The sequence below is a fragment of the Stegodyphus dumicola genome, chromosome X2, assembly GCF_044657685.1.
Source record: "Stegodyphus dumicola isolate Sdum_Otavi_A_Nest chromosome X2, ASM4465768v1".
Lineage (NCBI taxonomy): Eukaryota > Metazoa > Arthropoda > Arachnida > Araneae > Eresidae > Stegodyphus > Stegodyphus dumicola.
Window position 1 is genome coordinate 6,601,354 of NC_140781.1, and position 1,086,112 is coordinate 7,687,465.

General features: G+C 33.4%; 3 protein-coding genes across 5 annotated transcripts; 1 reads left to right on the plus strand and 2 right to left on the minus strand.

Annotated features, from left to right (window-relative positions):
• Positions 1-48,017: 48,017 nt before the first annotated feature.
• On the minus strand, positions 48,018-890,103 carry LOC118195362 (solute carrier family 4 member 11-like). 2 transcript variants are annotated; one of them, XM_085809451.1, is made up of 19 exons: positions 889,870-890,103; positions 484,055-484,095; positions 408,588-408,722; positions 312,228-312,297; positions 195,150-195,234; positions 187,387-187,510; positions 144,609-144,809; positions 138,224-138,305; positions 138,018-138,140; positions 129,506-129,619; positions 111,541-111,673; positions 83,166-83,239; positions 77,977-78,187; positions 77,721-77,827; positions 73,154-73,319; positions 71,519-71,692; positions 63,254-63,449; positions 60,724-60,893; positions 48,018-59,205 (listed from the first exon to the last, which is right to left on the minus strand). In XM_085809451.1, the coding sequence occupies exons 1-19, from the start codon at positions 889,997-889,999 to the stop codon at positions 59,139-59,141; spliced, it is 2,403 nt and encodes an 800-aa protein (XP_085665577.1). In that variant the 5' UTR covers positions 890,000-890,103; the 3' UTR covers positions 48,018-59,138. The 2 variants fall into 2 exon arrangements, with proteins under 2 accessions (XP_085665577.1, XP_085665576.1); XM_085809450.1 differs by having other exon boundaries at positions 888,743-890,011.
• Positions 890,104-1,034,486: 144,383 nt separating this feature from the next.
• On the plus strand, positions 1,034,487-1,035,773 carry LOC146992676 (uncharacterized protein F54H12.2-like). The gene has a single exon (XM_085809643.1). It carries the CDS (start codon positions 1,034,487-1,034,489, stop codon positions 1,035,771-1,035,773), a length of 1,287 nt encoding a protein of 428 aa, XP_085665769.1.
• A 1,457-nt stretch (positions 1,035,774-1,037,230) lies between these two features.
• On the minus strand, positions 1,037,231-1,043,018 carry LOC118182660 (uncharacterized). 2 transcript variants are annotated; one of them, XM_085808977.1, is made up of 2 exons: positions 1,042,871-1,043,018; positions 1,037,231-1,042,776 (listed from the first exon to the last, which is right to left on the minus strand). In XM_085808977.1, exon 2 carries the CDS (start codon positions 1,042,350-1,042,352, stop codon positions 1,039,875-1,039,877), a length of 2,478 nt encoding a protein of 825 aa, XP_085665103.1. In that variant the 5' UTR covers positions 1,042,353-1,042,776; positions 1,042,871-1,043,018; the 3' UTR covers positions 1,037,231-1,039,874. The 2 variants fall into 2 exon arrangements, with proteins under 2 accessions (XP_085665103.1, XP_085665102.1); XM_085808976.1 differs by having other exon boundaries at positions 1,042,882-1,043,014.
• Positions 1,043,019-1,086,112: the final 43,094 nt, after the last annotated feature.

A 1,086,112-nucleotide genomic window follows, 5' to 3' on the forward strand; every position in this document is an offset into this window, starting at 1 on the left:
CACCTATTTAAATTTTAAAATATCAAAGAATATTAACACCATTACAATAAGATCTTAGAAAACAGAAAAAGTGTTAAAAATTATTCAGTAAAATTTTATAAATATTTAAAAGTAAATTTTCAAAAAAAAAAAAAAAGTAGGTGCATTTTTTCAGCAATATCGTCATCTACTTACCCTGAAATTTTTAAATCAATAGCTATGATAGATTTTTTTAAAGAATACGTATGAAAGTATGAAAATCACCATTTTGAGAAAAATGGTTTTAAAGTTTCAAAATTTTCAATATATAGTTTCTCTCAAATAACACCAAAACAGTTTAAAACTGCCCAGCTGCATACAACATATCCTCCTATTCTTCAACAGCTGTTACTGCAGCAAGTTTGGCTCCTTTTCTTGCTATGCAAGCATTTATTGTAGACATGTAACCTGACTGCATTATCACCAATTCGATATCCAAGTTCATTCCTAGTATGTAATCGCCCAGCTTGACCTTCAATGTATATAATAACTGCCTCATTTACCCTCATTTACTGCTGTCTTAACATTATAACCACACACGGAATTTTTAGGACACAATTTTCAAATCAAAGCATTCAATGATTGATTTGGATTCTGTGTTTGTCCTCTTAAACACTCTTTTAGTAATAATGACACACTAATACCTTTAATATATCTTTGACAGCATCCATTACAGGTACTGGAATTGAATTTTTATATTTGCACGATCTCAGATTTACACTCGCTCTTTGATATGTACACCACGAGTCCTTCCCTGTTGGCAAAAATTGTGAGTAGGTTCCACGTCGTTTGAACGTTTGTGGTAAAATATCGCCCACACTGCCTTTTGCATATCTTTTACAGAATTGCAATGTTTTCTAAAAGCATTCCCATAATAAATTGTCAACTGTTTTATAATATCATCCGTAAGGCGACCTTTTCCACTGTCATTAAGTTGCTTCCCCTTCATTTCTTGCTTTCGTAATCTAGTGCCCATTGTTTTCTGAATGTGTCCAACACATTCAATTTTACCAATATACATGATGTTAACAATAAAAATTAAAGCAATCTACGAGTGAACATCCGTAAGCAGCTGCGCGTACAAATATAAACAAACGTCAAGTGATGATTTAAATGCCCGATATGACAATATTTACCTCAGAATCGGTTTCTTTATTTCATTTCCTGTATGTTTGCCAAGGGAATATTATACGATTCTTCCTGCAAAACGGTGGTTCAGATAACGATGTTGGCGGTGGATAACGAGAACGCACTTTCCGTTCCAATGTAGACCACAAAGGTTCGATAATATTCAGGTCTGGTGACTGTGGTGGCCAGGGGAGATGGGACAACTCATCCTCGTGCTCAGAAAACCAGTCCTGGACAATGTGAGCTGTGTGAACAGGGCCTTTGTCGTCTTGGAAGACACCATCACCATCGGGGAACAAAGTTTGTACCATGGGATGAACTTGATCGGCCAAAATGTTCACATAAGTCTTGGCAGTCATGTGCCCTGACACAGTTATCATGGGGCTAGCAGAGAACCACGATATGGCTGCCCAAACCATAACAGAACCCCCGCCATGTTTCACTCTTGGCAACAAGCAGTCTGTATTATAGGCTTGAGATGGCGTTCTCCAGACGTAAACTCGGCCAGAAGTGGGAAACAATGTGAAAGAAGACTCGTCAGACCGTATTACTCGCTTCCACTGCTCTATAGTCCAGGCTTTATGACTTAAACACCACCTTTTCCTGTTACGGGGATTAGCATCACTGATGAGTGGCTTCTCAATTGCAGCACGGCCAGCAATTCCCTGTTTATGAAGCTCCCTTCTAATTGTCTTGGTACTCACAGGGTTTGGTAACACAACATTCATTTCAGCAGTAACTTTTGCAGCTGTGGTCTTCTTATTTTTCGTTAAATTGCCCTTAATGATCGTCTGTCACGATCACTCAGGACACACTTTCGTCCGCGCTGTGATTTAGCAGATGATGTTTTTCCGCTTTTCAAATATGCGGAATAATTCTTCGATACAGTACCTCTTGAAACACTAAACACCTCAGCTACCTTGCTTACGGAAGCACCTACCATACGTGCTCCAACAATTTGTCCACGTTCGAAGTCTGTTAACTCTGACACAATGCAATGACAACCTCACATAACAGTATTCCGACAACAACTGAACTGTTTAGCACATTTACGAAGTTGTATAGGTGGCGTCAGTAGTCAAAAACGGCAGCGCCACCTACATATTTCATTAAAATCAATCTTTCTTTTCAAACATGCATTTCACAAGGTGTTTCCATATTTTTGTCCATCCACTGTATGTTTCTTTCAAAGGAAGCTAGAATGTCTTTAGCTTCCGAGATTGCTGCTGGTATTCTTTTTGAAAGGATTTTAGGCGAAATTCGTGATTTTATTTCAGGTGATCAGACACATATGCATCTAATCACTCGCCATGATTTACATAATATTGAATTGAAATTCAATCTGTCATCTGTAAGACACACAGATGACGCAGTAACTGTGGACTTATGGGTTCGTGAAATGGAGGGCACAGAAAATTCTTGTGTGCTCTTTTATAAACCAGCTAAGTGACATATACCCTGAGCTTAACCTTAAAGATTTTATTCTTATAATTATGAATGAAGCTCAGTATTACATGTTAGAAAAATTTGGTTAAGATCTGTGTTTGCGTTGATGGGACCCATGGTTTATATAACTATGGGTTTGAACTTATCACACTGTTGGTCCTCGATAACCTTCGTCAGGGGTTTCTATGTGCTTTCTCCATATGTAGCAAAAACGATCAAACAGTAATGGCCCTGTTTTTTTTTTCGCATATTCAGAAAGCAAGTGGAAACATTCAGCTTGACATATTTATGTCAGACATGGCCAATAATTTTCTTAACGGGTGATGCCAAACCATGCCAGCTCCAAAAAAATGGCTTTTCTGTAGCTGGCATGTGGATAGAGCATGACGAACACAATTAAAAAAAGTAACTAGTAAAGAAAAACAACTGGAGGTTTATAAAATACTGCTAACTTTATTCGAAGCGTGGGATATTTCAGCATTTGAAAATATGTTACAAGCAGCAGCCAAAACATTTGGAAGTATTTCATGAGTCATTATGCTTTGGGCAGTATTTCATGAGTCATTAGGCAAAAAATGCCACAGCATTGACATATTACAGTGTGGCATCAATACAAACATGCATAAGACTATAAAGTATCTCTACCTTAATGGAAAACTAGCTAAACGACTCAACAAGTCTATAAGAATACTAATGAATTTTATCACAGATAAATTGATCAACAGACTAATTATTCTGAACAAGGGTAAACTGTGCAGCAACTTACAAAATCTGCGCAGACGACACAAGGTAATCCTAACTGAATCGTATTCAATTATTCAGAATGTGTGTGTGATTATGGCAAAGCCTCGAGGCCTATCTGCCTAAGGGAAGGGATGCCTTCGTGGAGGACTTTAACCTAAGGAGGACTATACCTAAGGGAAGGGAAACTGGCTCGTATACACGTTACACATGGGGAAAACTACGAAAACGCCCATGCAGCCAGCCCGTTCGCGGGATTCGAACCTCGGACCGAACTGCCAGTGTTCAGCGACTTTACCGCTCGTCCGCTGGTGGAGCCCAGTTATTCAGAATGAAAGAGGTTGGGACGTTTTATCAAGTGATTGTTCTGAAATCTGTCTGGTCGAGCAAAAAGTTAATGATTGTACTTGCCAACTTACTTGTACTGAATCCAATGCATGTATTCACAAATATACTTGTACATACGTGGATGCAAGTATAAACTGGAATATGTGCAAGTATAACCATTCTGTATGTCAGTACAGAAAAAATAAAAAAATTGATGACTATAATTATTCAGTTGTAGAGATATTAGGATTTTTTTGGAAGCAGGCAAGAGGAAAAATGAGCAATCGCCTTCGCCGGGAATCGATCCACGGACCTCTGGAATACCGACCCAGCGTGCAGAACCACTACACCACGAAGGCACGATAGGTAAGTGGGAGAAATACCTTATATACTCCCATTTTTAAAGGGCGACTGGGGTTTTTAGGGAACCCAGTCGCCAAATCCTGGGTGTGGAGAGTCATCATCCACAACCCTTTTAGTTCGGGCGCCACTGTAGAGACATTAGGATTTCTTTGAAAAGCCGGAGAGATGAAAAATTAGCAATCGCCTTAGCCGGGAATTGAACCATGGGCCTCTGGAATACCGGCCCAGCGTGCAGAACCACTACACCACGAAGGCACACTAGGAAAGTGGGAGAAATACCTTATACAGTAAGTGATTTTTGTATTGATCATGATGATGACAAACTTACCGAGCAGGATATAATTCCATCATAATTTGGAAAACTGATGCTGAGTATCGAACAATAAAAAGATTGGTTGACTCAATGCAACTGACACTGGATGCAGTCTGTGTCCAGAACGACAGCTTTTCTGAACTTGAAACTGCTGGTTCTCCTAACAAAAACATCATACCGCAAGGTGTGACAAAGAAGAAAAAAAAATTATGTGCCCCAGAGGCATTTATTTTCTATAAAAAAGGAAAAAGAAAACACACACACACACAAAAACTTGTGTAAACCTACAAAAGAAGAACTCCAAATCACTGCCTTACAGTTACTAAATGTTGGAGAGTCGAATCATAACACTGATACAAGGCCAGTATCAGAGCAACACAATCTAGAACACTAAACTTCTTGATACTAGAGTAGTAATATATTATTTATGCGTACAGCTAATCTTTCAATACCCAGTAGCTTACATTATATAGATTTATGGGGGAACGTGCAGAATCGCCCACTGCTTGGCGCGACTTTAAGAATTGCAGATACTCGGTATCCATCTACACGTCGACCTATTTTCACTTAAAAAAAATCCCAGAATTTCACAAAAATGGCATTGCGCACATTCTGGACTTTATTCATGTAAACATCGACCTATTTTCACTTAAAAAGTCAAAGAAAATTGACAAAAATCAAATTCTTCTTATTCTTGTGAAAAGCGCCAAACAAAGTGGGCGATTCTGCACTTTAGCCGATTTATGGCCAAAAATTCCTTGCAATAATATATAATTCCAATTTTTGTAATAATTCATAATAAATGTTACAAAAGAAATAAAAGTCTATATCAAGACATCTCATCACTGTGTATTATTTTAAATTACTAATTCTTAATACTTTGACTACTGTGTGCATTTTATGCGGTTTGGCCATGGCACCAAGATGATTTTTTTTTATTATGCAATGCATATTGTGTTGAAATATTACCTACAGAAGATAAGGTGAATTGTATATTCATGTTTAATGAATTTTTTATGGTGGGTATCACAGGTGATCCCCAAAGTGCTGTAGACCATTATTGCAATTTATTATTTAAATCTTTGCAATTTATTATCCTTGAAATTATGGTGATTTCCTGTTATGTTTTTACCACCAATCCTCGAATTCCATATCACAGATTATGTTCTTACTGCATTAATATAAATATTAACAAGACATAGTGCACAATAAAAATTAAACTTTATTTAGGAACATCGCGCATACTGCCCGACAGCCTGCCTGTTTCGCTCTGCTCGCTACTCGTAAGAAATTTCTCCTCTAGGGTTGCCACACTTATCGGAGGGCGCAAGGCGCGCTCCTTATCGCCATCACCACAGAGTTTCCCCCCAGTTCCTTTAATGACTATTCAAAGGAACGACATAGGTTATGAAATTATCTTAGAGGATCCGTACTGTCGGGTATTTTTTACATGATTACAAAATTAGAATATAAAATTAGAAAAGATCAAAATGCAATTCAATATATAACAAGGTATTGACACATATAATAAACATGAAATAACAAGAAATATGTTAAGATATGAATTTTAAAAAAGTGTTTTAAATTGTTATGTAAGAAGCAAGTTTCTTAGGGAAGTGAACATGTCTTCCCGATCTGGTGACAGTTTGTGTCTTAGAGAGTTCGTTTGCAGATTTATTCTGCTGAACTGTCTTTAAGTCTTTATTTGTTTTCAGTTCAGGCAAATTAGAGTCCGAAAGCAAATAGGCTGGTTTCACACGGTCTATAGACACAGTAGATTTCAGACCGTTAACATCAATTGTGAAAGTTTTGTTCGTTCTAGAAAGGACTTTATGCGGACCTGTGTATGGTTGGCACAGAGGTGGCTTTACTCGATCGACACGTAAGTATACATGCGTACACGACTTTAAGGTAGCACTTACGTAACATTTTTCTTGGCAATGTGCAGATGTTGCTATTGGATTCAATTGTTGCATTCTATGCCTAAGATTCGTGATAAATTGTGTGTCATACGGAGATATCTTAGATGACGTTATCATATCACTAGGCAGCTTGAGAGTTGTGCCGTACACCAGTTCAGCACAAGATGACTGTAGATCCTCCTTTACGGCTGTCCGAATACCAAGCATAACAACTGGTAGTGTTTCAGTCCAGTTATTGGTCTCGTGAGCCTTGAGAGAAGATTTTAAATGTCGATGAAATCGTTCAACAATGCCGTTTGACATTGGATGATAGGCTGTTGTTGTGATTCTGTTCGTACCCAAAATGCGCGTGAATTCTGCAAAAAGTGCGGATCTCATTTGAGAACCTTGGTCTGTTGTTATGATCGATGGGCAGCCAAAACGAGATATCCAACAGTTGAAGATGGCTCTGCAAATGGTTTCCGTTTTCATATCCGGGATGGGAATGGCTTCAGGCCATCTGGAGAATCTATCTATTAGAGTCAAAAGGTACACGTTGCCTTCTGATGGAGGTAACGGTCCGACGATATCCATATGAATTTCTGAAAAACGTGCATCAGGAAGAGAGAATGTGCCCAGTGGTGCTTTAGTATGCCTAGTAATTTTCGATTTTTGGCAAGATTCACAGGATTTCACCCAATTTTTGATATGACGTTTCATATCGGGCCATACATAACGAGAACAAATAAGCTTCGTAGTAGCTGCAATTCCTGGATGTGACAGATTATGCAGATGATTAAAGATGAGTCTGCGAAAGGAATTCGGAACAAATGGACGAGGAATGTCTGTTGATATGTCACAAAGAATATTACCATCAGAATATTGGCACGGTTTAAATTCCAGTTTCAAAGATGATGTGTTGTTTTTGAGAAGGTCTTGTACCTCCGGATCATGCCGTTGAGCTTCCGAAAATTTTTTAAAATCCAAAAATGGAGATTTTGTTATGGAATCAATTTCGATTCTTGAAAGAGCGTCAGCAACGACGTTTTTTGAACCTTGCACATGCCTAATATCAGTAGAGTACTGAGAAATAAAATCTAAATGGCGCAATTGTCGAGGTGAACATTTATGAGGGTTCTGTTTAAAAGCGTATATTAACGGTTTTTGATCCGTATAAATTATAAAATTTCTGCCCTCTAACATGTGTCGGAATTTCTTAATTGCAGAATAAATAGAAAATAATTCCCTATCGTACGCGGACCATTTCTGTTGACTTTTACTGAGTTTCATAGAGAAAAATGCTATAGGTTCCCATGTTTGTTGAGACAACTGCATAAGTGTGCCGCCTATTGCGACGTCTGAGGCATCTACCCAGATGCTTAGCTGGGCTCCGGGAATAGGGTGTCTCAAAAGGGTAGCCTGAGCAATGGCATTTTTGGCAGCAATAAAGGCTTGTTCAGCATTCTCGTTCCAATTTAATTGTGGGGATGAATCCTGAACACGAGAACGAGATTTCTTTTTATTAATATAGCCTTCTAATAATTTTATTAAAGGAGAAAGAATATGTGCTGCTTTAGGTATGAAACATCTATAAAAGTTAAACATGCCTAAAAATCGGCGAAGCTGAGTGAGAGTGGTAGGTTGAGGAAAATCTAAAATACATTTGACTTTGTCAGGAAGAGGTTCAATTCCGTTTTCACTAAGGTGAAAACCTAAGAAATCAATAGATGTTTGACCAAAGGTGCATTTTAAAACATTTATGCAAAGTCCATATTCCTGAAGTTTGGAAAATAAAGCTTTCAAATGCCTGCAATGTTCCTCAGAATCTTTAGAGGCTATGAGCAAGTCATCGACGAAAGCGTAAACGCCTTCTAAATCCCGCGTGACTTCATCTATAAAACGTTGAAAAGTCGCAGATGCATTGCATAAGCCGAATTGCATACGGATACTTTCGAATAAACCGAATGGTGTGCATATGGCGGTTTTGTGGATGTCGGCTGGGTTAATTGGTATTTGATGGTATGCCTTAATCAGGTCGACATGACTAAAAATTTTAGTACCGTGCAATGCAGCAGTAAAATCGGCTAAACATGGAATAGGGTATTTGTCTTTTATTGTTTGAGCGTTCAATGCTCGATAATCTCCTACAGGTCTCCATTCCAGACTTCCCTTTTTTGGAACCATGTGAAGTGGGGATGCATAATTGCTGCTCGAAGGTCTCAAATGCCCCAATTGCATCATAGTTTGAAATTCTTGTTTTGCTATTTTTAAGCGATCTGGAGCTAACCGACGAGGTTTTGCAACCACAGGTGGACCTTTAGTTATGATATAATGAACGGTGTTATGTTTAACAGGTTGGTTAGGATCTGGTAATCTAGTAACTGAAGGAAATTCTTTTAAAATTTTGTGATATGGTGTATCACTAAATACAGATTTTACTGAATAAATGCTTGCATTTTTCACGCAACCGACGGTTTTAAAATGCGTTTTTAAATCTTTGAGACATTTGTTTCTGAGATCAGGCACCAATTCAAAGAAATGGAGAAAATCTGCTCCAAGAATGGGTGTACTAACATTTGCTATAAGAAAAGTCCATGTAAACTGTCGTCTTAATTTGAAATCCAAAGAAAGTGTTTTTTGACCATAAACATGAATAGTAGAAGAATTAGCAGCGAAAAGTGTTTGTTGGGACGAATTCCGCTTTTGAGAATTATTTGCTGGAAGTAAGGACACGTCAGAGCCGGTATCGACCAAGAATGAAAGGTTTGTTCTACGGTCACGAACGAACAGGCGACGTGAAACTTGAGGCAAAGAATAAGTCGCCTCTATTCTTTGCTGGTTTCGTTTCCCTGCCATGAACAAGGTTTAGTACATTTGTCATCTCTACACTTTTTCCCAAAACGTCTATGATACCAGCAAACAGAATAATCTCTCCTTTTGGAATTGCTTCTTTCCTTATTGCGATCTCCGCGATTTGGCGAGCGACCACGAGAAAGAGAAATGCGATCAATACGTTTGTTTAATTTTTCTATTTGTTTAAATAATTTATCCTCAAGAGACTGATCGACTGTGCGAGAAACAGCACAAGTCCCTGGGGTTGGATTTACTTCTAAAATTCTGTCGGCAATTTCTGCAGCTTTATCTACAGTTAAATTGGAAACCGCTGCCAAAATAGACTGAACAGTCGAAGGCAAACGTTGAAGGAATAATTCTAACATTAAGTTATCAGGAACATTTAAAGATTCTGCTCGACGTTTCATATTTCTAAGCAAATCGGAAGGTTTTCGAGAACCTAATTCTTCTCCAGATAATAATTGGCGAATTTCTTGCTGAGAAGATTCTCCTGAACGATTTATTAACTCAGTTTTGAGCTTTGTATATGGATCAATAGGGTCTGGTTTCATAAGTAAATCCCGTACTAGTGATGCGATATCTGGAGGAAGATGAGAAACTACATAATTATATTTAGTAATGGATTCTGTGATAGGTTTGGGGGTGGCAAGAGCAAAAGTACTTTCACACATAATAAACCATAAAGATGGGTCTGATCGGTTATAAACCGGAATTTGGACGGCATGAACATCAGACATTGTGCAAGGTTTTTAAGCCAAAATAAAAGCAAAAATTTAACTAAAAAAAATGAAATTAAATGATAAGTAGAAAACGTAATTATAAAATGATCTATAATTACTACTCATCTGTGATCCGGAGGACGAAAACCGATGTAATCCATTACTTCTGGTTTGGAGATCTTGAGTGATGGCTTGTAGTCAAAACCGAAAGTGCTTCAGAACTGTTCATACGATTTAACACAGTCCAGGTTACCATTATGGTGATTTCCTGTTATGTTTTTACCACCAATCCTCGAATTCCATATCACAGATTATGTTCTTACTGCATTAATATAAATATTAACAAGACATAGTGCACAATAAAAATTAAACTTTATTTAGGAACATCGCGCATACTGCCCGACAACCTGCCTGTTTCGCTCTGCTCGCTACTCGTAAGAAATTTCTCCTCTAGGGTTGCCACACTTATCGGAGGGCGCAAGGCGCGCTCCTTATCGCCATCACCACAAAATCATTATGGTAACTATGGTATTATTTAAAAATTTATCAGTATCAATATTTACTCTAATTATGTATTTTTACTATTGGTTGCATCACTGGTGGTCCCTAAGGCGCTGTAGCCCAGTTGAGGGCCGGCCACTGGTGACCCTTCACAACAATCAACGTTAATCAGTTCTTTAAATGCAATGTAATAATTTTCTAATTTTATTATAATAATTATTTTTTTTTGATAAAGGTCATAAATGTTAAAAAGAAATTTAAAAAATAAAAACAAACATTGGATTTGCCAAGAAACTTACTGCAGTGAAATTTTAGATGAATTCTGAAGATAATATATTGCAAAGAATAAAATCATATTTATATTCCTGAACTAAGTTGAATTTTCTAACTATGTTCAATTTCTTTACATTTAATATTTGTAAACAACTATATACATTACAAGCAACCTTTATTAAGTATACAAAAGGTAAACAGAATTAATAAATTTAATATGAGTATAATATGGCAAGATATAATACAGTCATGTAAAGAAAAATATGTCCTGACAGCGAAACGTCCACAGTGAAATGGTGACGGCTAAAAATCCTAGACCCAGAGGAACATATTAGAAAGTTTAAAGAAAGACGTTTTGTAGCGAATTTACTCCAGTTCAGGAAATTTTTAAAGTTTTTTATCACTAGTATGAGATTTGAATTTTGTTGTACAATAGAAATCCAGAAGTTCGCAATGTTTGAGATTAGAGGTTCTGCGGTTTTAAGGTTTTGAGAATTTCAGGATAGAAATAGATAAATCATAATATTAGACTATAAGTGTGAAATAAATAAGACATATTAGATACATTTAATTAAATTATTATATACATTATTATAATAATATACATACACATTTTTACATTAGTTTATTATATGCGTTAAATTATTATTATATACATATACTATATTATTAATTTATATTATTGATTACAGGAATATTTAAAAGCATTAAAGACATATACAATAAAGTCATATAAAAATGAGGGATATTAATAAATCATAATTTTTTTAACGTGTTTAAAACATTTTTCTGGTAGAGGTTTTGTTTTAAATTTAAGGTGCTCCAGAATAAGTTTTTTTTAATAAATTATTTAGAGTCGGAATCTTTTTCTCTGTGACACAGCTCTGTTCTAAAATTTTTAGATATTTATCACCATGTTCCAAACCCTCATTAAAAAATATTTTCTAATCCCTATCAAATTCAGTATTTGTGTTGAAATTGTTTTCTTGCTGTGGCGAGTTCAAAACAGAGCAAATGATTTTATCATCGGTCATCTGATATGTCAGTGTTGGCTCATCTGAACACATGCATTCAACGATATCTACTTCTTGCAAAGCCTCCTCATTTACTCTTTCTTTCGAATATAAAAGCAATTCTCTTGCTTTAACCCTTGCTGCACTGACCCTAAAACCAGAAAATTCACTGTCATCACTCTCAGTTTCAATAAGCAGAGAAGATGGCCATACATTGCACCAGGGATTTAAGAATGTTGTTTGGGAAACATAATTCCATGATTCAGCTAACAAATAAATATGATGGTGATTATATATATATATGTATATATATATAAAATCACAAAGTGAAATAGAATGGTCATTTGAAAGAATTTTTTTCAGAAACTCTGACTTAGTTGTTAATAAATATGATGGTGATTATATATATATATATATATATATATATATATATATATATAATCACAAAGTGAAATAGAACGGTCATTTGAAAGAATTTTTTTCAGAAACTCTGACTTAGTTTTAACTTGATAAAGAATAAAGATTGGAGGGGGAAAAACTTGCCTTGATGTCAATAATTTGGTATTTCCGTAATATTTGTCATTATTATTCAGTAAGTATTTTTTCTTCAATATTTCATTCTCGATGTTGTGTTTTCCAGGACCTATAAATTGAATGTTTATATTTTGAGAGGCAACACGGATTTCAGGTCAGAGGATTTTCGGTATTTGACTGTATCATAAATATATCAGATATGTCTGACTGAAAATATAGAAAAAATATTGAAACTTATATAGCTGACTGTAGAAGAAGGACGTCAGTTATATTGTTCTTACGGGTAAAGTGCAGAATCGCCCAATTATTTGTTTGGCGCTTTTTACAAGAGTAAAAAAATTGGGTTTTTGTCAATTTTCTTTGACTTTTTAAGTGAAAATAGGTCGATGTGCAATGACTTCTCAGAATGAAAGTTAATATTTTTGAGAACATAAGCACTAGTACTAAAAAAAAAAAAAAAAAAAAAAAAAAAAAAAAAAAAAAAGGCACAATAAAAACATAAAAAAAGGGGCATAATTGTAACGAAATCGAAACTAGATTCAGATATACATAATTGGAACGTAAAATTCATTATTCTGCTGAGAGTAAATTGTCCGAAAGAAATACTGGTAATTTTCTGGACCGGATTCAGAAATATATATGTATGTATGTACATGTGTCTGTGTATATGCACATACATACACACATTTCTAGATCTGGTACTTACAACAGAGCAGTATCAAAATACTTAATGAATAACATTGCAAATCAAAGCTAAACTGTGCTAAAGTAGTAAGGGAAACCTCTTCTGAACTGTTTTAATTGACAAAAGCTGATGTTTATGTTATCAGAAAGTAGTTTTCCAAGAAGGAAATCGGTGAAGGCAACGGATGAATAGACATTGAGCTGAAGATGAATAAGAAAAGGATAAAAATGGCACTGTTTTGAGCTGAAGATAAATTATAAATCAAAAAAAGGATAAAAACGGCACTAAGCTAGTTTCTCTAATCCACTGGTTCCCAGCGGGGTTGGTATTGACTCCCCAGAGGTTGATGAAATTATGAAGAGTGTCATTGATGATTAAGGGGTTGATAACTGATATGAGTAGCGTCTCGTCTTAGCATTGCATTTGCTTCACGCATGCGCACTTGCAACTGATCAGCATAATCAAAATCCCATCGACTACAAAAAATATATATATATATATATTAATAAAACTGATAATCATTTATTGATAAAAAAGCTATAGTTCGTAATGAGGAAGAAATCTTGTAAAACAAATATATACAGAAAATACCAAAAATCATTTTGACATGTTTTAAATGTAATTTTTTTATTTTAATGTAATTTTTTATGCATTAAATGCTATATAATACATAAAACATACAATGAATGAATAAAACTAATGCACCACAACAAAATACTTTACACGTGTTCTTTCACTCATGTTGGCCGTTTAAATTTGCCAAGATGAAATAATAGAGGAGGTTTTTTTTTGTGTAATAACAAAAACATGCACGAGAAAAACAACATGCACAAGAGAAGAATGGTTCATTGTTTTGGAAGCATTTTCTACGATTAGTGTATACACTGAAGTGACAAAAGTCATGGGATACCTCCTAATATTTTGTCGGTCCTCCTTTTGCCCGGCGAAGTGCAGCAACTTGACGTGGCATGGACTCAACAAGTCGTTGGAAGTCCCCTGCAGGAATAGTGAGCCATGCTGCCTCTATAGACGTCCATAATTGTGAAAGTGTTGACGGTGCAGAGTTTTGGGCACGAACTGACCTCACGATGATGTCCCATAAATGCTCGATGGGATTCATGTCGGACGATCTAGGTGGCCAGATCATTCGCTGGAATTGTCCAGAATGTTCTAACCAATCGCGAACAATTGTGGCCCGGTGACATGGCGCATTGTCATCCATAAAAATCCCATCGTTGTTTGAGTACGTGAAGTCCATGAATGGCTGTAAGTGATCTCCAAGTAGCTGAAGGTATCCATTTCCAGTCAATGATCGGTTCAGTTGCACCAGAGGACCTAGTCCATGCCATGTAGAAACAGCCCAGACCATTATGGAACCACCACCTGCTTGAACAGTGACTTGTTGACAATTTGGGTCCATGGCTTCGTGGGGTCAGCGCCACACTCGAACCCTACCATCAGCTCTTACCAACTGAAATCGTGACTCATCTGACCAAGCTACGGTTTTCCATTCATTTAGGGACCAATCGATATGCTCATGAGCTCACGAGAGTCGTTGCAGGCGATGTCGTGCTGTCAGTAAAGGCACTCGAGTCGGTCTTCTGCTGCCATAGCCCAAGGAAGACAAATTTCGCCGCACTGTCCTATCGGACACGTCCCTCGTACGTCCCACATTGACGCAGTGTTGCTTGTCTGTGACAACTCTACGCTGGTCTCGGTGGTCTCGGTCGTTAAGTGCAGGTGGTCGGCCACTGCGCTGTCCATGGTGGGATGTTATGCCTGAAATTAGATACTCTCGGCACACTCTTGACACTGTGGATCTCGGAATGTTGAATTCCCTAACGATATCCTAAATGGAATGACCCATGCGTCTAGCTCCAACTACCATTCCGCGTTCAAAGTCTGTTAATTCTCGTCGTGCGACCATAATCACGTCAAAGCCTCTTCACATGAATATCTTGAACACAAATGAAAGCCCTGTCAAAGCACTTCGCATTTATACATTTTCTACGCGATACTACTGCCATCTGTATATTTGCATATTGCTATCCCATGACTTTTGTCACTTCAGTGTATTTTAGGGTAGATGTTGAATTATTAACTTGTTGTTTCATTTATGGTAACCTGAGTAGTTGGTAGTTGAATGTTATGAAATCCCTGTTATGACGTGATTGTGTTGAATTTGACTGATCGGAAAATATTTGTAAGGGCTTATTTATGTGTTGGATGCTGGTTAAGAAGCACATTGCTTATTTTATGCCTTACACCATAAAATGCATGCTGCTGGTACGATTAACCTGAAGTTTCTGTACACTTTAGAATGATTGGGAAAGAAAACACTGATTGACTGGTGCGTAAATGAAGATTTAAATGGCTTCGTTCACCTCTCGGTAAACTATACAGTGAGATTTAAGGATCTGGAAACCGTAGCTTATATCAAGAGGATTCTTGAGCTAGACTTTGAGCGTGAAGGTGCTCTGTCCCCTCGCTCTTGCATTTTGATTACTTAGCGTTTTACTATCTGATTATACTTGTACTAAAAAAGGTTGGCATTCATTGAACTATGTTCATCAGTTTGCCGTAAAAAGGTCTTGCGACGTACTGTTTTATTTTCACAACTTTGGATCGATTTTTCGGCTTCATAGGTTCGGAAATCACGAACCTACAAATGATTCAGGAATATAGAGGCTATCTGCCTGAAAGAGAAGCTCGTGACCTGGCCCTGTTCTGCAAATTTAGGACGCTTGCCAATGATGAATGCAGACCACTAAAATATGACAAACCAGAGGATGGTTCTAATGATTCTCCTGCTACTGCTGCGGTTCCCGCATCAGCAAACAGCATGAAAAATGATTTTCCTCCCCGTCCTAATATTAAAGCTAATGTCAGAAGATCGAAGAGCCCAGCAAAGTCTGAAGAAGACTTTACGAAATATAAAGTTCTAGATGCCAGTTCGGACTCTGACGATTATGCTCCCAGAGGAGGCACCATCCGGAGACACCGAAAGCAACCAATCAGAAAGTCGGTACCACTCCAAGCAGCCGCAGCGAACCTTATTTCGCCCATAGATGATCCCAGCACTGCTAAACCAGAATCCATGGAAACAGCACCCATTGATAATGGAAAAATTGATGAAATTCCACCGGAATCAGTAAATCCTAACAAGAATGGCGGACGGCTTCCGCCCTTCATTGTAAGAGATACCAACTTCAACTGGAATAAAGCTAGAGCGCTCTTAAAGAAGCATGGACTGCACTCTGAAAGTGACTACTTCGGTCAGCAAATCCTGACCGGATTTAAGATATTGGTAAAAATACCGACTATTTTTAAACAAGTCCAGAAAATTCTGAAAGATGAAAAGGTGAGTTTCCACTGTTTTGAGCTACCTGCACCCAAAAATTTAAAAGTAGTAATCCGGCATTTACCGGCTTACATGTCCATGAATGAAATTTCTGAAGAATTAGTCGCCAAAAATTATGACGTCATCCGTGTCAACCAATTGAAAAGACGAAGAAATGGTGATGTAATCAACCTCCCCCTCTTTCTCATTACTCTTGTGAGAAATGACAAAAATAAGAGAATCCATCATGAATCTTTTCTTATGGGAATGAAAATCAAAGTTGAGGATTACAACGGCAGAGCGGGCAGTGTTATCGCTGCCAAGAGTTCCACCACTCGCAAACGAACTGCAATCACGAGCCGCGTTGTGTTCGTTGCGCTGAGGCGCACGAAACTTTCAATTGCTCAAAGGATAAATCTGAACCTCCGAAATGTGCCAACTGTTTGCAAGTTGGACACACAGCCAACTATAGAGGATGTGAGAAATTTCCACAGAAGAAAGTGACTCCCAAAACTAAAAAGTTCAATTACAGGACTCGCTCCGGAAGCTATGAAAATGATGACAGAGGCCCAAACAAATCTTCCAACAACTAAATATGTTGGTCACCTTCATTAAGGAATCTGGAATTCCTTTTCTGTGCAAGAAATTAATCGATGAAAACTCAACTACACATCAGGAAAGAAACCCGGACTCCCAAATTCATGGATAATTACACCAGACGGCTGACAACTATCCGTTTCGTTTTCTGGAACGCCAATGGCGTCCATAATCGAATTGGTGAATTCAAACAATTTTGTATTGATCACGATATTGACATTGGCCTGATAACTGAGACTCATGAGAAACCATGCCATCGTCTCAAAGCTCCGAACTATGTTTCATACAAATGTGACAATACCACCCATAGAGGAGGGGGTGTTATGATTTATGTGAAAAGACAATACCCGTCGTGTCTCAAACATATGGCAGCAATGTCAGGCGGGTGGACTTCTCTCCTCTTTCTTACCCGTTGTGTCTCATAAATTCATTCATGGATTTTAATTGTGAAACTGTAACTGTTCAAATTACTTTACCGGTGTGTGGTGACATAAATTTCTGTGCGGTATATAGCCCACCACGAAATCGACTCTCTGCAACTTTCCTAGAAACTTTTAATTTAAGAAACTTTTAATTCCTTTTAATTGTGAAACTGTAACTGTTCAAATTACTTTACCGGTGTGTGGTGACATAAATTTCTGTGCGGTAAATAGCCCACCACGAAATCGACTCTCTGCAACTTTCCTAGACTCTATATTGCCTGAAGACTTCCCTACGATTGCTGCTGCGGAGACTTTAATTTTAAGTATACAGCATGGAATTGTAGAAGAGGCAATGCCAACGGAAAAAATTTACATGAGTATGTCACAAATCACTGTGTAGTAATTGCTACCTTAGGAATTCCTAAACCCTCGACTAATACGACCAGAACTTACACAGATTGGAGGCTTTTTGAAAATTTGTTGAAAGACTGGACTTTCCCTCAAAAAAGCCTAATTGAAGCCTATTGATATTGAAAATGAAATTTCTTCATTAACCAGTAAAATTAAAACCGCCACTGTAGAGGCAAGTGATATAATTAATGATAGAAAGAAACTTTATAAATTACCCTCAAATATTCGTTCGCTAATGCAGCAGCGAAATAGGTTAAGAAAACGTTATCACGTGACCTGGTCTCCACCAATCAAGAGGGAAATTAATAAGATCAGTAAAGAAATACAGAAACTTATTAAACAACATAAGGAGAATTATGCCAAGAACAAATGCTGAATTTGGATGCCAAAAATGGTACATTTTGGAATTTCATCAAAAATTTAAAAACTACGTACACCAGTAACCGACCACTGCACTTCAATAATAAGGTTGAGACTTCAGACCAAGAAAAGGCAGCCATGTTTGTTTTTCACCTAGAAGATCAATTTTCGCCAAATTGCTGGCCCGTCGATGCTGATTTTGAACTGCACACGCTCTCCAAAGTGAAGGACTGGCTTATTCAGTATGTGAATTTAAATTGATCGATCTTGATTTTGAAAGAGAACTTATTCTTGTGCTACTTTCTTTCATATCAAATAGGAATTTCAAAGTCTCCGTTGGAAACTCCCTCTCTACTAAAAGAATCATGCTAAGTGGTATTCCTCAGGAATTGGTTTTAGGTCCAATACTCTACTTGTTCTACGTCGCAGATTTCCCGAAAATCCACCGCAATAATAATGCAATACTTGCATGCTATGCTGACGACACTGCTGTCGCGGTGAAGTCAGCGAATCTTAATCATGCAATTAAAAACTACAGGAAAATTTCCCTTACATTGAAAACTGGAGCAAACGCTGGAAAGTCCGGATTAATGCACAAAAATCCCAGCTCCTCATTGTCAGAAAAAGAAAGAGGAATACCCCCCTTAAAAAGGCACTGTTACTGTTCAGCGAACCAGTGCCAATTGTCAATAAACGAAATATCTTGGCATAACTATCAATAATCGACTTACCTGGACTGCACATATTGAGAATGTTCGTAACCATGCACTAAGAGTCATGAAATTTCTCTATCCAATTATAGGAAAATATTCAAAACTGGATCTGTATAAGAAAAAACTAATTTATCTTAGTACCATCAGACCATTTATAACATATGCTGCGCCAGCCTGGGCTACCGCCACTGAAAAAGATATAGAGAAACTCCAGAAAGTGCAGAACAAGTTCCTTAGGATTAGCACAAATGCCCACTATTATGTCAGAAACGAAGTGTTGCATATAGACATGAAAATTGAACCACTAAATCAATTTATTCACAAGATTAATGCAAGTTTCTTCAATGGTGCGGTAAATTGTGAACATCTTATGAACTTTAACTTGTTTCACTACGAGATACTTGCTGAAGATAGGTTTCTCAGGCCTTATGCTGCTTACCTGATTAAGGAAAATTAAGACTTTCCCACTTAATTAGTGTCTATTAAATAATGATCACGATAGTATCTACTTTCAGTGACACCAAACACAAGCAGCAAGCGTCTGAGCCTCAGCTTGGGGGGTGACCACCCATGTGACTTACGGGCTCTTCTTCCCGTGCCTTGTGTTTATCTCTTGACGAACTTGGACTAATACGCATATGTAAATAATTTAGAAGACTGATTTATGAAATTAAGTTTACTATTTCTACTTTCATATATGTTTTGTACTGTATTTAATTGCAATTTTAGCGAGATATTTCTCAGAAGACTCGCAACCAATGATAAGTCAGCTTGCAGCCCACGTGACAACTGATCAAGCCCCTTCGCCATTAGCTCCTGCCCTTCTGGACTCACACTTCGAACTTATTCTCTTTTCAGCTCCCAAATAGCAAACGAGCCCACCAGCGGCCGAGCGGTAAAGTCGCTGAACACTGGTAGTTCGGTCCGAGGTTCGAATCCCGCGAACGGGCTGGCTGCATGGGCGTTTTCGTGGTTTTCCCCATGTGTAACGTGTATACGAGCCAGTTTCCCTTAGAACGTCCTCCACGGAAGGCATCCCTCCCCTTAGGCAGATAGCCCTCGTGTGCTTTGCCATAATTAAATACACCAACACCAACACCCAAATAGCAAACATCAGATGACAGCCGGAACACATCAAGGAGAATGCTTGATAATCTCGGTATAAGTGTAACTTTGAACTTGGAGCTTGTGTCAACACAATGGAAGGTGTGTGGGGTGTAATAAAAATAGATTTTTGAAAGAAATGCCATCGACAGTTCGCCAGTACGGAGAATATTTTTCATTTTTACTTTTGTGAATTTATGTGGCGACAGCAATATATAAATGCTAATTCAGATAATTTTAAGCAGTTTTTCGATGCTATTAAGGAGAATTCTGTATGCCATGCACCGAAGACAGAAATTTCTAAATAAGATAAGCTGATATTTCCTTTTTGTACTGCGCAGGTTAGATAACATATATTTCCTTTTGTATATCATTTCCATGTTTTATTTTGATTTAAAATGCAGTTTGTTTAAATTATAATTTTTTTGTTTGTTTTTATTATGTTTTGGACGCCATTTTACTTAAGAAAGTGTTAGATAACATATATTTCCTTTTGTGTATCATTTCCATGTTTTATTTTCATTTAAAATGCAGTTTGTTTAAATTATAATTTTTTTTGTTTGTTTTTATTATGTTTTGGACGCCATTTTACTTAAGAAAGTGTTGCATGTAAACAGGAATGGCACCAATTTTTCACCAAAGGGGGACCCTGAAATACATTTTTCTCAACTTTTGATATTCAAGTTGATAATAAATAAGATGATTGCTCTACTTTAGAACAGAAATTTTTCCCATTCATTTGTCTATTCTGACATGAGTTTCATTTTTTATATGCTCAACTATCTTAAATTTTCACACATCTAGAATTCAGCATTTCTGGAGCTTTTACTGTATTCTTAAAACTGACAAGAAATTTTATGTTAAGCTGCTATTTTTGGCTTACTTTAATTTTACATGTTTTTGTCAGTTAAGTATGATATATTTTTATCTGCTCTTGAATGTCAGAAACATTATTTTTTCTAAACCATGGGTTGTATCAAAATAAAGTACTTTGGAAGTAGATTTAAGGAAAACAAGTATGTTTCACAAAAGACTATAAGTATTACAGAAATATAAATTCTAATTGTATTGGAAGCCTATAACTTTAAAATACATAATTACAAATGTTTGATATGTACATACTTGGTTATATGGTACCTGTTCCCATACTGCTTGATAGAATACTCTAGCTAATGTGTTTGTGTAATATCTACACGACACATAAAAATTTCACTGGCATGTCGGTTTCCACCGCCATGGTAATCTTGTTTGCAGATCAGACATAATATTGGGTACAAATACTTTGTTTTTCATTTACCATTTTATAGAGATCATCAGACCAGATAAACTAAGCAAAATGTGTCCAAATATATAGTTAGGATATAAACCTAACTAACCTAGCTACTGACAATTTTTCTAAAAATCTATTTGTTACATGCATTAATCCTTCACACATCCTTCTTTCCTAACATATTTATGTACGTTTCTTATATGTTGAAATTGGGAAAGAATTCTAGATTTTATTAGATAAACAAAACAATTTAATAAAATTTCATATTAACCTTTTCAAAAATACAGTATATTTGAGACTTTTACTATCAATTTATTCAACGTGTTACATTTCTTAAAAAACAAATATCATACAAAAATGCAATGCATTTTAGAAAAAGTTTAATTAAATTATAATTTGTTAGTATCAATCAAATTATAATTCGTTAGTATATAGGAATATTCTAATATATATATAAGCATGTGGCTTTTTTGGCTAAATTTGGGTACCTAATAAATATATATATATATAATAATTTATTTACTAAATAAAATTGATTATATTATCTCCTAAGATTAATTATAGTAGAATGATCTGAAAAGGGTGAATCCATACTTAGTAAATTCTATTTCGAAAGATGTTTTTAAGTAACTTGAATGTAAATTGTTAAAATGTTTAACGGGGACTGGAATTAAATCATGAATAACAATTTTAAAAGGAATACATTAAAAGCAAGAATTAAATGCAAGTATATCATTGGTTCGACAACGATTTAAATATTAGTCAAAATGTTTAATTCCCATTTCATTCAAATATTGTTATTCCAATAGAGATCTTTCACCTTAATCATCAGATCTTCGTATCAATAACGTTGCATCAAGCAATGATGGATCAACAAAACACAAATGTCTCTCTTCTCCAAAGTTTCTGTGAAAATCGGCATATTGCTATCAGTAAAGTCTTTTTAGCTTGTGATATTTTATTTTCTTTTAAAGTTTAAAGAAATTTAAAACGATATTCGTTTTATGAACTCTTGATAAACCTGACCTTCGAACATCGATGGCAGCTTCTGGAGCTCCGAGCTTTGGTGACAGATATTTCGCGCATGCGCAGCTGTTTACCTCTACGTTGGAACGGAGCCACTCCTGTTGCGGAGAAGTTTTCCTTCTTAACAATACATATTCTTTGGTAAAGTGACAGAGAGACAAAGTAGATTTTTGCGCGTCCCGAAAATCTCCGTTACAGTTACAGCTAGAGATTCGGGCATAAGTAATCAAAACAATTTCCTTTAGTATCACCACAATCATGGTTGTCTGCGCATATAGTAACATCGCCATGACATAGTTGAAAAATGCTCCATATTATATTCTGTAAACTTTGGAATACCAATTCTTGCTTGCTACTTAGGGATAAGTAAATCCTCTTTTTCATTCTGTTATTCAGCAATCTTTGCTAGTGTACCGAAAACGACTTCCGCCGTTTGATTATGCAACAATGCATCAGAGTTGCATTTGGAAGCAAGAAAACAGCCCTTATTCATTCGAATTTAAAATCTGTGTATGAAATGCAGTTTTCAATCAAAAGCAAAATCTTGTTTTGGCCGACAGTTCTTCATTCCACTTTTGTAACTCTTCTTCAAATAATATTGACGTCACAATGCCTTACAATTAACTTTAAAGGAAATAGGAAGAGTTTTTATACTTTTTAAGCATCTTGACTTTCGAGATTTTCTAGTGCTCAATACTACCAGCCTAACTACGTCAATCTGTCAGCATGCCAACACTAGTTCCCAGATAGTGACACATATACTGGAAACGATTTTCCAGCATGATGATCCCCATAAAGATACTAAAGCGGAGAAGGAAATACGAACTAGTATTGAACAATATTATACTTCGTCAATTGCTGATTCTGAGCCTCTTCCAACAAGCAAGGAACTGAATAACGTAAACAAGAAGCTCAATCCAAGTAAAGCTCCAGGTCCGGATGGGCTTGACAACGGCATTCTCAGATCTATGCACAACACGCATCCGGCAATACTTTTCTCCTATTTACAGGCATGCTGGAGATTCGCCACTTTCCAGGAGGCACAAAAATAGCAGAAGTTGCCCTCTTCCTAAAGGGAAATAAAGATCTAAACGAGGCTGCTTCTTATAGGCCTATCTGCCTGCTCCCAGCCATGGGAAAAATCCTCGAAAGAATAATACTTCAAAGACTGAATTTTTACATTCATGCTAATAAACTCATAAATACTAGGCAATATGGCTTTATAGCAGGAAAGTCAGTGGATCACGCACTGAATCACCTACGGAACACGGTACTTAGAAACAAGCAGAATAAACTGCATACTGTTGTCATCAGTATAGGCATTCAAGGTGCCTTCAATTCGTTGTGGTGGCATGATGTTTTGAAATGTCTCAAAGATATCAATTGTTCAAAAACTTTATTTGATTTGACCTACAGCTACCTGAGTGACAGACGAATTCAAGCTACAACGGATGGAGGCGTCAACATGAAAAAGGTGACAAAAGGCTGCCCGCAGGGCTCCTGCCTAGGTCCACTTCTGTGGAACCTGGTAGCAGACACCGCGCTCAACCTGTTTGATGATGATGAAACATCAGAAATAATAGCGTATGCTGACGACTTCTTGCTAATTTCAAACGGTCACAGCCGTAACAGTTACGAGGTAAATTCCCAAAAAGCGTTAGACAAAATAGTCAGCTGGCCAGTGAACATAAGCTCACAATTTCAAGAGCAAAAACCAAAGGAATGCTAATTACCGAGCCGTCAGCAGTCTGCTCTGCACATATATTAATTTACTTAATGTCTTGTGTTTTTTTGTTTGTTTTTGATGTTTTTTATTATATTTAATATTATGATTAATCCAGAATTCATTTAATGTATTCCGCAATTTGTAATGTATTTGATCATCTTTACATCTGTACCTGATTTTTATAGCACATCCTTAATATAACTGTATGCCTAACATGTACGATAATAGTGAAAAGTGTTCCGCTTAGTCTCAGCAGTCCCCACCATGCACTTTCTTTCCATGTTCTGGTTCTTACTTCAATGTTCCTTGTCTCGTGGCCCATCCCCGGAGGACACAGTACTAGGCTCTTTATTTATATTTATTCATGTATTTTTTTAATTCCATCGATCCAACAGGCTGAAAAGCACCTAACCCAGTGGGCCAGCTGTTCCGTCGATGGTGAAAAGAAAGAAAGTGCTCAATACTGTTCATACTGGCACACCCAAGAACTTTATTCATTAAATTTGCCTTATATAAAAGTTTTCTTTTTTATTGCACTCAGATTTAACCCTTTTGTTTGTAGTTATCTGCTTTATGGTTTCAAATTTAAGGTCAGGATGGTCGAGTCATGTCATTAATACTGCATTCGGGTAGGTTTACAGTGACAGAATACCTCTCCCATGATCACTGGCCTTTCGATACCTGGCATATTAAGGATAGCTTTCGGTGTTAGATCGCAGCATACCCACGTGTGAGGGAGGTTCTAGGTATTACGAATTTTAGCCTTAATCGTTACAAGCTCTAATTATAACTGTGGTACTATAACTTCCACTTCTTATGTTGTCCTGCTTGCATGTTGCAGTTGCTGTTTTAGACTTAGTAAGATTATACTGAATAAATAACTTTTAATAACAGCATATAATGTTTTATTTGCTTCAACTATGCAATTTTAACAGCATAAGTGACATGATGTCAGAGTGAAGTGGCATGCCTATTATTTTTTTATTCCCTAATCATCGATCATCGAATTGTGACTTCAGCAATTTTGTGAATATGAGCAATGGCGTGTAATATACTACGGAATGAACTATTTTCTGCAATCGATAGCCCACCAAAGACATGGTCGGAATCAGTGACGTAACTAGAACTCTTCAACCCGCTATGCAAAAATGTCCTTCCCTCCCCGCCAAAAAAAAAAAAGTTCTGAAAGGATTTACATTTTAACGGCCAACCAAAAGGGTTTGTTATGCTCTCGCTGAGCACTCACTCCAGCTAAGCTTTTTTTAAAATCTTTATTATTAAACATCGTTTTCTTTCTAGTTACGCCACATAGCAGTTGAACACCAAAATCACAATTTTTTTTTTAAAAAGCTGAATAGCAGCATATGTTTAGAACTCCTGATGCAGTGTTAGGTGTTGGCATACATTTACGCTTTTTTTTTTTTTCCAGTCCTCTCTCAGTTCATCATATCAGTATTAAGTTTTTCTGGTGACAAACTAACAAAAAAAAAATTGTCTTTTCGTTATTAGCTTTTTATGCGTTAAGTTTATTTATTAAATATCAGGTTTGTCTCACTTACGCCACGTAAAATTCAGTTCAACGGCAAAATTACAATATATTTAAAAGGAACATATCTTTATAATCCCCGATAGAGTGTTAAGGGTTTGCATACCTATTTTTATATTCGCTATATTATTTCTTTAAAAACAAGCCGCTCGTGCAGCAAGCAGTCTAATATAGTTATCATACAGAAGAAAAAGTATATAATGATTTTAATGAATCCAGCTAATGTAATTTCATAAAAATATTGAATATTTCTTATTAAACATATCATAATATTAATCATGTTTATTTAAATCGATCACATTAAAAAGCAGAAAAAATTATTCTTAAGAACTGCGTTTATTGCTCTTAAATCGTTTAGTTTATTATAGAGTAATATTCCAGATTAAATTGGAAGTATCTTAGGTTTTATTGAACAGCAACACGCTGGCTCGTGGAAGATAAAAGAATTTTACTTCCGTCAGTGGCAACATATTGCTTTCATAGTGTCGAGTTTGTTAATTAAAATTGAATGATAAATATCTTACATATTTTCTAATGGCACCGGTCTCACACGCTGGAGATAAAACTGTTTTATTTTGAACAGTATTGCCACTGTTTGCTTTCATATCGTTTAGTTTGTTTTATCAAAAATTCATTTAAATTTTAAAAAATATGAAACAAACAATAAAATAAATGGGAAATTCAAATTCGAGTTTCTAGGGAAACATGTTCGGATGGAGGACTACGTTATTCAAAATTTAATGGCTCTAGGTACCATCTTTTTTTTTTTTCCCTAAATGCGAGAAACATACATTCATATCTGCAGAATCTTTACTATTTAATTTCTTTAAAAATAATACAGGGCGATAATATTTGGTAACAACAATTTGAAAAGTAATAAAGTAATACCCCTTTTATAGTGAACCAAGGCAATACACATTACATTAAACTGTAAGAATCGTTCATATTTAATTTTAAGTCTCTTTTAATTTGCAAATTGATTCTAAATTAAGCATCAGAATTGTGCCTAGTTACTTTGATTTATGCTTAAAAATATGTCTATTGATTATTTGATCATAATAAAGAATTATATAGAAATAAATTAATATACAAAATAATTACATAAAAATTCAATAATTCCGGTGTAATAAAAATTATTGCACCTGTTTTTAGAAATCTTGTAATTTAATTCTTGCAATTGTAATTTGTTTAGTCCTTCTTTTAGAGAAGCAAAATCATTAATGTATTTACTTTTTATAAAATCTACTGCTAATGACGTCATTTTCTTGTAGTTGTCGTTTTATTTGAATAAAAGTCATACAGGTTTACGAATAATTTCATGTGTATTGAACACGTATTACTGCAGATTAAAGTTAAATTCTTTATTCATATCTTGCTCAATCAAATTTCTTTATATACACCTAAAAGCACAATAACTGATTGCTAAGAAAGTAAGCAATAACTATTTGCTGAAAATTCCTACTTGTATCCTAATTTCGATTCTGGAGTGAATATTTATTTTCATCGTATGCAACAAATAAAACCAGTTGTTTGAAAAATTTGCCCAGGTTTCTCTTGTAAAAATTGTCAGCACTAAAATCAGACTGAATATTTATTTCGAATTCATTGTCATGTTTGTCACAAAATTTGGGAAAGCGGAAAGTTTTAATTTGTTTACTTTATTACAGAGAATGTTCGAAAAGTTCTCTGCAGGCTTATTTAATTATATATTGATTTTGTGCGTATACATCCAAACACGAAATTCTTTAAAATAAATTACATGATATTATGAAAATCGCTTCTGCCTAGTGGAGAGGGTTGTGTAAATTATTTTTCCAACAATCCCTACCCTCCCTGTGCAAAACTGATAAATTTTTATACGGATCCCATAGAGGCAAATTTCTAACTATTAAATTTCATTATATTTTAATTAGTTAAATAAAAATTTCCATACCTTTACATGCAAACTTTCCGAAGATTCAGTAGCTAGCGAACACTTTTTAGAATCTAAATGATCTTGTATTTAGAATTCTCTTAGTTATAAATGTTCCTTAGCTTCTTTAATCTTCAAAAGACTCTAAAGTTTGGAAAGATTTCACTTAAAAAAACGGGAAATAAGAATGCTGTTCCACCTCCCTTTGAGTTGGAGTAGCAAACGGACCCACGGAAGACTTCTGGGACCTTTCCTTTAGAGCAGTGGTCGTGAGATAAATGTAGCTCTTCCACAAAATAGCACAAGCGAGATCATAAATTCCAATGAATGTTATATTTGTGGAAGAACTTGTCACATTGCCCAAGACTGCAAAAAGTATTACATTGCCCGAGATATCAAGAAGTACATGAAAACGTGTTACATATGTGGAAAACGTGGGCATATATCCAAAGATTGTGAACAGGATGATCGTAAATGTTATGGCTGTGATAAAATAGGCCATACTTGCTGTTCCTGCTCCAACTCTAACTTTGTTCGTCTATGTTGTCCTCACCGTTCAGTCAGCGTAAAGAACAGAACGCAAGGTTTGTATTAAACTCTGCTACTGGGGATCCTTTTTCTTCCATAGGGCCCTGTAGCCATATGAAGGACAAGACTTTACTACTTTACTCTCGATTCGAGGGAGAGGTCGAAACAGAAAAGCCCCTGAACCGAATGGATGTGCTGCCTTTATCAGAAAGCAGCCGCCAAGAGCAAGCCGTAACAAAGAAATATTCTTTGGCCGTGAAATTGAGGACTACTTATACGGCTTGAAAGAAAGGATGTAACAGAGGGCGTGAGTAATTCTTCAAACGAAGCATCTGCTCGATGTGAGACTCACCAAAAGAACATTCTTTTCCCTTTACATATCATGTGTCACATCGAACTTTAATTAGGACTTGGAACTCTTCGCGCCGGCAATTGTTGCTTAAAAACTCTCTCACTTTTATTTCTTTTGCGTGTGTTACTTCATTAATAAATAGGTGTTCGTTAAACTTAATTGTCTCAATTATTATATTTTTAGTTAATATTGAGAAGAAATAGGAGTTTTATTTCTTTCAAGTTTCCTTTAGTACTTTTCTTTAAGCATTTCCATGGTTTTTCGCTGAAGAGGCAGAAACGTAGTGAGTCATTTTAAAATTTTACTTTAGTAAAACAAAATACTGCCTGTTGTCTAAGGGTACAGCTTGGCGCCTTTGTCTAGGAGTACAACTTAGCCTCTCTTACCCACGCCTTAGTTCTTCTAAAAATATAATAATAATAATAAAATAACATTGTGCCTGCGAGCGTGTATCCAAAAAAGTCATTTGCCGCAAATAATGAAAGTCAAAAAAAGACTTTCCCGTCTAATCAAGCTGCGTCCTTAGCGAACGCCGCTATCTCCACGCTATAGTTACGAGAGAGTTTAATATGTCATAATGAGTTTTATTAACACTACTTTGAAGAATGAGCCTCTGTCTCTATAAAAAGAAAGAAAAAAAAAGATTTAGTATTGTTAATGGATATAATAACAGAGTGCCATTCAAAGCATATTTAGACATGAAAGAACAAAGCAACAGCTTCCCGTTTGTACCTGTTTTCATTACTTCTAAATTCTGTTACGATTTACAGCAGCATTTAGAATCTGAGTCCTTTTTCCCTTAAAAAAAAAAAAAACCAGGGGGGGGGAAAAAAAGCAAAATTATAGTTAGCAGAAGATTGCTTCAGTTCAACTGTTTGTTAGATTATTTCATAGATTCAAAGATGCGTAGACACTAGTTCAGTCTGGTAGTGTGAGTGAATTTTATTTATTTTAAATAGAAGATTTATCTGAGCTGAACGATCAACAAAATATCTTACGTTCTTAAAATCTGTGTAATTATTATTATGTAATTTTGAGGATGTTGCGTAATACTTTATCTGGCAAATTTTGAATAAGCATTTTGCAGAGCTGTGTATAATGTCGCCATCTACTGACAAATATGGAAAATGACTGGTAAAATTTTCAAATTGGGTACGAAGTGAGACAAATACATTTGTTATGTATACATTTATTATGTATGGTTATACACAAAAAAGTAAGAAATTTTGAACTAAAACCACAAAGACATGAAAGAAATGAAATAAATTTTTGTTGTAAAAAAACTTTCAGTAATTATGTTGATGATTATATATACTTTTTTACTTTTATACGTATTTGTTTAGAATTTAAATTTGTTTAAATTTATATATATTCCTTTTATATCTTCAAGCAGGGCCAGCGCTAGAACTTTTGTCTCCCGGAGCAAACTCTGTAAGTTCTAAATTCTACAGCCAACTTTCTTCCCCAAATTAAAAAAAATTCTCGCCTTTTAATTCTGGCGCCCGGTGTGACTACACCCGGTTGCACCGACGGCTCTATCTCCAAGTGCAGTTCAAGTAGAAGCTAATGCTAGAGAAAATTCTGTGTTCAAGATTATTTTCAATCAAAATTGTCTTTAAAATAACTTATTGTAACTTTGTTCTGAGATTTAAAATGGTGAAAGACAAGCGTGGGTAAAAGAATTCGAAGATCTGAAAATTCCAATCTTATGTATATAATGCTTATTTATATCATTATAGCATAAGGTAAAATTCTGGGAAGAAAAAAAAAATAAATGCATTCTAACGAAAAATGTGTAAGAAATACCAAGCAAAAACTCTGGCTTTTACGAAATGATGAGTAAAGAGGAAAAAAAAAATATTAATTACGGAATATTCGCACTGACATGAAAATATATGTGTCGCAAAAATGCACAAAAGCTAGTAAATTAGTTAAACTATATTTCAACAAATATTTCTATTAATGATTTGGTAAAAATAAGGTATTAGTATTTGTGTTTACATTTGAGAAAAAGTATAAAAATTGTTATGTATTAATCGTTTTATTTTTTTAAGCTTAATTGTTTTGCTTATTTCAGTTTTGATTTGTAATTGAAGTTCTATTTTTTTTTTTTTTTTTTGGTGTTTAAAGTTGGTCGTAAGTTTAAATTGTAACTTTGGTAAACTTTAATTTTGGTTAGGTTGCTTTAAAAGTTTTCTTGAGCTGAAGTTGTTTAATTTTAATTTGAGTTTAGGGACTTAAGTTTTTTGGTTTTTGTAACTTGTTGTTTTAACTCTTAAGGTTGTTTAACTTTTAACTTTAATTTTATTTTAAAGCCTTGTTGCTGCACTTTGGTGTGTTAATTTTTTTTCTTAACCTTAAGTAACTTAATTTGTATCCCTCCTTCTTTTAAAGTTAAACGAATACATACTTTCTGACTGGCGGTAGAAGAAAAAAAATGATTGTATTTGTATTTCATTTTGGATAATATGTGTGTAGACTTAAATTGTGGCTGAAGAAACAATTATTACAGTGCTGAAATTTTTATTATGAATTATAATGTTATGTAATTAGTAGTTTCATTTTTGATTTCCCAAAGTCATTTTTGTATTAACTTGGTTCAGAGATTTTTCACCCCTTGCCCTCGGCTTGGATTTCCTTCAGCGGAAACTCTTATCAGCGGTTGTACTGCACCCCAAAATTCCTTCTCCCAAGCGTTCCACCATATGTGGGGGGCGAAGTGCTGGATGGATATACCATATGTTTTTTCACGAAAAGAGGACCCTGTTTTGCTGGACCAAGCAAGCATGGAGATGTTCTACATATTTACGGTGGGGGAAAATATCCGTTGAGCTAGAAGATCTGCATTATCGACTGGGACCCTGGAGCGAGGCTAGTTTCTTCCCGCAACTTGTTTCCGTCTGCAGATCTGATGACACATTGGTGTGGCCTTGGAAGTTGAATGATGGAATAGCGAGAAACGGCTCGTCTGGTAGTCGGGAAACTCCTTCCCGTGAAGATTCCTAGCGTTGGGTTGCTGGTTTTGGCTTCCTGCTGATCAACATCTACGCTGATCAACATCTAAGTTTTCAAAAAACGGGCCAACTATTAAAGTGGCTGCGCAGTGTTTTTCGGGAAGAGAAGAGGAATGGATTGACGTTGACACCTTTTTTTTTCTGAGGCTTGACGCAGCTGCAGCGACTAGATGAGACCTTCTTCTATCTTCTGCCTGGCAGACCCCGAGAGTTTACATATATACATCATACTCCATATGCTAAGCCGTAAAGGGAAGATGAAGTGATCCGTGATCCTCTCAGAAATGGTCTATAGAGGTTAACCTCAGCGAACCTTCTTGACGGAATTTGCTGTTTGAGCGGCAGAACGGAGCCAGACCTCGACGATGTTGATATCATGGCTTGATTTCTTTTTAGTTACGCTAACTTCTGTCTTTTCCTTCCCACAGTTATGCCGAAATGCCTGTAAAGATGCCTAAGTCGTACTACTTGTTAAGTCTCAAGATTTTTGTGTGAATTCCTTTATGGTGTTGAGGCCCCCACCAACCCTGTTTGTTTAAAGGTATGTTTTATTTAGTGTTCTTAAGTTAAGCTCAATGTCCAGCCACCACGTATTAATTGTAACGTAAATAGTTAGTGTTATGACTCTCTTCTGAATTGTAACATAATATTTTCCTACCATAAATAAACGTTAGTTTGATTCTATTATCCGGTTGTAATTATTGTATTTATTTCTTTACACTGGACCTTAACCATAGAATGGGTTTGTCATAACACAACGCAATTTTGAAATATAGAATTGTTTGCATATTTTGTTTTTATGTTACACTATGATAACTACTCTTATACAGTTTTGTGATTGATACATATTGGTTGAAAAGTTCTGTTATGTTATATATACACCTACAGTTACGTACCTCATAATCTAGTATGAACATTGATATTAGTTATTCCACAGTAATGATGTTCAGTAGTAAATATTAAGTATGAATTTCTATAATGTTTTTATATAACAAAATCATTCGTCCAACCAACTGGTTTTACTGATATCAACATTTAACGCGGCTTCTGTTCTGTTATTAAAAGAGACCGTGCATACTTTACTACAACTAGTTTACAGAGGCCTTAATTAAATCTAAATAACTTACGGACATTTCTTTGTGTGAAATATGCCCACCACCAGCCTAGCGGTAAAGTCGCTGAACACCAGGTTTCGATCCGAGTTTTGAGTAAACGACATATTCACAAAGCCTACAGACCTTTTCCTCTATGGGCCCACCAGCGGCCGAGCGGTAAAGTCGCTGAACACTGGTAGTTCGGTCCGAGGTTCGAATCCCGCGAACGGGCTGGCTGCATGGGCGTTTTCGTGGTTTTCCCCCTGTGTAACGTGTATACGAGCCAGTTTCCCTTAGAAAGTCCTCCACGAAGGCATCCCTCCTCTTAGGCAGATAGCCATCGAGGCTTTGCCATAATCACACATCTCATTGGATGAAACATCTGCTTGGTGATCATAGGTGGAATGGCGAGTTATCGCCTTGTAGGCTTGGTAATTAACGCCAAACAAACCTTGCGAGCTTCAGTAAAGCGAGGAGAAACAGCCTTTATTTCATTCGACAATTTTTTATTTTATGAATGAAAGCTAAGGGAATTGTGTGGAATATATTTTAAATAACCTACTGATCTTATTAATAGTTTATTTCTATTTGGTTAAATAATGTATTTAAACTGTTAAAAGTACGATAATTGTTTTGCAAGAAAAGTGTATACATGGAAATGGTATATGTACTTTTTCGTGTTTTCTGTTAGAAAGAGTCTGTTGTGTAAATTTCCATAGCGCATTAATTAATAAAAATAAAAGAATATTAAAAAAATAAACCAAATGAAAATATTCAATAAACATTTAAGGGTATCGGATACCTGTTCTTTTTACTTAAATTATGAGTAAGTATAACTAAAATTATATTTTATTCCATTATGCGCTATTTCTATTGTAACGCTTTTCGGGATCTTGGATCGTAATCTTGCTACTGGTACCTACTACAAAGAGTACAAACCAGTAAATAAAAATAAGGAAAATTAACATTAGCAAAAATAAAGAAAATAAAAATGTTAAATTTTTAACACCGCACCGGAAAGCGAAAAGACCAATAATGACAAAGGTCATTCAATAAGTGAGGATAAAAATAAAAATTACTCCGTGCAAGACAGAGTTTGTAGAACACACGAGCGGGGATAGAACCCGAGATCTAGAAGTCCGAGAACTTCTTCCGTGCTCCGTACTGCCGAGCTGCAGTTGATCTGGTCTAGCTTTTGCACACTTTCGGTAGACCACGCTCATATACAAATAGCAAAGGCGATGAAGCAAAAGTCGCCAAGCACAAGATTCTGTAACCCTACATTCCTGTTTTAACCAATGACAGCAAACAGTAGAAGAAACGGTCTGTAGGCTTTGTGAATATGCGAGTGAACGGGCCGGCTGCATGGGCGGTTTCTTAGTTTCCGCCATGTGTAACGAGTACACAAGACAGTTTCCCTTGAAAAAACATCCACGAAGGCATCCGTCCTCTTAGATAGCCAGCCCTCGAGTGCTTTGACATAATCAATTAAACTAAACAAATTATATCAAATATTAAATGCTAATTGCTGTTTCTCTAATTTGTAGTTTAGCAAAATTTTCTATATTAGTGAAATTCGCATTATGTAAACATTATCCTCTCATGTGCAATGAGAAAACTGATAAATGAGGTTTAGTACATCGCCGGTGAGGTTGCTGATTGCCTGTTAGATTAAATTAAATTGTGAAGTCTAGAACCACGTCTTGCCTTTCGAATTTATTGTTAAATTTACGTTTAATTTTTCACCACATGTATTCGGTGTTTTTGTGTGTACGAAGCACATGCTTTTCTGTTAAATAGTTGTGATAAATAGAAAGGGCTTTTTACCCTACTCTTCACGCCTGTGCGAGAAGTCGCCAGGTGAAACTTTGAGATCTAGACAAGTTGCATGATAGCCAAAATGACTAGGTCTTATAACTGAAGCCCGAGAAATCCGGACCAATGGCTGAAAATCAACGAAAATTTGAGCTGGCCCCATCAACTTTGAAGATCCTACCGGGTCCTGTAAACCCAATGGAAGAATATGGCTTCTTGGTAGACACAATGCGGGCTCCATGAAACCCGCTGTGACATTCGACGGAAAGACGTTGGTCACTAGCTTCTTGTAACAACTTGATAACCAATTTTTGTTGCACCCGGTCCCTGAAGTGCAAAAGATAACAATAGCGACCACCGCCCTATGAGGACAAGCACTAAACTGGTTCAAAGAGATCGAAAAATGTTTATTAGGAGAAATAGACAACCACACATATCTGTTCGAAAGATTCAAAACTGCCATTGTGAAAGCATTGCCAGTGGTCAAAGGCAGAGCAAAATCCGAATCCTACAGCTGGTACCATTTTAAAGTTGAGGAATTAAGTTAATTCATTTTACGTAAAGTTCAAATCACTAATTTACTGTACTGGAAAAGGCCCAATACCGAAATCATTCAGATTCTTTTGGCCCGACCATTGCCTTAGATTCACGAAAACACAAGGAAATTTGACGGCGGAAAAAATTGCAAGATAAGAAGAAAATTTTCGGCGATTGCCAAAATAAGCTGCATCGATCTAAACAAGAGACAGAAAATCTCTTTAAATTACATTTAAACACAGTGAAGAATTTGGCCTTACCAGTCATTCAATTTTGCTAAATAATTGCCTTCTAGACCAAGGGTCGTAAGCAAATTTTAATTTTTAAAACTTTTCTCCAATAAATTGAAAGAGATATCGACTACTTAGCGTAGAAAATACCGAAGCCATTGTAGCTCAAAGCAAACAGTACTCATGCATAGGTAAAACCGCGTTTATCGTCCAACATAAAACTATATTTTTTGTTGTTAAAAATTTGCAGGCCTCCGTGATTCTAGTAACAGATTTCCTGAAAACAGCTAGAGTTGTTTAAACTTCCAGGAGGAAACAATAAAATTGCAGTTGGAACCCAGACACGAGGAATCTGTGGAACTACCTGTGCTAGACTTGAAACACATGCTACCTGAAGAGAGAAAAATATTGGAGGAATTGGTGAGAACGTTTTCTGAATTCTTTTCCGAAAAACCAGGCTTAACACAAATAGGACAGCACGAAATTAATTTGAAGAATAAAGTGTCGGTTAAAACCAAACCGTACAGATACGACCGGGTAAAAAAAAAAAAAAAAAAAAAAAAAAAAAACATAATTGAAAAACATATTCAGGACATGGTTAACAACAAAATAATTACCCCTGTCTCTATGCTAATCTTTGGTGTTACATCAAAAAAAAGGAGGATTTGCCTCCTATGAATTTCAAATCATGGTGATTTGCTATTGACTACAAAATGCTAAATATTTTAATTAAATACTCCGTTTATCCACCGCCTATAATCGAAGAATTAATAAGAAAAATGAACTAAATTTATGAGCACGCTGGATCTCACCTCAGCGTACTTTCAGATAGCTATGAAACCCGAAGTTGTGTCCAAAACTACCTTTATCCCTCTGACTGCTCAATTTCTGGACAGAAATCGCTTCCAAAATTGCGTATTTTTTTCATATTTTAAATCTATATATATTGGAGAATTGAAAAATGTACTTTTTCTTTCTAGAAAATATGTTTTATATAAATTTTTATCATGAGAAACTAAGTTGCCAGAAAAAACAAAATCAGATGTTATCACACACAAAAAGAATCCAGTTTTAAAATTTCCGGAGGAGGACGAAAACCTTGAAATTTCCGCTGATGCTTCAGATTACACTGCAGGCGCCTATTTTCAACCCGTTGCCTATTTTTCCAAAACTCTCAATTAAGCACAGCATAATTACAGGGCTACAAAGAGATAAATATTGGCTGTACTTTTAGCGGTGGAGAAGGTGTACATTCCTATCACTTAGAGTGGGTGCAGCTGATGGGGCTGTGATGCGCTACCTTATAGCCTCTCCTGTCCCAGCTCAGCATCGGCCTCCTCTTGGCCCCCGGTAACCAGGTTCGCCTGGGCTGATGATGTTGGAAACCCATCCCTAGGGTTCGACTGAATTGAAATTTCCATAACCGACTGTTTATGGGAGGAGACCCGGCGTTCTATCCAGCCAACTGGCTAGATCCATGTCTAGACAGCTTCGATCTCTGGGTAAATACTCAGTATTCACAGGATTAGTGCCATGGTTTATTCGGTGGTTGTTCAGGCTTGGCAAGGACCGTACTGATACTGTTTTGGCTTGCCCTCGGATATAGAGACGTTACATAGTCTGATATCTATGGTTGTCCGGGGTAGAGGCGCCCCTCAGTCAACACTTGCGGACGGATGATGTCTGACATGTAAAGTCCCCCTGGGTTGGCCGAGGGAAGTGGCGCTTTCTCGGATAGCCTCTGGAGTTTTGGGCACTTAATCTGTGCAAGGTTGTTACTAAGATGTCAGGGAATGGAGCCCTAATCCTCTGCCTTACCTGTGGATCGATTATAATCCGTAAAAAATTTGTCTCCGCGGTAAATAAGATAGACCTTAAAATTACAAGAATACAATTCAATAATTAAACATATGCCTGAAAAAGACAATGTTATGGCCAATGCTTTATCACGAATAAAATTAGACGAAGAGGGAAAAGAAATAAAATGTTCCATGTTAACTTGGAAAATCTTGGACTCCCATGAAACTATTATTGCCGAATTACAAGCTAATCCAGAATTTAAACATACTTTTGCGTACTTGCAAGATCCGGAAATGCATTTTGTGGCATAGCATTTTGCAAAAATTACGTAATGCGCCTACTACAGGCTATCTTGGCATTAGAAAAACAGGTGCAGAGAGTACGCGAAGCTGTCTTTTTCCGCAGCTTCAAAAAATTGTTACGGAATATGTCAGGTCCTGTCATACGTGCTAATTAGTTAATGATGTAAATTATAGCCCAGCGAGGTATCTGAATAGCATAAGAGCTACTTTTCCAAGTGCAATAATAGGAATAGATCTTTTCGGTCTATATCTTAAAAATGAAAGTAATAAAAATAGATATTTTTTCGTTATTGACGATCATTTATCGAAGTGGTAGAAATAGTCCCCCTTAAAAGAGCCTCAACTAAAACCATATCCGATGCTTTTTCAAAATAAATATATCTTAAATTCTAGTGCACCTTTTAGGGTAATATCAGACAATGGTACCCGGTTTATTAGTCAAATTTTCGAAGATCTATATGCAGGGCTTGACATATGCCACTTAGAGATGATCACTAATCGACCACAATCTTAACATTGCCGAAAGCGTTATGTAGGAATATTAGGATTAGGAAAGGGGAAGACGGGCACCACACCTTTACCATTTGGTTAATTGGTTTAGCGCCGTCTCCCTACTACGTGATCCCAGCCGTTTATTGACATTAACAAAACAGATATATAATTTGGAATGAATGCATAATTTGGAATGATACATAGTTTGGAATACAATACAAAAATTTGGAGCATAATATATAAAATAACATAATATTAAATGTACAGAATTTTGAATATAATACAAAAATTTTAAACATTTTCAAATATACAAATTTTGCAAATATACAGTTCAAATAGTTCATGTGTAAATATAGTTCATATTTCAAAATGTACATGCATATAGTTCGAATAGTTCAGGTAGTTCTAATAAAGAGTTCAGATACTTCAGATATATAAAAAATGAAGTTTTTAAAATATAAATAGCTCTAAAGTTTAAATAAATTGTAGTTTATCATACTGTTCAGAGTTTATCTGTAAAATAAAGTTCGGAAAGTTGTTCAAAGATCTCTTAGTCAGTAGATCAAAGTATGTGGCATGTTAATAGTTCATAACTTTAAACTCATAAAAAGTTCTTAACAAAATACAAGAGTTCGCAATTGGTGGTAAATATCGAAAGTAAAATAGTATCTCATGAAAGGTTCAAATTATGGTAGATTCCATGAAATCGCTTAGAGTATTTGTAAAATTTTAAAATCAAGGTGATGTAGTAGTGCTGTGTTATGCTTGAAAATCCACCACTTGATTTAAGAACACACCACTCCTGTATTCAATATTACGATGATAAAGTTTTCATAAGATATTATGTTTGACAAAGGTCTAAACCAAGCTTGAATAACTTTTGCATAATTTTGGAAACTGAGTTTGCAAGGGGTTTTTGGCAGATCATGAATTTGCAGAAAACTTGGGTATTGGAAGATGGAATTGGGATGCGGGAATTTTCAGTTGGTGGACAAGCAGCAATGTAGTGTTCTGGAGTACCTATTTCGCCACAGCAGCAATGGTCAGTATGAGAAAGACCATGCTTTGCGAAGTAAACAGGGAATGGACCATGTCCAGAAATGTAAGGAACCAATTGTGGAGTGACTATTAGGCGACTGCTATTGACATAAGAGAGGTAATAGTATGTTCTTTGGCCAGTGCTATTATCATCCCATTCTTCTTGCCATATGCTGTGAGATTTTAATTGGAGTTGTCGTTTTAGATATGATACTGGCCAGAGTATTTGGAGAATATCAGCATTAATATTTCGGGCAGCGTCCTTAGCAAGAGAATCAGCCGACTCATTGCTCATTGCCAGTGTTTCCAGAGTGTGCTTTTATGCATGAGAGTCGGGTATATATTTGTTTATTATATCGGAGGATTGTTTGTATGGATTTAATGATAGGAGATTTATGGAAAGGATCCAGTATGGCAGGGAGTGTCGGTAAGCTATCGGTTTTTATAATGGTGAGTTTCAGGCTATTGTGTTCGATATGAAGAAGTGCATGTTTTATTGCGGAAGCTTCGTCTTGAAAAACACTATTGTTGGGGTGTAGAGGTCCTTTCCATTCATGGAGGCGATGATTATTGTGGAAAACAAAGAATGCAAAACCAACATTTTCATCGAGTTTCGAGCCATTTGTGCAAATAGTAATGTTATATGTGCTTTCGGGTACTTCTGTAAGACTTAAGGAGATGCTAACAGTCTGGAGTGCGGGATGCGTATCATACGGATTGATTTTTCTTCAAGTTAGTTGGAGAGAAGCTATTATCATGAAATGTTGCTGGCATACGTAGGAGTGAAACAATTCGTGCTATTGCTTCTTGTTCCATTTTTATGTAGGGTTGTAGTAAGCCTGCAAGGACTTGGAGAGAGCTATTGGAGTTAGTGCGACAAGCTTTGGTTATATTTAAAATGAATGGTCTTTGAATACTTTGGTGATGTTAGATTTTACGTCCTTGCATAGGCTAAGCCCAAATAGCTACAGCATATGTGACTATTTTTTCCGTGACTGTGGTGTAAAGGATTTTTGAAGATATGGATAGATGCCCCAATTTCGTTCTTGCATAGATTTTAGATTTTTAGTTATTATATATGTGCGTTTTTTAAGATCCAGAATATGGTTAATCCAGTTTAATTGATTGTCAAAAATGATTGCAAGGTATTTTAAATTTTTTAGTATTTTAGTACGGTTTTCATTAACGGTAATACGAGGTTGTCGTGTAAGGGATCCGCCTTTCTTAGGAATCAATAGGATTTGAGATTTGTGATGGGCTATTTCAACTTTGAGCTTAGAGCATCGTTGGTATAAAAGATGACAAACCTCATATTTCAATTTCGTTGTAATTCTTCATGCGTATTGCCTGAAACGAGGAGAGCTACATCATATGCATATGTTAGAATTTTTGCATGACTGGGCCAGGGAGCTTTAAGTATATTGTTGAAAGTGATGTTCCATAATAAGGGTCCCTCACAGGAACCTGTGGGCAGCTTTTTCCTTGTTGTTTGTAAATAGTTCCATTATTATATAGAAGAAGAAGGTGACAATCTGAGAGTTAATTTTTGAATATAACTGTATAAGTTTATAGGACACTTTGCTTCCTTAAAAGCTTAGATAATAGCCGGCCACCATAAGCTATCAAATGCATTCTTGAGGTCTACACTGATAAAGGCTGTAAGTTGGCCGTTCATTCTATTGGTTAATAAAGTTTCCTTAATATTAGATAATTCAGGCAGTGTAGATCTTCCAGTTTATAGGAGCCATATCTTTCAGCCATATTGCTGGGAGATGATAAAATTAGTTCTATGGAGATGGTGCTTGAGGCGCTTGATTAATATTTCTTTTAAATTTTGCTGAGAGAAGACAGATAGGACGGTATGAATTTAATAATGTCGAGTCCCGATCCTTTTTAGTAGGAATATTGTAAAAATAATTCATAGTTATGTAAAAACTTACAACCGAAGCTGGGATGACTGTGGCAACGAGTTGGTCTTTTCCCCTATGAACGGCTAAACACGACACTACCGAAAAAACTCCATCCGAATAATTTTTGGGGATTAAAATAATTACCGTCCTTGGACAATTTTTTTCTCCAGAAAATGGAGGCAGAATTTAATTTATCTGACATTCAAAAAGTGATTAATAAAGCAGTAAGTAATTCGGATGTTGCAAGAGCAAAACAAAATATTTTCCACGATAAGAAGAGAAGAGATTTTGACTTTAGAGCCGGGGATAAAGTGGTAAAATTAAAGCATTCACTGTCCTGCGCTTCACAGAAAAAGGTGGCCAAATTTTATCCTCGCTTTCTAGGGCATTTTAAGATTGAAATAATTTGTGGAACTGTATGTTACTTAAAAGGAGATAACGGGTTAAATGTTACTGCCAATATGGATCAAGCTAAAAAAATATTGCGACAGAGCTGATATGCCAAATTTTGCAGATATTTTCCAAGAATCACCTTCTAGAAGAAGGGACACACCAACACCAAGTACGAGAGATCTGCCTTCGACCTCAAGAACTGTAGTTCCAAAAAGTAAAGGAAAGCATCTAGAGTGGTAGAGCTGGAAAGTAAAAGACGTCGACATGAGGAGTCAAAAGAACATGCCTCATGTCGAGCCAAAAGAACTCGACGTGAGGAACATCCAAGGAAAACTAGAGCCAGCACAAAAATATAGCAAGTCTGCGAGAAAGGGAGGCAGACGGAGACCCCGTACGAGCTTCAGCGAGCTGCGGACGGACAAACAACGCCAGCTAAGAAATCAGCGATCTGGATTTCAAGTGCAGAGGAAAGATGTCAGTGACCGCATGGCAGAGCCTTTTTCACACCGAAGATGGGTATGCGAAGAGGAACTTCTTCAGTGTAAGTAGCTGTTGAGGAACCGGCGGAATCCTTTGACTGACCAGGCCAGTATTCCTCGAGCTGAGCAAAGAACATCAACGGCCAAATACCGCAAGCGCCCAGCAGCTCCAGATGTTCAACGCCAAAAGAAGGTAGCCTGGGAGAGAAGAGCAGGCCAGAAAAGGAAACAGTCCATAAACGAAGGAGGAAACTACGGCTCACGGCGGCAGATAAGATTACGACAGATCTTTACTATGTTACTTCCTGGGAAAGATTTGTAAATAAAAGTATGACGGACATCGCCAAGCAAAAGATAATTCCTGATTATTCTATTTAAGTTTATTCTAAATTTAAGTACGAAGTTGGTTGAAAATATTTCTTTTAGTTGTTGTCTCGATAGGAAATTTTATTTTGAGTAAGCAAGAAGCTTTTTATTTCATATTTGTATTAAGCAAGAAGCTTTCTGCATTTCTAATAAGTTATTTTGATTTTAATAAAACGAGATATTCACTTTTACTCACAGCCTGAGTTAGAAAATATTTGCATATTTTCAGTTTAGCAAAGCAACTTCGTTACTCGTTAATCTAGAAATTTGGTTACATGTAATTAATTTGAAATTTTTTTCAGCTAAGGTAAGTACAGAAATTGTATATGTAAAAGTTTTTGTGAATTGTGTTAGTCAAAAAAATATCTGTGCATGCTTGTAAACGGAAATAAATGTGTACGAATGAAAGAGTTATTTCAAGCTAATAGTAGAATGTACGTTAAAAAGTAAAAACTAGCTTGTGAATGAATGAAAATTAAATTTAGGCTAAGTTAATTTTCACTAGAATTAGCACCTCAGGTTGGTGTTGGCGTATTTAATTACGGCAAAGCACACTAGGGCTATCTCCCTAAGGGAAGGGATACCTTCGTGGAGGACTTTCTAAGGAAAACTGGCTCGTATATACGTTACACATGGGGAAAACCACGAAAACGCCCATGCAGCCAGCCCGTTCGCGGGATTCGAACCTCGGACCGAACTACCAATGTTCAGCGCCTTTACCGCTCGGCCGCTGGTGGGTCCAAGAACCTCAAGACTGAGAATCTAATGTAGGGTGTATTACCGAGGTTTCCGAATCTCTAGTTTTTAACAAGTAGGGTGTGGGTTAGTTGGCAGTTTTGTACACTTATTTTATGAACACACGCTGTGATATCAATACACCTTGCTAGAAAGCAACGAGGAGTTTTAAAATTTTGGAAAGAATGTAATGAGTAAATGCATCTCACTATGATTCTAAATGAAATATATTTAATTGTCTAAAACTTTGCAAGCTAAATGAATATGTTAAATTTAAGCAACTCGTTATAAAATAAAAGTGGTAGCTGTTGTTTTAACATATATTTTCTTAAACTTTGTTACTGTCATGCATATAAACTGTGAATTTAAACGTTACTGACATTTTTGTAATGGTGAGCTTTGAAAAGCATGCTGTTCCTTAACTTTCGGAGGGCAGTGTATATTCAGCTGATAATTTTTATAGATATAAAGTTAAATAAGAATGTATGGGAGATAAATGCTGTTTTATATTTTTAATGTTTTGAAATTTTTAATGAAAAATTCTTCTATGAGGTGTAAGACATTAATCGAAATTTTGCAGCTCGCATTTGTTTTTTAATTTCTTTATGGTGTCAGACTTTAATCAGAAGTGTACAGATGGCATTTATTTTTTAACAATTCAGCAGACATCAGGCTCGTGTTAGAACACTTCTTTAGCTGTTTGCCAATGGGACAATTGATTGAATGTTGTCAGTTATTTTTTTAAAAAACGGTATACTCTTCAGGCCATATAGCTCTAAAAAAAACGCTATTGTCATCCAGTATACTTAGTATTTAATGCCTCGAATAAATTCTAAGACACATTAAATAAGCTGTAAGATGTTGAACAGGGTAAGGGTAAGGGAAGAATAATGATGCTCATTATATTAATTTAACACTGATTTACAATTATAATTCTATGCAAAATTCCATGTAGAATTTCTTTAGAAAGGGAATTTTGCTAACTTAATGATAACACACTGTTCTGCATTTTGAAATTTTTTTGTAACTCTCTGATATTTTTTAGCATTCTTTGTGTGTACTGTAATATGCTGAATTTAAATATGAGCTCGGTTTTTGACTATCATCGATAAGTTTTTAGGGAAGGGAAGAAGAATGTTGTTACGAAATGTCTAGCTGCGTAAGATAGCTTCCAAGCAAAGCGGGTTTAGGGTTGGCAGAAAATGGCAAGAGAAGGCAGAGATGCCAGATTTGGCGAGAAATCTCCCATTTGGCGAAAAAATTGGAGACGTGCTATAGACGGATGGAAAACATTCTAGAAAGAATTCTTACCGGTTTGGCCCAGAATATTCTCGAAGGCAGGTCAAAAGTTATATAACTTTTGGCCGCCCGTACGCGGAGTAGCAGTTTATCGTCAGTTTTTCTTGAGTATATCGTATTGTATCGTTGAGTTTATCGTCAGTGTATCGTAGAGCTTTATCTTGAGTGTGTTGAGCGCCGACAGCGATCGACCGAGTCGGGAGCTGTACTTTAATGTTTTGCAGTGAAGCTGTCTTCACCTGTTATAGCCTAATATTCTGAAGACTGTCTTGCTGATTGTTTCAGCGTGTTTTTAGTAGATTTTCTACGACTGTAAACGTGATTTTGGAACTGTCCTGAGTAATGCTGGCTAAATAAACTGTGTTTTGATTCTTCATCAAGTGTTGTCGTCAATCACTCCTAATCCCGCAGAAGGCAACAATATAGAATATGAGAAACCAAACCACAAGCAATCTAGTGAATTTGCAAAGGTAAAAAAACCGCTTTTTTACAAAATATACTTTATTTAAATTGAAAAAAGTATAACGCAGTCAAACTTTGTTGTCTTTTCGCGCTTGTATTCGCTGGGATCGGTTTCATGTTTGAGGGTTCAATAATAATCCTCTAACATGTTTGGTGTCCATTTTGCACTCTATCACTTCTCCACCTGAGGATTTTGCTAGAGAAATGTTTCGCCGTGTTCGTCTGAAACTGCACTGGGATATCTGGGATGCGCCTAAATTGTCAGGGAACAATTCCAAATGGGATTACAGCTTAAGAGACATATTGCAACCTAACGTCTTATAAGACTGTATAAGTTCTTCAACTAGACTTTTATAGTTCTCTGATTTCTTGTTACCTAGGAAATTGCTACATACATGTTTGAAGGCAGTCCCCGCCCTGTTTTCTTTTCTGGAAAGTGTAATTTCGAAATTTTCGTCTTTAAAATGTTCTGTATTTGCCGCCCGTCGAACAGTCCATCGTTAAACTTTGCCACAGTTTTTTGCGCGAATTCCCATCTCATATAAAAAAAGAGTATTTCATTCTCTATCTCAGGCTTAAAAATTTATAAGTCCTATTTCTATGTGCAGGAGGAGATAAATAAATTTTCTGCCGCTCTATTAAGAGTTCGTTCAAGACGGATTTCAGACCGGGCACCATATCTTCACGTAAAGGCCATTCTTTAACAACATAATGTTGGTTTCTGGCTCTGCTGTCTCTTTACCCTAAAAAACAACAATATTTAGTAAAACCATTCTGCAGTCCTTTAAGTCATATTTACAGCATGATGCACGGGAGCAGATGGTTGTTCGTTTCCATTAAACAATAAAACTACCTTTAGGCTTGTCTTCGATGAGTCAACAAACGGTCGACACTCTGTAGCTTTAGAGGAAAAGGCTAAGTTCATTCATTAAACCCGGAATATCAGGATAGTGAACTAAGTCATTTGACATTGAGAAAAATACTGCCAAAATAGATTGCCTTTTCCGAAACATGGAAATTTTCACTCCTTTTGGTAAAAGATTCCATTGATATAAACGAGATCCAAAGCAGCTGCGTCTTTGTTTTTGGAAGCTCCAGATCACGAGTAAGACTGTTGACCTCCTCCTGAGATATAAAGCGGGGCTGTTTACTTCTAGTACGAGTAACGTCTTTGTCTTGAAAACTTGGACCGGCTTTTTTTGGTACAAAGCTTTGGGTTCATCCAATTCCGAGTCGATTTCGTATTTTTCTTTATGCTTAGAGACAAGTATGCTACAAGCGTCATGAGATACAGGTCTCATGGTTAGAGAGGATAATAGGATATTCAGTTTTATATTTGCTTTTAGTAGAAAACGCCAGAACTTTTGTTACGCAGAAGTAGCAATCATCAACATGATTCTGACGTTCCCGCTAAATAATTGGCACTCCAAACTTCATAGACTTATGGGTACCGCGTAGTCGTCCAATTAAGGTTCTTGTGTGGCAGCAAATTTTGGGACCCCAAGTTTTGTCTTGACAGCCTAACTTTGTACCCAAATTATAACTCGTAGGCTTTTCTTACAAGTGGGCTCAAAGTCTTTCGTGGAGCTTTCTATGTCACTTCACCACGTATATAACAGAAACTGTTCGATTTTTTCACAGAGGATCGCGACGGTATCGTATACACACGGTGAAAATAATAGCACTACAACAACACTACCCCTATACGATAGTTTTTTTGCACTTTACTCGTGTATCCAATACTGATCCTCCTACTACCAACCTGCTGCTTTTATACCCGTTAGAGAGTACCAGAAGTGACAACGTAATTCTTGTATTGCCAGACTGTGCACAATTTCCCTAAACTTAGAGAAAACGTAGACCTAGCAAAGTCGCACTTCGGTATGCTATAACAACTTATATACCGCATATATCGCATAGGTACATCCTTATACAGTCTTTGCAATCTATCAAAACATGTTGATTGATTAACAGTATAACTTATCGTTGTGATTTAACAGTGTAACTTATCGTTGTGATAATATTGCATTGTTGTCAAAACTATTATACCACATTCGTTTCCAAGTTCAGAAGGAGATTCAACTGGGTAAAATTATTTATAGGCTAAATTAATTTATATATAGAACTATATTTTCGTAACTATTAAATTTTTATTTCGTACATGCTTGCGAAAATTTTGCGTCGATTTCGTTTAGTTACTCATTTAATCTTATTTCATCTAAATGGTATCTTATATGTTGTTATATTTTATTTCTGATGGGAGGAGATGCTAAGGTAATTTTGATTATTTTCAGTATTATGACTACCTTACATATATATGTTCTTGCATGAGAGCCTAGTGTTTTATTTGTTGCTGTTATACAACTTTTCTGAACGAGTAAAGATTTCTTTACTGACATTTCTTCTGGACATATCAGTAAATGAGATTAAGATGAATTAAATATTTGGATTTGGTTTTCTCGGATTAATTTCTTTCTGGATGATTTTTAAGTTTGTGACATTTTATAATTACTTAAAATTTTTTTTATTTCACATTGTTGATTTAAAATCAAATTATTCATTACTGTTAGAAGAAGGCTTTACAAAAAGTATTGAATAATATCAAATTAAAATTTAACTGTAATTTATTAGTTTAGAAATTTGTACAAATTTTTCCATAGGTTACGTTTTTTCAAAATAAAGGAATTTAAGCTTTCTCATCTAAAAGTAATTTTGATAAGGGTATTAATACTACCGATATTTAATACCACAGTTATAGAAAAATAAAAGTAGTTACCTAAAAATTTTAGGAAATCGTTATGTAAAATTTGCGAAGATCATATAAAGATTTAAATATTACGTGAGAGAGTGAAAGATCATCTATAAGATATTTTCTACCTCCTTACAGCATGCCATCCTGGTGTAATGGTAGCACACTAGGAGCGTATTCGAGAGGTCCAGGTTCGAGTCCCGGCGAGGTCATTGCTCATTTTTCCATGTCTCCTGCTTCAAAATAACCCAATGAATCTACACATCTTTAAAGTTAAGCATGTGGCACTGTATTTGAGTTTCATTAATCAAATTTGATTTTAGTTTACATCTTTCTTATTGCCTCGTTTTGTTACATTGTGGCTCATTCCAGAAATTAATGCAGATTTGAGTGGCCAAGCAGTTTAGTATACAGTGGAATAGTTCGTAACTGTGAAAATTTTAGCTTAACGCCAGATGGCTTTCTTGCAGCTTGTCACTTGACGAATAGCCGCTACCTCGTGTAACAGTAAAATCTCAAGTTAGATTTGGTTGGTAAGTTCAAATTTTGAGTTGCGATTAGTAGTTGTCCATGAGCTTGTTGAATTTATTAGAATTTAGTTTGATACTGTACTTGCAAGACTTGTAACGGCAAACTATGTGTTCACAGCTAGGTCCAGGAGGGTGGTAATTATGTGTTGCAATAATTTTAGTTTAATTCTCACATATGGTGAGGTAGAATAAATTTAAAATAATCTGTGTATCTGTTTACTTGTAAAGTAGGGTTAAATTCTTGACGAAAAGTAATATCTTGGTAAGTTATACTTCAGTTAGTTAAAATTAGTTAAAGATAGGCATTACAAATATTAAAAATGTGATCTTTTGTTATTATTTCTTTTGTATCAAAGTGTTGCTTAAAAAAATTTCTGTTTCTGTATTGTGTCAATATGTATGCTTTAGTAACAACTCCAATGTAATTATTCCAAAAGTGGAAAATTATATTAAACATGTAAATATACGAAAATTATTTTTGGACTTTAATTAAATGCTAAATGTAATGTATTGAACTGTAACTACGTAGTGTAACTGCTCAGTGATAGTGAAAAAACTCAGATTTTTGAGTCAGGGATTGTATTTCATAGTAACATTTTCTGTTTCGTTGCTTTATTGAATCAATATACTGCTCAAAGAATAATACAGACTTCTCATTTCATCATCCCACTTTATTTCCCCATACAATATATAGTATTACATATATACAGGGCAAAGTCAATATTTAATCAGACATTTTTAGATTTTTCTGATGCAATATATATAATCTTGATATCTATTATCTTGAATAATGCCAACAATCACTCTTGAACATTAATCATTTGCTATGAAACATTCTTGGTTAAAAAAGTTTCTACCAACAAAGATACTACCTGAAACTGTTACCTTTGCAATGTGATACCAAGGACAGCCACGTACATTTATTTTTCTTCATTAAGACTAAAAAAAGCTACACTAAATCAAAAAATAAAAAGTTATTATTTTTTTCAAAGGGTGAAATCAAAGTACAGTTATAATAAATTATAAAAACTGTCTGTAGGCATTTATAACTTCCTTGAGGCGAAAGTAATGAAGCATTATATAATATGAGACTAATTTATTTCTTTAAATATTCCTAGATCTTAAATTTTGATTGGCCTTTTTTTGTAATGCGAAGATCATAGAAAAACATTTTAGGGATAGTTCGAAAATGTTATTAAATAAACTTGGCCAGTTGCAAAGGTCTTGAATGTAGCATTCAATATTTGCTGCAATTCTTTATTTATGATATAATGCCCAAAATGTTATTTTTCTTTGTTTTTACTAAAGATTTCTGTAATTACACAGATTAGAGTTATGCAACCGTGCTTGGATCTTTTCGACTACAGAAAGAAATAGAGTTGCCGTATATATCTAACTACATTTTACTTGCAACGATAAACTTTTCATTGCTTCTTAGCTAGGTATCTATCGCAATGTTATATAATTTTCTAAATCTCACAGACTAATTTTGGAATAGAAATAGATGCAAAAGTAATAACGTGAATATTCTCAGAAATAAAGAGGACTTATTAATTTTCTAACAGAACTTGGAATATTTTTACACGGAGAATTCCTAAATAATTAATAACAATCCAGCAGCTACAGCGAAATTGTTTAAATCAGCGAATTCTTCTTATATGAAACAAAATTACATTTCTCTGCTCAAGCTAACTTATTATATTTTCTTAAGTGTAGTGAACAAACACTTTTTATTTACATACAAAGAATAAAATGTCAAATAAGAAACACTCAGAGATCGAGAACTAGTATCTCCATATTAAGGCAACCTTGTTGCGTATGTACAGAAAAAGATAAGCATATCATATTTTATATATTCATAGATTGTATTCGCTTTTGAATCACTTTATAAATTGCTCAAAATACTTATGAAAAGTAAATATTTAACATTTTCCGCTCTTTAATAAAAATATCATAACTTATCAAGCAGACAATAGTTTCAGAAGCACCAATCAATTACATATCAATGAAGCTTCATTTTTTTCTTTCTGTGCACTTTCTTTTCTGTTTCGATAAATAAACATTATATAAATTTCAGACTTTTATGAATGATCTGGAGTTAAAAAGCAATCATGTAGTAGCAGAGTAATACAAAATGTCAGACTTACTACCTTTTTAAATAATATATTAGGCATAAGGTTATTAAGTTAAGGGAATGTAGCAAAAGGGGGATAATTTGATCATCTTGTTGAAATTAAAATTGGTTACATATTCTCAAGATAATAAATAACAAGGTTTTGTGTTGAAAATTGTGAAGACGATTTCAATTAGTTAACTTATTTAAAACATTTTCACACTTTTTAAAATGCCTAAAATTATAAAACTTTAGTTATTGCTGTAGTTTTAATTAGATAGATTTAATAAAACACATTTTTTACTAGTCTGGTGACTTAAAAAATACCACTTTAAAAATTTGTTCACTTAATTTCCCGCTGTTTTATTATAAAGGAAATGCTTAACAGGTACTTTAGCTTCCTCTCTTTCCTTTCGCAATCTTTCGTTTGCGCTTGCTTTTCCTTTGATCTTTTACAGAAGAAAATAAGCTTTTTAAGTAAACTTCGATTTCATTACACCTGAGCACCTCAAATTTGTATGTATTTGTATTGTTATTAAGAAGACATAATTATGGGAAATGTGCACTTCGAATTACTACGAATGAAAACATGACTGTTAGTTTTTGAATATTTGATTGGAAGTAAAATCAATGAGCTAGCTGCCTCGTGAGTATGTCATGGATCTGTGAAAGAAAAGAGAAATAGAAATGAATTATGGACAAAAGCGCTATGAGATGCAGGCTATCCAATTTAGTTTAAAAATAGAACTTAAAAATCTTCATGAGATTATATCAGTAGTTCTCAAACTATGCTAATACAGAACTTGAGAGTTGGGCCAAGTTTTCTAATATCCAAAATTAGATAACCATTGTAATTTCTAAGCTGTCTAAGTAACTAAGTGAAAAGAAGAGACATTTCACGGTTTTACTTTTTTGCAGTATCAATCTGGAGATCTTGTTAGATCTAGATCCTAATGATTATTGGTAAGCCAAATAACACTTATAAGTATTACTAGAACGAAGATTTAGTCATCGTAAGTTAATTTTTTCTGTTCTACGTATGTTATTCATTTAGTAAAGAATAATAAAAAAACGTTTAATTCTCTATGTACTCTATATCTATTGACTATTTTTAAATGCTTTTTCAAATATTATATTTTCTGAAAGTAGAAAATTTAAGACAATATTCATGTGCATTTAAAATAACTGCGAATGCTTGTAACGTAGACATCTAAACTGTATTTAGTCAGAAAGACTAAGCACTTAGCTTCAGAAGGGAAACAGAACTATTTTCCTAAAAGCATAAAACCAAAAATGCTTACAAATGCTAGTCTTTAGGTATAGTTATTCATGTGATAGCCTGCGTGCTTTCGAAAGTGATAGCCAAATCGTCCATTCATAGTAAAAAGCAATTGCACAGTACAGTTAGGTTTTTATTTATGTTCTAGTTTTGAAAGATATAATTGAATTTCTTAACTGCACCAGACGATAAAGTTTATTTTACGACCTTGTAATATTTGCCCTTGATATACGGGCATAAATTCAAAGGACGTTTTGAAGGTTTTGATTAGCATAATGATATTTAAGTGCTTGAAGTTGAGTACTAGTTTATTCAAAGTTGCCAAGTTCGTCTTATTCACATAAATTTGAGAACTACTGCAGTTCATATTCAAGAACTATTTTAATTTTATTCAGAGAGATTATGCTATACTTTACATTTAGTTTAATAATATTTAAAGATTTTAATGATTGCAAATGGGTAATTATGACAACAGTTTGAAGAGATAGATCTCCTTAATTATTTTTCCCAATGCTTCATCTATTACTATACTCATTTTAATGATTAAGATTCAAGGAAAATGAATTTACAGTTTTTTGGAACTTTGTAGTAGTCTTTCTGTTGTGAAATTTCTGTTGTGAAATTTCCGTCTTATTCACATAAATTTGAGAACTGCTGCAGTTCATATTCAAGAACTATTTTAATTTTATTCAGAGAGATTATGCTATACTTTACATTTAGTTTAATAATATTTAAAGATTTTAATGATTGCAAATGGGTAATTATGACAACAGTTTGAAGAGATAGATCTCCTTAATTATTTTTCCCAATGCTTCATCTATTACTATACTCATTTTAATGATTAAGATTCAAGGAAAATGAATTTACAGTTTTTTGGAACTTTGTAGTAGTCTTTCTGTTGTGAAATTTTCGTGATTAAAATGTGCTTTATTATTACAACTATGACGGCAATTCTTTTTATCTTTGAGTAAGTGACACGACATTTTTTTATATCACTGCTCACTGGACAAGGGAACGCGTCTTAGTCGAAGATTTTTCCACTTTTTACGGTTTCATTTTGCATTCGAAGAATAGATGATGTTCTGACTATGCTAAGTTTCCTATTTCTAGTTGATGGAAACATTTGCTAGTCCGACAAGAATGTTGATTCAATTGAGAACAGCGAATACTAAAGTATTTAAATTTTCGATTAGAAAATATGGCATCTAAACCTAAAATCTATTCTATTTTTATACTTATTTTTCTTGGATATCGCTGATGCGATAACATAACTTGCAGTAAAGGAACTATTAGTTTAGTCTTGGCTTCGGATAGTCGTACATTCAGGTACGACATGCATAGCAATATTTGCACCACATTACCTAAGTGTTAGCTTTTTTGCTTCTTATTCTTATAGCCTTTTTGAAGGAACATCAAATATGTATTATTAGACAAATATTTTGTAGGATTTAAGTCAAATATATGTTTCAATAATAAAAGGAAAATTCAAAGCAATCAAGTTTCATGTATAAGCATTAAATTGTGCTTGAATAATAAGGATTTTAAAGTTATGAGTCTTTTAAATTTTGAATGAACTGCATGACAGTGGTTTTGAGTCTTACATACATATATATATATATATATGTATTTTTTGTATAAAATTGCTTTAATAAAAAGGATGAATATTCTCTAAACAAAAGTTTACAAATATATAAGTTAGAAATACTTAAATGGCAACTGGGTTTAATACCAAGACGGAAGCACTAAGCTTAGATTTTCTAGCTATATATCTTTCAAATTATGGATATATAGCCAAGCTACTAATAAAGAAATAGCTCGAAGAGATATTGATTCAAAAACTGAGAATGATGTTGTTGAACACATTAAATTATTTGAAAAGGATATCAAACTAAATTCTACCAAATAAAGTGCGAAATGAAGGTTACTATATTGAAAAATTCTAGGTTAAATTTTAAGCAATCTCAAGATAAAATTTTAATTTTCTCTTTTAAATATATCTTATGATTTTTTTATCTAATAACCTTTCCAATTACTTATAATTTGGTAGTGTGTGCAATCACGTTATTCATACGTATGCATTTAAGCAGAAGTTAATTTATGAGGAAGTTTGAGAACTGGAGAATTACATTTCTTTCAAATGCAATTCAAAACTATCGCGTAAGCACCTTATTATTAACGTGAATTCAGTTTTTTTCAATCAATTCAAAAGCATTTATGATAAATTTTTCCTACGTGCTATTCAGAATTAGAGGAAAAGAAATTTTCTATATGAACCGGATTAGATTAGTGGGTACTTTTCCGTTTTGCCAGCGCAGGCGATAAAGTCGCCAATGGTGATACAACTGATTCCAAACGGAATAGCCTCGCTTGTAGCCTTTTACGCATCATTTTCAAAACAAGTCGCAGCCATTTCTTATCAGATTGATTGTTTCTTTGAATACTGGCATACAATTAGATATAATTCTTACCAGATAGTTCAACTTTATGCCCTAGGGCCATTTGCGATAATTAAGTCAATTAGGATGCAATCACACCGCTCACCCGAAGGCGAAAATATAGAAAAGGCAAAGTCAAGCTATTCTTACGAATTGAAGTAATTTTATCATTTAAACTTGCATTCCAAATCAAGATTTAACTTGAAATTATGTAGATAATTACTGAGAGAATTGGATTTTTGTAGCGTAGTATACGTGAGATGGGATTACATGATATGAACCGGTAAATCAGGATGTTGAACCGTGAAAGCAAAGTAAATTCTTAAATTAATATCTTTTTACAAATTTATTGTCTTTATTTATTGGCTTTTTACAAAATTTTAAGCGATATTAAAATGTTTATGCCTTCAAAATAAAAAAAAAAAAAAAATTCGTAGAACCAATATTTGTTAACATTTTTTATGTGTATACTGTATATTGTCTCCAATAAAATTTGCTTGGCGAGATTTGCGCCGGCAAAACGGAAAAATACTGATTAGTGTTTTACTGCATGATATCAGATTTCAAGAACTAACTAAATAAATTTTATTCTGAATAGTCATGCAATATTGAGAATAATCTTTTGGAAATATGGTTGATGCTGTGATGATGTAGGAAACGGATTAATCGGAAAATGTCTTAAAGAACATTTGAAAATCATAGGAAATACATCATAATTTTCATTCAAGTTGGGAAAAGCATGCATCCATTTCAAGTCGAAAAGAGCACAGAAATAAGTTGCTGGTGAAATTCATTATTTTATATTTTTCAAAAATATAGAACTATATAGAAATAAAAAAGAAAGAATTTTTTTCTAATCAAAAGCAACTATTTCTCTGGTCGCGTTATGTTAGAAAATCCTAAATGTTATTTTTTTCTTAAAAACTACATTGAGGAATCTGTTTAAAATCTTAATCTGGGAAGGAAAAATGAATAACTATTTTAGTTGAGAAAAGCAATCATTGTCTTAATTTATGATCGCCTCAAAATCAAACTGAATACGGTTTAATACTTATACATATGAAAATGAAATAAAAGCTTGATTGCTTATTATTTCTTTCTTGTTAAACTCTATTAAACGTATTATGTGCTTTTACTGCACAACTACCCGAAGCCTGGTTATAATATCTAATTATGAAGAAATATGGAGGTAAGTCTTTTTAATTGTAAACGTAAGTTATACATTTAACCAACTGCCCATTCTTTACTTTAAGTATCATTTACATCCTAAGATGATTCATGATTTGTGATAGCAATACGAGGATAAGATGTGCTTTTTTGTGTTAAGAAATACTTCATATTATCTATTACTTTTGCTTCTGAATTATAAAATGAGAGAAAGGGACCAAAGAGTGAAACTGGCTTTAATTGAAGCTTTAATATGATGCGTTATTATAGAAATTATACGAAATAAAGAATACCTTACGACCAACAAACGCGAGTATATACTAAATTCTCTTTTCATATAAACATTTTTCACATATTACAACAATTACAAACATATTACTTTTAAACACAACACATTTCCTAAACTTTTTAGCAGTTATTTAACAACGCATCTAAATCAAGAAACTTATAAAAAATAAATTTCTATCCCATGTGCTTAATGTTAATTTGAAAAAGTTCGATTCAGTATCTTTGAGCTGTTACTTCTAACTACAACCATATTCAGTGGATTTAAGAAGAATTAGGTACACATCTAAGTGCTACCAGTTTTCAGTTTAATTTTTATCTAGACACAGAACATCAGGATCAGTAAGAAAACAAAATTACAAACTTTGAAACATAAAAGGCTACAGGAAGAATAAAAGAGCCTTTCATTCTAAGACCAGTAATGTAATGAAATAATATAACAAAAATATATTGCTCTAAATATCACACATTATTAAATGTCAGTGTTGTCCAACTAGCTGTTAGCGAGCCACGCATGCTTCGTCATAAATTTATTAGTAATTGAAATTAATTTTAAAGAAAATTTAAGGAGCGATTAAATTTAAAATTAACTTGTCTAGTTTCAGTTAAGCAAATTTCACATTTTCAAGACTAGAACACAGTAACACTTTTGGCTAAAGTTTTTGCAGGTTTCATTGTTAGGGAAAGCTGGTTTATTTTGTTGAATGATCTGAATATCAAACGGGGCCTGCCAACAGGTTTATTTGCAGAACACTGTTACACACAAACATCATTACAAAATGATTATAATTATGAATACAGTTCACAGCACAGATCCTATAGAGTTCAACTCGGAACTGGTTGTGTAAACTTTAGCAGAGACATAAACTTGTACAACAACTTACCGAAAGAAGTTGTCATCCCAATTATTGTTCATTAGCTGTGTATTTGCAGCAAATGTTTTTTTTTCTTTTTCCCTATGGTTGGAGAGATTTCAAATATAGTCAACAGGGATTATAAGTTGCTTGATTTTAGTAACCTTGCGTCTGAGTTGTTTGGCAGGTATATGTCGTTTTGAATCAACGAGATTTGGCATAAGTCTGAAATACAACCTTTGACATGGCTATCGGTGCTTATACTTTGAGAGTGCTCAGCAGTCGACACTCAGGTCTCCTCTTCTACGTGAAGAACTGCGTACAAATTAATTGGCTGTTTGCTTTCCGTGATAATTCGAATTTGTACTCTGTTAAAACAACGCAGACAAGTGGCTCGTTGAAAAGTATCTCATCACCACTTCTAAATAAAGTACTATTTTTATATTGTTCAAAGAGTATGTTATAAAAATAAGTATTAATTTTTCCCTTTTCAACATTCGGCAAGAGTTTTGGTCTCCTGCACTCCACCTTTGCTGTTACGAACATATCATTTTGAGCACTTTACTTATAACACCAAGCGTGGCAGAGCACATGGATGTCGAGTAAAACGGCGTTTTTTACGAATTTTACATTCAACATTTCTTCAAACATTATCAGCTAAATAAATCCACATATACTGAATGTGCATGCACAGGTGCACACATGTATACATACACCTAAGAACAGAGAAATATGCATATATATATACACATACATACATACATATATGCACATATATACACATATGAATGTCTGCATGCGTGTATGCATAAATGCGTGTGAATACGTAAGTGTTAAACACTCATGAGTTTATTAATACTCCACGTATGCACAGAAGAGAAGCAAAATAAACAACAAGTCACCTTCTGCGACAACATAGTTTAATCTTGCATCTACTGTTCAACTTACTTCCAAAATACATATTATATTCACAGCATATGCACTGCAGAAGAATTTCTGAATATTACTAGTGTTACTGACGACATTTCTCTATTCTACTAAGTAATAAGCTTAATTTACTTAATTTTGTTTGGATGCAAATATATATACATACATATGCTTACGTATGCATGTATGTGCATATATATATATATCTTTGTAGACGCTTAGTGTCAGCTAAAAGTGAAACAAAATGCTAGCTGATTTTAAACACTGATATAGAAATTCCAGAATTCGAATTTAGTACCTATCCCTAGAAAACTATTTTTCCAACCAGGAGTTCTGAATATTGTTCTATTTTTAATATATATTCAGTAATAGTTCTAGATTGGCACTGAAGATATTACAAAAATATCTGTTGATTTGCAAGTTACTTATGAGTTGGAATATTAATTAATGAAAATTTATCTAGTTTTCAAAAACAACAACAACAACAACAACAACGGGCAATTTGATCGACATTTAACAACACAGACCTTTCGTAATTGGCTGATAGAGTACTCATGTTGAAATGGGAAACAGAAACGGTTCAAGAAAAACATCTCAAACTAGTAATCTGTCGAGATCAAGTGCTTCCTAGATACGGCAAAACGTATCAATTTTGAGACGGCTACTCATCTTGCTTTCCTGATATGAGTGACTTGTAGAAAAGAAAAAAAAAATCAGACTAAATTGCTACTACAATAGATAACATATGCCAATACGTGGCTGATTCATATAAAAAGTGCTTGCGGTTACTTGTTTTTTTTTTCTTTTTTTTTCTTTTATTATACGTGAGGGTTTGACCGATTACACCTCACCCGTAGCAGTTATCGTCTCGAATATATGAGAATTATCATCGTTAAAATACTAGGACAAATATCTACACTTAAAAAAAAGGATTTGTCAATGGAGGTCTTTTCTACAGTAAAGACAATCTTCCTTTTGCAGTATTCTTTCACAGAAAGAGCTTAAAATCGAACACTGCTTCCATTTTTACAAAAATACATCTATAGAAACGGATCATTCAATGAAAGAAAAGAATTTGCATTTAACGAGTATGTTCTTTGTTACACTGTCCTTTACAGTTCAAGCACTTGAATTCATTCTATGGCCGGTTCATTTCAGCTTTTTATTTTCATCTTGCATGAATGAAAAGCGTATTGCAGAAAATAATAAATTTTAAACATTATTTTTATAATAAATACATGAATGGTAGTTTCATTTATGTCGGGGATTTTCTTATGAATGCAAAGGATCTTAAGAGTGTATATTTTTAGTAAGTAGGAGTCAGAACTGTAATATTTATTTTTAACATTGCAATGTAGGGACTCTTAGATTTTTAATTATTTAAACATTAAAAAAAGTGAAATAGGAAATTTACGGCATGTTTCTAGTTGCATGTAAATTATATCAATGAATTCGCAAAAGTTGAAATTCAGTATTTCTTTCTGCCTAGTGAGTTTACTAATAATTATTCTACTTTCAATTAATTTTTCAGTCTTATGAGTTTTGTTTCACATTTTTTTCTTTGACTCCTTAACAACATACGAAAGAAAAATTTAATTTTTACACAAATTGAAAATAATTCTTAAACAGAGGTTTTTCTAATCTAATATTCACTAAAGAAACAACTTGCAGTCACATGATTTTTATCCAGCAATGAATACTGATAAGAATTTGACTATTTAACCAATAAGTTTATCTTTTAGGAGCAGAAATATATGATTTTTTAATTGTAGCAACATTTGCTTTAGAAGATATTTGCCAAATATTCTCCTTTTTGAGCTGTAAAATATAACAAAACACAATATAAACTATGATTTTATCATTGAGTGGAACCAAACGCTGATTTTGATTTGATAGAGCATAATGAGGATTTAAAAGAATGTATATATGAAGCCTTTTCTCAGCTTCTTACCGGATTGGAACCTAATTAGTGTGGTTTTCATTATGTATTGTTTTCGCATTACCAGACCAGATATAGTGCTTGATTTACGGTTAACTAACAGTGGATTACTTCTTTACCACTTCCTTATTTCAACTAAGACAACCAGGAGGAATCTGTCAGTAGGCTGAGGTCTTGACCACTGTTCGATGATGTGTGAAGAAAGAAGGAAAGAAAAGAAAATCTAGTTGCCTTTTTGAGGTCGTAGCAACCTGGTCCTCAACAGAATGTTTCATTAACTGCATTAGCTTTGAATATTCCTTTTTTGGGTAATTCATGGAAGCCACAACCTTGATATTCACAGCTGAATTTCTTGACGAAGAGACAAATCTTTACAGATGCTTCAAGATAGAACTTCACAAAATGTGAATTTTACAAAAGCGAAAACCGACATATCCGCGGAAGTTTAAAAATTTAGCTAATGTACTTAGAAATTAAAGCATTTTCTCCCCTTTTGTTTTTGAATGCGTTTGCAAAAACAAGCTGCTTTCTCCAAAAGTTCACGCATAGAGAAAAAAAATTAAAAATCCGTTTTCGCATTCTTTTTCTTTTCCATGTGTCGCGCTGGTGTAATTGTTCTTGTTAGAGCAACTTTTACGAAAATGGTTTAGGCACTCGTGCATGAGGACCAGGGATCCGACGTGACAGCTAAGTTCTTCATAAAACGATCAGCCTGTATGAAGCGAATAAAGTAAAGGGACTTGTCTTTCACTGAGCTATGATGCTATTCTCTTCATTGATGCTCGCCATCCAAAGCCTCCAGATACTTTCCATCGACAAGGCACGGAACTACCTTGTGCCTAAAATAAAAAAATGGGTTAATTTATGCTGAGAAACTTTCAGTAAGGAAAAGCATAACTATACGTATAACATTGCAAACTAAGAAAATTGAGAAAACTGTCGAAATATTTTTCAAGGAAGAACTTGACAATTTTAAAATTTTATTTTGATATAATTATCGCGCATTCGCGACTGTCAAAGACACATTAGAGAAACAAATTTATTTATCTTTAATAATTTTAAGAGAGGCCAGGAAATAATCTCTCAGGGGCGTGTCACGACACACATTTCGCAGTAATTTCTCCTATTTCATTTTTCAGAAGCTTTATTCAAAGAACCAAACTTCTAATATAGAAGTAAAAGTGTTATGTTTGTGAGGAAAAGCTGACAAGGAATTTTTATAAACTGGTTTAAAAGCAATTCTAAAATTTAGAAGGAAAATTCATATCAATTCACAGGAAGAAATTCTCTAGAAAAAGAATTGAGATAACACACAGCATAATTATACTTCCATCAGTTTTAATTTCCTTTCTTGTTTTCTTTATAAATTTCAACAATCTTGAATTTGTGTGGTCTGAAAAAATATTGCACAGTAAGACACAGTTGCCCCAAAATGCATAATTTTTATACAATAGCATTCGTTAGTGTTAATTTTCCTAGGATGCCCAGTTTTTCTCCAAGCTCGTTTTTCTAGTTATAATTCTAAAATTGATTATTCTGAATCTGCGGATTCGATATAATGTTCCTTTTTGTAAGTTTTCTTCTTATTTTTAATATTAATAGCTTCAGCCAGTTTTACAGTAATTTTTCTAAAAGTGTACTTAATTCTATTCCTCTTATTTAATTTTAAAATGTTTCGTCCACATTTACATTGCGAGACTAAAATGGAATGCCGATTCATTGAGAAGATAATGAAATACTACCAAACGATTTTATTGTAAATAAAAGTGGAACATGCTTATGGTACTTTTTGAAATTTTGTGTGTGTTAAAGCTTTCCATCTTGGCTTGAAATATCCATGTGAAGCCTCATTGTCAGTTTTTTTTGGTGTAACGAATTTAAGAAAGTAGTTTTCGTCTTCAAATTTTTGTTTTCATTTCGTAAATTTAAAATTTACGAATATTTTGTGCTTATTATAGTTTTTCAATATGTATGGTTAAAACGGCTGATTAAAGCATTCATTAAATATATTGAAATTCTGTTTTTTAATATGATACCAGCTTCCATGCTTTGTGATTTCCTTGCTTTCAAACAAAAACGTTTTTAAATAAAATTTTTAAACTTAATAATAAACTGTATAAAAAATATCATTAGAAAAGTAAGGGAAAACGAGTCTTTTAAAATAGGATTGAATTTTTTAGACTAAACATGAACATTGTGTTCAAACAAAGTTGATGATAAAATGTTTGGAACGAAGCTGCCTGAAACGTTTTTAAAACATAAGATATCGTCTCGTACCAAACACATAAAGCTTCTTTCTAATTTTTGACTGATGAAGTTCCGTTACTTTTAAATTTCCTTTTATCTTTATACAGTACCTGAAAGGAAGCAGTAGAAAAATGATGACGGGGAAGACCATCTTGACGTAAGACCATGGGGAGAAGCCAAAGAAGCACATAATAGCCAACTGAAATACTTGGCACATGGTGAAGATGTGAATCTTTCGTTGCGGGCATCGTCGTATGTAGTGATTCGGAGGGTAGGCAGTCTAGAAAGCGTAAAGAAATCAAGTTTTAAACAATATTCTACGCTATATAAATTACGAGCTAACACAATTTATTCAGTAAAAAAATTAAGTAACTCTCTAGCAAAGTTTCATACCCAAAGAAAAATGCCAAATTTTTAAATACGAATACATTTATTACAGAATAGTGACTTCAGTTGCAGTACAAGCTATGTTCAAAGAATCTCAGTCAATTATACGTAATTGAGATTTTATTCCCCAGAGAATTTATATGAAATACACTTTAATTTATGTTTGTAGTTCAGACTACCTAATATACACACAATGCTCATACTTCCTCTTCGGCACTGAGAGCTTTGTATACACTGTGTAATGCTCGTTCATCAGTGCCCTGTAAATAGTATTTCCACCCTTTTAGAACTACTATCAATTAATTGCAATAATTGCCATCATATCAATTGCAATCATTTGCAGCGCAGTCAAAGAACCTTCGCAAAATTAACGCATCAGTAAAAAACCAGCTCATTGACTGTGTTCGGAAAAAAATACATATTGGTATAACTGCTGAGAGTTTCTTTCGCTGCAATAACAACGTAGAGAAAACTATAGCTCAAAATAGTGTAAAAGTTTTGTTATTCGAAGTCTAGTCTCACCTTGACCACTTTAATGTCTCAACAACGTCAGCGAAACATGTTTCATCATCTGACACCATGTGAAAGAGGATTCATTAGGGCGCTTTCCAGAGTAATTAGTCGCAATATTCAATAGGCACTGAAGTGACTCATGACATTAGTTTAGTTTCTCAGTATGTGCGTCTGTGTCGTGATGAACATGAAGAATATCCTAGTGCACATCTAAATTGTTCACGACTAATTAATGTCAGGAAAAATAGCCAGAATACATATAGAAAAGTTGCCAGCTTTTATGCTACCTTTTCGGAGGTTTTTGAAAGACATGTTAAATTCTTCACACAAATCTATGTCTAATGGCATTCTGCTTCGTCGTATTTATGTTGGTGGACTTCATACTAGAAGGTCAAGCATTGCGTATGGCTCAGTCCACATGTATACCTGAACCAGTTCCGACAGTGCCATGCCAAATACGTTTGGGAAATCGAACACATATGTGTAGTCTTTAGTAATGAGTCCTGTTTCCACCTTGGTACAGATGATGTAAGCGATGGCAAAGTATGCATGTAGTTAGTTACTTAAGGATGAAGAGCTCCAAGATGCACTTCTGGCTCAAAGCAACTTACGGTTTTCATCTGGAATTATATGAAGGTAGCGTACTTGGTGATTCTTGGACTCCTCCAGTGTTTGTAGCATGCAATTTAACTAGCCAACGGTATTCAGATGATTTTTTATCCCATTTTAATCCTCTCCATGGGTTCAAGGTGGAGTGTTCCTTGAGGACAACGTGTAAGTACACAACAGTCATGTGGTTGTGCCTGCTATGCAGATTGCGGATGTCTTAATTGGCCGTTCAAATTACCCAGTTTATCTCAAGTTCAGCATGTGTGAACCCACACGAAAGACAGAAAAGCCGCCTTCTACAGTCGTCAAGAGTTGCTGTCACCTTTCACCAACGGACTGAAGAAACGCGGTGAGCTCGCACTAGAGTATGCCATCCTCACAACGTATGACAGTATGCAGCGTTGAGGTGACTAGCTATTATAACATACTTGGGAATAACCCAGAGTATTAACATTTGCACCCTAGGGGGCATATAAACTATAACTTGTATTGCACGGGCATACAAATACAACTAATTCTACTGGTGATATGCTTATTACTTTTCTATGCGTATCAAGTAATTTGTGTGATTCTTTCTGGTGGTTGCATTAATTTTGAAAGTGTGTTTATTTATCAGATGTTAATATATTTATGAATAGCAACAACATATAAAAGAGAAAAGAGTTATCAAATTTTTTTATGAAATATATCGAATACGGTTTGTTTCCGCAAGAAGAAACTTGTGCAAATTTCGACTAACAAAATGTCTTTAGTTTTCCAGTTAGTTCAATAATGGCTGAGTTTCATAACGACATATAATATACTAACAAAATGCTTGTAAGATAAATAAACATGCATCAGTCGTTTTACTTGTATTAACATACACACGAGTTTTGTTTTCTAAATGGTCCTTATTTAATTAAAAAATTTCTATTTATGAAATTATATATGCGCTATTTCTCAGAATATCAAAAATTACAGAGTAAACATTATGTTTAAAAAAGTAATTTATTATACTTTAAACATATGGAAATTTAATGAAGATGAAAAATATATCAGGAATAATATATCTCTTTTAACCTATGTATAAATGAACTTCACTAAAATTGTATTAAGTAAACGTATTTTGAGAGTAGCAGTAGTAAACAATACTTGTTCCATGAAGAGCAGTGTGATCCTTTCAAACATTTGATTCCCATTGAGCGATGTGATGGCCATATACAAGAAAAGTCCATCAAGCACGGCAGTTGGAATGTAAGCCATGGGGTAGGGGAGCAAGAAGATCGATAAACCGATGAGGATGTGGGAGATGATACCCGTTACACGCGTTTCTCTCACCTTTACTATTCTAAAACATTTAAAAAGAAGAATGCAAGAATTAATTTGTGTAACAAGTTATGTAAGTATTAAAGACACATTAACAAAGGTCTACGTTTTAAAAAGAAAATACATAGGATTATTACTGAAAAGTCTCCGAGAAAAGTTTTTCAGAAATTGTAATAGAGCAGAGCCGTATGAGATTTTTTAATTCTACGGCTGTTACCTGTCTACCTGTCCAGAAAATAATTCAAATTTACTCATCATATAAATAATAAAACACTCTTACGTTGCATATTATTTTTCAAGCAACTTCTGCAGCAAACGGTTAGAAAGAAAATAAGTGGATTTATAGTTATAAGTGAGTACTACGAAATTACTTTAAAATAATTTGAAAATGTTAAGAAGTAGAAATACAATAGCAATTATTTGCAACAAAGTTATGAAGAATAGATTTATCAAATTGATTTAACTTTTGATATAGAAGTATTATTATTTTCACTTACATCTTCATAAAGAAATTTGACTCATAAAAGAATTTGATTTAGAAAGTTATTGTTACTGAAGAAAATCGTTCGTTTGTTACTTTGATGGCTTATGATTTCTTTCTACCTTTTAATATTACATAACTGTAATATACTGATATCTGTAACAGCCTCACAAGTTCATAAAATTTTGTTAAATAATTAAAGACTGCCGACAGCTGACCTGAAAAATATGAAGATTTCTACTTATTCGAGATCAATTTGAAGCATTCATTTTCCGGTTTATGTTGAAAATTCTTTTAATATATAAAAAATTATATTTAGAAGACAGCAGTTTTTATTTTCGTGCTAGTAACATAATGCTGCAAAAAGGCTTGCAGAGAAAATTAAAATTTTTATAAAAGTTTATTTTTATTAATATCGAATTTCTTCCCAATGAGATTTTGTAAAGAGTTAATGCGAAATTCAAGCGCCGTATTAAGGATCTTTTATATAAGAATCTGACTAATAATAAGTTTGTAGGGTTTATATTTATTTTAACTAACATTTATTTTAAGCTATCTTTCCTGTCAAGCCTTTACTTTTCCCTAGAATTGCCAATGCCAGAGTATGTAAATTGTAGTAGAACGCGCAATATATTCAAATTTTAGCAGAAGTAAGTTGAGTTTAAATAGAAGGGAAACGAGATTGTATGTGTGCTTCTCGAATCGCTAACGTGAAGGTTGCTAGGTAGAAATTTAAGAACCGCGCGTTTCGGCCTGTGTGCGTATCTCGGCAGTTCGTTGAATCTTTCAACTTCTTAATCAGTAAGCTTGCTGAATCTCAGCTGTATTTTAGAACGCGGTTAAGTTAGTTACGATTCCAGAGCCTCGTAGGTAGTGATCTAGTTATTTATTCATCCTGTCATTTATTTTTAGTTTCACATTTCTGTTTTGTTAAACCGCCGGGTCGGCGTAGTTTGTGAACGTGAAGTGAATGCAGCTGTTATTTCTAAAGTGGAATAAAAAGGGCTTAAAAACCCTTCTTACGAGTTTGTGTAATTTACAGTTCATAGCAGTCACTACCACAGTTGCTGACAAGTTGGGGCCACGCAACACGACATTGGCGCCCGAACATCTTACGAACGTAGATGGCCGATAACTGGATGGAAGCTCCTGTACAACTCCAACAGCAAGAAATGGCGAACCAGTTAGAAGGATTTGGATATCTGGTCCAAACGATGAGAGCATCTATCAAGCCAAACGTCAATTTCGACGGAAAAAATTCGGTGGCGATATTCTTAGAAGGCCTCGAAAATCACTTCCAGTTATACCCTGTGCCTGAAAGACAAAAAGTTGCCATTGCCACGTCTGCACTAAGAGGACAGGCCTCACTATGGTGGAAGAGTATAGGGAAATTTTTATTAGGAGAATTTGGAGGAAAAACATATACCTTTGAAAATTTTAAAATATCATTATGAAAGGCCTTTCCCATAGTGAAAGACCGAGCAAAGCTAGAAGCCAAATTGTATAGTTTTTATCAACGTATGGAAGATTTGACGGACATTATTCTGTATGGAACACATGCTGTATGGAAAGAAACCCGACACAGAGATAATTGAAATAATTTTACCAAGATTGCTACCTGCTGTCCAAGATTACTTGGAAATCCGAAATCCAAGCACCTTGCAGGAACTCTTCGAGTTGGCGGTCAAGTTCCAAAACCGAAGAATAGCGGGAAAATCTAGAGGGGCATCGTATTCTCAAAGTTCACGAAGGCAATTCTCAAATCAACAGACCGGAAACACAAATTGCTCTTATGGGGGAAAGAGATATCAAGCCAACTCATCGAAGCTAGAAGGTCAAGGCGCAAAAAGGAAATTTGAAAAAAACCGTCCGCGTACTTAAAAGACTGAAGTTGAAAGGAAAGCTTTAAACGATTAGAGGGGGCCAGTAAAAGCGAGGGTCCAGACCCCGGAAGTTTCGAAAAAACCCTCAAGAAGATACTTAAACACGGTCGTGGTAAAGTATTCCCAATTACCAATTATACAAGGCTTGGTTGGCGATGTACCAGTGGAAGCCCTCATTGATACAGGGGCAGAAGGTAATTTTATGAGTGAGAAATTTTTCGATAAGAATTTTAATAGATTACGGTTATTTAAAAATAAAAACACAGAAATTATCGCGGCCCAAGGAAAAATCTGTCAATGTATCAGGAAATTATCATTAAAAATAGAGATAAAAGAGGAGAGCCTTAAAGTATTAATTTTTGTGGTGAAAAATTTGCAGAGTCCAGTCATTTTAGGCATGGAGTTTTTAAAGGCCGCGAAGGCCAAATTGAATTTTCAGGAAAATTCGATTATGCTGGAGATGGATCGGAGGGTGGGGGAGCCAGTGGAAGAACCTCAGCTAGACTTGAGCCATTTGAGCGTCCATGAAAGCCAAGTCATCCAGAAAGTGGTGAGTACTTTTTCAAACTTGTTTTCAGAACGGCCTGGTAACTGTCAAATTGTAACACATGATATACAACTAACTGCCGATAAACCCTGTAGGACTAAACCCTACCGGTATGATAAACAGAAAGAGCAAATTATTGAGGAACATATTCAGGAAATGCTTCAGAACCAGATAATAACGCCCATAAATAGTGAGTACGCGAGTCCAGTCGTACTACGTAGGAAAAAGAACGATTTCTCTCCTTCGGATAAAAGGGCTTGGAGGTTTGCTATCGATTACAGAAAGCTTAATAGTATTACAAAGTTCCCGGTTTACCCTTTGCCGGTAATAGAGGAAATTATTAGAAAGATTAAGTCTACGAGATACATGACTACGTTGGACTTGACGTCTGGCTACTATCAAATAGCTATGAGACCTGAAGATAGACATAAAACCGCATTTATCACAAAATCGGGCACTTATGCATTTTGACGCATGCCCTTCGGGTTGTGTGGGGCCCCGTCAAAATTCCAGAGAGCTATGGACATTGTTCTAAAGCCTGTCCTAGGAAAATCGACTTTAATCTAGATGATCTAGATGATCTAGATGATTATCTAGATGATATAATTATAACGAGTAGTACGTTGGAACAACACATTAAAGACTTGGAAGACGTTTTTAAATTATTAAAAGAGGCCGGTCTTACAATTAATGCCTTAAAATGCAAGTTCGCGACTGAAGAACTTAAATACCTGGGTTATAAATTTCGCAAAAGGGTATAGAAACTCAGGATTCAAAAATAAAAGCCATCAAGGATTTCCCACCTCCCAATACCGCTAAGAAATTTTCTTCTTTCCTTGGGTTATGTTCTTATTAACGGTCGTTCATAAAAGATTTTGCGAATATTGTTGAACCGTTGTTAGTAATTAAAAGAAAAAAAAGTAAAAGTAAGTTTACGTGGACAGCAGAAGCAAATACAGCATTTGAAAGGTTAAAAGAAGCACTCATCAATGCCCCTGTTTTGAAATTTCCGGAAGGAGACGAAAACCTGGAAATTGCAGCAGATGCGTCGGACTATGCCGTAGGTGCGGTTCTCATGCAGAATGGCCATCCTTTGGCATTTTTTAGTAAAACATTAAGTTCTACGCAAAGGAATTCTACAGCTACACAGAGAGAGAAACATTAGCCGTTGTAATGGCTGTACAGAAATTTCGAGTTTATTTCGGCAAAGCGCCAGTAACAGTCATTTCGGATCATGCGGCTGTTGGTAGACTTTACTCGGGGAAAAACCTAATGCCCAGGTTAATAAGATGGGCTTTAAAACTTCAAGAATATAATCTAATAATTAAATATAAACCAGGGAAAGAAAATAATGTAGCTGACGCACTATCCCGAATAAAACTGGACGATGAAGGGAATGAACTCAAATGCGCTGTGTTGACTTCTAAAATTTTAGATTCTACAGAAACAATTATTGCTGAATTGAAAGCTGATCCTGAATTTGGAAGTATTTATGCTTATTTAAAAGACCCTGAAATCTTTGAACATACAGATGTCGCCGCAATAAGAAGTACTGCAGAAAACTATGAAATAATAGATAATTTATATTTTTATACGAAATTAACAAACGAAAATTTTGAGTACAGACCAGTCATCCCAGCCTCTCTTCGATTGAGCATTTTGCGGAATTACACGACGCGCCAACATCGGGTCATTTAGGAGTCAGAAAGACTATAAAAAGGGTACGCGAGGCGGTATATTTCCCGCAATTATACAAAATAGTAACTGCGTATGTCAGGTCCTGCAATCAATGTCAGTTAATAAATGATATTAATTACAGCCCGGCCGGGTACTTAAATAGCATTCGCGCTACATTTCCGAATGAAATTTTAGGCATAGATCTTCTTGGTCCTTTCTCAGATTGAGTTAAATAAAAATCGTTTTCTTTTAGTAATTGTAGATCATTTTTCAAAGTGGACAGAAATTGTTGCACTTAAACGCGCGTCAGCCAAAACAGTTGCAGATGCATTCTTACACAGGTACATTTTAAAATACGGTGCACCGATAAAAGTCATTAGCGCGATAACGGTAAACAATTCGTTAGCCAAATTTTTGAAAACATTCGCTCTGGACTTGGCATACGCCATATCAAAATGGTTCCGTATAGACCACAGGCAAACATCGCAGAAAGAGTTAATAAAAATATTGTAAAAATAATTCGAAGCTATGTTAGCACACATCACAAGAGCTGGGATGGCTACATAAATGAGTTAGCTTATGCTTTAAGAACAGCAAATCATGATACTACTGGAAAAACTCCAGCAGAATTATTTTTAGGACGTAAGCTAATTACGCCACTAGATAAATTATTCTTTGTGCAACAAAGGGAAGAAGAATTTAAACAAAAAGATATACAGAAACTTATTGATCAGGCGGTTAAAAGTTCGGATAGGGCAAGAAATAGACAGAAACTTTACTATGATCGAAAACGCCGTGAAGCAGATTTTAGAGTAGGTGATAAAGTGTTAAGGCGGAAATTTTCTTTATCAAGTGCCCCACATAATTTCACTGCAAAATTGGCTCCAAAATTTGAAGGCCCCTATGTAATACAGGAAATCAAGGGAGTCGTATTGTACCTTAAGAACGAGAGAGGGGAAGCCTGTAAAGCAAGTCCCGACCAGGAGAAAAAATATTATAATCAAAATGATTTTGAAATCCTTAAAAGTTTCTTGCAGAACTCAAGCGCAAAAGAAGTGGAAATTCCAGAATTTACGCCACCCGCTCCACCACCCAAGACGCAGAGAACAGAAGAGGAACCTAGCCCTTCTACAAGTCATTCTAGGGTCTCGAAAAGGAGGAAGGAAAATGGTCACACTCCAGCATTCAAGAAGTACAGGAAATCAACGCCGCCTCATAAAGAATCTTTGGTAAACAGGAAAAGACCAGTTACAACTTCCCACAGTAGAAAATCTGCGTCGACGAAACCACTTCCAGGGCCAGATAGTCAGTACAAACAAGGCCGCCGTTTACGAGAAGAAAAAGACAGCAAGAAGAAAGAAAAGATTGGCACCAGCAGAAAAAATTCAAGCAAGAATCCAGACCGGAGGCCGACAAGACCAGCCGTCCAGGGGCCAAACGGAAAAGACAGGAACCCGAAGACTACCATCCCAAGAGGCCGGTGTACAGAGGGCGAAAAAGGAACGTCACCATGGAGGAAACTCGAAGAAACCAAAAGCGGAGATTAACTTCCATGAACTCTGTAACTTGGGATCAATTTTGCCAGAAGAGGATGTCGGAGTTCCAAGCATCGAAAACTCAAAGATAAGTTAAAATCTTTTATAAATTTTTCTTTTGTTTTGAAATGTTATGCGTAAATACGAAGTTCTATGTGTTGACGGAAGTCAATTTGTCTCGGTTGAGACTTAGTTTTGTTTTACTTTATTTAGCTAAGGCAAAAGCATTATTTTCTTTAAGTGTAAAATCTAAGAGCAAGCAGTTCGAGTTGGTCTAAAGACTGGTTCTGTTATGTTAAAGCCAAAATTTGGCCGAAAGTAAAATAACTTCGTATTCTTGTATTAATGTAAAATTTAGTTTCAGTGTCGCCAACTTGTCGAAAAAGGCGTGAAGTAAATTTTTATTTTCTCTTATTCATCTTATGGTAAGTTGTAAAAATCATATATATTAGAATTTTGTAAATATAGGTAAATACTTGAAAGTTATGTAAAAGTAGAATTTAGTCTAGAAGCATAAAATTTTAGATGTTAAAAGTAAATGCTCAAAAGAAACGAGTTCAAATCTAAGTATTAAACAGCAGATAAAATCATGCTTTAGAGCGAAAGTCTGCATGTCTAAAAATGAATGAGGGGGAATTTAGAATGAATATGTTTTTTAGGGTTCTCCACATACACTTGAATTTAAGAATGTTAAACATAGCTCATCGAGTTTCAGTATGTTGGATTAAGGTGTGTCATATTTGGTCGTTTGAATTCTAACAAATCATTGTGGTTAGGGGAAGTGTTGTAATACAAAAACACGAAGATTCCCTTTTGACACCACACATAGTGGAGAACCAGGGTAAAGTTAAATTCATGTTTGAATATTTGAATGAATGTGAATGTAAGCAGTTAATTAAGAAAAAGAAAAGGATCGAAAACGAAAACTTTATCCAGTGTTAAGAAAGTGTAAATCATAATGTATTTAGAATGTACTGATACTTATTCCTTCCAGATACTGGAAGGAAGAGAAAAAGATTGATTGATGAAGACCAAATACCAGAAAGGATCCTTTAAGAAGATATGGTATTTTAATCATCTACAGAAACCATTGTAATTGTTTTAGACAAAAGTTTGTTTTATGTAAACGGAGCTCTTGAGTTTTAGGTCAGAATATGGAAACTTTACCACAGGTCGTTTCTAGGACCTGCTTCCAAGTTTACCAAATTCTGGCAGCGGCAAATGTAGGGTTTATATTTATTTTAACTAACATTTATTTTATGTTTAAGCTATCTTTCCTGTCAAGTCTTTACTTTCCCCTAGAATTGCCAGTGCCAGAGTATGTAAATTGTAGTAGAACGAGCAGTATATTCAAATTTTAGCAGAAGTAAGTTGAGTTTAATTAGAAGGGAAACGAGATTGTATGTGTGCTTCTCGAATCGCTAACGTGAAGGTTGCTAGGTAGAAATTTAAGAACCGCGCGTTTCGGCCTGTGTGCCTATCTCGGCAGTTCGTTGAATCTTTCAACTTCTTAATCAGTAAGCTTGCTGAATCTCAGCTGTATTTTAGAACGCGGTTAAGTTAGTTACGATTCCAGAGCCTCGTAGGTAGTGATCTAGTTATTTATTCATCCTGTCATTTATTTTTAGTTTCACATTTCTGTTTTGTTAAACCGCCGGGTCGGCGTAGTTTGTGAGCGTCAAGTGAACGCAGCTGTTATTTCTAAAGTGGAATAAAAAGGGCTTTAAAACCCTACTTACGAGTTTGTGTAATTTACAGTTCATAGCAGTCACTACCATAGTTGCTGACAAGTTGGGGGCCACGCAACACTACAAGTTTTCCAACAGTGATTTAAAATAAAACAAAAGTGTTAAATATATGACGGAAAAAGTGACAGCATCTTATAAAGAAGCGACAGTTTTTCAGGAAGTATATTGTATTTAGTATACAAGATAACAGCTAATGAAATAAGTAATGGAATTTTCTTACATTTCGTACACATGCCCCTGTTCGACTCGCTCTTCAACGTCTGCTAAGCTGCGAACATGGAGGGGTGAATGTGGCAGGACTCCATGCATCCACGGCAGCCCGTACAGGGACAAGAAACCATTCACGACTCCTACTACGAACAGGTCTAAATGGTAGGCTGGACCTTTTTTCAGCCTATTTAAGAAAAAGACACGATTTTTACTTGCAGTTAATTAAAAACATGCATAAGAAGTTCCTATTAGAAATTAGTTAAATAAATGCTTTTACTTTTCAAATACTTTATTACAAAATGAGCAGTTTAATAAATGAAGAACGAAAGTTTTCCTTAGGTTCGGCCTACAAAAAAATCCCCACCATGCACATTATTTTATTACTTTATTTAATTCTCTGTAAAATAGTAAATCTCTCTCTCACACACATATACCGAAAATAAGGAGCTTAATTTTTGAATTTTTTAAAAAGTGGCCAGCTAATTTCTCGTTTAAGCTGATAGTAAATAGTATATTCCTATACGTTACTAGAGTAAAAGATAATCACATTTTGGATTACAGAGCTTTGACATCTGCGGACAAGCTCTCAGCCTTGAATGAGCCCTTGTAAATCTTATTGTTTCAAACATCATGATTATGTAATCTTCTCCATGACAATTTTGCAGAAATGTGAAGCTTGAGAATATATAAATTCGATGGAAGAGGTACTGAAAATTTATTCTCATTATCAGGTTCAGAAAGGTAAGCTTCTTTCACTTTTCAGTTAGAGAAGAGAAACAGATAGGATTTAAATTGAGAAAATAATGTTTTATATTTATTTGTTTTTATATTTATTTATATTCATTTTTTTGCATTATACAAATATTTATTTGTTTTTTGAATTTCATCTTCCAGAATTTCTCGATCAAAATGGGATAGAGATGAGTAAAGATTGATATTGTACCCGAAGGATACGGAAAAATAAAACTTTTTTTCTTCGAAGCTTAGTTTTTGTTACATCTTTCCATAGATTTTACACACACTTTAAACATATATGATATTCTGGATTAGAAGAAACTTACGCGAAAAAAGGTTAAAAAATGAAAAATCAGGACTTTGCCACATAATGAACCGGAAGCTAAAGCAGTGAAACTGTAATTTTTAATTAATAAGTCTGTGAAATAACACGAGCAGAGTTTTAAAATCTAACGTTCTAGTCTTGAAGGAATACTCTCACAAACTGCTGATTCCTTATTACAGAATAAAACGCTTTATTTTAATTATTTTCAGGAGTCTGTAGAGACATTAGGTTATTTCGAAGCAGGAAAGAGGACAAATGAGCAATGCCCTCGCCGAGACTCTAACCACGGACCTCTCGAATACGCGTCAAGCGTGCTGACCACTACACCACGAAGGCATGCTAAGAAGGCGGGAGTACTCCAACTTGTTTGGTTATGTCGGTCGGGCTGTGCCCACTTCTGATACCGATACCTTATAAGTACTTATGTTAATTATGATTGCGAGGTAATATTAATTGTAGGGTTGAAATGCTTTGCTTGAGATTTATTGAAAGCTTAATGAAATTTTACTGAAGTAGCATTTTAGAGTACAAAAGATAAAACCAATATAACGCATTCGATACATTTCAGTGTAATGAGAAACTTACTTATTGCAAGGATTATTGACCATTGCAGCTGAAATATTCTGGTCCATGAAGAATAGCAACGAAAGGGCAAAACCCATGCCTAACGCTGCTATTGACGCTGTCCATGGAAGCTCCTCGACCGGGGCTCGAGTTAATGGATCGCTAACGTTATAACGAAACTGATCCGCTGGAAGGAAAGATGTATTTAAGAATGCAGTTCATTTGTTTAATTATCATTTTACATTTTTATACGTTTATAAAGTAGAATGTATCATATGTGATTCAACTGCTAACAGACTTTTGGGTGCGTTCAAACTGTAAAAAAATCTGCGTAGCTTATGATAGGGATATTAAGAATACAACAGAAAAATGTTTATAGGACTGTCACATTTTTTTTTTCAGATCTAGGGAATATATTCTTTGATATGTTTCAAAATTTCCCTGCAACATTTATTGCTTAGTTTTTCTTAATATTATATAGTAAGAAGAATTTGAAACATTATTGTACTTTTATTACGAAGGCTGAGTGAAAAGTTTGAGGCTGAGTTTTTTTTTTTTTTTTTTTTTTTTTAAATCAGATGCTTCTGCAGGCCTGCACAAACTGGATTTAGTAGCATTCAATTAAATATTTCACAGCGTTTTATAGAAAATTAAAAAACATAAAATAGACCGTTTTGTGACCTCTTCTGTAGTACTGAGAAATGGCATTTATCACTTAGTCATCCGAAAAGAACCCACTCCAGTGTAATTGCCCTTTTAATGTTAAGAAAGTCAGGAAATCGCATGCCATTAAGTACAGGTTATATATAAAGTATTCTGCCTTGGAGCAAAATCACTCACTGTTTCTTTAGCAAATCCGATCTTTTCTTCTCCATAGCTGCACGCAAATGGTTTTAAAAACATCTGAAAGTTCTAAACACAGTTGTTCACAGTCTATTCACTGGCGTGCAGTGTTACACTCATAACCACATTGGATAATCTGCCAAACCGTGCATTTTCGTCCATCCGTGCATTATCGCTTTGAAATACCTCTATCATAGAACTACTGAAAGCGTAGCTAAATGTTGCATCGTCATATGTTTTTATAATATTTCAGGTATTTCAAAACGCAAAATTTTACAACTTCTCTGGCCTATAGCAATAAAGCTAACTTCTTCACTCGCCAGGACAAAATGTAAATGCACTAGATACTTGCCCTCGCTGTGGCCAACCACCAAAGGCTTGCGGTTGTCCAGTTGCAGGTACAAACACATCGCTGTTTTACCGTCACAAAACTCAGTACAAGATTGCCCTGCCACATGTGGTAAAGAGAAATAGAGACATTCTCAGATGTCATCAGTCAGCCTTGACACTTTAATACACAAAGAAATATTATTCTGATCCCAAATATGTCAGATGCTTGATGATGGATAGAGCTGGTTTCTTGCGTTGCTGTAGTTGCAGTCAAAATGTTGCGATAAATAAATCTGTTTCTGTAGTAACTGTGCAAACGGTTAAGCAGTATTCTTGTTACATTCAAGAGAGACATAATAGTTAAGGAATACAATTTGTGACTGGCATTCAAACACTTGGTAATTTCAGAAAAGTACAAAAAAAGCTATAACCAACTGAATTTAGCTGTAAAATCGATATGGGTAAATGACGAAGACTCATTTATTCGTCAATAAGTAAATACTTAATATTTTACTCTGAATTTCAGCTATTTTAGTTTCAGATATAAACCTTTATTTTTCATCATAACAAAAAGACCAATACTGTTTATTTAGATCTAAAAACTGTGTGCATTTTATCTTCCGTAATTTCAATATTGCACGAGATTAGTAGCAAATACTATACCTAAGCAAAGACCGAATGCTTTTTAAGCACGCTATTGTTAAGATTACAGCTTTACAGCTTCGTTAAGATATATTCCAAGCATGGCCAAACTGCGGCTTTCTGGCGCCTTAACTGTGGCTAGCATGTCAGATACGGCCTTTTGGTCTCTAAATGTGTCTCACTGAAAACAAACAGTACTCTTATTTTAGATGCATAATTACATTTTGCAACAAATGTCTTGCAAAGACATTCATTTTTATCAATTGACAATGTAGTTTCTTAATTTACAATTTGTGTGTAATTATTTAGCCGATTTCTAATCGCTTCAATACTCCAACCGACAGAATACAGAATAAATGACAAATGATTCCATTTCTGCAAATTACTAGAACGTTCATTTTACTTTTAAAGCAGATACTCATAATTAGGATTAAATATTAAACAGGGGAAGAGTTTCAAGTTTTGCAAACGCATGTTGATATTTTATGATGAATTTATGGGGAATGAATTAAAACTTTTATTTGCGCTTCGCCAGCAGATCTGTTAAACAACATTCCCACGTACAGGCGTGCATTACAATTCAGAATATGTTTATCCTTAAGCAAGTCAGGCCTTTTTTGTGTATTGTTCTGCATAATTTTCGCAACCACTTACAGTAATATGCTGCAAACATTTTTTTTTACTGTGAGTATACGCCCATTTCTATGTCTCTTCTATTCGTGATTGTTCATATGTTATTCTAGGGACAATTTATCATTTACTTCACATAAGATTGTGTATGTCAAAATTTTGGGATGCGGAGAGGATGGTCGTCTTCACTAGATGGACAAAGATTTCAACTCTGGATTTAAAGCTTCTGATCCATGTTTCTATAAGAGCGATTATTCAAGACCATCTTTCAATCTTTCACCTTCATTATAAAATCTACGTTTCAATGATGTTGCATCAAACAGGGAAATACCAATCGCACACAAATGTTTCTATAAACTTTTGTCAGAATACGGTATACTGATGTTGATGAAATTGCTATAGCTTGGCTTGTGATATTTCCTCATATGCTGCTCGACAATCGTTTTCCTTTCCAATCCGCCCCACTGCCTAAACACAGCACACTTTATGCAATGCACTGTGAAATTATTTTAGAGTTTTGTCGTCTAAACTTTCAATTCTAAAATATGGTCTTCGATTTCCTACAGTTAAATTATCTCAGACGTTCACCATTTCAAAATGCTGCACTATACTGAACTCAAATGGGATTTTTGGTTCAAATTTCAACTGCAAATAATACAAAAGTATAAAACCTGTCTCGTCAGGTTGTATACTTTTGTATTATTTGTAAAGGTTACCAGGAATGTATACAGAACGTCTAATAAAGAATGAGAATCACATTTATCAAAACTGATTTAACGATTTGTGACGGAGTCATCAAATCTGGAATCCAACTTGCCCAATCTTAAGCATAGATCATACTTAATAGTTTCTTTGGTTGATTAACTGAAGGATTCCAGATTAATATTAACGGAATCGGCAGCCGATCCAGAACAATGATATATATAAATTTTTATATTAAATCTTGCATGATGTACCGAAAATGAGAAATTTGTACAGAAAATTATGGAACTCTTTGTATTTAGCTTGTCAAAGTATAACGAAAATTTTAAATTCGTGCTACGGCGATCGTATTATATTTGCTCTGACTTCCCATCAAATTGCATTAAATTGTTTTCATAAAATTTTGTATCTTAGTCCGAAAAACTTTGCATTTGACAGTACGAAGTTTCAATTTGTAACTGAAAATACAAATTTAAAGACAATATCTTAAGAGATAAGGGATAAAGCTACCATTTGGAAATAATATGCGAACATAATCTAATAGTAAATGAAAGCAATTATTGATGTTTTTGTTTACTTGAGTGAAAAAGCTAAAAGGAATTCAGGAGAATATTCATTTGAATCATATATTTTATTGAATGTTTGCTCTAGAGAAGGCAGAATATTTGCTAGCTGATGTTGATCCCTTGTGTGTAACCCTGGCAGTTGTGGTATGTCCTAGATGGCAGGTATATCATTGGTTCGTCATCACTATTCTAATGACAGTATTAATCCCATTGAAAATATGTCTAAACAACAATAATAAATAATACGAAAATTTTAAGAAGTTATAAAAGTGTTATTTTTAATAATACCACGTGAACTGTTGCGGTTTGTACTTTATAGTGTTACATTACAAAATTTAACCTTTGAAGAATGGTGGTTCATATAAGCATATTTAATCCTTCGGAAACAGTATATAATTTCAGATTTTATAACTTTCGAGTATATTGGTGGATACATTATTTTTAAGCTTCTGCTATGCAGCATTAAACCAGAAAATAAAGTATTAAACATAGATAAAGCATAATAAACAATTTGTTTAGTATTTTCTTTAAGTAACTTGTAAGGCGCAGAAATGAGGAAAGACTAAATATTCAGTGAGGTATACTTATTAATTGACGAACTCTAGGCACAAGTAAAGCTTTTTCTGGAAGCTTTTTATCCTGCTGTTAGTATGGAGCTCAAACAAATATTTTAATACCCTTAAAAATTTATTTAACATGTAGCAGTGGAAGAATATAGGGGTAAACTAATCGAAGTCTGCAAACGCTACGCACAAAATTATCCATTGCTATCATATTCAAAAGCGTAAGTAAATTGCATTTGATATTAGGTTTCTTTACTTTTTCGGGTTGTTAGATCCACTTAATACTGGAAATAAAAGTATACGTTTACATACTCGCCACATCCCTGAACACAAATGATCCTAGGAAGCTCATCGAGATAACTGCTACAGGCAAGGCGTAGTCGGCCAGAATCTCACGTTTGCTGGCCTGAAGGTATGGCCTGTAATGAAACGAAATAAGGTGTTATTTCTGAAATGACACTGCGGTTTACTACGATAATATTTCAAGAATTATTAAAACGTCATTTTTAAAATGATGTCATGCTAAAATGAGAAAAATGAGGTCATGATCTGTAGGTGAAAAACTTACGTTTTATTGAAATTATACAGGGATACGGCGAGCCAAACGGTGCCACACATGAGAAGCAGGAAAAGCAGGCTGTTCTCCCGCTTACAAGGGGCAGGCATGGAAACATCCCCTTGGGTTTCGTTGATGCTAGAATTGCTGAGCCAGAAAGGAAATTCCACTGTAGGACTACTATCTTCCGTGCAAGCGGCAGAGAAGTAATTATGATTAAAATCTGAAAAGAAATGTGCAGTATATATGAGTGTAAAAAAATTCAAAGCACTCATTAGACAGAAGACTTATAATACTTCTATAGTCTCTAAAATTGATTTAAGAAATACTGATGTTATATTTGAATATAATCAATGTTCTAATTGTCTTCACAACCTTATCTACCATTTTTTGCTTTTTTATTTCTACGCAATTTTGATAGGTTGCATCGCATTTTATTGGAAATTTATATTCCTTCTGATTTTTTCAGAATGACTTTCACTATTTAAAGAGATTTCTGACTTTCTATCATTTTCAATTTTAGGGGGAACTGACGTATCACTTAAATGCGAACTGATGCAGTAAAAGAGGACCCAGTGTACATAAAGTGTTCAAATATTTTCTATTCCATAAGTTGGATGACACATGTTTAACGTGCAACGTATTCGGGTTGAGACCATAACGAAACCATAACCTATGTCGGTTAACAAGGTGTTCAGTGGGCTCAGAGTTTTATGTGAAATAGGATATTGATGACACATTTGCAGCAATATTGATTGCACCATTGTTGTGAAATATGACCAAAAGGGAACAATGAGAGACTGTACAGAGGGTGTTTACACATTTTTAGAAGGATTTTGATATAGAGTTAAAAGAAAAAAGCAATTGTTTTGGAATAAATATTTTTTGAACAGCCTATTATTTCAAATGAGAAAAATCGTCTGCTACTTTTAGATTTATTCTTCATTTAAAATGTCGCGTACAAACAAGCTGTAGATTGAAGGATATGTGTTGCGCTTTCCAAAGATAAATGTTCTTATTCCATAACTCAAAAACGTTGCAAAATGCATGATATTAAAATTTCTAAGTGCAAACTAAACAGCATTAGAAAAATGAAAAACCTTCAATTATTACTTTTGCATGGAAAGATGAATCCAAACGAATGCACGAAAAAATACGTACTGTTTCTAATACATCTGTAACAACAATAAATAAAACAATAAACCAAGATTTATAACTGAAAAAAAGGAAAATGCATAACTTTCACAAGCTTTTGCGAGGCATGTGGCTCAATGCAGAACAAACTGTAGAACCCTGTATGAAAACTATTTAGTAGGAGATCAATGGAAATACGTTGTGACCCTTGATGAAGCATGGGTTTAAGTAAATGACTTCAGCAAACAAACAAACAAACAAAAAGCAAAAACAAACAACAACAAAAAGAGATCTATTTATTATCGAAAGCTAGTGTACAAACAAGAGAAAAACAAACTTCACACAAACTTCGTTCGTGTACAAACTTCGTTCCATCGACGCCAAGAAAAGTTTCAGTAAGGGGTTTATGATTGTCCCAGGACTCTCTTAAATGCAAAATTAAAAATAAGAAGAGTGTAAAGAAATGTTAAAATCAACTCAGCGTGCTATTAAGAGAAAGTTTTAGGACCGATATTTTCAGAGGAAATTCCATTTCTTTATCCAAATGGTTTCAAACATTGAAACTTCATCAAGATAAAGCAAAAAGTTAGGGTTCGAAAAGTATCACTACATTTCTTGAAAAACTGATATATGTGTATATGTGTGTATATGTGTATGCAATACTTGTATGAAGACTGATACAAGTATTGTATACACATACTTTCAGTATTCCTGCTAGCCTCAATAAGTATTCCTGCGAAGTCCCCTGATATTTCATCTACGGACTATTGTACATTACGTATCTTGATACTGCAGGACATTTTACAATAACCCTTCTGTCATAGAAATCACAATGCAAGGGGGTCTTTACTTTATTTTCCTAACAGTTATTTTTTGGGGGAACAAGCCTTTCCTTTACATTATAATTTTCTACCTATGTTTCCCTGCCAGGATGAGTTTTCAGTATTACGATTTATGCAAATAATGTACAATAGTATTTAATCTGAAGTCTGGGTTACTTCAGTCCGAGAGTGTGTTTTACCTTTCGGCCACATTGTTGCTATTAGTTAAGGCTTGCTATTATACGGCCGTACTTAATACGTGCGTGCTAGTATATGCCGGGTATCCCTTATTAAAAGCGAGTTTGAGTCTGTGCACTTTCGTCTGATTAAATTTATCTAGCATTAGTTTAGCCTCATATTTTCTATCTTGAGTTAAAGACCCATGTGGTGGCTTGTACGCCCACGAGGGGCCATTTGTACATCTCTTTTGAGTTGGAATAAAAGGGTATTTTAAATTTTCTCCGGAGTTGTTACTTACAATAACTCAGCGAATAGTCTGCCGTTCTTGAGTATTTTAGCTTTCACAGAACTCTATTTTAGCTAGAATATTACAGGACTAACAAAAGATTATGTTTTTTGTCACAAAGGAACAGAAAATGGTGTTGCGATTTGCTACAGTGGTTGAGGCTAGCCATCACGAAAGAACTTTTCATAATGGCTAAGTTATCCTACTAAAAAACTAACTCTGATTTTGCTACTGTTGTGAAGCTGAATTTGAATATTTTAAAGGGCAAGTTTCTCGCCTATGTCGTTCAACAGACGAACTGTTTTGCCTTTCAACTAGGATAGGCGACGCTGACTGCCGTACTGAAGGGCCCGGGTTCGAATTCCGGAGAAGGCATGGATATTTGTAAACGTATAGTGTCTGTGCGGCAAGGGATCACTCCAAACATGCGCCGAGATGAAAGTCCTTTCGAGAGGTTGATGGTAGAGGAAGAAGGTGGAAAACCCTAGTATAACAGTAACCCTACTATAACCCTAGTCCTCCCTGAGTGTACTCCATCAAAATTGGGGGTGGGGCGGAACTGAGCAAAGTCGTACTTTCACCTGTATGGTGTACAAGGCTCTTGCCAACTACAGGCTCAATCTTGCACTTCTTGCCACAATGACTATCGTAGGCTTATTCTGATGTTACTATCATAAAAGTGAGATAAGTCACAACAACGCGATTTTTTTGCAGCTTTAGTCAACTAAAAATGCTCCTTAAAGTGCAATAGTCGGGTGATGACGTAAAAGGGCTGTTTCTGCATTTCTGCATTCTTATGCAGTAGATTTCAACTGCTTTTTCATGCGCATAAAAATGGAATTATAATGTTTGACGTTGAGTCTGTACCTATTAAATATTTTTAACTCTTTGTAACAGTATACTTTTACATAACTTTCAGAAGTTTATGTTTGATGACTATACATTAAGTAATTCATTAATTAGTGTATCTTTACCAGTAAACTAAGCATTTATATCACTAAACTACGGCATGTTTTATTTTTTGTATTTTGAAATTGGCAGTACTCCCTTTATCTCTCCTGAGCTATTAACATATGCGCAACTGATCTTCGACATGAAAAATGATGCTATCTCGTGGAAACCACATAAAATTTGCAAATGTATAACAATAAAATACCTGCAGCGAAGTACTAAGGACTACAGAAAACAGATATTTTCAGTTTTTGGATCACTATAATTTTTGGTACTTTTCCGTTTCGCCGGCGCAAATCTCGCCAAGCAGACTTTATTGTCGACAACATACAGTAGCATACACATGAAAAATATTTAAAAAAAATGTTAGTTCTAAGAATTCTTTTAAAAAAAGAAGGCATAAACATTTTAATATCGCTTAAAATTTTATAAAAAGCCAATAAATAAAGACAATAAGTTTGCAAAAAGACATTAATTTAAGAATTTATTATGCTTTCATGGTTCAACATCCTGATTCGCCGGTTCATATCACGTGACCTAATGCTCTCAGTAATTATCTACATTAATTTCAAGTTAAATCTTAGTTTGGAACACAAGTTTAAATACAAGAAATATTTCAATTCGTACGAATAGCTTACTCAGAAATTATGTAAAACTGCAGTGCTTTACTTCGCTAATGCATTCTCATTAGAATGGATGAATATTTCTATATTTTCGGCTTAGGGTAAGCGCTGTGATTGCATCCTAATTGACTTAATTACCGAAAATGGCCTTAGACATAAAACTGAACTATCTGATAAAAATTCTATGTAATTATATGCCAGTATTGAAAGAAACAATCAATCTGATAAGAAAAAGCTGCGACTTGTTTTGAAAATGAGGCGTAAAAGGTTACCAGCGAGAATATTCCGTTTGGCATCGGTTTTACCATTATTGGCGACTTTATCGCTTGCGCCGGCAAAACGGAAAAGTACCTAATTTTTTTTTTTTTTTTCTTTGTATGTTTTATGTTATTCAAAACAACAAGAAAATTCATCTAGTCTAAATATTTTCTAATTTACGGAATGAGAGTTTCCTTATATAATGCCAACATAAGAAGGCTAGATAGATTAAAAAAGAGAAAGAAATTAAAAAAGACATAGTGATATAAATTAAAAAACTGCTTCGGAATGATGAGACGACACAGGAACAATTTGAAGTATGTGCATACATACAAAAAAGCTGAAGCTAATAGGCGCCTGTTAGCTTCAGCTTTTTTCTATATATTTCTCAATTAATGACCTTAAATTGTGTAACAATTATAGAGTCGCGTAACATTTGATAACTTAATATTGTTACGAATATTGTATATAGATAGATGATTTGAGTGCAATTATATGCGAAATTGTTGTATTTTTTATTACGAGATATCGCCATCGCGACTAATTTGCGCCAAATATTGACTGCAGCCGTCTTATTTTGACCATCCACGTATTTAAAAGCTTTTGTGTGTTATGAATTAAAAGTCTATCACAATTCAGTTTGAAGAAAGGTTTCAAAAAGTGGATGTCCTCATGCGAATAAAATATGTACTAATTTGAGTAAATTATCTTCGTTTATGTTAATAAAATAATGAAGATAAAGATATAAAATATGTCGTAAGGATTTGGACTGTAGCTGCGCTCTAAGCATTTATAATTAGTGCGTTATCCAGATCCGGATGTTTCTTAGGAGTACTGAACGATGCCGATAAGTTACTTCGACTTTATCCTAATCACGACGTAACTCGTGGCTCTTTAGGATACATAAAATGTTTCAGCTTCACTAAAAAATATTACAAGTTAACTTACTTTTATACATATCTCTTCCTGCATCCACAATAAACGCTATGCTAATGAACAAAGAGAATATTTCCTCTGTTGACCTATTAAAAAAAAGAACAAAGTTGAATATTTGTATAATGGTATTCAAATGGTAGCAAGAAAAATTTGACAAAAAGTACACAATTGTATAAAATTTTAATTTTTAAAGTATTTCATGAATGAGATTTAAAAGTCATACCGAAAACTATAAATATTTAATATGAAAGCGTTTTGTTAAATATTCTTCAATTTTTAATTTTTAAAGATTCAAAACTTTATTAGTTTCATTCAGTTAAATTTAATTGCTACTAGTATCCCTTCCTTTTCATATGATATTCCTAACAAGAATTGTAAACGAAAATTTCATTACAAAAAAATCACAGCTAAGAATATTCTTAAAATATTCAATAGAGAATAATTTTACAATATCAAATTAAATGCCCCAAACAGACCTTTATTTAGAGCACTTACGTTTTGATAATATCCTTCATTTTTCTTACTGTCATAATTAGAAAGGTAATGAAGGTTTTAATGAAATATATTTTATACATTGATCATGAAAAGTCAAATAAAATGTCAGTAACTTACTGAAAAATTCATACTAAAATCTACTTCTACTGTGTTATGATTCGATGAAAAATTTAGTATTTCGTGCAAATTAACGATAGATTCTTGTCTCGGTGTCGTTTTTTTTAAAGTTTAGACAAAATTGCAAAGCATATTAACACGAGTAACTTTACCGGAACTCAACAGCATTACAATTTACTATAATATCACGCTAATTCTGTAAAAATAGTTTTCAATTTTCGAGAATGCTAAGTTTGTTAATGAGTCTTCATCTCCTTGTTTTAGTGTTCAATGTTGTAACTTTCTCTTTACACTGAAGTTAAGTATTATAAGTTTTGAAATATGACATTTCTTCCAAATTCCAACTTTCGTTGACAATATCCAGGAGAAGTCGTTTGCCTTATTCGTTGAGGTGGTGGACGATCGGATGGATGGAAATGGAGATGTCACAATCTGTTGATGCTTGACATCTCAAAGTCTCTCGTAGTGTGGCTCAGCGACTGTAGAATCAGGTTGAGTCCGAGGATTCTGTGTCTAGAAGACATGCTCCAAGCAAACCAAGAATTATAACACTTGTGGGAAACTGTTATTTAGCTCTTTCGGCCCAAAGCAGGAGCAACATTACTGTGCTTCATCTCATGGCAGATCATTTGTTGGTAACAGGGACAAAAATCTCAGCTACTACAGTGCGTAGACGCCTGAAAAATACAAGTCAGTATGCAAGACGACCAGTTGTTTGTGTCCTCGAGGACATAGAATTGCCCGTTTATGTTTGGCAAGAGAACACGTCTCCTGGACCAGTCAAGAATGGGCGTTTGATTTCTTCACAGACGAGTACAGGTTCACATTGGAGAGTGATTCAGGTCGTCAGCTGATCTGGAGGAAACAACGTACCCGATACAACCAATCCCACATTGTGGAAAGACACAGTTACAGAGATGGTGGAATAATAGTTTGGGCTGGGATCTCTCTCGATGGTCACACTGATCCGCATGTGTTCCAGGGAGGAACTTTGACTGGCGTGAGATATCGAGACAAGATCCTTGATCAACATGCCCGCCCATATGCCACTGCTATTGGTCTTGGAGGATTTCTTCTGATGAACGACAATGCGCAACCGCACCGAGTCGAGTTGCTGAAGAATATCTTGAAGATCACAGTATAAAGCGGAATGAATGGCCAGCTCAATCCCAAAACCTGAATCCAAAAGAGCATCTGTGGGACTACCTTGGGAGAAAGGTTGGTGCTTTAAGTCCTCTTCCAAGGTTATTAGATGAGCTTGAACAAGGATTACTCCATGTCTGGTTTTTGCTTCCCATTTCATTGATCGACAACTTAATTGTCAGCATGGAACGTCGCTGCCGCCAATATAGTTCAGCTAGGAATGGGCACATTCCTTATTAGAACCCATTTTTGTAATGTTACCACTCCATTTTTCCTCAAAAAAAGCAGTGATATACTGTTTCTCCAATACTGCTTTCTCTGTCAAGAGTGCAATTGTTGTTGTAAATCATGTTTGTGTTGAATTTTAGAAACATTCTATATTGCAGTCAAAATCGTAAAAGCCCTCGTTTAGCTGCCCTCGAAATCGATTGATTGTTTCATTATACTTACGCTAAATACAAGGTGGTTTTTACGATTTTGATTGTCACATTAGCGTGTTTCTCTTCTAGTCTATTCTATATTGCATTTATTAAAGAACTGTTTAATGAACATGGCCTCATAATTTTTTGTTTCTATGTTGCTTCATTCTCAGATTAGACACAAAAGCATGCTGTTCCTTAACTTTTGAAGGGCAATGTATATGAGCATTGTGTTGCAAAGAATTAAAAAAAAAAAAAAAAAAAAAAAATCCTACCGATGTTATTTGAACAAAGTTTGAATTCAACGACATTTTTAATGTTCTTTTGTACATATTGTTCTTTGATGACTTTGTTTATTCGTTTCTATTTTTGATATTTATTCTGCGGTTATTTGCAACATGTTCTTATTTTGAGTACTAATTTAATTTACGTCCGCAAATAAATTTATTCTACACATAAAACAATTTTAAAATGAAGAAATGCGCTAACAGTAATTTTGTTTTAATTATAATATAGGTTATTCTTTTCCCTGAGTTTTTTGAACTGTACTTGGATTAAATGTGATTTTTTTTTTTTTTTTTTTTTTTTTTTGTTAACCGTGGACAGCGTTCTCGGTATTATTCTAGTTAATCGGGATTCGGCCGCATTTGGTAAAAAATATGGACACTTAGTTTCAAAATCGAAACTTAGTTTTTTTCAAAAGCCAAAAGAAATATTCCATCTTCTTTGAAAATTTTATAATTGCATTAAAATTTTTAGAGTCTATACATTTTATCAAACTATAGAATATTTCATATTAATATAGAGATTTGAAACCTCACACTCCAGTAATTTGTGCAAGGCATTTTAGTTAAAAAATGTACAAAAATGAAGGTACTTGCATTTTAATTGGCGTAAAATGTTATAAATTATAATTAAAAAGTACTGTCTATTATCCATAAGACACAAAATGTAAAATGATCAAATTAGTGAATCAATTGGAGAAGACCATTTGCTAAGCATTTATTGCATTGAATCTTGATAATCTGAACCGCTGATTAAATTAATCACATCTCAGCGGCGGGCAGCAAGAATGAGTTCACTGGATTTAATTATACCGTGATCTGTATTTGACGAAAAATTTCGTCAGTTAATGGTATTGAATTTCATGACGGAAGAATCGTCATATTTCTTCACCTCTCAGGACAGCAGATGAGTGGCTAATCTGTAATTTGCCTGTGGTTCTGCTGACCAGTTTAAGCGGATTGGCTGTGAGAGGTTTTAGTAGTTTTCCTCTTATGTAAGGCATGTACGGTATATTCCTTTAGAGTTCATTATGAAGGTACTTCTTTCCAGGTGTATATGATCCTAGTGTGTTTTGCCTTAAGAAAGCAATACAGTCCAATCGATAGATGTCAAAAGGTTACATATTTCTTTGAAATGATAACAGTCAAACTTAGTAGAAACTATCAACAGTTAGTTTTAAAGATAATTCGTACTTTTAAATAGTAGTGAGGACAATTTATAAGTTTCAGACCAATTATTCTACATTGAGTAGCCTGTCCTTATATATGGAAGACTACATCCACTAAATTTTAAAAGCAACCAATGAATTATAAAGAAGCTTTTGTAAACATATATTCATTAAATAACTACAAGCTATATTTCGTGATGACCAAAACTGCTAATTTATTCCGGCGGGAAAAAATTACTGAGCAGGAGAAACATAAGAAATAGTTTTAATTGTTCTTGCAATAATATTTTTATCGTCATCTGTTAGATTCACTTTAAATATGTTTTGGAAAAGTATTAATATGTTTAATATGCTCAGTTTGAGGTTCAATTCCATAAGAAGTGTTCATATATTTATCACGACATTACTGTGTTCCTTACGATGTTAAAATCGATGAAAATAATGTTAAACTCTTCTCTGATTTCCAACGAAAAGGTTCATGTAGTTGCTAAGAAATGTGTTTAGAATTACTAACTGGAATAAAGCAAGATTAATAAAATAATTAAAGCAATTTTCTAACCTTTATTTCCTCACGGTTTGACACTTCACGTTTTCTACGAATTGCTAATCGAATGGAAATTCTGTCAGTAAACTTTGGCTTATTATATATTGACGAAATTTTAAGGCTATGCCCGATTTTTAAAATTAAGATGAAAAAAAGTAAAAAATAATCTTCTTAATGTATTGATTCTGTTTTATTTCAATTAGTAATATGAGTCTAATTTGAGTGGAAAGCATATTAAAAAAGTCGGTAACACAAAAACAAGTACTGATTTAGCCCAAAACGAATAACTTTACAACAATTATAATACAGCCGTGGAGAATCTAATACCCTCTTAACTTGTAAAATATTTATTTTGAATAATCTGCTAATTTTATTGCCGTATTAAAATTTTATTCACAATAAGTTTAACGCAAAATTAAAGAAATAGATATATAAAGCTCAGTAGATGAAGACGAGGAAATTATAAAAATCAAATACTTTTATAATAAAGCAAGCCATCGATTTCAAATTTTCCTTTGAGGTTTCCGTTGAAAGAAATAATGTTGAATGATTTATAATTTTAAGAGTTACGAAAACTAAAATGTAGACTCGTTTTATTTGAATTGTCGGTGTTTATTTATCTAAACTCTCATGTTATAGCTTGCATCTTTATTCGATAGATGGCGCCAGAATGTCTTTCGTGGTTCTACGTTGAGTGAACATACGAGAGTCTTCGCCTTAGCTAGCTAGCCCTTGCGCTTCGCCTTAATCATTTAACCAATCAGATTTTCCTTTCCTCTGCCTCAGTATTGTACTGCTGTAAAAATGCAGCTAATAGTTTTCTCCAGATCAAGCATTTGTATTGGTTTAGCTTACACTAAGATACTTCTAATTTCAATCGATCATTGTTAATGCACATTTCAATAAAACGACCATAAACCTTTCTTTACCGAACGCGTAGCTGAACACAGAGAGAAAGTTATGCTTACTTAAATATGATGCAAAAGAAAATTTCATCGAGACAAATATTTCTTCGCTTTCTAGATTTTAGCTCTCACTTTAAAAAACGAAAAAGGTTGAATTTCAATATTATACGAATAATTTTTTGCTATGTATTTTTTTGCATTACATTCGAAGAAATTTAAGAACTTTGCAGTTGTTCCACAAGATAATAGAAAACAAAATTTCCGTTCACCTTTGCTAAAATATCTAAAATTTCTTGTCAATTTATAAATAAAAAGAAATTGTAAACGATCTTGCTATCGCATTGATTTCCAGAAATGCATAGATTTTGTTTTTTACAGAAATGTCAAAGGTCAGATCTATATAAATTATTCATTTTCAGAGTGGTCTTTAAGTATAAAAAAGTGATTTATAATTTTAAGAGTTACGAAAACTAAAATGTAGACTCGTTTTATTTGAATTGTCGGTGTTTATTTATCTAAACTCTCATGTTATAGCTTGCATCTTTATTCGATAGATGGCGCCAGAGTGTCTTTCGTGGTTCTACGACAAGAGCTCGCCTTCCAAGTTACGAAACTAGATTCCAAAAGAAAGATTAAATTATATGACAGAAGAAGGGACAGATTTAATTCGTGCAAATCTTTAAGAAGAATATTTAGTACTCAACAAACGATAATCATATAATTAAATTCATTTAGCACAACAAAAAACAAACTAGAAAAAAAAGTGCAGAACAAATTTCTTACTTGTTAGATAAACTGGACAGCAAATGTTGCAAAACTTAAAACGTGCTGTAAAATGCGATGCCGAGTATTGTATAAATTGTCAATTGTAAAGAAGGTACATCAGATGCAATTAAAGAATATATATGTATCAGTGGTGCTTCGATTTTGCATTAAGAATTGCTTCACTGTTGATGCATGTGTGTGAGCCGAATTTATACTCTTTTGTCTATATGTGGGCATGTAAATATAATTTGTATACTTTAAGGGTTTAAATTCTATGATATAGACTTTGATTTTTAATTGAGAATTTTTTTTTTTCATTTTATTCCTTTATTGCTTTTGAGCATTTCCAAACTTTTATTTTTTCTTACACTTTTACATTTTCACGTACTTATTATAGTTGCAGAAATATTTTTTAATAATTTAATGTTTTACTAGATTACAGAAATCATTTTGGTCTATTATGGATAGAATATTAGTTTCTACCAATATTTAAGTACCGACCAATATTTACTACCAGTATACTACCTACGACCAATTTACTACCAATATTTAACTCATTTTGGTAGGGAATCGTAGGTGGGAAACAAGAAAATATAAAAAAAGGGCTTATTTAAAAAAAAAAAAAAAAAAAAAAAAAAAAAAAAAAAAAAAACACCTAGAAAATTAAAATAAACTCCTGTACTGGCAAGTAAAAATTTTTAAAATGAGAACTTAAATTTCTCACTTATTTGCTCTTACTCTTATTAATCTAGAAGCCAATTTAGTTTCAAGTGACCTATTGACTCACTGAAGATTTCACTTGTTTATTATTTTTCTTTTCTAAGTTTTATTTAAGCTAGTATTAATGTTGGAAGATTGGTAAATGATAAAATCTTGATATTTATCAATATAAAAATGTGAGGGTCTGAAAAGTATTTAGCAATATATTTTCATTTTGACCTGTTATCAAGCGGAATAGAACTGTAGATTAGGTGCAAAACGTAACAGTAGATATATTATTCTGATAAAATGTTATTAACTTAAGTTAGGAAAATAAATGTGTAAATTGTCGATATTTAAAAATGATTTAATTTGATAAAATAAATTGAACTTATTCCAAATTAATATTTTTAACGAGATTTTTATCAGTTCGTCTTAGTAAGTTTCTTAATTTTATGGATATCTATAGATAAAATTTCCAAATTTTATTATTTTATTAGATATTTCGGTCTTTAATTACGCGATATTGGTAAATGCTGGATTTTTTTACAAATTTTACGATAACAATATATACATATTAAATAATAACAGTGTTAATACACTGCTCGACATTGAAAATGCAACACCAAGAGGAGTGGTCAGAAAGTGATAAAATTTGGAATAAAGACAGAGACAGCAAGCATCAATAAGTGATTTTTATTTCAAAATGATTAGTCGGAATACAGAGCGAGAACGGCGTTCGCTCAGTAGGATGTAGGACCACCGCAGACAGCGATGCACGAAGAAACTCGTCTAGGCATAGAGTCAATAAGAGTGCGGAGGGTGTCCTGAGGGATGGCTCTCCATTCCCTTTCAACCATTTGCTACAGTTCGTCTTCTGAACGAGGCAGGGGCAGAGTCTGCAAACGGCGTCCAATCACATCCCCCACATGCTCGATTTGTGACAAGGTCAGGAGAGTACGGTGGCCAGGGAAGCATCTGTATACCTTGCAGAGCATGTTGGCAGATGTGTGTGGTCGGGCGTTATCCTGCTGAAAAATTGCATTACGCAGCCCCTGAAGGTAGGGGATTGCCACATTGTCCAAGAATCATTGGGCCGTCATAGTGCCCTGAATACGAACTAGAGGTGACCTGAAATCGTAGGCAATAGCGCCCCAAACCATTATGCCACGTTGTCGCGCGTAGGGGCGTTCCACAGTTACTGCCGGATTAGATCTGTCTCCACGTGGAGGCCGCACACTGCGGCGACTGTCACTGGATAAACAGAAGCGTGACTCATCTGAGAACACGACGTTTCGCCATTCTGTCATCCACATCGCTCCAGTCCGGCATCATTCTAAACGTTGGCGTCTATGCTGTGGGGTCAATGGCAGTCTTCTTAACGGACGCCGTGAGTGCAGGCCACGTTCAACCAGTCGACGGTAAATGGTTCTGGTCGACACGAGAACATCCAGCGTATCTTGCACATGCTGCAGAATTGCGGTATAAGTGACTTGCGGGACCGCCACAGCTTGTCGGTGGATGCGTCTCGTCGATCCACGCGTGCTGAGGTCACTCTGGCTGCACCTGCACCCCTCCTTCTTCCCACATTTCCTTGTTCCAACCATGTTCGCCATAGCCGATGCATCGTGCTCGCATCCATGTGGGTATCAGCTGTGATTTGAGGTAAGGACCAACTCGCCCCTCTCAGTCCGATCACCATACCCTTCGTAAAATCGTCTCTCTGCTGGAAGTGCCTTCGTTGACGGTGGCCTGGCATTCTCTCCTATTACACGTATCCTCCGGGGCAAAAACCAACTTTCTTCGATAATTCGCCTGGCAGAAATAACGACACAAGGATTGCCCATTCTGCACGTTCCTTCCCTTATATCTTACTTCACGTGCGACAGAGAGCTTCGCATTTCATATCATTCGCCTAACTCAGTGATGTGCGTCTACTCTAAAATTTGCATAAATTTCTGACCACTCCTTCTTGGTTTTGCATTTTCAATGTCGAGCAGTGTACTGTAGGAATTCTAGTGCATTCATTGGGTCTACCAGCGGCCGAGCGGTAATGTCTCTTATTAGTGTAGCTGGACCCAGGTTCTACTCCAATCAAACCCAATGGCTAGATGGGCGTTTTCATGCTTTTTCCCATGTGTAACGTATATACGAGCCACAAAGAAGTTTTTTGAGAAATGTCATCATAATGTAATAAATCTAACCTATTTAGCTTCTCTCAAAAATGGTAAATACATATTTAATGATGACAAAGCACATGGCGTCTCTATCTTGGGAATTTTCTAAGATGTAAGGCACCTACGCTGTTGTTGGGGAACAGAAACTAAGAGGAAGCATTAGCACAGAGGCTTAAGACTGGGCTTAGACGGGCTTCTGTCAACAAGAATGAGCTTAATTAGCTAAAATTCAAACCTGTTATTTATTTATTTATTTATTTTTTCTGAAAAAATCTCTTGAATGATTGAACTTTTTCAAATCCCGCACTGGATGTTATAAAATTAATGATTAGGAAATGAAATAGAAAAATATCAGAAGAAAAATGATATTAGGCTATGCAGAGATTTTTCAAAAACTTTGTCGGAGGTGTTTTCCATTTCACGTTCATCATTCTTAGAAATACGCATCTTCAGTGTTTTTTCACGTATTACATCTTATCACTGATAGTAAAGGATTCTACGGGAAATTTGATTAATTAATTCTCTTGGTTAATTTAATTGTGCATAATTTTCGAAATTTTGTACTGATTTCCACCTAAAAACTCATTTGAATTTGATCAGTACAAATACTAGCTTTGCTTCGTTCCTTTGAAATTGACTATCATAACTTCTTTTTCATCTCTGGGCACAACAAGATACCGAGCTGTGACCGTTTATTAAAAAATAAAAGTTGCAGAAAAATTCATTCATAAAATAAATAACGGGAACAGATAAAAAGATTTGTATAAAATGTATCCAACCAATCAACTGAAGATATCTGTATTATTCTAAACAATAATAACTTAAGGTTTCAGTGAAATCTTAAGTTGTTATATAAATTACGTTGTTTCTAAACATGGCCTTAAACGCAACGTGTATATAAGAATAAATGCTAGGATTCAGATCTAAAATCGTTAGCTCATTTTCCTAAAGCTTACATGTAATCCGAGATTATCCTTTTTCTATTGTAAGCAAATGTGGTAACTTAATTTATATTTAAGTATTGAAATGGAAGGATCTATTTTTGTTGCCGGATATTTATACTTTGAAAGCCACTCCCCAAATATGACATCCATCTGAAATCAGACTATACAAATTTATCGAATAATGAAGAGGTAATAACTTACCAAGCAGATAATGACGTGCCAAAAAACTCTGCAAGGAATGTTTGGACCTTATAAATGAGAACTGCTTCGGCGTAAAAACATGATAATTCAAACATTTTCAAAGAGGATAGTTAGTATAGTAAGTGTGTAATGCATGAGACTAGAATTAATGGAGATACAGCTTTAAACATAACTAGATTTTTAAAAAATCTAGGTAATCACTTACCGTTTTATTAGAGGGCTTACATGATAGCAAATGTCTATTACCTTAAATTTTGAATGGAAGAAAACAACATCAGAATCATTTAGAAAAGAGAATTTCTGGAAATGGTATTATACTAATGAGAGACAAAGTTTCACATCAGTCGTTTTAAATTCTTTAATAAATAAACGAGTGGGATTATTATTTAAACTAACCAGTTATTTTGAGTTTTGAAGTTATATACGTTAACTTCGTATTTCCATTTTCCAAGCCAGAATGAAAATGAAAATGTTAGTTTTTTAAATGAGATTTCTGGATTTTAAAACAGAGCGTGCTTCTCGTTGTCCGTGTACGCACGCTACGTTTAGTTCCTGCCAGCTCAGTTCGGATAGTTGTAATTATTCGGTTTTGCGTTATTTCGCACCCGGCAAATTCATTTTGACTCTAAGGTTAGAATTACTGAGTCAGCTTAGAGTAAGTTTTAAATTGCGTAGTCTTTGAATACTGTTCTACTTTTAACCTCAATTTGATTGTTCTTGCTTAGCTGCATCAGCATGAGCTGTGGATAATACTGTTAGCACGAGAAAGTGAGTTTATGTTCTAGATTCTGTTTAAATAAAAAGATTGCTGAACCTTCTCATGTCCTGCAGTTACTTCAGACCTAGCAATAACTCGCTTCACGTCTGATTGGGTTATTATTTCCAGATTAAGTAAAGCCCCCTTAAATACGTTAAACAGTTTTTAAAAGTTCTATTTTTTAGAACTTAATACTTTGGAAATAAAACTCTGATTTTTGTTATGTAAATAGCAGTGCATTTCTAAGTTTCTTTTATTCATTTTATAATTTAAAAGTACATTTTAGCAACAGTGGTCCTTTTGGTCAACAATATTTAACATATAATTAGAATTTAGAAATTCAAATTCTATTTTGATGTAGGAATTGTGTAAAGGGGAATCCATCAAAACTTTTGAGCTGATATGTCAAGTTATGTTACGCTGCGCTACCAAGCATTTATCATTCAAGTGAATGGCAAGTGTAGCTGTTGTGCATGGAACATAAAAATCCTTAAGTAATTTTTTCAAATGGCCTAGCAAAATTTCAGTTCTTCTCAAACTATTGCTATTCAGCGTACCATCATTCAAAACACAACTATAGCTGCTTAATAAGATGAGAGAATAAATATAGATATTAATAATTTACAACTTTATTTTTTTAATAATGTATCTTTTTTGTATGATTAACTTTACACTTAAACATTTTATACCCTGTAGACATATTTTTAGAATTTTTGGAGAGCAAAGTGAGAAATCAACAGATCGATCGCAGGTATTCGACCAATGGATCTTTCAGTCTGGTAGCTGGATATGCTAATCAACTATATAGCAGATGACGTATGCGGAAAGGCGATATTTGTTTACAACGCAACTGGTAATTTTTATGAATATTTGCAATATCAATGTAATAAATAAAAGAGGCTTCTGACACTGCACATTGCATGCCTCCATACAGAATAAATATTACTTAATTTTTTTTTTTTTAAATTCAAATTACCATTTTGCTCTACTCAAATAATGGAAAAATAAAGTAGCATTTGCAGGCTCACTTGAAACAAATTGATGTAAGAAATTTAATATCATAGCTTGCGAATGCTTTAAATTTTGGGACTTGATAATTAGCCTGCAAAGTGATTATTAAATTATTAAAATCTGTAAGTATTTACAGTATTTCTTCGATTTTTTAAGAAACGTAAACAGCGGTTGAATATAACTGAAATTGGTAAATGTTCTAAAAACCTTCATTTTTACTTCATTTTACTTAAAAGCATTCTATTTGATAATATAACATTAGCAGCGTACTTAAAAATACGATCTTCATTTTTTATAATACATAAAGCTAGTCTTATTTTTTCACGCGTTTTGCATATTAGCTAGTTATTCTGGTTATCTTTCTTCGAAGTAGTTTTACAATTCACTGAAGGGAGAAATTAGCACAGAAATACGAAATTTCTAATCGTGGATGTTTCCATTTGTGTAGCATAAATATAAATCAGTTCTCCTTGGAAAATCTTGCATCTTTGCACTTTGAAAATCTTGAATCCTTTAGACGGATAGTTGTTGTACCTCGTCATAATCAAACAATCCAATCCAATATTAAATGTTACCCTGGTTTAAAAAAAATAGAAGTCAATTGATCTTAAGATCTCAGCTGTTTGAGGGCAAAATCGAATCATCAATCACTGAATCTACAGTTGAGCGTTTAGTTATAATAATGAAGTAAAGGAGAAGAGTATTTAACCATACATTTTTATAATTTTTTTTTTTTTTTTTTTTGTGATAGTCACATTTACGTACAAGATCTTCTTCCTCAATTTCCTCGTATTTATGCTCCAAACTGTCTTACACAGGGTGTACAATTTTAAACTTTTCTATATTCACATGTACACGGCTTTTAACAACAAAAGTTTTTACGGCTTTCTTCGAAGAGGTGCCGAGAAGTAGAAAGAAGAAAGGCGTCGAAAGGCATTTTTTTAATTTAAACTGATATCATTTGAATTATTTTACGTACAAATGGCTTAAATGTCATTAGTTTATGAATAATTACAAATACATAAAATGGAAAATTTAGTCCGACGAACATGACTGCATATAAAATTTACAAGAATTATATAAGAAAGAAAAATATTAATAGTTACCGTATTCAGTAAATCTTTAAATCTTATAACAATTTTTAAGAAAACATCACGTAAATAATCAGAGAGAAAAATGCTTGGAAAACTTATAGTATATTATGGTGTTAGGAGTTTAGCTTTTGAAATTTGAGTTAGGTTTTTTTTTTTTTTTTTTTTTTTTTTTTTTTTTTTTTTTTTTAAATTTGGGTTAGCTTAGGTTTTGTACAGCTTATATTCCTAAATTTCAGAGATGGATCGAAAAAAAAAAAAAAAAAAAAAAAAAAAAAAAAAAAAAAAATTTCAAACTAGTATAAAAGATTAGATTTTTAAAGTGTCTATTTATATGCGGTGCTGTAAAACGCGAGTTAAAATAATTTCAAAACTGTTTATTGCCTTCTGAAAAATATTGTTTAAAAGATCAAAATCTAAAAAGAAAAGTAAAAAATCAATAAAGGTTATTTTAATGTTTTAAACAACAGATTCATTGAAGTCATGTTTCTTGCTATGGTTACAGCCGAAAACATCGCGGACTAAAACGTCGCGGAGAAAACAACGCAAGGCAAAAACGTCGTGCTACAAAATATCGTGGGAGAAAACATCGCAAAGAGAAAACATCGCATTCCTAAAACATCGTGGTACAAAACATCGCTGTCGAAAATAAAGCGGTTCAAAAACTTCGCAGTTTAAAAACATCGTGGTACAAAACATCGCTGTCGAAAATAAAGCGGTTCAAAAACTTCGCAGTTTAAAAACATCGTCGTCGAAAATATCGTGGTAAAAAATAAAGTATCTACAAATCATCGCATGACGATAACATCGCAGACATGCTTTTCGCAGACATGTTTTAATAATAACTGTAAATGGATATTCCCATAATGTTTGTGAGCGCAAGATGGAAAGAAGGATAATTTTTACTTTCATATTTTTTATTAACTAATAAATTTTTGCTGAGAAAATAAGAAGGAAACTTAAGCATAGAAAATTAATGCAGCTTAATAGAATTTTAAACCGACATAATTAATCAACAAAGGCCATTAATAAATGATTTTTTATAAAGTTTTACTGGTAATTTTTATTGAAAAGTGTAATCTATAAGTTGCATTTAATTTTCTATGCTTAAGTTTCCTTCTTACTTTTTCAGAAAAAATTTATTAGTTAATAAAAAAACGTGAAAGTAAAAATTATCCTTCTTTCCATCTTGCGCTCACAAATCATTATGGGAATATCCATTTACTATTATTAAAACCTGAAAAACGTATGTCTGCGATGTTATCGTCATGCGATGATTTGTAGATACTTTATATTTTACCACGATATTTTCGACGACGATGTTTTTAAACTGCGAAGTTTTTGAACCGCTTTATTTTCGACGACGATGTTTTTTTACCACGATGTTTTAGAACTGCAATGTTTTCTCTTTGCGATGTTTTCACCCACGATGTTTTGTAGAACGACGTTTTCGCCTTGCGTTGGTTTCTCCGCGACGTTTTCGTCCGCGATGTTTTTGCCGCGATGTTATCGGCGGACACCTCTTGCTATTGGCTATATAATTTTAATTATGCGGATTCTAGCTTAAAGTTAGATATTTACAGAGCTTCCTGCATAAAAATATTTTTAGTAGGTTAGAAAAAAGTTCTTCAGATAAGAAAATATCTTAAGCGTTAGGAGAGTAAGGTAACATACCGAGAATGTGATCTTGAAAAACAGTTTTTAATCGAAAAATTTCTAACTGATAATTTTTAAGGGAGGGAACTGTAAATTATTGAAAACCTATTATCCATTAAATTTCTCAGTGAGTTAAAACTGGAAGCAGTTCATTAAAAAAAAAAAAAAAAAAAAAAAAAGATGAAACGTATTTACGAATGAAGGTTTTTACTGATAATTCATTACCATGAAACAATATGTTCTTTATCAATATAACACATGTAAAAGAATACGAAAGGCTTGATAACATTTGCAGGTAACGCAATGTGAAAGTTTATAAAGTCATTTAGAATACTGTAAAATCAGCTATCTGGAAGCAATGTATTTCCAAATCAGAAAAATCAGAAGATACTGAAATTTTGCTTACTCCCCCCCAAAAAAAAACTGATTTTATTTTAAAACTTTAACACAAAAATGATGGGATTTGGAGTAGATTTTTTTCTTTAAATGTATGAAAATTTTATAAGCTTCTATATTTTTATTCAATGACCGCCCATTAATAATGCATGTTTGGAACAAAATTTCTTTAATCAAATTCCAAAATAATTCGAAAAGCTTTCCAGATTCTTCTTTTGCTTTAAAAATGCTTTTCCTACGTCCATTTTAATTTTAATATCTGCTTTTAGATATTATTGTTACGTATCATTCTATCATAATATTAAGCTATAGTACATTAAATGTTAGTTTAAAAGATATTTAAATTCAGAAATAAATATTCATGAATTAATTCAAATATTCAATTCAGAAGAAAATTGAGCAGAAAATTCAAAAAATTATAATTTTTTTTAAATTGCTTTATATTTTAAATTAATGTTCATAATTAATTTATATCACTAATATTACTTTATCAAACATAACCGAGGTAGTGTTTGCTTTACTGAATATGTTGTATCAACAAAAAGTCTTTTAAAAAATAGCTGTAGAAAACTAATAATTGTAAAGGTATAACATGAAAGTAAAACAAAACAGTAAAAGATATTACGACTAATATACAAATAAAAATACCAATAACTGTAATATAAAAAAAAATTAGCTACTAGAATTCCCCAGCTACTAGAATATTTAGCTACTAGAATTCCCCAGTCATTTTTCAAGAGTATGCAGATTGTAAAAATTACATTTGAATTTAGTAATTATACTGAAGGATATTTCTTCACAGAATTTATATATAGTTTCTTTCGATGTCATATCACTTTTTATTAATGTTTTAATTGAGAAGAGCTCAAATGTCTTGGAACCATACTTCCAGAATCTCCAGAACTTGCTGATGTAAGGATTACATGCAAGGCTAAACTATTTAACAAAAACTGTTTTTTTCCCCCTTTAGTTCGCTACGCTTATGAAAGTCTCACACGTTTTCTGTGGAAACAAAGAGAATTTAGCACATATCTGTTAACTGTTAAAATTTCTGAACTCCTTTCCTTTTCTTGATTTATGCGTGAAAAATCTTAATTTTAGCACTGCAGTTTGTTGAGAACTTTTAGTCTTCTTCTACCCCGTGCCATATATAAACACCCAGCTGAATAAAACAAACGGGGTTTTCTAATTACATTTACTGTAACTTCTAATTAGATTTTCAAAATCTTTTCTTGCTTAAGAACTTAATTATTTAAAGGATATGGCTCTTGATTAAAACTATTCGCATGATATAGTTTTTAAAATCGTTTTTTCGACTTCGTATTATAAAAATATTCCGTTATAAAAAATGCGTAAAATAACTGAATTGACATTCTATGATTTTCTTTTAATTAATCATAAAATTTTATGGATTCTGCACAAGTTTAGCTTAAAAGTGTTTTCCTTCTATTAATAAAATTCGCTGTTTAGTTCTTAAAGACCCTCTTTCACATATTAGTTCTTGGGCAATTTACAAAAATTTTTATAGTTTAGCATATATCTGTCAAACAAAAATAGTATTCAAATTTCCAATTAAAGAAAGACAATGCTATGTTATATATAAAAGAGAAATATGCTTTAATAATTCTTTAATTTTATCTCGGCTAAAATTATTCAAAAAGCTGCATCACTAAATAAATTAGATTTCAGTGACTCACCAATATCTAACCAGATTTCATATTCACCAATATCTACCAGCTTTAGTTCATGATATTCTCAATATCTATCAGCTTTAGTTCATGATAATTATTCCGATACAAATTTTGCAAGATTTTAAAAACCTTATCCTCTAGGTTTTGAATTCTTTGATTGTTGACTTAGCCTGTAGATGGAGATACATTTATTTGTATTTTTTATTTCATTTCGTTTATTGTAATTTCGCCCACAAAGCAACAAATGTCATATCCTTGAAGGAGATGGATTCTCCTTGAAGCAAAAAACATTTGCCTGTGTTTGAAAAATTTTCTTTGACAACCTTAAATCATTAGCATCACGCACACTACATATAGTAATATTGCCTTATCCCTTAAGGATAAGCAGATTCATGGCCCTACGTTTTGGAAGTTTACTTCTTAAATAAAAGACAAAGTGAAAACTTATTTTATGAAGTTTTTTGTGTTCAGGCTCATTCTGCAAACATGAAGCTTTCTAGGGAAAGATTATTAATATGCCAATGATTCATTCCAGTTAAGGAAACTCATAATAAACGATAAAGTTGACATTTGAATATCTGTCAATGAATTTGAATATCTGTGAATATTAGTTGACATTTGAATATCTACGAATGAGGTTACAACTTGACCCAAGAAAAATTGCTGAGAGCTCCAAGACATGAAATTCAATTACAAATGGCCCATTTATGTAAGGGATATGCTGAAAAACCATACATTTCTTATATGTAAATAACTGATTTAGCTCAGTGTCATCGGCATTGTTATCAAATGATTGAAATACTTATTTAGGAATTGTAAATAATAAGCTTGGATACCGCAGACAGCAGAATTCTAGACTTCCGCAATTTAGTCTGCAACACAAATTTGTCACTAAAAATAATTTTTATTGCAATAACTTCGTAAAAACACTTTATTGACCTAATCTCGACGAGTACATGACAATTCACTTTATTATTTACAATAAATATTAAACCAAAGTTGAGATTTATCTAAGCATGAAGAGTCCTTACTGAAATTGGAACGAGTTGATCGGCTCGGTTTTTTAACTCAGCCATCAGTTTCGGAGCACAAAGGCTAATTCGACACGAGAAGATAAAGGTTTTGAATCAGGATAAAGAATTGGATTCTTTGATTTAAAAAAAATAGGTATTTTAAAAATAAGAATGAATTCGAGATTCTGCTGTAGGCACGACAATATTAATCTTATTGAATAAAAGACAATTTCTGTTCTTTCTTCTTTTAACATTCTGAACACTATGCAACAGTATGAAGAAGTAATATAGATTTTATTTACAGTCATATGTAATTAGTTTTTGATTTATTATTGTTTGATTAATTTACCATTGCTTCAAATGGTTTTCGAACTCCATATTCCTTTCATACAACGACTGTTTCCATACTGATAGAGTTACGATGATTATCTTCTCTCACTTTTCACTAATCGTTACAACAGATCAATAGATTAGATTAGCTCACAAGTTATGATTATAATTGGGCTATATATTTTTATTGCTATTAAATTATAATAGTATATATTAAAATAAAACATAAAACTGATAAGCTATATGGAGATTTAGTAAAGCCTATTAAAATATACTAAATATCTTCCGAAAAACTACAAAATGTATGAAGATTTGCTAGTATTTAAGTTACAGAACCCTGAAAGTTTTATCTTACGTTTGATTCTGATGAAACAATGGACTGAATGCACGGGATTTTCATTCTTTTTAAACGCGGAATTTAATTTTTCTTATTACATTGCCTACAAAGGCATATTTAATATTAGGCAGATAGTTCTTGATTACTTTATCATGATTAGCAAAGTAATCAGCAAAAGTGTTTGAAATGTTATGTTAGAAAGTAGAACGTTGTGAGGAAGAAATTTAGAAGAATGAAAGCTTTAAAGGTAAAACAATGCTACTCATAAGAATATACGATTTTCGATTATTTATTTCTCAAGTCTTTTAAAGAAAACTGAAACATTTTCTTTTCTAAATAGAACGTGTGAATTTTTACTTTCCACTGTCTAGCCTCAAATCTCCTTTTAAAAAGAATTAATCCGTTAACATTTTCAATTGTTATATTTTAAGTATACGATTTGTTCCGGTTAAACTTTCCATGACCATTCAGGAAATAAGGGTAGTTTGGCATCTCATATATTTGCTGTTTCTAAGCAACGATTCATAAAGTCGTTATAAATATTTTAACTTACAAACTCTTAAAAATGTAAAGCCTGTGAAAGCAATAAAATAAGATACTGTTTTATTTTAAATTAAAATAGAATATAATTATCAAAAAGTTGTTACTTTTTCATAAGCAAAAATACTCTTTCTGTCATCCAATGTTTGCATTTCTCCGCAGTTGCATACTCTGAATTTGCAGATTTCATCCCCCTTCTCGTTTTTTGCTAGTTTATTAATTATGAAACTACAAGTACTCTTAGATATAACAGAAATACACTGAGCGTAAAATTAAATTTTTCTTTTCAAGAAGTAAAATTAATCTGCTAGTTTCAAGCAATAACTGTTTTCCTTGAAAAAGACGGACTTGCTTAAGATTTTCTCAAGATGCTTATATCTTTAAACTTGAAACTAATATAAGGTTAAATTTTGGTCTGTTTTGAGAATGTGACACTGTTCGAAACATAATGCCTTATATGGGAATTCATAACAATTATTAATATTTAAAAATTAACTTAAATTTGTAGATTGTTTCCCCACATATTATTTAATGTAATTTGGTGGCCGAGATTTTGTGCATTTATAGGTGATGGAAAATGTACATTTTTATTTCAAGAAAAGAATTCGAAATTAACTTTAGTTTCAGGGAGGGATAAAATAAATCATACAAATGAGCTGAAGCGTACTATAAAGAAAGGAAATTCATTAAAATAAAGTGTAGTATTATATCCTTATGAAAAAAAAAAAAATTCAAAATCTTTAGTTAACATCAAATAGCTAGCATCTTTAGATCTTTAATAGCGTCATAGCGTTTTCATATCTTTGTTTTAGTATCTTTAGAGTTCAAATTAAAAAATATAATGTAAGATAAACCTATCGAACTTCGAAATATACCTTATTTCCTGATACGAGACATGTTATTCATAGCAGAGTAAAGCTAAGTAATTTATTGAACAGTGAGTTACATCAGTTTTCAAGAACCAGCAAAGATAACTCTAGAAGACGAAAAACATTTGAACGACACCGATTACGCTGTTGATGTCACTCAGTGTTACCTAGGCGAAGTCGAAAATCCTTTGTAGTCAAGCGATCTTCAACGAAGTATTGTGCTTAGTTATTCAATCTTGTAAGTGTTCTTTCGAAAGTTTATCCTGAAAACAGTGTCATTATTTAGACTATAAATGTTAAAAAGCAATTTACGCCTAGCACAATAGACGCTTACGAACATCATTTAATTCTTATGAATTTTTTGTTTCAAGATTGCTCCACCGCAAACTAAAATTACGACAAATGATAGCAAGGAACAACAACAAACGGGGAGCTTAAATAAAATAATGTAGATTTATTCGATGGATAATCTGCAGAAAGTAGACTATACCTAAATCGGGTATACTATGCTAATAAGAAAAGTACTATATTATAAGAAAATATAAATACTATACCATAAGAAAGTATAAATATACTATAAGAAAGTATAAAGTAAAGCACTATACTATAAGAAAGTTTACTATACTGTAAGAAAAGTAGACTGTACCTAAATCGGCTAAACACTTCTTTAATTCGTGGCGCAGGCTGAAAGACTACGTGAGTTGTCAAGAGCAGTGAGAGAAAAATGGTATGGCCAAATTCCACTTTCATCGGAACACGAAATAAAAAGTTCGTTATCCAAACATTTTTTCTGTCTAAAGGCGGGCATTTGCCTATTCAGCAGTGGCAACTCCTAAAGCCAGAAGTTTTAACTATTTTATTGTGGAGGCACCTAAAGTGACCTCCTACGAAGGGACGGACAGTTACAACTATGCCTTCTCAAGGATTCGAACCCAGGCACTTTGGTACCGCAGTAGGCTTCCCTAGCCGTTATAGTGTTGGGGCGGCCGTTATCCACATATAAGAAATCGGATTTGGTTTGGTTGTGAACCAAATTCGACATCTGAAGTAATGAAAAGCAAAAACATGACAGACACACAAAAATGTTAAAACGCTGCCATGTGCTTCCACAACTGAAAGGAATACAGTAAGGTTAAATTTTCTGGATGATATATGCACTTGGACAGAACAGTAGCTTCTAGATACAGTGCGTACCTCCAAGTTGCAAAACGGCAAAGTCACTGAAGACTGGTAGTTTCGTCCCGAGTTAAAATCCTGGGGATCAGGCTGGTTGCATGGGGGTTCTCCTGGTCTCTTAATGTGTAAAGGGAACACGAGCTAGTTTTTCTTTAATGACCTTCACAAAGCCATTCTTTTCGTTAGTTAAATAGCAATTGTGTGCTTTGTCGTATTCAAATAACCTAACTTAAGCTTATTTATGTTGCTGCTTCTGCTTTCTATGATTCCACGAGAAATTCCAGCAACTTGATTCATCTGAAGTAACTGTTCTTAAGTGCAGCATATGTGCAATCACCAGTGATTGTGGTACAGGCGCTGGTACTGAATGGGATGTGAGTGGACTCTAATATCACGAAAATATTGATACACGATCCCGAAATGAAGTTATAAGGAATCAATTCCTCCTCGTACACGTGCTCTAGTGGTGTAACAAGTAGCACGGCTGGCTGGGAGTCAGAAGATCTGTGGTTCGAATCCCAGAGAGAGCGTAGCTGATTTCCCCACCCCCAATAGCTTATAATTCTACAAAGTATGTTACACGATACATTTCATGATATTCTCAACTTTACATTATTTGCTTTTCTCTCACTATAAAAGTTGACAGCAAATTTTCCTGCATGCGTTTAAATTTGCTTTTTTTAAGTCTAAACCACAGTATCATGACGTTAAGCAAGTTTACCCTGTATTAAAGTTATGCTCAGGTTTTCTTGCTCCAAGATCTATATACTAACCATTAGAAAAGGCAATTAATGTTATAAAGAATTACACCTATGCGTTCTTGTGGTGCAACAACGATTAACATATAGAACTACATCTTGCAGATATCCTGTTCGTCAGCAAACGAGCTCAGTTTATTTTCAAGTATTTCTAGTTCGTGAATTTCTCTTTTTAATATGTGCATATACACATAAAGTATTTGTAATAAATATTTCGAGAAAATATTTTTAAAATCTTTGTTATTTTGTATTACATGTGTGACATCTGAACTGTATAAAAGGAATACGAGTAAAATTTAAGAAGGAGCTTATATTATTTAATTGAAACAATTTAATGAGTTTCTTCTGCGTATTAATTTTACGTTTTAGTGTTTACGTTAATAAAACGTTTTAGTGAATTTACAACGTATGTAACGTATGCTTAAACGTATGCTTACAACGTATGCTTAAGCTGTATGTAATTAACTTATGGAAAAAAGTAAAGTTTTTCAAAACAAGTTTTCTATTAATATAATGAGTAAGGGAACCACCTTGAAAAGATCTTAACATTTTTTATTCATAGAATTTATCTTTTGTTTTAAGACTGGTCTAAATTTGCCTATTAATTAGCATCATTCAGATAAATTTAGGCATTTAAATGAATGTTTTAATCAAACCAATTTCTTTAAGCATTTTCGTCGTTTTTAAACAGGATAGTATGTTAAATTTTAAGATATATATATATAGCACCGCATCTTTGTTAATACACTTAAATTAACTGCATTAGTTAATTAGTTCACTAAAATTACTTAACTCTGTTTTTATTAAATGCTATAAAGTTTTTAGCACTCGTAATTTTAAACATCAATATAAAAATATTTTAATTCTTTTTATTAAATAATTTTAATGCTTTTATAGATTTAATTCACTTTTTTTCATTATGGTTTCTATGATGTATGCAATACATTTTAACGCTCTCAAAATACCTTACATAAGTATTATTATTACAGTTTTGTCAATGTAAGTGCTTATTTAAGGTCATACGTCATTACCTTTGTGTTATACGAAAGATGCAGTTTATTTTCTTAATAATCTGTGTAGAGCGGTCAAGAGAAACTAGCTGAGAGTTCGCACTGTAGACTGTCTATTGCTTATGTGTGTCTTCCTCCCTTCAAACGCGTGTATTAATTGTCTACCGTCTGTGGTGAACCCTGCCCAACGATCTCGGTAATGGGATGATTTAGTCATCCCATTGACGACCATTCCCGAAAAATGTCCAGATATTTGAGAGAAAAAAAATCCTGCATATATTGTTGTTATCACAGGAACGATCTAAACGAATATTCTTTTTTTTTTTCAAACGAAAAAAAGAAATTAAAAAAAAAAAAAAAAAAAAAAAAAAAAAAAAAGAAAGAAAAAGGATATCCTAACAATCTTTTAGGACCTTTTAACATTTTGTTTCTTGTTACCCATCTTATGATTAGATTATGTAAACAAAACTATTAAGCAAAGTCACTATTGTTTATCAGATGATTTACAGCATACAAACAATTTATTTATCATTATTATGTAATTAATTATTTATGTTATAAGAATTACGAACTTTTCTTATCAATTTCTTTAATGTTGTCAAGTTATATTTCTCAAATGAAAATACTATCATTTGAACGCATTTTATTTGAATTTATGTATATAAAAAAGAAGTCATGGTGGAGGAAATATTTTGCCATATTTAAGAAAAACATATCCTTCAAACAAAACACAGTATCAACGTAATAAAACAGCACATTTTACTCAGTTTTGGTTTGGACTATTTCAATTATGGCAAAGCATGCGAGGGCTATCTGGCTAAGCGGAGGGATGATTTCGTGAAGGATTTTCTTAAAAAACTGGCTCGTATATACGTCACACATGGGTAAGACTATGGAAAGTGTTCATGGGGTCCAACCGTTTACCAGGATTCGAACTCCGGAACGAGCTACCAGAGTTGAGCGATTTTATCGCTCGGCTGCTGGTGGACGCCTGCTGTCAGAGGCAGTGACCTTATTCAACTGTCTAATTAATTTATGCCTTTTGTATTGCAAATTAGTTAGTGTTCTAAAAGGTGAAAACATGTTATTACTGTATAATAATACTATCGAGCACTTAACATTTTCACAAGTAGATCCAATAGCATGCTATGATATTGCATTAATATTTAATATTTATTTGAAAATTGAAATGAATAAATAGAACAGGCACCCTGCGTATTTTCTCTTTCGAGCAGTAACATATATACACAAATATAATCTTCGAACCCTGAATAGTAGTTAAATTCCTTCAAAGCTTGTTTAATACCTAGTTGTAATTAAACACATTTTGATCAATAGCTCAGATTTTAATAACTTCTCAGATTAAAATATGATTACACTTACAAAGTATTTAGAGAATTACTCTTATCGTAATGGAGAAACGTTTATAAATTAAATGAACTTTATAATTGTGTTTTCATCACTTCGAGTAATATAAAATATTATTTTACGTCTCTTATTTTTAGCATAAAAATATCTCACTTTCATTTTTTTTTTAAATCAAAACTGGAGTGGTAACGTGAAAGAAGTTTCGTGATTCAGTTCTGACGTTACGACTTCATTGTGATTTATTCATATTTTAGTACAAAGCACGAGAACTATTGTGATACATTCATAATTTTTCAAGTGTTTCTATTGTATGTAATCTGTACCGTATGTAATCTGAGCCCCAAAAGCATTTTCTATTGTCGAGTACATTGTTTGTCATAGCACGGAAACTGGACCTGAGACCACTTATACTCATGTCCATAAATTAAGGATAATGCAAAATCAGGCAAAGGAAGAGTTAGAAGCAAAACAAATTTGACTTATTTGTAAAGCTTATTTATTAAACAAAAGGTCAAGAGCAAAGAAAAGATGCTGTATGTTTGATATTATTAAAAAAATTAGCGATTTTTTCTCCCTGGACCAAATTAAAAAAAAACCTATTTACAAAAAAGCAATATTACATGGTTGGTAGGATTGTTAATACATTGTATGTCTCCCAGACGATGCAATACGGTCCGTACAACGCCTAGGCATGCTGAGTATCAAATCTGATCTTGGGGGATATTACACCACTCAAAAAGCAATGCTCTCAGAAGTTCCGGTAGACATGTAGGAGGAGGTTAACGGGCTGCAACTCGACGGCCAAGCATGTCCCACACGTGCTCTACTGGATTCAAGTCCGGTGAGAATGCTGGCTAGTTTATACGGGTGATATCCTCCGATTGAAGGCATTCGCTTACGATGTTTGCACTGTGAGGACGGGCGTTGTCATCCATAAACACAAATTGTGAGCCCATGGCGCCCTGAAACAAACGTACATGTTGTTCCAGAATGATGTTCTGATAGATTTGGCTTGTCATGGTTCCAATTTGAACATGCGGATCAGTTCTGGAACCCAGAATAATTCCACCCCAAACGAGCACTCCTGCACCACCGTAACGGTGTCGTTCAATGATATTTTCTTGGTGGTAACGGGTACCTGGAGCTCTCCGTATGAAAGTCCGGCGAGAATCAGACTGCGAGCTAAACCTGGACTCGTCGGAAAACATCACACAAGCCCACTGTTGCGGTGTCCATAATGCATGCTCTCTACTCCAGACTAACCGCAGGCGACAGTGAGTTGCAGTAAGTGGAACGCATCTGACAGGTCTACGAGCATATAGACCAATCTGCCCTAAGCGTCTGTACACGGTCTGCCTTGAAATTGTCGTACCAGTGGCTGAAGAGAGCTGACGAGACAGGTCTGAGGCTGTGCTCCGCCTGTTTCTTTTGGCAGTAACTGCCAAATACCGGTTCTCATTCGGCGTTGTAACTCTGGGGCGACCTGTGCTGTAACGTCTACTCACATTACCATCATCTTGTAATCGTTGCCAAAGCCTGGATATGACACTCTGGGCAATTCCAAGTTCGTCTGATACTTCCGGTTGGGTACGCTCACATTCCAGACGGCCGATAATTCTAGCACGTAAAAAATCATCCACATGCGTCCTTTGTGTCATAACTATTCGGTTATTGCACTCAAATGCTTATAAAGCGCCTGCGAACAATTTTACTTCTTTGCCTATATTCCTTATATATCACTCTCTTACACTCTCGTCATTGTGACGTACCATGGGTGTCATCTGGTTACTTCCTGAAATTTGCATATGATTCTTGAAGATGTGTGTAGTGATTTTACAGGTGATATATTTATTTTAGAGTTCGTTTTCCGCGGGACTCCGAGTTATCCTTAATTTATGGACATGAGTGTAGTTTGTTGATAATTGCTATAATACTGAATTATTAAGGTGATCTCCATCTTTCCTTAACATAACATCACACTAGTGGCCGAGTGATTATGACCGCTGAGTTCTGGAAGTTTGACCTGGTTTGGATTAGAGCTAAGGCGAACGAACTGGCAGCATGGCTGAATTTCGTAGTCTTTCCCATGTGCAACATGAATATGAGTCTTATAAACGTCTTCCATGTAGGCATCATTCTTCATGGGCAGAAAGCCTTAGTGGCTTTGCCATGCTGGAAAAATCTAACTTTAATTTTGTTTAAATAACATATGGCTATTAAAAGATCCTAATATCTGTTGTTCCCTAAGGCCAGTAGGCAAAGCAAATAATTATTACATTCTATAAGCTTAAAAATTTATCAAAAAAAACTATTATTTGTAAAATCCGAATATATGTAAGATAAAGAAGCTGTAAAATAAAATTCTTATCTTAATTTGTTAGATCCTCTTAAATATTCTATATAATCTAGTTTTCAAAATTAATGCCTGTTATATAAGTCTTATATAACGGCAAATGTAAAACTGAAGTTTTTATCTAAACCTAATGATAAATTTACAAACTAAAACTTTTAACTGGCTAATTAAAGTAAAATTAAAATGAAACTACAGCTTTACTATTTTTAAAATCTAGTACCACTGTCGTAATATGTGCAATTTGCCCTCGTTTGTCTTTGTGCTGCTAGTGACCTGTCCGCCTTTTCTTCTTTCGCCAATGCTGTCAATATGTGAAACCTGCGCATATAGTGTTTTAATGTTTTTAGTCTATGAATGATGCCTAAAATAGAGATAATAGAAGTCAAGTGGCCGTGATTGCATCTAATTAATAAAGCATCGCCATCTACAAAAGATACAAAAGTTTGATTATGTATTCAAGAATTATTATTATTTTATTTTGTAATTTCATTTCATGCGTATATACACCGTGATAGCTAGGGATTATCCAGTCTCATTTTCGCAACCATTGGTCGTAGACATATATTTCCGATTGCAAAAATGTTTTAAATGACGTAAAGACTCTTTTCTTACTTAAAATTTAAAAACATTATTTTTTTATAAAATGTGAAATATAACGCTGTACACATTTCTCTGGTCCTTACACTTACATTAAAAAACTTTATACTCCTTATAAAAATAACACACAAAACATTTGGCTTCCGCACGACAAAAATTAACTGAGATATCTTATATTAAAATCGAGAATCATATTCAGGGGCCGTACACGAAAAGAGGAGAGAAACATTTGCGTTTGTAGACTAAAACCAAGATATTTTTTAGAAAAAAAAAGTTAAGAGGTTACGTTGCAAGCATTTCAATACAGATTATTGTGAAAAGTATTGATCAATGCACTTTTTTTTTTTTTTCAAAACGGAAATAATTTTTCGCAGAATCTTATAGAATGCGTGTTCTAGAAGACACTGGCGGTATGGGCACGTAGCAAACTCGTAATATTAGTTGCATTAATTAAAAAAGAGAACTATGCTTTAATGCATTTTTTGCACGGTTATTACATTGGAATTCTAAAGCAATAAAATTAAATAAGAATATTAGTAACGCATTTTTAGACTAAATTATTTCTATGAAAACTCTTTCGGTATACCAAATGCAATAAAATTATAAATTAAAGACACTTGTGAGTCACAAAACAGTGTCACTGAATGGTATTTAAGGTTGAAGTGCAAACTGAGTATGAAGTAAAAAACTTCTGATTTTGGAATTAAATAGTCACTCAATTTTTGTCGCACACGAGTCAAACCTTTTGTGTTTAATTTTTTATAGCGCATATAAAGTAATCCTATATATAAAAGGAACCAAAAGAATGTATAAAATGTTACATTTCGTAATAGTTACGAGTCAAAACATGAATCTAGGAACCGTTCAAAACATTTTTGGACATATAAAATACATGAATACGACCAACGGTTGCGAAATAAGGGCCGAGTAAGGACTTTTATAGACACGGTGTATATATAAATTCTGCATGCATGAACAAATATGCAATAATTATGTATAAGCAATTATGCTCTTTAAGTATTCGTCACCATTTCGTTCCCACGAAATAAATTAAAAATATAAACTGTGAATGAATTTTACGCTTTAAAGAAATTCTCATGCCTTTGAATGCCAATATTCAAGAGATTTCTTTTCCGTAAAGCAAGAATTTAGGGTACTCATGTGCGAACTGAGTTCGTCAGGCTTGTGCCCTATTTTATAAGCTTATGAACCCTTCAGCAATATAAAGTATAAAGAGAGTCTCCAGAATATTAACTGTAAATGGAAAATATATTTTCACATATATATAAAATATTACATGAAGCAATGAAAGTAAGATGCACCAGTTCTCGAAGCTGCTGTAGTACGTTTAAGAATTTAAGACACCATTAAAATGTAATTTCCAGTTTATAAAGAATTTACTTCTATCGAACTGCTGCAGTTTTTTAATGGTGACATTTCCATTTATGGACAACTGATTGATTATTATTTATAGAGAAAATTAATTAGAGAGTACTTACCTTACCCAATAGCGCATTTGAAAGTACTAACGAGTATATGAATGACTGATAGTACAAGGCAAAAGCAGCTTACCTGGTTGACCATTTCATAATGCGACTGACGTCAAAGATGGAAAAAATGATAAGGAAGAAAGTGTTCCATAACCCCACACATGCGTACATGGCGTGAAAGTTTAACTGGAAGTCCTGACATATATTGAAGATCACTGTAGAGAAAAGAGAGTGAATAATGTTATAGATATTTCCCATTACTTACCTTAGTTATTTAGAAATTATGAACTACACAACAATAATTTTAGGTAGCACCAATTTATAGTATCAGAACAGCTAATGCAATTTATGAGACAGAAAAAAAAATGTATAAAATAGCTAAGAAACGAATTCTGGCATCCTTTACTAATATTAGTGATTATAATCAGTTGAATTTATTGACGAATTTATCCCAAATATTAATTTTAGAAAGATTCACACTAATTTATTTTAATTGAATCTCCGAATTTTATTGTTAAAATTATGGCATTTATTGAGTCAGCACAGATGAGTTACTGAAATACAATTGTAAGTTAAATTTGCTAACTTGGACTGTTTGTAATCCTGAACATCTTTAGGTAAAGAGCCATTAAATGCGAATAACACGAAATAATCAATAAACGTTTCGCACGCAAATAAAGAGCAACTGAATGAATTTATGCAAATTTTAGTGAGCAATACATAGTATTAAACTATCTGGATTTTAATGCGCTAAACGCATGCTTTTAAAAATACGTATTCTTATATTCATATGTAAAAATTAAAATTCTCTTAAGTAAATTTACAAGATTAAGAGAAAGGCTTCTAAATGATCCATGTCAAATAACTTCACGTGATAACGGCAAATCTGGTAATATGAAGAATGAGAACTTCATATTAGTATATTACTCCTTGTTCGTAAAGCATATTGCGACTGGTGACATCGAAGGGAAGGAGGGGACAATACAGTTGCAAACATAGGTAGTCTTGAAAATTCGAGACAGCTACAATCATTAGATTTGAAAGAAACAGTTGGTACGTTTTAGGATTATATAAAATTCGCATAATGCGATGATAAATCAAAGAATTTTCTAAGGAAATTTTATTTGCAAGGGAAGCTTCTATGAAAGTTAAATTACATTTTGATTTACGTTATTATTTACGCATGATAATTATAAAAAAAACGTATTCATCTAAAATATGGAGTAAATGATGGAGATAACTGCTTGTAAGTTGCGAAGAATAACTCAAATATTTAAAAAAAGTTCAAAAGTGCATAAGCAAGTATAGATATCCTAGATAAGTTTTGACATGTATCAAATTATGTGAAAGTATTTTATCATGTAAAAGTATAATTAGTATTTATATGTTATAATCAGCAATCAATTATCTAGTTACTATTAAATCTATGCGGTATGTTTTTTTCTTATGATGCATAAACTCAATGATAGAATTCTAGAGCGCTTCGTTTGCTTGACTTTCAGAAAATATTAATTATCACAATTTAGTTCGTAATGAAGATTTAGTCAATAGAGAGAAAAGATGTATGGTGAGACGATGCGTAGTCCTTTTTACTTTTATTCTACTTTAAATTTCTAGAATAATGATAATTCTCTAGACTATTGCTAAAATGACAGACACATTCTGAAAAACCTTTTTTAACACTCTAAACTGAATTTTTTAACATATCTATGAGGAGTGAATAGTATTTTAGATAGCAAACTATGAGTTATAGGTATCTTAATAAGTATAACTATTTTAATGTTATGATATTTATTAAGGATATTTCATCGATAGTATAAAATGAGCAATACATTTAACTGACATTTATTGAAAAAAAAGGAGAAGCTCCTAATAATCTGATATGAGGGGACAGATCTACAGTATCTTGAAATTTCTGTTTGGATTGTAGGATTGGAGATTCTTATTTTTAATGACTTAAAAGAGTCATTAAAAATAAGAAATAAGTGCAACAGTCATAAAAGAAAATAAAAATTCCTTTAACTGAAACTTGCAAAACAACCGGTTCTCTTATTAATAACTTTCTTTAATATAGAGCACATTATCCCACTCATGACCAGCTTGCTACTGAGGCAGTGCGAGACTGTTGAAAGATACTTTGATACCATCGCAGCCAAGTTCATCCATTCATACCTGTTCCGTAAATCTGCGACTGTTGTCATTATACTGCTCTTGGACTGTAAGTAAAATGAATTACCTGGGATGAAGTCCTGGTAAGAAAATATGCCTGAGCAAACGGCAGACATCCCAGTGGAGGAACTTAATCTCTCTTGTAGGTGCTTGAATTATGAACCAACGACGGACAAGGTATTTAGAGGGCAATCCTTGAGGACTTGAGCTGCCATTACGTATCTTACTCTACTATATATGCAAAAGATTTATTTCTACTGTCCAAAAATTTCATTTTCACCTTTCCTCGATGGTTTCCAAGCCGCTCTGTATTCTATGCTTTTAAGTAGATTAAAAGAAACACTGTTGTACATATATCCTCACAAAACGTTATAAGTTTCCATACGTAATTCAGACTAATGAAGGTTATAAATATTTGACTTCAACAAACATAAACAAGCTTGTAAAGTTAAAATGATACTAGTTGTCACTAAATATTTATTTTTTGTTTGAACGAATATATCTAATTTCAAATATTGAGGGGTCATAAAACCTTTTTTTTAAATCATTATCAGAAAGTAATTTTCGTTAGATCTCATTTAATCCTAAAGCAGTAAAATTTTTTCTAATAGATTAGGTAATTTTAAAGTCCATTTTATTCTTAAGCAAAAATAAGAGGAAATGATACGTTCTTATGCAAACAGAATAGTACTAATTTTTCTATAAGGAAAATGTGTAATTCCTATTAAATAAAACCATTTTCATAACATTGATAGCAGTATATTCAGGAATGGAACCTCGGTAAGGGGGGCAAGGTGATCAAAACTCCCACTAGAATTTACTGGACAGTTCTGCTGGAGGATCTTGTTTTTCTAAGATTAACTGAATACCTATTCCATCAGTATTTTCAGTTAACTTTCATCAACTTGTGAGGAAAACGAAAATATTTGATCATTATTTTTATTCTTCATTTTTTTAAATGAAAAAAGCATTACGCATGTAACCGCTATATTAACTAAAATCGCAGTTTATTTTAAAATGAATACTCGCAATGAATAAATTTTACATAACAAACAAATTAATGTTTAATAACGAATATTGAACACATTTTTTCACAGCAGAGTTCTTGATAGTAATTTTTAAAGTGCTTTCATTTTCTTAAGAAACGATGTAAAGGAATTATTAATAAATTTATAAAATGATTTATCAGCTCTCAAACATTGGGTGATTAATTACTATATATGAAATATTGATAATCACATATATTTTATTTAACGTTATATTCGAAACATACATAACAGAGAATACAATAAAGACCTCAAACACCGTGCGCAGATAGCTAGTTGTGACAAACGTGTCTGCGTACTGTAAATGGATTATGTTGTGTCATATGAGAGTGGATGCATACAAAATAGAGGACAATTTTGGAATCCTATCACAAAACGTATGGGAGATTGCGGAAAAAAAAAGTTAAAGCAAACGTATAAAACATTATCGATTTTGTAAGAAAGGACACTCTACATGGAACAGTATCTTGAATAAAAGACCTGAATTAATAAAGAGGACGTTTCTGTGCAGATCTGGCGCGCCGGTTTTATGTAGGACACTAAGTTTATACACCATGTATACACAAATGTCCAACCGACATTTAATTTTGCAATCGTTGGTTATCAGATATATAATTCCATTTACAAAAGTGTTTAAAATTATGGAAATACTCATGTTTTGGCACTTTTAAATTAAAAGATCGGCTTTATAAAAAGTACGATGGCATTTTAAACGGTTTCTAGTATATTTAAATGTAGGAAAATTTTCTACTGGTTATAAAAAATAAAATGCAAAATCGGTGACTTTAGTTCAGCGCCGTTTGATCGAGACATGAAATTTTAAAGTTTGAGATCGTATTCAGGAGCCGTATATAAATTGTTGAGGGAAATGTTTGTATTTGTACGTAACTAAATTAAAATATCAGCTTAGAAAATTGTTTCTAATGCTTGTAGTAGATTAGTTGACAAGCTTTTCTGTGCAATTTGCGTGAAAAGATTGATCAATATAATTTTTTTAAGATGGTATTCTCAGAATCTTACAGAATTCGTGATCTAGAAAACACTGTCTGGTACATAGTCAACATTATTTGCATAAAGTAAAAATTAAAGATATTATTAGTTTAAGGATTTTTTGTATGATTATGCGATTAAGATTTTAAAGTGATAAATCTTTACGAAACTATTAATAACATTTTTTAGCTTTCCCAAACTCATGAACTATTTGAATGCAGATTCTCTCGGCATACTAGTTTTAACAAAATTATAAATAAAGGAACATTACACACCAGCAAAACACAAAAGAATGCCAATGAATGATTTAAAGGAAAAAAATCAACCATAAATTATTCTAATTCTTTTTATTAACCTGTCTCTTAAGACAAGCTTCAAGAGACACCAAAAATTCCAAAATATAGAAATTAAATATCTGGATCTTGTTGTGAAATTAAATATCTTCATCGGTTTTTGTCACATAGTAATCAAACTTTTTGTGTTTTTATTTGTTATAATTATTATGTATTTTTCCTGTATGTAAATATGAAGACCGTATAAAACGTTAGATTTCATAATTTTGTGTTTTTTAATATAAACCGAGTTTTTTAAGTTTAAAAAGGCCAAAATAGAAACATTTGTAACATTAAAACATTTTTGATGTTAGAAGTATACGCCTTTGAGCAACGATTGCGAGACCATATAGGGAATGCATGGAAGAGATGTGTGTGAGTGTATATACCGACGGGAAAATAATCCCAACATCAAGGAAAAATTAACGTAGAGTAATAAAATTTCAGCAATACATTTGCAGAAAAGAAAATTGTGAAAACCCAAATATCCGAATTGTTAAAGTCAGGAATTAGAGTTCTTCGGAATATTCCAGCCCATTGTTCATCGTTAGAAAAAAAAAGACGGAACACCAAGAGTCTGCGTTGATTATCGTCGTTTAAACAAAGTTGTCGTGAAGGACAGATTTCCCTTTCCACGTGGACGTCGAAAGTACACATAATTTCTTACGCATGAAGGTCAGTACCAGTTTTTGAAAGTGTCATTTGGACTCTATAATTCCCCAGCTGTATTCCAGAGATTCATAAATACCATTTTCCGACCCTTGGTTACCATCTAATTTAAAGCAGATCCAAAGTTTTCTCGGGTTGACTGAGTATTTCAGAAAACTCATTCCTAAGGAATGCTTTATAACTGCCAAGCCACTTAGCGACCTGCTAAAAAGGGTAATAAGTTCGAAGTCAGTGAAGAACAAAGGATCCCATTCAATTGTTTGAAATCAGCGTTAGCTGAGAATTCGTTACTTGAAATTTGTAACCCTCATTACGAAACCAACATTAACCGCCAGCCTAGAAGGATACGGGGTGATTCTCATGCAGAAACCCCCAGGTGACATCAGTTTTCATCCCACTTATTTTATGAGCAGGAAACCTCTGGTGCACAGAAAAAGTATTCAAGTTACGAGTTAGAGGTTCTCGCGATCGTAGAAGCGCTGAAAAAGTTTCGTGTTTACCTTTTGAGAATTTCATTTAAGATAGTGGCAGACTGTTCAGCATTTCAACGGACGATGGAAAAACGAGATTTAGCAACGCGTGTTGCTCGTTGGGCTCTATTGTTACAGGAATTCGACTATATTATAGAACATCGTAAGTGTGTTAGAATGCCACATGTAGATGCCTTGAGTAGAGCGGCTTGTAAACGTGTTATGTGTTTCTGTTGAGAACATACTATCTAAATTAAAACTTGCCCAAGAAAATGACACTGAAACAAAAACCATTAAGGAATTATTGCAAACCTCAAGTTATGAAAATTTCTGTAATAGAATTGGCGTATTATACAAGTTTATTGATGGTAAAGAATTGATGGTCGTAACGGAAAGTATGCAGATTGAAGTCGTAAAAGATGCTCCCGAGGAAGGACATACCGGTATCAAGCATACAGAGAAACCCCTGGAGGAGTACTATTTAATTCCGAAACTTCGGCAGAAAATAGAAAACGTTATCGCCAATTGTGTTTATTGCGTCTTAATAAATCGCAAAGCAGGAGTGTGTGTATTTAATTTAAATATGGCAAAGCATACTAGGGCTATCTGCCTATGGGGAGGGATGCCTTCGTGGAGGACTTTTTAAGGGAAACTGGCTCGTATACACGTTACACATGGGGAAAACTACGAAAACGCCCATGCAGCCAGCCCGTTCGCGGGATTCGAACCTCGGACCGAACTACCAGTGTTCAACGACTTTACCGCTCGGCCGCTGGTAGGCCCGCAAAGCAGGAAAACCGAAAGATTTTACATCCGCTATTCAAGGAGGACATCCCGTTGCATACATATCGCATAGATCACTTGGTCCACTATTCAAGGTGGTCACTTGGGTCCGCTGGAAAGTACCCATAAAAACTGCAAGCAGATATTAGCAGTGGTCGACGCGTTTACTAAATTTACTTGGATTTATCCAACAAAATTCATGACCTCAGCCGAGGCGATAGCGAAGTTAGAGGAGAATCAGAAAGCCATTTTTAGAAGCCTTTGTCAGATCATTTCTGATAGAGGCTTTCACTTTCAGTGAGCTTTCGCACTACTGTGCTAAAGAAGATATCAAACATCATCTAACCACCACAGGCCTGCCGAAGGCAAATGGACAAGTCGAGCGAATCAACCAAGTCATTATATCAGTCTTAGCAAAATGGTCCTTCAAAAAACCAGCCGAATGGTATAAACATACATATGAGGTTCAGAGAATGCTTAACTCAACATATCAGAGAAGCATTAACATAACTCCGTTCAAATTACTCTTCGGTACCAAAATGAATAGCAAGGGCACCGATCAGCTCAAAAAACTGATAGAAAGTGAGTTTTAATCTCAGTTCGAGCCTCAAAGAGAAGAATTACGCAAGCAAGCCAAGACACAATTTTTTCAAGTCCAGCAGGAACATAAAAAGACGTACAATGCCAAGAGAAGAGAAAGATCGCGAAAGTTAAGGGTGGCAACACCTATGACGCAGTAAAAGAAGGGTGCCATGAGGGACCCGTGTGCATCACCACATGTGCCGAATTCCTCAAGAAATGGAAGACACTAAATTTTTCACGAACACATATTCTATTAATATATATCCTTGCTTGTTACTTTGTTTTTGTTTTGTTGTATTTTGCAGTGTCCTGGAGGACCAGTCCACTCTAGGATGGCCGAGAATGTAGGGCCGATCGCTCACAGCCATGACAAAATCCAGCGGCTGTGACGTAATTCTTTCTATTACGAGCTCTGAAAGCGAAAAAGCATCGCCCAGACGGTATAGTGGTTAGGGGAGCCTACTACGGTACCAAAGGGACCGGGTTCGAATCTCGAAGAAGACATGGATGTTTGTAAACGTATACTGTCGGTGCGGCATGCAGATATATATGCGGCAAGCCGAATGTTCTCTGGTGTGAATTGGTGGGAGATGAGAGGGGTTTGAGACCTACAAGACCTACCCCCCGATGAGCTCCTCCTCAAAATTGGGGGTGGAAATTAGAAGTCCAAAATTTCTTCGAAGGAGGTTCTCGCAACCATTGTTCTATGTAATGTGGACAAGACAACAAAGGGAAAAGAAATAAATTAGGAGAATCACTTTTTAGATGATTGACGTTGGAGCAGAGAACGCTGCTTCTGTTATAAAGAACCTATGACGAATAATTTATCTTTTCTTCTAAATGTTTAAATGTTAATCGCTTGCTTCATTAAAATATCTTTCGTTAATTAACTTCTTCATTGTTATTCCCCCCACCCCAAATATATATATAAAGCTTAATTTTAAAAAATTAGAAGGAAAGAGTTATACTATTCTGGAAATTTTTTATCTGAAATTTAAAATGAGGGAAACTAGAGAAATTATTATAATTTAGAACAAAATAATTATGCATATTAGTAAAGAATAAACAAAATTTTTTTCAGAAATTGTTAAATTTTTATTAAAATTATGATAACGCACATTAATTATTCATATTTGAAACTTTCAAATATGAATAATCAATATTAATTTTCATAATTTAAAGAAAATTTTTAAAATTTCTTAAAAAATTTCTTTTTTTAAAAATTTTAAATAAAAATATAATCCAGGATAGTATAGTCTTTTTTCTTCTAATTTCTAAAAAATTAAGCTTTTGTTTAATTGAATCTTAGGATGCTTTAGGGCTTCATTTTAAAACTGTATTTTTGTTGCCTTTTAAAACTTTATTCTTTACTATATATATATATACGCTTAAAATTATTCATATTTGAAACATTCAAATATGAATAATTAATATGCGTTATCACAATTTTAATAAAAATTTAACAATTTCTGAAAAAAAACATATAATATAATATATATATATATATATACGCTTCTTTACTATATGTTATGTACATAATAGCTGTTGCCTAAATGATTTAATAATACGGCATTAATCTTTCACAAATAAAATGTCATTTGGCAGTTGCAGAATTCTGATGGGACATATCAATTCACTGAAAAAACAATGTATTACAAAATAGATTTGTAACATTTCAATCCGAAATAAGCACTTAAATGAAAATGTTATTTAAACTGAATGCATTCCTAACAAATCAGATAACCTTCCAATCTGATATTTATAGAATACTCGAAACATACTATGGAACGCATTATATGCTTTGGAAGACTTAATTCGTTAATCAGTATAAAAAGGTTGTTTCGTTAAGTAATTTCCGATTTTACAACTTTCGCCTAATGTTGTTGTGGCCCATTTAAATTCAAATGACAGTTAAAGAGCTAATAATTTTGCAGATTATTCCCAATAGGACTCAGATGCTCTTTTTTTCTTAAACGGATTTGTACGAAATTACATAGTGGATAGATCCATGGGTATGATGTTCATACGAATTAAGAATACAGCGTCAGCATAATCTCAAAACTGGCTTATTGTATCGGTGCGAGGTTATTTTTAACTGCTAAGAGAGAATTAAATTGTATCTTTCTGCTTCGAACTAATCGAGGATATTTCTAGCAACACACATACTTTACAGAAAGCCAAGTTGAACGCCACAGTTGAATGTTAACCATTTTCCTATCAGCATTAAAAAAAGGAATGCTTTAAGAAGGACATTTCTTTCTTATAACTTCAACAATGTAAAATAATAAGAACACTAATGAGAATTTCTGGAAATGATTCAAACACTTAAAATCAAAATATGCGTTATTTTACTTTGAATGAGAGGGATTAAGTAAAATATTTTAATTTTGCTGATATAAATGCAAAAAAAGTGATTTTCAACCTTTGGCAAGTTGAAATACGTATGTTATAAGGTATTCCCTCCCTTTTTTCTGCATGTCTTTGTTGTGTAACGGTTAGCACACTCAGCGCGTATTCGAGAGGTTCAGGTTCAAGTCCCATAGAGGGCAGTGCTTATTTTTCATGTACGCCTGCTTCAAAATAATCTAATGAATTTACATTGGTGCCTAAACTAAAAGGTGGTGGATGGTGATTCTTCACCGCCAGGATTTGTCGAATGGGTCCCCTAATCCTCAATCGCCCTTTAAAAGGGAGGGTATATAAGGTATTTTCTACCTCCTTTCTGTATGCTTTCGAGGTGTAATGGTTAGCACAGTCGGCTCTTATTCGAGAGGTCCAGGTTAGATTCCCAGCGAGGAGGGCATTGCTCATTTTTCAAGTCTTTTGCTACAAAAATAGTTAATAACTCTATACGGTATTTCTCCCGCTTTCCTAGCGTGCCTTCGTGGTGTAGAGGTTCTGCACGTTGGGCCGGTATTTCAGAGGTCCGTGGTTCGATTCCCAGCGAAGGCGTCGCTAATCTTTCATCTCTCCGGTTTTTCCAAATAATCATAATGTCTTTAGAGTGGCGCCCGAACTAAAAGGGTGTTGGATGAGGTTTCTCCATACCCAGGATTTGGCGACTAGGTCCCCTAAAACCCTAGTAGCACTTTAAAATGAGGAGTATATAAGGTACTTATCCCGCTTTCCTAGCGTGCTTTCGTGGTGTAGTGGTTCTGCACGCTAGGCCGGTATTTCAGAGGTCCGCGGTTCGATTCCCGGCGAAGGCGTTTGCTAATTTTTCATCTTGCTTGCTTCCAAAATACCTAATATATCTATAACTCTACAATGTTAATTACATAAAATTACTAAATGGAGCTATTTAAGAACAAAAAGAACAGAACTCTTCAATAAAAACTTAACTGTAAAAGACAAATGCATGGCTCTCAAAGCAGTAAAGCGATATTTCAGAACGTTTTTAGTTAAAAAGTATTTTATGTATTAATTTTTACCGTTCGCACTTTTTCTGATCATATTTTTATTTTTTGAAATGGAAGGACCATTGTTAGAAAATAATTGGCATTATTTTTAATATTGTGGACTCATTAGCAGTCACGTAGCGCGGTAATATTAAGGCATTTAAGAATTAATTTCTTGAAAACTTTAATACTGAAATTTGAAAACTGTCAGTGCTGTTGCAGGAAACTCATTAAAGTGGCGGATTAAAAAAAATTACAGGAAGAAAAGGTATGTAAGAAATGAAGGTATAAATATTAACTGAATATCGGAAAGCAAGAATTTATTTTAAACAAGTTTAAAAATGCTTGATTTCGCATTTAATGGCTCAGACATAACACACTCATGAATACAAGATTTGAGAAGTAAGAATACCTTGATAGATACCAGCAAGTAATCTGCAGTCATTTTAATAAATTTTTAGACTATCATAAAACTATTATAAAAATTGTGGTAACTATTATTGTATAATTATAAATTTACAATGCCAAAGATGAAATTTTGGCAGTTATTTATTAAAATCTAATGTATTAATGTGTTTAAAGAAGCGGTATCTTAGGTTAATTATATAAATCGTAAAGTTTATAAAAATCTCTGCCCTTGAGTCTCATATGAAATATAATTTTGACTTAATAAATCTGCAAAGCTAAATAGATAAGAAAATGCATTTTAAAATAACGGTATAGAAAAAATATTTCTTTCCATCTTCAGAACAGAAATTTTATCTCCCTGTTTTCTATTCCTATAGCTTTACAGATATAATAGTATGATGTGAACAAAACAACGCATAATAAGGGAAGATAAACAAAATAATTACAGACACTTTGGAGATCAGAATACGATTTATAATATTCAACATTTGAGCAATGATATAGTTAACTGGGAGTGACAGTCAAAACCAACGAAAATGGGAAGAAAGAAAATCATAATAAAAGGAAATTTTGTAACGTATTACTTTATTAGTTATTGTTTTCTTTCTATGTATAATTTCTTATGCAATTTTGCAGCTGTTTATTACAGGAACAGGATCTTTCGGATTAATTTTGAATGCTCATAATTTTCAAGGTTTCCAGCATTTCTCGTGTTTAAGTATATAATTCTTGAGTATGACAGTTGCCTGAAAGAGATGTGAAATCTAACGAACGCGCGTAAAGAAACTTAAATGAGCGAGCAATATATGTACCCACATCATGAAGATAAATACAAATTTTCTATATGTAAAAGAAATTTTTTATGTTTTATTAATTCATTTTTGGTTATTCTTTAATCAATTTATTTTTAGTTATTCTTTAATTCTTTCTTTAAAAACTTTTCTTGTTCCGTTTTCTCTTTATAACTGGCTTAGATCTCGGCATTTAGGTAAGTTTAATAAAGGATGAAAGAGTTCTGGTTGAAGGAGTGTGTCTTCGTGGAAGGCTTACCGAAGTTGAAGTGGCTCGTAGTTACGTTACACGTAGGGAAGAAGAATAAAGCCCCGTACACTGCCACCGTCCAATTGAGCGGAGAATTAAGCCTGGCAGGAATAACCGGTGTTATTGGTTTTATCCTCTTTTGCGGAAAGTGGCAGTTTGTTTCGCTTTCAGAAATCAAAACAGCTAATTGCATGAGATTGTCATTATATGTGATGTGAATACGGGTTGTTTCCTCTTAAAAACTATACCCCGAAAGACACTTTCTTAAACCGGATGCCCTCGAGTGCTGAGTAGTGCTAAATAATCTAACCTAATCCTATACACTCAGCCCTTTTGTAAGCATTTAGGACATGCACTAATTTTTTTTTATTTCTGTAGTGTAGCAATGATTATATACTATAGGTAGATATCATATACTTAAATTAATGCATACATATCATATACATATTCATATACTTAAATTATGTGCATACATACGTATGCATATTTTTTACAATTACAAAGCAAAATTTTTTACTTCTTTATTTTGAAAACAATTTATTAAAAAATGTTGTTGTTGTTACATATGCCTTTATTGGAAAGATCAATCCAAACATATAAAACAGCTCAAGTGCCTAATTAAAAATGTTATTTAATTTTTTTTGTGATAACTTATGAATTTACTTATTGCTAAATTTGCACAAGATTAATCGTTATTCTTGGAATTTCAATAATTTTGTAAATTAGAGATTAAATTAAATTAAAGATAATTTGCCTTATACTCACTCACTCTCTCTTACACACACATGCATACATATATACATACACATATATATGATGTTTACGTATAATATATAATCGCAGCTATATTAAGCAAATATTAAAAGTTACTTCACGACTAAATGACTAAATGCTTTCCCACACGGTTAGTATGTGTGCTTATATAGATTTGTACAAAATGTAAATCATTCAAAATAACTACATATTTGCATAAAACTGAAAAGAAAAAATTAGTTTATGTTTATGCAACACAGAGAGTACCACAAATTTAAAATTCAGTTCCATAATAAATTTTTTTAAACATGCGTAAAAATTAATAGAAGTAATTTTCTCTCTTAAAAACAGTTTATTTCTTTTCATTATGTAACTTTAAAGGTACCAACATGAAAAGATTAATTTGCCACTGAATAATGCATGAAGTTTTAGGGGCATGTAAAATCAAATAATTTTCATAAATTGCTCAAGAGATTAATATAACAGTTGGAAATCTTATACGTTAGTTTTTTTATCTGTTAACTAAGAATTATGTTTTAATGAACCAGAATGTGCATTTTATACAATTAATTTTCATTCTCTTTATTTTGTTCACGATTTTCGAAACATAATGACGGTCATATAAAATTATGCATAACTCAATCTTATGCTATAGCTAGCTGGTTTCATAGACAAACTCTATCATTTCGAGGTAGACAGACCTAACGTCACTCTTCAAGGAGACTTTGTGGTTAAATTTTAACTAAATGTTTACTTGATATCGATGTGCTTTTCTCCCATACAAATAATTTCTGTTCGGGAAAGTAAATTTTGATAAACTGATCTTTTTCTCCTTGATTTAGAGTTTAAAATTCAACTCAGATCGTCTGATGTATGTCAAATAGTAAACAACAGGAAACTGTAGAATGCATGGCACTAACACTAAAGGCCACAGCACATTATTGCAGTTATAAATGAACTCCTTTTTTATTGTGGTTAATTCATTATCACATTGGTTTGTCATATAATTAAAAAAGCCATAAAATGATTGATTAACAAGAGTTTTCAAAAATATTTTTTAATTTTAATCATGTTTGGAAATAACTTCAAGAAATGGTTATTATACCAGACTAATAATTAACAAAAGGCTTCTCCGGGAAATATGGATTGTAAATGTAATTTTAATTTCAGATACTTTCGGGAAAAGTAATTGAAAATGTTTTATAGATTTTTTGTAAGTTACGTTATTAAATCGACGAAACAAATACGTAAAATTAACTGCCTTTTACAAAGGTATATTTAAAAAATACATAGAAACATTATAAAACATTTATTAAAATACACTAAAAATATCTTTAAGCAAGCCCAGACAAAGTTATTCTTATTGCTAAACGTATCTCAGTTTGGCGTTACTGTGTAACAAAAATTAAATAACAATTTAATGATTTTAATGTAAGGTGTATTTTATAAAAAAGTATTGATAATTCTTTATGACATGAACAATATGATTAAACGCGAAGCATTCGAAGCGACTGCTGATTACTTAAAATAGTCAAAGCAAAGTAAACTGCGTATCTAACTGAAGATTTGGCTTGTTCTAATCGAATAAGACAAAGAACGTAAAGGCTATTTTGCCTAAGAGAAGATATTTCTTTGTTGATGTCTTTCTAAAGGAAGCCAGTTTGTATTCATATTATACATATGGTAAACTATGACAGTACCCAGATAGCCACTTCATTTGTTGGGACTCGAACCCAGCACATATTTTCCAGAAACACTTTTAGAACTGAATCGTCCAACTTTACATTTGGTTAAATGTCAGAAGTTCCTGTATGTCAGAATGCTCAGGCTTTCGGAAATGAACCCGAAATGAAGTGGTCCCTGACTTTGATATCCGGTTACATGCAGTACCTGTCTGGGACTTAACTTAACTTGGAAATCTACCCTAGGATTTACCTGTATTCCGTCGGGTAAGTTTTCACCGCTAGAATAATCGAGCTTTAAATAAGCAATCAATTGTATTTTAAATTTATTTTAGCTCACCACTTATGAGAGTGAAATTAAAATAGTACAATGCAAAAGTATCAGTTACCTGGAATTGTCTGTAAATACAGACTTCCCTTAAACTATTTCTTATTACAATATCTAACTTATTCTAACCAGAGGCTACATAGTCACCTATTACAGTGCTATGTACAGCTAATAGGGTATCAAACTTGAAAACTTACTAAATCAAATCTATCTTGCGATTTTCAGTCTGACGTGCGGCAGCGGTTAAGCGCTAAGAGATAAATTCCACGACAGACAGTGAGCGCTAACGCCAAAGCTCACACACACACGCTTGCAATGCGCTGTTTCTTTAACTAAGTAGCAGAACTGCTTGCTACTCAAATTACATAAATTCTGGAATGAGGGAATCTCTCGAATAAGACAAAACGAAAGATGTAAATTAAATAATTCTTCGTTAGTAAAAATCAAACGTGCCATAACTTACAAATCTGTAAAGTCAGATAAAATAAGAAATTTCTAAACAAATTTGAACTAAAGCAGGAGTGGAAGAAAGATACCATTAAAAGAAAATCCCAACATCCTTTTCGGCAAATGAGGGTTTTTGAGAAACATACTATCTCACTACGACAGTTTATGATTTACCATCAATCAGTGTGAGTTTATTTATGAGCATATTTCCCCATACACATTTGTGATGTTTGCCTCGGATTATTTTGCTGCTTTGCTATGTTTTCATACATTTCGTAGCTTTATTAAATTAACTAAATCAACAAATGATTTTAAAACTGATACTTTAATATACTGTACTAGTAACTTTTTGCATTAGTAACTGTTTATTTTATCGTCTCTATAATAAAAATGAAAAAAGACAGATGTAGGAAAGGCAGTAATTTGGGAGCCAGAAGTTATTTAAAATCGCAGTCCAATTTGAATAATAAGGTGCACGTGTTGAAGGTCGCACTACAACAATTGGTGGGAGAAGTTTTTCAGCTCCTTTCAAAAATGTTTTGTGTAATATTTATTTTAATGCCTCTCAAATTTACAGCTTATGAGCAGTAGCTGGTGCACTGAAGATAAGAGCTTATTTTTAAGCACCAAAACATTTTAATGTGATCTCTTTATATAAAGAAAAACAAATGATGACTATTTCTGTAAAAAAATGATCTTCATTTTAGGTGAATCACGGTCGAAGTTTCCATAATTCCCTTCGGAGCTGATAACTTTTCACTGACATCAAAGGTGTTGATTTTTCTGAAGGCTGTGTTTTAGACTGTAGTAGAACCGACGTGTTGAATTCTTTTGATAATTTCCTTTCTTCTCTCATTATTTAATACTTTAATTATATTTCACTCTGTAGGCTACTTTCTCTCTCCTTTCCAAGTACCGTCGTGGTGTAACTGGAAAACACGTTCGGCTAGTAATCTGACGGACCAGAATTCGAATCCCGTTGCCGCGTAACTTTACTTCACGTCCCACTTCACGTTTTTCATGTTTCCTACTCTAAAATAAAATGCTTGATGATAAGTGGCGCTCGAACTAAACGGTGATGAACGATAATTCATCACCACGCGATTTGGCGACTGGTTCCCGTCTTCTCAGTAGCCTTCTAAAAGGGGGGGGGGTATATAAAGTATTTTCTCCCTCCCTACCGACTGAATTTGTGTCTAATTGAAATGTAGGTCCGAGAGGTTAGAAGTTTGAATTGCGGCATCACATGTTTTTTAAGGTGTCCTGATCCAAAATAATAATAATAATAATAAAAAAAAAAAAAAAAAAAAAAAAAAAAAACTTGATGACTCTATAATTGATTTAGCTTAATAATTTAAGAATACTGCCAGTTAGATAGTCGTATTTATGTTTGTGAAAAAAACACGTATAAGGAAGGAAAAAACAAGAACCTAGAATGATGAGACAATTTGCATCATACAAATTTTGGTACGGAAAAAGGAAATCGGAATATGGAGTTTACCAACTGAATTTAAACACAGCTTTTCTTTGCTTAGAATTGGAAAGGATTCCTCCGCTACCTTTTATGCTTTTTACAAGTACACGTGCTGATTTGAATTGCATACTTTCCTGTAAGAAAAGGTAAGGGAGATATGTAGACTGATACGAGAACTTCTCTCCCGTCTGCGATACTTGCTCTCCCTTTCTTCGACTCTCTTACTGTTGGCTAAGACAACAGTTACGAACAGAAGTAGTCTAAAACTTATTCGCTATTCATTAATTTACGCGTTTATGTTCCAGAAAACATACCCCTCGCGTATAAAGAATACACATAATGTAGGTTCAGGAGAAGGAACACTTTTGTTTAAACTTCCTTGCTTCATAACTTTAAAAATCACATGTCTTCATATTACTGAAACTTAGATTAGATAATGGGAACTAATTCCTGAAACTATTCAGTTGAAACTAAAATATCTGAATAATGAATTATAACACAGGAAATGTTATTCTACATGAGAGAAACCGGAATTGTAAGAATAGCTGATAAGCTACACAGAAATTTTCATCCAACTGAAAATTAGTACAGGGACATTGAGGTTAGCGAGAAATCTGTGTTATCGTTCAACACGAGTGGAAAATAATTAATCTTTTAAATTGGAATATCACAATAGTTATTTTTCTCAGAATTAAATAGTATTAATGCTCATAGCTCTAATTTCGACGCAAGTTCTTCGGAGTTAACAAACAGTTAGAAGAAGAACTACTTTTAGAATTCGCAAAACGTCTTTTTAGAGGTACCCTATCTTTCGGAAATTGGCCTCTCAGGTTTCATTAACTGTTCCAAAATATATTTCAACAATAAATCTCAACTATTCATAAATGAATGCATACAAATACAAAAGGATAGATTTTTCATTAAATCTGCTGTTTTAAATTCCAAGAAACCTGTTCTATAGCACCCTCTAATAAACCGAAATACTTGTATTTCAGATTTACTTAGTAAAAAGAACAGTTTGATTTCATGCCATGATTATTTTTAAAAGCTATGTTTTAATCATAAATAATTTTACTGTGTTATTGGAGTATTTACAAGTCGAAGGATATAAAACAAAAGCAGCTAATTCAGATTTCTCTGCAGGAAAATTTCCACGAAATGTGTAGATTTTTTTCTTTTTAGCTAAATTGTACTTTTAATACGCTAACTGGTTCTGCTTTCAAACCTACAGATATTAATAACAGTTGTTGATTCAAAATGTTTTGTAGGAACATATTTCCACGAAATATTTTCTGAGACACAATTTCACGAAATAGTTAATCTTCTTTTTACTTAGTTAAATTGTTCTCTTGAACTGGTAATTATTAATAATAACGTTCCTGTTTATTTTCCTAAATTTTCTGCAATATGAAATACAACTTTAAAAATGAGAATGGACTTGCTTTAAGAATCATTAAATAGCAAAGTATACTTGCCTTTCGTATAGAGGCTTAACGGTGCTGTCGTCATAACAATAACAAGTGGCTGACCTCCAAGCAGTGCGAACACAAGGCCACCAAGTGTCTGACCAATGATGGACTTTCGAACATCTAAATCAAAGAAAATTACATGTGAATCGAAAACACTTTTCAGGCGAAAAAGTTCTAAATAAATATGTACTGCATTATTTACAACTATGAGATTCAAACAGTTTAACGACAGGCTTTGCCGCTAAATAAAAGATAATTTACTTCCCAGTAGAGATAAATGTGATGATTGCGTTTTAATAACAGTTTCTCCTAACCGAAAATATTTTAGGAAGCGGTTCTGTGAACTGGGGCAAACCGGCCTCAATAGCGCTACTAATTATGCAAAAGCATTATACAGGGTGGCCAGAAAGTCCCTTTATACGTGAAATTATTTCATTGTAATTTTAATAACACTTGCAATTATTTGTCCAAAAGGTCCGAATGCGAACCGCATATTCCTTTACAGGTTGGATATGCCTGAATATCCTCCTACTCACCCGCTTTAGCAGATTCAGTGTCACATGTTGAAAGGCTTCAAACACATTTGCCCACAGAGCATCATTGTCCACGTACCGCTTCTTCCCAAAGTATTATTTGATCAGCCACCACAGGGCAATGTCTGGTGTGGTAAGGTCCGGATTTCGAGGCAGCCAGGTTAAGGGGCTGGTGAATCGAAAACACTTTCCAGACGACCGAATCATTCGCGAAATCCATCCATCACCTGTGCTATGTTTTCGTTGTTGTGCTTCCGTTTATGGATCCACGCGCACTTGTCAAAGCACTCCTTGAAAGAGAGGCCCACCAGCGGCCGAGCGGTTAAGTCGCTGAACACTGGTAGTTCGGTCTGAGGTTCGAATCCCGCGAACGGGCTGGCTGCATGGGTGTTTTCGTAGTTTTCCCCATGTGTAACGTATATACGAGCCAGTTTCCCTTAGAAAGTCCTCCACGAAGGCATCCCTCCCCTTAGGCAAATAGCCCTAGTGTGCTTTGCCATAATTAAATACACCACCACCACCACACCACCTTGAAAGAGAAATCGCTCGTATGTGCCATTGTTCTTCACCAAGCACAGAAAAGCGAGACAATTAACTATTCACCACACAGGTTTTATTCTCCTCTCCAGGCAGTTACGCGGCAATCCCGTTGAAATTTGCGTGAGGAGCATTGTTGCCATATTAACGGCGAGGATGGAAAGTTCAAATCTCAAATATGTTACCAACTTACACTGTTGTCTCCATTTCGGTCAGTTGTACAGGAACTTCCTGGCCGCACTGTATAAAGTTTAAAAATAAGTTAACTCAAAAACTTAGTCAGTATTCTCATATGTTGAGCGGAATGAATATGTTTTCGGTTCCTCGCCGGTAAGGCAATGCGCACTCTGTAGAAAGAAACTTCAAAGACATTTCTGGTAATGCCATAGAGTAAATATTGCACATTGTTTCAGAAAGAAAAGCTGTTACTTGGTTACCATAAGATAACAGGCTCCATGAAGATCAGTACCGATTGAAATTATACACTTTTAGATGTGCAGAAGTGTAAATAAATATTATTTCAGCATGTACATTCAGAATTTGTTGAAACTAAAAAGAGTGGATACTTTCTATTCGGAATAATGCATTTTTTTACGATTAAATTTGATTCACAATACACTTAAAATGTGACGTTATTCTAATTGATGAACTCATCCTTAAAAATTGTAATTGCAATCAGTATACAATACCACCGACCCTAATTGCGACAATACAAAAAAATAAAATGGTTTCTTCCCAAAATAACTTTTCGAAAAAAGTTCCTTTTAGATTTTAAGGAAGTGTATCAACCTGACAACTCGATGATATTAAGAAAAAAAATAATGTTTAATACTCGTAGAAGATTACTGTAAAACACCTTTTATAAAAAAATTCCGATAACTGAGAAAGCTACTTGCTTGGAAATGTCATCGGTTTCGGATTTGATACAGAGACCTGATATGTTAATATCCCTATCGTCTATGATTTTTTCCTCGAAACTATTTTTTTTTATTCAGCTCTCTAAAACATTCTTGAAGGTACAATCTAGATTGATTTAGAATTTGGGAAATCATGTAAGATAAATTATCTACAACTTGAGGCAAAAATGGATTTCTGCCTTTTGATATTTTAAATGCAGTAAACCCTATATAAGAAGAGCACGTACGGTTCCGGACGATTTTGGTTGGAACCTTAGAGAATTAGAGAAGGGTTTTAGTGGTGCTCACCTTAGAGAAGGGAACTTAAGTCATGGCAGTCGGCCACTACAAAAGAGAACAGTCGACCACTCGGTCACTGGTGGGGCGGTACTATCACTACTTATTGAATATTCATCCAATGAAACCCGTCAACTCCCTTTGCGACAGCTCACCGGCAGCAAATTCAATAATCAGTTTTCAAATGCAATGTTGTTTTTTATTTTATTTTGCAAAATTTTAATACAAAGTTAATAGCTTAAAATTTCCAAAAATAAAAAAAAATGAATAAATATAATAAAATAATAAACCTATTCGATTAGGTACTCTGTCATCTTTGAAATAAATGCAACTGATAGCAATAAAAACAAAAACAGAAAAGAACGATTTCCTTCATACTACTTCAGCATTGTTTAGTTGTACAAGACCAACCGCGCAGACAGGAAACGAAAAATTTGTAATAATAGGTTTGTAAACCAGTAGTCTCAAACTCAAATTACATGCCGGCGGAATACTCAAACTGAAAAGAGCTGATGGGCTAGAATTAAACAAAATTGTTGTTTTTTTAAACAAAATGAATTCTTTTAATAAAATAAAATGTTTTAAGTAAGTTTTAAATTTTACTTAATAAATATTTATTAAAACATACATAAACAATGAATCTGAAGTTTGGTACCTATAAGACATTTTTGTTGGTTGCAATTTGTAATTCAGATATATTCATAACTAAATATTAAATTCTTAGACTGACATTTCTTTCAAAGAAATCTAACGTGTTTAAGTCATAATTAAATGATTTACTTTAATTTAAACTAAAAATAAACAAATTATGAAAACTTTCTAAGTTTTCAGATGATGGGCTAGATGGGCTAGAATTAAACAAAATTGTTGTTTTTTTTAAACAAAATGAATTCTTTTAATAAAATAAAATGTTTTAAGTAAGTTTTAAATTTTACTTAATAAATATTTATTAAAACATACATAAACAATGAATCTGAAGTTTGGTACCTATAAGACATTTTTGTTGGTTGCAATTTGTAATTCACATATATTCATAACTAAATATTAAATTCTTAGACTGACATTTCTTTCAAAGAAATCTAACATGTTTAATTCATAATTAAATTATTTACTTTAATTTAAACTAAAAATAAACAAATTATGAAAACTTTCTAAGTTTTCAGATGATGGGCTAGATGGGCTAGAATTAAACAAAATTGTTGTTTTTTTAAACAAAATGAATTCTTTTAATAAAATAAAATGTTTTAAGTAAGTTTTAAATTTTACTTAATAAATATTTATTAAAACATACATAAACAATGAATCTGAAGTTTGGTACCTATAAGACATTTTTGTTGGTTGCAATTTGTAATTCAGATATATTCATAACTAAATATTAAATTCTTAGACTGACATTTCTTTCAAAGAAATCTAACATGTTTAATTCATAATTAAATGATTTACTTTAATATAAACTAAAAATAAACAAATTATGAAAACTTTCTAAGTTTTCAGAGAAAATTTACCAAGTGAGACAAAACTTGAGAATAAATAATAACAACCTAATCTTCTTCTTATTAAAATTCTGTTCAACGCATAACTAAAATGCACACGTTTATACACTTAGTACAACTTAATACCTGATGGCTTTGCGATACTGATTAAAATTGTTGACTTGGTGAAAGTTTTCTAGAAATTATCTTCATTATGGATTGCAAATGCTCATCGGTCAATCGAGTTTCCTTCATCTTAATTTTCAACTGTGAAAAAATCTTTTCACTTATAAATGTATTCCCAAGCAAGCGTTTATTCTTAGAGCAAAAATTCGTAACTGAGCTTATTTTTTAATGAATACGAACAAAAGTTAATAAAATCTGTATCCTCAAATCTTTGAATAAAATTTGTTTCACGTAATAAATTAATTAGTTCTATTTACAGATTTTCTAGAGCGTTATTAAGTTTGTTTTTAATGAAAATGGAAATAATGTAGACTCGAACTTCAAATAATTAAAATCTTGAAAAACCATATTTTGCAAAAAATGAATAATTGAAATGTCTTCGCGGACCGTATAAAATTGCTTCTCTAGCAACCAATTTGTGACCACTAGTATAAACAACTTAGGGGTATCATGAATCATTTAAAGAGAGCTGTTTAGAAACCTGTACCAAGTCTATGATAAATTACAGCATGATGTTGAATTGTTCGTTGTTCACCTTTAAAGTAGGTTTGCTATTTCAGTAAGAAACGAAAACATAATTTTTTTAATTTATATTGTGTATAAAATTCTTTAATTTGATAGTCAGACTAAATATTTTGGGTAGTAACCTTCATCTATATTTGATAGCTTTTGTCGGGTTCGAAAATGACCGTCTTAGACAAAACTATTATAATTATCAATATCGACATTTATTATATTCTCAAAAATACTGATTGCCTTCAGAAGTTGTTTACAGAGGAGGTTCACCGTATCTGAATTTTTTTTATAAATGTCTAAGTATGGTTATGTGTTTTAAATAAAAGACAACGTTTATTTCCAAAAAACAATCATTTCCCTTGTTTCCAAAATTATTCAAATACTATTTGCAGCTACAGAGAGCAATATTCCTGAAGATGTAGCAAAGAATGTCATTTTTGGTGTTTCAATCTTGTCCGAAATAGTTATCAGCTAATCGGTTTTCCACGGCAAATGTAGCGCTGCTGTCGGCACTATCTATTGAGGAGCATATTCTCTGTTGAAGAGATGAACTCCTCAGCTACTGTTGAATTCGGAAACTATCATTTGCTGACTCGAGACTTAAGCCGTCCGAATTAAAAGGCGCGAGAAATCGGGATTTCGTTTCCTCGTTTTGGTGTTCCATTTACAATTTTTAGTATTCTTTTTGCAATGTATGAAAAATGTCCATTTCTGTATTGTTTTGTGACTTATCCCACTTGTCTGAGAGTAACATCAGAACAAGCCCACGAAATACATCGTGGCAAGGAGTGCAAGATTGCACCTGTCGTTGGCAAGAGCCTTGAGCACCGTGCCGGGGACAGTACGACTTCGCTCAATTCCGCCCCCAGTTCTGAAGCAAAGTACCCCGAAGGGCATTTCTGTATTAGAGAAATGCCCTTCGGGGCATTTATTATTGGAGAATGAAGTTATAAAACTGATTAACAATCTATAAAAAATTGCTTATATAATTTTATTTAATAATTACGAGAAAAATATTAAAATTGACCTAATTTTTAGCACTTTTGAGTGATGTGCCTTCATAAGTAAGGTAATAACTGAAAACCTTTCTAAAAAATTATACAAACTCAGGCTTGGAAAATGTATAGAATAATAAGAAGAAAGTGGTCGAACTTTGAACTTAGAAATATGAATGATTGAGACCTGAGAGATTTAATAGCTGATTAAAAATGTGTATGAAAAATGACAATTTTGACTGAACTAAAAATTGTTTTAGAAGTATGTAAATGATGTAGATATTGATTTATCTAGCAAAAAGAATAATGAAGATCTAAAATATTCGCGCGATAAAATGAAACTTGACGGAATAAGTCCCAGTATAAGTATTACCTGATATTCGAATTCCTCTTTGAGAGAATAAAGCAAATTTTTATAGAACTTTCTGAAGCAAGTGAAAGAAAGTGCATTTCCCCTATTAAGAAATTGGATTTTGTGTTTTTAGAGCGTGTTATTTTAAGTAAATATTTAATGATGTAAAAACTTCAAGCAGTTCAAAAGTTTTTAAACATTTCATTAAAAAAATTTTTGTTACAAATCTAAGAAACATTTGAGGAAATACTTTTATGGAAAGAGACAAAGTTTAAATAAATATGTTGAATGAGTGTAACTATTTTCTGAACTGAAGATTCAAATTTAAATTAAGCTAGATTAGATGAACTTATAATAATTAATTTCAATACTGAATCTTCGGCAGGATAAAATTTGTTGTACTTCAGAATTATCCAAATAAATAAATAAATCAAGCAACAGTTGCAATTAGTTCTCAGGCTTTTACTAAAAGGAGATCACTCTATGTTAGATCCATTGATTTCTAATAAATTCTACATAATTATATAAGACTTACTATGACTACATTAGTGAAGTATTCGACAGTTCCGCTAAGAACTTCTCAGTTCAAATTAATTTACTGTTGGCGCCCTTTTTTTTGCTTCCGACGTTTATTAATTCTTACGTAACTTTCAAGCGTGATGGAGCATGTGAGAAAAAGAACTGGTGCAAAGTTTGAAGTTCCGCAAACGGTTACAACCCTTACATTATAAATTACATTATACCCTTACATTCGCTTACATTATAAAGCAGAATGGGTCCGCAGTATCTGCAGCCATAGATTGACTAATGTAATGTATCTTGCGAGTTACAACATTGTTATGTAACAAGGCACTTTCCTGGCAGGTGACATACTTATCTGGCACTACTTCGCTGATCACATGTTATACTCAGTAATGCTTCGCACCTGCGAAGAATAGTGAGATGCTGTTTCCCAGCTCTGCCAACGTTACAGAACTTCGACAATAAACAGCATTGTTTCAAGTGGCCCCACGTTCATAAATCATTGGGATTGAATTCCGGTAAATGTGATGGCCAATAAAACAAGCGAATAATGATGCACTCATTAGGAAGATGTACAAATTAAAACTGCTTTACTTAATGTTTAACATGATATTGCATAAAAATGGCAGAGGTGAAACAGTGTCATTGCTACAGGGGCAGCAAAATAAAATTCTGCAACATGTTATGGTCTGTACCGTTTGTCACGCAACATATCGCAGTGCCATTAGCAGTAACTTCTTCGAAAAAGAATCGCCAAGAATAAACGTGGAAATGAATCTACACAAGTATGTGATTTTAAGAAAATGCATTATTGTTTCCTGGAAAATATGTGGAGTTTCTTAAGGCCAAAGGAGACAGTTTTGATTGTTCTACGGAGCATTAAAGAAAAATTTACCTCAGCTCTTTAAAGAATACTTTTTCCACATATTTCTTTCACAATTCTCTCTATGGTTTTTTTTTTTTTTTATATTTAAAAGGTTCATATTTTTTATATTTTATAGTAAAGCAGCCCTTAGAGGATATTTTTTGAACTTTTAAATTTTTATTTTTGCGAAATCCATTTCGCATCTGTTGATCAGCGTATTTTGGTGTTAAAGTAGTTTCTAGTTACAAAGTCTCTGAACACACACACAAACAAAAACAAAAAAAACAAAAAAAAAAAAAAAAAAAAAAAAAAAATTGAGTGACATAGCATTAAGATTGATTAAACTTTCATTTTGGAGGATGAAATAAATTTCTGTCGTCCACATCAGTGTTCAAATGTTATGATAACTCAAGCACTGTAAGGAAAACTTCCAAAACATGAGCTACTCCTAGCGATTACTTAGTGATTTGATGAAACAGAAAACTTCTTCCTAGGTATGCATTTACCTAATTAAAAATAAAATACACTTTCTTTCAATTTAGATATTTTATACATGAAAAATACGTTAATTCAATGAATTTTATTCGAAAATTTGCTTATTTTACTTATTAATATAAACCATATTGTATGATTTATCACAGCAAAAAAAGTAGATTTAATTACCACCTGCATATTATTAATATCATACTATATTATTTTTAAGATCTAAATTTGACGAAGTTGAGCTTTTTTTTTATCTTTTGCTAGCGTAATAAGTACTTGAAATCGGACGTGATGTCTTTCTGTAGTAGAATAATATAATTCTGAAGAAAAAATAAGCTGACGTTGATTCTCAATTTATATTATTTTTTAAGTTGTGAATCAAACTCCTTTGATGTAAAAGGGAAAAAAAGAAGAGGCTGGAGCTTTGAGTACTAAAAGGACTTAGTTCTAGAAAGCTTAAGAGAAACCGAAGCAGAAATACGTGTTTATTGAATAAAATATTTTTTATTCTTTAAGTCCCCGTTTTAACGTGAGAGTTAACTTGAAAAGAACTGTGTTTGCGTTTTGATCAAGCACAAAATTTTATCATAGTTCAGAAGAAGCAACAGTAAGTACTCGGCTAATACAAATTTATGAGTAATTCTTCCATTACAAAGAAAATCTGTCAACCTCTTTTTTAACGTCTACTACTGCATATTCAAGAGAGGATATTTTGAAATTATTTTTAATATTACTTTGGCTAAGAAAATACCAGCTAAAAGAAACTAGCTGTAAGTTTTCAGAGTATATTTTTTTTTATAAAAATTACATTCGACAAGAATAGCGCATAACTTTATCTGAGCGAGCAATGAAACAGAAACTTACCGATCTGCCCATGCGTGTTGTTATCATTTAGGGCGCCAAAAGCAATGGTCGGAAGGATGCAGGCGAAATAGAGGAAAAATATGGTCGATATTGTTTTATGGATTGTCTTATGTCCCACAAAACCTAAAAAAGACAAACAAATATATTTCAAGCTGTGCCCTCTCCGGATAAATAAATAAATAAGGGAAAAGAAAGTGATTACTTACCATCTACGAAGTCACTGATGTAAAGTGATGACCTTCTTCTTATATCATCCCACAAACCTTGTGCAAGCCTGCACCTCGTCTCCTAAAAAGATAAAAGCGAAAGGTTAAAAAGTAACTTCCTATTAATTTCACATTTTTAGCAAAAACATTACAAATGTGTACAACAGTATGTAGGACAGAGCGTCTGTGAAGACCCTGTACATTATGCCAGCAAAAATCATACGTTATTGGCTACTGGTGAAATTAAATACGCCAGCTGTAGTTCGATTTGATAATAACCAGCATTATGACCACAATCAATAGCTCAAAATAATGGTTGTTATCATATTATCACAATAAAAGAACAAAGGGAACACAGAAAAGGCTTTGGACTATCACATCCAAAATGCTGCAGCAAATAATCGCAAAAAACTTGTGCATCCAACACAACAGAGCGCTTACAGATTAATGTGAATATATTATCCAAGTGAGTATATTGCATGATATTAAATTATAAAATTTTATGAAAAGGGTATATACATGGATTTGCCCGATTCGTTGTACAGCCAGCAGTTTTCTTTATAAACTCTATCTTAGCATAAATTCCTATTGGTTACTAACTTTTGGTGGTATCTTCTTAACTCTTCGTTCCTCTGAATTAACATAAATTTGCATTTAGTTTCTCATACGATGAAAAGTAGGTTCATGTATAATTGGGTTGAATTAATATAAATGCTAAATGCGATAAGAATTAATTTAATTTACGTTAAACAAATGCTTACCGCATTTAATTTGAGGAAGATTTAGTTTAATTTGTATATATTGTATCCATTCTACCCACTATTGTCTGTTTCGTTTACCTCTAAGGAAGAAAATAATTTCTCGTAACAATTTCATTAACGTCAGTTGCAAATCAAAAGTTATTCCTAAACTGTATTTTAATTTACGTTTAGTTATTTCATATTTATATACTGATAACTCGTGTACTAGATAACTCGTGCTCGACTCTAATCCACCACAATACGGCGAATATCACAATAAAATGAGTCACATATGCTTTTTTTATTTTTCCAGTGCAAATTAAATTAACGCTTCCACAGCTAAAAAATATATAAAACTATAAGGCTTCCTTTTTCTTATAACTTATGTGTTTCTTATTATTTGCTTGCTTTAATTTTTTTAGAAAATTTTTATTTAAGTTCATAAGTTAACTGATTGACATAAGAGGTCTATCTTGACCTCCTGCGCATGTTCACCTACAACATAATTTATTTATAACTTTTATTACAAAATCACAATTGTGTAATTACTTTCACTTAAGATAACTGTACAATTTTACATAAGTTTAATTTCTATATTATGTTAGCAAATACTGAAGTGTAGCTGTAATTATCAGTTTTACGTAATAAATGCAGATTACAAATTTATATTCAGAAAAATTATATTATTAGTGATTTACAGAATAATATTCAGAAAAATGAGAATAGCCGAAATTATCTATCAGTTTTGTAGATATAAATAAAAAATACAGTATTAGTTACTGAACATTTAGCGGCTGTCAAAAAATATCAGTTGTCCTAATTTAAATATAATGGCAATAAAATATTAAAAATGTATTAAAAATATACGGAATATATCCCAGAAACAGGAAAGGAACAAATAGGATTATTGGAAGTAAATGTGAACTATTGGTTAGATGCAGGACCGCCAAACTTCGATTTGTAAAAATTCATAATGCAACAGAGTCTCCACGCTTTCGATAAATAGATTCCTAAACTTACTGCTGGTAATACTGAGCATTATTTGAAACAGGATATTTACTAAACGTATAAAACTACTGTCAGATTTAATTGATAAATTACGCAATCAAAATAATTTTAAAATTAAATAAATAATAATGAAATAAATCCTACTCCGCACCACATAACATACCGCATTTCTAAAGGGAAAAAAAAAAAAAAAAAAAAAGTACACCCTGTTCACTAAAAGTATAAAATATGCGCTCTCTTCCTCGTAATGATTGAAAGTAAGATATTCTGATATTTTAGCTAAATCCGAGGAAGATGAGTGAGAAATGACAAAATGCAGTTTCTATACTGCCACACTATAATGCTTTGTTTCAACGAATGGTGGAAATAAAACTCATTCTTTTCCAACAATGCAATAAAAATGGTATTGCTAATGCCACATTAATACCAGATGAAGCTAGGAGGCAGGCTTAACAGAGAGCAATGGATACAAATAGAGAGAAAGAGGAGTCAAATCCTCTGATATGGACTAATGTAGCTACGTTTCCCTGCCATTATATTTATATTTTCTAGTAGTACTGTGTGAACTAAGAGATACGAGAACCTGAAAGTTGAGCTGTATATTGAGAACACACTTATGGTTAGTTCCACAGTTACCATTTTTATCCCTCTCTGTTGATTTTCATTAGTCCAATGTGAGCATGCAGAAACGCCTACAGTGATTATTTTGAAAACACAGTATTGCTTTACCTACTACTTTTCTTCGTGTTAAGACCCACTATTATAAAACCTAAACTGTATTTTCCTATGTAAGCCACGTTTACCAAAATCATCGGATAAGGAGGCATAACTGAATCCACCGAAATGCACAAAAATAAAGCGCACTAAAACAAACTATGGCTGTGCGTTTTTAGATGCTTTTCTTATTTTGAAAAGTGTTAAAATTATTTTTTTCTTTTCGTTTTGTTTTATACACTAGTCTGAATGTATAAAAATTTCGCTTAGCACTTAGCACGAGCACAGTCAAGAGAAATTATTTTATAATAAAGTACCTAGAGCCATCAAATTTTGAATACACGTAATCCTGTGCCCGAACATGTGCACCTCGAAGCCCGAACTTTTAACAGCACATTTTTTTTTCTTTTACATTTTGCTAAGAAGTTAACGAATTTTATATTAAGAAAAGATCCGGAAAATCAATGCATTTTTCAGCCAATGTATTTTATTTCCATATTCTGTATTTTATTTCCACATTCACAAATAGGTGAATGGTGTTACAATGGTGATGCGCTTTTTTTAGCCTGTAGAAGGAGAGCTTACAATTTGAAAATTGCACTAAATAAAAATCTGACATGCCCAAAAAAATTTTAAGAGAAGTTTGTTACGTAGTTTTTTTTTGTGAGTAAAAGGGAATCCATTCTTATAAATATTTTTAAAAATTTATTTGCGATAATTTAATCAACATTATTTTGAAAAAAAAAATATTTTTCAGTGCATAAAAGCCCTTTATTGCTTAACCTTTAAATTAGCGTATTTATTTAATTATCAGCTTATTTGTTTCTTTCAGATTTTCTCAGCCATATATATACTATTTTTGCTATATCATTGTATGTTTTCTGTTACCTCAAATATAAGTTCTTTCATTTTTTAAAATTGTGTTTTAATTCAGTGATAGAGGATACAATAGTCGTTTGATATCAATCATCATATAAATCATGTCCGCCATAAAGTTCCTTTTTGATCTCTAATCTATGTGATGAAATCATAACGAATCTTAGTCAGAGATCTTTGAAAAAGAAGACGAATAGAGTATAATGATAACAAGATAGACGAAGCGGACTAAATTCATACTGAAGAACTTCCTTAAAGTTTATAAGCACGGGGCCATTTAGCTTTATAATGTAATTAGCAAATTATTTATAGCATTTATTCTATTTGGGAATATTTAGTCACTATCGTGAAACAACATCAGTTTTCGTGCATATATTTTCACTTTACGTGATATACGTTTTGTTTCTTTTTAGTAAATTAAAGCTTAAGAAAAACTGTATAAATTGAAATGTCCTTAATGCTTCTTTAAAAAGTTACTACCGCTTTTACATTTTTATAAAAATTACTTTGAAACTTTCCTCATTATTTTTTAGTTGAGGTTCCATAAAAATATCTCAAAATTTTTTTCAAAACTTCCTTTCATACATAAGAAAAGAATAAAACGTTGGCAGTAGTGACATTTTATCATTCATTTCAAATCATTATAAACACAAATTAGCAGTATTTTTAATTATGTGAAACTCGCAGAATCTATTATCTGGTAAGACCTACCAATAACTATATTTATGCTAATTATTTTCATTTCTTATAGACGTTAGACAGTTTCAAAATACGACTAAATAGTGTTTATAGGAAGGCAGCGAGGGCATAGACAAATCTCAAATAAAACCTTTTACTCAGATAGATTTCTGTTTCGATGAAAGTCAAATGTCGCAGTTCTGAATTTCAATCTGTCGGCACAACACCGACAACGAGCTGCAGTCAGTAGTAATTTATGAAGTGGACTTTACTTTTGCAAGGAGAATGGAAATCGCTTGTTAAGAAATGAACTAAAATATGAAAAGTATCACCACTCGTCTGACAACCGAAAGAATGGTTGTAGAAGTAGGTAAGACTTATTGTTGAGCTACACGATCATCACATTAAATTGTCACCCACAGCGTTCCAGATTCTAACTGACAGGTATGACTACTTCCTCTTAAACACAACTGAAAGTAGAGTTGAAATATGACAGTCCGCTAATGTCTCTTTCCAAATGCATGTTTCAGTGTTTAAATTGATCGATCAATCGCTTTCAGGCGCCCATTAGCGGCCGAACCGTAAAATCCGCTGAACAGTGGTAGCTCAGTCAGAGGTTTGAGTCCCATCGAACGGGCTGGTTGTATGGGCATTTTCATGGTTTTCCCACTGTATAATGTGGATGGTAGTCAGTTTCCTTTAAATGATACTCTATGGGGCATTCCTTCCTTTCCGTGCGGTGTCTAATGGCGAAGCAAGTAATAAATAAAATAAAGACTCTTTCACATCGAGTATGTGTATTTTTTGTCTGTCTGTTGGAAGTCTGTTGTCTGCGTATGCAAAAACAGGCTCTATATCATTTTTCATAACGTAACAAATATACACAAACACAAGCTCAAACATCTCATAGTTAATTCAATAGCTCAGTTCAATAAATGTGCTCAGTCAAGTAATAGCTCATTTCAATAAATGTGCATGAAATGTATAATTACCCACTCAATAGATTTCGCCTTTTATCGATATTGAAAATTCTGGACCATCCCACAACTATCTGTATAGGTAACCAAAATCTTTGATTACGCATATTTTCCAATATTTTCGACAAGCGTTTTAATTTCGGTTTTGCTCAGAGCATGCAACCATGAAATTCTTAACACTGATTTTAGGGTAACGCGATGCACTTTCAGTCTTATTGTTTACACTTCTGTTGTATGTAATTGAGAAACAATTACGAATAAGCATTTATTGTAGTAAACAAATTTGATTAAATTATGTGTCATTTTTATTTTTATTACAGCATACTGAAGGGTAACACGATTATGAAAAGCAAGATTTTACGCTTACAGGAATTTTGAAATGAGTCTATTTTATAAAGAAATCATAAATCATACAATGTTGTAAAATATAAGTTTAATAATGATGTGGTGTGGTGTATTTAATTATGGCAAAGCACACTAGGGCTATCTGCCTAAGGGGAGGGATGCCTTCGTGGAGGACTTTCTAAGGAAAACTGGCTCGCATACACGTTACATATGGGGAAAACCACGAAAACACCCAAGCAGTCAGCCCGTTCGCGGGATTCGAACCTCGGACCGAACTACCAGTGTTCAGCTACTTTACCGCTCGGCCGCTGGTGGGCCCCAAGTTTAATAAAGAAAGCTACAGTGATTCGAGAAAGGATCTGTATATTGCGCCGTGTTTGATCATATTAAACATTTCCTGGTCCCTTTTGCATAATTTGACAAAACATTAAGCCAACAGGGATAACTTATCTGATAATTAAAAGTTACAACCTTCTGATCTGCCAATGTAACACTCACTGCGGTCTGACGTTTATAAACAGCAAACAAACGACAACTGCTCTTCGACTTGCTTTACTTGCATTAATAAAGTACGACACAAATTATCTCACGGGAACAACAAACAATTTGAAACAAAGAACAAATAAACAAACAAAAACATTTGAGGGAAAGGTAGAAATCTTTGTTCAAAGTTGGTTTCCGTCATTTAAATGAGCGATATAAGTGGTTTCAGCCCCCCTCCCCCACTGAGGAACGAATACAAGATTTGATTAATTTTTGATTACTGATCCTACATTTTAATTTACGCTCCACTGTTTTTTTAAAGATATATAACGGAAATTTACTTTCAGAATATTTTACCTATTTTAAAGTAAATTACAGAGGCATAATATCAGTTCTAAAACTGTGCTAAAATACAAAAGAGAAAATCAAGATGTAAAAGAATTCTTAAAGAAAATAAATACTCTGAAATAACTTTTTAAAAAGAATTTAACTGTTTTAGAGAATACTTAAAAACTGCGAATTCTCTAGCAATGATGGATATCAAAATGGATAACGTGAACTCACGTCGAAATCTAAGTCCCCATCATGGGTTCCGAGACGTTTGGATGGGTTGCTCTGTTCTGCCGCCAAGTCTTGGGCGTGCTTGAGGAGGACGTTCTTGAACTCTGCTTCGCTATGGACTTCTAGCAATCTTTGTCGAAAGTCCATGTCAGCGAAGATGGTCGCAAACGTTCGACCAGTCTCCAGGGCATTCTTGGTCCCTTTCTGAAGAAAACAGAAATAAAAAAAGAATTAATGTTTTCTAAAAACACTTTTGTCATAGAATATTTACGTAAACAGCTATTCTGCCATGAAATAACGATATGTATTCATTCAAATCCCGTGACATCCCGTACCATTTAAAGGACATTGAATCAAATACTGAGATGTTGTTTTTGCTTTCTGAAAGCTTCTTAAACGTTTTCTTTCCCTGCCTGTTTAGTATTTGAGTCGGAAAGCAAATATGCATTTTAAAACGTAACCGCACTCTCTGGAAGTTTAAAATTCTATTATTTTACGAAGTTTTTTTTTCAGATGCTGCTTTATATCCGATGAAGGATCATGTATCAAAAAATGTCTAGATTTAAATATATGTTTAGGTGCTAGGTGATATCCTTGCTATACGTAATACCTACCATGACGCATTCTTTCGCTTTGACGAAACAAAAATATGACTGAAAATAATGGACGAAAATATAAATGCTATGGAAACAAATTTCTGGAAAGGAAAAGATGAAATTCAAAGTTATGCTATTGTGTCTAGCATATTACTTAAAGAAAGGAATTACAGCTGATGTCAAAATCTACTTAAATTATACAGAATATTGCATTAAAATAACTACGGATGTATAAGCTCATATCTGCGCTTATGTATGACATCTAATTTGAGTGCTATATGTATATATATGTAAGCTATAAGAAAATACTATAGATGCTTTACAAAAATAATTGGCGACCTCGAAATTAACATTCTAGATTTGATGCTCTTTCCCTAAATTCACATGTTCTCCCAAATTCGAGATCTTTCTACGTTATACAATGCTACTGGAAAAGGGCAACTAAAACTAATATTAACCAATCATAGCTTGTCTCTACAGTTACATCAGACGTAGTTATAAATACCGCTGGCTACTTAATTACGTCATTATTCTGCTGCATTCATTTCCTAGCTTCCGCCGTAGCTAACGTGTCTTCTATGCTCTGCTTGTCCGTCTAAAATGAGGCCGCCACCATTAACCTGTTTAAATTGTATATAAAGAATTATCTTAATTGTTATGATTATAGAGTATATAGTCTACGAGGAATTATTATAGTGTGCCTGGAAATCTGGAAATAAAGATGATAATTGGCTGAACGTAGTTTAATATAATCTTCTTCCTCTCGACCTACCACTCAGCCATCGCGACTGTTCTTCGAAATTATGCCACACATATATATATAATGCCTGCTTTGGCTTACATGTAACTCTAGCGTCTACTTTGAATACCTTAGATACTGGAAAGTATTTACCTTCATAGTTAGCTGCTGATGAAGCCATTTGTTATTTTGAATAGAATGTAAATTAATTGTAAATATTATATATGTATACTAAATTATAATTTCAACTGTCACAAATGTTAAATTTCTAGGGTAAGAAATATTACTTTCATTTTGGGCATAGAAAGCAATGCCTCCTGCTTTTCAGGTAGAAATATTAATCCTGCTGCTGGGTCAAAATGACCACGACTAAGAATAAATGATGTTAGAAGAACGCAAAGGGATTTTCCCCAAATGTCAGTTCTAATTGCTACGCAACAGATCTTCCTTCCAAAAGTGACTCTCTACTCTCATTGCTAAAACTGCTATTACGTGGATCGATTGAGCATCGATCGGAGACTTGTAACTTCCATTCCCAGCCAAGTATGGCATGCAAATGAAGTATATGCGTCAATAGTATTTTCTGGTTCCTACTGCAGAGGTGATTAATGACTATAAATAATTTTATATTAGCTTCTTTTTTGCATAACTTCAGAAAGAACTTGTCTGAAAAGTAAAATATCTTGACATTCTGAAAAACAGATTCTAATTTCTGGAATGGTCAGGGTTTTGGTGTTACATTTTATTTAGCAGGCTTAATTAACTGAAAGGTCTCACAGACAGCTTTTTTAAAACTTTCATGATGCTATTTTGTGAATTTTATTCTATTAAAAATTAGACCACATTCTAAAATTTATTATTTTTTAATATTGATTCATTTATATTTTTCTTGAAGAAAATGATATTATGGAGTTAAGATAAGATTTTAACATACTTATTTCTTTATCTATTGCTTGTTAATTAAGAGATTTCAGCTTGTCCTCAGGAAGGAAACTACTGATGACTTATTTTCAACTAAAATTAAATAAAAGTAGTTTTGTCCTTAATCTGACTGAGTGGCATTTCACAGACATTTAGTGGTATATTATAATACAATGCAGATCTAGGAAGAATATCTGGAATATAAAAGGGAGATTCAACGGATTTTCTTCCCTTGGTACTAAATTTAATTCATGGAGACTGCAAAGAATACCATCTTTTGATAACAAAATGAAACAGTATCTTGCTGACTTAATGCTATACCTTCTATGGTGACAAATTACTGCATATTCATCCTAACGACTAACCCATAAATTTGTTTTAAGTTCTTAGCGACTTAAAGCCTTAACAAGTGTTTAACTCTCCAGACAAATAACAAGCTAAATGAAAATCAAATTCAAATTTCGTAAAAATGCCACTCCGATGGGTATAGTGGTATCAAAACTTGGATGGAATTGTGCTGTAAGTGAGACAGTACTATAGGAGTACCACCTATGGTGAAAGTTTGGTGTATCGTCTTTGTAAATGTATTTGGTAGTAAATTTTAAAGAAATTGTCATAGTGCTTCTCAGTTAAAGTTGCGTGAAATGAAGAAGGAAATTAACAGCGCAGAGATTTAAATTTTTAATAAAATTAATTTCCGGGTTCGTATAGTTACAAAAGCATATATGTAAAAGATTAACAGAAATAGTCTGAGAGATTAAAGTAAGGCGAATGGAAAGATTAACTAAATTAATTATAACGATAAAGGGCCTTATATTGACAGTTGGATAATAAGTTAGCAGTATGTAAAATTATTGAAGTTTAGAATACACACAGAAATATGTAAACTAATTTTTAGATTACTAAGAATACACAGTGTCGTTCCACAACATAATGAAAAGTATACAGTTAACCTCAATTGTATTTATATTTTAATTACCTGATTGCTGTTTTGTGTATTGAAATTACGACAGGGACTTGCCTTTTAGTTTAAGAAATGTTTAATACGGAAGCCATAACTTTGAAAGACTGCTTGTATACTGAGAGAGCAGGTAAAATATTCTAAGCAATTCCGTAGTTCGAAGTGAAGTCAGTAAAAAATTTGGATAAAGAGAATTTCTTCCAAACTGTTAACTGTGTTATAGATATTAAGGTGCCAAGATAAGAGTGCTCAACTTTAAGGCAGCCTTATTTTGATCTCGAGTTTTTAATTTTTTAGTCTGATGGCAAGCAGTGAGACACAAAGAAGGCTTTTTAATGCAGGTGGAGGATATGGCTGTAAACTGGCTACTATGATAAAGGTAATGTGGAGAGAAAGGATAAAAATCTATCCATTTCAACAAGAAAGCGATCAACCCAGTTAGAAATTTAGAGTTCATTGTACAGAATAATGAAAGTTGTGGGGCTTGTTTACGTACGCGACATAGATTTGGCAGCCAGTCAGTGATAAGGACACATATAGGTGATGCCTTTTTTCAAACTGAGTAGTCAAGCTATTGGAAAATGCACTTATCAGTGAAAAAATATTCCCAGCTGAGCTTTTTGGTGATTTAGTGACGAGACGTATTTTCAAGTAGATGATAGAAAATGTGTTTCCTACAGTATAACACGATGCAGCAATCAGACGCTTATGTAAAATGTAAATAAATACAATCATTTAGATAATATGATAATACTTATCTAACAGAAGTAAGTATGATGCACGATTTGGATAAAGTGTAAATAAATACAATCATTTTGCACTTGAAATTTGTTATTATGAAATAACATTTTTCTTGAAAAGCAAGAAAGCAGATACAAAACTTGGAGAAATAACATGTCATTGCCATCTTGAGAAATATCACTTAGCAACTTGCTATGCTTTATTTCACACAGAATGCTCTACTGTTTATTTAAAGTGAAATTAAGTTCTCAAATTTGCATATCCTATATGAATCAAAACATGGAAATCCGTGGAAATATTGCATTTATCCGTATTCCGAAATTATACGAGTATAATCAACCAGAATAACATTTTCTAAACGTTCATGCAGACTGCAAACACTTTCAAGTCCGTTGTTTCATTATACAATATCACGAATGCTATACTTGATAATAAATCGAATTTTTATTCTACACGGACAAATAATGTGTATTGTGGAATTTAATGCATTTTTATGCATTAAACATCATCACTATTGGCGTGCACACACGCAAAATGCTTATATTATCGGGGATTTAGATTATTTTGTGAAATTTAAACAAGATTTCTCTTAGAAATGTTCCCCAATATCAAAAAGATTTCTTTCGCATTTCCTAAATGAAAAATGTGATATATTTAAGAGTAAACAACAAGTGTTTAAAATCGTGAGATTTTGCTATATTTAAACCTGTACTTATAGTGCATTAACAATAAATTTTCTTGCTAAACATTAATTTTAGAGACAATTTTAAAAGTTCATGATCTGACTTTTTGTTTTACTTAAAAACATCACTTTATTAGCCATATCTCATTAAACGCAATATTTTAAGGAGAACTGGATTAATATTCTCAGTTTAATAAAAATGCGTTTTAAATTATATTCTTTTTTGCAGAAAAGGAAGGAAATAATTCAGTAAAAACTAAACTGATAAACTATAACAGGCAACAAAGTAAAGGTTTGGTTCTTAAACTTGTATCCTTCACAATTATCAATTTATTCTCTTAAAAAGGGATTTTACTTCATTAATACAATATGTTATGAATTAATACATTATGCTCTCAGATAGACTCTGTAGTAAATGTAATCTAATTTCACCTGTTCCCTGTTACTTAATATTGTTACGAAATGTCCAGGCGCGGTAAGATGGCTTCCCCGCAAAGCAGGTTTACGGTTGCCATAAAATAGCAAGGGAAGGCAGGCTTGCCACATTTGGCGAGAAATCGCCAATTTGGCTACATTTGGCGACAAAATTGGCGATATAGCATGGATGGTTGGAGAATCTTCTGGAACGATCCAAAGAGTCGGGAGCCGTGCTCTGTGTTTCGTCGAAATCATCGCGATTTGAAGCGTGGAGAGTCTCGAGAGTACGTGGAGTACTCTCTAATCTCATAAGCTCTGGTGTACTCGAGAGTACGTGGAATGTATTGTGTGTTTTAAGTTCTTATATTCTTAAGTTCTTATTTACAAGTGATCCAAAGAGTCGGGTTACGACTGATCCAAAGAGTCGGGAGCCGTGCTCTGTGTTTCGTCGAGTGCATCGCGATTTGAAGCGTGGAGAGTCTCGAGAGTACGTGGAGTTCCGAGAACGACCGAGCAGAGTCGCGAGCTGTACTCTGGTGCTTTGCAGTGAAGCTGTCTTCACCGTGATAGCCTGATAACCTGAAGGCTGTGTCGCTGATCGTGTCAGCGTGTTTATTGTAGATCTTCGACGACTGTAAAAATATTTTGGAGCTGTCCTGATTAATATTGGTAAATAAAGTGTGTTTCGATACTTCATCAAGTAGTATTGTCATTATTCATTTCAAATGCACACAAACCCCGAACGAACGTGAAGGAAGAAAATAACGTAACAACTGATGACAGAAGTAAGAAAGAACGCAACAACTGGTGTCAGAAGTGGGATTTGCGAGTGAATGCCAGTGACCCGCTTCCAGAGGAAAGCCATGGCGATGGAAACGAAGACTTTGATGGATTTCTTAGTAGAGATAAAAGCCGGATAGAAGGCTGAAATGAAAACCGGACTAGCTGAGATGAAAGCCGGATATGATAGGCTGAAAGCTGGACGAGAAGAGATAAAAGCTGGATATAAAAAGATGACAGCTGAGATCATAGCAGACTGAAAGAGATGACAGCCGGACTGGAAGAGAAGAAAGCCCGACGAGAAGAAATTAATGTCGGCCAAGAAAAGGTGCGAGAGTAACTCCAACAGGTGAAAGTGAAGCTTACAGAAGAAACTGGAGCCATAAAAGATGATGTGGAAATGAGAGAAGTGGCTTCTGAAGAATCAAAGGATGAAGAAATGAAGGAAGTAACTAAGAAACTGCCTGAGAAAGATCAAGAAATGATGGATAAAGCACCTAACGGGATTAACGAAAAAGAACGAAAACATGAAGAAATAAAAGACGGGAAAGAAGCTTTTGATTCTCAAGTGCCTGAAGTGGAAGTGGATGAAAGTGAAAATGCGACCGTCAAGCTCTTCGAAACGGATAGTGAAGTTATGAAAACGCAGTCAGCAAGTGTTGAACCATCTGAAAGTTCATGTGATGCTGAGATTGAAGAAGCTGATGTACAGCTGAAGCAGTGTGCTTAAGTATTGCAAGAAAATTCACACACGTCACAACCTATGTGTGCATCTCATAGTGCAGATTTTGCAGATAAGGACTTGATTCTAAACCTGAATACTTCTGTTTGTAAAGGATCGGATTCTATTCATGACCCTGGTGCAAACATCGGAGCTAGCTTTCAGGAAATTGTTGCGTTTTTCTTCTGACCCCAGTTGTTACGTTATTTTCTTCCTTCACGTTCCTTCGGCGTTCGTGTGGATTTGGAGTAAATAATGACAATACTACTTGATGAAGTATCGAATCACACTTTATTTACCAATATTAATCAGGACAGTTCCAAAACACTTTTACAGTCGTCGAAGATCTACAATAAACATGCTGACACGATCAGCGACACAGCCTTCCGGTTATCAGGGTATCACGGTAATGACAGCTTCACTGCAAAGCACCAGAGTACAGCTCCCGACTCTGCTCAGTCGTTCTCAGAACTCCACGTACTCTCGAGACTCTTCATGCTACAACTCGCGATGCACTCAACGACACACAGAGCACGGCTCCCGACTCTTTGGATCAGTCGTTCCCGGAACTCAACGCTCTCTCGACGATGGACTAACCGCGATACACTAAGAGATTCCTTCGGAGAACTCGACGACCCACTCGGCACTCGCTGCCCGGCTGTCAACTCGATCGACTCCGCAGGGATTGCCCCTCGCTAGACGAGACTCCAACTCGATACTAACTATCTCGCACTTTAGACGAAGCACTCTGACTCGCCCTCTCGACGAGGCACACCCTCTGAGACACTAACTGACTGCGGACCAGCAGGGTTTATATAGCTTTCGGCTTGTGTTCGAGAACACTCCGGGCTAAGCCGGTAAGAATTCGTTCCAGAAGCTTCTCCAACCGTCCATGGTATATCGCCAATTTTGTCGCCAAACGTCGCCAAATTGTCGATTTCTCACCAAATGTGGCAAGCCTGCCTTCCTTTGTTATTTTATGGCAACCTTAAACCTGCTTTGCGGGGCAGCCGTCTTACCGTCCCTGGACTTTTCGTAACACTGCCCCCTCGCAAGGACTGCACTTCCTGAGCAGTACAACCCTTGGTCAGAAGCCAAATTCGATACAAACAAAACATAATAAAACAAATCAATAACATAACTAAACAAATACTTACACTATGCACAAGTTATATATGTTATCGTGAAAGACCGAAATTGGAGAATGTCGACTTTTACCGGAGAATGTCAACATTCACCAAATACGTCGGTGAAAGATCGAATATTGCATTACATTCTTATACATTCGGACCCTCACCGGTGTATGTCGACAATCACAGATATGCTCTGTTGTAGGTCGAAAAGAGAGGTCATAAAGTGTCATAATAGTTTTAGTTGTTGCAATAAATAAGATATGATTCACATAATTTATTAAGCTTTTTATTACTGTTATTTTATTTTGTCATTTAGAACGTACTGTATAATTAAGTAAGTTTTTAACTTCTATTATTTTCCTTTCTCATTTTGAATGTATTGTGTGTTTTAAGTTCTTATATTCTTAAGTTCTTATTTCAAGTCTCAAGTGCGTTTTTTTGTGACTGAATTACGGAGAAGAAAATATAATATTGTTAAATGTTTAACATTCACCATTAGTACATGGTGAATGTCGACATTGACCGGTGTAAGTCAGAAATAAGAGTGTTTGGAAAGTATTTCGGACATACACCAAGCGACTATATGAATGTTGACATTCACCGGTGAAAGTCGACATTCTCCAGATTTCGGTGTTTCACCGTAACATATACACAACTTAAACACATAACAATTTTAAATTATACAAATTAAATTTCTGAATGAATTTCAGTCTCAGTCTTTTTTATTAGAATATACCCGAGTCAAATACTTTTCCACTGCAGTTCTCAGTTCCATTTCGGTTTTGCATATCACAATCTGAAGATATAGTTCTTTTAGACTTTGCATTCACAGGAAGATATGAAACAGTTTGTTCACCACTCTGTAGTTCATTCGCAGCATACATACAGTTCACCTCGGTATTTTTAGCAGATGGTACAATATATCAAGTCACAAAAGACGACCCACTGATGATGTACATCATTTCTCTGGAATTTTCTGCTTCCTGTTTTACCCAACTGCGAAGATGCTAAAGAAGTATTTATCTCATTTGAGATATATTAAATGTTTGATTTGGTTAATTTAATTATGCAAAAACACTCTAGGGCTACCTGCCTAAGGGTGTGCATACCTTTGTGGAGGATTTTCTAAGGGGAAACTAGCTCGTACACACACTGTACAAGGGGAAAATTACGAAAATGCCCATACAGCTAGCCCTTTCGCCAGGATTTGAAACTCGGAAAGACCTATCACTGTCCAATGACTTTTCCTTTAGGCCACTGGTGGGCCAAACATAGGCTTAGAGAGTTAAATTATTTTAAAAAAATAGAAAAAATTATATACTACAAAAAACTGTAGACCTTTAGTATTGAAAACTAGGAGACTTCTGCTATGTTTCCCAACGACGCTTTGATAATGCTAGACAAAGTTCCAAGGGGCTTGCAGTCAACAATAAAAATTTTCTCATTTGGGGTAAATATTACATTGAATGTCTTAATTTGCTTTTTACTATCAACTGCATAAAGTTATTATCCATAAATACATTATCCTTCAGCGTATAATAAAAAAATATTAAAGACATGAATGATGATTTAGTTTGTGGTTATGATTCAGTTTCTGAACAAAATCCAGTTCATTCACGATATTTTTCGCATTTAAAACTTATGCACAGTAAAACAGTTTTATGCTGAAGTATGAAAGAGAAGGAAAAGGAGTGGTAAGAATATATCAAACATGTTTCGAACATCTCTCGAATACTGTAGTAAACTAATTATGCTTCTATTTTCAATTTACATTTCTTGGATGGAATAAATATAACTTTATTACAGTAAATGCACTGATGACAGAATACATTGGCATTTGTATTTCAAGCTATGGGTACGAAAATAATGTCCTATAGAACAAAGTCATAAATAGTATAGAAATTTGTTATGAAAATGTTTTTCAAGATAGTCATTGGCAAGGATAATGAAAACGATCTTTAGCAGCCTGAGCAAAAATAAAATAATAACGTTCTATCGAAATATCTGGTTGTAACGAAAGTTTTCCTCCAAAAAATGTTCTTAATAAAGTTAGAAAAAAAAATTAAAGCAGCATTTTTTAGTGCAGGTAGTAATCACCACCCAAATCTATGATTTTCTGCCAAAGGTTTGGTAGATTTTCAAAGCCTTCGGCCCGGAAACCAGGTGGCCGCGAATCTAAAAACATATCAGCCTCATTTCGGACGTCATGTGCAGAATGGAAGATAGCACCAGTGAGTTGTAGATGCAGGTGTAAAAAAAAAAAGGTAGAAGTCCGAAGGAGCGATGACGGGGTATATTGTGGGTGTGACTAAAGATCCCATTTGAGTCGTCACAGAGTCCAGCCAATGAATGCAGTCACACGTGGTCTTGCATTAACTTGATGTAACACTACATTTTTTCGCCTGAACTCAGTTCGGCTTTTTCCTTGATACACGGACTAGCGTCTCGCTGTACACCTTACTGTCAAGGTTTTAACCTTTTTTCATACACTGTTTGTGGATAATACGACGGCGATCCTACCAGATACAAAGAATGATCTTTTTGTTGCGCTTTGCGACGCTACCGACAGGCTTCCCGGGCGCAGATCAACCCCACTTTCGGCATGTGTTGTTGAAGTAAATCCACGTTTCATCATAAGTGACGATCTGGTCCAGAATATTGTCCTTGCAATGATATTCGAGAAGAATAGTGTAGAATGTTTTACATGAAATTTCATACTCAAATTCCATTTAATGTCAAATTCCATTTAATTAATAATATATAATTTGTAAGAAAAATTTATGACTGAACAAAAGATAATTTGAAAAAGACAGTTATAAGCAGAATTCTGGAAGATAAAATGTATTTTTAGAAAGAAAATAAAAAAAATAGTTCTTTTTCGGAGGGGTGACAACACTTTGCTTTTATGAACTGAAACAGAAAATAAATTCACCTGGTTTTATTTGTTCTGCCAAATTTTGCGAAACATTTTGTATTTCCATTTACATAAACAGAAATGATTTGCCATTTTCTCTTTATTACAAAGAAGTTTTTAATTATTTTGTGAGAAATGGATTTATAGTTTTCAGTAAATTACTGAAGAATTCAGTAAATTACATCTTACATCAGAGCAGAGTTACCAAACAGAACACTTTGTAGAATTTAATGATTTTTGGAGAGAATGAAGCGTTAATTAAATAGGCTAGACATGCAAGGCAAAGCGTGTTTTTAAAAAACAAAGTATAAAGCTGAATGATATATCAAATGTAAAATTGTTTTCCTGAAATACGGAAATTTTTGACAGGTGTTTTAAAGTGAACAGAATAATGAGAAATTAAAGCACCTTATAATGCTTCTTTTGACGCATGAAAAAATTTCATTATTAAGAATCAGGAATCTGTTAAATATTCATATAATATTTTCCTCTATTTATTATTCCAAATTTTCATTTTCCTTGAAGATTGTGGGTTGAAAAAGGAACTTTACTAAACTTTCTGCTTAAAGAAATAAATTCGTCAAAAACCGAACCTTCTATAATCATGTTCCTGAACGACTTCTCAGTAAAATATATCACAAAGGTTAAAAAGAATGATAGAAAATATTAATTTATTTTTAAGGAAAAACTATATATTTAGTTACATTCATACAACAATTTTAATTAGAAAAGAACTCTTTCCTGTTTAGGCCTTGACTGGAAGTCATTAAATTTTATATGAAATCTCTTAATTCTTTTTCAAAAGAAATTAGAGATTATTTGAAATACGAATATCTTTATTCCTTTTATTTCTCTTTTGTATTTCATTGCTTGAAGACAGATTTCACTTTAGTGATCGAAAAGCCTACAGTAATAGGAAAAGATCTTAATTTGGAGTAGTAATGATTAACTATATTAAACAAAATTTCTGCTATTGTTGGAATTGTTTGCTTGCACGACTAAAATAGAAAATAATATTAAATTTTAATTAATTAAAACTGTGGAAATATTCGAAATTAACAAAAGCGTTCAGTTATTGGCGCAACAGGCATGAAAATATCACAGGAGAAATTAATTAAACGATTTGTGTAAGAAAGTTGGATGTTTATTCGTAAATTGATGGAATGAACATGCATCTAAATGTGACTTTAAGAATTTAAGCAAACTGTATGAGAAAAAGAGGGCAGTTAATATAGAGCGGTAGTGGAGTGTTATCCTTGGCATACTTTAAAATCTGCACATTTCCAGAAAGTGTGTGTTTAAAACTAGAAACAAAGGCAAATTTATTGATATAATTTTAAACTATTATTTTTAGCGGGATTCAGTTTGCTTAAGATACAATTGGAATTCGATGATGTTTGGCGGCACTGATATGATTAAGTATAGTTCGCGACAAAAAAGTTTCAGTGATGTTTATGCTTATTGTGGTCCTAATTTTATTGTCAATATCAGAATTTAACCGCTGAACTCTCCACTTAGCTGTAGAATTTCTCCCTGGCCTTATTGCTCTAAGTCAAACGTTTGGTGGTTGCCTTTTCTCAGCCTCAATATACCCATCGACACCTTATTCACTTTAAAGTTGAAGAGAATTGAATTAAATTTATTTGAGATATTTATTTACCAGATCATCAGGCTGAGTTACCAATGCCAAGATTACAAAATGGAATTTCCAGAAAAAGTGAATAAACGCATTATATGCATGGTATACAGCTAAAATAGCCGACAATTTGATCACAAAGAGAACTTTGGTCCATCATAGAGACAGGAGCTGATTTCAACACGTAAACGCAAGTTAGTCATGAATCATAGAAAACATGATTTGTGGCTCCTCTAGTATCATAGCAGTAATATTGTATTAGCTTTTCTAGAAAGTGTCAGGTTTTATTTACACTACTGCTTTGCAAAAATATACATATTTTCCTTTTAAAGTTTTAATTAAAATTGTCTACTGTATATTTCCTTTGCCTTTTAGTACCCATTAAAATAAATAATAGACAAATTCTAAGATTCAGCATTTTTACGAAGAGTAGGAACTTGATTACATTTTTACACTGATGAATAATAAAAGTTGTTGCTTCAATGCAATGCTCCAGTCACAGTTACAAAAAAGAGATATGTTTCTGGAGAGATATGTTTGTATTGTTTTACTTTATTTTTCTAACAGTTATATTTATTGTCTTCCTAATTTTATCATTAAGATCGGAAGCTAACCGCTGAAGTTGTAGAGACATTAGGTTATTTCGAGACAGGAGACATGAAAAAAGAGCAGTGCCTTGGCAGGGACTTGAACCTCGGACCTCTCGAATACGCGCCGAGTGTGCTGGCCATTACACCACGAAGGCATGCTAAGAAGGCGGGAGAAATACTTTATAAACTCTCCACTTAGCAGAAGAATTTCTCCCTGGCCTCATTGCTCTAAGTCAAAAGTTTGATGGCTGCCTTTTTCAGTCCCAATATACATATCAATACTTTCTGAGATTCACCTTAAAGTCCAAGAGAATTGGAAAAAAAATACTTAATTGTTTCTTTGTATAAGCCTGTTATATAACTGTCTGTGTACAAGTCGCCATCTACACCACTTAGCAAGCAAGATTTTGTTTTCTACGTCAGTCTTGGCTATCCTACAATAATTGCCCACGATTTCAAAAGTAAAACTTAAATGGAAATCCAAGAAGACAAATCCGGATGGTTTAATTATAAATACTACTTATTACATCATGGCATAAATATTTTGCCCCGAATGAGCCCACACACATCACTACTGCCTTCACGGATCTTCTGATGTGTTAAATATTGTCATAACGATCAACGTTCAACAGGCACCTTACATTTATGCGATCAACGATCTCGCTTCTGACTATCTGCCTGTGCAATTTACTCTGTATGGACTACGCCACGTCTTCCACCTTTACAATCTCACATCGATTGGAATAAATATAGTCAAATTCTCAATTATTCCATTTCTGCTTCCGTCAATCTCAACAATAGTCAAGATTTAAACAACGCCATTGATTATCTTGATAGCCATTATCGGTACCGTCATTAGTAGTTCGAAGTTCACCAAAGCTAGCAAAGACTTCATTCCCCCCTTGTACATCCGGCAAAAATTAAAAATAAGAACTACCTCAAGAAAATAAAAAAAAAACAGTCAAGACCTTCGTGACAAGAGTTGTTTTAACCGAGTTAATACAGAACTCAGGATATTAATGAAAGATTATAGAGAAGACAGTTAGAACAGATTTGTAGAAAGTCTTTCTTACACAGATCATTCTATGTGGCGGAACGCTCGTGCATTAAGAAGAAATGAAAAATTGCATTGGTCCGATTAAATATGACAACTAAATTCTACATAACCCTGAAGAAATATTCGAAATTGTTGCTAATACTTATGGTCAATAATTTAACATTAATTACGTCCCAAACCCAAATGATGAACATGTTTACAATCATGTGACACACTACATCATGTTTACAATCATGTGACACACTACACTACATCCAATCAAATAACGACATCAGCAATAGCCCGACTTCCCCTAGAGAAGTACAGAATCTTATCCTTAAAATTCACCCTAGTGAAGCTTCTGGTTACGAGAAAATTTCCAACAAATCTATTAAAAACGTACCCAAGAAAAGCATTTTTTTAATTACGAATATCTTTAACGTCAGTCTCAGTCTCAGTACTTTCCTATGAGCTTGGAAGCGCGCAGTTATCAAAGCTCTCACAAAATTAGGCAAAGAATGTTCTTATATCGAAAACTACCGGCCCACCATCTTACTTCCTTCAAATACAAAATTATTTGAAAAAAATCATCACAAAAATAATCCAAATTTTTATCCAGAGCAACATCATACTCAAAGATCACCAATCGGCTTTCGACAAGCCTTCTCAACTACTCAACAAAAATCAAGGATTGCAGAACACATCGGTAAGAGCTTCAACAAAAAATAAACTGTAGCAGGCATATTTCTGGATGTAGAGAAAGCGTTTGAAAAAATGTGGCATCATGGTCTCTTTTATCAAGTTCATCTTCCTAAATTCTCCCCTCGGGGCTCATTATACTTATTACAAGTTATACTTATTACAAGTTACCTCATTATACTTATTACAAGTTACCTAAATTCAAGAACTTTATAAGTGCGTATCTTTTCACTACTAGAAAAGTCACGGCTGGAGTAAGTACCTCAAGGTTCTATCATTTTGCCTACGTTTTCTAATTTCTTCATTAATGATATTCCGACTGTCACGTATGCTGTAATTGCTTGCTACGCTGACGAAACCGCCATTTAATGCAAATCTTCGAATCCTCACTTTTCTTTCTAAAAATGACAGAACGAAATAAATCAAATTTTTAGTTTTTAGCTTGGGAACTGCAAATAAATTCTCAGAAGTCATCAGTCGTAGTCTTCAATGAAAACATATTCCGTGAAGATCTAGAATAAATTACCATGAATGGCACTATTTTCAAAAAAGAACCACATATCAGACACCTAGGCGTCTATTTAGACAAAAGATTAAATTGGAAGTATCACGTGACCTCAATTAGCATCAAAGCGCAGAAAGCGTTTATGTCGATTTATACTTTAACTGAAAAAAGCCTAAACGTAAATTAAGCACTAAACGTTTATTATATCTGCAAGGCCGCCTATCTTATTTATATGCTGCGCCTGCTTGGGCTCCCACTGCTCGCAGTAATAGACTCAAATTACAGCTACTTAAATGAACTCCTTCGGATCATTACTGATTCACCTAAGTTCGTTAGAAACACTTTCACACATTAAGGCGTCAATATTAAAGCCGTCGATAGTGAAAATTTCAAGTTATCTAACAAATTCTACTCCAATTGGGACTATCATCTAAACGATATACTATTTTGAAACATCAGTGTGTACGACCCCGCTATTGAACAAGCGTACAAGTGATCAAGAACAATTCAGTATAATACAAACTGGTAACTATTGATATCTCTGCATATTTTTTTTTCTTTACGTATTTACTTATTTATTTTTAATTATTATCTATCTGGTAAAGCAGGTATTTTTTTACTTTATTTTCACCTGATTAAGCAGGTATATAGACTTTGTTATTTTCAATCTGAGTTATACAGAAACTATTACAGGTTGGCTTAGCCAACACAAATAAGAATTAGTAGTACGGTCCGCACAGAAGCGAACCTTAAAATTACTCTCGACTTGTAATATTATATTTTCTCCTTTCATCATTCTGTGTTATATCATATGTGTAATTGCAACAACTTCAAATAAAAATACTGTCGAATATTGCTATATAATTGCTTTAAGAAATGCAACAGTTCAACTTCAATTGCATGTAAAATTTTTTCTAACACGCAGTGCGCAGGTCTTTCATTATTTGGATTACTTACGTTTACCCTAGGGGTTACGATGAAAATATGGTAGTAAAAGCCGTAAGATCGTAAGCTACGTACAAAAGGAGAGCGTGTTCACCCTTTCGTCCCGTTATTGCTATTAGTCTAAGTTGCTATATTACGGCCATACCTAATACGTGCCTGCTAGTATATCGCCGGTTCTCCTTAATTAAGGGCCAAGTCCGCAAGTTTGATTCTGTGTAGCTTGTGATGATTATATTTTTCAAGTATTAGCGTAGTCTTATATTTTTCTATTTTGAGTTAAAGCCCCAGTAGAGGCTTCTTGTACCTGTAATTCAGTATTTGTTGTATAAAGATGTATTTTGCACTTCGTAAAAGGAACGTATTCGTTAAGTCGATTAAATTTACTGCTTCAAAATATAGATAACCACTGATTATTTTATAACAGGTAATAAATTCTCTTTTATACACCGCTCGACATTGAAAATGCAACACCAAGAAGGAGTCGTCAGAAATTAATGCAAATTTTAGAATAGACACACGTCACTGAGTTATGCGAATGATGTGAAATGCGAAGCTCTTCGACGCACGTGAAATAAGATATAAGGAAAGTAACGTGCCAGAATTGGCAATATTCGTGTCGTTATTTCTGCCAGACGAATTATCGAAGAAAGTTGGTTTTTGCCCCGGAGGATACGTGTAATAGGAGAGAATGCCAGGCCGCCGTCAACGAAGGCACTTCCAGCAGATAGACGATTTTACGAGGGGTATGGGGATCAGACTGAGAAGGGCGGGTTGGTCCTTACGTCAAATCGCAGCTGATACCCACATGGATGCGGGCACGGTGCATTGGCTATGGCGAACATGGTTGGAACAAGAAAATCTGAGCAGAAGGAGGGGTGCAGGTGAAGCTAGAGTGACGTCAGCACGCGTAGATCGACGCATTCGCCAACAAGCTGTGGCGGTCCCGCAAGTCACTTGTACCGCGATTCTGTATCATGTGCAAGATACCCTGGATATTCCCGTGTCGACCAGAACCATTTACCGTCGATTGGTTGAACGTGGCGTGCAGTCACGGCGTCCGTTAAGAAGACTGCCATTGACCCCACAGCATAGACGCCAACGTTTACAATGGTGCCGGACTGGAGCGATGTGGATGACGGAATGGCGAAACGTCGTGTTCTCAGATGAGTCACGCTTCTGTTTATCCAGTGACAGTCGCCGCATACGTGTGTGGAGTCTACGTGGTGACAGATCTAATCCGGCAGTAACTGTGGAATGCCCCACCGCGCGAAAACGTGGCATAATGGTTTGGGGCGGTATTGCCTACGATTCCAGGACACCTCTAGTTCGTATTCACGGCACTATGACGGCCCAACGATACTTGGATACTCTACTGCGTCCGGTGGCAATCCCCTACCTTCAGGGGTTGCCTAATGCAATTTTTCAGCAGGATAACGCCCGACCACACAGTGCTCGCATCTGCTAACATGCTCTGCAAGGTATACAGGTGCTTCCCTGGCAACTGTACTCTCCTGACCTGTCACCAATCGAACATGTGTGGGATGCGATTGGACGCCGTTTGTAGCGTCTGCCCCTGCCTCGTTCAGAAGACGAACTGTGGCAAATGGTTGAAAGGGAATGGAGAGCCATCCCTCAGGACAGCATCCGCACTCTTATTGACTCTATGCCTAGACGAGTTTCTTCGTGCATCGCTGTCCGCGGTGGTCCTACATCACACGTCCTTCTTAGTGCCCACGTCCACCGTCACTTATCACTTATCACTTATTACACGTCCCCCGTCAACTATGAACTATCAACTATCCTACTGAGCCGACGCCGTTCTCGCTCTGTATTCTGATTATCATTTTAAAATAAAGATCACTTATTGCTGCTCGCTGTCTCTGCCATTTCTCCGAATTTCATCACTTTTTGACCACTCCTTCTTGGTGTTGCATTTTCAATGTCGAGCAGTGTATATGCTTGTAGAACTACATCTCGATTGCCAAATTTTAAACAGAATGAATCTGTTCCATATAGCTGAAGTAAGTTTTAATGGGCATTGTTAATTTATGACGATTAATTTTACGACACAATATCAGATAGAATATGCTTTCTCGAAGAAGTGATTTCTCAAGATAAAAAGATTCTAATTTAGAACGCATTTTTACAATCAGCAGAATCGAGTCCTATCGCAGTATCAGTAGATTTGAATGACTAAAATCATGCACACATTGATAATACATTAGGAAAAGGAGTGTTTTCAGGGGCACAAAATTTAGTGGTCAAAGGCGAATGGGGAAAACTGACACAGAAATTGAGCTATGGTACTACAAAAAAAAAAAAAAAAAAAAAAAAAAAAAAAAAAAATCTGCCACTGGTCAATTTACGAAATAATTATCATATTAATAACTGTAACTAGAATTATTATAATTTCATTATTTGTTTCTTTTATACCATTATAGACCTTTATGGAGATACTGCCAAAACATTTAATTATTTCTTGAATATCTAATTCGTTGTGGGCAACTTCGTTTACAATAAAACATAAAATATTAAAATTTATGGCGGAATGTCATTGTGATTGTACTGTAAATTACAAATCAACTATGCTAAAGGATAGAAACAGCAAATCTTGAGAATGCAGCATAGCCTAGCAGAATTTTCTAAAATTTCTTCGGGTAAGTGATTCTTTTTATTTTGAGATTGATTCCTCATGTCTAGCATTCAAAAAAGTATCTTCTTTATTGCCATATCAATGCGCTTTATGTGCCTTTTCTTCTTTGAGAACCAGCGAAGTAACAATAGAATACGAAAAGAAAATATGGAATAAAGAAATAAGTTTGATTGTTAAAAAAGTTAAGAATACGCAAATACACTTTGTTTTTTACAGTATATGTTTGTTTTACAGAAGTAATTCTAGGTTGTCAGAATTTTTTTCGCCGCTCATCATTTTTAGAGAAATACAATCTGAAATGTTTAATGACTTTACGCTAATTAAAAAAGAAATTTTTTCTGGAACACATCCAGTTTATTTTAAAAGGCGTTTCTTGTTTACGAAGTTTTACACGCTTTTAAACGAAACATAATAATAAATTCGCTTTAGCTTTCAAAACCTACATTTTTAGCGGAATGAGAGAGACACAAAATGGACCTCAAGGGCAAGGAAAAAATTCCGAGAAAATCAGCTCTAGCTCTCAGTGCTAACCAAAAGGACATGCGACACACACAGCATTTACCCTAAATTGGATATGTCCTAAGCTTCATGATCTACAGTACCTGAAGATTATAAAGAAAATAAGTATACTAATTGAAGACCAAACTAAAATAACTACATTTTGACGTACAAAAATTTGCACAGATATGCACGCAGTACTACAGAACAATCACTACAGGAACATAACATCGTTAAAAAATAAAAATAAAAGGTTTTCAGAATTGAAGAAGATTTGAGGAACGCGATGCAATAGCTAATCTAAACGATTAAAAGAGAAACGTAAATCTTGAAGTCTACCAAGAAATAAGTTGAGATAATTTACATCTTTCTAAAATGAAGAATCTTATTTCACTTCATAATATAGCTTATTAAAATCTACATATTGTTATATGAATAATTTTTGAGGCAAAGAATTTTAACCTACTTAATTATACATATTCCTACACTGTTTCAAATGATCAACCCAAACGGGGAATTATTCACCAACAGAAACACAGTATACGTAAGAACTCCTCGTAGGCAGCAGGTTGAGGTAATTGCTATGAATAGGTCCAGATGGCGCTTCGAGCGCAGAAATCAAATGTAACTCGAATAAAAGATAATTAACTTCGTAGGGGATGTAGCCAATGACCGTGGCTAACGGAGTAATCTACTGAAAGTGTTCATTTGTTTATTTGTAAGTATGGCAAAAAAAAAAAAAAAAAAATATTTAGCTGCTAAAGTTTATTCTGTATCTGTTTTGAGAAACTGATTTTGAAGTACGAACTGTATTTCGACGTGATTCGGATTTTGGAACTAACACATCCCTGCACCTCGGTTTTAAACTCCGAACCATGAAATGGTAAATGAAAACTGAACGTAATATTTCCATAAAATTTAAGAAATTTTTAACATCTGAGTTGATGCAGATACCCAAAAGGCTAGGTTTACGGGTAACTAAATAAAATTAAAATTTCAAAATTGCGAAATTCCAAATAATATTTTAAAGAAAACCACTTAATAAAACTTAATTAATTATTAATGCATTTAAGACTTTGTGACAATGTGAAAGTCAGAATCGAAAGTTAGACTCTCTCGATATAATAAATGTATTTATTATGTATGATTATAAGTATCGATTTAGTTAGAGATATAAATCTAATCCAGAAGTTTTGGTATTCGAAATTATTAATTTTATACTAAATGGAAATGAGCGCAGAGAATCCTTGGTTATTTCGAAAGACTTAGAAAGTCAAAATATTTGCATTCATCAATGTATTCTAACAAAGAAACTTATATAAAATATTTAGATTTGAAAAAAAAATATTCCACCAGCTGCAGATTTAAAGATTATGGTGAAATCTTATCATACCATTTATAGTAATGGCACACATAAAATTGTTAATAATTAGAAATTACACGGAACAAAAAGGATTAAAATGACACAAAATGTCAAGTGCTATAAATGTTTTCTTACTTATTTACCACTTAAACGTCAAAATTGAGTATAAGCCATAAACTATGCCAGAGCACTAAATATGTTAAAAGAAATTTTTTAATTAAAAAATACAGGTTTATTAATTCCTGAAAACTAGCAGTATCTCACAAGCAACAACCTAGATTAGAAATTTGTTTTTATGGCTAATCAAGCATTGCTACCGCATACTCGAGTTCTGGCAAGTTTAAAGATTTTACTTGTGTAAAAGAAAAAAAAATTCCCGCCGGAAGAAATATCAGTCGAAAAAGTATTATTTGTCTTTTGTGAAGCAGAAAATATGTCGCACTGGCATATTAAGTGATATCGTCAAAGGAAGATAGAAAATATTCCAAATTCTCATTCTTTAAACATAATTAAAATTTGGTAGGAAGTTGGTTATTAATTAAAAATTATTATTTAATCATTATTTTTAAGTATGAGCTACAAAATTTACTGAATTACTGATTTCACATATGAGCAACAAAGACTATAATACATTTCGCTTGTCATGAATAATATTGTAAAATATTTATTACAGCTGTGTTTACACTGTTTTTGTTGCGACAATTTGACAGCTACAAAAATGAGTCTGCAATTAATTTAATTGTTCAGTGATAAAATAAGCACTACTTCAGCATTTCTAATTTTCTTAACATTTGTAATTTCTTGGTCAGAATGTGCACTGAATGACTTTTGTACCTTGCAAGAAAGAAAATGCAAGAAAAATGCTAAGGTGCAAAAAAAATAAGCCTCAGAAACTCTTTGAAATGCAATTCAGTATTAAATCAGCAGAATTTAAGTAAGTTTAATATGTAGGCACTTAAAACACTGTGATTTATGTGCCGATGACAAGTACAGTAAATGATATCAGTATGTACCAGTTTTAATTGATAAGAGTAAGCTTAAAGTTTCTGGGATGACTTGAGCCTATCCGGATAATTAAAATATCCCATCCGGATAAATGAATTATCTGATGTAATAGAAACTTTAAAAAGTTTATTAATATAAAAAATAATGATTAAATAATAACACCTTTAAATACCGTTGTTCTTTCGCTCAAAGAACAACGGTATTTAAAGGTGTAGCTTATTAAACTTAAAGTTTGTTTATTATAAGGCAAGAACGTCTTATAAGGAGAGAGAACTGATATGGCATCGCGACACATGTTAAGACTATTTTCAGAACTAGCACTTACGGCTTAGTAATAGCTCACGTAATATAAAAATAACTATTTGTAACGTCGGCAGGGACTGTTTCCCCTAAAAAAACTCCTCCAGGAAGGCATCTCTCACCAAGGCAGCTAACTCTAGATTTGCTTTGCCTTAATCAATTAACATCCCTCTTAATACTGATAACCACAAAAATGCTCCAAAGCAGATCCATAATGTTTAACTGTTTTTAACAGCTCTAAAGGAATTGTTTGTTTGGTATGTTTGAGAAATACTTGACATCACGATTTTAGATTTAACATGGGCCTGCGAACAAAAAAGAAAATCTCATCTCAGAAGTAATTGAAGCTTTCTTCAAAACTATTTTAGTCTTTTATACCTAGCTATAACACTTATTGGAGTTTTTGTTACTAACTTTTAAAGGCTATAAAAGTTTCAAAAGACACCAGGAAAATAAATAGACCTGCAATTATGACCAGATAGATCCGAGAACAAAACCAAGGGCGACCAAAATCATCCTCTGTTGTTTTTTAGTATAAAATGCAGTTTAGCTAAGTATTTTACGGCAACATTCACACAATCACGTTCAACAAGATCCCTCGTGTACTTCAACGATGGAGTGGACCTTTTCGTAAATGATCAAAGGTTTTTCAAGGAATTTCTGAAATTTGACTTCTAAAAACAATTTTTGAAATACACTTGCGGACATTTTTCTCACTGGATATGTTATTGTAAGTGAAATCTCAAATTTAATTAATCTGTTTCAATAGAATGATTTCTAACTTGCATGATTCTTTTTTGTAGCAGGTAGTTAAATAGAAATTAATGATAAACTTCTAAATAATTCCTTTTATTTCACATTTCAGTACCCAATATAATAACACTTTGATTAGATGAAATACGGCCTTCTAAATCAAAACTTAACCCTTCTTTTGCACGAGACCACAAGAATGTTATTAAATTTTGATAAATCTTATGCCGTTAAACTTGGCCGCGAAATCAAGAAGAAGTATGCATGCCAGTACTACTGTTGTAAGGATCTTAAGTTTTACTAACGTTTATTTTATTTTAAATCTTTACTATCACTTCTTATTTTCTACTTCCGGCCAGAATTATAAGCGTGAAGGAGTTTATGCAAAGTTGTCTGGCGAACGCCAAGTATTTAAGTGTGGCCTTTTTGCCAAGCAGAAGAGAGGAAGCCGTGAGTTCGAAGCAGGCCGCTTACCTTAGAAGTTACGCAGTTGCTACTTTGCCTTCCAGGCCAGAGGTTTTAATCCTCTTGATAAATTAAACGTATTGTAGTGTTCACAGTCTCTGTGCTACATACGCTTTCTGTTATTATAAGGCCAATCTTATTCTAAAGTTAAATTAGAGTTTAGTTTTATTTTGATATCTTTTAAGTTAGACCCCGAGTGGAGGGTCATTGTATTCCGAAGTACGGAAGTCATTGTATATAAAGAAAAAATAAAGGGTTTTGTATACCCTTCGTCTGTATCCTGTCTACTTACTACAATTAGTGAACATAGCTTTAGTAAGCTCTCTGTTCTAGTCAGGTCATTGTATGTTTCCGAAGAAGGTTAGAAGAAACATTGAGCCTGATAGTGGCGCCCGACGAAGAATAACCATGGCCGAGTTTCAAGAAGAACCTGTGCTGCCTGCAGAAACAGCTCAGAATCCAGAAATGCCAGCTGCCGCCCTGGAAGGATTTGGGTATATTGTCCAGACCATGCGCGCTTCGATGAAACCAGAAGCAACGTTTAATGGAAACTCACAGGTAACCAGTTTTTTGGAAAAATTGGATGACCACTTCATGCTCTACCCCGTGCACGAGTTTCAAAAAGTTACCTTAGCTACCAGCGCTTCGAGGGGCCAAGCGCTTAACTGGTTCAAATGTATCGGCAGAAGTCTCTTGGGTCAAGCAGGAAGTCCCACCTATACCTACGAAAATTTCAAGACTGCCCTACTAAAAGCCTTCCCTGTTGTAAGGGATCGTGCGAAATTAGAAACATAACTTTTCAGTATATATCAACAAAGAATGGAAAACCTCTCGAGTTTTATTTTAAGAAAAATTCACGTTTTCAAGCTCTTGTATGGAAACCGTCCGGATCCTGAAATAATTCAAGTGATTTTGCCGAGGTTACTACCCCAAGTGCAAGACTTTATTGAATTGAGAAATCCGACTACACTGGAAAAATTATTTGAGCTAGCAATCCAGTTTGAAAGTAGAAGAACGGCGGACGTCGAAAGAAGACGCCAATATCAACAGCGAAACCAATTTGGTACGCCAAGACTACAGCAAACTCAAGCACATGGCTACGGAGAAAAAGCGAATCAGTGGGCAAGGAAACCCGAGCATTCAAAAACAGCCGGCGAACGTCGACAGTTCAATAGCAACCCAGGAAAAAAGTCTCAAGGCCAGTGGAGAAAGAAGGAAAGCACCGAAAGGAAAAATAATTTAAACTAAAACGGATTTCTGCTGACGAGAGGGTGCGGAAATCCGAAGGCCACGAAAACCCCTCTTCCTACAAGTTAAATACAGTAATGGTGAAAAATTTAACTCTTCCGAAGATTGAAGTCTTGGTAAATAATATCCCGGCCACCGCACTCCTGGATACCGGCGCGCAGTGTTCCTGTGTGGCAGAAGTCTTTTTTAGAAAGTATTTTCGCAAATACCGCATATATAATGCGGATAATACAACAGTATTAGCGGCGCAAGGAGAACAATGTAAGTGCGTAGGTAAAGTACCTTTGTACATCCGTATCAAGGACGAACAAGTAAAGGTGATGTTTTTTATAGTAAAGAATTTGCAAGCACACTTAATACTAGGAATAGACTTTCTTTCAGACGCACAAGCTACACTGGATTTTAATGAAGCGTCTCTTAAGCTGACGATGAAACCAGTGCGTGTAGAAAAGGTTGAACCGCCAAGGTTAAATCTCGACTACCTGCCTAATGACGAGCAAGATAGAATCCGACAAGTGGTAAGTGAATTTGCTTCCTTATTTAGTGATATTCCAGGATTTACCCAGGTTACTAACCATAGTATTGACACCGGAGATGCATTGCCGGTTCGTCAAAAACCATACCGGTATGATAAGAATAAGGAAAAAATTATAGAATGGCATATTACCGATATGCTACGTAAAAAGATCGTAACGCCTATCTCAAGTAGTTATGCTAGTCCGGTGGTTTTATGTAAGAAAAATAATGATTATCCTTTGGAGCATCCAAAAAGGTGGAGATTCGCTATTGATTACCGTAAATTAAATTCCATAACGAAATATCCGGTATATCCGTTACCGATTATAGAAGAAATTTTAAGGAACATAAAATCAACCAAATTTATGACAACTTTAGACTTAACGAATGGTTATTTTCAAATAGGGATCAGGCCTGAGGACGTGCCTAAGACTGCTTTTATAACCAAGTCTGGCACTTATGCATTTTTGCGAATGCCGTTTGGCCTTTCAGGCCCCCAGCAACATTTCAGCGATGCATGGACATTGTGTTAAGACCTGTTCTCGGAAAGTCCACATTTATCTATTTAGACGATATCATTATTACTAGTGATAATCTAGACCAACATGTACAGGATTTAAGACAGGTGTTTTCTTTATTAAATGAGGCCGGTCTAAAAGTTAATGTCGAAAAATGCAAATTTGCAGCCCCTGAATTAAAATATTTAGGTTACAAAATATCGCAAAAAGGGATCGAGACAGATGAATCAAAAATAATCGCTGTACAAAAGTATCCGACTCCAAACACGGCAAAGAAGCTCTCTTCTTTTCTAGGACTTTGTTCATATTATAGGTCCTTTATAAAAGATTTTGCGGCTATCGCTGAGCCATTGTTAAAATTAAAAAGGAAAAAGGCAAGATTCTCGTGGACGGCCGAAGCCAATAGTGCTTTCGAAAAATTAAAACAAGCATTAACGCAAGCCCCTGTGTTGAAATTTCCTGAAAAGGATGAAAATTTAGAAATTTCAGCGGATGCTTCGGATTATGCGGTAGGAGCGGTACTTTCGCAAAATAAGCAGCCAGTAGCATTTTTTAGCCGAACTTTAAATCAAACACAAAGAAACTATTCCGCGACCGAGAGAGAGGCACTTGCAGTTCTGTTAGCAGTGCAAAAGTTCAGAGTCTATTTTGGAAAGGCGCCGATAACAGTATATTCTGATCATGCGGCGGTAACTAGATTGTACTCTGGAAAAAATTTATCCCCAAGGTTAATAAGATGGGCACTCAAGCTGCAAGAATATAATCTGGTAATCAAGCATACCCCCGGAAAGGAAAATATCGTAGCAGATGCCCTGTCACGAATTAAATTAGACGAACAGGGTAATACCGTAAAAGTTGCAATGCTGACAGCGTGTACAATAAATTCCCGAGAAACTGTAATAACCGAACTGGGTAAGGATCCTGAGTTTGGAAGTATTTATGAGTATTTGAAGGATCCTGAAAATTTTAGCCACCAAGATATTGTGGCGATAAGAAATAGGGCGGCCCATTACGAACTAATAGATGGTCTATTATTTTATACAAAAACTACGAATTCCAACAACGAATTTCGACCTGTTATCCCAGCTAGTCTTAGATTAAATATCCTGCAAGAGCTCCATGACAGCCCTTTAGCTTCTCATGCTGGTATTCGAAAAACTATCCAACGCGTACGCGAGGCAGTCTACTTTCCTGAACTGCAAAAGTTAACAAGGGCGTATGTCCAGTCCTGCCCAACATGTCAAGCCGTTAATTATATTAATTTCCGCCCGGCCGGGTTTCTAAATAGTATTAAATCCGAATTTCCAAATGAAATAATCGGCATCGATTTATTGGGCCCTTTCCCAAAAAGTCAGTTAAACAAAAGTCGCTATCTCCTTGTTATAGTTGATCATTTTAGTAAATGGACCGAAATTGTTCCCTTAAAACGAGCCTCCGCGAAATTAGTTACCGATTCTATTTTAAATAAATATATTTTAAAATACGGGGCGCCCCTAAAAGTTATATCGGATAATGGTCCTCAATTTGTAAGTAATATATTTGAAGACATGTGTCAAAAACTGGGCATACGTCATTTAAAAATGGTCCCGTATCGGCCGCAATCAAATATAGCGGAACGGGTCAACAGAAATATAGTGAAAATTATCCGTAGTTATGTTAAAAATTTTCATAAAAGCTGGGATAACTATGTCAATGAATTTGCTTTCGCCCTTAGGACCGCAAAACATGATACAACGGGCAAAACTCCTGCTGAGTTATTTCTAGGCAGAAAGGTTATAACACCGTTAGATAAACTATTTTATGTGCAACAAAGAGCCCCAGAATTTAAAATGGGTGATATAGAAAAACTAATAAAAGAAGCAAAAAAGAATACGGAAGTAGCACAAAGAAAACAAAAATTGTATTATGACTTGAAACGACGGGGAGTAACTTATAAAGTAGGGGATGAAGTACTAAAAATTAAGCATTCACTTTCTTCAGCACCAGAAGATAAAACTGCCAAATTTTTTCCACGCTTTGAAGGACCATATGTTATAGAAAAAATAACTCACGCTGTTGTAGTGTTAAAGGCAAGAAATGGTGAAACCTGTTCCGCAAACATTGACCAGATAAAACCATTCTATGACCGTAATAAAATGCAAATCTTTTCAGATCTTTTGCAGGATCCGGTACGGCAGACACCGCAGGTACAAGTTCCAGAGGTGGGAAAACGGCAAGTACAAGGGCAAGCCAATGAGAGACAGAAGCAAGTGAAAAGAAAATTGCCCCGCGGAAAAATTGAAGGTACAAAGAAAAAGAAGCCGTTCCACCGTCCAAAAAACAGAGTTCACGAACACCCCCAGAATGAAGAAGGGAGAAGGACGACGTATGTGGAAAAGACCGGGAGAAAGGACGGCAACTATAACCCGGCTGTTAAACGGAAGATTGACTCATCCGACAGAACTCTCCGCAGCAAAAGTCGCCGAACTGCGGAAGGGCCATCAGCGGCGGAGGAAAAAGTACAAGAAAAATTTGAACGGCCAACAACGAGGTCCAAGCAGGATCACGACAGAAGTTTCCCGGCTCCACCAAGACCAGCTGCCTTCAAACGGCCAAGACCACAAGCAGAGGACAGAAGGAAGATGTTCAAGGGTGGCCGTAGTGGTGAAAAACGGAAGCTTCCAGAGGAAAGTACTGAAGGGCGAGCCCGTACAAGAAGGAGGATCAACCAAGCTACGGTCTGCAGCACCTTTAAAGACTGGGCCCAGAAAAGGATGTCTGAATATTACAAAGATAAGTAAAATTTTATGTTACTTTACAAACTTAAGTTAATCTTTCATTCTTACTGCAAGTGGCAGATTTCAAGAAGTTTTACCTCATGCGAGGTCTACCTTTATCGCCAAAAGGGCGAGAAATGAGTTGTGACCGATTTTCTTATTATGTTTTTCAATTACTCGCGCGTAAAACTAAAGTTGATGTATAATAGCGTTGTATAAAGACTTAAATATTGTAAAAAGTTATTGTATAAATTTTATTTAAAACATTCTAACAAGAAAGAAGTTTTAGTCTGAAAGACTTTTTGAAATGTAGTATTATTTCAATGTAGAAAGAATTGGCACTTGCTTTGAAAAGAATAGAAGTTAACAATGTACTACTAATGTATGTTTTCAAATGTGTAAAATTAACGGCATCTTGATATGTTCTTGTATACATGTGAACTGTTATTTTGAATGTTTAGAAATACCGTGATATGGTAAAAGTGAAAGTAATGTTAAAAAATTTGTTATTCGTGTGACTGTAAAGATTAAATCATGGTGAATATGTGTTAAAGCTTGAATGATGTAGTTAGGCTCTCTGACGCTACACTTTAGAGTTAGCCACTTTCAGAATAGTACCTCAGGGTCTAGAGTTGAAATTAGGGTGTGTTAAGAGGTCTCGTATGTTGAATTTTAACACGTTAGTGTTTTGATTGTAGGAGGAAGTGTTGAACACATAGACAGAAACACATTCGTGTTTGGTGTTTTTACAACACATGTCAGAGAGCACGGGGAGAGATAATTAAAATAGTCATGAATGAAATAAGAATGTTAAGAAAAGTATATTCTATATGTTATTTGCAATGTCATTCTGTAACATTTCATTAAACTAGTTTTCCTTCCAGATCTCTGGAAGGAACCAGAATTGAATAAAGCTCCTGTTTTGATGCAGTACAGATGTAAAAGAAAAAAGATTGTTGTATATTCCGGGAGCTGCTATTGTAACAAATTTCTTTCTTTTAAAATTTTCTAGTTTCTAGCTAAGTTATGATTGTAAAAGGTTGGTCTCGCGTTAGTTTCTAGAGCTAAAAGTTTTCAACAAGGTCGTTTTAGACCTCAGTTTCAAACTAATTAACTCTGGCGGGAAGTATGTAAGGATCTTAAGTTTTACTAACGTTTATTTTATTTTAAATCTTTACTATCACTTCTTATTTTCTACTTCCGGCCAGAATTATAAGCGTGAAGGAGTTTATGCAAAGTTGTCTGGCGAACGCCAAGTATTTAAGTGTGGCCTTTTTGCCAAGCAGAAGAGAGGAAGCAGGCCGCTTATCTTAGAAGTTACGCAGTTGCTACTTTGCCTTCCAGGCCAGAGGTTTTAATCCTCTTGATAAATTAAACGTATTGTAGTGTTCACAGTCTCTGTGCTACATACGCTTTCTGTTATTATAAGGCCAATCTTATTCTAAAGTTAAATTAGAGTTTAGTTTTATTTTGATATCTTTTAAGTTAGACCCCGAGTGGAGGGTCATTGTATTCCGAAGTACGGAAGTCATTGTATATAAAGAAAAAATAAAGGGTTTTGTATACCCTTCGTCTGTATCCTGTCTACTTACTACAATTAGTGAACATAGCTTTAGTAAGCTCTCTGTTCTAGTCAGGTCATTGTATGTTTCCGAAGAAGGTTAGAAGAAACATTGAGCCTGATACTGTGTCCTCAGTTATTGCTCCCCAAAGTTAGTTTATTTTTTAAGAAAGCACCCCTATATATGCTACATTGTGAAATAATAATGAAATGTGACTTTGGTTTTTGATTTGATTGGAAACAGCTATAATTAGACACTAATATGTCTGTTGGTATCCAGTTTTTAATTTTCGTGCTTCTTCGTCAATTGTTAAATGTAAATACAGGATAATTGTTAAATTGTCCTTTATTTACATTTAACAATTGTTAAATTGTAAATAAAGGACATTAAAAGTGATAAGTTTTAAACTAACAACTGAATACTTTTAAAATGCTCATTTAATTATAAAATTCATATTGAAAAAAATTATAGAAAATTCGGTCAATTTTTACTGAACATCGGTTAAAGTGTCATAAATTAAAAACAAATGAAGTATTACATGTATATTTTAGAATTGCAAATATAACCATTTCCTCATTTGCAAAGGTTTCATTTTAAGCAAATTTAGCTGTGTTTAAAAATACTCTTCTAGTCTAGACTTTCCAATTATATCAAATATGAATTGGAAGCCTCTTTTGGAAATGAAACTTACTGCATCCAACACGTGGAGCAATGTTGCGAAATTCCCTCTATTTGAAAGCCATTTTACCAAAACATAATTTAATAATATAACAGTTTAGCTTAATTTTAAGCTAATGTTTAAATCCTTCTTATTTCTTATTATATTGTTTAAATCCTTCTTATTTATAAAATAACTGAATTTCTTCCAATAATTAATGTTACACTTCTATAGCTATGATAATTAATTTAATTATTTAAATGCCATTTCGTACTGCCTAATTAAAGAACTGAATATTTCACAATTCTCATAAAATAATATAAGACTTCGCTAAGTGTTGCGCAAATGTTTCTTGTAAAAGACATGCATTCTACATGGTACTGTTGAGCAGATTTAGCCCAATGTTTCAATAAAAGTTTCCAATGTTGCATTCACACACAGTACCAAAACTGCATTTAAAGGAAACTTCAGCAATAGTGCCCCACTAGATGCTTAACTGCTCATTAAATAAGAATTTGCATTATTCTTTTCTTATTAAACTTGCGGAAAGAACGTGATTGCTCATGATCTTATCTACTCATTACTCAAGACTCATGATTACTCTAATACTCACGTTGCCGCGTTAACTAGAACTACTCAACAAACTGGTGCTTGTTCCTGCCTAAGTATTCGTCAATTGTAATGTGTTGACCCTCAGATATCAAGTCCGATTCAGTACTCAACTAGGAAAAGAAAATCATGCAAAAATTACGAAGTTTTATTTTTAATTCCGAGGGATCAATTAATGCATAACTTTTAAAAGGGTGAGGTTTCGTTTTTCAAGAAAAGGAAAAAAAAGTATTGCTTTTCAATTCTCAAGAAAAGTTCTTTTTGTAAATAATTAAACAAAAGTAAATTAATTAGTTTTAAATTATACCTTGAAAACTTTTCTATAATTTGAAAATAAAATAGTGATTTTTTAGTCTGACTCATTATATGATGCCACATAGTGATGAGCGTGAATTATGAACTTCAAAATAAAATTCTAACTTCTGGAAAAATCTTATGACGATTAGATTTTCGGTAATTTGACGCTATTTATTTTCTATTCAATGAGAAAGTTTGGCTTGGTTTAGTTTATTGAGAATACGGCAGAGCACACTGGAGCTATTTGCCTAAAGAGTATACTTTCGAGAAGGACTTTGCAACAGACTGGGATACACGTTACACATGGAAAAATTTACAAAACCTTTCATGCAACCAGCCCGCTTGCCTGGAAAGGAGTCCAGGTCCGAAATACCAGTGTTCAGCGACTTTACCGCTTGGCCGCTCAATGAGAAAAAGTATAGGATAGCTTATTATGTTATAAACGGCTTTTCAAAAATAGAACTTTTAGAAATCTAGAATTACTTTTCTTTCCAGCAAAATATGAACGGTTCACTGCAGAAATCGATTATTCCACTTTTAAAATATGTGAAATTTAAGTGTCAAAGCACTTGGTTTAATCATAAATTTTTATATTGATAACAATTTTACCAAATAGTAAAGAATAACACCATTAAAAGACAAAATTGTTTGGGCCATTGAATTAAAATAATTTACTTCGGAAGCCATTTTGATTACCTGCGTACTTAAACGTAAATCTTTACAATAATTGAACTCAAATTCAGCAATACGTGCTGAATGATAACGGTAAATGTTTAGTGCTATTTTATCAGAATTAAAATAAAATAAATTGGTTAGTCACAGTCTAGTTGCCGAAAAATCAAGTATTGTGTTTGGATTATTACAAAGAATCATTTCAATCTTATAATTATTTTTAAGAAAAAAAGATGTATACCGTTAAGATCAAGAGGAAAAATAGTGAAAAAATAGTGGATGCGAAAAATATTGAATCATATGATGGTCCTTCAATACGAATTATTAACAGAAAGTCTGACTCAAGAAAACAGTTATGTTTTTCTTCACTTTCTTCTGATTGCAACAGTAAAATTATTGCAACAAACAGATTATTTGGGAGGAAAACAAGTTGTATTCCTGATAATTGGGTCCGAAGCTTAGAAAAGCATAAGAGAAGAAAATGGTTGGCATACAGGAATAGAGGAGGAAATTTAATACTGCAAAAACATTTGTTGACGAAATGTCGTCAAAAGTGTAATCAAAAACGTATTTCGGATGAGAGAAAGGGACTGCCACAAAGACATTTTATAGTTTACATAATAGTGAACTTGAGCAAAATATTTTCTTTAGAGGTTGTATTGAAGTTCAAGAAATAAAAAAAAGATACCCCACGAGAAAAACACTAAAGAACCAAGATCACATTCCTTTACATATTACTTTTGAAGAAACCGAAATGAAATTCCCATTTGCAGAAAAATATTTTAAGGACTTATCAGATGAGCAACAGACGGGTCCATAAATGTTGTTCTAAAGAAAAAGTTACGTATTTGGTTGATCAGCGCAAAACCCGTACTGCAAGCAATAAAGCCTGCACCAGTCATTACACCTGAACTCATAATCCAAGATGACAATATTTAAATCCTGACTTAAATATTAAGAAAATGTATGAATTATACGTCACACAATATGAAAAGGAAGATAGTACCAGTAAAAGAGAATTATTAATATAAACTATTCTCTACAAAATTTAACTTGCATATAAACAAATGACTAAAGATAAATGCGAAACTTGAGATTCTTTGCAAATAAAAATTCTGGCATTAAGATGCTTCAGATGACAAAAACTGAAAAGGAAACTCACTTAGAAGAGGCTGAACAGGTTTGTAGGCATATGGCTGCAGATCGAATGGCAGCATCCAGAACACTTTCGTATTTTCTTCAGCCTTTCCTAAACTGACCACATCCGTAGCTTATTATAACCAAAATTTATAAGTTAGCGATTTCGATTGCCATGATTTCAAAAAAAAATATAAACTACGTGTTTATTTGGCGAGAAACTGAAAGATGTCGTGGAAAGAAATTCTTGTTGTCAAGGAACTTCATCATGCTTAATAAAGTACATAAAATCTTAAGCTAAAATTTTCGAAAAATTAAAACGTATTCAGATCTGTGTACCGGACAAAACAGAAATATCCAAACTGTCGTAAGGTTTTTGAAACTTGTTCAAAGTCGGAAATAAGGGATGAGGCAACTGAAATGAAATTTTTGATAAAAGACATAGCTATTTGCCTAATGATTCAGATTTCTCCATTATCGAGTCACATGCGAAAAAAATTAAACAACATTTTTTTTCACCAGTTGATTGGTACAATATAAGCATGCAAAAAGAAAGAGCCGTTTAATGTAATCTAAATGGCTCAGTATTTTTTCTTAAAAATATCTTTTCTTAAAAATTCAGTCATTGACAGAAAAGTTGTAGGGTTTCCTAAGTTGTAAGGTGAACTAACCTTATAAGGTATTTCTCCCACCTTCTTGGCGTGCCTTCGTCGTGTGGTGGTCTGCATGCTGGGCTCGTATTTCAGAGGTTCGCGGTTCGGTTCCCGGAGAAGGCGTTTGTTCATTTTTCATCTCTCCGGCTTTTTCAAATTACCTAATGTCTCTACAGGGGCGCCCTAACTAAAAGGGTGTTGGATGATGATTCTCCACACCCAGGATTTGGCGATTGGGTCCTCTAAAAACCTCAGTCGCCCTTTTAAAAGGGGGAGTATATAAGGTATATCTCGGACCTTCTTGGCATGCCTTCGTGGTGTGGTGGTCTGCGTATTCCAGAGGTCCGCGGTTCGATTCCCGGCGAAGGCGTTACTCATTTTTCATCTCTTCCGCTTTTCCAAATCACCTAATGTCTCTACAACCTATTATTCAAAATTTTGTTATCTTTCCTTAACTCTTCAACTTCCTCTCGCATTTCCTTGCCAGGACGTAAATTTGAAGTTGAGCGAAGTGAATATTGAAGTTTATTCAGAACGTGTTTTTGCCAGCCAGCGCATGTTTCATTGTCGCGTCTGTTAGGTTTGTTGAGTTATCCTAAGTTTAGCAGTAACTTGACGTGCTAATCCAGCACTATTCTATGTAGACTTGAATTGATTTATGTTATAACATTTAAGTTCCACCGCAAGTTGTCGGTGTTATTGTAAAGCAGAAAGTACGTGCCTTTTCTGTTATTAGTTTGTAGGGTTTATATTTATTTTAACTAACATTTATTTTAAGTTTAAACTATCTTTCCTGTCAAGCCTTACTTTCCCCTGGAACTGCCAATGCCAGAATATGTAAATTTGAGTAGAACGCGCAAGCATTCAAATTATCAGCGGAAGTAGTATGATTTAAATAGAAGGAAACAAGTTCGGTGAGAGAGAGTTATTCTTACTTAGCGAGCGCGGAGGTAGAAATCGAGAATTAAAGAACCCCGCGTTGCGGCCTATGTGCTTGGCGGGAAGTAGTTGCAATTGTTCCAGTGAGCTTCAAGTCTGCTGAATTAGCTGCGGTATTTGTAAAACGCGGTGAGTTAGTTATTTTAGAGAGCCTCGTAGTTAGAATCTTGTCTTTATTTTCTTTTCAGGTTATTATTTTATTTTGACTGCCTAGTTGGCAAAGTTTGTAAGCGTCAAGAGGACGCAATTGTAAATTAGTACGTTGAATAAAAAGGGACTTAAACCCTTTATAAGACTCTGTGGTTTATACAAGCTTTCACAGTCACCTCTTGGTTGCGTGCTAGTTAGAGGCGCGCAACGTTATATTGGCGCCCGAACACTTATCGAACTGAAATGGCCGAAAACTGGATGGAAGCCGCTGAACAACAACAAGAGATGACAACGCAGTTAGAAGGATTTGGATACCTGGTCCAGACTTTGAGAGCATCAATCAAGCCAAACGTCTATTTCGACGGAAAAAATTCGGTGTCCGTATTTTTAGAAGGTATAGAAAACCACTTTCAGCTCTATCCTGTGCCTGAAAGACAAAAAGTTGCTATTGCCACATCAGCACTAAGAGGACAGGCCGCGCTATGGTGGAAAAATATAGGAAAATTTCTACTAGGTGAATTTGGAAGCTCGACGTATACATTTGAAAATTTCAAAAAATCGTTAGTAAAGGCCTTCCCCATAGTGAAAGATCGCGCACGGCTGGAAGCCGAGCTATATAGTTTCTATCAACGGGATACAGCACAATTGACGGACTTTATTTTACGAAAAATCAAGCTAACGGATATGCTGTATGGCAACAAACCCGATGCGGAGATTATTGAAATAATATTACCAAGATTGTTACCCGCTGTCCAAGACTACTTTGAAATTAGAAACCCAACCACATTGCAGGAACTTTTCGAATTGGCGGTGAAGTTTCAAAATCGCAGAATCGCGGAAAGAGCGAGAGGGGAAACATATTCTCAAAGTACCAGAAGGAAGGAGGAAACAAGAAATGGAAATCGCTCATATGGGGGAAAGAACTATCAAGCTAACGCATCGAAACTTGAAGGGCAAGGCCCAAAAAGAAAATTTGAAAATAAGCATCCGCGTACCCAGAAGACACAGATTGAAAGGAAAGCTTTAAACGACTAGAGGGGCCTGTGAAAGGAAGGGTCCAGACCCCGGAAGTTTTAGAAAAACCCTCAAATAGACATCTAAATACAGTCATCGTAAAAAACTCACAGCTACCAATTATACAAGGCCTGGTTGGCGATGTACCAGTAGAAGCCCTCATCGATACAGGAGCAGAAGGAAATTTCATGAGTGAAAAGTTCTTCAAAAAGAATTTTTATAGGATACGACTCTTTAAAACCAGAAATACGGAAATTATAGCGGCGCAAGGAAAAACATGTCACTGCATCGGGAAAGTATCATTAAACATACAGGTAAAAGAGGAAAATCTCAAAGTATTAATTTTTGTGGTGAAACACCTCCAACACTCTCTTATTTTAGGTATGGACTTTTTAAGGGCCGCGAGGGCCAAATTAAATTTTCAAGATAGTTCCGTGGTGCTGGAGATGGACCAGAGGGTGGTGGAACCTGCAGAGACACCTGAATTGGACCTTAGCCATCTGAATGACCAGGAAAGTAAAGCAATACAGCAAGTGGTGAGTAATTTTTCTCATTTGTTTTCAGAAAAACCGGGAAACTGTCAGATCGTGACTCACAAGATTCAATTAAATGCCGAAAAACCTTGTAGGACTAAACCTTACCGCTATGACAAACAAAAAGACGTAATCATCGAAGAACATATTCAGGAGATGTTAAAGAATAAAATAATAACGCCCGTAAATAGTGAATACGCGAGTCCAGTCGTACTATGTAGGAAAAAGAACGAGTTTCCTCCTTCGGATAAAAGGGCTTGGAGGTTTGCTATCGATTATAGAAAACTAAATAGCATAACTAAATTCCCAGTTTACCCTTTGCCGGTTATAGACGAGATCATTAGACAGATCAAATCGACAAGATATATGTCTACTTTGGACTTAACGTCTGGCTACTATCAAATAGCTATGAGACCCGAAGATATACATAAAACCGCGTTTATAACAAAATCGGGCACTTATGCATTTTTACGCATGCCTTTTGGGTTGTGTGGGGCCCCATCAACATTCCAGAGAGCTATGGACATTGTTCTAAAGCCTGTCCTAGGAAAATCAACTTTAATTTATCTAGATGATATAATTATAACGAGTAGTACGTTGGAACAACACGTTAATGACCTCGAACAAGTTTTTAAATTATTAAAAGAGGCCGGTCTTACAATTAACGCCTCAAAATGCAAGTTCGCAACTAAAGAACTTAAATATCTCGGTTATAAAATTTCGCAAAAGGGTATAGAAACGCAAGATTCAAAAATAAAAGCTATTAAGAATTTCCCACCGCCCAACACCGCCAAGAAACTTTCGTCTTTCCTTGGACTATGTTCTTACTATCGATCTTTCATAAAAGATTTCGCTAATATTGTTGAACCACTCTTAGTAATCAAAAGAAAAAAGAGTAAATTTACGTGGACAGCGGAAGCGAACACAGCTTTTGAAAGATTAAAAGAAGCGCTTATTAATGCCCCTGTTTTAAAATTCCCTGAGGGGGACGAAAACCTGGAAATTGCGGCAGATGCATCAGACTATGCGGTGGGTGCGGTTCTTATGCAAAATAACCATCCGCTGGCATTTTTTAGTAAAACATTGAATCAAACACAAAGGAATTATACAGCTACAGAAAGAGAAACATTAGCCGTATTAATGGCTGTACACAAATTTCGAGTTTATTTCGGCAAATCGCCAGTAACAGTCTTTTCGGATCATGCGGCTGTTGGTAGACTTTACTCGGGAAAAAACCTAACGCCCAGGTTAATAAGATGGGCTTTAAAACTCCAAGAATATAATATCACAATAAAATATAAACCGGGTAAGGAAAACAATGTAGCTGACGCACTTTCTCGTATAAAACTGGACGATGAAGGTAATGAACTTAAATGCGCTGTGTTGACTTCAAAAATTTTAGATTCTAGAGATACGGTTATTACTGAACTGAAAGCTGATCCTGAATTTGGAAATATCTATGCTTATTTGAAAGACCCCGAAAGCTTTGAGCACACAGATATCGATGCGATAAGAAATAGAGCAAAAAACTATGAAATAATAGATAATTTATTATTCTATACGAAAACAACGAACGAAAATCTTGAGTATAAGCCAGTCATCCCAGCCTCGCTTCGATTAAGCATTTTGAAGGAGTTGCACGAAAAAAAAACAGCGGGCCACCTCGGGGTCAGAAAGACTTTAAAAAGGGTACGCGAGGCGGTATATTTCCCACAATTATACAAAATAGTAACGGCGTATGTCAGGTCCTGCAATCAATGTCAGTTAATAAATGATATTAATTACAGCCCGGCCGGGTACTTAAATAGCATTCGCGCTACATTTCCGAATGAAATTTTAGGCATAGATCTCCTTGGTCCCTTCCCCCAGAGCGAGTTAAATAAAAATCGTTTTCTTTTAGTAATAGTAGATCATTTTTCAAAATGGATAGAAATTGTTCCACTTAAACGCGCGTCAGCCAAAACAGTCGCAGATGCATTCTTACACAGATACATTTTAAAATACGGTGCACCGATAAAAGGCTAACATAGCAGAAAGAGTTAATAAAAACATTGTAAAAATAATTCGCAGTTACGTTAGCACACATCACAAGCGCTGGGATGGCTACATAAATGAATTAGCTTATGCTTTAAGAACGGCACATCATGATACTACGGGAAAAACTCCAGCAGAATTATTTTTAGGCAGAAAGTTAATTACGCCTTTAGATAAATTATTCTTTGTGCAACAAAGAGAGCAGGAATTTAGACAAAAGGACGTGCAAAAACTAATTGATCAGGCGCTTAAATCTTCGGATACGGCAAGAAATAGGCAGAAAATTTATTATGATAAAAAACGCCGTGAAGCAGATTTTAAAGTTGGGGATAAAGTATTGAAACGGAAATTTTCTTTATCAAGTGCCCCAGACAATTTTATGGCAAAGCTAGCTCCAAAGTTTGAAGGCCCCTATGTAATTCAGGAAATCAAAGGAGTAGTCTTATATCTTAAAAACGAGAGAGGGGAAATCTGTAAAGCAAGTCCCGACCAGGTGAAAAAATACTATAATCCAAATGATTTTGAAATCCTTAAAAGTTTCTTGCAGGACTCAAGTCTAAACGAAATAGAAGGGCCAGAGACTGCAGCAACTATTCCACCACCCAAGAAACGGAGAACTGAAGAGAGACCTAGCACTTCTACAACCCGGACGTTGGTATCAAAAAGAAAAAATGAGTTTTAAACTCCGGCGTTTAAGAAAAACAAAAATACAGATGAACCGGGTAAAGAAACCGTGGTAAAGACGAAAACACCACCTACAAAAGATGGCAGGAGAAATTACACATCAAGGAGAACGCGCACACGGCCACAGAGTCAGGTGCCAGCAAGGCCGCCGTTCCGGAAACTGAAACGCCAACAGGAGGCACAGAAGTACGAGGAAAAGAAGAAATTCAAGGACTCCAGACCGGAGGACGTCAAGACCAGCCGTCCCAGGCAGAAACGCAAAGGCCAACAACCAGACGATTACTCCGTCAAGAGGCCAGCATGTAGAGGACGCAAAAGAAAGATCAACGGGGACGACACGTGGAGATCAACAAGGAGAAGATTGACATCCATGACACCTCTAACTTGGGATCAATTTTGTCAAAAACGGATGACGGAGTTTCAAGCATCAAAAACTCAAAGATAAGTTAAAACCTTCTATAATTTTTTTTTCTCTTTTGTTCCGAAATGTTATGCATAAGTACGAAGTTCTATGTTTTGACGAAAGTCAATATGTCTCGGTTGAGACTTAGTTTTGTTTTACTTTATTTAGCTAAGGCAAAAGTATTATTTTCTTTAAGTGTAAAAGCTAAAAACAAGCATTTTCTGTTGGTCGAAAGATTAATTCTGTTATGTTAAAGCCAAAATTTGGCCGGAGATAAAAATAACTTCGTATTCTTGTATTAATAAGAATTTTAGTTTCAGTGCCGCCAGCTTGGCGAAGAATGAGTAAAGTAAAAATTTATTTTCTCTTATTCATTTTATGGTAAATTGTAAAAAGCATATGTATTAAACTTTTGTAAATGTATGTAAATACTTGCATGTTATGTAAAAGTAGAATTTAGTCTAGAAGCATAAAATTGTAGATGCTAAAAGTGAATGCTTAAAAGCAATGAAGTCAAAAATTAAGTATTAAACTGTAAAGTCATGCTTAAGAGCGAAAGCCTGCATGTTTAAAGATGAATGAGGGGGAAGCTAGAATGAATGTGTTTTGTAGGGTTCTCCACCTACATTTGAATTTTTAAGAATATTAAAGTAGCTCATTGAGTTGTAGAATGTCGAGTAAGGTGTGTCTATTTGGTCGTTGAATTCTAACAAATCATGGTGGTTAGGGGAAGTGTTGTAAGACTAAAACACGAATATTCCCGTTTGACACCACACACGGTGGAGAGCCAGGGTAAAGTTAAATTAATGCTTGAAAAATTGAATGAATGTGAAGTAAGCAATAACTAAGAAAAACGAAACGTTAAAAACAAAAATTTATTGTGTCAAGAAAGTGTAAATTATAATGTATGTAGAAAGATACTGATACTTATTCCTTCCAGATGCTGGAAGGAAAGACCAAGATTGATTGATGAAGTCCAGGAAAAGTTGCTGTAAGAAGAAAGCTTTGTAACGACTAACAGAATTTTAATTGTTACATAAGATTTTTTTGTGTAAACGAGGCTTTCGCCAGTTAGTTCAGAATTAGATAAACTTACAACAGGTCGTTTGTAGGACCTGCTTCCAAGTTTTCCAAATTCTGGCAGCGGCAAATGTAGGGTTTATATTTATTTTAACTAACATTTATTTTAAGTTTAAACTATCTTTCCTGCCAAGCCTTACTTTTCCCTGGAACTGCCAATGCCAGAATATGTAAATTTGAGTAGAACGCGCAAGCATTCAAATTATCAGCGGAAGTAGTATGATTTAAATAGAAGGAAACAAGTTCGGTGAGAGAGAGTTATTCTTACTTAGCGAGCGTGGAGGTAGAAATCGAGAATTAAAGAACCCCGCGTTGCGGCCTATGTGCTTGGCGGGAAGTAGTTGCAATTGTTTCAGTGAGCTTCAAGTCTGCTGAATTAGCTGCGGTATTTGTAAAACGCGGTGAGTTAGTTATTTTAGAGAGCCTCGTAGTTAGAATCTTGTCTTTATTTTCTTTTCAGGTTATTATTTTATTTTGACTGCCTAGTTGGCAAAGTTTGTAAGCGTCAAGAGGACGCAATTGTAAATTAGTACGTTGAATAAAAAGGGACTTAAACCCTTTATAAGACTCTGTGGTTTATACAAGCTTTCACAGTCACCTCTTGGTTGCGTGCTAGTTAGAGGCGCGCAACGTTATAAGTTGAAAAATAATAAAGGGTTATTTTTCGCTATTCTTCTGTGCTGTTATTACTGCTTGCCCGGGCGAGAATTCGTCCAGTTGATTGTAAGCTCTAGATTAGTTTATGTGGCCTAAAAAGTCTAGATCTTATAAAGTTCCCATTATAAGGTTTCCAATAAATTGGCTCTTAATGCACTGCATGAAGTTAGAAAGATCTATAACAGATACACCACAAAATTTGAAAAATGTAGATCAGCTTTCATTATATCTAAAGCTAACACTGAAGAGGAAAAAAAGGAGAGACATGATGGACCTGCTAAATTCCTTCCTCCTGTTATACATGATTACTATATAAAATTTAGAATAAATCGAAATGACAAAAACCTTACATATAGCTGATGAAGAAGAAGATATCATTTATATTCCTAATGAATTAATCACAAATAATATGTTATAACGGAACTCATAATATTCATTTTTACGAAAAATCTGTAATAAAAGTACATAATAGTTAACTTTGTCTGTAATAAAAAGCTTAAAAATTTGAACACTGAATTTAACTTTATTAGTTTTCTCGCTTGCCAAATCGATTAACTCCTGCAGTTACATAAAAAATGTAACATTACTGACAATTACTTTTTGGACTCATCACTTGTACTTGAAGGCTACAGACCGAAGTATCCAAAATCTGTATGTCTGGCAGAATTTAAAACTCTAAAGAAGAAAGCAAAAAATGACTAAAATGGCATTCTGCTTTTTTGAGTCTTGGATGGTGAATAAGTGATTTGATCAGACATCTGAACTGATGCAGTCTATACCTAATATGATTTCAATGATCAGTGAAGATAACGATATACGTTTATGTAAACATAAATTCAAACAAATCATTTTGGCATCGACACCAAGCACCATTTACTTGAAGCTTTTTAAATTCATTAGGATGAAGCTGAAATGCTTTTGTTACGTGATAACTGGTTTCAAACACATAAACTTTAGAAAGATTAAAACAAAGTAGTGGTGTAATACCTAAATCGACCATAAACGTCTAACTTATAATTTCTCTTGATTCATTGAATTTCTTTAATTTTTCTTTGTAGGTTTATCATATTAATTAGATTCTCATGATAAAATATCATCTGAATCTTTTCAAGTCTAATTCTATCAAAGTAATAGAACATTAGTAGATTACACAAATTAAGTTTTAGCTATTTTAAGGTTTTAGAGTATTAGACTCTTTACCATTATCTAGAGAAAGAGAATTGCTTAAAATAATTAAAGACGTCTTTGTCAACCAACAAATACCAGCTCAAATTTAATTAAACTTTTATTAAGAAGCATACGAAATAATAAATATATATAGTTTATAAAGTCTTATAGCGTACAGTATAGAAACTTACAGACTTAACATGGTATAAAAAACGTCATTTTAAGATTTAATATAATGAATCACATATCATTCAAAAAACAATATTTGAGCAATCAAAAGGAACATAAATTGACTGAACATTTTCCCATCAGTTGATAAATGATTTGGAAACGAAGTACAAATTTATGAAATGAAAACGCTCACGTATGTTTAAGCTGATATTTTAATTAAATGTGAAGTAGTTTGATTCAAAACTTCAAAAACAGGGATCTAGAGCTGATTACCTCTTTGCTGGGAGTGAGAACAAGGATGAAAAAGCGCACTTCGTGCAGTGTTCGACCCATGTTCGCCGGATGTTTCAGCCTGGCTATTGCTACATGCCGCTTCTGCAGAGAGGCTAAGTTGCACCTAAAACAAATAATTACAAAATTATAAAGAAATTTATAAAAGTTCTTGGATTCTAGTAAGTTACATACACTTCATAAACATAAATAATATATTGATCTGCTACTTTAAAACGGGTTATTTCAAGGTCGGAATGAACCTTCCTACTTTACGATCGTAATGTATGTTGTTATCACCGTGCAGAGGGAATTAGAGGTTACTCAAAAATGTATTATGGAAAAACAAATATATTGAGAAACTGCATTATAAAGAGACAGCATATAATAAAATCTCGACTGCTGTGAATATTTTTGCACAAATATAGCTCGCTGATGTTAGACTTAATAAGGCTTGTTAGGAGAAATTTTATCTGCGTTTTAGTATATACCATATTAAAAATGATGATATTATGATAGTTTCATTTCTATAAATATTGATCCTAGACTTTCCGATTACGTAGCTTCTTAAAATAGGGTATTAAATTTTACAAAGGAAGTTTCTACACTGTGGTAAGGAGAGTTTTTTGGTTAAAAATAATTTCGCACCCGGCAAAAGCGTAAAAATTCCAGTAAGTAAAAATAATTCTGTAAGGATTATGTTAAATTTATTAACAGTTAAATTTTAAGTTAAAGTTCCTTTCCTGTCAACTTTAACTTCAGCTTACTACTTCCGGCCAGAACGTAGTTTTGGAATCATTCTGAATACTTAATGAGGAGGAGCGGTATTTAAACCGCGAAGTCTACTTGCAGAATTAGAGAGAATCAGAGTTTCTGATTTGCGCGCGTCTACCGTTTGGCTACTCTCTCTCTCAAAGCTGTTATTACGCTCGGCCGTACTCAGGCCCTTGATAAGCTTCGTAGTTAAATGGAGTTAAGGGGCCAACTCGTTTAGAATCTTGATAGCTTCGGCTATGTTTCTTTAGTTAATCTTAGTTTTAGTTAATTTCTTAGTCTTTTAAGTTCAAACCCAAATGTCGGCTTTTATTGTGCACTCCAAGATGGAGTTTTGTTAAATCTTATTGGAATAATAAAGGGTTAGGTACCCTTCCTTCTTGTTGTTTCTTGTTACACGAACTTAAGCGATTATTCGCTAACTAGTTCTTAAGATTCGTCACTTTTTACAGTACTGAGAATTACACTAGTGAGAATCTTACAATTCATATGTCTTAATTATTTAAAAGCAAAATGTTCCGCAACTTTGAGCTCAAAATTCGTTAAGGTGCTTTTAATGTCAGCCTAAATAAACGAATTAGGTATAAATTATACTATGAAAGCTGTTTTAGTCAAGGCGAAACTGTTAATAGCCAAATAAATGGCTTCCGTTACGCAGCTGCTTTTGAACTTGATCTACATATCTTGATTTTAAATCAATAATAAGCATGAGAATTTATTTAAGTCAACAAATTTCAAATATTGGGTGTGCAAAAATTATTGTGTTTTTCAATAAAAGAATTCGGTTATATTGTAAAATGCATTTATTGAGTTTCAGTCAATAACACCAACATACTCTCCATTACAATCTGAAAAGTTTCGCATTTTATAGAGTAACTTTCCCCGTTTCTTTCCTGTAAAATTCCTCGCTTTTTTAATTTTGAAGACCGCTGGGAAAATTTTATACTCCACTGAAGTTTTGTAGGCAACTGAGAGAAAGTTTACATTTGGTGCACAGCTGTTCCTGAGGAAAATTGTTTTATGACCCAAAGAGGTTGCATTCTCTTGAAACATAAAGACAATATGACGATGTAGTATGAGCTGTCGCCCAAACTCTTATAACTCCTGAGTCTTACTCTTATAACTCCGGGCAAATGAATAAAAGCGCTGAACATTAGTAGTCCGACTTGGCTTCAAATACTAACTAGCTGGGTGCATGGGCGTTTACATGTTTTTCTCCATGTGTAACATGACTAGTTTCTTTCTCCATGTGTAACCAGTTTCTGTTGGAAAGCATTCAAGAAAGGTATCCATCCCTTTAGGCAGATGGCACTAGCGTACTTTATCATGATCACTTCTTAGTGTCCGAAGAGATGTGTGAGACCTTATGTTGTTCTGACAGAATACTATTCCTTAATAATTCATCAAAGATGGGCGCGCATTTTTAGAGCATAAAGAAAATTTTTAAGATACAATCTTCACTTAAAATATGATTTGGCGGTAGAAAATCCCAACTGGTATCTCCTCTGAAATCTCTTCAAACACTTAATAGAATCTCTTTTGGCGTAATCCTTGTTTCGTGGCAAATACTGGAGAATCGGGCCTGCAAAGAGTCTGATGTCGTTTGCCACTACTGTAGAGGGTGTCCGCCGAAAACATCGCGGCGAAAGCATCGCGCACGAAAACGTCGCGGTCGAAACAACGCAAGGCGAAAACGTCGTAACACAAAACATCGTGGGAGAAAATAAAGCAAAGAGAAAACATCGCAGTTCTAAAGTATCGTGGTAGAAGATATCGTCGTCAAAAATAAAGCAGTTCAAAAACTTTGCAGTTTAAAAACATCGTCGTCGAAAATATCGTGGTAAAAAATAAATTACCTACAAATCATCGCATGACGATAACATCGCAGAAATGCGTTTTTCATGTTTTAATAATTGTAAATGGATATTCACATAATGATTTGGGAGCGCAAAAAGAAGGATATTGGTGAAAATATAAAATGAAAACATTAGCATAGAAAATTAATGCAACTTATAGCACTTAATAAAATTTTAAATTGACATAGTTAACTAAGAAAGGTCATTTACAATTTTTTTTTTCGTAAAGTTTAAAAAAGATTAGAAAAAGGAAGGTAAGTAACTGCATGCCCTTATCTATAAAAATTGCTAAGTTTATTATGATATTATTTTCTTCACTTTTGTTAATCTGATACTATTATATGAAAATTATTTATTTTTTGTTTAAATTTCTTGCTTTATTTTTTATAAATTTATTAGTTAATAAAAATATGAAAATAAAATTTATCCTTCTTTCCATCCTGCGTCCACAAATCATTATGCGAATATCCATTTACAATTATAAAGCCTGAGAAACACAATGCAATGTGTGTAATGTTATCGCCATACAATGTTTTTTAGGTGCTTTATTTTTTACCACTGAGAAGTTTTTGAACTGCTTTATTTTCGACGATGATATTTTGACGAAATTCGACTACGATGCTGAGAGCGTGAAAAAAGAGCAATGCCTTCGCCGGGACACAAACCTCTCGAATATGTGCCGAGTGTGCTGACCATTACTTTACGAAGGCATGCTAAAAAGGCGGGAGAAATACCTTATATACTCCCCCTTTTAAAGGGCGACTGGGTATTAGGGGACCCAATCGCCCAAATCCTGGTAGTGGAGAATCAAAATCCACCACCTTTTTTAGTTCGGGCGCCACTGTAGAGACATTAGTTTTTCTTTGAAGTAGGAAACATGAAAAATGAGCAATATCCTCCCCGGGACTCGAACCTCGGACCCCTCGAATACACGCCGAGTGTGCTGACCATTACGCCACAAAGGCATGCTAAGGAGGCGGGAGAAATACCTTATACCCAAAAAGTTTAATTAAGTGTATCTAGAGTAGATGTGATTGCATGAGGAATATTTTCATTTCCTTTGGCTACTTCAGCTCTGAAAAATATTTCTGTCATTGACATTCTTTTACAAAGCGCACATAAAAATTTATGTTTCTGTCATTTTTAATCAAATACATCATGCGCTGAAACTTGCCGTCATTTAAAAATTCACTTTATTTGATTTATTTCTTAACCTTGGATCTACGAAGAGCTGAAAAAAAGGTATTTAATAGCATAATCGCTTTTGAACACCCTGTGCTTGCTGAAAATGATTAACGACACATTTTTCCTGAAGTGTTAGGAAGCAGAGAAATTTATAACTTCGCAGGTAAACAAAAAGTACAAAAAGTTAAAAATGAAGGGAATTCGACCAGAGATCAAAACTTGTTAAAAGAGTTGGTACCTATTAAAATATTAACTAATATCATTAGAATGAGTAAGATGAAAATATAAACCAAAAGAAGCTCTCTTACATCTTCTAAAGAGTTCTTTCGACTGTGAATCAGACTGCTGACTCCCAAGTTTGATGGAAAAATTACTCTTGGAAGTCATATAACAGAGTTTAGTGGTCACGTTAACCCTATATGTTGTTTTTTGCTCTATTTAAATTGGATTATACTTGAAAGTTTTAACAAGAGCAGGAATGCAAATCAGGACTTGCCGGTTTGCAGACGAGGAGCGATAACAACTAACACATAGAAGTCGTTGACCATTCCTTAGTGTCTGCTTTTTATCTCTAAAGGGTTCATTTGAAAATTTAAGTTTGATGCATTTTAAGCAAAGACTATCACAGGACTAAACTTATCAAACGTTTATATACACATTTTATTTTTCATTATTGTACATGAAACTGCCCTAAACATAAACATTTCACTCTTACAATTTTGTGCTGATAGATTCAAATTTAAATCATCTACGTGTTGGAAAATCATGACTGACGCTATGAGCAACACTGTCAAGCGAGAATACGGAACATCCACCTCACCCTGGTCAACTTAACAGGTTTGATTAACTGCACCGGTTGAGTAACTTCTTTGCGATCAACACGCAAAAACCATAATCTGCATTTTCTGTCGCGGCTTTCGATTATTCTTTCAAAAGGAGAGGCCATACATCCTCTACAGAAATACCAGATTTCCTTTCCTAATGGAAACTAATTTGTGGATATTGTATAGTATTTGATGATAACTCGTAGTTCCTGAAGATATTCTTTAAATAATCTCTTCCTAAATATATTCAACAAATCTTACTGCATCCTATGATTTTGCGTAAGTTTCGTGTTTTCGGATTGGACTTTCGATGGAAGTTTTGTCAGTTTCTGACCAGTTAGAAAATGGCTTGAAGTCAAGGCTTCTTCGGAATCGTCATTTCCTCCCTCATACACTAATGACTGCTGTTCAGGGAGACTTCTAGCTCTATTAACGCAACAGAGAGTGCTTCTTCATTTAACAACGAGCGACCAAGCGATTTTCTAAGATATCCTTTAGTTAATCCTATTGAAAGTTCCCACCAAAATCCTCGTGGCACCATAAATTTTCATTCAATGATATTTGTAGAATAAAAATTTTGGTCTGTATTATCAGTTACGGCGTTTCAGAGAGAGGCTAGGTTTTTGTCTGCCGCGCGGAAGGTGGTGGCGTTGTCAGTATACATAGATGGTGTGAGGAAGGTCCTCGTCGACCAATAAATCTCTGAAGTGTCACTTCGATCTTATCAGTTTTCACGCCCTAAATGAGTTCTAGATGCAAAGCTCGAGTAGTTGAGCACGTGAATAGCACAACAGATGCAGTATTCAAGGGTTGCGTACTGCTTGCTAGAACATGACCAGCATAATGAGGAAGACAGTAATATTTAGAATCTCAAACATTATCATTACAGGCTAATTTGACCTGGTTCATATTAATATAATCTTGTATGCATTCCATATAAACATGCTGTAAATTTGGATTAATAGACAGTTTTCTGCGCAAGAGTTGAAAACGTTTCAGGGCCACACTGTAACTGTCGGAAGATGGAATGACATCTTGTTTCCATGGCAGCTTCACAACTGGATGTCCCTCTGTGATTTTGTAGGAATTGTGGAAACTTTTTCAAATTTCTTCATCATTAGTGGACGTTTCTCTGCCTTGAGAAGGTTTAATTTTTATTTCTAAACCGCCAAAACTTCTAACACCTTTATATATTTTGTGCGTGGCAGTTGGTGTATTAACATTATTAATTACGGCTAAAGAAGAAACAGCAGTTTTAGAACGAGATCCGCTAATAATACAACCAAAAATAGAAGGCACCATGTCAAGAGTTTCCGTTAATTTTAGAGGTGGATAGGCTTTGACAACACTCCAATAGAAATCTACACCAGTCAACACTTATATATAGATATGTTATTTGACGTATGACAAGTATGAGCAAGTTTCAATTTCTGTTTAAGAACAAGACGTATAATATCTTCTGGTGCAGTGGGATGATATGCATGAGTTTTATTGCTTTCAGATACCGTTAGGGTGACTGTAGCTTTATTCCAGATGTCGGGCACTTCAAGATGTACTTCACGCCTAGGTTGTGCAATATATGAAGAAAACTCAAATGCTGGAACTTGAGGTGTATCCGAACTGTTAACGTGTAAGTTTAGTGTGTTTACGAGATGTGGATGAAAAAAAACTGGACCACCTTCCACTATCTAAAATGCATCGAATTAATTTAGTAACGTCTGTTGACCAGTGACATAGAGTCAAGCAGTTTGCAAATGAGTAATGTTAGGAGCAAATATACCTCTTTGATTAGTAGAAATTCCGAGAGGAACTGGAACGATATTTGGACTTTTGCAGATTGAAACGTGGTTCTTCTTTCTGCATTTAATGCAAAAGGCCTTTTCTTTGCATGCGCAATTTTTAAAATTATGTCTTCGATTCGTACACAAGAAAAATCTACCAGCACTCTTAGCTTTTGAATACGCGTTTCAATATCAGTTATAGTTTCACAGTTTTGAGGCCAGTGCCCATTAATATTACAGAATGGGCAAAATTATGATGGTTTCTTTGAACCATTTTCATTTTGGGTTTTATAGTTAGTATTTAGAGCTGCTGCAGAAGAAGAAAATATATAATCAAATGATTTCTCACTTATCTTTTGAACAGTAAGTGCTCCTTCCATTTCTTCTGCGAAAAACTGTCAAAATGCTGTATTATTCTCTTCCGAAACTTTCGCTCTTTTGACATGAATAAACCATCTTCTACAAATGCTATTAAATAACAAACATAACGGCCGTATCCTTCGAAATTTTCTCTTAAAGCAATTAAATCCTGCAGCCTTTGTTACACTCGATGAAAACTTCATTCAAGGCTGTAGGTGATAGATGTCTTATTGACTTAATAATTTCCAAATATTCAAGGTGAGCTTGAATTATTCTATTTTTATCACCATATTTGCAACAAGACGTTTTTGTTTGTAGTTTCATAAGTATCTGCGATAATATTTATTCCATCAACTAATCTCTTTGTTTCTTCTACTAAGTAACCGCTAAAAAATACATACTTATCAATGGCTGAAAATTTTGGGTTACCTTCGACATAAGATACAACTGTTCTTCCTCTCCACGGAATGGTTCATGTTTAACTACAGGTAACTTCACAGGAATGCGAAAATGGCTTCATAGGAATGCGAAAATGGCGTAGGAGTCCTGGGAAAGCACATTAGTAACGAGAGCGTTATTAACAGCTGCAGGTAAGACATTCTGAACAGCTGTGAGAACAGCAAAAATAGCGAGTTTGACACTGGCTATATGTTCTTCACATTGTAAAACATCAGATTTATATTAATCTTCGGAGAATAAATAGGGACTACTATTATCAAGTAATTTCCTTTTACTCAACAAATCCTAAAGTCGAGCACAAAAATATACTAAATCATCATTGTTAGCGTCTGTAAACTTTATAATAAAGCAAGTAAAATCTGATTTAACAGTCTTTCATTTTCGTTTAAGAAGCGTAGTAGCATCCGTTACATTCAAATGGCGTTTAAAAATGCACAAGGAAAGAAAGAAACTTAAATTAACACAAGGAAAGAAAGAAACAGAAATTAATAAAAATAACAAAAACGAATAAATTTTATAAGACTTACATGGCACACAGCCAAGACTGATCGTAATCGAATCCCCCTCCTTCGCTTACATATGTTCCTTGTATGGTACGGGAGAGTAAATGCACTGAAAAAAAAATATTTATCATTCACTTCAGAAAAAACTGCATAAACATCATTCACTTACGCTTGAAATAATATATCTTAAATATAAGCTAATTCTATTTAACTCAATTACTAGTGGTCAAGCATTTGGAGTATTGCAAAATATAAAAAAAAAATTATACTGATACTTAAGTCAATTTCAGATAAAATTAAATAATATTTTACTTAGAAAAATTATTTTCATATGAATTTGGGTATACTAATTTCAACAAAATATTGGTTGTAATAACAGAAAACCAAAATTAGTTTCATTTACTCACGGTTCCCGAGAGATGCAAATCAACCCCGATATAACGAGTAAACATCAGTATCAGAAATTCTTCTGATTCTTTGATACTTTGATACGAACGTGATTATGCAGGGTTTCTACTGCGGCAGCAGTACTTCCCTGCAACCTGAGACATTTCCACAATGGACATGGTGATGAGGTTTACGTGAGTAGATACCAAGATGGGATATCAGCATTCAAATGAAAGAAAATTACCCCAAAACATGGCTTGGGGAAGTGAAGAATCTGCTGGAGATCTTGGAGAAGACCAGTACTTCCAAAAGTCGTTACCCACTGAAGGGGAGTTGGAACCCCAAAATCTTCAAAAAATTGTGATTTCGGATTTTTGCATTTTCAAATTCTCTACACTTTTATCTTTCTAACAATACCATTAATTTCTATGAAAATTAGAACTGTAAAAAAATCTAGTTTCAATTTGTGATCTACTGCTTTAATCAATGAGGATTTTTACATAAAAACGGGTTTTTCTCCAAACGTGATTTTTTTATACTCGATTTACCTTTTCTCAGGAACTACTGCTCACAGGTATCTAAACGTTTTACAGCTTATTTATTAGGTTCCTTAATATTTACTGAAATGAGCTTTTTGTAATAAACTTAGAAAAAAAATTAAATTTTTTTTTTGTGTGAGAAAAGTGCTAAATTTTACTATGCCTAACAAAATATCCTGTAATTTACTCTAAAATTCAAAATGTTTCAAAAGCTCATTTCAGTATAATCAGATAGGTATACTTTAATTACAGAAAAAATTTCAAGCTTGTATCTACAGCAGATTTTGAGAAAAGGTACATCAAAAATGGCCAATTTAACATTGTCGGTATAGGGGTTTCTGATACCCCTTAATATCGAAGTGACGATCTGTGGATCTGTAGGTCTATGCTCTATCCTTTCGGTACTCTATTGATACTCGACGCTTGTGAAAATATGAAGTGACTAAGAAGCATATCAGGAACTTGTGTGGAGAAAGCATTCAAAATTTCATAGTACTTTCCAATAAGTTAATAATGAAAGTGCAGAACACGGGTTAATTCTGCCATTCACTCGTGTTGAGATATTTGTAATCGCATTCTTACTCGTTAAAAGAAGTATAGTTTTCTGTCAAGTCCGATGCATTAGCTTTCAGTCAGGTTCGAATTATTCTGAAACTTAATGCCATTCTTTATGTTATTTTTGATTGGTTGTTTATTGTGTCTTGTTTATGATTTGTTAAACCATGATCTGTTGTAAAGTTATATGTATATGCTCTGTAAAAGTGTGATGTCATCTTTTACAGAGATCTTCAAATTGATACTATACAAAATTATATCAAAAAACGTGCAAGAAATATTTTCCTTTCTGTACTATTACATCCAAACAGCTGTAGCAGTTCTTTGCGATGCTCACCTTTTCCTAGAGAAAAACACAAATATCCTTCGGATATTCTTATCTAACATTTTGTTAATTAGCATTTGAAGTACTTACTACTTTACTGATCCAACTTATTTTCACATTGTTTGTCTATTTTCATTCATTACATCTTCCTTCGCCGACTGATGACGGCTAAGTGAAATATCCCATTTTACAATCTCGATTCTTCTTATCATCCTTTTGTTGTTCCAGACATTCATTTATCTGATGCAGAGTGAATGCGCGCTGTCGCGCGCTGTCACTCTCTTTCCATTCGACACAAGTCAAGCTGTCACCTTCACTGTTCATTTCTTTAATATATTAAGTCAAAACAGCTAAAACTATCTCATCCCACGTTAGACTTTGGACGCTTTCTCCACTGATAGAACTGATAGAGCATAGACCTACAGATACGCAGATCGTCAGTTCGATATTCAGTGGGTAACGACTTTTAGAAGTACTGGTCTTCTCCAAGATCTCCAGCAGATTCTTCACTTTCCCAAGCCATGTTTTTGGGTCATTTTCTTTCTTTTGAATGCTGATATCCCATCTTGGGATCTACTCATGTAAACCTCATCACCATGCCCATTGTGGAAACATCTCAGGTTGCAGAGAAGTATTGCTGCCGCAGTAGAAACCCTGCACGTTCGTATCAAAGTATTAAAGTGCTGTCATTCGAGAAGGTTGCTTTTCGTCTCGCTTGCTGCTCCCGCTCGGATTTTCGTTTGCGACTCAGCGCACACCTGCGTTTATACGACTGGGTGATCAAACCAGCCGTTCTACGTTTGGATTACAGCTGCTGCGCCTGTTTACCGGGTTTTTCTTCAATCTTCTTTTTCTCTCTGATTTCAATTATATGTGCGATCGAATTGATGTTGCATTTCATTTAATCTCAAATTTATCTGCTGGAAGAAAAGCGTCGTAAGGAAAATTCACTTGACGAGATGTCAGATAACTACTTCGCTACTTTCATCTATATGCGCAATGCCTAAAACAACAAGTTCCCGTTCCTGCATCAAATCCCAAGGATAGCAGCAGCAACACCCAAGACTCGTCACTGACCGCACCTGGGAAACGTGTCAGAAGCCCATCCCTGGAATTTTACAATAAATTTGAGATTTTGGAGGACATTACCGAGCAGAAAATACAAAGACCTTCCTCTCAAAAATTGAGTAAGAGACGCACCAAAGCTTCAAAGTTTAAGCGCAGGATTTCCAAGCTTAAACCAGCTATTTCCGCAAAGTCCGTTTCGCAGGAAAGCCGTAAAGCTAAGTGTGCCTTATCCTCGGAGGAAGAGAGCTAACTGTCCAGGCTCCTGCGCCTCCACGTTCTAACGAGCAGACTGCTGAAATGGAACCACCACCCACCCAGGATGACCAGGAAAGCGGATTTCAATATCCCAGACGTATCTCTAAGCTACCTCCAATAATTATTCAAGATCCCAGCCTAACCTGGAAGAAACTGAATGACATGTTAAAAAAGGCAAAACTCGACTTCAAAGCGAAGATGAGAAGTGATTTTGACTTCGAAATTAAAGTTTTCTTCAGTGACATGCACCGTCAGATTACGGCGTTGCTCTATTCTAAGGAAGTGAAATATTTCACCCATATGCTTCTTGATGATAAAATACTGAAAGTGGTTATCAGAAGCATTCCTTCCTATACGGAACTTACTGAAGTTGGTGTAGCTCTTACGGAGCTTGGATACTCAGTCAATCGAGTAAAACAACTAACCAGACACCGAAGAACCTGACATTCAAAAGATTCCGCTCTATCTGGTTACGCGTCCCAGATCAGACAAATCATGGACTATCCAGAATTTAGAATACTTAATGCGACTACGCATCAACGTAGAGGATTACAGGGGCCGACGCCGTCCCATTCAATGCCACAGATGCCAGAATTTTCGTCATGTGCGTGCCAAATGCGACCTATCACCACGCTGTGTTAAGTGCGGTGGGGGTCATGAATCTCGATCCTGCACTAAACCGCCTTCTGAGCCGCCCACCTGTGTCAACTGCGGTCAGGGACATACTGCTTCCTTTCGTGGATGTGTATACCTTCCCGAAACCGGGCGGTCTTCCCCTGGAAATAATCTTTACTCAGAGCGTGTTATCATGAACAGTGTTCAGCCTTCCCTAGAGCAGTAGTCATCCGAATTAGCTGAGCTCTCTGCAAAGCTTGAAGAAGCCAAGTCTGTGATCGCAACTCTCACTACTGCAATTGCAATGCTAAAGGATACTACATCTCAGTCAACTTCAGTCTCATCAAAACAATCATGCCTTCCCAGCTCCAATATGAATAGTTCAACCTCATTTGCTCCTATCTCCATTGGACCTGGACAGTCATGCTGGTTAAGGAAGTGATGAAATTCGTGCATTTTTGTTGCAAGATTTTGGGACTCCATTGGCATGCCCAAAATCCTGCAACAAAAATGCACGAATTTCATCACTTCCTTAACCAGCATGACTTAGATATTTGTCTAGTCACTGAAACGCATGCTGTGCCTAGACACAACCTGAAAATAGCAAATTATCACACTTACAAATGTGATCGGCTCCGACACCGTGGTGGAGGTGTTCTTAGATATGACAAGCGGTCTTTGTGCTCTGGACTTATATCCACAGACAATTCAAAAGGCTTTGAAATCGTATGTACAAATGTAAATATTCCTAAACTAGGCAACGTTAGATTCTGCGAAATTTATAATCCTTCTGACAATCGCAGAAGACCTGCAATACTATCTCAGTAATCAAACCCCCACAATTATTGGAAGCGACTTCAACTCGAACCACATCGACTTGGGATGCAACCACAATAACGCAAATGGAAATGTAATTCACCATTACGTGGAAAACGAACCTATTTATATGTTTGTACCAGATCAGCCAACCTATCGTTCAAACACCCTCAACAGACGCCCTGATATATTGTACTTCTTCATTGCAAACTTCAATCTTCCCTTCTCTATGGAAGTGATTACGGATCTATCTTCGGATCACCTACCTGTACTAGCAAGGCTCGGTGTTAACAAGCCTAATTTTACTCGCCCAAGGAAATTAACAGATTGAAAGCTTTTCTATAAAACTGCATTGACATCACCAATTAATATTGGGAACCTAAGGACTCCAGAGGATATTGACACGGCTGCGAAAAAATTCTCAGAAAAATTGAATGATTTCCTTCTTCAGGCCACCACAGAGAAGATCGACTCCTACACTCACGGTACCCTCCCCTCACACATCAGATAAATCATCACCCTGAGAAATAGGACCAGGAAACAATTTAACCGCACCTGGAACTCTGCATTAAAAACTGAAATTAATAGACTGACCAGGCTTATCAAAAGAAAAAATTCAAGATCATCGCACTGAATCTTGGAATGAAAAAAAAAAAAAAAAAAAAAATTGAAAATAAATCTAGAAGACGGTCCATTCTGGAACTATCTAAGAATAATCAAGAAACCCTCATACAACATCCCGCCAATCAAAAAACAAGACGGCTTTGCCTTCCCAAATCAAGAAAAAGCTGATGTTTTCGCAAGTCACTTATCCGAGCAGTTCGTCCTGAACGATGCTCCTTCCGATCAAAGCTCGATCGCCGCCATTACTGGTCACTTTAACGACTGGATTGCAACTCCTACTCTGCACAACATCATTAAACTTGCTACTCCCAGAGAAGTCTGTGAAATTATAAAACACTCTAAAAGCAGGAAAGCCCCCGGAAACTACAGAATTACAAATAAACTGCTGAAAGACATCCCACACAGTGCTATCTGCAAGCTTGTGAGCATCTGCAAAGACTGTCTTACTAACTCGCATTTCCCATCAGTCTGGAAGAACGCTGATATCATTCTCATTCCCAAGCCCAAAGAAAAACCACCCGACAAAGCTTCAAGTTATCCCCCTATAAGCCTCCTTTCCTCACTGGGGAAGGTTCTCGAACGTCTCATCTATAACAGACTACTACCATATCTAGGATTTCTCCCAAATGAGCAATACGGCTTCAGGAAGGGTGTTTCTACGACGCATCAGTTAATCAGGATTTCTGAGTTTATTGGCTGTGCCTTGCGAAACAAACTCAGTGTTGCACTCCTCATGTTGGACGTAGCAAAAGCTTTTGATCTCGTCTGGCATGAGGGTTTGCTTTACAAGCTCATCAAACTTCGAATTCCTCGTGAACTGATACTCATTACTAAGTCTTTCCTGGAATATCGAACGTTTTCAGTGTGGCAAGGTGTTGTCAGCTCTGATCCTCATCCCATATGTGCTGAAATTCCTCAAGGAAGCATTTTAGGTCCGATATACCACTTAAGTTATGTGCACGACTTTCGTAAGTTCTCCAGTGAACACAATTCCCTGCTCTCATGCTACGCAAATGCGCTCATCCAAAAATTAAGAAAACCGGACAACGCAATCCTTCAGTTACAACGAAAAATGAAAGAAGTAGAAAATTGGTGTCGGACGTGGAGAACACACATAAATCCTGATAAGTCCCAGATCCTCCTCATCAGAAGATACAAGCTCAGGGATACTATTAATAACTGTGTTTATCTCTTCGGAAAACAAGTTCCTTTCGTAAACACTGCCAAATATCTGAGAGTCATCTTTAAAAGATGCTTCACTTGGTCAGCGCACATCATTACTACCAGGGGAAAAATCTACGCTATCAGGCGGAAACTTTATTTTCTACTCCCAGAAAACTCAGGACTCAGCATGACCAGGAAAAAGCGTATTTATACCACCATCATCCGTCCCATCCTTTCATATGCCTCGCCTTTCTGTGAAAATGCCAAACGCAACGAAATTAAAAAACTGCAAACCATCCAAAATAAATTTTTACGACTAATTCCTGGAGCACCTTACTTCATCGGGAACAAAACTCTTCATAGAGATCTGAACATCGACTACGTTAAGACCCACCTTAACAAATTGAACGAAAGTTTCTATGAAAAAGCCATCCATAACCACTTTGCTATTTTTTCTGACGTGCTAAACTATGCAATAATCTATGACGACTACTTTGCAAAGCCCTTCACAGATCATGTCTTTAATATGTTAAGTCAAAACAGCTGAAACTATCTTATCACTTCATATTTTCACAAGCATCGAGCATCAATAGAGTACCGAACGGATATAGTATAGACCTACAGATCCGAAGATCGTCAGTTCGATATTCAGTGGGTAACGACTTTTAGAAGTACTGGTCTTCTCCAAGATTACCAGCAGATTCTTCACTTCCCCAAGCCATGTTTTTGGGTCATTTTCTTTCTTTTGAATGCTGATATCCCATCTTGGGATCTACTCATGTAAACCTCATCACCATGCCCATTGTAGAAACATCTCTGGTTGCAGGGAAGTACTGCTGCCGCAGTACAAACCCTGCATAATCACGTTAGTATCAAAGCATCAAAGTTTTCATTCTCTGCTTGTAAATCTGCATGCAACTTTGCTTGTATTTCTCTGCATGCAACTCTGCGTGTATCTGCGTATTGCTCTGTAATAAATATTTGTTTTTCGGGACACGGCATTTTCTATGTTTAACAGCAGAGCGTGGTTCGTCAAAATTAAAATACGCTGATGCTTTTTCTAATTGAACCTTCTATGTCATAATTTATCGTTCACGTGATTTTGTTTTGGTTTTTCTTGAATGATGGCTTTTTCAACCGGAAGTGAAAGGGAAGCTTTTGGTGTTGTCTAGTAGTTACAGTAACCTAGTAGTTATATTAACTTGAATATATAGGAATAGATAGAAGTAGTACACGTCAGCTAAATAGGAATTTCTTTGAAGATACTTTAAAAACGGCTTTGATTACTAAAATGTTTAAAGAATTGTAAGAGAGGGTAGAAGTTAATACATTGATCATGAAAGCTTATATTTGCTCCGTTTAACAAAATTTATTTCTTAGCTCGCAGTTTTTAACTGACGAATCTGCAGCAAGGTGTTAAGTTATGAAAGTGAAGCTCATGAACATAAAAGAAACCGATTGAAGCCATCTAACAAACAGTCAAAGCTATTGAAGTAGCCAGGAAATTCGAATACAAAAATAGTGAAATCTCCCATTATTCATGTGATTATTCACATTCTTACGAAAAACGGAACAGAGTTTGAAATCCTTCTCATTTAGTCCTTAGCGTTTTTTCTATTTCTGTTTATTATTTGTTAAAAAGAATACATTTAATGCCTTTTTTGTGCACTACTTTCATTTTTAATAATGTATCTTTAGCATTAAGAGAGTTATTCCTTTATCTGGTTATAGCCGAAAACATCGCGGCAAAAACATCGCAGACGAAAACGTCGCAGAGGAAACAACGCAAGGCGAAAACGTCGTGCTACAAAACATCGTGGGAGAAAACATCGCAAAGAGAAAACATCGCAGTTCTAAAACATCGTGGTACAAAACATCGTCGTCGAAAATAAAGCGGTTCAAAAACTTTGCAGTTTGAAAACATCGTCGTCGAAAATATCGTGGTAAAAAAAAAGTATCTACAAATCATCGCATGACGATAACATCGCAGACATGCTTTTGTCAGGCTTTACTAACTGTAAATAGATATTCCCATAATAATTTGTGAGCGCAAGATGTAAAGAAGGATAATTTTACCTTTCACATTTTTTTTTATTAACTAATAAATTTTTGCTGAAAAAGTAAGAAGGAAGCATAAGCATAAAAAATTAAATGCAACTTATAGATTATAATTTTTATGAAAATTTACCAGTAAAAACTTTATAAAAATTATTTATTAATGGTTTTTGTTGGTTAACTATGTCGGTTTAAAATTCTATTAAATGCTATAAGTTGCATTAATTTTCTATGCTTAAGTTTCCTTCTTATTTTCTCAGCAAAAATTTATTAGTTAATATAAAATATGAAAAACAAATTATCCTTATTTCTATCTTGCGCTCACAAATTATTATGGGAATATCTATTTACAGTTATTAAAGTCTGAAAAAAGCATGTCTGCGATATTATCGTCACGCGATGATTTGTAGATACTTTATTTTTTACCACGATATTTTCGAGGACGATGTTTTTAAACTGCGAAGTTTTGTACGACGATGTTTTGTACCACGACGTTTTAGAACTGCGATGTTTTCTCTTTGCGATGTTTTCTCCCACGATGTTTTGTAGCGCGACGTTTTCGCCTTGCGTTGTTTTCTCTGCGACGTTTTCGTCCGCGATGTTATCGGCGGACACCCCTTTATCTTGGGGTGATCCTCGGGAAAACTCTCTCATGGTACCCACACATAACATCTATCCTTAAAAAGTTCCGAGTGAGTAAAGCTACACTTCACCCCTTAAGGGGACTCGGTACCCCAAAATCAATGAAATTACCGATTTTTAAATTTTTTGCTGAAAAGGTACCTTAATACCCTTACTACACTGAAGAGAAATTTTGAAATGATTTGACGATAATAAATGCTATAAAAAGGTTTTTAAAATTTTTGACACCCCATTAAATGCCACACCCCCTCAGTGTTTATTTTTTTTTTTTTAACTTCTTAATTTTATCAGTAACTTACTAAAAATCAGTGTAATAGAAAAGGAGTGTAATTAAATATGACTCCAATTATCAAAAACTATGTTTATGTGTATATACTGATTTATTTAAATACAAATTGAAGTTGGGAAAAAAAATGTTTTTTCACCTTTAACCTGGCAAAGTTAAATATTTATACTGAGCTTAGCAAATAATGTTATGTTTATTATTAGTCAACTTTGCTATGCTTATTCAAAAATTGAAATTATCCGTGATTGACGAACAGAAAGATTTGGTGTAATGAAAGTGATCAAGTTTCTAACTGTAGCATTATTGAAATAGTTCTGGAACAAACATTAAACTCTTCAATTAATTCAAATGCACATAAATTCATTTAAAATGCAATTTATATATGAGAATAAATTGCTAAAATAAGAGAAGAAATCACATAAGCTGCTGAGTGGTTTTAAATAAAATGTTTTATGTCTGTTAATATTCAAATTTTGCTTTTTAAAAAAATGAATAAAACAACAAATTAATATTATTAATAATGATTATAAGCGTTTTATAAATTATATTATAATTAATTCATGCATTAAAACTGTTTTGAGCGTGTTTTAAAAAACAAAAACAGAAAAAAAAAAATTCCTGTATTTTATGATTATTTTGCAATATTTCTAGCCAGATAAGGTTTTAAACAAAAGATTATAATTTATGCTCATTTTAATCAATTGAGCAGTACTAAGATTTATTTTTTTTATATATGTATGTATTGAAATTCAGTAATAAAATTTTTAAGAAATTTGAAAGGATTTAATGACCGTTCACACAGTTTACATTCTTTAAACTGCGATTTCTCAGTTTGCAATTTTTCAAAAAATCCTTTTACTTAAAGTCCTAAAACTTGTTCAGATATGGACCAAATGATTTAATAATTTTACTGCTTATTTAAAATTATATACTAAGTAGAATCAAGGATGGGATTTGAAAAATAGTGAAAAGAAAAGTTATTGGAAGTAAAAATTTCATTGAAATCATATTTTTGTTAAGTTTTTATATAAAAATGTTCTTTTTATTTGTTTTCTCAGAAACTAAGTCATTAATTTCAAAATCGATGCGTAAAGTTATTAAGAACATTATTATAAATACAATAAAAAACTTTGAAGCAAAAATATTGAAAATTGTGGAAGAAGAAAGAATTTTTAATTGTTAAATTTTTAAAAAAAATTCAAATTAAACAAAAATTAATAGCAAAATATTTTTTCAGCTTAAAACCATTTTGTCTCATAAAACCACTTAATATTATTCATAAAAAGTATATGAAAGTTCTTAAATAAAAAAAAATCATTCAAAAGGTACCAAGTCCCCTTAATTTTTCTAAACGGTGTACTTTCAATAGATAATAAGTTGCAAATTTATAAAACTGTATTGCATTCCATACTATGCTATGCCTGCCCTGTTTGGGCATATTCATGTAAATCATATAGGAAAAGGTTATAGCAGGCACAAAATTGTGCCCTAAGACAGATCACCAACTCGCTCTGGTACGTTTGAAATCAAAACCTTCACGATGAATTAAGCATTGAACAACTGAAATATTTTTATGCTACCCTCTTAAGTATCAACAGTCCTGTTATGAGGGTTTACGATTATGATGTGAATGACCCAAATAATTGTAAACGGCCTATGGCCATACTTAGTACACATATTATTTAAATTGACATACTTTACCTGTATTGTACATTTGTGACTTATGTTATAATTTAATTGCACCAGTTGACTCGCACTATCTGTATTGTATGTATGTATTATATGCATCTCTAGACTCAAGTTAAAGCCAGCTCGTTTCCCCTTTCTCAGCTTTCCCAGTTGGCATTTTTAGGTCTTTATTGGAACTCGGCGCACACTTTATTTCTACTAGAATTACCAGTTATCTCCCTCTCCTTTTACTCAAAAATTATAACATATTAATTTTAAAAAATATATTTTATATTAGTTACTTATGACAACATTCGAAACAACCTATATGTTCGACAAGGGGTAAGGTCCTTGACCTAGGCACTCTGGTGCTACACCGTTTCTATGTGCGAAGAGAGATATTACGTTATAAATATGTTGGTTTCCTGATGCAGACAGAATATGACTGCTTATGTAAGACTGCTGTTGAAGGAAAGGAAAAGGGAAAAGAGATGAAATGAATAGGTTGGTCATTGGATATTTGTCTGACCAGACCATGTGGCTGAGATAAGGTTGATCCTCACGTTGGTATAATCATTGAATTTAGTTCGGCAGCTGACAGCTGGTTGCGTTTTAGGGAAGCCATGCCTTTAACAAAGTATTACAAAATTGACGAAAAAAGACGTGCTTTTCAGGATAAATGGGAAATTATGTAGTTTTGTTGTATTTCGCGCAATAAAACTGCGTATTTTATTTGTAATAACTTAAAAAATTAGTGTTTTTTCTTCAAAACTACAAACTTTATCAGAACAGCAACGCCATGAAGATTCAAGCTGTAGTAATAAATATGGAAGTTTGTTATTATTTGCACGCAAGCATATGTTTTTTTAATGTAGGTGTCAAAACAAAAATTTAATAAATTAAAGACGAAAGAAAGAGAACTGATTGCAACCATTTATTCTGGCTTTTTGTCATCCTTGGAAAGTTTTATTATTATTATCAGTGTTCATGTATGTTTTGATAAATATTTAGCAAATGAAATTCAACATTTAGTTAAGCTTTCTTAGTTAAGTTTCTTAGTTCAACATTAGTTAACTGCTCTCTATCAAAATTGGGGGCGGAAGAGCTAAATCGCACTGTCACCTGTATGGTGCTCAAGGCTGTTGCGAACGACGGGTGTAATCTTGCTCTTCTTGCCACGAGGAATTTCGTGGGCTTGAATGCTTGAATGCTTTCGTGAGCTTGAATCCTCCCTCGCCTGACTTATAGGCGAGGGAGCATTCGTAACAACATCAAGTACTATTCATACCGGAAAGTAAAATATATTACTTGTATTTCTTAAATTGATTCCTGTATTTTCGTGCAAAGAAGTACAATTAAACGTTTGAGAATGTAAAGAGAAAGTTGGGAACTTACTATAATTACAGTTAATTTTAATGACACAGGTAGAATAAATATTCAGAAAACATAACAGAAGGGAATATTTTCATATTACTGATGAAATCAGCATGAGTTAATCATGTTTCGCAATTTGTGATCTAGGCACATTAAAAGCAATTCGCATTAAAAACTCACTAAACGTTAAGACAAATTCATGGACACTTTCTAAAGGAAACAGAAGTCACTGATGATAAATTGTACGTTGATTTTAAAGTGCAGGTAAAAGCACTATGGGAAAACTACTATCTTGAAATTGCGTCTAGTTCAAGAGAATAAAGCAGACAAAAAATTAATTGACTAGCGTTATTTAAACAATTACAAAAGCATTAGTAAACATATATTTATTTATTTATTTATTTCTGATTCACCTCAGGTGTACAACTACTTTGAGTTTTGATCTGTTCAATCTGTGCAGCCTATGAAGGCCATTCACGGTTTTTAGTACATTAAGGTGCTACTGCACCTCGCCCGGGGGCGTGACATTAGAACAAGGTACAATCATTCCGTGGCGAAGTCAAACTGAATATACGAAAATTGGGAAATTAGTACTTGGAAAACAAAATCATCCAGCATTCAAGTCCATGCATGATGCATTCGGTCAGGATAGTAGCGTAAGGTTACTGAGATAGGGTGCGCAGTCCAGCAGGTAATCAGGAGTAGAACCACAGCAGTGGGCGTGGTGAGATCACACAATATACAGTCCTTAACACATATTAATTAATTCAGAGTCTCTAGCCTGCTTCCAGGCAAATAGACAATTTTGGCAGTAACACTAACCTTATTTAACCAAGTTAAACTTGGTTAAATAAGGTTATTTAACTTGGTTAAATAAGGTTAGATAGAGCACAAAACACAACTTCATATGTACACTATTTACATATTTACATCACCATCGCGCATTATGGTGAATTGACCGAGGTCTCTTCACCACGCTGTCCACCGTATGGTCATAATTACCGAGTTCTCTTAGCTTGTGCACTGGAGAATTATCCATTTTTTCGAAGAAGTTGTGCGCCTCCATGAGGATTTGTTCAGGATTTGTTCAGAAATGTACTTCATATAAATTTTGGGACCCCCTTATCATACACATATATATATATATATATACAGGGGTGGTCAAAATTATGGACATTTTTGAAAATTTTTATGTTTTTGAACTTTGTATGCCTTTAGAAAACGTTACGTTTCACAAAATGCAAACTTGTATATATCATTTTAAAGAGAATTTATTACTGAATTCAATACAAAACACAAAATTCACTTATTTGCAATACAAAAAAGTTAAACGATAATAGTTATCGATATATATTAGATAGTGATGATTGCAGTGAGTTATCAGTACTTAGTAGGGTACCCTTTATTTTTGATTACAGCTTCACATCGACGTTTCATTGAGCTGACAAGAGTTTTAAGCTCTTCTTTCGTTATTACATGATGCCAGGAAACAATTATAGCCTCAATTAGTTCCCTTTTATTTGATGGGCGCCTCATTCGGACAAGAGTTTTCAAACGGTGCCACAAATTTTCGATAAGATTGAGGTGAGGACTGTTTCCTGGCCATGACAACAATTTAATGCTCTTTGTACGAAACCACTCTTTCGATATTTTGGCCGTGTGGCAAGGAGCAGAATCCTGCTGAAAAAGAAACGAAGTATTATTGGGAAAGAGATTTCTGATGGAAGGTAGAATTTTTGTCCTAGAATAGTGTCAATGTATTTTCTGGCATTCAGTGTCCCATCGATGACATGAAGGCGACCAATACCATCCTGCTGACATGCATGACCAAAACATAACACTAACTGGGTTCTTCACAGTTGCTTGAATGCAGTTAGGATGTAGCTCTTCTCCTATTCTACGTCTTACATATTTTCGCCCATCACTACCGAATAACGATATCTTAGTTTCATCACTCCATATAACTTGTGACCACTGATCATCTCTCCAATTAATGTGTTCCTTTGCCCACTGTAGTCTTTTTTTTTTCGTTGCTGAAACTTAAGGCTTTTTTCGTGGAATTCTACATCTCAGTTCAATCTAAGAATCTAACTAAGTATCTAACTAAGTTAATCTTCTCCTGATTGTTCTTGAACTGACATAAACACCAGCATCATTCAGATCACTTCTGATGGCCGCTGATGACATTTTTCTATCTTGGAGACATAGTCTTTTTATTCTTCTGTCATCAATAGATGTGGTGCACCTTTTTCGGCCTTGCTTTGTTTTTTATTGAATTTTTCTCCTGCTATCGTAAACAAAACTTTCGGATTCCAGATGTAGTCACTGAACCACCCTTGCAATTTCAGCATAGGAAAGACCACTTTCTCGTAACACAATAATATTACGTCTCTTTCTAGGTATCCAATCTACTCTTTTATTTGATGTCATTGCTTCTTGACTAAATATTAAAAATTTTTTAAAAAAATTCCTACTTGTAATTGCAGTGTATAAGAAACAGGTCCTCCTTCTACAGAACAAAGAAAAATAATGAATTGTTTCAAGTGTAAACATGATGTCAGCTTCTACTGGCAGTTACTACTAACATTTGATTGGTTCTCAGAACAAGAACAGTGATTGGCCAGGAAAGCTAGACATTACAAACCACTTCATAACTGTGTTTTTTATTTATATTAAAGTACATATAACTTTTTTTGTATTGCAAATAATTGAATTTTGTGTTTTGTATTGAATTCACTAATAAATTCTCTTTAAAATGATATATACAAGTTTGCATTTTGCGAAACGTAACATTTTCTATAAGCATACAATGTTCAAAAACATAAAAAATTCCAAAAGTGTCCACAATTTTGGCCACCACTGTATATATATATGACAATTACACTGATGCAGTGTGAAAACAAATTAAACCAAGACTATATTTATAAGCATTTTTGAAGATATTTGAAAGAAATTTCAGTTTGACATTAAATAAATGGAGCATTTCTGTACTCTTAAATGTACCTTTAAATGCCATATGTGCGTAGAAAACGGAATGCTGGATTATTCTAAAAGAAGATTAATTTATGGAATCAGAGATGTAAACAATTACATATTAAGCACTAAGAATTATAGACAGTGAGAGTGATTTGAAAACAGGGCAAATTATGTAATGGCAGATACAATTACATATCTTAAAAGAAAATATAAACAAATTTTTATGTGTTTACTAGGGATTGGTGAGATTTTACTGATACATTTTTACTTACTGTGTACTTATGTTGATACATTTGCAGATATACAGAAACAAGGCAATAGAAACAGATAATGCTTCGAGCCAAGGAATGTGATTAAAGATTCTGGACAGGTGTTCTTCATTCTACATGGTAATTAAGACTTCATAGGATTTATGGAAGTAAAATAGTAGAATATATATTTGGTAAACAGCGTTAATGAAATTAAGGACCTTGTCTGCGAATTTTGTTCGCGAAAATCTCGAATTAACTCTCATTTCTTCTGAACAGGATTTTGATGTTATAAAATGGACTGTAGAAATGTTTTAGTATAAACAGTCATAATAAATATGGATCTTAAGTATTTAGTGTAGTTTTTTAGAATATGGAACCTAATATTATCTGAAATATTACATATATAACATTCATCCAGTATATTGAACACATACTATATGCTATTTATATATGAGTATATTGTATATGTTCAATCTAAATATGGATTTCAAGAAAATGTTGTGTATCACTTAACTTTTATACATCTTAATCACATAACTATACATGCATAGTTTAAATATCATATTTAACGTACTGAATCTCATATTATGCAGCTCTTAACTTTTAAATACAATAAATCTTTTAAGTTAGATACTTTTTACAATGAAAAATTTCTTTTTCATTGTAGAAAGTATCTCATTTATCTTCTGAAAATAGTTTATTTTTGGTTTCACCTTAACTTAACTGCTTCTGCTCCTTGCTTTGATTAGCCGTTTGATAACCACTATGTATTTTCCATGCGAATTCAATTAAAAACTCCTATTATTTACATAATAATAAAAAAGAAAATACAGATACATTAAAATGCTGCCCAGTAGCGAAGGTGTTTTAGTAATAAATAATATTAATTATGTGACGGATCTTTTCCTGAGAGAAATTTTGATTTAATCAGAATATGAAACATATGTTAGGAAAAGAAGAAACACATAAATCTCCTGTTGCCCATTACTGTTGGTTAGTAAATCACATTATTCACATTATTTATTTTTCTCAGCCAGAATTACCCCCCCCCCAAAAAAAAATCTTCCGTTGGTGAATTAGAATTTCTAGCGAAGTTTCACATTCATAAAATTCTTTCAGTTCTAGTTAACAATCCCAATTTTAATCCGTCCTTACCCTTAAGCATTTAAAGGAATTATTTTACAGTTGTTTTAATTTTTGATTAATAGATCGCTCCAGTAACTTGACTTCCTATTTTTTTCATTGTTATCGCCTGGAAAAAGAAGAAGGTTCTGTATATAAACCTAACCCCGAAATAACCCCGAAAATTTATGAACATTTCCCTGATTCTTGTTGTCTTAGCACTTCCCTTAATGCTAGTATTACTTCATCAATTTATATACTTGTATTCTTATTTCTGATCATTTACTGAAGTTAATTTCTTTTTCTTAAAGTATTTTAGCATAACTCTTATTTCCTTTAGTTTTATTCTTAATAGTAAAACCTATGCTTTATTTTTTATTCTTTATTTGTTTTACCTTACTGAATTACAATAATAAATATTCATGTGATATTCTGCACTGCAGTGCAAATTTATTTAAACAATTTAACTGCAATTTTACGTTATTCTTTCCTCTCTTATTGCCGATAGGAAATATAAGAAGACGAAAATTCGTACAAACAAAAGAAAAAAAAATCATACTGTCATTTGTTCATAATGTGTTTGCTTATGAACGAATGACAGTATGATTTGAAGCTAAGCTAATTTGAAATTACATATGATTGTTCAGAGGATAAAAAAGAGAGTATTCTTAAGGCACTTTATTTTTCATTTTGGGGGAATATACCCTTTTCCAGAACCTGGAACAAAGAAAATACTATGAAAAGAAATTGTTCAGACGAAATAACACAAATACCTGAAAAGAGACTGAAACTATTTTGTTAACTATTAATTGGGTAATTTTTTATGAAAAATAAGCATTAATGGTTCTTGAGAGAAATAAACACATAAAATGAAAAGGAAGACCATTATGAGAGTCTATTTCCTAAATTTTCTCAAGAAAATTTAAGACCACGATGGTGGATGCAGAGTGAAAGTTCGATCAAACTAAGAACAGAGAAATAATCGTAACATTCCTTTCGGTTCTGTTAATAACACTTCTTTTGACGGATGATCTTTTTGTATCCTAAATAATGGAAGCTGCAAAGATTTATTAGATGGAATTTAAATTGAAATCCTTAATAATCCATATATTTTAATCTGATAACATATGCCTTACGTATACTCTAAGTTTTCTCGGTTACACCACAGTAACCTTGTGCAAAGAAGTGGAATAAACTTGACTTTTCTGAAACTTGACGCTCTGTTGGATTAAGAAACTTCAGAATTCACCAGAAGTTTCGTCACATAGTTAAGAAAATGAAAGAATCTATTGTAGTACATTATCTAGTAATCTGAAAAGTTTCATGTCCTCATGTTATGGATAAATACAGCAGAATCTTGTGAGGTCATTAGGTTATTTTGAAGCAGGAGATGTAGAAAACGGGCAGTACCCTCGCCGGGACTTGAAACCTGTACCTCTCGAATACACGTCGAGTGTGCTTTTACACCACGAAGACATGCGGAAGGGAAGGAGAAAATGTCTTATATTATGATTAGTTTGTTTGAAACATTCAATAGACGCAAACACTTATTTGCTAATTTTGCTTTCTTTCTTTATTTTAATTATAAATATGGGTTAACAAAAAAAAAAAAAAAAAAAAAAAAAAAAAAAAAAAAAAAAAAAAACGGACTCGAAACTGTACGAAAATCATGATACACACTAATCATTATTTGGCGTACTTTATTTATTGATTGATTTTGTGCAAGAAAACCAATTTATTTACTGAAAAATTTTATGTTTACTAGAGGAGAAGTCGGTTGGATTATAATGAATTGCTGTTTAATGTTTGTGTCTCTGTTTGCGCAGAAATTGACGCTAAGACGAATGTATACTGCCAATCAAATCACATTACTCCCCATCAAAATAAAAATCTGTTACAAGGGTTTATCTTTCTTCCCTGGGCTCACACAATGCATTTATTTTCACTGAGATACTAATCCACTTTCATAGAGAGCTTCGCTCAAAGAATTGATCAATTGATGGAAAGGGATGACACGCTTTGTTGAATACCAATGGTTGAAGAGCAGTATTTGTAAGTGCTTCTGCTCAAAGCTAATATATATCAAGCAATTTTTCTTTAAAGGAAAAGGATTACTTTCATGTATTCCTATTTATCGTCCTCATTTGATTTACAGAACTGTAACTATGTTATAATGCAAATAAATTAAATTAGTTCGAAACGATTGAGTTCTATTTTATTTAAATAAAGTTCTACTGTTATTTAAATAACGTTCTACTGTTATTTTTAAAAGTTCTACCGTTATGTTTAAAAGTTCTACTGTTATTTAAATAAAGTTCTGCTGTTATTTAAATAAAGACCTGCTGTTATTTTTAAAAACACGTTTTTATGTTTAGTCTTGTTATTCTATTTCTTCGTTTTCAATAATTTTCTCATATGTGCCGTTCATGAAAGCAAAACCCTAGCTGAAAATATTTAACAAATTCCTTATATGTTAAAAAATTCTGAATAACTGAAGACTAGAGAGAAGGAAGAGGAAGAATTAGAGGAAGGAGTACAGGGAGAACTGTCTGCATAAGCGAATTTGAAGATACACTCTTAGACAAAAAAAAAAAAAAAAAAAAAAAAAAAAAAAGACGCACCAAGAAAGGAGTTTCCCGAATGGGAAGAAAATCGATAGAAGTAATGTACATGTACAGAAAAACAAATGATTACAGTGTGAGAAAAATTGGATGATTTATTGAAGTGATAGAGCTTCACAAAGTAAAAAAGTCAGTACCGCGTTTGTCCACCACTGGCCCTTATGCAAGGAGTTATTCGGCTTGGCGTCGACGACTGATAGAGGTTGAGAATGTCCTCCTGAGGGATATCGTGCCAAATTCTGTCCAACTGGCGTGTTAGATCGTCAACATCCCGAAAGATCCGGCGACCTTGCTGGCCAAGCTAACGTTCGGCAAGCACTAAGACAAGCAGTAGGAATATGTGCGGTGTGGGGGCGGGCATTATCTTGCTGAAATGTAAGCCCAGGGTGGTGTGACATGAAGGGCAACGCAACGGGCTTTAGAACTTCGTCGACGTACCGCTGTGCTGTAAGGTTGCGACGGATGACAACCAAAGGGGTCCTACTATGAAATGAAATGGCACCCCAGACCATAACGACTGGTTATAGGCCTGTCTGCAGTCAAGTTGGTATCACACTGCTGTCCGGGGCGTCTCCAGACTCGCCTTCGGTGGTCATTGGGGCTCAGTTGAAAGCGGGACTTATCACTGAAAACTATTCTACTCCAGTCAGTGACATTCCAGTGCTAATGAGCCCGACACCACTGCAGACGAGCTTGAAGTTGTACAGAGGTCAATGGTAGTCGGCGCAAGACGGGCAGTGGCCTCAGCCCCCTTTCTGTGAGCCGACTATGAATAGTCCTTGCGGTCACTGAAGCATTAGTTGCACGTACAATCGATGATAATGATGCATCTGGAGCTGTGAGTGCCACTATGACGATTGCTCGATCTTCACGTTCTGTCTGTTCTCTAGCTTACGTGTTCTCTAGCTCCCTACCGCTTCCTTCTTGACGCTGTGTGCGGCTATGGTTCACCTATTCCTGCCAACATCGTCTAATAGTGGCATCGCTCCTGCTCAAATGTCGAGCTATTCGCCGATAAGACCAACCGCCTTCTTTGAACCTACTACACGACCTCTCTCTATTCTGACATCTGCGCATATCGTTCGCGCACCTGTATGCAAGGCATAGTTACTGTCTACCAGAGTACAGGGAATGAAATTCGCGATGAATTTATGACCCGGATTCGTAATTTCTCCTCTCAAATATCCTGCTAGTTGCGCAGATCAGATACGCTGTAGCGACAACCGTTCATTCATTGGCAGGCAAAATGTAAAATTTTGCATTTTCTGTCGAAACCTGTATGCATATCAATTTGTGTCCAATTTGCTATACATCTTCTCGGTGCGTCGAAGTGCGTCGTTTTTTTTTTTTTTTTAGGTTGTATGTTGAAACGTCTATTCTTTATATTCTTTAAAGAGATATGTAATATTATGTCACTTGGCAGACCGCTGCCCCATACATATCTTTCAGCTTTAGAAGTCTTTTTTTTGGTTATACATAATTGGTACCGGTTAGAATTTTTGTCTGAAGTATTTAATAGAAACCTTTATCATAAAGTTGATTATAACAGCTTTTGATAGATACGCAAGACGTGTCACGAGCAAAAACGGTGCAGCGAAAAGTTATGAAATAAAAAGGCGAAGGCAGTAACTGTGTATTTCTTTATAGGGTTTCACTCCTTAATTAAATTAATTTCTTGAACCTTACTAAAACTGGGCAAGGGATTTATAACCCCGCCCGTGAAAATAACTACAGATTCAGGAGAAGGTTTAAACAATGTTTTAATTTAAACCTTAGCAAAATGCACGGCTTGTGCATATAATTTCGGAAAATCGCGGGATTTCTGTTAACATAGGATGTGAACTTAAGATTCAAACTAAAATTAATGCTGGAGATTCACAGAGTAGAAACCTAACAAGCGTTGGCTAAATGCATGAGGAATTTGACTAGCAAAAAGGCTAACTTCGGATATTGCGAGTCTTAGACATGGACGAGAAAATATCCCAACGGTTCGCTTCGCTGCCAAAGCTCTCTGTCTAATCCTATCCTTGGGAGAGTTAACAAAAATTAATAAAACTGTTAGAATAAGAAGCTAATGAGTTAATTAACACAAATACTCTCCCTCCTTTCTTCTCTTCATTTCTTTTAATTATTCTAATCAGTTACAGAAAGCATGTCATCAAACATAGGCGAGAATATGTAATTAAAATAACTTTGTAAGGATCTTAAGTTTTACTAACGTTTATTTTTATTTTAAATCTTTACTATCACTTCTTATTTTCTACTTCCGGCCAGAATTAAAAGCTTTAACTTATTTATGCAAATTTGTCTGGCGAACGCCAAGTACTTAAGTTGTGGCTTTTTGCCAAGTAAGAAGAGAGGAAGGAGTTAGTCGAAGCAGGCCGCTTACCTTAGCAGTTTTACTCAGTTGCTGGTTGCCTTCCAGGCCAGAGGTTTAATCCTCGTGATAATTTTAAACGTATTGTAGTGTTAACAGTTGTCTGTACTACATACGGCTTCCTGTTAATATACGGCCAATCTTCCACGTAGACCCTTGTTTATTATTCCAAAGTTAAGTTAGAGTTTAGTTAAATATTTTTATATTCTTACGTTCAGACCACAAGTAGTTGGTCTCTGTATTCCGAAGTACGGAAGTTATTGTAAAGAGTGAAAAATAAAGGGTTTCGTATACCCTTCCTGTGTATCTTGTCTACTTCCCACATTTATTGAACATAGCTTTAGTAAGCTCCCTGTTCCGAGTCAGGTCTGTGCATGTTCCCAAAGAAAGTAAGGCGGAACACTGAACCTGATAACTTTATAAAAGTGTGCGTGTTAATGAAGAATTTAAGTTACAATTTCTGATATTTTTTTTCAAATTCTTAGTTATCATTTGAGATTTTCTGTAGAATTAATATAGGAATAATATAGACGACAATTACATGCTTGAGTCAGTTTTTCTTTTTTGACATCGAGAATTTATAATTCTTTGGAAGTAATTTTTTTAGGCTACAAAAGAAGTTTTTTTCAATAAAACATTAATTTTCCCTCGTAACAATAAAGTATCTCTAGTGAGCTTTTGTAAAGAAAAATATTCGATAGAAAATGCAGGAAGCTGGAAAATTTTATCGCGTCCGATAAATCACGAGATAAGAAACTGTAACTGATAGGTTATACTAATATTGAATACTGCTTACCTCACCAAGGAGGTTATAATTAGCTGAGTCAGTCTTTTATTTTTTGTTGTTTTCTTTACTCTTCTGTTATTTTACTGAATTAACCGAGTATTCTAGTACAAAATTGACAGCGTATGCTAAATAGGTGAACAATTTTCTAACCAATGATTCAGAAATGTGGAAAAGCGCCTAGCCGAGCTTGGTCGATTTTAATTTTCCTTCAACCTATATCTCATATAAGCTCCATTACAATTACATTTGTCAGTATTAAAATTAAATAATGAAATTCATGAAGTAAAAACACCTGACGGAAATTTCATTTTATCTCTCTCTAAGCGACTAGCATATTTTTATTCTACCTCATTTACATTTTGAATTCATTTCAAGATTTACAGGTAACTGATACTGTTGTATTTCCAAAGTGGAGTTTAGGATATAAGATGTTTTATTTATTTATAATGAATTAAACTGATATTATTGAGCCTTCTAAGAGAATGATTCTCAACAGTTTTTAGCTTTCGGCATAATTCCTATTTTGTGGAACACTGTTTTTTACTTATTCTTACTTCTCCAATATACTTTTATTTTTCTCATAACACAGCTGCGAAATTTCTCTGCACTCTCGTGACAAATATTCCTAACGGATAGGTTTAAATTGAACTTTGTCCTATTCTTCTTGGCTCTTGTCACAAATACTCGCTCATACCGGAAAGTTTATGCAAATTAAACGGCAAGCAGCATAGTTTAAAAATGAGATGTTAAAACTTTACAAACTCAGAACATCTTTGTTTACAACCAAAGAAACAACCCATTAGAAAGACTGATTTTAAAACTAAATTTCGATAATTTGTCTAATTAGGACGTATGGGTTTATTACTTTATATGTCCAGTAGGTTCCAAATGTCTTAGTTTAAGCTAATATCTTCATTTCAGAATCCACCTAATATGTGGTCACCGCAAAACTTGATTCGAAAACTTGAACAAAACTAACTGAGACGGGAAGGTAAAAAGTTGAGCAAAGGGAAAATAAAGCATCAGTTATATGCGGAAGTGTGGCCTGAAATCGAAGGCATCATTCATTTATTCAACGGTAACAACGTTGTAGTTTATTTTGTAAAAGGAAAAAAGACTGAATAATCTGATAGGCATTTCGTGATTATAAAGTTTGCCTGCAATGTTCTTTTTTTTTTTTTTTTTTTTTTTTTACACAGGAAATGAGAATGCTAAATGGCACGAATTATTTCAAAGTATTCTAAGTATTTCTAAGTATCAAAATCAAAAAATAAAAGGATCCATGTTAACATTGATTTGGAAAAGTTAAAAGCTATAACAGAAAATCGAGAGACAATAAAAACTAAAATATTTGTAGTGCAGTTATAATATTGCTTGCGTATCTATAGAAGCTAAAATTAAAAAAGAACAGAAAATGCATATCGTTTAATATTTTCTAATATCTAAATGAGATAATTCAGGCAACAACCCCTGCATAGAGCTAAAACATACCATTAATAACCTGATTCCAGAAAACTGTCCTTGTTTTAACCTACAAAATTTTCAACGTTATTTCTGAAATTATGCATTTCCCTGTCTGTAACGCAGAAATAATATTCCTAAATAAGCTGAAAAGAGAGTTTTGCTCAAAACATTAGTAAACTTATAAGGTATTTCTCCGGCCTTCTTAGCACGCCTTCGTGGTGTAGTGGGCAGCACACTCGGCACGTATTCGAGAGGTCCGTGGTTCGAGTCCCGGCTAGGACATTGCTAATTTTTCATCTTTCCTGCTTTCAAAAAATACCTAATGTCTCTACAGTAGCTCCCGAACTAAAAAAAAGGTGGTGGATAATGATTCTCCACTACCAGGATTGGGCGATTTGATCCCCTAGTCCATATTCGACCTATAAAATAGGAAGTATATATGGTATTTCTCCCGCCTTTTTAACATGCCTTCGTGGTGTAGTGGTCAGCACACTTGACGCGTATACGAGAGGTCCGTGGTTTGAGCCCCGATGAGGGCATTGCTCATTTTTTATCTCTCTTGCTTCAAAAAATTACCTAATGACACTAGAAGCTCTTATTTATTAATTTAATGTGAAAGACGATTGCATGGTTATGCATTTTTAACATTTTAAAAACATTTGCTGATGCACTATAACATTTTTAACCGAATATAAACAAAAAAGGGATACGTTTTGATAAATAAACTAACATTTTCACATTATAAAGACTGATGAGATTCTATCATAGAAGTAGCAAGATTGAGAATCAGAGGATTTCCTTTTCATCAGAATTTCAGTTACATTTGTTTAATTCAGCAAGTCGATTTCAACTCTTGTTGTATTCTGTTATCAGTGTTCATATGTTTTTTTTATTGCACGCGTAATTAACGTAATTATTTATTTTATGGATAAAATCTCTCAGAAATACGTGTTAGCTATTCTCTTGATAAATATGTATAGTTAGGTTAACTCACGCTTTATTCATTACTGAACACTCGTTTCAGATGAATTATACTTTTTTCGATTTATCCACATTGTTACTTAATGCCACTTAGTCTCAAAACTTTGGGATTAAGCAACCCTATTTAAAATATTATTGTTTCACGTAATCCTGAAACCTGAAAAACCAGGGGTTGTTTTGCGGGAAACCGGGAGGTTTTCACTCTGTGAGCGATGAAATTTCGAAGGAACTCCAAACTAACTGAAAGCCTCTTGATAATGCATGATTCAGGTTACTGAACTATTTATGATATGATTCTAATTATAAACTATATTAATGTTTAATACGATATTCTAAATGCTATGTTTTTGATTAATGTCATTTGTAATTATTCTTAATCTTTTATGCTGAAGAAATTCCGAGTAGGGAAGGTGTGTGTGTGTGTATAATTATGGCAAAGCCTCGAGGGCTATCTGCCTAAGAGGAGGGATGCCTTCGTGGAGGACTTTCTAAGGGAAACTGGCTCGTATACACGTTACACAAGGGAAAACCACGAAAACGCCCATGCAGCCAGCCCGTTCGCGGGATTCGAACCTCGGACCGAACTACCAGTGTTCAGCGACTTTACCGCTCGGCCGCTGGTGGGCCCGAGTAGGGAAGGAAAGCTTTAATTTATCAAAGTACTTTTAAAAAGATGAAAATAAATTTAATAATTAATGTACATAATATTTGTGCTTAAAAATTGTATAATGTACCACATGTTGAAGTAAAACAAAGTTAAATAGAAATATTAACTAATTAATTATTTCTTGAATCTTCACATAAAACTCTACAGATGTCTACAGTGGACTGAGATAATTCAGATCAAATGGAATTTTAATCCGAAACATTTAATATAAAAAAATAATAACAAAAGGATCATAAATTGGGATAAGAAAAAATAATGTAATTAAGATAAAATTTATTAGGAAAAATTATTCTGAAATTTACCAGAAGTGGGAGAATGCAATTTTCAGAATTTAAATTTCATTTATTGCAGGAAAACATTTTATTAGTAAAAGCTAAAAAATTAAAAACCGGCTGTTTCAATGAGCTACTGAGAGATGTATTAAAAAATCGGGAGAGTTGGCAGCTATGTAATACGTACCATTTGAATTACATTTAAAAGCGCTTTCACTCATGAGACATACACATATACATATTCATAAAGAAATACGTATAAAGAAATTGGTTCTGGGTTTAAGTGCGTGAAAAATATTAAATAAAATAAAAAATAAGATTATAAACTCAAAATTTTAGTAAAATTAATATAATTTTAAAATATTGGACAGAAGAACAATAAATCCCCTCGAAATCCAATCAAATTTATTCCCGTTGACACATTCATTCCCTAATTTGATCTTTTCCGAACACAATTTGCTCTTCGTTCAATCCCTTGCAATTTAAAGCACACCAATTTATCCTTTGGAGCAAGCATATTTTTAACTGCAACATTTAAGCCAATTTAAACATCAGTTGGGATTAAATCATCCTTGACGAGCTAAACACAAGTCTGTCTTTCTGTTGCTTGCGTATTTCGTTAAGCGGATGATGAGGTACCCTATTCGATATGAGATGGGGGCGATCTTTTAATTGCCATGGAAAATTTATAGTTCTTATATCAAGCCGCATTCTCAGTAAAGGTTCAACATTTCTTGTCTTTTACTATCTCAAATCACACAATTGCAATAATTCTAAAACAAATAACCATGACGCTTAATGATGAAGCTAAATTTTTGGAAATGCGTCTGAACTAACATTCATGTAACAGAATGTGAATGCAGAAACGGATTTCATGCTTAGAGAAATCAGGAGAATTGTTTTATTTTGCTCAAAGAGTATACAAAACTCAGTAATTTACAAGACTTGGTTTGGAAAATTAATTACCCCTTTATAAGCGTTTGGACTTTGTAGGAAGATTTATTTTCAGTTGGCAGATTGATAATCTGAAAAGCATTTATGTTTTATGCATTGAAATAAAAAACGACGACCACACCGTTATCTAGGATTAAAACGTTTTTATCCCTCGCAGAAATAACTGTGTGATATTAATAACGAATGAATTATAAATAAAGTAAAATTTTAATAAAAACACATTTAGTGAAACATAAAATTTTCTTAAGCAGGTAGAATTGCAAAAATTAAACTCCGAAGATATGTCAGTAAGATGGCTACCACAGCATCCCTGGCCACTTGTTTAGGGTCGAAAATTTTGCAGAATAGATGATGAACTTTGCAGCAAGATATTGTATAAAATCAGACAGTGTCCTGGCACAGACACTTACTCTCTGTGAATTATTGTTTTGATACTTGCATGTATTCTGTGAAAAGTTCTCTTAAAATATCTGGATGAAACTGATGTAAATAATCCAGTATTTAATGTAGTGCAATTTTAAGCTTATGATATACTGTTCACTTGTAGCAACACAGGACTCCAATTTTTCCTTACAAGGGCCTTGTATGCCCCTATAACTCTGTAGAGATATTAGTATTCTTTGGAAGCAGGAGAAATGAAAAATTTGCAACGCCTTTGCCGGCAATCGAACCGCGGACCACTCAATTACACGATGAGCGTGCAGACCACCACACCACGAAGGCATGCGATGAAGGCGGGAGAAATACCTTATATACTCCCTCTTTTAAAGGGTTACTGGTGTTTTTAGGGGACCCAATCCCTAAATCCTGGGTGTGGAGAATCCTCGTCCAACACCCTTTTGCTTAGAATGTAAAATGTAGTAAGAAAGGGCTTATTTCATCGTTATAACACAGAAAGTGAAAATTTACGATGCAGTACTTTTTGTTACATCCAAGAAAAACGGCCCTGCAGACAGCATTATTATTTCATTACCATGCGTTTACAAATAATGCGATTGTTTAGTTATTTCTTTAATTGAAGAAAATCTTGCAGCGCAAGAACAACTGCATTCCTCGGAGAATCCTGATCTCTCCCTCTGGACCCAACATGGCCTTCGAACTCGACTTTTGCAGATACTTTTTAAATCCTTTCAGTTACATTTTTGCTGCTTATTTTCTTTATCCAATAAAAATTATCTTCGTTAAATATTGAGAAATATGAAAAGACGTTATGCATTTATATATGAAATTATATACAAATAATACTTGCAATTAGAATTTTAAACTTGTGCGATTAAAAAATATAAAAAGCAAATTGAAACGAAATTTATCTTCTCAACGGTTTAATCTGTGAGGCTGAATATTTGATATCCTTTTAATATGTATTCCATATAGTTTGCATCTTTTATAAAAGGCATTAGCTTTCATACTATTTGAAATAAACAAATCAAAATCTCCAACTGAAATTTCAAACACAGGATTGATCCATTTTAATTTATTATACTCTTATTTATTAATTATCGTACTGCATCGCGTTTACGAAAGACGTCGCTTAAGAACAAAAAATTTTGTTTAATATCCATCTATAATTGAGAATTTTTCTAGAATGCATGCTTTTCATTTTAATGAATTTTAAAAACGTGGAATGCTCAGATTCGTATTTGTCGACTCTATTGTAATCTGATGAATTATCAACGCTAATACTGTTTAAGTAATGATTTGTCCATACTTTGCTGGCCATTTAGAAGTGTAAACTGAATTAATTAGTAAAATAATAAATCGTATCTTAAATTTCTAAAACCATCAGATTAAAAACTAAACTGGTAACATATTGCAGATTAATAAGAAATTCTTATCACTGAACTAAACTGAATCTGTAAAACAACAAAATTTTAAAGATACGTTAATTAATGGTGTAAAAGCGACCTTATGCACCATCAAATTTTTTTCTTGGCCATCCAATTAATCTGGTTAAATTATATTTCTTCACCTAAGGAAACTTTCAGAAAAGAAAAAAATAGTAGTGCAGTAAATGCAAAAAACTCGCTGCTTTGTGAAAATCAAATAATTGTGAACGTCCCAATCATTATCATTAAATACATTATAAGATATTTCTCCTGCCGTCTTAGCATGCCTTCGTGGTGTAGTGGTCACCACACTCGTCGCGTATTCGAGAAGTCCGTGCCTCGAGTCCCGGCGAAGGCATTGCTCATTTTTCACGTCTTCTGCTTCTAAAAAAATATCTAATGTCTCTACAACATTATAAATTGTAAAAAACAAACGTATTATTCCAACTAAAAGATATAACTTTCTTAATTCATATGACTTTCGTTTCAGAAATTTCATCTGTTATCAACGTTAAAAGTTTACATTCTTCTTTCTTACACTGTACAAGGAAATTTTAATACAAAAACGTACATTAATTAACGTATTAGTGTAATTTTACCTTTTCAAATTAAAAAAATACACTTTTCAGAGATTAATTCTACAAACTCCACTTTAATATCATAATTTCACAATTTATTCTTCTTTCACTTCGGTTTGCTTAAAGAATATATTTTCATTAACAGGCCTTTCGTGTAGGGTTAAAAATTAGACAGTCCAGGTCTTTTATCGATTCTTTAGTAGAATATCATTTTAAAAAAGCAGTCTGTCTGATTAAAAGCTTCTGCGCAATGTTTCCAGTTTTGGGTTTCGATAAGCTATGGATTGCACTTGCCCTATTGCTTGAATGGCTTCGGATTATGTCTTATCCTTCATAAAGCCACGGAGGAGAACTGCACATATATTTATGTATAAAGAGCCATATACTATTTATTTAAGTAAGAGGGACCAAAAATATAAATAATTAAAATGATTGTAAGGATCTTAAGTTTTACTAACGTTTATTTTATTTTAAATCTTTACTATCACTTCTTATTTTCTACTTCCGGCCAGAATTATAAGCGTGAAGGAGTTTATGCAAAGTTGTCTGGCGAACGCCAAGTATTTAAGTGTGGCCTTTTTGCCAAGCAGAAGAGAGGAAGCAGGCCGCTTATCTTAGAAGTTACGCAGTTGCTACTTTGCCTTCCAGGCCAGAGGTTTTAATCCTCTTGATAAATTAAACGTATTGTAGTGTTCACAGTCTCTGTGCTACATACGCTTTCTGTTATTATAAGGCCAATCTTATTCTAAAGTTAAATTAGAGTTTAGTTTTATTTTGATATCTTTTAAGTTAGACCCCGAGTGGAGGGTCATTGTATTCCGAAGTACGGAAGTCATTGTATATAAAGAAAAAATAAAGGGTTTTGTATACCCTTCGTCTGTATCCTGTCTACTTACTACAATTAGTGAACATAGCTTTAGTAAGCTCTCTGTTCTAGTCAGGTCATTGTATGTTTCCGAAGAAGGTTAGAAGAAACATGAACCTGATAGTGGCGCCCGACGAAGAATAACCATGGCCGAGTTTCAAGAAGAACCTTTGCTGCCTGCAGAAACAGCTCAGAATCCAGAAAGGCCAGCTGCCGCCCTGGAAGGATTTGGGTATATTGTCCAGACCATGCGCGCTTCGATGAAACCAGAAGCAACGTTTAATGGAAACTCACAGGTAACCAGTTTTTTGGAAAAATTGGATGACCACTTCATGCTCTACCCCGTGCACGAGTTTCAAAAAGTTACCTTAGCTACCAGCGCTTTGAGGGGCCAAGCGCTTAACTGGTTCAAATGTATCGGCAGAAGTCTCTTGGGTCAAGCAGGAAGTCCCACCTATACCTACGAAAATTTCAAGACTGCCCTACTAAAAGCCTTCCCTGTTGTAAGGGATCGTGCGAAATTAGAAACAGAACTTTTCAGTATATATCAACAAAGAATGGAAAACCTCTCCAGGTTTATTTTAAGAAAAATTCACGTTTTCAAGCTCTTGTATGGAAACCGTCCGGATCCTGAAATAATTCAAGTGATTTTGCCGAGGTTACTACCCCAAGTGCAAGACTTTATTGAATTGAGAAATCCGACTACACTGGAAAAATTATTTGAGCTAGCAATCCAGTTTGAAAGTAGAAGAACGGCGGACGTCGAAAGAAGACGCCAATATCAACAGCGAAACCAATTTGGTACGCCAAGACTACAGCAAACTCAAGCACATGGCTACGGAGAAAAAGCGAATCAGTGGGCAAGGAAACCCGAGCATTCAAAAACAGCCGGCGAACGTCGACAGTTCAATAGCAACCCAGGAAAAAAGTCTCAAGGCCAGTGGAGAAAGAAGGAAAGCACCGAAAGGAAAAATAATTTAAACTAAAACGGATTTCTGCTGACGAGAGGGTGCGGAAATCCGAAGGCCACGAAAACCCCTCTTCCTACAAGTTAAATACAGTAATGGTGAAAAATTTAACTCTTCCGAAGATTGAAGTCTTGGTAAATAATATCCCGGCCACCGCACTCCTGGATACCGGCGCGCAGTGTTCCTGTGTGGCAGAAGTCTTTTTTAGAAAGTATTTTCGCAAATACCGCATATATAATGCGGATAATACAACAGTATTAGCGGCGCAAGGAGAACAATGTAAGTGCGTAGGTAAAGTACCTTTGTACATCCGTATCAAGGACGAACAAGTAAAGGTGATGTTTTTTATAGTAAAGAATTTGCAAGCACACTTAATACTAGGAATAGACTTTCTTTCAGACGCACAAGCTACACTGGAATTTAATGAAGCGTCTCTTAAGCTGACGATGAAACCAGTGCGTGTAGAAAAGGTTGAACCGCCAAGGTTAAATCTCGACTACCTGCCTAATGACGAGCAAGATAGAATCCGACAAGTGGTAAGTGAATTTGCTTCCTTATTTAGTGATATTCCAGGATTTACCCAGGTTACTAACCATAGTATTGACACCGGAGATGCATTGCCGGTTCGTCAAAAACCATACCGGTATGATAAGAATAAGGAAAAAATTATAGAATGGCATATTACCGATATGCTACGTAAAAAGATCGTAACGCCTATCTCAAGTAGTTATGCTAGTCCGGTGGTTTTATGTAAGAAAAATAATGATTATCCTTTGGAGCATCCAAAAAGGTGGAGATTCGCTATTGATTACCGTAAATTAAATTCCATAACGAAATATCCGGTATATCCGTTACCGATTATAGAAGAAATTTTAAGGAACATAAAATCAACCAAATTTATGACAACTTTAGACTTAACGAATGGTTATTTTCAAATAGGGATCAGGCCTGAGGACGTGCCTAAGACTGCTTTTATAACCAAGTCTGGCACTTATGCATTTTTGCGAATGCCGTTTGGCCTTTCAGGCGCCCCAGCAACATTTCAGCGATGCATGGACATTGTGTTAAGACCTGTTCTCGGAAAGTCCACATTTATCTATTTAGACGATATCATTATTACTAGTGATAATCTAGACCAACATGTACAGGATTTAAGACAGGTGTTTTCTTTATTAAATGAGGCCGGTCTAAAAGTTAATGTCGAAAAATGCAAATTTGCAGCCCCTGAATTAAAATATTTAGGTTACAAAATATCGCAAAAAGGGATCGAGACAGATGAATCAAAAATAATCGCTGTACAAAAGTATCCGACTCCAAACACGGCAAAGAAGCTCTCTTCTTTTCTAGGACTTTGTTCATATTATAGGTCCTTTATAAAAGATTTTGCGGCTATCGCTGAGCCATTGTTAAAATTAAAAAGGAAAAAGGCAAGATTCTCGTGGACGGCCGAAGCCAATAGTGCTTTCGAAAAATTAAAACAAGCATTAACGCAAGCCCCTGTGTTGAAATTTCCTGAAAAGGATGAAAATTTAGAAATTTCAGCGGATGCTTCGGATTATGCGGTAGGAGCGGTACTTTCGCAAAATCAGCAGCCAGTAGCATTTTTAGCCGAACTTTAAATCAAACACAAAGAAACTATTCCGCGACCGAGAGAGAGGCACTTGCAGTTCTGTTAGCAGTGCAAAAGTTCAGAGTCTATTTTGGAAAGGCGCCGATAACAGTATATTCTGATCATGCGGCGGTAACTAGATTGTACTCTGGAAAAAATTTATCCCCAAGGTTAATAAGATGGGCACTCAAGCTGCAAGAATATAATCTGGTAATCAAGCATACCCCCGGAAAGGAAAATATCGTAGCAGATGCCCTGTCACGAATTAAATTAGACGAACAGGGTAATACCGTAAAAGTTGCAATGCTGACAGCGTGTACAATAAATTCCCGAGAAACTGTAATAACCGAACTGGGTAAGGATCCTGAGTTTGGAAGTATTTATGAGTATTTGAAGGATCCTGAAAATTTTAGCCACCAAGATATTGTGGCGATAAGAAATAGGGCGGCCCATTACGAACTAATAGATGGTCTATTATTTTATACAAAAACTACGAATTCCAACAACGAATTTCGACCTGTTATCCCAGCTAGTCTTAGATTAAATATCCTGCAAGAGCTCCATGACAGCCCTTTAGCTTCTCATGCTGGTATTCGAAAAACTATCCAACGCGTACGCGAGGCAGTCTACTTTCCTGAACTGCAAAAGTTAACAAGGGCGTATGTCCAGTCCTGCCCAACATGTCAAGCCGTTAATTATATTAATTTCCGCCCGGCCGGGTTTCTAAATAGTATTAAATCCGAATTTCCAAATGAAATAATCGGCATCGATTTATTGGGCCCTTTCCCAAAAAGTCAGTTAAACAAAAGTCGCTATCTCCTTGTTATAGTTGATCATTTTAGTAAATGGACCGAAATTGTTCCCTTAAAACGAGCCTCCGCGAAATTAGTTACCGATTCTATTTTAAATAAATATATTTTAAAATACGGGGCGCCCCTAAAAGTTATATCGGATAATGGTCCTCAATTTGTAAGTAATATATTTGAAGACATGTGTCAAAAACTGGGCATACGTCATTTAAAAATGGTCCCGTATCGGCCGCAATCAAATATAGCGGAACGGGTCAACAGAAATATAGTGAAAATTATCCGTAGTTATGTTAAAAATTTTCATAAAAGCTGGGATAACTATGTCAATGAATTTGCTTTCGCCCTTAGGACCGCAAAACATGATACAACGGGCAAAACTCCTGCTGAGTTATTTCTAGGCAGAAAGGTTATAACACCGTTAGATAAACTATTTTATGTGCAACAAAGAGCCCCAGAATTTAAAATGGGTGATATAGAAAAACTAATAAAAGAAGCAAAAAAGAATACGGAAGTAGCACAAAGAAAACAAAAATTGTATTATGACTTGAAACGACGGGGAGTAACTTATAAAGTAGGGGATGAAGTACTAAAAATTAAGCATTCACTTTCTTCAGCACCAGAAGATAAAACTGCCAAATTTTTTCCACGCTTTGAAGGACCATATGTTATAGAAAAAATAACTCACGCTGTTGTAGTGTTAAAGGCAAGAAATGGTGAAACCTGTTCCGCAAACATTGACCAGATAAAACCATTCTATGACCGTAATAAAATGCAAATCTTTTCAGATCTTTTGCAGGATCCGGTACGGCAGACACCGCAGGTACAAGTTCCAGAGGTGGGAAAACGGCAAGTACAAGGGCAAGCCAATGAGAGACAGAAGCAAGTGAAAAGAAAATTGCCCCGCCGAAAAATTGAAGGTACAAAGAAAAAGAAGCCGTTCCACCGTCCAAAAAACAGAGTTCACGAACACCCCCAGAATGAAGAAGGGAGAAGGACGACGTATGTGGAAAAGACCGGGAGAAAGGACGGCAACTATAACCCGGCTGTGAAACGGAAGATTGACTCATCCGACAGAACTCTCCGCAGCAAAAGTCGCCGAACTGCGGAAGGGCCATCAGCGGCGGAGGAAAAAGTACAAGAAAAATTTGAACGGCCAACAACGAGGTCCAAGCAGGATCACGACAGAAGTTTCCCGGTTCCACCAAGACCAGCTGCCTTCAAACGGCCAAGACCACAAGCAGAGGACAGAAGGAAGATGTTCAAGGGTGGCCGTAGTGGTGAAAAACGGAAGCTTCCAGAGGAAAGCACTGAAGGGCGAGCCCGTACAAGAAGGAGGATCAACCAAGCTACGGTCTGCAGCACCTTTAAAGACTGGGCCCAAAAAAGGATGTTTGAATATTACAAAGATAAGTAAAATTTTATGTTACTTTACAAACTTAAGTTAATCTTTCATTCTTACTGCAAGTGGCAGATTTCAAGAAGTTTTACCTCATGCGAGGTCTACCTTTATCGCCAAAAGGGCGAGAAATGAGTTGTGACCGATTTTCTTATTATGTTTTTCAATTACTCGCGCGTAAAACTAAAGTTGATGTATAATAGCGTTGTATAAAGACTTAAATATTGTAAAAAGTTATTGTATAAATTTTATTTAAAACATTCTAACAAGAAAGAAGTTTTAGTCTGAAAGACTTTTTGAAATGTAGTATTATTTCAATGTAGAAAGAATTGGCACTTGCTTTGAAAAGAATAGAAGTTAACAATGTACTACTAATGTATGTTTTCAAATGTGTAAAATTAACGGCATCTTGATATGTTCTTGTATACATGTGAACTGTTATTTTGAATGTTTAGAAATAACGTGATATGGTAAAAGTGAAAGTAATGTTAAAAAATTTGTTATTCGTGTGACTGTAAAGATTAAATCATGGTGAATATGTGTTAAAGGTTGAATGATGTAGTTAGGCTCTCTGACGCTACACTTTAGAGTTAGCCACTTTCAGAATAGTACCTCAGGGTCTAGAGTTGAAATTAGGGTGTGTTAAGAGGTCTCGTATGTTGAATTTTAACACATTAGTGTTTTGATTGTAGGAGGAAGTGTTGAACACATAGACAGAAACACATTCGTGTTTGGTGTTTTTACAACACATGTCAGAGAGCACGGGGAGAGATAATTAAAATAGTCATGAATGAAATAAGAATGTTAAGAAAAGTATATTCTATATGTTATTTGCAATGTCATTCTGTAACATTTCATTAAACTAGTTTTCCTTCCAGATCTCTGGAAGGAACCAGAATTGAATAAAGCTCCTGTTTTGATGCAGTACAGATGAAAAAGAAAAAAGATTGTTGTATATTCCGGGAGCTGCTATTGTAACAAATTTCTTTCTTTTAAATTTCTAGTTTCTAGCTAAGTTATGTTTGTAAAAGTTTGGCCTCGCGTTAGTTTCTAGAGCTAAAAGTTTTCAACAAAGTCGTTTTAGACCTCAGTTTCAAACTAATTAACTCTGGCGGGAAGTATGTAAGGATCTTAAGTTTTACTAACGTTTATTTTATTTTAAATCTTTACTATCACTTCTTATTTTCTACTTCCGGCCAGAATTATAAGCGTGAAGGAGTTTATGCAAAGTTGTCTGGCGAACGCCAAGTATTTAAGTGTGGCCTTTTTGCCAAGCAGAAGAGAGGAAGCAGGCCGCTTATCTTAGAAGTTACGCAGTTGCTACTTTGCCTTCCAGGCCAGAGGTTTTAATCCTCTTGATAAATTAAACGTATTGTAGTGTTCACAGTCTCTGTGCTACATACGCTTTCTGTTATTATAAGGCCAATCTTATTCTAAAGTTAAATTAGAGTTTAGTTTTATTTTGATATCTTTTAAGTTAGACCCCGAGTGGAGGGTCATTGTATTCCGAAGTACGGAAGTCATTGTATATAAAGAAAAAATAAAGGGTTTTGTATACCCTTCGTCTGTATCCTGTCTACTTACTACAATTAGTGAACATAGCTTTAGTAAGCTCTCTGTTCTAGTCAGGTCATTGTATGTTTCCGAAGAAGGTTAGAAGAAACATGAACCTGATATGATTACAGATTTTATTAATTTTTAACTGATTATTAGAGCATAATATATTAATAATGGTCACTATGTTAAAGAAGTACAATTAAAAAAAAACCATGCGCTACTTTTTCTCAAAACATTGGTTTGGAAATTAATTGATTGCTATAAGAAAACATTAGGAATTTGAATATTCGCTGAATATATATCGCTGGGTTGGAATATTGAATTCCAAATTGCTTATATCAGGTTTTATATTCGTTGAGTTCAACCGTGAAATTACGTGACTTTTCATCTGACAGATGCTTTCTGCAAACAGATCCGTTTAATTTTATTCAATGGGAAGAGCTTATTTACAACTGTCAGTGCTTCCAATTAAACATGAAGAGTTAGCTGAAATTTACATCAACTTAGGAATGCGTTTAATCGAGTTCAATTGCATCTCATTTCGTACGTCAATTGTGTCATGGGTATATAATTTACAGAAGTCTTGAAAAAAAATCATAATGGGCGGAAAAATTTTAAAACTCCTTATGAGCTGTGCATTGGTCTTACGGAAGAATAATAGATTCAAAGACAGACGCTATCTTTAGTGAATTTAATTATCTTGTTCTAATTAATTATTTTATTAACATTAAACTTGGTCATCTAAATATTTTCATACTTGAAAATCCAGACTATCTTTATACTCCTATTTTACATAATCCGAAAATTGTTTGGTTTGAAATGTAAAATATCTCAATTTCAAAACAGGGAATCCATTTAAAAATGCTTCTTTTCGGAAGAATATTATTAGAACTATATTATGCCACCAATTATTTATTAAGGTTATTAATGAGAAATTAGAAGACTTTACTAATAAGAATGTATTTAAAAAGAAAAGATTACATTGCTTTAATATTTTGATTAAATGAATAATTTTTTACTGCACTGTAATTAATATAATCATATTTGTCCTCACATAACTTGATCAGACTCAGAATTAGTCGCTTATTTTGTCACCTAAATAAAGGTAACAAAATTGCGTAGCGGAAGTTTACTTACCTAATTTTATTATTAAATTAATTCCTTTACAACGCAATTCAGTAGACCTTTTTTGAAATCATTTAACATTTACTATACGAGATGAGTTGTCCATTACTCTTTATTATTGGGACATGCAATTTTCGAAAAACAAGTATTCCAGAAACATTTTTTATAGTGATCCTTTCATAATTGTTAGATATTCCTACAAAGAATTTCGATTTCTTTTTTATTCATCTTCCCTCTATTTCCCTTGAAGATGCACTCTGTGTTATTATAATACACTTATTGGTTCGTTCCACATGAATTTCCAAAACTGTATTTGAAGCTGAAGAATGGGGAACATATTGTTCAGTTTTAGGTATATCTCGTAAACTGGATAAATTAAGCTCTTGTAGATCTGACGGTATCCTTAGACGATTTCTGAAGGTTAGTCGTAGTGCAATGAAATAACTTTACCCTTCGTTCAGTTACTCCTGTGTTCTACTTCCCTATATTCATTTAGTTCTTTCGAATGACCTCCATGAACAATATATGGTCTTCTTAATAAATTGTGATACGCACTACAACGTTTTCATTGAAAAAAATTTCAGAACTTGAAAAGCAGCACCAACTGAAACATCTCATCCAATACTGTGGAGCAGTTGCCTAATAAAGTAACTGCTGACTGATTGAATGATGAATAATTGGCTGATGCTTAAATGTGAGAGTAGAAAGACAATGCGGGTAGGTTCGTAGAAGCGAAAGTGAATATTACGAAACAACTACACGTACTGTCTTTGATAATTTTATGGGATCACGGACGTTTATTTTTCAAATAGCATGCACAAATTTTGACTTGAAACTCTACTTAAAATAAACTCAACTGGATCCACTAAGGATTTACAGTGGGATCAACGAGCGCGTAGGTACACTGGAGATCACGTTAATTCAATAGCTTGACTTACAAATTTATGACAAATGCATGATTTCTGAGCAGAGCCGAGCAAACGAAATTTAATATTTGAGGAAAATTTTAAAACTGCCTCTTTGAGTATTATTTGCATCGGTATTACATAATTATTCAAATTATTGTATTATAGACTCTTTTATTTTACCTTTCTCAAGTGTCTGAGGGCGTCCCCCCATTGCTCTTGAGAAACAAAAGCATTTAAAAGTGCTTGTAGAGAATTATATTAATTTATAGAGTCTTTAGGTTATTTTGATGCTGTAGACGTAAAAGGTACTCGTGTAAGCTCGAGTACTACGTAAAAGCTCGGCGTACTACGGCGTACTCGCCGTACTACGTAAAAGCTCGAGTACCGGAGAGGGTACTCGAGCTCCAGGCTCGAGGCTTTAACCATTCTGCTAGCCGACATCAAAATACGCCATTAAAATATTGAATCGTTACCTTTAATTTGAGATTTGGTATTTTAAAATACCCGGAATTTGTAATCACGAGTTGAGTTTTCTATTCATTTATATAATTAATAAAAGGTTATTTATAACTTCTTAAGACTTTGTCATAATATTTGAGATGAAGCGATAACTCGTTCAATAGGATCCGAAGGATTTTAAGTTAGTTCCTAGACATCTATGACGCTATAAAGCGGTAGTTAATTTGTTGTCGTATACCTAGCTAGAGCTATGTGTCTAAAGGGAAAATGTATTGTCATTGTACATGGAGAGAAACAAGAAAACTCCTTGCAATCAATTTGTTCGTGATAAACTGGACCTTGGAGCACTATCAGCGTTCAGCGTCTTACCTTTTCGATCACTGATGGTGTCTTGAGTGCACGAATGTGAGAAGAAATGATTGCTTTTATATATTTGGCTGTCTACGGTTTTTTCAAAGGTATTTTATGTTAGGTTTCTTTATGTAGCACTAATTAATAATATGTTGATGGGATGGCGCTTTCCTGCTATTCCTATAATGAGAAGCGTTAACACTCAGGTTAATGAAATGCTGATAAATGAGTTTGGACGACTAATCCCAAACAGGACAATGCACACTCTTTATTTAAATATACCTCGGTGACGCTTGATTTTTTGCTTGTATACGTTATCATGAATCGTTCTGGAAGACACTGTGGAGTTTTTAAATAATTCTACGTTTTACCCAGAAAGTGATGCTTGCTTTCTTTAATGTATAAAATTTTTTAATTTAAAATAATATTTCTCGATTGATTTTTAAAAAATTGTTTTTTTTTCCTAGATTTTGGTTTGCATTATGTTCTCATGTGAGAGGAGCGAAAATATTTAAATTAACTAATTTTCCCTTATTTACTTCACTTTCGTAAGCAGACTTTACAATACAGTTACAACTACAAATAAAGCCAGAAAAAATATGAAGGGTTTTAATATGAAATAACGCATAAAATACAAAAGATTACTTTTTTTATTCATGTTTTAACTTTACAGTTTATTGCAAGCCATTATTGGAAAACAAAAAATAAAATAAAAATTACACGAATAAAAATATAATGAAAATAAAAGTGATAACAATATCAAGTACAGAATATGACATGTTTCAAATGCCACCCTCCTCGGTCTACTGGAATTCATCAGCAAAACTTTGCAGCATTTCTCTCGGTATGGCCGGCACCTCGCATTGAATAACAGTTTACAGTTCAAGTAAGAAATGTGGTTGGTCGAAAACTTGTAGAACTATTGTGTTTATTTCGGAGAATGAAACATGAAAAAAGAGCAGTGCCCTCGACGGGATTCGAACTCTACACCTTCTAATGTTAGCCGAACGGGCTTCCAATTACGTCACGAAGTTATGCAATAAGGAGGAAGAAAATACCTTACAATCCCGCCCATTTAGAGGGCGACCGGGAGGAGTAGACTTAATCGCCAAATCCTGGTGGCGACGAATTATCGTCCACGACATTTTATACGAAAAATTAGCAAAACTTCACAGGAATTGGAACTCTGGACCTTTGCATTGCTATCTAAACGTGCTTGCAATTACACCACGAAGGTTTAGCTTAGTTTGTAAGGATCTTAAGTTTTACTAACGTTTATTTTATTTTAAATCTTTACTATCACTTCTTATTTTCTACTTCCGGCCAGAATTATAAGCGTGAAGGTTTTTATGCAAAGTTTGTCTGGCGAACGCCAAGTATTTAAGTGTGGCCTTTTTGCCAAGAGAAAGAGAGGAAGCAGTGAGTTCGAAGCAGGCCGCTTACCTTAGAAGTTACGCAGTTGCTGTTTGCCTTCCAGGCTAGAGGTTTTAACCCTCTTGATAAATTAAACGTATTGTAGTGTTCACAGTCTCTGTGCTACATACGCTTCCTGTTATTATAAGGCCAATCTTCCACGTGTATTATTCTAAAGTTAAATTAGAGTTTAGTTTTATTTTTATACTTTTACGTTAGACCCCGAGTGGCGGGTCATTGTATTCCGAAGTACGGAAGTTATTGTATATATAGAAAAATAAAGGGTTTTGTATACCCTTCGTCTGTATCCTGTCTACTTACTACAATTAGTGAACATAGCTTTAGTAAGCTCTCTGTTCCTAGTCAGGTACTTGTATGTTCCCGAAGAAGGTTAGAAGGAACATTGAACCTGATAAGTTTAGTTTACGAATATGCTGCAACCCTCCTGGCCGACAATAATCGGCCTCATGGTTAACGCAGCACACCCGACGCAGACAAACAACAACAACAACAATAAAAAATAATAATAATGAAATAAATAAAAGATTATAATATTAAAAGTCCTATTCCTATGATAGTCTTGTTTTCATTCACAATCCTCATAATTTCTGTTGCATAGCTATTCAAGAATTTTCTTTTTTCAATTACATTTTGTTCATTATATTTTTCCAAATCTCGTCGTCACACTCTCGGTCAGTTTACATTCTTCCATAAAATGAGCTGCATTTCCGTACTTCTCACAAGCCAAGCATTGATCATTGCCCTGGAGATTAAAACGTTTTAAATAGGCCGGGAATCTACCATGATCCGTGATAACTTGAATAGTATCTATATTATTAAATAGATCCACTTTTCTTTTTATGGTCAAAACCCTCAAGTAACCCTTATTTTTATTTGAACCATTCCATTCCCGAGCCCATTTCTCAATTATACTTGCTTTCATTTTTCTCAAAGTAATTCTTCTGGAATCATTAATAGCCTCATAACTATCACCCTCTCCCAGGGCAGCCTCTTTAGCTAGCATATCCGCCCTTTCATTCCCGATAACACCAATATGTGCTTTGACCCAATGAAAATATATATTATTTTTCTCTCTTATTTTGTTGTAAATGTTTTTTATATCCAAAAGAAGTCTATTGCTTGGTTCCGGATTTGCCAAGCCTTGTAGGGCCGAGAGAGCATCAGAATAAATATGTATTGTAAAGTACTGTTTTAAGTTTTTATAACTCCACCGCAGTGCCTCTCTAATTGCAACCGCTTCAGCTTGATACACTGATTTATTTCCGTCTAATCGTATTTTTCTAGTATAGATTTCGACTCCGTAATAAAAAATAACAAAAGCGCAACCAGTTCCACCTTCATATCCGGAGCCATCAGTATATATATATCAATCATGCCAGTATTCATATAATCTTTATCGTACGGTATACCCTTGAAATCTTTTGGATGTATATTAATAAAATCTTTTCCTGTCAAGGCGTTACCATTCAAAACATCACCATTTTCACATGTTAAAATCTTTTTAAAACCATAGCTGAGTAAAAAATTTCATAATAAAAGTTATAAAAAATTGAGAGTGGCGGAATGCCAGCAAGTAAGCAAATAACTTCTGTAGAAACAGTACGGAAAGCTCTTGTGATTGCAAGCAGCCAGCTCCTTTGCAATGAATCCAGTTTAGTTCTCAGTCTAATCAATTCCCCTGCCCGGCAGCCCCACATGCCAATACCATATAAAATTTTTGGCCTAATAACATTTAAATAAATATCTCTAAGGGTAGTGCTTTTTAACTTTAAAGTTTGTGAATCAAAGGTACTTCTATAATATTTTAAAATTGTCTCTATATCTCTGTGAATCGCCTTAAAATGTTCAATAAAAGTTAGCTTTTCATCAATAATCACTCCAAGATATTTAAAGTGACTTTTAAAATTAATCTTAATACCATTAAATTTCAACTTTGGTTTTCTAGTAGCCTTACCACCCCTAGGAAAGAAAATGGCATTTATTTTTTCATTGTTGAACTCTATATTTTCTTCTCTACTCCAGTTCATAAAATTTTCCTCTAAACCCTTAAAAGTTTTTTCAAGTTTCTCTAAAGAGTCATCATAGACAATAGCCAAAATATCATCTGCAAAACAGAATAATTCAACACCAGTCATGTTAATAAAAATTGTATTGACAGTGAGGCTCCAGAACAGGGGTGCGCTGCAGGAGGCTTGAGGACATCCTCTTTCAATATCGTAAACAAGATGGACAGAATCATTTTTATTTTTGAAAACAATCTTCCTATTTTTTAGATAATCTTTAATAATTTCAAATAGTTGTTTTGTGATCCCTATTTTCTTCAGTTCAGATAGCAGGGACGGCCAAATAATTGAGTCAAACGCTCCACGGATATCGAAAGAGATCAGGGCAACATGATATCTTTGCTTCTTATCTTTCAAATGAAATAAAACGTTATATAAGGCCAAATCCGTAGACTTGCCTCGTTGAAACACCACGAAGGTATGCAACAATGAATAAGAAAATTCCTTACACAGTTCGATTTTAAGTAACCCCATAGTATGAAGTCACAAGTCGAAAGATCAAGTGACCAGAATCACAAGACTTCACCATGTCGGGAAATTTAACGTTCCGGAAACCTCCTCCTTAACACTTCTATCGATTCCTTAGTTGTATGGACAGTTGCCGGATTCTGTTGAAACCATGTTACGGTTAAATATATACGTCGTCTAACCATGGGACGGTTAGGTGTATGCGTCGCCTTGTAAAGTTCTAGAGCACTGCACTGCATCGTTTGCATTTGCTGTTACTGTCTAATCATCGTACTCAAAGAAATACCAGCAGTTCATTCCAACTTTGATGCTCCAGACTACACTGTAAATCGTTGTGAATGCGCCGAAATTTTGACTTCAGTAGTGCATGGACCAAAAACAGCGATGTGAGCAAAATGAAATTTTCAGAACTTCAAACTGGCATAAATTTTATTTTGATTTCTTTTTTTTTTTTTTTTTTTTTTTTTTTTTTGGTATTAATGAACATTAAACCGCAAAGGTACAATCTCAGTAAAAATAAGCTCTTTGTATTTACTGTGTTCTTTCATTTTAGAACCGTCAGCAATCTCTGCCTCACTCTATGTTTACAGACGTTTATGAACTGGCGACATAAAAAGTTTCTGATCGTAATTACTTTTATGAATATTACTGATATATAATTTTTTCAATAGTTTTAAAGTTAATGATGTGTTATTTTTGTGATCACAAAGGTAATATTTTTTGTGATCATTGGGGATCTTTTGTGACAACAGATTTAATGCTTCTCTGTCTTCTAGTTCGTATTTCAAAACGTTCAAGATAATTAAATTCTACTTCAGATTTTTTGCTGATTTTGTCCGAATTTACGTAATCTGGCACCAATTAAAAAAACTGCTCGTGTTAATTTCCCGTAAGTTCTCGTTCTTGTATTTAAACTTTCTAAAGACCGAATAGGCAACCTTAACGTCTGTGAAAGTTTTTAGCCGATAAAGCTATAATATCTTTGTGCATATTATACTGTAGTAAATAATAAATATCAGAATCAAATAATTGAATGACATGTTCAACAAGAGTGAAATTCTAGATACTGAGAACGAATGGCACGTAATTAACTAATCACTAGATGGCATGCATGTTTTCAAATTAAGAAACATTTTGTAAGTTCTTTTGACCCCTGAGCATAATTTTAGTCATTACTATTTGCCTCTCTGCAAAGAACATTCTGCTTCTGAATTTCAGTTTAGATAACTCTATATAGCTTATGGACAAAGAGGTGGATTTTGTTCCAAGCTATTGAATTGCAGCAGTTGACTTTTGCTGTTCAGCGGTGCTAAAATTCCCAGAGAATTTGTGTTTTAATATTAGAATTAACAATTCGCCATAAAAATAGATTTTTCCCCTTGGAAGAAATAGATATGCGTTAATTGCCGGCAATTCATATGCTGTGTAGACAACGAAGATGACTCCACTTATACGATGTTGCTAAAGGAAAGTTTCAGTGTTTCATACGATTTAACTGACGAATATCAAATTAGTATCTGTGATTTAAATTCATACGCTGATGTTAATAGTCACTAGATATGGGTAGTTAATGGCTTTATTCTTTGTCTAATCTGTTAGAAGACGACGTATCTAACAGTTATAATGTCATATCAAACTACAAATGCGGCCAAAGACTAGAGCGGCAAAGAAGGGGAGTCAATCGTTGCTTTGAGGGGGATCTATTTTTAGCTTCAGGGTCCGTCCGCAGCCGTGTCAAGGTCGCGGCAGGAACCTCGCTCAGTTGCCATGGAAACCGCAGAGAGAAATGGATAAGGAAGATTTTTACTTTTATTAAAAGGATAATGGTTTAAAATTTTTTCTCCTCCGGACATTTCTGATTCCTCTATCCCGAATCGGTCATAGAAATCGCAAATTAGGACTGAAACTGAGTTCTCTTTGCAGGCTTTGAATCATTTTTACTGCTGCGAATCATGCTTCTTCTTCTCTCATATTATTAATGGCGACAGAGAAGCATTATTCTGAGTGAGGATTAAACTGCCCAATCTCTGTGTATTGAAAAAACTATTAAAGTACTTTCAAATTTGAAGTAAATCGCATTTGAACATATGTTTCATTTAAATAATCTTTTATTTAAAATTGTATCTCGTCTGTGTTTACAAACATAGATTTTTAACATTTCTTTTGCACAAGAATTAAATCTTAAATGGCATTTTTTTTTGTTAAAATTCTACTTTTAATATAATAACAAAGGCAATAAGAAAGTAATAGTAGTTATTTGTCTTTTAGTCTAATTTTCTAAACTCGAGATTATTTTTAAAAGTGATAGTACTATATTTTAAGTGATCTAAAACTTTTGATTTAAGTATTTAACTGAAAGAAATAACTCAAGTGAATTGAGCAGAAAACAAAATTATAGATTATATAGCTACCCGTTTAATATTTTTGGTTCCTAGAAAGACTGCCTGTGATATAGAAAACTCAGTGGAAATTATTTAAACTATATTGACATTTTATCTAAAATAATAATAAAAAAATAAAGAGTGTAGGCAGAAAACTGGTTTTTCGAAGTAAAGTTCCTAATTGTGTATTTTATAATCAGACTTTATAAAATATGAAAGGATATCATAACCGACACTTTTTGGTAACAATGTAAGGTGTGAAGTTAACTAAACTCTTTAATGGTCTCTATTACTCCTGACTTCTTTCCGCTCAAGTCTATTCCAGAAAAATTTTAATTCAATGAGAAGTAAGTAGTCACAATGGATATCAAGTTATAGATAGATGTATCACAGTTATTAACCAAGTGTGCTATACTGTGTAAATTCTGCACCACTTAACTACCTGTGTTGACCTTGTCAGTTGAATTAATTCAATGACGAGGTAGGAGTTATTATTCCTCCCCCTTCCTCCTCTCCAAAAAAGAAAGAAGAAAGTTGCTTTCATGTTTTAGGTGTAACACAAAGTTTTAATACTGCAAAGCTAGAAAAAGCTTGAATTGGGGAGCTTTTATTTAAATAGTCCTCCCTTTGAAGGAGATCTGAACTCTTTACAGCTGTGCACTGATCATCTGAGAAGAAATGTGCTTGTCCATTCAAGTTGCAAGGGAACTTTTACTACGAGCTATGGATCAAAATAAATATTTTAAATGATTTTACTCGAAGTTATATTATTTATGTCGGCTAAAATCTGTGTCGATGATAAATCGCTAGCCCCAACAAAAGGATATTAGTCTAACGTAGTTATCTGATGATCTAAGTAGGATTAGCAATGTTTAGGGCCTTGTAATATCTGATATACAATATTCGTTGTAAATGATTCTTGGAAATCTTAAGGTGGACCTACGTGTGGGTTTCTATGCAGGAAAGAAGATGTGCATACTTTTCACTAGTTAAGTTGTAGAGTCATTAGGTTTTTTTTTTTTTTTTTTTTTTTTTTTTTTTGGTGGCCTGAGAGATGAAAAATTAACAACGCCTTCGCCGGGAATCGAACTACGGACCTCTGGAATACCGGGCCAGCGTGCAGAACCACTACACCACGAAGGACGCTTGGAAAGCGAGAGAAATACCTTATATACTCCCCTTTTTAAAGGACGACTAGGGTTTTAGGGGACCTAGTCGCCAAATCCTGGGTGCGGAGAATCATCATCCACAACCCTTTTAGTTCGGGCGCCACTTGTAGAGTCATTAGGTTTTTTTTTTTTTTTTGGAGGCCTGAGAGATGAAAAATTAACAACGCCTTCGCCGGGAATCGAACCACGGACCTCTGGAATACCGGGCCAGCGTGCAGAACCACTACACCACGAAGGACGCTTGGAAAGCGGGAGAAATACCTTATAAAGTCACCACTATAATGACAGGAAATATTTTAATTAATACAGCAAAATTCTACATGATTTGTAGCCCAATAATTTCAAGTACAATTACAGTTTAATTTGTGTCTTGATAACTTGATATTTACTGATCTCCTTTTGCTAAAGCAACACACATCTGTATGTTTTCTAAAGCAAAATATATTGTAGCTTATTCGAGAAGTCGCATTATATACTGCATTCGAAGCAATAAAAATCAAATATGGCATCAAAAGTAAAAATAACAGCCTCTTCAAAAATTTCCTTTAAAGCTACTATTGATAAAAGGTAGTGAATGCATGCATAGTGAAAAAGGCTTAAAAAGTTAATAGGAGAGTCTTCTTGAGTGGTGATGGTAGGTGAAGAGGGGTAGGAAATCCTTCTATCCGTCTCTCGGGTGTTCTTTTAAACTGGGATGCATATAAGCAAAATGTACACTGCTAGGACAACGGCTTGCGTTTGGCCAATGACAATTTAGATACGGGTCACAATTAACTCCGCCCACATTAGTGATGTCACATTTCTGACGTTTGTTTACATTCTGCTGTTCGGCGTTACGAAGTTCGGCGTTTTCTTTCAATGAAAAACATTTTTAATCTGCAATGTAAATTTGCTCTAGTGATGCTATTTTTTTAAAATTTTTCTTTAAAGTATTATTTCTTACTGTTCCAGAAGGAATATAAATTTATGTCACAAACTTTACAAAATTTCTTTCTATATGCGTGTGTGTGTATATATATATGCGTGCATGTGTAATATACACACATACATATATTTTCAATATATAATCATATATTCATTATATGTATCATTACATGTGTGAATGTATATAAATATGTGCGAGTGTGTGTATGCATGTATTCATTTTTCACAATGTCAGATTTCTAGCAAATAATCTTTTTCACATCTAGCTAGGGGGCGAAAAATCTTTTTTCTCTTAATAAAAAGCTTTTTTTTATTAAGAGAAAGCTTTTTTTCTCTTAATTTTTCACATCTTCACATTCACTTTTTTTAAATAATTAAGATGAATGTATTCATATTTAATATTTCTTCAGAACTTGATTTATCACTTAAAATACATTTATTTAATTTTGGATAAGGTGGGATGTGAATTCCAGCAGCATTTTTAATAGTAGAATAATTTCTCTAAAGAAGCTTTTGTTTGTTTTTATTTTTTACTTCCTTTAAAAGAAAATTACTAAATAATATTAGAAATAATTAATCTATTACTTCTTACACACGTCTTAAATATGTTAATGGAAATTTTCATTCAATAGCTTTATGAATTTATTTTATGCAGTATTTTAATTTAATAAGAACTAGTATTGATAAATGAATTTCCATTGATTTCCTTATACATTTACTAGTTTAAAATTCAGTTTTCAGTGCATGTAATTATTCTCCTTCATGGCCCTCTACGCACAGCCCAAAAGCGGCTGACTGGAACGCTAATAGTTCGATTCCAGGTGGATAGGCTGGCTGCATGAACACTTACCTGGTTTTCCACATGTGTAAACATGGATATGAGTTTTTTTTTTTTTTTTTTGCTTAGAAAATCCTCCGCAATGACATCCCTCCCACATAGACCCTGCATGCTTTCCATAATCAAATAAACCAAACCAAACCAGCCCTTCAAGCAAAACAGCTCCTCGATAGAAATTCTCCATATCTGTCAAGCAAATGACATTCACTAATGTAATAAATTGTCATTATACACACTAAATCAAACTCGAAAGTTTTATTAATTATGCTTACAGAAACAAAGTACTTAATATCAGATTTTGTTGATTAATTTGCCCTTTTAGAAATAGTTGAATAAATTTCTTACCTTTAATAAATAGAGCGAACCCTTTCTAAAATGACCACTAGCAGTTCTACATGGTTTTAATTTTGTGCAGAGCTTGTCATCTCAAAGAGAAGATGTTCAGTACCAGAATTTTTTGTATATTGAGGAGAAGTGTCAGTTTCAGAGGTAATCACAAAGAAGAGTTTTGCCATGTTAAAATGTTAATCTGTTCCTAACTTTTTCGCAGGGTTTGGTTTATAAGATTATGGTGATGCCTCGAAGGCTATCTGCCTAAGGAGAGGGATGCCTTTGTGGAGGACTTTCTAAGGGAAACTTGTTTGTATACACATTACACATGGGAAAAACCATGAAAACGTCCATGCAGCCAGCCTCTTCGCTGGATTCGAACCTCAGACCGAACAACCAGTGTTCAGCGACTTTACTGCTCGCCGCTGGTGGACACTTTTTTTGCAGGGAAGGAAGTGTTTTCTAAGTGTAGGACATAACATATCAGTCTAAATGGTCCACATTAAGATTTGATCTAGGAAATGAATAATGTTGACGCTGAAATTAAAATTATATAAATTTGAATGCCATGCATGTAATGTGAATCTCAAATTTAGTTTCCTGCGATGGGAATTTTTTAATGTAAAGATCAGGCTCTGGTATATTAATATATATATAAATTTTAAATATAGCATGAAGTTTCATATTTGAGTATAATACTGAAAAATTTTAGATATATGAGAAAATAAATGTATGTTTACTTCATATATTATGAATATTCATTCCTGATTTAAGGGAACATGAAGTTATACAATTTCAAATCCAAACTCTTTTCACATATCTTTAGAAGCCCAATTTTAACTGGTACTCTTCTGTTTTCGAGACAGGATTCAGAGATGTAATGTATGTAGCCACGAGTGGTTTTGGTTTCATTTTAGTTTAGTATGGCAAAGCACACTAGAGCTATCTGCCTGTGGGAAGGGATGCCTTCGTGGAGGACTCTCTAATGGAAACTGGCTGGTATACAAATGGGGAAAACACGAAAACGTCCACAAAGCCAGATAATTCTCCTGAATTCGAACTCAGTGTTTAAAGATTTTAACACTCTCTGCCATTGATGGGCCTATGCACATGTGTATATACACACATGTACATGAATACATACATACATTTCTTTAAAATTGGTCCCAAAAATAGAATAGCACCTTTTAACCTTACAGTTTAATCTTATAGTGTTTTGATTAATTTTATGTACTGTCACCAATAATACATCTTATGAGATACATCAGCAATGCATCTTATTATCATTAATTTCTTACTAACAATTCAATTTCAATTGCCACAAGTTGATTCCTGACTCATACATATCTTATATATATATATATATATATATATATATAAGTTGTTTCAATACAAAGATCAAAGTTACATAGCATATTTACAATAATTATTTATTACTTATACATATAATGCATAAAATCAGGCAGTAAATTGTAAAAAATACTTTTAATGAATTTGGAAATAAATGAAAATATAATATTTAAATGCACAAACTTCACAGTCAAAAATGCATACTAATGTAAGAAAATCAATATTGAATACTTTTTCTCAAAAACAAAAAAAAATTGTCGGTACAAGACATATTTTATCGAGTCCAATCATCAGTGGAACTCCAGGTAATCGGTCTTTAATATGTCAAAATGTAAAACTTGAAATGTTCTTTAAGCTAATTTTTTTTAATCCATTCAGTTTTGGCTTATTTAAGTTTTACAGTATTTAACTAGATGTAAAGAACTATAAACACACATTCAAGCAACTCACTTGAAGGTATGTTTCTTGGAAATAAAAGTATACTTATTGGATTGAATTCAGCGTTACACCTTGTACCTCATTTTCAGGCATTTTCGATAACCTCATTAATGATGATACCTCATTGATAATGATACCTCATTTTTAGGCATTTTCGATAGTCTTGAAATATCATAACTGGAAACATATCTTACTAAATTCAGTTCTTGCTAAATTATGTTCAGCATCATTTAGCATTTGCAGTTTTGTAGCTAAATTAGATTTCAGTAGGTCTATTACACTAAGCACTTAGTTATTCAGTATTATTTTCTTTACATTTCAGCAAAACAACGAACTTCCTTTTTAAGAATGCATACTGAACAATGAAAATTCCAAATATGATATGTGCTTTACCAGAACTATAATGTCTGTTAATAGTCATTTTATTGAATTCAATTTGATTAATTTGAATTGCTTGAATTGTGTGTTTATAGTAAAGAACTATAAGCACACATTCAAGCAATTCACTTTAAGGTATGTTTCCTGGAAATAAAAGTATACTTATTGGATTCAATTCAGGGTTACACCTTAGAACAGGTAATGATATCTAATTGTTGGGCATTTTCGATAGTCTTGAAATATCATAACTGGTAACCTATCTTACTAAATTCAGTTCTTGCTAAATTATGTTCAGCATCATTTAGCATTTGCAGTTTTATAGCTAAATCAGATTTCAGTACATCTATTACACTAAGCACTTACAGTTATTCAGTATTATTTTCTTTACATTTCAGCAAAACAATGAATTTCTTTTCTAAGAATGCATACTGAACAATGAAAATCCCAAATATGAGACTATATGGTCTACCAGAACTATAATATGTCAGTTAATAGTGATTTTATTGAATTTGATTTGATTAATTTGACTTGCTTGAATATGTTTTTCCTGGAAATAAAAGTATACTTATTGGATTCTATTCAGCATTACACCTCATTGTTAAGCATTTTCGATAGTCTTGAAACATCATAACTGGTAACATATCTTACTAAATTCAATTCTTGCTATGTTCAGCATTATTTAGCATTTGCAGTTTAGATTTCAGTAGGTCTATTACACTAAGCACTTACAGTTATTCTGTATTATTTTCTTTGCATTTCAGCATAACAATGAACTTCCTTTTCCCTGTCAGTTAATAGTGCATTAATCTTCATAGATAAGCATATACAATAGTCTTGAAATATCAGAGCTGGTAGCATATCTTAAATATATTCATTTCCTATTAAATAACGTGTTCTTCATTTAACTTCAGTAGTTTCACAACTAAATTATACTTTAATATCTTCATTAGAGTGAACCCACTTTTTCATCTTTACCTTCTAATAATAAAATGAAGTTTATTTCTAAGCATATTGAATCCAGTAAAGAAATCGAATCACAGTTAATAATGCTGTAAATATTCAGATAGATATATATATGAAATGTATTTTAAGGATGTCTTGACACACACTGTTAATTCATTACAATGGTAACTGGTGGCATTTTGATTCAAAATATTTACTGCATTAATTACTGACAGAAATTAGCACTTGCTTTCACTAACTTAACCCACCGGGCGGCTCGCATTCAAATCTATTTACGTCTCGAAAACTGCAGTAAAAATTAACCATGTTTACAATTTTTTTTTCATTTAGAGTGAACCAAAATTGTCCTGAAAACGGCCTTTGTTAGATTTTCTCCCCCCCCCCCTCCTTGTAGGGCGATCAACAAGTCGTTTCACTTAAGTGATGGTTTCCTACTGTCCTTTGATTACCGCCTAGAGGCGATTAAGCAGATGGGCTGCTTTTGCCCTTACGGAGGAAGGAACACGTTTTGTGTCCATGCTTTGGTTAGACGAAAAAAGATATTTTTTTCTGGAAATCCAAAACAGAAAAGGAAGTTTTGTATTGCCTTGTTACTAATTTTGGGCATATTTCTAATCTTAATTGCTTATCAGAGCCGTGCCAAGATATTTTTTCACCTGAGGCAGAAAGGTCAATGCGCGTCCATATAAATATAAAAATAGCTACACTTGTATTAAGCAAAAGTAATTGTATTAAATCAAAATGTCATAACTCTTATAGCATAATTATACCATAACTCAAAGTATTTTTTAATCGTAGTTTTATAAATTCAGAGAAATAATGTAGCCAATTATTTATAATTTTCAAATGAAAACGTTAAAAAATTCGTTTTTGATAAATAAGAAATAACACTGAAATGCATATTGCATTAATTTCCAGGTTTTCTTGCAATTTTTTTGGTTTGTTTTATTGATTTAAGTTTGACGAAGCCTATTTCCCCTAATAATTAAAGTAATTTTCGAATTCGTATAGCCAATTTGGCGCCTCTTCTAGTGATTCACATGAGCCCGGCTTTGTTGCTTTTTTAAGTATAAATGTTACTGATTTTTATTGCGTTTCGATATTTTAATGTACGTTTATAGAATGTTAATTTGTTTTTATATGCATATTTCAGTAATATAATCTTACGACTAGTGAGACAGTGTAGTTTAACTAATTTTCTGCTTTTGATTCATGTTATCGAGCTTTAACGCTAAGGAAAAATTTATAAGAGACTTAAAATACCTAATTCCTATTGAAAGCTGCATGTAATTGATAATTAAATTACTATTAAAATAACAAACACATGCTCAGTATCAATCATTTCGACATAATTCATTTTACCACAAATTTATTTCGTTTATCTTGTTTCATATTTATAAAAGGGGAGTTTACCTTTATCGCATTTATTGCTTGATAGAAGTTATGAAATATTGAATATTTTGAAACAAATTTCAGTCATAATAACCTTATTAAAAATTTTCTACATATAGACAAGATGTCACAGATACCTCTCAGTTTCCGAACTAAATTACATGGTACTGAAATTCGGTGCATTTTCATATGATTATTTTTGACAGAACGAGTTGCCTTACGTAAATCACAAAAGAACATTGTTTCAATTCTTAATTAAATATAGCACTTGTATTAAATTGCTAAAATTCATTGTTAGGAAAATCTCGCTCTAACAAATTAGACACTTTTACCTTTCAAAGTGGAATTTTTGTGGTTTTCTCTGTGCATAATGTGGGCGCGAGTAAGTTTTTCTTAGAATGTCCTCCACGGAGGCATTCCTCCCTTTAGGCAGATAGCTCTCGCGTGCTTTGAAGGAAAAATAAAGCAAACCAAAACAAAAGCTTCAAAATTGAAAGCAAGCTGAGGATTTCCATTTAAATTGTTTGTTTTAAAATAAAAAATAAGAACAGTAAGTTTTGAATAAATCTTGTCAACATCAAGCAGGGACAGGAACATGCCAATGTAAAATTTAATATTAGGCCAAAAAGAAACGCTTTGACGTAGATTTTGGATAAAACGTAATCAAATTCGCAGGTAGTCAGAGACAGGCCTTTCTTCAGTAGAGAGAAAAAAATGTTTCTGAAGTATTTGTGTATTTATTACATAAATGTTTTAATGCTTCCATAGCACTGCTAATCGATAAAATTTATTTGATGAAAAGTAGGAAGTTTGCTTTTAAAATTTCGATTTTTCAACCTTTTTCAGTGACATATGTGGCATCGAAAAACACGTCTGGCCAGGAGGCAGATTAATGGCTGAAAATTTCTTAGAATTTAAAGAGGCATCGAACAAGAAAATTTAGGGATAGCGAAATTCTAAGAATTTGGCACTTGACAACGGCAAAAATTTTAGAATGTAGTGAGCTACAGAATTTAGGCAGGGCAAAATATTTTAAATTTATAGAACATCGGTCAGTAGAATTAAGATCCCACAGCGATTGCACTGAGAAACAAATCGACCTGCTTCTCGATTATGCGGATGGACGCAGATTAACTTCCGAAAGCTCAGTGAAGCAAGAGCTATACATAATGCAGCTATTTACGATTTCTGTTATAATAAACTGAAATTTAATATAATAGTTTAACACTATATATCAGTTTACGAAAACATGATGATACTTTTGAGAAATTTTCTTTAATTCCCCAGTACACTAAAAAAAAAAAAAAAGTACAATAGATTATATAATGATATTACTAACAAAATGATGTCGATGACGCGTTTAATTTTTATCCTTTTATTAATCTAAATAAATATGTCATTGAGTTTTCCATAACTTATAGTTTTGCAAATTAAAAATGTTCAATAATATGTGATTATGGTATTATTGGTATGGTACTATTCAAGGCAAAGCACACGAGGGTTATCTGCCTAAATGGAGGGATGCCTTCGTGGAGGACTTTCTAAGGGAAACTGGCTCGTATACACGTTACACATGGGGAAAACCACGAAAACGACCATGCAGCCAGCCCGTTCGCGGGATTCGAACCTCGGACCGAACTACCAGTGTTCAGCGTCTTTACCGCTCGGCCGCTGGTGGGCAATATGTGATTATGAAAGCTGTGTAAAAGAAGAAAAATTCTTGCACATTCGTCAGATAGCATACGATGGGCACCTGCTTGAGGAAAAGGATGCGTTTGTAGATGACTTTTTCAGGAAAACTGGTTTGGTATATTCAACATAAAATTCACCAAAATACCAAGCAACGAACGCATTCGCCGGAATTCAAACTTAGGCAAAACTACCAGTGTTCAGTTGCAAAAGAGATTTAACAACATAAACAGGCAACATGTCTGAAATTAGTATTTATTGCATCCAACAGTGATATGATTTTCTGATATAATTTAATGGAATATCACTGTAAAAGAATGGGAATATTTTTTTTTTTTTTTCCTTTTGTAAGGAGATTTTTTTCCGCTTTGTTTTCAACATTTGGTTGAAATGCAAATTAAATAAATATTTACAAATGCAGAATATTGGATAGTTATTGATTATTTCGAGATTCAGTTTCTGAAATCCATTTCATGTGTCATTTCCTTAACATTAACTTCCCTTGGTTTAATTCACGCATTTTATATATTAGATGATTTAACTCATTATCACTTAAAAGTTTCTGATTATGAATATGCAGAATAATTTGTAAATCACACTTTACATGCATCTTCCAGCCATCAATAACTTCCATCCGACTAGATCTAATTTTCTATTGGAACAGTAGAGTAATCCTTAATATTCCGAAACAAACATTAAATCGTTATATACATATATAAACGCATATGCTATATGATTTAAGTCATTATCACTTAAAAGTTTCTGATTATCAATATGCAGAATAATTTGTAAATCACACTTTACATGCATCTTCCAGCCATCAATAACTTCCATCTGACTAGATCTAATTTTCTATTGGAACAGTAGAGTAATCCTTAATATTCCGAAACAAACATTAAATCGTTATATACATATATAAACGCATATGTATAAACACTTTCATTACGAAAAACTAAATTTACATTCAAAGAACGCACTGCGTAACTCCGAAGAGCGGATTGTAAACAAACGTCAGAAATGTGACATCACTCATGTGGGCGGAGTTAATGGTGACCCTCATCTGAGCTGTCATTGGCCAAATTCAAGCCGTTGTCCTAGCAGTGTGTGTTTTGCTTATATGCAACCGGGATGGAGTTTTCCCTCTTTCTTACTGGTGTAACTCGGTCGCCTTTAATGGTGCACCCTGGCAAATATTCTCGATGATGTTACGGCTAAACGGCTAAATCATACGACTATGGATTTCTGCCATTCCTGATGAATGCTTAAAAAGCAAAGCGTCCGGCTGCTGAGGGAGAGGGGATTCTAAATTATGTTTAAGGAGAAAGGCAGGAAATCCTTTTATGATTAAATGGAGTAATAGCTAGTTTATTTCTAAGGCTACATTTACAGAAATAATTTGGAAACGTTTGAACAACATTTAGTTAAAATGCTTAAAAACTGGTTCTATATCTATTAGATTCACTGTATTCTTATATATTATATTTCGGTTTGAATTTTCAGTGAGTTTAAGCACTTGTTTTGAGTTCTGAAGGCTAGTGTTAGTCTCTCCTCTGCTTAATTCTCTTTTGTTACGCATTCAGTCGCTTTAAACAGATCTTAAAATGCATTTTATATTCACAGCAGCACAAATATACAATTCAAATTTAACCAAAATTCAGCCATGTATTTAATAACTAATTCCGTATTTAAGATCTGCATTTACGCAAACTAAAATGTTTACGTTTCAAGAATGCAGACTTCACAGAGTATTTTTCAGTAGAAAGGAATTAAAAGAATTATTTGAAAATTTAACTAATCTCCATCTGTCTATAAAAGACATCTAATTAACTTACAACTTCTGGAGAAAGCAGGGTAAGAAAGATTCTTTTGTATTTAAACCAATAGCTTTAAAGTACATATTAACTGAGTCTCTAGATTCTTAGAGAGCTGACAAAAGTAGCGCATTGAAACAGCTCTTAATAGGTAAATCGTGTTTAATAATAGCAATAAGCAATCATACCTTTTACTATTTTTGTTGTTTATTATGCATAAAATGATTTGTTTCTTTTCATTTTCGTTTCTTTTTTTTTTTTTTTTTTTTTCTTTGAGAAGAGAAAATGAGTCTATCTAAAGTTGTGCTGCCGCGAGTAAATAGGAGGATTGAACTAAAATTTTAAATTTCAATAAAATCAAAGTAATCCCCGAAAATGTGTCCCTCCATGTGACCATTCGCAAATGTAAAACATGCATTTTTCTAACGAGTATTCTTCTTCTTTCTTAAATTTAGCTAATACCGCAACTATTTAGGAGGTAAAATATTTGCCTTAGAATAAAATTTAGACTTCAGCAGCATCTGTAGCAATTTTTAAACAATTCAACATCTATTTTGCATTTTTTATTCGTTTCTCCTGAAATTCAAAGAAGCGTGGTGCATACAAATGCAGAAAGTGCTCCTACTTCCAACGTTATTAGATTATTAAAAGGCCAAACGTATCCTTTCATGAATATAATTCGATAAAGCAACAACCACGCTTCAGCAGACTTTAATACAGGTTATTATGACGCATAGAGAGAGAGAAACTAGATAAATTATTAAAACTATGCAAATTAAATGATACTTGCAAGGGAGAAAATGGTTCGCATTTGAAATGATGGCCAGAAATATGAATAACGTAATTCCTTTCCTCAAAAGCTGTCCTCAGCAGCTCCAACACTTTTCGTCATTTCTACCAGAATCATGCAAAAATAAAATAATCAATATTTTCTTTGCGCTTAGTTTTCGCCAATTGGTTCGCATTACATTTATCTGAAAAAATACTTATGAAACGGAAATAATATTTTGAAGACTCATAATAATAACAGCATAAGAATTTTAATGTTGTAAATTTTAATGTTAAAAATTTCGATTTTGTAAATTTAGCAAGATTTGAGCTATTTTGGTTATCGCTCTGTGATCATATTTTGCATTACCTGGGTACATTGCATTGGGAGCACCAAGGGTACCTCTCATTGAACGAGATTCCTAGTTACATTCGTTGAAACTATAAACCTTCATTGAAACTATAAACAAGAACATTTTGAGAGAACCAGAAATTAGTGGACTTAACGCTTTTTTAGTTAACTGCATTTTATATCGAGTGATAATTAATGTTATAAAAGCACAGATGTCAGTTATGTACCAGAATGAAAGAAAACATTTTAATAGCTTTGGTAGTAGACGGAAGACATTTAATATCAGTTGCATCCCATTTAGAAGTAACAGTTGACTCATTCATTCGTAGCTGAAGCTTGGAATAAGTTACGAGTTTAATTTTACGATTGAAGAAAAACATTTCAGATATCGCAATCAATTAATATTCTACCAATAAACCAGGAACAGTATCGAAGCGTGTTGAAATCACTTCTAAGTTTTCAAATATTTGAAAATGTAAGTGACAGAAATACAGAAGTATAGGTGGAGAAAAACAAGGAAAATGGGGATTTAAAATTTTAACACACCTGGGGGGGGCTCAGTTTGCCACGAAAGAGGGTGGCCATCAGAAAATTTTGCTGTTTTACCTTTTCTGTGCGACACAATATACGTTTTCCCTTAGTACAGTTTCCCTTATGGTCAAGTCTTGCTTATTATGGTTAGTCACAATTCAACTGCCTACCTATCCACATGCCTACAAATTCATGTTTACGTAAGAATTAAAGCGTAAGTCAAATCGCATCTTTTACGCCTTATGCATCATCGAACAACATAAATGTGGAAGCTGTTTAAAAAGAATTTCCTTTCAATGTTTGCTTGGAGGTCGCAAGTATACTTTGCAGTTCACAACGCGCTTTTCGCTAGATTTTGTTTGACGTATAAGTGAATAATTAAATTCAGATATGGCTGAAATTGACTATTGATATAGCTCCGTGCGACATATTTTTGTTTCCCAGAAACCAAAAGCCGCCTGTAGGTCATACGCTTTCCCTCAGTAAGGAATAGGAAAAGCTGTGAAGATCGCGCAGCTGTTGTTTGGTTTTGGTTTATTTAATTATGGCAAAACACTCAAGGGCTATTTGCCTAAGGGAAAGGAAGCCTTCTCGGAGAATTTTCTAAGGGTAACTGGCTCATATACAAGTTACACAGAGAAAACCAGAAAACTTCCATTCGAACCCCAGACTGATAGCATAAAATACTTAATTACATAACATGAACTAGAAAGGCAATATGCCAACAAAACCCAGTGTAAAATTTTAATATGACAATATAACATTTATTAAAATAATTACACGAAAAATATAACACTAAATAACATATTAATGTCACATGTAGCATTAATAGAAATATAATTAATTCTCTATGTAAGAGAGAGTTCAATGGGAACTTAAATGTCCCTTATTGTTGAATTTCGTATGAACAAAATTGGTTCAAAATGAATAAAATTCTGGGATTCCTTTAATGATTGAATGAGAGAACTCTCTTGGACTGGAAACATTTTATTTAAAAAAAATAAGCGTTTCCTTTTTATGTCATTACCCAAAAGCATTTCAAATTTCCTGTTATGTCGCTAATTTTAATTATTAATACGTGTTTTAAGTTATTGTTATTCTAATATTTTTATTTTTGTTCATGTGTATTTTAATCTGGAAAAATGTACTCTTAAGCTCTTAAGGTTTTATTTAACTCGTTATTCTTGAGTAGGAATTGTAACAAAGGCGAGAGACGGTTGCAAGGAAACACATCTGGTTTATTGGGTTATAGCCTTTTTACTAACAATGGAGGCAGTAGGGTGTTGTGTTGTCGCCTTTTAACTAATGGCGTTTGAAACGGAAATCGTCTTGCTTTCGCTTTGTTAAAGTTGCAGTTTTGCTTACTTCAAGACAGTGGGGGGTGTACTAAGTTTAGGTAATTGGATTCTCGTAAAGCTTCGTTTCGCTTGTTAGTTGGGGAGTCCAATTTTTTTCTCACATTGTGTGTACAGATGTTTTTCGGACTGCATTGTCAGATTTTCTGGTGTTTGATTCGTCATGAGTGGGTCATTTTCTCAGTTTAGATAACGTAAAATTCCAGCATTGGTGTGATTTTAATTTTATGATTTTTGAAAGCCTATGAACTCACAGAGGCGGAGAAACCGAGATTTCCTGGGAGCTTGCACCAGGCTAGAGTTCATTATTCCTGATTCTTTCAAGCTAATAGTAAGAAGAGAAAGAGTGGCTGGGCTTGACCCTCGCCGGTCTTGCTCTCGCATGCGGCGTATACAGTCAAAAGTCGTTAATCCAGACTCGTCTGGACTTCGGCGATTCCGGATTATCGTTTTTCCTGGATTATAGATCATCAGTTTAAATCTGGTAAAATGGCATAGGAAAATTATAAAATTAAAAATATGAAACCGTAATTTACGAAATAAAGAACAATTATGATCTAAAGTGTATCAAAATTTACAAAAAAAAAAGCTTAATATTTATTTGTTTACTTTATTAAACATTTCTTTCAATGTAAGTTCTTTAAGTTGCTTCGTTTTTTTATGATAAAACATTCCCTTTAATTCTATAAACAGACATAATTTCTTGTTCAGTTACAAAGTTCCGCTGTTCAAGTCCTATAATTGCTGTGTCGAGAATACCGACTAATTTGTCAATCGAAATTTTTTCGTTTTCAGTAACCTCTGTCACTTTCTTCGCTATCGGAAGCGAATTATAATGAGGAGGCATTTGATTTAAATCATATCAAAGACGGAGTACATCGAAATAAAATACTACATTTAGTAAGCAATTATAAGCCAAATAAAATAAAAACATCTGCCCTGAAGATAAGGATAGTGCTGACAGATCAACTTCCAATTCATTGCGCGCCTCGGCGTTAAAGATAAACAAAGTTTAGATATACAAACGTTAAAGTTTAGATAAACAAAGGATATGCCTTTATCCATTTTTTGGCAGCAATTCCACTTTTTGTTTAATGAACTCAGAAAGTTTGTAGCTTTGAGGTCCGGATTATAGATCATTCCGGATTATGGGTGTCCGAATTAACGACTTTTGACTGTACTAGCGAGCAGCGGGTATGATTTTCTCTAGGCGTTTATCTCGCGAGAATTTGCGTTGGCATAAGGCGTAGAGCTCAGCAGAGAATTTCGATTCTCTTGTTCCAAGAATTGTACTGCAGATTCTCTTGGTGATCCTGATATCCTAATGCGGTATTCCTGTTTTTACCGACTTTGACTTCCTAATTAGATTTTGTTCCAAAGGTGCTCTACGTTTTTGGTGGGTTTCGAGGCTTCCAGAATGAAAGAGACACGTGTAGGATCCGTTTAAGGTGTGCGATGCTGTTTATTCTGCCTGTGTCAGCTGCATCGATTTTTTTCCATTCTTCCATGCTCTGGAATTTATTAATTGTAAGGACAGCTTCAGTGGTGTTTCAACCAAGCCATCTTTAAAATTCTCACGATCTGTCTGTCTCCATTAACGATGATTTTGTGAATAAAGGACAGCAGGAATAATGCGGTGCTCGAGTAAACTTTGGACGCTGGACGATCTGTGGACCTTATTAATCAGTTTACAAAGGTATTCCCGAGTAAAGGGAGTGTGCTGTATGGACTTCAACCGTGAGTTATTTGTTTTTTTATTTGTTTTACTTTAATAATTAATCTTAATACTCAAGCAAGAGTCGTCATTTTAATGTTTGTTGAAATTTGAGCAATTACTTAAATTAATTACTCGATGTGGAAATTATCAGTCTTCTTAAAGGGAATAAATACTTAAAGTTAGAAGATGAAATGGGAGAAATACTGGTGTTACTCTTATGATACAGTAGGATTTGATAATGTTAATCTTAATTTTTGTAAGCTGTAATTGCGTATGACATTATGTGTTACTTTTCATAGTAAAAGTATGTGGTAGGATTACTGATCAGTTATCCATTATTTAGTAATATAATAATATTCTAGAATTTAATAAATCTGTGTTTAAAATTTAATTGCATTTGTGTATTTATCTTGTGTATAATTTACTGTGATCTGTCATGTCCCTCCATTTGTTTGAGCCGGGAGGCTTTTAAGAAACATGGAGTTTAATTGAATTTGGGGTTATTGATTTTTCCTTTGCATAGGTTACTCACAACGTGAACCTAAAAGTTAAATTGTACTACCACTGTACGAATGTTTATAAGAATGTCGATTGTTACGTATCTTAAAATTATTAGTATTTGAATACCTTTTTAGACTTAACTGAAACTGATGGTGCCGGACAAAATACTCAAAAATATATATTCATATGAACATTTATATGTCATATCGACATTCTTATAAACAATCGTATAGTGGTAGTACAATTTAACTTTTAGGTTCGCGTTGTAAGTAACCTATGCAAAAGGAAATATCAATAACCTCAAATTCAATTAATCTCCATGTTTCTTAAAAGCCTCCCTGCTCAAACAAATGGAGGGACATGGCAGACCACAGTAAATTATACACTAAATTAAACAAATGAAACATAAAATATATATGAAACACATTTATTAATTTCTAGAATATTCAAACATATGATAACTAGGTAAACTGATCAGTCTCCTACAAATTAACCTTAAGATGTAAATTAACATATATATCATTTTAAGTTAAGTGTAGGTGTACTAATTTTTTTAACATTACATAACTCACAATTTAGGTGGTTGTACCAATTTTCTAATTATTCGTTTACAGGTATATTAAAATACCTTGTCATTACTTAAATTTTCAAATCATTTCGTTTACAAGTACATTAATATAACTACTCATTATTTAATTCTTCTATTGACTTCGTTTACACGTATATTATTAATATAAGTATCATTACTCGGTTACAGTTTAAATAGAAAAGACACAAAAATTCACTCACAGGGTGCAGTTCATCATCAAACTCCTATTTTCTCGCGTGTGTCATCATCGACGGATAAATACGGAGTTTTAAATAGTTCAACAGCTCGTCCAACTCATTTCGTTGACCATTCGAGGAAATCCACAAATCCCAAATCGTGCTGCTTGCCGGATGCAGGTCAATGATACACACAGCATTCAGAAACACTTCAATCAAGTCAAAACACCAGGAAAATACTGGTATCAGGCAGCCTTTCTTTTAATCAGGAACACTCTTAATCAGGAACGCTAACGCTTCAACAAAATCTAGACCCAAGGAAGACACAGGTATAGGGATGCTTCTTTTAAATCCGGAACAGTCTCTATCAGGAACGCTTCAATAAACCAGGAAAAAACGCCTTGAAAGGACCCAAGCTGGAAAGACATCAGGCAGGATAAACAAGAAACCCACTGGTATCTGCATCACCCTGAGAATACCTATTTACAATTCTCGAAAAATTATAATGGAGAAACGATGCTGCTGTAAATTTTTGCGATGAGCTCTAGCGCTTTTTTTTAAATATAATTTCTCATCTGATCACAGCCAGGAATCCGTAGCCGCAGCCCGCTGGTACACGCCGTTCGCGAGAGCAAGACCCGCAGGGGGGTCAAGCCTCGCCACTCTTTCTCCTCTTAATCTTCGCTTCAAAATCAGAATCAGGAATAATGAACTCTAGCCTGGTGCAAACACGCAGGAAATCTCGGTTTCTCCGGCTCTGTGAGTTCATAGGCTTTCAAAAATCATAAAATTAAAATTACACCAATGCAATTTATTTTACGTTATCTAAACTGAGAAAATGACACACCCATGACGAATCAAACACCAGAAATCTGACAATGCAGTCCAAGAAACATCTGTACACACAACGTGAGAAACAAAATGGAGCCCCCAACTAACAAGCGGAACTAAGCTTTACAAGAATCCAATTACCTAGGCTTAAGTTCAACCCCACTGTCTTGAAGTAAGCAAAACTGCAACTTTAACAAAGCGACAGGAAGACGATTTTCGTTTCAAACACCATTAGAAAAAGGCGAAAACACAACACCCTACTGCCTCCATTCTTAGTAAAAAGGCCATAAACCAGATGGCTCTTGCAACCGTTTCCTGTCGTTGTTACACTACGCTTTCAAGAACTACCAGTTAAATAAGGCTTTAACAACTTAAGAATACTTTTTTCCAGATTAAAATACACATGAATACAAATAAAAATATTAGAATAATAATAACTTAAAACACATATTAATAATTAAAATTCGCGAATAACATTCCTCAAAATAATTAGGCACTGTTTAAAGTATTTTCTCCACCCTTCCCTGCATGCTTTCGTGGTGCACAGGTAGCACACTCGGCACGTATTCAAGAGGTCCATGTTCGAGTTCCGCGAGGGCTTTGTACATTTTTCACATCTCCTGCTTCAAAATAACCTAATGTCTCTGCAGTTCTTTCTCTGCTTCCTCTCTTGACGTAAATTTTCAAATTTATGTCATATATAGAAGCTTCACTCGAGCCCGTATTTGGGATGGCAAAGGCATTCTTCACGTCTACTTCTACTATTTTCGGAAAAATACACTCAGGACGAAATTTCTGCATTAGAAATTACAATAAACTCTGTTTCATGTTGTCTTATTAGTCTTTCATTCCATTAGGCATTGGAGAAGCCTAGAAATGCTTCTTGCTTCGTGAAAAATAAAATGATGAGAAACTTTGCCTCCGCATTCTTCAGAAGCAGAAGAAAAAACCAGTTCATTCACCCTATTTAATACATATCGTCGTTTTTTAATTTGAAATTTTGCGGAAGGAAAACAGTGAATGCCTATGCATACAGCTCTGAGGTTCAAGTTTATCTTATCCCAAATTGACATTTTTAAACTGTTATAAACGTAAAATATTTTGACAATTTTTTTCAAGATTTATATCTGAGTTTCTTTTAAATGGAATCGACTGCTTTTCTAATATAATGAAAAGTAGAACATTGATATTACTTCAGAATATCAATGAACATTTCTAATATAATGATAAGTAAAACACTGATAAAAACACTGATATTACTTCAGAATGTCAATGAACAATAAACAATTACGTCATATCCATGAATGTAATAACAATGAACTATTACATCAATGAACGTTTCATAAATTGCTATATTAATGAGTTAAAATAAGCTTACAAAACCGGTTTAAACAATGTATACAGGAATTCTTTTTTAAGCATTTGTAATAAGTTACTTTGCATGTTTGATTTATCTCAGAAAAGTTACATAATTTACTATTCAGTAGAAAGAAAGCGTTATTCCATGTTCAACTAAGAGCTGATGCTCTCTCTTTGGCCTTCAATAGTTTTCATCCGGTCATGAAATATTTCTAGTATTTTCTACTTCTCGAAATTACAGGAAAGCAGTACGAGCGTTGAATTATGGTTACAGCTAACATAGTGGTCAATTACATTTATTCAGTTTCAGAACAAATTACCGAGATAAGCATTTATTCAAAGTTAAATGCACGTGGCCCTGCAGTCTTACTTTTACGGCACAGCATTTGTCTCACGCTACATTTCGCAGAAAATACAATTTTAATTATAACTATACTAAAATTACCTATTTAAATGCAAAATTCGTAGCAATATGTTGATTTAAATCATCTAGAGATAAAGTATTAAGTACTACAAAAAGCCTGTAAACGTGTAGATAAAAAGACGTAAAAAAAAAAAAAAAAAAAAAAAAAAAAAAAAAAAAAGATATTTGGAAATGAAACTGAAACTCTACATTATGATTTTTCAAAATTTTGAGATACTATTTTCCCAGCCCCCAGATGATCAGTTCTAGAAACAGCATAAAATAACACACAAATCGATAGCTGCAGACTCTCAACATCTACATAAGTACGAATTTCATTCATTTACTTTGTAAACATATTTGATGACTTTCAACATAATTGTTTTAGTAAGTGCTTGTTTCCAGTTTTACAGCAATTCATGAAAGAAAATACATATTTTTGTGTGCCGATACCAGCTTATCGAACAGAGTTAAACTGAAAGTAAAAAATTTAATGCTTAAAAAATGCTCTCAGAATTGTAGGGATTGTAAGGATCTTATTGCAAACGAATGCTTCGCAGTGCAGTTTTGAGCTGTGTAAACGATTCGTGTTTTATGTGATAGTTTGTTGAAATAACATTAGGAATTAAGTGCATAGAACTGTTAGGTTTATTAAAGAAATGATAAAAAGTACATTATAACAACAGCTACATTTACTTAATAAAAGTACGAGACTGAGAACTGTAAACAAACTGTGTTGTTAATTCAGAAGTCAAACAACAAAAATCAGTGTTATATTTTCAAAATTTTCACAGGACTAGTTTCAATGGTTTTACCGAACCCTCATCCTCAGCTGCGAAACCGCAAATGAACTGTGTTGTTATTGTTGTGACTAACTTGATAGTGGCAACGAATACAAGATTACGTCTGTCTTTGACAAGAATCTTAGGCACCACATAGGTGATCGTACGACTTTGCCCAGTTCCTCCCAGGTCCGAGGATTTCTCATCCCTCTTCCCCTACCACCAATTTCTTGAGAAGAGTTTAGGTTCGAGGTATATTTTGAATGCCATCATGCCGCCCAGACACTATACGTTTATGTCAGTCAACGTCACTAACCACTACGCCATCTACCGTTGGTACGTCAGTCAGTGTCACTAACCACTTCGCCATCTGGACGGTATAAGTAACTATAGGTTGAATAACAAACACAAATAAAACTGTTTCTTTTTATGCAATCATATCTATATGCATATACTTCCTCACGTGTTTTTGTGTTTTCTCCATTTTTACCAATTTGATCGCCCGTAAAAAGGAAGGAAAATTATGCAAATAATTTAATTCTTAAAGAACTCAGTTACTGTAAGAACAAAACAAACGAAAAGTAGTCATGGCTAAACTATAAATAAGTGTAAGAATATTATTTCTTTCAATCTTGCTCTTTATTTTAATGTTGCTTTGGCTACTCCTTAGGCCTTAAATAATCCGTAAATAATTAGCGAAGATGAATATGCAGCTGGATTAGAGAAATCGTAGCCTGAATCTCAGTTTGCGTTTTCTATGGTTATTCTTGTATTAGACTGGCATAATGTTCAAGAGTTAGAAAGGAAAGGTTGGCGTATGACCTTTGGCAGGTGGTTTTGGGGGATTTGTCTTGATTAATAAAGTGAAAACAGTCACTGCATGGGCAATTCCATTTCAAAATTTAGGGGAGCTCGTTCTTTGAATGCAACTTGGATATTTTTTTTAATTTACAGAACCTAGCATTAAAATGTACAGGTAAAATACGCAAACAAATGCAGTATACTATGATTGCATAAAAACAAACGTCATATATATATATATATATATGTGTGTGTGTGTGTGTGTGTGTGTGTGTGTGTGTGATGTACCAGCTTTAGTCGTAGCTTAAATTATCAGACGATACGTTTAAAAAAAACAGGACCCATTTATTATTATTCAGGAGAAATAGCTGTTACAAAATCAGATATCCGGAGTAAATAAAAAGAATTACTAATAACTTTTTGTATGAAGTTTACTGCATCGTGACATTTAAGAAAAAGCCCCCGATATTCTTTTGCGAGTCCTTTCATAGCCTCTGAAAAGGCGGAGCTTCCAAGAAATAACGTCAGCCTCGTCAGCCAATCCAGTTCGCTTTAAATATTTCCAGAACATTTTATAACTGTACGTGTAGAAAAGGCGGGAAAAACAATTTGATTACGGGACTGTGGATTTAATTCCACGTACTTTCAAATAAGAGAACGTCGCCATTAAAAATGAAAAAAACATACAGTTAGAATTTTAATTGTATTCTTGACTATGGAATTTTATTTTATTACATATATATATATATATACATGTATATATATATATATATATATATATATATATACATGTATATATATAGCTTATAATATTATATATATATAGCTTATAATATTATATATATATATATATATATATATATAAAATCGAAATAGAAATTGAAAAACTAACAAGTAGTGTGACGTAAGACCTATTTGGTCTTAAAACTTTTTTGCGCAAAATGCTGTAAAAATATGAAATAATAGTAAGAAATATTGTAGTGAGTTTGCTAAAAAGTTACCAGGAGCTGTGGCTCCAAGAAATAGTTCAACGCAGTATTTTTAAAATATTAACAAAGAAGTAAGTTTTAGAAATTATTAACATGGAAAAGTGAAAAAACAGCCTACACGCGAAATAAAACTCTTAAAATCAATGTTGGAAAACATGTGAATGCACGAAGAAACTAATCTGATCGTTGTGATATGTGAAAAGTTAATGCATATAAAAACAGATCGACGGAACAAGTTAAAACAAAATTAAAATATAATAATAAAACATAAATTGCAAAAATTATAATTAAAACATAAATTGCAAAAATTATAAAAATTATAAAGCGGAAAATGGTAAATTAGCCCAATTGGACTTCCAACCAGGCTTTTCAAGGAAAAAATAGTTGAATGTCGCACTAAGCCATTACGCGTTTCGCCGAAACAGACAATTGAATATATATATAAGCAAGTTGTCACTGAAGCATACTGTACCTACTAGCGGCCGAAGGAAAAATTGCTGGACACTGGTAAAACGACTCGTATTTTAATCTCGGCTAATGGGCTGTCTGGTTAGAAGTTTTTGATTTTTCCCCATGTGTGACGTGGATACTAGCCAGTCTTTTTTAAAACGTCCTCTTCGTCTTCTCTTAGGTAAATAACTTTCAGATCTCGAAATCTGTAATCTTAATAATACCAGTCCAGTCGTCAGCTTAGCAAAGTTTACAAAATTTGATTACTTTATTTTGGAATCCAGACTGCTAATTAAATGAAGCATAAAAGAAGTGACTTCGATAAAGCAGTGAATTATTTGTATTAAGAAGAACATTATATAATGTACCAATATGTAAGCAATCTATGGAAACTGTGAAGCAGTAGCAAAATAATCGCAAAATAATTTCGCCCATTCGTACGCGCACAATGTGAAGTAAAATAACTGTTAAATCAGTGTAAACAAGCAGTTAAATACTAATTCCGAAGTCAAACAACAAAAATTAGCGTTATATTTTCAAAATTTGTTGTTTGACTTCGGAATTAGTATTTATTCGGCGTGTTATTGTGTCTTAAAAGCAGTTAAATATTTATAATTATAACATTATATAGCGATGTAGCGCTATTCTATGTTTCTATAAAATTTCAAAATGATAATAAAAGTCTGGAAAAAATTTGCTTCAAGGATAAAAAATTTCGTGCTGAATAATTTATTTTGTATTATCTGTAAGGATTAAACAGCTACTTAAAACTGCATCTCTTTTATCATGTATGCAATCAACTTCTCCTTCCAAGCCGATATTAAGTTTTGGAAGACCGTCCTTATTAAAATCAAATGTTACAGACTTAAAAAATGAGAAAAATCTAATCAAATTCAATGAAAGAAATTTAAGGAAGGAAACTCTGATTTCTACACAAAATGGTGTTGGATTTTATAGAATAAGTAATCCACATGCAAAGGAATTAAATAAACTGTTGGGAATATATGGCAGAAAAAAATTAAAAGAACAACTATAAAATCTCATGTAACTTAAATGAAATTGACGAAGAACTTAAAACTTGCGCAAGACTTTTATTTTGCCATATATATTCAAAATACAGAATTGTCTATTTTTGCAAAATATAATTTTAAAAAGGGTATAAGAAATGCGATAGAAAGTGGGGTGGAGAAAAGTTGGTGTTAAACATTTTAGAGATGTATGTACGGTATTAATCAGGTTAATTAGGTATGTAAGCCCTGATCGAAATTCAAACTTTATACCACTTTTGCATTTTGTGTATTAGACTAACCAGAAGCTCCTGAAGTAACAAAGTGTATTCGTGATCAATAGTGCATTTAAGCTTTTTGAGAAGACTAGGAGTTTGCAGTGATGAAAGCCAGCGTCCTAGAACGTTTCACACACGTTCTATCGGATTTAAACCAAACGAATATGGTGGTCTGTCCATCTGCTGAATTCTTTCGTCCTCAAGATAATCGGCCATTAGTGCAGTGCGATGGGGAAAACATTATTCTCCATTTGTAGGAAATTATTACCTGGCACCTGTTGCACCCTTGAACAAATTGACTTAACCCATATTTCCTCGTAGTCCTAAAAATAGGACAGCACACATAAATAGGCTATGTATAAAATCTTTGAAATACTTTAATTCAAATTAAAGACGATTTATTATTTAAGAGTCGTTTAACTAAATATTTTATGAATTAAGTTAGATATTTTTTATTAATTTTTTAAAATGGGGATTTTTGCAGATTCTTTTCCAACGTTTTTAACGTACAGTTTTATTAAAATTTTGAGCTCCAAGAAAAATATACACATAAATTTACTGTAATAATATTCCATACTTTTATACCAGTAAAAAATATTATAAAATATTTACTTAAAAGATAAATTTTCCTTGAATTTTTAAACTGTCCTAAAAATAGGAAAAAAAAAATCACTACTACCAAATCCCTATCAGTTTGTAATGGAGTTAATCCTTTCTTTCTTTGTTACATTCGAAAGATTGCTATTCTACAACTAACCCAAGCACTTTAGTCTAGCTCTCACGTGCACATCACGTAACAGACAGGCGTGGGAAATGTTGGGGAGGGGGTTGAGTAAATGTTTCAAATATTGACTTATGAAGTCAGTTTGTATTCCGAAATTCATCGAAGTAGACTAAATTTCTCTCTTTTTTGCATGCTTGAATTTTGGAGAATAAAATTCCAGAGAGACAAAATAAGAAACCAATTAAGAAAATTGCGAATGAGCCATTATCGCATACAGTTGTCTAGAATTTGCTGTCAATAATTACAAACCCTGAGATACATAAGATTCATATAGATAAGTGCTTTGTTTCCAATGAATTATTATCCGTTCTTGCAAATAAAAACTTCTTCTCTACAGCTACTGTTAGGCAACACAGCTACTGTTAGACAACAATGTTTAAATGCCCACTTATATCCTCTAAAACAATGTCAAAAATGGAACGCGGCTCTTCAACTAGCAGTTTTGATTCAAAAAACAAAGTTGCAGCAGTTCGATGGAATGACAGTCGTGCTGTTTCAGTAATGTCCAATTTCGAAGAAACAAAAGGTATATCAACCATTGAAAGAAGAGTAAAAGGTGGCAGAAAACACGTAAGGATACCAATGTGCATTGCATCCTACAATAAATATAAAAATGGAGTTGACCTATTTGATAATCACGCAGCAGCTTATGTTACTTCAATTTAAGGAAAGAAAGGGCACTGGCCATTATTTGCTAATGCGTTTGAAACAGCATTTGTTGCCTCATGCTCAATCAGTTATTTACTGATGATAGTCTGAGCTTGCTTGATTTTTGAAGACACACAACAGTTCCCTGTTTTGGACTTTCTATTCCAAGAAACCCATCTTGCGGAAAATTCAATCACGGTGTTTTCTGCATCATTGCAACGGAACGCATTTCTCAGCCCGAGGCAATGGGACTCAAAGTATGAGTTTGGTGGTATACAACCATCTTAAATGCAGTCCGTCATTCATGGTATATTTACATAGTCGAACTTCTTTAACTACAAAGAGGCAGTCTATGCTGACGTCAGTTGTTGAATTTTTTTTTTCTCAGCAGTTGCCAAATAACGGTCTTGAGAGTCTGTTGCAGCATGCTTCAAACCTTAAATTGTCTTCATCAGTTACAATTATCTTTAATTCTTGACATCAGGCTTTTGGCTACATTTTGGTCTTTACAAATATAAACCAGTGTCTGTGTTTCTGCTTCCATTTTCCTAACACCATACCATTTCTCATACAGTCCGTCAAATGCATTCTCAGTGACATATCCCACCTTCCACGCAAGCAGATTATGAGTATTTTCAACTACTCGTAGAGTTATAGAAATTAGAATTTGAAGCACCGTTTTGCATTCCTTTCTACACGTGCCGAACAAACGGCCGCAAAAATGTGCATATTTCTGTGTAGCGTCACGTGTAGCGAAGACGAATCCAATTAGATTTCGAGATAATGCTGACCTTGAGCTACCAAACAACTGCCCCTTCTTTGGACTTAATTTAATAGAATTAACATAAAGCTTATTTTTATAGTTGTTCTTTTAAATTTTCCGCCAGTAGTAATTAACTCTGAAGTTTGTTGTGCGTTACACAAATCAGTATTCTCTGCAGTTCTCAACGAAACTTGACCGTAGGCTGCCTACATTTGTTTTTTCTTTACTTGCGTTTATTAGCGGTGTACTGTTTAGATAATTCTTATGCTGTATTTAATCTTGTTCTGCCCTGTCTCGCTTCTCGAGGAGCAGACGCGAAAAAAAGTAACTATTCGTTTAACATTTTACTTATAAAAGAAAAAGAAAATATTTTATTGTTATAAGACATCAAGCGTTATTTTGTATTCTGAAATATTCTATTTTTCAGTGTAATTAAATTAGCACTATTCGTAATAGCTCCGTTTATTCAACATATTGTGCGATAAAAACAAAATTCAAATATTTTTCCAAATTTAAAAGCCGACTGCCGTTTTTACTAGCACAAAATTTCATATTCAAAATCGGCTTATTTAAACAGTTTTCCAGGCTCTCTGATATATCGCTAAATACGATATTCGAAGGCGCAATATGGTATTATGAGATCTTTATTAAAATTTATGGCCTACAGACCTAAATACTTATGTGGAGCGTTGCCTTGACAACTTCTTTCTGGACAGAAAACATGATAGCACCACTAAACAGTTGATTGATTATTAAACATTACATAAATTATAGTATTATTTTTACACATATCAGATTCTGATTGTCTGAACTGCAATTGTCATAAGAAACGTATTCTGATTAGCATTTTACTACGCAATCCTGGGATTTATAAGCTTTTCCTCTTTCACATAGCACGAAATGATGCATTCTCGCCATATCTTTCGGTATTAAGTGTTGTTATTCCTCAAGTGCTTCATGTGCTATATTTCCGAATCTGGGATTGAATGAATAAGAGCTAAAAATCAAAGGACTATTGCTTGTGTTTTCTACACGTGTTTTTACCCAGACTCCCGATTGCATAATTTTTGGATCTGCATAATCTTGATTAATGCGCTTATATTTATAGGAAACGATATTTCTTCTGGTATTATCTATTAAAACTGCACACAAAATTAAAATTTATTATAGCCAAACCATGAGTTCTAATAACATATAAAATAGTCTATATAAAATATAGTCTATGTGAAATATAATGTCAGCCGTAATTTTTTTTTTCTTGATAAAAGTAATGACGATTAGATTTAAATTAATAATATTTGTAATTTATAATAAGAAAGGGCGACACATTTTAATGGCGCATTTAAGGCATTATGTGTTAGGTTTTTAAAGGTAACTTATTAATTAAGAGGTTTTATTAAAAAAAATGAAGTCACACACTTGTCAAAATTGAAACTCCAACACCATGAAGGAATGGATGTAGCTATGTGAAAATAAAAGGATCGGTAGAGGAAGACATATACGCAGATGATTAAAGAAACAAAAAAAGGTATGAAAAATTAAACTGTTTATTCAATATTTAATGTGGCCACCACGGCCAACTATACAGGCCTCTAAACAGTGAGGCATACTGTCTATGAACTGAGAGCTGCAGTGAACTCGGCCTCGCCAAGCTGATCCACTACAGCTCTCAGTTGTTCTACGGTATGCACCTGCTGTGTTCTGCGCACCACAGGCGTCCGGTTTCAGCCCACACATGCTCGATGGAAGAGAAAGAGATCAGGTGATGCTGCCGGCCAGGGAAGGATGTCTGTTCCATTGAGGCTGTTCAGAGTGTGACGTGCAACATGAGGCCGAACATTGTTTTGCATGAATAACGTGCCGGGGGCAGCCTGCATAAGTGGCCGAACAAGAAGCATACGAACTTGTTTTACGTACCGGCTCGATGTGGCTGGCAGATAATGTTCTTCGGAAACCCGCCACACGCCCATATTTTTTATGCTAATTTCACCGTAACCGTTACTTTTTCAAATAAAAAACCCGAATTATAATTTATTATTGAATAATTTTACGTACATAATTTATGTGAAATAACATAATTTTTAAATTGAATGGAAACATTTTAATTGTATTAATTAAAATTTAAAAGGAACACGAGAATGATATAGCATATTTAAATATTTTTGTAGCTTACTGATAAAAAGATCTTTCCCAAGGTGTTGACGATCTTGAGTTTCATTAGTAGATAGGTACAATGTACAGTTAGTTACAAGTGAAACTGTTACTTTCTGCCGTAGCGTATTTTGCGTAAGAAAAAAGTTTCGTATTGTTATACTTTTGTAGCAAGTTTTTATTTTTATTTTATTTACCTTTTAAAAATGAGAACAGGAAGTAATACTTCTTAATTACAAAAGTATAAAAGATTATTACATCAATGCATATTGGAGAATTAAATTCACATAATCTTGTATCTTTAATTCGGTAACCATTTCGGTAATTTTCTTCGTCTTCAAACACATGTTAAATGGATTGACAACAGAGAAAACTAAAACGTTCAGGAAGCAGGTAAAAGAAGTTACGAAGGTAAAAATGTTATCCTAATAAACGATAAGCTTGCGAAATATAGTCATTCATATGCTTTCTTTCCAAATAAAAACTTCCTAGTATTACGGGAGAAATTTATTTGAAGGCGCTAAATTATTCAATTTGAGGAACAAAATGTGAAATATTTTCTTTAATTCAGAGAATTAAATGCATAATTAAAATAGAAATTCTTCACACCTAAGATTATACGTTTAACAACGATGAATTCAAAACTACGGAGGAAAAATATTAAATGGGAATTACTCTTGAGACTCACAGCTCAAATACTCACATTTATTATATTCCACTTTCCTTAATTTTAATGACCCGAAAAATTTGTCTCAATGCATTATTTAACTTTAATCGACATCCAAACGAGGAAATAAATATTCGCTCATGCGGTATCTGATTTATATTTAATTTCATTTGCCTCAGAAACGTGTTGAAATGACTTTGACAGCAACATTAAAAACACGAAGACCGCTGTCGTTACATTTTTATTTTGATATCGCAAGGAAAGAATTATTTTTTTTTTTGTCGCAAGAGGAATTGGAAATTGAATCAGGTATTAAACAGACGTTACGAAAGAAAAACATGTTATAATGAACGATAAAATGGATTTTATTCTTGTTTCGTTTTCTTTTCCAACTGTGTAAAACGATAGAAAGAATTCAATTTTTAATTTAAATATCTTTTTTCTTTGCACGTTTTAAAAATTTCTTATTTCTGTCTCTTTTCAAAACAAAATTTTATCATTGTGGTGATACGCATCTGAGTTTTTCAAAGAAAGAGAAGCGTTTGTTAAATAGTCAAGAATACTTAATATTGAATAAGAAATGTGTAGAAGTGCAGGCAGTTCTTTCTAATTGGTGCGGATCAGAGCCGTAAAGATTTAGCACAATTTAGCGTTTGTGTCGGATATCCAAAGCTCGATTTTAAAATTAAAACAAAAGTAAAGAGGTGACGTCGCAAAATTTTAGTTAAGTTTGTTGCTCGTAGTATATTTTAATTTCTTCCTTGATAAAATAAAATTTATGTTTTCGAAATGATTGGTATTTAACTTGTAAGTATAAAAATATGGGCACTTATTTGACGAAACGTATGTAAAACGCTGGGCCTTTCCAGCGCATTCTGTCGTGTAGCGGTGATTGATTATGACAGACAAAGCTAGTACAGACATTTAAATTAAACGAAGAAATATTTTTATTGCATCCAGGAAGAAATATAGTAGTAACTAATCAAAATATTCTTTTGACATTCTTTAAAGATATTTGCTCTTATTAAAAAGTTTAATCATCACTTCCGTCACCCAGTTCATCAGATTTTGATAGCATGTTAGAGTTACGATTTTCGTTCAATATGTGAGTAATTATCTCGTGTTATTTATTAAATATTTTATTTAAAGCAAATAAAAGTGCAGTTTCACAGTTGTTTGTCTCTATAGGTGCATAGTTGAAAGAATCAGAGCCTGAAGCATATTTCAAATTATCAAACTTAAAATAATTCTTAATGGCAAAGATACCTCAGTATACTATAAAATCATTATTGTCACGTTTACTGATGAGGTTCAAAATACACACAAACACACATGTCCATAATCATTTGTGTGGATCAACAAATCCAGCAAATAAAGTTTCAGAAAAAACGTGATTTATTCATAAAGCCCATTTATTAAATAAAAGACAAAGACGATGTACGTATAATACCATTAATAAAAAACTATGATTTTTGCTCCCGGAAGCAATACAAAAAATATTTCCCTTGCAAAAAGTTAACATTACATGGTCGGTAAGATGGTTAATGTATTGTATGTCTTCCGGACGATAAAATACAGTCCGTATAATGCCTAGGCATGCTGAGTATCAAATTATCGAGCTCATCTTAAGGAAGATTACTCGACTCAGCAAGCAATGCTCCTTGAAGTTCCGGTACACATGCAGGAGGTGCTTGACGGATTGCATTTCGTCGGCCAAGCATGTCCCATAAATGTTGTATCGGATTCAAGTCAGCTGAGAATGCTGGCCATTCCATACGGGTGATATCCTCAGATTGAAGGCATTACTTTACAATGTTTGTACTGTGAGGATGGCCGTTGTCATCCATAAACACAAATTCTGCGCCCATGGCAACCCTAAACAAGCGTACATTTGTTCCAGAATGATGTCCCGATAAATTTAGCTTGTCATGGTTCCGATCTGAACATGCAAATCTGTTCCAGAGCCCAGTATAATTCCACCCCAAACGAGCAATCTTGTACCACCGTAACCGCGTTGTTCAATGATGTTGTCTTGGTGATAGCGGTACCTGGAGTTCTCCATATGAAAGTCTGACATGAATCAGACTGCAAGCTAAACCTGGACTCGTCGGAAAACATCACACAAGCCCATTGTGACGATGTACACATTGCATGTTCTACCACATTGCATGCTATTTCAGGCTAACAGCTAGAGACAGCGAGTTGTTGTGAGCGGAACACATCTGAAAGGCTTGCGAGACTATAGACTAATCTGTCCCAAACGTCTGTACACGGTTTGCCTTGAAATTGTCGTATCCGTCTGAAGACAGCTGACGAGACAGGACTGATGCTGTACTCCGACTGCTTCCTTTGGCAGTTACTGCCAAATACCGGTCGTCATTCGGCGTTGTAACTTGGGGAAGAGGCGACTTGTACTGTAACGTCTACTGACATTTCCATCATTTTGGAATCATTGCCTAAGTCTAGATATGATACTTTGGGATATTCCAAGTTTCTCGGATACTTCCATCTGAGTACGCCCACATACCAAGCCTACATACAGTTTTGCCACACAAAAGTACATTCACATGCGTCGTCTGTGACATAACTATTCGGTTGTGGCTCTGAGCGGCTTACTGAAGGCTTGTGAACAATTTTACTTCTTTGCTACCATTCGTAATATACACTTCTGTTACACTCTCGTTATTCTGACGTACTATCGACGTCATCTGATCGCTTCCTGTCATTTTCCTATTATTCTTGAAGATGTGTGCGATAACTCTACAGGTGAAATTTTCGATTTCCGTGTGATTCTGAATTGTCCTTAATTTATGGAATGAGTGTAGTTGGCAGAGGGCAGTGGGGCATCGACGCTTGTTGAATTAGCAGGCATAGTACTTTTCAGGAAGGTATTAAGTTTTGAATTCATAATTTGTTTTTTTCTCTTTTCACTGTGCTTTGCTCTGTAGTGAATAGATGCTCACCAGCATCCGAGTGGTAAAATCACTGACCACTAGCAGTTCGGTCCGGCGTTCGAATCCCGACGAACGGGCTGACTGCACGGGCGTTTTCATGGTTTTTCCCGTGTGTAACATGTATCCCATCGAGATCGCTTTGAAAGTCCTCCACGAAAGCATCAATTCTCTTAGGTAAGTAGCCCTTCAGTGCTTTGCCATAAACAAAATGGACCAAACCAAACCTGCAGTGATTGAAAGCGTCAGCAATCTGCGCATTTCATTCATTTCGTACCTAGTTCGCACTACTAAAGTGGAAAAAGATACAAAATTCAAAAGCCCGTGTACGATTTCTACTGAAAAAAGTGTCATTTAATAAAATCAAAAACTCTCCAGTCGAATGATCAAAATCGCATCTGTCTTACTGCATATATCATTTTAATTGGCTGCAAAAAATATTACAAAATGACATATTTCCCCTTTTTATTGCATGATTAGTTGGGCATGCACGAAAACGGTTTCATTTCACTTCTCAAATTACTTCCTGGTCAGAAGGAAATGCTACGAGTATGTTTACTTCAAACTCGTCTAAACTTTCTTAAAACTGTAGGTAAACTAAGATTATCTTATGTAAATGCTCAGTGTCTGAACTATTATCTGAAATACTGGCAACGCTTTCCATTTACTTAAGACACATAGACGCTCAATCAACAACTTTCTGGCTTGCAATTTTCAAACAGTTTATGGCTACCAGATTCGGCCATTAGAAAAAAATGAACAGTGGGAGACCTTTTAGCCTCAATGTTTTGAGATATGAAAAGCGGATTCCCACTGCTTTAAGTGGTAGCTGCGAAAAAATCAGAATTAAAAGTGAAGAGATTATTGTAAAAAATATTGTGAAATCCCTTAGCGCGCAAGATACAGTTTTTTTTTTTTAGTGTTAGTGTCATGAGAAGAATTAACTGCTATTCCTGTTAGGGATGACACAATAGATATTTTCGATTTACTCTATCTGAATATGATGTTGATATTTTTATCTGTCTTTAATTTATCAAATTATTCCAAGTTCCTAAACTCTTCAAATATTCTGTGAAAGCATTATACTGGTAAAACGAGCATCTTAGTTATATGGAAAGTTATTCTAAATAAGGGAAGAAAAGTAACTATTCTTAGATTAATATTTGTTCTTTAAAACTGTCGTCCAATAATATAATATGTCACCATAATCCGATCGCCTTATTTACTGATATCGGCTGAATAATAATTCATTAACTTTAGAATCAAATGCAGATATTTTAGATTACTGAGATAGCTACAAACCTGAAACAATGTTCATAATCTAATGTCAGTGTCAAACTAAAGGGATGGCTTTATATGATTAATTTTACTACCTTTTTTCCATGAATTTTTTACTGTTTTCTTTTTTATTATTTTCGTTTCTATTTTGTTACTTTCTTTACTTTTTTTACTACACTTTTACTTTTTCTTATTTTCTTTCGACTATTTTCTTTTTAATTCATTCATAAGATGAATGTTTTTAGTTTTTCTTTTCATTCATCGTTTTTTCATTTTTTCCTATTTTCTTTTCATTTTTTACAACTTTCTTTCTTTTACATTTTTACTACTTTCTTTTTTTCTTTACTTGTTCGGCATGCTTTTTATGAATGCTGACACTTCAGAGCCAGTATTAAAACAAACGAGTTTAATAGGAAAATTTAATAAAACAACACTTGAAGTAATAATTTTAATGGCTAAGTTGCGGGTTGAGAAATGAAATGGTGTGAGCCAAATAGCTAAAGGGCTAACTCATTATTAGTTTTTAAGACTGATAATAAGGTATATTGTAAACTATTTTGAAATCTTAACAAAAACGCAGAATATGTTACACAGAAGACAGAGTAATATAATTAAATACTGCATTTGTTAACCAGAACTGACAAAAATGATTGTTGGGAGATTTACAAATTTATATGCTTTGATAAGGGTACTAGATTAAAGAGATGTAATTCAAAGAAACAATTCATAATAAAACATAATAAATGCTTAAGCAAACTTTAATATTACTTGTGAGAAAGCAATATTGTGTCGGTAAATTCTTAAAGAAAATTCTTAGTTATGTTGATTTTCTTGAAGAGGATTTAAAGAGTATAAAATCTTCCTTAAAATGCATCCAATGCTTTTAAAAATAATCAAATTGTTCGATTCAGAGCATAAGTGCTCATACAGTGTCATTTTTTAAAATCCTGAAAACTGAAACATAAGCGAAATAGTAATCCTATTTATTTTAATTCTAATATTTTTAAAAATAAAACAAGATTTACAGAAAGTAATATAAAAAAAATTGTTGTGAACTGCACGCTTATTGAACAGTTACCGAAAACCAAAGTATTTAAGTCCCCTGATTTGACGTATCAAAAACAGATTACAGAACAAATGCATGGAATCGGCACCGAATGAAGATAACCAGCAACGTTTTTACAGACCGCTACTGTGGCTGTGAAACATGCATGCAACCAATTTGTTTTCACCTCAATTTGGGTGAGCTGTATGTCGTTGGCTTTATGTATACATAAGCGCTAAGCGCCGCTTGCATTCCGCAAGAGAAGAGGAAGAATGAAAGCTAGTAGCAAAGTGATCATCACTTTGCTACTAGCTTCAACTACTGTGAGTTTCTAGTAGTCAATTTAGTTTATTGCCTTAAGACCAATCACGGTAAGTTTTTGAATTACCGTGCAATCGCACCTTACACCCGGAGGCGATGCTGTTGTTTTGGCAAAGAGTTCAAAGCTAATTCCGTAAATTCAGAATGCTCTAATCAGCGAGAGAATTAAGCACTGTGCTCTTGAAATTCAGTCTCTAATTAATATATACACTATTTACGCAGTCTTTTAGATATTACATTAGCTAAACATAAGTCACATGCTCACTGAGGTAACCTATACTGTTTGCTAGTATTAGCTATACATTTGACACGTGGTCTTTGAGGTCATCGGAATGTAATGTAATGTAATATACGAGTGTGCTGCAACCTTCCTGGCCATATCTAATTCGCTGCATATTTAAAAACATCTGTCTATAAGCTGCCCGCCACTTGCCTAGATCACATGATTGGAAAGAAAGGATGGACGAAAGTCAAACAAATCAGGAAAATGGCCAAATCAGTTATCAAAGCGCTTGAGTACTGTTACAGAAAAAAAATATGTCACCCGCATGTTTTCAGGGTATCTAAAATACGCTAACAGCATTTAATTAGCGTCGGATAAGAATTTGCTTTAAAGTAAATTATTCTTATATATTTTTAAAATTATCTACAATTTAATTTGCTTAATGTTTTCGTTTGCTCTTAATATTTCATCAGTATACTTGAGTTTAATGTGTTATGCTGCTTGCAGAAAGCTCAAAGCTTGTGTGCCATTTAAAGCAATCAGTGCAACTTTTAAAAATATTAGACATAATGCAAGATATTTATTCCAAATGCATATCGGAACAGTAGTGCAGAAATAATAGATAATGAGACAAGAAGAGAAACACGCTAATGTGACAATCAAAATCGTAAAAGCAACCTTGTATTTAACGTAAGAATATTGAAACACTCAATCGATTTCGAGGGTAGCTAAAGGTCCCTCCTCAGAAGAAAGAAATACCTAGAAAGAAAGAAAAATAAAGGGGAAGGAGTCTCAGAAACACGTGGTCCTTATCAGCACGTGGTTATAAACGGATTTTTAATCAGAGTTATACTGGTCGCCTACTTTTACTGAGCCATTTGGCCCTCGCTCCCTATTTTTAACTTCGCTAATTTTTCTTGTCCTTTGTGTTTTATGTTTGATCAGATAGCCTGGCTCAGTAAAAGTAGGCGGCCAGTGTAACTCTGATTAAAAATCCGTTTATAACCACGTGCTGATAAGGACCACGTGCTTCTGAGACTCCTTCCCCTTTATTTTTCTTTCTTTCTAGGTATTTCTTTCTCCTGATGAGGAAGGACCTTTAGCTGCCCTCGAAATCGATTGAGTGTTTCAATATTCTTACGCTAAATACAAGGTTGTTTTTACGATTTTGATTAATAGATAATGGTTAAACTGCGTTTCAAAGTATTTATGTTATTAAGTAAACCAAATTGAAGCAGCGATTATTACGCTATTCAATTCAAATACTGTCATTATTCCTGTAATCTAATAATTTCTTGTGAGAGTAATCTTATTTTCTTACAGTAAGTAGAATACAATAAGTAGTGAAATAAGAAAATGTACTGTTAGTAGTTATAAAAAATAAATCAGATAGAAAATGATTTACATCCGATTTAAAATATATCGCATTATAATTTTCATATTTATTTGTATTGGTAGATCTGACGTTACTATTCCACATATGTTATTAAGAATCTCAGAGGGGAAAATGGAAAGCGTGGGAAAAAGTAATAAATGTTTTTCTAAACAACTAGTTAAAATAGCGTAAGATTAGTAGACTGGAATATGAAATACGTTTTCATGAATATTTATGACGAAATTTAACGTAAGACCCAATCAATTACAGGAGGAAAAAGTCTCATATCGGTTTCGCTTGTACTTAAATTCCGAAAATAAAATATAAATTGCATGACGATTCTTCTTTAATGATTTTGTTTTATGTAGAAAATGAAATTCATCGGGAAAAAGGAAAAACAATATCAAATATTTGCATATTTAGAATCTCTTTTGGACGGTACTGCTTTGAATATTATTAATGTATTCTTATTTACTAATGGAAACTGCGATGGATTTACTAAGCAATTGAAAAACATTTTGAAAGAAATTAAATGCTTAATACGTATATGAAAAAAATTTTAAGCATAAAATTAGTTTAAATCTCTCTGAATATTATATTGTTTAAAACATTTTAAGGTGAATTCACCTCATAATTACAAAATTTATTACAGGTTCTTGGCTTAATATACGTACCTTGTAATCCTTTATTATATTATTCTGTATTACTGAAAAATATAAGTTTAGAATTTTACCGAAAACGCAAGTTCAAATTATACGAATTTCTTAAATTTATGCGCACTGAATCAGATAGTAGATTCTTATTTTTTTAAATGGCCTAAGAAATAATAATGTTAGGGTTTATCAAATGATTTTAACAAGGGAAACTTCGAAAAAAAGGTCTATGTACGTAGGGAATATGCTATCAACTACAAATTTAACAGCTGTAATAAAATATTACCCATTCTGAAGTATTTGAAAACACGCATCTATTAATCGCAAAAAAGAAACAATAAAAGGAAAGAAATCATGCAAAAGATACATTTCGTTGGTCGTATTAAACGGAAGAAATTTCTTTTTATATTTGCAAGAGTACTGACGATTAGGCATACTATAAAGTTTAGTAATTCTAAATATGCTAGGGTTCCAAAATGATTCAGGCTACAGTGACTACCATATTTTAATACTAAGAATCTTGATGAAGAAACTATAATGTATTTACTTACTTCATCTTCGGTTGTTAAATCGAAAGTTAAAAGATACTACATGATAAACGATTAGAAGAAAATTTTTTTTTTTTTTTTTTTTTTTTTTTTTTTTTTTTTTTACGCTAGAATAATTAGTCAAACAACTTAAACTGAAACCAATTCAAAGTGACTTCCGGTTTACTTGTTTTGCTTACAAGGTAGGAAGTAGGTAAAATTTACGATGTAATCAAGTAACTGAATTCTAAGCACTCCAGTAAACAACAGCCTGTAGAACCACTACTAATATAGATTATTTATGGTGCCTGTATAAAATTCCACATCATATCGCTTTAAGTAGCAATTAGAAGACCTGAGACAAAAGCAAAGTTCTTGAGAGTTTAATTTAACAGTTTGTAGAGACATTAGGTATTTTGGGAGCAGGAAAAATGAAAAATATGCAACGCCTTCGCCGGGAATCGAACTGCGGGCCTCTCAATTACGCGCTGAGCTTACAGACCACTACACCAGGAAGGCTCGCTAAGAAGGCGGGAGAAATACCTTATAAGTTTATTTCTGATCGGTGAGAAGAAAGACAGAAGAAATAATTAACATCTCATGTGAAATTGTTTCCCGTTTTACAAATTCAAGGAAAAGAACATATAAATACCACTTACGCTTTCCAAATATTAATGGAATCAGTGTGATTCTCGAAAGTTAAATCATGATTTGAAGAAGGTTTTAGTCTCAATAGACTCTGCCTAAACTGGCGAGAGATAGGGAAGCTTTCATCTTCGGAAAAGTAAGAAAGGTATTTAATGCTTGCTCCAAACATGATAACTGGAAGTAGTAACTGATTGCTTATTATCACTTTTCAAAGATGAAGAGAAATCATTTAACGATTGTATTTATCGATAATAACAAACAGTAGCTTACAATGATTATTTCATTGCCTTATACAGGGCAGCGCCAAGCCTGATCGGCGCCGTCGTGCAAATGTCTAGCGCGCGCCTTTATGTAGTGACGATATTAAAGGGACATTGCTTATGGTTAATATTTAAAATGAAGCATTATTAACATAATAATATGAAAAACCAAAAGAACTACATTTTATCTTTTGTCTAAATATGCAAACATTTTGTGCTTTGTTAAAACGCACACTCAAACAAATTTATTGAAGAATCATATATACATATATGTTATAAAAAGGCCCCTTAACCGGTATAGTGGTTAGCGTTACAGATTGCCGTGCCCAAGAACACGGGTTCGAATCTCTCAAAAGACATGGATGTTTGTAAATGTATAATGTCCGTGCGGCATAGTGGGAACTCTAAATATGCGAGGCGAAACTCCTCTCGAAAGATTGGTGGTAGGGAAAGAGGGATGGGAGACCGCTCGGACCCGTCCCTCCACGGTGCTTTCCATTATAACTGGGGGCGAAACTGAGCTAAATCGCACTGTCACCTGTAAAGTGCTCAAGGCCGTTGCTAACGACAGGCGTACTTTGCGCTCCTTGCCACAAGGAATTTCGTGGGCTTGGGCTGAGTATAGGTCAGACAAGTGAGCCTTAGTCAACAACAACAGCATGTTACAAAAACGTAACTCTGCAAGCGAAGCGAAATAATATACTAAACGCATTGGCTATCAAATGTGTTGCTGAACACTATTTATTATCTTAAAATTAAAAACAAATTAATATACATATCTAATAAGTTTGCACTGAATAAATTGTTGTTCGCAGCGTAGTGTACGACAAGATTCAAACTGTGATTACAATAGTGCATGATTACAATACGGCACAGAAAATGCTCTAGGGCTGATGTCTCCAAAATTATTTTCTGCACACCGCTATGTTGTTGAAAACGATATAGTGTAGCTTCAACCGGCGATACTACATTTCCCCTAAAAGTTTGCAAAAGTTGCAATTCATGCATTTTATTTATACTATTTATATCGCTTTGATTTTTATCAGTTAAGGCTTTTTGCAATTTTTGACAGAAGTTGAACTGATCTTGTAAATATATGTAAACTAAAATACTTAATGCCGATGCTTATGTAAGAGTACAGGGGGCGCCGTAGACCCATTCCACATATTGCTTAGTCCTTATTTTGTGTCTATTGTTTCAATCGTAGTAATTTGTGCAACATTTATCTTTTTTGCGATTTTTTGTTTTGGTGATTGCTTGTTGTTATTGTTATTCTACGTAGAAAAGGGTAAGCGCAGTTACATATTATGCTAAACTTAGGTTAACTTTTTATTTCAGAAACGCGACGATTTGAGCATAATTACTCGAAAAATACTTTTCTACAGCTTTAAAGGTTCTTAGATGCATCAACTGGCGTAGAATAAATATATTAAAGAAAATGAGGATGGAAGTGATCATAAATATTTAGCTTATATGATAATGATTTTCAGAAAGTGATATTCATTATGAAAACGAAAGTAAGAATGACTTAAATTGCTTTAATGGAAAAAAATTACCGGGAACGATATAAAAAAATGAAGATTTTGCCCAGCGAAAACGCCCACGAAAACGAAAACGTGCTGCGCAGAATGTGAAAAATATTTGTATGTGGAACACACAATACTTTGTACAAAGTACTGCTAACATTTGTTGTTGCATTTTTTCTCGGTGTCTATAGTGCTAATAAAGAAAATAAAGAATCGATGCTGCGTAAACAATAGAGCTAATAAAGGAAATAAAAGAATCGACACAGAGGTAAAGTATTTTTAATATATAATATAAATTTCTATTCCTTTAAGAAATTTTATTTCATAAAAGCATTTGCAGAAATGAAAACTTTTAATAAGCATATTTTTTCATGTTTGATCCTAAAATTTACTATTGGCACAGATATAACACGTTTTCTGAAGATTTAAAATTTTTTCTTCAAAAACCCCGAATCGGGTCTTTTGGATCCAGTGCGCGCGCTCGTGTAACTCATATAAGCGCGCACGCTCGCGGTTTAATATGTAACTGCACTTACCCTTATTTTATGTAGAAAAAAAATAACAACAAGCAATCACAAAAAAGATAAATGTTGCACAAATTGCTACGATTGCAATAGTAGACACAGAATAAGGATTAAGCAATTTGTCGAATGCGTCTACCCTTACATACGCATCGGCATTAAGTATTTTCACGTTGAAATAAGACAGAAGAGAACACCAGAGACGAACTCTTGCCCTAGTCATAACTTTCGGTCAGGTCAGACAGTGTGCTAGGAGGAAGGGCGCTCAGACCTGATAAGCTCGAGGCTGCCTTAACACAGTTAAACGCCCCAAACCCTTAGAGGCGAACCAAGACGCCGCTAACCTATCGGCCGAGCCGACGAGCTAAGCTGAGTCAACAGGAATACTCAACAACTCACATTCCACGTTCCCGTTCCGGAGGGATGGTAAAAACATCTTCCATCAACAGGGGCGCCAACCCCGGACAGCAGAACAAAGTCAGTTAAACACTGTCAGACCGGGCCACCAATCAGACCTGCTAACACTACACCATGGTATACAGATGTCGGCTTTAGGCGCCCCCAGGGGGAAACCAAGGAAGGATATGAATATGCAGGTTTGAGGCTCCAGGCGCCAACTGGAAACCTCAAGCAGTTTAAAGTCTATTGACGATATATTTCGTCCCGGACTACCATGACTATGTGACTATATAGCTCCACCAAAGCCAACGGAACGGACAAAACAGTACCATACGCTCTCTGTCGAGCCTGAAACAGCCATCGCCAGCGATGACTTTATAGTCCTGTGGAGACTGATTTTAAACACCCGTGGCCGAGACTGCCTAGTTACAGATCCTAATCAGTAGCTTCCCAGGTTTTACTTGAGTAGACCACCGGAGTAGCGATTAAACAAGACAAGAATTTTTCTGTTCTTACAGGCAGCGAGACTAACTGCTTGTTTTAATGATTGCCCGGTGCCTTTTTGACTCGGCGCCGTCGTGCGTCGTACGACCTTGCACCTATTGTCGGCGCGGGCCTGGCCTTTTAGCATTTCTAACACAGTGCTCTCATAGCATTCTTAAGACTTAAGAGAGACTTGTAGTGACAAAGAAACTTAAGGCTCTTGTGAAGAGTCAGTTACCTTAAGTAGAGTAGCATTTTGAATTTTAAAAAGGGTTTCGTTGGAGTAAGAAATTACAGAATGAATTTATACAGGATTAGAAAAGTCGGTGTTCGAAGGTTAAAGGACTGAGACTCTTTTTCTGTAATTCGAAGGTGAGAGATATTTTTTTAATTACGTTCTGAAGAGCTTGGAAATGGAAGAGGGAATGAGTGAAAACATTTTAAATTATGTACATAGATAATATGTATATCATGTTATACTTTATTCCTTAATAGTTCAGCCCACTCATTCATGAGTGAGTAGAATAGAGGTAAAAATCGATACCAAGTCTGAGACTTATTTTCATCATATTTCTTCAATAAGGCCAAAATATAGCTGATATTCATCGAGATTTTGTAATGGGCCTTGAAAGGAGATGCATGAGTTACAGTGTTATACCTACGTAGTCCCAGAAATTAAAAAGCAAATCAAAAGATATTAGTGATGAGTGTAGAGTAAAATGTGCGGGGAGAGATAAGTTCCCTCAAATTATGTGACGAAATATCTCAATGATTAGGCTGCAAACTTCTGCCTTGAAGTGTAATGACATATGTTATGATTACGTATGCAACTGCGTGAAGAAATAATATTAGTACATGTTAACATTTGTAAGAATTAAAACGCTTTCTTTCTTTCCAGTTGTTTTTATTTCCAGGCAATTTAGAGTCAACTTAAAAGAGATCTTCGTATTCGTACACGAATATTGCCTAAAGCATGTTTTGAAAGGTTTAATTTCTTTTTTCCATCATTATAAATAGAATAATATTCAATGCTGCACATTTGAAAGATGATGCTTATGCAATGTTGTTTATGTTATCTTTTTATGGCAGAGTATTAAACTTTTACTGTTTTTGTGTTAAACTTTCGAGATCTGCTGTTATTTACCAGCTCTAGCTCGAGCTTTAAGCTCGGAGAATCTTCGCTCTGGTACTCTTCATGCATGTGTGTGAATGTAAGTGATTGATCTACCCTATTTGACAAGCTTGAAACCAACCTCACTGAGTAAATATTTGAGATTTCATCGTTAATCCTAGTGAAATGGACAACCTCCCTGGGGAAGAGAATATAGCCTAGGCTTACATGCTTAATAAATTTTATTCATTTGGTTTCCAGCAAATCGTAATGTTTAACAGCTCTTCATTTATATGAATGAAATGAAATCTCTTCCGCATACGACACACACAGATTTCTAACCTCCTAACTGAAAATCCTTGCCCGATGACATCCAGCTCCGGAAATCCTCTGGACAATACCGCTCCGTTCCCAACAGTTTCCTGAGCAACAGGCCCGAGGATACGCGTCAATGAAAACAGTCCGACGAGATGCCTGGGACACAATTCCTGTTATTGACCGCAAAAATCGACCAATGTGATCGATTGAGGAAGGGAGGGGCGAGTGATTTTGAGCTTCGGGGCGGTTTTGTCGCCGAATCGGCAGAGCGACGCCAAGCCCTGGGCGATTTTCACATTTGCGATGTTTCGATTTCATATCGACATTTAGCTCTGGTCCGATTTTCTTGAAGTGGTTTTTCCCATTGAGAGTTTCGTTCCATTCCTCTTTCTCTTTTTTTTCCTCCTCCTCTCTTTTTTTTTTTTAGAAGTACTACTCGGAAACAACTGGTAGGGCCGAAGTTACGATCATAGATTTCTTTTCACTGCTCCAGTGACTTGATAATGAAGTTAACACTTAAGGCTATATATTAAGGTGAAGCCATATCTAAAGAAAGTGATCTCTCCACCCCGATCAGTTGTTTGTTAAAAATAATCATCCATTGTGAGTTTATCAACAGATTACAAAAGCTCAAAATAAAATAAACAAGCAAATAAACTATATTTAAAAATACGTCCTATACACTGTATATTTCCAGATATTTATTTTGTACCAAAATTATATTTTGTAGGACTAATATAAAACATGAAGTTTATCAAATTCTTCGCTAATTCAGTCATACACGAATTCTTAAAAACTAACTCTAGTAATTAAGTCTTTACATTTATTCTTGAAATGACAACAGCAGAATTGAAAATCTGTTTCCAGGCTATGAATCAGAGTAATAACAAAATGTGTCACTTTCGCTTCTCGATCAATATTTTATAATACACTTTAAATTTCTCCCTAATGGCTAGAAAATAGATATACGAGTAAATGCAGGACTAATTTTATGTCTATCATCTAGTTAAAAAATGAATACTGAAGTTAACAGAATCGTGGTTTAAATTCAAATAGGTTGTAATAGGTTGGAAAGGTTTGATTCAAGCATATTGATTCTGCGAGAGATTCAAGTATATTGATTCTACCAGCTGATTCTGCGAGTGTTGTCCAACATTTTCAGACTCAGCATTTTTCCAGTCTCTGTATCTTCTTCATTAAGCAAATAAAAACATTCTATTTCGAACAGCTACTTTTGCTAAAAGTTGCAAGAGATTTTCTTCTTCCTCACCGCGTGCTGTAACTATAAACCCGTCCGGCTAGCAGTCAGGAGGTTCAGTGTTCGAATGCCATAGAAGGCATAGCTCAGCGTTTCCCAAACTTTTTTGACCGCGGCCCGATACGAGATTTAAATTTTTTCGCGACCCACCTAATAAAAAAATATTTATTTACAAAACAAATTTTATTTTTTAATAAAAATCAAAATTCAAGTTATTTGTTTGTTTATTTTATACACAAAAATTGCAAAATAATTATATAAAAAATATAAGAATTAAAGACAATCCATTATCTTCATTTAAAACTTGAAGTAAATAAAGTAAATTTTGTTTTACATATTTTGATCTTAGTGCGAAGGATGATGTTGTTTTTCATCACATAGTAATTTCAAATTAGGATTTAATGATGTTAATTTTATTCTCAAATTTGGTTCGACATCCAATCTGTTTCGATACTTATTTTTAAGTACACCAAGGCTGAGAAAGCAGTTTCACGCGTATAAGTGGTGACAAAAGGCATAAAAATTGCATCGCTTTTTCGCTTACGCTTGAATATTCCTTTTGACAGCCCAACCAAAAATTAATTAGTGGTACAGCTTCAAACACTTTTTTAAGATCGGTGTCGCATGAAATTTGAATTAAATTATCAGCTTCTTGTTCACCAAGATTAAGCATTTCTTCCTTTTCAATATCGATAAAAAAAAGGATCTTTAATCTACATATTATTTGAAGGAATATCCGGAAAGTAGCCTTTAAAACTATTCAGTAGCTCCGAAAGATGTTCTTGAATTGAAACTGATAGTGTTTCAAGATGTAAATCTTCTTCATGGTAGTTTGAATGGTTTTCAATAAATTTATGTAATGTTTCAAAAGATTTAAAATTTCCTTTTGAAAGTCATTTTTTAATTATTGCAGCGACTTTTTCTGATACTTTGAAAATATTTAAACCAAAGCCTTGCAAATTTAAATTCAATTTATTGAATGTAGCAAATATGTCGCACAAATAAGCTGCTTTTATTAACCACTTGAAATCGTGGAATCTATCCTTAATTGGGGGGAAAAAAAAATCTTTTTTTAGATGGTGGGTGTTCATTCAGAAATACCAAGGCTTCGTCTTTTAGCTCAAACAGACGTTTTAAAACGTTTCCATTTGAAAGCCATCGTGGATTACAATACAAATGGAGGTGTTTATGATCACTCTCCATGTCTTTGCATAATTCGATAAAAAGTCTGCTGTTTAATGGACGAGGCTTTATTTAGTTTACAAACTTGACACATTCTTCCAAAGTCATGTTTAAATTTAAAGGCATTTGTTTTACCGCCAACGCTTGTTTATGGATACTACAGTGCACCCATACACAATTAATTGCTAATTCTTGAATTTGTTTAAAGAAACCTTTATGACAGCCTGCCATTGCACATGCTCCGTCGCTACTTAGCCGAACACACTTCATCTAGTCAATACCGTGACTAGTGACAAAATCATTGGTAGCCTTAAAAATTTCATCTGAGGTCGTACTTGTCGGTAGCCTTTTACAAAACAAAAAATTTTCTTGTATGGTGTCTTCGTCAATATATCTGATAAAACACATTAACTAACACGTGAGGTATAAGTTTGCCATGCTGATAGTTTCTTTACAGTATATGGCTTTGAATAGGAGATGTTTAAAAGACATTTTGACGTATTTTAATTACATACTATATATATATATTGGCTCATGACTTACTATATATATAAATATTGGCCCATGGCTTATGCTTTCATTTACAAATAATTTTTAAATAAGGAAAATAATAACGATTTATTCCTTTTCAAGTACTTGTAAACACCAGAGGGGCATTTCTATTATAAAAAAATCAATTTTATAAGAATTTTGAATTCTAACTATATATACGTTCCCTAGGCCACTGCAGTTATATTTTATACACAAAAAATATGCTCATTCAAAAATAAAAGAGTTTGACTTCCTTACGACAAAAGTTGACTCAGATATTTTATTTGAAAATTTAAGATTACATTTTTGAAATATCATATTTCCTACAGAAGTTGAAGGAGCGTTGATATATAGATTATAGTGAAAAGTTCTGATCAATGGAAAATTTTTCAAAAATAAAAAATAGGGAGATCTTATTCAGAGAATTTTATAAAAATTTGTTTCAAAAAACTAAGACAATCTTCGTTTATTGGCAAGTAGCCAAGTCGTAACATTATTTGCATAAATTGAAAACGAAAAAATATTTCTAGTCCAGTGAGCTTTTTTTGTGTGACAGTTATATTGTTACGTTATTTTCTTCCTTCACGTTCGTACAGGGTTCGTAGATTTGGAGTGAATAACGACGGCACTTGATGAAGTATCGAAACACTCTTTATTGGCCAGTAATTGTCAGGACAGCTCCAAAAACACGTTTTTACAGTCGTCGATGAACTACTATAAACACGCTGACACGATCAGCGACACAGCCTCCAGGTTATCAGGCTATCACGTTGGAGACAGCTTCACTTCAAAGTACTAGAGTACAGCTCCCGACTCTGCTTGGTCGTTCTCGGAACTCCACGTACTCTCGAGACTCTCCACGCTACACCTCGCGATTCACTCGACGACACACAGAGCACGGCTTCCGACTCTTCGGTTCAGTCGTTCCCAGAGCTCAACACGCTCTCTCGACGATGCACAACCGCGATACACTAAGAGACTCCTTTCGTGAACTCGACGATCCACTCGGCACTCGCTGCCCGGTTGTCAACTCGATCGACTCCGCAGGGATTGACTCGCTAGACAAGACACCAACTCGATACTAACGCACACACTAGCTCGCCCTCTCGACGAAGCACTCTCCCCCTGACTGCGAACCAGCTGGGTTTATATAGCTTCCGGCTTGTGTTCGAGAACATTCTGGGCTAAACCAGTACGAATTCGTTCCAGAAGGTTCTACATCCGTCCATCGTGTATTGGCAATTTTATCGCCAAATAACGCCAAATGGGCGAATTCTCACCAAATGTGACAACCCTGCCTTCCCTTGCCATTTTATGGCAATCCTAAAACTGCTTTGCGGGGAAGCTATCCCACCGTACCTGTACATTTCGTAACAATATTATGATTCTAAAATAAAAATTTCGCATGTTAGTATAATTAACATAGATTTAAGCTTATGAAAATTTAGGTATTACATGAATGAAAATGCTTGAGGCATACGAAATGTAACAAAATTACGTATTAAAAAATGTTACACTCTAGTAAATCCCAAAGAATTAATGACATTAAATAAAAAAAATCTGATGTGTACACCACATGACTACCTTGTACGGAATATTAAATTATACGCATTTTTCTTGCATTTCATTTAAACTTATTGGATTGATTTGTTTACCATAGCGACACTCTGGCGCTAGATTCACTTAAAAATTATTACTGTAACTAAATTTGTATTACTGTCAGTTTGCGCACAGTGCTTCAGTACAAATTTTAAATTTTCGGAAAATACAGTTAGTTTTTTCCTTATAAAACAAATTATTATACACTATTAAGTAAAATAAATCAAGAAAGATAATCATCTACGTATAAAGATGACACAGTGAAAATTTCATATATGTATGACAAAAACAATTTGACTTATTAAAACTCGAATATCAGCTAAAATTCTCACTTTTTGTGTTGCGCAAAGTGATGACTCCCCTTCAGTATTATATTTCGTTCAAATTAAAACTCATAATGCACAAAATTTATATCATTTAAAGAATAGAATTATCTAATCTTTGCCACATGTTCTATTCAAATACTATAATAAATCTAGAATGACGTATAAAAGAAATTAAGCAAACAAAACAAAAAAGAAACAGTTGTTCACAGACGATTGAGTATTTCTCATTTAATTAATTCAGTTCTCACTTCACGAGAAGGCAAAAATACATAAAAACTCAAAATGTCTATATTAAAAATTACGAAGTAAATCTTAAACACTTATTTCCTCGAAAAAATTCCAGAAAGAATTAAGCAGGATTTAATTGGCAATAATAAATGAAGGCGTTATCTTTGTTGTTGCGAAGCTAAGTTTCTCTAGATTGGCAACAAATCCACCGGTCTCCTGTTTCAAATGTAAACATCAATGGCCGCTATAAAAAAAAAGGCTTAGCGGCATTTAGACAACTTTAAAATTGTTGATAAGTCTAAAAATATTGCATACAGATTTACTAAAGGCATAAAAACCTTAACCAGAAGATAAAAATAACATAATACAATCATTTTTAAAGCAAAAAATGTACAATTTACAAACATAAAAGAGTAAAGAAACTGAGATCACTGAGCCGAGTAACAGAGTGGATAAATATATATAAATATATTTATTGCGGCCGATTGCAACCAAAATACGAGGTGCACATCTACATGTTATAGCAGTCCTATATACAAAATTTCAACGTACTGAGGCTACTCGTTTTTGAGTTATGCGAGATACGTACGTACGTACATACGTTCGTACAGACGCCACGAAAAATTCTCTTCAGAATTAATTTTAAAGCAGTTTTATAATATTTTTGAAGGGAAAGAGTATTTTATTCTGTCCTTACGTACAGATATCACGCAAAAACATCGTTAAATTGCATTCGATAGCGGTCAAAATGGATATTTTCGTTGAAATATGCTGCCTGAAACCTTTCGCGATTACAATACTTCCTTTTTACTTCGTACAAGGAAGTAAAAAGAAACCTTCAGTTATTACAATCTATTTTTTAGCTGACCTCTCAAGACAGCTGTAACGATTGCCTTTCGACACTGGAAAATCTGCAAAAATCTCTGACTTTGAATTGAAATATTTGGTTAATTACGTGGAAGTCAAATGTTATCGTTAGATTTTTTAGGAATGAGTATAAAGTCTTTCTAAATGTAACTATAGGGCTCTGGGGACCATAAAAAGTCAGATTTCGTAATTTTTACTCAACTGATTTTTAAAATTTCAAAATATCTTAACATGAATATTTGCATTGATGAATATTTGCATAAAAGCTTTTGCAGTTAGAAGTACATGTCTTCGACAAACGGGTGCGAAAATAAAAGCCGCGGAATGGTTTATGTACACGGTGTATACATGTATCATTATTTCTTAAGTGAACAATAGTTTATGATATGGTTATAAGTCGATCAGTTAAAATAAAATACAAGCAGAAGTTTGAAAATGAAATCTTAAAATATGACATTTTAAGATCAATGGTCTTGATGCGATGGATTTTGGCCGGAATTCCACGGAATGAAATGTCATCAAACATCATCAGTTATTGTTTTAGAAGGTTATTTTACAAGGAGCAAACAAATGCAATAGGATCTAATCACTGTCACAAAGAACTATAAAGAAGAAACTGCTGTTATGCAGGATGAAATTTCACACACCTTTACATTTTAGAATATTTATCTTTGGATACAACAATGCTTATGCTGTTACAAAGTTTTATTACGATTGAGAATTTTTTTTTTTTGGTAAAGGCGGTAGTTTTCTGCAGTTGAAATATACTTTGTATGACTTAAATATGTTTACTATATGCAATGTTTTATAATAACCTTATGAGATATATAGATTTTTATTTTTTACAACGCTTTATATGCGTTTCCTTACAACGAGAGGAAGTTCTCCATAATCTAACCGTCGAATCTTTTTGTTTGTACGCGGGATCCGTTCCGTAGTAATGGGAGTATGTTGAAAGCTGTTTTTATGAAGTAATTCTACAAAAGAAATATTAGTGATTATAAAACAAACATTAGCTCTGTCAGTAGCCGCAAAATAATAATTGAAATAAAGAATGGTAATTTGCAGTGTAATTAAGAGGTTAAAACTGAATTTTTTTTTATGATCTCGAGATTATCTAGAATTTCCGAAAAATTGTCTCAAATTTAAAGGAATGAACTGTTTTCTAATTGACAGTTTTCTGAATCTGGATGAAGGAAATGTTTGGGAAAGTTCTTCGTGTTAATTATCTCCTTTTAGTAATATAAAGTAAAGTAAAATTTCATTTAAATTACAAAAATTGCCGTGATTTTTTTAGTTCCCGAGAGCATTTGTTGTGGCTGAAATATTTTAATAAAGAAATAATATTCATATTCATTTATGCCTTGAAACTAAACTCTAAATTAGTAATTTTTAACCATTGCCTTAAATGTCAAAAACACGTGGTGATATCATCGGCCGTTGATGTAATCAGTGGGGACATTGCTATCAGTTCACAAGCCCAATATACTATTGGCAGTGAATAGTTATTATAACGCGCAACCAGCGGATACACATAAAAAGGAGCAAATTACGTCTTTGTGACATTCAGAAATGAAAGGGATGATAATCTTTCTCATTACTTTTAGCTCAATGTCTTTCTGTTAACATGATACGTGATTTCTGCACTCGAAATGATGGCCCTCACAAGGTTTATTTCGTATATATTTTTCTTTGGTATCGAATTTCGTAATGAAAGACGAAATCATTTCCTCCAGTTTTGTGAAATAAATTGAAATATTTTTCTTTTTAAATTTTTTTCCTACTCCCGCTGGGGAAAACTCGGGGTATTGGTAATAGAAAATAAGGAACTGGGAGTGGAATTCTCTGAAACTGCCATGCAAAATAAGGTAAGCCATTGATAAAATTTTGTACTAATAGTGTTTTGAAATAATACGTTATAAGACTATTTTATACTCATACGTTGTAATACTGTGCATTTTTATTTAGATTTATGTCGATATGAAATTCATTTTGAAAATGAAGAACTGAACAGAGCTGACAATATTACATAACACGGTTACTTGCGAGCATAGTGAAAACTTTATTATTTATTCCTAAAATTAATTTGAAACCAAACGGTCAATGCATACAAAACAAAATTTGGCATGTACAATTGAAGCTCTGATAAGCCGGGACTCTATAATGTCTTTCTGTGGAATTTAATGTATGCAGGTTACGTGACTCGATGAATTCCTTTTGACAGGGGCTGTAAAATATGATACCCATGTGTTCACGGTTTGAGGAGAATTTTTGTCAGGGAAAAAGAGAATAAATCATTAAAAATTATTTTCTACTTCACGTCCATTTTAATGAAAAATTTCTAATTCGCACTTTAATTTATATTTCAGCATGTCTAATTTATTCGATAACTAAGCTACGGTTTTAATCATCATCCGAACATTTTATAATTTCGTAAATCAAATCATATCTTTCATGGTTTAAAATTAATATTATTCTAAAAGCATTCATTCTGAGTTACTTTGAAGTAACTAAACATTATTTATTACAATATGTTATAATTCTTAAATAAAATGTTATTTTTAAATTATATTTTAAAAAATAATTACAGATTATATATTTACAAAGTAAATGGTTTTTGAAAAAAAAAAAAAAAAAACTCTCTTGTATTTAAATTTATGAAGTATATTCGGTTTAGTTGATTAGAAATGGGTAAATAGAAATGATGGTAATCCTTTAGTTTTTCAATAAATTTATTGCGGTTGAAATACTTCGTCAACGAAATAATATGAATATTAATTTAAATCATGAAACTAAATCTCAAGATAGTAGCTGATGTATTTTTCTTTTAAATACGAAGTAATAATAGGTATAAAAATACATGTTTCGGAGACTAAGTAAGTGAAAATGACTGGGAAATTACCACCAATCTGCATTGTTTTCCATGTATTTCCACTGCATTTGGTTTACGGGCTTCAGTGTCCAATTTTTTAATCAATCTTTATCAACATAGATATCAAGCGTATTATAAATCGCAAGGGCAACTTTATTTCTGCAGTTGCTGGAAGTATTAAACCACGCTCATTTTAATGCGTATCCAAAAGTTCTCATGAATTATTTCAGTAGAATCTAATTAATACAAGATACTTCTAATGACATACATTATGTATATCAGTATGGAATATTTTATTTTCTTTTTCTAAACTTTGTATTAAATTTTAAAACTCTATATACACTTTATACATATTCATACATTAAAAATCAAATACTTCTATAACTTTAATTCGCCTTATGGGGTTCAAAGCGCTGATGGGCAGTTAATTGATTACTTCAGATCATTGAAGATTTACTGCCCTAGGAGAGAAGACTTTATAGAAAAATGACTTTCTGAAGGTAACTGAATCGTATTCACTTTACACATAACGAAAACTTCTACGCAGTCAACCTTTTCGTCAAGAGCAGAGCTCGAGACAAACAAGAAAGAAGCATCAGCCTTATCCACTCAGCCACAGTCTTTCTTGCTTGATTTTATTTATTTAAATTTTCGCAAGCGAAAACTTAATTTTTATATTTGGCTGCGATTTGCTATAATATATTATAAGTTATTTTCCGCCGCTTTCCTAGCGTGCCTTCGTGGTGCAGTGGTCATCACACTAAGCCGGTATTTCAGAGGTCCGTGTTTCGATTCCCGGCGAAGGCGTTTTTCATCTTGCCTGCTCCCCAAAAAATCCTAATGTATCTATAATATGAATGCTGGGTTTATGCGTTTATAGTCATAGTTTGGGAAGAATGTTTCAGAATGCGTTTATTCTCCTAAAGACGATAATTGCATGTGTATTTGAAGATATTTACAGCTGGAAATTATTTTCTTACTTTGATATACTAAAAGGGATATGATAAATCTTAAATGAGTAAAAATATTTATCGTAATGTCGAACAGTTTAACAAGTTTATTCGAAAAAAAGGTAGAAATGCATAATGCTTCGTTAAAGATGACATAAAAAATAACAATTTGCAATTATGCCTGTTAATCTTTTAAATGAGCTGCGAACAAGAAACAGATATCAAAGCAGTATGAGGCAAGGCAAAAAAAATTGTAACATAATACTGAGGTGAAATTTCCCATTACCTTAAATTATTTTTAACTCGTCCAAAGTAAAACTGGGTATGGTTGTTATAACAGAGTGCATACTTCTTTCTTTCAGAAATGGGCTATTGAAGGGAACTCAAATTTTAACTTAATAAAAATGTATCTATAATTGAAGACCTATAATTATTGATACGACTCAAGAAACGTTTGAGGTTTTTGTAGAAAAAGAGATGTAATTGATTGCGACAAAGTATACGAACTTCACTAGATTTAACAGTCCTTCTGAACAACATAGGGGAAAATGTTTGCATTTGTGTTACACATGCGAGTAAAAATGCATAAGCATCTACAAAGCTAGTCCGCTTCGTTGGGAATTGTATGTAAAATTAAATTTTAATTTGTAACGGTTTTATTAATTAAACTACTGAAGGGCATAAAATAAAGTTAAAACGTTCGTAGATAAAAGAATTGAGGTATGCTTGTAATTTTCATTACAACTGGAGAAGATTTAATTTGTTTTGATATTTTTTTTCACAGGCTAGAGCCATGGATTATAATAGATCAAAATAGGCAAAACTGTTTTATATATGGAGGTAGATATCTAAAATCTCCTCAAAAATACAAATCCCCCACTCATTGCCGCTATGTTGATAAGCTTGTGGCGTAGTATTTGCATTCCGATGAGAATATTTGTATTTTAGCATTTGCAGACAATATCTATGTTTGCTGTCTTATACTCGTTCGCACTAGCTACAGTATACCCGTGCGCACTAGAGTATAAAGACTTGAACCTTTCGCCGAGAGACTAACTTGCACTTTTATGTTCCTGCTTGTTCGTGCTCGACATTTGATGTCGGCTTATTGTCATGTATTTGATTTCGTATTTTACCTTTTAATTTTAAATAAAGTTAATTTTATAGTTTACTAAAGTCTTCGGCTTTCCTTTTGGTGAAACTTCTGACAAGTTTGGAGTATTGTGGTGTTAAATCATTGCCACGAGCTCTACAAAAACGCAGGAAAATCTTTTAAGAATCCTACTGGAAGAAAAAGGGAAAAATAAGAGGAGAAATAATTTAACTGATATAACACTATAACCTTCTTAGTGAATGAAGGTAAACTGTTTTTAGCGACATTAATAAATTTAATTATTTAATTGTCTCTAAAGTGAGAAATATTTATTTTATATCAAGATACTTAGAGCTCTGTGAATAATTATTTACCTTAATGTCTACTTTCCAAATTGCGTTATATACATCACAGCAATAATTAAAGCACTTTGTTTTACAGATAATCCTTTTGTGTGAATAAGGAAATGTATCCTTCATTTGCTTTTATACGAAATCTTGCATGGTAGTTGTAACTTAAACATATAATTTAAACAATGAATGCAGGCTAAGAATTGTCTTTCTTTTTTAAGATGACGCTAATTATGTTTTTCTCATAGAAACGGAGTTTTTCTTATTTGCAACACATAACAAATAGTCTGCGCATGCTTGAACTTTCTACAGAATTATTTAAAAATATTCAAAAAGGTATTTTTTACCGAATAAGAGAAAACTATAAAAGAAAAATTAAAAATGAGGAAATATGAAAAAAACATTACGTAAGCTATATTACTTAGAAATACGCATAAAAGAGTTTGGAACATCCTTTTTCTTTTCAGTATTAGAAAGTTAAGTCCAATCATTAATTTTATCAGTAACTTCGTTTCTGTATATGGGAGTAAATATCTTAAAAATCTTTGTGTTACTATTCTCTTATGTACTCTTGCAGTGTAGTAGACCGATAATCTAGTTAGCAATGGAAAAAGTCTGAGATTCCACTTCCGGAGACAGCAAACACTGTTAGTATTTCAAACTTCCTGGCCGCAGATAATTTAATGATTCTACAATGGTGCTCGAATAAAAGTGTAGTGGACTATAATCGACACCACCTTGATTTGACCAAATGGGATCTTTTCCTAAAGTGGCCTTGTAGAGCAGAAATAAGCTATTAAAAGGATTCTTCCCTTACATCCTCCAGTGTAGTAGTCCACAGTGCTTAAAGAACTGGAAAGCGTTGGCTTCGATTTTTACAGGAAGCGTGATTGACATTTCAAGATTTCTGATCATGAAAAGTCTAATGACTCCTCGATATTTAAACAGTCTAATTTGTTTTCTTTACTCTACTCTCAGAAACATATTTTACATTTTATAAATGGAAGTAGAGAGTAGGAAGTTTAAATAATTGTATTTTATTAAGAATACTTTTATAATGATTAAATTCATTAATAACCCAAAGTTAATTCTGAAGTATTTAATACAAATAAATGTAGTAATTATTTTATCTTTGCGCAATGGGGAACCTTAAAATCTCACAGTATGAAAGTCAACTCGACTATCAAATAACAGGGGAGAGAGCTGCCAAAGACCCTGTGCATCATACAATGTTTCACTATCATCATCAAAGTTTTCAAAGTTTTTACAAGGGATTTGTATACTTAAAAACCTACTATAGTGGATCATAATCCATGACCACCGCAGTGGGGCTTCAGAATACTCGACATTTTTCGGTGTCTTTCTTTTTCCGCGATTCCTGTTTCCGCGGTTTCAAAATCATTCCTGTTTCCGCGAAATCATCAGTCTTCTTTACCCCCTTCCGAAAGGGGTAACATTGTGGGGGAGGGGGAGTGGACCTTGGCCTCTCCCGAAAGGTAGGAAAGCAAAACATTTTTTAATTTAAAAGGAAGAATTTTAAAAAGAAATAATCGAAAAATATTTACTCAGATCTTTGCATGAACGAAGATAATATTGTATTTAAAAGGAGAGAGATGTTCAAACTCTGCGATGATTTTGGCAATGAATTAAAAGATTGTTTCTTAAAGTAAAAAACAATATTCTTCCAAAATTCTGCATAAAGGTGAGTTATAAGAGAAATCTCTCAGAATAACTATTTGTTTTAAAACGACGTTCATTCTTCTGAAACGACGACTTCTTTGGTCTTAATTACGCTTTTGCAGTTTTTAATTCTTTCATTCATGCAAATCCAATAAACTACATTTTCCTTATTTTTATTCTGAATTCGATACTGATAACCTTTATAAAGGGATAAGGGTTTTTTCCTTTTAGTTCCAATAATGTCTAAAACATTCTTATTGATTAATATAAGATGTGAAAATAACAGCTAATATTGTAGCAGAATTACAAATGGAATGAAACTTAAGATTTCAAGAGGAGCCTAAACAAGACACGTCTTCAGTCTAACGAAGACTAACTTATTCACAAAGGAACTGCCCAGATCTTCTTGATGACTCATCATGACATCTCCTGAGGAGCTGTGGGAGGGGTACTGTCGTGGCCGGCCACGGTACTGTACTCTCCGATTTCGCGGGAACAGGAAGAATTTTGAAAAACAAGGAAACAGGAATCGGGGATACAGAAGTAATTCATATTTTCCTACTTGATAAAAGTTTCTGTTATCATAAAATTTTATTTGGTTTCAGTACACAGTCTACATTTTTATACTATGAGCCTTTTACAACATGAGCGTACATAATTTGTATTTTTATGTTACCAGGATTTTAGAATGTAAGTAATTGATAAATAAATTATCCGAGTGATTATTTTGATGCAAACTTCAGTTTACATTTGAGCTATTTTAGTAGCCCGCGGGAGATGCGCGGCAGAAATACAAATTTTAAAGTTTATTAAAAGAATTCTAAGATATTTTCTCCCTCCTTTCTGTATGCCTTCGCGGTGTAATGGTAGCACACTCGGCTCGTATTCGAAAGGTCCAAGTTCGAGTCTCAGCGAGGACACTGCTTATTTTTCACGTCTCTTGCTTTAAAATATTTTAATGACTCTACAGAATTTAAAGGTTAATAAGAGTTTAAAGGCGAAAGCATATTAATTTGCAAAAGCTAGTAACAGGGCAATTTTAATGTACCTTAGCGTAGATTAGCGTAGACATTTAAAAATGTTTACGCAAGTATACATAATTTAGGAAGCCATAATGAGTTTATATGAGTAGAGGGGATAGTTATGCTTCAATCCGAACACTAATTAAAGTAGCAAATTCGTTTAATTACAGTATGCCTTCATCCTCGAATTTCCTGAAAATAAAATCGATAACAAAGTGGTAGATATTAATATGTTTAATGTAAAATTTGAAAGAAATATTTGAGGAAAACAATAAAAATGACTTTATGTTGGTTTGATATACACCTGTATTCTCACTAAACTGAATTTGTAAATTTCCTGTATTACTGTTTACCCGTGTTTTATGCATAGACTTTGTATATCCATTCACTTTTTTGATACATAACAAAGAGAATATACACTGTTCAAAACAATTAGGGGATATTGTGATTTAGGTATGAAATAACCATATAATCGGCAACTTTTTTTTTTAAAATCTGATGTGTACACCACATGACTTCCTTGCACGGAATATTAAATTATAATCATTTTTTCCTGTGTTTCATTTTAACTGAATTTCATTCATTTCTCATTCAATTAATTTAGTTCTCACTTCACGACAAGGCAAAAATACATAAAAATTCAAAATATTTATATTAAAATTTGAAAGATATAGAAAAATATAGAAAAACATAAAACACCAAATACAGTTAAAACAATTTAAGAAAAAATTTTACAATAAAAATGACAGTTTCTACGCAAAAATAAGCATTTCAGCCAGCGGACAAAAAGGCAGATTTTTCGGTGGACAAAACTGAAATTTTGCTTTCGGTATCACTCGGCAAGAAGATACTGAAGACTTAGAAACTGACTTAATTTGGTGTGGACGCTGAGTCAATACATAGAGTAATTTATTAACTTAAGTGATAATTCCGGAATAGATTAAGCATTATTTAATTTGCAATAATAAACGAAGACGTTACTTTGTTGTTGCGAAGCTTAGTTTCTCTAGATTGGCAACAAATCTACTATTCTGCTAAGTTTCAAATGTAAACAAATGTGGCTGCTATAGTAAAAAAAATAGGCTTATCCGCACTTAAAAAAACTTTTAAATTGTTGATAATTCTACAATTATAACATGCAGGTGAACTAAAGGCAGAAAAACATTAACCGGAGAATAAGAACAACATAATTCAATCTTTTTTTTAGAACAAAAAATGCACAATTTACCAACATATTAGAATGAGAAAACTGAGCTCACGGAGCCAAGTATATTTGTATAATTTCGGTGCGGTCGATTGCCACCAAAACGGGAGGTGCACAACTACATGCTGTAACAGACCTATATACACAATTTCATCGTTCTGAGGCTACTCGTTTTTGAGTTATGCGAGATACGCAGATATGAACTGATTTGAAATGGTTTCAGAAGAGATTTTAAATCAGTTTTATAATTCGTTTGGGAAAAAAAGAGTCCTTTATTTTGTCCTTATGTACAGATGTCACGCAAAAACATCGTTAAATTGCATTCGATAGCAGTCAAGATGGACATTTCAGTTGAAATATGGTACCCGTAATTTTTCGTTATCGCAATACTTCCTTTACCTCATACAAGGAAGTAAGAATGAAATAGAAAATTTTAAAAAAGCAAATTATAACTTTTATAAAGTCTGGAACATGCAAATTGTGTCTGTGACATTGAAAACTATGCGTTTTATTTAAGGACTGAAAAGCGAACTGCAGCATTCCTTCTGTAGGAGGAGATTAAAATTAATTGACGTACCTTGAATGTTTTGTAATAGTGAATACTATCTCACAGCAAGATGACTTAGCTGAATCCGTAGCCTAGATGGCCGTCAATCGTTGAGAAGCGGGTCAAACGAAATCCGTTCTTGCGGAAGCGTTTGAAGTTTCTCAAGGTGTCATTTCCAGGCTACGAATTCAGTTTTTGAAAGCTGGTCCGAACAAGTCCGAACAGTTTTTGAAAGATCCGAACAAGGTCATACGCCTGCAACAACACAAAATCAGGATCGGTATTTAAGAGTAACAGCCAGGAGAAACCGCTCTATGAACACCACTTTCTTGTAGCAGCACCTTGTGTGTGTATTTAATTATGGCAAAACACACTAGAGCTATCTGCCTAAGGGGATGGATGCCTTCGTGGAGGACTTTCTAAGGGAAACTGGCTCGTATACACGTTACACATGGGGAAAACCACGAAAACACCCATGCAGCCAGCCCGTTCGCGGGATTCGAACCTCGGACCGAACTACCAGTGTTCAGCGACTTTACCGCTCGGCCGCTGGTGGGCCCTTAGCAGCACCTTGAAAGTCGCGCTTTAATGTACAGCCTGGCAATAGGCGAATTCTCGTCTGGAGAGAACTTGGTACACGGAATATTCCTACATTTGTTCATGAAAGTGTCCGATTTGGCGGAGTGATGGCCTGGGGCAGCATTCCTATCAATGGTCGCAACGGCTTGCACATCATCGGGAATGGAGCAACATCGGCTCAAAGATCGTAGAGATGAGTTCCTCAGACCTACAGTAGTCCTTTACGCTGTGGAAGTCGGGGATAGTTCATTCTCATGGATGTTAACTCCAGGCCACAGTGTGCTCAGCTAATGGACAATTTCCTTTCGATGAAGGAATCCTTCGAATGGATTGGCCATCATGTTGCCCAGATATGAACCCAATAGAACATGTTTGGGACATTGCAGGGAAAAGAGTTGCTAGTCGTTTATCACCGCTAGAAGCAATTCAGCAGTTGAAAAGCTCTCTTCTACAGGAGTATGAGAATACTCTATCCCAGAGGTTCTCAACCTTTTGACTAATGCGTACCATGTAAACAAAAACTGTAAACCTTTATTACCACCACTACAAAGTACTACTACCACCAGTACTCTTGAACAAAGATCGCGTAAATTTACGAGTGTTAGAGGAAAAACTCAAATAGGATTTTGGGGTTTTAATTTTTGAATTTAATAGTTAAAAATACTTTGCTTCTTTGCGTACCACCTATTTTTCTCTTGCGTACCACTACCCATGCTCTCTCCTTTATTGATAACCTCATTGATTCCATGCCTTGTAGGTGTACGACATTGCTTTCTGTCAAGGAAAGCCATATCCTTTTAAAAAACATTTGTATCCGAGAAATCACGTTTTTTTTTGTTTATTTGCACAATATGCACTAATTGTGCATTTTTTATTTAACGACAACTGTAGTCAAAAAAATTTAATTATTTCCTTGTTCGCTGTTTCTTTTCTTTTCTCGTATCTTACAACAGCTATACATCACATATCAATATCTGAAAATTAAAACGAGAAACGTAACGTTGGTTTAATTAATATACTGCTATTAAACAATTAAAGCCCTTTTTTATGAAAGAGTTATAATAATAGGAATTTTGACTTATTATGCTTTTTAGCTAAGCAGAATTTAAACATGGCTTGCAAAGAAATTCAGAGTGCCGATATTATGAATAATTCTTAAGATTATAGACTGCTTATTTTTAAATACTCATTTTCTGCTTCTTCCTCAATATTTTTTAGTATTCTTCATAAATATTCATTGAAGAAATATCCAGTGAGAATTCGCTAGCCTCAGGTTTTAAGGTTATAAGGATTTTCTTTTATCACCTTCGTTGTGTAACTGTTAGGACACTCGGCACGTATTCAAGAAGTCCAGGTTCGAGTCCCGGAGAGGGAATTGCTCATTTTTCATGTCTTTTAATTCAAAATAACCTAATGACTCTACAAAGTAATAAATTGAAGGAGATAAAAATTCTCTCTAGAAATTGTTCAGGCGTAGGCAGGTTAATATACTTTTAAGTTTGTGCACTAATTTTTGTATTGCAATTGCAATTAAGGCATAGATTCAAATTCGGGGTAAGCAATAGGTCTCGGTCTAATTAGTGCAAACAACGTATATTTACTAAACAAACGAAGGAGGTCCGACTACTTTTTACCTCTTAACAAAGTGAAAAATAGACTGAAGCTTTAACTGAAAATTTGTTTTGAAAGATCTGCGTACCAGATGACATGAAAGATCTTAAACAGACCTCTGTACTAATTCCGCGTTAAGTGCACTCAAATATACACATATTTAAAACCATTCGATAAAGGGCGTATATTAAACTTTAAATTGTATTAAATGCTCGCAGTGTTTTTTAGTTTCTGATTTTTGGGCATTGTCTCGATTTTTTGCTCAAACTGAAAATATTATATTCCTGTTCTAATAATGGTGATATTAAACTTAATTTTACATTGGGATGTTCATCAGCAAACTCTCTTAAAAATAATGTGTAAAAATTTGCAAAATGGCAAACTTCAGTGAATTTTGATAACAAATAAATATTATGCAATTTTTCTCACGAAATGAAGAGAAAGTTTCTGTGATTCTTGTATATAGAAATGATACGTTGGCTACTCGAAATTTCAGGAGGAAAAAAAACTAAATTGTGAAATAGAAATATAGTTTGAAGAACAGTAATTTATAGCCAATGGCGGTTTCTATTGTGAAATGCTACAACATCGAAAAATTCACACTGAAAGAGTTAAGAAACATTGAGTTTACATTGATTTAAGAAACAAGCATTTTACATCATTTACTTCATGGTGCGTAAGAAGTGTAGGATTATACTAGTATTAATTTGTTAGAAATTACTGGTATAATTTAAAATTTTATGCGTATTCATAACTTTATAGAAGAATAAAATTTAACTAAATAATTTATTTTTTAGTTATTCGCTTATTATGTTTTATTTTTGGTTCAATCTTCCATTCTGGATTTAAGGAGTTTAAATTCTTGTAGTCTTTAATTATTGTTATTTCAAATTTATATAAAGAGTTAGTTTTCCTTCGTTTTTGAATACATATTAGCTGCCTCATTCGTGTAAACTCCAGTCAATATTGAGAGGATTTTTAAATTTCGTAGATCTTATAATCCAAGGCATCATTTTCGTGATTTCATTCCTTGAGTTTTAAATATAAGCCTTAGACTTTTTTTAGTAATTTTAAAGCTAAGTAGTCTTAATTTGGAAAAGAGGCTTTATATTTACCAACTTTTTAACACAATGGTTTTTAATAGTTTATGTATTTAAAAATAATTTTATTTATATTATTTAAAAGATCAGCAGAAAACACTTCACAAGGCTTTCAACTTAAACAGCGACTCATTATTTTGAGTAATGATAATGAATGACAAATTAAGATTTAAGTGTTTGACAAATTAAAATTGTTGAGCTAAATTAATTTTCTGCACACGACAGATGAATTTTGGCAGATGGCAAGACAGCTGAGATTCGCCCTTGAAGTACAAAGAGGATGTGGAGACTGTTTCAGCTTTCTGTCAACAGGATGAACAGAAATTTTATTTGTCAATTACTAAGTATTACCAGAAAATAGAATAATTGATAATAATAATAATAAATCGCAATTAAATTATATTCAAAGCTGATTCAACACCTTAAGGTATAAGTATTCAAATTTAAAAATAAATGTAATTCCTTAGATAGCTAGGTAGCAAAGTAAAACGCGATATGTATATGTACTAATATAATTTCTGACCGTTTGTGTTTTTCGGGAATAAATGACATTCAAGAGGAACTAAAACATGTTCACGTTACACGAGAGAAAATCCATAAGAAACTCTCCGCAACCAGCGAATTTTATCAGGAATTTAAGCCGGAAAGAAAATGCTAATGTTCAGCACTTTTATTCTCTTGGCCACTTGAAGGAAAGATGTGTAAGAAGAAAGGCAAGTCACAATGCACTAGTATAACGGTGGCTGCATAAAAACAAAAAAAATCCCTTTATTAATAGTATCCAAGATGGCTTATAACTAACGGAAACTTCACTATGGAGATTGAAATAAAGAAACCTAGAAACAGAATATTTTATACAATTAATTAGAAAAAGATTATTTTGAAGAATGGATCGTTTGTTCTATAAAATTGAGTAGCATATTAACTGTCAGCTGAAGGCACGGACGTTTAACAAATTGGCGAAAGTTCAGTAACAGCAAACTTATAATAAAATAAATGACTAGCCACAGCACAGGACATTTAGGTTCCATATCCAATAATGAAATTTACACGATATAAAAATAATTACCTTAAAGCTGTCATTTCTGAAATTCATGGAAAACGCGAGAAATAAAATATAGTTTCTAAAACCAGCTAGGATGAAACCCTATTAACTAATTATCAGAAAATCATCGAAAGACGCAAAATATTCTAAGATTAGTTGACAAAAAAGAATTTTCTGTTAATTAATATATCGCTTATAGAGACATTAAGTATTTTTTTGGAAGCAGGCAAGATGAAAAAGGAGCACTCGCCTTCGACGGGAATCGAACCAAGGACCTCTGTAATACTATCGTGCAGAACCACTACACCACGAAGGCACGCTAGGAAGGCTGGATAAATACCTTATCCGCTGATAAATACATTTGTAGATCCTTTACTAATTTTCTACTTTTGTACGACTCAGTTAAATCATTAGTGACAAATTTTAAGATTTTATATTAAGGTTTACAAACCATTTTCTTTTGCAATTTTAGTTTAATGTATATTACAGTCTTTCTTTCCTGAGATATCCGCTCTCTGTAGAACATTGAAAGTAATACAAAAGAAGAAAAATGCGTGAAAGATATATATCATAGAATTTGAGAGATTTGCATATTTGCTTCGACTTTTAAACACTAACTGTCTGATTGCATTTAAGGGAAGGGAAGGTTCAGCAAAACAAAAGCAGCAAAGATCAACATTTCTTTAGATTAAAGATTTAAAGGTTCATTAATTAGGCTTGCTGAAAGGCTAATAAATTAATCTTCAATTGATCCTCGAGGAGACGAGATGATAGCTGAGTTTTAATAAATATTGAAATAGTCTACTATAGGCGAGTTTTAATAAATATTGAAAACAGTTCTGGTAGTATTAAAATTAAATGTAAGAAATTACCGTGTGTATTCTCCTGAAGGTCTCACGGATATTAAAATATAATTCTGTTAGTGTAAAATGAGGCTGTTATTATATTATCGATAAAATTCAGTTAATTACTTTTCTTTCTGTTTCCTGCTAATTTAGACTGCGTTACGCAGATAATTTGTCCGAAAGGGTGAATGTATAATAAATAAAATGTAGGACTGAAATGCAGACGAGCTGCCATATAATTTTACTTCTTTCGCCCACAAATGTAAATACAGTAAACACTGAAGAGAGGCAGAAGAGATGTCAAGACTTGAGAAAGGAACTCCTCCACGAAAATATCTCCCCTTAAGCATCTAGGCTTCGCATGTGTTACAGAGTTCCATTTAACAAGTAAAGAAGCATCAATAAACGTCAGACGTGTGCGAGAATGAAGTTGTTAAAAAATTAGCCATGCTTTTGTATGGAGTCAGACACAGAGCCTTCGAATCACCAGATTAATAAAATTGCTAATTATCATATCACGAGAAATCAACGCGGAAATGGCCTTTAACACTTTAATTCGAATTTAAACACATTAGCGAGGAGAAAATAGCAACCATTTAAAGATATTTATAATTTAAATTGATTTAACTTTCACAGTCCAAAATGCAAATTTTCAAATCAGAAATCCTCTTTATTATAAAATCACAATGGTGTATGATATGCAACGTGTAAAACAAACAGTTGATTAAATATGGGAAATAAATGCATAGATTTTAATTAATTGCGATAATAGAATAGTTGCGATGCAGTAGTGTGGTTATTATGCATAAAAAGTAATTAATAATACTAGTTCTGAGTAATTAACAATAATGGTGCAGAACTAGTCTGCCAGATGTCTCCTCATCGAACACTGCGAAGCAACTGCAGCATTACTGCTTTTTTACTGAGAAATGGAGAGCAGTTATTTCTCACAAAATGTGTTTAACATATTTTGTATTCAATTTAACGCCAAAAATCATTTATATTATTACGAAATGTAAAGCTGCGGTAGGATAGCTTCCCCGCAAAGCAGGTTTAGGGTTGCCAGAAAATGGCAAGAGAAGGCAGGGTTGCCATATTTGGCGACACAATTGGAGATAGGCCATAGACGGATGGAACGAATTCTTATCGGTTTGACCCAGAATGTTCTCGAACGTAAGCCAAAAGCTATAAGAACCCTGCTGGTACGCGGAGAGTCAGAGCCTAGTCTAGCGAGTTGATCGTTAATTTAGTGTGTCTCGTCAGAATCGCTTAGTCGATCGCGAGTCTATCGAGTGTCTCGTAGTCTATCGAGTTTTATCGTCAGTTTCCTGTCCATTTGGGGGGGGTGCATCTAGTACTTTATCGTGAAGCTGTCTTCACCGTTATAGCCTGATAGCTTGAAGCCTGTGTTGCTGATTTTTTCAGCATGTTTGTCGCAATTTTTCGACGACTGTAAAAGTGTTTTTGGAACTGTCCTGAGTAATACTGGCTAATAAGTTGTGTTTCCATTCTTCATCAAGTGTTATCGTTAATCGCTCCAAATCCACGAACCCGTACGTGAAGAAAAACGCAACAACTGATGTCAGGAGTGGGGTTTGAGAGTGAATGCCAGCGACAAGAGCGATGGAAGAACAATTAAGACAGCTAGTGACAGACTTTGCTGCATTCCAAGAAAAGAGGTAAGGCACCGTCAATTCAGTTAATGAGAAGATGAAGGCTGAAATGAAAGCCAGACTGGCTGAGATAAAAGTTGGATATGAGGAGATAAAAGCTGAATATGAAGAAATGACAGCTCAGACGTAAGCCGGACAGGAAGAGATCAAGGCCGGACGAGAATGAGGTGCAAGAGCGGCTCCGGCGGATGAAAGTGGAGCTTGCAGAAGAAACTGGAGGCATAAAAGAAGATGTGAACATGACATTAGTGGCATCTGAAGAATTAAAAAAATCAAGAAATGAAGGATGAAACATCTAGCGAGATTAAAGACAGAGATCGAAAAGAGGAAGAAATGAAAGACGGGAAAGAAGTTCCTGATTCTCATGAGCCTGAAGCAGAAATGGAAGAGCGTGAAAATGCGACTGTTAAGTTGGTACAAACTGATAGTGAAGTCGCAGGCAGCAAATGTTGAACCATCTGAAAGTGCATCTGATGCAGAGATGGGAGAAGCTTATGTACAGCTTAAGCAGTGTGCTCCAGTATAGCAAGAAAATTCACGAACTTCACAAACTAAGTGTGTCTCTTAATACAAGTTATACAAACACAAAACACTTTTACAGTCGTCGAAAAACTACGACAAACATGCTGAAACAATCAGCAACACAGGCTTCAGGTTATAAAAGTGAAGACAGCTTTACGGCAAAGCACTAGAGTACAGCCAGGTTCGGTCGTTTCCGGAACTCAACGTTATTCTGGAGACTCTCCACGCTACAATTCGCGATGCACTCGACCATAGCCTCAAAGATGCGCACCCTCCATGCACCAACTGGACAGTAGACTGACGATAAAATTCGATAGACTATCAGACACTCGATGGACTCGCGATCGACTGAGATATTCTGACGAGACACACTAGATTGATAGATTAGATACATTAGCTGTCTTAATTGTTATTCCATCGCTCTTGTCACTGGCATTCACTCTCAAACCCCACTCCTGACATCAGTTGTTGAGTGCGGGCTCGTGGATTTGGAGGGATTAACGATAACACTTGATGAAGAATTAAAACACAATTTATTTGTCAGTATTACACAGGAAAGTTCAAAGAAACGTTTACAGGCGTCGAAAAACTACGACAAACATGCTGAAACAATCAGCAACACAGGCTTCAGGCTATCAGGCTATAACGGTGAAGACAGGTTCACGGCAAAGTACCAGATGCACCCCAACTGGACAGGGAACTGACGATAAAACTCGATAGACTACGAGACACTCGATAGACTCGCGATCGAGTAAGCGATTCTGACGAGACACACTAAACTCGCTAGACTACGCGCTGACTCTCCGCGTACGAGCAGGATTTATATAGCTTTTGGCTTGCGTTAGAGAACATTGTGTGCCAAACCGGTAAGAATTCGTTCCAGAAGGTTGTCCATCCGTCAATCGCATAGCGCCAATTTTGTCGCCAAATGGGTGATTTCTCTCCAAATATGGCAACCCGGCCTCCCCTTGATATTTTTTGGCGATCCTAAACTTGCTTTGTGAGGAAGCTATCTTACTGCGGTTGGACATGTCAGATTTACCCATGACTTTCTGCTTTAGTGAATGCTACTGAAACGTCTTTTGCTTTGGGAAAAAAACAACTTCGGAAAGTAGACAGCTTCGAATAATATTTGACCTTGCGACGAGTACTCTCTCCCTTGATCTTGGATTTAACATTCTACTGGGTGCGCCTTTCGCTACTTCATAAATTTATTAAATTGCATTAAATCAAAAACCAGATTGATTTTACGAAAAATATTTATATATATGATTTTAACTTTTTTTTACGTTTTCCTATATCCGCGCAACAACGTTATTGCTGGCATGTTTTCTTTTTATTTATATCACTCTCAATTCTATTAATAGCTTACGGTTATCCCAAGGAGTTTAAAGCATTTACGTTCCGTTTCTGCTTACGAATTTTATATTTTAAAAAACCATTTTGTAGTTTGCATGAGCTAGTACAATTGCTACTTTCTGCTATTCTGAATTCATTAATACGTCATCTCTTTGGAAAATTCTCAACAAGTTAAATTTCTTATTATTTGAAATTCATGTTTCGGCTTTCTTTTTTTACAACAAATAACATGCATTTAAATATTTCTGAAGTATTACATCAAAGCAATTTAAAACCTGGAACAGAAGTAATGTTAAAAATATTATCTAATCTGCAAGTATGATTGAGAAAACTTAAAATATGGTTTAAGAAAAGGAAATCAGCTGTGGTTGAAAGAAAGAAATACAAATTAGCAATATATTGTAGATATAATCTTGAGCTCAGTAACTCAATTTATTTAATCTTTAAAACATTATTGCAAAATATATTAAAACCCATGTACTAACAATTCGCGATTTTATCGTCAAATGGATTTATTTTGTCTTCAAATTTGAGAATTCATTATTTTTTCTTCCTCGCTTTGGTTCTCGCTCAGATTGTTAAAACTGCTTGAGTATCGATTGAACATCAAATAATTTCCTTTCCTCAATTATATTTTTTTCTGCCCTTATAATGAAACGCTGCAGTTTCAATTAAGATTTCTCTCGCTTTAAAAAGTGTAATGTCCGCAAGTTAAACTTCTGCTTCATCGTAAAAATTCTCGTCAAAATTGAGACAGAAAAGACATTACGTTAAAATGAAGTGAGACTTTGTTAGCCCCAAAGAACGTAAATGACCAAAATTTTAAATGAGAGGCCGAATTTTGTTTTAAACGACAGACTTGGTTTGTGATTACGGTTTCTTTGTTCTTAAACTTAATAGTAAATTATTAATGAATCCCTTTTATCATTATAATACTACAAAAAGACAAGATAAGTGCATTTTATAGTTAGTTAAATAGTAGGAAATTTTGTGTTCCATTAGAACTGAAAACTGAATTTTACTGAAGCCCTTAACAATTTATATTTTCAGAGAAGAAATAGGACAAAAGGGAACAAGTAAAAAATTCAGAAATTTTAACAGGCAAACTTCAGTTAGATCCCGATTTAAACCAAGTAATTCTATTAAATGCAACACTTTTATTAACTTCATTTTGGAAGTATTTTCTCATTTTCTTTATTGGCGTTCTTCAAGTCTAATGCAGGTTATGTTATCGCAGAACATCAGTTATAGACAAATTATTTCTTAAATCATTATACTTTATTAGTATATGCACGCCATCGGTAAATGTGTTTATCATTACCAGAATCATAAGTACAGTAGGTTATTCTTCTAATCGGTTTTATTAATTTTTAGTAAGAGAAAATGTATGCCGAAAAGATCTGAACAGAATTTCTGTACCCTGCATGTTACCTAGTACCTTAACGGCCTCTAGTTTTAATTTTCTTTGATTTACATTTTAGGTTCACAGATTAAAATTCCTAGAAATAAAAATCCGGAAACGTATTGATTTGAATTAGCATTAATGTTGCAAATCATTGAGAGCCAACTTCTGTTCACACGAGGGCCAATATAAGATGCACTTCGTAACGTGAGCGACATAATATGTTTTATTTTACCTATATTTTTGAATACACCGTGGAGTAAAAAATCGAAATTATTTCAAACTAGTTAACATGATTAACATAAAATTATTTTTATGAACTGTTTTGCTAAGAGAAATACTCCGATTCAAGGTGCCCGCCGAAAACATCGCGGAGAAAACGTTGTCCTACAAAACATCGTGGGAGAAAACATCGCGGCTCTAAAACACCGTGGTACAAAATATAGTCGTCGAAAATAAAGTGGTTAAAATTTCTGCAGTTTAAAAAGATCGTTGTTGAAAATATCGTAGTAAAAAAATAAAACACATATAAATCATTACATTACGATCGCAGACGCACGTTTATCAGGATTTAAAAGTTGTAAATGCATATTCGCATAGTGATTTGTGAGATAAAGAAGCAATGATGAATATTTTTATTTTTATATTTCATGTTTTTGAATTAACTAAAAATTCTTGCTGAAAAAATAAGAAAGATATTAAAAAATAAGGCTAGGTATAGCAGTTAAGACAATTTTAAACTAACATAGTTAACTAATAAAGATATTAATTAAATAATCTCTTTTGTTAAGTTTTATTGGCATTTTTCATGCAAAACATAGTCTAAAAAAGATTAGGAAAAAAAAGATAAATAACTGCATGTGGTTACAACTATTAAAATTGTTTAATTAATTTTCAAATAATAAAATTATGTCTACTGCTATAAGTAGTATTAGTTTTCTAGTCATTTTCAGTTTCTGAATGCTTAAATTTCCTCCTTAATTTTTCAGCAAAAATTTAGGTTAATTCAAATAATTAGTTAAATCAAAAATTAAAAAAAAATCCTCATCTTTTTTCATCATCCACATCAATGTGCAATTATGCTTTTACAACTTTTAAAGCCTGAAAAACATATTTTTGCCATGTTATTGTCATACGATGATTTTGCGGGTGCTTTTTTACCACGATATTTTCGACAACGTCTTTTTAAACTGCGAAATTCTTGAACCGCTTTATTTTGGACAACGATGTTTTGTACTACGATGTTTTAGAATTGCGATGTTTTCTCCTTGCTGTGTTTTTTCTCAGGGTGCTTTGTATGACGACGTTTTCGCCTTGCGTAGTTTTCTTCACGACTTTTTTTCCCGCGATGTTTTCTTCTGAAACTAGATTCAAGTGCAAGATAATAATAAAAAAAAAAAAAAAAAAAAAAAAAAATAACAGATGCCATTTTGAATACATTTGTCAGCAAAATGTTTACATCTTTAAATTGCAATGCAGTTAATTTGAACACCAGGGACATCTACTTTTAGCAACAAATTCACGAAAGCAGTTTTCGAAATTCGCCATCAGTGCTTCTGTACATTGTGCATTATCAGAAAAAACGTGAAAATGTCGCACTCTGTAACATTTTGTTAACCTTGCCAAAAGCCACTATTCGGCTACCATTGTAATAAAGAATTACTTTTAATAAGAAAACAGAATACGATTTCGTCTCGTTAGGAATTTGAAATTAGCAATTATGCAATGTTGAAAATACGCAGCGTTATTTTTGGAACCTGCTTTCATTTAAATTGTAAAATTTCATTGTTCCTGTAATAATTAATACTTTTTTTCTAATATTTAGCTGCGCATTTTACATGCAGCAAGAATATAAGGAATTAAAGTATCCTCAGTGTTTTGATTTCTTGTTATAAATTAATTAATGATGCAAATTTGTATCGATATTTTGTTACAATTAAATAAAGACAAAGCAATAGATAAAACTTTTGAACTTCCTATTCTAGAAATTTTATTTTTCCTTTTTAACTATACATGTCATTTTGTTTACAACTTGAGTTCATCTTTCATTGGCATTCGAGGAAGAAGAGTTGATCTACAAGATGAGATAAAAGATATTAACGCTAGAAACCATAAAACATACACACAACGGCCCATCTGTTTTCTTTTACTTCAGGTTTTTTAAAACAGGTAAGTCTACTTTCTCAGTGCAGAGATTGATGTGCGTTTTCATGGACTTAATATCAGATGAGTTCTGCATAAATTTAAACCTTTAAATATATCTAATGAAAATAAACTAACGATCAAAGGGCTGTACTGCGCCAAATATTTTCTAATTTCATTTTACTCTGAAGACTGTGAAACTATAAATACTATAGTTAATAGAAACCTTTTCTCCATGAATTAAATCTGGGTCTTCAAAATATTTTCAGGGAAAAAAAGGGAATCACAATATAATTTGAAATGCCTTTATTTTTATTCATGTGATAAACAAGATGTATAGTTAAAAAATAAAAATAACATTTTAATATATTTTTTTGGTCAGTGAGCTGTCTTATTCCTTAATCTTTCAAATCAGTTTTAAAGAGATAACTTTTCCTCTTAATAATGAAAATAAATTACCGTTTTAGAAAGTGAAAAAAAAATGTCATTCTCCCTTTATAAATTTAACCTTGAAATAATTTCATACACATTTTTTTTAAACAACGCTGTCTTTTTTTAATTACATTAATGTAGTCGAAACAGACTGGAGACCAAATGTATAGTTAAGCAAATATCAAAAGATTAGAAAGTTACTTATATAACTAACTCACCTGAGTCTTCGGTGAATATGGCCTCCTTAGCCTCGGCAATGGTTATGAGAGACTCTCGACTGTCTAGCACCTGCAAGCAAAAATAAAGAACTTTAAATATATGAATTGTGCGACACATAATTATTGAAACTTGTAATTAAGGGAAAACGTTTCTTAGGATTACTCAAACACCATTTATAGATGAAAACCCATACAGAGTATGCCCTTGCCGGGATTTGAAACACGGACCGCCTGAGTTACTAGCTTGGCAATCTCACCACTTACCCCTCAAAAACATGCACAAAAGAATACTATAATTCTTTACGTATGTGCAAAGTGTATTTTAAAAGCAGTTATGATATTTATGAAAATAAGATTTGATACACTTAACAGGTAACGAATTTAAGATGGGAAATATCACATACGGTGTAAATGAGAGTGAGACAACTAAGGGCTTTGTCTGGCAATATTGGGATAAATTTTTGTACTTAAAGCCTCATCATGTATAGAAATAATAAAAAAGGAATTATATATTATATATCTGACAGATAGATATGCAAGCAGATACATACATTTTATATATATAATCAACATCTAACAAAAATCACAATGCGGTTATTTTTATATCTTTGAAAAATTAATACAATAATTTTACGTTCCCAGCAAATATTCGCCTTTTTTATGTATATATTCTAATTCTGATAGAAATCTAATTTCATCTTGTGTGCGGGGCTAATATTATGTCAATACTTTCTGTGTCAGTCGCCCTCGAAATCGATATAGAGCTGTACAGTCATTAGGATTTTTTGATTTTGGAGACGTGAATAATGAGCAGTGCCCTCGCCGAGTCTCGAACATAAAAACCTGGACCTCTCAAATACGGGCCGAGTGGGCTATCGTTACACCCCGAATGCATGTTAGAATGAGGGAAAAAATACCTTATATTCTATGCTTTTTAAAGAGCGATTGCGGATTAGGGAATCCACTCGCAAAAGCCTGGTGGCGAAGAGTTATCGTCCACCACATTTTAGTTCGGGCGCCACTGCAGAGTCATTAGGGGTTTTTTTTTTTTATACGAACGACGGGAAAAATGAGCAGTGCCTTCCCTGGGATTCGAACCTGGTCCTCTTGAATACGCTCCGAGTGTGCTAACCGTTACACCCCGAAAGCACGCTGGAAGGAGGGAGAAGATACCTTATGGAGCTTTATTTAAAATTTACCCAAGTTTATTAATTATATACCACTTCCCTAGGATTTCGTTGACTGGTAAATTTCAGCTATTCAGAACATTAAAAAAAATCTATGTTCTCAAAAGCTGAAATAATTAGAAATGTGCATTCAGCATCAAGTTTCAGTGCGTTTCCAAACGTACTTTAATTATTACCATTAAAAGAACATCTTTTAGCAAAGTATTTGTTTGAAATGTAGAAGTAACTATTATTTTTGTTAACTACATTATTGACTTTAGGTTAGGTAACAGTAAAGATAAACAGCCGTGGTCCGTTATTTAATCCTATTCTTTTTCACTCAATGCAAAAAAATAAAGATATTATAACTGCGAGGAATATTTCTTTCTTCCATTTTTAAACACCTCGGAAGAAGCTTAATGAAGGTTATTATGATGTTAAAGACGTTATTATGACGTTTTCGTTATGGCTCATGTAGGGTTTATTATTGGCAACAGCTTGCGATGAATTATATACGCGATAAACTGACACTGTTTTGAAATGAGGATGAATATGATGTTTCATTGATTTTATAATATTGTTACGAAATGCCCAACTGTGATAAGATAACTTCTCTGAAAAGCGGGTTTTGGGTTGGCAGAAAATGGCAAGGAACGGACATTTGGCGACAAACTTAACAATATGCCATAGACGGAGCGAGAACATTCTAGAACGAATTCTTATATGTTTCCCAGAGAATGTTCTCGAATCCAGATCAAAAGCTATAAATACCCTGTCGGTACGCAGAGGAGCAGTTAATCGTGAAGTGTATCTTGAGAGTAGCAGAGAGTGTATTGAGTTCAGCAGTAGTGACCTTTCAGAGATTAGCTTAAGAGCGATCGACCGAGTCGGGAGCTGCACTTAATAGTTTGCTGTGAAGCTGTCCTCACCGTTATAGCCTGATAGCCTGAAGGCTGTGTTGCTGATTGTTTCAGCCTGTTTATGGTAGTTTTTCGACGCCTGTAAACGTATCTTTGAACTTTCCTGTGTAATACTGACAAATAAATTGTGTTTTAATTCTTCATCAAGTGTTGTCGTCAATCACTCCAAATCTACGAACCCGTAGAACGCAACAATATTATATAAGTACGTTTCTCTCTCACTATCACGCAGCCAGTGGCATAGTGGTTAAGGGAGCTGAATGCCGGAAGTTCGACCGGGTTTGATGCCAGGCGAACGTGCTGGTTGCATGGTTGTTTTTCGTGATTTCCCAAATATATGAACCATAAACTAACCAAACAAACATTTTGCCAATTTTCACAGCTTTGCAGATAGTCAGGAAGAACCCAAATTTTTAATACTTTTAAGTTTAAATGATGTTTTATACTTTTGTGTTAATTTTTCTATTCTGTTCTATTAATTCACAATTCTATTATTGTGAATTAATAGAATAGAATAGTAGTCTCTTTCTGTAGGGAGATCAACTGGTTAGAATGTCATCTAGACTGGTTAGAAAGAATCTGGTATTCAAGCTTGAAAAAATCGTAGCTGAAGGAGTTCTTGGAAGGTCAGTCAAATTGGTTTTAGTTAATTCTAACTTAAATTTGGATGAAGAAGGTCTACAATTTATTTATCATAAAGGTATAAAAGTCTTCTATATTAAATTCTGCTTGTTTTGAAATTTTTCATGACGGTCGCTATTTGATTTTTTAAAAAATTTACTAACTCATGGTCATGCACATAGTTTTGCATTTAATGACATATCTTAAATATTGTAAAATGTTAAAATAATACATTTCACTTAAAAATGTGGTTTTAACAGTAAATTTTCTGTTCCATTTAATCATATCTATAAACACTGGTATACCTCACTTTTCAATAATCTATTATTTTGTGTATCTCTTTTACAACCAAGATCTGGCAAATGACTTGCTTTTCAACATGGTGTAATAATGTAATCTAATGGTTAAAATTTACTGTGAAACATGTCAAATTTAATGCATTATTCTTTTATAGAAATTTGAAGGATCGTCAGTTATAAATAAAAGAGAAAGCTGCTGGAATGGCAACATCAGAAAAAAAAAGATCGTGAGTTAAATTATAAAAATTATTAACGATCTTGAATTAAACTATAAAGAAAACTTATTTTCTCAACACAAATTTAAAATACTTGAAATAGTATTAATTTAATATTGTATTACTAACTTCCGATAGTGTTTGTTTTGAATAGAAGCTGTGTTACTGTTTTATTTTTGGGTTACTCTATTTATCAGACTCTCTCTGTTTTAATTCTGAGCAGCATTTTCGCTAAGGGGGCGAATGTGCTTCCCGTGGAGGGACTTGTAAGGATCGTCAGTTATAAATAAAAGAAAAAGTTGTGTTTTCTAAAATGGCAATATCAGAAAAAAAATTATCAATTAAAAAAATAGAGAGACAGCGCAGAGAACGGAATGAGAAGTGAGCGCCGTTTACCGTATTTGTTATTAATCTCTTTCCATCAATTTAAATTCTTTAGTAAATTGTAATAAAATACGTTGCTCGTTTTGTAAGAAAGTCTGGATTAATGGCTTCTGTTATTTGGGGTATCTACAATCTCTTCGGCCATCCACCATAAATAAGAAAATTCTACTGGCGCAGTCGGTACCATACCGACCATACCGCGCACACCATATTTAAAAAGCCTATCCGACGAAGACTGCTAAAGATTTACTTTTCGAAATAGGGAAAACCAAATTCATAACAGTTCTCGATTTAACCAAGGGATATTGGCAAATCCCGATGAAAGAAGGAGCTAAACCTTACAGAGCATTTGTCACTCATTCTGCCCATTACCAACGGAAAGTTCTCTTCGGTTTGAAAAATGCTGGGAGTACCTTTCAAAAATCTATGGATAAGGTACTTGCAAACCATAAGAAGTACTGCCGTTTATACATTGATGATGTGGCACTATTTTCTGACACCTGGCATGACCATCTCTCTTATATATCAACCAAGTGTTTCAGACTCTGAGAAACGTATGTCTAATCACAAGTCTAGAAAATGTGATTTTGGAAGGAGTCACGTTAAGTTTCTAGGTCACGTAATAGGTTCTGACACTCACTCCAGATCCTGAGAAAGTCGAAGTCATCCGGAATATGTTTAAACCTACTACTAGAAAGGAATTCAGATGTCTTTTAGGACTAGCAAGTTACTAAGGGATTATACCCCAAAGTTTCTGAAATAGTTTTGCCTCTAACAAATCTTACAAAAAAATAGAGTTCCAAATAATATTCCATGGGACTCTAAAATAGAAGCCTCTTTCAACAAACTTAGAGAAGAGCTGATTAAAATGCCATCCCTGTATACTCCAGACATCGATCAGCCCTTTCAAATCTATACAGATGCATTTGCGTTTGCAGTTGGAGCGTGTTTAGTTAAAAACGATGAACAGGGCAAAGAAATGCCCATAGCACATTTCAGCAAAAAACTAACTCCCTGTCAAAAATGATGGTCAACCATCGAAAGAGAGGCGTTTTGTGTCATCAAAGCCTTGAAAAAGTTCGACACTTGGATTTTCGGTGCCAAAGTACAAACTGAGTCTGACACAATCCCCTCACCTACTTGACCCAAGTGCCCCACATGGTGCTTGCTAAACTGTCTCATTAGGCGTCAAACTGTTGTAACTTAACGTTACAACATAACTGTGACCTACCGCAAAGGCAGTTAACACGGAAATGATGATACATTATCAAGGTTATTCGTAAGAAAACGACGAAGTTAACTCGTAAAGAAAAATTAAATTATAAAGAAAATTTATTTTCGTAACACAAATTTAAAATACTACTAATAATATTAATTTGATATTGTAGTATTAACTTTCGATAGTGTGTATATGTTATATATCTACATAATTTCACATTCACTTTTATGCTAGTATGTGTTCATTAAATCATTTTATTTTGGGAAGCTGCATATTTTGGAGCTCTGACTTATATATTTTATTGTTTTGAATAGAAGCTGCGTTGCTGTTTTTGTTTTTGGTTACTGCATTTTTCTGCCTCTCTCTGTCTGAAATCGGAGCAGCATTGTCTCTAAGATGGCGAATGTGCTTCTCGTGGAGGGGCTTGTAAGGATCGTCAGTTATATATAAAAGAAAAATTGTGTTTTCTGGAATGGCAACATCAGAAAAAAAATGTGAATAAAAAAAATAGAGGGACAGCAGGTGCACTAGAGAACGGAAGCAAACGGGAGCGTTGTTTACCGTATTTGTAATTAATTTCCTTCCATAATTTAAAATTATTTTGTAAATATTAATAAAATATGTTGTTGATTTTGTAAGAAAGTCTGGATTAATTTCTTCTGTCGTTTGGAGTATCTACGATCTCTTCGGCGATCCACGATAAAGAATAAAGTTCTACTGAAATTTATTCATAATGTGTTCAGTAAGTGTGTTTCATCTCTTAAAATTGCTTAAGTAAATTTGATGTACTTGAATTTAGTCAAAAATATGCCACATTAAGGTTACGTTTTAAACTAATTTAAAATTTTCATTGCCTTAATATCTCCAATAATCGCTATCAGGAATATTATTTTAACTCGGATATTGTAATAATGTCCAAATTCCTTACTTTTTGATAGGTACTCCAAACGTGAAACGAGAAAGAAAAAAACTAAAATGTAGAAGTATATTTATTTCATAGGCTGTAAGAAAGGGAAAAATAGTGGACAGCAACACAAGCACTATTTACTATCTATCCGCAGAGTGTGATAAATCCCGTAAAACAGAGATTTGCATGGTCAAATCCATGTTTCAATTAAGGGAAATGCATCCGCAGTCTTCTCATTTTCACTTCGATTAAGGATTCTGTATATACTACCATAAGAAATTTCTACTAGTTCACGCAGTGTTATACATCAATATTCATAGACAATTGTTGTGGCTATGTTTATTATAATCTTGTTCACAGTGATGGCTGGAGTGCCAAAACCCTCCTGCTTTGTAAACAAAACTCAAATCTTAATTTTTGCACACTGCTCTACTGGTGTTTAAACCACTGAAATGTTGATTATGGTAGAACATCTTCATCTATTCCTGTTACAGCACAAAATACACTTCTGTCGTAGATTTCTGCAGATAAACTAAAATGTTTAAAATTGCATATTGTTTATCATGATCAGATTTTATTTTCTGCACGTGGCTGCCAATTACTTATGTATTGTCAGCAAAATGTTACTAGAAGCAGTTACATTATTTTTTACTTGCCAGTTTCATAAGACACATAATTTTTTTTTGCTCCTGCAAGATAACTTTGTGTTGCAAAATAAATTCATTCTCACTCTTTCGGACTTGCCTACACATTAAATTTAAAATAGTTTATGATTAGGTAAGATTTGATTTTGATAATTTTGTTCCTCTATTTGTCTTAGCAGCTTTACATGTTGATTCGCTATCCAGTTGCCTACCACTGGCTGATTGATAAAATTACTGACATGTTCAACTGGTGATTTGAGTTTAGTTCCTGATATCAACAAAAAAATTAAAAAGGCATACTCCATGTTTATTTTACTATAATTGATTAACCGAATAACTGCTAGCCTGTTTATAGATAATAAATGTTAAAATGTTTTGAATGCTTCCTTTAATTTGCATTCTTCTGGTATTTAATTTCATATATTTAATATTAATTTGTTCAAATTTAATTATGAATTATATTTACATATAGTAATTGCGAGTCTTTGTTTTTAGTTTAGGTGCTGCGAAAGACAGTGGCAAAGATGCATTTTATCATTCAAGAGTTCTTATATATGTCATTTTACATGGTTAAAAATGAATTATTTTGCAGGAATTTAAAGAAAATGTGATTAAGAGAATTAATAAAAACAATTTTGAATTTTGAAAAGTGTGTTTCCGCTGCATTTAATCATAAGATAGTGCCATAAATTTCTGAATGTGTTTATTTTTCATGCAAATAAATATGTTTATAAAAATTTGTCACATTAATAGCTGATGGAGGATTTAGCATTATTTTAAATATTCGTTAGAACATATTTAGTTGAACTACTTTTTGTAAAATCTGTCTGCAGATGAAATCACAAAGGTTAAGTGGTTAAATATTTTCTGTTTCCCAAGTCAAGAAAATTTATCTGTTAAATTAACCATACTTATACACTAAAACTGAAAGAATAATAAAATTTTCTTTGAACATACAAACATTTAAAGAAATTGGTATACGTAGAAAATTCTCAAAGTGCCACATATGCGAAACTGAAAAATGTTACATATGAAATATTTCATAAATAAAATGTAAATATTTCCACTGTTTCTAATTCTATTCCCTGAATCTTTTGTATATAGTCACAGATTAATGTAGCAGTGCTTCTCTCACTGTGATATAAATTCGCATATTTTGATTTCTCTTTTGAGACCAAATGAAAAATGAACATTCTCGTAAGCATTCAGAGTTGAATACAGCTCATCTCAAAATAAAATTAATTAATAAAATTGTGGAAAATTTTACACAGCATATATTAGGCAGAAAGAATAAACTGAATACACTTAGACGTATTAATAAATGGTAGAGTTGGTTGTAAAATAAAATGCCTTAATGGCATGGTAAACATACAGTAGATCTTCTTTTAGAGTTTTTTTGTATTGCATAAAATGCAAATTTAAATTTTGGCACTGATATTGATGTTTGTCTTATAAATGGCAATTATTGTTTTATTGTGCTTTGAAATAAATGTCTAGTAATAAAATACTGGATTAAATAACTTTTAGCATGTGCAAGATTTTACAAAGTTTAATTTGGTGCTGATTTCAACTGGCAAATTTCATTTTATTGAATTTTGCATAAACTAATACCAATGAACCAATTTTTTAATCCGAAAGGGCATTTAGTCTCGCAATGTGACTTCGTATCGTCCATTGTAAATTTATTTCACTTTCCATTCAAGTCTCTTGCCATTTGGCAAAATGTAAGAAATTTTTCTTTAAAATCTAATCTGTTACTGATTAACAAGCCAAGGTATTTGAAAGCAATGCACACAGTTCTTGACAGTATAATGTTTTTTGCTTTATAATCTGATTGATTGAAAATGCATTTAATTCATGATATATCTAATTAAACATGTAAGGATCCTAAGTTTTACTAACATTTATTTTATTTTAAAACTGTACTATCACTTCTTATTTTCTACTTCCGGCCAGAATTAAATGCTTTAACTTGTTTATAAAAATTGTCTTGCTAACGCCCAAGTACTTAAGTTGTGGCTTTTTGCCAAGCGAAAGAGAGAAGGAGTTTTATCAAGCAAGCCGCTTGCCACTGTAGTTTTACGAGTTTTCACTCTGTTGCTGGTTGCCTTTAAGGCCAGAGGTTTAGCCCTCTTGATATTTGCAGACGTATCGTAGTTTTAGCAGCTCGGCGTACTACATAAGTGCCTTTTTTTTAAATAAAGGCCAGTCTTAGTGTAGGCATTTGTATACTAATTCAAAGTTACTTTTTAGTTAGAGTTTTAGTTAGTAGTTTTTACATTCTTACGTTCAGACCACAAGTGGTTGGTCTCTGTATTCCGAAGTTCGGAAATACCTGTAAAGTATTGAAAATAAAGGGTTTCGTATACCCTTCCTGCTTGTGTTGTCTACTTCACACCTTCTTGAACATAGCTTGAGTAAGCTCCCTGTTCCTATTCAGGATCATTCATGTTACCAACGCAAATAAAGAGAAACACAAGTCATGACAAACACATTAAATATTTTTATGTAATTACACGATATATTTCTTCACTTTTCAAATATAGAGAAGATATATAACTTTCCAGAGTCAGTATCCTATAAAATGTTTCGCTATTTCCCCTACTCCATCTCTATTGATAATCTCCACTGATAAACTATATTAAACTTTTAGCCCTTTTGAGTGACTGCTAGCATCTGAGCCCTTTTAGATTAAAAAAACAATTTTATGTGTGAAGAGAAAGAATTTTAGAAGAGCTTCTTGACCTACCTTTCTGATGATGCAGAGAATTGTTAACAATGTCAAGAACAAAGTTTTTACAACTAAATATTAAATATATAAAAAAGCCTGCAGCATTTCCATGTTACAAAAGTACTTATTAATATTTATTTATTCTGTGGCTAGAAATTGATTTATTTTAAAAAATAAAATTTCCTTTCAACAGTTTCCCAACAGTCTCACCAAAAGACTAAAAATTCTTTGCATGTATTAAAGAAATATGATTAATTTAATCTGTAAAGATTATTAAATTTTTAATTTTATTATTGAATTTTTAATACAAATTAACTGAAATTAGGAACTAATTTTGTAGAATAATTTAATTGTGAATATATTGAAGAATTGAATTTTGGGTTATTGGATGTTCAAAAATGCTGGAAAGATTTTTATTATCTTAAAAATAAAAGCAAAATTTTCTCTTACAATAATTTGTATTAATAATTCCTTTTTAGTCCCTTGCTCAGTTTTAGATATATTTACAAATTATTAAAAAATTTGAAACTCAGATTAAAAAAATAAGTTGTATAAATATTCAGCAAACGGGAGCATGTATTTAGGAAGTTAAAGGGATATTCCGTGATATAGTAAATAGCATTTCAAACCCTGATAACATGCCATATACTGTCGATAGGACCTAGATAGGATGGCGTATGGATACACTGGGATGTGACATTAAGCACTCGGTAAGATGAGTTTATTAGGAAACTGAGATATTACGGGATGTCCTGAGGATGTAGTAAGTAAGACTTTGAATATTAATAACATCCCATACGTTGTCGATGGGATCTAGATAGGATGTCCTGAGGATTATAATAGCATGTGTTTAGGATGTTAATGAGATGTCCTGAGGATGTAGTTAGTAGGAGTTGAGATCCTGATAACATCTCGTACGCTGTCGATGGGATTTAGGATGTTCTGAGGATATACTGGTATATGACATTAGGCACTCGGGAGGATGTGTTTAGGAGTTTCGGGGGATATTCCGCGATGCCCTGAGGATGTGTGCTTATCCCGCGAGCAACATCCTCAGGATATCCTGAGGATGTTTTTGTGCTATGTGGGTATATTTTGTATTTATTTTGACAATCATTAGGTCGTTTCGACATGAGAAAGGCATTATCTAACTTAATGTTGCTCTTTAAATACCTAGCAAGGTTTTGTTTGTGAGATATTGAGAAAATTTTTACATCTAGTATTTAATATATTTACACATTATAGTTGCAGCATTTGCGCACTATTAATAGGTATTATATTTATTTAAATTTTGTAAATTATTTATCTTTGGTTTTTATGCCGTTTTTATTGTTTCACACACACACTCATATATATAAATGCAGAAATGCCGAGAAAAGACGTAAGATATGTTGATGCCGTAGCACGTAGTTATGTTAATCTATAATGAATAGGTAATTTGGCAACAGAGGCAGATAAAAACTTCATTTCATTTTCAGTAAACATGTTGCGACCAATACAATTGTGATAGAAAGAAAAGCACAGCGAAATGCCGATCAAGCAGCACAGAAGATAGAGGCGAAGAGCACATTTATCCAATATGGTAGCCTGTTAAGAGAAATGCTTTCTTTTACTTAGGTTAGAAAGTTTTCAGTTCTAAGAGTTTAAGTTTCGAATAAGCTACGTTATCAGCGTTACGCAAGCCATGCGACATAGATTGATCTAGAAATGACGCAGTGCAGAAAAGTTATTACGAGAGGGAAAGACCAAAATTAAAAATGAGTTAAAAGCCTATTTCTGGATTAAATTATGAAGCTGATTTACGTATTTTTTATCTTACGTATACCCCACCTACAAAGAGAAAAAGGGGCTTAAAGAGAAAATGCCTTTTTGAGAAAAAATATTAGTGTGTTAGCGAAGCAATAGGAAAGTTTTTACAAGATTTACAATGTATAAGCAATGGGAAGGCATCAAGAACATAGCCTGTAGGTTTTACTGTGCCCCATCATTATTCATGAGTTCTCTCTTAGAAAATAGTTAAAAATTCAATTTAAAAATATTATAACAAGTTATAATTTCTAAGTAAATGTAAAGGACAATAAATTGACAAAAACATAATTTTGAAAGTTCTAGGCTCTGTTTTTAAAATAGCAGAAAAATGTCCAATGAAAAGTTTTTCAAAGTTTTTGACGAAATAGTTCTACAGAGTTCTTGACTGTTATGAAAATTTGAAATTATAATAAAGTTTGCGGGTAGTTAAATTAATTCTTATAGCAAATGCAATAATATAATAAAATATCTTTGATGATTAGTTGGCATGACGTCTCCAAACAAAATCAGCCTACCAACTTGCTGATGGTTGGGAGATTCTTAAGTACAATAAATCAAAAATCCGCCTTTCCTTCAAAAGGTTGTAGAGACATTAGGATTTTTTTTTTTTGGAAGGAGGAAATATAAAAAATAAAGTAGTTTCGAGCAGTCTGTAACTGAGCGATTACTAACCTTTGACTTTACTTCTAGTTATGCTAGGCCCTGCTTTCAGAAAAAAATTATAAATTATTACGGAGATTTTTTGCAATACGTAGATTGCATGTCTCTGTCTCTCAATATGTATATATATAGATATATATATATATAATAAACTAGAATGTCTCTTGTGGCACAAATTATAAAATATACTATAGAAATAATTGCAGCTCATGACGATGCAATAGGAAGCAGTCGTGGTAGAATTAATATTGCTTTTTATTTCTCGTTGATACACATTTGTAAGGCAACAAATTAAGAACTAAATCAGTACTGTTATATTTATTAAATATAGTTTTTGAAGCCATCATATACCAGTATGTTGATAGAGGTATAAAGTTAAAAGCGTGCGTCACCAATATGGGAAAAAAATGCCTGGTTAAAAAGGATTTGGAGTTTCATTTATAACTTTTGGTTTTATAATTCTGAATTAGCTATTTCATTCAGCGTTATGAAAAGCACTGATAAGGGAACATCAAAATTAAAACAAAGAATAAACTCATTAAAATAGTTCAAGTTCGAATTTATACCCATACATATATTTATATATATGGGGAGTAACAGAATTGAGGGTCACAACTTTAAGAGGTGATAGGATTTGGAAAAAATAACAGTTTTCGTAATATAATATCTTATGAAAAGTGAAATCTTAAATTCAAAATATAATAAGTTCGAAGAACAAGAAGTAATTTTAATCAAGGATATTTACAGTAAATAAAATCTAATATTTGGTAGAGCTGAGCAGATGAATGACCATCATATGCAACGCATGCATTGCAACGATGCTGATGTGATTGGCATAACGGGTAACAGAGTACGGGTAACAGAGTGGATATATATATATAAATATATTTATATACGTTTGGTGCGGCCGATTGCAACGAAAAAGGGAGGTGCACAACTACATGTTACAGCAGTCCCATATACAAGATTTCAACGTTCTACGGCTGCTTGTTGTTGAGTTATTCGAGATAGCATACGTATGTGTGTACCTCGCATACGGACGTTTGTATGTCGTATGTACGTACGTACGTATCTCGTCAAGCAAACAATCTCTTCTGAATCCATTTTAAACCCATTTTACAACCCGTTTTCTTTGGCAAAAAGAGTTCTTTATTCTGTCCTAACGTAGAGATGCCACTCAAAAATATCATTCAAATGGTTTCGAGAGCGGTTGAAATGCGTATCTTCGTTGAAATATAAAACCCGAAAATTTTCGCGATTACAATACTTCCTTTACTTAGCACAGGAAAGTAGAAACAGGAATTTGCTCAAATTAGTGAACGAAGCTGTATTCAGTTCAAGATACGAAGCTTTACGAAGATGTATTCAGTACAAGGTAAGTCTAAAAGGTCTAGACGATATTTGCAGTAGCAATAACTGATGTTTAAGTCATTTTATCAGTTTTGCATTTATAATCACTAGGAAATAATCTTGTAACTTTATCATTAGGATAACTAAAGAGGAAAGTTAATAAATTTATAACCGTAACTTTTATTAGAATGTAAGTATTATAGCTGAAGAAATCTTAAAAATTTAAGTATTTAAAATTACAAAGTACAGGCCATCTGTACCAAAAAAAAAAAAAAAAAAAAAAAAAAAAATTAATCTTGATTTTCTTAAAGTGGAGAGATTGACCGAAACAAAACAAAATTATAAACTAAAAGACGGCAGTAACAAACATTCGGCTTTGCCTCTGACAACAGCTAGTGTATAATCCTCAAAACAGTTAAGTTTAAGAATTAAAAAAAGAAGTACAGTTATAAGGTACAACCTTCTTAGCATGCTTTCGTGGTGTAGAGTTCGGCACACTCAGCGCGTATTCGAAAGGTCAAAAGGTAATGTTCAAGAACATCCACATGAAATAACTGATTCATTTTTCACTGAAATAAATCTGAATTTCATGTTCAAGGTATAAAGCAAAATTCAAACTGTACTAAAATAAGTATGAGCTTAAAGCGTATAAATTCTTGAGATCCTAAATAGTGTTTCGACCACTTTAAGCCTAATTTAGGTTGTTGTTAATTCACATGTTACTGTAATACTTCAGCTTACGCAAACAGTTCTGTATAGAGATTTTAATAAATATAAAAATTTTCTTTAATATTCTTCATATAATAATCCCATATATACTCTATAATAACTTTCTAATATTAGTCCATGATAACTTTGCGAATAGCAGATAATATTTTCTCTTATACGGATGGGTAAAGTAGTATACTATGAGTAAAATATTATTTTTCTCATTCATGTGCTTAATTAGAGGAAAGGGGCTTTTGTTAGAGATACTTATTGAGAGAAAAATATAATGCATGTTTATTGCATTTCTACTGTGATTCAAAGAAATTTGATAAAGCTTCAAGATAGAGCATTTTAATACGAAATTTTTCTGGATGCTGTAGACAAAAAAAAAAAAAAAAAAAAAAAAAAAAAATAACTGGAATTCCTTGATCTGATTTATTTTGGAATAAAGATATTTCAGGGATTAGCAGTATTAGCTCCAATTAGGCTCATTGACAAAAAATTACTTTTCTTTCACTTTCTCGGTATCTACCGAAGAAATTACATTGTTTTTTCTTTTGTTTATATTGCAATTAACTGCACACTTTTAAATGAAATTACTCAGATATCACAAAACCAAACTCATCATGAGAAGCACATGTCAGCATACCCTAATGACGGATGCAAAATCTGACCTCGATCAAAATGCATTTGATCACCATGCAAGCAATTTTGGCTTCTCGTTTGTTTTAATTAAAGAAAATCACAATAAGGCTAACTACCTAATGGAAGGGATGTGTTCTTAGTGGATTTTCTAAGGGAAAATGGTTCGTATACACGTTATATATTGTAGAAACATTAGGATTTTTTTGAAAGCAAGAGAAATGAAAAATTTGCAACAGCCTTCGCCAGTAATCGGACCAAGGACCTCTGGAATACCGGCCCAGCGTGCAGAACCACTACACCATGAAGGCACTCTAGGAAAGGGGGAGAAATACGTTATAATATAATGAAACCATTAAACCTCCAGTGTTTTGGCGGTTAGGGTTTAACTGAACACATTTCAAACAATGGTGTAAAGCAATGATTGATTGCATTATTAAACAATACTTACGATGCCCTTATTACATTGTGCCTCTTTAGTATGCAATTCAGTGTGTGTATACATATATATAAAATGTAAAATATTAAAGAAATCGAAAGTAAAATATTTAATGTATAGTCGGAGCTCAGGACTACAAAATGAGAGAATATAATCATAAAAGGTTATATAATGATTGTCACAAAATTAGACTTGAAGTTATATACTTTCGGTCTGATTTTTGTACCTCGACGATAACATTGTTCAATTCAACATAAAGTCCATTAAAAACTGATCAAATGTGTAAAAACAATAAATCTGAGTTACGTTCATAAGATTTATTTCTCACCAAATCAGAAAACTATAAACCACAAAGGCAAAGCTAAAATTAGAGACAAATATGCGTACTTTATGAAATGAATGAAATATTTTCAAAATAGGAAAGCTAATTAAGTTACATGTTATAGTATCTGTAAGGTTAAACTTGTGGAATAAAGAACACTCGTACAGCAAGTGAACAATTAAAAAGAACTCTATAAAAATCTTCTGGGCTGGAGTTGAATGCAATTTGTGATTGCCGTTAGTTTGTTATCAAAAGTAAATTATGCGAAATCTAGATAAATGCTTTAAAAAAAGTCTATTAACTTGTAGCCACAAATATTGCACAATTTTAATTTTAAAACTATGAACTCTGAAGAACCGCAAATAGTTACCTTCTGTAAAAAAAGTATTTTCATTAATCTTGTGCATTATTGAGAAGGCTTATAAATGCGAAGTAGAACATGTGTGATTTTGATGCCAAATTCAGGTGCAGCTTTTTTTCTTTGTAAGAAGGAAATAATTGATTATATAACTGGGAGGGAATCTAAACGCTAATGGTAGTTAAATTAAGAAAATAAAAATGCAAATTTAGGATTAAAATAATAATGAGTAAGCTTTAAAATAAACCAGAAAGATGTAAAATTCAATTCAGAGGTATAGTTACCTAAATGTGTTAAATGACATTAAAGGAAAATAATCAGAAATAAATTGCGCAAAAGTTAATGTAGTAGCGAAATATTCCCCTTATCACAGCTGCCGCAGATCTTGAAACTGCATAGACCCTTTTCCAAATCAAAGAATATGTATTTACATAATTTCCAAAATTGAAAAAAAAATTAGAATTCTATAAAACAACATCCAGTAATCACCTCCAGGAATATTTAATTGATCTAGTCATAAAGTTCATAAAGTCGTTCTAGAAGGTAATAATACAAAGTTTTGTGGTAATTTTGCAATGTAGAGATACATTTTCATTATTAAGACGTACATCCACACTGTTGTCGATTTTTTTCAAGGAAGCTATTTTAGTTGAAGCAAATGATTCTCGTTCTTGTGACACTGCTTTTAATTCTGCTTGCAAAAACCCTTTTAGAGCTATTAGTTTTCCGTTAAATCATACTGATGGTTTTGAAAAGAAAGAAGTTTGTATAAATTCAGTATTCCTAACTGATAAACAGGTAGTCGATGAAATACCCTGATTATTAGGAGAAATGAAAGAACCGAATATTTGAATGTACTGTAAACTATAATTTATTTTCAAAAGCACTTATACAAGAAAGGCTGTGTATAGTGGTATAAAGAAAGATAATACATAACTAGTAATTTACATGTAAGCAGCATACACACAGAGTAGTTTAGCTGTTAGCTGTAAGTTTACTCTGACAAAGGTTGGTTTCTAAATTAGAAGAATACTGACGAATGAACTTCATATTTTCAGACCACATTATTCATAGAAAAAGATTCTGATTCTTAAAATAGACTTTTTCTCATACGTCCAGGACTATGCTATCTGGATGTGATTTCGGAAAATATTCGCGAAATATCCAAATCGTGTTATATAAAACGATGGTATAACACCCGCGTTACATAGAGATAAAGCATAACCTTGCATAGTTAGTTTTCTTCTTCTAATATGGAGTTTTTAGTAGTGTTATAAGGTTTTTCTGGCGTGCCTTCGTGGTGCAGTGGTTCTGCACCCTGGGCCGGTATTCCAGATGTCCGTGGTTCGATTCCCGGCGAAGGCGACTGCTCATTTTTCATCTTGCCTCCTTCCTAAATACCTAATGTCTCTACAGTGGCACCCAAACTAAAAGAGTTTTGGATGAGGATTCTCCACACCCAGGATTTGGCGATTGGGTCCCCTAAAAATCCCAGTCGCCCTTTAAAGCTGCGTTCCCACTGGGGTTTATCTGAGCTAACGAACACAATTGAAGTAGCCGACCCATCTCCAAAACCAGTTTTTTTCCATAGGGCGGCAAGGTGAATAATCTGAACTGCAGGCACAGCGGAGCTAGTCGACACATGGAACTGACTCCGTTAGCTCAGATAAACCCCAGTGTAAACGGGCCTTAAAAGGGGGAGTATATAAGGTATTTCTCCCGCTTTCCTGACGTGCCTTCGTGGTGTAGTGGTTCTGCACCCTGGGTCCAAGGATAAATAGAAAGGGCTAGTTCATTCCTTTGTTCGACTCCTCGCCGGCGCGAGCCTAATGGGGGGAGTTAACCGGCAGTAATTTGACGTCACTGTGATGCACCTGTTCTGATTTCGAGCGTTTAAAACTTAGTTTCATAAAGCTGCGAGACAATTTTCTGGAGGTCGCATATCCCAAATTAATTTTAATCTTATATATTTGTTCCTAACAATGTAAATATTAAAAGTAATTTGTATGTATATAGTTTTAGTCAGTTTACCTTTTAAATTCTATACTGTAAAATACCGTTTATGTAATGTAAAATATCGTTTTAAATTCTATACTGTAAAAATTGTATGGCTTTTTGCGCTGTAGCAACTTGCCGTAACACTTATAGAAATAGGAAAAGAAGAGGCATTGTATTTCATGCTTTCCCAAAGGATAATTTGCTTTTGATAAAGGAATGGTAATAATAAATGTCAAAGACAAGATTTTATCAAGAGGGGAAGAATTCGCAGCGAACATTTTCTATGCAGTGTTTATGAAGATGATATGAAAAATCGCTTGTTTGGATAGCCACAAAAGAAACTGTTGAAAAATAAATAGTACTGTGCCGAAAGTAAATTTACCGTGTACAGTAAACGAAATAACACCAAGAAATCGGAGACATTTGAAAAGAAAACTAATGCGCTTTTGAAACATTATACGAATTAAGTCCAAAGAATTCATTTTGAGGCCGAAAACGAAATTGATGATGACAATAATAACTCAAATGTGAATGATTTTGAAATAAACTCATAACAGACAGTGTAAATATGCATGGAGGCTCTAAGTATAAAGATAAACAAGAATAAATTGATAATTTGAAGAACAAAATAATATCCTTAGAAAACTGTATTAAAATATTAAAAAATGGAGAAAAGAAAGATTTTAGAATGTTTGCTCAGAGACAAAGAAGGTGGAGGACATCTAGAAAGAAATTTGTATCAGAATTTCAGAAATTAAAATTTCAAATAGCGAAATGTAGAAAAAAAAAAGCAGCACAGATCGGAGACTTTGGAAAAAGCCTATTTTTACAAAGACGCAGATTAATGGCACACATTGCCATAAAAAGACTTCCTTCCTTAACTCTCATTTTTGAAAAATTAAATAACTGATTTAGGTACTGTGAGTAAAACTGTTTTGTCAAAATTAGGATAACAATCCTATATATATATATATTTAAATGTAATATAGATATAAGTATAAGTAACAAAATTAGTTTAAAAATACTTATTATTATGTTGAATCGGAGAATAAATATACCAATATAAAATTTTCGATTTAGCAAACAAAATGAACCTTAGATTAGCAGAAATTTTGCCACATATGTCCTATGTTGAAAAGCATGTAATCTAAGGTTGTTTTTTGATTAACTTTAAATAGCTGTTATTATAGTTATCTTAGAAGCAGTATAAGTATTCTCTCAGTCAGTAGCTTGCAGATGAAGAAATGATTATTAATAAACGCGCATTAAAAAAAAATAAACGAAACTTTATGTTAAAAGAGTAGCGTATTTTATCTATTATTTTAAAACTGAGTAAGTAGTATTAAATGTTTTAATGTTCAGTGTAAAATGCATACAGCAGTAACATTGTCTCTTTCAAATTATAGCTATTTTTCACGCACAGCTCATTTTAAACGCTGGTTCTTCAAATTTAAAACTCTAATTTTTATGTTGTGAATTGCATCTCCGCGCTCAGTGTCATCATAATTACGTCATCACTTCTCACTTGCTGCTTCAGCGAGAAAAGCTCTATGAGCTAGCCCTTCTCATAAGTCCTGCCCTGGGCCGATATTCCAGAGGTCCTTGGTTCGATTCCCGGCGAAGGCGGTTGCTAATTTTTCATCTCGTCTGCCTCCAAATAATCCTAATGACGCTACAGTGTTTTAATATGCAGTTTTTAGTACTTTTAGTAGTTTATGAGTTCAAAGTTTCCAAGAGCAGGAGAAATACCTTATAAACTTCTTTTAAGGGTGACTGGGGATTAGGGGACCTAATCGCCAAATCCTGGCGGTGGAGAATCATCACCCACCAACGTTTTTTAGTTAGGGCGACACTGTAGAGATATTAGGTATTTTTTAAAGCAGGAGAGATGAAAAATAAGCAATGCCCTCGCCGGGACTCGAACAACGGACCTCTCGAATACGTGCCGAGTGTGCTCACCACCCCACCACGAAGGCATGCTAAGAAGGCGTAGGAAATACCTTCTATCATCAGTCGAATCCTAAAATTTTATACATAAAGGGAGCTAAACCTTTTGATGTAGAAACGTTAGAAAGGGAGACTTGTTTTATTGCTATTTAAGTAATATAACAGAATAGAAGTTATAGTCCAATAAGTGTTAATTATGGGAAAATAAGTGTTAATTATTGCCACAACTTCAGCAGGCCTAGATCACCAATATCATGTCATGGTGATTTTAATGTTCTGAAAAGAATTTAGCTTTCGATATTAAGCATTGTATCTAGTATATGAATTCTTGAAATATTTTCCCCTCCATTGCCCTTGTTTTAAATAGAAAAGACTAAAAAAATTTTAAAAACTGGAAATTCTACTTAAACACCTTTTGTCAAATAATTTTTGGAAAATGAATCTCAAGATTCAAGAGTTTTCATTACGCATTTCATTCGTATCTTCTTTGAAAATACAGAAATGTTTCAAAAAGTGTATTTATAAATTTGCTTAAATTAAGAGCAGATTTTAAATTTTATTTTAATAAAAATGTTTAATGTAAGTAAAAGTTGTTTTCCCTTTTTTTTCTCCGGTTATTATAAGAATAATATTATATTATGTTATTATAAGAATGCATGAAAGATTCCAGATATTCGAGGGTCCTTTAGTATTCTGTTTTGGATTCCAGCAATGTTAAGATTCTTCTTAATCTCCAACCTTTTTTTTTTTATTGCTGTAAAATCTCTACCTGCTCTTCCGTGCTATGTTTACTAATATGAAAGGTCTAATGCATTTTTTAGCAAGAGAAAAATAAAAAGAAACTTTTAGTTTTCAATTGAAGAAATATCTGTTGTAGAAGCATTTAAAATTCGCACAGTAATGAAATGAACTTCCTTAACACAAAGCAAGAGCAAAAAGAATTATTTATTTAAAACCATATTATTTAAATATGAGAGATAATTGTCAGATTATAAGGTATTTCTCCTGCATTTTTAGCATGCCTTCGTAGTAATGTCAGCACGCTGGGCGCGAATTCCAGAGGTCCGTGGTTCGATTCCCGGGCGTTGCTCATTTTTCAAGTTTCCTGCTTCTAAAAAATACCTAATGTCTCTACAAGGTTACTCGATATATTTCTTTCTGTTCGCAAATTGTTTTACTACTGTCAAAGCAACATAACTATTTAGTTTCGGCTCATAAATGCTTCTGAATTAAACCTACAGGTCTGGCTGGCATGAGTTTGGCTACAACAGGGTTATATTTGGGTAATGTGCTTTTTATCAATATTTTGACATTTTTCTATTTATATCTTTCTATATGAAAAGCGAGACACAGAAACAAATACTCCATCATTTGTAACTGAAATACTTTATTAAATTACCTTCTTCAAGTCAGATTTGAGGCTTAAACTAAAAACTTTGGTTTTACGAGATATAGCAACAACAGACATTATTTATCATAAAAAGAAGAATGACATATTTGTATGATTTTTCAGTTTGTTTGAATTTCATCAAAGTTTGATTTTTTCCCCAGAATTTGGAATTTTGGCAATTTTTGTGGTACTTAATTATCATAATTAAGCACAAGTAAACATAGCTGGTTGTAAAACCTGGATTGCAGCTTATTTATATATTACATGTAAACATTCTAGTATTTGTGTATATTTCTTATAATCATTAAAAAAACCAATTATTCATAATACGAGTTCAAATATAAGTGTATGCATTTGTATCAGCTTTCATTTGCTGTTCTAGAATCTGATTAAGAAATTGCAGTTTTATTACCAAAGTTTGCAAAGTTGTACAGAGATAATTTTGTATTACGTAATCGGTAAATTTTGATTTTGTTCCAGGCGATATCAGTTACAGATTCACTACTAGAAACGGATACCGCTTGCCCATAATAATTTTCAACATGTAAATAATTTAAGCCGATTTATTCAGAAAAGACGGATTTCTTATGATTCTGGCCTTTTACGAGCACTGACAAATTAAGATACAGTTTAGAATTAATTAGATACAACTGACGTATAAGGCAGGAGGATTGTATTGTACAAACGGGAACTGCTTAGTCAAATGAGCATCATATAATTTTGCTTTGTTTAAACGATCACTTACTATATTAATGAGGTCTTAATACTGATAGAGTAGATAAATGTTTACATCGACCATGTAAACTGCAGAAGCGGCATCGCTTTTAAGGACATATACCCACATTTGGAGTTGCGACGACTGGTATTGATATAATACTACTTGTAAAGATTTAGTACCTCCATAATATGCATATTTATTCTTCTGAAACCGAAACGATGAAAAGAAAATTAAGTATAATAACAGATTATTTAGATACTTCTTATCACACTTTAAAACCTTCTGACGTGGATACTTCTTAAATGTGGATACTTCTTATCTGTGCTCCGTTAACGTGGATACTTCTTATCCGTTACTCCGTTAAAACGTGGATACTTCTTATCCCACTTTAAAATGATAAACAAAACAAAACAAAACAAAAAAAAAAAAAAAAAAACGATAATATAAAAACCGTTTTGGATAAGGCTTTTCCTGAGCTTTGATTGAAGGAAATAGAGAATATTTGTGTCGCACAAATTTGGACTTAAAATGTTCAGTCCAAGTTTTAATGTTGCAATCAGCCACTTGAATTACTGAGTTGCAATCAGCCACTCAGTAATTTTCACAGTTATTTATCAATGAATAAATCCTTCATTTCAAATACATTAATAAATAATTTAATAAATATTTACGTATTTTGTTAAAGGCAGATACATGATTTTTGGAAGCAGATGCATAAATACCCCGACATATTTCATATTTTTCATTTCCGGCATGTGGAAATCTTTAATTTCTGTGCATTCACTATATTTTTCGAGTAAACTAATTTACATTAATTTTAAAAAGTACATGTTACAATAATATGTGGATGTGAAACAAATTTAAATTTATTTAAAACATTTTGGCGTTTGGAACATAAAATAAAAGTAGAGAATACTGTATCAAGGGTATCGAAAAATGTATACAATTTTAAAGGTACGGTGAGGTATTTTTCATTCTTTAAGCATAACGTTTTTGCTAAACTCTATATTTTTGTAGTTCAACAGCTTATAATTTTATAAAACAAATTCATAATCAAAATCGCTGTTGTTAGTTATCGAAAAATAACCAAGATGTGATTTTTTCGTAAATGTCACTAAACTATACAAATTGCTATTATCCATCATACTGTTTCTTTTATGCGGAAGTGTCCCGTTTTTCAATTTGTATGGAACTGTCGTGTGTCGAAATACTGTGAGAGTGCTGTCAAGCGAGCTTCTGAATGTAAACAAAAAACACCCCATCTGGTGACCGAAGCTTCGGAACAGTGCTTCACTTCTAATGCCGATTTAGCCACTCCTTCCTTTCTTACCTCCATGGATATGGGACTGCTCAGCAGACGTCCCACTCGTGTCCCTCTGTTGACCTACCGTCATTTTTAACTACGACATCGAGACTGGACCATGGATAAGTGGATGACAGTCGCCTCGTCGGATGGAGCACGATTTTTCATTTATCACATCGATGGTCGTGTCAGGGACGCCGTCTTTCACTCGATGAGTCACCCAAACACTCACAATAGGTCATACACTGGCTGTTGATGACGTTATTATTGTTTGCGAGACGTTCTCATGGGCTGCTCTGGGACCCTTAGTTGTGGTGGAGCAAACCATACAAGCTGCAGACTCTCTGAATATAATTGTGGATCAGATGCCCCCTTACACGGCGTCTATCTTCCCAACTGAAAATGGAATCTTCCAGCAGGACAACGCCCCATATCACAGGACTCGAATTGTGTTGGAGTGTATCGAGCAAAAGGATGTATTCCAATTAATACCCTGGCTACCTAACTCTCTGGATCTTAACCAAATTGAGCACATTTGGGATGTCACGGAACGGCAGGTCAGAGCTCAAACACCACCATGTCGAAATATCTCGACTTTGCCTGATCGCTGCTTAACCAATCTCCAGTCATCTACCAAGAACTTGTAGCATCTATGCCAAGGCGAATTGCAGCTGTTTTGCAGGCCGAAGTTTGAGCAACTCGTTATTGAGTAGGTGGTCATAATGTTTTGTCTCTTCAGTGTATTTTCATCGATATTTTTTTAATATTTTCTTTTTGTTCACAACCGTTTTTGTTTAAAGAGATTCCTAAATTGTCCCATCCGTATTTTCTTGCTTCTGATCTTACTGTTAAATAGTTTTAATTTTTTAAACTTCGGTATTTTTTTGAAATCTCATTAGTAATTTTCCAAACTAAAAAAATCGGCTACTATGAGTGCTGCAAGTGGGTTGTATGTTAAACATGTAAAACATGTCAAATATAAATTATTTTGGAATAAAATTTGTGAATGCGTGTATCTGCAATGTTATTTTGAAATGCTAGCTATCGCAACATTTGCTCTCAAGAGCTGAAAATTTTGACTTGGACTAAAATTTTGGTCAAAGTTAGTACAAAACTGAAGGGACGGACGGAAAGTTGATAATGGATGCTATGATACATACTTCAGGCAGTACTTTAATTGCGCAACATGAAGAGCGTTTTAGAGATATGAAAGAAATGACCTGTACTCAGTAAGTACATTATGAGATTAATTTCGTTCTGCTACTGAAAAGCTATTAAATTCTAAGAAGGCTGATTGTAGAACTCGAAATGCGTTTGATTCAAGTTTGATGTCATGCTTTCAAACTCCAATTCACCGTAACAGTATTTGATTCACGTTCTCAATGAAGTTCGCGCATTGGAAACAAGATCCGAGTTTCTACTTTAAATCCGAGATTACACATTCACTTGCTTTTCTTGATATTCGTCTTTTACATAAATTGACGTCTTCTGATAGGCTAGCTCTTACAAGGATTCTATAATTCATGCGAATGTAATTGATTGCATTGATTTGCAAATAATTATAAATCGCATATCATCTTACTTTAATTATAATAGTATAAAATAATACACATGTATATAAAAATTCCTTTAAAATGCATTTAAATTAAACTTGATGTAAATGAAGCGATATGTATTTTCATCCGGAAAACGAAACGAAGCATTGGAATTTTGCAAGGCAAAGGGATAAATCGCATTCCCCCGTAGAATAAGAAAAACAAAAATGCGAGATTAAACGACAACACGGAATAGCTTTCGGAACTACTCATGTTGAATATTAAATAAAAATTTTCCATCTTCAATGCTTAAAAGTGTAGGATAATAAACATCTACTCATTCTTCACTTAATGATCATAGAAAAAGTGGCATTTTTGACTCATGTATCCATGCACATGAGATATTTTAAGAGCTTTAGTATTTTGTGTTTCCCTTTAGTTGCAAAGTATTTAAATCAATTTACAAGACTACCAGAAGGTCAACTTTCTTGAAAAATGGCGTGAAATTTATTTGTTTAAATATTAGCATAGTTGCATATTGAATGTGGTAACTGAACACAGTTTATTCCACAGAACTTTTAAATTAAACAATTGATTATTTAAAAAAATATAGAGACAATTCATAATTTCCTTGTTTATATTTTATACTAAATATATGGCCTGTTAAGCAAATAAATTATAGATTTTTCAGAGCTTATAAAGAGAAATTCATGCTTAAATGCATAAAACATTTAAATCAATTAACATGCTACGCAAAACTTATAAAAAAGCCAATTATTCATACGGTTTCTATGCTTATGCTCCAGTGTGAAGGTATTTCAGAGCACAATTCATAATTGCAGATGAAAATTCACAAAACGTTATGTTACATATTGTTGCATGCGTACGGGTTTGTTACGAAATGAATGCACAAGTCCGATGAAAAAGGAACAAAATTTATTATCATCACAACAAATAATGCTTAAATGTTCTCAGATATTAGTGCAATATTACAAAATCTCGCAGTAGTTATCTTTTAACTACTCAAAAGTTCAAAAGAACTTAATTCAAAACAGCTAAAGAAAGCTAATCCGCGAATTCGCTACAATCAACAAGAGCAGTTTTCTAAACAACAACAAACTAAGTAACTACAACGAACTGAGAGGTTTTCCTCCTTTTATAAGATTTTAAAATCGCACGCGAGAATTTTCTAGTACTTTCTCAAAATCAAAAAGAGATATTTATTAAATGTTACATGCACGCTCTCTTGTATTTTCAATTTTCCGGCTTAGCTTTCTTTTAATATTCGTCACGCGCTGCACTGCGAGGGAAATAAAACCATTTAATTTACAATTCAACTAACGTTAATTATTTAAATGCCAAATTCGTAACAATATATTCTGTGAATTTATGACATTGGTGAAGTATGAATTTTTAGAAAATAGTGCGATATGTGTCATATTTTTATCCTACTGAGTAATAACAGTATTAATAGATATTTTTGCAAAGTAATTAGGTACATCCTTACTTACGTGATTGCTATAATTTGACACAAGCTTATCAATGTATTTGTTTAAACTACTTTCGAAAGGAATAAAATGGAAGAATAATCTTTCTAACTAGAATAAAGCACATTCCGTTCAATGGACTATGTGAATGTTGTGAAGCCTAAAACGAAAGTAGTTTGTTTCAGTATGGATTACGTTGAATTATATGACAACTAATTTTTTTATTATTATGATAATTTTTATGAAGCTTTCGATGGAGAAAAAATCAGCACTTTGTAGGTATAATAGGTAACAGAATTTCAGAAAAGTAAAGTAACAATGCTATAAGAATGTCATAAATGCTTAGCTTACAAACAAAAATGCAAGTATGAATATGCTAAAAATACTACAATTTTCCAAAAAGGTTTTAATTTACTTTTAGTAAACCTAATACGAGGGAAAAAAATCATGCATGTCTATTGGACAATTAGTCATAATTGCTAGGAGCCATTTTGCAATAATTGGGTTCATAAATCTTTTTATGCAAGCAACAAAAATAGGCTAATACGATTTTGAAAGGAAAAAGAAGCAAAAAAGACTTCCACAAGTGGGAAAAAAAAACCTGATTTAATCCTGAGAATGAAAACTGCGGTGACGTGCTGCATATGAATCCAAGTAGAGGCTTAAGGCTTAACGAAAATTAGAGGATTAGAAGAGATTCTTGATTTACAAAAAAACATTAAAGTCACGAAATCCTAAAATAAATGTTAAATAATTATGATTAATTTAAATATAACAATTTCAAACTTTTAAAAATTACTCTTGTAACTTTGAAGCAAAGTAACATTAACTATCCAAATGCAAGCTGCAAGTTCTAAAATTGAGCACCAAACCTGTGCTGTCAAACTATAAAACGTTTTGGTCTATATGATTACGCAAAGCCTCGAGGACTCTCTAAGAAACTGGCTCGTATGCACGCTATACTTGGGGGAAACCACGAAAATATCCATGCAGCCAGTCCGTTTGCGAAATTCGAACCTCAGACCGAACTACCAGCGTTCAGCGACTTTATCGCTCGGCCGCTGGTAAGCCCCAAACTATGAAAAGATTGTTACATACATTTAATTTTGCAGTTAAAGGAACTATGGATATTAACAAACTGAAAATTTTGGTTATTAACTTTGTCATACACTCAGAAAGGAGAAAGAAATGGGAAAAAATTCTCTGTATTAAAGCAAAAAACAATTCTCTCTTTTGTAGATGTAAAAGGATTTTAGAATAATAGATAGGTGTTTCGTTAGTTACAGGAACAAGAAGTATGGTTACTAAAACATTTTTTTAGAAATTAAATTAAATTTCCTACAGAAATCTTTAAATTTTCTTCAGTAATATAATTTTCTTCAGTAATAACCATCTCCGGTAAAGGCCTGATTTAATCCTCCGATAAAGTCATAAAGCCATTCATGTGGCATCAACATAATTAAAAAAAATAAATGAAATTAAAAAAAAAAGAAGTGTAGTTTGGATTAGTTTTTTATGATAAAATATTTGAGAACGTTATTAAATATTTAGCGAGTAATTAATACTTTTGATTATATACAGAAGTAATATAAATTAATGCAAATGTTTTTAATTTTGATAATTTGATTAACGAAAGTTATACCAATTACTTTCTGAGATATAGGTTATTGCAATTCCTCCGTTTACTTACATTTTTATTCTACATATATGTATATGAAGAAAACCCTTTTAAAGAAGAAAAGAATCAAATCATTAGATGTCCTCGATGGAGAGCAGAAAAAGATTGATAAAATAATTCCTTAATTGTAATTACGCAAATATACAAAGAGACCATAAAACAGTCAGTAAAAACTCCAGGTAACGATTTTGCAGCCTAGAGATCAAAATGCATCCTTTTATTCGTGTTAACGTATTGCTAATTTCTCTAGCGGTAATTATTAGCTACTAGGAAACTCATTATATGTAGTAAATTATTCTAAATTCTCCGTCAACTCATTGAGAATACTGATTTATTTTATACCAAATCATTTTCAACAACTTCCTAGTATAATCGATCGATTTTAGGTAGACGCAAGCTTCAGAGTGTTGCTGCATATTTATTTCCTCTGTAACTACCTCGGTAGCATTTATCTGTAATGTAAAAGCTATTTAAAGTAGTTATTTCTCGAAGATATGAAAAGAACTAAATCCTTTTAACAATACCTAATTCGAATGAATTTTAGAAGCATTCTAGGGCCTGAAACGAATCGAAAAAATGAGCAATTTTACTAACAGTTTAATACCATTAGTTTCTATATTTTTTCAAATTAAGAATTAGGTAACAATAACAGCTTAGTTTTAGAGTAATTCTTGGAAAATTCCTAAACTATACATGATTATTTTTTTATGGTCTTTCTGGCCATACATAGGGGAAGGTTGCTTAAGTCTTACCATCTAAGAACAGATAGGCATAAATCATGTGGTCTATGAAAAAAATTAAAATTTTATGCGGTAATAATTTTTTGTGCTTTAGTTGCTGATATTTACTGCAATAAAATTTCATACAATAAATAAATCAGTCTCAATGAGTCTTGGATAAAATTTGTAGAGTTCACGTTTAAGTACCTCATTTCCATTTTTGACCTTTCATTTCCATTTTCTTGCCAGAATGTAAATTTCTAACTCACGTGATATTCAAATAAAGTAGAAAGAAGGGGCTAATTAAAGGAATGTTTTAGAGGATGGAAATCGAGCGTGTTCTGCCTGCCTGAAGGCCACGTTGCTAATTTGATTGTCTTGCGAATAGTATTTTGCGTCGTTGAGTTATCCTAGCCATTGGGCTTGTTACGCCATCCTTAAGTCAGAACCAGCTTGTGCGTTATTCCAGATGTGCAGCCATTAGGCTAACTTACTGGTCTCAGTTTTAACTAATCCGTTATCTTTGAGTTAAGCCATAATTGTTGGCTTCTGTAAGCACGAGTTTGTGGCGTCTGTTAAATTTTATTTGAGTTAATAAAAGGGTCTCTTATAACCTTTTCCTGTCTCTGTGGTACTTACAAGGCATAGTAAAAAGTCACGTCTGTTAGAGTTATATGTTTTATGTTAAGTAGTTATGTTACCTAAGAAGACCAAACTATATAAATTAATAAAATTTATGAACATGAACTTAATACGAATTAGACAACCAGTATTCTAAGTCGTATCACATGTAGCCTAAGTCATACTACCTTCAAAATTGGGCAATAATAATAAAAACTTTCTTTATCTCAATAATTTCTTTCTATAGATATGTCTTCCTTACAAATATCACAGGGAGACGAACTCAATGTGAAACAATATAGGTAACTAGGGGATAATTCATTTTGCCGGAAGAGGCGCAGTTGGAGTGATATTAAGTTTATATTTAAAAAAAAGCACGATTTGCCCAACCTTACCCTATATATATCAGAAACAGAAGAACATCCGTTAATAAATTCTATTAATGTTATATCTAATAATTCTATTAATAAAATTAATTAATCTATTAATAAATTCTATTAATTTTGAGAAATTAATTAATTAAGAAAAAGATAAAATATATAGAATTAATACCACTTAGTTGCCTAAATTTTATTATTTTGGTTTTACTTATTCGGTATTTTCTTTCTTAAATCTAAATAGATATTTACATTTTTGGAAATGTAAATTTCAATTTAGATTTAGGAAATGTAAATTTCAATTTAGATTTATGAATAAGTTACATTTTTGGAAATGTAACTTTTCTTTAACTCTCACTTTAAAATATGTTTTTTTTTTTTTTTTTTTTTTTTTTTTTTTCCAATTTCCACATTTGTCTTAAGTTTTTTAAACACTAACAGATTTTTATTACTATATTTTACTTAATTGTGTTAAATTTTAATTTGAAAAGAAGTTCTTTGATTATTTTATTTTGCATTTCAGCCAGATATAATTCTCAAATGTGGCTCTGTTGATATTCTTGTCGTCTACTTCTTCAAAAAAAAAAAAAAAAAAAAAAAAAAACCACTATTAATTATTATGAATTTTTAACTGCTATTTAATAATTTTTTGTAATTTTTTTAGTTTCGTTTTCTAAATTTTTTATTCATTTGTGTCTTCTTGTTGAATAGTTTGCCACTATAGTTGATATTATTATATTATTTTCCTATTTCCATCCTATAAATATATAAAGAATGATATATATAATTTTACACATCTCTTTCTTTACATGTATATATGCTGAAAATATACATGAAATTAAAAGCAACTAATCGTGTCGAACTATTGGATTATGTTTATTTCATATTGCTTCAACTCTTTCTGATTAGTGCCTTCCTATTAAATAATTCGCCACTATTGTTTGATATTGATTTCAGATATATTTTCAGCATTATACATATATAAATCATTCTTTATATGTATATTTGCTGAACCATTTTTTGTTTCAAATTCTCGCGCAAGATGTGACAGCCTGTGTTCGTTTAGTTTCGAAGGGTTAATGAAAATAATCTACGCCTTTTACCACTGCTTTAGACATTAAGCACTTTTTGTTTAAAGCTTTAGTGAAGATTAGATCATGATCTTATCAAATATCAATAACTTTAAACCAAGTATTTTTCTTTCACGTTTAGTAATATATATTTCATGTTTATAGAAGTTTATGATATTTGCGAAATTGTAATGTTATTTTCTTATAGGAAAAATTACTTACTTCGTAAAGGGTATAAAAGACGAAGTATGAATTTAAAAATGATTGATAAAAATTTTTATAATGGCAATTTCTCAATACTCGCGAATGCTTTTGTGAGAAAGGTTTTTATATTTAAATATTCTTAATTACGCTGATTTTATTTTAGAGGCCCAATATAATAATTATGATAATATTATAAACTCTGTACAAAGTTGTAAAGATAATGTAAAAATGCCATGTTAAAAGTCAAAATAATTTCAGCTAGTTCAGTTTTAAATTTTAAGTTAAATTTCTTTCCCTTTTCTTTATATGGTAGCTCTGAAATTTTTTATGACTGTCTCTAGATATTCTTCTACTTCATATGTCATCGATATACCAAACAGTATTTCGTTAAATAGTCAGGTGGCTATAAAAATAAAAAGTGGGCTGAATAGTTTAACTCTATATCTCTTAGATACTTGCATCAGAAGGAAAAAGAAACTAAATTAAACTGTAAACAAGTATGCCAACAAGATGGTTAAATTTCTCTCATATACATACTACATATATATATATATATATATTAAATAATATATATATGTAAGATAAAAATATATGAATCAAAATTATAGTTTAAACTATAAACATTAATTATTCCTCTTTATTCTAAAATCGTAATAACTTCTCTGCATTGCGTCATTTCTAGATCACTCTATGGCCCGCGCAGCTCTGATGACGTAATAATTGGGAACTGAAACTGCCATTGTAAACCAAAACTTTTCTCTTCGTCGTGCTTCCATCCTTCATAACTACGCACTTCAGCTTTGCTCTCTGCCATGGTAAGACGTAATTTCGCTGGCTTGCTTTCTATCTCATCAATATCAAAGATGTAAATCTTCTGTGGAAAGGCACGACTAGAGTGCCAAATGATTGTGGCCACAAATATCAGTTGCAAATAAAAATGGAATTAAAACTGCCTCGACTGCCAAGTTCTTTAGATATTACCAAGTTAGCATTACTAGCATACTACGCAATCAAAATCTTCTTCAATATGGGTCTAATCACGCATCTACAGTGTTCCGTCTTTTCCTTTGTTTTTATTATGTCATATATATGTAGTATATATATATATATATATATAATGCCGTTATTGCTGAAATTTGTCAGTATGTTACCCACAGTGTTGACGATATTACAGGAGAGAGTTGCTAAAACTGAGGGCTTAAACAGTTATTTGTAGGACATTATTTTTTTAAAAATAATTTCATGATTTTAATAAATTTAATAAATTTAATTTTTAATAGTACTTATATACTTAAATATTTAAAATATAATGCAGTTAATTTCAACCACAAAAATATTTTCAGCTTCTTCTGCTTGTTACACATTCTACAATTAAATTACATTTTAAATTTTTTTTTTTTTTTTTTTTTTTTTTTTTTTTTTGTGTGTGTGTGTGTGTGTGTAAAAAGCAGATGCACGGTTTTCTTACACGAGATTTAAATGCAAGTTTTAACAATTAATCCATACGAAATGCACATAAAAAGTAAGCCGGACAATGGATTAGCCAAGAGAAAATTTTGTCTGGAACAGTTTCTATTCAGTCAGTTTGGTTGAAAGTGGTACGATATGGCTCAGTAATGTGAATTGATTAATCATGTGTTTACTTGGGCTAACAACTCGGTATGTGATAAATTTATCACACTTGCTAATGCATTGAAGGTAAATATCGATGCATAAAAATCGCTCTTTGCTATACTACATAATCTCGTGGATCTTCTTCATCATTCAGAATTGCTTCCGCTATTTGAATATAAATCAACAGGCTGGAACAAATCATATTTCATGATTTGTTAAAGGCCAATAAAGGGCTGAATGTCGTGTAATGCCATGCCATTGGGTTATTTGCTTTGTAAAGGCTCTGAATAATAAATCTTTATTATTATCTGAATAACTAATACTAACTAATCATTTTTTTCTCTTGCTATAAGATATTGCATTTCTTTTATTCAAATAATGATACGATGTTAGGGGATTTGGTCTTCGATTTGAAAGGTTTTTTTAAGATAATACAAAACCGGAAGTTGCTTGATGATTGGCTAACCAATTATTACATATCAAATTAGTATTGATCATCTGTTTAAGAGGATAGATGCTTTCGTCGAGGATTTTCTAAGGAATAATAGTTTGTCACACAGATTTAAAACCAAAAGTAAACTCCCTGCAGTCAAATATTCAGTCACGATATAAAGAGCATCTAAAATAATCACACTAATCTGTAATTTATCACGCGGTTTATATTATATGAGTTGGAAGAAAAAGTGCTCGGCAATGTAATGAGATTTGTTACAGAACATGAGCTCCTGGAGGCTACAAGTAATGTAAAGCTCATTCGTGATAAATAAATTTACGCTTGTAAAAAAGTTGCTAAGTTTTTATCCTGTGTCTCATGCGAAACAAAAGAAAGGCCATATATTCAAGGAAAAATAAAGTTCCCTTTACTCCGAGTATTTAATAGAATGCAACAAAATACGCGAGGTCTGTTAGAATCCCCTTTTGACTTCATTTTGATTGTTTCTTTACAGAAGAAACATTTTAAATTTAATCTGTATCTGGTATCTCTATAATATTGAAATCAGTATGTATAAATTACTCTTATTAAATTCTTTTGATATATTCATCTTTCATTTGTCTTATTGTAAGTAATCTATAAAAGTAAAAAATTAGTTTATTTTCTACTTAACTGATCTACGATTGATTCTTATTAATTCAAGTTTTTGAGCAGTAGTTTTAAATTAAGTCGTTTTACATTAATTAAGTGGAAGATATTCTACTTATGACCAACTAGTGAACTGATCTACTACTGAAAGCTGATTTACTGCTGAAAATTGGATTGAAACTTTCAGTTACAGAGGAGGCAAAATGTTATAAACAAAACAAATAAACTTTAAATAAATGATAAGCGATAAGTAATAAATAAGCAAGAACAATCTCTTTTTTAGTATAAACTCATTTGATAAATAGAATCATTAATTGTTTTTAAACTGATACCTTTTTAATATTGTTTAGTCTTAACTTCATAAAAAATGAGAAGCGTTATCTTTCCTTTAAAAATTATTTTCACGCATTAAGCTGACAAACAGAAGTATATTGTTTAGTCTTTACTTCATAAAAAATGAGAAGCGTTATCTTTCCTTTAAAAATTATTTTCACGCGTTAAGCTGACAAACAGAAGTATAAGATATGCTTATGTTTCTAATTGAAAAAATATACGCCGTTAAAAACCCTTTGTAAATTTGAGTCTGATAGTTTACAAATTCCTCAAAAGCATGAGGTAAGAATACATTTATAATCTATGATATTCACGAGAACCATAAACAGCAGTTTCGAGTTAAGACTATTCATTTGCTTAGTAAGACAGAATTATGAACAACAAACAGATCCTTTATTTTTTACTTTTCAAAAAGTGAAGCATTTTCAGCTAAACCATAAATTTTCAAATGCAAACTACGTCTAAAACATTTTTATTGCCCTATCTAAATGTGTTTTCAATGTGTGATCATAAGATTTTATTTGAATTTATTTCTTTTACTTTTGTATTATAAGGAATAGTATAGATCAGGATGTATTGGAGATTTTTACCTGTTTTATAGACCGAATGCATCTTAGCATTCTTCTTCGTATATGTTTTTTAAAAATCAGCACTTTTTCAACAGAGTCATACCTCAGAACTCATCAATCATTATGCTTTCTGCAATTCAAAGCTAGAGGCTAAGATAAATTTAAAACAAAATGAAAATACTTAAAATTTTCAAAAATTATCAAAAGCAGAGTTTTTATTTGTCATTAATGTAACTAAAATAATTTTTACTAAGTTTATTAAAATTTGATTTTTCCCATAATGATACATTATTACTCAAGTCCTTTAATTTATTTGGCTTAAGGTTTAAAAATACTTTACTTACAGAATTTTTTTAATGCGAAACAATGATTCAAATTTCAAATTTGACGACCTTTATGAATACGTCTTTAAGGACAGAACTCTCTGTTCTCGTACGAAAGTTATAAATTCAATTTAAATAGTATAATTATAAATTTTTTCTAAACCACTATCTTTAACATATTGTTATAACACATCTATAACTTATTGTTAGCTGTAATGATATGAATCACAACTTTCTCTTAAATAAAATTACCGATCCTGCCACTTGAATTCAGCTGCTTTCTTGCTGTTGATTTTTGTCTTGCAAATATCTTATCTTAATTGGTTATATTATAATTATTAATATTATGACATATAAAAGTCCTTTTGTTACTTTTAGAGATACTGAAAGTATTGCATAATATCTCATACAGTTTTTTGAACCGAACATGAAATCGAAAAGAACTGATAGTTTTATTATTCTCTATTGCAATTTAAAAACTTTTGAGAAGCTTTGTTGTTATAATAAACTTTCATGAACACATATAAATTAAAACTCATTAAATAACTATAGTACATTTTACCTAAATAGAATGACAGATGAAGCTGAGTTAGATTTTCTAAAACTCTCTTAATTAATTGGCTTCCCTTGTTTGCTTATTGTACATCTCAACATGCCAATCTCTCTCATTCCTTTTCCTCTAAGGTAAACATAATATTAAGTTCCAGTAAATTAATTTCGTTCCTATAAATCTCCAGTTTCTCTTCCGGGCTCCAAGATAAGGAAGTGTCATCTACATTCTTGACCTGAACTTAACGTGCAGTTTTATTTATTTTTCTTCTCTTGAAAAGTCTTTTCGAATGGTCTTAAAATAAACTTAATAAATAAAGTGGTGGGAGAACCCACGTGAGACTCTGTTTCTTGCTGATAAATTATCTTCGGGTAAAGGAAAAATTTTATTTTTTTTCAATATAAAGTTCATAGTTCTGCGTAGAACTATCTTCACATCTAGTGTTATTTTGCTGTTTTGATTTCTGGTTAAAATAATTATAGTACATTTTAGCCTGATTTTATTTTGCTATTTTTTCTCAGCTACCATACGTTTTCGACTGAAAGAAACCATACAGAGAGCTTCGGGGTTGTTATGCATTGTAACTGGCAAATTTCAATGGACTGCATGTCCACACTTTCCAATAAATTGTTTTTCTGATGTTAAAAGCCACAGTTTCAAAATATGAACAGTTTTCTAAATAGTAGCATCAATTGTAAGTTAATTTTATGACACCCTAATATTCAAGAAAGAACTAGGAAAGCATTTCGCTAGAAATACATTTACAGATCTTTAATTTCTCGAATTTAAACTAATTAAAAAATTGTCTTTGTTATTATCCATTACTTGTTAATGTTTTTACATCACTCGCAGTACTTCCTCTTTTACAGAGTTTTCCGGCTTGCTCTTAAACTGATTCTTTTTATTTGGTTAATTTTTTTAGTACACTAATTCTAAACGTTTTAAGCTAGGCGCCTTTTTTATGTGGTCTTTTATTCTAGTTTTCATTTTTAAGCAAAAATATGGATAATATATATCATATATGTGTTTTACCAGTTGAACAGTAAAGCAGTTCATAAAATTAAAGCTGGCGTTATGATTAATCTCTTTTATAGATTAAATTCATTATGAGCAATACATTTTCTTCAATGTCTAACCTTTTATATGAGATTATGTTAGGTTTAGTGGCATCTTTATTTCAATTTATTAATTATCATTCAAACTAGTAGTTAGTTCTCTTACCGTTAAGAAAGAGCAGAAGATATCATTCCTAATTTCCTCTGTAAAGTTTCTGTTCATGCTCCCAAAAGTATGAATAAAAATTACCACTTCTTTTCTACATTATCTGATATATTTCTAAGCATTTACTTGAAAAAAAGTACGAATTAAATCATCTTCTCGTAACTAATTCCACATTTGCTGCCATAACCATTAAGCCCTGAACATAAAGTCAGAGACCAAAAGAAATTATTTAAATATCATTTTAATTTTCCCTAAATTGCTAGACTATCTCCTTCTAAAATGAGTGCTTCCAAAATAAAATCACCTAAATTCAATAAAAGGTTTATTGCATTTATATACACATTTTATTTTCGTTATTATGCGAGCAACTGTTGTAAACATAAACATTTCATTCTTACAACTTTATACTGATAGAATCAAAATTTAAATCAAACTCTTCGCGCAGGAAAATCGTGACTGATGCCACGAGCAACACTGTCTATCGAGAATCCGGAACATCCTCATCACCCTAGTCAGCCTTAAGAGCTATGAGCGGTAGAGTCGCTTCTTTGTGATCAACAGGCAGCACGCATGATCTCCATTTTCCATCGCCGCTTTCGATTACCCTTTGAACAAGGGAAGTTTTCCACATATGCTGAGAGCTTCGTCTTCTTGCAGAAGTACCAGATCTCCTTTCTTAATGGGAACTAATTTCTGGATATTGTATACTTGCGTAGTTCCTGAAGATATTTTTTTAGACCATCTCTTCCAAAATCTATTCAACAAATCTTGTTGCATCCTATAATTTCATGTCAGTTTCGTGTTTTCGGATTGACGTTTCCATGGCAATGTTGTCATTTTCTCACTACTTAGAAAATGACCTGGAGTCAAGGCTTCCTCGGAATCGTCATTTCCTTCCTCACATACTAATGGTCTGCTGTTCAGGACGGCTTCTACCCGCACTAATGCAGTAGAGAGTGCTTCTTCATCCAGAAACGAGCGACCAAGCGGCTTTCTAAGACTTAGTTTAGTTAATCCCATTATACATTCCCATCAACATCCCCCATTAAGCCGACCGTGACACAATTAATTTCCATTCAATGCCATTTGTAGCATAAATAATTTGGTATGTATTACCCGCTATGGTATTTCAGAGAGAGGGCAGTTGTTTGTTTTCAGAGTGAAAGGTCGTCAGTATAAATGGTGTGAGAGAGTCCTTGTACACCGAAAAACCCGTGAAGTGTCATAATGAATTTATCAGTTGTCAGGTCTGAAACGAACTCCAGATGCAAAGTTCGAGTGGTTGAGCACGTGAATAGTAGCATGAGAATAGTTTCAATAAATAAACGGACAGTCTATCCACATTTACTCTGAACATTCATTTATGTTATTTATATCTAATTTTAATTAAACAGAAAAACAATTATGATTTAAGTTCACTGTGATCGAAATGTTTTTATCACTAAGGAAGATAAAGATTGACAAATCATCGTTATGTTCAAAAACGCATGCATTGACATGAGTCTTAAGGCTTTTAAAATCATTTTATTCAAATTTCTGATCTCCGTAAAATTAAGCTGCTGTTAAATGAAGCTATATGTTTTAAAAACATCTTTCATCCCACTTTCTGTTGATGGTGCTAGGATATCAACACAAAACTGGCATTTAATTTTGTCCCGTTGCTGATAGCTTGAGAACTGCTTTGCATATGTTAGCTTAATACTTAGTCACCAAGATTTCATCATTGTAATCTCCAACACTCTGAAATTTTAAAATTTCATTTGCTTTTGTTAATTAATTAAACAACTTCTCCCCACAATTTTCTCTTTTAGTGTTAAAACGTAATGTCGTGACACCATATTTTAGAAATTCCATTTATGACTTTATGAAATTGAGTGAGCAGTCTTTCTTACTGAACTTTCTCTAAACTAGGCATATTTTAATTTTTAAAACACTTTCTTTCCTTGAGTAGAAGTAATAAGTATAGGAAAAGATCTTCAGTTTATTTTTACGATATTTTTATATACTATTTTGTGATCAAATTACCTAAAAATATATTTTTTTCGCTTGGCGCTCGTAATAAATGTGCCATCGCGCTTTCTGATAAGATTCAATACATATTTTATGAGTTATGAATTATACTGATTCTATTACTCAGCTTATACTTTAAACTCAATGCATTAACTGTGTCCCTTTTTTCGCATTCAAATAATAAAATATAAATTTAATTTTAGAACTGTGGTTTATCAGAAACTATTTCTCAGTTATCTTGCTCATCATGCAATAAGCGCTCACTCTGCCTAATAAATTGGCTGCAAACGAAGCTTTCACGTTGTGGCGTAGTAATCATGGTTGGCATTCATGTTGTGACATAGTAATCATGATTGGCTTTCACGTTGTGGTGTAGTAATCATGATTGGCTTAACAACGATTTCTTGCTAGACACACAATTTTGAAACACTACTATGTATGTTTCAAAAGAGTGAAGAGTTTTCAACTTAATGCCTTTTTTGCAAAGGTTAGTGTTATTTTAGGCGCAACGATTAATCATAACAATGTGCGTACAGTCTTTTCGGTTAGGTTGAATAGCTCTCTTAAGAAATGATCTGAAGTGAAAGATCAAGTGAAAATGCAAATTTTAGCAGAGAAATTTAAATATCCTCGATGTTTTATTTTCATTTTCCTTTCATCATGTAAAACACAAAACTGTCTAATGCCTTTTTGTGCAGCAGCGCATATTTTATATGAAAAAAAAAAAAAATTAAAAAAAGCAAATTTTAGAATTCACAGAAGAAATACGTACAATCGCTAGGTTTAAGTTCAGGAAAGGCTCAAATGAGGCGCTAATATTCTATGATTGGCTATGACAAGTCCTGAGACATTTTGCTAGTGCTGATTCTCCTATGATGCTTAATAATTATGACTATGGCAACAGTGAATGTGATACTGCAATGGGACCTTATCCCAAAGCTATATTTTACTCTTATGTTTTTCGCACCCTTAATGACTATTGTTTACAATCTACTATTATTCAACATCACTTTCTGTTACTATTTTGACAGGTCTTTCGATTACTGACAGAATTCAACACTTTCAAATATTCAGGCAAAATTCCCCAATAGCTTCAACAATTGTTCAACAGCTGTTTCCGTTAATGATATTTAAACTGATGAAAGAAGGCGTGGAAGAGCCTACGTGAGAGTAATTTGCCTTACAAACACTTAACAGACAACCTACTCGCAGACTGTATCAGTCCCGACTGAATTTCTCTTACCCTTAATCTCAATTGGTAAGTATTCTATTTGATGGCCGAAAAGGCAAGTTTTAATTCGGGTAACTTTTTATTATGAGCTTAGTCATATGTTTAATGTTCAGTATTGGGCTAGTTACACAGATGTTCTTCAACCGATATAGAAAATATCTTTAAAGGGTAGTCTTAGTGTGCTGGTGCAATTGGCAGAAGTTTTACCAATTTCACACTGTTATAAATTTTGTACATAGATTAGTGCGGTTATATGAGAAATTGTTGTATTTTTCTGTATAATGTAACATAAAAATCTAGAGAAGCGAAGCTTACCTGAAAAGTAAGAATATTGGAGCAAGTATATTTAATATTGAGTAAATGGTTGTCTCGCATATTTGGTGAGATACCGCCAAGTTGGCAATGGTTTTGACGACTAATATTTTTCTCGAAATTTGACAAGAAAATGTCAAAATCGTCAAACTTGGCAACCATTTGGCAACATTTGGGTCCTGTATAGCTATAATTAAATAACTATAATTGATGTTCTATGTAACTGTAACCGAAATTCTGCTCTCATATGCCTTCCAGTAATTTTGAGAAGCAGAAGTACTAGAAATACCCCGGTAGCCGTGTGAAAACTATATAAGACAGAATAGAGTATCAGTTCCTCTATTGTTGTTGTGAGTTATTAGTTCAGAGTGACCTCGGAGTATTGAGAGCTTCGCCTTGCAGATGCCCTTTGCATTACCTGCTGTTTAACGTTCTTACTAGTTTGAAGATGTGACTACTGATTGTAATCTGTGATATTGTAAACACCTATACGAGTATTTCTGTGAAATGTTCCAGAACTCTGAAGTGTTTCTTTTGATAAAAGAAAAATTATTAACCTATAATGGGACCTCTGTACATTCAATACATTACGAATCCGTACGCACACAGTAATATTGATTAAATTGAAAATGATTTATAAAATCATTCTTCATCTCAATAAAAACGAGTTTTCTTGCTGAAAACAGTTGCGGAAATCTTATTGAATTACTCTTATTACTTACAGAATTTGATAAATTCTGCGTAGTTTAGATTAAGTTATCTTCCTTTAGACTAAAATGTTATCGTTCAATCCCTAAAATTCTCGTATTAGATGGAAGATTCTGGGAAATTTTCAGTGTACCTTGTTACTCTGGTTTAATGTAATTAGTCAGATTAATACACATTTAAAATTTTCTGCTTGAAGAATGCTGTTTTTACGAAGGCAAAGGCAAAAATGATTAGATTTCCAGCTAGAATAGTTGTTGCCCAAGTAATCATTTATTCACTTTTCCTTCTACAGAAATTATCCCCAAACCATCTTCTTCATTAGTAAATAAAATTTCGTTCAACCTTCCACATTCACCAAAATCTATGAACTTAAATGATGTAAATTCCAATCAGTTTCTTACAAAATTTTTAAAACACTTATTCGTTAATTTTTCCCCTTTACGTTCTCTTTAGATGCTACTAACTGTGTCTCATTCTGATTTCTTTTATATTCGGATGATGAAGCTTTGAGCAATGGCTCAGAATATTTTGTTTCGTAAATAAAAGGACATGTGTCAGATTCTCTCGAAATGCAAATCGTGTTTCTCTAAAACTAACATCAATCTATGATTGAATATTGCCCGTTGTCAGACTTCAGGTCATCGTATTCATTTCAGTCAGTTGATGAGAAAATCTGTCTTGAATTATGAATAATGAACTACTGTCCTTTATGGATACCGGTTTCTAATTCATCGTTCAGTAATGAATCAATATATTTTTCAAGCTGTGAAAAAAAGAAAATTATAAAGGAAAAGTAAGTAGAAATTCAGTTTTTAAACGAGTTGAAAACGAAAAGAGAGACAGTTCAAATGAATTTAAATTTTGTCGACAGTTTTCAATTTTTTTCCAGTTTGTTTTTCTGTAACTGATGTTTTGACAAAGTTTTGGGCATATTCACATTTCTGCGTATATGTCTATTAAATTTATTTATCGAATTCCCTTACAACATACACATAGGTTCTTTTACTCCTAAAATGATCTATGTGAAAGCCTTGATTTCTAAGCTTATAGCAGAAGAATTTTTAATAGAGATTTTGTAAGTATGGAACTCAATTTGTGTGACCTGTATAATCCAATAAGGTTTTCGAGCAGTATATTTCAAAACCAAATTCAGTTCCATTCAGGCTCTAAAGAGGAAAACTACATGCATACATATTGCGTTCATAAATAATTATTAAACGGGCTTCTTCGCAACCTTTCGTTGTAGATATATACTTCAAATTTGAAAAGTAGCAAATTTAAGTAAGGAAAATATTTAGATTATGACATTTTTAAATGTATAAAGTCAATTTTCTGAAGCTTCTTAAATCTTATATTTTACTCAACCCCTGATCATTACAGTTCAGTAAAATTTATGCTCATTCGGAAAAATAAAACAAAAAAGCTCGAATCTCATACAACAAAAATTGATCACGATTTTTAATTTTTAAATTTGAGATCATTTGTGGGTGCAAACAAAATGAGGAGAGAGATCTTTACCTTTGTGCGTAACTAAAAGCCAAAAATTATGGCAAATTCTAAATTCTTATATTCAACATATCGATCAACGTTTGTGATAAGGGAGCGAAAGTATTTTTGTTTTATTTTTTATACAGCACATATACTTTTACAAAGTATAACTAGATTGGTAGGAGGTACTGTATATGAAATTAAATTTTTTAATTTAAAAATTACAAAACTGGATATTTTGATATTGAAAAAATATTTGGATCATTGAAAACATTTGTTTAGGTATAAGCATACGTTTATGACGAAAGGTTGCGAAAATAAAGGGTTTGTTCCCGAAATGCAGTTTTCTTAGGATTCCTTATTTGCTCGGTGATTTTATTCCCAGAAATTTAAATATATAATGGATTCAGTTTCTCAGCGATGATTTTTTTATGATATAGCTAAGCAAGTTTCTGTACGGTTGATGGTCAGTTACTGATATAATTGGAAGCACTCTATAGCATATAAATTTGAAGTATTCTATGAAAAAGACTGCTACATTTATACATATGGGAAGATGATAGCATCTGTTACTGGTAGCAATGCAGTTTTCAGTGCCTACTAATAGCAGCACAATCTCGAGGAAAATGGGGTGGAAATTGGCTAAAATATTTCGGCAAGTAGGCAGGAAAAGTTTGGAAGGAATTTTAAGCAAATTTTACATTACATAGATTTCTTCACAGATGTCACTAATCTGCTGCACTTTTGGTTATGTTCTGGTGTCCTCTATACTGAATCTATATTGCATATGCATTTTCCATGAATTATGCAACTTTTAATAATAATAAAGTACAAAAACAGATTTTATAAGCATAAAAAACAGATTTTATAAGCATAAAAAAACAGATTTTATAAGCATAAAAAAACAGATTTTATAAGCATAAAAGAAACAGATTTTTTTAAAAAACTTCATACACAAGTCCTTGGGTATCTTGGAAATGAGTGTAACTTCCCTGAAAATCTGTGGAAAATTTCCAGACGAAACAAACTTTGCAACCAAAACCTTAATTTTAATCCTTCGGGAATAAAAAATTCAAATGCTTGAGCTCTCGCTTACAATGTAATATTCTACTAATTTATAGAACTTAAAATAACTAGACACTACTTAAAGAAATCAACAGATGTACAAAGATTTATTACTTTCCCATTTACTGTTTCTTGTACGTTTTGTACTTACATTGCAGGCGAATATTTAAAAATTTGTTGAAAATAGTTGGCCCATGAGGAGTTTTTAAGGCTTATTATTATGTCATACTAAGCTGTAAGTGAAGTAGGCTGTCGATTTAGAAGACAGATATCTGAATTAATTTCGTTAGATGTTTGATATCAAGGGCGCTTTTTCTTTTTATATGCTGCTCTTGTTCTTGTATTCGCACTATGTCGTAAATCATCCCTTCAGTGAAGGAAAACCACCGACTTATCTTCATTCTTCTGTGTTTTCGAGGAAATAAAAAACTCTAAATAAATAAATAAATAAAACTCGGAAAAGAATAAAAGTTAAACCAACAGTTGTTTCATAACAACTTTCTCCAGCAAAGTAATTTTGCCCTGAAGAAAGGAGTTGTTGAATGCTTCGAAATACATGCTTATATTTTTATTTTACAAGATTTTCTGAGGGTTTATTTAGGAAGACCGTACTATGTTCTTACAAAGTTTGAAGTTCTTAGACTTTCTTATTTTGACCAAACTAAATTCTGAAAGATCTACTTCTTAAGACCTGATTTACTTTGTCAGAAGATAGGATTCATTTCGAGACTTAAGTCTTAAACTATCACTTAAGCATTATTGCTTTGATATTATTATGCACAATATTCCTTCGATAAGCAACGTTATAAGTTAAGGCCAGTTTACACCTGTCCGAGCGACCCTCAGCGAGGCTCTCACTACGACTTCTTTGACAATGTAAACGCTCACTTTGCCCGAATAGAAAAGTAGGGAGGATGAGTCAGCGATTCCGTTTCTACTTTGAACCAGTTGAAAACTTACCCGGGTAGTAACTCCGAGCAGTGCTCGCTGAGACGTATGCCCATGGAGGTAAGAAAGGAAGGAGGAGCCAACTACGAGTGAAGCATTGCTCCCTTGACAGCGCTTTGATAGTATTTCGACTTTTCCATACAAATCAAAAAATGGGACATTTAAAGACGCATAAAACGGGACGCATAAAAGAAACATTCATTGTGTGGTGGATAATAGTAATTTGCATAGATTAGTGACATTTACGCAAAAATCACATTTTAAAAAAAAATGTTCGATAACTAACAAGAGCGATTTAGATTATGATTTTGTTTTACAAAATTCTAAGCTGTTGAACTACAAAAATATAGAATTTAGCAAAAATGTTATGCTTAAAGAATGAAAAATACCTTACGGTACCTTGTATTGTATACGTCTTCCGATACCCTTGATAGGGTATTCGCTTCTTTTGTTTTATGTTCCAAATGCCAAAGCGTTTTAAATAAAATAAATGTTTTGTCATCCACACATTATTGTAAAATTTACTATTTAAAAATTTTTAGAGGAGAGGCTTTATAGTTGCTCATTTTAAACTCATCATTTTATTTTTATATAACTGAAAGATAATCACTGTGGGTTTACACATTTTACTTATTTGGGTTAGATAAAAAATAAAATTACCACCAAATGCCGCAATCCTCGTCAAAATTAATCAATATACACACAGATATGCCAGTAAGTTAACCTTTCCTTGATTTGTAACCACACATTTGTGTAAAATTATGTACAGTTTTACACAAATGTGTGGAACAGAAGACGGATACATTTGCGAATTCGGCGAATGAAGCAATATTATACAGAGTAAGGCAATCACGATTGCTATCTGATGACAATGCAATTAATATTTAACTGTGAAATGGATACTTATTATTTATCATATTATCAGAGAATTATTAAACTGGGAAAAATCGCTAACAGAGGTATTGAGTGCTATGCCAAAATATATTTACCTGAAATTTTGAATTTGATAATGAATGTATTCCAAAAAGTTTTTAAGTCAAAAGTTTGAAACTTGATGGCTAATGTAAATATAAAATTATACATGTGAAAATATTTGTCATTAGGCACACAGTTTAGGTTAAGTTTTTATTAAATAGAGTTAGACATGCAAGGGCTATCTGCCTAAAGGGAGCGATACCATCTTGCAGGAATTTCGTAGAAAAACTGACATTTGAAAGTGTATTAAAAATAATGCATGTAATTTTCATTCAAATTATATTTATGCATATTTCTTATGTAAATATTTCGGGTATATGCTAAATTATTGTAAATGACTTTACTCGAAAAATATAGTGAATACACAGAAATTAAAGATTTGCACATGCCGAAAATGAAAAATATGAAAGTTGTATGGGTATTTATGCATGTGGTTGCAAAAAGCATGCATCTGCCTTTAAAAAAATACGTAAATATTTATTAAGTTATTTATAAATTTATTTGAAGTGAAGGATTTATTCATTCATAAACTCCTGGGAAAGTTACTGTGAAGAAATTTAATTAGTAAATGCATCTAAATTTATAATGATTATGAATATGATCTAAATATATAATAACCTTAACATTGAATTGTAAACATAAATAAAAATCATAGTGACAAATACGCTTATAAAACTATTTAAGCAAGAATTGTTGGTACTGGAAAGCAATCTGTTAAAAGGTTTGTAAAGCAAATTCTATGAGATACGTATTTAAGGAAGTAATAAAGAAGAGTTTTGGAATATGTATTGTTGAAATTATGGGTAAAAAAATCAGATAAGTACAACTAAAAGAAGTATTCCCTTACATTTTATAATAATTTAGTTGCAAGTTTTAAAAATTATTTTTTAAAAATCCTTTTTTTTATAGCCTTTCAGAAATATTCAGAGAAATATATTTTTTTCTCGCCCCGAAGTTCATTTAAAAGTTGATTTAATGCTCCCAATTTATCACGGCGAGCTACGCAGTCATATTTTGATTTCCTTTTCTTCTTTTTTCCTCCTGGAACAGAAATTAATTCGTTGGAAACTGGTTCGCAAACTTCAACCTCAGCATTTTTTTGCACGTCGGTATCCATTTTGCAAATAAATTGAGGCGATGTGTCAGTCCGGCTCTGATTGGGGTAAACAATCTATCAGATTACAGGTCCGTTCACCTGGTTTGAAACGCTCGGACCTAGGGGCTCGCCAAAAGTCAGTCGGAGAAATGTAAACCAGCCTTTATGCATAATGCAGTTAGCCTGTGTCATATGACTGAAACTTATATTATTAAAAATAAGCTGTATATAAAGATTTTATAAAGATTCTGGGTTCAAATACTAACCACGATTCTGGTTTTTTAAAACGAATTAAAACGAAGAAATAAATAAATCAAATAAATATTTCAGTTGATAAATTTCGAACTAAATTTATGTTTTTAAGCATACAGTTGTCAAGCGAGTATCAAGTATAAAACGTAAGCCTGTTTTTCGTACAGGAAAACTAACTCCGGACAACATTTTGAAACGTTTTTGGAGTTCTTCAGGTGAAATAAGTGTTTGCGGTAAACTTTAAAGGTAATAAATTTTGTCATTGAGAAAGGAAAAAACACATGTAATGCTTTGCAACAAATCTAACGCTCTTACTTAAGCTAAAATCATCAAAGTTATACCATTATTTAATAACAGTATTTACGAAAGATCGCAAACATCACCTACATTTGTCAGTGAAATTCGTTGCTGTCTAATAGTCTGTTAACTGGTGCTGAGGATTGCTTCAATGAACAGTCTCTGTTACTATTTGCAACATACGCAATTCTTTCAAGAACTGGAGCATGATTGAAAATAATAGTTAAAGATTTAATTTCATGATTGAAAATAATAGTCAAAGATTTAATTTCTCATACCAGTGATATAAAGAAATGTAGAAATCTTTCCTTTATGTTTATTCAAAATACACTTTACCAGAAGAATAAATATTGTTCCCCTTTGAGCAGTGAGAAATAAATAAACAAATAAATACGGCGAAAGCTACCAGTAACGGAGTGACTCTGAAAAAAAGCTTAAAATGTTTATACAACCTAACATGGAAAAGACGACACTTAAATCACTTTGATATAAATGACCCAACAAAAAGAAAACAAACTTAATTTTCCTTTCAAATTACATAATACAATATATCTTCAATGCATGCGGTCTTTTAATAAAAATGGATTATAAGCTTCAAAAATACATAAGCAGAAGTAAATGGTTGAATATTTTTCCTTATATACAACAACTAGAAATTACAATCACCGAACATTAGAGAATGACGCAATAATATTTACATCACCATTTGGCAGTAAAGGTCATGAACGTTAAACTGCCGCTACGAAACTGCTCATCTGAAACACAAATTTTCTCTGCATATATCAAATTATTCCGCAGCAGGGGAATAGTTAATGAACCGATAGAAGTGCTAGGCACTTCTAGAAGTGCGTTTGCATTTTATGCAGAGGGAGCATGGAAACGGTGGCAGTTACGAACAAAATAAAATTTTCCTCAGGCTGCTCAGCCTATGCCAAGGTAAATCTTTCGGGTAACGTTTTTCCTGGGATACGGCTTGTTCAATAATGCATCCCGACGACTTAATAGCGACACCAAATTCTGCAGTCGTTAATCAAATGTCCGCGGGAACAAGAAACACTTTCTTGCCAGCCGATCGATCCATGGAGAGAACAAGTATTTGAAAGCTTTGAAAGAACTGCAAGCCACTTCTTGTTGAGGACCTCATAGAGCTAAGCTGTTAGGCATTCGTATAGCACGTTTTGAGGATTTTATAGTTTAAAAGGTAAGCTCATTACCTTATAAATTTATTTTTATGGCTTGAAACCTATTTTTGCTATGGTAAAAATGTACGTATAATAGATTGTAGTGTCTTGGACCTTATAGAATTCTTTTTCATAGCAGATGCGAAGCTAGATGGAGCTCTGTTTTGTCGAAAGCTCAGACAAAAGTGTGTAATAACATTAAAATCTTCTTCCTCATGTAGTTAAGGAATGATGATAATATTGAACCTGGTACTTTGTAAATCCAGCAGCACCAATAATTATTTTTTAGTATTCGTCATAGAAGTTTATATCATTAAGACACATTTTACGCATTTACGAAATGAAGAAAAAAATTAGTTATCTGCTGGTGTACGTACGTACCATTGATAAACACACTTGAATATTAACTAACGGCAAGAAGCTTTCGGATCAGAATGGACTATTATTCATTACTACAAAAACTTCGAGTTTTCTTCATTAGAATCTGTTAATCTAACAACTGTCATTTAACAAATAGAACACAATGGATTATTCTAACTAATGCCAAGCACACGATAACTATCTTCTTTCTCTATTACAGCTTGCAAATGCAATTAGGAAACAAGAATTTGACAGAAAGCGTTTGGATGAAATATGTAGGCTTATTTATAATTAAACGCATTAAAAATATCTGAAATTAGATTCCAATTTTATTGAGGACAGCAACGTTCTTTTCTGAGTGAACATTTTTCAATTTATTATTCTAAATTGAAAACTTTTTTCATGTACTCGTGTTTGTATGTGAGTGTCGTTACGTAGAAAAAAGGTAAATTTTAAAGATGTTTGTGAATATATTTAATTTGAACCTTACTGATGAATAACTGTGAACAACTGAACAACTGGTGCCAGATAAACTATATTAAAATAAACTCATTTAATATCTGAATCTAGAGAATAATGGTTTAGAATAAGTTAAACTAAATTATCAACTTTGTAAAGTAAATTATATTACTTAAAAGCTGAAATGTTTTAAGTCAATATCTTTACACTAAAATGAGATAATATCCTCCCTCTTGTTTTCGTATAAAGTCAAAAAAGATAATTTTACAATAAAATGCGAAAATGCAATTTATTATCAAATTCTACGAATACTATCTCTATTTAAAATAATGCTGTATCCTCTGACTTTCCTGAAAACACGCAAATCTTAGTGCAATAATTTCTAAACTCTAGAGATAGCCACAAACACCTTTCATTCAAACACAAATACATAACAGCTCAAAACACCAGGGAAGGATTAACCACACAAGTAAGAACTCAGTTACTAGTTCAAATAAATTTACAGTGTATTACTTATGTAATTCAACAGCACGCAAACTTTCAGAATTTCTTTTCTTTGACAAATAACTGTTTCCTTTCTGCTTTGGAAAAGAATAATATTCAATAATAATAATAATAATAATAAAGCTAACAAGGAAATCCTACGCATATATCTAAGAACTTACTTCAACAATAAAAAATTGCTTTTACGTGAAGAACATTACTAATTCAAAGATTTCTGTAAGTTGAATCATTTTATTATATCTGCTTTAAAACCATCTTGAAGGGGACCTTATTTTAGAGTTCCTGTATTTATCGCCTGTAAAGGAAAGCTTTGTAGAGACATTAGGTTATTTTGAAGCAGGAGTATATGAAAAATGAGCAATGCCCTCGCCGGGACTCGAACCTAGACCTCTCACATACACGCCAAGTGTGCTACTGTTACACAACGAAGGCATGCTGAAAGGAGGGAGGAAATACCTTATAAACTTCCCTTAAAGGGTGACTTGGGATTAGGGAATCCAATCGCCAAATCTCGGTGGTGACGAATCATCGTCCACCACCTTTTAGTTCGAGCACCCCTGTTGATTTATAAGGTATTTCTCACAACTTCTTGGCATGCCTTCGTAGTGTGGTGGTCTGCAAGTTGGGCGCGTATTCCAGAGGTCCGTGGTTCGATTCCCGGCGAAGGCAATGCTAATTTTCATCTTGCCTGCTTCCAAAAAAATGCCTAATGTCTCTACAGAGTCGTTGGGGTTTATGTGAAGCTGGAGATGTAAATCTACAATGCCGTCGCCGGGATTCAAACCTAAATCTCTCGAATACGCGCTAAGTGTGCTACTATTTCACCACGAAGGCATGCTGGAAGGAGGGAGAAAATACCTTATAGCTTAATTTTGTTATTTTAGTTTTATTCTCTTTATTTTTCTTCTATAACATTCTTTCCATTTTCTCCTTCATTTACTCTGCTGGCAAAACATGAGGACATTTAGAGCGATCTCTAAATGTTTCAAGAAGTTTTACTGTCTGTATATTTTACATAAATGTGAGAAACAAGAAGGGCATTTTCACATCGTTCGGGAAATCAAAAGCAAATTATAAGTATGTAAATAAAAAATAAATATATTACTAATAAACTTGTGTTCTATTTAGCGTGTCTAAAATGAAACAAATGTCATCTAATTTTTTAAATGCTTTCAATTTCAGGACAATAAAACTATCTTTAGTTTAATAGTAAAAATTATAGCATATTATTTGTTATGACATAGTACCCTAACTGACATCAGATCTCGTTTCCGAAAATCCGTGCTGTAATAAAAATTAGTTTGCCGTCTCCTAGCTCTCATTTTCTGATTGGAACATACCAAGCAATTTCTCCTCTTTACTTCCTCCAAATGGCATGTAATATGAAGCTTATCATCAAGGTTTTCCCCTTTATATGAGGACGATGATGTTCTTGCTTGCGCTGATGCTTCGTCGCGAAAATTGCAGGCAAGCTGTTTCACTAATCGCCAGGGTAAACATAAAATGTGACATAGGGATTTTGTTTTCTTTCTGAGTTGATTCTTTATGCCAAAGTTAACGCTTAATTTCGCACATCTTCTTAAAATACAATTTGTATAAGTTTTAAGTCCATGTCTTCAACATAAAGTAATCTGATCTTGCATATTTTCTACTATTTTAGCACCGCCCAATTGTTTATTATAGCCCACAATTATTTTTGGCTTACTAATACCCATTGTGTCGTTGCTTTTTGATTTTAATTTGGCGGTTTAGAATAATGTTCATTAGATATCTTAAAGAGCGGAAATATATTAGCATGTGTTCATTGCTTTAAATTAAATTTATGGAAATATTCCCATAGTACATATATTTACCATTTTAGGATCGTCGTGGTTTTGTACCAACTTTCTTGAAAACCTTTGCAGTCAAATTATGTCACCTTATTTATCAGTTCTTTCACCACTTGACCCAGCTGTTATCTTTTATCAAGATAGTTCTATGCGGTATAACATTTACTGGTAATTGAAGCTATTCCAAACAACCAGACAACCAATCTAAGACAGATATCGGTACCCAGATTACATCATAAGCAATGAAGCAAGTATGTGCGTGTTTCAATGGATTATTTTTTTTAATAATTTTCTTTATTTTCTTTATTTAACAACCATTAACTTTGCGCCACTACAAAGGCCGACCTTGGTAGCCATTTCATTAAGGAAGCAGCTAATGGGTGGTCACCGTTGTCACCGTTGTTGTTGGGACGGACAATTACAACCATGCGTTCTCCGGGATTCGAATCCGGGCGCATCGCTACGGCAGTCAGGGTCAAAGCATCATACTGGATGAGCGACTCCAATGGATTATACCATGAAGATAACTAAATAATATTTTTCATAGAACTGCTATGAAAGCATTTTTATGAAACATTTTGATTGTTAGGAGCAATTTAGCTGAAAACAGGCATTAGACTGTAACAATAAAAATGCCATTTTGAATGAGAGCAGATCATAAGCAGTTGATAAATTCTAAGCTTTAAGAGAAACTGAATATTCATTTGCGTTTCTTTTTCTGTTTAGCTTTAAGTATTTGCAGCTGCCTCTTTTCCTAAAACCGAACTTTAAAATAACAGACTTCGTACTATTGTAGAGACATTAAGTTAATTGAAAGCAGGAGTGATGAAAAATGAGCAACGCCTTCGCCGGGAATCGAACCACGGACCTCTGGAATACGCAACCAGCGTACTGACCACTACACTACGAAGGCATGCTAAGAAGGCGGGAGAAATACCTTATACTATTATGTTGAAATAAATAATTTTATTTGTTAATACTTTAATTCTAATTAATCTGTATGAACATCTGACACGAAAAGTAACGCAATTGAAAAATATTATTTTTTACTCAATTTCTGTAAAATAGGAACAAATATTAATTTTCTTGGAGTCTTTTAGGAGTCTTAAGTATTAACGCAACCACCTTGGCGCAATCTGAAGATTTTTTACAGATGAAAAGGTAAAAGTTACTTATCAACAGGTTGTAAGGATTATGTTAATTGTATTAACAGTTAAATTTTGAGTTACACTTCCTTTCCTGTCACTTCTTAATTTCAACTTACTACTTCCGGCCAGAACGTAGTTTAAGAATCACGTTTGAATGCAAATTTGAGGAGTAGTATTTAACCGCGAAGTTCTACTGTCTTAAAGAGAGAGATACCAGATATTCCGGCTGCACTCGTCCGCCTTTTTAGGCTACTCTCTCGTAAGCTATTATTACCCTCGGCCGTACCTTAGGCCTTTGATAGCTTCGCAGTCAATTAGCGTTAATGGGCCAGTGATCCCAGCGAGTCTACATTTAAACATTTTAGAAGAACTGAATGATCTGCCTTCCACAGGTCATTTCGGAATTCGAAAAACCGTACAGAGGGTACGCGAAGCGGTTTATTTTCCGCAGGTACAAAGAGTAGTTACGGCGTACATTAAGTCGTGCCATTTGTGCCAATTAATAAATTATGCTAATTATACAATCCGGCCGGGTATTTAAAAAAAATAAAGACCACTTTCCCAAATGAAATGGTTGGCGTAGATTTGCTCGGACCCTACTCTAGAACAAAAATAAATAAAAATAGATATTTGTAAACAATTTTAGACCATTTTTCAAAATGGGAGAAACGAGCTTCAGCTAAAATAGTCTCAGATTCGTTTTTAAATAAGTATATTTTAAAATACGGGATCCCACTAAAAGTAATATCAGATAAGGGAAAACAGCTTGTTAGCAGTATATTTAATAGTTTGTGCACAGGACTTGGCATACGCCATCTAAAAATGGAACCTTATAGACCACAATCGAATACCGTCGAACGCGTAGATAAGAATATTGTAAAAATTATCAGGGGATACGTTAAGAATTACCATGACCGCTGGGACAACTATGTCAATGAGTTAGGTTTTGCCTTGAGAACAGCAAAGCACGATACTACACAGAAAACCCCCAAGGAGTTATTTTTAGGAAGAAAAATTCTGACGCTTTTGGATAAGCTGTTCTTTGTACAGCAAAGGCAAGGAGAATTCAAGTTAAAAGACATACAGAGAATTATCGATGAAGCATTTAAGAACTCTGAAGTAGCAAGGCAGAAGCAGAAAATTTACTATGATAGAAATAGAAGGGAAATGGAACATAAAGTGGGGCAGAAAGTACTAAAGTTGAAACACTCATTATCATCTGCAACCGAAAACAGGGTATCAAAATTTGAGCCGAGGTTTGATGGCCCGTACATAGTTGGGTAGCCATTTTTTATTTAAAGGCCGTAAATGGCCAACAACTGGTTGCAAATATTGATCAAATAAAACCTTACTACAGCCGTAATGATTTTCAAATTTTACAGGATTTACTACAGGATCCTAGAAGGAAGGAAAGAATTCCGCCAGCTCAAAAGCCCAGCTGGAGTCCCCTAACACAAAAAAGGAAACAGACGGATCAATCACTGGCCAAGCGGATCTAACCCAGAAAAGGTCCAGGAGCACAGAAACGGAGGAAGGTAACGTCCACAGACTAACGAGCCAGAACCGAGGATTCAACAAAAATACCAGTACCGCCGGCTAAGAGAGTGAGGCCTGCTGAGGATGTTCCAGCGAAATAGCAATTTCAACGACGAACGGAATCAACAAGACGCAAACCACGTTTCCAGCGGCAACAACTACGAGGGAGGCCCAAGGAGGTCCAGAATGGAGGACGAAAAGAGATACTGATAGTGACGGAGGACGTGGCCACCACCCCTTTACTATTAAGTTAATTAGCATATAGGGCCACGTCCGCCCTTATCCAGAGTAAAGCCAAGGAGGCCACATGGGAGGCTTGCACAAGGCGCCCAAACCGAACGCCTGGACCATCCGGTTGGCAGTTCCGCGAACCAAATGCCACCGGGTAGACTCCCGTCCAAAGTGCTCGGGTCCAGTGATTATTGAATCTTCAAAAATAGCATTGTACATGGCTATACAAGGGCAGATATACATTAGTAGTTATTTACATGCTTCTGTTCGGACATATTTGCTAACATACAATTCAGTTCTGTTACATACATATACTTTCTAAATACCTACATGACATTACCTTAATTTGCTTTGGAATAATAAGACAGAGCTAGTATATACACCTAACACAATAAAAATAAAAAAATAAAAAATAATAATAAAAAAATAACATACATTAGAGCACGCTTGCTTACACTATATACACACATCGCAGACATATCTAGTTTACTTATGCTTGAATGATACTGATTTACATTGACGAAAAGAGATAAAAGACTAGCCGATACAACCGTGCCTGACCAAGAAGTTAAAAGTTCCAAGCGCAAATTCAAAGACCCTGAAGGACGAATGGCCCCACCATAGCTCAAGAGGAGACTGAAGTTCTAAAACCCGCAGCCTTCCCGCAAAAACCCGAGATTCGTACACAAAGGACAGAAGAGGAAAAGGAGTGAAGAAATGGCACGGAGCATCAAAGTTCCAGAAGAAGGTTAGAGATCCTGATGTAACCCGCATTTGAACAATTCTGTTAGGTCAGAATGGAGGAGTACAGAAAAAGATAAGTGAAAATTTCTTTGCTTATTTTACTTTGAAAATAGTTCAAATTAGATAATCTTGTTCTAAGTTGCTAAAGATTTTTAGAAAAGTTAAATTGCAAATAGCGAGAACTTAGTGGTAAATAGCTTGCAATCATAGATTTTTATGTTTGCAATTTGGCGAGAAATTACTAGCAGTAAATATTTTTGTTAAGAACTCGAAAGTTGCGAGAATTAAATTGTGGATATGTTTAGTCGGAAAGACTTTTTGAATACTGAAATAATCTGTTAACTTAAGGTTAAGATTTCGTTTAAAGATGGTAAATTGTAATTAAGCAACTAATGACTTTTGATGTAAAGTGAATTTAAATGTGATGTGTAAATATCTGAATGTTTATGTTAAAGTATTGTTAAGATTTGCTCGGACTCTACCCTAGAACAAAAATAAATAAAAATAGATATTTGTTAACAATTGTAGACCATTTTTCAAAATGGTAGAAACGAGCTTCAGCTAAAATAGTCGCAGATTCGATTTTAAATAAGTATATTTTAAAATACGGGGCCCCAGCAAAAATAATATCAGATAATGGAAAACAGCTTGTTAGCAGTACATTTAAAAATTTGTGCACAGGACTTGGCATACGCCATATAAAAATGTTCAATCTTTGTGTTAAAGTGTCGTAAAGTTAAACTTGTACAAAAGATAAATTTTGGCCTCCGTGTAAATGAATTTGTGAAAGAATTGAATGTTTTAGAATGTATATACATATATATATATATATATATATGTGTGTGTGTGTGTGTGTGTGTGTTTAATGTTAGGCTCTCCAGCTAACACTTTAAAATAAATTTAAGCTTTTGCTTAGTACATTAGGAAAGTGTTGGCGTGTATGGAGTATTTTGAGGTCTAGTATGTCAAATTAAACAATGTTAAATGTTGTGTAGCGGTAGTTTTGTTCACGGTAATACAGCATAAGTACCATAAGTACATTTCAGAACAATTTCTGGAGAGCACGGGGGAAACAGAAGTTCAAGTATGAATGAACGTGTATCAGCGCCAAATGAGGCAATAAAAGGAGTAATTGTAAGGAAGACAAAAATCTTTGGAATGTACAAAACTAATATTGTTTCCTTCCAGATATGAAAGGACCAAGACTAAAAACAGCTGACTAACTTATGTATTAAAAGAAGTTGATGTTTATCGAGAAACAGATGAATATTGTAAAATTTTGTAAAAATTTAATAGTTTTAGTCTAGTTTTAAATTTGAAAAGTTGGCCGAAACAACAGAAGTTTAAGTGAATCTAGTTAATGCAAGAGTTAGAAGTGTATAGTTTAACGCTAGAAAGTGTTTAGACTTTAAAATCTTGAACAAGGTCGTTTAAAGACCTTTAGCTTTCAACTATTTAAAGTCTGGTCGGGAGTTATGTAAGGATTATGCTAATTTTATTAACAGTTAAATTTTGAGTTAAACTTCCTTTCCTATCACTTCTCAATTTCAACTTACTACTTCCGGCCAGAACGTAGTTTAAGAATGACGTTTGAATGCAAATTTGAGGAGTAGTATTTAACCGCGAAGTTCTACTGTCTTAATGAGAGAGAGAGATATTCCGGCTGCACACGTCCGCCATTTTAGGCTACTCTCTCGCAAGTTATTATTACGCTCGGCCGTACTTTAGGCCTTTGACAGCTTCGCAGTCAATTAGCGTTAAGGGGCAAAGTGTGTTAGAAGTTTGATAGCTTCGGTTATATCTCTTGAGATTAGTTTAGTTTAATTCTTAGTCTCGTAAGTTCGAGCCCAAGCGTCGGCTTTATTCTGCAACTCCAAGACGGAGTTCTGCTACACTTGATTGGAATAATAAAGGGTTATTTTACCCTTCTATCTTGTTTCCTGTCACGCGAACTCAAGCGATAATTCAGCGTGGTGGTGTATTTAATTATGGCAAAGCACACTAGGGCTGTCTGCCTAAGGAAACAAGCGATAATTCGCTTTATCAGTTCTTAAGATTCTTCACTTTCAGCAGTAACTTAGAATTACACAGTGTAGAATCCTACAAGGTGAAAGGTACAAGGTACAAGTTTGTGGTTTTCGCTCTCCTATTTAGAAAGTTTCTCAAACTATCGATATTTATTGTAAATCGGTAAACAACATCAATATGTGAAAAGAAAATATATTTTAACAAATTAAAGTACAAATTTGAATTATTGAAAAAAATAAAACACTTATGTTCTTCAAATCTTTCTGTAATTTTCTTGCACTATCTTTTCCAGAATTATACAGCGATCTGGTTTCCTTAAAAATGTAAGAAAAATGCGGAGACACTGCTTCGTGAGTTCTCAGGAACAGCGGCTATCGAGAAAACACATTTTCTTGTTATTCCCTTTAGAACATTTTTAGCAAAGTCGTGTATTCTTGCAGAAATTTTATCACAGTTTCTTCCATTGCTGGCCCACAAGCGGCCGAGAGGTAAAATCGCTGAACACTGGTAGTTCGGTCCGAGGTTCGAATCCCGCAAACGGACTGGCTGCATGGGCGTTTTCGTGGTTTTCTCCATGTGTAACGTGTATATGAGCCAGTTTCCCTTAGAAAGTCCTCCACGAAGGCATCCCTTCCCTTAGGCAAATAGCCCTAGTGTGCTTTGCCGTATTCACAATACTCCATTGCTGGCAAATTGCAAAGCTCATATTTTAAAACTAAGGCAAAAAATAACACGATTTGTTTTTAAAAACTGTTGAAACTTGAAATAAATAAATAAGAAGAAGAAGAACGCATACGAAGATGGCAGAGTGGCTTAACTGAGGGATTGTTATGAGCACTGGTTTCCTGAAGAATGGTTATGCGTATGTTTGCCAAAGTTTAGCACATTCTGAAAGTTTGTCGACTTCTACTAAGGCGGTTGTGTTAATATGTAAGTAGCTGTTTTAGAATGGCAAACTACAGACATATTGTAACGCAAGATATTTTCATTATAAATTATTTTTTAAATCTTCTTATTAAAAGCATCAATTAAATTTTTTTTAAACTTTCATCTGTAAAATAATTTTATTTGGGTAAAGTATTTATTCAATCATTTCCGTATTATCCAAGTTTCTGTGTTAGTTTTCAAATGTTTTTGCTAATTTATTTAGTTAAGGCTTGTTTATAGTTACGAAAGAGGGGTTGAGGAGATACTGAATGCAATTTCGCTTTTAGATTATTTGAGACTAGAAATACAGCGATATATCTTTTGAAACAGAATTCGGGTTTTAATCAGAGTTTTCAATAGGAAAGTTTTAATCATGAATATTTAAATTATTTCTCTGCTGCCTTGCAACAAAATCTGAAACCCAGTGGTTAATATTAGTCTGGTATCCCTAACTTAAACTTAAATTTTGTGGGGACGAAAGATACTTAGACTGCTAAATGGTTTTTACGAAAATCATTTATATTCTGTAACACACTTTCAAATTTAATTAAAATTATAAATGCACTGCTTTATTATCTATACATGTTTAAAATTTTGAACGAAAAAGGAATTTTTTATAACACACAAAATTAAATATGGCTTAGTAATAAAAAATTAATAGCAGTAATTAGAATCTTTCTCTAGCTTTTTAGTTGTCATAAAAGTTATGACACTTTTGGATATTTATGTCCAGAATACAGCCATAAATTATGAGAAAAAATTTAAATAAATTATTAAATGTAAACTTTAGAAAGCAAGGTAAAATTGGAGTAACAGAAAGTGCTATATTTTTTCTGAAGTGAAATTGAAAGAAACTAATATAATTTTCTTATATCTTAAACAGTGAAGAACAAAAAAGATGTGCTAGCTTTAAAATGAGAAAGTCCTTATATCCCTTTTATTATATTCCTTGCTTTAAATTTTAAATGCAGCTCAACTCATATTGTAAGGCCCTTTTGATATTTTTAATGCAAGTTTTCGTGGTAAAATTGGTTACACATCCGAGCAGCAGTCGGAAGGTACAGGGAGGCCATCGCTGATTTTTCGTGATTTCTGCTTCGAATAACCTAATAAACTCTACAGTGGTGCCCGACTAAAAATGTGGTAGACGATATTTTGTCACCACCTAGATTTGGCGACTGGGTCTCCTCCCTGTCTATTCATCTAACACGAAAAGTCAGCCAGGATACTGTAGATGTTTGTGTTTCTTGCTTCAAAAAGCCTAATAAGTTCTACAAAGTGCTGTAAAAAGCAAATATAAGGAATCGCTTACTTGTCAAGAATAAGAATTGCATTCTTTTCTAAAAATGCAAATACTACGTTAAGCGTAATATGTAATGGCATTTTAGCCGTTAAAAGGAAGATGTTAAGCAGAAGAACAGCAAACACTTCGACAGCTTAATTGGTGATACATTCGATAGCTTTGAGATTTTAACAGCTTTGATACAAAGGAGTTAAATTTCCGAGTTCAAACCCTGGCCAACGCAAAATTTTTAGAAGACGTTGCAAAGGTAAGAGCTACTAATTATTTCTAATATAAAGCTGCAACACTAACCATTTCTTGTTTTATTTTTGACTAGGTGTACCCGCCCGGCGTTGCCCGTGCATTTAGAAAATGCAGATAAGTGAATAGCGCAGGAATAGTAGTGTAGGACATGTAGACTGTCTCTCTCTCTTCCCCCCCCACAAGCTACAAAAAAGAAATGAATTGTAATTAATCGATTTAATGTATCGTCAAAACAGCAAACTAACGCTAGAATAAAGAAATCAATTGTTACAATCGAACGTTATTTGAAAACAAATAATAATATCAGTGAGTCAAAAAAACCGTGATTAATTAATTATAAATAATTTTTTAAAAATTTTTCTAATTCAAAAATCGAAAATCGGGCTTCGAGGTCTGGTGGCCAGCCCCTTTGTGCTTCCGTATAAAAAATTCCAGGTCCCTGCGTGCGATAGATTTGGCTGGAGAGCTCGGTCAGACAGACAGACAGACACATTACACTTGCTTTTATTATTATAGATTTAGAGATAAAAATGATTCACTAAAATAAAGACATGCCATAGAATGATATGCTTGATATTTTATAATAAAATAGAAATGAGAGCTAATTTTTTATGCGTCATATATTGCCTAAATTTTGAGGTATAAATGTGTCCAGCCATTGAAAAATACCAAAAAAATAGCACAATTCCATGGATTCTGTTATTTAGCTATTTATTTATGAACTTATAAAAAACATCATTTAGAATGTTTTGCTTACAAATTGATTTACATCAGCATTTAAAATTATTCTTCTGCCTTTATATTTTGCCAAAACCAGATACGAATGATTTAAGCCCTTTTATGTTTTGTTACGTTTTACCGGCACTGCCACAGAAAACAGCAGGTTCACCGTGATCGTGTTTTGCAAAAATCCAGGCATTGAATAAATCATTGTCATTGAAGAAAAACATTCTTTCTTGCTTAGAATATTTCTCTTCATTGATCAAATATGCCAATATCAGATCTGGAAATCTCATCTCGGAATCCCGTTCACCGCTTCACCTCCATTGGAAAATATTCTTGCATTTATTGACACTTACACAGAAAATGGATTCCAAAAATATTTTCAAATTATTTTCAAGGTATGGAAGGCCATCAAATCATTCTCTAAACTTCAAGATTTTCTAGCGGTATTTTACAGACGAAAAGCGATGCTTTGCTCTAAGCCGAAGTTTTTCATACCAAATAGGTTACGAATATATTAAGAGAATTTTCCACTGAACTGAAAAGCAATAATAGTGCAGCATTTCTTGATAGAATAGGATTGCATATTTTCTAGTTATTGGTAGCCAAGTGTCTGCTTTTGTTAGAACTACAAATGCATCTCGGGTTGCGTTGGTGATTCAAAGGATATGCAGCTGGCTGTCACGACTAATAATAATTGCATAAAAGTTTTGCTATTGAAGCAACTCAAACTGGATGCACACTATTCAATATTAAGTCTATTATTCTACAAATCTGTGAAGATTATTAAAGTGTTCATTTAAGGACGTAAACACGTTTCTGGTTTAGGAAATCAGACAAATCCTAGAAAATGTCTGGAATAGGAGCATAACTAATAGTTTAGAAAGTTATATTTAGTCGTTCAGAATCATTTAGATATCATTCTTTAAATCAAAATCGCATGCTATTAATAAAACTAGACTTCATCAAAAACACCTAAATTTCTCTTTTTGTTAAGTAGATTAGACCTCTAAACAGTAATAGTTTGTTCTAAGTTCGATTCTTGGCGAATGAGCAGATTTGTAGAATGATTTGTTTCAGTTAAATTATACCTTCTACAAAAGGTGGCACTAGAGGGATTCACAGAAAAGATTAATTTAATCTTCAATTTTTATTGAATCTTCATTTTTTCTAATTTTATTCTTTTTACAAAGAATGGTATGTTTTATCTGTGTTATCTATTAATTGTGAAGAGCAAAATGTATTTAAGAAAAACTGCAAAAGATATAGGTAAGAAAGTGTTAAAATAAATAGCCTTGCCATATGTTGCGTAGTTCAGTTAAGAAACGCTGATAGTTTGCTTTGAATTCTGCTATCAGAGGTGAACAGGCTAGCTATACGTATCACGTTAATGTAGGTTATTTTCTTTGGAAAGTCATACAAGAAGATATCATCACTTTTAAGTCACACGTTATCTGCTAAAATTAAAAAATTGATTTTGACGCAACATTCTCTGCTATAATTAAGTAATGGAATTTGGGCAACATTATCTACTATAATTAAGTAATTAACACAGGTTTAAACAACTTAAATATAAGGAATTGAAAACACCTCTGCAAAATGCTTTAACCATGGTAAAATGAACGTCAGGCGATTTCTTCGTTATCATTATTTTTCACATCCTGTTAATATAGCATCTTTGTGTCTGTCCAATGCTAAGTAATTAATTTATGTTTGTTTCCGTATTTTTAACTTATTAATTTAATAATAAATTATAATTATTCATTTTTATTAAAAATTAATTTTATATGGAAATCATTATTATATTAATTTATTCACATGTATTTAGAGAGAAAATATATATATCGAGATATATGTGTTTATGTATATCGAGAAAAAAGAATGAATTTTGTCTGAATAAATATTATTAAATAAATATATTTGATCAGAATTTTATTACTTTAACTACTATGTTACTATTAAGTTTTGAGGAGTGAGCTGTCTAAATCCTTGGAACATTTATTTGATTCAAAATAACTAATTATGCATTAATTTTAGTAAATACGCTTTCACTGCTAATTTTTACTTATTGAAACCTTTGTTCACAGTTTATACAAGCATGAACATCTTTAATTCTTGTGAGCAGGAGCTCACCTTACGTACCTACTTCAAGTGAAAGATTTCAGTAATAATATGTAACAGAAGTTTCAAATGAACCCTTTTTTTTTTGTTGTTGAGAGAAAGTATTTGCCATAGATTACTGTACACTCATATTACGAAGCAGGCGGAATTATACTGGATGAGCACTTTATTATACTGGATGAGCACCGTTATTTTTCCTATGTTTCTTCACTATGTCCATAAAAGTTCTCCCCCCCCCCATTATTTTTACAAACGCTGGTCGTAGACATATACTTCCAGTTACAAAAATGTTTTAAATGACGCAAAGATTCATATTTTTCTATTTTTAAATTTGAAGATATAATTTTTAAAAAATTTAATGAATCTAAATTTTTGTGCTTTCGTACGGTCCCTATATTAATATTTAGGAAAATTTTGTACTCGTTATTAAAACTAAAGCACAAAAAGTTTCATTCTTTTACGGAAAGAATTAACCGAGATATTTGATATAAGATTTGGAAATCTTATTGAGGGACCACACACAAATTGAAGAGAAAATGTTTGCATTTGTACGTAAATAAAAATAAAATGTCGTTTAAGAAAAGGTTTCTGATGACGTGAAGAGCATTTCTATATAGAATTTTGACAAAAATATATATGTATCAAAAAGAAGGTCACAGAGGCTTATAAAACTGGTGTTCTAGAGAACACTAAGAGGCTTCATTATTGCCGTGTAGCAAACTCGTAATACTACTTGCATTAAAGTTATGATTCTGAAGTAATAAAACTTCTTGGGAATATTAATAATGTACTTTCAGACTTTGAAAGCTTGAAAATTACTTGAGTGAAAATTCTTTCGTCATCCCTAGTGTAGCAAAACTAGAAACAGAGACACTAGGAAATTACAAAAGAATATTACCAAATGTCATTTAATGTTTCACTTTGTATATTTTATAAAGAGTACACAATTTTTATAAATATACGTGTAGAGGCCGAAGAAAAGTATAAAATACTAGATTTTGTGTTTTATGCAAGGTTAAATTTTTTAATAGTTAAGAATATAAATACATGAATCTTTGTGTTATTTGAAACAATTTTGTAAGCGGAAGCATATGTCTACGACCAATGGTTATGAGAATAAAGGCCGGGTACGGACTTTCGGGTACACGGTGTAAAATCCTATACTTTTCAGTAATCCTTCCATGAAAGAATTCCTCCTGAGATAAATAACCAATTTGTAATTTGTCATAATTAAGTTCCTTAATTACCCCTATTTTCATTAGAGTACTTGATATGTTTAAGGACGAAAAACATAAAAAACGGAACACTAACCGCTTGGGTAGCTAATTCAGTAAAGCTGTCGTCAATTGTGGGAAGTCAGAGATTTCACTTGTCAAAACATAAAACAATAAGCGAAAATCAGTTGGTAAATTGCTTCGCAATGGCTTCAATTAAACGTTCTATGTTATATATCTAAACTGAAAGCAAGGTCATTGTGTTTTTATTAGACCATAATGCATCGGTGGACAATTACTAAGGACGGATCACGAACGGCTATGCAGCGCGTAAAAAAGTAAGTGTGGTTGAATGCCAAGAGATATAAAATAATGCCAGATTATTAGAACATAAGAATAAAGATAATTTATTGTGCTCTGAAATCCAGAATACACTAAAAAGTGTTCAAGAGACAAAGTGGTCATTTTGTGCTGAATGCCTAAAACTGAAAAAAATGCAGTTACCGGCCGCAAGGATTCTGGCGTGAGATTTCAGTACGGGATAATGTTACCATGGAGGGCGATGCAAAATTCCACGCGTCGTGTTATGCTTTGCACAACATTATCCAGCAGCTGTAGAAGCAAATTATCTCATTCCTCTGTCTGTGCCCGGATGAGTGTGTCTTTGTTTATTGGTGACCGTTATCGACCAGCAAGATGCCTCCCCAAAACATTCTGAGCATTTTCAATGGGATTCAGATCTGGAGAACTTGCTGGTCATACGAGGGAAGCCCTCGTATACGAGGGTCATACGAGGGATTCATTGATGAGAAAGAGTCCTCCATCAAGACTCAACCATCTTCACTGTCAGGTTATCTCATCTTCTTACCCTGTTGTTCTACTTTATCAAGATAATTTTAAAAGATCATCATTTTCTGATAACTGAAGCTATCAAAACGATGTGATGATCGTCTATGACAAGCACCAGTAGAAGCATTTTAACAATGCTTCCAGGAATATCAGGACCATTTGGGGTAAGTGTATATGTTCCGATGAATATTATTTCGATAGAATTCTAGGAAATAAATTTTTATATTTCAAGTAGCCTTATAAGCAACTTAAACTGCCTTATAAGCATTTTCTGAGAACTGTTTATGCATAGGAGTACACTTTTAATGATTCATTTAGTTTACTCAGAATACGATTATTATTTGTACGATTTTATTTGCAGTATACACCGTAAATAGTATAAACAAATTCGAGGTTAACAAGAACAGGACGTAGTAGTAAATGCTCCTAAAACTTGTGCATTAAGAAATATGTTCAATAATATGTTCTGATGAATAAAGTACAAAGAATACCTCTAAATTCTTCAGGAATTTTTGTACATTATATAGTTGAGTCTCTTAATTTCTGCTGAAAATTTTCATTGTAAATAAAATCGCCCTATTTTTCCGCAATAACGTTTATTAATATTCTTTTAAGCAACTGCACTTCTAATCAATATTACAGTTTTCGAAAACTTGATTTATAAGGTCAGTAATGTCTGAATTATTCTAAGTTATTTTTAAATCTATTTAAATAATCGTCATGTATCTCTGACACAGGCCTTATAATCTTTATCCTTCAAACTCTGTCGTGTATGGTTTGTTAACAATAACAGATGTAACAAAGCTGATTTTCACAAGCTCTCACTAATAAAGGAATTCACAATACAGATTGCTGTCAAGCCTTTGGTAGGATATTGATCTTTTGCAGTACTGATAAACTAGGAGAAAGATTAATCTCTTTCATTCTTTACACAATTCTTAATGAAATACATGAATGAGGAGTTACTCTTAGCTCAGGTATTACATTTAGTTTTTTTCAGTGAAGCGATGAAATCTTTAAATTAATTCTGGTATGTTAGTAATCGCTCACTTCAAAAAATATAAAATTACTGAAAGAAATGCAATGGTTTTAAAAGAGAATTTTAAACCATTTTTATTGTCTATTCATTAAGTATAGAAAACAATCAACCAAAATATAATTTTTAATGCTTTGATAAATTAATATAGTTATTAATAGTCATAATAGAATAAAAAAACAAATAATCATACCTTCAGTTTGAAGGAGAAACAAAAATAAACAACTAAACGAGCTTTCCTGAGACTACTGTGAAGAGACAGCAAACTCACAAAATAATCTAGATATTTCAGAATCCACTGACAACAAAATATAGATGTCGAAAAGTTCAAAGGAATGCAAATAAAAATCATGTTCATAACTTCATTGCACAGTACGTGATTTCCTTAAATATAATAATTCCGAAGCTACAAAGAATGATAATTAAAATTATATTTTTTTGCATCAAATAAAGTTGAACTAAATTATGCTTTAAAGGGAAATTTTAAAACAAAAATCCAGCAAAAGCCTACATAATCTACTCTACTTACATAACCGTCTGTTAAAATCATAAATTTTTGATAATTGCCTCAGCCTAAGTAAGTATTCAACTAACACATAGTTGTTTATAAACAACAGATAGTGCTTTAATACTTCAATTTATGTTACATTGCTCCTGAAAACTTCTAAATAAAATTAGATACGTAGGTCATTCTTCTTCCAGCCTGCGATTTGAATGAAGGTTAAGTTTTCTTTTTCACTTGGAAGCGAGTGCTAAACAATGAGCAGAAACGTTTTCATTTTCAGTCATTTCATACATGACTCAAGGCGTACGGCTCCTGACGATAACCAATCCGCATAACTCAAAAAGAACGTGGATAATACGAAAGAAGGTGTCATGCTGATAAAAGGAGTTTCGCTGTTACCACAAACGATGTCCTCAGGTGGACTTTATCTGTTATTCTTGTTTCTATTTTTATCTGGTGAATGTATAGATGGATATTAATGGACTGCGTTGTTAGTACGTTCATTGATACAAAAGTAGACCATGAACCACAGATGGAGAGCTTTTCATTTAGACAGTAGTTGTGAGGACAACCAAAATGTGTCCTCTTATCAATACAAGAAGCTTCGAATTATAATTCGTGCAATATTACCAGATAACATTTCCATTTGTTTATTGCTGAAAAATCACCTCTCTACTATTTGCTATTGCTCAGATTAAAAAATCAAATTGAAGCTAGATCAGCAGTCTTGGAGTATTTTCGATAAGTCTCTTACAATAGTTTGGTAAAGAAAATCCTGTTTTAAGTGCTCTACCGGGAAAAAATAAGAGATTCGTTAGAATGGTTTACTTAGCAACTATTATTTATTTTAATTTAAACAATATCCACTTGGCAATGAATAAATGAAATCAATTTATTTGTGTACTGACCTAGATGTTTTAATCAGTTAACCTCGAAAGATAAAGGGGACATTTATTGCATGCGATCCTTTTTTCAGTTAATGTCAACTGAGACTTACTTCAGGATTAATGGGGTTCCTGGTGTCCTCTTTCATTAATGTTAGTACAGGAAAACTTTAGCAACATGGTCAAGATCAAAAGAGTAACTTTTGATATAACTGTGCCTAAAGAACAGTTCAATCTCAATAGTCCTAGAATGAGCTAGTTTCAGACAGATGTTTTAATGATTACGTTTTTATTCCCTGAAAAGTCGTCCTGCCAATTCGCTAGGAAATTTACATGAAAAATGTACATAAAGATCGAAAAAACAGATGCTACTTATTTACTTTTCTATTCATTTACATTTTATTAATTTCCATATAATTTATTTCCTCTTAGGTTTGGTTTTTTTCAAGCATAGTTAAAATTATTTTCTTTTACCTGTCGTTTAATATTTCAGTTTCATGCTACGGAAGTACCATCACTTTACAAGGGAGAAAAGAATTAAAATTATCTTAAACGCAATTAATTCAGCTCGAAAGCTTTCACTGTTTTGAAAGTCCACTGGTTTTGAGAGGCTTCGTAAGTGGATTAGAATTTAACTGCTACAATTCTAAATCATTCAGAAATTTTGTTATTCCAATGCTGAAAATAATTACCTAGTACATGCGTATTAGGTAATTCTTAATTGCTAACAGTAACTTATGCGGGCAACATGAGCGTTTTATACTATCAGAGTAGTATGTATCCTGAATTTGTTTAGAGATATCTGGTGATCTCAATAAAACCTTTCAAAACCAGTAGATTGTGATATGTACATTATTTTTACTAATAGTTATTTTAATCTTTTAGCTTTTTCTGTCAATTCTTGTTCCTCTCGAGTTTCCTCGCCAGGATGTAAATGAGTTAGGGTGAACCAGAACTAAATTTAAATTGAAGTAGCGAAAATGATAGTGACAGCGTGTTTCGCTAGTAAGAGCGCACGTTGTTGTTTCTACCAGCTGCTTAAATTCTGAATTGCCGCCGAAGTTTAATAACACACCAATATAGGTTTCTGAGTCAAATTGCTAGATTAAATTAATTTGTGTAATCCTGAACTAATAGCTTTTCTTTAAATTTAGTTTATTTTACCATTATCTTCAGTTTTATCACCACAAGTGGATGGTGGATATGTAAACACACGGACTGTGACCTCTGTAAATAACTGAGTTTAATAAAAGAGTCTTTTATACCCTTCTCCTGTTGAATTCGCACGCTAGTCTTAGCGAGAAGTCGCTGACAGACTTTCAAGTAGGTCCAGTAGAAGTTCATATTGGTCAAGAAACCTAGATCTTAGAAGATAGCAATACCAGACGCAGCTAATATGCAATTCCACTCCCAGATCAGTAATACTCATATCTTTCATCGTAAGAAAGAAATGCTCTGTAGGTACTCAGTCATGAGAGAAGCTTATATATTCTTTTATTTGAAGGTTCTGTAGCTCTCCAAAGCAATGGATAACTAAAATTTTCACAGTGCGTGCAATAATTCACAGTTTCAATAAAAAAGACATATTAACAGCAGATATTTTACATTTGTAAAGAGCACATAACAAAATTTAATAAATGTCCGTATCTTAAAAAAGGGACATGCAAAGAGTAATCACTTAGATTAATAACGGGCAGGCTTACTATATTTTAATGAATTTGCATTTCTTATGAGCCAGTTACCTTTTTTTAACTTCAATACCCTCAAGCTTACAAGGATGTATGTTAATATCTAAATAAATCTACGTGTTTGTTATCTCTTTGAAAGTCCAGTTTCCTCTCCGTGGATAGTATAACTACTTAAGAATCTTATAACAAGCTGTATGAACGTTTTTTGAATGTTAAAAATCATGTATTATAGCAAAACGTTTCTTATTTTGGCAGTTGTGCATGCCATTAAGACCAAACCTTACGTTTGGCCTTACTTACCTATTTTCTTACAAGATAAAATTTGAAGTTAATTTATCTCAATTTTGATCTTAAAAAAAAAAAAAAAAAAAAAAAAAAAAAAAAAAGTTTAAAATTTTCACTCTTTAAAAAGTCTTGTCTACAATGAAAGATTTTAAGTGCATATAAATATTACAGGATTTAGTGGAATTTTTGTATTATATCTTAAAAGATGACTTCAAAACGTTTCCCTTTCTTCGGTTCTTTTTGTTTCTTAGAAGAACAAGGCTAAACCCAGAAATTTTGACATGCATTGAAAACTATAAAATGAAACGCGGGCTGATTTCTTCCGAAGATCTTTCTTACAGAACAGCATTCTGAAGACTATCGATAAAAAATGAATACAAAACTACTGTGAGAAAAACCCACTGTTTTTCTAAGATGTTTCCCTTAGGCACATGATTTAGAGTCTCGAAATTCCACAGTTTGATAACGCATTTCTGAGTAAAGAAAATTTAATGAACTAAATTATAAATGGAAGCAACATACAATGTTGCATTCATCGAAAAATGTCTAGAAGTCACGCACCATTTTACGTTGCTTTCGGAACGTGCAGTTGAAAGAAAACTGCATCGGAAGAATAATTGACATTTTAGAAGCTACGTTTATTTGCATGCAATCTCTTTTAATGCTTTTTCATAGCTATGAGAATAACTAAAAATATTTCCAACTTGTGTGTGCTGCTGACAAATGTAACTTTCAAAATTAAAAAAAAATGATACAGGCAGACAAATAACTGTAAATTAGTATTAAGATAACTTTGAGCAAAAATATACTCCAATTCAGCTCAATCATTAGCTACACATGTTTGAGTAGACGTAGGTTTGTGTGTTTGAGTAGATATAGGCGATATTAGTTTGCTCAGGAATCTTGGTTCTTTTTAAAGTTTACGAAAGTAATTAACGGAGAAATAGAAAAAGTGCCAAATTTAGGAACTTTATTTCAGGCTTAGGAGGTTTGGAATTGTTAGGTCTTTTTAAACAAAAAGGATTCTAATATTTAGGTTTATTCAGATGTATTAAAAATGAAACTATAAAGTACGAATAAAACATTAATAGTTAATTTACGATTCTAAACTATGCGATACTGATTTTCTGTCATTCAGTTAATTACATTCCATTTGAGCAAATTTCTCTGATTTAAAATATTAAAACAACAGTTGTATGTATTTAATTAATGATATTTAATTTCAGTTCTGCGTATCCTCGTGCTAACTGTAGTTTTGAAAATCAATTAATTTCGATTTTCCTTAAACGAATCGTTTCGGAAAGCGGTGTAAAATATTTTGAAGGCATTAAAATTTCAATTCGTGAAATAAAACACAATTTATTATCTGGAAAAGCAATGCTTTATTAAGAATACACTGAGAATATGAACTACATTTCATGTAATTTAAGATCTTATGGTGTGTGAAAAGGCAAAGGAATACCGAGATTCAAGGAAAATATGACAGAAATTTAAAATATTGCTACATTTAAGCTTATGGTGAGAGAAAAGGTAATGGGATACTGAGATGCAATGAAAATGATAGAAATTTAAAGTATTGCTATGTTTTAAGCTGTAAAGATTTGTACCTGTTTGAGAGTTCAAACAATGACATTTTGCTGAATAGGCAAGTGCCCCACCAAAGCCAGTTTCCACATTATCTGATTGTAGTTTTATGAGTCAGTTGCTTCCAGAAAGTAGTGTTAAATGGTTCAGAAATCAACAAAAAAGTAAAATAGTATTTTGAATGCCAACAGTTTATTATCGTCACTTCACATCATGTTTTTTAAGTAGTTTGCATATAACAACGCTACCATACAATTCAGTAAAATTAAGCTGTACTACACTGTGGAAAAGCGAGTTCAGAATTATTTAGAAAGCGAACGTGATAATTATTATTATTATATATCAGTTGTTAAAATAAATAAATAAATAAATATATGATAAACTTAAAAACTACATAAATAATATATATATATATAACTAAATTTATATTAGGAGATAATATAATCAATATTTCTTTAGTAAATATATATATATCAATATTAGTTATATAATTTCTAAGTTTATTATATCTATATCTATATATCTATATATATTATAAACTTAAAAATTGGTAAAAGATCCGGAAAATATTTTTGAAAGGTACTTAAATTGCTTTAATTTGAAAAAACATGAAAAAATATTAAATTTAGAACAAAAATAGATTATAACCAAAGATTTAAAAAACTTATAAACGTCTTTAGAAAAATTAAAATTTAACTAAAATGTTTTAAAAAATCCTTTAAATCTAGAAGTGAGATTTAATTATTAAAATTTCAGTGTCTCAAAGCGACTTATCAAAGGGTAATAATTTGAAACATAAAAGCCCGAAAACTTAAGGAATTCTGAACTTACGTCTCGTTTGTTCATTCGTCATATGTCATTTATGTCATATACGCAGAATCAAGATATAATAATTAAATCAAAAATGGTGGCAAACTACCTAACAGGAAGAATAAAAATCAAAATTGGAACTAAACATCATAAAAAGGTAGTAACATAATATAAAAATTAGTTGGAAATTCTTTGATGTTTTTCCAAGGAATAGCTAAAAGACTTTGAACAGACATTCAGAATTTTCTGAGTTACATGTCGATAATTATCAAAACAAGTTCATGAAATAGAGTCAGATAATAAACAGATTTAAAGTAAATTAAATCAAAGAATGTGAGGCCATTGAAATTATTTTTAATATTTTTTAATCAGTCAGCAAGATGTAGTCTGCGCTAACATGACCATAAACAAATGATACTATACAAAATTTTAATAGTATAAATTCAAAATTTGAGAAATTAGTAAACAGGAAAACAATTAGGCAAATTTAAAGCAATCTGGTAAATTAATATTCTTCCAATAATTATTAAACCTCAGAAATGGCAAGATACATATACATACATGCACACATATATATATATTATTTTTTGACATAAGATCACCCTTGCGAAACAGAAAAACAGCAATTGTGACATAAATGGGAACTTGGTGATTGAATGTTTTATCGATCTCTGATATAGATGAACAGTAAAAATGTTTTCGTGTTTATCTCCGAAATAGATGGACTAATCTTACAAGCAGTTGTCAAAATACTATTTAAGTAACAGAGCATCAAAACTTAAATTCAAAAGAATATATACGCTTAGCATGAAAATTCTCATCATGTACCATAAAAAATGTTTTATAAAATTCAAATATTTATCTTTAGCTAACGTATTATCTAATAGGGATACTTCAGTTAAAAAGATTCATACATATGATTTCAGAAACACATTACTTATTTTAAAAATTACTTATTTTACTTATTTTTGATTTTGCTCATAATTTGAGTCATAATTTTCTTTAAAACTTATTGGCTTTTAATGTTAAAAACTGTTGACTGATATTCATGCGAAATGAAACTTTTCGAGTCACAAAAGTCTAAAAGGCATAAATTACAAGGAAATTTCAACATTTTATGCTTAGGTTACGTATACACAACTAGGAAAAGAAACTAATTATGAAATTATAATTTAAATAGTATCTAAGCTCATAAAAGATCGAAATGTTCAAAACCGTGGTTATGAATCGTGGTTATGAACCGTGGTTAAAATTCTTTCTTTTTTTAGTATCACTGCGATATGATTATATGGGCATTTTGGTCTTTTTTATCAACAGAAATGGTACTACTAAATATTTTTCTTGAGAAATTCCTCTGACACACTCGAATGCTTCGATATAACCATTCATATTACGCAACGGCATTGCTGGAAAGTATAATGCTCGATGTTTAATGGTAATAAATGAAGCAAAGAAGTCTAAAATATAATTAAAATATTTAAACATATTACCGAATAGGCAGAACATTAAACTTATAACTGAATATAAATTAAAGCCAGCGACTGTTAAGGTTTCTTTTATTCACAAAATTCTCTTCCAAAAAATGCTCCAAACCGATTAAATTTCTACATCAAATAAAGTGGAATTTTACTTTTACTTAAATATTATTCATAATAAATATTGCAATCGCCTTTCACTGAGAATGAAAAAAAAATCAAATCTCTTAGGATGTAATATGCAAGCCTTTTCGCAGACTTTCATTTAAAGCATTTTCCATAATAACAATGCGTTTTGCGATGAAGTGCATTTCGAAAATTAAGATAATTGGAAGGATTAGTAAATAGACTCATTAATTTGCAGACAACGAGACCTAATCCTCGAATCCTTGTTACCTTAAGGTAAGAATGTAAGTAATCAAAGTGAATTAATTTGCCTTCTCTGGAACAGTATAATCCTTCATCTCTTTTCTAAGGATTATTATTTGTTTTTGTCATTTGCAAAAGCAATTTATTTTTGAGGTTAAATTATTATTTTTACCATCGATTTGCGTAATCCTTCTAGATTTTGAAGAGATATTTTTTCATTTTAAATTAACTTTTAAGCCGATAAAATTTTTAGCTTCTTTAATTTCATGCAATAATACTTCGCGCAAGGAATGTTTAGGCTAAATTCTAAAAAATAATATTACAGTGCCAATAAATTAAAAAAATTTAATTTTCTTTTTTTTAATATTTTAGCTATGCAATTATCAGTAACCATTGAATTTGAATACCTGTTCGAAATTAAATTAATATCATTACATACTGCTATACTAAAATATGCAAAATTAATAAATAAATTAAAGCGAAAGTAACTGTATTTGGTTACTTCAGCTGCGATCGCTCTTTATTAAAGTTGCATTAGCATATTTATTATAAACATTCAATGTAGTTTTCTATTGAAAAGAAGTCTGTTTTTGTGTATACAAATCATACTTTTAGTAGGTGATTATTAGCAGCCAAAGATTAATATAGGGCCTGGGATAGAGGTAGAGTTTTCGGAATAGGAAACGCGAAAGGTCAACATTGGCCTTTCCGGGATTCTAATTCCACATCTTCCGAATGCAATTCTAATGTGTTACTACTTACGTCACAAAAGCACGCAGTGTAGTAGGCGGGAATTCCTTACAGAATTATTAAACTTTACGGGCATGAAATAATAACTTCCAACCAGGAATTTAAATTACGGGTAAGGCCCCCATAGTGCATAGATATATATTTTCATATATATATAGGCTAAAAATTTAAAACAAAATTATTTAAACCAGTTCTGCCCTATTGCAGGATTGAAGTAAAATAAACTTAAAGCATCTAAAGTTAACATTAAATTGGAATCAAAGCAAGGCAATTCCTCAACAATATTAATAATTGTAACCGTATATAAAATGTTTAACACAGTATCTAAGCAAATCAAAATTAAAATAAGAGTTCATGGTAGAGCAAACTCGAAAAATCAAAATGGAAAAGGGAAAATATACAAAATTATAAAACTATATAAATTATAAAACGTAATCTCCCTTTATTGAAACTCCAACTGAGAACTCATCAAGGAAAAATGAATTAAAGCTAAGAAGAACGAAACATGTTTTCGAAACATATTAATTGACTTTTCTGAAGTTTTAATTAATTTTCCCTGATGAGTTTTGAATTGCAGTTTCAGTAAAGGAAGATTAATTTTTATAATTTGTATATTTCTATAGTTTTGTATATTTTTCCTTTAGCATTTTTATTTTTCGAGTTTGTTCTGCTATGAATTCTTATTTTAATTTTGATTTGTTTAGATATTGTGTTAAACATCTTATACGTGGTTACAATTATCAATAATGTTGAGGAATTGTCTTGCTTTGATTCCAATTTAATACTAGATGCTTTAAGTTTACATATGGGACTTTTCCGGCCAGTGGTTTAATATATATATATATATATATATATATATATATATATATATATATATATATATATTATATTATATTATATATATATTATATTATATTATATTATATTATGTATATATTATATTATATATATATATATATATTATATTATATATATATATTATATTATATATATATATTATATTATATATATATATTATATTATATATATATATTATATTATATATATATTTTATATAATATATATATATATATATATATATATTAGTATTATAATACTTTGGCATTAAAATTAAGAAAATATCGCATTCTTGTGGCAATTTTGGGCAACCTAGCGTTTCTCAGCGAAACCCGTGCAGATCAGAAGGTACGAATTCACTAATATCAACCTCAATATGTTCAAATAAAACATAAGTTCAAAATTTAACTATATTTTCTAAACGGTATTAAAAATAATATAAGGGTCTGTCTTCTGTAACTTTACGTATAATTTCATTCTATTTTGGAAAGGAATGTTAAAACATCGATTTGAAAAATGATATTGAGTTCCTCCTATAAAGCTTAAGTTGTGTTACAAAAGGCAAGATTATTTGTTAATATGTTGTATTAGTGCGTACCATCTACAAAGCACTTTTCTGAAATGTTGCATAATCGCTTGTTAGCAACAAAGTCTAAAGGTTTAAATTAACCCAACAGGATGTATTTCCAGCCAAGAAATATATAATCTATAAGCATATAATCAAGAGTACAGAGAATGTGTGAGTAACTACTAATATTAAATATAGTGTGAAAGACATCTGGCAGGAAAATGAAAACTGTTATATTAGCTTATGAGTACTGAGTAAAACCTTAGTGATATAAAGTATATTCCGGACAATGTCTGAAACTGGTTCTTTTAGGTTAATGCTGAGATGAAAAAAAATTGCTACTTATAAATCGTATTTCAAGGTATTTAAGATTTTATTTTCATAGTAAAAAAATCGTTTTTGTTATCCGAAGAAAGTAAAACTACCAACAATTCTGAGAGTCTAAATATGTTAAAAATTAAAACTAATAAATTTAGCCTTCCATCTAGTAAAGAATATACAGGTTTGTTGCTTTCGATTCATAATACAGCAGGCAAACAATTAATATCTTACATATAATAAAGTGGTAAGCAAAGAAAAGCTGCCACTTCGTAATGACGAATCTCTGAAGTGTTTTACCGTAAGTGGTAGTTTATCTCATTTGAGATTTGCAGACTACCGTGATAATGTCACTTCGCTAAGTAGTTGTTCAGCAGTCCAATAATTCAAGCTTACGTTTCCTGAGATTTAAGTTTTATTTCTTAGATGGGTTTTCAGTTAACATACTTCATTTAACTGAAAACTAATCATAAAACTATATTATTGCTGTTTTTTCCAGAAAACTAATTTATAAAATTAGGATTTATGGATATAAATAACTGAACCAGTGCAAAATAAATAAATGGCTACAGATAAAGTTATTCATACAAACAGAAACAGGAATTGTTTTGTAATTTATAACCTATAATTCCGTACAATTTATTAGGTATAATTTTAAATTTTTACGCAAGAACGTTTTAATAACTTCTCTGCATATTTTTATATTTCAAACTAATTTATCTGAGGCTATTTAATATTACTCAAAATTTTGTACAAAAGGTCTGAAACAAGAAACTGCATTTCACGTGTCGCATGAAGCGAATCTAATATCTTTTCAGTATGAAATTTGTTTTATCAGTATAAATGAGAAAATCATTTAATTTATGAACTCTCATATAGAAAGGGATTAATTTAAGGCTATCTTTTTTTCTAAAAAAGTTCTGTTGTTTACTATGCAGTCGTATATTTGATAAAAGGCATTCATTTTTCTTAATTCCTTTGTTGTATTTTGTTTTGTGTAATGAAAACATAATGCGCATATTACATGTTATTAATTTTATGTGAGTTGTATATTTGTGCCGTATTATTGAGGACAATGTATAAGGTTTGAGAGGGAAATAGATTTTTTTTGCTTTTATTTTTGAACTTAAACTATATTTTACAGTACACGAACTGAAAGTTTTGTGTTTCCCTTTTTTGTTCTAAACATACTACTTGATATTTTTCCTCTTAGGTCTTAAAAAATACGGCTTTAAGGTAGTTTGTTTAATGCTTGAGCAGGTGTTTGCTTATAAGACGCCAGATTCAAATTCAGCGAGCTCAAAACTCTTTTTGCTGCAAACATCTAAATATGGTTTACAGTTTGGACTTGGCAAAATCAAATTCATAAGCTAGGTTCTCCATTTAAAAATGTATCAGGGAGTATGTGAACATTTAACCGTTACGTTCACTGCACCTGGTGTACTATTTCTGCAATCAAGTCTAATGCTGAACCTAAAATATCCGAAATTTCCCTTATCTCTGAAAAGTAGGAAACCATTAAATACGAGTACATTAAAAATTCTCATCTCATTAGGTCATTTAATCACTATTTGTTTAAAATTAGTCTTAGCAAACAAGACTTCAATCTGGAAGTGTTTTAGACGTAAAGGTTCAAGTGACATTAATTTTGTTTTTCGGTATGTTAAGATTGTTATTCCTTGATGACACCAGAAAAATAGATTTTTAAATGTTCTAGAAACATCCTCTGATTAATAGAGTGCTCAAAATATTCAACAAAGAACGACTAGAAATAGTGCCATTTTGTTACTAATCCGTTACCATTAAAACCAAGAGTTTCTTTGTATCCTTATAATTTCGGTGTTGTGCCAGTAAATGCGATTTGTTAAACTTCCATTACTAATGCAAAATATGAGAGTATTATTATAAGGTAAGACATCTATTATAAGTCCTGATGAATAAAAATATCTATCTTTTCCGTTAACAAGGTACGAAGGGTACATTCTCCATATGCACAGTCTCATCCCAAGACTATGAAAAATGGGATTGCAGATACCACACATGATCCACCTCTTGAAGTTCAACTGTAAAAGTAAGTGTCAGACCATTAAGTGGCTGCTGGAAAAATGTAAGTTTAGTTACTGATATTCTCGAGTGAATGATTCGGAATTACACTTTGTTACAAATCAAACTTATGAACATCTCCATTTTTGAAAAAACTGCCCTTAAAAGGGCTGCGATTCTCAAGTGTTACATTATTGTTTATCAGTTTTAAACAGAACATTAATTTCATCAATGTGGTTAACATAGTTGTGAGGTCGCATTTATGAAGCCAGATTCTAATCAAATGTGTACATTCATCTGCAGCTAAAGACTTCATTAAGCACGGTTCCAAGACAAATTTTTACACGTCCTTCGGTCGACATTATAGATATAGTTTTGGAGGAAAGCCATTATTGTAATAACTTCCACTGAACATTACAATTTATTTTGCGTTAGAAAGAAATGTAATCTATGCTTGGATGGTTCTAAAGAGAGGTTTGGCTTCAATAGAAATTTAAGAAAGTATTCGCATACGCATCGGCTTCTTCCTAATTCCACACTTCTATTTTTTTGTTGACTAATGTATCTTTAGCATCTGAAGTTAAGACTCGAGGGTATCGGGTTGACGCTAGTAATTTTTTTCACTGATAGAATGTGACGCATCACTGGCCGAGCGGTATAGTCGTTGAACACTGATGGTCCTACCCAGTCTCACATTTCACCAAACAGGCGAGCTGTCTGGGAAATTTTGTGATTTTTCCATATTTAGCGGGAATATTAGTTGATTAATATTTATAGGTCCTTCATGAGACATTCTTTTCTTTAACACACAATCCTCGCATGCTTTTTCGTTATATAAATAATCCATTTCATCGTCTGAATGATTGGAAACTATTCATAAAATGCCTAAACAGCATACGTCTACCGATCTGATCAAACGAGCGGAATAAGAGTATACAAGAGCTACTATACTCAATGAACATCCGTATTTGGAATTTTCAGCCAAGCGCCGAAAGGATTTCTACTACACACAGCTCTCTCATGAATTTGTCTCTGCTATCACCGGAGTCTTAGTTTTAAGTATTACCGCTTTCCGAGGACTTAATGAGAGAGGATGTTTAAGATAAAAGTTCTCGACTCCTGTAGTTCCTCACACAAGTGGATGAGTCTAGGATGGTAGAGATAATATCAGCCTTGGATCCAACTTCAGAGGGACCAATTTGGTTTTAGTTCTAGAATAGACACTGATGCGCAACGCACTTGCATATAGAGTGAGCATAGGACCCTACATTATTCCTTTTAACATCAGCGAAAGGGAGTATTATGGCGGAGGACAGATTATAATCTAGGCAGGTGTCACAACTGCATACCACTCCATGTACTTAAAAGATGCTGGCGACAGCTCATAGATATAGAAGGCAAATCTTAGAGCTCTACGCGCGATTTCTGAAGGGCTGAGTTGGGTTTCAGTTCCTTTTTATGGACAACAGTGATCGTCCACACAAAGTTCATATGGTGGATGGATATGTTCACAGTGGGAATATTAAGCAGATAGAAGGTCAGCCAGAGCTGCAGACCTGAACCCAAATGAACATGTCTATATTATATTTGAAGGGGCAACTGCCTCCGAAAACCATACAGAAACTAAAAACTGTTATGATGTATAAGTAGGTGTGATTGTCTCAAGCGCTTATCAGATGTTTAGTTGATATTATGGCGACTCGATCTGCAACCTATGTACAGGTAATCATTCTCTATCAGCCTCATTTTAACCTCTACCTAAAAACATAAGTTTTGAAATCCCTGCTTACATTATCATTAATCATAATCATAAGTGGGCACGTTAACTGTTGTAAGATATAAAGTTCTATCTTAGCTCGGTAATTTTTAAGAACCTCGTAAACATGTGTTTATTCCCTTAATTGTGGAAGCAAGTGCAAATTAAAGTTAAATCATCTTTCCAAATGTCTTGGATTCTGAGCATAACATGTTGATGTTATTTTAAATTAAGGCACAAAGCAACAGGAATTTGAAAACACAAAAAGTATTTCATCAGAAAAGATGATTTGAATCTAAATGTAATTTATGAAGACTATTATTCTTTAAACGCCCACCAGGAGCTGAACGGTAAAAGCCGCTGAACACTGGTTGTTGGGTCAGGGGTTTCAGTACCAGCGAAAGGGCTGGCTGCATGGGTTTTTTTTTTATGTTTTTCCCATGTACGAGCAGATACGAGCCATTTTTCCTTAGAAAGTCCTTCAGAGATTATCTATCCTTTTCCGGATAGTGCTTAATGGTAGAGCACGTAATAATATATGAGTAATAATAAATATTATTCTTTAACAAGCTTTCTATAATCATAGAAACATATTCTAGAAACATGGTATTAAAATCCAGTCGTGTTTTTACTCATACTGCAAATCTGATTGAGAAGAACAAAAAAGAATAATATATGAAATAGAACTGAATTTAAGAAGGAAATACATGGAAGAAGGATATTATGTTATTTGCGAAAGTATTATAGAAATTACAGGCGTAGATACCAGTATGAAAAAGTCAACAATTAACTTCTTCTTATACAAAGAATGTGAATAACAACCTTTTTCGTACACATTTGCTGAGTCAAACGAAAGCTCATTCGGATTCATTATGCGACTATTGAAGAGAAATGTTTTTCTCTCTAAAGTATTCAGTCAGGAAACAATTCTCAATCTATCCGGGTTACACGACCTTCAATAATATCCTTTCTCTTCAAAACTCAGTGAACATATTACCAAAATGGGGGGTTAAAACTGTCGGATGCTTTTCTACAATGGAATTCTTTCAAAGGAAAAAAGGAAAATAGCAAACTGCTTTCGAAGAAAGAAATTTGAAATAAATGAAGCAAGTATACTCCACCAAGATATGTTACAAATGATCGGAACTCTAAACTCAAAATATCTTGAAGCCTCTGGAATAACGCTTTCAATTTGCGGTCTTTACAGGTTTCTTCTTAAAAAGACTTTTAGATAAATTCAGTACGTGATGTTTACGTGATTTTCTTTCATCAGAATTTCATAGAAGTTTTCAATGGAAGTCTTTACTTAACAGGTTTCTTTATTCACGTGTATGGAAGATAAAAATACCCCGATTATTGTGTATCCCGTAAGTTATGCCAGATATATAAACGGTCGCAAATATACTTTAAGCTAAGGCTTGATTACTTAGTGAAAACTTCAACAAACTTTATTAATTAAATACCAACTAGCTAATAATAATAGCTATAATTTAAGAACTGCAGTTTCTCAGTTTTTTCCCTCCACTGAAAAATTTTTCACTTGCTACTTGAATAAACAGCAATACATACTAGTTTCATCATAAATATTTCAAATCACTGTGATATAGTACTGAAAATAAATAGGACATAAATAGCTTAATGTAAATGTAACTTTTGATTAGGATGAGTTAGGCATTTCATCAACGTTTCAAATAAATAAAATCCGAGCATGAGGCGACTGTCTTACCATAAACAATAATTTTGTTCAGGAATGTAATAATTTTGCTTCAGAAATAGCAGATAAAAGACTTTGTATCGTTACCTATACGTTTCATTAACTGAGTTCTTAGTACAACTCAACTGCTCGTCAAGTACTCAGCCTAAATAACGTCTAGCGTTATGAAGTTCATGTTAATTAACCCTTTTATCTTGTTATTTTAGCTGTACTGATTTTATACATTCTTTAGCTCTCACCAGGATGCAAACAAGGTAAGTGTCTATAAAAACACAGTTCTTAATTTTTAGTGAGAGAATACTGGCAGCGATGATGACTGTTATGATGTTTCCTTACTCAGTTCCAAAACTTACTTTAGACCAGCGTTAGCTTTTTGTTAGCCGACTTTGCTCACGTGATGTGATTAGATTGATAAAACTCTCGATAAGCATTTCCTTTATGAATCTCCAGCGTTAAATTATTTTAGTTCCCTCAAGCTATGGAGATTGTTTTGTAATCAGACACTGCGAATTTGTCAAGCCTTTAATAAGAGATTGTTAAAATCTTCTTCTGAGTTGCAGTATTTTAGAAGACGGGGCAATAAGTCGCCCCGACAGTATCACTAGGGTCCAAGTTAATTAGTGAGTGGAATCTTACAACGTGAATAAAGTATCGCAATTAAACAAATTCACTAAGAAAAAGGAATAATTATTGAAATTAAATGAACATGAAAAGTTTTACAAATGTTCTTTTAAAATTGCCTTTTTGAATGTACAACAATTTAAATTAAAAAGCATTTCATAATAGAAATTTTGATGCATTTATATGAAAACTTGATAGTTACGTATTTCAACTAATCATAAAAATAGACGACATATTTATTCCTTCACAAAACTGTACTTTTGAAAGTTACATAAGTAGTTAATAAATTATTTACTTATATCTTTTAATCTCATTAAAATGAAATGCAATAAGCACGTAACTCAAAGAGTACGTGAGTTCTGTAAAGAAATCACTACTCTCGTTTTTCTAAACTTTGAGATCGCTAATATTTAAGATATTTAATGTCTCCTTTCCGCATGCCTTCGTGGTGTAACGGTAACACACTCGTGCGTATTCGAGCGGTCCAGGTTCGAGTCCCGGCTAGGGCATTGGTCCTTTTTCATGTTTCCTGCTTCAAATAACCTAATGACTCTATAGTGGGGCGCGAACTAAAATGCGGGGACAATAATTCGTCACCACCACGATTTGGCGATTAGGTCCCCTAATCCCCATTTGCCTTTTAAAAGGGGGAGTATATAAAGTATTTTCTCCCTCCTTTCCGCATGCCTTCGTGGTGGAACGGTAGCACACTCGGCACGTATTCGAGAGGTCCAGGTTCGAGTCTCGGCAAGGGCCTTGTTCATTTTTCATGTTTCTTTCTTCAAATAACCTAATGACCCTACAATATGACTCCCAGTTTATATTAATTTTACAAACTGAATAATTTTCGGAAGGTTATATACAATATTTATTTAATTGATTAAGAGAGACTATAAGACTGCATTGGATACCTAGAACATGCTAGATTTAAAACTCTGACAATATTAATCCATTTCAAATTTTGCGTTATAAACTGTAGACCTGCAGATTGTGACTATAAGAAAATATCTTTCGTTGATTGTATGACACATGATATTAGCAACTGAAAATGTAATTACGTAGAAAACGTGGGCATTTTAAAATATGAAGGAAAATACAAGAAAAAGTTTATCAAGGTGTTTTCCTGATAAGATGGCGATTCTGAACTGGATTTTAGCTGGAAAAGAATATAAGATTTATGGCTTAGCTATTACTTTGCTTTCATCCATTTTTTATTAAATCGAAAATGCTTCATCAGGTATTCTGACAGCATTTTAGATTTTAAACATTCAGTACGTGGAAGTGGGTCGAAATATAAAATAAATCAAAATAAATTTCATAAAATGAACTTCGATATCTGTGTTGTCAATTTGTCATCCCTAAGGTTCAGATCATAAATTCTAACCTCGAGGTTTCGTTAATATCTCATTAACTTCATAATCACAAATAACAGTTTTGCTACAGATTCAAAATTTGCTAAGATATTAGAAAAAAGGAAAAAAAAAATTGTATTTATATGATTTATTATACAAACTTCTAGTTTTCATTGGTTATTCTTTATTATTATCATTCTGTAGAGTCATTAGGTTAATTTGGAAGCAAGAGAGATGAAAAATTAGCAACGCCTTCGCCGAGACTTGAACCACGGACCTCTCGAATACGTGTCGAGCGTGCAGACCACCACACCACGAAGGCATGCCAAGAAGTCGGAAGAAATACCTTATATACTTCCCTTTGCGCCTGGGGTTTTTAGAGGACTCAACCGCCAAATCCTGGGTGCGGAGATTCATCCTCCATCCCCCTTTCCGTTATGTCTCCACTAGGTATTTTTTTTTTTTTTTTCTGAAGCAGGCAAGATGAAAAATTAGCAATGCCTTGTAAGGATCTTAAGTTTTACTAATGTTTATTTTATTTTAAATCTTTACTATCACTTCTTATTTTCTACTTCCGGCCAGAATTATAAGCGTTAACTTATTTATGCAAAATTTGTCTGGCGAACGCCAAGTACTTAAGTTGTGGCTTTTTGCCAAGCGAGAGAGAGGAAGGAGTTAGTCGAAGCAGGCCGCTTACCTTAGAAGTTTTACTCAGTTGCTGGTTGCCTTCCAGGCCAGAGGTTTAATCCTCTTGATAACTTTAAACGTATTGTAGTGTTAACAGTTCTCTGTACTACATACGGCTTCCTGTTAATATAAGGCCAATCTTCCACGTTTATTATTCCAAAGTTAAGTTAGAGTTTAGTTAAATATTTTTATATTCTTACGTTCAGACCACGAGTAGTGGGTCTTTGTATTCCAAAGTACGGAAATTATTGTAAAGAGAGAAAAATAAAGGGTTTTGTATACCCTTCTTGTGTATCCTGTCTACTTCCCACAGTTATTGAACATAGCTTTAGTAAGCTCTCTGTTCCGAGTCAGGTCCTTGCATGTTCCCAAAGAAAGTAAGACGGGACATTGAACCTGATAGCCTTTGCCGGGAATCGAACCACGGACCTCTGGAATACGAGTCCAGCGTGCAGACCACCGAACCACGAAGGCATGCCAAGAAGGCGGGAGAAATACCTTTTAATTCTTCATTTTATTACTATTGTTATTGTTTAATGCCTAATACAGTTAGCATTTTAATTATTATTACAATTATTATTATTGTCATTATTATTATTATTTCGTAATGTGTGATGCAGTTAGCATTTTAATTAGTATTATTATTTCGTTTCCAACTAAACTGGGATTTGTATCATATAAACAATGCATCTGAATTAAATGACACGGTGTGCAATTTAAGCTTAAAACGGCGACGCTAAAAGAAGATTCATTACTTTTAAATCTTTGCCGAAGCAAGAAACGTGAAAAATGCTCTCCGGGGATTTGAACTCCGAGCCCCCCCCCCGATTGATAACTCGACGTGGTTCCAATTACACTAAGAAGGCACGCGGTAAAGAGGAAAGAAATACCTTACACTCTCCCTCCCCCACTTACTAGTTCCTATCCCCCGTCACCCACGTAAATGTGACGGGGGAATAGGGGACTCAATAGCTAAATCCAAATCCTGATGGTGAAGAAATATCGCTCACCACTTTTTAGTTCTGGAGAGCCTTTTACACATTTTAAAAACATGAAAGATGAGCAGTATCCTCTCCTGGATTTGAAGTCTGAACTTACAAACTGATAGACGACGTGTTTCCAATTACATCATGAAGGCATGCGGTAAGGAAGAAAAAAATGTCTTACGCTTTGTGTAATGTATTGTTTTACCTCTGCACTGTCCAATAATATAGTTTCTTAGTTTCTGATCGTTTACATCTTTTTAGTATCATACAAATTCATTCAAATGTATGAAATGTTCAGTTTTTATTGATATGAACAATAATTATGACAATAACGTCATTAATATTTTATATTAATTTTACAACTATTTTATAAAAGAAGATTAGCATTTTTATAGAATCAAATTTCTATGATAAATTAAGCACTAAAATTATGTTAAACTCTGACGGATAGTGTGCATAAAATAATCATTTCTTAGATCTCCTTGTTCCACTTCTGTCGCTCTATAAATGCAGAACGAAACACTAAAACTCTATTTTTACCCAAAAACATCCAAAATCGTAACATAAAATCATCTCGTGCTAAACATTTTCTCCGATTCCAAGCCGAAAATGCATTAAAAAAGAAGTCATCTTGGAAATGACGAGAAAAATCACGCCAGGAATACACTATCCCCCCCGTCCTCTTCCTGAAAAAACACATATGAAAAAAAAGATCGATGTAGATAACAGAGGAACAATTTTGTGTTTTTCTACGGAGCTCAAGAATCTGAAGCTCATCTTCTTTGCTTTCCATTTGCTTGTTTTACTGCGCACCTAAAGCAGACTGAGGTCGATATTTGGTTTCAAGTGTAGCTAAATGGAACTTTTGCTGAATGCCACGCACTTCCAAGTTTATATTTTCATTTAATAAGTGACGATAATTGAAGGTTTTATCTACGTGTCCCAAGCAAAGGTAACGTTCGCTTTCCTGTACTTAATAAGAAGAGTAAAGGATTGAATAAAGCACCGCTGAAATCTCCTGAGACTGAACAATTTGTTTTACTCCGGAGGTCGGAACTGAACAGCAGAAAATAAGTAGTATATCATTTTTTACCAGAAGTAAAGCTTCTCTTCTATAATAACCGCATGTTGGAACTCAGAAATATTTAACAGCCTCAAGCAGAGCCGTGCCAAGATATTTTTTCACCTGGGAATCAAAAATGTAAATTCGCGCCCTTAATTAAAGACAAAAAGTAAGAAATTTAGAACTAATTATATTATTAAGAATGATATTATTGTTATTATTATTCTAAATATTGATAACGCTATTGTTATCATTATTTAGAACTGTAATTATATATTACATATATATATATAATTAGAAAATAATTTTTAAAAACATTTTCGTCTTTGTGAAACATTAGTTCTAAATTTCTTAGTCTTAACTTTAGTTTTATATATATTAATTTTATATTATACGTAATTTTATATATATAATTATATATATCAAAATAGCTATATTTGTATTAAACAAAAGTAAATGTATTAAATCAGGATATCGTAATTCTTTTAGCATGATTATACCATTTAAAGTATTTTTTAATCGTAGCTTTATAAATTCAGAAAAATAATACAATCAATTATTTATAACTTTCAAATGAAAATGTTAAAAAATTCTTTTTTGATAAATAAGAAATAACATCGACATGCACATTGCATAAATTTCGAGGTTTTCATGTTTTCTTGCAATTCTTCCTATTGTTTTATTAATTTAAGTTTGCCGAAGCTTATTTCCCTAATAATAACTGAGAAATTTAAAAATATAATTAAGGTAATTTTCGAATTCGTATAGCCAGTTTGGCGCCCCTTCTAGTGATTCACCTGAGGCAAGTGCCTCATTTGCCTCACCCTTGTCCCGGCTCTGACCGCAGTTACATGTTTCAAAAGCCGAAACTGCTTATTTAATTAATTTTAAAAGTAGTAAGTAGTTTTGAAGTAGAAAGAAATGTTTTAATCAAATTTACTAGGATTTCGAAATTTTTTTTAACTAATATTTCTATTTATAAACGTAAACCAGTTTTTGTCCGCTTTGCTCAATAATTGTGAAATTTATGTTTTAATAAGATACACGAATTTTATTCTTTTCTAGGATGTAATTCTTTCCCGGTAGAAAAACAAGCAAATTCGTCCCATTTTCTAGTCTATTCCTCTAACTGCTATTGTTGAAGAATTTCATAAAGAATAAACAGAAATCAAAAGAAGACTCTCTGACATTTAACAATGCAGAAACGTTTTCTTTCAAATGAAGAATAACGCACTAATGTAAAATATAGAAATTTACCTGGGTTTGGGAAGTAGAAAAAGATTTCTCCACACGCCTGACTAGAGGGACAATATTCTAAGATCATATCAAATAGTCATATATTCGTAAATTATTTAATAAATTCTTTAGATACAAACTAGATTATCAAGTATTTTAATGAAAGTTATATTTCAGCTAATCCATATACATTATAAAGGAAACGTGATGCCCTTTCTGCTGGGCCTATAACACTACCCGTTCATCACCCCGCAAATGAGTTACAAAATGTTATAAGGTGTTTTCTCCCTCCTTTCCGCATGCCTTCGTGGTGTAATTGTAGGCGTACTCAATGCGCATTCGAGAAGTCCAGGGTTCGAATCCCGGCGAGACGGCATTGGACATTTCGCGTGCCCAGAATCAAAAATCTTAATGACTCTACAGTGGCTCCCGAACTAAAAGGTGGGGGATGAACCACCAGGAGATAGCAATAGGGTCCCCTAATCTTCAGTTGCCCTTTAAAAAGGGGGAGTATATAAGGTATTTTCTCCATCCTTTCCGCATGCCTTCGTGTTGTAATAGCATAGTCGACGCGCAGTTCAGAGGTCAAGGTTTCGAGTCCTGTGGAAGGCATTGCACATTTTCACATCTCCAGCATCAAAACTCCTAATGACGTTACAATGCTTATTAGTTACCCTTTATTTTGAACAATTCTCACAGAAACCCTTTTGTAAAATCATTTTGAAATCTAACTTTAAAACATCATATTGTTAAAAATCATGCAATCACGTTGTTTGTGTTTCGCCTTATTTCTTTTTTATAAAAACAAACCTGATTCTTGTCACAGTGCAACTAGTTGTCAGTCACAGTTTGGCCATGTACGTTTCACATCTATGATTTCCAGCTGTGGCAATCCTAGTCTTACAGGTAAACCTAAGCACATGAAGGACTTGAGGGAATACATGAAGAAAATTTTGATGAAGAATAGGAGAGCGACACGAAAACTTTACAGGGAGAAGAACGTTCCATCCTTTCCACCATTTATTCAGATAAGCGTACCATTTATTCAACCAACTTTTCCTTTAAAAATTGCTAAGGCATTCTGTTTAAAGCAGACCACACTTGAGAGCTTGTCTTAATCCTTAGCTTAGACCTCGCCAGTGGCCGAGTGTTTAAGACAGCTGAATATTGACAGTTTTTCTGGCTGTATGGCTAGGTTTCGTGGTTTTTTCCATGTGTAACTTGAAGAGAGCCACTTTCATTCGAAAAGTCCTTCACGAAGGCATCGCATCTACTAGGCTGATAGCCATCGTGGCCTTGCTATATTCAAATAACGTAACATAATAAATAATTTAGTCTAACCTATTATGCCTTAATCAGTTCCTTTTTTTATGCTATAGTGTTTTTTCATCTATAAACATCGGAAAGAGGCTTAATTTGATATCGAGCTCCTTATGACAATTTTGGTTGTATAATACGATGTCAGAAATCGGTAAGCCACATAAGAAAACTGTTTTCTTTGCAAAGTATTTAGGATTTATAGTCTCTCAACGAAAGAATTAGGGATAAAATTACATTTTTATCAAAACTTCTAACTGGATTATTTTCATCAAAAAGAATTCTGAAGAAAATATTTAGAAATTTTCTTTACACTTGTATTAAAATTTTGACTTTTATTCAGTTGACCATAACGGTTCCAAGTGGCAGATAATATTAGAGCAAGTAAAAGAATAAATTTCTTCCAAGGGCTTTGACACTTTTAAAATTACGTATCTATGAAAAGTATATTTATTCTAGTGTTATTTGTGGAAATTATATGGGTAAGCCATTCATAGGATATCTAAAATTGATCAAGAGGTACGATTGAAAGAATCCTAAAAATTATTATTCTATTCGATAAGCTATCGGAATAATATTATCCTTGTATCATGCAGAAGCCTCTACATCCTTTTAACTTGAGAACATAAAAATATTTGCACTTCTGTTTTCGTCCCTAAGATGAAGAGTACCAAAATCTAAGACTGATTAAGTTTTTCTATATATATACCTCAACTGAAAATTTCATTCCTCTGAGCAAACTATGCAAACGTAGTTCAAGATTACTATTATCCCATTTAGTTTTACGCCACATTGCTGACTAGACATTCGGTTCATTGCATCCAATTTACTAACAGTGTAATATAAACAGTTTTTTTTTTCTCTATATACCCTCTCCAGATATCAGATCAAATATTTCTTGCCAGCTCTTGAAAACCTTAACTGTTAACTGTAAATAGCTTCTGTTCTTAAATCTAAATCTTTCGAAAGATTTTATTTTAACAAGTGTATTTGGATGCGTGCCGAGAATTAGTTTCCGGATTTCCGTAGTTGAAATCCATAGCCGTAAGCCACAAGATATAATTTTCTTTTTTTTTTCATCCCTGCTATCCGATATATAAACAGGATTAGGTTGATCTTTACAATATGGTAACTGGTAGTTTGGCGACATTTTGGAGGCGATAAAGGTTACTACCTGGAACTTTGGTAATAATGTGAGCAGTACTCAGTTCCGATTACGCATTATTTTGTGTGAGGGAAATGAGAGATCATGGGATATGTCATGTGATATTAATGGACGAATTACGGTTCTTTAATCGGAAAAGGGGGGAAATCGGGAAAAAATCTGGAAATTTTGTATTTGGCTTTATTCTGTGTTGTGTGAAACAGTGTTCGTGAATTTTTGGATCCCATGGCCGTAACTAAAGTGAATTCGAAATGGGTATTTATGTATGTATTAATTTAATGTATGTGCTCATTTATATTTTAAGTAGTGTTTTTGAATTTAATTATATTTTAATTAAATGATAGTTATTTTGTGAATTTTATGTTTGTAGGAATTTGGTATACGTTTTAGTTGAAGTAAACGTGCATGGAAATAATTTAAATATCTGACACTAAGTATTTGTAATGGTTGCGGTATGAATTTGTTGGTGACGTGTATAATGTAATAGATGATTTAGAGGTAAAAGTTTTTGGATATTTTATTTATTTTATATGTGGAAATGTTCATATTTGGAAAGGGTAAATACTTTTTCGCGATCAGGTAATTTCATATATGTTCTTTTTACCGGGTTTAAAGATTGAGAAAATTGTCATGTATTTTCGTGAAATTTTTCTAATTTATGAGTAAAAAGCAGTGTACATGGATATAGTGAAGAGTGTGCGCAATGCAGTGAAGAGTGTGCGCAATGCCATTTTTGTGCAATTCTGGGATGTTTTTTTAAGTAAAAATAAGTCGGCGTGTACATGGTTTATGTGTATGTGTTATTTTGAAAAACGCGTAAGGAGTATGGTATTGTGCACTTTTTCCCAATTTTGCAGTGAATATTTGTCATGATTAAGCAGTTTTGTTTGATAAAATTTCTAGCATAAGTGTAATTCGGCTAGTAGATTGTTGGAAGAAGTGTTCAGTAGATAAAAAGAAAAGAAACATGTCTTTACTTCGTGAAGACAAAATGGCGGCGGGAAAAAAAAAATAGAGGGTTGCTGTAAGAGAGTTGGTCGCCAAATGTTCGCCAAAAAAACGCCAAGTTACCATAAAGTAAAGATCAACCCAGGATTACTTTTACTTTTCGAAGTTTCAGGGTTCCTTTTTAAAATTCCTTTTATCTCATCATGATCACTCTACATCTATAAATTACTTTTCGAGGCTGTTAGAAATGTGCGCTGTCATTAAGATCATCTTTCGTATTCTTTGGATATTTCCCTTCCGGCCATCATAAGTAGACTGCTCTATTTTCTTTCCAATAATCGGAAGTCTGTATTCTTCGAACCTGCTTTTCTATTTGCTGATCTTTTACATACGAAGCACTTTATCTGGTTTAACAAATGTGTTTCACTTTGTTTTCCTGTTTTCCGTGCAGTGTATTAGTTATTTTAGCCATAAGCAAATAATTAATGACAAAGCTAACGGAATAATTAAAATTATAATTTAATTACTATTTTTATTTCCTTATTCTTTTTCAATCCCAGTTAAAGATTTTTCTTGTTGTATAGATTAAATATTATTTTAAATTTGTGGTTTTTTGGTTAAAATATAAATTTGTGGATTATTTGAAAATTTAAAAACTTTTTGGATCTAATATAATAGTTTTTAGCGAGTTTTATTTAAAGTTAATTTTTTTTTTTTTATATCTACTTTGAAAAGGTAGAATTTTCAAAACCGAATTCACGGCGAAGGCATAATCGATTTTTCATATTTCTCGATAAAGTAAACCAAAGGAACTACAGAAGTTCATTTAATATAAAATAAAAAGAGTCAAATTTTGAGAAATTATAAAAACTTAAAGCAATTGTTTAAGTTTTCTGCAGCATTTTCTTAAAAGTTTGTTTTATTTCAGAGTTTCGTATATCTCTCGCATCAAAACTTCCGCAGGCTAAACAAATTGATATTTAACTTAGGTAAAAGTAACATATTAAAAAAAAAACTTTCTGTTCTAGTTAACGACCCTAATTCCAATCCATCTTTACCTTCAGCCTTTAAAGGACATTATGTTTTAGTTTTCTTGTTTCATCAATAGATGGCGAGAGTAGCTTAACTCCTTATCCAGCCACTCTAATTTTATCTTATCACTATATCTTATCTCGTTTATTTGCTCTTTGGCAGCTGAGGTTGCTGTTTCGGTAAAAGCATCGAAATTAGTTCTGTGACAATTCGCAAATACAACCCTGATTTTTGTTGTTTGACTTCTAAATTGATATTTAACTATTAAAATATACCGATGTTACTGTACTTTACTTAATCTTTTGTTATTGTTTAAAAGTATAGCAAAGAATCATTTCTCCAAATTCTTCTGATGCGGAATGCGCCGTAATCAGTATGTCCGAATCAGAAGTTGTTTCACAATGTTACATCATTCTTGTACTCTGTGATTTGTTACCTAAAAATGCTATAAATTTAATTATAAGGTAAATGTATAATCATATTTTGTAAATCTTGATTGGTATACAAAAATACATCTGTAACCAGTTTCAATGGAAAATAAAAAAGAAGCATTTATTGCATCGTAAAGCATTTTTTGCGAGGAGCATTTGAAGAAGTTAAAGCTTTCAAATATCTCCACGGTAAAAAGTTCCTGAAACCTGACTGTACATTTAGAATTATTATTAGCCTTTCGGAACCATAAAACTTGCAAACTCAGTTGCGCCTTCATGATTCGAACCACTGACTTCCCACTTATAGCTGAAAGTGGTACTCACTTACACCACAGGAGCACACACTAGGAGATCCGATAATTCCCTGCACATTACAGAATGCAACGTAAATTTTACGCAGATGAAATGAGAAATAAAAACTTAATAACAGTATATAACAGAGATAGAGCAACTTTATGTAAGTATGATTCGCATGCTGGAATACAGGAGAGGCTCAGCTACATTTTGCAAAAGCCCCAAGTCCATATTTATATCATTGTTAAAGTAGTCAAACGGATTTGAAATGAAAAGAAACATCTGATAACTTTGTAAAGAGAAATGAAATAAATCAATTACTTTTTTTGGACATTGAGTAGTTTTATTTTACCATATTTCAAATATTTTATTTGCATGCGAGCCACACTAGCCTGCGAGAGTAGCACGCGGCTCGCGAACCGCGCAGTGGCACACCGCTAGTATATAGCAGAAAGGAGGTAGACACATTATATAGAAACATTTTTATAGTTTTACAGATTCATAATCTAGTTAATTTACGCGTTATTTTAAGAATTAAAACTACAGCATATAACTCAAATTGCAGTTTGATATTACAGAGCTTTGTAAGGGCATGAATTTTAAAATTGCAGAAATTTCACATTAGTATTGATTATCAAATTCTCTCATTTAATATCTAAAATGAAACTCAAATAAACTTCGTATTCCAGTGTTTCAGATACACAAAAATGTATTAGAGCTTTTTCAACATAACCATCTTCCAATTATATATATGATTAAATTGGGGTTTGAATTCCTACTATATACGGTTTAGTTGAGGCTGATCTAACAGAGCTCTCATTTCAGCCTTTATTGCTGCACTTTCCCTTCTCACCATGTAATGATGTTGTATTATGCCCCCTCCCATGTCTGTAAGCAGTTATTATATTTTCCTTTGTGAGTTCTCATGAGGTGACAGGCAGTATATCCGGCTAACATTCCGGAGATCTGTGGTTTGAAACTCTGCGACCGAAAAGGTGATTTTTCAAGTCTCTTACTCCTAATAACCTAATTTAGTGTTTAGTGACGCTGTCAGCCGTAACGAAAGGCCCGGAATAGAATCCCGCAGAAGGCATAGATATTTGTAAACGTATAGTGTCTGTGAGGCATCGGGATACTATAAATATACGGCGAGACGAAAATCCTTTCGAGAGGTTGGTTGTAGGGGAGGAGAGAGAAGACCGTCGGACCTGACCCCCAAGGGTATTTACTTTCTGTACTGAGATAAAAGTCGGGTTGTCACCTATATGGTGTTCAAGGCTCTTGCCAGCGACAGGCTCATACGACTCCTTGCTACGATTAATGTCGTGGGCTTGCGCTGACCGTTGTCAAACACATGAGACTGGTAACAACAACAACAGCCTTTTAAATGGGGATGAATGTAAGGAATTACTGCTATTCTGCACACCTTCCCTCGATGTATAACTGGTAGCATTCTCGGGAAGCATTCGAAAGATTCGTGTTCAGAATCCAGGATAAGATATAGCTACTTTTTCACATCTGCTACTCCGAATAACCTAATTAGTCCTGCAGTGACTCAAGACTAAAATATGTGGACGATAATTCCTCATCACCAGAACTCGGCGGAACTTGGTCCCGACCTTCTCTAGTGAGTAGCCTTTTAATTGCGGATGAATATAAGGAATTGCCATTTTCCTCTGTACTTTTTCTCGAAGTGTAACTGGTAGCATGCCCGGCTAGCATACGAATGTTCCGTCCTTCTAATTCTACCCACGGTTATATCTGTTTTTCCCGTCTGTTATTCCGAATAGCCTAATTAGCCTTATATTGGTTCCCAACTAAAATGTAGTGGATGATAATTCGTCACTACCTCAATTCGGCGGAACTAGGTCTGGCTCCTCTCTATTCAGTAGCTTTTATGTGGAGATTAATACAGGGAATTACTTCTTTTCTTTCGCACGGTCTCTCGACGTGTAACTGGTAACATTCGGGAGACCACTAGACCGACTTTCGAAAAGGTATAATTGATTTTTCACGTCTCCTACTCCGAATAACCTAATTAGACCTGCAGTGGCTCCTTAATAAAGTCTTCAAAAGGATAAGTCATCGCTACCTGAATTCGGTCGAACTAAGTCTCTCTCCTTCCTTCTCAGTCACCATTTAAATGAGAATAAATATAATGAATTACCGCCTTTCATTGATAGTTCTCTCGACGACTAACTGGTAACACGCCCGGCTAGCATTCAAAGATCCATGGTTTGAATGTTGTCGAGAGTATAGTTGACCTTTCATGTCCCCTACTTCAAATAACCTAATTTCCTACAGTAGACCCCGATTAAAATGTTCGGAACGATAATTCATCACAACCTGGATTCGGCGGAACTAGGTCTCACTAGTCTCTCCTAAATAGGCTTTTAAGCGGGGATTACCACCTTCATCTGTGTGTTCTCTCGACGAGTAACTGGTAGCACATCCGGTTAGCATTCCAAAGGTCCATGGATCGAAACCCTTCGAGGGCATAGCTGATGTTTCACGTCTGCTACTCCGAATAACCTAATTAACTTTATTAACTCCAGTCTAAAATAAGGTGGACAATAATTGGTTTCCAACTATGGATTCAACTGCCTGGGTCTCGCTCCTTTTACCACAAATGCCCCTTAAATAGAGGAGAATATGGAATTACCGCCTTTCTCCGTGCGTGTTCCGGTGGTGTAATTGGTAGCATGCACGAAAATATCTCGGAACATCCGCAGTTCGAATTATGTTAAGCGTATGTTTGACTTTTGACTTTCCCTTTGCTAGGGAAGTAATCTACTTCTCTATAAGGTTTCTTGTCTTTTAATGGAATATTTCAAATAATGCGTAAAACTTATTTTTATTTTGTTATAGCATGCGTAAAAGGGATTTTCACTTTCCTCACCGAGTGCCTTCGTGATGTAACTGGAAGCACACTTGGCTAGCAATCGCACAATCCTATGAGGAAAAGGCTGATTTTTCTTGTTTCTTGATGCGATAAGTACTCGACAACCACCGACTAAAATCTGATGAACAATAACCATTAAGGTATCCTACCTCGTTCGAGTATCTCTTTTTAAAAATAATTTTTAACTATAAATATATTACTTTGAAGATAAGCATATTAATGAGTGAAATCAACTTAAAAAGTAATGTTAGGTAATTTTAAGTTTGAAAAATAATGAAGAAAAGGATAATTTTTACTTTACGGCAACAACCACGGAAAAAGTTTGAGTTATTACTGTTAGCAATACTTACCAAAAAATTGCATTTTTCAGAAAACAAGTTTAAATATTTCGTAAAACAATTTCTTAGTGCAAGAAACGTTTCTGACAATTAAAATTCCTCCGTTTTCTATCTTAGACCTTTCTTTTCTTCATATACATCATGCTTTTTTTCGAACAGCACGTATTTTTTTCCTTTGTGTTTTTGCAAAACTTACGGAATGCCGCACTCCTGCTCAGATTAAAATACAGCACCCATATTTAACCTTGAAATTACTTCAAACAAACCTATAAATCTATCATTAAATTACAAAACACTTACATTTGCTCCAAAAATTAATGTTCACAAGTTAATGAATGTTTCTTTCGGAACGATTTGCCATAAAATGCCATTCAAACATTCATTGCATGCTATTAAAACATTGGCATTTTGAGTTTGGCCATGAACACACTTTTTTATCAACTCTTGTTTACACAACTCCATATATGTAGGTTTAATTACATTTAAAATATGTGTTGGTATACCAGAGTTTTTTTTTTTTTTTTCTGCAATCGCACGCTGGTAGTTGCTTTAACTCGTTGATTCAAGAGGACATTGGCCATGTATTTACTTCGAAGAAGAGCTATACAGGAACAATGCAGCTATTACATCCTGTTTGCATCTCAATTAAGTTTCCAACATTACTTCTAATTGTAATGCCATAATAATGGTACAGTTTATCCGTAAAAGAATCAATCAGTCAGTTTACATTTTCCTTTCAATTCAGTAGTGGATTGTTTTACTTTTCGCAATCTGCTTCCAACCCTTCAGATTGCAGATTCAGATGAAATGGGCATGCAAGAACTGGTAAGGGGATAAGGCAAACGTTTTAATAGTGAAGGTAACTTTACAAAGTGATAACATTAATATACTATTAGACTTTTGCCAACGTTGAAACATTTTTCATCACCCGTATTTTTATTTCCAAGCTCTTCGGAACTTAAAAAATAGGCCTCTTATTTCATTCTTTTTTCGAAATCTACTACGAATAAAAGGAACCCTTTTACGCATATTTATGATTAAAATTATCAGTCACTTATTATATTGAAAATTACTGGACAGTTGCATATTTTTAAAACTATATTTTGTAAGCACAGGAAAGGAAATATAAAATTAAGTTATCAAATACTCGGTTCAATGTAGGTGGACATAAAAGACAAGTTTACTGTAACCTTCTTCACAGTTTAAGGACAAAGCTAATGCAGTCTAGGCCTTTTATATATTTTTGGTTTTATTAAGGTCCTGTCAGGAATATGATAATAACTTATAACATGTGAGCTTATTCCCAAATCCCCAAAAGTAAAAAGTGCTTACAAGAAAGAAATTTATTTGGGATTAAGAAAAAGAATATAAGGATCAAAAAGCACTTAAAATTAGAAAATAAAATCTCTCAATTGCATGCCTTAATTGAGAAAATGAATGAAAGCCACTTACCTTATGGAGCATTTTGTCGATAATTCCTTCGACTGATGTCTCCTGTACGTCTAGGAGGAGCACGGCCTGGTTAAGGAACTGGTCGACATCCATGGATGCCCGAACTTCAGCCGCAAAATCCTTCATTGGCAGCCTCTGCAATACAGAATAAATCAAGGCATCATCCGTGGGATAACCAGGCAAACTTCGCCTGCGGCATCTTAGTCGGACAACTTCTGATTGAGCATCAGAGGAGCCGATCGCGCTACTGGATGCGTTACCGGAAATGTCCCCGGTCGCGTTCCCTGACGTGGACGCATATCCTACGTCTCTCTCTCGTCGACCCATTTCGGTCAGAGGCACGACAGTCACCTGCTCTAGGGACATATCGAAAAAAATAGTCCAAAATAGAAATCTTACTAACTTTAATACTAACCACTTTTGGCATCACCGATTCCTAACGACAATTTTAGAATAAAACATCACGCGCTTTATAAAGTCATCTGAATTTAAAATTCAACACGAGTTTAAAATATATAGATTAATTGAGCCACTTTTGGTCAGTTTCTTTATTCCAAAAATTTTAAAGCTCGCAAAGATTTAATTCTTTTTAAAAAATTGCTCCACCGTGCTCCGATACTGGAATATAAATAAGCGACTAATCCTCTATGTAATAAATTTTGTGTCTCAAATATAAGGTCGAGGCACTTCTAACGATATAAGTATATATTTTATATATATGTATATATATAATATATATGGAAACGTTGGTGCTGTTAACGATTATATAAAATTTCTAATTTTCTAAACATAACCACATCCATGTTAAATTTTAGTGTACACCGACGTCAATTAAACTTCCGTTATTTTCAAAAGGAATCCTCGTAGAAAATTCATGTATAAAGATTCCGGAAAGAGCATGCCGTAACCAGAACTTGAAGTAAATAAACGGGCCTCGCAAAAGCAAGACCCGTCCGTGGGCCAGGTTGGGCCGGACGCGACTTCCATAAAGCTCCCGCTCGTGTACCTATCCGGCACGTGTCCACGATGCGGAGGGATGCCAAGGTGATGGAAGCCAAGAGCGAGAGTGAGACAGAGCGCAGAGGATGCGGAGATCAATAGCTCCTCCGCCTCTTCCTACCTCCGTGGACCCGCCAATAGGACGGCGACGACCCAAAATCATTCATGCAGCTAGAGATGCTTTCGTAAACACATCCAGCCGGCTATTGGCGCTTTTTTACGCGAGAGCAATATGTCATAATTCGCAGTACTGCTCCTCCTCCGTACCTTCTTACTTCTTCTCTCGAATTGAAAATACTCCTTTTAAGCTTCTTTGAATTTGGAACATTCGCAAGTCCTTATTAAGTAATACTTTTGAGTTCTTTACATCCAAAAGTTTTTTTAAGAAATCTATCACGGTCACAACAGCGGATTATGATCTTACAAAACATAAAACTCTATCGCGATCTTTTTCATGAGCGCATTTAATTGAGCAGGAGTTCTTTACAGGGGGTTCGAGAGCAGGCCTTGAAGAAATCGATTGAGTCACCTTAGCGTGGCTCACTTGTTACTGACGGCCTTACAGGTGTTAGGCAGAACTTCTTTTGTAATATTTTGTTCCTCTTCAATATCTAAGAGTAGCTTTGTTTCGAGCGCAGTATTTACAGAGGGCAATCCAGAATCTGCTTACTGGGTTTCTGAAAAAGTTTGACTTGTTGAAGTAACTTGAAAATGTGTCTCAGTGTTTGCACGTTCTTTAGCACAAAAGCGCCAACTACTTAATCCGAAAGCATTAAACTTTTATAGTTTGAGGTATAAACTAACAATTTAGGCATCATTTTAATCATTTATTTAGCATTATATAGTTTCAGAATCTTTGAGATATTTTGCATCATAACACTGTCATTTTTCTTCAGTTAGTTTATTTCCTTCATTAACATGTATCCCACTGCACATATATACATATTCGCCCCAATAATTGATTTCTGTGCGTTTTATTTTGCTAAACATTTTAAAATCTCCTCCGAAATATGAAAAGTTGTTTAAAGTTTTGGTGCTTAATACTTCGAAACATTTAATAAGAAAAAAATTGAATGTTTTGAGAAGAGTATATATTGATATTAAATTCTTTTTTCTAGTTAGTTATGCTTTTCTCATTGGCTGTTTATTATAAAATGGGAAGTTTAAATACCTTATTTATTCTCAGATCTCTTCTTCTCGCATATTTTCTCATCAATGATTTCGACAAATAGTTTAGAAGCTTCAGATTTGTGGCAACAATAGAAAATATGCGTAGTGCTTGACTCATCAGGTCATTTGTTACTTTTTGAATGTTCAACTTATTCATTTTTTTAAATTTCTTTCTTTTTACTTATGGAAACTGGCTAAATGAGAGACGCAGTTAATGCGCTTGTGCATATATAAATATGTATATATACATTAAAACCTATTTACCTATTTTCTTGCTACTACTAATTAGTTTATTTCACAAAATTGCAAATATCTTCCTGTCTTGGTAATGTTAAATTTTCTCACATAATTTGTCTTATTTCGTAAAATTAAACATCTCAATTTCGCAATAATCCTTCGATAAAATGTCCCTTCCTTCAAGAAAAATGTAATACACCGACTTATCATGATACTAGTTTCCAAGAAAACTCAGTGAATTCTATAATTAAAGCGACAAGAAAGTTTATCTCTCTCTTTTTTTTTTTTTTTTTTTTTCATATTACTTTTTAAGAACGTAGACTGGAAAATGAACGTAGCATGGACGAATGGAAAAAGAGAAACGCTTGCTTTTTAGTTCACCTTTTCTGTGTCCTTCAAATGGTATAGTTTTTTCTATGGTATTAGTCAATTTTTTTAATTAAAGAATTTTTAAATAATGAATGAAAATATTAATTAATGAAATATTTCAAGAAAAATATGTTCACAATATTCATAAAAATGTAATTTACATATTGCATATTAAAATAAAGTTTAATGAACCAAATTTTATAATTTAACTGAAATTAAAATTTAAATGATTAAGTTTTAAAAAATAATTTAATCCGAATTCATTAAATTGAATTAAAATATAAAAGTAACTGAATTTGATTATAATACAATTAATAAAATTACAAATTTAGTATTACTTTGTGTATACAAAAGATTGTTCGTACTTCATGGAAACAGTTTTTTATTTAAATTTTCTTATTACCATTTTCAATTAAAATTTCGATTGAAATTCAGAACAAGAACTTTATTTTAAAATCGATCCTAAAATTGATAGCTTGCTCGAAAATTACGTAAATGCATTTTCACGGGAAACGTATTTGTAACAACAAACTGTAATGTTATGAAAGAATTTAGGTTATTTCATTTTAAAGAAACTTATTTTGAATATTTAATATATTAAAGGTAAAAAGCGTGTAGCTGAAAGACTGAAAAGACCGCATCCTAAGTTTGTACAAACATGGGTATACATCAAGAAAGTGAAGTCTATAATCCTGAACGAAAATCTACCGACTCAAAGATCCACTGCATCGGAGCTGGAAATGTCTTTTAGCACTAAAAAATCTTTCATGAATAAAAAAGAGTTAAAAAAAGACGTTCGAAGTTAAAGTTCATTTGCTATTACCAAAGCATGTTGCAGAAAGAAAAATTATAAAAAATTGTATCAACAACATAAGCAAAACACGTAGCTGCTGCTAAATGAAAATATGTGTTCATACTTAGTTAAACTTTTGCATACTTAAGTGAACCATTGATCAATTTATAGACGATTTATAGATCGATTATAGCCAAGAACCAAAACTCTCAGGTAGAAGCAAATCGCCTTAAGAAATACGTCTTTTCTGCATAAAAATTAATTATTAAATTCTTTTCTATAAATGCCAGCGACTTCACTAGCCATAATTTTCAAAAATGTTTTAAAATGTTTTCGTTTAAGAAAGCTTTTTTTCTTATTTTGGTCCCTAGAAAAATTTCGAAAGCAGGAATTGGGTTCTGTTGTACACACACACACACACACACACACACACACACACACACATATATATATATATATATTACTTCTGAAGATAGACTTTAACGTTTTTCTTCATGCATGAGTTTTATTGATTATTTATTATTATTCTCATAGTTGTTTTGCTTAAGCACCCGAATCCCTTTTTTTTGTCAGTTATTTTTTTGCTACCTACTACTTACCATGCTTAAGAATCCAGCCCTTCAGTGTAAGCAATTCTGATCCCATGAACGTTTTCTTGCTTCAACGTATTTATTTTCTCCCGGAGTGTCTCGTTTTGGTTTTGAAGGTTTTCTACTTTTCTCCACAGTAGGATAATTCACTCTTTATATACTTTTGGACAGTTTCATTTATAGACTGAATATATTGTGTATTAAAAAGCACTAGATATCGATTTCGAAGCTTAGAAAACTGGGAAACGCCACTAATACTATTTTTAAACTTATTTTTATAGAAATTTTAAGTGGCTGTAATTTTGTTTTTATATAAATTAAAATCTCGGGGTGGCACTTTTATAGGGTGCTTTCTCCCTCGTTTCTGCATGCTTTTATGATGTAATTGGAAGCATACTGGACGCGTATTTGAGAGGTCATAGCACATTTTCACAACTCTTGCTCAAACCAAAAACCTGACTCTAAAAGTAGCGCCCGAGTCACCACCAGGATTTGGTCGGTCGCACTTAGAAGCGCTCTAACACCAGGGTGCCTGGGTCAAGGACCCTACCCTTTGTCGAACATGTAGGCGTTTTTGAATACTGTCATGAGTAACTAGCATACGATATAATATTTTTTTCATAAATTATGATAATATTTTTGAGTAATGGGATAATAAGATATTCTAACAGAAATAAAGTGTGCGCTGAGTTCCAATAAAGACCCGAAAATGCCACCTGCGAGAGCCGAGAAAAGGGAAAAAGAGCTGCCTTTAACCTGAGTCTAGAGATACATATAATACATACATACAATACACATAGTGTGAGTCAACTGGTGCACTATATTTTATGACTTCTGCTATGTAAATCATAGCAGAAGTCATAAAATACAGGTAAAGTAAGTCAAATTAAACACTATGTATACTAAGTATGGCCATCAGCCGTTTACAGTTATTTGTGTCATTTACATCATAATCGTAGACCCTTATAACAGGGTTGTTGATACTTGCGAAGTCAGTATAAAAATTCCGGGCAAGCCAGCAATAAAAATATTTCAGTTCTTCAATGCCTAATTCGTCATGAAGTTTTTGATTTCGAACGTACCAGGGCGATTTGGTGATCTGTCTTAGGACACAATTTTGTGCCTGCTGTAACTTTTTCCTATATGATTTGCATGAATATGCCCAAACCGGGCCGGCATAACATAGTGTGGGACGCAATGCAGTTTTATAAATAAGCAACGTGTTATCCATTGAAAGTACACTGTTTCGAGAAATTAAGGGCTGAAGTGTAGCTTTACTAACTCAAAACCTTTTAAGGATAGATGTTATGTGTGGGTACCATGAGAGAGTTTTACTGAGGATCACTCCAAGATAAAGGACTTGCTTGGCCCATGGGATACCTTCTCCGTAAAGTTGCAGGTTTTTATTGAATTTGTTCTTCTTGGTAAAAAGGATTGTTTGAATCTTATCTACATCAACTTTAGTCTTCCATTTTGTCAGCCAAGTCTCGAGTATGTTTATATAATCTTGTAGTCGTTGTATTTCTGAGCTAATGAATGCACTTTATGAGAGGATGGCAGTGTCGTCTGCATACATTGCAAGTGTTGTGTTCTGTGTGGTGGGAATATCGTTTACGTAAATATTGAATAAAGTGGGTCTAAGCAGAGTTCCCTGGAGGACACCAGCAAGGATTTCCCTACGTGTTGATAGTGTATTTGACGAAGTGTCTACCGGTTAGGTAGGATTTAACTTTGTTTGATATATGATGTAGCCTGGGAAGCCCAGGTTGTGTAGTTTGTAAATGAGTGCGTCCAGCCATACACGGTCGAAGGCCTTTGCTACATCCAGGAACAGACATCTTGTAACTTTTCTTATTCTGCAGCCCTTCGCTGATGAGAGGATTTGGTGATTGGGTCCCCTAATCCCTAGTCACTCTTAAAAAGGGAAGTATGTATGGTATTTTCTCTCTCCTTTTTCGTCCGCCTTCGCAAAGTAATTAGAAGAATGCACATTATTCACGTCTCCTGCTTCGAAAAACTTAATGATTCTACACTTTGAGATTCTATCTTTTGATTTTTTAATCCAGAATTATTTTTGTTCTTTATTCTGTTGCAGTTTAAATTTTCAAAGAACAAGCTTTTTTAGCGGTTTCGTGTTCAGTACATTTTTGTAGCCTTATAATACTTTCTTTAAAGAAATTAGTTTGGCTTTTTGATTGCGGAAAAGAAAGCGCATAAACATATCACATAATTTAAATATTTTAATGAATTTATATGAACTTACAGCAGTAAGCAAACAACATTGTACCTATCTTTTATCTTTTATTGGGAAAAAAATTATTAAAAAAATTAATTCTAAAATTAAATTATAAAAAAAAATCCATTGAAACTTCAAACCCTGTGATATGAAGCCCTTACTACTGAGCATTGATATTTAATATCAAGCTTGGATAATAATATAAATGTTGGAAAGTTGTGAAATGAGATACTAACAATGAATTTTTGAAATATTAACTTTTTGGACTATTAACTTAAATCTTGAGTTTCTTTAATACGCCGAAAGGTAGTCGTGTTAAAAATTTTCGCATACACTTAAATGTTCCGTGAAACTAAGGTTTCTGGTATATTTAATTTCTCTAAAAAATCAATAAATTTACAGCAATAAATATCTAAACAGCCGTCAAAGTATTTATTGTGAAATTTGTTTTTGCTTCATACAGTTTCCAATAAAATAAGCAAACAGTCAAAACTTGAAGTTTTTTAAAAGTATCAAGTATGAGGTTTCAAAAAGTCAGAAACTTAATTACAGAGTTTAATTTCTGTCTGGCATCCCTTCAAATTTGTTTTCTTTTCTTTTCAGAATTTCTATCATTTTTTCAGCTTCATTTTTGCAACTTTTCCTTTCTTTTCCGATCAATATTAGAGCTATGTTCTGTGTTAGGTAATTAATTTTCCTTCAGATGTAACTAGCGTACTAATTAACTAGCATACTTAACAAGCAACTATCGCAATCGATATCTTTTAAGTTCCGTTGTGGCTTGATTTATTTATTTGCGTACTACATAACTTTTAATTATGTAACATAATAATAAATAATTTATTGAAAATTATTATTTTTTGTTTACTTTTAAAATTCAGTTATAGGTAATTTATCAAGTGAGTCAAAATCTTACAAAATAGAGAGAAAATTGTAGCAGTAAAAAAAGATGCTTCTTTGAAGTGAGACATGTTAAAATGCGTAATGTTATCAACACTTCTATTTACTTTCCGTAGGATTTCATGCTTAGGTTCTGATAATGTATACAGTATTTTCAAACCAAATAATATTATTAAGCAAGTTGCGTTCTGAGAGATAAAACTCTTTATTTTAGTGTTATAAGAAAATTGCTGCCCTAGCATAATAAAATCAGAATACGTTATCATACTTTAGAATTTTGATGGAAGAGAAAAAGAACAGTTAATAATATAATTTGGTTGGAAATAAATAATAAAATAATAGTAATAAAATGAGAATTTGTTATCATACTTTAAAATTTGGGTGGACGAGAAAAAAGAACACACTTGGCGTTGCCACTCAGCGAAACATAGGACCTTTAATTTAATCTTTCCTCATATAGCTGATTCTGAGAATGTTGCCCAATCGGCAAACTATGAGATGTTTAATTATATCTGTTTGCTATTGATTAACAAACTATGCAATGTAAAATCAATAAACGTACTTCCTAAAAATTTAAATATTTATTTTACTTTTTAACAAAACATATAATACATACAAAACTTCCAACCCTTTTAGCAAATGCAACTTGGGATTTTCTGAGCTTTTGCGTTCTGTCGTAACTGAAAAAAGGTGAGTGGTTCCATCTAGAAAGACATAATACTTTTAATTTACTCTCCTTATCTTCACATATATATGATTTTCGGAATTATGAGTTGGCAAAGCATGAGATCTTTAATTTACCTTTTATATTAACCAAAATATTAAACAGCTGAGTGATTTAGAAGCAATAATAAAAGCGTTCCTAGATTATTTAAATCGTTATTTTACTTTCTTTAATGTGTATCTAACATGTAGCTAGCGTAGAATTATTTAGTTCAGAATTTTATGATAATTTTAATTTTTTAATTTTTCAGGAGTACCAGCGGCAGAGCGGTAAAGTCACCGAGCACTATTAGTTCCGAACTGGGTGCGATTCCAGGCTGGTTGAGTAGAGTCTTCCGTGTTTTTCCTCATGGCAGATTTTCTAAGGAAAACTGGCGTGTATACGAGCCAGTTTTACTTATAAAGTCTTCCACGAAGGCATCCTTACCCTTAGGCAGATAGCTCTCCCTGGCTTTGCCATAACTAAATAAACAAAATTATTTAAACGTTTTAATCGCTAATTCTTTTTACATGTTGGAATACAATTTGAAGTTTGTTTCCATTTGTATTCCTAAAGTCTTCACAGGACTAGAGCCCAAGTTTATTCTCAGGTTGGTTCAGGCTTGTGAGGGGTCTCTGGAGTTTGGATATCTCAACCCCGATAAGGCTAGTACCAGGACGGGGATCCTTTTCTAGCGTCCTGTATTCCTAAAGTATTACGTAGTGAGAGAAACGAAATTTGTCGGCTTGAAATAATTTTGAATTATGACAGCTGAAGTGAAATGAAATAGAGATCTTGAACTTGATTGAGTACTATTGAACTAATCGGGTGTCTTGGAATGTCTATGCTTTGATGCAATAAATTTACAGCAAGTATTTAAGAATTAGAGCGTAAGAGATCACGGAAACTTATAAGTGACACCTCGTTGAATTTTAACAGTCTGTTTTATTCTCTGTTTCCACTCTCTGTTATTTTTCTGAGTGGTACTTAGTGTCATAATAGTAAATTAGTAAAATGAACAAGTGATAAGTGTAGTAACAGGAAATAGTGCTGTGAATGGGAAAATTCCATAAAGTAAAAAAACGCAAGAAATGAATAAGCATATGCCACTCATTATAAAAAATCCAGTTCCTCTTTTCCAGATTTCGAATTAAAATATATAACCATAATATAACAGAAAGAATGCAATAGTAAGTACCAAATTAGAAATGTAACCAACCAATTCATGTTTTATCCTAGAGGAATAAAAAGCGGGGAGAGATGATATTTTTTTACTATGGATGCATATTATGTGTCCTCCGTACTTCTATCTATCTCTATGTTTATTTTCGCTTTAAAACAGTGAAATATGTAAAATCTAATTGTTAAAGAACCGTACCAATGTAAAATTTAACATTATAACTGTAAAATTTAAAATTATTACATATTAAAATTTCAAATACCTAAATTCTACAGTTCTTTGACTCTTACTTATTATTCATACAGACTTAACTCGTCTCTGGTGAGTTATTGCATTTGGTTATTTTATAAATTTAGGACTTATTTATTTCATCCGTTTTAAAATGTGGGGCCCACCAGCGGCTGAGCAAGAAAGTCGCTTGTTATGACTGTCAATTTGACCGTTAGGCAGCGCTGAAGTGAATACTTGATTTTTCATACGTAAGTGGCAACCCTGCTGCACTCTGTTCTTAAAGAACTGTTGCAAGAACCGACTGAGTAGGTAATTAGGATTTTGAACTTTCGTTTTAAGAGTAATTTAAAATAACTAATGTTGTAAATAGTTTTAGTTCGTGTGTTGATTTATTCACATATTGAAGTGATTTTACTGAACCGTGCATACGGTAAGAATTACCAGACTAACCTACTTGGAAGTGCAAATGGTGCTTCACTTCTAAACACTGGTAGTTCGGTCCGAGGTTCGAATCTGGGGAACGAACTGGCTGCTTGTGCGTTTTCGCAGTTTTCCACATGTGTAACGTGTATAGAAGACAATTTTTCCTTAGAAAGTCCTCCATGAAGGCATCTCTTCCCTTAGGCATATAGGTCTCGAGGCTTTGTCGTAATCAAATAAAACCAAACCAAACTTTTAAAAAGTGATTTATAGCAGAGCTCTCTTACCACCTTTAAAATTTTAACGTATTTCAAAATTATAAATTAATATTCTGCTCTTCTGATATAATATAATTATTTATCATTATTTTCCTTTTTCTGCTTTTGAACTGCATTTCCCTTCGACTGACTTGTTTGAATTTTTATTCCGTTTCATTAAGTTATTTAGAACTGCTTTTAATTTCTCTTTAGAGGCATTTTTTCACGTTGTTGTCTTGATTTAGTTGAAAATATTTTGGAACTTGTTCGAATTAATAACCTTACAACCATATTTATTTGCCTTTAGATTAATTAGAATTGGATTTCTCTTTAATGATCAAGTGATTGCAAACGTTTACGGTTTTAACTTCTTTACCTTCTCCTGAAAAATAAATATAACCCAACAGTTGTTCACTTTGTAATCATTTTCGTGATAGACTTTTTTATTACATATTTTTGCTTATGAGTCTTTATTAATTTACATACATTTCTTGTTTTCTACATAAACTTCGTTGGAGAACTCTCAGGGAGGAAGACTCGTCAATATGTCATAGATGTACACTGCTCAAAAAAAAAAAAAAAAAAAAAAAAAGGGGGGGGGACAGTTTTATACCCCTCGTTCTACTGGGCCGATTGATAAAATTCAAATTGCGTTTTTCATCTCTCGAAAGCACAATTTAGGATATATATTAGATTTATATATAGCATTGTTCTAACATAGGTATTTTGACACAAAATCGGACTTTTTCTGAAATAACATACAATTTTTTTCCATATTTCGATTCTGCGACTCAAATTACGCCTAGATATTAAATTTTGTAAAATTTGGGGCGAAATTTACGGAGAAATTCAAAAAATTATCTTGACACAACTTTTTCAGCTTGCGCCAAGAATAATTCACTTGGCGTACCTCTTAATATGTGGCAACCAATTTCCCTTTCCCTTCCAATATGCTGGAGCGGAAAAAAAGGCACATCGTTCCTACCTTTTTACATTGTGCAAGAGCGGAAAAAAAGTCACTGCGTTTCTACTTCCAAATAATTTTAGCAAAGTGTCCAAACCACATTTGATGTTCTATAGCTTTCAACAAATATGCCAAATTTCAAAACGCGGCAATATATAAATTCACGTATATCTTCGGAAATTTTGAATAAAAAACTATGATTTTTTGCAGGTATGCTTAGAAATATGTCTACTTTAAGATGGTGGTAAAAATGTTATAGATTATAATTTTAAAATGTTTTTGAAAAATTTATAAAAATTATTTAAAAATACAAATTTTAAAAATAAATCATAAAAAATGTGTGAATTTTATTTGGAATGAACCTGAATTTCGAAATGTAAAAGGAAGAATCAAATCAGTTTAAGAAAAAAAGAGAGATTAATAAATATATACCAAATTCAATTAACATTGAGGAGCTAAAATTTTGACAGCTAATTTTTCAAAAACTAGTCATGCGATTTTTACAAAACTTGGTAGTTTGTCGTAATTTGAGTGGTAGAATCGAAATATGGGAAAACATTGGTATGTTATTTCAGAAAAAGTCCGATTTTGTGTCAAAATACCTAGGTTAGAACAATGCTATATATAAATCTAATACAGATCTTAAGTCGCGCTTTCGAGACATGAAAAACGCAAGTTGAATTTCGTCAATAGCCCCAGCAGTAAAAGCAGTTTTGAAAGTAAATGTTTGAAAATGTTGACATAATATAGATGTTTTCCTGTCATAGTGGGTAAATAAGAATATTTGAATCACTTCGAACCCTTAAAACCAATCCTTTCGTCTGTCAAAAAGCTTCTACGCAGTAAAGTACTTTTTCTAGTATGATCAGTTTTATACTTTAGGGAGAGTATCAATGCAGCCATCATCCTCGAAAAGCCCAAAACTAACACATGAAATCTGTGCAATTAAATGAAATTGTAGAATTATAATTATTATAAATTATAATTATGAATCATAATGATAATTATAATTGTTATAAATCATAATTATAATAATAATTATAATTTTATTATTATTATTATAATTTATCTCTCGAATGAGATGGGGCACTGATTGATCAATAGTACAGTCCAGCTAGCACTTTTAGACTCATCACTATGCTACAAAAGAGATGGAAAAAGTTTCTGTACAGTTATTTATGAGGATTTATGATAGTCTGCTGACTTAGTACAATCATATGGATAACAAAAGGAAGGATTAGATATCATGCTAATAACGTCGCTGTAAACTAAGAAACCTGAAGAGTGGTGTCTCCGGTAACTTTTGGTCATATACTGTTGTAGACGTTATGTTAATTAACAATTTTCTTATGGTTTGTAACTTTATTATCACTTCTTCTTTTTGTTAGCTCTGACCGGAATGCAAATAGGTTAAGTCTATCTAAATCAAAGTTTTTGAAAGTTTGAATGATGAACTTTTTGCTGCAAAACCCTCAATTTGTACTTTCTCTCTTCCCAGGTCTGCTGCGTTAGTTAGCCGGTATTAGCCATTTTGTTAACCAAAGTTAAAACACGTCATCAGAATACAAATCAGCGTTTAGTTAGGAGATTTATTCTGTAGTCTCCTGCAACGATCTATTTAAATTTTAGGTACAGGTCATGCTTCCACATGTTCCTGTAAGGAGTACCTGCCGCCCAGCCGGTAAAGTGGGCCAAGTTAGGATCGCGGAGAAGACCTAGATGTTTGTAGCGTAGTGTCTATGTGGCAAATGGCATTCAAAATACATAGCTAGCTTAACGTCCTCTCGAGTGGTTGGTGATTATGGAAGATGGGGAGGAAACTCTCGTATCGCGCCCTGGAATGTTCTCCATCACAAATGGGACGCAGTTTAATACCCCCGACGATACCTAATGTACCTACGAGAATGCACAAGTGTCGGCTTTCTTTATCTAATGCCCTCAAGTAACGAAGTATTAATTCGTACTCGCAAAATTTTCAATATTTAAGTATGAAATTTTAATATAAGGATTATTAAAAATTTTCTTAGGACTCTGTTATAATTTCAAATAAGAATTTTAAAAGTCTGAGAGCGATAAATGATTGAAAATAAACTGTCTTATTGCCCAGAATCGAATGCCGGAGCTCTGAATAACCGACTCTGGGTGCTAAGCATTTTACCATAAGAGCGCACGGAGTGAATGCCTTTACCCAACATTAACAAAACGTATGAGTTAAAAGCATCTGGAAGGAAACACACTATTTGCAAACAAAACCGCATCAGAATTCACATGGATCATGGAATTTTCTTAGACATAAAAAAGGGTTAATCTTCTTAGACGTAAAAACGGGTGTTTACTAAATAAGAAAATGTTGATGGAAAGTATTACCTGGTAATAGAAATAGTTACTCATGCCCTAAAAAGAGCAATATTATTACAGCTCATGAAATTAAAGCGCATGAAAATTATGAATTTAAGTAAATATATCTGTAGTAATATAAATAATCACCAATTATCGCTCCTCAAAAATGAATGAAAGTCGTAATGATCAGCCGCTTTTAAAGAAGTTGGGTGGCGGAAGAAAAGAATTAACTATAACACAGTTCAGGTTAGACTGCTGTTTGAAAAATTAAAACTTTTTAAAACACCTAAAAGTCAGTTTTACAAAACCAAAAGATATAAATTGAAAATAAAAGCGTAATTTTCCGTGACTAAATTTTGTTATTTTCGGTCACTTTCAGACAAATGCTTTTTTTGCATATGCGTTAATAATAATCACACTCATTTTTGCAACAGAGCTGAAAATTAGATCATTACGCGTTTCTAGTGAAAGCCATTTTCTTAGTAATCTCTAAAGAACTAAAAGTGCTTGATTTTCTTCCTTAATAATTTATACCACAGTTTTGTTGCTCATATAATTTAACAACTGGATAATTTGAGATAAGGCAGATTATGTTATTTTAATTCCTCACACACCGAAAAAAGGGTGTCATATTATCAAGCAGTTAGTAAATACAAAACAATTTAAGTTCCGTAGTTTGGAAAACGGTGAGATAATTGTAAATTACAAGGCAAAAAATGAAAGAAGCTGCCAAGACTACCCAGTGAACAGTCAAAACATTTATATCTTATGCTTAAAATACGCTGTATTTTAATATTTTTTGTAAAGACTAGTTACCTGTAAAATGAATATACAAAATGGCGCTGAAAGAAAGGACATCAGTGATTTTGCGGCTTAGCCACAGCTTAGTTTAAGGAATCGATTTCATTTAGAAGTAGTTGTTCAAAATCGATACTCAAATTTAAAATGTTACCTAGTTTATTGTGAAGCACCTTTTCTGATGGAATGGGTTATCCACAAATGAAATTATTGTTACATTTATATCATAGGTCTTATAGCTTCGCCTCAAGTTTATTATGCGTTGTATCATATTTGAAAAATTCAGTTAATGTGCTAAATAAAACATGAGCCATTCTTCTTTTCAATCAAAGTAAAGCATAAAAAATTTAAAAACAAAATTACATAGAAAAGGTAAACTATATCGTACTCTTTTTTCAGCTTAAATATGTTATCATTAGGAATGTTAAAATTTATTGAAAAGCAATCAGTTTCATTGTTTATGTATAAGCTAACTCTTTAAGAATACTTTATTCAAATTATGCAACTGTAATTAATTTTTCACGTGTAACCCATATTTTTTAATCTAGTATAAGACATAAGAATATATTCTTGATGGCCCATACAATGCGAAAAATATTTAACCACGTCTCTTCGTGGAGACTATTAGATTTTTTGGAGTAAGCTTGCGAGGAATCAACTGTGCATTCACTGGCATCTGGATAAGTGATCTTTCAAACAGATGCACTAATGTATTACAATACCAAAGGATTTCCTGGAAAATGCGATAATTCCTTACGGATTATTTTTTAATATAGCATCTGAACAGATTACTATCCGCCGTGGTCAGAATTTTAGGTATAGAAAGCGGCTGACTCGTGGTCGAGTCCCGGAGAAGGTATCGATGCATAGTGTCTTTGAGCCATGGAGGCCATTTAAAATCTGTTCATGGAAGGGAAGAGGAGGCTGCTAGACTTTTGATTCAGTTCACTGGGTTGTTGTCGATCAAAATTCGGAAGGAGATGGGCAAGGCTGTACTGTCACTAATTAATAACCAAGTCGTTTGAAAACAATAAATGCTCTTTAGCACCTCCCATGAAAATTCATGGAATTGCTTCTGTGGTTATATACAAAAGCATGGGGATAAGAAGCAACAACGAACTTGTAAATTCCCAAAAATTCAAGTACTGACTATTACATTAAATAAAAGAAGAAATTCTACGCTTAAATTAGGACATATAAGAACAGCTAAATCAAAATAAATATGTATTTGTTGCTATAAATTATTATTTATAAAATTTAGAGTTACAGCTGACTGTTGCTTATTTAATTATAGTGCAAAAGTGTTGTTACAGCTAGTATGTGCAGTTTGTAACCATTTATGTGCAGCAACAACGAAGCTTTGAAGAAGACTGAGTTGCGACTATTGCTTATATGTGTTCACTTTTGAGCTGAATATTTCATACAAAGTTATCTTTTTCATAATGATTGACAATCAGAACCCAGTTTTGAATGATGTTGGATAAATATTTTGAGGGTTATTATAGTTTGCTTTAAAACATACGGAATTTATCAGATAATTCGTTAGTACTTCTTAATAACATGAACTTAATTCTCGTCAAAAATATTATTCGTTATTCCCAGGAAAACACATAGAAGCCCTCAGAAAGATACATTTAGTGGAAAATAGTCTAAAAGAAATTTAATACTTTATTAAAAAATTTAATGGAGAGAGTATAATCACTTAAAATATTCAACCATGGACTTTTATATACACCTCAGCAATATTTTAATAAAAGAAAAATCGCTTTTATCTGCGATTATTTTTATTTTACAAATCCATTTATCTTTCTTTTCGTTTTTAACTCTTGTGTGTTTCTTAATACTTCTTTTTCTAAAGTTTGAGGATTGTTTCATTCTCTCTCATTTACTCTAAGATTTAATTCATTATAACGAGATTAGATTTGAACAACTGGAAAGCGAAAGAGTGAGAAAAATTCCTCCAGTTCTTTGTTAATTAGCTAAACTTCACAATACCAAAATCAACTTTCTGCGACCAAACAGTATTGTTTCCTTTTTTAACTTGCATATAATCTCTTTCCCAGACGCATAAAGACAGTTGTACGTTGAGAAGCGTGGCTCAAAGTTTTGACCTCGCAAATGGAATTCTGTTCAGAGAGAGCCTTTCAATGCTTACTAGTTATATTCCACATTTAATTGTACTATTTGTGATGTTAAACTGTCACTTTATTCAATTAACTTCCGTATTTAACTTTTGCGATAAAGCAAAGATAAATAGCATAACTGAATTAAAGCAGATAACGGTATTGTAATTCAAAAATTGTGTTCACATTTCTTTGCATATATATAAAATTCAAAGAGAGTTTACACTTCAGTACCTTTCGAAATGCCATGCATCGTCTGCTAGTACTACAACCTGTAACGCTTCAATTGTCGAATAAATCGGATTTTTCAGACTGGCACCATTCTTGTAAACGTTACGAATAAATAATGGATTACTGTAAAGTTTTGAGTAATGATCTCGTTTTTTAACAAATCAAATATAATCTTTTGTAAAAATTCAGATGTTTCCTGAAAATTTAATTTACACTTCATTCATTCGAAAATAGAATGCAAGGTGAAATGCTCTCAAATATTTATTCTTTTGTCCTATGTTTGATACCTGTACATAAAAGACAGTGAATAATTAGGCACTCCATTTATATCAATTTACTATTTTTAAAAGCAATTTCCTGGCTCATTCTCTCTTTCACATGCATCAAAATTATACAGAAATCAGGAGAAAATTTATTATATCCAAGAAAACTTTACATTTCTCACATATTTATCCTTTAAACTTTTCCAACCATAATCCTTTTGTGCCAAGTAATTTTCGTAAGTAAAAGGGATAAGTCTTACATACAATGAATTCTTTCGCACTTATTGAATTTCACTGTAATTATTTTAATAGTAAAGCAGGATTTCGCAATTGACCTTGTAAGATCTTATTTATTTTCAGAGAGTAAAATTGTTTTTAGTCTATTTTTGTCATATCAGTGTGATATCTTTAGTTCATTCATTTCCTACAGAGGCGTGCAAAGTATTTATTAATATAATATTGAGAAGAATGATAAAGCATATTATTTGTGCTTATGTTGGTTATTTAGATGGCTCACTTCCATCGTTCATGCTATAATTTGGATTTTTACGTCACTGAGTTGTCAAGCAGAGGTAAGTAATAGTTAAATTTTGAGTTAGGAAAAGCTTGGGTAAATTGAAGGGTGTTACAACTAGTACTAGAGAGGGTTTTACTATTGCAAAAATGTAAGTAAAACATACATAGCAAATTTTTAATTTATATTTTCGTTGTGTGCAAAAACAAAACCGTGAAGCATAGGGTTGCTCACATGAAAGGAATAATAAATTAGTAGCTTAGTTTCTTTGATAGAATCATTTAACTTCTTTAATAGTCGAATTTAGTTTCTAATTTTTGTGTGAATTTTTTCAACCCATCTACTTTAACGAAGTAGGTGACAATTTCAAAAGCAATTAAGTCTATCTAAGGTATTAGGATGCAAATGTAAAACAACTATTACCTTGTAGTGTCTTTAAAACATGAGAGTAGATTTAGTGTCACAAGGTATTTTAAAAAGTGAAGAGGATACTAGTGCCTTTTCTAAGACTATTAATAACTTCGAACTTGTATATTTTTACAGCTATTTAACCAGTACTAATTAAACGTAAAAGAACTGAGGTAAAAATGCATGTATACTAGTTCCCCTCTTATTTTGAGATTGAGTACAGGATTGGCCGATTCAGTAATCGAGGCAAGCAGCGGAACTAACAGAAATGAAGTATCTTGCTGTGATTTATACACGGTGGTTACAATTAAAGTGACCCTATTCAGACCCCGGTAGAACCCGTTCTGCTTATCGGATTTTGATGAAACTTGGTATATAAGTTATATGGACTATGGGAAAAATTTCTGCAATAAAAAATAGTTTAAATTTTGACCACCAAATGGCAATTTTCAAAAATTCCTTATGCAAATTAGTCAAACCTATAAAGAAACTTCCAGCTAGAGCCAGAAAATCATTCTGCGTAACTTTGTCATCGTTAATCATGCCCTTACAGAAGAAAGATCGAGTCAAAGAACTGCTTCGTGCTAACTTTGGCGAGAATCGTTTAGATCAAGAACTTTTTCGGATGCCTGGCCTTTTCTAGATTTACGAAGCCTTTCATTCTATTACATTTACCTCCAGTTATCAAATGATAGTCTTCCGACGCAGCTGTATAACCCAGTGTTTCTCAACCTTTTAGTATTCACGGCCCAATTTTCAATCATAATTTTCATCGCGCCTCCCTCCCCACCGCATACAATAAAATTTATACAATAATAATATATTTTGAGTATTTTGGCGCTAAACCTACACTACAACCTTAATTTTAAACTTTACAAATTACCAAGAATACGGAAATTTATTGACATTTTGCAACACCAATCCTCAGCATTGAAAAAACAAGAATCTTATGCCTTTTTATTGCTCTTGCGTCCCGCCATGTCGGGCATTCTCACAGTTTCGCGAGAAGTTTCGATTTGTCTGGTCAGCTTAATAGTTAAGTTAGGAGCGTGCGCAGATGTGAACAGATGTTTTCTCATAGGGAGAAGGAGAAAGTTCTATGACGCCAATTTCGATTCCAAACAATCTCACTAGAGTCAATCCTTCTATCGCTAGTAATAACGATGCTCATTTCGTTGCCTCGCATTATTTGCTATCTTAAATGATTTTATGAACGAGGCAAACATAGAATGGAAAACTTGCGTCGGAATATGCACCGATGGTGCTCGTTCTATGTCCGGAAGATTCCAAAGTATTCAAGCACTTGTGAAACAAAAATCGCCACAGTGCGTCTGGACACATTGCATGATCCACAGAGAAGCTTTGGCTTCCAAAGAAATGAGTCCTGGTTTGAATAGTGTGTTAACTACGGTTGTAACCGTAGTAAATTATATAAAAATGAGACCTCTGAAATCAAGAATCTTTTCCACACTTTGTAAAGACCTGGGTGCAGTACCATCCAGTGTTACTATTTTATTACGAGGCAAAATGGTTATCACGAGGGAAATTTTTGCAACGTGTTTATGAATTAAGAGAAGAAATCGCCGTTTTCCTAAAAGAGGAAAACAGACCGGAAGCTGAGAATTTTAGCGATAGTTTATTTGTGATGAAATTGAGATACATGGTTGACATATTCGAGAAATTAAATAACTTGAATCTTCAACTGCAAGGATCAAATACACATATATTGGATACGAGTAATAAAGTTAATGCTTTTTGTAGGAAATTGGAATTGTGGAGCAGAAATTTAAAGCAAGAAAACTTAACAATGTTTGATAATTTAAATGATTGTATTAAAACTTACAAGGCTGAAGAACAACATGTAAAAGTTGTTTTTGTAACCATTGAAAATCATTTATCAATGCTAGCAAAGAATTTTAAAAAGTACTTTCTTGCTGACGACAAACTGATATCAAGTTACAAGTGGGTGAGGGATCCATTTCAAAATACTCCCGAAGGACTCTCAATTGAAGAGGAAGAAAACTTCATAGACTTCACGGCAAGCGGCGAAACCCAAAGATAATTTAGTAATAAATCACTCTTTTAATTTTGAGCAGGAGTGGATGATGAGTTTTCTGCACTAAAAACAAGTTCTACTACCATTTTCAACATCTTACCTTTGTGAAACTGAATTTTCTACGGTGGCTTCGTTGAGGACAAAATATAGATCTCAGCTAAATATAGAAAAAGAACTGAGAGTGTCTATTTCTAATATTAAACCCACCTTCGAAAAACTTTGCTCTGCAAGACAGGCCCAAGGAAGTCACTAATAATTATTAAATTTTTTTAAAATTTAGTGAGTTGTTTTAATTTAATAAGTTAATTATTAAATATGTCGAAATGTATTTTGTTTTGTATGTGTATGTGTGTTCTTTCCTTTCAGTCACTTAATCAATTTTTTTAAATAACATTTTCTCTTGGATATGCTCGCCCCCCCCCCCCCCCATTAGTGTGCTCGCGCCTCCCACAGGTTGAGAATCACTGGTATAACCGGTTCCCAAACAACTCCGTTGCGACTGTATTTCTAAATTTTCATTACTACCTGATTCGGATTCATCTTTAAATACCGACCTTCCCAGAAGTTTGTACGTCCAGTAACAAATCACCCTGTATATTTCAAACTATATGAAAGATTCTGTATTCCTGAATTTCCCTTTATTGTTAAAAAACATCTAATATTTCTGTTAACCTCTTAAGGGATTGCAACTGTATTTCTGAATTTGCATTTCTACCTGATTCGGATTCATCTTTGAGAATCGACCCTCCCAGAAGTTTGTACGTCCAGTAACAAATCACCCTGTATATTTCAAAGCATATGAAAGATTGTATGCCTTAATTTTGCATTATTGTTAAAAAATATCTAATGTTTCTCTTAACCTCTTTAAGAATAAAACCTGAAACTAAAGATATTGTAGAGACGTTAGGTATTTTTTGGAAGGAGGCAAGATGAAAAATGAGCAAACGCCTTCGCCGGGAATTGAACCACGGACCTCTGGAATACCGGCCCAGCGTGCAGACCACTACACCACTAAGGCACGCTAAGAAAGCGGGAGATATACCTTATAACATTTATGCCAAAACCGTTTTAGATTTACTTCATTTATCCAAATTTTACATGTAATTTCTAATATTAACTGTGTAGAGAGGCATGGAATGTCATCATTTATCTCTTCAGCCATATTTGTCCTATTAATGCAAAAATATTAAAAATTAATAATTTAATAATTTCTATAACATAAACTGATATGTCCAATCAATTTTTCTTTCGATATCCGTACATGAAAGCTTAGATACTTCTACAAGGATTATTGTAAATGCTTGTTCAATGAAAATGTAACTTATTAAAATAGGAAATTATTTATTTCATAAGTGCCAAAAATACAGTTGAATGATGAAAAGAATAAACACCAAACTGATTTGCCAAATATAGTTTGGCTGAAGCTAAAGTTTAAGGAAAAATCAAATAAAAGTTTTATTTTGAATATTATTATTGCAAATACATGCTTCTTCTGTTTCTTTGGAGCAAACAGTGCACTTTTTTTCTGTATGCAAATTCTAATATAGTTGAAAAACGTTGATTGAAAGTTGCCGTTTGAAAGAAAATTGTTCACAGAACGTTTGCAGCATTTTTTCGTATGCTGCTCTTTAACTATACTTCCTCTTTGAAAAGGCAGTTTGCTTTGCTTTAAAATGCGGTGTGATTTGCGACTGGTAAATTCATTTGCAAGATTCTCAATAAAACTTCAATTTATATATTTAGGAGTACGAGAACTTCAGTTGCGTAAGATTTAGCAAATTACTTGAAGCACTGAAATTTCATCGAAAACACGTTTGGGCTTTTTAAGTTCAAGAATGAGTAGGAAGATGCATTGAATTGTTGAAAGAGAATGCAAAAACTTACGTTTGTATTACAAAGGAAATCCTGTTGCTCAAGATTTGGTTAATTTACATAACAATCAATGCGGCAAATATTTTTCCTTTATTTGTTCCTAAGAAATATTCTCTAGATAAAAAGAATCCATCTAAAGTTTATATAAATGATACTGAATGAAAAGTATTTCTCTTTATTTTCATTGCATTCTGCAACAACTTTTTTTTTTATTTAATATTACTGTATTGAAAAGATTTTTGGATGTTTCAAAAGCTTCCTTTATTAGATGAAATTTTCTATTTATGCATTTAGTCTAAAATATGCTCTCCATTTCTGATTTTCTTTGCTATGCATAGTAAAGCTCGTGTGGGTGGAACTTTCTTGTATATCATGTTATTAAGCGATTTAGCTAAAAATGCAACCAATGTTTTTTAAACACTAGTTAGCAAAAAAGGCATAGGCTAGTGATCCGATTGTAACGCAACCTAATTGATTAATTACTTTCTCAATGGTAATGATTTCTCTGAACGGGTATTTCCAAATGGGATTTCAGAGAAGCCTTGAAGCACCATCAGGAAGACACAGATTTGCTCGTTTAGACTAATTCGACGTTCCGCAACGTAACTGATTCCTAAGGATTAAAAACTTAATCGAAATTTTCTGTTTTGTTTCAGCACTAACCGCTTTTCAGAAAGATGCAACTAATATCCTTTACATGTTGGTATTTATGTGTAGTAATTACCAATGTATATTCGAGTCTTATCACACAAGATGTATTATAGCTGTTACGCTGCTACTAAGTGCATTTCGTTAAAGTTATTACAAATGATAAACTGCAGCCTATCAACTGTATTCAGTATTAATACACTAAATCAGTTTGGATTCTTTCCTAGTTTTGAATGAATATTTAGCAGATTGTATTGACAGTCGTTAAATATCGCATAAAAATTACTGATGACGTTCCGAATTTGAATATAAAAACTAATACATACCTTAAATAACTGCTAAAAATAACTCACGCACTGTTTTCAGATTAAAATGCTGTCTGTCAACTACGGAACTTAAAAGATTGATCAATTTAGATCGGAAAGTCAATAAAAAATTAGAATTTTCTTGAAGTAAATGTTTTTTGAAAATACTGATAATTCACCTAGAGCAGTGACTCTCAACCAATGTGCCACGACAATTTAGGGTACCGCGAGATTCTTGAAGTGTGCTGCCAAGTTTCACGAATGCATAAAATTTATTTTACAACTTTTAATTTGCATTAATATATACGATTATTTTGGATAATTAATAATATTAATTTTAGATACAATGATGTTACAAAAGACTTTAAGAGTGTTATCACAATTTTCCACATCTAATTTGCGCGACTTCGGATTTTAGGCCTTGACCAACACAGAAACGAAAAACAGATCAAGACTTTTAAATCTGGAAAGGAGAGTAGCATTATCATTTTTATGCCCAAATGTAAATGAAGTTATGAAAAAACACCAATCTCAAATTGCGCATTAAATATAATTTGTAATTTATCATTATATAAATATTTTGCTTATTTTGTAATACAGTTTTATTTCATATTCCATTGAAAATTATTATCGTATACTATATTTACAAAATATATTATACGTTACATCAATCCATTAAACAAGTATAACTCTTTTACATTTATCTTATTCTTACTGCACAACCAAATTTGTAAATCAATAAAAGTGTTCCGTGACGAAACAAAGACTGAGAAACGCTGATCTAGCCTTCTAACTTACAAAATGTATTCAATATTAATTTGAACTCAGTACGATAATGCGATATAGATAGTATGATATAGCTTGTTTTGAACTCAGTACGATATAGATAGCTCAATAGATATGTATACATAATACCGGGCTCTAATAAAAAGCGATATTTATACTCACTGACAGCAACTAAATGCAATAAAAGCAGCAAAATATCGCTCATAATAGATGAAAACAGAGTTCAGGTTAAAGTACAAGTTTTGAAAGAATTCTTCCAGATGCTGTTTCATCATAAACACTTGCATTATTTTACTCGGTGTTTTCTGAACACTGCAACATTTTCATCTATTTGCTCTGTATAAACTGATTTTATTGTTTTTATTTTTAATATACTGAAGTAGATTCTCATGCGAGGAAATTAAAATGCTCTAAATATAAACTCGAATACAAAATAATTAAAATAATTAACAAATTTCCTCGTGCTTCACTTCTTCATATCTCTAAACAAGCATTTAAGGTTATTTTTTCGCTTTTTCGAAAGTTAGTTTCCTCATTTCCCTATATTTCAATTTGATGTTATATATTTAAGTATACAAATGAATTTTATAATAATAATTATTATTATTATTAAGTATAATGTTTTAAAAAGAAAAACAGAGTTTTTAACTTAAATCGAAAACAAGTGAATACAAATTCTATTTAACAATGTAAAACATTATTTCATTTTACCTAAGAAAGCATGAGAGGATGTACAATACCAAATTACTTCTTTCAGATTTGGTATATAAGTAATTTGTAAACGAAGTAAATATGTTTTTTGGGGTATTTCTATAAAAACTAAAATTGTCTCAAATTTAAACTTCATTCTTAAATAAACCAAATTCCCAATAACTTCGGTTTTTTTTTAATGAAAAATGAATTTAATCTATCTATATTTATGTCTAGTTCGTAAAATAATTTGATTGCCGTAGACATAGCAGTTAAATACAATCGAATACAATTTAAACTAAATGTAACGTAGCTGATTCTCATGTTCTTCATCTTATTTTCTCCCTATCACCGTTCCTTCTAGAAAGGTTAATTATTAAAACTCATAATTTACCTTGTAGTTTCATTCAATAATAAGTGGGAAATTCAGAAAATGAGAAATAATATCGACAGAAAATATAGATAAGAGAATCATTAAATTAAATATCACTGAACCATAACACTGTTATGTACTTTGATGAACTAAATGGTATTCATTAAACATTTTGAGAGATTAATATTTTATTTCACTTGGAAAATTATGATGTTGCAGGATATTGACTATTTTAACACTTTCCCAAGTGCTTTTAAAATCCTATGCTCAGGCAGCAAGTATACTTCCATATCAATTGCATTATACATAACGTGTATCACCCACATGTTTTAAAAAAGGTAATATGACATTAGAAATGCTTCTATTTTTCAGTACTGCAGTGCACAAGCTATACTACTTTACTCAGTGTAAGATGCATTATTATTATTTTGAATAGCTAATTTTGGATTCAATATTATTATGTGCATTATTGAAATAAATTTCCCTTTTGATGGCAAGTGCTCGTAACGTATGTTAAAGCACATTAATATATTGAGGAAGATTCATTGCGTATTTTAATAGGTACATACTTTAGAGAATAAGTACATTATACATACTTTAGGCAATAGCTTTGAAATAAATGCATTAGTTTATACTCTTTAGTTTGATTTCTAAGTTTCATCAAAAGTAAGTTTGACGAAAATGCGTCTTGACAATGAAACATTGTTTTAATCAATTTCTTATTTGTCTTGCACTAAATTTCTGGAGCTGTTGTACTTACACATACATGCCCATTGCAGAAAAACTCTGCTGTAGAATATGCATGACTAGATTCAAATTTGCAAATCATCCACCTCACTGATGATGGCTCATTCATGCATTCATCCGTTCCTTTCAAAGCTAAATACCAACAAGAGACCAACAGATGTCTTAATGGACTTAGAGCACTATTTTAGCTACTTCCATGATTTTAGCACACTAGGATTATTTCGGATTCGGATATTCTCTCTAAATCTGAACCAGTTTTTGAATGATGCTATACTATCTTAATCAACTACCCCTTTATAGCGATCAAAACCGTATTCTCCTCACTAACAGAAGAAAACCCTTAACTACATACTAAATGACAACAAAAAGCAAATACTCAATCAGATTGCAAATTCAATTGCATTTGCTGGTTGGTTAGAAACATTCAGCTTGTTAAATTGATCCTACTTGCCATCCTTTTATTTCCTTGTAATCTTAGATACTGTTTGCTTTTATGAAATGCAATCCTCAGCTCACCTTCTGAATTCGCTTTCTGTTCAATCATCCACGTTTCAGAGTCTTCCTAATTATGCATATTTATTGATTTATTTTATTAATTTTTTTGAGGTACATTAAGATTAGTAAACTATTAGATACTTTTTTCATAAGAAATGATAGAACAAATCTCAACAAACTAGATATGACTATGTGTTTTATTAAAATGACTTTAAAGATTTATTAATGCTCAATTTTGAATTATTTCTAGAGTTATATGGATTTTTCGAGAAAGCTGATTCTTTACTTAAATTATTGATAGTTAATGATTTCGTAAGGAAATAATGTCTAATGCTTTTAATTTTTTCGTGATTTTTGCAATTAACAGAAATTCTTTAATTTCCCTAATTCTAATTAATCATCAAGGCAACTTTAGTTACAAAGTTTAAATTTCAGATTTTAAGTAATGCAAAATTCCACTTTTGTTTAAAGAGTTTGTTTATAATTAAGCATGTAACATAAATCGAATTATTTGCAGGATGATCTATACTCGCTGTGATCTATACTTTGGAGTCATTTTCTTTTGTCAAGAAACGCCCTATTCGCTTAGGAAAGCATTATAGCTTTAAGTACTATTTTCAAATGAATGGACCTTTTCTAAGCTGACAACCATTTTTGACAATCTTACTTCCTTTCCTTAAGTTACAGCTTTTCAGGTGATGAACTTCTATGTGCACTGTACGGCAGAATGTTCGATTGAATAGTATTAGGTAGAAAAATCACTGAGAAAAGCAAAAGCATATTACGATCAATCATCAAAGCAGCAGTTAGGGAGTAATGAAATTACACATCGAGCGTTTGTATATCGTTGCTTCTCTTCCAAGAAGAAGAAGGAAGGTACAATTGATGAGTGTGATGGCTAAAAGGAGTTGGGTCCAGTTAAGTGAAAAAAATCCTGTATTCGATTTCGGGTTTTGTAAGCTTTAGAATTCCATTAGAAATGGTTATAAAAGTTATTCATAAAAAGAAAGCTTTTCATAATACAAATAGAATGTGGATCATTATAGGACTACAGTGACATTAGCATTCTGAAAAATCAGATGTTGACTGAGAATCGTACCCGATACATTCCAGTTTGCCAATTGAACGTGCTCCTCACCACACCACAAGAACAGATGGAAGGAATGAATTTAATTATTTTTATGCCCCACTTAAAGTGTGAGGGAGAAAGAAGGTGGTGAGATACAGTTAGCCAAATTAAAGTAGAGGTAGAAAAGAACTTTTGTTTACCAAATATTTTATTTCTGGTGCCACCGTAGAGACATAAGGTTATTAATGAACGGGAAATTGAAAAAAACGTCAAACGCACTCTCGCCCGAAATCAAACCCAGGACCTTCCAGTTTTCTAGATGGACGTAATTGAGGACACACAAGGATGTATGGGACACATGCTAAAATATATATAGATAAGCAATAAATCCCAGCTCATTAAAGAACTTCCATGTTTTATGTTATTTAAGTTTCACTTTCTATAGTTCTAGAAATAGAAAATCTTTAAAAATAAGAAATGGGCAACATTTATTAAAATACTTATATTTGAAGCTATTTTCAGCTTCTAATCGGGTTTTCGCTGTTATCAACCTTATCACTACTCTGTTTACTTGTCGGTATCGTTCCATTTTCAGAAAATTCGCAAACACATTATGTAAGTTACAAATCCAAGAAGTCGTATTTTCTTTATAAAGAGAGAAAAAGATTCTTAAATAAATTATGCACGGTAGAGAGGCACTTTAAGGAAAGAAAAATTCCCGAAGGGCATTTCCGAGAGTTGGAATAGTTGAAGAGCATCGATTCAAAGAAGCGTACAGGAATGCCGCAGATGTATTAAGTGAATCTGCGTTCATGTTGTAAAGGTAAACGTTTGTAGAATAACTCTCAAGTTTTGGCAGTAAATTTTAATGGCGATTTTTCGTTAAACTAGAATCGAAAGACAAATTAATATTTATTCAAACTGCTGGAGTATAGCTAACAACAATCCTGTGTTAACAACACTTTAACAATTCAATTCAATGCGTAATTTCAGTATTTGGAGATTTTTTTTAAATTTGTAAGGTATATCCTAAGTTTATAATAGATATTTTTAGTTTCATTCACTTTTCCTACCTCTTCTAGTTTCACCTTACCATTCCTTACCAGAATGAGTTTTTAGAATCGCGTTAAATGCAAATGAGAAGTAAACACTATTTATGTCAAAGTTCACTGACTTCGAGAGAGAGAATTGGATTTCCTGAATAGCCTATTGGCCTAAATAGCGCGCGTTTGCCATTTGGCTACGTCTCTCTAAGATGTTACTACGCTCGGCCATATTACGTGCCCTTGATAGCTTCGCTAGCTAATTTAATATTACGGGACAACTAGTTTAGAAATTGTTAGCTTCGGCTGAATCTCTTTAATTAGTCATTAGTTAAGTTCTTATTTCTTACATTTTTAATTTTAAGCCCAAGTGGAGGCTTTATTGTACGTCCTGAGAAAGGGACCATCTGGCAACTTTATTTTAAGCAATAAAAGGGTAATTAACCCTTCGTGAGTTTACGTTTCTGTTCCTGAACTTAAGAGATTATTCACTTAGCTGTTTACTGGATTCCTAAACACTTAGTTTATAAGGCATTTCTCCTGCCTTTTTGGCATGCCTTCGTGTTGTGGTGGTCTGCACGCTGGGTGCGTATTCCGGAGGTCCGCGGTTCGATTCCCGGCAAAGGAGTTGCTAATTTTTCAATCTCTCTTTCTTCCAAAAAATTCCTAATGTCACTACAGTGGCGCCGGAACTAAAAGGTTGTTGGATGATGATTCTCCACACCCAGGATTTGGCGACTGGGTCCCCAGAAACCTTAGTCGCCCTTTAAAAGGGGGAGTATGTAAGGTATTTCTCCCTCCTTCTTGGCATGCCTTCGAGATGTGGTGGTCTGCACGCTGGGCGCGTATTCCAGATGTCCGCGGTTCGATTCCCGGCGAAGGCGTTGCTAATTTTTCAATCTCCCTTGCTTCCGAAAATATCCTAATGTCTATACAAGTAAATAGATAAACTTTACAGTTCTTTTAAAGTAGATAGGCAATTTATATATATTTCGTTACAATGCTCTTAAAGCTGCAGAAACATTCCTAATATTTCTAATGATAGTATTTCCTTTGCATAATATTTCAAAGAGCGCACATTTTGTTAATTCGTTTCATTTGTACATCTGCGATAATAATTTAAGTATGCTTGCAATAAAGTTTTTGAAAAGGATGAAATGTTTTTGTTAAGATAATTTCCTATAAAATATGCGATACGTAATGCAAACATTGAATTATCTGATAAGAAAACCGTGCGCTACCAAAAAAAAAAAAAAAATAATTAATAAGATTTTGTAGTGCAAGTTTTGCATAAATGGTTGTGATGTTGCTTTAATTTTTTTAACCAACTATTTTTTGTTTTGATTCTGTACTGTCAATTCTCCCTTTCTGTTTTCGCACCAGAATGCAAATTTAGTTTGCGTGTGTTTAAAGTGAGGTTTTAAGATTGTCAGACAGAGCTAGATCTGCCTCTTGAAGCCATGTTCCTAGATTGCTATTATAGATAACATTTCTTGTCTTCGACCTTGCATTATAATTGCCGATAGTCAAATTCCCTACCGGTGAAGCTCTGAGCCAACTTCGCGTTAAATTGCTCTGTATAGCCTTCAGCTATTAATTTATTTAAATTTAAGCTTAATATTTGAAGTATTGTTTTGAAGTTTCTCGCCATAAATGATGGCAGATTTAGAAGCACCAACAGTGCCTTCTGTTGATTTTATTCAGTTTTAAATAAAGAATCTTTTATATCTTCCTCAAGTTTTACTGTTTATTTAGACTTAACTCGTTGTCATTTAGACTTATAAGTCGTTAACCGCTACCAAGAGGAAAATTAGGAAAATTATTTAGTTTATTTTTCCTTGCTTGAAATAGTATACTTGCATGTAGTATACTTGCATGCATCCGTAGATGTTCACGAACTTTGGCTATAAATTTCAAATTCAAAATTTAACATTTTTTAATCATTTTTCCGTGTTAATTCAAATACGCTAACGTCTAGTTTTATGTGCTTAGATAATTTTTCAGATTAGAAAACGAAAGGGCAGCTTGCGATAATCAAGTAAAAACTGAGAAGTATAAATTTTAAATACTTAAAAACACGTAACAAAGCTAAATTTAAATTTAGTTGTTAGTGCCAGTACTTTAAAAAAAATTAAGAATGCAGGAACACATATGGTTCTGAGAGCTTCCTAGTAGACATTGTAGATTTTGATTTCTAGTCAGTGGTTTCTTTAGCGATTTGTTTGTTTATTCATCTGGGGATGAAGGAGCTTTGGATTTGTTTCCCGAAGTAAATTTTGTTGTGTATTAATTTACAGTGCTTAGTGAATTAATGAGTATTAACATTCGTGAACTAAGTCTTAATATATTGTTATTTAAACTTATTTTTTATTTGAATGCAAAGCTCTTAATAAGCTGGCGGCGAAAAGAATTTATAGCTAAAAACCGTGTGTTGTTCTTTCCCACGAGGCTACCCACTTGCAGTCATTAGGTAGGCGGAGATCTGCGCTCCCGTCCCCCCTACTTCCAAACTGCGCACTTGTTTCGCTCCTTGGAAGCGACAAAATTTCGGCGGTCTTCTGAAACGAAAACTTTCTATTTTATTTCTCACTAGTAGTGTCACATCTTTGACAGAAATACGGTTAAAAACATTCGTTGAAGTTTAGAACGAGAACGTAGTATGTTACTTTTAAAAGGGGTTAAGGGGTTAGACTTTCCTTGTAAATTTGGGGGTGAATTATTACCCTTTTTCTTGTTGGTTAGAGAAAGTTCAAGATTAAGCGCTTGATTGGGTAATTATTAATTGATAGTTAATTTAGCGACACTACTAGTGAATATACAGGCGGTTCGTAGTTTAGAAATATAGAGATACCGTGGTTTAAAATGTTGTATCACGAGATGCAGTAGCTGATTTTTTCACTGTAAAGAAATGTGTAAAAGAAAAAAGAGGTAAATTACAGCCTCCCTGTGGCTTGCGAGCTGAAAGGATCGAACCAGTTGCATTGCGTGTTCTCTTCGTGATATTTGGTCGGCGATTATGATGGAGGAAATCGGCTGGGGCCCGCGTTTTCTCGGACAAGATGCTGCTCTGAGAATTTTTCTTCGTCGCTGGTTTTTGTTGAAAAATAATTCAAAATGCTTATGTTTCGTCACCGGATTTCAGACAAAAATTAATAATCGATTAATAGTCATCTCCCTTGTCTGTTGCTTGCACTTGTCTTCATTGAGAGAATCTAATCATCAATCTGTGGCTTCCGGTCCTGTTTCCAAGTTTGTTGTTTTTCTCATATGTGGTTTAATGACTAAAGTCTCAAACATTTGTCCAATAAAAGACTGGAGTTCCTAATGTGCCTTAATAGGGGGAGGCAGGGTTTGCCAAAATTGCTCTTCAACAAACTACTGTGCGCTATTGCTGAAAGAAAAAAAAAAAAAAAAAAAAAAAGGAGGAAGCTAACTTAGAGGAGACAGTCAACAGACATTGCTTTTGCAACGATGAAGTATTCGACCGCATCTGCGGTTATTGTGTAAAGAAATTGCCAACCAGCTCCCCAAACCCCACAGACTGATGTGCATCGCCAACCGTGAGCGTATTTTCAGTTATTGTTTGCTGTTATGTGGTCTTGTTAATTAGTTGCATTACTTAACGCTTTAATGCTTTAATCCTTTATATCCTATTTTGAAATCAACACTATTTACGAGTAACTATTAAAAAAGTATGTAATAACTTTAAGATGATTTTATTATGAATTTTTTAGGATTTGAAATATACACTCATGTTCATAAATTAAGGATAATGCAAAATCAGGCAAAGGAAGAGTTAGAAGCAAAACAAATTTGACTTATTTGAAAAGCTTATTTATTAAACAAAAGGTAAAGAGCAAAAACAGATGCTATATGTTTGATATTATTAAAAAAAATAGCGATTTTTTCTCCCTGGAGCAAATTACAAAAAAAAAAACTATTTACAAAAAAACAATATTACATGGTTGGTATGATTGTTAATGCATTGTATGTCTCCCAGACGATGCAATACAGTCCGTACAACGCCTAGGCATGCTGAGTGTCAAATTATCGATCTGGTCTTGGGGGGGATATTACACCACTCAAAAAGCAATGCTCTCCGGAGTTCCGGTAGACATGTAGGAGGAGGTTGACGGGCTGGAACTCGTAAGCATGTCCCACACGTACTGTACTGGATTCAAGTCCGGTAAGAATGCTGGCCAGTCCATACGGGTGATATCCTCCGACTGAGGGCATTCGCTTACGATGTTTGCACGGTGAGAACGGGCTTTGTCATCCATAAACAGCCCACCAGCGGCCGAGCGGTAAAGGCGCTGAACACTGGTAGTTCGGTCTGAGGTTCGAATCCCGCGAACGGGCTGGCTGCATGGGCGCTTTCGTGGTTTTCCCCATGTGTAACGTGTATACGAGCCAGTTTCCCTTAGAAAGTCCTCCACGAAAGGCATCCCTCCCTTTAGGCAGATAGCCCTCGTGTGCTTTGCCATAACTGAATAATCCAATCCAATCCATCCATAAACACAAATTGTGCACCCATGGCGCCCCGAAACAAACGTACGTATTGTTCCAGAATGACGTCCCGATAGATTTTGCTTTTCATGGTTCCAATTGGAACATGCAGGTCAGTTCTGGAACCCAGAATAATTCCACCCCAAACGATCACTCCTGCACCACCGTAACGGTGTCGTTCAATGATGTTTTCTTGGTAGTAACGGGTACCTGGAGCTCTTCATGTGAATGTCCGGCGAGAATCAGACTGCAAGCTAAACTTGGACTCGTCGCAAATCATCACACAAGCCCACTGTTGCGGTATCCACAATGCATGCTCTCTACTCCAGGCTAACCGCAGGCGACAGTGAGTTGCAGTAAGTGGAACGCATTTGACAGGCCTACGAGCATATAGACCAATCTGCTCTAAGCGTCTGTACACGGTCTGCCTTGAAATTGTCTAAGGGCTGAAAAGAGCTGACGAGAGAGGTCTGAGGCTGTGCTCTGCCTCTTTATTTTGGCAGTGACTGCCAAATACCGGTCGTCATTCGGCGTTGTAACTCTGGGGCGACCTGTGCTGTAACGTCTACTCACATTACCATCATCTTGGAATCGTTGCCAAAGCCTGGAGATGACACTCTAGGCAATTCCAAGTTCGTCTGATACTTCCTGTTGGGTACGCCCACATTCCAGACGGCCGATAATTCTAGCACGTAAAAAATCATCCAAATGCGTCCTTTGTGTTATAACTATTCGGTTATTGCACTGAAATGCTTATAAAGCGCCTGCGAACAATTTTACTTCTTTGCCTGTATTCCTCATATATCACTCTCTTAGACTCTCGTCATTGTGACGTACCATTGGTGTCATCTGGTTACTTCCTGAAATTTGCATATGATTCTTGAAGATGTGTGTAGTGATTTTACAGGTGATATATATATTTTAGAGTTCGATTTCCGCGTGACTCCGAATTATCCTTAATTTATGGACATGAGTGTATTTAAAATGAGAAATTTCAGTAACTAAATGAGTTTTAGTTTTCAATGATAACTAAATAATTAAGGTATAATTCCTTGTAATTAATTATGGTAGAGTATTGGTCATTATCTCAGAATGTCAAATATAAAATTATGAGTACTTTTAAAATAATGTTCATGTAGGGGTAATCTGGCCAGCTATCTTAACATACGTTAATTGTTAAATAATAAATGTGCTTTATTTCTAAATATTGTTAATGATTAGTTTAGTGGTCTATTCATTTCTCCTATGTGATTCTTAAGGAAAACATGGATTCTTAAAACGAACCTGGGTAATTTTATTGAGGGAGTGTAGTAGGGAAATTAATTTTATGTATACCTGAAATATACGATCGGTTTATTAATTTTATTTGAACTGGTGATTGAATTTTTACTTGTGTGGTTAATCTTTCCCTGATGTTTTGAGGTATCATGTATTTATATTTAAAGATAAAAGATTTTGTGACTATCTCTTGAGTTTATAAATTATCGTATTGAGATTTATATGTTTGCCGGAAAGACAAAGTATATTATTTTATTTATTTGTAAAGATAATGAAAAGAGTTGGAGCTTTGAAGTAATATAATGATGATTTATGTAATCCAGTTTAACTTCAAACACTAGTGTTTAGATTCCGACTATTACGTGAGCTTATTTTAGTTTGGTTGTCCGGCATTCAGTTGTTCAATTGTTCTCAGTGTTTCAACTAAGGTTCAAGTTAAATATATGCATAAAACAATTTTAAAAATTAACTTCTTTTTCTACATAGCAATTCTGAAAAGAATTTGCTTCGAGCTTAAGCATTTATCTTATTATTTTCAAAGTGGGTTAGTAGAATGAAACATGACAACAGCCGCTTAAAACTTGTTGTTGCAAGAAAACTATTTTTATTGGCAAATTCCTTTTTATTTTGGCGTTCAGCAGGCTTTAGCTAAGCCTTTATATTGTGAAAGTTCAGTTATATAATATGATAATTCAATACGCATGTTCTTAAGCAGAAAATTTATTTCTACAAATATCCTACACTTATTGAACTCAGCTCAAGTAGGATATCGTTATGAAGGAACTCTAAATCACGAACCTACCCATTATCCTCGTCTTTTTAGCAAACCATAATCTAGGTGACTCTTTCGAAAGGTGTTTCGGTATAAGTCATCTGTTGATGATCGAATAATATGACTGTGTTTTTTCTATCAACCCGAATACAACATATTTAAGAAGAATAAACAGTAAAAATCTTTCGCTGAAATGAAAACGCCATTCTTCTTTCCTCACAATGCCCTCACTCGGAAATCATTACCTTCAGAACCTCAGTTTCCATTGTAGTTTCAATTACTTCAACTACAGACAGACAAATAAGAGAGAGAGAGAGAGGTGGTTTTATTTTCGGCAACAAATTTGGACTATTCACGAAGAAGTTGTAACTGGTCCATCTAATCCTAGTTAGGAATCATCATGTAACTCCATTATTAAAGCAGTGAACTACACTGACATGGAGAGCGTGGTGATTCATTCCTCGCCTTTATCAGATTCCAAAGACGAGGCGAGAATGCTAATAGAAGAATGGTAAACAAGCGGCAGATTCGCTTTGAAAAATAGGAGGGAACTGCATTCCAGAAATATCATTGGAACATATTTTGAGGCAAAACTTTAAAAACAAATTTACAAGATGAAGCATTTAATAAGACCAAATGGAATTCTTGAAAATGGAAGACGTGAATGGAATTTATTGATAAAGGCGGATTAGGATAGTTCTCAATGAAATGAAATGGCAAACACAATGGTTCTTGATTTTATAAACGTATAAAGAATCTTAAAAGTAGTTCTTACGTCGAAATCTCATAAACGGCATTAAAAATGTTGTAAATATTTCATGACAGGTGACCAAGTTCGTAAAGCCCAGTAATTTGTACTCCGGAAATTTGTAAAAACGCAAATAAATGGAATTTCTTAATTTCTTGATTTAGTGAATGTTATAAGGCAAAGTCAGTGTAAGGAGAATTTTCTGAAACATATAGAATTTGCAGGGAAAACTATAACCCAGTACTTTCTTTTAGCCTAATAAAGGTATTACGAAAATTCCACAGATTTTACAATGCACAATCTTGCTCAAGTTTATTAAAGAGAGAGCTTTTATAAAAGCTATTATTAAATTATCAGTCTTTGCTTTTAAATAGGAAAAGTCGTTGTTCACTTTGAAATCTTACGAACAGTATATTCTATCTCACGATCAGATGAAGTATTTCTGGTCAACTCATAGCTTTTAAAGCAGAAAAATACTGTAGAATAATACTCTGAAATACCTTAGTAATTCGGGCCGAGCGGTAAAGTCGCTAAACACTGGTAGTTCGGTCCGAGGTTCGAATCCCGCGAACGGGCTGGCTGCATGGGTGTTTTCGTGGTTTCCCCCATGTGTAACGTGTATACGAGCCAGTTTCCGCTAGAAAGTCCTCCACGAAGGCATCCTTGCCTTTAGCCAGATAGCCCTAGTGTGCTTTGCCATAATTAAATACACCACACCACACACCTTAGTAATTCGTCTTTTTACCAACAGTGGAAGTCGATGCATATTTTTCAATACACGCAATGTCCGGAGAAAAGAGAGAGTGGTCACGAATAATTTTCACTAAATAACATATAAATAAAGATCATATTCATTTGTACTTGTAAAATTTTATTATAAATAGAATTCAAAGGCATAAACATGCCTTACAAAAATTACTGATATTCACAAGCATTGTTAATTCTCAAATTCTTCGTATGTCGTAATTTTTAGGGATTTAGACATGTACTCGGATCTTAAAAACGACTCCAAATTCTAAAATTCAAATTTTGCGAATTCCTCTTCGTTCCATCGTTTCAAATTCTAATCTAAATGATCTTTAAACTTTTTAACTAATATCTTAGGAAACATTAAATTTATTGACGTCTAATAGAAGCGTCACTAAAAAAACGCTATTTCTGCAATTTCAATTCTGCAACTCAGACCCGGATTGCCAATATTGTGTTATCGTTGCCCTAAGTGCCACAAATTTAATTTTCTTTTTTTTATCAAACTGCCTTGAGAAAAGGAACCTTAATTTCAAAAACTTTAATTATGGGCTCCAACTACCAAATTTACTTTCTATCTTCACAATAAATATAGGTGTAGCTTCAAAAATTATGTTCTTAATTATTTTTTAGTTCAAAGGGAATTTCAAATTTTGCTGTAACTAGTAACTTTCAGTTCTAGGTAGTTTTTTTTATTTATATTACCATTATTACATGGAGGATTCGAGAAATTTTTAAAACATCTCGATTTAGAGTCATGATTATTTAAGTAATATTTTGAGAATTTAGGGTTCACTACGAGACTAAGAGTTATAAAATTAGATGATCTTATTGTCCTTGAGAGAATATGAAAGCTAGAAGTCCCATGGAGACATTTAGATCGACGAAAACCTTTTTTATTTTCCTCTCTCTTCTATACGTTCCTCACAATTAGGCAAATATCGTTTTATTTGATTTTTGTTTGATGTATTCTCTGCTCATCCAAATCAGTGTCATTAAAGATCTGATTAAATCATTTTTCTATTTTTTTTTTAAGAATAGCAGAAAAAATTTCCGAAATCACCACGTTTAAGCTCTTGATTATTGTCATTTAGGAATTCCGCAACTTTTATGATTCAGGAAATTCATACATTCATGCATATTGTTGCATAAATTCTTAAATTTTAAACTCGGGAAATTCTTGAAACAGCGACTTCATTCGTTAAAGAAAGAAAAAGGATAGGCTTCGGTTTTGTTTGCAAAATTGCGAATCTGCAAATAACATAGAGTTATGTGAACTAATACTTCCCATAATTACATCCAAGCACCTTTCATACTTTTTGTTTAACTTCATCCCTCGAGTTCTTTACGATTATGACAATACACAAAATACTGAAGTCTTTCTGAAAATCCATCACTGTTAGCTTCGTATCCTCATTTATAGTTACCCCAAAGTGCAAAATCATTGGATCCGAGTTACCGATAATATCTATCTTTTATAAAATTAAAGATGAACTAAACTTATAATATCAGCGATAAATATTTTTATAAAGCATCTGAGTAGCTTTCTATAACATTAAGGATTTATGTAAGCAGCTTAGTCAGCGTTACTGAAGCAGGGCGTAAGGGAGTCTCAATTTTTTTAAACTCATGATCCGAATAAACTAAGTTAAAGCACAGGAAAAGTCAGGGAAAGCATAAGAGCAGAGTTCCTTTTCTAGAGAAGGGAATCAAAACAGAATTATAGCTTATTAGCTATTTTAGATAAAAATAAAATTAATAGTAATGCTTATGAAAGAAGCAAATGAAAAATAAAATCATAAAATTGGATTACAAATTTCGGCGAATCAGCGTTAAATGCATAAAAGGGATGAAGAATATTATAATAATATTGCCATTTAATATAACTTAAGAATAATATAAGCGTTATTGACCTTAAAGTCTTCGTTTTTATGCAAATCTTCTGCATGAAGAGCAGTTTAGTTGAGTTGTTTAACAACATCTCGAACTTTGCCCTAAATTAGAAAACGTGTTCCCGTGTATGAAGTATGATAAATTTTCAGTTAGCGTTTTAAGGCTATTAAGCACTTATATCTAATAAATAAACATTAACGTTTATAAAGTTTCTGTTTTTCATATCCTTAAAGAGTGAAAAAATATTGCGACACGGCCCTCATTTCGTTTGAAAAATGTTTTGCTTTATTTTGTTTTTGGTTTCGAAGCGCTAATTTTTCTTCACACAAATTATTTTTACTTCTAATGCATTTTCAGTTTTAGTATTTGTTTGCTTGTTAATCATTTAACTTTTAATATTTTAGTTTACTTGTTCTTTTTATGTTACATTTACCTTTACGGTGTAGTTTCTTTCATCGATTTCATTTTCTTTAATTTTAAAAGCAACGTTTTTAAACGTGCATATAAATTTCTTCCATACAGTATACATCAACAATATTTCCCTAAAATAATATATAGTATATGTATTTGAAAAAATAGAAGTTACATTTAAATCTATTATGTATTCAACCCTGATTCATGGTTTTGATGACGTTTAATTAGGTTAGGTTAAGATCATCTTCATTTGTATTGTATCTGATGTATATTTATATTATGTTTAATGAAAAAATATAATATACATAAATATGAAACTTTGAATATGCAATGAATTTATACGTTTTTTGTGTATGTGTCTGTGTGTGTGAAATGATAAAACCGTGTAAATATTTATGCCATATAATTGGATTTTGCGAGAAGTCGGTTAATGTGTGAAAACTGTACACGTGAAAAAATGTTTTCTCACAAACTAGTCCCAAATCAAGTTTTGTAAGGTCTTTATCTTATTCTAACCAATTATTTTTAGTTTTACTTTCTTTCCCTTTCTCATTTCACTTTCCAGCCGGAATGTAAATTTGTTGTGACGTAGTATTCAATTTTAAACGTGCTTCAGAAGAAGTATTTAAGCGGCATGTCAAGAATTCTAGTAGAGTAGCAGCGGAGTTAGTTCCGATGTTTATGCTGCGTGTATGAAATTAGCTGTCTAGTCAGTGTTAGACACCTTTCAGTTTATACTGATATTTCTAGGTCGGATTTGCTGTGTGCAGTCGATTTAGCGTTAGTTATGCTAATGAGCCAGTCGTTAGCTATCTTAATTTAATTTGCATTTACAGTCTTATTTTCTGTTAATTTAAGTAGTCACAAGTGGAGGTGAATTTCACCAAGTGCGTGCATATGTTCATTTTAGTTTAAAATAAAAGGTTATTTTTTTCAAAAAATACCTAACTCCTCTACAGCTTCATTTTTGTATAAACTAATACCGTTTGTGGCGATTGATGCAAAAATATAATCACTGAAATAATATTTCAAGAGCAAATAAAAATAAAATAAATTAACATCTTATTAACAATTGGGAAGAGATTACGCATGTCAAAAAAGAAGGCTAACAATCTAAAAATAGCCTAACATAATGGAAGTAATAGATTTGCTCTGCTTTATTTTTCGTTTTGGAGCCCGCCCACCAGCTGCCGAGGGGTAAAGTCTCTGAACACTGGTAGTTCGGTCCGAGGTTCGAATCCCGCGAACGGGCTGGCTGCATGGGTGTTTTCGTGGTTTTCCCCATGTGTAACGTGTATACGAGCCAGTTTCCCTTAGAAAGACCTCCACGAAGGCATCCCTCTCCTTAGGCAGATAGACCTCGAGGCTTTTCCGTAATTAAGTAACCTAACCCGTTTTGGAGCCTTAAGCTTTTGCTGCATAATCTCTCTCTTTCTTTCTATATATGTATATATGTATTTTCCTAACGTGCCGCGTGTATATATATATATATATATATATATGTACCGCAAGTTAGGAAAATACATGTGTGATTATTGTAATATTAGTCTATTCGTACAACATGATATTTGTTGTAATTTTGTAATTTTTCTTATGTATAGTGCTAAGAATATGCAATATTTGGAGAGGGAGTCTTTTAGCGCATGGATTAACTTAAAAAAATCTCTCAGATGAGTGGATGATTTAATGTATATACGTTGTCTGAAACGTGTTCTGACACAGATGGTATGTTTTCATGTTCCGAGAGCTTGCAATAAATGCATATTATCATACACTCATGGAGGTAGGAAATAAGAGGAGAGGCTCTAACTGTTTTTTTCCAATGCGCTTCCTTGAAGCAGTGGCGCACCTCGCTTGGAGACTAAAACATTCAGCGACTTGCCATTACGATTAATAGGTTTCGATTGTAGGTAAATTATAATAGGTAAACATGTGTTTTTATACACAAAAGTTGGAGCGTTCGAAGAAGTTCTAGAATTATAGTCCTTCTGAGCTAAAACAAATATAGCAACGCTTAGCACTTGATTCAAAGTTTTAAACACATGCCATTTTTAAATTTTGTTTTGATTTTTCCAATGAATTTCGTGTGGCATAAGTGCGAAAAAAGTAATGTTTAATAATAGAGGCAAAAAACGTTGTGTCAGCAGAAGCGAGTCCCAAAAATAGACAGATAAACAGCGAGCTCAACGAAAGCATAAAAAGTCTTAACAAATCCTTTATTGCAAAGTTAAAATCTGAAATTTTTAATGTTTTGTTTTAAATCTGCATTGCTGCAGCGATATCATCAATGATATCTCAGATACCAAAAATATCTACGTTTCTCTAAAAAATGTCTACTTTTCTCTAACAAACTGCTCTAAAGTATGCAAATACTGATGATTTTTTACTTTTTTAATTGTTGCAGACTCATCCGATTTTATATAGCAGGTTCCTCTTTCTGAATGTCAATATATTTTTCATGGATACAACAAGCTCAATAAATATAGTTAGGAAAGCAAGGTAAGCGAGGTAGCCATTAAATTTCCTAATCATTGAAAAATATAAATTATTTCAGTGTTTCATTATAATTCTTTCGCTTCACGCAAAATAAATTATGTTAAATTTTCAGATAAAGAAATGCATACACTGTTAGTATTTGTTAAACTTGTCAAATCGTTTTTAAATTGTTAATATTTTAAAAACTTTTCAAATTAATTCTCTTTGCTTATAAATACCTAGAGAGTTTGTTTGGAGATCTGCCGACCATCAAATCTTTATTAACTAATTACAAAACGAAACAATTCAGAAACAGATGAAACAAAGTGCCGTTTATTGAAAAGTACCATCTGTAGTTAACAAATCTAAGCAAGTACATTGAGATTATCTTAGATTGCTATACTTATTGCAGTACTAAATATATGAGAGCTAGCCACGGCTCTCACGGTGTTGAGGCCTCTAATCAATACTATTTCCTTCACTAAAACACTGTAAAATTTATTCAATGACTTCCCATTTAACTAACGCCTTGGTGGGTTTAAACTCATTTGGAACTATAGGATATTACTCAGCTACGCTGGACCTACTCTCATGCTAAGTTTAGATTTAAGTAATTAAGTTTACAGTTGGTGGAACTGCTTCTTTTTGCTGCTAAGCTAGTTTGTATTACCACTTGAGGTGATTTCTTACATATTTGAAAATCACAGGATTTTAAAATATGTAAGAAATCACCCCGAGGATTTTGAAATTTTTCAAATTTTGAAATCACATTTGAAATCATATTTCAAAGCCGTGTTGAACATATGAAAGAATTGTTTATTACTTAAAATTGATTTTTCAACAGCACAGAGAAAACTTGTGATCGATATGTCAAACAAAGAAGTGCTTCAAAGATACAAGTAAGACTGAAAGTGAGGTCTATTACACGATTTGTTTACACTCACCCTTAAGGATGAAGTGTTTTATATAGCACAACACACTCCATTGTACTTGTATTAAAGCAATTATAGTTAACTAAATAAGTCTTTATGCTTAATGTTAAGTAACTAGTCTATATATAGTTTCTTTTAAAAAGACTTTGATTTCAAGTAAATAAAATAATAGTAGTCTAGTAGCCAGATATGTCTCAAAGAGTTTTTAAATAATAGACTTTAATTTATGAACAATAGTACTCCTGTTCAAATTAATAATTTTAAAAATAATTATTTCGAAATAATTGATGATTCAGAAGAGCTTACGATTCTAAAAGGCTTTCATTTCAAGGCTCACGCCATTTTCAGCAATGTTTGAGTGAAAAATAAAGGTGCACCTTAGATACGAAGAAATACGGCATTTGGCTAGTACTTTTTTCAAGTTTTATTAATACCTTTTATTAGTGGCTATATTTTTATACTTATAATTTATATATTAAATTTACGTGTTTAAAACTGTTAAAAATTAGACAAAATTCAAGCATTTGTTAATGTAGATTTTTAAATAATGTTGCATTTATTTTGAGAGACGATGTGAAGCTGGTTTCTAAACTTTAAGGAGCAATTAAGGTAGACCATGTCAGATTATATCCGGAATTGCAAAATGCTTTTTAATTTTAATTAGATCCAATGTATGATTGACTAGAATAAAATTTGAATATTTATATACATATTTATTTTAATATTTATATATATAAGTATCTACAACAAGTCATTAGCTAATTTTAAATTCTTACGAATGCCTGGAATTTTGCATTGCTTAAGTCTTTTTTCCGAGTTTAACAAATTAATTTCCCTGTTTGCCAACTTGAAAATAATTTCAGTCGACATGGCATTTGTAAAATATTTTGCAGAAAGCACTTTTCGATCAAACTTTCTCACCCAGCTAATTTTTCTTGTATTTCCTTTCTTAGCCAGTGGGAGAAATGTCATCTAGCAAATGATCGATAGTTTCTAGGCCAATATACATCTTCATCTCTCAGTAATTGTTTTATGTTCAGTCAATCATGTTCATTTTGATCTCTTATTAAAGCCCTCATATTTACGTAGAAAGGTTCTGAAATTATTCTGAGAATAGAAATTACAATCAAAACACATATATTTACGTGGAAAAGTTCTTAAATTAGTCTGACAATGGTAATGAGATCATTTCAACTATTCTCTAATGAAAGGCATTAAACATGAGGCTACCTTCACTCACTCAATCAAATTTTAATTAATCTAGATTTGGATTTGGAGAAACTGGGTGGATTTAAACGAATTTACTCAGTGAATTTTGAAAACTATTAAACTTAAAGAAATAATGGAATCATAAACCTATTGAAGTGACCCTATTGCACATTTGAGCAAAATTAGCAGAAATAAATTAAAGAGACAGATGAATGAAAATTAATCTAAAAATTTCCTTGAACTACATCTCCCATTTAATTGGAAGGTAGTTTAATCTACTTAATTTGATAAACATATCTAAACCAGTTTTACCCATGTGCACTTCCATTTCATAAGGTTTTATGTCAGAAAGATTCGGAGCAATTATCCTGCTGCAATTTGCGTTTGAAATCTAAAACCAGCTGAAAATCTCAAAATAATTTTCGCAAGCGTCAATTTATGCAGTTAGCATATAATTTACCTGGCGTAAACTGAGCTGCCATATGTGATGCGCTTTACCACCGATTCATCAGCGGGATCAGTGAAATCGTGGGAGTGACGCTTTTTCGAGTACAAATACTTAAGTTATCGAACTGAGAAAATTTGACGCATGTAATGAGTCTCGTAAAAGACGGGTAATTAGAACTCTTACTCAAGCAACTATCCATATATTAGAGTACCAAAAGGGCAAACGTGATGGAATGCTAGTTTTCCGCATCTCAGTTGTCCGACATATGTCGCATTAGGGAATGCTACTGGGAACAATTTAGATGGGCTCTTAAAGGAAAAATAGTGTAGGAGGTTCGGTTATAGATTCATCTCAAGTATCTGCAGACCTTCAAAATGTTTAGTAATTTAAACAAAGCTCAGTACGTTTTATAGAAGCAGACAAAAAGAAATCTTGATCCTGAATTTTTTCATAGTTCGTCTTCACTTTTTCTTTTCACAATGGGTTTTATATACAGCATTGTAGCTTTTCAACGTCATAAGAAATGTTTACATAAATATATATAAAAGTGGTTTCGATACTATGACGCAATTACATTATTGATAAATTTATTAAATACTACTATTGTACAATCTTTACTAGTACAATCTTTTAGTGACTTCTGCTGATTACTAAGATTTAAATGCAACTGTATTATTTTCCTCCTTTGAAGATTCATTTAAAAAACAGCCATTAAAATGGATGCCAGATTTATCTTTATGAAAGATATACAAAGTTTTAGTTCATTTTAGATCTTTAACAATTTTTAGAGTTCCAAAAAAGTATATTTTGATTATTATTTCATTGCTTTATGGTGAAACAACTATCCTACATATTCTTATACTATTTTAGTCAGGCAAATGAACGACGGCAATAGAAACTATACAGCTGATAATCAACTGCTATGTGTCTGCTATTGATTTTTATCAATTTCGTGTATTTTATGCAGCTGGTTTCGAAGTTAATTCACATTTTACTGGTAAAAGACTTATACTACTGGTAAATCTTTAAGTAAAACGCATCCAGTGATATATAATATAGGTAAAGAAAATTAAGTAAGAAATCAAAACATCAATAGAAACAAAAAGAAATATCATTAACTTTGTAAACATTATTAAAATAAGTTCAAGGAAAAAATAACTACCTTTAAAAACATTAACATTTTTAAATAATTCAAAATTTTAAAGATACAGTACAGCTGTATATAAATAATAAAGCATATTCATAGTTTAAAAAGTTTGGTAAGGAAATAAGCTTAATAAATTCCACCAGTGTAATTAGAATTTCAAAGTCTGGTGTGATATTACTCATTCAAAATTAAAGTTTTGTTGGGGTGATTTTCATTTTACAAGCAAACTGGGTTACAAGCAGCTTTAAATGTCTTCAAACATCAGAATTCATATGCTTGTGATATTATATTTCTAAGTTCTAAATTTTTCTGTCTTGATCATTAATGCTGTGAAGCAAACATTTTGCAGAAAAACTTGCTTCTAGTAGAATTACCTGGTTCTTGCATAATAAAAAACTGCTAAACAAAGCACAGTTTGGTTTTACCCGTCATAAGAGTTGTGAAGATGCTCTTTTGTACTTAAAAGACATAGTGGACGAAGGTAAGAAGAGAAATTTACACACAATTTTAGTGTTCCTTGTTATCAAAGGCCACGCCTGGTGGCCTGGTACACCTTTCTTTTTTTTTTTTTTTTTTTTTTTAAGGGAAAGCTTTTTCTGCATGACAGATCTGCATTGCTCTTCCTTGGCCACGTTTCTTCCTCCCGCATCTTGGAAAGAGGTTGCCCTCAAGGCTCGGTTTCCGGACCTTTACTGTGGAATTTAATTATAAATGATCTACTCAATAGACTCTCACATTGTCCGAGTTGTAAACCAATTGCTTTTGCTGATGATCTACTAATTTGCTTTCAAGAGAAGTGTCCCATTACTCTCTTCAATACGGCTCAGAACACCCTTAATATTATTTCCAATTGGTCCATAGAACAGGAATTGGAATTCAATCCTAATAATTCTAAAATTATGATAATTAAAAGAAAGCATGTCAGGTTTACAAACCAACAATTGTACTTGTGTAATACCTTACTCGAAACGGTGAATGAAATTAAATATTTAGGCGTTATTCTTGATCATAAGTTTTGTTGGAAAAATCATATTATGTATTCATCCAATATGTGTGAAAATATACTTAGAGGACTTAATCGTGTCTCTTGCAATACTTTTGTTTAAAATCTAATGTTATTGATATGATTTATAAGCAGGGTATTGTGCCCTTTATTTGCTATGCTTCTAGAGTGTGGGGAACAGCTTTAGAAAAGAAGATTAATTCCCATATACTTCGCAGAATTTCAAAGAAGAATTTTACTAAGAGTTGTGCGTGACTACAGAACAATTAGCTATGAAGCCTGTTTCGCAATTTCAGGATTTCCTCCGATTGACATTCATGTTTTAAATGACAAAAAGTTTAAAGATACCATCAGCAAATTTATGTTCGATACCAAGGTGTTGTTTGAAGATCTTCCTCATCCTGGCAATTGTTTGCCAATTCAAACTATCATTTATGACAATTCTGTTGATGATAATTTCCCTGTTGTGTGTTATACAGATGGCAGTAAAATTAATAATCGAGTTGGATTAGCTTATGTCGTTTTCCATCATGGTTCTGAACTGGAATACAAATTATTGTCATCAATGCTTCTGGTAGTTCAGTTGAGTTATTTATAAGGAAAAATAAATTTAAAAAAATAATTGCTTTCAGGAGTTAAGGAAAACTAAGCAATGACAAATGCGTATTGAAGAAGCTTTATTGCAGGAAGATAATATATTAAACCAGTTAATTCGTATTTAAGCAGTTTTCCTGTTTATTAAGTTGACACTAAGTTGTGTAAAACGTAACTGGAGAGAAGCCGTCCGGGCCGAGAATACTGTTACGAAGGATGATTAATGGGAATCGGACAAATATGTTGCACCAAGAACAAAAACAATATTAAGAATGTAATACTTTTAAGTTACCAAATCTAGATCCAACAAAGTTTTATTACTTTAAGAATAGTTTGAAACTATGCTCCTTAACGTGTTTCAGTGTGAATAGTTCCTTTTTAAAAATGAGTTTCTAAATTTTCATAGCCAAGATGGCGCCCCATCTAATTGTTCCCCTGAGGCAAGAGCCTAGCATGCTTCACCCTTGTCCTGTCTCTGATTAACCTGTTAAATTCCGCTTCGGTTCCTAGGGAGTAGCCTAAGTACCCAGTCACATTATGTTTCGGCTATGCGGGACTTGACGTCGAAAGGGTCAATTCTCAGAACCCGCACAATTCCAGGAAACACACTAGGTTACCATTATCACTTACTACAAAGACTTGAAAGCCAAACAGTAATCGATTATCGCTCAAATCGGGATCACGTGATCCTTCAAAAGCATAACTTTCGTCTGATTGTTTATCTCTACCCGGAACCCGAGACGTTTTCGGTGAGGTTTGAAAAAATCCCGCGTAGCCGCAACATTGTTTCCGTAGCTAGGCGGGACTTCGCTTCAGGCGGGGATCTTTTTTCTAGGAATCCTCCCGTTTAAACCAGTGCTACCAGAATCTCGTTTCTCAGAAAAGTCCCGTCTAGCAGGGACTATAGCCATATGTGATAACCTCTTTAGACAGACCACGCAAAATAGACTTGGTGTTTAATGTGCTAAGGGCTGTAGTATATTGATAGAAGAAAACCAGTTGTTCTAGTTAAATCAAACGAGATACGTATTTAAATTATATAATGCACTTATAAGATATTTTTTACCTAAATGCTAAGATAATTTCTATTCACTTTTTGAATATCTAATGTAAATAAATTAATCATTCTTTACACACCCACGCCGGTGTTATGACACGTTAAGAAGATCTGCATGTATATTTCTATAAATGAAAAATGAACTAAAGGGAAAATACTTTCCAATAGTTAACAATCTTCAACAATTAAGACTATAGTGCTCTAAGACGTAAGAAGAATTATGTGAGCTATGGGAAATTACTTAGCTAATTGATATTATGTTAGGTGCAATATAATTTTAACGGTTAAATAGTATTTCATTAAGTAAAATGTTAACTGATAATTAACTCTGTGTTAAATATTTTACTTGAAAAACAAATACTTGTCGAAAACCATCGAATTCGTATAAATGGAAAAGGTCTTTTAAAGTTAATATCGGCTTAGGCAGGCGCTTAAAATATACGACCGGAAAACGGATATACCACCTGCTACGGACATATAGTATACATCCGCGAAAATATTTCAAGAGTTCCAACTGAGCACTGCAGGGCCGCCGATTTCGTTCTCAAATATCCCGTGGAAAAATCATGCTCCAATAAACTAGAGATTTAACAATTATTTTATTCCTATTGAGATTCTGACTTCCGTTGCAATATGGAAAAAGGGATATAACGAATAATTGCTAATTTGTTCATATAATCGTAAATATTTTAAACAAACATTTACCTTGAATATTAATTGGTAAACAAAAGTAATCTCAGAGTATTTATCTATTTATTGGCACTCTGCAAAGATGGAAAATGGATCTTAATTCTGTTTTCCAATTTAGAGAATATCTTATGAGTTTAACTTCCTGTAGCGATTTACCGTAGTCGACATCTCATAAAGAACGTAATTCACGTGTTTCATAATTTGTAACATGATAATATTGCATTATATAAGCAAATTTTATACTGTTTCCGTTGCATAAACTAGGAAGATGTAACGTTGCAACACTTTAGTTAGATTCTGGATATTTTTAAAACTAATTTCTACCTGTTGAAAACTCATCTACATTTTCTTGATGAATGCAAAATAATCAATTATTCTTTTTTACTTAAATTTTTAACTTTTTATTTTTGCCAAATTTTTAATTTTTAGGCAAGATATAATTCAGCTCACGTCTTTGGAAAGCATACCTTTTAAACTATCTGCTCTGTTTATTTATCCTTAAATACTTAAAGAGTTTTTAATATATATGAAATGTAAACTTATCTGTAGCTTGGAATTAAGAAATGCTGAACTTGACTTGTTGTAAAATCATGCTTCTTCTGTGCTCGTTTGTTAGCATTAGATTTCCTATATATTCAACTGGTGTTATGTTATATGATTTCTTATTTTACTGTTCTGCAATAACTACAGTCGTGCAAGAAAATAAATAAATGGCAGTAGTAACATATCGAACCTGTTTTCTGGCGCTTAATTTTTAACATTTAATTAAGAAGTGTAAAAATATACATTTAGCTTAAATTTACGGATCATAAATAGCTTCCAGAGAAATAAAATTAAAATTATTGAATATTTTCAAAAGTAAGCTATGTTCTGCAGGAAGTAAAAATTTTGATATAAACCTGAATAATGTTTTGAAGTCTGAAACAAGCTTGCATATTTTTTAAACGATCTAGTGGATTATTGGATAGACATTCTAGAGTTGAAAAATTATTTTTCCCGTAACGTAATCCATTAGTTACGCGTACATGTCTCTCCACAACCTTCAAGTAAACTCTTGCTAGGTCTAAAATTTCCTAAAAATATCTACAAGATCCTTTCATCATTTTCAAAGGTTCCTTACATAAAGAAATTTATAAGAAACTAAATTTCCTTCTTAAGAGTTAATTTAACTTGAGTGCTGTTATATTCTTAAATAGTATAAGTAATCTAGTGTCCCCACGTTTTTGGGAACTCAGCTAGCTTTTAGTCTCATTTGGAAGCAGCGTGACCTTAAGCATTATCTTCTCCTTTCTGAGCCTTTTCATCTAAGGTAGCTTCTTTATAACTGCTGTCTTCCCAGCGTCTTAGCTTACTGCTTATGTAAGGCCATCAGTTAAAAACATTCTAGCAGCATAAACATTTCATAAGAAATAAGTAAAATACCATATGATTCTCATTTTATCAAATATCCTTTACAACACAGAACTTTATGCTTCTATTGTAATAACTACTTGCTAATTTTTCAGGATGACAGCTGAAGGAACCAGACAGGAGAAGGGTTAAAAGAAACCTTTATTAAATTCATTAAAATTCACAATGTGTCGACTTGACACTAACAAACTACTCTCTCGGGCGGTAACTCAATTAATAAGAACTAAAAATTCAATGATATTAACAAAACAGTAGAACTTTCTCCCAGGGTTCAGGTAATCCTGTTACCTAAAACCGCGAAGCCCACTGGCAGCAAAGTAATAGCACAATTACGCCACTTTAGCCAGCAATAAATGTAGAATTAGAAGCTCACTCTGCAAAGATGCAGTGTTTCCCCACACTTTCTAACTTTCCCTTCTAGAACTCAGTATTTAAACCTTTTCTCCTAATGGTAGAATTTGCGTTTCTTCACGCGCGCTACCAAATTTAAATATTCTGGCATTGACAATTAGGGGAATGAAGACTTATAGGAAAGAAAGTATAAAATTAAACGTAACTGGTTATAAAAAATAAATATAAATCCCTACTCTATAATAGAATTTAAAGACATAAACTGTATTAATAATAGCATTACTAAAAATCATTGCTTCTTTACCCTTTTCTAATGTGAATATTAGTCATCACATTACTATGGAAATTCTTGCTCCATTTTCTTAATAAAAATGTACTATGTGTCATCTAATATCTGCTAAAAGGGTTTTGCTGATGTGTCACGAAACAGTTTTCATCTAACCAGTTAAGATTACAGCTATTTACGGCCAATTTATTTATTATTAATGCGTTGCTTTAATCTACAACTTCTCTGCTTGGATAGCTGTCCGAAGTACTCTAAAGTAATGGCTTTTGTGACTTTGCAACACACTGTTGCGTACGTACGGTTTGGTAATAGATTGAACGCACAAGTCCGATAAAAGGTTAATAAAGTTTATTCTTATCACAAGAAATATAACAAAACGTTGGAAGTTTTCTCAGAGATATTCGTACAATATCACAATATCACGCAATATAATCAGTAGCTATACTTTAAACTACTAAAACGTTAAACAGAACGCAATCCACAGCGCAGAATAAGCTAATCCGATCAACAAAAAAATTACAGCAGCTAAGTAAACAATTGAGCCGAGATATTTCTCTCGGGCTTTATAGCTTTCCAAATCGGCCGCGCGAGACAGTTCTAGAAATTTCTGGAAAGCAAAAAGAGTAGAATCACGGTTACAGATAACATAGTTGTCAATTACATTTATCCAATTTAAATATGAATTACACCGATAAACTTTTATTCAATGTTAAATGCACGTGTCCTGTATTTTTTACTTTTCCGGCGTAGCTTTCTCTTAAAGTTTTTTCACGCGCTGCATTGTACGGAAAATAAGACAATTTCAATTATAATTGTACTAAAAATATCTAACTAAATGCAAAATTCGTACCAATATCTTTCTGTGATATATTAACATTTTCATGCCAGCATTAATTTTGGATGAAATTGTTATAACGATCAACACGCGAAATTTTCCATAAGCAGAATTTTGTAACTTACTTTAAAACCAATAAAATCAAATGCGATCGCAGTTCCCTTGATAGGAGAACTGCATGAATTAATCTCAACTCAATTTAATTTCGACAAAGCTCTCGCATTCCTTCCTTTGACTACTAGCCTTAAGGATATAGAACTTTATGCTGTTGATCTTTAATACTGAAAATGCTACGTCTTCCAAATCTGTTGATGTGTAAATTACCTCAGGGTTTCATCATCCAGATCTGGCTGCCAGTTTTATTCGTCTATAAATAGGTAGGACTTCAGAAATGATTTGTAAACATTTCTAATAGTAATAAAAATATTGACTACTAACAATACATAAAACTGTATAAAAGTGTTTATACGTAATTAAATTTCTTAAAATTATATGTAATTAAATTACTTAAAAATATATGTAATTAAATTACGAAACAGTTTTTTGAAGCATTTTAAATCTGCTGGGCAAAAAATTCCTCTAGCACTCTCTTCTTTTTGATACGCTTCTTAAAACTTATGTCAATCAAAATCGTAAAATTTCCAGGGGTACTGATTTCCATTTCCCTTTAGCTCCTTTCTAGAATCCAGTAGTCGTGATGGGTTTGCGCTTAGAAAGAACTCTTTTCATGGCATCAGAGGCACAATAGTCCATTGGTGAAACGACAGGAGACTTCCGATTAATACTCTAGAATGACCTTGTTACGAATGTTGTACTTAGATAGGTAATTTTAGTAGGATTATAAGTAAAATGGATGTATTTTTCTGTGTAATGTAGCGCGAGACAAATTTTAACAGAAAGATATGCCTGAAAACGAAGAATACAGGGGCAAGTGTATTTAACATTGAAAAAATTGAGTATCTCCATAATTTGGCGACCCTTTTACGACATTTCGGTATGGTCCTGTATCACCGTAATATGTATTGAAATTGAATAAATGTAATTGGCACTATATTAGCTGTAACGGTAAATCTACCCTCGTATTGTTTTCCGGTAATTTTGAGAAGCGGAAAGTACTAGAAATATCGCGGTTGAAAACTATTTAAGAACGAATAGAGGGCATCTGCTCTCAGTTGTTTAGTTAGCTGCTGTTGTTATTGTTGTGAGTTCAGTGTGGGATCGGATTAGTTTTTACTTTAGATGTGCTTTACATTGCGTTGTGTTTAACGGTGTTAGTAATTTGAAGTGTAAATATTTATTATACTTTGTGATATCGTGAACAATTGTGCGAATATTTCTGTGGAAAATTCCAGAGTTCTGAAATATTTCTTTTGATAAAAATAATTTTTTTTAACCTCTTATCCGACTTGTGCATTCAATCTATTACGATCCCGTATGCACGACACAATAGTATATACGCAATAGCTGTATCAGTTTTCATTTTTTCAAGGACTGTAGCGATACTTTACGAAGTAGGATTTGTTGCACTGTGTTACGCAGGTTCACTGTTTGAAAGACATTGGATTAAAAAAAGTGGAATTTCTTCTGTAAATATTTGACTTAAAAATTTTTCTTGAACGTGCGTTCAGTTGATTTTAACATTTTTTTTTTCAAACTTACTCCTTTTTTTTATTTCTAATTTCCCATTCTAAGAAAATGTCGATTATAAGCCTTTACTGAAACTTACTTTGCACTGATGGAACCGGGTTTATACATAATTTTCTCTTCGTTTTCGATAATAAATAAACGTCTTTTTTCTTTTGTAGCAGTCACTGAAGTAAATCAATACTTTATAGTTTTACAGAGTATTTCCATTCACATCTTACTAAATAATTTTCCCAAGGTTTCTATAAGGTATTTTCTCCCTCCTTTCTGCATGCCTTTGTGGTGTAACGGTAGCACCCTCACTGGCTATTTGAGAGGTTCAGGTTCAAGTCCCGGCGAAGTCCCGGCGAGGCCACTGCATATTTTTCATATCTCCTGCTTCAAAATATCCTAATGCCTCTATAGTGGCGCCCGAACAAAAACAAAAGGTGGCGGATGATGATTCTTCACCACCAGGATTTGGCGATTGTGTCCCCTGATAACCAGTCACCCTTTATAAGGGGGTATATAAGGTACTTCCTCGCTCCTTTCTGCATGCCTTCGTGGTGTAACGGTAGCACTCTCGGCGCATATTTGAGAAGTCAAGAGGTCAAGGTTCGAGTCCCGGTGAGGGCAATGGCGAGTCCCGGAGAAACATTTTCATGTCTTCTGCTTCAAAATATCCTAATGACTCTACACTTCAACAAATGGTTCTGCGTTGAGCCGCATGCCTCACAAAAGTTGGTGAACATTATGCAATTTAGCTTTCTTTAGGTTGTAAGTCTTGGTTTAAAATTTTATTTGTTGTTGCTACATATATATATAAACACTTTGCAATTGATTTCTGCGTCAACGAATTTTCTCTTTTCACCAGCGATTTAACTTTAGAAGCATTAAAAGAAGTAGGTATCTTTTTCGGCTATTCGTTTGGAATCTTATTCCCATATAGAAGAAAGGATTGACAGTTTTAACCTTTTAGATTAAAAATGTTGCATATTTTGCATTTAGGAATTCTAATAACATTACATTTCACAACGTTTATAAACTTTAAGTAGAAATATTTATTTTCAAAAAGCGCAAAGACATCAATCCACAGCTTATTTATATGCTACATTTTGAAAGAAGAATAGTATATTTAAAAGCAACAGACGATAAAATAATAAGCTGTTGCTAGGAATTTTTATTTTAAAAAAATCTGCTGTTTTTAAATGCGATATTTTGATGGTTTACAAGAGGGTGTTTACTAATATAAAAAAATTATTACTTTTGGTTTTTATTCAGAGAAGTAGTTTATAATGCAATAATGTAAATGCAAATAAATGCAATAAATGTAATATGTGAATTTTACAGTTTCATGCAATATCTCAAGCATTTATATTTTGTTAGAGAATCAATCTTTTATTTTTAAATTTCAGTTTTTATTTTTTGGACAATCAGAGGTAAGAATGTTTGAATAAATTATGCATAAAGATGAAAAGCCATTAAAGTACATTAAATATATATATTTCAACTAATTGTCACTGATAATTGTTTTAGCAAAAATTTTCTGTATATACTTTCAAACAAGTAATAACTTTGAAGTAAAAAATAAATACCGCCAATATGGAATGAATTCAAAATTTCAGAAGCTAGAAATTATAAGCAGATTTTTATAATTTATTTTATGAAATATGAAGCTTTCAAGCTTTACTCAGCCTTAATCTTTAAAAGCATTGTCGTATATCTCCTGTTTTTCATATTAAATTACTGGAGAACATATGGAGTCCTGGTAACATCTAAAATTTTAATATTGTAATCGACGTATAACGTTTCTCAACTTTACAATTTTATTCAGTTTTTTCTGTTTTGATGCATTAATTACAGTGTGTATTATGTATTTTATTCTATTTCAGACTACTAGCTCTCGTTGAAGCTCCGGTTATAAACATTGTATATTCAATTGTAAGAACTCAATAATCTTCTATGTTTCCAAATCTGAAAGGTTCATCTTTTCAGAAACGTAAATTTACTCTAAAACTATCAAAAGTACGTTAATTGTTTTTAAAGAAATTAGTTTTTGGTTTTATCTGATTTATTTAATTACGGCAAAGCACTCGAGGGCTATCTGTCTAAAGGAAGGTATGCTTCCATGGAGGACACTGTAAGGGAAACAGGCTTCTATACACGTTACACATAGGGAAAACCACGAAAACGTCCACGCAGCCAGACCATTCGTGGGTATTCGAAACCCGAACCTATCTACCAGTGTTGAGTAACTTTGCCGCTCGGCCGCTGATGGGCTGATACCCCCTAGCTTGATATGACAATTTACAATGACACATTATCCTGAACATGGGTCGAAATTATCAGTAATATAAATTTAATGGTATATAAAGCCAAAGATGAATATCATAATGTGATTTGAAGTTTTGTCTGTTCTTCAACCTAATTAAGTGAACAAAAAAAAAAAAAAAAAAAAAAAAAAAAATGCTTTCATAACTCAGTTTAGATTTCATAATAAAACAAAATTAAATAATTTTGATGTATTATTCCCATTATCAAAATGTTTCACTTTTTCCTGTTTGTCATCTCGTTTAAGTCATTAGCAAGTTTATTTCAATCACTAAGTTTTTTCGCTTCTCTGTACGTAGCAAAGGAAGTACTGCAGTCGCGAAATTTTTCGAGTAATATTTCAACGGAAATATCCCTTTATACCGTTCCCGAATTCATTTAGCCGATTTTTTTTGCGTGTCATATGTACGTACAGACAAAATAAAGGACTCTTTTTTTTTTCAAAACTCATTTTGAAATGGATGTAAAATGGCTTCAAAAGGAATTTTTTGTGATGGCTGTACGTATGTATGTACGTATCTCGCTTAACTAAGAACAATTAGCCGTAGAATGTTAAAATTTTGTAAATGGAACTGCTATAACATCGATTTGTGCACTTCCCTTTTTCATTGCAATAGGCAATACCAAATATACATATAAATACCGGCTTAAAATTCCTTACCCGGCATTTTTTGGGTAATCGTTGGTCTTAGTCACATACTCCCAGTTACAGTAGTGTTTTAAATGACGCGAATTTTCATGTGTTGACAATGTCAAATTTAAAAAAAAAGGTGAATTTTCGACAATTAATGAAATCTGATTGTTAATACGATTTCCCAGTTCGTATACTTTGGAAAGTTTCGGATACTTTGGTATATTTGGAAAATTTGTATACTCGTTCTGTCGTTCTGAAAAAATAAGTTATAAGAAGTTTGGATACCGTACGGTAAAAGATGACCGGGATACTTAATTTTAAAAATTTGCAACTTTTTATGTCATTTTCAACTTACCTTGACTGATCAGTTAAGAGAGTTAGAATAATTCGATCAAAGAAGTTTAAACGAAGTACAGCAAAAAATTTGTATAATTTAATATGGCGTACAAGGAAGTCATGTGGTGTCCAAATCAGATTTTCTGAATTATTTCCCTTAGCTCTGTGTGCATGTTTTAGTAGAGGCTTTGCTTGTATAAATCGTTGAAAGTTTTAATTTAGTTCTCTAGTAGCTGAAAAATTTTAAGCGAAAGCCTTTATAGTTAAATTAAGCTCTATTGCTTCTTTCCTGTGGCCATTATTTTAGATTCTAAAACAGCTGTTATTCAGTAAATGTGAAAGAATTTGCTCGAAAAACATTTTATGTACTAGAAATATTATGTTTGAAGAACCTTTGGTTTAATTTGTTTTGAATGTTTCACCATGCTTATAATAATGAAACTGCGTATAAAAGCATAGCGTATTAATGAAAAGGGATAATTTGTAGGAAAGAGGTCATATTTTACTTCATTATGCTCTTTAACGCCTGAACTAAATGCCAGAGTTTATAAATCAGACCAATGTACCATTGGCGTCATTCAAATAAGAGGGATTTAGAAACCGGATACACTTTTAAAATAGAGAAACTATACGTGAATACGTGTTTGTTCAAAAACAAAAATGTGTTTTTTCGTTTATATTTTATAAATGGCATAGTTTTGCTTAAACTTTATACATTGAAAGAATTTCTAGAAGCGCTCTGTTCTGCGGGAAACTTAAGGAACTTATGCTCATCGAGAAAATTAAGCACCGAGCCCCTCTAGAAATAACAGAACAATAGTTGGACAATTGCGAAGAATTTAAAACGGCTTCTACTTTAGCAGAGAAATGCGACAGGTATGAGGCTTTGCAGAGATATGGAGAGGCTAGAACAGAGAGCGGGTTAAAGAGAGCATTTGGAAAACTAGAGAGCGGTATGCAAATTCCAATGATAAGAATAATCCGTAAAAAATGTAGTGGTCATAAAAAAATTAAGTCTGGGGAGCATAGAAAAAGAAATGCTTCTAAAAAAGAGCAGATTTTGAGAAACAGAGGCAAATTTGTCGTTACCAATATGGGAAGGAAGGGTACATCCGACTCAATTGTCCATCACTGGAAAAACTAAGCCTAATCTCGTGAGTAATTTGGAAACGGAGAACTTAGAGAAGTGTTTTGAGCCGAACTTTAAGAAAGCGTAATTAATGTGGTAAAGAGAGAGAGTATCTGAGAAATACTGGAGCTGGAATAGATTTTTATGTAATAGTACTTGGATTAATTCTAATGTCTTATTAGGAGAAACTGTGGGTGAAACAGCCTTTGGAGACAGAATGTATGTGTTTATATTTGGTAAAGGTCACCATCGAAGGTAATTTTGGTGTGATCACAACAAAGGAAACAGTTACTCCAGTGGAGATAGAATATTATTTGTTAGGAAATAAAACCGCGCAACTGATAGAATGAATTTAGGAAATGACGGGTTCTCTTGAACGCTGGGGAGACCCGTAGTCAGGCTCCTGCACACAAAGTAAAAGTTTAGAGAGTGCGGGCACAGTAGGGTTGCTTGTGGCGAGAAGGTAAACTTAGATTCCAGATAGGAAGATGAAAAAGAGACAGGGATTGAAAGTGTTATAAATAGTAAGATTTTGGAAGAAGAGAAGCTATAAAGTAATAAGAAGGAATTCATTGAAATTCCAGTCATCAGTTCAGAAAAAAGGTCTATCCTTGCAGATATTTCACCAGGAAAGTTCGGGGATGGACAAAAGGCATGTACCAGTTAACGACCTTGTGGAATAAAGCGGAAAATGAAAGGGAAAAGGAGTTTAGAATTGTAAAGGGGAGGGTAGTCAGAGTGGCAGGTTCTAAGAAATGTTAAGAAAAGCTTCAGTTCTGTGTGCCTCGTGTTTTTAGGTTTGAAGGTATACCACAAGGAAATCGGTGGTCATTCAGCTGTAACAAAAACCAAGGATAGAGGTTTGACACATTAGTTCTGGCCTAATTGTTGTCAAGAAATTGAAGAATTTGTGAGGACGTGCGATATTTTTCAGCGTGTAGATCACAATAGGGATAAAAAGAAAGCTCCAATGAAGATTGTGCCCGTTATATCAGAAGTTATAGTAGATTATTGATGCAGTAGGATCTTTCATTCCTAGATCCCGTGAAAATGAATACCTAATTACGTCAATCTGTGTTGCTTTCAAATATCCAGGTACCATTATTGCGCAGAATTTAAACTCTATGTGTGTAATATAAGCTTTAATACAAATCTTTTCTAGATTAGGTTACCCTAAAGATATTCAGTGTGATTTTTGTAGATCATTTAATAGTGAACTTACATCGGAGTTTTTTGAGTAAGTTCGCGATTAAAGTGTACCACTCTTCGGTGTGTCATCTCAAAGCACTGTTGAAAGGTTGCATTCCAACTTGAAAAGGGTATTGAAGTCATTGTGCCTGGAAAGCGGGAAGAACTGGGAAGAGTACTTACACTCAGAACTGTCACCCACGAGAACACAGGTCCATGATGTCCTTGTGAGTTGGTACACGGAAAGAATTTGAGAACGCATAATCGGTCATGGCAAATAGATTAAAAAAGTGTCAGGAGCTGGCTAAGAAGAAAGAGTGTCAGAATAAATGGAAACTCTGGTATGATCGCAACGCTGTTAAGGGAAGGTTTAAGGTTGGGGATCTCGTGCATGGTTTGGACACGTGTAAGCATCAAAGAATGGAGGTAAATTGGATAGGGCCAAAGAAAGTAACTAGTGTGATTTCCGAAACCAACTATACCATAGAGATTCCGGGAGCAGGATACCATATATCATGTCAGTTTTATGAAATCTATCATCAGCGTCCTGAGATTGTGAATCTGATGAGAGGTAGTCGTGGAGAATATCGAGGGACAGGCTGATAATCCTTATCCCTTGGCTGATCCAATGCAGACAGATTTCTGTAAAATAGTTGGAAGCAGTAAGTTGGAGGAAAGAGATTCGGCAGAGCAGATAGGAAAATTCCAGGAAATTATAGGAAAGTATGAAGCAGTATTTCCTTCCGACCCCGGCTGAACGCCCTTGGTCGAAAATGAACATTAAATTATTGGATGACACCCCGATTAGAGCTACACATTACCGAATGTCGATGAGACAAATCGACATCTTAAAGAAGGAAATTGGGCGTTAGGGTTTATAGAGTCAGTCAATCCAATTATGCTTCACCTATGATCTTATTAGAGGTCCCGGGCAAAGATCCTCGGTTTTGTATAGATTATGGGATGTTAAATTCAAAGCTAGGAAAGAATTTTTACTCCTCCTCAATATAGAAGAGGTTGTAGAAAAGATCAGTGCAGCTACATATATCACCATCATGGATTTAACTAAAGGTTACCTTCAGATACCACTCACAGAACGTGCAGAGAAGTATGCTACATTTGTGACGCATTTTGGTTCTTTCATCCTGAGGAAAATGATGTTTAGGCTCCTAAATTCGCCCTTCTGTTTTTGTAAATTGATTATTCAAGTTATTGGGGTAATAAATCATTTCGTACTACCGTATATGGATGACTTTGCAGTCTTTTCGCCGACTTGGGTAAGGCATATGAAAGATTTAGACACCTTCAAGAGGTTAAGCCGTATAAATGCAGATTCGATCAAGTTCACGTAAACTTTCTAGATCATCAAGTAGGATCTGGGAAAAGGTTGCCTGACGAGGACAAAAGTCATGCAGTCAGAGTTTTCCGACGTCCACTACTAAAACGAAGACAGGTACTGCAGGCTTCTATGGAAGGTGTATAAAATGCTACGCGCGTATTTGCTGTACCTCTGACAGACGCTTTGAAAGGCAGAAATAAAAAGGAAACGCTAATTTGGACAAAAGAGTGTGATGAGATTTGTAACGAAATGAAGACCAAATTAGGGCAAAATCCGGTTTTATTTGAAACAGATTATTCTAAGGAATTTATTACGCAGACAAATGCGAGCTTATGTGGTGCCTTATCTTGGTAAAGGACCTTATCTATCTATCCCTATCCTTATCTTGGTAAAGGACATTCTATCCTCTATCTTGGTAAAAAGTTGTCTAAGGCTGAGCGTAATTCTGGCACTTTTGAAAGGGAGCTAAGAACCATTATTTACAGGCTAAAAAACTAAACCATTATTTAGACGGACAAAAATTTAAGATCCAGACGGATCATAACCCATTAATCTTTTTAAATAAAATGATAGGATCAAATTTTTGTTTGACTTGTTGGGCATTGTATCTCCAGTGGTACAATTTTGAAAGTATTCACAAGCCAGGGAAATTACACAGCGATACGAATGGGTTAAGTCGTGGCATAGTTTAGTGGCTGATAACATGCTACCGTAAATATTTCCTAGTATACTGAAAATTAATTGAGGAAAATGGTAAATGTAAATAATTTTGTAGTGGTTTATCACTATATTTTTTATTCAAAAAATGTGGGTTTAGTGTATTTTTTAATTGTTAGAATCAAATGTTTTCATCCAAAGTATTAGCATTTTGTAAAATTTGGGAAAGGCTAAATTTTGAAGTGGGAATTAGGAATTTTTAGTCGCCAAAACTGAGCAATGTACATTGTGTCAGGCAGACAGTAGGAGTAGGTTAAATCTTTTTTGTTGTATTTTTGTTTTTATATCATCTATCTCATCTATCTAGGAAAACGTGAAGGTATAATAACTGGCTTCTTTATTACCACTTGAATGATTACCACTTTTTTTTCCTGGAAGCAATGAAAAAACACTGGGAATTTTCCTTTCCATAGTCAAGAAAAATTCTTCTATAGTCCCTTAGATGTTCTTTTTCTTTTTTCGCCCAGGAGCACCGTAAACGGAATGCAATCATACTTCTTTTACACCACAGGAGAAATCGAGGTACAACGAGATCCCATTGTTAATTATTCTGTTTCTCCCTCCAAGCTCAATAAAGTGTTTCCAAGAATTAAAACCTCTTTCAGCGGGGTCGGAAGGTGTTTACCTTTTGTTACCTACCCGAGGACAAATCCCACCCTGGAGAAAGTGGAAGAGTAGCGACACCGGAAATAAGGCGTGAAGTTTTTGCGGCGAAAGGCGAAGATGGATTTTCAGTACAGCATCGGCGGCTTAGATCTTCCTGTTGGGGTTATGGGCATTTTTGCTTGCAATAAATATGACTTCTAGGCTGTGCTGGTGACCGGGCACATTTCTGTGTAAGAATTTCTAAAACTATGGACTGACTGCATCTAAATCCCAGATCGTTATTAACCGTACCTGTTAAAGTTATTATAATCGTTATTAACCGTACCGTTATTTTCTTTTATTAAAATTCACGTTATTGTTCATAACTTGAGTTGGAAGTTCATTCAACCCTGCATTGCAACAGGGGCTTTGGGTAGCGGTTTCGGCCACTACACCACATACCCCTCGATATTTTTTTGCAAGAATTGAATTTACGCTACGTATTCCAGGAGGTTGATTGGACACGATCGAGACACTGCTTGGCTTCCTCGCTTACCAGACCTCAATCCCCTTGCACTTGCATGACACTTGTTTATGAGACGCATGCAGAGGAAAAAAGGCACCTCTCAGCGCGAATATTTGTCACTGTGGCAAACGACAAAAGCACAACCGCGATAGATAGTTCCGATAAATGGCTTCTGCGCGGCTGAGGGCTATTTAATAATATTCCTGGTCAACGCTTCTAACAATAACTCCAATAATTTTTTATTGTTATCTTTCCAGCACTGTGCCACAAGCTACGTTTTAAATATGCTGTAGAATTAATTGCTTTTATTCATTTATTAATTTTCATAATATAGTAAAATTTCCTAATACTTGCATAGAGTTTTCTATGTTTTCAATATGTAGATTGACTGCCACGTGAGACTATATATATTTAAAAAAATATGTCAGATGCTGAGAAAAAAAGAAGATAAATGATATCAAATTCTAACTTTAATTCCTTAAACAAAAAATTTATATCATGAATTTGAAATAAAAGGGAGAATATGTAAGATGAATTTTAGTATCACTTTCTTCTGTATCATAATTAGATATTTCATTAAAAAATGTTCTGTGCGCAGCTGTATTTTGTGTATAACGCATGAATATTAATTTTAATTTATAAATTTTAAATTCATCACCCTTTTTACAAAAAAGTTACAAGTCTTTTAAGTTTATTATTATTTTATAGAACTCTGTGATTAATGATCTGTGCACAATACATTTTCATATAAAGACTTTTGAAGTGATTAAAAAAAAACTTTTCTACGATATAAGTAAAAGTATGCTTTAAATTCCCGTTATGTTATACTTCTCAAAATAAATTTTTACGGGGAAAATTAACGTAAACAAACAAAAACATAAATAAATTATTAGATTTTATACGTATAATGCTATAAACAAATTATTAAACACAGAATCACATTAGGTTGCAACACAAAGAAAAGAAAGTTGCAGAACTCTTTAGAAAGTCCCCTCTTTTATGGGTTCAAATCCGAGATATTCACCCACTGAAATAAATCGGTTCTTTTTTTTATGACTCAACGCTTACTAAAAATAACCTTGATGAATAAGATCTGGAACGAGAATTGAACCAAGACCAGTGTCCAGTAGAAATCCGACCAGGATAAAGCGAAATAACGGAATGAATCGAACGAGGAGTGGTATTAGAAGATACTAATATCTTGGACTGATTTCTTTCAGCGGCGTTGAGACTTCTTAAAATCTCCTTTCTCAATTGAACATCAAAATTCTAGAATAAAAACTTTTCAAAAATTTGGCAAACGATAAAAAATTAAATTCGTTTTTAACAAGGGAAAATAAAGATTCCTTTCTCCCTAAAATGGGAGTTAAACGTTCTTGGCGGTCTTGCAACAAGAGCTCTCGGTGGATAAAGAATTACCACTCTTTTTTGACTAACCACCTTTCGCTCGCTCAGTAAAGTACATAGTTTCCTTGAATGAGTTCGCGAGCGTGTAGCACATGTCTGGTTATGAAGAGTCTTAGGATAACTTTAGGGCTCTTAATCATTGGACTGTGGTAACTAGGCCGTGGCTTTTGTATTAGAGAACTGAATGCTTTAATAAAAAGACTCAGTTACCTGTAATTATCAAAGTAAATTAAACACATTACAATCTAATATGCAACATTCAAATGACACAACACCCAACGCAATTTCAGTATAATTAATAAGTACATTTACATTAAGAGACTTACATAGTAAACAATAGACATTTTACCAGCAATTGCACGGAATTGTGTACTAAATGTTATATTCAATAAGTAACCGCAGTAAATAATAAGAATGTTAACTCTTCTAATGTAGCAGCTGTACTTTACGGGCAAATTGGGAAATTCATAATTTCTTCATGCTATTTCTTATCATCTGCAGATGTTGAAAGACACTATTGTGGGATGATGACTATTATGATGAACTATTACGATGACTATTACGATAACACTATTACGATAACACTATTACGATAAAAGACACTATTATGGAAGTAATTAGGTATCGTTTTCCTGATGATCCTAGAACTGAAGACTCACAGTTTCTAAAGCAAATAAGGAAGCCTACTCTTATTTTTTATAATGAGTAATTAATTCTTTATTTAGTAAGAGGGAAAGAAAGTTGCTGTTAAAACTAATAAGAAAGACCCGGACGGACTAACTCCAGAAATTATAGATAATTAAGACTCGTAGATGAAAGTTTACATTTTAGTATATCCAGTTATTGCTTCTATGTAAATTAATTCTCTTCCTTCCGAAATCTGATAAATTCATTTTCTTTCCGAAACACGCAAAATTTATGAACCCTTCGGCCTCTTATCCAGTATGCCTTCCCCTTCACGAAAAAAAAATCTTGACTATGTCAATAAATTAGATTTAATGTATTCTTGACAATAAAAATTGTTGAAGTTGGCTTTTTTACTGGGAAGAATACTGTAGATGGAGTGATAAGTATGCTGAATCATGCGCAAGAAAACAAAACTATAAGGAAACACACACCACTGCCTGTCCGAAGGGCAGTACCAGGAAAAAAGCATTCAATAAGTTACAAATTTGGCATCATGTATAGATTTCGAGAGGACATGAAAATGCTCTCATGCAAAGCATATACAAATTTATGTGCGTCAGTAACGCTACTAACGCTACCTAGAAACACTACAAAAAGGAAGACTACATTGCTTTAAATAACGGAATTTTGTGTCTTTCCAATGTTCTTTGAGTTTGATAAGCTTCAGTATGCCTCAGTGAATAAAACTGCAGGGATTCGAGCAAGTTTATAAGTGTGAGAGAAGAACTGTAGCTTATAAAGGCTGTGGATTATTCTTCCGAGATACGATCATACCAGGTTCGTCATAAAAGGATAAGTACGTAGTATGCATTGCAGCGACAGATCCGGGAGTAACATATAGAGCCCTAGCGAAAGAATTGGACTCTTTACAAAATAACTTGTGTCAACACACAGAATTTGACGTTGTCTTCAAAGTGTTCATTGCTGTGATTATCACTGATTATATACATGACAGAACCATTCTCCTGCAGTGGTGCTTTGAACAACGGATTTGGTCAAATTGGTGGCACGTCATTCTATTTAGTTATATCGGAGGTCGGAGTCACAGCTGCGTAAAACATCATCACTCTTGCATTTGCCTCGCTATACCAGTCCGTCGCCTGGAATTATAGTTTAGGATGCCATTAGATTTTTCTTTCCGAAAGCGCCACATTGCGAGCATATTCAAAAGTCACCCATTACTTCTCTGAAGTTTCAGAACCTATTAACCTACATTACTTACAAAGTTTACTTGAGACCAGTTTCAACAGAACTATAAGCGTCTCCACATGGGCAAAGGATTCAACAGTTCTTCACTGTATTGGACAATCGCTTCTTTCAATACAAAGTGTCTCAAGAGGTCGTTACCAAACTTAACATGCTGGTCTATCATACCAAGACAAACAAGATTTGCATAGGAACTTGTGTCCGAAAATAAGAAGAGCGAAAGCTAGACGGCAATGTTCGCAGGCTTATAGGAGAGTGAAAAGTGTGATCATTTCAGGCGTGGACGTTGCAGGAGAAAGATGAATCGGCTTACTAAGTTCTTTATTGACATTTTGTGTGATATTTTGTGGAAAGAGTGTTGCTGGATCTGATAGTTGACATTCCAACAGCTATACGTCGAAACATCTGGTTTCAGCATAATAGAGCGTGTGCATATTTTAGCAGAACTGTGAGGGAAAAACTTGATAGAACATATCCTGGTCGCTCGGGATATACAACGTCCATGAGGCACGAGATGACAGGACATGGATTTTGTCGCCAAGATCGTTAAAGCGGCGGCACGTGTCCGTGACACACCTTCCCATTCTGAACGGGTCCGTGAATCCATGCGTCGATGTTGTGAAGCCTGCAATGTGGCGAATGGAAGGGATTTTGACCATCTTCTGTGATTTAACCATGTTCTTTAATAAAAGTCATATTAACACCTCTTTCTACATCCTTTCTTTCTCCTCCCCTCTACGCTTGCGAACATTGCCCTCCAGCAGTTGCTGCCCGCATTTTCGGACACAAGTTCCTATGTAAATATTGTTTGCATGATATGACAGACCAGCATTTTGAGTTTGGCAACGATTTTTTGAGAAAGCCTGTATATCGCCCATTCAGACCGTCTGGTTTGTGACTGGCAAAAGAATGGCCAGGATATACCACCTGCGGCTCCGCCAGATGAACTTTGCTAAAGTATGGAATAACATAACAAAACGTAGATTCAATATATACCTTTTAGAGCTGAGGTGAATTGCAGTGATTATTTCTATTACGAAATTAAAATCGGACTTGGTTCAAAAGGTAATGCTCAGTGAAAATGGTGTTGTCATTAGCAAAATATATTTAGAAATGAAAGCTCTAACTTACTTTATAGAGTAGAATAGCGCTGTGCGGAACAAAGTACTATGGTGAACATAGAATTTCAGAATGGAACGTTTTTGCAAGTTTATGCAGATCAAAGTTTATCCGGAGTTTCCGGAGAGAAATATAAAAGTCCTTAAAAAAACAAAGGTTAAGGAAGCAATGAAAAAAACTGGAGTCTGAAATGCGAATTGAAACTTAATGCACCTAAACTCCAGACACAAGCATTACGAAAATAAGCAGAAAATGAATCTTTCCTACGTATTATTTTGTAAAGACACGAGATTGATAAACTGCAACACTCTGACTAAAGGAAGAAAGGCCTTCGTTGAGGAATTTCGTAGATAAAATATTTCGTGATCCGTAGATAAAATATTTCGTATAATCATATAACTTGATACATGATTATAACAATGTATCTCGCGAACGTATAATATATATCTCGTGATTATGTTGTTGTCATGAAGCCACCCAGATCTTCGGGAATTGAAGCCTGGGCTAATTACCAGTGGTCTGATCTACTCAGCATTAGTGATCGTAGATATCAGGAAGATTAAAACATCCACTGGTTTCGAACTCGAAATCTAAACTATTGCTTTAAAAATGAAAGACAAAGTGATTCATTTGAGGTCATGATTAACGATAAGGTCCAAATAGAATAGTTAATCAACAGGCATCAGTATACTAAGCTCAAATTAATGCAAGCATAGAGGATTTAAATTTGATAAACATTCATCGTAATGATATAAATATAGTTAAAGGTGTATTTTTGCTTAGGGTCGGAAAGCACTACAGGCACTATCATCATATAGGCTAGTTACACAAAATGTTTATGTTATTTAAAACCTGATTTATTATCTAATGATAATAAATCAGGCTACCATAGAAAAAAGGTAGTCTGATCAACGAAACATCAAATCGCGAGGGGAAAAACTCTTCATACATAGATAAATATACAGATACTTTATCAGACAGAATAATAAAAACTTAGAGCATAATACAGAACATTCTCTCTCTCCAGCTCTCTCTCTCTCTCACTATATATATATATACATGCATATTGATAAGCCACAAAGTAATCGGAGTTTGCAAAATAGGGAACATTTGGACTCTGGTGTTCACAATGCAGGGAGAATTTTCGCATGGGGTTGATTCTCTCCACAACTGGAAACGCATTATTGTGAAATTACGTATGAACATAGATTGATATAACACAAAACAATATACCGCATAACAATCATGCGACATATGTATGATAGTGTGTAAGGCTCACTAATGCAGGAAGATACAGCTGCGATAATTTTTAAGTTTTTTTGAACCGTCAGTAACAAAGAGTTGGCCAACCATTGGTTTGCAAATGCTTTGATGAGATAACAATGAGATTAATAATGAGAAAAGCAGTGATACAAAAGTCCGTGGAATACTCTGTGGGAGTAACATGTTACTTGGAATTTATATCTGCATCAAATTTAAATCAGCGTTTGTTTTAAATTTGGAAGAAATTAGAAACTTGCCAAACCATTCATTTTTATTGAAGCAATATATTTTAAAGCTTTTTCATTAAACTAATGAGAAGGGTTACCAAAGAATGCATTCATTATTAAGAATTTCTTCTTAAATTTGAATATCTGAAAAATGCTTTTAAGAATCTTTTGAAAACATTTTGAAGGACACTACACGAGAAATGAAAACTATTTCTTTTTATGTGTCTGCCTTCGAGTTCAATGAGCAGCTTAATGGGTTCCGCTTAAGAAGACAAAAACCTTTTAATAAAAGGGATCATTAAGTTCAATATAAAATTTCCTTAGAATATCACATTAGAATTGCTTTAAGAAATGAAAATTAAGGTTCGCAGAAGAGTTTCGAGACGATATCAATTTCAAAAATTTCAAGTAATGTATATTTTTATTTCGTGCGAGCCGAAATTCTGCTTACCGGAGATTTTACTGGCTTTTTTGTGTGATACTAAGAATTACTTAAGGTATTTCTTAAACAAAAAAGACTAAAAGAAGCTTCATAGAATTAATATTACAGCAGAAAATATTCTTACGAAACAGCTCAGTACATTTTTTGAAAGATTTATTTTAACATATCAGTTTTTTTTCAATGGCATCATGTTCTTTTCATTTATTCTCCGCTTGACAGCGATTAACTCAGAAAAAAATGGTACCTGGACTGCCCTCTTAACAAGTACGGAGCAGCCTGTCCAAAACGAACTGATTGATGAAATTTGGAAGATGGTATATGAGGTGGCTAAGTAGGTAAACGTGTTTGAACTGGTTCAAAGCGGACACAATGGCGTGTTAACTTATAGGAGCGTCTTTCATTTTATCGGGACTAAGGGAATATTTAATCCAGATGTCGTTTTTGACAACGTGAAAAAAGTAACAGAATCATTATCGCATGGAGAAGTCTGTAAACCCTCTTTTTTTAGATGTTATGTGAGTCAGTATCTAACAGAATGTCCTGCGAATTCAAATGAAGAATTCACTCATATTTTTTCTTATATGATGAACAGTTTAGTGAAAATGTCAAAAAAAAACGCACTTCAATAATTAATATACGAGTAAAAATGTAGCTGAAATTTAACTTAAAGAAAGCTAAAACTTTATTTATAGACTACTGTTCTTAATTGAATCTGCAAACAAGTCTTATAAAATGCAAAGAAAATGAAATCAAAATACAAGGTGTCTCAAAATGTCGTTGCAAAACTTAACTGATCTGTCATACCATGACAAACAAGATTTGCATAGGAACTTGTGTCCGAAAATGGCAATGTTCGCAAGCGTAGAGGGGGGAAGAAAGGATGTACAAAGAGGTGTTAATATGACTTTTATTAAACAACAGGGTTAAATCACTGAAGATGGTCAAAATTTCTTCCATTCGCCACAATGTATGCTTCACATCATCGACGCATGGATTCACAGACCCGTTCAAAATGGGCAGGTGTGTCAGGCACACGTGCTGTCCCTTCAACGATCGGCCCCAACCGTTAAGCGAACAAATTGAGTCTTTCTTAATTTTGTACATTACAAAGTTAAACAGTAATGTAAAGAGAAATTTGTTAACGTCAAATGAATTATTTCTAAAAATAGCCTAATTTTGAAGCCAGAACTAAGTGAATAGTTGAATTAAATACATAATTTTGGGTAGAAAATAACAGTGAATGTGAAATGATTCAAAAATAAAAATAAAAATCATCTGGAAAGCTGTTAGATCTGATGACGGAAATGCTGAAAGAGAAATACATGACACAAAAATAATGAAAGGTAGTGCGAAGCTTTCGGTGATTTAAGAAAAAGGATTTAGTAGTTACAGTTTAAGAGATTACATGAGCAGACATTGATATTATTGAACTTCATTTTAAAAAGCTGCAGAATGTATGAGTATGAAATACAGCAGAGTATCTTAATGAGAAGTCACTATTTACATGAGAACAGCAAACCGATAAATTAACTGTTACGTATAATTTATGTTGAAAGCATGATAGATACATAACTTTTTTTTGTTTTGTTTTACAGGTGAAAATTTTGACCTAATTTCTATGGGAAAATAGTTAGTTCAGTACAAATACCATTAATTACTGTTTGTATTATTGTTCATAAAAGTGTCCTCGAATAGGTTAAATATTCGGTCGAATGAATTTCTGGCATTTACTGGCACAAATCCCTTGAACATGTTGCTTAATTCCTTGAAGAGTTTGAAAATATCTCCTAGGGAGCTTAGACCTAAGTCATTGTTGTTGCTTTTATTTCTATCAGTGTTATTTAGGTTTTCTACATTTTTACTGGCTTTACTAACATATTGGGTAACATTTGCGCATGAGGTGCCGGGAGTAACCTGGGAGGACTTAGTAACATTACTTGCATTAGATTTTTCAATAACATTTTTATCAACATTAGAGTTTGGATTGTTTTTACTTAATTTTGGGAACTTGGAGGAACCCCTAATTTGGCGGTGTTCTTGTCGTCTCGTACCTCATGAACGTCATGTATCCCCGCACGTAGAAATCCAGAGCAGTCAGTTCGGGGCCATACGACTGGTCCGCTTCTGCCAATCCAGGGATCAAGATAATGTTCTATCGAGGCTTTTCGCACAGAGATGCTAAAATGTGCACGCGTACCATTATGCTGAAATCAGATGTTTTAGCGTGTAGCTGCCGCAGTGTCAACCATCGGATCCAACGACACTCTTTCCACAGAATATCCCACAAAATATCCATAAAGAACTGAGTTAGTAAACCGATTAATTCTCCTCCTGCAACGTCCTCGCCTGAAATGATAACACATCCAACTCTTCTATAAGCCTGAGAATATTGCCCTCTAGCGTTCGCCGTTCGCTGTTTTGGACACAAGTTCCTATGATGAAATCTTCTTTGTCGTGATATGACAGACCAGCATGTTAAGTGTGGCAACGATCTTTTGAGACACCATGCATGCAGTCGTTTAGAAAATATAGTAATTTAGAGTATGTGTTCTCAGCGAGTTCTTTCTCAGTACCCCAAGTCTCATTAAAAGGCTTAATTTTTTATTCAGCTATTTTATGGGAGCAATTTGTTATCTCAAATATAAGAACTTTGCATATTAGACATTTGAACATTTCTATAGTTAAATCCGATTTCAGCTGCAAATTTGAATTTATTAAAGACAGCTGAAATGGTATTTATAGTTGTACAAATCTTCGTTGAATATGAGAAATTTGCGTCTTCATTATTTTATTTTATTATTATATGATGCTACGCGTAGGCAATTAAACATGTTATTAACTTCGTAAAGATCAGGTAGGTGATCGGTAAGTGCCATGATTATCAATATTATTATTATTTTTAGTAAAGATTAAGCTCTGCTTTCTGTCACGCATCTAGTAAGTTCCTCTATTTACAGTTTATTGCATTAATTTTTATAATTCTACTTATTTCCCCAAAATATCTCCTTCCATTCCTATAGTTCCTGAAACATCTGTGAAAATAAAATTTTTCACTTTTTCAGAAAATGGCCTCCATATTTAGTATAAATGGGCATGTTAAACAGATTTTTTGGAGTACAATAATTGGCAATTATATCTTTTATTTCTAAAATATTTAATTAAACATAACGACTCTACTTTCAATAAGATAAAGAACATAAAAAATGGAAGCTATATGTTTCTTATATATAAGTATTGCATTTGTGTTTCCAGTTACAAGCAACTTAGTCAATTTCTAATCAGAGGACATTTCTCTTATTAAGTAATGTTTAATTGCACAAAACCGCGATATACGAAATGTAGCATGTTTGAAAACTTGCTTTATTCTCTAATCGGGAAAAATTTCAATAATATTTTAAAAGGGTTAAAAGTGGCAGTAATTCAGAAGAATTCGGGCAAGTCAAAGCCAACTGAATCAAAAAAAAAAAAATTAATTAAATGTTAACTGAATAGCATGAATACGCAACGAGAACAATTCCGTAAGATTCAAGAATTTGTTAGAGCAAAATATCATATCATTTAATGTCGTGATCAATATATGTGGTCATTTTTGAACATAACCGTCAAATTTGTGTCAGTAGGTGTGGCATTGAATGTTAAGCGCGTTAACTCGTAGCATCTGCTGAGTGATATGGCTTAATAATGGATTACATGCTTCACGAGACATGTCTGTATGCAAGAAAATCCATTTTTTGTATTCTATTAAATTACAATAAGGTAAAGGTAGGAAAGAACATATCTTCTGATCCCTTGATAACAAGACTTATTCATGCATGAGACTTGAAGTACTTTCTTCGTCTCTGTTACATTTTTAAATGAAGGCGGGAAACTTCCTACGCTAAAATACGTGTGATGCGTTGATAATTTAAAACAAATACATTTTTCGGATCATAGGATTTTGTTGTTGGACTGTGAATAGCCAGAAAAACTTCATGTTTGTTATCGATCTCAGTATATCTGAAACGTTTTACGGCAACATAATGTTGAATTAAAATTATCCAGAAACCACGCTATTCTATAGAATGCCACGTAACATAAATGGTAACAGCACAACTTGTCTTAAATTTTCAGTAAAGACAGAATGCTTATGTTCTTGCTAAAGGATATCATGCATCATGAAACTGAATTTTATTGTGAACCTACGTTACCAGCACTAGAAGTTTTAAGTTTTACTCTAAATTGTGGTCCGAGTTTAATATAAATTGTGTTTATCTCAGCAAAGTTCAGCAAGAAGTTCGTTTAGTGTCATTTTCTTTGTTCATGCTTGTTTCTTATTAAAACTATTGGCGAATACCAAAATATTTCGATCAGCATTCTGTAAGCTCTATTTATGGTAATTTTTCAGAAGAATGTTTTCATTGTAAAGTCTATAGTGCAATATAACAAAATTAAAAATTAATCAACAGTGTTCCAGCTTGCTTGGATTCTATTTGTTAAAGTGATTTTCTCTCAAAAGTTTTAAGCAGCTGTAACCGTTTCACGAGTACACATTATTATAGTTCTCCAATGCACAGTAAAACAACAGGTCCACAAATTCATATGATATATCTTAATGCACTATTTCAGATAGCTGTCTACTATACCTATTAATGCACTCAACTTTGATGGAAAAACAAGTTAAATGTATAATTATATTGATAACGTGATCAGTTGTAGGGGTGAGTAGCCTAATTTGGACCAATTTTGTATTTTTCACTATATAGAAGTACGGAAGAAATGCCAATAAAAATTAAGTAGTAGAAATTAAACTCACTAAGTGTACCTTCAAAATAGAACCATTTATTAAATTTTAAAAATTATTTATAATGGAGAAAAATGAATTAAAAAAAGTCGTGTCATCGGTTCAATTTAGGAAATCGGTTTCCTCATTTGGACCGCTAGTTTCCTAAATTGGACCATGAGCTTTCTTAATGGCAATTACAGCAAAAGAACCTTTTAATTGCAGCACTAACTCCAGCACATTGAGTATGTATCAAGTGTGACGTGTTCATGCATTGTATCATTTATTCTTCCTTGGTTTCTTCACATTGTAAGGATTATGTTAATTTTATTAACAGTTAAATTTTAAGTTAAAGTTCCTTTCCTGTCAAATTCTTAACTTCAACTTACTACTTCTGGTCAGAACGTAGTTTTGGAATCTTGCTGAATATTTATTTAAACCACGAAGTTACTTACAGAGGCAGAGAGAATCAGAGTTTCTGATTTACGCGCGTCTGCCTTTTTGGCCACTCTCTCTCTCTCAAAGCTGTTATTACGCTCGGCCGTACTCAGGTCCTTGGTAAGCTTCATAATCAAATACGTTAAGGTTCCAACTCGATTTGAATCTTGATAGCTTCGGCTATATTTCTTTAATTAATCTTAGTTTTAGTTTAATTCTTAGTCCCTTAAGTTCAAGCCTAAGTGAGGGCTTTGTTTGTACACTCCCAGGCGGAGTTTTGTTAAACCTTATTGAAATAATTAAGGGCTAGTTACCCTTCTATCTTGTTGTTTCTTGTCACCCGAACTTTAACGATTATTCGCTTATCAGTACTTAAGATTCTTCACTTCCAACATTAACTTAGAATTTCAAAGTGAGGAACTCTACATTTGTCCCTTAACGTATTTGACTATGAAGCTTAGCAAGGGCCTGAGTACGGCCGAGCGTAATAACAGCTTTGAGCGAGAGAGTGGCCCAAATGGCAGACGCGCGTAAATCAGAAACTCTCTACCTCTGTAAGTAACTTCGTGGTTTAAATACCGCTCCTCCTCATTAAATATTCAGCAAGATTCCAAAACTACGTTCTGGCCGGAAGCAGTAAGTTGAAGTTAAGAATTTGACCGGAAAGGAACCTTAACTTAAAATTTAACTGTTAATAAAATTAACATAGTCCTTACAACATAATATACAAAACCATGAATCACCAGTTTCTTTTTTATGTTTCTGCATTTTGTTAAACTTCGGTGAACTGATTTTTGCTACTACAGACTTTGGCTACAACAGATAAGAACTTTCCTTCTTGCGGAAATATTTCTGAAATTAGCTTTTAAAATAAGTTTTAAGCGCGCTTACGCACACTTGGTCTCGGAGACGAATGGTTACCATTCCAATAAGTTTTTCGAAGGGTAGCATTCTATTGTTATTTATAATTTATCCATGAAAAAAATGTCGTTGCCGAAATTGGACCGGTTCAATTTCGGCAACTGTTTTCGGTCCAACTTGGGAAACTTGAATATTTAACGCTTGATATTGTACAGAAACGTCAAAGTAACATAACCTCGCAAAATTATAATTGCAAATTGTAGATAAATAAGCAAGTTTTGTCATGGTATAATGAGACATGTAATTACTTACGCTTAAACGAATTAACTGCTTTCACACTTATGTCGAAATAACAGATTTTCTTCTTAGCCAAACGAATAACATTTGTCTCAATGTAACAACGAGGCGTTTCTTTACAAACACAATTGCATTAACCTCTTCTACATCTACGTATAACAAAATGCCTATCTCAAATCTTGCAGATATCATCAGTCCTTGTATATCATAGCGGACCAAATAAGGCTACGGTCCAAATTAGGCTACCTTTCCCTATGACATACCTTTGAATAAGTGTTGTATACTTTTATTTACTTATGTAATATGTATAAAGAATTTGTATATGTACAAACAATTTATATGTTTTATTTATATATGCATAAGTTATTTGATATGTTAAAATTTAGAATGTCATTTTTTGTTCAGAAAAGCATCACGCTAAGTAACTCAAACAAAGAAATATGCCTTGTCATGCATGAGAGAGAAAATAATATTAGCAAAGGACTTAAACCTTTCTCACTATACATATAATAATTTTTCTGGGCAGAGCAGGAACGGAAAGTGAACTTGAAGCAGGTGATAGGAAATTCAGGCTGTATAGTGTGACTTCCTTCAGATTCAACGAGAATCTATTCCAGCAACAGTAGATTTGCTTGATTACGGTGTAGAGACATTAGGTTAATTGGAAAAGCCGATGAGATGAAAAATGAGCAAACGCCTTCGCCGGGAATCGAACCACGGACTTCTGAAATACCTGCTCAGCGAGAAGAACCACTACACCACAAAGGCACGCTAGGAAGGAGGGAAAAATACCTTATAACGGCAAAGCACTCGAGAACTATCTGTTTAAGGATAGGGATGCTTTCGTGAAGGACTTTCTAAGGGAAAATGGTTCGAATACACGCTATACATAAGAAAAACACAAAAGTGCCAATCAGCCAGCCCGTTGGCGGGGATTTGAACCTCGGACGGATATTCCAGCATTCAGCAGCTTTACAACTCGGTCATTGGTGAGCCCAACATTATGTACATTAGAAAAAAGAACAGTAGTTTCAGTGGTTTGCTGAGGATAAAAAAGATAGACGAGTCAAGTTACTTAATAAAGTTTTTAGTGAAACTCAGTATCTGGTTTCGAAGTTTTTGAAGACAGCTTATGAGAGTACTCTTTTATATTAAGCATAAGTCTTCAGACGACGCTCAGAGACGGAAGAAAAAGCGTCGAAGACAAACATTACGTTCGGATGCGGTTCGGATGATGATGAAAATGCATGGTTATTTCACCTTGACAATGAGCTAAGTCATACTGCATTACCTAAGTATCAAATGCACAGCACTCACTTGGTCCTATGCGATTTATTTGAATCACCAAGCTCAAAGCCCACCTCAAAGCATATCATTTTGTGACAAATTATAAAATTCCGACAGCTATGATGAGTGGTTTGAACAACTTTTTAAGTGAAGACATCATTTACTGTTATGAAAAATGGCAGAAAAACTATAACCCCCGCATTTGATCACAAGGCGACTGTTTTTTGGATGATAAAAAAAACAATGCGTCTACTTTCAATGTAACTTTTTAATTATTCTTATTACTGTTGGGACTAACCGTACATTTTTTAAACGTAGGGAATACACATGTATTCAAATATTTATTCAAGAATGGTATGCAAATTCAAAATACATTAGATTTATTATTATTTTTAATTTACAGGAAATACAGTATGCAGCTAAGAACTAGGTATAAAATATGTACACTTAACGATACTCACCTCATGTTTCGCGTACATTAACGTTACTTCGTCGCCATCTTCTGTAATAGAAAAAGCAGAGTTGAGCTTCAAAATATACATTGCAATATACAAAATTTTACAAAGCATGCATAGTGTTTATAATGCTTTTCTTCCTTATAATATAATTATACATTTTGCCATAAAGTAATTCTTTACAATTTTCGGTAATGAAAGAAGGATATCGTAATTTAAAGCCGTTTTAAAATGCACTGAAAACTATTTGATGCATTTAAAAGTATGCATAATACATAGCTCCATATTTAACCGTACCTAAATTAGACCCTAATAGCATTTAATATCAAATGCATAGCAGCTAACGTGAAATTAACACAAACTTTGAATGTTTTGAGGTATTACCTTTTATTGGATGTGAAACAAATGTAAATAGAAATACAAGTTAAACAATTTCCCATTTGTTACATTAATTTTTCCATTACGTTTTTAGTATTTAAATTTTTCAACTTAAAGTAAAATGGCCTGCATGTTTATTTCTTCAGTTGATGTGCAAATGCAAACTAATAGCAAAAGGTACGGAGTGAAACCTGAAAAAGATCCCTTTAAGCAACTACTTTAAAATACTCCCTGTCGAAGAAGAAATCAATTGTATTTCCCATAAATTGTATTATTAAGATAAAAAAATATATTGTTAGTTATTAAAATAAGTAGAATTAATAGTCTAACCGTCCCATATTTTCTTCTTTTTTAATGTTTTATTTAAAATTAAATTAAAAGAGCAAAAAAATTAATTAACTATATTTCTTATATATTTTGCAATTAAATGGCTCATTTGGCTCTCCACCAATTTTTACACAGGATGGTGTCATTGATTTCTGATTAAACAATTGTCAGTGTCAGTTTTCAGAATAAGACTAATTGGTTTTTAATTGGTAAAGTTTGAAACAAAGTCACTATTGTAAAAAATGAAAAAGAATTTTTCTTGTCAGTACTGTTTTATACGAATAAATCTTCTTTTAATTAAAATTAAACTTCAAGAGCATAAGTTAACCGACTAATTAAGATACTGGAAAATTTAGTGTTTTCTTGCATTTCTTTCAGACTCTTATTTGAAGGCAAAAACTTTAACAAGCATTGAAGCGTATCTATTTAAGTTCTTTAATAATTAATCAATTAATTAAGGTACTGCATATTCATTAATTTTATGCATTACTCGGCTAGCTACTAATTTTTAATTAACAACTAATGGAGGGTATACTAATAATTAACAAATAATATACATAAGATTATTTCTTGCATATTCTGATCTCTGAACTCATCCTCCTATTATGAAATTATAATCTGTGTACATAACTTACAATTTTCTTACTAGTTATGGCATACATTTTCATGAATATTACTTTGAAAATATCCAGCACTTTTTTAATCATTAATTGCAAGTTTTTAAATTAGTTTTTTTTTTCGTGCCGTTTAGGCGGGATGCATTTTGTTTCGTTATTCCATTCAAGAAATTTTATGTAAAAATCTGTGAAAAATTTGGAGAGTCACAACTATTAACAATAGGATGAATTTTTGTTAGGTAAAAGGATTTTCTCGTTTACATGAATAAGCTACTGACTAACTCAGTAAATGAGTAATGAAATGAAATTAATAAAGTTGACTAAGCACTGATCAGAGATTAAATTTAGCTATTTGCTCTTGAAACAGTAAATATGATTATTGAAGTAATTTTAGTGTTAATAATAGGTAGGAATTTTATTTGAATAATTTTCAAAAAAGGTAAAATTCAAAGGAATTTTAGTGTTAAGGTCTTAGGAGTGCATGTACGCAAAGACTTACGACAGGGTTTAAATACTGATGAAACCATCGGAATGGAAAAATTTCTAGGTCGAAAATGCGACTGAAGCACCCAACTTAGCATCATTCTATCATCATACAGCCAGCAGTCAAACCTACTTCAAGCTTTCTTGTTGTGGCTTATCCCACCTGATCGACGGTTACATCACATCAGGTGTCTGATATCAGAGCAAGCCCACGAAATGCATCGTGGCAAGAGGTCAAGATTGCGCCTGTCGTTGGCAAGAGCCTTGAGCAACATATAGGTGACAATACGACTTTGCTCAGTTTCATCCCCAGATTTGATGGAGAGCACCACGGGGAGACGGGTCCAAGGATCTCTTATCCCACTTTGACTTTCGGCTCGTCTCATATTTAGAGTGACTCATGCCGCACGCACACTATACATTTACAAACATTTATGTCTTCTCCGGGATACAAACCCAGGTCCTCAGGTACGGCAGTCAGCTCCGATAACCAGATTTGAGTTAAACCATATATTGCAATAATAAGTGTTTCACTTTAATAGCAGTATTAAAATAAATTAAAATATCATTGAATTTATTTAAGCAGTACTTAAACTGAAGCAAAGAATGAGCTTACAGATACTCATCGTTAGCATACAAAGCTGTCAAGAATGCTTGAGGTATTGAACTTAATCGTTGAATAATTGGCGTGCTGCTATAAAAATATCAATCCTTCGTTTTTCTTATGGTAAGACTCAAAACAGGTGATAGGAGGCGCTGGGTTATTAATATTTACAAGCCAGACTAGCATTGTGCTATTGCGAAAAATTTCAAAATCTGACTGAACTCTCTGCGCTCTGAACAAGCACTCTGTTCTACATGTTTCTCTACAGCAAATAGTTACAACTTATATTTGACAACTGGCACCCTTTCTCGCAGGCGCTGAGCATATAGTATAATATCATATAGTGAGATCCATCGAAAGCTTAAATTATGATTCAAAATTAAGTGTAAACTACCCATACCGACACTGACTTCTTCTGAATAGCAAAAAAGAAAGTGGGCCTTAACCATTGATTTTACGATGTTTCAAACATGATAATTTCCAGCTCGCATTCTGATTTTAAAATATTTCTAATTAGTATGTGTATTTAATTATGGCAAAGCACACTAGGGCTAACTGCCTAAGGGGAGGGATGCCTTCGTGGAGGACTTTCTAAGGGAAACTGGCTCGTATGCACGTTACACATGGGAAAAACCACGAAAACGCCCATGCAGCCAGCCCGTTCGCGGGATTTGAACCTCGGACCGAACTACCAGTGTTTAGCGACTTTACCGCTCGGCCGCTGGTGGGCCTATTTCTAATTAGAATTAAGTGATTCTGGACGACTCGTGTAAAATCAAACGTTTTCATATATGTATTATTAAAAATATTTTGTTTTTTGGCTTCCAGTAGAATATAAAAGATGTAAAATATTAATGTTCATTACTGAGTGTCAACATCAGCCATTAAATGTTTAAATATAGATAAATAAGTTAACGTATTTCAAGCACAATAAAAAAATAGAATAAGCTATAGAAAGTAGAATTTCTTTTTCGGCTGTTTTTCAGCTGAAATATACTGATTTGAGAAAAATAACTATAAATAAACTCGAGTATTTTCACCATTATAACTATTTACACAAATTTTTATATATGAGACGGTAATAATAAATAAAGTGAAGGAGTTTATTCAATACTAGACATGTAAAGGTCATTTTACATATTACATTCATCATTAATAGCTTAAAATGTCAGCATTAGTTATCAATAGTTATTTTGGTAGGTATTAACTACTGCTTAACTATTGTAACAGCTTGCTTGCTGTTTAACACAGAAGTACGTATTACTGAATAAATTAATAAGAAATACTTAAATGCGGAGAAAGAGAAAAAAATCGCAGTTAGAAAGTTAATGAAGAGAAAAAGAAAAATATTCTTGCATGAACTCTCTTTCTTGAAAGTAAACTTCCTTCCACCTCTCAAATATCATTTTATATTTATTAACAGTTATAAAATTTTGTTACTAACTTTAAACTGACTACCAATGTCAATGAAATAGTTATAGTCTTTTTTAATGGGAATGGATTATAAAACAAATTAATAAAATGCAACAGAGAGTTATTAAAAAGAGAGTACACAACATCGTGGAGTTCAATAGTATAAGAGAAAATGAGATGTTTGATAATTAGAAGAGCAATAAAACATAATCTTTTTAGGTTCTGCTCTATGACTTAGAAAAAAATAACTCTACAGCTAATATTAATGACTAGAATTTACAATTATAAAAAATCCATTTAACATATTTGCAAAATATGAAACACTAGTACTTAACAGTAAATTTATTATATATATAAATTTTAACATACTAAATATCAAAGATAATAAACTGAGCTTATTAAGATATCGCTTAAATTTTATCAATAAACTAGCAGATGTCTTATTGTTCTTTAAATCATGTAAGGTTTTTAAATAAGTTGTTCTCTTACAGTAATTTATTTTCATCCTTTAAAAAATAGAACTGATTCCATGACTTACTCATTTTGGCTTATGTTCGAATAAATTCTACCACATATTTCATTTTCATCATTCATTTTAAAAATTTATATTTAAATAGCTGACCCCCCCAAAAAAATTATAATCTACTTTTCTCTGAATTTCCGTTCCCAAAGATAAGAAGATTTTAATTTAGATTTGACGCCGAAAATGGAAGTGTATTACTTAAATCATTAAGAAAGTCATTGACTGTATTAATCCAGCTTTGGCAAATCTATTATAAAATCTGGAAACCCCTTTTATTTAAGAAATTTACTTTTGTTTCATGCAATATTTTTTCATGCAATATTTCATCAGAATTACGTTTCCCAGAAAATATTTTAATTCCTTGCATTCAAACGTAATTATTGTGAATTTATATCTTTGGCCATTTAAATCTGTGACAATGTTACTGGAAGTAATTTAAGGAAATATTATGGCATTTTACGTAACTTATGAGCGACTGTTTGTTTCCGTAATCATTTTATGAAACGTTCTGGAGGTTAAGATTTATTTTTCTGCCTTTTATTTTATAAAATATTGTTATATTTTATAAAAAAAAATTGAGATACTTTTTTTAAGACTTCATCTCCACTTACAAATAAATCCCGGTTTAGGAAAAAACAAGACTTCATTTGAAAGGGTTAAAAGGTTAAGATATAGCTTAAAATAAACAGAACAAAAAATCATTGTTATTCAATTAGAAATTTTGATGAAATCACATATATATACGTACATATATGTATGTATATATATATGTGTGTGTGTGTGTGTGTGATGCACCAGCTTTTGTCCGGAATAAATAGATTGGTGAAGAAATATAGATATAGTCGTAGCTTAAATTATCAGACGATAAGTTTAAAAAACAGGATCCATTTATTATTGGTCAGGAGAAACAGCAGTTACAAAAACCATATTTCCGGAGTAAATAAAAAAGAATTACTAATAACGTTTTGTATGAAGTTTACTGCATCGTTACATTAAAGAAAAGACCCCGATATTCCTTTGCGAGTCCTTTTATAGCCTCTGGATAGGCGGAGCTTCCAAGAAATGACGTCAGCCTCGTCAGCCATTCCAGTTCGCTTTAAATATCTCCAGAACATTCTATAACTGTACGTGTAGAAAAAGGTGGGAAAAACAACTTGACTACGGGCCTATGGATTTAATTCCACGTACTTTCAAATAAATAAGAGACCGTCGCCATTAAAAAATGAAAAGAACATACAGTTAGAATTTTAAGTGTATTCTTGACTATGGAATTTTATTATTACAAAATATTACATATATATATGGCGACATGAAAATCTAAAAATTGCAGAAAAGAGTGAATAATTATTATAGGAAGTTTTGCTTAGGAAGACTGCTCTTTGTAAGGTAAAAACGGATATACAGGTTCTAGTCATATTAAGGTGATAACCTCCTACATTTGCCGTCAGCGCAAAAAAACCATTGAGTAACCGTACGTTGTTTTTAATAAATGGTGTTATTTATCATACTTTACAAAAAGCAAAGTTAAATAACTTAGCATTTCTGAAATTTCGCAATTTGAGAACAATCGGCTTGCTGCAATGATGAAAGTATACCATGAATGATAAGATAGCTGTATAACAAATTAAGTGGCATGGAAAAAGAGAAGCACAGAAACCATAGATGAATGAGAACAGCGGCTTTTGGGGTGCGGATCAAACTACCGCAACAGTGTTCAAAAAGAAATTTCTTGAGTACAAGGCTCCACATCGGACAGATGGTGACAGTACGTATTCTAATGACTGTTTATTATGGAAAATATATCACCTTTACTATTTCCTTTCTGCATTCTTTGTCAACACAGAGTGTGAAGCGGATTCTAGCACAAATGAAAGAGTGTGAATATGCTTGTCTAACCATGAAAGATGACAGCAAAATATTGGTTTCTACGTCTACAGTTACCTGTCACCTCTACATCACCGGGAAATGCTGGAATATGCACTGCAACACCAGCAGTGGATCTGCAAAGATTGTCAAAAGAGTGCCTTTTCTGATAAATCGTGTGTTAAGTTTTATACAATGCATTTTCTGTGGCACCTACCGCGAGAAACCTCGGAGAGCAAGCACCTTTCAACCGGCTCTAGACGAATAGAAACTGTTGGAGGCAACGTACCTGCTTAAAAATGCCCGTAAAACCCATAAAACTCTCTTACTGGGAATTGACCTACGGGTACCCATATAGTTCTGCGGGTACTCGTGCAAATCCCCTTGAAAACCCACAGACTGAAACCCGTAAGCCAAATACCCGTAAAAACCCACAGAAAGAAACCCGCACAGCTGTGCGAGTACCCGTAGGCTATATCCCCGTAAAACCCCACAGACAGAAACCTGTACGGGCAACTGTACGGGCATCCGTAGGCCAAATCTCCGTAACACCCCATAAACAGAAATCTGTACAACTGTACAGATACCCGTATGCTAAACTCCCGTAAAACCCATAGATAGAAACCTGTAGAACTGTATGGATACTTATAAACCAAATCTCTATAAAACCCGCAGCCAGAAACCAGAACTTTATGCGTATCCATAGGCCAAATCTCCGTTAAAAAGCATAGAATAGATGTTCTATTCCGTAGGCCAAATCGCCATAAAAACCAGTAGATAAAAACGCATAAGCAAAATCAATAGAATCATACCGTAGCGGAGTATCCATACATAGAATCGTACATGGAACGAGTATCCATACACAGAATTCCTATAAAAACAATGCACAAAAGTGGAACTGTAGATCAAATTTCCATTAAAACTAGTAATTATAAGCATAAACCAGCAGAAGTACACAATTAGCACTGATGAACATACAAAACTAAATGGGGGGAAAGGATGTAAAATAAATTTAAATAAAATTTAATGCGAATAAACTTCATAAAATTTTATAAATATCTGAAAGACTACAAGCTCCTGTCTTTCTCCATGCATGTCAGTACAATGCATGTATTACAAAATACTTTTATAAATTCTCTTTACAAAACTTAAATCCCCTTTATGAAATTTTGAAAATAAAATTCATAGAAAGATAATAATCAAAATCATGATTCACAACCATCGAATGATATATATATATATATATATTATAATATGAGGCATACACGAATACATTATAATATGATGCATACACAAATACAATATGAATGATATATATGTACATCAATAAAGGGAGATTAATTTTTATATTTTTATTATCTTGTGTATATTTTCCCTTTTTGCAATTTTAGTTGTCGAGTTTGTACTTCTATGATCATTTTATTTCGAATTGTTTGATTTTATGTTTAAACCAATGCAATTATTAATATTATTGATTAATTGCCTTGCTTTGACTCCTATTTACTTTTAACTTTAGATGCTTTAAGTTTATTTTACTTCAATCCTGCAGTATAGCGCAGGACGAGTTAAAAAATTTGTTTTTTATTTTTGGCTCTTATTAAGTATCTTTATGTATTTATAGCATAGACTCCAACTACTACGGATTCTCCGTAGTTTCTACGGAAATTCATGAAAAACTACGAGCTACGAAAAGTATGGAAAAAACTACGGATTTTACAGAAACAAGAGCAGGAGAACCAGTACGCAAAACGGAACCAACTAATTCATCCGATGATTGGCTGAATACTCGTGTTATCATATATCACATGTTGAGTGCGTTCCTAGTTTTGAAGAATTAGCCAATCGTAGATCAGTAACTCCAACCGTTAACGACTTATCAATAGTTCCACCCAATTGTCTGTCTCCCAGGTTCCTCGCTGATGCGTGTTTAGGCTGCATTCGGCTGCATTGTAGTTTACGGCGAGAGTTTAGCGTGTGTCTTGTGAACTATGAATCAGGTGAAAGATTTTTAATCATAATGCTGCCTCGAATGAAGAAGCCAAAATTATCAAAGCAGAAGTTTAAAGATTCATATTCTTCAGAATTTCCATGCATTAAAGCGTCCGAAATTTCTGTGAATCACGCACACTGCAGTGTATGCAACAAAGACTTCTCAGTTGCTCATGGCGGAAAAGATGACTGTAAACGGCATGTGTTTTCTCAAAAGCATATAGAACTTGGCACCGTAAAATCTAAAGAAATAACAAATTTCTTAATAAAAGATGATGAAACAGATCCTATAAAAGCCGAATGCTATTTTGTTCGTTTTTTAATTGAACATAATCTACCGCTTTCTGTTTCGGATCATTCCAAAGAGCTTTTCAAAACAATGTTTCCGGATTCTGCCATAGCAAAAAAATTTAGCTGCGGTCATACCAAAACTGCTGCTATTGTGAAAACGCTTGCAGAAAATACTGTTGCTGATATTATAAAATCAGTGTGCAGTACATCATTTTCTCTAAGTACTGATGGAAGTAATGATAACAATGATAACAAACTGTACCCATTGGTTATAACATACTACAGTAAAGAAAAGGGAGTGATAATTACTTCATTGATTTCTATTTTAGAATGCACGAATAATACAGGAGAAAGTATTTTTAATTGTATAAATGAAAACTTTAAAAACAAAGGTTTAGAATGGAAAAATTGCTTATCATTTTCTTCAGATAATGCTAGTAATATGATTGGAAAGTTTAAAGGTGTAGCATCATTTATCAAAATGCATCAACCAAGTATAATCACCCGAGGTTGTCCGTGCCACCTCTTGCATATAGCTGCAAAAAAAGCTACTGAAAAATTAATTGGCTCAGAAATTGAAATGTTGATAATAGATATATATTTTTACTTGGAGAAAAGTTCGAAACGGAAGCATAGCTTCAAAGTTGCTCTACAAATTTTGGGACAGAATGCGAAATCTCATAAAATTTTGAAATATTGCAGTACGAGATGGTTGTCTCTTTTAGAATCTATAACAAGGATTTTGGAACAGTGGGATGCTGTGATAAATTTTTTTGGAGATAAACCAGATAACAGTGAGAATGAAGGAAAGAGATTGCAAAACATTAAAAAAATTTTACAGTCACCGACCACCAAATTGTACTTGTTATTTTTGAAAAATACTTTGCCTTTGTTTATAACAGTAAATATTAATTTGCAACAACAAGTTCCTTATATACATAAATTGAGAAGAGAACTTTTTGAACTTTTAATGAATTTATTTGTTAGATTCGTAAAACCATCAGTAATTTCTAAAGAAAATGAAGATGTTACTCTAACGTCTATTCCATTTCAGAAGTACAGTAAACAAAAAGAAAATGAAAATTTAGTGATTGGTGCGGAAACAAGACTATATTTAAAAAATGCCAAGTTGAATGAAAGTGAAGTGAAATCATTTTTCAATTCTGTGCGAGCTTTTTTTGTAACTGCATGTTCATATATATTGATAAATTTCCACTGAGTGATCCATTTCTAAAATATGCTGAAGTTGCTGACATCAACTTGAGAACTGAAGTCTCATTTTCATCTGTTCTTTACTTGATGAATACTTTTCCATCCATTATTGATGAAAAATGTCTTAATCAAGTAGAAATTGAATTTTCCATGTATCAAGTAGATGATTTGAAAGAAATTGTAGATTTGCGTATTGATATAGCATGGGGAGAAATTGCCAAATTAAAAAATATGAATGGGTGTATTAAATACAAAGTATTGCCTTCTGTAATGCTTGCTGTCTTAATAATACCTCATTCAAATGCAGCTTGCGAAAGAATTTTTTCTATTGTTAAAAAAAATCAGACGGAATTTCGACCAAATTTAGGTCTTAAAACTCTTGAAGCAGTTTTGATTGAAAAAATAAATATGCAGGCAAATGAAGAACTGTGTTATAAAAAAACATTCTCAAAATCAGAACTTAAGCTTGCTAAGCATGCTACATATAAATCTTTGCATTCATAAATTATGCGTATTTTGTTTAATACTTATATGTATCATTCTTGGTTATTTAAATTTTATTTTCCTGTAGAAATCATATCCAGAATAAAGATATGATTTATAGCTTCTGATTTTTTTCTATGATTAGTAGTGATTTGAAGTACTTTTTATTAGTGAATGCTTGAGGAGTTAAAAGAAAATTTCTAATTAAATGTGCATATAATTTACAAGGTATATTTTTAATTATTCAGTTTTATATGTATATGGATTTTAAATGTAATAAAATTGATTACAATTAATTATTAATTTAAAATTAATGAATGGTTAATTACAACATACGCTACGCGCACATTTTCAAAGTTGTAAAAATGTCGTTCGGGCGTTGACTACTGACAAGGTTTGCTGAAGGTTGGAGTCTATGTATATATGTAAGATATAAGAAAATACAATAGCTGCTTTAAAAAAAATAATTGCCGACCTCAAAATTAATGATTCTAGATTTGGTGATCTCCCGGTGCACTGCACTGATCCTTGTTTAATATGCCTAGGAGTACGTTCCAGCTCCTTATTGAGTCCTTCCAGGACCGTCTAGCCGATGTCCGCTCTGTGCATAAGGGTTGTTCTGGTTAGTAACAAATGGTCACATTAATGGGATTCAACTGCTGGATTGATATCTGCCTGGGTTGATTATTATTTCCAAAATGAAGAAAAATACTTATTCCTTCTATCAAAGAATAAATCTATTTATTGCTCTATTAAAACTCTTTGTTACTGACCCAGATGGTCATAATAATGCGCCCCATCTGTGTATTTCAGTTCCTACTGAGGTGATTATTATTTCCATATCGAAGTATAATACTTGCTGCTTTTATCAAAAAACAAATCTATCATTGCTATAGTAAAACAATTTGCAATATTAGAGTTAATTTAAATATTATTCTGTCTCGGAGTTTAAAATTAGACACCAGCTGATATTAGAAGCACAGTAAATAAAAGTGTTTTACCATGGTACTATCGCGTTATAAATGTTGCGTTTCATCTGCTAAACGCAAAACACAATATGTGCGTGTGAAAAGAATTTCCTGTAATTTGGAATTGTAATTGGAAATAAAACAATCAAATCAACAACCTTGTATTCGGCGTAGATTTTTTTTAAAATCCCAATCGATTTCGAGGGCAAAACGGGTCCTCCTTCATAACATTCAACAGCAAAAACATTCTGCTCCTGATAAAGCAGAATGATGATGATTTTTGCAGAAGTTTTTGCTCCTGATGAAGGGGGACTCGTTTTGCCCTCGAAATCGATTGGGATTTTAAAAAATCTACGTCGAATACCAAGGTTGTCAGTTTGAATGTTTTTTTCCACGTCGGCGTATTTCTCTTGCGTCTTGTAATTGGAAATATTTTATAAATTTATTATTGTTAAGTTCCGATATGTTTCAATTGTTTGCTCCCCAAATTTATTTTGAGAGATTAAAATAAATATTGTTTGTTATTACAATTAACTCTTGTGCAAGTCTACTGTTAACTCAATCCATTCAGAAACTTATTGTTCACCTTTATCTATCGTCGTGCAGGAGAGGTAGAAATAATTATGAGAAAGTAGAGTGAGGATTTTATATATATACAATAGAATATAAACGCTCGTGTTATTTTTAGTTCGCAGTTTATACTCCTACAATAAAGCAAATTAGTTAAAAACATGATTTATTAAAATTAAACAGTGTTAACACAAACTCGATAATTTGCCAAAAAAGAATAAAATACTTTGTACTTTCCACTGAAATATTTTAGCGACCCCTAAACAATGTTCACATATGTAGCAGAAAAATTTTAATTTGAAAAAAGACAGTTTTTTTTTAATGAAATTACAATTTTGACGTATCAATTACCATTTTGTAAATGAAACGCGAACTCTCAATAAAATTATTTCAAGTGAACCTCGCTACATACATCTAAAGTCGACGATACTAACTCACATTGAGATAAATATCAAACTGGATGCAAATCATTTTCTTCACAAATATTCACTGTATTATTGCTACACATTTTTCAGTAAAATAATACAAGTAAAAAATCAGTGAAACTTGTAGAGACATTAGGTACATTTTTTGAAGCAGGAAAGATGACAAATAGCAACCGCCTTCGCCGGGAATTGAACCATAGACCTCTGGAATACCGGTCCAGCCTGCAGAACCACTACACCACGAAGGCACCCTAGGAAAGTGGGAGAAATACTTTATAAACTACAATTCACTTGAAGGAAAATTTGCCAAAATTTTAATAATTCCCCGGTGTTACTGTAGAGTTTTTCAGTAAAAACGTTTATTGTAGAGTTATTTTGCCATTTATTTTTCAACTGTAAAGATTACGTATTAACATACACTGGTGTGCAAAAATTAAGGACGAAGGCGAAAAATTAGCATATCAGCTGAACGAAGAGGCAGAGCGGACAGAAAGACCAATCAGGAGATTAAGTAAGGTGATGTACGGTAGCACATGCCCAGATATGCAGGTAGACGTAATGGGGGAGTGTCTGCGTAGTATAAAGCATGTTGTCGGTGTAAGATCAGTATTTCTGGCAAAGAGATTGCACGCCGTATAGCAGTTAAAATCACACCGAGTTGCTGCCTCAGCGAGAAATGGCGAATAATCAATCTGTTAGACATCTGGATGCTTTTACCCGAGGTCGAATCATTGGGAAGTTGGAGGAAGGCCGCAGTGTGACAAGTGTGGCTGCAGAGTTCGCAATTGCTCACAGCATCGGTTCATTACTTTGGAGACAATTTCAGACTACAGGAACAGCTGTCCGGGGGTTTAGTAGTGGTCGTCCACGAGGAACCACACCCGCAGATGACCGGTATATTGCCTTACAGGCCAGAAGAAACAGGCGGCACACAGCGGGAGAAATCGCTAGACACACGACACAGGCGACTGGACGAGCGATATCGCGTTTTACCGTGGCCAGAAGACTGCACGGTGGTGGTCTGTTTGCACGACGCCCTGTACGGTGTGTACCTCTAACGCCTGCCCATCGGAGAAGGCGTTCTCTGTGGTGCCGGGAACACCGGAATTGGAGAGACAATTAATAGGGACGAGTACTCTTTACAGATGAGAGCAGATTCAGTCTGAGTAGCGATTCTCATCGCATACTCATCTGGAGAGAGCGGGGAAACCGCAATCATCCCTCGAACATCATTGAAAGGGACAAGTATGGAGGTGTCGGTGTTCTCGTTTGGGGAGGCATCATGCTTGGTAGTCGTACAGACCTTCACATCTTCGACGCAGGTTCAGTCAACGGGAGCCGTTATTGTAACGAGATTCTTCTTCCATATGTGCGTCTTTTTAGAGGAGCTATGGGTCCGGAGTTCCTTTTCATGGACGACAATGCACCATGTCATCGCACAGTAGCTGCCGAACAGCTCTTAGGGAGTGAGGATATTGAATGTATGGATTGGCCGGCACGATCTCCTTATCTCAATCCCATCGAGCATGTATGGGATTTTCTAGGCAGATGCTTGGCAGCTCGTACCTTACCACCAGTAACGATTCCGGAGCTTCGATTGGCGCTGCAAGACGAATGGGCAGCAATGCCTCAACAACTCATTGACACCCTCATTCTCAGCATGGGCAGACGCTGTGAAACCTGCCTAGCAGTCAGGGGAGATCATATCCCCTATTAAAGACCGGATGTTTCTTGCTGGACACCCATCACAGGGATGTTTCGGCCTTCAGTCGCATTGCGCTCCATGCTACTTTTTCAATAAAGCTTCTTTTTATCCCTCTGATTTCTCTTTTAGTAAGTGTTGCTTACATTACTCCTGTCCTTACGTATTGGAGATCTTACGGTATTAAATGTGTTGATTTGGAAAGCTTTTGTACAAAGTTATATTGAAAAAACCGTCTCGTCCTTAATTTTTGCACACCCAGTGTATTGTAAGGAATTATCGCATTTGCCGTAGTATCTCGTAGGATAAGCGATAACACGTCCAGCTGGAATTTGGAAGATTCACGGTCCGAACATTCGACAGGCCACAACTAATTTCTCATGTTTTTTCTTTTTCAAAAAAAAAAAAAACTAAATCATTTTTTTCAGTACCCTCCGGTATTAAATGTGTTGATTTGGGGTGTGGGCAATAGTTTGTCAGTGCCTGATTGGGTAAATTGGATCCTTTACTTATTCTTCCCAACTACCCTTTAACTAGGCAAGATGTAAGGAATTATCACATTAGCATGCTTGCACAGTGCAATAAGCAAAGTTAACGCTTCCACTCCCAGTTAGCATCCGAAGGTCCATTATTCGACTCCCGGTGAAGGCACAATTAAATTCTTACCTGTCCTACCTCGAAAGTCTATGTACATTCTTACCACTTTGATATCCGAGAAGAAAGATTACCTGTGTTCTCTGATTAATTCATAATATAATGACAGTATTTAAAAAATTACATTTAAACTTATTTTATGACATTATCCAATATCCTTCGCTTATTTTTAATGCATAATTTAAAAAATGAATATTTATATATTTATGTATTTGTTTTCAAATTATGCACTTTTCCCATGACAGTGAGTATTTTTGATGGCAGGATTACTTAATGATTTCAGTGAAAAGTTAATATTGGATTACTGCATAACTTAATTTATAGCAAAGTCCACAAGGGCTATCTGCCTAAGGTGAGAGATGCTTTAGTTAAGGAAGTATTTAAAGGAAATTGACTGGTTCACATGGCTCGCACAGTGTCGAAGAAAACAATGCAAGACGTAAGTCGTCTTACAAAACATAAAACATCGTCGTAAATATCTCGTGGTAAAAAACAAAGCACGTGCTAATCATCGAATAATAATAAAATTGCAGACACGAGGTTTACAAGCTTTCAAGTTGTAAATGTCTATGTAAATATAATGTTGTAAATGCACTATGAATTTTGACCGCAAGAAGGAATGCAGAATACTTTTAACATATATATTTTTAGATGAATTAATCATTTTTATCTAAAAGGCAAGAAGGAAACTTAAGCATTCAAAAAATGTACATCAGTAGAAAATTAATCCTATGTATAGCAGTTAGTATAATTTTATATAAATAATTATTAAAAGCCGTTATTTAATTAATCTCCGTTATAAAGTTGTACTGGCAGATTTTCGTGAAATATGTAGTTTAAAATAATTAGAAAACGGAAGATGAGTAACTGAATGAGGTTACCTACATATATTAAACTTATCTAACTAATTGAAACAAGACAAGATTTACTTTTTGGTAAATAAATATCAGATTAACAAAATGAAAAGATATTAATTTTACAATCTCATAACTAATTAAATAATTTGAATGTAGGTAATCTTATGCAATTACTCATCTCCTCTTTTTTAAAATTTTAGACTGTATTTTTTATGATAAACTGCCAGTACAACTTTATAAAAGAGATTCTTTAAATAAGAAATTTCAGGAGTTCAGCAGATAAATTTTAAATTCTACTAACTGTTATATGATGTATTAATTTCCCCTCATTTTCAGTTTCTTAATAATTAAGTTTCCTTTTTGCATTTTTAGTAAAAAATTATTAATTAATCCAAAAATACAAAATATAGAAACAAAACTATTTTTCACTCTCTCTTGTGCTTACAAATTATTACACTGTAGAGACATTAGGCATTTTTTTGGAAGCAGGCAAGATGAATAATGAGCAATTGCCTTCGCCAGGCATCGAACCACGGATCTCTTAATACCGGTCCAACGTGCAGAACCACTACACCACGAAGACACGCTAGGAAGGTGGGTGAAATATCTTATAACTCCAACATACATTTAAATTTTTAAAACCTGAAAAACACATATCCGCGATGCTATCGTCATGCTATCATTTGTAGTTGCTTTATTTTTTACCTCGATATTTTTTAATCGCTTTATCTTCAACTACGATGTTTTTGAACTGCGGTGTTTTCTCCTTGCTTTGTTTTCTTCCACGATGTTTTCGACTCGGGCTGTTTTCTTCACAACGTTTTCGACTGCGATGGTTTTCTCCTGTAACTGTCGTACATCCCGTTACTTATGAAAAAACGATAGAAACTCCTATGCAGCCATTCGGCTAGCCCGAATTTGATCCCGGGTCGAGTTACCAGTGTTCAATTGCTTTCCTGCTCGGCCGATGGGAGGTAAGAAATAATTTCTGGACATATTTTTAACGCATATTTGCTCATGTTATATTTTTCCAATATTGATAATTTTATTGTTCATGAACTGAGAATTAATAACGTCTTTGTTTCAATTACAGAAGCATTCAATAAAAGGTCATAAGAGGTGAATGTGTGAATTTATAATAGTACTTGTTGCTAATTTCGGCTTCATTTGAATTCAGAACTTACGTGCTGTCAAAAATCAAAGCTAGTATGACAGTGACGTTCCTGTTGCGACAGGAAAAAAATATTTACTTCATTTTGGATGTTATATCCTAACTTTTAGATATAGTACATTACATTGTACGACATATTTTAATTTTATAACCGTCATTTTAAGTTAATGCACCTTTCCTATCTTACCTAGCTTCACCCTAAAACTCCCTTTTAGAATGAGTTTTTAGAACCGGATTTAATGCAAATGAGAAGGAGAAATGTATTTAAGTGAAGTTCAACTGACTTCGACACTGAGGGTTAGGATTCCTGAGTAGCGCGTGTTTGTCTTTGGGTTACGTCTCTCGAAGCTGACGTTACGCTAGGCCGTATTACGTGCCTTTTGATAGTTTACTGGCTATTCTAATATTACGAGCTAACTAGTTTAGAATTGTGTTATCTTCGGCTAAATCTCTTTAGTTAGTTCTTATTTCTTACATTTTGAGTTCAAGCCAAGTGGAGGCTTTGCTGTACGCCCAAAGAAAGAGGCCGACTGTTAAACCTTATGTTGAGTGAATAAAGGCTAATCAATCCTTCTTGAGTTTACGTTTCTGTTCTTGGACTTAAGCTATTATTCCCCTAGAAGTTCACTAGGTTCCTACACACTTAATTTAGCAGAACAAAGTGAGGAACTCCAACATTATTAACTTATGAGGGTTTTTCCTTCTTATAAAAAAATTCTGAAAAAGTCTTCCCCTTTCCATTTTAATCCTTCTGAGTAGCCAGCAGAATAGTAAAGTATAACTACCGCCGACTTATCGAATTTTGCCACTTCGAAATCCAGGTCTATCAGTTTAGACGTATTTTTTGTTTTAAGTTCAGTCAGTGTTCCAATCTTTATTCCTCTAATTTCAGATTTCTAAAAACACTACTTTTCTCTCTGTTGGTTTCAGTTTTCCCTAAAATAAATGAAAACTATAAATTACGGACTATTTAGGAATTTAATTAGGATATAATTATCATAATTAATATAAAGCTATAATTGCATTAATAAACATTTTTATATTGCATTATACATTATCATATATTATTATTGCATTATTATATTGAACCATGAGACATTTCGCTATTTTCTTTTAATTTACAGCGCGTATATTTTAATTTTATCAGATTAAATCTCTTGGCATTGCAATTCATTTTAAAACGTGAATAACTTTAAAACACTTGAAATTCAGATGATGAAATAATTAAGAAATAAGTATCTTCGATCCAAATTTAGTTTCTTTGAAATTAAAAACTGAATATACCAGAGAAAACACAGCAAACAATCGCGGCAGTTTTAATTTCATCCCATTAAGAAGGCGCAGCAAATACAGAAAAAAAAAAAAGATAAAGAAGGATAAAGAAGGAGACGAAGTTAATGAACAGTTGGAAAATGAAAAGCTCGGTAGCTCCGTTTTATACGGATTCTCACTTAATTATTTTTAAATCTTTATTTAAAAAAAAATCACTCGTTTAGCATTACATATAAAAGTAAATTTCCATGTTACACAGCATATTGGTTTTCTCAATCACTATCTTTATTGAGCTTCTACACAGATGTAAGTAATTTAAAGAGGGATAGAAATTATGTTGACGTATTTCAGCTTCTAATTACATTTTTAAGAGTTTCCTACTTTTTGACCACTGGTTATGCATGTTTGCCTCAAAAGTGCTAAATATTTATTGTATAAAATGTTAATAATAAGTCTTGCGACATAAACTGTGTGGGCCTTTAATGATTGAGGGACTAAATACAGGGAAAACTGTTTGCTTGTCCACAAGCCTTCTCGCCCTCATTTTTTTTCCCTTTTCGCAACCTGAACCAGGCAACGGTAAGAGGTTTCTTATGGCTTTTCTCTACATGTAAATAAGTAATATTTTCTTTAAAAATTCCTCTATTAATGCATCTCTTCTTTTAGACAGTCTTCTTTGCCATAATTAGGTACCGATAATTAACTACCGATTATTCATTCTAATTTAGTAATTTAGATACGGGTGTGCTTGGATACCGAAAAAAAATAAGAAGAAAATGATCGTGTAAAATTGCACAGGTGGACAATTGCGAAGGACGGTTCGCAAACGGTTATATAACTCTTTAAAAAGTAAGTGTGTTTAGATGCTAAGTGAAATAAAGTAATGCCAGAATACTAGGACATAATAAAGATAATTAATTGTGTTCTAAAATCTAAAAGGCTTTGAAAAGTGTTCAAGGGTCAAAATGGTCGTATTGCGCTGAATACGTTCGGATTATGGCCACCATGGAGAGTGATGTAAGACTCCACATGTTGTGTTATACTTTTAACAACATTATCAAACAGCTGTTGGGGTAATTTAACCCATTCCTGTGTCAGTGCACGGATAAGGGTGTCCTTGTTTACTGGAGGGCACTGTTGATCAACAAGGCTCCTCTCCAAAGCATACCAAACATTTTCAATGGCATTCAGATCTGGAGAACTTGCTGGCCAAACGAGGCGTTGAATATCCTCGCTATATAGTATCTCCTGCTTTTCTCGACGATAAGCAATGCCACTTTCACACCAGATCAGTTGGCGTCTATAATCCGATAACAGACTGAACCTACTCTCATCTAAGAAAAGAACACAAGCCTAGTTCTATTGAGTCCAATTACGATGCTCACGATACCACTGCAAATGGGCGGTACGTTGCTGTCTGGACAATGAAATGCACGCAACAGGATGGCGGGCGTATTGTCCTCCTTGACGCAAACGTCTGGCTACAAATATTTTCGAGAGATTCGCTTGTCAGTAGAAGCAACTACCTGATTTTTTGCTGCTTCGGTAACTGTGCTGCGTCTGTGCTTTTTATCGACAGCACTATGTGACTATCTTCTGCAGGCGTCGCACTGCGAACACTACCTCCCCTTTGAAGTATGCTACACATTCCATTTGTTTAAAATGATTTCCAAAGCCTTGAACAACACTGTGGCTGACGTCGAACCTCCTAGCAACATCTGTTATTTTTCGCCCTTCTTCAAAGCCATGGCCAGCGTAAAATCATGTAAGTAATGTCGGGAAGACATACCGAAAACTGCAAATTCGTCAAATGATTCCGTTAAATTTTGCTTTTGAACAACAAAAATCAATACGCTTTACATCCTTTATATCTTTAACAACGCATCACGTGACGAACAACTTCAGTTCGAAATTTGCATAGGCATAGCACGTCTTACTGTATCCCGCACTTATGCTAATTTCTACGTTTTCCTGTCTTCCATTCTATGGTTGCTATCGCTGCTACTGTCATCCGTCCTTAGCACTTTTTCACCACAAATTAATGCTCGGGAAACTAAAATATGTAATAAAAATTAACTTTTTATAGGCCGATATTATTTACCGATTATATACCGATTTTTATTTATTAAAAGCTGCAAAATAATTCAGTGGGTAGACTGATAAAATTATAAAAATTATATGTCACTGTCACTGTCATGTGTGTTTCTTCGTTTGTACTTCTACGTTTCATTTGCCTACATTCTCAAAATCTTAGACAGTAGATGTAATTTTATTTCCTTGGTTTTATTTCATTATCAGTAAAGACTTTACGATATCGGGGATTAATTTATCTTGAGATAAATTAACATTAAATTTTAACTGCAAGGATTAGTATTGGAGATTTAATGTATTAAAAATTCTGAGATCTAACCAAAGGTTATAAGTTTTCCATAGTTTTAACTACTAGGCAGAAAACCTTTATTTATTTTTTTTATTTTTTTTTATTTTTTTTTTTTTTTTCTATAACGCACAAATAATCTGCAAGCCGAATAATTCACAGCACGGATAAAGGGATAAAGGGAATAAAAACAGGTTATAGATAAACATTTTGTGAGGTTCTTTTAATTTGAATAACCAGTTACTTTATATTTTGAATCTGTATTGTCACTTCTCTTTTTGCTTTTTCCCTCCAAGATGCAAATTAGTTCTCGTGTATTTAAGTGAGGTTTTGAGACAAAGCGTGTTCTGCCATTCGTGGCCACGTTACTAGGTTTGCTATTCTAAATAACGGTTCCTGTCTTCGGCCTTGCATTACAATTGCCAACAGCTGAAATTCCCACCTGTGAAGATTTCAGCCAGCTTTGCGTTAAATAGCTCTGTGTAGCCTTTTTGCTATTAGTTGATTTAAATTGACTTACTCTTTTAAGTATTCTCCATAAATGTTGGTGGGGTTGTAAGCACCAGAAATGCCTTTTTACAACTTATTCAATTTTAAATAAAGGGTCTTTTACACGTTTCTCAGTTTCTCTTGTATCTCAGCTGCACAACGGAAGTTGTATAATACTCTGAATCTGAATTTCCTAATTTCTAAATTAAAATAATAATTTATGTTTGAATTTTAAAGAAGTTGCAGAAACCTCTTTTTACTAGAATGGGAAATTACGAACCAAAATTCAGTTCCTTTTTGCCAATATTTTATTCAAGTCTGGCCCGGTAGCTTTCGGTAGGCAAATGGAAACATAAATTACGGCAACGTCTAAAAAATTTATTATTATCAATAGAAAACATTTTTTTGTCTTCGTTTATAAGAATATTTTACGAATGGTTAGCATCTTAATAATAGAGGAATTAATGTTAAATTGATTATTTAAATTAGTTAAAATATACTAGCATATACAACTTAAGGGTGGGGATGCCTTTGTGGAGAACTTTCTGAGGTCAACTGGCTTTTATTCTTATTATATAATGTGAAAACCACGCAAAGACCTTGGTAACTAACACGATAACTAGGATTTCAGCTGGGGTCAAATAACTAGCACACAACGTCTTATCCGCTGAGCCAGTAGTGGATATATAAAAATGTTGAATCGTATTTTGGATTTTTCCGACTTTTGATTTTAAATGATAGATGATTAATTCAACTTTAAGATATACACTGAGAGATAAACACAACTAATTCTGGTATCTTCACACTGTAAAGAAAAGTAAAATTTAAGTAGATCCAGCAGGAAACAGAAAAAGAAAGCAGCAGAAGTGCGCCGGATTAGTTGGCCGCTGTACCGTTGCAGATTTGATGAACATTGACCTAATTCTAAGTTTTGATATGAATTGTCGTGGTTTAAAAAATTAATATATGCTGTTTTTTATAAGATTGAGAATTGAATATAAATCATTAAAAGCAAATTTTTGTAGTTTATATGATCGGAAATTTCCACATATGAAAATTTAGTATAAAATTTTTATTTATTTTCTTCCTGAATTAGCGATGCTTGTTTGTACATTGCGGGAAAAAAAAAAAAAAAAAAGGGGGGGGGCACTTCTATATCTCTCGTTCTACTTCGCCGATTGACGAAATTCTAAATGCGTTTTTCACGTCTCGAAAGCACGACTTAGGATATATATTGCATTTATATGTAGCATTATTCTAAAATAGGTATTTTGACACAAAATCGGACTTTTTCTGAAATGACATGCGAATTTTTTTTTTTTTTTTTTTTTTTTTCCATATTTCTATTCTACGACTCAAATTACACCTAAGTGTTAATTTTTATAAAATCTGGCGCGAAATTTACGGAGAAATTCAAAAATTTATCTTGGCGCATATTTTTCAGTTTACGCTAAGAATAATTTACTTGGCGAACTTTTTAATTTATAGTAAACTATTTTCATTTCTTTTTTTCATTGTAGACGAACGGGAAAAAGTCACCATTCATTCTTTCAAATAATTTTAACAAAGTGCGTAAACCACATTTGACATTACTATCGCTTATAAAGAAAATGCCAAATTTCAAAACGCGCCAATCTGTAAATTCATGTATATCTTAGAAAATTTTGAATAAAAAACTCTAATTTTTTGCAGGTGTGCCTAGAAATACATCTACTTTAAGATGATGTTAAAAATTTTATAGGTTATACTACAAAATGTTTTTCGGAAATTTTACAAAAAATATTTAAACCTACAAATTTAAAAAATAAATCATAAAAAATGTGCGAATTATATTTGGATTAATACTAAAATGCGAATTCTGGAAAAAGGAATTAAGTAAGTAGTAAAAAAAAGAGATATTAATAATCTATATGAAATTCAATTAAAATTGAGGAGCTAAAATTTTGAGAGCTAATTTTTTAAAAATTTTCTTGCGATATTTACAAAACTTGTCAGTGTGGCATGATTTCAGTCGTAGAATCGAAATATAGAAAAAAAAAAAAAAAAAATTGCATGTCATTTCAGAAAAATGTCCGATTTTGAGTAAAAATATATTAGAACAATGTTATATATAAATATAATACATATTCTAAGTCGCGCTTTCGAGACATGAAAAACGCACGTTGAATTTCGTCAATTTGCCCAGTAGAACGAAAGATACAGAACTGTGTCCCCCCCCTTTTTTGCGCAGTGTGCATTTTATTTAAAAAATAATCTTACCTATCACAGAAACTTAGAGAATATAATTAAAAATTCAACAAAATATTTATTGCTCGTTTTTCATGTGATATACATTTTCTTAAGATTTTAAAAACAAAAACCTGAGATAAATTATTTAAATTTTTGTGTGCAATACTCCTTTCTTCCCTGTAAATACATGGTCATAGTTTGAAAGGTGTGTGATAATCAGCAGATGTATTCAGTGCTATTAAGTAAAAGAAATGCCTGTGAAAAAACACAGGTCTCATGTAATTACAAGATTGCTGTAACAAAGAAGATATAACCTTGGAACTTAATCAGGGAAAGCAGAATTCCGAGGTTTCTTAAGTATTAAAAAAAATGTTACTGAACTACTACAGACATTCAGAGATTGTCTGTTAGGTATCTCTTGAGTTATGGCTAATGACAATCAATTCCTTGATAGGCATCTCAGAGAGTGAGACTGGGGGAAAAAAAAAAAAAAAAATAGTGAATGGGAAAATAAAAGTTTGGAACTCGACGCGATCGAAAGTAAAAATAGGAGAATAAATTATATGTGCTGCCATCTGCTGGTGAATTTAGATGTTGTGAGGGATGCTGATTATTTGTTGAATGCGATTATACAAGTGCATTTTTTGGAAGATATCACTTTCCATTATCTATTCATATTAGATCGTATTAGATTAATTATCTATTCGTATTTCGTATTATATCTTCAACTACAGTATACTACTTTTCACTCTGTTTATTATAATTATTTATTAATATCAAGGGAAAACAGACTGGATATCTCAGTTACACTTTTCCTATTTTGTCAAATTAGGAATTTACCTACACAGGCTTAGAACTGAATCACAGAAGACTTTTAAAAACTAAAGTCAATTTCTTCATATATTCAACCTCAAGAAATTTATAATATTTTGAATAATTTATAGTAATCTTTCACAAATATTTGAGCACATACATTTTAAAGATAAGATACATACTAATGCTGATTATATATATTTTCGTGTAATCAGCATTAGAAAACCATTATGCTTGCAACCATTAAGTGCTTTATTTATCAGATTTTGAATATTCAGGCAACATTTCAGTCCTAATACATTTACTCAAGGATTTTATAATTAACTGCGAAATTCAAAATCAAAATTTAGGGACAGTGAATTGATTTAATTTTTTAGCAAGGTACATACTATCTTTGAGCATGGATCAAAGCATAAATTAATTGAAATAATGTGATTAAAATAAAGTATTTAAAACTTGACAGATATTTCTTTTAACTCTACGGATTTAGAAATGAATGGTAATAGATAAAATATTATGATTCAAATGCCCAAGCATCTAAAGATTTAAGCGTTGCTGATTTTAACACTTAAGATATTAGATATTTAATTTTAAAGGAATTCATCCTTCGAGGAAAATTCAGGGAGGATAAATTTTGGAAGAAGAATATAAGTATTATTTATCTTACTCTTCGATATATGTCCTCTTTTTTCAAAACATATATATTCTTATCTACTTTTGAGCTACTTATTTCTAAGATAGCTAATATTGTGAACTTTTCATGTCTGCATAGCTTTTTCATGGTATTAGTTGCGCAAACAGTTTGAAAAATATAGTAACAATTTGAAGAAGTTGATTTCTCCAAAATCACATATACGTTCAGCTAACTTCAAGCTTTTCAAATTTCTGGTGGCGCCATCTATAGGTAAGACCTTGAACCTTACTCACTAGTGCACGCAAAAACTGCGCAGACGTAATAAAAATACATACTACCCAAATTTCAGTATGTTAAATGCAAGTGAATAACTCGTTGTTTAACCTGTTCTTAAAGGTTAATTCATTGCTAATAAGTTCTAAATAAAAAATCTCATATTTGCCTAAAATTTTAAACTTACCTTCTTTGCAGTTCGTAGACTGGGTATGTGCTTGTATGTGCACTCGTGACTAATAGTTTAAACAAATTTTGATAATCGACACGATGGTGCGATAACCATCGGGTTGATTGCTATGCTAAGTATATATGCAGTAGAGTGACAAAATATGTGGCCTTCGAAATATGTTTTTATTAGTTATACTAATAATATAAACGTCTGCAGCATGTGAATACTCGTGAATGTGAATAACGATGCAACGATATAAAGCTACATTCATTTTAATAATGAAAATAACAGCTCTTTTTTTATAACATATTTAACGTTTTTTTTTTTTTTTTTTTTTTGTTAATTCTTCGTGTTTTCATCTTCTTTCCTTTAAATAAGTCTTTCCTGAATTTTTCTGATTTTAATGATGTCTCTAAAGAGCGATTTTATCAACAGTATTAAAACCAGAAACTTGATATTCCCGTCAAATAAGAGCTACCCAATTTTTAAAAAGGACGTCTCGGGCATTTTTTCTAGAAGACTGTACTTTATCCTTTGGCATATAAAAACTAAATGCATAAAAATTAGAACTCCGGAACATAAACAACTCAAAAATGCATCTGTTTTTATATTCTTTTTTACATAAATAGTTCTAACCAACTTATCGAATAACCGAGTTGTGCTGTCTTGAGGACATTTAACAATGTTAAGAACGAAATGATATGAGTTTTTGGATGTCATATAAATTATCAATTTAAATTTCGAATAAATTATATCTTTTTTAACGTTCAATTTTCACTTATAGTATTATATTGATATCTTTACAAAACTACCAAATATTCAATCTACATACTTGTCTTGTGAAAGAAGATATGTTAAAGGCATTTTAATTAATTAACCTTTGAAGTTATTAAGTTATGTTAACTTATCCCAAAATAAATGCATTCGACAATTTGATTGGCAAGGCTACTTTATGCATTTAATTATTATTATGTAATCTGTTTAGCGCAGGTGTTCTCAATCTTTTCTCTCCCATGCACCCCTTTAACCGTTACTAAATTATCATTCCCTTCCTTCCTTTCCAAAACTCGAAAAATATGCATACATTGATTTAAATTTAGAATATTTTTTAATGTGGTTTTTAAATTACACAAGAAAAAGCATGGAAAATGTTCATAAATACCAAAACTTCAATATAAGAATTTTTTTGGTCATAAGCTTGTAGTGTCTCGTGTCCTTTAGTAACATCAAATGAGCGAGAACTCTTAAAACTGAAACGAATTTTCGTTATGTCTTTTAAGTACACAGAGACAAGGAAAGTGTGTAAATGAACCTTTTATTTGATTGTGCTTACAGAAGCCAATAATTACGGCTTAAATCGAAGATAATGGAAGAACAACTAAGATAAATTAGCCCAAAGGCTGCACAAATAGAATAACGCGCAAGTTGGCTCTGACCTAAGATCCGCGCAACAAGCCTAATAACGCAAGGAAATTAAATTAGCAACGTGGCCTTAGGCGGGCAGAACATGCTCTCATTCTACCCACTAAAACCTTCCCTTAGATATCTCTTCTTTCTATCTCATTTGGATATCACGGATGCTAGAAATATACATTCTGGCAGGAAAATAGAAATGATAAAGATAGGAAAGATGATTAACGCAAAATAACTTTCTAGAAACTAAACAATTAACATCTGAATAGAAGGATGGCTTTATTCCCACCCATTGAGCTATGAAATTTCCAAACCTCTGGTTCAGTGGCGTAACTAGAACTCTTGGGCCCCTATGCAAAAAAGTTTCCTGGGCCCCTTTCCCAATAAATTTAATGTGCTTAAAAATAAAATAATAATAATAACAAAAAATCGCGAAAAGTTAATAAAAAATCAAGGATTCCAATCAAGGAGCCAATGTTTTCATGATGATTTTTTATCACATCTGAATTAATTGTTAAAAAATAAAAGCGCATTCTTAGGGAACCAGTTGAAAGGTACGTAACATGAAGAAAGAATAAGAAGAAAAATAATTTCCCTTGAGCAACTGGTGAAATGAAAATTTTGCTTTAGTCTGGGTATTTGACGTCAGATGATTTTAATTCAGTTACTTAAGCCTTTTTGTGTGAGTGCGAGAAAAATATTTTTCTCCCCTTTCACTGAGATGCATATTGATAATAAATGAATAAGTCTATATAAGAAAAAGGAACATCTCGACGTATGGCATTAAGAAAAGGAAGAAAGCCTAGATTTGCGGAGATTTTTATATAAAATCCAAGAAGTTTTATATACTAATGTTTTAAATTTTTGTATAAAACCTGCGCCTATCTAAGTTTTTTTTGCTTAAGTTAGCAAACTTATTGATAAACGATAGAAAAGTTATTGCATTAATGTATAGTACTCTGTGATTTACTCAGCTTACGAACATGATTTATGCAATAATATACAAGTAATAAATAAGAACTTTTATAATGTAAATGATACATTTGTTGAATATAAAACATATTTATCATAAACTTCATAAAGAAAACTATTTGAACATACAAATTTTGTAGAAAATATACATGGTAAAGTTTTTTTCTGTCTTTTTAAAAAACCTTTTGTTACACTAAACTACTTGAATACATGATTTTTATAAAAAATATGAATGCTAAAGTTTTTTACTGTTTCATTTTAATTTTCCTCAGTCCGTATTGCTCTTCTATAATTTGTTCCTCCCTCAATAAGTGTAATGATAACGTTGGTGGCCAAAATTCATCATAAAGAAAAAAATATCCTTCTTTTAAAATTTGCGTCTTTAGACGTCCATTTTCTCAGCCATCTCAGCTTCAACGCTCAATAGTGAAAGGTTTGACAACCGATGTGTCATACTGGTTCTTAAATATGTTTTTATTAGTTTCAAATGACCTCTCACACGTGGCTGTGGTTACAGGTAATGATAAACACAATATAAGTGAATTGCACATTCCCGAATAACTGCTTGTCATGTCATAATATTTTACCATTGCTAATTTAACTAAATCCTTAAAGGATTTCAAATTTTGGATTTCTGTACTTCCAGTGCAAGTCTTCTTTATATGTTTTCTGTATTTTTGAAACATTATTAATAATTTACGTATTTGTTGAAAATGACAGTGTTTTAGGTTCTTTATTTCTCTTTTATTTTTCAAATTTAGTTTCTATGCCCCATTTATTTGCAATAAACTCAGCTTTTTTCTTAATGCCTTCAAACTTGTTTTTCATATCTTGCATATTAATAGAAACGCTTTTTAGATGTTGATGAGCTCCATTCAAGTCGATTGATTTTCGATTGTCGAGCCGATTGATTTGTTGATCGATCCTGCACTATAGCGCAGGACGTGTTTAAAAAATTTTGTTTTTAATTTTGGCCTGTTATGATGTTTCTTAATGTATTGAAACTTAGATTATATTTATATTTCATATTTATCATAAAAATATTTCATGTTAATATAACAATACGTTATTAATATTAGTAGACATTTGCATTGTTAATGGTGATAATTTTGAATTTTTCAGATAAATGGATTAAAAGTTTAGCTGAATTGAATTTTTAGCAAGTTTTAAATTATAAGAATTTAGTTTATGATTAATTTAGGTATTACAAATCAATAATTTATCTTTATAATGAAGAATCATATTTGAGATGACTTTGAAATTTAATTTTAGAGTAAAACTTCTGTTTGTTCTCGCCATAGACTAGAGAAATGGCATTAGAATAAGAGCAAGTTTACTCGTAAGTTCAGTTTATTGTTCTGAGTCATTAGCCAATTTACAAGTATACTTGAGGGGTAGCGTTTCACCAAAGAATATGTATTGTAGACATAGACTTTCTTTCGTTTCACACTTCAATGCAGTTGTTTAACGAAGAAAGGGACCCCGCCTCAACATCTGAAACATCTGAAAGAACGCAAATTACATTGCTATTTTCTCTACACAAACCAATGGAATATTTCAGAAAAAGAATGCTTCCCCGTTATTGTAATATTTCAATAATTTTTGCAAATTAAAAAATTTAATTAACACGTTTTAATAGTAAATGATGCGATTTTCACTCATAAAAGTGTTTTACAAGTATACTTGAGGGGTAGCGTTTCACCAAAGAATATGTATTGTAGACATAGACTTTCTTTCGTTAATAACGTATTGTTATTTAAAAGGGAATTAAAATATTAATAACGTATTGTTATTAAAATATTAATTAAAGTTATTAAAATATTAATAACGTATTGTTATTTAAAAGGGAAATTGTACATTTCCCTTTTAAAAGGTTGAAACATCTTTTTTTTTTTTTTTTTTTTTTTTTCCCTTCAGTCAAATTGTTGTTCTATTATTATTGTCATTATTGTTATATACCAATGATACATAATACATGACCTGCAATATCTTTCTACATTTCTTCTGTACTATAAATGCATTTCAGTTAATGTATAATTATTAAATATTTAACAGTAAAAATTATGGATATTCGAATATTTTTAGGAAATTCTTCGCAAGTTTACGATGAAATCATAAACAGGTAGAAACAAATTTTATTGATATGTATCCAAAGAGCTTTGAAAATGATTGTGTAATACGAAATGGAAGTTTTAAAATTAATCTAAATTTAAATACTCACTGTAGCAAAATATGACGATTCCCTTCCAAGTTTCAAGGTCCCAGAAATGTTTAATAATTTAGAGTTAAGCTTATTGATACTAACGTATATTTGAAGATGAGTACTCACACTCTGTCGCATGGATTCTAAAAGTAGTACACATAAATATTTGTTTAGGAAACAAGTAGAAAGTTTCTTCATAATTAGTAAAAATAAAATTGTATGAAACAAGTTTTGCGTACTTCGTACAGAAATGCGCAAAACTTCATTTATAAAAATAGGTTTGTTGTACCCCAGGTGGATCAGAAAGCAAAAATCAGTTAGGAAAAGCGGATTTATTTTAGGAGCATTAATATTTATGATTATTGTTATGTTTTATTTGCATCTTAGAAAGGTATTTATGTCTCAGAAATTAATGACCTCAGATTTCCGGTCTTTACATTGCTTATAAATTAAGCAGTATCAGTTTTTTATATTAATCATTAATTATTAATGACAAAAATATAAAAAATAAATATAATGTATGGGAACATATATTAACGGAAGCTATTTATGTCTTAGAAAAGTTATGCAGTGATGCCGAAATGAAAGAGAATAATGTACAAAGGGATTTTATGAATGAAAATCGCATCATTTACTATTAAAACGTGTTAATTAAATTTTTAATTTGCAAAAATTATTGAAATATTACAATAACGAGGAAGCATTCTTTTTCTGAAATATTCCATTGGTTTGTGTAGAGAAAATAGCAATGTAATTTGCGTTCTTTCAGATGTTGAAATGCAACTTAAAACTATTAGAGCAACACTGCCATTGATATAAAAATATGTTTAATATTTTCTGTAATTAATTTATCGAAATTTACGAAGTAGTATATACTTTTAGTTGTGTGATGCCATTTTTATTTTCAATATTATACTATTATTGATGATTTCACGTATTGAATGCTGTGGAAAGTAAATTAAAGCAAAAGTAAAGTAAATTGTAAAATTTCATTTCAAATAACGATTAGAAAGTACTCCATGAAGGCATTCTTCCCCTTAGGCAAATAGTCCTCGAGTGCTTTATAATAAATCAATTCAATTCCGTTTAAATAACGTACAAATTATTGCGCATTACTCAATTATACGCTTAAATGTTTCACGTTGTTAAAAAAAATTGTAATTTATTATATTTTTTTCAAACGAAAAGAGATTAATATATTGCTTTCAAAACAATTTAATATCTTCAGAATTATATTTGTTACAGAGAAGTGTGAATTTTTGGTAGATGTGTAATTTACAGGTTAAGAAACACTATAGCTCTTCTCTTTTCTAAAGCAAATCGAGTAAATCCTCAAACAAGTTCTGTGTTTTCAGATTTAATTCTCGATTAGGGATTTTAAATAATTCCTAACCTGCATTTTATCTGCAAATGTGAGAATATTTTGAAAATTTCGATATGAAAAATTGTATAAATATTTATTTACTCATTATTTCAAGTAAAAATATTCATCCATTCCATTTCCTACCCCCATGAGTGAAAAAGTAATGAATTTCGATAAATTTAATGAAAAAACTTTCATTAAATTTACGCCGGAAATTAACTGAAATGTTTGGTCGCTTGATGTTTAAGTATCTGTGTGTTCGTAGCCTGTCGTAAAACTTCCCCCCTTTTTTTCGGACCTTGAATTCGGGTCCTTGAACGGGAAATCTCTCCTTTCCAGATGTGGTGCCATAAATTCTTTCCATTTCTGGACTAGAACCGCATTTCGACATGGGGGTGGGGCAAAGTCCTTTCATGACACAACTGCTCAACTTCAACGTCAATGATTCTGTGTCCTTAAGAAAGAAAAGCATAAGTATTCTTGAGTTAGCAATTAATACTTACGAATGATTCCTCCCTCCTCCAGCTTATTAGTGTAAAAAAGAGAGAAAAAAATCGATCTGCCTTTAACTTTGCCATTTTGTAATGTCAATCGTGCTTCTAAATCCAAAATGTTTCTGTCCCTTACCTTGCCCCTTGGTGCGACTGCACAGGTTGCAAGTACCATCGTTTTTTACATTGTAAGAACTATACATTCAAACATGCAGATTCTTCCTTATTTAATTTCTTTAAAAATAATACAGGGTGAGGTTATTTGGTGGCAACAATTTGAAAAGTTATACGTCGTTTATAGCGAACCAACGAAATACATGTTATATTAAATTCTAAGAATCATTCACATTAATAAATTCAATTTCAAATTGAATATTAGGACTGCCTTTTGGACTTGCGTTTAATGGAAAAGCTAGTAAGAGATTCAATATATTAACAAAATAAAACGCTACCGGAATGACTTATTATGAAAATTACGAACTGCAAATAATATACCACGATTTCTCTTAACTTGCAAAGTTCATTCCAAAGTAATCCTGCGTAGTTACTTCTTTGATCTATACTTAGAAAATATGTCTACTGATTATTCGATCATAATGCGAATTATACAGAAACAAATTAATATATAAAATAAGTACTTTATAATAAATAGTTACAATTAATTTCCCCTTCCATCGCTTTTTGATTTGGGATTGCAAAGGAGAAACCTTTCCTTTAGGGGATCGCCTTTAATAATTTTCAGGTTTGAGACTAATCAATAGAAAGAAACTTTTCCTATTTTCCGCTCACTGCTATCCCTAAACTGGGGTAGGTCATGAAGTTATTATTTCATAGTCGAATGCTAGAATTTTAACTTTTGCAAACACTTGAATTTAGCTGTTTCAGGTGCTTCCAAGGGCCTCCTATCTGCGTCATACAGAGAATTGCGTTACTGCACTATATAGGTAGGGGGCCCTTAAAAACTTAAACGAAAACGAATTCTATTATCTACCTATACTTAAAGATTCTAAAGTTAAAAGTAAATTGGAGTCAAATCAAGGCTATTCCTCAACTATATTAATATTAACAATCGTGTAAAAGGGGTTTAACACAAAATCAAAACATATCAAAATTAAAATAAGAATTCATAGTAGTACAAATTCTAAAAATAAAAATGAAAAGCACAAGGGGGAAAAAATACAAGATAAAAATATATAAATAATAATTAATCTTCTTTTATTGAAATTCTAATTCCGAACTCATCAAGGGAAAATGAATTAAACCTTCTATATATATGTAATGGTATCCATCTTTTAAGTTTAAACATGTAAATGTAGTTCAGCAGGACATTTAAGGGCCCCCTAAGCCTTCGGGCCCCTATGCGACGGCATTCCTTGCATACCCTTATTTACGCCACTGCTCTGGTTTAGCTTAACATCCACTTTCTAGTTTTTGCTCTCCGAAAAGAGAGTAGAAGCAGCTGGAGTAATCCCAGAAGTTGAAATCAACAAACACTTTTTTTCCTAGGCAATTTATCACGCTTTGATGATTCCTCAGTTTTAATTCGTTATCAAAAATATCACTAGCTTTTAAAAACATCAAATGCCACTAGCGACATTTATTGCTCGCTCGACTCACTTACTTTATTTTTTAAAAGCGGAAATAGCATAGAATCATCTCTTAGAAGATTTACCATAAATTAGTAAAATGCTTGTCTCATTTAATTACAGAATTCAGAAAGTTTCGATTTGTAGGTAAAGACGTTTTTAATTGTTAAACTATAATACTGCTCTCTTAGATACTTTCACCATCTTCATAAAATTTTTCAGCTAGACAGGGAATCGAGCTTTGAACCTAAAGTCTGCAATTGGCAACACTGCTAACCTAAACATACTAGCTAAACATATTAACCAAATATACCATACGCGTTTTCAAGGCTTGCATATTTGTACCTGATTACAAGCTTCATAAGCTATTACATACACTGGTGTGCAAAAATTAAGGACGAGACGGTTTTTTCAATATAACTTTGTACAAAAGCTTTCCAAATCAACACGTTTAATACCGTAAGATCCCCAATATGTAAGGACATGAGTAATGTAAGCAACACTTACTAAAAGAGAAATCAGAGGGATAAAAAGAAGCTTTATTGAAAAAGTAGCATGGAGCGCAATGCGACTGAAGGCCGAAACATCCCTGTTATGGGTGTCCAGCAAGAAACATCCGGTCTTTAATAGGGGATATGATCTCCCCTCACAGCGTCTGCCCATGCTGAGAATGAGGGTGTCAATGAGTTGTTGAGGCATTGCTGCCCATTCGTCTTGCAGCGCCAATCCAAGCTCCGGAATCGTTACTGGTGGTAAGGTACGAGCTGCCAAGCATCTGCCTAGAAAATCCCATACATGCTCGATGGGATTGAGATCCGGAGATCGTGCCGGCCAATCCATACGTTCAATATCCTCACTCTCTATGAGCTGTTCGGCAGCTACTGTGCGATGACATAGTGCATTGTCGTCCATGAAAAGGAACTCCGGACCCATAGCTCCTCTAAAAAGACGCACATATGGAAGAAAAATCTCGTTACAATAACGGGTCCCGTTGACTGAACCTGCGTCGAAGGTGTGAAGGTCTGTACGACTACCAAGCATGATGCCTCCCCAAACGAGAACACCGCCACCTCCATACCTGTCCCTTTCAATGATGTTCGAGGGATGATTGCGGCTTCCCCGCTCTCTCCAGACGAGTATGCGATGAGAATCGCTACTCAGACTGAATCTGCTCTCATCTGTAAAGAGTACTCGTCCCCATTCATTGTCTCTCCAATTCCGGTGTTCCCGGCACCACAGAGAACGCCTTCTCCGATGGGCAGGCGTTAGAGGTACAAACCGTACAGGGCGTCGTGTAAACAGACCACCACCGTGCAGTCTTCTGGCCACGGTAAAACGCGATATCGGTCGTCCAGTCGCCTGTGTCGTGTGTCTAGCGATTTCTCCCGCTGTGTGCCGCCTGTTTCTTCTGGCCTGTAAGGCAAAATGCCGGTCATCTGCGGGTGTGGTTCCTCGTGGACGACCACTACTAAACCCCCGGATAGCTGTTCCTGTAGTTTGAAATTGCCTCCAAAGTAGTGAAACGATGCTGTGAGCAATTCCGAACTCTGCAGCCACACTTGTCACACTGCGGCCTTCCTCCAACTTCCCAATGATTCGACCTCGGGTAAAACCATCCAGATGTCGTCTAACAGATTGATTATTCGCCATTTCTCTCTCAGGCAGCAACTCGGTGTGATTTTAACTCCTTAACGGCGTGCAATCTCTTTGCCAGAAATACTGATCTTACACCGACAACATGCTTTATACTACTCAGACACTCCCCCATTACGTCTACCTGCATATCTGCGCATGTGCTACCGTACATCACGTTACTTAATCTCCTGATTGGTCTTTCTGTCCGCTCTGCCTCTTCATTCAGCTGATATGCTAATTTTTCGCCTTCGTCCTTAATTTTTGCACACCAGTGTATACTGATTACCTCATATTTTAAAAGTATCTTCTTATATTTTTAGTAAGACATTTTAGTTGTGTTAAATAAAGCATAACTGTCTAAACTAAAAGGCTAAAACTAACGGATACAGCGTCCTATTTGCTATAAAGTATAATATAAAACTAGCGCTGAGCGTTGCACTATCGCTTCCAGTCACCGTGCACGTTACGTACTCTCCATGAAGTTCAAAATTTCCAGCCAAGCTTTTGCATACATTTTTAGCAGATATATAATGCATCATTTTACTTTCCTTAGTATTTTTAAACTCAGTAATATATCCGATAAGGGACAACAAATGAATAATTACTCTCTTCAGTGCGCTGTCATTATAGATACGTACATGAATTTAATTTTGTAATGTTGTTTCTTCTTTAAAACTGTGTATTAAGATACATTTTTACCAAGGAGAGGGGGAATGCTTTTAAACCTCATAATTTATCCTCCAAATGTTTTCAACAGCAGCTTAGAACTTGGTTTTTTTTAGGCATAAAATGTGCTTTGAAACGGGCGACCCATTGAATTCATCACAAAAATTCAGAGTTAACTCTGAAGTTTAGAGTTATACCGTTTAATATTAAAATGTTACATCGTTTAGATAGAAATTTATATATGATGTAAATCTAACTTCGTACTGATATTTTAAATTACACAAGCAAGAAGTTAAAAACTATTCCAGCATTTTCTATTATAACTAAAATGACAATCTTTTACAAACTTAACTCACCTACAGCTAAGAAAATATATTCATTACAGTCTGATAATTTCGTAAAAGTTTGAGTTCCTGGATAAAGTCTTATTGTGAATGAATATCGTCGCGATTTTACGTATTATGTAACATGAATGTTAGCAGTGTCCTCATAAAGTCCTGCCTGCAAACAGCATATTTGAAGCAGATTATCGTTGTGTGATATTATGTAAAGCCTATTCAAATGAAATGTAAAAAAGATATTACAATACATAGTAAACAACGTCTGTGAAGATCGTGATAATGAGATGACAGTTAATGACAAAGAAATGCATTAGAAGCATGTGCATTACTTTCACACCAGATTACTGTAAGTGAGTCTAAAGAAGGAATTTGAAATTATTTTCAAGTATAATTATGCATTTTAACTCCGGTTAACCCGATATTTGATGGATCTCTCCAGACCATTGCCGGACTGCTTCTAAATGTGCAAACTGCTTGACAGTTGCTGCTAAAGAACAACTGATTTTAGCAAAATTTCGTTCTCGACATCCTCTCAATCTCAGCAAAATTATGTGAAGAGGGGAACGTACGGCAAGACCTCTTATCTGTAAAAAAGGCAGTGTACTCATATTGTTTCCTTATTCGCAACTGCAAGTAACTTTCGGGGAAAATATCACGTTGTCGGTTTCTAAAAATATTATTTCAAATTTTAATTTGTGATGGCAAATATTGACTGCACAATGTTTGTAAAACATCATTTAAAGACATACGGACGTGCTCCAGCAAATGGATGACTCTAGGCAGGGCAAAATTTCACTCAAATTTCCGCAGCAATAGTATCGTGTTAAGAGTACTACCGAGAGGTTAAAAAAAAGACTGCCGAAGGTGGAAAAGCTGTATAGAAGCGATGCTGGACTACAGAGGGAAGATCACCTCACCTAGGAGGGATAACCATATCACCCTAGAGTCGAAAAGGAAGAAAACTATTACTGCTGACCCTAGATCCGCAAATTTTGTCCGAAGCTACGTCAGTTGTGTCCGTTAGCTCAGATAAACCCCAGTGGGAACGGCCCCTAACAGATGCCAAATATGCACCAGAATTCCAGGAGTTCACACTTCAGGTTGACGGATTTATATTTATCCTTGTTTCAAAAAGGACGAAAATATTCAAAATTCAGTGGCCTCAAACTCGTGGCCCACGGGCAGATGCGGTCCTCGAAGCAATTTTATGCTGCCCGCAAATACATTTCCTGTAAACTAATTAGCATTATTACGACACGAATCTGAAGAACAAGTTTGAGATTTTAATGGTTTGGAATCAGTCTTACATTATTTTCAATACCAAAATGAATGTGAGCAGAGCGCCAGAAAATCTATGTTTGGTAATACATTTACATGGGAAGAGTGTTTTTTTCCGTAATTTAAAATCATTAATCTGGGAAAAGAACCAGACTGCCAAAGGGTATGTACAATTTGTAAAATCGAAACGCCATGAGGTGTTGCAGCTGAAAGCCGTAGTAAGACATAAAGAAGTTTACAATTATTTACATAGAAATATGTAAATTTTCTGTATGCGTCATAGAAAATCTAATGAACAAAAGAAAAGGAGGAATATATATTCTTATTATTTATTCTCAAGTTTTGTCTCTATTAGGAAGTTTTCGTATAAATCCTTGCAGTTTAAATTAAAAATAAGCTACTTAGCGGTTACTTCAATATATTTCAAATATTTGAAGAAATGTCAGTCTGGCCATTTTAATATTTAGCTGTCAATACATTTGAATTACAAATTATGATCAACAGAAATTTCTTGCAGACACCAACTTTTAGATTTCAAGCAAAATATAAGTATGGTTTGATTTGATTTGTTTTAATTAATTATGACAAAGCACTCGATTGATATCTGCCTATAGGAAGGAATATCTTCTTGAAAGACCTTCTAAAACGTATACACATTATACTCGGGAAAAACACGAAAACGCCCATGCAACGAGGCTTCCCTTCGGAATTCAAACCCCAGACTAAAGTACCAGTGTTTAGCGACTTTACCTTTCAGGCGCTACTGGTTCCTAGAAAAAATAGGCCTTAGAAAATAAGTATAAATGTGAATTTTTGTCTTTGCGTCACTTTTATATGTATATTTTGAACAATATGTAATAAACAAATTTTTAACTTAGTTAGTTAACAAATTCTGTTTAGCTACTTTCAAATTCTGTGTTTGGCCCGTGTGCAATTTGGGGAGGCCTTTGTTATAAGGTATATAAATAAATTTTTTCTTTTACTTTTTAGAGTCATTAGGTTTATTTTGAAGCAGGAGACACGAAAAATGAACAATGCCCTTGCCGGTACACCGTTACACCCCGAAATCATGCAGAAGGGAGGGAGAAAATAACCTTATATGCTCTCCCTTTTAAAGGGCGACTGAGGATTAGGGGACCTAATCGCCAAATCTTGAGGGTGAAGAATCATCATCCACCACCTTTTAGTTCAGGCGCCACTGTAGATTTATTAGATTATTTTCATGCTGGAAACGTGAAAAATGAATAATGCCCTCCCCGGGACTCGAACCTGAAATCTCTGGAATACGCCCCGAGTATGCTTCCAATTACACCACATGCAGAAAGGAAGGAGAAAATACCTTATAACTTATATTGTTTGCCATGTGGCAATTTCTGCACCAGTTTCCATGATAATGATACTTCAGGATTTCTATTGTATACTTGCGATGTCTAATTTCTTTAAATTAAATCTATGATTAGTTATACCAAAAACTGCTCTTAACGTTAGTAGTTATCAAACAGAATTTCATATTTAATGTCATCTTTCTTTTTTTTAAACAAAACTGTGAAACATGTATTTGAACCGGAGGATGTACTTCTACTTTTCAATCTGTTATACAAGATAAATGATGATGTTCTCTTTTTCGTTACAGTTCATTTTCATGAAAAGTCGCAATAGTTGCACATTACTAGTAATTCACATCTACAGTTTTAGGTTATTCAGAGTACTCCATCAGACCTACCCGAAGTAATAGCCAGGTATAAGTGAAACAAGGAAAGAATTGTCGCATTCAAATATGTTAAGCGTACATACGGATTTGAGGTTTTAATTTTTAATCAAATTAAATTTATTATAAATTCAAATTATTCACTAATTGTCTTCAGCTTCGCAGTTTCAGATAGTAAAATTAAAAAATATCGTATAATGGAATGTTGCTGACGACATCGCCTGGCAAACGCTGGCTAGCATCATATCATACACTGTATTCTTCCGCCATTTTAACCGATAATAAAGTTGAAATACACTGCTGGCCATTAAAATTGCAACACCAGGAAGGAATGATTTGAGGAACGTCAAAATCGGATGAAAGAAGGAAGTTGGAATATGCAAATGATTACAGCGCATTTAGACCACGCAGGAGGGAAAAACGACTTATGAAGCACTGCACAAAAGAAAAGTTGTGTAGTGGATTTCTCATTCGTAAAGTGCTTTGTAAGGACGGAGTTTGTTCAGAATATCGTGTTATGCCGCGAATAATAAGTAGAAATGCTTACCAGCAAGTTTCGAAATTCGATAGAGGCAGGATCGTTGCCTATGGAAAGTGTAGATTACCGTTCCTTGATATTGCCGGTCGCACTGGTCGACATCCAACCACTGTCATGTGCATATGAAATAAATGGATTGCTGGGGGGTCATACTGAACGGCATGCAGGTTCAAAACGCCCTCCCATGACTATCGTCAGAGAGGACAAACATATTGTGAGGTCAGCCCTGCAAAACCGTACGACCGCATCATGGGCCATTAGTCAGGAAATGAGGATACTTGCAGCCCGCTCAGTATCAGCTCGTAAGGGCATCGACGTTTGCAGCAGCGTAAACTATCAGCAGGGTGACCATTACTTAGGCTTTCCTTGACAATGGAGCAAAGAAAGAGCCGGCGACTCTGGTGCGCCAAAATACAAAGCTGGGTACAGGAGTGGCACAATGTCGCCTTTTCAAACGAGTCCCGGGTCTACGTGCAGTATTCTGATGGCAGTATACGTGTCTGGAATGTCAAGGAGACCGCACATCGCCTGCTTGCATTCGATATGGCATAGGGGCCCTGCACGTGGTGTCATGGTTTCGGCAGCCGCTGGGTACACGGCACGCACATCTCTAGTTTGGATAGACGGTAATTTAAAGGCAGATGGGTACATATCTGCCATCTTACGTCCAGTGGTTGTGCCTTATCTTCGAGGCCCTCAAACGACATGTTCCAACAAAATAATGCAAGGCCACATGTTGCGCGGCGTGTTCTGACGTTCTTCGATACACGGAGTATTCGATCGCTGCCCAGCCTGCAAAGTCTCCAGATCTGGCCCCCATTGAAAACATCTCTTCATAGGTTGCTGAGAGACTAGCCCGCCATCCCTCTCCAGCTAATACGGTTGATGAACTGTGGCATAGACTTGAAGCGGCATGGAATGAGTTGCCCATTTCTGTCATCCAAGCCCAATTTGACTTCATGCCTAATGCGCTAAGGGCCGTTTTAGCTGCCAGGAGTGGCAGATTTTTTTACTAATTTCGCACACCTATAAACCTCCATAATGCTTACACATTAAATCATTTTGTAGTTATGTCGTAATGTTTACGTGCAATAAAAATCTTTTTTGTATTTGCTTTCCTTCATAGCGTTGCAATTTTAACTAGCGCACGTTTCTTTTTTTTAACATTGCTGTTACGCTGATACTCCTTTTGGCCATTTGAATAATTATCACGACCGTTAGATAGATTCTCTTGGCCAAAGAGAATTAGATCCTATGAAGTGGAAGAAGTTTTCCATCATTTGACTAATTTCGGCTTATTACTCCCTTCAAATTACGACTTATTTCGGTCACTTCAACACTATCTGATCGATAAACATTAAAGCGGAGTAAATATGCAGAACGTAATTGTTATCGTTTAGAAGACTGTAATGTGTTTTGGTTTCCTTAACAAGGCTACCTTTGAGAATGTTTGAAAAAACTCCACGAATCAATTTGTACATTTGTAGAGTCATTAGGTTAATTCGAAGCAGAAAAGAGGAAAAATATGCAACCGCCTTCGCCGGGAATCGAACCACGGACCTCTGGAGTATCGGGCCAGCCAGCATGCTACCGTTACACCACGAAGGCACGCTAGGGAAGTGGGAGAAATACCTTATATATTTGCAAAAATATTAAACAACTTCGAAAAACAAAACCTTCTAAAATTTCGTCTTTACATGTGCAAAATAGCATATAAAAATTAACTCAGATAATCTATAGCTCATCTTGAACTTTTAATTTAAAAGGAAAATGTATACTTAGATTTACGGCAAAGTATTTAAAATATTCCATCATCTTTCTTATGGAACAGGGATCGCTTTCAACATGGCTAACTCAAAGTCGTGTCACATGCAAGCCAACTGAGCTGATTTTTTTTTTTTTTTTTTTTTTTCCGACTCATTTTACTTCTTATTTGCTGTGATGCAAAAGCAGGATGAAGACAATACTCTCAAACATATCAATGCTCAGTTTTTGGACATTTAATATTAATTATACGGAGTTTGATTAATTCTTAAGGAAGTGATTATATTTTTATAGACAGGAATTAAAGTTAATTAAGATCTCGATATATTGTGAAGACTACTATTAGTCTGAGGCGTCGAAATTGCTACTTTCCTTGACTAATAAAGGTCGCTTAATTCTAATAAATATTTAAATAATAAAGCTCGATTAATTCTGATAAATGTTACAAAATTAATTTAGAAAAGGAATCTTCTTAAGTTTGCTTTTATTTTTTTTTTTTCATGTTGCCTTCGACACTTTAAAAATTATTCACAGTTTGAAAAATAACTCTTGAATGTTCGAAATGTAATTTGCAAATTTTTATTTACAATATGAAGTAATTCTCTAAAGATAACGAAGACTTTTCCTTAGTGCTTTAAGTATACAGTGTCGGACCGGATATCTTAAAATATTATTTGAATCCTCGTTTTGGCTTCTATTTTAATTATTTTTCTAAGCCTTTCTTAAAATAAAAAAAATTAAAGGTAAGAGGATGCTTTCTCTATAACGAGAAAAATTGATAACCTTTTAACTCAATTAAAACTTGTCGCTTAACTTCGATTGCTAAATATTTTGTTACAAAAAAGGAAGTTTAAAATAAATGACTGTAGAAAGAATTAATTTCATGTATCCGCCGAGTAGAGAGAAGCCAGAGAGAGTAATCTATTAAGGGTGAAAGGATAAATTGTTAAACTAAGGAAATCTAATATGAAGTGTAGATGCAGCATTTTGCTTACAAGTTAATGATGCGATAGAAAAGTTTACTCGTACTTAAGTCATTTTCACACTACATTGTTTCTGACTAAAATTTCTAATCTTAATACAATTTTTTTCAATCAAATGTTCAGTATTTTCTAAAACACGAAATAATTTTAATTAGAATTTGAAGCATCAATTTACTTAACTTAGAAAAACGTTTTTTATTTTGAAAGGCTATAATTTTAAATCATGGCATTTCACGTAGGAAAATAATTTAATAATATTGACAAAAACTTCAGAAAAATTGAATAAATATATTCCTGTTTTACACAAATATGGTTCTTCTTGATTTTTAAAGCACCACTTTTGGTCAAGTAATTAAGACCGCTAAACGATTGTTGTTAGACCTAAGCTGAAATTCTGGAGAACTGGTTGGAGCCATGCTTGTTTACGTAGTTTTTCCCAATTGTAACACAAATATAAACATTAGAATGCCTTTCACGAAGACAACTTTTCGTTTAAATAGATAGTCAGAACTTTTCCCTTAAGCAGATTTAATTTGATTGCTAGATTGAATATTTACAGTTTTAAATATCCACATAAATTTTAGTTACCTTCTTATAGTTGGAAACCTCTTATGAATAAATTTAAGGGCTAGTCAGAGAAAAACTTGACAAATTTTGAAACTCTAATTTCAAGCACATTTGAAGAAAACAAACCGTGTTGTTAGATTTTTCGTAAAACATTGCACACGAATCGAATGACAGGTTTGTTTCCAAATTGTTTAACTAATGAATTACTTAGCTTTTGCATTATTATTCTCAACGTAAAGGAAATATTTTCTTTCTCCTAATCGCAAAATATGTTCTATTTTTTCTTTGTTGAGAATTAAAAAGTAATGTTTATACTTCTGTCTTCCCATTTCGTTGTTTTTGAAAAGCAGATAAATTGGTTTCCTTTTGATTTAGCATTAAACCGTGAGAAAATGAAGCTTCCTTAATTAATTTCGAGTTAATATTTTCATTTCTATCGAAGCTTTGTTTTAAAGTCTGTCAGTCTTTAAATAATTTATTCTCTTACCGTTATAATGATAACAAATACTGTTAAAAGATAAGTTTCTGGATATTTCTTTCTAGAATATTTCTGTATAAATGAAATTTCTTCAAGAAATCGACAAAACATGAAACAGGTAGAAACTAAATTAAATAAATATACAACTATTAATACAAAATCTGAAATCTTCAACGATTCTAATTATTTGTTTTTATTTCTCAGACAAAGAATGTAATGTGAATTTTAGCAGCTGGTGTTTACAATCAGATTTATATATAAAAAAGTTTTTGAAAATATTATATTCATTAACAGTCCGTACAATAAGCTTTGCCAGTGGGAGGAAATGAAAACTAAAAGCTAATAAAATATTTCTTATGAGTTTATTTTTTTTTATTCAGAAATATTTCTAATAATATATTTCTTAAGGTATTGTGGATAATTATTTTAACAATATATATATATATATATATACACTCTCTTTATATTCTCTATTGCTTTGTTAAATTACATATATATCTATCAAAGATTGAATTAATTGAAATTCATAGATACCGAAATAAAATTCCTAATACTTGCGCAATAGCTACAAATAATATAATAATAATAATTTATATACTGAAGTAATATTGAGTATATTATCTCCTAATAGTATTTTAAAAGTTAATTGAAAAATATAAAATATCTATCTCTCAAATTATAAATTAGTAGTAGCCTTTAACTTTTGTTTTCATTCTAAAAATAACACAGCAATAATTTTTCTAACTAAAGGCCCTGAAATTCTCATGCGCACATATCGATGACATCTGAACATCATTATCCCAACATCTAGACATTAATCTGTCAAGTGATCTGAAATGGAATTTGGTATAAAAGGTTAATTGTGTTGCAACTCCATTTTTTTCACTCTTCACTTCTGCTTCTTTTCGCTGCCGTTACTTTTAGAGTTTACTTTTCTAAATTTGGTCCATTCTTTAAGAAATGAAAGCTGTATAAAATTGTGGGGATGCATAGCGCACCCAAAATGATGATGTGGCTGTGCAGGCAAGCCTCCACATTTTTTTTATATATTTATGCCAGACAACGAGATTTCGATAATTTAATATTTGATCATAATTTGGATTATGCCAGACAGATATATTTGATTAAGTTAACATGTGCTCATTTCAATGGATAACGCATCCCAAAATTCTGATATACTTGATTTCAAATATACCAAGTTTCATCTGCAAATTAGTGTCGTGCTTCATCAAGATATTGTGATATGATATTGTGAACTGTGCTACGTTTCTTCTTCTTTGGCCGGAGGGAATGTGCAGGCAAACCTCCACATTTATTCAACGTCAAGTGTGTTCACTGCGACCGCTGAATAACAAGGCGAATTGACGGCTACAACCGGTTTCTCCTCTCTCTGCTGTTGGACTCCGAAGATGTAGGATGGCTTCTGGCTGTCCTTACCCCAGCTGACGCGTATGCAATTTTTGGTTCTTTTTCGTTCATTTTTTACTGCCGTTTTCCGTTGCTGTATGTAGAGCCATGGTATTCTTTCTAGTAAAGAAATTGGAACTGAAGATACAGCTAAAAGATTTATATACCTAACAACTGCCAATAATTAATAATGTTAAAAATCTTCGAAAAGACTTCATGTGCACTTGCTAGAACTTTCCGGATGATATAAGTATTCGCCTTGTGCTTCTTCAAAAACATATTGAAATAACCAGCTAACTCAATTTCCGCCGTTAAAAAATTTGATTTTTTTATCACGAAACTTTGCTTCACGTCGATGGAATGAGATCTACTTTGATTGAAATATTACGCACATCTCGTACGAGAGGTTAGAATTGAAAATGGTAGACTATTATTCTTCTGTCTGGCGATATTTACTTAATTTATGCTGGTACTGATTCAAAATTTAATGATGTCAAGATATAATAAATATTAATTGATTTGTATTATTTGAATTGTCATCCTTTGGGGGTAAGTTACTTTACTTTTATATTTCTTTCAGATCCCACATTTCATCCTGCTCGTTTGTAAGTATTTATGGGTTATTGTGCCACAACGCAATTTACCAATCAAACAATTTATTAGATTTAGTATTATTTTAGTATTAAAATTTATTAAAAATTTATACAGTAAAATCAAAATTGGTTCGCTTAAAAAAAACCTAAACATTTTACAAAATACTGAGAAATTTTATATAAAAATTAAAAATACATATTTTTTTCTAAACGCAAAATCTTCATTTCTACAGGATCTATTAATAAGTTTCCAACGGTTATATATACGAAATTTTTCCAATTAAAACTTAATAAAATACCTATGCGCATACAAATGATCGACAAATTTAATACGATGCGATAGAGATTCACACAGAATATAAGAAAACTAAATCCAAATTTATAATAATGCAAAGAGAATATAAACAAATATTTCTCTCACATATATACGGTATACGTATACATAATTGAGACAAATTTACTTTACTAATATGTTATGCAATTTTACTAATATGTTATTTTTGCTTAAAATTTAACTTTATGTTCTCTACTGTACTATATCTACTAAATAAAATTGAAGGAATTTTCAAAATATAACCTATTTATGACGGTTAGTGCATTTTTTAGCTCTGGTAGTTTACGTTTTATTCCAGATCGGAATTTGCATCCTCTGGTGCATTTACTCCCTCGATCGACTAATCTCCAAGGCCGCTAAACAGTAGAATGCTTATAGTTCATCTTAAATTCAACTCTCTGGGATTAAACAGGCTGGTGCTTAATATTTGCGAGATTTTCTCTATGTATAACATAAATATATTTAATTTCTCTCTTGAAGTCCTGCATAACAATATACACTCTTTTGCAAAAGATCGAAGCACCACGAAGGAAGTGGTTGTTTTTCATAAAATTGAATATATGTATAGCTCATACACAGATAATAAACTGATTAAAAAATCAAGGTCATAGTAACTGTTCACGACTCACAATCACCCATTGACTATTCAAATTAGTATTTGTTCGAACCGCCCCTGGCGGCAATGCATGCTTGTATTCGTCGAGGCAAGGACTGGTAGAGGTTCCTAATGTCATCCTGCGCCACATTCTGCCAGACATTTATCAGTTGTCGCTCCAGATCTGCTACATTTTGTGGTGACCGAATCTGGCGTTCTACCATGCCCTAGACATGGTCGATTGGTGAAAGGTCTGGTGACGTTGCTGGCCAAGGAAGAGTATCAACCACACGGAGAGAGTCCAGAGATATGAAAGCGGTATGTGGCCTTGCATTATCTTGTTGGAAAATGGCTCGGATGACGTGCCATGAAGGATAGTGCAATCGGCCTCAGAATGGTATCAACATATCGTTGAGCTATTAAAGATGTACGGAGCATGACTAAAGATGACCTGCTGTCATAGGAAATAGGGCCCCACACCATCCAACAGGGGTTATGGCTGTATGCCTTTGTAAAACAAAGGCTGGTTGGGACCGCTGGCCCCGTCCTCTCCAGACACGAACACGATGGTCATCTGCTTCAAGAGTTAAGCTGGTTTCAAGGCTGAACAGTATACAATGCCAGTCTGATGGCAGCCATGATGATTGGCTTCGACACCACTCTAGATGACTACGCCGATGTTGTGGGGTCAAAGGCAAACGTCTTAAAGGCCTCTGTGAGCGTAACCCCGCCTGGACAAGCGCCGTGAGATGGTGGACGGTACCACGGGAGGTATAGACGTGGCTGTAGTGAGTTGAATAGTCGACAAAGATACCGTTGGAGTGGTTCGGGCCTGGCGAACAATCATTCTATCTTGCCTCGCATTTGTGCTCCTTGGCCTTCTAGAGCCTTCATTTCGTCGACTATTTCCTGATAGCAACCATTGCTGCCTTGCACATCAATGTCTGTACGCTACTAGTTGTTCGGTATGACTAACCAGCTACACGGAACCCTACAATGCGACCGCGTTCGAAGTCGTTTAGTTGTCTGTAAGGTCTTCGATATCGTCGTAATGGCATCTTCAGTTGCTTCTTTACGGAATTACAATGGCAGCAACAAAAAACGATAAATTTTACGCCTCTGTTACTGGTTTTATACTTTACGAATTGTGCACTAGAAATGCGAACTATGATCGCAATTCCTGTTCATTTGTCTTGAAACTTTGATCATTTGCATGTTGGATAAAGATGTGTTTGCACACCAAATTTCGTCACGATCGCAAAAGTCCCACTCTGTGCTTCGATTTTTTCGCAAAAGAATGTATAAAGTAATATCTTCCTTACGCAGGTAGTTATTGCGTTTTTTTGCCATAATTGCAATTAATTAACTAGCCAAGCTTACGTTATTCTAAAATAAACAGAAATTCCGTAAGCTCAAATGGTCAGTTTTCCTTTAAATCCACAAGTACAGTGAATGATCTACGTTTAAATTATTTTATTGCAGCACAAAATGCATTTGAGTGTATTGTGCATTAGTACTCAAGAAATTATTATCGAACAAAAATGTGAAATTAGAAAAATGATGCATAATACTAAATATTTGCGCCCAAAACATATTTTAATACTTTAAACATGAGAGTTTCAATGCGTTGTTTTGACTTATCTCATTTGTCTGACCTAATGAGAATTAAGTCAACGAATTTTATCGTGGCAAAGACCGCAAGTCTGTGTCTGGCACGTATCTTGAGCACCATTTAGGGGATAGTTCGACTAGTTCAGATTCGTTCCAGTTATTATAGACAGCACTCCGAATCCGATGCTTTCCCTCCCCTCTACCCTTACCACTCAAAGGTACTTTCGGCTTGCCATGTATTTTGAGTGCCCCGTGCTGCGCAGACTACGTGCCCGCTTACAGGCATATCTTCTCCGTGATTCTAACCCGAATATAGAGAATGATACAGCAACCAGTTTCGCCAACTACTATACCGATAAGGGTGGTAATGTTAAAAATGGATGAACTAAAGATAACTCAATGACTTACGCCATTTTTTTCCTGTAATACTGATAAAATTCATAAGATTTAACAATATCTTTGATACTGAAAAAAAGCTTTCAATTAAAAAGAATATTTCTATATTTAGTGCATATATATATATATATATATGCACTAAATAAAGAAATATTTAAAAAGAATAAGTCTGTATTTAGTACATATACATATATATGTAACAAAAATAAAGAATGTATAAAAGATTAAATTTGCAGCATAAATTAATTTCCCTTCTCTATTCTAAAATTAGTAACCTCTATTTGCACTGCGTCATTTCGAGACTGATCTATGTCACATGATTCTTACGTAATTCTAATGATGTAAATGGAACTAAAACTCAAACAGCCAATAGTAATTTTGAAGCAATATTAACTATCCAATCAAAATGCATTGAGAACCAAAACTAACTCATTCTAAATTAAGATTTCACCCTGAACATAACGCACTTGCTTTCTACGCTTTGGCCTAGCTAGACTACAATCTGTGTGCTCCTTCGTTTTTACTGCAAATTATATTATACGATTATTTACATTATTCGAAGTTCTATATTTGCAATATCCGTAAATACAATTTTTATGAATTCTTCACATTCATTTTTGATTTCATTCACAGGTGTTCACTTCCCAAATAATATATATGCATGTCCACCAAATTTTATGCACTGATTATTTAATTTAAATTTTTGCCTATAATATTTATCGATATCATTAAATTTAGAATAAGGGCAATTAATAAAATCACTGAAAGTGACTGTTTCTGCATGGGCAAAATACGCAAGAAATGTATCTTTTACTTATCATGCGTTTAAATTGATACACTTCATAATTATTAAAATTTGATTGTAATAGATATAAGGAAACAAAAGATGATGATAATAATAAATAAGTTAAATTAGAATTCAGAACATAAAATACTATAGTTTGACTTATTGTGCCAATTTTACATAACAATTTAATTATTTTAGTCACGACAAGACCTCCTGATACTGACATCAAACTTGTGTTAGGATGATTTTTAATAAGTTTAATTTTTCCATCAATAGAATTTAAAACATTTTTAGAAATTACATAATTTTGTATAATGTATTATTATTGAATAATATGAAAGATTTTTGAGATAGAAAAACTTTGAGAATTGTACAATGCCAAAGGCCAGTTACTTTATACACGGAACGGAGGCCTTTTCAAGTAACTGCCTTAGCATCCCGGAGCCACTAGTGAAGAAGAGAATAGCCTTATTGATGGAAATGTTTGTTTAGGAGTACTGCGAGGTCTTCCAGTTTCGTAAAATCAGGAATTGCAAATGAAAGATAAAAACGGTAAAACCATAATTTCTGAAAATGATACTCCTATTATATTTATGGTGTTAATGAGATAAAAAGTAGTCAACGAGGGAAGAAGAAAGTACGCTAGTACTAAAAGTAATAAATTAGCGCAAATGTTGCTAAATTTTAATTGAAGTTTCAAAGTATTGTAGATCCAACTATTCAGCTAGAAGACATGAATTTTACTAAGCAAATTAATACATGAACTACATAAACGCAAAATAAGTTACTAAGACATTGATCTGAATGAAGTAATTAATAAAGAAGAAGGAATTTCGCAAAAATTAATCTCAATTGTTTGGAGCTTCATAACAGAGCTTGTCAAGGGAACCGTGTTTTGAAGCTCCATATTTGGTTGATTAATAAGAGAGCCAAGACAATTTCGTTCCGACTTATTCACTGAGACTTAAAATTCATGTCTTCTAGCTGATGAGTTGGATCTACAATCCTTTAAAATTGATTTATGGTGTTAAAATATAATTTATCAGTATGGAAATTAGTATCACAAGTATTTATGTGTCTTACATTTAGTTATAAGTAATAATTCTGTAAAAGTTTTTATTTTTGATACTCTGTGATAACAAGAGCCTTCCCTGAAGAATTATGATTATGTTAAATCTAAAGAAAAGGCTTTTGGACTGAAGTGTTGAAAAATTTGATAAGACTTTAAAAGTTGATGTTTATAAATTATACTTTACAATTAGTTATTTAATTACTGCTGATCCAGATTTTATGATTTACTTTTTTCTTCATTTGCTAGTGCTTTAACGCTTTTCCTTTAAAAAGGCTTCTCTGTTGCTACGGCTTTTTCTCCTTGAAGGGGGGATATGTAAGAAAAATCAATAATATACAAAAAATTTAATTAGCAGCGTAAATTAATTGCCCTTCTCTATTCTAAACATAGTAATTTCTATTTGCATTGCGTCATTTCGATACTAATCCATGTCACATGATTCTTACGTAATTCTGATGATGTAAATGGAACTAAAACGCAAACTTCCATTAGTAATTTTACAGCAATATTAACTGTCCAATAAAAATGCATTGAAAACCAAAACTAACTCAGTCTAAATTAAGATTTCACCCTGAACATAACGCACCTGCTTTCTGCGCTTTGGCCTAGCTGGACTACAGTCTGGCTGTTCCTTCTTTTTTACTGCAAATCTATAAAAAATGTAAGCTTTTTTGGAATAGGCATATTTAATGTACCAACGTGTTTGTTATATATATGTATGTGTGTGTGTGTGTGCACTGATACTACAAATTCAAGACGAATAATACCGTATTTTAGTGCATATATATGTATGTACTGATAATTACAGTCATTGCTAAATAATGAAGGATATTTAAGTATTTCTGCTGCGATGCATGCGAATCCGATGCTGATATCATCATATTCAGCTATCTGGAATCCATGAATCGTTTTCCAGCAAACTCATTTCTCCTTTGGGCATAATATTAGCTATTCTCGCAAACACTGCTGCCATCTCTCACTCCTTTGATATTATAATCTTTCCCTTCTTGAGACTGCTTAGCAGAAATGAAACAGCTGTTGAACATCTTGACTAAGCCTCCTCCCTGCACAAAGATTATTCTCGTCTTAGAAAATCAATGAGCAGAATTTAGAATATTGTTACCAACTGAGATCTTGCGAAAGCTTTAATTATCGGCTGCTCGGTTTGTGTTAAGAGAGGCACCGTACCTGCAGGATTAGTAAAGATGGTGGAGTTATTAAACATCGTTCCTCGAATCTGCTTCCTCCTGATATGCACGCGAATAGATAATCAGTTCCATACATTTTGAGTTCAGTTTCACGGAGAATAAAACTAAACATCCAGCTGAAAAGAGAAACGAAGCGAGATTGTTATAGCAGTGTAAGATAGATTTCATCACATCAGCCAAGAAGACTTAATTTTTAATTTTTAAGATCCTTTTTTTAATACCGACTAACATGTAACTTAAAAATTTAGAAAAGCGTTTTGGTGCCTTTTCATCTGTTTAATTTGTAACCACTTGTTAATTTAATCGCATTGTTGCATCTCGTATCATTGATTTTTGAAACCTCTAATTAACGCTTTAACAATTGACTATAAACTCCAACAGAATCCAGTAGCTCACACGCCGATTAGCCTGAAATCAGATTTCATTAAAGGTATTTATGAAGGAGGCAAATTAGCAGTGAGAGATGACGTTATAAGTGTAACTTTAATAAAAGGTGTTTTGAGTATCTTGACCGAACTATATTCTTCTTCTGCTAGTGGAAGTTTGTGACTGTGGCGGTGTCGCACAGTTGCAAACATCTCTAGAATCACTTAAACTCCGTCAGTCCAAAACTCTTACTAAAAGTTTGACGGTAGAGAAAGTGGGAGTGCGAGATTCTCGAACTCCTTCTTCAGATATTATCCAGAATGGGAATGAAAGTGGATCAAGTCATATTCTGCCCAATGTTGTTAAGATCTCTGGCTAATGACAAGTAAATATACAGGATAACTTCCAACCGTAGTTATCTATGAAGTCAGCTGCAGCTTGAATATGTTTTTAACAGTATCCGCAATAAGACGTTCCATTGAAAAGATACATTACAATAGAAAATGAATACTGGTGAAATTTATTCAGAGATTGTAGTTTCTGTGTTCTTTGCATTTCTCGTCAAATGAATTATCTTTTAAGTAATCCGTCCTCAAAGCAAAGAAACCTTAAATGATTTGCTTGGTTAAGACAATGTTTTGCAGTTTTCAGTTCTTATGCATCTTCAATTCATATTTGCTGACGGATATAACTTTTTCATGCTTCCCTAAATTCTATCTAAGATAAAAATACGCATGTATGCGTTTCTAAACATACATATGTATGTTTATGTCTGTTTGCACCACTAAATACCATCAGTCATAATTTTATGAAGTTGAAAAGTATTTTATGTATTTAGTTTACAGGTTAATGATCTTAGTAAATAAAAATTATGATACTCCTATTATATTTATGGTGTAATATATATATTATATTTTATTTTATGTAAAAGTAAGTATTTATGGTGTTATATTTATGGTGTAATATATTATATTATATTATATTATATTTTATGTAAAAGTAAGTCAGCAACTTTACATGCTGTCTCATTTCAAGGCCAATTACTTGAAATCCAATAAGAATGTTAAAATTTTAGAGGTAGTAATAAGCTATCATCTCAACAGATGCTTTTTTATGTAGTAAGGAAAGATGCCTCATTTGAAATATAAAAAGGTTTAACTAAAAGTAAACAAAATGTGTATTTTTGTTAATCTTTATCTGAAGACAAAGCTAAAATTACAATCTTATATTTATTAACAGAATACGCAGAAATGAAATATCACAGTACGTTTCTATTAATTATGTTTATAATGTAAAGTGTGAAATAAGAACTCATTTAGCCTTTTTAAATTCACAGAAAATGCTTTATGAATTCTTCCATTATTTCTTAAACAAAACTAAAAGCAAAAAACGAAGCAAAAAATATATATACGAGTATATATATATAACATCAACACTTTCATATGGGACAGTGTTACAATGTTCCTTGATTTCGAAACTATTATTTTAATTAACAATTTTGACAGAAGTATGAAGCCTTTATTCCCAGCAATGAGAAACGAAAGTTTTGGTTTAGTTTATCATGGCACAGCGCACTAGGGCTATCTGCTTAAAGGAAGGGATGCTTTCGTGGAGGGCTTTCTAAGTGAAACTAGCTCGTATACACGTGGGAAAATTACGAAAACGCCCAAAGCAGCCAGCTCGCTTGCCTCGATTCGAAGCCAGACCGAAACTACCAGTGTTCAGCATAATTTCTCTTTTCCGTTTCCTCATCAGAATGTAAATTGAGAGAGAGAGTATTTAAACTGAGGTTTTTGGATTGTAAGGCAGATCGCGTTTCTCGCGGGCACGTTGCATAATTCTTACCAGTTCTGATATATTTGTAATTATTGGCTTTGCGTTACTTGCTACCGACATTTAAATCTTATACGTGAGTCAGCTTAGAGTTAATTTGAGCGAGCTGTATAGTTTTTAACTACTGTTCTACGTTTTAAATTTTGAATTTGACTGTTATTTTGATTTCACTGCCCCAAGTTGGGGGGATTCTGTTAGCTCTGTTAGCACAAGAAAATGTATTTATGTTCAAAGTTTCTGTTTAAATAAAAATTTGTGTTGTTTGAATGCCAAAGCAAGTCAAACTCTACTGCTCTCCATTTTAATTGAGGTACTAATTTCCCAAGAACACTTAAACATTTCATTGAATTAGTGTATTAAATACTTTCAAAAACGGAACTACAGATAACATGTAATTTCATTGCTTTATATATGAATTCATTTCCGCTACTTTTTCTTCATGATATCGATAAGTAAATGCGTATCCATTTACGGATTACATGCATTACATATACATTAAAACATTATATACATTAAAGCCCAATGATAACATGTACAAATACAAAGCCATTACATAGGCAAACCTTGCAGATGAATTATGCATATAAATTTTATGTAGATGTAAAGAGGAGAAGCTATAGTACACAGTGTTACTACGTTTATTATATAAACAAAAAACTTTTCAATTTGCTTTTTAGTCGCAGTAGAGCCGTACAGTGGAGTGAGAATAAATCGAACACCTTTAACAGAGATGTATATGACATACAGAGTTGCGCAAAGCCATAACACGTCCTTCCGTAAAACAGGTGAGGAAAGGTAAATGCACTTTGTCTACGTAGATTAAATAGAAGTCACGAAAATAATGTTAAAAAAGGTACATTTAAAAAAAACTCTCGTCTGCAGGTGAGAGATTGCTAGTTCGAATCCAAGGTAAACAAAATTTTACACAATTTTGTTCACCTAGAATTGATGGCATTGAAATTTTCGTTTGATATCTTTTAGTTATATCTGCAGAAGAAAAAATGCTTTTAAAACGCTACATAAAAGGAGTATTTTAAACAGTTAAATAACATATAAACTGAAAAACTAAACTGGTAAATGCAAGTGCTTTGCGGATCTACTTGAAAAATTTAAGAGGTTTGAGGTTTCATTTAAAATGTAATTGCAGTGTCCACGGATGAAGCAGAAATGTGGATCGCTGTTTTGTTATCAATGCCGTCTGTAAAAATGCAATTTTGTTTTTTCGTCTTGTAGTTTCTCTATGTTAGAATATAATTTTCAAGGAAACACGAACTTTCCTTGCATTCTAGCTACGAAAGTATTTTTTTTAATGTTACCTCATTCGATATTCAGAGCACAGGGAATGGCTCATCACGAGATTAAATTCATAAAACGAAACTGATATTTTCAAATAGACACAGAGCAACAGTAAAATATGTAAATATTTATATGTATTTTGAACTGATGCCAACCTCCTCTTCTCTTCTAAAAAAATAAGCATATTTGCTTCTTGAAGGGCAGTTTTTATTTAATGTGTTTCATCGCTAATTTTCCGTTACTTGTTCTTGGCGAATATCCAGAGTCTGTTCCACTAGACAAGCAGTTGCATACTATCACTCTAAATTCTCCGCTCTAGAAGGATTGCAGCAAAAGGGGAGAAAAAATGACATTAACTATTTGTTGCTTATCTTTCTGAAAAGTAATGGATTCCCCATAGCAACAAGCACAAGTATTGCTGCCAAAATTCAGTTCATGATTTGTGAATTCTCAGAGAAAATGACTACTAGTTACATTTCATTTGACAGGAGTTTCTTAAGCTTTTTTTATGGATCAATTATCTTTATCACATTTATTTAGAATTAAATATTTGTCATTAAGGTAAAGTTATTTCAGAAGTCATTAATATTATTTTAAGCTCTGCATTGCTTTAAAATGTCTTTAAAGTACCTTAAAAAAAGTACCTTAGTAAAAGTTGTACCTTATGTTAGATGGCAACGCATCACCCAACACTAATGGTGTAATAAATGCACATCGCATCACCTTACCATGCATAAAGTAATTGATAGATAATGATTATCCTGAACTTGCATTGTTTGGAATGTAGCAAGGGAACTTAAACAATTGCCCAGATATGAAAATGGAATATTTAATTCAATAAATCAAGAAATCAAATCTATGGGTTATAGGTAGTTCATTTATAGCTATTCAATCCCCCCTCCATCTAGCTGCTTTTTTAATTTTCCTTTCATTTGCTGGGTAGAATAAGTCTGCTAAGTACTGTAGCAGATTAGCTTTCTTTCAGCGCTGAAACAACCAGTAAAGTGTCCGATTTTTACAGCTTTATGAATGCCCTATGTTTGTGTGTGAATAATATTATACTCAAGATATCTATTACGTCTACTGCATTAGGCAACCAAATTTGCTAATTCTTTGGAATTGGTTTGCATTTCACTACGTTTTATAAACATCTGGAGAGCGATCGCTTGATTTCATTGTGAAGGAAACCATTCTGAAATTCTCTGATAAGGAAGATATGTATCCTTATGAATTATGTACTCTTATAAATCTTTGGCACATACAAAAAGAACTTTTCCTTTGCAAATAATGTTGTTTGATATTTACCATGTGCACTTCAATGAAAATGAAAGTCATAAATGTATAGTCTTTTAGACTTCCCGGACGCATGAAACTTGAGAAGATGAGCTATACGCTAGCCAGGATCCAAATTCTAAACCTCGCGATGTATAGTTGGACGTGCTTCCAGTTTCACCACGAAGACAATGAGGAAGAAGGAAATTCCTTATAAGTAAAAATTTAAATATCTGCCTCTTGAAATTATGGAAGCATTTCAAATTGTGCTAGAAATTAAAGGCACATATTATCCTGTCGACCATGAAAATATAGCCAAGCAGCGCAATTTAGCGCTGATTGTTGATAAGTGTGACGTAACAACACACTCCTAATATCTGCGCGTTCGTCTGACGTAACCCCGACTGATTCTCGACAACTCACGGTTTGATTTTATGCATAAGGATATAAATTAACTGTTATTGATATATGTTTTTCTTGCATTTTGAAGGAAGAGGATTAAAATTTGGGATCTGTTTTCTACACAAGAGCAAGCAGTGTATTGTTTTCAAATTCATGGGACCTTACCAACAAAAAAATGTATATTTATAAACGTGATATTTTCAGATGAGCATGACGGACAAAACAGTAATAGATTGGAACAGTTACCTGTTGAACATTTGTACATATAACGTTCTATACAGAGCTTCCGGTAAAATCGGACGGCCTAACCAAAGTAGCAGATATCGATGAAAGTCCTTTTACGAAGAGTTAAAACAAAGCGTGTCCCATACTAACTGTTTCAAGTTCTTTCAAAATTCCCAAGGAACGACTGGCACTCCAAGTTTCATGTTTCAACGGTAGCTAAATTTTATGGTCAACGGGGTGATACGTAAGTAACAAAATAAATACTCGCATATACATTGATTATCATTAATTAAGTATAAACCACAAAAATGATGGTTACTCAAAACGTTACATTTAGAATTTAATGAAACTGACTCACAGTATGCAACACCTAGTAAAGTATAAAATACCATGAAAAGAAATTACCAGACATATATGGTGTTATAGAAATCAGCATATGTATAAAATGAACAAATCGGAAATGTCAGTTTAGTATATGAAAATTACCTTACTATCTCTCATAGAAGCAATACAACACATACACCGATGTACGATGCTGTCAATTAAGCGGTCTATAGGTTCCGTAGGAAGAGAGAAGAGTTTTTCTTGCAAAGCAGTTGCAAGCGTGGCAAGGGTATGAAGAGAAGGATTGAGAGCATAAAAAAAAGTCACAAAACATGCTCAGAAGGATTCAGGTCCGGTGATCTAGCTGGCTACTCAGTGCCCTGTATTGTTTGCTGCTGAAGCTATACATCCATGGTGCGAGACCTGTGCGGTCTAGAGTTGTCGTCTTGTAGCAGGAGATTATCACCTAGTACCTCGGCATAAGGGGTGCACATAAGCATCAAGGATGTCATCTGTGTAAGCCTGAACATTCCACGTGGTTGTACATGGAAACGCATGAAGGTCTGTGCTTCCACCCAAAGAGATACCTCCCCAAAGATAGACACAGCCTCCTCCGTATGCATCTCTTTCAGGGATGTTACGGATGAGGGATGGAAACGGGTTCCAAGTTCTTTCCAAATCAAATAATGCCTACTGTTGCTTTGGAGGCTAAACCTGGACTCATCCGTAAAACCCTCTATTAAACAGTTGTCCAGTGGACATGTTAACGTGTACACTTCAAACGTTCCCTTTTATGACGAGACCTCAGCGATACACAAAGGCTGGTCGTCTCGCGTTAAGAACGCCTTCGTAAAGCCTTCTAGGCACGGTTGACTTTGACACCAATCTTCCAGTGGCTGCAACAAGGGAGTATCTGACTTGAGTCGGAGTTGCGGTTCTATTCCTTCGTGCTCATAAAAAATCGGTAATCAGCGCTCGTCGTAGCCGTTGGCCGTCCTTGGCTAAACCTCCTGCATGCCAAATCTGTGGTTAGAAATTGCTGCCAAAGTCTATGAACCACAGAAGAACTCATATTTAGCCATCTTGGCCGCGTCTGTCTGCCTTTGTTCTGCCTCTAGTTTCTCAGTAGCTCTCCGCGCAGTTCTTCGGGCCAATGATGCCTGGAGGTCATTGTTATCAAATGGCTATGCTATATTTCTTATCTCAGTATCACAGCGTAATTTGCAGGCTTGTTCTGAAACATGGAATTTTATCTCTTCGACGTATTTCAATTGTAGTACCTCTAATTTGCATGCTTCAGTTTTACTCAGCAATTCTTATTTGACAACATATTCAAATTTTATACAGATTGGCTTATTTTTTAAAGAGGTATCGCTATTTCTGTTATTTTTGGTTAATTTTGGGAAACCAGTGTATTTTATGCAATTTGTACTGATTTTAAATCAATAATAACTCCAGTTATGCTTCCGAAATTGATCAAGATCATTCACAAAAATGTATTCATTTACTTAATAAAAGAGCATGAAATCCAGATATTTAGTGCATCTAAATAAAAAAGGTAAGTGCATTTAAATATGTCCTGTAGTCTTTAAAATATTTCTTACTTTTAACATAACTTCGTTCACATGAGGCCTCGTTTTTTGCTTAATTATCGGGTGAAACTTACAATTTATAGTTTTAGAATCGCACTAATTCGCATTCTCTGAATAGAAAATAATAAGTCCATGAGTTATTCCTCTTCAAATTACACGACATGTTTGAAACGTTTTATGAAATATTCCCAAATGTGGCAAGTGCTGGACGTTTATCGAATCTTTCGTCTCGCAACTGTAGAATCAATGGAATCTTAATTACGGTAATATTCTGAACGTACCCTCCTTCCGCCATTTTTCACCGTATATATTATATATAGGCTTCGTTGTCTTTGGTGATTAATCAAAATTATAAAAACACGGTAAAGCAAGTCAGAATTTAGAGCGTGAAATTTCACCTAAAGGACTGCTGATTTTAGTACGACGTTTGAATTCGATGTTCCCTAACTTTAACGTGACATGAGCTCTTTTTGCTTTTCGTGATACATGATTTTTTTGGCTAAATTTATTCACGAATTTATATTAATTTGGTTTCTATTTTTTTAATTTAGCTATATAGTTTTCATTCGTTTATTTTTGTGAAAGCCGGTATCTTCAAAAGGAACTAAATAATACTTTATTCTTCTCCTTTAACTGTAGCCGGTGTTAGCTTAGGGACCTTAACTATAGACTTCTCTGTTAACTATAGCCGGAACATTCTTTGGAGTTATAGCAAAAGCAAATTTATTTCACCTTTTACGGACTTACTGAGGATATCCTCGGTAATCCGTGCATGCGACAACACCACATAGTGATATATATAAGCATGTGTGTACACAGAAACAGTATCACTTAGTCGACAATATTAAAGCAGTATTTCTCGTTAAACGTCAACGGTATTTATATGCAGAGACAAGTTTCTACTTTTTATTTAATTACAACTACTTTTTATTATCTTTCAAATATTTGCGATTCATGCACGTGATCATTCAACGAGCCTTGCATGCAGAGCATTTTGTCGGCAACACGTTCTTCGTAGTTTCCGATCTACGTCAGAGAAGCTAGCATTAAGTTATATTGCAATTCCTTTGAATTTTCGAAATTCCTTTGAATTTTCGCAATTCTAACTGGATGTATATCTGCCTTTTCGATCTATTTCTATCTTCTGGCATTCCCAATTTTTCTTTCTTGTTATATTTCTTGCAAGGGAAAGGATCTCTAGTCCAACTTTTTAAAATAGAGACATCTTATATCACGGCCTTTTTTTTTCCTTTCTAGAAACACTGTCAAGTAAAATCATTCCGTTTTTTCTGACGCATCCCTTCTCTGTGAGAACCTTACATCTTCCTCTCCCCCCACATATTTCAGCTCCATACTTTTCACTTTCACATTTTATTTGCTTCAGATAATGAGCAGCTTACGCCTTTCAAGTATTATTTTCTTTTCTTGAAAGCAGAATGTTTTACAGAAATTGGGAAAACGGAATTACGCTGCAAAGAGTATTATTTTGTGATGAGAGCACTTCTGAGACAAACAAGAACTTTAATCGGCTGTTATCGAAAGCATAAATTAGAGTTATCTTTTCCTGTAGACCAGAATAGTCGCAATTGTTTGAAATCAGAAGAATATATCCAAATTCATTTAGGCATTCTGAAGTGTTTATGAAGCCCTGTAAAGAGTTTAATGCATGTGTTGGACTAGATGTATTTTGAAAATATGCGTCACAGTTTCCAGTATTTTAAGCCTCTTGCGCTGTTCAAAACAATTAAATTAACCAATTTTTGGGGCATTTTAATTTACTTTCACTAATCAGTTAAAGTTTAATTTGCATATATCGTTTATGCCTCATTTCATCACCGACTTGCTCAGTTCAGAGAAGTATTTAGATTTTAGTACAGTAATGTAAATTTAGAGAAATAATTTCTAACCGCTTGAGTGTATTAGATCAACATTATCTGTACACCCGTACAGTTGCCTATTAGCGAAATCTCACTGCTTTTAGAATTTAAAAAAAGTTGGCTTGGTAGCAATTTAAGATTTGATCCTGCTTTTAGTTGTCAAGCCCTAGTTTAAAGTCTTAATCACAAATTACTCAGATTTTTAAATAAAGAGGCGGATAAGTTCCAGATTATTTTTTGCCCAAATCCAGAAAACTAGCAATTTTATTTTGTATTTTAATTTGTCCCTCACAAGCGACGACATAGAATAAACTTTCGTTAAAATTATCTATTTGTTTTTGTATACTTTCACCATTTAGTTTGTAGAATCATTAAGTATCCTAGAAAGCAGGAGTGATAAAAATCAGCAACGCCCTCGCCGAGAATCGAACCACGGACCTCTGGAATACGCGCCCAGCGAGCAGACCACCACACCAGGAAGGCATGCTAGAAAGGCGGGTGAAATACCTTATAAAGGGCGACTGGGCTACCCCCTTTTAAAAGGCGACTGGGGTTTTTAAAGGACATACTCGCCAAATCTTGGGTATGGAGACTCATCATCCACCACCCTTTAAGTTTGGGCGCCATTGTAGAGACATTAGGTGTTCATGGAAGCAGAAGTCATGAAAAATGAGCAACGCCCTCCCTGGGAATCGAACCGCGGACCTCTAGAATACGTGCCCAGCGTGCAGACCACCACACCACAAAGGCATGCTAGGAAGGCGAGAGAAATACTTTATAAGGAATCAGTGATAACTCAAGTCATAACTTTTAGGTAACGTTGAGGGCTGAGATTTAGACTTAAAATACACTGCTGGCGATTAAAATTGCAACACCATGAAGAAAACCAAATACAAAAAAGATATTTATTGCACATAAACAGTATGGTATGAAGACAAAATGATTAAATTTGTAAGCATCTTGGAGGTTTACAGGGGTGCGAAATTACTAGAAACAGCTGTCACCCCTGGCAGCTAAAAGGATTCTTATCGCATTAGGCATGGAGTCAAACTGCACTTGGATGACAAAAACGGGCAACTCATTTCATGCTGCTTGAAGTCTATGCCATACTTCACAACCAGATTAGCTGGAGAGGGGTGATAGGCCAGTCTCTCAGCAAACCATGACCAGATGTTTTTAGTGGGTGACAGATCTGGAGACCGGACAGGCCAGGCCAGGAATCGAATTCCCTGTGTATCGAGGATAGTCAGAACCCGACGTGCAACATGCGGTCTTATTTAGATGCGGTGCTACGGTCAACATGGAGTTTGGGGGCTTCGAAGATAAGGCACAACCACTGGACGTAAGATGTCAGAAATGTACCCATCTGCCTTTAAATTATCGTCGATCCAAACTAGGCATGGGCGTGTTGTGTACCCAATGGTTACCTAAATCATCACATCAGGTGCAAGCTCCCTATGCCGATATCGAATGCGAGCAGACGATGTGCAGTCTCCTCGGACACTCCAGTCACATATACGGCCATCAGAATCCCATGTAGAACCGGGACTCGTTTGAAAAGGCGACATTGTGCCACTCCTGTACTCAGCTTTGTCGTTTGGTGCACCTGAGTCTTTCTCTCTCCCTATGCCGCATTATCAAGAGAAGCCGAAGTAATTCTCACCCTGCTGATAGTCCACGCTGTTGCAAACGTCGACGCACCTTACGAGCCGATAGTGGACGCTGAAAACAAGCCACTTTCCTGACTAATGGTCCATGATGTGGTCGTACGGTTTTGCGGGGCTGATGTCACAATATGCTTGTCCTCTTGGGCGTTAGTTATCGGACGGCGTTGAAATCCTGGATGCCTTTCAGTATGCCCCTCAAAAATCCACTGATTTCATATTCGCATGCGAGTGGTTGGATATCGACCAGTGCTACCGACGATATCACGGAACGATAATCTGGAGTTTCGATAGGCAACGATCCTGCCTCTATCGAGTTTCGAAACTTGCCGGTAAGCATTTCCTCTTCTTATACGAGGCATAACACGATATTCGGAGCAAATTCCAACCTTACAAACACTTTGCGAATGAGAAAGCCACCACACAACTTTTCTTTTATGCGGTACTTCAAATGTCGTTTCTCCCTCCTGTATCGTCTAAAATGCGGTGAAATACTAATGATTTGTATATCCGAACTTCTTCGTCCTTTCATGTGATTTTGACGTTCGTCATATCATTCCTTCCTGGTGTTGCAATTTAACGGCGAGCGTGGTAGTTAGTAGTAAGAAACAGCGTCATGCAAATTTTAGACTTTTGTTTTCTACTGTTGTATAAGTTTCAATAAAAACTTTTAATGAAAAGAAAGGTAGGCTATAAGATAAATTATCTGCAACCGTCCACGGAATGTCGCATGTTATTGGAATTAATTGGTTAATTATAACTAAAAGACTCGACAGTTATCTGTTTAACGAAGGAAGACTTCCTAAAAGATTACTTAAGAGAATTTTACTCGTATTTACGTTATACTAAAGTAAAGCCATGTACAGGTATAGATAAAAGTATGGGGGACACCAACGATGTACCATGGGTCAGCTAGTTTAAAATGTGACTATACAGTCAGAGTTTTCCGCCACTGGTAATCAGATCTAAGACGAAATTACAATATTTGCTCACATATGTTTCCCCGTTCGCGTAACTTTATCTCTAGAATTTTCGACCTATAATTTAAAAACGTCTGATTCATGGTAATAATGTAAAATGTATGCACAAATAAAAATGTATTTTGTATAAGTAAAAAAAAATATTGAAACTGATAAGCCCTTTGAAATACATAATATGATAATATCTAGTCTGTCTTTTTTTGTGCTTTTTAATGTGATACGTTCATCGTTTAAGAATAGTACACGCCACGTATTTTCCACGCCCGGTTTTTAAGCGGTAAAATTAGCAAGAAAAGGCTTAAACATATGCAGTTAATATGCCAATTGTTTTCTGTTATTTTAGCCAACTGGCCATTCATTCATAGTCAACCATTTTAACCAACAAAGAGACGAAGCTTCTTTTCTTTTCTTAGTTATTCTGATTAAAATAATGTAGAACTTTGCGTAACTGAATAAATACCCTATAACGATGCATCACGTAGAACGCGGCTTATTTTTGCTTCTTCGAACTAAGAATTCTCAGACTTTGTTCTAAACCCTTTTTCTATAATGCCGTATTTACGCTCATATTTTTCTCCTTAACTTAGTGCAATCTGATTCTGAAATCTTTTTAAAAATTCGTGAAATCTTAAATTTCTCAAGGCGTTCAGAAAGGAAGCTGCCCTGAATTTTAAAATTGATTCGTTCCTGTAGTTGTTGTTTTCGTCTTACAAAATGATTTACTCGTGGATTTTCGTTGCGCGAGCTTTGACTGATGAAGCAATAATAGTGAAGATCTTCAGAAAAAATGGAAATTTTAAATGTTCTTCGTGATTCTGAAGATCACCGCATGTGCCAACGCACACTAAAGGTGACAAAGACGATGACAACAGTGAGAGTTTGCAAGCTTTATCACTGACAGCAGTTACAACAGGATTAAATGATTTGAGGCCTAGGAAATGGTAGTGGACAACAATAATAACGTACGAGTTTCGGGATACAGGAAAGTATAAATGAAAATATCTTATTCGATATTGTAATGCTAATATTACGAGTACGTATTCATATTAGAATGTACGTTTCTCATAAATAAATGATATTGTGATAGCTACCGGTAGTTTATACATGGAAACTTTTCATTTGTAATGTTCTTATTGTATCGCGTCCTCTGAAATTAAACTATTCGTGTAATTTTCTCATCTCGACTTGCGTACAATAAAATTAGCAAACTAAGGGTGAAAATACGCGAAAAAATGCGGTATTACTTTAACAGTTAAAAAATTTAGAAGAGACACCATAATAATTCCGTTTTTAGTAATAATCTTAGTTAAGACACAAATAGAGGTAATTCCCTGCAGATAGACGGATTACCAACTGACAAATTCAAAGCCATTAACCAGCGCCGGATAATTTCTTTTTTGATAGAAATCCCAAATGATTTTTACAAATGATAAAATGTATCCTTCAGAAAACAGCTATGTATCATTAAATACAATGTTATTAATAGGTAATATCAATACTGCAGCGTCCTAAAACATAGGAACAAGATTCAAATATTTTTAATCTAATATTAAGTAGGAACATTTGCAACTGGATTCAAAATCAGAGTAAAAGTTACTATGCTATACTAGTATTTTAAATCTATATAACTAAAAAAATTGAACTTTTTTTCTGTCCGGAATTGCAACCGAATGTTACCAACTCATTTCTGGAAAAATTAATCGAAAGAACAAATATCAGCAAGATGTTTCAATTCATATTTATTGCATTGTAACCATGGAATTAATCGTATATTTTTATCAACTTTAGAAACTTTAGAAATTTAACTCAAGTAGAATAATCTTCAGGATTTTAAAATAGCTTTGAAGAATTTTAAGTTTTAGATCATACATAACAGAGTGTAAAAAAGGCGTGTATGCATTATCCAGTCGATCCTAAAAGTTGGCTACCATTAAAACGTGAATGTTAGCGGAAGTCTCGCCAAAGTTGGGCCGTTCGTTCCTGCGGAATTCTGAAATAAATGGCGCTTCTTTATGTTTTGTTGTTGAGTGTCAAGAAAAGGCTTTCGTTGATTTCTACTATTTTTAGACCTCATGATTTTACCAAAAGCTCGGCTTAGAACGCTATGAATATAAGCCATGGACTTTGGTTTGGATGTTGATGAGTTGTTCTTCCAGCAACAAGAGGCCACACATAATTTGGCGCGCCAAACAGTTCAGCTGCTACAGAAGAAGTTTAATGGGCGGCTGATTGTGAGCAGTAGTGATCACAGTTGGCCCCCAAATTTGTGTAATCTTACATCAAATGTTTCAATCAATCTTACATCAATGTTACATCAAATGTAATCTTACATCAAATGTAAGTACCAAATGTTTATGTCACCAATGACTATTATATACCAAATATAAGCGTATATACGCTTTTGTCTATATGTAATTGTGTATGTCCTTGTATATATGTAATTGTACCCATGTATCTACTAGTGTTATCACATATCTTGGCACTGTATAGTTAATATACATCTATTACGCACTGAATAATCATAATATATCATTTTGTGTACAGACCTAATGTGTCTGTACACAAAATGTCTGTATATATGTATATGAATTTATGTTCTGTATACAAAATGTCTGTATATAAGTATATGAATTTATGTTCTGTATACAAAATGTCTGTATATATGTATATGAATTTATGTTCTGTATATATGATAATGTAACTATGCATCTGCGCATTTTATCCTGTAACACGGCACCGTATCGCAAAGAACTAACTAGAGCCCCACTCTAAAATTAATTGCACCAATTATCTGTTCAGCATTGTATTAAGTACCTATCTAGGGTCACACAGTACTAATCTAGGGTCTAAATTTTAATTCACTGTAATTACTTATTCCAGCATAACATTGCGCACCTAATATTGTACATGTCTTCTGTAATCTAATGATAATGCTTCAAAGGATCATAGTGTACTCAACATATGAGTACACACGTTATGTATATATGCTACCGTATCCATGCTTTTGCATACACCTTGTAACATGGCAATGTATTATCCAGTGTCTAACATTAATTAGCTTTAACGCCACTGTATGAAGTACCAAATTTGTATGTATGCTTATATATTAGTATATTAGCACAATGAACACATATGGTTATCTAGATAAAGGTGGACGTGGCGCTATACCGATTAACCGTATTGGTAGAGGGGTGGTGCCCACGTCCTCCGTCGCATGTCGCATGTAATCTTACATCATGTGATTTTTATCTCTGGGTATTCGTTAAGTCCAAATTTTACAGTAAACACACACCAACCATTCTGGAACTTAAAAGCGATATCTGATGGGTCAAAAGATTTCAAGAGAATCATACGAGACGTGGTGGTCATTTGCAGGATATTATTTTCCATATTTAATCGGAATGTTTACGCTTTCAAAGTATGTTAAAAGTTTCACAATCCATGCATAAATAAAGGTTCAATTTATAAATAAAAATTTTGTGCAGCATTTGGGACACCCTATATAATATTGTTTCTACACAGCAATACTTTTCTAAAAATTGTATAAAAAGTGGTTGATTTAAAGCAACAGCTTAATTACTGTCATTCATTTCTACGCATTGCATTTTATTTCTTGTAAATTGTAAATTGCACTGTTCATTTTACACCTAGCCGCACTAAAATTTTCATTGAAGATATAAATATTTGTATGTTAATGGACAATAGAATATAAAATTAAATGTCATTTATAACGAATGATATTCAGTTCTTTCCAGAGAAATGCTAATTATAAGAGAGCAAATATCCAATTATCAAGTACTGTAATGTTCCGTGTTCATGTCATGTTTAATTAAACTTTCAGCTGGAATTTTATTAACCCACATACATAAATCTTTAATATCTCTTCAGTTTTAGTTTTATGTGACGTATGGCTTACTAATGACTTTAAGCTGCAAAATTCTAGGTAGTGAGGCATGTCGAAATGTCAGTTAATCTACTTAAAGCGGTTTAGAGAAAAGTACGTAATTGCATCTCATTAAAGGACCAGGCGTCAAAGATGAAGCCTAAGGGTTTTAAATATTCCAATGCGTTATGGAGGAATATTTCGTGATAAATATTAGCTTTAAATCGCTTTTTGGCAAACAAGGCATTATTTAATTCCAGTTATAATACAAACAGGCAATATTTCTTCCTCTATTTTAAATACAAAATTCTCACTTTAAATTATGCTAATTTAAATCAGCAAAAAATTTATTCATTTGGAAGTTTCACTGTATAAATTCATTAAGTGTTTGTTTTAAATAGTTCTTTCAGCTATGTATTTAGACATTATTTTACTTCTTTACTACGTTTATTCATTTGAAAAGGAAATGTAACTGGTCACCCGAATTATATTGAAAGATATAGCGGGAGTTATAAAAGTCAATTAATTAAGCGTTTTGAAAATTTAATTTGCTTTTAATGCCATTTTTAGCATCGAATAATTCTGCCAAACAGCCAAGAATAATATTTGTAAATTAACTACTCGTGCTGAAGTTTCTTATATTATAAGAAAATTACATCAAAAGAAAGCACCGGGAATCGACTGTATCACTAAAAATACCTTAAACCATCTCCCGAGTAACATCATCACCAAAATTACTAGCATTTTCAATGCTTGCATTTCAAATTCTTACTACCCCAACCCCTGGAAAGTTGCAAATATTATCATGATACCCAAACCGGGAAAAATCAATTTCAACCAGACGAATTTCGCCCAATAAGTCTCCTCCCGAGCCTAAGCAAAGTCTTTGAAAGAATTCTACTGGAAAAAATGAAATCTTATCTTATCTTATTGTCCCCTGAACAATTTGGGTTCAGAGCTCACCTTTCAACTTCCAAACAACTAGTAAGATTGACCGAGTTTATAGGCTCAGCTCGTCACTGTAATGAAAATGTTGCTATCCTCATGCTGGATGTGGCGAAAGCTTTCGACCGCGTCTGGCATGAGGATCTTATAGCAAAACTTATTGATTTCAACTTTGAACGTGAGCACCTGCTAATTATTTTCTCTTTTATCACCAGCAGAAAATTCATAGTTTCTGTTCATGGTGCCTTCTCTTCAGAACGTCCAATTCACAGTGGAATTCCTCAAGGGAGTGTATTAGAACCAATTTTCTATCTCTTCTATGCTGCGGGCTTCCCTTCTGTACTCTACAACAATAGCTAAATTTTAGCGTGTTACGCAGACGACACTGCTTTGGCGGTGAAATCTGCAAATGTGAATCATGCAGTTAGAAATCTCCTAGACCACATCCCTTTCATAGAAGACTGATGCAAAAAGTGGAAAGTACAAATTAATGCATTCAAGTCTCAGCTACTCATCATCAGAAAAAATAAAAATAAAAATAACCTAAAGAGGCAACTCCTATTGTTTGATGAACCCATACCTGTTGTGAAACATGCTAAGTACTTAGGAGTTACCCTGAATAGTAAAATGACATGGACTAACCACATTAATAATGTGAGAAATAAAGCCATCTATGTAATGAAATGCTTGTATCCTATGTTAGGACGCTTTTCAAAACTTGATCTCCCCAAAAAGATATTAATCTATCTTTCAACTATCAAGCTTCAAGTTGTGCAAAATCGTTTTCTAAGACTGATAACTAGTACTCACTACTTTTTGCTGAACGAAGTACTCCACAGGGACTTAAAAATCGAACCACTGGATACTTTCTTACGCAAAACAAATGACAATTTCTTCAGGAAAGCTAAAGGCGGGACATCTGAATTTACTTAATCTATTTCATTATGAAATATTAGACGAAGACAGACATCTCCGTCCTTTTGCTGCTTTTATCCCGAATAGCAATCAGAACTTTCCTACGTAATTGCTATCTATTTCATCTTGTGACTATTGGAACTCTAAGTCAAAAACGAAGCAGCATTCATTACAGCCAGCACTTGGGAAGGTGGCGTCACGCGTGACCTGTGTACATCGCTATTCAGATATACTTTTCCTGCAATCAAGCTTTCCTGAAACTATGTACATATGTATATAATCTTTATTTAACCAAGAATATTGTTTTTCAACTATTTATTCTGCATTTTTTTAAATATTTTTCTTGTATTCTATATATGTTACTTTTTGATGAATACTTCAACACCAATCAGATGACATCTCAAAGCTCACGTGACTTTAGTCACACCCCTTTCTACATCTCAGCTTCCTGCATCGCTCTGCTTAAGCATTTCTCTACCTTCAGCGCTCTTAGTAGCATCTAAATCAAAACAGCCGTAACACAGCACGTAATTACTGCGTGCTAATCGCGGCTTAGAAAGGAACTTGGAACGAATAATTCTGTATCAAATATCGTTTTCTTGACTTGACTTCAAAATTGATTTTTTTATAGCACACTAGATATATTACAATTTCATCATTAAAATTACAACATTAATTATAGAAAAGGTTTGATGAACAAAGCTAAATATATAAGCAGTGGATTAGAACTTAAATATAATTTTATTAAGCGATTTAAAATTCATTCTTTTAATTGTTTAGCTGTTCGCTCGGTCCAGAATGGGCCCACCAGTAGTAAAGTCACTGAACGTTCCGATCTGGTTTCTATTCCAGCTGAACGGATTGACTGCATGGGCATTTTCGTGGTTTACCCATGTGTAACATGTATACAAGCCAGTTTCTCTTTGAGACGTCTTCTACGAAGGCGCACTAGGGAAGCCCTCCCTTAGGCTTCCCTAGTGCGCCTTTCCATAATTAAATAAACCAAGACGTCCAAAATATACAATTTTTCTGGTCTTCGAGAAGAAAGATCTACGGCAGTGACTTTGAAACCGATAAACTACGAAAGAGATATTACTAGTTATAGTGACTAATGTTTTACCTCGGGTAAATTTACATCTTGCCACTCAAAAATAGAAGAGATTGTCTCTAATCCAGTGTTTCTCAACCTTTTAGTATTCACGACTCAATTTTCAATCATAATTTTCATCGCGCCTCCCTCCCCGCCGCATACAATAAAATGTATACAATAATAATATATTTTGAGTATTTTGGCGCTAAACCTACACTACAAACTTAATTTTAAACTTTACAAATTACCAAGAATACAGAAATTTATTGACATTTTGCAACACCAATCCTCAGCATTGAAAAAACAAGAATCTTATGCCTTTTTATTGCTCTTGCGTCCCGCCATGTCGGGCATTCTCACAGTTTCGCGAGAAGTTTCGATTTGTCTGGTCAGCTTAATAGTTAAGTTAGGAGCGTGCGCAGATGTGAACAGATGTTTTCTCATAGGGAGAAGGAGAAAGTTCTATGACGCCAATTTCGATTCCAGACAATCTCACTAGAGTCAATCCTTCTATCGCTATTGAATCTATTATGAATGTGTATGTTATATATATTTTCGTGTAATTGCAATTCACCGTAATAAATATTCAGGGCAGCAGACTTATGCAGAATCATGGATAAATTTTTAAGCGGGCGTAAGCGAGCATTAGACGATAGACAAGCATCAACAAGTACACAGACGAGCGTGGTTTCGAAAATAAAATCAAGAAAATATTCTCAAGAATACTTAAATTTTGGGTTCACTAGTACTGAAGTAAATGAAGAACAAAGGCCCCTGTGTATCATTTGCTCGAAAATGTTGGTGACAGACAGCCTGAAACCTAATAAACTTAAACGACATTTGGAAACGCTTCATAGTGAGTACGTAAACAAACTCAGAGAATTCTTCGAATTAAAATTAAAATCGTATGAAAAGCAAAAATCATTGTTTAAAAAAACTTTGTCTGTGAATGAAAAAGCTTTAATTCCTCTTACAAAGTATCATATAAAATAGCCAGATGTAAAAAGCCTCACACCATTGGTGAAGAGCCTATTTTGCCAGCCGCAATTGAGATTGTAGAAATTATGTTTGGAGATAATTTTGCAAAACAATTGCAGTCTATACCTCTTTCAAATGATACTGTTGCCCGTCGAATTGCTGATATAGCTGAAGATGTAGAGAGTCAGCTTTTGTCGAAGTTACGTGACAAATTGTTTTCAATACAACTCGAAAAGGCAACAGATAGTAATAAAGATGCTCATTTCATCGCCTATGTTAGATTTTGTGATGATTTGTCAGTAGTAGAAGAATTACTTTTCTGCAAACCAATAGAACTCAAAGCAACAGCACTCGCATTATTTGCTATCTTAAATGATTTTATGAACGAGGCAAACATAGAATGGAAAAATTGCGTCGGAATATGCACCGATGGTGCTCTTTCTATGTCCGGAAGATTCCAAAGTATTCAAGTACTTGTGAAACAAAAATCGCCACAGTGCGTCTGGACACATTGCATGATCCACAGAGAAGCTTTGGCTTCCAAAGAAATGAGTTCTGGTTTGAATATTGTGTTAACTACGGTTGTAACCGTAGTAAATTATATAAAAGTGAGACCTCTGAGGTCAAGAATCTTTTCCGCACTTTGTAAAGACATGGGTGCAGTACATTCAGCGTTACTATTTTATTGCGAGGCAAGATGTTTATCACTAGGGAAATTTTTGCAACGTGTTTATGAATTAAGAGAAGAAATCGCCGTTTTCCTAGAAGAGGAAAACAGACCGAAAGCTGAGAATTTTCACGATAGTTTATTTGTGATGAACTTGAGCTACATGGTCGACATATTCGAGAAATTAAATAACTTGAAACTTCAACTGCAAGGAGCAAATACACATATATTGGATACGAGTGATAAAGTTAATGCTTTTTGTAGGAAATTGGAATTGTAGAGCAGAAATTTAAAGCAAGAAAACTTAACAGTGTTTGCAAATTTGAATGATTGTATTAAAACTTACAAGGCTGAAGAACAACATGTAAAAGTTGTTTTTGTAACCATTGAAAATCATTTAGCAATACTAGCAAAGAATTTTAAAAAGTACTTTTTTGCTGACGACAAACTGATATCAAGTTACAAGTGGGTGAGGGATCCGTTTCAAAATACTCCCGAAGGACTCTCAGTTGAAGAGGAAGAAACCTTCATAGACTTCACGGCAAGCGGCGAAGCCAAAAGACAATTTAGTAATAAATCCCTTTTTGAATTTTGGGCAGGAGTGGATGATGAGTTTTCTGCACTAAAAACAAGCGCATTTCGCATTCTACTACCATTTTCAACATCTTACCTTTGTGAAACTGGATTTTCTGCGGTGGCTTCTTTGAAGACAAAATATAGATCTCAGCTAAATATAGAAAAAGACCTGAGAGTGTCTATTTCTAATATTAAACCCTCCTTCGAAAAACTTTGCTCTGCAAGACAGGCCCAAGGAAGTCACTAATAATTATTAAATTTGTTTTTAAATTAGTAAGTTGTTTTAATTTAATAAGTTAATTATTAAATATGTCGAAATGTATTTTGTTTTGTATGTGTGTGTGCGTGTTCTTTCCTTTCAGTCACTTAATCAATTTTTTAAATAACATTTTCTCTTGGATATGCTCGCGCCCCACATGTTGAGAATCACTGCTCTAATCAATTCGCAGAGATGTAACATTTTGGTTTGAATTCAGCAGGCATATCAGAAAACAATAAATATTTTATTAACTATGTTATGTTGTGATGTGTGTATTATTTTTACTAATAGTTACTTTGATTTTTTAGCCTTTTCTGTCATCTCTAGTTTCTCTCCCGTTTCTTCTCCAGAATGTAAATGAGATAGGGGGAACGAGAGAGTATTTAAATTAAAGTAGCGAAAAAGTTGTTTCGCTTTTGAGTTTCGCTTTTGAGTTTCGCTTTTGAGTGCCAACGTTGTTGTTTCTACCAGCTGTTTGAATTTTGAATCTCGGCTTTGCATTCTTGCCGCCGAAATTTAATACTATGCCGGGTAGGTTTTTGAGTCAACCTGCTAAGCTAAATAATTTGCGTAGTTTTGAGCTAATAGCTTATCTTTAAATTTAGTTTTGTTCACCATTATTGTTAGTTTTATCGCCACAAGTGGATGATGGATTTGTAAACACAAAAACTGCGCCATCTGTAAATAACTGAGTTCAATAAAAGGGTCTTCAACAGCAGTTTATATTAGTCAAGAAAATTAGATCTTACAATGTGTTTCTTGGGGACAATGCACAAATTAGATATTATTATTATATAGACCTCAACCTACACAAATGAAAATCTTTTCATAAAATTGTGGTTTTTATTTTAAGAAATTTTATAACTGATAGTGTATGTTTTGAACCCGTATTTAATGAAATAAATTCTGTAATCGTCTTTTTGTAAATTCCGTATACATGCACACTTTTTATTAGCAACACAAATTTAACGTAATAATTTTAAAATATAATATTAAGCTACCACAGCTATTTCGAAAGTAGCATTTTATGTCCAGGTAAAACGAGAATACGTAATTTAAACACACACACACACATACAAATCTTTAATGTTAATTAACTGAAAATAAAAAAAAAATTGCTTATCATTAGTGTAAAAAATACAAAACAATTTTCTGGCATCTTTGAATCCGATTAAATTCCGAAAAAAGACTTAAAAACCGATTCTAACAACCGGAAAAATTTTCATATTAGCAGTCCCTCGGGCTGCTGACTTTTATTTTATCTGAGTCATCATTGATCTGCATTGCCTCAAATAATCATAAGCTGTGAGGTGCTTGTGAGGAAAAAATGAGAAACAATATTTTAAAAACTCCCGAAAGTTTTTTAAACGACAAATTAATAATGTAATTAATTAATTTATATTTAAATTCAGATGATTTCTTGTAAAATTATTGTAGTTATTCTTAACTATTTTGTCTCTTTTTTATTTTTTTCAACTGATACGAATGCCTTGTTCACCTCGCTCTTGTATCAGCGCTGTTACTAACGCTAAAATTATTAACGCTAAAACTATTAGCGCTAAAATTATTAACATTAAAACAATAATTTTAATCTAAATTTAGTTAGTTTTATTTACTACTATTATACACATATCTTTTATAAGTAATTGTTGCTGAAAACTATGCATACAAGTTCATTAAATCTTCGCTATTTGTTTTTAATTCTTTTTGTGTTATTGTGTTGTTATATATGGCTTTATTGGAAAGATCAATCGAAACATATAAAACAGCTCAAGTATTACACAAGAATAATGATAAATAGTAAAAAAGAACAAACATTTACAAAGTAAGAATCAGAATAAATGAACATGGGAACAAAAGTAAAAAGTTAAAAATGTAAACAACAAGAAAAGGCTTTTTGTTACTGTTAGCAATGTGTTATCGTTTGAATGCTCAAAAAATGCTTTAAATTTTGGTATGTGATAAACATGAAGTCTGCGTCATAATTTAAATTTTTAATGTTGGAATAAACATATTTAACAACACTGACTGCTACTTCAACACAAGCACCTTCCGATGAATAGTATATATCTTTTAGTCTGTCTGCAACATTACCACAAGAATTCTGAATCTCATTTCTGAAGTATTTTATTTCTTTGGTCTTTTCTCATATTATTTTAAATATTTATTTTAAATAAAATATTTCATTTAAATCCAAATATTTATTTTAGATAAACATTTTATTTTAAATCTAATGCAACTGCATTCTTCCACTGAATTTTCGTATGCATAGTTATAAAGTTTTGTAAATATAAATAGCATTGCAAAAATGCATTAAAGCATTACTTTTCATGCATTATTTCAATTGTAAATTTTAATTAAAATATTTCAGATGTGTTGTGCGTTATTCATAATTTTGATATTTTGGATGAATATTTCATTACAAACGAAGGATTATGATATATGTAACACTTACGAAACCCAAAGTCCGTTAGAAAAAGGAAAATGCATCAACTGCAGACTATAGAAATATTTATGTACAGGCACAGGATGATGGGTCTCGAGCTTCCTGATGCATTAACTACACTTTATCAAGAATGAGAAGAAAGATAGATGGATAAATCCTTTTATACAGCCTATGTGAAAAAAGCTGACCGAAGCTTTATCGTTGGAAGCTTTGGTAGTAAATATGTCGTACACTTTATATAAATGATGCAAATAGCATAAGAACTTGGTTATGAAAGGTCTCAGTTCGCGTGATCTACCCATCTGTTCAAAACGTTCTTGGAAAAAAAATCGTAGCTGGGTACTAGAGCAGGGGATCCACATACTCTTTACAGATGAAACTCGATTTAATGTCCAGAATGATTCCCGAAGGGCAATGATATGGCGTGAGCTAGGGACACGCTATCGAGCACCTTACATTGTCGAAAGAGACTATTAGAGGAGGAGGCTTACTTGTATGGTCTGGCATAGTAACGAACGGCTGCACCGAACTCTACGTGGTTCCCGGTGGCTCCATTAGAGCCTTCCAATATGGCAAAAAAATTCTGCACCTTTATTGCTGCAAAAAAAAAAAAAAAAAAAAAAAAAAAAAAAAAAAAAAAAAAAAGGAAAAACTTGGGCTACCTTTTATTGTTGCAATGAGTACCGACGTGATATTTATGGACGATAATGCCCGCTCGCATAGAGCTTGAGTGGTGCGGAGGTATCTGGTAAGTTAAACAATTCCAGATCAGACGTAGTCTGCTAGATCATCGGACCTGAATCTCATACAGCATATGTAGGCATGACGGCACAACAGATGCAGCAGGTTGCACTCTACCACCAGGCACTATTAGCGAGCTTCGATATGCGTTCCTACAGGAATGGGCACTACTGCCACAACAAGCAATCAACGACAGTATTTCTAGCTTGCCTTGCCGTTGTCAAGTATACCTTTTATTTAGAGATTATCATAACCGTTACTAGCGTAATGTTTCCATTGCACATTCTTCCAATCCATCTGGTCTAATATGAAGGTCTTAATGCATGCGTTTTTGCATTTCTTTGCTTTATTGTTTGATATGTGGTCTCTTAATACCACACCAACTTCCTGGATCAATTTTATGCATATCCATTAAATCTTCCACTTATTTATTCCATGTCTTATTAAATCTACAAGTTGTTTATTACTTGTTTCATTCCGTGTTTTACCTTTGTTGCTAATTTTTGTAGCAGAAGTATTAGAGAATAATAGTGTCTCTAAACTTTTGCAAGAATACAAATTTAGAAGCAAACTGGAATGAAGTATAGCGAATTTATAACACACACAAGAATAACAGCAAGAAGCTGAATATTATAACGCATAGGTATATAAAATTATGCTTGATCGTAAACAAAAATGTGAGAGAAAATGATGTTTTAAATAAATAAAACTCGATCATAAGACATTTATAAATTGTTATCTTCCTGTGCTCGCTAAAGATGCATTGAGGAAGTCAAAAAATATCCGTAGAGAATTCCATTTCTGGCGCGATAAAAGAGATACTTCAATGATATAAGGAAAGGAACATTTGATATGATAAACGGAAGAACATTTTTAGAAGATGGAGCCCTTGGAGAGCGAGAAAGAGTAATTGTGAGAAAGACATTATGGGGAGGGGAAGGGGTAGTCGGTGGTTTTTCGCGCAAGTGAGAATTTGACAAAGTAAAGATTTCTTGCATTCTCAAACATTTTCTTCCAAGAAAACGTTTTGCTGATTGTTATCTCTTACATCTTCCCAGTGGCTTATATAAGATTTAAATGACGTCTTGCATACTTAGATAAATTTAAGACTTCTTTTACATTCCCTTATAAAATATACGTTGTTAGAGAAAGCATTCAAGATCGGAAGAATAGAATCTTTTCTTCCCTCGGATATTTTAGTATGGATTTCATCATTTCATAGCAACATAACAGACTCATAATATCATACTAGACATTTTATATAATACAAAAAGAGGATTTATGATAGATACATTCATTTCAAACAAAGTATACATATTCTTACTATCCAGTACATGAATTAAACGAGTAAGGAATACTTCATTTATACGACATTTAGAATATTAAAGTTTTTAAACAGTCTTAGTTAATTAGTTTTTTATTTAATGAAATACGTGCTGTTTAAGTGTCAGGTACTCAATTTTCTTAGCGTGTTTAAAGCTTTCCCATAAATATTTTTAAAAAACAAACAGCCCAGTCATAAGAAAACTAAGAAAAATCTACTAGGATATGTTGATCAGCTATTAGCATCAATAATTCAATTTTGATATTTTGCTAGAAAATTTATAAAAGTGCAATAATATACGGATTAGATTATCTGAAATGAAGCTGAGATAATTAAGTACGAGTAATAAAATGCTTAGGGCATTACCTTTGAATGAAATAATTTTCTGCAGTTCTCTCTGTTTTCTTTTTGAAACAGCTGAGAATGCCAGAAATCAGACGTGATATTTCTCATTATTGTGACTCAAAATGCACAAAATGACCTCTTTCAGACTATGCTGCAACTGCTAAAAAAAGGGGGAGAGAGAAGAAAAAAATAACACGAACTTTTCCCTAATTCTGAAAATATTTTTGTTGACATCGTGTATGTCACTTCCTACTTTCTTTTAATTTTGTTTGTTAACAAATATAGCTTGCTACTGTTTAAGAAAAGGTTAATTTGTTTTAAACTCCGAGTTAATAATTTAAAAAGCCAAAATTTTAAATACTTTTCAAAAGTCCTGAAAATATTTAAATACATATTTCTATTAAAATTAGACATTTTTTAAACAGCTTCAGTATGTTCTACATATATAAAAGCATTACATATAAAAACGCAAATTTAACTTCCGTTTTTAGACGCAGACGCTTCATTATTTATTAGTATGATATATTTCATGTCTGTAGTTCTTTCTAGTAGCTTCTATTAAGCTCGATCAAATGTAGTAACATAGGGCGAAATCCCGAAACTAAACAACTGCCATCCCTTTTTTTTTTTTTTTTTTGTGTGTGTGTGTGTGTGTGTGTGCTTTATTTTTTAGAAATATATCGAAATGCTTTTTATGAAATTTTTCCTTTGTGCTAAAAATGCATTCTTAAAATTTGTTTTCCTTGGATTTAATTAATCGGCAATACTATAAAAATATGAAAGACAGATATCGATTTTTTGGCAAATCCAAAAACAATAAAGTAATATGAAGGAACTCTTTACTTCCGGGAGACAGATGATAATTTTAACTAATCAGACTATTCTATCATATCAAATGAAAGACAGAACAGGATAGTAATACGCATGCTAGACACCAGGACCGTATTTTATGTGGTTACAGATATTGTTTCGTGATGCTACTGATCCAGTGAAACATAATACAGAGACTTTGTGCTAATTTTCCAAAACATTTTCGAGGAGCAGAGAACCATCTCGTTGGTTCCGTCCATCTATGGTCCATACAATTAGTTCTCCATTTAAATTGCTCTATTACACTTCATATTTAACCCGCCCTTTCTGTTCCAATATTTTATATTGTGTGCCTAAGAGGAGGCACGCTTTTGGTAGGATTTCGATAAGAAATTGGATAACATTTATCTTAGAGATATGTTTATAAAAAATCCATTAAATCCGTGCTCAGTCGGTAAAAATTTAATTCAGGATTTCTGAAAAATATTCCAAAACTTTAGACACTTGGCTGTTAAAGGATCGATATAGCATCATAACTGAAAATGTATATTTAGAGTTTTCAAACAATATTGCATTTTTAAAGCATCTAAATGTATTTGGACTGAGAGAATATCTACTTTTTATTCGTTATTTATAAATGAGAGATGTTTCCTTTTAGCGCAAACATAATTTTAATTAACTGCATTTCGTTCCTTTGACGAGCGCAGCAGAACAAAAGATGGTTGCAAAAGCAATTCTTACTCATAAACTGCTTTCCAAACGATTTTTCAGTAAGAATAGGGATATAAGAGTTGCAGAAAAAGGAAAATAAATTTCTTATTTCTCCTGCCAATTGAAATAACTTTTGAAATTTTTAAATCCAGTACTGACAGATATCTCTATTCCTTAACTTTTGTAACTCAGAAAAGTCTTAAGATTTTTATTTTATTGTAATTTGAACTACCAGAAGCAATCGATTCTTTTTTCCAGGGAAGCATTTATTATCCACACTCAGTTGCGGTTCCTCATCTTCGTCTGACATTTATGAGAATATTCCTCGTATTTGAAATTTCTTCTAGCAAATATAAATTCTTAAAGAATAACAAAACTGGAATTTTATAAAGGAAAATTTTTTCATTATAATATGTTTGCTTATTCTGTGCTTATGTGTATTCATGCGTATATAATTCAGAATACTTTTGCATAAAATGCCAGCATCCGTCACTAGATTGGAAGGAATTAAATTTTTTTAAATCATAGGAAACTTATTTTGTAACCAAAAAATGCTTTTTACTTTTTGATGATCGCTTATTCTTACAGCAAATATTCCTGAACATTTTACGTTGTTTACTTTTTCTTGTAAGAAGTTGTAATATGTTTAAATTTTCTTACAATTTCCCACTTTAGATTTAAGATGGCTTGAATAGTTGTTCCAATGAATTTTAGGAGTTAGAAATATGTATTTTCTTTTTATATAACTACTGTAACGAAACAATTATAAATAACTACATCATTCTGAAATGAATAAAGATATTAAAGAGTAGCAAAACGTTTTCATGTAAAACAATTTCTCTGAAACAACATTTCTTGTGTCTGAAAAAAGTACTTCATTTTCAGTGGTTTGGTTTGGTTTATTTAATTACGGCAAAGCACACTAGGGCTAACTACCTAAGGGGAGGGATGCCTTCGTGGAGGACTTTCTAAGGGAAACTGGCTCGTATACACGTTACACTTGGGGAAAACCACGAAAACGCCCATGCAGCCAGCCCGTTCGCGGGATTCGAACCTCGGACCGAACTACCAGTGTTCAGCGACTTTACCGCTCGGCCGCTGGTGGGCCATTTTCAGTGGAAAAATTAGAAATATGCATATGTCATGCCATACGTCAAATGACGACTGACACTGCATTTGCTTAACCTTTTTATTTTGAGTGAGACAGTAGATCAAGTTCACCAATTCATCAGGATTAAGAGGAAGAGGACGCCTGTCATTTACGAAAGCATCTGGCGCTCTGAAGCCGACAGTAAGACTTTCACCAAACTCCACTCCAATTTTAATAGAGAACCCCAAAGGGACGGAATCCAAGGTTATTTTAACCCTCCTCTTCCCTTGCCGATATCTCAACGGGTCTTTTAGGCTTGACGACTTAAACTTACTTTACCATAAAAATACTACACAATTACAAGCTTTATACCTTTTTCTGGATTTGAACTCGGGTCCAATGATGTAGTAGTCGGCTTCGTTAGCATCATGCCAAGCAGGGCGGTCCATCACTGTTACAAGACGTAAGCAATACGTAATTTTTACGTAATTCTGTTTACAGATACTATAAAATGGCCAAAATGTGTTAAGGATGGTCATATAAAGCGTAAATAAGATAAATATCTTATGCATACACTGCAGATTTTAACGCTGCGAAAGCCATATGCTTCTGTGGATAATGATTAACGCTAACCTTTTTTTAATATGATATTTTTTTAAATATTTTTAGGTGCCATTATAAAAAGAAGCTTATTACTTCAAAGAAACTTGTGCAAAACGGCAAACATTTTCATGTTTGAAAACTCTGAAGGCTTCTTTCATTTCACGCGTAAGTAAATATAGGTAATTTGGTCTTAAAAACACGTTCAAGGTTCTTGAACGATGGCAAAACACGGTAATGGATATGATACGTTTTATTTAATTTATTCATTATTGTTAAGATATTTTCTTAGTGAAATTATTGTATTTTTATTTAAATAGTTTTAAAAAAAGTAATTCTCCTCACCCGCTGGTTGAACACTCCTTGTTCGTTAAGCATTTGCCCTAAAAGGCTACACCTATTAATACCTATCTATACTAATATACTTATAGGTTTGGTCTCATAACGTTGCCTAGCGAGCATCATAGAGGATGGTAAGTGCTATAACACTCACGAAGAGAAGGGGGAAGGAAAAACACACATACAATCCAAGTCTGAAAATGAAAAACAAAGTTTAAATATTAAAGCATAATTCTAAATTTGAAAGATTGGATTACCTATCTATCTATCCATACTCTTCCGGTATGTAGAAGTACTTATGTTTCGTAGGAAAACGGTGGTTGTTTGTATACACTCTGGACTCGAAAGCTTTTATACATTAGACTGAGCTGGAGATAGATAATTTTTTAATTGCTTCCACTGTCATACTTTTTATTACAATCTGTCAAAGTGAGCGAAGTTAGGTTAGGTTAATCAGATATGACAAAGCACGCAAGGGATATCTGCCTAAGGAGAGGGACGACCTTACAAAGGACTGTCTAAGGGAAATGGATCATATTCACGATACAAGGAGAAACCACGACAGTCAACCATGCAGCCAGTGCGTTCACCCGTGATCGAACCCAGGTTGCACTTTTACTATTCAGCTGTTTTAACCACTCGGCTACTGGAGGGGCGCTGGAATGAAGTAGGCATTCGTGGAAGTCTTATAAAGGAAAGTCAGGTTATTTGAATATAGCAAAGCACACGAGGGCTATCTGCTTAAGGGAAGGGATGCATGGAGGACTTTATAGGGGAAGGTGACTCGTAATTAAATTTATAAGGAAAACAAACTCGTATTTAAATTTCTACGTTAAAAATACGAAACATATTAGTATTAAATTCACTTCTGAAATTATAATTACTCTGATTGCACTTATTTTGCAGCGTTAGAAGTGCCTTTCTAAAGATAAACATGTTTCTTCTCTGTATCAATGAGATAAAATCTCGTTCCAATTAAATTTCACTTTCATCGTTAATAATAACTTTCTAAAAGTATAGTTTGCCCAGATAAAGTTTATTTTTTGCACTATTGTTTAATATCTGAGTGCAGGTTTGAAGGCGCTGAATTAACCGTCTATTATGTGATATTAATTCTAGGAAGAAAGTTTCCTAATACTTTTCCCTAATATATCTAAGAAGAAAATTGCGCTTTACACGTATATTTGCACTTTTCTGACAAAAATTTTATTTTGTTTCTGCTTTTCTTCATACAAATGATTCACAAAAGTGTCCGCTTAGCAATACTGCATTCAAATGTGGGCATAGTTTGAGGAAGTGCTTTTTAAAAGTCTATAATAGTGTAAAACGGCTGAACTTGGAAGTTTCAGAATATTTAGCTTCCTGTTAATTTCTACATAAGTTGAGAGTAACTAAAAATAATGTATTTTCAGTTTCTTTTTTAAAAAAGAAACTCTTAAGCAAAAAAAAAAATTGCTTTAACAAATGCTTTGAAAATTTCTTTTACTATGAAAAATGGTTTACATTAGATGCAGTGCCCGTAAATTATTAATGAAGAATTTAAAATCTACGCTTTTTTGTTTTACATGCCGCCAGTCTAAAATATTTTATTTGGTGTCTTACTTTATTTAATTTTTAGTCTTTGGATCAATGAAAGCTGAAAAGTTTTTCAGGAATATTTTTGAGATTAGACTGAGTTTTATGAGCAGTCTACCATGTCTTCATTTTTTCTGACTCCACTTCTTTATGAAGGTTTTTAATCGATTTTATTGTCATCATCTCAGGTTGTGAATATTTAATACGACGCTAAGACTTGCTTTGAAATTGACTTCCAGCAATGTAGTTCTAAATAACTATTTATATGGAATTTTGAAACGTAGTTTTACTTAATTTTAAGCATAAGAAGTAAATAAATGTGTCTAATAAATAATGTGTCTTAATAAGAAGTAAAGTTATTTGAATGTTTCAAATTTTAAATATTAATCAAAGAATGTTTGACCTGTACAAAATTAAGCTTGGTAAATTTTCGTGCTTCATATTATGCCTAAGATTACATCTGCTGGCTATGTACAGCGTATTTTATAAAGATTTCATGACTGAATATCTATTCAACAGTTAATTGTGTAGCCAGTGTTCACGTTTAAGAAAGAAATCCAATAAGACTGATTTTATTTCATATTATGATATTATTTTTTAAAATAATATATTTTATTATTTTTATTTTTATACGTGCTATGTACGAAGAAAGACTGCGTTAAAACATTTTTTATCTTAATAAATATATTACGGGAAAATGATTCTTAGTGATAGTCAAAACTGGATCTAAAAAATAATATCATGTTTTTTTTTTTTTTTCCTTAAGCCACTTTCGATGAAAAAGCTTCAGACATTGGAATAAAACAAAATCGAATTTTCTTAAATAAAACGTTTTTGGAATTTCTTTTAAGGATAATTCAGAAACAGTGCCAATAAATTTATCTTTTTTCCAACTTGAAATGTATCGTTTACAGATTTGTATTTGAATATTTTACATGCTTTTTGTATAAGATCCCCCGATACTGGAATTAATCATATTCTGGGTAACTTTTCTCAGCATGAAGACGGCTTTCTGTTTGCTTAGATTATTGGGCAATGGAAACCACCTTTTTTTTAACTGGCATGTGTCATATGAGGCCTGTATAAAAATTTACATTTTATATATTTTAGTTGTAAAGTTATCAAGTGACCAAAATTATTGTAATCTGAAGACCTATTATATTTGATTGGTTTCTTAATTAGAACAAAGGATTTATGACCCATCATTCGAGACATTATAATCGTGCACCGGTTTTGAAACACCTCGCTTAATTATAGCAGTCTTTCTGCATTGCTGAATTTCTGAAACGAAATAAAACATTCGTATATAAGTATTTTACATAAAAAATAATATTTTTATCTACACTAAAAAATTCATGTATTGTCATTTATATGATATTTTGATGCAAATAGCTTCATTGAATTGTATGATCATTTCATAGTAGAAAGCGAATATTTCCGTAAGGCATATTTGAAGAAGAACAGAAAAAGAAATGCACGATTTGTAAAATGAGCAAGAAAATTTGAGTTAAAAGTATCCTACTACACGTCAGCAATAGCTGTTTTTAAACCGCTCTTTTTTAATATTAATTTGGTTAAAATTATTATAAGTGAAAATATTTTCCCTTAAGGAAAAATGAAGAGAAAGTATTTCTAAAAATGAATATTTGCTTTTTTTATACTAAGATCCCCAAAATATTAATTTTTGTAGCATTAAAATATGTAACCAGAAAATAGTAGGCTAATCATAAACTAAATCTTTTAAATGGCTGTAAAGTTAAAGTTATGGATAGACCTAAGAAGCTAAAAGTAAATCGGATATCGAGAGGCCAAACCTAATAGTAACCTACTCTATTAGACACATACCTTGTAGAGACAATAGGTTATTTCGAGGCAGGAGACATGAAAAATGAGCGATGCCCTTGCCGGGTCTCGAATCTCGCACTTCTTAAATCCGCGTCGAGCGTGATGACCACTACACCACAAAGGCAGGAGAAATATCCTATATACTCCCTCTTTTAAAGGGCGACTATTTTAGGGGACCCAATCACCCAATTCAGGTGCTGTAGAATCATCATCCACCACCTTTTAGTTCGGGTGCCACTGTAGAGAAATTAGGTTATTTCGAAGCAGGAGACATGAAAAATGAGCAATGCCGTCGCCGGGACTCGAACCACGGACCTGTTAAATTCGCGTCGAACGTGCTGACCACTACACCATGAAAGCATGTTAAGAAGGCGGGAGAAATACCTTATAACCTTATAACAGTAGAAACATCATTTATTATTTGCAATAATGTTGATAATGCTCAAGAATTGTGATAAAATAATTACATCATTTATATGTCTATTTAAATTTTAACAATTATTATTATCATTATATGTTTAAATTATGACAGATATCTTTATGTCATTTAACTTACTTTATTAATAATTTAAAGAATAGATTGAAGACTTCATGACACGACGAATGGTAGTGTTCTGGAAATAGGTTATTTGCCATTATATGTAGATGCCAAATGACTTGTCATATCGACAGCGTGTTGATAGCGTATCGTAATATAATGTAATATGACGGGAATTAATGACCGCACAATTTGTACAGACTGCACTAAAGACGATTCTAATGTAAAAAATTCTTTTGAAGTGTTCAAAGGGTTTAATAAATCGGATATCCTGGCTAAACTAAAATATTTAATACGCAGCAAATTATTTTTATTGAGTTCTTAACATGCAGAACCGCGTAAAAGTTTCTAGGTTTTGCAGTGTTTTATTAAGTTAATTTCTGCTTTTTATACAGTGTAATTTCACAATTTTTGTTATTTCTTTCATTCTTTGATATTATATCTTCGAATAAACCATTTTAAATAAAATGATATCGAGAACTGATTTCAAACAAATAAAAAACGAAAATCTGAAAGGTTTCAGATTTTAAATTACGTCTAAAGGGGCGTTTTATAACATAAAAAAAGTCCCGAAGTCTTCATATTTAGGGCTCCGATGCGCTCCGCCTAGAATTATGATTTTTCCCAAAAACTAAGAAGTACCGGCGCAATTTAAGCTCTGAGTTTCTCGCTCCAGAAGTATACGGATTAAATAAAAACGATAGTAAGGAAGAGAATACAGAAAAAAGAGAGTTAGATTTAATGGAAGACAGCAAAAACAATAAGAGAGAACAATAATAAATTATGTCATTGCTGAGTTGTTATTTCTAGATCGTAATTCATCTTTAAACGTCAGCTAAGCTTTGCTCTGTGTTAATTATTCAGACTGATTAAATATGAATAGCTGTTCTTGTGGCGACGGGAATTTAAGCTTGATTTATTCTATGTAGGAAAGTTCTAGTACGGACTGTGAATACCTTTAAACAATTGTTTTTCCCTAGATTTGAACTGTAGGGTTTACCTGTGCTGGAAATGCCTCTTTTGAGCCTGTTTTGAAATAGTGTGAAAAATATAATAATTTTGATTATTTGTTACCAAAGCAAAGTGTAGTATAATAAGTCTAATTTTGAGATATGCATTCCTCTGTTTAGTTTGTAGTGTCATGAGATTACATCGATGCAGAAATATCGAAAAATGTGTAATTCCCTCCGTGCGATTCGAACTCCGGACCTCCCGCACATCCGCCGAGCATGCTTCCAGTTACAAAATGAAGGCATGTGGAAAGCATGGAGAAAATACATCCCATAAGTTTAGAAAATGCCTTAAGTTCTTTCTCTAAGCAGAACTTCAACAGCTCTTATTAAGTGATGTTATTTAAGTGTGCTCTGAAAAACAATGCAAACGAAATATTATGAAATACTCTAAAAATTGCTTATATATTTTGCTCATAAAAAGCAAAAGTCGGACTTAGTCAGTGTTCGAATGCTCAGTTGATTACATTTAAACCAAGAAATTTAAAAAAGGCTCCGTTTTTAAAACACTGGTTTAGTTTATGTGATTACGGCAATGTCTCAAGGGCTGTCTCTTAAGGAAAGGGATACCTTCGTGGAGGACTTTATAAGGGAAACTGGCTCGTACACATGGTACACATGAGGAAAACCACGAAAATGCAATGCAGCCAGCCCTTTCGCGAGATTTATAAAATACCATGTTCAATATTTTCTTCATAACAAAACTAAATATCTTGTTTTTCAACTAATATTTTTCCTGCTAAATAATGGAAATTCTTAATAGTTTTAACTTTTAAGAATTAACACATGTACCGCAGATATATGCAGCACATAGTGGTACGAAGCTACGATTTATTATAGCGTATTAGTGGTTCAAAGAATACACAAATCAAGTTTGAATAACAAATGCGATTGGTAATAAGCTAATTTAAGGTTACCTAAAGTAACCCCTGTGTCTTTAGTACAAAAGTTTTCTTTCTAAACCTCGGATAGCAAATCAGTGTTCAGTTAGCGTTATGCATAAGTAGGTGGCCTACTATAAGCTATAGTACCTACTATAAGACATAGTAAAAAATAGGCCTTATAGGCTTAAGCAGCTATGCTTAAGCAGCCTTATAGGCTTAAGCAGTTATGGTAAGAAATTTGTGTATTATGTCGCAAATGAATTACGATTCCTATACACGCAGAGAAAATAAATTAATATGGAGTTGGGTAAACAAAATCATGCCAAAATTATGCCATTAAACCAATCAGATTATACATTTAGACAGTTGAATGGTAAATAAATGTTAAATAATTGAAAGCATTTGCTGAGACAAAATAGTGTTCAATACTGATTTAAGATTTAAAACATACTACAGCGCCCAACCGGGTTAGGTTCGACTCCCGGAGAAGTCAGAGATGTTTGTAAATGTACAGTGTCTGTGCGGCATGGGGCACTCTAAATATGCGGCCAACAGAAAGTCCTCTGGAGAGGTTGGTGATAGGGGAAGAGGGGTAGGAGACGCTCAGATACGTTTTCCTGGGTTCTCTCCATCAAAATTGAGGGCGGAAGTGAGCAAAGTCATATTGTCACCTGTATGGTAATCTCTTAACAACGACAGGCACAGTCTTGCACTCCTTGCAACGATAAATTTCTTTCTGATGTTACTGTCATATAAGTGAAATAACTCACAATAATGACAAAAATACTAGAAATGGAGTACCACCTGAAAAAGAAGACTATCTACTATGCGTATGCTTAAAATAAAAAAGAACTAGATAAGTGTTAAGAGAGAGCTAAAATTTAAACCTTTGTTTTTTATTCATCAGTTTTAAAACTGAAATAAGGTGAATCGCCAGTTTAAAGATAATTTTCATTAGCTCCATGATAACAGCTTAATTGGAATTTTATTAAATTTTAATCAAAATGCAGTTGCGTTTCATTGATTTAGAGAATGCTGATCTTTCTTATTATTCAGAAAAGGTGGAAGGTGGTATCTATACCACTTTGATATGCGATGAATAAATTTTGTGTTACTATGTTGCTTTTGTTTCATTTGGCATGGATAACACCATTCGATCACTGAGCTTTTTCTCATCACCGAGAACGTTGCCAAGATATCCACAGAAGGTGATTCCGATTTGACACTCACAAGAACGGAGACTTTCCATCCTAACTTTGAAGGAGAATACCGCAAGGAAGGATCCTAGTGTATTCCGCTCCTCTGTACCTTCCACAAAGCTCTCGAGAGAACGTTCAGATCGCCAGTATTTAATTGCCCCAACACCGCAGAGACATTACACACTAACAAACATCCAAACATTCTCCGGGATTCGAACTCGGACCGAACGACACAGCAGCTGGAAAAGCTAACGACTATACCAATTAAGCAGCACTTTGCGTTACTATCGCAGCCCTCGAAATAATTTAAAATTCATTTTCCTCATATTGCCGTGAATCACCTCAGCACAGGAAACGACAGTATTCTTCTATAAATTGGCACAAAATTTTAACCTTTTAAACTGCGCTTCTGTTTTACTTATGTTATTGGAAACAATAATCGTGAAGCAGGAGTAAGATGAGTAAAACATGACAGGAATAAATTTCAAAACATAATTTAGCCTCAGCAAAATTCAAACTTCTTTGCTTTGAAAGAGCTACAATTTGCGCAACCTGCGAAGATTTCAAATTGCTCTTTCCAAAGCTGATAGATAATCCTGATCTTGAAACAAAAAAGCATAAAAGTAAAAGGTGCAGCCAATTCCCCCTTCCCCCCCGCAAAGAAAATGCATGGAGCCTCTAAATTCTAAACACAAGAAGCAGAAGTAAAGAAGTAATAAACGCAATCTTGGATGAGGGTCTTAAAGTGTTAAAGCAATTAATTCGTAACCGATGGGAAGAAAAATGTCAAAACGTCGTGAAACATAGATGTTCTTTATTTTTTTCAATATTATACTTAAAACGTAAGTATTAAATTTCCTTCCGACAGTAAATTTCTCTCATAGCTCGTATTTTGCTTTCATTATTAAAACGTTCCTCGACTTTTTAATGTCGCTATTAACCTTTTACTGCAGACGATTTCATGCCCGTTAACTTTTCGTTTAAAAACGTGGAGTAAGATGAGTTGAACTTCCGGCTTAAGGCTGTCTTACAGGATGTTTGCTCAAAAACTAATACCTTAAGATCTCAAATAATAATAATAATAAAGACTGAAAGACGCTATTCTGTTTCTACATCACCTTCAGAAAAAGCATATCAGAGTCAGCTATTAAAAGGGTTGCGGCTTGAATTTCCTACGGAAGGCAAGTATTAAAATTGTACACCATTTATTTAATTTCTAAATACCAACAACTACTTATAAAGCAAGAATAATTTAAATGCAAGGTTAAAATACATCGAAACATTTAATAAAATTACCTCTGAGATTAGGAGTTTAAATAATAAAGTGTAGGGCTAGTTTTACTGAAAAGCAGTTTAGTATTCTGATTTGTAGAAATTACTTAAAGATTCTATTCTACAAAGTTTAGAACATTTTGCTTAAAAAGCGAAAGTAACAATCTGGTTGACGAGCTCAGCTGCTTTCGTTCTTTTAGAATAGCATTTAAATTAATGTCAGAATACGACACGCAAAGAAATGCAACAGAACTTTGGTTTCTCGAAATATTTGGTTACTCGAACCAAATATCCAAATGTTGAACTCGAAATTAATATTATAAATTTTGGATAGGTCAAACTTTCGATTATTTTTTTCTCTCATGATCCTCTTAGTGTATATTAACTGAAGTCCAGATGTACCTGTCTATAACATAAAATTTCATTTGTCTTGATTTCTCATGTAGGTCAGCAAACAAGAGTCTTTTACTGCTTTTGGAAAATGAAAACTTCTCACCCGTACTTTTAAAATTTATTGCTGCCAAAAGCATGACTTCCTATTTCCTCAAAAGGAAATTAATATCATCTGCAAATGAAAACATCTAAATGTCATGGTGAATCAATTTTTATGAAATTGCTTTCACGTGACATTTTAGAAAATATTCTGTTGCCAGAATCTTAATTTCTCATCTTAGAACTTTCTGCATTTATATTCCTAACCGCGTGATTTTGATTTTAGAAATTTGTGTGCGAAATTAGATTTCAAGTAAAAAGGCCATTGTCTTTTTCAGTTTTTTTACTTACTTATTTTTGTTGTTTTAAAGGGAAGTTGTAATCTACATTTTAAAACAGCAGTTTTAAAGTGAATTTGTCACAAATAATTATGAACAGATTTAATTATTTTCATTTAATGGAATAAGGTTTTGGAGATATGAGATATTTGCCAGCAGTGAGACACGGTTGGAAGATTACTACCTGCCGGAAAAGCATTTTTTGAAGAAAACATGAAGTTACGAATATTTGTTTCGCAGGTCAGTAAAACTTAATAACAATGACCCATGCAGTGAAGTGTGATCAAAGAACGTCTCTCTGTAAGATGACAGTAGGGATTTTTTAGCTGTCTTTTTTAAAGGAAAAATAAATAATGAAATAAAGAAGTTCTTTTCGGAGCCGTACAAACTCATACAAGGGGAAAAACTATACTAAGGCAAAATATATGGAATGAAGTACTGCTGTTTTCCCATAAAATATCTAAAAACGCCCTTTGTTAGTAATCTATTTTTTGCTTGTACTTACTTAATAAGATGAATTTTTTAAAAGTGTACTATATAAACAATAGTACTGATTATAAATCATCCAACATTTGCTTATATTTATTTACTAATATTATAAAGTCTATTAAGTTTTGCCAAACCAGGAAAGGAATTTTCAATCATTCCTTCGTCAGGATTCGAAGCAACGATTTTTCAGTTGCGAACTAGACGTTCTATCACTCACATTGCAACAGCAGACAGAGGGGAATGGGTTAATTCCTTACAACTTAAATTTTTAATTCTGTAATATTTTAAGAATAATATAGCTTTTTAAGTCATACAAACTTTAGTACCTTATGATTCTACAAATACTCTCCACGTGTTCTCTGAGAAAGTTCATTCAATCATTTTTCATATTTTTGAAAGGCAAAGCCGAACAAAGATTTAGGAACGTATGAAGCGTATGTTGGAAAGTCGCCGAACATAAAGAGAGGAACGCAGCCCTCGCATGTATCAATTATACAGATTTATAGGGACAAAGGATCATGGTAATGACGAACATATAAAGCACAATGGCTCGAGCGAAGCATATATTCAATATGCTTCGCTCGAGCTAATATAGCGAGCGAAGCAATTGAAGCATATTTTGGCACCTAATTAAGAATTATCGTCTTTTAAAGCGTATCTTCATTGTGTTTACTCCGACGCAAAACTAAGAAGGAATACAGAAGGAAGTGCCTAGCAAGAACCATACTTCTTAAAGTATTTCACGACATCTTAAGTGCCATCCACTTTCAATCTTCATTCCACCAGTTAGCTGGAGCTCGTCGGATTATTTTGAGACAAGATTTGTGTTTTTCAATGATTGTGCGCGTTTTTATAGTGGCATATTGAAGTGTCACTAATTGACCATTTTTTTCTGATTAATCCGATCATATCTTCAAGCCCATGTTCCATATCAAAAAGATCTTTATAGCCATGGTAGGCCTTTCAATTGCCTTCTTTTTGATTCTAATTTTCTTACAATAACTCAATAAGATTGCAAGTAATATAACTTTTAATTGCCATTTAATCGCAGAAACTTCGGTTTCTATTATCTCCTTACGATAGCAACCTAACCTTCCACAAGGTCAAGGTTCCAATACGCATGCGCTAACTTATACAGTACCTCTCCTGGACTTTGTCCAAACTTATCCACTTGGCTTTATTTACATTTTGGACTTATAATTTATACTGATAGCTACATCACAACCCAATATTGTGTTTTGAATTCATTGTTCTTAATTTGATCTCCTCACTTTGCACAATGTATTAATGTTACTATGTATTAATGATATAATGTATTAATGTTATATATTAATTCCTGAATTCCATTACCTAATTACAACCTGTCATACTATTTTGTGAATTTGTTTGATATTATAACTATTTTATGTTCGATTTAGTATTAGCATTATCTCGCCTATTTAAATAATTAATCTCTTATTTAAACAGAGTAAATTAATTAGTTAAACTATTATTGTTCAGTGTCTAATATAAGAATCTATATTTCTGTGCTTTTAACATTCTGCATTATTTATTCATTATAATTCTCAAATATTATGCTTATCGTATATTATAATTTTAATGTCTGCATTATTTAAACATTCTTAGTATATATTTCACCAGACCAATTTGAGCCTCAAAGTAATCACAATGATTGTGCTATTGACTAATTTCATTACAACTTCCTAAGTAAAATTGCAGATTATTGACCATAAATTTTGAACGCAGACCATAAATCACTGTGCTTAAAATCTAGCGTTATACCAAGCATTACTTATGTCTCAACCCAACATTTACTTAGTCAGTTAACTTATACGCAGAAATCCTATTTGTCACAGTTTCCTTTCTTACTCGTGTTTACCTCTGTGACTCAATCAGAAGCATTCAACCATATTTAGATCTCCTTTTATTCAAGTTATAATGTCAGCCTAACCAAGTATCAGGATTCCTGCAACAAATTACAGTTAATATCAAAATCGTAAAAAACAACCTTATATTTAGCGTAGGTATAATGAAACACTCAATCGATTTCGAGGGCAGCTAAAGGTCCCTCCTCATCAGGAGAAAGAAACACCTAGAAAGAAGAAAATAAAGGAGAAGGAGTCACAGAAACACGTGGTCCTTATCAGCACTGCACGTGGTTATAACTATATTTTTTAATCAGAGTTGCACTGGCCGCCTACTTTTACTGAGCCAGGCTATCTGATCAAGCATAAAGAAATATTAGCGAAGTTAAAATAGGTAGCGAGGGGCAAATCCACCTTACGCTCAAAATCTGAACTTCAAATAATGGAAAGCAACCACTGAACGGATTTTTATACCCTCTGGTAGTACCAAGCGCGAGGAGGTAACGCCATCTATCGGCAAAAATAACTGAATTAAGATAGTAGAATTTTAAAGGCATTAGGAAGGACTGGATTGGACTTCAAATCATTAACTAAACTTGCTAAATCTTTGTGAATGTGAAAAGCCTCAAGAAAATCCAATTCACCTATGGAAGAAGCCTTTTGGATGATTTTTGCAGACCCAAAATCAAAATTATGGTTAAAAGTCCAACTATGATACGCATAGTTGGGAATCCAAAATTCAACGGGGAGGCATAGCAGTTTCCTACGAAAACGAGGAAGAAGTTAAGAAACTTCATGAGTTTCTAGACAAAATTCAAGACATCCAAGAAAAATTTAATACGAAAATTCCCCAGAGAAGAACACCAAAGTGCGCATTTAGTAACATCCCTCACGGGACAACTGCAGAGGAAATGCATAATATTATAACAGCAAACTTTCCCATAAGAAACAATGACTTTAAAGTAATATATAAATCAAACGATAAACGAAACAATGCGATAAAATGGATCATTGAATGCTCCCCATTAACATTCCAGTTAATGATGGAAAGAAAACAAAGCTTCAGTGGTTGGAGAGAGCACCGAATCACTGAATATTTTGGCTTTAGAAGGTGCTTTACATGTCAAGACTTCAACCACTCTGCAGAAGACTGCCCACACAGACAGTACTGTGCCTTCTGTGGAGGACAGCATGATATTAGGAATTGCAGAGTAGATATGCCAACTTGTATTAACAGCAAACTTTTTAATAATGTGAATGACAGCGATTTCAATATAAATCATGCTGCATTCGCGTCGACCTGCCCGATATACCATCGTGAAATACAAAAGATCGAGGAAAGAACGAACTACGGTACATTAAACTAAGGAAGCAAAAAGTAGCGAGTCAGCAAAACAATGCGTCCTCTCCCTTCAACCACACTAATAAAGCGAAAAAATTCACCTAAAATCAAGATTCTCCAAATTAATTTTCAAAGAGCCCAAGCATCATCTGCAAAACTCGAACTTTTCATGGCAGAACACCATTAAGATATAGTGTTCGTTCAAGAGCCTTATTGTGTAAGAGGTAAATTTGGCGCTATTCCGTCAAACTTTAATTTAATCCAACACCAAGACGAAAAAGAAAATCAAATAAGAGCATCTGTCATATGCTACAACAAGAATTGGTCCCCATCAGCAATATTTACCTCTAAAGATTTAAACTAAAGACTTAAACACTTCAAAGGAAGAACTGCTCATCACCCCCTTCTATAATTCTCCAGCAGAGGTACTATCTACAAATTTTAACTAAGTAACATCATCAATAGATTCCCCGGTTCCCTCCACATCATTGGAGGAGATTTTAATTCCCATAACCAAATGTGAGCTTACTCTCGTACAGACCAAAGGGGAATAGAAGTTGAAGATTTTATCAATAGTTACAATCTAACATTAATATATAATGAAGATTCTGCCCCACCGACATTCGAAATAAGTTCTGGAAAAGGATGGCCCGACCTAACGCTTGCAAATAATGCTCTGGCCCCCCACCAGATCATTAACTGGACGATCATGCAGGATGAAGTAATTTCAGGCGATTCAAAACCACAAATGACAGGATCAAAAGATTTATAAATTCAATCTCCACGGTTTCTTTAAAAATAAAGGAACTCAAAAATTCCACTAATGAAGTTCAGTTAGATGACTTAACTACGAAACTGATCAAATCAATTCAAGCCCCCTGTGAAAAATCCTTTGGCATTAAAAATTCTAGTGATATCGAGAAAGTCAACTGGTGGACAACCTCACTTCGATTTGAACGCAATAAAACCAGAGCTTTAAAGAGAAGAATGAAACAAGCAAAAACAGAAGCAGATTGAACAGCAGCGTACATAATTTTCGCCAAACAGAGAGCTTTCTATAAAAAAGAAATTCGATCAGCAAAAATAAACTACTGGAAAAAATACATATCCAACAGCAAAGACCCCTATGGTCCTACAAAATCTGCGCCAACAAAGTTTTCAAACCTTCACAAATAATAATTCCACATTCAGTTTTACGTATCTCAGGGTCAGAGGATGCTACTACAAATGCAATAGAAAAATTTATGGATGCCGTATTCCTAAAGGATGATGCAGAAGGTGATACAACAGCGCAAAGATCGAGAAGAGAAAATACCCAACCTCCTTGCACACAAGATGACGCTCCCTTCACAGAATTCTAAATTAATAATATTATTAAAAATCTACTAAAGAAAAAAGCTCCAGGTACAAACGGGATAGATAACGTAATAATAAAAATAATAAACAAACACTTCCCCTCACTTATCCCGGTACTAATAAACAAATGCCTACAGTATGGTATTTTTCCCTCCTGCTTCAAGATAGGACAGATAATTCTGTTCAACAAGAAAGGTCAAGATGCGTCCAATTCGAGCTCATATAGGCCAATAAGTCTTCTCCCAGCGCTGGGAAAAGTTTTTGAAAGAGCCCTTGCGAATCGCCTTAGGCACCATTTGAGAAAATCAAATAGCATCAGTAACTTGCAATTTGGATTCACACCCAACAGAAGCACAATACATGCAATCAACGAAGCAATAATCCAAATTCCTAACAACAAAGCCCAAAATCTGCGTTCTGCTCTACTATGCCTAGGCCTCAGAAAGGCCTTCGACTCCCTCTGATGGCCTGAGGTATTAGGCATACTTAAAGAAATCAAATGCCCGAAGAACCTACTTAAAGTATTCCAGAACTATTTTTCCAACAGAAAGAGCATAATAATAACCAACAGCAGAACCATCGAGAGAAACCAAAAAAGAGGCTGTCCGCAAGGCTCTTGTCTTAGCGCTGATTTCTGGAATTTAGCATTTAACAAAATAGTACAACATCTATGGCCAGACCACACAAAGTGCATTACATTTGCTGATGATGCAGCCTTTGTAATCAGTGGAAGTTCTAGAGAAGTACTGGAGGCCAATGTTAATACCACTCTGGAAAAATTCAACGAACTTTGCAAGCACCAAAAACTAACAATATCACAGGAAAAATCTCAAGCCATGATATTTCATAAGCCTTTTAAAAAAATAACCAGATTACCGAAATTCAACATTGACAACAACAAAATCAAAATAGTCAAATCCTTAAGATATCTTGGGATTACAATAGACAATAAACTTAACTTCATTGAGTACCTACAGCAAATTAAGAAGAAAACCTCCAGTATAGCTAACAACCTGAAAAGAATGCAAGCTGTCGGATATGGCTTAAACCCCCAGATACAAAAGCTGTTGTATAACACTGTTATAGAAAAGTTAGCACTGTATGGTGCAGCGATATGGGTGTCACCAATGACAGTGAGAAAACAAAAGCAACTCCAATCCATCTAAAGGCCCTTTCTTTTAAATTATTCCCGAGCTTACAGAACAACCTCAAATGCTGCACTGTTTCGCTCACCAGCAGCATCCGCCTGTTCTTAGTTGCAGAGCAGGAACATGCAAAGGCTTCAGTTCTTCAGCTAAGAAAAGACTGCAAAATTAAAAATGAGATAGTAGCTGCCAGCTCCTACACCTCACCGATCCATCCATATGAAAGACACCCAGCTAGCCGAAATAATATAACACTATGCATAAGGCAGAATAAATACCAAGCATTATTTCCGAAGATCTACACGGACGGTTCTGGCGTAACAACAACGGAAAAGGATGTACTTTAAAAATATATCTCAGTTACCATGACACAAAAGACTTCAAGTTCCAACTTGACAAAGAGAATACGTTTTTCAGTCGGAAATGTTCGCAATTTTTCAGGCAATCAACGTAAGCACACATCATTATTTTCCAAGGACTTACATCTATACAGATTGTCTCTCGGCAATGCATGCACTCGCGAACACAAATAATAGATAACCATTAGCTCAGGAAATTCTTAAAAAGTCCTCCAATGTCCAAGGCCAACACTTCTTTATAATCTGGATCAAGGCCCATGTTGGTCATAGAGGAAACGAAGAGGCTGACATATTCGCCAAGGAGGCAGCACAGGGAATCAATGCCAAGAAAATAAGCATTCCCTGGCCAGCTTCTCACCTCAAACTAAAACTACAGGTCACAACTAAAGACTTATGGCAGCAATGGTGGGACGCTGCAAATACAGGCAGAAGAGTTTACAACCTCTTCCCCAAAGTTGACTCTCCTCCAATCCCTCTCTCCAGACATATCACGTGGTTTATCACGGGGCACGGTCCCTTTCCCACGTACCTCTATGCAAGAAATCTCTCTTCATCAAACTCCTGTGTGCATGTGATGAAAAGGATCACTCAGAACATTATCTATTTTCCTGCCCGTTTACATATTCCCTTCATCTGTAAACGGGCAGGAAAGCCAAATTCAGAAGAGGATTTATTCCCATTTCTAAGATATGCAGCTAAGAACAAGCACTTGAGGAATAAAATTACGAAGGTTATTGACTTTTTGGCTACTAGAAGTCAAGAGCTATGTAGTGTAATTTAACCTTGAAAGAAATGCTCCAGCAATAGCAAAATAAAGCAATTAAATGCAGATATAATGTACGCGGGCGTACCTTTATAGGAAAGCAATAAGCATCGCAAACCATATGATGAGCAAAATAGGCCACTCACAAGTAGGGTAAGGGGCTTCTATCTGTTTACTTCGGGTAAATAATATATGACCCCTACATTTCTATGTAGCATAGGATCACATTACCTGATAAGTGAACACATATAATAAATAACCAGCATTGAATTGATAAAGTATCAACAACGTAATGTATCATAGTATCTAATTCACGTAAACTAATTATTGTAAAAACACACGTAATTGTATACAATGAACTGACAAAAATAAGTTGGCAATGTATCAGCATGTGTATGCAGATATATCTAAAAGTACGTAGCACGCATAAGTACGCAGATGAAGCTATTTTTTTCTTTTGTTTTCAGACTTATTTATTTATGTTTTTTATTATTTTATATTCTTCTCTGTTTTTGACAGCTGTTTGTAAAAAAAAACGTTATGTAAACAAGTCATGATTGTAGGCATGATCTATATACTGGAAATACGTTGCTTCTAGCCACCTCAATTTATAATGTCATGATCAATTTTTACATGCAAATAACAATGTACTGCTAGACAATAACGTAATTTCTGAAAATCAATTAACACAAACATACGTTACAGCACATAATGAATCGTCAAAATTGAGCTGTTAAAGTTTCAGCACAACTTTACAACAGCATTTAAATGTAAGCTTTGTAAACAATTTTATAGTTCTTAATTAATTCTGATAGTAAACAGATCATGTTTACAAAAATGATTTGTAACGTGGGAACATCACGCCTGTTGCTAATGCAATATGTAATGTCCTGAAACATGTTGCCTGTACCCACTACAATAGATAACATCTTAAATATGCACCTGCAAAACTATGTATTTCGCAATGTATATCATATAATTTAATCCCTTTTACTTAAGCTAATTTAACGCTAAAAGGTAGGAGTACCGTTGATGCCGCCTCCGGTGGCAGCACTTATAGTGCTCACTCGAGTCACAATTTCCGTCACGACTCGAGGAATGATGCCAGAATTTTGTTAGTTTTCTAGTTAGTGTGTGGGCTAATACCTGCTTACTTAGGGTAAATATTAGGTGGCCCCCCTCACTTCTACATAACATAACATATAAAGCACAACTTCAAGGTAAGAAAAACCTTTATCATCGTTAATTTAAGCTACATAGTTAAAAGTATAAATTTCATTAAAGAGAAAATATGTAAAACAAATCGTCATGTTACAATCTTTATCTTCTTAATACTTGAATGTATTAAGAAGAAAATTAAACCTTGATGCAGTCTGTGTGTATTCAGGTTTATCTTTTAATATAAAGGCATACAAGATTATTTTCACACGTAATTGTTTAATTATTTTTTTATTCTAAATATTGGAAAATAATGACTTTATTCTTTTCCATTTCAAATACTTCCTCAACTGAAACTCTTATTAAACTTCTAGGATTTAATTATTTTATTAATAGTTATTTTAATTTGTAAGTCTTTTCTGTTTTCTCTTATTCCAGTTGCGTTTTCTCGCCAGGATGTAAATGAGTTAGGGTGAACAAGAGTATTTAAACTGTTGGAGCGAAATGTTTAACAGAACGTGATTTCACTATTGTGAGTGCACATTGCTAATTCTTCCAGCTGTTTACATTAAATATCGGTTAAATCCATGTCGCTAAATTACTCTTCTACCGGTGTAGGCTTTGAGTCAACTTGCTAGTTTTAAATTAAATTGTGCAGTCTTGTACTACTCCTAACTTTAGTATTACGTTTCTTTTAAGTTCTCAACGCAGGTAGTCGGTGTTTATAAGCACCTAAGTTCGTGCCGTCTGTAAATTATATTGTGTTCAATAAAAGGGTCTTTTACATCCTTCCCTAGTTGTGTTCATCTTCAAACCTGTACGAGAATTTGCAAGGATTTAACACTTAGATAGATTTAGTCATATTTTATGACAGCTAAAAAGACTAGATCCTAAAAACTCGGCGGAGAGTTTTGTCTGTTGTCGATGCCAAAGCAAACTCAAAACTTTGGTTTATCTACATGATTCACATAAATCTCAACATTAGCGGAAAAGAATGTAGCAAAGGAGAACATAATAACAGTAATCAAGTCAGCCCACACATAATCCTAATATTAGCTAGTCGCCTTGCTTCTTTAAAGGTGCTATTAATTTTGTATACATGTTTATAAAGGCTTATATTTTAGAGGGGAAGAAGTGCGAGGGAAGAAAAATGACAGTAAAGTTCAAGCTCCCCCATAGAATGAATTTTTAGTAAACAAGCAAGTAAACCATGCAACTATTTTTAACAATTTTATTTTATATAGGAGACAGATAGTTTTTGTTCCTAAATCAATTCAAAACTGCAGTTGTCAAACCAATCGCCAGATCTCAATCTAACTGAAATACATTTGGTGATACTGAAGCAGAAAGTCAATTTAAAGAATTCAAGCGATGTAATTAATTGAAATTATAATTTCATACTGGTATCACATAATTAAAATGAATAATATTAACAAACATGTGAGTAGTGCATTATTAACTGAAAACAAAAATTTTTCGTTGTAAAGATGTTTAAAATCATCGATTAATGTAAAATATTTGATACTTTTTAATTTTGTCGTACTTTGTTTTGAATTTTAAAATTATTTGTAGTTTAAAGAATTATATATAAAGGTTTATATTAGCTTTTCAGTTTATTTCCATTTTCGCATGCATAATATTTACAATAATGTTGTTATTTTGAATCTTAAAACGCTTCCGAATTCTTCCTAAAATTATAGGTTGAAGTTAAGATTTAAATTAATTTTTAAAATGTTATTAGATGCACAAAATACATTCTTTTGTAAAGTGCTGCAGTACTTTTTCAAAAAGCTGTATGTGTTATTTTAAGCATGATAAGTTATTCAGACTGAAACTCATAACTATGTCTTTTACAGTAGAGCAACATTTAATGATATCCTTCAAACAAAATGAAATTCTCCATGTTTTTCTTTCTTCCTTTTTTTTAACTCTGTTTTGTGAGACATTTATATTGTATGTTTCACAGAGAGACTTAACTTCATTGTAGAAAGTTAAAAATGTTGAAATCTAGATTCATATTTATATTTTGTCTCAAGTAGCAATATGTCGTGATTTTACTCAATGACATTTCCTAAAAATGCACTCAAGTGTCCCGCACTCTAAGAAATATTTAGAAAGCTTTCTTGGTTTTTATCGAAGAAACTCTCACGCACTTAAGCAGCTTGATGTCACTCAGTTGTAAAAGTCGCATCGCCAAGAGGGTTTGATGATGGATGGAGGAAGGCAACTACTTCCACGAGTGATGCGATGTTTTGCTAAGTAACCGGAAGTCAGGTGGCATAAAAGGGAGACATCCTATAGTGCCAGACATCATTCCTGGTGTACATCTTTGTTCCCCTCTTCCCTACACGCACTCGAAATAGATTCGGCTAGAAGTTTTAGAACATCAGAGCACTTTTTCTGTTCTGGTTTAAAATGCGTTCCATTAATTGTAAAGGCAGTTATGCTGCTCTGTTACTTACAAATTTTATTTTATGAGTTTTTTCAGCTTTTTAGTCGTTCGCAGAAACATTTTAATTATTGTTTTCATATGTATAATATAAGGAATTCTATCTATCTCTGAGTAAGGGATTTATTTACTGATATGTGTAGCCATTTCTTAATGTTAAAAAAGTACGCGAATAATTAATTAACGGGACTAGGGAATTCTCTACACGATTTTAAAATGCAGATAAATTTAGACGAAAGCCGCATTCTAATATATTTATACTTTGAGTCTCCCAGACGATATAGTGGTTAAGGAAGTCGATTGCGGTACCAGAGGGCCCGGGTTTGAATCCCGAAGAAGGCATGGCTGTAACTGTCCTCCCTTCATAGGAGGCAAAGATGACCCACCTATTAGGTGCCTCCATAATAAAGTGACCACCACTTATCTGTGGTCAAGCCGAAGTCGTCTGAGAGCCCGCCAGTGGGAAAAAAATATTCATACTTTGACAAGGAACTGAATGATATATTGTAAATTCTGTTAATCACTGAAAAGACTAACTTTTAGATGGAAATTCCATATAAATAAAACATAAAATTGTAAATTAAAATTGCTATTTTGTTCACTAAAAACTTTTAAATGCGTATTTCCCACGCAGAGTTACAAAGAAACTGAAAATAATTTAATGCTACGGTGAAGTTACCAGAAAACAATCTAATATTCAAAAGTCTGATATGCTTTTATATGAAGAAGCGATTATCACGAATTTCCGATTAAATATTCCATAAATAAAGATTAATATCAGTGAATGCTGAAATTCAGTGTCATATCATCTGAAATATGACATTTTTATGAGAAGCAATATACGTAAATACGTAACAACTATTAACATTTATTTAATGATTTATGTATCGAATTAATTCGGCAAGCTAAAGCAATATAAAACATCATTTTTGGGTGTTATTACTGGATTTATTCACAAAAGGTTTATAATTTAAACGAGAATTAATATCTATGATGGCATTAACTACTTATTGAACAAGCGAAGGCCATAAAGACTTACTCCTTCCAAGAAAATATAGTTTACTGTTAAGAATGTACCTTGTGTTTCCAAAAGGAATGCAATCCACGTAGTAGAATGAAAGTGCTAAAGATTCCAACAGATTTTAATCTATACCTTGCGAAGCAAATTGGTCATTGGACCATTGCGGTATCTTGTTTATGGGTTCCTTTAATTAGAACTATCCATGAAATATTGCTTCCGTACGGTACCTTTAATAACGTTTGAGAGCATTTGCAACGATCTATAATACTTTATTTACTCTGCGCAGAAAAGGACGCTTTGTTCCCAAGTTTCCTCTAGAACCAATTTCTTAAGGAAATGAGAATCAAAATACAAAATAACCAATAACTATCCAAAGGTTATTTAATTAAATTTGTTTAGTTTATTTTTAAAGCAAGCGGGTTCTTAGAGCAGTTTAGAAAGCTTCTTACAGTTAAGCAAGTTCTTTACGGAGATCTTTCTTTGAAAGCGTTAAATAATGAAGTATTTGTCATATTTATGTTTGTCTTCGTATCCAAAGTGAATAGCACGAACTAAAAGTGTACTGAAAACAGCTTTTAACATAGATCTTTCTCTCTGTCTCTCTCTAAACACACACACACACCGTGTCCATATAGGTCCTCATCCGACTTTTACTTTTGGAGCCATTTAGTTGTAGACTTAACTTTCACTTACAGAAATAGGTTAAATGACTCAATTAATCATGTTTTAGTGTTTTAAAATTTAAAGAAATACATTTTACAAAAAAATTTTAAACTGTCTTTTTATACTATCCCCATGTCTCTGTACTTATACCTAGGAAAAGTCTGTATCCATTGTAAAAAGCAAAACACAAAAAGTTTGATTTCTCTCTGACAAAAACTGGCAAGGATTCTTAAGTTCAAAATTCACGATTTTTGACGTCATTTCAACTTGGCTTGAAGAGTCAGTTAATAAAATAAGAATTACTCGAGGTTATAATTTTTAATTAGATGATAAATACAGACATTTCTTTGCGATTTAGTAATGCGTAACTTTCTATAACTTACAGCTTTGTTACTCATGTTACACTGAATGTGGTTTAACAGAAGTAATGATTTTTGACATCATTTCAGCTTGTCTTGAGTAGGTTAATAAAATTAGAATTACTCGAGGTTGTTATTTTTTTCTTAAATGATAATTACTGATATTTCTTTGCGATTTCGTAATGTGTAACATTGTATAACTTGCAAATTCGTTACATAAAAAAAGAATTTTTACACGAGTAATTCATAAGTTTTTAAAAGCTAAAAATGCCTCATGCAGTTTTATTACTTAAGGATCATAATCTCATAATGACAAAAAAATTCATCAAACTAAAAGTAGCTTTTTTTTTATTTTTAATTGTGCAAAATATGTTACGAGTTAAGTTATGTGAAGAAACTGAAGTATGCTAATATTTTCTAGGTCACGAATTCTGTAAGATTCAATGTATAAGATCTCTTTTTTTTAGAAAAAAAAAATATTAATAAACACTTTGCACCTGAAAAAAATTATATTAATAAATGTTTTGCACCATAATCTGCGTAGGAATGCGAGTCACTTACTTGATTTATTAACTGCACAAACTTTTTTCAAAACTGATTACGTATGAATACAAGCATTTTATTCTTCAATTTTTGTACGACACCTAATTATGTTTTTCAGCTTTAAAACTAAATATTTCTGACGATTTTTGTCTTACGGGATTCACACTTTTCAAATTTTTTTGGATAATGAGTAAAACATTTTCATAAATAGAAGTAAAGAGACAAAAGGAACTTATTAAAAAGTTATAAGATTCTAGCTAAATTAAAGTTGACTTTTGCTGGCTAGATCTTTACTTAAACTTTGAAGAGACTTTTCGCCAAGTTCAACTGCATCAGTGACAAGGCGTGAGAAGGATGAAAACACCCTTTCATTCAACTCAAGAAAGGATTTGCAGACGGCACTCCTGGTGCGTATAAAACTAGTGCGTATAAACTTAGCCAACACTTTTGCCTGTAACTCAGAATAGAAATCTAAAATTAAAACTAAGCCTAAATTAAATAATTAGCCGAAACTGCACAGAGGTAATTACCGCGAGCTGGCTGTTAGCGTTACCACCGACGTAGACAAACAGGCAAATAATATGCACGGCAGTAAAATAGCAAGCTTAAATATCAACGAAACAACGTGACCGAAATGCAAAACATGCTCTGTCTGAAGTAAATCAGACACCAGCTTAAATAGTATCTTTCTATCTTAATCTGCATAACGCGCGAAACTGAAATATCATTCTGGCAGGAAATAGAAATGAGAGAAAATAGAAAAGCAAATAACTGAACAAAATTTGTTAGTTTAAAACTAAATAAGTCCTTATAATGTTTAAGAATTTTATAATTCTTTTTATTTTAAATTCAAAAGTGCTAAAACACGTACATTAGCGTTGTGTGAAACATTTTGGTGGCTGGAAGTATATGTCTTACAACCAACGATTGCGAAGATAGAGGCAGGGTAAAGAATTTTTTGAACACGGAGTCTCTCTGTGTGTGTTTTTATGTATATATATATATATATATATATTATGTATATATATATATATATACAGAGAGAGAGAGAGAGCTATTATATATATATATAAACATACGTTTAGAGAGCGGAGAGTTGTACAATATGATTACGAACCACTTTTCCCTCAGAAAGTTCTTCACAAAGGTTCTCTTCCCTCAGGCAAATAACCGCTGTTTCGATTTGTAATGACTGTCTAAGCAAATAACTTAAAACTACGAAATATCACTATGTCCTAACAGCAAATAATATTAGTAGACGAATATTTTCATTTTTTACAATCCAGATTTTATTTTACTTATAGGCATTACTTAAATTTACTAGCACGCTAAACAAATATTTGAATGCAATGAATACCAATAGTTCCTTGAAAGGATGTATTAGCAACATTCCCATTTAGTATTCCATTATTTCCATGTTTGCTACAGGATAGAATTTTTCTGATTATGAAAATGCTTTCTTATTATTCGTTTCTTAACTTCATAAAAAGCACTATATTATAAAGTATAGGTATATCTAGACTTTTTTGTGTTATTAGTTTGACCCTAGTCACCCAGACTATTTATTTCATATCTTTTCATAACATAGTGTTTTCAGTGTTAAAGATCTTACAGCGATTATGGAACGATGTAGAAAGAAATGTATATTTGTATTGTAAAATATTTATTTTAAATTTTTATTTGCAATATTTTAAAACGGTAATGTGGAAATTTAGCTACATTAAATGGATACAGTCATACTCAGAATGGAGAATGGATTATTTTACTGTGGCAAAACATAAGACGGCTATCTGTCTAAATTCCACCTAAATTTTGACTGAGAGTAACGCAAGAGGTGCATATAAGATTTTCTTACACTTACCATCAGTTTCTCGAGGAAACATTCGGTTTCACAAATTCTAAGTGTATCCATTCCGCAAAGATATTAATTAACTCAAACGCCTATGTTTTAGCTAATATTTGAAATTAAGTTCAGCGAAGTAATAGTGAATTTCTAATAACTGACATAGTATAGATAAGCCACGGTTATTAAGAATGGATATATTTGTAAATATATGTTACTTCTTCTAATTTAAGGAAGACTTTTTTTTTTTTGGCCATGACTGTAAGCATAAATTCTTTACAAACTGTAAACTTTGTAAAATGAAGACATTTTTGAACACATTGTCTCTGCAACTTTAAACCATAAAGCTAATTTTGCGGTTTTTAAGCTTGTAATTTCATTTCTGCTTCCTAAGAGGCAGCAAGCAAATATTCTGAACTTAAATCATTAAGTTATTTCAAAGGCAATTTTTAAAGCGGAAATTTAAGAAGTGACTTAAATAATATATAGAGTTATAACAGAAATTAATAGTAAACCAAACGCAAAACCGTTGAATAAAATAATTCCAACAGAATGGTAAGCAATAGTCACGTTTCTTGGCACTAAGTTAGAAATTTAAGCAATTTTCTTATCATCTTTCTGAAAGAATTTTCTAATCCCTTTAGAAGTCGACATTAGCTTTCACTTAAAGCCATAACTGTAGTAAGTTTACTCCGTTTCGCTGCAACACGTGTTGCGGCGGCGCTCTTGAGACGCACTCATCAAGGTCATGACGAGGAAGCCGGCTTTTAGGGTTAAGGCAACTTGTATTTCATTAAGGAAGTCGAAACTAATGAGTAATCAACATTAGTTAAATCATCGCAATAACTATTAAACAGCCGCAAGTAATGCGTCAGCTCGATACGATTATTAATAGACTCCAATCAATATAAACTACCCCCACGGGAACAGAGTGTTGGCGGAAAGACCGACAAAAGAGCGGGGAAAAGCATCGGAAGAGCTCAGCGGTGACCGGTTCCAAGATTGGGAGGCTCAAGAGCCGATGACACCAGAGCGCACGCTGACGGTCTCGTGATTCGAATCAGGAAACCATTTCTCATTCATCGCCAAGCAGGAGCGCCAGCTCGAAGTAAGGGCGATTCTAGGCCAAATAAGAGCAGTCTCTCTCATCTAATGGCGTCTGCCTATTGATCGCGGAAGGTGGCGCAATGCGCCGTGCAACGGCGTCGATGACCTTGTTTGTCCTCAAAGCTCGACCCCCCTTCGTGACCTCCGTCGAGTTTGACCTCGACTTCCATCCGACCTGTTCCCGAGCATCCCCCATCCAAAAATCTCCCTGCTGGGCTACCGCCTTCTTTTCTCCAAACGAATGACATGCACTCAGAGAGAGAGTTTCCCCTGAAAAAATATTAACCCACTCCTACCGGAAAGCACCACATCATACAAGGGACTTTCGGAAAAACCTAACAGATAAACTGAAAAATTATTCGTATATTGAATCCTCAGCTTTTCCGGTTTTCATACTTGGGACTATTCGCTTGTTTAGACATTCACTTCCAGGCATGCCATTCCCGAAAACATAAAATGAAACCCAAGAAAATAATAAACACAGCGCAACTTTGAGAGCAGCGGAGGAAAATTTCTGCCCGCGAAACCATTAGGCGAATTGGTGCTTTTGAAGAGTTTACCTGTTCGCATGTTTGAAGTTTTAATACCGCCTAGATGATTTGAGAAATTTTTAGACCATTGCTCACTGGCTGCAGTTGGTTTGAAGCTTAGGTTTTGAAGGGAAATTTGTGCTAGCAAGAACAAAACTCAATTTTAAGAGACTAGCAGGAATTCCATATTCCCATCTGAAACGACCGCTGCAAATTTTAGTGTGCATATAGTGTTAAACTCTGAAATACTGAATAAAAATTCACAAAATATAATGATACCTAGATAAGTTCTCCCCAATAACGATGGCTATAACCTGAGTTCTGAGATAAACCGGACAACACAAGAGCAGCGGGTTAACAATAAATTTACCTTTAATAGATTATTATGCAGTGTAATTCGTAGTAGGAACCAGAGCAGCATTAGCACAATCCTCAGTTGTTAAGCTCTTAGCAAAGGGGAAAAAAAGACAAAATATTGTTTGAAATTTCATCATCAAGAATTTGCGAAGGAAAGGTACTTTCAAGGATTTCTAAGGAAAGATTACTATAATTTCATATGACTTCTGGGATATATCAATGAGAACAAAAACGTTTTTGGGTATGAATTATGAATAAGAAAATTGAATTTAATTCTTGCATATATATGCTTTAGATAACGTTAAAGGATTCCTAAGAGGGAAAAAAGTATCATGTTTCTGTGTGTTTGGTGCCTTTTCCACCTCGGGGGGGGGGGGCAGAAGATGAGATATTTCTTTTACTTAGCATTTTAAGTAGCAGAATCTGACGTTTAACCTTGTTGATTAACTTCTCTACATAATCAAGATCGCAATAACAACCTTGTATTTAGCGTACATATATTAAAACAGTCAATCGATTTCGAGGGTAGCTAAAGGTCCCTCCTCATCAGGAGAACGAAATTACTAGAAAGGGGAAAAAAGAAAAAAATAATAAAGCGTTGACAAAGGAGTCTCAGAAACACGTGGACGTTATCAGCACTGCACGTGGTCGTAACCGGAGTTTGAATCAGAGTTATACTGGCCGCCTACTTTTACTGAGCCAGGCTATCTGGTCAAACATGTAACACATAGACTAAAACGAAAAAAAAAAAAAAAAAAAAAAAAAAAAAAAAAAAAAAATCAGCTAAGTCAAAAAATAGGGAGCTAGGGGCAAATGCACCTTCACGCACCAAGTCTGAACCTCGAATGGTCTTCCTACATACATCAGCCCTAGGCGCTCTGAGGGATTAAAATAGTTAGTGAGCTGTAAAGGTACATGATAAAAATCAGTGAGTTCTTCATATCAGAGAACTAATAATCTGTACTCAAGTATTTTTGCCTCCTCAGGGTAAGTCCAGACAATATAAGCACTGTATAAGGGCAAGGAGGATAAGTTTTTAACTTTCTTTTTGCCTTCTAAGTGAACTTTTTTAACTAGTGAGACCTTTACTAGTTTTCCTTATTCCTTGATATTTCTATGCAAAAGAGATATCTGCTGTCAAAACAATAACCAAAGTTTAAGCTTTACCCAAATATAATACTCCCTTGTAAAATTTTCTTAATCCGAAATGACGTGAGGTGAAGTAGGAATATAATTTATGTGTACATTTATAACTCATTTTCGAGCTTAAAATGTAACCTACTAAATTTTATCACATAAAACCGAACATAATATTTAACATACAATAAAAACATGATTCGCGTGATAAAATAAAGCATATACAACCCCAAAGTAATGTATGTACAGTTCTGTAATTTCTCGTTCTAGAATCTGGAATATAGCAGGTATTATAGAGCCATGTGGGCACTGGTATGCTGATCACCGAATTGAGTTTTGTGGCGATGGTAGATAAGGATACTGATAGGGGAGAGTAGGAAGAGGACGATCTTTAAATATTTTATGGATGATTTAATCCATTAAAAATTTGTGATTAATAGCCTCTACGTATTCTTCAATGTCTGCTATTCTCGGGCTCACTGAGTTTGTGCGGATAAGACCGCTAAACAGCGGACTGAATTTGGATCCTGGTGACACATCCTGGTCCACATGAAGTTTTTCATGACTTTTCTCATGTTTACCTAAATACAATTCAGTTTCTCTTAGGTAGTACTTCAGGAAGGCAATCCTACCCTTAAGCAGAAAGTCTTACTTTACAACAAACAAGCAATAAACAAGCGCTATAGTCTGTTACTTTACAACAAACACTTCAAGGTCGAAACGACCCTCCTCTCATTCGTAATATGTATCTTTATCACCAAACAAACGGGATAATAGAATTTTAGCCAATTAGAGGACTCGACCATATACCACAGCAGTTGTTACCTCGGTTACGAGGCAAAACAAAAAGTAGAAATGACCTTGAAGAGCCAGTTCCATATTATCAGGTGCTTTACACTAATCAGTGCAATTCAGTTTGCCCTTTTTTGACATTCATGTATTTTTCTGTTGTACAGCTCTTTATAAGCACTCAAAACCACCAAGAAAATTACTCTAAGCAAACTGAGAACATTTTCCAAGTCAAAATCAAGTCTTTCTGCAAAATTATTGGGAGAAAAAACTGATGTTGAACATTTTTTCTGTTTTAATTGTTTTCCATAATAGCAAAAACCTTTTTCAGATTTCTTTCCGTTACCCGAAAATTATGCATGCCTTTATTAAAAACGAAACGGAGAAAAGCGAATTTTCTCAAATCTTGGAATACTGACATTTCAAAGTGTACAGGTACAAACTGAGTTTCCGAGCATGTACACTTGTTACGTCAAGAATTTATGGCTACTTGACGAAGAAAATTTCATGACTATTTGTTGTTTTTATCCCTGAATGTTTAAATTTTTCCATTTGTTGTTCAACATATGGACACTAAATTAGATATTCGAAACTTACTAAACGTTGTCTTTTAAAATGATATTAAACATGCACATGTACTAAACTATATTTCTAAATTAGTATTCAAATAAATAGCAGTAAATTCAGAGGATAAATACTTGAAGAGGAAAAATATTAACATAAGCGGAATAAAGAACTACTCGAAAGAAACAAAATAATCGCAGTTATAGAAGCGTAGGTTATGTTTCAAAAAAATCCTTTATGGTATTAAATTTCCCGTATTTGCGCCTCCTATAGAAGTTTCATTAAGAATTTGTGTTAGTTATTTGATTGTTACATTCCAGTGGTAGCAGATTCATTCGTTTCCCTTCGCAACAGCTAGTTTCTTTTCCATAGATTTATATTTCTTCAGCTAAAATTATTATCTTCATTATTTAGCATTTTAGAAGGGCAATTAATTGGTTTTACTAATGAGAAATACTTATTAGACTACAACCTTATCCTTATCCTGCACTCCATACCAAGCGGAAGAGTACGTTCCCAAGCTCCCAGAGAGACAATATGTGAACTCTATTACACTGTACCACACCGGACGCCCCATTTCCAAAGGGTATGAATTAAAATATTTTCATATACCATAGAAAAGACTTTACTAAATCCATGTTTGCTAGAATTTGTCATCAAACACACTCCGAAAGGTGTGGAGCTTATGGAAACCGACAGACAGACTTGTCGTCACTCTAGTAACCTAGGCTAGCTGACGCCACTACCCATATAGCACACTTAGTTGCTATAACGTTGCAGTGACATCTCAATGTTACATTTTCTTCGCATTACATTTGTGACCAAGGTACATCGTCGCAGAAATGTCATATTGTGATGTGGATGTAATTGTCGCACAGATGTCACAGCAAATGTTTAATGTGACCACAAAAAATTTTTCAGTCTCCCCTATGCTGACCTTTCTTGAACTTATTCACGTAATTATTCTGTAATGGGAGGTATTCTTGCGCGCTGACCTTGCTTTCCCGACTTATTATTAAATGTTTCTATAATCCTTTCTACGAATAAATTACTTTTTACGCTAATAGATTGTGATTTTAGTTATTTATTTTTTAATTAAAAATACTGATAGTTTACAGCGTTTTTACTTTGCGTGATACTAAGAAATCGCGGAACTATAGTTTTTGATGAATTCATACACATTCTACTATATCGAGTGTTGTCAAGAGTGGCTGACCAAAAAGTTATTAAAGCGTTTTTTCGTCTCGAGAATTAAGAGACCACTTTTTTACATCTGTTTCTTATGCTAGCTGAACATATCGTCACAGCTAAATTTTCAGGTAAGCACTGTTTATTGTATATTGATGTGAATGAGAAGAGTAATAATTAATATATAATAATAATTAAAATTTTAAAGCTATGAAATTTAAAAGGTATAAAATTTAAAAGCGTAATTTAAAAGCTATGAAGAAAAATAAATAACGAACTGACAATCGATTAAGTTTTAAGTATTATCAAAAGTGCGGAAAAAAGAGCATCACCAAAGGTTTACTCTCAATTTTTTGTCTACTGCTTAGGTATTTTAATTTAGGGAGTCAGTTTTATTTGGTAGATATAATCCACTTTTTTTCTTGTTTTTAATATTAAGAGGTAATATGAAGACGAAATTTATTTTATGCATTTTATTGCAGTGCTTTCATCGTGCTCTGCTATTTTTCAAAATTAATTTCACAAAATAATTATTTACGTCCATGCGTGCTACTTAGCATCACATTACAAATGATACCATACTTCCATAACCAGGGTTTAGTTACATATAATAAGTTTTTTAATAATTATAATTTTACAAATGGCGTATTACTTTACAACTCTCAACTTATCTACATGTTTTCTTTATGTAAATTTGAGATTATTTTTAAAATTTAGTATATTAGAACGTTCTTCCTGTAAATTATGTCCCGCTTTTACATATTATATATTTAAGTTGTGTTGTTAAAGTAACCCAATTTCATTATTAAAAGATTTAGTTAGAAAACATTTTTCTTAGTTAAGGTTAGATTATTTGAATATGGCAAAACAAACGAGAGCTGCCTACCTAAGAAAAGGGATGCCTTTGTGGAAGACCTTTTTAAGGGAAACTAGCTCGTATTCACTTTACATATTAAGAAAAACATAAAAACTGATTTATCAAATGTATTTCTTACTTGAGAGATTAAGAGAGTACAGTTATGGTATTAACTTTTCAATAGATATATAAATTTATCTTAAAAGATAACATATGAAAAGAAGAATATTACATTTCATCGTTACTTATATATGAAAGAAGTTAAAATCTCACTTGTGACAAAAGAATGTAAATTAATATTAATTTATCTCCAAAAGAACAAGTTACTTCATTTTATAAAGAAACTGAATTTCAAACTATATTTTAAGAGAATTTAACATATTGCAGAAACCTTTAATGAAAATTACTGTAAATCGAAATATATATTTAAGCCACACCGATAAACTTTATCTCGAAAGTATATTTTTATTTTAAATTAATGCATTTCACTTCTGCAAACAAGATACTTTATTTTGTTATTAGAAATTTAAAATTATATCTAACCCTCTAATTACGTCTAATTTAATTATCTATCTTAATCACATCTAGTTTTAGTTTAATGCATCGCTTGCAGAAATAGACAATGAAAAAAATTAATTTCTGCAGTAGCATTTAAACAGCTTAAAAAATTAAGAAAGGAATCTTTCATAAAGGAATTTAAAAATCTCACTGTGATAACTTGGAAATTTGCATATTATAAAAATTTGCATATTTATTAATTAAAGTGAAGTCTTTGCCACCATCGAGGAGAAAGAAAAGTGATTTTAATTTTAAGGTAAAATGTAATTTCCTAGAATTACTTTTATTGGGACAAACATCAGTTCTTTGCCTCCTTAAAAGGAACAAATAAATTTCTTCGGAAGTTTCTTTATAGCAGAAAACAAATTCCTGGAGAGTCAATCGAAGCACCTTAAAACTCCGTATAATTAATTGCGCTGCCTTTTACTGTAGGATAAACAAACATTTCTATTAATGTAAAAAGAGGAGTTATATATTTTCGTTATTTTTTAATTTTAACATAAGTTGTAAATTTATTCGTACAAAATTAAGTGGTGTAATTACTTTTATTTTCATAAATACAGTCAATTTTCATTTGAAATAAAGTAAATACTTAAATTCAGTTTTAATTGCCTAGATTCTAAAATGAAAGGCAAAAACATGTTTTCATACTTACTGTGCAAAAAGTAAATAAAAGAAACTACTTTTTGTATTAAAGAAATCATATAATCTATTTTTTTCAATTAAAAGTATACTAAGGAAAATGTTTCTCCGTCTAGTAATAAAATAAAATCAGTACTAAAATACGTATTGATGCCTTTTTGACACATAACAGTGTGAAATCATTTCAGTTTTTAATAAAGAAAATTTAATGAAAATTTTAAAGAAAGTCCAGTATTATTTAAAGAAAAAAGAAGTCTTTGAAAGAAATAAGAGCATCAGATTTTTGTCATCAAATTTTAATATCTGAAACTAATTTCATAACTGCTTCTCCTAAATATTTTTATTACCTTCCAAATCCTTATTTATGCAGCATTTGTGCCCTATTCCTGGCATGCCTTTCATTCCTGATTCACACCCAAAACGGTATGGCTCTGTGTTGTACAGATTCATTTAGATTTAATTAACAATATTTTGAAAGCATGCATTTCAAAGCATAATATCTTCATCTTATTTAAATCAAATAGAAAACCTAAATCATTTTTATGTTAAACGAGAAGAATAGCAAGAATGCTTGTATCTCATATTATCTCATCTTTATCTTAGAACATAATTTCCAAATCCTTAACTTTGCTCTGTAAAATCACAGTAAAATAATTCTAAATGCCCAAGTTAAAACATGGTTCTGATTTCATTCTATGTTTGCAGAAATTTATGGCTAGCAAAGAATTATCATTAATTTTCTAGCGCTTCTATAAAGTTCATGTATCTCTAGTATTTGGCGATAATCGCTTCATTCCTAATAATAATTTTTTAATTTCTCTTCAGTTATTATACATTAATTATTAGCGTAATCATTCAAGTCAGTATACAGTGAGTGTTTACTTCCATATGTGTTGATTAAACAAAAATACTTGTGATGTTTACCTGATAAATAGTTGAATTTCATTCAATTTACCATATGAGCTACTAACAGTATTTAAGCATTGCTATGAAAGTTATACAAGTATTACGAGCTTGTAATTGAAGAATTCATTACAACCTACATTTAGGTATAAGTTAACTCATTATTTTTAATATTTTCAGGAAATCTGTATTGTTCATTTGCAGAAGGTCTGTATTGTTTCATTTGCAGTAACCAGGAAAATATTAATTGTGCACGTGCCATTATACCTCACTTTCGATTGTATTTCTGCCGAAGGCCATAGATGCGTATTGACACTCACTTAGTGTCAAAATCATTTTTCACTCTCACACAAAGTTTTATGATTTTGTACTAAACAGCAGACTTTTCCAATATTCTTAAAGTTACCCTAAAGAAACTGTTAAGGTAGCTGTTAGTAAAACAAATGTTTAGTTCCCGGATATTTGTTCTAAGAATTTTACCTACTTAAGTGTCAAATTCACACAACATGTAACTCATAGTAAAATACGAAAATATATTTAGTTCCTCATTTCCAAAGCAGTTTCCTATATACAGCTTTAAAAGTATATCGAAAGAGATATTTGAAGTGGTTCTTATGCAATCCAAATACTTAATATTCCGAAACATGTTCCATTTAAATTTCAATCTCTTAGGTAAAGGATTCATATGATGTTCAAGATGTCGTAAGAAAAATGTGATAATTATGTATTGTCTTTAGGTTTTTTGATGCTGAAGACGTGAGAAATTAGCAATGCCCTCGCCGGAATTTGAACCTGGACCTCTCGAATACGGGCCGAGTGTGCTACCGTCACACCACGAAGGCATGCGGAAAGGAGGGGGAAAACCCCTTATATACTCCCGTTTAAAAGGTCGCCAAGTGGTCACCAAGTGGTTTTAAAGGTGGTGGTGAAAAGTCATCATTTACTACCTTTTAGTTTGACGCCACTGTACAGTAATAAAGATTTTTTTTTTAAAACAGGAGACGTGAAAAATGAGTGTATTACCGCGCCGAGTGTGCTGCCGTTACATGACGAAGGCATACGGAAAGGATAGAGCAAACAGCTTATAATTATAAGTACTAAATAAGGGCAATATACAAACATGAAGGAGGAAATTTTGGGCATTCGTAAAACAAATCGAAAGCTAACTTTGAATGAGAAGGAAGTACTGATTAACGATGGATAAGTAAATCTGAACTTCAAAAATTATTTTGTAATACCCGTTTACTAACTACTATATGCCTTTTCCTAATTGTGTTAAGGAGGAATTTTTGTTTAAATTTCTTGGAACTCTTAAGTACTATTATTGCTGACCACACTGCATCATGTAATAAAATGGGAACGACTCGTATTGAACGTTAGATTGGAGTATTGGAGATTAGACCGGGCGAATGTAAGTGATTTCCTTCACGATTTTCATTGAGCATTCTAAGCTGTCGATTGAGCATGAAAAGTCATCTGGTGTCGCCTCGGCTGGAATTCCGAGAAAGAAAAATCTTTGGTTACGTTTAAGAACAGTTCAGACAAAACTGAAACGTTTTAAATCACAATTTATTGCATAAAACATGTTTATGTAAAGAAAGGAAAAGCTTTTAAGGAGTTTTTTGTCCATTAACCAGTTATTTATTTCAGATTTTACTATCATTTCTCCTTTCCGTATTTCTCACCAAAATTCAAATGCGTAGCCAATATTTAAACTGAGTGTTTTGGATTTTAAGTCAGAGTGTGTTTCTGTCATTGCATTCATGCTATGTGTTAGTTTCCTACCAAGTCTGATGGTTGTAATTATAGGGCCTTGCCTTCTATCGCTGCTGACACTTAATATCCTGACGCTCCGGTAGAGTAGTGAGCCAGCTTCTGTATAGTAATCAATTAAGTGTATAGTCTTTGATTATTGTTCCACGTTAAATTTAAATTTGGCTATTCTATTTAGTTGTAGGACCACGAGTTGTGGCTTATATTGGAGTTCAAGAGAGTGCCTTTGTGTTAAATAAAAAGGTTATTCACGTCTGTTAACTTATTGGACTAATTAACTTTACCATATCAAGCGAAAACCTACAAATGTAACTAACAACACGTGTAAATAAACTGTTGAACCTAAAACAAACAGTACATTCTATATCAGAAAAAAAAATAACTAACAATAAACGTACCCATAAATTATGTGATTAACGATATAAAATCGTATTTATTGCAACAACTTAAGCTATTATGACGCTTTGAATTGCGCAAGAGTCTTGCTTTTACATTACATATTATTCTTAACCTAAACTTCACAAAATAATCCAAGCGTTCTTCTCTCTGTTCCTGTCCTGCTATCACGTAATCCGTAATTTATCTTCTTACCTTAAGTATATTATAAAATTGTGAAAAGTGCAAATATTTTTCATAAACTGGCCCAAAACTTAAGTCACTTTAGCTGTGTTTGCCAAGAATATTGAACCACCTGCGACCTTTTTAGATTGCAAGTACCTCTTTTTACAGTAACTACATCACATTCTTTGTTATCCCAAGTTGGTATTACATAAGCGCATATATACCTGTCATAATATGAGCAGACTTTGACGCAATGCTTAGTTCAGTGAACAAATTAGAAATCCAATTATTTGATCACGTATGTAGAATTTTAAATTTTAGTATACTAATACTAAGATACTGTTTCTCGTATTTACATCATGCTAAAAGAATGCACTAAAATTAATTTTGAAACTCATAGACTAAACCTCCTCGATAAAAAGAAGGAAAATATTCTGGTTGATATAGACTACATTACCTTGCAAACTAATTTAAAATGGCAAGACATAGTATCCGACATCAGAAAAAAACTGCCCGAAAATTATTATATGTTTTTATTTACGATATACGATTTTAAAGAAAGTAATAGTTTTTTCAGTAAGATTTTCTCTACAAATGTTTAGAAGGCATTGGGATAGTTTTTCTAAGCTCTGATTCAAATATTCTATTTTAGATTTTATAGAAAAGTCACTCTTTAAACAGTACACAAGATACAGCGACAGTACTTTAAAATAAATTTATTCTGGCATCTCACTTAAAAGGCCATCTTCCAGAAAATGAGCACAAAGATTTTATCAAGTGTTTCTTGATCAACTTCCAAAACTTAAAGAGGAGACCCACCTACTCTTTTCTTAAAAAACACTTGTTCTGCATAACTTACAAGTCTGACAATTTGTCAAAACAACCGCTAAAATTTCTCTGAGCTGATGTCGCTTACATCTCAAGTGTTTGCGTTTAAGTTTCTGCGCAATATGTTTTAACCTAATAAATGGAATTACAAATGCATATACTTGAACCGTTTTCCCCTTTGTATAAAACTACTATTTTGGTAATAACAGGTTTCATCCAAATATAAACCAATATGTGTTTTTCTTATGATCTTTAGATTTTAATTAATGGCAAATAAGCATTAAATAATAATATACGTTTATTGGTTATTTATCGGTTGAAGAGTAATAAATTTATTGGTTGAAGGGTCATTTATCACAGAATAAATTGAATAGATTATAGGAACTGATAACCTAAAAAAAGTAAAATCAATAACAATTTACAGTAAAATGAAATATTTTTAAAAATATGAGAAAACTGTGCAATGAAAATAGTAAAAACTTTAAAAACATAAGCGTTGAATAATTCAGCATTGATACACAAACTGTATGGCATGATATAAAAAATTAATCAAAAGTGCTAAAACGAAGCGGAACTGCCTACATACCATGGAAATGAATCTGAATAGACTATCGAAATAGATTCAAAAACTTCGATAGTTGTACATTGATATTCATACTGAGCTTTTGCTGTGAATTTTACCGCACAAAACCATGAGAATATGTAACACAATTTTTGACTCAAAACAACAAAACAACTGTCTTATTGCATAAATTCATATTTTGAAAATTATTGTTTTCCTTTTGTCTGAATTCCCATTGTAAATCAAAAGGTAATATTTCTAAATTTACTAGATATTTTAAAAAAGACATGAAAAAGAAAAGAGAAAATGAATTTTATAAATCAGCAAAATATGTATTTTAACACATAACAAGAGAGATTAAAGCTTTTAATTTAAGAAAATTTTAGTGCAGTTCATGGAATTTGCTTTGCCAAGTAAAACACGTATTGTGCAGGACAAATACGGAAGTGTATGCATTCTTAAAAAATATATTTAGGTTAAACCTTAACACTTTATTTCCCTAGGAGATTTAAGTCCCATCAATAAATTCGCTCAATTATATCCCAACGGGACTTTTATAGACCAATGTTAAATTTAAAAGAAAAACAATGAAAAACGTTATAAATTTTTTTGTAAATGTAATGTGAGATGTTTCTCATGCATAAAGAAATATTATAAAAAAGTTTCAATCTATTTTTCAAAGAAATAAAGCAATTTAGTGTATAAAGGGTTAAATGCCCAGTATAATTAATATTTTTTATTTATTTTATTATGAATCGTTAGGCACTACACGGAAATATTGTCCGCCTAGGTCTTTTTAAGTGGTCTTTTTATTCTTTTAAGTGCCTAGGTCTTTTTATTCTTTTAAGGGAAATTGGCCAGCATCCAAGTTACACATGGGGAAAACCCCGAAAGCATCCATGCAGCCAGCCTCTTTCGCCGCAACTCGAACCCCGGACCGAACTATCCCTTTTCAGCGGCTTTTACGGCTTGGCCGTTGGTGGGACGCCCAGTATGATTATGCAATAACTCAAGGACGCTAAGAACGCCTTATTGTTTGTATATTAATTTAGACAAATGCATAATTTTTTTCGAAAACACATAATTTTCATGTATGAAATTCTCATTAAGATCACTAGAAATGTTTTACATGGTTACGAATTTGACACGCAATCAAAATCACTCAAGTTGCAAATTTTTATTCGAAATTTGCTTTCTGTAGTTTATTTTTAACATATTTATGTTTCAGCCTTTTTCTTTTAAATATTTAACTCCGGATGCTAAAATATTTACTATTATGGTAAAATTATACTTTAAAAATTCCTTTCTATAACAAATAATACCGAAGGGTAAAGAGAAATATAATTTGGAAAATTCATTTCGATTTAAAGAGTTTTTAACAACCAAGAAATCCGTAACTAGTAAATTAATATATATAAAATCAAATTTAGTTATTGTAATTTATAAGTTTGTTACAAGTGGTTCTTTCATCAGATATTAATTTTCCCAATATCCTGACACTGCCCAATCTTTTTCCCGATCTGTTATATCTCATTGTTGTTTTCTAAACTAAGCGATCTGTAGATTTAGTAGTCTGTAATATTATATTGTTCTAAGTAAAATAAGAAATAACGTAAGTAATTTCAGTTTCTAATGCTTGCTGCGAAACAAAGCCGATCTCGCCAGATTCTACAAATTCATTTGGATTTTGTTCAAGCAATATTTTGAGAAATCCTAGATCCATTAAATCCCTAAATTTGATTCAAATATTTCATCACAGGAAAGTATATGCATTCTGATTATACTTTCATACTATAAAAACTCATAAAAAATGTTCAAAGATTAGTAAGGAAAAAAAGGCATGAGTAGACGTAATTTGAATTCTAACATAACAAACAAAAACATAGTTTTCAAGTTCTGTTTGCAAAACATTGAATGTTAAAAATGTGAATACGAGATCTCTCAAATAAAGCTGATTACACTAATTAATTTCGAAACTGTTAAGCCATGAAGGAGAGCAGTTAACAGAATCATATTTGTTTTAAAAATGAATTATAATGGATGGATGAAATAACTGAAATTTCATTTTTCTTTTATAACGCATTTTAAAATAATAAATATTGTTGCGTGCGTACGGGTTCGTAGTAGGTTGAATGCAGAAATCCGATAATAGATCAATAAAATTTATTCTTATCAAAAAAAAAAAAAAAAAAAAAAAAAAAGAAGAAGAAGAAGAAATATATCAGCGAGCTTGAAATTTTTCTCAGAGATATTCGTACAAGTGCTTATCATGCAGTATAATCAGTAGTTGTATTTCAAACAACTAAAAACGTTCAACTACAACACAGTGCAAAGTGTAAAGAAAATCTAAAGAGAAAGCTAATTCAGATATCTCAATTCACGCGGAAATAACAACTTGGAATAACACGCGGAAATAACAAATATAACGGTGACTATTCAAAGTACCGGATATGCAAATTAGAGGTTAATGGAATATGTACTTATACCGTTATGCATTTAGTAGTAGATGACAAAACAACCATCTTCTTATACACGAACTCCAACAAAGACAAAAAATGTAAATCCGATCTCCGGATAAAATATCTGCATTTTATACTGGCTTTGTACACTATTTCAAGGTGTCCTTAGGCTTATTAGTAGGTGTCCTTAGCCCTTAGGCTTATTAGTGTCCGCTTAGGCTTATTAGTAACTAATCATGACACGAAATGCTAATTATTTGCATCTATGCCTTCTTTTCCTCTCTGGGCCCACGAACACTAAAATTACGCATTTTTACTCTCAAAGGATAGGAAGGAGAATAAGAAGAGTTATTTCACTTTTCCCCATAAGGTCAGATTCCTACGTAAGGGAAAGTATAAAAGGCTATCTGTCTAAAGGAAGGAATAACTTCATTGAGGCCTTCCTAAAAACAACTGACTCATATTAATTTACACACAGGCGAAATCATTAAAATCTCCAACTAGCCAGTCCGCTTGCCTGAAGGATTGAAACAGAAGTATTCAACAGATTTATCCATTTGGCCACTACTAGTGGGCCCTTGCCTTGACACGAAAGAGATTTAAAAATTCAGAGTCCATTACTTACAGCAAAAGTAAGAGAAATCCGTTTCTGCACATGTCAAAAGTCACAGATTTGAGAGAAATTGAACTATTTAGATCAAAATCTTTCCTCAGTAATGAGCGGTTATTTATTTAACTAAATTAATCCTCCTATTTTGCTGCGTTTTAATGAGGATCTTCATTCACATATCTCAATAGTTTAAAATTAGGACACAATTAGGACACACAAATTAGGACACAAAAAACATACACAAAGCGTTAACAATAGCGTTGCACTTTGTGATATGTAACAGTATAAATGATGGCAAAAAGAGCAACAATATTCTAATAAACATTTCTAACAAATTATATTCTTACCCGAAAAAATTAGAGCTCTTTATTTAAAATTTGCTAATATAAAATTGAGTTTACATATTCGCGCATTTTGTAATTTTACATATTTGTTATAAATTACAATAATGCCAAATGCTGCTTTGTTACAATCTTCAATGAATTGCAACAGTTATTTTGAACCTAAAATATCCAAATAAACATTCACTGAGGATTATTCAAGAGGAATTTCTTTATTGTCCCATTTATTTATATTACCTAATAAATATTGATTAATATATATGTAAAACTATTTTTTAAGAGTATTAATTAAAGTTTTAGTGACTTTTTATCTTTTCTATAAGAGCAAATTTTTACCTTCGCCATTTTATATTTTACTCTTTTAGTTAACTTCATTTTATTGTCAAAGAAAAATTATTTGCAGATTTCAAAACTGAGCATCCTTCATGTATTCAGTACTTCTGAGTACGTCAAACAATACCCCAATAATATAGTATATAAAATGTACTGCCTTCTACTACAGAAATCTCAAACAGCTGCAAAACTTATTAGAATATAAGATTTTTATCTTCTTTTCTAAGAATAGTAGAGGTAACAAATAAAAATGATTCTAAAGATATTTTATGTCCAAACACATTTTATGGCATTAATTGCAAAATAAATTTATTAAGCGAACTGTTGTTTACATTTGAAAGAGTCGCTAATATTCCCTGATAGACCCTTTTTTCAAAGCAATATATATTTTTATGTAAACAAAGGGCTTAGAATACATACATTTTTAAAGTCAGTTTGTGATTTGTGAATATCTGGTTTCTGTTACATCGAAATTTATTAAAAACGTTTTGTAAAATAATTTTAAAAGTTGTCCTCTGTGGACATATTGATAATTTTATGTCAATCAAAGTTTTAGCACTGCACTTCTACTTTTTCCGTTACCTCTGACAGAAAGTCAAATTAAGAGAGTTTAATTAATGATTGACAATGTAAGTTCAGCGAGAGAGTATTGGTAATTCAAACTAATTGCGCTATATATATCATATTCCTCCGGATTGGATAACTACACTGGTTTTCAGTGAGTCTCTAGTTTTCTTAATTTCGAAATCTGCGTTTCAAAATCGCGCATAAATTAGATTCGTTGGTTATTTGAACATGGCAAAACACATGGAGGCTATCTGCCTAATGGGAAGAATTCTTTCATGGTGTATTCTGAGGAAAGGTGGCTCTTACTCGCATTGCAGATGGAAAAAAATCACGAAAGCCATACAGGCAGCTTGTTCGCCTGGGTTGAACACCGGGACAAACTACCTGTATTTAGCAGTCTTTAACTTTTCGGTCATTAGTGGGGGTGAGATCACCTAAGTTAGGATCCAAGTTATTAAATTCGAATTTACTATTTGATTTGCAAATATTTAGGCGAATGTTGTATTCTCAGGCACAAACAGCAAAGTTTTGTTAACACTTTAGTTTTTAAGACTACCAAGCCGTAGTGCAAATTAACGTTCAGTTGCATTTGTGAATCTAAGCTAAAGACGGAACGATTATCTTCTTGCTTTATTCACCCACGAAGATAAAATAGGTGTTTATATTAATTATTTTATTATGTTTACTTCACAAGCTCAGGTGTCAAAACAATGCTTTAGTTTTAAACGTTTGTCTGAGTAGCTGATTTAAATAGCTGAGTATTAAGGAGACAATTTTTATAATCTTACGTTATTCAGTCGGAATCTGTTATATTGTGTGATAATGCATCTTCCCATGGGATGATAATCACTTCGCGAATTCTCTCTTGAAAATAAGTATGCGTAGTTAGTCACCCCGTGTATTGTCCAGATTTGTCTCCTTGCGATTATTTTTGATTTCCAAAACGTAAAGCATCCTTTCAGAGGAAAGCTTCTTTTTTGACATGGAATTAGTAAAAGGAATTCGACAATCTAACTGTAAAAGCCGTTCCCAAAACAGACCTCTGCAAGCCTTCTTTTTAATTACCTGGGGGTTGTATTTGTTTTAAGACAGGAAGCTGCATCAATGTAGACCCTGCAACGTTTCTATTTCTTTAAAACTTTCTGATTACGTAATATCCGTACTCTGAAGATACCTTAAATCTTCGATTACTTGAACTTCAATTAGTCGGAATGGTTATCGCAACTGGAAATTCTAAGGTTAGTCAAAGTGAATATCGAAACGTACTAATAGAACCTGATAATGATTCAAAGTCGAAATTTTAATATTTGTTTTTTTAGGGTTTTTCCCCTTCAGTTTTGGCTTATTGAAGTTGACTGTATTTCAACTGATTTCCTTTCTCCCATAAAAGCGAAAACCTTATGCCCGAGGTACCTATATCGTAGCGCGTGGTTTCAAACTAAGCATTTAACTATATAAACTAAATTTAAGAGTTTGACGAATTAAGAATATTACTACGTTAAGAACATTATAAGTGAAATATTATAAGTTTCAAAGTTTCACGGTTTTGATCACACCTCTTCTATTAGTAAAAATATTTGAAATATAAGTTTTATATTAAAACTCTAACAAAGAATGCTTTAAATAGCCAGTTTTTCATCAGATTATTAATAAAAATGTGAGCTTTCATACGTTATTTACTGATTTTAAAATTGTCAAAATTGTTTGATTTAGAATATCTTTACCATACATTATTACCAGATCACTAGGTGGTACAGAATGAACTCTAGATTCTATTGATCAAAAAAATTTCCATTTGGTAAGCACGTTTAAAATAAATTAAAATATCTAGAAAATGAAAAGATGTCTGAAAGATAAAACTAAATTTTAAAAGAATTTGTTAAAAATAGAAAATTTATGGGAATATAACTGTCGAAAAAACTGAATATTTGTCTGTCAACACTAAAAGCAAATGATTCTGAAAGAAATAAATTAGATGAAAAAAACACTGTGGAAAACAAAGCTTCAAAGATATTGTGGTATTTTGCTAAGGATTTTCACTCAGTGCAGTAGATCAAACATTCCAGGGAAAAAGACTAAGCTAACAAAAAAGGCACAAACATTTACATCGTAAAGGAAGACTGTTTTTTTACTGAAGGGCTGTATAAATTTAAATTACGTATTAGAATTTTATATCATATCACAAATGGAGAATCCAAAGATATTTCAGCCACCAAATTTCTTGAAGATTCAACAATCGATCCAAAGACATGTGTGGATATCAGCTGAAAATACTTTCATTCTTGATGAAATAGCCTTTTCTCGCATCTTCCATCTTCAAAATGCCTAGCTTCTAAAGACGCTCAATATCATGGACAAAATTGTGTTATTATTTATTCAGAACAAATACCGATGAAACAGAACGAGACATCTCAGTTCATAAGAAAGTCACAGAAAAAAGGGAGTATGGTATACAGGGCATCCCATAAATATTAGACAGACTTTAAGGAGAGGTAGAGCATATCAAAAGGATTGAGAATAGAAGTGCATAGCAACCCATGACCGCAAACACCATCCTTCTCCGCTAAGTGGTGATGTTCGGGAGGACGCTTGAGGGAAAATATCTGATTTTTCCATCACTTGAAGAGTAGCCGCTTAGAAGAGCATGAAATGTTATACGAACAGCGAGCTAGCAGACATGCATTTAGTGTACGGAACGGCTGATGACAATATATGAGCAGCTCAACGTCTGCATCGAGAACGGTTCCCACACAGAGATGAACTGGACCACCATTTATTTTCGAACGTACGTAACAATTTGTGTGAATACGTGTCTTTAAAAAAGTAGGCATAAGGAACGCAGGCCAGGAGTGACTCGTAAGCATGGTAATGTGTTGGATGCTGTAGAAAGGAATCCAAATACTAGCATACATGCCATCTCTGCTGCCATAGGTGAGTCATGGAATAACTTAAATAGTGTTTGGCAAGCCCAGTCCTTTTACCCATATCAAAAATCTCCAAAGGGTACAGTCACTGCTCTTCACAGATATCTTGCACGTGTGCGTTTTGCGTCTCAAATGTCCCATCTTGGGCTCATTTGGGCTATTTGAAGGACTATAATTCAACGACGCAACTCAAATAATTAAAATAAATCTGTTTCAAACAGACAAAACTATAAAAGAACAATTGTGATTAAAAAATCATTTAAAACTATTTCCAAGTACAAAGAAACAATACATTTTACAGGAATGTTCAGTTTTGTTTCATTGATTGTGTCAAAATACTCAAAGGCTATCTGCTTAAGGGAAGGACTGCTTTCGTGGGGGACCTTCTGAGAGAAACTAGCTCATATGCATGCTACACATAGGGAAAACCACGAAATCCCCCATGTACTCGGCCCATTTTGCCGGGATTCGAGCATATGACCAAACTACCAGTATTCAGTTACTTTACTACTCGGCCTTTGGTGGACTTGCGAGCATTCAGAATGAAAGAGAAAGCAAAAAGGTTAACATAAACTGAGAATTAATTTGAAGTCAAACAACAAAAATCAGCGTTATATTTGTAAACTTTTCACAGAACTAGTTTCGCTTTGGTTATAACGTCGATTTTTGTTGTTTGAGTTCTAAATTAATACGACGTGTTATTTTATTTTAATTATAAACTGAGAAGTTCGCCAAGTTAACTACACTTAATGGGAATACTAGTTTCTAACGAAATTTTACAAAATTTGATTTTTACGCATAATTTGATTCGCAAAATCGAAATTTAGAAAGCAAATGGCATGTCATTTCAGAAAAAGTCCGATTTAGTATCAATATTTGTATGTTAGAAAAAAGGTTATACATGTATCTAATATATATTCTAAGTCGCGCTGGTCCAAGAGCGGCAGAGCGGTAAAATCGCTGAACACTGGTAGTTCCAGTTTGGGCTCGATTCCAGGCGAACCGGCTGGCCTAAGTCGCACTTTCGAGACATTAAAAACAAAAGTTGAATTTCTTCAATCTGCCGAGTAGAACGAGGAACATGGAACTGCTCCCCCCCCCCCCCGCATTTTTTTGAGTCGGTGTACATCCGCTAAAAATAATGGTAGGGAACTAGCTTAAGCTGCAACCGTCGATTAAACAAAGTTTAAGGGAAAATGTCTTTTATGACGGTTGCCGAGCAACAATTCTATAAGGTATTTCTCCCACTTCCCTAGCGTGCCTTCGTGGTGTAACGGTAGCATGCTGAGCCGGTATTCCAGAGGTCCGTAGTTCGATTCCCAGCGAAGGCGGTTGCACATTTTTCATCTTTTCTGCTTCCAATTAACCTAACGACTCTACAACTCCTGAGATGATTTCGTACAACAAATCATCCTAAGTACAGGCTAAAATTTTAGGAAAACTAAAAATACTAGCTTTAATGAATCAGATCAAACAAAATGATAGAAATATATATATTAAATAAGTAATGAACAGGATAGTTTCTTTTCCAATGCCCAGTTGCTATGAAAAGTTAGCATTTTTTTTTTTTTTTTTTTTTTTTTAAATTTCACTTGTCAAAATGAATCGTAGAAACATACATATTATTTCAGCTTCGTGAGCAAATAATATTATTTCAAAATTTTGTAAAATGGTTTGAGACTAATAATGTCGCAGATAAACTACGCATATTTCAAACACTTTTTGTTTTCTTTACTACAAATGACTACTATAGAAAATTATAATTCGGTTTCGTTACACTGAAAGAAAATGTAGGAAAATTTCGAATCGTTAGTAAGTATGTCCTAATAATATGAGCACTCAATATATTAAAAAGTTTTAAATTTATAATCTACATTAAACAGATAAACTAATAATTTATTGCGGAAAAGCATTAAAAAGCTGTCAGCCTGAGAGGAAAAATGTCTTCGAGGAGAATTCGCTAGAAGAAACTGGATAGTATTTATGATAGAGGGGAAGAAAACCACGAAAAAAGCTTAAGCTGGCCGCCGGAAAAGCCGCTGAAAAGTTTTATTTTTACTTGAAAAAAATGTTTATTTTACATTTCGCATCGAGGTCTATTTTGATATTCACACTGAAGTTCATTTCACGTGGCAATTTTGAGGCCTATCAATGAAAGGTTTTTCTCATAGTATCAGACATAATTTCCTTTTCATATAGTTATGTTTTGTGTAATCTTTTAAACTGTATAATAAACGAAAAACATATAGAAACTCAAATGAACAGAAATTCTCTCAAAGTATTTTAAATGCAGAATTGCAAGCACTGCAACACATGAACACGAGTTTGTAAGGTTAAACCTAATTATACCGTATATTCCGGTGTATAAAACGCCCCTTTAATTTCATACTACATTTATTAAATTTTAGGTATATTCGCCGTATCACACGCACACTTCTCTTTACGAAGAAACCTGAAAGATACATGGGCGATGGACTTCAGTTTTGAAGTCATTCAGTCGAAGATTTTTCCCAGGCGTTCGAACAATGGTATACTGAATTGATAACCGATAAGGCAAACACTACATGTGTCGGGGGATTATGCATAGCAGATGAGTTGTATTCAATGCAGATGTGCCCAAGAAAGTTATTCTACGGTTTCAAGGAAAGGAGAACAGAGTATGGAGTAAGAATACAATTTTGACCCGAAGGAATTCGCAGAATTAGGAGTCAGATCTCTTTCTGTAGTCGTTTGAAGACGTGATTTCGAAGTTATCGTCGAGCTTGAAGTAAGAATAATCTCATACGATAAATCTAAAGCTATGGAATTTCAGATCGTCTACTGTTGTTGTCGTGTCCATATTGCATGAAACAATGGTTATCAGAGCCTACTCCGAAAAGTGGTTGGACTTCTATTTTTCACCCCCAATTTTGAGGGAGAGCACTCAAGGGGAAGGATCCTGGAGTCTCCCACCCCTCTCCACTCCCACCAATCCACACGAGAGGACTTTCGCCTCACCGCATTTATCTGAGCTAACGAAGTCAGTTCCCTGTGTCGACTAGCTCCGCTATGCCTGCAGTTCAAATTTTTCAACTTGCTGCACAATGGGGAAGAACTGGTTTTGGAGATGGATCGGCTACGTTAGTTGTCCCCGTTAGCTCAGATAAACCCCAGTGGAAACGGCCCTTAAATATGCGGCGAACCGAAAGTCCTCTCGTGTGGATTGGTGGAATTAGAGTGCTGTTATGCTGCATCGACACTATACATTTACAAACACCCATGTTTTCCCCCGGATTCGAACCCGTGGCCTTCGGTACCGTAGTAGGCTTCCCTAACCACTATACTGTCTGGGAGACAGATCATCTACTACCATCCTTAATAAAAATTTATGGAAAAATAATGATTTAAAATCGTACATGATGAGAGCAGTGGATAGACAAAAAAATTTAATATGGAAAATCCAGCATACGGCATGGATAAGAAAAGCCATTGTATCATCAAAGGTGTTTCCGGGAAAAAAATGAGGAAATGCAGTTGGTTGAAACCTTCATAAAACTATTGAAATTTATTCTTTAATAAGTAAATTTCTCAATCAATAAAATGTTATTTTTCTTCTGACATGTTTCGACTCCAAACTGGGAGACTCTTTTATGACAAACTAATAAGCCTTTAAACAGCTCTTTCAGGTAGTCCAAGTACACACAGCAAATACATATCTAAGAATTATTTCACGAATTTTCGTAATTAATTAAGTACTCTATAAAGAGAAAATGTTTTAAGTAGAAACATTATTTCCTCTTTTTATATTCATGAGAAAGGAAGTAGAAATATATGTTCAATGGACTGGAAAAGTGTCTTCATCTATGTTATTATTTAGCTAAATTCTTTCCAAATAAAAGTACTTTTACTGCAAACGAAAAATGCAAAAAATTGCTTAAGATATAAAAAGTATCTTACAGTGCTATATTTTTATACTTACGATTTAATGTTTAAAATCAGCAACAGAACGACACGTTTTAATACTCCAGACACAACAGGTAATTGTCTTTTCATTCCAATTACTCTCCTCCTTATAAACTAGTGTGCAGTTCGTTTGGACCATAGTTTAGTACAATCCATCTCTCCAATTAAAAATTCGAGCCATTAGTCTTATTTTAATTAATTTAACTCGGTCTCTTAATTTTTTATAACTGTTGTAACATGGTTTTGTTTTACATACTAACACAAGAAGGGAATGCAATTTTTCCATATTATTTAAATATTAGATAGAGGTTCGAATCCCGCGAACGGGCTGGCTGCATGGGCGTTTTCGTGGTTTTCCCCATGTGTAACATGTATACGAGCCAGTTTCCCTTAGAAATTCCTCCATGAAGGCATCCCTCGCCTTAGGCAGATAGCCCTCGTGTGCTTTGCCATAATTAAATGCACCATTAAATATTAGATCTCAAGTATTTCACAAGAAATTTCCATACCTTTTCTCTAACATTTGTTTTCATTTAACTTACGCATTTGTTCATATAGTAGCTTATTAAGAAACCTTTATTTGTTTTTTGTTATTAAAAACCTTCATTTATTTTGCTCTTTTTTTATAATTTAAAAATTTTATAAATCTCACTGATCAGTTTAACTTTTAGTTCCCTTTTATGATTTCCAAAATCTTCGAAACATCTAAATATTTTGTTTTTCTCCCGTAAACATCATTCTTGTCTGATTTAGACCTAAAACCTTCATTTGAATAATTTATGTTCCATGATAACAGATTTACACTTTTCCTCAGCACAAAATTATAATTATGCTAAGTAAAATCTCACTATTTAGACGTGCCTTTGAGTAGACATTTGTATATATATTTGAGTTCTGCATACCTAGCACTTGTATGCATACCTTTGTATATATATTTGAGGTCTGCATACCTAGTGTAATGTATTTGCCTTTCAGTAATATAACATCCATAAATTATATTTGAGGTCTGCATACCTAGTGTAATGTATTTGCCTTTCAGTAATATAACATCCATAAATTATTTCTTATCCAAGTTTGTCCTTTAATTGGTCTTATTCAATTTCGAATCAAGTTTTTGCTTGTAAGAATTAGTCACATATAAACTTCAAATAACAAAATGATTTACCTGGACGAAATAAAAACCTTGAAGTTAATTTCAGATGCGAGAGCTATTTCGATTGAAAGCAATCCTAAATTTTGTTCAAAATTTCCAAGCATTTAAATTGTTTCCGATTGTTTGCTTTCAGTATTTGCTTTGGTTAATTTGTACACTTAATACCAGAAATATTTTCGACTTTCTTGTAACTCAGTTAATTTATCTACAAACAAATTAATTAAGTTGCAATAAGAAGCTATTAAAATCAATATAAAAATCAAATGTCAAGATAAAAATCACCTATCGCAATAAATAGTTGAAAAGATATTAGTAAAATTGCGAATATTTAAATAAATATGCCAAAAACAAAGTTTAACTAAAATGAATCAAGAAAATTTATAAAAAAGGCTACGTTATTGAAAGCAAGCAGGAAAGATCAAAATTTCATTGATGAATTTTTGCATAGTTCTGTTTCTAATCCAAGCAAATACTAACTACATTAAAAAAAAAAAAAAAGTATTATTTATTTTTAAGAAGAATCCAGTACGAGGTGATTTGTTTCGCCATAGATTCTAGAACAGCTAGCGTTCATGAAAGCTAGCCGCAAATAAAATGCTAAATTTATCAAACTCCAGCAAGAACAATGCGTTAAAATTAAATGCCTACGTCTGTGAGATGAATATAAAACAGTAAATTGGTATTAGAGTGTAAAAAAATTTATTAATGAAAAGTAAATGTTCAAGGAAATATAAGAAGTATAAAAAATTAAGGAAAATAATTAAGGAAGTTCAGAAGCGAGGCTTCTAAAGTAAAACAAAACTGCTCAGAAAATGCTTGTTTGTAGGGCATTTCGTCACCTTCTGCATGGTGACAGAACTCTATCTGTATTTGAAAAAAGGAAGTCCAACAAAAAATTATTAACTATGAGCCACTGGCGCCCTCTATAGAGAAGCTAGGACTCCAGAGTCAGCAAAATGCAGAGAAAAACAACGAAACGGATCATGTGGAACGTTTATTGTGTTGTATTTCAAAACGAATCATCACACTGAACGCGCTGAATGGTTTCAAAATTTTAAAAAAAATCTTAAGAACAGATTTGTGAGATATATGAAAGATATAGTTGTTGTGCTGTATTATTGTGAATAAAAAAGTTTAAAAAGTACAATTATGTATGATCCTTGACACCAAATAACAGATGAAAGGAACCCGCAATCATCGGCAACGACATTAATCCTTTAATTGTCAAATAGTGAAAACGTGTTCTTTCTGAGCAACAGTGCCAAATAAAGTGTTAAAAAATTGCCCCTCTTTTCTGATTTTTTGTTAAATAAAGAAAATTTGCTACGGACAGTCTCTCATCTTCATCAATCATTATGCTTTTATCTCGTACTTTCTTATTTCCGTCTTACTACGAAATTTGTGTGCATTTATATACCATTTCTAGTTATGTTTGCCTTAACATTTGTCACTCAGACTGAGAGGAATATATTTCAATAAATTTACTGGTATTCCTTTGTGACATTACACTGTAAATATTTACTGATTTTACATTTACTGATTACATTATGAGCATTTCCGCTGATGGTGTATTGTGAACATTTTTAGAGTTGAAATAAACACTGTACTTAACTCCACTTCTTAACTCTCTTAAACTTCTGCTGAATAAAATTGTATAACTTACATGTGTTCACAAAAACTGTTATTAGAACTTTATATGGCATAGTGTGCTCATTAACTACAAATACATTTAAATACATATGAAATTACAGGACTCAACGCAAATTAATTTCACATCCGTGATCATCCGTATAAGAGCGTACGTTTCGTATACTGAAAACTGTGTGGCATTTCATTTGAGTTTAACTAACTTTACTTCTTGGCAAACCCCGTTCAATATGTTTATGCAGTGTAATGCAAACTTTCCTCGGATGTCAGGCAAATCTTTTCATTGTATTAATTAAGACATAAAAAATATCCTTATGTAAAATCTGTGTATATTCTTAAAAAGATCAAATATATACCATTTGTGAGACTATCTTTTCTCATTATCGCAACGATGATCTAAAGAAAATGATTAAAAATTATTCATGGTATCATAAAAAGAGTTTAAAGAATTAGCATATGTCAGTATACGTGAGTATTGATGGGTTTACCTTTCAAAAAAATGGGTAAAAAATTCTAATCTAAGTGTCTCATTATTTCAAAGCATCTCGAATTTTGGTAAGAAAGTATGTAATAAAACCATTACACTTTCAAATTACTATTTCATTCCCTAATGAATTTTGCTTATTTCTTGCTTTGCTTTTCTATAGCTTTCTAAATTACTATTTTCTTTATTTTGTAAGATATTAATGGGGTTTTTCTAAACAGGTATAGGTAATAGTAATTACTCGCTCTGTTCCGCCATTCTCAAGAAGGGCACGACAGGTTTGGGGTATCATATCGGTCATTGCACTAGCGATCGGTTTGGCAGTTAGGCCAACATTCTAATTCTTTTTTGCTCTTTTTTGGAACTTAAGTCCTTTATTTATTAAAAGTTTACAAAATAATAGTTACGATTTCATCATACATCTAAATAGGTGTTTGCAAGTCTTTTTGTTAGTATTTTGTTACAATATTTACAATGTATACATAATATAAGCGTTTAACCCAGGCAACTTTGGCCAGGCTTTCGCGTGTTATATAGAATCTTTCACGTTTTGATGAAGTGTCCTGTGTTTTAGATGAAGTGCCGACTTTGGTCATTATGGCCAGAATACACTTGACACAGTAGCAATCAGTGAAACGATGCTTGATTGTGACATCCAAGAGGTTAGATGAGAAGAATCTAGTACGAAGCTTCTCTGTCTCTGGACAAGATCTGAAGTAATGCATGGCATCTGCATCGGAACCTGTGGCACCGCAGGCCCATTTGACAATGCGACGTAGGAAGCGCGTGCAGTAAGAAGGGAAATGAGTGTGGTTGGTACATCAAAGTGATGAAAAGGTGGTTGTACTTTTCATCAAAGCATGTACCAACTTACCAAAAGCATGTACCAACTTATCAAAGCCTCTTACCAAATTTAGCTGCAATTTCTGGTTGTTCAAAGAGTTGCCAGGACCCTTCGTAGCTGTTTGATGTGAAGGCCAAGTTGGTCCCGCTTATTCAACTCTTACAGGGAACTCATACTGTCGGTACGAAATGCTGTGTAATTTGTATCACAAGTGAGTATTATAAGGCTGCCCTTTTGTGAGCGTATGACTCGGCTTGAAGCACAATAGCGTAATCGTTGAAGCGGTAAGTTTGGTGATGGATTTCTTTCTTGGCTTCATAGCCCACAGAAGCTGATTCTACTCTATTGTCTGCCTTGGACCCACGTGAGTAGATTTCTGTTTGAGTACATTTGTGGTGTTGTCTTTGTCCACGATGTATCCGTTGAGTGTGCTGGATGTAACTTTTCGTGACTTTTGTGTACGTTGCTTAGGTGCGTAATCAGAATGCGACCACTGGGCGTGGCATCTTCCGCATAGTGGAAGAGGCGATACTGTGTTTTCGCTGTTTAGGGTCTGATGTCAAGAGAAAGAGTACCCGCAAGTACTTGTAATGCAGCCGTAGATGTTGCTGGGTAGGCCGAAATTATTTTTAAGGAGAGCGATACGTGGATGTGTTGTAAATTTTGACAAACTATCTGTGTTAATCAGTCAGACTAGACAGCTATAAAATATCATGCGTTCAATAGCTCACCGTTAGGCTCACTGTTATCAATTTGCCTTTTAGACCCCATTTACTATCAAACTATTTAGGAAACTTAAGTACTTCTTCGTGTCTTGCCTCTTGAAGAGGACTCCCTGCCATTTGATGCGGGAAGGGTTCACTTCGATCTCGTGCCCTTTGGGAAATATAATAAGTTATGTTTTTTATGCGAAACTTATTTCCATTTAGTTTATGACCAGGGTAATGATCTAATCTATAGGAGGAAATAAATTAAGCGAAACAGCCTTGCTAAAATTTCCTTGTCATGGTGTAATAATGTCTAAATTATTTAATTCTTTTCATTTTTTTAAATGATCATATACATGCCCACTAAGCAAAACTTTCCTTCTGACTGGAAGAGTATACAACAATGTAAAATTTGAAAGTAGGCAAAAAGGCAACTTTAGATTGATTCCTTAGATTAGTTTGGAGTAAATTTACACCAATCTAAGATTAAATGTTTGCTTAGTTTTACACAATTTTGCTTCTTTATAAAGTAATTAAGACTATAATAAGGATCAAGTTTGAAACTATTTATTCTACACAGGTTAGTCTGAAATTTTTTGGATTAGCAATTAGGGAATACCGGAGCCTAATAACTAATATCGGAGCATACAGAAATTAGCAAATGGGTACATTTATTAAGCTAAAAGGCATACATTTAAATAGATCTAATTATGAACCTGTTAAATTAAGCATTTGAATTCAATGTATTACACTGTTCGGATCAAAGATGTATTGATAACGTAACAAACAAATCAGTGTATGCAGTTACTTAATTACTCCTTTAATTGTTTTAAACAATAAAATTACGAAATATAAAGTAAATTAAGAGCTACTGATAGAAATGGAACAAGAAATAGCATTTTTAAACTAACATTTAAATTATAAAGAATAACTATCAACGTTTTTCGATTACCCATTTCGGATTTAAATTAAATGTTATAGTATACAGATTACCAGTGATTGACTGTCACCATAGTAAACTGCATAACGTGTCTGTATTCTGAAGCCTCAAAAGGCTATAAAACTGCTTATAGCAGCTTTAAATTAATTACTTTGCTTATATTCAATAATGGTTTCGTATAAGAACTCAAAATGTTTGAGGTAAAATGCCATTCTATGGTCGAGTTGAAATTACACAGGTAAGTTCTGACATATAAGTATTAAAAGCCAAAAAAAAATAATTTTTATCACAAATCTAGGGAAGAAACAATAAGAAGTTTAACATTTCGATAAGTATAGTTAATGATTTAGATCCAAAGATTTAAAAATATCGAGCTTAATTTTTCGGGCGTTTTTACATATGTTACTTCCAGTGATTCACAACCTTCTCTATCTCTCACGCTTCTTGGAAAGTTTTGGCCAATGCTTGTCCTTCCTAAAAAAGCAACTAATAAGTCCGAATTCTAATTAAAGTTTGAATTGTTATTTGTTACTTATCTCTCTCAAAGACATAGACCGGTCTTTAAAATTTCATCTCATATTTCACCGGAGTGCGGGTACCCCGAGTTAGGAACACCTGTTTTATACGAACATATAATGCCTCAATATAAAAATTGGAATCATGTAAAAGAAAGTACCCTTATTCTGATCGAATGAAATAGTATGTAGTAAAATTTTAAAAGTAAGCAAAACTTTTTGAAAATATTTGTGTATCTCTGAGTTTTATGCAGATAAAGTACAAAAATGCACGTTAAGAAATGGAAAAGGACTTCCAAACCTAAATAAAAGCAAGTCAAAAACTCAAATTCTAGGTATCGAGAGATGTCAGATGTACAATGTTACCAACACACACACATAAAAGCAAATTTAAAACTGCTTCTGAAGTGGTATGGAATACTAGGAAGAAAATTTGAGTGCCTATGCGACAAACACTTTATTCAATTCCGGAATAATAGAAGAAATATTAGAAGGAACACTAGCTCAAAAATAACCAGCAGTGAGATCGAGAAGATGCAATCGGGAAAGAAAGTGAGATGGATAGGTGAATAAGTTTGAGACGGAACTCCACTTTTCTAAACAAGCGCATTTCTTATTAAATTTTCATAGATAAATTTCTGAATCCATTTACTCGGGAAAAAGAATGTTTAAAAGAAAACGTAAAAGCTACCGAAATCAGAATATTTTCTGAAACCTTGCTCGTATTTTTCTCGATTCTTCTCAGTAAAACAGGTAAATTATTTTAATATCCCGCAATTAGAAAAAAGGTAGGGAAAATTTTTTAAAGTCTGAACTACAATGTGAGACTAATATTCCTAATAGAGGACATAATTCTCAAAAGAAGATATAAGATGTTCTTATTACCAAATCGTTCAAGCGTAGAGTAACATAAGAATCATGCTAAGATGTTTCGATTGTACAACTGGGTGTATTGAGGGTGTCCGCCGATAACATCGCGGCAAAAACATCGTGGACGAAAACGTCGCGGAAAAAACAACGCAAGGCAAAAACGTCATGCTACAAAACATCGTGGGAGAAAACATCGCAGTTCTAAAACATCGTGGTACAAAATATTGTCGTCGAAAATAAAGCGGTTCAAAAACTTCGCAGTTTAAAAACATCGTCGTCAAAAATATCGTGTTAAAAAATAAAGTATCTACAAATCATCGCATGACGATAACATCGCAGACATGCTTTTTTCAGGTTTTAATAACTGTAAATGGATATTTCCATAATGATTTGTGAGCGCAAGATCTAAAGAAGGATAATTTTTACTTTCACATTTTTTTATTAACTAATAAATTTTTGCTGAAAACGTAAGAAGGAAACTTAAGCATAGAAAATTAAATGCAACTTATAGATGAAAAATTACCAGTAAAAACTTTATAAAAAATTATTTATTAATGGTCTTTGTTAGTTAACTATGTCGGTTTAAAATTCTATTAAGTGCTATAAGTTGCATTAATTTTCTATGCTTAAGTTTCCTTTTTTATTTTCTCAGCAAAAATTTATTGATTAATAAAAAATATGAAAGTAAAAATTATCCTCCTTTCCATCTTGAGCTCACAAATCATTACGGGAATATCCATTTATAGTTACTAAAGCCTCAAAAAAGCATGTCTGCGATGTTATCGTCATGCGATGATTTGTAGATACTTTATTTTTTACCACGATGTTTTTAAACTGCGAAGTTTTTGAACCGCTTTATTTTCGACGACGATGTTTTGTACCACGATGTTTTAGAACTGCGATGTTTTCTCTTTGCGATGTTTTCTCTCACGATGTTTTGTATCACGACGTTTTCGCCTTGCGTTGCTTTCTCCGCGACGTTTTCGTCTGCGATGTTTTTGCCGCGATGTTTTCGGCTGTAACCACTGCGGAGGAGGGCGATAAAAATTACATTAAAACTGAAGCCATTGCATGACACATTAAAGCCTATTTCTGCAGCTAATGTATAATTTGCTCAGAAAATACCTTTGAATATTTTTAAGAGAAGATTTGAAAAGGTTTACCGATTCTATCCAGTACTTAACTTTCTTTTCTTTAATTCATTTAACCCGAAAGTTTCTGTCTCTGTTTTTTTATGTAACATCTAGTGTTTTCTTCGAGGTCTCATACCTTTTTGTCCATATATATATATGCTCTATGCTCCATTTTCCCCAATTAGAATAGTCTTATTGTGAAACTTATTTACAAACCGTACACCATTACTGTGAGTAATATTCCCACTGGATTTTTAGCAGAAAGTAATACGTGTTACGTTCGATTTAATTTTTTATTAAATTTATAATGTCTGTATTTTATTTTATATCTTTTTTCTTCTTTGTGTTTTGATTTTGCAAAGTAGTAACGCATTTGTAGCAGTAAAGAAGGGTAACATGTAACGCGTCTTTTAAGCGAGGACAACAAAACTAAAACTGAAGTTCATAACTTTGAAAAAACTTATCTTACAAACCTATTATTCATATACTATACTGATGAGATCAGAGTTGGATACACATGGGTTCCGGATAATTTCTAGTTATTCCTATTATAAGCTCTTCTGTCACAAACATTTTTGTGATAAACTAAGTCATTAGTAATAACAAACTCAAAAAGTCATACAAGGATTAAAGAAAAATATTTCCGGGAAAATATAAACAATATGATTGAGTTTAAGCTCACTTAGAAACGTTAGATAGAAATTGTACAATGTTTATAAATATTCCGGATTAAGTACTATTAAATTACATACAATTGTGATTAAAATATAACACCCAACTTGTTATCATTCGCTACCCTTAAGACAATTTTGTTTTATGCTAATGATTTGTTACAGTAATTTTCCCCTTTGTTCTGTTATAAAACAAACTTAATATTTCTTAGACAGAATCCACTTTATCCATACCCCAGTTAATCCGCCTCGGTTAGAAGGGATTCTGTTGCATTTCAATTTTTTCCCCTGTAGAGACATTAGGATTTTTGGAAGCCGGAGAGATGAACAATTAGCAATCGCCTTCGTCGGGAATCGAACCACGGACCTCTGAAATACCGGCCAGTGTGCAGAACCACTACACCACGAAGGCGCGCTAGGAAAGGCGGGATAAAAACCTTATATACTTCCCCCTTTTAAAGGGCGACTGGGATTTTTAGGGGACCTAAACGCCAAATCCTGGGTGTGGGGAATCCTCATCCAACACCCTTTTAGTTCGGGCGCCACTGTAGAGACATTAGGATTTTTGGAAGCCAGAGAGAGGAAAAATTAGCATTCGCCTTCGCCGGGAATCGAACCACGGAACACTGAAATACCGACCCAGTGTGCAGAACCACTACACCACGAAGGCACGCTAGGGAAGGCGGGAGAAATACCTTATACCCCTACGTTTAAATTCTTACCTTTAGAATTTGAAAGCCGAAGCTCTTCTTATTCTTATACAATATTTTTTATACGAGGCCTCTTCTTTTGGGCTATTGAGACACTCGTGTCCAGGTGGCTGAAGACAACCACCAGTTCCTACAATTCTTACTATATCTTTTATTTTTAGTGTTTGCAGCTAAAAGAATTAAAACTCGTAACCTTTAAGGAACGAAAAAAATGTAAGCATATCCTTATTTAACTGCAATTGTTTTTCTCATAGCAATTTCTTCTGCTCGAAATGGAATATTTTAAGAAAACGGCAAGGAACCGTATATCTAGTTTCAACTTATGCAATTACCAATTTCACATTTAACGTCTGTCTAGCATGAAATCAGACGTTAAAGTGAAATATAGTGTTTGTCTGCGCTGGTAAGCAAATGTTCATTTTAAAATTTATTCTACTCACTTTTTTAGTTGCATCGTTGGAATTCTTTGAATTGGAAGAAATGCTTTTTTGATTGTTTTTTATCGCTTAATAAAGTGTTTCTCACAATGAATAGTGGTGTGATAAAAGTAAAGGATGCTTCTGGAGCTGCTTTACTTGCAAACTGTTGGAATAAATTATTTATTTCCTCTTATGAGGTTTTCTCCCTTTTATTATACCCTATCAATTTATTATTTTATAAGAGGAAAATTAAGTACTTTTCATAAAGCATACTTAGTTATTAGTTAACTTTCATCAGCAAACATTTCAAGCTTTATTTAAATCATAAAATACATATGAAAATACTGAGCTACTTCGCGGCACATGCATTGCTATTTTATCGATTGCATAAAATTATTTCTTTATTTAATAAGAGTTTTATAAAATTACTGCAGCTAATCTATGCAGATTTGTCTCCTAAATTTAAGTGTCCTATAGCGCTCGTATTTGAAATTCATTGTTATGTCATTCACTGTCAGAGTTTTTGCTTTTTATTAAAATCATCGTTCATAGGTTTCGAGTCGCATTTTATTCGTCTTAAAATCATGAGAATCTTGGGCAAAAAATTATTGCCTCTTTTTTAGAAGATTACCTGCCAGGCTTCAAATATGCTAAATATTTAATTTAATTCATTCAAACAATATCGAGGTTCCAAATTTCTATTTTCAATTTATAACAAGCATAAAGTCACAGGCGAGTTTTGATTGTTTGAGAGGTCGAATTTCGTTTCTTTGAATCAAAATATTTATTTAACATATTCCGGATTCTTCTTTTTTGAATTAACTGCTGAAATGTTTCTTTGTTTGTCGATGTATGTGCATGAAGAAGAAAAAACGTTCTTCTCGTTTTTCTAAGGCTTCTCTTTATTCAAATCAAGAATTTAACTAAAGAAATTTACATTATAAAAGTCAGTGTACTTCCTAAATAGATTCTAGCTGTTTGAAGATTATTTTCTTTTCAGCACTGACTTCAGGAACTGCGTTTTCTAAGCTGGCAATGACTGCAAAGCTTTTATTTTGGAAAGATCTTTATTAGATGCGGTTTATTCGAGACATTTTTATGGAGAAATATTAATAAAATGCGTATGGTTGGATTATAAAGGCAAATACACTCCTCCTAATGACTGTGGAAAATGTAAATCTTAGCAGTTCCGGGTAGTAATAAGCGCGCTCACAAAGTTAAGAGCGATATCCAAGCAAAAATAGAAATAAGTCACGGAAACAAGCATGTTTTGCTATAATAAAAGAGTGATCGAGATATGTTTTCTTTCCCTTCCTAAAAAAAGAGGGAGTAGAAAATTGTTATGTCAGAATCTTGAACGTGAATTGCATTATGATAATGAAGTTTTAATAAAATATAAAATTTAGTTAAACCTCACATAGCGGATCTTAAAATTACAGCTTTAGAGTGTGTGTGTGATTATGGCAAAGCCTCGAGGGCTATCTCGCCTAAGGGGAGGAATGCCTTCGTGGAGCGCCTTTCTAAGGGAAACTGGCTCGTATACACGTTACACATGGGGAAAACCACGAAAACGCCCATGCAGCCAGCCCGTTCGCGGGATTCGAACCTCGGACCGAACTACCAGTGTTCAGCGACTTTACCGCTCGGCCGCTGGTGGGCTACAGCTTTTAGAAAAGGAAATTCTAAGCTTACTTTTAAGACGGATAAAACAGAGATATGCTGACTACGGCTTTCAGACGCAGTAGCTTAATATTTCACAAGTGCATTACCATCTTGCGTGATCAGAATAATCTTAATTAATGCATCATAACAAATTATCTTCATGCGTTCACTTAATATAATTAAGTTAGCTTTGTTGAACAAAAATCTTTAAAAATAGATATCATCTGCGTATATATTCATTCTTCAAACTCTTAAATTTACACATAAACCACATCTGCACTAAATTTTAGATTTCGATAATTCTGTTTTTTCCTCCCCCCTGACCTGTTTAAGCTAAACAACAAAATGCGGCAAACAATTGTCTCATAAATACATATGCGCCAACTTTATATTTGAAGCAAGAAAACCCATCGCCATCATTTCATTTCAGGTGGAGTAAATGATTTCCAAACAAAAGAAATGTTTAGTTACTTAAAAAAAAAATACTCTTAAAGAAATTCTTGAAAAGACTTAGCATAAAAACGTAAACTTTGTTATAAAAATTAACAACGAGTTTGGTTAGGTTACTTGGATACGGAATCGCGTCCGGGAACTATCTTCCTAAGAAGATGCATGCCTTCATGAAGGACGTTTAAAGGGCAACTGGCTCGTACTAACATTACGCGTGAGGAAATACAGCCAGGTCATTCGCCTGGATTCTAAATTTCCCAAAACTACCAATATCCAACTGCATTTAACCACTAAACTACTGGTAGAGCAAATAAGGACAAAACATTTAATTTATTGGTGAGTAATAGGTTATAAGGTATTTCTCCCACCTTCTTAGGAGGCTTTCGTAGTGTAGTGATCAGCACTCTGGGCGCGTATTCCACAGGTCCGTAGTTCGATTCCCAGCGAAAGTGTTGCTCATTTTTTATGCTTCCAAAGTACTTAATGTCTCTACAGTGGCGCCCGAACTAAAAGGGTGTTGGATGATGATTCTCCACACCCAGGATTTGGCGATTGGGTCCCCTAAATCACAGTCGCCTTTTAAAAGAGGAATATATAAGGTATTTCTCCCGCCTTCGCAGTGTAGTGGTCAGCACGCTGGGTGCGCATTCCAGAGGTCCGTGGTTCGATTCCCGGCGAAGGCGTTGATCATTTTTAATGTATCCTGCTTTCAAAAAAATACCTAATGACTCTACAAGGTAAGGTTACCCTACATATTTTTCTGTAGAAAATAGTTTATCACGTGTGTCGTGGAATGGCAAAGGTCCTATTTCTCTTCTTGTTATTTAGTGACATAGTTTTCAAAATTTTAAGATTTTGAAAGTATATTTAACTCAAAAAAGCTGTCATTGAAGCTGTGGAATAAACAAGTAGAAGCGATGAGAAGATAGCGCTAAGGAAAATAATCTTTAATTTAGCAAATAATCTTTATTATTAACCTTTGTTATCTGTTTTAATTAATCATTTTTAAATGCAAGATCAATGGAGACAAATAATACTTGAAAATTAATTAATTTTTTCACAACCAAGCAAAAACCAAAAGTAACCTTATGAAAATAAAATAATTGGAGCTTCTGTAAGTGAATCCCTCGTCTATTACAAAATGAAAACTATTAACGTAGTATTCTATCGCAGACTACTTACGCCAATCTAAATTTCTCATCTAGACTGTTTTCTTACTTTCTATCTTACAAAGAGCTGCACAATTTCTGCCATATGGCCTCGTAAGACTTATTGAAAGTTTTATGAGTGCGGTTTAGTGATAGCCGACGAAGAGGTTCTACTTGCATTTCAGAAAGATAAAGGACAGAAGAAATTTTCAAAGATTTTTTTCTTTTCTTCCTTTCAAAATTTGGACCGCACGGATTTGAAGCTCCTTTTGTATAATATTTTGTGCTAACAAATTTATAATCGCCCAATTTGCGTGTTTCATGCAAGTGTGAGTAATTTTGTTTTCTAAATTAATTTGTTAACTAGTATATTGTATTCACTACATAAAGTAATTTTTTAAGGTTTCTTTATTTCTAGTGTTTTTTGCATATTATCTGTCTACTTATTACCTTTACAATTAATGATAGTATGATGGTAAATAAAACTAAAACAAACAATTTTTTAAGATAGGTTTATTACACGACAAGTTAATTTCATCCTGGATTCGATTCTTCAAAAACATGGAATAATTTTGTCAGTTTTATAGGATTCTTCTCACACAGTTATGGAAGCTTCGCCCCCCCCAGAAAATTTCCTTCACTAAAAAGTCTAAACGTTTCATATCCTTTTCTTCAAAGTTTTCCGCTAGCCCGCGGCCGAGCAGTAAAGTCTCTGAACACTGGTAATTCTGTCTGGGAATTGAATCCCGCTGAACCGGTTTTCTGCATGGACTTCTTTGGTGGTGTGGTGTATTTAATTATGGCAAAGCACACGAGGGCTATCTGCCTAAGGGGAGGAATGCCTTTCGTGGAGGACTTTCTAAGGGAAACTGGCTCGTATACACGTTACTCATGGGGAAAACCACGAAAACGCCCATGCAGCCAGCCCGTTCGCGGGATTCGAACCTCTGGGCTTCTTTGGAGTTTTGCCCATGTGTAACGTGTAAACGAGTTCGCTTCCTTAGAAATTACCACAAAGACATCGCTCCCTTTAGGCAGATAGCCCTCGATTGCTTTGCCATAATCAGATAAACCAACCTTTAAAATTCTTTCATTTTTATAAAATTTTGTTTAGTACACTCATGGGTTTGCCGCTATAGCCAAAGTTTTGGCATTGATTTTTTACCTCATAAACTATCAGGTTTAGATTTTCTACACGGACAATTCGTGGATGATAATACAATGTTTCAAAGTTCGATTTAGATTTTTTTTTATAAATTTAATATTGAAACACATTTTTGCACATATTTTCGTTTAACAAACAAAATAAAAGTTTCAATTTTACTATTTGCGCCATCGAATAGAGCGAAAAAAATTCTTTTAAATGAAATTTTTGGGAAACTTTAAACCTAATTTCTAAATTTTGGCGAATTTTTCGACTACTTGACGTCCTACGTTCTTAAATTTAAAATTTCAACATTTAAAAATGCACCTGCGTTAAAGTTTTGAAATTCTCAGAGACTATAAAACAAATAATTCGCCCTGTTTTAAAATAAGATTGATATTAAGTATTGATTGAGGGATTAATTGGGCAATTTTCTATGTTTAAAAAACATTTTCCTACGAACTTTTAAACAGGAAGAGAAATTGCGTTGCGGTTCTTGCTTTGGCGTCGCGGGATTTGCTTGGAGTTTCGAACATGAACCTTATAAGAGATAGACTAACCCAGTGGGCGGAGCGTGTGTCACCCACATGTCCGCAAGGAAGAGTAGGGACGATCTGGCTTACTTTAATACGGAAACCCATGGCGTTTGTATCACATAACTGTTTTTAATCATTAAATTTGATACGTTGTATGAGTAATGAGATTAGGAAAGTCACAATTTTTGCAAATAAGATTTAATATATCTCATAAAAGCACTTATTTTACTGCATTTTGCGCATTTTTTTCAAGCGTAATTCTTGTATAAATTTCTTTACTTTAGTAAAACGGTAAAAATTCTAAACGCTAAACTTATGAACTTATTTTTGTGTACAAATAAAGTAAAATTAAATAATATTGATAGAACATGATGCTTTGAAACAAATAATATAAAATTAAACAAGATCTGATAATTTTCTTTGAATTTATGTGCATTTTCAGGCAGTAGTTTTTAAAATTATTATAACATAACAAGACCATCCTTTATTTGATTATATTATCATTAATTATTAACATGACAAGATGATTATTTACTTTAGTAACTCATAAAATTCGGAGGGTAAACTTTTCTGAGTGTAATGAGGGAAATAAAAAAGATAAACTCTGGAAGCACTCAGATTTGATTTTATATTACGCCCAAAGGAGCATTTTTTGTAACTTTTGTGTATTACTTTTATTTATTAAGTATAATGTTCTTCGCAACTAAACCACACAAAATTCAATTCAAGAGCAATATCACAAAATATTTGAAAACGGCATATCTTTAGAATTTCCGCGCTGGAGATAAAAATGTTATTTTCTGTACAGGGTTGCCATTGCTTGCTTTGAACTCATTGAGTTTATTAATCAAAACTTCGTTAAAGTTACAAAATAGGAAATGGATTAAAACAAATTCGAAATTAGGCCGTCCAGGTGCCCATATTCGGGTGGAGGATTACGTTATTCAAAATTTGATGGCTCTAAATTCCGTTGTTTTTTTCACAGTGCGAGAGAAACATACATGCATTCCTGCAGATTCTTCATTATTTTATTTCTTTAAATATAATACAGGGCGATAATGTTTGGTGGCAATAGATTGCAAAGTGAAACAGACATTTATAGTGAAACAAAAGCAAAATGCCGTTTCAAAACTAATAGCTTTTCTGAGCTGCCGCTCCTTTGGGCTAATAAAATAAATTCACAATAAATAAGGAAACTTATGCAGAACTAGAAATAAATTTTAAAAAAAATAATCACTATAAAATTTAGCACAATTAATTATTACAGTTAAATACAATTTTTAACATTAGAATAAATGGATAAAAATTATTAAAGTGTTAAAAGTGTTTATCATTATGATGTATTAGTATGAAATATTATTGAAATAAAACTCCTTTGTGGAATATTATGCTATAATATTCAGATATAATTTTTAAAAACAGTACAATTAAGAATTTTAAACCAAAACTTTCAAAAATCCATTTTTCAGATTTTAGTATTTTTGACTTATTTACCCAAATAAAAAGCATAAAAATTGTAAGAGAAAGTTTTTTGTTTGAATTTTTCTATTAGTTCAGATTTAAAATATTATTTTTTAAAAGAAGTAGATAAAAATTTCCTTACAGCATAGGAAAAGCTAAAAACATATCCAGACATGAAAGCATGCAACAACGTTATAATTATTTAGAACATTAATTATACTAGAAGAGAAACACGCTAATGTAACAATCAAAATCGTAAAAACAACCTTGTATTTAGCGTAAGTATATTGAAACACTCAATCGATTTCGAGGGCAGCTAAAGGTCCCTCCTCATCAGAAGAAAGAAATACATAGTAAGAAGAAAAATAAAGGGGAAGGAGTCTCAGAAACACGTGGTCCTTATCAGCACTGCACGTGGTTATAACCGGATTTTTAATCAGAGTTACACTGGCCGCCTACTTTTACTGAGCCAGGCTATCTGATCAAACATGTATCACAAAGGACAAGAAAAATTAGCGAAGTTAAAAATAGGGAGCGAGGGGCAACTGCACCTTTACGCTCAAAATCTGAACTTCGAATAATGGAAAGCAACCACTGAACGGATTTTTATACCCTCTGGTAGTACCAAACGCGAGGAGGTAGCGCCATCTATCGGCAAAAATAACTGAATTAAGATAGTAGAATTTTAAAGGCATTAGGAAGGACTGGATTGGACTTCAAATCATTAACTAAACATGCTAAATCTTTGTGAATATGAAAAGCCTCAAGAAAATCCAATTCACCTATGGAAGAAGCCTTTTGGATAATTTTTACAGACCCAAAGTCAAAATTATGGTTAAATGTCCAACTATGATACGCTATTGAAGACTTGTTAATTTCGCCTTTTCTGACATAAGATTCATGTTCCTTGATACGAAACTTCAACGCTCTTTTTATTTGGCCAATATATCTTTAACCACACTGACACGATATACTATAAATTCCCCAAGAATTCAAGACAGAAACGCAATCTTTTAGAATTGAAGGGTGAATTTTATTAATAGGGCAGAAACCGACTTGAAAATTGAATTTCTGGAGAATCAGTGCAATTTTATAGCTAACAGAAGGATAGAATGGAAGCACGACAAGGTCATTAATATTTCTAACAGTGGAATGTCTTCTTTGATGGGAATCTGAAAATTTTTTAACGGCTTTATCAATAATCACGGGAGAAAATCCACGGTCAATCGCAACTGCTCTCAAATAATTAAGTTCATTGGTAAGCAAAGATTCGGAGGAACAAACTTTAAGCGCGCGGAATACATAATAGTAAAAAGAAGCCACTTTTTGCTTAACAGGGTGGCATGACTTGGCATAGGGTGGTAAACAAACTGCAAAGGGTTTACGGTACACAGTAGTGCTAAAATCAGTTTCATTGCGGATTATAAGAATATCAAGGAAGGGGAGGGAATTGTTGGATTCTATTTCAAGAATCCAACAATTCCCTCCCCTTCCTTGATATTCTTATAATCTTATAATATTTATTATTAACATTAATTATGCTTGATAAAAATCCTAAATTTTTAAAAATCAATCTCAGTTTGAATAATAAAAATATCTAAAATTTCTAATTTGTGAAATGAGGAGCTATCACAAGCTTTTTCTTGAAAATTATACTCGCTGCAATAGCTAACTATTGTTAAGCTTCTGCAAGTCGTCCCTACTCCTCCGGATATGGTCAAGGTGACAGCCGGGAATGCGCCAGTGCAAGGTAGAAAAGCCATTTGGGTTGGTCTATTTCTTATATGGTCCATGACTCCGCACCGCTTTTATTTTATATTTTCCCCCTTCGTTTTCGTATAAATTTAATATTTTTAAAGAATTACTTGCAACGAAATTAAGCTTCTTCATCTAAATAAATAAAATAGATTCTTTATAGGCATTTATTTTCTATAAAGAATACAAATAGATTATTTATAGACAGATTTCTTATAAACAGAGTCTTTATAGTTAGATTCTGTATCGACAAGTATAAATTTTTTTAGGATGATAATGCAATGTTATGAAACGATGTTTTCAAAATTCAGTTAAGACACCTTTTTTAATTCAATGCTAGAACAACACTTTTCGCACTTATCTTCGTTTAACGAACAAGGATATACCTCAAAATTTTACCATTTGAATCTTCGGGTGGAAAGAAATTATTTTTTTAGTTTAAGTTTATAGAAGATTTTAACGTAATTTCTGACTCTGCGCAAACTCACGGGGTATTTTCGACTATCTAAAATATTAGAATTGTTGAAAATAAGAGTGATTATTCACTGTTGGAAAATCATTTTTAATTTTAAAATGTGGTTGATAACGTGTTATTAAAACTAAAAAGCTGAAAACAAAAGAAAAGTTTTGAAATAAATTTTTATTTAAAATCGTAAAACAAGTAATGTACTAAAAGTAAAAAAATATTTTATAGTTTAATGAGAACAAGGGTTGAATAATTCTAGTTATAAAATTCATCTACAATTTTAGATCACAAATAATAAAAGTGTGGGCTCCTAAATAACGAAATATAGTGATAAAATTACATTGTCGAAAGTGTAAGCTATTATGTTTATAAATTTATCAAAGGTGTCTCACGCTTCAATATTCATTATATAAAGTTAAAGAAGAATTGTGCAATGGGAATTAGGCATTCGTGTAGTAGGCGATCTACCGCTTTTAGTTAGTCATCTGTTTCTTAGATGGTGACACCGTTATTTTTTAATACGAAAATAAATACAAAAAAATGAAGAACAGGAACTAAAAAAATATTCTATTAATTAATTTAAAGCAGTTAAATTTTTAATTCCATTAAATTTAAATTGCATGTAGTGTTGCAAATTATAAGCAAAAGCGGCCCTGAGAAAGACCGTTTATTTATTTGAGAAAGACCGTCTTTTAGCCATATTACATTCTCAAAAGGCAGTCATTACTTTTATTAAAATATCTCTATTATGGTTCTTTGAAATAACGTGAAAGTATTTGCAGTGTGTTACTCCGCACGTTGTACGGAATCTTTAGCTTCAAAATTGTCTAGCATGAATCCATTGCCTGTGTATTATTTATTACTAGTACCGTTTGCAGAGATAGACGAAGTTCTTTTAGTGGTTTATAGTTCGATATACGATTGCATATCGAACTGCATTCTGAGTAGATCGGTATTTTTAGTTCATTAATTATTTTATGAGTTTTTAATAAAACCCTATTTTAGGAAACATTTTTAATTTTTTTTTATTTAATGATGCATTTTGTTACCACACTCAAAAATTTCATAAATCTGAAAGTGACTTCTGAGATAGACGTGATAATATTGTACTTATGTCGATATTATACTTGTTATACTTATATGTCGACAGCGATTTTGGATTTATTAGGCTTTTATAAATTAAGTAAAATACAGATCATTGTAATGTTATTGCCTTCTCGCCTATTCTTCCTAATTTACATGAAAATAAAATTCCTCAAAACTGTAGAGTTTCGATTGAAGGAAAAATAGTTTAGAAGAAAACGCGTTTAAAACGCGCAGAAATACAATAATAATAATAATAGCAGTAGTAAATAATAGATAATAATAAATAAATAAAGTATTTATCCAATTAAAAACTGATTTATAAATATACTTGACTGTATGAAAGTTGATATAACATTAAAACGCTTCTAGCCGCTCGAGAACAAAGATACATGCTGTTACAAAATAATAAAAAAGTAGAAATAAAATGTACTTTCCGCCAGAAATTTTAGACATAATCTGAAAATTTATTCAGAGTAATACCCTGATATACGATGAATATAAATTTACAAATAAAAATAATAATTTAATAAACTAGAATTACAAATGAATAAATATCTGGAATATAAATAAAGAAGAATAAATGTCGCGTCAATAAATGATGATTTTTTTATTCTGTGATTCATCATCCAGAAATGTATGTCTTGAGGTAAAAAGCTCGGTAAAGGGGGGAAAATCCTCTTTTTTCATAAAACTAATTATTTTCCCTACAAAAAGAAAAAAAAAGAGCTTTAGTCATATGATTTTCGTTTTAAGTCGGTCTATAAAGAAATGACCATATCGAAATAACTCATTCATCGAATTATAATGAGATTTTATTTCGAGATACAGGGAAGGTTCACAAATTCCTACGTTGTAAATGCCTGTTTATTATTTTGTATTATTATTATTATTTTATGTTTTATTCCATTGTGTGAGACGTATCTTTCAATATCTAGAATAAATTTGCTTCTGCTTTACATTTGGTAAAAACACCAGTTGTTTCATTAGATAACTTGATAAAAAGTTCTTTAAACCATGTAAACGTAAATTATTCCGTAGACTGCAACTTCTTGATTTAAGATTTATATGTGCTTTAAAGGGCTGTGGTGTTGAACATCATAAGAAATACGATTTTGTATAAAAGTTCAAATTTACTGAAAGTCCAAGCTTCTAACTAACCAGAATATGATTAATTAAATTGCGAGAAAATGTTAAATGCAACGAAATCTGGTTTACAGTTATAAATTTAACTTATGGAAACAAAATATATTACCAAACTTCAAAGACTGCGTACATTGTTTCCCTAGAACTACGAACTTAATTTTTTTTCTTTTTTTTTTAAGATTTACCTATACTGACAGTAGTATTCAAGTGTGTAAATATTAATTAATATTAGATAGAGACATTTAGGCAAACCAGCAAAACTAAATTTATTTCACGTTATAGAAACATTTGCAGCAATGGTAAAGTAGGAGTAGAGAGGGCAAATAATAATCACGACAATAAATCAAATAGCTAAAGATAATGATGATAATGATAATACGCAAATGATAAGAAGCAGAAAACAGTAGTTAAAATAGTTATTTTTTAATAACATATTGCATAAAGCCATTTTTAAAGAAAATAGCTTAAAAAATTGCAGTGCAACAGAGTTAAAAAGGGATGCAGATATGTTGGGTCAGGTCGTACTTTAAAATAGTGTTTCACCTGATGCCATCTTTTCAGTTTTCTGTTCTTTACTAGCACACTCTTAGTTCCTTGATATCACAGCTGCGCTTTAATCAATTATTGTAATTGAATTACTATATATTCACAAGAAACTACTAGCAATTATGATGATTCAATTGTAATTGCAATTAATTCAGGTACAAAGTAATTATAATTGCATGATTTATGATAACAATTACATCATAATTACAACTACGATGTAGTTACAACCGCAGTTATAATTATATTGTATGCGCATTAACTAGAATTCATTGTAATTATAATGAAATATATTAGAACTTGTGGTTTATTGGATCTTGAGAGAGATGTATTATTTTTACTTATGATATAAAATATATTCTTCAGAAAGTAAAATCTCGAAATACAATAATTTCTTGGACACTGATGCACAAGATGAACGGAAATAAATTAGAAGCAGCCTTAGGCAAGAGCTGAACGCTGCGTGAAATATAGTATCTTAATAGTCTTCCACATGTCCTCCAGCGCAGCTATTTTTCAGAATGGTGTCATTCGGTAGAGGATAAGATGTTTAATTTATCTTCTATGCGCATCTGCGCACAGTGACTGCTCAGAATGTTAACATTCTACAAAGCATAAGCATTTTAATATATTTTTAAAATTTAAGCTATGTGTTTGTAATTCACTAGAGTTACTTTGTCGTTAAAACTAGAGTTACTTTGTAGTTAAAACTAGAGTTAACACAGACATTGTTGCAGTTATAGTACAATGTCATTTACAGTTACAGTATATCTGCAAATACAATTAAATTTTGGCTCAGGAGTGGCCGAGTAGATAAGACGTTTTGTTCAAAATGATAGTTCAATTCTGGTTCGAATCCCGAAGAACAATCTGGATGTCTGGGTATCTTCGTGGTTTCTCTTTATGTAAAACATGAATAAAATACTTGTTTCCCTCAAAAATCCCCCGAGAAGTAAACCCTCTTCTTACTCTCGTTAGATGCTTTGCCTCATTCAATTAAAGAAATACTATTATACATTTGTTTAATAAATTGTCCAGTATTTATCGGAAATATTTGCTGCAAACTGCTTTCAGCAAAACTTAATTTTAATTTGTTGAAAATAAGAGGTGTATTTAATAAATACCTAATTTATAGTTATTACCATTACTGATAGTTTGAGTTCATATAATTATTAAGGAGAATGATCTCGGATAAAAACTAATCCCTTTTTGTATCGGGAACTGTGAGGTGCAGGTATCTAAGTATAACATGACTGCTTATTTCTGCCTTAAGCTATGGAAAATGCTTCGTGCATCTATTTGTAAACAAATTACGCCCTTTAGTAATTTATTATAAATATGGATTATATTTAATAAAAGCCTAATTCATGATTAATACCATTGCTGCATATTAGATTAACACAATAATTGAGTAGAATGATCTCGGAGGCAATTAAAGTCATTTTTCTGCCAGCAACTCTCGCCAACAGCCGAGCAGTAAGTTCGACCCGGTTTCAAATTTCGAGAACTGGCTGGATGCATGGGAGATTTCGAGGTTTTTTTTTTTTACGTGTGGAGTGAATACAAGCCAGTTTCCCTTAGAAAGTCTATCATGAAGGGATACCTCTCCTTAGCCTGATAGTTCTCAAATGCTTTGCCTTCATTCAAATAATTCCATACCTTATCTTTAGTAAATGTTCTTGCATATGTACACTTCGCAAAAAAAAGGGGGGAGCATTTCTAAATCTCCCGTTCTACTGGGCCGACCGATTGACGAAATTCGAACTGTGTTTCTCATGTCTCAAAAGCGCAACTTAGGATGTATATTAGAATTATATATAGCATTGTTCTATTATAGGTATTTTGACACAAAATCGGACTTTTTCTGAAATGACACGCTATTGTTTTTTCCATATTTGGATCTTACGATCAAATGACGCCAAACTGCTAAGTTTTGTAAAATCGCACGAGCAGTTTTTAAAAAGTTAGCTCTCAAAATTTTAGCTCCTCAATGTTAATTGAATTTGATACATATTTATTACTATCTCTTTTTTTATTAAACTTACTTGATATCTTCTTCCATAATTTGAAATTTAGGTTTAATGCAAATATAATTCGTACTTTTTTATGATTTATTTTAAAAATGTGTATTTTTAAATATTTTTTATAATTTTTTTGAAGACCTTTTGTATTGTAATCTATACAATTTTTAACATCACCTTAAAATAGATGTATTTATGGCACACCTGCAAAAAATTAGAGTTTTTATTCCAAATTTTCTAAGATAGACATGAATTTACATATTGGCGCGTTTTGAAATTTGGCATATATGTTATAAGCGATAATAACGCCCAATGTGGTTTACGCACTTTGTTAAAATTATTTAAAAGTATGGACGATGACGTTTTTCCTCTTGTGTACAATGAAAAAAGTAAAGGAAAATAGGTTGCTATAAATTAAGAAGTTCGCCAAGATAACTATTCTTGGCGCAAAATAAAAAAAATGCGCCAAGAAAAATTTTTGAATTTTCCATAAATTTCGCACCAAATTTTACAAAATTTAATATTTAGGCGCAATGTGAGTTGTAGAATCAAAATATAGCAAAAAACCGGCATGTCATTTCAGAAATGTTTGTGTCAAAATACCTATGTTTGAACAATGAACTAGGATATGTATTAGATATATACATCTAATACATATCCTATGTCACACTCTCAAAACATGAAAAACGCAATTTGAATTTCATCAGTCGTCTCGGTAGAACGGGAGATATAGAGATTTTTTTTTAATGTATACGAGCCAGTTTCCCTTAGAAAGTCCTCCACGAAGGCATCCCTCCTCTTAGGCAGATAGCCCTAGTGTGCTTTGCCATAATTAAATACACACATACACACTTTTTTTTTTTTTTTAAGCCGCGTGTATGTGAGTTGTTGTAATGGACTTGTTTTTAGAATTATGCTGAAAATGATTTTTTAAAGGGAGTACGTTTATTCTATTCGTTGTTTATCGAAATAACAAAGCTATGAGATGCATTTTTTTATGTTTAGGAAACATTTACGTCACTCGAAATGGAATGGTGACGATTGGTTTTGTTTGTTTGATTATAGCAAATCACGAAAGGGCTTATGCGACAAAGGGAAGGGATGCTTTGGTGGAGATCTTTCTAATGGAAATTGTTTCGTATTCAAGTTACACATGGTAAAACCCAGGAAAACCAACCATGTAACAAGTCCGTTTGCCTGTAATTGATCCCAAACCAAGCTGAACTACCATTATTCAGGGGTGTTAGACACCGGTCACTGTTGGCATCTAAATTCGGAATGTTAAATGAGGATGAAGGTATGTTTTTTCGCTAGAAGTATCAAGCTTGCTTGGCACGGGTTGATCTGTAGCGGAAAGCATCCAACGTCTATATATTAACACCAAAATGTTAATTTTCTTTCAAGAAATGCAGATTGCTTTCTGGAATTAGATTAGCAGGTCAACTGCAATCAAAACTTACGGTAGTTGGCATTACTGGAATTGTGTAAGTTAGTTCTTTCGAAGACTGACATCAATCTGTCCGAAAGCTGCTCTTATTGCGAGGCGAAGTGCGCAACCGTAGCCGATGTCATTTTTACTGGCGTTGTTCGACAAGGTAAAAATTTTTACCATATTGATTTCTATAACACGTTATTAAATCTTAAACTCCGTTATAAACTAGTTAACACGTTTAAAAATTAGAATCTCATTAAAATCTTTTAGCAATCCTTTTTAATATTACGGTGTAGTTCCTTCCTAACAAATTACATATAACTCATTCTAAAACAGTGTTGCCAGATCGTGCGATTTTTCGCAAATTTGCGACTTTTGACAAACTTGTGCTGCCAAAATTTTAGTATTTGTGATTCTGCAAAATTTTTGCGACCTCCATCATTTCCTTATGCTACTTTTTGCGACTTCAAAGATTTTTCTAATATATCGTAAAATGCTTTGGAAAACACAGAACTACGTACCTTAATACTAATATTCATGATTTTAGTGCTCTACAAATTTTGTTTTTAAGATAGTCTACCCCCCTCAGTTCTATGGTAATAACGAATCGAACAAAAGAACTTGCAGATTGCGCGCCATATATTGGATATTCAAACAGAGAAAGAAATAAAATTCATTCTCCTGATTATAATGTTGCTAAGAACTAAGGAATAGAAATGATTTAAAAATCAAAGCAACTGCATTTTTCTAAATAACAACGCGAATAAATTTAGCAGTGAAAGAACAAACAAGACTTTTTCATGTAATCAGAATCTGAAATAAGTCCACCACCCAGAACAGAAAACTCACACTGGATTAAAAAGAATTAACTGCCAACTCAAAAAATTTAGTACAAAAGCGCTAACAATCTAAACGTGAGGAATATCTCAAAAATTAATTTGAAAACAGAAATCTAAATTAAATGAGAATTAATTACAAATGAAATATGTTTTCAAACAATTGAAAATGAGCAATATACTTTTAAAATTTTTCTTAAAGCTAAGATACGTAATTAAAACGATTAAAAATCGAAGTAACGATGACGTTACAAAATCATGTGATCTCTGATGGTCATTTGCGACGTTTTGTTAACTTTTTAGTCTCCTTTTGCTACTTTAGTTGAAACATTTCTGGTAACACTGGTCTAAAATGCTAGATCAATTCAAGAATAAAAAGGAACTTATTAAAAGTTTTGCTGGTTATTATTTATTTAGGTACTTGTTAGCTATCCAATACCCTTTCATACACAAAAATAATGTCTTGGCGACTTTTGGAGGCGAGAGTGGTGGCAAGTGTGGCTTTCAAAAGTGGCTTGTTAGCTGAGGATGATGGTTCGATAAAACCATCGAAACTAGTCCTGTGAAAATTTGCAAAAAGAACGCTGATTTTTGTTGTTTGACTTCTAAATTAATATTTGTTCCATGTGTTATTTTAATCTAAATTACATACTATTTGTATATGATTTTTGCGAGCTGCGTTATTACAATTTATTAGTTTAAATTATCAGCCTTTTAAAAAAAAGAATTTGCTTAATTTTGTTTACTTTCTTCGTAAGTAATCATTGTCTTTTATTAAACAATGATATGTGAAAAACCTAACAATGTAAAAATCTTCAAAATATACGTGTGAGTCACTTATATCGTTATGAGATGATATTTTAGCTTCTGAGTCATCTTTTAAATCGAAAATCTGAGTCAATTTATAATTAATGCTCTGTTTAGGCACACCTAGGGTTCGCCGTTTGATTTTAGGCAAGATTTCAAGGTAAAAATTTAAAACTAATATAGAATAAAGAGATTAGCATACAGCCAAAAAATAACATAGAAATTTCTTTTCAAAAAATTCCTTTTATACCCTAAAAAAAATCTGGAAGATTTATTTGAAAAATGAGGGTCTTAAAAAACTAAACATGGCTAAAATATATGGACTGGTTTGTGTTGAGCTGTCATCTACTATAAATAAAGAAGGTTCAGAGTAACCTATAAATCCTTTTTCATTCAATTTTTCTGTGCGTACAGAAGGAAATTTTTAGGTGTGTCCAGACCGGACACACTGTGCCGCAAAGTGTTAAATATTCATCTGGTAAAAAGTTTTCAACAAGTTCTTCAACTGTGCATAAGTCTGACATCATTAAATTGGCATAACAGTTTACATAGTCCTTGATTTTAATGTCTATTCACAGTAGTTTCCAGTCTTCTTCATCCATAATCACAGTTTCATCATCATTTTCATCGTCAGTATCTTCATTTAGCTCTGGGTTCGAAATATTCCTCTTTCATGAAACAATTTTTAATTATTTGCGGTTTTATTTGAGTTCAGGCAAGTTGAATCATATTCAAAGCGTCAAGAATATACAGACTTTTCTGTGTGTTACCTGTTATTATACTTTAAAGGTTTGTTTTTATCAACATTGCCTATAGAACATTTGAAATTCTTAATGACACCCAGATCTAAAGTTTGTACTGCACTAGTGCAAACTGCTAAAAAAAAAAAAATTTCACATCTTTGCAAAAAATCTGTCGTTTAAAATGGGCAGTAAACTGATCCAAAAGAAGAAAAACATTGCGGTTTAGTATCCTTCAAATTTTAAATCTCAATCACATTCAGTCAAAGTGCTATTTCTTTTGCCTATGGATTAACATGGGGTCATTCACTGGAATAATGGTTGCACGACATAGAATGAAAAAGGTTTAGCAAAATGGCTTCGACGTTAGGAGACTTTTCATCTTGAACACGTAATCTGAAGCGGACTGTCCACAAATTTTTGCTCTTTCGTCAACCTTTTTTCTGCCATATACAACCGTTTTTAGTACTGTCACACGATTACTCAACTTTCGTCAAACCAATATCGTCATCAAATTCATTTAAGATTTTATTTTTATTTTTAACGAGAGTGACTTTCGCTTTTGTGACATTTTGTGTCAGTTAACTTTGCTCTACTTAATTTAAGTAACACAGCTCCCTATTCAAAAGTTAAAACCGTATCTGTTTTTCCTTCCAATCGTATTTCCTCTATTCATGAATTGGTTTTCAACTCCTGTACTAGTGTGATGTCTCATATCTTTGTTTCCTTCTCATGTCCCCATTTCTGGGAAAAAAAACTTGAATGGTGGGACTGTAAAATGTAAAACCAATGCAGTAAGTCAAGCAAAAACGAGGTATAACCGAAGTTATGGGACGTATAAAAGAATTTTTTTTACTATTAAAATTAATAGGACTGAATCGGGACCAAGATGGAACGCCGCATAAATGTAAAAGAAGCACAAACAAGAAACGTATAAAAGGTGCTCACTGTGTAGAGACATTAGGTTATTTCGAAGCAGGAGATATAAAGAATGAGCAATATCCTCGCTGGGACTCAAATCACTGACCTCTCGAATTCACGTCGAGCTTGCTGACCACTACACCACGAAGGCATGCTAAGAAGGCGGGAGAAAAACCTTAATATTTCCCTATTTAAAGGGTGACTGGGGTTTTAGGGGACCCAATCGCCAAACCCTGCTTGTGAAGAATCATCATTTACCACCTTTTAGTTCGGGCGCCACTGTAGAGACATTAGGTTATTTGGAAGCAGAAGACTTGAAAAATGAGCAATTCCCTCGCCGGGACTGGAACCACGGACCTCTCGAATACGTGCCGAGCGTGCTGACCACAACACCATGAAGGCATGCTAAGAAGGCGGGAGAAGTACCTTATAACTGTACCTAGCAAAATCGTCATTCCGAGTGATAAGTTCGAACGGTACGTATCAACACACAGAAGCATAGCTTTTCGACGGGCATTTTATCTGTAAGATTGCGGCTAAAAAGCAGCAGCTACTTGAAGAAGGTACAAAAAATTATTTCTGAGTATCTCCCTTTGAGTAGCTGTCCCGTTTCCGTTCACAGCCCTACTGATAAAATGCATATCGGTGATGTCCTATATCGTGCAGGGATGCCCACTGAAAATGCCACTGCCCACGGGGAATGACGATTTATGCCAGCAGAAGCTTTTACTTACTTCTCAACAGCAATCCGTACCAGTTCAATGCGCCATTTCACCACGCATATTCCATTATAAAACTCCTTACTTCGGTCCACTGTACTTGCCTTTACCTTTTTTGGCAGATATTTTAGAATCATCCGCATGGAATATTTATTCGATTTCGAATAGGTATCAACGTAAGGTTTGAAAATATCATAGTTTTAGCTACCATTTTGTTATGCATTTCTAAATTGTATTGCGCCAAAAACATTTAATTGCTTTTTCAATACATATTCGAAAAAAATGACAAGTTTAATAATTAAATTCAAGTATAAATTTAGTCGTATAAATGTATATATTAGTTCTGTAATCTACTTGAACATTTGATTTTGTTGCTTGCTTTAATTAGTAGAGATTATGAATCAAAATCAAGCTTATAAGATATCTGTAAAACAGTTTCCCTTCTTCTAAGAAAATGAGATGTAGTCATCGAAGTTTAAACAAAATTTTCATTTATCTGCTATTAATAAAAATGTTACATTAAAAAAAAAAAAAAAAAAACATGTTATAGTACTAGAAATTTTAACATGGCAGCGGAGAAAACTGAGGTGAATTATATCATTTGCTGGCTTATGGTTCTCAGTCCCACAATATTTCAAAATAATGCTTTCCATGTGTCCTTTAAATGGTCTGTTTGAGCAATTAACAACTACGCCTATGCCTACCTTATCTTTGCAATCAAAGGAAGATAAAAATTAATCTTCTCATTTCAAGCAACATAAAATATGTTTATCGCTTCCCATGCAACGCTTTCGAAATAAATTTTATTAGTATCTGGCTAGAAATAATGCTTATAGCAAAAGTAATGTGAAAGGAATATAAAAATGACTTTTACGATGAGAGACACAGTATGCATTTGTTAAGTAGGTCGGAAATGTGTATGAAATTTTTGTAATTAACGTACTTAATAATTTATATCAGATTTTTGCTTTAGGACATGAGGTGAAGTAGTGAAATATTATAACGTATTTCACAGCTCCCAAGCGTATTTAAAAGCTGACACATCTCTTCACGTAACTTTTGCTACTTTTTTTCATACAGGGTTTACTCTAGTACAGTTTGCACAAACATTTTATATTTTCAAAATTTTCAAGTATTTCTCATTTTGTTCAAAGCCAAACAGTTGATTCATGCAAACGATATATTTTTTCTCTTGTCGAAAGCAAGCCTCAGATTTAATATAACTAAGCATGCTATAATAGTGTATATTCTACCGCAGTGGTCTCAAACTGGCAGTATGTAGGCCTCATGCGGTTCCAAAGCGGTTCACGGCTCACGAATATATTGCAAATTAATTTGCATCAGTACGATAAGGATTTTAAAAAAACAAATAGCTTGAGATTTTAATGATATCAAGTCCAATTTTACATTAATTTCATTAACCAAAATGAAAGTCAGTTACCTCATCCATCAAGAAATTTGACAAATGTAGTTAATTAATTTAAGCTGTGAAATACATTTTTTCAAAACTTTTAATGTACACTGCTCAAAAAAGAAAAAAAAAGGACAGTTCTAATAACTTCCGTTCTACTGGGCCGATTGACGAAATTCAAATTACGTTCTTCATGTCTCGAAAGCGCGACTTAGGATATATATTAGATTTATATATAGCTCTTCTCTAACATAATTATTTTGGCACGAAATCGGACTTTTTTCTGAAATAACATACCAATTTTGTTTCCATATTTCGATTCTACGACTCAAATTATACCTAAATTTTAAATTTTGTAAAATTTGGTGCGAAATTTAAGGAGAAATTCAATAATTTATGCTGGCGCTTTTTATTCAGTTTGCGCCAAATTTAGTTAACTTGGCGAACTTCTTAATATGTGGCAACCTATTTTCATTTTCATTTTTACATAGTGCGTGAACAGAGAAAAAAGACCCAATCATTCCTTCTTTCAAATAATGTTCTTCATATTATATTTTTAATTATAATTGTTATCAATTTTAAACAATTTTTTCTATTTCGAATTTCATTTTAATTGTTTAAGTTGCATGGTTTCTTTCGAATAACTGTTTTAAAAAATTCTATTTACTCATTCGAACTGCGTAGTTTAAATCAAAGGTGCATCATTTATTTTTTTTCCAAATAGTTTTCTTTATGCTATTTTTTAGTCATAGTTACTATTTTAGGTAATTTTTAGACTTTTATTTTAATTGTTAGTGTTGCATTGTCTCTTCAGATAATTATTTTAAAATTTTCTATTTATTCATTCGAAATGTTTTAAATATATTTATTAATATAAATTTTTCAGAATTTGATTTTATTTATTTGAATTGCGTTTCTTTCGGAAGAATACTTTTTAACCCAGATTACGATGCGTTTGATAAACTGCATATATTAAAAGAAAAAATACAGTAAAGCACACTTAACACGCCTTTCAATGTTCCGTTCAGAAAAGATATATATAAATAAGAGAGATGTATAACCGACATTTTAACTTAGGATGGCTTGCATACACTTTAAACAGTTTTATCATTGTGTCCATTGCTTTACACAATTTTATCCTACATTTGGTTTCTTAAAATGTTATTCATATTTTAGTCAAATATTTTATTTTTAAAATCGCAAGAATCAAATATCATAAGATTAAAAAGTTTTAAATTTAAAAAAATACAAATACTAAATTTTACGCAAAAATTTATTTTTTCTTCTCTTTTTCTTCAGGCATTCTGCTTCATTATTGCTCTTTTTCTTCAGGCATTCTGCAAGTATATTAAAAAGTATCCAACTTTTCGAAACATCTTGGTATTTCTGACAACCATTTTAAATAAAGTTATCGACTTCCATTTCATAAAGGCCCACAAACTGCGGAGCGGTTGTGGACACTGGTAGTTCACTCCGGGTCGCTGAACACTGGTAGTTCACTCCGGGGTTCGAATCCCTGTAAACGAGCTGGTTGTATGAACGTTTTCGTGGATTTTCTCATGTATAACGTGTATGCCAGCTGGTTTCCCTTAGAAAGTTTTTCACGAAGACATCCTTCCTTTTAGGCAGAAAAACTTGCTTTGCCGTAGCTTAATAATCCAATTCAATCCATTTCATCAGTATTTGGTCAGAGCCTTTATCAGTCTTTAGAGGCTTTGAAGATATGAAATGAAAGAAAAGACTGATTTCATCAAGAGGTTTTGGTTTATTTAATTATGACAAAGCACACTAGGGCTATCTGCCTAAGGGGATGGATGCCTTCGTGGAGGACTTTCGAAGGAAAACTGGCTCGTATACACGTTACACATGGGGAAAACCACGAAAATGCCCATGCAGCCAGCCCGCTCGCGGAATTGGAACCTCGTACCGAACTACCAGTGTTCAGTGACTTTACCACTCGGCCGCTGTTTCATCAGGAGGACATCCACATGCATCACTGGATAAACTCCTGAATCTTCAAATAATTCGTCTGAGAAATCATGGGATTCTCCGTTTATGATACGATATGATATTCTATAATGTAATTTAAATTTATACAACCATATAGTCTAAAACCAGACGCTTTTCACTTTAATCTGCAATGATATCGTTTTTGTCTTTTTTGTTAACACAAGCTCAATTGATGATATTTGCTCGTATACACGTGTATACGAGCAAGTGTTTTTCTCTTTGAACACCTAAATTCTTTGAAGTATCCTGAAAGTATATTCAAAAGCATCCAATTTTTTTAAACTTCTTGGTATGTCTGACAGCCAAATTTCCCTGCAAATTTTTGCTTACTTTTCTCCCTAATTTTCTTCTTTCCTTCTACAGTTATTTTCAGTGCTCACACAAGAAAATTCAGACTTTTCGATTGCGAGACTTCCATAAATTTTGCATTCTTGTCAATTTTTTTAGAATACCAATTACATGAATTGAATTTCAGCTAAAGACAGCTTTTCATTTTCTAGGTATTTTAACTATAAATAAAGTTTAAAGCGAAATCTAAAGGATAAATATTTTAATTAAAAGATTTTTTGCTAAATGACAAAGAAATAAAACAGTCCAGCAGTGTTTATTCTGTACCACCGAGTAACCCGATTCTTATATCGGCTGAAACAATCTAAATCATATTAAAGATCATGTTTTTTTATACAATCTATGACGTGAGAGAAAAATTAACTTCTTAAAACATTCTTTCTAAGTGGATTAATATAAAAATTTATATTTATGTATATATTTTTAAAGCTGGGACTTGAACCAAAGTGTCAAACTTTTAAAGTTTAATTTACATGGTGGTTATAATTAAAGTTCCACTTTGAATGGTCATAATAGGAAAACTACAGGACCAAATGGTTATCGAACTTGGGAATCGTGTAAAGGAGGTTAAGGGAATTTATTTTCCGCGGGAAAAAAAAGTGTTAAAAAACTCACCACCAGGGGAAAAATGGCGCTGTATGCAATATTGTTAAATGAAATAAGACATGAAAACATCGGTTTAAAATGTGTTTAATCATTTCCGAAACGTGTTACAAAGCATGTTCAATGTAGCGTCCAGCATTTTCCGAAAGCAAGTTAAATCCTGTTACTGCATTCTCAACAGCAGCTCTTAGCATATCAGGAGGAATGTTACGGGCATGTCGGTGTATGACATTTTTCATTTCTGACAAATTGTTTAGATTATCACCATAAACAGTGCTTTTGAGATATCCCCATAGCCAAAAGTCACAGAGGTTGAGGTCTGGTGGGAAGAGGGGAAGTGTCGTCTTATAAGACGTTCATTCGTGAAATGTTGCCTAAGTAACTGTGCGACAGATGTGAGGTGGGGCCCAGCCGTGCATAAAAATTGTAGTATTGCCACCTTATTGCAGTTCATGAATCACGAAACATTTTAACATTGACTCTAAACGAGCTGAAATCACAGTGGTCCAGCTGTCGACTGCTTTCAGAGAAAAATGGTTCAGTTATGAAACTAGCTGTTATTCCACACCAAACGGTGTGGAATGACTGCTATGCAATCGAATGCAGTAGGAGAATGCAATGGAACTAGGTAGACAACATGAGGGATTTCTTTGGCCCAGATCGATTAAAAGCGTTTTGAATCAGTATCTTCATGTTTTAGGGCCGATTTCAGGCTTCAAAAATTAAAATTAGCTATCTGTAAGAAAACGATTTCCAGATTGTACGCACTCGTGCGAGTGATTTGCGATCTCACGTTTTCTAATCGCTAATTCGTGGTTTTCACGGACGAATTTCTCCCTTACACGGATGGCGCACTCGACTTGTATCAAATTTAACGCCTTTAAATGGTAATTTGCTTACTTCAAAGTTTCTTAATTGTATACAACATATTAAACCCGTGTAACAAAAGGTTAAGTTAGATTCCGACCCATATTTCGTTTAACAATATTGCATACAGCGCCATTTCCCCCCTGGTGGTGAGGTTTCGAACTTTCTTTTTTCGCTGAAAATAAGTTCCCATGACCTCCTTTACACGGTTACCAAGTTCGATAACATTTGATCCAGTAGTTTTCCTTTTATGACCGTTTCAAAGTGGAACTTTAATTTTATCCACCCTGCATATTATTAAATTTGAATTTAAAGCTATGCGTTATATGTATACCATGCGTAAGATTTTCGCTTTTATGGAAAAAATAAAGAATCCAAACAAATATACTTAGGATAATGGACCAAAACTGAAAACATTTCCCCTCCCTCTGAAAATAAGATATTGAAACTTCGACCTTGAATTTATTGGATTATCAAAATATTCAATTTGAATTATCTTCTAAGTCCTAGTTCCGACAACAATTCCGTCAAAACTTCCAAATTACTGAAGTTGAAATTTAGTATATATTCACTGTATGTTAATAAAGTAATCAGAATGTAATAAAAATAGATTATAGAATTTACGCTGATGCAAGTTTTTGTCTGAATGCACAACATGTAATGGAAGAGAAGGCTTGTAGAGATTTGTTTCCGACATGCCTCTAAAAGTAGATGTCATATTCCTTTTGTCTTTTCAATGTCAAAAAACTTTCCTTTGAGAGGCAACTTTAGTTTTCGGGAAAGAAAACAAATCACAAGAAGACAAATTTGAAGAACATGCAGGACGATTGAGGGACACATACTTATTTTCGAAACACAAGTGGTTCTCCGATTGGTTATTGAATAATGAAAAGATGCATTGTCATGCAATACAAAACATTTGGAATACGTTTTCTAACTGAATAACGTAAGATTAAACGTCATCTACTTAATTCACAGCCATTTACAAGTCAACTACTCGGGCAATTGCAGAATCGTTTTGATCCTGAGCTTGTAAGACAAACCTAATATCACTGGATCTAAACTCTTCTTTAATCTCCCGAAAACATTCCTTCTTTAGCTCATATTCCAAGAATATCAAGTGAATACAATTATTGCAAAAGAAATTGAATATTCATTTGCACTACGGGTTGGTAGTTTACTAACGAGTTAACAAAAATTCTGCTTTTTGTATCTAAGAATACAACAATATTTTAAATATTTATAAATAAAATATTAAATTGGAGATGTAATTGGAGCCTCACCAATTGCCTAGCATTTTGAGATTGTTAAATACTAATTCTTTGTTTCGAAGTCTAACCCAGGCTGCATAATTGGTTTTCGCAGTTTTCTAGGTTCTCTTTACAAAGGTTCTCTATGAAAGCAACTTAACCAAATAGCTCCCATGTTTTTTCTATGCTCAAATAACCAACTAACCTAGTTTAAGCGCGATTTCCAAGTGAAGTTACTAGCAAAACCCGAATACTCATTAAAAATCATGTAGCTTGCCAATCGGGAGTAACATGAAAGATGCGGCGCCAATAATTGAATTGCTGTTACGGTACGCTGTTTCTAAACTTAGATGGTCATTCCTTAATTAAATATAATTGATTTGTAACTTCTACTAGAGCTGACGGTAAGAATTGAAGTGGACATAAATAATATCGTGTGCAATCTTGCTTAATATAAAATTAGAAATATTTGCATAGAAAAATATTTGCATTCAGACAGAAAGTTTTTTTGAAATATTTGCAATTACTTTATAAGAAGGATTTATTAATAACCGTAATAATTACTTATTATATTACTCATGATTAGAATTCAGTTCTTGACAATTACATTCTAAATTAGAATTTTAAGGATATAATGAAAATGCGCTACGCAGAAAAATACATTTTAGGATAAAAAATGTGTTGATTTTTTATGTTTAAAAACTTCTTAAATTCATTTAATAAACATCGTACCCTCGTTGTTAATTGAATCCAGAATGTTGGGTGTCGTTTATATAATTATTCTTACTTGTCCATAGAACCTGCTGACTTGCCCAAGCATTAATTAGCTGCAGATCATTTCTACATAACCATTGAACTTCCATTAATTCGGTCTCTAGAGGGTTGTGGGTTTATATCATAATTTGACTTTTATAAAAATGATTACTCTAAATCTTATGTTTCTATAAAAATATACTGTGCTTTAAAAATATGGATGATAGTACCAGCCGCTCTTTCAGCCACTTCATAAGCAACAGCTTGTTTAGAAATAAATTGTGCAGTTAATGTCATAAAATATTTTCATAAAATTCAAATAAACATCAAATGAAAGTTCTCAGTTTAAGACAATTCGATTTAGACGAAGTTAAAGTAAAGTAGCAGACGATAAAACGCCGATAATAAAAATTTACTATTACAAATACTTTTAAAAAAAAATCTGATTTGTACATCACATGACTTCCTTGTATTGGAATATTAAATTATACGCATTTTTTCTTGCATTTCATTTAAACTTATTGGATTGAATTAAATCTACTTCGCCGACAGCGCATAAACCACAATAGAATAAATGCATTCTTTAAAATTCACTCTAGTATTTGTTTACCATAGCGACACTCTGGCGCTAGATTCACTTAACAGTATTAATATTTACATAACAGTTAACTTATATAATAATTATATAACGGAAACTAAGTTAACTGTTATATAATCCAATAATTATATAGCAGTTAACGTATATATTTCGTTCATATTAAAATTCATAATGCACAAAATTTATATCATTTAAAGAATAAAATTATCTAATCGTTGCCACATGTTCTATTCAAATACTATAATAAAGCTAGAATGATTAAAAGAAATTAAGCACACAAAACAAAAAAGAAACTTTTCACAGACGATTGAGTATTTCTCATTTAATTAATTCAGTTCTCACTTCGCGAGAAGGCAAAAATACATAAAACCTCAAAATATCTATATTAAAAATTACGAAGTAAATTTCAAACACTTATTTCCTCGAAAAAAATCCAGAAAGAATTAAGCATGATTTAATTAGCAATAATAAATGAATGCGTTATCTTTGTTGTTGCGAAGCTAAGTTTCTCTAGTTGGCAAAAAATCCACTAGTCTCCTGTTTCAAATGTAAATATCAATGGCCGCCATTAAAAACAGGCTTAGCGGCAATTAAACAACTTTAAAAGTGCTGATAATTCTAAAAATATTGCACACATATTTACTAAAGGCATAAAATCCTTAACCGGAAGATAAAAACAACATAATTCAATCATTTTTAAAGCAAAAAATGTACAATTTACAAACATATAAGGGTAAAGAAACTGAGATCACTGAGCCGGGTAACAAAGTGGATATATATATAAATATATTTATATATGTTTGGTGCGGCCGATTGCAACCAAAATACGAGGTGCACATCTACATGTTATAGCAGTCCTATATAGAAAATTTCAACGTTCTGAGGCTATTCGTTTTTGAGTTATGCGAGATACGTACGTACGCACGTACGTACATACGTTCGTACAGACGCCACGAAAAATTCTCTTCAGAATTAATTTTAAAGCAGTTTTATAATTTTTTTGAAGGAAAAGAGTATTTTATTCTACCCTTACGTACAGATATCACGCAAAAACATCGTTAAATTGCATTCGATAACGGTCAAAATGGATATTTTCGTTGAAATATGCTGCCTGAAACTTTTCGCGATTGCAGTAGTTCCTTTTTACTTCGTACAAGGAAGTAAAAAGGAAGAAAGAGAAAAAAAAGAAAAAAAAGGTTAAAAATTTGAATAATATCATCTATAATTTTAAAAAAATAGCTTTTTACACAGTATTAATAAATATTTATTACGCATCATTGAGGGAAAAAAATTCGTATAATTAATTCTCCGTAAAATTTTATTTGAAATTTAAGTTTAAAAATAGCTGTGGCAATTCACTGTAACAAAAATCCATAAACCACATTTGGCGTTATTATCGCTCAAAAAAAAAGATGCTAAATTTCAAAACGCGAAAATATGTAAATTCGCGTACATCTTAAAAACTTTTGAATAAAAAAGTCTAATTTTTTGCAGTTATGCTTAGAAATACACCTACTTTAAGATGATGGTAAAACTTTTATAGGTTATAATTCAAAATATTTTTCGAAAAATTTATAAAAATTATTTAAAAATAGAAATTTAAAAAATAAAACCCAAAAATGGGTAAATTTTATTTGGAATGAATCTAAATTTCGAAATGTGAAAGGAAAAATCAAAAACGTTTAATAAAAAAAGAGATATTAATAAATATTTGCCAAATTCAATTAACATTGGAAGAGCTAAAATTTTGAGAGCTAATTTTTTAAAAACTACTCGTGCGATTTTACAAAACTGGGCATTCTGCCATAATTTGAGTCGTAGAATCGAAATATGGAAAAAAATTGGTATGCTATTTCAGAAAAAGTCCGATTTTGTGTCAAAATACCTATGTTAGAATAGTGCTATATATAAATCTAATATACGTATATCCTAAGTCGCGCTTTCGAGACATGAAAAACGCAATCTGAATTTTGTCAATCGGCCCAGTAGAACGGGAGATATAGCACTTTCCCCCCCTTTTTTTTCTTTTTTTGAGCAGTGTACAAATTTCATTAACTTTCTTTCGTACTTATCAAAAAATAAGTACCTTCAGCTACGAATTTTTTAAATAAGGATAATCGCTTTAAGGGAAACTAACTCGCATCCACGAAACGTCCATAGCCAGCCCCTTCACTGAGACTTAACCACGGACCCAACTACCAGTACTCAGTGGCTTTTACCGCTCTGCCGGTTTTGCATTGCTAATCGCTTACATTGGGAGTATATTTACACGTGAACAATTTTTACCCACAATTGAAAATTCTCAGAAATGATCTACGCTGCCTATGAATATCTACAATTCGAGAAGAAAATATTCCCTAGTAAATTTTCTTTAAGGTTACAAATATTATCAAAATCCCAACGCCGTGAGGTTTTGTAACTGAAATCTGCTGTGAGAAATAAAGAAGCTTACAGTTATTTACATACAAATGTGCGTTTTTCCTATATCATCACAGAAAAATGCAATAAATAAAAGAAAGTGAATGGGCTGCCATTACTTATTCCAAAGTTTTACCATTCTAAGGAAGTTTTCGTAATTTGTTTATTTTTTATTTTGAGTTAAAAGTATTCAGAAATTACTTTGATAAATTAGAATTATTTGAATAAATGCCAGTCTGAAATTTAATATTTAACTCTCAATAAGTTTGAATTATAAAGCGTAACCAATAAAAAATTTTTGCAGATACCAATCTTTAGATTTCAGATAGAAAATGACTTTAGCCCAAAGGGAAAATTTGTTCAGAAGGGCTATTAATTTCGTTATGGCATTTTGCGTTGGTTAACTATAAACGGCGTTTAACTTTTGAAACAGTTGCCACCAAATATTAGAGCCCTGCATTAGATTTAAAGCAATTAAATAATGAAGAATTTGCATAAATGTATGTATGTTTCTCGCACTGTGATAAAACAACCGTACCTACAGACATCAAATTTTGAATTACGTAATAATTCACTGGAATATGGGCATCTGGAAGCCCAAATTTGGAATTTGTTTTATTATCTATTTCATATTTTGTACAGCATTTATGATTTTTGATTAAAAAACTCAACGATTTCAAAGCGAGCAATGGCAACACTGTACCGAAAAAAAAAATCTCCAGCGCGCGAGACTGTGTATCTGAACTTCTAAAAATATGCTCTTTCTCAATTATTTTGTGATATTGCTGTTGAATGTGTTTATATTGCAATGGGTGTAAACTATCTAGCACCTTCTAGTTTTATAACAAATATCTTCGAAAAATTTACTTTTAATTTACTTTTTAACATCTTTGTTTAAAACTACAAATTATCATTATGTGCTTAATTTGATTTCGAAAGATTTACTTTTCAACATCTTTGTTTAAAATTACTAATTAACATTATTTGCTTAAAATTATACAGGTTAGCTGTCTAAAGGAGTGAGAAAAGATTAAGAAATATCAGCAGTAGGAAAATATTTTTATAAAAACCCAAGAGCCTTTGTAGAAGTCGTCAAATTTTCACAAATGGCCAAACTGTGAAAACCATGGGCGTTACAGTTCTTGACGTTAACCAGATCGATAACAATAAGTTTAAATAAGCACCGTCACCATTTTCGAATACTTGTAAGGAATACTTGCAATAATATTTGATTATCCTTCTCAAGCAGCATTTAATACAAAAACACGCAGTCAATAATATAACTGACAGTAATGATCTCTGCTCATGAAAAGGCAACGGCCAATAAACTCATACACCTTTTCTTTGTTTATTAGTAAATTAATCTATTAGTATTGAAGGTGCATATCTCACTCACATTACTAGAGAAAACTATAATAAAATTCATGTATCAGCAAACATTTTTAATATTCTCACATCGCACCTGAATTGGCAGCACCACCTCATATAATTGCATTGAATGGGATAATATGCAAAGGATATTTCAATGGAAGATTGATTTCCAATCTTCTCTACTTCTTCTGTAAAGGAGTAATACGATATGGTAAGCGACGCGCAATTCCACTCAGCGTCCTTACTTGAGAAGAATTACGCATTTATTGATTTGAGGAATACAGTTTTTATTACATCTAGTCGAAGAGGGAAGACTTATTTCAAGACTATCATTTGTTATCCAGCACGACGGACAAGAAGATACTTTTGTAAACGGAGCGTATGAATTTTCTTTAAAAGTATCTTAATTTTTTATTTTCTTTCCTTTGTAATTTTCTGCATCGCGCACTTAAAATAGATTACTCTCCTAAGATAATCATAGCACACTTGATTGAAATGAAGTATGATATTATTCCTTACAGTATAATTACAGTTCATCGAGCTTCATTTTGGTTTCCTTTTGTTGGAAAATCTTGCCAGCAAATAAACATTTCATAAAGAAAGGTTGAGAGTATCTTATATCAAATTCTAATCCTTAAATTTCTACTTACAAGCACTAAAGTTATAGAATTTCAAAGTAAAAATGTCATTAACACGCACGCGCTCAGAATTACTGTTATCCCAAACAATGTTGTTTTCTTTAAATAAAGTGTAGGGCTAATAATTGGCCATTGGTATAAATCCTTTGTAGTTCCCTTACCTTCTGTAGTTAGACATTCAATGCACTAAATGCAACTTCAGCTAAGAAATAATTACTCCAAGAAATGCTGAGAATATGTACCTAATACATATGCACATATTTTATAAAATATTGCGGAAGTTTAGACGTTTATTTAACCAAGTTTTAAATAAAATTTGTGGTAATTTGCTGCCTAAATTTTGAAATACGCGAGATAGACCTCCGTAATAGATCCAAATTATGTCATCGTATTTTCTTTTCCCTTTTTTTACCATATGACGATCGCTCTTTGAAATCGTATTTTACTCTTTCAGTATTTTATAGAGCACTTTGTCGTCTTTCTGTTCTCATCTCAGCTCAGGAAACTGGAATGTTTCAAATATCAAAATATTTTAATTAAGTTTGCTACGAAATTAAATCAACAGAAAGTAAGATTAAATTTTCACCATATAAGAATGTAAGACTCTGTTCAATTATCAATTATACTTTGATTACTTTCATTTTAATTCGGTAACTAAGTTTAAAAGCATTAAAGGTATTAATTTCTGTATCTTCGTAGACAATGTTGTTATTTGGAATAGAAGCAGAAAATTCCAGAAAATACGAATATCGAAGGAAACAACTTGAAATTATAATGAATAATACAACTAAAGTCCTTCAGGCCTGATTCAAAGAGAACAAATATGATTATAAATAAAAACAAAACAGTTTACCTGTTCATCTGTCTGAGACACGTGAATACAAACTTTGAATTAAAAATCGGAAAAGCTACTCTTCAAAAAAGCATTAGTACCACATATCTAGATGTAGTGCTGGATAACAAATTAAACATTATTAATCTTGTGAATACTGTTATAGAAAAAATATAGGAAAGATCCTCAATTTTGAAAAGACTAGCTGGTATCAAATGAGAAAGCTCAGACCACCCTAAATGAAATTTACAACACTTATGTTAAACCTATTTTCAAATATGGAAGTGAGGTGTTAATCTCTACCACACAAGGGAAGATTGACTCTTTGGAAAGAGTCAGTCTTTCCTTGTGGAAAGAACCCAAAGCAAAGCTTTCCTTGGAAAGAACCCAAAGCAAAGCTCTTCGGATTATCACAGGAGCGGTGCAAACTACCCTGATTACAGATATGCAAAGCTATACTTCAATTCCACCAATTGCTACTGAAATCAAGAAACAAGCATTTGGTACTTTCTTTGAAATGAAAGCATCGCATAGAGCACGGTGGATGAACGAATGCAAACCAATTACTGTGAAGACCCAAATGTCTCCCGTAGAGGTTTGTGAGAAATTATTATAAGAAATAGATGTAAACAAACCAATGAACTGTAACAAGGACATGGTTAATCCCCTTGAATATATTGATATCAAATACCAGCTAGATATTAATGACTTCTGAAAGAAAAACATTCCTGATGCAATATAAAAATCAAACACATTATGTATGCTATATGAACAATACCCTGAACCTGAATGGACAGTATACGCTGATGGCTTTAAAATACAAGCCAACACTGTTGCTGGTGTATACAGTAAACTTTCTTCCCAAATGTACTCTTGTGGGATACTTCATGTCGAATTTTGATACAGAGATCCTTACAAGCTCACTGGCTCAAGATAAAGATAGATTGTTTCTCTAAAGCAGTTATTCTAGTCGATTCCAAAGCAGCCATCCAAGCTGCAGTTATAAATCATGATACAGATACCCAGATTATCTCAGAAATAAGACAACCTTGAACTTTCTTTATAGACACAACAAAAAAAATCGTTTTTCAATGGATCCCTTTACATGTAGGTATCGACAGTAACAAAAAGGCAAACTCACTTGACAAGAGAAGAACACTTGAGCTACAAGACAACAAACCACTTCCTCCACAGTCACTTCCATATTTTTGAGAAATTAATGGATACTCTTAAATCTAACCAGGCAAGTCCTGGGCTAACATTCAAGACACATGGAAAAGTTTTGTCAAAAACCTCGTGAAGAGGCTGGGGCAAACTTCAGACTGCAAACAGGCCACAACAACATTGCACATCATTTTAATAAAATTGGCATCCTTCCATCTAGTATATGCCAAATCTGCAATTCTGGCATCATGAATGCATAGCATCTTTGTTATATGCCCAGAACTAGGTAGAGTCTCAGAAACGTGGTGAGATATGTAAACCATACTATAATACCAGAAATTTCATGAACTCCTTGTAAAAGACTACATATCTTATGTTCCTTTCCTTGTTGTTTAAATTTTTAACTTTTTACTTTTGTTCCCATGTTCATTTATTCTGATTCTTACTTTAAATGTTTGTTCTTTTTTTATTATATATCATTGTTCTTGCGTGATACTTGAGCTCTTTTATATGTTTGGATTGATCTTTCCAATAAAGCCGTATGTAACAACAACTTTCATTTTAATACTTTATAAGGTATTTCTCCCGCCTGCTTAGCATGCCTTCCTAGTGGGGTGGTTAGCACGCTCTTACGCATAATCCAGAGGTCTGTGATTTGATTCCCGTCGAAGGTGTTGTTCATTTTTCATTTCCTCTGTTTCCAAAAAATCCTAATGACTCTACAGTGGCGCCCGAACTAAAAAGTTTGGTGGATGATGATTCTCCAAACCCAGGATTTGGCGATTGGGTCCCCTAAACCCCAGTCGCCCTTTAAAAGGTGGAATATATAAGGTATTGTTCCTGCCTTCTTAGCATGCCTTTGTAGTGTGGTGATCTGTATTCCAGAGGTCCGTGGTTTGATTCCCGGGGAAGGCGTCGCTCATTTTTCATCAATCCTGCTTTGAAAATAACCTAATGACTGTACAACTTATTATGCTATTAGGAAAGAGAATTATATGCATTTTGTAATCTAAAATTTGTATCCTTTTTCAATCTGTTTATTCTGTAGAAATTCAGAGTTTCTCTTCGCTGGGGATTCACAATCTCAATTTAACATGCGATCATTTTTTTTTAGATTTCTGAAATTGCGTTTTGATTTTTAAAGACAAACAATCACACGCATTGTTATATCAATGTGTTTTTATTTTTGTTTACTTTTTTAACCTGTTTTTATTTACTTTTGATACAATTTAATAATAAAGATTATCGAATATCGAAATGTCAGTCAGTGTTCGAAGTGTGTGTCTGCCAGTTGTTGCAGCAATACATCTAGTGACTGGCATAGGTTTAAGATGCTAAATTATTATTTTCATCCTGCATGAGTAATTTGAAATGATCTGACTCTTATCTTCATTTGCTTAATGTAATACATATAATATAGATGTATAATTAATTTTCTTAGCTTCGAAATATTATTTATCATATATAAACAATAACATTTATTTTTTCTCGTCTCTCGTATATGGTGGACATGAGCTTCAGACAACCCGTCTCACAAGTAATTTACTGAAAATTATTTTGCTAGTTTAGCATAGAAAATTCAAAACTAGTATACATGGGTGAGCATAATGATTCATTCGTTTTGAAAAGGCTATATTTTCAAAAGTATTTTACTTACACACATGAAAGATATATGGAAAGAACCACAAACTCTTCAAATTTGTACACCCTCTACAAATATTCCGTATGTGCCCCTTTGGTGACGCGACACAAGTCTAGACGATAATCGAGCTCATTCCATACATTTTGTAGCATAGTTGTCCAGATGGTCGCCCTGTTAATTGACCAGATGTTCAGAATACCACAAAAATTTGTGTGGAAAATTTTGCGTCATCGGTTGCCATTTCTAACCGTACTATGTGTATATCATGCAGCAATTGAAACCGGAGGATTACGCCCGATTACTAGATTTTTGCTTCGACACTGGAGGACAAAGATTTCGCCACCAAGATTATATTCATATGTAAGCAACGTTCCACTTATTCCGGAAACTTGGAGAAATAGTGAAAAAAAAACCTCGTGAGTTTGTGGTTCCTTTCATATATTTCTCATGTGCGTACTCGTAATACTTTCGAAAATACAGCCTTTTCAAAATGACTGAAACATTTCTGCTAACCCTGCATAATGTGTATTTCATCGTTACGGGTTAATTTGTTCAAATCAAAAGCATCTGTAAATCTTGGAATTTGTAGTCAGGTGAATACAAAAATGCTATAACTGTTCCTAGATAAAAGAAGAGGTTTGCTGGAACTACAAGAGGTACTAACAGGCCAGAAAAACCTTGGTAATCATCGTGGTACGTATTTCTAAAGGCAAACGGTAACGGGAAACGACACTAAAAGCAGCTGGTACATTTCATTGCCGATCACTTTATTGAAACGAAAATGAACATTTTCGTTCTGCAATTGATATTGCAAATGAACTGTATACGTTAATGACATTCAGATGGGTGCTACAACTGGTTAGAAGATGAAAGATTTTCAACTGCGTGGATTAAGGTTCCTTAAGAAATTAATATTCAATTCATATTCAATTCAAAAAATAGAAAAAAACAAAATCTTTTATTCGTCACAGCTCATAAAAATTAGATAAGCTAAACGTGGCAAAAAATGTAATTTTTTGAACGAATTATAGTTTATTACAGTCTTCTCGTATGTTATATAATACGTAAGATGTCGACCTGTTGACGAATTAAAATGACAATTATTTTCTTGAAAATTTAAACTGTGAAGGAAAATTGGCAACAATATTACGATTTCCTTGTTGTGGATGGTTTCTTTTCAAACAACTTGTAAACTTTGTATTCCGTTTCTAACGGTACATTCCGCGCAGTTATTCTACAAATCTTTTATGATACAGAAAACTTCGTGTTGGAACTAGTGCGCATGCTACTTTTTACAGTTTTTCAGAATAAATGAAGAAACCTTAAAAGACTTAATGGAACTGTAACAGTAAAACTTAATTTTACATGTTAAATATTCTCGAGTAAGCAGAGAGGAAAATTTACAAATAACAGGAATAATGAAATTGCATATTTTTTTTTATGTTGCTTTTTAAAATACGATAATACTGCTTTATGGGTCTTGCTTTGCTGCAGATCTTATTGCGGACAGAGCAGCAACTTACACACTTATAAAACAAGTCGTATGTTATTGAAGTGCAAGTTTGATCTTGAAAGGCTAAAAATTTCCGGGAAAGTAGCAAGATGAATTTCTGAGAATAAAAGGTATGTGTGTGTAATTATGGCAAAGCCTCGAGGGCTATCTGCCTAAGAGGAGGGATGCCTTCGTGGAGGACTTTCTAAGGGAAACTGGCTCGTATACACGTTAAACATGGGGAAAACCACGAAAACGCCCATGCAGCCAGCCCGTTCGCGGGATTCGAACCTCGGACCGAACTACCAGTGTTCAGCGACTTTACCGCTCGGCAGCTGGTGGGCTCTGAGAATAAAAGGAGAAACGAATAAGAATAGATACATTTAATAATTTTAAAAAATCGGAAAAGCTTTCAGGTATTATATTACGCCCAAAGAGGCTTTTTTTAAAGTTTTCTGTGTTACTTTTATTTATTAAACATCATATTCTTCGCACTTAAAAACTATACAATTCAATTCAACAGCAATATAAAATAATTTAAAAAGAGCATATCTTTAGAATTTCCGATACGCAGTCTCACGCGCTGGATATATATATATATTTTTTTTTTTGGTACAGTGTTGCCATTGCCCCCTTTGAAATTGTAGAGTTTGTTAATCAAAAATTCGTTAATATCTTACAAAATATGAAATAGATAATAAAACAAATTCCTAATTTGGGCTTGCAGGTGGCCATATTCGAATAGAGGACTACGTTATTCAAAATTTTATGTCTTTAGGTTACTGCTGTTTTTTCGGAGTTCGAGAAACATACATACATTCATGCAGATTCTTCATTATTTAATTTCTTTAAATATATTTCAGTGCTCTAATATTTGGTGGCAGCAATTTGAAAAGTGAAACGCCACAAAATTACACAAAGCAAAATTAATAGCCCTTCTGTTTTAACGCCCTTTGGGCTAAAAAGTAATTAAATCACAACTTCCAAAGAATAATAGAGAATATTACTCAGAGTGATTCCGAAGGAACTGGCAGAAAGATAAACGCAGGTAGAAGATACCAAAATAAGGAAATTTTGTAATGGAGTGCGAGTGGGGAAATGGCTCTTTGAAGTAGTACCGGACATTTCTGGGCAACAGGCATTCTGCAGGTGTAAATTGTCATTTCCCGATCGGTTTTCAGTGGTACACATTGCTACATTAACGAGGAAGCACATCATCCTTAGACACTACAGTCCCTCAGAAAAGATGCATATCGATATGAGTTCTGCGATCGTCTAGCGATGCATTAACCCTCGAACCGTTTCTGCAGACGCGCTCCATTACAAAATCTGCTTGTTTCGATCCCCTTTACCTGTGTATTTTTACTAGATAATTTTTAAACACCTTGTTTAATTACGTGTCGCAAAACTGTATGCATAAAAACAATAATACAAACAGTAGTAACAGACAACTGAAAACAAAAATGAATAAAATAAATCTTTAAGCATATTATAAAGATAAAGAAATTTCCGCTACTATTACAAAGCGGGAAAAGTTATTGCAAATGCTAATGCTCTGTTACGGCAAGCTCTGAAATGCCTAAAAAGCTCTCGAAGCAAATGATACAGAAAAACCAGGCTTGTTAAATTCGAAAAATTCTAAACGTAAAATAATAATGCAAATGAAGGCATTATTAAGAATAACTGAAATAAAAAAAGAGAAATACAATTTTCATTCGAATAAAATCCCTAAGCTTAAAGCACAGCTGTAGATTAGATTGTAGAATGATTCATAGTATATATATATATATATATATATATATATATATATAAATTAAATAAAAGCTGATGGAAAAATAATCAACTTGTCCACTTTCTTTATTATACATATTTTCTAGAATTTGTAAAATACATGATATAAAATAAAAATAAATAAATGATGCGTGTGCGTGTGGAGTGAGTGAATGTATGCATGTAAATTAAGTTAATTTATTTATTATGACAAAGCATTCGAGTGTTATCTGCTTTGATAGTTTCACTTGAACATATTTAGATCACATATCTATCATGGTCATGTTATTCTTATAAATTCTTACTGTAATTATCTTGAACGTACTTATTCGCATCGAGATAACAGGACACAAAAAAGTATTTTCTTAATATATTTTCACATTAAATGAGGTTTCGGAATTGATTGGCTACTCTTCTTTGAATATTTTGACAACAAACTAATTAATTAATTAAAATAAAAAAGTCATTATAAAATAATGAACTTTAATTCAATAATCTATTGATATTAATATGTAGTGTGAATAAATATATTTCAGTGGTCAAATAGACCGCAGTCAAATTTAACGTTACATTATCCAAAGTACTTTAGCTTTGAAGGTGAAATTACCTAATGCTCGAATAATTCAAAAAATTTGAGAAAGGAAATTTTTAGGGATCGAGTTTCAGGCTACTCTAACTGAAACAAAAGACTACGTTCAGTTTAACTGGTCTACCGCTGCAGTATGACGATATAATGCTGAAAACACATAGGAACATTTTTACTGTAAATAACATTTTTAATAAAAAAAAGAAAATAGTTGTAAATAAAGCATCAAGACAATTTTAAATGTAAAATATATTTTCTAGTAAGAAGAAATAACCTAGACCTTTTTCTCCTTTGCGGCAAAAGACGTATGTAGACGACTTGTTTATTGAATTCGTACTTCTTGGTAGACATATCTCTAACGTCTAAATCGAATAAAAACCTTAAAAAAAGATTTTGCATGCTTAGGAAAATTACGGGCTTCATCCAGAAAAGCAAAACCTTTCGAGGAATGCTATCATTATGAAGCTAGTAAATCCTTTCGATAATGCACTAAGAAACATAAATTATGTCTGAGAAAGCTTGGAAAAATAAGCTTGGAAAAGTAGCTTGGAAAAATATTTTTTTAACAAAGTATTATTTGTAAAGAGAACTACTTTCTACAACAAACAATTATCACCGCTCATCACTTCGCGAAAGAGATTCTATGAAACATGACACAATACTGATCGTACATCAAGCCAAAGGAAATTATATTAATTCTAAATATATCAATTTTTCTTTTAGAAAAAATAAAAGTAGAAAAAGTGTGTGTCTCAAAATTTTATAGATTAATGTAACTTAATAATTAATTTAATACTTAATTAGCAATAATCACGATGGGGAACTTGAGTCTTGTATATGATAAAGCCTTCATTCAAACCTCCAATGTAAAATTGAAAAAAAGATCATTCGAACTGCATTTAAATATGTCTAAAGCTGCGCAAATTTCTGATGCTGAAGTTAATATGATTCTGAACTTTAAATTGTACGGTATGTCTGTTAAAGAAATTTCGAAGCTTTGAACCGATCCGTAAGCATGATTTATGGTGTAATATTTCGCAAGATCACCATCAGCCAAAACTACGTGCAGAAAGGCCCCGTGTGATGGAGAGTGGCAGCGACAGGCCGATACAAAGAATGGTTTCGACGCTGAAAATGCCAGTTCTCTAAGTTACAAGGGATTGTGGATTGAAAATATCCAAAAACACTGTTAATGGGCGAATCAAGGAATCTGGTTACATGATTCACGCAAAAATATTTTGATCATTACCGCTCTCAAAGTTTCACAAACGAATGAGATTGCATTGGGCTCGTAACCATATGGCATATGGTGCTAAATGAATCTCTGCAATTTTCAATAATGAAGCAAAGTGGAATATAGATAGTCCTGAGAGATATTCATATTACTGGCATGACTTACGAAAAGAGCCTCAGAGCTGTTTCAGAAGAAACAGTGGAAATAGATCTGGTATGGTATGGACAGCTTTCGGTTTCAATGAGCAAGTGAGTTTCACCTTTTTAGATAGTCGGTAAGATTTGTCTAAATACATAAGAACACTAACAGCCATCTTATGCCATTTGCAGAAAAAATTGGAAGACAGAATTAGGTGTACCTGTATTACAATGCTCCCATTAATACCTCTAATTCTACAAAGTATTACTTAGACTTGGAAAATGTCATTGCTTTTGAGTGGCCACCAATGAGCCCCGATCTTAACCCGATCGAGAATGGGTGGAGTTATGTACCGGAGAATATACGAGAATGGAAGGCGGTTTTCTTGCGTGAATGCCTTAGAAGTTGCCTTTGATAGTGCGTGGTACAATGTGGAACCAGAATTATTACAAAACTTAGTTCTCTCTCGATGGAGAAACGTATATTCGACGTCATGCGGAATAATGGGGCGACTTTGAAGTATTAAGTAATCTGACACGTTGTTAAAATGTTAAGATTCTATAAGCTTTTCTAACACATATTCTTTTGTGTTTTTATTTTTTCTAAAATACAAATTACTATTTTAGTTGGATATTTACTGGAATACAAGTCGCATGTGATGTAAATAAACAGATCTTTATATAGTGTTTGTGCTATTTCCAATTTTTCTAAAACATATAATGCAGTACTTGGGTCTACAAATTTTGGGATATAGTGTATATTCCTCTTAAGTTACTTCCAGATATTACCCAGTGCAATATTTTACAAGAATACCGGAATTCCTTTTGAAATTTAATAGAAGGCTTGTTTACTGGAAAATATTATAAATTTGAACTCCAAGAAGAAATATTACTCAGGCGGAAAAGAATGCTGTTTGGGAAATAAACGGAGTAGTTGCTTAAACAGAAATGTGCAGTGAAGCGTTATCGAAAAATGGTGGAAATTTTCATTAGTGAAACACACAAATCGAGTAATGCAAAATATTTTTTTGCATTACTTTGAATATAATTTACATATATTAAGCAAAATATTTTTTGCATATTTTGTGTGTTTTCCGATTTTGAGAAGTAAATACGTTTCCTACGTAAATTCTTAATTTAAATTTGTGGGGCACTATAATAATGAAGTCATTTCCTATACTTTAAGTAGTCTTAAACTATAGGGAATGACTTCACTACAAATGAGATATATATATTAGAATCAATTAAAGTTGACAAAAGATTCTTGCGATAATTTGTTTTTAAATCCTCCATACCCTTCAATCCATAGACTAACAGACTACCGTGACAGACGGAGGTCTATCTAATGTTATCCTCATTTGTTATCTCATATAACAATCTCGATAGCATTTCCTCATTTGTGCTTGCATTCGATATCGGCATAGAGGCCCTGCACCTGATCTGATGGTTTGGGCAGCCATTGGGTACACGACATGCGCATCTCTATTTCGGATCGACGGTAATTTGAACGCACATGGGTACATTTCTGACGTCTTACGTCCAGTGGTTGTTCCCTATCTTCGACGCCCCCAAACGCCATGTTCCAACAAGACCACATGTTACACGTCGCTTTCTGACCTTCCTCGATTCACAGAGTATTCGCCTGCTGCCCTGGCCTGCACGGTCTCCGGATCTGTCACCCAATGAAAATATCTGGTCATGGTTGCTGAGAGACTGGTCCGACCCCTCTCCAGCTAATACGGTTTATGAAGTGTGGCATAGATTTGAAGCAGTATGAAATGAGTTGCCCATTTCTGTCATCCAAGCCCACTTTGCCTAATGGAGTAAGGGGCGTTCTAGCTCATCAGGCTGACAGCTGTTTCTAGTAATTTCGCACCCCTGTAGACTTCCAAAATGCTTACAAATTTAATCATTTTGTCTTCATGCCATACAGTTTACGCGCAATAAATATCTTTTTTTGTATTTGCTTTCCTTCATGCTGTTGCAATTTTAATGGCCAGAAGTGTAGTTAAAAATTAAAAGACTAGTCTAATGTTATCGTTAACTTTCGAGACTTTGGTAGTCAGCTGGACTTCGATTTAAAATAAATTTATTTGTAACTTACAAGAAGAAAAAGAAATATTTAAAAAATAGTTACAGTACTTGTGTATAATATAACATAAACGTAAGGAATTTGATTATTCTTAACTTCAAATGATTATTGCAAGGCAAAATTTGGTGCGAATATTTTCTTGTTAAGCTCTGTGGAAGACTTTCTAAGGAAAACTGTCTCGTATCCACTTAACGTACAGGGAAAACTAAGAAAACGCACATGCAGCCAGCCCCTTTACCGGGATTTCAACCCAGGAGTGAACTACTAATGTTCAGCGACTTTACCATTCGGCTGCAGGCAGGCTAGACTTTCTAATGAAAATGGTTCACATTATTACATTACATTTTGGGAAAACCACAAAAGTGCCCGTGTAACTAGCACATTCGCCGGGACTTCAGCCTGGATCGAACTATTAATATTCAGTGTCTTTAATGCTCTGTCGTTGGTGAGCCCTTGACAAAAGGTTATCGGAAAATTTCTGAAAGCGTAGAAAATCTTAATAGGAAGTTTGCCTTTGAGGTCTAAACACTTTTCTTGCCCCCCTCGGCCTATTAGGAATTAACTTTAAACTATATGTCTTCTTTTTGGGGGTGTAGGTTCAACTGTATTTTCGTTCTCATATCGTTTAAAGTATAAGTAAGAGCAGATGCTTTTCCTTGTTTGAAAGAACATAATATTAAAAAAAAAAAAAGAAATATTAACTGTTAAATCAATCTGAACAGGAAACAGACTCTAACTAGTATATTAGGCAATGTAGCACGGTTTTGAAGATATCACGAAATTTTAAAATTTCGTCAGACGGGGCATCAGACACTGCTTTTAAATAACTCAGGTAGTTAAACTATGTATATTTTTAATTTGGAAAGTAAATTATAAATCTATGCCAAGTGTATGGGTACCTCCTGAATTTGTCAGGTCGCGCTGAGGATAAATTAAAGATCTTGTGCCTTGTGCAGTGATAATAATTGTCAGGAGATGAGATGAGATTAGATTATCTAAATTTGGCGAAGAACATGAGAACCTACCAGCTGCCTGGATTAGAAATACCTTCATGGGGATTTTCTGAGGGAAACTAGCTCGTATTCACGATACCTACGGGATAAACCATCGAAGACCAACTGTGCATCTAGCACTGTGCTTAAACTTTTTTCATTCGCGATCCTTTTATGTTACTGAGATTTTTTTTTTTGCAACCCCAGGGAATTAAATATAAAATAAAGATATAAAAATAAATATAATTCCATAAACAATTTACATCTTTGGAAAACAATATACATGTAAAAAGAAGTATTTTAGGATTTATTTTAAGCAGACAAAAAATAAGGAAAATTCAAATAAGACAGATGTGCTCGTTTTCTGCTGCATAACAAATTAAATGTTGGTGCGATATTTGAGACTGCTGGATATAAAGCATCTTCAACGTGTTTGAACATTGAAGATATTCGGTTTTAATTAACGTTAAAGCTGAAAAAGTAGTTTTATAAAATTATGTGGTACTGAATGAGAGAAAAACAATTAATGCCATTTTTTGAAATAATGAGAAATCTTGTTCTAACTCCGCTGCAGAATTTATCAAGGATTTTTGTGAAAACTCAAGTTTTAGGTTTAAATCGCTACACAGCTTTATAAATTCCTTTTTAACTTTATACAACAGGTAATTAATCTCATTAATATCAATTAATATAACGTCTTTATAAGTCTAATCTCATTATGTCAATAATTGCAATTTCTTTAAAAGTCTTATGAATGCAGTTTCTTTAAAATCAACTATCAAATTGAATTTTCGTGACCCCGAAATTTTGATTTGCGACCCCATTTTGGGTCGCTACCCATAGTTAAGAATCACTGACATAGCACGTTCGCTTAGATTTGAACCCTGATCGAGCTACCAGTATTCAACAGTTTTAACCACTTCGTTACAAGTCCTGATAGATAACATTCTGGTAGCGTAACGTAACGTAATGTAAAGGAGAATGTAAAGACTAAGCTACAAGTATTTCTAGCGCGAAAGTGGAAAAACATAAATGTCTTCAAAATAAAATGCCTTTTAGAAATGATAATATATTCTAAGATGCAAAATCTAAACATCAATAAAAGCATTATTGATTTATAAAAGACATCTTGAATAACAAAGTCTTTTGGTTTAATCTGATGGAATATTTAATTAATACTGTTATGAATTTTGTGTTTAGGTAGCTAATTTTAGTAGAATTAAAATTAAAATTGTTTTATTTCCCCGTGCAATGCAGCGCGTGATGACTTTTAAGAGAAAGCTACGCCGAAAAAGTAAAAATATAGGAGCAAGTGCATTTAATATTGGATATCTCTTTTATTTGTATTTAAATTGAATGAATGTAATTGACTACTGTGTTAACTGTAACGGTGAGTCCCTCCTCTTGTTTGGTTCCAGAAATCTGGAGACGCAAAGAAATTACTAGAACTCTCTCGTGACCGACTGAAAGCTTTAAAAACCGGGAGAGAGACACCTCAATTCAGTTGCTTAGTTACTGTTATTGCGAGCCAGTTCTTTAGTTAGCTGCTGTTGTTATTGTTGATCGGATTAGCTTTCACTGTGCAGTGCGTTTTGTTTAACGTTTTTAGTAGTTTAAAGTATAACTGATTATTACTGCGTGATACTGTGAACACTTGTACAAATATTTCTGGGAAAAATTCCAGCGTTCTGTTATATTTCTTTTGATAAGAATAAATTCTATTAACCTTTTATCGGACTTTTGCATTCAATCGGTTACGAACCCGTACGCACGCAGCAATATTTTCAAATGTTCTCCCTTGTGGCTTTAGACACACACATCATTAATACACAGTAAAATGCCAAAGTGTTTACAGTTAAAAAGCATCGAAATATCGCCAGTTCGTTAACGAAAGTATGAGTGAAATCTTTGTTAAGAAAATATCTGTTTTATGTAAATGACTCTGACCGTAGAAACCTACGGCAGTTGATAAAATATCACAAGTTAACACATATGATATTGTAAATAATTAAAGGAAACATTCTAGTTTCAAACAAAAATGAAATTCATCATACTTTTTATTGGTGTCTATGTCTGTTTATTGATAAAATCGAAAATGAAGCAAATTAAAATAAAGTTACCCATTTTTTTTACTCAACGAAGAGTTTAAACGAGGCAAATTCTTTCTCTCTTCATAAAAGCAACGTTTTTGTTATTTCCAAAGCTGTATTCTGGGTGTTTAAGCTCAGTGACCGTACATAATCCAAATCGTTATACACCTCCAAAGGAAATCATTTTTTACTGTAGACGAGCGTGGTGAATTTAATGTAACGTAGTTACTTTTTATTCATAACGTTACAGAGCAACTCATCGTGTAATCAATCATCGACTATGAAGGACAAGAACGTGGTTTAAGATTCTTAAAGAGTTGAACTACAGTAACGGACTGTGTTATTTAGAATCTTGAAAGGTAAATTGTAGCTTCTCAAGAATTAGCTCAACTGTGAAAGTTTTGGGATCAGAATATATAGATATACCTATATCCTAATATAATTTGTATCTGTCGTCACGAAATACAAATATTAGTCTACCTGTGTTTAAAATACCTCAATATGATACTCGAAACATATGTGAAATTTTCTTATAGCTTGAATGTTTAGCTAAAAGGTCCCTAAAACATTTTTCATTATTAAAGCCTATTCTTTCTCCTTAAATAAACTTGGCTCAAATCAATATTTTGTTTAACTAATAATAAAATTTAAGCATTAATACCAATTCCAGATCGCTGAAAGTATATTTTTAAAGAATGAATTTTGTGACCATATATAAGATAAGAGTATACGAGTAAATTACCATTCTTAAATTTTCTTATTCAGCTAATTCCTAAGCTCTAATTTGATTTTAATTTGTGCCTTCTGAGACACTTAAGATAACCGATTACTAACTCCAAGGCACGTTTTAATGCTATTGCTTCATTATTTCTGAAAAATATCATTTTGGTACAAAGGATCATTCATCATTAAGGCTAATCAGCTTGTTTCTTTGTGTTTTTAATTTGAGTTATTAAACTCATTTTGAACGTCAATGAAATTGAGTAAGGTGATCACTTGCGTTGCCACAGGTAAGCCTCAGGTATACAGATTGTTAAAACTTTTGATGTATTGCTTTCAGTTTTCATCGATACTGAATAAATATCCTCCATTTTTATTATTTAGAATATTTGCATGAATTAAATCTGAGTGTGCCATGTGACTTAAAAGGCAAACCAGCAGTTGACATCTTATTATACAGGCGAAGCGGAAGAAAAGTGCTGATTTTGTGTCATCTTTTTTCTAGTGACTCCATCTTTTCCCTCCGGCAAAAAAAGATGTCAGAAAATTGACCATCTAACACGCCACAGAAGAAATGGATGAAAACTTTTGACAAATCATTTGTTAGTCACATCTGTTTCCTTTCAAAGCCAGTATAATGCAACTAGCTATAGGAATAATGTTTGGAGAAAAACTTTATTTTTATAACATAAAATAATTCTCTAATAGTGATATAGAAATGAAATAAAATGGGAAAAAATATTAGTGAAATTCTCTTATTATTTTTCTACGTTCAAAGTTGCCACTCTTTTCTTCATACCTCAGCATGCAAGTTTCAGCTATACACTTGATCTGAAATATACAGAAATGAGGTTTGTTTACACAAAATACCAGCTAGTTAATGGAATTATCACACTTCCAGCTAATTAGAATACTTTGGTAAAGAGCTTGAGTACTTTATCCCAACTAATTAAAATTCGTCTTAGAGTGAAGGTCAAAGTAGGTTACGTTTGGATCAAAAGATCAGGTTTAGGACTGACGCAATAGCTTATCGACTCAAGACAAATTAAACATCCCTTGCTTTTCGTGAAAGTTTAACTCAGTTCCGGAGCTTTATAAAAGAGAGAATAGTCGTCATATAAAAATTAGTATGAGCTTTTAATGCAAGATAATTTTATAAACGTAGTCTGCATCGTACTTAAATGAAGTTCATTCACATTCAAATATTCTGATTCTTTACTTCCTTGTTTGAACAGCGAATGTTAGAAAATCCTCTTTATTCGGGTGTTTATTTTGTAACTGTTCATTCAGATATGGCAAAGTATATGAGGGCTGGCAGTCAAAGGGAAGGGATACCTTCGTGGAGGACATTCTAAATGAAACTAGCTTGTATTTACGTTCGCGAGAGCACAAATGTAGCCAGCCTATTCGCCATTATTTAAGCCTGGGCCAAATTACGAGGTTTCAGCAGATTTAACATCTGGATCGATAGTGAGTATATTTATTTTAGAAATGAAGAGGGCGTTTATCATATAACGAATGCAGTATTTTCCTGTTACTGATCGTAAAAGGAGGCTAAATTTAAAGTAGTATATCATGTATTTAAGCATTCTGCTTCAATTTTCAAACCAAAGAAGTTATTCTCCTCTTTACGTTACCTGCACTGACACATCCAAGTTGCTTGCCTAATTTTATAACACTGTAGATGACTTATATTTAGCACCTATTTTTACATAGCGCTGGTATTTTGAAAAATTAACAAATTTGCTCTCTTCGGGTATTTATGAAATCCGATGATGAGCTTTTTTAATAATCTGGGCTCTTTTCAAAGCTTCTGTTACTGGATTCACTATAATGGAATATATTAAATGTAAATTTTGTAATCTAGTATTTTATAAAAATGTTAATCTTTAATTTTATTTGAAGACCTGTAACCGAGGAAAGCGATATGACTTCTGCCGCGAGTTCTCTTGTTAAGCTTATATGTATATGATAGGAAGACTAGGAGAAATCTGAGACGGATTGGTGATGGTTCGTTGCGTTGTAGTAACTTGGAGAGGCTTTACTGCGTAGTCAAAATTTTGACATTCGAAGACAGACGTAGCCATAAATCCTACAATAATTTTATTACTTGATAACTAATAGGACACATATTCCTTTTCATTGCACATCATCATTATGGGTGTGCTATGCAATATAGTTTACATTTTTTTTTAAATGTACAGAGGCAAAACGACACGTCAGCGAACAAAGTAGCGTCTTCACGGCAGGGAAGCTGCAGCAAAAAATGTGCAGTAATTTAAATTAGCAGTATCCTCTTAATTCCTCCTCTCTAGTCTAAAAATTACAATGTCTTTTCTGCACTGCGTAAAGCTGATCACATAGCTAATTCAGAAACTTGAACTCAAAATTTCAAATTAGCTACGTCATCAGCGTTACTCAGCGTTACTTTGATTTGCATATATATATATATATATACATAAGCATTTTACTGATGTTTGATAAATTAGTACATAAATAAAATATATTGCATAAATACTTATATTGCAACGCAGTACATTAATGATGTCAATATACTAATTCATTCTTTATGAAAGATAAAAGTTTCCGTGCGAGATAATTTGCAACTCTTCTGTTGTCTCAAGTTATTTAAAATCGAATCATTCAGTCAACTTCATTTTTTTAAACACTAAGAAAATATTCACGAATTTGTAAACAATTAATGCATTTTAGGATAATTCTAATATTTTGATTCCTTACTTATGTCAATATTAAATTTTGTAATGTTACACTCGAACAGAAATTTTGGTCTATATTACTTTACTTTCTTTAAGTATATGTATTGATCATAACCTTATTTTCAACACCTCGTGTTATTAATTCGCGGATTAGCATCTGAAATCTATAAGTACTATCTAACTGAAGCATATGAAATTTAAAGAAAAGAAAAACTTTCAGCGTGCAGTCTTACTTTACCGAGAGGGGAGTTCTATAAGTCTCTTAAGTCAGTGATAAAGAATAGGATAATTCATAATTCCGACCAGGATTTCAAAAATTTGTAGTACTAAAACCATAACAAATGTTGCAAAAAAAAAAAAAAAGCTCACATTGGTATATATAGTATTTTATAAGTTTTCTGTGCATATTACAAGTGCTCGATAAGTGCAACACCCTTGGTGGTGCAACAGTTTTTGGTTTAAGGCAATATGTTCGTTTTGCATTGGACGAATAGCTAGATTCTTTGAACTTGTTACAGCGCACGCGTGTTGTCTTATCTATAGGTGTTTTTGTTTGATATAACTCTACTTTAACTGTTACAACAGACTCCCAATTAGCAAAATCTAAAATGCAGTTTACCTTTGCACTCAAACATGAATGCCATATTTGCGTTTTATTGTATCATAGCAGCTAAATTTGCAATTACGTGAAAGAGCTCATTTGAAGAGCAACGTTACAGGTAATCTTTATCTACTGTTACGCATCTTTTTTCTGAATCTGTGATAATGATTTTATAGTATATTTTCGAAACCTCTGAGGGTAGTATGAATCTCTCAAATCAAAAAGTGGACTTACAGCTTTCCATCAACGTTTTCAGTTTCTGGTTAAATATGCCTTGACATTTTGAAAATATTAATAAGTCAACGGTAGTTATTAATAAAGTTTCAAAAGTGCGAATAACTTTCTTTTTATCATTCTTCTCTGTTATTACTGCCAAAACGTGATGGATCCCAGCAATCTATTTTAAAATAGCCACCTATTTTGTAACCTTAGGCCAAATAAAGGGGAAAAAATCATTCGAATTTCAGACTTATCTTTATGCCAGAATTAGAAACGACCAGTCTTTGATTTTATTTCTTTCCTGTCCAGATGCACATTTAAGACATGAAAGGCGCCGCTTTTATTGCTTACCATGTGTTCCTAGAATCCTTTTTTGATCTCAGCGAACCGAAATGCTGCAGGCCACTCAAAAATAGATAGATTGCTGGGTACTATATCTAAAGCGCAAATTTATTGCTTCCGATCGTGTATACCAGTTGAGTTTAAATAAAATGGCCAAAATATAACATGTTCTGCTCAGTCATTTCACTAAACTATTAGGTACGTTATAAATTGCTTTTATGATGCCCTTAAGCAGACAAAAATAAGACTTCAGATCATGAGTTTTAAATTTGAAAGCAGTAATTCTAAGTTTTACTTTTGTCAATATTTTCAAAATGTAGTATGTATATAAATATATAGGATGACGCTTCATCCGATGAAAAACGTTAAATTACTGAATTCTGAAAAACTTTCCGTGTAAAAAAAAGTTAAACCCACTCATAATAAATAATGTTCGCCCGATAATTTCAGCTTTTATAAAATGTTTTTTTTATTGGTTCTGGACTTTGTGTTTTCTTTAATATAGATGGAAGGGTGCTTAGGTTGTCTGTTTGTTTAATAACGTTTCTCCGTTTACTAAAGTATACGCATTTTTCAATGTTTACCCATGTTTCTAAGCATATAAATTAAACCTCTTCACATCTGCTTGTGCTTATCTGTTCATGCATATAAAATGAAACAGCTAAATTTATGTGGATGTAGCAATTTAAGGAAATATTCATGTATTCGAAGAAGATGATAAAAATGTGTCTTAGGGGTTATCGACAGCAGATATATTTTCTTTTCATTAAGTATGTAGAAAAATTAATTAAATTATAAAATGCAAACTAGTATAAGGTAACTTCTTAAAACAAATGCATGTAAATATATATTTTTAGACATTTTAAAAATTCATATTTTGCATATCAGTGAAAAGAATGCACAGAATCGTGTTTTGGGGTGAGGAAAAGGAGACGGAACATAAGAAATAAGGATAAAATTTGTGTTAACAATTTTATGAATGGATGGCGCTGTTAGTATCCCCCTTTATTAAGACCAGAATTAAATAATTATTCGTTTGCAGGATTTCGTCAAAAGCGCTTAGCAGCCCATTTTCTTCTGAATGATTTAAATTCACATATTTTCATGGTATTAACGGTATAGGGTCAACTTTTGGTGAACACATTATCAAAAAATTAGTTTATACTCTTCCCCACCGCAAATGCACCTCTATGATAAAGCCTTTGTGAGAAAATCATTCTCTGATGTGTCAATTCATTGATTTTATATGAAATGCAGCGTTGCTGCAAGTTTTTTCCATTTTATGGATCATACGCATAAAAAATGTTTCGATTTGATTTCCTTAAAGCATGAATTACGTAATGCATAAAAGCAAGAACATTTGTATATCGAAAACCGCATATTTTGAAGAACTTTCGTATTTCATTTTCTCTTTTACGGCCTTTTAAAGCAAGATATTTTTAACAATAATACCTAAATTTTATCTGTAATCATTATTCTGAATTTTGATTTTAGCTTTTTATGTTTTCTTCCATAAATGTGTAATAATAGTTCTGCACCAATTAAAACTTGAGATAAAGGTTATTTTCAAAGAAAATGAAATCATAATATACTTGAAAGAATAATTTTTCAAAAGTTTTACTTTAAAACCAATAAGGGGTATCTCAATAGAAACGAGGACGAAGTTTTTATATCAGCAATTATTTCATTTTTCTGAAAACTATTTACCTCTGTTTTTAGATATTAGCGGGATTATAAGATTTACGTACTTCTTAAGTTGTTCTTGGAACTTCATTCATCGTGAAAAGCACTCTTACACCTTACTTATATTAGCATTTTAACCACGTGTAACCTACGTCATAGAAAATTTGCATACTTTATCTTTAGCACGCATTGGAATAAAAATCTCAAAGGTTCTCATTCAGTGGTCAGTGTGTGTATTTGAAATGCTTGAAAAATATGCATGGAAAACTGGAAAAAAGCGTGGATTTTTCAGCTGCCCATTATACTGTTTTGTTGATTATGCAAAAAATGTGTAAAGGTTAGATGTAACGAATTAGATTTTCAATATTTATAATTAATTACTAAACAGCGCAAGAATGTGCAATTAAACTTAGCATAAATTACAAAGCAAAGAGAAAAAATTCGCGCAGTTTCGTATAATCTTTTAAGTATTTTTAAAACAATAAACAATCGTTAATACTTTAATGAAGTACTTTGAATTAATTCATTTGGAGTCCGATAAATTTTAGCTCCCATAGATGTGACGAATTTAAGAACATTTTTAATGAGCTTTTAATTTGTAACTTAAAAGAACACATTTTTACTACTTCTTTTTGAATACTCCTTTTCTATATATTGTTGCGTGCGCACTGGCTCGTAATAGATTGAATGCACAAGTCTGACAAAAGTTAATAAAATTTATTATTATCACAAGAAATATAACAAAACGCTAGTTTTTTCCTCTAAGATATTCTTAAAGTATCACACTGTAGTTATATTTTAAACTACTAAAACGTTAAATAGAGCGCAATCCAAAGCGCAGAGAGAGCTAATCTCATCACAAAATTACAGCAGCTAAGTAAACAAAAACTGAGTAAACAACTGAACTGATATGTTTCTCTCTGACTTTTTGAAGCTTTTTAATCGGGCACGAGACCGTTTTCTCGAGATTTCTGGAAAGCAAAAGAGTTGAATTACGGTCACAGCTAACACAGTAGTCAATTACATTTATGCAGTTTAAATTTAAATTACGATATATCTATTTATTAAATGTTAAATGCGCGTGCTCTTGTATTTTTATTTCTCCGGCTTAGCTTTCTCTTAAAATATGTCTCGTACTGCATTGCACGAGAAATAAAACAATTTTAATTACAATTCTACTAAAAATAGCCAACTAAATACAAAATCTATAACAATATCTATTGTTATTACATATTATAATATTTTTAATGAGTTGCGCCCCCACTTTTGATAGAAAGCAACCCGGGGGGACGGGTCTGAGAGTTTCCCACTCCTCGTTCCCTACCACCAACCTATCGAGAGGACTTTCGGCTCGCCGCATATTTAGAGTGCCCCCCATGCCGCATGGACACTATACATTTACAAACATCCATGCCTTCTCCGGGATTCGAACCCTGGCAAGGCCAGAAAAAACTCTGCTTTAAATAGATGAAACAAAAAAATCTTGCACAAAAATATGGAATATCTTAGGTCTGCGATATATAATTTAAATCTATTAATTTACATTTTAGTTAACGGTAATTGCTAATTAATCAGATTCCCTTGCGTCTGTGTTCACTATGAGATGGAATCTTAAATTTATAAATGAATTTAAGTAATAAATTAATGTGAATTTTTAATTAACTATATTTATCTCAGAAAATTATCAAAATTATTAACATTCCGATGAACTGAAAGGAAGATCTCTAAACTGAAGCATACTCAGGAGATTTGCTATTCTTATGAATAAGCCGTATGTTTTCATTTGTAATAAAGTTTAGTTAGAAGCATTCTACAATATACCTTTTTTAGCAATTGTATATTATTTGTATCACAAACAATAATAGTAATGAAGGAAAGGCTACTTCTTCTTTCATATTTTTTACATTCTTTACTGACATTAATTTCATTTACATTTTAGTATTAATTTCGAAATTTTGACAGATTTGTTTTTCTTTTTACTGTAGACTGCTTTTTAATAATTTTATTTACGAAAGAAAATTTTATTTATTTACATTAAAGAAAACTTCTTATAAATAATAAAAGGTTTTCTTCCGGTTTTTTTAATAACCTAATTCAGAGTTCATAAAGGGAAAAGTTAAACATTACTTTCAATTTTAATCTCAGTTTTCAATTTTTCGTGTCATCATAATTATTATTAGCAATAACGGGGAAAATGCGTAACTAAAATGAAGTCAAGAGCAAGGATTGCCAAATGAGTTGAAACATATGGTTCCAATAAAATTCCTAAGGTTAAATAATACAGGCTGCCCAAGAAAGTAGTGGAGAAAAGAACGACACATGCATAGTAAATTAATGTCTTTATTGCACTGTGGTTTACTTAACTGGAAGAAAGGCCTCAAAGAGTGTTGTTACACTTCTATGTAAACGCCATTTGTAGGTAGGGCTATGTTTAAGGAGATACTCTATCTCATTCCATGCTCTCGAAAGCGTCATTGCTGTGAACTAGTTCTATGGTATCTGTTATTCGGGCATGTAAATATAAAGGGATCAAGACAGCTCCGGACAAGCCCTTTCATAGAGCAAAACGTTTTGAGCTTTTTGCTATTTTGTAAGTGCCAGTGCAATAAACTCATTAATTTCGGGTTTACGTGTCGTTCATTTTCATATTTTATAGTAAGTTATGCGTAAATAATTACCTATAACAAATGTTTGTAAATAAAATTAAGAAATCTTCCGCTTTATTTCACCAGGAAGTTTATAAAAGCCCACAAAAATTATATAAATGTAATAGCAATCTGGCTTAAGGAAAATATATTAGCCGGTAAGCTTATCATTACTACAAAATACCTCACGACTATCTTATTCCGAATGACTGGTTTCATTGCTCATGTTTGCATTTGCCCGTAGGAAAATCTTAAAATTTAAGTTGAACTTAGTCTTTAGCAGTCATATCCAGAGGAAACTATAAAATTTTCATAATCGTATTCCGCGGTCTGTAATATTTTATAAACATTTGAGGAAGTGAGTGAAAAAGGTGGGCACTGAACTGTATAAAAAGTTACTGAACTCGAAAAAAATCTTTTATCCTTTTATTACAATTTCGAATATGGTTTCCCCTTATAATCAAAATAAAACTGGTTTGAAAATGCCCCTTTGCTGTTTAGAGCACGTTTTCACGAATTCCGAAAACGTTTCACCGGCTGATTTTTATTTTGAAGCCCTTGCGTATATAGATAGCCGCCCAATAGTGATTAGTAACGCTGTCAGCTGTAATGAATCCGGATTCGAATTCCAGAGAAGGCATGGATGTACGTACGTATAGTATCCGTGTGGCATGGGGGCACTCAAAATTTACGGCAAGCCGAAGTCCTCTCGAGAGGCTGAATGGTAGAGAAGAGGGAAAGGAGACTCTCGACACTGTCCATAAATGTTCTTCCTCAAAATTGGGCAGGGAACGTAACAGTTATCTAGGTTCAACAATACCTCAATCATCTGTGCTATTACAGAAGTACTAGCTTTGCTTCAACCTGTACTTGAATATGTAGATAGCCGCCCAGACGGGACAGTGGTTAGTGAAGCTGACGGCCGTACCGAAGGCCAGGGTTCGAATTCCGAAGAAGGCATGAATGTTTGTAACCTTGCAGCGTCTGTGCGGCAAGGGGACACCAAAAATACACGTTGAGACGAAATCTTTTCGAGAGGTTGGTGTTAGGTGAAGAAAGGAGGGAGAATCTCGGACCGCTCCCGAAGTATTTTCCTTCGAAATTCCATCCGGCGCGGTTGTTTGAAGGTCTCGGCGACACGTAATAAGCCTAAATGAAAGCACAGCCTTGCTTCAAACTATACATGTATACGTATATATCAGAGAATGTTTAAGAAGGCCGCTTACTTCTTTACCATGATACCGTTATTAGTACAGCTTCTGAAACAGTTTTAATATACGCACTAATTTTCTTATCGACTTCCCATTAGCTTAGCAGAAAGAAACCCTGTTTCATAGATTCCAGACGCTATCGGAGTGCTCTTTCACAATTGAATTACGTTTCAGTTAAAGAAAATCTGATTAAAATCTTTCAGTATTATTGGGCACGTAGCCCAGAAATATCTATTACCTGTAAAGAAAACAATACCTACATCTGAAGTGATAAACGAAGGAAAGATTGTATGGGTATGCTTATCTGATCAACATTTTTTCTGCGGTAGTAGAAAGGAAAGTGATCTAATTGAGATAAATCGTGTGCTCCTTTTACATCCAACTTGTCCTAGGAGAAGTTTTCTCATGGGATAGCCACCATGATTCTCTAGCTTAATTTCTGGAGTTGAAATAACTAGGAAAAGTTTCTTGGCATCTATTCGGTACCAACTGATACTAAATTTGTCAATATTTATTCGCTTCTCTCAGGCCAAGGGAATAGTTTTCTTTTGTGACTCGAGCTCTCTCTTCCCTGTGGTCCAATTAAGATTGAACTCTCATCCTTTTCATAAAACAGCATATCGAAAATGAATTTTTATTTATAAGCTAGAGCTGCTTCTTTTATCTATAGAGGAGTAATAAGTTAAGGGGAAGAGTTGCTAACAAGGCATATTTTTTATATTCTTAGTTTTTTCATATTCTTAGCTGACTCATAATGATGAAAAGTGATAAGTGTAACATTCAAAATTATCGTTCGCAGCCTTCGTATTTTCGAAAAAATCTCATCTATTTCTTAAATATCCGTTTCTTAAAGAGATATATTTACTATTTCTTAAATATCTATTTCTTAAATATCCGTTATTTATTATAGAGACCAATATCCGTTTCTTAAAGAAAACTGATTAATATAATCTAATGACCATTTGGAACTGCCTTTGAATCATCTTATATTACATATTACCAAATCTTAGAAATGTGACAATATTATTGAAGTAAATAAAAGAAAAATTGCAATAATTACTAACAATTATGTAAATTACATCAAGACAGCTGATATGTAATGAATGAAGTAAAGAGTTCCAAATGTTTCCGATCTCACATATGAAAAATGCTTTGGCAATATATTCATTCCTCTTGTAGACATGTAATGGCAATAATAAATGAATAAATTTGAATTTCATTAGAGAAATGGTATGCATTCCTTTTACTGAATGAAGTGATGTACTAGTTTGTTTTGAAATATTTGAAGCTGAGTATCGTCCTGCTATTATATTTTTTACTACAGAAAGTCTTAATCAGAAAGAAATAACGCTCGCTCCATATAGTATATGCTGATTCGTCTAATTTCTATTTCACAGTGAAAGTGCAGTTAACACAATTTCACATGGGCCGAGATTCGGTAGAAAATGATTCTTGTGGCACTGAAGCATTGACATCTGGAAATATTACTCGTGTCCAAAAGGAAGTATTGAGTGATAGAAGATACCAGAAGAACTAAATCTATCTAAAGAAGTTGTTTTTCGCATTCTGCATGAACATTTTTGCATGAAAGTAGTGTCTTAAAGGTGAGTACTCTGACTTTTTTCAGCAATTAAAAAACAGCAGTGTGGATTTAAAGAACTATACTACCTCTTCTCCCTTACAGACCGGTTTAGCTCCTTTATTCTGTTCTCCAAAACTGAAATCTAACCTTTCTGGAAATCACAGAGCTGCTCATTAAGCGATGTGAAAAATGTATACAGGATGCAGAGAAATCATGTTGAAAAATTTACTATTAGAATTGCCTCTATTACAGGGGTTCTCAACTGATGGTACGCAAGAGAAAATAGGTGATACGCAAAGAAGCAAAGTATTTTTAACTATTAAATTCAAAATTTGAAACCCCAATATCCTGATTGAATTTTTTTTTCCAACACTCGTAAATTTATGCGATCTGAGCTTTATTCAAGAGTAGTGGTGGTACTAAAGGTTTTCAATTTTTGTTTAGATGGTACGCATTAGTCAAAAGGTTGAAAACTGCTGCTCTATTCCTTTTAGAAGTGTATCAGGCATTAAGCAATTGGATTTACTTACGAATGATGCAGAATATAATCACATTCTCACTTATAAAAAAAAATCCTCTTCCCGTCTTTTGAAATACACGCAAACTTTTATTCAAAACCAGCTTCAATCTAAACTGAAATTTTTTAAGTTTAAATTTTCTCTTCAGATAAATTAATTAATTAAATTAGATGATCGCAGAAGCAAAGGAAAACGAAAACTCATTAAATTCGCTTGCGTCTTACATTTGTTAACTTAATGAGGTCTTAATTAATTGGTCAACTAATGATCGTGACTAAAGGAGAAATCGCGTTTGCAAAGCTATTTAATCCAATGTTCGCGTTAAAGATTTGGTTATTAAGGTTATTTTGTTCAAAAACTATTTTCAAATATGAAATCATAATCATTTTTGAAAAGTTATATTAAAACATAGAACTGATCATTGGTACAACCATCTAATATTCACGAGTTTTTCGCATGAAAACGTTTGCTGGCACTCACGACAATCAATTTTCCTAATACAATAGAATGATGGAGACCTGTCATACGCCATTTGCCCACCAATTTATTAACCCTAAGTGTTTCTACACTCATTATGTCATTTTCTACGCTTTGCGCAGCAAATTCTGCATGGCAACAACTATGTTTAACGCTCACTGGACTCGTTACTCAGTTAAATTCCCGCATAATAGACACCAGTGGGGCATGATGAAGCTCCTACTATGCGCAAATGCTTTGTTTAGAAAGGTTAATGCCTTAGTTTTAAATTCAGAAATGCGAATCTTTGACATGCGTATCAAACAGGTGCCATTAATAGTATTAAAATTTAATTTGCATAGTTTATATTTGAGCAATGGAAACGCTGAGAGAATTTGAAAAGCCATGCATTAGTTCTAGAATCATTTATACCAAGAAAGATTCCCAGAAGGAAGTTAAAGAAATAGCTATGCTTGTTACAAAAAAAGAAAAGTACAAAATGCATTATCAAATTAAAACTAAATGAAATATTTCTTGTCATTATGCATTTCATAACACTTTAAAGTTGTGATGTATTTTCACTATTATCTTAGTTTTCAGTGACGTGTCCGAAAGCTATAAAAATATGTATATAAAATATGGCAGGCATATTTTTAATCTCATTTTTACTCCCTCTACATTCTCCTTCGTTTTTGTAGTTCTGGGAAGAAATATACACACACAATGTAAAAAAAAAAAAAAAAAAAAAAATGCATCCACTCAGTATAGCCCGGTTTTGCAGAAAATGGTCCAGAAATCATAAAAACTCCTAAATGATGTCTTGAAAGCATTAAGATTGTCTAAATTAAAACCACTTGTGAACTAATAGAAATTATCTCCACTTGAGTTACGTTCAATCGAAAAAACTTAAATTTGGTACTTATATTTTATCTGTCTAAGTTAATATAAATTCAGAACAAGCTTATCTATGCCTTTGTGGAATCGTGCAACCTTCTGCACTCTTTCTATGGTTGAAGTGTTGTAGAATTATTTTTTTACTACTCGGGCGTTATCAGATATCTATGTCACTATTGCATTTCAGAAACCTCAGGAATTTTTTTAAATCAAGGAAATTTATTTCAAGAATTTTAATTTATTCCTCAGAATTAAATCAATGCTTTTATTTCAAGAAAGGACATTACTTTCTGTTAACGCAAACGTGTCATAAATCACGTCACCTTTACTGAAGTGAGGGGCTTTTTGTTTTTTGTTACACAGCTATGCGTTTCAACGATTCAGTCTTGCTATCTGAGAATAACAAAAAGACTAAGTATTTAAATGCAAATTCCAATTAACGTCTGACAGTAGAATACATTATTACTTTGCCACCATTTTATTATCAATATGAACAGTATTGTCTTTTTATGTTCATTAATTAATGTCTATAATTAAATAGCGCCTGACTACTAAGCAATTGAATATAGTATTATCAGTTTAAAAGAAATTTCCTAATTTGTCTTTAAAGTATATATGCATATTTTCTAGTTATTAGATATTAACTGATAAGGTTTTGAACTTATGTTAACTTAAGGCTATGTGCTCATTATGTAATAATATATTTAGAGATGTAAAAGCGTGATATATATTATACACACATATGCATACTTATATTTATAAATAAAAACCTAAATAGGGATAGATGGGCAGAATCTAATTAAATCAGAGCTTTTCAGCAAATAATTGTGTATGGAGAAATATGTAATTATAACTCAGAGTCAATTGTTTTACAATGTAAATAGAATATTAATGATTAATCTAGCAGTAATGTTGTAAATTTATATATATATATGTATTTTTAAGATCATGTAATGATGTGAAACGCGGACAGGATATGATTCTTAAGTTGAGTTATAGTGTAATATTTAGTCTTGAACTCCTCAAAGTACACACCCATTATCATAATAGGCAATTTGTCTTCAAAGCTGTATTCTAAATAACTTGAGTTCTTAGGATAAACATTATCTATAATTAGATAATAAGGAGGGGAAAAACTAATATTGCTTTACTTTGCACATCGAGCAAAGAGTCTTTCCCCTGGGGGCGGAGCGTCATCTTGAGATATTGATCTGCTGATTTCCAAATTGATGAACAAAAGCACTGCGTGCTAAGAGATTTCGACCCTCATAAATATCAAGAACTAAATCATTAAATTTCTCTTGAAAATGGAAAAGCTCGAATATTGAAGAACGCTTACTTGTCGCTCCACACACTACAGACTAGTTTTAAATGACGCAGAAAATAAGCTGTTTTGCCTTTCTCTGCTTCCATTAGAAATAAGAGCAAAGTTTCTCGAAGCAGTACAACATAACTAAAAACTCCAAACATTCATTTCTTAGTACCACTTTCTTATGCTACTTAATGTCAAATTATCCTTAGTTAAAATGACTCAGAAGAGGATTTTAAGATCACATCACAAAGAAATTTTGGCTCACTTAGCAGAACTATTTTTCTACAAGTAAGAGGCATTCTTCCATTTTTATCATTATTTATTATTATTCGGCTAATAATTATTTATTATTAGCCGAATTTAATATTTATGCTTTTCTATCTATGATGTATACATTAGAATATTTGGCGAAATAAATACTGCTTACTATCTCTTTTAGATTACCAAATTATTAATCATATTATGTTGAAACACCTCTAGATGCAGACTGCAAGTTTCATTTTCAGTTCATTATATCACTTCTGAAGGGCTTTCACGCTATTAAAATTAGAGTGATCGACTACTGCTGTATCAAAAATAAAAAAAAATGTATAATAATTACAAACAATGGTTATTAATTACATTAGATATTTATAGTAAGATAAGTGTTATGGGATTCAACAAATAGATTAATTCTAAGCCATTTTCTTTTCGAAACATTACAAAAAGGTGTTGGAAAGAAAGCGGCTCTAAATTTTGTTTCCCCAAATACTGATACAAGATATTTACTTCTAAATACAACGTTTCTCAAAATAAAGAAGAGAGTTTTATAAAAATTCTTCAACCACTGCAAGCAGGCCCACTAGTTGCCGAGCGGTAAAAGCCGCTGAACACTGGTAATTCGGTCTAGGATTGCAATCTTGACGAACGGGCTGGCTACATGGGCGATTTCGTGGTTTTTCCCATGTATAAAGTGGATACGAGCCAGTTTGCCTTAAAAAGACATCCACGGGTCATCTCTCGCTTTCCGTGTTGTGGCTAAGGGCGGAGCACAAAATAAGTAAGAAAAAAAACCACTGCAAGCGGAAGCTTTCTGTAAAAGTAAAAACCAGTCATAGTTATAATACTCTCCAAGCAAAAACCTTTATTAGTAAAATATTCATTATGTTTTAATGAATTAAAAAATTAGTAAGCAACAAACGTGAATATGTTAATATAAGTAAAATATATGAAATAATGCATAATACGTGTACATACGTGTACTCCAAGCGTTTTCAAAATTGACTCTGAATAATAATAAAAATTAAATATAGATAAAATTGTTTCTGAGTTATTCCATATGGGTAACTCAGAAAGAAGCTTTAGCTAAATCTCATTGCTCTTTATGCATACAAAGCACACATTTTGTACCTATTAAAAGTTTATCAAAACTTTACTAAAAAGTCTTTGTCATCTCAGACCTAATATTTAAATATTATTCTTATAGAACTCTATTTTTGTTTTTAATTATATTCAAAATATTCTGTACTTTAAACTGTGGAACAAGCTTTTAAGAGGAGTAATATTTCTAAATCAATATTAAGTAAATAAAATCTGTAGCCAACTTTTTTAAATATTCTTCAGCAGGCAATTAAAATTGCTTTCAAACAATCAATGCAGGGCATAATAATTTATTCCAGGGATTTTTAAAAAACCACATTTAACGACAATAATAAGGAAAACACTCCTTTGCATTGCATCCGGTACTAATACAGATTATTCATCGTCCGTAGCTGAGCAGAACATAAACTATTCGAATAATAATAGTGGGCTTTGTGCTATTCTTAATAGCAGTATGCACTTAGATATGATGGAGAGTTTCATTTCCTTTAAATGGATAATATGAGAGAACTCGATTACGGCATGTTTGAATAGGATTAGACTGCACTGCGCGTTTCAAAGATAGTACTAAATATATCAAGTACTGATTTTCCAGGCGGAGTTTTGAACAAAATGAACATATATCTCAGTCCCCATATCCTAAAGTCTTACCTCAAATAAATTCTGATTTTGGAATCAAGAAGCAAAATCATTTGATACGAAGTGATTCGCCATTTTGACCATTTGATTGGGAAAACAATCAGTTACAAGCATTAACTCCTGGAGATTCTTGCTTGAGTGTACACAGAAATTCTGAATTTTATTTCAGTGTAAGCTAAACTGTTGATAGCTTATTCACAGAAACAATGGAATGTTACCATAATTAATGTTCAATGTTAAAATTGTTGTTTCAAAGAATAAGCTTTTTAATATTTTAGCAGAATGTATTATATATACTCCTTAAAATCTAAGCAACAAATTTATTTTTTAACATACAACCATGAAATTGTTAAAAATGGCTTTTTTTCTATCAGTACAATAAAAAGCCATATTAGTAGAAAAGTGATGCGTGCGCAAATATTAACACACAGAGTCAGAGGATACGTCAGGGCACACAAAACGTCAGGAATCAGAGCTCGCAATATAAAGCGATTTAAAATGATGAAAAGACGGCGCATTTCCGAGTATTCTTCTGCAGTTGATAGTGAGATTGTACATGCAGTACGGCAACAATAAAACATCAGAACTCCTTTACACGTGTTGAAATGATTGGCAAAAATGATAAAAGTGTTTTCTCACGAACTAGGAAAGCCTTCGAAACGACAGGTACAAGCTGTAAGAAAGGTTGATTGTGGTCGGTCATAGGAAAAAACGGTGTCGAATGACTGAATATATCGCCTTGCAAGCAAAAGGAGATCGAAACCAAGCAGTGGGCGATATTGCTCAGCATTTGCGCACGGCAGCTGGACGACAGGTGCCCCAGTTTACTGCGACTAGGCGACTTCACAAAGGCGGTCTAGGCGGCCACCGTCCTGAAAGCTGAATACCATTGGCAGCAGCAAACTGGCGGCACCATTTACACATTCTGTGTACCAATAAGAGTCATTTTATTCTCACAAGCAATTCTCGGCTCTATTTGATATGGAGAGATGCAAAGACACGCTTTCATCCCGCTATCATCAGAGAAAGAGACTGCTAGAGTGGTCCTAACTTGTTTGTTTGGGGGGTCATTATGATGAACGGACGAACGGAGCTTCACATTTTCGACAAAGGTCCACTTACCGGAGATTGTTAGTTGGCTGGCTGCATGATAGATCCCAACGGGCTGGCTGCATGATAGATTTTCGTAGATTTCTCTCTGACTTTCTATAATATGAATACGTCAGATTCTTTTAGAAAGTCCGGCCCACCAACGGCCCAGCGGTAAAGTCGCTGAACACTGGTAGTTCGGTCCGAGGTTCGAATCCCGCGAATGGGCTGGCTGCATGTGCGTTTTCGTGGTTTTCCCCATGTGTAACGTGTATACGAGCCAGTTTCCCTTAGAAAGTCCTCCACGAAGGCATCCCTCCCCTTAGGCAGATAGCCCTAGTGTGATTTGCCATAATTAAACACACCAAAAACAAACACACCTTTTAGAAAGTACGGTACTTTTCCGCTTTGCCGGCGCAGGCGATAAAGTCGCCAATAATGGTACAACTGATGCCAAACGGAATATCATCAATGGTAACCTTTTACGCCTCATTTTCAAAACAAGTCGCAGCCATTTCTTATCATATTGATCGTTTCTTTCAATACTGGCATCCACTTGCATAGACTTTTTACCAGACAGTTCAATTTTATCCCTTAAGGCCATTAGCATTAATTAAGTCAATTAGGATGCAATCACACCCCTTACCTGAAAATATAGAAAATGAAAGCCAAGGGTTAAATTCATCAATTCTAATAAGAATTTACTAGCAAAGTAAAACACTGGGGTTTTACATAATTTCTGAGTAAGTTATTCGTACGAATTGAAATAATTCTTGCATTTAAACTTGTATCCCAAATTAAAATTTAACTTGAAATTAATGTAGAGAATAACTGAAAGAATTATTAGATTTTTGTACCGTAGTTTATGCAAAGAATAGACGTTCTTTGGTACGTGAGACGAGATCACTTGGGGTCACGTGATATCAACCGGCGAATCAAGATGTTGAACCATGAAAGCTTAGTAAAATCTTAAATTAATGTCTTTTACAAATTTATTGTCTTTATTTATTAGCTTTTTACAAAATTTTAAACGATATTAAAATGTTTATGCCTACAGAATAAAAAATTCTCAGAACTAACATTTGTTAACATTTTTTATTTGTACGCTGCATGTTGTCGCCAATAAAGTCTGCTTGGCAAGATTTGCGCCGGCGAAACAGAAAAGTACCGAAAGTCTTCCACTTTGGAAGATAGTGCTCATGTGCTTTGCGGGATAGCAAGTATCTTTACTTTAATCCTTTCCCTAACATGTTTAAATACGTTACATTTGTAAGATCTTTGAGAATAATCTAAATTTTTTATATAGGAGTAGGATCGATGAAGAGCTGTCGAGAAGCATTCACTGCAAACAAAAACACACTGCAAAATAAAAAACTGCGAAATTAATTGTAACTGATTTATTTTCAACATCGCTCCACAGTAAATAATGAGACATTTTTAAGCGTTTATCTCATTCGTGTTGTCAGTGAAAGCAATTAATTTTATGTGATCACTATGTTAAAATTTTTCTTTGCCTCCCTTCAGCCCTCTGAAAGAGAAAAGTGTTTTATTTCTAAACTTATGAATTTGGTTTAGAAGCTTAAATTAAAGAACAAACGTCTTAAAATTAATCTATAGCGCATGTGATGTAACTTGTTTGGAATTTTTTAAGATATGAATATTAACAGCATCTGATGAAGATATTTTGCGTTAAGTCACAGAAAGGAAAGCAAACCTGATCCCTGCCTCTAATACGAGCATTTCGCTAAAATACGCGATTTTTTTTCTCCCCAGGGCTCCGTTCAACTAATCAATAAATACTGAAAGTGATTCCTGAGTATAAAATGTTACAACATAGATACTTCTGCTATGAGTCCTCTTCAACTTATCGTAGCTCATGAGCAATTTAATATTAGACTCATTTAATGAAAGCTAAAAAAATGTTTTTCAATTTTCTCCTCACGCATTCCTCAGAAAATCGATAATTGTCGCCCCCCGCTTTAGTCGCGAGTAATCCAGGAAGTGCTTCGGCTGGAATAATACCAAACCTAATTCTCGAGCAGACATTCTTTTCATGATATCTAGTGACACTACGACCAAAGTACACCAATCAAACAATAAGGTGTACTTGTTTAGCTCAGATGCCGTGTATTATGTGGAAACAGAGGCGTGACTTTCGAGCAAGCACAGTGTTAACGATAAATCCATTACTTTCCATTTCATTCACAGTCAAATAAAGTGTAAACTAATATTACGGGGAAAACGTAATTGAAAGCAGTATGTAAACCTAAGAATTTATTGTTTAGAAATAGTTTCCCTGAGTAAGTCGGAGAGATAATTTTAAATTGGCAAGAGATACAAAAATACTGATTAAATAAAGCTTCCTTAGTACTTTCTGTTTTTACTGATCTGATGTCTATGTTCCTAATGCAAAACAATCTGAACATAGTTTCCGAATTTATGCAAGTTGTTTGCCTGATTTTAGCTTAAGACAAGCACCCCAATGCTATTTGAAAAGAAGTCTTCGTAAACGACTTTTAAGGGAACCTACTTCGTATTCGTACTTTTGTTGCGAAAAATCTGAAAAACGTCCATGAAGCTAGTTCTAACCGCGGAGTTCAGGCCTGGGTCAAACCATCAGTATTCAGTGATCTTATCCAGTCGTCTACTGGTGAAGCTAAAGAATTAATGAAAAATTTGTTTATTTTGAAAAAAAAACTGTTTTATTTGCTTTAAAGAATATTTTCACATATACTTCTACAAATGAAAGAAAATAATTACGAATGAAATGGAATGAATATTTAACTGAAGGGAAGAAGTTACTGTTGTGAGTACTTCTAAATATTTTGTTAAGATTAAAATTAGAATTCAGTTTAAATGAAAACTTATGATAAGACATTTGTTAATGTTTTGATTATTATTACGAATTATTGCTAAACGAACGTTTGAGCAAGTTAATATAGGTGATTACTAATTTTCTGAATACGATTTCAATTTATGAGGGTATTTTATGATATTTATAAGGTTAAGATATTATAATTTTACAGTTTAATTTTCCTTCAACAGTTTTAAATGATAAATCTGAGAGTAATATTCTTTGCATTTATAAATGTTGTTTAGCAATGATATAAGCATTTCACTTAAAGGTATAGTTATTATTATTAATTTCAGAAGAGTTAAGTTAAACATATTTTAGTGAGAATAAAATCGAAACAAGAATCACAGAAAATTCAACTTCATTTTCCCTCCCCTTGGCCCCTCGTCAAATAATGGTTTACCTTGCCAAAGTGCGAAAAGTAGATTTAAAAACTCTACTTACAGAGTTGGGTTTGGAAGGGAATTATACCATAATTAACCTGAAAGATCTTCTGGCAAATCTGACATTACGATACTTTACCCAAGAACCTTATGGAAACTAATCAAAAATAGACAATAAAACAAAAGTGAAAGCAAAGATCTAGATGTATATCGAAGAAAAAAACAAAACCTGTTGTTAGAGTTAGAACGTTTAAAATTAAACTTGGCAACTGCTGGCTCAAACCGTAGTTATGGTGCATTTGCTTCAAATGCAGTTATTAAATCAAATATTCAACACCTAAATTTATAGAAACTGTGGATATTGCAGCCTTTCTCGAAATTTTTGAAAGAGAATGTGAGCATATTAAAGTAAAATAAGTAGATTACATTACTCGTCTCCTAAATTTTCTGCCTATAGACATTTACAAGTTATTTTAAGAGAAACGAAGAATAAATTAAAAGATCCGTATGTAAAAATCCGTATGTAATCTGCTTCAAAGATTCAAATTAAATGCTGATTCATTTCGAATCAAACTTACCACACACCAGAGACAGCCTGTGACCTTATGGAAAGACTAGTTTACGAATTAAGCACTTATGTGGAAGACATAGCGTCGATGTTACAGATTTTGAATCACTCAAAGACTTGGTACTTACGCATCAGCTTAAAAGAAGAGGAGCATTTTGTTGACACTTGGAGGAAAAAAAATAGTTTATCTGAATTAGCGCAGAAATTTGATGATTACGAAGCTGTACATGTTAAAATTACGAACTATAAAAATTAACCCCTTGTAAAGCAGAAATGTTCTTTCAAGCGACTACTCCATCCAAACCCAAAGTAGAAAATCGAACAAATGATGTACAGAGAACTTGAAAAACCTTTCCGAATCATGGTGAACAAACAAAGACAGGAAACCCGACCTCCTTTAACATGCTATGGGTGTGGAAACGCTGGTTTTATCAAATCTAAGTGTCCAGACTGTAACCCCCCCAAAAAGACTTCAAATTCATCTAATTTTGGCACTGTACAAATCCGGTCATGTTTCTGTTACAATAAATTAGTGTCACTTTTACATAATGAAACTCGGCAACGTCAAAAAGAAATGAGCTCCAAACGATATATATTGGCGAGGAAAGGATCCTACCTATGTTTTTCTAATCCTTAAAGATTTTGTACTTGTGCTTCATTCGTTTCAGCATATTACTATTATTTATGAAATATAATACTCCTAATAATATTGCCTAATAGGTAATCATGAAGCTATTTAAAACTTATAAATGACCTTCTTGTAAGTGTTTTTATTTCATTACTTCAATTTAAATGGTTGTGAAGACTGTTAACGTAGTGTTCTATTTGCGATAATGAAACTCTCTAATTCGTTAAATAAAGATTTCATAGTTATTCTAATTTTTTTATTGTTTAATAAGACTAGATAGAGGATAGTGTATTCAAAACCTTATCTGTGTTAAATGTACGACATATCAGTATCTCTTCTACACGAACTGCTGTATTCCGAATTAGTATTGCTGGTTTTGGTGCTGCCTTCTCCGACAGTGGTGCTAGTCACTCAATAGCAAGTGAATCACTCTATCGTATTCTGAAGCAACAAGGTACTATATTTGAAAACGATACACTGCCGGTGTCTTTCACTGATGGTTTGGTATCTGAAAACGAGGTACTTCGCATCGAATAAAGTATTTTTCTTGTAGGCACAGAGAGTTCAAAACTCCGCTTCTTGTTTTCCCTGATGCCAAATACCTCCACTCTGCTAAGAATTGGCTGGCTTTCTGCAATAAGCTAAAATTGTCTCAACTTTTGAGGAAAATAAGTGGAACTTTTCTGATGTACCTCGAAGAAAATATAGCTATGTGCAACCACATTAATCCAAAGGAATGGAAGAGACCCTAAATGTCGTAAATAATTACCAACTACGAGAAAATGAAGGACAATAGTTAACTACATTCCAACTGCTTGAAACTGATGCTTTGCTTAACAAATATCAGACTGTAAGTAGGAGAAGAAGCCACTACATTCATTGAACATCATATTAACACAGGAAACAGCCCCTTATTTCAGTTACTCCGTATCGGAATATCCCCAGTAAGAAAAAACGGTCGAAAATTGAACTTGATTGTTTGCTAACACAAAGTATCATAGAAGAGTATGACAGTCCTTATGCCTATCCTGTAGTTTTGATTCCCAAGCCGGATGGTAAAGTGCATTGATTATCGCAACTTGGATGCTCAGACTTTTACAGACTCTTACCTTTCGCCACGCATACACACCCTATATGCCTACATCCTGTATGTCAACTATTGACTTGAGGTCAGGTTATCATCAGATGAGAGTAGCTAAAGAAGATCAAAACAAGACTGCTTTTATTTGCCTTTGTGGTACATATAAATTTACCCGATTGCTCTTCGGATCTACCTTTCCAAAACAACTTTCTGACTTAGAACAAGTTTTCAAACGTCTGTCGTTTTCACGTTAAGTGCCAATCGAAAGAAGTGTCACTTATGTTGTGAAAAATCCTTGGTAATATAATTTGGGCCATTATATTACCAAGAATCCACAAAAGACTGCTGCCATTGCAGACATGCCGTCGCCAAAAACTGTCAAACAAATAAAGCCCATTGTACAAACCTGCTCCTTTGATATATTCCAAATTTCTCTCAAATAGACAAATCTCTGGCTGATTTAACCAAGATCAGAGCAGTGTAAAAGTGAGAAGTAGAACAAGAAAATGCTTTCCATGAGCTAACATCAAAATTAATTAGTCCGGCAGTTCTTAAGCAAGTTGATGGAACAAAGCCTTTTGTCATTCGGACAAATGCTAGCAATGTAGCCATTACAGCAATATTTCTACCGGTGGAGAAAAAGGAAAAACATCGATAGAATATGCCAACCGCTTGCTGTCCTCCTCAGAATTAAACTACTCCATCATAGAAAAATACGTCCTAGCAATAGTATGGGCACTCAACAGATTTAGAGGATATGCCGAAAGCCAGCCTATCATAATCACTTCTGACCACTAACCATTCAAGCGGCTGATGTCTTTAAAATCACCAACTGGACGTAAGACGCAAGACGGGCTTTATAATCTGACTATCAATTACATCTCTGGAAGATTGAGCTTTTTAATTATCCATTATCTTATCCTATTTATGAACATTAAAATACAGATTCTTGTCAACTTCATGCTGTGTCCGTCGAAATCCCCACTACCAGTCCTGCAGAATTACGTAAATTACAGCTGGAAGATGATGATATTTGAAGGATCATTAAAGCCTTTGAGAGTCCAGAGAAAGAAGTAGACTGTGCAACTTGGACTGAAAGAGGATACATTATAAATAGCGAAGTGTTGTTCCGATACTCTCCTGATTTGCAAAAAAAAGAACAACTAGTTATAATTAAGACACAATAACACGCCGAACAAATACTAATTCAGAAGTCAAACAACAAAAATCAGCGTTAATTTACAAAATTTTCACAGGACTAGTTTCGATGGTTTTACCGTTTGCGGTTTTGCAGCTGAAGATGATGGTTCGGTAAAACCATCGAAACTAGTCCTGTGAAAATTTTGTAAATTAACGCTGATTTTTGTTGTTTGACTTCTGAACTAGTTATACTTCAACAAAGAAAACCGGAAATCTTATAAGAATATGATGATTCGCCCACAGCAGGTCACTATGGATCTGAAAGGACATTTTATCAAATAGAAAAACTATGCTACTGGGTTGAATGAGAAAAGATATAGCTGACCATGTCAGAAGCTGTCTCGAATGATGTCACTATAAACCTCTAATAAAAAGTGGTCTGGGTTACTTTAAACTCCTGTCTGTGCTCAAAGCTTTGAGATCCTGTCAATTGATCTTTTCAGTCCCCATCCTGAAACACAATCTGGTGCAAAATGGATTTTTATTATCCAAGACTGTGCCACGAAGTGGACAGAACTATTTGCTTTAAAGGAAACAACGACCAGAGAATGTGCTACGGCTCTTTTGGAAAAAGTCACCCTTCGATTCGGATTGCTCAATAATTATATTATTAATTGCTCAGTAAATAATAAGAGATAATGGTGCTCAATTAACGAGTGCTGCCATGCAAAAACTATGCTATCTCTTGAACATTGATCAAAATCTTTCTCCTGTCAATCACCCACAATCTAACCCAGTTGAAAGAAAGAACAGAAATCTAAAACCTCGCTGAACAATACTTTTTCTTGTTTCTGGTTGAACAATGCTTGGTGGGTAATGATCACCAAGCATAAAAGATAAACTTCCTTAATAAGGTTTGCTTTAAACACAGCCAAGTGGACAGTCTTCTGGTTTTCTACAATTTGCACCAGAATTATGTACCTTAGATGGTGTAAAATATGATATAAAATCCGTAATTGAGAGAGACAGTTTTGTCCGAGAAATCACTCCATATTTGAAATGTTTTCAAGGAATGTACAACAGGTACGAGAGAGTCCAGTTGTACCAAGATAAACAGAAGCTGTATGATGATAAGAAACGATATGAAAATCCGAAATTTACTCCTGGAGATAAGGTTTGGTTTAGTATCCACCTTATCAGCAAAGGCCTTAGATGTTCCCTACGTGATAGTTACTACAAGATTTCCGACAACTTTTGATATTGCTGATCCCAAAGAACCAAACAAAATTCTCTGCAAGAATCATGTTTTGGCCTTGAACCATATCAAGTGCAAAATAAGTTTCAGACGTATAAGTGTAACACTACTGGCTCTCATGAAAGAAAAGGGACTCTCAAAACTTGTAATACCCACCGAACCTATATCCATTTCAAAAGATGTCCTGAACCTATACCTACTATTCATCAAACTCGAACCCGTCCACCTTGTTCTCCATCTATTTCATAAAGTAAACAATGGTCAGTTCTTGACTTCTTGCCGAGATGTCTACGAAGTCAGAGGGGGAGGATGTAACAGAACTAATATAACTGTAACAGAACTATTTTATCGAACGCAATCTAGTAGCCAAGAGAACGACTTACAGTCAGTCGATCTCCAGCTACAATGAGGACAGGTTCCTTCTTATTATGTCTCCGTAATTCTAATGGTAATTTTAAATGTTACTTCAAAATGTTAGACGTTTCGTTTCAGTATATGCTGCGCTCCGTTAATGAATCCTTTTATAGCTAGCTGGCGTTTAATTTTACAAAACAGTTAAAATGTGGACACAACATGACTTCCTTGTACGACCTATTAAATTATACGCATTTTTTGCTGCACTTCATTTAAGCTTATTTCCTCGAATTACTCTAACTGAACCAATCTCTCAAAAGAAGCTGAAAATGGCAGCAAAAATTACAAATTTTGAAATCAGTTATCCCTGTCAATTTTTATTGTACGAGTGCCAATAACTTCATCTTGATTTTATTTTTTCATAACGAGTGTGAAACTTACCCAAATATGAATTATAGGAAACGAGAGACCACATTAAAAGTTTGATTCCGTTATTTGTCTCAAATTAATTTTTTTTTAATTTGGCATTTCGAAAACGTATATTTTCGTTATTTAAAACACTTCTGTAATGCGAAGTATATAACTACGACTTACAATTCCGAAAATAAAGGCAGGGTAAGGATTTTTAAGCTGGATAAGGGAGTAGTTATGTACAATTTACATTTTAAATAAAGTTTTTCATTTTTTAAAATTTTTCTTTTAAAAATTTTAAATCATATCTTAGAAAAATTGCATAGGTGCTAGACAATAGGAAATGAAAATGCTTTATTAGTTTATATTATTAAAGTTAGAAAATATTTGGCCAGTTTGATTCCTAAAAAGGGAAATGTGAAAAAATAATTAATGTGTCAAAAATTAAGATAGGATAAACAAGTAAAAGCTATTAATCACCCTTTGCTTAATGTTTCAATTAATGAGAGCCGAATTCACTTTTCGCTCTTCGCTGCCATTTTTGACATTAATACGGCTATTAACAATTTCCCCCAAAATATTAAATAATATTTCTTTTTATCTCAAAATGACATGAAACTACCCTATGTGTCTTCAGCTCTCTGTTAGTAAAATGCAAATATTTAAAAGTAGTACAAAAACAATCTTAATTTAATACAAAATTATAAACAAAATAACACTTATAATGGTATAATAACCCAGAAACACTGAACTAAATATTCGAAAATGTTAATCAAATTAATAATTTATGAAAAATGCTCGAATTAGTGCTAAAAATATCATTTATTAAATGAAACTGAATTATATATAAGAAACCACCAATTCCTAACCTGCTATTAATTGAAGAATTTTTCTGAAAAACGTATTTAAAATTAAATTAAAAGTGAGCAAAGAAATCTAAAAATACCTGCAAGTCCGGTTCGTGTTAGAATATTTTTAAATTGCAAAAAAGGAGAAAAATGGACTCAGGTTTAAGACTTCTGTGGCTGTGGAAAATGCCAAAAAATTTTTGAAGCTTAAACGTGGGGGGAAAAGAGCAAAGCTGGCCATGTATATACGTTACGCTATATCGATTGCAATAAAAAAAGTATGACAATATGTTATAGCAGTCCCATATACAAATTTCAACGTTCTACGGCTAATCGTTTCTTAATTATAAGAGATACATACAAACGTACACTGCGAAACAAAAGGACAGTTTTATACCTCCCGTTTAATGACAAAATTCAAATTGCCTTTTCCTTGTCTCGAAAGCGCTACATAGGATAGATATTAGATTTATAGGTACTATTCCGTTTTGAGGACCATAAAAAATCGCCAAACTATTCTTGATGCCTTTGCTGCCAAAAATAATTGCGGCAACCCTAATGCAAAATAGGAAGTATAATAGTAAATTAACTAAAATTAATTTTGTTTTAATTCAGAGAAAAAGATTAATTTCATGTAATACTTTCTTCTTATTATAATTTATACAAAAAAAGATAAACATAACTGAATGGAAGCATATGAGTAAATAACTATTTCAGATCATTATTATAATTTATATAAAAAAGCTAAACATAACTGAGTGAATTCCTGCATTGCTATTTTCGCCACCGAGTTATCGCTATAGTATTATTTCCTCTCGTTGGTTGTTCAAACATAATTTTCTACACTGCTGGCCACCGTAAATGCAACACCCTGAAGGAAGCATGCAAATAGCATGAAATTTACAACATGCATTAGCGGAGGTGAGATATGCAAATGATTAGAATTTCAGCGCAGACGCACATCAAACGCGCCTGTGGCGCCACTTCAAACCGTTATTTAAGGCTTGGAGTTTTCGACGATTTTAAGTTTGGCAATTGTGTTTTTCTTGTTTTTTTCAAAAAAAAAAAAATCAATTATGCCGCGTAGTAAATAGCAAGCATCGTTTGATCAAGTATCGGAGTTCGACAGAGGAAGGATAGTGGCCAACCGAGAGTTTGGATTATCTTTCAGGGAAATCGGTAGTCGTGTTGGACGAAACCCAACAACTGTAATGCGGACATGTGACCGTTGGATGCAAGAGGGTACGACGGACCGACGTGTTCGATCGCATCCACCTCAGTGCACCACTTCACGTGATGATAGGAACATTGTGCGCATGGCAGTGACGGATCGCTCAGTCACATCACGAACCATAGCACAGCACATTCAGTCTGTAACGTATCATCCAGTGTCTGCGCGTACCATTCGACGTTGTTAACAGCGGAGTGGTCTGTCCGCAAGACGTCCATTGCTTCGTCTACCCTTGACGCAGAACCACAGACGTCTCCGCCGCCAATGGTGCGATGAAAGAAGGATGTGGACGGCAGAATGCCATGAAATTGTCTTTACTGACGAGTCACGCTTTTGGCTACAACACCACGATGATCGGATTCGAGTCTGGAGAAAACGTAGAGAGAGGATGCTGAACAACTGCGTTATTCACCGCCACACTAATCCTGCACCGGGTATTATGGTATGGGGCGGTATTTTTTTTTTTTTTTTTTCATTTAAAGAAAAAGAAATCCTCGTGCACCAAAGTATCACACGAGACTTACAAATCGTAAGTGAAAAAGGCAGAATAGTAAGTAATATCATCAGTTTTCAACAATACAATGAAATCATAACAAGGAAAAAAAAACACAAGTAAATACAAAAGTATAAAAATGTATAAAGAAATCATTAACAGTGTTTAAAATAAAAGTCAACAAAATCATTGAAAGCTCGGTAGGCCGAAATCGAGGATACAAAATCATAACATTTCGGCGGCCAATGAATTCCAATGAATTTCAATCTACATTTCAAAAGATTTCATGCTTTATCAAGCAGTGGGCAATCAAAAAGCAGGTGGAAAACACTTTGCTGAACGCTAAGACTGCAATTACACAAATTGGAAGATGTCAGCTTAAATCGTTCAAGATAAACATTAAACTTACCATGTCCAGACAAAAATTGCGTAATTTTAAAATTGAGCAACAAGTCCTTACTTTTCAGTCTTTCAAAAATAGTTGGGAAGAATGCTTTTGTAACAGATCCCTTATCAGAAGAGATATAATCACAGTTCCACCGCTCAATCATTTTAGCTTTGAATGTTTTTTTTTAAATAAGATTTTGGAATATTTACATCAACGTTAATATCATTTTTAGTTGCATTCTTAGCAAGCCAATCAGCTCTCTCGTTTCCATAATTACCCGAATGACCACGGACAAATGTAAAAAACACTGAAATACCCCTCTTCTCCAAATCTCCAAGAGACTGCTGTATATTGACAATAATATCATTACCTAAAGAGGTATTTTTAAGAGATTCCAGGGAAGAGAGTGAATCCGTACAGATTAAGTCGCTGGAACCACTTCCATTCTGGCTAATTATCCACTTGATTGCAAAATTAATACACAGAAGTTCAGAAATATATACAGTACATTCATTTCTAATGCGAAATTGGTGACACTCAATTTCAATATCATCTTCAAAAATAACATAAGCAAAACCAACTTTATCATCAATCCTACTACCATCCGTATACAGCACAAATGAGAATGAATTAACATCAGTGTCCGTACTATCCAGAATCTGTACTGGTTGTCTTACAGAAGGATGTGGTAGAACAGACAAGGGCAATAAACGATCAAAGTGAGAATTGGAGTAATTTGCAAGACTATTCTTATAATCTATAAAGGTCAGAATAAACAAATCCAGTGGTGGAAATCCGGCAAGAGAGAAAACAGCATTGTAACTAATAGTTCGGTAACCGCTGGGGCGGTATTGGATATCATTTTCGCACTCCTCTAATACGCATTGCCGGTACATTAAACAGCCAGCGCTACATCTCCGAGGTGTTGGAGCCAAATGTCCTTCCTTACCTTCAGGACTTCAGGACTTGCCCACAGCCATATTTCAACAGGATAATGCGCGACCACATGTGACACGCATTGTCCAACGGTTCTTCGTCAATCGCCAGATTGAATTGCTTCCTTGGCCGGCTCGCTGTCCTCCGGATCTTTCGCCGATAGAAAACATGTGGTCCATGGTTGCTGAACGATTGACCCAGATTACATCCCAAGCTGCCACATCAGATCAACTCTGGCAACGTGTGGAAGCTGCTTGTTCTGCTGTACCCGAAGAACACATCCAAAGTCTCTTTGACTCAATGCCGGGGCGTGTGGCAGCGGTGATCTCCAACAATGGCGGCTACTCTGGCTACTGATTCTGGAAGGAACCACACTTCACGGAAGTCTATAAATTTAATCATTTGATACTTGGTCAACATGTTATCTACTAACTAAATTTTGTTGTGATATCTCTTGTTTTTCTTGGTGTTGCAATTTGGGTGGTCAGTAGTGTATAATTAATGATGTCTTTTCTTTGAAAAAAATTCTATTGCAGACTTTCTGTCACTGGGCAATTCAGAAATTGTTAAATCAACAGCTCTATCAAAAAAGGATTTAAAAATTAAACTAGTATTTCAATGGCGTCTTAAGAAATATATAACTTTCTAAACTTACGCAATTTGAAATCAGCCTGTACGCTAGATTTGGAGCGCTGGTTAATGGTCGCGTTTGCTAGATTTGGCGCTTTGGCACATACAATTTCGCTGAAATTTTTTTACGGTCCTCAAAACGGAATAGTACCAATTTGGTATACATCATTGTTCTAACATAGGTATTTTGAGACAAAATCAGACCTTTTTCTGAAATAACATATAATTTTTTCCCAAATTCCGCTTCTACAGCTTAAGTTATGCCAAGATATTAAATTTTGTAAAATTTGGTGCGAAATTTACGGAGAAATTCGAAAATATATCTTGGCGCAATTTTTTTCAGTTTGCGCCAAGAATAATTTACTTGGCGAGCTACTTAATATATGGCAATCAATTTTCCTTTCCCTTCCATTATGCCGGAGCGGGAAAAAAAAGGCACCTCGTTCCTACCTTTTTACATTGTGCATGAGCGGAAGTCACATTGTTCCTACTTTCAAATAATTTTAGCAAAGTGTCTAAACCACATTTGATGTTTATCGCTTTCAACAAATATGCCAAATTTCAAAACGCGCCAATATATAAATTCACGTATATCTTCAGAAAACTTGAATTAAAAACTGTAAATTTTTGCAGGTATGCTTTGAAATACATCTACTTTAAAATGATGGTAAACATTTTATAGAAGCTTTTTGAAAAAATTATAAAAAATTATTTAAAAATACAAATTAAAAAAATAAATCCTAAAAAATGGGGGGGGGGGAATTTTATTTGGAAGGAACCTGAAATTCAAAATGTGAAAGGAAGAATCAAATAAGTTTAATAAAAAAAAGCCATATTAATATATATATATACCAAACTCGATTAAATGTATAAAATTTTGAGAGCTAATTTTTTTAAAACCTACGCGTGTGATTTTTACAAAACGTGGTAGTTTGGCGTAATTTGAGTCGTAGAATTGATATATGGAAAAAAAACTTGTATGTTATTTCAGAAAAAGTCCGATTTTGTGTCAAAATACCTGTATTAGAACAATGCTATATATAAATCTAATATATAACCTAAGTCGTGCTTTCGAGCCATGAAAAACTCAAGATGAATTTCGTGAATCGGCCCAGTAGAACTATAAACCATATAGAACTGTTCCATTTTTTTGTCCTTTTCCTGCGCAGTGTATCCAAATCAAGAAAAAAAAAACCATTTTAAATCCATTTTTACAATCCGTTTTGGGAAAATCTGCACATAACTGCAGATGTCATGAAAAAGGGTCTCTAAATGCGTTCAGAAACGGTCAGAATGCATATTTCTGTTTAAATATGATACCCGACATTTTTCGCAATTACGACACATCATTTACTACGTGCAGGGAAGTAAAAAACGTTTTCTGGTGCCTTTAAAATATTATTTCTGTTTAAAAGGATTAGTTAAAATAGGAACTTCAAATGGATTACTTGTGAAAAGAAAGAAAAAGTATTACTTGTCCGTTAGTTCAAAAACAGATTTCGTCAAAATATGTTTTATTCATTGTGTGTGTCATGTCCTGCGGAATAAAAGGTATTACTTTAAACTCTGACTAATATTTCATTTAGTAACGCTAAAAGACTGAGAAAAAGGAGAAGTACTTAAACTTTAATGGATAATAAATATTTTTAAAATAGTCTGAAACATTTCTATCTCTTTATATATTTGAGTATATGATATCTATTTCTATGAACATTATTTGTGAATCCATTTAGATGTGACTGCTATGCAATCGTTTGCTTGCAAGTGCATTTCAGAGTTATTTATCGAAACTGATTTAAAATAATGCATTTTAAATTAAGGAAATCATCCTTATATGGCGTAGATTTTGAATAAAACTTTATTGACGTCGAGAAGAATCAGACTCAGGTAACTCTTCTTTAGGAGCAAAATTGTTTTTTTTTCTACAGAAGAAATTTTTGCTAAGCATTGTTTATTGCAAATGGTTGCTAAGGTAGTTATTTGGCCTAAATTTAAATTCGCATGTTTTTCTTCCAGTTACGATGTGAAATTTTCTACCCTTCATAAGAATGTATGAAATAGCTAATGGCATAATCAATATCTATTCAGAACTTCCAGAGATCTCTTAATCTGTTTGAAGGATTTAAAAGGAGAAATTCAAGTTATATAAACTGAATTGTCACTACAGAGGAAGAAATGTCATTTATTAATTATAGAACTATTAAATATTCCATAAAATTCTAATACGTTAATTACAGTTGTATCTGTCCTATTAAAAGCAGGCAAACGTTGAATCGGGAGAATGTAGCAATTTTCACAATAGTTCAATGAAGTCATAACATTTCTCTACAGAATAAAAGTACATAAACCAGATTTCTGAATGGGTATTTTACATTGAAGCCCAGGTGAAATTATTGCTCTGCTTTTCTCTCATGCTGTAGATGACTTGAAATGCAATCCATTTTAATGTAAAGAAGATAATGCACAAAACAAACGCCTGCTAAAAAGGAAATTAAGAAAGAACAACCGCCAATAGCTATGACAGCTTGGTTGCTTACTAAATACAGTTTTACATGCTGATATTATACCAGAAGCGAAAGATTGATGAAGAGAGATCTATATTCTGTGGAGTTATTTCAACTGTTTTACCAGTTTCTTGCAGTTGAACCAGCATTTATTGGATACTTTAATCAAGACTTTCATACTTGACTAAATGATAGAAAGTCCATGATGAAATAATGAAGCAGTTTTATCTATCTCCGTAAACTAAAAATCAAATGTATGTTCTACTAAGAAGATTATCTGTTTTGTCAAATACTGCAAAATACATTACAGTATCTTAAAACACTTATGAACCCACCAGCGACCGAGCGGCAAAGCAGCTGAACGGTGTTAGCTCGTTCCGGAGTTTGAATTCCGGTAAACAGGCTGGTCACTGGCATTGTCGTGGTTTCCCCCATGTGTAACTTGTATAGGAGGCAGTTTTCCTTAGCAAATCCTCTACGAAGTCATCCCTCCCGTTCGGCAGATTGCCCTCAAGTGCTTTGTTGTGATTAAACAACCACCCCCCGCCAAAAAAACCGTCAAATATTTGTATTCTTATACTTCTGTCTCTTCACAGACATTTCCTATGTTGTAACGAACTTCAAAACTCTAATCGAATATCTCAACTGACCTTTTCTCCTTTTCTCCTAGTCTAATTGTCTCTCTTTGAACAGCGTTGTTATCGACATTTATTTATGCATTTTAAATACTTGCTATTTTTCAGAAAGATTTCTTCTGTCTACATAACAGTAACATTTTTAAACACTTTGTTTTTCATTAAGTTCACTTTTATGAGACATTTTTCTCGTTATATATTAAATTTGTTAAACTGTCCTTTGTGTTATTGTTTATTATCATTAGATACTTTGAAAAACATGAAAATTGCTATTAATATCATTAATAATATGAATATATGTCATAAAGCCCTATATAATATGAAATGACTGTAATTCTTTCTTTACGTTACACGTTTTTACGTTATCTACTTTTATATTACAACAACTTTGCCCGCACCCTTTTTGAACCTTTTACGTTACTAGGTATGCAATTTGCGTTCACTTTTAAAGCTTTGACTATCATTACTTATTGATCTCATATATCGCACCTTACATAAGCTGATTTGCGTGTAGTGTGAATTCGAGCAAGTTTCCTTTAAAAAATATTCCAACAAAGTATTCTTTCCCTTATGTAAATAATCTTCATTTGTTTTACCTCAAACAAGTAAAGAACTGATCAATTTTCTCTAAGCTACATATTACACTTTTCCTGACACGTGAAAATTTGCATATAACTCTGAATAACATTTACGTTTTTGCAAATTAACATGAGAATAATCACTTCAATAAACGTATAGACCTAAATTACTTAACAGACCTAAAATTATATATATATATATACATGTAATTTTAGGTCTGTTTAAAACGTGTATTGAAGGTCTTAATTTTAGGTCTGTTTAAAACGTGTATTGAAGGTCTATATATATATATATATATATATATATATATATAGATATAGATATAGATATAGATATATAGATATACAGTATAAAAATAAACATAATAGTAGGTAAGGAATTAAAAACAAAATGTTTTAAACCCGTCCTGCGCTATAGCTGCAAGACTGAAGTAAAATAAACTTAAAGCATCTGAAGTTAATATTAAATTGAAATCAAAGCATGGCAATTCCTCAACAATATTAATAATTGCAACCGTGTAAAAGATGTTTAACACAATATCTAAACAAATCAAAATTAAAAAAATTCATACTAGAACAAACTCGAAAAATAAAAATGCGAAAGGGAAAATATACAAAAATTATAAAAATATAAAAATTAATCTCCTTTTACTGAAACTTCAATTCAGAATTCATCAGGGTAAAATGAATTAAAGCTTCATAAAAGTCGATTAATATGTTTCGAGAACATGTTTCTTTCTCCTGGTCCATTTGAGATCAAAAACCGAAAAAATATTCAATTAAATTTTCATTTACGACATTAAAATTTATATAAAACCGAAAACTATCAAATATACTAAAATTTTCTTACACGCTTTCGAAACACTTGAAAAAAAGAATAAAACACAACATTGCGCCAAATTTATTACTAAAAAACCCATAAAACTTTACATTATGCAAACTGACCATTCAAAAAAAATTGGTCTAAAACCATCATATGCAAATCCGAAATTCAAAAGCAATTACAAATAAAGAGCGAAACAAATATACTTTAAACCAAATTGTCATTTAAACAACACTCAAAAATTCAGTGATCCCTGACTATGATAAATTAAATTTTAATACCAAGAAACCGAAAGACTTTTCATAGAGATTTCTATAAATAATAAAAGCTAATCTGAGCCTTAAAGAGCTAAGAACTGAAAAATTATTTAAAACAAAAGAGGGAAAAAAAGCGCAAACTTACTGAATTCTTAAGAAAACCTCCTTAAAGTAAACTAATTGAATTCTTAAGACGACCAAACTGTGTTCTTTGTAAAAGAAAGCAGTATTCAAAACTGCTCCGGAGAAGCAAAAATTTTTTAGTTCTTGGAAAAAGTATGCGACAGGGTTAAAAATGTCCAATAGCATAACTAAGTATTTTAACATGTGTTCAAAATGTCTTATTCTGTTAAACTATGTATGTGGGTGCTAGACGTTGGTGCGGTCTGTAAAAATTATTACCGACGAAAAGTGTGATCGTCAACTCAAAATGGCGGCGGAAGAAACTTCTAAAAGATGTTGTTCTCTGTAAAATCTTAAAACGCGAAAACAGAACTGGCTGAAAGTTGAGGAAAAGGAAAAGTATAGGTTATGAAAGATAAAAGTCTTCAAGTAATCGGGGTACGATACGTCTTTGAAACAGGAAACCCCATATTTTTAGTAAAAGTAAGATCTGCCAGTTATTAAGTTTACAAAATAGTACAAAGATAGTATAAATAATAATTAAAAGGGAAAAGAAACAAGATCTTTGTACATATTTACATTAAATTTCTTATTGTAGTCATCCAACTGTTACCTCCGATTAAGGTTTAAGCAATTATTATCATACCACTTTAGATGAGAAATTTTAAAAAGTACACTGGTTATCATAAATTAAGGAAAAATCACAAAAATCACGATTACTGAAAAAGTTACATGTAGAATTTAATGAAACTTACCCACAATATACAACATATAGTAAGATCTGTGATTTCAAATATGCTGAGCAAACAGAAAATCTCATTAAATATTGAAAATCCTAGATTAGTGAAGATAGGCAGAGAAATAATGTTATCTAATTTTAAAAAAATCTACTCTTTCATATAAGCACAATTACAATTAAAAAATATAGATACAAGCTGAATAAAATTCATAGAATAATAATAATATAGATTAATAATAATATTCATAAAAGCAAAATGAAAGTCAAATTCATAGATATAAAAGATATTTCGCATTCTTCCTTAAATTAAAAGTATGTAAAGAAATAAAATGAGAAGATCTGATTGTTTTCTTCCACGCACTGGGTTAAGACGCTTGTCATTACATATTCAAAATATACAATTATTAACTTTTAAGCAATATAAATTTACTTTCCTTTGGAGGCAAAATATTTAACTGAAATAGTAGAAACTATTCCGAATACCAAAGAAAGATGTAATCAAAAACAATATTTATGCTAAATTTTTGCTTTCAGATTTAAAGCACTGTACCTATACTGACTTAATATTATATTTCATGAATAGCAGGAAATTTACAAAAATTCCTGTAGCTACAGAAACTTGAAATTTTTCAAAACCAGCTCCAAAACAGGCAGCGGAAGAATTTAACAGGAAAAACAATTCAATACAAAATTTATTAATAAAACCAAAATTGTCATATTCATTCTAACCAAAACACTAAAATATTAAGCTTATTAACTGTAAATATTCTTCAGGCTACAGGCATATTATTGACATTATAAAAGATTTAATTAAATACAGACCAGCAAAAAAAGATTTTAAAATTCCTGCAAGTTACTGAAAAATTTACTTTGTGCATTCAAAATATAATTTAAAGCTTTCAAGATAACTATGAAATTTTCAAGTTGTTCCCAACTAATAATTTTAAAACTGAAAATTTGCTATAAATTTTAAGAAAATATTGAAGATTTACTCCCTAATGATGATTAGATCTCTGAAATAGACCCTAATATAGTAACTAAAGATCTCATGGAATTTGGCAGCAAGTTAAATATAATTAAAAATCCTAGAAAATCTAATTGTCTTAACAAAACCAAGTTTAATTTGGACCACCAGTTTCAGATATAGCATTAGTATCACCACCAGTTTCAGATATAGCATACCTCTCAAGATTTCGAAGAATGTAAATATAATGTTTATCAAAATATCAATAAAATATTAAAAAACTATAGTATATTAAACAAAAATACTAAATTCAAGGAGCTAAATAATTGAAAGCAAATTTCTCATTGCTACTACCAGCAACGCCAAAAGCAGTTTTAGTATAATTTGTTAAAAATCACACAAAAACTTACTGAAACAGAGTTGGTAGAAATTTTGCAAGCAGTATCATTTTTATCTTAATAAACTGTCATTATTAAAAACCTGAATTGTTCCGTAAAAAACTTTATATTTCATGTGAACCCTTATATAATAAGTTTCCTTGTATTTATGCACTGCCTAAGTAAATTTAGATTCACAGAAAATGATGTTAAATTACAATAAAGATATATCATTTGCTAGTACTCTGAGAAATGTTTATCAATATCAAAAACAGTATCGATTTAAATTAAGCGTGACTATTACACTAATAAAATTAATGTAAATAAAAAATAATGTATTAATAAAAATAATTATTTAAATTATAAAACTACTGCTCTTTCCAAAATTTATGTACCTTTAAATGAAATTTTCTACAGCCTGAGTAGCCTGAGCTGTATAGTTTATTTCCAGGAATTTTAGAATATTATTGATATAGAAAGAAAATTAATTCAACTGCATAATTCTTAATTTTTTAAGTTTCAAGATAAAATTGTTCTACATATTTATAATTACTCTATGTAACTCGTTTCTCTTCGTTAAAAAACATAGTTTTATTAAAAATCTTGATTATCCTGATATTTTTAAAATCTTTTAGATATACTGCTGATATTTCTGCTATCGATTTCGTTGTAATAATTGTAGAGAAACAACAGTTTTATTCTAAACTTAATAAAACAAAAGTGAGATATTTATTCATTAAAATCAACAAACTAAACGAGATATGGATTTTCGGCAAAGAAGATTTCTTAGCTTCAAAATTACTTAACTAACACAATAGCATGCCAACATTTCAAATAATATTAATTACATCTAAGACACTTATTAGTCAAAAAATATTTGCGCAGACTACCATGAAATTCTCAAGGAATTAAAATTATTAATTTGTAGAGTTCCTCACTATGTAAAAGCTAATTTACAGTTGAACGGGAAGAATCTTAAGAACTGATAAGCGAATAATCGCTTAAGTTCGTGTGACAAGAAACAACAAGATGGAAGAGTAAATAACCTTTATTATTCAAATAAGATTTAACAGAACTTCGTCTTGGAGTGCACAATAAAAGCCGACACTTGGGCTTTAACTTAAGAGGCTAAGAAGCAAACTAAAACTAAGCTAAACTAAAGAGATATAGCCGAAGCTATCAAGATTCTAACCGATTTGGCCCCTTAACGCTAATTGACTGCGAAGCTATCAAGGGCCTGAGTACGGCTGAGCGTAATAACAGCTTTGAGAGAGAGTAGCCAAAAGGCGAACACGCGCTAATCAGAAACTCAGATTCTCTCTAACTCAGCAAGTAGAACTTCGCGGTTAAATACCGCTCCTCCTCATTATGTATTCAGACGTGATTCTAAAACTACGTTCTGGCCGGAAGTGGTAAGTTGTAGTTAAGAATTTGACAGGAAACAAGTTTAACTCAAAATTTAACTGTTAATAAAATTAACATAATCCTTACAAATTAATAAGTCAAAATTAATAGAATTCCTTATTTGAAAAGAAAAACTCGCCAAATTATACCTTTCAGCTTAATTATTAAGTTGCTGATATACATGATAGCTTATACTTGACGAGTCGATACAGATAGTTGAAACCAAAATTTCGACAAACAGAAGAATTGAGAAAATAGCTAGGAGAAACAAAACCAACAATGGAAAAGTGAAAATGACCTTGAATAACTGGCCATCAATCAACGGTAGCAAAGTTCTATGAGAAGAGTATCTCAAAGCGCATTGTGCGTTGCGATAAATGCTTAAAATGAGAAGAAAGTATCAAGGAAACTAGAGAATAGTACGCAACTCCAAAAAATAAATTAATTTTTAGAAAGTTTTTAATTTTCGGTTTTATTCCAATAATTTGTCTTTATAAAAATCCGTGTGTAGCCTTTATTTCACAATGAAACAAATATTCAGATTTGAGTAATTTTTGTTAAACATAAAATGTAATTTTTATTAAAAAACTTGAAATCGAACTTTTTAAAAAGTTTCTCCGTTCTTATAGTCATGTTTAATAAATGTTTGTACTCATTCTACAAAATTAAGCCCAAAACGTTTGACGCCCGCACGATAAAAAGTGAGCGAGACATACAGTTTTAAAATTTGAAATCATGGTCAGGGATCGTAAGCAAATTGAAGAGCGAGATATCTCTATGCAACTAAAAACGAAATATCGGTTTCGGAAAACGTTTCTGAAATTAATGGAAAACGTTTCTGATACAGAAACTGTCGTGAAATTATTTGATCAATACTTTTTTCCGGAAAGAAGACACGCATTCATCACAGACTCTGATAGAATTAATTTTCCTAAAATAACGGTAGAATTCAAGTATTGGTTTATTGCCAACTCGTTTCATTATTTGCATAAATCAAAAATAAAACATAATTTTAGTCCGATGAAGGTTTCTTGCATAAATATTCTAAAATTAACAAAAACTGCATGTGAATATCATTGACTTTTTTTCACATTTGAAAACTTACAAATTTCTGATATGAAAATGTTGTGGGTGTATCAAATGTAAAAATATATATATATATATATAAATGAAAGAATATTACCTATTAGTAAATCACAAAGAAATACCATTGAATCAATAACATTAAATTAAAAAATTTACCCTTTTTTATCCTAATATTTTTAACCGACTCCTCAATAAGAAAGATAAGTTTGATTGTTTCGACACCGAAAATTCCAAATAATCCCAAATTTTTGCCTTGAATAGCTCATAAGAGAGCTACATTAAATATCGCGATGTAAGAGAATCACAGGTTTGGATTTATTTTTTAGTATAAGCTTTTACTAAATATAACTGCAAGGGCTAGGAATCATATACAAATCGAGATTTTGTCTTTCTTTTTAATAAGATTTCTAAATAATTAAAAAAATGACAAAATGTGAATATTTGCCTCAGTTTAATATTTATGCAAATGAAAGTTTATTTTTACTAAAATTAGTAATAATAAAGATACATATAATTATATATACAAATACATGTATTTTAAACAGGACTTCTGGAACAGAGTTTTTATATTTTTTTAAGGCAGAATGCGCTTTGTTTGGATTTCGCGTCAATGACGGAGTGAGTGAAAATGAAGAACACTGGCAATCCGTCTCGAGTTCAAATCCCAGTGAACGGGCTGGTTATATGATCATATCCATGGTTTTTCTCACTTGTAACATGAATACGAACCAGTTTTCCCTAGAAAGATCCTCCATCAAGCCTCCTTTTTTCTTAGTTATATAGCCTTTCTGTTCTTTGCCTTAATCAAACATACAAACAACAAACAAACTATTATATGATTAACAAGCAGTTAGATGTCATTTGCCCGAAGAGAATGTACATAAGCCACTTAATTCAAATATACTGGAACTGAATATCTTAATAAATGTAAAATGAAAACTGTATTAAAAAATCAATTTTTGAGAACTATTTTAGGAAGTTATTTGAACACTTTTAGCTTTCTACTTTGAATCCTGTTTGCTTATATATTATCTATTCACAAACAGGAACATTCAGGTGAGTTTTATTGACTATGGAATTAAAAATTAGACTTTGAAAAAAACTGTCCGAAAATGTAACACTCATTTTATCATGTACTTCATTGATTCATTTTCAATGGCTTTACGATGTCTCCTAAAATTTCGTAACAGACTTTTTGTTTCATGAAAATTACAGAGTAGCAACTTAATTTTTAAAGATGATCTAAACTCGAAATACTCATACATATGTAATTAAATGAATTTACCAAAGAGCTACATTCAGTGTTTTAAATTTCACTCTGCTTATATGGATTTAATTTAAATTTTACCTGTTGCACTTCATCTCTGAACGAAGCAGATAATAGAACTGTTTCGCACTGCTGTAAAAAATTTCATACATAACATTTGACAAAAGTATACATGTTGACTGGCAGTCTTTATGAAATCACAAATAATCGATTAATATCTAATGATTGAATATAGATACACAATATGTCCTACCTATCCAATGTATAATACATACATATTTCATTGACAGAATACATTGTATATGTATAATACATTATATCCTGCCAATAAAGGAAGCCTGATTGACGTACGCTCTTTTTAGATAATCAGTCATGAAGAATGAAAGATAGGTTTATAGTATTGTACTGTATTTATGAGAATCTAAGTACAGATAAAGCGTTTGTACGTTAATTTGCCTGTACATTTCTGTCTTCACCAATATAGTCTTATATAAGGGAAAGAAGTGACATATATTCCTAACACTAGATATCAAAAATGAGATGCTTTCTCAATAGATTAATGCCTATTTTTTGCCAGTAAATAGCAAAATACATGTTGACAAAAGCATGCATGTTGACTGGCAGTCTTTAAGAAATCACAAAAAATCGATTAATATCTAATGATTGAATATAGATACACAATTATATCCTACCTATCTAATGAATAATAAATACGTATTTCACTGATAGAATACATTGCACATGTATTATACATTATATCCTGCCAATAAAGGATGCGATAATTACTTATAACTTTATGATTTTTGATATACTCCAATTTTATTTAATTTTGTTTACTTTTACATTAGGCATAATTTTTAAAAATTCTTCAAATTTTTGCGAATTTAGACAATTTCTAATACGTTCATAGAGAAAAGTTCACGTATAATTAAAGCCACGCATTTTAACCCATGTTATTCCAGTACATACCTTTAAAACTCATTTCATACGTGAATTGCGTACTACATAAACTTTGTGAATCATGTATTGTATATCTTAATCAGTAAGTAATGGTAATTTCCACCTGTAAATCTTCAACTCATTTGCCCTGCGGATATACGTAGATTATATTAATTGTTTTATAATTTTGCATAAAACATTTCTAATGATTTTATAAGGTATTTCTCCCGCCTTCTTAGCATGCCTTTGTAGTGTAGTGGTCAGCAAGCTCGGCGTGTATTCGAGAGGTCCGTGGTTCGAGTCCCGGTGAGGGCATTGCTAATTTTTCACTTTCCTGCTTACAGATATCCTAATATCTCAACTATTGAATTAAATTTATATAAGGAAAGTTGTACCTATATTATGCATCAATTTAAATTTTAAAAACAATTAATCATCGTCCATTACTATAGAGAGACTAAAGCAGCGAAACGCTGGTAGTTCTTTTTCTGTCCCCGGAGCGGAGGCTAAATGGGATGGTTGTGGGAGACTTCCTTGCTTAAATCGTGTGTACTATAAATACTAATCTATTTGCCTTGAAAGTCATTCACAAACAAATAGGCTTAATGTGCTCTGTTAATAAATAATAATAGACAAAATACTTTCATATTAACACAACTACCTTGGCGCAATTTGACGCTTTTTACAAATGAAAAAGCAAAAGTTACTTATTGGGTGCAAGTTGGTGGTTTTCGCGCTTTTCGTTTTAGAGATTTCCAAACTATTGATATTTACAGTATTTCGGTAAACATTGTCAACATACGGAAAGAAAATATACTTCAGCAATTTAATATACAAATTTTAATTATTAAATAAGGATTACGTGATATGTTAAAAATTACGTGATATGTTAAAAATGTTGTGAATAAATCGAAACTATATTTTAAAGAAAAATTGGAATGTAACAGCATTAGCTATACCTATGCATTTAAATGTCACACTGTTTCTTAATAATTTCATGTATATGATAAATTATAGATATCATCTTTATTAGTTTGAAAACAAAATTCATTTCAAATTTAATACATTTTTACTTAAAAATAAATGCATGAAACTTCCTAGAAACAAGTGCATTTCATCGCCGTAGAACTATGTTTTGATCTCATAAACATGGCCGCCGCTTCTCATTTTCAAATTGTTTAGAAAGCTGCCAATCCTCTTTCCTTCTTTTCTAAACTCGATGCAAAAAAAAAACGGATGCAGTACAGAAATATGCTTGTACTAAATGTTCTGAAGTGATGCTAAAACAAAAGGAAGTGAACTCTACCGCCATTTAGCAAAATAACTAAATAAAGCCAACTCCCGATTAAATGGGGTTGCTAATTGGGAAAAGAGCCCACTAACGAGTTAGCATAACGTAGCGGAACACTACTCCAAATGGGCTGGTTGCAAGGGTGGTTTCGTAGATTTAACCATGCGTCACGTGCATACGAGCCAGTTCCCAATGTAAATTCCTCCACGGAGACATCCCTCCCCATAGGCTGATAGCCCTCGGTTTGCTTTGCCTTAAACAATCAGTTACTGCGGAATGATAGAAAAAATATTATTGCAAACAATAAGAATAATGCAAAATTTCTACGGAAAATAAAAAAAAGAACAAAATGCGTAATAGTGCATAATAAGTCATAACACTAATAGCAGATGATATCATAGAGTTTAGGAGCTATTTTTATCCACATCAGTATGTGTAATTTGATTGCACATTCTCTGGAATTTATAAAAATCGTTAAATTATCCTTTAAAAATAAATTGTTAAAATCGCAAAAATAAATCAAGTGTACGGCCATTAAACTTCTGTTTCAAATTGAGCTCTATCGAAATACAAGATATAAACATTATTAAAACGTAAATAAAAATAGTATTTTTTATACGAGTTCTTGTTTTGTATACTAGTTTAATTCATGGAATCACACGAATTTATTTTACATATTAAACTGCTTCAAATTACAGGCAGTAACATATTTTATAATTGTTAATCACGTATTTGTATTAATTAAAATTTGGGTTATTCTTCTTTCCTGTATATTTTTAATTTCTCTTGGATTAATCTTCATTTTGAGGTTAATATAGATAATCTACTTTAAATAAATAAATAAAACATATTTTAATCATATCTTTCCGAAAACGTCCCAAATAGCTTCTAGGATAGCCGCAACATTTTCACGAAAACAGTCATGAATTGTATTTCTGGTGGTGTATTGGCAGGTACCGGCTAATAATAAAGTACCGAATATTTTAAATTTAACATTGGTTTGTAGGCAAAACCCAAATTAAATATATAAATAAAAATTACATGCCTTCTTTTAAAAGTACACAATATTGAAATATATTAAGCTGAAAAGTGATTCGTATTACCTGATCCCCGACAATATGCAGGAAATACCGTATTCTTCCGTGCGTACTTTTATAAGTAGCTAGCATGTTCAGCTGGTTTTCAAAGTTCCGTGGGTCAAATCCCGACAAGAACGCAGTTACTTTTTCCTGTTTCTTCAGGTTCAAAAAGCCTAATAGTCTGTAGAGTGGTGGTTGAACTAAAATATAGTGAACGGAAAACATCGATCTGGTCTATCCAGCTTTGTTCCTGTTCCCATTCGAGGTATAAATGTGGGGGAAAAGGAAGGAATTATCTCGTTCTTTCTTTCGCGCTTTTGTGGTATAAGTAGGTAGTACGTTCAACTAGCCTGGGAAGTTCCGTGGTTCGAATCCAGGTGACAGTACATTTGTCTTTTAGTATTTATTGACATAAAAAAATTTAATATCTATAACTAAAGTGACCATGCACTATTGCTGTATTAGATTAAAAACTGCTTATCTAACATACTAGCTCAGAAATTAAGATAGATACAGAAAAACCTGCAAATAAGAACAGAAAACAGAATCACCAAATTAATAAGAAATTAATATTGCAAATAAAGTTTATTTCGTTATTTACAAACATTGACAAAGTTGCATGAATTTTACGTTTTGCGAAGATTAAAAACAATAAAAATTAAAAGTATTCAGAAGGTGAGTAATAAGAATTTTGAAAATATTCCTTTCTTTTTCAAAGAGGAAAGATTCTGTGCAGACCATTTGGCATTTATTCGGATAGTGAGATTTCTTTTGTTACAGTTACGCAAAACTCTTGCTAATAGGACCATATCCACGGTTTTAAAATAGGCACTTCGGGATTTTTAAATGAAGTTTAGTTCTTTGCTCTCCCCCCTTTTTTTTAATACAGCAGCTCTTGCAAAATGTGAGGAATGCTGTATTTTCAGTGTTTAACGTCACTATACCAATTTCCTTAGAAAGTTCGCCACGAAGAATTTCGTTTAGGCAGACAGCTTTTGAGCAGTTTATGGTTATTTAAGCGATCCAAGTATGACTTGTGGACAAAATTATAATTTTATGTAGTGATTCGGTTGAACTTTCCACTACGTTTGGAAAAAAATAGGATATATTTCAGTGTTAATTGGAATACTGAAGTCTATAGCTCATGATTATTTAAAATGCAGTGATTAATGCAAAGTATTCAGGCCTTAAAGGCATGTATTTGGTCAGTCCATAAATTCGTGCGCATTTTTTGGTAAATTTTTCAATAATATAAAAAAGCACAATTTAACATTTTAATCAATTATGTATTTTCCTCCATTATCTACAATGTCTCGCCATCTTACAGGCAGCTTTTTTATGCCATTGCTGTAGAAAGACTCTGGTTTTGCTGCAAAAAAAATTTAAATTTCATTGTGTACATCCTGTTTAGAATTTAATTTTTTTCCCCGTAAAAAATTTTGTAAGGCACGAAATAAGTAAAAATCACTTGAGGCAATATCTGGGGAGTAAGCAGGATGTATCAAAAGCTCCCAATTAAATTCACTAATTTTGTGCAGCGTTGTTCGAGCCGTACGCGTTATCCTGATGAAACAACACTTTCTTGATATTCACAGATCGTGGGCGTTTTTTGATCAATTCTGAGTTTAGACGGCAGAGGTTTTCACTATAAACTTCTGAATTAATCGTTTGACTTGGTTCTAACAGCTCAAAAAGTCCTGAATGGGGTTCATCATCAATGCTTCTTTTCCAACTTTAAATTTTTTAAACCATTTCTGGGCAGTCCTTACACTAACAGTGTGTTCAACATGTACACTATTAATTTTTATCGCTGCAAACCTGGCAGATTCACCACAAGAAAATAAAAAATGTAGCACAGCACGTTTGTACTGATTATCTGTATTCATCTTCTTTGAGTACTAAAATGCGTTCGATATTTACGAAAGTTGGTGATGAACTGAATAATATGTTAGTCAAACGATGACAAGTTTCAATAGGTTCAAAATTGTATTGTTTTAGTGAATGCGTCATAGTGAATTCCACGCATACTCTTAATGCGCACGAACTTATGGACTGACCAGGATATATTTCAGTGTTAATTGGAATACTGAAGTCTATAGTTGATGATTATTTAAACAGCAGTGATTAATGCAATGTATTCAGCCCTTAAAGGCACGTAGTTGCCATTTGGCAACATATTCATACCTAGTCATGTAAATCAAATCAAAACACAAATTTTAGCTTGCTGCATAGTATAACCAGGATAGATACTGTTTACATATTTAGTTTTGAAAGTTTCAGTGCGATGGCATCACTAATCGGTCATTAATGTGAGTTGATGTGTAGGGTGTGAACATCATTTATGTTTACGGATTTTTAATTTTGTGCTTTTTGTTATTTTTGATGTATTCAAAGATTTAAAATGTTTGAACAAGTTTATAAGTATGTATTATTACATAAAATTGTTATTAGATATTTGCCTATTATATTTTTTGTAAAAGTTAATTTGTAAAAGTAATATTTTTTTACAAAATTGAAATAAAAACTTAGTTTCGATTTTTTTTAGTATTTTTCCTAATTTGTTTGATATCAATTCTAATGTATTTCTTAATTTAAATATAAAAATAGAAAAGGATAAGAGAATTTGGTAGGGATAAAAGAATTTGGCTCAATCAGCACTTATTTTTCGGTTTCGGTGAAGTCTTATAAAGGAAGCAATATAAAAATAAGTAATTAATGTGTGTCTGACGGTCTATTCGAGACAAAATAAAACGTGTTAAATATATTAAAGTAACAGTGAAACTAAACACTTAATGAAGCACATAGTTCTAGTCTCATCTATTAGTTCCATGATCGGGAAAAATTAATGGGTAAAAATTGTGTTCTGTGACTGGCCTTTTAAACTGGTTATGGTAGATAGTTGGTCTCATTATTGGAAATCTCTAGGTCGGAACAGAGCATGAAACCAAAACGTCATTTCTGGGGAAATCTGCAAATGATTGGAGATGCTGTAGTTAATTGTAAACGAAAGACGGGGACATTGTCTGTTTACTTTAGATTAGGCCGATTTGCCCCTCCCCCGATGGCCAATTGCACTAGATGGTGGCGCCACCATCCAGTGGGAGAAGGCTCCGCAAGGGACAGGGTGAACGTCTGCAGTAGGCAAAAGAAGTTTGAGTTTCTTTATGTTATCGTTTTAGGACATTGTACAAATGCAGTTGTTCTTCATTATCTTGCTGAAGGCAGTTATAGTATTACAGGTTACATACTTACATAAATTGGTTCTAAAATTATATTCATAATAATATATACAACAAAATAAGCAAGCAACAGAATACAACAGTGCAAAATACGTTGAGTGCATCAAATATGTACAGAAGATGCATAAATATATAAGCAAACTAATCAATTCTTTTCTTAAATATGTGTAGGACATGCACGCCATATAAATGTATGAATGAAATACGCAAGTGATTTTTATTGGGATACGTACTATGATAAGTATTAATTATGAGTGGAACTGAATACTAATTGTGTGGTGATGCTAATGATTACGATAAATTCCGAGTGATAAAATTAATGGCTTGGTTTATTTAATTATGACAAAGCATTCAGCGGCTATCTGCGTAAGGAGAGAGATGCCTTCGTGGAGGACTTTCTAAGAGAAACTGTCTCGTATACACTTTACACATGGAGAAAAGCACGAAAACTTCCATGTGACTATCCCGTTCGCCGGGATTCGAACCCAGTGTTCAGTGACTTTATATCTCTGCCACTGGTGAGCTTGATGAAAATAATATAACTGTTACGGCCAAAGCCCGAAGTCGTCAGTTCCCGAATTGGCCGGCCAAATCGCGAAACATCCAATATCGCCTCACAATGACCGGCCAATGTCCGATCTTTTCTTGATTTCGGGGTTTGTCGAGCCAGTTTGCGAAATGGCATGGGGCGATCGGCCAAAGTCAGAAGAAACAGGCCATGAGCAAATTTTGGGTAATATATGTAATATATATATTTGTATATCGTAATGCTAATGATAATCACATTATAGCTGCCACAGAGGAGTTTTCCGACGAATCCGCCCCTCTTAGGCGCCTAGGATCGTCCTTCGGAACAAAGGCCGAGGAGGTACGGTGGTCTTAGGGGGCTGTAGTCTGAAGGGAGAAGTTTTAGTGAGTAAGGATCTCACAGTACCAGAAACCTCCTGGTCTCTTATGAAAATTTCCTCTCCCTTGGAGAAAACAAACAAACAAACAAAAAGATAATCTCATTATCTACTGAATTAGTTTATTACAGAAAATTATCAGTATCATCACTTGTTAGAACAAGATGAACTTTTATGACATTTCGAATTGAACAGCAGTTTGTTATTTTTACATCTGCAGCGATTTGTTGAGCACTTGGTAGTGCAACTACATCGAGTGTAGCCTTGACCGCCGGTCAGCGATTGTGAAGCGGCAACGGTTCGTAATGATTTTTCCTCTGTGCCCACGGATGCCAATGTAAGTAGTTTCTCTTGCAAAATGGAAAAGTCACTTCTGGAGTACCGTGGCCAGGGAGTTCCGGGCACTTCGGGAAGTGGCCGGCCAAAGTCGCATATACGCTATTCATTTCAAGTACATCGGACATTGGCCACACGCCCCGGCCAATGTGCGAAATGGCCGGCCAATTCGGGAACTGGCCGAACTTCGGGCTTTGGCCGTAACATATCCAATAGTTAGATACAGTTACGTTTTATGAAACTGCAAATAAAACAGAAAATTCAGCAAACAGAAATATGAATATGCTTGAAGATTATCTCTTAGAGGATCCCAAAATATGCAGACTGGATTGTATAGTTTATTAAGAGAATCCCTCTCCATATTCTGATTAATCTACAGTGAAATTAGTCCCATAACATTCACATGGTAATGTAGCCCGTATTTAAAGCAACGCAAAATCTGTGCGAATTATTTCTATAAAGGTACATAGGGTAAGCAATACAGCTTCGTAAAGAACATAAAAACTTTAATCTAAAATATATATAGAGAGAGAAAGAGAGAATGAAAATAAAAAGAGAGGTAAAAAATAGTTAAAGCCGTAAAGAACATTTGAAGTCTAATTCCAGAGATTACATGTAAAACAAAGTTAAAACAACCAAACCTAAGTTAAAGCAAGAAATTGTAGGCGTAATAACCTACTTATTAAACACGAAAAACTATTCAACAAATTCAAAATTGGTACGCGAAAAAATCTAAACAATTTACAAAATACTGAGAAAAATTATATACAAAAAACATGGTCGATCAACTTCGTTCAAGGCTGCACACAGAACTTGTGCCTGAAGCCTTCAACCTAGCTGATTTTCTAGGATAAATTAAACAGGCACGTTTCATCGAACAGATCTATTGAGACTGAAAACTGCTTCCTAGTATTGAATTTTATGAACATTTTCTCATTTATTACTTACGATGTCTCAATAGATTTGTCCCTTTTCCCGACGTGCCTGCGTGTTAGAAAACATAAAAGTGAACTTAAAAAGTTACAAATTTTTTTTAACAAGAAAAAACTTGTAATCTAAAAAAGAAAAAATTTTGTAAAAGATGTTAGAAAAATCTTATATGAAGTAGCCTGGTTTGGCAAATGTACCAGCAAATTTTACAGTGTTAAACCTGCAAGTAATTAATAAACAACATTTCAAAGGACTGGCTCCTTAGCGTGAAAAATAAAGACTTCATCCTAATGAAAAAAATCTAGACAATGAGGAGTCCTGTAATAGGACATCACCTGTAACATTTTTTTTCATTAGGATAAAGTCTTTATTTTTCACGCTAAGGGGCCAGTCCCTTGAAATATTGTTTATTAATTCCGTGCAGGTTTAAAACTGTAAAATTTGCTTGTACATTTGCCAAACCAGGCTACTTCGTATAAGAGTTTTCTTATATGTTTTAGATATTTTTTTCTTTTCTAGATTACAAGTTTTTTCTTGTTTAAAAAAATTTTTGTAACTTTTTAAGTTCACTTATATGTTTTCTAAACACGCAGGCACGTCGGAAAAAGGGACAAATCTATTGAGACATCGTTAGTAATAGATGAGAAAATGTTTATAAAATTTAATACTAGGAAGCCATTTTCAGTCTCAATAGATCTCTTCGACAAAACGTGCCTGTTTAATATATTCTGGAAAATCGGCTAGGTTGAAGGCTTCAGGCACTTTTCCATTGACAAGTTCTGTGTGGAGCCTTGAACGAAGTTGATTGACCATGTTTTTTATATATAATTTTTCTCAGTGTTTTTTAAATTGTTTAGATTTTTTCGCGTACCAATTTTGAGTTTGTTGTATAGTTTTTCTTGTTTAATAAGTTGGTTATTAAGTGTACAATTTCTTGCTTTAACTTAGTTTTGGTTGTTTTAACTTTGCTTAACATGTAATCTCTGGAATTAGAATTCTATTTTTTAACTCTCATTTTATTTTCATTCTATTTTAAAATTTGCAGCTCACGCGTAATTTTTGACCAACTAGGTCTCTAATTCTTTTCTGTTTTACTAATTACTACCTTTACAATATATATATGTATATTTTAATACAAATTATAGGTTTTTTGAAAAGGCGTACTAGGAGCCGAATGAATAAGGTTATGTTAGGTTATTTGATTATGGGAAAAATCACAAGGGCTATTTGTTTAAGGAAAGGGATGATTTCGTGGAAGTCTTTCTAAAGGAAACTGGCTATTATTCATGTTACAATTCTTAAAATCTACAAACCAACTATACAAATAGCCCTTGTGACAGTCAGTACGACTGGGATCAAAACCGGGCACAGCAATTAGCGATCTTCACCGGTAGACCACAGGGCCCAAATAGTAGATAAGGCTGCTGAATATTAATAGTCATCTCGTGTTTGATTCCTGCGAGAAAACTGAACGCATGAGGTTTTCTAGGTTTATCATCATATGTAAGTCGAATACGATCCTGTTTCATATTAAAGTAAGCACGTGAAGGTTAGATATTTAAGGGGAATGGAAGACTTCCTCACGGGAGTTCGCTCGTATTTACGTTACATATGGCGGAATTAAAAAAAAAAATGACCTCATGCAGCCAGCTCATTCACCCAGATTTTAGATGCGTCTAACTACTAGTGTCAACAAGACGATTATTAATGTGCTATTGTAGAAAGACATCTTTCAAACGCAGACAAATACCCTTCACGGGCTTCTGTCAGGTTTTTCTGATATAGCAGGCAGTGTGGAGAATTAGAGATAACTTCTGTGGCAAAAACTGATTATGTATGGCTTAAACATAATTTACTTATTTTCTTTCTTTTTTTTTTTTTTTTTTTTTTTTTTTTTTTTTGGTTAATCGTATAGGAATCTTTCTTATTGTGTTTAATAATATACGTATAAAACCCAAGCCTAATTGCTTTTGTCGTTGAATAAGTTTCCTAACCAAAAGTGTATCATTTTGTCTCTCTTGTCATTCTAGTTATTAAAATTCTTTTCATGATTAATTTAAAAAAAGTAATTGCAAGAGAACGATGTGAAACAAAGTCTCATGAGTAGCTTTTGAAATAACATTGTGGTATAGTATTTCTGTACAAAAGATGATAATTTGTGCAAATATTTTATTGAAATTTGGGAATCGGCTTATATACGAGTTCAAAATAATTTACAGCTCAATTCGATCTCTAAAGTGTGACAATATTCCTTTTCACATGCATTAATTAATCCAACTCTGAATTTTCTGGCATTTCCGAGAAGTGCATCTCTATAAAAGGGAAGTACAGGTAAACGACTTCGTCCTCCCTCCTACCGCTGTCATCCTGTATTACAGATAATATCGTCTTCATTTTCGTCCATAGCATTGATCCGTGCGATGGATAAATTTTCAGAAAACTTAATCCTTTTTTGTCCAGGCATATTTGTCTATACAGCAGAAATGAAGGATTACCTTTTACTCGTAAGAGCGAAACTGGGGGAAAAAATTATAATTGACTGAGAATATTTACCATAACTGAGAGCCAGAGTCAAACTCCCACACCATTAACAAAACGCAAAATGATGTGCGTGTCCAAAGTTTTGGAGAACTAAAAATGATAAACTATTGGTCCTAAAACTTCCCTTTCATTCTGCAATGCTCTTTCCCATATTTTCGAGTCAAGGCCGAAGATGGATTAGTACTCATCTTCAGTTCGTATGACAGGTCTACATAAACTAGATAACCTATTAAATGCATATTTGAGATATAATTAGATATACAGGGTCATTTTAAATTCAGCTTTTACTCAGATTTCCAGATTTGCCTGAACGTTTGCTGCAGAATATTACTCTCAGCTTCTACGTGGATCGGTTTATATTTGGAAATTTCTTCTCCATAAAAGTAAACTACTAGCAAATAAATTAACAAAGTAATTATCAACTAAGTAATTAATCTTAATAATGAATATTAAGAATTTCTTCATTTTGTTTACTAAAAATAGTAATATGTCTTCAGTATAATTAAAAGGTTAAATAAAGAATTACATAAAGCAACCCATTATTTTCTGTTTTCATTTCGCATCACCATTTTTTCACGGTTTTTCTTGCTAAAATAGGTTTTTTCCCCTCTCTTTATCTAAAAACCTTTATTTAATTTCTAGACTATCGAGTATATCTGAAAGGAAAACCCCGATCTCCTGATTATGAATTAAACACTAATTCAAGAATTACTGAAAATTGAGAGAGCAGTAATTTCTGGAAAACACATTCAGATTCCCTGTCGTTTTAATATGGCATCCATTGTATATTTAATAAAATGTTTGCCATACCCATTTATAAAATATTGCAATTTTCAAGCAATTTTAAAACTTCAGGAGATATCTTATTATACATAAAGGGTTACAGCCGAAAACATCGCGGACGAAAACGTCCTGAAGAAAATAACGCAAAGCGAAAAACCTCGTGGTACAAAACATCGTGGGAGAAAAGAAAGCATAGAGAAAACATCGTGGTACAAAATATGGTCGTCAAAAATAAAGCGGTTCAATAACTTCGCAGTTTAAAAACATCGTTATCGAAAATATCACGGTGAAAAATAAAGCTCTTACAAATCATCACACGAAGGTAATATCGCAGACATGCGTTTTCCAGAATTTAAAAGTTGGAAATGCATATTCGTCTAATGATTTGCGAACGCAAGAAGGAAAGAAGAATATATTTATTTTTATAATTCATTATTGTGAATTAAGTAATACAATTTTGCTGAAAACGTGATAAGGAAACCTCAGCATTACGAAACTGAAAATGAGTAGAAAATTAATGCAACTTTACAAACCTTAATAGTTTCAAACAGACGTAATTAACTCATAAAGGTCATAAATAAATTAATCTTTTTTTTATAAAGTTTTACTGATAATTTTTAAGGAAAAATATATTTTGGAAATGTTTAGAAGAAGGAAGATATGTAACTGCGTGATAGTATTACCTGTATAAAAATTTTTTAATTCATTGTCAAATTATTTTCTTTCACATTTGTTAATCTGATATTTAGTGAAAATTACATGTTTTGGTTCCGTTTATTCTTAAAGTGCTATTAACATCTTCATGTACAGGGTGCAGTCAATTATTTGGATGTCACTTTGTTAGTTATGATGAAAGTCAACTGCATAATACTTCAGCAGGTGATTTGGATTTATTGAATCATACAAAAGCCCATTAGGACTATCTGCTTAAAGGAAGGAACGCCTTTGTGGGATACTTTCTCCGGAACTGATTCCTATCCACGTTATACATTAGGAAAATTCCAAGAATCTCATACAGCCATCTCTTTCACCGTGTCAAAATACCAGTGTTTAGGGAATACCGCACGGGCACTGGTGCCAGTTCAGCACGGGAATACTATTAACGGAAACTGGTTCCTTTTACATCAGTCAGTAGAAAATTCAAATTAAAAATTATACCCAAAAAATTTAAACGCAGACTTTTCTAAAAAAATAAATATTGTATAATTGCAGTGAATTCTCTTATCTCCTTAGCGAGAACAATGTTTCTGATAATAGAAATAAACATACCTTTTATTTCTTATCTAAAATGACTACATCCACGCGAGGTTAAAATGGTATGGAGTCTTAAATGGTCGATTTATAAAGGAATTTCCGATTATTTTTTAAACGGTTGTTAAAGACTCAATTATATATGTCTGACTCTAAAAACGTTTTCGAAGCCGTAGGTGTTAGATATATAATAAGTTATTAAGAATATATGTACAATTCTAAATTTAATTTTGTATAAATTTATTTTTAAAAGATTATCATTCATAGTTGGAAAAACTGAATCTTTAAACTGTAATCGGGTTTTTTTAGATGAAGAATACAGTATTGGGCGTCTTTGAAATTGCTTGTGGTTTTGAAGATTTAAAAATATAAATGAATAAAATGCAGCAGTGTGAATAGGTGTGGAAAAGGAAAAATAAGTATATAGGTTTATTTCAGACAAGACACGCAGTGACTCAGAACAAAGAAGTTAGAAGTTGCGAATAATGACCTTAACAAGAAAAATGAAAACGAAATAATGGCTACGATGGGGTTTTGGAATGTATAGAGAAGTTTTTAAACTGTATATGTGACCAAATTGGAAGAGACAGAGGACTTTATTCGGATACAAATAGGCAGCGGTGATCTAAGCATATTTGACAAACTCCAGTAGAAACTTTTGAGTTCTCGTTTTAAACATGCATGTTAGCTGTAGAACATACATATACCATTTAGCCAGCAGTAGAAATGCTATTCTGTTTGTTCGAGTGCTAAGTACGCGACGTATCCTCTGCACTGATCGGAATCATCTGTCTCTCATTAACCCTTTGCGGCACAGTGTGTCCGGTCTCGACACACCTAAAAATTTCCTTCTGCACGCACAGAAAAATTGAATAAAAAAGGATTTATAGGTTACTCTGAACCTTCTTTATTTATAGTATATAGCAGCTCAACAAAAACCAGTCCCTATATTTTAGTCATGTTTAGTTTTATAAGACCCTTATTTTTCAAAGAAATTTTCCAGATTTTTTTAGGGTATAAAAAAAATTGTTTGAGAAGAAATTTCTATGTTATTTTTTTGGCTGTATACTAATCTCCTTAATACATATTAATTTAAAATTTTTACCTTGAAATCTTGCCTAAAATCAAACGGTGAACCCTAGGTGTGCCCAGACCGGGCTCACTGATAATCTAGGACAACTGAGAGTCTCTATTCTTTATTTCTCCGCATCTCATTGATCAGTTCATTGACAACAATGCTCGTTTCAGCACCCTTTTCGAAGATCTATTCAACCAGTGTGTCACTTTGGGCACACCCACAGAATTAAAACGATAAGTGCTATCTTCACAAAATTTTACTTGTGTACTCCTCTAGGTCTAATTATACTGCCTACCTTTTTTTTTTTTTTTTTTTTTTTTTTTTTTTTTTATCAAAACTCCGAATTTAAAAGGTAGCGTGCCGGAAAGGTTTAACCAAATAGCTTTTAATGCACAGGTGACCAGAACTCCACAAGTTCTGCTTCATCTCTTGTTGACTGACGCATTCTCACGGTTGTCGACTAAAGCGGTATTACTCATGAAAGTACCTATATGGGTGTAAGGCAAAACAGGTAATAGTATAATTAGCTGTAAACGATTTCCTTCCCTGCTCCTACCTCCATCGTTACTTAAGCCGCTGGGTACAACACCGTTTTGTAGCGTCTTTATCTAGGAATTTTTTTCGGGATTCCGCAGGCTAAAGGATATTCTTTCGAAAGACTAAAAGTTATGTTTAAAGACATGAGATAAACAGTTAAACAAACTGTCCGAAGAAGATATTTTAAAATTTCATGTGGCAAAGAGTGGTTGAGTTTCTTCAATGAGTCTCTATACGTAACGATTGAGTAAAGAAAGGGGAACTTCTAAGATTCACAATGGAACCATTAGGGTAACACTGCCGAGGAAGAAACTTATTTTGTCAAGTTTCCAGAAAATTTCCTAATTGCTTTCATCTTGCATACAGATTCTCACTTCTTTTCGAAATAAATATCAGTTACTGTTAAAGAAAGAAAAACTTTCACCTTATGAGTAAAATAATTAAATTCACAATGTGGAACTAAATCATTTATTAAAAAATGAACTAGTGTAATGTACTCACAAATCAATATTCTGAAAATATTAAGTGCAGTGACAAAGAGCATTTAATTCTCTCCCTTAAACAATTTGTGATATTTTTTTTTTGTGTTTAATTGTGTTTCTGACATGCAAAAGATGTTTATTTTGTTGATGATATATAGAGTTGTAAAATATATTTTCAGTTGGAAATATGCACTAACATATACAATGCATTAAAACAATTGTATTACGGAATCAGCGCGAATTCATGAATATTACTAAAATGAATAAGGGCAATATAGAATATAATAAGGAGTACTAAAATTAATAAGGACAATATGCGAAATCAATAAGGCCTATACACATCTCCTCACATACACGCATCATTGCCACAACACTTTATATAAAAATTAAACACGTAAAAGTACAATGAAAACAAAGCATTCCAATATTCCAATAAAATCAGTTTCGAGTATATACAACTATATATAAATATATAATATGAATCACAACCAACATATTAATTAAGCCTTGCATGAATATTAAAGAGAACTTATACCGAAATGTAAAAAGTGACCTACTCCATAAAATTATTAATTTATATGCAAGATGTTGTCCCTTTTATTACATGTATATGCAATAATGAACATTGTGGAGTTTTAATTGTGGGAAAAAGAGATACAGAAGCGTTGTTTTTTCTGTGAAGTGCAAGATGAAGAACATTTTGTGCCATGTAACTGGTTTAGTGAAGATCATATCATAAATCAGATCATATCTTTGTTTATTATTACGAACACAGCAACTGAAAGTACAGTTAGTTACAGATAAAAAAATAACCGTAAAATTTATAAATTTACTAAAAACAAAAGATATTTTTTCGTTTAAAATGTAAACTATGGAAATCAACATGTTTTCTTTAAAAATATCGTTTTTTATATTATCTTTGATGCTTTTAATCTAGTGCGTAGAAGTACTAAATAGTTTCATTTTACTAAAAAAAGGATTTTTCTGATCACTTTAATTAAAAAATAATCGTGCAGGAAATGGACTTAGATATAAGTTTTTAACTATGATTGACATTCAGAATCATATGCTTATAAAACATTTAAAATGATACATAAAAACAATGACATTTTCTTATTCCAAACAATTGACCATTTAAATGAAAAAAAATTGTACTTGAAATATTTCATTCATTAAAAATAAAGTCAGTGAATCAGTTCCTGAGGAGGTACCCCACAAAGGTGTTCCTTCCTTTAAGAAGATAGTCCTAGTGTGCTTTTGTATAATTCAATAAATCCAAATCCCCTGCTAAAATATTTTACAATTGTCTTTCATCATAACTATTTCATCATAACTAAGTTACATCCAAAAAATTGACTGCACGCTGTACATGATGATGTTAACGGCACTTTAGAATAAACGGAACCAAAACATATAATTTTCACTAACAGAATATCAGATTAACAAACGTGAAGAAAAATAATTTGACAATTAATTAAACAAATTTTTTACAGGTAATCTCATGCTGTTACAGATCTTCCTTTTGCTAAACTTTTTTAGAATATATTTTTCAGGAAAAATTATCAGTAAAACTTTATTAAAAAGATTAATTCATTTATCGCCTTTATGAGTTAACTATGTAAGTTTAAAACTTCTATTAAGTGCTGTAAGTTGCAAAAACTTTCCACTCATTTTCAGTTTTTTAATGCTCAGGTTTTCTTCTCACATTTTGAGCAAAATTGCATTAGTTAATTCACAATAATGAATTGTAAAAATAAATATATTCCTCTTTCCTTCTTGCGCTCATAAACCATTTCGCGAATATGCATTTATAACTTTTAAAGCCTGAGAAACGCATGTTTGCGATGTTATCTTCGTGCGATGATTTGTGTGAGCTTTATTTTTTTAACCACGATAGTAGTAACCCGGGGTACTCGGTAGGCGGAAGTGACGTCACAGAAAAGGGGCGTGGTCGCCGCCATCTTGAATCACGTGACAACCGGAAGTGACGTAGATGGAAGGAATGACGTAGACGGAATGATATCATCAAAGTTTCGTTTTTATGGTGTGGCAACGATCTTTTCAAAGTTTTTATTTTTTGTGGCATCGACACTATTTTTTATGTTTATGGCAACGGTATCTTTAACTACGTGTTTGGAATGGCATCACTTTTAATTTATTGTTTTTAATTATTTAATACGTGATTAATTATTTAATACGTCATTACTTTTAATTATTTACTCATTTTTATACGATTCATTTTAATTATTTAATCCGTCATTATTTTTAACTAGTTTTAATTGATTCCATTATATTTTAATCCATTTTAAGGAATTTTAAAATAAACTCCACGGCTGAGATTCGAACTCGCTATCTCTGGGATGGGAGTCTAGCGCTTTACCGCTCGGCTACCCTGTCCTCTTATCAGACTTGTTATTTGAAACTCTCTTTGTCCCTTTGAGTTTTTGCACCATTGATGACATAAGGCTGAAAGTCTGCGCATGCGCTTTGACATGAAAACCGCGTCACACATTTGTTTTTACACGACGGCTAGGATTTCTTTTGGCTTCTTAATCATTACTTTATTCATTGCTGTTTTAAATGTAAGATTTTCCCACGGTTTAATTTTTTTTATTATTAAGATATTTTTAATTGTTTTCAATTTTCATCTCATTCTTACTTTTTTTAAGTTATTAGTTAATTTATTAATTTTTATTTTATTTTTTTCCCTTTCCCAAACATAAATTTTATTTTTAACTTCAACAAAAGTGAATTTAAATTTTCTTTTTACTTTTTATCTTGCAAAGTTTATTTTTTTTTATATTTAATTTTCTTTTTGGTTTTACAAAAATAATATTTATTTTTACGAATTGAATTTTTCCTTTTCACTTTTTTATTTTTCAAAAGTTTTTTTTTTTCCAAAATTTTTTCCTTTTTGTATTTTTACTTTATTTTAATTTTTTGTTTAACTTTCTTTTTGGTTTTACAAAAGTAATATTTTTATTTACGAATTGAATTTTTCTTTTTCACTTTTTTATTTTGCAAAAGTTTTTTTTTCCCCAAAATTTATTCCTTTTCGTATTTTTACTTTACTTTATTTTAATTTTTTGTTTAAACTTTTTTTTTTGGTTTTACAAAAGAAATATTTATTTTTCCAAATTTAATTTTCCTTTCCGCTTTTTATTTTAAAAAAAGTTGTTACTACATTTTTAACTTAATTTTTTTTACAAAAGTAATATTTAGTTTCATAATTTTAATTTTTTTGAGTTTTTTGTTTACACAAATGTTTTTTTGTTACATTTTTATTTTACCCTTAACTTTTTTCCCTTGTTTTAAATACAATACGATGTTATATTTCCATTTCTCCAAAAGTAAACTTACCTACATTTCTGTGTCTTTGAAATTTTAAGCTGGAATTTACATGCATATAACTTCACTAGATAATATTTTCTGTAACATTAAGCCAATATACACAATGCTCTTTCTATATAGTTTAACTGGAATACTACATTTCTTACTTTTTTTACTACTAAGTTGGAGATACTCAGAACTTTTCCTTCTAATGCATTGTACTAACTATTAATGCCTGTATTAACCTTTTTGGCCAACTATACAAAACTTTGTTGATTCTCTTTTACACGTCTTACTTTTATTCAAAGGATTCACCAAACTATGTCTGACAAATGTAATTTTTACACTTTCCATTTACACATTTACCCTTATATTTAACTTATAAAACATATTCATGCTGTATTTCTGATTCGTTTTACCCACAATAAATACAGACTTACACATGTCTTTATTGTAAGACTTACTAACTTTAAAACAAATCTTACAAGGAGCAATAAATTTTCATGGTATGAAGCCAACTCAAACCAATGCATGGAGCATTTCTACCCAGTTAAGTTTAGATACATACCAATAGTACTTCATTTCTTCTTATTTCACTCTACAGACATTTATACACATATATTCAGAACACTCCCTTTTATTCAGTAAGATTCATTTATACTACTAACACAAATTTTGCTAACTCTTTGAAATATTTTACGAAAAATATCTTGTATTTTCTTGCACACATCCTACTTAAATCACCAAACATACACTGAACCTTGATTTTTCCTTCATGTGAAAACGTCACTCGGATTTTTAATATGATTCCACCATTTACCGCAGAACTTTATAAACACTACTCTATTTGAACTTATCACAGCCTAACACTCTTAACAAGGTACAGAAGATTGAATTATATTTTAACTACAGAGAAGAATATCCACATTGTAATGAATTATTTTAAATTTGAATTATAATCACATTTTGTGAAGGAGAACTTAAAGTCTATAATACACATGGAATTAATATTCAGCCATGGAAATGAAACTTTATTGCCTTTTTCCCAATTTGGAATATAAAAATTTGTTAACTTGGAATATTTTTAACGTATTCATTGTAACTTAACTGAAAAATACTCATATTTCCCATTGTCAATAATTTATTTAGCACTGAACTCTTACAGCCTTTTGAGAACGAAATTTAATTTATCATACCTGACAAATGACTCCTACATAGTTATGATACATTACACGAAATACTGAGTAGAGTTCCAAATAATGATCTAACATAGTAATTAACATAAAAGACCTAACACAAATAAATTTAAGATAGAAATTTCAAACTGACATTGCTTACTAATGAACTTTTACAGCATTTTTTTGACTGACATTTAACTTCTCATAGATAATAAATAAAATTACACACAAATAATTATACAAAATAGGTAATAATGACAGAAAGTCCATATAATGATCTACTATAGTCACCAACTTTAAATATTTTAACGCATTTCTAATATAAGAAAGACCACACTTTTTTGAAAAGCATTATTTTAATTAAACATTGGAGCCACGCAGTCCTGCGAACATGCATAACATCTTTATTTATCATGAGCATGACAAATAATAAGTAAATAAAATTTTCACAAAGTACGAAACACATTTCTCTTTTAACTGAACTGTACTCTTAAGAAAAATGCAGTATGGAATGCTTAGAACACTCAGGGCCACAGTTCCTCATTACCCCACGCATTGACCAAAATATACATGTACTTTAAAATCAGTTAAACAAATTCAAATGTTAGTATTCAAAGAGGAATACTTCACAAATTAGATGAAAGAAAGGTACACAATGAACTTGAGTGAAAAATACACAAAAGCATGTAAGGACCGAGAAAAAGATGTATTCGTGGAGAACGTTTTTAAGATAAACTTGCTCTATTTTTGCACATGGGTTACATTTTGCATTTCAGATTAAGGAAACATTCAAGATAATTCCTGTATAACTAGGGATTTTATTCACACTTGTTAGTACTGTAATTTATTAGAACAGTCACAGACATATAGGACAAGTATGCCATTTCCAAGGAAAACAATTTTCCCAAGCCAGACTTTAACAGTGAAATATAAAAGGGAATAAGAATATCCCATATTTCAAACAAAATTAGTATCTGAGTATGCAAAAACATGAACAAGAAACGAATATTTTTTCTGAAAATGTTCCGAATGGTTTAAGTCAGGACTAGTTTCATGAACAGAGCATGAAAAATAATGATGAATTTTTAATTTTATTTTGTCTGTAGTACATTTACTTATGCTAAAATCTTCCATTTTGGTTGACTGTACTTTACATTCAGACCTAAGTTGATAAATCAGAGTGATTTTGTGTTTTAAAGCTTCAAATTCAGAAATACTACAACTCAAAAGCAAAAAGATTAAAGCGACAAGAGAATATACTGCAAGCAAGCGAACGTGATAAATGACTTTTTGGGCTGAATTTCATGAATTCATAGATGGGGTGCAAAATTTTAATGCACTGTATATGAACTATTTTTCAAATGTATTACGATCACCAACTTTACATAGACTTTAAGTAAACATTTCATGTTAATTTACCATTTTATCTATGTATTTACTAAATTTTTGCATTTTGTTTATAAATATAATAACAAAAGGACATAAGAGAACATTTGTTTCTTGAAAATGTCCATAATTTTACCCAACTGTTATTTCTTTCATAGCTTTGAAGTAACCTATTAAACACATAGTTATCTTGTATTGACCAGACAGCCGTTGGTCTTGCCAATGTCTGAGGGAAGTCACAAAGCTAGAGAATTTAAGTAATATTTTACCAGTACGGAGAACTTCTTACGGCGTTTTCGATGAAAATTGACCGAATTTAGTAGTTCATTACTAACCTAAGAGCCTTTAACTATTTTTTTTATTCGAAAAAACACACCAGAAATTATCATCAAGATTTTCCATACAGATATATTGTACTACTTTTCATGCCATTACATTTCAAATGAAATTTGATTCATTGTCAGATAGTTAAATGTTTGTTATTTTTTCGCATACGAATGCATTTTCGTGTCTCACATACGCTCATTACATATGATTTAACAAAATTACGAACAAGTTAGAAGTTAAATGAATATTTCCTGAAATACTGTACATTTCATTCCGGAAAGTTTACATGAGTACCTTCATTTCGAAACCCCTAATGTTTCTTTTCCTGAATTCAAAGTAAATTTTGAGTGTAGAATTTTCAGTTTTGACAGAAGTTATTTGTAAGTGGCTGTGATGTGTTCGTGTTTTCATAAACCGTTTTTGTGAAACACCCTATTGGTAACCTTTAGAACAGTTTAAATATTACCATTTTTTACCTTACTGCCACTGCAAATCATTGAATTTTCAAAAAATTTTCCTTTTTTATCGTTTACAGTGCCTCGTAAAGTCTTGAGAACAAATTTTTACTAAATACTTATATCATTCGATTTAATAATTTTGTTACACGTTTGGAAGATTTAACTTCACTATCACGCTAAACCAGAAGTTAAGAAAAGAAATGTAATTGTTATCTTAGTATTCTATGGGGATAGATTAATTTTCTCTGACATTGACGTATTCGTATGTACATAATAGAGACTTTTAACCCAGCTCATACAAACTTGGAATATTTTCTCTAAGTCACCACGATGACAGACTTGCATTGTCATAGACGTTTTTCTCGTGAAATATATTTCTTTCTTAAAAGTTTATATACTAATTTCTTTAGAAACATGTCTAAGAAAATACCTCATCTTCATAAGAAACATCAGATTTGATTTAAATTAATAATAAAATAAGAATCATTAATTTGTAAATATATTTCTCTTTGACTCAAAAGTTTCTTTATCATATTCGAAATGAACAATTAATTGTACATAACTAATATATTGTATTGATGAACCAGAGTTATATTTTACCTTACTGCATTATATTTCAAAGTGAATGTGTTTTATTGCATATTTTAATAAAATCTTAAAAGCTTAAATGAGTGTTTCATTACAAAATTTGTACTTTCTAACTTCATTCTACTGAAACGAAAACATTCATAACTTATTACGAAGAAAATGTTTTACATATTATACTTTTTGATTAATTTTCATACCACAGTATTATCTTTGAAAATTTGTTTCCTAATCCACTGCTAATATATTACTAATTTTCGCTCTTTCAATACACTTCGTACGTGATAAAAAAACTCAGTTTAGAAACTTTTTTCCTTAACACCTTGTATTGCATTGCTGAACCGGGGCCATGCTTTCATTTTTATTACATATCATGCGAATATTTTAAAAAAAGCATATTTTTTCCTTCTGTTAGCACAATTTTAACCAGCATTTTACTATTACAGAGACTTCTTTAGTAAAATTTCAAGGGTTAAATTGATCGTTTCATTATTAATTTTGAAGATTCTGGATATATCCTATTTAAAAGTTCATAACCGATTAGCAAAATAATTTATATATGTACTTTGTTGTCCTCTTGGTTAATTTTTAAAGCGTTTTTCAACTATAACACTTGATTTCTAGCGAAGTATCGAAATGATTATTTACTTTCCACTTTTTCCAAAGAATTTCGTAGACACATATGTTCAGTGCAGAATATTTTCCTAACTTAAAAATATTATTACCAAAATAGAAAAATATGCAAAATTTTCCTAAAAATTTATATATTTGTTTTTTAAAAACATGTACACGAATATCCACATTTAATTACTTAATGTGTACTTTCCTATATCAGAACGAAAATTTTTTAAATAATGTCATATTCCATAAAATTTATGTCTTTGTGATGTCATCGTCTTTTCGCAAACGTTTTGAGAGTAGACGTTTAGACATTTCGAAACTGTTTTCTCTTTGCTATTGGAAACTATTTTATCTTTGCTGTTGGTATATGCCAATGAATTCTGGATACTTTTTTCTCTTGGTTTATCTTCAGCTTATGAGTTATTTAAATACTTAAAAATATATTTGTAGATCTTTTATGTTGACACTTGTGATAGATTTTTTTTGGACGTTTTTGGAAAATGTATTTTATTCACGTGAATGAAACTGATGTTTTCTTAAAATTTTATTATTCAGAGTGTTAGTCAATTAGGATGGAATGCCGGATTTGTTCTCTTTATTCAACATTCATATGAACTTCGGTATTCCAAATCCCTCACGCAAAATGTAATTTTTCTATCAGTAATAGGAAGACGAATGGAATAAATGCAGGTTATGCAGACATAAGATAAAAAATCTGGAAGTAAAAGACATTCTCCAGATCTAAACAATTCAGTAGAATGTGCAAATATTCATCCTATTCGAAGCTTATTTTTTCAATTACATAGAATATAAAATGTAAATTTAATAAAAAGAGATATAATGAATATCAAGTATTCTGCAAAATCTGGATGGCAATTATACAAAATTAGTCATAAAGCAGGTTTTCGTAAAAAGTGGCTCCAGCGGAGGAAACACGCCGGCAGTCTTCTGAAGCTCTAAGTGAGCACCTGATCTTTGCTCTTACAAAAGCTAAGTAGAATTGTAAATTCTACGTAAGAGCGAAGATCAAATGACCACTTAGAGTTTCAGGAGACTGCTGGCATGTCTCCTTCGTTGGAACCGCTTTTTACGAAAACCTGCTCTATAACTAATTTTGTATAATTACCATCCAGATTTTGCAGAATACTTGATCTTCATTATATCTCTTTTTATTAAATTTACATTTTATATTCTATGTAATTGAAAAAATAAGCTTCGAATAGGATGAATATTTGCACATTCTACTGAATTGTTTAGATCTGGAGAATGTCTTTTACTTCCAGATTTTTTATCTTATGTCTGCATAACCTGCATTTATTCCATTCGTCTTCCTATTACTGATAGAAAAATTACATTTTGCGTGAGGGATTTGGAATACCGAAGTTCATATGAATGTTGAATAAAGAGAACAAATCCGGCATTCCATCCTAATTGACTAACACTCTGAATAATAAAATTTTAAGAAAACATCAGTTTCATTCACGTGAATAAAATACATTTTCCAAAAACGTCCAAAAAAATCTATCACAAGTGTCAACATAAAAGATCTACAAATATATTTTTAAGTATTTAAATAACTCATAAGCTGAAGATAAACCAAGAGAAAAAAGTATCCAGAATTCATTGGCATATACCAACAGCAAAGATAAAATAGTTTCCAATAGCAAAGAGAAAACAGTTTCGAAATGTCTAAACGTCTACTCTCAAAACGTTTGCGAAAAGACGATGACATCACAAAGACATAAATTTTATGGAATATGACATTATTTAAAAAATTTTCGTTCTGATATAGGAAAGTACACATTAAGTAATTAAATGTGGATATTCGTGTACATGTTTTTAAAAAACAAATATATAAATTTTTAGGAAAATTTTGCATATTTTTCTATTTTGGTAATAATATTTTTAAGTTAGGAAAATATTCTGTACTGAACATATGTGTCTACGAAATTCTTTGGAAAAAGTGGAAAGTAAATAATCATTTCGATACTTCGCTAGAAATCAAGTGTTATAGTTGAAAAACGCTTTAAAAATTAACCAAGAGGACAACAAAGTACATATATAAATTATTTTGCTAATCGGTTATGAACTTTTTAATAGGATATATCCAGAATCTTCAAAATTAATAATGAAACGATCAATTTAACCCTTGAAATTTTACTAAAGAAGTCTCTGTAATAGTAAAATGCTGGTTAAAATTGTGCTAACAGAAGGAAAAAATATGCTTTTTTTAAAATATTCGCATGATATGTAATAAAAATGAAAGCATGGCCCCGGTTCAGCAATGCAATACAAGGTGTTAAGGAAAAAAGTTTCTAAACTGAGTTTTTTTATCACGTACGAAGTGTATTGAAAGAGCGAAAATTAGTAATATATTAGCAGTGGATTAGGAAACAAATTTTCAAAGATAATACTGTGGTATGAAAATTAATCAAAAAGTATAATATGTAAAACTTTTTCTTCGTAATAAGTTATGAATGTTTTCGTTTCAGTAGAATGAAGTTAGAAAGTACAAATTTTGTAATGAAACACTCATTTAAGCTTTTAAGATTTTATTAAAATATGCAATAAAACACATTCACTTTGAAATATAATGCAGTAAGGTAAAATATAACTCTGGTTCATCAATACAATATATTAGTTATGTACAATTAATTGTTCATTTCGAATATGATAAAGAAACTTTTGAGTCAAAGAGAAATATATTTACAAATTAATGATTCTTATTTTATTATTAATTTAAATCAAATCTGATGTTTCTTATGAAGATGAGGTATTTTCTTAGACATGTTTCTAAAGAAATTAGTATATAAACTTTTAAGAAAGAAATATATTTCACGAGAAAAACGTCTATGACAATGCAAGTCTGTCATCGTGGTGACTTAGAGAAAATATTCCAAGTTTGTATGAGCTGGGTTAAAAGTCTCTATTATGTACATACGAATACGTCAATGTCAGAGAAAATTAATCTATCCCCATAGAATACTAAGATAACAATTACATTTCTTTTCTTAACTTCTGGTTTAGCGTGATAGTGAAGTTAAATCTTCCAAACGTGTAACAAAATTATTAAATCGAATGATATAAGTATTTAGTAAAAATTTGTTCTCAAGACTTTACGAGGCACTGTAAACGATAAAAAAGGAAAATTTTTTGAAAATTCAATGATTTGCAGTGGCAGTAAGGTAAAAAATGGTAATATTTAAACTGTTCTAAAGGTTACCAATAGGGTGTTTCACAAAAACGGTTTATGAAAACACGAACACATCACAGCCACTTACAAATAACTTCTGTCAAAACTGAAAATTCTACACTCAAAATTTACTTTGAATTCAGGAAAAGAAACATTAGGGGTTTCGAAATGAAGGTACTCATGTAAACTTTCCGGAATGAAATGTACAGTATTTCAGGAAATATTCATTTAACTTCTAACTTGTTCGTAATTTTGTTAAATCATATGTAATGAGCGTATGTGAGACACGAAAATGCATTCGTATGCGAAAAAATAACAAACATTTAACTATCTGACAATGAATCAAATTTCATTTGAAATGTAATGGCATGAAAAGTAGTACAATATATCTGTATGGAAAATCTTGATGATAATTTCTGGTGTGTTTTTTCGAATAAAAAAAATAGTTAAAGGCTCTTAGGTTAGTAATGAACTACTAAATTCGGTCAATTTTCATCGAAAACGCCGTAAGAAGTTCTCCGTACTGGTAAAATATTACTTAAATTCTCTAGCTTTGTGACTTCCCTCAGACATTGGCAAGACCAACGGCTGTCTGGTCAATACAAGATAACTATGTGTTTAATAGGTTACTTCAAAGCTATGAAAGAAATAACAGTTGGGTAAAATTATGGACATTTTCAAGAAACAAATGTTCTCTTATGTCCTTTTGTTATTATATTTATAAACAAAATGCAAAAATTTAGTAAATACATAGATAAAATGGTAAATTAACATGAAATGTTTACTTAAAGTCTATGTAAAGTTGGTGATCGTAATACATTTGAAAAATAGTTCATATACAGTGCATTAAAATTTTGCACCCCATCTATGAATTCATGAAATTCAGCCCAAAAAGTCATTTATCACGTTCGCTTGCTTGCAGTATATTCTCTTGTCGCTTTAATCTTTTTGCTTTTGAGTTGTAGTATTTCTGAATTTGAAGCTTTAAAACACAAAATCACTCTGATTTATCAACTTAGGTCTGAATGTAAAGTACAGTCAACCAAAATGGAAGATTTTAGCATAAGTAAATGTACTACAGACAAAATAAAATTAAAAATTCATCATTATTTTTCATGCTCTGTTCATGAAACTAGTCCTGACTTAAACCATTCGGAACATTTTCAGAAAAAATATTCGTTTCTTGTTCATGTTTTTGCATACTCAGATACTAATTTTGTTTGAAATATGGGATATTCTTATTCCCTTTTATATTTCACTGTTAAAGTCTGGCTTGGGAAAATTGTTTTCCTTGGAAATGGCATACTTGTCCTATATGTCTGTGACTGTTCTAATAAATTACAGTACTAACAAGTGTGAATAAAATCCCTAGTTATACAGGAATTATCTTGAATGTTTCCTTAATCTGAAATGCAAAATGTAACCCATGTGCAAAAATAGAGCAAGTTTATCTTAAAAACGTTCTCCACGAATACATCTTTTTCTCGGTCCTTACATGCTTTTGTGTATTTTTCACTCAAGTTCATTGTGTACCTTTCTTTCATCTAATTTGTGAAGTATTCCTCTTTGAATACTAACATTTGAATTTGTTTAACTGATTTTAAAGTACATGTATATTTTGGTCAATGCGTGGGGTAATGAGGAACTGTGGCCCTGAGTGTTCTAAGCATTCCATACTGCATTTTTCTTAAGAGTACAGTTCAGTTAAAAGAGAAATGTGTTTCGTACTTTGTGAAAATTTTATTTACTTATTATTTGTCATGCTCATGATAAATAAAGATGTTATGCATGTTCGCAGGACTGCGTGGCTCCAATGTTTAATTAAAATAATGCTTTTCAAAAAAGTGTGGTCTTTCTTATATTAGAAATGCGTTAAAATATTTAAAGTTGGTGACTATAGTAGATCATTATATGGACTTTCTGTCATTATTACCTATTTTGTATAATTATTTGTGTGTAATTTTATTTATTATCTATGAGAAGTTAAATGTCAGTCAAAAAAAGCTGTAAAAGTTCATTAGTAAGCAATGTCAGTTTGAAATTTCTATCTTAAAATTATTTGTGTTAGGTCTTTTATGTTAATTACTATGTTAGATCATTATTTGGAACTCTACTCAGTATTTCGTGTAATGTATCATAACTATGTAGGAGTCATTTGTCAGGTATGATAAATTAAATTTCGTTCTCAAAAGGCTGTAAGAGTTCAGTGCTAAATAAATTATTGACAATGGGAAATATGAGTATTTTTCAGTTAAGTTACAATGAATACGTTAAAAATATTCCAAGTTAACAAATTTTTATATTCCAAATTGGGAAAAAGGCAATAAAGTTTCATTTCCATGGCTGAATATTAATTCCATGTGTATTATAGACTTTAAGTTCTCCTTCACAAAATGTGATTATAATTCAAATTTAAAATCTTTCATTACAATGTGGATATTCTTCTCTGTAGTTAAAATATAATTCAATCTTCTGTACCTTGTTAAGAGTGTTAGGCTGTGATAAGTTCAAATAGAGTAGTGTTTATAAAGTTCTGCGGTAAATGGTGGAATCATATTAAAAATCCGAGTGACGTTTTCACATGAAGGAAAAATCAAGGTTCAGTGTATGTTTGGTGATTTAAGTAGGATGTGTGCAAGAAAATACAAGATATTTTTCGTAAAATATTTCAAAGAGTTAGCAAAATTTGTGTTAGTAGTATAAATGAATCTTACTGAATAAAAGGGAGTGTTCTGAATATATGTGTATAAATGTCTGTAGAGTGAAATAAGAAGAAATGAAGTACTATTGGTATGTATCTAAACTTAACTGGGTAGAAATGCTCCATGCATTGGTTTGAGTTGGCTTCATACCATGAAAATTTATTGCTCCTTGTAAGATTTGTTTTAAAGTTAGTAAGTCTTACAATAAAGACATGTGTAAGTCTGTATTTATTGTGGGAAAAACGAATCAGAAATACAGCATGAATATGTTTTATAAGTTAAATATAAGGGTAAATGTGTAAATGGAAAGTGTAAAAATTACATTTGTCAGACATAGTTTGGTGAATCCTTTGAATAAAAGTAAGACGTGTAAAAGAGAATCAACAAAGTTTTGTATAGTTGGCCAAAAAGGTTAATACAGGCATTAATAGTTAGTACAATGCATTAGAAGGAAAAGTTCTGAGTATCTCCAACTTAGTAGTAAAAAAAGTAAGAAATGTAGTATTCCAGTTAAACTATATAGAAAGAGCATTGTGTATATTGGCTTAATGTTACAGAAAATATTATCTAGTGAAGTTATATGCATGTAAATTCCAGCTTAAAATTTCAAAGACACAGAAATGTAGGTAAGTTTACTTTTGGAGAAATGGAAATATAACATCGTATTGTATTTAAAACAAGGGAAAAAAGTTAAGGGTAAAATAAAAATGTAACAAAAAAACATTTGTGTAAACAAAAAACTCAAAAAAATTAAAATTATGAAACTAAATATTACTTTTGTAAAAAAAATTAAGTTAAAAATGTAGTAACAACTTTTTTTAAAATAAAAAGCGGAAAGGAAAATTAAATTTGGAAAAATAAATATTTCTTTTGTAAAACCAAAAAAAAAAGTTTAAACAAAAAATTAAAATAAAGTAAAGTAAAAATACGAAAAGGAATAAATTTTGGGGAAAAAAAAAAAACTTTTGCAAAATAAAAAAGTGAAAAAGAAAAATTCAATTCGTAAATAAAAATATTACTTTTGTAAAACCAAAAAGAAAGTTAAACAAAAAATTAAAATAAAGTAAAAATACAAAAAGGAAAAAATTTTGGAAAAAAAAAAAAAAACTTTTGAAAAATAAAAAAGTGAAAAGGAAAAATTCAATTCGTAAAAATAAATATTACTTTTGTAAAACCAAAAAGAAAATTAAATATAAAAAAAAATAAACTTTGCAAGATAAAAAGTATAAAGAAAATTTAAATTCACTTTTGTTGAAGTTAAAAATAAAATTTATGTTTGGGAAAGGGAAAAAAATAAAATAAAAATTAATAAATTAACTAATAACTTAAAAAAAGTAAGAATGAGATGAAAATTGAAAACAATTAAAAATATCTTAATAATAAAAAAAATTAAACCGTGGGAAAATCTTACATTTAAAACAGCAATGAATAAAGTAATGATTAAGAAGCCAAAAGAAATCCTAGCCGTCGTGTAAAAACAAATGTGTGACGCGGTTTTCATGTCAAAGCGCATGCGCAGACTTTCAGCCTTATGTCATCAATGGTGCAAAAACTCAAAGGGACAAAGAGAGTTTCAAATAACAAGTCTGATAAGAGGACAGGGTAGCCGAGCGGTAAAGCGCTAGACTTCCATCCCAGAGATAGCGAGTTCGAATCTCAGCCGTGGAGTTACTTTTAAAATTCAGGGAAAATAATATTAAATTCATTAAAAAGTATTAAAAATATAATGTAATCAATTAAAACTAATTAAAAATAATGACGGATTAAATAATTAAAAAAGGATGATTCACAATTAAATAACGAAACATAATTAAAAATAATGAATAAAAATGATTAAACACTTAAAATAATAAATTAAAACGTATATCACAAAGAATAAAAACGAAACTTTGATGATGTCATTCCATGACGTGATACAAGATGGCGCTGGTGTCGTCACTTCCGGAGAAATCCAATATGTCGGAGGCCACGCTTTTCTGTGACGTCACTTCCGGTTGTCACGTGATCCAAGATGGCGGAGGCGGCACATCAAAGGAACGCCCCCATTGCGACATCTATTGTTCTCTTACGTCATCTATTGTTCTATTACGTCATGGCGGCATCCTTTGACCGCACGGTTACCCGCGCTTACTACTCACGATATCTCCGACGACGATGCTTTTAAACTGCGAAGTTTATTGAACCGCTTTATTTTCGAGAGCGATATTTTGTACCACGATTTTCTTTCTCTTTGCTTTCTTTTCTTCCATGATGTTTTGTACCACGAGGTTTTCGCCTTATTTTGTTTTCTCCGCAACGTCTTCTTCCGATGTTTTTTGCCGCGATGTTCATAAACAGTATTTTATAAATTGGATCATATATATTGATATATAAGTCATTTCGTAAAATGCCCTTAAAACGCACACTGGACTTTTGAGAATTTTATTTTTATTAGATTATAGGATTCATTTCGGCTACTTGACTGTGACAAAGCGCACTAGTGCTATTTACTTTATTTGAGGGATGTCTTCTTCAGGACGTTTTAAAAGAAACTCGTTTGAATTCACATCACACATGAAGAAAACACTGAAAGTACCCAAGCAGCCAGCTCGTTCCCTAGCCTTCAAAACCATGCATAGCGCCATAGATGCTCCTTCCATGCATAGCGGCAAGCCCCACCAAGAGACGAGCTGTAAAATCGCTAAACACTGGTAGTTCGACTTTATTTCGATTCCAGGGAAACATTCTGGCTACATGGGGGTTTTCGCCTTTTTCCCCATGTGTAACGTGGATAGTAGTCAGTTTCCCTCAGAAAATCCTCCACAAAGCATTTCTTCCCTTAGACAGGTTAGCCCTCGTACGCTTCGCCGTAATCAAATAAGCCAAGCCAAGCATAGCAGCAAGAGAAGACATTATTTTTAAAAACTTCTCCATGAAAACATTCCTTTCTTAGAAAATAGCGTTTGTATTCCCTGCTAAACCCATCCAACAACTAGCGGTGCCTCTTAGTTTTCGAATTATGAATGGCACAGAAATATAATTTTTATCTACAATTACTGTCTTTTTCATAATTTGGAAATTAGCACACAGATATTCAGAGATTATGATGCCAAAGAAAAATATTTTTGCACAATACAGTCAGATTCATAACATACAAGCTTTTAAAATCATTTTGTTTACTACTCTACTCTATAGAGTCTCGTATTCTTAGGTAACATAAACTAACGAGCTCTTAAAGACTGTATGATGATTTATCCTCACGTCTTATTGGCGACAAAATGGTCAGAAGAAGGATTTAAAGAGCCCTTTATTCTTTCAATATAATTTCACAGATGGCCCCATTGGGGGGTACACAAGCCAACACTTCTGGCTTAACTCAAAATAGGTAATGATGAACTTAAAATAGAATGCAGTAAGTTTAGTCTAACCGCTCACAAGATAATTTAACGCGCAGGAAGGCTCTGACCAGTGGAAGTAGTCGCAAGCAGGCCTAATGGCTAGAAGCTCTCAATGCTACAGAAATCTAATCGCTAGAAATTTAAGATAGTAACGTGGCCTTCAAGTAGGCATAAGATGCTCTAAAATGACCTTCCCAAACCTTCTTTTAAATACCATTTCTTTTCTACCGCATTTGAATACACGTGTTGTGTAACTCAAATTTTGAATAATTACAAATTAAAATTTTGATTTTTATGAATCACTTAATTAAATTAAATTCGCTACACAACATTAATTTGAGCTACACAACACACGAGCGCTAGCTTATTAACTTTTTGGCAAGAAAGCGTGGGTGAAAAGGAGACTAAAAGGAAAATTTCTTTAAATTAAAAATTAACTGTTAGTTAAATTAAATAAAACTCGATAACTGATTGTATAAAAATGTGATCAAAGACATCCTTGATTTAGTAATTTGTTCATTGAAGGCTCTTACATTGTCTTAAAAATCGATTGCATGGGAAATAAATGATAAAAAAATTCAATTTCGTTGAAATAAAATTTGTCAAATGTATTACACGTGTAGAACAGATATGTGTCAAAAACGTTTTGTAGATATATTTTATTAAGGCTAATGGAAATTATTTCACTAATGATCTTTGTTAAGACAAAAATATGGATCTATGTTATGATTTTGTACTTTATGAAAAAAAAAAGGAGGAAACGAAATAGTCAGAGGGTGAGTAGAAACAGAAACGAATAGGATAGCATGAGCACAAGTTTCGTACGTAAAAAATATGTATTTTTTAAATTACTTTAACATAAAACCGTTTGTTTTATGGGAAATTTAACGTATTTTCATTTTGCGCCTTCCTGGCTATTTAAATTACCTCTACATTCCAACATTCGAAAAGGCTGTGAGCTTGCCAGCAGCCTTGCGATAAAGTCGCTAAACGCTGGTAGTTCTACTCGGACTCTAATCCCGGCGTACGGGCTGCCAACATGCGAGCTTTCGTGGTTTTCCTCATGTATGACGTTAATTTCTGGTAAAAAGTTCATCACGAAGGCATCCGTTCGCAAAGACAAATAGCGCTCGATCTGCTTTGTCTACCGAAATCATGAAACTCGGAACATCGGAATAGAGGAGGTTAAGAACTAAACCGTGATTTAGATGCATGTGATGTGTGTAAGATATAGAAAGATAGTGTCTTTAAGGTATGTGTGCCTTCGTGTGATGTGCTTAAATTTAATAATCTAAAATATTTCCCGTAATTTGTTTTTTGGTGGGAGGGCTTATTATTTTATCTGTTTCTGTGCGTATACTCATTACTCACATTGTTTCAGTGTATTCATATTCGCAAAAAAGACCTCAAACTCATAAAAGATTCAAAACAATGGATCCAACATCTTTAAAAATCGATCTGTACCTTTATCGTGATTTACGGTTTAGGCTAATAAAAAGGTAAATTGAATTTGTTAATCACTTTTGGCAAAGGTAGCATTTATAATTTCTATTTATGAAAATGCTTAAATCTTAAATTAATCGCTTCAGATAACTCGACGTGAATTTCCTTTAAGAAAATTACTCTACCCTTGAAGTAACATCAAAAATAATAATTTTAAAATTCAACTTGTAAAAAATTAAAACCTGTGATTATAACATAAAATAATTGCAGCATGTCACTAAAGGGATTAGTTAAAATAATTTGTATGTTATTGGCCCAATGGCTAAGTGAAGAAAAAAGCTCTGTGATGTTTTCCTGTAACTGAAGAGGACAGCCCATGTTTGCTTTACCATAACCGACTAAGCAAAGAAAAAAGAAATCCAACAATTGTCGCATTTCTGACTTACCTTCAAATCAAATATTTTCGAGTATAAAGTGAAAAATGTATATGAACTAGATTCTGTTAAAAAGAATTCCACCATTAAAACATCCCTTCCTTAGACAGACAGCCCTCGTCAGTTTTGCAAAGATCGATTAAGCACGCAATAAGACTGTTAAACACTAGTAACTTTATCGAGCTTTTTTTCCGAGCGAAAAAGCTCTAAAATGGGCTTTTCGAGTTTTATTCTTATATCTGACATGATTGCGATAAAAGTGTCTTGAGAAAGTACTTCACGAAAGCCTTCTTCCTTTAGGAACATAGCCTTCGTTTACGCATTCGTGTACTACAATCACTTAACAACTTTCAATAGGTCCTCAGCAAATGCACTTCTTCCCAGGAGTAGATAGCCATCGCATGCTTTGCCATAATTAATCAACCAGCCAGTAACCAGTGGCTGTATAGATAAGACCATTGAATACTGGTAGTTTGTCTTAGTTTCGTTTCTTAGCTAATGAGTATGGTACATGACGCTGTCGTGGTTTTCTCCATGCAAAACGAAGATATTAGAGAATTTCTCTTAGGATTGAATTGGATTATTCACTTGTGGCAGAGCACACGAAGGCTATCTGCCTAAAGGGAGGGATGCCTTCGTGGAGGACTTTATAAGGGAAACTGGTTCGTATACACGTTACACATGGGGAAAACCACGAAAATGGCCCTGCAGCCAGCCCGTTCGCGGGATTCGAACCTCAGACCGAAATACCAGTCTTCAGCGTCTTTACCGCTCGACCGATGGTGGGCACGAATTTCTCTTAGAAAATCTTTCATAAATAGACAGCCTACTGGGAATTATTTTACTATTTTAGACAGCCTTCTAAACTAGACAGCCTACTGGGAATTTCCAACAACCATTCAACTAACCACATTTTTTCACCTTTTTTTCCTAGAAATCATATGTGCTATATCATTGTAATAGCCCCTCGTCTGTTTTACCTGTAATTCTCTCTCAAACGAAACCATAGTTTGAAAATTGCTTTAATTTTATGTAAATTATTTTTTTCCGGATTGATTTCGGCGACAAAGCACGTGAAGACATTATCACGGCCTAGCTTTAATCCATTGACCTGAAATGACTTTCATCTGACTGTAAGCCAAAGAGTTTGCATAAATATTTGTTAGATTTTTAATTTCAAGTAGAGCTAAAATTTAATACACAGAAATTCCTTTGATTACGCTTATAGAAGAGGGAATAAACCGCACTACACGCATTTCTGTTAAAATGCTTAGATCAAAAGCGCGGGAAAAAAAAAAAAAAAAAAAAAAAAGAAAGAAAGAAAAGAAAGAAAATCAAAATTTCAACTTGAGTTGGGATTTCAAAAAAAAAAAAAAATGGTTGTATTATAAGATATTTCTCCCGTCTTCTTAGCGAGCCTTCGTGGTGTAGTGGTCTGCACGCTCAGCGCGTAATTGAGGGGTCCGCGGGTCGATTCCCGGCGAAGGCGTTGCATATTTTTTATCTTTCCTGCTTCCAAATTAGCTAATATCTCTACAGTGGCGCCCGAACTAAAAGGGTGTTGGATGATGATTCTCCTTACCCAGGATTTGGCGATCGGGTCCCTAGAAACCCCAGTCGCCCATTAAAAGGTTAAGTATATAAGGTATTTCTTCCGCCTTCTTAGCGAGCCTTTGTGGTGTAGTGGTCTGCACAATCAGCATATATTTAAGAGGTCCGTGGTTCGATTCCCGGCGAAGGCGTTGCATATTTTTCATCTTTTCCGCTTCCAAATTACCTAATGTCTCTACAATATGGATTATTTATGCTGAATCACAAATAAGAACCAGTTATCCTTAGAGTTTTCTCCAAAAAGGCATTCCATCCCTTAGGCAGATTGCCATCATATACTTTGCCGTATTCAGTTAAACAAACAACTCTTAGTTAAGATGATAGCGTTGGAATGCTAATAATGTAAAGCAATTTATAATAAATTAAACAATTCTACTCCTTTTTTAACACGTTACTAAAGGCAATTAATTATTTTGTTCCTTTTCAAAGATTAGACTAAATGGTAAGCACAGCAAAATATTGAATCAAAGTAATGTGTTACATTTCAAGTCAGCTGTTCAGTCTTCCATGATCTGCCGGATGTTGAGTGATGTATTATTTTAATTGTAGCAATAGCATTGGACAGTACTAAATCTGAACCTGTGCAGAAATCACGAGGAAAGTAAAAGAAAATCGTGGAAAGAGGGGGAGAGGTACACGTTGAAGAGAGAGTCTATGCTGTCGAGAAAGGTTGGCAGCCATCGATCGCCAAATAACCCTAGCGACCTTCAGACTCCAGCCAATTCCTTCTTTCAGGAGATCAACGATTCCCCTATTTAACACCTTAAAAGACACAAGGAGCTACTTTTTTATACAAGCTCTCCACCAAATCAGTTGTAAAGTGGGATATTCATTTATCGGAGCTTTGTATCTTATGACTAAAGTGGCGTGTCTAAGTTTCGGATGATGGATTTCGCAATCGTAACGGCAACAGAGAATGTGTTTAGTACCGTGTAAAGAAGACGAATGTAATATAATAATTTCTAGATTGAAATAACCTCAAAACTTTAATACAAACATTTTACAAGGCCGTGTTTGTGATCTTGAAGACAGTTTTGAATGCATGAAGGGTAATCTACTTACTGTGATTAAATATAACTATTTACCATAATTTATATTAATTATAATATAAATAACACCCAAAACCGTAATTATTAAGTATTCCGGACAGAATAAGTAGTTTTTGAGGTTATTTAAGAGAAAGTAACTCGAAACTATCTACCTAGGAATAAGGGTACCATCATGGAGGACTTTTTTAAGCGGTTCGTATTCACGTTTGCATATGGGAAAAACCACCATGAAGACTGCCAGGACAGCCGCTTATGTGCAACCTGTTGTTGAAACTAATTGGTTGGTTAACTGATTACGACAAATCATGCAAGAGCTTGAACAGAAATATAGTGCACTCTATGACAGGAATGCTAATTTGCAAGGCACGTTAGGTTATTCGAATATAACAAAGCATTGAAGAACTATCTTCGTAAAGGAAGGAATGTCTCATCTAAGACCAAGGGAGATGGCTCGTTTTCTCGTTTTAAACGGTACCTATCGTTTAATCACGCCATTTGTCTGAACTCGACATAGTATCAAACTACTAGTATTCAGCGGTCTTGATAAATCGACCACTGGTGAGGCCGCTTTTGGAGAAGACTTTAATAAAGTTGCGAGATTTGTTGTTAACTGAATAAAGCGAGAGCTAATAGGTTATGGGAAACGATGCCTTCCTAAAAGGGCTTTTTAAGAAAAGGTGGCTTGTGTTTACGTTGCATACAATATGGTATACCACAGAAAGCCTTGAGGCAAGTCTGTTCGTCGAGCTTTGAACCTTGCTCCAGCTACGTCTGTTCAATGATATTATCCACTCAGCTATTGAAAGATGCTGAAGTATATGCCTTTGGATGGTTAATTTTAAATGAAACGGGTTCGTATTCACCTTACATCAATCAAGCCATTAGAACCCATGCATTTAACTCATTCTCCAGTAACCGAATTCGAGATACCAGTGTTAGCAGTATTACCGTTTGGCAGACGGTGAGCCTCTCCTATAACGGGAAAGATGAAAAATATTTTTTCTGACTTGAATCTTACCATTTCTGGAGAACTTTGTTCATAATGCGTACTACTAAAATCATTTTGTTAGGAGGAAGGGCAAGTGAATATGTATATCAACGGACGTAGTCCACCCGTAGTTACTGAAAAAGTGGAGATAAAATAAATATGATATTAAAAGAAACATAAAGGTTTAAATATAATTAAAATTGATGCTTATTATGATAATGAATGCTCGTTGTTTCCACCTTAGATTTTTCGTTTAGAATTCTCTTCCCAAGATATTATGGATAATAAAAAAACTAATATTACGATTATTATCATTAATTATTGTACCAAAACAAATATACTAGATTGTGTAATTTCCCTATGGGATTTAATCTAAATGAGTAGTATGCGTAACATCTGCCATCTGTATGAAGCTAAAATCAGTTAAATTAAGCAACTATATGTAATACGAAGGAGAAAGCTAAATAATACTACCAGGAAAAGTCTTATTATCTGTACTCAATTTTTTTTTCTAATTTTCTGGGCAGATCCAAATCAACAGTACAAACAGCCAAAATTCAGATGCTGACACTTGCTGCCATTCTTCGACCCATAAGATCTTTGTATTGTTTTCATGAGCTTAAACTGTAGAGACATTAGGTATTTTAAAGGAAGCAAGCAAGAGGAAAAATATGCAACGCCTTCGCCGGGAATCGAACCGCGGACCTCTCAATTTTACGTGCTGAGCGTGCAGATCACTACACCACGAAGGCTCGCTAAGATGGCGGGAGAAATACCTTATACACTCCCCCTTTCAAAGGGCGACTGGAGATTTTAAGAAGACCCAATTGCAAAATTCTGGGTGAGGAGAAGCATCATACAACACCATTTTAGTTCGGGCGTCAGTGTAGTGACATTGGGTATTTTTTTGGAAGCAGACAAGATGAAAACTTAACAACGTCTTCGCCGGGAATCGAACCGCGGACCTCTGGAATACCGGCCCAGTGTGCAGACCACCACACCATAAAGGCATGCCAAGAAGGTGGAAGAAATACCTTATACACTTCCTTTTTTAAAGGGTGACTGGGGTTTTTAGGGACCCAATCGCCAAATGCTGGATGAGGAGAATCCTTATCCAACACCCTTTTAGTTCGGGCACCACTATAGAGACATTAGGTATTTTTTTAGCAGCGGGCAAGATGAAAAATTAGCAACGCTTTCGCAGGGAATGGAACCGCGGACCTCTTAATTATGCGCTGAGCATGCAGACCACTACACCACGAAACCTCGCTAAGAAGGCGGGGGAAATACCTTATAAAACTATTTATTAATAATATAGATATTTCTTGATAACTTTAATCATGATTTTAGGATTGTATACGTTTCGTCATTTTTATAAATATATGTCACTTTAACGTAACTAATAAAAGATGTGTCTAACTCCCTGTATGTTATATGTTTTAGTTCGGCTACTGAATAATCTTTTACGAGTATATTAGTAATGTGTTTGCTTTTAACTCTGCTGCCATCGGTTATAAAGAAAATATTGAAATTATACCACAATTTCCTAACTGCACTATATTTTTTAATTTTAATTTGATTTTCTCGAGAAATTTTAGAGTTACTCGAGAAACACGAAGTGTAAATTTTTTGAAAATATTTCATTAAAGTCATTTACGACAGAAAAACTGGTTAACCAAATTTTCTGTGCCAAAGTACGTGATATATGACGTGCAAATGCTTTTTATTAATTATAAATATGCAGTATATGTTCATAAAATTATCAGTTGGATATATTATAAATTATTTACATTTTATATTAGAATAAATAAATATTTAAATTATTAAGAACTTGTTTATTTCTTTTAAGTTGTTCAGTTTGTTAAGCAAATATAAATTAGCTAAATTTGAGAGAAATTCAAGGTCTTATGTTTTGCTGAACGGCAACACTCTGAGATCTAAGTATTTGAAAGCTCGTTTTAAAGGTTAATAAAAATATCTAATGTTTTCCGCAATGGTAATACTTTCAAAAAGGCGCAGATAATGAATGCATGGTAGCATGGAGGAAAAAAACATGGTAACATTGAATAATGATGCAATAATTTTTAAAAGCCTCTACTAAAGATATTTCTAATGAATTTTCGAGAAAAATTCTCCGAAAGAAACCCTACAATAAATTGCAACTGATGTTCAATAGTAGGTTTTATTTCAAAGTGTGCATTTCATGGGGAAATAAAGAATGAGCCTATATTGTTCAGATAAGATGTGAACATCCAAGATCTTATTATCAGTAAAACGTATAGTTATATTAAATGGTTAGACTACTACATTTCAGAGAAACACAACCAACATTAGATTATACAAAAACAAAAAAATCATTGTTGATAATTGTTATACATAAGAATACTGTCTCGTAAAAATTAACTTTCTCTTTCCTTAAGAAATTCTTGGTAATTGAGAGTAACACATTGGTTGATCAATTGCTAAAGGAAATTGACTCTCTTTCATATTATTCATGCAGAAAAATACGAAACTGCATTGTAATTAACGTTTCAGTAGCTGAAAACCAAATTCGAGACAAACTACAATTACTCAAAGGCCTTGTCCTCTTAGTTACTGATACATCCATAAGAGGCTGACCTGATCGGTATGTGATCGGTCCATAAGAGACTGACCCGGGTTCGAATCCATCAAAGGCATGGTAAGAGTATTGTGTTTCATCGGCATGAGGCACTTAGAATAGAAAGCAAAAAGTCCTCTCGAGCGGTTTGGTAGAATGCAAACTAGGGTGGCAGACCCTCGAATTCGGCTTTAGAGGTGTTCTGTATCGGTTCGATTCCAGGTGAGCTAGCTGGCTGCATGGGCGTTTGCGTGTCTTCCCTCATGTATTACGAGCCAGTTACCACTAAAAAGTCCTTCACGGTGGCATTCCTCTCCTTAGGAAAATAGCTCTCATGAGCTTTTCCATAATCAAATAAACCAAACCAAACAGAAGCGTTCTTCATCAAAACTGGAAAAGAGGTGCAGAGATAGTGCGGTGAGACTGTATTTGTATGACCAATAGTAAAATCCTGGTATCTCGCTCACTTCTTTCTACTGCATGTCGGTAAGTAAATATGTAATGTCCTTTTACCTATTTACTTAACAGAATTCAGTATATGAAGGCAGTTCGTAAACAATGACTTTTCTGTGTGTCGAAGACTTTAATTGCATTAATACAAAAAGACACCTATTAAAAAAAGTTGAAAATATGTAAAAAGTATATTATTGTTAAATATCTTTTAAACTGTTGAGGTCATCGATCTATCGGCTTAAAGTGACGGCCAAGTCCAAATCAGGTTTGTTAGTTATTTGTTTAATTCCTTAAGGCAAAATAAACAAGAAGAGCTAGCTTCGTGGAAGAGTTTCTAAGATGAGATGTCTCTTATATTCGTTAACATCATAGTCCTAACCAGTCATCAGGAACATCATAGTCCTAACCAGGAGTAAACGCTTCAATCCATAACGCCTCATCCAATAGAGATAACTGTCGATTCAATTTACTCTGACAAGCACCATTCTTTAAGCATGTTTCATGATTATACGCATATATATTGGGAGCCATATTAGGTGGCAGTATTACTTTGCTCAACTGCGCTCTGTCCAAGATTTGAAGCAGAGTGCCCCGGACACGGATCCAAAGGTCTCTCCCCACTTTTCCCATACCACCAAAACAATTCAAAAGATCTTGTGCTCATTGTGTATTTTAAGTGTTCCAGTGCTGCAAAGACATAATATATTTAAAAACATCCAAGCGTTCTCCGGGACTCGAACCCTACCCCAATGATATGTCAAACAGCATCGCTTACCACTATATACCAAGCAGAGTGCCTACTTCGTCAATTTTTGTCTTACATAAATAAGAAATTTTGAGTTTTATTTTTATGCTAAGTGTTAAACGGTTTCTAAATTCAGCTACAGACGTTGAGGAACTGTATAAAAAAATTATATTTCGTAATTTCTATAAAATTGCTATTTTGAATTTTAAAATGCCAAACATTTAATATGTCTATCTTTTAAAAAAATTTTATAGAGGGAAGTATGTACTTAAACCAACGGTAGGAAGAATTTAAGGTTGCATAAGAGCTTTTATGGATACGGTGTTGCGAGAGTGCATCATAAAATGCGCTCGAACTTAATTGAATCTATTTCCGTACAACCTTTTTTACTTATAGATAACGTATTTCCCTATTTATACAATCAAATGAATTTTGAAATATTCAATGAGAATACTCCAAACAGAAAGAATTTCACGTACTACATATAACACGCAAATTTCATAATAAGCTTCTAATGCAGGTTTAAGTTGCCATTACTCATTATGTCCAAGGAATTTAATCGCACAATATTGGGAATACAAACATGTAGCAAGCGTGCTACGCAATGATAAGCGATGGATTTTCACGTTATACAAATACTTGGGCTTTCTTTTAAAATATTTATTTTAACTGTTGCTAGCTTTCCCACTTCTTGGAGGAGACTTGTTGATAGAGGCATTTGCGGCGTGATCTGAATCTCTATTTGGACATTTTCCAAAACCCAGAGAAAAGACGCAAACCGCCTTAAGGAACTTTCCGTAAATAGAATATAGTAAAAAATTTCGTTTTTCCTTTCAGGCACAAATGCATTATATCTGTATAGCTGAAATATTTTGACGTCTTCACGTCCTGTAAAAGAAAATTTAATCCGTTTAAAGAAGACACAGAAATGTGTGTACTTAAAATGAGGTGTTTAGAATAAGAAAAAAATATAACGAATAAATTTATTAAATGTCTGACAATAAATTCAACTAAACATAAATATTCAATTTTGTGAGAAATTTTCAGAGAAGTATTGTTTTTCTAAACAAATAATGCAATCTTTAATAGCAAAATGATCTAAATGTGCCAGTTTGCGCATCACAGACATCAAAGTGCATTGAAACAACTACGTTGTGTCTATGCATATATATATCAATTTGAAGAATCTAAAAGTGATATAAATGTATCCGAAACTCCATATTTATAATTATAAAAATGTCTTTACCTTATAAACGCACTGTTAGTACCTGAGTATTTAAGATTTTGATGCTGGTAATTTGATCAGTGTACGAATCACGGCGAGCAAGCAGACTACAGGAATGTTTCCGTGATTTTCCGTATATGCGATGTAAATACGAGCCGGTTTTCCTTAGAACATCCTCCACTAAGATATTCATTGCCCTAGACAAAATAGGCCTATGTGCTTAGCCGTATTTACACAAGTGGAAACAAAATTACACTATAGGTAAAGTTCGGTTACTTAAATGTTGCAAAATACGTGAGGGCTAGCTTCCTAACTCTAGGGAACCTTCCATGGTTATCGTTCTTAAGGAAAACTGACTCATATTCATGTTACACATGAAAAACATTCGTCAGCGGCCGTGTGGTTGAGTCGCTAAACACCGGTAGTTCGATCTGAGTTCAAATATTGTCAAATGGGCTGACTGTATGGACGTTTTCGTAGTTTTATCAATGCATAACATAGATATGAGCCAGGTTTTTGTCGAAAATCTTCCTCGAAGGCGTCCGTTTCCATAGGTGAGGAGTCCTTGAGTTACATTAGCATAATCTATTAACCTAACCTAACTATAGAGGAAAACGCTCATGCAATCGGCTCATTTGCAGGGATTTGAATACATTCTTTCTGAGGCGTTATATCCGTTCATTTCCTGCCCTCATTTTGATCGTCTAGCATCTTCTTAAGTAGATATGCAGCCATACAAGCCTAAATACGTCAGATTAGGATTAGAAGAATATTCTTTTGAGTTTGAGTGTTGCCACGGTCATCTCAGTCACCAAATTTTAGTAATATAGAAGAGAAACAAAAGTTTCTTTGGGATGGAAATTGGGAAATATAATATTTAGATATATAGAGACTCTACGTATTTTCTATTACTATAGCATTTAGATATCTTTTCTTTAGGCTCTCTATAAACGTATGATACGCTCAGCGTATCGAAGCCTTTATTCGATTATACGAATACCACTGATATTATTCGCGTTAGCTATAACTATTAGTAAAACAGCTTTCTTTCCCTTCTTTGCTAGAGTCTATTTTTTTTCTTCTTGCCTTTGTTTCTTAATTTAATATTCTAATTTTCTCTAATTAATTTAAACTTTTTATTGATTTTTGCAGTTTTATTAGATCTGGTTTCCCAGAAATTATAAGCAAATAACCTCTATGTGTTTTCTTTAAAACATCTTCCTCAAATTTCGTATCAAAATCTCTTCAAGATTTCATACTTAACGTTTTATGTATGGCTATAATACGAAGTCCATAAAACTGTTAAGTGGCAACAAATAATAGGAAAAAAAGGTTATATTATTGTTTCACTAATTACTCAATATTTTTTTTAAATCCACAAGTTATACAATACTTCTAAAAATGCTACGGGAAACTGCTATTCAGTTGATTCTGTGGTTAGTCTATAATTTGACTTTTTAATACATGAAGTTCCTTTAAAGTAAAAAGAAGGCATTGTAAGTTAAGGTATGTTGAATGACTTAAAACAAAAATTAAGGGAAAGAAAGTTCTTTCTTTAACAGAGAAGATTAATTGAACTCAATATGGATTCTTTCTAAGACAGTATAAGCCAAACTTATATTTACAGAAAGATATAAAACCGAATTGGATACATCCTGTAAATAAATAAGCTGGTTTAGTTTGGTTAACTGAATTACGGCAAAGCACAAGGGAGCTATTTGTCTAAGGGAAGGGATGCCTTCGTGAAGGGAACCCAAGACTAAACTACCAGTGTTCGGCGAATTTACCGCTCGGCTGCTGGTGGGCCCACAAATAAATACGAAACAGCTTTACTTGATTCTTATTTATGTAACTTCATATGAAGATGCTGCAATAAAGTCCAAAATTCATTCTTATCCACTCTAGCATAAATTCATTCTTATCCACTCTAGCATACATTATTCTTGTTTTCAAAGCAAATATTGCTAACCAAACGTTTTCAAGCGTATCATTCTATTTTAGTTCTTTATATAGTGAAATAATTAACCTAAGGGGCATATTCCTATGATTGAGAATACTACTTTGTTGTTCTATAATAGAAAATATCTCTCAATTTTGAATTTCATAAATAGCTGAATGTAAGAAAACTGCGTTAACTTAATTTCAAGTATGAATGAAATTCAGCTCCTTGAAGCAATACATTGCTAATCAGCAATTCAACTGTTTCTCTCCAAAGGAAACCAGAGTTGTAATTTTAAAACATGTGGCTTTATTGCAATTCTGAAAAATGATGGCAAACTAGGAATGGTCTAACAATTGTTATTATTGTTACAATTGGTGTCTGTATATTAGTGTGGACATAATATTTATATCTTAAATTTGGACTAATGTCTCTTACAGCTTGTGTTTTTCGATACGAGATATTAGGTTTATCCTTAGTAGCGGTAAAAAATTAGTACGGGGTTATTTTTCTACTTTTATATTCGAATAACCATTATTTACCTCACTTCCTTGCGTATTTTCTCCTTTTTTTATTAATTTTATTGCCCCAAAAACCAAGAGGCAAAGTTATGCGACTCATTTAATTTCCGAAAGGCACATTTGCAATAACACTGTAACAAATGAAAAAGAGTCATGGATAAATTACAGGCAACTATCACAATATTATTTGTTTAAAAGAAACCTACATTCTGTATTCTACTTGGCTGTAACTTGAAACTCGCCGGTTCATACTGCTGCCTCTGTGCTGCTACGTAGGCCTCAGATCATCCATAAATAATAAAAGAAGGTGCCCCAAAAAATCGTAGATTGAATGTCAGCTCGTGTTTGCTTTGTCGTGGTTGGTCAGTTTTTGTATTAGGCTAGCATAAAGTTTATCAATTAGAAGGCAAAGGTTTGAAGTGACTCACACAGGTAGTTTGAATGGGTTTCTTTGTTACTAAGCCGAAAACAATCACTACTTGGACGAATCTATTTTAAAATTTAGAGAATCTTGTTTTCTGATCGCAATGAAGAAGGGGAAAATAGTGGCAATATTTTAAAAGTTTCAGAAACTGGCGCTAAAAGACTAGGAGGAATAAAACGCGAGGAAATACGGTAATTAACAACCACTAAATTAATATTCTACCATATTACGATATTATGTTTATCAATACGTTACCTTATACATAGGATTGATATACGTTTCACAAGTCATAGGATTGATATACGTAATCACAAGTCATGTTTTTAGTTCTTGATGATATTTCTTATAACACGAGTTGTCATTTAAATCAGATAGTCACTTTAAAGAGAATATTAACAGAAAATTAAACTAGAGTAGACTACCAGCACATGAAAAAAGTAGAAAGGATCCGGCAAGATGAATATTAAAATTATTATTTTTTATAAAACATGCTATTTATAATATCTGTGAATTCGAAAATCTTAAGAAGGCATAACGCTTAAAACTCCATATAAATATTTTTCGTTACAGAACAGAACGCATCAGACAATTTTATCTAAAAAATATAACATCATATAAATATAAACATCATATAAATATTTTACGTTACAGCACAGAACGCATTAGACTATTTTATCTAGAAATATATAATCGTCAACTTGCTGTTTTGATTTGAATAAACATATTTTTGTTATCGGTTAATTTCGATAGCTGTAAAAGTTTTCCAAACCATTAATTTTAATTAATATGGAACAAAATAGAATGACACACTTTAAAAACATTTTATTCCCAATACTTATTTCGAAAACAGAAATGTTACAAAAAATAAGAATAACACATTAAATTTAAACAGTAACTGATAGCACACATATCATTTTATATTAGCGAGAGTTGTCCTGTAGTAAAAGGACCCAAGAAGCTTTCTTAGCTCTTGCTTATTCTTAATCAAACTGAAAACCAATGAAATTTGAACCAATGAAATGAAAACTGAAACCAATGAAATTTAAAAAAATACTAAATAACAATAATTTTCTCTTTGAACAACTGTAAATAAATGGTAATATCATAGCAGAAATGTGTTTCCAATAGTACTGTATTAATTATTCTCAGAGTTTTATTAATCAGATAGCAAAGCATGTTATTAAACAGAAATTTTCTTTACTATCTAGCCATTTTAAAAAGTTTGAAATTCAAGGATAAACTTTATCACAAATAAAAGTCTGTGAAAAGAAAAAAAGAGAAAAATGCAAGATCCAGTAAAGTTTGAGGTTACTCGTGTGTGTGTGATTATGGCAAAGCCTCGAGGGCTATCTGCCTAAGAGGAGGGATGCCTTCGTGGAGGACTTTCTAAGGGAAACTGGCTCGTATACACGTTACACGTGGGGAAAACCACGAAAACGCCCATACTGCCAGCCCGTTCGCGGGATTCGAACCTCGGACCGAACTACCAGTGTTCAGCGACTTTACCGCTCGGCCGCTGGTAGGCCTTCTTGTGGTTACACGAAAGATATCTTAAAATTCGAGAATCTGCAAGTTAAAACGATAAAGTAGAAAAAACAAACATTACTTATTCTTAATAGCTAATATGAAGGCATTTACCAGTAGATTGTGACTGTTACATTTGTTACGGCAAAGTACTCAAAGGTTATCTGGCTAATGAGAGGGATACCTTCGTGGAGAGCTTGCTAGGGAAAGATGTTTGATATTACCGTTAAACAAAAGGAAAACTGTGAGAATATCCATAGAGACAGCCATTTGGCCTAGAATTTGAATTTTGGTCGAACTATCAGTGTATAGCTATCTGTCTTGCCTACTTGGTAACTTTTGGAGCAGGCCAGTGTATGAACTTTTTGGATTTACTTCATTCACATCATGCAACACAGTTTCTCAAGATAACTTTGTAGAGACATTAGTTATTTCTTTTGAGCCAAAGAGAGGACAAATTAGCAACGCCTTCGCCGGGAATCGAACCACGGACCTCTGGAATACCGGCCCAGCGTGCTACCGTTTGTGCTACCACGAAGGCTCGCTGGAAAGCGGGAAAAATACCTTATAACCTAACAAAAGTTAAATAATAGAAGTTATTACTTGCTCTTTCTCTTGGATAATGTACATAAACGGGAAACGTAAATGAAAAAATGAATGAGAAGTGTAATAATACTCGAGATAGTGTGAAAATTAAGAATCAACGATGAATACCTAATGATGTTCTCGCCTTGTTTTTTATACCAAGCTAATATTTCTGCTTCGATTATTCTGGACAAGGCACTTATTCAAAATATATCCTATGAAACTTAAAAAATAGTAAGTAACAATAATTTTCTCATTGCATAATTATAAATAAATGGTAATATCATAGCAGAAATGCGTTTCCAATAGTTCTGTATTAATAATACTCAGAGTTTTATAATTATGATTTGTGTTTTAAAGAGTATGTGTTCGTAGTACTTTCCTTCCACAACAAAATGATTGTTTCATTTATTCGATAGCTTATCCTTTTTCGAGATCAGAATATACAGACGCAAAATATCATAAATACTCCCAGTGTGAAATCTATAACAGGTGTATAATAAGTAGGATGAACCAGGTGTTCATCACACCTAGAGATGTTTTAATTCTTACCTTTTTACGCAGCAACTAATCCAGAGCTCGACAAATTAATTAGTTTAAAAGGAATATAATTAAACGTTAAAAGGTTTGTGAAAGAATTTGTTTATTTTCATTTCTGCTGAAAGTCTTTCACCCTTTTAAAATTAACGCTAATGGAAATATTAAGAGTAATGCAATTAAGCACTTACATTCAAATAACATTAGATGTAAGTTGATTAGTATTAAATAACTGATTTTCCCTTGTAGCTGGGCTAAGACCGCTGAATATTGGTAGTTCAAAATCGGTCCGAATTCTAGCAAACTGGCTACGGGCATTTGCAGGTTTCTCTCTGTATAACACGTGAATTTAACTCAGTTTGCCTTAGATATTCCTGTATGAAGCTATCAGATAACCAAATCGGTCTTTTGTGTCATCAAATAATCCAAATCAATATGTTATAATCAATGGAAAAATCACAAATTGTAAATATATAAATATCCTATTTAAGGCTTGATAATTTTGTTACACACGAAACAAAAATTGATTAACTAAAGAAATCATTCGAATTATAGTTGAACAATTGATAGCACTACGAAGAAATATCCGTTCACGTAATTATCATTCTGACCAAATTTTTGGACTGCAATGATAATTATAAACAAACACTATGTTGTCAAATTTCAAACACATTTTTTATTTAAAAAAGTACTAACTACGCTATAAAGTTCTTGAAGTTTATAACGCGAAGGCACGCGATTTTTTAGCACAGTTAAAGCTACAGTATTAAGTTCTTTCATTTAAACCCAGCACGTCTTTTTCCGTGTAGCGAACATTCGCTACAGTAAATCAGTATTAGCAAATCTATAAAAATACGTATAAATATATAATACAAAAATATAACCATACATGTATGTAAATAGAAAAGAATTTGAAATGACTAAGAATCGTATATCTGTCTAAACATTTGATTCTAAAGACTGTCAGTAATTACTAGTAGAAAATTCTTTATAGTTCATGCTAATTTTCACATTGTTTTCAGTAGTGTGTTAAAAAAAACTTATGTAAATATTAATGTATTAATTATGTACGCAGCGCAATAAACATTAATCAAAAATATTTTGTAGTGATTGTACGTATCGTAAATGTAATTAGGTTGATAAAATCGTTATGTATGAAAACTTAACCGCAGAATTAATTTTATATATGAGGTGTAAATTTTAAACAGCAAAAGCAGAATTATTGATTTTCTACAATATCGTTCTTAAATGCTTGACATAACAGTCATACTTCATATATAATAATAATATTTCCTGTTAAAAGGAATTAAAAGTGAATATGCCGTACATGCTCTAATTTAAGACTAATTTCTGAATTTAATAAGCAGCACGATTTTCTTTCAGAAAACACCAACTTTCATTAATATTAAGATATTTCTATAACAGGAACTAACACAGCAATAAAGAGTTTCTACAAAGCTCATGGAAGTTTCTTGCATTAAACTCTAAAAACTGCTTTCCCATCTCCGAATTCTTTCTATAGATCTTCAGTAAGATTAATGTTTGCTAGCTTGTTGCCCAGTTTACATCTTCATTTCCTAAATGCTACTCCATTAGAACTCATGTGAACATTGTCGTCTAATATGTCATTCACTTTGCGACAAACGATGCTATAAATGTAGGACTGAAAAGAGTATATATTTCAGTCCCATATAATAAAGCTTTCATAGACTTCATATTTAATATATGATGATTTTTTTTAACTGAAATTTATTGTATTTACATTTTTAACTCAGTGAAAAGATTCAAATTTTACTCTTTTCGGAATGGCAGTTAGAAAGATATCTGGGTCTGGTTTTTAAAACAGCCTTTCTTTCCTTACTGGAGTTCTAAGATGATGCTAGCTTGGATGTGATATTCTAGTGATCCACTATTACATCAGGTCTAGGTGCAGTAACCACTTTCATTACAGTTGTTCATTTTACGCGAAGTACGTATTTATGCATGAAAATTTCTTCAAAACAGTTATTTAACATTGCGAGATTTTGTAAATCCGCATTTTATCATGGTAACAAATGCATAGTCATCATAAGGATGAACTATTTCTGCCTATAATACTAATATCTTCTGTGCTCTAAAGTGGTCTCTAAATGTTAAGATTGCATGTGTAAAGAACATTGTGTAATTCTTATATAATAGCTAAATATACTTTATACTTAATTCTGAAATATTCTACCTTTGTAATGTCTCATGAAAATAATGAATTTAAGGTATTTTCAAAACAAAGCGAATTTAAGGGAGACTTCACCTATGTGATTCCCTTTGTTTGTCGAGATATTTTTGTTCGTCAGAAAAGTGCGTTATGCATCTTTTCAAATATGTGTAATAGTAGTTGTTATCTTATACCCCCAATAAACTGTACTTTTTTTATTTCTGTTTAATACTTTAGCAAAAAAAAAACCTTGAATTCTGGTGGTTAAATCTGTACTTGGTTCACGTAGGTTAGTATAAAGCAAAAAGAAATAAAATATTACAGAATCAACAAAGAATATATACGACTGAAAATTAGCGCATAACAGTACCTCTCAGTAACTCAAAATCATGCTAATTAAAAAGGAAAGTCAGAGAAGATTTCTGGTATTTCAGATGGTGAGTAATTACAAAAATGTTGCGGAATTAAGGACATTAGTAATTAAAGGATCTATTTAATGAATAGTAAATATTAATTGATAATTAAATGTCTAGGGCAAAATAATTGAGCTACGGTCCAAATTCTCAAACGGATCTACTAAATTTACATTTTGTTAATCTTTTTCATTGTTTCTAATATGTCATTCACTTTTTCTACTCATTCTCTCTCTCTCTATATATATACATAATCAACTTTTTTATACAGTTAAAGCATCATTTATATTTTCAATTTAAAACATCAGTATTCCACACTTTTAGATATATCTTTTTACGTGCTTATTACGTGCTTCACCCATAGGCACTAAACGAATATGGAGGGATGCCTTGTGAATGTTTAGGTTGTTAAGGGAAGCTAGCTCGTATCCACATTACACACCGGGAAAACCAAGAAAACGCCCATGCAGCCAGCACGTTCGCTGGGACTCAAACCCCGGACCGAAATACCCATGTTCTTGGCATTTTAGATATATCCTAATGTATTTTGATCTATACTTTTAGCCTAGCGATCTAATATTTAAAGCAGTAAGAAAAAATCTACAAAAATGAGGAATTTTTTCATTAATATGTTTGAAAATAGTGATAACAAGAATTGTTCATAAACGTAACAGTTTTAATTTTTAAATTATTGTGTTACTTATTGGAAATTCAGTATCCATATTTCAGTTGGCAGAAATATTCTTACGAACATTATATAGAGAAATATGAATTTGATTTCACCTGTTCAAGAAAATTGCGTTTCTTGCGTCAGAAAAGAAAAACGAATGAAATTCCTACCAATAAATAAAATTACTTTTTTAAAATTCTAAGCGAGTATGCCAAAAACTTTAAAATAAACTTAATTCAATCATTTTTTAACAAACCCTCTCTACAATGCCACATTTATAAAATGTTTTCGTTACCATTTGAAAGGCGAATTCTATATTTTTATGCATACATAATTTTCTAAAACATTTAGCATACACTTCCCTAGCTTAAACATATTATACATTGTAAAATTGACTCTTTAAAATGGTAGCTTGTTTTCTATAACCCTACTTACTATTTTTCCTATTTAAATAATACTATTTGTTATTTAAAGTGTTATTATATTATATTTACATATGCATTTTTATTATGCAATATTTCTGAATCTATTTTGAACAAACATCTGAAGTTTAATTAATTTTAATGATTTATGAATTACATAAAAAATTACATTCTATCTGATACCATTTTCCATTAATAAATATGTATTTTTTTAGATTAATAGCTGCGCAGAATGAACCCATATTTCTTTTGGTATGATAATCGTTTATACTTAAATCATGCAATACATATATAAATATTCGCCTTTTTTTTAATTCTGCTCTATACTGATAACATTTTTAATATATTTTTTCTTTATTTTCATTTTTCAAAAATATATGAATAAGCATTCATTTAATTAAGATACAATAACACGCCGAACAAATATTAATTTAATTAAGATACAATAACACGCCGAACAAATATTAATTTAGAAGTCAAACAAAAAAAAAAAAAAAGCGTTATATTTTCAAATTTTCACAGGACTTGTTTCGATGGTTTTACCGAACCATCATCCTCAGCTGGAAAAGCGCAAATGAAAAGGAAGCAAGTCCTGTGAAAATTTGAAAATATAACGCTGTTGATGTTTGACTTCTAAATTAAGTATTCATTTGTATATTTTAAATACGTGCCACTGCTACTACATATAATTTTGTAATTTAAGACTTATTCTAGGATCATAAATTATCCATCATTTCTTTTTTATGTTTTTGGAATTATATCCTTTTTTGTTCTCTTCCTACTCAGAATGAGAAGGAAAATATCTAAAGAGAAAACTTTCAAATCTTTATTTGCAAGCGTCAATCTTGGCATAATTCTGAAACTTTTCAAATTAATAGGTTCCGCCTCTGTAATTATAAAATAGGTTATTTTTGCTATTTTTTATATTTTATATAATTATCTTATTTTTATTGAATTTTATCTTGATACGAATGTATTTATAACTAGAAGTGTTAACTACAGCTTTTACAGTTCACTATATCGTAGAGTGACTTATTTTATGTAACACGGTTGAGAAGAGAACGACACAGAGGTTAATTTCGTTAACATACTACTTAACTCAAAGTTATGGCCTAAACATGTACATATTCTGGTCTACAAGTCATCATTTTTCATCCGCTCTCATTTTAACTGACCATATTTTTGTCAAGATGTTTTCTGAAAATTAAATTCCTTCTGCCACTTTAAGGGGGGGGGAGAAAGAATGCTGTGTACCCAGAAATAACTTTATCTAAAACATAAAGTAAATTAAGATGCATGCTATCATAATTTAAAAAGCTCTTTGGATCGTAGCATTTTTTAAACCAGTTTCTGTTTAAGCACTTCATGTACGTCTCTCACCTTTTTATTTGACTTTAACTTAATTTGAGTTCATGGCTTATTAACTGTATAAATATATGTTTAATGTATGTTTATATAATAATAATACATTATCTTTAAGGAACAGAAATTTAATTAAAGCCATGAATTATTATAAGAAGAAAAATTTTTAGTCAGTTTTCTAATTAGCATTTTAAATCAATATAATCTAGTCCTCTATTGCAGTAAAAACCATTTAAATTTGTAAAGAAAAATCCAGAATCGCAATAATTCAAAAGCAAACATTTTTAAGTACTAAAAAAGTAGTTAACGTCATTGATTGCGGATAAATTAACTGGTCAATAGGAACAAACTAATCTACTATCAATCACCAATAACACAATTAAGTGAGAGTGTTTCATCTTTATTCCAAGTAAGGATTAAATTATTATTTTGTTATTATACGTTATGAATAATTAATAGGAAAAATTTAGTTCATTTAAACCCAAAGCCCTGTCATAAACTAAATAAAAATGAGTTAGAAATTCTTTTCAATTTAAGTTCCTCGTTAAGAACAGAAATAAACGAGTTCCTTACTTAAGAAAAATATTTCCGACATTCTCATATTCAAACTCAAAATCAAAGGTAAAAACAAAAGTTAGACATATTTTTAAAATAAAATTCAAAAATCAAAAGAATATTAAAATTTACAAAATCCTTTAAATTAAACTTAAATAAAAAGTAGTTATTTATATATTTTAAGAACAATGCCAGGAATGAAATTAAAATGAACTTACTTATCTGCAAAATTTAAAACGATATATATGTAATGCACCAGCTTTTGTCCGGAATAAATAAATTTATGAAGAATCATAAATGTAGTCGTAGCCTAAATTATCAGACGATAAGTTTAAAAAACAGGATCCATTTATTATTATTCAGGAGAAATAGCAGTTACAAAATCAGATATCCGGAGTAAATAAAAAGAATTACCAATAACTTTTTGTATGAAGTTTACTGCATCGTTACATTAAAGAAAAGCCCCGATATTCTTTTGCGAGTTTTTTTATAGCCTTTGGAAAGGCGGAGCTTCCAAGAAATGAAGTCAGGCTCGTAAGCCAATCCAGTTCGCTTTAAATATTTCCAGAACATTCTATAACTGTACGTGTAGAAAAGGCGGGAAAACAACTTGACTATGGGGCTGTGGATTTAATTCCACGTACTTTCAAATAAGAGACCATCGCCATTAAAAAATGAAAAGAACATACAGTTAGAATTTTAAGTGTATTCTGACTATGGAATTTTATTATTACATATATATATTCAGAATGGTTTTCAGAATTTTCACTTATTTAGCAATCTACAATATTTGCATTCAGAGGGGAAATATTAAGGAGTTTTGAATGTATTTATAAAATAATACTGGGATTATTTAGTCAGTTGTACAATAATTATCAGATAGCATTAAGATGCTTTGAAGTATATAGATGTAAATAGTTTTAAAATTCTTTCTCTAGAATAATAAAATAAAAGTTTTATTATTCAGCAGCAAAGAGTACGCTTTGTCTTCTCGCGTTTCTGCTTTCTTTAAGAGGAGGGAATAAAGGAGCTCTACTCAGAGTGTCGAAAGAGAATAATGTTCTTAGATATCAGAGAATAGTGCTGTGTTTGTCACGAGCATCAATCATGCCGAGATGACTTTCATGAAGGAAGAAACACAAGAATGTAAGAAATTTCGGTAGCAAACTAAAAGACGGAGAATGAGTACTTCTTTTCTTTTTTACTCTTACATACTATATCAATAATTACATATTCAATTATGGCTCTATTTTAATTTTAAGGAATAGAGAAAAGGCGATACAACTCGCGTCTCCAGATTTGTAATCTGAGAAGCTAAATTCGAATAGCTAACATTCCCTTTTTGGTCTAAATGTAGTACCGAACAGCTCTGAATTTTAAAAGGCTCTAAATGAAAAGTCAAAGAAACATTTTGCATACAAGTCTTTTAATCATGGCCTTGATATAATATTCTATTATGTGTTATTGTAAATTTAATTTATTGCGTAAAATTAATAGTCTAAAAATAAAGTTACAGATATGAATTTCAAAGAATAGAGTTATACTCGATTTTATGAACTTCAGTTTATGAAATCGGGTATAACTACACGCAAAGTAACATTTAGAAGATGTAAAGATAAATGTTAGCGATCGGGAATACTTTATGGCTGGTCATTACAAAACAACATGCTTGTTTTAACATTGACATAAATAGTTCTGAAATTTCCTTAACTTTATGCTTCCTAATTAATTGGGCTTTCTCTTATTAAAAAGCAAAACATGCAGAAAATCTGAAAAATATGCATGCTACGGTTTTGTTCTTTATGATTTCTTCTTATTATTGTTATTTAGGAAAGGGCAGAAACAAACCAAAAATTCGAAAATCAAATAAGATGTTTCCGTGCACTTTTCCCAATCTAAAGAAAGGTTTGCGTTTAAGAAATGTTTTAAATGAATCTTTCAATGCTATATAAATTGAATTTGCTTAAAAATATTGGATGAATTTATCCATAAACAAATATTTTACAGAACAACACAGTCGCCATATAAGTTCATTTCCTTTCCATCTCCAGTGTTTGACTAGAGCAAATAACGAAACCGGTTTTTTCCAGAAAATAGTCAAGCATAGTAAGATGTAAACATTTTTCATACTTAAAAATCCAATTACGTATAGAATGCAATAAGACAGCGTTGAAATATTCGCTTTGACAGTAAGCAATATTTTCATGTTTAATACAAGAAATGTTTCATTTAATAAAAAAATGAAAGTGCTTTTGTTCAATATATTTTGAATTTATAAATCATATTTTATTAAACAGAATATTTTTAAATGGAAGACAATGAAATATTTCAAGCAATAAATGCAATTAATTCATAGTACACTTTGATTTTAAAATAAGTATTAAAATGCTAGTATATAATAACTTATATTCAAAATCATCATGATTTATGCAAACTAATAATTTATTTTTTAAAATAAATAATACATTACTTTTCAAATAAAAGTGTTCAATTCTCTTTATTTAACAAATGAAAGCTGGTGTTAATATTTTCAATACGTAAAAGTCAATTTTAAAAAAATCTAATCTACTGAATTATACTTCGATATCTTTCGACGGCAACAAATCTCTTTTTGCTCTAGTTTTTCTCATGACAAGCATTTTTTTTTAAATATCATAGCTGGATAGCTTTCAACGTTGTTGCGTTTTGCTTCATTATCTGGAAAACTGCTCATTTAAACAAATAACTCTCAGTGATGTGAAAATCATAAATCCAACTTTTGTTTTTAAGACACAAATTCAGAACAAATTGTCTGCCTCTTTTAAACTCATTTTAAACCAATCAACCCAGTATTTACCAAAGATTTGTTGTCGAATCATTTTATATACCTCGAATTGTATGGAATCATGAACCATAGAACCATCTTAATATGAAAGGGCTGCTGTGACAGAGGATGAAAAATCTGGCAATAAGATGATTGTTGCATGACAGAGATCTGTTTCTGATCGAAGGAAGCCAAGTTTCTTTGCTAAAACGTCTTTGATCACAGTGCAACGTCGTGCTGAAAGTTATATTAAATCTGCTTACACTAGAGCATAGACTACGCTGTCCCGAATGATGTCACTGAACATATATTCCGCAGAGAATATACTTAAACGACTTCTGACATCCATACAGGTACTCAAGTACTTCAAGTTGCTAACACGTAACATGATATTTCCTTAGACTTTTTAAACAGAGGAGAATTAATCATAATGTCATATAGCTAGTGGAAATTTAAGTATGGGCAAAAAATACTTTTGTTCTCCTTATTTTGGAAACATTCCCTTCTTCAGCCATAGAGATAAAAAAATCTAGAAAAACCTACGCTAATCCTTTATTCTCTCCTTCAACATCTTACTTCCATTGCTAATAACTGCTCCGTTATATGAATGATGTGGTCGATGTTAATATAAGGGTTAGTAACAAAAGAATTTATCAGGTACAATGTACGTTGACATTGTCTTTTTCGAAATAGTTTATCACCACTAAACATCTGGCCCAACATAACCCAAAATACCCATCTCCGCCTTCTTCAAAATCGACATTAATGAAAGGAAGTGTTAGCCTTAAAGCTCTGGTTTTATATAAAGAAATAAAAAATAGTCACACATAGCTTTGGACGAATTATAGAGGGTGCGGCCCATTCTAAAGAAATATGAGGGTGTACATTAGGCTGAAGTAAATGTGCATCTTATGTGTGTTAATTAAGTCGTTTTTGTTGAACGTAGTCGGTGAGTATCTTAAACTTATCTGTCACGTAATAGGGGTCAGCAACATCTTCGATGATAGTCCATGAGTCCATGAGAGTCAAAGAAAGAAGTAACCATTACATTCCTCCTGATTTTAGAATTTTTTCCTTTTTTTAAAGTGAGAAAACACGATTTCCATGATGTACGTGCTTACTGGCTTTCAGGATAGTAATGATGTAATCAACACGCATCAGCAATAATGACTAGTGTTAATCGTGTCTTACTGCATTCCGCTGAAAAATTTGGAACTTCTTTCACATATCTACCATCGTTTGCTTCTGTTCAGGATTTAAGAATCTTGGCAGCCCTTTTGCAAATCAGGCGTATCTGTGCAGAGAAAGACTGGGGAATCCCCTCAAGCTTTCTTTTACACAGATGTGTCTTATTTGCAGTGGATCATGCAGAATAGTGAATGTGTGACCATGAGAAGGAAATGTGTAACATATCCGTCTGCTCATAACTATTATTCCCCGAACTTCTGGAAGAATAATAAAAGCTACTTTTATCATAAAGCCCTTTACTACACTAACAGGAGCATCCTTACCATTTTAATTCGAATACAAAATACGGCATTCCTTAAACTGACTGCTTGGAATTACATAAATGTTACTGATTATGCTAAATCTTTGCCATGTAAGATTGTTGCAGTGTTTTATATAATTCTGTGGTGTATTTTTGTAAATAATTGCAAAACTTCAAGCTTACATGCTTAATGGCATTGCAAACATACCTCATTTTTCGAAAGCGAAAAAGAACTGTGAATGTACTTGTGCAATGGTTCTCAACCAGGAGGAAATTCCTCCAAGCCAGAATTTCATAGCTTCAGAGGAAATGCGGTCAGCTCTTTATTTATCCGTTAAGTATTTAGTTATAGCTTACGAATCTATTCAAGTTTTGGCATATATCAATATTTCCTATAATTTTTGTTATTTAACTTATAAAACAAGTTTAAAAAATAATCTAAATTTAAATGAATTTATATATGTATTCTGTGAGTTTTGGAATGGCGTAGGGAGGTATGATCTTCTAACGTAGTGAAAGGGGTGCATGGAGCTAAAAAACTGGAAACCATTGCATTTGTTTTTCAATCCAGCCAAATATACTTTTAGATTTACTTTCTGTTTACACAAGCAGACAATGTCTGATAAATTTACTGATTTATTTACTTGCGTACTAAAAGAATGTTTTTTAACTATTGATTAACCTACGTACAATTATTTGTCACCCCGCTTTTACTAAGCTTCGTTTTAATTACTTAATATAAGTTATTAATTCAGAACTCCCGTGCTTAAAAAATAATTCAAATTTTAAGTAAGCACTCAGTAAATCTGTAATACTTTTCTCAAATGGAAAGAAATTTAATTTGCTCATTTATGCTCAATATGTTTACTAGCCAAAAACTGGCGACTTAAATACATCATAAAATAGCTTTTTCATAATCAAAATGGAGAATATTTCATTATTTATGTTACTAATATGTATCAAAGTGTTTCTATGAACTTATAATATATATAATAAAATCCTTTCGTGTTTGTCTGGCTAATTTTTAATTTTGCAAATTTTGTAATCCTACTAAGTAAATGCAGCATACTTCATCATATTATTAATAATAATGCTCAAATAACAATGTATAGAGGCGTTGTCATTTGTACTTTAAGAAAAATCTTAAAATTTTCTAAAGGATTTTTTAAGTAAATTTATTCGACAATACTTTAAATATACTTTTAATGGCAAAATGTACACGTATTTTAGGCTATAAAGCGGAAAAGTTACTACAGTCGTACGAAGAGTTTTAAAAATTTATTTCATGTTTTATTCAACCGAAAATGTGACAGTATTTTTAGTGTAAAATTTTCTATCTTTTATATTGATAAACATACGGTTTTCTTTTCAATTATCCTAAAATACTTTCAAACAGGAAAAACTCTACTAGAATCACTCACTCCGAAAGCTGAGGAGCTTATAATTCTTCTCCGATGTAAGTATACATTTTTAAATCTACTTTACAGTTTACGGTGTACACCACTGTTTTCAAATCATATTTATATTTATTCAAAACTCTTTAAGGGTTGGTTGTTCAGAATTATAGGACAACAGATTACAAGATCCTGGAAACTGCAGATGTCTTAGTTTACTGAAAACATGGCTATATTAAATTATATTTTGAGAAAAATTGGAAGTAAAATCATGTAACAGTGAGGTGCATGGAGTGTAATATCCAGATACCACATGATCGGTCTAATATTTTTCCATGTTATTTTGATCATTAAATTGTCAGAAAATTTATAAATTAATTTGGCACACAATCGCTGATAAGCAACCACTTCTAGCTGGGTAATTACACCTATACGTCTCGCCTGAAAACATAGTTGAAATAATTTTTTTAGAGACAGAATAATTTACAGGAATCCATAACATCCAGATCTAAGGTCAACTGTATTTTTCCTTGAATGCGGCTTACAGAAGGTGCCTTTCTTGAAAGCCCCTTACAAATAACTACTTAACAAGAAGCCTTTCCCCTATATTCAAATTAGGAACAAACATTCGAAGCAAGATTGATGGAATCAGCGAAGATATCTGGCAAGAGCTTATGCTAATATGCAAAACTGCCTTAAAAGTGATCTTGGATATTTTCGACGCTTTTTTTAATGTGCAAGTGCTTATCATAAACGAAGCTAGTAGTAGTGTAGTCATAGATGTATGTTGCAATTTATTTATGTATGTATATTCAACAGAAATTGGAAGGCTGTTAAATTTCGAAATTTTCATGGTCTTACAAGAAACGAATCTCTTGTAAACTTTACTTCAGTAATCTGTCCAAAGCAAATACTTGTTATTCGTCTTCATTTATCTTTGCTTTCATGCCTACCTCAGTACAAGGCAACACCTGTTTTTGCCCCCGAGAAATATTGTTAAACTTAATATAGTAAACGTTTAATTAGCTTTTCATTAAATGTTTCATGATATAGCTGCATGCTAACGAAATTAGGTTAAAATGAACTAAGAAACTAAGAAAGCTTTCATGGATCCTTTAAACCAGCGGTTGTCAACATTTTAACTAACGCTTACCATCTAAGCAAAAATTGAAAACCTTTAGTACCACCACTACAAAGTACTACTACCACCACCACTCTTGAACAAAGCTCATATCGCATAAATTTACGAGTGTTAGAGAAAAAATTCGATCAGGATGTTGGAGTTTTAATTTTTAATTTAATAGTTAAAACTACTTTACTTCTTTGCGTACCACGGGTTGAGAATCCCTTCTTTAAAAGAAATCATATCGTGAGTTTCGAGCGTTTACACTGTAACAGTTAAAGAAAACCAAAACCGCAGACGCCGCTCACACGGTATAGTGGATAGGGTAGCCTACCGCGATACCGAAGGGCCCGGTTTCGAATCCCGGAGAAGGCATGGATATTTGTAAATGTATAGTGTCTTAGCGGCACTCTAAATATATGTCGAGCTGAAAGTCCTTTAGTGTAGTTTTGCTGAAAGGAAGATGGGTGGGAGAACCTCGGATCACACCTCATGGTGCTCTGCTTCAAAATCGTGCTGGAAGTAGAAGTCCAACTTTCTTGAAGAACAACCATTCTTCTATGAAATACATGGACAAGAAACAACAGCAACACAACCACAGACGAAATAAAACCAGCGAAAGGAAATTTGTTGCTGCAAACCTATAAGGAATTGACTGGTGGGTAGGATAAATTACAATGGAATAGCTCTATGGGTTATGTTCTTTGGAATAATTGAGCTTTATGGAAGACCTTTTATAGATGAACTGGGCCGGATTTCCTTTACATGCGGGGAAAATCACTAAACTACATGGAACTTCAACAGCTTATCCAATCCGCCGTCGATGAGCTGTTTTAACAAACTGGACAGATACAGAATATGGTAAATGCAAAATAAAATAGTACATTTAAATAACCCAAATTGTTGGGATAGTAATACTCGTATGTAAATTTGCAGGTGGGTCTTGTGTCTCCTAAAATATTGCATAATTACCAATAGTGTCATCCTTTGTCACTTTATTTATTAAAATAAAATAACGAAACAAAAATATGTATGCAAATTACAGTATACCAGATACTGTACGCATCAACTTTAAATAATAATAAAAAGACGGTGAGTACTGTAGTACTTTATGTGCCTGTTAATTAGTAATAGGTATTAAATGCAGTGTATAGTATGGGTAATCTAGATATCAGTGCAACCTGAAAATAGCATCCTACGAAGTATTCCATCTGCTTATATGGCATTATTCGGAATGATACACGAAGGCTTCCACGACGCATCCCAACGTATCCCTTGGAATAACATATACTTCATTGATAGCAGCAATAGATTTCTCCAATTCGTCCTCAAGCAACTCCTTCAAGTAACCCCAAAGGAAGTGGTTCAGAGTTGTCGATCTAGGAAGAGAGCTGATCCCGTGAAATCGACAAAACAGGGAATCAAACGATTTGGAAATGTCTGAAGGCGTATAGCAATACTCTTGCTTGTCTTTGCGCCATTCTCTTGGAACCAAACTATAGCCGCCAACTGTTTTGCTTACAATTTTGGCAAACTTCATCGTTCCGCTGCAAAATAAGGTGAGAGAGCCTGTGACACAGCTTCTTTGAAGGAATGTGTTCACGACCACAATCTGCAGGTGCATTAGACAATGTTCAATGGTATTTTAATTTTCCAACTCCTACCTCTTCACGGATATAGTTATAACGCAGATGCGTATTACCACAATTGTGAGCTCACATTGGGAGTTACAGTATGCGCTATCCTATATAATAGCTTTTGCATTTGTTATAGCTTAGCAATAACTCACGGAGCAACGAAGAGAAACAGGGCTCACTCAGTACACAGTATTGTTTTTCTCATTAATATTTATAAATACTCATCACCGAATATTATTAACCGCCTTCACATTGGACATATTCATTTCAAGTTGAGTAATAACATCTTTAAAAATATTGTTGCGTTTCCACGCGTTCGTGGATTTGGAGTTATTCACGACAACATTTGATGAAGAATGAAAACACAATTTATTAGACAGTATTACTCAGGACAGCTACAAAAACGTGTTTAGAGTCGTCAAAAAACTATGACAAATACGCTGAAACAATCAGCAACACAATCTTCAGGCTTTAACTGTGAAGATGGCTTCACGTCAAAACACTAGAGTACAGCTCCAGACTTGGTTCGTTCGTTCTGCGAAATTAATGTACCCTCGAGACTCTCCACGCTACAACTCGCGATGCACTCCATAGCCTCAACGATACATCCTCTAGATGCACCAATTCGCGATACACTCGACGACAAGCTCGACACTAGACTGCTACTCCGCGTACAGGCAGGGTTTATATAGCTTTTGGCCTGCCTTGGAGAACATTCTGGGCCAAATCGGCAATAATTCATTCTAGCATGCTCTCTCTCCGTCCATGGTATATCACCAATTATGTCGCCAAATGTCGCCAAAGCCAAATGGGCACTTTTGCGCCAAATGTGGAAACCCTGCCTTCCCTTGCCATTTCTGGCAACCTTAACCCGCCTTGAGGGAAGCTATCTTACCGCGGCTGGGCATTTCGTAACAATATGTATTACACTATAACATTTTTATATATTTTTAAGCCTGGGAGTTGTTGTTGTGACCTACCTCACTTGTGTTTTCCCCGGGGGCCGGCGCAGAGCGCTTTGTGCAGTTACTGGCTAGGATATGTACGTAGGCCGTCTCGGCGACGGGGTATAAAATTCACGAGGCTAGCGGTTCCCGAAGATCCATGGTGAAGGGTTTATCCCGTCCTTTCACAGGTGCGTTGGCGTACGTCCTCGGTAACTAGGGTATCGGTAGCCAACTAGCTCCTGGGCCGTTGAGCGGCCAGTCCCCGCTGTCCTTGGTATCATGCGTGAAGCCTGAAGGGAGGGACTGCCTGCTTACTACTGGTGGGTAGCATCAATCAACGACTAGTCAAAGCTCCATGTCATCATACCCACCCCACCGTGGTCTCTATTCACTGGAACGGTCGCTAATCACTATCCCGGTTTGGCGGCAAATCAGGGAGTAAATTTAAAAAGCATGAAATAAATCAACATTCAGTTTATTTTACTTGGACTAGAAATTAAACCAACTACCTAGATAACTATGATTCCGTATAAAAAAAAATCTGGAGTCCAGATCATCAGAGATCTACAGCACAAATATTACTGATTCTGCCATCGCATACTTTAAAAACCGTTTCTCAATCCTGTCTGAACAGGCATTAGATGACCATTAGTTAGAAAAGGTATATAAAATATCTTAAATTGCTGTTCTGAAAGATGTTGTGCCGAAAATAATAAATTTGTAATGCCCAGTGCTTATATATTTTTATTTATACTCCTCTGAGTTCATTTTTATGAGGGCTTTAAAGTATGCCTCAATAAAAATTCTTATTTAATACAAAGGTGCAAGGTAAAAATGTTAATATTCAAAAGAAGTTTCGGGAAACATAACGAGAGTATTCAAAAGCTTAAATTAAAATTTTCTGAAGTCATTGTTTCTTAAACTGCAATAACTTCTGTCATGAATAACAGTTTAATGAGCAAACGTTAATGAAATTATAAGAATAAAAGGATTTAGAGTATAATTTATTAAGGGCCTGTCGCTCAAACAAGAGCAGTGTAAATGAATCTTTGGAGATTACAGCTCAATTGAAAGCTTGTCGAATACTCTCATGAAACTTCTGCATATACCACCTACGACTTGTGCTCTGAAACAAAGCATATTTCTTGAATAGAGAAGTTTCATAATGGTATTTTATCATATTTGGAGACCTTAATCCATCTTTTGTTCTAGACCCGGATTAACGTATAAAGGAGTGAAAACAAGGTCAAATTCTTTAATTAGTGATAGAGCGTTCTAATACATACATCTTCTAATCATGCAATAAAATTCAAGCGGACAATGTGTGAATAAAATTTTCCATAAAGCGTCAAAATTATATTGAAACGAAAACAACTTCCGTAAGTACAACTTTCATATTAGCTTTTAATCGATGGTTGGTAATAATGTATGTGTCTGGTATGTATAAAAATAACATTATTTACGAAACTATCAGCTAAGTAAAAATTACGTCTATAAAGGCATTGTAATCTCAAAGGAGTATCTTTTTATTCAGTTCTACTAGAGTAAGTGATGTAGATAAAATTTTATCGTGCAATTAATATCCGTTCATATAGTGTTTACTTCTAGTGTAGTTATTTATCTGTGTGTATAATATTTACGTATACAATGAAATACTTGTAAACAACATTTTTTTCCTTCTCCTTAGTCAGATAGATCTTTTTGTTTACTGCATGGTTTCTTAATTTTTTTCCAGTCGCGATCCCTTTTTATCAATGAGATCTTTTCGCAACCCCCAGAACCCCATAATATTTACAAAAATTTTGTGGGACCCTATAAATATTGCACAAATTCGACACACGCGTGAGTGAAACTGTAAATTTTTTCACTTGTACTGTAATATACCATTGTACACTCATGTCCATAAATTAAGGATAATGCAAAATCAGGCAAAGGATGAGTTAAAAGAGAAACAAATTTGACTTATTTGTAAAGCTTATTTATTAAACAAAAGGTAAAGAGCAAAAAAGATGGTATATGTTTGATATTATTAAAAAAAATAGCGATTTTTTGTCCCTGGAGCAAATTACAAAAAAAAAAAAAAAACCCTATTTACCAAAAAAAAAATACTACAGGGTTGGTATGATTGTTAATACATTGTGTGTCTCCCAGACGATGCAATACAGTCCGTACAACGCCTAGGCATGCTGAGTATCAAATTATAGATCTGATCTTGGGAGATATTACACCACTCAAAAAGCAATGCTCTCCGAAGTTCCAGTAGACATGTAGGAGGAGGTTGACGGGCTGCGACTCATCGGCCAAGCATGTCCCACACGTGCTCTACTGGATTCAAGTCCGGTGAGAATGCTGGCCAGTCCATACGGGTGATATCCTCCGACTGAAGGCATTCGCTTACGATGTTTGCACGGTGAGGAAGGGCATTGTCATCCATAAACACAAATTGTGCGTCCATGGCGCCCCGAAACAAACGTACATGTTGTTCCAGAATGACGTCCCGATAGATTTGGCTTGTCATGGTTCCAGTTTGAACATGCAGGTCAGTTCTGGAACCCAGAATAATTCCACCCCAAAACAGCACTCCTGCACCACCGTAACGGTGTCGTTCAATGATGTTTTCTTGGTGGTAACAAATACCTGGAGATCTCCATATAAAAGTCCGGCGAGAATCAAGCTGCAAGCTAAACCTGGACTCGTCGGAAAAACATCACACAAGCCCACTGTTGCGGTGTCCACAATGTATGCTCTCTACTCCAGGCTAACCGCAGGCGACAGTGAGTTGCAGTAAGTGGAACGCATCTGACAAGTCTACGAGCATATAGAACCAATCTTCCCAAAGCGTCTGCCTTGAAATGGTCGTACCAGTGGCTAAAGAGAGCTGACGAGACAGGTCTGAGGCTGTGCTCCGCCTGTTTCTTTTGGCAGTAACTGCCAAATACCGGTCCTCATTCGGCGTTGCAACTCTCGGGCGACCTGTGCTGTAACGTCTACTCACATTACCATCATCTTGGAATCGTTGCCAATAACAATTTTTTAAGCCTGGAGATGACACTCTGGGCAATTCCAAGTTCGTCTTATACTTCCAGTTGGGTACGCCTACATTCCAGACTGCCGATAATTCTACCACGTAAAAAATCATCCAAATGCGTCCTTTGTCTCATAACTATTCGGTTATTGCACTGAAATGCTAATAAAGCGCCTGCGAACAATTTTACTTCTTTGTCTATATTCCTTATATATCACTCTCTTACACTCTCGTCATTGTGACGTACCATCGGTGTCATCTGGTTACTTCCTGAAATTTACATATGATTCTTGAAGATGTGTGTAGTGATTTTACAGGTGATATATATATTTTAGAGTTCGATTTCCGCGTGACTCCGAATTATCCTTAATTTATAGACGAGTGTATTTAAAATGAGAAATTTCAGTAACTAAATGAGTTTTAGTTTTCAGTGTAATTTATAAAGCGCTTAGTATCCGCTAAATTATTTTGATATTTGGGAAATCAAAACTGATAGCAAAATTTTTTTTCCGGTCTGAAGTTCATTAGGATTTTCTTTAATTTCTTTCTTTCTTTCTCTAATATTTGGGTAAGCTAATTAATTAGCTGTGATTTCAATCTCATATATTTGATTTCTTAAAATTACTAGCCTAAAAGGAAGAAAAGTTTAACACTAGACATGTTTAAGCCGAGTCATTTCTGTTTTTAGACCATCACCTATGTTAAACGGGCATTTACCGTCTGCCCGACCGCACGACCGAGAAATATGCGATCTTTAATTTAACCACAATGCTGCCTCAGTACTAGCCAAATTTCACAGAGTTTCAATTCGACGTGACATGAAATCTCTAATTTATCTTTCAAATCACATTTATAAGCATTTAATAATTCGTATCTTTATTTTATTCCAGTAAGATAGATATTGCTATAACTTATATATTATTTCAATATATTTTTCTCGTAATTTTCTGAGCATCAGCATTTGCTACATTTATCAGTTGGAAAGATAATTTATACTCCCATGCATTATGCACATCAGAAAAAAAGGATCGACGTTTTATAAAGTAGGATATTTTTACAAATATTTTTATAAAATCTAGGGATTACAATGCTGACCGAAAGCATATAGAGTGTGCAAATAAAAGGATGTCTGTATATAAATACATTTGTATGAATTATAGATGTCTCCTTTTTTAAATTTGATCTTAATATTGACCGTTTCATGCTCATTGGGGGAAAGACGGCGCATCAGTATCATACCTCGAGATTAAAATTCTTTCTGTTCTTACATTTCCTTCAGCTCCTAAAGTTTTTAAATACAGTTTACTCTGTTTTTTTCTCTTTTGTCTTTTTCCCCCAAACTGTTACTTATATACAAAACTGCTGATACAACAGAATGCTTTTGCAGTTTCTAAATGATACCTTAATGTTATCAGGTTCAATGTACTCTGGGCAATTCCAAGTTCGTCTTATACTTCCAGTTGGGTACGCCTACATTCCAGACTGCCGATAATTCTACCACGTAAAAAATCATCCAAATGCGTCCTTTGTCTCATAACTATTCGGTTATTGCACTGAAATGCTAATAAAGCGCCTGCGAACAATTTTACTTCTTTGTCTATATTCCTTATATATCACTCTCTTACACTCTCGTCATTGTGACGTACCATCGGTGTCATCTGGTTACTTCCTGAAATTTACATATGATTCTTGAAGATGTGTGTAGTGATTTTACAGGTGATATATATATTTTAGAGTTCGATTTCCGCGTGACTCCGAATTATCCTTAATTTATAGACGAGTGTATTTAAAATGAGAAATTTCAGTAACTAAATGAGTTTTAGTTTTCAGTGTAATTTATAAAGCGCTTAGTATCCGCTAAATTATTTTGATATTTGGGAAATCAAAACTGATAGCAAAATTTTTTTTCCGGTCTGAAGTTCATTAGGATTTTCTTTAATTTCTTTCTTTCTTTCTCTAATATTTGGGTAAGCTAATTAATTAGCTGTGATTTCAATCTCATATATTTGATTTCTTAAAATTACTAGCCTAAAAGGAAGAAAAGTTTAACACTAGACATGTTTAAGCCGAGTCATTTCTGTTTTTAGACCATCACCTATGTTAAACGGGCATTTACCGTCTGCCCGACCGCACGACCGAGAAATATGCGATCTTTAATTTAACCACAATGCTGCCTCAGTACTAGCCAAATTTCACAGAGTTTCAATTCGACGTGACATGAAATCTCTAATTTATCTTTCAAATCACATTTATAAGCATTTAATAATTCGTATCTTTATTTTATTCCAGTAAGATAGATATTGCTATAACTTATATATTATTTCAATATATTTTTCTCGTAATTTTCTGAGCATCAGCATTTGCTACATTTATCAGTTGGAAAGATAATTTATACTCCCATGCATTATGCACATCAGAAAAAAAGGATCGACGTTTTATAAAGTAGGATATTTTTACAAATATTTTTATAAAATCTAGGGATTACAATGCTGACCGAAAGCATATAGAGTGTGCAAATAAAAGGATGTCTGTATATAAATACATTTGTATGAATTATAGATGTCTCCTTTTTTAAATTTGATCTTAATATTGACCGTTTCATGCTCATTGGGGGAAAGACGGCGCATCAGTATCATACCTCGAGATTAAAATTCTTTCTGTTCTTACATTTCCTTCAGCTCCTAAAGTTTTTAAATACAGTTTACTCTGTTTTTTTCTCTTTTGTCTTTTTCCCCCAAACTGTTACTTATATACAAAACTGCTGATACAACAGAATGCTTTTGCAGTTTCTAAATGATACCTTAATGTTATCAGGTTCAATGTTCCGTCTAACCTTCTTCGGGAACATGCAAGGACCTGACTCGGAACAGAGAGCTTACTGAAGCTATGTTCAAAACTGTGGGAAGTAAACAGGATACACAAGAAGGGTATACAAAACCCTTTATTTTTCTCTATTTACAATAACTTCCGTACTTCGGAATACACAGACCCGCTACTTGGGGTCTAACGTAAAAATATAAAAATAGAACTAAACTCTAATTTAACTTTAAAATAATAAACGTGGAAGATTGGCCTTATATTAACAGGAAGCCGTATGTAGTACAGATAACTGTGAACACTACAATACGTTTAAAAATTATCAAGAGGATTAAAACCTCTAGCCTGGAAGGCAACCAGCAACTGAGTAAACTTCTAAGGTAAGCGGCCTGCTTCGACTAACTGCTTCCTTTCTCTCGCTTGGCAAAAAGCCACAACTTAAATACTTGGCGTTCGCCAGACAAACTTTGCATAAATACTTTAATGCTTATAATTCTGGCCGGAAGTAGAAAATAAGAAGTGATAGTAAAGATTTAAAATAAAATAAACGTTAGTAAAACTTAAGATCCTTACAATGTTAAAGCACATAAATTAAATATAATGTTAGATAATACTTCATGATAAATTCGGAAATATTTAATACGTGAAGTTTTGTTAAATTAATTAAAATTGTTATTGAAAAGTAAAATTGTGCTATGTTGTCAATTTGCGGAGAGACCTGAATACTTTCATCCCTTGAAAATTATTTTTTTCTCTCATTATTGAAACTTGCAAGATTTTAAATCTGAAAGCCGAATGGTGTAAAATATTTCTTATACATTTTAAAATCATTAGAAACGCTATCTAAGTTTAAAATAGCAAATATTTCTATATATTTTATAATGAAGTAAAAAAAGGAACGTAATATCTCTTAGTAATGAACATCTTCTAAAATATGACACATTCTTGAGTAGAAAAAGGTAAAAACCACACATTGAATGAATTTGTATAAAAAATTCTACTTACTTCCAGGTGCGTGAAAGTAAAATTTTAACAGCTATAAAAATAGTAAAAAACTGCATTTCGAAAATATATAAAAATATCCAATTGAACATCATAATTTGGAAGAGTAAATAATTAGGATTAATTTCCCCCCGAGCTCATTACGCGCAGTTGGCAATTAGCCAAAGTGATTAGGAGTTGGGCGAATTAACTGCACGGTTTCATTTCTTTCAACATCATGCGAAAGCCTTTCTACTTACTCCAACTACGGTAACATTTATTGTTTAACGAATATTCTAATGAACTTTAGCTGCTTAATATTATAAAACATGACAATGTTAATAAATGATAAAAAAATCATTTTAATGCAGTTTCTTAAAGTTCCTAGGCCTCTGTTAATTTAATGGATATTATAAAACGCTAGTCAATTTTTTCCCTGTTGAATCACCAACAGCAAAATTCTCTATATTTTCAAACTTTATGCATTATTTTAGAATAAGAAATAAAAAAAAAAACAGTTATAAGACATTTTGCTGCAAGGATTTTAACTGTAATGGGAAATGTATTCTTTCTGATTGGCTGTCTTTTTCTGCAATATGATATATTTATGAATCATTTGCTGTTATCGAGGCGTGTATTTTTCATAGCCTGAGTAGTGGTCAATAATTAAAAAACCACGGAGCACGTTTTAAAATTAAGCGGAAAAGCTGCCTTGGATTAGCGTAGATTTTGAACGAAACTTTACTGATTTCGAAGGTGATGCGAAATCTAAATTGAAAATTAAGAATTATTTAATTATTGAAGTAAGACTGTAAAAAAACCAGGCATCTGAAATTTTACACCAGCATGTTTCTATTCCAGTTGCGCTAAAAACTGTCAATTTAGTTTCGGGTTCAGATCTGGTGATGGAACTGAGCTGGTTTCGTATACTAAAATAAAGATACTAGTGGAATTGTGATGTGTAATATTTGTATCCTCATAAAGGATCCAGGGAGTGCAAAGGTTTAAAATAGAAAAATGCATTTAATTATAATAAATTATCAATATATTTATTTTACTTACTTCTCTTTCCAGTAAAGAACAACCTTAACCGATATTTGAAAAGTTGAATTAGAACATTTCACATAGTTTTGACGAAAGCAAAATATACAGAAACAAGTTCGATATAGTATTGCTAAATACGTTTTTAATGAATCTGATGGTGAAGTAAGTTAGTTTTTGCAATTTGTCAGCTTTTAAATTTTTAAAAGGAATTCTCTTTTACATGTAAATATTAAACGATTCTGAAATCATAAAAAATGTGTTATTTTTGCAGTATTGCGTACTGGTTTGCAGCACTTCTTGTATTATGCAAAATTGTCATAAATTTATCCTTCAGGGTGGTTTAATCTTAGATCAGTTTCGCTAAGTTTCAAAATGTAGCCATCGTATCACTAAAGTTATTTTAAAGTTCTGAAGAATTTCCATATTTAAATTTTTGTGTTTTTTGCCATTTTATGTTTCTTGCTTATAATAATGAGAAATCGATGTCAAATCTTCTCCATATCCTGTCCAACCTTTTACTCGTTGTGTGGATTTCACCACGTATATCTGTTTACTTAAAGCATTGATTCACATGGCGCCCAGTTGTCACAAAAAAAACCTCTTTTTTATGAATTTTTATTTTAAAAAATTCAAAGTTGTTTATTATTTATTCAGTTTCCTTCTGTACTTTATTTACTACTATATTAGTTTTTACTCTCATGTTGCTGCTTCAGCGTAATATGATTTAAAGCCATTTTTTTTACAGTTTGTAAATTTTTTTATAGTTTTGAACCACGACACCAGGTAAAAATGGACCAGGAGAACAAAACATATTTTCGAAACATATTATTCGACTTTTATGAAGCTTTAATTCATTTTCCCCCGATGAGTTCTGTATTGGAGTTTCAATAAAAGGAGATTAATTTTTATTTGTATAATTTTGTATATTTTGCTCTTTCGCATTTTTATTTTTTGAGTTTGTAATACTATTTTGAATTTTTCCTTTAATTGGATTTATTTGGCTTTCCCATTTCCCTCGCGAATTATAGTAGGGTAAATAGTTAGTAAGTCCAACTAGAAAGTGAAAGATCCGTGTTCGAACCCGGGGAAGAGCACTGTTGATTTTTTGTGTTACCTGGTCGGAAATGTCTAATATCCTGCGCAACTTATTCTCCTTGTCTCAGTTTCCGTTTGATTGACCCGGTATTCAGTAATCTTAAATTAAGATCATTAGTAAACGCAAAACGTGTGTTATAATGTAAATTTAAATCGGAACTATTTTTTGAAGCTACAATTGTCCTGCCCAAAACAGTTTAGTATTATTTGTAGGCATAAAGTATTATCAACTTATATACTGGAGAGTCATCTTTAAAATTTAAGTTAATTACACATTTTCGATGTTTTCGCACATTGTTGTGTAGGTTTTATATTTATTTTAACTAACATTTATTTTAAGCTATCTTTCCTGTCAAGCCTTTAATTTCCCCTGAAATTGCCAATGCCAGAGTATGTAAATTTTAGTAGAACGTGCAGAGTATTCAAATTTTTAGCAGAAGTATTTTGAGTTAAATAGAATAGAAACGAGTTTGTAGGTGTGCTTCTTGATTCACGAGCGTGAAGGTTGCTAGGTAGAAATTTAAGAACCGTGCGTTTCGGCCTGTGTGCCTACTCCGGCAGTTAGTTAAAACTTTCAGCTTCTCAATCCGAAAGTTTGCTGAATCTCAGCTGTATCTTAGAACGCGGTTAAGATAGTTGAAATTATAGAGCCTCGTAGATAGTGACTTCATTAGTTATGCATCCTGTTATTTATTTTTAGTTGTACTTTTCTCTTTTTATTTAACCGCCGGGTCGGCGTAGTTTGTGAGCGTCAAGTGAACGCATCTGTAACTTCTAAAGTGGAATAAAAAGGGAGTTAAACCCTTCTTAAGAGTTTGTGTAATTTCCAGTTCATAGCAGTCACTACTACTGTTGCGGACAAGTTGGGGCCACGCAACACTACAGTTGTATTACGCTTTATGTAACAATCGATTCTAAGGTAGCCTGTTCTAGGTATATCTTACGGGATAATGATTTATCTTATTGTCATAAATATTCGTTGTTCAATGGAAATTTTCCGAAAGAATAGCTTACGTTTTTATAGTTTTTCTTTCATATTTTCAATTGTCTTGCTTTTGCCCACTGGAACTGTGTTCGAGGTTCTGCTTTGATATTTGGAGTTCTTTTTTTATTGCTTGTCTATATTGTATTATGAAGCCTAAAGTAAAGAGAAAAATGTGTCAGTCTTGTTATTTTAGACTTGTCTGATTTTCTGTTTGTTATCCTTTTATAAAATCGTTATGAATTGGTAAGTCATCATATGTTATGAATACTAAAGAGTCCTATACTGAATATTAAACATTTTTGTTTTCTTATGAACTGAATGAAAGACAGTAAAGAACTAAATGAGAAGTAAACTTGTAGAGTCATTAGGAGTTTTGGAAAACAAGAGGCAGGAAAAATGAGCAGTGCTCTCACCCTGACTGGAAACTGGACCTCTCCCGAATACGCACCGAGGATGCTACCGCTACACCACGAAGGCATGCAGAAAGAAGAGAGAAAATACCTTATATACTTCGGTGTGGCCTGTTATGACCATAAGACCAACTTGTTTGGTTAGATGGGTCACGCTGCGCCCGCTTCTGGTACCTTATATTCTCCCCGTTTTAAAGGGCGACTGGGGATTAGGGTACCCAGTCGCCAAGTCCTGGTGATGAAGAATCATCATCCACCACCTTTCTTAGTTCGAGCGCCACTGTAGAGGCATTAGGTTATTCTGAAGCATGAGACATGAAAAATGAGCAATGCCCTCGCTCGGGCTCGAACCTGGACTTCTCGAATACGTGACACCCCAAAGGCATGCAGAAAGGAGATTTCTTGCGAACTGTGTATGTATTTGCTACCACTTACCATATGTTTTATGCTTCTTGATCAGGAAGGATATTTCTGCATCTTATTGCGTTTTTATACTATATGTCTTCTTATACGCATACAAAGGATGTTTCAAACTTTAAAGGTTGATATAACATACCGATACAAACAATATTCATTGTAGAATATATGTTCACCTATTAAGCGGTTAGACGTTGAAAGGAGTTTTACACGGCATCTTTTGCGAAGCAAATACAAATGATAATGTCCGCATTCCTTCCAGTCGTGTATTAGTTTATTCCAAGTTGACAGGAATGGCGCATAAATGCTTAATTTGAGGTTTTTGCCCCGAATATCGCTTTGAGACGGACAGGTCTATTTAAATGAAGTAATTAAGATTGGAACACTTCGTTACACCTCTTCCGTAATCCAGTCTGAGGGCATCACAGAGAAAAAGGTGTAACAAAGTGAGAGCAATACAACCTCATCAAAAAATACTTAGAAGGATTCAGAATAATCCAAGACCGCTAAGAAACAAAAAACATCGAATACCAAAATTACAAACTAAGAAGGAAAAACCATGCTGTTACTGGCGGAAGCACATTAAAAAGTAAGAGAAAATATTTAAAATATAAATGCAGAAAGAAAAATGACAATACATGCGAAAAACCATTGATTTTATACTCGCGTTTGTAAACGTCCCACGACTAGATGTTGCGAAACACAGAGTGTGAGGTAAAAAAGAATGTGCCCTTTTAGCCCTTAAGCGCTTAACGTCCTATCGTGCATTCTGTGATGAAAACAGATGTTTTGGATAGGTTCTATCACTCTTTAAAATTTGTTTCAATAATTTCCTACACCATCTATTGTAATTTAGGTTCAAATAACACGCCGAATAATGATTATTAGAGAATTCAAGCAACAAGAATCTGCGTTATATTTGTAAATTTTGCAGGACTAGTGTCACGATGGCATGGTAGTCAAACCTTCGAAACTAGTCCTGCAAAATTTACAAATATAACGCTGATTCTTGTTATTTGATTTTTGCAATAACCCTATATTGTATTCAAACATCATATATATAATATATATATATATATATGTAATAAAATTGCTCCGTTATAGTCATAAGACTGCGTTATTATTGGAATAAGGTGACTTGGTGAGAGTTGCAACGGATTGGCGTTGGAGAGGACTGCATCATAACATGAAGACTTTGCTGCGTAATTAGTAAGATGACTCTCGAAGAACACGCATAACGGTAACTTCCACGTACACTGCTCGACACTGAAAATGCAACACCAAGAAGGAGTGGTCAGAAAGTGATGAAATTTGGAAAAAAGACAGAGACAGCAAGCAGCAATAAGTGATCTTTATTTCAAAATGATAGTCAGAATATAGAGCGAGAACGGCGTAGGTTCAGTAGGAGGCAGGACCACCGCGGACAGCGATGCACGAAGAAACACGTCTAGGCATAGAGTCAATAAGAGTGCGAATGGTGTCCTGATTGATGGCTCTCCATTCCCTTTCAACCATTTGCCCCAATTCGTCTTCTGAACGAGCCAAGGCAGAGTCTGCAAACGGCGTCCAATCACATCCCACACATGTTCGATTGGTGACAGGTCAGGAGATTACGGTTGCCAGGGAAGCATCTGTATACCTTGCAGAGCATATTGGAAGATGCGAGCACTGTGTGGTCGGGTGTTATCCTGCTGAAAAATTGTATTAGGCAGCCCCTGAATGTAAGGGATTGCCACCGGCCGCAGTACATTATCCAAGTATCGTTGGGCCGTCATAGTGCTCTGAATACGAACTAGAAGTGACCTGGAATCGTAGGCAATAGCGCCCCAAACCATTATGCCACGTTGTCGCGCGGTGGGACGTTCCACAGTTACTGCCGGATTAGATCTGTCTCCACGTCGACGCCACACACGTATGCGGCGACTGTCACTGGATAAAGAGAAGCGTGACTCATCTGAGAACACGACGTTTCGCCATTCTGTCATCCACATCGCTCCAGTCCGGCACCATTCTAAACGTTGGCGTCTATGCCGTGGGGTCAATGGCAGTCTTCTTAACGGATGCCGTGAGTGCAGGCCACGTTCAACCAATCGACGGGAAATGGTTCTGGTCGACACGGGAATATCCAGGGTATCTTGCAGAATCGCGGTACAAGTGACTTGTGGGACCGCCACAGCTTGTAGGCGGATGCGTCGATCCACGCATGCTGACGTCACTTTGACTGCACCTGCACCCTTCCTTCTTCCCACATTTCCTTGTTTTAACCATGTTCGCCATAACCGATGCACCGTGCTCGCATCCTTGTGTGTATTTGTTGCGATTTGACGTAAGGACCAACTCGCTCTTCTCAGTCTGATCACCATACTTCTTATAAAATAGTCTATCTGCTGGAAGTGCCTTCGTTGACGGCGGCCTGGCATTCTCTTCTCTTACGCGTATCCTCCGGGACAAAAACCAACTTTCTTCGATAATTCGTCTAGAAGAAATAAAGACACGAATATTGCCCACTCTGCATGTTCCTTCCCTTACATCTTCACGTGCGTCGGAGAGCTGCGCATTTCACATCATTCGCATAACTCAGTGACGTGCGTCTGCTCTAAAATTTGCATAAATTTCTGACCGCTCTCCTTCTTGGTGTTGCATTTTCAATGTCGAGCACTGTATAATTTTATTTTTTGATAATGCACATTATCACTGTGGGTACGCTACGCACCTCCCAATTTTATACAGATTACATTATCAGGTTCAATGTTTCTTCTAACCTTCTTCGGAAACATACAATGACCTGACTAGGAACAGAGAGCTTACTAAAGCTATGTTCACTAATTGTAGTAAGTAGACAGGATACAGACGAAGGGTATACAAGACCCTTTATTTTTCTTTATATAAAATGACTTCCGTACTTCGGAATACAATGACCCTCCACTCGGGGTCTAACGTAAAAGGTATAAAAATAAAACTAAACTCTAATTTAACTTTAGAATAAGATTGGCCTTATAATAACAGGAAGCGTATGTAGCACAGAGACTGTGAACACTACAATACGTTTAATTTATCAAGAGGATTAAAACCTCTGGCCTGGAAGGCAAATAGCAACTGCGTAACTTCTAAGGTAAGCGGCCTGCTTCGAACTCACTGCTTCCTCTCTCCTGCTTGGCAAAAAGGCCACACTTAAATACTTGGCCAGACAACTTTGCATAAAATCCTTCACGCTTATAATTCTGGCCGGAAGTAGAAAATAAGAAGTGATAGTAAAGATTTAAAATAAAATAAACGTTAGTAAAACTTAAGATCCTTACATACTTCCCGCCAGAGTTAATTTGTTTGAAACTGAGGTCTAAAACGACCTTGTTGAAAACTTTTAGCTCTAAAAACTAACGCGAGGCCAACCTTTTACAATCATAACTTAGCTAGAAACTAGAAAATTTAAAAGAAAGAAATTTGTTACAATAGCAGCTCCCGGGATATACAACAATCTTTTTTTTTTTTTTTCATCTGTACTGCATCTAAACAGGAGCTTTATTCAATTCTGGTTCCTTCCAGAGATCTGGAAGGAAAACTAGTTTAATGAAATGTTACAGAATGACATTGCAATTAACATATAGAATATACTTCTCTTAACATTCTTATTTCATTCATGACTATTTTAATTATCTCTCCCCGTGCTCTCTGACATGTGTTGTAAAAGAACACCAAACACGTATGTGTTTCTGTCTACGTGTGCCACACTTCCTCCTACAATCAAAACACTAACGTGTTAAAATTCAACATACGAGACCTCTTAACACACCCTACTTTCAACTCTAAACCCTGAGGTACTATTCTGAAAGTGGCTAACTCTAAAGTGTAGCGTCAGAGAGCCTAACTACATCATTCAACCTTTAACACATATTCACCATGATTTAATCTTTACAGTCACACGAATAACAAATTTTTAACATTACTTTCACTTTTACCATATCACGGTATTTCTTAACATTCAAAATAACAGTTCACATGTATACAAGAACATATCAACATGCCGTTAATTTTACACATTTGAAAACATACATTAGTAGTACATTGTTAACTTCTATTCTTTTCAAAGCAACTGCCAATTCTTTCTACATTGAAATAATACTACATTTCAAAAAGTCTTTCAGACTAAAACTTCTTTCTTGCTAGAATGTTTTAAATAAAATTTATACAATAACTTTTTACAATATTTAAGTCTTTACACAACGCTATTATACATCAACTTTAGTTTTACGCGCGAGTAATTGAAAAACATAATAAGAAAATCGGTCACAACTCATTTCTCGCCCTTTTGGCGATAAAGGTAGACCTCGCATGAGGTAAAACTTCTTGAAATCTGCCACTTGCAGTAAGAATGAAAGATTAACTTAAGTTTGTAAAGTAACATAAAATTTTACTTATCTTTGTAATATTCAGACATCCTTTTCTGGGCCCAGTCTTTAAAGGTATAGCTGATAGTAGCTTGGTTGATCCTCCTTCTTGTACGGGCTCGCCCTTCAGTGCTTTCCTCTGGAAGCTTCCGTTTTTCACCAGTACGGCCACCCTTGAACACCTTCCTTTTGTGCTCTGCTTGTGGTCTTGGCCGTTTGAAGGCAGCTGGTCTTGGTGGAACCGGGAAACTTCTGTCGTGATCCTGCTTGGACCTCGTTGTTGGCCGTTCAAATTTTTCTTGTACTTTTTCCTCCGCCGCTGATGGCCCTTCCGCAGTTCGGCGACTTTTGCTGCGGAGAGTTCTGTCGGATGAGTCAATCTTCCGTTTCACAGCCGGGTTATAGTTGCCGTCCTTTCTCCCGGTCCTTTCCACATACGTCGTCCTTCTCCCTTCTTCATTCTGGGGGTGTTCGTGCACTCTGTTTTCTGGACGGTGGAACGGCTTCTTTTTCTTTTTACCTTCAGTTTTTCCGCGGGGCAATTTTCTTTTCACTTGCTTCTGTCTCTCATTGGCTTGCCCTTGTACTTGTCGTTTTCCCACCTCTGGAACTTGTACCTGCGGTGTCTGCCGTACCGGATCCTGCAAAAGATCTGAAAAGATTTTCATTTTATTACGATCGAAGTAGGGTTTAATTTGATCAATATTTGCGGAACAGGTTTCACCATTTCTTGCCTTTAACACTACAACAGCGTGAGTTATTTTTCTATAACATATGGTCCTTCAAAGCGTGGAAAAAATTTGGCAGTTTTATCTTCTGGTGCTGAAGAAAGTGAATGCTTGATTTTTAAAACTTCATCCCCTACTTTATAAGTTACTCCCCGTCGTTTCAGATCATAGTATAACTTCTGTTTTCTTTGTGCTACTTCCGTATTCTTTTTTGCTTCTTTTATTAGTTTTTCTATATCACCCATTTTAAATTCTGGGGCTCTTTGTTGCACATAAAATAGTTTATTTAACGGTGTTATAACCTTTCTGCCTAGAAATAACTCAGCAGGAGTTTTGCCCGTTGTATCATGTTTTGCGGTCCTAAGGGCGAAAGCAAATTCATTGACATAGTTATCCCAGCTTTTATGAAAATTTTTAACATAACTACGGATAATTTTCACTATATTTCTGTTGACCCGTTCCGCTATATTTGATTGCGGCCGATACGGGACCATTTTTAAATGACGTATGCCCAGTTTTTGGCACATGTCTTCAAATATATTACTTACAAATTGAGGACCATTATCCGATATAACTTTTAGGGGCGCCCCGTATTTTAAAATATATTTATTTAAAATAGAATCAGTAACTAATTTCGCGGAGGCTCGTTTTAAGGGAACAATTTCGGTCCATTTACTAAAATGATCAACCATAACAAGGAGATAGCGACTTTTGTTTAACTGACTTTTTGGGAAAGGGCCCAATAAATCGATGCCGATTATTTCATTTGGAAATTCGGATTTAATACTATTTAGAAACCCGGCCGGGCGGAAATTAATATAATTAACGGCTTGACATGTTGGGCAGGACTGGACATACGCCCTTGTTAACTTTTGCAGTTCAGGAAAGTAGACTGCCTCGCGTACGCGTTGGATAGTTTTTCGAATACCAGCATGAGAAGCTAAAGGGCTGTCATGGAGCTCTTGCAGGATATTTAATCTAAGACTAGCTGGGATAACAGGTCGAAATTCGTTGTTGGAATTCGTAGTTTTTGTGTAGAATAATAGACCATCTATTAGTTCGTAATGGGCCGCCCTATTTCTTATCGCCACAATATCTTGGTGGCTAAAATTTTCAGGATCCTTCAAATACTCATAAATACTTCCAAACTCAGGATCCTTACCCAGTTCGGTTATTACAGTTTCTCGGGAATTTATTGTACACGCTGTCAGCATTGCAACTTTTACGGTATTACCCTGTTCGTCTAATTTAATTCGTGATAGGGCATCTGCTACGATATTTTCCTTTCCGGGGGTATGCTTGATTACCAGATTATATTCTTGCAGCTTGAGTGCCCATCTTATTAACCTTGGGGATAAATTTTTCCCTGAGTACAATCTAGTTACCGTCGCATGATCAGAATATACTGTTATCGGCGCCTTTCCAAAATAGACTCGGAACTTTTGCACTGCTAACAGAACTGCAAGTGCCTCTCTCTCGGTCGCGGAATAGTTTCTTTGTGTTTGATTTAAAGTTCGGCTAAAAAATGCCACGGGCTGCTGATTTTGCGAAAGTACCGCTCCTACCGCATAATCCGAAGCATCCGCTGAAATTTCTAAATTTTCATCCTTTTCAGGAAATTTCAACACAGGGGCTTGCGTTAATGCTTGTTTTAATTTTTCGAAAGCACTATTGGCTTCAGCCGTCCACGAGAATCTTGCCTTTTTCCTTTTTAATTTTAACAATGGCTCAGCGATAGCCGCAAAATCTTTTATAAAGGACCTATAATATGAACAAAGTCCTAGAAAAGAAGAGAGCTTCTTTGCCGTGTTTGGAGTCGGATACTTTTGTACAGCGATTATTTTTGATTCATCTGTCTCGATCCCTTTTTGCGATATTTTGTAACCTAAATATTTTAATTCAGGGACTGCAAATTTGCACTTTTCGACATTAACTTTTAGACCGGCCTCATTTAATAAAGAAAACACCTGTCTTAAATCCTGTATATGTTGGTCGAGATTATCACTAGTAATAATGATATCGTCTAAATAGATAAATGTGGACTTTCCAAGAACAGGTCTTAACACAATGTCCATGCATCGCTGAAATGTTGCTGGGGCGCCTGAAAGGCCAAACGGCATACGCAAAAATGCATAAGTGCCAGACTTGGTTATAAAAGCAGTCTTAGGCACGTCCTCAGGCCTGACCCCTATTTGAAAATAACCATTCGTTAAGTCTAAAGTCGTCATAAATTTGGTTGATTTTATGTTCCTTAAAATTTCTTCTATGATCGGTAACGGATATACCGGATATTTCGTTATGGAATTTAATTTACGGTAATCAATAGCGAATCTCCACCTTTTTGGATGCTCCAAAGGATAATCATTATTTTTCTTACATAAAACCACCGGACTAGCATAACTACTTGAGATAGGCGTTATGATCTTTTTACGTAGCATATCGGTAATATGCCATTCTATAATTTTTTCCTTATTCTTATCATACCGGTATGGTTTTTGACGAACCGGCAATGCATCTCCGGTGTCAATACTATGGTTAGTAACCTGAGTAGTAAATCCTGGAATATCACTAAATAAGGAAGCAAATTCACTTACCACTTGTCGGATTCTATCTTGCTCGTCATTAGGCAGGTGGTAAAGATTTAACCTTGGCGGTTCAACCTTTTCTACACGCACTGGTTTCATCGTCAGCTTAAGGGACGCTGCATTAAAATCCAGTGTAGCTTGTGCGTCTGAAAGAAAGTCTATTCCTAGGATTAAATTTGCTTGCAAATTCTTTACTATAAAAAACATCACCTTTACTTGTTCGTCCTTGATACGGATGTACAAAGGTACTTTACCTACGCACTTACATTGTTCTCCTTGCGCCGCTAATACTGTTGTATTATCCGCATTATATATGCGGTATTTGCGAAAATACTTTCTAAAAAAGACTTCTGCCACACAGGAACACTGCGCGCCGGTATCCAGGAGTGCGGTGGCCGGGATATTATTTACCAAGACTTCAATCTTCGGAAGAGTTAAATTTTTCACCATTACTGTATTTAACTTGTAGGAAGAGGGGTTTTCGTGGCCTTCAGATTTCCGCACCCTCTCGTCAGCAGAAATCCGTTTTAGTTTAAATTATTTTTCCTTTCGGTGCTTTCCTTCTTTCTCCACTGGCCTTGAGACTTTTTTCCTGGGTTGCTATTGAACTGTCGACGTTCGCCGGCTGTTTTTGAATGCTCGGGTTTCCTTGCCCACTGATTCGCTTTTTCTCCGTAGCCATGTGCTTGAGTTTGCTGTAGTCTTGGCGCACCAAATTGGTTTCGCTGTTGATATTGGCGTCTTCTTTCGACGTCCGCCGTTCTTCTACTTTCAAACTGCATTGCTAGCTCAAATAACTTTTCCAGTGTAGTCGGATTTCGTAATTCAATAAAGTCTTGCACTTGGGGTAGTAACCTCGGCAAAATCACTTGAATTATTTCAGGATCCGGACGGTTTCCATACAAGAGCTTGAAAACGTGAATTTTTCTTAAAATAAAGCTCGAGAGGTTTTCCATTCTTTGTTGATATATACTGAAAAGTTCGGTTTCTAATTTCGCACGATCCCTTACAACAGGGAAGGCTTTTAGTAGGGCAGTCTTGAAATTTTCGTAAGTATAGGTGGGACTTCCTGCTTGACCCAAGAGACTTCTGCCGATACATTTGAACCAGTTAAGCGCTTGGCCCCTCAAAGCGCTGGTAGCTAAGGTAACTTTTTGAAACTCGTGCACGGGGTAGACCATGAAGTGGTCATCCAATTTTTCCAAAAAACTGGTTACCTGTGAGTTTCCATTAAACGTTGCTTCTGGTTTCATCGAAGCGCGCATGGTCTGGACGATGTACCCAAATCCTTCCAGAGCGGCAGCTGGCATTTCTGGATTCTGAGCCGTTTCTGCAGGCAGCACAGGTTCTTCTTGAAATTCGGCCATGGTTATTCTTCGTCGGGCGCCACTATCAGGTTCAATGTTTCTTCTAACCTTCTTCGGAAACATACAATGACCTGACTAGGAACAGAGAGCTTACTAAAGCTATGTTCACTAATTGTAGTAAGTAGACAGGATACAGACGAAGGGTATACAAGACCCTTTATTTTTCTTTATATACAATGACTTCCGTACTTCGGAATACAATGACCCTCCACTCGGGGTCTAACGTAAAAGGTATAAAAATAAAACTAAACTCTAATTTAACTTTAGAATAAGATTGGCCTTATAATAACAGGAAGCGTATGTAGCACAGAGACTGTGAACACTACAATACGTTTAATTTATCAAGAGGATTAAAACCTCTGGCCTGGAAGGCAAATAGCAACTGCGTAACTTCTAAGGTAAGCGGCCTGCTTCGAACTCACTGCTTCCTCTCTCCTGCTTGGCAAAAAGGCCACACTTAAATACTTGGCGTTCGCCAGACAACTTTGCATAAAATCCTTCACGCTTATAATTCTGGCCGGAAGTAGAAAATAAGAAGTGATAGTAAAGATTTAAAATAAAATAAACGTTAGTAAAACTTAAGATCCTTACAACATCTTCCTAAAAAATTAAAATCAGAAAAGTAAACTCTGCGGCAAGACGACACAAGCGTCTGGAAGCAGAAGGGAAGACAGAAGAAAAAGTGTTGCAACGCAGTTGACCTTTTTATACCGAATTCCATTTCAAAACACGTGCCAGTTTAATGTAGAGGTGTTGTGTTCAGACTTCATGGAATAGTGTGCAATACAGATTAAATGACGGATCTTTTTCGTTGAGAAAATTTATTGCTCTCTTATTTTTAGAATGAAGACAGGAGTTAAAGGGCTATTAATTTATTATTTAAAAGCTAGATTTTATATTTAGCGTATTAGATAGTTTATATTTAACGTATTAGATATTTTATATTTTACGTATTAGATATTTTACATTGTACATACTCCCCCCTCCCATTCAAGAAGAAAAGGGCTGGGTGAAAAAAAAGGTGTTTAGAGAGAGTGTGTTAAAGCAATAGTAAATAATTTGAAAAATAGAATCCTGAAATTTTGACCAAATAATTATTTGCATAATTGCAAAATATAAACTTTTATAATATTTTAGAATATTATCAAAGTATCACAACTGACGAAAAGAAAGGTAAATGGACGACATGATAGTAGAACAAACCTGATATAAGCAATCAGGCAAACCTGATGTAAGCAAGGATTATGGTACTGATATATTAGATTAAATTTGTGAAGCTGATTTATTTCTCAGCAGAGGAATATAATATCACTTTAATTGCCATTGGTTCAATTTGATAAATTTAAGTGGTGATTAATTTATAAATTAAGTTTGATAAATTAAGTTTTATTAAATTTTAAGTGGATAAAAGATTTTCTTTCACTTCTACCGCTGTGTAAGCACTTGCGTCATTAGCATTGTATAAGAATCAGATGCCCAGGATTAAATTTGAAATAATGTACTGCAGGAAGATATTATTAATTTTACAAGAGAAAATGAAATAATGAAATTAAAAAGAAATTTTCAAGTGTTGTTACAAATCAGAATTTTATTTTGCATGTGCACACACTTTTTATCTTGTATACTCTAATTATTTAAAGAACAGATCGTAAACAAAGGAATACGAGTCACTTTAATTTGGTATCTTGTATTTATGTAATTTGGTATCTATGTATCACCTTCGTACAGCTTTAAATTTATTTGCTTCTCTAAAACGAATGCAAACCTTCCGATACGTTCTAAAGAAATAACAGTTTTAAACTTCTAAAATACTAGCTCATTGAAAAAATAATTACTAGGAAACTTTCTTATTTGATAAAAATCTTTTATTCACCCTTTTAAATATATTTAATTCAGTTTCACTTTATGTAAAATATCTAGTAAAATATTTAAAATGGTTTTAGAGAAACAGAGCTCATTAAAATTTCCGACAAAGAGAAATTTCGTCGCAATTTCTCTGAAGACAACTTTGTAAGAAATACTGTAGGAGCTTTCTTTGATGATTTTCTCTTTTTTTAAAAGTTGCATTTAATTAGGTGTAGAATTTTAATCAAAGATTATTGCTTTTAATTTCACTCCAAACATTTGGTTTTTTTATTCGTTTTGTTTCAAAAATTTATTTTATTTTAATTTTGCTTTAATTTTATTTCATAGCTGAATAGTGTTTTTAATTTTATATCCTCTTGCTTTGAACTGCTCGAATTCATAATCTATGGGATGAAAAGCGAGCTTTACAGACTAAATCTATTCTATTTTAAAAACTTCTTTTTATCAATTTATTATTTAGTCACTGCACCCTCAAAAACTAAATAAACTGAATTATAATAATACCTGAAAACTACTAACCACTGTATTTTAATTAGGAATGAAGTTCTGCTCTTTAATCAGGGGATTAAATGCGATAGAAATCTTAATATCGAGAAAAACTGTTTCATAAAAAATTTCTTAATTGATTCAGTTATAATCTCTTTCTTTATATATATATATATATATATATATATATTTTCTATATTCTGAATGCAGATTTTTTTTTCAAGAGCAGAGATATCATTTAACTTTCATGCATTACTTCCTTTCCAACATGATATGGAAGAATGCTTGATTGTAAGGAGTAATTACGTTCGAGAGAGCGTACGTTGCGAGAACTCAGAATTTTGAATTGTTTCCTAAATGTATGTTAAAGTCATAGCAATGTAAAATATATTTCAAATTGTAGCATATCTGCATTTTATTCTCAGTATTCTTTAAACTCTCAAGACTCTTAAGGTTAGAAATTACACAGTGTACTCGCAATCAGTCAGTAGTTCATGTTCAAATAAATAAAGCTTCGATTTTTTTATCTTCGGGTGGAAAGCATTTGAAAAGGCTTTTGTTGAATACTTATCCTCAGGACGAATATTTCCCGGTTTCTGTCTTGCTGAAATCCGCGATTAAAAAATGTGCAGTTATTTTAACAGAAACTTAACTATATGACTATGCCAACCTTCCTACACTATACAATATCGTTTTACAGTAAAATCGTAGTTCAGTTTTCTGATATTCTGTTTTAGAAACGCCGAAAGAATTCTGACTGCAGAATCACACAACCAATTTCAAATAAGGATTTTACATCATAAACATCTTTAGGAGAGTCTTTGTAAAATTTCTGGATTGTTATTTTAAGTTACATTAGGATGATATTCATTTATCATGCACACAACTTAGCATGTGTTGCCATCGTTCAAAGCGTAAGATTTTAACTCCCTCGCAGATTTTCAATCAATCAGTTGTCAGAGTACTGCCGTAAAGCACAATTTTTATCTTACAAAAGTAATCAGTTTGTGTCTGCCGAGCAAACTCAACGTCTTAAGAGGGCCCTATACCTTTAACAAGCCTAAACTTTCAAAATTTGACCAATGTTTCTCATTTTTTGAAAAACATAATTTTTCTGTTTTATGAATAAATTTTCTGATTATGTAGATTTGTTATTGGTAATATAATAAAGAAAATTAAAAAGAAAATTTAGTAGTTATATACTTAATAATTATCTGAAATTGAAGGATATTTTAATTTTTCGAAAATTCATCTTTTTACTGCGCGCAAGGTATTTAATTTTACATTGACTATATATTAATACATTTAATGCTAAATTAAAGAAAACGTTTAGTTTATAATTTTGTTCTATTATATATTCTTTATTTTAAAGTTTTCATTTTAAAATATTATAATATGCAAATAAAAATTAATTTGACATAATTTTTGCTTTTAATAAGTTCATAAAAGTTTTACATATCAATCTCTGTATAACACAAGGGCAATTAAATTGTTGTTAAATGTATGCAAATTTACAAGAGATTTACTTGAATAGTTTTGGAAATAACTTTCACGCAATTTGAAAAAATAGCATTTTTAGGTAAATACAATTAAAATGTAAATGTGTGAGCAATGTACTCTAAATCTGAACTTTCTTGACAAAATCCATTGTATCCATGTAACTATAACGATTAACCAATATATTAATGAATCCTGTAGTGAAACATTAAAGAATTATAAAAATATGACTTGCTATGTACACGTACGTGCCACAAATATCTTCTACAAAAGCTAAATTCTTTAAAAAAATACAAAATTTGCAAATCCAATTAAGAAAAAGAAGAAATTCCAAGGGATAATTACAGACATAGTTCAGGTTAGACTTCTGTTTTCTTTGTCTGCCTCAAATTTTACAGCCTTTGGAATGCGTTTTGTTCTATGAGATTCTAAACTCATTGCTGAAGTATTGATTTCAGCATCGCAGATTCGATTTTTATCAGGTTATTTTTCTTGATACAGTTTCTCCTTGTCCTTAGCTGAAAGCTCATTCTCTTCATATACTCTAGTCGACCTTTCTTCCATCACTGAATGATATAATGGCTTGATATGCAGCAATCTGTGCCGAAAGTTTACACGAGCCACTAGTTATGGGCACAGTTTCTGTGGTATACCGAGAACTATCAATGTGTATATCATAATCGGACTTTAAGCTGGCACCGCGCAGAGCATCGAAGCGCACGCAGTAATAAGAAAAGGTCTGAAATGCGAGTAGCTGTAGTTATGAAGTACCTGTAGATATAAGTGTATATGCGAGTGATGATATATTTTGTATATATAATAAAAGTAGCATGTAGTTTAAAAGAGTGTACCTTGTGAAATAATTACCCACTAAAGGATATACGACAGCTGGCGACGAGGATGTGTGATTTAAAAAGAAATGTGCCTAATGCAATTTCAGTAAGGATTTAGGGATTCCCCGAAGACGACTCGAGGTAAAACTTTTATAATCATTTTTCTTTCGGAAGACTCATCATGGAGCAGCTTGTAGCTGAGTTAATAGCGCAGAATAGAGCTTTAATGGAGAGACTTTCTTCAGTTATTACGCCACAGATGGACAATTCGAAACCTTGGGTTTAGTTTGAAAATATAATGAACACGAAAAACAGTTTGATTCGTTTCTAGAGAGATTCGATAGTTATTTAGATATGCAAAATGTTTCACAAGATAAGCGTGGGAAAGTACTGATTTCTAGTTTGTCCGGAAAAAGGTATAGTCTCTTAAAAAAACTTGCTGGCTCCTGATAATCCTTCCGATAAAGATTATGATGTGTTAAAAACAACATTAAGAAATCATTTAAATCCTAAGCCACTTATAATTCCTAGCAGGCATGTATTTTTAAATCGAAAGCAGCACGAGGGGAAAACAATTAGTGTATATATGGCTGAGTTAAGGTCACTTGCCATACCGTGCGCTTACGATCAGAATATGTTAAATATAATGTTGCGGGATGTATTTATTAGTGGGCTTAGAGATAGGGCTATTTTGGATAGAATGTTTGAGCAGGATAATATCAGTTTAGATGACACTTTAAAATTAGCTTTGGCAATGGAAAAAGTGTTAAAAGGTTCAAATGAAATAATTGGGAAACCAATAGAAATTAAAAAATTTAGTGCCAGGAATAAAGGTAAATCTCAGTCGCTCCAAAACAAAAGTTTGAAAAACAAAACTTCGCAGATAAAAGTGCTAAAGGCAAATTGTATTCACGATGTACGGGGACTGACCATGATAGAAATTCTTGTAAATTTAAGACAAGTATCTGCAGATTTTATAAGAAAATTGAGCACATTGAAAGAGAAGCTTTATAGCACATTGAAAATGAAAGCGACACAAAAAAAATTAGAGGTAGGAAATGAAAACACAGTTCCTATAAACAGCATACATTTCAGACGGGTGAAAAATAGGAAACCGCCCATAATGGTTCAAGTGAACATAGAAAGGAAAACCGGTAGCTATGGAACTGGATACAGAGGGTGCAGTATCGGTAATGAGTTTAAAAAATTTCCGGCAAATTTCGAAAAAGAAAATTAAAAATACAAGTCTGGTATTTAAAACATATAATGGAGAAAAAATTATACCTTTAGGATTTACTACAGTTAAGGTAGAATATAAAGGTCAAAATAAAAACTTAAATCTATACATTGTTAAAGAAAACCTTGATACAATATTTGATTGAGAATGACTTTCAGAGATAAATTTAGATTGGTCCTCAATAAAGTCAATTTCTGTCTCTCAAAAGAGTAGTTTAAATAAATTATTGGAACAATATAAAGAGATTGTTGACGGAAAATTGGGAGAGATAAAAAATTATGAGGTTCAACTTGAATTGAAACCAAATGTTTCACAAAAATTTTGTAGAGCTAGGCAAGTATCATTTGCGTTAAAGGGCCGAATAGATGAAGAAATTGACCGCTTGGAAAGAGAGGGTATAATCGAAAAGGTTGAAACGTTGGAATGGGCAACTCCGGTAGTACCAGTAGTTAAGCCGGACGGCTCTATACGACTCTGCGCCGAATACTCGGTGACAGTAAACCCAAATATTGTTACGCATCAACACCCTTTGCCGACTATAGAGGAAATATTTTCATGTTTGAGCGGGGGAAAGCATTTTTAGAAAATTGAATTTAAACATTGCTTATTTAAAAATGAAAGTACACCCTGAGACTCAAAAATTGCTAACAATAAACACACAGAAGGGATTATATAAGTGTAAGAGATTAATGTTCGGGCTAAATGCAGCGCCGGCAATCTAGCAACGTTACGTGGACGAACTATTCCACGGAATAGAAGGGCGTAAAGTCTTCATGGATGATGCGCGGATAACAGGGGCGGATGATGACACACATTTAAATACTTTAAAAAATTTCTTCGAAAAATTTAAAAACTCATGGACTGAAATTAAGTTTAGAGAAAAGTAAATATTTTCAGGATGAAATACAATTTTTAGGTCATAAAATTGATGCTAATGGTTTACATACAACTGATGAAAAAGTATCAGCGATTGCAAAAGCCCCAAGACCCAAAAATGTCCAGGAAATTCAAAGTTCTGAGGGATTGGTTAATTTTTATGGAAAATTTTGCCCTTAATTAGCGACAATCGCAAATACTTTATATCAATTAACTAAGAAAAACTCAAAACGGATTTGGACGAAGGATTGTCAGGAGGCTTTTCTAAACATTAAAAAAGAATTGTGTTCAGAAAAGGTTTTGATGCATTATGATCCAAAACTGCCCTTAACATTGGCAACTGATCCATCACCAGTGGAGCTTGGTGCGGTACTATCTCACAAACTTTCTGATGAAACGGAAAGGCCAATTGCATATGCTTCAAGGACACTGACTGAAACAGAGAAAAAGTATTCTCAAACCGATAAAGAAGATTTGTCAATCATTTGGGGAATAAAAAATATTTCTGTACTTAAAAGGAAGGAAATTTACATTAATTACAGATCATAAACCTCTTGTTGCAATTTTCGGCTCAAAGAAAGACATGCCAGTTTTATCAGCAACAAGACTCCTACATCATTACGCTTTGGCTTTACAGTCATTCCAATTCGATATTATTTACCGAAAAGAAACGAGCATGGTAATGCTGACTTTCTATCACGATTGCAGACGAACTCAGAGCAACAGTCTGTTCAGGATGATGTAACTATTTTTCAATTACAGCAGATTGAAACTCTTCCAATCACGGCCAGATATTTGGCTAAAGAAACTGAAATAAATGCAGAACTCAGTCCTCTGCTACGAATACTTCAAAGCGGCGGTGAATTGAAAGGAAGGGAGATGGAGTACAGTCTCCAAGATGGCTGTATAATGTATGGTCAACGCGTTTGTATTCCAAAACGATACCGTGATGATGTTTTGAAAGAGTTGCACCACGGACACTTAGGAACTGTAAAGATGAAAGCAATTGCTAGAGCTTACGTATTTTGGAACGGTATAGATAAAGATATCGAAAATACTTCCAAAAACTGTACTGAATGTGCAAAACATAAAATAGATCCTCCTAAGGTAAAAGTTCATCATTGGGAGTACCCGAGCGCTCCAATGGAACGTATTCACATCGATTATGCAGGACCTTTTTTGAGCATATGTTTTTGATAATCGTCGATGCTCACTCAAAATGGCTAGAAGCGTATCCAATGAAATCAAGCTCGACTTTCAAAACGATAGAATGTTTACGGGACTTTTTTGCACGATTCGGATTACCAACATTGTTAGTGAGTGATAACGGGCCACAGTTCACTTTACACGAGTTTAAGATGTTTCTACAGAGTAACGGAATCAAACACAAAACTACAGCACCATTTAAACCATCTAATAATGGGCATTCTGAAAAGTATGTATTTACAGTAAAACAATCTTTAAGAACAATGCAAAATTATCCAGGAACTTTGAGACAAAAACTCAGTACATTTTTGATGCAATATAGGAAAGCTCCCAGTTGAACTACTCTACAGAGCCCTGCAATGCTAATGCTGAAGAGGGAAATTCGAACAAAAATAGATTTATTGAGACCAGATCTCAAAAGGAGGGTGGAAGACAGAATTCAAAAAGGAACCTACGATTTTGCAGACCGAGGATTTAGGGTAGGAGATAGAGTGGCAATAAGAAATTATCGCCAAGGTGATAGACGATGGAGATTCGGAATAGTCCAATTTAAGGATGGGCAGCTTCATTACACCATAAATGTAGATGGTCAGCCTTGGTGACGATATATCGATCAAATGCGTGATGGAGGAACCGTAACTGATGAGGAGTTCATACGTCCACCTCCAGCTTTCGTGATTTCCAAAGAGCCTGATAAGAGTGAAGTTCCAGAACCACTCAAAGATAATAGCCACCAGGCAGATAATTCTGTGTCGTCCTCCGAGTCCAAGGTTGTACGAGATGTCCCATCCACCGGAACTGCTGCTCATACAACCAGGTTACCAAAGAAACCAGCAGTGCCACAACCTTTGCGTCGATCCAGTAGAATTCGACGGCCCCCAGATAGACTGCAGTTATGATAAAGGGAGGAGGGATGTAGTATATCGAGAACTATCGGTGTGTATATCATAATCGGACTTTAAGCTGGCACCGTACCAAGCATCGAATCGCGCGCAGTAATAAGAAAATTACTGGAATGCGAGTAGCTGTAGTTATGAAGTACCTGTATATATAAGTGTATATGCGAGTGATGATATATTTTGTATATATAATAAAAGTATCATGTATTTTAAAGAGTGTATCTTGTGAAATAATTACCCACTAAAGGGTACATGACAGTTTTCATACAAGGGAATTAAAAGATTCATTGGGAATACACTTAGATAATTAATACACGCAATAAAAACCAAGCTCAAATACTATGAATCAAAGCAACAAACGCCAAACTAAATCCCAGTTTTTGTATTAGCTTTCGAACTTTCTACTCCAGCATAACAAAGCAATAACGACATATAAAAAAATTAAAGTCACTTTTTATCTCGTGTTCTTCCACTGGCACATTTTTATTTAAAACTAGCAATATCTGGCTTTCAGCGCACGAAATCCAAACTGAGGACCTCTAAATCATAAACTCACACCGCAATAGCTCTCACCATCATTGTAGGTGTAAGAAAAATTGCTACTTCTGTGTTTACTTTATTTTAAATATCTCGCAAACTCATGTAGTAAAAGCAATGGCACAAAATCCCTCAGAAGTGATTGAGCTACAAAAATATTGAAAATTTGGAAAATCAAATTTTTGAAAATTTTAAATAGTGTAAATCAAGGAAGGAACTCTTAAAAATTTCATTATTTATTTTTAATAATAAATTTAGTTATGAAATTTGATGTATGTTTAATTTATCATATATCCGACTGATAACTGTCATTGACATAATGCAAAATAGAGGACACTTTTATAATTGTTTTTGTTTTTAAATATCATTTCTCTTAGGTCAAAAGAAACATAATGGATTTAGGGAAAATGTGGGAAATATTTCTAAAATTACGATAAGACTTCCGATAATTCACTTAATATGAGTTGAAAATTGTGCCTCATTGAAGACGCCTCTAAATATGTCAAATAAAAGTATGGTAACCTGGTAAAATAAATGCTAATCACTTTCTCTCAAAATGCTCTCTTTAAGAATTCTCTTTCCCGCAGCAGACAACCGTTAAGTGCTTAATTTAATTAACTGTTTTCTTAATGGTAAAAAATAAATAATACAATAACTGCCGAATACCATTATAAAATGTATAATTCCTTAAATATTAATAAGTTATGCGTTAACTTGCAAATAATTTCTCTATTTGAATGTTATGAAATGCAATAATAAACAACCTTTTTCAAAGCGAGTAAGCAAATTTTTGTGATTTCTATAATTAGAGTTATTAGGTTTCTTTAAACTATTGGTATTTCTCTAAACTATAAGTATCTATTAGAAAGGTTTAAAAAATGAGCATAAAAGCATGAATTCAGAGTTTAAAATACTACTAAAATGCAGAAGTTTATAAGTAACGTATTGAAATTTGTTAAATATCATTATCTATATCAGTGTTTTTAAGTATGATCACCAACTTAAAACAAATAATTAACTTTTCGTATCCTGTTACATTTCTTTCAGCTTTTAAAAGAGTATTTTTTCTTTCTGGCACCACTGTAAACTTATAACAAGGCATACTGAAATTCATGATCCTCCGGTCTTTAGACGCACATGTCAAATAATTGAGCAGTATGCTTACTTTATGTGTGTATAGACTGTACAGCAAGTTTTATTTTATTTTCCTAATTAGCATTCTAATTTTACTTTCGTGTGGCGCAAACAATCTTACACAGAGCTCTCCTGAGAAAAACGCAACAGTATGTAAAACAGTCGCTCGACAGTCTTGGTTTTCTCCATCCAACGTAGAACGAGCCAAGTATTCCTTAAAAAGTCCTCCATAGGGCATCCTTGCTTTTCTGTATAGAGCCAAATAGCAGAGCACGTAATAAACAAAAACATAAACAAAAGATAAAAAATCTGAAAGGATTCAAAGGTTTTAAATTACGTCCAAAGGGGCGTTTTGTTAACATTTTGTGTGTTATATTTATTTATTAAAAATCATGTTCTTTGCGCTGAAACCATAAAATTCATTTCAATAGCAATGTCGCAAAATAATTTTAAAATGAGCCTATCTTTAGAATTTCCGATACACAGTTCCGCACGCTGGAGATAAAAAGGTCCCCCCCCCCCACCGTAGAGTGTTGCCTTGGCTCGCTTTTAAATCGTTGAGTTTGTTACTCAAAAATTCGTTAAAGTTTTACAAAATATGAAATGGATAATAAAACAAATTTCAAATTTGTCTTTCACATGCCCATATTCGTAGGAGAATTTCGTCATTCAAAATTCGATGGCTCTATATACCGTTGTTTTATCACAATACGAGAAATATACATCTATTGATGCAGATTTTTCATTATTTAATTTCTTCAAATATAATGCAGAACTCTAACATTTGGTGGCAACAGTTTGAAAAGTGAAACGGATATTTGTAGTGATTCAACGCAAAATCGCAAAACGAAAACAATAATCCTTCAGGTACAAAGCCCCTTTGGACTAAAAAATAGTTTCCCCTATAATTTATGCTATTCCTTTCAACAGAATTATTAATTTATTATTAATTTGTAAGGAATTTTCTCCTTCCTTACCTCGAGCTTTCGTGGTTTAACTGGAATCACATCCGGCTAGAGCAAAAAACGTCGGCATATAAGCAAACTGTTAGACAACTGCTTTAATATAGCCAATTGCCGTCCAGATAAGCTTCACAATTAACTCCAATGCCTGAATTCTGTTTACATTCAGGCATTACTAAAATTATTTTGACAGCTAAAAACTCCATTCAGGATCGACATCATAACTCAAACTGAAGCTTTTAGGATAAATTGGTTTATTCTGCATCTTGTCATATGACAACTGAAACATTTTTGGCCAGCTGCTTTGAAGTATTTTCTGTCGACGTTTTGTGTAACACATGATGAACAGAATTCAAACTTCTTGCAATAATGACATCCTCATTGTAGGCGGAGTTAAGAGTGATGCTTACCTAGTCTGTCATTGGTCAGTTCCAAACGGTTATCCTAGCGATGCAGAGTTCGCTTATATGCATTTCGATGAGGGAACTGCTGATTTTTCATGTTTCCTGCTCCGAAATAAACCGGATGAATTTAGAAGTGGCTTCCAAATTAAAATCGGTGGACTATAATAATGCATCACATGGATTTGGAGAGCGGGTTTCCTCCTTTCTTATCTACCTTTGATTGGGGAAGAACGTAAAAAAAAAATTAGCCTTTCCTAACGAGTGTCTTCGAGGTGTAAATGGAAGCACATTCGGATAGCAATGGAAGGTACGGAGTTTGAATACTGATTACATTACTGCTGACTTTTCAAGTTTGCGTTTAGTTTCTCCGAACTGAGCCTAATGACTTGTAGAGACATTAGGTATTTTTTGGAAGCAGGCAGAAAATTAGCAACGCCTTCGCCGTAAATCGAACCACGGACCTATGGAATACCGGCACAGCGTGCTGACCACTACACTACGAAGGCACGCTAGAAAAGCGGGAGAGATACCTTATAGACTTCATAGTTTTTAATTTGAATTTTTTAGTACGTCGTGTCCTTTTGCGGTAAAAATAAACTTAAGTTACTGCGAAACTACTAGTATAATTGGGATAGTTCCAGTTGTCTAGTAATTTGTAGCAATCCGAATTCTCCCTCCCAATTTCAGCTGAAAGATAATTGTTGTGCCCACGCTTATAGTTATATGCTAAATTTTAAAATTTGTTAAGACAGCTGCCTTAACCGAATAGTTCCAAATTGTTGGAGTTAGAACCAAAATCTCGGCATTACAACTTTTGAGGCATATGAGCTAAATTATGTAAAGTTTATTTATCTGGAGAGGGCAATTTGAATTTGGTAACACATATGTTACACCTTTCTTCAAAAGCTGATAATGTAAATCCCTTTTCAGTCATTTTAAAATGGGAGGTAATTTCCTAACTGTAGCAAACTCGTCTTTTTATAAAAGTATGTTGCATATTGATGGCATTATTTTCGATTTTTGCACCTTGAAATTTATTTAATTTTATTTTAAAATACAGACGTTGGGTACTTATATAATTTCTACTGTAAATAAGCTTTATTTCTTATTCCTGGATTTTTATTTAAAATCAGCAGTGGGAATATTTAATCCCAGACCTTTAAAAATGCATGATACTAGGGATCAAGTATTACCAAGAATTGCTTTTATGTAACAAATACATTACTTTGGGTTTATTATATACTGCAGCAAATTTTACAAGAAATGAAATTTATGATTTTACCCGTGTGTTTGATATAAGCTGGAGATAATGGAATTTTAATGCGAGAGAACATAACTAATGGAAAATTAATGGAATGCTATTATTGTGATATTTTCAGAAAAAAAGAAAGTTGTTCATTACGTGGATAAAAAGAAAAAAAAAGAATGGGGGAAGAGAGAAAAGTTGGATATCTTTATAAAATATGTTAATGAAATTGCATCAGAAATGATATGCATGAAATGATGGTGGAAATATCCGGTAAGTATTATTGCCAACATTTTTTTAAAGTTTCATTATTTTCATTTCTGTGACTGCGTATTATGATTTTTTAATGAAACAGCGCTTCCAATTTATATTTTTATTATTTAGTTTTTAAATTGGCTCATAAATTTAAGTTTAATATTTTTATGCAGATTTGCAAATGTTAAACGTAAATAGTGTTTACAGGGGCCATTTCTAGTCATAACCAAAAAATAAAAATTTTAAAGAATATTGTTAATTTGAAATGCGTATTTTGTTACACATATAACATACATGTGATTGTATTTTTTATAATTTTTGACTAGAATGTAGTATACCTGGTGTTAGATTTTACCATCCATTAGTATGGGAATATATGATCCCCTTTTTCTAAAGACTTAAATTTTCAGTTTATTAAATATATTTATTTATTTCTAAGTTTAAAATATCCTATTTTGAGAATGAAGGGCATATCAACAACTCTGCTAAACATTTCTTAAAGTATCAGTTTACAGCAGAGAGCAAAATATTAAAAACTATGAAAACATAACTACGTCACCAGTCTGCAGCTCGATTAAATTTTATAGACTCGATATTCCATTCATTTTCTAACACTAAAAAAACGGAGACGTTCTTAGGTTTCTATTATTATAAAAATAAATTATTCTTTCACATCTAACAGTGTTCTAAGTTTAAGGGAGATTCAGTTATTAAATGAAGTCATCCATTATACTCACTTTCAGTATACCATTTCAATTGTAAAATCTAGTAAACCTTTCGGAATAACTGAGGTGAACATTTACCTGTATTTTTGCCTTATTTTGAATCAGAAAATTCACAGTTTCTAGCTGGATGTGCTTATAGTGCAGAAGACTCCATGAGCTAATGCGATAATTGCTTTATATAGCGACTATGTAATAGGTGTTCGGTTTAAATTCTGTTAGGTCTTAAAATAATAAAAGAAATTCAGACGCCATTTTCTGTGTCAACAACTTCGAAGCTGGTGTCTAGCTCTATAATTCTCGTACAAGAAAAGTCTGAGGGGAATTTTAAGCATTTAATGTGCTTATATTATTTTAGAGAAAATTTCTTTGCGTGCTGTTTAAAATTTATTTTCTGCATGTTATTATGTAAATGAACTATTTTGAAAACTATTTTGCGAATTGTTTCAGATTTGTTTTGTTCCAAATATTTTGTGTCTTATATACGTGCAGAAATATATAAGTAACTTTAATTTTTAATTTTCATGCTATCTTCTTTTGGTCATTCTACATTTCAGTCGACTAAAATTTCATCAAAGAACAAATTTTGAGTGTACTTGTATCAATGCTTGTATAAAGTATTTAAAATCCACTCATCTTATTATAATAAAATTCATATATTAAAATAAAGCTATTTAAGTTAGCATTTGAATTTTTTTCAATAAATTACGCTGATTAGTAATTTATCTAACAATTGATTTTGACTGGATTAACAAGCGCCATAAAATCAAATTCCATTGCATAAAAGTACCTGCATAAAATTTCTAACGAGGAGTATTAAAGCTCTGAATCCATTTGGCAAGAAATGAGACGAAAGAAAGTGTCCCATAATTTGAACAATCTACTATATTATGTTCCTTTATCATCAGTATTAAAATTTCATTAACATCGTCTTTTTCCTCTTTTATTGCATAATAAGTAATCGATATATTTCAGGAAATAAATTGGCTTCATCTCAGGTTGCTTCATTATTTCAGTTAGATATTGGATACCTTAAATACATATTTATTCTTGATAAATTATATAATAAACGAAGATTATAATTCAATTATGATATCTAATTGCTATTAATGATACAGATACCTAAAACAAGTAACTAAATGGATGCATTTTCCTCACTATTTTATGAATTTTTGCGTATATAAGAAATACATTTTATCAGCTTTTTTGAATAATAAAATGATGCTTTGAATAAATGTGCTTTGAAAAATGAAAACTTATGACTAAGAAATAATGCTTTGAAAAATGTATCATTTCTTAGTGGATTTTATTTATTATTCTGTATCTATATATATTGTTGCGTGCGTTGCGTAATAGATTGAATGTACATATCCGATAAAACGTTAATAAAATTTATTCATATTACAAGAAATATAACAAAATGCTGGATTTTTCATCAAAGAAATTCGTACAATATCACAGTATCACACAATATCACGCAGTAGTTATATTTTAAAATACTAAAACGTTAAATAGAAAATAATCCAAAGAGCAGAGAAAGCTAATCCGATATCACCGCGAATTCGCTACGATCAACAACAACAAAATAAACAACTGAACTAAGATGTTTGTCTCCGGCTTTTATAGCTTTTTAAATCGGCCGCGCGAGACAGTTCTATCAGTTTCTGGAAAGCAAAAATAGTAGTTACAGCTAACATAGTAGTCAATTACATTTATTCAAATTAAGTATCAATTACGGAAATAAACTTTTATTCCATCTTAAATGCATGTGCTCTTGTACTTTTATTTTTCCGGCGTAACTTTCTCTTAAAATTTGTCACGCGCTGCATTGCACGGGGGAATAAAACAATTTGAATTATAATACTATTAAAAATATGTAACTAAATACAAAATTCGTAAGAATATGTATATATATATATATATATACATACTTTTATTACACATGCTCTTTTTGTCAATTTGATTTATAGAAATTTTTGCTCTTTGTTACAGACGTTTATGATTCATAATACTATACATTATATGTTGAACTTATTTTATTTATTGTATTACCGTGTTTACTCGAGTAATAGTCGAAGTGAAAGATATTGTGTACTAGATTTCCCCGGACCAAGGCTTTCACAATGACAAATTGGCAAAAAAAAGTGCGACCATTACGCTTGTAAATACGATATTATGAAAAGTTATCTTTCGTTTACTAATTGCAGTATGTTTATGAGGAGCGAAATAATTTTAAAACGCCAAAACGAATTTTTACTGCCAAAAGTAAACATTTCTTTGGGCTATAAAAATGTATGTTTTGAATTTCGTTCGAAGTGTGTGTAATATTACTTCAAAACATTACAGATAAATTTTTATTTAGCTACTAAAACAGCTTCCACTTCTAATAGTTCCAACACTTAGTGCACTTCATAATTATAATAAATTTCAATAGTCTTTGTGAGAATATTGAGAAATAAATGTCTAATTCAGTACTTAATTACATATTCACCAAAGGTATGTATATAATATTGTCACGTTGTACGGGTTCGTGGACTTGGAATGATTGACAACAACACTTGATGATGAATTAAAACGCAATTTATTCGTTAATATTACACAGGAGATTTCCAAAGACACGTTTACAGTCTTCAAAAAAATACAATAAACAATCAGCAACACGGCCTTAAGGCTACAACCGTAAAGATAGTTCACGGCAAAGCACTAAAGTGCAGCTCCCGACTCGGTTCGATCTCGCTCAACCTAATCTTTGAACTCAAAACACTACTACTGGACTTGACATGCTCTCGATACGCTTCAGGATAAACTCACGATACACTGCTACTCCGCGTACAGGCAGAGTTTGAATAGCTTTTGACCTGCCTTCGAGAACACTCTGAGGCAAACCGATAAGAATTCGTTCTAGAATGTTCTCACTCCGTCTGTGACATATCGTTAATTTTGGAGCCAAATGTCCCCAAATGGACGATTTTTCGCCAAATCTTGCAACCCTACCTCTACTTTTCATTTTCTGGCAACTCTAAACCCGCTTTGCGTATAATTCCACTTCCGTAGAAAAACTCAGAAGTTCACAGTAGAGCGTTTTCTGCCTTCTAGCCACGTTGTTTCGGTGAGGTTTAAATAAGAGCCAACTCGGTTAGTTGTTTCGGTACAGCTTCAGCTTAGTTAGTTAGAATTAGTTTAGTTTCTTATTTTCTAGTTCGAGATCAAGTGGAGGCTGTAACCCCGAGAGGTGTCAAATGTGAGGAATTGAGTTAAAATAAAAGGGTAGTTTAACCCTTCATTGGACTTTGTTTCTGCAGTTTTAAGAAGGAAGCGAAGAGTCACTACACATTTCCTCAAGTATTCTAGCTGCTGAGGACACTCAGTTTAGCTAGAATCTTATAGACCTTAAGAATTTATATCAGATTAAAAAATTTGTTATCACTAAAAATCCAAAACAGAGATTTAAATTGAGTTTGGTACCTATATCATTAGCTCCTTTCAAAAGGAGTATAGGTATATATAGATACCATATATATAAATATATAGGTACCATATATATAAATATATAGGTACCATATATATAAATATATATATAATGGTATATATGGTACCATATATATAAAAATTGATAAAAGGTTTATATAATATAGGTACCATATATATAAAGTGATAAAATATATATATATATATATATATATCAAAATCATTAATATTGTTTTAAAACTCAATAAAATTAGTCTAGTACTAGAAGCATTAAATGAAGCATGCCATTAAATAGGATGTTTTAGATTCCTCACTTCAGATGCAAGAATAAGTTATAAAAAACAATAAGTGAAATTCAGTAAAGAAATCTATAGCAAGCAAAACTTATACTTAATAGAATACTATCATTTTGCATAACTCAAAATGCGCTTACACATTGATGTTAATTTGACCGCCTTACTGGTATATAATAATCTGTTATCCTATTCAAGAAAGTAAGATATAAGTTGTTTTCTACTGACTTTAACAGTGAGAATATCATATTAAAAATATTTTGAATCACTTGAAGGTAATTGCCATTTATTTTACTTTTCTTACTGAAGCGTACTAAAAATATTTCTATGAAGGAAAAAAGTTTAATTAGCTTTTTGAAGAATTTGTTCAACCCAGGTATTCCTGAATAAGGCTACATTCACAGTGCTGATGTGGCGCATAGATGTAACCATAGTGGTGTACAGAGGGCTGATGAGGTCCATAGGTGTTCTCGGAACACCAGAATTATGTCAATTTAGAATTATTGATAATGTAGAATGCAAAAAAAATTTCAAATCCCAGAACTATGTAAATTTCAAATTATTTATAAAATTCAAATCAAAACCTTTCACATCCCAGATAGAATTTGCTAGTCATAAGAGTAGACATTATTTTAAGAAGAGATAATTTTAAATGAAAGTAACATGATACTCAGTTTCAAAACGAAAAGTCAGATTTTTGTATGTTATATCTTTAAAAATGAATGATGATAAGACCAACTCATCCGGTGTGTTTTTAACATATAACTTCAAAGCAAAATGTTTAAAAAATATTCTATTAATAAACTCTTCTTAAAAATTACTTCCAAATTTTAATAATAATTTGACTGCAATTTGTAGAAATTAAATAAGCAAAGAGGTGTAATGGATAAATATTATCTTCGTCTCTAAGATTTTCAGCTAAATTAAAGGCTATTCTACAATTCCCAATCGTTTATTCAACAGTTCTATTAAAGATTCATATTTGTGCTTACCGCAAAAATATGTGAACACTACGTCTACATTTGAGTTCCAAAAACGATCGAAATGCAACTATCTGATTAATCTAAAGGGAAGAAAGAAGAAAATGTTTCAGTCAATTGATGTTTTAGGAAGCGCAGAAATAAAGTACCGGATACTTCTCAGCCGGAATGCTTGACTAAAGAATGCGGATTCCTTCTAAGACTATCCGGATTGCGACTAATATCACAAGTACTCGACATTTAACCTACGATGATTTCACTTCTGTTTCCAGCCTGTTATAGATCATTGCAGTAGTGAAGCGTTAAAAGCCTTATCAGCATGCTATTTTGTAGCATTTTGTTACATTCACTGTTGAACAATTAAACATTAGACTTTATCGATTTGCGATTTTTGTGAATATCTTACAATAGTAAATTGGTGGTGGAAATGAATAAGCTGTTAGATGGAAACACCCTTAAATAATTAAATCAGTTGACTTTAAATAATAAATAGGTCTTTTAAAATTTCAAATTTACTTTCTTATATCGTATTAATATTAAATTTATTTAACTAACTACTATGTATAAATAACTATTTTAATTATAAACTGGAATTTTATTGCAGTTATTCGATGAGATGCAGTGAAATTAATATGGAAGCTTATGTGCACATAAGATTATGTGCATTTTAATTTAAATGTGGCGTAAAAGGAAATGGGTATTAATTTTTTCCCAAAACTTTTCTTCGATAGTAAATACATAATTACAAGCGAAGCTGGAGTATATTTTATTACCGCATATATTCTGGATGATTATAAGGAAAATTGTAACAGAGGGCTTTCTATCCAATCAATGGTGGAAACTCTTCTTTTAGTAGTTAATGTGAAATAAGAAGTAGAAGTGAATTTGTTGCTAGGACGTAAATATAAACTTGACTGTAAGAATTTGGTTAAAAGAACATTCATGTAGTATTACTGAGCCATTACCTAATCATGGCTTACTCGAAGAGTGAAACTGGAGAAAGAAACATCTTGTAATTCTATTTAATAGAAATTCGAGAGTTCCTGGTTCGAGTCCCGGCGAGAGCATTGCACATTTTTCATGTATCCAGCTTCAAAATAACCTAATGATTCTACAAATATTTTGTGAACTTTCTTTTTTTTTTTTTTTTTTTTTTTTTTTTTGTGATCGCTCTTTTCGTAAGCGATTTCCTTTTTCTTTCTTTCGTGAATCTTTTGAAACGTTTTCATGAATCTTTCGTGAACTTTGCTTTTTTTTATGGTCTTTCTTTTCGTGACCATTTTCGTTTTTTCTTCTTTCGTGAATATTTTGAAACGTTTTCTCTACTAAAAAAGCAACTTATCGACTATATAGCTCACACTTCTATCTTTAAATGATCGGAGCTCGAAGTGGTTTCTTCATAGATATTTCTTTTGTATACAAACCTAAAGAAATGACATGGTGAAAATCAGCACTATTGCTATTGGCTAATGCTCGATGTGGTAACTTAGAGATCTGAATGGTCCTTAAAATTAACTTATCAGCAAATATAATGCTTAGTCAACTGAACGTCGTGCCGTTTAGCGCCGCTTCAACAATTGTTGTATGCATTGGTCCGTTTAAATTCTAGCATTGGTGCAGAACTCTTGATATTGTCACAGCTTTAGATTTTACCCAACCCATTTACACTTCATGAATAAACACAGGAGAATGTGATAATTAATTACAGTCTTCCCTATTTAAATATAACTCCAATCAACTCCAGGTGATAGTGAATAATGATCCCTACATTTTTATACTGGGCACCAGACTAAGGCGTCCGACATAAAAATATGTTAAGACTACGGGGTCTTTGGAGCAGGAAGCATGAAAAATCAAACATGCTGATATTGGAACAGCATGGTAAACATGCTAATATACAAATCACATATCTTTCAACTGCTGACTTGATGTGCTTAAGCAGTACACTGTAAGAGCACATACGAGATAAAATGATAATTCCTCACACAGTATCGACATATTAAATTATCCTTTAATTCCTCTTTGTATAAAGATAGAAGCTCCTGTCTGAATAATTAAGTTATAAAAGTAAAAATTATATAAAAATGTAGCTATTATTGAATTGAACTGAATTATGCTGTAGGCGTAAAAGGTACAGTACTGGTACGAATGTTTCTTCATAAAATATCTTTCCAAAAACTATACCCGTTTCAAAAGAGCATTCAACCTCTACAATATACGTAAGATAATGTATCACTCGTCGCATAAATTATAAATTAAAAATGCGTTTAGTTAGTTTTGAGTATTTAATTACTTTGTTTATAAAACACCCTCAACATACCAAGCTTATTTGTATAAAATGCAAATTTATTTCTTCCTCATAAAACATTTTTTTTTAAAACAAAACAAAAAGTTTTATATCGTCTTCCTTTCGAGCCATTTTGTAGAGTATTTTTCTATGGAGTTCTCCCGAAAGATGTTTTCATCCTAAACATTTAAATGTAATTTAAATTAAACATTTAAACATTAAAAACATTTAAATTAAATGTAAAACATGCTAAATTTACAAATATTTTACCATTAACTTATCTTAAGAGTTTTTCTCATTATCAAGAGAAATTCATTTTGGAAGCAGGCAAGATGAAAAATGAGGAATCGCCTTCTCCGGGAATCGAACGGCGGACCTCTGGAATACCGGCCCATCGTGGAATACACCACGATGGCACGCTAAGAAGGTGGGAGAAATACCTTATAAAATACACAAAATACTTAGGAAAACCTGCTACTATAATAGACAGGAATCTAATTATGCTACCTAATTTTATCTTTTTTTCATATCATTATTTTTATGATCCGAAGCAAGCGATGTTACTTTTTTCTACTGTTTGTCTAGTTCAGTTCAGGGCACTAGACAAACAGTAGAAAAAAGTTTTTCAGAAAAAACATTTCTGTTCTTGTCTAGTTCAGGGCACTAAAATGTTCAAGAACGCGGTACTTTACGAAGATGAGTTATTAGTTAAAACCTCGTCTTAAGCCTGTATTCGGAAGTTTAATAATTAATATTTTCATCACTTCTAAATTTAATCTAAACTACTGATTTTAAAATACCTCATACGGCAAAGTAGTCAGAGAAGATGTATTCTCCCATGGTGGAACTGGAGATAGAGTCTGGCGTAATGCACTGACATTTGCGCCTATAGGATCTATGCTAAATGGACACTATTTAATATTCCTCTGTCCCAAATTATACATAACCATCGGATTCAATCCCTGAGATATTCTCGATCAAAGGCATGAACTAAATAAACGTATCTCTTTTACCAGTGCTGCATAATGTCTATAAATCAACGACTGATAAATCATTTGTTTCAATCATTATTATTTACGGGTCTGTCTGCATATAAAGAGTGGGGAAGATCAGCAACAGTGAAATAATATATTCTTCTTTATTATTCTGCTAGCTAGAGCAGTAATATGGCGTCAAAATATAGGGAAAAAAGACAAGAAACAGTTACTAATAAAGCAAACATGTATGTTTCCTTATCATACTCCGTTTTTCGCCAACGAATAGAGAGAAATCATGTTTTGAATGAAAAAATATTCTAGATAAAATGAAAGCCTTAATACTAATTTAAAGAAGAAAAAATTGAAAGAGGATTTAAAAATGAGCACTAATTAGAAATTAAAAATTAACATTTCAGTACCAATGAGAAATCCTAGGAAATTGACATCTTATGACGGCCGGGGTCCGACGAGTTGGCAATAACATGCTTAGAGCATTGAACATATCAGAGTAAAAGGTCGTTTAGATATTTGCTAATAAACATTTTTATTAACTTTTATTTTCATTATTCATCTTCTGTTAAGTCTGTACAGTACTTTAAAAATTTCTCTGTATGACTGTTTTAGCCATCAAACGATTTCCTTCTTTTCAAAACACTATATTTAAGAGTTTGTGATTTAACCGGTTAGACAATTAGTTTGTTCATTCAAATTTTGATAATATGTTATCAGTTTGGTTAAGTGGGTAAATTATAAGGCTCAATGTTTATAAGGCTCAATTATTATAAGGCTTAATTATAAGGCTCAATAAGTTAAGATTTCATCTTAACTTATTAACTGATTAAGTTATTAGGACTGGAAACAGTGAATTACATCTTTACGTCTACATCCTTCACCACATCCAGAATTTCGTTAATAAGAGAAAAAGCATTTTAAACTAGGATATATAACACAGCTATGTGTACATTTATTTTATGCTAGAATTTCTTGTCAGTGTGTGCAGTGTTGTAGAAAATGAATCAAAATTAAGTAAGAATAATGCTACTGCATTTTTTTTTTATTTTTTAAATACATTACACCTTCAAAGAATGAGAAAAATGGTTATTTAAGGCATAAACATTTTTTATAATAAACGTGTTTAATCTTTTACATTAAAAATGTACTGTCTTCCTAGTTTACTTAACTCTCATTTTTAAAGATCATTGAAATATCAGGTCGGCACAAGTCAAGCCATTAAGCATCCCAAGTAAGATGAATGGCCAAAGAAACTCCCACAAGCTCATACTACACATATGTATATCTGAATGCGTCACTCAGTTTTCCTTTCTGATGCCCCTGGAAAATCCTTTCCTTGGGAAAAAAATATTCAAGCGTGATATATGTGTTTAATAAGTTTGCTTCTGTTATTGCTTTCCTTAATAGTGCTGCAACGTCTTTCGCAAACGCGCTACCGAATAAATGGAAGTTTTCAAGAACCTTCAATTCAGCCCCTCCCCACTGTAAATTTTTGCTATATAGCGTCAAGTGCGTTTCCCACTTCTAAAAGTTTTCTTGAAAATGTAAAGTATATTTTATTTTTCTCCATGGTTTAAATTTAACTTGTATTTTTAGAATATTTTTATAGTATTCATATTTTTTCGGATTATGAAGGATACGAAAAGAGAGGGGATTGCCAACATTTAATATAAGACAATAATATTGCAGTATAATAATGGATCAGTTATTACATTGCAGTATTATAGAAAAGAGTTATTGAAGTGTAATGATTATTTGCTTTATATATTGCACATAAAGCAAATAATTTAAGATATTAATATACCTTATTTTCTACACTGGTATTTGCATGTGATTTGAATAAATACCTTACACGAAATTTAGTGTAATAATTTCATTAAGCCAGTGTAACAAGTAAGAAATTTAAGTGTAAGCTCTAAAGCTTTCTATCTCCTAGCTTCTTCAAGGGTATAAGTTTCAGTATTATGTAAGTAAGCATATAAGACAAAAATATGTAGGTCTTGGCATCTTAATTCATACAGCGCAGCATACCGTTAGAGCCTTTAGATTAACTGTTTTAGACTTGAACATGCGTGCAGTGCTTGACAAAAATTAAAATTTAATTTTAATTATGGTAACCGACTAAAATATAACTGTCAAAATGATAAAGCTGCGCTTTATCTAAGTTTTATCGAGCGTAAATATGTTACACCGAAAATTAGAATGGCCTTCGGAAGTGAAAAGCATTCGGCCCGGAAAAAGATAAGAAAGATTAATGTATAAATTTTATTAACTGGACTGAGCTGACGATGGCACTGAGAGTGTTGAGGGTTTTGGTGGTCAGAAATTCTTTTTACAATAATAATATAAACCTTTGGAATAGGTTCAAGTAAATATTTATAGCTAACTCTTCTCTATTAGAAATAATTCCACCAGGGAGAAAAATATGAGTTCAGAAAAATTAAAGCTAAACTAACTATTTTTTCGAAAATGCTAAACAAAAATATTCGATTTGGGAAAATAGTTGCAAAGCTTGAATATAAACAAATTAGTCATTTTGAAATCGACAGGCTTTTGATTTATATATTTATATACTGTCTCTCAAATAGTTTCATAGCCCCCACATCTTGATGTGAGCTTCCAACCTACTACTAAAGTTAAATCAGCATATTGATCTATAGTATTTAGCACGAAATAAGTTAGTTTAGATAGTGTTACATTTGAATTTACATAATACAAACTTTATAGTACCAGTCTCAAAATATATACTTTTTTCCCCCTTTGTCGACTCAAACTTTTCAAATCCTTCAATAAAATTAATTTGCTTATCTAAATAACTTTTGACACAACTATTAGAGAGTTAAACGCTCTTTGTCATGTATTCAAGGAATTTAGCAGTCTTCCGAATCATATTTCACCTGAAGAAATAGTAACGGCTACAGTAAAAAATTTTTTTGAAGTGAGGTAGATATAGGTAAATATACTTTCCACATTTTTACCATAAACTGCTATTAGAAATCTTATGGATCTTCTTTCATTATTGAATCTCGTCTTTTGAATATTTTTAAAATAAGGGATTTCATTCAGTATTTCTTTTATATGTCTGCTCTTTCATATGTATTTACATGTTTTGCTGCTTTCGAGGAAAGCTGATGATTGTTTAAATTCTGAAATTTGAAAATAGATGAGAAAAATTCACACATGGAATTTGTTTCAGTTTGAGCTTTTTGTGTAGGTAAGAATATAGTTCAAAAAAGTTTTTCTTCACCAACTGCAATAAACTTTCGATTACATAATTTGGTATTATATAGCAATCGGTTTTAATATCACATGGTGGAATTTAAAAAGGGCTTCGTAAATAGGATATTGTAATAGAAATTAATATAATAGATCAAGCAGGTAAGACAATAAATAGACCTGTTAACTTTCAAACATTATAGTATCGAGAAGTGTCTCTTACATATTAACTTATTATCTCCAAAATACGTTAGCATGAATAAAGGTTTTCAATACAGTTACTATAAATCTTAAACATGAAATTACAACTATAAAGCAAACTCAATCATATTAATTATAAAGGTATTAGCAGCCAAAAAAGTGAAGTGACTGAGAGAAATCATGGCAAAACTAAACTGCATCACGTTTGTCTTATTATTTATTACAAAACCATAAGCAAATCTAGCGCATTTGCAAAAATCACGTATATTGCATAACTTTCGTGTTTAATCAAAATTCATGTAGAAGAACGTTCAACTTACATTTACCAAATTACCAAACGCACAATGTTGCCAAATCGAAAGTCCCACGGACGGATAAGTGCAGTGCTGGATTAACAAATAGACAAATAAGAAAAATGTCTTATCTGTCTCCTAATACACAGATGCTGGGCTTCAGACTAGGGATTTAAATAAATAAATAATTAAATAAAAATGGAAAAATATAAAAACCTGAAAGCTTTCAGATTTTATATTACGCCCAAAGGGGCGTTTTTTAACGTTTTGTGTGTTATCTTTACTTATTAAATACCATTTTCTTCGCACTTAAACCATAAAATTCGGTTCAACAGCAATATAACGAAATATTTAAAAGAGCATATCTTTAGAATTTCCGATACACAGTTTCACGCGCTGGATATATTTTTTTTTCGTCCAGTGTTGCCATTGCTTGCTTTGAAATCGTTTAGTTTGTTATTCACAAAATTTTTAATGCTTTTACAAAATATGAAATAGGTAATGAAACAAATTCCAAATTCTAAATTTGGGCTTCCAGATCCCCTATTCGGGTGGAAACGTACGTTATTCAAAATTGGATTGTTCTAGATACCGTTGTTTTATCACAATACGGGAAACATACATACATACATTGATGCAGATTCTTCAATGTTTAATTTCTTTAAATATAATACATGGCTCTCATATTTACAATTTGAAAAGTGAACCGACATTTATAGTGAAAAGAGCAAAATGCATAACGAAATTTATAGCCTTTCTGGGCAATTTGCCCCATTGGGCTAATGAACATTAAAATATAAAAAATAGTGTTTTGGTGAATTGTTAGCAATGTAGAATATTTATGTTGCTATTTTTAAATTATATAAATAAGTGCTCTCATATTAATTAATGAAACACTAAAACCTGAGTTGGTACTACATACTGCACCAGTGTATAGTGAGCGTAAGCTATGCATACATGATAACTCCAAATGTACATATTGTATATGTTATGTTCACAGTTTCACTGTTCGTCTGTTGGCGACTGCAGATGCCATTGTAAAACGTGAGCTACTAGAATTTATTTTAATTGCGGAAAAACAAAATTGGTGCTCGATCTATATGTCCAGCTCACGAAAAAAAAAGCAATCTTTTTTTTTTTTTTTTTTTTTCCTAATACAGAAATGTTTTTAAAATTTACTTAACTATATCTGTAAGTGATCCATTTTGAGAGAGATCTTTCTCTATTTTGAACCAATTTAAAATCATTTAAAGAATTCAATAAGGCAGGTTTTTCTCAATACTTGCTGAATTAAAAGAAAGAATAATTACATTATTAAGCCTTTATTAATCAATATTAATCCAAAAGGAAAAAAAAAATTAAGATTGATGAATGATTATAATATAGTATATATATATATTTATAATTATGAATGGCTCGCCAGCGGTTGAGCGGTAAAACCACTGAACGCTGATAGATCCGAGGTTCTTTATCCCCAAACAGGCTGGCTACGAGGGCGTTTACGGGTTTTTCCCATGTATAATGTGTATACGAGTGTCTTCCACGAACGCATCCGTCACCTTAGGCAGATAGCCCTCGAGTGTTTTGCCATAATCAAGTAAACCAAACCATAATTAATAATTTTCTATTTATGATTATCTCATAGGAAAGCAATTGTAAAACTATTGCAAACTGAAATTTAAAAATGTTAATACTTAAAGGTTGTGCAAAAAGTTTAATAAATTTATTAGAAGTTTAAAATTTGTAATGGTATACATTAAACCCGTGCATTCTAGAAAAGGAAAAGAACAATAAATATATTAAAATAAGGCAGAACACATATTTAAAAAGGCAAATAAATTGTTTCTGATTTGCTGAAGAGAGTTGATCTATCAAAGTAAATTAACTCTTCGCCCCAAAATCTGCAATAATTTGGGTGTGATCGCGTTTCGTCTCCTTCGTCTGTCTAAACAAATTCTTTTAATCGCGAAAAACTAATGTACAGAATTTGTATTTAAATGAAAAATTAATAATTTTCAAACATGAAAATAATTCACCTATATGGTCAAAAAAGAACATGTTTACAAAAAGATTGCTATAAAAACTGATATTCGATTTCAGAAGTATCAGTACATACAAAACCAGTGCAAGAATATTACACAATTTAAACTATATATATAATCAAAATATCTTAATTACATGAATATACAAAAATATAAGAATACATATTATTTATATTTTTTGCTCTTCCTAAAATATTTCTTTTAGAGTTATTATTGTATTAGTACTTATATTCTTTGCTATTGAAAAAAACTATTTTAAACTGCATTGTGTAAGATTTCATTAGAAGCAACTGATATGAATGGGAATCCCATTTAAATTTTGTCTAAGGCTCCCTCGAGGATTAATCTGACCTTGTGTATGTAACTTTTCTTTACATCTTATCATTATCGATTTCGTTATTCTGCAATTTGCGAAGAATTCCGTATAATCACAATTAATACAAACAGGAATGGGCAAATACGAATGGTCTCACTGTTTCATGTGATTAAATTTTGCGATTAAAATTAACGTTTTTGCTGTTTAGAGCCTGTACCAAAGTGATGACGAAGCAACGAGGTAAATACTAAAGTTAAATAAAAATAATATATTTTACTATTTTTATTAATACTTTGCTAGAATTAGGATCAACGAGTAAGGCAATCATTGATAAAATGAAAATTAGAAGATTTATTGCTAATAATTTAACTAATTTTAAATAAAAATGTGAACAAAATTCAATATTTTACGTAAGGTACTTTAGTCTTCTGTTTATTTCACGTGGCTTACTGACTTACATATCAGGTGTTCACAATCCTGGGCACTCCAGCTGGAGCCATGTTTTGCCCTTCAACTGAGGGCCATAAGCAGGTTTGGGACTTAAGTGATGGTGATTGTTTCTGAAATAGTTGAAAAATATCTGCTGCTTCGTTTTCACTTCAAACATGCTCTTCAGATTTTGTTTTGGATTAATAAAGGAAAGAATTAACTCTAATTGTAAACTTCTTGTTTAGTAATGCCAAGAGAAAAGTTGATTTCTAAATTAAATATGTATAATATTAAGCAGTTTTATATTTTATCTATGCTATACCCTAAAGTAATTTAAACCAGACATCATTTTACACTAGAGGTACTGCATCGTTTCGAATATTTAAATATCAAAAGAAAAAGAATTAGACGAATGTAAACTTGAGAGTGAAGCTTATGAAACAAACCCGCTTTCTAAAACAAGTTATAAATCTTCTCTTTATACAAATTATTCGCAAAAAACTCCATGTTTGTTTATGTTATATATTTTAACATATTAAACCAAAACTGAAGGAGTGCATGTCTCCAACAAGGTATAAAATCAACAGTTCCCGTTTCCGGTTTCTATTATTTTCCCCTTATTCAGATTCCTCACAGATTTCCAATTTTTTACACATCAGAGCTTCAATTTTTATAAACTTTTGCAGACTGAAATTAAATTTAGTGGACATAACTGTGCACCATTTGGCCTGAGAGAAATGTTTCTTCCATTTAATTCACTTATATGCGTGAGAGGTGATTAAAAAGCTGTTGAATTCTTGATTAGTTATTTTTCAAGAAAAATAATTTTTTAAAAGAGATAAAATTCATGTCTGGCATCCCCTTTTCTTTTTTCTTCAGATGTCATTCTCTTTTTGTTTCCTAGTATGTGTTCCTCTTCTTCTCTAGTATTCTTTTATTAACACATTTCTACCATGTCATAAAACTTTTCGTGCCCGTAAGCATAAAAGTTATTTACGTTACTTTTTTTAAAAAGTTATTGTACGCTTAACGCACTTTTAGTCTCAATTTCCACTATTCGTCTGGAAACGGACACGAATTCCACCACACCCATTTCTGAAACATTTCTGAAAAGAAGCCTTTTGCCCCTTCGACCCCCAAAGTAGTTCTACTACGAGTAACATAATAGCCGCATTCATCGAAGAAGCAATAAATCTTGATGAGAGAAATCATTGACCCCCAAGTGTTCTGGATTGTTTTGTCTACGACAACAAACAATATCATTATCTGCTATTATACGCTTCGCCTCATAAACTGTCATAACATTAGAGCTATCACTATTGATTGATCCCAGCATATATATATCAAGTATTTCTCCTTGTAATAGCTATCAGTAATTTCGTAAATGTTGTTCTGGTGCTCGTTGTTAAGATTCTCTCCTACCTCTAAAAATTCTGCCTAGATAGAAATGGTGAAAGATTAAGATAAATTTTATCAAGTTTGATAAATGGTATTCACTTTAAGTTGTCTCTTTTAATAATTTATCTTGAATAAATTACATTATAACGTAACGGGAATAAATATTTATTTGATAAATGTTACTAATAACTCATGCTTTTCTCTAAATATTACAGGGGAGTTCTAAGTGCATTTTCTTAATAGCTGACGTGAATTAAGTAAAGCTTCATAAACAATTAACTCATTAACATTAATCAACTTCATAAACATTCTTTAACAATAACAAAGACAAACTGAAATAAATTTCAAAATGTAAAATTTTAATTGTATGACTAATTCCTTTTTTTTTTTTTTTCAAAACTATTTCCCTAATTAATTTTTTCATTCCTTAAAAAAATTTCAAATTCTTCAAAAGATGCCTTTTTTTACATTTTATCTTGTATGCATATCAAAAGTCACGATTATTTTGTAGAGACATTAGATTATTTTTGAAACAGGCAAAAGTGAATAGAACCACGGACCTCTGTAATACACGCCCAGCGTGTTGACCACTACACTACGAAGGCATGCTAAGAAGGCAGGAGAAATACCTTATATACCCCCCTTTTTAAAGCAGTTTAGGGTTTTTAGGGGACCCATTCGTTAAATCCTGTGTGGGGAGAATCATCATCCACCACCTTTTTAGTTCGGGCGCTACTGTAGAGACAATAGGTTATTTTTGAATCAGGAAGAAGTGAAAATGAGCAACGTCCTCGCCGGGAATCGAACCACGGACCTCTGGAATACGCCCCCAGCGTGCAGACCACTACAGTACGAAGGCGTGCTAAGAAGGTAGGAGATATACCTTATAACTTCATTAGCTACGAAAGCAAAAACATTTGACAGATACCGGCAGTGTACTAAAAGATGACTCAAGGTATTATGATGGGCTGACTCATATGGAAACTTCAAATAATATTTAATAAACATAAATACTTGTTTCCAATACTTGGTAAACATAAATAATTGTTTCCAAGAAATCTATATCTGAATACCTCCCGAAGACTTGCGCTACATACGGAACTAAACTAGAGCTGTCAGAATATTAATTGCTTGATGGAATCACTGCCTGACATAATGAACAGCTATTTTAGGAAGCAAGTGCATTTCTCTTATCCTGATGGTTTGACACGTGACTCGAGTTCAGAAACTCAGAATGTTTGCTAGCATACCAGTCACGACATTTGATCCTAAAACATCGAATTAAAGCATGAATTCTAACTAGGGCAACAGAGGAATTGCAGGTGTTAAATTTGTAAAATACTAGGAACATCAGTAAGAATGGACGCAAAAACTTACGAATGGAAGGATTTCGCCTGTCCTCTTGTTTCATACGCAGAAGAGGTAGAATATCTTTGAGATACGTTACGTATTTTCTAGCTGATATTCTCCTCTGATTAAGCGTGTACTTTAATATTTGACATTTGCTTAGCTGAATCACGAGCTAGGAGAATTATAGTGTTTTGCAAAATCACAATGAAAACTTAAATATTCACAATGATTTTAACTTATTTCGCTTTGACAGCAGTATTGCTTGCAGTTGATTGCAAGTACTTATTGAAGTGCATTTTTAAAATTCCATTACATCAACTGGAGAAGCCGAACTGAGAACATGGATTAGATTTGCCATTGTGTACACAAAGGCGGATTGGGCTGGCGGGCGATCGGGCAGATGCCTGGTATGCCGGAGCGATTTCGGGTCAATCAAGAAGCTCGAACGATCGAATCGACACAGATACGGTAGCTGTAGGCTGTAGGGGTAGGAGCAGAGTATAGCCTACAGTTAATAGCCGTAAAGTAGATTTACATGTTCTAATTTAATTGTGAAATTGAAAATATTGCATTATAACTGTAATTAAAAAGGACTCTCTAGCGAATTCTACTGTATCGTTGAACAACGTAAGTTGATGACAAAAACTATTGCAGTTGACTTAGCATTACGTTTTAGGTACGTAGAATGTATAAACGAAATATCAAAGGAGGTGCACAGAAAATTCGAGAAAAAAGACAAAGACTAATGAAGGATTCTGCAAAACCTTGCTAAAAAAACACGGATATGTATCCTGGATTTTAAAAACCACCACCTTCTCCCACGACAATCACTGCGCAAACATTAGAAGAAGACTCCACTACTTCAAAAACATTTGAAGCTAAATTATCAAACACATGTGATGAGAACTCAGTGCTGCTAGCAACAGACGCAACCAATATAGAAAATACTACCTTAGCAACAACAAACGCATCATCGTCGTCCTTTTCATGCTTGTCGGCTTTCTATTTTGCACGACGACAGCAGCTCAAGAACGACAGGATTTTACTATTATCAAACATCCCTTCAACCTTCAGCTTCAAATCATTTGCCTTTTCTTCGCCATCTAGTATTCTATCGTCCTAACGGAAGTAATAGAAGTTGAACGCAAGTTGAATGCGAAAGAGCCTTTTTCAAAATTAAAAATTGCAAAACGTAGTTAAGGAGTATTATGAAGCAAGTCATTGCTATTGATGAATATAGAGAAGAATATTTCGGCTAAAGCAGAAACTGAAGATATAAGGGAGGAAATGTTTGCCTAGGAGCCTGGAATTAAAAAAATATTTAAATGGCTTATTATGAATCAACCGTTGTTTTTTTGTATAATTATTTAGTCTCTGTTATTTATTGTTTGTAGTTTAAAACACAATAACACGCCGAATAAGTATTAATTCAGAAGTCAAACAACAAAAATCAGAGTTAATTTTCAAAATTTTCACAGGACTAGTTTCGATGGTTTTACCGAACCACCATCCTCAGCTGCAAAACCGCAAAATGATGAACGAGGTAGGAAACTACCTGGTTCATTTTGCGGTTTTGCAGCTGAGGATGGTGGTTCGGTAAAACCATCGAAACTAGTCCTGTGAAAATTTTGAAAATTAACGCTGATTTTTGTTGTTTGACTTCTGAATTAATGTTTGTAGTTTATTTATATATATATATGTAAGAAAAATGAAGAATATGTAAAAGATTAAATTAGCAACGTAAATTTCCCTTCTCAATTCAAAAAATAGTAGCCCCTCTCTGCTTTGGGTCATTTCGAGACTACTGTATGTCATATGATTCTTACGTAATTAGGATGATGTAAATGAAACTAAAACTCAACCAGCCAATAGTAATTTTACAGCAGTATTAACTGTCCGATCAAAATTCTTTGAAAATTTAAACTATCTCAGTCTGACTTGAGATTTCATCCTGAGCATTACGCACTTGCTTTCCACGCTTTGGCCTAGCTAGACTGCTGTCTGTCTTCTGCTGCTTTCTTGCTACAAAGTTATCAAAAATGTAAGCTTTTTGGAACAGGCACATTTAATGTGCCAACTTGTGTGCAGCCGCAACATGTTGCTGAAAATAAAAACTGAAGATTTAATCTGCATTCGCCTCCAATTTCCTAGTCATTATGGATCAGCACTTCTACGCCATCAAAATTCCTACTTCTGAGTATATTACATATATATATACTTTTCTACAAAGATATATTTTTATTTTATAAAATTATTTTTTATGATGATGATGACAATGGTAACTTATATGTATAATGACATTTCATATTTCATTCTGCCTTAGGGCTTGCATTTTTTTCCTGCCAAAGCTGATTTCTTTGGCAAATCCGCCACTGTGTGTACATGTCCCCAAGATAATGGTGAGTTTACTTTCTTAAAAAGGAAGTGATTTGGAATATTTTTGTGGAGGTTTGTGTTCTAAGTAAATCCTTAGCTTATCTGCAAAAATAGAGACGCAAAATAATGCATCCTTTCCGAACAGCTGAAAACTACCCCAGCACTTTCAACGCCTATCCAAGGGGTCCAGGTTCGAGTCCCGGTGAGGGCAGTGTTCTTTTTTCATGTTTCCTACTTCAAAAAAACCTAATGTCTTTACAGTGGCGCCCAAACTAAAAGATGGTGGACGAAGATTCTTCACCGCCAGGATCTGGTGATTGGGTCCACTAATCCCCAGTCGCCCTTTAAAAGTGGGAGTATATAAAGTATTTTTCCTCCTCTCTGCATACCTTCGTGGTGCAACGGTAACACACTCGTATTCGAGAGGTCCAGGTTCAAGTCACCTAACGTGCACTGCATCTCACCTAACACTGGATCTAACTTGTAGATGACATATAAATCAACACATTTATGCTACTAGTTCAGCCTCTTTTATGTATAGCACTGACGCATAAAACACTTCACCAAAATGAAAATTGATTAGTCTATTGATTATGATGGCAAAGCAGGGGATGACTATTTTCGTAAGAGGGATCAATTGTAAGTATAATGTCTGAAAGCAAATTGAATCGGTATGGGTACCTCTATTTCCTCCATTGAAAAACACCGCAGGTACTCTAGGTTATTGGTAATAAATGAGTAATATTATTATTTGTGTTTTCTAACGTTCATCTCAGAACCACTCTCATTAGTTACTTCGCATAACCCATTCGAATGTTTCTTTTAAAAAAGCACACTAACGGAAATTTTATGCAAACGTTTTGCAGGAAAGAAGCAGGAATGATTAATAACCTAAAAGTAACAATCCGGATATGCTTCCGAATATTATGAAACTAAAGAAACGAAACCGAGAAGAATATTTTGCAGTATGTGCTTTCTTACCGCCATATTCCCATTGCAAATGGGAAAAGTTCATTCGAATTAAGGACTCAATACTTCCTGTAATTTTAAATTAGCCATTTTAAAAAATTCAAACTTTTACACTGGTTCAACGTTACAGAATTAATGCTGAAAATGTATGATATTATTGCGAAAAATTTAATATTTATCGTACTCAGAATATAGCCGCAGCCATTTTCATATCCACACTCAAATATTTTACTTTGACGTCGCCTTCTAAAACCTGTTTGGAGATTTACAGTTGTTCGTTTGATGCAGATTTTTATTTCCAATTACGAAAGCTTAAAATTTAAAACATTTTAAGTATGAAACCAAATTTGAAGGCGCATATGAAGAAGATTGGTTTAGTTTAGTTTAATTTGGTTTATTTGATTACAAGCAAAGCACTCGAGGGCTTCTGTGCCTAAAGGGAGAGATGCCTTCATACAGGACTTTCTAAGGAAAGCTGGCTCGTATACACGTTACACATGGGGAAAACCACAAAAAACAGCCAGTTTGAGGATTCATTTCTCTAACCGAATTACCAGAAACTCTACTACGAATACTAAGACTTAAACGGCTTTATAGCCCTCGGCCGCTGGTCGGCTTGAAGAAAACTGATCTGTTCGGGTTAATACCCATATGGAAAATAATATACGAAAATATTTATCGTAATATGTGAAAAATTATACACATAATATAAGAATTTAACAACTTTTTGCTTTATTTTATGCTATTACAAGATTCTGTATTAATTATTTTCTTTAAACAGTAGAATGAAGTCCTTAGTGATCAGTCTATAAGAAGGAAATACGATGAGAAAGTAACCAGAAAAGAATAACAGTCTTTCTGATAGACAGTGAGATCTAGGGGTGTAATTTCAATACCTTTGGAAGGTTATTTTACATTCATGCATTATCATCAAAAATTTGAATTGTAAATTCTAAACTGCTAAAGGTTACAATTTTCCTTAGACAGAAGATAAATTTTCCAAATAAAAGTTAAATCAGTTTAATTAATATAAATGAATTTTATATTTTATTATTAAATTTTACTTCAAAATTTTCTGCTGTTAATCCTTATCTTCCAAAAAGCCAATAGCATATTCCATAATAGTATAATTAACACATAACCACTGACAGCAGCTCAGATGCAATTAAAAGGTCATGCATAATAAGATGTTTGCTTAAGAATATTAGAAGCTCTCTTTTAAATATCAGCAACATATGTGTTTTTACAAAAACACTCATTCCTTTATTTAAATTAAATTTTGTATTTAACTCAAATACCCACGTAAACGTTTCATGTGCGCAGTCATACTTCAGCATCGCATACAAGCGCATTAAATTTCTTTCTAACTTATATTTTTCCAAAGTTTTTGGTATTTAATAAATAGATTCATCATTTTTTAACTGTAATGTCTTTCAATCCTATCCCCCTAAAATGTTCAGTATATAGATTAAATAGCTTTTCATTTTTTTTTACGAAAAGCATACATTTCCATTCTCTATCAGAAACCATATATCGCACTAACTTATTCTTAATTATATTTTTCAATTTTTTCTAAAGAAGTTTCTCTTCTTTTTCTTTACTTTGACAGTTAATTGAATGTTCGCCATTGCGCTAACTTCATTCCCCAGACTCGAAGCTTCGTTAACTTTTACAAGGCTTATAAAAATAACGTTTTTCGAAAATGCGTATAAAATTGTAATTTAAAGACGATACTGAAACAATTTTATCTTTCTCTAACCATTTTTCGTGCATGGCATTTTATATGCTTTTATTCTCGGAAAACTTAAACATACATTTTAATTTTCACTAATTTATTTCATAAGAAATTTCTCAGTTTGTATATTAAATTTCAAAATAAAATATTAAGCTTTCGAAAACTGCTCTCAGTTGCTCTTAGGGTTGCTTTTTGTGCTTCCTTTTGTGTCCTTCGCGTCAGCATTTTATGAACTAATTATTAATACAATTCAAGTTGATCTTTAAAATGAATTATAACATGCTGCAGTAAAGAACTCTCGGAAAATAACTATCTATTTTGTTAACAAAAAAGCATTTTTAATTTGCTTTCAATATGAATTCATGTGGGCTGCCATTCAGAAACTGTAAGTTAAGAAATTCAGGAAATAATAAATATTTTTAAATCAAGCAAAATGTACATGAAACAGACTTTCATACGAAGTTAGGGTAGTGTGTCTAGATTTCTTTTATTGATGACAACGCTGGTTTACTTACTTCCCATTTCTCAATCCTATCAAAAAAATCTTGCTTTATCCAACTGTTCAAAAATGAAGAATATGTATGAATCTTCCCGCTGCCCTACAAGTGTTGTCAACTGAATGTTTACAAAAAAATAGTAATCATTGACCACAGCTGCTTTGCATCACCTTGATTGAAAGGATGAAATCTAAGTGGAAGAAGTTGCATGAAAGTCAGGCGCGACCATATTCCGTAATAGCTTTGATCAGGCCTTTCTTCCTAATGTAGAAATGGAAAGCAAACTCATACGCATTACGAAATCCTTACATGTACGAGTATTTATTTAATGTTACTATAGTACTTCTGAATAAGTAAGTGAATTAACTACTTCTTTTCAAAATATTCAGTAGAAGTCAACTTTTAAAATCACATCTGGTTTGCTGTTTGATGTTTAAGTTTTGAAAGGCAATGTACCTCGCTTAACTCGATTAGGTAATAGAAACTACGTTAAACACGTACTGAATCCACGCGCACTAAGAGAAATCACGTTAAAATACATATAACAAGCAATAGAAATTATTATTATTATTTCATCCAATTATCATAAATTCAAAGCAGAAAATAATTTTGAGCAATAAAGATTAAACTATAAAGACGATACGATAATTAAACGGTAAAGACTGAAATTTAAATTAACAAATATTTCTTATTTTAAGTTTTAAATCGTTATTTAATACCTAAATAGTTTATTACGTTACATATTTGCAAATAAGTAACTAATGCTTGCAATATACTGTGTTCTCATCTTGATATACAATTTTCGATAAATGTCGTTCGCTTTGTTTAGATTTCGAGTTACGTTTGGCTCCATAACAGCATCAACATCCAGAAAAATTCCTTTAGAATGTTCAACGTAGTAGAATATTAGCTTAGTAGAATATAGTTCTTTTGAAGCAAATTTTAAGTTGTAGAGTCATTAGGATTTTTTTTTGGAGGCCGGAGAGAGGAAAAATTAGCAACCGCTTTCGCCGGGAATCGAACCACGGTCCTCTGGAATGCCGGCCCAGCGTGCAGAACCACTACACCACGAAGGCACGCTAGGAAAGCGAGAGAAAAACCTTATAAAGTATCTAATCTAGATTTAGTTTGAAACTAGGTCATAGAATCTAAGTTAGAATAACTTCATTTAGCGAAAAGTGATACCATGTTGTAAGATCTTTCTCTTCTTTTCCACATACACTAACTTAGATCCTACAGTGAACTTGGCGAATTCTCGCACAGGCGTGAAATAAATACCAACACAGAAGAAGGGTGCAAAATAACCCTTTATTAACTCAAACTAAAATAACAGACAGCACGGACTTCGTGAGTTACAAAAACATCGTTCACTTGAGGCGGTAGCTAAACGTAGACTATAATATAAATGAAATCTGAAAAATAAACAAGTGCAAGAATGCATTTCAAAATTACTCCTAAGAGATGGACTCACAGAAATCTAACGGGCGTGATAGTAAACTGATAAGGCCACGAGGCTGGAGTGACCGCAAAATAACAATGAAACGTGCTCTAGGCTAGCGAAACACGCTCTGAATAAACTGAGATAATCACACGTTTAAATAGCACTTCACTTAACTTTAAATTTACATCTTGGCGAGAGAATGTGAGGGGAAGTTTGAGAAGTTGAGAACAGGAAAACTTAAAATAAATTTGTTATGCAAATTAAGAAAAACACTACAATTTCCCTCGCCAGAATTTAACTATCGCATAACAAGGCTTTAAAAGCCTGGAAAAGATAGCTAAATTCTAAATTTGCATGTGAGTTCACCTTTACAATCTTAATCTATATCTTAACTAAATTTAAAGTTCTTTTTTACAGATGGAGAAATGTGGCACATAATTACAATATCTTCTCTCTTTAGCAATTCTTGTTCTGTCTCCTTCTAGGTATCCTGGAAGGAAAAAAGTTTAGTACGTGCTTATATATATCTTACATTTGCCACACTTTTAATATACATATATTTTAACAGTTCAACCTTTTCTACATTTACTCAATTCAATCTTTCTAAATAACACTGAAACTCCCCCTTCCTCTCCAGCATAGTGTACCGTAAAATGCGAGCGTGCTTTATGTAAAATGAGTACAACACTTACCGACTACCCACATTTACTTGTTAGGATTAAACCAACTAGACCTAGACAGACACCTTACAATCAACTCTCAGCCTGAGGTGCTAACGCTAGTGAAAATTAACTTAGTGTTGTCTGGAGAGCCTAACCTTTTAAATTTCATTCATTCTCAAATTATCTTAACTTCATTTTAGTATTTATCATCAGTAACATAGACTACTCTTTCATTCGAAACACAATTTCAAGCATACAAAATACTTCAAGTAAATCGGAATTCAAACATTTTTACATAATCAATTTTTTACTTTACTCCGCTGAAAAATAAGCATAGATTAACTACATGCACGAATTTCTAACACTTTGAGTAACGAAGTTCGTTTTCTTGATATCATACAAACATTTTCCTACCACAGTCTCTACGACCAAAGTTAACATTTCATTCTAACATGGCGAAGATTATTTGCTAAACTTTCTTACTTTTCATAAACATTTAAAGCTACTTGCTTAATAGAAAAAATTTTTAATTACTTGCATAATAACAATAATGCAAAAACACAAAATTGTAAGCTTTTTGCTAAATACAAAATTGTAAACTATTACTAAATACAAAATTGTAAGCTTCTTGCTAAATACAAAATTGTAAGCTTCTTGCTAAATACAAAATTGTAAGCTTCTTGCTAAATACAAAATTGTAAGTTTTTTGCTAAATTAAACAAATCTTGTCCTCTTCCCGAGGCAAAACTGACATAAATATTTTCAACCAACTTCGTACTAGATTTTAAAATAAATTTAAATAGAATAATTTTGACTTATCTTTTGTTTGGCGTATTCTGTCATTCTTTTTTTGACAAAGTCCTCCCACGATAGAACTTGATTTAGAAGTTTGACGCTTATCCTTTGCCGAGGCCGGCTGATTCCATACTTGTCGATCTTGTGCGGGATCTAGTCTCCCCTTCCTTTCTCGTGTTCTTGTGTGCGTTACAAAAACACCATCCACTTGCGGCGGTAACTAAACGTAGACTATATCTGAAAAATAAACGAGTGCAAGAACGTACTTCAAAATTACTCCTAAGAGATGGACTCACAGAAATCTAACGGGCGTGGTACTAAACTGTTAAGACCACGAGGCTGGAGTGACAGCAAAATAACACTGAAACGTGCTCTAGGCTAGCGAAACACGCTCTGAATAAACTGAGGTAATCACACGTTTAAATAACACTTCACTTAACTTTAAATTTACATCTTGGCGAGAGAATGTGAGGGGAAGTTTGAGAAGTTGAGAACAGGAAAACTTAAAATAAATTTGTTATGCAAATTAAGAAAAACCCTATAATGTTTCTTTGCGTGTCGACTTTCATTTATATTAAAACTACTACAAACAAGGGAATTTTATTAATTATTAATATTTGATGTGAATGCTTAACAAACATTACTAATTAAATATGTACTTGAGTCCCGGTCATCCAACGTTTCGTTTAATATGGCCTTACGGACAGAAAATAAAAGTCTGTAAGAGAAATCACAAATTGTTGAGCGTACACGAGTAAGCAGCGTTTTCGTTTGCACTTCATCGTTGACTTTTATTTTATTAACGTGAGTCACTGTATTGCAGTCAGCAGCTCGTATCTGCTCAGTTCATTGGCCTCAGTACCAAGTTGCATTTCCAGATAAATTTTGATCTCAGTGCCACGTTTTATTTGTTTTCTGTTTCTATCACAATGTTCGTTTTACATTACAGTGCTTTTACCTTGTTTTTTGTATCCTGTTCTGTGGTGCGTTATGATGGCTCAAAAAGGAATTTCTGGAAGAAAAACGGAAAACTTTTAAGAGACTGGACAAAAATGCAACGTTATTAAAAAGTGGCACAAGATTATAACGCAGGAAAAACGGCCGTAGGAGACTTGAAAGGGATCCGAAAGGAGATAAAAAAATAGTGGTCCAACAAGGGACAGCTAATGTTATAGAACAAAGAAAAAGAAGGTAAAGAAATTTCTTTGCCTCCCTAAACACAGAGATGAAGGTGTCCAAATGTCTGAGCCACTCTTACAGGAAAACGCATTGAAATCCCGAAAGGAATTTAATGAAGGTGACCCTAACTTTGCAACTTGTGTTGGGTGGCTCGATAGGTGGAAGAAACGTATAGTATATGGCAGCTAACTGTATGTGTAGAAAATCCTTTAGCAATTGATGAGTCGATTGAAAGATTCAGAGAAAAGTGTCGTAAGTTGTTGGACGAGGAAAGCTTGAATGTTGATAAAATATTTATTTACAATGGGACGGGACTAATCTGAAAAGTTCTATATTTTAACACATTCACGGCTAAGACTGAAGTTGCAGCATTTGGCTATAAGCGAAGTAAAGAACGAGTAATGATCCTTGCCTGTAGTAATGTCACAACAAATCGGAAAAGTAAGTTTTTACTGTGACATATCAATAAAAAATTTCAAGAGCTTTCAAGAATGTGTCCAAAACTACTCTTCAAGTCACGTATTTTAAACAGAAACGTTCTTCGATGAGTTCAGATATTTTTAAAGAATAGTGTTTTAATCGTTTTTGCTACAAACTGGCAAGGTTTTGGTACAAAATAATTTGCCAAGAAAAGCACTGTGGCTTGTGGCTTTTGGACAATGCTCCTTCTCACTCGATTAAAGAACTTCACGACGGGGAAATAAATGTCATGTTTTTACCCCTAAATGTCACTGCAATCTATCAGCCCATGGATCAATATGGTTTGGGAGACTTTAAAAAGAGGTTATCGCAAGAATCTTTGTCAGCTTTAATTGATTTTACTAATCTGAAAGAAGATATGATCAAGAGTTTTAAGGGAAGACATGCGATGTGTCCTACAAATGTGTACCTGGATATGATAAAGCTACAGAGAAGGATTCGAATGAATGGTTTTCTTTAAGATTAAGAATAGAAATGACAGACAAAGAAATCATTAATATAGTGCTAAATGAGAAAGATGCGAAATGTAAGGGAGATGAAGTAATGATAGTAGAAAGTCGGGGACAGACGTTCTCATACCGAAGGACACAAAGCTCTGAAGATAGCTTCTAAATACGTGAAACAACTGGAAGAGACTTCATCAACGAAGCTTTTACTTCTGCAGAGACTGCGATGTCTGTTTCGGAGAAATCGTGAAACAGCCAGCAAACAAAAGCCAATTACCAACCATTTTCATCAGGTGTGATTATTCTTTGTGGTACATGCTGTATAAATTTGTTATTTTTTCAAGTTTCTAGTATACAAAGTTTGAAATAATGAATGCAATTTGTCAGTTTTAAATGTCGTATTAGTCATTTTTCGGGTCATCCGATCTTCCCCCTCATTCGGAAAATCCACGATCCGTTTAGATCGGATAATCGAGCCTCTACTGTAATCCCCAAGAAAAATTTTCCAAATAGCACCGTTTCCGCGTTTTATTGAAAATGTGTCTTGTTTTTAATTTACGAATATCGACGGGTGCACAGTATTTAAATATAACATCTATCTGTCATTTTCAAAGTAAGAAAAGAAGGGATAACATATGTGAATAAAGCTGTCGGATTTTAAAACAACTTAATCTATGTAGGCATGCAGCAATGAAATTTCCTTTAACCTTGGTGATAAAAAAGGCTGGATATTTTTCTCTCGCGTTAAGCAGAAATTAGCATCATTTAACTCAGTCACGTTAACTGATTACTTGTGTATTGAATTCGCATTAGCCCAGAATTTCCTACATTTATGTTAAATAAGAAGAGAAGAGGAGAGAATATCGTATACACCAGCCTTTTATTCCCCACCAACCTGAAACGGGAGTAAAAACTATACTACACCAAACGTTTCATCTTTTTTTGCCCCATGCACCCCTTTTGCCATCGACAGAAAATAATCCCTTCCCTCCTTTCCAAAACTTGAAAATTACGTATATGCATTTATTTAGATTTAGATTATTACTTGGCGTGTTTTTTATAAATTAAATAATAAGATGTATAGAAAATGTTGGTAAATACCAAAACTTGAATAAAAGAAGTGTTTTATACTTATAAATTACAACTAAATGCTTAACAGCTAAGTAAAAGGCTGACTCCATTCCCCCGCCCTAAAACTTTGAAATTCCTCCCGGTTAAGAACTCTGATCTAAACCATTCCGACTTTTTTATAACACAAAGCACTCAGGTACTACCTTATATTACGAGAGATGACTTTATCCAAGATTTTCGCCATGAAAAACGGCTCATATTCCATTTACACGGGGAAGAAAAATTCATCCTGCCTGCTCGTTCCAACCAGTCGCAGGAAATCGAATCCAAAACAAATTACCAGCTGTTCAGCGGTTCTTTTATTCGAAGAATGTTTTGCCAGGAAACCTTGAAACCGGTAGCTACACTTCTGACTGTTAGATGTATAAAACAGCAAATTCATTCGGTTTCTTTGTGGACTGAATTTGCGCATCACACACTGAGGATGATTTGTAAATATAATTCAGTTACTGCTTCTCCTGCGCTTATTTGCAAAACACTTTTATTTACTTATACTTAAAATTTGTTATTATTTATACTTAAAAATTATTATTTATACTTAAAATGAACTTTGAACTTTTGAAACTTGCCACCTTGCTCAAATGCACGCATTGCACCACCATCGTTAGAGTAGGCTTTCATGAAATTTCTTGTTGACATACAGTGTCTTCATTTTTCGGTTGTTTCCCGCCTTTTAAAGGGAAAAAGGAACTGCTCAAATAAATTAGTACTTTGTAAATAACATTATTTGTATATTCTCTATTATTCGTATTATCGGTTAATTGGGATATTTTAGTTGCTACGGGGAATGCAGTCGTTTAATGAATATTATCTCCAGTGCAGTAAAGTTATCACAATCCGTTGCTTTATCACAATGCGAAAAACATACATACATTTATGCAGATTCTTCATTATTTAATTTCTTTAAATATAAGATAGGGCGATACTATATGGTGGCAAGGATTTGAAAAGTGATACAGCCTTTTAAAGGTTTCGACGCAAAATGCCAAAACGAAATTAATAGTCCTTCAGTGCAAATTGACCCTTTGGACTAATAATATCGTTTCCAAAGTTTTAGTTACGTTTAATAACTGTTTTAAAATGAATTTTCTTTCTAATTAAAGCACAGTTTTTGAATAATTCTTAAGCTTATTTTTCATTAAATTAACTTTCTGACTGTATATTGCTGACTGAATATATTATCAGATTAATTACAGGGCTTTATCCTCTGACATCAAGGATGAAATTGAATAATATCTTACTATGAAATTAAAAACTTAAAGAAATTTCTTTTTTTTCCTTCAAATATCTCTTGCGTAATTAAGAAAAATGCATTGCACATTTTATGTCAAATTCGAGAACTTTTAATATCAACATTCAACTTAAAACATCTAAATTAGCTTCAAAAATTAATTGCTCTATGTTAGTCTAACTACTGACTTCAGAAAAATTAATTGTAAATAAAAATAAAATTCAATATTTCATTAACAATAAATAGAAGGATGATCAATCAATGATGTAAGGAAACATAAATAATGAAACAATGGATGAGGTAAACCAGGCTTGAAAATATTACTCAGTTACGAAAAAACGGTAGGAACGAAAATAAAGTTAAAATCCTAAATTAAATTAAGGAATTAGCTTAGCTGAAAGTACCAGTTAGTTGTTAAAAAGGGTACAAAAACTTTCAGCTTTTATTACTCTTGTTAATTAACAAGAATCCTTGAAATGCACACATTTTGTTCCTTGAAAACGTATTTATTGTACATCATGACATTTAGTTTCCATATAATGATGATGCGGTTCGTCAAAGGCATCTAGAATTAGGGAACTTTTGAATAACTTCAGATAATTTCATTACGCCGCCCAAATGGGATAGTGTGATTCTGACTGCCGTACCGGGTTCGAACTCTGGAGAAAATATGGATGTATGTAAAAGTATAGTGTCTGTGAGGCATGGGGATATTCTAAATATATGGATGTATGTAAAAGACCTCTCGAGAGGTTGTTGGTAAGAGAAGAGGTGTGGGATACCCTTGGACTCGTCCCCCAAGGGTGCCCTTCCTCCAAATTGGGGGCGGCACTAATCTAAAGTCGAGAAGTCCCCTATATGGTGCTCAAGTCTCTTGCCAACGACAAGCCCATATGACGCCTTTCCACGATGAATGTCGTGGGAATTTACTGACTTTTGTCAGACAAGGGAGATTGATAACAAGAACTGTAAAGGGGTCGTTTTAGATAGGGTCATAGAAAAGTCCGGTATAGTGTAACAAATATTTATTAACAGGTTTAAGTTACACACGGACATTACATTTAACTTTAAGAAAAATTACAGAGCAACAGTCTGGTACAACCTATGAAGTGGGAGCCTTGGCTTTTACTGAAGTACTTCTCTGGTTACTCACCAGAGGGCGGCCTTGTTGTCACAGCTAGTCCAACAGTTTATGTTAAAGGATTGGATACGGAACATAATTTCGTTATTGATTCAAAACTTTAAGCTTCATTATTGCTGATATCTTGTTGCGAATTTCTGTCAATCATGTAAATTTTGTTTCAAAACAGTTGTTACGCGTATCTTGAAATATTACTGTTCCGCGTACGCAGTTTAAGTATTTTTAATGATATGTCATTTAGGGCTATTCTCAGAAAGATTTCTTTCGAGGAGGATCGTCGTAGTACATGGAAAAAGCGAAGAAAAATCATATAAACAGCTCTTTCAGTTACATAGAATCAAACCTGTCACTAGCTACATATATTCAATTGTTTTAAAACAAAGGTCTTTGGTGAAAAACTTACGATTAAATTGTTTCCACTACTTTAGTGTTTGTAGTAATATGTAAATATCCCCCTCCTTAAAATGACTGGACAAATGGCTTCAACATTTGCTGAGGATGGTAAAAATCACCGTCATTTAGCCATCAAGGAGTCTTGCTCAGAATTCACAATAGGGAGTAAACCGATATTATAAATGCGAGAAAAAGGGTGAAAATATATACAAGCAACCAAACTTTACGTGGTATTCGAGCCCGCGGTCTGGAGTTTAGACTATTATTAGCCTCCACTAATATCTATAATATCCAGTAAGACAAGACCGATTACTGTAATCAGAATCAAATCTCAATCAGTTTGAAGGTATTTTTATACCTAAGTTTTGGAGAAATCATGAGTGGTTTTAATTGAAAAATATAAAATGAGCTAGAGTATTTTCTTTTCTTCCTCTAAGAAAATTTATCGATAGCACGAGTGTAAGGTCTTCGAATAATACGAGCTTTTTCCGGGTTAAATTTCCTGCATTTGAGCGAACTGTCTGAGATCTTTGCGATCTTTCCTACATGCAATGCAGATGACATTCATGCAAGCCAGTTATTGTCCTGACAATCTTTTACGAAGGCATCGTTTCTAATACATATAACCTTCAGTGCTTGATCTTAATAAAGTGCGTTCTCTATTTTCGAAGTTCCATGCGAAAAGCTAACAGGATAGAATTTTAAGTCGCAAGTGGCAGCACAAATCAAATAACAAGCTGGACATTTCCAAAACATCTCTTTCCTAAGAATTCAGAATTATTGGCAAAATATAACTTCTGTTCAAAGCAGTATTGGTTTTAGCTATGAACGCCTTGTATTTTAATTTTTATATAATTATGCAAACAAAAAAGCATTAAAAATTACTTAACATTCCAACATTGAAATTCTTAATTTTTATTACAGAAAAAAAAATTAGAACCTGAATAATCTCATTTTATGCGTAATTTTAAAATAAAGATTATTACAACTTTTTGGAATGATGTTTTTATAAAGCTTGACCAGTTTCAACTTTATCTGCAACTACCGAAACTTCCACGTCACTTGTTACAGCTTAAGTATCGGTCTACGCATTACTCATTAGAATGTAGAACTTGAGCACGGTTATTAAGCTTCCGCAGTTGAATCTTTCCAAAGAATATGCATAGATTCAATAGACTGTTGAAGCCAATATTTTTAAAGGCATTAGGCATTCAATATCAAAAACAGATAGGCGGAAATAAATCTATGCTAAATGATAGGAAAATTTTAAAAATTCCTCAAACTGGCAACGATTCAGCACCAGAAGGAACTTTAACTTGCACCTGAACTACTTCATTAGACTATTTTCAAGACATCTACCCATCAGCTTATGACTTCTCAAGGAGTGAAATTAAATTAAAGTTTATATACCTTTCTTTCTGACAGAACTTTTAAGTTTTTCCCAATGGTCGAGAAAATTTCTAAAACATCCGCTGAATATGTGATTTTGAACTTAGATCGAGTGTATCTAACTTTAACGGGGCTAGTGGATGATGCAGTTTTCCAACAACTGTGTTTTAAAACTTGAGCAAGGGATTTTTATTAGAAATCTTAAATTTGAACATTATTACAGTATCAATAAAGCACGCTTAAATGTCATTAAAAAGTGAATCAAAATTGGAAGATAAGCAAAATCCGAACTTAAGTCCCGCTAATGTCTGGCTATCTGAAAAGTCATAGCGCATTTTTTATGATGTTCAAAGGTTCTTTATTTATATAAAAAACAATGGGAAGTCAATAGTATATTGTTCGTTTTGTTCAATAACTGTTTGCTTTCTTTTGATGGGCTTCGTAATTCCTCATTCACAAATGAGCTTAGCTTTATCAGCGAAAAGCTGAACAAGGGGCTGATTTACGACCTTGTTTGAATTGAATGTTATATCACTAAAGAAATTGTGAAGAGAGCGAAACAAGTGAAAATGTGAGGGCGCAAGATCAGGCGAGTATGTTATGTGTGGCAATACTTTTCACCTAAATTCAGTAATTTTTGTCAGGTGATCGAATTTGCGTGTGATTTCGCGTTATCGGGATGAATGCAGTTCCTATATCATTAATGAGTTCTCGAAGTTTCCGGAAGATAGATTCGTTAAAACCGTCCAGTTGACGACAGCACATATTCGAAGTGAGGTCTTAGCTCGTTGGTAGGAGCTTAGAAACTCCAGTTTATATTATTAACTTCCACAATTTATTAACTTCCACACACAAGTATGATCATCTGAAAATAAAACTAATCAGGTTTACATAAAACTTAACATTCTGTTAAATTATAGAAAAGTCTGAGAAAGATTTTTCTTGAAGATTTTTTTCTTAAAAAGACCTCGGAAAATCTACTTACGTTACCAAATTTTTACTTTAGAAAAGTTAAAACGGCAAACGTTCTTGCACGAGGTAGCTCAAATCAGATTCTTTTCTTTAGACGCAGGGCCCACCAGCGGCCGAGCGGTAAAGACGCTGAACACTGGTAGTTCGGTCTTCGGTTCGAATCCCGCGAACGGGCTGGCTGCATGGGTGTTTTCGTGGTTTTCCCCATGTGTAACGTGTATACGAGCCAGTTTCCCTTAGAAAGTCCTCCACGAAGGCATCCCTCCCTTTAGGCAGATAGCCCTTGTGTGCTTTGCCGTAATTGAATAATCCAATCCAATCTTTAGACGCAAATAAACAATGACAGTATTTCCTGTGTAGATATTCAGGAAACATTATTTGTCGAAGAAATACGTTACCGCCAAGTTTCTTATTATTCCTCAGACGTTTGGCTAGCAAATGTTTCACTAGATGGTGTTGGTGTATTTAATTATGGCAAAGCACACGAGGGCTATCTGCCTAAGGGGAGGGATGCCTTCGTGGAGGACTTTCTAAGGGAAACTGGCTCGTATACACGTTACACATGAGGAAAACCACGAAAACGCCCATGCAGCCAGCCCGTTCGTGGGATTCGAACCTAGGACCGAACTACCAGTGTTCAGCGACGTTACCTCTCGGCCGCTGGTGGGCCTTCACTAGATGAAGAATGGCTGATAGCATTTAATGAATGTTATATATACATATTCTTGTTAGTTTATTATCAGTAAATTTACAAATATTCCTTATTTTGACATTATAAATATTATTATAATACAATTTCAACGTATCCCCTGTCTAAAGGAACTTTGTTACTCTCATCCCACCGACTGCTCAGTTACACTTTTTCTTATATCCATGGCAGCTGTATACAATTTTTAAACCAGTATCATTGTAGTTGTCACTCCACCACGAGATTTCATTGTTCGAAAATCAAATCAAGAAATCTCAAAAGTATATTTCAGTGATTATCAATCAGTAATATTCGTAAGTAACAAAGAAACCTCAAAGTTAATCTATATCATTATAATCATTATAAACTAAAATTGTCTATAAATAACATATGATTGTATAAGTTTAAAAATAAAATTGCAAGAAACTATAAAATAATAACCCTTAGTTGAATAAAATAATTTTCCATTTTCATGTAATACGTAATTTGAAAAAAAGGAAACTTTAAATTCACACTGTTTTAACATAACTTATTTTTACTACGCCCAAAGGTATTCAAATACAGTATTTTCTCCAGATAATAGGGCCAGTTCCATCTCTCAGAGTAAATATGAAATATGAGTTCTTTCTTTTATGACCACTGAATAGAGTATTAATCATTACAGATTATATTATTTAATAAAGCTAGAACAATAAAATTTCTTAATTATAAAGTAAAAACACTAGCAAAATTCTCGTTTGACCCACTAGGATTTTCACTAGTCTTCATTCACTTATTAATTTAGGCAAAGTCCCTAGATATTTCGCTTAAGATTATATATAGCAGGAAGAATTCTTTTGCTTCTAGCAACCTTTTAAGAGGCTCGTAGACTTCCTTGATTCAGCATCTCTAAATAGACAGAATAGATAAGAAAGTGAAAACAAGTCTTCTGCTTGCTACATTTTAATGCGTTTGTGGCAGGAATCCCAGAAACCTGGCATGCATTAGAATCATTAACGAATTAAACTTGATACATACTGCATCGCTTAGCGATATTAAAAATCTCTTTAACTGGAACTTACGAGCTCACAGATGAAAAACATAAACAGGAATAAATGGAAACGCCTGCGGTTCAAATTGAAGAAAACAGCATAAAAGACATAATTCAAATTTTTATATTTATATGAGAGTATGCTTAATAAACTTCACCGCAATAACATAAAATTTTTTTGTTAGAAATAAGGTGCTGTTTTCATAATCGTTAGTTCCAAACTATTATTTTGTACTGATACGGCGTTTATAGCAATGGCCTTGCTAACATCATAAAACATTTATGCATAGAAAGATGACTTTTCCCCCTTTCAGACTGCTTACGTATTATACGAAGTAAGTGGATCAAAAAATAAGAAAGTCGAACAAAAAATTTGACATTGCAATTTACAAACTCAAATATTATTTGATTTTTTAATAAAAACTTTCTATGAAGTACCAAGAATTTTAGTAATACAATTGAAAGTGTCTTAGGATTTTACCCAACCTTGTTAATTTATCATGCAGTTAACCAATGCGTTGTAAAGTCAACAATATTTGTAATTATAAAAATCGCGTCCTCTCAATCAACTTTATTTCGAACAGATTACACCCTTTGTTGCACTCTAAAAATCAATCAAGTTTTTGATATATGAGGCTTTTTCATCTGCTTCATCTGCAGCGCAGCAGATGTGCCCCTGTTGACCAAGCCTCATTGTCAACTTCGCCTACAGTGGGTCCTGGAATATCGAGATTGGACAAGTGAGACACTTGCATGGTCGGATGAATCCCTACTTCTCATTCATCAAGTCGATAATCGTGTCAGGGTGCGCCATCTACCAGACGAACAGTTGCCACCCCTGTACAGCAGGTCATACACAGACTGGTGGTAGCGGTATTATGCCTAGGGGGACATTCTCATGGGCTGCTCTGTGACCCTTAATTGTGGCAGAACAGACCGGGAAAGCTGCGAACGATCTGAACATAAGTGCGGATCAGTTGTCCCTTACATGGTATCTGTCTTCTAACTGGAAATCGAATCTTCCTGCAGGACAATCTCACAAGGCTCGAATTGTGTTGCAGTAGTTCGAGGAGCATAAGGTTGAATTCCAGTTAATGTCCAGGCTATCTAACTCGCTGTTTCTTAGCCCGTTAGAGTATATTTGGGATGTCATGGAACGGTAACTGAGAGCACAAACACCACCATGTCAGAATATCTCGACTTTGCGTGACCGCTGCTTAGACATTTGGTACAACCAGTCTCCAGTCATCTATCAAGAACTTGTTGCGTCCATGTCAAGACGAGTTGCAGCTGTTTTGCAGGAAAGAGTCCGCGCAACGCGTTATTGAGTAGATGGTCATAATGTTCGCATAATTCAAAAACGATTAGTCATAGAACTTTGAAATGTTGTATATAAGACTATATAACATCTAGTTGTTCACCTCCGTTCTTTATTGCAAACGGCAGTACCAAACGTATATATACCCATCCCCTTACTCGGCTTATAAGTCTTTAACCGGCGTTTATTTTCGAAATTGTTGGTCGTAGTTATCTATTTCCAATCCCAGACGAATTTTAAATGGTGAAAATTTTCATGTTTCAGCATTGTCAGATTTTAAACGAATTAACTTTCGACAAGTAATGAAGTCTAACTACATATATAATAAACGTTTATATGTATAGTTAGTATAACAACAAATATCTAACACTGTTTAATATTAGTTTATTGCTGTTCTAAAAAGAATACATAGGTCGTGCAAGGAAGTTATGTAGTGACCACATCAGGTTTTAAAAAAAATTCTATGAAAAGCATCCCTTCTTAAACAAAAATCAACTTCATAAGAGCAGTATTAATATAAAGAACCTACATAACTTACTTTCTTAAAATTATTTCAATTTCAATTTCAATAATCTAAAGAAAACAGATTCTGTAGATGTTTATCCTGTCTTTAGATTACGGATAAATGAGGTGTCTTCTGGGTATGTTAATGGAAGCTTCGAAATATTTCCTATATATTTCGAAATAAATTCTATGTGATTAGTGAATCGCTACTGAATGTACTGAATATCTATTGAAGAAACTTTAGTCCTTAACTTCTTTGGAATTATCTGAAATTTTATTTTATAATCAGAAAATTCGCAATCACGTATTAAACTTCAAAGATTTTTTAAAATCTGAATGACTTCCAATTATCGTTATATGAGGGTCTTTAATTACAATCTAAAACTAAGCTTTTGAATATATTTTCTAGTTCGCATTTAAGTCAGATGCTTAGAGAGTGTCTTTTTTATAATAGATCACGTATTGTTCTTCCATTCAGATAAAAACCTAAAAAAGGCGTTTGAATCGTATAAGCTAAACATTAAGTGATGTTATCCCATCAATTGAATCAAAATTCTGATATAAAAAGAATTTTCTAGCATTATATTTTACTCGTGGATGAAATCTTTATAAATGGTGTTGGACTAGAAATATATCTCAGATTTTTCTTTTTCCTGTGTGTCGGTTTAAAAGACAGCCTTAAAAGTTGTTCTCTCCTTTAAGGACAATGACAAAGAAGCAGCCGTTTTCTGACGAGGAATGCGAGAATGTATGGTACAGCAATTATCATTCAAGGGAGAAGAACACACTTGATTGAACAAAGCTCAAAGAAATCGATGACGCAAAGGAAAATTGATGACAGGAAAAGAAAGCATTCTAACGGTCACTTGAACGAAAGCAGATGAAATTTGCTGAGATTAAGTTTTCATAGAAGTCAGACACTTAACAGTATTGCAGATAGAATTTATCATGTTTTATAAAAGAGTGCTGTACATTCTTGTTATAAAACATTATATATTTTATTACCAATCCATACTAAATATTTTCTAACATATATATAAACTTGAAGCATCTTAAGTTAAAATTAAATTGGAATCAAAGCAAGGCAATGCCTCAACAATATTAATAATTGCAACCGTGAGCCCACCAGCGGCCGAGCGGTAAAATCGCTGAACACTGGTAGTTCGGTCCGAGGTTCGAATCCCGCGAACGGGCTGGCTGCATGGGCGTTTTCGTGGTTTTCCCCATGTGTAACGTGTATGCGAGCCAGTTTCCCTTAGAAAGTTCTCCACGAAAGGCATCCCACCCCTTAGGCAGATAGCCCTAGTGTGCTTTGCCGTATTCTCAGTACACACAATACACACGTAACCGTGTATAAGAGGTTTAACACAATATCTAAACATATCAAAATTAAAAGAATTCATTAGTAGAACAAACTCGAAAATTAAAATGCTAAAAGGAAAAATATACAAAAATATAAAAATTAATCCCTTTCATTATATATATATATATATAATTGTCTGTTCTGCCTTGTTTGGGTTTCTTATTTGTATGAAGTAATTTGGAATGCTGAAGCCAGATGTTGATGGCATAGTTGTTAACGATGATAGCTTGTGCATAAAGATGTAATTGCGCTCATAACCAATTTTAATATTTCTTTTTTTTTCATTGACAAGCAATTTTAAGCCAGTGCAGTTAAAGTTGCGCAGAAGCGCACATGTTCTAGAAAACTTGTTTACATTTTTGAAAATGTTGCGGTAAGAAAAGCACAGTTAAGTTTTCAGTAATCAAACAAGGGAAGGAATGGAACGTATCTGAGATGAAAGCCGAGTTCAGAGGGATTTGATTTCAGTTCATATTTTCTGCTCTGGCTGTTGATAATTGTGACAGGTTTTACCCTTTCAGCTGTTCATTTCTAAATTCCAACATTCTAACTGCTTCAGCCTTTCATTAAAAAGACTGAACTGCCATTATTATTGCAGCTCAAATCTCGGAATGACAATTGTTTGTTAATTGGCTGAAGCATCATATAAGTATTTAATTTATGTAAGAATCCTATGACAAAAATTAATTTTGAAATAACGCAGTTTAGAAAGTTTATTATAAGCAGTTGCTATTTTTAAAACAGAAAGAGGAAATAACCAAATTAAAATAAAGGGTACCATAAATTATTTTGATATTGCCGTTGATCTTGCAGCAAACGAGAATTTGAGGAGATTGCTGGAAAAAAAAATCCTATCATCATTTTCTTCTGCAACAACTCCAAACATTCTATCGGAAGGTCTATAAGTCGTCAACATGATAGAATGAGTGCTAATAGGATTCAATATTCCAGTGCTGTCAGAGATTCAGTGACACAGGGAAAATAGCCATATTAAATTAGAGAGTTAAGTGTCTACTGCAAAGTAAATCTTTTGCGATTTGCATTTTTTTTATCTTAGATACTAAGATACCATTGAAGAAATAAAAATGTGCTTCTGATTTGCTAAATTTTCTGCAATTTGATTTTGAAGTTTTAAGAAAGCATAAAAGATACTGTTAAAAGAACAAAAAATCCTAATAATTCAATATTTTCATTTAATGATTTTTGCCATTTATTAATTTTGTTAGTGAATTTAATTTGGTCTCCTGCTAATTATGTAGCTTAAATCATTTTCATAATAATAAAGAAATACTTTATTCATTAGTTATAGCAGTTAAAAGAGATTTTGATTTTAACTCAATTCGTTTTGATATTTTTTTCCGTACTGAATTTTCAAAAATATCAGATTCAAATTTTATGGCATAAGAAAATTAATTTTCTGTAATAATGATGAATAAATTTAGTAACAATTTTAAAAAACTCAGTTTTTTATTTAAAGAAAGTTATTAAATTTTAATGTAATTAATAATTATATTTTTGAATTATTACTAGAAATTTATAATTATTTTGTGAAAGAAACAAACATAAAAGATGAACGAAATAATTATGAGTTTTGGTGCAGAAAGTTTATACTTACTTCGTCCGAAAATGTGACATGTATTTATAATTTATTTTTGTCCAAGTTTATGATGCTACTTTGATTAAAATTGAGTAAGTACTTGACTGAAGTTCAACTGATGTGGGATTTAACTATTTCCAGGGCCTCTTGGGAACACATTAAAGTAGTTCGCAACCGTCCCTCACAACGAAACTTGGGCTTAATAAATATGAGAAATTTTACAGGAATTTCCTCCACCCTGAACCCACGTTTTTTTTTCCAATGTTACTTTAAGTCTTTTCTCGAATTTCGTTTAGCCAGTTCTTGATAAACAGAGGATCATATCCCAATTTTTCAATCAAAAAATTGTTTGTGATACGGATCGTAAAAGTTAGTGATTAAACGATTGCTTTTACAAGATCAGTGGCGTTCTTCTCATAATATCACCTAGTTTTTCTCACATTTATCTCCCTTCATCAAACTTATTCATTCTAAACCTTGGTGGGAAATCCACATCCTCTTTTTTAGCATTGACGGCTCCTGCATTTCAACTTTCCAGTCACACCCAGTAACTTTGTTGGCATTTTTTATTAAAACAAAATCAAAAACCAGCCAACTATGCCTCAGTTCTTTTACTAAAGTATGAATTTATTCTTGACACTTGATTATCATTCTTAAGCCTCATTAATCTTCATAACTTTTCAAATGCATACCATATTTCCGGACAGAGGGAGTATAAAAATTGTACTTGTGAGTATTAATATGAAATATATATGAATATTGTGATTTTGAATATTTTATAATGAATATATAAATATTAATTATATAAGAAATTGGATAATTGTAATAAAGCTGTTTATGGGTAATGTAATTGAAAAGAGAAATGCTTTGATAACAGTAATTTGAAGTTGTTAATTAATTAAAACATTGCGCAAGCTCTGTATCATTAATTTCAAGTAGGAAGCATATGACAGCTATTAATTTTAAGACGACACAGTTTAGAAAGGTTTATTACCCTCAGTTACTATTTTTAGGATAGAAAGGGAAATATCCAATTTAAAATGGAGAGTTAAGTTAGAATTTTCATATATATATATATATATATATATTATGCTAAAATAAATGATAAATAATAGGATTTAAAAATTTTTAATTTATTTTTTTCATTTTTCCATTGTTGATTATGTAGTTCAGAAAAACGACTATCCTGCTACATTATCTAGTTGCACCAACCCCATTAAAAGAGGTGTGTAATGTTATGAGGTATGTAATGAAAACATATAGTGAAGTGTTATAAGATGTGTAAATATAAGTAATATGTTTGGGTGTAATTCAAGAAACGTGTTTTTTTTTTTTTTTTTTTTTTTTTTTTTTTTTTTTTTTTTGAATACCTTTCAATTATTTCTTTCTCTTATTCTTTGGCGTATCGAATTTTGGCTGTAACAAGAATAATTTTGTCTTAGATATACACACAGTGATACACAGATGCAACTAACATGAAATGTCATTAAATGACATCGACTCGAAATTGGTATATATTTACGATGTAGAATTTTGTCATGTAACTGAAAATTAATAGGATCCTTTATTTTAAATCTCATCAATGGATTTCTAAACATAAATGCGTACTGTCCCTTCACCGTGAGAAACGTCGCCATACACTGAGCTAAGAATATTTTTAAGGCTAGATTTGTGCATTGTTTTCTTAACAAATATGAATTAAAAGTATGCTGAGAACCATATCTGTCAGAAGTACCATATATCACTGGAAATATTAAACGTTTATTATCCATTCCAACTACGAATTGATATTCATTTGACTTTACATTTAATGTGAACTCATTACTGAATAAAGCATAGAAGCGTGCATAAACTGAGTCTTTGAATAATTCCGAAATCTAAGTTCCAATGGTGGAATAAGTGTTAATAGCTTCCAACTATTGAAAAAAACATTTTCTGGTGAAATCTCAAAGTAAGTCTCAGTAAGAGCATTCTAATATCAGCGGACGTATAAAGAGTGCACTGTGTAATTACTTCATTTAGTATACCAAAATTTGCACACTTACATGATATTACTTTTGCTTGAAGAAATGCAAGTATGAAGCAAAAAATTAAATTATAGAAATATTTTGAAAGCATATAATGAAAGAAAGTTCCTAAAACAATCTCTCAAAAATACATAATTTGCTTAAATTAAGTTTAGAAACAAATAATTTACTTTAAAACTTCGTAAAACTATTCAAATATCCAGTACAAACATGATGATCTTTAATTATAGAATTTAGCTTATAGTTGAAAGCGTTATAATTTCACACGTTATTATACGTATATATCTATATCTCTCTATATAGAAAACACGTTAGTATTTCAATTTTCTTTGTTATACCCTTTGAGTAATATTTGCCACAGATTTTCTTACGAAAGAGAAATTTCTCATCTTTTAGCCGTATGTCTATTATCCGCTTACATCTAAGATTGAATTAAATACCGGGAAGCATTATAGATTGAAAACAGACACGAACAGTTGATTGTTTTAAACAACTACTATAAAGCAAGCTACAGTGTTTGCGTGAGGGGATTTCCTTCCGTAAAGAATATTTTTTCAAAATCGTAGTTTTATGGCAATTATTTGGAGAATAAAGAAAGCTTAGAAGATAATAGAAAACACTTTCATCCAAGTTTTCTTTCCAACATTTTAAGTTTAATAAAAATGAATAAATTCGAAAATGAAGTTATGAAAAGTAATATAATTTAGATCCATTTAAATGGCAAGTTACTTAATTTATTAGCTAGTAATAAACGCTCTAGTTCAGCGGCTCTCAATGTTTTGACTAAAGCGTACCATCTAAATAAAAACTGAAAAACTTTAGTTCCACCACTACATTTTATAAAGATTATTTTTCAGTTTATCAAAAGAAATATTAAAAAAGTATGTTTTGTCATTTGTACAACCTGCTGGCTATTTGTATTAAACATGCAAACATAAAAAATATTAGATTAAAGATTGGTTACCATTTTAATAAACAAAATTTAAGTTATAATACTTTAATTCTAAACTTTAGTATGAAATTTAGGCTCCTTAATAAGAAAGATCAATTTATTTATATATTGTCTTATTTCAATTAGTTTTAATCATAAATTAGGATCCACTTTTAATTTTGTTCAGTATTTATTTTTCAAATGTAACATGGAAGAAAATCCTAGGTAATAAAAATTTAATAGGTTTGTTTGAAATACGTATTTTTTTCGATTTAACCAAAAGTTAACAAGTGTGTTACTTTTGAAATTTTCAGTTAGAGTTCGACCACAGAAAATTTTTATCAATTGTTCTTTTAATTCACGAGATAAACCTTCAGGTACATTTGAACAAAATGGATTTCTAATACAGTTTTAGTTTACATAACCCTCGGGAAAACACATGTCGAAATTATTTACAAGAAAAAACAATGATTTTTAACGTCGGATGCTAATTCTTCTTTTATTTTCAAATCATTTTCAGTTAGAAAACTTTCTGAAAGTGGTAAAGGGCTTAAAATATTATTATCTAATTCTTTGATTATTAGATCGAGTTTTTTTAATCATTACATTTATTTTATCTCTAATGGCAAACATATTAATATTTTGCTCTTGTAATCCTAAATTTAATTCATTTAACTTTCCAAAAATATTAGTTAAATATGCCAAACGCACAAACATAATTCACTAAATAAATATTTTTAAATTCAAGTTTTAAATCGCAGAGGAAACTATGAATTTCTGATCAAAGTTCATAAAGACGATTTAAAACTTTGCCTTTGGATAACCAGTCTACTTCGAAATGTAACAAAAGCATTTCATGTTCACTGCCCATTTCTTGGCCATAAAATCGTAAATATTCTTGAATTTAAAGCTCGGCTTTTAATAAAATTAATATTTTTCACAGTTTGATTCAAAATGATTTTCAGGTTTTTCTGAGATTATTTTGGCTATTAAAGCTTTACGATGAATTAGAGCAGTGAGTAAATTAAGTTTCAGGTGCGACTTTCTTTATTTGAGAAATAACACAGGAATGTTTTTCGTTAAAGGCCGAACTTCGTAACTGCATACGGCAATGCACTTACCTCAAGGAATATCATTTTCAGACATAAAATCGTCTAATTACTTTGAAAATTTCATTTGCACTTGCTCTATCATGAGGAGATTCACAAAATAAATACTTTTCGACAATTCGTTTATCTTCTTCGAAATTTATGTAAACAAATAATTGAATAAAGTTTGTTATATCAGTACTTTCATCTAATTGCAATGTGAATTACTGTGTTTTATTTTTTTAATAAGTGTCTCTTCTATGGAATTTGCCACTTCATGAATTCGTCGACTTACTGTATCATTTTATAACGGAATATTATTTAAGTTGAAGAATGTTAAAACAGTATCTTTAGCTGCTGGTAATATAAGGTTTTTCTACAATAATGTGAGCCTGCCCAGTCTTGGCAATTCTTAGGCTTAATAGATAATTAATTTCCAAAGCTTTCACTTGAAATAACAAAACCTTTCATTACTTGTTTACTATTTTTGAAATCCAAACATTTCCTCTTAAAATACTCTTCAGTTTTATTCTTTAAGTTAATACTTTTGTTTTATAATAGTTCACCGCAAACAATACATTGAGGGTGAAGGTCCATTTCATGTCAATTCGAAGTAAACCCAAATGATAAATAACTTTCATTATATTTTCTTTAAGCAATTTTTCTTTTTTTTTTTTTTTTTTTTTTTTTTTTCAATATTCTTAATGCTAGTAGATTGTCCTGGATCCATCACCTGTAAAGCATCACTTTTCCGCTTAGTCAATTATAGCCATTTTTCCATTTTGAAAAGTATCTAGACTTGTTTTATTATTTTTTCACAAATATTTAAATGCGCAATATATGACGAGTTCTTTAAAAACAAAGGACGGTATTTTCAAATCGCGGAGAAAAATAAGGAATGCAAAGTACCTGCTTTTAGAGACAGCAAATCGACGTAAAAAAATTATTCTAATTGAAAATAGAGCAATATGCACCTCGGCCCACCAGCGGCCGAGCGGTAAAGTCGCTGAACACTGGTAGTTCGGTCCGAGGTTCGAATCCCGCGAACGGGCTGGCTGCATGGGCGTTTTCGTGGTTTTCCCCATGTGTAACGTGTATACGAGCCAGTTTCCCTTAGAAAGTCCTCCACGAAGGCATCCCTCCCCTTAGGCAGATAGCCCTCGAGGCTTTGCCATAATCACACACACACACACAATATGCACCTGGATACGATGGCGACATAAATTGTAGACATGCTAATATATCGATCAACTCTAAACGAATTTATGAGATTTTATTTAATATCTTTTGATTTATTATTTAATTTACTATCTATTAAATACAACTTCCATTTCCATTACTCCTTTCAAAAACATCATTTATGAACAAATTTTGTTATGTCTATGCCTAAAAGAATATTTGGGAAAATAACTGCTACGAGTGGCTATTGACCTTCAACAAAACTCAGATCTCATTAATTTAATAGTGTTAGAGAAAAAATTTAAACAGGATGTTGGAGTATTTAATTTTTGAATTTAATAGTTAAAAATACTTTGTTTCTTTGCGTACCACCTATTTTTCTCTTGCGTACCTCCAATGGTACGCGTACCACCGGTTGAGAATCGCTGCCGTAGTCTTTTCTAACTTAAATGAGATGCTAATTATTTTCTGGCTATAAGAAAACTCTTTGGGATGTGGCTTCCCAAGTATCCGAACCTTTGTTTACCTACGTGCGATTACCGCTGATATTCAGGAATTACTGATAAAGTATTATACAAAATGTAGTTATGTCTTTAAGGCAAACTAAATAATTAAATTCCAGATTATTAACAAATGCTAAATTTGAAGATATATAGAAAATAAAATTCATCTGAATAGAGAATGTGGTATATCTGATACTCCATTTATAGTTATTTATGTTTGCCGAAGCACGAAACGTGAAAGCGAGCAGTGCTGTCTATGGGATTCGAACTCCGGATCTCCCGATTGGCAGCTAGACGTGCTTCCAATTACACCGCGAAGACACGCAATAAGGAGAGATAAAATATCTTACACATTCAGAACAAAGTACAAAATGAGGTGACAAATTCACTTAGAAATTTTTCATTGCATTTCGTATCATTTTATGTAATTGAAATTATGTAATTGAAATAATAGAGAATCAAAATTACATTTATTTGTTTTTATATTAATCAGGAGAACTAAAACATAATTTTCGTCTTTTTTATTTGCAGAGCATTTAAAAATGGTCAGCACTTTAAAAAAGGGTAAACAATATCAGTGGTGAACCCAAACGTTTTAACAATCGGTTTATCGCGAAGAAAAGAGATAAAATTAACCACTGAATAGCGTTATAAATTGTTTAAGTAAAGACTATAAATGAAATTCTAAAACCTGTCCTCTGAACCAAAAATATTTAGGAAGCAGGATTTTAGGTTTCTGCCAAACCGGAACGAATCGTCTGAATCCCACACGGAAGAGTACCACGCATTGAATACAGTAATATTATATTTCCTGCAAACCTTTTTCATTCGAATCGTGTCATATCTATGCGTCGGTAACGCTGGTAGGAATGGAATATCAGTCTAGTTCCGACAAATCCTTATTTCCATACCAAGTAAATTCAGATATTTCCATACATTCATAAATCTAAACTTTCCTCTTTCAGTTTAACTACAGACTTTCGGCCTAAAATTTCACACAAGAAAATAAAAGATATCCGAAACTTACTTCACGTAACTTGCGGATATGTTTAGCATTGCTGTTGATAGCATCATTGCAATTGATAGCCGTTGCATTGCAATGATGGAAACTGTCTCTACACAATGATTCCAACTGTGCTGAGGAAAACTGTACCCGCGCGTGGAGGTCCATCCGTGATTTTTAAGTAACCATGGTAACAGCATGTTCTGCGATGCTTATTGCATATTTATCGCTTTATAATACAATATGTATGCTATATTACGCGAGAAAAACCATGTTGTGAATTGCACTTTTTATATTTATGTTAAAAGAAAATACTCACGTTCTTATGAGGAGGGGGGGGGGGTAATCACCATTAATGCATTTTACTTTTGCAGGTTTCAAGTAAAGTTTTCATTGAATTTTCTTAGTTTTCATTGCATTTCATTCTTCTTAATTTAAACCAACTCAGACGTCAATAAATATAACACTTCAGACATTATCATATAAATCCGTAATCCATATTCTTCCGAAATACGTGACTTAGTAAGAAAAGAAATACCAGAGAGGAGAAATAATACCAGGGATCACAGTAAAGGCAGATTTTCTAATATCTGTACTTTTTGCCTGCTAGAATAATTGCTTTTTCAGACATTTGATAAAAAGGATTTGCCGAATTTTGAATTTGAGTTTCTTTGCTTAAAATTAATCTCTAATTTAAGTGTTAATTAATGCCTATGTGAAAGTAGTTAAATCTTCTGCATATCATCCCTGTATGCAGGAGTGGAAAAGTAAACATCAAACTACTTCATTTCATGTTCTAGTCTAGGAGGAAAAAATTGCCAGTTTTTAGATTTTTATTCCTTCTACCTTAAATGAATTTTAAGAAACATGTTTATATATTTAAAAAAAAACATGCATCAGGCTAATATTACTACAGGAGTTTGAATAGCAATAATTACTGAAATTTAATGCCTCCAGATAGATTTGTGTTCCTGGCATTGGTTAAAATATCAGACAAACAGAACATGCAAGCATTACTACCTTTAGGTGGAGAAATGAAAAGATTAATAAAAAATTCAAACGGAATAAAAATACAGTAATATCAACAAATCATGCTGTTAAGCTTGAATACGATAAGAAGGCTAAAGAAAAGGCCACACATTTAAAGCATGCTGCAAAATTTCTATGAATTATTGAATAAGTGTAAGAAATATCTAACAAAGGATAATAGTAAATTTTCCTGACTAACCGAGACTCAGTTTACACAGGAAAAGCACTCATTTGTCAACAAATAATCAAAAGATTTTTTTTACCTTGATTATGAAATAAAATACTTGTTTTATCCACTATGTATATATTGCCCTTTATACTTGGTTACTCAATTATGAAAGAAAAAATTCATATATTCTGTGCATGAGTATTAAAATTCTTTTATTTAATGGTTCTTAACTTATCAAGCATAGCTGCTCTTTTTGAATTTCAGTGTAACGTTTCGTTTATATGTCTTTTCACTTACTGTAACCTTAATATTTTAGTTAATATGCTTGTCAATTTTATGAAAATGGGAACCAATATTGCATATAGCATGTAAATTATTTTGTGAAAATTATAGATCATATCCTGTTTTTTAAGATACACGGGGATAAAAATTTATTTTTAAATCATTGTGTTGGCACCCTAAAAGCAGTAGTTACTGAATTTTTATTAGAAGTGCGATTAAAAGCATGTTATTTACATGTTTACATGACTGCTGTTGCAGAACAGTTCATCCTGTATCTCCGTAAAAATTCAAGAAAAAGTTTAAAATCCAAAATATCCTGTAGTTTCTGCCTGTATAGTGTAATTGATGTTAGAACAGAAGTGGCAGACTTGACTTCAGCAACATAGAAGAAAACGAAAGAACAATGCAAAAATTACGGTACAAGTATGAATGAAGTTATGATTCTAGTATATTTCTGTTGTTTGGTAAAGGTTTGATTTGCAAATTTTATCATTTATCATGCTATCATATTCTAAAATATCTTTTTCCGTTAGATGACTATATGCGTCATAAGATTTATGTTACGATCATATGATAAGTTATTAATTTTGAAAAGGTGCATTAGAGAGAGACTTATTACAAGCACATTATAAATTTTAGGATAAAAAGGGGGCAATAATTGAAATTGAAAGGAGACTTACAAATTAAGAATTATTTGGAATTTTATCTTAAATATATATGTAATAAATTCAGGAGCAGAAATTTTGATGGCTTAGTAGTGTTGATCCATAATGACTAGGAAATTGGAAGCGAAGACAGATTAAATCTTCAGTTTTATTTTCGGCAACATGTTGCGGCTACACATAAGTCGGCACATTAAATGTTCCTGTTCCAAAAGGCTTACATTTTTGATAATTTTGCAGCAAGAACGCAGAGCAGACAGACAGCAGTGTACCTAGGCCAAAGCGTGGAAAGCAAGTGCGTAATGTTGAGGATGAAATCTGAAGTCAAACTGGGTTAGTTTTGGTTCTCAAAGCATTTCAACTGGATAGTTAATATTGCTGTAAAATTACTATTGGCTGGTTGAGTTTTACTTCCATTTACATTATCATAATTACGTAAGAATCATATGACATACATTTTTCTCGAAATGAATCAGCGCAGAGAGGGGTTACTATTTTTAGAATAGAGAAGGGAAATTAATTTACGCTGTTAGTTTAATATTTTACATATTCCTTTTCTTACATGCATATATATGTGTGTGTGTGTGTTTGTAATAAAAATGTGATACGATGAGATAATTTAATAGAATCATTCAATAATAATCATCGCTGGAATCGCGGGAACGGTGATAGCAGATTGCTTGACTCTGTGGCATATTAGATAACTGAAACACAAAATCAAAAATATTTTGCATATACACTTGATAATCTGAAAATATTTTATTATTTGACTGTTCTTATGAAAATACCTTATTCTATAATATATCTCATTGCATGGAACAGCGCAGTGGAATCTGTCTACATCCCAAAATTTTAAACTACGCAGTTACATTTTTTAAACAAAGGAGAAGTACAACCCAGAGAAAGACGTGGCCTACTCAGGCATAAAACAGGCAGCAAAATGCTGCGCATAAGGCAGCTGAAGTATTCATATTCGGAAATTCCTTGCCTGAGTTTTAAATGATGATTGGATTAAAGTTCACAGCAATGCGAATTGCAGAAGGGAAGGGGGTTGTCTTTTTAGTCGAATTAGAAATTTAACGGTCTACTGGTAATTAAGTGTCTCTTATGTTTTATATTTTACACACACACGCACAATATTTAATTGAAACAGTATTTAAAATAATTGTGAATAATTATGCAAATACATAAAATTCCATTTCAACATATGGAGGAACATTTTTCTCGCTTTTTTGAAAAGCTTTAATTATAAATGCATGAAACTCTGAAACAAAAATGTGTTTTATATATAGCGAGTAAAAGTATTTTAAAATTCATTGTTACAAAAGGCAAAGGTTTAAAGAGGATGTTTAATCCAGCGTTTTAAATTTAGAACTAGCATTTGAGTTTAAACAAAACGTTGCAATTAACAGTTACGTGCCTGTGTGTTTAGTTAACTTACATTAGTTATATAAAAGAAGAATAACATTTTCTTTACTCGATATTCTGTTTTTTTTTTTTTTTTTTTTTTTTTTTTTTTTTTTTTTTTTTATAATGTACAAATTTCTGGGAAGTTCTATGTGAGTTCCCTTGTTTATTTCAGTAAGTCATTCAAATATTCCCACAGGTAATAAGTCTAAATTTTAAGCTGAAAATAAATACTTTTACATTATTTCTGTGAAAATATCGTAAACTGAATAATTTCAATGAAACATATTTAAAAGCTTAGCTCTACTATATCTCAAATTCTATTTAACGCATTTTTTTAATATCAAGAAACGCTTATTCGTCAAGTATTTTATTCTACAAATAAACATTTGTAATATGGAAACTTAGTTTCACAGCAAATGATTAATGTTTAAAAGTTTTGGTTTAAAAGATGATGAAAAATAATTTAATCATCAGTAATATTTTTACAGATTTAATAATTATTTTCATCTTAAGTGTTTTCAATATTTTTTAGTTAATTATCTTTGAATGAAGGCTAACAGACAAAACTTAAACCCCAGTAACTGCTAAATAATCTCATTCAAAATATAATTTTAACATATTTTGCTTAGCAATAACCCAATTTTATAAATTTATCATACACAGCTATTCATCATCACGAGCTATGCTCTTTTAGCATAACTTATAGGCTTCCTATGCTTCATAACTTCATAACATACTAAATAGTTAGCTAGCATAACTATTCAGTTTACGAACCAGATGCTGTCAATAATTGTTGAAATAAGAAACTAAATTTTCCGTATAACATTTCATCCGACTCAAGAGATGCTAGAAGCATAACTAAATAGTTAGCTAGCATAAGTTAGATAACATACTTTGTATGCACAGAATTATTGCAAAATGACCAAAATGACCAAAGGGCTACAATGTAATGATACAGCATAAAGAAGCAGACCGAAACAAGATTTGTGTATTGAACAGGTTTTAAATGAAAAAGGCTGAAATGAAAAGGTTTTGATAAACTGAGCACTGAAAAGTAGAAATCGAATCTCCATACATGAACTTTCATAGGATACGAAGTACTCCTTTTCAGTATAATCACAAATTCCTCAATATAATTATGAAATATTCATTTAAATAAGCGCATTTATTTCTAGTTTTTAATTCATCTTAGGTTGAAGATGTTTCACATTTTGACTTATATTCCTTAAATGCTTTTTTAACTAAATTATCTTTTTCGCTTCCCTTCTATATAAAATTTGCCTCAGAAGTAAGATGGAAAATATATTTCTAACCTAAATGCGTGCAAAAGTTTAGCCTGATACAAAACTCCTTTTCTTATTTTGTGTATCTGATTTTGGTTTGGATTCTTTCTTGCTATCATATTTTATTTTTACTAACTGGTTTTGCTTTATTTGTTGACATTAAAAGAACAGTTAGATCTTGTATGGACAACAGATGATGCGATCAAACATTTTCACTGAGATGTTGTCATGAAATGAGAATAAAACAATAAAATAATCCTGAGAATTTGGGGGAGTAATGAAAAAAAAGAGAGACATTCGGATTACGTGAAATTTAAAGATTCTACAATCTAATACAATAAAACTATAGGACAGATGTAAATGAACTCTTATATTGCAGAACAGAAACATTTAAGTGCATCTATACTGCAAAATAAGAACATGTAAAGTATTCACTTATTTTTATTAACCAGTTGTTTTATTGTTAAAGAACTTTTCTGTCATTCTCCTTTTACATCTTCTTGCGAGAATGCAAAATTTTAGTCGCGCGTATTCATCTGAGGTAGGAAAGAGGTAGTATTTAAGAGGGGTTTTAGATTGTTGAATCAGATCGTGTTTCGCCTGCTGAAGGCCAGTTAGTAGTTACATATCTTGATAGCAGTTTGTCTGCGGCGTTACTCCCGTCATTAATCTTGTTACGCCGGTATTAAGTTTGAGCCAACTTGCGGGTATGCTTTCTGTGTGCAGCCTTTGGCGATTTAGTTTAGTTAAATTTTGAATTAATTAATTTTGAATTACACCTTAAATGCTGCCTTTTTCTGTAAGCACAAGCGGTGCCTTCTGTTAAAAGAGCAAGATCCGCCCCAATTTTGATGGAGAGCACCCCGGGGAGTGGTCTCTCATCTCTTTTCCCTTACGAGTAACCTCTCGAGAGGACTTTCGATTCGTCATATATTTAGAGTGACCCATGCGGCAAAGACAGTATATATTTATAAACATCCATGCCTTCTCTGGGATTCGAACCCGGGCCCTTCGGTATCGCAGTAGGCTCCTCTAACCATTATACCATCTGGGTGGTCAAAATCGCAATAGCAACCTTCTATTTAGCGTACTGACGTGTTTCTCTCTTTTTTTTTTTCTTATCTGGGTGGTTTTCATAAACATTTTACAGACTTTAGTACTTATGTATTGCTTTTACATTAATACTTTTAAGCTGCCAATCTATTTTCCTGTGGTTTAAATAATTCAGGTAAGAATAAAAAAGCGGGGTTGTTCCTTCTTTTCTTGCTTCTAGAGAACAAGAGCGTTCATTTGATTGCGTAAAAGGCTAAATTTTTACAAGATAATTCTTATTATTTCCATATTCAAATTCAAAATTAAAGTCATTTGCATCTGTGGCACAACACTTACGCGCCCAGCTGAAGATTTAAGAAATTTCAATGTATGTCTTTAATATACAAGAGTCGAGGAAAATTGCTAATGCTTTAAAATGAACTGAGCTCTGAACAAGAAGAGGAACATCTGAAGAAGCCAAGAAAACTTGTCATCTGCCTTTTTTGTGTGTGCGTGTGTGTGATTATGGCAAAGCCTCGAGGGCTAGCTGCCTAAGGGGAGGGATGCCTTCGTGGAGGACTTTATAAGGGAAACTGGCTCGTATACACGTTACACATGGGGAAGACCACGAAAATTCCAGCCCATTTGCCGGATTCGAACCTCGGACCGAACTACCAGTGTTCATCGACTTTACCGCTCGGCCGCTGGTGGGCTCGCCTTTTTCTTGGGTACAAATAAACTGCGTTACTATACACTTCGCCTTTAAAGTATAAAAATTATCATTTGCGTGAATTAGACGAAAAACCTCTTCAGGTTTCTCACAGGTATAAGACTAAACTGCAATATTTCAGCCTTACAAAGAATTATAATCTTGGGTGCAGATGTGAAATGAAACAGTGCATTAATTCTTAGGGCTAGTATTTGAAAAACAACTTTAATAAGGATTTTGCTCATTAGAAATTAGTTCGAAGTTTCAGGTGAAGTGTAATAAATAAAGAAGGTTAAGGAAAACTTCATAAAATAAAGTATTATTTGTTTTGTTAATGCTTATGTTGAGGCCTGCGAGGACCATCTCTAAAGGAAACGTTCTAAACTTTTCTGTTACAAATGCGAAAACCACGGAGACAACCATAAAACTAAATCATTTCACAGTGCACAAAATGGTCAGCTTTTTATAGACTTAACCTTTCATGGGACAAATAGCTATTAATAGAAGGTTTTAAATAGCATTTTCTGAAAATTGAAGAATTATAAGGTCTATTTTAAAAGAAAAGCTCCTAACTTAATTTTCTGAATTCTTCATTTTTTGCTGTAGAATATTTGACGCCACCACTGGTTTCGGTCTATTCTTTATAAACGGATAAAAACCTGGGTTTAAACTGCTCTTGGAGAAGATTTAATTTTCAATTATGCATACTGTATTTGTCTCCTTGTGTAGTCATTAGCTTCTTTTGCTGCAAGAAACGTCCGAAATTAGCTTTGCTTTCGCTAAACTCTAAACGCGGACATCACGAAGGCACGTGGTAAGGAGGAAGAAAGTTCCTTACATTGTCTCCCACTTAAACAGCGTTTGGGAAGAAAAGACCCCAGTCGATGAACCCTGGTGATAACAAATTATCGTCCACCATATTTTAGTTTGGGCGCCACTTGTATAGTGTTTGGAATTTTATGAAAAAGGAAACAAGATAAGTTAGCTCTGTCCTTGCCCCAGTTCGAACTCCAGACATTTTGATGCTAGCCGAACGTGCTTCCAATTACAGCACAAAGGCGTGCGATAAGGAAGGAGAAAATTCCTCAGTCAAATTTTAATATTTATAAATTTTAATAATTTTAAATAAATAGTGAGATACATTGTAGCTCCTGAACATCTCATGTCCCCCTCGCATTTCTTTGCCAGGATCCAAATTTAAAATCAAGTTGTAGAGTCATTAGGTAGTTTTTTGGAAGCAGGAGAAATGAAAAATGAGCAACGCCTTCACCAGGAATCGAACCACGGACCTCTGGAATACGCGCCCAGCGTGCAGACCACCACACCACGAAGGCACGATAAGAAGGCGGGAGAAATACCTTATATAATCCCCGCTTAAAAGGGCAACTGGGGTTTTTAGGGGACCCATCGTCAAATCCTAGGTGGGGAAAATCATCATCCACCACTCTTTTAGTTCGGGCGCTACTATAGAGACATTAGGTACTTTTTTGGAAGCAGGAGAAATGAAAACTGAGCAACGCCTTCGCCGGGAATCGAACCACGGACCTATGGAATACGCGCCCAGCGTGCAGACCATCACGACCACCACACAACGAAGGCACGCCAAGAAGGCGGGAGAAACGCCTTATAAGAAGACGATAAAAACAGAGAGAAAATAGAAAAAAAATAGAGAAAATAAAAACAGACTAAGCTAGTAGTTTATTCAGAGAGTGATTTTGCTAGCCAGCCCACGTTACTATTTTGTGCTTGCTGCTGATACGCCTCTTAGCCATTTAATTAGTATATCGCCGAGTAGGTTCTTGAGTCAGCCTAGTTAGCCTTAAACTAAACTATTAGTCCAGCACTAATATTTATCTTTCAGTTTATCGTTAAATTATTCTCAAGTTCTCCAGCAAGTTGTCGGTGTTATTGTCAGCACGAAGTGAGTGCAATTGTGTGAAGAGTTTGACGAATAATAAAGGGTTTATTTTGCTCTTCTTCTGTGCTGGTATTCTTTAAGCCTGTGCGAGAGGTCGCCACGTTTCCCCTTAAGATCACGTTAATTTTATGATTGCGAAGAAAGTTCGATCTTACAACATCACCTAGGACATGGTAGAATTTCCGCTTTCTTACTACTCATTAATTCATTTTGGGGGGGGGGGAAATAAAATTTCTTTTTCGTGCTCTTTGAAAAATAACATTCGTCCATGTGACTAAAATTTGTGTATTTTTAGGGTTGATACTGGTGTTACAACTGAAACTTCGTAGACTAATCAAATCAGTACTTTATTTCTCATAAAAACAGATTCCATTAGGAAGTATCTGTTGGTGCTTTTCTTCTCATACGAATGAGCAATTTGAGTTCAGAAGATTTTTAAAAAAAACTTCGTCGAATAACTTTTAACATGCTTTTCTTTAACTTGATAAAAGATTTCTGTATAAAGTTTCTATTAAGTATCTTTCCTCTCAATTTATGTGATTAATTTATGTAAAATTAAGTTATTTTATTATTGTTTTGCATAAGATGCTCATTCCTATCTTTTTGAGCTGCTTTGCCCATTTATTTTAATAATAAAAATGACAGTTTGTTTTAGTTTTTATTTAACTACATCAAATATAGATTATTATAATTATAAACCTTCCAGCCGTCTAACCGGTAGAGTGATTATTGTCGCTGACTGCCGTGCCGAATAGCCCGGGTTCGAATTCCAGAGAAGGCATGGATGTTTCCGTTAGGCATGGACGCACTCTAAATATGTGGCGAGCCGTAAGTTCTCTCGAGAGGTCAGTGGTAGAAAAAGACAGTTGGGAGACCCTCGGACCCGCCCCCGGGGTGCTCTCCATCAAAACTAGGGGCGGAATTGAGCTAAATAGCACTGTCATCTGTAAGGTGCTCAAGGTTGTTGCCAACGACAGGCGTGAACTTGCGCTCCTTCCACGGGGATTTTCGTGAGCTTGGGCTGACTATATGTCGGACAAGTGAGCATTAGCTGCGACAAGATCTTCCAAGACTTTTCGTAAATTCATCATCAATGTGTCTTAAGAAACATTTCCCGCCAATGAAATATATGCATATTTATTAACACACGTTTGAGTGTTAGAGGAATCTAATAGAATTTTGATCTAATATTGTTGGCATTTGAAAAGAAATAAACCATTTCCTTCAACTTAACTTCCCAAAACTATTTCTATTAAACTGATACTTTTCGTATTGGAAGTTCCTTTTCTTTTGATAATTTAAATTATCACAATTAAAAAGTACATTTTCCCTAATTTTGTGTAATGACTGTTCACCTGGAGGTAATCTTACATGAATTTATCAATATTTTCCCTCGTTTTTATATGGGATTGTAGAGTCATTACTTTTTTTTATGCAAGAGATGTGAAAAATGTGCTCGCCAAGGCTCGAACTCTGGACCTCTCGAGTACGCAACGAGTATGCTTTCAATTACACCAAGAAGGCATGTGCAATGGAGGGAGAAAATACCTTTTTTAGTATCATAGTCGTATTTTTTAGTATCATAGTAACTCATATCCATAGTCGTGACGAAAAGGTAACTTTTGAGAGTATTTTTAACAAACTTTCTGTTAACGTAACATTTAATTGCAACGTAACTCAGTTTAAATTTTGAATTACGAAATATATCTTGGTTTAGTTTTGAGATGAAAGTGAGATGAAACCCCCAAAATGGTTCTGATCAAATACATGTAAAGGTTTATGCTAAGCTAGGAGCATACCTTTATTTAGTACAAATTACTCTATTACCGGTATATTTTTCTCTCTGAAAGAAATAACATTATAAAATTCAATATGTTTTAGACTCTGTGTAATTTATTTCAAGTAAGTACTTTGTATTTTGCTCAATTTAATGTTAAAACTTAAGAGCTGTATTTAAACCCTCAGAGAAAAAAACGCTTATTGCATTTTACGTATGTTCCTCATAAATGGGAAATCATTGTGTTTTCACTTTCCCAATTACGCGCTCACTTAAACTTTTCGATATTATCATGCTTTTGAGTGGTATATTTAGTATAATTTGATTTTGATTTAATGTAGGTAATTTTATCTATATATTAAGTAAAGTTCACTTTTATTTCACCATGATTTTGAGAGCAAGATACACCTACATGTATTAAGCCTGATTATTAATAAAAAATTAATTGTACCTCTTTTTACTGATATAGTACATTTCATATATTCGAAATTTACAATAGTCAGTCTAAAATATAAAATAGATAGACTGCTACAAAATAAGTAATAATATATTAAGTTCTATTTTTGTGCGCATGATGTCGAAAACTTTTATTGAACTAAGTCACATAAATTTTGTTTGTGAAGTTAAATCCTCGTCATATTAACTAAGTATTATAATTCAAAATTTCTTCCTTTAGAAACACTGCCATTTGGAGGAAGACGGAAATTGCATGCCTGCTCGAAACAGATAGTAAATTTCGTTGACAGTTAGAGATGTTTATGGCCTGATCTCAGACTGCTATGAAAAACCACGAATAGCTCATTCGTAGTAAGATAAATCATGATCATTACTGGGTGTCTGGATAGGGCGTTTGTGGCGCGTGAATATCAAAACGGAAAGTTGGCTTAAAGTTAATTAAAAATATCATTTGCAAAAGCATATTTTGGTACTAATTGAAATAAATTATTAATGCTGTGCCGTTCTTAACTCGCAGTTTTAAAAAATGTAAAAAGGAGGCAATTTCCGGTAATGTGAATGAGAGGTGACACAGGTGTAGTACGCGAAGTTATATCTTCTGTGAGATAAGGGTGCTCCGAATAATAAAAATATTGCTGTCTCTTTCAACAAATGACCGATACGTTTTATTACTTCTTTGCAGAAGCTTTTACAACCTCGCGCTAGACTGTGCAAATAACGCCTTCAACTTTCTTCGTAAGTTCAAAGGACCGTGACTCCTAAAAGAAAATGAAATATCCACAGTTATGTAAGTATTAAAGTTGCTTAAAAAAGCACTAAAACTATTTAAATATTAGAAAAGGTGATATGGCTAGGGATTTAAATGTAGTTTCTTTCTGCGGAATAACACGGCAGTAAGACTTCTCGAGATAATAGGTGCTTGAAATTCCCTTTAAACAGGAAATATATATATATATATATATATTGAAGATGCACAAGTACATTTTAACGGTATAACACGATGATATGTGTCAAAAATAAAAAGTGCAAGGATTGAAATTTTCAAAACTCGGTTTTTATATTCTTTTCAATAATTTAAAGTTGGTATCTTAGTCAAAAATACAAACAGAATAAGAATATCCAACACTATTTTGAAAGTAATGCTAGCTTCAGTAAGTGTGACTGATTTGTTTTGCCATAAAATAAAACAGGGGGAATAAAACGTTTCAAGACATCCAATCTAATCATAAAGAGCTAAATTCATGCACATGTAAAACAGAGTTTTATGGAATAATAAACGCAAAGATAATGACAGGCAATTAGAAAGAAAGTTTTCAACACATTGTAATTTGATGTGTCCTTTTCTATTTTTCAATAATTCTACGAAAAATAAAGATTCAATTCTGATTATTTAATTTTTTTTGTAGCAGAATTATTGATTTATTGATTAATTTTTATCTAATTACATCGAAATTTTTGTAATTTTTACTCTCAAATTTGTTCCTCTTTTGTGTTTTACTGCATTTATAGGCACATTCAAAAAGGAAGCGAAGGCGATTGAAACCTGAAAATAGTGGGAAAGTAATGTTAAAGTAAATAGTACTTACGTATAATCACAACTATGTAAGTAGAAAGCCAAATTTTCAGAATATGTCAAACTCTGGCAATCATGCACATGAATATCCTTCATACAAATATGTTCTCAACTTTTATTTAGTCTAGCAGCGTTCGCCATTTTTATATGCGACGTTTTTGTTGTATTACAAGTTTCAGCGGTTTTCATAGACAAATTGTGATATTTTCTGCCTTCCACTCAATTTTAAAATGTGCGGTTTTAGAATTTGCTTGAAATAAAAGGAACCACGGTAAAAGTTCTGTAGGATTACACTATTTTGCCATAAAATTACTAAAGACGGCAAGACAAGATGAGATAAATTTGATAGACAAGACAGTGCGCAATTCTCTGTTTTTTATAAGCAGAAACAGATCGCTGTAAGCATGCGGAGTCAACAGCACTAAAAAATTAGAGAATGATTTTGCGAAAACTGTAAGTTTTTTTATTTCATGATGTATCATATAATCCAAATTTAAAAATTAAAATTTGTATTTTAAGATATTTTTCATGTGATATCTTGACGATATTTGCCTACTTGGGATAAATATCTATACTTTTGGAATTTAAAAAAATTGCAAAAATCTCTTATTTACACCCAAAAATTAATTTTTACCTTTCCATCTCTTGAGCTCTATATTGTGGCAATGTTGTTACGTTGATACATATGTCCCAATTAAATTATTTATTATACAAAAGTGCTCGAATAGTATGTGCTTTAAGAGAGAAATTGCTCAATGAAATTAGTCCTTGTTCATATTACATGCGAGGAAGACTAGAAAAAAACCATCCAGCTATTCTATTTAAAGAATCCCGAAGCCGGAACGAACTACCAGAGTTTAAATATCATATTCGCTCAATCATATGTGGTCCCTGGATGTATAGTACATTGAAATTAGGTTTACAGAATTTCGGAAAAATTGAATTTCGGAAAAAAAAGGCAAAATTATCAAAATTTGCACAGTCGGTCAATTCGTTTGTTGAATTTCTTACGTTTTCTGTATTCTTTATCCATAATGAAGGAATGAATATTTTGAAGCAGAAATTTGCAATCATATCGAATTGCTTACAAGCCGCTATCTGTAAAATCCGCCATTTATCTTAAATTTTTGCATTCATATTTTACCACGTTTTCCTGTCCAAATAACCCCTCCCTCTGCTACAAACATACTTATGAAATTTTAAAACGCTCTAATTTTTTTTAGTTCTTTTATTTAAAATGGCTGCAGTTTTTTTTCATTGTTTAATGTGAATGAGTGTTTGTAAATTTGAGGATGAAAGCAAAATAAATTCCACAAAAAACTGAGGTGTATTAATAATTACGACGAGACTGCAAAAAAAAAAACGCATATTTATTGCTCTGCTTTTACAGGCACTATTAGGTATTTTCATGAATTGAATGCGCAAGTAGCATAAAAAGACGATAATTTAAAAGAACTTTCATTGTATGATTTATGATCTTAGGTATAGTTGTTTTCTTAGAACTATGGACAGTGCGTGTGTGTGTGTGATTATGGCAAAGCCTCGAGGGCTATCTGCCTAAGGGGAGGGATGCCTTCGTGGAGGACTTTCTAAGGGAAACTGGCTCGTATACACGTTACACATGGGAAAAACCACAAAAACGCCCATGCAGCCAGCCCGTTCGCGGGATTCGAACCTCGGACCGAACTACCAGAGTTCAGCGACTTTACCGCTCGGCCGCTGGTGGGCCCACAGTGCATTCGGATATGTCTCGTAAATGAATTGTTTTGTGAAATAAATATGAGTTTCAGGGCTTACGTATTTTATAGAGAGTTTATTTTAAAGTGTTGGCTCGAAGTTACCAAAATTTGTTTGACTGTACAAAGTTAAACTGATACGTTATTTTAATTTCAGCAAAACAGCTTAAAAACTTTTATACACTTCACCTAATTAAATCTGAGCTTTTCAAAATTTTACAGAATTCTAAGCAAACACTTTTGTAGAAATATAGTTGGGTTAAGTTTCTTAGTATAAGAATGCGTATCATTCCAACTGTTTGAGTATCTATATATGGATTTATCATTTAACAATTCAATTACGAGACTTTCTTCATGATTATCAAGATAGCTAAACAAAATCATTAATCTTGATTTCCAGATCCTCAGGGATATTTGTGCCTTTAGATCATGAACTATAACCGATCCTGACAAACATTTCTTCTGTGATACCAGTCATGCACACTACTTTTAATTTTCACCATACGTAATCCGTCACCACGCATATCAGTTTGCATACCCCATACACGCATATGATTACAGCGGGTTTATTGATTTCATTTCTGATGTGCCAAAAGTTCTGTTCAATAGAGGGAAATTTAAGAATTGTCTCATATTAGAAGAGAATTTTAAGCAAAGCCTCCGAAATATGAGTAATATCTTTCCATTTTTCATATAAATAAATATAGGATGCCTACAAATTAATTGGGCAAAAAGAATGATTTATTTAAATGTAATTTACAGGAAAATATTAAAGTAACTATTGTTGCAAGATAGAGAAATAGTCCAAGTTTACCTTTATCACAAACAAGCTTATATTAAACTGGTTAATTTCATTTACAATTTTGAAAGTTATTAACTTACGAAATTGCAATTTCGTACCCTGTATTTTTCTTGATATGTAAACAGTGAAATAAATTTTGAAATAATTTTTTTTATTTTATTTTAATTATCTGAGCATGATAATTTCTTAAATCTTTTTCTGTCAGTAAGCAATCCGCATAAAAACATCTCCCTTACTGTGTTAGTAAATGTAATTACTGCTTATCGCAGAAAAATAGGACAAGTTCTGATGTAATAATAATGTGTAATAATTTACCTCCAAATAGAGTCCTTTAACCTTGTATGGTCATAAAATTGTTGACTATAAAATAAAAATAATTTCATTATGCAAAGTTGGAATGCGTTTCAATTTTCTTTGACGCTTTAAGAAGAGTAAATTGATCTTTGATTAGGAATAGTTTCCAAAAAACTGCAATATTTTTTGAATTCATTCTCCGTAGTATTTCAGTTAGCTAAATATATTCTGGGTAGACTTAATTAAGATAATTAAATGAATAAACACAAAATGTAATGTTTTGTTTAACTTGTCGGCATTATCACTGTTATCAATCTAACTAGCAGAAAAAGCAAAGAGTTCTTCAAAAAATGAAGATTAGGAAATATATCGAAGATATACTTTTAAAACTAATGTATTAAGAAGTGATTTAAAATATTGTAATGTAAACCATTACACCATTATAAATTTACAATTAAGAAAATAATTTCTCGGAATCAGAATCGTACTTGCTTGTAGTTAATATGGCATTTTTCTGCTTATTTAATTGAGTAAAAGAAAAAAGTAAGTATTTTTCTCATTCTGTTGCAGTAGCCTTTCTTACATTAAAAGCTGCATAATGTTAATATAATCATTTTTTCATCATTAATTATATAAGGATGCAAATAATGTCCCGTATATTTTCACAATGCCTTATGTTGTATACAGATTAAACAAATAGAAGTGTAGCTAGGGTTTTCAGCACCCAGGGAAAACTGAAGATTTTGCGCCCCCTTCTGTGAGCCAAGAATGGTAAACATTTCATTCTAAAATTTCTTAGCATTAATTTGGCTTCCTCTGGATGCTGCGCCTGAGGACAGATGTCAACCCTTGCCCCACCATAGCTACCCCACTGTATAAAAATCTCCAAATGTAAAACATCTATGATAAATAAGCTTATAAAATGCATAAATATTATACGTAATATTATTACTTACAATATATTATAACCTCTGTTGATATAACTTCTTTTTAATGTCTTATAATCTAAATGTTAAACTTTAATGATTCGTATTCTGTATTAGAGTAACCAACCATTTACTCTATCACACTTTTGTTTGACTCACTATCTGGAAAGCATGACTTATATCCTTATACATCTATTTTCATTGTCTAGGATAGATTCCCGTTAGCTTACGGAATCCCGCTGATAAGATCTAAGGCGAAAGATGGATGTCAGGGATAAAATAGATTGCTAGAAACGCAGAGTCGCTTGATTTGAAATTGTACACTCTCATCTTCCTCCTCTTCTCTTCACATCACGGGAAAGCCCTGGGTGAAAATCTTTCAGCTAGTGATGGACATTGATTTATTTGAGTATGTTCGTAACTGATGTGAATGCCGTGGAAAGTCTTCTTAATGTAATTTGTGAGTTTTCTGTTCGGCATTAACACAAATAGTTGATAGAAGTGAAGAACGTTGTTTACTACAGTTTAAATTGAAAAGGGAACAATTATGAAGTTGTATATCTGTGGAGTAAAACTGGATATTCCAAGAAAACAAAACCTAAGAAACATTCTCTTACAAATCCTTTGTTATGAACTAATAATCGCTAGACCATAATAAGAAGTTGTTATCATACTTCGCAAAAAAAATCATTACTAGAAAACGTCACGATACCATCTAAGAAATATAGGTGACCCTTGAGTTACGCAGAAGTGAGAAGCATATACTAAACAGATCCAGTTCACGTATTATGTTTGTCTCGTGCAAACTTAAGTATGAATAGTAGCCAAATCTTATAATATAATATTATTATAATTAAATAATATAACATATAATAATAAATATAAAATAATTAGTATAATACTAGATAATAATAAACAAAATAAGCCCTATTTGTAACATAAATTATATATTATTGCATATTTTGCATGCTTTATATATTATATGTAACGTATTCTTGCACTAAATGTTTAATTGCATGTGTAAAAGGTTCTACATTGATAAGAAAGAAACGATAATATGATTGTGTTATGATAGCAGTGTAAACGCGATGGACATGATTGTTTTGCGATAGCATAGTGGCTTCATGCTGATATCGCATGGGAGCCAAATGCACGATCTGAAAACTGCTGACGGATCAATTTTTCCCTCTCCCTAACGAATTGAAAAATGTTTTCGAACAAAATAAAAAATATTTCAAAGAAGTTTATAAATTTTAAATTGTGTTTACTAAATATTTATCAAAACATACATAAACAATAATAATAATAATAAAAATAATATCACAAACTAAGAAAATTTTAATTTATATTTATTTTTATCTGAAATCTGAAATTTGATACCTGTAAAACATTTTTGTTGGTTCCTCTTGGTTATTCAAGTATGTAGCTAACTATTAAATTTTCAGAAAGAAATTTATTTAAAATAGTCAAAAAATGTTTAGTTAATCATTAAATATAACTTACTTTAAATTAAATTAAAAATAAACATATTATGAAAACTTTCTAAGACTTCAGAGAAAATATTCCAAGTTGGACGAAGCTTGAGAATAACAAACTATTTACTTCGTCTTATTTTATATTAATTTTTTCTTCGACGCTTAAGTAAAAATACGCTTGTTTGCGTGTAAATAATTACGAACTTCTTTGCTTCTTATTACAGCTCGACTTGTTTTTCAACTCTTATAAAGTCTGCAGTGAAATTATTACAAATTATTTTCAACACAGACTGTGGATGATCATCTGTCAATAGGATTCTTCTGATATTAAATTTCAGCTGTGAAAGAAGCTGTTCACATATAACTCCGTTCCAAACCAAAGAGATTATTCATAGTACAAAAATTCATTCTTGAGCTTATTTATTTTTTTTTACCAGTGAGAATTACTAAAATCTGTATCTTCGAATCTTTGAGTAAAATTTATAGCACATTATAAATTAATTAGCTCCGTTTATAGATTTTCTAGCGTGTTCATCTAGCGTGTTATAGATTTTCTAGCATCATGGTAATAGAAATAATGTAACTCGGATTAAAAGTAACTAAAATCCTGAAATCTTTGTAACACGGTATTTGCAGCAAATATGTAATTGAAATGTTTTCACTGGCGGCATAAAATTGCTTCGGGACCTCATGCAGCCCTCAAGCCATGAGTCTGACACCTCTGGCTTTATCTATACATGAGTGATTTTTGGCCTGAGATTTTATGGCACGCAGCACTGCTTTCAGCTTTATGATACTCTTGTAAACATTGCTGCGTTAAGAAATCTGTTCTATATATTCGGCAAATCTTTTTTTTTTTTTTTTTTTTTTTTAGTCCAAAGGGATTTGAATCCCGAAGGACTATTAGTTTCGTTTTGGCATTTTGCGTCGGACTCATAAATGTCGGTTCACTTTTCAAACTGTTGCCACAAAATGTTAGAGTCCTGCATTATATTTGAAGAAATTAAATAATGAAAAATCTGCATAAATATATGTATATTTCTCGTATTGTGATAAAACAACGGTACATAGAGTCATCGAATTTTGAATAACGTAATCCTCCAACGAATATGAGCATGTGGAAGACCAAATTTGAAATTTGAAATTTGTTTTATGATCGATTTCCTATTTTTTAGAACTTTGACGAATTTTTGATTAACAAACTCAAGGATTTCAAAGCGAGCAATGGCAACGTTGTGCAGAAAAAACATTTTTATCTCCAGCGCGTGAGTCTCTGTATCGGAAATTCTAAAGATATGCTCGTTTTAAAACTATTTTGCGATATTGCTGTTGCACTGGATCTTATGGTTTAAGTGCGAGGAACATGATATTTAATAAAGAAAGGTAACACACAAAATGTTAAAAAACGCCCCTTTAGACGTAATTTAAAATCTGAAACGTTTCAGATTTTTTTTTTTTTTTTTTTTTTTTTTTTTTTTGTTCATCATTATTACAAGCCTACAAGCTTACTCACCTCATGAGGCTTACTGAGTTATTTAAGGTCTGCAGTACTGGTTTTCAGTCAATAAGAATAATAAAAAAATAACCGAAAGTCCCGAAATATAACGTTTATTGCAATTATGTTCAATCTACAGGATTAACGATTGCAGATGGTTTCTTTTCATCTGGTCTGCAACTACAAAGAGTTTTTACCAGTAATTTTTATTTTATGCTTTGGGCCTTTTGCTTTAGAGGTATATTGATAAACACCCTAATGTTTTAATGTAAGTGCCGATCAATTTTAATGTTTTTAAATCCTATACTATTGCTCTAATGAAGTTTATCAATTAAAATAGGTCGCTTGTAGGAATCTTCTGCTAAAATTGAATTTTGTATTTATATGGGTTTTAGATATCTGTCGTGTTCTATGTTGTGAATTTGTGCTTATGTTTCCTTTTTTTTTTTTTTTTTTTTTTTTTTTTTTTGTTATTGTAATTTTGTGTTAGACGTGCTTATTTATTTTTAATTTAGTATTTTTGGTTTGTTGTTTGGGGGTAGCTAAGTTACTAGCTGCCCACGTTTGTGGAGAGACGGGGTCCCTTCTTTTGAGCTATGGGGACACTCGTGTCCAGGTGGGCTGAAGGGAGCCTCCAATTCTTACAATTCTTACAGAAACACCCTCAGGCGAAGATCGGGAAAAGTGAGAAAGTCATGATAGGAAATCATTTACTCATTTTTAGCTAGAGATTTGCATTTTTTACAAAGTAATTATTCTATCATAGCATTTCTGTGAGATTCCGTAAACATAATAAGGCAATTTTAGAAGAAATTATTTTTAAGTTACGGCAAATATATGGAGTACTAAAATTTTGGTGATACATGACTCGACCGTCCAATCGTGAGTTTTGCTGTGTAAAATTTTCTGACTGATTGAAGTGCTCCCGAAATTATAGAATTTTCTGGGCTAAGGAAGTGTTCAGCTGAAGATGATAAGCGTCGTATGGAGTTTAAGGAGATATTCACAAACATCCGGGCTGTCCATGATGCTAACAGATGACTAGTGAGAAATTATTACCATTGGGTAGATTTTACGACAACTAATTTTACAAAAAAGAGATATAGTTTTACATTTATTTAATTTTCTGGGGCCGTGATTTCCTCTATGTAAAGTTTACATATGTCTGTGTGCTTATATCAAGAGGCCTACCTACACACGTTATATTCATTTATGATGCACTTGTAGAGACATTAGGTAATTATTTGGAAACAGGAAAGATGAAAAATGAGCAACCGCCTTCGCCGGAAATCGAACCACGGACCTCTAGAATACCGGCCCAGTGTGCAGAACCACTACACCACGAAGGCACGCTAGGAAGGCGGGAGAAATACCTTATACACTTAAGTTAAATGCGATTAAGTTTCTTAAAAGTTTTAATTATTTCTAAGTTACATATTTTGTCTATTAATTTTCAAACTGTTGTAGATTTTCAAATTCATATTTTAGTGCATTTATAGAGGAAAGAAATTCTACGCGTATTCGTATCAATGGATTTCAAATCCGGGTACTTTAAAACTCAACCATAACGCCATTTAGTTCAGTGCAGTGTAATGTAACTCAATTGCAATGTAATTCAGAAAGTGAAGGAAACTTAATAATGTAATAGCATCGTGGCTTTGACACCCATAGCGGAAGAATTTGATACTTATGTGAAGAACTGAGAAAAATGTTTCGAGTCACTACAGATGACTGATTAAGACACGTGCGGATTTGATAATATTACTTAGTAAATATAGCATTACTAAGAAATCTGTATTCCGTAACAAACTTTTAAGGTCTGATAACACACTTCTAACATCAAAATTCAAGGAACATTTAACTACAATGATTTTATGCACTACAATTTTTATTCCATACTTTGAAAGTAATTTTTAAAACCTTCAAAACGTTAATTTTGAGTATTGTTATTAAAAATTAAAACTAAAATTTTCAGAATGCACAGAAATTAGGAGTGAGTGAGATTTAAAGAATTTCGGTAGCTGGGAGGTGGAATGCGTTAAGATTATAGACACTGTCCATTTAATTATTCGCTACTCAACGATTCCTTGAATCGCTATGTAGCAGAACATTCTTCCTGCATTGAAATTCTCGTCTCGACACAAAATTTTGGCTTATAGTAACAAGATTTGATAAATTATTTTTACAAAAATTAAAGAACTGAAATCAATTAGAATAAATTAGAAATGTAATGTAAAATGCAGTAATTTTTGTTTAACTTCATCAAAAAATTTCTCAAGGTGCACATAGCAACTACAGCGTATTATGGCATTACCTCGGCGCGTGTTCATGAAGTCAGAAAATAGTGATCATCAAAGAAATGAAAATAATGACTCAGTACCATGAGAGTTTAGCATAATTAACTTCTGCCTTCTCCAAAATTAACAGTTTAAAGATCGTTTTAACTTTACACTTCAAAAAACATTATTAAGCGAACTGAACAAAAATATTTTTCATTTTGTTTAGGTATTAATTTAGTTACTTGATAAAAGGCTTAGGATGTTTTCTAATCAAATGCTAAAAATAATGTAAAATAATGTATCCTAAGTCTTTTAGGTTATGACTAATAAGCCGATTCTCTAACGAAACGAATACACGAACGCAGAAAACTTGCTATAGTATGAATTACATGGGAATACGACAGAAAAATACAAAATAATCCAAATTTAAATTTGCATATGAATTTTGAAACTTGGCGATAAGATTAAACGAAGATCAGACGAAATTAAGAAATAAATAAATATTGCAAAAAGAATTAAACGAAGGTAGAAAAATGATTTTTTTTATTTTATTTTATTATATAACTCAAATTTTGCATAACAATGAGTTAACAAAGTAAATCAAAAAAGTAAACAAACAATGTAATCAAAGTTAGCGAAATCAACTCATGAAATTAATCAAAACTTTACAGTACTCAATGTTTCGGGTAAAAACATTATTAAATATTAATATGGATATAACAGTCATGTAGAGTATTTTAAAGTAAATATAAATTTCGAAACAGAAAGCTCGCCTTTACTTTAACTAAAACGTAAAAAGAAATTACGACACAATAAGTGGAACAATGAACACTCACTTTTCCCGCGGATAGGAAAAATTTTGTACATGCTTTCGCGCTGCGGGAGGAAAGAAGGGAAACGAAGGGTCTCTTTGACATTGACAGCTAACTGCATCCAAGGCCCACACATTCGCTTTTCTGTTACAGCACAATTCGTCCACAGTTTACATAGCGAAAATTTTAGCGAATGTCCGAGTATTATTAATGTAGTGGTGTCCCGTAAGTCTTTGCCTTAAATATTTTTCATTCATTAATGCTTCTTGTGCTTCAGCACAACTCCTTTAAGAGGACTCATACACCTTAAAACCCTTAAGATCTTCGAATATGTGACTGTTGCAAGAATTGGGATATTTTATTTATTTTAAAAGCAATTACTTCCTCCTTTTTACAGCTGACTACATAATATAGTTGGTTAGGGAAATAGTAACCAGAAAGTTTGTTTTGCCACAAATATTCATATAATTTAATCTACTTTGTGACAAAATTTTTCATGCTTTCACGCCAGGTTTCCAACTTGCGCGCATGCTATTTTAAAAATGGCTGATGATACACGCTTGAAATTTGATGAAATTCTTTATATGGGCACTATCTTCTAACTGAACCAAAAATATGATGAATATTTTAATATTGAAAAATTTGATGCACGAAAACATTACAGATTTTTTTAATAAAATACATTTTATAAACTCAACATGAAATAAAATAAAAATTTAATATGAAATTCTTAGGACTTTTGGTTCACAGTGTTTTACAAATGCTACAAAAGCTATATATTAAATATGGAATTAAATTATGCAATATAATGTTTTAAACTTTGCGCGGAAGATGAAAACATGACGTGAACGCATAAAAATTTTGTCTCAAAGCAGATTAAATCATAAAAACATTTGTGGCAACACAAACTTTCCGGTTACTAGTTTTCAAATATTATGTAGTCAGCTGTAAAACGTTGGAAGTAATTGCTTTTAAAATAAATAAAATATCCCAATTCTTGCATCTGTCACATGTTCGAATATATATAGTGTTATAAGGTGTATGAGTTCTCTTAAAAAATGTGGGTATTTTTTAACCTTTCAAAACTGAGTTACAAAAAATATAACTCTGGAGCTAGATTCAATGGCTGCCTCAGAGCATAATCTGCTGATTTATTGACGTGAGTTTTTATTGCTTAAAACTTGAAATAAACTGTCAGAACAATTTCACGTGAAATATTTTTCAGAAATTAAATTTCATGACAATATTTTTCTCACGAGAATATAACATAGTCAATGTTTCAAAATTTATGCACGAATTGATGTTTTTCATTAAAAAATATATCATTTATTTTATTCACTTATTTATACATGTTCAGATATTAACTTATTCCAAAGTGCAGAACAGAACATTTTTCTTTTCATATTAAACAATTCATGCACTCTTTTTAAATAATACAGTAAGTATTTCTACTCCCCTTTCCGTTATGCTCGTTTTCCTGGAATTAAAATTCTGGCTAGAGCAGTGTGTAAAATTTGAAGACTATTATAATGCTCTCAAATATATTATTTCAAAGCTTTCAGAACGATACGTAGATTTTATTTAAAAACTTGAGCTCTTCGCTGAAAAATCCATAAACATTTAATTATAAAGCGTGCGATTATTCGAATGAAAGAATGCTTCGTTTCGTAAATTAATAAATTAAGTTTCCTTTCGTGCAGTTCATTGACGGAAAGCTAGGTAAAACCGTAATTAATTGCCAATTCGACAATCTTTCCTCATTGTTTATATTTTTTCCTTGCAACTGACAAAGATAAGTTAAAAGTATTCAGTAATATTTATTGTAATTATTTTACTACGATAAACGGAATACGTTAATTTAAAGCGAAATATGAAAGACATGCAATGAAAGAGGAAGGTATTATTACTCAAACATTTTAATCTTTCTGCTTAAATAGTTCTCTGCGAAAACAGACGTAACTAATTAATATTTTGTGCAATTAAACTAGAAAGTTTTTCTTTTGCATCTCGCCGTTGTAAGAATTAAGATATTAATCAATTACTTGTAATTCTTTGTCCAATATAAAGTTGTATTTATTTTTTTTTTCGTATTCCTCTAAGCCAATTTAATAAAATTCAGTAAAGTATATTACAGCCGCTAGTTAAATTCAAATCGAATTTCGTGTTGAATCCTTAAACACGCTTACCAAACGCTTGAATAAATGTATAAACTATTTTTATTTCAGCTTCTGACAACTTGGAATAACATGATTTCATACTTTTGTTATAGCTGACGTTAATGTGTCAAGAAAACCAAAATCCTAGAAATTGTACAAAATTAAAAGATGTACATGTTAAATCGAAACTATTAAGGCTTTTGAAAATACAGATGGGCCATTCGGGCCAAGCTGTCAAAATTTGAGAATTAATTTAATATTTTTTAGTTTTATAATAAGAGAATAACCTAAACTTTCATTTATTTTTAAAATGTAGACACAAATTTTTAAAGTCGTTAGCAAAAATAATTTACATTGTTAAGATTAATTAATTATCTTAGAAAACTTAAATTAAACCATTTTCAATTTTATAAATTAATAGTAATTAAAAATGTTGTCTATTCATAGATTTATGCGACTGAAAATCTGAAGAATCCTACAACATAAATAATATCATAAAAATAAATCTAGGGAGTTTATTTTTTAAATGAATTTTTTTGGTAAGCAGTGGGCTTATTTGCAGTTATAAATAATATTTTTGTATATTTAAATATAAAAATTAATATTTTTCCAAATAATATAATGTAGACTTTTATTTATCAGTATAACCTCTCTGAATATTTTTAAATAAAAGTAGTTACTTAGGATTTGTGTTAATGTTTTGGATTTAACAGAATATTTGCAGAACGGAACAATATATAATATATATATATATATATATATATATATATATATATGTTTTCGTCTGTGTAATTATTATATATATTGGAGAAGACGTTACTGATCAACCTCTTCTCCATTATTTAAGGAAGCGTATTTAAAAGTAAAAAATAAAAAATCAATGAACATTTATTACATTATTTCTTTATCTAGAATAATTCAAACTATGTTAGCTTTATAAGGAATTTTAGGCATAACTTGTGCTTCCCCCATCGTTTTTGGAGGAAATCTGCTTCTGTAGTCTTTTTTTTTCGCTTTTCTCGTTAGTTTTAAAGTTAGATCTCTTTCTGAAACGGTTTTTTAGTTTATTATTATTAGACACGTGAGGTTTACAGGTAATTTCAGCATTTGCACTACATCAGCAGGAAGAAGTTTTGCTCTACTTAATTATTTCCTTTTAATCTTTAACATATAATCTTCACGTTGATAATAAATTACTTTTATTACATTTATTGTTTTGTAATTCAATCAGTTATCAATAAAAACCATGCCTTAAGCTATTATTCTCAAAAATATTCAGTTCATTTGATTGAATACCATTCCCATATGCAACACTTTATAAAGTTATTAATACAAAGCAAGATGGCAGAATTGATGTCAGTTTAAAAGCTATTGCAATGTCATTAATACTGCGAAAATACCTACATTGACATCATTACGTGGTACCTCTATTAATAGTTACAGCAGAAGAAAAAGTACTCTCTTTTCTATCTTGGAAACGCTTTTTTAAATCTTCCTCTGGCAGTATCAAAAAAGAGCTGAAAAAGGAAAAATTAAAAGTATAATTATTGAATATAAGTTGCTTGTATGAAAACTATGTAAGTATGTAGAGGCTCAATGGGCTGTAGAAGCAAGTTTATAGTGGTGCTGGAAAGGAGAAAAACAAAACTTTGAAGAGTTATATTCATGGTAGTTACGTAATTCTCCCTGTGAAAAAAGGCGTGTAAAGGTAATGAATAGCACATAAAAAAATTAAGTAAAAATATAAATGTTTCTTTACACCTGATTTTTCAGACTGGATGAAGACGGGAAAATGCTCAAACTCCTAGGAGATGACATAAACTAATTTAAATACAGTATCTGAAGACCGAAAAATGCAAGCACCGAAGCTTGCTGAAGATGACGTAATAAAACAAGCTTGTTTTAGCACGGATTTTCCTATGCAATATCTAGATTAAATTTGGATTTTATATTCACTTGTGAAAGAAGACGCAACAGTTAAAAACAGCTTATAATATTATGCTGTTATATATATCTGACACATAGCCTTAAACATGTTGAAGAATTTAAATGGTAAAACGCAACACTTCCCTCTCAATGTATGAAGCTAGACATAGAGAAAGGCAACTTCGACAATTTCATATTCATTTGTGAAAGAAGACGCAACAGTTAAAAACAGCTTGTAAAATTATGCTGTAATATAGCTATATTTTGCTTTTGGAACAAAATTTAAAATAATATAAATTTTCAAATTCGCGTTTATTGAAGCGTATGTATTTTTAGAAAAGTGTCATACTTATAACTCAGCTGAAAGCATTTTTCACGTGAATAACATTTTGAAAATAATTTACACTGCAAGTTAGAAACTACATTCATAGAATGTATATTCTTAATGTTTTGCAAGCGCAACAATATTCAAGCGTAACAGAAATTTTATTTCATTTGTTCAGCGAAATATTTATACGTCATTGAATTTATTTAAACTAAAAGAATTACGTACGATGACTACTCTTGAGAAGCATTTCAACGTCTAAGCAGTAATCGTGTGTAAACGTAATAATATTATCTTATTTAATTGGACTGGAGGGCTGCTTTAAAACAATCCTTAATTTTATGTAACAGAAGTAATATGATTACTTCAGATTCAGTTATTTTATTCTACCTTGCTCGATCTATTACAGTTCCTTCAAATCGGAGAAATAAGATAGCATCTCTGTAGTTATGTTATTATGTGTGCACAAGGAGAGGAATTCAGATTCTTCAAGCTTGTTATTAAATACTTGAGTGCTCTTGGCTGTAATGTATCTTGTATATCGTAAATTTTGAACAACAACTTAATAATGGCAGAAAGAACAGACTGATTAGTATTCAATCAGTTTTGACAATACAAGACAAAAAGTAACCACAGCAATAAAAGCATCTTCTGAATTTTGTAATCGGTTATCATGGCTTCAAAATTCTCGTCAGTTTTGTTAAATAAATTGTTGTGAATTATAATGAGATAGAGGAATGGGTTTTTACTGCGATGCAAAATGTAGTAAGCATTTAACAAAACTAGTTTGGTTTAAACTTGCATCATTTTTAACAAAGCAATAAATACGTGGCAAGAGATTTGAATATATAAGTATTACGTTAAAAATAATGCAGAATTTTTCTGGTGAACGCCGTACAAGCTGTTCATCGCAATGAAAAAAACTCTGCTGTTTTACAAAATAGTTATTTTATCAGCAATATTCATGAACTAATGATATGAGATAGTATGATGATGAAAACGTTTGCTCGTAGAAAATACTATAGATACATTAGGTTATTTCGAAGCAGTAGAGACTTGAAAAATCAGCAACGCCCTCGCCGGAAATCGAACCACGGACCTCTGGAATATGCGCCCAGCGTGCTGACCCCTACACTACGAAGGCATGCTAAGAAGGCGGGAGAAATACCTTACATACTCCCCCTTTTAAAGGGCGACTGGGGTTTAGGGGACCCAATCGCCAACTCCTGGGTGTGGAGAATCATCATCCACGACCCTTTTAGTTCGGGAGGCACTGTAGAGACATTAGGTTATTTCGAAGCAGGAGAGACTTGAAAAATGAGCAACGCCCTTGCGGAAATCGAACCACGGGTTTCTGGAATACGCGCCTAGCGTGCTGACCACTACACTACGAAGGCATGCTAAGAAATCGGGAGAAATACCTTATAATACAACTGAAATATTAATGGAAATAGTGTATTTTTATTAAGAAATTCAAAACTCTTATGTCTCAGTTTATTGGAAATACCGCGCATTATGCAAAAAACAAAACTATTTTATAAAAGCTCTGAAACATAGGTAAAAATACTAAGTTCTAAGCAGACATATAAAATCATACACATGTTTCATTAATGTACTATGGTTATATATCTCTGCGAAAGCAATATCTCATCAAAGATTTCTCTAGCCAAAACATAAAAATAAAATAAGGAAGGTAGCCGTATTATAAAGCAATTCCTTCTCTGTTTACATTATTTATAAACTATAAAATATCCCTGTTATTTATATTTTGGTGTTCTTTGTTTTTATAGGAAGAGTTAATCTTTCCTTAAAGATAGAAAGTTGGCGATTAGTCGCTACATCCTCCTGATTTAAATTCCACAAGCTGACACCTATTGTTGTAACTACGTTTAGATCATTTTAAATTCCAGTCTAAGTATTCAATTCCATTAATGCATTGTGTGCCTCTGTAATATTTTAATAAACGAGGAAAATTAAGTATGAGAATATTCACTTTATATACTTATAAACTCTTTTAGTTTTCTAAAAATCAATATAGAGTTGTAATGTTAACTGCTGTTCAGCTAATCAAAGAGGAAAAATATAGTTTGCACCTTTAGAAAATTTCTTTAAATAGTTTTATAGAGCAATAATATTAAATAAATATAAGATTAACAGGTAACTTAGTTAAGTTAGATTTTTTTGTAATTCGCAACAGAATTGCAGAAAATATTTGTGACAAGTCATTCAGAATTTATTTTTCGGATTATCCGAGCAAAGAAACTAACTTCCCTATCAACTTATAATTTAGCATTCAGATTTACTTTAAATTCCTCTTCGTTGCATCAACACTTCTGTGTACTGAAATTCCCGTTGTAGAATAAGTTTTTCTCTAGTTGCCTCGCGTCGTCAAGGCGCCGAAGTGTAATTTTACTTACTTTGCATCCATTTAGCTTACTTTTCATGAATTATGTATAAACCTTACTTTTAACTGGTAAAACGATTATTTACGTCGCATTATTGTCAGTTCGAAGAAATAAATGTGGACGAAAAAGAAATACTCAAAGGTTGATTCTGAAATCGCTTCGAATTAATTCTCAAAATATTTTTCTGATCTTGAAGATAATGTAATATAAAATATAAAACTGAGAAAAGTGTAATTCTTATCTAATGTATTCTTCATGCATTCTTTCACTCCTGTAAACCTGGAAATAGTATCTGTAAAATGAATTACTAAGCTTAGAAGCGGTTACTTAAGTATTAATCAGAAACAGCTGATATTTAGATTCTTGACTTTTCACATAACAAGCTTGTAATGATCCACTTCATGAAAATATAATGCATTCATCGTATCTCCAGTTAAGATAATGGAGAAATGAACGGAAGCAACACTGGATTTAATCTATTTGGCTGTTATCTAAAGCCTGGATTCATGTCTAACGCGGATTAATTTCTCAGAGTGCCTTTGGAATTGAGAGCACAACATGTGTCCCATTACAAGCAAATCTGCATAATCACCATTCTCTTCGCGAGCATGAACTAGAGCTGAGATGTCTGTAGATATCTGTTCTCTCTGATAAGCTGATGTCTTCTTAAGTGGCCACAGAAGTATGGTATTTAAGAAATAATGCAACTCCATTTGAAAACAATAAATCGGAAACAAATTATAAAACATGTATAAGCTTGTGGGTCGTAGTGCCAACACAGAAATGGTGTTAGCAAATAACTATTAATACATCAGCAAAGAGTAATTAATGACCACCGTCAGTATAATTATCACTTTTTCATTAATCGGATTATAAAAATCTTCAGAAGAACCTTTCTCGCCGTACATTTTACAATATAAAGTCTGTAAGAATAATCCTCGTAATTTTATCACATTATATTAAGCTATGCTAATTATGGTATTATTATATTTATCATCAGCGCAGTACGGCAAATGTTGTTTTTCCGAGAGGTATAATATTATCCGTTTACCCGCGCAGACTGGCAGATTGATAGCGCAACTGAGAAGAAATGTTGCCATGGGATATTCAAATGATCTTTAATTTAACATTCGAATTATAAAGTGCATTTCTTTGAAAAGTTTTATTTTAGTTAAATGGTTATCTTATTATTCTCGCTATTTTTAACTATTGCTTTCTTCAGTTTTCAAAAGAATGCAAATTACTTAAAGTAGGATAAGCTTCTAAGTTTATCAGGGAGGGTCTAGTAGCAAAGTCCTTAGCTGTTACTCCGTTTTATATGTTTTGCTGTTGCAAATAACCTCGCCGGCAGTTTTTTTTTTTTTTTTTTTTTTTTTTTTCTTGCCTCGAATTTACTCGCAAACTGAGCGAATCAAGAGACTGCCAAGTTTTAGAGTACTATTAGTTAATATTATACCCTATATTACATTCGATTTAAGTTGAACGTATGATTAAAGCTACTTTTTTAAACCCCCAAATTAGAAGTTTTTATTCTTGTTAAACTTTGTGTAATCGTGAAGTCGACGTTTTAATAGCTGTGTTTGGCATTTTAACTTTATTATTCCGTAAATCGTACAACTCTTTGTTTCTACGATTCTACAGAAGTTAAACAGTACTTTAAAACTGTTTATCTTAGCTGTATAGCTTGACTATTAGAACGATTTAAAAGGCGATGCATATACTTCTTTAGTTTTTTATTTTACTTTTAAATGACACTTCTAACAGAAGTAATCTAATTATTAAGTAAATAGTTTTCAACTTTATTTCCTTTTTTATATCTGATGTAATTTATAAGTTATCTGATATAAGTTATACATCTCTGATATAATTTATAAGTTATCTGATATACCTTATATATCTCTGATATAATTTATATGTAATTTATCAGTTATAATTTATGATTAATTTAATTTGAAATGTGCCCAATGATAATTTTTATAAATATTACTTTCAGAATTATTCGAATTAACTATTGTTGTTTCTTTCATTATATATCATGTACATCAGTTATAAAATAAATTTTTAAATGAATTTTTATTTGTGTTAAACCATCATGCTGAGTGATACAAATAATTAATAATACTATTTCCGAATAAATGAACTTTTCATGCTTAGCTTTCTTTTGTTTGTTTATTATGCTAATGCAACTACCACGTGAAATTATGCTTTTCCAAATGTCAGAATAAGAATGAAAAAAAATTCGCGTCATGCGGGAGCAGCTATACAAATGAAATGAAATATGAGAATTCGGGATTTAAGCAATGACCGTGTCTCTTTGGCCTAGCCGGCGGGACTCTTTTTTTTCTCTCTGTATCCCTCGTATATTTAACACTCATAGTATAAATGAACTACATTTCCTAAACATTTATAGCAAATGTCATAGATTTTTTCTGTACGATTCTTTTTTACTGTATTACAAATATTCACTAAAGCTTTGTATTATGATTACCATATTCACTTAGCTATCCACCTTAGTAAGTTCATTTTATCAAAACTGCTTTAACTAACGGGACTGTATTCTTCTCTTCATCTTTCATTCGATTAGATATATAATTAAGATATTATTTTTCAACTCACATATGTAACTTCTGATTACGTAAAATTGACTTACTTTCAACGGTTCGATGTCGCAAACCAGAGTAAGTATGGACTTCGCAAATATAAATAAATCTTACACGTGTATAAGCATATCGTTCAAAACAAATCGATTTTAAATTATCTGTTTCTTGCTCTTTCTGTGAAAATCGCTCTTCTAACCTATGCTAATTTAATTTTAGAAAAGAAATATAATTATGTAAGTAAACAGTATTAATCTAGATAAAATTTAATATAATTGATCTCTGATATGTATATTCACATGAATATAAAATCAAAATTTTCGGTAGCAGGTATTTATGAAAACATTCATTAAGTTTAAATTGCGATAGATATTTTTCGAACGTTATCGTCCAGACTTATTTTCTGCCCAAAGCAGAATAATTAGCCTTTATCGTAATTAAAGTTAAATTCCAGAAAGCATGGAAAACATTTTCATAGCATTGCGTACACTTGCGAATAATGTCACACGCAAACAAATCGAAGTAAATTCGCATTTCTTGATAGTAAAACTTTGAAATAAGCAGGATACAATGAAACGCTATATTTAATTTATTTGTAATCACTGTGTGATCACTTTTTAAGATATTGGATACGATTGTTGTACTTCTGTGCAATAATCAGGTTATTTAGTTAATATGGAAGAAAATTAATCGTTTATGAATTAAAGCAGAATTGCATGTCTACTGCTGATGAAACGTAATGTCAAAAGATAAGTAAAAAAATTTACATTAACATACACATGAGATTCGCTCAGATAGAAATTATAAATTTAGAAATGAAACATAATTCCCTGGTTAAAGTCCCAAAATTTATGAGTGTAAAATAATAAAATGGCATTCTTCAAACAGTAATATTTCTAAAATTATCGTGACTCTGCACTTCGAAATCACGCTGAAATTTTATGGTACACTGGCTTGTTGTGAAAACAATTTCATAAAGAACTATATTTAGATTAGATAAATGGCAGGGCTATTTAATTAAAGCTGGTAAAAACCGTGAACCTAATCAACACGTTTCTATCAAAGGATTTGTCAGCTGAAAGGTATTTTTGTAAAACTGATGTAAAATCATGGTATTCGTTTCACATACAGAGAGAGGGATATGAATTTGCAACTTTAAATTTTGAGCGTAAAATTACACATGCAGTAAAATATGAGAGCCGTTGTTATAGTAGCTCCACAAAGCCAATGACAATCGTACATTTTAATTTTCATATCAGAAAATTTTTTCTCACATGTTTTTTATTCCATCCTGAATATTTACTGTAGACTTCTTCACGGTGCAATTTTTCTTTGCTTCTTCGTATTTTGTTTTTGGATCCAAGGCGTAAAGAAAGCATAGATGGAATGTTTATATAAAAAGATGCAGAATGTGGTTAAGTTTTAGAGGTGTAGGTACTTATGCATAGGAGCTTTTACGTCCATGACATGCATTATTTCATCTTTCTTAATACGCAGCTGTTAAAAAGAGAAGCAACCAAAAAACGTCCAGATATGATTTCGTGCAAATAAGAAATCTGATTCATTTGTTCTCTAATTTCTGCTTTCAGTCTATGATATTCTTTAATCTTTCAAATCCACAAGTGTTGTTATAAAAACGAAATTAAAGTTTTTGACTGTATAAATTACCTTTTGATACATACAAGCTCAAACCCAAAGCTTAAATTCCGGCAAAAGTTTCTGCATGTCCTCAAAGTCTCATCTGTCCTTTGAAATGAATTAATGTGCAAACCTTTAGCACAGATAAGAAACAAAATCGCTTGAATCATAATCTTTCATTATTGCAGGCATATTTTGCTATCAGACGAAAGATCTAAGATTTCGTAACATGCACTCGAAACTAAATTGAGCGGCTCTTTTAGTGCTACGTATTTATAATAACAAACAAAAACACAGATGCATTCCATACTCTCTCAATTTTATTCTGTATTATTCTCTATAAAAAATACTTGGACTGAAGCAATATTTTATCCTCTCAGGATTTTAATTTTTTGAGAAACTTAAGAATTCGTAGGACACGCATATATATCTATAATCAGCATATGCGTAGTTTAAGAATTTAAAACCAGATCTATCGAATTTTTAATACAGTACAAGATAATGATGAGAGTATTTTCCTGCATCAGTGTTATCAACACAATGCGAAGAAAAGCAATACAAACAATGTCAGCATAAAATAATCAAAGTGTAAAGCTTTGAGAATAATGCAGCAAAATAATTTACTTTAATAAAACATATTACGTTTTAAGAACTATAAAAATGTAATCTAAAAATAACAAGAAGTAATCTAACTCAATAGGAAAATGTTGTATTATTAAAAGCTTCTTATCAAATGAAAGAAATTTAGCGAATAATGAGAAAATAAACTTTAACGAATTTAAAGCAAACTAAATAAGCATTCATAAATGTGCATAAGTTTGCACTTACTAAACTAGTTTCAATTTCAGTTTGATAAGGCAAAGTTTTAAAATCTTTATAAATGGTTACCATTTCTTTCACGATGTGCTGTTATAATTTGCTGATTTGGAATAAGAGAAGCGTTCATAACTTTAAAATGAATTTAACCTATGGACCTTACAAACACCGGATTAAACACAAAACTATCCCGAAAATCGGACACGCACACAGTCGAGAGGTTTAATGAAAAGCACTCACCATAAATTATCCTCCATTGTCCTTTCTTGTAAACTAACTCAAAGTGCCGGTTGGGACCAAACACTTTGGTCGATTCTCGTCTTTCATAATGCTTGAAGGATTCACGAAATGATCCTTTCTCCACTCTCATGTTCATTACTGCTGTTCTCCACATTTTTATGGTTCTTTATACCCTGCGTCTTTACGGACCAGATAGCGAGGACATGATCGTCCAACCAGAGTGAGGTACACAGATATATCTTTATGGTTTTACAATGTCATAATCAGATTTTGAATTGAACGCTTCAGTGCGGGCACATGGCCGACGCGGACTGCTTTTATTTGCTGATAAAATCGTAACCTAGACCCACAGGAAGAGAAAAAAACCAATAAAGAACAATGGAAATGTATTGTTTAACACTTAGATTATTGTAGTGTTCTCTGTCTTCCAAAGATTTCGACAGCGTAACAAATGTTTGAAGCGAGATCATAGCATGTTGCAAAATTATGAATGTGATCACATCGTTGGCATCTAAACTACATCAGTATTTTCAGTTCAACATCAATAAAGAGATGATATATGAAACATGCATATCAGTTCTAAAAGCACAACTTTTCTCTTCAATTCATATATATATGTATATATTTCGTGGCAGAAATACAAAGTTAATCGTAGTTTTGCTTAGAAAAATTCATTCCATCTTCCTTGAAAGTTAAAAATGCAAACACTACCTGTAACTCTTGGATGGCTGTGCTCATTTGCAAGTAATAAAGTGGGATGATTCATTTTAATACAAGCTACACTTGGAATTTACTTAAATGTTTCTTGTTCTCTAAAAAGGGTAAGAGTTAAAATTTTCTATAAAATGCAAGGTGTTCTGGCGAATAGTTGCCACTCATCTTAATCATGTCTTTTACAGAGGGGGTGAGTTTTTTTTTTTATTATTTATAACGAAACTTGCATCCATCATTGCAGCGCCCTCCGGCTATCTTCGTTTTTGTATCATTCGTAGGACGTTGCAAAGTGAGAATGGGACACAAAGCTTTCTCGAAACGGGGCACAAAGTTCCAGGGAACTTAGAATGGAGTTTTTTGCGCTAACTGGGGGATCGATTGGAAAGCGAGGGGAACCAAAAGAAGACACTCACCGTAAGCGATCCTCCACTCGCCCTTCCTGTAAATCCATTGAAAGTGGCGGACAGGTTTCTTGGCGGATTCCACGCTCCCGTAGCGCCTCAGGGATCCCCTGAAAGATCCCCTCACCCTGCGGACGCTCATGTCTGTCGCACATGCACCCTCCTACTCTCCCGCACAGCGAGTGGATGGCGAGAGGCTCGGGAGCCGCATCTTTTTCCAATGCTCGAGCCGTTAGCTGTGAGGAAAGGTCGCAAGAATGGCGCGATCCAGATCGATAGGCATCCCGTGCGCAGATGCCATTCAGCTGTTCTTGGGGGACCTTCGACAGCCCACCCTTCCTGAACACACTACCGACTACCGCTACACCCAGTGTTCAGGAGAGCGCGAAATTTCAAAATCGCTACATTCAAAAGGAAACGGCCGCGTCTTTCCTCACTTAATTCATTCCATCGCTCTTCGTTGAGGTGAGGAGAGTGATTAGTTTGGATGTGTCACACATACGCGCGCATCCTTGTGAGTAAGCACACGTAATGCTGCGTAAGATAAATTGAGTGAAATAATCATATAGAAAACATAGAGGCTGTTTTTCTTCGTTTTTACGTTTTGGGGAAAACTTTAAAAAAGAAAATGGTTTTGACTAGGGAATATCTCCTTTCTGCTGGCCAAATTTTAAGACAGAAATTTCATTAAATTGTCAGAGCTTTCCAGGATGAATATAAGAATTACCTGCCTACAATCGTAACTTATTTAGCTTCTATATCTTTAATTGAGCGGGTTAACTATTTGCCTAGTACCTACATCAAAACAGCTTACAATTAAAATAGCTTATTTTCATACTTTGCTTAATGTTTTGCCATTTATAAAATATACATTAATCTCGATAGATTCATAATTAATTAATTTTCTCAGTTTATAAAATAATTATTTCTTTAAGTTTTTAAACATAGTTAGGGAAGGCTGCAATCATAAATTGCATTTCACATTTTACCCATTTATTCATCATAAAGTGCACTCCTTTGCGGCAAGTAAATAAGCTCTAAAATACCTACATACTTTTTAACTCTGATAGAAATATTCTAAACCCTAGCGCGTAATTTCATTACGGACGTGAACAAACATTATTTTTTATGATAAAATATTTCTGTGTTGGTTATGTACTAGACGTATCTACATCTTTTCATGCGTAAGCTTCAAATACGTTGATCCGACTTTTGCTTTTATTATCGAAATCTGATACACGTTAAAAATATTAGGAGTCCGTTTCGCGGTGCGAATCAGAGTTGATACAGGCAAAATATCAGTTATAAAATAACAGCTCAGTTTCTAACCTGAGTTAACACATAACTCCTTAGTTATTCGCAAAACGTTTCATTGATAAATGTAAATACGATGCATTTAACATTTCATTAAATGAAAAGAGAAAGTATTGAGAAATTATGAATGATTCTTTCACTTGAAGAAATAAATTAAAAGCAATCGATAGAAATAAACTTTTAAATTCTCAGTGAGTTTTAAGTTTAAAGAAAAAAGTGGAAGGAATATGTACACAGTGTGATTAACATACTGACTTGCTTCTGTATTAAAATTTAAGTCCAATGAATGAAAGGGAATTTTAAAATTATATATTTTAAGTTCAATGTTTAAAGAATTAGTGATGAAAAGTTGGTACACAGTGTTATTAATGCCCTAAGATATTCCAGTATGTTTTGTGATTCGTACATAGACTTTAATAACTCATATCATTTTATTAATAAAATAAGGTAATACGATGAAAATCCAGGTAATTTTACTTTAACAAGCCACTGAGGTTTTTACTTATTACTTCTTAAATTTACGGCAGCTCTTAATTTAAAAACTTTGGTATCAACTTTATTGAACCTGTCATCTTATTTTAAGCTGCGCATGTGTCATGGCGAGTTGCTACTAGCACAAACACGTAAAAAAGACTGAATAAATAATCACCAAAATATTAACTTAATATCAATTTTTACTGCGATGATTAAGAGAAATTGCGGCATAAATTGAATAATCACTGCTTTGTGTACAATTAACCGATCAACTACAAGAAGCTAATATCAAATGTAGTGGAGTTCAGAAGTCCGAGAACCCCCGTTGTAAATATTAGCAATTGGTGAAAAAGTATTAGCCAGTATTCTTGTTTGTTGTAAATATGTTTGATCTTCCATAAATATGAAAAGTTTGATGCGTGGAAGTTGAAAGGTTTGTGTAACAGTACCATTAAACTGGCTAAACAAACATTTTACACTAGTCACCAATTGGAACAAAATAGCGTGGAATATTTCTCATTTGGAAGATCTGGGCCTTGAAGTACTGCAGTGTGGTCATTTCCGGCATCTTTTGTAAAAGGTATGCGTACCTCTGTTGGTACGTGAGGGCATAGTCAAATGTACGTTAAAATATTTATCAGTAATGGAGAAAAATAACAAAAAGTTATAAAATAAATTATGGTAAAAATTAAAATATTTAGAAAGTTTTAGTTAGGCATTGAAAAGGAAAGGTTTTGGAATTTTGGAAAGAAAATCAGTTCGACTAACTCCGATGTGAATGCCAATACCAGAAATGTGTTTTAAAGCAATGTAATAAGTTTTAGCTTGTACATTCTCACTTACATTACTCTATTTCGCATGCATCATATCTATTCATTTCCTTCCTTGTTATGTTACACTGCATCGTATACGGTGATCGTATTTTCAGCATTTAACGAATATTCAAGTGAGTTATGTAGCTCTTCTTTTACACTGGCAATCAAAACCTGAAGGATAATGACGGAAATAAAACGTAACTAAATGAATAATTATTGACAGAAATTTGTACAAAAGCAGTAGATAAAATAATTCAATATTTAGCAGTTGATTATTTGCAAAATATTCAAATTGAAACCAAAATTTATGGAAATTGGGAAATGATGGAAAAATTAAGTAACCTCTTATAGAAAGATGTTTTCATTAATATGGTGCATGGTCACCTCGGACAGATATGCATACCTCACATCTCGATTTCATAGACTTTGCCAAAGTGTTGATCAAGCCTTCCGGAATTGCATGTCACTCTTCTAAAAGTGCACTATGTTTCAGCTCCTGGAGGCTCCGGGGAGGAAATTGGCTCTCTGAAATTCTGCGCTCTAAGGCATCCATACATGTTCAATAGTCCAAGTTGGGTGAATAAGGTGGCCAATCTATATATATTTCTATTCTGTCTGTCAACTGATCTAGTACTCAAAAAGCAGCGTCAAACTCTTCATATACCATTTGAGGGATATCCAAATCTTAGGTTTGGTTTGGTTTGGTTTATTAGATTACGGCAAAGCACTCGGGGGCTATCTGCCTTAAGGGAGGGATGCCTTCGTGGAGGACTTTTTAAGAGAAACTGGCTCGTATACACGTTACAAATGGGGAAAACCACGAAAACACCCATGCAGCCAGCTCGTTCGCGAGATTCGAACCTCGGACCGAACTACCAGTGTTCAGCGACGTTACCGCTCGGCCGCTGGTGGGCCCCAAATCTTAGGCGACCTCCATTTGTGTTTGACTGCCTTCGATTCTAGAAATTATTAGCCACTTTAGCCGTTCACTTAAATGATTCATTTGATCCATAACTTCTGAATACTGATCACTCTCAGAAACCACATTCTTTTTAAACAACAGTATAGACCAGAATTCCAATCATACGTCCATTGGCACCACATTGTCAATCACCGAATTTGTATATTTTCATTGAATTGCCCATAGACAAAAACCCGTAAACAGAAAACTTGTTTCATTTTATATACAATACTTTTTATCCAATCGCTGGCACTTACCTATTCTACACTGGCCACTCCTAAGGCCCGAATTGGTGGTCATTTTATTGTGAAGGCACCTAATAGGCGGCCATTGTTGTCTTCTAAGAAGGGACGGCCATTTAAAACCATACCTTCTGCGCTTAAAACCAAACCCTAGCCCTTCAGGACCGCAAAATTAATCCAAAATTAATAAAACGTCCTATAATTAAAAAAATGATTCTAACATCATATATTCTGATATCATATAAAATTCTTAAGTCATATGTATCTGGGAACCCGTCGTTGATTTTATTGTTGAGTAGCAGACCTTACGAATGATTATACTGTATTCACAGAATTTTTATTAAAATTTTAATTTTTACAAATATTTGCTTCATAACACTGGTTAAAGAAAGACATTTTAAGGCCTTATATTATGTATTTTGATACAGAATTATGATTATTGCATTGATTAACACTGATATTTCCAAACTAATCCTCTAAATAAATAAAATTATTTAAAAACATAATAAATCTAATTAAACTGTTATTACACAAAATAATATACTATTATACTATTATTACACAAAATAGGCTCTATTGCAAAGAAATATGATTTAAATCCTATTATTAATATTTAACTGGTGTAATTGATACAATCATTTCTTGTAATTTATAATCTATCTCATTTACAATTTTTTAAACACCATTTTACTATAATTAATGAAATATGTTTCGAAAGGTTATCTATTTACATGGTAGTTTTTGCTTCATTTCATGCTTTGATACTCTGTGGGTTATTCTGGTTTTCAGAGGAAATTAAATCCCCCTTACATCTCTATCAAACTTCTAAAACTACACCTTAATATAAAATGCTTTTGTGCTTACTAGTCTCTTTTATTTCCTTTGCCGAGTCTTTATGTTTAATAGTGTTATTTCTATTGTTAGTTCTAGTTCGAATTATATTGTTAGTTCTAGTGTTACTGCTATTGTTATTCTATTTGTTAGTTCTTGCATTGCAAGAACTAACAAATAGACTAACAATAGCAGTAACTTGATAGTTAATATATAATTGATATATTACTAACAATAGCATAGACTAACAATAGCAGTACTTGCATATTTCTTTCTTGTGTTATGTGTTTACTAGTTCTTACATTATTTTCCTTGTAATAAAATTAAAATGTTCATTTCTAACAGTGTAAGGTATGTTTTAATTTTTTAACAGTTATTTTAATTTAATTGTGCTTTCCTATGGTTCCTCGTTTCAAATTGCAACTCCCTACCAGAATCAGTTTTTAGAATCGCGCTGAATGCAAATGAGTAAGAATTAGTATTTAAGGAAGGTTCAACTTACTTCGTGAGAGAGAGAGCTAGGAATCCTGAGTAGAGCATGTTCACTTTCAAGCTAAGTCTCTCTAGAAGCTCGGCTGTATATTACGTGCCTTTTGATATTCGCCGGTTAATTTAAAATTAAAAGCGATAAGTCGCTTAACAGTTCACTAGATTCCTCTGCACTTATTTTAGTAGAATAAGAATGAGGAACTCTACAGCAGAAAGTTTTTATCCACGTCATTAATCATTAATTTCAAATTTCTTCTCATTTTCCCTGCACAGTAAAACCTTGAGAAACACGGGCTTGCGGAAAGCAATTTTGCGTATGCTCGTTTTCTTAATTGTCTCCATTTAATTTATCCAACACGAGAATTTAAATTATACGCGGGACGCTGCAGAGAATCTGCCGCATTACAATAGTCATCTTTAATGACTGGTTTAAAAATTCGTTCGTTAAAAACGTTAAATACTACTTAAAAACACAAAAACCCTAGCTTTAAAGCTCTCTTAATCGTCGATAAAGCTCCAGGACACCAGAAGAGTAACCCTTAGTAGTAGTACAGTAGTGCAATATTACATCCAAACATAGAGGTTTTATTCCTTCCACCAAATATCATTTCCTTAATTCAACCAATGGATTAACGAAATGGAGGAGTAATCCAATTAATAGAGTCATAAAAACTTTCAATGCCTGTTATGCCAGACATGTTTACATCTGTGCAAAAGTAGCACTATACGAAAAGCACGACACAGTAATAGCATTTTGGAAGTAATTCAACATAAGATACTGCATAGAAATAATTAAGCTCGCATGGGAACAAGTGAATTCATCAACAATGAATGCTTGTTGGCGTCAGTGCTGGCCAGAAGCTGTAACCAGCCGGAAGTTGTAACCAGCGCTGGCAAGTAGTTGTAACAATTTCAAGGATTTCCATCGATTGAAAATAAAGCCAAGAAAATCGTACATATCACAAAATCAAAAAGGGAGGGGGGAAAAGGATTTGCAAAAATGGAAGAAGGAGAAATTAAATAATTAGTCGAGAATGACGATCATGAAATGACTTTTAACGAATTTTAATATCTTATAGCAGTCGGAGAAAGCAGAGATAGTGAAGAAGATAAAGAGCTTTTGCCGTGTAAAAGCTTACACGCATTGATTAAAAAAAACACAGGAACTGCTTGGTTTTGTAATATAGATTAACCAAAATGAAGGAAGAAAAGAACACTTTATGAGAGGTATTAAAAAACTTTGCATTCCTTACAGCTAAACGTTTAATGAGTTACATCATTGTCCCAAGCAAAAATCATAGCTATTTGAAAAAATAATTATAACTTGTACCTTTTTTTTTTAAGCTGTAATAGAAATCCTTTCAATTACCATTTGCTTAATTTTTCCCTTTAATTACAATAATATTTAGATTTGTATAAATTATGCATGCTCTCTTAATCTGAAAAATACTTAACCTGTTTTTTCAATGGACTTAGAGGAAATCTCTTTACTTTGTGGGACGCGATTTGTCTGTATGTGCAATATGTTAATGACATAATTCCCACGTTCGGCATGAGTTTATTGTATTTATACTTAATTTTATATTTATTAAGTATTATAACAACTTTCTAATACGTATTTTCTGCATATTAATCTTCAAAGTCTCTACTTTCTTTTTATTCTTGTTATTCTTTTGGACTTTACCTTAATTTATCTATTCATAAACAGGTTACGAACTATACATGATGTAAATGTCGTATTTACTCGCCAAAACAAATGAGAGAATTGCACCTGAATAAACAACTTGAAATAACAAGCTATCACAATCGTATTTATTTAAAGAAACCTGAGTGGCAATAAAAATGCATACCCATATTCTAATAAGATATCGTCGTTTCTCTTCCCTGTGCCTTGAATTTCACTCGCTTTTAGTATTGTCCAATACAAATGCTTAGGCCTCAAATCATTTAATGCTGCTTCAGGTGCTGTCTGTGTCGTCTTTACATCTTGCAATTCGTTATTATCGTTACCATTCACTCTGTCTTTCCAATCACAATGATCTTCAATAATATCGTATCATCGGTCATGGCCCATACACCTAAATTCCATGAGCAAATCATTTACGAGAAAACAATCACTACGTGAAAAAATCCGTTTTAAAATTTAGTAGAGCTCCATTTCGAAATGTTTTGAGGAAGGAAAGAATTACGTGAGTACGTAAAAAACGAATTCATAACCTTGGTGCTAAAATGACAAAGGAGAAATACCTGAGTTGACACGGTACTTCTCTACAACAGTAAAATAATGAGTACTGAAACTATATCAGATTTATTAATGTAATTTATTTATATTATTAATTTATCAATATTTTATTATATTTAGATTTATTAATATTAAGTCCATTGCTTAACTGATACATATAAGCGCATAAGCAGAAATCCGTCTTATTCTATAGAAAACTAAATCGCTATGCAGTTTGAATCACTGTAGAATAGGAAATGCAAAAAAAAAAAATTTTGTTCGATTTTGAAACCTCTAAGAGGTACATTTTAGCAACGGTTTTAGGAAGAACTTGAAAAACCTTTCCGACAAATTAAACAGTATATATACCAAGAACAGTAAAATTAATAGCGTAACAGCAGCGGAAGAAATGCTATCATCCATAAAGATCAAATAAATATAATGTTATCATAATCAGTCATAAAAAGTTTAACAACATATTAAAGTGTAAAGAAAGAAAAGTTTTGTCTAAATAAAATAAAGAATAGAGAACGAAAGATCACTAAATCAAACAAAAGCTACACATAATAAAATTTCTTGAATATAATGAAAATGCTAACTATTCAAATATTATCTTAGCTAAGATATTTTAATTTATGTTCTCGAATTAGTATAAATGTTATTTGCATTCTAAGAAAAAGCAGGAAAATAAACAGAATTCCTTAAAATTTAAACATTTAAGTTTGTCTTGAAATTTATAATTTTTAAGCATAGTCAAATAGAAAATCTTAAAAAAGAGTGATTTTTGAGTAAAATTTGATGAAAGAGAGTATGCTATAAATACTTTTCCTCTTTTATCTTCTTAGCTACAGTTTGACTCCGTAAAGCGGAATTTGGTAATAAACGCCCAACGTTTTGAAAGGGAGAACACTGCTAGATACATTTCTTCAGAAGGTATGAGGACATTTAATGTGTCTGAGAGGAAGAGAAACTTTTTTTTTTTTTTTTGAGAAGAGGTTTGGTTAATTAGTTTTATGAGGGCAAAATGGCGTTGCTAGTCAGTTTTTCTTCCCTTTCTTGTGCAATTGGACAACACCGGCAGAAAAGGACTACCTGCGAACTGGAAATTTCAATTCCAGTCCTAGTTTGAGCTCCGATCATCCAATTAAACAGCGGTACCCAATTAAAATAGAACTCTTGGGGAGGTATGTTTATGAATATATTCAAAATAAATGTCAATTTGCTCTTTTTTGAAATCATATTACTCTTATTTGTGTATATACCGTTTTTTGAGAGCTTTAAAAATGTTTCGATGTCTAAAGCTGACCTTGTTAAACAGCGACTCTGTTTAAAAACCTAAATGTTCTGACTTCGGCTTAAAATGTAAAAATTTCTTCGAACATCGGATGCAATTCAGTCATTAGCAAATTAAAGTTATTTCATTTCGGCCTCTATATGCTTGTAATAGCTCTTCATTTATTAGCTCCAACACAATTTTTAATCCATTATTCAAAAGAAGTTATACAATGGTGATTTTACCCTTTCCAATCAGTTTTCAACTGCATTGCATAAGCTAATCATCAGCGAATCTTTCAGTTTTATATGCCAGAGATTTTCAACCGATGAAAAATTTCTAGAGGCAATTTCACTCTCTAAGGTGAGAAAAAAATGGTTCGACTTCAGCCTAGTAGAGCCAAACTGTAGCAAACATCTTCATAGACAAAACTAAGACATGATAGATTTATTAAATACAATAATAATGTACACATTAATAAACATATAAATAATACATATTTATGAAATATAACACAGCTTAGCTTACGCATGCCTTTATAATTTGAAATACGCCATTAAAGAAATTGGGAATGAAGACCAACAAAGATTGAGAACTGTTGTTATATGTTATCAGATGTTTCTGTTACTGTCTTTATTCCAAATCCATGCTCAAATCCCTAACTGTTAAATTATTTTCTGAAGCTATACAGAACATACTTACGTAGATCCAAAATTTTCTACCTCTTGTGTTGAAAATCGGGGCAATAAATTCCTTTTGCACACACGCACAAACACACCACAACCACTACTTTTGCATGCATGTAGTGGCAATACGAAGCGTAGAAAATGTAGAAGTTTTGTTTGTGAAATCTTCCTCTGTTTTTTATTGTTTACTGAATAAATTAATGTTCAATTCTTTATACGATATTTAAAGGATTAATTTTTTAATAAAGCTTTAATCCCCAAAGAAATAATTCAACGCTTGTATCATATGTATATTGATTCGTCCCGATCCTATTTTTCAGTGAAAGAACGTGTAAAACAATATCGCGCCAGTCGAGAATCGGTAGACGATTTTCATGAAGGTCAACCATTGGAGACATCAGAAAATATTTCTCGTGTAACAGAGGGAAATATTGAGTGACATAAAAATCAAAGACGTAGACGCAAGATTGGATCTGTCTAAAACACTTATTTGGTACCTTGTACTTGAACATTTTAACGTGAACAAAGTATGTATCCCCCAGATTCTTTCAGAAAGTCAAAAACAACAGCCTATCGTTTGCTGCGAGCAGTTATTGCAGCTTCACAAAGCAAATCAGAGGAATATTTACAATTCATGGTAGCTGGTGATGAAACAGTTGTGCTATTCTGTAATCTTATGTGGAAGAAAAGATCACAGGAATGGTGAAGCGTCATCAAAAACAAAGGTTCAGCAATAAACAAAAACGATAATGGCCATTATTTTTTTAGGGGACTGTGAAAGTGTCCTCCTGACAGACTTTAAAAAGAAACACAACCATCACTATATGCAAGCTTTCTGCATAAAATGCCCAATGAAATTATGGACAGAAAACTCAAAATACTGATTTTCAGACGTCATATTAGAATGATTATGCTCCTATGCATTCAGCTACCATTGTTAAAGGAGGAATAAAGAAACGTGGGTTTGAGCAGCAGCCGCTACAGTCCGGACAGATCTTGCTTCAACTGATTATTATCTATTGTTTAAACTGAAAATGTTGTGGAAACACATTTAATCAGCGTGAAAAGATCAATTAAGGGAACATTTTGAGCCCAAACCTTCAGCTTACTTTTTAGAGGAATGCAGTTGCTCATTAAACGTTTGAAAAATGGTTTGGAAATACAAGGTCATTATACTGCAAAATAAATTATTAAAATTTTTGTATTTCGTTTAGAAGCATATCAGACCAGAATCTTTTCGATCTACCTACAGAACAAAAGTGAGAAGTATATGTTTTGTGACGCATGTTTGCCCGATGTTAAAATTCATTGAGGCAGTTTTAAATTATTACCTTCAACCCTGGCGTTTTTTAAACCTTCTAAAAAATTGAATGCGTCTTCTGGGATCAAAGTAAAAATGACTGAACTGTAAAAATGACAACCCTGGCGTTTTCTCTTTATTGCTTTGCTTTACAATGACTTAATGTGTGAACCGAATATAATTTTAGCAAAGGTCAGAATACCCAACAATTCCTTTAATCCAACATGGTATTAAACCCTATTTAACTCATCCTATATCGCTGAGCCGTTAATGCTCCATTCCTGATAATGTGCAAGTCCTTGCGGCCATTGATAGAAATATCGGCCCAGAGCATCACTCCACCTACGCCAAATCGAACACTTTCGTGTCCAAATGCAGAAGTATTCCGCGTACCAGGTTCTCTCCAGAGGAGAATCCACCTAGTGTCAGGTTGTACACCACAGCGGGACTCGTCCGTGAAGAGTACATTGTTCCACTCATCTCATCCCGCTCTGAGATGCTCCTGTGCTGAAATTCTGCTGGTAGCACGGTAGTCCTGTGTCATCGAAACACAAATCATAGGTCTGCGAACATACAAACCCACATGTCAGAATCGGTTTCGAATACTTTAAATCTAACCTCTGCTACCAGTAGCCCTCTGAAGGTGCTGCTGCAAGAAAGTGGCGTTCATAATGCGGTTTCTAACAGATCATCATTTTGTGTTGTACAGGTTTACGCCCGTGTCCCGATTTTCGGCAACATTTCTATTTTTCAAATACCGGTTCCATAATCTGGGAATGGCACTTTGAGAAACTCCTAAACCTTCCGCTACCAGCTTTCACCTCCTCTTTAAATGAAGCAAAGGCTGAAATCAGCTATCTTAGCTGCTCTTTCATCGCTCTTGTGATTGACATTCAAATCCCACTTCTGACACCAAAAGATGTTGCGTGCGTATAGGTTCGTAATAGATTGAATGCACAAATCTGATGAAAACTTTATAAACAAGAAATAAAACAAAATACTGAAATTGTTTTTCACAGATATTCGTACAATATCCCAATATCACTCAGTAGTTATATTTTAAACTATTAAAACGTTAAATAGGACATAATTCAAGCGCAGAGAAAGCTGATTCGATCTTACCGCGAATTCGCTACAATCAACAACTTAGTAAACAACTGAACTGAGATGTTTTTCTCCGGTTTTTTAATCAGTCACGAGAAGCTTCTCGTAATTTCTTGAGGTTTCTGGAAATCAAAAGAGTAGAATTACAGTTACGGCTAACACACAATTGCATTATTTCAATTTAAATTATAAATTACGAGATATCTATTTATTAAATGCGCGTGCTCCTGTATTTTTACTTTTTCGGCGTATCTTTCTCTTAAAGCTCGTCACGCGCTGCATTACACGGGGAAATAAAACAGTTTTCATTACAATTCTACCAAAAATAGCTAACTAAATACTAAATCCGTAACAATATTTTCAAAAAGTTGTTTGTATTTCAGAACATTCATGTAATTTCAGAAAATCTTTCTATTGATAGACAGTGCGATACAGGAATAAAGTAATAGAGCTAAAAATCTAGACCCTGACGGATTTCAGAGGTACTGATTCCAAACTTTTATGCAGTTCAGTGTTTTTCAGTTAAGCATTAAAATAATATTTCATTAAAATCTTTTATGTTGTCTTCTTGTGTTCTTTAGATATTTCTAGAAAAGAATGAGCTGCAATGTATTTCATAATTTAAAGAATGATATTGTAATGTCTTGTATTCTTTGCTATCATAAAATGTACTTGACGTTGAAAAATATGTTTAGTGAATTATCAAAAGTCTTTTAAATTATTATAAGGAGGATGTATGGAACCCTTTATTAAATCAAATAAACAATCCTAATGGCAATAAGAACTCAACGCCGCAGAATTCTAATAGCTAGAGAATCAAAGTTAGCAATGTGTGCATTCAAGCAGGCAGAACACGCTCTGATTCACCCTCCAAAATCTTCCCTTAAATACTACCTTCTTTATACCTAATTTGAATATCGCGCAATCTGGAAATTTGCATTCTGGCAAGGAAATGAAATGAGGTTTGATAGGAAAGGTATTTAAAATAACTGGTTAGAAAATTAAATGGTACTCTACACAGTTATGTTCGTTTTTATAATAATTAGAATTATAATTTTATGTTTAAAGCGTATTGAAATTATTTTCTCAATAAAATTCATCTTATTATTTACCAAACAGGACGGTTATAAAATGAAAACACTACTGACCCGAAACGTCTTCTTAATTCACACATTTTGGTTGATTTTGCCCACAGCCAAAAAAGGTAGCCGACCTCTGTTATGGAGAGAACTATTCATATCTATTTAAGTTCACGAAACTACAAATATTGAACGAATTTTCCTTTCTCATGACATTTAATTCTCATAACGCTTCTTTTATTTTCATTCTGTTCATCGAAGATAATCTCAATTTTTGTAGCAGGAATATAGCTATGAGGACAGAGAAAACTGAGTTCATAAATGCACACAAATTAATAACGATACTACTCAAATTAGATATATGACTTGAAAGTAATTTTCTGTTTTCGCAATATCAAACCAAGATTTATTTTGAATAATAATTTGGGCTGCTAAGCTTTGCTTTGATAAGCGTCAGTATCGACAACGGGAAATAGAATTGCGACGAGTGATTTCATTTATTTATATTGCAGCTATTATTTTCAACGACTGAAAAGTAAATGTTTAGTGTTTCTTCTAAAAATAATATGTATACTATCTTTAATGTTAGAAGGTTCAAAATTTAATACCGGAAGTGAAAAGCTTCGGAAAGAAAACATGAGGATCGTGAAATGCGCTACGACCTCGAAGTGAACACCATTAAAACTCCAAAATTATCTCTGCCAACCTCTTAAATTTCCTATGTACGCTTCATTTGGTAACGAGTGCTATCTAAATTGTATCTTAGTTTGGGTAGCAGGAACGCTCTGGTACTTTGCTGAAGAAAGTAGGTTACATTCATGCTTCTAATTTTGCTCCTTCATTTTTCAGAAGTTGAGTATTGTAAAAGATTGGTAAATTATAGCAAATATCTTAAAAGCCTTTCTAAACATTACTAAACTTCAATAGAGATTTTAACTTTAGATTTTAATCTTACCTAGTAAATAACTCTTTTGCATATGAAAAGTATGTTCTCTTCAACAAACCTCTGGAAACTCTGCACAAAAAAAAATTGGGACAATTTTATATCTCTCGTTCTATTGGACCAATTGACGAAATTTTACTTGCATTTTTCATGACTCGGAAGTGCGACTTAGGATAAATATTACGCATATATATAGTATTGTTCTAACATAAGTATTTTGACACAAAATCGGAATTTTTCTGAAATGACGTAACGATTTTTTCCGTATTTCAATTCTGGGACCTAAACTACGTCGAAGTGAGAGTTTTGTAAAAATCGCAAGAGCTTCTTTTTAAAAATTTAGCTGTCAAAATTTACGCTTCTCATGGTAATTGAATTTGGTATATACATATCTCTTTTTTATTAAACTTACTTCGTTTCTTCGTTACTCCTCGTAAATAACATTGTTAGCTTTCTGCATGCATTGCTCGCTAGTTAAATGTTCCAGGTGCTGGCATTTTCATCGGCGTTTTCTTATCTCATGCGGTAACACATTTTGAAATAGAGCAGTTTGGATAGTTTATTGTAATTTCACTGTATACATCTAAAAATTTATCTGTCTGATATGATTCTAATTCAAAACAATCTGCTATGAGACGGAAACCTCGGCAGGAGCTTTTAAAAATTTGTTGAAGAACACATTGGGCGTTTGCAAAAAATACCGCCAATTGATTATTCTAATAATCTGGATGCTTCTGAATACTTGAAATTAAAGTTTGGTTATTTGTTCATACCGCGTTGTAGGAGTCATACTCACACCCTCAAGAGAAGATCCACAGTTGAAATTATTCTTTTCTGCAAAGTTCTGTAAATGAATTTGAACATTATTATTTCTACACACAACGATGGATAGTCGACACATCCATTCCAATGACCAACAATTGATCATTTCATCATAATTTTGTGATGACTGGTAATGCCGACTCAACTAGTCCCTAGGATTTCTCGAATATCTTATCTTCTAAATGTGCTTTCTTGCGCGGAAAAGTCTTTTTATTCATATACGGTTTTGAGGTTATGGAGTTAACTATGTCGTCGTAATAACTGAAGTCCATTTCATCAGATGAACGCTTCAGTTGCGGAGATATAACTTTTCTAAATGTCAAACTTATTCGAATAATCTTCACTTCGGGCTGAGATGGGATACCGTGTTTCCAGACTACATTCGTGGGGAGTTTCATCACTAGAAGCGATCCGTGCTTCAGACTCAAAATGTGAGCCATATAATTTTCTCTTATGAAAGACATCACTCGCGTCGCGCCGTGTGGGAATGCAGTAGAAATGGTCCAGGGAGCTTTCATCGTCTCTGTGTGCGGATATATTGGTATCTGCGTCAGGATATTTGTTGAGCAGAATGTAATTATATTTTTCTTGGGTTATTGCTTCCACTTCACTTTTCCCTGGACGCCTATGCTGCAGCATAGAAGTCCAGGGTTGGGTGACGATCGATGTCCCCGACAAACTGTAGGTGAGTCCACCTTCATCTTCGAAGGCGCAACAAAGTCATTGGTGTCACAAAGTCGAGCAATCACAAACGTTAAAAAGCATGAAAAAAGTTTAAAATTATATCTAACATTAAATAATATAAGACACTAAAAAGCGCATTTTAGTAATTACACTCGTAAAATATAACAAGTAAGTTAAAAGTATTGGCTAATATGTATGAAAGTAGTTCTTCGTGGAATAAATTTAATAATAAAAATTAGTAATGTAATTAAGATTACCGAAAGTAAATGTGGTATTATGAACAGAAGATTGAACAAATAAGTTAAAATTCTGAGCGTATAGGAAATTATTAGGTTTAAAATATACGGAAATATAAAAAAAATTACATCTAAAATTACTACCTTCTGAATCAGTCATTAAATTCCGAAATAAGCGCCGTTGAGGGTATGGCTATAAAATAGCTGGAATACGAAGAAAAATACAAAGGGTAAAAATTGATTAACAAACATCAGGTAAATCAATGAAAGATAATCTCTTATCGAAGTGTAACGTCATTTTTCAGCTAAATGAAGAATCAATAAACACTCCTTATCTGTTAGCTGCGCCTCCGCGTGCTGGCTCATCCGTAATCCGACTGCGCGTACCACCTGCGAGCTTGCTCCGCCTCCTGTCGGTGAACTGTCCGTTTCGTACTACTGGCGCGTTTTGAACTTCGCATCTTTGTTTTAAACTATTTTAACTTCCAACTCTTAGATCCGTAAAGAAAGTCAGGTGATCTTTACTTTCGTCCTATCTTCAAAGTACAGCAAACAGAAACTTGATGAGGTCTAAAATAAATTTCTCTATTGAAACATCAGCCCGTGGTGGTTACACCAACTAATACAATAACAGAAACTTAATAGCCACTACTTTCGAAAAGCGTAGAACAAACTTTGTATTTAGTTTAAAATATTAAATACAATGTAACATACGTATAAATAAGATATTTCTGGGTCCTAAATATTCGTGGATCAAATGCGATTAGCGAAACTAAGACCGATAAACTATTTCAGCAGCAGGAAGGCGTAACAGAATAACCGGTCAGCGACAGCTATCAAAGGACATCGCTCTCAAACTCAAGAACTCATTGCACATGCATTAATTAATTTTCATCCTGGATGGAGCTGATGAATGTAGAAATGATAATATGGGCAATATAATAAGATAATTGAATTCAGTTAACATAAAACCTTACACGTTAATTTACCAATGTAATAATTTACGTTAAAAGGTAAATTGAAGATCGTACGTAATGTCGAATGGCAAAAGCTCTGACAGCTGAAAATACGTTAAGCCAAGTGGATGATAAATACCACAGGAGTGCACAGTAACATAATATAGTGCAACTGTGCAGAAATGTGTAATGACCTAAGCAATATTTAACTTCTTAGTTTTTATTGCGTATTTAACTTAATTTATTCTTACTTATTGAAAAATGATAAGAACAGTTTCTACAGAAGCATTATGTGACATAGGTTGCCAATTTTTACTGTGAATTTAATTCAAAATATTGAATTTGAGATCAAATTTATGGATATTTTAAAATAATGGGGAAATTCTTTATTTTGCAATGATAACTTCCAACAGAAATGAAAACCTTACGTGCTGATTTCATAGAATTTAAAAACCTGAAGATCAAGACTTGTGGAACTGTACATCATTCTCGCGAAAGTGCATTTTTCAGATCCTACATTGCGCTGCAAATCGGCACTCTAAGCCTCCCACACATGTTCATTCAAGTTCAAGCCTAGTGAGTCGATCCATTTTTGAGTGAAATTTCCTTTTCCCAAGTATCCTCATACCAAAGATGATCAATGCGGATGAATATTGTCATTCATTAACAAAACATCTAGGCCAACAGCACTGGTAAGCAGAATTATGCAGGGTTTCCAGACCTCCATCTACTTATCTGTGATCTTTTGCAGATCCTCCATCAAAGACAAAAAGCTCAGTGGGGCCATTTTGATAAGTCTACCCCCAAAGCAAGAAATCTCTTCTGTAAAAACATCTTTCATGAATAAGAAAATGCAAGCTACGGTTCTTCCTTTATTCATCAAATATCATCTAGAATCACAGTTCGGGCTATATCTAGACTCGTCAGTAAACATTACACAGTTTCATTGCTTTTGGTTCCTCTGAGCATGAGACCGACACCACTTTAAACGAGTTCCTTTGTAAGATGAAATGAGTAGGCCATAAATCATTGGTTTTCCGGATAAAGTCCATCTTCATAAATCTTTCGTGCAGCAGCAGAAAAATTAAAACCAACTTTTTTTAGTCATTTTACGGTTTCGTCTAGCCCGCAGTGATAGAAGTCGTCTTTGGATGCAGCGATTGCACTTAGCTGTCCTTGTCCAAGGTAACGGCTAACTGGTTCAGGGTTTAGGAAGCGGATCAGAGTTCTCGATATAACACTTTGAAATATATAAAGATTTTGAGTGGCTTTCATTTGTGTTTGTATGTCCTCGCGTCAACCAAATAAACGCCGCATTTGGCCTCCTCTAAAATGTCTTTGAGTCATAATTAATAAATACTGATTAGTCTTAGATAATATATTAAACTTTGAACACTTTGTTCCCCCAATTCCAACATGCGTCCATTGCGCAACACGGAGTCAGTGTCTAATGTTCGTATTTCATCCTATAACGTAGGCGTAAAAGTCAAGTTTTGCGTTCAATGCAGGGAATTAGCAAAAATATTTACACCATTTGACACTGAATGAAACTTTTTATTAGTGAGAATATTTTTTCAGATTAGTCTTTATTTCTGAAGAGGAATGTAAAACACGCTTTAGAACAAAGCTGGCAGAATACAGAAATCGATTAGGAAAGGCGTATAAAAGTTTTTGATAAAAGTGTCCAAAAACCATCATGCAGTAAAAGTACAATTTTTTAAACACTCGCACAACTTTAAGTGTTAACACACCTGCTGTTTTAATGAAATTAGTGATTATGATTTAAATGACTTTCCTAAAAGCTGAATTTTGAAGATAAGCATATCGACTTTAATGGAACAAATATTCAGATAGTATTTAATAACATACTATTCAGTAATTCTATTCATGAATATAAATATATAGAACAAATGACATCTTTATACTTTTCTTTTGTCGTGTTCTGAAGAAACTTTTTCAGCAGTAATATTTCTGCTGATAATTCATTCAAAATTCATTGAAGTTTGTACGACACATTTTTATAAACTGTAAGCTTGAGATCTTAATGTAGTTTATATGACAGAGTAAGGAGCAGGATACTACAGCCACTATAAAAGGCATCCAAAATTTATTGCAAATAGATTTTTAAAGAAAATCGTTGAATTGGGTTGTTGATGGCGCAACCAAAGCTTAGTTTCAAACGAAAATTTAGTTGTAAACTGTGCTCTAAAAATGTTAGAGTTGAATGATTAAATTTTGAATTCATTAAATTGCATTTCTAATTGTTAAATTTCTTCTACTTTTCTTACAAATTTCAAAATTAGTACATTTCTTAGAACAGTTAAAAAAAGTAAATATTGGTAACAAAATAATATGAAAGTAATAAATAAATAAATATAAATAAAATTTCCAAAACACAGATATCTGATTTCGAAGCTCGCTGCAGATACACAGTTAAAAAAATTCTATTAAGGCTGTACGACACTTTACACATCACATTAGTGAATTTATAAAATGTATAGCCGTAAATCATTATCCTCTGAAATACTATTAGTAAATATTTTGGGAGAAAAAATATATAAATGCAGTAGTGTCGTTCATAACAATAAAATGTTTGAGAAATATTATCTTTCCTACACACTTTTATGAAACACCTTATCAGACGAAGAAATCTTTGTATTCAGACACTGAAGAGGACGCTTAACGGAAGTTTAAATAGGAAACAGATTCGATAAGCGAGAATTTGACAAATTAATAAATTAAGTATTAAATTAGAATACATTAAATATTATACTCTTAAAAGGTTAAGCTTAATGCTTAATTTATTTACACAATTACTGATATGAATCTAGTGTTTTTAATATAAGTCTTAAACAAGCATAATAATAAATTTTTATTCTCGTGTAATTTATATCAAGTTGATTTTAATATTGAATTACAAAATAATTTTCCAGCATACGAAAGAATATTAATACATAACAAACATCATAAAAGACATAAACGCTTCAGATTTATCATGAAATACCCATATTTAAAAATGAATTTAATCCCATCAATTTAGAAATCCCAAAAAATTTAAAAAATTATTTATGCTGTTAAATAAATTTTTGCTAATTTAAAACAAGCTTTTAAAATCTCTTTAAATTTTCTTGAAAGCTTTGTAGAGATATTAGGTATTTTTTGGAAGCAGGCAAGATAAACAATTAGCAACGCCTTCGCCGTGAATCGAACCACGGACCTCTCAATTACGCGCCCGGCGTGCAGAGAACCACACCATGAAGGCTCACTAAGAAGGTGGGATAAATACCTCGTGTACTTCCCCTTTTAAAAGGCGACTGGGATTTTTGGGGACCCATTCGCCAAAACCTGGGAGAGGAGAATCATCATCTAACATCCTTTTAGTTCGAGCGCCACTGTAGAAACATAAGAATATTTTTTAAAGCAGGAGAGATAAAAAATTAGCAACGCCTTCGTCGAAAATCGAATCACGGACCTCTAGCTAATTCCTCTCTATGCGTTCTTACTGGGATTCCTCCCCTTCATTTAATTGCGACGAAGGATTCAATAAAAGCCAGAGTACTCCAGTTGAAAGAGATGCTTACCTGAACGGCACCACCTTTTCTACCTCAAAGTATGAGTCTCCAGCCATACCATTGACCTACCATCCTGCAAAGTATTGTAATTTAATTATCAATACGGACGCTTCAGCAATCAGTAGTAAAGAATGTCCAAGAGCATTTACAGACGGCTCTAAATTTCACGGAGAAGTGGGCGCAGCATCAATAATCTATTCTTCTTCCTCTATTCCAACAATATGGCAAGGAAAATTATCTCCAGAAAATTCCGTTTATCAAGCTGAGCTGTCAGCAATTCAATCTGCACTAAATAAAGCTATATCAAATAATTTCAGGACAATAGATATCTATTCAGACAGTCAATCTGCATTATATGCCCTGAAGGACAGAAACAATAAGAACCAACTGGTTCAAGATATTCAAAATACTGTAAGTGCCCACCCAGAAATCCAGTTTATCCTCAATTGGGTGAAAGCCCACAACGGAAACGACGGCAACGAGGCAGCTGACCTCCTTGCAAAGGATGCAACGACTAACATCAACAGTGAGGTAATTCATGTCCCGTGGCCCAAGTCCCATTTAAAATGTACACTGAATGCTATTGTCGACTCAAAGTGGCAAGAAGAGTGGGATTCTGCATTGCAAGGCAGAAGAGTCCACAATTTTTTCTCAAAAACTGACAAAGAGGCCCTACACTATGACCATGTTCTGAATCAGTATATCACAGGGCACGGTCCTTTTCCCACCTACTTCCAGGACAGAGGCATGTGCCCCACGGATCTCTGCATATGTGGCGAAAGGGGTGACCCTGATCATTACATTTTTGACTGTAATCTAACAGACGGCAAACATCTGATAAAGCCTAACAACAACCTAATACCATTTAAGATATATGCCATAAAGAACAGACACCTTAGGGCCAAAATCAGAGACGTTCTTATACATATCCAAAGATTCGGACTGGATATTTGTCATATCTAATGCTTATTCATGTCCATACGTTACTTTACCTTATTTTATTTTATTTTATTTATATATTTTTATTTTTTTATTTTCATAATTTTTTATTTTTTTATTTCATTTTAATGTTCCAACAGTTTCATTTATCTACGCAATGCTGATGGACGGGAGCTCCAAAGACTTGCTTATTACACCTTCCGCCTTAGAAAAGACATTTATTCTTACATTTCTGCTTTTGGAAGCATCAGTTGTTGAACTTTTCAAGGGCAGTCTTTTCTCAATATGATTTGTGTACACTATTAATACCAGAACTCATTTATCTCAGAAAGTCCTCCCAAGTGGTTGATGGTAAAAAAAGAGGGGCGGGAGAACCTCGGACCACCCCCCGGGGTGTTCTTCCTCAAAATTGGGGTAGAAAGTTTAACAGTTAGCTAGGTTCAGCAATACCTCAATTACCTGTGGTACTACGGAGGTGCTGGCCTAGCTTCTACCTGTACCTGTACCTGGAATACGCGCCCAGCGTGCAGACCACCATACTACAAAGGCACACCAAGAAGGCGGGAGAAATGCCTTATATACTCCCCCTTTCAAAGAGAGACTTCAAAGGGCGAAGGGGATGCAATCGCCCTTTGAAAGGGGGCGTATATAAGGTCTTTTTCCCGCCTTCGTGGTTTAGTGGTCTGCAAGCTCAGCGCGTAAGTGAGAGGTCCGCGATTCGATCCCGGCGAAGGCGTTGCTAATTTTTCATCTCGCCTGCTTCCAAAAAATACCTAATTTCTCTACAGTGGCGCCCGAACTGAAATGGTGTTGGATGATGATTCTCCACAACCAGGATTTGGCTATTGGGTCCCCTAAAAACCCCATTCGCCCTTTGAAAGGGAGAGTTAGGCTCCTCTGCTGTAGATAGGTTTGCTTATTGCTGGTTCAAGTGGTTAAATTACATTTATTTGCTGCCACTAACTTCGAAGGTGGTTTAAGTTATATTATCTCGCTGTGCCCTGCAGTCTAGTTCTATCGTTTGTTAATATCTTCAGATTTTAGTTTCGTTACTTGATTTTTCAGTTACCGCCCAATAAGAGGCGAAGTTTGTTAGCGTCGAGTTGACGCATTGCAAATTTTCAAAGATTTAATAAAGGTTACTTTAACCTTTCTCTTGGGTAGTTTCCTACTACTCCAGTTTTCATATAGAAGTTTATCTACTTGACTGTACAGCTTGGTTAGTAGAATGATCAGGAATAGTTGAGATTAAGATTGGGAAAGCATTTTTTCTTCTCAATTTTGCAGCAAGAGTAGTTATTTAACTTAGAATTATTAGGGACGGAACGTGTCATCTGCAACAAATTAAATATTCTTAATTTTTCGCCTTTAATTTTTCATATGTCAAACCCGAGAAGATGAATTGCAATATCCTAATAAGGACTTTGGTCCCAAATGATTTTTTAAATATTTCCATTCTAGTTAGACCACTTTGCTAGGAAATACGGGTAGAATACAACTTTTTGTATATAAATATAAAAATGCAGTAGTGTCGTTGATAAAGCTCAAAATACCCTCAGCACCTTCTCTGCTGTAGGGTGCCAGAATTTAAAGCCTTTATTTAATTTTCCATTATCCGTTACCGACTTTCATAGCTTTACAGTACCATTTTCAGTTAAATGTATTAAAGGCTAAAGAACTCTGTTCACTCTATACTGAACGCTTCTTGCCACCACGCTCCTTGGTGTACTTATTTTTGTCTCATTTGATGCTGTTGCTATTAATCTTACTGGTAACTTATGGACCATTTCAGTAACAAATCCTGAAGAGACCAGGACTCAAGTTTGCCATTAGCTGTACACGTTGAGCCCCAGTGGGGATAGTACGACTCTGTTTAGCCCTTATTAAAATATTTCAGTGAGAATACCCCGAGGATAGAATTCGAGTCTCTTATTTCTCTTTCCCATTTATTAAATTCTCGAAATAACTTTTTGGTTTTAAATGCCTCCATTTCGGAAACCATCAACTTCCATAACATTTATACCTTATTAGGGATTTAAAAATCTAACCACCATACAAGGATAGCTTTCTTCAGTTACATTCTTAACATTTATTCAGAGAATGGAAAACTGATACTTTAAAATGATGCATAACCAAATATTTTCCCTATTTATTTAGAATTTCATTTTTATAAAACGGCCGCCTAGACGGTATACTGGTTAGGGAAGCCCACTGCGATACCAAAGGTCCCGGGTTCAAATCTCGGAGAAGGCATAGATATAAATTTTCTGTGATCTAAATGAATAGTATGGGTCAGTTTCATTAAATTCTACATGTGATCTTTTGACTAATAATCACTTTTGTGATTTTTTTCTTAATTAATGATAAATAACCATTGCATTTAGCCACTGAGACATCATACGAGGGAGGGGGGGTAAATGCGATTTACTTATAACTTCTAAACAATGCTAAATACTGGACTGTAACATATTGTTGCGTGCGTACGGGTTCGTAACAGATTGAATGCACAAGTCCGATAATAGGTTAATAAAATTTATTCTTATCAAAAGAAATATAGCAGAACGCTAGAATTTTCCTCAGAAATATTCGTACAAGTGTTCACAATATCAGTCAGTATAATCAGTAGTTGTACTTCAGACTACTAAAAACATTAAAACACAACGCAATTCAAAGTGTATCTAAAGAGAAGCTAATTCACATATCTCAATTCACGCGGAACTAACAGTTCGCAACGAGACTACAATAACTACCAACAATAACAAATAACCGAGATTCTCTCTTTCCTGCCGTTTTTATAGTCTTTTATAGCCTTTTATAGCCGAGCGAGATCTTTCTAGTACTTTCTGCTTCTTGAGATTTCTGGAAAGCAAAAAGAGTGTGAAATTACGGTTACAGCTAAACAGTGGTCAATTTATTCAATTTATTCAATAATTTAAATACAAATTACCAAGATATCCATTCACTCAGTATTAAATGCACGTGCCCTGTATTTTTTTATTATTATTCTTATTCTTCTTCTTATTATTATTTTTTTAACTTTCCGGCATAGCTTTCTCTTAAAATTTGTCAAGCGCTGCATGAGACGGGGAAATACAACAATTTTCTGCAAAATTCGTAACACTTTTCTACATCAGTCGTTGCCTTCTCTTTGGCTTTACTTTGAAATTATCTAATTAATTTTAAGCAACTATGGAAATACCGAATATGCTTGAATATTAAGTTTTCCATCAGTTTAACCTTTTTTTTAATAATTTCCAGTGGAGGGCACTAGCCGATATTCGTGTTGCCCATTACTAAAGCCGAAAGTGGGGGTCAGTTTATCATGGAGGCACCTAATAGGTGTGCTGGCGTTGCCTCCTATGAAGGGAGACACAATTTGCACCCATGTCTTCTTTGTGATTCTATCCGGGCGCTTCGGTTCGGTACGACAGTCAGAGTCATTAACCGCTTTCTCGTTAGTTTAACCTATTACTAAGTATAAGTAGTAATTTAAATATTTTCTTGTATAATTTTCCAAAAACACAATCAATAGATCTTGGCATTAGAATAAAAATCTTACACGGTTGCTTTGAATTTGCTCTAGTTTTATCTATCCGAATCAAGATGTCAGAGTAAATATTACTTAAAATAGAGAAAAATTATTTTTTCATCACTCGTTTAGATTTGTTTCAATAACGTAATATGATTCTCTTACTGCTTACAAAAATTTTCGTATGCCGTTTTGTACAAAACTTTTCGTATTATAAAGTTACATTTTGACACAAAGGACGTGTTCTTACGTTTTTAAATTAAATATATAAATAATAAAATGGATTCTTAAGCGGTTCCTTAAATTATGTGAATGATGTTTCAAAAGCACAGTGTCTTTCAGTTCTTAATTTTCGAATTATAATTTCGCAGACAGCATTAAGTTATTTTCAAAATGCTTTTAAATGTTGGATATTAACAAAATATGCGTATGCCTTGTAACGTGCATTTGTCCCTCATTCTAACGGATGTGCAGTTGTCCGCACAGATTTTGTGTAACTCCTGAAATACTGATTTGAGTTAAATCACTCTACAACTTATCGTATATCCTTGTTAAGGCAAGCAGAGACACAAACTCTCAGCTAACGGAACCGCGCTTGTAACGCCGCTTAAGCGTTGTCAATTCTTGTAGGAGTTTTCGTAACTCCTACGCAGATAAACCACGCTCACAGATGCACAGAGCTTCAGAAATGAGCTCCTGTTTTCAATGCCAAGCCATAAACGTTGTGTATCTTGATATTTTCGAGAACATAAAATTATAGTCTGTGATGTTTCTTGTTCTTGTAGCGGACCAGGCAAAAAGAAATTTCGAGACATTCTTAAATTGTTCATATTTAGATTATTTTTAAATTCTGTTCATAACCATAATGCTTTCCACTGTTTATTTTGAATGAGCATAACGAGGTATCCTTTACCTTCCACCCTAAAAACCTAGAATAAAACTCCGATGCAGATAGACAGGCAGAGCTGCACCTCCGAAAAGTTATTAATACAATCATCTTAGCGATTGAAATAACTTGATTGTTATTGTGCGAGTCCTCTAAGAAAAGAAGAAATGTCCAGAAAAGCAGTAATTTGATGAAAAGGATAAATTTTTCTCCCACTGAGATTACTCATTTCAAGAGAAACTCTTATGATCCTTCCATATGATTATTTTCTTCTGTCCAGCATTATGTATTTTTTGCTTGCGGTACATTCTTGTAATCATAGTTGGGATAAATGAAGTCTGGCCTATTTTAATTATATTGATGTTTAATATGAAAAAGAAAATTTATGTAGCATTCGCAAAAAGGATTCTAGGAAAAATCTGGAAATTTGCTAGTTATAGCGCAAAATATAAATTATTTATCTCCTTCAGCAACATTTTTAGTGAAACAGTTTGTGGGAGCGCAAATTAAGTGCGTATATAAGGGTCTCTTTGAAATACTGCTGTGTTTTGCATCTTTATGTTTAGCAGGATCTGAGCTGAATATGTTTTGGGGGTTATCCAGAAGCTACCCGTAAGTTACTGCAGTTCTGGAACTATATCCAGAGTGAGAAAATAAAATCAACTAATTTTACAGTGCACATTTTCTTACTTTCAAATAAGAAATATACAGACAAAATGTAGAATTTTTAAGGTACTTTTATGTTAATTAACCAGATATCATTATCTGAACCTTTATTATAACTTATCTTTTCCCTTACCTTTAAAAGGACGCAAGTTACTTTGAAGAGTATTTAAGGCGAGGATTTTTGGATGTTTTCATTATAGAGATTTTTGGAGAGGCGCTTGTAACTTTATTTTCTACCGCCCAGCTCTGCCTGTTAATATTCCAGGATTAGCCGTTTTGCTAGCTTATTTTGAAAAAGCACCATTAATGTCTTGAGCTACCTCATTTAAATCAAATATGTGTACGGTGAGGCCAGAAAGGCTATGATTCATTTAATTTGAAATTTCAACTTCATTGTTTTATTACTCGCAAACGGCAAGTGTTTAACTTGTACTCATGAGTAGGGCCTTCTGGGTTTTAAATTTAAGTTAAATGGAAAGGATATTTAATGACTTTGTAGACTCACATTCGACAACTCGCTTGTCCGTCTACTAGGGTCTGAAGGACTTCGAGCTAATAGTATTATATGTTTAAGATCCTATAAATTAATATCCACATTTCCTTTCAACAAGTGTAGTATAGATAACCTCTATATGAAATACACTCTCTCTCTCTCTCTCTCTCTATATATATATATATATATATATTCTCTATATAAAATACACTTGCAGTGAAGTTTGCGTCGTTATCTTCTTCTATATAAACTTACCCGATGGATATAGTTCCCCAACTCAAACGATTTCTTCTCATATCTATATGATATAAATGGACGTCATTATGTTTATATTCTTGCCAACATATTAAGCTTAAAACGCAATGTAGTCAAAAATTTTATAAGTAACGTATCTTCTTTCGTGCAAAATAAAAGATGTGTAATGACTTGCAAGTTCATTTAAAATTTTTAGATGGTACAAAAGAAAGGGTATAAACAAAAATTCAGTAATTACATATTATAAGATACCCAAATTCTCTCTCTAGACTTCGTTTTGATATTTGGAAGGAAGCAAAACAACCTACAGCTGTTTAAAATCTAACCGAAACAACTCTTTAGGTCCAACAAATGCGAGATGAAACTAGGGTTTTAACTTTTCGTTGTCTACAGGAATTCTAATCTACTCTAGTAGCTCCGTACTTCCATTCATGAATTCTCAAGATTATAACTTAACGACCCCTACCTTCGATAATCTGTTTCCTGAATAGACGACTCTTATCTGTATTGTTCAGATTTCATTCGGCTTTATGGAAAGTTTCCATGAAATCTTTTAAAGAATATGGACTTGATAATAGATATATCTAAACATCTCCTTCGGTGACATTGACTTTGCAGATAAACATTTTGTGCTTATCATTGTACTTATTACGTAAGCTACTTTCCAGGAAACAAGAAATTTAAATAGCTTAGGATATTAAATTTGCAGCGAAGTCAGATAAAATTTGCAAAGTATATAAATAAATTTTATGAAATTTATTTTACGTTTTGCAGCAGATAACAAAACATAAATTGTCAAGGTAAACAAATGCGGGGTTTGAGCCAAAATATTTCAATATAGATTAGAAATCTACATATTTTATGTCTCTCATTAATTCTTAATATCTTTTATCACATAAAGTGTAGGGAAGTGTAAGTTTCATTAAGGAAATATTTTAACTTCATTACAGATTACTTCATAAAATGGTATTATATTCGCTTTGTGTTTAATTACCTATCTCAGATTCCTCATTTTCATTCAAAAGTAACTCACAAAATACTGAATCATTATACTTATTTTTATAATGCAAATTACTATTATTCTCCGAAGCAAGTGCTATAGTAGGCAAACTTTTGATCTTTAATCTGCACGTTATAATAAAAACTTTTGTGACACTTAATTTTTTTTACTTAATTTATTATTCATACCTTTTCTCCATCAGAAAAGGATTAATTTACTTAACAATTCATTAAAACATGTGCATCATTTGCATAAAATAATATATGCCTCATAGTTTGGGGTGTAATTAATGTATGAAAATATAATTTTTATTCTCACTACACCCCACTTAATCTTTGACTAAGCTGACAGGAATCTTGTGCATAAAGCTGTTCTTGATAATTCATTTAGTACCATTTCGCAAGTTTCCAAAGAAAGCAGCAGCTTAATTTTCAAAGCATTATAAATCCTTATGTCTTAAACACGGCACTTAATTTTTTTAAAAGCCTACAATTTCATTTTAGGGATACTTGAATATAAATGTTTTTAAATGCTGTGAAAAAATTAAGGATGAAAGAATGCATGATCTTAAAAACTAAAACGAAATATAAATTTCCATGATTAACCTACCATTAAGAATTCATGTTTAAGTGATCTGCTGTCAGATTTAAAGTTTCAGAACAATGCTTGAACTTTTATTTTGTGAAGTTTAAGCAAATAATCCTGAAAAAGGCTTATGTTCTTTAATTATTTTTGTTTTTATTCTCAGGTAGCTGATAAGGATATCAAATAAAATAATGAGAATGAGGCTATAACTGCAAAAATATTTTTCATTTAATTCTTCTTCTAAGACTTAACATCCTGCAAATAATATGGTACATATGTTTCTGAAAAATTATTTAGACTGCCTTATTTTTTATCTTCATTAGAACTGCACATAAACGTTGGGGTAATTATAATCATCTTCTTTCCCCTACTGTGGTATTCGGAGGGCAATAATCTACAGTAAATTTTTAATTTATGAATATATGTCAGTTTTTTGCAATAATGAAGTATTCACAATTAATTGGTAAATCATAATTTAGCTCGAGGCTTTATGATATAGTTACTCTGATTCTAAGGCCCTTTCATAAATATCCGAATAAAGGAAAGATTCGTTAAGGTTATCGCAGACGTTTACTAGTATGCAGAATCAGTAATATGTTTTACTAGTTGACGTCAGATTATTTCTAGTTCCTTTGACTAAACAGCAAGTCGATAAGATTATTTGTTCGTGCAAATGGTGTTCATCTTCTAAAAACTTACTAATAGTATTAGAATATCTGTAAATTGTAGGATCAGAGTGCCAGGAGATATAATTTTCAATAGTTTGGGATTTTATTTCTGTTCTTTGTCTTTGCACTAAATGCAGCTTGAAAGTTTATATATTGTGTAGATGTTTTATCCTCCAGTATCTTTTTATATGAAATAGCGCTCAAGAGGTATGCTAATGAGTTAAATTTTGACGCCAATGAGACAAGGGTAAACGCGCTATGCGAGGCGTAGCTGGGAGAGTTTAAAAGATTGTTTCTCGTGCCGTAGGTCTATTCAGGCTAATCCGTCGACTTGGATGGACTAATTGTGACTAGAGATGCCTCTGAGACGTAATCGGCGGCAGTACAAACATTTGTTGGACTTTGAAAAGGGAGAATATAGTATGCTTCAGAGAAACAGGTTGTCGGTTACTTTAGACTAAAGATACTCATTAAATCGGATAAATGAGACGGCTCGCTCGAAATTGACAGACAAGAAGTTTCTTTTTAAGCATAAACATTTTATTTCAATTATTGAAAACAAACTGTTTCATTACAAACTCATTTCTTTTTCAAAAAATTTTAAAAACTACTGTTCTTAGTCTCAAACCTCAATTTTTAGTCTGCTATCGCCATGTATTATTATTTTAGAAATACGTGGAGATAACTTTTGTATTATTTTAAAAGAAATAATACAGCGAATATAAAAAAGATATAAGCCAACATTTAAACCATTATTGAGATTTCTTAAAATATCTGAAATAAAATATTTTAAACTTCCACTCGTCAGTTGGTACCATTTGGCAAAGACTAAGATATTTAGTTTTTCTTTTAAATTGACTCTCTCTGTTACTAGTTAACAAACCAAGCTATTTAAAAGCAATAAACGCAGTTCTATAGCTCTTCTACTAACTCTCAACTGGACTCGTGAAATCATACTAGCTAGATTTATTAAAATTAATATACATATATTATGTAATTAAGACACAATAACACGCCAAATAAATACTAATTCAGAAGTCAAACAATAAAAATCAGCGTTATATTTACAAAATTTTCACAGGACTAGTTTCGATGGTTTTACCGAACCATCATCTTCAGCTGCAAAACCGCAAATGAACAAGATAGGAAATAATGATTAGATAAGATAAGAAAGCCTGGACAAGAATAAGCAAGTGGCGCCATCTGTTGGCGAAACCAGAACTAAAACATAATTTCTCTAAAAGCCAAATTTGGATTTTAGAGATTTTCAAAGGCAAATTTGGATTGGAATTAGGAACGTTAACTAGAACAGAAAGATTTTTATGAATGTGAAATGCCTCTAGAAAATCTAGTTCTCCAATGGAAGATGTTTTTTGAATAATTTTGGCAGCAGAAAAAATTTTTTCTGAATTAATTTTTCTGCTGCCAAAATTATTATCCGTTACCAAAATTCTGAGCCAACAGCATCCTAAACAGTCTAACTTGGGGTTCCATTACCTTGTCCACATATCTCCAAGAGGTTACAGAACCTCGTTGAAAGATATGCAGCTCTGTGAGTTCATTTGTCACGATTCCTCCTCAAATCAATAAACCGCGGTCACAAAAACGGGATATTTCATCTCCAGATCAAAAAACGTCTATAATCACTGTTCCAACTATATCTGGACTAGTCATTAAACAATGCTCGGGCACAGTCGTCTTGGCTCCATTGAACATGACGACGGTACCAGTTTAAAAGGGCCCTTGTGGAAGCTGGAGTATGTAGGACACAAACCATTGGTTTTTCTCGCATACAGTCCAGCCTCGTTAAGCTTTCGTGCAACAGTATAAGGGCTAATTCAAGTTCCCGTGGCATTCTGAAGGTCTAAATATAAATCTCTTGTAGTCGCTTTGCGGTTTCTTCGAGCCGACAACGACAGAAAACTGTCTTCTGATGCAGTTGTTGCACTTAGTCGCCCTTGACTAGCGATCAACTGATCGAGCGGTTAGGAAGCGGCTCCAAATTCTTGATACGACACTTTGAGGGATATTTAAATCCTGGTTGGCCTCCGCGTGTGTTTGATCTCCCTCGATTCTACCAATTATTCGCCACTTTTGACGTTCACTTAAATGATGCCTTTGATCCATAACTGAATAATGAACACTCTCAGAAACCACATTCACTTTAAACAACAATACAGACCAGATTTCCAGCGTGTGTCCATTGTCAATAACGAAATTAACATTCGCGGAAAGGGAATTTCGGGTTCAATTGTATTTAATTAATATAAATAATTAGAGCATTGGGAATTGGTTGCAACACTGACCTACTGAGCATATTTTTTCTCATTATTCTTTTATTTTGATGACCAGTGCAAATTAAATCTTCAGGAATTACATTGTTTCACATTAAAGGTAATATCATTATTTCATGCGAAGTATATATCTGTGTTACGCAGATGCAGCTCTGAAAGAATGAAATAACATCAATTCCTGCAATCAGGAAAATTATTGGGAATTCAGCTGAAGGAAAATAAAATCTAATTTTAAAATTAGATTACCAAAAATTCGGAGCGGAGAAATGCGGAATTAATTTCACTGTAGGGTTTTGATTTTCTAATAGTTACTTTTTATTTTGGAACAAGCCTTTCCTTTACCTTCTCATTTCCCACCTACCTTTCCCTGCCAGAATGAGTTTTCAGGATTTCAATTAACGTAAATGAGGTAGAAACGAGTAATTAAGCTGAAATTTGGATCCCTTCAGTAGAAGAGCGCGTTTTGTCTTTCGGCCACGTAGTTGCTGTCAATCTAAGCTTAGTGTTATACGGCCTTGCTGTTACGTGCCTGCTAGTATACGCCGGTCCTTTTAAATAAGGGCCAGCTCTGTTAGTGTCAGTTCGGTGTCCGCCGATAACATCGTGGCAAAAGCATCGCGGACGAAAACTTCGCGGAGAAAACAACGCAAGGCGGAAACATCGTGCTACAAAATATCGTGGGAGAAAACATCGCAAAAAGAAAACATCGCACATCGTGGTGCAAAACCGTCGTCGAAAATAAAGCGTTCAGAAACTTCGTAGTTTAAAAACACCGTCGTTGAAAATATCGTGGTCAAAAGTAAAGTATCTACAAATCATCGCATGACGATAACATCGCAGACATGCTTTTCTCAAATTTTAATAATTATAAATGGGTATTCCCATAATGATTTGGGAGCGCAAGATGTAAGGAAGGGTGATTTTTACTTTCACATTTTTTTATTGACTAATAAATTTTTGCTGAAAAAGTAAGAAGGAAACTTAAGCATAGAAAATTAAATGCAAGATATAAATTATACTTTCCATCAAAAATTATCAGTAAAAACTTCATAAAAAATGATTTATTAATGGCCTTTGTTAGTTAACTATGTCGTTTTAAAATTCTATTGAGTGCTATAAGTTGCATTAATTTCCTATGCTTAAGTTTCCTTCTTATTTTCTCCAAAAATTTATTAGTTAATAAAAAATATGCAAGTAAAAATTATCCTTCTTTCCAACTTGCGCTCACAAATCATTATGGGAATATCCATTTACAGTTATTAAAGCCTGAAAAACGCATGTCTGCGATGTTATCGTCATGCGATGATTTGTAGGTACTTTATTTTTTGCCACGATATTTTCGATGACGATGTTTTTAAACTGCTAAGTTTTTTAACCGCTTTATTTTTGACGACGGTGTTTTGTACCACGATGTTTTAGGACTGCGATGTTTTCTCCCACGATGTTTTGTAGCACGACATTTTCGCCTTGCGTTGTTTTCTCCGCGACGTTTTCGTCCGCGATGTTTTTGCCGCGATGTTTTCGGCTGTAAACATCAGTTCTGTGTAGCTTTGGATGGTTCATTTTAGTTAGCATTAGATTAGCTTTATATTTTCTATCTCGAGTTAAGCTCAAGCGGAGACTTATTGTAAGCCCGAGAAGAGGCCATCTGTTCATTTATTTTGAATTGGAATAAAGGGTAGTTTAACCCTTCTTTTTATTTCTTACTTACAAGCATACTTAGCAAATACAAATATTCGGTACTCAGGTCTTCAATATTTAAGACTCTTAAGGAACTCCAATTTAGCTAGGATATTATATCACTTTTCAAAGTATGATATATTTTATACAAAAATAGTATATAACAAGAAAAAATTTTCTTTTCTTAAACATATGTATTAAATTCAAAGAAATGTGTGAAATGTATATATGTAAATTTTTATACAGCTCATTTAGATATATAGATAAATGAAGAGTTTTATGAAGTTGATCGTTGCGTACAGTAACGTTTGGAAAATTAAAGTAGTATGTTATTAATACCGAACAAAAAAGTCCAGTTTCATAGGCAAAGACCTTACAGTCATCCAGTGAAGGGCATAACTAAGCTGTTGCAGTTCACTCGCGGTTTTGTGCCTAACTTTTCCCAATGTGAAGCGTGAATGGTAGTTAATTTCACTACTGATTTTTCTACGGAGACATTCTTCCTATGGAATTTGTAACTCATATGCAAATATCAATCAGGTTACAAACAAGACAAATTACAAACAAGACAGACTTATCTCCGGTATCTGAATGTTTAATGTTAGTATTCTTGTGGTTAATTGCTCTGCAAAATACTTACAAAAAATGTTGAACAATATCTTTCTCCTGCTAATTTTTAATGACTTGATGCATATCATATACCCTTTTTCAGGAAAACATCATGTTTTCAATATTATTGTATCAGTTTACACTATTTCTTTATTTATAGGATATTGTTATATTAAAAAGCAATATACTTAATTGTAAAACGTTTTTACCTTATAAGTATGTAATTCAGAAGTCAAACAACAAAAATCAGCGTTATATTTACAAAATTTTCACAGGACTAGTTTCGATGGTTTTACTGAACCACCATAGCTGAGGATGGTGGTTCGGTAAAACCCTCGAAACTAGTCCTGTGAAAATTTTGTAAATATAACGCTGATTTTTGTTGTTTGACTTCTGAAGTAGTATTTATTCGGCGTGTTATTGTGTCTTACTTATAAGTATGTATCAGAAGATGCATTTGAAAATGATTTCAAATGTCAATGCTGTTTCATTTAAGATAGAAATTGAAAAACTTAAAGAAGTTATACTTTTACGAACTTATAATAACCCCTCCCCAAATAAAAATCAGATGTGTTCTTGTGGAACGGTGTTTAAGACACCGGGTTACCTGGGCGAAACCTACCCCGAATAGAAAAATACAAAGCTTCGTAACAGTATCTAAACTAACATTGATTAAAATAAAATTATATATGTAGATTTACACTAATATTTCTTAATATAAAATTTCTTTCAAATAATATAAGAAGTATTAAAATTTGTACTAGAAAATAAATAAATAGGGAGAAGCATCAGAATACCGTCGAGCTGGTATAATGAGCAATTCTGAGCAAGTGAGAAAAGTCATACCAATAGTGAAAATGTAGAATAAAAATGCACAAACATACAACAAAGAAAACAAACTAATAATCTTCTATATTAAATTCAGATTGAGAATAGCCATAGGCCGCCTTATGTTTGGCACATCATTATAATTGTAATTGTAATTGTAAATTCGCAGTTCAGTGTTGTTACTATTTCTTACACGGCAATGAAAACGTTTAGCAAGATGGTAGTAAAAGGTTCTGAGCTTGACAATGCCTAGCTCCTCATGAATAGCGTTATCACGAATGTACCACGGTGCGTCCGCAGTCTGCCTCAGAACACTATTCCGGGCAGTTTGCAAATTTTCCCTGTTAAGATTTACATGAGTATGCCCAGACCGGACAAGCATAACAGAGCATAAGCTGTAAGATTGACTTACAAATGAGTAGGTTGTTATCAATAGATAGAACGCTGTTTCGTGCAATTGTTACCTCGACTAGTGCTTCCGTTGACAGTAAATTTTCAAGCACATCCACCATATAATAAATCATATGTATTATTTCTCTCATCATGCCTGTAAAATCATATTCTGTAGTAAAACCAGTCTTTCCCTTCATCGAACTTCATAAAAATGATACAGCTAGAAACATAATTTTAAATAGTTTTGTTTAACTTCGTTTTATTTCCTTTGTTTATTAAGGTCACATAATACACTCGTGTCCATAAATTAAGGATAATGCAAAATCAGGCAAAGGAAGAGTTAGAAGTAAAACAAATTTAACTTATTTGTAAAGCTTATTTATTAAATAAAAGGTAAAGAGCAAAAAAAGGTACTATATGTTTGATATTATTAAAAAAATTAGCGATTTTTTCTCCCTGGAGCAAATTACAAAAAAAAAAAAAAAAAAAAAAAAAAACCTATTTACAAAAAACCAATATTACATGGTTGGTATGATTGTTAATACATTGTATGTCTCCCAGACGATGCAATACAATCCGTACAACGCCTAGGCATGCTGAGTATCAAATTATCGATATTACACCACTCAAAAAGCAATGCTCTCCGAAGTTCCGGTAGACATGTAGGAGGAGGTTGACGGGCTGTAACTCGTCGGCCAAGCATATCCCACACGTGCTCTACTGGATTCAAGTCCGGTGAGAATGCTGGCCAGTCCATACGGGTGATATCCTACGATTGAGGGCATTCGCTTACGATGTTTGCACGGTGAGGACGAGCGTTGTCATCCATAAACACAAATTGTGCGTCCATGGCGCCCCGAAACAAACGTACATGTTGTTCCAGAATGACGTCCCGATAGATTTGGCTTGTCATGGTTCCAATTTGAACATGCAGGTCAGTTCTGGAACCCAGAAGAATTCCACCCCAAACGAGCAATCCTGCACCACCGTAACGGTGTCGTTCAATGATGTTTTCTTTGTGGTAACGGGTACCCGGAGCTCTCCATATGAAAGTCCGGCGAGAATCAGACTGCAAGCTGAACCTGGACTCGTCGGAAAACATCACACAAGCCCACTGTTGCGGTGTTCACAATGCATGCTTTCTACTTCAGGCTAACCGCAGGCGACAGTGAGTTGCAGTAAGTGGAACGCATCTGACAGGTCTACGAGCATATATACCAATCTTCCCTAAGCGTCTGTACACGGTCTGCCTTGAAATTGTCGTGCCAGTGGCTGAAGAGAGCTGACGAAAAAGGTCTGAGGCTGTGCTCCGCCTGTTTCTTTTGGCAGTAACTGCCAAATACCGGTCCTCATTCGGCGTTGTAACTCTGGGGCGACCTGTGCTGTAACGTCTACTCACATTACCATCATCTTGGAATCGTTGCCAAAGCCTAGAGATGACACTCTGGGCAATTCCAAGTTCGTCTGATACTTCCAGTTGGGTACGCCCACATTCCAGACGGCCAATAGTTCTACCACGTAAAAAATCATCCAAATGCGTCCTTTGTGTCATAGCTATTCGGTTGTTGCACTGAAATGCTTATAAAGCGCCTGCGAACAATTTTACTTCTTTGCCTGTATTCCTTATATATCACTCTCTTACACTCTCGTCATTGTGGCGTACCATCAGTGTCATCTGGTTATTTCCTGAAATTTGCATATGATTCTTGAAGATGTGTGTAGTGATTTTACAGGTGATATATTTATTTTAGAGTTCGATTTCCGCGTGACTCCGAATTATCCTTAATTTATGGACATGAGTGTAATATGAATTTGTTGAACCCCTTCTAACTACATGATTTTCCTAGAGTGCTTCACACGTTCGCATTTACGATGAAAATCCAATATTAAACAATTTTTTTTTTAAATCTGAAAACATTTATTGATTTAGAACTGAATTATTCTTACATATATTTTTAATGGCCAAACAATTCAGCATAAATATTCTTTAGTCTACGAGTAAATCAAAATTGGAAATGAAACATTTTTCGGCATTTCTGAAATAATTTATGTATGGCACTTTCTCAAAATTTTTGCGTTTTCTAGCTTTCGTACAGCTACTAACAACAATCCATTTTTTAAATAAAATAGTGAATACTTAATTGTTAGCAGTTTTATCATCTTAAGTTGTGTTGTGTTGTTGTGACTTTTTCCACTTGCCCGACAGTAACATCAGAACAAGCCCACGAAATTCATCGTGGCAAGGAGTGCAAGATTGCGCCTGTCTTGGCAATAGCCCTTAGCGCTGTACAGGTGACAGTACGGCTTTGCTCAGTTTCGGAACCAATTTTGAAGAAGAGCACCTCGGAGAGACGGGTCAGAGGGTCTCTACCCCTCTTCCCTACCACCAACCTCTCGAGAGGACTTTTGGCTCGCCACATTTAGAGTGCCCCTGTGCCGCATGGACACTATACATTTGCAAACATCCATGTCTCCTCCAGGATTCGATAGTGGGCCCTTCGGGACCGTAGTAGGTTCCCGTAACCACTATACCGTCTGGACAATGAGATTAGATTTCTAAATGCAACAGGAATTTAAATGTTGAATTAAGTATACACCATACTATAGATTAGCGGATATTGAGAAGTAAAAATTACCTCTGCTACTCTGATTAAAAACAACAATTTTATTATATTTAAAATATGATGTTTTCTTTCTTTAATATTTTCACCGCATTCGATAGGCTGAAAAATATTTAAAATATGAAGGAATATTTTTCAGTTACAGGGTTTTAGATAAATGCATTAAGAAAGGAGAAATAATGTTCCAGCTATGATAACATTCTTGATAATAATTTTATAATGGCATAACTTATAATTGCTTTGTATATTTTATTATCGGTTAGTGAAGATTCATTTATAACAATGTATAAGGTATTTCTTCCGCCTTCTTAGCATGCCTTCGTAGTGTAGTGGTAAGCACGCTCGACACGTACACGAGAGGTCCATGATTCGAATCCTGGCGAGGACATTGCTCATTTTTCATATCTCCTGCTTTCGAAAATACCTAATTCTTCTACAGTGGTGCCCGAACTGAAAGGTGGTGAATGATGACTCTTCACCACCAGGAATTGGCGATTGGGTCCCCTAAAACCCCAGTCGCCCTTTAAAAGGGTTAGTATATAAGGCATTTCACCCACCTTGTTAGCATGTCTTCGTGGTGTAGCGGTCAGCACGCTCGGCGCGTATTCGAGAGGCCTGTGGTTCGAGGCCCGGCGAGGTCATTGCTCATTGTTCATGTCTCCTGCTTCCAAATAACGTAATGTCTCAAATGCATTAAAGTATATTTCATGTATAATCAGAATTTGAAAATTGGAATTATCAGGGGACAATCAGCATTACGTAACTTGCCTTGAGATCAATTGCGAGGACGAATTTTCTCGTGTGTTCGCGACGCGGTACGGTTTACTTAAATGCAAGCCGACAAGAACATAGTTTTTCTATTTTCCGACTACAAAAACCTTAATAGCTTTCTGTAAACGAGATTTATTCATTTCTTTTCGAGTTTAACCGCGTAAGCAAAGTTTTGTTCAGATAAATTACTACGAATTGGTTCTAGCTTACTGCTTATTATAAATATATCTGTAATTCTCTGATAATGAGCATTTTCCATCATTACAACAAATATGTTTGCCAGAAAACTGTAGCAAGACGATAAGGTAATAATTCTCTTTTTCGATTGCAATAATTTTCTACAAGTATAGAAATCGTTGCTCTTAATTTAATGACGGCATCCAGTACCAGTATAGTATACAAAATTGATGCAGAACTTTACAGTTTAACATCAACTGCTTCTTTGAAGGAACCTGATATATCAAGTCAGCAGTATGTAATCTATTCCTGGCATAGCATAGTGCTGTTAAGAAATAGCTATAGGGAAACATACGTTAGCGTTTTGCCTTTGATAATCAAGATTTTAATCTGTTGTTTGCTGATATATTAATTATCTTTTCACATTAGTTCTTGAAATTTGTTGAGCGGATTTAGTACTTTCGTTTTCCAGTAAAGTGAGATGAAAGTTTCATAACTTTTCATCTGTTTAATGAAAATACCAAACTAACTTCTTTGCATAGTTCTCGAACTGAAATTATCTATCTATAGAAAATAATCTTCTGTATTTTGTCGCGCTACCTAACGACTTAAGTAATATGCTCGCGTTTTAAATCCTGCAACTGAGCTATTACGTGTTCTAGAGACTGAATTCCTAAGTTAGTTTAAATAAAATGATTTCTTTACTGCAAGTCATACCTAGTTAAGGCAAGGCTGTTTCCTGTTTCTATGAAGTGCTTAACTGTGAATTAATGTTCATTTGGTAGGTGAATGCTGAAATTATAATTCTTATATTAAGACTAAGGATTTCAAGTATTAAAGCATTCCAAGTATTTCCAAATATTAAAGCTAAGGATTTCCAAGTATATGGTTGTTTAAACTTTAGCAAATGTTAGATTACATTAGTGGAAGTTCGCAAAGCACGCAAGGACTATCTGTTTAAAGTTAGGAATGCCTTCATGGAAGAATTTCTATGGGAACTGATTCGTATTCACAATACACGTAGCCATGCAGCCAGCCCGATCACCTAAGATTGATCCCGGGTACAACTCTCAGTATTCGCCACTCAAAACCGCTTGGCCAGTAGTGGCTGTTGTGGTTAACCTGTTGCTTTCTTTAAGTCAGAGATCGAAATTGTTTCTAAGCTAATATCTCAACTGCTTAGCGTTGCAAATTGTTTTAAATTGAACTTGTTGTTTAATTATTATCTAGTTTATAGTTTTAAGTTAATTCCTTAATTAATAATTTTAATTTAATAATATCAATAATTCCTTATTTTTCGTTGGTTCATCGTAAAATTTTCACGTATCAGCAAACAATATAGGCTTTTAATTTCAGTCTTAATATTTTCGAATCATTTTCGAATGATAGTGAAATAGTTTATTTTATAGCTCTTAATTCTATTAAACAAATTTTAAAGAACTATTTTAATACTTTGATCTTTAACAGATTTACGAGTTAGATATCTACCTTGCTTGTTGATTCCTGATCATATTCATCACTTACATTCGGCTGAACGCCTGTTCCTACGAAGATAATCTCTTTCTTTAAACTTTAAACAGCACGATAACATGGGAAAAAACCCGAAACGTTAATCACTTCCATATCACTATCATTGCGACCCGGATTTTGTCATTTATTTTTTCACTACTATAGCAAATATTTTTATAGATTTGCATATCGAGATATTTTCTGAAAATAATAATAAAAAAAAACCTTCAGACATTTTGCATATAAACAAGAGGCACAATTCTTTCGTCACGTTATAAAATATTTTCGTTGCTTTGCTAATTCGCTATATTTTAGAATGTCCCTTTTCCTGTTTCTTAAAGATAGATTCACTTACATTATCATAAGATACACAATTTTTAACATATTTGTTGCCCTATTACAATGCCTATTCACAGTTTCACAATTTAATCATTTTCAGCAAAGTGTTAATGTTTTACTTGCTCAAGTTCTTATCTTAATTCTTAAATGAAACATCAATTTAGATTTCCACAGGCAAATGCGTTAAGTACATAAAGCTCAATAAATAAGTCATACGAACGTACAATCTACACAGGATAAAAATAATTGTGATTCATTCGCCTTCTAATTAAATCTATGCATACTGTCAAAAAAGGCTGATTATTTAAATTCCGAAGAGAAAGTGACTAGAGAAAACGTATGTGTACTCTAAGTGATTAAAAAAATCTTTCAAATACTTACATTTAAGGATAGAAATAATGTATTAAAAAAAAGAGTCTCATTTTGGGTGGATTTTCGGAGAAATATGATTAATTAATGAAACTGCAAAATAATTTAATGAGTGGTATTTACTTGAGTAAAAGTTTAATTATACATAGATTAAGGAAGGAAAATTAATGTTTTTAAATGGGAGTAAGTCTGATATATTTTGGAAATAGGCTTATAACTTTCTCACATCAGCTGAAAACTGAATCAACGTAATTGAAGCTGCATTCAAATTGCTGGAAAATAAAAAATTAATTTTTCATGATATTGCTACATTTCTTAGAAATGAAGGTCTTTAACATTTCGAGACTTTATAAAGGCAATGTGTCTCTAATTCTACCGGTTTAATCTCTGTTATATACAATATTTCTTCAATTTTCTGGAAATAAACTGTGAAGCCTTCGGTTTAATGTTGGTCCGTATTGTAACCGATTCTAGTTCTCTCATTCTCGTAGTAGAAGCTGTACTCAATGAATACTCCATATACTGATTTACTCATTAGAAATATGTTTCATTACTGATAATAACTTTGTTATCATGATCAGTTTGATAAGAGTGGTTTCAAAAAAAAAAAAAAGAAAGAAACTGAATATGTTCATCACTGCTTGCTATTCTATGTGCAAATATTGCAACAGCTTTTAACATTTTCCTTATTCTAAACACTTTTAAATATGGTTTCTTCTGGATGCAGTTCATGAGTAAATTCTCAAAGATTTAAAGCATCCGCTTTTTGTCCATATTCAGTTAATCAAAACATTTAAGCAAGGATCACAAATGCGTCCATCTTTCATTTTTGATTTACATAATTAGGAGAAAAAAAACTGAAATATTTTATGGATTACAGATTAAGAATAATAAAAAAATTAATTTGGTCATAATATTAAATCTCAAAGCTTTCGGATTTTATATTACGACCAAAGGGGGGTTTTGTAACGTTTTGTGTGTTGCCTTTATTTATTTAATATGTTCTTGTACTTAAACCACATAAAATTTAATTAAACAGTAATATCACAAAATATTTAAAAACAGCATATCTTTAGAATTTCCGTTAGACAGTCCCGCTCATTGGAGATATAAAGGTTTTTTCCATATAGTCTTGCCACTGTTCGTGTTAATAAAAAAATCGTTAAAGTTTTACAAACTATGAAATAGATAATAAAACCAATTCGAAATTCAAAATTCGGGTTTCCAAGTGTCCATACTCGGTTGAAGGACTACGTTATTCAAAATTTGATGGTTCTATGAGCTGTCGTTTTTTCACAATGCGAGAAGCATACCTACAATCATGCAGATTTTTCATTATTTAATTTCTTGAAGTATAATACAGGGAAATAATATTTGGTGGCAACAACGCCGTTTATAGTGAATCGAAGCAAAACGCAGTTTCGAGAATAATAGGCCTTCTGAGCTAACGCTCCTTTGAGCTAAAAATTCTTACAAAGTGCTTATTCGGTATGGCATTTTCTGTGTTTATGATAGAAATTCTCATTTTTAATATTATTATATCTCAACGCAAAACTTTTTTTTTCATAGGTTCTTCGCTCAAGTAATTTATCATTTGGAAGTATAAATATTTCAGTTTCTGTCTATAGTTTCAAAGAAATTATTTGTGATCAGTCTTAATGAATTCATTTTTTATTTTAAGGCAGGTAGCATAACATTTTTTATTTTAAGGCAGCATAATAAATACACATGAATTTAACGTATTTTATTTTCCTCTGTTCTCCTTTGGTTGTTATTAATTTATGTATCTCCTGGTATTTATAGGCTTTGTAAGGTATTTCTCCCGCCTTCTTGGCGTGCCTTCATGGTGTGGTGGTCTGCACACTGGGCCGGTATTACAGAGGTCCGTGGCTCGATTCCCGGCGAAGGCGTTGCTAATTTTTCATCTTTCCTTCTCCAAAAAAAAGTATCTAATGTCTCTACAGCTTTTTATGCAACTTTATGTTTAATATGTTTTATAAAAATTATAAGGTATTTGCTCTCTTCTTCAGTGTACCTTAATGGTCTAACTGGAAACACACTCGACACGCATTCGGGAGGTCCAGAGCTCAGATCCCGGCAAGGGCATTGCACATTTTTTACGTCTCCAGCATCAAAAACCCTAATGTCTCTACAAAATGTCTTAATTTTTATAAAAGTGTTTAATAAAAATGTTTCTAGTAAATGAAAGAGAGTATTTTTACAATCTAGAATTACAATTACGACCATTATTAAAAGCATTATTTTTCAATTCTATTTCTTATGTGTAAAACTGCACTTTTTTCAAAGTTAGTGTCCTAAATCTACAAAAAATGAACTACAATTTCAACAGCAACACACAGAAAGAAATATTACTTCATTTTTGCGGAAAGACCATTTTATTTCCAAAACATAGAATATATCTGTATTTTCTCAGAACGTATATATTTCTGGAACCGTATTATGAATTTTCTTAGAATACGTGCATATATTTTTCATAAATTCCATACACAACTCCTTTTGAATAAAACCCGTATCTTGAAAAGTTTAAAGCCAGTTGAAAAGTAACTTTTCATATTCAGTAGAATAAAATATTTTAGAGTACTATTATATGATTACATTTTCCACTTTATGTTCAATAGAGAATAAACTCCTTGAGAAAAGGAAACTTATTTTGAAGACTTAATCTATTAAGAATCTATTCAGACGTTTGCTTTAGCTTTATTTGATCAGTTCTTAACAGACTGTTAAGTTTCGGATAATAGATTAAGACAAACATGAATTGCTTTATGTCGTACTTGCAATACAATTTCAAACAAGAATATTTCGTTTTCTAACAGCAAGAAATTCTAGTATTTCCTTCAGGAATTATGGAATGAAGATTCGCTGTTATATTCCATTAAATCTTCCGGTACAACACGTCCTCTTGATACTGTGGCTTGTCTGTTTTTGACATTTTTTTTGAGTTAAAATACCAGATTTAATAGAAATGCTGAGAAAATGCTTATTTAGCAAAACTGAACTTTCACAGTAACCCCCCTATTTAACTTGTGTGCCAAAATTTAAATTCCACATGCCGGTTTTTCGGTTTTCCCGGTTTTCGATAACTCAGTACTGGAATCAATATCTTAAAACCCCAGAACTTAAATGTAGTTGACAGCTATTTAAATTCAATAGTTTATTCGAAACAGCAACAAGACCTAGAGATTTATATCATAACTTTCGCATTTTTCCTCCTCCTTTTTTAATAAATCCTTCTGAAGCTAATAGATATATCGATAATAAAGAACTAGTTATCATAATAGAACATTTTATAGTATATATAATTATAAAGAAATTTTTTAAAAACAAAATATAAACATTCCTAGTATTTTTGCGCTCTAAGCTGCTGAAAAATTATCAGTAAAGACATAAAGTAAAAAATTTAGAGCTAATTTTTAACCAAAAATTGACCAAAAATTTAAGACCAAAAATTGAATTTCATAATTAATAAATTAAAAAAATACTATAAATGCAACAAAGAATTTTAAAAAAGTTAAAACCAAAACTTTTAAATAAGCAGTACCCCAATTCTTCCGTTATAGTCTTTTTTTATGTTTTAATTTCATTAATTTTTGGAACTAGGTTATTGCCCAATTCTTCCATTATAGTTAGTACCCCAATTCTTCCGTTATAGTCTTTTTTATTCTTTAATTTCATTAATTTTTGGAACTAGGTTATTGCCCAATTCTTCCATTATAGTTAGTACCCCAATTCTTCCGTTATAGTCTTTTTTATTCTTTAATTTCATTAATTTTTGGAATTGGGGTATTATCCAATTCTTCCGTTATAGTTAGTACCCCAATTCTTCTGTTATAGTCTTTTTTTTTTTTTTTTAATTTCATTAATTTTTTGGAATTGGGGTATTGCTTGTTTAAAAGTTTTGGTTTTAACTTTTTTTAAATTCTTTGTTGCATTTACTGGATTTCTTTTAATTTATTATACGAATTTCAGTTTTTGGTCTTTGTGAAAAATTAGTTCTAAATTTCTCACTTTATGTCTTTACTGATATAGGAAGCTTTGTTCTAAATATGATGAATGTGAACTTGCTTCCTAGGTCGCTGTCTAGGGGCTTGAAATGACGAATCCAATTTATGGAAAACTCGAATATTTAATGGAAACATGAATAGCTGCTACGAAATACAAGGTGATTACGTATGTGGCAGGAAATAGATGAATATTTACAGATGGATAGAGAATAACGTCCTTTATATATACACGTCTTTAAATGCCATCATCGTCGTCACGCTCTTACTAACGTCCTTCTGCGAATGATTGCGCAGTTCACTCTGTCGTAGCACTCGGGATCCAAAGGTCCTTTCTCTACGGAACTGCCGCTACATCTACTCGATGACACATTCCCAAATATATATATAACATAAAAATCTAGCTTTCAAATAATGAATTAACAGCCCTTTAACTCCTGTCTTCATTCTAAAAATAATAGAGCAATAAATTTTCTAACTAAATGAAAAAGAACTGTCAACTAATCTGTATTTGCGCACTTATCGATAAAGGCTTAACCCAACACTTGTACATTAAACTGCCATATTATCTGATATGGAATGCGGTATAAAAACTTAACTGAGTCGCAAATCTCCCTCTTCTGTCTTCCCTTCTGCTTCCAGGTCTTGTGTCGCCTTGCCGCAGAGTTTACTTTTCTTATTTTCATCCTTTAAGAAGATGTAATCTGTACAAAATTGGGAGGCTGCGTAGCGCACACACAGTGATAAAGTGTATTATCCAGAAATAAAATTATTTTTGGAATTTAAGCCATGTCTGCAAGTGTTTTTGGTTTATGCATCCATCTTTCTAACTGCTCGATCAAGTTCTCTTCAAGTTATGATACAGAGAACCACCGCCAATCCGTTGCAACTTACTTCGACCATATCATATTATTACAATAATAACGCTTATCACAATAATGGAGTAATTTTTTACATATACATGTAAGATATAACAAAATACGATAGCTGGTTTAAAAAAAAAATAATTGGCGACCTCAAAATTAACAATTCTAAATTTGGTGCTCTTCCCCATAAATTCATTTATTCTCCCGGTTACGTACCGTTTTAATGCATATACCTCTTGTCCAATCAAATTAATTGTAAATCAAAGCTTTCTTTAACTCAAACTGAAACTATTCACTCCCTCTCTTCTTCCTCTGAGTTACCGCGTTCTTTTTCGCTTACGCTTTCCAACTGGCAACGTGCTACTTTTCCACGCTGCTGCTTATTTGCCTAAGATGACGTCTTACTTTAAAATGAAATTTATTGCATTCAAGTATAATTAAGAAATATATTGTCTGCAAAAGAATGTTTTGATATGCGTAAAAAATAAAGATTGTGATTCTTCAAGCTCAGTTGTGCTAAATGCGTCATGCTTTTCGATTCAGCCTCGTCTTTAGCCGCTACGATCTTCTCAGTCATGACGCGATATCGAAACCTGTTACAAGTTCCAATATCTTCATCTACGCATTTTAAAATCATGATATATATTTATTTATTTATGTAATATTTCCAAATGTGTAGAAGAAGACTCTGGAACATTTAACAGCTTACGATATTGAGTAGGAGGTCGAGAAGACCGTAGTCAAATAATCCTTTTGCAGACAAAATATTTCTTAATCATATTTGAGACAATAAGTTCCATTTTGAATTGTGACGTCATATTAAGCAAGTAAGCGTCAGCTGCATGGATGAGAAGCCTCTTACCAGCAAGAGAGCTTATACGTGTGTGTATGTGATTATGGCAAAGCCTCGAGGGCTATCTGCCTAAAGGGAGGGATGCCTTCGTGGAGGACTTTTTAAGGGAAACTGGCTCGTATACATGTTACACATGGGGAAAACCACGAAAACGCCCATGCAGCCAGCCTGTTCGCTCGCGAGATTCGAACCTCGGACCGAACTACCAGTGTTCAGCGACTTTACAGCTCGGCCGCTGGTTGGCCGGAGAGCTTATGCGAAAGAGGAAAGAGTGCCGCAGAACCTCAGAGGAAAATCGGAGGAAGTCGGAAGCGTTTCAATTTCGTGGTTGAGAATGTTTAGGTGTACAATTAATTTGATTGGCCAAGAGGTATCTGCATTAAAACGTTACACGTTACGTAACACAGAAAAATATCGAATCCGGAAGAACAGATGAATTTAGGGGAAGAGAACCAAATTTAGAATGCTAATTTTGAGGTCGCCAATTGTTTTTTAAAGCAGCTATCGTATTTTGTTATATCTTACATATTTTCTCCTTCGAAAGAAAAGTTGGGAGAGCAGGGGGCAGAAAAAAAGCATTTGAGCAGCAAAGTATGAGAGATATAATTTTGAAAATACGAAATATAAAATTAACTTTCGAAATATTAAAAAAAAATTATAAGTCGTAAAATTTTGACATTTCCTTGAAAGTTCTTGAATTTTGAATCCAATAATAATTTTAAGCACTATATACTTTTAAAACATTTTAGAGTCCTCAAATAAGAATGTCCAATGAAATTTTGTGAAATTCTAGATGAAAATAGTTCCACGAGGTAAAAGTTCAAATTTTTTCACAAAATAAATGTGCAAATAAAAATCTTTCCAATTTTTGTTAATAAAGGTATTTCCATTATAATATAGATTGATCTGCGAACTTTGATGTGGACACATAATACACAATTTATGATAAATTAAATTTCTTCTTCCCGTCGTAGATACACATATTTAATACAACAGAAAAATTTAACATAAAAACCTAATAATATAATTCAATACTGAATAAAACACTCTGACGATTAATTTAGCAAGTCCTCTCCAACAAAACTAGCGTACCATCTTGCTGACAGTTGGGGGGGGGGTTAAGTACAATATAACAAAAAACCTCCGTTCCTCAGGAAAAGGTAACTGTTTTTGGGCATTGTACCATTCTCAAAGTTTTTTGTTTTCGTCCAAAAATCTTTCATATTATTTAATATCTCATTATACAAAATTAAAACTGAAATTTAAAACAAATAACTTGTATAATCAAGTTAAAGTCTTTTTAAATTTTGCAAAAACATAATTTATCCTACAATAAAAAGATAGGGAAAATTTTGCTTTCTCTTTTTCTATTAAAGGGTTACCGTTAGTTTAAATTGTAATTTTGATTTACATATTTTTTATCTTAAATATCCTATACATATTTGATTATAATTAAACTTCCTCTATAAACATACGGGTGAAAGGAATGCAACGAAATTTTGTGTATGGTATATACACAAGATGTGCTCACGTAATTTCGAAAGAAAATTTTTAGTTCCAAAATGTCCACCAGAAAGTGTCTGTTCGGGAAAAATAGGAAATTTAACACAATAAACGACCAAAACGGAATACAGAAACAATATTAACATTTATTGACTAGTTTCTGATCACCTTGTCATCGAACCAATTAAGTAAAGGTAAGGGAGATACAAAAACAGTTCAGTTTGCAGAAACAAGAACAGATTAAGACGAAATTGCACAAGAGAAGCAGTTATTAATCGTGCCCAGGACGATGTAGGAAAAGGTGCTCCATGTGACTACCCTCATTCACCTGCAGAATTTCAAGTCGATGGACAGTGTGTTCAATAGCAGATCGTGACTGATCATTTGTGAGGCTTGGCACATGAAGCGTTATGAAGTTCTTTAAGTCATTTAACGTCTCGCACGGAGTTAGATCCGGCGAACGTGGTGGCCATGGATTATGAAAGGAACGACTAATAATACGTTCCTCTGTGAAGTGTTGGAGCAATAGCGCCTTCACGGACCCATGGATATGTGGAGGCGCACCATCCTGCATTAAAATGGTCGATGTAAGGACCCGGCTTTGCTGTAGTTGCGACACAACAAATGTCTGCAGCATGTCATAGTGCCGACGGCCCGTAATGGAACATGTGACAGGCCCACGTTCATCGATTTCCTCAAAAAAATGGCTCAAGGAAGAATGTCGCCGTGATTCCACCCCACACAGTTAGCTTTGGAGGCTTTAGGGGAATTTCAGTGTGGATCTGCGGATGGTCCATAGCCCAAATGTGGTAATTCTGTGTGTTGACTGTCCCATTCAGGTAGAAATGAACCTCGTCGCTCCACAGAATATTCCAAGGCCATGACAGATCAACAGTCATTCTGTTGAGAAAAGTGTCCGCGAATGAGAGACGTTGTGGCTTGTCCCTATTAAGGAGCTCCTGGGTATGGCGGATCTTGTATGGGAAGTAGTGCATTATATTTCTGAATACTTTTCGGATGGTGCTATAAGAATAGCCTGTCTGTCGAGAAACTGCACGCGTGCTGTTGCCCCCAAACTCTGATGTCTGTGACTTGCGTCAACAGCTGTCTTGATGGTATCAACAAGTACCCGTGTAACACGTTTACGGCCTCTTTCAGGTTGAACTCCTAATTTCCCCGTCTCCTCAAATCTCTTAATCATGGCCCGGATCCTTTAGTAGACACTGGTCCACACCGTAGGTTCTTTCTACGACAAAATTCACGAAGGGGAGCAGAAGCATTCCCCTTGATTTCGTAAAACAACCTCACCAATAACGCACGTTCAACTAAGGAAAACGTTATTAGTACAACCAGAAACATCGACTTAAACATCGGCTTCCTCTTCTTCCCAAGCATGTAAATCTCGACAGTTTTCTCCTACAACTGACAGTTTTTCCCGGTTTTGCATTTTATTACTCATAACTCTTGTTCTGGATTGTTAATATTATTTCTGTATTCCGTTTTGGTCTTTTATTGTGTTAAATTTCATGTTTTTCCCGAAAAGGCGCCCTCATGTGGACATTTTGAAACTAAAATTTATTTTTGGAAATTCCGTGAGCGCATCTTGTGTATAGCCCATATACAGAGTTTCGTTGCATTCCGTTAACCCGCTTACTCTGTAGGATGCCTTTTATAGAGGAAGTTTAATTATAACCACCTGGTAAATATATTTGTGTGTAAGAAAAATAAAGAAGATTTAAACGTAAATTATGGTTTAAATTAGCAGCGTAAATTAATTTCCCTTCTCTATTCAAAAAATGGTAATCTTTCTTTGCATTGCTTCATTTCGAGATTAGTCCATGTCATATGGCTCTTATATAATCATGTTGATGTAAATGGAACTAAAGCTCAAACAGCCAACTGTAAAGTTATCCAAAATGTAAACTATTTTAAATAGGCACATTTGTGCCAAGTTATTTGTGGCTGCAGCATATTTACTGAAATAAAATGAAGATTAAATCTGTGTCAGCTGCCAGTTTCCTGTTCATTGTGGATCAGCATTTCAGCATTCTATGCCATCAAAATTTTTGCTCTTCATTGAGAATTCAACCTTCTACGTTCTACATCGTTCTACAACAAAGTCCTCTTTTTTATTGCAATATAACAAAGAAATATTATTCAAAATGTACAGTTAGTACAAGAAATCAAAATGAATTACTTCAAGGACTTAGCCTCGACTCTTCAAGATGTCTAAAGCTCTTGAAAATATATCTTGATATTGTTTCGAATTTTCTCATGTTGTAAAAATCCGTCTTTGGTTAAAACTCAACATTGTTATCAATAGAAATTTTTTCCAAAACATCGTTATGAAATTGAATCACATTTAGTATTCACTTATTCAAATAAAACTAAAATAGAGTTGCATATTGTAGAGCAGTGGAATAACTGATGTACATAAAAAAACAAAATGCAATAATAACTATGACAAAAATGGGCAGATCCACTACAGCGCAAATCAGCGTAATAAACTACTGGTGGCTGTGGGATGCTCAAACACAACTGTACCTTTCTTTTCTTTTCTTTCCATCGACAGCGAGGCAGCCGGTCCACTGGGCAGTTAGCATATCGGCCAGATAGCCCCGCTGACGGAAATAACTTGATCAACATAACACACTTTGGTACAAATTGTGCTCAAGACGAGGGCCGGGGGCAGTGCAAACAAATGCTGGATGAGACGATAGTGCAGTGATGGAAGAAGGGTGCATTGCGGGTGAGAAGAACAATTTCAGTTACATATTTACAGAGTTATGGATAGGTGGTTACAAAAGACATCCACAACGTGAACGATAAATGAGTACAGTGCAATATATGAGCAATTAACAAAGTGACTGATAAACAGTAAAAGCAATATCTAAAATAGGGCTAAATACTAAATAGCAATGCTAAAAATAATAAGTAAAATACTAAAAAGCGAAATAATACATAAAAAAGGCAAAACAGAGAAAACAATACATAAAATAAGGCAAAATACATAATTCAAGGTTCAAGGTTACAGTTCAAGTAAATAAGTATATACAGGGAATAACAAAAGCCGAATAAGCTAACTTAAGATAAAATTAATTCATTACAGATACAGAGCATACGGGGCTGTGCTGGTGACGAGGATGGCAGCTGAGAATTACTCCAGCCTGTCTGAGATATTGCGTGCAATAATATTTATGCAATCGCATATGCGTTTCAATGTATTGCGATTTTTCGAAGTAGCTTCGGACCATGTATGGATGTGGTTTGTTACTGGTTGCCTAAGATGATGTTTGGCAGTCTCTCTGCAAGCGAACAGATAGTGGTCCGGATCTCCTGCCACCCCGCATGAGCAATAGTCGTTTTCGCGTCGTCTGAAGCGATGCAGGTAAGTCATGAAGGGACCATGCCCTGTTAGAAACTGAGTGAAGTGAAACTAGCCACTTTTCAGAAGCCGGCAGACTTTTGGAAAAAATCTGTAAACTCTTCTGCCGGTAGTCTCTGTCTCCCACAGATGTTGCCAACGTTTGAGTAATTCCCTCTCGAGCTCAGCTTTTAAGAACGAGCCCATAAGAGGCACGTCAAGTGTGCGAACCGGGGGGGTCACTTGCTGCTCTTTTGACTATTGAATCTGCAATTTCATTACCCATTTTGTATGGCCCTGACGAGTGGATTTTTACTATATGTGCCTTGGATTGCCTGAAGGCTAGAGGCTGAGTCTGAATATATACTAGAATAGTTATTTTCCAGTGCGTACACAAGTGCAACTTTTAATGAAATCAGTTCAGCCTGAAAAACTGAGTCGTGGTGCTTAAGCTTTCTTTCCCAGGTCTTTAAGATCTGATTCCCATGTAGAACACAGTATCCGCTACCGGTTCCACATTCTCCTTTGGAACCATCGGTGTAGATTGCAGTGGCTTTGAACCACACTACTGCACCTAAAAGCCCCCGTTCCATAAAAAAGGTAACTAGCTTTTAGTATTGCATGATAAATCAAAGTTAAAAATTTCAATTTACTCTTATGGCCATAAATATTCTGTTACATTATGCACATGATATTAAAAATAACTAAAGACGCAAAAGTCAAAGGTCAAGGTAACACAAGTAGCTTGTATGCTCAGGTTATGTCAAAGAATTTTAAATAGTACAACAACATTACCCTGCAGTCTTAAAATTACTTCTAATAATAAAGATTAAAAATGTCTTTTATATGTGTTTGTGTAAGCGTGATAGCACTTTGTGCTGAAACTATGGCCAGATGAATGTGACTGGTTAAAACGTACTCAGCCATTTCTCTCACCATAGTGATTCTTCTAAGTAAACATTTTAATTTGTGGACTAGGACTATTCCTAGGGGGACAGCAGACGTGTGCTGTCACTGCTTGTATCCTCCCTAAGGGGAGAGTGGAAGGAGTAATACACATAGTGAAAACCCTCGACCCTCGAGTCAGATTATGAAATAAAACATTTCCTCTTGTTAATCTGGTATAAGGTCCATATTGCAAAATAGACTGGGCAATCTCTAGATTAATCTATGCCACAGGGCTTGCGTAACGCTAATGACGCAGTTAATTCAGAACCTAAACTCTGAGAACTGAAACCTTTCTAACTTAAATTAAATCATTTCTCTTAACAGACTGCCATATTGGATAAATGCGCTATTTTAGCTCCGGTCCTTCTGCAGTCAAAATACTACTTCGCTCGGTTTGCTTTGTCGTACTACTAACTAGGCTATTATCTAAAATGTGATACTCTTTATACAAAACTGTGGGGTGCGTATTGCGCCCATGATCATGTGTGATGAAAGAGATGTTGGATAATTTGTTCGTACCCACCAATAAAAAGTTATGTTCAATTCGATCACGTCTGTCTGAAAGTATTACTTTCGAGTATCATCTTTCTAACTACGCAGTAATGTCTGCCCAGGATATTAGGCAGAAAACCATCGTCAGTCTGTTGCAGCTTACTCCAAGTCATCTTATTACAATAAAATCATGTAAGATAAGAAACATGTAAATCAAAATTAACCCCGTAATTCCCCCTCTCTATTCTAAAAATCGTAACTTTTCTGGCCTGCGCCTTTTCTAGATTAATCTATGTCACTAAGCTTACGTAACGCTAATGACGTAGTTAATTCGGAACCTAAACTCTGAGAACTGAATTTGTTTAACCTAAATCACACCCTTTCTCTTAATAGACTGCCATATTGGATAAATGCGCACTTTTATCTTGAACCTCTTTGCTGTTTGGACGCTATTTCGCTGTGCTGCATTCCTAACGCCACAGTACCAAAAAGGGAGATGTCCTGAAAATAGGCCTAATTAGATTGCCAAGTAAATTGTGGCCACAAATGTCAATTTAAATAAAAACGGAATTTAAACCGCCGCGACTGCCAAGTTCCCTCTTCAGTATGGATCTACGTTCTATGCCATCAACATTTGCTACGTCTTTTTCTCTTTTTTTGTCACACACACACAAATATATATCTATATATATATATATATATAGCTATGTAATAAAATTAAGAAATACAGTGAATAATTGCATGAAAATGTGCAAAAACAGTGTTCACCAAAAATGAAACTTGTGAAAGAAATATGTAATTATATCGTTCTTTCTACACATCGTCGTCAGAAGTTGGTATAAAGAAAGAAGTGAATAAATGTCTGTTTCTGAATTAATAATGACATAAATATATTAATTTAATATTTCAGTTAACCATAAAAATGTATCGATTAAAAAATGCCTCACGACGATGCTGCGAATGATATAAATGCACTTTTCTTTTTCCTTTTGGAGTTTTTATTTTTGATATTCATTGTTTTTTGCACCTTTTCATACAATTATTCATTGTGTTTCTGTATTTTACTTTTAATGGTTTGCTCCATTCTGAATATGGAGTGGGATTTAAAAGTTTTAGTTTTATTTTACAATATTACCACTAGTTGATACAGATATCAGCACATAACTAGGTTTTGAACTGTTTTTAATTCATATTTTTTTCATACATATACATATGTATTTAACTCAATGCTTAAAACTGAAAAAACAAAAGACAATTAGACGGAATAAAGTAATTGTGTATCATAGAAACATACAGCCAGTGTTAATAATTTCTCTGCCTTGTATATTATATAATCACTGAAGCTTGAACTAACATCAGGACTAATAGGAACATAACCCTCAAATGCATTTTTGGAAAGTTCCTAAATAGATTTCCTATAAAGAGTTTTGCACCTGTAATCGCGGGAAAAAAACACCTTTTGCTACACTTTTAGGAACGGCAATGCGTATAATAAATTATTATTATAAATCTTATTATTAATCTTATCTTAGTTGTTATAAAGCCATCAAGCTTAAAATCTGCTGAATTTGAAACAAAAATTAAAATTAAAAATTTAGAAAATTTTTACTTAGCAGAAGTTAATAGCTAGTGTTTATTTAGCAAAACAAAAAATTTGTGAGCGGGGTTTTTCCTGATTTTTAATGTAATCTCATGCACGGAAAAACAACATTGCAATTTAATGACAAAAATCCGATTTTCATGGAATACTGTTCTACTGCGAGCCCATCGGTAAGTATTCTAGTATCGGAAATTGAAAGTATTCTAGCTTAAGCATTTTCAGAAAGCGCTCAAATATACACAAAAGCCCAGAAATATATCTTATCGAAGAGTAGAAACAACAGTTGTTTTCCTCAGATTATAATATAATTATTCTTGTTGCTAATGCTAGATTATCTGAAAACTATTAAAATACTTCAATAATTTTCTTTACGTTCCAGTGCACATTAATCAGATCTTAGGGTAATATTTTTTGTGCCTCATTAAAGCTGTAAACTTTTCGCTTTACAACTAAGATTAAATAGCATATTTCAGTCTTCTTTCCGGTACCTTCAAAAGATGGTCCTTCTTTATTCTGATTATAGCATATTCTACATGGTGAAAAGGTGGCTGGGTCATTTAATTATGATACTTCCCAAGATATAGTTCATTCACAAATGTCTGTCTGAATTTCTTCCTTCCTATACAGAGTTAAAGTTTATCTATTTCAATTTAGACAGAAGAGTAGCTTCTTTTCTTACCCAGGAATGCGAAAAGCTGCACAATTTATTCCCTATCTTCCATTATTGTTAAAGAATGTTTTAAACCTTGAATACTAAACGCTACCTCACTTAAACCTTTAATTTAACGGACTGAAATGTAATTTCAAATCAACATGCTAATGATGCTTCACCACTACCACAATTGAAAACGCAGATGATGACCGTCGTCTTTACCCTCGAAACGTATTCAATCGGTCTGCAATGGTCTCCGTTTCGTCCTTTTATTCTCTTTCAATTCTAATGTTTTCGGAGAAAGGAGAACAATTAGCGACTGAACCTATAGGCGAATATGTTTCTAGCTTCTTTCTAATTAAATACATCGTACTTTCGCTGAAAGGCAGTCATGTAAGATGTTAGCTGAATAATCCTTGTCAAAGTATGCCATTTTAAGTAATAGAAGTAATATTTGATACTTTAAATAATAGAAAAATTCATATTCATTTGTCGAAATCTCTAGCATTAGCACTTGCAAAGTCATATCGTGTAAAGCGTATCATAAATATTTTGGAGGCATCGCAATAAACCTTTTCTCCTTCAGCTTATTTATTTGCCTAAATGTATTATTATCTCAACTAAAGCACGCTAGGAAACGTTTCAGCGATATAATCTTTAAAATAGTGAAACTAAATTAAAGTATAACAGAACTACAGTTATAATTGTTTTTAAATTAAAAAATTAAATATTGTATACATTAATGTGCCACAGATAATTTGCGGGGTAATGATAGTCTTATAATCATCAGTGCTCTTATTTCAGTTTACTGAGAAACATTTGAATTGTTGGTTCCCATTAACATACAAAGGAGCTGAATTCTTAAACGGAAAGCATGTGAGGACTGGTTCCCATGGGAAGGTGACGCTTCTTACAGAATTTCTTAGAAACAATACTTATATTCGTACTACCTATAAAAAAGTCACTATGAAACAGCTGCAGTCCCTTAACAATAATGCGGCATGGAATGGAAATCATTTACTGCTCGGATTACTATGGAACAAATACTCTTAGCATGGAACTTCCTGGTTCATTTCATTTATTCAAAGTATAGAATGGGAAGTTACCGGCATATCGGCTTTCTGAACTGAAATTTAAATGAATGCATAAGAACATTAAAAATATGGCGAATTGTTAGAACAGTTTATTTTTTCACTCAATTAATACTTTTAAGTGGGGTTTTAGCTCCATTTGTTGAAGTATTATCGTCAAACCACATGAATGGAAAGCAAGGTTCAGAACTACTTTTTTTTTTCATGTAATTGTTCGTCTTAGATAACATTATAACAATCGAGGGGATATTTTCAGATAGCTGCATAAGCTGAACTCACATTGTATTTAAAAATGTAAACAAACAGTGCCACCCCCCTCTCACGTAAGGGATGTAAATTTTTTGTATGTTTCAGCATTCTTGCTCAATGAAAAGAGCAATTCCTCTTTTTATTTTACCCTATGGCTTATTCACCTTCTTTCTCAAATAGCTAAACTACATTTTTATGATAAATTTCTCTATTTTTCTGATAGAAAACTTTTGTGCAAATGTACACATGGTAGAACTCGATCCAAATGAGAGTTTTTGACATTGTTTATGGGAGCACTTACCGAAAATTGTTTTTGTCTCAATAACTACTTTGATAACAGGTGTTGTAGATGCTGTAATTTGTGTTAATGATGGGCTTACAACATCACAGAAGTTCTGGAACGTTTGGGAATTTAACCAGCTCATGATATGAAATATTTGCAAAAGCTGAACTCACACCTCTCAGTATTATCTCAAAGTTCTGACGCCTGTAAGTTTGATGTCTCTAGCTTATTGCCTGTAGCTTAACCTATGTATGGAAACACAAATAAACAAGTAAAGTAAAACTAAACTTTATTCTACCTCACTACTTGTGAACGTAAATTGAAAAAAAAAATGCAAAACCAAAATATTCAAAGCTAACATAAATGATTCATTCGTTTTGGAAAGGCTATATTTTCAAAAATATTTTATGCACACACATGAAAGATATATGAAAAGAACCACAAACTCACCAAGTTTAAACACCCTCTACAAATATTCAGTATGCGCCCCTCTGCTGACACGACACACGTCTAGGCGATAATCGAGCTCATTGTTCTCCGAATGTTCCTCCTGTTCCTGTGAACTAGATGTTGAGAATACCACAAAAAACCTGGGTGGAAGATTTTGAGTCAACGGTTGCATTTCAAACCGTACCATGTGTAGCTGCTGTAATAATTAAAGCCGGAGGATTACGCCCGTCGACTAGATTTTTCCGTCAATATTGGAGGACGGAAATTTCGGCACCAAGATGATATTCAGCGATGAAGGAACGTTCCCCTTATCCGGGAAACTTGGTGACGTAGTGAAAACAACTTTGTGAATTTGTGGTTCTTTTCATATGTTTTCCATAAGCGTATCCATATGAGTGCTTTAAACTTTCAAGCAAGCAAGGTAGACCTAAATAGCTGCATGATTTCCCACAAACAACCAAGAAAGAGCGAAATATTTGAACAAATGCTTGCAAAGAAGCAAGAAAGCATGCATATACTTCGTGTTTCGTTTAAAGTAAAATAAACTGTTCAATTTTGCTATAAAAATAAGTTTATAAAACAAAAATTATACGAACCAGAATTAGCAATTGTAAATTTCTCATAAATAATTTGAGAAATTGTTAGCATTAGGTCGTATTTTTAATGTAGACAATATTACACAGTTAGAGAATTACACAAAAGTCATGCATACATCGCATTAGAAACCTCTTTCGATAAACATAAGACTACTCATAAAAGTTATAATTTAGGAGTTTAGTGAAAGATTTTACTTCGCACAGGTTTGTAAATATTACTGTTTCGTCGGGGCGTGATTCTGTCACAAGAATAAAAATAGTAATTTCTCTTTCAAGCAACAGAAAACAAAAAGAAACAACAAAGTAAATATAGCTTATGTTCACGGAGAAATTAATAAATATTTGAGTTAAATTAAACCCAGAAAGTTTCGACTATTCATTTCAAAATAGTTTAGATGCTTTCATCTACATTTAGATTCACCACACTGCTGATTAATTTCAAAAGTATCTGGTCAAACTACAACGGCAGATAGAAGAGACCGAAATATTCCGATTTCGTACTGGAATGTATGGGCGGAATTAGTGTACTGAGGTTGTATAGGAACGTATAGGGTATGAAGGAACGTTCCCCTTATACGAGAACCTTATACCTTATACCAGAACCTTATACCTTTGAGCAACAATTGCTCCGTTTGTTATTGAAGCCCTACAGATAAAATGCATTCCTGAGGAGCTCCGCTTTTGTATGGCAATGCATACCTCTCGAAAACCGCCCTGAAATAGCGATTTACGGAGCAGAACGGTTTTATCAACCACTGAACAGTGCCTTTTTCAAAGTCCTATTTTCTCATCCATATTCTCTTTTAAAATCTATTATCTAAATCTGCAAGTTGCATACGTGGTTCTGTTTCAAACTCTCATCTTAACTGTATTCTGCTTTCAAATGCCTTCTTAAACCTCCATTACAATTCTAAATTCAATTTCCTTTGTTCAATGCTTAATCAAGATCTTTCCATTATTTCAAATCGGCTAAATCTGAAAGAGATGAAACTTAAGGAAATTATCAGCTGTTAAAGTATACTTAGCTTTATGGGACACCCCGTATAGTTCTAATTAATTCAAAGAGGGACCTCAATGGGCACAAGTTATTGAAAGGTATATCCAAATTTCATAACAGTTATTTTTAAGTTAAAGCTCCTTTCCTGTCTCTTCTAGCTTCAACTTACAATTCCTTACCAGAATGACTTTTTAGAATCGCTTTAAAAGCAAATGAGAAGTATAGAATATTTAAGTTCACTGACTTCGAGAGAGTGAATTATATTTCCTGAATAGCGCGTTTGCCTTTTGGTTACGTCTCTCTAAGCTGTTACTATGTTCCGGCCGTATTACGTGCCTTGATAGCTTCGCTAGCTAATTTAATATTAGGGGCCAACTAATTTAGAAATTGTTTTAGCTTCGGCTAAATCTCTTTAGTTAGTCATTAGCTAAGTTCTTATTCCTGACATTTTTGAGTTTAAGCCCAAGTAGAGGCTTTGTTGCACGTCCTGAAAGAGGAAACATCTGTACATTTTTATTTTCATGAAATTTGTTGGTATTAAATTTCACTTCTTTTGGGTCTTTGTGAAACTGGTTCTAGATTTCTTATTTTTTTGTCTACCCTGATTAATTTTCAGCAGCATATTGCGAGAAAGTACTGTGAATAACTTTGTTTCTAAATCAAAAAGATTTGTGATAGATATATTATTGTTACAAATATCAGTTTATATATTTCATCCGCGTTTTGTTATTATACATCAAGACAATTAAAGACAGATTAATGCTGCTCAAAATAAAAACATTATTGAAACTTTAGAGTTATGCTTTTAAAAGCTTAATCATATTACTATGCTCTTCTAAATTTATCTCGAAATATGGAACTATATCAGTTTCCGCCCACATACGCATATGTCTGTATATAATTTCAGTTTTAAACATTAATAAGCGGTATTTAAATTGATTATCTAAGCGCTGTAATTGCATTGTAATCTGTAAGTTGTTTCATCAAGTCGCAGTTATTAATAACTCCATTCAAACAATAACGTCAAATGAAGCAGATATAATAAATGGTACTTAACCAAAATTTTAGCTTATTTCTCCCTTTCGTCATAATTTCCTAGAGATTCATTCTTTTACCAGACAGCGAGTATAAAGAGGCAACAGAGAATTGATCTATGCGATACACTTTGAAGAAGGGAAGCAGCCAAACATAGAACAGCAGAATGGAATAGGGAGTGTAGACCAAATTGTTTCCCCGCACAGTTTTAACATATGGTCCAATAAAAGGCCTGCGGTTTGGCATCATCTTACAGATTTGAGAGCCTCTGATTGAGGTTTCGGATAACCGTTTCACGCAGACGGTTACAAATGTGGTCTTCAGAGAGAAAGAGAGGGGAAATGACTTTTTAGCACAAATTGGAGTGTGGTGGCTTCTATTTGGCCATTATATTACGTAAATTTGAAAAATATCAGTTTTCTCTGTCTTATTGTTACAAATATCAGTTTATATATTTCATCCGCGTTTCATACATCAAGACAATTAAAGACAGATTAATGCTGCCCAAAATAAAAACATTATTGAAACTTTAGAGTTATGCTTTTAGAAGATTAATCATATTACTATGCTCTTCTAAATTTATCTCGAAATATGAAACTATATCAGTTTACGCCCACATACGCATGTGCATCTTGTTAATGTGCAAAATTACCACGATGACGATGAAAGCGCAGTTGAGATCTGAATCACACTAGAGCCGATTTCGGATATTGCAGCAAGAAAAAGCAGCATGTCTGATGAACACTGTGAATAGGATATGACAATAACTCAGATGTTTCCCATTCAAAGCTAAAACTCGACAGGGCAAATCCTGATGACGTTATGCATAACGTAAGTGCTTTTTGCCTCTGTAGAGCAAAAATGCCTTGTTATTTATCTCAGTTTTATAATAAAATGCGCACCTTTCTAATGCAGACCAAAATAAAAGATTAACTCAAATACGTCAGTTAACACGAAGAAATTAATAAATAAACCTCGGCAATCTGTGGGATTTTTAATCACTTAAAAATGCATTCGCAAATTGAGGAAATGTTGCTGTAACGAACAGCTAACATCTGTTTATGATAATAATCAATTCTATCACTCCCAGCTTAAAATTGTAGCTCTCCTGGAATGTTTAACGTCCGTAAACCTAGCTTACCGAAGAATTCGGTAAATCCTTAGCCAGTTCTCAACTTTAATTTCTAACAGATGTTGTGGATCTCAGGAGATGTGAGGTAGTATCCACTCAAAGAAAGTAATTACCCATCCTTTACCTTCCTGATGCAGTCCCACTGTGATCCAAATACAATCCCTCTGTGAAGATAAACGTGACAAAATAAGATATCAATCACTTCTTTTAATTTTCTATTCATTCTGGGTGGGGGGGGGCTAGAAAAATACGATGCGACGAATCTATCGAAGGGGTCATGGTTCAGCCTACATTTCACGCCGATGACAGTCTGCCGTTACTAAAAGATGAAGACGCATTTCCAGTGGACGAATCTTTCCTGGGCAAACGATGAACTGGCTATTTCAACAGCCAAACTAACCAGCATGTCGGGCAACCCTTCAGTCTTCCCTCGTTACTATCAGTGGAGATCTTCCAGAACCTAAATGTCGCAAGTGAGGACTTTCCTAAATCTAATGCAACCAATAGCAGGCTACAGTAACATTTGCGCGATAGACATGGTGCTCAGTACGATGATATAAGAAATAAGCTTTCCTTCTCTTACGTTTTTCATGCGGACGAGTGTGAATCTCGTATCATATGCATATATAACAGTGACAAAACTGTATGCTTGATTTCATTCAGGCAAATCATTTCCATGTGCAATGTATTTTTTATGATGATTAGTGGTTTTTTTTATTTGTTTGTTTCTGTTTTTGTTTTTCGCCCGAACAAGTTTTTTAGAATCCTAAAAGCCGTTTCATTGAGAAAAATTTCCATTTTTGCCTAGAGTAATCCGATTGTCAGTGCTATTACATGTATGCATTCTTATAAAATTTTCTAGCAAATTAACTTCGGAATTAATTCCTTTTTTTACTCTGCCCTGCATTAAATATAAATGGCATATTTTATAAACAAATACTGTTCATACAAGAGGAAAAAATATACACATTCAGATATAATCTAATTAATTAATTATATGTGTATATATTTTACAGATTATGACCATAACTTTGTTTTTCATTTCTTGCATCGCAACTAAAATAAAGACACATCCAAGTCTGAAAAGTTTATTTTAACTAACACGTTGTTTCTTATGTTGAACCTTTCCATCGCTTCTACTGTTTTGTCTACTCACCAGGTAATGTAAATGAAGTGAGTTTAAATGGTTATTAGAATCTAGGTTTAGCGAGAGAGAGTTCTGGCAACGAATTTCATATTAATAGCTACTTTAAACATCATGTTATTTCAGCAGCCATGTTCTTATGCTTTGATTTATGAACCTGTTATTGATATTGTATTAATAAGATCGCAAGCAGCAGAGTTTAGTTTGATGCTCTCTGAATTTTGTAAACTTCAAGTTAAAGTAATAATCAGGCAGTTTAATTGCTTTATACTTTGTTTTTATAGCTGCGTTTTGGCATCCTACGTTAAGAAAGGATGAAAGGTCGATCTATAGCGTAGGAAAACTACTCAATTAATTTAAGTGAAACTAGAAGATAACTTTATAACTATTTACAAAAATTACAGCATGGTTTAACAGTAATTTAGGAATTGTGCTTGATATGTGATCATTGGTGTTAAAAAAAGAAGCAACAGACACTACTGTTGATACCATAAGACAATTCCGTATATAATTATAACGTCTTTGTCTTACTTAATTATAACGTCTTTGTCTTACCTAAATTTATTTAGCTCACAAACTTACCAACAGTAGGCAGAATTCTTCTGCCTTTGGCAACTCATTGCTTACTCTCATATATTTACTAAAAACAAAACAAAAAGAGAAGTAAAGAATTTATTGAAATATACAGCTTAAAATATCCAGGAAACAGAATATACACTCGAATATTTGAAATGTTATGCAGCAGTTTGAAAGAACTAAGTACTCACAATTTTCAGGTGACACTAATATTAGAAAACAGAGTTTTTGTTTCTCATATACAAGTATGTATACTGTTATAAACACCAAACAGAGAACCTTATAATTTAAATTTAAAGTAATAAAAAATTTTCAAACGATTGTAGACATTACTAAACTAAATTCTCCCCAACTTGAAGTTAACACTGATAAACTGAAGTATTATTGCTGTACGTGGTATCAGATGTATTCCTTAGTAACCACTGATAAGTAAGTGTAAGTACAAAATGGTTGTGGTAACTCACATGGACTCGGCAATCTTCTCTCCCATGGAGCTAATATCAAGCTCATAAAACAAACAAGGTTAGACTCTTTCTAACGCTCTAGTTCACTTCACTTATGGAAGTAGGAGAAACAAAGACACATTTACATAATTTTCTTAAGGGAGTATTTCCTTTGAAGCACATTATGAGTCAGTCATGTCACAGGCTTAAAGATTTCTCGTCGGGAAGAGCAAATCTTGTAATACATTAACCTCAACTAATACATTTGGAATACTAATACGTTGAAAAAGTAAAGTACAGTAGAATTAAAAGAAAATTTACTATTTTAATATGTTTCATTAATGAGGTTTATTAGGTTAAAATTAATGCAATAATATTGTTACAAATTTATATTTAAAGTAATAAAAATAAAATAAGTTCCGTTATATAAATTGATTTACTGATAACAATAAATATAAAAATACTATTTTATTTGCTCCTATTACACTTAGAATAACAGCGAAATTTCTTAAAATTAGCACCTTGTTGACAGTCATAAATTTATGTATGACTTTTCAACTTCCAAATTCTAATATTTGCTCTAAATTCCTCTCGAAACAAGGAAAAACGAGTATATGAATTGCTATAAGAATAAGCATTAAAATACAACTGCTAGTAAAAAAGGGTAACCGAATCTACAGAAAACGGCGAAAGTATTTTCATTATCGGAAACGGGAATTAAAGAAAACGGCGAAAGTAACGATTTCATTAAATAAAGACAATTGTAAGCAAAGGAAAAGTATTACATTTTAGACTTCCAATAACACACTTTATGTTCTATTATTATTCTCTAATATTTTCGTTCTCGAAAGCTAAAGCCATATGACTACATTGAAGTATCACGCGATATTCTCATTTAGGAAAATAGGTGAGAGAAATTAAAAGAAAGTTCTGTCTTCTTTTTTATTGACCCTAGTTGTCTTAAGCTTTCTCCAGAAATATGATGATGAAAATGAACACATGAAAGAGTGGGTAGTGATGGCACGCTTTATAGCGAAACATTCCGTGCTAAATCCCCATCCAAGGATAACATCAGAAACGTGATGCATTTCTTGCTAAAAAAACACACCATTATACGAGTCTATCATTAATACGGCAAAAGAGTTTTAACTTACTTTTTAACGTAATTTTAAAATAGAAATAAAAGGCAATAAATAATACAAGAGTTACGTTTCTTTTATATACAACTATAAAATGAAGTTATCATGAAAAAACGTCACAGAACGTTTCTTGGGGATATAAACAAAGACTTTCTTTGAATCGTGAAGAATTATACGAAAATGAAGCAGCTCTACGAATTTTGCTTCCAAATAAATGAAAGCAATTTTCATTTTATATGTAAACGAAATGCAAACAAAGCGAAGAAGATATGTTAATCGCGATAAAAAGCTTATTATTAAGTTTATCATAATATTAAGCAAATTTCTTAATAATATCTCCCTGATGTTTCAAAGATATCCATAATGTGAAACGTTAAATAACATCTCAAGTCAACGAAAGTGCAGCAGTTACAGATGTGCATATGAGCCAGCAGTGGTCGGTGGCAGGAAACAGTACATGAAAGATATGTGCAGGGGCAAACATCTCTACAGCTGACAAAAATCTCGATCGCGAGGTATTCTCAACCCGAGTAAAACAGATTAGGAAAAGTTACAGATGCTATTCATCGCCTAAATATGGTCCACTCTCAGACCGTGGCGTGTCAGTCAAACGCTGAGCAAAATCAAAACGTCAGCTAATGTGCGCGATTAAATTATGTATAGTTTTCGTGTATGTGTGAGTGAGTGTACTTGCACTATCAGCGGAACTTGCTTGCGTATTTTCGCCCAAAGAAAACCTCACAGAGACGGCAAGAATATAGTTGTTTGGTTTAATGCATCAAGTTAGAAAAATAACTAGGGTCATGATCAGGCCCGCGCCAAGCCCGATCGGCGCAGTCGTGCAAATGTCTCAATTTAATCAAGATAAACTGTTCTATTATTAAAAATTGTTTGCATAAACTTACATATTTCTGGACAGTATGCCCAGTTATTTTCGGCCATGACTAGAACGTGAATTGTTTTTACTTCCGACAAACGCACAACGTTACAGATATATATGTATGTATATATATATATATATATATATATATATATATATATAAGAAACTAATTTGCAAAGTTTAAAAAATTAAAAAAGTCTTGTGTGCCAATGCGCCAATTCTGCAAGGAATGAAATTTAACAAATACAATATCATTATCTCATTCATATAAAATAATTAAAATTTGTTGGCTCTTCTAACGTTAGATACTTTAATCTAGGTCCAACGCCTAGAATTCTTCAAAATAAGAATTCTTTTTTTCTCTCTTTTTCTAATTAAGGGGCTGTTTTACATGTTAATTAAATAGAGTGAAACCCCTCAGAGTAACCGTCTCCCTAAGATGACTACATCTGAAATTGTCCAATATTTCTGATAATGTACTAACAGTATTAAACATTACCGATAACCATGTTAGCTAATACAAGCAGCTCCGTAAAAAGCCAAATTCTTAGGCACGTTTAGGCTGTCTTAGGTGTCTGGTATCTGTCTTAGGCAGGTTTCACTATATTTAGTTACTAAATCTCTCCATTGTTCTCCGAAATTGCTTTCATAGTTCTATATTCCGTTTCAGATTTCATAATATTTGCTGACTAATTCAATTTTATTTGTTTTTGATTTGGAGCTTCTTTTCCCATATATTGCCACAAAAACGTCTCTAAAATATCTTGAAAGTTTATACCTGGAATTGCATTTCTCATTCAGTTAGTCTTAATTATTAAACTTTCTTTAAACCAAACTTTTTTTTTTTTTTTTCAAATAACGTCTTAAAGTAAAGGAGAAATCATGATGAATTTATGCAGTCTGGGTATAATTTAGTATTGCTATTTCAAAATTAATTTCTTTAAAAAGTATCCTTTCCTTTCTAGCTCAATACATTGCATTCTTGTGCTAACAGAGACAATTTAGTGAATATACTAATTATAAGTTCTAATAACTTTGAAATTTAACTCACTTTTTAGCTTGACTTATTTAAATTTCTTAATATTCCTGATATTTTAATAATATTGTTACGAATTTGGTATTTAAAAAGCTAATGCTAGTTCAATTATAAATTAAATGGTTTTATTTCTCGTGCAGTGCAGCTCGTGACGAATATTAAAAGAAAGCTAAGCCGGAAAGTTGAAAATACAAGAGCGCGTGCATTAAATAAATAAATATCTCTTTTTGATTTCGAGAAAGTACTAGAAAATTCTAGCGCGTGATTTTAAAATCTTATAAAAGGGGGGAAACATCTCAGTTCGTAGTAGTTGCTTAGTTTGCTGTTGTTTAGAAAACTGCTCTTGTTGATTGTAGCGAATTCGCGCATTAGCGTTCTTTAGCTGTTTTGAATTACGTTCTATTGGCTATTTGAGAAGTTAAAAGATAACTACTGTGAGATATTGTAATACTGCATGATAATTTGAGAAAATTTAAGCATTTTTGTTGTGATAATAATAAATTTTTGTTCATTTTTCATCGGACTTGTGCATTCATTTCATAACGAACCCGTACGCACGCAACAATTTTTGGTGTCAGAAGTGGGATTTGAATGCCAATAACAAGAGCGATGGAAGAGCAATTAAGGCAGTTGATCTCAGCCTTTGCCTCGTTGAAAGAAGATATGAAATCTAATCAGGAAAAGATTAAAGCGGGACAGGAATCCGTTAAAGACGAGATGAAAGCAGGTCAAGAGGAAATGAAAAGAGAAATTACCTACGTAATAGAAAACAAATTCGAGGCTATAGAAGGTAGAATAGACTCGGTCGAAAGTAAGGTTGGAGAAATTGAAGAAAGAGTCTCCTCCGTCAAAGAACAAATAGAAGGGAGAGTTTCTGCTGTGGAGGAACGAATTGAAGGAAGACTTTGTGCCGTCCAACACCAAATCGAACAACAAATTGATGAGAGAGTTTCTGCAGTTGCCAAAGAAATGGAAACTTTAAGGAAGTTCGTAGCTACGGCAGGGAGCAAGAGTGATGATTTTAAATTCTTACCGATGCCTGCTCGTCCACCTCTGAAGCTATCCACATATGATGGGAAGACATCCTGGCAAGTGTATAAGACCCAGTTTTCTATCGTTGCGGATGCGAATGGATGGGATTCCCAAGCTAAGGCCTGTCATCTCGCCGCTTCTCTGAGAGCAGACGCAGCGGATATCCTGCAGACGCTTCCCGAAAATCAAAGGCTAGATTTCGAAGCTCTATCCGGCGCTTTGGAGCTGCGCTTTGGCGAGAAATGTTTAAAAGACTACAGCAGGCTCCAATTAAAATCCCGTAAACAGAAGCCCACCGAAACACTTCAGGAGCTCGCCACGGATGTTGAAAGGCTGTCACATTACGCCTTTTCGGAGTGCCCGACAGAAACAAGGGAAATTCTGTCCCTGCAATATTTCATCGATGGCATCCGGAATCCCGAAATACAGAAGGCTCTACGAATGGCGGATGTTAAAGATGTGAAAAGCGCTTTAGTGTACGCCGTGAAATTCGAGGCAGCCCAGCAAGCCACTCGTATAGACCGCCACCCAGTCAGATCTGCTCAAGTTCAGGAGCCAGGGGATCAAGTCACCTCTCGTCTAGACGATTTAACTAGACAACTGAACGCCTTGAGACGGAATATTGGTGAGAAGAAACCGACCGTTAAGTGCTGGAACTGCAGTGCTGAAGGACACCATACGACGAAACTGCAGACCACCCCAGGGTACGGATGTTAAGACCGCTCCTAACAAACAGCAGGGAAACTGTTTGTTAGGAGCGGTCTTAATGGCCATCTCGCGAGGCGGAGGTTGCCTGATAAAGAAAAGCCCCAGTTTAAAGCGCTTCAGATTTCTGCAGTGAGAGGCGGCAGTAATGGACTTTTCATAATAGGACATATTAATGGAGTTCCCTGCAATATGACGATAGATACAGGAGCCAACGTTACCATCATCCGAAAAGATTTGACTCAACAACTGGGAAACAAACTTATCTGGACGCCGCCCTGCGTTACCCTCCAGACTGTGTCCGGTGAGAGGATCGACATCAACGGAAACGTAAATGTTAACATCACGTTTGGAAGTGCCTCTTACCATCACACGGCATATGTAGCAGAGATCACTGATTCTTGCATACTCGGATTGGACTTTTTAAGGAAATACAATTTTTCCTTGGACTTTAAAAATAACGAATTGCATTCTACATCTGAGGACATAGCGTTACTTGAAGTTAATGAGGAAGAAGTTAAATCTATCCACAAAATTATAGCTCAAGACGATATAACAATACCCGCAAGAACCGAGGTTTTGCTTCCTGTATCCATAGCCGAAAATAGAAATTTCCGCTACGGCATCATAGAATATCCCAATAACTGTAATAGCCCAAAAGGAGTACTAGTAGCCTCAACACTCGTCGACCTATCCTGAACGGTTATCCCGGTGAGAGTCGCCAATGTAACTGAGAAGGGGAGAATTATTCAGAAAGGTGAAGTGGTTGCAGCATGTACTCCAGTAACCAGCGTTGAAAGAAAGAGTAACATCCAAGAATCCGTGTCCTCAGAGAGCATTACATAGGAGTTATTGCAAAATGCGCGATTAAACGATAAAGAGAGGAATGCTGCCGATCGCGTCATTAAAGATCTTCAAGTTGTTTTCTCCCGCTCGTCTTCTAGACGTGGGTGAAACTAGTTTGACACAACATAGAATAGATACCGGCGATCATCCCCCGATCAAGCAACATCCAAGACGTCTACCGTTTGCTAAACAGGAAGAGGTGCGAACACTGTTAAAAGATATGGAAGAAGGCGATGTCATCGAGCCTTCAGTAAGTCCATGGGCATCTCCCATCGTCCTAATCAGAAAAATTTTGCGTCGACTATCGCCGGTTGAATGAGGTTACGAAGAAAGACAGTTACCCTCTTCCTAGAATCGACAACATTCTAAACACTCTTTCTGGAAGCAAGTGGTTCTCAACACTTGATTTAAAGAGTGGGTATTGGCAAGTAGAAATACAGCCTGAAGACCGAGAAAAGACAGCATTTACTATGGGCAAGGGCTTTGGCAATTCAAGGCGATGCCGTTTGGACTGTGTAATGCGCCGGCAACATTCGAACGTCTTATGGAGACTGTTTTGAAAGGCCTTTCCTACGAAGCCTGCCTGATATACCTGGACGACATCATCATCGTCGGAAAGAGTTTTGAAGAACATTTAGAAAATCTTAGGAAGGTGCTTCAGAAACTGAAAGAAGCCAATCTGAAGCTGAGTCCCGCTAAATGCAAATTGTTCCGAAAGGAAGTGACTTACCTGGGACATGTCATCTCTGCAGAAGGTATGCGCACGGATCCTGAAAAGGTATCAGCGGTTAAATCCTAAAAACGTCCCGAAAATGTCCATCAGCTGAGAAGCTTTCTAGGGCTTAGCACCTACTATAGGAGATTCATGAAGGACTTTTCTTCCATCGCAAGACCCCTTCACAAGCTGACAGAGAGCAAGCAAACGTTCTTGTGGATAAAAGAATGCGAGGATGCATTTAACAACTTAAAGGAAGCTCTAAAATCTGCTCCAATCCTGACGTATCCTCAGCTCGACAGACCACTTATTCTCGACACGGACACGAGCAATGAAAGTGTCGGTGCCGTTTTGTCCCAAGAAATAGACGGCCAAGAACGTGTAGTGGCGTACTGGAGCAAGTGCCTGTCTAAACCGGAGAGGAATTACTGTTGTCAGAAAAGAGTTGCTCGCCATAGTCAAAGCTGTAGAACATTTCCATCATTATCTATACGGCAGAAAATTCCTCCTCCGCACGGACCATGCTTCATTGGCCTGGCTTTTAAATTTCAAGAATCCTGAGGGTCAAATAGCCAGGTGGATACAGAGACTCCAAGAATATGACATCACTATCCGTCATCGTAAGGGATCATTACACGGGAACGCGGACGCCCTGTCTAGACGACCTTGCCCAGAAAGCTGCCGATATTGCTCCAGGGTGGAAGCGAAATACGAGCTGCTGACTCTGGTCGCAGGACAAATTACAACATCAACATCGGCTGATCAAGACCCGTGGAGTGATGATGAGGTCAGGAAAGACCAGCTGGAAGACCGCGACATTAAACCCATAATTGATTTAATGAAGTCATCAAACAGAAAACCTACCTGACAGGACATTTCTATATGTAGTCCTACAACCAAACAATACTGGGCACTCTGGGATTCACTTCACATTCAAAACGGCGTTTAATACGGGAAATTCGAATCGGATGATGGGAAGACGATGGCAACTTAAACTTCCAAGATCCCGCATTCCTGATGTCCTTAAAGAATTACATAGCAGCCCTACAGGAGGTCACTTTGGAATAATGAAGACCTTGCAGAGAGTTCGTGAGCGCTTTTACTGGAATAATGCAAAGGATGACGTGCAAAAGTGGTGCCCATCTTGCGATGCCTGTGCAGGTCGGATATGACCGAGGAGACGCAGCCGAGGCAAGCTGCAACATTACAACGTAGGGGCGCCTTTTGAACGTATCGCCTTTGACATCCTGGGACCTCTGCCACGAACTGCTGATGGCAACAAATACATACTCGTTGTCATTGATTACTTCACGAAGTGGCCTGAAGCTTATCCTATTCCTGATCAAGAGGCTGTCACAGTAGCTGAGGTAATGATACAGCACTGTATTTCCAGGTTCGGAGTGCCTCTTCAGTTACATCCGATCAGGGAAGGAATTTTGCCTCAACAGTAATCAAAGAACTATGCAAACTACTCGGCATTGACAAAACTCAAACGACGCCATTGCATGCCTAGTCGGACGGCATGGTAGAGAGGTTCAATCGAACCATCCTTAATAACCTCTCATTAGTGGTTTCCAGAAACCAACAGGACTGGGACAAGAAATTACCACTCTTTTTACTGGCTTACCGCAGTGCTGTCCACGAGACTACCGACTATTCTCCATCACAGGTGCTCTTCGGTCGTGATCTTCGTCTGCCTTGTGATCTATTGTTTGGCCGCCCTCCAGATGCTCCTTCATCGTCTGAGGAATATATTCAAGATCTCCAGGCCCGGTTTGAAGTGATGCACAAATTTGCACGAGAGCGAGTCAACTTGGCGACGGAGAAGATGAAGACCCGATACGACACAAGAGCTACTCATCATCAATTCCACGAAGGAGACAAGGTGTGGTTGTGGAATCCGACTCGACGGAAAGGACTTTGTCCGAAATTACAGTCACCTTGGGATGGTCCGTACATGGTCCTAAACAGGCTGAATGACGTCGTGGTTCGGATCTGTAAGTCTTCGAACTCTAAACCTAAAGTCGTTCATTACGACAGGTTAGCTCATTATGGCCATAGTACGTAATGTAAATAAGTGTAAATAGTGTAAGACCACGGTCCTTTTTGTTTCTAAATGTGTATTTTGTATTTGATTTGTATTTTGCATTTGATTTGTATTTTGTATTTGATTTGTATTTGATAGCATTTGATTTGTTTAAGTTATCTATTACATTTATTGTTCATGTTGTTTGATATTGTAATGTAATGTTTATGCCTCAGTTGCATTTATGCCTCAGTTGTAAATTTGGCTTCCTGTCCAGGGATTGTACTGCCCGAGACGTGCAGTCCTTGGGAAGGGGGCAGTGTTACGAATTTGGTATTTAAAAAGCTAATGTTAGTTCAATTATAAATTAAATGGTTTTATTTATCGCGCAGTGCAGCTCGTGACGAATATTAAAAGAAAGCTAAGCCGGAAAATTGAAAATACAAGAGCGCGTGCATTAAATAAATAAATATCTCTTTTTGATTTCGAGAAAGTACTAGAAAATTCTAGCGCGTGATTTTAAAATCATATAAAAGAAGGAAAACATCTCAGTTCGTAGTAGTTGCTTAGTTTGTTGTTGTTTAGAAAACTGCTCTTGTTGATTGTAGCGAATTCGCGGATTAGCGTTCTTTAGCTGTTTTGAATTACGTTCTATTGGATATTTGAGAAGTTAAAAGATAACTACTGTGAGATATTGTAATACTGCATGATAATTTGAGAACATTTAAGCATTTTTGTTGTAATAATAATAAATTTTTGTTCATTTTTCATCGGACTTGTGCATTCATTTCATAACGAACCCGTACGCACGCAACAATATGTAATACAGCTTATTATAATAGTTCTTTATATAGAAAATATTTTTCTTTTCCTTCGGGCTAGAAGTACCATATGTCTTTTAATATTAAAAAAGATATCTGTTCTTTTAAAGACAGTATTTGTTCTTCTCAATTGCTCTTTAATCTTGAAATACTTAAGGATTGCTATTGTTGACAGAGGTATTTCATACCTTATAGCATAAAAGTTTTGAAAAATCTTGACTTGCAAAAAAAACTCGCATTTAATTTAAATTTGCTGTATGAACAAGTTGCTTATACTAGTATATGATGTAACAACTATTTATTGATCCTACTCAACTAATCGCTCACACAGCCACATCAAAAACAGAGATGAGACGACATTTATTTGTTACTTGAATTTGTTGTCGAAGTTTTCAGACAAATAAAATAAATGTGATACTAATGGTATAATCTTAAATTATTACATCACAGCACTGAGCTGTTAGAAAATACGGGTTCCAAATATTAATTTCCCTGTTTAATAAATTTGTCACATTTTTGCTATAATGAACTTTTAATATCTTTTGTCTTAGCTACAGAAAACTGATCTCATTGTATAAATTGAAATGTGGCAGAAATAAGTTCAATAGACGTAATATGTGTTGTGAAGTATTGCTATCAAGAAGGGGATTATATACATTGATAAATTTGACTTCTTTCTCTTGCAGTAAACCATATGACCAAAACGCCTTCGATACATATTTTGTGATGAAAATCTCTGATTTTGGATTAGAGAACAATACTTTTAATTTAAAAGTCAAGTGAAAATTTGAAAACATAACGCTGATTTTTGTTGTTTGACTTCTAAATTAATGCTTGTTCGACGTGTTATTGTATCTTAACAATACTCTTATTTCAGTTTTTAATACACTTAAGTCTGAATAGAAGTTTCTCTATATCAGAATATACAATATAATACAATAAGGTATTCGAATTGTATGTGTTATTAATTTTTTACAAATTTCTACGGATTTTACAGTTTCGAAAATGCAGGTGTTGGTAAACACTGCAGTCATACGCTATACAAGAGATACAAAAAATTGAAAAAGGTGGCTACAAACTTTATTTCCTTAAATAAACAGAGTTTCCAGTTACACGTTTTCTCGAAACGAATTGCAGACCTTTATGAGCAGAGCACCGATACTGTAAGTGGCTAAATTTCTGTAAATAAAATTTAACCCGTAGAACAATAACTCCAATTATTAAAATATTCATCCATTTTACTTGACATCATTTTAGTTATATATTGGTTCTCTGATGCATACGGTTAATAATAATAGCTATTGATAAATAATAGCCTTAAAAGCTGTTGATTAAACCTATTGCAGCTAACCTTTCTGCACCAAACTGGTTTAAATTTTGGAAAAAACTCTTATTCTCTGGAGAAAGTTTGAGTTAAAGAAAAACAGTTTTTAAAGCAGACAATCAGATTCTAATAATTCATATCCTCCACAAATGACAAATGGAAAAGAGTAGGGACAGATGACTCTTGAAACAGCTTACAAAGGCAATATTTCTTGGGAAAGAACAGCATCCATTCGGGTGGTTTCCTTGACTGAATCCGCGGTGTATTTCCCTCTATCGGAAGAAGGCCCACATCAGAAAGTCAGTCATTAATACTAGTATCAAAATTTTTGATGACTTTCAAAAGAATTTTAAATGTTCCTTACATAACTTTTTAATCTTTGATATGGAAACAAAAATGGCAGAGTTCCAACTAGTAATCCCTGGAGTCAAGACTTCTGTCAAAAATAATTTAAACGTCGTAGTCAGGTTCCAATTGAATAAGCATTGAATCAAATTCTGTGGATAGTGACAAACATGGAAGTGTGTACTAAGTCGTCAAAGAACCACTTGTTTTACAAGGTGGAATTGGTGTTGTGTTCTTACACAACCACAGACGTGGCGTGAAACTACGGCTTGCTTTCAAAGTTGGGTCTGTGGTTTTGTCTTAACACAATCACAACCGTGACATGAGAAATGGCCATGTTTTGATATTTTTCATGTTAGTATGTGCGGAAGAGTATATTGATAATATAATTATGATATTTTTTCGGAGAACAACAGACTGTAGTTGCCTTCTAAACGATGATGTAAACTGCCATTTTACTGAAAGAGCAAAAATATCACAAAGAGCTAAATAATCATAAAAGTGTCCTGATGATCATAGTATATTGAGAGCATATATGAGACGAAATTAATTAATTTCTTGGGCCTTCTCCCAACAATTTCTTTGCAAATGTTTGCTCTGCAATTTCTGTAAATGTTTGCTCTAGAAGAAATTTAATAGAATTGTGGGGTGGTTTCCTTGGTGAAATCTTCCGAGTCATTATTTAATTTAAACAGTACGCGAAGACGATATGGAGTTACTTTGTAATCCTAAACTAGCCAATAAGCTGAACACCGTTATATTTTGGAACCTCAAACTGTATTATTTTAGAATTCAATGAGTTTGAAATTCAAATTTTAAAGGATATCTGCCTAAATCGAATAGATGCCTTCGAGGATAACTCTCTACTGGAAATTTACTCCTATTTATGTTACATATGAGAAAACCCATGAAAGTGTGATTTGTATCATTTAAAGTGGTATTATACTAGTTATTATATCGTTCAGGTTATGTATATTATATATTATCTTAATGTTAAACAATATTTTTGTCAAATGTTTTCGACTAGTAACCCTGATTTGAACTATGAGTTTTAGTTAAATTCTACAATCTCTTTGTAAGAAATTAGAATTAAGTTTTTCAGAAATCATCATATACAGATTTAGTATTCAATTTAAATTACCAATTTATAATGCGTCTCAGATTTACTGCAAAATTCCTAAGATTTCATTTTAAGCAATAATATTATTTATTTTACTCTATTATTAGATGTTCTTTTACGATACACCTATTACCTCCTATATACTGGTATTCGTCTAGAACAAAGGTGGGCAAATAGCGACCCGCTTGCCACATGCGGCCAGAAAAGAGTTTTTTATTTTTATTTTTTTTTCGGTCCGCCAATCAGTCAGAGGGCCCACCAGCGGCCGAGCCGTAACGTCGCTGAACACTGGTAGTTCGGTCCGAGGTTCGAATCCCGCGAACGGGCTGGCTGCATGGGTGTTTTCGTGGTTTTCCCTCATGAGTAACGTGTATACGAGCCAGTTTCCCTTAAAAAGTCCTCCACGAAGGCATCCCTCCCTTAAGGCAGATAGCCCTCGAGTGCTTTGCCGTAATCTAATAAACCAAAACAAAAACCAAAACCAAACCAATCAGTCAGAAAAATCCGCCTTGAACCGAGATTTTTTTCCCGTACGCGACTAAAGATTCGTCTCGTATTTTCCACTAGGTAGGCCACGTCAACAGGCATGCGAAAACGAAATTTTTAGAACAAATAAAAATGGAGAGAAACAAAAAAATAACTACGAGCTAACATGCTGACAACACGTGCAAAGCGAAAGTAAATTATATAACATTTACGGCGTAGACAGTCGGCGATCTGTTTTTCAGTCGAATGCATGTTACCATGTTTTACATTATAGTTAAAATTGGCTAATCAGATTAATATGCAAAACTCCTGACAGCCATCACACCGAACGGGGAAATTATCTGAAAACAAAATATCGTTTCTGTGCAGTGCTTCTCCGGTTTATCTTGTTAATTTCATCTTTGCAAAAGTAAATATATAAATTTAAAATAAAATTATAATTTTATAAAACTTAAGTGAAACCATGAACCCTCCGAAAAAACGTAAAATCAGGGATGAATGTAGTGTGTATAATGAAGAATGGACAAACAAATATTTCTTTGATAATACAAGGAATAAAGCAGTGTGTTTATTGTGTCATGAAACAATATCTATATTTAAAGAGACAATCTGAAACGACACCACTAAACAAAGCATAGCGAATTTGGCAGTAACCTTTTCCAGGATGAACGCAAAATAAAAGCTGCGGAATATTCAAAAAGGCTAAAAAAACCTACACATATTATTTACAAAGCAACCAAAACTTCAAAATAGTGCTACTGAAGCAAATTTCATGGTAGCCTGCAACCTTGCTAAACAAAACAAGCCTCTTTCGGATGGCGAGTATATTAAGCTATGTATTAAACAGTGTACAAGCGTGTTGTGCCCTGGTGTGAGAAGCAAATCTGAAAGCATTTCATTGTCAAGAAGGACTATAGTGTGGCGCATTGACTCAATCAGTGCCGAACTCGCAGAACAGCTGAATACTGTGAACAAAAACTTTGGTTTTCTTTGGCACTGGATGAGAGCACAGATAACGAAGACACTGCACAATTACTCATCTTTAATCTGTGGAATTAAAGAAAATTTCTTTATCACAGAGTAATTACTTGGCCTAGAATCAATGGAAAATAGAACCACTGGTCAGGACTACTTGCTGTGAATAGTACAGGTGCCTTGCTCTGGAACAAAATGGCAAGCATTACAACACACGGAGCCAGATCTTTCAGTGAAAAAAAATGTACGTAAAGCTTTTAAAAAAAAAGTTACAAGAAAAACACGCAAACAGTGATATCTTGTCCTTTCATTGCATCTTGCATCAGGAGAGCCTTTGTAAAGCTGCATGGGACTTAAAGCAAATGGTGGGTCCTATTGCTAGTGTGGCGAATACAATCAGAGCAAGGGCACTCCAACATCCACAATTCAAATCTTTTCTTGAGGATATAGAGGCAGTGTATGAAGTCGTAATTTACCACAACAATGTGAGGTTGTTGAGTCTGGGCAAAGTGATAAAAGGGGTCTAGGCATTGCAAAATAGAATCCTCTCATTTTTGGACGCAAAGGAGATACCTCATGCTTTTGTTGCAAAACTAAGATGTGAGGAGTGGAGATATGAGATGTTTTCAGCTGATACAATTTGAGGAACTGAATAAATACAAGAAAAGGGGTTGTTTGCTCATGAAATGTAGAATTATGTAAAATCATTCAACGCAAAACTAGGTCTATTGGCAAGGCAAGCAGGTGAAGGTAATTTTTGCCATTTCCCTTTATTAGGAAAATAGAAAGTACCTGGAAGTGTTTCTGCTAAGATTAGAGATCATCTGCAGAGTTTGGAGGACGAAGCCACAAGAAGATTTTTGGATTTTAAAGAAAACTGAGCCTAACTTCAATTTGCTCTCTTATCCCATTACTGCTGATATTGAAACAGCACTTGAGGAGCTGCAGCTTATTGACTCGCAGTTAGATCACAGTGCGAAGGAAATGTTTAATGCTATAACATTAACTGACTTTTAACGATCTTTGTCTGATGAAAAATTTCCATGTATGAAGAAATTTGCTGGGAAAATGTTCTCTATATTTGGATCGACTTATATTATACTTGTGAGCAAAGTTTTTCTTGCATGAAGATTAAATACAGATGCAAGTTGGCTAGCAGTACCTTGCAGACTGTAATGAGAATTTCAACGAATAATCTCACTCCTGATTTCAAAAAATTTGTAGAAAAGTGTGATAGAGTGAGTACATTTGTCTCATTAAACTGATTCTAAAATTAAATGGGCTTGCAGCTATGGATGATATGAAATTAGCACAATAAATAAGTTGAACAAAATTACCACTGTCTTAATTAACTCCTATTTATTGATATTTTTATGGTACAATTTATAACATTTTTAAGGTGCAAAGTTAACTAATGAATGCAGTCATTTTCAAAAGGCGCAGTGTATTTTTAGTTATGGAGAGGAATTTAGTTAGGTTTCCTTTTAAAATATTAGCTTTCTGCTTTAATTTTTGAATAGATAGGTTCTGTGTATTATAATATTTAAAAAGCATGCAGTAGATTTTAGTTTTGCATAATTTTAGCTTGAACAAACATTATCTTGATTATAAATGCATAAGACTAACATCTGATCTGTCTCACCTTTTCTATCATTATTATTGCAATTTAAAGGGGAAGCATGTAGAATCGAATTATTTCACACTTTTCTTTATGTTTGTGAAACTCATTTAACATCCGAAAAATTTACCTTTACTAATTTATACCCCAATTGAAACTCTAAAGGTCCTTATGGAGTCATGAAATGATGCTCTCGGAACGGCACCGATCGCAGGTATACGAGTGAACGCGCCGGAATGCCTTGACTTTCAGCAGATTAGGAATGTATTATAGTACGTCCCTGGTATTGCAGATTAAGCTGATATAGTGGTATGTCTCTTAATCATACCTACAATGAATGTAGAAATTATTCGCGCAAGAGTGGTTTCGCGAAAGAAATTATTGTTTTGATGTGCTAATTCTATCGAAATTTCTCCAGAAAGCAACAACTAATGAAAAGGTTTACTAAACACGAGAGCAAAAAACAATACGAAAAAGATATTAACTTAGCTTTCAAATATAAGGGAAACTAAAAACAGAGGATTTATTGGCGCTTAAAAAAAATTCGTACATTCAAACAAATGCAAAATTTTGGTATAATTTCCGAATTGATTTAGTCAGTTTTTCGTTGATAACTGACTTCATTTATTTTGCCGGTTAAGTAAAATGACCGGATGTAACTTTAAATATGATAAGAAACGTAAAATTTTAATATGGATCGTAACTATAAAGAAACGAGTCTTTCCAAAAGGGAATTAATCTTAAAGCTTCGTAAAGGCGGTAAATTGTACACGGCGCGAAAAAGGGGGAGGACAGCTTTATATCTCCCTTTCTACTGGGTCTATTGACGAAATTCAAATTGCGTTTTTCATGTTTAGACTTAGGATATGCATTAGATTTATATGTAGCATTGTTCTAATATAGGTATTTTGACACAAAATCGGACTTTTTCTGAAACAGCATGCCACTGTTTTTCCATGCTTCGATTCTATGACTCAAATTATGCCTAAATATTAAATATGGTTCGAAATTTACGGAGAAATTCACAACTTTAACTTAACGCATTTGTTCAGTTTGAGCCAAGAGTAATTCACTTGGCGAACTTCTTAATTTATAGCAACCTATTTGCTTTTTCCTTTTTTTCATTGTACACGAGCGGAAAAAGTCATTGCTCATGCTTTAAAATAATTTTAACAAAGTGCGTAAACCGCATTTGGCGTTATTATCGCTTATAACATATATGCCAAATTTCAAAACCCGCCAATATGTAAATTTCTGCATATCTCAGAAAATTTTGAATAAAAAGCTCTAATTTTTTTGCAGGTGTGCCCAGAAATACATCTATTTAAGATGAAGTTAAAACTTTTATAAGCTATAATACAAAATGTTTTCAAAAAATTTATAAAAAATATTTAAAAATACAAATTTTAAAAATAAATCATAAAAAAACGTTGTAGAGACAGGATATTTTTGGAGACCGGAGAGATGAAAAATTAGCAACCGCCCTCACCGGGAATCGAACCACGGACCTCTGGAATACCTGCCCAGCGTGCAGAGCCACTACACCACGAAGGCACGCCAAGAAGGTGGGAGAAATACCTTATAACGTGAGAATCATATTTGGATTGAACCTCAATTTCATTTTAAATTCTAGAAGAAGGAATCAAGAAAGTTTAATAAATAAAAAGAGATATTAATAAATATATGTCAAATTCAATTAACATTGAGGAGCTAAAATTTTGAGAGCTTATTTTTAAAACAACTCCTGCGATTTTTACAAAACTTGCAGTTTGGCATAATTTGAGTCGTAGAATCGAAGTATGGAAAATAATTGGCATGTCATTTCAGAAAATGTCCGATTTTGTGTCAAAATACATATATTAGAACAACGTTATATATAAATCTAATACATATACTAAGTCGCGCTTTCGAGACATGAAAAACTCGAATTAAATAGTAAGAGCAAATTCGATTAAATTTCGTCAGTACCCCCAGTAGAACGGGAGATATAGAACTGTCCCCTCTTTTTTTTTATTTGCAGTGTACGATGAAATTTCAGTTTTAGGCAACAGACCACGTCAGCAGTCAATTATTCAAAAAGGTTTATTTCCTCTAGAACAGTGCAAATAGTGCTCGTTCAGAATGACCATGTCTACTTACACCCGTTAACAGACGGTTTTTGGCATGATCCTGGAAGAAAGATCCGAAAGAAAGTGCTTCTAAGCTTACAATAGAATATTGAGAAACATGGGAAGATCAGTATCCGTAAGTACAATATTCGAAATGCATGCAGAAAACAAAATTTCTATGGCCATGTTGCGAAAAGAAAACTCTCTGTGAGTAACAGCAATTAGAAGTTACTATAATCCTTCGTCAAAAAATATGTTAATGAATTCTCACAGTTCTGGAAGAACATTACTTTTTCAAACGAAAGTAAATTCAATGTTTTTGGATCAGACGGGAGGCGAATGTTGTGGAAGTGACGGAAAAGAGAAATGCATCTCAAGGGATTTACTACCAACAGCGAAACTTGGAGATGGAAGCGAGTTGGTTTGGGATTCTATGAGAGCTTCTGGGGTCGGAAATTTAGTCATCATTAATGACATTATGAACCATCTGTTATACATTGATATTCTGGAAAACAATTTAACGTCTAATGCGACAAAAACGGTTTGGATAGTGAATATGTTCTCATGCAATAATAATACCCCAAGCGTACAGCCCTAAATACCCAGCTCCAGCTATTATTTTACACACCAAAGTTTAGAAAATTTCCTCGTCAGTCACCCGACCTTAATCCCATTGAGAATTTACGAATTTACGGGAAACTCTTGATAAAAATGATTGATCCAGGCCCATTTCTAATAATAATGACTTAAATAAGAATGAGAGTCCATATCTAGCTCAGTAACATTGATTGAATCAATGCCAGGGAGCCTCGAAGCATTTATTCACGCTAAAAGGTATCCTACAAGGTACTAATTCAAATGAAAATATTCAACATTATGTATAGTGTACGAATACTTTTTCACCACAAAATGATAGATTATTTTTGTTTTGTAAATGTCTTGTTTAAGCATGCATTTTATTCATGCAAATTTCAAATGGAAATATTAAAGTATATTTCATTTTATATATTTAATTACTTTTAGTGGAATTTAAGTTGTCTTAAGAGTTTAAGTCTTTATCAACGAGGCGTTTTTAGATCATAACACTTACTGTACGAATAGCTTTCTTACACTAACTGTAAGTAGTACTTTCTCCTATCGAAAACTTTAAACGTACATTTCTTAAAAAGCAGTTTAATCTAGCTCAAATATTAATTGACCCTTTGAATTAATTTTACACAGATATTCTTTGACTTTTACACTGTTAAAAATCAACAATAAATATTGTTTATAACACTTTCTAAGAAAAATATCGATTTTTGCTGATTTCTTCAAGTATGCTGAATTTCTTCATTTTCAGTTTTCTCCTTACATTTAGGTTGAAGATTTGCCCAAGATCATATGTTAACGAAACATTTTTGCATTTTTTATTTTAAGAGAATTAGAACAACGTATTGCCTGTACCGCGGAAAAAATAACAGTCATCTTCTAATAGCTGTAGCAAAGCTATTTTTAATTTTTGTGACACAAAAAGATTTTTTCCTTTTAGAATTTATTGTCAGCATCACAATATATTTTACTAACACTTAACTAACCTTTTCCCTTTTTCTTAAAAAACCGCCTGTTTACATGACGCCCTACTCAACTTTGAGTCTTACTTAACACGAAAACTCCCCACGGAAATTAAAGCTTTAGCCAAAAGTAACCAAGTAAATGTTTGCACCGATAATTGGATAGCTGATCATTCACTAGTATAAAATGAAGTCATGCCAGTGAAAAAACATCCTACTGCCAAACCACGAAAGATCAGACGACGTTTGCTCGTAATTATGTTTCGAATGCTTGTGGTAAAAGTATCTAGCTTACTACAAAAATTTTATAAAATGAATTATCAGATTACGTCAAGTGATATAAAAAGTTAAAGTAGTTAATACATTTACTGAATAGGTAATAAAAGAAGTAAGTAGTATAATGCAACAATAATCAACCTGACACAAACTCACACACACACACATATGCATATATATGTCATAATAAGAGCAAAGGAAAAAAGACGGAATAGTGTCAATGCGTGCTTAGATCCATATTGAAGAAGAATTTTGATTGCGTAGTATGCTAGTAATGCTAACTTGGTAATATCTAAAGAACTTGGCAGTCAAGGCAGTTTTAATTCCATTTTTATTTCCAATTGATATTTGTGGCCACAATCACTTGGCACTCTAGTCGTGCCTTTCCACAGAAGATTTACATTTTTGATATTGTTGGGATAGAAAGCAAGCCAGCGAAATTACATCTTAGCACAGTAGACAGCAAAAGACGAAGTGCGTAGTTATGAAAGATGAAAGCACGCGAAGAGAAAAGTTTTGGTTTACAATTCGGTGATTGGTCGTCAAGAGGCATCTGGTATTAACGGTTACGTAAGATCGCATGATTAATTTGAATGACGCAATGCAGATAAGTTATTACGATTTTAGAATAGAGAGGAAGAATTAATCTTTATAGTTATATTATAATTCTGATTCATATATTTTTATCTTACATATTCCCCCCTTCAAAAAGAAAAATGCGTAGCGACAGAGAAGCCTTTTTAAAGAGGAAGAGTTAAAGTACTAGCAAATGTTGAATAAAAAAAAAAAAAAAAAAAAAAAAAAAAACGTAAATCATAAAATTTTTGTTCTGTAAAGTATAATTTATAAAGATCAATTTTTTAAATAAATTTTTAATTTTTAGAGTCCTATTGAATTTTTCAACATTTCAGTCCAAAAGTCTTTTTGTTTGAGAGTTCACATAATCATAATTCATCATGGAAGGTTCTTGTTATTACAGAATATCACAAAAACTTTTACATAATCATTCCTTATAATTAAATGTAATGCACATAAATATTTATGATACTTATTTCCATACTGATAAATTATAATTTAACATCATAAATAATAGGAGTAAGCTTCAGAAATTATGGTTTCACCGTTATCATCTTTCATTTACAATTCCTGTATTTTACCAAACTGGAAGCCTCGCAATACTTATAAACAAACATATCCATCAATAGGGCTGTCCTCTTGAGTTAACCAGTGTGTTCTATGCACTGGTGGCCTAGGGTGCCTTGACAGTTACTTGAAAAGGCCTCCGTTCCTCGCATAAAGTCACTGGCCTTTGCGAACTGCACTAATACATTCCATAATAAAAAAATATAATAATAATAATATAAAAAATTTACATGCATTCATAAAATGAGAGCCTCCAACATTATCTTGCATGAAGAGGGTAAAAGGAAAAACTGGTACAGAGGTAATTACAGGCCTCTGTTTAGGAACCCAGAACTCCCTCGACATACACTATACTTAACATACAATAACCCATAAATTTTAACATGCATTTACCATAATTTCATATTATTTATCTGTACTAATTTCACTTATTTTTAACATCTTTATTTTTAGAATAATTATAAAATTCGTATTCAAAATTCTCAACAAAATTTCAAAAACATAATAGCTTATCTTAATATCCTTCCCTATGAATAATTTAAATAGCTTAAAATTCGTTACTTAATTTGCTCACACATAATTATGAAAAATTAGAAAAATTAATGAACAAGAATTTCAGATTTTCTCAAAACAAATTGCAGAAATTTTAACCAATGTTGAAATGAAAACTATAGAATTCGCAGCACATTAAATAATTTAGTTCCTGAGCTAGATTCACACGAATGTAATAATTTTTGAGCTGTTGAAAAAGCGGAAGTGCAAATAATTTTCTGTAGCACATACTTGCAAACACTAACTCGGATCGACCTTGAACCATCTGTAATGCTTAATCCCTAAACGGTAATTCACTGATGATTTCCTTTTCACTAGGCATTCGAACTTCTCATTTTATCGAGAGATTACTTTCAATCTGTAAACACTACGCGTGATTATTTTTTTGAAGCACTTGCAGAACACCACAGCAGAAGAATGATATGTTATTTTTTAAACACTGAAAAAACAAACTTGATGATTCACTTCTTTCACATTAGACAGATGCCTTCTCGCCTTCGTCCTGCTAACGCTTCCGCTATGCTCCTCTTTCTTTGTTAGAACGTTATGACGTATTAAAGTCAGTCGTATCTAATAGTTCAATTACTGAATACTGCTATAAATTAAAATAAAGATACGCTTGCTGTTAAAAGTGAAAAGTCCTGAGTCGTCATTTTTCTTCGTACTTCAATCATCCCAGCTTCGTCAACCATCTGCCAGAACGTGTAATGGAATAGCCTCACCATTCGCCCACGATGTGATGGAATAACTGAAAACATTACAGTTATTAATTAGCCGGCAGGATTTATCCTCTACGTGGGAAAAAAGCTCCTGTATTTATTTACAACGCGCTTCTAAATTCAACAGTGGGTCAAGGACAGTGTGTGATCGTCTTATGCTTTTGCTTCTTTTCCGGCGGTGCTTAAGTGTTTTACTTCGGCTCCAAAGTTATGCGTTTTATCAAGTGCTTCTAAAGTGATTTATTTAGTGTTCAAATTGATGTGTATGCGAAGTCTTAAATTCAAGATTTTGTGATTGGAATGTTAACACGCTCAAAAACGGCAAAAATGTCAACTGATAAGAAAGAATCCGTAGCTATTGTGGATACAATAAAATTCCAATTTCCTATTTTTGATGGCACAAGTACAAATTTTCCAATAGACAAATATCTTCTATTGTTTGAAGAGAAATGTGCCGCAAAGAACATTCCAGAAAAGGAAAAGAAATTTGTTTTCTCAGAGTGTATTAGAGGAGAGGCTTTAGCCCTCTATTTACGTGATTGTTTAGATAAAGACTGGGACAACATAAAGGTTATTTTCGAGACATACTTCACAACATCGGAATCTGTTACTTTTAGTGATTTTGTGTCTTTAAAATACGAGAAATTTAATAATATTGATGTTTATTTTCGTAATAAGTTGAAATTAGGAGCCAGCTTGAAACTAACAGATTCCACAATGGTGGAAGCACTTACGGAAGGACTTCCTGAGCCTCAAAGAATGTTTTTTTTTTTTTTTTTTTTTTTATTTAAAGAAAAAGAAATCCTCCTGCACCACAAAGTATCGCACGAGACTTACAAATCGTAAGTGAAAAAGGCAGAATAGTAAGTAATATCATCAGTTTTCAACAATACAATGAAATCATAACAAGGAAAAAAAAAAACACAAGTAAATACAAAAGTATAAAAATGTATAAAGAAATCCTTAACAGTGTTTAAAATAAAAGTCAACAAAATCATTGAAAGCTCGGTAGGCCGAAATCGAGGATACAAAATCATAACATTTCGGCGGCCAATGAATTCCAATGAATTTCAATCTACATTTCAAAAGATTTCTTGCTTTATCAAGCAGTGGGCAATCAAAAAGCAGGTGGAAAACACTTTGCTCAACGCTAAGATTGCAATTACACAAATTGGAAGATATCAGCTTAAATCGTTCAAGATAAACATTAAACTTACCATGTCCAGACAAAAATTGCGTAACTTTAAAATTGAGCAACAAGTCCTTACTTTTCAGTCTTTCAAAAATAGTTGGGAAGAATGCTTTTGTAACAGATCCCTTATCAGAAGAGATATAATCACAGTTCCACCGCTCAATCATTTTAGCTTTGAATGTTTTTTTTTAAATAAGATTTTGGAATATTTACATCAACGTTAATATCATTTTTAGTTGCATTCTTAGCAAGCCAATCAGCTCTCTCGTTTCCATAATTACCCGAATGACAAATTCAGAATAAACAAATCCAGTGGTGGAAATCCGGCAAGAGAGAAAACAGCATTGTAACTAATAGCTCGGTAACCGCTTATAACTCGCAGCAAAATTCGTCTTTGAACTCGAAGCAGGCGTTTAGAGTTAATTTTCTTTTTTAGAGACAATCCCCAAGCTCTACATCCATATGAAATAAGGGGTACAATGCCTTGTTTATAAATAATTGCGCTAACATTCGATTTAACACCAAAACTATTACAAGCAATTCGATTCAGCCCACGCTGAAGTTTCTCACATTTATTAGAAATGTAGGAAATATGCTTTTTCCAGTTAAATTTGCTGTCCAAAAAAACACCTAGATATTTAATTTCATTCACCCTCTCAAGGGGATTGTCATTTAAAAGCAATTGATATCCTTCATAAGTAGTATTTTTTCTATCAATAAACATGGCCTTGGATTTTGCATGGTTAAACTTTAACTTAAAATCTATTGACCAATGATAAATGAAATCTATAACATCTTGGGCGAGACGAAAAGCTTTTTGCAAAGAATGCTGTTAACAGTGCAAAAAATAGACACACCGAAAGACTGGATTACTCTTGCTAGGAAACTGTTTCCAGTTAAGATGCCGTTAGATGGTCTAGAAAATAGTAATTACCAATTTGTTTCTCCAAGGCAAACTGTTCCGAAGTGCTATTATCCCAGACCAGTGCAAGCCACTCCTTATCAAAGTTTTCGTAGTGTGAGACCTTTTAATTATCAACAAGTGCAATACCGACCTCTACAGTATGCGTATCGGCCAATTCGATATCCACAATTACCTGCTATTAATTATAACACGGTTCCTAAAAGAGAAAAGTTTTGGTTTACAATTCGGTGATTGGTCGTCAAGAGGCATCTGGTATTAACGGTTACGTAAGATCGCATGATTAATTTGAATGACGCAATGCAGATAAGTTATTACGATTTTAGAATAGAGAGGAAGAATTAATCTTTATAGTTATATTATAATTCTGATTCATATATTTTTATCTTACATATATATATATAAATTAAAGTAAAGAAGAAAGAACAAACGATAAAAGACCAATGTGGTCAAAAACTTTGCGCATTGTGCTGCAAAATTTAGTAAAAGGTTAAACGAAAAATCCTAGTTCGTAAGCTAAAAAGCCGCTTAAATACTGTGGTTCCGTGAAAACATTAACATAAGCAAAATAAGTTGCAATGAAATGTGTTACAAGAGGAAAAAATACAACATTTGAATATTTACAAGTAAAAATCAATACTAATAGTAAGCAAGATGCTTATCAAATTAAGGTATATTTAAAACATTAGTAAAGGTACTAAGAAATAATTTGAGCAAAAATATAAAAACTAAGAAGCGGTAAATCGTAGATTAGCCTAATTCGAATCTCATTATGGCTCATAATTATGGCATATGACCGTTGGCAAAAGCCCGATTCAGTGTAAGGGGGGACAATGTGTCGAAATATGCTAAAATGGTTCAAGATGGCGTCTTGCCTTAGGAGTTTCAAGAAATTTGGGTCGGGTGAAAGAAAAAATGGCTAATTGAACAAAATGTTACAAAATGACCACAAAAGTAAGAAGAAATAATGAAAAATAGCTATTTGTTAATTAAAGTCGAAATTCTTCAAGCTAGAGGGCGATCAAGCAACCAGAAATGAAATGGCCCATAAGTTAATGACAGGAAAGAATTGGCAAGCAATTGCTTAAAATCTATTTAAGAATAGAATTAAAAGTATTGTGCCAAATTTTAAGAGGAAAAATTGATGTTGTGACAGGAACTATTTGTACATTTATACATTAGATCTTCTGAATCAGCCATCCACTTTACACAGTCCCATAGGGCTTTAAGCATAAAATTTCATTGTCTAAATCAAAAAATCTAAAAAATAAGATTAATGCCACCTTTTTTAACGTATTTTTAATTACTTTTTTAGGAATTAGGCTATTTTTCAAAATTGTTACAAAGTATAGTACTTCTTCTTGAAGGTGTTTTGCTGTATTGCAGATTCTTTTAATTCTAAGCAGCTGTGAGTAAATTGTATTGAGGACGACTCTTTTTGAAATATTGGAATTCCAGTTGGTTAATTTAAGTGTTGGAAAGTTAAATTCTCTTCGTTTATCATAGATTTTCAAAAATTGTAATATATAATATGCAAATCAAGGTAGACAATATCATGTTGCACTGTATTTGTAGTATTAAGTTTTAGGCATGAAGGGTAGATATTAGCTTTTTCTATCTTGTTGAAGTTGTTCAAGGCTATATATACATATCACTTTTATTATATATAGCACTATATGTATATATACAGTGCAATAACACGCTTAACCAAGTTGAAGAGGCTTGTACGTGAATACATTTAACAGATGTAATGGTAAATACAGTGCATAGTACAATAGGCAAATGCAATACATTCTGCAAAGTTCATGCGCTATATAGTAGTAAATAAGGTACAAAAGATACAAAAAAGTTTCGGTTGTAATCATATGTACTGTAATAGGTAAAACAGAGCATACATTAGCTTGAAATATACAGTACATAAATCTGTATGTTACAGAATATGTATAGATAAATTTGCGAAGAAACAATGAATGCAGGATGTAATGAAGATAAGAATAATTGCAATATGATAGTTTTAATAAAGTCGAAATACGGAGAGCACATCTGTAGTTCTGCGCCTTCTTGCCGAGCTCTAGAAACCTCTACAGACTGCTATATAAAGTTTATCCCATTGTAGGTTGACCGGCAAGTCCTTGACTTTCTCAACCAATTCGTAAAGACAGTTCTTCCAAAAGCAAGCGAAGGCAATGACACTAATAATGAAGAATAAGAATACTGTTAGAAACTTCTCTGTAGTTACCGTTCTGTGGGATGCTCGTAGAGTTGAAAACAAACTCGATGAACATGAAAACTTCTTTTGGATATAAGCAGGATGACAGAAGCCCATCTGACTCCAAGGCATGATCTGTATATTCAGAATTATGTTACATACAAGTCTAATAGACTCACGCACGGAGGAGGTAGTGTAGCGCTCCTTATTAAAAGGTCTCTCATATAGATAACGTCAGAGACGTTGAATACATTCAAATTATTGTCAGTCTATTCTTCCATGAAAATACTATTCTATGCAGAAGCTAACACCCTTCTCATTTGCTCCTTACAGAGCAACATTGCTTAGAACTCCTTTCCCTACCCTACCTGGGGCGATTAATAAATGCGGAAAATACCATGTGGAGTCCATTAGAACCACGCTTCAAAGTTTTATTCTCACGTATTCCTCTGAACTCTAGTCCCATCAGTTGCCGAGTGCTTAAGACTTCTAAATACTGGTAGTTTGACCTGATTTGGGTTCGATCCTAGGCGAAAGGTTTGACCGCATGTTTGGGTTTTCCCTCTGTGTAACGTGAATACAAGCCACTTTCCCTTAGAAAGCACTCCAAGAAGTTATCTGTCCTCTTACTCAGAGTCCTCGAAGCTTTGAGATGTTCAAAGAACCCAACGCTATGAACTCTAAATTCAGACGAGCTTACCTATCTCAGCCATCATCCTGAGACTTACTGCTTTAGCTAAACGACAAATGCGTGAAAATAAAATTGTAGGACAAAATATATTATGCATGAAACACGAAGTAGCACTGAAAGTATTTTGATTCATCATATAATATAAATCGAATTATTGATTTCTTGCTAATAAAGCTACTCTTTCTAAATGCAAAAATGTTAATGAATTCTGAGAAAACTTAAAATTTGACGCTGAAATAAAAAGTGATCATGATAAAAAATAAAAAATAAATCCAAAGGCTGAAAATAGACTGAAACAATGTGATTTAAAAGCAGAAATTAGTGTTGTTAATTCTATACTTGTGTTTTCGAGGATAACGGAGTAAGATTCTTTCATTGTAATAAATTTTGCTACAATGTATTAAATGCTTATATCGCACATAAATATTAATAATACTAATTTGGGAAATGTAATAATGTAAAATATTAAAATTAGTAACCTGTCATTCGATACTTTGTTTGGCACTGATAGTCAAGTTACTCTTATTCAAACAATTATTTATAAATAGTTAGGTTCACCAGTGCTAAAACATTCCTCTCGAGCAATGGATACCGCAGCAGGCGAGTAGTAAGATCGCAGTACGCTAGTAGTTTGAGCTAGTTTCACACTCGGTGAACAGGCTGGCTGCATTAAAATGTCAGTGGGTCAACCCGCGTGTAATGTGAATACCTGCCAAGTCCTCCATGAAGGTATCCTTTCTCTTAAGCAGATAGCCATTTTATGCTTCACCAAAATCCAAATAATCTAATCTAACCATTGTCTGGTTTTTGCAACTGCCAACTTTAATTATTAGATGGTTTACGAACAGTATCAAAATTATGTATCAAAATACTTGCAAATATTAATTTAGTAGCTAATTAAATTACGAGCGTCAATGTTATTATCGTTTTAGATGTTATTAATCAAACAGGAATCAAAATAAGTAAAAACTGCTTCGAGCTTAATAAATTACAATGTTGCTATAAATATGATGGGTTACGATCTGTTTTTCAACCATACTCCTGGAAAATAAATTTGAAATGACGTAGATCCTAGTTCTACTAAAACTGCTGTCTGTCGAGGAAACCAGTAGTGAAACATGAAAAGTCTTAGATATTGGAATTCTGAAAGCGTTGGGAAGAAGTGGATTGAATCAATGTGCATAACCATGGAGATAAATGTTTTTGAAAGTGAAAAGCTTCAACGTATCTAATTTATCAACTGGAAAAGCTTTGTGGATTATTTTCGCAGACCCAAAGGTCTCGGCTGTGATTAGTTATCGAAGATTTGTTAATTTCACCTTTGCGAACACAGGATTCGTGTTCCCTGATCCAAAATTTCAACATTCTTCTAGTTTGACCGATACATGTCAGACCCCCAACAACACGTCATATGATATAAATTTTCCAGGTATTAAAATCAGAGATTAAGGCAATTAAAAGAAGCATTTAATATGACTAAGATAATGACTTATAGATAATGAGCTCATAGGATAATGAGCTCATAGGATTAATATGTAAATTTGTTGACAGCACGTAAAAATTAGTTGCGCACGAACTCATTCAAAATGTGCTCAGAAGATGTCAGTTTTTAATTAACCAAACAGAGGAAATATTGAAACAAGTACATCAGATTCCAAAATTAAAACAGAAATCTAAAACTCTGTTGCCATTTGTATTCATTGCATACCACCCAAACGGGATGGTGGTTAATGACTTTGACTGTCGTACCGAAGGGCCCGAGTTAGCAGCCCGGAGAAGGCATGGATGTTTGTAAATGTGAAATGTCAGTTGTCCACAGAGTGGCATGGATGTTCATAAATGTATAGTGTCAGTTGTGCATGGGGTGTTGCGGCAAGGAAGCACTCAAAATATGCGGTGAGCTGAAAGTTCTGTCAAGAGGTTGTGGGCACGGGAAGAGTAGCGGGAAACACTTGAGCCCGTCTCCTTGGGGGTGTTATCCTTCAAAATTGGGGGCCGGAATTGAGTAAAGTTGTACTGTCTCTTTGCTGCTTAAGGCTTTTGCAAACGACAGTCCCAATCCTGAATCCTTACCCGGATGGATTTCATGGACTTGCTCTGATTTCAGACAATCGACATTAATCACAGTATACGGTATTTCTCCCTCCATCTTAGCATGCCTTCGTAGTGTAATGGCGAGCGCACTCGGCGCGTATTCGAAAACTTCGTTTTTCGAGTCCCGTCTAGGGCATTGCACATTTTTCATTTCTCCTCCTTCGAAATAACCTGATGACTTTGTATTGGAGCTAAAAAAACGAACTAAAAAAGGTGATAGATGATGATTCTCCACCTCCAGGATTTGGCGACTGGGTCCCCTAATCCTTAGTTGCCCTTTAAAGGGGGGGAGTATATAAGTTATTTTTCCGCCCTCTTAGCATGCCTTCATGGCATAATGGCCAGCACACTTAGCGCGTATTCCAGAGCTCCGTGCTTCGAGTCTCGACTAGGGCATAGCATATCTTTTTATCTCTCTTGCTTTGAAATAATCTGATGATTCAACAACAATTCACTGCATTCTTTTAAATCCGGAAAAAGGCAAACAAATAAGATTTGCATTCGCTCAAGACATATGAGGTTCGCTTGAATGTCGCAGAGAAAAAAAAAAGAACTTGTCGTTATAAATCGAGTAAAATCACCAGTTAAGAGTTGTGATAGGAGAGAGTAGGGGCGTATACATAGCAGAAATGCACAGTTTTACCACACACTGTTAAGCTGTAGAGCGTAAAGTAATAAAACTGTCAAAGTAAATTTCTGTGTAAATGTAAATGTGAAAGTGATTTATGCATAGCGTCTAAATGTGTGAAAAATGCATTGTACACCACATTAAACTAGTTTTCTCTTCCAGGAAAGCTGATAAAATATCTTGTGCCCCCCAACAAAATATTTGCCTAGTAAATTTCTGATATTCAGAAACTATTGCACGAGCTTTGTGCCTATTTGGTTTGGGATTTCAAATTATCTACCAAGGTCATTAAGCCCTTCATTTTTTCGAATTATTTTAATTCTGGTGTTGGAGACTATACGATTTTATGCAGGTTAAGCCCTTTGTTTTATTATCTTTGGCTTTACTAAAATTTCTACTTTCACTAATTCCCACCAGAATGCAAATTAGCTAAAGTATATAAAACAGAGTACTTGAGTCGAAAGGAAGAGCCTTTGGTAGCTATTCGTTGCCTATATACTGCTACGCACACTGTTGCTTGAATTCACATACCTGAGGCTTTATCTTCAGTAAGCCGTATTTCACCACGTTTTTTATTTGACTTGAACGTATTTTTTTCCTGCAGTTTCCATAAACTGCTCAAAATAATATATAACGTCTTTGAATTTTTATAACTGCCAGGTTTAGCGTCTTAATAAATAGGTTTTACTTTAAACCTTCAGACTGAGTGAGTGTATGATTTATGAGTTTATGTTTAATTATCACCTGAACTTATGATTAATTATAATTCATAGTTTTATGGTTAATTATCATCTGAGTTTATGATTAAGCAGTTCGTTTTACTGGCTTTATGTTTCTGGTCGTGTTGGCATTTTAATGTTATACAGAACCGTGCAAAGTGGCTTTTCGTGCAAGAATCTTGGTAAAACATCTTTGCAGTGGATTTTGTATTTAATTTTCTAACCCTTATTCTATGAGAAAGCTTCCCTTTGTATCGTACGGAGTAGAAATTTTAGTAAAGACAAAGATAATAAAACAAAGGGGTTAACCTGCATAAAATCGTATAGTCTCCAACACCAGAATTAAAATAATTTGAAAAAATGAAGGGCTTTGACCTTGGTAGAAAATTTAAAGAGCTTGGTAGGAAAATTAAAACCTAAAATGTACTTTTGATACATAATAATATAATAATACAAAGAATATGCTGCCACAGCTTGCCAGCAGAATAGTAATTCTTCAAAACATAGAAAATCTTAAGCAGCTGCAGATTTGATTTTATGAATGCCAAATTACATAAGCTTATTTTGAAGCTCGCTGGTAATGATGAGAAGTGCCCATATAAATTCATTTCAAACTATTGAATTTTATGCGAAACACATGACAATATAGTTTTGAATACAAATAACGAGCGCAAATTTGGCGCTTCAAATAACAAGTGATTTTGTACTATCCCAGAAGGCAAAATAATTAAACAGCAAAATGCTTAATTCATTTGAAAGGATTTCAAACGAATAATCTTTAATTAACCAGGGTAAGTTCTGACGTTACTGTTAAAAAGACCACTCCTTTTCTTCGCTTTTCCTTCATTTTCTTAGTACTACTGGGCTTAATTAAATCATAGACCTTAGGGAAGTTTTTCCCTTTCTTAATTCAGCTCATTTTAAAACATTTTGTTGAAACACAAAAATTTTATTTATTAATTAATTTGTGCTTTCCTAAGTACAAACAATTTATTTTGCAATTCTGTGTAAAAGCTTCATTTTGGAATTAATTAAAATAATTATTCACGAAGTAGTCCCCGCAAATTTTGAAAAAGAGATTAAATTTACTCAGAAGTGATGAAGATAATAATGCAAACTATTAACAATAAACATATTCTATTTTAATACATTGTAAGCGCTTTAGATGAGCTTATTTATGCGAAAAGGAGAGAAACCATTGTCCCTAGCAGCTGCTTTGCGAAGGACTGCCAAATAAATAGCGCCTCTGAAGTTAACATCCCTTTTTCTATTTCGAAAACTAGTATCAGAAAGTCTTAGACGTTTAGTCAGAAATTACGAAGCATGTGACATCGGAGAAAAGATAATATAAATGCTTTGGCATTTACATATAAACTGCTTCCGTCCTCGTAAAACTGAAGCAATATTTCAAGTTGCAATTTCTTCTCTAGACTATAAATATAAACATTACAAAACGAATTTGTAGCGGAAGAATGAGCTGTGGAAGATTTGATGCCTAAAAAAATATAATTTCTTTTAACCGTTTCGAAACGATATGAAATTTTTTTAAACTGTCATAAGCACGATAATTTTAAAAAGTACTATTAATACTTTTAAACTCGCAACGTTAGTGTACTTTCATTTAGAGAGAGAAAATATTTTTAGCATTACTTTGTCAACTGTTATACACTGACTACCAATAAATATTTGGACACCTATGCAAATGACGATATCTGCGGTCCTAAGGTAGGTCATGGACTCCGCCCGTATATATCGTGTAGGAAACAGCATCGGCTTTAGTCGCATGCAAGATGCCTCGCAGTTCGGAGCTCTCTGATTTCGAGAAAGGTATAATTATCGGGTATCACAAATGTGGCCGATCCTTAAGAGACATATCTAGCGATCTGAAGTACCCAAAATCGACAGTGGCCTATGTGATTAAGAAGTGGAAGGTGAGCGGTAATTGTCGGAATGTGCCCCGAGTCGGCAGACCAATGAAACTGGGAGATATAGAACGACGAGTGCTGTCCAGAGAAATTCGGAAGAACCGCCCCCAACCGATGGCCCTCATCCGCGAGGAGTTTCAACAGGCATCCGGGAGTATTGTTTCAATGAATACCATCCGTAAGGAAGCACATCTGCTTGGTTTTCATGGTCGTGCTGCTGCCCATAAGCCTTGGATCACAAAGTCCAACCGCACTGCTCAGTTAATGTGGTGCAAAGCACATCGAAATTGTCCCCATTCATGGTAAGTGTGGTAATGTTTATTTTCGTTGGTTGTGGTGGCAACCGTATATGTCACATGTTATGATAAACAGGAATATAGTGGCAACTTACCCCAGGACAAGATCCAGGTCTATAGCCCGCCGTGACGAGAGAGTGACAAACACGTGAAAACAGATTTAATTCTTGCTTTATTGGATACTGACAATACTGAAGAGATATTCCCTTTTTTTAAAAAAAAATCCGGTATGTCACATGATGATATGAGGCCTCCTCACTCAGAACAAAAAAAGATAGATCAATTCTTCCACACAGCCCCTCGAAGACTTGGTGTATTTCAGCTCACACACATGCAGGTACTCTTCATCGGGATGCCGGGCGAAAATGCCAAGCCCGGGGAAAAAAAGAGATTAGCTTAAATTTTGCAGCTACAACATCAAAGAGAAAGAAAATCACTTCCTTTATACACACTGGGAGACCAAAGAAAGCTTGCACGATAAACTCCCACAAGTTTGCATTTTTACTCCACTCTTACTGTCTTTCTCTATGCAGCATCTCCATCTCGCACCTTCACAATCTCGTCCCTCTCGTCCCTCTTTTAGTAGACAAAAAATACCGCCTTTTATAAAGTTCCACAGTTACGTTTTGCCTCCCAATGAAAAAAATCCAGCGTCAGAAGGCAACCAATCGCAAAATACCTTCAGCTACCCAGGCAAACAGAAGTGAAGACGCTAGTTGTCTGACGCAATACTTTCTTCCGCTTACAACAGTTGTCTGATGAAATCTGTTCCTCACCTTACAACACAAGTTGGCGAAAAAAAATGAAACTGTCACCAAAGGAATCTGATGCAAATATCTAAATATTGCCATAACATAATAATTAATTCAATGTGACCTCGTCACATATCCACCCCTCCTTCGAAAAAAAAAGGGTAAAAAAAAATTCCTATGTACACGAAGAACATTTCTAGTGTTAAGAGGGCGCCTCATATCAACATATGCCAATTCATGTGAAAGTGCTGGTTGAAAATACATATATTACACACAAATTGCTATTTACATAATAAATAAAAGTACTTAGTATACAAATGCCAGGCAAATAACATAATCAAATGTGCTATAAATAAACATACAATTTCTAACATATTAAAACATGGAGATCACTTAATTAAATTGCTATCGTTTAACACCAAAGTATATGGATAATTGTGCAAAGAATCCAATTTTCTACTGTTGGCACAGATGATTAAAGTTCAATTGATAGTCTTCTGTGCATCACGCACAGTAATAGAAGCATTCATTTTAAAAGTCCATGAAAAATATTATAGTCCATAATATCAAAAAGTCAGTAAATTTAGCATAATTACCGTACTGAGTATTCAGGCACAGTCTCTAACACGTTACTCAGTAATAAGTGATATAATCATTGCACATTCACATAATTTGTCCAAAATATTGAAGAACTAGGCACATAATTGATAATAAGTGTGCGTTAAAAAAAGTACACAGTCCACAAAAGTAGTCGAGATGTCAAACAATTGGAACATTGTTCATTCTGTTCTATTTGAACAGAATTCAGCATTTAAGAGGATATATGGATACACAAACACAGAAATATCATGTGTAAACAAAGTTAACTTGCAAGACATGAGACAGTTGTGGTGGTAAATGCATTAACAGTGAGTCCTCAAAGGCACAGTAATAGAATATCATGCTATAGTAATTTAGTAGCACCATGTAATATGGTTTAACATTTATTATTTTATGCTACTGCAATGCAGCTAGATATTACCAACATTTTGAATTAGCACCTAAAAGGGAGCAGCACAAACCCTTAGAATAAAGTTAATATGCATCGAACCATTGGACCAAATTAAATATATCATGACATACAATACTTCTCATGCTATACAACAAACAAAATTCACATACCAACTTTTCATGCAAAACATATTTCATGCTATAAATATGTAGTATAACACATACAGTTTCAAGATAAAAGTAGGGCGTATAAAATCTCATGGTGACTAAAGGTTAGAGAACCGTTACAATAAAATAAGAAAACATTCTTTATGATAAAGCAAAATTGCAATTTTTACATACTCCTAGTTACACTTAATAAATAGCATTTATGATGACAAAATATTATAAGACAACTATAATCACATCATACAGAGAGATTTTGAAAAATAAAACACCTTTAATCATTTTAAATATGTTAGGCACAATGTTGTTGAATCTATAATTGATATTTAAGGGTGATCAAGCCTTAAATACTAATGATTATGCCTGCACAATCATAAGAATTCAACAAAAGAGGCGCAACAGATTAAATTTGGTACAATTAGATATAAATACACTACTTAACAATATAATAACTTTTCATATATATCAACATTCTCCAATACACTACTATGTTAAAACGAGAAGAAAATTTAAACGTGCTGTCTTTTTCTTAGATTATACTGATGTGTAACTTGAGGAGCAGGAGGTGGATTTTGAACTAAGTGAGAGAATCGTTTTGGAGCTAAACGAAGGCGATTGATGTGAATTTTGAATGGTTGAGCAAACTCATTGTCAAGAGCTCGAATAGTGTAGTTTACATCACTTGATTTTGAAACAATACAGAATGGTCCAGAAAATCTGGGTTTAAATGTATCCTTAGATTTCAGATACACTACGTCATCAATACTGAATGATCTTAATTTGGCATTTTTCAGTTGACGAGTATTTTGTTCTACTTGTTTTCGCTCAAGCGTCTCATAGGCATGTTCATAAGTTAATTTCAGCTGCGTTAGAAGATCACACAAATAATGGGATTTATCCAATTGAGCTGGCCTTGGATCAGGATGAAATGTATCAAAAAGTAAAGATAAGTTTCTTCCAAAATGCAAAATATTAGGAGAATAGCCTGTTGAAGGATGAATAGTACCATTGTAAATATTCTGATGGATTAACAATGCATTTTGAAATGAAACACCTTTTTCATGAAGGGTAAGTAAAGAAGTTTTGATTGAAGTATTAACTCGTTCACTTTGTGCATTGCATTCCGGTCTCTGAGGAGTACAATGAGATAATTTAATACCTAATGATTTTGTAATTGATTCAAACATTAATGAAGTGAATTGTGTGCCCAAATCAGTCAAGATCATTTCCGGTCGTCCATGTACAGATATATATTGTAATAAATGCCCTGTAATAGTTTCAGCAGTGAGATTTTTAAGTGGATATAAAGCAAGATGCTTAGAAAAATGATCTAAAACAGTAAGAACATGGCCACAATTCCTTATAGGACCGACAATATCCATGGAAATAAAGTCATTTGGGTACTTAGGTATTCTGGTGGCTTTATATGGTGCTTGTTTAGGAGTGAACGACTTATATTTGTTGCATAAATGACACGAGAGGACAAAGTTCTTTGTGTCGTTATACATGCCCTTCCAAAAGTAACGTTTCGATAAAATCTCATAAGTCTTTTGCACCCCAAGATGGGATATATGGGAAATTTCTAACACTTTAGATTTCAGTGCTTGTGGAACAACAATTAACTCAGCATTATTTTGTTTGTTTGAAATAAACATAAGAAGCTTGCTTGACTCATTAATGAAGAAATTATGTACCTTTGCAGCATTAAGCAAGGAAGGCTTTTTCAAAATTGTGATAATTTCTGAAGTAAAAGGATCCGAACTTTGCTCAGCAAGAAACGTTGACTCAGAAATTTCATGAGCAGGATCTCCAGAAGAAACCAGGGCATTCACTTGGGGTCGTTCAAGATTTGTTTCAACAAACGGAAGAATAACTGAGTTATCTTCAGAGTTTTCAGCCAACACTGGCTGATTATGATCAGGATCTTGCATACGTGACATGTAATCAGCTAGAGAATTTAATTTTCCAGGAATGTGCTTAAATTCAAAAGTATATTCACTTAACTCCATAAGCCACCTAGTCGTGTTGTCAGCAGGTGACGTAGATTTTTGATAATGCAACAGAGGTTTACTATCAGTCAAAATTGTAAACTTTCGATTATATAAATATGATTTGAAAGCAGTAACAGACAGATAAATGGCATAAAGTTCCAATTTTATAGCTGGGTATTTTCTTTCAGATGGTGACAATGTTCGACTATAATATGATACAGGATGCAATTCATTGTTGTGCTCCTGCAGTAGAACTCCCGAAATAGCATGACCACTGGCATCAGTATTCAGTATAAATTCCTTGTCCCATTGTGGTAAGATAACAAAAGGTTCAGAAAAGAATATATGCTGAAGTTTCTCAAATGCAACGCTATGCGCATCAGTCCATTTAAATTTATTCTTCTTACTGGTCAATTGTGTCAAAATATCAGTAAGTTCGGCATAATTTGGTATGAGATGCCTATAGAAACCACAAAGGCCTAGAAATTTTCTGACCTGTCGGACAGTCTTAGGTGGTTGAAAGTTAGTGATCTTAGCAATATTAGTTGAAATGGGTTTAATTAAGTTATGAGAGATGTGAAATCCTAAATAATCTATAGCTGTTTTGAAAAAGACACATTTTGTAGGAGACAGTGTTATGTTATACTTAGATAAAATTTTCAATACTGCAGTCAACTTAGTCATCATATCATCAAAGTCAGAAGCACCTATTACAATATCATCCTGATATGCATGCACACCTACGATGCCGTCCATTTTTAGTTCATCAATAAGCGTATCCACTAAAGCTTGAAAAGTACTGGCGGCAGTCTTTAAGCCAAAAACTAGCCTTCTATTAGCAAAGGATCCAAAAGGTGTAGTAAATGTTAACACATCCTGCAAGTGATCGGGAAGTTTAATTTGCCAATAAGCATTTTTTAAGTCAAGTACTGAATAGTACTTGTAAGTGGAGATGTTGTTTATAAGCGTTGAAATCTTTGGAAGAGGATATGTTGAATGTTCAATAATAGAATTAAGCAATCTTAAATCAAGAGCCATGCGGTATTTGGGTGGATTATTAGGGTATTTGGGATCTGGCTTCTTTTTTACTAATAGCATGGGACAAGCCCATTCAGCAACATTTCGATGAATTAAACCAGCTTCCTGCAATTCCTGAAGATCCTCTTTAACTTGGGATTGCAATGAATAAGGAATTTCAAAAGGGAGGGTCCTAATGGGATTCGAAGACCTAAAACAAATTTGTGGGGTTACCCTATCAGTGCAGCCAAGTGATTTTAAAGATTTGGAAAAAGCTGCATAATTAGAGATTAACACATCCAATAAACACTGCTTTTGTTCAGGAGAAAGATGGTTAAGATCAAAGTCAGTTGGTAACAATTCTTGTTTCCTTATTTCTAAAACCTCTTTTGATGGAGTTATAAGATTGCAATACCCATTTTGAGGAGTATCTGAATTTACAGAATCAGGTATGGTCTCAGCAAATTCAATATCAGATGTGACTTGACCTAGCTTCTGATTTTTGGTTATATGAACATTGTTCGAACCAATATTTTTGATGACAGTAATGAAGGAATTGTCGTTTAGAGTGTGGATCGCAGGATGCAATTCAATATCATGTTTACTTACAGTTGGTTGAAAAAGGACAGGTTGATTGTTAGCATGAGGACTATTGACTCTTAAGTGCGCAATTGTCGATTCTCCAGGATCTAACATAATTTTGTGTTTCAAAATTGCATAACATTCTGAAGGTACAGGATTACAATTATAATTTTTTACATTAGCCATATTAATTAGGGGTACATCAAAATTATTAAATTTTGCAACTGCACTTTTAGCACATATTAGGACATCATGTTTGGATAAAAAGTCATAACCTAAAATTCCATGAAAATTTTGTTGAAAAGCATCAGATACATAAAAGGCGTGTTTAAAATGCTGCTTGTTTATCTTAAATGATATTTCTGCACAGGCTGAAAAATGTAAATTGGAATTGATAGTTTTAATTTGAACATGTCTGGATAAAAATCTAACTTTAGTATCCAATCTTATTGTATCAAACACAGCTTTTGATAACAATGACACAGAACTTCCTGAATCAAGTAATAAAGTGCACAAATTTTTACCAAATGTTACATGAATCAAAGGAAGAGTACAATCAGAAAAGACATTATTTATATGCGCAATAGGTAAACTATTACTTTTACTTTTGACATGAAATTGTTGCAAAAACTCTTTGATCGAACTTAAGGGTTTACCACTGATTATCATTTGCTTATTTAAATATGTTTCAATACTCTCCGATTCTTTGTTCGTATGATAGTTGGTTTTTGGTGACTTAGTTGAAACATTAGAGGTCACATCGCCACCTACTTGTGAACTCCCCTTGCGTTTAAAGGGGTACTGTATCTTGGCTGATTATAATAATTTGGTCTCCGAACATAAGATGGAAATCTGTTAACATTTGAATTATCACCTTGTCGCGTACTATTGCGATAGAACTGTGGTCTAGTGAGATTAGGACGACTGCTAACATAGTTATTCGAACTTCTAACCTGGTTCTGACGAGGGCTACACATCGCCAAATACGCACGACATACTGACATTGAATGTCCAAATTTATGACAGTATAAGCAAGGAAGTGGGTATGGAGGATATATGGGAGTTTCTTGCATCCAATTTACACAGTGGTCATTTGTATCTTGAGCATGTGTGGGATTACCTGTCTGTAAAGACAAAACAGCATTACATTGATTTAAGGGATGCTTATCTAAATTACAAAACTGACATTTTTCATTCTGTAATGCAATTTGAAGACTGAGGTTTTCAACTTGACTTTTTAAACTCTCAATAGCATCATTTTTGCTATTCAAAGCAATGGAATGTGTTTGCATTATTTTCAAATTTTGCGAATTAGAATGATGTTGCTGAGCTAAATTCACAAGCTGATCAAAATTATCTGTAGATTCACTAATTAATTTTTCTTTGAGTTCTATTGGTAAAGCAGCTAGAAACTGCAAAGATTTTATTTGGTTTAATGCTTTGCTATTTTGAACATGGTTGTATGTAGCATGAGCCAAAGTTTCAATGCGATGAGCAAGACTTTTCATTGACTCACCAGGTAACAGCTGAATGGTCTGGAAAGCAATTAAATTAGATGAGGAGTTAGAATCCTTCGAAAAGAAATTTATCAGTTTTTCACAAGCCTCGTCTAGGGAAGTCACATTTTGACAAGCAGGCAATTCTGCAAAGAACTGCTGTGCAGCACCAACAAGTTTACTTTTCAGATATAATAGTGCAACTTTATCATTCCAATTATTAAGAGTTTTATATTCTTTAATCTGGTTAGTGAACCAGCGAACGGTATCAGGATCACCAGAAAATGATGCAATATTAAATGTGAATGTTTTAGTTTCCATTTGTTCAGGAGATTGTTGTCGTGTCTTAGGCATACTCAATTAAACAAAATAACATTCTATGAAATGACACATATGATAAATATGCAAATTTTTGCCCAATAAAGGTATATACTATAAATCATATATATAATACAAATAAAACAATTAATATCAAACAAATTTACCACTGCAGCATAAGACTTAAGTTAGACTTTGAATCATTCATGTGATTAATACAATGTATATTCATCTTAAATACATTCAGTTAGACTTTGAATCATTCATGTGATTAATACAATGTATATTCACTTTAAATACATTCATAAATACAACTGCTTTAAATACAGTCTTAGAATAGACACAGTTCAATGCAACGTTAATGTAATTGCCACAGCACACGAAACGGTTGGGCGCGGCACCAAGTGTGGTAATGTTTATTTTCGTTGGTTGTGGTGGCAACCGTATATGTCACATGTTATGATAAACAGGAATATAGTGGCAACTTACCCCAGGACAAGATCCAGGTCTATAGCCCGCCGTGACGAGAGAGTGACAAACACGTGAAAACAGATTTAATTCTTGCTTTATTGGATACTGACAATACTGAAGAGATATTCCCTTTTTTTTAAAAAAAAATCCGGTATGTCACATGATGATATGAGGCCTCCTCACTCAGAACAAAAAAAGATAGATCAATTCTTCCACACAGCCCCTCGAAGACTTGGTGTATTTCAGCTCACACACATGCAGGTACTCTTCATCGGGATGCCGGGCGAAAATGCCAAGCCCGGGGAAAAAAAGAGATTAGCTTAAATTTTGCAGCTACAACATCAAAGAGAAAGAAAATCACTTCCTTTATACACACTGGGAGACCAAAGAAAGCTTGCACGATAAACTCCCACAAGTTTGCATTTTTACTCCACTCTTACTGTCTTTCTCTATGCAGCATCTCCATCTCGCACCTTCACAATCTCGTCCCTCTCGTCCCTCTTTTAGTAGACAAAAAATACCGCCTTTTATAAAGTTCCACAGTTACGTTTTGCCGCCCAATGAAAAAAATCCAGCGTCAGAAGGCAACCAATCGCAAAATACCTTCAGCTACCCAGGCAAACAGAAGTGAAGACGCTAGTTGTCTGACGCAATACTTTCTTCCGCTTACAACAGTTGTCTGATGAAATCTGTTCCTCGCACCTTCACAATCTCGTCCCTCTCGTCCCTCTTTTAGTAGACAAAAAATACCGCCTTTTATAAAGTTCCACAGTTACGTTTTGCCGCCCAATGAAAAAAATCCAGCGTCAGAAGGCAACCAATCGCAAAATACCTTCAGCTACCCAGGCAAACAGAAGTGAAGACGCTAGTTGTCTGACGCAATACTTTCTTCCGCTTACAACAGTTGTCTGATGAAATCTGTTCCTCACCTTACAACACAAGTTGGCGAAAAAAAATGAAACTGTCACCAAAGGAATCTGATGCAAATATCTAAATATTGCCATAACGTAGTAAATAATTAATTCAATGTGACCTCGTCACAGTAAGCTTGGTCACCATTCATGGTAAGCTCAACTCCGATGCCTACTGCACTATTTTGGATGACAATGTGCTTCCTACGTTGTGGCAGTTTTACGGGTTGGACCAATGTTACTTTCAGGACGACAATGCCAGTTGTCATGTTTCGACGTTAACCAAGGCTTGGAATGGTGCCAATGGAGTCATCGAATTGACTGGCTTGCCCAGAGTCCAGACCTGAACCCTATCTAGAACCTCTGGGACGAGTTGCACCCCCGAATTCAGGGGTGCACTACCCGTGCAAAATCGATGAAGGAACTTCTATGTCTTCTCCAAGCCGAGTGGAAGAAAATACCACTAGCTGTCATGCAAAGACTTGTGGAAAGTATGCCCCGGAGGGTCCACGCTGTAATTACCTCTCTTGGAGGCTCTACCAACTATTGATTTTGAATAAAGTTAGTTTTTCTTTTCTATCACAGGTGTCCAAGTACTTATTGGTAGTCAGTGTATTAAGATACAATCTCACGCCGAATAAGTATTAATTTAGAAGTCAAACAACAAAAATCAGCGTTATATTTTCAAAATTTGAAAATTTCAAATTTTGAAAATTTCAAATTTTCAAAATTTAAAAATATAACGCTGATTTTTGTTGTTTGACTTCTAAATTAAAACTGTTACATTGTTCAGAATACAAGTGCTTTTATTTCTCGTTCTGATATTGCGCATTTACAGATGTTGTTCATTGGCAGTTTTCAAGCAAGGAATACTGTCTTCCTCTGCACATTTTACACAGGATGAGTTTTATTGAATTCCCAGGTAAAATGTATATCACAGTCATTGATAAATAAGCAATTCTTTTACAAGGTTTATAAAGAAAAAGAGAAAAGTTCTAAAGTTTTAAAAGATAAGTTTTTATGATCCCTCTTACATCATTCTCAACCCATATTTTCTTTAGATTTTACAGTTTTTTTAAATGATTATTTAAGAGTGGTTTCGAGCAAATGCTTTATTACTTTACTACTTTGCTTTTACTCATAATTATTATCATTTTAGAATATTCTGTTGTAGAGCATCATAACCAATTAATAATATTTCTGTAAGTATATACCTTACGCCTTGCAAGCACCCACGGGACTCAGTGAAGAGAAACCGTTTAAATGATGACTTTTAAATCTGGATTGAACTGGATTTATGGGCATACTTACATCAAATTAAATTCTTTCTATTTATTTCGAAAGCTCTAAATTTAGTGTAAGGTTAAATTATAGTGTTATGTTCCTACTTATATTGTTATATTCCTTCCTTGATAAAAAGACTTGCAAAATTTGAATCAAGTACTTTTTTCAAAAATGTTCTTTCATAATTTGGTTAGATTAAGTTATTTACTTTTTCAGCTGTTGCATTATATGTTGTGGGTATTTTTATATTTATTTTTCCTTATTTGTTTTCTTTCTGTTAACAGTTTCTAAATAACATAAACTTATTTTCATTTTGTAAGATTTTTAGCTTTTATAGTTTACTCTAGGTTTAGTAATTTTATTTTACTGTATCCTTCAGGGGTTTCAAATTTAAGTTTCGTTTCGGAGCATTTATATTTTCTTTACATAGATGTTATACATTGTACAGTCTCTCCATTTTATTTTGAGGCATACGCAGGGCGCCTATACAGTTTTAAAATTGTAATTTTTTAATCAGTCCCATTTTATCAATCAAATAATAACTGTGCCAACTGATTCACCAACACTTCGCAACATTTTTTTAAACACCATCCATCGCCTTACAAGAATTTAATTAAAATACTTTATTCTAATTTATGCAGCCCTAGACTTCTGTTGTACATTCAAAGATTGAAAAAAGAAAAGCAATAAAGATTTGATTGAAATAGCAAACTACAATACCTAATTATTTAAGCAAATTACTGTAAAGAATAAAAATCGGTGCCTTGTTTGTAATCCAAAGGCTACCAGTAAACAACCTCGAGGGTAAAGCAAAATTTCCTTTCCTAGAGAAAATTTCCATTTCGAATCTTCGTGAATACGTGAGTGAATACGTGACAGAATACGTGAGTGATATTTTTTATTGACATAGATTATTTCATGACAGAATTTTGTTTCATGAGGAAGATATCTAAATATTCTAAAGAGCAGCAAAGAGAGATTTCTATAAAAAAGGACCGATCACCATGTAACGAATTATTAAATATGGCTTAGAAATATGCTAATATAAAATATCAAATTAAGCGAAAAAATTCATAAAGTGACATAGGTTTTTATGCAAAACTTTACAGATTCTGAGAACCACTGCCATAGATCTTTTCCCTTAAGTAGGAAAACATTCAGCAGAACTTTTAACATAGTTAATATGTGCAGGAAAGTCGGTCTAGGACTTTGATGAAGAGGAAACTCGTGTCAATAAGATAATGCTAAAATCGAAGTTGGAAACAGAAGAAGGTTGAAATTTGATGAAGAAGATTTCCGTATAAAGTCGTGAGGATGTATTTATTTATTTTGACTAATAGTTAACTTTTAGCTAAAGTAACTTTCCTGTCGCTCTCCTTTTCGCCCACGCTTTCCTGCCAGAATGCAAATCAGTTAGCGTTCGTATATTCAAATTAAAGGAAAAAGGACTCTTAAAGGCGAATTTTTCGGAAGTTGTTTTTAGAACGTGTTATACCCGTTTAAAGGCCACGTTTTTACCTTGACTTAATAACAATTTGATTCTATGGCGCTAAGTTCTTCTAGCCATTAGGCTTATCCCATTGACTTCTACGAGCCAAAGCCTTCCTGCGCGTTTAAATTATCCTGTGAGCCGTTAGATTAGTTTAATAACATTTTAATTTAAGTTTAACATTACTTGCTTAATTTTAGCCAAAAATATTGGCTTTTGTAAATCTAAGCGGGGTCACCTGTGAACTCTTTGTGATTGAATAAAGAATCATTTACATCCTTCTTCTGACTTTGCCTGCTTGCTATCAAGAAGCGAAGATAATTCCTCTACAGTCTTCCTTGAGCTTGTTAGTTCCTGTTACCAAAGAGTACGAAAATGTATCAAGTAATACAAACTTGCTTCTGGGGGGGACATTGTGTAAAAATTGAATTCCAAATAAAAGAAATGCAAATAAGAATTAATACTTTTAGAAAAATATATATAAATGTAATTTCTGAAGGAAAAATTACAACAAATACAAAAAACTAAGTATCTTGTACCAGTCTAGCTAGCATCGTTTTACTGAAGTTAAATAAGAAATTTGATCAAGAGGAATTTTTCATTATCTCTTAATGAGAGGAATTATATGTCTCATTTACGCACTGCTATTACAAACCTTACAGCTTCATTACAAATGTTAAAATTGGTGGTGTTGCACAGAAACCAGTCTTAACCAAGTACGGTGAGCCTTAATTAGCATTATTCGGGAATTTCTGGAAGGAGCTCATTGCCTTGGCTACATTCGTCTGTATACCCCAGGTATCTTCATTGTGTTTAGAACATGGCGGATGGAGGGAAGAAAAGTATGATATCGTCTTTCCAGATGAATCATACTTCTAGCTACAGCCATGCGTACTACTAAGACATACTACCATGCGTACTACTAAGACAAATGAACTTTTAATTGGCTGTGCCAATTCAGAACAACAAGTAAACTTCCAAGATTCAATTCTTCCATGTTCAGAAGTTCATATACTTAAGCAGCAGTTTGACTCAATTATTATCTTTGGTGTTCCTCCCCCACACTAAAGTTTCTGAAGAGGACGTACGAGAAGCTTTTGATGCACTTATTCTCTTTACTTCGAAATTGCAGCTGTCTTATGTTATTAGCTTCGTGAGTACTGATAATACTAAGAACTAGATGCTGAAGAATTGGATAAACAATATATAATGAATTTGGTGTTCCGGGGTAGAATTTTATTGGTTTCTCTTCCTGTCCTTTTAGAAAATATGTTAGAATAATGAGATTATTTTGGCTTCCAGGCCTTTGTTCATCATATAAGAAACTGGTACGGCGGCGCGCCACTGTGTACAATGTGCTCAGATGCGTCAACAGCACATTTCTTATTGTAAAGAGGGACCATCATGCATTAATTCCATAAGATATAATTTAGAAGCTGGAGACAATATTGATCATGCTAGGACTTAGCTTCGATTTCCGGTTAACCAAGCAGAATTAAAAATGCAGTTAAGAAATTCTTTTAACTAATATAGATTAAGATATTATTATTGTGTAATTATGACTTAGTTTTGTTTTGTATTTTCCATTTGAAATTCATAATTTCGTATGCATTGTAGGTAATATCTATCTCAATTAAGTAATTTAAGTTGTAATTTGAGATTCATTTTGCTGAGATTCTTTAGTTAAATTTGTTAAACAATTCTAGTTGCGGTCCATTATTCTTGACTGCAGGTATTTATTTCTTTGACTTTCCGTAACCATTATTTTATTGACATTACTTAAATGGTATTAACGATGATACTTATGACACCGATGTGAACTCATTGACTATTTTGGTAATGTAACGTCATAATGGAAAAATGGATTATTATCTACTATTATTTAAGATGATTTATGTTATATACACTCATGTCCGTAAATTAAGGATAATTCGGAGTCACGCGGAAATCGAACTCTAAAATAAATATATCACCTGTAAAATCCCTACACACATCTTCAAGAATCATATGCAAATTTCAGGAAGTAACCAGATGACACCGATGGTACGTCACAATGACGAGAGTGTAAGAGAGTGATATATAAGGAATACAGGCAAAGAAGTAAAATTGTTCGCAGGCGCTTTATTAGCATTTCAGTGCAATAACCGAATAGTTATGAGACAAAGGACGTATTTGGATGATTTTTTACGTGGTAGAATTATCGGCCGTCTGGAATGTGGGCGTACCCAACTGGAAGTATCAGACGAACTTGGAATTGCCCAGAGTGTCGTCTCCAGGCTTTGGCAACGATTCCAAGATGATGGTAATGTGAGTAGACGTTACAGCACAGGTCGCCCCAGAGTTACAACGCCGAATGAGGACCGGTATTTGGCAGTTACTGCCAAAAGAAACAGGCGGAGCACAGCCTCAGACCTGTCTCGTCAGCTCTCTTCAGCCACTGGTACGACAATTTCAAGGCAGACCGCGTACAGACGCTTAGGGCAGATTGGTGTATATGCTCGTAGACCTGTCAGATGCGTTCCACTTACTGCAACTCACTGTCGCCTGCGGTTAGCCTGAAGTAGAGAGCATGCATTGTGGACACCGCAACAGTGGGCTTGTGTGATGTTTTCCGACGAGTCCAGGTTTAGCTTGCATTCTGATTCTCGCCGGACTTTCATATGGAGAGCTCCAGGTACCCGTTACCACCAAGAAAACATCATTAAACGACACCGTTACGATGGTGCAGGAGTGCTCGTTTGGGGTGGAATTCTTCTGGGTTCCAGAACTGACCTGCATGTTCAAATTGGAATCATGACAAGCCAAATTTATCCGGACGTCATTCTGGAACAACATGTACGTTTGGTTCGTGGCGCCATGGGCGCACAATTTGTGTTTATGGATGACAACGCCCGTCCTCACCGTGCAAACATCGTAAGCGAATGCCTTCAATCGTAGGATATCACCCGTATGGACTGGCCAGCATTCTTACCGGACTTGAATCCAGTAGAGCACGTGTGGAACATGCTTGACCGACGAGTAGCAGCCCGTCAACCTCCTCCTACATGTCTACCGGAACTTCGGAGAGCATTGCTTTTTGAGTGGTGTAATATCCCCCAAGATCAGATCGGTAATTTGATATTCAGCATGCCTAGGCGTTGTACGGACTGTATTGGATCGTCTGGGAGACATACAATGTATTAACAATCATACCAACCATGTAATATTGTGTTTTTGTAAATAGATTTTTTTTGTAATTTGCTCCAGGGAGAAGAAATCGCTAATTTTTCTAATAATATCAAACATATAGCATCTTTTTTGCATTTTACCTTTTGTTTAATAAATAAGCTTTACAAATAAGTCAAATTTGTTTTGCTCCTAACTCTTCCTTTGTCTGATTTTTCATTATCCTTAATTTATGGACATGAGTGTACATGTACAGTGAACATAAGGAATTAATCGTATGTGACATGCGTGCCAATTAACTAAAGAATATTCTGATTTTGATGTCAAAGGCTAGACTTTTTCTATTGGACTTACATGTCTATATAATGTTAGTGATTATGCGATTTATATTTTACTTTATATGAACCTTGATAGGCTCAGAATTTCAATTTGCGAACTATATAATTGGACTTACATGTCTATATATCGATTATAATCTTGTGAATTATGAACAACGCAAAGAACTCTTATTTTCGAACTATATAAAGTTTTGTGGAGATTTTTATTATGAACATGTTTTGGACCTTTTAGAGATTTTCATGAATATTAACTGGACTATTATATTTAAAAGGCTGTACAAATGACTATTTCAACCTTTATAAGACTAGACTTTGATGTTAATTCTGAACAGATGAAGGCAGTCTTCTCTGTAGCAAATCATATCAACGTTATTTGTGTATTTTTGCTTGTGTAACGGCATTCCTTTAGTCCCACGTTGCACAGTAGTGGGAAGATGTCTATGTTTCATTTGTGTACACTGATTACTGTAACTTGTATTTGCTTTAGAACAAATTAATTGCGGCTGGGCGGTAGCGGTAGCTAGCTGGTGGATCTCCTTTCGCTGTATAGACATTACCTTGGGTCAGGAGCTTGCACAGTGGCGTTACAATTATCATTATTATTTTCAGCATTACAATTATCACATCAGTTTCTAGTAGCACCGCGACGGTCACTTGGCAATACGATATAGAATTGTCAGTAGATTCCCACCCTGCTCGCAACTGATATTCATTCCCAGTACGTATGACAGTCATCGTTATAGCTCTGAAGTCCCTTATCACCAGCCTCTATTTGGCCAATTACCAACAAGTTAATTCACGAAAACATGTGGCAAATATCCAGACATTTTTCGGAGATTTCTGTGTTCCAGTTACAGTTTGGTTCATGCTTTAATCCGATTTGTCTTTTGTTGAACTTGCATGATCTAAGATCTCAAAATAGCTGGCACCTCAAGACCATCTACAACAGCAACAGCTGTACTTTGACAAAGTGTCGCCCCCTTGTTGCATGTGCCTGGCAGGCAGATATAGCAGCGATAATTGTCATCCATGATGGCTTCACAAATTATTGCTGTCTTTATAAATCGAAGGAAATATAACTGTAATTATTTTACCCTTGTGCCATAAATTATTCGAATAAAAATGTGGTTTTTATTGCTTTTATCGTAGTGCAGCAGTTACAATGACCACATTTTGCTTCTCATAATACTTCCGAATCATTCTGTGCTGCATCAGCTTTAGAAAACTGAAACTCATTCATTTTTCCTTTCCAAAGAAATAGTTAACCAAAACGCTAAGAGTCAAAATTTAGTTTTATAGACAATAGTTTCAAAAAAATAAGTAAGTGGATTTTTAATCAAATTTGTAAGCATGTATGAATTAGACAAACGTCAAAACAAGTTAATTCACGAAAACGTGTGGCAAATATCCAGACATTTTTCGGAGATTTCTGTCGTTCCAGTTACAGTTTGGTTCATGCTTTAATCCGATTTGTCTTCTGTTGAACTTGCATGATCTAAGATCTCAAAATAACTGGCACCTCAAGACCATCTACAACAGCAACAGCTGTACTTTGACAAAGTGTCGCCCCCTTATTGCATGTGCCTGGCAGGCAGATATAGCAGCGATAATTGTCATCCATGATGGCTTCAATAATTATTGCTGTCTTTATAAATCGAAGGAAATATAACTGTAATTATTTTAATTAAGAATCTCTTTGACGCAACTTATGTTCCCATTTCTTAATACATTTGCATAGCAATCATTAATCATGAACCCACGGTAACATATGTACGCCATTCCCCTTAAGCGCTTAAGATCTCAAAGAATCTTAATGGTATGCCATATGTTAGCTTTCTATCTCGAAGTTAATGCAATATATCAGAAAACAACTATAAAACCCTGCTCTGAATTAATGGTTATGAGATAATCATCGTTGTGAAAGCTTAACCGCTGTTAAGGGTTTACAATCCATTTTTTCCAGCGGTAGTTCAGCCCTCCCCAACACACGTAAAATGTATTGCATCTGCCTGTTAAGTTCTTGAATGACACGATTGATTGGTATTTCATATTTTTAAAACTGATTCCTTGTTTGAAACCGCAGAATTTTTCATGTTCCACAGTGAAGAAATATATAAATCAGATCATTCATCAAATAATGATGCCATCAAATATATTTTACTTATCAGTTAGAAGAAAGGATTATATAAACAAATTTAACGAAAAATTCTCATGTTACCTGAAACTCACATATAGAGCTTTTAATTGTTTCGAGACATTTATGTTCTTGCCTGTCAAATTAAATTGCAAATGAATTTAAATGAACATATGCACCATTTATTCAACTTTCAAACTTTAGAATTCAGAAAATTAAAGGAAAAATCTACTTAAATGTTTGAATTGTATGCACTGTAACATCCTTTTGCCTACAATCTTAAATACTGAAGTTTTCTTTAATGTTTATAAGGTATTTCTCCCGCTTTCCTAGCGTGCCTTCGTGGCGTAGTGGTTCTGAACGCAGGGTCGGTATTCCAGAGGTCCGTGGTTCGATTCCCGGCGGAGGCGTTTGCTAATTTTTCATCTCTCTTGCTCCAAAAATATATCATAATGTCTCTACAGTGGCGCCCGAACTAAAAGGATCGTGGATGAGATTTCTCCAGACCCAGGATTTGGCGATCGGGTCCCCTGAAAACTCCAGTCGCCCTTTAAAAAGGGGAGTATATAAGGTATTTCTGCCGCTTTCCTAGCGTACCTTCGTGGTGTAGTGGTTCTGCACGCTGGGCCGGTATTCCAGAGGTCCCTGATTCGATTCCCTACGGAGGCGTTTGCTAATTTTTCATCTCTCTTGTTCCAAAAATATATCCTATTGTCTTTACATGTTTACTGAAAGTATCTCTGATGATTAGAAGTGATAATGGTCATCTTATTGCAATTTTGAATGGCCCAAGCATTATTTCGGACGCATCCTGATAATTTTTGAACCCGACATATTAAAATTTTAAAAGCATGGTATGGATAAATAAGTAGTTTTCTAAACTAGCACTATTTAGTTTTGCTTGAAATGTTAACTGCGGTCTGAAAAGGAAGGAAGGTTGTTATGAACCCATGCTGCATGTAAATCTATTTCTTGAATTAACCGCTTAAATGCCGAATTCAAAGCAAGGTTTAATTTTGATTGGTTTTTGTTTCCTATTTTATCATCTAACTCTTTAGTTTAAAGGTATCAATCATTAAAATGAAGAAGAAAAAATATGTATGATTTTTATGATATTTCCAGGCCACTTCTGATTAACTTCTCTATGCTAGTCTCTAAAAATGTAATATAAAGAAAAATACATTTAATGATAAGAAAAGTGTTAAAAAATTATGAAGCGTTTATTTTTAAATTTAAGCACAGGTATGAATTCAGCTAAACATTTATAAATTTAAACGAAAAACTGTTGTTTAATTACACAGAAACTGCATACATTTTTATTTACACCCATATTCAATGGTACACTGGAAAACAGTTCAAATGTAACCTTTTCTCTTACTCATTACATTCTAATCTTGCATTTACTCCACACTGCGTACATCTATCTTGAGTTCTTGTTTTGAGATAATGACCATCACGCTTTCGCCTTAATATGCAATGGTGAAATTCTGGTTCCGATTGAAATACATCCTTTCTTGCTGCAATTCGCAAAAAAGCAGTTGTGACTTCTCGACGTAACTCCAGATGAGTAATTTGGTTATTTTTTCTGTGAGTTGCTGCATGTAAAAGCCATTCAGTTACAACAGCAGCATTTAATGCATTTGAAAATAAATTCCACTACTATTTCTTATTTCGAATGGGAACAGTAGCTGCTCAACATTATATGTAACAAGTCAGCTCTACATATTTAGTACATATACTGGGTGGCCATAATTAAACTGACAGTGCTCACAGTGTTCTGTAGCGTGATCTATTTGAATCACGCCACATTTTGTAGGAAGATTAAAAAAGACGGGGGACGAAGGATTCCGCGTAAAAACAAATTAGTTCCAAAAGTCACCGCTAGGGGAATATTTGGCGCTGTGTAATAGAAAATAGAGTGTTAACAATTGCAAATCAATACGGAATAAAATTACCTTTTATTATGCACATTTTCTGATTTAGTTCAAGTGCAATATGGCAACACTTTTAAAAAAGCGTAAAATCTACATAAACACCGATAAGTCTGTTGATCTGCAATTGTCACATACGCTGAGCAGAAGAAGAAGTTCATTATTCAAATTTCACGTTACATCTATTCGCACAGTGCCAGCTGCTTGGGTTTTAAAAGGCAATGTGTTACGCTTCGAATCAATCGGATTGAAAGTTTATGGGCAATGTCTCCTTCTTTAGTCGAGCGTGCGTTCCTGGTCAAATTCTTTTACCTCAACCAGTGCAACGCGTCAGCCGCTCTTCGTGCTTTTAGAATGTACAAAAAAAAAAAAATGCGCAAAGGTAACGGTCCTGTGTCAGTTAATGGGCTAAAAGCAATGGTTGCGACGTTTGAGAAAACAGGTTCTCTGAAGGTTCAGTCAGGCAGAGGACGAAAACCTGTACCACAGGATACAATCGAAGCAGTTGCCACGGCGATTGTCGACAGAGGACCAGACAATATTGCTGCCACCTCTAGCGCTCGTGGAGTAGCTCGGAATATGGATATGCCTTACAGTACGGTATGTAAAATCTTACGAAAGATTATCAACTTCTATCTGTACAAGATCAGCCGTGTACAGGAGTTACTGTACCCCGACCATGATAAGCGAATGACTTTTGCTCTCACCTTTCTTGCCAGAATGGAGGTGGATGATGCTTGGCCGTGGAAAATCTTATGGGGAGACGAAGCCCACTTTTACCTGAATGGAACTGTGAATACCCAGGACTGACAAACCACCACATGCAGTCACAGCAATACCCTTACATTCACCAAAGGTAACTGTTTGGTGTGGGTTCACAGCGGAATTTATCGTAGGTCCATTCTTCTATGAGAACATTACCCCGACAGGACCGGAAACCTGTTCTATTACCGGAGAGAAATATCGCCACATGTTGAACAGCTTTGTCATTCCGGCACTTCAGCAATGACAATGTATGGGGGAAATCATTTTCATGCAAGATGGAGCCCCTCTACACGTTGCTGTACGGGTGCAACAGATCCTACGACAGAAATTCACAACAGAAAGAGTCATTAGCCGCTACTTTCCAACTACATGGCCACCTCGGTCGCCTGATCTTACCCCATGCGACTTCTGGCTGTGAGGTTACCTTAAGTCCAAGGTCTATCAAGGAGTGGTCCAGGACCTGGCTACGTTGAAGGATAACATATCACGGACTGTACGGGAGATTCCTGCAGACATGTTACTTTCTGCTGTTGTGCATACTGTGCACAGAATGCAATATGTGGTCCACAAACAACGGCAGTCACATTGAACCTCATTTGAATGCAAAATATAAGGTAATTTCCGTATTGATTTGCATTTGTTAACACTCTAGTTTCTATTACACAGCTCCAAATATTCCTCTAGCGGTGACTTTTGGAACTAATTTGTTTTTTCGCGGAATCCTTCGTCCCCCGTCTTGTTTAATCTTCCTACAAAATGTGGCGTCATTCTCGCAAATAGATCGCGCTACAGAACACTGTGAGCACTGTCAGTTTAATTATGGCCACCCGGTACTTATGAATCAAATTTTGTTGTTCTACATCGCTTTATTTTCCGTGTAAATGTCTTTCAGTTAACTGGATTTGGAGATGAGAGAAATAATTTGAATAAACAGTCACTACAGAATAATCATTCCAAGTTCATGTAAATACCGATCTGCACATTGGTAATCAAACGCATATCTTTCTGTTTGTTCTTTTAATCTCTTTGGAAGCATAAGAGCTCAATTTTTCATTCAGTACTTTCGGATAGTTAGTTCCTATAGATTTTACATTTATATTTACAAATTACTTTATCAAATTATAAAAAGTAAAAAAAAAATATTTTTTTACTTAAAAGAGGGTTAAAGTAACAATTGATAGAATGTTGTGGGCAATCTTAGCACTAAAATTTGCTGTACCAAGTGTGTAGTACCAAGAAATTCCACTTTTCGTATAATAAGTGGATTTCTCCTTCCTAAAGTTTAAGCGGATTTTCCCTTTCTGAAAATGTAAGCTTCTTTATTTCACTGAAAAATCAGTATAAGGGGAATTCCGCCTTTCACAGAGTAGTGGCTACTAAGTAAGTTTAATGAATTGTAGTAATTGTTAATATTATAACATTTTTTTTTTCTTTAGTAAAAGAACATTTTTACTATGAGTACTGAATTTTAGAAATACTGAATCGTTTTTCAATTTGATTTGAATTTTTAAGTTGTGCCCTATGAAAAATGACAAAAAGAGGCCGCTTTCCTTAATTTCTCTGCGCTGCCTATTTTGCATCTGAAACCTGATTTCTATATTAAACAGTCAATCTGCCTTTCATTAACAAATAACAATAAGTCAACATAAATGAAATTTTATTTACATTTTCAACTTGAAGGTACCAACACAGAACACGGGCTTGTAAAAGCTTAACTAAAGCTCTGAAAATTCTTTTAACATATTATGGTGTTTCATAAAATTCTTGCCACTACCAGACTCGACAGTTTGGTACTGGCTCTGAATTATTATGTTACTACCAGATAGCACATCGAAACCTACCAGCTTCAATATGCAGTCAATTTTCTTTAAACTGAACTCAAAGAGAATGGCATTATTCTCTTTTTTATCTTTCCTTAAATATGATTCTTATTCGATATATTATACTCCTTAACATAAATTGAGCTATTGTTTGGCCTCGGGCGTACCCTTCTTAACTCTGAATCAGTTTTACACTTCGAATGAAACTGCATTAGCTGCGTTTAATTTTAAACTCCATGCCTTAGTTAAGATTCTAGCTCACGAACATTCAGATTACATATGAGTGCTGTCTCACGTGAACTGCGAAAAAATTTTCGTTCCGCCTTTTGAGTCCTTCTTCAAACAGAGTAATGCTACCAGTCACGTAAACGTCTGAGAAACATTACAGATCTTTTCTATCTGCATATTTTGCTTTTTGAGTTCCCATTGCATAAACCCTTCACAAAGAATAAATTAGATTTGAACATTATATGTAAATTTTGAAAAGGCTTATTCAGTAGATATTTTATATTGCCTATGTGCCCATTAATGTGAAATGAATATGAGGATATTAATTAAGAAAACAATTTATTTTGTGGAAAGTATATAATGCTACTTTTCTCGACTATTTTGTGGTTTTGCTTTGTTTAACATTTGATTTTCTCTCTAAATTTTAATTCATTTATACACTTTGTAAGAAAGAGACCTTATAATGGCTTCTTTGTCTCTGCTCCTCTGTCACTGATTCTTTCAAAAACATTTCATGGATTCCTGATGCGTAAGTTTTATGAACTTCTATTTTAATATACTCGTACTATAAGCATTAACTAAAATAACAAAAGCTAGCAATAAAAGGTTTCTTTCATAAATTTTTGTCATGAAAATTCAATTAAATAATTACTTTTTAAACATTTAACTAATAAATAAAAAATGTTGAAGAGCAATAAAATCAAGAGTTAGAATAAAATCTATGTTTTACATTTTGCTGTTCCTTCATAAGAAATTTTATACAAAAGAAGGATGAAAACAATTTATCAATGACTTCCCTCTTCTGCACACCAAAATGGAGTCTTTCAAAGCGTATCTAATTCTCTGGGGTTTTCAGCTTTCTATTTTTTTAAGCATGACGAACAACCTGTCCACCAACTGTTCTATCGACGACACGAGATCCTCCATCAACTTTAGAATTCTTGTTTGATAGGATGAGGGAGAGGATTTGGGAAATTTGTCAGAGACCCGAACCTTGCCTGTCGTTTCAAATTCCACGGCATCAAGTACCGAGAGTGGGTAATTTACTATATAACTTGTAACAGTTTTTGTCAAAGGATAGATACACAAAATTTTACAGATTTTGAAGGACAATTTAAAACAAGATGCCAAAGAAGTACTAATCTTAAATATTCGGAAATCATGGTTAAGTTCCGATGCTAGTTAATTTGACGTAACTTGCCTTAAATCACCACGCAAACAAAGCAGATGTGAATGTTCTAAGAGCATTGCAACTAAGTACTAAAGATATTTGTCCCAAATATGATTGCAAAAGTGCAGTCACATTTTTTTTACACTCTATTCATGTAAACTAAATAATTAACTTAAATTTCAGTAAAAGTCACTTTGTCTCTTTCAAGAATATGCAATAAAATTTCAGATCTTCAAATAAACTAAACAACATCTACCTGTGTCTTCAAACCGACTACTAAAACGTAAGTATAATGAACTTGACCTAAGAATGCATAACAATATAATGATACTGAAAGCTTAGATTAAATTCATGGTGCCGCTAGCCGAAAAGCATGAGAATTTAAAGAAATGTTGAATACTATTCAAATCCATCAATAATTCAACATACGAAGCTGTATGAAGAGGTTTTTTTTCCTTTTAAAATTTTAGACAAGTTGTGAACTGTTTGAATTTTTGGCCAAACCAATTGAAAAAAGAAAAGGAAAGAAATATTTAGTTGGATAGACATAGAGGAAAGAAACAGATTCAACAAAACAACGGATTTAAAAAATAAGCAAAAAGATAAATTTAGATGATTTAGATAAATTTAGATCTAAATTTAGATTTCACGCAGTTATTTTATTTTCCTTATAGAATTCTAGGGATGCAATGCTTTTTGACTATGAGAACTAAAACTGTATCAAATTACTCATACTAATGCAAGCCGTTAAAAAAAACTCTTTCTTCTAGTAATTATTCAACTGATCGACTTGTTCAGTAAGATGATTAGCGAATCGGCTGGCAAAGCGCTGGGCCCGAATTTCTGTCCAAGAGAAGGCAACAATTATAATGTTTGTAATTGTTTATGCCCTTTCTCTGGGTGTAAGATTGGCTGCTTTCACTGGTTCACTATGATCAACATTCTAGGTGATGAGACGAATAAGTGGCCAATAATTCAGACAATTCCCGATTAATAGTCAATGAGCGAGTTTCCGGTTGCTGGGTAAAAATGTATTCTGCAATTAAAAATTACATTGTTCCTAATTGCGAACTTTCGAACTGTTCCTAAGAAAGAGAAATAATAAACTGCTGTCCAATAAAATTGCAAAACCCTGAAGGAAAGCAAATACAAAAAAAAAAAAAAGATATTTATTGTACGTAAACAGTATGGCATGAAGACAGGTGACTAATGAGAGTAGGATCCGGACACCCGGGCGGCTTTCACTGACTATTCGGGTATTGTACGGACCCCGCAACTGTGCAGAAAAACAACATTGACAAACAGGGGCTGATGGTGGAAGACAGACGTATTCCAGATTCTTAAAATACCAATGCTTATTATACATGAAATATGGAAATATAAAGGTACCTTACATCGAAAAGTGGTGTTACCCCTAGTAATTGTACGTTTTAAATTTTCAAGCACGTTGGACATTTAAAACATAGTATTAAACATTAAACTGCAAGAAAGGGGTGGTATTTCTAATTAAGAGAGTAGTAACACATCGTTGTACATTATAGATTAAAGAGTGCACTCGATATATTAATGCATACAATAAAAAGAGTTCCTAAACTCTACAGACATATAGCAGAGCAGTACAAGTGCACATTACGCAGTTTATAACTTAAAGGTACGTTACATCAAAAGTGGTGCTTATTAATTATGCATATTAATTATTAAGTAAGTATACCTTTTACACTGCTAAAAAAAATGGAACAGTTCTATATCTCCCGTTCTACTGGTCCGATTGACGAAATTGAAATTGCGTTTTTCATGTTCGAAGGCGCGACTTAGGATACGTTGTAGAGACATTGGGATTTTTTATAAAAGCCGGAAAGATGAAAAATAGCAACGCCGGGAACCGAACCACGAATCTTTAAAATACCGCCTCAGTGTGCTGACCATTACACCACGAAGGCACGCTATGAAAGCGGGAGAAATACCTTATAACGTATTAGATTAAAGTATAGCACTGTTCTAATATAGGTATAGCTATTTTGACACAAAATCGGACTTTCTCTGAAATTACATGCCGAACTTCCCATATTCCGATTCTACGACTCAAATTATGCCAAACTGGCAAGTTTTTGTAAAAGTCGCGCGAGTAGTTTTTAAAATATTATCTTTCAAAATTTTAGCTCCTCAATGTTAATTGAATTTCGTACATATTTATTTGTTAATATTTTCTTTTTATTAAACTTATTTTATTCTTCCTTTCACATTTCGAAATTTAGGTTCATTCCAAATAAAATTCGCCCATTATTTATGATTTGCTTTTAAAATTTGTATTTTTAAATAATTTTTATATATTTTTCGGAAAGCAATTTGTATAACCAATAAAATTTTTACCGTCATCTTAAAATAGATGTATTTCTAAGTATACTTGCAAAAAATTAGAGTTTTTTAGTCTAAAACCTCGAAAGGTATACGTGAATTTATATATTGGCGCGTTTTAAATTTGGCATATTTGTTGGAAGCGAGAACAATAGGAACTTCAGATCTCGTTTCTCCCGCCTGCGTCGTTTAAATGCGCTGAAATACTAACTATTTCCATATCCCAACCTCTTCTTCCTTTTATGTGATTTTGGCATTCATCAGACTATTCCTTCTTGGTGCTGCAATTTTAATGGCCAGCAGTGTTCTTTTTATTAAAGCATGTCTTACGACTAGAAATGTAGTTGTAAGACAGTACTTAATAAATACTGTCTTACTACTACAGTCCTGCATACGACTCCCTGCGGTCGCCATGCATACGCCAAATAGGCTAGTTTAGGAAGATAAATCAGTCTTATTATTAGATGTGTAACTTATGAAGAAATTGGCTACAAATTGTGATTCCTTCATTCTATACGATTGTTTATTCTCAGCTGTTTCAATAGTTACAGAACTGATCTCATGAAGAATCCTTCGTAGAACTGAAACGAATTAATTGTGTTCATCTTTAAAGTATAATTCGCTTAATATAGAATCATTTATCAGTTGCAATAAAAATTAGCATATATTGCCCGTAAGTAGCATCTTTTATTTTCTTAACAAACCCCCTTTATGATGAAACTGTTGGATGCAGTGCATTTTTATTTTAAGGCAAGGTATCGTTAATTCGCTCGTATTCTGAAAATGAAGGATATTCAGTAATAAAATCGAGTCCTTAAATAGTACAAGTGTGTAAAAAGAAATGTATAATATTAAGAGTTTCGTGTTCTTTATTAGCATAAATTAAGTGCAAACTTCGTGCAGACGTACAGCGAATTAATGCTGTGTCTGGAAAGAACTTCAAACGTCCTAAGAAGGTTTAACAAACCCTTTTATTAAACAAAAACTGTACAAAAACGTCCCGTACATTCATTAGCCAACCATTTGTGGCGATGAAATTTAGAGTAACAGCACATTCAAATTTAAAACTCAGTAATTAAGAACTACACACATGATTTACCGTGAAGTTGAGCCACATTTCTCACTGGCGGTAATATTGGCAGCTATAATGCAAACCTGAAGAATTCTAAGCCATCAGAGCTTTCGAAACCCAAGTAACATGGTCTGGAGAGGAAGAAACACGCTCTATCTTACAATCCAAAATCTCCCTTAAATATTCTTAAATTTGATTTGCATTCTATTTCGGAACTAGAAAGAAGAAGTCACAGTAAAGATTTAAATCATTATAACTGATATAATTAACGTAATGGAACATTATAATATGTATGTATTTAATAATCAACATCGAAAAATATTTTATGCATTTCAGTCGACAAATTTTGTAATTAAACAGAAAAATAAATAGAAATATGCAAAATACAATACATTATTTAACAAAAAATAAATGAAATGTGCCCTTATTTATTTACGTAAGCGTACGTCTAAATCAAAGTCACTTCATATATTAATTTTGAATATACAGTATTTATCTCATTAATATGTATAAATGTAATTTATGAAACATTCATTCTTTTAATGTTTCTGAGACATTCAGCTGTCATTGTGGCTGTCTGTAATGTTAAACTTTTTATTACAAATATTTTAATTTTTTGTCGAAAATTCAGTTTTTAGCTTCAAGCCAAGATCCACTGCTTTCAACATCTGTTGCGTTGAAATAGCTGTTGTTATTTCATCGCTATTGCTTCCTGTTGTCTGTTTTGTTTCTAGACGCGTTATTCCAGAACCAAGTTGCTTAGACGTGGCTTTTAGCCACGCCGTTTAGCAGTAGTAACAGTAGTGCATCGGATAGTGTAGTAATAAAGGAATACTGTTATATACGCATTAAAAAAAAAAAAACTTATTTGTGCTGTTAGTCGAGAAGCTTTCCCTTTACCTCCTCTAGCAGAAATAGCATACATTAGGGTTTGATTGTTTTAGAACTTTACGCGATAGTTTAAAAAAATTGCAAGACTAAATACTATTCGATATTTTATTTAAAGACCCGCAGACCCGTAATTCTAGTTAAAGACCCGTAATCTAGTTAATAATATACACTTTGAGACTATAACATTTTGATCTTTAAATAGAAACTCGTGAAATTCAAAGTTTTATTTGTGCTGTACTAAGAAAATTTCAATTACAAGTTGTTTCTTATCCTACTACTAGAGTCTCACTCGCTTGTGTAGCATGCATTAAGTCGAGATTCCAATTAGACCTCAGCGAATTATTGCTATGTATAGTTAATCCCACAGAAACGTAAGAAGGGTGTAAAAAATCTTTTTATTCAAGTGTAAAATAACTGAACAAAAATCGCTTCTTGTACCAGCAAGGATTTATGGCGTAACTCGAAAATAAGGAATTTCAAATTAAAGCTAAGCTAAATCTTAAGTTAGCCTAAAAGCTACACAGAAACGTTTAACGCGCAAGTTGGCTCGAACCTATAACCGGCGTGACAAGTAATAATGACAAGGGCTGACGCGGAATAATAACTAGTAACGTGGCCTTCAGCAGGCGCTGTATTTAAACGCTCTAAAACCTCCTCTTAAATACTATCCCTTTCTACTTCATTTAAATACCCGCGAAATAAAATTAGCGTTCTGACAGGAAAACGGAAACGGAGAAGTGGTAGTAAAGATGCGTAACATAAAATAACTCGTTAAATAAAATAAATAAATACTCTGCATTTTTTTAAGTCGGTCCGTTATACGCAAAACTTGTTCTGAAAAGAGCTAGGAAAATGATATACTTCACGCCACATTCGCTTGATGGAAACATGTCGATATTAGGCTTGTATAAAACTGAATTCCAATAAGTACAAAATTTAAAGTTTTAGCACTTATAATGATGTATCAGATGTTGGAAGCAATACTCCTAAATTAACATTTTTCTCGAATTGAAAATATCCCTTAGAAATTTTCATATGAAAACATAGCATGACTATCTGTCTTTCAAAATCTATCGATGCAGTTGCCTAAAATGTTAACTAAGATTATCTTGGGCAGCTTTTTATTCTAAAACGATGGATTACAGGTCATTTTGTTTTACTTCAGCAACGAGAACCATTTTTCTCACTATCGCACGTTTTTCCATGGTATTCATACAAAAATTTAAATTTTCCATATTTTTACTAAAAGCCATCATGTAACAAAAATTGCTTTTGTCTGAAACTCAATCCCACCTGATTTGCTTCTTAACAGTAGCCATCATTTGATCCATTTCTTAAGTTTATCCTTAGGCTTACAACCAATCATATAGGTGATATTTAACTGCGAAATCATTTTAAATCTCCCGACAAGGGTTGGTTGCAGGCTGTACTTCTTAAATATTGATCCTAGACATATACATATAACTATAAAAACCTCTCAAAACAAGGCAAAGAATTTATTATGTAAACAATTCCAGCTTTGTGACTGGGAAGCATCTGTAAAAGAAAAGTCTACACTTTATATACACACCGGGAAGTAACTATTTAAATTGATAAATTATTTATTACCCTGTTCTTAAAAATAAAATGTTCCTCACATTATAAGGTATTTCTCCCGCCTTCTTAGCACGGCTTCGTAGTGTAATGATCAGCACGCTCGACGCGAATTTGAGAGTTCTGTGGTTGGATTCTCGGTGAGAGCATTGCTCATTTTTCACATCTCCTGCTTCAAAAAACCTAATGACTCTACAACCTTTATGTATAAAATTTATGGAGGTATTCAAGAACGAATTTATTGAGTTAGATTATATTACAATAACTAATATTACAATTACCATATTACAATAACTATATTACAGTTACAATATTACAATAACTATATTACAATAACTATATTACAATTAAAATATTACAATAACTACCGTATAATTCTAAAAGGCTGGGAAAAGGCGTAGGGAGCAGATGAAAAACTTTTTCTTTCCGTAGTTAATGGTTTTTATCTTTCACAGAAATGAATTTTGCTCTAAATTTTGTTGCAAAGCCTTTTAAAGTATTCATTAGTATAGTTTTGAGTAATCTGCTCTTAAAGAGATCGAATTTCTTTTTTTTAAACTCATTACAACTTTATAAATATTTCATTAATTGAAATTTTCTCTACGAGCATTAATTGCATTTTATTCTAATGACTTACCCTCCAACTGTAATGTCGACACTCTTTCTATGCATTATTTCTTGCTGAGAACCTCTGTAATTGATAGGTAACTAGCAGTGCTGTACAACACTGTAATTAATGATAACTGTATGATATGAATAACTAGAGAAATAAAACCGGTGCCCATCATTTTCGAGCAACTGTGTTTGTAATGCTGCCAAGTAAATCTGATTTCTAAACAACAGTATAAATACTCGGTGACATAGGATAAACCTGAATAGTTTCGAGATATTAAGGATTATGGTTGAAAAAAGCTGCATTTGTAAACACGCAAAAGGGATGTATTTTGCATTTTTGGAAGTTATGCGCAACCTAACCTGCTATAGTAAAAAAAAAAAAAAAAAAAAAAAAAAAAAGGCGCAAAGAATATAAACTTAAAATACCGTAAAATATGTTATACAACACACTGCAGAGACATTAGGTATTTTTTGGAAACAGAAAAAATGAAAAATAGCAACGCCGGGAGTCGAACCACAGACCTCTAGAATACGCGCCCAGAGTGCAGACCTCTACACCACAAATTCATGCCAAGAAGGCGGAAGAAATACCTTATAGACTCCCCCTTTTAAAGGGCGACTGGGGTTATTTTAGGGGACCTATTCGCCAAATCCTGGGTGAGGAGAATCATCATCCAACACCCTTTTAGTTCGGGCGCCACTGTAGCGACATTAGGTATTTTTTGGAAACGGAAGAGATGAACAATAGCAACGTCTTCGCCGGGAATCGAAGCACGGACCTCTGGAATACGCGCCCAGCGTGCAGACCACCACACCGCTAAGGCATGCCAAGAAGGCGGGAGAAATACCTTATAACACATGATCTACCTAACTTCATAATAGCATTCTTCATTTCATGTGTGTGTGTGTACATAATTTCATAATATAGTAATCCACTCACTTCATATTAGCTGTCATTGTTTGTATTACTTTCACTGTCGTTATATATACTGCAGAGATACATAGTTATTTCAGATCAATCCAGTTTATGGCAACTCCCATGGAATTGCCGCAAACTGAAATGTCACTGTTTCTAAGCCACAACTGCTTGCGGAATTGATACCTACTAGTGACCGAGCAGTTAAGACCACTAAATACTAAGAGTTCTACCTGTTTTGGGTTCGATCAAAGGCGAATCATTTGACAGCACGATTGGTTTTCATGAGTTTTCCAATGTGTAACGTCAATATGAGCCAGTTAGTTCAGATAGCCTTCCACGAAGGCATCCCTTTTCTTAGGCAAAAAACCTTCGTAACTTAACCATATTCAAATAACCTAACCTTTCGGAATTGTAGAACGTGTTACAGGTCACTCACAAAGTATTAGTTTTCTTGTGACATTTATTTTCTTGTTACAAAATGTGTGCATGTAATGCTGTGAAAATTAATATTTTCTATTTCTAAATTTCCTTGATAGCATTAAGAGAATTTTAATTGCCTGGGGAAGTGAAAGCATTGCTCATAAGATATACATTATAGCCGCATAAAGAAAACAAAATAGTCACTTTCTCTGTCCGCTAGGCATAAAACCTTCAAAGTCATATTTATCACCTAAAGTGCTAACATTATAGAAAAGCTCAATATCCTCAGTTTCTCTTTCAATAAATCATCTGATAATGGTCACTGTAATCTTACAACAACCTACTTGGTCTTTAATCCGAAAGACAATGCTTCTAACTATATAAATATACACGTATTATATATTTTGCTTAGGAAGGATGAAAAATTTCTGATGCTATAATAACCTTCTCATAACGCAAGAAGTTAACCTGAAATCACCGAGAAGTTAAGAAGATAAGAATTCCAGACGTCTCTCAGCGTGACTGATTGAAACTAAAATAAAATACTATGATACTGATATGAACATCAATATTTAATATAAGCGAGTAATAAATCACGCTAGTTCTCTGGGTGCTGTGATAATGAAATTACTATCCATTAGCACGGAATTTGGAATTTCAAGTAACAAGAAGTAATCGAAAAAGATTTGATTAAGGAATTGTTAATAATAATTCATCTGTAATGTTTTCTGTCATAATAACCATAACCTAAACAAATACGTCGGAAATAATTGTCAAATTCCATGAATATTTTTATATTTCCCAAGTAGTTATATATTTTATTGAAAAATAACCAGATGGCAAAGCAAACCATAATCGATACAAAAACATTTAGATTAGGTGTAACTATACTCATTTAAAACATATACATGAAGAGAAGCACACATCTTTAATGGCAATGCATCTTAAAAGATATACAATTTAGTTTCCTATCCCCATTCATAAATACATTTCTTTCTTCATGATCTTATATACTTCTGAACTAATTCTAATGACATAAAAACAAAATAGATTCATGCATATATTTTTAATACGCTATTAAATTAATATATTAAATTTCTTTATCATAGTTTTTGTAATAGGCAAAATCAGCAGTGATTTAACTTCTCGTTGTCGAGATGGCATCAAACCTAAAATTCGGGTGCCTAACGAATTAATGTCATCCAAACGAAAGACAGCGAACCAGCAGACATGCATTTATTGAAATAACTTTACAGCATTACAGGTAGAATACGAAGCAGGATTCTCAGTAGGATCGCCCTTAAAAATTGATTGAATGACCAATTCAAGGAGCTGGTCCTATGCGCTGGCCGTTGAGCAGACTGAAGGAAGTTTATACAGGGCGAAATATTCTGCCCATGCCAATTTTGAGCACCTTGCCAAAGGGTATTTTATATATTGCTGCGGTATCTTTCCCTGAAAGCACACTTTGCCAAAGTGATGGCCTTTTTGTACTTCGCTTGATCTTTTTGTATGTTGTAAACATGTTCAGTCATTGTCTTTGGTCTGTTTGCGCCTGTGCGCGGCGTCCAAGAGCTATTATTCTACTTCGCATGCTAAAGCATTACAGCTTCACATTCAAGCATTACAGCATTACAGAATTACAGGTTCCACACTTTTATGCTTCATAAAGTATTACATGGTGCACATTTTCGTGCTTTGTTAGACTCATACATTATTCACAGTGATTTTTAAGTTGCCCTATACATTTAGCATATTTTGACATTTAATATTTTTGGAGGGAGGAGAAAAATATGATAAGCTAATAAAAAAGAAAATAAAAAGGTTGAATAATAAAATAATGATAACGTATTATAAAAAATAAGATAAAATAAGAATATACTCGTAGATAACGATAAAATAAGAATATAGAGAAAACAAAACAAACAAAAAAATACTGAAAAGTATATATATATCTATATGTGTAGAAAAGGATTAATAATGTTCAGCCACATAACAATATACTGTACAAGTAACTAAACAATAATTAATAATATGCGGATAAATGAAAAAGGACTAACTGATACAATATATTATACATTACTACTGTTACAAGCAAATAAACAAAACATATTATTTTCCAGATAAATGACAAAATACATAAATTTAAGCCTATTTCTAGTGAGTAAGCAGGACTTGTTTTCAATTAACAAGAGGAACACAATTCGAAATGGAAGTTGATAAAATAAATGCTACTAGAAATAGTGTACAATATTTTTTATTATTAACAAGATAGAAATACCTTGCTTGTTGTTGTGTATATGTGAACTACACTGGTCACCAAAATTAAAGGATAATACTGCCGTTCCGCGCATACCTTACCTCAGGAAATATGCAAATTCGGTGATTTAGACTACCGTGAGCAATCGGCGTATGTTGAAATTCCGCTCTGTAGTTGTTTAAAGTGAATGTGGTTTCTGAGAGTAATCAGTATTCAGTAGTTGTGGCTCAAAGGCATCATTCAAGTGAAGGTCAAAAGTGGCGAATAATTGGTAGAATCGAGAAAATCAAACACAAGTGGAGGTGATTCAGGATTTGAATATCCCTCAAACTGTCGTATCAAGAATTTGGAGCCGCTTTCTCAGCACTCGATCAGTTTATTGCTGGTCAAGACCACTAAGTGCAACAACTGCGTCAGAAGACCGTTTTCTATCGTTGTCGGCTCGAAGAAACCGCGAAGCGCCTACAAGACATTTAGTGTTAGACCTTCAGGATACCACGAGAACTCGAATTGGATGTTCTGCTGCTGCGCGAAGGGATTAACGAGGTTGGACTTGTAAGATTCCAACCAGTATACCTTTAAGTTACAGTTAAAGTGAGGAACCTTAAGAACTGATAAGCGAATAATTGCTTGAGTTCGTGAGACAGAGAACAAAACGTGAGAAGGGTTATAAATACCCTTTATTATTCCAAATAAAGTTCATAGAATACTCCTTCTTGGAGTTTTACAATAAAGCCTCCACTCGGGCTTGAACTCAGAAAACTAAGAAATTAAACTTAACTAATCTAACTAAAATGATATAGCCGAAGCTATCAAGATTCTAACAGAATTGGCTCCTTAACGCTAATTAACGGCGAAACTATCAAAGGCTTAAAGTACGGCCGATCCTAGAAATAGCTTTAGAGAGAATGTAGCCAAAAGGCTAACGCGCGCTACATAGAATCAATGGCTCTCTCCCGAAGTCAGTAGAAGTTCACAGTTAAATACTTCTTCTCCTCATTTGCATTCATCCGCGATTCTGAAAATACGTTCTGGCCGGAAGTTGTAAGCTTGAAATTGAGGAAAGACAGGAAAGTAACTTTAACTCAAAATTAACTGGTAGATAAATTAAGATAATCCGACTGTATGCGAGAAAAATCAATGGTTTGTGTCCTACTCACTCAAGCTTCCAGGAGGACCCTTTTAAACTGGTGCTGTCGTCGTTCAATGAAGCCAAGAAGACTGGGCCCGAGTATTGTTTACTGACGAGCTTGTATATAATCGGAACAGTACCGTATATACCCGCGTATAAGTCGAGATATTTTGGACAAAAAAAAAAAAGACTTCAGAGTGGGGGGTCGACTTATACGCGGGGCCATAAAAAATTAAAAGAATCGGAAGTTCAAAAATTTCTTTATATAATGCAGTTGTTTTCTTCCCGCACTCAAATTGGACGACTTATCAAATAGTAAGTCACTTACTTGAAGTAATTTCATGACTTAAATTATGTGACGAACTAATCACAGAGTTTCATACTTTAACTAGAGTAAGTTTCGATTAAACCAAAGAATTTTCGGCCCCCGAACAACCGATCAATATCGAGCAATAAAATGTTTCGCCAACACGCCAAGAAAAGAGAAATGCAGATAGTTTTTACGTACGTATAAGTCTTTATTGTTCATTCATGAAATACTTTTGTTAATAGGCGTACACTTTAAAATTTAAAAAAATAGCCCACGCAATAACTGAACAGTTTTGAATATTTCTTTTAACTTTTAAAAAGGATAAATGCAGATAGATTTTACGTACGCGAATCTTTTCCGGAACAAATTCTAGAAGGTTACTATATACGATCATTTTTCCCAAATTATCCTGCGTTTTGGATATGTTGGCGACGCTTTTACCTGCTGGATGCTGATTGGTTGTTCGGGGGCAGAAAACTCTTCGGTTTAACGTCCAGATTTGACGGATTCTTTGCTAGAATCACGTGCCCCACTGTTAAATCTTACTTGCTCTTGTCAGTACGTTTTTGTTTCGCTTCTTTTTTCTGTTGATATGGCTGATTTATTGGTAGTTAAACAGAAACGTCAGTCCTACGCTGCTGGATTTAAGTCAAAAGTTATTTCTTTCGCGGAAAAAACTAATAACTGTGCTGCTTCTCGTCAGTTTAGGGTTGACGAAAAATTGATTCGCGTTTGGCGCAAGAATAAAGTAAAGTTACAAAAAATCCCGAAATCGAAAAAGGCGTCGCGACATGGAAAAGCTCCTTTTCCAGAACTCGAAAATGACTTGTATGCTTGGGTTTTAGAGTGCCGGCAGAATGGTTTCATTGTCACTAGAACTGGCATACGTTTACGAGCAATGAAGCTTGCAAAAGAAGAAAAGTATGGTGTTCCAAACACGTTTCGTGCAACAACACATTGGTGCACTAAATTTCTGAATCGCCATGGTTTGTGTTTACGCCAACGCACCAAACTGGCGCAAAAGTTACCATCTGATTTGGAAGCAAAGGTTATGGAGTTTCAAAAATACATTATCGATGTTAGGAAAAGGACTTCTTTTGAACTTTCCCAAATAGGGAATATAGACGAAACCCCCATGTGTTTCGATCTACCAGAAAATAAAACAATTGACTGCAAGGGGGAAAAAAGCATTTTGATAAAAACGACCGGGCATGAAAAAAACCCATTTTATTGTCGTTCTTTCGTGCTTGCCTGTCGGCAGTAAGCTTCGTCCGTTGATCATTTTTAAAAGAAAAACTTTACCGAAAAACGTTGTGTTTCCATCAGGTGTACTGGTTCGCGCCCATGAAAAGGGATGGATGGATGCTGACGGAACAGTCGATTGGCTTAAAAATGTGTGGGATAAAAAGACCGGGAGCAGCTTTCAAAAAACCTTCTCTTTTATTATACGATTCTTTTCCTGGACACTTTTCTGAAGAAGTGACAAAAGTGACGAAACACCTAAAAACGACTGTGGCCGTAATTCCGAGAGGATTGACATCCGTCATTCAACTCCTAGATGTCTGCCTCAATAAGCCCTTCAAAGTAAATGTTAGAAAATATTAGGCAGAGTGGATTAGTTCCGGTCGACCAACATTTACAAAGGGAGGCAACATTAAAAAGCCCGATATTACATTAATTGCTCAGTGGGTTAAAGATGCTTGGAACGAAATGCCCTCTGAAATGATTATAAAATCATTTAAAAAATGTTGTATTAGCAACGAACTAGACGGCACGGAAGATGCTGCTGCTTTTGAAAGTGAAAATGACGACGAAGGCTCTAGTAGTGATTGTAACAATACAGAGTTCGAGACTGAAAATATGTATGATGACGAGCCAATGACAAGCCAATTTACCAAGGTATTTTTTATCGTATATTTACTTTTTCTCAGATGATTTTGAATAAATGTAGTACTTAAAAAAAAATTTCGAAGTTTCTCGATCGATTTCGGAAGTGGGGGGTCGACTTATACGCGGTATCGACTTATACGCGGGTATATACGGTATTTCTAGAAGTGTTTTGATCTGGAGAGAAAAAGGAACATGCAGCTCGCCTTCCCTTGTCCGTGAAATATCCCCTTGTCGCGATCGCGGTTTGTTGGTTTGAGGAGGAATCGTGACAAATGACCTCACAGCGCTGCATATGTTTCAAAGAGGGTCTGCAAACGCTCTGAGATATGTGGACGAGGTACTGGTCTAAGTGTCCTAAGTTAGATTGTTTAGGGATACTGTTGGCCCACAACTTTGTTAATATATGATAATATTTGGCCTCATCGAGCATATGTGGTATCAGAATAAATGTAAACAGAAGATCTCTCTTCGGTCGTGATTCAGCTCTGCTTTCACCGAGTTGACGGCCCCTTCCATCGTTTCTTGGAATGCAGCAAAGGCAGACACGAGCTGCCTTAATTGTTTTTCCATCGCTCTTCTTATTGATATTCAAATCCCACATCTAACACCAAAACTTGTTGCGTGCGTACGATAGATTGAATGCATAAGTCCGATAAAAAGTTAATAAAATTTATTCTTATCACAGCAAATATAATAAAACGCTGGATTTTCCCTCAAAGATATTCGTACAATATCGCAATATCACGCAATATAATCAGTAGCTATATTTTAAACCACTAAACCATTAAATAGAACGCAATCCAAAGCGCAGAGAAAGCTAATCCAATCTCACCGCAAATCAGCAAACAACTATTATCTAAACAACTGAGCTGAGATGTTTCTCTCCAGCTTTTATAGCTTTATAAATCGGCGCGCGAGACAGGTCTACCAATTTCTGGAAATCAAAAAGCGTAGAATTACGGTTACAGCTAACATACTAGTCAATTAGATTTATTCAAATTAAATGCAAATTACCGAGAATAACTTCTATTCAGTACTCTTGTATTTTTAATTTTCCGGCGTAGATCTCTCTTAAAATATGTCTCCTCCAGGGGAAATAAAACAGTTTTAGTTATAATTCTACTAAAATTAACCAAATAAATACAAAATTCGTAACAATATATCTGTTGCTAGAAGTATTATTATGATTATTAACAAAGTTTTAAAGCCTTGCTCAGTACATATATATATGTGTACTGTATTTCTAAATTGTAATCACTTTCTACTGGGCATTTGCATCCAAACTGCTTCCATCCCAATAGCTATATATTATTATGCAGATAAATGATAAAGACTAACTAATACGATACATACATTTAATACTGTTACAGGTAAATAAATAAAACATATTATCATTCAGAAAAATGGTAAAGAATAATTGATAATATGCTAAAATTTAGGACTCTTACATGTGAGTAATCAAGACTTGTTATCAATTAATAACAAGGAACAACGTTTGAAACCAATTGAAATGCTAGGAGGCAATATAATGTTACTGGAAACACTATATAATATTTGTTATTAACAAGGCTGAAATGCCGTGCTTAGCACGTACATCTGTACCATACTGGATAAAAATGCACATTTGACAAAGGCTTTTCAACTATCACTTTGGAACCAAAGCTGCTAGTTCTGAAAACTTCAGTGCTATCATGATAGTTACGTAATTCATTCTCTGCATAGTAACTGCAACAGTCAAGTCATGTGTTTACGATTGTTGCGTCGTTGAAGTTTATTGTAACATTACATATTTTATTAATATTTTGGTCATCATATGTTGTCCTCTGTTGGATAATAGCCACTAATGAATATTTTGCTGTTTTGACACCGCACAGTAACGCTCACTTCAGTGCATAAATGTCTTGGCCAACTTAGCTAATATAATTATATTTTTTTGGACTGACACCTAGCCAGACTGACTAATTTGCATCAGCTGGTTTTTTTAGGTGGAATCCTTTAGCTTTCGGACATTCAAAAGCATAGTGCTCTGAATCTCCTAACCTGCCACAGTCACAAAGATATGTTTTCCTAATTTTTAAGGAACCATGTCTAGCGACGAACTTTGTTATCCAACTCGTTTTCCCCTGCAAATTCGTTGGAACATTCTGAAGGTTGTCATGTAGAGGCTTTGAGATGCGAATTCGGTAGTGAGACTGATCGGTTGTTTCTTGTGCAACTGTGTACATAGCTGCTTCTTTCATCAACTCGTCCACTGTTTCTTTTCCCTGATTTCTCGTATGTGCAGGGATCCAGAGAAGTTGAGACACAATCTGAGGGATGAAAATTTAAAAACTGTTATTGTAAGCAAAGCTGTTTCGCGAGCAAAGCTGTTTCATGTCTTGAAGTTACACAGCGCCGTTAAGCCAGATACAGAGTATGAAAAGATTGAGAATAAATGTTAATTAGCATGTAAAGTAGTGACTAGTCTTGTTGCTTTCCTAACAGTAACCAATTCGGCTTGGTAAATTATTTACCTGCTCCCAATCTGCTTTGCCATGTATGTGTCAAGTAATTATCTTCCGTTAGATAAATCCCACTTCCCGTGCTACTTTCCATTATAGAGCCATTTTAAAATATCATAAATTGGAAGTTCCGATTGATTTGCTTTAGATGAACTGCATCCGGGATGTCAAAAATTGTTGGTTTCCATAGGTCTTTAGACAATGATGTTTCACATTCCTCAGTAGGATATAAATGATCCCTCAGAATTTGCGATTTCTGAAGTCTCAAGACATTAGCATTCCTTCCAACTAATAACTCCTGGGATGGTTTCCCGCTTTTAAGGCTAGAACTAGGGAAGTATTATTTGCTGTTGACAGTAATAGTAGTTGTTCACGTTGAATTGTATTGAGTAGTTTTCTTTCTTTGGGGGTAAGTTTTGTTTCATAGTTTGAGCCCACATTTAGGACGATTCTCTCTGAGATTGTTTTTGTTTGTTGCGGTTTATTGATTGCGAAGTCAGTGCCCAGACTAGTATTGAAAGTGATACAGTTAGATCCCTTAGGTTTGATTCTGTTTCACTGATTATGGCAAAGCACACTAGGACTATTTGCCTAAGGAAAGCGATGCCTTCTCGAAGGACTTTCTAAGGAAAAATGGCTCTTATAACGCGTGGGAGAATCATGAAACCGCCCAAGCAACTAGCGCGTTCGTCTAGAATCGAGCTTAGATTGGAACTACCAGCGTTTAGCAATTTTACGGCTTTAGGAGGTTTCGGGGGGCCCCTGGAATACTTAGGAGGTTTCTGGCAGTTCTTGGAGGTTTCTGCCAGAGCACTGAACACAAGTAAGTTACGATCTGAAGTAATTGCGTGTGTAGTGGTCCCTGAAGGTCACAGCAATGACTAATTTGAATGCAATATCGATAGGGACAATAACTGTTGCCAGTATAGATCTTCCCTCGAAATCTAAGTTCTTAACGTAGTTTAGGTCCAGGCCAAAGATTCAATTATTTTGCTGACCTGATCTTGGCAAGGGTCTTCTTGGTTTGATGTCCTCTACCAAAATTGCTTCTATACTGAAGTTGAAAGCTACGACTACTTCTTCTGAATTTATGTAGGCAGGAACGCCGAAGAAAATTATGAGCTTTCGATTTCTAAGCTCTTGACCTTTACGATTTTAGAGAAACCTTCTCCGTGATGCTGTGGCGAGAGAAGTTCCATATTGCGGCTTATAATGACAGCAAATTAACAATTCGTTATTTCTGGTCTACTGCATCCGTTGTATTGGAGTCGAAGCTTGTACTTCCCTCAGTTTTGCAGATAACTTAACTATTAGGCTGTTTGAAGAGCAACTGGGATTATTCAATTAGAATGGGATCTATGAAGTTCTCTTTAGGAGGTTGTGGACGTCTTCGTCTATTTGTAACCACAATAAAGGGAGTCCCGTCAGCCTCCTCTTTTGTTGTCTGAGGGTAAGGTAAAGAAACTGGATGAGATTTTAGGATGCTCGAAGAATGGAGAACCTCAGAAGTTGTTTCTGTTGCTACTGTCGGTGAGGCCAAGAAGGACGGGAGTGCAGCAGAAATTTTATCTTTTAAGGTGGCAACGTCCCTAAAACGTGCAAATTTCTTGTTTTATTAAAATACTGCATAGTTTTGCAAATCTATGAGTGATAAGAGTTTTGTGTTTGCAGTTTAATTTGTAGGGCTCTTTCTTAGCAGTGAATAATATCAAAATCCTATCACAAGCCTCTTTAAAACTGTCAGGGCTTCTTATTGGCTCTGAAGTAACTGGAATACTGGTTGCTAAAGCGGCTGGTGAACATGGGACGGAGGTCGAAGCTACGGATCTATTAGGTGATTCTGATCTTGTACATATTTTAATCACAAAAATTCAAGAGCTTCAGAGTGTTAATTTTCAAAATATTCATATACTAATTCGTTACAGAATATTACAAAAGTTAGATTCTTAAAAGTGAAACTAAGTAAATCAGACAATGCTAATTACTCTAGTAATGAACAATTCAAATGAGACCCAACACAATGATGAACAATTAAAGAACAATTCAAAGGGGCAATAGTGAACGATTCAAAGGATTAATGATGAGAAACATGAACAATTCAACTCAGTTCAAATGATGAGGAGAAAATCAAATTAGGCCTTGTGCTATTAAAGGCTGAGGGGTAATTTTACCCTTAGTCACACTAAAAGGTGAGGAGAAGAGTGAAAAATTTTATTTTAATATATTGCAGCAAAGCACGTGACGAGGCATGACATCGTGGTAAACTTACTAAGTGAAATCGGCCACCCAGACGGTATAGTGGTTAGGGAAGCCTGACTGCGATACCAAAGGGCCCGGGTTCGAATCCCGCCGAAGGCGTGGATGTAAATTGTCTGTACCTTCCATAGGAGGAAACGGTAGCCGCCTATTAGGTACCTCTACAGTAAAATGGTCACCGCTTCTGGCCTTAGTAGTGGCCAATGCCGTTATAGGCAAGTGCCCGCCATTTGTTAAAAAAAATCGGCTCATATTCCCGTTATATATCGAGAGCACCATGAAACCATCTTTGAAGCCATCTCATTCACCAGTAGGCGAACTAGTGTTCTACATACTTGACCATCCAGTGACTGGCGTATGCATGCATACTGTGTCAAATTTTAGACACTACTAAAAATTTTTAATCAATAAGAAATGGTTAAACTTAGAATCTATTAAAAATAAACACAAAATTTTATTACAATTTTACAAAATTTTATGTATTAAAATAAGGAAATAAACATTTGAAAACGTTGTAGAGACATTAGGATTTCTTTGCAAGCAGGAGAGATGAAAAATGAGCAACGCCTTCACCGGAACTCGAACCACGGATCTCTAGAATACGCGTCGAGCGTGCTGACCACTACACTGCGAAGGCATACTAAGAAGATGGGAGAAAAATCATATATACTCCGAGCGACTGTGGTTTAGGGTGTCCAATCGCCAAATCCTGGTCCAAATCATCATCCACCATCCTTTTTAGTTCGGGTGCCACTGTAGACATATTATAATTTTTTGGGAAGCAGGAGAGATGAATAATTAGCAACGTCTTCGCTGGGACTCGAACCGCGGACCTCTGGAATACGCTCCCAGCCTGCTAACTACTACACTACGAAGGCGGGAGAAATACCTTATAACGTCAGACATATATAACGTCAACTTATAACAAGGTTAAATAACTCCTAAATCGAGTTCAAATGCTAATACAATTGTTCCGATTTATGATTTCTTCAAATATTTTTTTCATAGACAAAACTTATTCTTGAAATATTTCTAGTAACAAGAGCGTGCCATTCCTTCTCAACAGTCTAAATTAGCTCTTTCAGTGTTGATTCTGGATTTCTTTAGGATGCAAATTGTCCAAGACCCTGATTTAGTCCTGCTAGTCTTTGGGGATGAGCAACTACAGCAAGAAGAACAGCTCTTCAATAAATCAATATTTCTTTCAGTTGTTGTGTTGTAAGACTTTTCATCCTTTCTCTGTTGAAATAGAATCAGTTCTAAAAGTTGACCAATTAAAATTTCAAGTAGATTGAAGATTGAGTTACATTTCGTCGAATTGGTAGAGTATATGGAGACTATCATGTTGAACATCCCATTTGGACTTTTTACGTTCAGCAAAAGCATCAAATTCTTTTACGTATTTTCTGGTAATTAAATTATTTTTGCTTGCCTTAAACAATTGTTACAAAATAACGAAATCTGGTTATTAATGTCAAATTATTTTCAAGCCATTAATGCTATACGTCCCTGAGGTATATTATTAATATTTTTGTTTCTTTCCTGTTGTGATGGCAAGTCGTCACTTTTTTCATTCCGAATTCCACTTCGACAGTTGCAGCAGACGTTTGCTAAAAAGACTATAAATAAACTTATTTGAAGATCACTCGCTCGCTTGTACCACTCGCTTCACCTTGATGTGTGTTCTTCAGAAGTGTGAATGAAGGCTGCAAGACGAGTTGGGTAATTTTCTTCCAAGGCCATGCGGTTCCCTCATGTCCGCTGGCATGACCTCGTGCTTCTTCATGTTATTTTTATTTTTCGTACGGATTATGGCATTTTTGTTAAAATAGCCGGATATTTCTCATCGTTATCAAGTCCTATGGTGTCCTGTTAGCATGCCAGCGAAATTTAATTAGTGAATTTTGCTATGTTTCGAGATTTTCTAATCAGAACTTTTCTGCAAAGGCCATTCGGCCTCGACATTTCGGCTCACATGTCCTCGTGCTTCTTCATGCAATTTTATCCTTTGTACTTGTGTACGAGAACGGCAGTTATGCCAAAAATATAAGAACATTTTTCATCGTATCAAGTCCTAGATTCTTCTGCTAGCATGACAGTGAAATTGAACTAGTGAACTTTGTGATGTTTCAAAATTTTCATTTTTCCTTTTTGTGAAGCTCTATGATGAACTCGCGAAATTGATTGTAACTGGAGTGATGTAGATGCTTTGTGACTAAATATTTGTCAATATGTCTGCTACAGTTCTAGGGTTGAATAAAAGAGGTTTTTCACAGGTAAAATATGTATTGAGTATATGGGTAAGTCAGTTTCAGTTTTCTTAATCTTAGATTATTAAGGCACAGGAAATATTATCTTAACAGTCTTCCATTCGGGTTACTGCGGCAGAAGCGTAGATAATTAATAAGATCATTTATCCTTAAAATTTTTCACGAGTCGTTTGTTACCATGACACTTGTAATCTTAGCATTTTATTATTCCCTTCTATTCGGCTTAGTGCCCAGGATAAAAATTAAAACTACATTTATTCTACTCCATATTTTTGCATTCTACTCTTGCGAAATCATGCGAATAACTTACTTAATTAGTCGAACCACCTTAGGTCCACATTTTTCTGCTTAATATAATACTCAGCCATTTATTTTTACTGTGCATGTATTTACTAACACTCTCTATAAAGGTACTGCTACCTCCTTCCTCGCATCGATCAGTTGTGTCTTTAGATACTTCATTACCCAAACCACTCTAGATTTGATATAAAGATAAGTTTTGGTTCGCACTGATTTCCCAGTCGGTCTATCAGTCATTACACTCTTTACACTTGCCTTTTCACCTGATAGTTTTTCCTTATAATTTACAAAAATAGTAAGCATATCCTTATAATTTACAAAAACAGTTATAAATGTCACGTTTTGATCATTACTAGTAGTTAGGATTTGAGTATCCCTGCACCCCGGAAGTGCAGTCGACCTTCAAAAGTACTTGGATGTAGTAGTAGGCGGTAATGTAGGCGAGACTGTTTGTCATATACCATGTTTTTCTAAAATGGGATTGCTTTAGTTAGAGACTGACCTCTCGGTTGTTGACTTTTGGAACATGTTTGTTGTCGTTCGGTAGGTTTCTTTTGTTTAATAGCCACCAGCTGTGAGTGCTTTTTTGTAGTATTTTTAACGTTTTTTTGGATGGTGTAAGTGAAGGACAGCAGCGACGTTGTGAATGCTTGTCCCCCTCGTACACCATTCATAAAACGCCTTCGATTTTCTTAAAAGTAGTATCTTCTTCTTTTCTTTTTGGTAGTTTTTTTAACCTTCTTTGGACGGCGGGGGGTCGGAGACGACCAGCAGTAACCCATAAAACGTCAGGTCATTCATTGGGTTCGTTGTCTTGAGTTCGAGTTGAAAGTGAGAATTAAGAGTAGTAGATGCAAGATGAGTGCAACAAAATGGAGTATTTTTATTATAAATTTCGTTTTATTTTTGGCAATAACAATAGTCGTCGTAGGAATATTTTTCGGAGAATTAATGAGGAATTGTGAATGGGGTGAAGGGAAAGTGGATTTAAGAAATTCTACTTGTAAGGAATCGGTTTATATTGGTCGAAAATTGTTTTTGCATGTATGTGTAAAAGAGAATAAAACAGTTTATGATATACGTTATTTTTGGAAAGATATCGATATGTTGAAAGCCGATATAATTGGCGTACAAATGATGAGGGGGGAATTTATGAAACTATGCAGTTTTTGCAGACAAAATGTATAGACATTTGAGTCCTCGGATATCGGAAACGGTTGGATGAATGTAAATATATTTTTGTTAAAGAAAAAAAAAAGGAATTTATCAGCGATGTTAAAATTCAAACATCCAAGTTCCTGTTTGGTTATTGGTCCGAGTCAATCAGGTAAAACTTCGTTGGTACGCGAAATGATAGGAAATCGAATATATGAAGCCCCTATCAGAAAAGTAAAATGGTGTTATTCGTATTCCGTACCTTGGTTTTGGGAAGAACCAGACATTGAATTCATTCAAGGTCTTCCGGATAGATACGAAAAAGGGGATTTGATAGTGGTCGATGACCTGATGCATCGACTAAATGAGAAAATTGCCGATCTTTTTACTGCCGCCTCACACCATTGTGAAGTCAGCGTTATAGTGATATTACAAAACTTATTCCCTCGTTTAAAAGTTATGCGCGACATTAGTCTTAATGCGCATTATATCATTTTGTTTAAAAATGCAAGAGATGTCTCTCAAGTTAGTTGCTTAGGACGACAGTTATATCCTCAGAACTGGCATTTTTTGACGGATGCTTATATAAAAGCAACAACGAAACCCTTTGGTTATTTAGTTATTGACTTACACCCTCAAACATCGGAGGAGTATCGGATGCGCGAAAATCTGTTTCCAGATAAAGACGGAATACTGTGGTTATTTCGTCCGAAATGACGAAGAAGAATTTGAAAAAGCAGTATCATTTCTTGCGAATATTAGCTCATTCCCACCCATCGCAGAAACATCCCCGTTAATGTACGTAAGCTGAAAAAATATAAGAATCTCTTAAGGTTGCTATCTAAAAAACACGAAAGCATACAAAAGAAAAAAAAATTTAGTCAACCAATCGGGAGGCTTTTTACCATTGATTGCTCGGGCAATAATATCTGCCTTGGGTGGTATTTTAGGACCAGTTATTAGCAAACGACTGTAAAAAAAATTCTTAATCCCAATTTTGGGCTACAATGGCCAAAAGAGTGGCTCTCATACCCGAAGAATTGGTATCGTCTTATCATCTTCAGAAGCCAGAATTGAGATTGGAAGATGACATAGACACGTTATTAGAAAGAGCAAAATTACCCGACGACATGAAAGCAAAGTTGTTGGGGCAACTAATCACGCGGTATCACAGAACAGTGCACGCACCACCAGAACCTATACGTGTGAGCCTTGCGAATGAAGCGAAAGAAACTAAAGAAGAGAAGGGATTCCAGCAAGTGAAAGATCCTGTTATTAGGGATATTATTCTATCAACACCCCAGAAATTTTCTAGATTGGTGCCTCTGGTCGCCGAAAAATTAAAATCGAGGCTTTATTCATGGAACGATCGCGGAGAAATGATTCTTGACGGTAAAACGATTCAGGGATCCAGTATGGTGGATTTCTTTAATTACCTAATGAGAAATATAAAAAATGCTCAAGAGCCAAGGCATTTCGATGTATTTCTAAAGGCTATCGAAGAAATTAATATACCGCGCTCATGGATAGGGAATCAGAATGTGTTGTCTCGCATGAGAGATACCTCATCGCACTACCCCCTCACGGAAAATAAATCCTCGAGCGGCGAGGAAAATGTCTTTCGATGGCCCCCATCAAATGTGAAAGACTTCGATCATCAAACAAAAAGAAAACAGCAGAGATATAAAGTACAGCAGGAAAGAAGAGAGAGATCCCAAAGTCAAGCACCTTATAAAGAGGAATGGGATGAGCTTTAAACGATGCCGACGCAATTTTAGAAAATATCTATTACGATGTAGAAAACCCCGCTTCGTATGGCGGAGTGGTAAGATTGGCTCGTGCCGCACAACTTCCGTTGAAAACGACGCGTCGATGGTTAATGAAACAGGATGCTTATACGTTACATAAACCAGTTCGCTTTAATTTCAAACGACGGAAGGTGTTGTCTTTCGGCATTGGAGAATTAATGCAATGCGATTTGATTGATTTGTCTAAGCTCTCTAAATATAACGATGGTGTAAAATATTTATTAACAGCAATTGATGTGTTTTCTAAACGCGGGTATGCCATTCCTTTAAAATCGAAGAGTGCAGATTCTGTACTCGAAGGATTTAAGAAGCTATTTAAGGAGACAAATTTTGTGGTGAATTTACAAACAGATGAGGGAAAAGAATTTTTTAATAAAAAAGTTCGTGACTATTTTAGAAGACATGGAATACATCATTATGCCTCTAACAGCGAATACAAGGCGAGTGTTGTAGAGCGATTTAATCGAACGCTAAAATCTAAACTCTATCGAATATTTACTTACACCAATTCCTACAGGTATGTGCATGTCTTGAAATCAGTTTTGAAAAGCTATAATTTGAGTATTCATCGTAGTACTGGTTATGCACCTGCCGACGTGAAGCCGGAACTAGAAAGTGAAATTTTTGAAAAACTGTATGGCTATAGCATAAAACCGAGATACAAATTTGAGGTAAACGACCAGGTGAGGATTTCTAAAACAAGGCGAGCATTTCGCAAAGGTTATTTGCCCAGTTGGACGGATGAGGTTTTTGTCATATATAAGAGATATCCTTCGAGTCCTCCGACATATCTGCTTAAAGATTTAAAAGGAACAGTTCTGAAAGGAAGGTTTTACGAACAAGAGATACAAAAAGTATTAAAGAGTTCTCACGATTTCTGGAGAGTGGAAAAAATTCTGCAAACGAGAGGTGTCGGTGCTAAGAAAGAATATTTCGTCAAGTGGAAAGGCTTTGATCGACGGTTTAATTCGTGGATGAAAGCGTCATGGATGAAATGACAGACGAATTCTACGTTACTCTACCCAGCAATGCGAGCATGCAGTATTTCCCTCAAAACAATCAATCATCTTATCGAACAAAACTCGCCTCTCCTCTGTTATTGAACGATTCTTGGGAAGTAGGTCTAACTGAAATTTTTATTCCACGAAATTGGTATAATGTGGGAGAGTATAATAATGACTATGTAATAACTAGGAATGTGGAGAAAAGCATTCCTATTAAATTTTCACGCCATACTTTATCATTTAATTATGGCGTTTTAGTTTCGGTAAACGCAGATGTTTCTCTAGAGGAATTTTTATCAAAACTGAATGATAAAAATTAGTACCATTCTCGGTAGAGAGGACGCTGTGAAATTCGTTCTAGAACATGAAGGGAGGAGTATTCGCTGGGTTCTTGCAAATGGTTTCGAAGTACACATTTCTAAAAGAAAAGCTCCTAAAATGTTACAGATGTTTTACTTACCAGATGAAGATACTATTATTAAAAAATCTCAAGTGATGAGATTCAGATCGATAGCTGAAAACAAAGATCAGTTATTTTCAATCATAAATAGGAGCCCTTCTAGCACGAAACTGCATTTGATTCCGTTAACCTTAATAAAAGCAGATGTATCTAGGGGTCTCTTTGGCGACGTAGCAAAAAATATCCAAGATCTTAAATTGGAAAATTTTGTCACTTTCACCTACGATCAGACGAAGTCCCAACTAGAAATAAATGTGTCAGAAAACACGGAGCTGCATATTACTCAAGAAAGAGCATCCTCCCTTTTAAGGATACTCGGCGTCCGCGAAAACCTTATAATTTCGCAAACGCGAAAGTTTCCTGTGCTTTTGCCCCTAACTGTGGAGGAGGGGGAAGCTGTGGAACTTATAATTAAAGGATATCCCGAAGTAACTATGACTGAAAAAGAAACTTTACATTTGCATGTCAGCGCAGGCGTATATAAATCACCGGAAACTTTATTTCGCGAATTTCAACACGTACATTTAAGACAATTAGCGAATTCAAAAGTGTATTTAGAAGTTCCTCCAGAATCGGAGCTGGCATTTGGGAAAGGGCTGGCAGACATGCTGGGATTCGTCAACACCCATTTCAAGAGCGGAAAATATATAAGCGACTATCCTTTAGAACTGGACGGGGGCATTACAGATATTTTTGTGTACAGCGATTTAATCGAATCACATCACGTTGGAGATGTGCATGTTCCGCTGCTAAGGGTTATTCCCTGCGTGAATGAAAAAAATGATCAAATTGTGAAGCATTATGAAAAAACTATATATTTTCCTTTGCGAAAGCACTATGTGGAAACGATAGAAATAGAACTGAGAACGAGTAGCGGGAAAAAAGTTACCTTTACGGGAGGAAAAACATTTGTAGTCCTGTCTTTTCGCCGTAAGAAAACTATATAAATTGAAGATTTTTCAAGCTTTCCTCTCACTTTCTTAAAACATCCTTAGAGAAATGCACTTAAATCAGAAAGAGTGCGAATCCTATTATTGTGCTCAAGTTGGTGGTGGCGGTGGTGTTTACTTTCAAGGTATACCTCACCAACGAGGTTATGGGTTTTTTGGAGATTTGCGCCGATACATTACGCCGTTGGCACTTAGAGCCGGTCGTTATTTGGGCAAACAGTTGATGCAAACAGGAAAGAACGTCTTGTCAGATGTTGCAGCGGGATCGTCATTTAAGGACTCTGCTCGGAGCAGGTTACGTGAGACCTCTAATAAAATAAAAAGTGATATTTTTGAAAAATTACAGAGGGGAGAAGGTATAAAAAGAAAGCGCAAGAGGAAAAATCGTCAATCAAAGAGCAAGCATTGTAAGACAAAAGCAGATATTTTTACATAAAGATTAATAGTAATGGAAACTCAGGGGGTTATATGCCTTAAGAGCGAATTGGATCTCTTTAATGGTGTCGCCGTACAACTGGGCATCGATTCCTCTTCCTTCGTGGAAATCCACCCCGTATCTTCATTGTCTGATAAGACGCCCATAGAATTTTACATTAGCGGTAATGGTGAACACTATTTGGATTTGGCGCATACGATACTACACACACGACTTAAAATAACGAAAAAAAACGATACCAATCTCACCGACGCCGACGGGGTGGCACCTGTTAATTATATTTTAAACACTTTGTTTTCCGACTGTTCAATATTTTTAAATGATAAACAGGTTTCGTCCCAAGTGAATTATTCTTATAGAGCCCTTTTGGAAAGTTTGTTGTTCTATTCCAAATCAGGTCAAGATAATCTACTGAGTGCTGGCTTATTTGCAAAAGATACTGCATCTAAGCATGATGTTGTGGGAGACGAAAACGAAGGTTATACAACGCGTGCAAATCGTTGCAAGCTTAGCCAAAGCCTCGACCTCGTGGGACCATTGCACTTCGATTTGGCCACTCAACCGAAATTGTTAGTCAACGGGGTTAATGTACGCATTAAACTGGAAAGGCATAAAGATGTTTTCACTTTGATGTCGGCAAACGACAATTATAAAATTAGAATTCAGCTACCAAAACTATACGTGAGAAAAGTCAGCGTGGCTCCCTCCATCCTAATAGCACACGAAAAGGCTTTAGAAAAAGGAGTTATTAAGATGCCCATTCGTAGGATTGACATAAAAAGTTTTGCAATATCGAGCGGTTTGCAATCGACAACTATAGCAAACGCTTTTATTGGTCAGCTACCCACACGTCTCATTCTAGGTTTTGTATCTAACGCCGCCTATAATGGAAGCATCAACAGAAATCCTTTTAAATTTCATCACTATAACCTAAACTACCTATGCATATTAAATGGGGGAAAGATGATACCTTCCAAACCCTATCAGCCCAATTTCGAAAAAACATTTTATGGGCGAAGTTATTTAAGCATCTTTACAGATTTAAATCGATATCATTCAAGCCCCAACATTAATATCTCCTTTGATGAATACAAAGATGGGTATACATTATATGCCGTTGATTTGACTCCAGATATGGCATCTAATGAAAGCCACGTAAGCATAAATAAGAGCGGAAACATAGCCATTGATATCAAATTTGCAGCGGCCTTGCCAGAAACAGTTACCCTGATAGTCTATGCTGAATACAGGAACATAATTGAAATAGACAAGTCACGCGGAGTCACGACAGATTATTAAAAATCATGGACGAAGTTTTGCAAATATACGGAAATGAAATTATCGAACTAGCTAAGGAGGCGGGTGCAGGCGAGGAGGTAATTCGAAGTATAGGCGATATGATGTTTTCCAATAAAATAGCGAACCTGCGCATTGCATTCTTTCTCGCTTTTGCCGAAAAAATTATTGAAATTTTCCCATCAAAGAAACATCAAGTGTACGAAGAAGTGTTTAAAAGCATATACAGAAATATTCATTTCGAACAAAGGCGGTAATGGATACTTTAACTCTGTGTCAATATGCCTGTGGCGACAGTCGAATCAAAAAAACATTTGGAGGTGTATATCCTTCCGATTTCATACCCTTACGAAAGAGACATTACTCCTCATTTATAGTGAATTCGGATCCGCATACTTTACCTGGGAGCCACTGGATTTCGATATATTTTAAGAAAAACAGCACGGCATATTACTTCGACAGTTATGGTCTTGCTCCATCTAACAAAAATATTTTAAACTTTTTAATGACCAACGCTAACAAAACATTTTATAATAAAATATGCTTTCAAGATGATACCAGTACATCCTGCGGAAAATTTGCTCTTTATTTTTATTTTGTATGGTAAGAGGGTACTCTTTGAAGGACCTCTGCACGAAAGATAAGAAAAAAAATGAAATTTTTATTAGGGAATTTTTTAAAAAAAAATTCAAACGTCGCCGCTGTTGTCATGCTTTTCATGCCAAGAAACAAAATTGTGTGTCTTTGATAAATATGCGTGTTATTCCTGCAAAACATCACTAACGCTTCAGAAGTCGACGATGGAACGTTACGGTTATTTGCACACTGGAAACTCCGAAAACAGTCCTGTTGAAGAAGTACACGTTGAAAAAATTAATCATTTTTTCTTTAAAAACCTAAGCGACTGCATTCGTAATGCTCTTTACGATGAAAACACTAGCGGGAAAGGAAATCGTCATTACCTGAAAATTTTGAAGAATGCCGAAGTGGTCAAGCATATTCATAAAGCTGACCATCAACCACAACAACAATATGGATATTGCTACTTATACATTCAAAATGAACAAATAGCTCTTTTTTCGGCATGTAGTAAATTATATAATAGCATGTTGGATTGTGTTTCTTCAAAAAAAAACTGAATATGAAAGTGAATGTATAAGAGATGAAAGCTATGTAATTAAAATTGCTTACTTTGTTATTCTGAATGATGATGCTATTGTGCGAGAATTACATCGCACTTGTGTGTAACACAAACAATTTGATCAATAAAAAGGATTTTTTTTCTTTCAAATGCAATTTTTTTTTTGTCTCTGAAAACAAATATCAGATATATAGATAAATAATACATTTTTACACTTATTTATGAGCTGCCTTTTTCTATTCCACTGTTTTGTTTTCCGGTAAAAGCATCTGCCTTGAAGAAATTAATAAAATGTAAATTCCTCCAAGAAGATACTAAAACCGGACCTCTTGGATTTTTTTATTTTTTTTCTAAAGGATTACAGAAGCTTAATACAAAATAATCATTCTTGTATGCATGATACAATGAAAAAATCAAATGAAACAAAAAACATATTACTGTTGTAAAATATATAAAGGTATCAAAAATTAAAATGAACATTTAAAAAAAATCAAAACGATTTTTCGATGTAAATCCAATATGGGAACTAACCCATTATTTTCATTATACCATGTGAGATGTTATATTGATAATACAATAAGTAATCAAATGAAACAAAAAGTACATTTCACATTATTACAAACATAAATGGAATCATTAAATATCAACAAAAATTTCTTTCCCTCCCCCCCTCTTTTTCGTCGAAACATACATGGAGGGGGTGTTTATAAAATAAAAATGATAAATCAGAATATTGCCTTAATGTGTCAGTATTTTTATTCATATTCGACAGTTAAAAGAAAAGTTTTCTACATAACCTCCATAACAATTATTATAACAGTCATCATGGTTAATTCGCGAGACATTCGTGTATCAAGTTTACAAAAGAAATGCAACATAAATTCCTGTCGCAAATGAAATACAGAGAACTTTGCTTACATATCTCACACCAATTATCTTCATTTCGCATATAAGTATCAGAAATTAAAATGAACATTTAAAGAAATCAAAACGATTTTTCGTTGTAAATTTATATAGAAACTAACCCATTATCTTCATTACACCATGTGAGATGTTATATTGATAATACAATAAGTAATCAAATAAAACAAAAAGTACATTTCACATTGTTACAAACATAAATGGAATCATTACATATGAACAAAAATTTCAGGGTGTTTATAAAATAAAAATGATTAATCAGAATATTGCCATAATGTATCAGTATTTTTGTTCATATTCGACAGTTAAAAGAAAAGTTTTCTACATAACCTGCATAGCAATTATTATAACAGTGATCATGGTTAATTCGGGGACATTCGTGTATCAAGTTTCCAAAAGAAATGCAACATGAATTCTCGTCGCAAATGAAATACAGAGGACTTTGCTTACATATCTCACACCAGTTATCTTCATTTCGCATATAAGAAAGGGTATCCCTTTCATTATAACATAAGAAATGATTGAATTTTCTGAAAATTTTACATTTCGTTCTGGTAGTGTCTGTTTGACATCGTAACCACAATTCTAAACATTTGTTGCAGCTTTTCAAATAAATATTAGACTCATTATTTTGAACAATTACATGTTTTACAAGTGTGATATGTGCAATCTTTAGGTGTAAAAGAAATATAACATCATCATCAAAGAAAAACCAGGCAATAAATTGTTTAGAAAACCACTTATTAAATCGAATTCTTTCATAGAGAGTTAAACTTTCATCCCAAAATACATCTCTGTTCTCTAAGGAGAAACTACTTTCAAAATCAATCCAGAATCGACCTTTCTCTATTATATCTCTTAAAATCATACGAGGAATATTCAGTTCTACATTATACAGTTCAGCTATACATAATATCAAAGATAAAATAGTTTGAATACACATATCTTGCAAAGAAATTGGTTGAAATAAAGCCATATCTTCTGGGTATTCTATGGGAGGGAAACACATTTTTGTTTTTTGTCGATCATTAGCATAAAAAAATATAAGTTGCAAAAATACAATGTCACACTCTACAATAAAATGTTACAAAAAAGTTCCATCATTTTTTTTTAATTCATGTCTTCTTCACGCGTGTTATAGTGACCATAAGACAATGATTGAATTCCATCATCTAACAAATATTTTTTGTCATAATATCCCGAAAGGCTAGCTTTATTTTGAAAAATTGTTTGCAGTTCGTGCTTTTTTGAAATGATTGAATATTGAGAATTCCTAATCAGGGAAGCATTTTCGAAAACGTTTTTATACGTTTCAAATCCAATGTTTTTGAGCGCGCTCCTTTTGATTCCTTTCGCGGTCTTTTTAACAGTATCACCGAAACGAAATGCGTACATTTTGCATTTCAAACCCACAAATTCCGATATGGGGGTGAGTGTCTCACTTTTTAGAAATCCCAGTTTTCCACGGTTCTCTTCATTAAACATTATATGATTGGGTTCGAAATTACTGCAATCCAAAATATTTAAAAAATTCGTTTTTAAATCACTATATACATCTTCAGTTGTTATATAGAGATACAAAGAATCTGTATCTGTGTATAACAACTCGCATTTTTCTTTGTAAAAGTGTTTAAAATGGGAATAGAACAATTTATACATGTGCAACTTCGCTAATTCTAAAACGCTGAAACCTATATAAATCGGTTTATCTAGACACAAATTTGGATTTTTCATTTTGAAAACTGAAAAATTTTCATTAATTATTTCAAAATATTCCAGCAGAGGACTGTTTAATTTTTTTTGGCATTGTTCCTCACTAAAAACGCCCTGTACGCGAATACGTTTCCTAACATTTTGACAGGTTTTTCCATAGAAAGCGTTATTCATCTTTTTAAAGAAAGATTTTTCAAATTCGCTAGACGCATTTTGTCTTTTCATATTATTGAAAGCAATGTATTCTTTAAGCCACGCTCGTTGTTTGAAAGCTAAAATTCTATGAATTTTCTTAATTATTAAACCCTGTTCTACGTAAAATTTTAGATTTAAATAATGAGCGATGTAATTTTTTTTTTCAAAAAATTGGGTAATAATTTTTTGCATGGAAGTGTCGTCTCTAACTGAAATTTTTTGCTCAGGGTTTTGGCATAAGGCGATAGCATGTCAAAAGTGAGTTCAAAATGTTCCGGTGCTAGCGGTAAATCATTGTGTTGGTCATGCAGATGGGAGGGATATAACAGATCGGATTCGATAATATACCCCACATCACCGTCTTCAACACAAGACAAAATATCAAACGCCTCCACCTCATTTTCCTTTAACCAGTAAAAACCTCCCAATGGCAGGTGCTGGCTCATTACACACCCGTATAGATTATTTGCGTCTAAGGCTAAGATATAGGTGTGTGGTAAATCGGGTTTATAACTCTCGGGGATATAAGGATTATTTGCAAGAGCATAACGTCTACCCAGAAAACAAATACCTCCTCGCATTTGGTTTTCAAACCAAATGTATTGATTCACATCTCCTAGAAGCTCTAATTCAATTTTAGACGCTTTCAGTCCGGCATTCCACGTTAATTCGGCAGCCGTTATAAAATGTACAGGATCCAACTGGTAATATTTTAGAGCGGTGCGTCTGAAGGATAAAAATACTTCGGCTAGCAAAATAACATCTGTATTTTGATATAACTCTAAGTAATCGGCAAAAGTGTTACATCCAAACGAATGAAACACGTGTGTGGCATGTACATAATCTTCGTCGGAAACTGCTTCTCCTTGTAATACATTATTAAACGCGCTCTGCGGTGGAAGCGAAATTTCATCCAACACCGATGTTGACGCAAAATATGAGTAAGGAAATACGCCTTTCCGCAATAACAATTCTCGTTGGGGATTTTTCTCAAAAAATGCATTAAACAATTTAAATTCATGTTGTGACGTTTTCAAATTCGACACCAAAGTGTCCAAAGACGCATCTAAAAATTGAAACGAATCAATAAATTTCATTTCATCTAGTGTAAACATGGTGAATTTTTCCAAATTCACCGGAATAATGTTAACTTTATTTGCATACATTTTCGGCATGTGTTTTAGTAACAGGTGACTATCATAATTCCTGAAATTATGAATTACCACCGGAATGTAGTTTGACACTTTAAAATTCAAATTACAGGAGCGATGTGCAAGACCTCTCACATGCCCATCACTCCAGTGGCAGTGATCTATGACCCGAACATCGCCTTCTAAGAAAGGATTCAAACATATATGACATATATTTGAATCGTAACTTTTTTCCGACGTCTCCTGCATCGGTAAACACTCTTTCATCTTTTGCAAAATTTTAGATTTGATTTCGCTCAACGTTGTGAAAAAATGTTCCATTACATTCTCTCCGCAAAAATATTCATGAAAAATAATCTTGTCTTCCACGTCAGTAACTATTAGGGTATAACTAATAGGAATATGCTGTTCAATTGGGGTAGTATGACTCTGTTGCGGAGAAGGAAACGCAGTTTGAATCTTGCGCGTGAGGCATTCAAAATCGGTAAAGACACAAAAAGGATGATAATGCATTTTCATTAAATTTGTAAATTTAAGAAGTGTGTTTTTAGGAATGCTAACTTTCTGCGGTTTGTTTTCATTGCAAAGAGTTTTGTGATACTCTAACGTTTCCCTTCTCTGAAACCCACTTAAACAAGTTTTACAAAAAAAATTTACTCGTTTTTCGTTTGCGTGTAATAGACGATTAAAATTTCGAATACAAAAGAAATTTTTTTGAAAATATAGCAAATCTACTGTTTTTGTCGCATTTCGCTTTTCACTTAATTGCAAAGGTAATATTTCATTTTCCTCATATCCATACACGTTTATGGATACATCGTTCAGGTTTTCAAACATTTTTACATCGCCTAACGCTAAGGGAAATTTGAGGGATCCTAATTTAAAACGTGATATATCCTTTTTATACAAGTAAGCCTTCTGAGGATTTCTAGTGGATTTCGGAAAAACACTTGCGGCAACAGAATATAAAAAACAATTGTCGTCACCACATTTGATATTTAACAACGCTTTTCTATTTTTTAATCCCGTCGGTAAAGCGATGTTTTTACAACCACCGTGATTTTCCCGATAGTTTCCAACGTGTAAGTCAAGGTACTCTAACTTTTTTATTTTCCACCCGCTTCCATTACGCACAAAATTATCTATCAAATTTAAAATCTTTTTAAAGCATCTGTCAATGCTTTCGTAGATTTGGTTAGAGGATAAAATCCTTTCGCAATGAGAACAAAAATAAAAACACTGATTAATTTCTTTTTCATCTTTCCCCAGTTTCTCAAAACATATTTTCAAACATATTAAAATCCTGAGTCTTAAACTCGATCTAGTATTTAAAATGTTGTATATGGCAGGGCGTGCCGTTCTGAATATCTCATACGGATCTTTCTGAGAAGCATCGAATGCTGTTCTTAAAGTGCGCAAATAGCCTCGGTGGGCTTGCGCTAACTGAAAAAAATTCATCATTTGAAAAAAATAATAAATAAATAATGGAACTTTTTTGTTTACAATATTATATAAAATTCATATTAATTTACTAACTTCCACTACCGCTTTCCAGCAAAATCAGCATTTTGATATCTTTTTTTTTTTTAATTTTACATACAGTGGCTCTTAATCACCCCCAAAGCTTCGATTATACGATCAATACAATTCATATTTATATTAAATCTTTTGGGGGTGGCGGCGGTTTCGGGATACACCCTTACAAATGAAACATAATTGACATTTTTGAAGTCACAAGTTTCTATTGAAACATTTTTTCCAATGTATATTTTAATTTTTTTGAGTTTTTTGCGGGAGGTTTCGCCTTCCTCGGGAGCAAGGTTTAAAATAAGATCTTCCGACGGCTGCACATCCCCCAACGTGTCAACACATCTACGTTTGCGTTCTAAAATAAACTAAATTTAATTATAATTTTATGCTTAACATTTATCGCAGAAAGTATTTAACAATAAAAGAACAATAACAAAAAAAAACCTTACGTTTCACTCACCATTACGAGCTTCCATTGTAATCCTTATGGAGGATGATAGCACCAACCTCACCGCTTCGAAATGTAATGATCAAGTGAAAGTTTCACAAGTCTCGCCTTGTGCGCTTACAGGATGTTTACGCTTTCAAAACACGTATTTCATCAAATACTACTTTCACCTCCCCCTCAAAATCTTAACCTTGATCTAACCTTTCTCAAGGAAAAGCGACCATCTCGTTCCTAATTTAGCAATGCAGAATATTATCCCAGCCCACTCAACTGAAACCAACCCTTTCAAATGCGCATATTACATTCGACTAGTGAATTTTAATTAAATCATTTCCCTTTTTTTTTTTTTACAAGCCTCTCATCCTTCATTTAACGCGCTATTTTAGAAAAACATGGTATATGACAAACAGTCTCGCCTACATTACCGCCTACTACTACATCCAAGTACTTTTGAAGGTCGACTGCACTTCCGGGGTGCAGGGATACTCAAATCCTAACTACTATTACTGAGTCATGGCAATTTCATAATGATTCTACTATCCAATTCATCAGGACTCTTCGGAATACTCACTTTTGGGAACTGCACAGACTTTGGCATTGTATTTTGGATGGCATAAACAGTTCTCTTACTTTTATATTCCTAAACTCTTAGGTAGTTTCAACTAACAAATATCACAAACTTTACGTTTGCATAAAGAAATTGAAAAATGAATCCCAGCCAATTTTCCTTAGACAGTCCTCTATAAAGACTCCCCTTTTTAAAGCAGATAATCGTCGAATGATTTGCCATAAAAACTAATTCATACGAGTGTTTGCTTCCACTGCATAATGTCTTTGTGGATAAGACAGTTGAACGTACTAGGTAATTTTTACCATGTTTATCTCCCGGCCAGGTGACTGACCTCTTCGGGTGTTTTAGTTTTTCCCAAATATAACTTGAATATGAGCCCAATTTTCTCTAGAAATCCCTCCATGAAGGTAAGACATTTAAGAAAAATTAGTACTTTTGCTTTGCCACAATCAATTAACTAAGCAATACCACTACTTTTTCGCCTCGCGTTGTTGTTCCGCGACGTTTTCTTCCGCGATGTTTTTGCCACGATGTTTTCGGCGGACATCGATTCGACTAACTATGGTAAAAAAAAAAATAGCAAACTGCACCCATTAATGGTTATGTGAAGGCAAGATATCTCCTCTCGTTTCATGGACTAAATCTTGTCAGGATTTTTATCATTTACAACCTTAGCATATCTTGAGAGTCAAATTTATAAAACCAGTTTTCCAATTAAGGCCTTTATAAACAATTTTACACGAAAATGTCTTTGCGGCAATTAATAATAGCTTCCTCTTTTCAGTTAAATACTTTCATTATTATGAAGAAAGTAACGTAGCCTCTGGTTGCTTCTTAAATGGTACCAAGAATTCTGCTGTTGAATAAAAAAGAAAATAAATTGAGTGATATTTGAGGATTCTCGCTGAGTGATCGTTTCGTCGAGCCCTTGAGTTATAAGCAAATCATTTCTTGCTTTTGTCCTCGCTGTAAAAAAGAAAGTGCGTCCATTTCTCAAGTTTTTTCAATGTACCTTCAAAGAAACAAAACGCGCACTTGGTCACGCTCGGTGATACTTCAGATGGAGAGGAAAATGGGAGAAAAAAGTGTTTCATGCACTTTTCGTTGCATGCTGAAGCCGCAACATAATTTGTATAGATTTCCTTTCTGAATTATTACTGGACAACTTTCAATATCGGTACCATAATCAAACATTGTCTTGAAATATTACGGTTAAGATAAGTTTATATTGCACCTTATATGTATTCCTAGATGTTTATTTCGGCATAAATATGGAATTTAACGATAAAATTGTCTAATTATGAATTACGTCTATAAATGAGAAATCGAAATAAAAATAATAATTATAATAAATGCACTCTGAGTGGAAATTTAAGATAAAACTTCAATTTTTTAAATAAGAATAAAATAATCTAGCACAACTGTTTGATAGTAATTATGATGCATTTGACTCACTACACTCTGAATGAAAGTTGCAAAGAATTTCAGTCTGGAATCGTATCTCATTCAGAATCCAAAGTAAAGCTCATTCGGAAAACTATCAGATGTATAATTCCCCAAATATTCATCTTGTTTTATTTATCCTCTTTTTAATTCAGCAAAGATTTTAAGTATATTTATTGACATATAAAAAACAAAATTTTAAAAGAATTTATTAACATATGCATCCTTTTACGAATGTTATTGCACCTTCTAACAGGATGTCATTTCGCAATCAAGAACCTTCATCTATTCATATATTTCTGTAACGTCTTTGTTGGCAGGATGCTCGGACAGAGCGCCACATAGCGATGGGAATAACAGTTTGTAGCATAAGTAAAAAGGCATTTAAATTTTTTCTCCAGGAAAAGGAAATAACTTTGCCTAAACTTCAAATCTTTTAGGTTCACAGTTAGATCTGGATCATGAAATATGGTTACCCAGTTAGGTATGGATTATAAAAAACACTATGTGTAATAAAACAAATTCTGGAAATGGCACTATGTTGCTGAAAAAAGTATAAATATCTAACAAATTCGGAAACAATCATACTCATTGGCTATTTCGTACTGGTATATTTCAAATGCAAATGCAAGTACTGTTATAAATTGAATGATTAGACCAAGGCGAAAGCTTATCCAGTATATTATTATACAAGACGTTTCGTAGAACGTTTAAGTTGAATACATATAATTCAGTTTTCCAAGCAGAAAGTGAAGCGTTCAAACAAGCCTTATTATGGATTAAAAATACCTTGTTTATACCCACGTCTGTAAATATTTACACTGACTGCCTGTCACTTTTCCATCCGCTCTCCCGCCCAGACAATTTCAATCCATTAACTGTCGAAATTAAGAGTCATTTAGAAACTTTGAGTTCATATTTAAATATTAAGCTACATTGGGTTAAAACCCATATAGGCTTTATTGGTAATGAGAGGGCCGACAGTTTGACCAAGCAGGCGGTCTCAAATGTCAATACAATGGATATTGAAGTAACAGGTTCGAAAAAAATTGGTATTCGAAGAATGAAAGAGTTTTACGTTAACAAATGGAAAATACAGTGATTCTCTTCACCTAAAAACAAAGGATTTATGGAACTAATTAAAATCACGAATAAGATGAATTGAATGAACAATATTGACGTTAATCAAGTTTTAACTGGACATGGTAGGTTTCCGTTCTATTTCAAATGTTTTAATCCGCAGGAAAATAAACTATGTAATAGTTGTAAGGTTGATGGTGATGGTAGGCATTTTATGGTTGATTGTAGTTTAACAGCCCCAATTAGACAGATTTTTAACATTACTGATTTTATGTAAGTGCCATGAATTTTAAAGTTTTTAAATCATATACCATTGCTCTAATGAAGTTTATCAATGAAATTAGGGCTCTTGTAGGAGTCTTCTGTTAAAATTAAATTCTGTATTTATATGGGTTTTAGATATCTGTGGTGTTATATGCTGTGAATTTGTGTTTTTTTTTTTTTTTTTTTTTTTTTTTTGTTTGTTTGTTTGTTTGTTCGTTTGCTTGTAATTTTGTGTTAGATATGATTACTTATTTTTAATTTAGTATTTTTGTTTGTTGTTTGAGGGCGGCTGGGTTGCTGGCTGCCCTCGTTTGTGGAGAGACGGAGCCCCTTCTTTTCAGCTATGGGGACACTCGTGTCCAGGTGGGCTGAAGGGAGCTTCCAATGCTTACAATTCTTACAAGATGTTTCATTTCATGGTTATTATTTGGAGTTACAAACCACTTCATTGTATGATACACTTTCCCCAAAGAACCAGGTGTATTTTTCTCCTGGCTGATCACAGAAACGCTAGGTACTATTTTCAGCTAACACTGAGCCTTGTGAAACAAAAGATAGTAGTATTTATGATAAAGCAATGCCTATTCTTGATAGTTGGCAGTGTGAATGTGTTTTACTGAATTATTGAATGCCATTAAAACTGGATTTGTACACTATTATCAAGAGAATGTTTCTTAACAAATCCATAAAGCAACGACAGCTAAACAACGACTTCTTGAACTATTTTCTCAAGAATAGTGTTTTTCTAGCTCCGAAAATTTGTGAAATCAAAATTGAATTTTTAAATTTAAGTAGTGAAACAATTTTCAGATACAAGTTTGAATACTGAATTAAATTGTATGCAAACATTTGAATTCAAATGCTCTCAGCTTATCTCTAATACCTTAAGCTGAAGAGTAGATAAATAATAATCCTTGAGTTAAAAAATATCAGAGACGGTCAGCGATATTTCATCACATTTTTTCTTTCGTCGCATTTTTTTCTTTATCTTATCTTAAACATTTTCAGACTTTTTTTTTCATTTTCTCAAATGATTTGCCAATTATTTGAACAGGAAATAAGCACTTTTATGGTCAGAACTGGAAAATATTTTTTCAAAATTCCCCCACTCATTTCTCATTCCGAAAAAGGCTTTAACGTTAATTTAGAAAACATTTCCTTAATAGCTAGAAAAAAATTATCCGATTGCCATACAACATCTAAGGCATCGAAATGTTGCAGATATATAAGTAAAAAATGGTTTAGTTTCCAAATTATTTAGAAAAAAATCGAAATTAATTCTTTTATAAGAGTAATGACAGCGCCCATTTACAAGTTTGAATAGAAGATCTGATACCGGTTTTATATAAACCTCATTTTTAAAGAAACTAAAGCAAACAACTACCCACAACTATGTTGTAAGTTTAACTAGTTATTAACTAGTTTTATTATGTTATTAACTAGTAACTACTTTAGGCTTATTGTTTGAATTTTATTTTATCACTTCTGTTCAATTTTTTGTTATAGATTCAAATTAGGCAGGCTATATATAAGCGATCAGGGCAAGAACTACTATAAATGTGAAGACACTCCGAACCTGATATCTCGACAGCAGTCGTAGCAGTTCCAATGTTGCTGAAATGCTGAAACTGAGTAAACTGATTTGAATTTCCTGTTACTAGTGATCCAAAGTAGAATTTAAGGAATTACTCGGTATGCAGAACCTTTCAATTGTTAAATTTGAATTGAGAAAGGAACTTCATTTTAGTAGTATTATTTTTAAAAAGAAAAGGTTTTTTGAAGGAAATAAATTGTGATAATGTACAGCAATGAAATGTAACTCTTCCAATGTAAAATATGAAAGCATATGTATTTTTGATGCCATATGCTGCAAATAAATAATTTTTGATGAGTTTGTTATGTAAGGATCCTAAGTTTTACTAACGTTTATTTTATTTTAAAACTGTACTATCACTTCTTATTTTCTATCTCCGGCCAGAATTAAATGCTTTAACTTGTTTATGCAAATTGTCTTCCTAACGCCCAAGTACTTAAGTTGTGGCTTTTTGCCAAGCGAGAGAGAGAAGGAGTTTTAGGTAGGAAGCAAGCCTCTTGCCACTGTAGTTCTATGAGTTTTCACTCGGTTGCTGGTTGCCTTTAAGGCCAGAGGTTTAGCCCTCTTGATATTTGCAGACGTATCGTAGTTTCAGCAGCTCGGCGTACTACATACGTACCTTTTTTAAATAAAGGCCAGTCTTAGTGCTAGGCATTTGTATACTAACTCAAAGTTATCTTTTAAGTTAGAGTTTTAGTTAGTAGTTTTTATATTCTTACGTTCAGACCACAAGTGGTTGGTCTCTGTATTCCGAAGTTCGGACGTGCCTGTAAAAGATTGAAAATAAAGGGTTTTGTATACCCTTCCTGCTTGTGTTGTCTACTTTACACCTTCTTGAACATAGCTTGAATAAGCTCCCTGTTCCTATTCAGGATCATTCATGTTTCCAACGCAAATCAAGAGAAACACAAGTCCTGACAGTATAGAGTAAAATGCGGCTCACAGTTAAGTATAGGAGATATATACCGTGTAACAACGTATTTCTAACATTTATTTGAATATTAAATATAGAAGCATCACAGATTTTTATATAGACATAATGTTTAAGTCAAACTTCGCTTGATAAACCTTGCCTTATGCACAATATTGAGATATAAATTCGTACGTCTTTACATCCAATATATGTTCGTCAAAGAATGTACGTACATTAAAGGAATGTATAAATCCACTCATCCCTGAAAACTGTAATATTCATTTGCTAAAACAGCAGTTTATAGAAGAAATTTAAATTTACATCTTATAATGAATGTTTTCTGTAACTATAACAGAATGTAATCCTGCTCTTCAGATTCATGTCACCTGTGATATTATTATAGATAAAATATTCCTGAAAAATATAATTCGTATTACAAAGTATCATAGCACAATTTAAAACAAATATGCTCTAAGACAACATTCTGTATTACAGATTCCTATTACGGTTACATTACTACTTTTTAATAACATGTAAAGAATATGTTACAAAAGTCTGGATAAAACATGTTTTGTGGAAATGTATGCATTCATTAAATTGTGTTGATCGTTTTGATATATTTAACAACGATCTCTGCAAATATTTCTTGGAAATATTTTTTGACATAAATGGAAATTGTTTAATATATTCATTAAATAAACACTATTTGATGCTACAAATAAAGGTTTCTTTTTTCTTTTTTGAGGGGTGAGAGGGGATGCTTAATTTCAATACCTTAGCTCTTTCTTATAATCGCAAATATTATTATTTTCTCAGCAAGCTTTGCTTAGCAATCAGATAAAATAAATCTTTCATACCAGCATTTTATAGCAAATTCCTTTCTCCTTTTCAAAGAAATGGAGAGAGTACTATGTTGTAATGCACAGTAAACAAACATTTTGTTGACTAGTAAACAAAATTTTCTGAATAAGGAATGATAGTTTGAAATATTTGGAGTATATGGGGGAATACATTCTGTACGTTAACAGCATTAATCATCCTCTTTCTTCATGTGCGCCAAAGAATGAAACCAAATCTTAAATTCACTTACTTTCAGGTTACTTTCTTCACTGCAAAGTGAAATAAGAAAAATAAACATCTTTATTTCTTATATCAACACGCTGTTCCACAAGATAAAATAGTTTCACATGATTTATAAATGCACCTGTTACGTGTCAGTTACGTTAAAATACATAAGTTATCTTAAAATATGTTAAGAAATTTGCATTTGTATAAAAATGTATTCCTGAGAGGTAATCACGAAAATAGTAGATACGGAAGAGCTAATGTATAGTTTATAGAAATGTACCATTTTGTGAAATTTTAAGTACACATTTAAAATACAATCTTGATATGTTAGGCGAAAGGGTTATCAGTGACAGTATTTAATGTACTGGCAGTACGTTAGAGAACAGCAACATGTAGGCGTAATTCAGAATATTCTTGTAGATCTTCGTTCTAATGTTTTATAGGATGTTCTTTGCACATATCATAAAAGTGACATTAACACTGGTATTGGACGTGTTTTGGTACGTTATAGAACTGTAACATATAAGCGTGATTCAAAATGTTTTACCTGAAGATTCTGACACATTAGTGAATGACTTGCGCTGAAAGTTCTCCATATGTGGAATTTTCTAGTGCTAGTTGGGCGAAGATGAGAAGGATACAAAAGATGAGAAAAAAGACAATAGTGAGGATAACGGAGAAAATGAGAAGGATGAAGAGTATGCGGAGAATGAGAATGAGGGAGACAAAGAAGTTGGTGAAGATGAGCAGGATAAGAATGAGAAGGATGAGGATAAGAATGAAGATGATGACCAGTAAAGCAAAGAGGATGATACGGATAATAGGAGGATGAGAAGGCTCAGAAGTACAATGAAAATGAGAAGGATACGGAGCAGGGTGGAGACGATGAAAGGGAGTATAAGGAGGAGTAGCATTAAGATAAGGAACAGGATAAAGATGAAAAATAGAATGAGGAATATGAGTAATAAAATTAAGAGTTTTAAGGTTACGCAATCTTATATGCTGTTTTGTTTTAATGCTTTCGTCACTTAAATCTGCTTTTACAACAATATATACTATTAGCATGCATAAAAATATACTAGTATATACTTATTATTATGTATAAAGTTCAATCAAAAGGCCTGTTTCGAGACATTTGAATGAGAACTTAAATGATTTATTCTTTACAACAAATAAACAACTCCTATTCTAAACAAGTTTCTTTAATGACAGTTTAAATCTCGAGGAGTTGCATCAGCAACACATTAAGAGCATCAGATACGTTGGTTGAAAATAACTTTCATCTCATCTTCATGTCCTCTGAAATAATTTTATTTTTTATTTCCTGCTGAGTTTTTGAATGATTCAGAGTAAATTTTTATTGTTCACGGCTTCACATATTTATTTAAAAAAAAATGGACCTGCAATTCACTGTTTCTAAAATAATCTTTATTTCTGCATGAACAACTGGACAACGTGCTCATGCTTTTTGCTGATAAATTTATCCCTTTCTTCTAAATATTCGAGTTATTTAGTGATATCTGTTATAATGTTCATTTGTAGAGACATTAGGTTATTTCGAAGCAAGACATGTAAAAAATGAGGAATGCCCTCGCCGGGACTCGAACCACGGATCTCTCGAATACGCGTCGAGCGTGCTGACCGTTAAACCACGAAGGCATGCTAAGAAGGCGGGAGAAATACCTTATATACTGAAATTTAATTATTGGTGAAGAAAAATTAAATGAAACATACAATTATAAGAAGAATGAAGATGCCGATTCCTGGACAAATACAGAAATCATCTTAAAGCCCCCCAAGGAAGATATTGATGTATATGATGAAATAAAAAATAATATTGATCCAAAAAAATTGGAATCGTTGTTTTAGGTTCTTTTTGCAGGAAAAACGGGGATATGGTAGTTAGCCTAAAGAGCAGAGATGAATGTAGAAAATTGGAAAAAGCGGTTATTGATAACGAAAAACTTAATCAACTTGTAACGCCAAAACGTAGAAAATTTATACGACATAAGGTTATTATTTACAATGTTTCTAATTTTCTTTCAGACGAAGTACTTATAGAGGCATTAAAAATGGAATGTTGGAATGTTCATGTGAGGCTAACTGTGTTTGCCCATTGTTTAAAATGAAAGCCTCAGAACAGGAAAATATCGCTTTAAGCCCACATAAAAAGTACTGTCGTTCGTATATTGACGATTTGGCAATTTTTTCCGAAGACTGGAAGCAGCATTTAAAACACGTAAAAGAAACATTAAAAACCTTACGAAAAGTAGGTCTTACTGTAAATTTAGAAAAACGTGATTTTGGAAAAAGGGAAGTGAAATTTCTTGGTCATATTATAGGTTTTGGGAAACATTCACCGGATTCAGAAAAAGTGGAGGCTATGAAGAAGATGCCTAGACCGACTACAAAAAAGGAAGTACGCGGCATTTTAGGACTTGCCAGCTATTATCGTGATTACATTCCAGATTTTGCCACTTTAGTGTTACCCTTGACAAACTTGACAAGGAAGAGAATACCCATTAAAATTCCATGTGGCAATGAAGAAGAAACAGCTTTACAGAACTTAAAGCAAAAACTTTCCGATATCCCATCACTGTTTACTCCAGTACTAAATAAACAATTCCAGTTATATACTGACACGTCAGCAACAGCTATAGGTGTCTATCTGTCTCAAACAGACGGCCTAGGAAAAGAACACCCAATAGCAGTTTTCAGCAGAAAACTAACACCATGTCAGAGCAGATGGTCTACAATTGAGAGAGAAGCTTACAGTGTTTTGGCAACTCTTCACAAGTTTTAAATATGAATTTTTGCAGCAGAAGTCCAGATGGTATCCGACTATAATCCTCTGACGTATTTAGCATAATTTCAACCACACGGAGTCAAGCTCGTGCGTTGGGCATTGGCCTCACAAAGGTAAAACGTATAGAATTCTTACCGAAAGGGACGTCAGCGCGGAAATGCAGATTCTCTATCCAGATTACTACCTTCTGATTCCGCAACTGGGTAGCATGGTATACAGAATAAATCAAGCTAATATAATGTCTGGCATTTTATATGCATATATTGCTTATATTATATGACAGTTGCACTGTATTAGAAAAAATTACATATGTATGAATAATTAACATAGTATACTGTATTTGATGTAAATGTTAGATGTAAATGTATTTGATGTAAAACATATAAAATTAAGAATTCTGTTATATTATCATATATCAGTATTATGTATGTAAAGGTCTTTGTATATTTAATTTGTACACTTCAAATTAAAGGCACATTTAGGGTAGGACTTTGTGTGTGTGTACAGGGATACAATGAAACAGGTACATCGAAACAATGAAACAGGTGCATTGAACCATGTACAGTGAAACAGGAAAATGAAACTGATATAATCTTACTATAACTTACTGATACATAAACAATGAACTTAGATTTTTGAATGTGCGTATGGTCTCTAAGGAGACGTATACGCTTTCCAAGGAGGGACGTGTAAGGTTCAAAAACTTATATAAACGCCAAGAAGGCTAATTTCACCAAATGTGGACTTTGGCGCAGAAGCGCCAGAAAACGAAACTCGCCAAGATGGGCAGTTGGGTGAAGGAGGCAAAAGGAAGAGGTGTGGTGTGCGCGAACCGCCATATTCTGCCGAAGTTCTCTTCTGTAAAATATTATAATAATTTTATGTGTGTGTATGCAAAATAAATTCACGTATCATGAAGCTGGTGTGTTCATTATTGATCGGCCATTTATTATGAATTAGCAAGATCTTCTATGCCGTAAAATGATGCAGTGTAAAACCGAAAGTGGACGCGTTCATCGTCCCGAGTAAATTATAGGTAAATTTTATTAGCTCTCTTCGAACAATAATTACACGATCAGGATTCAACACGGATATGAACGAACATAAATAGAAACTATCTGATAGAACTGGGATTGCGTGTAAAATTTTCATAGGCTTTTACCTCCTGTTGTTTTCGCAAGTTCGTAGAAGAGCTTAGATACTATAGACGTCAGGATTTTGGCCATGTCGCACGTAATTGAAACCAGGCTCATATTTGTGCACACTGCGCACAAACACATCACAGTTTGGGTACAGAATGTCATGCTAGACCCTCGTGTACTAACTGTATTGGGTTAAATCATATTCGAGGCACAAACAGTGGTACTGATTATTTTGCTAGTTCTAGACAATGTCCGGTTTATAAATCAGAACTACAAACTCAGTAACAAAATTTGATCTCATGATTATTTGTTTCGCATTTTTTCAACTGTTATAACTAAGCTTAATAATGATATTGATGTTTGCCTTCGTTTTGCTTTAATAAAATTGTTGTGTATTGTAATCTATAAAATGCAATTTTACTAATATTATGGATACTTAGTTATTTGCAAAACGGGAACACTAGATTTTGCAAGGAATTTAATTATGAACTTATTACTTTGCATTATTTTGATTAATTGATTTCATTGTGAATTTATTATGTGCTCATTCTGGATACGTAGTTATTTGCCAAACGGGAACACTAGATTTTGCAAGGAATTTAATTATGAACTTATTACTTTGCATTATTTTGATTAATTGATTTCATTGTGAATTTATTATGTGCTCATTCTGGATACGTTTAGTTCTTGACTTAGAAATACTGGCATTCAAGAACTGAATTGATAGCAATTCATGGACACATGTTTTAACTATATATATTAAATTTGGAATATAATTAATTTAGTATTGTGAAACATTAGAATAATTGGGATTTACGACATCTTCCGGATCCATTATGGACGATTTACTTGTGGAATCTTTATGGACAATTTGCTTGTAAACATTATTGTTGTGTTATACTATTGTATATTGTTATATTATATTTGTGTTTCTCATGAGAATCATAAGACTGAAGGCAGCCGATTCAATAGCAGGAGCAAGAGCATTCTTTAGCTAAATTATGGTATTATATATACATATGAATTATTTGTAGCACTATGTGCAAAGTTGTCATTGTAACAAACTTTGCTACTGTTATAAGGCATTTCCCCCACCTTCTTAGCATGTCTTCGTGGTGTAGCGATCAGCACGCTCGACGCGTATTCGAGAGGTCAGTGGTTTGAGTCCCGGCGAGGGCACTGCTCATCTTTCCTGTCTCCTGCTTCAAAATAACAATGGCACCCGAACTAAAATGTAGTAGATGACTATTCTCCACCACCAGGATTTGGCGATTGGGTCCCTTAACTGTAACTATTTCTTTCTGCTAGCAAACAATATAGAGTTTCCTTCCGCTGTTCGGGCATTATTCCGTTCGGTCTGTACTTTAGGTCGGAAGCCCGCTCAGAGGTTAAAAAAATATATATATGAAAACACTCTTATTTTATGCTCATCTGCAGTTTAGGATCAATAATTTTAAGAGGACAATAGACTAATTCTGTCTTTTCGAGATTCTAGCCTTTTCCCATGGGATGCACTTTATTAATTTTTCCTGCATTTATTAAATTTTAAAAAATTATATATATAAAATAAAAATGTAAATTTATACATCATTTTAATGCATTGAATTAATTCATTTTACTTCATCATAAAATGTGATATTTAAGAATCCAAATTTAACGATAAATAAAATATTAATAATTTACGCATTTCAAAACTTTTAGAAGATTCCTTTATATTGAAATTTCTCATATAAGAATAAAATATGAAATTTTATTTTGTGTAAATAAACTTTAATTTGTGCAAATATGACATAATTAAACGCATAATTAAACAACTCTTACACATTAATTTCATAGCGTCTATAATTATTTTAATTATTATGTATGCTAAAATATAGGCCCTTTAAAACAGTAATGTTATCTTCATTGTACCTAGATAAATTTATCTTGCACAACGATGCAAGAATTCTGGCTTTACCCGTGTCCTTTTTGTATAGTACTTTCGAGGAAACTTTTTATATTTCCTTTGCAAATGTATAAAAACAAAACAAAAGAGAGAGAAGAAAGAAAGGAAAAAGTGTAAAATTTATCTAAGCCCCCATTTTTTTGCCAAAAAATGGAGGGGGGAGAATAAAACTATATGATTACTTCAGACTATTTAATAACACATAAAACGAAATCAGAAAGTTTATCTTCTGAGAAAGAATAAAATACGTTCTATGACAATCAAACTTTAGCTATAATTTCAATTAATTTTATATCGACTATCTGAATGCTGTGCAAAACTTTCAAAAAATAAAGCTACAGGAATACTTCATCTTTTTTAGGAATATGATGTCTTTAAGTTTAAATATATTATTGCCAAATAAATTTTCTCCTCAACCTCGATGATATAAATTATAAAAAGAGCAAAAGCGTTATTTCTGAAAAACGACATACCTTACATTTAAACTTATTATTTCATACTATTCTTTCCAAAATAGTACCTGTGAAAATTAACAGAGATTTATTCTGATTGAAAGTAAAATTACTCTTGTATTAAGGGCTATGTAACATTTTGCCACAGTGTTTATCATATATTAGATAAGCGCGAAAGACGTGTGTAGAGCACCCAGTTACTCGAGTTGTGTCTGAGTTTTTAAGGAGTTCAAGGGAAGGCAACATTTATAGCCAATCAACGTTGTTTTCGTGGTCAGCAATGGAAGTTCGATTTCGTGCAGCTTGACGCCAGCAATCGATTTAAAGCAAGTAACTAAATAAACTTTTAAAATATTTTTCAAATCACTTTTATTCGTTTTAAGAATCTTTCTTCATTTCTTATCAACTATCATAGTACTTTTATGTGTTTTATACTAGATCTTGTTAACTTATATCCTCATTTGTTACCCAGATGTTTTATAATCGTATATGATGTAATTAAGATTCAGTGTTGACCTTTGTCAGGCAGTGAGCCTGACAAAAATAAAATAGTTAAGGAAGCTTAAAATGTTTGAACTAACAAAGATAATTAATAATAAACTTTCTATTATAAAATAATCACTTCATCCGCAATGTTCTTAACAAGCTTTGCATAATTTAATTAATCTTTCAGTGTAGACTTAAATTTTTAATGCTTAAAATTGAATTTTTTAACTTTATCCAGATTAGTTTTATTTCGACATTTTTACAATGACTGCTTCCTATATAGTTATATTCAATTTAAACTTCCAGTTAGTTCTTATTGAGTAAAATATATGCGAATCTGTCATATATAATTTATTTCTAATCATCATTATAAATTTTTCCAAATCTTTCCAGTGTTCCCAAAGAAAATTATAATCCCGTACTTTCATATTTCAGTTGATGTTAAGTGTAACTTATGCAAGTTTCAATTATACAGTTTCATCTGTAATAGGTACTGGTGTCTAGTCTATGTTTGTGATTAATTTATGCTTAATGAGTAGGATTTCTATATCTTTTAAAGAAACGTATTGCAGTATAACTCAAAATATTTAGACCTTAATGTCCTAGACTTTATGTTTCCATATGGGGAGATTTTAATGAATTCATTACTTTGCATTTATAATACACCTTCTAAAACAATTTACGAAAATTAATTTTAATCGTCAATAAAAATTCAAATTTAAAGCTATCACGAATATAAATTACGCATTCCAAATTTATTCCTTCCCAGCATTGATAAAAAAATGTATTACATGCGTAATTAAGAATTTACTTCATTTTCATTATCTTTACATTTTAACTCCTTTATTCTTAATTTTAATCTAAGTCTTGAGTTATAATTACAGCAAATTATTTACTACTGATAGCAGGAGTGTGAAATTATTTTTGTTAAACTATGAAGTTCAATACCCATAATTATGCGAGAATTTAGAATTGTGTTAACTGATCGTAGTAGTTGAGATGAATATCAAAGTTTAGAATTCCATATTAACATTAACTTTCCTTGACACTAACAAAATTTTCATTAATCCAGTCTTTTTTTTTCCTTCTATGGCTTCTTCTGTTTCTCTTATCGAAACTCTACTGTATTTGAAACAAGAATTCTCGCTTGAAATTATTAGACATTTGAAATAAAAAGTATTAACAATACCTTCTCAGAATTATGAAGGTACTTACTACTCTTGCTGTTTGATACGCCCATCCAAAGTAAATATTGTGGGATTTATTTCACTTGCCAGAGTTAATTTTCATGTATGAAATATTGCTCATGAAATTAAATCAGCTTTATCAAGGAAACTATACATGAGGTCTTTAAAAGTTAATTATTGTTCAAATATAAATCTAGCTGGTAACAGCTGTTACGGTGTATAATTTTATAATATAGGGGAAAATAACTATTAGACTAGTTTTACACTGTTAGAAGAATACAGAGTTCTCCTTCCTCCCAGAATTATCTTAAGAGTATTTGATGAAAGCATAGCATTCAGAACTTCCTGTATATTATGCTCATATTGAAATCGTTGACATTTTTCAGACTATTTCATTTACACTACATAACAGTGAAAATGCAACACCATGAACGTGTACACAGAATGAGATGAAAATCGGCAAAAGGAAAGACACCGTAACAAATAGTAAGTGGTGTTTATTACACTATGATACACTTATAAAAAGAGCGACGCAACAAAAGCCAAAAACACGTCTATGTTATAGGCGCAAAGAGCGTGCGGATTGTCTCCTGAGGGATAGACGTCCATTGACAGTTAACCATTTGCCACAGTTCGTCTTTCGAACGCGGCAGTTTCAACGCACTCAAGCCAAGCCAACCGCGTCCCAGACATGTTCTGTGGTTCCAGGTTCAATGTATGAGAGACAGGTGACCGAGAAGCGCCTGAGTACCTTGCAAGGCATGTTGACAGATGTGCAGTGTGTGGGGTTTGGCGTTATTGTGTTGGTAAATAGCATTCATCACCCTGAAGAAAGAGTAGTGTTACCGGATGGAGCATGTCATCCACGTATCGTTGGGCTGTTATACTGCCAACGATACGGACTAGCGGTAATCCGCTATAGTAGGCGATGGTGTCCTAAAGCATGACGCTACCTTTACGCGCAGTGGGGCGTTCCACAATTGCAGCTGGATTGGAACAACGACTATGCCGATAGACTCCTTAAACAAAAGCGTGACTCTTCGGAAAACACCACATTATACTAACATGAAGTCCACATGGCTGTATCTTAATTTCATCGAAAACGGAGGCACCTCTGCTCAATGGCAGCCTTCTTAACGGACTCTGCGTGTAGGCCATCGGTTGCCAGTCGGTGAACAATGGTCCTGGTCGATATAGGAGCATCAAGTGTATCCTGCACCTGCCGTAAAATATCGACGGAAGTGGCCTCGGGTTACCATAGCATACCTTCGAACGCATCGTTCCACACGAGCTGAAGTCACTCTGGTAGCACAGTCACCCCTGCAACATGCCACATTCCGTTCTTCTAACAAAATTCGCCACAGCCGATGCACCTTAGATGCGTGTAGGTGCCTGTCCGCTTCGATTCGGGGGGGGGGGGCAACTTGCATTCAATCATGTCACAGTACCTTTGTTATACTCGTCTGTCTGCTGAATACGTCCCGGTTGTCGGCGTTCACCGTACTAACGCTTCCTCTATGATAGAAAAACAATTTTAATGTTTTAGGAGCATAAACTGTTGACCCTATCGGAAAGACGGAGTAGCGAATTCTCGCTTTGTCTTGAAAGCACAGATGACTGCAGACGAAGGTTATAACAAATTTCTAATTTTAACTAAACAGAACATGCACTCACTCGGTGCTTACAAATTAATCACCATTTGTCGCTAAGTAACTTGAACACATTGCTCATTTTCCATCTTCAAAAATAACCTAATGTCTCTACAGGGGCGCCTGAACTAAAAAAAGGTGAGGAATGATGATTCTCCACCACCAGGACTTCGCGATTGGGTCCCGTAATCCCCAGTCGCCTTTTAAAAGGGGGAATATATAAGATATTTCTCCCGCCTTTCTTAGCATGCCTTCCTGGTGTAATGGCCAGCACACTCGGTGCGTATTTGAAAGGTTCGAGTCCCGGTGAGTGCATTGCTCATTTTTAAGTCTCTCAGCATACAAAATCCCTACTGTCACTGCAGTACAATCACAATGAATTAAACTTTAGCTACATGACTGGCTCCTACTTCAATCGAAACCTCTTAATCGGTTGTACACAGCAAAGCCAAGCCTAGGATATCACTGCAATCTAAAGTAAGTGTCTAGCACAAAAATATACAGCTACAAAGCTACTGAAACCACTTGTCATAAACTCGTAACTAACTCTCCTACTTCGAACTCTTAAATTCTGCTGCCTAAATAGTATTTCCGAACTCATTTAGATTTGCATATGCGTCATTTAAATTTGCATTCTGGCTGGAAATCAAAATCAGAAATGAAAGGAAAGTTTCTTAAAATAAAAATAATTGGTTAGAACCAAATAAGGTATGTATAAAATCTTGAATGACACCGAACTTGAAATGAAATTCTTGAAAGAATGTATAGTTCGTTAATTTATGGTTTTTATTATTAGTGAAAACGGAATATAGTGGACTGTCCAACGGTTTTTTAAAAATTGTCTTTACCTTTGCTTCTAACATATCTGTATGAGAAAGTATTTTCAACGCCAACTCAAATAAAAACAAAGGGCAGAAATAGACTGTATGCATGTGCCGATCTCAAACTTAAGCTCAGAATTCTACATCCAAATATAAAATAGCTTCGCAAGAATCAGCAGGCTACGCCATGTCATTAATGCGAGTACCAACATTCATTTAATTTTTAATTAATAAGCAGGGTTGAATTAATTTTGTTAATAAGCTTCATTACCTAAACATTAATAATCGTGAATTCTTAAAAATAAATGTAACTTTGCAGGGTGCAGTAATTTTCGCTACCATAAAATGTAACTAGATCTACCTAAGTGTTAATACTTGGGAATTCTCACACAGGCTTGAAGATGAACACAACCAGGGGAAGGGTGTAAAAGACCCTTTCATCGAACATAATATAATTTATATACGACACGGACTTAAGTGCTTATAAACCCCAACCACTTGCGGTGAGAACTTAAATGATACGTAATACTAAGTTTAAAGGTAGGAGTAGTAAAAGACTGTGCCATTCAAGTTTGGTCTAACAGGTTAACCCACAACCTACAACCGCAGGATAATTATTTGGCAACGAGAATACTTTGCCAATATTTAAGGTTAACATCTGGAAGCAAGGGCAACTTGCACTCACATTAACGAAATCACGCTGTCTGACCAAACTTCTCGCTGCATCAGTCTAAATACTCTCTCGTTCGGTCTAACTAATTTTTATCCTGAAGAGGAAACGCGAGAGAAATCAGAAGAACAGGCAAGGCTATCAAAATTAAAATAACTATTGGAAAAAATAATATACCCCACAACTTTATTTCTATTAACTTAATTGATTCATACCAATATTAAATTTAATTAATGTTAATTAACTGTATTTTATGAGTGTACTGTTAAAAACATATGCTAAAACAATTACTTTCGAAGGGTACAAGAGATAAAGCGGTCCACAGGGCATTCTTATTTATAAAAGTGCTCCCCACTTGGACAAAGGTAAATGTACCCCTTTACAGCAGCCATCCGTCCTAGTTTAACTCCTTGTTAACCACCCCCTTTTTTTATCTTGTTGCCTAATTTGGCGATCACCTTTCTTTTTATCCTGTAATTTATTTTCGGTATAGGACTTTTTTGCTTGTTCTGCATACGACCTAGCAAACTATCTGTTTGGTCTGTGGCCAAAACTTCTCGTACGTGTACTTTCTGCTACCCTCCTACTCTCGAATTTCACAGCCAGTTCAAACAATTGTTCTAGAGTGCAACTAGTTCTAGAACTTTCGGCAGTAGTCAAGGCAAGATAATTTGAATTAATTCTTCATCGGGCTTTTTACCATATAACAAATTAGCGACTTCGACCTTGCGTAAAATAAAGTTAGACAACTCTTCAACTTTAAATTGGTACTTTCCGTATAATCTGGCTTCAGGCCTAGCTCTGTCTTTGACCACGGGGAAAGCTTTTACGAGAGCAGATTTAAAACTTTCGAACGTATATGTGGTGCTTCCAATCTCTGATAGACGAAATTTACTGATACCTTTAAACCAGCTTAATGCCTCTCCTCGTAAGGCGGTCGTTTATATCGTAATCTTCTGGGCTTCGGGAACGGGATAAAGCAAAAAATGGTTATCTAAATTTTCTAGGAAGAATTTTCTAGGTTCTTCCGTCAAATGTCACTGCAGTTTTCATGGAGGCCCGCATTGTTTCAACGAACTGCAGCTTCGTTGTCACCCCTGAGTTCGAAAAAATTCGAACGCCATTTGTAGAGTCGTTTTCTCTTGTTCTACATAAACTAAATTAGATCCTATACTGCACCTGGTGAATTCTCGCACAGGCTGGTATAACTACCCCACAGAAGAAGGGTGAAAATAACCAATTCAAAATAGTTAACAGAAAGGCACGGTCAAACTTGCGGTGAAAGTAAAAAACGTATAATATAATTTAAGTCAAAATCTAAAATAAGTAGTGATGGATAGCACGTAAGTTATGCCTAATAGCTGGACTCACAAAAACCTAACAGGCGTGATGAGAATTCCGAAAAGGCCAAGAGGCTTACAGCGCTGTTACGCTAGTTTCGCTGTTACTAACGTGCGCTGGCTAGCGAAAACACGCTCTGACTAAACTCAGAGATTCACCCGTTTAAATATGCACTTCACTTAACTTTAAGTTTACATCCTGGTGAGAGAATGTGAGGGGAATTTGAGAAGTTCAGATAAAGGTATTAACTTAAAATAAATTTGTTATGCAAAATAAGGAAAACCCTACAACGCTACATCAAAAAAAAATTTTATTTATTTTTCATTGCATGAATATTGTATACGCAGCATCAATGCTGGTATGTTTTAATGAGGCTGCAGTCTAAAAATGAAATTGTTTCATCTATGTCTGTTTTATACAGTCATATATATAACTTTTAATAGAATTAAGGTATATGTTACTGAATATAAACACTTTTACATATTGCCGTCCTGTAAGTTGAATTTCGGTTTAATTGTAAAATAAATAAAGAAGTAAAATCAATATTATCATTATTTTATGCAATTAAATGCATCCATCACAGGGCTACATATTTGTATAAGCCCAAATTTTGGTGCTTTTAAAATGTTCAGAGGGAAAGAAACGGGCTGAAATTTATAATTGACTAAAGAAATGCGAGAATTACCGTGTTTGCCGACGTATAAGGCGCACTTTTTTCCTTTGAAATTAGGTCTGAAAAAAAGGGTGCGTCTTATACGCTGATACTTGCACGTCGATACGTTGCTTGTGAATGGGTTACAGCTTCATGGGATGCTGTGAAAACGGAAGCAGTGGTTAAAACATTTAAGAAGTGTGGCATTAGTAATGCACTGGATGGTACAGAGGACAATTTGTTGTATGAGGACTCAGATGCTGATTTTAAAGAGGTTTCAAGTGACTTTTCATTTAGCTCTGGAGATGAGTGTCTGGCTTTTGACGAAGGGGATTAAAAGATGTTCTTTCCCAAGTAGATCAGGTATATACAGAAAGTATTACTTTGTATTTGTATTACTTTATACTTAAAATACTGTAAATTCATTACAATAATCAGTAATAAAGTTTTATCCTTCAAAAAGGTGTATAAAAATGGAGGTGCGTCTTATATGCCGGCAAATACGAGATTTGTGGTTTTTATTTTGAACAAGTATTTAAGGTGTACTATTTAGGTTCAGTGTTTTAATATTTAATTGCTTATGTGAGGCATGTCTTAAATTTCTACATTTAGGAACATTCTTTTTCGTTGAAAGACCAACAGCTGCATAAATTTGGCAAGAATTTTACTTCTATTTAACAAAATTGATACATTTTTCTTTATAATTCTTCCTTTTTCTGACAAAAGAATCGCCCATACTTTTCCCCTCAATTTTTCATTATTTTTGAAGAATTTTATTGTTAAATAAGTTTTTTTTGGGGGGGAGGGTAGTGAAACTTGAAATTTTCTTCAATTCTTAATATTAGTGAGCGGAATGGATAAAAATTTTCTCTGGCTGTATGTCAAACAAGCCATTTGTATAAAGAATATCTGAAACTTGGAAGTTTGAAGTAACCTATTCGATTAGCATTCAAATCATTATGGATCACTGCGCTCTTTAGTAATCAGAGATATATGCATACAATGCATTTATAAAGTTTAAGAATTAAATTCATAAAAAATCGGGGCTAGAAGGAAATGAATATGTCCCTGCTTAATCGTCTAAAGATATTTCTACTAACATTGAATATTTAGCTGCGAATATCATGCTAAAGGCGAATTTTGTGACTCAGAAAAAGACATATAACATAATTAAATTTAGAGACTTCAACGATCCTTCAGGTTACATTAAAAAATCAATCTTGATTGAAATTTTCGTCATAACAAAAGTCCTCCGAATTTCATATGTAACTGTTTCCAGACCTTACCATTTTGTATTTAATCATATTTTATCAAAAAAATAATAAGAAACCTATTTTATGAATTAACAGTCTACACAGAAGTGCTGCCAAGTGTAAAGTGTAACTCTATTTTTTTCTAAGATGCCTAAATCTATTTCTTTTCCTGTGAGCCGTTTCAGAGCATCTGGCTTAAAAGCTCTTTTCGCACAAACAGGAGAATCATCCATTTTGATTTTTCTATTTTATTTTATGATTTTTGACTTTGTTTTTTTTTAACTGCTACTTCCACTGATCGATTGCCACAAGCTGGATTCTTTTCTCAGTAAGAAGAAATCGTTTCAAGATTTGGAGGGAAAAGAAATCGGCAATCATTTATTTTAAAGCTGCGCATATACAACGTTTTGCTTAGTTTTCATTTATTTTTATATTTATATTTTTAATGTACCATCGTTTTCTTGCCATAAACTAAATTGCCAGTTTCAGTTGCAAAATTTTAGCTTCCGTGTAAGACTTTGTTACATTATTTCATCACTCTGGCCACCATCATCTTGCCTTCACACCCCACCATTGGCCGAGTGGTTAAAGAATGCTGATTGCTGGTTATTTCGAGCCGGGTTTGATCCGAAGTAAACGGGCTACTGCGTGGAGAATTTTCTGGTGTTTCCCATATGTATCGTGAATTCGAGCCAGTTTCCCTCAGAAATCTCTCCACAGAAACGCCCTCTCTTAAACAGATAGCCCTCATGTTCTTTGCCATATTCATATAACCTAACCTAATCATCTTTCTTCGCTTGACCATGAAAATTTTAAGATTATTAACTATACAAACGAAAAATGAATAATGTTGCGTGGGCAATGAAAAGACATCCCCTTTATATATGTGCAATTTAAAGAGTTTTCCTAAATTTGAAACATCTCTCCAAAGCTCGTTTCTTGCCCATCAGTGTAGGAGCGATCAAATCGCTAAACACCAGCAGAGAGACTCTCATTCAAATCCCAACGAAACGGTCTAGTTGCATGAGAGATTTCGTGGTTTGAAATGTGTATAACTTGGATACGAAAGAACTTCCCTTAAAAGCACTCTTCCGCTCTCTGTCTTGGGGCTACTCTTGTGTGCATTAACATAATCTAAATTTAAACAGAAAAAAAGAAAACAGTTTGTTTTTTCATATATATTAGCCCATAGCGGCCGAGCGGTAAAGTCGCTGAACACTGGTAGTTCGGTCCGAGGTTCGAATCCCGTGAACGGGCTGGTTGCATGGACGTTTTAGTGGTTTTCCCCCATGTGTAACGTGTATAGGAGCCAGTTTCTCTTAGAGACTCCTCCACGAAGGCATCCCTCCCCTTAGGCAGATAGCCCTAGTGTGCTTTGCCGTAATTAAATAAACCAAACCAAAACCATATATATGAATTTTTTCATATATATGAATACATTTCATCTTTCATGTCTTTATTGTGATTTTCTTACTTTTAAGTTATTTAATTTCGGAGCTTACCATCTACTTCTACGATTTTCATCGCCATTTTGTCTTAACATGGGTCTTTGATACTCCATGTTTTTCTCTAGAATACTGCAGTAAATTTCATTTTTTATAAATATTTTTAGTTTCTATTTTTATATACATGCACATTTTCCTTTCTTACATATAAATTTTCACAGATATTTTTTATCAAAATGGTAAATGATAAAATTTAATTGAGAAATAATGAGAGGTTCAGCAAATACAAGGTAAATATTTCAGATAAGATGAAATTCTCTTTTTGAGCCATGCTTAGATTCGTAAATTAATTAACTGGGGAGTTTCTCGTGGCTGTATCTAACGCCTGAAGCCTTTATGCTTTCATAAATGAAACAGGAAATTGGGAATCCTATATAATTCAAAAGACATACAGTAACTACTACGAAATATTTTCTAAGTATCTAAAGTAGACTATTCCGCATTAAAATTCTTTCTCAGACTCTGTCCTTTAGTTTTTCGTCAGTTTTAATAAAATTTTAATCAAACTAAAATTTCAAAAATCCGTAAGTGTTTTCAAGGTCATTAATATTGACAAACTTGCCTGGAAATTCAGCGGCAAGGTATTTTCTACTTTTGCATAAGCATAATGAATTTCATAATTTTTTAGCCCTGCTTCAACATTTTTCTTTGTTTCTTATGATTTTAAGTGACTGATTCAAACATCCTTCTATTTTCCATGAAAATTACTAATATGAAGGAGGAATTAATTTTAAAATGATATAAATTTACCTACTTTAGATAATTTCTTTTACTGTTTTCCTAGAAATTCTGAGTCATTAGAAAAGAACCATCCTTTGTTCTGGCTGCACTTGCTTTCTTTTGGTTATAAAACAGTTACTTCGTTTTAAATGTAATTTTGAGATGATGCTCTTAAGTTAAGTTAAATTCATACTACCTATAATTCACTGGAACAATATTCAGTTCAATATATTAATAATCTCACAGGCACTTATATATTTATACAGTGTGAGTATAATTAAAGTGGCCCTACTCAAACCTTCGTAGAGTCCAATCTGTTTGAAGCATATTTTTGAAAATTGAAAATATGTTATATAGACCATCGGAGTGGAAAGAAAGCTATAATAAAAAGGAATAATAGTTCAAACTTCCGACTACTAGCTATCGCTTTTCGCGCAAAGTAGAAATGACGTCATGCTAATATTTAAAATGCTAATAATCGAGGCCTTAAAATCATTCTTCACCATGCCTTTAGAAAAGAAACATCGAACTTTAGTGGCCAAGTTGTTTTATAAGAATTGTAATGACGGTTACCTGTACTGAGAGAATTTCGAAATTTCAGCCGAAGAATGGTTTGAAAAAGAAGGTTACTAAATTCACACAGACTGAGCAAGTGTTGGCTGGAAGAGGACGAACATAGATTTTAAAAGAAACTGTGAAAGAAGTAGATGTTCTTATTTTTGACAGAGCATAGTGCTCCCGGTATTCTTTAACAATTACCTGAGATATGAAAGGTACAATATAATTTTAATTAGTACCATTTCATACCAGTTTAAAGTAGTATCCATACATATAAATAGCATTTAAAGTGGCATCCATACCATAATATTACACCATACCATTTTCAAGCTATATCCATGCAAGAACTCCATGGTGCAAAAACTGCATCCTCAAGACCCGTGTCAGTGCAATGATTTTGTTGCCGGTTATTGGTGAGAGAGGCAGTTGACAATGCATGGAGTTTGAACATTTTATGGTCATATGCGGCGTATTTTGCCTTAGACGGGGCACTGAATACTCAGAGCTGTTGCGTATGGGATACTATAAGTCCCCATATTGTATATGGACAGCCTCTGCATTCTGATCGCGTGATTGTATAATATGGTTTCCCTGCTAAATTCATTTTTCGACTTGCTGCTGATTTCTGCAGTAACAAGTCATTTCTCCCTTAAGAGGAAGAGAATGTTCATAGGCCATTGTCCTTCTTGCAAAATGGTGCAACACCCCATATCAGTGGTCAAACGAAGGAGCTGCTTCGTGCCCATTGATCGGGTAATTTTGAGAAGTTTTCCGACTGGCCTCCTTATTCTGCGGACACTTGAAATCTTGTGACTTCTGACTGTAGGCATAAATGAAAGATCATGTCCATGGAGGCAGCATTCTGCATGAATTGAAAACAAGCATAAAATGCCTTAATGCTGCAATTCCTCAAGAGAACATTTGTGCTACTGTTGAACATTCTATAACGCTCTTTGAATATGTGGTTGGCACAAATGGAATGCACATTAAACAAATACTGTGGTTAAATTAAAGTTTTATGTTTCGTATTTGCATTTCTTTTTCTTATTCTTATTGTTCTTTATTGCAGTTATCTTTTCTCTGTGATCCTTATAACGAATACATCAAATTTCAAAGAAATACGTCAACCAGAATGGGTTCTTGTCGGGCTGTAGTATGTAGGTGTGAAAAAGTAGGCTCACTTTATCTAGTACCGTCCTATCCCTTATTGGTCTCCCTGAAGCCTTATTTGATCGGAACCTTTTGTTCGATCATGATATCTTAAAATTAATGACTTTGGGACCATTTTTCCAGTTCAATAAAGAATTTTCGGAATTCGAAATTTTGTTTTTGAAATGTCACTTGAATTTTCACAAACAGAAATTTTATCTCAAGCGGGTTCTTCAAGAAATAGAGAAAACAATAGCAAAGAAATAATACTTTTTGTTACCCTCACCCAAGTAGCACAGCAACGTTGTATGGAAGAACTATCTCAGTGTAACTCAGTGTAACCCGAGGGAACGGGAGTATAAGCATCCTGGAAGGCGAAGGCTGGGAAAAGGAAATTATTTGTTATGAGAAAGCTTTCAGAAATAAGGAATCAGTCTCGAAACTCTGAAGTCTCACATAAAAAAGGAATTATTGCTAAGAACATTTCGATTTTGTTTTTCAAAAATGGCTTCTTTAACTGTCTATTCTAAAACCTTTACACATATTTTCTGTCTATTTACTAAAGTGTCTGTTCTTTTGCTATTTATCTAACTTTTAAAAGCTTTTCTTCCACAATAACAAACAAAAGTTTTCTATTGTTGTAATCTAGTTGGCATCTTGTTTCCGCTTCTGTTAGTCACAGAAATGCAGAGATTCTCCATAAGCTGAACTTTCAAATGTTTCTCTCAAGTATTGTTAAAATTGTGGTTAATTCCTTAATGACCACATATGAAATAAAAATTCTTAATTAATTCAGAACTTTTGTTGTCATTCTGGTTTAGTATATATTTTGATCAAACTAAGTGAGATTCGAAGTTAATTCTTACAAATTAAAATCTTGCTTCAAAATAATACAATATAATAAATCTTTCATGGAGCCAATACTGTATAATATACATTTTTTGAAAATGCTCAATAGTTTTTGAAAACTATGAGTAATCAGTTTAACAGTAGATCCTCTTTGAAGAAACCTAGACATTAAATATTTCGTATCAAAGTAAGAAAAATAAAGATTTGCTTAGAATATCTTTAAAATCGAGAGGTATTTTATGTTTGAGTTAATGTAAAAGAAAATTGTGAGTATAAGAGAATCGAAATTTATCTTCGAATAGTCCTTAGCGTTCATGCCCGATTAAATTCAAGGTGTATTTTAAAAGCAATGAACTAGCCTTTTATAAACCCCAAGAATTCAGGATACAAGGAGATTTACTTCCTCCCATTTTCAATAAAGAATTTTCGGAATTCGAAATTTTGTTTTTGAAATGTCACTTGAACTTTCACATACAGAAATTTTATCTCAAGCGGGTTCTTCAAGAAATAGAGAAAACAATAGCAAAGAAATAATACTTTTTGTTACCCTCACCCAAGTAGCACAGCAACGTTGTAACGACGTTGCAAACTCATCGCGGATGTCGTTGCAAAAACGTTGCAATATGTCTTCTTTAAGACGCCCAGATGTCCGCGAAACTCCACTGTTTTGCAATCGTTGAAAAGACGTCTTTTTTACGTCTTTGCAGATGAGGTTTTTGTCGTTATTGCGTCTTTGGCAGGTGATATTTTGGTTGTGAAAGCATCGTATCACGACGATGTATTAATGTTCGCAAAATTCCACCTTTTTGCAACAGTTGTGAAAATGTCGTTATTATGTCCTTGTGTTACATATTGATTTATGCAGAAAAATAAACTTAATAATAAATATATTTTTCTTCTTTTTTTAAATTTTGTATTCCTTATCTAAAGTTTAAATATTTTATCATTTCCTGAAAACCAGAAGATAATACAATTTTTTTCTTTATACTAAATATGCATAATTCATAATAGCCTTAATTTTTTTCAGAACTTTAAACTATAGTTTTTAAATTTCTCTTTAGACTAAATGCACCAGAGCCTCTTTCTCTTGCAGGATGACCGAGAAATTGTCATGCTTGCAGGATGACCGAGAAATTGTCATGCTTTCAGGATGACTTTAAGAATGCACCAGAGCCTCTTTAACCGTTGGCTTCGTTTTTTGAATACTTGAGCGTGGAATTTTTTGAAGAAGTAGCTGCCCAAACTAATTTGTATTCTGTTCAGCACAAATATAAGTCTGTAAACACGAACGCAAATGAAATAATGCGACTTGTTGGTCTCCATATTTGGATGGGCACATTGAAATTTCCTCAAGCAAAATTATATTGGTCAAGAGACTTATCGATAGGATGTTTCCTTGAAACAATGGCAAGAAACAGACTATTCACTCTGCGCCAAAATCTGCATTTTGCAGATAATTTAGCATCCCATGAAAATAGTGATAAACTTTAGAAAGTACAACCCTTTTTAAATCCCATCAAGGAAAAATGCCTTAGTTTGCCTCGACCGCAAAACATTTCTTTGGACGAGCAAATGATCCCTTTCATGGGGCGCTGTGCCTTTCGTCAGTATGTTCCGAATAAGCCCAATCCTGTGGGACTAAATAATTTTGTTCTGTCTGCAAAAGATGGCTTGGTGCTAGATTTTGCAATTTATAATGGGAAAGGTTTTGTCTCAGCATGAGATATGCGTGTTTATGGTTTGGGAGGAGGTATTGTGAAAAAACTCGCTACCAGCATTCCAAAAGATTTTACTCATATCCTGCATACTGACAGATATTTTACGACCGTCAAATGCGCTTAATATTTGTTGAGAAACAAAATTTACATTGTTGGAACTGTCATGAGCAACAGACTTGATAATGCCAAAAACAAATTAAAAACTGACAAAGAACTGAGCAAAGGAGAGTGGGATGAAATGGCAAGGAATGACGAGATGTGCTTCATTAAATGGAAAGACAATAAGACTGTTACGCTTTTATCGACATGTATTGGAAGTGAACCATTGTCAACGTGCAAAAGATGGTCGAAAAATATAAAAATGAAAATTGATGTTCCACAACCTGGTATTGTAAAGGCTTACAACACATCGATGGGAGGGACTGATCTCTGTGACAGATATTTAGCCTACTATCGGTGTACTGTGAGGACAAAAAAAATGGCCAGTTCGAGTCTTCTCTCATTTTGTGGATTTGGTGATATCACATTGTTGGATAATGCATGTATGCTATCACAAGCAAAACAATCTTACAATTCCTAATGGAATATCGCATGCTAGTTGCATCAGCATTGTGCAGATATGAAGGGAATTTAACAACTAATAGAGGAAGGCTAAAGCTTCCTTCAAGTTCAGATGAGGAAGAACCCCTAAGAAAGCACAGGAAAGTAATTTCACAACCAGTAAAAGACGTGCGTCTGGATGGTGTAAATCACTTACCAAGATTCATGGATGACAAAAATGCATCCAAATGTAGAATGCCAGGGTGCACATCAAGAACAAGGGTATTCTGTACCAAATGTAAAATGTATTTATGTGTATTAAAAAATAATTGTTTTGAAACGTTTCATACAAAATAACATGTTGGTAAAGATCAAATATTAATTAAAATTAATAAAAAAATTTAAAAATTATGGTTGTGAATTTATATTGTGTATCATGTTTTATTTCATATTTTAAACTAATGGCTGCTTTAAATATTAAAATTTATATTTGTTAAAATTTACTCTTTTGAAACCTGAGGTACGCATATGTGTACCTAAATTATTTGGTCACCAAATGTACATATACAAAAAAAAACCTCTTTTTTTACCATCTATAGAAAGAAAACAAGCATATAAACTTCGCTAATATTTTTTAAATTAAATATTTTAACTTCGGGTGTAAAGAGGTTAAACTATATTTTTTAAATAACTAAAATTCTAAGTTAAGATTATTTAAGATTTCATCATTTTGTCTCCCTGAAGTGAGAGTAATTATGAAAGTGGTTATTATAAATTTATAAAATTAATAGTAGGTTTTAATTAACTAAAACTCAATTAGACGTAAATAAAAGTAAAGATATATATGTGAGTAAGAAAAGAGCATTTCTGGTAACAGCATTATCACATTTATTTCTGTTAAATCTCAGAGACATTGAAAATTGCCCCTTTCATGATAAATTAGAAAGCGGTTCTTAAGATAACATAATCAGTATTTTACCTGAACTCAAGTATAAATTTATTCGCGTTTCACAGTAAAAAATATAACCATTAACTTCTATATCTCCAAGATATGCAAATGAAAGACAGTATGAAATAGTTAATAAATGTGATCAAAAATATTTCATACAAAAATATACCTAAATCTAATAACTTCCCATATTCATATCTAAAATGAAATAATAACCTAATAAACAACATATATGAGAGCACTATTTAAGAAAAAGCATGAACTAGTAGTGTTCGAACGGATAAATAGCAGTAGGAAGATAACAGAACTAAAATTTCCAATTAATAAAAAAAATATTTGTGTTTTTTAAATAGTAAGCAATTAAAAGTGCAATAATTATGGATTGCAGTATTTACTAGTAATGCTGATGTTTCTTAACACCATTTCTTTCGATCATATGTAAATGTATTTACTTACTATTAGTTTTTACATTTTAGAATAGTGGTAGATTACAATAATCATTTCATGCACTTTTTATAATCAATAACTTTCCTTTTGTTACTGTACAGAAATAATTTAAATAATATAGTATACGATAGTAAACTAAGTACGTTAAATTAAGCTCTTCGTTAAATAGCACACGATGAAACTTTTTGTTTCCATTTATTATGAATTTCTTTGTTATCACAAGCACATAAAATGTAAGCGAAGAATATACTTAATGAATATACTTTTATCACTTAAAGAAATATATACAAGCTTACTTGCTCTACCGGATATATTTCCGCAAATTTCTGCAATAATAAGTACCGAAAAATGGCAACATTTTTTCTCAAGCGTGCTTTTCAATAATTTTATTCAATTTAACAATAGCATCTTTAAACAAATTCAAGAAATTCCAATGGGAGGTAATTTTTCAAGCTCTGTCTGTGAATTATTCCTTTTTACAAAAGAATTGACATTTGTCCGTTCACTCAGTAAAGAAGAACATAAATTTTACCAACACATTTATCGTTATATTGATGATGTCATAGCCTTTAACAACTACAACAAAATAGAAGTTGCTAATATCTACCCTACATGCTTAAAACCAAATAATACAAATACGGTGCAACATAATGTAGTCTACCTTGACTTACATATTATTGATTACAATTTTATAAAAGTTTATGACAAAAGAAGAGAATACACTTTTTCTACACTAAAATTATCCAACTGGAATTCAAATATTTCCAAAAGAGTCATCCTAAACACAATTTATTCACAGCTACTTAGAATAAAAAGGATATGCAATACCACAAAACACCTTCAAGAAGAAATACTATACCTCGTGACAATTTTGAAAAATAACCTAATTTCTCAAAAAATAATTAAAAATACTTTAAAAAAAGCTGGCATTAGCCTTACCAATTTTTAGATTTTTTGAGTTAGATAGTGCAATTTTATACTTAAAGCCCAATGGGACGGTATAAAGTGGATGGCTGATTCAGAGAATCTAATGTAAAAATGTACAGATAATTCTTGTCACTTCGTTTTCTTTCCTCCAAAAAATTTTGGCACAATACTTTTAATACTATTGTTTAAATAGTTTTAAATTAATTAAGACACAATAACACGCCGAATAAATACTAATTCAGAAGTCAAACAACAAAAATCAGCGTTATATTTACAAAATTTTCACAGGACTAGTTTCGATGGTTTTACCGAACCATCATCTTCAGCTGCAAAACCGCCAAACGCTGATTTTTGTTGTTTGACTTCTGAATTAGTTTTAAATTACTTTGATGGCCAATTCTACTTTTATTAACAAATCGGGCCTTTTCGTTTTCCATTGTAGCTTGATCGCCTACTAGCTTGAAGAATTACGACTTTTATTAACAAATGACTGTTTTTTCTATTTTACTCTTACTTTTGTGGCCATGTTGAGTAATTTAACTGAATTAGCCGTTTTCACATTTAGAAACAGTTTTATTCTTCAAACAACTTGACTGACGCCATTTTGAATTCTTTCCACGTCTTTTCGAGTCTTTCAACCCCTTTTTAGCTCTGGGGGGACGAGTTCCCGCCAACGGACAATCTAATCGCATTGGCTGTTACCCAGTGACTCTGTTTCCCCCGCCTTACGTCACACGACAAGAGGGATGGCTTTGAAGGACACAGAGGGGAATTAAAAACCCCTTTTCAACTTTGCTTCACGATCAAGAGGACTGCATACCCACAGGTCTTTTTTTTTATGTTTCTTTTTAAAACATTTTTTTCTTGATCTTAGCAAGACCCACTGCGTTTGTTTTCATTTAAATTTAATTTCAGATCTATAAAATTTATAAAGGTTTAATTCTTTAAGCTTGCAGGTCCAGCCAGTACGTTATTGTATATTTTGACTAATAGCAGACCGCTATTTATTTTATTTTATTTATTGCTGTACATCGGAGTTGCATTTACATTTTTTACACCTTAATGTGTCATTTTTCGCGGACGCGTCGGGAAATTGGAACAGAGAATTGAGACTCCAAAAAAATTTTTGGGGACAATTCATATAATTTAAAAAAAATTTCGTAACACAAGAGTTTCAATTGTCTGTTTCGGCGAAACGCTTAATGGAGTTAGCTTGGTTCGACGTTTAACTGAAATTTCCCTTGAAAAGCCAGGTTGGAAGTCGAATTGAGCTAATTTACCATTTACCGCTTTATAATTTTTATAATTTTATGTTTTTCATATGTTTTTATTTGTTTTATTTGTTTTAACTTGTTCCATCGATCGATTTTTATATGTGTTAACTTTTCACTTATCACATCGATAGGTTTTTACTGTATTTTTTGCCATTCACCTGTTTCCAACGATTGATTTTAACTGTGTTTTATATTCTACATTTTATTTCGCGTGTAGCCTAATTTTTCACCCTTCAATGTCATTGTATTTTAAAAAATACTGTGTTGAACTATTTCTTGGAGCCACAGCTCCTGGTAACTTTTTGGCGAGCTCACTACAATTTTTCTTATTATTATTATGAATATAATATACTTAAATGACTTACTTAATATATAATATGATACTTAATATATAATATTAAATGACTTACTTAATATATAATATGATACTTAATATATAATATTAAATGACTTACTTAATATATAATATTAAATGACTTACTTAATATATAATATGATACTTAATATATAATATTAAATGACTTACTTAATATATAAGTATAATGAATATACTTAAACTTAATAAAGAACAAAACCTAATTTCCAACATTTTTCGTCTATTCAGATAATCTAATAGACATACATAACGGCAATATTTAAAAAAACACGAATTACACAGTGTTTGGACGTTATAACCGAATCCGTGTATCCAAATATAACGATAATTCGTGTATCCAAATATAACGATAATTCGTGTATCCAAATATTGCACTACGTTATAACCGAATCCGTGTATCCAAATATAATGATAATCCGTGTATCCAAATATTGCACCGCTGGAGCCACTGAAGACTGGAAAACCACAATATAATTTTAATCACCGGAAAGTCATAAAACACCAAAACAGAACACTATTTAACTGTATGGACGATTTTAGCACGTTGCAAGCAGATATTCACAAACAAAATAAGCAGAAATTCGGCATTACCACTATGATTTCTCCTCAATTCAAAATAAACTGCCACCATTATATTTTTGTACGTCGTTCTCTTTCTGTATTGAAGCTCTCCAGTATTTAATTCCAACGGTGAATTACAAAAGCGTGAAGAAAATATTCCTGAAAATAAGATGGAGTCAAATTATTGCGCAATTACTAACTTGTTCGGTTACTAACTTGTTCAAATTTGGCAGCTAGCCAAAGAGCGCAAGCCTCGAGCTCAGATGGTCGTTTATATAATCATTCAGTAAATAATATACATGGAATGTCGAACAGCAATTCAGTGCAACGTTTCAGCGATTTATTCGATTGCATTAAACCTTTCGACGGTTCTTCTGATAATTTAATAGAATCTTTTTTAAATGGCCTAGAAGAATTATTTCAACTGAATAGAATTAAGAACAATGTTCACAAAATACGAAATTTAGAAAAAAATATTTATCGGGCTCGCTAAAACATTTGTAATGTCAATGTCACCAAATCCCGAGTGTACCGTAATACTAGGATTAAACCAAGCATTTTTGAATGCACGGGAAAACGTAAAAACATGACAAACAGTTCATCAGAATTTTTACAGGTAATGAATTTCGTATTTTTGTTCACAGTTTCTCTAATTTTGATGTCAACATTTATTAGTAATTTATCAAAGCCATTAATTTTCTCGTTTTCCATTAAAATTGTTAATATTTCTTTCTCCTTTCCCATTAATTTTTCCGTTCTGTTTCTCCTGACTGTCGGTGAGTTTTCAGTCATATATATTGGACAGCCGTTAAAAATGCATGGATATGCATCGTCTTTTAACATTGGACGTTTTCTCGGAATTCTTAAAATTGCCCCATTTTTATCCGTGTATACATTTTCGCGAAAATTGTACTTATTGCTCTGTATGCGGTAAAATGTTTCATATTATGTCAGCATATTAATTCAAATAAATTGCCCACCAGCGGCCGAGCGGTAAAGTCGCTGAACACTGGTAATTCGGTCCGAGGTTCGAATCCCGCGAACGGGCCAGCTGCATGGGCGTTTTCGTGGTTTTCCCCATGTGTAACGTGTATACGAGCCAGTTTCCCTTAGAAAGTCCTCCACGAAGGCATCCCTCCCCTTAGGCAGATAGCCCTCGAGGCTTTGCCATAATCACACACACACACACGCTTAATTCAAATAAATTCGTCTTTACTTCAAAAATAATAAATAAAGTCATATTTTAGCAGTAAAATAATTGCTAACATGTGATTTGCATTGATTTCGGAAATATAATTTTTTTAAATACATAAGATGCATAACTACTTACAGAACATAAAATGCATAACTACTTATAGAACATAAAATGCAACTTACCTTATAGATTAGTTTCATTTTTAAATATTTTGCTATTATATTTATAAAAAATATTTTAAGTACTAATTATTTTTCAAAAATTTAAACAATAATTTAGCGCGTATTTTTAGTACTAATGAAATTTAAGGATTCAAGTATTTATATTAAATTTATATTTCATTAGAAGAATCTACCTGAGATTAATATATTTAGATGAAATAAAGTAATGAAACATTGCAAAGTAAATCTTATGCGGACTTCAGATTCTTGAAAGAGCAGATTTAGTCTCTTTTCATACTAAAAGTAACGCTGATGAACTATGAAAAAGATGCTAAAATGACCAAGTCTAAAAGCGGTCATATCATAACGTTTCAGCGGCATCGACAAATTGCCAAGATGCAACGGCAAATATTTTGCGTCTTCGCAACTTTGTAAAGACGTCGTAAAAGTTACCACGACCACTTAGCAACCTCTCGGACCAGTTTGTAACGTCTTTGCAACGACGTGTCCTACTTGGGCAGCTACCAACGAGAGTAGAAGTGATTGAAAAGGTGAAGGACTGTGTCAGTAATATATCGTACTTCCAAGATTCATAAAAAGGCAATGTTCAATTAGATTTTATGAATGTAGTCAAGTAATATTGTAACATCATATCATGTGTTTATAATTAACGAGATTTCCCCCCTCTATGAGAAGAGAGTTAAACATTCGGCCAACATCTAGAGAGGATCTTCCAGACAAATAACGGGAAAGGAAGTTTCATACCTGAATTTTGGAATTTTGGATTTGACCGATCGATATTGTTTACTCGTTGGAAAGCTAGAATTATAAAAAGGATGAGAATGATGTGACACTCCAAAAATTAGAGAAGTTCTCAGCGTCTATGGAGTTTTTTCTCTCTGTAAAAACTATGATATTTTTCCTGAGATGTTTAACATGAAATTCAATTGTTAAGCTTTGAATAAACGCCCTAAAAGACAAACTGTCTGATGTTTTCTCCATCTGCGAGATTTCGGCAGCATTACTGAAGCATACTTAGGAAAGTCTCAACTGAAAAATGACGTTACAACACATAAAAGGAAACACTGATAAAGGAATTATTCAAGGAAAATGATCTCTTTAACCACGATTCCACATTACGATCCCAAGTTTTCAGCATTATCAGCCAGATTTGACTATAAGAAGAAAATTACCTTTCTGCTTACTTATACTGAAAATCGATTTGTATTCTCTTTTGACGTTAAGTAAGATGTATCATGCTGGTAATATCATAATCTGCACATTTCTAGGCTCGAAGTTAGCTGTTAATTTATTTCGTATGTGTTAATTTTTAAAAAACACTTTGTAGTGTTCCTCAGCCTTATTCCAATAAAGTAAATGTCGAGGAACCTAGTGAACTGTTAAGCGACGTATCGCTGAGTTCAAATAACAGAGTTCGTAAACTCAAGAAGGGTTAACTACCCTTTGTTTCACTCGAAATACGATGAACAACTGGTACCTTATTCGGGCTTAGAACAAAGCGTCCACTCGGCCTTGAAATCAAAATACGAAATGAGAACTAAATTACAGCTAACTTAAAGAGACTTAGCCGAAGCTAACATAAATCTAACGTAGTTTGCCCTTAATTTAAACTAGCCGGCGAATATAAAAAATGCAGGTAATATACGGCTGAGCGTAACAGCTTCTACTAGAAAGGCTTAGCCCAAAGGCAAACACGCGCTACTCAGGATTTCTAGCTCTCTCTCACTCTCGAAGAAACTTGAACATTCTTTAAATACTTCTTCTTACTCATTTGCATTCAACTCGATTCTAAAAACTCATTCTTGTAGGGAATTGTAAGTCGAAACAAGAAGCGATAGTAAAGTACAATTAAATGAAAATAACTGTAACAAAAATAAATATACCTTATAACGTTTATTCCCCATTTTCTGAGAAAGTGGTAAAAGTGAGTAAAATCAACTTTCACACTATCTAAGGAAAATCAAAATAAATGTGGCTTCATTGTATTATTTAGTTTGAATTATTTATTGCTTTATGTTTCAAGTAATAATTTAGGTATCAAGTTCTCCATGTACCTTTTAATTCCTTCTCTATATGGTTTAACTGTTCTCAAAAGTAAATTTAATTGGTATTTAAAATTCAAAATATTACACTTATATCTGCAAGACGTTGAAATCTTATATGGAAGTCTCTTATTGCTTCCTCAAATTTTCTCTTTATATGGTTAAATTTTTATATAAGAAATATTTTTCTCAGCTATATTAGACCTCAACAGTGAGTGAAAAAATTTAAATCTCCTGCTTTAGTGCTGATCTCGAATTCGTAAAAAACTATGCAATAATTTAATTTCGGAAGAAATCCAGAAAAAATTGTTTCAACTTATACGAAGATTACAATTTTTCTCAAATTCGTGTTTAAACATTGCTTATTTTTGAATATATATCAACCTAATAAACATATGTTTCTTTCTAGAACTGAACAGGCTTTTAATCTCAAGGGTTTTAGTTGCTCATTAGATAACAATCGTAAAATGCAATCCTCTCTCATCAAGCAAAACAATGAGGTTAGCAGGATGATAGAAAATTATTTATTTTTAATTACTAAGAGGGAGTCCATTCATTATTATCGACTTCTTGTTGAGAGCTGATCTTCTTGCGGAGGGAAAACAAATGAAGCCGCTGGGAGACCTTGGTGCAAAGTAATCACTTTATCTAATGTTTTTCAATAAGAAGATTTTGCAGTTTTATTCATTAGTAATCTCATTTAATATATCAAAGGAGTTGTTTTGTTTATTATCAAAACTGCTTTTTTTATCGAAATAAATGGAACGTATGGACAAAGTTAATCTTCTAATTGTTTTACAGAAGTTATCAATCTTCCATGAGATGTAGAAATTCGTTTCAAAGGTGGCAAATTCCAATTGCCTAAAACATTAAGCATTTTTTTATTGAAAGCATAAATTGTCTAAAGAAATCAATATAAATTGGTTGTTGTCCTTGTTTTAAAGGGATATTTTCTTGTTGCATTTCATAGATACAGTTGTTTTCCAACGTAAAATGCGAAGACTTTTTTTTTTTTTGGTAATAAAAATATTTTTCATCGGGTTACTTTTTGTTTAATTAAGAGAACTGTTATATCAAAGACATTTTGCAACTTATAGGGCTTTTAAAAATTTTTCATAGTAATAATAATAATTTTTCATAATTTCTTAAAATACGTATTTATATTAGTTGAATATATACGATTTTATTCATTGCATGTAATAGTACAATGCGTGATACTAATGGATTGTCTTGCGATTTCTTTAATTACCAAATGCTTATAAAATGAGCGAGTTCTTTAAACCCTTATATATTTTTGGCAACGTTTCCTTCTTTAAACTCTTTTCGTTTTCTGCGTAAGAATACTTTCGTTTCCTCCCTTTCTTCAGTATCAAATAATGCGCGTTCATATGTATACAAAACGTTTGGTCATCTCGTTTTGATTTCGACCAAAAATATTTCGTCTTAAAAGCTTAACATTACCCGGATCAGAAATGTTGGGAGCAGTTACGGAAGCTAGCATGGCAAAATATCTAAATAATTATTTACACTTTTTCTCAACAGATGTACCTCTGGACAGATTCGCAAGTCGTATTCACTGAATTAAAAGATCTTCTAGCAAGTGGAAACCTTTAGTCTCTAATAAGATTGTAGAAATTCAAGCCTTCACAAGTCTCAATAACTGGAAGCATTGTAGCGGTAAGGAAAATCTCCCAGATTTATGAACCAGAGGTTAAAGTGTAAATTCTCCGAAGACTTGCTACCTTTGCTGTTTGGAGGTTATGATATTGTTGTGAAAAGCGACGATCAACATTTAGATGTAAGAAAATTCAGTAATGTGTTGAAATTTCTCAGAATTGGGGCATGAATTAAACGTTTCGTTGCCAAAGCAAGAAAACTGCTTGCTAATAGTGGCATATTAAGTGCTTCTGAAATTCAGGAGGCTGAAATATTTTGTGTTCGTAAAGCTCAGATGGATTTCTTCACACCTGAAATTAGGGCTCTTCAATCTAACAAGTCAATTTCTTCGAGTTCTAATATATTCAATTTGGCGAAAACCAAACGTTTCTTGACGAAAACCAAATTCTACGAATTAAGCGAAGATTAGAAAAAACCGAATACACAGTTCACGAAAAACATCTAGTTCCTCTTCCTAAAGATTCCAAATTTACTAAACTAATTGCAAAGAGAGAACATAACAACGTTCGGCACACAGGAGTTGCGGTAACTTTAGTCAAACTATGAAAGAAATTTTGGATTACTAAAGGCCGCCAGTTGGAAAAAAAAGTCTTAGAAAACTGTCTAATATGGTCGAAAATACGCAATAAAACCAGCGAAGGAAATGAGAGCTCAGTTACCTAAAGACCGGGTTGCAGAAACACTACCTTTCTATGTTACCGGTGTGAATTTCACAGTGTGAGAACTCAGCCTCAGTTGTTATCTTTCTTTTCATAGTTTGTCATTGTAAGAGTGGCAACCATCTGATCTTTGTTGTAGTTCTACGGATTTTGAAAATAAATATGACGCTTTGGAATTTTATATGTAAAGTTATTTTATTTTAAGTTTATTAGGAAAACGAAGAACGGTTAGTTCTTGCAAATCTCGAACAATTTTGGTGACGACGGAAGTGATCGGTAAAACAAGTCAAGGTAATTTTATTGGTTTTATCGAATTTAATTCTATTTGACTTTATTGAATTTATTTTTATTGAAACGGAATCGTTAATTGAGAAACGGAAACCTGTCACAGCGTCTTTTAGGAGAACAATTAATGCAATTTTGCAGGAATTAGAAAAGGAAATTCCTAATGAAGAATTTATAAAAAAAGAAACTTGTTACTTTAGAACGTTTATCTGTTGAATTTAATGCGTTTGATACTCAAATATTAAATTCAGAATTTTCTTCAAATGATTAGTTTGAAAATGAATGGGCGAAAGTTGAAGAATACAAAGAAAAATTAGATTTAATACGAGTAAAAACGGAATTATTCTTCAATCGCCAAACGATACAATCTACTAGCAGTGTTCCGCCGAATTCGAACAAACAGAAACAGAAATTACCTAAAATAGAGTTAAAACAATTCGGTGGCGAAATTAAAGATTGGTTACCGTTTTGGGGTCAATTTCGGCGAATACATGAAGATAAAGAAATTCAAAACGAGGGCAAGATGCATTATCTCGTTCAAGCGACCGCACCCGGTACGAGACCACGTGATATTATAAATAGCTTCCTTGCAACTGCCGAAACTTATGAAAAGGTTATAGAAAGCTTAAAAACTAGGTTCGTCAGGGAAGAATTGTTGGTAGAATTCTATATTCGGGAATTATTAGGTTTGATTATTAAAAATGTCACTGATCAAAAGGGAAAATGCAATATATCAGAATTGTATGACAAGTTAGAGTCGTATTTACGTTCGCTGGAGTCAATAGGAATGACAAGCGATAAATACGCTGCAATGCTGTTTCCGCTCGTGGAATCTTGCATTCCCGAGGAAATTTTGCGAGTTTGGCTTAGAAATCATGCATCAATAATTACAGCAGAAAATTCTCACTCTGAGAAGTTGAAACAATTATTATTGTTTTTAAAGAATGAAGTGGAAGGAGAGCAGAGAATTCCTTTGGCAAAAGCTGGATTTAAATTAATTGATTGGGATGCAAAGAAAGAAAGTAGGAGAGATAAAAGGTACCAGAGCGAACATTTCGTGCCTACAGCAAATGATTTATTCTCAGGCCATAATAAAGCAACCAATTATAGTGAGAAGAATTCTTGCATATTTTGTGAAAAAATTCATGAAAGTGGAGATTGCTTTGTTACTCAGAAGATGCCTCTGAGTCAAAAGAATGATGAAATTAAGAAAAAGAAGGGTTGCTTCTTCTGCTTCAAAATTGGACACAGGGCCAAGCAACCAAGACAAATGTACGATGTTTGATATGTTCGAAAAGACATTGGGGTGTCATGTTATAAGGTATTTCTCCCGCTTTCCTAGCGTCCTTCGTGGTGTAGTGGTTCTGCACGCTGGGCCGGTAATCCAGAGGTCCGTGGTTCGATTCTCGGCCAAGGCAGTTGCTATTTTTCATCTCGTCTGCTTTCAAAAAAATACCTAATGTCTCTACAATGTGTCCGGATTTGCCCACCAATCAAAAGAGCAATGATGTTGAAAAGAATAAAGAAGAGGAAACACAAAACGTATCACTTGCGAGTACTAATTTCCTAGATGAAGTGTTTCTTCAAACAGTATTAATTAATATCGACGCGAACAAAAAAGCAGAAGACAGTAAGGGCACTTATCGACACAGGATCGCAACGTTCATACATATTAAAGGAGACTGCTGTAGACATACGGTGCCACGAAATTGGATCTGAATCTTTAATTCATGCACTTTCTGGAGGAGTAACAACAAAGAGAGAAATTCACAAATGCTATAAAATAAACTTTAGAAGCCTAAGAGGTGATTTTTCTAGACGACTAATCTTGTTGGAACAGTCGAAGATTTGTGGACCAGTAGTCAGTTTACAGCCTGGACCATCGATAGAAGAACTAAGACAGGATATCCATGCATCTTATAATGAGAAGATATATCCATGCATCCATCACTAGAAGATATATCCATGCATCTGATATAGGAAAAAAGGATTTGAAAATAGAAGTTCTTATTGGAGCTGACGACGCAGGTGCTCTGTTAACCGGAGGAATTCAGAAATTAGAAAATGGGTTGACTTCCGTGGAATCACTACACTTGGATGGACAATCGTGAGAAAGATAAAAGATAACGTTTCAGAAAGAAACTCCTTGTCAATGTCTTCAACAATAATGTCTATGTTGACTCACAGCAGTGACATAGAAAACTTGTGGAAGCTAGAAGCACTGGGAATTACAGATGCTAAAGAAAATAAAACTGATTCAGAGTTAGAAGAAGCATAATACTTTATTGCAAAATCAACTCGGTTAATGGCAAGTGCTAACTTTGACTTAAGAGGGTGAGAATAAACAGAACTGAACAGCGAAAAATCCACAATGAGCGAACCATTGAAAGTACTTGATCTTCTGTGGGATAAATATGAAGATTCTTTGTTTTCTGACGTCCCTAATATCGACTTCATTGATCTCTCAGTGACCAGACGAAACGTACTATCAATTGTACAGAGAGGTTTTGAAAGAATAGGTTTCAACTGCCCTTTTACACTCCTTCCAAAGTTATACTTGCAAAAAAGCTGGAAAACTAAATTGAGCTGGGATGCAGAGCTACCTGAAGATATCAAAAGAAAATTCTTGAAGTGGGTCAAAGAATTGCCCTTGTTATCATCTGTGAAGATTCCCTGACTACTTTCATTGACAGAAGGACAATCTTTTACTTTGCATACGTTTTCTGATGCTTCACATGGATCTTTTGCAAGTGCAGTATACTTGAGAAGTCAAAATAAGGAAGTCAAAGTGACTCTAGTGCAAGCCAAAGCACGAGTGGCTCCCTTGAAAAAAATAAGTATACCACGACTTGAATTGCTTGCTTGTCTTATTGGGGTGCGATTAGCCTCATTTGTCAAGAAGAACCTTAAGGTCGAAATTTCAAAGGAATATTGCTGGACCGATTCTTCAACAGCACTATTCTGGATAAAGAACGTAGAAGTTTGGAGCACTTTTGTGAATAACAGAGTTTCAGAAATTAGAATCCTATCGGACCGTGAAAATTAGCATCACGTACCAGGTGCGGAAAACCCAGCCGATATGCCATCAAGAGGATGTTCTGTGAAGAAACTCATTGAATCAACATGGTGGGAGAGCCCACCTTGTTTGGTACTGTCGGAAGAAGAATGGCCTCGTTCTATCCCAATCGATGATAAAGAAGAGGTTAATACTGAAACACGTAAAGCAGTTACAGTTTCGTTAAGCAATGTTAGCGATATGTCTTCACAATTCTTTGGCTATTTTTCAAAGTATAAGAAAATACTTAGAATGATTGGGTGGATACACAGATTCATAGGAAATACCCGAAAGAGGAAAGAAGAAAGAGAAGCAGGAGAGTTAAAAGTTTATGAATTGAGAAAAGGCTGAGAAATCTATCGTGAAAATTATTCAATATGATTCGTTTTCATCTGATGATATTAAGAAGCTGAAGTCAATAAGCGTGTTCAAAGATGATGAAGGCATCTTACGTGTCAAGTCTAGGTTGACTGAAAGGAAAGATCATGAAAATTTTATTTGTCCGATGTTACTTCCAAAAAATCATAAGACTGTGGAGAAACTGATAATTGATAAACATCTATCTATGTCTCATGCAGGATGTTCTGCATCTATCTATGTCTCATGGTGGAATTCACGTACTGATGTCAACACTTAGAGAGAAGTTTTGGATCCTGAAAAGCAGAGCTACAATTGGAAAAGCTTTATATGCATGTGTCAGGTGCAGGAGACATGGAAGTAAACGACTACGGACTGTACCTGCTACTCTACCAGAAAACAGAGTTAGAGATGCTCGTGTTTTCGAGATTGTCGGCGTTGATTTAGTTGGCCCATTAACTTTGAAGGATAAAAGAAAAGCTTGGAATTTCCTTTACACATGTGCTGTTTTAAGGGCGGTCCATTTGGAACTGATTTTGTCCCTTTCAACTCAAGGATTTTTACTTGGTCTTAGAAGATTTATTGCCCATAGAGGGAGGCCATCGATAATTTATAGCGATAAGGGAAGCAATTTTGTCGGATCCAGTAATCTCTTGAGATCGATTAATTGGAATACCATTGAGATAGAAGCCGCCACAAACAAGATCGACTGGAAGTTCAGTCCACCCGCAGCACCATGGTGGGGTGGCTTTTGGGAACGACTTGTTCAAATGATTAAGAAGCTTTTGCGTCGAGTCCTAGGCCAGTCGTGTCTGAGTTATGAAAAATTGATGAGTGTGCTGTGCGACTGCGAAGCAACGTTGAATGCCAGACCACTCACT

What these genes read in the sequence shown, in the direction of transcription:
- LOC118182660 (XM_085808977.1), bottom strand. Translation starts at nt 1,042,352, where the DNA reads ATGATGAATTTTTTTCAGTTAGCGCAAGCCCACCGAGGCTATTTGCGC.
- LOC146992676 (XM_085809643.1), top strand. Translation starts at nt 1,034,487, where the DNA reads ATGGAAACTCAGGGGGTTATATGCCTTAAGAGCGAATTGGATCTCTTT.
- LOC118195362 (XM_085809450.1), bottom strand. Translation starts at nt 888,896, where the DNA reads ATGTGGAGAACAGCAGTAATGAACATGAGAGTGGAGAAAGGATCATTT. An exon ending in TAATGTACGCGAAACATGAG is followed by an intron (nt 408,723 to 484,054) that starts GTGAGTATCGTT and finishes TCTGTATTGCAG; the next exon opens with AGGCTGCCAATGAAGGATTT. An exon ending in TCGACAAAATGCTCCATAAG is followed by an intron (nt 312,298 to 408,587) that starts GTAAGTGGCTTT and finishes TTTTGCTTGCAG; the next exon opens with GTGCTAGACAGTCGAGAGTC.